General features: G+C 44.9%; 6 protein-coding genes and 1 pseudogene across 14 annotated transcripts in view; 5 read left to right on the top strand and 2 right to left on the bottom strand.

The window, feature by feature from the left end:
• Positions 1–6,339, top strand: part of LOC137538339 (solute carrier family 22 member 6-A-like) — a 275,461-nt gene extending 269,122 nt beyond the window's left edge. For 5 of the 6 annotated variants that reach the window (XM_068260441.1, XM_068260438.1, XM_068260439.1 and 2 more), the window contains 2 exons: positions 1,728–1,931; positions 6,086–6,339. In XM_068260441.1, coding sequence (XP_068116542.1) covers positions 1,728–1,931; positions 6,086–6,146 — 265 coding nt within the window. In that variant the 3' untranslated portion in view covers positions 6,147–6,339. Of the gene's footprint in view, positions 1–1,727; positions 1,936–6,085 lie in introns of those variants that run through there. The other variant, XM_068260437.1, reaches the window with a different exon arrangement.
• A 33,269-nt stretch (positions 6,340–39,608) lies between these two features.
• ATG2A (autophagy related 2A) lies at positions 39,609–219,078 on the top strand. Its single transcript, XM_068259988.1, has 42 exons — positions 39,609–40,366; positions 71,815–71,977; positions 75,334–75,486; positions 75,621–75,723; positions 80,236–80,404; positions 90,569–90,745; positions 93,463–93,559; positions 93,647–93,808; positions 102,476–102,618; positions 105,034–105,118; positions 116,155–116,407; positions 117,669–117,828; positions 118,631–118,714; positions 118,918–119,082; positions 123,455–123,698; positions 126,395–126,497; positions 129,390–129,552; positions 129,679–129,821; positions 130,874–131,016; positions 131,131–131,276; positions 131,632–131,782; positions 137,377–137,570; positions 145,631–145,711; positions 148,223–148,329; positions 151,533–151,625; positions 159,326–159,396; positions 168,642–168,718; positions 173,722–173,892; positions 193,195–193,318; positions 193,408–193,625; positions 195,893–196,122; positions 198,330–198,465; positions 200,298–200,507; positions 201,719–201,820; positions 202,335–202,419; positions 204,689–204,818; positions 207,472–207,544; positions 210,285–210,367; positions 214,485–214,606; positions 216,243–216,397; positions 216,846–216,998; positions 217,089–219,078. The coding sequence occupies exons 1-42, from the start codon at positions 40,196–40,198 to the stop codon at positions 217,323–217,325; spliced, it is 6,030 nt and encodes a 2,009-aa protein (XP_068116089.1). The 5' UTR covers positions 39,609–40,195; the 3' UTR covers positions 217,326–219,078.
• Positions 216,033–642,366, bottom strand: LOC137538047 (inositol-trisphosphate 3-kinase B-like). 4 transcript variants are annotated; one of them, XM_068259990.1, is made up of 10 exons: positions 642,154–642,366; positions 627,311–627,483; positions 526,081–526,147; positions 365,146–365,635; positions 249,468–249,552; positions 247,975–248,188; positions 243,623–243,827; positions 241,519–241,620; positions 223,684–223,755; positions 216,033–218,957 (listed from the first exon to the last, which is right to left on the bottom strand). In XM_068259990.1, the coding sequence occupies exons 4-10, from the start codon at positions 365,476–365,478 to the stop codon at positions 218,559–218,561; spliced, it is 1,410 nt and encodes a 469-aa protein (XP_068116091.1). In that variant the 5' UTR covers positions 365,479–365,635; positions 526,081–526,147; positions 627,311–627,483; positions 642,154–642,366; the 3' UTR covers positions 216,033–218,558. The 4 variants fall into 4 exon arrangements, with proteins under 4 accessions (XP_068116091.1, XP_068116092.1, XP_068116093.1 ...); XM_068259991.1 differs by having other exon boundaries at positions 642,198–642,366; XM_068259992.1 differs by lacking the exons at positions 526,081–526,147; positions 627,311–627,483; positions 642,154–642,366 and adding an exon at positions 391,143–391,206.
• LOC137539331 (U1 spliceosomal RNA) lies at positions 472,101–472,231 on the bottom strand (annotated as a pseudogene).
• A 49,707-nt stretch (positions 642,367–692,073) lies between the features above and the next one.
• Positions 692,074–796,895, top strand: EHD1 (EH domain containing 1). The gene is made up of 5 exons (XM_068261223.1): positions 692,074–692,704; positions 753,040–753,137; positions 785,299–785,711; positions 791,445–791,609; positions 796,239–796,895. Exons 1-5 carry the CDS (start codon positions 692,301–692,303, stop codon positions 796,761–796,763), a joined length of 1,605 nt encoding a protein of 534 aa, XP_068117324.1. The 5' UTR covers positions 692,074–692,300; the 3' UTR covers positions 796,764–796,895.
• A 19,250-nt stretch (positions 796,896–816,145) lies between these two features.
• Positions 816,146–856,265, top strand: VPS51 (VPS51 subunit of GARP complex). Its single transcript, XM_068259957.1, is given in 11 exon segments — positions 816,146–816,354; positions 821,229–821,358; positions 827,305–827,451; positions 828,955–829,174; positions 831,736–832,444; positions 832,567–832,782; positions 839,845–840,063; positions 841,739–841,860; positions 843,156–843,243; positions 855,898–855,975; positions 855,977–856,265. Coding segments are annotated over 11 exon segments (2,283 nt in total). The 5' UTR covers positions 816,146–816,183; the 3' UTR covers positions 856,160–856,265.
• Positions 856,266–889,683: 33,418 nt separating this feature from the next.
• LOC137537606 (toll-like receptor 5) lies at positions 889,684–896,603 on the top strand. Its single transcript, XM_068259489.1, has 2 exons — positions 889,684–889,769; positions 894,429–896,603. Exon 2 carries the CDS (start codon positions 894,434–894,436, stop codon positions 896,381–896,383), a length of 1,950 nt encoding a protein of 649 aa, XP_068115590.1. The 5' UTR covers positions 889,684–889,769; positions 894,429–894,433; the 3' UTR covers positions 896,384–896,603.
• Positions 896,604–969,598: the final 72,995 nt, after the last annotated feature.

The following is a 969,598-nucleotide window of genomic DNA, read 5'->3' as shown; positions in this document are numbered from 1 at the left end:
ATTTTACCATTGTATTATAAGAAGAAACAATAAATGAAGGTTATTCACAATAATGTACAATTATAACGATTTAACATATATTAACCTAATTATAAGTTTCACTTTTGAAACAGGGAAGATTAACGTTTTCACAATTGCCGATTTCATACACATTATTTAACCACTTCAGGACCGGCTGCCTAACCCCCCTTAAGGATCAGGGCATTTTGCGGTGGAGGGGGTGCGCGCGTTTGGGGGGTCAGGCGGCCAGATCTCGTCTGTGGCTGGCTGGGCAGTGCCCCCCCATGGAGGCAAGTGTCCCCCCTTACGCCAGCAGCAATCACTCACCTTCCAGGCTCCAGCGATGAGCCGCAGTAGCCCCCTTCTTCTCCAGCCGGCATCTCCGATCCAAATGACGATCGGGTCGCGGCTTGATGACGTCATCAAGTCGAGACCTGGCGCTGACGTCAGACGGAGCAGAGATGCTGGCCAGAGCAGAGGGGGGCGCCAATCGTCGCTGGAACGGCAGGGAGGTGAGTGGATCCTCTTATTTTCCCCCCTGCCGCCGCCACTGTCAAAGTGATCACTACGATTCGCCGGCAATCGTAGTGATCACGTGATCCGCAGCCATACGCTATGGCTGCTGATCACTGAGGGGAGATGCCAGCTATCATATGACAGCTTAATCTCCCCTCTCGGGTGCGCACGATCGCGTCGGGATGGTTCTTTAGCGCGGAAGTTGAATCAACATCCGGTCAAAACTGTACCACCACCTGCTGGACGTTGATGCAACCTACGTCGGTCCCCAAAAGGTTAATGATTTATAGATTTGTAAAACATTATTTGTAAACGAAATACAAAACAATATTACCGTTTACACCCCGCGCCCTTTTTTCCCGACGCCCTTTTTGTACGTACGCTTATCACATACTGATATTTTTACTGCTGGCAGGTGTAAACCGTTGTTATTTCCCACAAAGCAACAAGGCTCCCACAGTGTGATGTCAAGACCTCAGTGCTGTGAGGCGCTGACATCATTTGTGGGAGGGGTTTCACCACAAAATTAGCCATACAGAGCCGTCTGATGATCTGTTTGAGAAAAGGAATAGATTTCTCATGGGAAAGGGGGTATCAGATTAGGATGAAGTTCAATCCTTGGTCACGGTTTCTCTTTAAACCTACCCCAATACTAAAAGGAAGGGCATGCATTGTGTTATGCTTGCCTTGTAGTGTGAGAGTTATGCAGTGCTCATAATAAGAACCAGGGGTGCTGACTGCATAGATTGTGATCTACCGGTAGATTGCAAAGGACTTCTGGGTAGACCTCACACCGCCCGTCTCAGTGATATGCATGTGCTGCAGTTGTGGCTTGCATCTGTAGGTGGATTCTACCTGGTAGATCATTTTCAATTTGTAATTTTTCAAGTAGCTCTCAAGCTGAAAAATGTGTGAGCAACTCTGTAACGTTGCCTAACCGCATTACTGGAATGCCATTACCAGCATGCGTACTAAAGATCTCATACCATGACTGCAAAAACAGCTATCAGTTCATCCAGAAACTAGAGCTACTAATTCTCTGGATGAGAACCTGCATGAGATTTCAAACCTCACCTTATGGGAGTAACCTGACATAAGTTTTTTTTTATCTATTCTATGAAAATAAATATTATACATGATTCAATAATATTAAACATGATGTGATAAGGCAAGAATTCTGCAATTGTTAAATTTATATTTGCATTTTGCAGGCAGACTGGGGTAGGATGCACCACCATGATAATGAGATTAGGTGCAGTATTTGCACCTTTGGTAATGATGATCAAGCCATATGCTCCATCTCTTCCACTCGTCGTTTTTGGATCAGTGCCCATTATCTGTGGACTGCCAATTTTAACTCTACCAGAAACTCTCAACTGCCCTTTGCTGGATACAATAGAGGAGGTAGAAGCCAGGTGAGTCAACCATAATAGCCAGACAGTCAATATAAAATGTGACCAGCAATGCTATCTCACTTATTATAAAGCCTAGAGATAAAACAGCATCTTCCCTGAATTCTCACCAAAAATGTCATATTTTTACAGACGTGACAACATTTACAAAACATGTTCTGTAGTTCTGTGGAAATGAGAATTTTAGTGAAATGCGCTCAAGTCAAAGGGGCAACAATTTTTTTTTCCTTTCCTTTTTTTTTTTCCTTCTGATTAGCTCAGAGTCTATCCACAGTTTATGAAGGCCCAACCATATTGATAGGCTTCATCACCACGCTCCCGTTAGGCATAAAGTCTCATCATGTTTGCCAATCAGAATTTGCCAATCAAATTTAATTATTATATCGAAATAGATAAAGAAAGGGAAAAGAGAAACAGACCAAAGGGAGAAGGAAGAGCTGCCTTCAGAGGGGCAACAATTTTGATAATTCATAAGCTCAATCCTAATGAAGACACAATAACAATGGTGAAGAGGATTCTTGGAATTTCAGCCTTCACTTTATTAGAAATTAAAACAATGGGGCCTTCTTCAAAATCAACTAAAAAGAATGCCACTTTTTATGGTGCCCATACATGGTACAATTTTTTTTTTCCGATTTGATAATTTAGTTCCGTTAGATCGAATATAAAGATTCTTCCAACATGTCCGATTGGATTTTTATTGAAAAAACAGGATAGTAGTTCATTTTCCTTGACTTTCATTCTATTCGATTGTTTTGGTCAAATAAACGGGAAAATTGAACATTTTTATTGTACCATGTATTGGCACCATTAGCCTTATTGCCACTATTACATGATAACTATTTTGATTAAACATCCACCTAAACAATCTGCGATTGCCATATCTGTAAATAATATATAAGTTTTTCAAAGACCTTGTTTTGCTACTTCTGTCACAGATTTCTGCTTTAAAGAGGAACTCCAGTGAAAATAATGTAATAAAAAAGTGCTTCATTTTTACAATAATTATGTATAAATGATTTAGTCAGTGTTTGTAAAATCTTTCCTCTCTCCGATTTACATTCTGACATTTATTACATGGTGACATTTTTACTGTGGGCAGGTTATGTAGCTGCTGCTTGCTGTTTTGGCAGTTGGAGATAGCAGACAGGAAACTGCCAATAGTACCTCGGTCCTCAGAGCTTCTTGTGGGAGGGGTTTCACCACAATATTACTCATACAGCGTCCCCTGATGGTCTGTTTGTGAGAAGCATTAGATTTCTCATGTAAAGGGGGGTATCAGCTTCTGATTGGGATAAAGTTAAATTCTTGGTTGGAGTTTCTCTTTAAGAAGTTGTATTTAGTTGTTGAAATAAAAGTGAATGGGTCGCCAGTAGCAATGGCCCATTTAAGTGCCTGGAGCTGCTAATAGCAGAATTAGCTTAATTACAATATTGGCATTCAAGCACTGATTTCCTGTGAAGAAAATGTGGTCGTCCTTTTATAAATATGGCTTAGCAAAAGTTACAGGAACATAGCGATCTCTTATTAGATTGCCATTTCTTCTTAAATAAGCCCTCAGAGTGTATTGTGCTTCTTTGTTTGTAAGAAATGTAGCAAAGCAGTACAGGGCTCATTCTGTGCAATGTATGCATGCCTAGAGCAGCCATTGAAGGATGTGTACTGTTGGCTGTTGCCCCTGATGTGGGTGGTTGCTCAGTTAGAAGCTATGGTGAAAGAGCTAACAGAGTGGCTCACAACACTAAAGAGCACCAACAAAATTTAGAATAGCTTGGTGCTTGCCCAACAGCAGATATGATCAATGAGAGGGCAATTTTCCTAACTTGTATGCAAATTTACTGCAAATTGCAAGCAACCTGGAATTGGGCCAAATTGAATCTATAGTGTAGCAACAGCATTTGGCTGGCCTAAACTGCTTGCAATAAAATCGGAATGCACGTTGGAAAATTTGGAATCTCATTGGTCTACTCAACAAAGACTGTCTGGAGTACAACTGCTGCAGGATAACCATGTTGCTAAGTGGGTCACAGATGGAAAAAGGGACAGGGAAAAAATAAAGGGAGACTAGTATCTAATATGTAAAGAATGCACATATAGCTGCGATGCAAGACTAAGCACCACCTGAACAAGTGGCATGGCAGGCTATACCAGGACAGCACTAAGAAGGTGGATAGTGGATACATTTTGACAGTGAGTAATCTAAGCATGAGACTTTTGCAGGACAGTAGTAGCCAGCCCAGCATGCTGATGATGTACAGAAATGGGGCTTCAGCGCATTTTGTTACCTGGAAGATGCTAAAGTGCCATGTCCTATTCGAGAAGCAATAGCACTAATGCAATATACTGCAACAGCATTATTGATTGTGTAGATTTCAAACAGATTTGCAGAATGTATTTTATCAATACACTTACATTTTAAAGCTCAACTCACAGCAAATATGAAAACTGATAAGTCATATATATTTTGAAAAATTAAGCCAAGAAACAGTAAATGCTAAGTAACAGTGGGTACCAGGCACCTCTTTGTGCCAGATAATATAGTATGCCAAGTAAACACTGGATGTTAACTAATTGTGGGTGCCATGTAGCATTGGATGCCAAGCAGTCCGATGTCAAGTCCAAGCAGTTCTGGATGTCATGTCAGTCCAATGCCAAGACCAAGCACTACTGGATACACTCACATTGGTTGTAAATGCTGGGGGCCAAGTAGCAGTGGGTGCCATGTAGCTCTGGGTGCCGTCACTTATGTGTCCTTGTGGCAATGGCAAGTAAACATGAGAGGGCTAGAAGGCAGGATGTCTTCCATTACTTAGCTTCCTACCCATGGCTCTTATCTGATGATTACTTGCCATCTCTTCAGGTGGGGACAGGGTCCCTTCACAAAGACTTATCACATACTCCTCCCTGCTACTGACCATTCAAGCACCAGTAAGAGAGAAAGACTAGTGGTACATTGGGAGATCCAGCTTGCTAAGCAATAGTATCCCATGGCTTATAAAACGGAACATGTTGTGTATGTGAAAGGCTCAGTACTAGAGCTCGCCCCCCATCCCTGGTAGTACTATAAGCACCAAACTGCTTGGGCTGCACCTGGAAATGCCCTTGTTATCTGCTGTCACCAGCCCCAAATTCAGATGGAATTCCTTGTAAGGTATTCGGACCACATTCCTTCTGTCCTGGTCATGCCCTCCCTTACCTATGACCATCCTCCTGACCCATAGAGGATTCACATAACTGCTTCTGTACTTATGCTACTTTATTAGTAAAGCGGCAGCTATGCCATGGGCTGGGGGGTGAGGTGAGCCAAGAGTCAGGTCCAATGCTGGGTTGTCATCTGACTCTCGGTACTCTGTGCAGTAGCACTGCTGAGGTGATAACTTTGCAGCCTTACCACCAATGAGTTATTGATCCACTGCAGAATTGCCCTAAGGGACAACTGAAGTAAAAGTTATATGGAGGCTGCCATATTTATTTCCTTATAAACAATACCAGTTGCCTGGCAGCCCTGTTGATTCAATTGGCTGCAGTGGTGTCTGAATATCATGGTTGATCAGGGTCTGTGATTAAAAGTATCAGTAGCAGAGGATCAGCAGGATAGCCAGGTTACTTGTATTGTTTAAAAAGAAATAAATATGGAAGCCTCCATATCCCTCTCGCTTCAATCGTCCTTTAACAGCGGGTGTTACAATCTTATTTCTACTGGGCTGCAGTTACTGTTCTGCCTACTATTTTATAATCTGCCTGTTTCATAACAGAATAGAATTTTTTTTTACTCACAAACTGAAAATGTTGTGCTGTAAAATCAGCTGGACCACATGCAGTGTGAGCTTATGCACGTTGCTCATAGACTTCCATTAGTAGGTGCTGCCTATGTGCTGTGTGGTGAAGTGCATAGTACTGTGTATAACACATCGCACACGGACACACAGCACAAGCCGGAACTTTAATATGAAAGTCTATGGACTATCATAAGTTCTAGCAGATCGCACACCTTATGCAGTGTGCTAAAATATATGGCACCGCAGACAGTGCGAACAAAATCCTGCTGAGAAGAGCACACACTTAAGTGGATATTAACTGATAATGATCAAGAAAGTATTTTACATGCTATTCAAGGACTGGTCTTTTAAATGTATATTTGTCTCCATTCTATTCAGAGGCAAAGGTACCACCTTTAACACCAAGGAAAAAGAATTTACATACGGCACTAAGCTTTAGAGGGCTTCTATTCCACGTTGCAATTACTCTCCTGTATCCTGACCAACACACGGCTCTACCACCAGAGGCGGCAGCTGTGCAGCAGTACATTCAGCAAGTCTTGTGGAACTGGAAACTATGTAAATACGTTTGTTGACTATATGAAAGCGTGAGATCTCTGCGCAAGTTCAATTAATCCAGCAAGCTTTTCATATCTGCCTCTTATTGTTTTCCTAACCTGATAAGTGCATTTTCTGTGTAATGGAAGAAAAGAGGAATGGATCCCAGAGAAACAGAACTTCTTTAGGGTTTTTACTGTGGTCTCATCTGGGAGAGATTCCTGTACTCCTTTTCCCGACAGAACATGAGTAATTCTTGCAAGTAGGAACAAGGCCACAATGAAAACTGTTTTTTAAAAAACAACAACAAAAAAACCTCCTGTTCATTATTTTTGTTTCCAGGACCAACAGGGTTTGCACGCATAACAAGAGGCATTAAAAATGCTGGTTCAGCTTCCATAACTCTATGGCAATGCAGCGCATGTCACATACCATATCCTAAATCACTTTTGCCATGAGAAAACAATTCACTGTGATTCCATCTATCGGTTCAATCCCACATGGGATTCAATTAACAAAGCTTTACCGCATTTGGTAAAGCAGAAAAAAACTGATTTTACCAAACATTTTGTAAAATGTAATGACTTTAAAGGGACACTGAAGCGAAAAAAAAAATAATTATGACATAATGAATTGGTTGTGTAGTACGGATAATTACTAGAATATTGGTAGCAAAAAAAATATTCTCATATTTTTATTTTCAGTTTTACAGCTTTTTTTTCATAACATTGCATCATTCTCTAATACTTGCAATGTACACACTACTCAGCATTCTAAATGTTTTTACAGAACAAGCAGTGAACTTTTGACCTGTTCCCTGCAAAAGGAAAAAAAAAAAAAAGTTGAGATAAAAACCACCAGAAGTCAGAGCTCTCTGCAACTTTGAAAGTCATGGAGCTCAATGGCTATTTGCATAGATAACAACTGGGGTTTCTTAACTCTTCCTGTACTGGAAACAAATATTAGACTTATGTCTCTGCTTCTAATGCTTTATTTCTTAGCTGCACTACACAACCAATTCATTATATCATAATGTTTTTTCGCTTCAGTGTCTCTTTAAGGCTGTAAAGGTTAAATGTAACAACTAGTTTCATAAATACCTCAGTATATGTCAGTTCACAAAGATTAGAGCAGGGGTGTCAAAGTCAAATATTAAGTAAGCCGAAATTGAATACTGGGACCAAGTCACAGGTCAACCTTAATGTCTAGTGGGGACCTCTCTCCTTTATAAAGTTCCCTGGTGCCTAATGGCCTTCTTCCCTCCCCCATACAATTTCCTGGTGTCTAATGCCTACTCCTTCCCCTACACAGTTCTCTGGTGTCTAGTGCCCCCCTCTGGGCCCTATATAGTCCCCTGGTGTCTAGTGGCCCCTCTCCCTTTCCTATACAGTTCCCTGGTGACTAGTGCCCCCCCCCCATCCATAAACAGTTCCTTGGTTTCTAGTGATCCCCCTTGAACTCCCAAACTGTTCCCTGGTGTCTAGCGACCCCCCCCCCTTTCCCTATGCAGTTCTCTGGTGTCTAGTGCTTTCCTCCTCCCTCTACCATATAGCTTTCCTGGTAATCTAGGAATTCACCTCCAATATAGCTTCCCTTGTGGTCTAAGTGGGACAAACATAATGCAAAGTGGGGAAACCACTTGCGGGCCGAATTTAATGGCTCTGCGGGACAGATTTGACCCGCAGGCCAGGGTTTGACATGTATGGATTAGAGTATTCAGTAAAACTATTTATCTTGGTATTAATAACTAACAAACAGCAATTCGAAAAGCTTATAGAAAGGAGGAAACACAGAGCAGTGATGCAATTATATTGTCTGAAGCAACACAACACAACGTGTCAGTGTAAAAGTAGCCTAAGTCCAGCCCAGCTAACGGTAAAGGCACCAGCTTACAACTCTAGCCACTACTCCATATCATCAAAATAATGGCTTGCTTCCATTCCAACAAACCAACAGCTACATTAATTAATTTCCTTTTGGGAAACGTAAGCTCCCCCCCCCCTGCCCCCCGAAGTACTCACCAACTCACGTCACACTAATACTGCAATAAATTGTGATATATATATATATATATATATATATATATATATATATATATATATATATTTTTTTTTTTTTTTTTTGGGGGGGAAAAGGGGGGTGGGGTGATATTAAAGATCACACATTTTATGTAAACGTGCATTATGAATACTGATGTAATGATCTTGTACTACCAATTTTGCTTTCTCTGCAAAATAAAAGCTTATCACTGTCACTATTTACTTTATTAAAATGGGTGATCATGAGCAGTCCCTTCTTAGTGTTTGCTCGTGTTGACATCTCTTGAACACAGGAATCCCATAGAGAGTAGAGAGTCAGTTTACAATTGTAGAATGATTGATACAGTTTCAAAACACATTATACAAGCAGAGATTAGCACAGACTGTAGCTTATTTACTATAATTAACCACTTAAGTACCAGCGGTCTCTTCCCCCTTAAGGACCAGAGACCGCTGGTACAGAAATGGCAGAACACTGACGAATCACTGCAAATACCCGCATACCCGCCGGAATCGCCATCACCGCCGTATGTTGGGAACCTGGGCCACCCACTCTGCCGGCAGAGTTCCTGTGAGCCGGTCAGGAGCGGCTTTCATTGGCTCCGTCATTGATTGACGGACGGGATGCCCGGGAGCCAGCCTCAGGTAATGTATACCTGCGTCGAAATGCCCCGAATCGTACGCCGCAAGCGACGCGCTCCCTACCCATGGGCGATCGACGGTAATTTCCCGCACGGCGCGATCAACGGACTGATTGATATCAGGAGGAAATCAATCGGTCGGGTGCATTTAGCGCAAACTATTTCGGCGGGAAATCGGGCCAGTGTATGGCCAGCTTTAAAGTAGTTAAAAGCACAATGGCACAACTTATTCTGTACTCAAATGAACATACCTGAAAGTAAAAAAAAAAGAATGCAAGTATATTGTATCATTGATCAGGTTCCCATCACTTTTTATTTTTTAAGCTTTTAATAGGAGGGCTTTTCGGTCTCTTTTATCCCCTTATACATTCCTAGTAGTTTGGGTCACCCCAAGCTGCTTGGTTACTCTGTTGTACTGGTTAAAGCCCTACCCCATACAGCCATGTCTATCCCTGCCATGTACTGATGAGGACCAACAGTCTGAAACAGGCTGTCTACATGTGGGGTTGGTGTGGCTGTGTAATATTTAAAGCTATAGGCTTGCTATATACCAGGGGTTCTGGATGTAAACAGTAGATTAACAAAAAAAGTGTTCCTTGCGCTTCAACTCCAGAAAACCAAAACCAGTCAGATCCAATAAATCACTTGTCCAAACCAGGCAATCACACGATGTGCTGCTCCAAATAGGGAGTGTGCAAAAAAACATCTGAGAAAAGTAGGAGCGCTCTAAGTGTGTTACCAATGGTTGGAACTTTATTGCGCATTAAAAGTGAATACTCACAAAATGAAGAATTCAAAGTCGCTTATCAGCGGAAAAGCCACCCGCTATACCCCTCTGCGGCAAAGTTGCACGCGCTGTGGCCAGCAGCGCAGTATCCGATGTTACCAGGAGGTAGTGTTGGGCGAACAGTGTTCGCCACTGTTCGGGTTCTGCAGAACATCACCCTGTTCGGGTGATGTTCGAGTTCGGCCGAACACCTGACGGTGCTCGGCCAAACCGTTCGGCCATATGGCCGAACTAAGAGCGCATGGCCGAACGTTCCCCGAACGTTCGGCTAGCGCTGTGATTGGCCGAACGGGTCACGTGGTTCGGACCCGAACGCGCTCTGATTGGCCGAACTGTCACGTGGTTCGGGTAAATAAATACCCGAACCACGTCATATCTCCGCCATTTGTCTGTGGGTTTAGCTTTGGGTAGGCAGGCAGGGTAGTTCGCGCTCCAGCCACGCTAGCCAGGGTCCCCCCCAGTCATTGTGTGTCACTGCTGGGAACAGTAGTACACCGCTCGTTCAGCCACACTATATAGCATTCTGTGTACTGTTCTGTGTCTGCTGGGAACAGTGGTACACCGCTCGTTCAGCCACACTATATAGCATTCTGTGTACTGTTCTGTGTCTGCTGGGAACAGTAGTACACCGCTCGTTCAGCCACACTATATAGCATTCTGTGTACTGTTCTGTGTCTGCTGGGAACAGTAGTACACCGCTCGTTCAGCCACACTATATAGCATTCTGTGTACTGTTCTGTGTCTGCTGGGAACAGTAGTACACCGCTCGTTCAGCCACACTATATAGCATTCTGTGTACTGTTCTGTGTCTGCTGGGAACAGTAGTACACCGCTCGTTCAGCCACACTATATAGCATTCTGTGTACTGTTCTGTGTCTGCTGGGAACAGTAGTACACCGCTCGTTCAGCCACACTATATAGCATTCTGTGTACTGTTCTGTGTCTGCTGGGAATAGTGGTACACCGCTCGTTCAGCCACACTATATAGCATTCTGTGTACTGTTCTGTGTCTGCTGGGAATAGTGGTACACCGCTCGTTCGCCACTGTATAGCATTGTGCTCTGTGTCGCTGCTGGGAATAGTGGTACACCGCTCACCCGTCACTGTATAGCATTGTGCTCTGTGTCGCTGCTGGGAATAGTGGTACACCGCTCACCCGTCACTGTATAGCATTGTGCTCTGTGTCGCTGCTGGGAATAGTGGTACACCGCTCACCCGTCACTGTATAGCATTGTGCTCTGTGTCGCTGCTGGGAATAGTGGTACTGTATAGCATTTCTGTACTGCCACTGTACTGCTGCCAGTCAGCGTGTACTGTAAGGATAAGTGAAATGAGGAAGAAATCCGGTGAAAGAGGGAGGGGCAAGGGAAGAGGTGTTTCCCCTGACGGTTCACGTACAGGCCACAGGGGAGCACCCAAGAAAACCCACTCAATACCGCCCATGTTGTCCAGGACAACAACCCTCACAAATCCAAAAGAACAGGACCAGATAATTACTTGGATGACCTCTCAAGCGTCCAGCAGTGGGTTAAGCAGCACCAGCACATCACGCACGAGGTCCGAGTCCTCAGCCAGTTACAAGGAGCCAGTGGGCACAAAGCTGACACAACCGGCAGCGACACCACGCACACAACTGCCAGATAACCAGTCCGATGAATTACCTCAGGACACAATGGGGTATTCGCAGGAGCTATTCCCAGCCCAACAAACTTCCACCTTTCAAAGGTCAATGGAGGAACAGCCAGAAATGTTGTGCCTGGATTCACAACCGTTAACTGTGGGAAATGCACCGCGCACTGAAATACAAGGCGAGTCCGAAGAGGACTCGGAAACCCAAATCCCAGAGCAATTTGGGCAGGAGGGGTTGCAATTGCAGGAGGTCGGCCGACAAGATCTGGAAGACGACGTTGGAGTGTGCTGCGCAGAGGTTGTTGTGGGGAGCTCTACTCCACGGCGGTGGCCCACAATGACATATGACGAGTTTGAGGAGATGGAAGAGGAGGGTATGGACAATGTGGACAGAGACCCAGATTTTGTTTGTGAACGAGAACATCGCCGTCGTAGCAGCAGCACAGATGAGTCTGTTGAAGAACACACTGCTGCACGAGTTCGCCTTGTGCCACAAGGTAGGCGGCGCGCAATTTCAGGCACCACAAGCGTGGAAGTTCAAGTGAGAGGCAAAAGAGGAGCAAACAGAAATCGCCAGCAAGGAGGCAGGTGCTCCAAAGTCTGGGCTTTCTTTGAAGACTGCACTGAGGATGTTACCATGGCGATTTGCAAGGTGTGCAAGACCCGCCTGAGCAGGGGGAAAAATATTAACAACCTCTCCACCACCAGCATGAGCCGTCACATGCTATCCAAACATCCCACTCTTTGGGCAAACGCGTCAGGACAGGGTACCAGAAACAACACTGCCTCCCTTGGGTTCACCAGACCCGCCTCAGCAGCAGCAGTAGCCCAGCCATTGCGTGGTTCACAACATTCACAAACATCAGACGACGCTGACACTGTCACTTTCCGGAGTAGTGCTCTTGAGGTCTCCCAGTGTTCATCAAACACAACAACCAACAGCCCTTCCGTGTGCAGCGCTACGGTTCAGTTGTCTGTGTCGGAGATGTTTGAGCGCAAGAGGAAATTGCCAGCAAATGACCCCCGGGCCGTGGCAGTAACAGCCAGCATAGCCAAGCTTCTGGCCTGCGAAATGCTGCCATATCGATTGGTGGAGACAAACAGCTTCAAGGGCATGATGTCAGTGGCCATCCCACGTTACGTGGTTCCCAGCCGCTACCACTTTGCACGCTCTGCAGTGCCTGAGTTGCATGAGCACGTGGTCAGCAAAATAACCCGAAGCTTGAAGAATGCCGTTGCCTGCAAGGTTCACCTCACCACTGACACCTGGACGAGTGCGTTCGGCCAGGGTCGATACATCTCCCTTACCGCGCACTGGGTGAACCTTGTGGAGCCTGGCAGCGATTCCTCACCTGCTACGGCACGGGTGTTGCCCACACCACAAACAGCTGCACCGCCGTCCCTCCCACTGGATAACAGCAGCACCTACCTCTCTGACTCCTTCTCCTCCAACGCATCTCAAAGCTGTACCTCATCCGGAAACGCTAACCCAGCAGCAGTAGGATCGTGGAAGCAGTGCAGCACAGCTGTTGGCATGCGTCAGCAAGCGTTGCTGAAGCTAATCTGCCTTGGGGATAAGCAGCACACAGGGGAGGAAATTTGGAGGGGAATAAAGGAACAGACGGATTTGTGGCTGGCACCGCTGGACCTGAAACCGGGCATGGTTGTGTGTGATAATGGGAGTAATCTCATTCGCGCTTTAAGGTTGGCTAAGCTGACACACATCCCTTGCCTGGCGCACGTGATGAACCTAGTAGTTCAGCGGTTCCTGAGGACATACCCAGGCGTGCCCGATCTGCTGTTGAAGGTGCGTCGAGTGTCCAAACATTGTAGAAATTCCAGTACTGCTTCGGGGGCACTCGCCAAGATGCAGGAGCGCTTCAATCTCCCCCACCATCGCTTGCTGTGTGATGTCCCTACGCGCTGGAATTCTACGCTGCACATGCTAGCCCGCTTTTGCGAGCAGAAGAGTGCAGTGGTCCAGTACATGACGGCGCAGTACCGAGGCGCATCCGGCCAGCTGCCAAGCTTCTGTGGATCCGATTGGGCCAACATGTTGGACCTCTGCCAAGTCCTCCAAAATTTTGAGCAATCCACGTTGCTTGTGAGCAGTGACAACTCTTCAGTCAGCATTACCATACCACTGCTGTGTTTACTGAAGAGGTCGATGTTAAAAATCAAGGAAACAGCTGTCATGATGCAACTGGGGGAATCTGAAGGAGAAAACGATCAGCGTGATGGTACCAACATCAGGCCATCCGCCTCAGGGAACGCTGGCCCCAGCAGCTATGACGAAGAAGAGGAGGAGGAACAGCTGGAGTTGGAGCAGGAATTTCATGCCACCACTGACGAGGGCCAGAGCGGTGCACGTTGGACTTCCACAATTCAACGCGAATGGTCAGCAGAAGCAGACCAGGAGGAAGGTGACGACTATGATGCATCACAACAACTATCACAACGCTCACAAGAGGATGATGAGGATTCTGGTAGGACTCTGGCACACATGGCTCAATTCATGCTAGACTGCATTGAACGTGACCCACGCATTGTGCGCATTCTGGACAACACCAATTACTGGGTTTATACCCTTCTGGATCCACGGTACAAACACAATGTTCCAAAACTGCTTGAAGAAAGAGTCAGACAGGTCAAAATGGAAGAATACCAGCAGGCCCTTGTGGAGACTTTAGAGAGGAGATTGACATCCTCCCCCTCCTCTAGCCAGTTGTACGCAGACAGACTGACTTCCGCAAACCCAGGACGACCAGGAGGGCAGCAAACAACGCAAGCCGCAGCTAGTACCCAAAAGGGAATGGTATCGGCAGTGTCCTTGGAGTGGGAAAATTTTCTGACACCCATGCAGCCGCAGCCCACTGAACAGCAAGCGTGCAGATCCACCTCCAACACCGATCGCCTGGAGAAGATGGTCAAGGACTACATGTCAGATGGCGTAGCTGTGTCGAACCATCCATCTGCACCCTTCAACTATTGGGTATCGAAGCTAGACACCTGGCACGAACTGGCAATGTACGCAATAGAGGTGCTGGCTTGCCCGGCAGCCAGCGTTATGTCGGAACGCTGTTTCAGTGCTGCCGGAGGCATCGTCACAGATCGGCGTATCCGCCTCTCTACAGAAAATGCAGACCGTCTGACTCAAATTAAAATGAATCAATCCTGGATTGGAAATGACTACGCAACACTCCAGGACCCCAACCAAGTAACATGACCAATGAACATCTGGGATGGTGTTGCGTTTCCGGGCCCTGTTTATTGAACCTCTCATCTGTATTACATTTATGACTGCATGGCGGCAAAAAGCATTGCTGCTATATCCGCACGCTTTTTGTCCACATGCAAGGCCTGGGTTGTTGTGTCTCACAAAGCGTGGCCTTCTCCTCCTGCGCCTGCTCCTGTTCCATCACGTCTGCTGCTGCTGCTGGGTTAGCGTTGCCGCGTGGTCCCTGTTTATTGAACCACTTATCTTTATTACATTTATGACTGCATGGCGGTACAAAGCATGCTATCCGCACGCTTCTTGCCCTCATGCAAGGCCTGGGTTGTTGTGTCTCACAAAGCGTGGCCTTCTCCTCCTGCGCCTGCTCCTGTTCCATCACGTCTGCTGCTGCTGGGTTAGCGTTGCCGCGTGGTCCCTGTTTATTGAACCACTTATCTTTATTACATTTATGACTGCATGGCGGTACAAAGCATGCTATCCGCACGCTTCTTGCCCTCATGCAAGGCCGGGGTTGTTGTGTCTCACAAAGCGTGGCCTTCTTCTCCTCCTGCGCCACCCTCCTCCTGTTCCATCACGTGTGCTGCTGCTGGGTTAGCGTTACCGGTCCCTTTTCCTGGAACCTCTTATATGTATTACATTTATGACTGCATGCCGACAAAAAACATGTTACCTGTGCAAAGAAAACAGACATTTCCCGCATTTAAAAGACAGTTTTCCCTTTGAAACTTTAAAATCGATTTTCTCAAAAACTATAAGCTCTTTTTGCTAATTTTTTTTTCCTCTTGTACCCACTCCCAAGGTGCACATACCCTGTAAATTTGGGGTATGTAGCATGTAAGGAGGCTTTACAAACCACAAAAGTTCGGGTCCCCATTGACTTCCATTATGTTCGGAGTTCGGGTCGAACACCCGAACATCGCGGCCATGTTCGGCCTGTTCGGCCCGAACCCGAACATCTAGATGTTCGCCCAACACTACCAGGAGGCTCATCTTGCGAGGCGGTAGGCGGGGCCTATGGACGAGGTGCGTGTGACGTCATTACGCGTTTCGGCGCTCTGCGCCTTCGTCAGATGACCTCTGCGCGTGCAACTTTGCCGCAGAGGGGTATAGCGGGTGGCTTTTCCGCTGATAAGCGACTTTGAATTCTTCATTTTGTGAGTATTCACTTTTAATGCACAATAAAGTTCCAACCATTGGTAACACACTTAGAGCGCTTCTTCTTTTCTCAGATGTTCTGGATGTAAGTCTGGCTTACAGCGGTGAAAAGAGATAATTTGCATATTCAGTAGTGGTGCATTGTGGATAACCACAAATGTTCACTTATAGCTGAATTATTGCAAGTTTACTTCTGTTTTAAGGCAAATTACACCAAGCATTGCTTTTTCATAGGAGGGCTTTTCGGTCTCTTTTATCCCCTTATACATTCTTAGTGTACCCCGAGCTGCTTGGTTACTCTTTAATAGCCATTAAAACGCAATTTGAGTCAAGATTAGAGTTGGGCCGAACCTCCGATTTTAGGTTCGCGAACCGGGTTCGCGAACTTTCGCGGAACGTTCGGTTCGCGTTAAAGTTCGCGAACCGCAATAGACTTCAATGGGGATGCGAACTTTGAAAAAAAAAAATAATTATGCTGGCCACAAAAGTGATGGAAAAGATGTTTCAAGGGGTCTAACACCTGGAGGGGGGCATGGCGGAGTGGGATACACGCCAAAAGTCCCCGGGAAAAATCTGGATTTGACGCAAAGCAGCGTTTTAAGGGCAGAAATCACATTGAATGCTAAATGACAGGCCTAAAGTGCTTTAAAACATCTTGCATGTGTATACATCAATCAGGTAGTGTAATTAAGGTACTGCTTCACACTGACACACCAAACTCACCGTGTAACGCACCGCAGTGGCGGGTCCACTGAACAGAACAGGTATACAGTGGCGGGTTCACAGAACAGGTATACAGTGGCGGGTCCACTGAACAGAACAGGTATACAGTGGCGGGTTCACAGAACAGGTATGCAGTGGCAGGATCACTGAACACAATAGGTATGCAGTGGCGTGTTCACTAAACAGGTATACAGTGGCGGGTCCACTGAACAGAACAGGTATACAGTGGCGGGTCCACTGAACAGAACAGGTATACAGTGGCGGGTCCACTGAACAGAACAGGTATACAGTGGCGGGTTCACAGAACAGGTATGCAGTGGCAGGATCACTGAACAGGTATGCAGTGGCAGGATCACTGAACAGGTATGGAGTGGCAGGATCACAGTACAGGTATGCAGTGGGCTGAGGGCTCACTGAACAGAACAGGTATGCAGTGGCAGGATCACTGAACAGGTATGGAGTGGCAGGATCACAGTACAGGTATGCAGTGGGCTGAGGGCTCACTGAACAGAACAGGTATGCAGTGGCAGGATCACTGAACAGGTATGCAGTGGCAGGATCACAGTACAGGTATGCAGTGGGCTGAGGGCTCACTGAACAGAACAGGTATGCAGTGGCAGGATCACTGAACAGGTATGCAGTGGCAGGATCACAGTACAGGTATGCAGTGGGCTGAGGGCTCACTGAACAGAACAGGTATGCAGCCAGGAAGAAGTTAAGCCTAACTAATCTTTCCCTATGAGAGACAGTCTGCAGCAGCTCGCCCTACTCTCACTAATGCAGGCACACGAGTGGCTGTAATGGCCGCCGCTGCCTGCCTTATATAAGGGGGGGGTGGGGCTCCAGGGGCTAGTGTAGCCTAATTGGCTACACTGGGCCTGCTGACTGTGATGTAGAGGGTCAAAGTTGACCCTCAGTGCATTATGGGGTGAACCGAACTTCTTCCGCAAAAGGTTCGCGTGCGGTACCCGCACGTGAACCACCTACGTTCGCGCGAACCACGTTCGCCGGCCACCCGTTCGGCCCAACTCTAGTCAAGATGTGTGCATGCATGTTATCAGGCCAAATCACCAGGATATGTAAACTTTGGGTCGATTGTGCAGTGATTATGATTTAAAAAGAGTAAACAAAGTTGTTTGGCATTAAATGACTTCAGCCAACCACTAACCATGAGTGAAAGAAAAGTTTTTGTGTTGTTCATATTCTATGAAAAGTGGTTAAAAAATATCATAAATTCTGCCAGGGTATGTAAACGTATAAGCACAAATTGTATGTAAACAAACTGTATTATACAGACATACCTTTGATTACTCAGACCACAGCATAGTAGCCCTACATGCTTCATTATAAAGACTGCCTTCCTTTGTCGCAGGCTGATACTGAGATGGAAGCTGCATAGGTAGTTATCTAGGTTAAAAAAAAGAAAAGAAAATCTCTATGAAGGTCACCCTGTTCTTGAACCTTAATCCATAGGAAGTAAAAAAGGTAAAATATTCTCCTTTGCTGGATCGAAGTATCACCATACTATAATAGTGATTGTGTTGTGATTGCTCCTCAAGGTCAGTAAAGCATATCCAAGCCACATGCCTTAAGGTGCGTACACATGCACTACATGCGGCAACAACAGGTCCGTCAGACTCTCCCGCTGGGCTGACGTTCAGCCGACAGTAGTGCGTGTGTACGCGCTGTTGGCGGACTGATAAGGCTGTTTCTGAACAATCCGCTCAGCAGATCGTTCAGTAACAGCCTTATCAGTCTGCCGACAGTGCATACACGCGCTACTGTTGGCTAAAAGTCCGCCCACCAGGAGGGTCTGACGGACCCGTAGTACGTGTGTACACACCTTAAGTCTTGTGGTAATATGTTCTTTTATATTGCCCTTGGATGTATTGTTCATTATTGTCTATTTTCAAAGCTAAATTATTTTGTAACAGTGGCCATACACTAGTAGATTACAGGTAGATCAAGTAAAAGATCAAGATCTTCCAGATATTGATGTTTTATCTGTTCTACCACTCAACACCACAACATATTAGGCAAGATTTCAGGAGAAATCATGTATAACATCAATCTCTTTTGCTGCAGCTGCATGCTTTGTGTTGCCCAATGCAGTACAAATCTATGCAGAGCCTCGGTCATGCGCTGCTTTGGCCTATGGTGGCTGTTGGCAGTACTGACTGCAGCAAGAACCAGCATTTACGTATATATATGTATATATATATATATATATATATATATATATATATATATATGATCAACATTTTGATAGCAATATTAGTGGAAATTGCCATGGAGTAGTACTTCCGTCTCTTTCACTAATTTACATGTCCAATCTTTGTAAGTGTACTAAACGTTATTGTCTTTTCTGAAACATGATGTCCTAAACTGGATTCCATATTCTACATCTGGTTTCACAAGGGATTTTTATGGGAGCAGAAATATATTACCATAATATGTCTTTATGACCCTTCAGGCATCTCAATTTGTTTTGCCTTGGCTGTTGCTTGGCATTGAATATGGTTGCTTAGATCTTTATCAACTAGTATTCCCATGTCCATCCCAAGTAAGTCCCATTTTGCTTATATGGTGCTATGGGACTGCTAGATGCATGATCTGAGACTGATAGTACTGTGTATAGTGTATGCATGTGTGGCAGACTGCAATATACACCAACGGCTATGGAGTCGGAGTCGGCGTCGAGGAGTCAGATTTGGAGCCATTTTGGGTACCTGGAGTTGGAGTCTGAGGTTTCATAAACTGAGGAGTTGGAGTCGGATGATTTTTGTACCAAATCCACAGCCCTGGTAAATATTAGATTAAGGAGTCGGAGTCATTTTGGGTACCAGGAGTCTGAGTTGGAGTCAGAGGATTCATAAACTGAGGAGTCAGAGCCGGAGCTGGAGTCAGATGATTTTTGTACCGACTCCACAGCCCTGGTTGCTGAGTGGGTCAGGGGACATAAAAGCAAGCTAATCTCTTGTCACAAAAGGGGTTATGCACTCCAGATAACTGCAGGATCCATCGTGGATATTTTCATTTCATATTGGGAAATGCCATGTGTCTTACATTACACTTTAAATGTGATGTATCTCTGGAACGATATTCATATCTTCTTACTAGTTTATGTACAGTACTCTGTACACTACAAGGATGGAACCTTATAATTACATTTCTAAAAGCATCTATGTTAAAGGTTCACATACAAGTTAATGGTGATATACTAGTAAATAATTGTTTCAACAATTTCAGTTGTAAATTGACTTCCTAGTGAAGCATTCCCAATGACCTACATCAAACAGAAAAAGAAAGAGATGCAAGTACCAGAACTGGAAACAGTTCAGGGAGAATAGACATCGCAGCAGAACTGAACTGAACAACTTAAACTGATCTTTAAAGTGATCCTGTAGTGTAGTGGATAGCTGAACATAAAAAACATGGTGAAGCTATACACTGTACAGCTTTATGACATCAGTAGAAGTCCCACCCTGTAAAATTGGATACCCACTGTGTGATATTGGTAGTTGTCACTACTCAGCACATCCATAGACCACAATATAAATGTGCAGCAGTAGTGCACCAAGGGCATAGTTTGGGTGGTGGCTATTAAGATATGTAATGATTCATTTGCCTGTATACAGTGTATCCAATGATCTAGAGTCAATGTTGGCTGTCTGTTAACCAGGAAGTGTTAAATAAAGTTTACCCAGAGAGCAAAGAAAAAAATAGAATAGTGTGTGTGTGTGTGTGTGTTCCTGAGAGAAACCAAAGCATGGTGTCTGTGTGCAGTTTATCCTCCATCAGAGATTTGCTGTAACTCACAAGATCAGAAAGCAGCATGAGGCCGGCTATTCCATCTCTTAAAGAGACTCTGAAGTCTCTTTTTTTACGTTATTTTGTTAAACAATCCTTGGGACTGCATTCAACACTCATTAATTACAAGATCACCAATACTATAAACCTTAAAAGAAATAACTCAGACACCAACAGGCGGTTAACAGGCCGCGGCCTCTTTATTGATTAAGGGGGAGGGATAACCATTGTTTACCTTTTATTTTATTTATTTCTTTTTTAACTTATAACTTATTCAAACCAACCAACTTTATTTTCTTTTGTTTGTTTACAACCATAACGTAACCAACCGATACAAACCAAGGGGGATTGCTGGTCTGGGGACCCGACACAATCCCTACCACCATTGTCCTTTTAAAAGTCCAGAACCTCCCCCCCCCCGTCTCACCAAGGCCCGCGACAGCAACATAAAGAAATAAAAAGGGGGCGGGTGGGCGGGCAGCTGCTCAGTTCGATTCTCAAGTGTGACAGCCCTTGTGACAGGAACAGTTTTATGGGCAGCTGTCAATCATCCTGATTGGCTCCTACGTGCTGGAGGGAAAAGCTACACCCAATCCTCTTCAAGTTGCAGCTGATTGGCTCACAGCTCTCTTCTGCTCCACGACAGCAACCTTGATGAGGTAAGCTGATCTCCACACAGCATCTGTAACACACAAAAAATACTGCCAGTACCACAGCTCACTTTAACCCTTCCCATTCCGTTTCAGCAATTCCTATGCTCACATCAGCCTTATACAGGCTGCTGTTTATCCATGGGACTGCATTCAACACTCATTAATTACAAGATCACCAATACTATAAACCTTAAAAGAAATAACTCAGACACCAACAGGCGGTTAACAGGCCGCGGCCTCTTTATTGATTAAGGGGGAGGGATAACCATTGTTTACCTTTTATTTTATTTATTTCTTTTTTAACTTATAACTTATTCAAACCAATTAACTTTATCTTCTTTTGTTTGTTTACAACCATAACGTAACCAACCGATACAAACCAAGGGGGATTGCTGGTCTGGGGACCCGACACAATCCCTACCACCATTGTCCTTTTAAAAGTCCAGAACCTCCCCACCAGGCAGGCCTAAGGCCTGGCACCCCCCACCCCCACGGCCTGTTCTACCATCTCCTGTATGTTAACATTAAAAATATCCATCCCGATATCTGAGAGATGAACTCCATCAGAACGATACATCCCCTTGATCCCGCCTTCCAGCTCCCTGTGGCGGTAAGCAAATCCTTGGACTGCAGGCATGAACTTGCATATGCGTCTATTCACCTTTTTTCTCATTTTTTCAAGGTGAAGAGACTCAGGATTAGCCAACCAAATCAAGCGTGACACGATCTCCGAAAATACCAAGACTGTTCCTGGTAACATTGACTTCAAGGTGATGAGATCCGTCTTAATGTCATGAATTAATTGCAGGGTCCGCAATTTCCCAATATCATTGCCTGCTAAGTGTACCACCAATACCACCAGCGGCCTCTCCGACCGGAGTGCTTCTGAGACCAGTGGAACCAAACCCTCCCATTGCAACCCCCTAACCCCTTTCCAAGATACCGTAATGCCTAAACCCTCCAGATCTAAGTGCTCACCATATGGTCTGCAAGCAGCTCTCCTACCAGCCCAAAATATGTAAGAATGCCCACAGAGCCAAACAGATCTCCTATCCCTGCCTGAAACAAAACAAATAGTTAATAAACACATAAACGAGGACGAACATACAACATGAACCGCCTGGAATCCCACCTGCCTAACCTTTTAATCAAGTCTGCACTCAGGCCCAACCTAGCAGCCTCAGTGGCTGCGCCAATCCGAAACGAGTGGGTGGAATAGCGCTCCTCCTGGAGCCCAAGTATGCACAAACAGCGTTTTAACACAGTGGAGAATTGAAATTTAGTGACAGGTACACCATCAGCATGACACAAGAAAGAAACAGAAGACACACGAACGGATAAAAAAGACTGAACAACAAGAACCGGACATAGCAGAGACCCCGGCAAGGCAAACAAAGACAGCCATACTCCCCTAGCCTCTCTATCCATTTTTGACCTACATATATATAACTCCACCCTATCTGAGCAAACCCGCACATGATGTTCTTCTAGCTGAGAGTGTTTTGCTTTTGAAGGGGCCACCAACTCGGACACGCGTAGCGCCGCAAAAAAGGCCAGGCAAAAAGCGGTTGTAAACAAAGAAATTTCGTATTTCGTAATGATCTGAACAGACCGATCGCAGGACCGTTGTCAGACCGACAAGTAAATTAAAACTGATTGGGCGCCTGAGATCGACAGTCCTGGAATTGGCCTTAAACCCCTTCATAAACTGGCGGACTACAAAATAATGATTAACCGGGGGGGCATTAAATAATTTTCTAAAAAAGGATATGCCAGCTAATGATTTGCACATATGACTATGAGACCAATGAGCACGGAGACCTTCACATAAAAAGGCCAATACTGAATCCGCATCATCCAGCAGAGCAGAGATAGAGATCTCCTGACAAAACTGGCACCAATGCGACCAGGCTGCAGAATACGCCTCCCAGGTCTTCTGCGCTACCGACTGTGACACCAAAGCAGAGACTACTCCCATATCACGTCCCACAATTGATCCGGGCAGAGGTCCCCTTCCGGTGCTGCATCCGGGACTAGCCTCTTGAAATCCTGTAAACGCTGCCGGGATAAGCAATCTGCTATTATATTCTCCTTACCCGGCACATAAGCTGCTTTCAACCAAATGTTATAACGCAGTGAGTAAAAGACTAATTTACGGAGCACCTTCAGAACAAAAATAGACCGAGATGTTAAACAGTTAACCGCAAACATTACCCCTTTATTGTCCGTATGTAACAGTATACGTTTGTTCTGAAAGTGCTCCCCCCACAGAACTAAAGCAACCAACACCGGAAACAATTCGAGAAGTACAATGGATTTCGTGGCACCCTTTTTAACCCACGATACTGGCCAGGTCTCGGCGCACCACCTACCCCCCCAAACGGCACCGAAACCCACGGACCCGGCTGCATCTGTAAACAGGTGTAATTCCTCAGTCGTCTGAAAATCAGACTGCCAGAAAGTACGCCCGTTATAGAAGGCCAAAAAATGCTTCCATACAAGCAGATCGTGCTTTACCTCCGCTGAACGCCTCACATTTAAAACAGGTGACCCCAACCCGGATATGGACAAAGCTAGGCGCCGGGAAAAAACTCTACCCATGGGCAACACTCTGGTAGCAAAGGCAAGTAAACCCAGTACCGATTGGATCTCTTTCACGTCGATTTCCGCTTAAACAAAAGCCTGTCGATTTTCCCCCGCAGATCTACAATCTTTTCATCTGGGAGGCGGCACTCCTGCCTGATGGTATCAATACAGATACCCAAGAAACAAATTTCCGTGGAGGGGGGAACTGTTTTCTCGGGTGCGAGAGGAACTCCAAAATATTCCATCAATTCTACAAACATCTGCAATAAGGAGGAACATAACTCACTATCTTTACCCCCCACAAATAAAAAATCGTCCAAATAGTGTGTCACCCCCCCTCCCATGTCATGTTCATAAAGTATAACCCATTCTAGAAAGGAAGAGAAACGTTCAAAATATAAACAGGATAATGAACACCCCATGGGGAGGCACCTATCAAAATAAAAGCAATCCTGAAACTGAAAACCTAGTGAAGAGAAACCTAACGGGCAAATGGGTAGCAGTCTGAAAGCAGATTTTATGTCCGTTTTGGCCATAAGGGCCCCCGGACCAAAGGATTTAACCAAAGACACTGCTTGATCAAAAGTAGTATACTTGACTGATGACAAATCCTCGGGAATGGAATCGTTCAGTGAACCCCCCTTTGGAAACGAAAGATGATGGATAATCCTGAATTCCCCTGGCTCCTTTTTAGGGACGACTCCCAGGGGGGACAGGCGAAAATTCGCAAAGGGGGGGGGGTCACGAAACGGACCTGCTATTCTACCCGCTTCCAACTCCTTCTCAATTTTTGCTTGCACTACCTCAGGGAATTGCTGCACAGATTTTAGATTTTCTACCCTCTCACACCCTACGCCCTCAAAAGGGGGTATAAAAAATCCGTCTTTGAAACCATGAAAAAGGAAACTAGCTATCGCCTGATCTGGCAGAATCTTTAGCCATGGGATTAGCTTTGCCAGCCGGACCGGGCTCGGTCCCTTTAAGAAAGGGCTCCCTTTGATTGTAAACATTCTGTGAACCTGAACTTCTTTTCACACATTTTGAAAGTGAATGATTCCCAGCGCAGAAAGAGCATTCGTGTTTAAATTTGCAGTTTGCAAACTTGCATTGTCCCTCATTAAATGCAAAACAAACACCCTTGCGAAGCGTGGTGTTTCCCTGGACCGCCGGCTTTCCAGGCTGACCTCTATGCGGCAGCATCAGAGAAAGCCACAGCTCGACATCCTTAGCACCCCAATGCAAATTAGAATGTACCGCCAATTTTTGTCGGAAGATCTCATCAAATAAGAACCAGCTCAATGGCCCATAATTCTTATATGCCTCCAAAACAGTATCAATGTGCTGGAAAAGCCCCACCCTCTGCTCTGGGTGTTTTTCCACTAATATACCGGCATAGATGCAGAATGCCTGCAACCAGTTAGAGAAAGTGCGCGCCACCGGGCGCCTTCTATCATTTTCCACATTGTTGCTGTCCTTTGTAATGAATTCCTTATTTAAAGGTAGCAATGACAAAACGTCCACATACTCTAAACGCCAAATTTTTTCGCGCACTGCCCTAGGCAGGTGGTAGCCAAGTGGGGATTTACTGCACGGGAGGACCCCTTTGTAGGAGGTCTCCGCTACACCAGGTGCCAACACAGGTACCTGGAGCTCTGCAGGTAATAACAATGGTGGCACTGTACAAGCGTCCTGGGCTGGTGGTGGAGGCGCGGGCGCAGAAGGGGCTGTGGTAGTGGAGGGATGACCCAACCAGACCGCTGCGCTATTGGTAGTGACCTGGGTCACAGGCGCTGGGAGCGGGGGGTCTACATTAACCTGCACCGCTGAGCCCTGTCCTACGACCCCTTCCCTGCCCTGCGTCAATAAACCCAAAACAGACTGCAACATTACCAACATTGTATTCAGCCTATCCGGCTGTGTGCCTAGTAAAGGCCCCAGACACTCACCCAGCTGTTGCTGCGCTGCTGCCTGGGCCTGACCTCTGGGCTGGCCTGCTGGAATGGCTGGTGCTGGAAGGAGAGCCGCCGGACCCGCAGGAACACATGCTGGAGCAGGAGGTTGGACGGCCGGAGGGGGTCCCACCTGACGAAACCCTGGAGCCGGAGGATGAAGAGCCGGAGGGATGAAGGCTGGAGCTGGGGGGATGAATGCTGGAGCTGGAGCCGGAGGGATGAAGGCCGGAGCTGGAGCCGGGGGGATGAAAGCCGGAGCTGGAGCCGGGGCGATGAAGGCTGGAGCTGGAGCCGAGGAGACGAAGGCCGGAGCTGGGCGGGCCGCAACCGCAGCTTGCGGCACAGCACACTGCCCAGATGCTTGGGATGCGGATCCGTTCTGTCCCGCTCGCTTGGAACGCACGGGAGGTGGGGTGTAAGGCCGCTTCTGCTTCCTCTTGCGACCAGAGGAAGCGCGGCCGCCATCTTTCCGGAAGGTCTGGTGCGTAGATCCGGAAACCGGGACTTGGAGCGCAAGACCAACTTCCGGTCCTGCGCAGTGAGGTTGCGCTCTGCTCGCTTCTGCCCACAGAAGGCCGCTGGGTCCTGCGACAACCGGAGGCAGCGGGGAAACATCCTCCACTGGAGTCGGAGCTGCCGGAACGTCGGGTGAGGGCCCCGCCGAGCCACCGGGACCAGGGAGAAAAGCGCCAGCGTTGGCAAAGTCACAGGCAGCCGGACCAAAAGGATGCAGATCCCTGGGCGATGGTGCAGCAACCGGGGCAGGAGGGAGGGGGTCCGCAAGCTGTGGAACCACCGAGGGAGCATGTTGTATGCCACTGGATCCGGGCAGAGGTGGCAAAGCGGCGAGCAAGGCAGAAAGAATCCTGTCGCCGTCAGGTAGTTGTGCCCGCAGAAGAAGCTCCCTCAAAGTATGTTCCGACATCGCAGACTAGCAGATAAAGTTGAGGAGAATCACCTGAGAACAATACAGAGCTCCAAACAGCTGCTCAGTTCGATTCTCAAGTGTGACAGCCCTTGTGACAGGAACAGTTTTATGGGCAGCTGTCAATCATCCTGATTGGCTCCTACGTGCTGGAGGCAAAAGCTACACCCAATCCTCTTCAAGCTGCAGCTGATTGGCTCACAGCTCTCTTCTGCTCCACGACAGCAACCTTGATGAGGTAAGCTGATCTCCACACAGCATCTGTAACACACAAAAAATACTGCCAGTACCACAGCTCACTTTAACCCTTCCCATTCCGTTTCAGCAATTCCCATGCTCACATCAGCCTTATACAGGCTGCTGTTTATCCATCAGGATTAATGCTCAAGTTGAATCGCCGCATCCCCACGGCAGATGAGTGGTTTATTACTGTGAAATAGGCCTGCAAGGATCCCGGGCTCACAGTTTTACTTCATTGAAGAGGCAGAGCTTTACGCTGTAGCTCTGCCTCCTCCGCAGTCCTGCCCCTCTCAGTCTTCTTTCACAGAGAGGGGCGAGGAGGAGGCGGAGATCTGCGGAGATTGATTTTGGAGAGGCAGAGTTACACTCTCCAGGGCAGCATAATCTGCGACCTGCAAAGTCGTGGCACTTTGCAGGTCGATTTCTCAGTAATAAATCACTCATCTGCCGCGGGGATGCACCGATTCAAGTGGGGCATTCATGCGGAAGGGGATTGTTTAACAAAATAAGTTAAAAAAGAGACTTCAGAGTCTCTTTAAATCAAAATGGCAACAGGTTATGGTATGGCCCCAAGAGAGAGGAAACAAACCGATGGAACAGGCTGCATGTGGATAGAGATGAGAAGAATTATGAGCTGTGGGAGATAAAATTCCTAATTCCTATTTCAGATAACAAAAACCCAGTTAAAGAAATTAGAAAGAGCAAGCTTATGTTGACTTAATTCAATTCCTGAATGACAAAAGTCTGTCTCTTATAATGAGAGAAGCAGCTGATGAAAGAAGGAACGCATTAAAAATTCTAAGAGATCATTATGCTGGAAGAGGTAAGCCACGTATCATCATTTTATATACGGAACGGACATTCCTTCAGGCAGCGGACAGTGAAAGTGTTACAGAATACCGTATATCATACAGTTAGGCCCATAAATATTTGGACAGAGACAACTTTCTTCTCACTGGTAATTTTCCAACACTTTTTTTTACCCTGCCCAGCTGTTTGGGGGACAGCAAAAGGCATGCAAACACTGCACCACTTTGCAGCGGTGTAGAACATCACAAATCAACATACAACTTTTATAGTCGAACATTACTTACTGTGAATTTCTGTGACGGCACACTAATGACCATAACTACTTTACAATAAATTGATGAGGTATGTCACAGGAAGTTAAGTGACTACTGCTGTGTCGAAGAAGGTTAAGTGACAACTATTATGTTACAAGAGAGAACCATATTTCTGTTATTTCATTGTAGCACGAGAGACCACTGCCACATCACAGAAGGCCACAGAAAACTAGATGCATCACCATGTCAGAGAAAAGGAGAATGCAGTGCTACTGAGCAACTACGGCAAGAGGCGTATCTAGAGGGGTGCAGGCATAGCTCATGGCATGGGCGCCACGGCACCAAGGGCCCCATGCCTGCCCCTGTGCTGCACCGCCATGCCCGCCCCTATGCCTCCTCATCACTCAGACCTCATATCAGATTAATTCTGTTATCTGGGGAACATGGCTACTTAACTTATGTATGTAGGGTGCTCTTGGCTTAGTGTTAGAAAAGAGGACAGAGAGGGAATATGAAAAGATAGTAAAGACAAAGACAAAAGAGTAACTTCAACAATATCCTGAGCCAAAAAACACAGGCAATCATAGCACATGTATGCAAGAAAGGATGCTGTTTTAGAGAGAAAGGGGGCTCTGATTGGGGGAAGGGGGCAAACTTTCAGTGTTTGCCATAGGCTCTATATTACCCAGATACACCCCTGGCGGAAACAACAAAGAAACATATTATTTACCGGGAAGTGAGTGCACAATTATTGGGCAAGTTAGTATTTTGACCATATCATCATTTCTATGCATCTATTACAACTCCGACCTGTAGCAAGTCGAATGCTAATTCGGGTGAAGTGTATTTGTATAATGTGGGTGACTGTGGCCTAAGATCAATTCCATACAGTATAGCAAGGTATGTATAATGATTAGGCAGCTACTTTTCCGCAAGCTAAATGGGACAAAAAAGATATACTGGCTTTGAAAAGTCAAAAATGTAATAGAAAAAAAGGGCTTGATTCACTAAAGGGTGCTAAGTGCTAGCACGCCAGTGAAAGGCCTCTTAGCACGTGCAAAGCCACTTTGCGCGGTGCGCACAAAATGTCAAAACATTGCACCGTTCACGTGCTAAGCGTACTTAGCATGCGAACGGTTCAACAATTCGCGCTCACCGGTGCAACGTTTCCCACGCACCGGGCAGCGCTAAACTTTGCGCGCGATCAGCAACAGCTTTCGACGTGCAAACTAGTTAGCACCCTAGTTTGCACGTCAAAAGCTTTTAGGCGTGCTAAGTATGTTTGCACCCTTTAGTGAATCAAGCTGAAAGTCTTTAAGATGCAAGGAGCACTCTTGAAATTGCTGTGATATTGGGGCATGATCACAAAACCATCAAATAGTTTGTAACAAATAGGGTTGCATAAAACGTGTTGAGAAAAAAAAGATGCAAATTAACTGCTAAACATTTGAAACCGATAAGACATGAAGCTACCAGGAAACCATTATCCTTCAAGTTCAAGGCTCCTTTTACACTTATTTTGCATTGCGTTACGCTTTCTGCACTCAGGGTAACGTAACAGCAATGACAGTGTATGGGGCCCTGTACATTAACCACGTCACGTCGGAAGCTTCCGATTCACCGCTGACCCGCTGCAAAGTCAACAATGTGTTCTTGTGCGACTTCCACGGCGACTCAGTGGCAGCGGGATCAATGGAAGTTAATTTTACATTTCTTGGCAGCGGCAGTGAGCATGAACGGAATGACACAAATATGACGGGGAAGCCTGAAACCCCAGTGATGTACTTCTTGTTCAGCAGGGTGTACGTCACTGGGCGAGGGGCGGCGACGGGCGTGCGGCGCTATGCGTATGACCCTGCCGGCACACTCTTCTGCAGGGTCATATGAATCGCTTTTTTGGCCTTGCGGTGCAATGCGAGGGGGGGCATCACTTCGCAATGCTCACCACAGGTCTAAAACCGGCCTAAATGTCAAAACTAGGTCAAGAAAAATCTCATGGCAGATTTTTCAAAGGTTTATTAAAGATGAGTTAGCTGGATATTTTCAGGTTGAAGATGGACTCAAAATCAATTCCCAAACTTACTGCTAGTTTTTAGAATCAGGGCTCGTTTCCACTGTTGCGTTGCGGAATCGCCTGGATTCCACCGCGGACGAAATTGCATGCGGATGCGTTTCCGCATGCTGTTTTCCCCGCGATTCCGCATGCGATTTCGCATGGCTAAGAAGCAGGCGAATTTAACCATGTCACTGCCTGTGTACATTGTCATAGCAGTACATGCGAAATCGCACGCGAAATCGCGGGGAAAACCGCATGACAAACCCGCATGCGATTTCCCTATTAAAAGCATTGCGGGCTATTCGCCCGCATTCCAGCCGCACGCGAAATCTGACGGTTCTGCCGTGCAGATTTCCCCCGCACACCAAAACGCACCCGCACGACGCACAAGTTGAAACAATCCCATCCACTTGTATTGCCTATGCGAATCCGCATGCAGTGTCTGCATGCGGATTCGCTATAGTGGAAACGAGCCCTTAGTGGTACAGAAAAAAGTCTGTCTTTCAAAAAGACCATAGTCCTTTATGCAGAACAATACACCATCACACGCATCAAAGTACTCTATTGCATATCTAGCCAGCAAATGCCTTAAGAGGAACTGTAGTGAAAATAAAATGAATACAATGGCTTATTTTTTTTTACAGTATTCATTTATAAATTATTTACTCAGTGTTTGCCCATTGTAAAATCTTCCCTCTCCCATTTACATTTCAAAACTTGAGTATCACAGGTGGCAACATCTTTAGCACTGGCAGGTGATGTCTGTGGAATGTGCATTTAAGCCTGGTGCACACCAGAGGAGTTTTTCTGAGCGTTTTGAGTTTTTGAAACCTCCTGCTAATGTTATCCTATGTGTCTATGCACACTGGAGCGATGAGGTTTTGTAAAAAAAAAACCCATAGCATTACATTGGGAAGAGCTTTTGAAACCTCTAGCGTTTGGGGAGCTTTTCTGGTGTGTCTCAGCCCTTACTGAGAGTTCTAGAGTAAGTAGAGAAGATCTCTGGTCTCTCAGATTGTCTGGGGGGGTTGGAAGAAATGCATAATAAAATAAAAGGCCTACTAAGCATCTGGGGGGGCGGAGCTACATACCAATATACAGCAATACACAGAGCTATAGGAAGTGTTTCTGATACTGACTCCAGTATATTTCACATAAAACTGGGTATCCTGAATAATTTACAGAATTCGACTATACAGTATATATGCCTAGTAAGCATCTCTAGGAGGGCGGGACTACATACCAGTATATTTCACATACAGTTGGGTATCCTGAATAATTTTAATATATAAATATATATATATATATATATATATATATATATATACAGGGGCGTTGCTAGGATCCTAAGCGATCGGGGGCACTTTTGAGCAATCCAGCTGGAAAATGGGTGTGGCCACGCACAGAATGTGGGTGTGGTCATGGGTGGAGCTAAATTTACATGAACTTAAAGAGACACTGAAGCGAAAAAAAATATATGATATAATGAATTGGTTGTGTACTATGAATAATTACTAGAAGATTAGCAGCAAAGAAAATATTCTCATATTTTTATTTTCAGGTATATAACATTGCATCACTCTATAATATGTGCAGATTACACAACACTCAACATTCAAAATGAGTCTTTCAGAGCAGTCTGTGAAGTAATGACATCTCCTCTAGCAGAGGAAAAGTAAACAGTTCAATTACAGTTGAGATAATAAAAGTCAGATAACAGCCCTCTCCATGACTAAGTTAGTCGGAGAGCTTAATAGCTTTTTGCATAGAGATAACAACTGGAGTTTCTCAACTCTTCCTGTACTGGAAACAATTAGACTGATGTATCTGATCTTAAAGGGGAACTGAAGTAAGAGGTATACGGAGGCTGCCATATTTATTTCCTTTTAATCAATACCAGTTGCCTGGCAGCCCTGCTGGTCTATTTCTCTGCAGTAGTATCTGAATAACACCAGAAACAAGCATGCAGCTAGTCTTGTCAGATCTGACTTTAAAGTCTGAAACACCTGATCTGCTGCATGCTTGTTCAGGGGCTATGGCTAATAGTATTAGAGGAAGAGGATCAGCAGGGCTGCCAGGCAACTGGTATTGCTTAAAAGGAAATAAACATGGCAGCCTCCGTATACCTCTCTCTTCAGCTCCCCTTTAATGTTTTTTTTCTTAGCTGTACTACACATACAAATCATAATATCATCATTTTTTTTCCGCTTCAGTGTCTCTTTAACAGCAGTCAAAGTAAGCATGCCCAGCGAAATGTTGGATGAAGCCCCCTCTCCATTAATGCAACCAAAAATGCAACATATCACATAAATATAGGCAGTGTCACTTAACCATAACTAGGCAGTTACCTAGCTTCTGTGCTGGCTGGTCTGGCTTTCTGCTGGGTGGCTGGCCTGCTGCCAGGTTGTTTGGCAGCTCCCACATAGCATTCCCTGACCTTCTAGTGGACCCCCTCCCATGCTCTCACGGGCCACCCATTCAGGCACCACAACTCCCAGCATGCACCCATAGAAGAATCACAGTTCCCTGCATGCCCCCATAAAGGCATCACAGCACACAGCATGGCACCACAGCACCTAGTATGCCCACATAGAGGCCCCACAGCTCCCAGCATGCCCGCCTTTGAGGTACCACAGCTGACTCTGCCTGGGAGACATCCGGGGCACGTGCCACTGATCTTTGGGGCTAGCAATGCCGCTGTATATATATGCCTAGTAAGCATCTGTAGGACGGTGGGTCTACATACCAATAAACAGAGTTAGGGCTGGAACCCACAGGAGCGCTTTTGGCAGCGTTTTGGCAGCACTGCGATACGCTAGCAGTTTGCCAAAACGCTGGGCTAATGGATGGGGTTATTGGATGGGGCAACTTCCACAGGAGCGTTTGCGTTTCCCAGAAACGCAAACGCAGGACCTGCAGCATTTTGGGAGCGTTAGCGCTTCAATGTAAAGTATTGAAACGCTAGCAGAAACGCTCAGCAAAACCTAAACTGAGCGGTTTTGCTAGCGTTTCGCGGTTCAGCACACTGTAACAAAATTAAAAATAATTCACAGGACCAATCAGGATAAAAACGCAAAACGCTACGCACCCGCTGGGCAAAAAAATACAATGTTGCAAAACACGACCAAAAACGCGCATGAATCCGCTTGCAAACCGCTCAGACAAAACGCTAGCGGTTGCGTTTTGCGTTTGCTGATTTCAGTGGGTTCCAGGCCTTAAAGGGAGTGGTTCTTATACTGACACCAGTATATTGCACACACAACTGGGTATCCTGAATAATTTACCGAATTCTACTATATATACACCTAGTAAGCATGTCTAGGAGGGAGGGACTACATACCAATATACAGAGCTATAGGATGTGGTTCTTATACTGACACCAGTATATTGCACACACAACTGGGTATCCTGAATAATTTACCATCTACAGTCATGGCCGAAATTGTTAGCACCCCAGAAGTTTTTCCAGAAAATCAAGTATTTCTCACAGAAAAGTATTGCAGTAACATATATTGTGCTGTACAGATTTATTCCTTTTGTGTGTATTGGAACAAAACAAAAAAAGGGAGGAAAAAAACAAACAAATTGGACATAATGTCACACAAAACTCCAAAATTGGGCTGGACAAAATTATCGGCACCCTTTCAAAATTGTGGATAAATAAGATTGTTTGAAGTATGTGATGCTCCTTTAAACTTTCCTGAGGCAAGTAACAGGTGTGGGCAATTTAACCTCCTTAGCGGTCTGGACGAGCTCAGCTCCCCCTCCCTCACCTGGGTCCCCCCTTCTCCGCTCCCCCTTCAGCTAGTTTCAATAATTTAAAAATCATTTAAAATCAATATAATGTAGCAGGCGGTGAGCAGGGAACTTACTTCCTTGCGCTCCACCGCTCACTTCCTGTAATGCCGTCCAATGAACATCAGAGATCCAATGGTAAAAAGAGTGGCACTCTTTCAAAACAGGAGAAGTGGGTGCCCAAGCCTCAATAGATCCTCACACCTCCAGATCACAGTTGCAGCAGACACGATGGAGGCTGGCACTTCCAAAAGTATAAAGCTCTTTATTGTGACATCAATAAAAATGGCTATGCGGCGACAGCCCGCTGTTTCAGGTGTTAGCCCTTTCTCAAGCCGTTACAACCATACAAACATTAACACAAGTGACCCTTTAAATAGTACACATTTAGTCCCCCGACCAATGAGTTTAAAATACCTACAGCCAATCAGCTCGCAGAGGACGGCATTACAGGAAGTGACGCGGCAGCGGTGGGACCCAAGGAAGTAAGTTCCCCGCTCGCCACCTGCTACATTATATTGATTTGAAATGATTTTTAAATGTGAAACTAGCTGGGGGGCAGCGGGTGCAGGGGACCCAGGTGAGGGGCGGGGGGGGGGGGGGGGGGGGGACCGCTGCCACCCCCGTCCTGCCTGCAATACCTTTCCAGCATGGTGACCCCCTCTCACCCATAGGTTGTGACACAGAAACGGTTTCTGTGTACAAAACTGCCTGTGTAGAGTGGGATCCATTTTCCCATTGCTTTACACTACCCCTCTGTGTATCCATGGTCCGTAAAAATGTAGCAAATCCGGACCGCCCGTTCAGGTTTTGAAAACAGGTCCCTGCAAACGCAGACGGATCCGTTTTTTTCTTGAGTGAAGACGGCTGCTATTTTTAACATTGCTATCCGCAGCTCCGGCTTTGATCCGGGCTGAAAAACGAAGCCACAGATAAATTTCCGGACCTAGTGTGAACTAGGCCTAAGGCAAAATTTTTCTGTCTTGTGGACAGATGAGACCAAGATAGAGCTATTTGGTAAAGCACATCATTCTACTGTTTACCAAAAATGAAATGAGGCCTACAAAAATAATTGATGTATGCACATATACATAAATACATTTGTACATGTTATTTCTGTTTTTTTAAAAAAAATAATTTTAAATGTGTATAAGACTCATTAACATTTGCACAGTTTATTAACTGATTTTTCTGGCCTATAACTTTTACTCATCGTGATTATACTTAACACACTGCAGTCTAATCCTCTGTAGTTTAAAGGGAAGGTTCAGGGAGGGTGGGGAAAAAATAAAAATCAATTTCCACTTACCTGGGGCTTCCTCCAGCCCGTGGCAGGCAGGAGGTGCCCTCGCCGCCGCTCCGCAGGCTCCCGGTGGTCTCCGGTGGCCGACCCGACCTGGCCAGGCCGGCTGCCAGGTCGGGCTCTTCTGCGCTCCAAGGCCCGGAACTTCTGCGTCCCACGCCGGCGCTCTGACGTCATCGGACGTCCTCCGGGCTCTACTGCGCATGCGCAGTAGTTCTGCTCAGGTGTTATGGAGGCCCAGGATGCTTCGATAGCGGCCTTAAAGTGACTCCGAGCTCATAAAAAAAATGAAAGTTGTACTCACCTGGGGCTTTCTCCAGCCCAGTGCTGGTCGGGAGGTCCCGTGCTGAAAAATGAAATCTGCATCTCCATAACACCTGAGCAGTGCCACAGGCTGATTGCCTCCATGCCACGCCGCATTGAAGCAGTCATTTCTGCAAAAGGATTCCTGACCAAGTATTGAGTGCATAACTGAACATAATTATTTGAAGGTTGACTTTTTTTTGTTTTAGAAACACTTTTCTTTTATTGGTCGGATGAAATATGCTAATTTTTTGAGATAGGAATTTTGGGTTTTCATGAGCTGTATGCCAAAATCATCAATATTAGAACAATAAAAGGCTTGAACTACTTCAGTTGTGTGTATTTGAATCTAATATATATGAAAGTCTAATGTTTATCAGTACATTACAAAAAATAATTAACTTTATCACAATATGCTAATTTTTTGAGAAGATCCTGTATATACATGCATATGTGTTTCAATTGCTTTTGGACTAACTTACTTTTGTTGATGACCTGCAAAGGATTTTATGTATAGAAAGGTATATTCTCTGATACAGATATTTATATGTATGTATTTTTTAAGGAGTTGCATATGCATGTAGCACTGTATCTACTATGTAAACATAATTCCAACTATGTGCTTTTAGTTAAAGTGAATGTTTACCCATTTAAAAATAAAAAAGTCAGATGCTCACCTAAAGAGAGGGAAGGCTCGGTCCTAATGAGCCTTCCCTCTCCTCTCCCGTTGCCCGGTCCCGCGCAGGATCCCCCGGCTCCGTAGCAGTATTCGACCAGTTCAGTCAAATACTACCACTTCCGCAGGCGAAGGGAACTTTCGGAAGCCTTCGGGAGCACTCGGGCTCCCGAAGACGGGCCGCTCCATACTACGCATGCGCGAGCGCCCTCTATGACGCACTCGCGTGTACGTAGTATGGAGCGGCCCGTCTTCGGAAGCCAGAGTGATCCCGAAGACCTCCGAAGTCCCTGCGGCGGCGGACGCGAACGGGGGAGCCAGCGCAGCACCGAGGGCACCGGGAGAGGAGAGGGAAGGCTCATTAGGACCGAGCCTTCCCTCTCCTTAGGTGAGTATCTGACTTTTTTATTTTTAAATTGGTACCCATTGGCTTTAATACTGTGTATTGATTTATTCATTGGTTATGTATCTTATTGTACTAAGGAGTTTAAATTGCTATTTTAGACACTGTTATTAGTCTGAGGAAGCGGGCTTAGACCCGTGAAACGCGTTGCCTGTGCTTCATAACAAAAATCTTTTGTTGTTACAAAGATTTCGTCATTGAGGTAAGCTACCTTTTTTATCCCATTTTTACTTGTTTTTAAAGAATTTTATATACACTAGGGCGCCTCTTTCACCCATATTGTGCTTACATACTCCCCTACGTACCCTGTCGGAGCGGTTTAGACAGACAACATGTGATTCACAATCAATTTTTCCTAAGAGAGAACCATTAGGTCTGGCTGGACCACCCCGAGTGGAGTCAGGTTTATAGTCTCCACTGCAACCCGCCTTTGTGAGTAGTTTTCAATACATCACCTTTATACACCTTGTATCATAACATATTACGCTATTGGGCTCCCGTCCTTTTGTGTTTCCTGTGTCTTTTCTCCAGGGTGTCAAGACACCCCTACCGCACTACATGAATGGAAAGAGAGGGTTAGCGTTTAGCCACAGGAGAGGGAGGGTTAGTGTTAGGTATGGGAGAGCGGAGATCAGTGTTAAGCATAGGAGAGGAGATGTTAGTGTTAGGCACAGGAGAGGGTGGGTAAGTGTTAGGCACAGGAGAGGGAAGGTTAGTGTTAGGCACAAGAGAGGGAAGGTTAGTATTAGGCACCAGTGAGGAGAACCTGAACTGAAAATAAAAAGTCAAAATAACCATACACAGGTCATACTTACCTCCCATGTAGTCTACTCATCAATCTCTTTCCCCTCTCCTGTGTCCTGTTTGTCCACTGTGATCAATGGAATTCTCCGTCCTCCATTTTAAAAATGGCCATTACCCTATAACAGCTTCCTGGTCAGCACACTGTTAAACTGTAATATCAGCCACTTGAGCCATAGGGAAACATGGACATTACCTTGCACATTCAGTTGTAACTGTCAGCTGCTGATATATAACTGACAGCAACTGGTATATTTCAGTTCTGACAAAACAGAGCTGGAAGGGATCACTGTAAGAAGAAAATGGTGAGTTTCTGAGAGGAACTGATGGTGAGGTTATGTAGTATTCCTTTGCAGCTACATCACGTATTTGTTTTAAATAATTTAACTCGCTAAGGGCTCTGCCTCTGAGACAGGTGGCCTGGGTTTGAATCCTTGCTCTTCCTGTTTAGTAAGCCAACATCTATTCAGTAGGAGACCTTGGGCTAGACTCCCTAAGGCCTCTTGCACACTACATGCGATCCCGACTTGCGATTTTCAGGCTCCCTGCACACTGCAAATCCGATTTGCGATTCCAATTTTCCCTGGATGCTATCAAAAGAAAAATGCAGAAAAAACGCAGCGTGCAGTAACGATTAAAAATCGGAATCACATATGAATTGCAGGTAGTGTGCAGGGAGCCTTAATCGGTAATGCATGCTGCGTTTTTCTTTTGATGGCATCCAGGGAAAATCGGAACCGCAAATCGGATTTGCAGTGTGCAGGGGGCCTAACACCGATACTGCCTACTGGGCATGCCCTGGTGTCTGCAGCCCAATCTCTTTAAGGCTCCCTGCACACTGCAAATCTGCTTTGCGATTCCATTGTCGATTTGCAATTCCGATTTTCTATGAATACAATCAACAGAAAAACTGAGGAAAAAACGCAGCATGCAGTAACGATTAAAAATCAGAGTCGGATGTAAAAAAATCGGATTTGCATGCAGTGTGCAGGGAGGCTCCCTGCACACTGCATGGAATTCTGATTTTTTATCGGTTTTTACATCCGATTACGATTTTTGATCGTTACTGCATGCTGCGTTTTTTCCTCCGTTTTTCTGTTGATTGTATTCTGGGAAAATCGGAATCGCAAAACGGATTTGCAGTGTGCAGGGAGCCTTAGGCCTCTTGCACACTACATGTGGTTCCGATTTTTAATTGATTTTCACATGTGATTCTGATTTATAATCGGTACTGCGTGCTGCATTTTTTCTGCGTTTTTCTTTTGATTTTGATTTGCAGTGTGCAGGGAGCCTGAGTCTGCCAGGAGAAAAACACAGTATAATTTTTTTTTTTCTGTTCGGCATGAGTTTCCAACATTTCGTTGTGTCGCGTTTTGAGCCCTAGGGGAACACAGAACAGCACAAATGCAGCAAAGCATCCAAGATGAATCGAGACGACAGGATCTATCGCAATATTTACGAACGACGCCAACTGCCGTCACAGTCGTTAAAAAAGACTTCCATTAATTTGAATGGAAAGGCAGTAGATCACTCTTAATCAACACGTTCGTTGACCACCAAAACTGTTGTGTTTACCACCAGTATGAATGATGTAGGCCAATTCGTTGCAACACCCCCAAAGGTGAAATGGACTACAGCAAAAACATGACAAATGTTAGAAATCCTCCACAAGCTATTCAAAATAAAAGGTTTTCGAGTAGCACTTCAAAGAACAACTGTAGGAAGAGTGCTATATGGAGGCTAGTGATGGGTCGTTCGCGAACGAGCCGGCTCTAAGAGCCGGCTCTTTGAAGTGAATCAGAGGAGCCGATGCCTCAGCCGCCCCTTTTAGCTCTGCTTTGCTCCGTAATAAAGGGCGCTGAGACATTCTGGGAGATGTAGTCCTCCTCTTGCAGCTTGTAGGAGTGTTTGGGGCGGAGCAGAGCAGTAGCAGGAGGGATTGCCTCAGTCAGAGAAGTAGTCTGGAGTTGGCATGGAGACGGGGGTGGGGCTTTTAATCCGATTCTGAGTGGTGTCTAGTGATATTTAAGTAAGAGCCGATTCAGAGCCGTAAGACCCGGCTCTTTAATGGGAGCCGATTCAGAAGAGCCGATTCTCTGAGAAGAGCCGGAATTCCCATCACTAATGGAGGCTGCCATTTCCTTTTAAGAAATTCTAGTTGCCTGGCTATCCTACTGATCCTCTGCCTCTAATACTTTTAGCCATAGACCCCGCACAAGCATATGCAGATCAGGTGTTTCTTTGACATTATTGTCAGATCTGAAAAGATTAGCGGCATGCTTGTTTCTGGTGATTCAGACACTATTGCAGCCAAATAGATCAGAATGCCAGGAAACTGGTATTGTTTAAAAGGAAATAAATATGGATCCCTTCACATACTTCTCACTAAAGTCGTCCTTTAAAATAATGTCGCTTTATGTAATGTTCCAGTTCAGTGAGGTGGATAACCTGTGTAAATACCACGCTTCTATTGAATCTCAGCTCTCAGCTAACAATGTTCCGGGTGTACCAAGATGGCGTCTATTACTTACAACCTCCCTCCCACTTTCATCACCAACTTGTTTACCGGACATGATTGGCTGCTGGTTAACTTGCCGTCAGTGCGCAGCACGGTGGGGCGGTGCGAAGAAGAAAAGCAAAACAGACGGTGACCCGGAACCGGGCGTTGCGGAGTGCCCGGGCTGGGATTCGGCTACGTGCTGGTGACCCTGTGAAGCGCTGCTATTCTTGGAAGTACACTATCATCATAGTGGTCCCCAAGGGGTCTATGCCGTGACCGGGAGCTGCTGGTGTTCGCAGGAGAACAGAAGAGATACAAGACAAAAGACAACACCCGGGTGACATCTGTTCTCACAGGGGTTTCTGGTGTAGGGGCAGCTGGCTTCTGCCCCTAATGATGTGAACTGGCATCAGGTGGAGGCACCCCACGTCCAGCAGTGTGACCAGCACAATAAACTCACTCTACCAGTCCTGGTTGTAGTACCTGACATAATAACATTACCCCTGTCCACGTCTGACGTTATATTGAGGGACATAGTTACAGATGGCAAAAATAAGTTTTGGGGTACAGTGACTATGAGTGCCATACTGTCCATACCAGGTACTAGGTTATGAGAGTGGATTATTTCTCCCTTCTTCAGTATCTCCCATCCCTTGCCCCATTTTTGTTCCCAGCATGTCTCGGTGGCTTTTCCCATGGTCAAGCTCCCTCAAGACAAGGGCCTGCAGGTATCTTCTCCAACATTACCTGGGCCATTACCTGGAGGAGAGGCTGAGCCTAGAGCAACTGAGTCTGGACCTTTACAATGGAAGTGGACGTCTCACGGACATACACCTAGATATCTGGGTAATATTAAACTTTCAACTATGCTAATATAAGATTTAAAAGATGGCAGTGTGTATGGTGAAATCCAGCTTGAACTTTTGTTCTTTTTATGAAGTGGGGGGGACAGAGGTGGAATATACTGTCAGGTTTTTGATTGCTCTTTGGGCATGAATTGGTGATCATTAGAAATATTATATAAATTCCCATTTCCTTCACAATGATGTCCCTGGGAAAACTCCTCACACAGAGCAATAAGGAAACTTTACAGGGGTGCATTTGTGACAGGAAACTAGACAGAGGTGCATTTGTGACGGGAAACTAGACAGAGGTGCATTTGTGACGGGAAACTAGACAGAGGTGCCTGGCTCTTCTACTGACCATATATGCTATTGCTCCGTTGTTATTGCCTGATGAAGCGGGATCAAACCTGCGAAACGTGTTGCGTTGTCCCCCAGAGTATGTAAATAAACCTGTTGTATTTGACAAACACATTGGCAATTTTTGTGTCAGCTTGGAGGAGGTAAGTCCACCACTGCCGCCACATGTTTTAAACTTTTTAGGTTCTTTTATCCTGTTGTCGCCTCTGTATCCATACTACGCTATATTCGTACCATGTATGACAGATTGTTGAGTAATTGCATTTCTCATAAATATTGGACAGGATTTGGCCTTTCAGTTCCAAATTTCAGCAATAAGCCATTGAAACAATAAATATTATTATTTAGTATTTATAATAATTCCAGTATTTGTATAGCGATTTTCTCCCTTCAGACTCAAAGCACTTGCGAGGCAGCCACTAGAGCGCACTCAGTAGCAATGTTAGGGAGTCTCACCCAAAAATTCCTTACTGCATACTGGTTTACTAGGATGGGAAAAGCAGAGATTGAATGCAGGTCGCCTATGTCAGATGTAGAGCCCTTAACCTATACACTATCCAGCCACATTGCTGTACAGAGTTTCGGTATATATTGTCTTGGCACTTAACTGTCCCTCAGAGGGGCTCACAATCATAGTCCTATGTTTATATCCTCTAGCATATGTATCGTAGCCTAGGGACAATTTAGGGGAAGCAGCTTAACGTATCTGTATGTTTTTAGGAGGTAAACCACACAGACACGGGGAGAACATACAAACTCTGTAGGATACTGTCCGAGCTGGACCCAGCGCTGCAAGGCAAGAGTGCTATCCAATATGCCATGGTGCTGCCGCATAAGTTATCTCCTGAACTATCTGTTCTTATTTTTCAACTTATCTTTAGCGTAACTTTTCAGCACTTGGCAAGCAACCCATGTTGTCGGCTTTTTTTTTTTTTTTTGTTTGACAGGTGATTAAACGTCTTTATATAGATAAGGTAAAAAAAAAACAAATAAGGCGAGAGAATTCATGAGAGGTTTTTTGATTCAGTCCCAAAGTTAAAGTATGTAAACGATTCTTCACAGAATCATTTAGGCTTTGTTTACATCTAAAGTCAAAGGCGCTGAGACCGCGTTTTACGCTTTTTTTGCGCAATTTTTTCTCCCCCTCCTGGCACTCCACTGCGCGCTACAATTTTGTACAAATCTCTTTGTAAGCGCTTTTGCCGAGCGATTCTGTTTTTCACTTCCTGGCGTCAGTCAGGAAGTGAACTCTTTCACTAAATAAATACAATGGGCTTGATTCACAAAATGGTGCTGTTAGCACACTGTGAAAAGTGAAATTTCGCGTGATAATGGTTATCGCGAGTTAACGGTTGCATTTGCGCGATAATTTTGCGCTTTCACGTGAAAGTGACCGTTAACGTGCAAATTTGCGTTAACGTGAATTTTTGCACGCGATAACCAGTTTTTTCATGCGAAAACACACGAAAAGCCGTGAAAATGGTACATGCAGCGCTTTGCTGAACGGAAAGCAGACGCAACGCACTGATATCAACTATCCCTAAAGGATTCATCGCACTAGCGATTTCATGGCGTTTTTTAAAAATCGCCAGTGCTCAAAAGAAGATATGCAAAACGCCCTAGGTGTAAACAAGCCCTTAAAAATGCCTCATTACTGATATACAGATAGTTTGCAACCAGTGTGCTTGCATGCTTTAGCAGTTGTCTCAGTGCACTGAGTGACTTTGTTTATATAGAGCCCACAGAGTTGGAGCTGCTAGTAAGTGTTTACATCTCCTTGCCACTAACTACATGAAGGGCTCTCTGATACGGGCAGCTGGCAGGTGGTGAGTTCACTGCATTGTCAGCTGCTCTCTTGCACTGGCCAGGCGCTTGTACCCGCTCCATACTGGGGGTTTATAGGCGGCAATTTACCCCAAGAAACTCCTATCTGCCTGTATGGAATTGTTGGATTCATATGTTACATGTATAGTGCATATTCCCACCTGGAACTCAGTACAGGCGGATCACGTTGCTGTAAGGACAGATTTCAGTTCTGGACACATCACAGAAAAGTAGATAGAGGACAGCTGCCTTGTGGTGAATGGACAATGGGATCCTCCACCTCCCCCCACCAAGTCTACTTGTTATCAGTGGAGTTGTGGGAAGAAGAAATTGTTGGCTGGGAGCTGCAATTTAGAAGATGATGATATTTTTTAAAGCAAACCTGAAGTGAAAAATAACTTATCCTATGATGAATTATATGTGTAGTACTTATAATGAATAGAGCATTAGTGGCAAAAAGAAAGAGTATCATTTTTATTTTCAGTTGCATCATTCTGTCATGTTTGTAATTTAGAAGCCACACCCCATCTTTTAAGCTATAAAACAAATCAGAAATAATGACCATTTGAACTCTCCTGCAGTAAAACTCTGTCTCAAGCTGTCTCTTGCTGTTACTTGGCTAAGTGCTTCAGAAAACAAGACTGTATAAGACGAAGTAGGTCTAATAACTCAGAGAAGCTCTTTTGCATAGATAACAACTGAAGGTTTTTAACACTTCCTGTACTGGAAAACAATATGAGACTTTTTTCCAGGGCTGTGGAGTCGGAGTCGAGGAGGCGGAGCCGAAGCAATTTTGGGTACCTGGAGTCGGAGTCGGGAAAAAAATGCACCGACTCTGACTCCTAATGAATTTAAACTGTAATTAAAATAGAAAATATGATAAAATGTTCTATTTCTCAGATAATAGTGATCATAAATAATTTATGTATACAGTAATAGCTGTGCTTAGTCCACAAAAATGAAATAAACCAATCAAAAAGTAGTTACCGGTACTTGTGCTGCTTCAATAAAGCAGTTCCCGTATTTTTAAAGTCAGATTTACATATCTGATTGTGACTGTATATATGATGTGTACACAGGAATTTTTTATATATGTTACGGCCAAAGCCAGAAATCGGCCAATTCTAGAATTAACCCGCCGGCTCTAGAACTGGTCGATTTGACGTTGGCCAAAGTCCAAAGTGCTGTAAATTTCTGACATTGGCCAGGCAGTTCTAGAAACGGCCAAAGTCAGACGGCCAAAGTCCAAAATGCACAAATCTCGACTTCGCGTTTTCACCGGCCAGAACCCGAAGTGGCCAGACTTCGGGTTCTGGCCGTAACAGTACTGATACATAGGGGTGATAAGGGGAAAAAAAAAAATTGTCACCTTGCTGCTAATGGTCCACAGCATCCCAGAAAAGTGGAGTCGGAGTCAGATTACAGTGCACACCATCTTTCAGAGGATCTTGTGCTGGGCATACACGACTCTATTCTCCGCCCGATTGATTCCCTGCTCGATTCCGCAGGCGATTCTCTTATCTTCCGCTCGTTTTTCCATTGTCCTAAATGCGGAAGTGAGCCCGGAAACGATTGGACATGTCGGAAATTATCTATCGAGCAATCTAAATGACTCAGAATCGAGCCGTGTATTCCCAGCATAACAGCTGCAAAGCCAAGTTGTTTCCTCCATCTCATAACTCATCCTGTGACCTTAGTAATTGCCACCTGAACAGGCATGCATCGGAGTGTAAAAATCATGACCTGCCTTGCTCTTCAGGCACAGTTCTAAATATACCATCTGATAGCTTGGTAAGCATTGTGCCCATGTGCTACTTTTTTGTGCCAGAATAAAACTGCTGTAGCCAAGAATCTTGTCTTTGTAGTCTGGTTTCATGACCTGAATTAGCCCAGTGAAAGTTGTAAACAGGCAGCTTAGTGGGCAGAGGTGCTGACTGATGCCTCATCCTAATACTGTTCAGAGTGTTGGGTACAGGGCACAAATCAGTGTCTGAGAAGGGGATAGTCTGCTATCCAGGAACTCTGTATTTCAGGGATGGCTAATGAAAGGGTTCCTGACTAATCCTTGGGAAAGTGATTTATCTGACATCAGCTAACCAGAGATGTATAAAACTCCATCTCTGAGCACCTGCACAGGTCTAGTTTTGGGTTGCTGGAGTTGGGCTGTACGTGGTGATGTTTTTGGTTGAGTGCCCAAGTTGGGCTTTATGTAGTACAATATAATACAATAACATTTGTAAAGCGCTTTTCTCCCATTGGACTCAAAGCGCATAGAGACCTCATTGGTTGAGTGCCTGATTTAAAGAGAATCTCCGACCAAGAATTGAACTTTATCCCAATCAGTAGCTGATACCCCCCTTTTACATGAGAAATCTATTCCTTTTCACAAACAGACCATCAGGGGGCGCTGTATGGCTGATATTGTGGTGAAACCCCTCCCACAAGGAAATTCTGAGTACATACTCTTGGCAGTTTCCTGTCTGTGAACCTTGCTGCATTCTGGGAAATAGCTGTTTACAGCTGTTTCCAACTGCCAAAAAAACATGCAGCAGCTACATCACCTGCCAACAGTAAAAATGGCACCATGTAATAAATGTCAGAATGTAAATCAGGGAACCTTAACTCAAAAAAACAAACATGAGTTTCACTTACCTGGGGCATCTACTAGCCCCCAGCAGCCATCCTGTGCCCTCACAGTCACTCATGGCTGCTCTGGTCCCACGCTGCCAGCTAGTTTCGTTTTTGCCGACTGGGAGTCGGCCGGCCACCATGCGTAAATTTTTACGCATTCCCGCTGGTGCAGAAAGCTATCGCGGACATTAACAAGTACATTTTTACGCGTTATGGGTGCAATGTGTAAATTTTTATGCATTGCACCTGTAACGCGTAAAAATGTACTTGCTGTGGTTAGGCTTTACGTAGTGCTGCCATTGGAGGAGCGCTGATTTGGGATTTTATGTAGTGATGCCATTGATGGAGCGCAGGGTTTTGGTTTCTTGTAGTGACGTTATTGGTGGCGTGCTGGAGTTGGGCTCTATGTAGTGATGAGGTTGGAGGGGTGTTGGATTTAGGCTTTATGTAGCAATGCCATTGGTGGATTGCATGATTTGGGCTTTATGTAGTGACATCATTGGTTGAGCGCCGGAGTTGGGCTTTATGCAGTGGTGTTATTGGTGGAGTGCTGGATTTAAGATGGATTTAGGCTTACACAGTGGTGCCGGAGTTGGACTTTATTTTGTGACATTATTGGTGGAGCACTGGAGTTGGGCTTCACTTAGTGACCTCGTTTGGTTAAGTGCCAGAGTTGGGCTTTTTGTAGTGATGTCATTGGTTGATTGCCGGAGTTGGGCTTTATGTAGTGACTTCATTGGTTGAGTGCCGGAGTTGGGCTTTATGTAGTGACTTCATTGGTTGAGTGCCGGAGTTGGGCTTTATGTAGTGACTTCATTGGTTGAGTGCCGGAGTTGGGCTTTATGTAGTGACTTCATTGGTTGAGTGCCGGAGTTGGGCTTTATGTAGTGACTTCATTGGTTGAGTGCCGGAGTTGGGCTTTATGTAGTGACTTCATTGGTTGAGTGCCGGAGTTGGGCTTTATGTAGTGACTTCATTGGTTGAGTGCCGGAGTTGGGCTTTATGTAGTGACTTCATTGGTTGAGTGCCGGAGTTGGGCTTTATGTAGTGACTTCATTGGTTGAGTGCCGGAGTTGGGCTTTATGTAGTGACTTCATTGGTTGAGTGCCGGAGTTGGGCTTTATGTAGTGACTTCATTGGTTGAGTGCCGGAGTTGGGCTTTATGTAGTGACTTCATTGGTTGAGTGCCGGAGTTGGGCTTTATGTAGTGACTTCATTGGTTGAGTGCCGGAGTTGGGCTTTATGTAGTGACTTCATTGGTTGAGTGCCGGAGTTGGGCTTTATGTAGTGACTTCATTGGTTGAGTGCCGGAGTTTGGCTTTACGTAGTGACATCATTGGCTGAGCACTGGATTTGGGCTTTACATAGTGACATCATTAGCTGAGCTCTGGAGTTGGGCTTTACTTAGTGATGTCATTGGTTGAGTGCCAGATTTGGGCTTTATATAGTGACATCATTGGCTGAGCTCTGGAGTTGGTCTTTACGTTGTGACACCATTGGCCAAGCTCTGGAGTTGGGATTTACATAGTGACACACTGACATCATTGGCTGAGCTCTGGAGTTGGAATTTACGTAGTGATAATCATTGGCTGAGCTATGGAGTCGGGCTTTGTGTAGTGACATCATTGGTTGAGTGCCAGAGTTGGGCTTTACGTAGTGTAGTCAGTGCCAGATTTGGGCTTTATGTAGCGCTGGGACTGGGCTTTATGTAGTGATGCAGTTGGGTGAGCGCTGGGGTTGGGCTTTACATAGTGTCGCCTTTGGTTGAGTGCTGGGTTGGACTTTACGTGGTGACGCAACTTGTTGGGCACCCAGGAAACTAGCATCTTTTAAAATATGCCCGTCGTGGCAGGTTCCATTTTGTTATCACAGAATTTCTAATATTAAAATTTTGTTAATAGACTTGCTGTAAGCATATGATACGTGCTCACACCTTTTTAAAAGTCAGAATAAGGTTAAGGCCTCTTTCACAGTGGGACGTTAAAGTCGCACATTATAAAAATTTATAACACAGACTAACTCACAGCAATACAAAGTCTGTGCGACATTCACAGTGCACACGTTGCGTTGTGTGTAACGTGTAGCAATATTTAGAAAGTGCTGCATGCTGTGCATTTAGCAATACATTTGCTGCGTTGTGTGTTGCACATGCTCAGTAATGTTTTTTTTTTTTATGTTAAATGTAACGCATGCACGTTTTTCGTTCCATCAGTATGCAATGAAAACGGCGCAGCAAGAGACACATAACACAGTGCAAAATAACATCCAATTTCTTAACCTACATGCGCTGCGTTAGGGGCACGTTGTGCGACTTTAACGTCGCATCAAACGCAACGTCCCACTGTGAAAGAGGCCTTAGATCCACACAGTATGGATGCCCTGGATATTTCCCCTTTTTTACTTGTGTAATCAGTTGGATAAACAGGAGTCCCTGTTACTTTTTTTTTAACACCTAGAATGATTAATTGGTTGGCACCATTGTGCTAGAAACACTGTGTAATAGCTTTGTAATATGTTTTATTGTAAGTAAAACAATATGTGAGAAAACTGGAATGGTTTTAGCCAGTTATCCTTGCAACGTATGGAACTGAATAGAAGAGATTGCTTGTTTTGCTGTAAAGGTGAAATTTTGCTTTTTAATGTGTTTTTGCAGTAGAAAAAGGTTTGCAAGTTGTTTTTCTTGTGGTGCAGCTGAGAAAATGGCTGATATACGGTAAGTGAAAGACATGGAACAAATGACTGAATGACAATCATCTCCGCTTTCACTTTCATAATATGTCTTATGGTGCAACAGAAAGGGCTTATGTAACTGATTTGTTACTAAACATCAGCTGTCCTTTCTATAAAGGCCATAACAAGGCAAATAAACTAATACAGAGCTAAGCTAGTGCTGACTAGTCATGGTATCTGGAACTACTGACTAGAGGTGGTATCTGGAACTGCTTACTAGAAATGGTATCCGGAACTGCTTACTAGAGATTGTATCCGGAACTGCTGACTAGAAATGGTATCCGGAACTGCTTACTAGAGATGGTATCCGGAACTGCTTACTAGAGATTGTATCTGGAACTGCTGACTAGAAATGGTATCCGGAACTGCTTACTAGAAATGGAATCATGAACTGCTGACTAGAGATGGTATCCGGAGCTGCTGACTAGAGATGGTATCCGGAGCTGCTGACTAGAGATGGTATCCGGAGCTGCTGACTAGAGATGGTATCCGGAGCTGCTGACTAGAGATGGTATCCGGAGCTGCTGACTAGAGATGGTATCTGGAGCTGCTGACTAGAGATGGTATCTGGAGCTGCTGACTAGAGATGGTATCTGGAGCTGCTGACTAGAGATGGTATCTGGAGCTGCTGACTAGAGATGGTATCTAGAGCTGCTGACTAGAGATGGTATCTAGAGCTGCTAGAGCTGCTGACTAGAGATGGTATCTAGAGCTGCTGACTAGAGATGGTATCTAGAGCTGCTGACTAGAGATGGTATCTAGAGCTGCTGACTAGAGATGGTATCTAGAGCTGCTGACTAGAGATGGTATCTGGAGCTGCTGACTAGAGATGGTATCCGGAGCTGCTGACTAGAGATGGTATCCGGAGCTGCTGACTAGAGATGGTATCCGGAGCTGCTGACTAGAGATGGTATCCGGAGCTGCTGACTAGAGATGGTGTCCGGAGCTGCTGACCAGTGATGCTCAAATCCGATCCGGGAGACATCCGGATAGTTGCTATCCGGATATCTCCCAGTAAACCTGTGCGGGGTGGGGGTCAAGCTTACCTGTCTGCTGTCTTCTTCGTCCGTCCCTCGGTGCCTCCCATGATGCGGTCCAAGCGGCGGTTACGTGATTACAAAAACTTCCTCCGTCCGGGTTGAAGGAGGAAGTGTTTGTAATTACGTGACGCGCGTGGAGTGCATCGTGGGAGGCACTAAGGGACGGACGAAGAAGATGTCAGACATGTAAGATTGACCACCCCCACCTCGCACGGGTTTACTGGGAGATATGTGGATAGCAACTATCCGGATGACTAGAAATTGCATCCCTAACCATTGACTACAGATCAGGGCTGTGGAGTCAAAGTCGAGGAGTCGGAGCAATTTTTGGGCACCTGGAGTTGGGAAAAAATGCTCCGACTCCTAATGAATTTAAACTGTAATTAAAATAGAAAATATGATAAAATGTTCTATTTCTCAGATAATAGTCATCATAAATTATATATACAGTAATGGCTGTGCTTAGCCAACAAAAATGAAATAAACCAATCAAAAATAGTTACTTGTGCTGCTTTAATAAAGCAGTCCCCGTATTTTTAAAGTCAGGTATACATATCTGATTGTGACTGTATATATGAGTGAATGAGTGATGGCTAACCTTGGCACTCCAGCTGTGACAAAACTACAAATCCCATCACACCTCTGCTTACCTGAGTTATGCTTAGAGCTGTCAGAGTACTGCAATGCCTCATGGGACTTGTAGTTCCGCCACAGCTGGAGTGCCAGGGTTAGCCATCACTGGTATATATGATGTGTACACAGGAATCTTTTATATATACTAAACAGCATATATGCTGTAAGAATAAAGCCTGATGTGTAGCTGTGTCACTAATAGAGAGGGTTAATGAGATGCAAATAATTCTGCGTTGATCTGGTTTATGCAAATTTATGCACTCCTTCTGCTCATGAGATCAATTAATTTGATATGTTGTTAAAATTTGGTTTGGTGAGTACGAATTAAAGGGTACCTGAGACCGATAAAAAAGAAAAGTTTTATACATGCCTGGGGCTTCCTCCAGTCCCCATCAGGCTAATTAGTCCCTCGCTGTCCTCTTCCACCACCTTCATCTTCTGCTATGAGTCCCGGTGGTAATTCAGCCAGTCAGCGCAGTCCGGCCGCGTGCCACTTCCACGCTCTGTACAGGTGTAGTACATACCTGGCGGCGGAGTGTGTGCATGCGCACTGCGCCCGACTGGCTCAAGTGCCTGGACCCATAGCAGAAGATCCAGATGGCGGAGGAGGACAGCGATGGACTAATTAGCCTGAAGGAGGCTGGAGGAAGCCCCAGGTATGTATAAAACTTTAAATTTCATCTGTCTCACAGGATTTCTTTGTTACACAGTAGTACTATACTCTACATATGCACTCTCCACAGAGAGGGAATCCACTGAGAATGTTGTGCACATTGAACACAGAGGTGTTGTCTGTCACCCATAAACCTGGTTCAGATTGTACATGAAGAACGTATAATAGAGGAAGAATCCCCTCATTCCCCTGCAGAGTACCTGCACATCACTCTTACATGAACCCACAGTTACATTGCCTGGGACCTGATCCATGTTCAGATTGTACATGAAGAACGTATAATAGAGGAAGAATCCCCTCATTCCCCTGCAGAGTACCTGCACATCACTCTTACATGTACCCACACTTACATTGCCTAGGGCCTGATAGATGTTCTTTGTTCCTGTCTGTACCTTCTACAAGTACTCTTACCAAGGACTAGTTTTAGGCCTTGTTCACATCTATGCAGCGCAGATGGCGGTGCGATCGGAACGCAGCGCGTAAGATCGCACGCCATCTGCGCTGCTACCCGCTGCACTGCTGATCCTATCCATTGACAGTGAATGGGTCAGCTCTGCGCTTGTGGGCAGAATGCATGCAGCAGTATGCAAGCGCATCGTAGCACATCGTACTGCTGCATGGCGCATTTGATGTGAACGGCAGAAGGGCTGTCTATTCCCTTCTGCCTTTCTTGCATATTACCACATCATACACGCTTCCAAATGCGCACGGAAGCGCGTATGATGTGAACGGGGCCTAAGTCTATGACTAAAAGTATTAGAGGCAGAAGATCAGCTGGATAGCCAAGTAACTGGTATTGTTTAAAAGGGAATAAATATGGCACTCTACAAATCCCCCTCAGTTCAGTTGTCTTTTAAAATTCCTAAGCGTTGGCAGTTAAGAGATGCATGTTATGTTACATACTTTCAATCAACAAGATTGTAATATGCAAATCAGAGCAGTCAAGGAGGTGGAGTATTTTGGTACTGACTCCACCGCCCTGCTAGAGATGGTATCCCTAACCACTGACTAGAGATGGTATCCCAAACTATTTACCAGAGATGATATCTCTAACTACTGGCTAGAGATGCGGTGTTCTCCCCAGGCTCTTTTATACGGCTGTTCCACCCAGCTAATTTTGGGGAGCACCCGGCTGTCATCAGCTTGCCTCCTCACCCTCCTATGACGTAAACAGTCATGCCCGGCACTTCATTCCCCCGTCGCGCCCCAGCTGCCTACTTTTTCATGCCACCCGGCTGGAACATATTTCTGGGGAGAACATTGGAGATGGTATCCCAAACTTCACTAGAGATGGTGGGCCTGATGAACTAACTAGTGGTAATATTGCTAGCGCATGGCAATGTTACCATTACTACCAGCGGTGTGTACCGTGAGTTATGCTATTAGTGCGATTATTAGTAACCCTTGTTACCGTAGCCACGTTCGAGCTGCTCAGGTACTTTAGCTAATAGCGCAACCTGCGGTGCACACTGCCAGTAGTCATGGTAATATTGCTGTGCGATGTCTGTGCATGGCAATATTGCTGCACTTTTATGCATCAATGTTAAGTCTCATACACATGCCTGACTAAAGTCAGCTGAGGTGGCCGAGAACTACTGCCTCTGCTGCCTATCTTTCGTCCCTCCACCTTTCCGCAGAGCAACAAAATGCATCGCCAGCTACACAGCTGACAAGCATCTGAGCAGCCGGGCGCTTGCTAACCACACAGGTTGTGGTAAGGCAGCCACAGCATTGAGTCACATCTGAACATGGCCGTGATCAGATGCTTCATGACGCTTTTTTTTGTTTTGTTTTTTTTTGCCACCACGTAATCGCCTTACCAAATGGCTGCATCATTTTGCAGCTGAAAGGAGCTTTGTCGATGGAAGGCTGGACTGCCTAATCAGCGTGCAGTTCAGCCTCCTGTGTGAAAGAGGCCTAAAGCCTTGTAAACTAGCTTTAGTACGGCATCCCCAGATCCGGCCCTATGCATCGCTGAGTGATTAGGACTAGAGGATTGCCTTGGGCAGACGCAGGCTAACCCTATCGTTCACTTAGTCACCCAGCTGTTGCTCTGTATCGTATCTTCATCCGCAGCACCTTTGTGCCTTTGCTCCCTACAAAGCAAGAGCATGTACTTGTACAGAACTCGGCGCTGGTCTGTCACCTGAAGGATCAAATTGAAATCCCTGCTGGTGACAGAAATTGTGCTTGTGTACACACCTTAAAGTGAACCTTTAGTCAGAAAAAAAAATGAGTTTTACTCACCTGGGGCTTCTACTAGCCCGCTGCAGCAGTCCTGTGCCCTCGCAGCCACTCACTAATCCTCTGGTCCCCCGCTGCCAGCTAGTTTCGTATTTTGCTGACAGGCCCGTCAGGACTGGCCACGCGTAGCTTTTTCTGCATTCCCGACTGTAATTAGCGCTATTGCGGGCCGCAATGCATACAAAAATACGCGTTGCCGCATATCTATGCGTTCGTAATGCGGCAACACGTATTTTTGTACGCGTTGCCCGCAATAGCGCTAATTACAGTCGGGAATGCGGAAAAAGCTACGCATGGCCAGTCCTGACGGGCCTGTCGGCAAAAACGAAACTAGCTGGCAGGGGGGGACCAGAGGATTAGTGAGTGGCTGCGAGGGCACAGGACTGCTGCAGGGGGCTGGTAGAAGCCCCAGGTGAGTAAAACTCATTTTTTTTTCTGACTTAAGTGTCTCTTTAAGTAGAGAGGGTGAGGCCTACTCTTTACTCAGTACCTAACAGCCGCTACTGAGTTAGAGATGGGTCAGTTGGATGCCAGTTTTGTGATGCACATGTAAATAATTACAAATTGGCCCAATTGCTAACTGCATACAAGTTGAAATCGCTAGCATCTAATTGACTATCTGTAGCACTGAGCTAGGACTGCGAGCATCTAGGATTAGGAACCTTTTTGGCTGAGGGAGCCATAAACGCCACATATTTTAAAATGTATTTTCCTGAGAGCCATACAATATGTTTCCAACTGGGACAGTGCTCATTATCAGCAGAGGGCTGTTCCTGTTCCTATGGTGATGTGTATACAGCTGATCCGCCAGGCAGCGGAAGTGTCAGACACGTCTTCTGCTTCTCTTGGGTTTCAGCAACATTAGCAATTTCCCTGAGAGCCAGACAGGAGAAATACTGACTAACAGCTTGTGCAATTTCCTAGCTTACTTGGGGGTTGATTCACTTTGTAGGACGAGATCCCTGCACTTTGGCCCAATAGGCTGCCTGTCAAGTGACAGGCAGCCTATTGGGTCAATCAAAGTGCGGGGATCTCATCCTACAAAGTCACTGGCCCTGACATGGTCCAGTATAGGACAGTTGGAGCAGCTGTCAGTTTTGAGGGGAGTATGAGTAAGTTAGTAGTGCATGCTATAGCAGTAGCGGGCATACTTTGAAATTTTTACTTGCGCTGACACACTAAGCTGCGCTGCTTGAGCAGTGTAGCTTAGTGAATCAACCCCTACTGATTTGTCTGTGAGCCAGATGCAGCCTTCAAAAGAGCCACATCTGGCTCCAGAGCTATAGGTTCCCTACCCCTGATCTAGTCTGTGAGCCCCTGGAACACAGAAAACTGAGCCAGTGATTGCTTTAGTTTTCTGTGTCCCTGGCACTCATAGACTTGGACTGCAGATTTATATGATTGTCACTTAACATTAGTATATGGGAGCAAGAACTGATGGCTGTGCTCAAGGCTAGTGATGGTCAACAGCTGCATCAATTTGCATACAGTTTACATGAATTTGGAGTAATTAGCAACTCGCTGGTCACCCCTACTCCTGGCTTCAGAATTAGTGCAGAGGGCATTATGGAGGTGCCCTACTGTCTGGTGGCCCCACCCACACCTTCCACATGATGTGTGAAATAACGTCATTAACCATATAGTAGTGGTAATCTTTATACACATGCTAGATGGCTCTGATCTGGGCGTAAAGTCACCTGTTCCTGGAATCTAGCGCATGTACAGTTTTCGCCCTCAGCACAATCAACCTTGCTTATCATCTCGGCCGAGTGCAGGCCAAGGGCACAGTTCTCCTGCTCACCCTGCCCGGTCCATCATGCACAGCGCCGTCTCTCTCCCCACCTTGCATAGCAACAGAACGCATTGGTAGCCTGCAGGCTAGCGACACATCTACAGCCTCAGCCCCCCACCATCGCTTGAGAGATCAAGTGCCGGGCAACAGTCCTCATAAGTATGGCCTTTAAACACCTCAATCCTCACTGTGCCATCCAGGAGGATAGACAAAAGCTGACCGATACAACCTTACTGTGAAATCATTTTATTTTGGGGGTTGAATGAAATTCCACTTTTGAGAGAAAGAAAGAGACCATTCCCTCGAGATCACCTATGTGTATTTATTTATAAAGGAACCTGTGCCTAAATGTAAACTGCTTAATGGTACAAAAGGAAAATATTATACTTATGAATAATTAAAATGGCTATTTTAACATTCCTTATGTTAGCAGCATCCAAGATTGACAAGCCTCAGTTTATGCTCTCTGCACTGACTACTAGAGATGGCCTCTTGAGTTCCAAGTAATTCCGGATTGCATGTAAATTGTACGCACCTTGGAATTCTCGGGAAGTGCATCTGATTGGCAGACTTCCAATCTACGTACAATCTTTATGAAATGTGCATGCAAGATGGGTTCATTTGCATTATTAACCATCTCTGTTAATTACTTATGTGTCAAGATGCTGATCTGCATAAACATACAATCTGATAACATCAGATACAACTCTGATGTAGCTCTTCATTATATAAGTAAGTTGATGGGTTATGTTATCGTATAGCCTCAATATGAGAGATTCGGACTGTGGATATAATAGTTATGAACAAAAAATCCAAATACATTTTCTAAAGCAATTGCACTAGTCCAGTTATCTGCAAACTAAACTTGGCTCTCCAGCTGTTAAGGAACTACAAGTCCCACAATGCATTGCGGGAGTCTGACAGCCACAGTCATGATTCATAAAGGCAAATGCATTGTGGGACTTGTAGTTCCTTAAAGGGAAGGTCCAAGCAAAATAAAAAAATGAGTTTTACTTACCTGGGGCTTCTACCAGCCCCATGCAGCCATTCTGTGCCCTCGTAGTCACTCACTGATGCTCCAGTCCCCCGCTGGCAGCTTGCCGACCTCGGAGGTCGGCGGACCGCATTGCGTACATTTTTACGCATTCCCACTACTGCAGGAACATTAACACATACATTTTTACGCATTACTGGTTCAATGCGTAAAAATGTACGCATTGAACCAGTAACGCGTAAAAATGTATGTGTTAATGTTCTTGCACTAGCGGGAATGCGTAAAAAAGCACGCAATGCGGTCCGCCGACCTCCGAGGTCGGAAAGCTGCCAGCGGGGGACTGGAGCAGCAGTGAGTGACTACGAGGGCACAGAATGGCTGCATGGGGCTGGTAGAAGCAGAACTAGCTGGCGGCGGGGGACTGGAGCAGCAGTGAGTGACCACGAGGGCACAGGATGGCTGCATGGGGCTGGTAGAAGCCCCAGGTAAGTGAAACTCATTTTTTTATTGTGCTTGGACATTCCCTTTAACAGCTGGAGGGCCAAGTTTGCAGATCACTGCACTACTCAATCACATAAAAGGCTCAGTCACACTGCTGCCAGACCTTTTTCCAGATCGGATGGCAGTGGACCAACAGATGTGTGGCAATGATCTCATGCTTTCCTGTGGGTCCATTTGCAAAGTCCATTTTCACCAGATTGGAGTTTGCTCATTGAAATACTGCAACAGACATCCCCTACCTGTATTATTTTTACAATGTGTGAATGGGTTGCCATATATCTTATATGCTTTGCCAAACTGTGTGAAGACCTCATTAGGCAACTGGAGCTGTTACAGCACATCAGAGAGCATCAGCTACCTGGGGCACTCTGGATGGGTCCATCATTGTGTGAACCAAACTCATATGATTGTTGAATGAGATGGCCACAATCAACATTCACGCATTCGCTATAAATCTGTACAGTGTGAGATTTGTTAAAGGGAACCTGAAGTCAAAGGTATATGGAGGCTGCCATATTTCTTTCTTTTTAAACAATACCAGTTGCCTGGCAGCCCTGCTGATCTATTTGGCTGCTGTAGTGTCTCTATCACACCAGAAACAAGCATGCTTGTTCAGGGTCTTAACCATTTCACGACTGCTGGTACGTATATTTACGCCCCTGAAAACTTAACTTAACAAACAGCGGCGTAGATACATGTACTACTTTATTCACCTCGCCGTATTTATTTACCTCGTTATATACATCTCACTGCAGGTCCCTTTAACAAATCCCTCACTTGTGAATGGGAACAGCTTTTTCCTAAACCCGATCACAGTGCCTGTGATGAATGAAAGTTTAAAAAAAACCAACAGAAAAAAATACACCTTTACTTCCAAATGAAATATTATCCCCATACATTGTTCTAGGGACACAGTTTAAACATTGCAATAACCAGGACAAATTGGCAAATAAAGCATGTGAGTTTTATTTATCATAGCACATTTTATTTTAAAACTATAAAGGCTGAAAACTAAGAAATATATTTTATTTCTTTTCTTATTCCCTTTAAAATGCATATAAAATAAAATAATTCTTAGCAAAAAGTACCACCCAAAGACAGCCTAATTTTGGTGACTAAAACAATATATAGATAATTTCAATGTGATAACTAACAAAAAAGTTATTGGCGAATGAATGGGAGGAGCGTGATGTGAAAATTGATCTGGTTTTTAAGGGGGAAAAAACTGTAGTTGAAGTATTAGATGCAGAGGATCTGCAGGATAGCCAGGCAACTGGTGTTGCTTACAATGAAATATATGGCAGCCTCCATATTCCTCTTTCTTCAGGTGCCCTTTAATTTGGAATCTATACACCTTTTATATGTTGTACATGAGTGGTTTAATGCATACATTCCTAAAGGTGTTACTGTACTTTCTGTGCACCTTGGCATGCAACACATCACATAAAATGAGGCTTTGTACACACGCCAGATCAGGCATAGGCAAATTACAGCCTGCGGGCATTGTTCTCTTCCTTGTCCCTCCTGCCCCTCCATGCGCCACACGTAACACTTTGGGTCAGTCACATACTGTCATTTACATGGTGGGGGACTGCTTAATACTGGGGATGAAACAAGCAGCAATACTGCTCACTACTTCCTCACATACTAGCAATGCCTGGCCATTACTCCACACAGCAATACAGGAATAATGCAAGAGCCAAAACAGATGAGGCACAGCTGATGCATTTCAAACACTAAGGGTTTAGCCATAGCTCACTATATACAATCTGCAGTTCAAATGTGTGGAGAGGCTATACTGGGGGCGCATTTGCTGTTTTTGGAGGGGAGCAGGCTAATACTGGGGGCATATCTGGCTATGGGGAGGTGAGCTGGCCAGTACTGGGGACACATCTGGCTATGGGGAGGGGAGCTGGCCAATACCGGGAGCATATCTTGCTATGGGGAGGGGTGCTGGCTAACACTGGGAGCACGTCTGGCTATGGGGAGGGGAGCTGTCAAATACCGTCGGCATATCTGGCTATGGGGTTGGGAGCTGGCCAATACTGGGGGCACCCCTGGCTATGAGGGGAGCTGGCCAATACTGGGGACACATCAGCTATAGGGAGGGGAGCTGCCTAACACTGGGGGCACATCTGGCTATGGGGAGGGGAGCTGTCCAATACTGGGGGCAAGCTTGGCTATGAGGAGGGGAGCTGACCAATACTGGGGGCATATCTGGCTATGGGGTTGGGAGCTGGCCAATACTGGGGGCACGCCTGGCTATGAGGGGAGCTGGCCAATACTGGGGACACATCGGCTATGGGGAGGGGAGCTGGCTAACGCTGGGGGCACATCTGGCTATGGGGAGGGGAGCTGTCCAATACTGGGGGCAAGCCTGGCTATGAGGAGGGGAGCTGACCAATACTGGGGACACATCAGCTATGGGGAGGAGAGCTGGCCAATACTGGGGACACATCAGCTATGGGAAGGAGAGCTGGCCAATACTGGGGGCACATCTGGCTATGGGGAGAGGAGCTGGCCAGTACAGGGGGCATATCTGGCTATGGGGAGTGGAGCTGGCTAATACTTGGGGCACGCCTGGCTATGAGGGGAGCTGGCCAATACTGGGGGCACATCTGGCTATGGTAGAGGTGGCTAATACTTGGGGGCACATCTGGCTGTTTATACTGTGGAAGGAACTATACTGGAAAGAGAGATGATACGCAAGCCAATCATATTTTTCTGGTTTCTAAGGTAAAAGTGGGTACCTTGGCTTATGTGTGGATCAGCTTCTATGCGAGTATATATGATACCCGCTGACAAAACTAAATCCTGATGACCAAAAGCAGTTTTTTTAGGTCTGCTATCCATGAAGTGAAGGAAGTTGTAAATTCACCTTCATTCCTGTTGTCATCTCAGTATAGCAATTGTAGCCATGTTAACAAGCAATGCTTCCTGTTTTAGGAAAAAGTGAATTAGATCAGGCCCAATATTTAAGTGAGGGAATCATTTTTCATATTCGGTTTAAAATCACTTTTGCTTTTTTGAGTATTTTCTTGCTCGCTGATTGATTAAAAGGCATTTTATTTATAATGTAAAAATATCACCTAGGAGAAAACTTAGGAGAAAAAGTAAATTGGATCAAGCACATTGTTTCATGCAGTAAAAGTGGCCACTAACGATCCAATTTCTAACGAAAAATCATTCGAGCGATCAGATAATTCTGATTGGAAGTGAAAATCGTAATAAATCGTTCACTACACCATCAACACACCAATCTTTGCTTTCTATCTCTCACCACCACAAAAAATCTAAATTTTGGTTTGACGAAAATCTAATCGGACGACTGTCTCTATAATTGATTGTACCCATCAATGGATATTATTTACAACCAATCCAATCAGAACTATCTGATCGATCAAAGAATTTTCGCAAGAAATTGCACCGTTAGTGGCCACCTTAGTGGTGACCACTAAAGATACAATCTTTTTCATCCAATCTTACAACTTTCTATGTAATATAAGGGACTACCTAAATTATCCATTCAATATATTCACTCAATGTACTCTTCTACTACATAGATTTGGTAAAATTAGATGAAAAAGATTGGATCATTAGTGGCCAACTTAAGATGGTACTTCAGGGGTATTGGAGACACCAAAAGTACACCAAACATAATACTGTTACCAGAGAAACCAAAGGAATGAACTTTGCTGGCTCCAAGATTAGATGGGAAAATATTTTACAGTAGCAATACATTACAAGATGGCTCATTTAGAACTGATATTTTATAACTTTATCTTAAAGGGAACCTAAACTGAGAAGGACATGGTTGAACTCGATGGACGTATGTCTTTTTCAACCAAAATAACCATGTAACATGTATTTTTCCTTTTAAAATAATACCAGTTGCCTGACTCTCCTGCTGATCCTATGTCTCAAATACTTTCAGCCACAGCCCCTGATTAAGCATGCAGATCAGGTGCTCTGACTGAAGTCAGACTGGATTAGCTGCATGCTTGTTTCAGGTGTGTGATTCAGCCACTATTGATGCAAAGAGATCAGCAGGACTAACAGGCAACTGGTATTGTTTAAAAGGAAACATCCATATCCGTCTCAGTTTAGGTTCCCTTTAAATCGAGTAACGGGTCAGTTTGCCATTTAGACTAGTTCTCTTTTCCTGGCAAACTTGGCTATAGAGTAGACAGAAGGATGTTTGCTCACTAATGTGTATAAGCAGTCAGGAAAGAAAGCAGAACCGCTCCCAATATCTAACATAACAATATGTTACTAATAGTTTGTTACTATTGCCAGACTAACTCCTGAAGGCGGTAAACATCAGTAATGTACTTGATATTACACAGTTTCTTCACATACTACATGCATATGATTTTGCTGTAGTGAAATGCTGTATTTAACGGAATATATTACAAGTAAAGTTTATTAGTGTATTGTGGTTTATATGGCTGAAATCTGATCCTGTCATATTGTTTTGATATGGAGTTTGAAATCGAATTCAACTACTAATATAAGAACAAGGAACACCAAGAGCCCCAATAGTGTAATATGTACTGGTAAATGGTTACTAGATAGAGTAAATAATAATACTCACAAACCAGGGTTACCATTAGGCAACCACTGTAAAGGCAGGTGGGGAGATTTTCCTGACCCCACTCAGGAATAAGAAGTAGCTCTGTATAGATGAGAAAAAGGGGTTCAACCCTCCACCCAGGGTGGACTCAATATTACGCAGGAGAACAGAGGCGCCAAGAGGATAAAAGGAAGCTAATTGAGCTTAAAAACCAAATTCTTGGTAAATAGAGGAGGTGGACTTACCTCCTCCAAGTAGACACACAACGACCGTAGTGAAGACAGTCAATATATTTTATTTATGAACTCCAAATATGCAACACGTTTCGCAGGTTTGATCCCGCTTCATCAGGCAATAACAACGGAGCAATAGCATATGTGGTCAGTAGAAGAACCAGGCACCTCTGTGTGAGGTGCCTGGCTCTTCTACTGACCACATACTGTATGCTATTGCTCCGTTGTTATTGCCTGATGAAGAGGGATCAAACCTGCGAAACGTGTTGCATATTTGGAGTTCATAAATAAAATATCTGACTATGGGGAGGGAGGATGCTTACTGGGGGCACATCTGACTATGGGGCGGGGGTGCGTACTGGGGCACATATGACTATGAGTAGGAGAGCTTTCTACTGGGGTTAAATCTGACTATGAGGAGGAGAGCTTTCTACTGGGGTTACATCTGACTATGAGGAGGGGTGCGTTCTACTGAGGGAACATCTGACTATGGGGAGGGAAGCCGTCCACCTGCGGCACGATGGTGAGGGTGCTGTCTTTTTTTTTCAGACTACATAGTAGAGGGCTGACTTCAATAAATAGGGTTGTTGCAGAAGCAATAGTTAGATAAAATGTGCAGATCAAAAGGACTAATATGACAAGTGAATTTGCTATTCCTCCCCCCTCCCGCCCAAAAGAAACACCTGGCAGCACCTCCTCCCAAAATATTCGTAATCTGGAAGCGTCCACCCCCCCCCCCCATACCCAAATACACATAATCTGGCAGCGTCTCCCCCAAAATGCATATAATCTGCCTACGTGTACTGCGCATGAAACAGAACAGCACATGTGCAGCAGTACACTCCATCTGCGTCTGTATTGTTCATCTTCCTTGTTTAATTTTCATTGTTAAATAGGAAAACAAATTCAGTCTCCATATTCCTATCAGTTCAGGGGTGCTTTAAAGTAAATGTGAAGTGAACATGGAGAAAAAACTGAGATGTGTGCTCTATCCAGGTTCACTAGACTATATACTGGATGCCTAATTGTCTGTTGACTAATTAAAATGGCATAGCATTTGCAAATAGCATCTACTTGCCAGAATATGCAGGGTCTAAAACTAACTCACTCCGGTCCCTGCAGGAGTTTGCTCACGCAAAATCTATTGCATCTCAACAGGGGTGCCACGTGTAGGCCTCCTATGGCCCCAGGAAATGGCAGGCAGCAGCGACATCCTGGATGAGGGGGGGGAGGGGGAGCAGAGAAAAGCAGACAGCCCATCCCCAGGCCTGGCCGGAGCTCGGGACCATCCATGCTGCCCCCAAAGGAAAGACTACTTACCATTTGCATATTGTCCTCTGACAGGCCCCCCAAGTGCTGCCACCACTGGGGGTACCATTCACCCCCCCCCCCCAAACACACACACACACACACACACACACACACACACACACACACACACACACACACACACACACACACACACACACACACACACACACACACACCTCTGCTCCCAAAAGGGGAAAGAATTGCAACTGCACATGGAGAAAAAAAACAAAGATGTGTTCACTATCCAGGGTGATCTCCATGTGTAAATATGAAGCGAGTTACAAAAAAAGGCAGATTCTTACCTATAGATAGCAAATGCTCTGGATCCTATAGAGCCTTCCCCATCTTGCACTCCTCTTTCCAGCGTCAAATACTAGTCAAGCACGTGTCCGTGAGCCCTTGGGATGCTTCAGAAGGCCTTGTGTCCCCAAGAGCTTCCGATGACAGACGACCCTGTACTGCGCATTAGGCTTGAACGATAAATCAAATTTAAACCCATTTCGGAATCGTCAAAGTGGCGATTTCCACAATGACGTCATTTCTGCATGGGGACGTTTGAAGAAGCGGCTTCAAACTTCCCTCAAGTCCCGGCGCATGTGGCTCGCAGCATCGGCAGTGTTGGACATACCTTCTGCATGCGTCCAACGTTGTCTGTCCTCTCTGGCTGTCTGCCGGCTCTTGTGCACGGCATTCTTCCTAGTTCCTGTATGTCACATGACATACAGGAAGTATGCTATGCATTAGAGCCTGCAGGAGGAGAAGTGGATAGATGCGCATCGATGGACTCGTGCTGGAAGGTTTGTCCAGCACTGCTGCAGCTCGGGGGACAGAGGGGGCACAGAGAGAGACACAGAGGGGGCACAGAGAGAGACACAAGGGGCACAAAGAGACACAGAGGGGACTCGGAGAGAAAAAAGTGGCACAGAGACACACAGGGGGGGGGGGGGGGGGGCGCACATAGAGAGACAAAGGGGCACAGAGAGAGACACAGGGGGGGACACAGAGGGAGCACAGAGAGAGACACTAGGGGCACAAAGAGACACAGGGGACACAGAGAAAAAAGGGGCACAGAGACACACAGAGGGGGGGGGGGGGCGCACAGAGAGAGACAAAGGGGCACAGAGAGAGACACGGGGGGGGGCACAGCTAGAGACACAGAGGGAGCACAGAGAGAGACACTAGGGGCACAAAGAGACTCAGAGGGGACACAGACAAAGGGGGGGGGCACAGAGAGGGACACAGATAAAGAGGGCACACAGAAACACAGAGGGTGCAAAAAGAGATGGGGACAGAGGGGGAACAAACCTTGATGTGAAGGAAATCGTGAATCGAATCAAAATCGCAATTTTGGACAGAATCGCTTAATTCAATTTTTTTCCTAAAATAGTTCAGGCCTACTGCGCATGCGTGATAGCGTGCACTCAGCACAGAACCACCCGTCTTCAGAAGTTCTCGGTGACGGGAGTGTTTCCGAAGCCTCCCAAGGCATCAAATTTAAATGCGGAGACAGAGCTGGAACGAGGAGAACAAGTGGGGACTGGAAAAGCTCTATAGGATCCAGGGCCTTCCCTGTCCATAGGTAAGTATCTGCCTTTTTGGTTTTAACTCGCTTCACATTTACTTTAACTGTGGATCTATATAAAAATGTAAACTTTTGTTGAATGTCCTGTTGATCTGAGTCCGTGTTACTAAAGCCCTAGCATGCTATGCAACTACTATAGAACTAAATGTGTAATCATTTATTTATGCCTTTGATGATTTTGTTATAAGGTCATTTTACATCTATCTTGGAAATATTGTTATTTACATTAACTAATTAATTAAATGCATGCTTCTGCATGAGCTTCATCAACAAACTTATTTTATCACATGGGTTTGTTAAGGAGAAATGTAAATATTTGTCATAGAAGTGGGCATAGTAATCTGCGCTGTCCTGAGTATTTCCAAGAAATGTATGTCATACTTCTGAAAGGCCGCTTGAGTGAGCTCCAGGAAATCCCCAGCTGTCACTCCAAATCCACAATTCAGGGGACAGAATGTGCTGCCGACAGGCTTCCTTGTGGACTGCAGATCCCTCAGGTTCCCCTGGAAACTCTGTTACAGTAACTGCATTTGAAGAATTATTGCTGTGCAGTATGTAAAGATCACTAGCAGGTGTCTTTTATAGGGAAGATTTGTTTATGAAATACAGGTTGTTACATCTAGAAAAAAGAAGCCCTCTAATTCTTATTTAGAAGACGCTGATATTGCATGCAGGTTTTGTTGGCATAGGGTGAGGAGCGTGTGCAACTAGACCCTGAAATGAACTCAACAACGATGAAGGTGAACAGTAGTCAGTTTTTTAAATAAACTGGGCAATGAAGATCATGGCAATGCACTGCAATCCGTGTAGGTGCATATTCACTAGCATGGAATTGTGCATGAGCGTCTGTTCATTTCTGTTTAAAAAAAAAACAAGTACTAGTGAAAATGAATTGTGATTAAAATCAGGTTTTATTCTTCAAAAGTATTTTTCTTTTGCATTTTACAATTGCCAAAAATAAATAATGGATAGTTTATTACGCTGAGGTTAGGTTTATCGCTTGTATTACGTTCTGAAAATAAAATGTCAGCGCAGGCATAGAGACGAAAATGAATAAGAAATTTTCTTTGCCATTTGGGTGAGCTGTGTATCTCATGGCTGGCGCCCTCCATCATAGAAACGCCATAGCATGGAAATACTATAAGTGTGGAAGTGAGTTCCACACTTGTTGAAGAAAATTGCCACTGAGACAAAACTTTGTACTAAATGCCTTTTAGACGTCCATGGCAAAGGAATATGGGGACACAAAAATGTTTATAGCTGTCAAGCAGGTAGAAATAGTTTAATATTTACGTGGACCCAAATCAAAATACATAAAAAAAAGTTTAACTTGCCTGGGGCTTCTACCAGCCCACTGCAGACAGCCTGTGCCTGCACCATCCTGGAATGATCCTCTTGTCCCCAGCCGCTGCTTAGTTTAAGTTTTACTGACTGGCCAGTCGTCCAAAGCATCGGTGAGGCCCTGGCCACGTACATCCTCTCATCGCCGGGAGAGTTCTGCACAGGCCCAGTACTCGGAAATCTCATATTGCACCTTCTGGCGATGCGAGGACATGTGCGACCAAGGTCGTGCAGGTGCAGTGACCATCGACTGGCCAGTCGGTGTAAACCAAAACTAAGCTGCGACGGGGGACTCGAGGATCGTTACAGGATGGCGCGGGCACAGGAAGTCTGCAGGGAGCTGGTAGAAACCCCAGGTAAGTGAAACTCTAAATGCAATATATTGTATAATGACATAATGCTGCTGTCAGATATAATACCCCACAGTAGGCTCAATATTGAGCCCAACAGGGGGAGAACCCGGGTTCAGTATACAACATAGTGTGATGCAAGACCAATAAACAACACCTGTGCAATAAAATCTTAAAGAATAAACACATGAATACATATTACATATATGAAAATAAAGTGCACAATTGCTATCCAGATATACAGTATTAATAGGGATAGGATGCCTGGTAGAAGATTGAGGCAAAGGCAAGGTCAATCTCAGCAGCACAACAGAGAACAAGGAATCCCCTCAGAGGACAAGGTCCCACTAGTTCCGCGAGCGTCACCCCGCTTTATCAAGGAGAGAGGAGGCAACTGTTGGGGACAACAACGGGGCGATTTTCAGCAGTGATGCATTGTGGGAGGCCTCATATGCTCTCTCAAACCTGAATAATCTCAAATCTCTGTTTGACTTACAGGAACTGAGTCTGAAGAAGGCTTATTAACTGAAAGCATACTCTTTTTCTTTTAAAGGACAACTGAAGTGAGAGGAACATGGAGGCAGCCATATTTATTCCCTTTTAAACAATACCAGTTGCTGGGCTGTCCTGCTGATCCTCTGCCTCTAATACTTTTAGCCATAGACCCTGAACAAGTATGCAGCAGATCTGGTGTTTCTGACATTGTCAGATCCCATGTATACACTACATCAGGGGCAAAACCTATTTATATTGGTGTATTAAAGGACAACTGTAGTGCGAGGGATACAGAGGCTGCCATATTTATTTCCTTTTAGGTAATACTAATTTCCTGGCTATCCTGCTCATCCTCTGCCTCTAATACTTTTAGCCATAGACCCTGAACAAGCATACAGCAGATCATGTGGTGAGTCAGGTGACGGGGAGTCCCTTCACAAAGGGAGTGGAGATCCCTTGGCCTGTAGAGTAAGGGGAGACCAGGAGCCCAATTGTGCAGTATCGTTCGGTCCAATATAAACAAAGAATGTTGTGAGCTTAAAAACAAGAAGAGAATCGAGAGCCCAATGTGGTGCAGTATTGTCAGGTAAAATGAGGAGTTCAATACAATTTTATGTGTATATACTCACAAACAGGGGTTACCCATAGGCAACCACTTTAAATGCATGTGGGGAGCATTAGAACCTGACCCCACTCAGGTTAAAGAGACACTGAAGCGAAAAAAAAAATTATGATATTATGATTTGTATGTGTAGTACAGCTAAGAAATAAAACATTAAGATCAGATACATCAGTCTAATTGTTTCTAGTACAGGAAGAGTTAAGAAACTCCAATTGTTATCTCATGCAAAAAAGCTATTCATTTCTATGACTTTCAAAAGCCTTGGAGAGAGCTGTCTTCTGACTTTTATTATCTCAACTGTTTACTTTTTCTCTGCCAGAGGAGAGGTCATTAGTTCACAGACTGCTCTGAAAGAATCACTTTGAATGCTGAGTATTGTGTAATCTGCAGATATTAGAGAATGATGCAATGTTAGAAAAAACACCATATACCTGAAAATAAAAATATGAGAATATTTTTTTTGCTGCTAATCTTCTAGTAATTATTCATAGTACACAACCAATTCATTATATTATATTTTTTTTTTTTCGCTTCAGTGTCTCTTTAAGAAGTCGCTCTCTGTAGATAGTAGATGGGGATGTATCCCTCCACCCAGGGTGGACTAGATCAGCAAAAACTCGGTATACAGAGGCGCCAGAGTAGAGTAAAACGTTTTAAAAAACGCTTAAAAGCAGAGGGGGATGTTAGGGTGGACTTACCTTCCTCTTACAAAAAAAAGAAAACTCACTCGAGTCTCGATAAAAATTCAACTCCACAAATGTGACACAGAGGCGCTCAAACCTATTACTTGACCCACTGAGTTGTGCTCCCATTTTTGCCTGAGGAAGCAGGGTCACGCCCACGAAACGCGTTGCATTTGTGGAGTTGAATAAATTATGTCGATTCTGTTTTATCGAGACTCGAGTGAGTTTTCTTTTTTGTAAGAGGGAGGTAAGTCCACCCTAACATCCCCCTCTGCTTTTAAACGGTTTTTAAAACGTTTTACTCTACTATGGCGCCTCTGTATACCGAGTTTTTACAGAATATTGTGAGCAGTAAATACTCACAAAGAAGGGTTGCATTCCTGCAACCACCGTATGTGCCTGCGGAAATAAAGCCGTTCCCGCTTGGTATCCCGGATCCTGTGGGAACTGGGCGGTCACTCTCCTCCTCTGATCTTTTAGCACTTGTAGGAAAAGTCAACAAGTGGTGAGGGATGAAGACTTCACATAGAGGTGTAGGTAACAACGGGACTAGGCATGTTGGGGAGGTTCCCAATATATGTGGATAGATAATGCATAGATAATATGAAAAGAGGTATCTTACCTCAAATTAAGACAACCGTTAGATAGAAAAAAGGAGTATTATATCAAACGGTTATACTGTAGACAACGTGTTTCACGGGTCCCAGCCCGCTTCCTCAGGTCTATACAAACAGATAACCTTATCTCTAAGCCGTGTGGTGCATGGGCGCCTTAATAAAACCTGTTGCGCCCATGGTCTACAGTATAACCATTTGATAGAATAAAGACTCCTTTTTTTCTGTCTATGTGAGTCTTCATTTGAGGTAAGATACCTCTTTTTATATTATCTATGCATTATATGCCCTATCCACCCTCCCACATATATTGGGCGCCTCCCCAACACTCCTAGTCCCGATGCAGCAGATCAGGTGTTTCTGACATTATTGTCATATCTGACAAGATTAGCTGAATGCTTGTTTCTGGTGTGATTTAAACAATACTGCAGCCAAATAGATCCACAGGACTGCCAGGCAACTGGTATTGTTTAAAAGGAAATAAATATGGCAACCTCCAGATTCTTCTCACTTCAGGTTCCCTTTAACCACTTTCCAACCACAGGTTTTTTCCCCTTAAAGTACTCCTGAAGTCATATAAATGACCTGTCAGAAAAAGAACATAACTGCATTACTCACCTACTCAGGATGTCCCTCGCCGTCATATCGGGCACTCCAGGTCCCCTGTTCTGCTGTAATTTAATTTTCTAACATGGGCATGGGTCAACAGCAACAGTGCGCGTCCCATTATGAGCGCTGCATACTATTAAGGTAACTATGTATGTACTTTTTTTATTTTATTTTTTCAAATGGTGTTTTTTTTGTTTTTGTTTTTTTTTGTTTTTTGTTTTTACAAGTATTTTATTTTGGTAACTATAGTGTAGGGGTGTAAGGGGTTAAAATTGTAAACATGTATGATAATATATCATGTATGTATAAATCAAGATATATATATATATATATATATATATATATATATATATATATATATATATATATATATATATATATATATATATATATATATATATATATATATATATATATATATATATATATATATATATATATATATATATATATATATATATATATATATATATATATATATATATATATATATATATACTAATTCCCTGCTGTGTTGAGATCGGTCCTGACAAGCCACAATGATAGTGTGTGTGTTTACACACCTAAGAGCTGTACCTGGTGGAGTAAAGGTAGCCATACACTGGTCGATTTGCCATCAGATTCGACCAACAGATAGATCCCTCTCTGATCGAATCTGATCAGAGAGGGATCGTATGGCTGCCTTTGCTGCAAACAGATTGTGAACCGATTTCAGCCTGAAACCGTTCACAATCTGTTGTGGTGGTGGTGCTGCCGCCGCCGCTCACCCCCGCCCGCATGCCCGCATTCATTACCTGCCCCGCCGGCATGACTGCCCCGGGTCACGGCTGCTCCGTCTCCGCTCCGGTCCCCAGGTCCGGCATGCTTTACTTCTTCCTGCCCGGCAGGAAGTTTAAACAGTAGAGCGCCCTCTACTGTTTGAACTTCCTGCCGGGCAGGAGGAACTGAAGCATGCCGGAGACCAGAGCGGAGATGGAGCAGCGGTGACCGGGGGCAGTCGCGCCGGCGGAGCAGGTAATGTATTGCAGCTCTATTGCGTCGGTCGTCGGGCACGCGCTCTCTACCCGCGGGCGATCGACGGTAATTTTCCGCACGGAGTGATTGTCGGGATCGGATGAAATGGATCGAAATTCGGCGTGTAGCGCGAACGATTGGCAGCAGATTCGATCCCAGTGATCGAATTTGCTGTCGAAACGGCGGCAAATCGGGCCAGTGTATGGCCAGCTTAAATGTTTGAAATTGCTCTATTGCCGTGATCTCATTGGCGGCTGGTCTTTTTCTCATCAGGAACATTCCTTTCAAGTAAATATAAATACAAAATAAATAAATGAATGAATGAATCTCCTAGTGCTGCACCGAAAATTCTCATGTCAAGAAGCATAAGGATGCTTTTCCACTAGGAAGCGTGATCGCATGCAAAATCACGCTGTGATACGATAGTGCAACCTACATTTTCCATTCACCGTGATTGCATTGTAAACCGTTGGGAACAGAGTGGGATCGCATCACAAATAGTGCAAGCTGAGGATTACAATTTGGGAAAAATGTAAACGTGCTAATGTAAAATGAGCACCACAATTGACAAGTAAATCATGATGGTGTTGCGATCAGAAAAAAACATCCGCAATCTGCTTTTTGTAACTGATCACAGTAAGTGGAAAAGGGCCCCTAGGGCAGGATCATACAAGCCACCCAGTGGATCTACTGCTTCACCCGTCAGATGTACTTGCTCCAATACAGTGCTGGATCCCTAAAGCACTACTCAGACACCAAAGTTCTAAATGAACAAATTGCTCCACACTTGCATATGAAAAAATGGTAATTTACACCCCAGGAGAGGGTTGTGGTAGGTTTCTGGGAGCGTGGGAGTATAGTAATTTGCACTAGCTTAATTTTTGGGATAGGTGAAATAGTAATTAACTCTTTTGGGGGTAGGTGTGTAGATTAGGGGGTAACATAGTAATTTGAGCATGAGTGGTTATGTTATGTTAGGTTTTGGGTGAATGTTAAGGTTTTTTTTGTTTTTTTTTTTGTATTATAAGCAACAGAGGGAATTGAGCTAGGTTAATGATTTTTGGCAAATGCTGAGGGTATGCTGCAAGGAAACAGTGACTGTTCGCACCGAAAATATGTGGTGCTAAGCTGTCAGAAAGGTACACTATAAAGATGTGGTTTAATGGGTGGATCTAGATCTGATTCAGTATCTGCAGAGCTAGGTCAAGCAGCAAGCTATATGTAAGGAAGTGTGTTGTTTTCACAGATTGATCACCATGGCAGATGACTTTGCTTAAGAGTGTGCTGTAAAACTGGTTTAATATGCAGATCCTCATCAAGAAGACTCGTCACTTCTTAAATTCCCCACGTTATAGGTGTAGTAGCATGACTGCATAGCTCTGTGGTGACTGGAAGTAAAACTATACATTTGTCACACACCATTCAGCTTACATTGTTTATGTATTTCTAATTATATATACACTATAAAGGTGAACTTCAGCCAAAATTAATATTTCATTTCTGGGTGGCACCATTCGATTAAAAGAAACCTGTCATGATAGGAATGAGGCTGCTGAGATATCTATTCTCAGGTAAATTGCCTCTAAAGGTGCATACACAGGCATGAAGAATGTCGCCTGCAGGGATCAGGACTTCTTGGGGGACAGTTTTGGTCCGAGTGCTGTACTATTGGGGAGCTGTGGGGGATGTGGCACTTAACAGAGCACTGCCAGAAGGAGGAGTAAGGAGGAAGACCATGTTCTCAGCTGAGGCAATCTTGCAGTCTTGAATTTCTCAGCAATGCTTTGTGCACATCCTAGATTCTTGGTACAGAAAGCCCTAATCAGCCGCCTCAGCCGATATACTTTATTTTTATTTTTTTGTCTGAAATATTTTTCCCCTTCCCACTGGTGCTTTAAACCCGCAGCTGAGCTCTGGTCCCCTACATTTTTGTGTACATCTCCTTCTAGATTTGAAACCTTGGCAAGGTCCTCCTCCTAGTGTCTCCTACTTGTTCACGCACCTCCATTATCATACACCTATCCTATGTAACCCATGTAATACTGGAGACAAAAGATCAGCATGGCAGCCAGATGGTTGGCAGTTACTGTATAAGAGAATAAAGTTTTTCGCTTCCACATTCCCTTCATAACAAGTTTGCTCTATTCACCTTCCAGTTTTCTATTACTTTGAGGCTGTGGTGGAAAGATTAGTTTTTGTCTTTTCCAGCACCTGTAGTTTTATAGCAATGCATTGCCCACTCATATGGTTCTTTTGTATTGTAATGATTTGTTCAGGGCTGAGGCAGTTGGGTATTACTGGGAATTCTGGTGAGGATATATTGTCTCTGCAGTCCTGAGAGAAATAGGCCACCTTGTGATTCAAGGTAGCAGCAGCCGTATAAAAAAAGTATATCATTTTAGAGCTTGCCTTCAATCACCTGTCTAGATATAGCTTTGTCTTTATATGATGTTTTGCTCTCAGGTATGAGTTTTTCATGTTTCTGCCGTTCTGCTCTTGCCTGGTTGTATCTCTCCTCTGCTATCTTCCATGTACTATTAATCATTTCTGCCACTTCTCCTGTTCTCGTTATTCACTACGCTCTGTTTTCTCCATTACCTCAGTCAGTGAATGACCTCCTGGACTCAGCAGGGGCACCGCTTGAGATTATTGATGGCTTCATCGGCAGCATCTCTGTTACCATCCCGTGGTCAGCCCTTGTCACTGAGAACTGCACTCTGGAAGTGTCTGAACTTCAAGTTACATGTCGACCCAAATACAGAGCAGGTAAGAGGCAGCCGAGCTTAAACGCTGATATCTTCACTTTAAAAAGATAGGTTAACATCATTCAAAAATATGGTTTTGAGTACTATGCAATATTTTTTTTAAGTAACACTCCAGACAGAATAAAGATACTGTAATAGATATTAATAAGGTTAGCCTTATCATTGATGATTTCCTCAGATTTACAGTAGAGGCTTTGTTATACAGGTTTTTTTTTTTGACAGACATAGATGCTATGTCTACCCACAAGCTTGAGGGAAGGGTCACACTTGAGGCCGTGGAAAAACAGCAGCGCTTTCCCACAAACGAATCTGCATCCTTGGCTGGCACCTAGCTGAGAACAGCTGACTGTCGGCAATGCTTTTTTTTCCACGTGCTGCAGAAAATCACACATTGCTCCCAGTGCATTACGATTGTGCATTGGGAAGCTTTATGTGCATTTTGCAGGTGTTTTCCGCAACGCTCATAATTTTAAGCAAGTGTGACCCCAGCCTTACAGACGTCTTAGGGACAAAAAAAAAAGTAAAACCAGCTAGCAGTAAAAACCCCCAAAACATTTTTTTATCTATTTCCGCCTTGTTTAAAACCTTAAATAAAAATACTAAAATTGGGCTTTAAAGGGAACTTCAGACGAGTGGAAAAAAAAAGTTTTTTTTACATTCCTGGGGCTTCCTCCAGCCCCCTTCATGCTGATCGGCCCCTTGCCGTCCTCAACCCAGTGCCTGGATCTGCCGCTAGGCAGCCAGGTAATTTCACAAGTCAGAGCGTACTGCGCATGCGTGGCCTGGCCATGCGTGCACACCCCATTGCGCTACCATTGCTGCACAGTACTACTGCCCAGGTGTTCCTGGCCACGGGTGTGCGAGGGGAGAGCACTTGCAGCCAGTCTGCACCGACGTATCCTCTATAATAAAACCAATGTGTCCCTGCGTCACGCTGTCCCTGTGTAGCTAGGTCCGTGCTTTTTGCTACTGTGCATGTGCGCAGCACGGACCCAGCCGCACAGAGACAGGAGGACGTGGCCAGGACGCCGGGTGGGCGTGAGCGAGTGGACGGGTATGCGCACATGCGTGGCGGGTGCGTGCGCAGTAACATGCGGCGCCAAGAAACACAGATCTAGAGCCCGTTTTTAAATGGGCTTGGGTCTGCTAGTGCTAAATAAATGCATATATTGATATGATGCAAATAACAGCATATTGACCATAATATTTACATAAAGTAAGGTCAACAATATGCCATTAAACAGTATACATATTGTATAGTAGCAATACAGTTCAAAATGTCCCAGTGTGCAGAGCAAAATAGGTTATTCATGTAAAAACAAAGCAGAGGTTCTGAGTAGTAGTGAGTGTTCAGAAGAGGTAAGTAAGGCATAAAAGGCAGGAAAAAAAAATATTTAAAAAATGTCTATTAGGTGGTTTGCCAGTTACACCTGGGTCATATAGTATGTGTGTGTTTTGTGCCCCCGATCCACCAGCAAAAAAAAATGTTCTGTCCGATCAGTAATGTTGGGCCATTTCTGCTGAAACTCAATCAAAATTACATTCGGACAGCATGTTGAGGCAACAATTTTTGTCATATTCAATTACAGTGATTGAATATCCCTAGGAATGTCTGATAGTATATGGGCAATGTAAAACAAACAAAAAAGCTCTTGTAGCAACAAGGCATCTCCAGCATATCTCTAGAATAGTTACTTCTAATGTTATCCAATGAAGTTACTACCATCTATGCCACAACAATAGTGCTTGGAGCACTTCTGCTTTGTAGCAGCTACAGTATAGGTTTATGAAGTTCCAAATGTTATCCAATGAAGTTACTACCATCTATGCCACAACAATAGTGCTTGGAGCACTTCTGCTTTGTAGCAGCTACAGTATAGGTTTATGAAGTTCCAAGTTGTACTACTGGACAACATTAGCAACAACTGAGATTTGTTAGAAATCTGTTGCCATAAAGCAAAGGGCACTGAAGAAGACAAGATGGATATCGTTCATGTTGCTGAACAGAATGCTGTACTTTATCAAAATGCTGGCATTTGATACAAACATTTTTATTTTTGTATTCTCTTCATATTTGTTTTAGTTTTAATTTTGGATTGTATGAGAAGGGGGTATTTTTCTTGTTGTGTGTGTGTTCTCCTTGCAGAATTTGCCTTCTTGCCCATATGGGAGGTGTATGCACTGTGGGGACAGAGACAGCAACAAATTGAAACAGTTTTTGTAAGCTGCAAATGTGTTTGAACTGCCACTGTTTATTGCTGTGTGGTATTTCTTTATCCTTCAATCACTTTGGTTCATATTAAAACCAAAAAGTCAGAGGAACAGAAAATAAGCAAAAGCACATGGATAGGATACAGAAAGACGTAAAAACTCATGTCATTGCTATCCAAAACTCAAGCATGTTTCCAACTGTACAACTTTAGATTCTCTTTAGCGGAATTACAAAAAGCATGTCAGCACTATGTTGCATTATTTTGATTAAAAAAAAACCTGTTTCTTGCCATGAATTAAGAAAAAACACTTCTCTACAACTGGCTCAAGCAACCTATAGCCTAGGCAAATAATTATATTGTCTCTGAACATTGTGTATGTGTTTAGATCACTAGAGACTGCAGCTAGGTTGCCAAGCAGAAAGACTGTGTGCCTGCTAACCATCTATCTGCCTAGCAATTAGGCATTGTTCTACTTAGCAGGAGATAACCAGGAGACAATGCACTAGAGATAATGACTAGTCTCTATACTTTACAGAAAATAATCTAATTACAGAAAATCTAACAGAAAATTGTATGGTGTGTACTAGGCATATACTGTAAGATGAATACCCAATGATGGGTACGATTGGTATTTCCCTGATTGAAAAACAATGGGGGAATTTACTACTTAACACCCTTTGATATTAATCAGATTTTTAAAGCAATCTGGTTGAACATTGACCAAACACCCTAGCACTGCCCTATGCAGTACAAACCTTTGAGAATGTCAGTCACACACCCTGCTTCCTGCTTTGATTTGATAAAGAATGTACATGTCATGGCAACATTTTATCACTACATCGATCAGATGTGCTGCTCTGAGTTTTTTAATAGATTTAGTTAAGATTCCAAACTTCAAATATAACATCTAATTTATGAAACATTCTGATAGTATATGCTTTTTTGGGGATGTATGTGATAAACTGCTTTTTTTTACTGCGATTTTAATGAAAGTGAATGGGAGCGATTTTAGAAAAAACTGCTAATCAATCACAAAACGCTCAGAAAGCGTTCTAGTGTGATTGGGCCCTTAGTAGAAACTGTGTTTATAAGATATGACTTCATGTTTAAAAAATGATTTCTTATTATGCTTCCATTTCTTCAGCTCCTGCCGGGGCCGAGTCTCACAGCTGGTCCTCATGTATGACCACCAGTATGCAGCTGGCCCAGGAATGTCTAAAGGAACAAGCAGAGGAGCCGTCTGAGACAACACAGCCTATTGAAGGCCTGGAGATGTTTGCACAAACCATAGAGACAGGTAGACATGTGATGCCTCTGTATTATTTCTCATGTTAGTATTTGGTCTATCTTTCTTCTCTTTCCTTCTAAATGAGAAAGCTACGTACAGAGTTTCAGCGTGAGCCCTGTAACGCCGTCTTCAATCTTTTTCAGTTCTACGGAGGATTAAGGTGACCTTTCTAAATACTATTATCAGGATCGAGAATACACCAGTGGAGTCTGACACAGGGACAGCCCTTGAAATACACATCAAAAGGTCAGCTTTTTCACCAGTGCCTGAATCCATAGATTCTTATTTATATTGTTTTAAGCTTCTTAAGTCACTTGGTTATTTCTGTCTATTGTTGTTTCAAATATAAAGTCTATAAAGCACAGCACTAATAATAATACCAATGCACCCATGCTTGGTCTATGTGAACAAAGATATGGGGTACTGTATCTTAGAAGTGCAAATAAATAGATTTAAAAAAATACTTTAATTTGCAAAAACAAAGCTAGACCCCCTTAAAATTCAAACCACAGCAATGTTTTAGGAATGAAGGCAAACCAGAGTGGAAACATTGTACATCCAACGCACACACAAAAACACACACACAACAATTATAATACAACAGTTCACAATCCCAAAAGCATATGGAGGAAGGCAATCATCACTATAGAACAAGTAACATAAAGGCATCATCACAAACCTTATAACAAAACCCACCCTGTACAAGAACAGTATAACAAACAAAATAAAGACTTAAGGCAGCCATACACTGGTCGATGTGCCACCAGATCGACCCGCTGACAGATCCCTATCTGATCGAATCTGATCAGAGAGGGATCGTATGGCTGCCTTACTGCAAACAGATTGTGAATCGATTTTAGCCTGAAACCGATCACAATCTGTTCAGCTGCTCCTGCCGCCTGTCCCCCCCCCCCGCGCATACATTACCTGATGCGGGCTCCGGGGCGTCTTCTCCTCTTCTTCTCAGCGCTGCACTCGCTCCATCCCGGTGCTTCCTGTGTCACTCCGTGACCAGGAAGTTCAAATAGAGCGCCCTCTATTTGAACTTCCTGGGTCACTGCAGTGACCCAGGAAGCGCCGGGATGGAGCGGGTGCAGTGCTGAGAAGATGCGGAGAAGACGCCTGGGAGCCCGCATCAGGTAATGTATTTTTCGTCGGATCGGCCGCCGCTAGCGACGCGCACTTTACCCGCGGGCGATCGAGGGTAATTTCCTGCACGGCGCGATCGACGGACCGATCCGATTTCGGGAGGAAATCGGATCGGCGGCGGCGTTTATCGCGAACGATTGGCAGCAGATTCGATCCCAGGATCGAATCTGCTGTCGAAACGGGCGAGAATCGGGCCAGTGTATGGCCACCTTTAACCAGCCACCTGATAGGACACACTTTAAGTTTTCCTCTTGGGGGGGCTGGGTTCATCCAGGATCTCTCTCTCCAGATACCATTGCGTTTACCTAAATGATTCAGTAATTTATTTTTTTTTGTTAGTTTGTCCATGAAACTTTCCCAGAAAAAAAATAGTTTAGTATGAGTTCCTTTCTGTTGGGGAGTTTTAAGCCAGTCCATCAAAAAGTCATTATACAGTTTATTCTTGAACTATGTGTGTATAGGTTTACATATATACAGGGTGGGGTGGGGGGGTTACTGAAAATATGATTAGAGTGAACCTGTGAGAAAAAAGTACTCCAAATGGATACCCACCTTGAGCGACGGAAGGTTTACCCATCCTCCACCAGCCCGTTACAGTACAGTCCAATCTGCAAAACTGCTTGTTGATGGTTTGTTCGTCAGGTAGACCAACAAACATTTCAGCCAGTGCTGCCAAGAGAATTGTCCCAGATGTAAAAAAAAACCATAAATAACTTAAAATGACACCTGAAGTGAGAGGGGTATGAAGGCTGCCATATTTATTTATTTTCAGACATTGCAAATTGCCTGACTACCCTGCTGATCCTCTGTTTCAAGATGCACAGTAAGGAGTCACTTGAACAAAAATGGACTGCATGGTCGAGTTGCTAGAAGGAGGACATAATTGCACCAATGTCACAACATGGCCTCATTAAATATACAAAACAGTACCTAGACAAACATGAGAACTTATGGAGAAACGTTATTTGGAGTGAATAGACCAAAATTGAACTTTATGATCACAACCATAGATGCTATGTTTGTAGAGGAGTCAACAAGACCTATGATGAATAGTACACCACCCCTACTGTGAAGCATAGAGCTGGATCTGATGTTTTGGTGGTATGTTAGCTACAGTGGTACAGGGAATTTGGTCAGAGGGGATAATAATATAAATGCAGCACATTATCAGAGAATACTGGAAGATAATTTGCATCAGCCTGGAAGCTGCACATGGGACACACTTGGACTTTCCAACGTGACAATGATCCCAAATGCAAGGCCTAATCAACCCACCATTGACTACAGTAGAAAAAAGTAAAGGTTCTGGAGATCTCCTTAGAAAGATTTTTACAAAATCTGCCAGAGTATGTGAATTTATCAACTGTGTGTGTACAGCATGTGTGTATGTACAGTGTGTCACTGTGTGTAAAACAAAAGTCCAAGGGTTGCTGCACACTGCTCTACTTTATTGAGCAAAGGAAAATAAAGCGTCAACAGTTTCGAGTGATCCCCACCCTTTGTCCAGTTAATAAATACAATGAAGTGAACAAGTATATATACGGTACATTCCCACACAGGAAATGACTTTTATCATTGCCTAGTAACTACATCATAATTCAAAAGTTATAAACACTATTTGTGCTTCTCACAACATTTATCTGGCTGGCACTGATAAAGTCCATTTGTAATCCAAATGATCCCTAGAGGCAGTAAACACAGTGTGGGCAGCACGGTGGCATAGTGGATAGCACCCTCGTCTTGAAGTGATGGGTCCCCAGTCTGAATCCCAACCAGGGAACTATCTGCACTGAGTTTGAATGTTCTCCTCGTGTCTGCATGGGTTTCCTACTGGCACTCCGGTTTTCTCCCACATTCCAAAAACCTACAGATACGTTAATTGGCTTCTGCCTCAAATGCCCCTAGACTTTGATGACTATGGTAGGGATTAAATTGTGAGCCGCCTCTGGGGACCAGTTACTGACAAGAGTATATATTCTGTAAAGCCGAGCGGAAGATGTCAGTGCCATAAAAATACTAAATGATAATTATAAACCGTCCTTCTGAGAAATAACAAGAATTAAGATGTAAATCTTAATTCTTGTTATTTCTGGCCTGATCTTTGAAGGAACAGAATCTGTGCTGGGCTGACAAACAAAATTATAGGTTTCTGCTGGTAAAGACTGTTGTTTACTTAAGTGGATTAATGGGGAGTTCTTTAAATTTAAAGCGTACCTGTGAGCAAATAGAACATATAAGGTAGTTTACCTCAGTAGAGGGAAGCCACTTGTTAGGCTGTATTCCCACTTGAGCGGAGAATGGACATTTTTTTGTCCGTTGTCTGCTCGTCGCTAAACGGACAAGGAACTATTTTATATTTTATTTTATAAGCAGGAGCCAGTCACACTTGTGACGCTGCAATGGCTCAGTTGTGCCAAGGCTATCTGGGAAGCCTCTGGATCATCCAACTGAACTAAGTACTATTTCTTTGGCATTCACCAAAACCAGGGAAACACAATTTGTTAATCCAGAGAACCTGTTTTCGTTACTCTAGTGCAGTGGTGGCATGCTGATGCTTTGCATTGCACGTGGTTATGTAAGGCACAAATACAGCCAACCCATCCCACAAAGAGTTCCATGCGCTGTTATTGAACTAATCTGAAGGTCATATGAAGTTTGGAGGCCTTTCTCAAACTGTAGCAAATGACCCAGCATAAAATTGGTGACTTCCGTGAATTGTGCTCTTCAGTATGCACTGACCACACTCTGTTGGTATAGGTGGTCTACCACCTCATGGCTGATTTGCTCTTGTTCTAAATTGCCTTTACTTCATTATAACACTAGTGACATGCCCATGTGATGTTTAGTAACAAGGACATTTCCAAATGTACTTATTCCACAGGCATCATCCTGTCATGGTTTCATGTTGGAATTTACTGAGCTGACCTGTTCTTTCACGTATACTTTTAGAAGTAGTCTGCATGCCTAGGAGTGTGTTTGTATATAAATCTGTGCCCATGGAAGTGATTGCAACACTTGGATTCAATTAATCTAAGGGGCTTCACAATACATTTGACATGGTGTATTTTATATTCTATTCTGTCACCGTATTGACACTTTTTCTTTTACTTTTTTTTCTTCAGTATTTCATGGTGGCAGAAGTGTTTTTACAAACTTTTTTTATGTACATATCAGTAATGCAATGACCCATTCTCCTGTAAAAAAGATAATGCTAACATTTATAGATTGCACCACGATGTGGCAAAACAATAGATTGCTCTCTGAAAGGAATCGGTTCCTACCCTACAGCAGGGAATCTATTGAAAATCGATTGATCTGAAGCTAAAATTACACAGTTGAATGCAGTACAATGCTATGTGCCATTGAGCTACCACCGTGCCTCCGTTCATCTCAGATCTTCTGCGCTGTCTGATCGATACATTTGTTCGATTTTTGGTCGAAATCACCCAGATGTGGATCGATCAAGCATTTAGGGGGAATCTATTACCTGAAGAATGATCAAATCTTCAGGGAATTGAACAGAAAAATTGATAAGTGTATTGGCATCTTAAGAGTGGCATTCATGCAACTTTATTCACTGGCTCTAACTTTGTTTTTTTTTTCCCTTAGGCTAGATTATTGTGATGAGGCTGTTAGAGACTCTGGTCCTTCTTTTCCTGTGGATATCCATCAGCCTCCAGCGTTCATTCAGAAGATTTTACAACTTAGTGGTGTCTCCCTCCACTATGAGGAGTTTAAGAATAGAGAACACACATATTCACCCACGCCTGCTCCTGAGGTACTGCTGTAGTGACAGTATGTATAGTAAATTCATAGGAGTGGCTTGTTCTCCATGCCAAGAATGCAGGAGATTGAGGCTCTAGGAACTAACCTGTCATCGCCCAATTTGTTTTCTAATGAAGAACCCTGCTAAGTACTATATTTAAAATGTTTGCATATCTTGTGAAAATGACAGTGTGTTGTTGTAAAAAAAAGAAAGCTTATTGAATTTTCAGAAATAAAACAGATAGCTGTTGCCCCCGAACACAGCAATATATGAATGTAGGGGAGCGGATCCCCACAACTGAAACAGTACATTATGATTTCTGAGTTACTAAAAACAGACAATACCAACTCAAAACAAACAACATTAGCCACATGAACTGTCCTGAAGGAACAGAGGGAGAAGAACTATAGAAAAAACCCGTGTTGCCCGTTACACACTACAGGCTTTGTGAGTGGTTGGCCCACATCACACCTGGCAGTAGTGATAAGTAGGATTTTCATTACTCTAGAATCGGCCATTAGAATTCTAGCCATCTGACTATCTAGTACTGTGCATTATATAGTGGATTAAAATATTAAAAAAGTGGAGGTTTGGGTAGGGTTGGGCATGCTGCATTATTTGTATGCTATCTTGAACCCTACTTGAGTGGCTTGTTAGAAAGAGAAGCACTATTTGGAAGCTTAAAATTACTGTATCCTGTCGACAATCACATTACAGCTAACTGGTGGCAAGGCTGCATATACTACAGCAGCACTGAATGCTTTTACTAATGGGGTCGTATCTAGGGGATTCCCAAACTTTGAGTGAAATTTATGGTTTTGAAAGTCGCATGGGGAGGGGAGGACATGGTGGCTAACTGGTTGAATTCTTGTCCACCATTGGGTTCTAACTGGAGATTAGTTGTGGACTTTAGCACAATAAAGAGTGTGCTAATAATAGATTGGTGTGCTGAATAACACCCGTTCCTTTCCTTAAGAAATGCAACACTGTAGCATGAGGAACAGTGATGCTTGCTTGTGGCCCAGTAATGTAAGGAGCATATTATATGGATACAGTAGGTATGCTGCACTAAAGCTTAAACCACATAATTTTTAAGGTATTCCGATTATTTGGTTGTCCCACCCACAATTTGTTTTTAGCATAACACACACACCACTTATTTTCTGTTTTCGTCATGGTACACTATACGGACTTGTTATATAGGGTTCATGATGAATGCACATACTAGAAGGTGTAATGATTATTTATTAAGGGGGATGTTTTATGTAATTTAATATTATAGGACTAGTGTATGAAAGTGCTATCAAGACAAGACACAGAACATCTATATCATGCTTTTCTCCTGGCCGACTCAAAGCTCTACAGGGTTGCAGCCACTTAGGGCGCGCTCCACGGGCAACCAGGATCATTAGGGAGCCTTGCCCAAAGACTCCTTGAGCCAGGATTCGAACCCTGGTCAAAGGCACAAATCCCACACAACAGCCTAACCAGTAATTGCTTTTGACTTTGCTATTTCACACACAGGCTGCCACTTCCAATAGTCTTAAGAATTGTGAACGGGCGTTTTGTTTACAAAGGTTTGAGGGCCCCTGAACTACAGGCTTTCATTAGCTAAGCTGAATTCTTGCCCTAGGTTAGCAGAGATTTCGATGTTAGAACTTGATTAAAATTCTAACAAGCCAAAGCATTAGGGCTGGTTCAGACGGACGTTTGGAGGCGTTGCGTTTGCTGGCGTCACGTTCAGCAGCGTTCGTGTGCGTTTGGATGCGGTCGCGTTTTTTCTTCCCCTAGGGGGACATTAGCCGTCGCGGTTAACCTCCCCTGGAAGCTACATGTAGCTTCCAGGGGCTCCTTGAACGCCAGGGAAAATCGGGACCCAAACGCCGCGTTCGTGTAAACGCGCTTGAAAGCTTGGTACAAACGCTCCCATTCACTTGAATGGGAGCGTTTAACACCAAGCCCTGAACGCTGGCTGTAAACGCTCTGCAAGCGTCCGTCTGAACCAGCCCTTACCCAGGAGGTGGAATTTGGGTTTAGGAAATCTTTAACTAATTAACACAGCTGGTGGTTAAATGGATTTAGCTGGTGAATTAGTGGATAAGCTGGTGTAGACTCAGATTTGCTAAATCCAACTTTTGCATCGTAACTTGGGCCAATTAGAATATTAAGTTAAGAATATTAAGATAATGTTTCACTTATCACCATTAATAAATCCTTCACATGGTTTGTATGGGTGTTAGGTTCTAGCTTTGCATGTAAAAATTACAGGGGTTGGACAAAATAATGGAAACACCTTGAAAATCAACAAAATATATTTTAATATGGTGTAGGTCCACCTTTTGCGGCAATTACAGCCTCAATTCTCTGAGGTATTGATTCATACAAATTGTGAATTGTTTCCAAAGGAATTTTAGCCCATTCTTCAGTTAAAACACCCTCCAGTTCTTTTAGAGACGATGGTGGTGGAAATCGACTTCTTACTTGAATCTCTAATGACGACCATAAATGCTCAATAATGTTGAGGTCTGGGGATTGTGGTGGCCAGATGAGATGCTCAACTTCATTAGAATGTTCTTTGTGCCATTCTTTAACAATTCTAGCTGTATGGATTGGGGTATTATCATCATCTTGAAAGATGGCATTCCCCTCCGGAAACAGTTCTTGAACCACAGGATGAACTTGGTCGCCCAAAATTCCTAAATAATCTCGGCTGTTAATTCTTCCATGAAGGGAAATCATTGGCCCGGTGGATTTCCAAGAAATAGCACCCCAGATCATCACAGAACCCCCGCCATGTTTTACGGTTGGGAGAAGGCAGTCTGGATGAAATACTTCTTTCGGCTGTCTTCAAACGTACACTCGGCCGGAGGTCGGAAATAAGGTCAGAGAAAATCACATTTTTCCACTGCTCGAGGGACCAATTCTGGTGTTTTCTACACCACTCTAAATGCTATGAAACATTTGTCTTTGAGAGCAAATTTTCTAATTGCAGTTCTTCCATGGAATCCAGATTTGTGCAGCTCCCGACGAACAGTTTGTGTGAAAACTGAGTTCTGTAGGTGTTCATTCAGCTCTGCAGTGATTTTAGGAGCCGTGGTCTTGCAAGCTTTTCTAACTATTCAATTTAGAGTCAGACGTTCTCTCTCAGACAAAATCGATTTTTGGCTACAACTGTGCTTTTGCTGAGGACAATTTTCTTTCTCTTTTAAAGGCAGTCATTACTTTTGAGACAGTACCTCTTTAAATGCCAAGCATTCAGGCAGTTTCTGTTACAGTAGCGCCTGCCATACGAGTACCAACAATTTGGCCTCTTTGAAAGTCTGAGAGATCTGCAATTTTTATAAATTATAACTAACTTTTGTTTAAATATCTGTAAAAAAAACCATTATTTTTATTTGTTAGGTTTAATTAAAATGAACAAAAAAAATTCATGTCAAGTTTTGATTGCTTAAAGCAGAATGAAACCCAGCATTTCTTCTTTGCTGTAAAAAATTATTTACAGCATATTATATACAACCAGCATTTTTTTTTACTAAAACAGCATTCAAGGGGTTACACACAGGGCTGGAAAGTTCAGTGAAGAGAAATGTGGAAGCATCCAAAGTTGTAGATAATGTTATCTTGTGTTTACTTAAAGGGAATGTCCAAGCAAAACAAAAAAATGAGTTTCACTTACCTGGGGCTTCTACCAGCCCCACGCAGCCATCCTGTGCCCTCGTAGTCACTCACTGCTGCTCCAGTCCCCCGCTGGCAGCTTGCCGACCTCGGAGGTCGGCGGGACGCATTGCGTACATTTTTAAGCATTCCCGCTAGTGCAGGAATATTAACACATACATTTTTACGCATTACTGGTTCAATGCGTAAAAATGTACGCATTGAACCAGTAATGCGTAAAAATGTATGTGTTAATATTCCTGCACTAGCGGGAATGCGTAAAAATGTACGCAATGCGTCCCGCCGACCTCCAAGGTCGGCAAGCTGCCAGCGGGGGACTGGAGCAGCAGTGAGTGACTACGAGGGCACAGGATGGCTGCGTGGGGCTGGTAGAAGCCCCAGGTAAGTGAAACTCATTTTTTTATTTTGCTTGAACCTTCCCTTTAAATGTATCAAGTGAGGAATGTGACACATTCTCTGACTGTGGAGAAGCTGCTGGACATAGAGAGACACTGAAAGCATTTCTGCCTTCGATACATAATGAATAAAACCAGTTATGAATAAAATGCGAAGTCAGCTCACAAAGCAAAAAACTGTACTTTTGGGAACGTATAATATCTAAATGAATAATAATACCTACCGTATATACTCGGCTATAAGTCGAGAAATTTAGGTCTGATCTACTTTTGTAAAGTAGAGGGGTCGACTTATACTCGCGTCAGACCTAAATTTCTGACTTGTAGCTGAGTATCAATTGACCCCTCTGCTCTGCATCTGCTGCAGTATGCCCCCACTAGTGCTGCCAGCCAACCTGATTGTATACCCCTGCTCTATGATTCCTAGATGCCAGAATGCTGTGCCCCCCCTGCAAGCAGGAGAATGGACTAACCCACGCTCATTACTTATTTTCTCAGGCGGCAGCCGAGAATGCTGGCCACTGCTGAGCATGCGAGGAGCCGCTCACTTTGCCCAATTGTAACTGTTAAAATTAATAATGCAGCTCTCTCCCTGGCACTCGCCGTAAGTGCTGACACTTCAGGGAGGAGCAGCAATTAGATGGACATGGGACAATGATGCGAATCACGGTGGGCGGAGATTAAATTGTCAGTGTCCTTTCAAAAGCTGCTTGCATTGCATCAGGGATAGGCAGGTGAGGACAATGATCGGTGGCTGGAACGGAGGGATTTAGAGCGGCTCCTACAACCGCTGCGGGAGTAGAAGCCGCTATAAAAAATCCTTCCGTTACAGCCACCGATCACTGTCCTGACCTGACTATCCCTGATGCAAGCAGCTTTTCATGACAGGAAACCAGCGATTTAAGCTTCATTGCCAGTGCGGTATCCTCTATACTCCCTCTTTTCCTCTCTGTACAGTGCGACTCCCGATGTCACATGACACATGAAGTCACATGACATCAGAAACCAGAGCTGTACTATTGGACAGAGAGCGGCATGAATGGAGAGTGTATAGAGGATTCAGCGCTGGCAATGGAACTGTAAGTGTTGGCTTCTGCTGCAGTGCTCACTGTGCATTAGATCGCACAGAGGAGGGAGAGAGAGCGGATAGAAGCACAAAATAGTTTAGCATTGCGGGGAAGGGGACAAAAAGAAGCACCCTTCCCAGTGCATAACATTACAGAGTTGTGTTAGGAGGGTGGGGGGATTTTTATTGTGTTGTCGGTGATTTAGCACTGTGGGGAGGGATAGAGAGACGCTGGCTGCTGGCAGTGCTGGGGCTCTGGGAAGGGTTTATTGTTTAAAGCGGACCTGATCTCAGATCTTTCTCTCTGCTCTAAAAGATATGCAATAGCATAATAACCTTTAAAAGAAAAATGCCTTTTGTTTGCAGATGTATCGCAGAATTTGTATCAGCTGTAGTGTGTCTACTTCCTGCTTTCATGGAAGCAGGTATATTGTTAACATCCTGTGCTTTCAAATTAGCTTATCTGCCTTGTCAGGTGACACAGAGGAGAGATCAAATTACAACTTGTTATTAGACTCAGATGATGGGGATTAGACAGGCTAAACTCTCTTAATACATACAGGGTGCATTTCCCTATGTTTTCATTATGTCTTGTGCAAGGCTTCAAGTCTACTATGCAGCCATTAATTTTGCTAGATAGACTTATACTTGAGTAATTAAAAAATTCCAGCTTAAGAGGGTCAAATATTGGGGTTGACTTATACACGAAGTCAACTTATATCCGAGTATATACGGTATGCACAAATGCAAATATGATAACCATATGGCATTTAAAAAGTAGGAAAACATGTTTTTATTGAATATTATGTCAGGGTATTATACCGCTTTAAAACATGTTCAAAGATTATGATGCCAAAATGTTAGGTGTTAGGTGTGTCCATTATTTTGTCCAACCCCTTGTATATTATGTTTTATGTACTAGATTTCTCAAATTTCATAAATATCGGGACTCAGGAAGGCAGGTTTACCGAAGTTTCTCCTTTTCTTTACCAGCCAATTAGATTTTCTTTTTGAGCTTGCACTGGAAAAAAAGTACTGATAGGTAGGTAACAAAGGCCCTAAGTGATAACTAATTATAAATGATGGGTAACACAGGCAAACACCGTTGCCTGCAGAGATCGAAATTTCAATCCCTCAGGTGACAGCCCAGAGCCGGGTACTGCACAGACGTGTCTTTACCCTATAGGCAAGCATTGTGTTCAGTTGCTATAGATGTTGGAGGAGGACCAACAGGGAGACCAGTGTCATACTTTTTATCAACACTTAAAGGGATACTGTAGGGGGGTCGGGGGAAAATGAGTTGAACTTACCCGGGGCTTCTAATGGTCCCCCACAGACATCCTGTGCCCGCGCAGCCACTCACCAATGCTCTGCCCCTACCTCCGGTTCACTTCTGGAATTTCAGACTTTAAAGTCTGAAAACCACTATGCTTGCGTTGCCGTGTCCTTGCTCACCCTGATGTCACCAGGAGCGTACTGCACAGGCACAGACCATACTGGGCCTGCGCAGTACGCTCCTGGTGACATCAGCGGAAGTGAGGACACGGCAACGCAGGCGCAGTGGTTTTCAGACTTTAAAGTCTGAAATTCCAGAAGTGAACCAGAGGCGGGGCCGGAGCATTGGGGAGTGGCTGTGCGGGCACAGGATGTCAGCGGGGGACCATTAGAAGCCCCGGGTAAGTTCAACTCATTTTCCCCCGACCCCCCTACAGTATCCCTTTAAATAGCATGACGCCATGTCGGACTAGATCATGTGGCAATGCAGGCAATGAGGAGCACAAATGTGCCAATATAATTTTACATTATGTAGCACAGCATGGAGTCGGCAGAGATCAAAGGGGCTGGCACTGTGATGACTATGTCTGACATTGGAGTTAAAGAGGAAAACCATCAATTTTGGACTTAGTCCAACATAGGTTCGGAAATTGTTAAGAGATGTATAAAAATATTAATGACCACCAGATTTGTAATATAGCACAATATAAATAATCCAGCACCATACAAATTTAAAACTAAAATAAATTAAAATTAAATTAACCCAATTATTTAATTTTAACTAGAGTATCACCAATGACTAATAACCAATAGGTAGATAAAGACTATGATTAAACACATTCATCATTAAATAAATGCATAAACAAGGAGATAAGTAAAAGAGGGAGCCAGCAATTAGTTATGTGAAATGATAGAAAACCACATAGTGACCATAGAATCATAAGAGTTAATAGTTGAATGTGCTGGAATCCATAATGATGATCTCATGTAAGGCAATCTTTCACTTTAGTACTGATAGTTGAGTGTAGAAAGTTACTGTATGTACACATAACATTAGTCTCATTTTGTTACAAATTAATTAATTTAGCCTTTCAATCCATAAACACTAAATAAATATAATGTTCAAATAATATAGATTAAAGGAAAATTACAAGGCACTTACCACTTTGTTTCTAGAGGACTATCCCAACGCAGCCAAAAGTTTATACAAAGGACATCAGCAATTAATCTAAATCGGTAGTAATTCTTAGGCTCCCTGCACACTACAAATCCGTTTTCCGATTCCGATTCCGTTTCCGATTTTCCTTGAATACATTCAACAGAAAAACGGATCAAAAAACGCAGCATGCAGTTAAGATTAAAAATCTGAATCGGAATCGGATGTAAAAACAGATTAAAAAGCGGAATCGGAATCTGAAATGCATGCAGTGTGCAAGAGGCCTTATGCTGGGTACACTCTATACGTCGTTCTGCTCGATAGATGAATTTGATAAATAATTCCCGACATGTCCGATATTCCTTCCGATCGATTCTGCACTCGATTTCTTATAGAAGTGAATTCAAAAAGATAAGAAAAATGAGCGGAAGATAAGAGACTAGAGCGCAGAATCGAGTGCATAATCGAGCGGAAAAACGATCAGGTGGAAAATCGAGCGGAAAAACGTATCATGTGTACCCAGCATTACTGTGTGACTAAGGAGATCAAACTGAAGCACTTCAATAAGCACCCATTGTGCGTTGTAACTGATTTAACTTAAAGGATACTGCAGCCCACAGGCTGCGGAGAGATAAAACCTGCAATGTGTAGGGAAAGAAAAGGACATACTCACCGCTCCCCTTCCTCCCTGCCATCTGGTCCTGCTCGTCAGCCACAGCTCCCGTACTAGCCGACTATCCTGACCCCTGACCCGGACACTCCCCTTGCCTCCTGCAGGGGCGCTCCAGCGGCTCCACTATAAAGCTAGCATGCGGTGCGGTGAGTATGTCCTTTTCTTTCCCTACACATTGCAGGTTTTATCTCTCCGCAGCCTGTGGGCTGCAGTATCCTTTAAGGACCGAGCTAATCTTTACCCTGTTTTGATGGTCACCTGGCTGGCAGGGCATAGATTTCAATTAGCCGCTGCTGCGCGCATCCACCGTTTCAGTCGCTCCCGCCGCTTAATCCCCGCTGTCTGTCGCCGCAGCTCACTGGCGCTGCCTGTTTCTCTGGCAGCAGAGCCCTGTGAGCGAGCCAGGTGCCGATTTCATTGGCTCCTGGCCCTGTCTTTCAATGTAAGCTGCTCCCATTGGCTTACATTAAAAGACAGGGTCCAGGAGCCAATGAAAGTGGCTCCTGACCGGCTCACAGGAACTCTGCCGTCATAGAGACTGCAGAGTGGGGTGGCCCAGGATCCCGACGGGTATATGCGGCGATTCGTCGGTATGCCATCGGGATTCTGCAGTTTCTGTACGAGCGGTCTCTGTTCCTTAAGGGAGCAGAGATCGCTGGTACTTAAGTGGTTAAAGAGACTCTGTAATTAAAAAAAAAAAAAAAACCTCCGGGGGATAATTTCCTCAGGAGGGTGTAGCCTCAGGGTCCCAATAAGGCATCCTCCTCCCCTGTAGCTTCGAGAAATACAGTGCTGGCTCCCCCGAAAAGCCCTCAACAAGGCTTGACAAGAGGGTGCAGACGCGGGCAATATTTACCTACCGCGACCCTGCACTGGCACACTAGTGGCTCTTCATTCGTGTTAAAAGGACTCGCATCTGCGCAGTAGAGCAGATCAATCGGGTTCTGCAGTTTCCACCTTAGACCCGAACGAAGAGCCGCTAGTGCGCCTGCGCAGGATCGCAATAGGTAAATATTTACCTCGCCGCTATTCGGGGGGTCTTAGCACTGGGACAAAGGAGAACTGGGAAAGCCTTGTTAGGATCCAGAGGCTTTCCATTCCCAAGGTAAGTACCCCCCAGGGGCCCTTTTTTTAAAAATACTAACGTAGATTGTGGCAGGGGAGTTAACTCAGCCCTGTCGCCACCTCTGTGCTGTGCCTCATGGTACGCTCCAGCTCTCTAATACCTCACTCCAGCTGTGACGGAGGAAGTGTCAGAGAGCTGGAATGTGACTTGGAGCCCAGCGCTAGTTAATTTCCCTGCCACAGGCTGCATCAGTGTTCAGATTTGATTTCTAATCTGAATGCTTTGGATCACTGTTTTGATTACGATTGATCATTCTGAATGATGCTCCTGACCGTATACTTCAGAACCTGTTTTTTTGTCACTGGCTAATCAAAACAAACAAAAAAAATAGTGATCATGTAATAAGTAAGATCTTTGTAAGGACTTTTTTGCCAGACATTGATCATTAAAGGGAACCTAAACTGAGAAGGATATGGATTTTCCTTTTAAAATAATACCAGTTGCCTGACTCCCCTGCTGATCCTGTGTCTCTAATACTTTTTGCCACAGCCCCTGAACAAGCATGCAGATCAGGTGCTCTGACTGAAGTCAGACTGGATTAGCTGCATGCTTGTTTCAGGTGAGTGATTCAGCCACTTCTGTAGCCAAAGAGATTAGCAGGACTGCCAGGCAACTGGTATTGTTTAAAAGGAAACATTCATATCTCTCTCAGTTAAGGTTCCCTTTAAGGAAGCCCTGCACATCCAATTTGTTGTTCTTGGACCATGTAGGATGGAATCAACCTACGTCGGGCAATTTAACCTTTAAGTAAGTTTTGATGATCTGCATAGTGCAGTGTAGCATCTGTTTCTCACTATCTTTCTTTTACAGGATACAACTGCACCCTCAAAACCTACAGAGCCAGAGTCCATGCATTCCTCAGTATCATCAAGTGGACTTGCAAAACCCACGCCGCCCAACTCCCCTACCCTCCAAATAGGCAGCTGCTCTGGCTGTACAGAACTGATCATTAAGTTAAAACAGAATGATATGTTCCCAGGACCAAAGGTATTTCAAAATGTCTTTAACTAATTTCTATATCCCCGGATTATGGTAATTATACTGAACTTTGTGATATCATAGCCTATAACTAGGAGCTCAGAATTACATATTGGTCTTAGAATGCCAAACGCGCTCCATCAGGAGCAACAAAGAGTCACTTTTTTAAAAGGAATTACAAACTGCATACTGTGTAAATTGTAAATGAATATTGTTAAACATTGTATATAAATTATCATTATTTGTTTAGGTAAGACATGTTCAGCAGGGCTTTCAAGAGTGCATTGTACATGTGACTAACCGTCAATCAGAGGAGCTCATAATCTAGTTTCCACTATACTTATTGTCTAACATCCCTACCATAGCCTCAGGCTATTTTTTTTTTTTTTTTTTTGAAAGGAGGGAGGGGGACCAATTTACTTTTCAGTATGTTTTTGGGATGCGGGAGGAAATAGTGCCTAGAAGACAATTACATACATTTGGGGTCGTTTGCGAGCAGATTGTATCAATTGAAAACTACTTATAAAATTATTATTTACTAAATAAACACATATGATCCTGATCTGCCTTTAAGTGAGCTTGAAAATTTCAAGGTCCCAACACTGCTGGCATTGCTGCTGGCTTCAGGGTGGGTATGGCCCGCAGGAAGGAATGAGCATCTTTAGAACCAAGCCCTCTCCCATTGCCAGTAGTAGGAGGGAATTTGAGGGCTACATGCTCTGGCTGCTGTAATTTTGGGGGCCTGTCTCCTTAAGAGATAAGAACCTCAGGTAAAAACATCCATGTGAAAACATAGCTGGTTGGCTGACATTGGCTGATTTAAAAAAGGAAAGAAAAGAAAACATAGCTGGACCTTATCCAGGGACATGGGTAAATGTGAGGGGGTTTTGAGGGAAGGTGGGCTCTGTGTAACTTGTGAGGAAGACCCTGAAGAAATTCCCAGGATTAACAAATTCTCAATTAACTTAAAATGCTTCAGACAGCAGCAGCAAGCAGCCCAGTTGTTGTTGGGTAAGGGCCTGGTAAGGTAAGGCCTCTTTCACATTAGATCATGTGTGCACGAACCCGATTTTGTGCACGTGTTATGACCTGTGGTGCGACATTGGGGAGTTGCGGTGCAACGCTGATCAGTGGCGGTAGTTCTGATCCACCCGATAGGAAAACGCCAGCAAGGATGAGCTTGGGGGGGGGGTGGGGGGGGGGGAGGGACGTGTGTTAAACTTGCCTAGCAGCCTTCTTCTTTAACCCGTCCCACGGCGCGTGCCACACACGTACTACGCTTCCTCTTTCAACCCAGAAGGAGGAAGTGTTTGTAGTCGCGTGACTGCGGCTTGGAATGCGGCGTTGGACGGGTTAAAGAAGAAGGCTGCTGGGTAAGTTTAACCCCCCCCCCTCCCGCACACACCCGCTCAGCTGCACTAATTAGAGGATGAAATCCAAATGAAACTCATTTGGATTTCATCCAAATTTGATCTGGAGCTCATCCCTGAACACCAGCGCTGGACGTTACAAAGCTCCCAGATGCATCACAACATAACACTCTGGAATGCTTTGTCTACTGTAAAAGTTAACATGAAAGTCAAATAGACTTTCATCTTACTATTCTAAACGCATCCTAGGAGCGATCCATCTAAACGCACGGATCAGCTCCTAGTGTGAAAGAGCCCTAGAAGAAGTAGTTATGGACCTTTTTTTTTTTTTTTTTCAAAAAAACTTTTTCGGAACGTCTCATCTTTCAATTTTTCCTTTTCTCTTTACAACCAAAACAACTTCTCATCTTTCAATGTGTCCCTTTCTCTTTACAACCAAAACATCTCAATATAGAAGTACAGTTCTTGCAGTACATTTAAAGTAGGGTGCATGACGCCATGTCGGGGATTCCCTGCACTACCCCTTGTGTGCTGTTTGCCCCTCGTGTGTGCCCCTCGTTCCCCCGTGTGGTCTGCTCCCTGCCTGCAACTCGCATGTATGTCTGCAAGCCCCCAGCTTATGTCTTCATCCCCCCCCCCCCTCCCCCCCGGTGTATTTAGCTGTGTAGCGCTCATCTTATCTAACCCGGGGTCTCCTGCGGGGGTTGGAGACCTCTCTTCACTTCCACACTTCTCCTCTAGTATTTGCTTCTGCTGATTGCATCATCAGTCTTTCACTTGGGGGAGCCGTGCATTATTGAGAGGTCTGCAATCCCCGCAGAAGCCGCTGCATTAGGGAAGACGAGCGCTACATCGCTAATGACACCGGTGTGGGTGCGGATCACAAAGGGGGAGCAGACACACATGGGGAGGCACACTGAGGGCAGAATGGGGACATACTGGAGGGCACCTGGGAACAGCAGGACGCAAACTAGGGACAGCAGGACTGGAGACACAGTGGGGACAGCAGGGGACGTACTGGAGATACACTGGGGACATACTGGAGACACAGTGGGCACAGCAGGGAGCATCTGGGGACAGAAGGGGACACTGGGGACTGATGGGAGTACAGAGGAGAACACCAATTGGGGGAGAACCTCTACAAAATGCTCCTGGAATATGAATGCACCAGATTTAATTTGATAGATTGGTACCAAACTACAGCACGTTAAGCATAACCTTACTTAGATCTTTAGTGTCAGTACATTTTATGCCAGTGGGGCAGAGAGGAAGATATTTAGAACACAGTAACTCATTATAGGTTATAGGTATTATAAGTACAGTGAACCCTTTTCTGATTTTTTTGTTTGTTTGCAGCTGGAGATTGATGGGAAACTTGGGTCTCTGCATTTGTTCCTGAATCCATGTCAGGTAGCTAACTTACAACAGTTATTGGATGCCTTGAGTATTTCAGGTGAGGAGGATCCTGTGACACAGCATTTCTGTATCTTCATGGTGTACTCAGAATGTAACATATTCCTGTGTCCTCTTGTGCTTGTAGAATCAAGCAGTATTAGAGAAAAATTGCTGAAAAGTCGCCCTCTGGACATGGAGGATTTGAAGATGATAGAACAAGACCTGAACCAGCAGCTGCAGTCAGGACCTGGATCCCTCTTCATTCCAGACCCTGAGCTGGTGCCCTTTCAGACTTTGGAGAATGGAGGTGATGTTTTGATTTCAGCTGTTTATATAGAAACCCTTCAAGCAATGCTATCACTATGGATATGCATTAAAACTGACATTTAAAGCTAGCACTCATAGAATTCACACTAGAAATGTATGAAACAGTGTTTCTCAAACCTGTCTTTGTGGCTCCCCAACAGTGCATGTTTTGCAGGCAACCTCACCTATGCACAGGTGGGGTAATTGGTGTCTCATCTACATGGAATCCACCTAGCTGAGACACTAACTACCCCACCTGTGCACAAGTGAGGTTGCCTGCAAAACATGCACCGTTGGGAAGTCACAAGGACAGGTTTGAGAAACACTAGTATGAAAGATACAAATCCTAATCACATTCAGGTTTCTTAATGGTTTTCTCCTAGAAGATAAGCCATTTTATGCCAGGGAAGTGTTTTATGGCTGTAATTCCTTATCAGTGAGGGCTATGCTATAGTTTGTCCAGGTCCCGACCGGACAGAAACTGTAACTTGCATTCCTGATGTTTAACTCTTTCAGGTAGAGAAAGTAAAAAAGAAACACAGCAAATTTATTTTTGTACAAGGCACTGTACATACACATGTCTATCTCATCATGACACGTGTCACCTTGGTATTCCTTCAAAGTGAATGGGAACCGCATTTAAAAAAATGAGTTAGTTACCCAAGGAGAGGGCAGGCTCTGGGTCCTATAGAGCCTTCCGGCTCCTCTCCTGGTCCCGTCGTTCCGGTGCTGGCTCGCCCGGTAGCAGTATTTGACTAAATTAGTCAAATATTGCTTTACCCGGGCGAAGGAGGCTTCAGAAGTCTTCAGGGAGCCCGAGTACTCCAGAAGAAGGGCGGCCCTGTACTGCACCTGCGCAAGCACGCTCTCTTGCATGCTCACGCCTGTGCAGTATGGAGCCGCACGCCTTAGGGAGGACACGGCTCCAGAAGACTTCCAAATACCCTTTTGGCGGGGGATTGAAATGGGGGGGAGCCAGCACAGGATAGAGAGCACCGAGAGAGGAGACGGAAGGCTCTATACCAGGGCTTTTCAACCTGTGGTACGCGTACCACCAGTGGTACTTTACTGTTGGCCAGGTGGTACATTCCAAGTTTGTCTGCTACTTAATTGCCCACCTGCCGCTTGTCCTGGTCTCGTCCTGCCTCCACAAAGTTTGGCTACCCCTCACTCGCTCCTCTGCCTCCCCACCAATGCCTCCTGCTATTCCCCTACCATATGCCCCCCCCCCCTTTCTTAAAGTGTACCTGTAAGAAAAAAGTGCCCCGGGAGGAGGAATCCTCTTGATCCTAAAGAGGCTTCCCCCTTCCTCCTCAGTAGAGGGGATCCAGCGCTGGAACCCCTCGAATATCTCCTTGTTAGTGTGAGTGTATGCGCGGTAGCAGCTCTCCGCTCGGGCTCCTCTGGAAACAGCCGAGCCTGATCTGGTTAGATCTATTGTGCTGGCACACTGGTGGTACTTCAAATTTTTCAGGTGATAAAAGTGGTACAATGAGTGAAAACATTGAAAAGCCCTGCTCTATACAACCCAGAGCCTTCCCTCTCCTTAGGTAAGTATTTGCTTAATTTTTTTTTAAATGCATTTCCCATTCACTTTAAATAAATAAAATAAAACCTTGTTTCTGCTGGAATAACAGAGGTTTGCTCTGAGTTTTAAAATCACCTCTAGAATCTTTCCTGGTGTGACTAAGTTAAGGAGGGTACTTGGGCCTTGATTCATCATTGTCTTTGCGATAACTTTTTCCAGTTCGTTAAATTACCGAATTCGAAGTTTATTGATTTCTAGTTGTATTCATCAAGGTTTTTCCACGTTCGGTGTGACTTCGATAAAATATCAATAACAATGCGGTAACCATTTGGTAACGTGCCGATATTTCCATTTTACAGCAGTAATTTAACACAAGGATATAAGATTCCCGTGGAATTGTGGGCAAAAAGGCAGTCCTTTGAGCACCATGTAGCAACATTCCGAATAGGGCTGAACACATGGACCAGGATTCTGGGAGTGGTTTGGGACAATCCCACAATTTCGCCAGCTGCGGCTTGATCGGAGTCTTTTCTGAAAAAATGTAGTGCAGCTAGCAATTAAGTTAACCCTGCCACTGCCTGTGTTCTCTTACAAGATGAATCAAAGGAGAAATGCAGATGTCCTGGTATAGCAAATAAATCCATTCTCTTGCAAATTGATATGGTTCTAGACCTTGTTCTTGCCCTTTTGCGCCTTTTAATCACTCTCAGCTGCTACATAACCACTTCTAATGGCTCCATCTTCTCTGTCAGCAATGATCTGACAGGAATAACGACAGAGCAGTGAAGGAGATAACTAATCCTAAATTTAACGCTAAACCACGCCCACTTTCATTTTCATGAATTGCACTTTCTTCCATTTTATCGCATCATTACCGAATGATTACCGAATGCTCGCTAACAGCTGTAAATAACTTTGATGAATCCTGAAATCAACTTATCGTGTTCGGTATTTTACCGAGCTGTCTGGAATTGATTCGATAAGTCTTGATGAATCGAGGCCTTGGTTGCTTATTCAGTTGTGACATATGTAATCTACTAACTAGATTAATGCTGAATTTGAACAACAAGTGTTTTGTATTTACATATAATAAATGTACAGTGATTTTAGATTTATTGTATATTTACATTGTTCTCTGTTGGTTTACACCCGTTTGCTTTCATTGGGATTATTACTATTATTATTTAGTATTTATATAGAGCTGACATCTTCCGCAGTGCTTCAGGGAGTATAGTTTTGTCACTAACTTCGAAGGGCTCACAATCTAATCTCTACCATAGTCATATGTCCATCGTAGTCTAGGGCCAATTAAGGGGAGGGGGGGGGGGGGGCATTTAACTTATCTGTATGTTTTTGTGATTAATAATTTGGCAGCTCAAAGTTGTACGGAGCCTGTGTAGCTTATTATACCATACTAACTATTCTGTGCTCCGTCTTCACCTCAGCCTTATTTTAGTGCTGCTATCCATCACTGGGCAGAAGATAGACATCTACTGTCCTGAATTAACCTTCTCTACAGCTTCTGATAATGGAATATCGATTTTATTCCTGTCACTGCGCTGCATGCAGAGGACACAGAACTGCAGTCTGAGTTAGCTTACAAAGCAAAAAGAAGTAGATGTGTGGGGTGCTCAGGAGCATTTCTAGCCTTTTTGTCAATCCCCCCCCCCCCCCCCATATGGCACATGGAGTATACACACCATGTGCCGTAAAGGGTGGATGCATTATATAGCGAGTCCCTGAGATAGAAACAACCCGCCAATCCTGTCACAATTCATTGCACACCCCCTTCCTGTACTACCCCAGCTTAGTGTCCCCCTTAGCACAGCTGAAGGGTCAAGTGATGTGCTTCTGCCTGTCCGCTCACCACTAGCCCGGCATCTCCTACCGCATGTAGCGTGATTACACGCTACATGAGGAGAGCCAGCGCTAGAGGGAGCAGAAAACAGTTAGCATGGTCGCACAGGCACAGCACTTGGACTCCAGAGGGGAGGTTAGAGCACAGCTTCTGATACGCTATACCCAGCCTTTACACACTTAACTGGGGGAGCACAGGAGGGGGACAGTAACAGATAGTGGGACAAGGGGACAGAGGGACTTCCAAAGGGGACTGAGGGACGCACACAGAGCTGGATTATATCCACAAAGCAGCTTAGACAGGGACCTGGAGAGAGTCTAGGGGCCTGGTTTATGCTAGCCGAAACAAATCTTCCCAAAAAAGCTAGGAGGCCATCAAGGGTGGGCCCAAAGTTGTTGCTTGCCTGGGGCACTATTTCACCTTAATCCATCTCTGGACACACAGGGGGGCAGAGGTGGCACAGGGGGATTGAAGGTGGTACAAGGGGACAGAAAGAGGCACAAAGGAGGGCAGAAGCAGGCACAAAGACATGTTTTTGGCATGGCTATGTTCAAGGGGTGGGGCTTAATCAGGGACCTGGCGCTCCCCAGGACCAATGGTACTCCAGGCAGTGGCCTGGACTGCCTATACCTAAAAATGCCCCGGGGGGGGGGGGGGGGAGGGGGGGCTAGTGACTTGCTAGTTATGTACATACAGTTTTTATTTCATTACTTTTATGTATTTAACCACTTCAGCCTTCAGTCGTTTTCACTTTAAGCATCCGAGCAATGTTCACCTCCCATTCATTAGCCTATAACTTTATCAATACTTATCACAATGAACTGATCTATATCTTGTTTTTTTCCGCCACCAATTAGACTTTCTTTGGGTGGTACATTTTGCTAAGAGCCACTTTACTGTAAATGCATTTTAACAGAAAGAATAAGAAAAAAACTGAAAAAATTCATTATTTCTCAGTTTTCAGCCATTATAGTTTTAACCTCCTTAGCGGTAACCCCGAGCTGAGCTCGGGGTAAGCCACCGCGGAGGATATCTCAGCCCCTGGTGGGGCAATTCCTGTCCTGTAAATTGCTGTACGCGCAGCCAGCACTTTTCTAGCTGCACGTCCAGCTCGATCGCCGCCGCTCTGCGGCGATCGTCCGCACGCAGCGGCGGAAGAGGGCCCCCGCCAGAGCCCTGCGCAGCCCGGACCAATCAGTCCCGGGCAGCACAAAGGGCTGGATCAGATGGGTCTGACGTCAGGACGTCGACTGACGTCCATGACTTCATTCCGATCGTCGCCATGGCAACAGGAGAAGCCAAACAGGAGATTGCGTTCTATATCTCCGATCTCCTGTTTACTTTTGTGGCCGGCGGCGATCGGACTAGAGGGACACATGCGCCCTCTAGTGGTGTTTTATGTAGCTACCACTCAGGTAGCTACATGAAACAAAAAAAAACAAAAAAGTGCAATGCAGCCTCCTTGGCGGAAAAATGTAACCGCCAAGGAGGTTAAAATAATACATGCCTCCATAATTAAAACTCACGCATTGTATTTGCCCATGTATCCCGGTTTTTACACCGTTAAACTTATGTCCCTATAACAATGTGTGGCGACAATATTTTATTTGGAAATAAAGGCTACGTAGCGTGGATCGGGGGGGGGGGGGGTTGGCCCTAGAGCTGCGCAGCCGCACTCGCGGCCAGGCGGACTGCGCAGCCGCGGCCAGAGGAAGCAGCCATGTTGCGAGAAGCAGGAGAGCCCGACCCGGGCCGTGGGGTCGGCAGCTGGCCCGGGGGGGCTAATGAGCGGGGGGACCCGGCGGATCGGCGCGGACGGCGTCCTCCGTGCCTTAAAAGATGAGGCAGGTAATTTACTTTTTTTAGTAATTTCGCCTCGTAAGTCCTTTAAACATTTTATTTGGGTATTTTTTGGGAGGGTGGGATGTAAGCAGTACTTTTATAATGTAAATGTGTGTTCAGTTTTATTTTTTTTACTTTTACTTTTTGGCCACAAGATGGCGGCCATGAGTTTGTTTACATGACGTCACTCTAAGCGTAACATACGCTTAGAGGGACGCATGGGGGACGCAACAGCCAGAAAAAGCGGAGCTTCTGAGAGAAGCTGTCGCTTTTTCTGCGGGGGAGAGGAATCAGTGATCGGGCACCATAGCCCGATTCAATGATTCGTGGGCTAACGATCCGCGGCCGGGAGCGCGCGTGCACGCGCGCGATCGGCCGCGGGAGCGCACATGGCCTCCTGGGTGTAGCTAGTACGTCCAGGAGGCCAAAGTAGTTAACAGAACTTTTCACAAGTCTTTATCCCCATGCTCTCTTGCTGTCATATATAATTCTAACCAAACACCTCACTTGTTCGTTTGTGTGCACGTTCACATCGAAAATAACTCTCTCTCTTACAGTACAGTAATCCAATGTGCTTGTGTGTGTGTGTATGTCAATGTAAGCAGTGTAACATTGCTTTACTTGAAACATTTCCTTAACTTGTTTTACATTTTTCTGACTCAGTTTTACTTCTGAATCCACAATTCTGATTTAAAATGATCCAGAACTGGCTGTCTTGGTGCTGCTTATCTAGAAATCTGTTTCGTTGAGCCTCACTGGGTTCTTTCTATTCATGCACTTTTACAATATGGAAGTGCAAGTATCCCCTTTACTGGTGTCACACTTTGGACATCAGTTAGTTGGGATGAAAAGCTGTTGAAAAATTGACTTTTTTATGATCTCTTTGGTGACAGGAGGCTTTAGATTGTTGCAGTTTGAAAACTAAAGGTAGCCATGCATCACTTGATGTATGGGCAGATCGACCATGAGACAGATCCCTCTCTGATGGAATCTGATCAGAGAGGGATCTGTTACCTTCCCATACACTGCAAATCGCAGCATGAAAATTTCCTGCCTCCATTGCCTGCCCTTCCGCCATAAAAGTGTCCCCCGTGTGCCCTTGCTAAGTAAAGGCTCACCTGTCCAGCAGTGTAAGCACCTGTACCACGTGGCACCAGGCGCGCATAGTGACGTCACAGATCATGCACCTTGTGCCACCTGGTACAGACACTCGTGGCAACAGCTGACACCAGAGGTGAGATTTTTACACGGATCTGTCAGATAAGATATTGAACGCTCACCCAATCGAGCCCTTGAGTTCAAGATTTTCCAGCATGCATGGCCGATTGATCTTTTCACCTGATTTCATCTAGAAAATGATCAAAAATTGATCGGGCCACCAGGTTGCGACACCGATTATCTTCCTTTAGTATCTCGTATCCATTTCCTCAATCCATGCTAGCTAAATTGCAGCTGAAATCAAATTCAATGTGTGAAATGACAAAGTTATATTTCCCTTCATCGGTTTTTAGAAATGATCTCCATTGTAAGGCATTTGCCTTAACCACTTAAGGACCAGGGGATTTTGCTGTGATCTGTGCTGCTTGGGCTCTCCAGCCCACAGCACAGATCACTTTGCAGCCAGGGCGACCAGACTTCCCCCCCCCCCCCCTTTTTTTTCCCCACTAGGGGGATTTGCTGCTGGGGGGTCTGATCGCCGCTGGCTATCTGCGTTTTGCGGGGGGGCTCCTCAAAGCCCCCCTCCGCAGCGATTTCCGCCCTCTCTGCCCCTCCCTCCCTCTCCCTATTGCAATGGGCGGTGCAGGACGGAGATCCGTCCTGCGCCGCCTAGGATAGGCTTCAGCCTATCAGAGGCCGGGGATCGCCGGTCTCCTTTACGGCGCTGCTGCGCAGCAGCGCCGTATGATGTAAACGGCGTGGATTTCTTTACATTTCGCCTGCGAGCTGCGATCGGAGGCTCACACGCTATTCACGGAGACACCCTCCGTGAACTGACATGGAAAGGCCCCATGTAATACCACTTACGACCTGCCGACGCCCATCAGCGTTAGGCGGTCGTTAAGTGATTAAGGTGGCCACTAACAATTCAATTTCCTGAACGATTGTTTATGAATGATTCTTCGTATGAACAATTGTAAATGATCGTTTGGGACCACTAATGGACAAAAATCTCCTATCCAATCCGATTAGATTCATGAAATTGATAAGATTTTCTAGTCTATTTCATTGATCTAAAAAGAACAAACTGAGAGCCCGATATGGTGTAGTAAGTTTTAAACACGGAATAAATGAGAAGTAAGTATTATACTTACAAACATGGGTTACCGCTCAGGCAACCACTGTAAAGGCAGGTGGGGAGATTAGACCTGTCCCCACTCAGGATTAAGATGTCGCTGTCTGTGGTAGAAGAAAAGGAGGGGTGTATCACCCTTCCACCAAGGGTGGAAAACTGGATATATCGATGTACAGAGGCGCCAACAGAATAAAATGCAATGAACAAGCGATAAAAAGTTTAAAATAATCAGGTGGTGGTGGTGGACCGACCAACCCAAAACCGACTCAATGCCGTTGATTAAATTCAAAAACGATTTATTCATATACTTCAAGGTACACTGCAACGCGTTTCACGGGCAAGATCCCGCTTCCTCAGGCATTAAACAACAGGAGTATCACACAGCTAAAGGTCCAGAACAGGCTTGGCACCTTGGGTTGGTCGGTCCACCACCACCACCTAAAATTTAATTTTTTTTATCGCTTGTTCATTGCATTTTATTCTGTTGGCGCCTCTGTACATCGATATATTTCATTGATCTGATCAGATTGGTTTGGAAATTTTTGTCCATTAGTGGTCCCGAAGAATCATTTCTGATTCCTCATACAAAGAATCGGTCATAAATAGAAAATGTATATGCAAGTTTAATAAACTAATGCAGATTACGGTATGATCATATTCAATATTTGGAATCTTTTATGAAGCCCTGAAATGTTTTAGCTACTGGAAGTTACTGCAGTTTAGGCCCTCTTTAAATAGTAATGCATTATTTATAGTGGAAGATAACTATGTCCATAAAAATCAAGAAAAACTAACCGGTGAGCAATAAGAAGGTGCCATTCTGCACCCCCTTTGAGATCACATGAGCACTGGTTAAGTGGGTGGCAGCAGAATGTGCGCCTGCATCAGCAGAACCTTCATTCACTTTGTAATTTACTGACAACAGTGCACAGCTTTTTTGATGGGCCTTGAAGAATATTGCCATGGTAACTACGTGTTCGTTAATAGCTATTTAGTGTTCTATTGTCATAATAATGATTCAGCTAACCTTTCTCTTGGCTTTTTCATAGTTTAAAAGAAGCCTAAACTTTGAGTTTTAATGCACTTTACATAAGGTTATACGGATAACTCTTCCAGATTTCTGATTATGAATATTTTCTCTTTGCAGAGATGTTTTTCTCGATGGCTGCTCTGACAAACAGTGTCACTTCTGTCCGTTCCACAACTGAATTGTCTGACGTGGATCTCGACTCCTCCATCTATAGTGATTACACCAGTCATCACTTTCAAAGCCCAGCTTTCCCTCCTGGGGTGAGAGTGGTCATTGTTTTATACTAACAAATACAGTATTTTACTGCCCCCTTCCAATGCACAGATCACAGGTATGAAAGTAGCGGTCACACCCAGTGATGAACAGCCTGGTGGGGGGGGGGGGGGGAATTTTAGATACAGCAGTGATTTACTGTATACTTGTACATTCTGCTGGTGAAAGGGAACACATATCACTTCAGGGGATAAAAATGACTGCCTTAAAATTGTACTTTTAATGATCAGATGTCAGCTTAGAAGAGATTTAGGGGTGTGTAGTCTCACCACAGGATGAGTAGAGCAGAATGCAATATATTACATGCAATGCATTACCCTCTACTAATCATACGCAAGACTTTAATGGACATCTGCTTAAAGGACACCTGACCCGCACACATACAATGCAAAGAAACATACAATGCATAGTCCCATTTGGCCACTGTACCTCCAAATAATGAGTTCTCCATCTTCAAAATGGCCCTGACCCCGGAAGAACTTCCATGTCAGCGCTTCTTCTGTGAGAACTTGAAACCTGAGGGTGAGCTTAGCGGGCCACGAATGAGGTAGGGCAGAGGATGTGAAAGGGGTAGGGGAGTGGTATAAGAGGGACAGACTCATGCCACAAGCTTGCCTCTTCCTGTATAAAAGTTTGGCTTTTTATGAAAGTCAAACTTTTCTGTTGACAGGTACAGGGAGTGGTGAGAGTGCATAAGAAAATGGACAGCACACAAATGCTCAACCCTTTTGAACTTCTTTGCTTAGTTTATGTTGTATAGTTTGGGTCAAGAATTTTAAGTGCATGCACCCCTTAGTAAGCTAATGCTGTAAATTAATTATCCTTTAATGAAAAATACGTTTTGCAACCGTCTTTATTTACTGATGTAATACTTTAAGCCGACTGTATATGTCACTGTTTGCTTTATGCTGTGTGTGCTATATAGATGTGGTAAATGACCTGTATCTACTTGATATCAGTCATTTACCACCTTGCCACAGTGCTCTAAATGTAAGTTCTATGTACTTTATTATTCTAGGTTCACAGTAGCAGAGGAGGAGTGCTGCACTAAGAGCTCGCCAACCCCTGCAGATTAGCTGATAATATTTCACCACAATTGTGTTTCAATGAGCTGGCATTTAACCACTTCCAGACTGGGCTATTTGAAATCTAAGCCCTGTCTGTTATCCCTGCCTGGATATATATTTCAACTTCCACATTCGCGCGTACACGCCGCTCCTGTCATCCACACTTATGCTGCGACGCTGTAACCCGCTCACTCTGCTCTCACGCTGACAGCAGAGCTCTATCTTGGTCAGAAGCTGGTTTCATTGGCTCCTGACCCCGTGATCACTGTGAGCCAAACACATTGTTCACTGTTCGCATTCGGGAAAAAAAGTCTCTGGTCCTTAAGGAACCAGTGTTGGCGCAACCGTAAGAGGTTAAACATGACACATGCCTTCTCTGGGTTTATACAAAGGTCCCTGTTTGCACCTACTGATCGCCGTGCCCCAATTGCCTGCACTAGTCACAACGGCAGGCGTATGTTTGGCTAGCTACCCCATGGAAGGTTATTAAAAGGGTACTAGGGCGAAAATTTTAAAAATTTAAAATATGTGCAAACATAAACAAATAAGAAGTACATTTTTTCCAGAGAAAATTAAGCCATAAATTACTTTTCTCCTATGTTGCTGGCATTTACAGTAGGTAGTAGAAGTGGCAGAAGTGACAGGTTTTGGATTAGTCCATCTCTTCATAGGGGATTCTCAGCAAGGCTTTTCTTCTTTATAAAAATATTCCCTAAAAAGGATTTAAAACAATGATGCTGGCCAGCCTACCTGCTCGCTACACAGTTTTTTGGCAGTTGGACAGAGCAACTGCCATTCACTAATTGCTTTTGAAGATAAATAAATCTGTGAGAATCCCCTATGAAGAGATAGACTAGTTCAAAACCTGTCGCTTCTGTCAGATTTCTACTACCTACTGTAAGTGACAGCAACATGGGAGAAAAGTAATTTATGGCTCATTTTACTCTGGAAAAAAATGTACTTATTTGTATATGTTTGCACATATTTAAAATTTTACAATTTTTCGCTATAGTGCCCCTTTAAGATGTACTGGGAGTGAAAGTAGGTAAAAGGTTGTTCCAACAAAATATGTTCAAATACAAACGAGGAGTCTATTCAAATGCAGAGGAAACTTTTTTCAAGGGGAAGAGTCATTTGCACCTCATTGTATAGCACTACATAACGTGTTGTCAGTGCAAGTCTATTATGACATTATAAATAAGTAAAAGATAACAGCAGATGGCTTCATCTGTTCTAAGCGGATTGTTTGTGATTTTTTTTTTTTGTACTGTATTGACTTTTTGTTTTAATCAAAAGCTATTTTGATTCTAATATTCGTGTGTTCTGTTGAATCAGTTGATGCTAAACAGTCCAAGACGATACGGAAATTCACCATTTTCTGCCACAATTCCCACACTACAAAATCCTCTAAAGTCCCAGGGTGAGTTGAAAATATTTTTCTCATGTGTGGAAGAACAGAATGACATTATTTTGCAAGATATTTCAATTATTATTTGTTTCCCCTTTTATCATTTTGCTTCTGCTTGTCCAACACAGTCCAGCAAGTACTGAATATCTCATTATCTGTGCTCGGACCGTGAGGGGGGGGTGTACATTTGATAAAGGTGTTGGGTGAAAAGGGCATGATGACCTAACCCCTCCCACACAGAACCCCCCCAGTTTCAGCCCAGTGATGTTGTCCAAGGGATTGGTTCCTGAACCTCTCGGGCAATTTCCATTTAGTGTGTGTGTGTGTGTGTGTGTGTGTGTGTGTGTGTGTGTGTGTATACCTTTAAAAAAATTTTTCTCTTGTACTTAATCACCTTGGATGATAACTGAAGGTCACGTAAATTTGCCTTGTGTAATGCACAGTGATTAGTAACAAAGGGGGGAAATACTAGTTCATTTAAATGGCTGTAGAGTTGAGAGGATATCAGATTATTTTTTTTCAGAGGGTTCGACGAAGTGGGAAGGGTCTGTACTTGATATGAATAAAAGCTAATCTTCATGGGCAGTTTTTTGTGAACCGGTGAGGGTTCCTAGTACTAGTAGTTCATAAGTACTAGTACTAGTCCAGCTTAAATGCAAATAGACCTGTTACATTTTGCAGATCTGCACATTTAAAGTTAAATATAACAATTGTTTATAAACAACATGTAATGCAAAGTTCTGCAATTCTAAAAGAATACAAGTTAGATAATTTATTAGTGGTAAGCCTCTCTGAGGATTCCCGGATCCCACCCCAGTCCACCAATCCAACTGTCCACAGGTGTCTCGCTACTCAGCTAAGAATCTAACATATACTTTTGTGCCACTTCAGGATTGCTTTTAGGAAGGGATCAGTCTTGCAGGGTATTAAAAGATATGCACTTTTCCAGATACCAAGCTGTCACGGAACAGCCGTGAGAAACGAGAACGCAAACGCAATCGGTTTATTGCACCGATTGCCAGTGACGTGCTATATCTGGATTGATTGTGTAGGAGCATCTGCAGTCTTTTCTCAGCAGAGAGATAGCATCAGCTTAACTGCAGGATGGCTCTTTTGATATGCTAATGAGCAGGAACAAACCCTTGTGTTCAGGAGGCTAGTGTTTACTTTTCATTACCTCAGATAGATGTCAATGGGCTCACCAAATGGTGACTCTATTCAAAGCACTGCTTTCCCCCCAGATTGGCCGGAGCCATATAGACAGAATAAGAAAGCATGGAGTTTAGGATTTTGAGCAGGTTTAAGCAATACCCTTCAGGTGAGAAATGTGAAAGTTATATCATTCTGCTGGTCCGGATCTTGTGAGTATTTTGATATTAAATTGGGGCCACTGGCATAACCAGAACTCGGGGGATTCCACCGTTTTTAACCGGGCATGCAAACATGCCCACGTTTGGTATCGTATGAACTGACCTAGTCTGAAAAATATGAATATGTGATGGTCATGTGTGTGCGGAAAGCGTAAGCCGAGATATGGCAAATGTCATATTTGGTGGGCATAGAGCACCCATCCAGGGAGCTCACCGCCCCTGTCCAACCCCTGGGCTGTACTTGAAGCTCCACCCTAAGATGTGCATTGTTCAAAAGTGTTTGCGAGGGACCACTCCCTCAGTCCTCCGCATTCCATCTATAGGAGAACGGTCTGCTGCCAGCCAGAGGACACATGGTTGGCGGCCATCTTGCTGAACTCTGAACTTTGATCTGAAACAAAGGATTTTACCAAGGACTTTGATTCTTCCCACAAAAAGAACATCTTTCCAGGAACTAAGTATTTTTTCTCCCTTTCTCTTATTTTTCACACTGGCTATTACTGTTTTAATAATTGTTGATTTTAATAATTGTCTGTATGTATTAATTATTTATATTGCCCGTGAATAAAAGACTTTATCAAAGTCATTCACTGTTCCGTTACCCTATTATTCAGCATACACAGAAACTGAACTCAGGTCTCTGAAGAGACGCTACTATTGTTGTTATCTAGACAGAATAGAGTGTGTTTAACCGTTTTATTCGCAGGACCAGTCAGTCAGTCGGGTCCACTGGCCCATACCAGTGGTGGTGGCAGATACCCTGAAATGGTGTGTAAAGTTGTAATTACCGTACCTCACAGGCTCCCTTCTAGTCAGGCTGCTGCCCAAATTCTGTCGGTTTCTGCCCACTGATCGCGACCACAGCTTGCATGATTGGTGTGCTGAAACCGATTGGAAGGCGATTCGCGGTCTGACCACTAGGGCTCCTGTGACAGTGTTTGGCAGCGGTTGGGACCTGTGTTGTGCTGAAAGTATCTAAGATAGCGCTAGCGCTATCCAGAAACGAACTAATTTGTTGGTGTAGCTGGAAGGCAATATATTTTTTATATATACAGAGAGACTGTGTAGCCAGTACCCCTCCCCAAAAGTTTTATTTTATTTGGCGTGGAAATGTCCGGGAACTACAAGAACATGTGCCTGGCGGACCTGCAAACTCTTTGCCAAGCGAGAGGCATTGAAGTCGGCCGCAAGAAACACCAGGACCTGGTAAATGACTTGTTTCAATGGGACACCCAGCAACCGCGGGAGCCGGATGTGTCTGCTGAGGTAGACGCCGACCCATCTGGCCAAGTCAAGGGGAACCAGAGACTGAAGATTCTGAGCGTATAGAGGTTGAGCATCCTGCGGGCCCTGTTGCAACAGTTACGCCAGAAACTGTCAGTGTGGACCCCAATCCCAGAGTTTCTGGAAGTACTCGCCCGGAAACGGCCAGTACTGGACTGTCCGTTTGTACTGACCCGGTAATGCAGCAGGCATTACGAAAGCTGATGGAGACTGACCTGGACAAGTACCTGCAGTACATGCGTGAGGAGCGCCAATCTGCAGAGGCGCGGGAGAAATGACAGCATGAGCTCAACATGGCAAAGGTTCAACAGGCCAGCCGGAGTTCACCGCCCAGCCTCCCTGCTGAAGGAGCATCACCCGTAAGTGCAAAATTTAAATTTGCTAATATTGAAAAAGACACAGACATTGACTTGTTTTTGCGATCTTTTGAAAAAGCGTGCCGTCAGTATCGTCTTTCCCAAGACCAGTGGGCCAGACATCTGGCACCTTTGCTGCGCTACAAAGCGCTTGATGCTTTCGCAGAGTTACCTGCGGAAAAGGATAATGATTATGCTGCTATAAAAGACGCTATCATTACTAAATACCAGCTGACGCCAGAAGCCTATCGCAAAAAGTTCAGGGCCTAGCAGAAAAAGTCTTCTGATTCGTACCGAGATGTGGTCAGCAGCTTGCTCACCACACTCCGCCAGTGGACTCTAGGCCTCACCAAAGGGTCTTATGGTGTCCTGGGGGACTTGATAGTCCTTGAACAATTTCTGAACATTTGCCCTGCTGATGTACGACAGTTTGTGCTTGAGCGCAAGCCTGCGTCAGCCACTATCGCTGCAGACCTCGCTGAAACCTTTGCAACTACCCGGGTGACTGATACACGCAGAACTGTCCCATCCAGCTGGAGAGGAGGTCAGCTCAATACCCCAGCAGACTCTCCTGCCCCTGTGAGCCGTCCGCCACAGAGGCCACCCAGCGCAGCTGCTGCACCCAGGCCTGCAGCCCCTGGAGAGGTCACCTGTCACTACTGCTGCCAGCCCGGACACATGAAATTCGACTGTCCAGAGCGGAGACAGACACCTGCAGCACCTGTATCCCCTGTACCTCACCCACAGCAGAGGCAACCCGCCAGCGAACCACAGCCTGGATCATCAGATTTTGTTCTGTTTGCCCGCGGAAAGGAAATCCACGACAGAACCAACCAGCAGCAGCAGCCTGTTAGAGTGAACGACAAAGTTGTCACCGGATTCCGAGACACCGGAGCTGACATCACGTTAGTTCACTCACACCTTGTGCCAAAGGAGAGCATCAGCTCCAGCCGATCCCTTGCCCTTACTGGAGTAGAGGGCACCCTTTTACACATAGCCCAAGCGAGAGTGAAGCTCGACTGGGGAGTAGGGGTCCAAGAAAGGGTTGTTGGAGTGGTGAAGGATCTCCCAGTCCCTGTGTTGCTGGGGACTGATTTGGGCAAGCTTGTGTCCTACTACGAACCTGCCACGACCGCCTTGTCGGTCACGGAAGGAGACGGACTCTCCACCCACCACCAGGTACTTTATACACTTGGGGGAGCACCAGGGGGAGGTGGGTTGAATGTGCCCAGTTCAAGGGTACCAGGTTCAATAGTGCCTGCTTCAAAGGCACCTGAGTTTGATGCACGAACTGTCTGTCGTGAAGATGTAACTGTACCTGTGTTTAATGTACCAACTGTCTGTAATGAAAATGTGTCTATGCCTGTCACTGTCATTAATGCATGCAACGATAATGTGAGTAATGCCAGTCTGTGCCATTCTGAAGGTATACCTGTGCTAGCAGTACCGCGCAGCTGTACTGCTCAGAATCCAAGCTCAGAACAGGTGGAGGGGGTTCCGGCCTCCTCCCCCTCCTCTGACCGCAGGGATGAGCCCTTTTAGCCGCTGGCCTCGTGTGACATGAGCCAATTGGCTGAAACTGACAGCGTATTCACAGCAGCACTAGAAAGGGACCCAAGCCTGGAGGTGCTCAGGCAGCAAGCCTCTGAGCCCCTCGCAGACGGGGCCTTTTTCAAGGTGTACTGGGAAGGCGGGAGACTGTACAGCCAGTCTGTACAGCCCCCTACAGGTAAATCACATGCGAATACCAAATGGCTTGGTGTCCCGGGTGCGTTCAGGGGACATGTGTTGAAATCCGCACATGGTAATCCTCTGACAGGGCACTCAGGTGTCCGCAAGACACTTGCCTGTATTCGGAAACCGTTTTATTGGCCCAGGATGAACAGGGATGTAGCCAAATACTGCAAAGCATGTGCCGTCTGTCAGGAATTGGGAAGGTCCAGGGATTCCCGCGGGGTTCCCTTAGGTCCACAGCCACTTAGCAGGGAACCCCTGCGTGGGCTGGCTGTTGATCTACCCAACCTACTGCCTGTTGTCAGCAGTCCTGGCAGACGCCACGTCCGAACGCAGTGGCGCAAACGCCCTGTTCAGAATGGTCCAGGTTGGGTCAAACCTGAGGGGAGCGGACAGCGACCTGTCCAGGGGAACCGAGCCGCAGGCTCCAAGGGGTTTTCCCGCCGTGCTGGATAATTTATTAGTGGTAAGCCTCTCTGAGGATTCCAGGATCCCACCCCAGTCCACCAATCCAACTGTCCACAGGCGTCTCGCTACTCAGCTAAGAATCTAACATATACTTTTGTGCCACTTTAGGATTGCTTTTAGGAAGGGATCAGTCTTGCAGGGTATTAAAAGATATGCACTTTTCCAGATACCAAGCTGTCACGGAACAGCCGTGAGAAATGAGAACGCAAATGCAGTCGGTTTATTGCACCGATTGCCAGTGACGTGCTATATCTGGATTGATTGTGTAGGAGCATCTGCAGTCTTTTCTCAGCAGAGAGATAGCATCAGCTTAACTGCAGGATGGCTCTTTTGATATGCTAATGAGCAGGAACAAACCCTTGTGTTCAGGAGGCTAGTGTTTACTTTTCATTACCTCAGATAGATGTCAATGGGCTCACCAAATGGTGACTCTATTCAAAGCACTGCTTTCCCCCCAGACTGGCCGGAGCCATATAGACAGAATAAGAAAGCATGGAGTTTAGGATTTTGAGCAGGTTTAAGCAATACCGTTCAGGTGAGAAATGTGAAAGTTATATCATTCTGCTGGTCCGGATCTTGTGAGTATTTTGATATTAAATTGGGGCCACTGGCATAACCAGAACTCGGGGGATTCCACCGTTTTTAACCGGGCATGCAAACATGCCCACGTTTGGTATCGTATGAACTGACCTAGTCTGAAAAATATGAATATGTGATGGTCATGTGTGTGCGGAAAGCGTAAGCCGAGATATGGCAAATGTCATATTTGGTGGGCATAGAGCACCCATCCAGGGAGCTCACCGCCCCTGTCCAACCCCTGGGCTGTACTTGAAGCTCCACCCTAAGATGTGCATTGTTCAAAAGTGTTTGCGAGGGACCACTCCCTCAGTCCTCCGCATTCCATCTATAGGAGAACGGTCTGCTGCCAGCCAGAGGACACATGGTTGGCGGCCATCTTGCTGAACTCTGAACTTTGATCTGAAACAAAGGATTTTACCAAGGACTTTGATTCTTCCCACAAAAAGAACATCTTTCCAGGAACTAAGTATTTTTTCTCCCTTTCTCTTATTTTTCACACTGGCTATTACTGTTTTAATAATTGTTGATTTTAATAATTGTCTGTATGTATTAATTATTTATATTGCCCATGAATAAAAGACTTTATCAAAGTCATTCACTGTTCCGTTACCCTATTATTCAGCATACACAGAAACTGAACTCAGGTCTCTGAAGAGACGCTACTATTGTTGTTATCTAGACAGAATAGAGTGTGTTTAACCGTTTTATTCGCAGGACCAGTCAGTCAGTCGGGTCCACTGGCCCATACCAGTGGTGGTGGCAGATACCCTGAAATGGTGTGTAAAGTTGTAATTACCGTACCTCACAGGCTCCCTTCTAGTCAGGCTGCTGCCCAAATTCTGTCGGTTTCTGCCCACTGATCGCGACCACAGCTTGCATGATTGGTGTGCTGAAACCGATTGGAAGGCGATTCGCGGTCTGACCACTAGGGCTCCTGTGACAGTGTTTGGCAGCGGTTGGGACCTGTGTTGTGCTGAAAGTATCTAAGATAGCGCTAGCGCTATCCAGAAACGAACTAATTTGTTGGTGTAGCTGGAAGGCAATATATTTTTTATATATACAGAGAGACTGTGTAGCCAGTACCCCTCCCCAAAAGTTTTATTTTATTTGGCGTGGAAATGTCCGGGAACTACAAGAACATGTGCCTGGCGGACCTGCAAACTCTTTGCCAAGCGAGAGGCATTGAAGTCGGCCGCAAGAAACACCAGGACCTGGTAAATGACTTGTTTCAATGGGACACCCAGCAACCGCGGGAGCCGGATGTGTCTGCTGAGGTAGACGCCGACCCATCTGGCCAAGTCAAGGGGAACCAGAAACTGAAGATTCTGAGCGTATAGAGGTTGAGCATCCTGCGGGCCCTGTTGCAACAGTTACGCCAGAAACTGTCAGTGTGGACCCCAATCCCAGAGTTTCTGGAAGTACTCGCCCGGAAACGGCCAGTACTGGACTGTCCGTTTGTACTGACCCGGTAATGCAGCAGGCATTACGAAAGCTGATGGAGACTGACCTGGACAAGTACCTGCAGTACATGCGTGAGGAGCGCCAATCTGCAGAGGCGCGGGAGAAATGACAGCATGAGCTCAACATGGCAAAGGTTCAACAGGCCAGCCGGAGTTCACCGCCCAGCCTCCCTGCTGAAGGAGCATCACCCGTAAGTGCAAAATTTAAATTTGCTAATATTGAAAAAGACACAGACATTGACTTGTTTTTGCGATCTTTTGAAAAAGCGTGCCGTCAGTATCGTCTTTCCCAAGACCAGTGGGCCAGACATCTGACACCTTTGCTGCGCTACAAAGCGCTTGATGCTTTCGCAGAGTTACCTGCGGAAAAGGATAATGATTATGCTGCTATAAAAGACGCTATCATTACTAAATACCAGCTGACGCCAGAAGCCTATCGCAAAAAGTTCAGGGCCTAGCAGAAAAAGTCTTCTGATTCGTACCGAGATGTGGTCAGCAGCTTGCTCACCACACTCCGCCAGTGGACTCTAGGCCTCACCAAAGGGTCTTATGGTGTCCTGGGGGACTTGATAGTCCTTGAACAATTTCTGAACATTTGCCCTGCTGATGTACGACAGTTTGTGCTTGAGCGCAAGCCTGCGTCAGCCACTATCGCTGCAGACCTCGCTGAAACCTTTGCAACTACCCGGGTGACTGATACACGCAGAACTGTCCCATCCAGCTGGAGAGGAGGTCAGCTCAATACCCCAGCAGACTCTCCTGCCCCTGTGAGCCGTCCGCCACAGAGGCCACCCAGCGCAGCTGCTGCACCCAGGCCTGCAGCCCCTGGAGAGGTCACCTGTCACTACTGCTGCCAGCCCGGACACATGAAATTCGACTGTCCAGAGCGGAGACAGACACCTGCAGCACCTGTATCCCCTGTACCTCACCCACAGCAGAGGCAACCCGCCAGCGAACCACAGCCTGGATCATCAGATTTTGTTCTGTTTGCCCGCGGAAAGGAAATCCACGACAGAACCAACCAGCAGCAGCAGCCTGTTAGAGTGAACGACAAAGTTGTCACCGGATTCCGAGACACCGGAGCTGATATCACGTTAGTTCACTCACACCTTGTGCCAAAGGAGAGCATCAGCTCCAGCCGATCCCTTGCCCTTACTGGAGTAGAGGGCACCCTTTTACACATAGCCCAAGCGAGAGTGAAGCTCGACTGGGGAGTAGGGGTCCAAGAAAGGGTTGTTGGAGTGGTGAAGGATCTCCCAGTCCCTGTGTTGCTGGGGACTGATTTGGGCAAGCTTGTGTCCTACTACGAACCTGCCACGACCGCCTTGTCGGTCACGGAAGGAGACGGACTCTCCACCCACCACCAGGTACTTTATACACTTGGGGGAGCACCAGGGGGAGGTGGGTTGAATGTGCCCAGTTCAAGGGTACCAGGTTCAATAGTGCCTGCTTCAAAGGCACCTGAGTTTGATGCACGAACTGTCTGTCGTGAAGATGTAACTGTACCTGTGTTTAATGTACCAACTGTCTGTAATGAAAATGTGTCTATGCCTGTCACTGTCATTAATGCATGCAACGATAATGTGAGTAATGCCAGTCTGTGCCATTCTGAAGGTATACCTGTGCTAGCAGTACCGCGCAGCTGTACTGCTCAGAATCCAAGCTCAGAACAGGTGGAGGGGGTTCCGGCCTCCTCCCCCTCCTCTGACCGCAGGGATGAGCCCTTTTAGCCGCTGGCCTCGTGTGACATGAGCCAATTGGCTGAAACTGACAGCGTATTCACAGCAGCACTAGAAAGGGACCCAAGCCTGGAGGTGCTCAGGCAGCAAGCCTCTGAGCCCCTCGCAGACGGGGCCTTTTTCAAGGTGTACTGGGAAGGCGGGAGACTGTACAGCCAGTCTGTACAGCCCCCTACAGGTAAATCACATGCGAATACCAAATGGCTTGGTGTCCCGGGTGCGTTCAGGGGACATGTGTTGAAATCCGCACATGGTAATCCTCTGACAGGGCACTCAGGTGTCCGCAAGACACTTGCCTGTATTCGGAAACCGTTTTATTGGCCCAGGATGAACAGGGATGTAGCCAAATACTGCAAAGCATGTGCCGTCTGTCAGGAATTGGGAAGGTCCAGGGATTCCCGCGGGGTTCCCTTAGGTCCACAGCCACTTAGCAGGGAACCCCTGCGTGGGCTGGCTGTTGATCTACCCAACCTACTGCCTGTTGTCAGCAGTCCTGGCAGACGCCACGTCCGAACGCAGTGGCGCAAACGCCCTGTTCAGAATGGTCCAGGTTGGGTCAAACCTGAGGGGAGCGGACAGCGACCTGTCCAGGGGAACCGAGCCGCAGGCTCCAAGGGGTTTTCCCGCCGTGCTGGATAATTTATTAGTGGTAAGCCTCTCTGAGGATTCCAGGATCCCACCCCAGTCCACCAATCCAACTGTCCACAGGCGTCTCGCTACTCAGCTAAGAATCTAACATATACTTTTGTGCCACTTTAGGATTGCTTTTAGGAAGGGATCAGTCTTGCAGGGTATTAAAAGATATGCACTTTTCCAGATACCAAGCTGTCACGGAACAGCCGTGAGAAATGAGAACGCAAATGCAGTCGGTTTATTGCACCGATTGCCAGTGACGTGCTATATCTGGATTGATTGTGTAGGAGCATCTGCAGTCTTTTCTCAGCAGAGAGATAGCATCAGCTTAACTGCAGGATGGCTCTTTTGATATGCTAATGAGCAGGAACAAACCCTTGTGTTCAGGAGGCTAGTGTTTACTTTTCATTACCTCAGATAGATGTCAATGGGCTCACCAAATGGTGACTCTATTCAAAGCACTGCTTTCCCCCCAGACTGGCCGGAGCCATATAGACAGAATAAGAAAGCATGGAGTTTAGGATTTTGAGCAGGTTTAAGCAATACCGTTCAGGTGAGAAATGTGAAAGTTATATCATTCTGCTGGTCCGGATCTTGTGAGTATTTTGATATTAAATTGGGGCCACTGGCATAACCAGAACTCGGGGGATTCCACCGTTTTTAACCGGGCATGCAAACATGCCCACGTTTGGTATCGTATGAACTGACCTAGTCTGAAAAATATGAATATGTGATGGTCATGTGTGTGCGGAAAGCGTAAGCCGAGATATGGCAAATGTCATATTTGGTGGGCATAGAGCACCCATCCAGGCTTTTTTGGGCACACAATGGCTCATGGACATATGAATTCTAATTGCCCCTGAGACATAGGTGGTAGGTAGGAACAGTAAGGGTAGGAACACTCTAGGCAGAATCGCATATGCGTTTTCCATAGCACATAGTGGAAAATGCATATGCGATTCTGCCTAGTGTGTTCCTATCCTAAGAGGTGAATGAAATGCGACAGGAGGCAGTGGGGATGAGCAAGACACAGCAGTAGAGGTGATTAGTGAAAGTAGACTGAGATTGGAGCAAATCACTGGTAGTAAACTAGTATGGGACAGGAGACAGTGGGAATCGGCATCAGCAGTGGAACCAGAAGCTACCGTGATAAGTGTTTTCAGAATGGGTGAGACAGAAAGTAACAACACCATGATGGCAGATGTCACTCCTGTAGATTCCTTATATGTTCAGTTACATATCAAGTGTGAAGTAGGATTTGAGGATGGTGTTCTATTCATAATTAATAGATATTAGAGAACTTTAAAGACGATTCAGAGTGTTTTCAGCACTTGGTGGCACTATAGTACAAGTGACTACGTAGAAAATAATATGTTTAAGTTTGTTAGCCTTCCATTTGACTTTTGAATTCTGCTTTTCTGGTAGGAAAACAGTGTTCCTTGCCTGCTCTGGAGCCTCTTAAGCCAGAAATGTTGGTGAAGCTTACGGTGGGCGGCCTTACCATAACTGTGCCTCATATTCAGACTGACACCAAAACTATGCAGGACCCTGGTGGTCGCGAAGCAGCAAGTCATTTTTTTAAGGAGTTGGGGTACTTCAAAGATGCAGCCTTCAGTGGCCGTGACTTTGGGCATCTTCGGGAGAATTTCCAAAAAGCATGCCAGCTGAGTAACATCAGGTAAGAGTAGAGAAAGAATACACTTAGGCCTTAAAGAGACACTGAAGCGAAAAAAAAAATGATATAATGAATTGGTTGTGTACTATGAATAATTACTAGAAGATTAGCAGCAAAGAAAATTTTCTCATATTTTTATTTTCAGGTGTATATAGTGTTTTTTCTAACATTGCATCATTCTATAATATGTGCAGATTACACAACACTCAGCATTCAAAATGAGTCTTTCAGAGCAGTCTGTGAACTAATGACCTCTCCTCTGGCAGAGGAAAAGTAAATAGTTCAATAACAATTGAGATAATAAAAGTCAGAAAACAGCCCTCTCCACGACTTTGAAAATCGTAGAGCTTAATGTTTTTTTTTTTGCAAAGAGATAACAACTGGAGTTTCTTAACTCTTCCTGTACTGGGAACAATTAGACTGATGTATCTGATCTTAATGTCTTATTTCTTATCTGTACTACACATACAAATCATAATATCATAATTTTTTTTTCACTTCAGTGTCTCTTTAAAGCCCTTACATTTATTTCATGTTATGGAATAATAAAAACCCTCCATCATGTAAACAAAACATCGGGTCAAACAGAGCTCTGACTTAGGCTGCTTTACTGTTGCATTTTTGTTTGACCTGATTTTTTTTTATTATTATTTTCCATATGTCACTGTGATTTGCCTGTTCGTGCTCCTGACGAGGCCTTTTTGGCCGAAACATGTAGTTTGACTCTTTATGTATAAAGTGGACCCCCTTGTCTGCACTTGTTGATGCACTCTATGTGCAACAGTTATTATTTAGATATGTGTAGTGGTGTGTATACATGGAACAAGTTTACAGACCGACTGAGCATACTTGACGTCCTGACACTCAACAAACCCTGTGCCATTTGTCACATGACACTCCCTTCGTTTTAACTTCTTACTGATCAAGAGGGCTAGCTGCACCCCGCCTTTTTCTATGTATCATACTGGTGGGTGGGACAAGCAAGGAACCATTCTCGCCTCTTTGTTTTTATTGAGACCACAACCAGTGGCAGCTCAAAATTCATTTGAGTGTGTATTACCCATTTCTCGTTACTTGCTGACAGAATCAGGTACTTGAAGGGCTTTTGTCCTCAGGTCCAAGGTTTGTATCTAATTATTGCCTGTACCTAAACTTTCAGTTTGTGGTGTCCTGTTTTTATGTGCTGGTCTTGGTAAAGCAGCTCTTTCATTACATTTTTAGCTTTTGGCAATTTATGTGAATGGAAACCTTTCTTGCCTTGCAGGAGCACAGCATTAGCGGTGCAAATAGTCTGTGAGCAGAGGGTTGGTAAAGGTATACAGCACAGCAGTGTTGATCTCAGTTGTGGAATGCTAGAGATACTGGAATGCCTCTGGCAAGAAGACCAACTTTCCAAGAAGAGAAGGAACCCTGAATATACTGAGGTGTGTGGATAAATATATGTAGTACCAAGGCTAAATTTAGCATGGACGTTGGCTTTATAATACGACTAATAAGTTGGTTGCATAGAATGTTTTTGTTCATATGCTGTGTATGAGCCACAGGCTCAGGGCACATTTGCATGGATTGTATGTGCTCTCTATTTTTATACACAAACAGTTTGACTTAAAACTTGGGCAACTATATTTTCAAAACTAGGTTTTGGGTGAATGGTAGTAAATTACAGAGCAAGCCTAGGCAGCAAGGGAATTGCACTCTGAGCTATTACTGTTATCCCTTGGGCAGTGCAGATATGATGAGAAAAGAACATCCATTCATTTACCTTAATCTGAATTATTTGTATTTCACTGAATCTAGAATGTTAAGAACTCTTCACATTTGGAGACATTATGGCTCTACTTCTTGTTGATTTTTTCCTCTTACTTCATTTGATTGGATGCATCAAAAAGATAATCAAAACCATCAATTACATTCGTACTTTCAAATCTGCTTCAGATTTGAGTGCAAGGAAATAATCTGTCAGATGCTACATGAAGCAGTAATCGGTGGGGCTGGGAATACCTCTCCTTCTTTACCAATAAGTAAAGAATAAAGAGTTGATATTTAAAATTCTTTTCTTTATCACTTTGTTTACTTTTAACTGGAGTCCACCTTTTTTTCATCTCATCATCCCTTTATTTTTATACTAGTGTTTTTTGGAAGTCCCACAGTATGAAAAGGTTTCTTTCAACGTTAAAGTTAGATTGGACATTTCATTGTACAGTTACCTTTACATTTGTGTTCCAGCTCATGATCTTCCATAGTCCAGCATCTTCTTCCCGGCCTTGTGCCCAGATACACTACAAGCGCATTCACAGAACACCGTCTAGAGTGAGTGTTGTTTTATTTTCTCTGTTGTCTGAAAATCTTGTTTTAACTTTCTTTTTTGTTAGTTCTTTTCTCTGGAAGGTCCTGATGCTCTTTAGTTTTGTCATATTCCTGCCACACATTTTTTACTCTTGTTTGTGTTCAGTGTTAACATCCGGTTTTGTGTGTTCACTCACTTGTTTCATCTCTGTTGGTTTCCCTCTCAGAGCAGTCGTAAGAAGCAAGCAGTAAAAGTGTCTTCAGAGATCAGAGTGGAGCTGGAAGAGTTTCAGTCTGATTTGGACTTGGGCCTTATAGACCGCCTCGGATCCCTTTTTCAGCATGATGACACAAAACTTGCAAAATCTCCTGCCCAATTTGACATGCATTTGGTAACAATATTATTGTTTTTTTTTTGTTTTGTTTTTTTTTACTAAATTGTGTCTTGTTTCGGGGACCACTATGTCAAAAATTTGTAAAATTTCAGATTCATGTGTAGACTAAGACTTGTATACGTCCCAGAGTTAAATTACGCTCTTCCTATGGTGCTGTCACTTACAGTGGGCATTATTAATCTGACAGCTCTGGACCACTTTATGACCGGCTTCGGACCATCTACTTGTGGGAGATATTCAAAGTTTTATTTTAGCAAGGACCTATACAAAGATGCCAGCTTAGCCTGCCCAATCTCGTGCACTTAATCCTTTTTGTTGGACTGTGCCAATGCCATTGAGGGAGTTCTTTTGAAAATAAAGGAAATTCTGAGAATGCCCTATAAAGAGACTGACTAAATATGTGAGTTAAGGGGCCCATACACTGGTCGATTTCAGCCATCGATTAATCAATCAATTCTATAGAATCGATCCGGAATTGATTCTATCTAATTCTTAAATCGATCGATTTGCGGCCGATTTCGATCAATTTCGATCAATTTGATCTGTCTGACAGGATGGAAAATCTAGGTTGATCTGCTGCTGGCAGCAGATTGATTTCCTATAGCATTACATTGGATCTAATGTTCCAATAATGCATTTAGATCGATTTTTTAATAGATTTCATTCTGAAATATATTGGAAATCTGTTCCTAGTGTGTGGCACACAGATTCCTGTCAGATTCGACTTGACAGGCATCTGACAGGAATCTATCTGATGGTCGAATCTGCTGCAAATCTATAAGTGTATGGCCACCTTAAGAGGTTCAGAGCTACATATATGTGACCGTGACATAAGGGAAAATAATTAGCATTGTAATTTACATTTTACAAATGTACCTCTTATGTGTACTATATGTGCACCCATATATTTTGGATTTTACAGTTTTATCAAGGTAGTTATCTGTAAAAACTTACTTTTCACTTGTAATTAGACATGTATGAAATTGTCTGATTATTCCTTTACAAAATGGAACACATTTCTGAAAATCAGATTAAAAATAAAGTTTTTAGAAATGTCCTTTAACCATCTTGCATACATGAAGGACCTGTGTATGTTTCACAAATGGGGCCAGCAGAAATGAGAACTCTAGATCTCTACAAATAAATGGTTTAAGGGTAATTCTAAGTAATGCTGACATGTACCCATATGAGCACCCTCCACGTTATTAGCAAAGCAAAAAGTGACTAGTTCAGTTGTCTTGGCCACTTGGGTTGCATGCCTATAGAAGGCATTCTTATGACGCAATCCTTATGTTAAAATCAGAAAGAAGTTGACTTCAGGCAATGCAGTTCAAGAGAAGAATTGAGAACTTGATGGAAGACTTGTGTAGGCTTTAAATGTAAGCCTGAAGATAGCAAGCCCAAATTAAGATGATTGTTTTAATTATTTTTCTATTTATTTTCGGTTTTCTTAGCAACTCTAAAGGGACCCTTCAGTAAAGCTAAATAGTAGTGTGAACTTTGCATATTGTTATAAAGAATATGATCACAAGCAACCTTAATTCAAGTAATGAGGAGTAAAGCGAAAATGCTTAGACAAGAGGAACATTCACACAGCGTACATATAATTAAGCTGCCAGGAGATTTGAGCGCAGGGTAAAGCTGAAAACATGGGTCACCCTGCTTCTGCAAAAGTCCCGGTGGCGTCAATTACTACTCCCCCTCCAGGGCGCTGTGGATAGTGGGAAAAGATGTAATTCGGATTTCAGCTATTGCTGGCGGCCGAATTACAGTGTTTTTAATAGTAATTTGTGTACCGTCTTTTGATGGCGCCCAAATTACTCACGGAGTGCCGCTATAGCTGTAATTTCTTGTACACCCAAATTTCAGGCGCTGTTTTTAGAGTGCTCCTTCACAGGTGAATGGTACAGTACAGAACAGTTTCTGTGACGAAGTCTAAAAAGACAGCAGAAAGAAGAAAGTGGCTCAGTGAGGAGGAGAGTTCTCCTACATTGTGCAATCAAATATATGGAGATAATGAAAACAATTTCTAATATTAGTAGGTTATTGGGTTTCAGATAAGATCTGCCTCATGCTCCCATGTTACAACAAACTGTTCATTTGTGATCAAATCTATTTAATATACTACCACTTTATACAGTATCTGCCCTGTGAGGGTGCTATAGTGTAACTAATGGATATCCAGCAAGCCAAGTAGTGAATCTTTGTCTTGTCTAAGCCCAAGTGTCCCATATCCCTCAGAAAGGCAAGATTCCAGGCATCCTTATTCTCAGTATGAATACATTGAGTTTTGTATGCTACCTGATAAATTATGTCTTTATTTAAAGGCTTTGCAAACAGTTCATGTTTTCCCCTCTCACAATATGGAGCGCAGGGCCGGGCCGAGGCAGAGGCTGGAGAGGCTCCAGCCTCAGGGCGCAGTGTAGGAGGGGCGCACAATTCATTCAGCTGTCATTCCCAATTGTGTTTGAAGCAGAAATAAATAAGAAAAGGGGATACATGACAGTGACTGCAAGCCAGATAACTAGAGATTAAGGTGTTGGGGAGGTTGGGGGCCTTGGGGCACCTATTAGTCTAATAGCAATCAGTGTGTGATGGCTGGGGTGGGAGGGATGGAGGGGCGCACTTTGGTGTCTCAGCCTTGGGTGCTGAAGGACCTTGTCCCGCCTCTGATGGAGCTTATTGTTAATTTAACTCTTTATTTCCCTATGTAGAGTAGTAGTAAGGAGCAGGTATGTGACCTAAGCTGAGGCGCACTTGCACTTACAGAGGGTCAGTGTTTTAGGACAGCGAGTTTAAAACCAATGTGGTGACTTGAAAAATGTACTGGCTTTTCTTCTTGGTCTGCTTGTCAAGATGGCCCTCAGTATTCTCTATAATTGGAACATTGTTAGGTAGGGGTTGTTGTCATGTAGAAATAATTATTTTAGCCTTTTCCAGGCTGGATCTTCCTATTGTTCTTTCTAAAACCTTCTGTGCCCCATTTATAGGGTTGCTCGAAGCACTGATTTCAGGTCTGCAATCTTAACACTTTCTTCACACAAAAAAAAAAAACGGTTGTAAGGTACCTTGGCTTGGTGTTGGTGATAGGACAGACCCAATATTTCTAGGTCAACTGTGATATAAAGGCTGTTGTTCCCTTTGTTCCACTTGTTACTGTTGCCTGATGTACCACAAATAGGTCCTTCCTGTAATTCCCTCACACTAATTTACAAGTGATAGTTGCTAAAATACTTTGAATAGTGCACAGTGTTTGTATGCACGTGTTTAGTGATTTCTCAAGTGTTTATTATATGGTTGGTTCAGCTTTTCGGCATCTAAGCCAGGCATTTTTTTATACCGAAAACTGCTATTGATGTGCAAATTTATATTTGACTGTAGGCATGTGACTGTATTTTAAATAATTTATTGCATCCAAACGTGCCATTCTGCAACCTGTTTATGTACACCAGTGTATTGGCATAAATGGACATTTTAAATGAGCACTGAGGGCTTGTTCACACTGCAGGCGTTTTCGGCTTTTTTTCGCCCTCCTGTTGTTTTTCAAAACGCCCCGACCGCGTGGCCAATGAATGTCTATGAGAAGGTTCATATCAGCGCGGGTCGATCGCGGTACGGCTAGGAAAGCGGTGCATGTTTCATTTTCGGGGCGATTCCACCTCAATGGAAGGAATAGGAAAATTGACAAACGCGCATTAAGGCGATTGCGTTCGCGTTTTAAGAATAAATACATTGTATTTATTCTTTTCCGGGTCAAAGAGTTCACTTCCTGACTTGCGTCAGGAAATGAATTACAAAACCGCTCGGAAAAAAACGGTTAGAAAACCGCTAAGCGCAAAAACGAATCGCCCACCCAAACGCCGGGAATTGGAATAAAAAAAAAACCAACGCAGACGGACACGCGAACAGAACGCAGTGTGAACAAGGCCTAATAGGAAATTTAAACATTTTAGGCCGCTTCTAACACGGCCTTCCACTAAAGAAAGCTGCTAACTGGAAGGAAATCCATTTTTATCAAGACAGACTTTTATTGAAGCAGCAGAAAACTTCACAGGTTCAGATTAAAGATGACAGTTAAAGTACAACTATAATATTTACCATCTCTTATGTTTAATCTAAATGCAGCTATTTCAAATATTGTGAAAGTTTCAGGCAGTCACATCCAAATGCACTTCCCATCATCACCGTCCCAGAAGGAATATCCACAGTGATCATTGTATGTCGTTTTCCTGGATGGAGTACTTTATTTTCTGCATAGATATGTAGTTGCATATCTTATTTAAATTTTACTTTAGATTTATGTAACTAACAGTGTTAGACATGTCATCATCTGATATGCCAGTTTTACTTATGATTATCTCCAAATTAGGGTGATGTCACCCCAGCTCCTGAAGAGGACACAGAAATCCATGTTATGGCTTCCAAAGCACACATACATCTCCTTTTCCCAGTGCCCGACTTAAGGTCTTCCTCAGAACGTCGCCCATGGACAGAAAAGGCTGTGAGGAAGGAACGTTTGGAGATGGAAGTGACTGAAATGGAGATTACTACTCATTACATAAGTGGTACAGAGCAGCCCAGCAAAATAGAAGTTACATTCAGTGACTTACATGGTAAGCTGTAGAGCTTCATCTAAGGATCGCTTATCAAACCAATGGATATTCAAAACTCTGTAATTTAGTGTTTTCTGAAACACAGCACTTGTTTATTGTCATGGCACTGTGGTAGGAATATAGGTCATAGAAGGTGCACTTAGGATGGTCAGAACCATGTTGAGGTGAATATGGATTACTACTCTTCCTTCAACTGGTCCTGCAGCAACTAGCAATCTCTTCAGTGATCTTCTCCATCTATCTGGAAATCAGCATATTACTGTGCTGGCTGCACGCTGTATGAATGGTCATACCTCATTGCTAGAAATGAAAAGAGTGAGTCGGATCTGTTGATTCTTTGGCAGCTATTGTGCATGGTTAGAGATAACACATAAAGTCGCTTGTTTTTTCATTTTTTTTATGGGCTGTTTATTGATAGAAAGTGTGATTAGACATATTAGAAAGTCTCTTGAGTAAGCTGGGTGGAGTGACAGGGGAGCGATGGCATTGCACTACTGTCAAGTGTGTTAAAAGTTTGTACCTGATTCTTCGGATACCAGAACGTGGAGAGCAGCTTCCCTTGCAGATCACCGCTGATTGCTCCTGAAGTTGCGACAGGAGGCGCGGAGCAATGAATGACAGGAGAGCTGGATGTGCTGGTGGATGAGGACTTTCAGTGGCTGATGAAATCCCTTTCCGGTAGGAGAACAGCAGGCAGGCTGAACTGATCCTAGGAGGATTGGATGTTCCAGCAGAGAAGTTCCATGCTATCCTTGGCATGGTCAAACAGGCAGGAGTCGGTAACTGAGCAGATAGTAGGACAGAGCAGAGGTTGGCAACAGATCGGGAACTCGGACACGCCGGGGTTAACACCAGAGCGGGTAGTCGTACACAGCAGAAGTTAGCAAAAGAGTGGACCCTCAGATGAGCCAATATAGGTAACCAAGCGGGTAGTCGGACAAAGCAGGAGTCGGTAACGGAGTAGATAGTCATACAAGCCAAAGTCAGAGTTCAGGATACAGAAACAGGGCAGAATAACCAGGTCACAGGGACAGACACTAGCTGCAATGCAACAGCAAGTTGCCAGTGCTGTCTCTGTGTTTAAATAAGCCTTTAGGCGCGGGACGCATCACGCCGGCGCATGCGCACAAAGAGTCCGCATTGCTGACGTGGACCTTCATAGGCCTGCGTCCTGCATGCTAACATTCCCTGAATACGTATAATTGGGTATCATCCTTTTTAAAGTGAAGGATCAAAAACACAAAGTCCTCTTAAGGGCAATCCACCTTGCCCATAAGACCTCAATAATTTTATAGAAAAGGACTTGGGTTCAAAAAACGAGGAAATACAGTGCAATTTTAGCAAAATCTTATAGAAAAACTTTATTGGTACAAAATATCAAAAAATTGTTTAAAAGGCTTCTTCAATTCCACATGATTTGTCTTCATATAATCAATAATCAACCATAGGACATGGATAATTGAAGCTGATTGGTAGGTATTATATTCTGGCTTGATGCAACTTTGAATAAATATTGTATTTTACAGGCGGCAACGACACATGTTCGTTTCGGGCTCTTTATATCATATGTATGCCCTTCATCAGGCCGTAATGCAAATTTCTGTATGGCACAGTCAATCAGCACAAAGGCCAGAAAACTACATATAGTGGCACAGGCATCCAGGCCTACCAGATGCACAAGGGAATTCTTCCAAGGCGTGAGAGGAAAAGAACGCTGCTAGAGTGGAAGCCCATACAGAAATTTGCATTACGGCCTGATGAAGGGCATACATATGATATAAAGAGCCCGAAACGAACATGTGTCGTTGCCGCCTGTAAAATACAATATTTATTCAAAGTTGCATCAAGCCAGAATATAATACCTACCAATCAGCTTCAATTATCCATGTCCTATGGTTGATTATTGATTATATGAAGACAAATCATGTGGAATTGAAGAAGCCTTTTAAACAATTTTTTGATATTTTGTACCAATAAAGTTTTTCTATAAGATTTTGCTGAAATTGCACTGTATTTCCTCGTTATTTGAACCCAAATGCTAACATTCCCTTCCAGGAAGGAACGAGCTGACATATGCGCACACACACCATACACCACACACCACACACCACACACACCACACACACACACACACCACACACCACACACCACACACCACACACACACACACACACACACACACACACACACACACACACACACACACACACACACACACACACACACACACACACACACACACACCACGCACACACAAACACACACCACGCACACACAACACACACCACGCACACACAAGTAAGTACCTGCCGCCGGGACCGATCACCTCAATACCTGTGGTACAACAATTGCAGCTCAGTCAATGCTCAATATATTTTTGCTGAAATCTGTTGAGATTGATTGCGCAGTATGTTTCTGCAAACTGATCTCTATCCCACTGATTTGTAATTAAGGGGAAATTGATCATCTGTTTATATCAGGCTGTAATCGACCCACATATGCCTAGCTTTAAAAAGGCAGCACTGTGCCTCATAGTTTAAAGTGAATATAGATGACTTTTAATGCTAATAGATGTGATTTACACTTTCTTTTCATGTTGGGCATTTTATCATAAAAGTCCCAGATGTTTTGTGTCACTGATGTGTGAACCATAAGCTGATGCCATGCAGTGCCTCTCCTTATTGTTTTCTCTTCAGGTGTGTATACAGATGGAGATAAACTCTGTGTTCCCTGTGTGAAGATAAGTAAAGTGTTAGATGCCCAGGCCAAAGCAGGTGGAAAGAAATTCATTTTCCCAAGGTTAGTCACTATATTACATATATCCTGTGCATGTCTGTTAATTGGGTAGACTTCTTGTTAATTTGTGGTTAATCTTGATAGTTTTTTGGGTTCTTATCACCAGAGACAGTGAGGCAGATTTATCAAATCCAGTGCAAGGAAAAATGAAGCAAAGATGGTGCTAAACAATTGCAAATGTTGAGTAATTGCCTAGAGCAACCAATCAGAATGTTTCCTCTTGGCAACTGCTCCATATTTGCACCCGTTTTACTTCAACTTTCCTTGCACTTGTTTTGAGAAATCTGCCTCGTGACCAAATGAAGCATGGATATGTGTTTATATGGATATACTTGCATAACACAAAATCATATTGCCACATTCATTGTTTTATATGTTGTGCAAGTTTGTGTGGGCATTACGCTGTAAAATACTCCATTAATCTTGTAGAATTAGGAAAGAAGATTTGGCAAAAAAAAAGTTGGTTTTTTTTATCATTTTATCACACATCTTAAAAATATTAAAAAATTTATATTGTGTTAGGACCAGTCATTATAATTGCAGTAGTATGTCAACGGAAATATATTCAGTTGTGTTTTTGATTTTTTTTAAATTTGTAGCAAGATTATGTTAATGATCTTTACATTTGTCCCATCACTGGACCCGATGGGCTTTTGCTGAATTTGTTAATGCCAATTGTGCAGTGAAAGAATCGCACCTTTTTCTGTGGAGAAAGGGGAACAGTGCTTTACTCATACCTGATATTTCTCAAAGCTGTACAAAGAATTCGTCATAAATATGCGATAGATGGCGGGAGCACTAAACAAGGTTGTATGATGTTGAGATGCAGGGGCGGACTGACAACTCATGGGGCCCCTGGGCAATAGGAGATTATGGGGCCCCCATACCAGTGTTGCCCACCTTTCATGTTATTTTTTACAGACTAAGATATAATAATTTACTGGCAAAAGATATTTTATACTGACAAAAACCCCTGCTACGTGCGGCATGCTGAAAAATGGGTGTGGTCAGAATGCGGGAGTGGTCATGGGTGGGGCAAAATATACATGACCTTAGCAGTGGTGTAAAAGGTCTGCCGGGGAAGTTTGAGCTCTGCCATAGTGTTCCCCCCCCCCCAAAATACATGTAATCTGACAGCATTTCACCAAAAATCCACGCAATTTGGCAGAGGTGCCTCCAAAATACAGATAATATGGCAGTCGTTCCCCCAAAATAGACGTAATCTGGCATCAGCGGTTCCCCAACATACACATGATTTGGCAGCGGTTCCCCCAAAATATGCGTAATCTGGCAACGGATCACCCAAAATACATGTAATCTGGCAGCAGTGGTTCCCCCAAAATATACATAATCTGGAAGCAGCGGTTCCCCCAACATACACAATCTGGCAGTGGTTCCCCAAAAATACACATAATCTGGCACCTGTTCCCCAAAATACACTTAATCTGGCAGCAGCAGTTCTCCCAAAATAGTTGCCCCAGTAGAGGTAACCAGGTCTAAAGGTATCCCCAGTGGAAGTAACCAGGTCTATAGGTGTTCCCAGTACAGATATCCAGGTCTATAGGTGTCCCCAGTATAAGTAGCCAGGTCTATATAGGTGTCCCCAGAATAGATAACCAGGTCTATAGGTCTCCCCAGTTTAGATAGCCAGGTCTATAGGTGTCCCCAGAATAGGTAGCCAGGACTATAGGTGTCCCCAGAATAGGTAGCCAGGTCTATAGGTGTCTCCAGTATAGATAGCCAGGTCTATAGGTGTCCCCAGTATATGTAGCCAGGTGTATAGGTGTTCCCAGTATATGTAGCCAGGCCTATAGGTGTCCCCAGTATATGCAGCCAGGTCTATAGGTGTCCCCAGTATATGTAGCCAGGTCTATAGATGTGCCCAGTATATGCAGCCAGGTCTATAGGTGTCCCCAGTATATGCAGCCAGGTCTATAGGTGTCCCCAGTATATGTAGCCAGGTCTATAGGTGTTCCCAGTATATGTAGCCAGGTCTATAGGTGTCCCCAGGAAGGGAGGCAACGCAGTAAAGGGGAGCGCGGTGTGCACAGCGGTGGGGAAGGGGGGACGTCTCCCCCCCCCCCCCCCCCCCTTGCTCTCCCCTCCGGAATTTTTAAGTGTCGGCGGGGACTTACCGCTGTTCTTCCAGCCCCGGGAGGGAGCTCTGCTCTGTGTGCCGCTAGTCTGGTCTTGAGTAGACCAGACTAGAGACGCGCAAAGCTCCCTTGTGGCTGGAAAAACCAAGTCCCTGCCCACTGTTAGCTGGCGACACTTAAAAATTCCGGAGGGGAGAGCCGGGAAGGGGGGGGGGGGAGATGTCCCCCCCCCTTCCCCGCCACTGTGCACACCGCTCCCTTTCACTGGCTGCCTACCCTCCTGCTCACGGTGCTCTGGAGGGGCCTCCTCCTGACCACGGGCCCTCGGTTCCTGCCCGAGTGCCCAAATGGTCAGTCCGCCCCTGTTGAAATGCACCTCGGCAGTACTAATGTAACCATCTCGGTGTACCCTCCCCTGCATTTCATGTCCATTCCCTTTGAGTTCTTAATTGATTTGGGAGTTAGATCATCACCTGCCACTGTTTCTGAAGGTGCCTGGCTTGTAATATCTGTGAACGGTTGATGTGATGGTGTTGATTAACTTTGTCTGTACCGATTCATTATTACTTCTTATGTAACTATTTACCAGTTCAGATATGTCTAATATGTGCAGAGAAGTTTATTTCATATTTTGCTTCAATAAAATTCTTTTTTTTTTCTTAAAAAACAGAGAATTTCTCCTATATTAGATTATCTCTAAACGGATCATGAGAGATTGTTAGCCAATATAGATGGCTTGTGTTTTCTACTTAGGGGCTTTTTTAGGAGCGTCGCTTACAAAATCATTGTAATTTTCTAGCATATTGGTGACCATTCTTCCTGAAACCAAAAGTTCTCCATGGGACATTTGCCATGAAAAGATTGATGACCTCGATCTTCCATCTGTAGAAAGCCCTTGTGAACTGAAACAACCTGAGCCATCACCTTTCTCCTCCAAGAGGACTATGTTTGAAACAGAAGAGGTACATAGAGTGAAAAGTACTTCTGCACTAAACTGTTCTCTTTTATCTTCATCAAATCTGCATTGTCATCACTTCTCACTCTGCGTTCTTCTGTTCAACTCATGTATATGGCTTCTGTGCCTGCAGATGGTAATCCCTGCTGACCCAGAGGAGATGGCAGACTTCCAGCGAGTGACATTGGCATCTTCCCAGTATACACTTGAAGTGACTCTTCCCCGTGCTCATGTGTTCCTGCCCAGCAAAGAAGTCTATGAAAACCTTTACAATAGGTACTGACTACAACTTCTGTTTACCTTGTCTAGCAAAATTGCCAGTAAAACTAAAGTAAAGATACCCATTATTATTATTACCTATATACTGTATAAGTGAACGGTTCAAAAATGTTAATGCTAATGTTTCCTATATCAATAATGCCTGAGCCGGTTCACATTAAATTTACTCTTAATATGATATGGTGCAGTTCTTCTCTATCACATCTATTTAAAAAAGTGAAATTTCCATTAAGTTTGATCATTGACATTTGTTTGATCTAACAGTTCTAGCCAAGAACCTCTAGTCAGTGGCATCTGTAGTATTGTGTTTGAGGAGAAATCCAGCCCTGAGAGTGTCTTATACGGCTAAGGCAATCTGATTGGATAGTAGGGTGACGTGGTATTACAGAAGTCAGAATTTAATGGAGACTTTGATAGTAGCAAATCTCTGGGCTCATAAAGCTCCACTCCACTCCCCAAAATCTACTGATTTTTAGTAACGAGTTTGCTTTTTGCTAATATAGTTAAAGAGAGTCCGAGCTGGGCTCATGAAATAAAAAAAAAAAAAAAATAAGCTTCCTGATCTGGGGGCTGAGCGGATCAGGTAGCTTCCAAAACCGCCGTTCCTGTGGGCCACAATGACCCACTTTCACTTTCGTGACCTCTGAGTCACGACACGGGAATGAGAGTCATTCTCTCATTCACAACATGCAGGGAGGTGGGGGAGCGGTAGTTGGCGTGGGCACGGAGATAAAGCTGCGACATGACAGCTCTGGAAACCCTGCAGGAATGCCGGGAATCCCTCTCTTAAATGTTTATTTCCAATATAGAGACAAATTTTGTCGCTAATCACAGGGGGCTATAGCGCGGCGGTGGGGGCAGAGAGTGTTGGTGTGGGCACACAGAGGCATGTCATGAGGCAGAGAACATGCCTCGGTGTCCCATCTCCCCCCCCTCCCCCTCCAAAAAATAAAAAATAAAAAAACTCGGGTTCTCTTTAAACATGATTTGAATATTAGATGCCATTTTCTTTCTTCCTGAACTCTCTCACTTTCTGCATTTCTGTCCAGGTTATGCAATGATCTTCTGATGTGGGAGCCTATGGCTACATTTGACGCCCCATTCACTGATTCTCTCTTCCCAAATGAAGCACTGTCTAAGTCTTCGTATCAGCCAGACACATTCCGCATGTGTAAATCTGCGTTTAGGCTCGGTGAGTTTGTGACCCACTGAGTACTTAACGGGGAGCCAAGCTTTCAGATAATATTCCACCAATGATTGTTAATGACTGTCTCTGCATTTCATACTTGTTCTTTCTCTCGGACAGATTCTGATTCAGAGGATGAAGACTCCCATTTCTATTCTGTAGATGAGGCAGCAAAACTCAGGAAAGGAACACTGGAAGGTCTCAGCTTTTTCTCTACTTCAGTCACCATTCTGCAAGGACGCATCACAGCTTGGACCGAAGCTAAGGTGCACTTCTTTTTCTAGCTACAGAACTAGAATATATTATACATATCCTCTATAATAAAACCCCTTTGTCTCTGCGTCCCATGTCCGTGTGTGTGTCCCTGCGTGCTACTGCACATGTGCCGCAGGGACAGCCGTTGGACAGGAGCAGGACCGGCAGGAGGCCGGGCGTGCAGTGGGCGCGCGGCGGTCACGAGAGGATGAGAGGGGAAGGGGAAGCGGGGTTTAAACACAGACCTAGAGCCCATTTTTAAACGGGCTTAGGTCTACTAGTATTTTATAATATGTTATTAATTAAATATTGCAATGTCATATTGTGTGTCTTACTTCTGTGTCTATATTGCTAACAATGCTGCAGAATGAACTAACCAAGAAACTCGATGGCCAGCATGGAGAGGTGGTTCTGGATGTTGAAAATGGACGAATCTTCAGTGTCTCCAAGTACAAAAGCAATGCTGATCTCAGCTATCTCTGTATAGAGTCTGACACCATCTCTCTTTACCATAAAGGTACTTTACCAATATACAAATGTGGAAAGACACACAAAAAAACTGGGGAAACATGGTTAACTTGATGCATGAAGCGTAATGTGCTGGAAAAATGTATTGTCCCTCTCTTTGAGGAGCACAGTAGATAAGCATTGCTTGTGGTATAAAAGAAGCTGTAGAAAAATGAAATCCCTTATGGCCCATTACCGTTGTACAAGACATGGCATCATATGTATCTGGAGGGGCTGGGGGGGAGGCAAATGATCTGGATTGGTGTAACCCCACTGTTCCCGGTTCCCCCTCCCGTTTCCCCTATCTCCTCCCCTTTTCCTTTTTTCCCTCCTCTCCTACCCTATTTACCTCCCTTCCTTCCTTCTCTCCTCCACTCTTGCTAATGTAGCCTTCTGATGGTATAAACAGTGGGGTTACACCAATCCAGGTCATTTGCCTCCCCCCCCCCCAGCCCCTCCAGATACATATGATGCCAGAGCCCAGTCCCCACCTTTGCCACTTTTGACTAATATGGTTTATTGTATAAAGTAACACATAATTTTGCATTTATAGATTTTTATAGTTTTTTTTTTTTTTTTTAACGTATGCACAATCTGCACTTTTCTATGTGCACCAAGCATAATATGCAGTCACTGTAGCACGCTAGGCCACCTAGAGTGGTGTCTACTGCTTCAGTCCCTGCCTTAATTTAAATGCACTATATATACATATATTTCCCTCACCAGTCATATTTTATTTAGCCACTAGATGGCACCTATCTCCCCATTGGCATCAAATGCATGCAATAGCATTTTGCAGCCATCTAATAAGTTTGGTCTGCAAAGGATGCCATAAGAGGGAGGTGAGGCCACTACCAGGAAGTCTTGGTGGAACACATATGCATTCCACCGTGCTATTTGCTGTCCTTAAAGGAAGTAGGCGGATTTTTCAGGCATGGACACGCCTAATGCCGTCCTTAGAGCCTATTTAAACCTGGATAGTGGGAGTTTGCCCTCCAGCCTCCGTAGAAGAGCGATATAGCGCGAAACGGCCGTCAGGCGAGCAGTGCCCAGCACCCACCGTCACCATCACACCTCTGAGGACCGGTATGTCCATGTATGCTGCACTACTGTTTTGTATTTATGTATTCGGACTGTGCCTCACTTTTTGAAGAATAAATGTACGTTGCAGTGCCGATCATTCCTGCTCCTTCTCCTTCTTCCATGTAATTAAATTTATATATTTGGGTAGGGTCTTTGGTAAGGTTAATACTAAGGTACTTAACCATTTAACGACCAGCTAACGCCCATAGGCGTCGGCAGGTCTTAAGTGGTTTACCATGTTTCCATGTCAGTTCACGGAGGTTGTCTCCGTGAACAGCCAGAGAGCCGCCGATCGCGGCTCGCCGGCAAAATGTAAACATGCAGGGAAGAAATCCCCGCTGTTTACATCACACGGCGCTGCTGCGCAGCAGCGCCGTAAGGCAGATCGGCGATCCCCGGCCTCTGATTGGCCGGGGATCGCCGGAATCTGATAGGCGGAAGCCTATCCTTCAATGCGCAGGACGGAATTCTGTCCTGCGCATTACGTAGGAAGAGGGAGAGGGGGAGGTAAGGAGCGTGAGGGCGGAAATGGCTGCGGAGGGGGGCTTTGAGGAGCCCCCCCCCCCCCCCCGCAAAACGCAGATGGCCGGCGGCGATCAGACCCCCCCCCCCCCCCCCCGGCAGGACATCCCCCTAGTGGGGAAAAAAGGGGGGAAGTCTTGTCGCCCTGGCTTCAAAGTGATCTGTGCTGTGGGCTGGAGAGCCCACGCAGCACAGATCGGACCAGCATAGGCTGGTCCTTAAGTGGTTAATATAAACACTTAGATGTTGAAGTCCGAGGGACTGGGCTAGAGAAAGACTAGTGGAGTTAGGGATGTTAGGACAGAGTATTTCGGATTTGTCTAAATTTAGTTTAAGGCCAGATATGCTAGAGAATTACTTTATAAGAGATAAGAAGGATGGGATAGAAGTGTGCGGTAATGTCAGGCTTAGGATGACATTGTCAGCAAAGAGGCTGACTTTGTATGTTATATTACCCACCCTGACCCCCAGAATGTCTGCGGAGCTTCGAATGGCACTGGCCAGGGGTTCTATGACCAAGGCAAAAAGGGCTGGGGACAGAGGGCACCCCTGTCTTGTACCTCTTTTGATGTGGATTGGGAGACTACATGTGGAAGGGAGCTTAAGTGTAGCCGAGGGCATGGAGTATAGGCCATCGAACAAATTTATAAAATTGACCAGCTATGCCAAACTTATTCAAAACAGCTAACCTAAAAGGCCAGCGAATAGTATCAAATGCCTTCTCCATGTCCAAGGCTATGAAGGCAGTAGGTAATTTACACGAGTGGTTGCAGTGGCGAATATCCAGAATCTTTCGGACATTATCCAAAGCCTGGCGAGCTGGGATGAACCTCACCTGGCCTTTATGGACCAGGGAGGGCAAGGATTTATTTAGTCTATTAGCTAAGAGGGAAGTGAGTAGTGTATAGTCCAGATTTAAAAGGGAGATAGGGTGGTAGTTTTTAGTTAATAGAGGATCTCTTCCTGGCTTCAGGATTGTAGAAACTCTGAAGGAGGTCTAGCGCCATTCATTAGGGAGTTGAAAAATGTAGTAAAAGGCTGGACTAAGTCATGTGCAAATTTTTTATAGTAAGGTGCACTAAATTCGTCAGGCCCAGGGGCCTTTCCCTTCTTCTGCTTCTTAATGACCCGTAAAAACCACCTGTTCCGTGAATGGGAGACTGAGGGCTTCATTATCAACTGAGGAGAGGGACGCAAGATTTGAATAATTAAGAAATTGATCGGTAAGGGTGTACGCAGTGATATTGTTGGGATCAGCGTATAGTTTTTCGTAATAGGTGTGGAAAGCTTGGAAAATTGCATCAGGATTAGATGTGACCTTACCGGACTGATCTTTTACTTGAGTGATTCTGTTTATGTTCTGCTGGAGGCAAAGCTCCCTGGCAAGCCAGGTGTTAGGTTTGTTAGGCTGACGAAACGAAGTGCTTTCTCAGTCTGAGAGGTAAGTAGGATATCGAGTTGAAGTTTGAGATCTGATATGATTTTCTTGAGACAAAGAGAAGGTCTTTGACTATTAATTTCAGTACGGGCCAGAATTTTATGCTCAATATTTTGAATGGCCAGTGATTTATTTATTTTTTTTAGCTTGGGAGGCTAATTTAATCAGATGACCCCGTACTGCAGCTTTATGGGCCAACCATTTTGAGTCTGGGGAGGCCAAGTCGTTGTCGTTTAACTTGATATATTCTGAAATTTTGGTGTGAAACTGGATAGCAATATCATCGTTCAATAGAAGAGACTCATTAAGTCTCCAGGCTGACTTTGTCAATTTAAGGATGTTTTAGGATAGGACAACATCGTGGTCAGACCAGGGACAAACTATATGGCAGGCATAGGCCAAATGGGATAAGACTGAGGAGCTGACTAAGATCATATTTATACGGGAATAGGAGTTAAGTGCTGGAGAATAGAAGGTATACCCTTTGAAGCTGTTATTGCATTCCATCATAGTGTCAGCTATGGAATGAGTGGATAGGGTAGATTTAAGAAGATTAATGATCTTACGAGGAGTTAGAATTGGGGTTTGATCTGTCTACAATATTGCTCAACATCGCATTAAAGTCCCCCGCCCATACCAAAACATCCACAGACAGTGCTAGCAGTTTATATGAGAGGAGACCTATAGCTTCAGCAATCTGCTTGGGGGTAGCATATAAGTTGGCTATACATTATCTCTTCCCTTGACGGTTTCCTTCAACAATAAGTATGCGACCTTGAGGGTTGGCATAATGGTTAGTAACATCTAGGGGGAAATTGTTGTGCAGGAGGATTGTAACACCCCTATGTTTCTTATCCGCTAAAGATAGGAACACCCTTGTATACGACTTGTGGAAATATCTAGGTGCAGAAGTTTTGGAGAAGTGGGTCTCCTGAAGGCAGAGAACATCGGGGGAGTGTCTATTGTAGTCTAAGAAAGCTTTTCTCCTCTTCAAGGTTCATTTAAACCCCTTGGATTGTGGGATAGAATCATGAACATACGCAAAAAGTAATAAAAAGCACTCATTATACAATAGCCAAATTATAGCTCGGGGGGAGAAGGATAGGAGCAGCTCTGTCGGCATAGAAATGTAGAACAAGAATTCAGTAAAAGTTGTAAATAATAAACATATTGGCAAAATACTAATTAGGCAAAGCCATTCAGGCAGCCCACACATAATAGCCGTGGGAACCGCAAGGGCAACTGGGGCAATGAAAAAATTCAACAGGGTTACAGGCATAGTAAGTAACCAATATAGTAAGAAGCAACAGTATAAACATGTAGATATATCAGATAGTGTTAGTCAAGTAAATCAGCTTGGACATTTAAGGTGTAAATTAAGGAGCAGTGGTAGCTCCACATAAGGCAGGAGGTGTAAAGGCCAGTATGTAGATTTGAAGCAGTTGAAAGCATTGAAATATCGGGCTTTATTCAGGGGCAAAAAGCTAGCATTGGTGACCCTAGGTGGCTGAGCTGGTGAACGGCACTTCAGTCCATGTTCTTCTAGGGCGAGTAGATTGAGGGGGCCTAGGGGGCAGGGCAGATATGCCTGAGTGATGCAACTGAATGCCTAGAGAGTCAAGCGCTTTGGTGGCCTCCTCTGCAGTACGACAGGTGAATGCTCTTGAGCTGTGGTGCAAAGAGAGTGAAAAGGGACCCCCCACCCCCCACCTGTAGCGAATGGCTGCCTTGGACAAGGCCAGGGTAACTGCCTTCATTTGTCGTCTCTTAACCATTGTGGTAGGGGCAAGATCAGGATAGATTTGGACTGATTTCGGCTCTCCCGGGAGAGTGGACAAATTCCTTGCGGCCATTAATACTAAGTCTCTAGACTCCTCATGCTGAAACTTCAAAACAACATCCCGAGGAAGGTCGGGGTTCCTGGGTTTAGCCAGGGACCGGTGAATACAAACCATGCGGAACAAAGTGGGGTCAGCTTGTGGCAAGAGGGCAGCAAAAAGATTGAAGACAGGCTGTACGCCCGAAACCGCTCTTGGCCGGTGTCTGTCGCCGTGATGTTTGGACTTTCTATATGATGGTGACCTTTGTCTACCCGACTGCTATAAATACTCAGTCTGCTTGGGGACTAGGGGTTTGATGGACATTGACAGCCTTTGGCAGTTATCGCATTGCTGGATTGTCCCTGTGACGGCTCACATATTTTAATGTTTATGATGATGAATATTTTGTAATAAAGATTTCTTTGAAATTTGGAAGAAATCCCTGAGTGTGCTGGTCCTTGTGGACTTTATACTGGGTGTCCGACCTGGTGCTCTGGCGGACTGACCTTGCACCTCAGTTTATGATGTGGGGAAGTGTGGCCCAGAAATCACACTTGGCCATATTGAAATACAAGTCATACATTAATTTACATCACTTTGCTGGTGTAGAGAGGCATAAACTGGCAAACAGAAATGGTGCTTCTTCTAAGGGAAAATGTTAAGGAATTGGGTTTGACACACTGGGGAATGTTGACTGTTTTTGTGTTGTTTATTTTGTAACTTCTTGGTTTTTGCTTTCAGCTGCTGTGGATGACTACTTGCCGCCCACTTGTTTGGAAATGCCTACTTTTGTACCACCTGCAAACCTAAACCCCACTATCTATATATCTGGAGAGGGCGTTTCCGCACAGCTGTCGGGAACAAGAAAAGGGAAGAACTCAAAGATGTTATCTTTGGCAGTCCGAATCGACCTAAATCTTGTAAAAAATGTAAAGGTATGGCAAAATATTATTAGGTGGTTCTTAGTATCTTCCATAAAATAAAACAAGCGTTAACAAAAGAAATACTAGCAACTGATTGATTTTTCAGCTATAGTTTTACTGGTTTTGTTAGGGGATCTAGGTTGTGATTGGCTTGATACAAGGGTCCTCTTGCTTTGATTCCAGTAACATGTTCTATAAAGCACATTACAGGGCATAGACTGATTTTATTATGTTTATTGTGGGCTTTCTGATCAGATGTGTGGAAGGCACAGTATTTTTAAGGTGAAATTCCTCCCTTGCAAAGAAAAATAAATAAAAAAAACAACCCAATTCTATCAGTTCAGGTGTCATATTGTTCAGATTGATGGCACTTACTAATTAAAATTGCTCAACTTATAAATTTGAATTCCGATGCTCAACTACTCCACACTTTTTAATACAACCCGCATCAAGACAGGAAGTATCAGAGCTTCTTGCCAGCCAGTATTTGCAGTTGGAGCAAACAAGAAACGTCTGTTTGTGATCTGTCCAGTTAACTTAAAGAGAAACCGTGACCAAGAATTGAACTTCATCCAAATCAGTAGCTGATACCCCTTTACATGAGAAATCTTTTCCTTTTCACAAACGGACCTTCAGGGGTTGCTGTATGGCTGATATTGTGGTGAAACCCCTCCCACAAGAAACTCTGAGGACCATGGCATTTTACTGTCTGTGAACCTTGTTGCATTCAGGGAAATAGCGGTTTACAGCTTGTTTCCAAATGCCAAAAAAGCAAGCAGCAGCTACATCACTTGCCAGCAGTAAAAATGTCACCATGTGATAAATGTCAGAATGTAAATCAGGGATTTAAAAGATTTTACAATGGGCAAACGCTGACTAAATCATTTATACGTAATTATTGTAAAAATGAAGCACTTTTTTATTACATTATTTTCTATGGAGTTCCTCTTTAACCCATTCACGTTCCGTCGTTTTCACGTGAGAAATGTTCACCTCCCATTCATTAGCCTATAACTTTATCACTACTTATCACAATGAACTGCCACCAATTAGGCTTTCTTTGGGGGGTACATTTTGCTAAGAGCCACTTTACTGTAAATGCATTTTAACAGGAAAAATAAGAAAAAAAAATGGAAAAATTGTTTCTCAGTTTTCAGCCATTATCATTTTAAAATAATACATGCCTCCATAATTAAAACTCACATATTGTATTTGCCCATATGTCCCGGTTATTACACCGTTAAAATTATGTCCCTATCACAATGTATGGCGACAATATTTTATTTGGAAATGAAGGTGCATTTTTTCCATTTTGCATCTATCACTATTTACAAGTTTAAAATAAAAAAAATATATACGTCCAGGAACCAAAATAGGTTAAGCTTGAAAACCATTTTGGAATTTCATAGCTGGCTGCAGACTGAGATGGAAAGGGAATTTTTAAATTAAACTGTAAACCGTGCTTGTGCTGCTCTGATACAGAGTTATAACCTCTTTTTTTTTTTTTTTTTTTTTTTTTTTTAGCATAAATATAGATTGGACTTTTTTTCTTCTCTTCTTTAAACTGTTAACTGCCTGCCTTGTTTTAGATAACCTTGGGCAGGGCTGCTGCAGCTGGCTTTACTTGAGCTGCGTCTCTAGCCTAATGAGCTGCGCAGGGAGCGATTGATCCATTTACCTGATCTAGACACAGGATTGGCTCTCCTCTTCCACCACTGAGCTGCACTGTAATGCTGAAAACCTCCTTTGGGTTCCGATCACATGATATGACGTGATTGGAATTAGGCTTAAAGAGAAACTCCGACCAAGAATTGAACTTTATCCCAATCAGTAGCTGATACCCCCCTTTACATGAGAAATCTATTCCTTTTCACAAACAGACCATCAGGGGGCGCTGTATGGTGGATATTGTGGTGAAACCCCTCCAACAAAGAAATTCTGAGTACGTACTCTTGGCAGTTTCCTGTCTGTGAACCTTGCTGCATTGTGGGAAATAGCTGTTTACAGCAAGCAGCAGCAGCATCACCTGCCAGCAGTAAAAATGTCACCATGTAATAAATGTTAGCATGTAAATCAGGGATTTAAAATACTTTTCAATGGGCAAACCCTGACTAAATCATTATTACATTACATTACATAATTATTGTAAAAATGAAGCACTTTTTTTTAATATAATATAATACAAAAGTGCTTCATTATGTATAAATGATTTAGTCAGTGTTTGCCCATTGTAAAATCTTTTAAATCCCTGATTTATATTCTGACATTTATCACATGGTGACATTTTTACTGCTGGCAAGTGATGTAGCTGCTGCTTGCTGTTTTGGCATTTGGAAACCGCTGTAAACCACTATTTCCCACAATGCAACAGGGTTCACAGACCGGAAACTGCCAAGAGTACGTACTCAGAATTTCTTTGTGGGAGGGGTTTCACCACAATATCAGCCATACAGCGCCCCCTGATGGTCTGTTTGTGAAAAAGAATAGATTTCTCATGTAAAAGGGGTATCGGCTACTGATTGGGATACATTTCAGTTCTTGGTCGGAGTTTCTCTTTAAGGTACACACATCTGATATTTGAACGACAGTTTGGCGTGTGTACGAACAACTGTTAGACTGATAGCAGTAGTTTTGACTGATCCGATTGGCAGATCCATGCACTAACTGTCGTTCAAACGACTGAGGTCCAGACATGTGTACAAATGACTTGTTTGAAAGTCTATTAGTTTGACAATAAAAGATTTTTAAACAACAAGTCATTTGTTCAGTAATTTTCTGGTCCATTGTTCTGTCCAGTCCATTAACTAGTTAAAGTGAACCAGAAACAAGGCATCCTCATGTATTTTACCATATATATCAGTGGGAACATTAGAGAAAACACCTACCCTGCTCTCTGTTTTATTATTTACTGTTTAGCTTGCTTCTTATCAGCCCTGATAAAATCCCAGACTGAGCATTCAGCCTGGCTTTGCTATAATGACTCAGCTATAATGATTCCTGAGCAGAGCCACAAGGGGTAGACTTGGGCTTGATAAGACAGCACAGAAGACAGACTCGGCTATAAAGATTCCTGAACAAAGCCAGACTGAATGCTCAGTCGGGGACTTTATGAGAGCTGGTAAGAAACAAGCTGAACAGTAAATAATGAAACCGAGAGCAGGGTAGGTGTTTTCTCTAATGTTACCACTGATATATATGGTAAAATACCAGGGCTGTGGAGTCGGAGTCGTGGAGTCGGGCAATTTTGGGTGCCTGGAGTCGGAGTCGGGAAAAAATGCACCGACTCCGACTCCTAATGAATTTGTAACTGTAATTAAAATAGAAAATATGATACATTTTTCTATTTCTCAGATAATAGTCATTAAAAATAATGTATATATACAGTATATATACAGTAATAGCTGTGCTTAGTCCACAAAAATGAAATAAACCAATCAAAATTAGTTACTTGTGCTGCTTCAATAAAGCAGTCCCCGTATTTTTAAGGTCAGATATACATATCTGATTGTGACTGTATATATGATGTGTACACAGGAATCTCTTATATATACTAAATAACATCTATGCTGTAAGAATAAAGCCTGATGTGTAGCTGTGTCACTAATAGAGATGGTCAATGAGATGGAAATAATTCTGCACTGATGCTGATTTATGCAAATGTATGCACTCCCTTTGCTGATGAAATCAAATAATTTGATATGTTGTTAAAATTTGGTTTGGTGACTACAAATTAAAGGGGACCTGAGACGGATGAAAAGTAAAGTTTTATACATACCTGGGGCTTCCTCCAGCCCCCTTCAGGCTAATCATTCCTTCGCTGTCCTCCACCACCCGGATCTTCTGATATGAGTCCTGGTAATTCAGCCAGTCAGCGCTGTCCAGCCGCATGCCGCTCCCACAGCCAGGAACATTCTGCACCTGCGCAATAGTGCTGCACAGGTGTAGTGTGCTCCTGGCGGCGGAGTGTGTGCATGCGCACACGCCCGACTGGCTCAAGTACCTGGACTTATAGCAGAAGATCCAGGTGGTGGACGAGGGACTGATTATCCTGAAGGAGGCTGGAGGAAGCCCCAGGTATTTATAAAACTTTAATTTCATCTGTCTCAGGTTTACTTTGTTACACAGTAGTACTATACTCTACATATGCACTCCCCACAGAGCTGCAGGATGCACTGAGAATGCGGTGCACATTGAACACAGAGGTGTTGTCTGTCACCCATAAACCTTGTTCAGATTGTGCATGAAGAATGTGTAATAGAGGAAGAATCTCCTCATTCCCCTGCAGAGTACCTGCACATCATTCTTACATGTACCCACACTTACATTGCCTAGGGCCTTTGTTCCGGTTTGTACCTTTTACAAGTACTTTTACCAAGGACTAGTTTTAGTCTAAAGGGAATAAATATAGTAGTCTACATATCCATCTCACTTCAGTTATCTTGTAAAATTCCTAAGCGTTGGCAGTTAAGAGACGAATTTCATGTTACATACTTTTAATCAACAAAATTGTAATATGCAAATTAGAGGAGTCGGAGTCGAGGAGTCGGAGTCAGAGTTGGTGGAATCCTAAAATGAGGAGTCGGAGTCGGTGGATTTTTGGACCGACTCCACAGCCCTGTAAAATACATGAGGGTGCTTTGTCTCTGGTTCCCTTTAAAGGGACTCTGACCTCTACGTAAAATAAAAAGTTTCACTTACCTTGGGCCTCCTCCAGCCCACTGTAGGAGGCAAGGTTCCTCTGCGTCCTCCTGGCTCCTCTCCGTTTGCGTCCGCCGGCCCCCCCGTTACCGGCGACACCTGGGGCGGGTGTCGGACTGGCTCTTCCTGGTTAATGACGCATGCGTCATCACGCCGGCCGCTTCGAGTCATCAAGGCGGCCGGTGTGACAGGTCTGCACATGCGCGGGAAACCCGCGGCCGTGATGACGCGAAGCGGCCGGCGTGATGATGCGTGCATCATTAACCAGGAAGAGCCTGCCCGACACCTGACTTGGGTGTCGCCGGTAACGGGGGTCGGCGGACGCACACAGAGAGGAGCCAGGAGGACGCCATGGGACCTCGCCGCCTACGGTGAGCTGGAGGAGGCCCAAGGTAAGTGAAACTTTTTATTTTTAGTAGAGCTCGGAGTCCCTTTAAACGACATGTAAATTAGCTGTAATTAGCATTTCAAACGTTTGTTGTCTGTGTGAACAAGGAGTCTGAACGACTTTTTGTTTGAATGACAAGTCAAACATCTGGTTTGAACGACAATCGGGCATAAAATCAGACGTGTGTATGCACCTTCTACATGACTCAGCCATTAAAAGAACTGTGATACTCTGACCACATGAGAAGAACTTTTTATACAAGATACGATCAGACTAAACAAACCTTTTGCTTACAGCACTGCTGATAAGGGGAAACTGAGCATTAGGGAAGCTGGTGGAGGCAAGGAAATATGTGGCAGGGCAAAAAAATAAAATTATTTTGGCAGGTAAAAGGTTAAAATGAGTTGATTAAATGTTAATCATTTAAAAACTACTGTTTAAAACATTTTAATAAGACAAATTCTGAGACAATAAACTGTGCAATATCAGTGTATTGGCTTTATTATGCATAAATTGTAAATGCCAAACTCCAGTACAGCTAGTTTCCGACCCTCTGTAGACTCAGATGGTGGGTGGGTCTGTCTGGGTCAGTCAGGTGTGGTCAGATGTCTCCAAAAACAGGAAGAACAATAGAGGCCAGATTACATTGCCCAGGATTATGGTACAAAACATTATTATTCGGTTGTATTTGTATAGCACTGAAATCTTCCACAGTGCTTTACAGAGTCTGTACTCTTTACCACTGTCACTCATAGAAGCTTTCAATTTTATGTTTTACCATATAGTCATAAACTCTTACATGCAGTAGGGAATATTTTTTTGGGGGGGGCACACAGTTAACTTTAAAGAAAACCTGAATTAAAAATTAAAAGTTAAACTAAACATACACAAGTCATACTTACCTCATGTGTAGTCTACTTACCAATCTCTTTCTCCTTTCCTGCGTCCTGTTTGTCCACTGTGATCAATGGAATTCTCCGTCCTCCATTTTGAAAATGGCCATTACACCATAACAGCTTTCTGCTCAGCGCACAGTTAAACTGTAGTATCACCCACTTGAGCCATAGGGAAGCATGGACACATCAGTTCTCCTCTCAGCTGTAACTGACAGTAACTGATATATAACTGACAGCAACTGGTGTAGTTCAGTTCTGACAAAATGTTGTCAGAACTGGAAGGGATCATTGTCAGAAGAAAATGGTGCGCTTCTGAGAGGAACTGATGGCAAGGTAACTATATAATGTTTATTTGAAGTTAACTCATGTGTTTATTTTAAATAATTTTACTCAGTACAGGTTCCCTTTAAAGAGGAACTCCAGTGGAAATAACAATGAAAAAGGTGCTTAATTTTTACAATATTTATGTATAAATGATTTAGTCAGTGTTTGCCCATTGTAATATCTTTCCACTACCTGATTTACATTCTGACATTTATCACATGGCAACATTTTTACTGCTGGCAGGTGATGTCTGTGGAAAGAGATGATGCATTTTTGGCAGTTTCCCACAACAAGTGTGATGTCAGCACACCGTGGGAGGGGTTTCACCACAATATCAGCTACTAATTGGGATGAAGTTCAATCCTTGGTTATGGTTTCTCTTTAAAGAACAAGCGACACCCATGCTAACCTAGAAATAAAAACCACATATATAAGTAGATAAATACTACTTCTACTTACATAACAGATGTATTGTGCTATCCACGTAATGATTCCTGTGAATTTTATAAAGGAAAAGCAGAAAATCCTATTGCAGGCAGTGGCCATTTTGCCAAGCTAATGCTGACATCATATCCTTCCTGACTCTTGTTCCCCCCCTCCCTTCTCTTGCTCATTGTGTATTCATTAGCTGCCCTCCTCCCAGAGTCTTTTTTTTTTATTTACACATCCAATCACTGAGTCACCTCAGCCTTGCTTGTAAACACAGGTGATCAGCTAGGCAGGGAAAGAAATGGAAGAGGAGGCATATATTATAGATAAAAAGAACTCCCAGCATTCAACTTTTTGGCACTGTTTGGCACTAGGGCCAGTGCCTAAAGTATGTGATAACTCCAAACCATAACAGCAGAAAAAGTTTTGAATGCAGGATTAGCATCTTTATCACTTAATACACTCAGACCAGTTGATGTTGAAATTTGATTTTTATGGTGACAATACCGCTTTAACAAGATGAAGAAACGAGTACTCTGAGGAAATGAACACATACGTCGGGTGAAAATATAAAGATCAGGAGACAAGAAGTCTCTGAAAAGAAAGCTGAATGTTTTCTTCAAATCATTAGTTTTGGAAATTCTTAGCTGGCTACAGATTACAATGGAATTATAATTTTAACAACATTTAACTTCCCTGGCGGTACGCAGATGCAGTGGCTGCGTCTGCGGGAGGTATTTTTTAAAATAAGTTGTATTTTTTAGCTAGCACTAGGCTAGCTAACTAGGTTCGCCAAGTCCCCTGGCACCTCTCCAATCCCCCCCCTTCCCCCCCCCCCCCCCCCGATCGCCGCCGGCAACACTCGCCTGTCAGCGATCCTGCGAGAGCCGCAGCTTCCCAATTAGCTTCGCTCGTCGCTATGGCGACAATCGGACATGACGTCATGCGCAGTCCCGATCCTCCCCATAGCGAAGCCCGGAGCTGATTGGTAGGCTGCGCCATCGCGGGATCCCTGGGGGGTATGTATTGCGGCGGCGATCAGGGGCAATCTGTGGGGACCAGAGGTACTTGGGGGGCATAGTTAGCTAGCCAAGTGCTAGCTGAAGATTATACAGCAGGTTTTATTTTAAAAAATCCTACCGGGGCCATGCGATCCCCAGCGGCGGCTAGCCCGACATTTACCGCCAGGGAGGTTAATTGCAGACCAGCCCATCTATATTTATGGCAAATTTTAAGCTTCTTTAAAAGAACATAGCATTTCCTTATATTGTTACATTAAGTCATGTCTCATATAGTTTAAAACAAATCTTGTTCTTTGTTTTGTTTGAAAATTCCAGGAGTTCTTAGTTGCTCTGAGACTAGATGGTGCTACGTTGCGTCACTACATGTCATTGCCGAATCAAAGCTGGCATAGTCAAGTAAGTTTATTTTGCCTCTATCTTTAGCTTGTTGTCTTGTGTATAAAGAATATACGTCCTGATGCAGTATGATTTTCTTGTGAGCAATCATACCTTTACCTTTATCATGGGGTCAGGAGGGCATGTGGCCAACACAAGAGGTATGAATTCAAAATTGCGCAAAGGTGGATCAGCGCATCACCAGGCCGCCTCCGAATGGCCACCAATCAGAGGTGCGCTGAAAATTGTGCAAAGGTGGATCAGCGCATCACCAGGCCGCCTCCGAATGGCCACTAATCAGAGGTGCGCATGCAAGCTATTACGGAAACCAACATCCTCCAATGGTAGACAGGTGCATTTTATTTGAATGCTGGGTGTGTATTTTATCCCACTAGTGGGGCTTGCACTCTCAAGCAGGTAGTCATAAGGATGCAATCTGTTTTTAAGTAGCGCTGTTCCTTTCCTCGCCATGTACAAGAGGTATGACATTAGGGGGAAGAAAATGTGATATGGACAAGAGCCAGGAAGCCAAGGAGTTACTGGGGATCAGCAGAGACTAATTTGTTAGAGCGTTTGGTGGAAAAAAAGACATCCACCCATCAAGTTCAAGCACAAACAAAACAAAAAAAGTTCACTGTATTGAACCTGCACATATCCCTGTTGATCAAGGAGAAGGCAAAAAAAGGTCTTAGAAGGCTTGGGCCGATTAGCCTTAAAAGGAGGAAAAATTCCTCCCCAACTTCAGATGGCAACCAGATAACTCCCTGGGTCAACTCTGGCATACATGTTGAAGTGGGCTCTGCACATGATTTGGGTGCAGGGTGGCATCGCTAGTAAAAAAAAAAAAAAAAGGCAATTTACATTGACAATATTTTACTATGCACTTACCTGACACCTATTCTCACTTGAAACCTCCCCTCCTAGTGCCTAAAACTAACCCCCACCTGATGCCTAACATTAACACCCTCGACCCCCGCCCTTGAAGTATCTAAGACTAACCTACTCCTCCTAATTCCTATCACTTACCCCAGTGTCCAAGCGACCACTAGTTAAAGCGATTATCTATGAATGGCTAAATCCATTATTTCCTATGTAGTAGCCAACGATCAGCTACTATCCACATTGGGCACCCAACTCACCACTTGGGTGCCTGATTATCAATAATTAACAAAGGCAACTATTAGATACCTGCTGATTCCCACGCCCAAAGAACCTGATCCATAATTATAGCGCTGGATGTTCTTCAATGCAAGGAAAGCATCCAAGCCCTCTTTAAATGCAGATTGCCAAAACTACCTCTTGAGGTAAGATATTCCACATTTTAACAATTCTTACTGTAAAGAATCCCTTTCTAAATAAATGGCAAAAACTTTTTTCCTCCATATGCACATCAGGTCTCCTAGTCCTGCAGGCAACTGCCTTTGTAGTTTACAGTCTTAAAGAGACTCTGTAACCTCAAAAACATCCCCTGGGGGGTACTCCTGTCGGGTGGGGGAAGCCTCCGGATCCTAATGAGGCTTCCCACGCCGTCCTCTGTCCCACGGGGGTCTCGCTGCAGCCCTCTGAACAGCCAGCGACAGACCCGACTGTAAAATCAATATTTACCTTTGCAGGCTCCAGCGGGGGCGCTGTGGCTGCTTTCCGCTCCGAACTACACGGAAATACCCGATCTCAGTCGGGTCCGCTCTACTGCGCAGGCGCCGGAAACTTGCGCCTGCGCAGTAGAGCAGACCCGACGGCGATCGGGTATTTCCGTGCAGACCCGACAGCCGTCAGAGCGCCTGCGCAGGAGCCGGGAAGGTAAATATTACGTCACGGCTGTACAGAGGGCTGCAGCGAGACCCCCGTGGGACAGAGGACGGCGTGGGAAGCCTCATTAGGATCCAGAGGCTTCCCCCACCCGAGGTGAGTACCCCCCAGGGGATCTTTTGATGTTACAGATCCTCTTTAAGGTTCATACACATGCTAGATGGATGTCGGGGATTGCGAACCGATCCCTTAGGCAACACCACTGGGCCTGTACGTGTACAGACGTGTAGTTAACCTGCAGGCTAACAACGCAATGCAAGGGGGAGGGGAAGATGACCAATGGAGCAGAGCCGGTGTGATGTAAGGTGGGCAGGGCAAGCGGGGAGAACAAAGCTCCCGGCTGTCACTTAGCTGTATTGATCACCCTGGCGGATCACTGGCGGATCAGAAGTCGGGGCAGATGTGCACAACCTAGATTATCAGCAGATGCGGTCACTATAAGCCACCTCAGCCAAGTTTAATCTAGCGTTTGTAGGAGCCTTTAGCATCAGTGTATTTTCATGTTGTCTTCTACAGGTTTTCTTTAAATCCATATAACTTTTTCTATGCTATGGGCATAATTTGCACTTACTTAATGCTTAGTCCTCACAGTTACTTTGAAAATCTTACAAATTGGTTTCTTTACTGACCGGATACATGTTTTTGTAACATTTTAATAGCAAGTCATGCTCTGTGTCACTAATGTATATTGTCATAAATTCTTCTTATCTATATAATTCTCAGATTATGGACTTCCTGGATGTAGTTGATGACCCTATCTTAGGATACACTCCTCCAGCTGTCATCACCATTCTGCACACCCATCTCTTCTGCTGTGCTGTAGATTACAGGTACTAAAGAATAACCTCACCCTCCTAGAAAGTAAACTGCTTTGCAAAGAGTAATGTATGTTTTTTGTAGTGGATTGTAAGTAAGGTATGCTGCTGAAATGTGGGCTATTGCACAACTAGTGCAATAGCATCAGTGTGTGAAATGTCACTGGCGGATCGCTCAAGATCAGTCTTATCACCCGAACGACAGTCTGTACACAAGCCCGATTTGGCGTGCGGACGACTAAACGACGGGACGTTCAAACGACCCGTCGTTCAGAAAAATCCGACGTGTGTATGGGCCTTTAGAATGGTTGCGGTTGTTTGTTTGAGGTCCTTGCAGACAATATTACACTAACACATAACAGGGTTGTTCAGCCTACTTATCCCACAGAATCTTGTGCATATGATTTTATAGATTACTGTATTTTTCAGACTATAAGACACTCCGGACCATGTGGCGCACCTAGGTTTAGAGCACAAAAATAAGGGAGAAAATAAATTAAACTTAACTCGGTGCATCCACGGTGCAGGGACATCTTGTATAGCTTTTTCCCTCAAGCTATCTCTATCTAAGCTACATTGCCCAGATAAATAGCCCCTGCTGTCCCCTCCAGCTACAGTAAACACCACCTACACTAATCCCCACTGCACCCCAGCTTGGTGGCTTTAATATGCTAGCGGTTTCTCTTCCTAGATTGGCACAGCACAGGTCAGATTGTGGAAAAGAGTAGAGCAGGTAGACACTAGCAATATGGAAAATAGGTAGATGGTAACTATAGATGCTAAAAACAGGTGAGGACAGAGGACATGGAATCTAGGAGCAACAATCCTACAAGTCTGTAACATGCAAGTCTGTAGCACAGGCTGTGGAGGAGCAATGAGCTGTCAGTGGGTGTGAAGCAAACAGCCGCTGTGTAGGTCACAACTATGTAGTGCGCATGCGTAGAGCCCTCTCGGCCGCTTGATCAAGGACGCATGTCACTGGGCAGTCTTCACCGACGCTCCCGACCAGGAAGTAGCCTTGGATGGTCATTACACGCTAACAGAGGGAGACTGAGGAGAATGGAGGGAGTGTTGGGCATGTGGAGAGCCTTTTACACATGCCTGCTCCACCCGTTTTTAAAGTGAACCTGAACTTAGAACAGGCTCTAAAGCCTGGTACACGCCATGGAATTTCCCATCAGATAGATGGGTTGAATAGATAATTTCCGACAGGTCTAATCTGATTTCCGATTTTTTCTGATCGATTTGTATAGAAATGATCAGAAAATCGATCAGAAAAATGATTGGAAAACCGATCGGATTTGTCAGAAATTATCTATTGACCTATCTATATGGTGGGAAATTGCATGGTGTATACCAGAGTAAAAACCTTTAACCACTTTCCTTCTCCTGGGACAATTAGCGAAGTCCCTGTAAGTTCCCTCTTCCCCATGCAGGGATGTAGCTACTACGTCCCCTGCCGCCGCGCACTCCTGTGCTTGTTATCACCGCCGATCGTTAAACGGGAGATGAATGAATGGGAATGCAGTTCCCATTCCTTAACCTCTGTCCCCCGTGTCCCCATGTGAATGATCTCATCAAAGAGATGCCACAATCATGTGTTTACTTCCTATAGAACCCATGCATGCATTACTTCCTATTAAGCGTACTATAGCAATAGGAAGCAATGCACAAGGACATCTTGTGGCCAAATAGTAAAATTACACTTGCACACATTTAATTTTAATAAAGACCCACAAATACATTTTAAACATTATCTCCCACACTATCCCATAATTAATCATTTTTTTGTAGTTTAAAAAAATTACATAAATAGTTACCTTAGGGACTGACCTTTTTTTTAGTATGTAAGTCAAGAGGTTATATTACTGTTAATTTTGAAACTATGGGTTTCTAAATAGTGATGGACGCAAAACTGTAAAAAAGGCAACTTTTATTTCCAAATAAAATATTGGCGACATACATTGTACTAGGGAAATATTTTAAACGTTGCAATAACCGGGACAAATAGGCAAATAAAATGTGTGGGTTTTAATTACAGTAGCATGTATTATTTTAAAGCTATAATAGCTGAAAGCTGAGAAGTAATGCATTTTTTTCAATTTTTTTTCTTATTTTTCAGTTACAATAAAAAATAATTCTTAGCAAAAAGTACCCCCAAAGAAAGCCTAATTGGTGGCAACAAGATATAGATTAAGTAGTAATAAAGTTATAGGTGAATGAATGGAAGGAGCGCTGACAGGTGAAAATTGCTCTGGTATATAAGGGGAAAATACCTTGGAGGTGAAGTGGTTAAACAAAAAAACATTTCTTTGTTACAGCTGATACAAGATAATATTTGTTTGTTAAGATTCATTTGTAGGTAATGACTTAAATTATGTGAGCCTGTTTAGATTAAGGCTGAGCTTCCTGAACATTACAGTCTTCAGCAGAGCTGTCCTCACCACATTGTATTTTCCAGCATTCTTCTCACTCTTGGGTGAAATGTTTCCTTTAAAGTGGTACTGTGAAGTATAGTATTTTCCGTCTGCACTCATAATACATAACTTGAGGACTGAGTGGAGCCATGCCAATCATTTCTCTATGCACTTGTAAGCAAGGTACATATCCAGATCTCAGTTGGGACACACAGGCATGTAAAGTAAGCCATGGACCTGTAAAATGTAACTTTAAAAATGGCATCTGTACTAACTACACATAAATATGATTCGTTTTAAGCTAAACGATGAATAAATCTTGTTTCTAATTAGGTAGGAGAGTTGCTAATGGATTGTCCATTTGAGCTCTGAATTATTGTAGACCCTACATAGAACATCTGTTATCGATAGGGGACATTTAAGGTCCTAAATCACTCTCTAAGATGTTTCATTGTTAGTAAAGGTGAACGGGGAAAATGCTATTAATTACACAATTGATGCAGCCGTTCCATAGAAGCTTCTTTTGGAAAGTCAGTCACATGACCCAGGGATCCATTCAGAAAACAGCAGCTGCCAGGGTCGTAGGCATTCCCCTGCTAGTACAGGTCATTCCTCAGCTTAGTCAGTAATCCAAAGTAAACCAAAGCAAGAATACTTGAGTATGTACAGTATATTGTAACTACCAAACATGTTTGTAAGTTCTATTAGTACATGCAGATTAATTCAAGAAATTACCGAATATAACTAACATATTGTATAATTGTGTGACCTAAATTTATCTCCACTTTTACATTATTCCAGACCGCTCTACCTCCCAGTCAGAGTCTTGCTTACAGCAGAAACATTCACTCTGTCCAGTAACATTGTAGTGGATACGGCAACCTTCTTGCTCAGGTATGGGACATGTAAAGCAGAGGACAAAAACGTTTATCTGTGCATAATGGCATGCAGATCACAGTGAAACAAATGTAATACACATTGGATACAGTGTATCCAAGCCAAAGCTCGGGTACAAAAGAAGATGCTTACCTAAAGAGAGGGAAGCCTCTAGATCCTAGTGATCCAGTTGATGTGAGACTCAATAGGAAGCCTCGTCCTCTGGCAACAGCGCAGCCATGCAGTAGCCTTGTGAAGCTGGCCGCGCATGTGCAGTAAGCCGGAGCCGGTCATCTGACAGCGCATGTAAGGCCATGCTCGCTGGGCTTCTGAATGGCTGTGCTCATCACAGAGGAGGCGCATAGACCTGATGTGAAGGCGCAGGGCAGTGGAAGGGCAGAGGACACCGAGGGAAGCCCTCAATAGAATCTTGAGGCTTTCCACTTTAGGTAAGTATTTCTTTCTCAACCAGAGCTTCGCCTTGGGCTCTCTTTAAAGCTGATGTAATTTCTTTAAACTACCCTACCGTGTGTAAGAGGCTTAAAGGACCACTGCTGCAAAAAGTTTTAAAATGTAAAATACATGGGTACAGACATATATAAGATGTACCTCTGTCCCAGAGTAAAATGCCTTTTAAAGGACAACTGCAGTGAGCGCGATATGGCGGACGCTGCCATATTTAAATCCTTTTAAACAATACCAGTTGCCTGGCTATCCTGCTGATCTATTTGGCTGCAGTAGTGTCTGAACAACGCCAGAAACAAGCATGCAGCTAAACTAGTCAGATCTGACAATAATGTTAGAAACGCCTGATCTACTTATGTTTGTTCAGGGTCTATGGCTAAAAGTATTTGAGGCAGAGGAGCAGCAGGGCTGCCAGGCAACTGGTATTGCTTAAAGAGAACCCGAGGCAGAATATTTAAATCTTAATGGGATTTCATGTGCACAATGACATGCCTCTGTGTCTCTCTATTGCCGCTGCTAGTCCTCCCGGGGTCTACTGTCCCCATGAAAATATCGCCAGGCTAGCGACAATCTGCATGTTGCTAGCCGTCTGTTTACTTCAGGCTTGTCAATCATCCTCTTCCACATTGCCGCCTCCATGACAGGCTCCCCCCGCCGCTGCTAGCTTCCTCCAATCGGAAGCCAAGCCACGACCCAGAAGCACTTGGCTAGCGACAAGCTGCATGTCGTTAGCCGTCTGTTTACTTGAGGCTTGTCAATCAGCCCTCTCCGCATTGCCGCCTCCATGAAAGCCCCCCGCCGCTCCCCGCCACTTCTAGCTTCCTCCAATCAGTAGCCAAGCCGCGACCCAGGAATACTAGGCTAGCGACAATCTGCATGTCGCTAACAGTCTGTTTCCCTGAAGCTTAGCCTCCTCCGCATTGGCGCCTCCTTGACAGGCTCCCCCCGCCGCTCCCCGCCTCTGCTAGCTTCCTCCAATCGGAAGCCAAACCGCGACCCAGGAAGTGGAGGCGGCAATGCGGAGGAGGCTATTGACAAGCCTCAGTTAAACAGACGGCTAGCGACAAGCATACTAGAGTGGGAGAGAAAAAGACCGGCACTAGATCCCAACAGCAAGGCACAGGTCCGCTTCACCGGATTCTGTATATGTAGCGTGCACGTGCACCTCAGAACAAAGCGTTGAATTATAACATAGAAGGAAAATGAAGGCACTGAGCTTGCAGAAAATATACCTTTAATCCACGGTGGAAGGACACATCAGGGTGTACAGTGGGGGTGAGGGAGGCCTTAGCTGTTTCGCTTTAAAACAAAGCTTCTTCAGAGGCCAAGGAAAGAACAACTTTACCCAAGTGTCGTCAGCATTAAATGGTTTCACTTACCGCTCAGAAGACGGCCTGGAACGCCCACCCGCGGCCGATGCGGTGATCGGCAAGATGGCTCCGCCTCCCGGAAGTGACCTACGCGCTGCTCTAACCAATCGGTGAGCTGCGGGTCTCCCCGCTACCTACGCGTCATCACTTCCGCAATCCGCGTCATCGCCTGCCTCTCCGCTCGCCGCTATTGGTAGATGCGTTACCATAGAGTTCATCAACCATGCCGTTTCGCACAAGGGGACAATTCCGTCTAGATACAATAGACATATATTAGGTCAAAATGACTTTTCACACATGAGAAACAGAAAGTACACAATAAACAACTATATACCTAGATGAGTGCCATCACACCTGTTCAGACATCTTAACATAGGATAATTAAAAAGAAAAGAGAATACAAGTGAATTAATATTTCGTCAGAAAGCAATGAAGCTCATTTCTTTCATTCAGACCCAGGGGACCACAAGCTCCTGTCTCAGAAATGAGTCTCGCTTCCTGCTGTAGCAATATCTGCTCAAGATTACCACCTCTATGGGGTACAACAACTTGCTTGAGGCCCATTAATCTCAAGGAGTCTGTGTTCCCATCATGATGCTCTCGCATATGCATAATTAAACGGCCAGCACCTATACCTGTTGCAATCGAATTGACATGCTCCTGAAATCTGGTGCAAATCATGCGAGTGGTTTGGCCAATGTAGAAGCGATTACATGAGCAAGTGACTGCATAGACCGTATTTCTAGACCGGCAATGCAAAAACTGTTTAAAGGACAACATTTTGGCACCAAGTCGTGCACTCTTTCCTATCAAAAATTGGGTACAGTGATTGCAATTTCCGCATCTAAAATTTCCCACAGGGATATTTCTCTGCAGCCAATTCTGCTCATGGATCGCTCTAAGTTCACTGTCCACAATGACATCACCTATCGTCTGTGCTCTTCTAAAAGAAATTAGCGGTCTGTTCTTGATGAATCCAACACTACTCTCGCTAGCCTGAAATTCACACCAGTGTTTCTGAATAATAGCCTTAATTTTGTCGGCCATCGGGGAATAGTCAAACACACACGCAAATGCCTGTGTGCCCGAACTACGATTGGTTCTCACTTTCCTTCTGCTTGTGAGCAGATCTTCCCTGTTACGGGCATCTGCCCTCCGAAAGGCTGAATTTAATTCATCCATATTGTAACCTCTCACAGATAATCTAACCGCCAGCTCTTTGCTTTGAGAAACGAAATCCTGTCTTTTGACATTATTTCTTTTTAATCTAACAAATTGTCCGTAGGGAATGGCTTGAATGGTATGTGGAGCGTGGTAACTGGACCGGAGGAGCACGGAATTGGTGGCCGTGTCTTTTCTATGTCCTTTGCTAAGGACACAATTACCCTCAACATACAGCTCCAGATCAAGAAACTGTAGGCTGGGGTTGGCCAGCACTCCTGTAAACTGCATGTTGAGGTCATTGTGGTTGACATAGCCAAGAAATTGATCAAATTCACTTACCGTGCCCCTCCAGGTCAGAACCACGTCATCCACATATCGATGCCACTGGCCGATTTTGGCTCGAAAAGGATTGTTGGTCCCCAAGATGTATCTCTTCTCCCACCCCCACAAGAATAGATTGGAAAACGTGGGGGCCACAGGTGTCCCCATTGCTACACCGGACCGTTGATGATACCACTTGTCCTGGAAAAGAAACACATTATGCGACAGCACAAAATCCAAACATTGCATCAAAAATTTCACCCAAGTTGGTTCCTCTCCACATTCAATTAGTAGATCACCAATCATGTGGATTCCCTGAGACTGAGGAATACGTGTGTACAAATTGACAACGTCAATGGAGGCCAAGGTCTCTCTCTCCCCAAGCTCCACCCCTACGACCTTACCCAAGGCGTCCAAGGTGTCAGTCAGGTGGGTGCGTACCACCCTCAAAAAAGGTCTCAAATGATAGTCCAGAAATCTGGACAGTGGTTCAGTAAGTGAACCCCTGGCTGACACAATCGGACGTCCCGGGGGGGCCACAGGGTTCTTGTGGATCTTGGGGAGAAAGTACCACACCGGCTTTCTGGGGTACTCTGGTAGCAACCCCTCCCCCATCTGTTTGGTCAAAAGTCCCTTTTCCACCCCCCTCCTAAGGAGGGTTTGAAGTAAAGACTTATGCTGTGGTAGCGGGTTGTTTTTTAGCTTCTCATAGAATCCATCGATTCCCTCCAGTTGTCTTAAAGAGAATCTGTACTCTGAAATTCTTACAATAAAAAGCATACCATTCTATTCATTATGTGCTCCTGGTCCCCTCTGTGCTGTTTCTGCCATTCTCTGCTGCAAACCTGGCTTGTAATTGCCAGTTTTAGGCAGTGTTTACAAACAAACTAACCAGCTTCTAATAGGCTCAGCTAAGCAGAGTGTGTTAGTCACACAGAGCCTGCAGGGGGTGTGTACAGCTTCTAGCTAATCACAAGCAGCCCTGCACATTCCAGTCTGACTGCCTCAGCCTGACTGTGCCGACTATAGAGAGAAGATTAGATCATATAACAGAGATAACACAGCTACTGTGCAATTAGGAAAAGCTGCAGTAAGCCAGACCACATTAGAAAAGGCATAGGAACTTATAGCATAGAAGAAATAAAGATAAACAATTTGTTACAGAGTCTCTTTAAGGCCTCACTGACATAGTATTCTCTAGACATCACCACAAGATTCCCTCCCTTATCGGCTTTCTTTAACACCAGCTGTTTGTTGCCCCTAAGCCAGTCCAATGCCTCCCTCTCCTCCTTGGTGACATTAGGTTTAACCTCTGGGTAAATTAATGCTTGCATATCCTGTAAAACCCTCCTATTGAGGGTATCTACTGCCGAACCAGGAGATGTTCTAAACTCCTTAGTGGATTTACAGGGTCTGAAGGAGTCCATAAGAGTCTCGGCTGGATCTAATTGCATTTCTGTATCATTGTTTCCCTCAGACCATAGTTGTTCCAAATTGTTCAGAGCTTCTAGATCCTGTGAACTATTCAGATTTTGAACCAAAAAACCCAATTGGCTGATGGTGGTATGACTGTTCAACCGAATCTCCTCTGTTGGTGGATTTCCTTTATTTTCCTGCCACAGAGCAATGTTGATTCTTCGTATGGTTTTGTACCAGTCCACCTCAAAGTTGAATCTGTTAAATTGACATGTCAAGGAAAAATTCAGTCCTTTTTTGAGGAGTGATTCACTACCCTTAGGCAGCTGTATTCCAGAGATGTTAATTATCTGGAGCTCCTTTTCCAACTCTATCTTTTGGAGTGTTTCTATCTCCTCTTGCGTTTGCCCTTCCCATAGGTCCCCCTCCCCCAAGTAACCCTTTTGGTAGGAGTTATGGCGGAACTTGGACCTTCCTCCTCGTCCTCGTCTGATGGCTCTCCTAAAGGGACCTCTACACATTTTCTCTTTGGGGTAGGTTTTATAGCAGGTTTGGGCTTGCTTCTTGGTTGGGATTTTGGTCTTACTTGCTCATCCACCTCTTCTGGACTTGAATTGCTCCCTGAATCCGTGGTCCAGTAGCCTTTATTGTCAGACGGTTGTCGCCTCTTTCTATTTCTTGGGCGTCTTGTTGGTTGCCCCAACTCAAATACCTTGCCCTCCTTGAAATCCTGGCGATCTCGTCTGAACTTGCTAAGTTTTCTTTGTTTAATGTCGTCCTGAATTGGAACTAATCGATTCTCGATTTTTTTCCTCGACTTTTGTCAACTGGTCCGCAGAGGTCAATCTCAGAAACTCCTCTTTACACCGTGTGATTTCTGCCACTGTAGTATTGTATTCACGCTCAGTCCTTCTAAGCACAATAGACTGCAATCTTATGGCATGTTGCAGGTGTTCGTCATCCCACTCCTTCATGAACTCTGGATCATTTCTATATTCACTTGCTTCTCTATAATTACGAAAGCCTCTGGATGCAATCTGTTTTGACTCGTAGCGTTTGAGTGAAGCCACGGTCCAGAAAAGTTTGACCTCCTTGTCTGATAGACGACTCAGATCTTGCTCTAAAACCTTCACCCCCACTGTTTTGCTGGAACTTGACCCACTGGCTGTGTCAGTAAAGAAGGTTTCCCAGTCAGACCTGCCCACTTGGAGGCGTTTGGTTCCTGTAGTTACCGTTTCCACGGAAGGTCCAGGAGCCTCAGTGGTTTGCACTTCTGTTTCTTGCATCTGTGCACGGAATCAAAAAGTCCAATAGTGTACTAGAGTGGGAGAGAAAAAGACCGGCACTAGATCCCAACAGCAAGGCACAGGTCCGCTTCACCGGATTCTGTATATGTAGCGTGCACGTGCACCTCAGAACAAAGCGTTGAATTATAACATAGAAGGAAAATGAAGGCACTGAGCTTGCAGAAAATATACCTTTAATCCACGGTGGAAGGACACATCAGGGTGTACAGTGTGGGTGCAAGCAGATTGTAGCTAGCCTGGGGGGGGGGGGGGGGGAAGCTGCAGCAATAGAGAGTCACTTTTGAAAATAGAACAATTCCTAAGACTGAGACAGGTTGTCTCAGCAGATTGTAGCTAGCCTGGGGGGGGGAACTGCGGCAATAGAGAGACACTTTTGAAAAGGTGTGTGCTCTCTGCTGTGCAGCGCCTGGTTTGGGCCCCGTCATAGACTGTAATGTTAAACAGTCTATAGTGGAGCATCAAGATTTCTCCCCAAGTCACTGTAATTAGAATGTCGGAAGTAGAGTCAGTGGCATTGGGGAGACGTAGAAGACCGGGGTTACGCAGAGCTCTGTCGCATGGAGCCAGGAAGAGGTGAGTTAGTGTCCCCTGCCTGCTTGTCCTGCTGCGCTAATTACTGGAGTGGGGGAGTGCTAAAGGGGGGTCCGAGGTGAAGTCAGGCCCACCTTCATGCCGCTGTGTGCCCACTGTCCCCCCCCCCCCCCCCCCCCTCCAGGCTACTTATACTGGAGGCACCTACACCTGACTTACCTGCACTGGGGGCACCTATACCTGGACAACCTATATTGGGGGCACCTATATCTGGATAACCTATGCAGGGGGCACCTATAGACCTGGCTACATACACTGAGAGCACCTATACCTGGCAAACCTATACGGAGGCACCATCCAAAGTTTTGCAGGAGGGCCCAGTGATTTCTAGTTACGCCCCTGAGTGACAGAAACATAGTTAAAAAGTAATATATAGTACTTACTCTGGGACAAATATACATTGTATCTGTATGTATTTTCAGATCTGTTGCCTGCCTACCTCATTAATGTTAATCATCTTCCTCCTTAATGGGGCATATCTAAATATTACAACTGACTGACACTACATAGTATTGTGGCCCTAATTGCAGTTTGTCAAAACCTCTTTTGAATAGAAATTAGGGAAGTTGTCTGTGGTCTGACAAAAGTATATTGAAGTGTCAGCCTATTAACTAGTGTTGACGCGTACATATTGTTCTGGATATTTTGATTGAATTCACCCTTGTCCCCAACTGTGGCCAAGTGTGCTCCGCTTAGCGTTCCAGGAAGTATCAGAGAGCTGAAACGTGGCACGGAGTGCAGCAACCAGAGGTGGCAGAGAGGGTGAGTTAACACAACATCAGCTCCCCCCCACCCCCCGTCGCCATGGTCCTCATATTAACATTTAGGTTTGTATCTGAAACATTTGGAGTGGTGTTCCAACTTCAAATGCATCAACACTACTGCTAACTAAAAAAGTGCTGCGTTTTGAATCCAACGCACTTTATACATTTTTTGATTTTGCTGTAACTGTGATGATATTTCCATCTCCTGAGCCCTATCCTCTGTTTTCTCTTTATCTCCTCCTCTCTCACTCTCATCTCACTCTCTCCTATGATCTCTTGAGTGCACTTGCCTAGTAATGTTTCCTCCTTCATGTTTTCAGGTTTATTTTAGATGACTCCGCCCTTTATTTGTCTGATAAATGTGAGGCTGATGTGGCTGATTTAAAGAGAGGTATGTAACGTGCTGCACATTTCACAGATTTAACTTGTATTGGTGTACCATGTGTATATGTGTGCGTGTATATTTTTTACAGAGGTTATGAATGATAACACATAATCTTTTATTTCGCTCAGGGCCCCATTCACACTGGGCACGTTGCGTTGGCCTATTTTGCCACAGGCCAAGGTTATGCCAGTGCAATTCTATATTGCATTTCATACCTGCACAGTGTGGCAGAAGTCCTCAATTTGCCGCTCTGGTAACGGTGGCGCAACGGCCCGTTGAACCGTTGAAGTCGTGTAAGTGTATGGCGCCGCATTTTTTTTTTTAATTGTTCACCGCACATATTTGCGTCGCGCACATATATATTGTGTCTGCTCAATTCTCCCGATGGCCACAGGAAGTGAGCGATAGAGAGCTTTACTTCCTGCTTGGGTTGCAGCCAGAAGGGAGATTACCGCAGTGATCCCCGAAGGCTATTTTTTAGTGGTGAGATGCAATTATTGCACAGCAACATTGGTGAGCAGTGTGAAACTGGCCTCATGGTTATAAATGGCTGAAGCCATTTATTGTTAAACAACTTTGTTTACTTTTTTTTTGCATCATAATAACTACACAAACTACCCAAATGACCCTGATCAAAAGTTTACGTACCAGAGTCCTTAATACTGTGTATTGCCCCCTTTAACATAAATGACAGCTTGAAGTCTTTTGTGGTAGTTGTGGACAAGGCTCCTTATCTTCTCAGTCAGTAAAGCTACCAATTCTTTCTGGCAAAAACTTCCAGTTCCCGTAAATTCTTGGGAGGTCTTGCATATTTGTTTATTCAGATTAATAGATTAAACATTGACCAAAAGGACCAAAACTTTTAAAGATCAGAATGTACTTTTGCATTTAAAACTTATAGAATTACAACTTAAAAACATACCATCTCACTATTCAGCATCATGCATGCGTGAAGCATTTTCATGCAACGCGCTCTTTACCTTTAGTAACGCATGTTGAGTGTACAACATAACGCCTGCTAGTGCTACTCCCCTGGCATTGGTACCAGTAAAATTGGTGTGCGCTACTTGCGCACAGTGGTCGCTCTACACTAAAGGTGCATAACACACACGCACTACAAAGGAAACGACGAGTCCGCCGGACCCTCCCGCTGGGCGGTCTTTAGCCGACGGTATGCGCGTGTATACGCGCTGCCGGCAGACTGATAAGGCTGTTTCAGAAACAGCCTTATCAGTCTGCCGACAGCGCATACACACGCGCATACCGCCGGCTAAAGACCGCCCAGCGGGAGGGTCCGGCGGACCCGTCCTTTCCTTTTGTAGTGCGTGTGTACGCACCTTTAGGCCATGGGAGACACAGCCCCCCCTTTCTGATTACAATGCCCCCCCCCCCCCATCGTGCCCCCTGTTCAGTAGCATGCAATTACAGTAACTGTTTCCATGCTCCAGCTGTGTGCACTGAACAGGAAAAACAAGTTGTCTCAGCTAGGGGAGCTAAGGAGTGTTACACCCAGACACACAAATGGTGTTTTGTCTCCCTGCTGCATTGTCCCCTTCCTTCCCTCCTCTACCTGTCAGGCATAAGCTTGGAGGCTGAATGACTAGTCTGTGATCGGTCTACACAGGTTGCTAGTAAGAATTGACAAGTGACAGGCAGTTACATCTGTAGCTAAAGGACCACTATTGCAAATGTAAGGTTAATTTTAGACTTTCAGCATAAGATGAAATCTTTGACTATTATCAGCTCATTAATTCCGTAGCTAGCCAGACCAGGACATCCCATGTTTAGCATAGGTTAATAGAATGCAGATTCGCTCCCTCCCTGTAAAGAACAGAAAAGAAGCTGTTTTTTTTTTGTTTGTTTGTATTTCTTTTAATAGACCCATATGGTGACATTACACTGGCTATGTGTTGGTTATAAGCGAATTGTTTTTTTTTCTAACTGAGCAACAGTTTAGATTACAGAACAGTACAGAGAAGTTAATTATGGTATTTATTCATACAGTGGCTGATTTTTATCTGTTAAATATGAGCGTTATACTTATTTAAATGTTTTTTACTGAACGTAACAAGTTCAATATAAAATTATTTTTTGTTTTGATGCAACGCATGTAATATCTGAAATACACTTCTACATAAATAATGAATTATTGCTGGGTAATTTTTTTTCCTATCACATGCCCCAATGGGCCCCACCAGCTTACCATTGTGCTCTCTTCCTGCCACGACCACTCCCTCCCCCCCCCCCCCATGAGGAAGCTGGAGCTCCCGCTGCTTACGCACAGCAGTTGTACCAGACGTGCATGAATCAGGCCCATATGTGAAGCTAAAATACGCCCCATGAACCAATAGCTTAGTGTGATTATTCATGTGACAAGTAGTCTGATCCATTGAGATTATACCTTAGAATTTACAAGACTAAAAGGACCTGCTGCTTTCATCCTGGTGCCACATACCGCAGGCTACATCCAGAGGTTTTGTGGAGTCAAAGCTGTTTAGGCTGCACAAGGAGAAATGCAACATTAGGAATAAGGCTGTTCAGTGTATGTAAATAATTCCGACTATTTCATCAAATACCTTATTTTTATATTTGTCATGCTATTCTCCAACTATAGGAGTCTAAAAATGCAAAGTATGCTGAGATTTTTACTATAACCACTAGGGGGCAGAAATTGCACAGCATTGACTTGCATTCAAAGCACTTGAAATTGCAGACCTCTTGCATGAAAAACTTTAAAGTGCTGAGACCCTTTCTGAGAATTTTCTGTTTCTGCTTCTCTTGCCCAGTGCGAAAAGCAGAAAGAGTATATCTGAGTTAAAAGCAGATATAAATTCCATTTTGGTGCCTCAAAATCACAGCTACATTATTTCAGCATAGTTCAGAAAACTTCTCTGTGGTTCTCTCTCTGCAGTTTTTCTTTACCTGTCACCTGAAAAACTTTATTTTGTGTATTTTGCAAGCCCTGCTCTAGTCCTGTGATCATTTATTGTATCTGCAATGTTAGCAGGGTATTACAGCAGACACAAGTAAAGAATATTGTCACGAGTGTCATTCAGAATTGCGTAACATTTCTGCGACAGTGCTAATGACAGTATACTTAATCACAGTCTACCTTGATGCGCTGGCTGTATGCAAAACAGTGGAGGTTAGCTTTAAGGGGATGGGACTTGATTACTATGGTTTTGAGTCAAGGAAGTCAAAGTTAACATTTACTATTCCACAATACCACAAAGCATTAACAATAAATACAAAGTCTGTCCTTGTATTTTAGCATCATATGAATTCTGTACATCATCACAGGCTTATTAAGTTGTGTTGCACATTCTAAAATACTGGTTAGTGAATGAGATAGTAAGGGGAGTTTTTAGTACAGTAATTACAGTATAGTAGAGGCTTTTGGGTTTTAGTTCATCAGTGCAGAGAACAAAGGTGGAGTGCAAGCCTAGATATGGGCACTCATGGCATAGCAGTCTTTGGCAATCCATGCCAGCTTCTAATAGTTTAAATCTTTGCTTCCTTTGGGCATTTGTTCCTCATCAGTGGTGACTATTGACCACAACCACCTGGTCAAGGCAGTCTAAGCACTGTTAAAAAGATCAAACATCCATGGCAAACAAAATCAAAGATAAAAAACTTCCATGGCTATTGATTTTGTTTACTATTTGTTGCTAATTTATGTTTAAGGCAGTCTAAGTATTCAAATAAAGTTAGGGGCATCTGCTGCTGTAAGCTAGCTTTAAACTGGCTGGGCAGTAAATGTACTGTGTGTTGAGTAGTTTGGGATAAAGCAGGTGATAAAATGGGCACTGCATAGACTGCTATGTTAATTATGGCTGTATAGCGACAGCCAGAGAGTCATTTGGGCAGAGGCGCACAATAAATTCTAGTTACAGGCGGTTAATATATCGGTGGAGGAAGCTTTTAGCAGTGGAAGACTATGCAGATAATAGTGGAGAGACCGTTTTACGGGAAGAAAAAGACACCGATATCGGTGGAGGAATCAGAGAGGGTTAGGTTAGTGCTAGGTAGGTAGATGGAGGGTTTGTGTGTGAAGTGGATTAAGTTAGGTGGTGGTCGAATATCCGTAATTTTTAGTAGTAGTCATTTAGAATAGTAGAATATTGGTAATTTTACTGATATGCTACTAGAGGCTTTTCCTGGCACCCAATTTACTGCAGCACCCTTTTTGGGAGGCTTTCCAGCAGCTTGATCACCTTTATGAGCCACTGTCCATGCAAAACGTGTTTCAAGCGTAAGTCTGAATAACGTCAAGATGAATTTTGGTTGGTTGACTTGAAAAGTCAATTGTGCATTTTATACAAATGTCAGATCCCCCAAAAAACTCACTCAAAGAGAGAAGCAGATGGACGATAATAAAAGCCCTAGAACAAAAAAAGGTGCCTTATTCCTGCCTCTGAGCACCAGGGCTGTGGAGTCAGAGTTGGAGTCGAGGAGTCAGAGCAATTTTGGGTACCCGGAGTCTGAGTCGGTGATTTTATAAACTGAGGAGTCTGGAGTCGGATGATTTTTGTACAAAATCCACAGCCCTGGTAAGTATTAGACTAAGGAGCCGGAGTCGAGGAGTCTGAGCCATTTTGGGTACCTGGAGTCTGAGTTGGAGTCGGTGGTTTCATAAACTGAGGAGTTGGAGTCTGAAGATTTTTGTACAGACTCCAAGCCCTGCTGAGCACTTGCTGGCACTTGATTTTCCCTGAGGAAGTAGACAGAGACCCACAAAACGTGTTGCCAGTGCAATACAGTTCATAAAACATATTTGTCTTAATTGAGGTAAGCAACCTCATCTTCCTCCTTTTATTGTTTTTAACATAGTTTTATCCTTACTTGGGTGCCTCTTTCCCCTGTGTGCCACTAGAAGAGAGCCAGCAACAACTTATACAATACATATGCTTTATTAAGTAGAAAATAAGTCTTGTTGAATAATAAAAGAACCTTTTATCCCTTATGCCTTTGGGCATTTGATGACACTAATGACAGCCAGAATCCTAAGGTAGAATTCTTCTTTCAGGTTGCTAATGGGATAACATTAATGTGTTTGAACAAGTTTGTAGATTTTTGAGGCTGGATCCAGTGATGAGTGTTTCATCATGCCAAGTCACATTGCCTGGTGTCACTGGCCTTCAGGGCTTTTTGTCACAATCTCTACCTATAGCTAGAATGGAAATCCTAATCACACATTTGGTAATTAAATGTAGCTGAGTGAAAAGGTCAAACATTGCTTAACCAGATCTGTGCAAGAGGCACAAGCCCTACAATCTAGAATTCTTATAGGTGGTAACATTTGTTATTCCTGCAAATGATCTGCATTTAGGCTGCATTTCCACTTGTGCGGTGGGGATCGTCACGGGAAAAATTTGCATGCGGATGTGAATTTCACATGCAGGTGTATGCAAATTTTCATGCGAATTCGCATGGATGACGATGTATGCGAATTTAACCATGGCAGTGCTGGTGTGATTTTTTTCCATTGTTTCTATGCAAATTCGCATGAAAATTCGCATACCCAAACTGCATGCAAATTTCATATTAAATACATTGTATGCGATTCGCATAGCGGTATGCGAATTCTGATGGCTCTGCACAGAAAAACGCAAAGGAATAATGACAAGTGGAAACAGTCCCATTCACTTGTATTGCTATGCGAATTTGCATGCGAAAACGCATGCGAATTCGTGATAGTGGAAATGGGTCCTCAAACATTATGGGCTGTATTCACAGAACTTCTCATAAATTACTTATCACCTAATTGTTAAAGGGATACTGTAGGGGGGTCCGGGGGAAATGAGTTGAAGTTACCCGGGGCTTCTAATGGTCCCCCGCAGACATCCTGTGCCCGCGCAGCCACTCCCCAATGCTCCGGCCCCGCCTCCGGTTCACTTCTGGAATTTCAGACTTTAAAGTCTGAAAACCACTGCGCCTGCGTTGCCGTGTCCTCGCTTTCCCTGATGTCACCAGGAGCGCACAGCGCAGGCACAGACCATACTGGGTCTGCGCAGTGCGCTCCTGGTGCCATCAGCAGGAGTGAGGACACGGCAACGCAGGCGCATGTGGTTTTCAGACTATAAAGTCTGAAATTCCAGAAGTGAACTGGAGGCGGGGCCGGAGCATCGGTGAGCAGCTGCGCGGGCACAGGATGCCTGCGGGGGACCATTAGAAGCCCCGGGTAACTTCAACTCATTTTCCCCGGACCCCCCTACAGTATCCCTTTAAAAAAATAACCTTTCAGCATATTTACAAGCAAACTAATCACTCAAAGTAAGTTGTTCCTGATTAACTTCTTTTAAATATTACTTTTCTTACCTTCATTATATTATATTTTTGCTCTTTTGGAACTTAAAAATGTAACATAGATAAGGTGAAAACAGAGGAAAACAGGCGAAAAAGCTTTGTGAATCATGCCCAATGCCTAAAGTGCAATTCCACTTTATATAAACGTATCCACCATAAGAAATGTGCAGTAACTTTCAATAGATTATTTCAAGAGGAACTCCAGTGAAAATAACGTAATGAAAAAAAGTGCTTAATTACAATAATTATTTATAAATAATTTAGTCAGTGTTTGCCCATTGTTCATTCTGCTTGCATACCTGCCATGTACAACATTATTTTTTTTCCTGTTGATGTATTTAAAAACAATGCAAAAAAAGCCTTTACTTCCTTGATAATTAACTGTGGTCTTTTTGTTGTATAGTTACATATACCCATCCATCAAGTTGTTGTGCTGACCAACCCTTGGGGAGGTTGCTTCCATTTCTCAATCGGCCTGGTTGTTAGGCTCCCTGCACACTGCATGCGATTCAGATTCTGCTTTTTAATCGTTTTTTTACATCCGATTCCGATTTCTAATCTTTACTGCATGCTGCGTTTTTTGATCCGTTTTTCTGTTGAATGTATTCAGGGAAAATCGGAATTGGAATCGGAATTGGAAAACGGATTTGCAGTGTGCAGGGAGCCTAGTCCCGATGGTTTTGAAATTGTGTTTAAAGGGGAACTGAAGAGAGAGGTATATGGAGGCTGTCATGTTTATTTCCTTTTAATCAATACCAGTTACCTGGCGGCCCTGCTGGTCTATTTCTCTGCAGTAGTATCTGAATAACGTCAGAAACAAGCATGCAGCTAGCCTTGTCAGATCAGACTTATAAGTCTGAACCACTGAAACACCTGATCTGCTGCATGCTTGTTCAGGGGCTATGGCTAATAGTATTAGAGACAAAGGATCAGCAGGGCTGCCAGGCAACTGGTATTGTCTAAAAGGAAATAAACATGACAGCCTCCATATACCTCTCTCTTCAGTTCCCCTTTAAAGCACGCCTGAACTGAGAGCAATATGGAGGTTGACATACTTATTTCTTTTTCAACAATGTGGATTGCCTGGCTGTCTTGCTGAGCATTTGTTTCTAAAACTTTAGGGCCCGTTTCCACTATCGCGAATCCGCATGCGTTGCCCGCATGCGGATTCGCACAGTCAGTACAAGTGGATGGGACTGTTTCCACTTGTGCGTTTCCCCGCACGTTTTTCTGTGCAGAAAAAATCTGCAGGGTAGGGGCCTCAGAATTCGCCTGCGTGTGGAATGCAGGCGAATCGCACGCAATGTATTTAATAGGGAAATCGCATGCGTTTTCCCCATGCGTTTTTTGCCGCGATTTCGCATAGTTACCCATGTTAATTCACACAGGCAGTGACATGGTTAAAATCGCATACAGCCTTACCTATGCGAAATCGCATGCGAAATCGCGGCAAAAAACGCATGCGGAATCGCACCCGCATGCGATTTGCCTGCGGTGATTCGCCGGCGATTTCGTAACGCTATAGTGGAAACGGGCCCTCAGCCATAGAACAAGCATGCAGATCGTCTGATCTGAAGACTTGAACCAGTCTGAACTGAAGTCTGACTGGATTAGCTGCATGCTTGTTTCAGGTGTGTGATTCAGACACTCCTGCATTGAGGGCTGGTGCACACCGAGCGGCTTTTTGGGCGTTTTCAGATCCGCTTGCGGCTGCGGATCTGCTTGGTCAATGTATCTCAATGGGGTGGTGCACACCAGAGCGGCAGGCGTTTTGCAGAAACGAAAAATGCCTGGGTGAGGCATTTTTTGGATTGCGGATGCGTTTCTGCCTCAATGTTAAGTATAGGAAAAACGCAAACCGCTCTGAAAAACGGCACTTCAGAGCGGTTTTGCAGGCGTTTTTGTTACAGAAGCTGTTCAGTAACAGCTTTACTGTAACAATATATGAAATGTACTATACTGAAAACCGCAGCAGCAATCTGCAAAACGCTAGCAAAACGCCTCATAAAAATAAAAAAAAGCGTTTAAAAATCTGCTAGCATTTTGCGGATCTGCTAGCGGGTTTTGGTGTGCACCAGCCCTGAAAGAGATCAGCCAGAACAGCCAGGCAACTAGTATTAATTAACAGGAAATAAATATGGCGGCCTCCAAATCCCTCTCACTTCCGGTGTACTTTTCCATTTTTCCAGCCTGCTAAGTTTTAATAAGTGTTTTTTGGAAGCCCTCAGAAATATTGCTGCATTGAGAAACTAAGCTATGATTGATACAGCAATTATCTTGCTTTTTTATATTTCAAAAGCTGCATTTATTTTTACAAAACTTTTAATATCAAACAATGTACTATTGATGCATATATAACAAAAATCTAACGCAGTGCTGATTGTTGCTTGTGAATGTAACAGAGGCGTATCTAGAGGGGTGCAGGCATGGCTTGTGCCACGGGCGCCACAGCCTGCCCCTGTGCTGCACCAGCCTGCCTTCCTCCATGCCTCCCTGTCATTCAGACCTCAGACCAGATTAATGCTGTTATCAGGGGAACATGGCTACTTAACTTATGCATGTAGGCTTAGTGTTAGAACAGAGGACAGAGAGTGAATAACAAGAGCTATTTCCAAAAAAGTAACCTCAGCAATATCCTGAGCCAAAACACAAAAGCAACCATAACACCATGTACATGAGAAATGATGCTATTTTTAGAGGGGAAGGGGGCTCTGACTGTGGAGGGGGGGGGGGCGCAATTTCATTGTTTGCTGTAGGCGCTATATTACCCAGATACGCCCCTGATGTAACACATGCCCATTTTGATGCAGTCACAACAAACACCAGTGTGAATATGGATCATTGATTTTGTTCTAGAATCCAAATGCTGCACACTAAATTTCTATATTAAAGAACACATTTGTTTAATATGAATAATCACTGAGCATGTTCTCCTGTCTTTTCAGATTATGTGTGTGTACTGGATGTCGATCTGCTGGAGCTGGTCATCACCACATGGAAGGGGAACGCATCCTCCAAGCTGGTATGAATCAGAAGGATAAAGTCACTTACAAGCCAGTTGACTTCACTAGCCCAATTCAAGGGGATTTTTTAAATAGTGTGGTTAAGGGTTAGAACGTTTTATAGATTTTGTTTTCCTGTGTCCTCATCTGTCCAGTCCAGATAAATGGTGCCAAAACATCTCCACGAGTCACAGAGCAATGGACAAGACCGTGTTTTCTAGATGTGGTAAAGTAATATTTCCCAACCTGTTTTATTGCTTTCCATCCCTTATTTCCTGGTTCTGCGGATACCAGTTTTCACATAAAAGTGACTACATTTTATGGGTTTTCCAGAAACCGGAAGTGTTGAAGGGAAATTTCCCCCATTGAGATGCACTGGCAGCAATATTCCTTCTAACCCTTTCACACTATTCCAAACTAAAATAAGTGGTTGCATCCTGTAAATACACCTTAAAGAGCAACTTCAGCCTAAACAAACATGCTGTCATTAAGTTACATTAGTTATGTTAATTAAAATAGATAGGTAATATAATCTCTTACCCACCCTGTTTTAAAAGAACAGGTAAATGTTTGATTTCATGAGGGCTGCCATCTTTTTGGTTTAAAGGAGGTGACTAGGAGCATGAGACGTAGTTCCAACTGTCCTGTGTGCTGATCAGCCCTCCCAGTTGCTAGGCAAAGTGAATAACAACATAGGAAATCCCATCATGCTTTGCACTGCATCAGGGAAAAAAAGCCCAGGCAGTTTTCTTTGATGGGTGGAGCTTAGTTAAAAATGCAGCTAAAAATGATGCTTTGGTAAGAAAAACAAAGTTCTGATGCTGTGAAACTGTTAAAGAAACACCAAGCCTTTTCAGTTCTGCTGAGTAGATTTTTAGTCCGGAGGTTCACTTTAAAATGCAATTTCTACAAGTAGTACACCTGACATTGGTAAGGGCCAAACTAGCACTCTCCGTAATACTGTAACATTGTTTACATAGCTCTGGCAATTGGACTGGTTCTCAGCCATTATGATCTTAATTATAGGTGGAGAGAGAGCAGAGAAATGACCTCATCAGCATGGTCATCTTCTTTTCTTGTCCTTTCAGCCCTTTTGGCAGCCCTGAGGCTGTGAGATAAATTGTAAGATCACAATGCAGCTTGGCAGGCTTGTCTTTGCACATACAACATTTTTTTCTTTTTCGCCAGTCTTCAGCTGGCAAAAACCTGCTGAGCCTCCTGTAAAGATGATAGTGTCTGTTAATCTGATCTTTAAAGTGACACTGTCAAAAATGTGCCGTGTAAGATAAAAGTATGTAAAAGTGTGGGGTGTGAAAAGAGGAATTGCCAATTCTGTGCATGCGCTTTGGTATGTAAGCTTTTAAACTCACGTGGCAACCCCCTTTCTGGTCACAGGAAGTGAAAGCATATGTTGCGTCAGAATTTGCTTTCCTCAGTGTGTATGAAAGAAAGACTGTTGGTTACCTTAACTTTTTGGTTGGTTTGGATAGGGTTTTTTATAATCCTGTTATAGTAGTGATGAAAAAGTCTGTTAATTCAAAGAACTGTCATGTACATCTCTCTCTCTCTCTCTCTCTCTCTCTCTCTCTCTCTCTCTCTCTCTCTCTCTCTCTCTCTCCCTCTCCCTCTCCCTCTCCTCTCTCTCTCTCTCTCTCTCTCTCTCTCTCTCTCTCTCTCTCTCTCTCTCTCTCTCTCTCTCTCTCTCTCTCTCTCTCTCTCTCTCTCTCTCTCTCTCTCTCTCTCTCATTTATTTATATATATCTATATTTCTACATCTATATATATCTATATATCTATCTATCTATCTATCTATCTATCTATCTATCTATCTATATATATATATATATATATATATATATATATATATATATATATACTTAAAATAAGAAAATAATAATCTCACAGCTTCAAAACGTAGTGAGCCTGTGTGCAACTGTTCATGGACTGAGACTCTTGCCTGAGCCATAAAATGTTTTCCCCTTTCTTCCTCACTAAGCGACTCCCATCGGCCACCTGCCACTACCAACATACCTGCTGATCTTGTCACTGATATTACATGACTAGATATGCGTTTTTGTGTAGCAGATTTAATATATTGTTACAGTAAAAGCTGTTATTGAACAGCTACTGTAACAAAAACGCCTGGAAAACAACTCTGATCTGGCGTTTTTCAGAGCGTTTTGCGGTTTTCCTATACTTAACATTGAAGGCAGAAACGCCTCAGAAATCCAAAAAAGGCTGCAGCCCGGTAGTTTGCGTTTGGGGGAAAAAAAGCCGCTCTGGTGTGCACCATCCCATTAACTTTTATTAGCCAACGGTTTTCCCCCTGCAAGCGTTTTAAACAACGCTGCAGAACCGCTCTAGTGCGCACTAGCCCAAACTCTCTATAGGCCTTGACGTTACCCAGTACAAATATTTTTCAGAGCAAGATAAAACCAATTACATTCCTTGCTACATTTTTGAGCCATGTTGATGGAAGCAGGGGAACCAACTTTTGTTCTCAAATACACAGATGAAGTCCAATGTATAGGCAGCTCACACTTCCACTTCCTGTGGCCACACTCATATGTCAGAGATTTCAGACATTGCAGAAGACAACTAAAGAAAACACAGAGCAAGAAAGTCTTATCACTTATATCTGTACATGTTTTTACCTTACTGGGCACATTTTTGACCCAAGGTCTCTTTAAGCTTGAGTCCTAATTTATGCTGCTTATCCAGAACAAGCATGCATTTATTGGAGCAAGAACTCCCTATCTGCAGCATACCCGTTATGAGTCACTGTTTCTATATATACAGTATACTGAAGGTAGAGGCTCAACATGATAGACGAGCAACAACCACCAAACACATGAGACCGGAGCTGCAGTGTCTTCCTGTTTTAGAAAGAAATGCTGTATGATTTAAAAATAATTTGTTGTGTCTGTAATTTAGTTTTAAATCCTTGACTACTACAGTTTATATTCCGCTTTTATACGCTTAACGGCTATCCTGCTTAACGTAATCCTGAGATGGGCTATATAAAAGATTTTATACTTACCTGGGGCTTCCTCCAGCCCCATGAGCACCTGGGGCCGGCTCAAGTATCAATTGGGCCCCAGGGCAAAATTAGCCTAGGGGCCCCCCAACAGACACTTCCCCGACCAAAAAGCGTCATTAGGGGCCCTTTGTTGCAGCCAAATTTCCCTCCTGGGCCCCTGAGGTGGCTGCTGACCCTCCCCCAATCACCAACTAACTTAACTGTGCTCCCTAGGACCTCTGCAGAGTATATGTCAGTGTAGTGTCTCACCTGCCCACCAGCACAGATGAGATGCTACTCTGCCAAATACTCTGTAGAGTCCCTGGAGAGCAACAGTTAAGATGGGGGAGGGACACCTTGGGGACCCCTACAGACTCTGGGGCCCTGGGGCAATTGCCCATTTTTTCCTATGGTAGCTCCGGCCCTGTGAGCACTGATCCGTCCTCCCGATTGCCTACTTTCACCTGGTATCGGTCTTGGTAATCTGGCTAAGTCGCGGGTAAAAGTATAAAATCTTTTAAATAGGCCATCTCAGGCACGCTTTAAGTGATCTCTATGGTTCTATGGAACCTTGGTCACCTAAGAGTGAGAGAGGAGACCAGCATTCTAATGATGCAGTACCATCTGTTGTAGTGGTATATATTGAGAGCAATGTATACTCACAAAGGTGGGTTGCCATCCTTGGCAACCACTTTATAGGCTAACTGGTAAATAACCATCCCCACTCGGTTCTCCAGGACTTGGGAACTTTAGGGTTAAAAGTGCCACCTGCTAGGGAGGTGTAACGACGATACTTTGACAGGTTTGGAGGCGTGCCTAAAGTGTTTTACTATTCTTACTTCTCCAGATGAAAAACACCAATGTTATTGGACGGATTTTATTTGATCACAATTGATAAGATGAATTAATAATATAATTCCCTTCTAAAAGTTATTAAACCATATGAAATCCTATAGTTCACCACTATATTGTCCCATATACAGGTTATTATTAGTTTTTTTTATATATAATGTAAGCTTAAATCATTTCAAAAGTGATTCTGTATATAGCAGTGATACTCCTATTATGTACTTTTCTTATAAAATTGGTATACATTTGGTGTAAAAATTCACTAGTGAATATTTCTTTTAATTATTGGTATACAGCATTGCTGGTTCACGCGTGCTTGTAACAGGGCTAATATCCTCTGGTTATTAGCCAGTATTTACAGTGCACTGCTGTATTTGTGTCTCTTCCTGTCCTGGAAATCCTTTCAGTGGGAATACTGACAGCAGCAAAAACCTCACAAAGGTTTCAGTTTCTGACTGTGCCTCCCCTGCACACATTTTCTCCTGTTTGTTTTGACACTGTTTGGAACAAGAAATAAGAAGAAGCTTCATAAATCAGAGAGCTGCACTCCCCCTCCACACTCAAAAAAGAAAAAACTGGCTTAAAATTCTACCCATTCTACCCAGGATTCCATGTGGTGTAATAGACAGTATATATGGTTGCTAGAATACAGTAAAAATACACTTACTTGGCTTGCATCAGTCTACATTTGGTACTTTGTACTCATGTTCTCAGAAAAACGCCTTTCCCAAATGCAATTCACTTTTTCACCTGAGTTTCTCCTGGGTGATATTTTCACAACTTGTAAATAAAATGCCTTTTAAACTGCCAGCAAGCAAACAAATACTCCGAATATTTTTTACACTATTGTTTCACCTACTTTTTGTTACTTTTTCAATTGCAAAGTGCTCAAAAGATATTTTAAATCAAAGATGGAAAATGATCACCTAGGAGAAAACTCAGGAGAAAAAAGTGAATGGCATATGGCCCCTTGTCTTTTACATTCTTTCCCTGTTTTGTGTGCTGTGTGCTGTTCCCTCCCTGTTTTCATTAGAATAGTGTACATACTTGACTGGGGTGGAAAATGGTTCCAGTACAGAAATTTTGATTGAAACATCTATGTTGTTTTCATTTATTACAGATCTTTCTCTCATTCTTTGTATGTTTTTCCTTCAGACCCAGCCTCTCTTTGAGCTGCGCTGCTCCAACAATGTCCTCCACATTCACACTTGTGCCGACTCCTGTGCTATGCTAGTCAACCTTACCCAGTATGTGATGAACAATGGGGACCTGCACTGCCCCCCCAAGTCTGAGCCACCCACTGAGATTGCAGGACAGAAGCTGCAGGTACCAGATCTATTACTGAATACTTACATGCACGTGTTGTATCTGAAGGGTATTTTTTGTGATTCTATAGTAATAGTAATGTGAATACTGCATGTACATGGGAAAATGTAGTGAGTTAAGTTGCATACACACCTCTTGACCTATGTCGCCTATTGGGGATCAGGACCTGATCCCCTCAGGTGACATCGCTGGCCGGTCAGTACAGACACATGTCAGCTGTTTAGATGACAACGCTCTCTGTAGCTATGCAGGAGGCATGACAGAGCCGTGTGTATGTGGTATCACGTGGCCAGTGGCACCGACAATGCTATTGGCCATTGCTGGGGCAAGTGGACCGCCGGGCAGATTGCTTAGGGACCGCTGTATAAACGCCTGAATATCAGCTGAGGTGATCGTTATCAGCAGCCTTAGGTGTGTGTATGGGCCTTAACTCCCCTTGCGGTAATCCCGAGCTGAGCTCGGGCTGAGATAAAGGTGCTGAGAGCAGTAAGCCCGAGCTCAGCTCAGGCTAGCCAAAACCACTGCACTCATTGTTCTCCTGGGGCCCACATGATCAGCGCTGGTCAGCGGGACCCAGGCTTCTTCCCCCCAGCCGCCGGGATCACCTTTACCTCCATTCTTTTTACGGGGATCCCAGCCTCAAATCTCTTTCTGGGAATTCCGGCAGCCAATCACGGTGGCAGAGCGGTGGCCATGCGGCGTGATGTCGGGCAGCGTGTCGTCATCAGGGGGTGGTCAAAAAAATGAAAGTGGACCAGAACGTTTGCACAGGGCAGAAGGAAAACTGAGAACTGCACCCTGTATGAATATAGAGAGTTTAGCCTGCCTGATCCCCCCCCCCCCCCCCCCCATCTGGACCCTGATCTGACTGCTGCACAAGGCAGAAGGAAAACAGAAATGCGCCCTCTATGTATCTGGAGAGTTTACCCTGTCTGATCCCCCAATCTGGACCCGATCTGCAGGACAGAAGGTAAACCGAGAAATGCTGCCTACATGTATATAGAGAGTTTAGCCTGTCTAATTCCTCCTTATTTGTCTCTTATCACAAGTTGTAATTTGATCTCTCCCCTGTGTCACCTGACTGTCATGGTAGAGATGGCAGATGAGCTCAATTGAAAGCACAGGATGTTAACAATATAGCAATGGCTTTTTTTCCACTGTCTGTTCCTGTAGTGAAGAGCTGTGGAAGTAGGCAGGACTGATTTATTGCTTGACCTTGTTGTTCTCCATGGTAAGCATACTCCTTTTAATGGAGCATAGAGGCAGGTAGCTCTTTTGTGTCTGGAGAAAGTAGCAAACATTTTGTAGAAACATCACTTTTTGAGGCGATATCGTGTTTAGAATTTGGAAAAAATCAGCGTTCATGAATCTGATACAGCACATTCTGCAGCTGTGTGCAAGATGACATGGATCAATGGGGATGTGTGCGGGTGTAGGACAGTGCTGTATTAATTTTTATTTATTTTTATTTTCCTGGTTGAACTTGATGGGCAGATGTCTTTTTTTTCAACCAAACTAACCACATAACTGACACTGTGGATTAGTAACAAATATGGAACTTAACACCTTAACTGTGTATATGAACATTCAGGTGAGTATCAGTGGTCAGGTGCTGCTATCTAAAAAATAAAAAAACTGAATAGAATGAGGAAAAGTGCTCACAGTATGTATACAGACTCTTGAAACTTTTCCTCCTCCAAGGCAATGTCTTACCGTTGTGTGTTATCTGGTAGAGGAATATTGCCAGCTTGATAGCATATGTCCCTCCTGGGGACTGGTTGTGAACCAGAATTTCTTTGGAGCGTTCTGGTTGGTAGACAGGGTTCAGCTGTTCCGGTGTCACAAGGTACCAGAAACTCACTGCAGGATCTAAATAGTGAAGAATGGGAGGGAGAGCGCTGAGCCCATCCAATAGATTTATATCTGCACTATGGAAGGACTGTGGCAACTGCAAATGCTCCAGCTGCATGTTGTGAACCAAAACAGTGTTTAGGGATTTTCAGTTTCCAGCAATGACCTGCTGCTTGCAATCTCATCCCACATGAGCTTCTCTTATGTGTAGGGTTCTGGTGGGTTACATAGTTACATAATTATTTTGGTTGAAAAAAGACATACGTCCATCGAGTTCAACCAGTACACAAAGTCACAATGTCACAAAGAGAGGCATAAAGAGGCACAAGTTTGCAATAGTAATGCAATGTTAATTTGATGTGTAGAAAATGGCAGAGATTAGTTCAAATTGGGAGAGTGTAGTTCAGTTTGCATTAATATGAAGCAAATTGTTTGAAAACAATCCATCCAAAAATAGCTAATTATAACAAAGCAGCAAGACTGTGAAACAGATGAAAAAAAAAAAGTTAAAACAAAGAACACTGAACCATGTCTAATTATAGCTTTAGAGAGAAGCAAATTAAATTGCTGCAAGTTTTTGGATGGCCTACACCTTTTTTCCCCTCAGAACTTGTTTTGTTGTTGACCTGCTCTTTTACCACTTCTATCGCTATTGCCGGAGAGTTTGCCAGGGAGACTAATAGAGGTATCTGCTTTGAAATGGAACCTAAAGAGCTGTTTTCATGTATTGATGAAACTTTTATGAGGTCCATCCCCCCACCCCCACCGCACGACGCAGTCGAATTGACCCATCTAGTACAGAAAAAGAGAGAACACCAAGAGCCCAATATAGTGTAGTATGTACTGGTAAGGTATAATTGATAGAGTAATAATATTAATTTAATACTCACAAACCAGGGTTACCAAGTAGGCAACCACTGTCAAAGCAGGTGGGGAGATTGTCCTGACCCCACTCAGGATTAAAAAGTCGCTCTCTGTAGTTGAAGAAGGAAGGGTACAACCCTCCACCAAGGGTGGACTTGATGTAGATAATAGGATAACAGAGGCGCCAATAGGATAAAAAACACTAAAAGAACTTAAAAACCCATCTTGGTAATAGAGGAGACAGTGGTGGACTCACCCCCTCCAAGCAGAACACACGACTGTGGATTTTCAGTCAAAACAATTTTATTGGATACTCAAAATAAAGTGCAACGCGTTTCACGGGATACAAACCCGCTTCATCAGGCAATAACAGATAGGAGTAAACAGCATCTGCCAGTATCATCAACACTGAGCGCCTCTGTGAGTAGTACAGAGGTCTTCTCCAGTACACCTCTCAGAATTGAGTACCGTCCTTTTAGTTTAATATTGCTAACCAGCACTTAGAATGCACAATAAATATCTATACAATTCTGTGCATCTCAATCATGAACAATATTCTCCAGTAAACGGAAGTATCATTGTGTAACATCTGAAAATACTTCCTTGTCTTTTTTTAGACAGATGGTTCTACTTCAAAAGCATTGTTTGTATATAATTGTTGGGTCAGCAGACAGACGATACTGAAAAATGTTAAGTGCCTACAGAAAATAATGGGCTCTGTTGTCCGTACAGCATACAAAAGATGCATGAACCATATGTGGTGCAAAACAGTTTAGAAAAAATAATAATAAAACTGTGGTCGACAGGTTAGTGACTTGTTCTGTTGCTATGGAGAGGAGAGTAAGGCCAAGGTTGGTTAGGGTTCTGCTGTACACATGCTAGATTCTCGCCAGAGGTGGCCCCGCCTGAGCTGGAACCCTCTGGCATGTGAACAGGTCAAATTAGCAAAGCATACTAATGGCAAAGGAAGCTAATTGTGTGTTTGACTGATACTGTTTCAGCAGTGCGTTGGGAATAATAACTATAAATAACTATAACAATGCAATCTTCCAAAAATAAATACTGTAAATTAATTTACAGACATAAAGACACATCCCATATAATAAAAATATGCAGGACTGGAAATTAATTCACATATGAAATATAAAGGGCCAGTCTCAGACCAGGATAGTCAGCTGTCACCAAATGTGGTATTCAGGTTTTTCCATATTATTTTCAAATTGCTCACAGTATGACCAGCGAGGCCAAGTAATGCTCAACGGGGTAGACAGGAAATCTTCCATAGCTATGGTAAAAATGGGCAAAATAAATCATAGATAAAAAGATCTCTAACTGTAGACATCCTTTTAATGAGCTCGAAACTACACATTAACAAGTAAATTAAAATAGGGAAATTGCTGCCCAAACTATCAAACCACCCCAAAAAAGTCAAACCCCAAAATAGGATTATTGATACAGCCGATTCAGGAGACCTACATTTGCAAGCAGACCCGTTTCATCAGCACTGCAGGCTTAGACTGGAAATCCTGAAATGTACAGCTGAAGGAAATCGCTTTCAGCAGGGATGCGTCTTCAAGCAATTACTGCCCAGGGAACATTTCCCCAGAGGGTGCCATGCTGAAATCAAGCTCCGGAGAATAGTTCCCTTGCCACAAAAAGCAGGAATACAATGTATCCAAATACAATAATGTATAGACCAAAGACCACAAAAGATCAAATATTAAATATTTGACTACAGGGAACGAGGAAGAGCACTCTTGAGGAGAGAGCACAGAGGCCACCAAATACTGCCATCTCCACAACTGCTGCAGTATGGGCCCCCCAGGTCCCCCCCCCCCCTTAGGTTAATGGTGGTCCTGGGCTCTGATTTGCTACAGAGTGCAGGCAGTGGAGCTTTCTCACCTGTCCAGCCAGCGCTTTCCCCATTTCTTCCTTTAGTGTTCCTTCCATCTCCATCCCTGCGGTGTCTCTGTCCCTGTGACCCACCAACATGTTACATTTAAGTACATGCCTGCGAGGGACAGAGAAGTGGGCGCTAAAGAATGAGGTAGCACACTGGCTGGGCAGGAGAGATCACACTCCACTGCCACCCAATGCTTCCATACTTGGGTTGGGGTGAGGGAGTAGAACCAAAGGGCACCTAATGAACTCTTAATACTCTTAATACTGCGATATTGGGAGGTTCAGGGAGGGCCTCATGTTCATACTTTGTTTTGCAGTAGTTTTCTATATGCTGGTAAAATGAGTTCTGTACAATTTTCATTATCTCTGTGCACCTTGCTTTTTTTATACCGTTACATAATGTTTGTTGATAACCAATTCACCACTTCCTACAGTTAAGTTTGATATATGCTCCTCACTGTGTGTTCTGGTAGCTGTCCCCAAATTCCATGCTCTGTGGCCTCAGCTTCCTGTGTTTTGGCATGAATAATCTAATCCGTTCCTTTCAAACATCATAATTTAATCTATGGGCTGTAAACACATTGATATTTTAGTCTCTATTTTCTTAGCATGGGGAATCACTTTCTATCATCTCTGGTTTGATGCCATTTTATCACTAGCTTTACATTGACAAAATCCATATTATACATTAGAAATGTATTTCAGTATGGGATAAGAAGGAGGCATCCATCTGTGAGCTGCAACAGTAGCAGTCAGCGAAGTATTATCTAACCTGCTGGGCCATTGAAGATGAGGCCTCTGGTGTCTGAAAACAACTATGCACATGCTATAATGTCACAGTAGACAATCACACACAGTTGTTTCAGGTAGTGCATGTCTGGTTTTATGTGTGTAGGTTTAAGTAAGAGGTTACGTTTGGATGAAGCATTGGAGAGAGTTAAAGGGAACCTGAAGCGACAGGTATTCTATGGTGGCTGCCATATTTATTTCTTTTTAAACAATACTAGTTGCCTGGCAGTCCTGCTTATCTATCTGGCATTAGCAGTGTCTGAATCACACACTTGAAACAATTACCGTATGTGGCTAATAATCTGGTCAGACTTCTTCAATCAGAGCACTTGAACTGCATGCTTGTCCTTATTCTATGGCTTATAAAAGTATAAAAGTACTTATAAAAGTATTAGAGGCAGAGGACCAGCAGGACGAACAGGCAATTTGCATTGTTTAAAAGAAAATAAATATGTCAGCCTCCATATTCCTCCCACTTTAGGCATGCTGTAAGATTAGGTGTGACATTAAAGTTTACAATGACACGAAGAAGCTGTCAGAAAGTGGTTAAGGTCATGCAGGTTGGCATGGAAGAGGGGTTAGTTTATAGATTGGGGGAGGGATCAAGGCCACTACAGGTTACAGTTGTGTTCAAAAGTATTCAACCCCCACTGAAATTGAGTGTCAGCCAGTTTGACATTGATTTTGATCATTTCAGTCATCTTGTTTACAATTAAATCAAAGAGGCACTTGTAAGTCAGACAAAATATAACATAACATTTATAATGAAATAACCACAAATGTATTTTCTGTGCTCACATCATTATCAATTTTATTCAACCCCCAAGTGACATTCATTCTTAGTACTCAGTACAACATCCTTTTCCAGTTATAACAGCTTTTAAATGTGAAGCATAGATTGACGCAATTGTCTTGCAGCGATCTACGGGTATCTTAGCCCATTCTTCATGGGCAAAAGCCTCCAGTTCAGTCACATTCGTAGGCTTGCGCGCTGCAACTGCTTTCTTTAAGTCCCACCTGAGGCTCTCAATCGGATTTATATCTGGTGACTGCGATGGCCACTCCAAAATGTTCCAGCCTTTAATCTGCAACCATGCTCTAGGGGACTTGGAGGTATGCTTGGGATCATTGTCCTGTTGAAAGGTCCAACGTCTCCCAAGCCTCACGTTTGTGATGGACTGCATCACATTTTCTTCCAATATCTCCTGGTACTGAAGAGAATCCATGTTACCTTGCACACGCTGAAACTTCCCTGTACCTGCAGAAGCAAAACAGCCCCAAAGCATGATTGCCCCCCCCCCCCCCCCCATGCTTCACAGTAGGCAAGGTGTTCTTTTCTTTTTAGGCCTTGTTCTTTCTCCTCCAAGCATAGCGTTAATCCATGGTCCCAAACAGTTCTAATTTTGTTTCATCAGTCCACAGAGCACTATCCCAAAACTTTTGTGGTATTGTTCTGTGGACTGATGGAACAAAATTAGAACTGTTTGGGTCCATGGATCAACGCTATGTTTGGAGGAGGAAGAACAAGGCCTATGAAGAAAAGAACACCTTGCCTACTGTGAAGCATGGCGGGGGGTCAATCATGCTTTGGGGCTGCTTGCTTCTGCAGGTACAGGAAAAGCTTCAGCGTGTGCAAGGTACCATGAATTCTCTTCAGTACTAGGAGATATTGGAAGAAAATGTGATGCAGTCAATCACAAACCTGAGGCTTGGGAGACATTGGACCTTTCAACAGGACAATGATCCCAAGCATACCTCCAAGTTGCAGCGCGCAAGCCTAAGAATGTGACTGAACTGGAGGCAAAATCACACATAAGTTATTTAACACCTAATTGATAGAAATACCCTTTCAGCACATTTGCAAGCAAAATAATCACTCAACGTAAGTTGTCCCTGATTAACTTAATTTCAATATTAGGTTTCTTACCTTAATTATATTATATTTTTGCTCTTTGGAAGCTTAAACATGTAACATAGACAAGGTGAAAACAGAGGAAAACAGGTGAAAAAGATTTGTGAATCTTTCTCTGTGCTGCCCAGTTATTAGAGCCCTTTTACACCGAAAATCACAATCATTATTGCAAATGTGCTGCATTTTTTTCCAAGTTACATCTACATCTAGTTACACCTAGCCAACATTTTCAACAGCAAACATGCAAAAAATACACCAGATAAAAAAAGTCCCCACCTTCCATTTCCATGCCGTATTTGTGTAACACTGATGCAAATGTGAGTGACCTGGATTAAGGTGGGTACATGCCTTGAAAATGATGTCCCTTAAACGGTCAACACCAAACGTGAGACAAATGTACAGGAACCTAATCTAGAGCATGTATTCATTCAGCAGTACAGGTCCACTTTAAGAACCCATGTAAGGACAAGAGGTAAACCCAACCAGGCTATGTGATGTTGTTGAATATCTGTAGGATTTGCTTTCTTATAGCTCTCAGGGGCTCCAGCTATGAGATTTCTGCACCTACGTAATTCTGCTTTGTCAGCCTACTGCAGCTAGAGGGTCTCACTCTCAGTGCTGCATTCTCCATACATGTATTTGTGGGACATTCCTTCCCGAGCACTTGTCACTATTTTTTTAAACTTTAGTGAAGCCCAGTTACACTTCCTGATTTGGCTGTGGTTCATGTGGGTCGACTGGAAGTAACAGTCTTGTGGTCACAGCTTTAGAACAGTACATAATTAGATTTATTTTCATTGTTTTTGTCAAACCCACTCATTTGTGCTAGTTATGGCTACTGTGTGCTGACAAGTAGTGAACGTGCATGTAGGTGTGGCATGTACTTTCTGATGGAGTGAGGAGGAGAAATGCGAGGCTGGAGGCATTGCACAGTACCTTGGGACTAAGCAAAGTATGAAAAAAAATCTGCTGCTGCCCATTTCTTGTCACCTATGATATAAGTGAACTAGACAAACGACCTGAGGCAAAGCTATCTAAGGTAAACACAGAGATATGTGCATGCTGCGTCCACATACCTCAGGGTGTTGGCCATTCCTCTCTTTGTTCCCCACAGTTCCTGTAATCACTCCTTGAAAAGTTTGACTTTTGGCTAAAGCCAGAAAATCTAGTACAACACTAATCTGCACCCTTACATATCTTAGTTGATCCGGAAGAAGGTGAACAAACTCTACAAGGCTTGGACCAATTAGTCCTAATAGGGCAGTGATCTGCAAACTTGTCTCACCAGCTGTTAAGGAACTACAAGTCCCACAATGCATTTGCCTTTATGAATCATGACTGTGGCTGTCAGACTCCTGCAATGCATTGCGGGACTTGTAGTTCCTTAACAGCTGGAGAGCCAAGTTTGCAGATCACTGTAATAGGGTAAAAAATCCTTCCCAACTCCAGATGGCAGTCAGATAACTTCGGCAAATTACCTAGTAATTATAGCCATGGATGTCCTTCAGTACAAAGACGATGTAGAATTTTCCATAACTACTTCCTTTACTGCAAAAAAACTCCTTCCTGAATACGTAACAAACAAAAAGTTAATCTGCCAGGCTTTTATATTGCCCTTTGATGTAGTATAGAACACGTGATCATTAGACCACCTCTAAGGCATACAGAGCAGAGCTAATAACTCTTTGAACTTACTGGCAGTAAAACCTTAAACAAACAAGAAATGGTGAGAGGTTGAGATAAGTGCTTCAGAAATCAGCCCTGTAGCTAACCAAGCTTGGTTGGAGAGCTCAGAGAAGCTCTTTTGCATATAACAACTGAAGTTTCTTAACTCTTCCTGTACTGAAAACAATATGATACTCATATCAGTGCTACTAATGTTCAATTTCTTAGCTGTACTACACATACAAATCATTATATCTTAAGTTTATTTTCACTTCAGATTCCTTTGTAAGGGAACTTGAAATAAGAGAAATATGGATGCTGTGATATTTATTTCCTTTTTAACAATTCACATTACCTGGCTGTCCTGCATATCCTCTGCCTCTAATACGTTAAAGCCACAGCTACACTATACAATTTTTTGTGCAATTCGATTCAATTTGATTCAATCATTGTTTTGCAATGGCAAATTGATTCAAATCGAATCCCGATCGGACATGTCGGATTGAATCAATGAATCAAATCGAATCAGACAAAAAATTGTATGGTGTAGATGGGGCTTTAGCCTAATTAGATGTTTCTGACATAAATCTGAAAAGGTTAGCTACATGCTTGTTTTCAGGTGTGTGACTCAGACACTACTGCAGCAAAAGAGATCAACAAGACTGCCAGGCAACTGGTCTTGTTTAAAAGGAATTTAAATATGGCAGCCTCCATATACCTTACACTTCAAGTTACCTTTAAGGAGATTGCCATTTCCCAAGTCATGTGACTGCGGCCTGAAACATTGTGGACGGATGCTGCTGTGTAATCTAAACTGCCGAGTGCTGTTTTTCTATGAAGGAAGGGTGTGGCTCACTGGTGTCTCAAACAGTGAATTACTTTGCCTGGCAATTAGGATTGCATGTTAGCCCAGCAATAGTCATGGGATTGATAGCTCCGGCTTCAAAGGGCATTTGGCAATTATTTTATTTGTAACCAGGGCCGTAGCAATAGCCATAGCAGCCATAGAAGCTGCTATGGGACCCTAGAGCAAAAGGAGCCCATATGGTACTTAATGTGTTTGCCATTAACTTTCTTGTGTTTCTCCACCCCCTGACTTTGTCTCAGTGCTCATGAACTTTGTGCAATGTTGATTGCATGAGAATTTAAATTGCCCAATTACATTTTATGCAGAGGGTAGGGATAGGTGGCATTGTTTAACCACTTAAGCCTATCTGGATGAATATGTTCATCCAGATAGGCTGTGCTGCTGTCAGTGTGCGCGATCGCGCGTGCTCCCGCTGGCCGCCTTTAGTCTCCCGATGAATGAATGGGAATATAATTCCCGTTCATCGATCTAAGTCCCCTTATCAGAGACCGCGGTCTTTCTGCAGAAAAAAAAGTTCCCTGTCCTCTTTCTAGTTCCTGGAAGCGTGATCGTTACACTTCCAGGACTTTTTTTTTACTGTGGCCAAATAGTAAACTACACCTACATGTATTCTTTTTTTGTTTTTATAAATACATTGTATTACTTTTAAAAATTAGCTGTTTACTTCCCACACCAAAAATACCCAAATATAAATTTTAATTAAAAAAAAATTGCAATTAAACAAACATAAATAGTTACCTAAGGGCCTGAACTTTTTAAATATGCATGTCAAGAGAGTATGTTAATATAATGTTTTAAATTATAAGCTTGTAAATAGTGATGGACGCAAATTGGAAAAATGCACCTTTATTTCCAATTAAAATATCGGCGCCATAAATTGTGAAAGGAACATAATGTAAATGGTGTAATAACCGGGACAAATGGGCAAATAAAATACAATGGGTTTTAAACATGGTAGCATGTATTAATGTAAAACTATAATGGCCAAAAACTGAGAAATAATGAATTTTTTCCATTTCTTTCTTAATCTTCCTGTTAAAATGGATTTAGAATAAAATAATTCTTAGCAAAATGTACCCTCCACAGAAAGCCTAAATGGTGGCAGAAAAAACAAGGTATAGATCATTTCAGTGTGATAAGTAGTGATAAAGTTATTGGCTAATGAATGGGATGTAAAAGTTGCTCAGATGCAAAAAATGAACAACCCTGTGGGCTTAAGTGGTTAAGAGTGCCTACATTTGAGTCCCCCATGAAAGTTTTGCTATGGGGCCCCATGACCTCTAAGCTACCCCACTGTTTGTAACCAACAATAACTGTTTATGGGGAGGAGGGTAAAAACAAAACAAAAATAAACAAATTGGCAGAATTTTATAAAATCCCCAAATTCTGCTTTCAAATTATAATTATAGGTTCACTTTCTCCCTGGTGGTCTCTCCAGAAGGCTATTGAGGAATGCATTCCATGGAGAGGAAACAGGAGGTTCAGTTCACAGAAGAGCCCTAGGGAGATAACTAGGAGAGGAGGAGAAGGGGAAATCTTCCAAACAGACACAAACCTGTGTAAAATCCTAACCCACTGTAACTAAAACAATAAAGACATGTCTGTAATTCCAGTTCTACAAGGGACTGGCACCTTTATTGTTGAGAGTTTGATCTGTTGTTTTTATTGGCTGATCAGTGACTTATTTTCATTGGAAATGATCAGTGGCTGTTGTTGATGTCATACGAATACAATCTCTGTTGGGGATTTAGTCACGGGTAGTGATGTAATGGTAGTAAAATCTCAAACACTCGTCTTCATTTAACATTCTTTTACCTTGCCAAGTTTTTTTTATTCATGTCTGTATTATTGGGAAGACTTGAGAGAAATAATTAGCAGCACATATTCAGTCAGCCATTGCTTACAATAACGGTTAACAGGCAGCAGCTGACACAGGGATACAAGATGGGGCTGTACCGGGAATGATATTTTATTGTTTTGTACACACTGTCTATTACATCTGAATTATGGCTGCTGCTGCAATGTACACTGGCTCTCAGTTCTGATAGACGACTGACAGAGTACCTCAACTATGGCTTGTAAAACAAACAGCAAGCTCTAAAGGTGGCCACACACCATACAATTTTTTAAATATCTGTTCAATTTAAGAGTTGCAATCAATTTTTCTGACTGATTAAAACATTTAAAACATCTGACCAATGTACCACACACCTATGTTCAATTTGTCCCCAATTATGATACAAATGATTGGAAACTGAGAAAATTGCTAGGGTGTGTATATTAATAAATTGACAATCTAACACACACCATACAATCTTTAGGAAGATTGAAGAAAAATATCTGGCATTCCGGATCGATAAAAATCGAAGAAAACGGGAAAACCGATCGGATTTTTTCAGTGGAATGGAAAAAAAGCTTTTGATTTTTTTTTTCAGGAGGTCCGATCGTTTTTATTGAATTGCCGTAAAATGGGATCATTTTATTGTATCATGTGTGGCCACCTTTAGAAAATCCCTTATCTTAGAAGAAATGTGAATTCATAAATATAATCATTTTTTTGGTCATTTTATGGACATTTATGCAGCAGGGAAATGGACCAGTCAAATGCTTCCGCTAGTAATTATCAGCATCTTTTTGACCATTCTTTAAGGTACCCATTAATGGTGCAATGTTTACTTAGAAGTGATAATTGTACAGAAAATAATGCTGTGTGTGGAGAAAATCGACGTGAAACAATTCTTTGATTGATCTAAAGAATTTTATCAATCCAAATGGATTTAACTTGTAGGAAATATTTTTATATTGGAATCTCACATCTTGTAGCACTTTTCTGAAATTCTTAGGCTTCTAGGAATAGTATATACATTTACTTCTATGAAAGTAATGCCAATAGAATTTATTTTGTAGTGAGACTGTAGTCCGTCAGAGGGCCATGTACAATTCACTTTTTCTCCTGACTTTTCACCTAGGTGATATTTTCACACCTTTCTATAACACTTTGCACGTGTTTGCATGTGGCACTTTGCACGTTGCACTTTGCACGTGTTTACATGTGGCACTTTGCACGTTGCACTTTGCACGTGTTTGCATGTGGCACTTTGCACGTGGCACTTTGCACGTGGCAGGCAGCAGCTTGCCTGGTGTGTGCACAGCACACACACAGACACATAGCAGCGGCAGCAGCACTGCAGCACACACTCTAAATGTCACACTATGACATCAATCAAGCTAATGAACGCTGTAACTATAGTGTAGTGATAGTGAAGGGGTTAATCACTGAACAGCTTATCACTGTGTACAGCCCTTGGCCCAGCAGCACTGCAGCACACACTCTGTCACACTATGAGACATCAATCAAGCTAATTAACAATTTAACTATAGAGTAGTGATAGTAGTGAAGGAGTTAATCAATGAACAGCTTTAGGTTTATAACTGTGTACAGCCCTTCGTAGGGCACCAGCACTGGAGCATGTCTCTCAGTGTGCATTCAGCAAGCCAGGACGATCTGTCTCATCATGGCAGCCCTCCTTATTATACATGGGCTCTGGCCAGTGTTCCTTTCTGTGATTGGGTGCCAGGGCTTAGGCTGGGAGGCCTCTGATTAGCTCAATGAGGTCAGGTGGTGCCGGCCAGGGTTCCCCTCTGTGGTTGGTTGCTAGGGCTTCTGCTGGGAGCCCTCTGATTGGCTCCAGGAAGTCATCACCTTAGTTACAGTATTTCGGATCCAGATATCTGCGGATATCCGGATTATGCGCCCAACTATCCGCAGATAGCTATCCGGATTTGGCCCCAGCTATCTGGAATCCGGATCCGGTCGGATAGGCCTAATAGTTCGGATATCTGGGTTACCCGGATATCCGGAATCCGGATGAGGACCCCAGTTTATATAAAATATAGAAAAGTTATTTTAAAGAGAAGATGACAATTATCTCCTAGGAAATAACTCAGGAGAAAAAAATAATTCCATATGGGCCAGAGTTGGCATATCCATCACCTGCCCTCAGTTTTACAAATTCAGCTGCACTTTTCAGATAGACCACTTCTCTGCTTTCAAGCATTGTTAAAATACAAATGTTAGGTCTGAGCTTCTTCCTAATCTTCCAGTAAGCAGGACATCCTCCTATTCAGATTCTCAGCAAGAGGTGCAAAGTAAAACATGAGAAAAATAGAAGGTTCCCTCTGGAGCAGCCAAAGGAAAGGCATGTAAGGCATGCAGAGGAAATTCCAATGAAACAGAATAATTGGTGATTTATGACCTAGAGACTGTGAGCCTTAAGTGCCGTAAGCAAAATATTCACCTAACGCAGGAAGATGGATCACAGTGACGTCTCCTGGAGACAATTCTCCGATCCATCTTCCTGTTGGCGGGTATACGCGATGGCACACAACGGGCTCTTTCTCAGCGACCCCATCATATTAGAGGCTAATTTACAAAGGACTAGCGCAACCCTCCCTCTGAAAAGCTACCAATTAATTTCTACCTTGGCAAGATTTGATTGTTCCATTCTGAAGCTGCATACATTTTGCATCAGCTCGGAACTGTTTGCAGTGACCATCTTTAGTTATAAGGCTCATTTCCTATTTGCTTCTTTTCCATTCAGCACAGAGCGGACCAGTTTAGTGTCAGCTTCATTTACCATTGCGTTTGTGTCTGAGGTGGATGAATTAGCACCATAGGTGGCTCTGGGAAATGCTTCCGCTCGTCTGGGAAAACAAAGCCAGTTGGGACTCTGCATTTCGTTTGGCGCTTCGCGGCAAACAGATCATTTTATTTAGCAAGTGGAAGCAGATCCTATTTTTTACAAAACGATCAGCTTCCTGTATTGAGCAGACGTGTAGTAAATGTACCTACACAAGCGAGCCTAGGTCTACTTCATTATAGGATTGAGTAGTTATTAATGATCACCAAACGTTTGTTTAAAATGGAAAAATAACTTTCACCTGATATTCATGTTGAACTGGATTTGGAGTAATTTACTGCACATGCGTATAAATTCGTTATAATAATAATGTTTATTCACCGCCCTGTAACCTGCTGCTGGTATAGAACGGATGATAAAAGTGAGTTCCTGCGATGATCTTCAAGAAGATATATACTGGAGCAAATGTAACCACTTATAAGAGTGGATGGATGTTATGCTTAGATGATTTAGAGAGGAACATTGCTGCACCATGGTTTATTTATTTTTTGTTCCCAACAATGTTGTCATGCAAATGGACAGGAATATATTTTTATAAATTGTGATCTTTCAATTTAACAAAAAAAGTAACTCGCTTTCTTCCTTTCACATTATTTCATGTAGTCTAAGTATACCTTAATCCCGCCTTTTTGTTGCATGTGTAAGTACATGCTCTTCAGTTATGTGAAACTGCCGACTCCTCTCAGTAAATGAGGTTGTATTTATCTTCACATTCCTGAACAGTGAATTCATCCATTTTGAATAGATTCCACTATATTAAACAGTTTGCCAGTTATAGTTGGCCTGATTTACAAAATGTTCTCCTGGGCTGGAGATCGCTGGAGAACAAAAGTCATCCACTAAACATGACTTGCATTTTTATGTCTTCTGTAAGGTGGTAAGAGTTAGCCGCCTAGACCCCTGGTGGAATTGTTTGCAGGCACATGTATTTGCCTGGAGCTACTGAAATATATAAGCTGTCCTGGGTATTCCTAGTTATAGCTGGACATGCATGTTTGGGTCAGCATTTTAACAGAGTGTAATTAGTTTGAGTTGCAGTTGCTCTTGCTCTGGCCCGGGTAACCCAGGTCAAGCATGTAAATTTTGCCACCTAGAAGCCATCTTTGTAAAACCCGACCTGAGTTTTCAGGATAGTTTGTTACGTCTTTCATGTCCTACATCACCCAGAACCTTAGTAAGACTGCATTCACCTTCATCCACCTGCTCAAAATCATACGCATTTGGGCACATACCATGCGTGTTCATATGTATTAAAACATGCACATTCTCATTGGCAGCACGGCAATGCAGGCGCAGTGGTTTTCAGACTTTAAAGTCTGAAATTCCAGAAGTGAACCAGAGGCGGGGCCGGAGCATTGGGGAGTGGCTGCGCGGGCACAGGATGTCTGCGGGGGACCATTAGAAGCCCCGGGTATGTTCAGCTCATTTTCCCCCGACCCCCCCTACAGTATCCCTTTAAGCATAAAACAGTGTCTGCAGTGTGCAAAAAAAGCTTATTAAAGGTAAACCAGCTCATTGGTTTACATTATAAATACTATCTGTTTTTACACACAGAAAAATGTATTAAAACGTGGACAGTTTAGCCATGGGATCAATAGTTTATTTCTGACATGTTTGATCACTTTTCGATCTATATAGCCATCTATTTTGCATGTTACCGTATTTTTCGGACTATAAGACGCTCCGGACCATAAGACGCACCTAGGTTTAGAGGGCAAAAATCAGGGGAAAAAAATATATACTAAACCTGGTGCGTCTATGGTCCAGGGGCATCTTGTGGATGTTCTCACCCCAATTATTATGGTCCTCTTGTACTTCTTGTGTTCAACTTTTACCTCTTGTGTCTCCCTGTGTCCTCCTCCTATCCCTCTTGTGTCTTCCTGTGTCCCCATCTGTCCTCCTGTATCCTCCTCTGTTTGTGCCCCTGTGTCCTCTACTTGTCCCCCTATGTGCTATGCTTGTCCCCCTGTGTGCTATGCTTGTCCTGTTGTGTCTTCAGCTCGTCACCCTGTGTCCTCAGCTTGTCACCCTGTGTGCTATGCTTGTCCTGTTGTGTCCTCAGCTCGTCACCCTGTGTCCTCAGCTCGTCACCCTATGTCCTCAGCTCGTCACCCTGTGTCCTCAGCTCGTCACCCTGTGTGCTATGCTTGTCCCCCTATGTGCTCTGTTTGTGCCCGTGTCCTCTGCTTGTCCCCCTGTGTCCTCTGCTTGTCCCCCGTGTCCTCTGCTTGTCCTGTTGTGTCCTCTGCTTGCCACCCTGTGTCCTCTGTGCCCAAATGTCCTCTGCTTTTCCTCCTGTGTCCTCTATTTGTCCCCTGTGTCCCCAGCTGGTCCCCCTGTGGTCTATGCTTGTCCTCTAGCATGTGTTCCTCCACTAGCAGCCCCCGCAGTGTAATTAAAGCAGTATAATACAATTACCCCCGCTGAGTAATTAGCCAGCAGCCAAGTATAACTGCCCCCCGCAGTGTAATTAGCAGCATAGGTACAATGCTATTGCCCCCCGCTGAGTAATTAGCTGCATACATACAATGCTATTGCCCCCCGCTGAGTAATTAGCGTTATACATACAATGCTATTGCCCCCCGCTGAGTGATTAGCGTTATACATACAATGCTATTGCCCCCCGCTGAGTAATTAGCCTTATACATACAATGCTATTGCCCCCCGCTGAGTGATTAGCAGCCGAGTATTACCTGATCCTGGAGGTCCGCGCTGCTCTGAGACCTCTCCTACGCGTCATACTTCCTCCTAGTGCCCGTTTTTCCTGAACGCGTCATTACAGGCAGCCGGCACTAGGAGGAAGTATGACGCGTAGGAGAGGTCTCAGAGCAGCGCGGACCTCCAGGATCAGGTAATACTCGGCTGCTAATCACTCAGCGGGGGGCAATAGCATTGTATGTATAACGCTAATTACTCAGCGGGGGGCAATAGCATTGTATGTATAACGCTAATTACACTGCGGGGGGCAGTTATACTTGGCTGCTGACTAATTACTCAGTGGGGGCAATTGTTTGATACTGCTTTAATCACACTGCGGGGGGCCGGCTTTATATGGCCGCTGCTAAAAAAACACAGCGCGGTTTTGCATACTGCCGCTAATTACAGTGGAGGGGGCAGGCGGAGAAAGACAGTGTGAGAAAGAGAGGACATAGGGACTGCACCGGGAGTCTCCGACATTGCGGCGGTTTTGTATCGGCGGCCGTTCTTAAGTCGAGAACTCCCTGTATTCGGACCATAAGACGCAGTGACTTTTCCCCCCCCACTTTTGGGGGAGAAAAAGTGCGTCTTATAGTCCGAAAAATACGGTAAGTGTGCAAAATCGATGGCTGTATCATTTCGAAACACGATCGAACATGTTGAAAATAATCGATCGATCCCGCTGATTAGGAAAACCGATTCAACCTGATCCCTGGGCTGCTTTGTTTCATAGACCTCAATCTCATCTCTCTATACATCAGAATAAACTCCTGGGGAAGTTTTGCAATACCGCAAAGGCATTGCTGGCTAAAACTTGGAAATCACCCCCCCCCCCTTCTAGAACTGAGTTGATTAATAGAATTCATTACACATGTCTTGGAGAAAATTACATCAACCATACGTGAGACTGCTTCACAGTTTGAGTTGGTTTGGAAACTCTGGACAGTCTGGGTGACCTTAAAGAGGAACTCCAGTGAACATTTTACTGTTGGCAGGTGATGTAGCTGCTGCATGGTTTTTGGCAGTTGGAAACAGCTGTAAACAGCTATTTCCCACAAAAGTTCGAACTTTTCTTCTTGGAGGGGTTACTTGTGGGAGGGGTTTCACCACAATATCAGTCATACGGTGCCCCCTGATAGTCTGTTTATCAGCTACTGATTGGGATAAAGTTCCATTTTTGGTCGGAGTTTCTCTTTAAATGTTCCATGATAATACATACTCCCTCTTTGGGCAACTCGGCCAAATTCAGTATAGGGTTTGTGTACCTTAAAGTACCCCTAAATCGGGTAGTTTAAGTTGTCTCTACAATAACTAAAGGCCTGTGCACACTTTAAGCCTTTGACGCTGAGAAGGATCTGTAAAGGTTGCTTCAGACCACAGTCTTGGAAGAGTTGCCATTCAGACATGCTGTTTGGCTCTTTGCCTAACAGTGTGCTGTGCACTATGGATAGGAGGAGAATCTGGGTAAGTAATACGTCATGAATTTCCAGAATTTCAGAAAAACACAAAAACTTTAATATTCCGGTACAGCCATACGGGCGCATTGAATTATCGGTACAGAGGGGAAATTTGAGCACCCTTACTGATAATTCAATGGGCCCCTATGGTGGCGTCCAAACTTCTGCCGCTAGCGTGCACCCAAATTTCCTGCTTCGCTTTCAGAGTATATCTAACAATATTTTATAAAGACCGAGTTTCCCTGTGACCTAGTACCAAGGTCAGTAAGTGATCTTAAGAAAATGCTTGTAATTTTGGCTAGTCTATATAAAACAGAATCTCTGCCTCCATCTGTATGACTCACAAAGCGTATGGGACAAAATGGATCAGGAAATTTGTAGTTTGTGTGGATGTCTAAACTTCACATAGTGGTAGTTCAGACCATGCTGCAAGACTGTTTCCAGGTGTAACATATACCATAATATTAAGACTGCAATGAAACTTGTCTGCAATAAGCCAGTAAATGAGCCTGTCGCCGTCATCGTATACCAATCAATAATTTGTTTGTCCTACAAGAGAACTAGATAACTGCTCAGTGGTAATGTGTTCTATTTCAGCCTCTGGAAGGGCCATCCTCACTACCTCCATGTTTGCCTGCAGAAACTGCCCAGATCAATCAGGGAGACTTGACTGATGCTCTCATAGATACAGGAAGGAGTGGCAGAGAGCATTCAGAATCCGGTGAGTTCACTATTCTGTATTCTGTGCTGTATAGAAACATTAATAAATTCTGTCTCTCACGCATGACATAAATGTATTTATTTTTCAAGGTGAACCTCTTTATCGTCAGAACTCCCCGGTGTCTGTATATTTGTTCCCCGAGGAAGCGGCTGTGCAAAACAAGCGTGAGACCACCATCCCCTCTTCTCCACATTCTGGATCCCAGGTTTCACAGGAAAGTCTTGGAGGCTCTGACACCAGTGGCGACAGTGAGCTGACAGACACTGATGATTTCTGTATCCTTGATGCCCCTGGGATTGGAGTGCCAGTGAGTAACGATATGTAGTTCAGAATTCCTAAACTAATTCAGTTATTAACCATTGTCTGTCTATATGCAGAATCAGTAATTATGTGCTGTAGCACCACTCTGTTCTTGCTCAGGTGAAAGCCTGATAGGGATATGGTCACCTGGAGCTGTGCTTTAGGGACCCTGAGCTCTCCATAAAATCTCAATCGGCGACGGAGGAGAGGATGCCAGGGGACCTCGAGGGCTACAGTGGGCTAGAGGAAGCCCCAGGTAATTTTACGGAGAGCTCAGGGTCCCTTTAAAAGAACACTTTTTTTTCCAAGTCAAGCAGGTTTAATCCGTACTAAGATTCCAATCACTACAGCATTTGCTGTTGTATTGCCCCTAATGTAAGGGACTTCCACGCAATCGCAGTTTTGGAAGCTGGCTGTAAAGTAGAACTATTGAAAGAACTGAAGTGTGACGTTTATAAGTTGTCTGCACTTCAGCTAACAAAGACTGTAAGGACTACAGAGTTGTGAAGAGGAATAGGGGGGTAACAATAGCTATAGCAGCTGCTGTAGAGATCAGGAGTATGCACATATAGTGGCCCAGTTTTTCCTCAGCCTGCCCTGTGTCTCCCTAACAATGTGAATATCGGGCGCTGGGCACTCTGTTAATAGCGGCTATAAAGAGAAATCTGGGCACCGGAAGTGCCCGAGAAAAGCGGCTACAAATAGCAGACGCAAGACACCTAGTATTTGGGGATGCCCTCTATTTTATCAGGCAACCAAATTTCCCTTTATAGCCGCTATTAACAGCAGATCTGTGGATAGTCACAGACACAGGGAAGTTGTGTTGAGTGTTCCAGCATTTCACCCCTGCTGAATATGGTAGTATATTATCACTTCTCTCAAATGGATAACATTACTAGCCACAAGATTTTGCAGTAGTATAGGTATTTGTAATACTGTATCTGTGAGATATACCACCCAGCACAGGATTCATGCAAGCTGTGTATCTGAGAGGCAACTATTATCTCTGCCTCCACTGTATACTGTGTGTGACTGCATATTGCAGAATCCACTAACATACGGTACGTCAGGGCCAGGGAGGCACTATCCAAACGTTTCTATGGGGATTTGTAGTTCTGCTTCTTGCAGTGAGAATCTGAAGAAAGGAAATGTCTTTGATGGGGCTGTATAGATGCTGCAGTGATGTGCAGGTCTATGTGGAAGCAGTTGTGGTTTTGTCGGGACCTGAGAACTGATGTTGCTAGTCACTGTTTATCAAAGTATGCAAAACTGTTCCAACATTATTTTCACATCTGTATTCACTTGGATATAAAGTAAATAATTTACATTGGCGAAACACAAAATAGTATATATAGTATCCTCACTGTAGTGGAACACAAGGAGACACTTCATGTGTCCCGTCTTCTCCTGCCGCTTTTCACTAACTTGTCCCCTGCATTTGAGTTAACTTTCTCCAGCCTAGAGCGCTGCTGTGTCATGTCACCTATGCAGTTGTCTATGGGGAGGTAAAGTGTGGCACACCTCACTCATGCTGCAGGAAGATAAGGAACTGTGCTATTAACCTGAAGAAGTAGGTGAATTCCGAGAAACGCGTTGTTTGTATTGGTGTCCAATAAATGTACTCTTTGACCTCCACAGTGAGGTAAGATTATTCCACCAACATTGTCTTATGACACATTGGGGTGCCTCCTCCCACCCAGTACATTCTTCTATACATGCACAACAACTCTATACAGTCTAACAAAGGATATGTATGTAGGAATTTTTTTGTGACCAAAATATGGACTCTTAAATCAGGTCTCGATTTATGTTTGCGCCAGCAATAAGCGCAAAGTATTCCCCCATCAGTTCCTTCTGCTACTAGTGACCTGTTATAGTATAAAGAATATGCAGCATGTAGGACATATAAAAAGCGCATCTTCATGCACGGATCCAAAAGCATAATGTATTACCCGAATAATCAGGTTGCTAAATTATTACTGTTTTGTGTGAAATAAGGTGTCTGAAGCTAAAAATCCTTTCTAAAATATTTGAAGACTTGATTGCTGAGTTGAGAAAGTCAGTTTCAGACTCTGTTGTTATGGCTGCTGCTTTTGTTATGGCTGCTGCTTTTGTTATGGCTGCTGCTTTTGTTATGGCTGCTGCTTTTGGAATGCAGCGTTCTGCTGTTCGGCTTTAATAATTACTAGTACTAAACCTTTTGCACCAAACCTTTACTGTATTATTGTAGTTCAATAATGTATGCATGGTTTTTATTTGTATTTCCTTCTTCAGCCAAAAGATGGGGAGCCGGTGGTGAGAAAGCTTGTAGAAAGCCCTATTTTGGTGAAGGATGGCCATTTTTCCCGCCCTCTGGGCAGCACCGATTTGCTGAAGGCTCCAGCTAAATTCCCTGTGCCGGAAGCTCGCATAGTCCTGAGAGAGATCTCCATTGTGTGGCACCTGTATGGAGGAAAGGATTTTGGCAGCAGTCGACCCAACTCTGCAAGAGCACATTCGCCAAGGTGAGGAATATACTATTATTTTTTATTTCTATAGCACCAACATCTTCCGTAGCGCCGTACATAGTACAAAACAAATAGCGGGGAACCTAGATAGATGAACAGTTCAACACACTGTACAATTAGGACATCCAGCAACACAAGTATGACATGGCATGCAATTGCAGTCTTAAAACATCACTAGTATGTGTTCATTTGGTGCTACCGAAACTGGAAGCATATGGTGGAGGTCCCTACCTTTGCAAGTTTACAATCTAGAGAGTATCGGGGTGCAGACACTAGGGGAGTAAACAAAGTGGTCAGTACGTGAGGCAGTAAGCCTCAAATTCTAGCTATAACAAATTCTTATCTAAACAGGTGCATCTTGAGAGTGCATTTGGAAATTTCCAGGCTTAGAAATTGGGAGCATAATAGACAGGCTGTAGGAGAGGGTTCCAAATGAGAGGTGGTGCTCGTGAAAAATACTGGATGCGAGAGTGAGAGGAGCTGACCATGCTGGACAACAACAGGGTCTCGTGGAAGGAACAAAGGTTGCAGGAGGGGATGGTATCTGGAGATTAATGAAGAAATGTATGGAGGGGTGGCTTATGTAGAGCTTTGTATGACAATGTTAGGAGTTTGATCTGGATCCTTTGGGTGATTGCCAGCCGGTGGAGGGAATGGCAGAGAGGGGCAACATCAAAAGAGTGAGAGAGGGCGATGGGATGAGCAAATAGAGTTCAGTAGAGACTGGAGAGATGCCAGTCTGTTTTTTGGTAGGCTGCAGAGTAGTGTTACAGTTGTAGTGTTACAGTAGTCAAGACAGGAAATGATTAGAGCATGTACAAGCATTTTACTAGCTTCTTGTGAAAAGAGATAAATTCTGCTGCTGAGGAAAGAATCATGTAATTGTATGTATGTATGTATGTATGTATGTATTTATGTATGTATGTATGCTTTGATTGTCATGTGTCATGGAGATTTTTAGGATTCAATCAGTTCTTGCCTGAGAGGTACCAAACTAACCTTACAGAAAGAAAGCAGCAAAACATATACAAAATCACAGTATAAACAATGCTTTAAGTATTTCTTTGTAATAGCCATGCAAATAAACGAGAATTACATGCAATATAAATGTAGCTTGTATGCAGACGGCCTTTTGCTGAATGCAGCAACTCACTTCTTTCCCTAATCTACTCTCCATCTTGGATAAAAATGTGATCTTCTCAAGCCTTTCAATATCCGTGAGAAAATCTAAACCTTTAACATTTTCCACCCAGACGCTTAGGCTAGGGTCACACTTTGCAGAACCGCATGCATTTTCTACTATGTGCTATATGGAATGGGAACTTGGAAAAATAATTCCAGCGCTGGCTCCCCGGTAGCAGTATTTGACCATTTGCTCAAATACTGCTCTCTCTGCCGCCAAAGGAGGCTTTAGAAGTCTTCGGGAACCTGAGTGCTCCTGAAGACGGACGACTCCATACTGCGCTTGCGCGAGCAGGCTCTCTTGTGCACTCACACGAGCGCAGTATGGAACTGCAAACATCCAAAACCTCCTGCGGCGGAGGATTCAAACAAGGGAGCCAGTGCTTAACGAAGGGGTCTGTGAGAGAGTGGGAAGGCTCTATGGGACCCAGAGCCTTCCATTTCCTTAGGTAAATAAGTAAGCTTTAAAGTTTACCAGGACAGTTTTGCCTTTGATTGGTAAAATTAATGTCAGTGAAACTGACACGGACGTAAAGTGGGCTGTTCAGGTTAGCGCAGAGCATGCTGGGGACTAAGGAAATGTAGATAGTATTGCATTTCCTGGTTAGGGAGAGTGACTGAATTTTAAATTATTTTTGGGCCACTATTACTGTCTTTGTTGATGGCTCTCCCCACCCCCACTAATAAAACTTTGCTCCTCTCCCTTTAAAATTGTCTCTATAAGTCACTATGTAACTGGAAACCCTCTAAGGTTAAGGCTCAAAATATATACAAATGGATAGCACCATATCAACATTTGCATAATCTTTCTGTTGATCTTATTATAGTGATTAAAATTGAGTGAAATATGATTTATCAATAATTTCAACTCAATTTGCAATCCTTTTACCCTGGCTTTACCTTGTTGAATTAGTGAAGGTTTGATAGATACTCTACATTTGAGAATCTGGGCTGTAAGGAAACCCGTAAACCATAGTAAAAGATAATGTTGTGTTGGTGCACCTTCTAATTGCCATTTTCAGGTCACGAACAAACATGCCAAGCGCCCGTGGATCTCCATCTCGATCTTCTGTTACCAACCGTCCGCAGAATACGTGGAGAGCCCAAGGAGGGAGTGGCAGGGTCCATGACATATTAATGGAGATCCAGTTGACCAAAGTAAGCCTTTTTCTGTTACCCTTTGAGTGGACCTAAATTTAAAGTTAATCTGAGACAATGAAAGTTAAATGTTTTATACTTACCTGGTCCTTCCTTCAGACCCATGTAGTCCGTTAACTACCTCCTTGTCAGTCTAGTCCCCTTGGTTACACGGTGTACAGTCTGCAATCCAGCCAGGTTGCGGGCCACTGCACATGCCCGGTCCTGGCCATCGGTTCCGCGCCAGTGCAGTAGTGTGGAACAGCTCATGAGCAAGAATCTTCAGCTTACTGCTGAGGTGTGACTGTAATTACACAGATGCAGTATGGCCGCACTACTACACTGCAGGGAGCCCAGCCACGAGAACATATCTGAAAAGCTCTTGTCAGATATATTCTGAGGGTCCATGCGAGGCAACGGTGGGGTCAAGGAGGAGAGGGTAAGCTCCTTGTCCATCCAGAGGCATCTGTCTGTCTTCCTAGGTAAGTATCAAACTTTTTTTTTATTACTTTGGGAAACTACAGGTTCACTTTAAGCCAGCCTAATATATTGAAAGTGGGTGGTAAACTGTGGGCAAGCTGTGTTTACAAGCTTACAGGCTGATATCCATACATTCCATCAGAGCTGCAGGCCATCAGTGCAGACTTCTTATGTCACTGTGCTGGCCTAAGTGCACTAACCCACTGCATCTAACCATTAGCCTTGTTCAGATTGTTACTGAGTGGAGGTACTCAGTTGGTTGCAATAAATTATTCCAATTTTCACTGTATTATTTTTTGAACCAGCTTTAGTACATTTTAAAAGCCTCACTTCTGTGCTTTACACATGCTGTCTCTCCCACCTAAATGGCACCTGAAGTGCATGAACCAACCTCTTCATTGCAAAGTGCATGTAAAGCTCATGTAGATGGTTCTTGGCCGAGGAGGCTGATCAGGACCACCTCTGCTGAGAATCTAGCATCTATACATCTCCCCTAATGCCACCCCACAGATGTGTTGGTGAGAGTTCCGGACTGGTGGATCATCTCGGCTGAGCGCAGGTCGAAGGGCATTGTTCTCATACCTCACTCATTCTGTGCCACTCCATGTCCTTCCTTTCCTCCCCATAGCAACAGTATGTGTCACTAGTCTGCAAGCTGTATAGAACTCAGCCCAGAACTGTTGCCTGAACAATTAAAGAGACACTGAAGCGAAAAAAAATATATGATATAGTGAATTGGTTGTGTACTATGAATAATTACTAGAAGATTAGCAGCCAAGAAAATATTCTCATACTTTTATTTTCAGGTATATAGTGTTTTTTCTAACATTGCATCATTCTATAATATGTGCAGATTACACAACACTCAGCATTCAAAATGAGTCTTTCAGAGCAGTCTGTGAAGTAATGACCTCTCCTCTAGCAGAGGAATAGTAAATAGTCCAGGAACAGTTGAGATAATAAAAGTCAGATAACAGCCCTCTCTACTTAGTCGGAGAGCTTAATGGCTTGTTTGCATAGAGATAACAACTGGAGTTTCTCAACTCTTCCTGTACTGGAAACAATTACACTGATGTATCTGATCTTAATGTTTTATTTCTTAGCTGTGCTACACATACAAATCATAATATCATCATTTTTTTTTCGCTTCAGTGTCTCTTTAAGTCCGTATGCCTGTGGATGACCGTAATGGTGCTTGTTTACAGTATGCATCTTAATACCTCAATAAATGTACATTTTAGAGCACAAAGATGTGAATTTGACCCAAGCAGTCGGCTTTTAGCTGTCAGAGGGCATTCATGGAAGGCAGTGCTCTAAAATATTTAGATGTTTGCATTACCAGTTTATATTCTCAGAATGTTTCCTTGTTTTAGGTGAGTTTCCAGCACGAGTCATACCCAGCCCCCTCCAGTCCTGGGGTGGAGAAGCTCTTTACAGGTGAGGGGGCCGAGCTGCCCCTCGCACGCCAGGTGTTCATAGTCCAGGAGCTGGAGATCAGAGACAGGCTGGCTTCATCCCACATAAACAAGTTTCTGTACTTGTATACTAGTGAGAAGATGCCACGGAGAGCCCACTCAAACATGGTAAGAGAAATCGATTGCTATGGTACAACAAGAAGCGATGTACTAAGTGGATGCACAATAGTTAAAGTTTTATATCCAGACACAGAAAGTGGCACTGAAGTAGCCGATTGCTGTAATTAATAAAACTATTCTTAACTAATCCTTCCATACCTTTTATATCAACAGAATATGTTACAGCCTTATCTTATTTGTTTGTACCTTCCCCGCAGTGCAGCAGAACACGTTATCTGCCTGTAGGCTGACCACACGTCTGTACAATCTCGGTACAGCAATGTCGTCTAAGGGATCGCGTCCGATTCCCATCGGGGTCATCTATTGAGTGTGTGTATGGGCCTTATGAACAGAGCTGATCTGTTGTGCCCTCTGATTCGTCTGGCAGCACCCAACCAGATGGACTCACACAGCAAACAAGAGGAGGAAATTATACCACACCATAATTATTAGTCTAATGGAAAATAAGGGTGTATACTTTTATATCAGTTGTGTGCTCTGTTGAGAAAAGCCGGCCAAGTGTTGCATGAACAGTATTTTAGGATGATAAAATCTGAAACCCAGTCCGACCCAAGTCCAGCCAGCAGAAATTGACATGCAGCCACCTCGGATTACATTGAATGGGTCCACACACGTCACCTGGCATACACTTGTCACCTGGCATACATGGCCTTGTGTGAGCAAGCTCTGCACAGACCATGGGGGAAACTATTTATTATGACATTTCGTGGCTTTGACTCCTTTCATTGGCAGCTTCAGTAAAGTGGTATGAGACTCAGCATTTCTTCTTAGCTCTAAAATATTATTTACAGCCTTAAACCTACTACCACAAAGATTGGTAGCAGAACAGCATTCAAACAGTTAAACACAACACTTTCTCCTTCAGTGGAAAGCTTGTTGCCAAATCAAATAGGTGTTAACTTTATATTTTGTGTACATCAGCTACGATTAGTAAACATTAGAAGCATTAGATTTGGCAAAATCGCAGTGGCAGTGCCTACAGCATTTTTGGAGCGACTTTATTTAATTATGTAGGGCCCAAAATTGCTTTGCTTGAAATCACTCTGGAAAGCACTGTTTTTTTTATTGGTAAAATCTCTAGCTTTTTTAAGTGCAATATGATGGCTGCATCTGTAAAAAGCAATGTTTTCCTTCCATATCCGCAGTCCTATTGCAATTTAGTTTTATGTATACTAATGCCTGTGACATTTGCTGTGCAGCTCACAATCAAAGCCCTCCATGTCCATCCTGACGCTGGTTTGGGAGGACCTGAGTGTTGCCTTCGAATGTCTTTAATGCCCCTTCGGCTGAACATCGATCAGGTAAATGTCTTTTGGTGCTTTGTGTTTACTCTTGCCTTTGTCTGTATTACTTAGGCCGTTTATAATGTAAGAACATGGAAAACAGATAAAATAAAAGTGTTATAGTACAGCAGACAGCACAAAATGGCATGATAAATGTTTAGGATCTGTTTCTGTGTCTGCCGCATGCTCCTGCTGACTCTCAAAGTGTTAATGATCAGTCTCTGGATCACAGTCTGACTGGTCAATAGGCACTACCATGGCACTGCATGAGGCCAGACAAAATGGCAGCTTGGTTGGGAGTGGAATGAGGACTGCAAACCTTCTCTGATCACTCGTTATCCTTATAGAAACAGTCTGGACTTACTCAGACCTGCTTCCTCCTTTTTATAAGCAAAAATAAGCATGTTTAGGTGACACACATGTATGAATCCCATTGATTGTGCTTACATATCTGAGCAGCAGCATCCTGACAACCCTATGGCAACCTTCAGCCAGCACTGTCCTAATAACCCTGCTTTCTGTGCTCCTGCAGGATGCCCTCTTCTTCCTGAAAGACTTCTTCACTAGCCTGGCATCTGGTATCCAACCGGTGGTGCCCATGGAGCTAGCCTCAGATGGTAGGTACTTTACTGTACACGCTATTGCCCTTAAGCTCTTCATACTTTTTTTAATATATATATTTTAATGTTTTTGTATATTGAACAATGTATTAACAATTAACATGTCAAAAACCTCTTCTTGTGAAGATTTATGTCAGACATTTTTTAAGACTATAAACTGAGTAAATTTATTATTAATGCGTTGTTGTCTCTGGACATCCCCTCCTGTTTATAAATGAAGCTGGCCATATACTTATAGATTTCCTCCTAATGTGCCAAAACGATAGACTCCTCTCTGAAAAGATTTGATTCAGAAGGAATCGATTCCTACCACACACTACACATCAATTTCCAATAGGTTCTGAAAATTGATGGAACTGCAGAGTTGCACTGTTCAATGCAGAGCAGAGCTATAGGCCATCGATCTGTCAGTGCTCTTGCCCAACTCCCCCCAATTGATTTACATCTTTTTTTTTATCCTGTTCAATCGATAGTTTCAATTAATTTTCCGATAAAATCGATCAAAAGTTGATAGATCAAACATTTTGGGGGATCGATTCCCAGCAGATTAATTACTTCTGCAAGAAATCGAAATGGGAAAATTGTTGAGTGTATGGGCACCTTTAGGCTGCAGTTAGGACATTTATGAAGTCACAGTACTAATGTCATCTTTTCGCCTGTTATGACGACAATGAGCAAGATTAATTTCATCCATATTCATAGCCTGGTGTTAAAGAGGAACTCCAGTGAACATTTTACTGTTGGCAGGTGATGTAGCTGCTGCGTGGTTTATGGCAGTTGGAAACAGCTGTAAACAGCTATTTCACACAATACAGCAAGGTTCACAGACAGGAAACTGCCAAAAGTTCGAACTTTTCTTGTGGGAGGGGTTTCACCATAATATCAGTCATACAGCGCCCCCTGAGGGTCTGTTTGTGAAAAGGAATAGATTTCTCATGTAAAAAGGGGTATCAGCTACTGATTGGGATAAAGTTCAATTCTTGGTCGGAGTTTCTCTTTAAACAACTTTAGTAGCAACTTGTATTTGGTATTTATCAAGTCTTTAGTAGGACACACCCTAAAGGGTCCCTGAGCAGACCCTTAAAATAAAAATCTGCAATTTTCTCAGGGTCACTTTAAAGGAGAACCTGACTGGTATAACACTACTTTCTAGTTTATACATTTCTAAAAAAAATTGATACAAAATACAGCATCAGTACACAGTAAAGAATCGGTAATTACAGTGACAGAATTAATATGAATAAATGTGTAACAAAATCCAAAACACAAGGGTGAGAGAGCCCTGCCCTTGCAAGCTTACAATATAAATTAATGGGGGAGGACAAGAGGTGGTGTAGTATGCAATATTCATACCAGAAGACAGTGTGTTATATGGTAGGAAGTACAACTTGATCAGAGGTCAAAAGGTGAACTCGCCTAAGATGGAGCGTATGCTTGATGGAAAAAGTGAAGTTTTGAGGGCATGTTTAAAGATATCAAAGGTTGGGGAGTGACTGATGTGTTGTGGCAAAGGATTCCAGAGGAGAGGGGTAAAGCATGTGCAAAATCTTGTATATGTGAATGTGAGGAGGTGATTCTAGAGGAGGGGCAGTAGAAGGCCATGTGCAGATCTGAGATTGTGGTTGGGTTGGTATCTGGAAACTAGTGAGGAGATGGACACAGGATACAGATTGTGGAGGGCTTTGTAAGTTAGAGTTAAGAGTTTGAACTGTATCCTCTGGTTAATTGGTAGCCAATGAACAGCTTGGCAGAGAGGAGCAGCAGAGGAAGAGAGTGAAGAAAGATGAATGCGATAAGCAGCTGAGTTAGTACAGATTGGAGTGGTGCCTGTTAGTTGGTTGTCCACAAAGTAGTATGTTACAATAGTCCAGAGGAGCTATAAGATCATGTATTAACATTTTATATATCTGCAGAAATAAGTAGGCTTTTCTGGCCTTCAGTTGGTTGTTGCTGATGTAAATGCCCCTTCAGTAGTAATGTGTTTCATGTCCTGGCCTACATGGGCAGAACTCAGACAACAAATGAGAAGTCCATTTCTTTTCAAGGACAAAACATTTTTCGAAAAGTATAAATAGCAAATGCTATTGCTTTTCAGTGCCGTACCCCAACTAATGACATTTCATGGAGGTTTCCTCATGAGGAAATTGTGGGGGAAACAATGTTTAGACCAAAATGCCACATATGACAGCTGCACGCAAAGTGCATAAAGCTTGCCCATATTTTATACTTGTGTGTTTCCTTACTATGTAAAATGTCCTCTGTCTAGCCTCACGTTTAGAATGCCATAGAAATCGAAGTGCCTCAGAGTGTGAATCAGGACTGGAAACCTCACTGGATTCAAACGAGGAGGATACCTCATCTCTGAGTTCAGCATCCGATCAGCCAATTTACTTCAGGTACTGTGAAGCTAGCATTAGAGAATGACTCTGTGGTAATCACAGGAAATGGGGACACAAGTGGTGATCTCTTTATGACAAATGTGTGAGGAGGATAGATACACGCTGTAAGGCCTCTTGCACACTACATAGGATTCCAATTTTTTTATATGACCCCATTTTTTATTCCGATTAAAAAAAAAAAAATAGCCAGCATGCAGTCATATTTTTTTTTTAACAGAATAAAAACATCGGATTGTATAAAAAAAACAACGCATGTAGCGTGCAAGAGGCCTAAGATGTGAGAAATAAAAGCCGAGAGCGGTGTGTCAGACAGCAAGGCTCACAGCATGGAAGTAATGTCAGTTACTAATTATTAATGGAAGTTGGGCAGAAAATAGTTGGAAATTGTTTATTATATATATCACTGAACATGAAAGAAACTGTAAGATTAAAAGGAACCGAGGTGAGACATATGGACACTTAAACTGGGTGGAGGTGCCCAATGCATAAAAGATAGGCTAATAAGCTGCTAACCTTCTAGACAGAGAGGTAATCTTACCTCTCTTGAAGAATTTGGACCAGCTTATTGAAAAAGGTCTTTTATTCAAGCACATAAAATTGTGGGCGTCTGCGCGCTTCCTAAGGTCAGTGAAAAAACAGGTGCCTTAATTGCTATGGCTGTGTAGCAAGCATGAGCGCCATAGCAGTTATGGCACCTGTTTTTCACTGACCTGAGGAAGCGGGCAGACACCCGCGAAATGCGTTGTCAATTTTATTTGCTTGAATAAAATACTTTTTTTTCAATGAACTGGTCCAAAATCTTCAAGAGAGGTAAGATTAGCTGCCTTATTTACAGTAGCAAGAAAAAGTATGTGAACCCTTTGGAATTATATTGATTTCTGCACAAATTGGTTATAAAATGTGATCTGATCTTCATCTAAGTCACAACAATAGACAATCACAGTCTGCTTAAACTAATACCACACAAATAATTAAATGTTTCCATGTTTTTATCAAACACACCATGTTGTGTGTTTCTTCCAAACAACTCCACTTTGGTTTCATCTATCCACAGAATATTTTGCTAGTACTGCTGTGGAACATCCAGGTGTTCTTTTGCAAACTTTAAACGTGCAGCAATGGATTTTTTTGGGACAGCAGTGGCCTCCTCTGTGGTATCATCCCATGAACTCCATTCTTGTTTAGTGTTTTACATGTCGTAGTGTCGCTAACATTGATGTTGGCATATGCCAGAGACATTTGTAAGTCTTTAGCTGACACTCTAGGATTTGTCTTCACCTCATTGAGCATTCTGCGTTGTGCTCTTGCAGTCAGCTTTACCGGACAGCCATTCCTAGGGAGAGTAACAGCAGTGCTGAACTTTCTCCTTTTATAGACAATTTGTTTTACCGTGGACTGATGAACTGCTAGGTTTCTGGAGATACTTTTATTACCCTTTCCAGCTTTTTGCAAGTCAGCAATTCTTAAAGGATACCTGAAGTGACACGATGAGATAGACATGTGTATGTACAGTTCCTAGCACACAAATAACTATGCTGTGTTCCTTTTTTTCTTTCTCTGCCTGAAATAATTACATATCAGGTATGTAAATGGCTGACTTATTCCTGACTCAGACAGGAAGGGACTACAGTGTGACCCTCACTGATAAAAAAAAAATCCCATTTTTATCTCTTTCTTGCCCTCAGAAGCCATTTTCTGCTAGGAAAGTGTTTTATAGTTGGATTTTTTATCAGTGAGGGTCACACTGTAGTCACTTCCTGTCTGAGTCAGGACTGAGTCAGCCACTTACATACCTGATATTTAACTCTTTCAGACAGAGAAAGAAAAAAAATCAACACAACATAGTTATTTGTGTGCTAAGCACTGTACATACACATGTCCATCTCATCATGTCACATGTCATTTCAGGTATCCTTTAATTGTAGGTCTGAGAGCTCTTTTGTGCGAGGCATCATTCACATCAGGCAATACTTCTTAGGAAAAGCAAACCCAAAATTGGTGTGCGTTTTTATAGAGCAGGGCAGCTGTTACCAACACCTCCAATCTCATCTCATTGATTGGATTCGAGCTGGTTGACACCTCACTCCAATTAGCTCTTGGAGATGTCATTATAGTCTAGGGTTACACATACTTTTTCCACCTGCACAGTGAATGTTTACATGGTGTGTTCAATAAAAACATGGAAACCTTTAATTATTTGTGTGGTATTAGTTTAAGCAGACTGTGATTGTCTATTGTGACTTAGATGAAGATTAGATAACATTTTTTGACCAATTTGTTCTGAAATCAATATAATTCCAAAGGGTTCACATACTTTTTCTTGCTACTGTATTTACTTTTAAACAATATCAGTTGTTGGGCAGTCCTGCTGATCTTTCTGGTCAGTAGTATCTGAATCACACACCTGAAACAAGCATACAGCTTATCTTGTCAGATTTTTGTCAGAAATGTCTGATCTGCATGCGTGTTCAGGATCTATGGGTAAAAGTAGGAGGAATAAGGGAAATAAATATGTCAGCCTCCAAAACATCTCTCAACTTGGGTACCCTTTAATTTAAAGGGGTTTGTAGATAATGTAGCGCATTTCAGATAACTTACAGCGGAAATATGTACTAAATCTAAACCTAATTTCTGCTTTTCTGTTTCACAGAGAATTCCGCTTCACGTCAGAGGTACCAATCTGGCTGGATTATCAGGGCAAACATGTTACCACAGAACAGGTGGTAAGTCCTGTAGAGATTGCTGACTGTAGTTGGCTTATCTTATAGCTGCTGGAGCTGTGCGTTGTATATTTCATCTTTTTCAGGGACTTTAGTCATTAGACTAAATACTTGATGGAAGCTGACATTGCCCGAGGCAGATTACATACTTGTTCCTTGGCATTCTTATTGGTAAAACTGAAGAAGTGTTTTGCTGCCCTGGAACTAGCATGCGTGAAATATGAGACAGTGACAATCAACCTTAAAAGGGATTTGGCTAAGTGATAGATGAGAGAGTAGCAACAGACATAACTGTGATCTTTTACTGCTCCGCTTTAAAGGGGAACTGAAGAGAGAGGTATATGGAGGCTGTCATGTTTATTTCCTTTTAATCAATACCTGTTGCCTGGCAGCCCTGCTGGTCTATTTCTCTGCAGTAGTATCTGATTAAAACCAGAAACAAGCATGCAGCTAGTCTTGTCAGATCAGACTTATAAGTCTGAACCACTGAAACACCTGATCTGCTGCATGCTTGTTCAGGGGCTATGGCTAATAGTATTAGAGGCAGAGGATCAGCAGGGCTGCCAGGCAACTGGTATTGTCTAAAAGGAAATAAACATGACAGCCTCCATATACCTCTCTCTTCAGTTCCCCTTTAAACTGATGACCCTTGTTTATGCCATCACCCAAACTCCATACTGCCAGGCCCAGAGTTTTTCACCCCATCAGCTGCCTGCAGGGTGGACTCAGACCTGAATAAAATCTCCAGGAAGTCTTATAAGTGTACAATCATTTTATAAATTAGAATGCATCCAGGAAAATGCTGTTATTTAAAGACAAGATCTCAAACATGCCTGTAAGCAGATACATACATGGGTACTTCCATTGGGTCAGACAAGCATAAGAGCAAAACACATTATAAATGGTAAAGTTATTTAAGTTTGATGAAGCTTATTTGCCTGCATTTAAGCCTCCACTTATCTGTTTATTTCTCTGTAGCACCCTACCCCGTCTTGCTTTTGGTATTGAATATTGACATTGCAGAATTGCATTTAAGCTGCTCTGAAAGGCATAGAAATCCTTCCACCATACCTCCCCTTCATACGCCTCAGATATCACTCTGAGATATTTCCAGCCTGCTGTATCCGCTCCTCTAACACTTGATGGAGGTCTGCCCTTCGCATCACTTTCAAGGCTCCAGGACTTCTCCAGAGCATCGCCTACTCTTTGGAATTCACTCCTGCACACCCTCAGGCTAATCTGTTCCCTATTGCTTACCCACAATCTTCATAGCTCCATCCCCCTCCCTTGGACTTAAACTCCTCTCCCTTATGTGTTGCTATATATATATATATATATATATATATATATATATATATATATATATATATATATATATATAATAAGCCTATTTGGCAGGCCCAAACCACCCACGGCTGCCCCAGGTCGCCCACTGCTCCCTGCTTGCTTCCTACTAGGAACCGATGGTCTTGAGGGCGGGACCAAAGCTCCGTTATCGGACCAATCACTGCACCACTGATTTCGGGCCGATATTGGTTGAAAGCGTTGATTGAGCATGCTCTGGAAAGTCAGTCAAAAGTGCTCAATTGGGTGCGTGGCGGTAACGACATTCGATGTCGCAATGACCGGCGTATATGATGGATCCCCGGAAGCTGTCTTGGCAAGTGTAAAATGCACCCCTCCCACCCACCCTCGTTCCAGCGTGCAGTGTTTTTAATGCTCACCTGTCCACTAGCGCAACGCCCGGCCTCCTGCGATATTATCACCGTGTCCACTGTTACCGTCAGTGTGTGTACCAGTTCGCACAAGGTGCATGTGTGACATCGTAAATCGGTCTGCGGTGTATGGGCAGGATCTCTCTATGATCAGATGCAATCAGAGAGAGATCCTTCAGCCTGATGTATATAACGAGCTGAAGAAAATAAACTACCTTTACTTACCTGGGGCTTCTTCCATCCCATAATGGTCACTCCATCCCTCAATGCACCTTCAGTCTTCTCTCCAGTCCTGCTGGCAGGCTCTAAAGTATCGCTGACCCCCGGCAAGTGGGCATTGTCTGCGCATGCGTGGGTGTGCACTTTGCACCACGTGCCCCCGTCACCATGAGCACACTCCAGATGACGTGGGTGTGGCCTAACACCCGTGCATGTGCAAAAGACAGTCGGCGATACATCAGAGCCTGCGAGTAAAGCTAGTTTATTTCCTTCACCTCGTATAGCCTTTAAAGGGATCCAAGCAGCTCCTGGCTTCAAATAGCTGCAAGGGCTGACATTGTTCAGAAGCTCAACCCCTGCTGTTTTACAAGTGCTGTTATCCAGGCTAGGTGTGACATTCTACAACTGTAACTGATGTTTTCTGTTTGAAGTACAATGGGGGTTTGTTTGTGGTCAATTAAGTCTAAAGAGGTAATTTCTTATCTGTCTTCACCATCTCCTGCTCAGGGACCGCAGGTCCTTTGCGGACGGACAAAGTGGCTAATTTAACTCTTAGATGTAAAAAAATGAGGTAAAATTAAAGTTTTTTTTAATAATAAACCACATTTTTAGAATGCATTTTTTATTTGCTATAGAGCTGCCCTGGGTGTTAAAAATGATGCTCGGTTCACTTTAAGGCTGCTGCTATGCAGATTTCTGTGCTGTTACTTTATATTTAGGGTCCTGACCTTTATCCTGTGGTATTTTCATTTCACAATAATCATGTCCGATCTCCCAACTGCATTCAGGAAATGTTTCTTTTATTTTAGGGGACATTTGCTGGTATTTTAATAGGACTGGCCCAATTAAACTGCTCTGAGTTGAAGCTGAAGAGACTGTACTGCAGACATGGGTAAGACTGCCCGCCATGGGCTACATTGTGAATGCATTGCCACTGTAGAATAGATTGTTGATCTGATGGTGTGTGATTTTAAATCACATGAGTGTTTGTGTGATTGGTCATTTTGTTCACCTTCAGAGTTGGGCATCGGACAGCTAAATGGCTGGTTTGTGTAGCATGTGTTGTATCCCTAAATTTGTTATTGAGACGATTTCTTCTAAGAGCAACAGGTACGGCTCCTTCTGGCATGCACTTTACTCTGTTCATCTACCAGAGAATCCAAGTAGGTTTAGGTGCAGCCAGAAGACGGCACAGTCTGCCTCTAACATTGCCATTTATGCAGTGCTCACATCTTCCATAGCACTTTATAGAGTACACTGACCACCTCATGTTACTCACAATCTAATTTCCCTACTATGGTCATTGTGTAGTGTGGAGAAAATGCACTCTAATCAAATCCATTCGATGTGCCAAGACCCGGTATGTTAAGAACCCTAAAGGTAGCCATACATCTAGGGATGATGGGCAGATTCGACCAAGAGACAAATCTCTCTCTGATTGGAGAGAGATCTGTCGGCTGCCCATACACCGCAGGCTGATTCCCGATCAATTTCATGCTGAAATCGATCTGGAATTGGCCTTGAGCTCCGCATCGCCGCAGTGCCCCACTAATGTAAAAAGTCCGGGATTCCCCCACTGCATACACACACGCCCTTACTAGGAAACCACGTGGTGCGCGCGTAAGCAGAGGGGAATGCGCCAGGAGCAGCCGAGGGACAAGCTGAGGTCAGGTAATGTATACTTTACACGGGGTACGGGGTACTTTGACATTAGGGGGGGGGACAGCGTCTGGGGTTTCGTCGCGTTCGTCGATCATCGGGAAATTGCACGCCGTTCCTGCCACGCACCTGATTGAGCAAGTTGGCCCAACATCTTGAAGCATGCACAATCAAGAATGCGACCAATTTCATCCTGAATTTGGTCGCATTGTCAGTCGAGCATGCATCTGTGGGCACCGATTTTATCCAATTCAATTATTATAATCAAATTGGACTGTTGATCGGCCTCCAAGTTGCCTGATGTATGGCCACCTTAAGGCTTAATACACACATACAAACTTGGTTGTACAGATTTACCATATCTATGTAGTATCAGGGCCAACAGATTGAAAATACTTTGAAAGGACTGTTTTGATAGGCTCTTATACTACATGACAGTGGTAAGATTGAGCAACTAAGATTTAATCCGTGTGTGTGGTGAGCCTAACACACCTACAACATATGAACTCCATGCAGATTGAGTCCTGGCTGACATTGTGGTGCTCGAACACTGCTAGGGGGTGGAGCTATCATTCGACAACCTAATTGGCTCTCATGCCTATCCCTGCTGTAGTAAGGATTTACAAGCTATTTCAGCTTTTTAACCACTTGCCGACCGCACACTCATACCGTGCGGCGGCAAAGTGGTAGCTGGAGGACCAGCGACGCACATCTGCGTCGCCAGGTGCCTCCCTAATTAATCAGGAAAGCCTGTTAGATCACGTATGTCTTCTTTGTTTACATTGAACGGCGCTGCTGCTACAGCAGCGCCATAAGGCTGATTGGCCGGGGATCGCCGCCATGTGACAGAGGACAGCCTGCCACAGGCTGCACAGGACGGATAGCGTCCTGTGCAGCCCCGCTCACCAGGGGTGAGAGGGAGGGGGGGAATTTCGCCGCGGAGGGGGGCTTTGAGGTGCCCCCCACCCAGGCAGGCAGGAGCGATCAGACCCCCCCTGCAACATCATCCCCATAGAGGGGAAAAAAGGGGGGTGATCTGATCGCTCTGCCTGCAACCTGATCTGTGCTGGGGGCTGCAGAGCCCACCCAGCACAGATCATAAAAAAACACCCTGGTCCTTAAGGGGGGGGGGGGGGGTAAAGGCTGGGTCCTCAAGTGGTTAAGCTGTGTGCACATGCCATTTGTGTGTCCATTTTGTGTGCACAATTTCTTGACCATTTTCACCAATAAGAACGGCCAGTGCATTTATCACTGGTTTTGTGTTTTCTTTACAGCTCCATTTAACACAATGAATAGGCTAAAAAGCAGACAAAAACGCACACAAAGGGATGACCCATGCATACTACCTTGTGCTGTGTTGTATTGGAGTGAGCAGTGCTGCGGTAACAGATCTATGATAGATAGATCCATTGCAGCTCTCTCCACTGCATAACAACACAGCACTGCATGTTTTTCCAGACCGCAGCCGTGCTGCCATTCATGAATTGATCTCTCCAGGGCACTATCTGCACAGAGTTTGTATGTTCTCCTGTGTCTGCGTGGGTTTTTCTCCGGGCAATCCGGTTTCCACCCACATCCCAAAAGCATACAGATAAGTAAATTGGCTTCCCCTTAAAGTGAACCAGAGACGAAGCACCCTTGTGTATTTTACCATAGAAATCAGTGGGAACATTAGAGAAAACATTTACCCTGCTCTCTGTTCCATCCTCACTGCTAAAAGTGTCTGTTATCTAGCTGAGATAAGAATCCCGGACTGAGCATTAAGTCTGGCTTTGCTATAATGACTCAGCTATAATGATTCCTGAGCAAAGCCAGCAGGGGGCAGGCTTGGACTTGAAGACACCAAAGAGAACACAGTCTCAGCTATAATTATTCTGTAGCAAAGCCAGACCGACTGCTTAGTCGGGATTCTTATCTTAGAGGTGATAACAGGCAAATTAAACAGAGAACAATGTAACAAAGAGCAGATTAGGTGTTTACTGTCATGTTCCCACTGATTTATAAGGTAAAATACATGAGGTTGCTTCATCTCTGGTTCTCTTTAAAGGGAAGGTTCAAGCAAAATAAAAAAAATGAGTTTCACTTACCTGGGGCTTCTACCAGCCCCATGCAACCATCCTGTGCCCTCGTGGTCACTAACTGCTGCTCCATTCCCCCGCTGGCAGCTTTCCGACCTTGGAGGTCGGCGGGCCGCATTGCGTACATTTTTACGCATTCCCGCTAGTGCAGGAACATTAACACATACATTTTTACGCATTACTGGTTCAATGCGTAAATGTTTACGCATTGAACCAGTAATGCGTAAAAATCTATGTGTTAATGTTCCTGCACTAGTGGGAATGCGTAAAAACGTACGCAATGCGGCCCGCTGACCCCCGAGGTCGGCAAGCTGCCAGCAGGGGACTGGAGCAGCAGTGAGTGACTACGAGGGCACAGGATGGCTGCATGGGGCTGGTAGAAGCCCCATGTAAGTGAAACTCATTTTTTTATTTTTCTTGGACCTTCCCTTTAAATTGACCCTAGACGACAATGCACATATGACTATGGTCGGGATTAAATTGTGAGCTCCTCTAAAGGAAAGTCAGTGACATGATGGGGTATCTGTGTGTATATATGTATATAGTACAGACCAAAAGTTTGTTCATAGTCATGAAAATAAAGTAAACTCTTTGAATGAGAAGGTGTGTCCAAACTACACACACACACACACACTCATTGTGGAAGATGTCGGCACTATAGAATGACTAAATAATAAAGATGGACTGCAATGGAGTGGAGCGCCTGTAAACAGGTAAGGCCATATCCTATGAACTTAGTCTTATCCAGGTTTGCTATTATTTATGTAATAACAAAAGGAGAATTGGATAAGGCTACAGTATGCTACACATATATGGACCAGCTCTAAAACTGACATGAAAAACACTGCCCTTTTTCTAATGTGTTTTACAACATGCACAAGCCTTACATTTACTTGACAGGTGATTACATACAGTACAATACAGTAAATGAAAAAGTGACCAGGACCATGATCTAAATTCCAATCCAATTCTGGAGTTATTTCTAGCTTTCCCTCTTTGGGATGGGGGAGGGCAGTGTTGCGTCACCCAGATATCAAGACAATTTAAGTGCTGGAGAGATTACAGAAGCTACAGGAAATGTTTTGCTTCCTGTAGCTCTTGTGTCTGCAGTTCACTGGAGTTCAGGCTCTTTGTAATCACTTCTGGAAGTGTGCCGCACAAAGCTTGTTCAATTAAGACAATCACTTGGGAATTTTGACACAGGTCAAGAAAATAATTATTATAAGAATGTTCGTGTGGCTCTTCTGTTCACAGCAATGTTCTTTTCCACAGGTTGCTTGGGGCAGACAAGGTTTTCTCTTACGCGCTGAATGAGTGGCTGACTGACATACGTAAGAACCAGCTGCCAGGAATCCTGGGAGGAGTGGGTCCCATGCATTCAGTGGTACAGCTGTGTAAGTGCCATGCATCTGCTCCTGTCATGTGATGTCAGAAGTATAAAGCCTGCATTTCTTCTGTCAAGTTTTCATTATGAATCCAATCCATTTTTCCTACCTGAAAACATGTTGTATTGGTATTAGATAATGATCACGCTATATGCAAATGTTGAAATCAAATTTCCTCTTAATTAATAAACGTGCACTGTCCACAAAAAGCGTAAGGCTAGAAATACATGTCTGCTTTCCCAGTTCTGCAGTGGATGATCAAGAACTCGGTCATATTTCTTTTGAAGTCAAAAGTCAATCAAACCCACTGGCCCTGGTAGGTATGTACATCCTAGCAACCTTACAGGACCACTGAAGCGAAAAATGTAAGCAGTTAAAAACTGACAGAAGCATCAGCTTTTGGACTAGTCCATCTCCTCATGGCAGATTTTCAGGGGTTTACTTTGTTTTCAAAAGCATTTCCTGAGCGGAAGTTGCTAAATCTACCGGTAACTGCCAAAAAAAGTGCACTCTATTTAGGCAGTTAGATTTAGCAACTGTCATTCAGGAAATGCTTTTGAAAACAAAGAACCCTGAGTCACCCCCCATGAGGAGGTGGACTAGTCCAAAACCTGTTGGTTCTATTGGATTTTAGCTGCTTACTTTTTGTTGCTGTAGCGGTACTTTAATTACCACCATCTTTCTGCTATTGACCTTTTTCAAGCTGCATTGGGTCCCTTTAATATCAAATTTTTGGGGGGCATCTATGCAGACAGGTGCACCTGTGATGTATTCCTGCAATGCAGAGAACGAAGTATGTTTTTGTTGGGAAAGGGGAGGGCAAGTATCATCAAATTCTTCAACTCCCTCCTCCTTTGCAGGATCCACTGAGGCTAAAGAGAACTTTGTTTTAACGAACAGATTCCAGGGAGAGGTAAATGAGGGTGCTAGGAGAGCTGCTTTACCTTTAGTTGGATTGGGGTGGGGGACAGAGACACTTTACCATAAGAATCACTGTGACCTTCTTCTGAAATTGCTATCTGCTTTTAGCTGTAATGCTGTTTCAGTCACTTACTGAGCAATAACTAGTACGAAGATCAGGTGTCTTATGTACATAACGTATTTACTCACAGATAAGCTGATCTGCATATAAGCCCATTTCAGGACAACGGTTTAGGTTCCCTATTTCTTTATTGATTAGTGTACTGTTATCTGCTGGATCCTGACTCTGCAACTCTGAATCTCAGAACCAGCTGGGTGTCTTTTCAGAGAATGAGCAGGCCTGTGGTCAGCCAGTGTTACAGAGGCTGGGAGCAGGTTCCAGTCTCAAGGCAGTGATGGGCTGATGGATATTTCTGAGCAGGAACGTTTTTATGATGGAATTTCCAGTTGAGCCTCTCATAACATAAAAATCATAATTATTTTACTATGTAAAGCACAGCAGGGTAAAGTAACGTCATTTACTTTTAGACTTTATTCTGTTTCAGTCATACATTTATAATGATTTCTTCCAACATACAAGTATAGGAAAGATGTTATATGCTGGTGGTTATTTTCTGTTTAAATGTGGAAATGTCTCCAAGCAAGATGTGACGACATGACAGTTCAGCATTTCATGTTGCTATTTAGTAATGTCAGTAATGTGACTCGTTTCCTTTTGTTTCAGTTCATGGTGTGCGCGATCTTTTCTGGCTACCTATAGAACAATACAGAAAGGATGGACGTATTATCCGTGGCTTACAGAGAGGGGCAGCATCATTTGGTACCTCTACTGCTTCAGCAGCGTTAGAGCTTAGCAACCGCCTGGTGCAAGCTATACAGGTAATGTGGCTAGGGTCAGTTCTTGCAGGCTGTTGGGTAGAAAACCATACACAGATTTAGTCTGTCTTTTAATATATTAATATAAAGGACACCTGAGGGGAAAAACAAAATGTAAAAGCATTTATACTTGGGGTTACCTTTATCCCCCTTTAGGCAGTGGGCTCCCAGGACCCTCCAGTCCTCCGCTGGCCGGCCCAGTCTCTTCTCCAGTTGCCCTCAGTCACGAGGTACAGCACATGTGTGCAGCCTGGATAGGGGATGCACACACAGCCAGGCATTGCATGCACATTATAGAGCGGGTGGAGAAAGAGACCATGCCGGCCAGGGGAGGACTGGAGCATCCTGGGAGGACAGCAAGGGAGCCCACAGCCTAAAGGGGTCTGAAGGAAGACCCAGGTTAGTATAATTGTATGTGTAGGTTGTGATCATTCTGACTTTGTATTTTCAGGCCACAGCAGAGACTGTTTATGACATTCTGTCTCCAACACCCCCTGTGTCTCGCTGCTACCTTGATTCTAGGCAGTCTCGCAGATTGAGGCGAGGGCAGCAGCCTGCGGATCTGAGAGAAGGAGTAGCAAAGGCTTTTGATACTGTGAGAGAGGTAAGCATAACACACAAGTGATGGGAGGAGAGGTAAACCTATATTATAGCCACACTTGGGCACTAACATCATTCACTCTTGTTTTCTCAGGGTGTCATTGACACAGCACAGACCATACGGGACGTAGCATCTCGTGGTCATGAACAAAAGGGCTTGACTGGTGCTGTAGGAGGTGTCCTGCGACAAATTCCACCCACTGTGGTGAAGCCATTTATAGTGGCGACTGAAGCCACATCTAATCTACTAGGGGGCATGCGGAACCAGATACGACCTGATGCCCACAAAGAGGACTCTTTCAAATGGAGGGCAGATGAGGGGCAGGATTGATCGATAAAACCTCTCAAAGCCTTCTGCTCTCCTCCCTTCAAAAGTGCCAAAGGAAAGCTGCAATATGTGACATTACCAGGAATATGCTGGGTCTGTGAATGAAACTGTGTATGCCATTGCATGAACATGTAATGCCTGGGCAGTTAAAGCCTACCCATAATACTTGATTATGGCCTATAAGCCATGTCTGTTTTTTTTTCACCAAGCTCTTCAACCATCTCAGTCCATGTAATGAATTAAGATTAGCTCTCCTCATCAATCTTCTAATCATGCAGTGACTTCTGTAGATAACCAGCACTTTCCATAGCAGCTGTGGCCTTCTTACGTTGCCCCATGTTTTCTGGACTAAGGTGTGGCCTGTTCTACAAGAGAATCTATTCTCACCCTGTTTAATATGAAGAAGCGGAGCACAGTGTGGACTGACTGTCCTGAGGAAGGATTCTAAGCACAGAACTTATTGGCCTTCATCCACCCCAGAATGTGGCTTTTCTAATCCTTTCTCTTAATGCTTTCTTCTGATTGAGGCCATATAAGTATAAATAATATATATATATATATGTGTATAAATAAACAGTGTAAAGAATTCCCAGTGACATGCGAACAAGGCTGCTAGTGTGTGTTTGTAGTGCCATGTGTGAAGACGCTGGGTCACTGGATAGTTTTATTGTACAGGGAGTGAAAGAAAAGCAGATTATCTTATTGGGTGTGCATGATACATCATTTTTCATATATACAGCATACACTACTGTCCTTCCACACGCACAGTGATAACTAAAGTCTATAGACTGCAAAACAGTGTTGTCCGCCTGTATGAAATGATGCAGGTGAATACTAGAGCAGGATCTGTGTTTGTCCTGCACACTGCAGGGTGACATTGATACGGGTCTCTGTCAGTATAATGCCACCATCAAACTACAAACAGCCACCTAAATACAACAGAAGACTGGAGACCCCGTCAGTTCCTCTCTGTGGTGGAGTAATATGAAGAGCAGCAGCAGGTCAGTGATCGTGTGGTTTCCAGTAGCTCCGACTGGGAGAAGGTTAAACCCCTCCCTGACTGTCCCATATCCCTGTACTTTGCTTCCAGCAGGAATGTCGCATTAAGAGAACTGTCTCTACAGTGGTGTACAGATACAAAAACAAAGTCTGTCATCATTTAAGAGTTTAGGCCTTATTTGCTTAATTTAGTATTCTTTAGTATTCTGAAACCTGCTCAGATTCCCTTGTGTCAGTTCACAGGTCTCTGTTTCCAGGCTGTGAGGAAGCCATCGTTAGTGCGTCGTCTTCTTCTGCTACAATTGAACTGTTTTCCCCATTAGCCGCTCTCCCTTCCTTCTCCATTTTCAGTAACACTTTATCATTTTCCCCTTCTGTTTTCTGCTTGCCCTCCTCAGCTTGGCTGCTTTCAGCCGCTTCACTGCTGTCTTCCACCATCTGTATGGTGTCTTGGATAGTGTCAATGAGGTTCTGCAGCCCCAGCAGGTAGCCATCCTCGTGATTTCCAGTCTCCCACTGCACATCATGGCGTAGTGTAAGGTGTGCTGGAGCTGGAGATGTCTTGCCAAAGTCAATCATCCAAACGTTGGAGAAGCCGCGGCGGTCATGAACAAAGAGAAGAGAGCTGCCAATCACCTGTGACAAGAAAGGATGGTCTTTGCAATTAGACTACTGCCAAACTGAAAATTACCATCTTCTATGTGTTTCAGGAACAACATTATGTTACACATTATCAACTACATGCTTATTAAAAGTACTGAACAGCTGGAAACTCTTAGTGATAGATTTTACAATCATCAATAATAATTAATGATGATCTGATATTATAGTACTTTCCCATACACAACCAAAGCAACATGCCTTGCTTTGTGTGCAGATCACAGATGGCGCAATAGGTCAGAAACATTAAAGGAAACCTGAGACATAATAAACAAGCAATTATACTTAACTGGGGCTTTCTCTAGCCCCCTGTGGGCTACCTCAGTGTCCTTTTGGTCCCATCCATTCTTCCGCTATCTGTGCATGCACGGGCCTTGGTTGTGCTTCCTTTGCCAGGAGCATTCTGCGCTTGTTCAGTTAGTTAAGGTTTTTAACTAACTTGGCGCAGATCACTCCTGGCAACGGAAGTAGGACCAAAGCCACGCATGCCCAGTTGTCCCCGAATGGCTCAGTCAAAGAGTTTACTAAAGTGGACAGCAGAAGAATGAACGGGAACTGACCGATACTGAGGAAGCCCATGGCCTACAGGGGGTTGGAGGAAGCACCAGGTAAGTATACATGCTTGTGTATATTACATCTTAGGTACTCTGTCAGAGCTGTATTACTGGGATGGTTAACTTGCCTTTTGGCAATATGTATAAATAATGTTCACATTAAGGGTACCTCAATCAGAAGATTTTTGTCTGAATAAAATATTAACTTCTGTGGTTCCCTTTGGATTGGACTAGAACCTGTATAATCTAAGTAAGGGTAAGGATTGCATTCTGCCCACACTGTTTCTAAAAACTACCTTGCAACTACGATCCAACCTCTGCGATTGTGCAGAGGTCAGAATATGACTCTTAGGGCCCTTATTCAATTCTCTTTTTCTCCTTGGTGATAATTTCACACTTAACCACTTTACCCCCACGCGTACGGATTTCTCCGCCCCTTTTTTCCCTCCTAAAAAACCAGGGACGGAGAAATCCGTACCTTCCGCGCTACCGCCGCTGTCCGCGCTCCCGCCGCTCGTGCACGCCGCCGCCCGCTCGCCCGGAGATCAATGAACGGGAAAATCCATTCCCGTTCGTTGATCTAAGCCCCCGCAATGATCTGCTGCTTCTTTCAGAAACAAGGTGGATATACCGCTACACTCGTAGTGGGAACCGAGCTGGACCTGGGCAACCAGCCCACAGATCAAGATAGAAAAGAAGAGATTTGGTCCGCTTCAAGTCACTCCAATGATTTATTTAGGACTTATCCCAGGGCAGCCACAGCAAACTCAGCAAACTCAACCTCTTCTTTTCTTTCTTTCAGAAACAGCGAGATCATTGTGATTTGGCCAGCCTCCTACTGCTTCCTGTAAGCGTCCTTCCGGACGCTTACAGGTCGCATGTAAACAAACACTCTGTGGCCATCTTGTGGCCAAATAGTAAACTACACCCTAAAAGCATTTTACATATACAAACATTACATTTACACAATAAATTAACTCATTACCTCCCACACTCCCCAATTTTTATTTTTTTTTTGTAATTTAAAAAAAAAAAAAATACAATAAAAAAAAAAACATAAATAGTTACCTTAGGGACTGAACTTTTTAAATATTTATGTCAAGAGGGTAAACCACTGTTACTTTATAAACTGCGGGCTTGTAATTAGGGATGGATGCAAAACTGAAAAAAATGCACCTTTATTTCCAAATAAAATATTGTCGCCAAACATTGTGATAGGGACATAATTTAAATGGTTTTATAACCGGGACAAATGGGTTAATACATTTCATGGGTTTTAATTACAGTAGCATGCTTTATTTAAAAACTATAATGGCCGAAAACTGAAAAATAATAATTTTTTCCCACATTTTTTCCTATTTCCCCACTAAAACACATTTAGAATAAAATAATTCTTGGCATAATGTCCCACCTAAAGAAAGCCTAATTGGTGGCGAAAAAACAAGATATAGTTCATTTCATTGGGATAAGTAATAATAAAGTTATAGACTAATGAATGGAAGGCGCGCTGAAAGGTGAAACTTGCTCTGGTGGTCAGGGGGTAAAACCCCTGAGTGGTGAAGTGGTTAAAGCGGAATATAACCCTGCATTTCAACTTTGCTCTAAAACATTATTTACAGTATATTATATGCAACCAGCATTTTTTTTTTTACTAGACCAGCATTGGAAGGGTTACACAGGGCTTTAAAGTTCCTGGAGATTTCTGCAGACGCATCCGAAGCTGAAATAGATATATTTATGTATGTATCTAAGTGTTCAATGTGACTCACTCTCTCTGACTGAGAAGGATCTTGGAGGACAGCCAAAGAGTGTGTAACATTTATCAATAGATACATATACTGTAACTAAATAGAATGTAACAATCTGAACTTCTGCATATCTCTCCACGGAACTTTAAACCTCTGTGTTTAACCCTTCCAATGCTGGTCTAGTAAAAAAAAAATGCTTTTTGCATATAATATGCTGTAAATAATATTTTAGAGAAAAGTTGAAATGCAGGGTTATATTCCGCTTTAACCTCCCTGGAGGTTAATTTATTTTGCCAAATGGGCAAAAATCCTTTTTTTTAATTTTTATTTGTTTTGTTTTGTTTTTGTTTCATGTAAAGCTACCAGAGTGGTAGCTACATGAAACACCACTACAGGGCGCATGTGGCCCTCTAGTGCGATTGTCGCCGGCATCAATAGCAAACAGGGGAGCGCATATATAACGCGTTCCCCTGTTTGGCTTCTCCTGTCGCCATGGCGACGATCAGCATGATGTCAGCCGACGTCCTGACGTCAGGCGCACTCAATCCAGCCCATAGCGCTGCCCGGAACTCATTGGTCCGGGCAGCGCAGGGCTCTGGCGGGGGGGGGGCCTCTTCAGCCGCTGCGGGCGATCGCCGCAGAGCGGCGGCGATCGAGCTGTGCGCGCGGCTAGCAAAGTGCTGGCTGCGGACACAGCACTTTGAATGGGGCGAACCGCCCCAACAGACCCTGAGAAATCCTCCTGCGCGGCATAGCCCGAGCTCAGCTCGGGCTTACCACCAGGGAGGTTAATCAATAAAATGCTTTTTAAGCCACTATCAAGCAAGCTGATACTCAGAATATTTTGACAGTACTTTTTGACCTACTTTTTTAATTGCAGAGTGCTAAAAAGTTATATTTAACCTCCTTGGCGGTAATCCCGAGCTAGGGTCGGGGCGGAAAACTGCAGTTAAGAGCGGTAATCCCGATCTCTGCTCGGGGTAGCCGCCGGAGGCTGTGTGCAGAGTATAGCGCACAGCGGGCGTTATTACATACCTCCCGGGGGATCCCGTCATCGGCTGCCATTCTTCTTCCTCTCCTCCGGGGCTCTGCTTTCTCCTGGTGAGATCGTCATGAGATGGCAGCCGGCAATTCACTTTAGAGTTGCAGCGCCACTCGGAGGATGGAGGCATAACTGCAATGCTGGAGCCAGGGAGGAGAGAAAAACTGCTGCAGATCTCCCTGGCAGCATGATTTTTTTTCCAGGTTTTAGGGTCTGAAAGGGTGCAAAAAAATTACACCGCTTTTAGACCCTAAAACTGGAAAGATTCCTAACGCCAAGGGGATTAAACAGAAGATGAAAAGTTATTTTAAAAAAACAAGGTCTGCAAAATACTGCATTCGGTATTTTAGCCTTGTTTTTGCTAATTCATGAAGATTTTCACAGGTGCAGTAAACATTTGGTAATTCACCTACAAAATGGGCTTCAATTCACAAAAAATCTGTTCGGTAACATTACTGTGGAGTTGTTTTGTTACATGCTGGTCCATGCAGTGACAGCATTACAATAGTAAAAGGCATCCCTTTAGAATGTATGTTTGTTATACTGCCTCTGCTCCCTCTGAATCTGTCCATTAGTCTTTCTTAACATTTTATTTTATTGCCACAGTTTAGGTGAACAACCAATAAACATTAAACACACCATGCTTAGGTGATTTCCCCACTTGTTTCTCGGCATCTTCAAACAGGAGCCTAAAGGGTTAAACTCTGGGCTGCAAGGGAATCTTCTTTTGTGCTTGGCTCTGTGCTCTGCTGCCTGGGGGGTAGAAACGCTTGCTCCTCCTGAGAAGCTATCGCATCCTATCAGAGGCACAGGAGACAGAGGCTGTTGCTGTTGGCTCTATGCTCATGACAGTGACGTCTTATGTGCCGGTTATCATCAAACATATTACTGGGCTTTACCGCATGCTCTTATCTTCATGAATTGACAGTTGCTGACATTTATTGAGGTGTTTTTCTTCTAAAACGTTATAATACCCATGTAAAAACAGGAAAAAGACTTCAGCAGCGAGTATGTCAGGAGCATACATTTAAAAATGCCCCCCCCCCCCCCCCCCCCCAAAAAAAAAAAACTAATATCCTACTACTTATTTGATATAATGCAAGGTCGGTAATATTTTCAGATATTTCACTATGACCTAACCTCTCCCTACTCTCACACAGAAACCCTCCCCCGGTGGGCAACTAATAACCCCAAATCCAAAGTCTGCTGGAATCACGGAATATGCAAAGTGCAGAAACCTGCTAATCACAGCCTGTCTTTCACATAACCAGTTTCAGTATAATGAAATATGATTGCTTGCTCTGAATTAAGCACATAATAAAACAATGTAGAGAGACATTCTTAAGCCTACTACTAACCTCATGGGTACGAAAGAATTCAGATTCTTTAAGGGTAGCCTGCATGCTTTCCAGACGCTTCACATAGGCAGCCTGAAATGCAAAGATAACATGTTTTACAACACAAGATGGCACTGCTGTATTTGTACAAGTTCTGTTCCCATCCCTCCATGTGGTGCTGAGAGAGATTATAGGTGAAGGCACACAGTTACTCATAAACAGCGTCTTAGCGAACGTGTTTGTGTTTTGTACAGCATAGGCATAGGGTATATGTAGTTTGGCTTGCCAAATGGTGTGCAAGAATCCTAAATTGGACATTTCAATAGTGAGATAAACGATTGGGTGGTTTGCTAACAGTGAAAGTGTAACTACAGTATGTTTTTTACTGAAAAAAATAACTGCAGCAAACAAAGATCCCTGTGAACGATAATTATAACCAATGTGTCATGCTCTATAAAGAAGGTATTCTAGCCTATTAATAAACCTACAAACTATAATGTAATCAGACAGTGACCATAGATGGGTCCTAAAGCTCGTACACATGTGCAGCTTTTCTGCCCAAATATCATCCAAACTTGGTTTGCTGGACGACAGTTTGGCATTTAAACGTGTGACAAACAGCTAGACGAGCGACTGATGGTGGTCTTCCTGACCCATCAGGCTGATTGAGGTCACATTCACAGTAAAATCTTAAACCGCAGCTTACCGCACTGCAGTGCTAATCCTATGAAACATTCACAGTGCGACATTACATTGTAACGTGTAGCGTTATGGTAACTCACTGCTTGCAGTGTGTTACCTCTAAATGCACACGTTACCAGGTACAGGAAAGCATACTTTTCATTGCGCAAAAGGTGTATCAGCGCATTACCAGGCCGCCTCCGAATGGCCTCCAATCAGAGGTGCGCTGAGCCCCTCCAGAAACTGCAAATGCACCTTGAACCCAAACAGAAGCTCTGCATATACACCAAAAGCAAGGCTGCTAAGTGAGATCAGCTGACCAAAAATGAATTAAATTAGTACATGGCAAAGAAATGAACAGCGCTACTTAAAAACAGATAAGTGCCTACCTACAAGAGAGTGCAAGCCCCACTTGTGGGATAAATACACACCTAGCATACACATAACCTGTCTACCACTGGAGGATGTTGGTTTCCTGTAACAGCTTGCATGCAACTTGTTAAGTACTCGTCCCTCCCACTGCGAAGAAGTCATCCTCATACTTTTCATTGCCTGTATGTTTTCCTGTACCTACTGTATGTGACTGTAATGCAGCGTTAAAGGGGTTCTGTGAGATAGTTTAACCACTTAAGGACCACGGGCTTAAATCCCCCCTAAAGACCAAGCCATTTTTTACAAAATAGGCCACTGCAGCCTTAAGGCCTCGCTGCAGGGCCGCACAACTCGGCACACAAGTGATTGCCCCCCCCCTTTTCTGCCCACCAACAGAGCTTTCTGTTGGTGGGCAAAGACTGCTCCCAGGATGTTTTTTTTTTATAAATATTTATTGTATTTATTTTTGAATAAATAAACTTTTTTTATTGAATAACACGCAATCGGCTGTCATAGGCTTCCTAGCAGCGATCACAGCGCGCGATCTTCTGCAAATTCCCGCTCCAGGACTTTATGCCGATCGGCTTTAGGCGGTCCTGGGGCTGCCGCTGTGGCCATGCCCATCGGCATGATGTGGTCGGCTAGAGGTTAGAAATAAAAAGCTAACACTTACCCGGGGCTTCTACCGGCCCACTGCAGATAACCTGTCCCTCGCTGTCACTGAAGAATATTCCGCTCCCCCACCACCGGTCACCGTCCAATTATTCATCTACCTAGACGAATGCAACTGCGCCTTCCTCGCTCCCGCTTGCGTCTCCGGGAGCTTCCTGCACAGGCGCAGTACGAGAAAACTTTTTACTGCTCGTGCCCAGGAAGCTCCCAGAGACGGGAGCGAGGACGCACATGGCCACGCAAGCACAGTTGCATTTGTCTAGTTAGACAATTGGATTGTGGCCTGTGGCGGGGGACAGAAGATTCTTCAGTGATGGTGAGGGACAGGTTATCTGCGGGGGGCCGGTAGAAGCCCGAGGTAAGTGTCAGTTATTTTTGTTGTAAAACAAGAGTTTTCTTTCTTAAAACAGAAAGAATTTGCGATAATTCAGGTTGGAGTGAGCTTGAGATGTCTCCCAGTGCATCACTGCTGAATATATGCAAATTAACCATTGTTGCCATAGAAGCTAAACACACCTCCAAACCGCTGGAATGCAATGATGTGTCAGCTTATTAATTTGTACAGAGCCATAATAATCCAATATTTTTGTTGTAGTTGTAATGCTGCGTTGTGACTTTAACGTTGCATCACAAATGTAATGTCCCAGTGTGAATGCGACCTGTCTCCAACGACTGTTGGGCTGATATCGTGCAGTTAGCTGCATCTGCACAAGTCGTTTGAACGACTTGTACTTGTTTTGAATGCAGCCATATTGTGCAGTCTGTTGTTCCGCTTGCATGCGCAGTATGCAAATGAGTTGGTCATTCAGTTGGTTGGTGCATGGAAAGTACAAGTCACAGGTACATTTTCCCTAGAGTAAAATGCACTGTAAAATTTACTTTTTCCCTGGGCAGCTGTCACAGTGGCTACTAGCTAGTATTAATCTTGCAACTCTGAACATTGAACTGACTGGTTTTGGACTAATCCATTTCTTTATGGGGGATTCTCAGAAATATCTGTATTTTCAAAAGCATTTCCCAGAGTACAGTCCAGCTGCCAGAATAGTGGCGTGCGAATAGGCAGACTGCCAAGAATTTTTCAGTAAGTCCTTGCCAGAAAATCCACCATGAGGAAATGTACTACTCCAGATTTCTACAGCCTACTAAGGCTAGTGGCACACTAGGCAGCGATGCGGAAAATGGTACTGTTTTTGACAATAATGAAAGTCTATGGGCTGCATATAGTAATGTGTGTTGTTCAAAAACTTGCTGCATAATTTAAAAAAATGCATGGAAAACGCACATAAAAATGCAAACTCATACAAACACATACTAAGAAGCTAAACGCACAAAGCTGAAAATGCATGGATTTCCGCAATGCCTAGTGTGCTCCAAGCCTGTAAGTGACAGCTGTATAGGAAAAAAGTAATTTATTGTGCATTTTAATATGAGACAAATGTACATCATATGTGTACACATGCAGAGAATACAGACTATAGACACCTCAAAACAAAAGAAAGCTTAAAGTGTGCCAGAGCTGAGTAAACTTAAAAGTTTTATACATACCTGTGGCTTCCTCCAGCCCCATTCCCATGGATTGCTCCCACGCTGCTGTCCTCAGTCTTCTCCCTCTTCGGTACCAGGTCCCATAACGTCCTCCAGTCACAGCCAGTCTGACGCAGAGAAGTGTGCTCTTTGCATATCTCTCCAGCAGCCGCCGGAGAGATACATAGAGAGACCACTTCTCTTGTGCAGACTGGCCGCGACTGGCTGAAGTTACGGGACCTGGTACCGAAAAGGGAGAAGACTGAGGATGGCGGCGTGGGAGCGATCTGTGTGGATGGGGCTGGAAGAAGCCCCAGGAATGTATAAAACGTTTAAGTTTACTCAGCTCTGGTTTCCTTTAAGGGCCCTATTCACACAGAGTCCATTGCATAGCTGACAATATGAATGATATTCCTATGGGGCTTTCATAAAGGACGACGGGCTCTAACGCAGCAATGCACATCATGCTCAGTGTTTATCAGGTAAGTTGGCGTTTACCGTGGCAGTGAGGCATACTTTCATTGTTCTGTATGTTACTACATGATGCAACTTTTTGGCTACGCTAAGATCGCAGTTCTACAGACTCTGTGTTAAAGGGCCCTAAGGCTTCTTGCACACAGGGACGTTACAGGCGCATGTTAGTGCAGCCTGTAACGATCCCCCAACGCACAGCAATGTAACACAAGTGGGCTGTTCACACTGCCCACGTTGCGTTACATTGTAACGCAGCAAAGTGCTGCATGCTGTGCGTTCTAGGCGGCTAAGCCGCGTTAGACTGCACATGCTCAGTCATGTTGGGGAGGAGGGGAGAGCGGCCGGGCACATGGCTAATTAATATTCACTGCACTCAGTGACGTGCAGTGTTTACTTCCTGGAGCAGCCGCTCTGTGCGGCAATTGGCCGGGCGGGACCACGTGATGCCGCATGCATCCAAGAGTACGCATCACGGCATCGCGGACGCCACAGTGAGCTGCACAAAGCGGCTCACTCCGACGTCCACACCAGAGAGCACCAGGCGTTGCGTTAGGGGCACGTTATGTGCCCTAAACGCAACATCCTGGTGTGTCACTAGCATAAATGTTTGCAGCTACCCAGAATGGCTTTCTGTAAATGCGACGAGGTTGAAGGAAAACACTAGCAGATCAGTGAAATGTGGCTAGAAGCAGGAATGCTCTATTATGTAGCTAGTGAGTGAGAGTTAGTGAGTGTGAACAACTCATGCTCAACAGCGCTCTTTGTGCATCACAATTGTCAAACAACTTTTGTTGTGAAACAAGTTGAAACCGCTAAAAAAAAATATTTTGCTATTGTTCAAACAGCTGATAAGACTGATAAGAAGTCAATTCAACAGTTTGATTGACTTCTTATCAATCTTATCAGCTTTTTGAACAACAGCAAAATAATTTTTTTGTTGTTTCAACTTGTTTCACAACAAAAGTTGTTTGACAATTGTGATGCATAAAAGACCACTGTTGAGTTTACATTCCTTTCTCAGATCCACAAGCATACTGATATACCATTCAACCAGTAAAACATCATACATTCTACCACTTATTGAGAGAATGTTAATACCAACCAAACCCAACCTCAAGTCCCACCTGCAGGAAATATCCTATGGAATCCACACAACTAGTCAGTCCACATTGCTGAGATGTTATTTACCCCATCTATTGCAGATTAAAGTTACCTGGAAAAAACACTCTGTAATCTTTTCCACTGAACAAAAGCAGACTGCACAGGAAAGATGAATGAGTTTTGTTGCCTCTCCTGATCGCATGCTATGCGTTTTAAGTGTGTTAGCACAATCCCATTCAGTTTAACTGGACTTCAAGTGTAATGGCAGAAAAAAATACAGCATGGACTGCATTTGCATTTGGCAAAAAAAAAATGGATCACATTACTGGAAACAGGCACCAGAATTTTCAGTACCTTTCTGGTGTCCTTGAGATCAGCAAATGGTTTGCACTCCAAAAAATTGTGTCTAGTAGAAAAGGGCCATCAAGGCTTGAACATGTTGGGCAGTTTTGTCTGCTTTTCAACAATGCATATTGGCCTGTTAACCAGTTCACTCCCAAGGGTTTTTACACTAACGGACCAGAGCAATTTTCACTTGTCAGTGCTCCTCCCTTTTATTCCCTAATAACTTTATTACTACTTATCACAAGAAAATGATTTATACCTCGTTTTTTTCGCCACCAATTAGGCTTTCTGTGGGTAGTACATGTTGCTAAGAATTTTTTTTTTTTTTATTCTAAATGCGTTTTAATGGGAAAAATAAAAAAATAATGGAAAAAAAATCATTGTTTCTCAGTTTTCAGCCATCATAGTTTTAAAATTAAAGGAGTTATCAGGCTAAATTAACAAACTAAGTGCTACTTACCCGGGGCTTCCTCCAGCCCCAAGCTCCCAGCATGTCCCTCACCGCAGTTCTGCACGCAGCCGTTCGCCGCAGCTCTCTAGGTGTTATTTTTCTGTTTTTTGTTTTTTTTGTCCGGTCCATAATTACAAGCCCCTATGTAGTAAAGTAAAAGTAATTTTACAAGTGGGGGGGAGGGCTTTGGAAGTGTAAGTTATTAATTTTATTAATGTGTATAAGTGTATGTATGTGCCTGTATGTGTAATATACTTTTTGGCCACAAGATGGGGCTAGTGAACACCCTCCTGTTCACGAAGTGTTCACTTTTTTTTCCTTTACACTTCGCTAAACTGTGATGGCTTCCTGTTTTCTGAATGGACGTCCATTCATTCCAGGCATTGCGATTGGGTAGAGGACCGCTCGGTCCTCTTCCCCAATCACTCAACACAGAATCCCAACGGAAACTGCGGCGGGAGTGGCGCGCACACGTGCAGAGCGGCGGCGGGAATGCCCAACGTATTAAAACATCATGTTGCCGTTAACAGGCTCTAACATGACGTTTTAACCACTTGAGGACCCAGCCTTTACCCCCCCCCCTTAAGGACCAGCGCTGATTAATGAGATCTGTGCTGGGTGGGCTCTACAGCCCCCAGCACAGATCAAACATGCGTGTGGCTGGCGGGGGGGCACCTCAAAGCCCCCTCCACCGCAGGATTCCCCCTCTCCCTTCCCCGGAGATCGGAGGCTGCACAGGAACGGATCTGTCCTGTGCAGCCTCTAACAGGCTCCTGCCTGTCATGTGACAGCGATCCCTGGCCGCTGATTGGCCGGGGATCGCTGATCTGGTACAACGCTGCTACTGTTAGCAGTGTTGTACAAATTACAGGGTTGTACGGATTACTTCCGCTTGTGTTTACATTTAGCCTGCGAGCCGCGATCGGCGGCCCGCAGGCTATCCACGGAGCCCCCCGCCGTGAATTGACAGGAAGCAGCCGCTCGCGCAAGCGGCTGTTTCCTGATTAATTAGCCTGCAGCCGGCAACGCAGATGTGCGTCGCTGGTCCTGCAGCTACCACTTTGCCGACGCGCATTATGAGGTCGGCAAGTGGTTAATACGATATATTGTTATTAAATGGTTAAATTGAAATGCGGACAGAAGCGAACTGATGTGTTCAGACTCTTTAGTGCATACATGTCAATCTCTGTCCCATGGGCCAAATCTGGCCGCAGAACCATCAAATTAGGCCCGCAAGTGGTTTCCACACTATGCATTATGTTTGGCCCACTGTATAGGGAATCTACATTGGAAATGAATCCCTAGATCATCAGGGAAGCCATATGGGGAGGAAGGGGGAAAGCAATAGACAGGGAGGACCACTAAAAACAAGAAAAGTGTACAGGGGAGGGAGGAGGCATTAGACATCTAGCCGCTAGACTTGGTCCCAGTGTTCAATATCAGCCCCCCTTGGATCTGAGTTTGACACCTCTGCTTTAGTAGGACTCGAGGACAGGTTTGAGGAACATTGCATTTGCTAGTCCAGTTTCATGCTGCCTACAAATTGCAACTAAATTTGTATAACATTAGAAAAACAGCATGACATTGAACATATTTACTGGGTAATGAAGGAATGGGAAAAGAAGGAGAGTGGGCAGCGTTACTCATGTTTCTGTGACCAGCTGAATGGTGAATACATTTGCACAGGAATTTGACAAAGAGAAGTTAAACTCCTGAAATGTAATCCTTCAGAAACAACTTTATAGTGGAAATCATGTACAGCACAAAAACTTCCTTTTGATACTACAAATGCTAAAACATGGTCAGGACTTTGCATTCTACTCACACCGCATAAAGCAGGGACACCCTTGAAGACAACTGACTGCTAAAATGCAAATTCCAGTTTGTCAGGAACCAATATTTGAAAGCATTAGGCCCCATACACACATCAGACCATAGTCTTTGGAAAATGAAAGATCACAGACCAATCTTACCACCCTTCATGTAGTATGAGAGCCATACTCTACACAGTCTTTTCTATGGAGCTGAACTCCACATCAGAAAAAAATCTTTGCAAGATGCTGCACACACAGATGCTGTACAGACACAAAAGATCAGTATCTGCAAAAGATCTGTTCCTGCCAAAAATCCATTCCTGCAAATTGCAATGATAGTCTATGGGATCTGCAGATCATCATACACACATGATTTAACTGACATTCATCTGCAGATCAGATCCACCAGGATGGATTTTCAGATCTGCGGATGATTGCTTGATCTGCAGATGAATGTCAGTTAAATCATGTGTGTATGATGATCTGCAGATCTCATAGACTATCATTGCAATTTGCAGGAATGGATTTTTGGCAGGAACAGATCTTTTGCAGACACAGATCTTTTGTGTCTGTACAGCATCTTTGTGTCCAGCATCTTGCAATGATTTTTTTCTGATGGGGAGTTCAGCTCCATAGAAAAGACTGTGTAGAGTATGGCTCTCATACTACATGAAGGGTGGTAAGATTGGTCTGTGATCTTTCATTTTCAAAAGACTATAGTCTGATGTGTGTATGGGGCCTAAATCAGATCCAGAAGCTGCTGGTTAACTAATGGCCAGCTGCTGAATCTGATTATCCCTTACAGTGTACTGGCTAATGCCTAGTACACACTTTTAATTATTACTGTCCGATCACTGACCAATTTTACCACCTCAATGTAGTATGAGGGTTGGCACTAGTCTATATTAGGTTACCCAGTAGAAAACCTCATAGGGAAATTCAGTTAATGTGATTAGGTAGACAGCGCCCTCAAACTGCTAGGTTTCCAATATAGTTACATAGTTATTTAAGAAGGCATATGTCCATCGAGTTCAACCAGAATAGGTTGTAGTTAAACTATTTTGCCAATTAAAACACATTGGGCTCTATTCACAATAATTTTCTGCATGCGCCTGCGCAGTTCACCGCGGTCCATGTGGCCATGATTGACAGTGGCGCTTCATTCAGCCGCAACAAGGCCGACCGCTGAGCGGCGGGGAGCGGAGGTGACAGCGTGGACAGTCGGCTGCAAGGGGCCGGAGAAAGCCCCAGGTGAATAAAGCTCATTTCTTTATATTTCCCTGATGACTCCTTTAACCTCCTTGCCGGTCTAATTCCCCCGGCAAGGAGGCAGCGCAGCACTTTTTTTTTTTTTTTAAATCATCTAGCGAGCCCAGGGCTCGCTACATGATAGCCGCTGAGCAGCGGCAGCTCCGCAGCCACTCCGATCACTTCCGGCGATCTGAGTAAGCAGGAAATCCCGTTCAGAACGGGATTTCCTGCTGGGCTTCCCCCGGTCGCCATGGCGACGGGGCGGGATGACGCCGTTGGGACGTCATAGGGAATCCCGGGCCACCCCTCAGCGCTGCCTGGCCCTGATTGGCCAGGCTGCGCGAGGGGTCTGGGGGGGGGGGGGGGGGCGGCGCGACGTTGCGGATAGCGGCGAATCGGCGGCGATCGGATGTTACAAACAGCTAGCAAAGTGCTAGCTGCTTGTAACAAAAAAAATTATGCAAATCGGCCCAGCGGGGCCTGAGAAATCCTCCAGCGCAGGTTACCCCGAACTGAGTTCGGGATAACCGGCAAGGAGGTTAAAAACAAACTTTGGCCTCAATTTACTAAGCTCATCTCCTGTATTTAAAAAAAAACTACAGATTTCTAAATTTAAAGACAGGCCCTATATACTGCATGTGAAAATAACTACAGAGGAGTTAACTTAGGACAGAAATAATAAGATAATTCTCTCACTGTGAAAACCTCTACACCTTAACCTCCCTGGCGTTCTATTAAAATCGCCAGGGAGGCTGCGGGAGGGTTTTTTTTAAATTAAAAAAAAACTATTTCATGCAGCCAACTGAAAGTTGGCTGCATGAAAGCCCACTAGAGGGCGCTCCGGAAGCGTACTTTCGATCGCCTCCGGCAATCGAAAGTAACAAGATAGGCCGCAATGAGCGGCCTATCTTGTTTCGCTTTCCTCGTCGCCATGGCGACGAGCGGAGTGACGTCATGGACGTCAGTCGACGTCCTGACGTCAGAGCCGCCCGATCCAGCCCCTAGCGCCGGCCGGAACTGTTTGTTCCGGCTGCACTGGGCTCGGGCGGCTGGGGGGACCCTCTTTCGCCGCTGCACGCGGCGGATCGCCGCGGAGCGGCGGCGATCGGGCAGCACACGCGGCTGGCAAAGTGCCGGCTGCGTGTGCTGCTTTTATCAGATTGAAAATCGGCCCAGCAGGGCCTGAGCGGCGACCTCCGGCGGCATACCCCGAGCTCAGCTCGGGATTACCGCCAAGGGGGTTAATAAGGCAAGCTTATTTAGTGAATTAACACTAAAAATACCGATTGATGTGTGGTGGTAAGTTTTCTCTTGCCTAATTATCACCAGCATGATCTTAGTGAATTGAGGCCATTGTTGTTTCAAAGTAGGCATTTTAACAACAATTTAAACCTTCAGCCAAGTAACCTACTGCGTGATGAACGTCTACATAGTATGGGCTGGAAGCCACTAGGGCAATTTTGACAGCGTTTGGGGATTGGCTGGCGATTCCCAAAAACGATTTGCCAATGAAGGTGGGTGGCGGGGAACCCACTAGTAATCGCAATCGCAGGACATGTAACATTTTGAGCATGTTAGCGCTCAATGATAAAGTATGCAAGGACTGCAAAATCACTTTTCAAAGCAATTTTGCAATGCTTTGGGGGTCGAGCAAATTGCGCTTTATATAAAACTTTATAATACTCAACTGATGCCCAGATTTCCTGCTTCCGTCTGTAGCCCCATCCCCTAAGGGCCCGTTTCCAGTATTGCGGTGCGGAATCTCTGGTAATTTACTGCTGACTAAATCGCATGCGTATTTTGCCGCGATTTCGCATAGGTTAGGGCAGGGGTCCCCAACCCCCGGTCCGCGGCCCAATACCGGTCCGCGGGACGTTTAGCGCCGGGCCGCGGCATATCCCCTGCCTCACAATGATTTTTTTGGTGCCTGATGTAAATCTACCATCCCGCCCCCTCCTTCATTGGCCGCGAGTGCACGCAGCTATAACTCCGCCTGTACGCATAGCAGAGGCAGATGCAGAGCGCAGCCGCGAAAGTCACGCCCAGCCCATCCCATCTCTCTCGAGAGTGGCGTCAGCGTGTGTAGCCTGTGCAGCTGCGCTTTTCCCGGGCAGTGTGAGGCAGCGCTGCAGTGAGACGGAGATAGCGTGGCCGTTGCGGATACATTCTCTTCTGGGTAAGGCGGCTGACAAGTCAGTTTCTATATACCTTTTAGTTAGCATTTTTCCACATTTCCTTTGAATGTAGCCTCACTACCTTTCCTTTGAATGTAGCCTCACTATACTGTGCTGCATAGGGCAGGCCCTAGGCCTAGGATTGTTGCACAATGTACATGCATTTTAGTACTTTGCAGTGATCATAATTATGTGCAGTTTTTGATCCACCTCTTGCTTGTTTTTTGAAAGGTATCCATGACTGAACAAAATACGTTATTATTCATGATTAGGCCCTAATGAATAATAATGTATTATGCAAGAGGTGGATCAAAAACTACACATAATTATGATTAGGGGTTGGGAGAGAGAGATGGTGTTTCTGTTCTGTGGATTGCTGGGGGAGGTTAAAAAAGTAAAAAGGGTATCCATGATTGAACAAAATACACACCATTCCTTCTGTATTTCAGTCTTAACACAAAGTTTATTAGGGACTTATCCCAAATAGAGGTTTCATATTTGGGATAAGTCCCTAATAAACTTTGTGCTAACACTGAAATGTAGAAGGAATGGTGTGTATTTCAGTCACGGATAGCTTTTTTTTTTCTTGCATTGTTTTAAGCCACGCCATTTTCCTTGCTACTTAGCAGTGTGACAAGCAGCAGACGAGGAGTTACGTGGGGGTCCTGACAAGTCCAGTCCTGGAACAAGTCCACAGAGTTGCATGGGGAGCCTTTCAAGTCCACAGAGTCAGATTTCAGGTACCTTTATTAATGCAGTGACAATGTCAGTCAAACAAGGCACACTTTGGGTAGTAAAGTTGCCTCTTTGCATGTGTTGCATCATATGCCAGCACTAGTCACAAGTGTAAATCTAACCTTAGGAATATTTTTTTTTTTGCTTGCTTTACTTACATAAACATATGTATTGCACTGTTCACATTTTGATTTCAGTTATTTTTCTATAGTAAAAAAGAGAAAATCCATGTTAGGATTTTCCAGTTTGACTGTGTCTATCTTGAAGCCACTCCTGACATAATTTCCTCCCTTACTCTGTCTGTGTATCATTGCCCTCCCTCCTCCCAGTCTTCAGACACTCCCAGCCAGCTCTGCAGAAGAAAGTGCACTGTCTCAGCATGAGAAATATTGGCCAGTCAGAGAAGAACAGAGGTGTGGGAGGGGAAACTGGGAGGTAAAGTGGCTTCAGCCAATCAGGCTTTAGCATTTTAGCTGTACTCATCACACTATGACGGTGTTAGTTGCAATGTCTGATTTGGAGATATGGATCTGCTGTAATTTTTATATGTGCCGTTTTCCCTTGTTTATGTTGCTGAGAAGCTGTTTTTCATAAGGGCTTATTTGGTGTGTATGTTTAAAGAAAGAATTGTTTGAAAAAATATATATATTATATATACACTTTGTCGTGTTATGTGCTTGATTTCTCGGTCTGCCGGGCCTCGGGAAGAATGTCTTATGTCAAAGTGGGCCTTGGGTCCAAAAAGGTTGGGGACCCCTGGGTTAGGGTATATGCGATTTTAACCATGTCACTGCCTGTGTTAATTTACATTAGTTAATATGCGAAATCGCGGGAAAATCCGCATGCCAAATCCGCATGCGATTTCCCTATTCAATGCATTGCATGCGATTCGCATAACAGAAAAATGCTCAGCACTTCGGACAAATGGAAACAGGCCCATCCACTTGTATTGGCTATGCGAATCCGCATGCAGACAACGCATGCAGATTCGCGATAGTGGAAATGGGCCCTCAAGGAAGAGGTCTCAGGCACTTCTCTGATTAGTCACTGAGAATGACCTCTTCCTTTAGGGGGCAGGGCTACAGACACCTGGTAAGTATAATCAAGTTTTATTTTTTAAAAAGCGTGAATCACTAATCGGAAGCTAGTAAACTGTACAGCGCTTCTAAAGGTGGCCATACACTGATATATTTGCAGCAGATTCGACCATCAAATAGATTTCTGTCAGATGCCTGTCAAGTTGAATCTGACAGGAATCTATCTGATAATTCCTAATAATTCCTTTTTTTGTATAGCGCCTTTCTCCTGTCGGACTCAAAGCGCTTGCGAGGCAGCCACTAGAGCGCACTCAGAAGGCAGTAGCAGTGTTAGGGAGTCTTGCCCAATGAACTCCTTACTGAATAGGTGCAGGCTTACTGAGTAGGAAGAGCCAGGATTTGAACCCAGGACACCTACATCAGAGGCAGTGCCACACATTAGGAACAGATTAGAAATCGATCTAAATACATTATTGGACCATTAGATCCAATGCAACTCTATAGGCCATCAATCTGGCGCTAGAAGCAGATCGACCTAGATTTTACATCCAGTCAGATAGATCAAATCGATCAAAATTGGCCACAAATCGATCGGCTGATTTGATAGAATTGATTTCCGATCGATTGATTCAATATAATCTATCGATTGATAGCTGAAATTGAACAGTGTATGGGCCTCTTAAGCGTTGGATAATCGAAAGCGCAATCGCACTAGGAATCACTGCACAAAGTGCTGCTGCGACTCCTAGTGGGCTCCAGGCCTCAGTCTCAGGTTAGGCCCTATTATACTTGAAATAGGTAAATAATTCAATTGTATAAATGTCTGTGTGTTCTGCACTTCAGCTGACTGACTCAATCACTTTGATTAGTGACCAAATGTTTTCTAGCATATGAAAGAAAAATAAAAAAACTGGGGGGTGAGGAAGCCCAACATTTTGGGATCCTGAGCAAAGAGTATGCAAGATAATGGTCCTTTCACACCACGGGCCATATGCAATTCCCCTTTTCTCCTGAGTTTTCTCCTGGGTGATATTTTTACACTTTGTCATAAAATACTTTTTAAACCACCAGCAAGCAAGAAAATACTCAAAGTAATTTTGATAGTACTTTTTTAATTGTAAAATGCTGAAGTTATTTTAAAGAGACCATGAGAATTATCTCCTAGGAAATAATTTAGGAAAAAAAGTAAATTGCATATGGGCCTGTGTCCATTGTGTTCCGATACAACAACGCTTAGCATGCTTTGAGGTAACGCAAGAAAAGCAAAATGACGCAGGAAATTTGAGAGCACCATGTGCCACCATAGGCCGTAATGTTAATTATGGCTACAGCAGCACTCAGACAGTAATTTGGTCGCCATCAAAAGACTAAGCCCAAATTACTATAAAAACAGTGCAATTCAGCCACCAGCAATAGCTGGCAGCCAAATGACATCTCACCCCAAAGTCCTGAGGCCGCCAGGACTTTTACAGGCGCAGGGTGAGCCATTTTCCAGCTTTGCCCTGCGCCCAAATTTCCAGATGCCTTAACCGCTTCAGCCTACAGTGTTCACCTTATGCATCCGAGCAACTTTCACCTCCCATTCATTCGCCAATAACTTTATCACTAATTATTACACTGAAATGATCTATATCTTGTTTTTTCCACCACCATTTATGCTTTCTTTGGGTGGTACATTTTGCTAATAACTATTTTATCCTAAATCCATTTTAACAGGAAGATTAAGAAATAAATGGAAAAAAAATCCTTATTTCTCATTTTTGGCATTATAGTTTGAAATTAATACATGCTACCATAGTTAAAACCCATGTATTTTATTTGCCCATTTGTCCCGGTTATTACACCATTTAAATTATGTCCCTATCACAATTTATGGCACCGATATTTTATTTGGAAATAAAGGTGCATTTTTCAATTTGCGTCCATCACTATTTACAAGCTTATAATTTAAAAATTATAGTAATATACTCTCAAAAAGTTGAGACCCTTAGGTAACTATGTTGTTGTTGTTTTTTATTTAATTGTAATTTTTTTTTTTATTAAACATTTTATTTGGGTAATTTTTGGTGTGGGAGTTAAACAGTTAATTTCAAATGTAATATAATGTATTTATTTAATAAAAAAATGTATGTGGGTGTAGTTTTACTATTTAGCCACAGTCAGTCAAAAAGTCCTGGAAGCGAATGATCTTGCTTCCAGGAAGCATTAGGAGGACAGGAAACTTTTTCCCTGCAGAAAGACCTCTGATAAGAGGCCGTCGGTTTTTTCTGCCGGCGACATAGATCAATGAATGGGAACTGCGCCGCTGCATCAGCACAGTCTATCTGGACGGATATATCCATCCAAATAGACTTAAGTGGTTAAAGTAAACCTGAGATGGGTTTTATAGCTGTATTTATACTTACCTGAGGCTTCATCCAGCTCCATGAGGTGTGTGGGGTCCCTTGCCGGCCTCTATGTTCTCTTGCAAATCCTCCCGGTAATCCAGCTGACCACTCTCTTCTGGGCATGGATGGCTTGCCCGCGCATGCACACCCCATCACGCTTTCGCAACTGGGAGCAATCTGTGCCTGCGTAGGTGCAGAACCCTCCCAGGCACAAGAGCACGGCGGGATTGTGCACGCGGCCGGGCCACACATGCCCAGAAGCGCACGACTGGCTACGGGGAGGATTTGCAAGAGAATGGAGAGGATGGCAGGGGAGCCCATGCACCTCATGGGGCTGGAGGAAGCCTCAGATAAGTATAAATACAGCTAAAAAGCCCATCTCTGGTACCCTTTCATTACATGCATGCCGCTAAACAATCATGCATTTACAGTGGCAGTGAAGCATACTTTAATTGTACTGTATGCTTCTCTGTATAGTCGCACTGCACATCTAACACATGGTGCAACTTTTCAGTAGCGTTGCATCCCAATGCATCCTGTACAGTGTGAAAGTGCCCTAAATGCTAATAACGTTCAGTGTATGCAAGCTGTATGTTAATTTTATGCAAATATATGCACCTTAAAATCAGCTACTGCATATGATTTGTCCATTTCCAAGCTGCATACAAACTGCAACAAATTTTGCATCAACTCATAAAATTTGCATCTCATTATACCTCACTAGCTTTGATGTACTAAATAGGGATGGTCAATAAGATTCAGCTGTATGCAGATTTTGAATGCAAATTTATGCAGCTTGAAAATGGACCAATCAAATTTTACCTCAGCAGGATCTAATTGGTTAATGTTCAAGCTGCATATATTTGCATACATAATTTGCAAAATGCTACATCAACTCAAAATTATTTGCATCTCATTGACCATCCCTATTACAAAACTCAACTTCTGCTTCCTGGGTGGTGCTAATTAGGGGAATGCACTGCTTATGGCTATATAACAAGAGTACACCACAACACGGAGAGCCCCCTGACACTGGGCTTTGCTACTTCCTGCAGATTTATACTGAGATTATGTCATTAGTAAATGAATCCTAAAATATGCCAATAGCTTCACTGTCATCCTGATTTTTTGGTTTCAGTAGTTTCTGAGTGATACACTTGCAAAACAAATGCAACCAGTTCTAGGTACCTGATCTGAGCTCATTCGTTATCAGCGCAGGCTATTTCAGCAGAGGGTGAAGCTGAAAAAACATTCACCCTGCTCCTGCACAAACTTCAGGCCTGTAATAATCACTGTTCCCCCTCCGAGTTATAGCAACTCAAGGGAAAGCGTAATTCAGGCACTAGTTGGTTTTTTGGTTTTTTTTTACAAACTTGAGCAGCGCCCAGCTGAAACTCTGCACATCAAAATCGATCGGTGCAGCGCTGCTCCAAAATCAGCAGCCTCAACCTAATCTGCCTTCTTGTTTTGAAATTGCAGATTCAGGATCAGTGTGAAAGCCGGGCAATCAGCACTAGGTTATCAACTGTAGTCAGGGACTGGTATGATGACCTGCAACCTCTTATTTGGGGGGCTCCTAAGGGCTCTTTCACATCAGACGACGCGTGCAGGAGTCGTTCTGATAGCCTGCGGCGTGACGTCGGGTATCTGCGGTGCGACACAATCAGCGGCGGTAGCTATCAATTGAACCCGACGGAAAACGCTGGCTCCCGGGTGCGCTGGACGAAAAACTGCGCCCGGGTTCGTCGGAACCGCAACGTACCGAAACGCAGCATCGGGTTTGAAAGGTAAAATTAAAGTCTATGGACTTTCATTTTACCTTCGTTAACGCAAACTTTAGCGTTGCCTCAAAACGCTCAAAGTTTGCGCAGATGTGAAAGAGCCCTAAGGAACTAAGCCTTTGCAAATTGCCCAGTTTGGTCCTATGGTAGAGCAGAACTGGCCCTGACTGAGGACTAGGAATGAGCAATGGGATGCAAGTACTTCTGAGCTGATGCAAATGTTATGTTCATGTGTACAAATACAGTAGTTGCAATAGGGTATTGTAAATAGTATCATCCTGATTCAAACCTATTGCTTGTACAAATACATGCAACTTAAGTATGACCCTATACTGCTTGCTGTATTCCACTGGTCCATTTTCAAGCTACATATAGTAGAGTTGCAAAAAATTACGATACAATTTGCATCAACACATAATTATTTTAAATCTTATTGACCATCTCTACTGCAGACCTCAGAAATGGCCACATCCAGAAATCTGGATGCAGAAAAACTGATGGAAATAGGTCCACTTTCAGCAGTCCAACACGAAAGCGCTGGCAGCTTCTACATGATCTGTTGCATGTTTGGGACCCGGGGGCTTTGTGGAGTGGAAAGAGAGGCCCACACCTGGGCAGTATTGCTACACTGGTCAGGTTTTACTTGACAGGCAAGTGTTTTTCATGAACTGCCTGTTGCAGAACACACTGTTTTTCATGAAATGACAGTTGCAGAACACACTGTGCCCCACAGAACCAGATTAGGCACTCAGTGCAGGTCTGAACTTGAAGCCTAAATGTTTTATCCAACACTGATAAATGAGACGTGGTATTTCCTTATAGTAGATAGTAGGAAGTGTGGATTTATGCGTTGGACTTCTTGTTTCCCACTCTGTCACACCCCTAGCAGAGCACAAGACAAGTCTGGCTACATTCCCCAAGCATGCAGTATTTGAAGCTACCAGAGCTGAGAAGTAAATATAACTACATCAGGAAGGACTGCAGAAAGCCTGATTGTGTGAAAGGTGTTGCTTTACTAATTGCAGGGATGGAAGATATCAGCTGCCAGGCCTCATACCAGAATGTCTTTTCGGCTCTTTGTGAAAGTAACAAATGTTTCCATGATGGCTTCTCGGCTTTTCATCTTCTTGAAGTTTTTCTTTACTGGTCCACCTTCAAGCTGAGGAGAGAACATGAAAAGTTAGTATTTGTGTCCCAGGTGATTAGGAAGTGAGTGAGTGACCATCAGACTAGAAAGCCACATCTCAGCAGGTGAGGAGTCACATATATGGGCCTTAAGAAAAACAAAAGTTTGCTTTCCTAAAACAGAAAGAATTTGCGATAATTCAGGTTGGAGTGAGCTCGAGATGTCTCCCAGGCACCACTGCTGAATATATGCAAATTAACCATTGTATATATGGGCCTTAACAGGCCAGTTTTAGTATTTGTAAAATGAATCCAGACTTTTCTACTAATAAGTGGAGAATGCAGCCACTGTCATCTGTGCTTTACTACTAAGTTTATTGCTTAAAAGAAACAGTTCACATACTGACTGACCATATAGAGTGACCAGATTTTTGTTGGTTCAACCTGGGACAGGGGTGGGGGGCGGCGTGCGCAGCGCGCCGCACTGTAAAATGGGCGTGGCCATGACATTGTATGGGCGGAGCTAGCATAATGATGTAGCAGCGAGGCATAAGAAAGCAGTGTTTACGCCATGGAGGATTCGCATCATGGGTGTGCAGAAACTGTGTGATTCTATTTAATAGTATACCGTAACCCCAAAGCAGCAAACAGCCAACTATGACCATTAAATAATAAATGCAGCAACAGTTACCCAAGACACCAGAAAATAAACGCAATGTGGGCAACATGTCAGCACAAAATAAACGCAATGTGGGCAACATGTCAGCACAAAATAAACGCAATGTGAGAAACATGTCAGCACAAAATAAACGCAATGTGAGAAACATGTCAGCACAAAATAAACGCAATGTGAGAAACATGTCAGCACAAAATAAACGCAATGTGAGAAACATGTCAGTACAAAATGAACGCAATTTGGGCAGCATTTCACCTGGGAAAAAAAAGCATTTACTCACCTGACAAAAGTCTCTTCTCGCTCCTAGCCAGCCTCTGGCGCGCTGCTCCTGGGACCATCTCACTCCTCCTGCAGTCTCCCGCGCTGACAGGCAGAGCAGGACTACGGCAAGATGGAGACACAAGCCTGTACTGGAGACACAAATTGTCTCCAGTACAGGGCTTCGGCAGCCATCTTCCTGTAGCCCTGCTTGCCTGCCGGAATGGAAGAGACTATGCAGGCTGGAGCGGGGCTGCGGGCAATGAGATGGTGGGGAATTTCATGAAACACCCGAAGTGAAAGGAATATAGAGGCTGCCATATTTATGTCCTTTTAAACAATGCATATTGCCTGGCTGTCCTGCTGATTCTCTGACTGTAATACCTTTAGCCAGAAACCCTGAACAAGCAGGCAGCTTGGGTGCTGTGACTGAAGTCTGACTGGATTTGCTGCATGCTTGTTTCAGGTAAGTGATTCAGAGACTACTGATGCATAAAAGATCAGCATGATGCCAGGCAACTGGTATTGTTTAAAAGGAAGTAAATATGGCAGCCTCCATGTTGCTCTCACTTTATGTATCCTTTAAAGGGAACCTAAAATGAAAGAAGTCTCAGGTTCCATACTTACCTGCGGCTTCCTCCAGCCCCCTCGAGGCCACTCTGTCCCTCCCAGTCTCCCCAGGCCGCTCCTGTCCCTTGCTGGGCAGCCCGGTATTCTGGCCGAGTTCCGTTTTGTTGCGCATGCACGGCCTGGCCAACCGTACTCAACCCCCCCCCCCCCCATCACGCTCCCTTGGTCTACCAGAATATCAATACATATAGCGGTTGATAGGAGCGTCCTGGGGATACGGCATAGGACCGGGTGGCCCCCAAGGGCTGGAGGAAGCCCCAGGTAAGTATAAATCCTGATCCTTATTTCATCTTTAAGGTACTCATTAAGATAGAAAGCTGATTCACAGAAAAGTAAGCAATGTCACCATGTCACATACCATACCACAAGCATGTTACATGTAGGTTGTATTGCTTGTAGTTTCTATGAGCCACGATGCAACGTGGGCTGTAGGTTCCCAGTAATCATTCGTCACCCCAGCACAGTAACTTACTGTGGCACCTTCGATCCGGAATCCCAAATGTGCTGTGGAGCTCACACTCTCTCTCCATTGCATGTAACGAGGTTTAGTGACAGCTTTCTGTAGGTGTTCCTCTTGTGTGGGTGCCAGAGGGTCAAGGGCCACCATCTTGTTGTACATGTCCTTGCGTGGTGTTGGCTTCAAGAGAGCTTTAGCAAGTTCATCTTCTAAGTATGTCCTACAGAAAAAGGATTCATTTTAGGGGTATCATCAAACTTTATGCTTCAGTGTTCCTATTATGCTGGCGCGATAGAGTGTAAACATTCAATGCTTCTGAGATGTGGCAATGAGACCTGTGAATGCGTTTAGCAGGGAAATTGTTTTTTTTCAGAGCGCATTTATATGGTTCCAAGCATCCACTGCAGTGAGAATTCTGAAAAACCTAAGCCGGTTTTACACCAGCAACCAGCATTATAGGTGCGGTGCTATCGGATGATCGCACCACAACGTTAAAAATAGGCGTTTGAAAACCCCGCAGTAATGCGCAGTAATCTCAATTCCGGCTGCAAGCCAAACAATAAGTGAGGCTCTCGAACGCTCACTTCCTGTGGCCAAAATGAAAATTGCATAGTAGTGTATTGAAAAAATACGCTTCCGCACATGCGCTCTGCAACATGAAAAATTTTAAAATACATGCATTGCCATTGACTTACATGACCTCCGGTCACCACACGTCGCCATGGATATCAAACGGTAACGCGCTGTTGCTTTTGCGTCAGATGCGATGCTTCCAGCGCATTGCACTGCACCAGGTATGAAATGTCCCATAGACTTTCATTGCTTTAACGTTACCCTGCGATTATAAAAAGGGTAACACAACACAAGGAAAACACCCTAGTGTGAAAGGGGCTTAAGTGATCCAGCAAACCCAAGTCATTTTTAATAATAAAGAAAAAAATCCAAGACAGCAGCTTCCCACAATGATCTGATATGATGCAGGTGAGATCACGGAATAGTACTTTCAGAGCTGGCCTTTTGGGGGGGGCAAGTGGGGCGATCGCCCCAGATCCCGCGCTTGAAGAGGCCCTGCACTGCGGGCCACCTATTGCTCGCTCACCTGACCGCCCACCGCCCCCCCCTGGCTGCGTGCCCGTGCGGCCAGCAGGAGGGGAGCAGAGAAGAGGGAGAGCTGTGCGGACGGCGGGGAAGGGGGGCCATCTCCCCCCTCCTTCCCTCACCTTAGGGGGCTCTCCCTCCCTTGCTCTCCCCTCCGGAACTAATGTGCGGCTGGCTGGCAGTGGGCGGAACTCACCTCCGCCTTGCTCCAGCGCCGGAAGTTCTGGTGCCGCTGCTCTGGACCAGACCAGACTAGCGGCAAATCCATCCCGCGCCTGCGACAAGACGGAGGTAAGTTCCGCCCGCTGCCAGCTAGCCACCCGCACAATAGTTCTGGAGGGGAGAGCGAGGGAGGGAGAGCCCTAAGGTGAGAGAAGGAGGGGGGGAGATGGCCCCCCTTCCCCACTGTGCCCACAGCTCTGCTTCTACTACGCTGCTCCCCTCCTGCTGGGGGGGGGGGGACACACACACCTGGCTACCTATTCTGGGACATATACCCCTGACTACATATACTGGGGACATATACCCCTCACTACATATACTGGGGACATATACCCCTGACTACATATACTGGGACATATACACCTGCCTACGTATACTGGGACGTATACCCCTGACTACATATACTGGGGACATGTACCCCTGACTACATATACTGGGGACGTATACCCCTGACTACATATACTGAGCACATATACCCCTGGCTGCATATACTGGGACATATACCCCTGACTACATATACTGGGACATATACACCTGCCTACATTTACTGGGACATATGCCCCTGACTACATATACTGGGGACATATACCCCTGACTTCATATACTGGGGACATATACCCCTGGCTACATATACTGGGGACATATACCCCTGACTACATATACCCCTGGCTATATATACTGAGAACATATACACCTGCCTACATATACAGGGCAAATATACCCCTGGCTTCATATACTGGGGACACCTATACCCCTGGCTGCATATACTGGGCACATATACACCTGCCTACATATACTGGGGACATATACCCGACTACAAATACTGGGCACATATAGCCCTGGCTACATTTAATGAGCACATATACCCCTGCCTACATTTACTGGGCACATATACCCCTGCCTACATTTACTGGGCACATATACCCCTGGCTACATATACTGGGGACATATACCCCTGGCTACATATACCCCCCACTACATATACTGGGCACATATACACCTGCCTACATATACTGGGCATATACACCTGCCTACATATACTGGGCACATTTACACCTGACTACATATACTGGGCACATTAACCCCTGGCTACATATACTGGGCACATATACCTCTGGCTACATATACTGGGGACATATACCCCTGCCTACATATACTGGGCACATATAGCCCTGGCTACCTGTTCTGGGGACATCTCTACCCCTGGCTACCTGTTCTGGGGACATCTATACCGCTGGCCACCTATTCTGGGGACATCTATACCACTGGCCACCAATTCTGGGGACACCTATAGACCTGGGGCTACCTATTTTTGGGGAACCACTGCTGTCAGATTGAGTGTATTTTGGGGAACTGCTGCCAGGTGAGAGGTGTCTACCACATTAAGGGGGCATTCTGCCTATTTATGTGAAATTCTGTGCATTTATGTGCCTCATGACTGCTGCATTTGTCTTGTTGGGGGCCTCATGGTTACTGAATTTGTCTTGTTGGGGGCCTCATGATTTGTTGAATTTGTCTTGTTGGGGGCCTCATGATTGCTGAATTTGTCTTGTTGGGGGCCTCATGATTGCTGAGTTGGTCATGTTGGGGGCCTCATGATTGCTGAATTTGCTGATTTTTGCAAGACAAAAGTTACTACAACAATTTGAATTTTGTGAAACATGAACCTTAGAATTTCCAAATTAATTGAAGCATGAGCTCCCCCACCCCCGCACTTAAAACCACCATGCAAATGTTTGTTTTTATATTGGTTGGCTTAGTGGCCTTTACCTGACATAATTGTTTTCAAACAATATTAAAAAGGAATACTGCATTAAAGGCGGACAAGCCCATGAACGTGGCGATACGGTATATGGCCCACACTTATGGCTCCAGGCCCCGCATGTGACACTCGCCCCCCCCGCGTACTCTAAGGCCACCTCTGAGTACTTTATAATAGTTTTCAATAGTGTTGGTGTTCAAATTTGGGTTATTGAAACTTGGAAACCCGAATTTACCCATCACCAATCTTCAGCACCCAAAAATGTAGTCAAGGTCAGGAGCTGAAGTGTGGGAACTGGTGAATTTGGGTTTCCAAATTTCAATAACCCAAATTTGAACACGAACTTTTAACTGCTGGACACATCCTGAGCTTCCCAGGAGCCACTTCCACATGAATACTGGGTGAGCATCACCCAGTACCTCTTCTCAGCTAGTAATGATTGAGTTTGCCTCTCCTGATTCCCTGTGTGCACAGAGCCACGTTCATATATTAAGGAGATTTGTCTGGTTGACAATGGGCTGTCCTTGCGCTTCTGCTCAAAAGGAGTTAAGTCTGGTACACACATACAATTTTGACTGGCAGATGTTGCCACTTCCAGTATGAGAGCTTACCTACACAATATTTTCATAGTATTCAAAATCTGTAGGCCCTCATACTACCAGGAGGTGGTAAAATTGGATGTATGTATGCACACTTAGTAAGAGCAGGAATACGATCCATAAGGTCATCAGGGAATGGGTACCTTTATTTAGTCCTACGGGGAATGTGAACATAAAGACAATTTACTTAAGCTGATAAATTGCTTCCGGCTATAATGGTTAAAGGTAGTCCTCGGCAAACGAACAAGATAAGGACTTTAGGTTCGTTGTTAACCTGAATCCGATCTGGTCAAAAACACTGCCATCTCTGTCCCCTATACCTCCTCTATGCCCCTCGTGCCTCCAGTGCTTTCATTGTCCCCCCACTGTGTCACCCGTGTCCCCCTGTGCCCTCTGTGTACTGCAGCAAAATGTAATTTTACTGGTTTAAAAAACATTATTTTCTTTGAATTCTTTAAAATAGATTTTTTTTTCAAAAACTACAAGGTCTATTTGATTTTTTCCCCACTTTTCCACATTTCAGGACATTTGTATCAGCGGGTTGCTCGTAAGTTGTGTTTGTAAGTCAGGGACTACATGTAGATTCAGTGTACAGAGCCTAAATGAAAGTACTGAGTTTTTCAGACATTTCCTGTTAGGAGGTCCACACTGCAGGACCATCACAGTGAAACCCAAACAAAACCTACCGAAAACCCATCTTGCAATCCATAATGCTAGGGGCCTCCAAGCCCATAAGAAGGTCTTCCATTTTTATGTATGTATTGTCTTCCCTTTCCACCAGTCCATGGTAAGTGGGAACATACGGCCGAAGGACATCTTCCATTAGGGCCACCAGGCAGGCATTCTCTATAGGGCTGAATTTCTTCAGAATGTGGCCCCGCTCACTGGCTTTGAAGTTGCCTTAGGAAAGTTAAAAGTCAAACAATGAACACTGGATTGGCTGACTATAGTTACACGGTTTCATGGTTTCCTACCTCCCTAGTTTGTTAGTTTATGTAAGTTACTAGATCTTATGTTGTAGAAAGCATAACTTACACACAAGTTTTTATATGCAAGAACATATAGAAAAAAGGTAACATTTTCACCATACATCCACTGGATTACAAGTACAGACTATGAAAAGATATAAACTTATAACTGTAGAACAGTATTTACATTTTCCTTATACTACTACATACCAAGACAAGGATGGTATCCAGTAAATTCCTAAGATAAAATGAACACGTATACATTGGCAGAGTAAAATGTTAATCTAAAAGCACTCAGCTTGTGTGATTCTGTTCTGAACTCTATAGAGATGGTCAATAAGTTTCTAATAATTCTGGTGGCTCAAATTTAATGCAAACTGTAAGTAGCATGGAACTGGGCCAATCCAAACCGACAAAAAATGTATTTGATTGGCCCAACTTTAGGGATCCAAGCACCTTTAAAAAAATATACCAAACAAACCTCCCTCAAGGAGGTTCATAAATGGTTTGGGCTTTGTAGGGTTTGTGGCAAGCTTTTCATTACCTTCAGGGGACTTCTCCCTCCCCATGCTGGTAAATAGAGCTGGCAGAAAGAAAAGGTAGCCCTTGAGCTCAAACCACCAACCTCTTATACATCATGGAGTCAACCAGCAAACACCTGTATTATACCACAAGGGTGTAAAACAGAGCTGGGCCAAGGCAAAGGCTTGGGAAGCACCAGGGGAGTGGAGTGTGCTTGTAGCTACTACTCACCTGTCTGCAAGCTAGGGTTCCTACTCAGCCTGTGGCAGTGTCTCCTCTCTATGACTTCCTCTAGTAGTGTCTCTCATTATGTGATGCCACTAGAGGGCGTAATACACATGAGATGCTGTGACAGGCTAAAGAGGCATCCATGTGGCGCATCCTACTTTATTAGCAAAATTGATGAAATAGGAAATAGCTTCAAAATGGAACTCTTTTCCCCAGTCCAACCACCTACTCCATCTTTCTCCTGTCTGTTTGCTCATCCACTAGAAACTACCCCTCCCGCTCTTTACCTGGCCAGCCACTCACTCTGACCACCTCCTCTCTAACATCCTTCCTTGCCTACAGAAGTGGCTATTGCTATATAAATAACATAATAATAATAATAATCATAAAAAGTATGACGGCCTTCGAGACAAAGGCAACCCCTGAGCTTGTTACATACATTTGTCCTTCATCTTGCTTACCTTCATGTCCAGCTAGTTGCACCCAGGAATTCTGTCGTCTGAGAGACCAGTGCACCATCGTGAAGAAAGTCTTCCATGATTTAGTCTGTAAAATATTAATACCAAAGCAAGAAAAAGGCTATCGGTAAATAGCTTCACATATCATAAAATGAAACACAGATAAAAGCTACAAATAGACATTACATTATGGTACATTATTGAACACCATGTACTGGAATACAGACAAAGCTTTGTGATCTATGATTATTATAGAAATTATTTTTGTATTAGAAAAAAAAAGTACTTCTTCACCTGAACTGTGTAGAATTATGCTGTGTAATAAACATATACTGTATCTCTCTGCAGGAAGTCTCTCTGCAGAAGAGTCTTGTGATAAATATTGTGGTTTACTGGTCAACAGTACAATTAACAGCTGACACATGACTGCATTCCAGCGGATCTAGAGGTGTGGTTAGCTTTTAAGGGCGACAATGGTTAATTTGCATATTTCAGCAGTGATGCATTTGGGAGACATCTCAGAGCTAACTTTAACCTGAATTATTGCAAATACTTTCTGTTTTAAGAAAGCAAACTTTTGTTTTCTAAAGCCTAGTCCAGCCAGTTTGGTTATAAGAAACATTTATTATTGCAGGAGAAAGTGTGATGTCTCACCCGCTGCACCTGACCTTGTTTGTAGCAACAGCAAAAGGCCACGTTGGATTTTTCGTTTGGTTGTTGTTGTTTTTCCCTTATTCAAGAACGGGGAAAGAAAATCTAAACCAGGAAACCATAGACATGTAAGACATGTAAGATGTCAGTTGTGTGTAACCTGAAGGAATCCAAAGGGATGCAGTACAGTATTACATAGTGCACAATAATTTCATTTCAGTTGAACAACATGGGTTTACAAAAGACAAGCTGAGTTTTATGAAGTGGTAAATGCAAATTTACACCTTGGGCAAGCCAAACATGTAGTATACTTAGACTTTGCAAGGGCTATTCACAATGTTCCCTACAATAACCTGGTGCAAAAGCTGAGGATTTAAGAGCTAGGAGAAAATGTGTGTACGTGGATAGAGAACTGGTTAAGAGCCAGAAGACAAAAAGTGGTGGTAAACTAATCGTACTCAGAATGGGAAACTGTTAGCAGTGGTGTTCCACAAGGGTCAGTACTAGGTCCAGTCCTTTTCAATTTGTTCATTAATTATCTAGTAGATGGAATAAAAAGTAATGATGCCATTTTTGCAGATTATATAATATTATCTTTTCCATGCTCTGATCCACATGTGTCTCTATTTATGCACCACTATGATATTAACCAAGGCACCGGAGGCCACTACACTATCCCAGTATATATAGACATCAAACTTGGAGAGGAACTTAGGAGACTCGTTGACAACAAGTTAAATAATCATATTCAATTCCAAGCTGCTGCAGCTAAAGCAAATACAATTTTGGGATGCAAAGGAAATAAAAACTTGGGATGCTAGCATAATATTGCCCCTGTTTAACTCTCTAGTAAGGCTACAGGTGCAGAGACGAGCAACAAAACTGATTAGAGAAAGGTTACATAAATTGGGCTTATTTAGCTTATTTAGTAAAGACACCTTAGAGGAGATCTAATTAACATTATAAATATCACAGAGGGCAATATAAAAGCTTGGTAGATGAGCTTTTTTCGACAGGCTTGCACAAAGGCCTAGGAGACATGATCTGTGCATGTAGAAAAACAGTTTTAGCCACCTACTTAGGAAAAGGTTCTTTACAGTAAGAGTGATACAAATGTGGAATGTATTACCACAGGAAGTAGTAATGGCAAATTATATATCTGCATTTAGAGGGGCTTAGATGCTTTCCTTGGCTTGAAAGACATCCATGGTTATAATTACTAGGTAATTCCTGGGGTTGTTGATCCAGGGATTTAATCTGATTGCCATTTGTTATGGTTTTTTGCCTTCCTCTGGATCAGCAGGGATATGTGAGGGTGCAGTACAGTGTTGTACATTATTTTCAGGTTAACCTCGATGGATGTATGTCTTTTTTTAACCCAAATTTATATATAAAATGTTCATTTGTACTACTTGGTTGAAAACCCTTTGCTGGCAATGACAGCCTAAAGTCTGGACCTCATGGACATCACCAGATGCTGGGTTTCCTCCTTTTTAATGTTCTGCCAGGCCTTTACTGCAGTGGTTTTCAGTTGCTGTTTGTTTGTGGGCCTTTCTGTCCAAAGTCTAGTCTTCAATAAGTGAACTTCATGCTCAGTTGGGTTAAGATCAGGTGACTGACTTGGCCATTCAAGAATTTTCCACTCCTTTGGTTTAATACACTCCTGAGTTGCTTTGGCTGGGTCATTGTCCATCTGTATCATGAAATGCCGCCCAATCAATTTGACTGCATTTAGCTGGATTTGAGCAGACAGTATGTCTCTGAACACCTCAGAATTCATTTTGCTGCTTCTGGCCCGTGTCACGTCATCAATAAACCCTAGAGTCGCAGTGCCACTGGCAGCCATGCATGTGCAAGCCATCACACTGCCTTTCCTGTGTGTTACAGATGATGTATGATTTGGATAATGAGTTGATCCATGCCTTCTGCGTTGTCTACAGTATAACCGTTTCATAATAAAGACTCCTTATTTCCATCTGAGTGAGTCCTCACTGGAGGTAAGACACCTCTTTTTATATTACCATATAGCAACTAAGCTAGACCCACCATTATAGTGACATTGGGCTCCTCTCCAAATTTCCTAATTAGTTGTAATCCTACACCCCCAAAAGGGGTGCTAGCCTTTGCTACTCGTATATATCTTCACTAGTAGAAAGGTCCACAGAAGGAGAGCAACCACCCAGTTCCAGAAGGTTCCAGGACACCGAGCGGGAACGGTTATTTTCCGTATGCCTATACAGTGGTTGCAGGACTGCTTGTGAGTATATACGCCCCACAATCCCCCACCGATTTATCCACCTAACGATACTGCACTATTGGGCTCCCGGTCTCCCCCTCTCTACAGGCCAACGGATCTCCACTCCCCTTGTGAAGGGACTTCCAGAAACCTGGACCAAAACACACTAATTACAAGTTGGCCTTTTAAGGAAGTGGCTGGCAAGCCACGAAACATATGTTGACCAGCAATTATTTACTCCTTTTTTAATGGGCTATATCTCACTTTTACTATGGGCTGAAACTTTGTAATAAAAATTAAAAGTTTGTGATACATTTACTCTAAACTATTTTATTTTTTTGTCTACCAAGGCATGTGAGGCCCCTTATATAAGATTAGAAAAAGGAAGGGGACCCAATGCCGGATTTACCATAAGGCATTGTAGGCATGTGCCTACAGGCACATAATGATGGAAAGGCGGCTCACTCCCCTCCCCAAATGCCTTCCTTACCTATGTCCCGAGCGGAATGTAAATGAGAGGTTACTCATCTGGGTCTCGGCATTCCACTGACCAGATCTTCCTTCAGTCGGGGGGCACCTTTAGCTTGCCTAATTCTTGGGGGCACCTCTAGCTACCTAATACTGAAGATAGCTCTGGCTACATAATACTAAGGGGCACCTGTGGATACTTACAATAGGCAGGGGAAATAGGGGAACAACTGGGCCAGCCAGCACACTTGTGGTGTGGTTTGGTGGGGATTTGTAGGTACATGGAGGGTAAAGTCTAGGGTGCCAGGACATCTGTGCCTATAGGCTCCTGTAATATAAATCCGGGCCTGAGGGGACCAATAATTAGGGTTGTATGATAAAATCATCTACCGTATATTTTTGTAAGATGAAATTTGATATATAAAAGTGTAAAGCCATGCACTTAGATATGGCAATGGTATTATTATTATTAATTGTATTTAGAAAGCGCCAACATATTAAGCAGCGCTGGACAATAAATATATACAATGATACAAGGATGACAGACATAACAAGGTTATACAACATAGAACAAAGTTATACAAGGCAAATTGTACAAAATACATGATCATGCGATATGGGCTGGCTAGGTAGGCCCAGTAATACAAGTACAGGCTGCCATAGGACAGGAGCACACAATCCTGTAGATGACACTAGGGAATGGAGGACCCTGCCAGAGGCTTACAATTTAAAGGGGTGGGGTGGAAACACTAGGTGGGGCTGTGAAATAAATATTCAGTAGAGAGTTACTGTGTGGTAGGAGGTGGGTAGGCTATCTTAAAGAGGTGGGTTTCGAGGGCTTGCTTGAATGTGTTGAAGGAGGGAGCAAGTCTGATTGGTGGTGGAAGGACATTCCAGAGGGTGGGAGTGGCTCTTGAGATATCCAGCAGGTGGGCATGGGAGTGGGAAATGCGTGGGGCTATGAGGCGAAGGTCATTGAAGACCTGGTGTATACCTGTGAACAAGCTCCAAAACGTAGGTAGGGAAGGTTTTGTGCACAGATTTATACGCCAGGCATAGAATCTTGAAACTTATCCTCAAATGGATAGGGAGCCAGTGCAGGGATTTACAGAGGGGAGATGTGGATGCGGAGCGGTGTGAAGAATGGATGAGTCTGTCAGCCCCGTTCATAACTGATTGAAGGGAGGCAATGTATTTCAAGAGGCGGCCAGAAAGGAGGGTGTTACAGTAATCAAGGTGGGAGATGATGAGGGCATGGATGAGCAGTTTGGTCCTGTCCGTGGTTAAGAAGGGGCGAATCTTGGAGATATTATGGAGGTGGAAATTGCAGGCTCTGGTGATGTTTTGGATGTGGGGGATGAAGGAGAGGTCAGAGTCCAAGGTGACACCAAGACAGCGGGCCTGGGAGGTAGGGAGAATGATTGTGTTGTCGATTGTGAGGTGGAAATCTGGGATTGGTGCAGCAGCATGGGGTGAAAAGATCAGGAGCTCAGTTTTGTCTAGGTTAGGCTTCATAAACCTAGCTGACATCCAGGAGGAAATTGTTGAGAGACATGAGGAGACCTTGTTCATGGTGGTGGATGAGAGATCGGGGGTATGGAGGTAAATCTTAGTGTCATCAGCATAAAGGGGGTGTTTAAAGCCCAGGGAGGAAATACGTTTGCCAATTGAGGAAGTGTATATGGAGAACAGAAGGGGGCCCAGAACAGAGCCCTGGGGAACCCCGACTGAGAGGGGGGAAGGGGTTGAGGAGGAGTCATTGAAGGAAGTTGTGAAGGAGCAATTGGATAGATAGGAGGAGATCCAGGCCAAGGCAAGACCATGGATGCCCAAAGACTGTAGTGATTGGAGGAGGAGGGAGTGGTCTACCGTATCAAATGCTGCGGAAAGGTCAAGGAGTAGCAGGATGGAATAACTGCCTTTGGCCCTGGCAAGGGTAAGGTCGTTTACCACCTTGGCGAGGGCTGTTTCAGTTGAGTGTGCAGGTCAGAATCCAGACTGTAGGGGGTCAAGTAGGGTATTGGCGTTGATGTATTGGGTAATGTGTCGGTGGATCAGGCTTTCAAGGAGTTTAGAGGCATAGGAAAGGAGGGAGATTGGGTGGTAGTTTGAGGGTATGGATGGGTCGAGTGAGGGTTTTTTCAGCAGGGGAAGTACAGTGGCCTGTTTGAAGGCTGTGGGGGAGGTGCCTGTGGAAAGGGAGAAGTTGAACTAGGAGGTAGGTGAGGACTGGGGCCAGGGCAGGGAAGTGGGGTCGAAGGGTGTTTGCGTATACAGGATCACAGGGGGAGGAGGGAAGCCACTTGCAGCAGGCTGACTTCATCAATGGTAGCAAGAGCAAAAGAGGTGAGGGGTGGATGAGACAGGGAAGCAGCTGGGAGGGAAGGCAAGGGGACAACCTGAGAGGCGTTGGGAAGGGAGGGATGGAGGAGGGAAATTGCATTGCGTATTGTTGCAATTTTAGTGGTGAAGTGGTTGGCAAAGTCGTAGGCTGAGAGGGAGGAGCTGGGAGGGGGAGGAGTGGGGTTGAGAAGGGAATTAAAGCAAAAAGCTGTCGAGGGTTGGAAGCTTGGGTTCCAATCAGTGCTGCAAAGCTTCATCTAAAACAGATTAGAGGGCAAGGTTATATTGTGCAGCCGCTTCATTGGGGCATGTGAGGGTGGGTAGTTGGGAGGAGAGGGAGAGAAGGGAACTTTCTAGGACATTTGAGCTGAGATTACGTAGGTGTTTCTGCCATTGACCAGGCTGAGGGGTGGGGAGAAAGGTGGTTGATGGGGAAATGGAGAAAGTCAGGAGGTGATGGTCGGAGGTAGGGAAAGATGCGATGTCCAGGTTGCTGAGGGAGGTGGATTTTCAGAATATGAAGTCAAGAGTATGACCAGTGCGGTGGGTGGGGGAATTTGTGTGTTGAGAGAGGCCAAGGGAGTTGGTGAGGCAGAGTAGCTGTTTGGCAGCAGGGGAGTTAGGCTCATAAATAGGTACGTTGAAATCCCCGAGTATGATGGTGGGGAGGTCAGATTACAGGATGTAGGGGAGACAGGAGGCCAGGTTGTCAAGGAAGAGTAAATTTGGATTAGATGGAGGATGATATAGGACCGCAATGATGGCTGGGAGGGGTAGAGCACCATATACAATAAATGGCATATAGCTGGGAACATCACACTAGTATTAGTTCATACCAAGTTAAACAATCATGAACAATACCAAGCACCAGTAGCTAAAGCAAGAGCTATCACATCTATTGTCATCATGTTACACTAAGGAGAGCAGTCAGTTTGCAATTTCTCTGTCACAAGAGAGAAGGGAAAAGGAAGGAGCTGGATGGATTGACAGAGCCAGCAGGAAATTGCATTGGTGAGACCCAATTGCCAGAGGTGCCTACCCGTGCTATGCATTTGCAAAGAGGATGTGTGTCTAGCTAAAGATTTTAAAGGGACTCTGAGCACCTCTCATGGGCATGCCTTTAAGCCAGACGACTTCCAACAAAGTCGTGCTATGACCCCTCTGGAGGAGCCTCTTGCAATGGCCATGTGTGGCATTTCCTCTTCCTGCGTCATTCAGTGATGCACTTCTCTAACCGAGAAGACAGGGGTGACCCGGAAGTTATAACATAGCCAAGATGGCAGCTGCGATTTTTAAACTGAAATCGAACGAAAACTATTTGGTGTAGAATGGTGATTCTGGCATCAAATGAAAGAGGAGAGCACAAGCTACAGAAAGGTATCTTTAAGTACTTTGCAGTACTGGTCAGAGTCTTAAAGGCATGCCCATGAGAGGTGCTCAGAGTCTCTTTAAAGAAAGCAGCTTATAAGCAGTGGATTTGGAATAAATGGTGGATCTTATACTAGGGTGACATTTATGCATCTCTAGGGGACACTAGAAGAACCATTACCGTGGTTGCCGTATGAAACAGAAAAAAATGCTTATTTAACTGCTGCCTTAGGAATGGCACTGCATCCGGTAATAGATGTGAGAAGCTAATACACCCAGATATGGTGGAGAGCCACAGGGACCAGATATCCATGGTTCAAGTATACACATCTGAATTAAACTGTGGTGAATCAAGAAGTTAAACTTGTGCTCTGTCTTCCAACTTGGTATATTTTGGCAAAGTGTTTATTCATTCATAGCATGCAGCAGAGGTCTTAGAATCAAGATAATCACTTTTTGAAAACATTCCAAAAATCTTTTGTTTTGTTTTGTCTTTTTTTGTCCTGAATATGCGACCACACCAGTACTAAAAATATACTAAATGTTTGGCCAGTGAGAGCACAACAGCGAGAGGAAATAAGTGGGTGTACAGGAGACTGTTTAAGTTTGATGATTATACAATACTATTTAAATGATTTAGTAAAAGCAATTTAGGATTAAACTAAATTATCGCTAAACACTAACCAACCAATACAGGATGGATCTAGGCAGGATTGTCATAATGTGACAAGCGGATCCACAGGTTTAACTTGTCTTTACCTTAACCAAACAGCTTTACTGTGTTTGCTAAAGCTCACCAGTGTTTAGGGACTTCTCCAGTTTTGGACTTTTTGACCTTTTATAGTGAGGGTTCACTTACTGTAGGAACATTTACTTCTCCTGCTGTGTTCTTCTGGCGTGGATTTAGCAACGTGACATCTTAGTCCCCTGCAAGCCAGTGATGTTAGCAAGCCCTGGGCCTCAGGCACATGACCTAGGGTGTTTTGACAGGTTTCCCCAGAACCCAAGCTGCAGTTTACATAAAGCTTAAATCACATCCGAGGTGAAAATAAACTGAAGAGAAATACAGTTACATTCATCCTCCTCCTAAAAATGACTTTTCTAGATATCCCTCAGTTTTATTTTATATTTCAATCTAGTTTTTAAGTTTTCGTTGTTTCATTGTCTATACTCAATGACACCTTTACTGAAGTATGCTAGAGCTCAAATCTATGAATTAGTAACCCTTTTTACCTCTTTCCTGCTCTAAGAAGCCATTTACCATCAGGAAAGTACTTTATGGCTGTAATTACTAATCAGTGAGGGTTATGCTTTAGTCTGAGCCAGTCCAACCCGGTCCTGACCAGGACAGAAACTTGCATACCTGATGTTTAACTCTTTCAGGCAGAGAAAGAAAAAAAAGAACACAGCCTAGTTATTTGTGTGCTTGGCACTATACGTACACACGTCTATCTTATCATGTCACGTCACCTCCTTTAACTTCAATTAAATTCATAAACAGGGAATCATGCCACCCTCTATTTCTGCTAACTGTTCTCTACTACCCTGAAGACTAAGCTAGCTTCCTGTGCAGCCTAATCTCAGCCAGATAGAAAGGATAGCTACTGAGCAACAAAAGGTACTAAAAGAGTATAAAAACCGCTGGTAAACTGGACAGCTACTACTGGGACAATAAGTCTGAAATACATACACTGTAGATAACAACATACACTGTAGATAACAACAGTAGATTCCCTCCTACTGAAGATTCTCACTGGAGTTCAGTTAAAAAAAGAAGTGGGGAGTCCTGTTGGAAGATTCAAACATGCTTTTTCCTAGCCTCCCTTTTTAGTAAATCAGAAGGGCAGTTACCTACCCCATGTTTTCTGGATCACCAGTCAAGGAGGAGGGAGCATTTTCTGTTCCCCTCTCGCAAAGTACTTTCACTATTAAGAATCTTGTAAGCTGGTAATGTTCAGGTGGCAGAGCTCCATGCTCAAACAACCTGGGCATTACCAGCCTTCATGGGAGATAAGGAGTTAAAAAAAAAGGCTTAAGCATAATATTACCCCTTTATACCAAAAGAGCTCTGGGATCAAGCAAAGTCTTTTAAGGTAGGACAAAAACTTGGCACAGAAGTATGCAGTGCTTTCCACACATATTAAGGTTCTCCTGTTCCACTGACCACAGTGAGTATCACACTTGCCTCTCACAAAAATCTTATAATAGCGTGGGATCGTAAGACTAACCCAAAAAGAGATTTGGATACAGCTCACCCACAATAAATGTATTTTTGCAGACTGTGTTGATCTATGCCTGAACTGACCCAGGTATGAGGGTTTTGCAGAAATCTCTAATCTCTCTCTGAAAGAAGTAAGAACATTGAATAGGATTATAATTCCAGGGAAGTGATATATACATTGTTCTGAGTTGAGGCTTTACAGCACCTTTCTTCTTTATAAAAGTATAAAAGGATATTATATAATATAATAAATATATGAATATATTAATTAATTAATTGTATATTAATTAATGAATACTTGAATATTAACTGTATATTACTTATTGTATATATAAGGATATTGTAAGTATATAAGGATATTGAACATGTTCTAAACAATCAACAGGCATCGTCTAGACCAGTGCCGTCCAACCCGGAGGCACATGGGCCGCACCTGACCTGCCAGACCTCTTTCTGTGGCCCGCCACCTCTTTCCAATCTTGTGTCCCTGCTTCTTCTTTCTTTTATGTTCCCTTTCTCTTTGAATTCTCAGTTCGGAGGGCAGTAAAAGCCATGGAGGGGGGCAGAGCAATTAGTGCTGAAGCTCCGCCCCCTCCTTTCAGACAATGTATGCGCTAACTAGTGGGGGAGGGAAGGGGGGGGGGGTGAAAGTAACGGCACTTTGGAGCTCCAGACTGCATGTGTTGCAGCGTGCCATAGAGCCACAAGCTGTGATAGGTGAGACCAAACACTGCGCCAATTGGGAGTAGGGACAAAGGCCAGTGGCGTATGATGACAGGGGCCACCTAATACAGCAATCATAGGGGTAGGGAGTGAAGGGGGCCACCTGCTGTCAGATATGTGCAAAAGTGTACCTAATGCTGCTATCCGGGATGAGGGAATGACAAGAGGGCCACCTAATGGCGCTTTATGGGGAAATGCTGCCAGATGATATTATATTTAGGGGAAAATCTGTCAAGTGTGTATTTTAGGGGTTAATGCTGCCAAATGATGTGAGTTTTTGGGAGTTATTCTGCCAGATTTGTATTTGGGGGAAATATTGATACAGTTGCTATGAAATCATATGTATTTCTGTAGGAAAAACTGCTAATTGATATGTTTTTGGTATGCAAAATGCTTCCAAATTCTGTGTATTTTTTTTTGGGGGGGGGGGGGGAAGGAGAAAATGCTGCTAAAGTACTAGTATGTGGGGTTTTGTTTGTTTGTTTGTTTTTTGAGGAAACAATGCCAAATTATGTATATTTTGGGGGGAAATGCTGCTAGGTAATACATATTTCGGGTGGGGAAAACACTGCCAAATGTTGTGTCTTATTTGCTGGGCAAATAAGCAAAATCACTGTCATTTTAGCCCTTTTAATCAGCACATTTTATCCTACTATTATTACTGTGAGAAAAGTAACTGACCCTCCATCATGTAGTCTCAAAAAAAATTGTCCCTCCATGCTCATGAAGTTGGACAGCACTGATCTAGACTAACCAGCCACATCTTTCAGCTTTGATAACTGTGTAAGATTTGCATGACCGATAATGTGTATCTGAGACATCTGAGCAGGAACTTAAAGTAACACTAACAAGTATGAGGTATGGAAAATGACAGAAACATGTCTGCAGAAAAAGTTTTGTTAGTATAATTTCAATGAACCCTATGCACAATGTTGTTATTTTTTAAATTTATTTTCCATTTTCAACAAAGAAAAGAAAGACTTTTGTGCGGATCAGGATGGAGAAAATAGAAAAAACACATGTAAGACATGCCAAACTCCATGGGCAACAACACAGGATAACAGGCAATACATGATACAATGGCCTCAATTCACTAAGATCATGCTGGAGATAATAAGGCAAGCGAGTTCCTTAAATTACCTCCTCTGTAGTTAATTTACCTCCTCTGTAGTTAATTTACCTCCTCTGTAGTTAATTTACCTCCTCTGTAGTTATTTTCACATGCAGTTAATTAACAGCCTGTCTTTAACTCTGGAGTTATTTTAAGGATTGAAGAGTTAACTTAAAGACAGAAGAGTTAACTTTAGGTTTGCCTGAGGTAAAATGTTTCCTGAGTACTACATGCCTTATCACCATGGTAACAACTCTAGAAGAGTTACTAAAGACAGGAGATAATCTTAGTGAATTGAGGCCAATGTCTGAACAAAACAGCATGGTAAGCATACAGCGCATCAAGCTATCAAGAGATTAGGAACACATTTTCTAACGTCCTCTCTTGGGAAGGATAGTGCTTCAGACTAATCTCACCATGGCTTCAATATACATCCATACACACCCCACACACAACTGCGTGACCTATGTAAATACAGGACACTGATTACAGGATAGAGAAAGGTTTATAAAATAAAAAAAATAAAAAATACACAGAATCCAGGCTCATCCATGTTACCTTTCTTAAGTGTCCTCACCTGAGGAGATGAGCCTGAATTCTGTGTCTTTCCAAGAGGCTCTCTCCAATACTGTTTTGGCTTCACAAGCAGAATAAAGATTGTGGCTTATAATTAGATCCCAGATTTCCATGCAACGATAGCCACAAGTACAAACAGCTACTGGGAGTGGTGAAAAAATGCAACTTCCAAATCTTTCCTTTTATCTCTATATCATCCATGTAATGAACACAGAATACAACTGTAGGAAGGTATCAAAGCTGGATGGGATTTAGGATGTGACCTCACAAAGATATCCTGGTTGTAGCAGTACTAGTTATGGTGCATTCCTGAGCACAGGAGCCATGGGTACAGGCATGAGGGGAAGGGATGATTCCTATCTGACTGGACTTTGTGAAAGTCACACAGAACTGAGGAAATTAGCAGAAGGATCAGACTTATTAAATGTAACAAACAGCCGTACTGTACTGAATCATAAAAACAAAACTATACTTGAAAAAAGTACTACGTAGCAATTCACCCAGGGGTACATGGCCACAGAATGTCACTAAGCAACAGACAATCTTTGGCTCTTAGTTTCAGAAAAGTTGATTACATGAGCATATCCAAAGGAAAAAATGAGGTCATTTCAACAGGACATTTGTTTATGTATTAAAAGTTGTTGTACTGTCATTACAAGCAGCTTTTCCAGTTCAAAGAAATACTGAGACAATTACACGGATAGTCCACTTACTATACTCCAGTCATTTGACACATATTATCCAGATCTTAAGAGTTTCTCTACCAAAATCATTACAAAATGTCTAAAACGTTTTGGTAAATATGACAAAGTACCTTTGTATGTTGATAATGCATGGTGTGCTTTGCTTATAGAAGGTTGTTTCAATTTGACTTGTTTCATTCCTCTTTCATTCTTGTTTTTTTGCTGACCAAAATACCCAGTATACACCTCATTAAAATGCAGCCTTATGACTTCCGGTTCCGGCGCCCGCATGATCGGAGGCTAGGGGTGAGAGCTCCGTGCAGAAACCGGCTTCGCTAACGACCCGCAGCCAGATAAAAGATAGGAGTTGATCCTCCGAGTAACCTCAAGTCACCAGCACACAGACGCGGCAGATGGACAAATATCTCACCCGGTCCTCTCGGAAAAAAGCCGAGAAAAACGCCCGGCAGGAACCGCATGCAGGCAAGATGGCGGCGGGAAGATCCCACACCTCCCAGAGCCCTGAGCCTCACTCACCCGCGGGAACGTGGGACACTGAGAGCATAGAGGAGGATCACACCAGGGGGTCGCTCCACAGTGAAGACTACCGTGCAATCGCCCAGGAAGTGGCCAAGTTTATTACGCCTGACCTCCAATCCATAGTGGAGGGAGCTGTGAGGAAGTCCTTGGGACATGTAACGCGCCAACTGCAAGACCACGCGGGGAGGCTCGGAGAAGCGGAGAAACGCATAAGAGAATTGGAGAAAGATGTAGAGGAGGCAAGTAAACAGCTAGAGGACTCCCAGAGACACGAGCAAATGTTCTACGATCGTATTGAGGACATGGAGAACCGATCTAGACGGAACAACCTGCGAGTGGTAGGCCTCCCTGAACAGTATAAACTACAGGACATTGACGAGTTCTGTGAAAAGACCCTGCCGGAACTTTTAAATATGGATGGAACCTGTAGGGCAGAACGAGCCCACAGAGTGGGCCCCCAGAGAGCAGAAGGAGATAAGAGACCACCTAGGCTGGTAATGGTCCGCTATTTGGACTATAAAGATAAGGCAAAACTACTCTCAGCTTTTAAAGCACGCAGGGAACCACTTCTATTAGAGGGTAAGAAAATCATGATCTTTAATGATTACTCGGCAGATGTTACCAAGCGCCGTCAAGCCTTCAACGAAATATGCTCGGAATTGGTGAAGAGGAAGGTCCGATTTGCCCTGATGTACCCTGCAACTTTGAAAATAACGGCGAAAGATGGGGAAACCTACATCTTTAAAAAACCTTCTGAAGCCAAAAAATTCCTTTCACATCCTACGGCCTTTAACAGCCCGGCTAAAGAACGTGCTGACCATTCGACAGAAGGTCCGGACATGAGTACCTGAGAAGAAGTGTTCCAGGAGGTCGTAAGTTACTGTGTGATCCTGTGTTGGGGACTGTTTAATGTTATACGCTTTTGAGAAGTTATATGGCTGCTCATACACACGAAGCAATTGTCTATTGGAAACCCGCGAAGCCGGGGAAGCAGGAGAAAAGACACTCACTGAGGGAGAGAATGGCGGAAGCGACATGCGGGGAAGAAGTGAGGTCTGAAGAAAGAAAGGATGATAATGGGGAACTGAACTTACGGGGAAAATTATTCAGCTGCTCATTGAGCAAAGATACGGGGGGTAAGGGAAGGGGGGAGGGGTATATAACTGGTCACTCCATGCTTAAGGCTCTTACAGGGGGTTGTTGTCTAGTCTATAGTCGTTTAGTGGATAAGAGGAGCTCTGACTGGCAAATTGGTTGTCTTAGTACCAGGTGCTACACATTCTCTCAGATATATAGATGACGTTCAAAATTATATCATGGAATGTGAAGGGCCTGCGGTCTCCACATAAGAGATCGCAGGTTCTGCGCCACCTAAAGAAATTATGTGCGGACATAGCAATATTGCAGGAAACGCATCTAAAAGTAGGGGAAGCGAAACTCATGCGGAAAAGTTGGGTGGCGGAAGTATTCGAATCTCCAGCACAGAACCGCAAGGCGGGAGTCTTAACTCTAATCAGTAAAAAGATGCGGGCAAAGTCAGAGCTCCTCTGGTCGGATGGGGAGGGAAGATGCTTAGCGGTAAATCTCATACTACCAGGGGATAAACTCACAATTTTTAATATTTATGGACCAAATGCTGGTACGAGTCAGTTTCTACATAACTTACAATGGCAGGTAACAAAGGTGGTGGCTAATAACCTTGTAATAGGAGGGGACTGGAATACGGTAATGCACACAGATGAGGATAAAAAGGGAGGAAACTATACCAGGCCTCAATTAGGGGGCAAAGAAACAGTCCTGGCTAAATTCCAAGCAGCTATGCAGCTTACGGACTCATGGAGATATATGCACCCATATGACCGGGAGTACTCCTTTCACTCGGCAGCGCATGGAACCTTTTCCCGCCTAGATTATATCTTCATAAATGACCGTTTAACGAATAGAATCCATGCGGCGGAGATAGAAGATATAGTAATCTCTGATCACGCTCCGGTATCTCTGGAAATACAGGAAAAAATTCAGAAGGGTTCGGATATAGTCTGGAGATTCCCCTCCTTTCTGTATGGGGATGAGGGGTTCCATGCGCTGCTGAGGGGCTGGTGGTTCGAATATAGGGAGGACAATAGGGGACACGAGGCAACCCCCCTTCTCTTTTGGGACACGGCCAAAGCGGTCCTGAGAGGTCGCATCATGGCATATGTGAGCGCAAAAAAAAGAGAAACAGCAAAGCATTATATGGAGGCACTTCTAAAGGTTAGAGAGGCTTTCAGAAATTACAAGCTGTCCCCCACTGTACAGAAAAAATCTGATTGGCTTTCAGCTAAAGCCAATTCAGACAAGTGGTTTAGGGATAAAGAAACAATATCCAGATCATACACAGAGCTGAAATTTCATAAATATGGCAGCAAAGCGGGACGTATTCTAGCCTTTATGGCACGAGGCCACTATACACCTACAAAAATACACACAATACGGGACGAGGGGGGAAGCCCGTTACACAATCCGAAGCAGATAAACGAACGATTCCGACGATTTTACGAGGCATTATATGCAGATACAGGGGAAGTAGATGCAGAGGAGATTCAAAATATACTACGAAAGGTCCATCTGCCTCAGCTTACCCAAGAGGAGGTAGAGGGCCTCAATGCAGATATTACAGAAGGAGAGATTAAAGCAACAATTAAAAATTTAACTAACCACAAAGCCCCAGGCCCAGACGGCCTCCCAGGAGAGTTCTATAAAATTATGAAAGAAGAGATAGTCCCTACACTTAGACGGGTATATGACACCACATTGAAAGGTAGAGGCTTTTTGGGCACAGGGAATGAAGCCCATATTAAATTACTCCACAAGGCGGGCAAAGACCCACAAAACCCAGGGTCCTACCGCCCAGTCTCCCTAATAAACCAGGATATGAAATTGCTCTCTAAGATCATGGCTGATAGACTGGCAGAACTTATGCCCAAACTAATCCAAGGAGAGCAGGTGGGCTTCATTAGAGGAAGAGCGGCGGTCACCAACATTAGAAAAGTGCTCCTGGTCCTGGAACAAGTAAAAGCGTACCCTAAATCGAATAAGAACTGTGCCCTGGTGACTTTTGACGCTGAAAAAGCGTTTGACGCAGTTAGATGGAAATGGGCAGAAGCTGTCCTTGTTAAAATGGGATTCCAGGGGGCATTCCTCACTATGTTTCGACTCATGTATAATTCCCCCCAGGCTCGAATTAGTACACCAGGCTTCCTCTCCTGTCCCTTTTCATTACATAGAGGCACAAGACAGGGGTGTCCTCTTTCACCCCTGTTATTTAACATATCACTGGAGCCTATGGCTCGGCTATTACATAATAAGCTGGAAGGTATACGCATTGGTCACATGAAAGTAGTGCAGACTCTATTTGCGGACGACCTCCTACTCTTCTTGTCAGACCCAGCCCAACAGCTCCCGAAGGCCCTGGAAATCATTCAGGAAATAGGCCATCACTCAGGATTTAAAATAAACACATCAAAGTCTGAACTATTATTGCTCTCAAAGTACGCAGATCATGAATCGGTCAGCGGTCTGGGTCTACAAGTAGCAAAAGAAAAGATAAGATATTTAGGATTAGATATTGGTAGGGATCCGAGCTCACTCTATACCCGCAACTTTTCCCCACTTATAAAGTCTGTAATTGAACAGATGCAGAGCTGGAAAGAGATTCCACTAGGAGTCCTTGGGAGAGCGGCGCTGGTCAAAATGATTAGCTTTGGGAGATTACTCTACCCTATGCAGGTTATCCCTCTATTGTTAAAACACAAGGATGTTAGAGCCCTTAACGCCGCATTCACTAAATTCTTATGGAGGGGGAAACGAACGCGCATATGTCTGATGAGGTTACAGCTCCAAAAAGCGATGGGGGGTCTGAGCTTTCCAAATATCAGGAAATACAACCTAGCTTGCATGTTCCGACATGTTAGGGACTGGATTGCTAACACAGGACATTTTTCAAATATAGAACTAGAGAAATGTGTAGCTGAACCATGGGAACTGACGGGTCTCCTACATGCGAACTGGTCATGCTTGCCAGTACGACTTAAATATAATGTAATATATAGAGATACCCTGCTAACCTGGAGAGAAATACGTAAACTATTCCACCTTCCTTGGAAGATATCAAAATACATGCCCCTAGGAGGGAATCCGGGATTTAAACCAGGTTCTTTACATGAAAATTATATAGTCTGGGCGGATAAGGGGATTACAAAATTGGGCAATTTGTTGGATCTCCGGGAACATAGACTCTCAACTCTGAGGGAATTATCGCAAAACTATGGTATCCCAAGAACTGACTTACTCATATATAATCAAATTTGTTCTTACGTTAGAGCTAATCTACAAAACATAGCTTCAATAGCTGATATCTTACCATTTGACCTTTTCCTAAAGCCAAGAGGGGAGAGGCTATCTCTATCGGAGATCCAAAGATCTATTGCAACAATTGGGATGGAGGAGAAAGCAGTTCATAATATGAGCAGCTGGTCGAAAACATTCCAGGCCCCCAACCTAGAGAAAAGGATACTAGAGGGCAATAATTCAGTGAGAAGGGTGATGATAAGTGAGAAATGGAGGGAATCCCACCTACTAATGATATAAAAAGCAAAGTATGCCTTCAACTTAATTTATAAGACCCCAAGACCTGGATACATAGACCATTGCCCCAAATGTCATCAACCTCAGGCTAACATGGTTCATTGCATCTGGGACTGTCCTCCAATCCAAACTTTTTGGGACACGATTTGTATCTTTGCAGGTAAACTAGGAAATTGCACCATAGTAAAAGAACCACTCCTGCTTCTATTCAATGCAGCCCCGGTAGAAAATACACCGGATCAAACCAAACACATACAGGACATTGTACATATAACAATGTTGGCAGCACGCAAATCAATCTTTAACAGGTGGATATACTCAACATCTCCCACTTTGTGGGATGCTCAAGAGGAACTGAGACAATTAATGTTGATGGAAAAACTGGATGCAACTATGAATATGGATAAAGGGACGAAAAGATTCTTCAAGAGATGGAAACCCTTCTTATTGCTCACAATGTCAGATGCAGACCTACAACGCCTAGTGCAGCCCTTCAAGTATTCCTCATGGTATGCGAAAGCGGATCTATCTGGCTCTCTAGGCAGACTGAAACTAAGAGCATGACCTATCCAAATGGACAATGGGCATAAGACCCTAACCCCTAGGCCTTGGGAGAGGTCCTACTTGACTCTATTCTAGCTAAGCAGAAGTGACCAGGGGGGAGGGAGGGTAGAAAGGGAGAAGGGGGGGGGAGGGGGTTGAGTTATAAATCCTGTTTGTCTTGAACTATATCTTCGCTGTGAAGATCATTTCAGCTGTCATTGTTTATTGAAAAATTCAATAAAACGTTTAAAAAAAAATGCAGCCTTTCTCTTTCAGGTGTAGGTAGACCAGAGTCTTAGCTTCCAGATTTGGGTCTCCTATGGGTCACATGCTTGTTCAGGGATTATTTGGACTCCCCAATGTACAAATCTTTGAGCTCCTCAGTACTTTGGACTGCTTTCACTACTTACACAATGTTGTTTTGCTAAGTCTTATTCATTGAGGTATATTGCTTTTGTTTTAGTGCATAGTTGGGTTTTAAGATAGCAGGATTGAAATGTTTGTTAATGCTCCCGAGTTCCTTTGACAATCCAGCCAAATATGGGTTGACTGTTGCTCCATGATTCTGAATGAATTATCTCCTCTCTTCCTTGGTTGAGTGTTTTTCTTCACCTTGCAGTTGTTTTTACTAATGCTAGGTACACACTATGAGATTTTCTGGCAGATTTCCTGTCAGATCGATTATGTCCAACATGTCCGATCTGATTTCCGATTGATTTCTGGTCATTTTCCAATCGATTTCTGACTGTTTTCCGTTCACTCCTGACGGTAACCGATTGGAAAATTAATCGATTGGATATCAAATTGGACATGTTGGAAATAATCAATCTGACAGTAAATCTGCCAGAAAATCTCATAGTGTGTATCTAGCATAAGTCTTTGTAGTAATAAAAAACAGTGTAGCCTTGAAGTAAGTGTATTATATGTACTGTGTCTGAGTATTTCCTTCCCTGTATTTGGAAAGAAGAAGTTCTTTGTAGAAGCGAAACAACCTCTTCTAGAGCATAAAAAGGAGTCAAGTTGGGACTACTTTATTTTTTTTCTGGATGTACCATAACCTGGATAAATTAGTATATTCACAAACATCTTATATGAGCAGTTTGTTGGAGAAGATGAAGATCAAACCGTGATGATGTGAACAGAACAGAAAAAGTTTGTGGGCACCATGAGGAAAGCCCCTGCTACCTGTAGGGTCCCCGAGGAGTAACATCTGAAAACATTATAATAATAAAAATACAGTAGAATATTTCTGGTTGAGCTTGATGGCCAGATAACTTTTTTCAACCAAACTATGTAACTATGTGATTGTTCCAAGTCTCAAGAAATTCGTAACCTCCTATCAGTTCTAGATCTTAATTCTCAATATCGGGAAGCTGTTGGCCCCAGTGCATTTACCTTCAAAATCTCAAGTGGCAGAACTGTGAGAGAGACATCAGGTGACCACCACATAACCACAACCTGCACTTAATTATTAAATTTAACCAGCAAAGCAAGCAAGAGGCAGGCAAAAAGGGCATTGGATATTTGGGCACGGCCATAGGCTGTAAGTGAATTACAGCTATAGCGGGTAATTTGGGTAGTGGCAAAAAACAAGAGTCCGAATTACGCAAAAAAAAGTGCAATTCGTCCACCAGCAATAGCTAGCAGCTGAGTTGTATCTTTCCCCTGAGTTCATGGCAGCCTAGAGGGGGAATAGTAATTAACGCCGCCGGGACATTTACAGGCGCAGGGTGAGCCATTTTTCAGCTTCACGCACATGTGCAAGGAAGCAACCTATTGCACATATCAGGGATTTTAACATTAGTTTCCATCAGAACTGAAATAAGAAAAAAGCTAAACCCATAACATTGGTACCAGCTGAGGACTGTAACGTCAGTGTTGACAACGAGAGATCTCTCTATCTGATGTTTTACTGTAAATCATGTGTATGTGTTCTGTGTTAGCAGAGCTTCACATCCTCTATCTCCACCACAAGTGGTAGTCATATTAGGGTACATGAAACCTTAAACATATGTTCCCAAGCACAGCAAGTTTAACAAAACATACTCTGCTGATATTAGCTGGAATTTGCTGCTTATTTGAGTGCAAACTATTCCATATGTTATTGACCTTTCCTGGCAGTGACAAAAATGAGGAGCAGCTGACTGCAAACAGCTACAAATGTATAAGCCATTTTTCAACTTAATGCAAATGATCATGACCCTACGGCTAATCGCTTTTCAGAGGAACAATAATTCTAGTAATGTGTAAATGACTTTGGCATTTGATAACTGGATGCCTTGTCATTTGGATGCCATGAGTCTATAGTGAAAATTTCTGCAAATATCTGCTGTTCAAAATCTTTCAGGAACCCTGTCTCTTCCCAACAAAACAACATAGCCTAACCCCAATCTCAATCCCTGCCCTGTACCTAACCATAGCTTTGCACCTGATAAATGTAAAGAAAAACAAAAAACATCTCATATACCCTAGTATAAACCTTACCCTGACATAGTTCTTAACCTTATGCCTTTTTTCGCGTACATGCAAAAAGGGTGTCGGGAAAAAAGGGAGCGGGATGTAAACGATAAGCGGTAATAGCGTTTATAAAAATATTGTGTTTCGTTTACAAATAATGTTTTAAAAATTAAAAAAAATTTGATAATGTGTTTGAATTCGCAAATTGTGAAAACGATAATATTCCCTGTTTTAAAAGTGAAACTTCTAATTACGTTTGTTAAAAAAGATAAATATTGTTTATAACGATGAAAAAAAAAATATAAGTGTGTCCGTAATAACTATTGTAAAACATTAGCAAATATTACTAACATTTCACTACAACTAAACCTAACCCTACTCTCACACAGAACCCTCCCTGTACCGATCCCTAACCCTTAGACCTCCTGGTGGTGCCTAATGCTAAGACCCCTCTGGTGGTGCCAAACCCTAAGACCCCCCTGGTGGTGTCTAACCCTAAGACCCACCTGGTGGTGCCGAACCCTAAATCTCCCCTGGTGGTGCCTAACCCTAAGACCCCCCTGGTGGTGCCTAAACCTAAGAACCACCTGGTGGTGCCTAACCCTAAGACACCCCTGGTGGTGCCTAAACCTAAGAATCACCTGGTGGTGCCTAACCCTAAGATCCCCTTGGTGGTGCCTAACCCTAAGACCCCCCTGGTGGTGCCTAACCCTAAAACTCCCCTGCTGGTGCCTAAACCTAAGACCCCCCCTGGTGGTGCCTGACCCTAAGACCCCCCCTGGTGGTGCCTAACCCTAAATCTTCCCTGGTGGTGCCTAACCCTAAGACCCCCCTGGTGGTGCCTCACCCTAGAACCCCCCTTAGTGATCTCTGTATTGTGTGGAGAATAATGTGATAACAAATGGTGACTGTAAAAAATATATTACAATTTACGTTACGTGCTGATCGCTTTATTTTGTGAATAATAATGTTTTACAAACAGAAAGGGATAAAAGTTTAAACAATGCTTTAGCTAAATACGATAAATATGTTTAGTATTTTTGTAAACATTATTCGTCACGGGCGCATTTTTTAAACTTAAATCATCACAAGCGCCGTTAGAAAACATTAAAAATCTTCGGGCGCCGTTTGAAAATGTTAATAATCTCCGGCGCCCTTTTTTTCCTGTTCAGTGCCCATCAAACGATATTTATTATGGGAGTGAATGGCGGCGCCCTTTTTGTCCACTTGCCTCATGCGCCCAAATCTCCTGCTTCCACCTTTCTCTGCCTGATAATTCTTAACTATTTAGTTGATGCCTAATCCTAGCCTGACTTTCAGTCTACCATTAAATCCATCCTTGTCTAATACTTTCTCTTAGACCAAACCAATGAACATAGCCCCTAACTCTAAACTACCTCTAACCTAACTACTCCTGCCTCTCCTGGCCTTGCTAAACACATAAAATTTAAATATTTACCAATTGGCATGGAGCTATCTCTAACTCTTTGGCCCATGTGCAATTAACTTTTTCAGTTTTCTCCTAGGTGATATTTTCACAATTTGTAAATAAAATGCCCTTTAACCATTTACTTCAGCGGAAGCAGTATATCTACGCCCGCTGGTGGCTATTAATGAATCCAGTTCCGTTGATATAAGTACCTCACCGCGCAACCAATTTGTGCATTCCTGTGTGCGCTCCCGCTCGCGTTCTCGCTGGTTCCCACTGGCAGTCAGATCAGTGAATGGGAACACAGACAAAATGAAAGTGAAAACATACACACGTTACTTCCGGTAACATATGTATGTAATAAACACATTAGGGATAAACTGAAGGAGGACATCTTGTGGCCAAATAGTAAACTACACCCTATTTCAATACATTGGGCTCGATTCACAAAGCGGTGATAACCCAGTTAAAGACTTTAGGCGTGATAACCATTTTTATCATGCCTAAACTCAGTTTAGGCATGATAAGTTTAGGCATGATAAGTTTAGGCGTGCTAAGTTTAGGCATGATAAGTTTAGATAAGTTTAGATCGCGCGCAAAGTCCCGCATGCAAAGCAGCGCCATTAAACTCTATGCGAAGTGCACCAGACTTTGCTAGCGCAAAACTTTTGATCAGCTGTGCACTGCGGTGCTAACCCAATTGGTGCTTAAACTTATCACGCCTAAAAACTTATCACACCTAAACTTATCATGCCTAAAGTTATCACACCTAAACTTATCACACCTAGGGCCTGATTTACAAAGCGGTGCTAACAGTTAGCACCCTGGTGAAAAGCCCTTTATCATGCCTAAACTCAGTTTAGGCATGATAAGTTTAGGTGTGATAAGTTTAGGTGTGATAAGTTTAGGCATGATAAGTTTAAGCGCCAACTGCGTTAGAACCGCAGTGCACAGCTGATCAAAAGTTTTACGCTAGCAAAGTCTGGTGCACTTCGTATAAAGTTTAATGGCGCTGCTTTGCGTGCGGGACTTTGCAAGCGATCTAAACTTATCTAAACTTAGCATGCCTAAACTTATCACACCTAAACTGGCTTTTCACCAGAGTGGTGCAATGGTTATCATGCCTAAAGTCTCTAACTGGGTTAGCACCGCTTTGTGAATCGAGCCCCTAAACTTATAATGCCTAAACGGAGTTTAGGCATGATAAAGGGCTTTTCACTAGCGTGCTAACTGTTAGCACCGCTTTGTGAATCAGGCCCATTGCATGCTAACACTTTCCTTTCCCATTAAAATTAACCCCTTACTTCCCTCACTATCCCATAGTTACCAAAATAAAATATTTGTATTATAGTAAAAAAAATTACATTAAAAAATACATAAATAGTTATATTAGGGACTTTACTTTTTTAATATGTATGCCATAAGGGTATATTACTGTTATTTTTGCACATAATGACTTGTAAATAGTTCCGGATGCAAAACTGAAAAAAAATGCCTTTATTTCCAAATAAAATATTGTCCCCATACATTGTACTGAGGACATACTGTAAACATTGTAATAACCAGGACAAATGGGCAAATAAAATGAGTGGCTTTTATCCACAGCAGCATGTTTTATTTTAAAACTATAATGGTCAAAAACTAAGAAATAATGAATTTTTGCCATTTTCTTGTTATTATTCCTGTTAAAATGCATTTAGAATAAAATAATTCTTAGCAACATGTACCACCCAAAGAAAGCCTAATTGGTGTCAAAAAAACAAGATATACCGGTAGATCATTTCGTTGTGAGAAGTAGTGATAAAGTTATTGGCGAGTGAAAGGGAGAAGCGCTAAAAGGTAAAAATTGCTCTAGTCCATAAGGGCAAAAAACCCTCAGTGGTGAACTGGTTAAACCACGAATGAGCAAGAAAATACTCAAAATAATTTTGATAGCCTTTTCATCTAATTTTGGTACTTTTTCAAAGTCAAAGTGCTGAGGAATGTTTTTAAATACAAGATAAAAATTTATCTCCTAGGATAAAACGCAGGCGAAAAAGTTAGTTGCATATAGGCCTTTGTCCTTCTCTCTTTTTATGAGCAAAAACCTGTATGTTTGGCTGAACCAAGCTTCCACATTTATGAATCACTTTTTTCAGAACAGTAGTAAACTTCTTTCTTATTCAGAACAAAAAGCTAAAGCTGACCATTGATGAACTGACTGGTTGGATGCATCACAGGCAGAGCACAACATTGTTATGTAATCTGGCTACAGCTATTTGCTCCCCAATGAACACGATCAAGTTCAACTGGTTTCATAGTAAAATGTATTGGAGCAACCAATAAAATTGAATCTGTTGGCTGACTGTATTTCCTTGGCTGATAGCTCTCAAATAACAAAGACTTTTTCATGTATTCCTTTTTCACATATTACTAAAATTTGATGTTCAGTTTTAGAATTCTAAATAATTAATAATGATTCCAGGGAATGAAAAGCAGCTCTTTTTAGCCCTGCACAGTCAGAGTTAAAAGTTTATTTTTTAAGGAACAAGAGTAACAATCAAGTTGAACAAGTGTGAATAAACAACTTTAGTGTAATAATAGTTTAAAAGAGGCGTTCCAGGACATTTCACAAACACTCACCTCTAACATATTCTTTTTAAAGGGACCCTGAGCACCTCTAATGGGCATGCCTTTAACCACTTGCCGACCGCGCACTCATAACGCGCATCGGCAAAGTGGCAGCTGCAGGACCAGCGACGCAGATCTGCGTCGCCGACTGCAGGCTAATTAATCAGGAAACAGCCGCTCGCACGAGCGGCTGCTTCCTGTCAATTCACGGCGGGGGGCTCCGTGAATAGCCTGCAGGCCGCCGATCGCGGCTCGCAGGCTAAATGTAAACACAAGCGGAAATAATCAGCTTTGTTTACATTTGTACAACGCTGCTAACAGTAGCAGCGTTGTACTAGATCAGCGATCCCCGGCCTATCAGCGGCCGGGGATCGCTGTCACATGACAGGCAGGAGCCTGTTAGAGGCTGCACAGGACAGATCCGTTCCTGTGCAGCCTCCGATCTCCGGGGAAGGGAGGGAGGAGAGGGAGAGGGGGAATCCTGCGGTGGAGGGGGCTTTGAGGTGCCCCCCCACCAGCCACACGCAGGCAGGATCGATCAGACCCCCCCCCCCCCCAGCACATCATCCCCCTAGTGGGGAAAAAAAGGGGGGCAATCTGGTCGCTCTGGCTGGTGTTTGATCTGTGCTGGGGGCTGTAGAGCCCACCCAGCACAGATCAGCGAAATCAGCGCTGGTCCTTAAGGGGGGTAAAGGCTGGGTCATCAAGTGGTTAAGACTCTGACCAGTACTGCAAAGTTTAGCTCATCCAGTAACGCCGTGGTGGATTGCTCAGGCCCTGGTGAGCCGATTTGCATAATTTTTTTTTTAAACACGCAGTTAGCACTTTGCTAGCTGCGTGTTTTCCCGATCACCGCCGCTACCTGCCGATCTGCAGCGAAAGAGGCCCCCCCCCCGCAGACCCCTTGCGCAGCCTTGCCAATCACCGCCAGGCTGCGCTATGGGGTGGATCGGGACTCCCCCTGACGTAATGACGTCAATGACATTGATGACGTCAGTCCGATCGTCGCCATGGCGACGGGGGAAGCCCTACGAGACTTCCTGATGGGTATTAACGCCGACAGCGATTGGAAAGGTGGGAGGGAAAGAGCAGGGAGGGGGGGAATCATGTAGCTAGCACTAGGCTAGCTACATGAAAAAAAAAATTAGGTCAAAAAAACCCTAGAGAAGTGTATCACTGAATGAAGCAGGAAGAGAAAGTGACTCGCATGGCCATTGCAAGAGGCTCCTCCAGAGGGGTCATAGCACAACTTTGTTGGAAGTCGTCTGGCTTCAAGGCATGTCCATGAGATGTGCTCGGAGTCCCTTTAAGTATGTCTAAGGCCCAGTGCACACCGAGCGGATTTGGATGCGATCCGCCGGCCGCATCCGCCTGTAAATCCACTTGGCTAATGTATTTCAATGGGCTGGTGCACACCGGCGATTTGTAGCAAACCGCAAAAGTGCCTCCTGCTGCACGTTTGCGGTTTGCTAAAAAAAAAACCTCAAATCGCCGTATTGAAATACAATAGCCAAGCGGATTTACAGGCGGATGTGGCCGGTGGATCGCATCCAAATCCATCGGTGTGCACTGGGCCAAATCTTTGAAATCCGCACCAAAAACCGCTAACCGCTACATAAGTATTTACACTGAGGCCTATTTGTAAAGCAGCTCTAAAAGGTTGCTTTACACTTCACACAGATGTGCATTAATGTTATTTTTTTCCTGCCACCAGCCCCCGATTGGCTGAATAGCAGATCACATTTTGCGTTAATTACAACCTTAAAGGATACCACAACTGACATGTGGCATAATGAGATAGACATGGGTATGTACAGTGCCTAGCACACAAATAACTATGCTGTGTTTCTTTTTTTCTTTCTCTGCCTGAAAGAGGTAAATATCAGGTATGTAAGTGGCTGACTCAGTCCTGACTCAGACAGGAAGCGACTACATTGTGACCCTCAGTGATAAGAATTTTCCCCTTTTTTATCTCTTTCTTGCTCTCAGAAGCCATTTTCTTCTAGGAAAGTGTTTTATAGTTGGAATTTCTTATCAGTGAAGGTCACACTGTAGTCACTTCCTGTCTGAGTCAGGACTGAGTCAGCCACTTACATACCTGATATTTACCTCTTTCTGTCAGAGAAAGAAAAAAAGGAACACAGCATAGTTATCTGTGTGCTAGGCACTGTGCATACCCATGTCTAGCTCATTATGCCACATGTCAGTTGTGGTATCCTTTAAAGCAAACTTGAAGTGAAAATTCACTTGTGAGAAGATCAATTGTATGTGTGTTACTAAAAATAAATAAGACCTATATCTAGTGGAAAAAGTCACGAGATTTAGAGGAACCATTAACTGATTCCTGAATGCCTGCTCCTGCCGCTTCAAATTTACAGATACAGAGCATTATTGAAAGCTCTTTTTATAATAATGAAATTTGCTGGTTTCACAGGTTTTTTGCTGTCTATATTATACTGTGTTGTCTTTTATACTTCTCTTCATCTTTTCATCTCAGTTCTTTCTCCTTCTTGTGATCTATGTCTAATTGCGCTTTTATATTCAAGATAGAAAATATGAATGTCTTAAGCCTCACCATTCACAATGGATGTTCATTTAATTTTACTTTCTCTGGTTGATGTTTTTAGTTATAAAACAGTATTCTGACATTAAATAACTAAGCGTAATGTATTATATGTTTTATTGATGTTCACTGACACCCGAGTTGTTTTGAGTCATTCCTTTGTATATGACTTTTTGCATACTTTCTAGCACTAAAACCTTATCTCAAGTTGTTTCTTACTCTTTCTCAGCTGTTTTGGCTTCTTCTTAATTTTTAAGAAATGGATAGAATCCAACAACTTGATTTACATAGATAACAACCTTTTTAACTACAGAAATTGATTTCTTAGTAGGGCTTGTACGACATGTCACATGCCACTTCAGGGACGCTTTAAGTCTGTTTAGGTGCTTCTACACCAACTTTGCACATCTAGACTGTGAAAGCCCTGCCTTCTCTTCTTTACAGAGCTGTTCAAACTCACTCAGATTGGATAGCGACCATTTGTGTACTGCAATTTTCAAGCCATTCCACAGATTTTCAGTAGTGTTTTAGTCTAGGCTTTCACTAGATCACAAAAGGACATTCATCTTTTCCTTTCTTAACCACTATGTGGTCAATCGTGCAGTGGACTTTAGGGAATTGTAATATTGGAATGTGAACCGTCTTCCCATTTCAACCATTTTTGTGCGATTTAAACAAGTATTTCACTCACAACTTTTTTTTTTTGGGGGGGGGGGGGGGGGGGATGAGCAAGTGCACTGCTATAATCATCTTATTCAGTGTTCTCTACCAACACAGGTCACTAAGCAGGGCAGGTTGTATCAAAACACAGGTCTAAACTGCAGGCTAAATCATAGTAGAGTACTAAATCCCACAGTCTCTGTATGGAACCAGTCCTGGCTAGAATTAAACAACCTGGGAGACTGAGGAAAGCATTCAATCTTTGTATCTCTTTTTTAGTGCAACACAGCGCTGGTGTTGTATTGGAGACAACCTGGTTGTGTGAAAGGTATACTCTTAAATGATGCTTTCATTGATGCACTGACATTCTTCAGAATAATGAAAAAATAAACACCGTTGTATTTTACCCATACCTAAAAAGGCCACCATAAAAAATGCCACCCCTATAATCAGTAATTTAGTAGGAAAAGAATAAAATATACTTTGATTCTAATTTACTAAGTGATTGCAGACTGCAACATATTGCTTTTAATTATTAAAGGTTATTTGTCTTTGTCAATTGCCCTACCAGAAGCTATTACACCTTCAAAGCTGTGCCTGGCTACTGCAACTATGATTGGCTCTACAGTTTTCCCTTAACTGACAGCATTGTGCATGTCTGTCTACAGTGGGACTTGGAAAATAGGTTGAAGAACACTGGTCTACATGTCTATAACATTGTGGCTTCCATAAGAACCTGGGGCAACAATGCCTCCCCTCCTCTTTGCATTCCCCATCTTCGCTACCCAGGAGGAGGTGGGGCACATTTAACTTAACTTTAAGGGTAAGGACTTAAGGTGGAGTCTTGAAAGGTCTAACATGTGTACCAATACCCTACTGCCACTACAATTGGAATACAAAATTCAGATAATAGATATCAAGAAGGCACTTTGTGATCTCTTTCCCTGTGGCTCTCTACCTGCACCACATTGCATGCTGCCTCTCTATGTCACCTTGCACTGCTCTCTGTAGCACCCTGCTCTCTTTTTTTCTCTCTTTACCATTTGCAGGCTCTCTTGTTGTAATATTTTTTTTCTCACTCCTTGAAGCACTCTCTCTTTATTTATTGCAGATTTGTAGAGGAGAAAGGACAGTTGAGACATTTTGGGACCACCATGGGGACATTAAGGCATAACATTCAATCCCCAGAGGAGCTGTCATAAGTACAGCACTAAATGAGAAGCATTCCAAACAGCGATGTGCTTTTTTTATCTGCGGACATCGAGCTGATGGGATTTCCAGTTTTCTCTCCAAAGGTCATTTTCCCAGAAGCATTGCGAGTTGTTAATATCTATTTTAGCTCATTATAGTCTGGCTTTTTATGTTTTTCTGTCAGCAGCAGTGTCCTCCTTAGTCTTCTTTCGTAAAGCCTCTGTCAATCGAAAAGCAACGGATAGTGCGGAACAGCGGATTTCACCATCGAGTTTGGCTTGTTTCTCTATAGATGTTATTTGCCTGCCTCCTCGCTGTCTTTCAGCCCACCCTGGGGTCTATTTTTCTTTTATGCCTGGGACCAGTGAGGCTGGCTACTGTCTCATGGGTTTTAAACTCCCTAATAATATTTGCAACTGCTTTCACAGGTGCATCAAGCTGCTTGGAGATGTTTTTTTTTTTTTGCCTAAGCCTTTAACATGCCTGGCTATAATTTTTTATCTGTTCTTCCCAGACAACGTTGTTTTTAACTTTCTCAGGTCCATGTTTAGCGTTAGAGGCATGATGATACCAAACAGCACAATGACTAATTTTCCCCTTTTAGGGTCTTTCACACTATCTAGCGCAGGGGTCTCAAACTCAATTTACCTGGGGGCCGCAGGAGGCAAAGTCAGGATGAGGCTGGGCCGCATAAGGGATTTCACAATCGCGGCGCATCGCCGCCTCTGCCCGCCCCTCTCACTCTTCCTTCACAGAGAGGGGCGGGGAGAGGGAGATCCGTGAGGCGATTGACGTCAGGAGGGGCAGAGCTGAAGCGTAAAGCTCTGCCCCTTCCAAGAAATGCCGGCGGATTGCCCCCCCGGGCGATTTGGGGGCTCTGCAGCCCTCGTTTAGCGGTGGGGATGCAGCGGATTACTTGGGAGCACTGAAGCGAACTATAAGGAAGGTTTTGCTAGCGAGGGCCACAAAACATTGTATCGAGGGCCGCAAATGGCCCGCGGGCTGTGAGTTTGAGACCTCTGATCTAGCGTGTACACAATCCCAATTTTGTGCAAACATTATGAACTATGCCATGACATCGGGAAGTTGTGGTTCAACGCATATCAGCGGTGCTAGTGTTAATTCACCCGATGGGAAAACGATTGCGCTTCCAGATGCGTTACAATGTAACGCTCTGGAACGATTTGTCTAATGTGAAAGGTAACATGAAAAAAGTCAATAGACTTTAATGTTACCTTTTTAGCCTTATCCTATGTGTGTTCCTTCAAAACGGACAGAACAGCTGCTAGTGTGAAAGAGCCTTTAATAACTCAGTGCACTACTGGAAATGTGTGATCCTAACTAAGGAGAACAGCTAGTCTGAAAAATCACTGTAATCCAATTATCTCTTCTACAAACACCAACAAATATGACCAGGCAATTTTAGAGAATTGTTGCAGAATAAGCAGTACTTTATCTCTTTTCGCACTTACTTTGCTTTAAATGGTATATCAGCAGAATGCAGGCACACATGGGAAATTTGCTTTTCACTGAATCATATTTCAAAAGAAATGAAGCACTTGGTACTGTTAAAAAATACATTAAAGCCAAACAATTCTTAGTAGCATGCCAAAAACCCAAAACGTGAACAGGGCCTCAGTGGTTGCACTGGACTTGTTTTAGGAAATGCTTGACTAATTTATGTTTCACTTGATCACTTGCCTAGCACAGCACTCACATAAAGCCCTGTACAAAATGTGCTAACTTTTTTATCATCTTATCTCTAGAGTCTAGACACACAAGGTAAAAAAAAAAAAAAAATAGTTCAATATGTATTTTGAGGGAAGCATAGGCAGTCCCCTAATTATGGCTTGGCTCTCATTTGTAGACTATGACAACCAAGCCACCCAAACTCCTCTATTCTCTGTGTAGCACATCAACTCCCCCCATGAAAAGTTTGAGTGGGACAAGCTTGCCACACCCATCTTGCAACATGATTAGGTAAAGTGGTCGGGAGCAGCTAGGCCACACTTTCCTCCTAGAAGACTACAGCTTTGGCTGCTTAAAATGTGTTTGTGTATGTGTGTGTGTGTGTTTGTGTGTGTGGGGAAGGTAGGCTATGTCCTCAGAGCAGCAGCAGGTCCCTTCAAAATAAAGGCAATCGGGTAGTGCTAAATATGAATATGCCTTCTTAAAACATAAGGGGCCTGATTCACAAAGCGGTGCAAACACTTTGCACGCCTGTGAAAAGCCCTTTATCACGCCTAAACTTAGTTTAGGCGTGATCTGAAGGAATTCGCGCGAACTCCCGCACGCAAAGTTTTGCGCACGTAGCGCGGTGCGCTACGTGCGCAGCGCACCGTGCTTCGCGCGAAGTGCCCATTAAGCCCTATGGGACTTTGCGCGCGGGAACTTCGCGCGAGTTAGAGCACAAAGCGGTGATAACTTTGCTGGTGCAAAGGTTATCACGCCTAAAGTCTTTTAGGCGTGATAACTGAGTTATCACCGCTTTGTGAATCAAGCCCAAAGTATTTGTAATAATTTAGCCTTATGTGAGCAAGAAGGGTCTCCAATGATGCATCAGTGCTATTATGCTAATCACCCTTTAGCTTTCCCTGAAAGCCAGGAACCAGTGGAGTGCAAAATGTGCCTACAGCCTATACATAAATGATACAACATAAAGCTGTTTCATACTGGTTCTTTCTCATCAGTGCAAGACTCTGGGGTGGGACTTGGGCAATTGAGTATTACAGAGTACCCGGATAGCTTGTGGTTAACCAGAATTACTAGGATATTATAAAAGTCTGAAAAGGACCAAAATGCCTTCTTACTAAGAAAAAAAAAAATCTATGCTAAATATAAATCTGCTCACTATATTCCGTTCATGCATAGCCTTATTTACAGTTATTCCATATTCGGTTCTAAATGGAGGCAGGAATAGCTTTTGGCAAATACGTAGTGGCTGTTATGAAATGAATTAGTATACTGTAGTGCTGTGTCTAAAGCTGTTATAAAAAGTGTACAAAGATTGCTTTAGGGCTTGCCTGTAAGATGGAGGTAAGAGAGACTGGGGAACCTGGAACTATTTTGCCATGTCCCTCTCATACATACTTATGCAATACATGTGGCGGATCTCTGTATCAATCCATTTTCAGATGCCAATCTATTAAAAACACACTGTCTGCATGTCTATCTAGCTGGTTACCTCTGCTCTCTTCTCAGTCAGGGATCTCCCTCCTCACCCTGTTTACATAATTAGAATAGTTTCCGTACTGCCTGTCTCTCAGGGTTTGTTTGTAGAGCAGACTTCTCCTTCCACAGAGCATAGATGCACACAAACATGCAGCACAGATGTGAAGCGACACGGTCAGGAATATCTGCACGGGGAGGCAGTTAAAATGAAAGTTCTATGGTATAGGTAGAAAGTCAGTTGTGACTACCCTATTTACATTCTACTTGTTGTTTTATTTCTAGAGCTCCAAACATGCAGTGCATTATATACCCAAAGGAAACCTATGTTAGGCTCACGGGTGCTTGAACTTGTCAAGGGGGAAACCTTTGTAGTAAGTGCTGATATTTAAAATAATGATAAGTTATATATAAACTAATCAGAGCAAAAAAAAGAGCAAATGTAGTTAATTTAGAGTATAACATACTATCTGAAAAGCATGCACAATGACTGACTGCTCATAAAAATATATGGGGCTATATATCAGGGGCTACTTGGAATGATGTCACTCACAATAGGGTCTACTTAGCAAGCACAGCACTAATTACAGCGCACACGCCGAAACAAAGCTGAGACACACTGTCCTACAGCAAGCAAGAGAATAAAGATGAAACCAGCAGACAATGTTATTTGCCATTGCCACCTGTAAGTAAACATAAAAGGCGCATGATGTATTTGATGTGTTCAAGCAGGAAGCAGAACCCAGGGAGTCCCTTTAGCAATGAACTGTTACATAAGCTCTGAGCTGTTTGATAGAGAATACGAGGAGGGAGGGAGACAGAGACTTCCCCGGATATGCAATGCAGGGAGTTCCCTTATATTGTTCTGCTTAGTACATTAACTGTTGTGTAGCCAGCACAGTGACACAGAGATGCAAAAATATATTAAAAGTTTATTTCAGGTCTGCCCTGCAGTATCACGAGGGTTCTCTCTCTCTCTCTCTCTCTATATATATATATATATATACATATATATATATATATAACACAGAAACTATTCAAAGATATTGTGCAAGGTGTTTCTACACTCTCTTACATCTCCTGCGGGTCTGCTATATATACCCTAATCTGCATTCCCTGTGTGAGTAGTGGGGCTTCAGGCAGAGCAGGTCAGCCCAGACTTTCATCAGCTTTGTACAAGAGCTAGCCCGCATGCCTCACTAGGTGCATCTGTCATGAGAGAAAAAACTACTATTATTGACCTTTTAAAAATACTGGTCACCTGACTTTAATACTCATTAAAGGAGGGCAGCAAAGAGCTCTTGATGAGAAATGTAAGTAACCCTATGAGATGTGAATGCAATCTTCTTAGGTTTTGGCCAGTGATGCCCATTGCGTAGAATGCTTTCTGCAGGTAGATTGCAAAGGACATCTGGGTAGGTCCCACACATCCCGCCTGAGTGATGTGCTTATGCTGCACTTGTAGGTGGATTCTACCTGATATCTGTAGGTGGATTCTACCTGATAGATAATTTTCAAACCTTAATTTTTGAAGTAGCTTGCAACCTGTGTGAACATGTCTAGTTTAGGCAATAAAAGTGCCTAATTCACTCTATTGCACTGTGCTGCCAGTCACCTAAGTTTAAAGAGAGACCTCATAGATAGCAGGGGCATGTGTGCCCCTGCTAAAACGCTGCTATCCCGCGGCTTAACGGGCGTCCCTTCGCCCCCAAATCCCCTCCGTGCAGCCGGGAAGCGCTTCCGCATTGGGGAAGGGCTAACCCCCGCAGCCCTGCCTCATGCGCGTCTATCAGACGCGTACCTCCGCCTCTCCCCCACCCCTCTCAGTCTTCCTTCACTGAGAGGGGCGGGGGAGAGGCGGCGATGCGCGTCTGATAGACGCGACTAGAGGCAGGGCTGCAACCGTTAGCCTTGCCTCCAGGAAGAAAAAATTCACAACCAAGTTTACGACCAAGTTTTGTGGGGGTGGGTTTGGGGGTGAAGGGACCCCCGTTTAGCCGCGGGATAGCGGCGTTTTAGCAGGGGCACACATGCCCCTGCTAACTATGAGCTCTGAAGCGAGATTTATCCTCGCTGCAGAGTCTCTTTAAGAAAAGCTTCCTGTAACTAGGGATGAGCGAATCAAATTTTTGAATTCGGCCTCAAAAAATTTGCCTCAGTCTCGCTTAGCGGTATTTTCACGAAGTTGGCAGCCAATTTTGTCATGTGGCTGCATGAGTTGAAAACTAGGATTTGCAAGGATTTTCAATGTCAATTATTGCATATTATACCTTATCGACACGATTTTAGCCCTTAAAGAGACTCTGTAACAAAATGTTGAGCCTTATTTCTTCTATCCTATAAGTTCCTATACCTGTTCTAATGTGCTCTGTCTTACTGCAACCTTTTCTAGTTGCACTGTCTCTGTAATAAATCGTATCTCCTTTCCTCTGTCGGCTCTGTCGGCTGAGGCTGAAATGTGTGGAATGTGCAGCACTGCTTGTCATTGGCAGAAGCTTTACACACCCTCTCCAAGCTCTGCATGAGTCACACAGTAAGCTAGTTCTCAGCCTATGATACTCTGGTTAGAAGCCAGTCTTTTGTTTGTAAACACTGCCTAAAGCTGTTAATTACAAACCAGGATTGCAGCAGGGAGTGGCAGAAACAGCACAGAGGGGCCCAGGAGAACATAAGGAATAAAATGGTATGCTTTATATTGTAAGAATTTTAGAGTACAGATTCTCTTTAAAATCAAAACACAGGACTTCAGTCTTCGATCATTTTATCTAGACTTATGATGGTTTTGTCTAACTGAATGGGCCAGTTGGGCAAAAACTGATTTGTGAGATTCTTGTGGACTTATCGGACATTCAGCAAATTTCTCATAAATTTACCAGCATCAAATCACTGGTCCCTACCTATAACATACTGGGCATGGACTAGACACCATCCATAGCTCTTAACTGTCCATTTTTGGGTGAGACAGTCCCAAACTGCAAACCCTGTCCCATCTCTTTTGTTTGTTTGCCCCTCTTTCAGGACTGCTGTACAGATTTATGTAAATATATGCATATGTACTTAAAAAAGTGCTTTTAATTGTATTCCCATCAGTTCAAATCTTAATATGAAAGATGTACACACTAACATCATACAGCACAGAAAATCAATAGTGATAAACATTTGATTAAAACGACATCTTTTGCTTAGGAATTCTTAGTTGTATATGTGACTAGGGGTGTGGCATCGATGTGATTAAAATTGTGGTGGGCTGTATCTTAAAGGTTTCCCTCTCTCTTATCTCAAAAGTTGGGAGGTATGACTATTTATGTGAAGACAGTAGGCTCCCCATCCAGTTTCCTTTGGGCACTCCAAGTACCTCCTACATATCATAAACATACTGATAAGTTAACTGCTTCCCCACCAAATTAACCTCATGCCTGGTACACACCATGTAATTTCCAAAAATAGACAAGTCGGACTGATTATTCCAAATGGGTATGATCTGATTTCCGATCGTTTTCCTTATCGATTTTGTACAAAAGTGATAAGAAAACCATTCAGAAAAACAATCTGAAATCAGATCAGGCCTGTCGGAAATAATCAATTTGATTATTCAATTGCTACCAACTCAAACAATGATAGAGATATTTTGGTGCATGGCAGACTTGTACCTTTATAGATTCAGCGTTAACTCTAGGTCTTCTTTAACACTCTCTATACCAGGGCTTTTCAACCTTTTCAGAAATTGTACCACATGAAATTGTATCGCATGAAAATTTTCAAGTACCACCAGTGATTTTGTAAGATGTCAACAACTCAATAAGTGAAAAAAGGATAAAGTATGTACTATTATTATTAATTATTATTATTTATTGTATTTTTAAAGCGCCAACATATTACACAGGGCTGGCCAATAATTAAGGATACATACAGTGTTAACCAATATTACATTTGTGCCTGTGCTTACTGATAGAATCAAGTCAGAATACATCTGAAGACAGTTCCTTTCTTTATTTTTTATACATGTCAATGAAGTAAATGCCTTCTCGCACAAGTATGTGGAACCAAATGGCATTAAAGCTACAGTAGCTTCAACCCCCCCCCCCCCCCCCCCCCCCCCACACACACACACACTTCTGGGTGCAAATCTCTCTCTAATCAGATTCAATTAGAGATACATTTCTCTTTGGCGAATCTGCCCATAATCTTCTGATATATGGCTACCTTAAGAAGTTCACCATTCAATCAATATCTAAATAGAGCTGCCCGCCCCCATCATAGTATGAATGGTTTATCCAAGCAGGACACAGGGCAGAGGCAGAGAGCTTCTAATCGTGTTGCTTGCTGTGCAGAGCAGTCACCTATCAGTGACTCTACTCCTAGCACTGCATATGTAAGATCTGAATGAGGGAGGGCTGGTGCACACCAAGAGTGCTTCTGAGCGTCTTTCAAATCGCCAGTGATTTGAAAAGCGATTGGCTAATCTCACCCTATGAGGATGTTCCAACAGCAGAGTTGTTATTTTTTCAATATCGCAAACACGCTGCAAGTAGCATTTTTTGGAGCGATTCATAAAAAAGATCGCTCTGAAAATCACTTTGCAAAATTGCATTGCCAAATTGCTAGTGATTGCTATTGCGATTTTGCCGTGCACTAGCCCAGAGAGAGGAGGAGAGGAGTGAGACTGAGAATAGCCTGAGTTGGAGCAGAGAGCTTATCTGTATTGCAGTCCCACATCAGACAGGCTACTTGCCTGTAATAGGACTCCTGTCCCTGCCAGTCTCACACAAGTCAGAAAGCAGTCCTCCTGGAGTCTAGGGACTGTCAAAAACTTTTCAACCTGTTTAACACCATATCCACACATGCAGTTATTATAACAATGGGGTGAGACCAGACAGATGTTTTCCTATGGACTCTCCAGGCAAGCTCTGCATCATGCTGTGTATATTTACCAGCTTGCCTACCCTCTAATTGCTCTGTAATGGTGCTTTTATCAGCTAGCCTAGTGCTTCACATTGTTATACATAAACAAATCTGAAAACACCAGCCCTAAATCACTTTTCCCTTTGATCTCTCTGCAGCCCACAGACCAGTGGCGTAGCAATGGGGATAGCCGCCATAGCGTTGCTACGGGGCCCCGCGGCAGCGCTACGTCACAGGGGGCCCGCAGCTGCCCGAGAGGACTTTTTTTTTTTTTGTTTATTTTTTTTTTTGTTTCGCCGGGCCCCCCTCCCTCACCTCAGTGCCCCCCCCCCCCCCTCCTCACCTGGGGTCCCCCCTCCTTTTATCAGCGGCGGGAGGTGAGTCATATACAGAAGGCTCCGTCGGAGTAATCAGCCACTAGAGGTTCAGCTGCTTCCGGGCTACGGTGTCCCCACTGTATTGCTGCTCGCACCACTTCCTGGTCTATTGCGAGCAGCAATACAGTGGGGACACCGTAGCCCGGAGGCAGCTGAACCTCTAGTGGCTGATTACCCCGCCGGAGCCTTCTGTATATGACTCACCTCCCGCCGCTGATAAAAGGAGGAAGGACCCCAGGTGAGGCAGCTACCTCCCCTCCCGCACGGCTACCTAACTGCCCACCCTCCCACCCGGCTGCTACCTAACTGCCCACCCTCCCACCCGGCTACCTAACTGCCCACCACCTAACTGCCCACCCGGCTACCTAGCTGAGGGCTACCTAACTGCCCACCCACCCACCCGGCTACCTAACTGCCCACCCACCCACCCGGCTACCTAACTGCCCACCCGGCTACCTAACTGCCCACCCGGCTACCTAACTGCCCACTACCTAACTGCCCACCCGGCTACCTAACTGAGGGCTACCTAACTGCCCACCCACCCTGCTACCTAACTGCCCACCCACCCGGCTACCTAACTGCCCACCTGGCTACCTAACTGCCCACCCTCCCACCTGGCTACCTAACTGCCCACCCGGCTACCTAACTGCCCACCCAGCTACCTAGCTGCCCACCCGGCTACCTAACTGCCCACTACCTAACTATCCACCCTCCCACCAGGCTACCTAACTGCTCACCCTCCCACCTGGCTACCTAACTGCCCACCCTGCCACCTAACTGCCTACCCTGCCACCCAGCTACCTAACTGCCCACCCGGCTACCTAACTGCCCACCTGGCTACCTAACTGCCCACCCTCCCACCTGGATATCTAACTGCCCACCCGGCTACCTAACTGCCCACCCAGCTACCTAGCTGCCCACCTGGCTACCTATCTGCCTACCCTGCCACCCAGCTACCTAACTGCCCACCCAGCTGTCTAACTGCCTACCCTGCCACCCAGCTACCTATCTGCCTACCCTGCCACCCAGCTACCTAACTGCCCACCCGGCTACCTAACTGCCCACCCTGCCACCTGGCTACCTAACTTTCCACCGGCTACCTAACTGCCCACCTTTCTACCTAACTTCCCACCCGGCTACCTAACTGCCCACCTTTCTACCTAACTTCCCACCCGGCTACCTAACTGCCCACCCGTCTACCTATCTGCCTACCCTCCCACTCGTCTACCTATCTCCCTACCCTCCCACCCAGCTACCTAACTGCCTACCCAGTGCATTGCCTGCACCGCAAATAGTGTGCCAGCCTGCCCAACCACCCTCCCTCCAGGTAATTAATGTTAGCCCACTATAGACCTAACTACATATACTGCATTTTGTGGGGAAATCTGGCGACAATCTGATTGCATTTTGTGGGGAAATCTGCCGCCAATCTGGTTGCATATTGTGTGGAAATCTGCCGACAATCTGGTTGCATATTGTGTGGAAATCTGCCGACAATCTGGTTGCATATTGTGTGGAAATCTGCCGACAATCTGGTTGCATATTGTGTGGAAATCTGCCGACAATCTGGTTGCATATTGTGTGGAAATCTGCCGACAATCTGGTTGCATATTGTGTGGAAATCTGCCGACCATCTGGTTGCATATTGTAGGGAAATCTGCCGACAATCTGGTTGCATTTTGTGGGGAAATCAGATTGCCCCACAAAATGTTTGGGTGGGAGGTCCGAGGTCTGTGGGGTTGGAAGGTCGAGGGGGGGGGGGGGGCCATAATTTTTTTTTTGCTATGGGGCCCAGTCATTTCTAGCTACGCCCCTGCCACAGACACTTCCTTTTCATCTCCCCAGAACCACCTGGCCAGAGTTAAAGTACCATTGATGGTATGTGTACCATGGGTTGAAAAGCACTGCTCTATACAACTCAGCTTAGATCTTGTTTCTGGTGTATCAAAGCAGATGTGGCCCCAGAGCATGTTGGTAGCTGTCGTTCCATCACAGTTGAATGGTTGTGAGGGCCTTTGCCAAACAAAACACCGTAAATAAAATGTGACATTCTGGATCTCAGTGGTACTCTGTAACCCCTGTACAGGCCACATAATAATCCTCTTGTACATGAGAAGGGTGCATCCTGCACTCATTAAATCTTTGCATGTATTTTCACAATATGCCAGAGACCAAACCAGAGGAAACTCTGTAAAACATTGTGGGAGACCACAGAGCTGAAAGAAGCCGTCTAACCAGTCCTGCTTTGTTCATATAGGCACAGTATCACAAAGACATGGAGGGGTGTCACTTATGTTGCTGATTACATCTATTAGGCCACCCGACCGTATCATCAGTCATAACATCACCATTATATCACGCCACAGAAACTGTAGTGTCATGTATACCCTATGCACATCTAACATCCTATCAGTTCACTTGGGAAAAGAGTTAAAGCTGTTTTATTTGCATTCCTCTCCTTGCTATGCAGAGCTGTTCACTCTCTGGCTGCTCTCCTCCTCTCCTCACTCAGCCCCCTCCCTTTGGTAATCACCCAGTCATGGCCAAATTCTTAGAACCGTTTCCCTTGTTTGCAAACCACAAACTAAGCACGTCACTGACAGGAGGGAAATCCTTCTGCACAGCAGAGGCACAGAGGAGAGCAGAGTGGAGGGAAGAAAACAGGGGACAGGTGGGGTGTTAGGAGGAAATGAAACACACAAAAGGAGAAAGGAATGGAAAAGAAGCATAGATGCAGCTACAGAAAGGGGATGTATAAGCGGAGGGGGGTAAAAGGTGAGCCAACGAAAGCTGGAAGCTGAGGAAGCGAACTGGAGAAGGGTGTAGTAAGGGGGAACTACAGTTACTGACAAAGCAGCTAATTATCTTTCAACATACATTGGGCCTAGAATATAAACATTGCCAAACAAATGTCACTGCATACAAATTGCCTCATGTGGATTTTTTGTTTTTTTTTACATTTCCAGTTGGACTCTAGCAGTTTGCTGATGTGTGTCTCTAATAAGATGAATGACCCAGCTAAGAGCAGGCACAGGGCCAAGCAGCTACTCCCTGACCAGTGAACCTGAATGAGTTCTGAAATGTCAGCCCACAGCACCAAAATAGTTACACTGGTGCACCCACAAATGAGAACCTCCATAAATACAATTATGCGTGGAAGCACAGCAGTAGCGTTAGGGGGCACAGGAGCAATGGGGGCCGTTTGTCCCCAGCCTGCTCCCTGTGTCAACCAGTCACTCCTAGCCAGGCCAAGATTAATCACACTGAAACCTTTAGGCACAGATGTCCTATCACCTTAGATTCCACCCATCATGAATCTACAAACCCCCACCAAACTGAACTGCAAGTGTGCTGGCTGGCCCAGCTGTCACTTCTCCCTTACCCATCATAGGTAGCTACAGGTGCCCCTTAGTATTAGGTAACTAGAAGTACCCTCAATATTAAGTAGCTAGAGGAACAACAGTATTAAGTAGCTAGAGGTGCCCATGACTAAAGGGAGATATTGTCAGTGAAATGCCAAGAGCAGGGTGAGTAACCTCTCAATTACACTCCACTTAGGACTCTGCATAGGGAAGGAGGGAGGGAGGCGCTCGGGGAGGAGAGTGAGCCACCTTTCCACCATCTGGCGCCTGTAGTGCCTACAGTGCCTTATGGTAAATCTGGCCCTGCTTGTAGCTAAAGCAGCAGAGCACCATTTGATGCAGGGATGTTTTGTTGAGCAGCTTCCATAGCCCTCTTACTACAGTTGTTCTTTAACACACCTCAAGAACCGCATTGTAGCATTACCGTATTATATTCCAGGTATTGTATTGGAACCTTCACAAAATGCTGCATGTCCTGTGATTGTGATTAGCCCTATTCGTAATCGCTTTAATGGGTTTTAACACATTTGCATCACAGAAAAAAACTGCCTGCATTCAGCTTTTTTCAGCAAACAGAAATAAACAATTGAAAATTGCATAAACGCAAACGGAGGAAAACGGGATTTTGGAAAAGTGGTCACACAGTTCAAGTGTGCACCCACCCTAACTGAATAATGTGACATTACTCCCTGCACAAGTAACATCACTGGTCACATGATCCTGCAGGAGAGGTATTAGTATGTCTGATAGTGTGATTGGGAGATATCATGTGGAACATATCTGCCTCTGCACATTTTATGAATTGTATGTTGTGTGAGAAGTTACGTTATTTTATCCATTCATATCCATGTGTTAAGTCTGCTATTGCTCAACTGTATCTAGAACTGGGGGCTCCATCATAATTTTGCTATGAGGCTCGCATGATTTGTAGTTAAACCACCAATCAGGTGTGGAGCAGAGGACTGAGGGCAGCTAATCATGTCACCATCTAAACTTAGGAAGTCACCATGACAACAAGCCTTAGGTATACTACTGTAAGCTACACAGAACCTATGGCACGCTTGCCAGAGGGGGCACTCAGAGCTCGCTCTGGTGCTCCAGCTAGTGGTGTAGGGATCCCTTAATAAGTGGCGGACCTCCTGAAGTGCAGACTAGCGAGCAGAGCACAAGAGAGAAATTACATATCTCTTTGGGCTCCATCAACTATCTCCCTTTCTCCAAGGCATCCTCATCTCCATGACTAAAGCACAGTCTCGGGAAACTCTTGGAGACAGTATATTGTTGGTGGAGCACGGAGAGGTATGTCACTTCTCTCCTGCACTCCCCTTGCTACTCTGCATGTGGGGGAGGGGGCATCAAATCTGGCTGCCTAGACTAAGGGCTCCTCTTGCTATCTATACTTGGTGTCTACTGTCTTTCTGAGTGGTACATTTGACTACCTAAATAGGTGGCCCCTTTTGCTAACTATACTGGGAAGCTTCTTCAGGTTATTTACAACGGAGGTCCCCTCTTGCTACCTATATTGGGGGATCTACCTTTACTTGGGGTCTACTGTCTACCTATACTGAGGGGCACATCTAGCTACCTAAAATGGGGGCCCCTGTAGCTATCTGGCTACCTATTCTGAGGGCTACTTCAGGCTACCTACACGGGGGCACATCTGGCTACCTACACTGCGTGCCAGGGACGGATCAAGACCAAGTTGCGCCTGGGGCAAGGTCAGGTTTTGGCGCCTAAAGGTCAGGTTTTGGCGCCTAAACTGCCATTCATTTTGCCGCCTTTTTAAGAATTCAACAAACTGCGCCTGGGGCAAGATACCCGCTTGCCCCCCCCCCCCCACCCCCCCCTAGATCCGTCCCTGCTGCGTGCTACCTATAACTGGGGGTATCTCTAGCTACCTGTACATTACATTACAGTAATCAGCTTAAATTGCTGTATTGGCACTTTGCTATAAATAAGTGAGATTTGGGTAGCAATTTGGATACTCTGTCTCTAAAAGGTTGGGCATTACCACCATATATGAATCGAAGTGTAATGTAGGTTTCTGCAGGAGATCCAAGGGCACCCTTGATCTTGATCCTGCTCCTGCAGGAAGGCCAGAAACCCACTAGGAGTGATTTCTTATCGCTAGTGATTTGAAAAAGGTCTTTCTAATGCTATGCTATGGGGGATTTTTATAAAATCACATTGCTCCAGTGGGATCACACCCATAGCATTACATTAGCAAGAGTTTTCAGATCGCAAAGCACTCAGAAAATCCCTCCTAGTGGGTTTCTGGCCAAAGAGAGGTTTACTCTGCAAACTGAAAAAAAGATTCTTCAGTGCAAGAGCTGTGTAAATGTGGGAAACCCTTTAATCAGAACTGGTTCTTGCAGACAAAAGGGACATTTTCAGAGAGGAAATGTTTTTCTAAAAGAACAAAATATGTTTGGCTACTTTAATTTCCAGTATCAATGGTAGAATGCGCAATCATGGATTTAATATTATAACCGTGTGGAGTCAGGAAGAAATTTTGTATATTTTAGAGCAAATGAGCTTAGGTTACCTAAAAGAATAATTCAAGGCATCTTTGCCAAGTATTTAGAGATGTCCCCAACTCAGCTCCAGTTATCCACCTCTACAGGGAAACCATTCCAGTGTATTTATCTCCCTTCTCTCTCCATAGAGCTTAGCAGGCTGTGTGCAGCAAAGTGAACAGCGCGTCTGTACAGTGATCATTCTAGAATGTCCACCCAAAACAATCAGTACAGATCATTTTGCCCAACAACAGTTAAAAGTGCACAGCGGCTTCACTTTGATCTGAGATAAACATGTTTCCTTCAAGGGGACATAAGGAAAGGGAACAGGTGGAATTGGATTTCACAGAAACTGAGTAATTACAGCTAATCATGCTTAAGAGGAGAACATACAAATAACATTTATTTAAAAGAGACTATCCAAGTTCAGGTATTCTTTAAAGTTTTTTTCAGCTGAAGTTTCTGAAGGTACAGAAGTACTGTTATTATTACCATTAATTAGATGAACTCAGCAGATGGATTCCTTTATTTCTATAGAACTATGCAAATTACGTTCAAATGACAGAGCTGGAATTCCATCATATAATTAGCCTCAGCCTGTATGCTATAGTTTGTTTAAAAAGGAGAGCTCTGTTCACAGCGATCAGAAGAGAGAGAGAGAGAGAGAGCGCAAGAGAGAGAGAGAGAGAGAGAAGGAGAGAGACCAACCAACCAATTTCTGCAAGCTCCAATCACCACTGTTCTGACAGAGCTGTTGACTGGGCTGCATTTGGGCTATGAAGCTGTCGAGAATGTGCAGGCCGCCGATTCCGATTCAGGAAAAAAGTAATCATGCTAGCAGAAATACTACTGCGATCGGCAAAACGTCTGAGATCCATTTTTTGAAGCAGATCGCAGCTAGTGGAAAAGGGCCCTCGTGACCACTACTGGAGGGAACTTGCAACAGTGTTTTTTTCAGGACTTGCAAGTATTAGACAAATACATGAAGTAAGCATGACTATGGGCCGCTCTATAATATTATGGTGTGCACTGTACCATGTGCCTCTTGCCACCCCCCATTTGCTGAAGATAAGATGACATTTCCACCCCTGCTGACATGGAACTGCATCTGCTTTTTATTACATGTACCGGTACTTTGCAATATTTGGGATGTATTTGTGAGGGTGCCAGCCCTGCACCCTCACTTGCTAGCCCTGCACCCTCACTTGCTAGCCCTGCACACTCACTGCTGCTTCTCCGTCCCCCTCTACGCTGACACCCACTCCACACTGCCAGACAAGTACCCCCTGGAGTACCCCAAGCACCTGAGATCAGGTAACCCGAGCACCCGAGCACCTCCTGCACTCTGGGCCACCCACCTCTGCAGAGGCACCCCTTGCTCCGTAACTCTCCCGCACCCGTCTTTGGTTTTGCATCTCTTGCGGGCTCTCCTCTGCGGCCTGAGGACTGTCCGCTCTGCCTACTGCACCAACTGCGCAGCTGTCGCCCACGTCATCGGCACTGCTGTTCCTTATCCACACACGGGCCCCCAGACCCCAGCAGGCCCAGTTTCTGCCACCACGGCCCCATGGCTCGGAAGCTGCCCCCCCCCCTGGAAATCACGCACACCAGAGAGGAACTCCTGCTTTGGGAAACCTGCAGCGTAGCTACCCATGCATCCCTGTGGGACACTGTTTGGGCCCATATCAACCAACTCATGGAGAAGTGCAGGTGGGCCAGCAGGAGGCGCCGACCTAGGGGTAACAGGGCAGGGGTACAAGTGAGGCTCAAAAAGAAGGGCTTGCGTTCACCCATTCCAGCGATTCTCCTAGCAAACGTTTGCTCCCTTCCGAACAAGCTGGATGAACTGCATATACTACTCAGCAGCAATCGCTCATTAGGTGCCAACACCCCAGCCCTTTGCTTCACTGAAACATGGCTGAACGACACCATCCCGGACAACTCACTTCTACTACCAGGATTCAACCTCTTCCGAGCAGACCACGACAAGGCACTCTCCGGTAAACAGAGAGGGGGTGGCATCTGCTTCTATATTAAGGACACTTGGTGCACAAACACCTCCATCATGGATAAACAGTGCTCCCCAGACATCGAGCTCCTACTTATCAATTGCAGACCTCAGTACTCCCCAAGAGAGTTCTCCTCCTACGTCCTCGTAGGTGTGTACATCCCTCCTGATGCCAACACCAAGACTGCTCTAGGTTCGCTCAGCGATACCATCTTGCGGTGGGAGACGACCCTCCCGGACTCCCTTTTCATCATCTGTGGAGAGTTCAACAGCGCGAACCTCCGCTTGGAGATGCCTCGCTACAAACAGCATATTACTTGCCCTACCAGAAACCAAAACACCCTGGACCACTGCTACACAGTCCTCAAGGACGCATACAAACCCACTCGAAAGGCCCCCCTTGGAAACTCTGACCACTGCCTAATCCACCTAATACCTACCTACAGAAGGCACCTTGAGTCATCCAAGCCGGTCCTCAGGACTGTCAGAAAGTGGACGGAGGAAGCCAAGCTGCAGCTGCTGGCCTGCTTTGAGTGCACTGACTGGGATGCCCTCGCGTCACCCTGCGTGGAGAAATGGACAGAGAATGTCACCTCCTACATCAGCTTCTGCGAGGAGCTGTGCATCCCCACAAAGACCTTCAGGGACAGGGACTACCCTAACAACAAGCCATGGTTCAATGGCAAGCTACGCCGGCTCCGGAAAATCAAAGAGGCAGCACACAAGTCTGGAATGCCAGACGAGTTCAAAGTAGACAGATACACCCTCAAGCGCGAACTTAGTGCTGCAAAGAAGGATTACTTGAACAAGCTGGGCCACAGCCTCCGGTCAAACAACCCACGGGAAGACTAGGGATTGATCTTACGCTCTGCGCTTGGGTCAAGGACTTCCTCACTAACAGGACGCAACAAGTCAAACTCGGCAGCTGCCTCTCCCGAGTGAGGACCACAAATACTGGTGCCCCCCAAGGATGCGTACTGTCTCCGATCCTTTTCTCCCTTTATACAAACAGCTGCACCCCTACTGCCGACCGTGTTAGGGTCATCAAATTCGCAGATGACACTACCATCCTTGGCCTCATAGACAGTGATGATGAACGTGCCTACCGCAGCGAGGTCGAGCGTATCTGCAACTGGTGTTAGGACAACAATCTGGTCCTAAACGCAGCAAAGACTGTCGAATTGGCTGTGGACTTCAGAAAGCGCCCCCCCCCCTAAATCCGGTCTACATCGAAGGCACCGAAGTCACAAGAGTATCAAGTGTCCGCTTTCTGGGCACCACCATCACCAATGACTTGAGATGGAGCGAAAATACCACTAAATGCCAAAAGAAGGCTCCGCAACGGCTGTTCTTCCTAAGACAACTAAGGAAGTTTGGTAAGCCGCAGGAGCTGTTCTCAAGTTTCTACACGGCAACCATCGAGTCTATCCTTTGCTCCTCCATCACCGTTTGGTACTGTGGAGCCACGTCTAGCGACAAGTACAGGCTACAAAGGGTCATAAATGCCGCAGAAAAGATTATTGATACTCCATTACCACCACTGGACCTCCTCTACAAATCCAGGATGAGAACCAGGGCAAACAGGATCACGAACGATCCTCGCCACCCCGGCAGTCACTTCTTCAACCGCATGCGATCAGGCAGCCGCTACAGATCTATCCCTGCCAAAACCTCCAGGCACAGGAACTCCTTCTACCCTCAAGCAGTGCTCCTTCTGAACTCCAGCTGAACTTGTGCACAGCACACAGCGAAGCCCCCTAGGATGACTGTCACCTAGGCCAAAATAGCTTGTATAGTCTTATTTTATGTTTGCTCATTGCATGTTTTTTTTTTTTTTGCACTACTATGGTCAATGACTTTCTCTTTGTAACCACCGCACTTGGCGAAATAAATATGATTCTGATTCTGATCATATAAATAAATCGACTTGGGGAGGGGGGTAAGGAAATAATGCGTAGCATTGCATTAAAAAGTGGAACAACTCTGTGGTCTAGACCTGTGCACGATGGTAAATGATGCATATTGATAGAAATCAGGGCTGTCAGACCACAAAACAGTGGATCCCAAGGCACACTGTGATGTTGCACCGTACCTCTCTGTGCCCTCTGCTCCTAAGTGGGTGGCTGCAGGCAGGCATACATGTGGTAACCTGTTTCTGGGCACAGCGGTGTCTGTCAAAGCAATTCTCTTCAGACATGTTTTTGAGCCCCCAATTGCTTCACAATTAAACTTTACAGACCTTAATAAATAACATTCCCTGCAATGCAAAAAACAAACAAACAAAAAAAAACAATCTCGGCTTATATATCAGTGGCGCAGTTTCATTATAAAAGATACCTTTAAACCACATTTACAGTAAACACATTGTTTCGTATATATACGGTATATACTTTTAAGGTGGCCACTAACGAATCCAATTTCTAGTGAAAAATTGTTTGAGCGATCAGATAATTCTGATCAGAATTAAAATCGCTCACTACACCATCAACAAACCAATCTTTGCTTCCTACCAATCACAACTAACAAGAAAATCAGAATTTTGGGTTTGATGAAAATCCAATCGAACAACTGTTTTTTATATTCGTTTGTAACTGATTGTCCCCATCATCGGAAATGATCAGCAACCGATCCGATAAGAATTTTTGATCAAACGATTTTTCGCTAGAAATTGGACCGTTGGTGGCTATCTCAACTAACAATCTAATTACTCACATAAATTCACAGTTGTTGTGGACATGCATGTGCCCAATGGGCACTGATTTGCTAGTTTATATGTAATTAATCACCCAAACTCACTAATTTTTAATCACCCAAACTCACTGAAATAGATTTACCATTAAGGGCTCTGCTTCTGACACAAGAGACCTGGGTTAAAATCTCAGCTCTGCCTGTTCAGTAAGCTGTACCTATTCAGTTTCTTGGGCAAGTCTCCCTAACACTGCTACTGCCTACTGAGTGTGCTCTTGTGGCTACCTCGCAATCGCTTTGAGTCCGATAGGAGAAAGGTGCTATCCAAATACTGTAATAATTATTATTATTACTGGAATTATTAAGTACACCTTGAACTTATCTCAATATGTATTATGTGTCTGAGAACTTAGAGTGCAGAAACTTCTTAATCAGATCATGTCAAATCACTTTGGAAGGACAACAGTGAACGCTGGCACCAGCCATTTCCTGAAAACAGACTGTCAGTATTGCATGCAGCATTCTTTGCTGATGAGATTTAGTTTGTGCATGCCCCCTTGCAAGCTGAACAGCAACATGATGAAGTGCAATTAGCAGTAGCCACTTCCACAGTGACTGAAACTCAACCCAGCAGATTCTGGATTTTTAGCTGGAAACGCCTCATTTCACACTCTAAGGTAACATCTGAGCACTCTGATTACTAAACTGTGCAGATTATATTTTTGGATCTCTGCCTGGAGATGGGCTTTCATTTTCTAAATATCTGTTTTTGCAGTGTATATACTACCAGTCCTAATCCTGAAAGTCATTTATTAAATTACTGACAAAACAGTGTGTGTTTGGCATAAACACAACCTTCGATATGTGCAAGAGCGTCCTTATTCAAATAGAAACTGAGATATTTATAAATTTAATGTAGGAGTAATCTAATGTAAATACTGCATCTGTAGAGATACCTGGAATGCACTTCAAGCTAAGGGAGAGATCCAGTCTAACGGAAAGTCAGGTTGTTGTTATAAAATAGGCTTTCAGCTGTTACAAATACTTCCGGACCAAACTAAGAGCTAGACTCAGGCCTGGGACTCACTTCAAGTCCCAAATCGCTATCACAATCACTAGCGTCTTTAACCTGTTTATGATCGCATCACGCTGATGGGTGTGAAAGCAGTGGCTCCCCCAGGACCGCCTAACACCGATTGGCGTCAAGTCCTGGGGGCATGTTTTGCAGGAAATCTCGCTCCGCCATCAGTCTTTCAGTGCCGATCGCTGTCTATTTACAATGTACAACGCTGCGATCTAAAGGTCCCATACACTCAGTCGATTTTCTGGCCGATCGATCGATCAAAATCGATCGATTGATTGATCGATTGCAAATCGGTTGACCGATCGACCGATTGGCAGCCGATTTCGATGGATTTCCATCAAACTGGCAGGGTGGAAAATGTAGGTCGATCTGTTGAGATTGCTTTTCATTTTGCATTGGCCCTAATGGAAATCTGATGGCAAAAAAATGCCATCAGATCGATTTTTCTAATCGAATTTCCTAAAACACATCAGATAGATAAGAAATCTATCTGATGCTAATCTGATGAGTGTATGGCCACCTTTAGGCAGTGCTGTACTGGGGACAGCCGTGCCACTCGTCTGTCCCCTCTGGAGGCACAGGAGCGATCAGCTGTCATAGGCTAGCGGGGGGAGGTTGGGTGGGGATAGTATAAAATAGTATAAAATAAATTATAGGATAAAATAGGATAGTATAAGATAAATAAAAAAACAGTAACATTTATTAAAATAAATAAACAAACATCCATGCAGCAATCAGAGCCCACCCCAACAGAAATCTCTGTTGGTGGGCAAAAAAGGTGGTGGTGGGGGGGGATGTTCATGTTTCCCTATGGCTCAAGTGGCTGATATTACAGTTTAACAGTGTGCTGACCAGGAAGCCATTATGGGGTAATGGCCATTTTCAAAAAGGAGGACAGAGAAATCCATTGATAACAGTGGACAAACGGGACACATGAGAGGAGAAAGAGATTGATGAGTAGACTACATAGGAGGCAAGTATGACCTGTGTATGGTTAGTTTGACTTTTTATTTTCAGTTCAGGTTCTTTTTAAGGCTTCAAAAGCTGTGGCCACCCCCACCTGTATCATTTCCGCCTGGCATAATAGGTGGCTGCTGAGCGGGGGGCAAGCCTCGGCAATGCAGGTGAGTGTGGCCACAGAGCTTCAGGAAACTATGGATAAAAATGGCCGAGATGGCCTTGCCAATGTAGGGGGCAAAATTTCAGACTTCTAATGATTCATAGGCAAGCGGGTGAGTTAGTGCCTGCCGACACCCGCCGATCCTAGCAGCTCTAACACAGGAGCTTGGCAATAAAGGCTCTTTAGCCCTTATATATTTACAATCTTAACATTAAGGACTGGTTTGTGACCTGTTACTTTCCCTCATAGGGCGGCTACACGCAACCAATCTAACACAATGCCCTCTCCCTCCTCAAACTAGGCGTGTTTGGCGCGTAACACCTCAGTTGGGTGCCACTATAGCACAAGTATAATAGTCCATGGCACACGCACTTGGTAATCCAGGTGCCAGCAATCGCCAGACCTGAATTACTTCTCCCTCTGAGTTGCAACAACTTAAAGGGGGTAACCCGAGGCAGTGGGGCAAATGGGGCACAGAGGCATGTTCCCTGCCTCATGACATGCCTCTGTGTGTGTCTCTGGCACCCCCCCAGGGCCCCCCCTTTTGCCCCCCAAAATAAGCAACAATAATTGTCGCTATTACGGAGGGAGGAGAGAGGTATTGCCTGCTTAAACGTTCTTGTAGGCTTTCCCCAGCTGCCATTGGGCAGCTGTCTCTCCCTGGCCTTGCCCCCTGCCGCTCCCCGCCTTCCTGCAACCTGAGAGAGAATCTCTCTCTCTTTCCAGCATCATGACCCCAGAGGTCATGAAAGTGAAAGTAAGCCCTAGCAGGCCAATGGAGCAGCAGAGAGTGGTGTGGATTCCGGCTACCTGATCCGCCCAGCCCCCCTGGATCAGGTAGCATAGTTTTTTTTATTTTATGTGTCCACCTCAAGCTCTCTTTAACACCATCAATATACAGATGGCGACAAAAATCACTTCCGATCAGCAGATGATCCAATCATTTTGTCAGCCAGGAGTAAATATTGGCTCATGCGTATAAGCTCTTAAAATACCTATCTTATGACTATAGCAGGAATTAAATTGTGAGTCCCTCTGAGAGACAGTTGGTGAGATTTTGGAATTACTCTGCAAAGTGCTGCTGAAAATGTTACATATGCATAATAATAATATATGATTATCACAGAGCAGCCATGTGTTGCAATAGGTCAAAAATCACAGCAGAGTATGGAAAAAGTAAGAGGTCTGCACACAGAAGTTTCAGAATGTAAAACTCTTCTTTTTGTCAATGTAAGCTCACATGACAATAGAGAAGATTTATCTCCCTTTGGAACTTGCCTGAGGTTCAGACTTGTTCACACGCTGCCGTCATGTTTTCTTCTCCTTCTTTCATATCATTTTTCTGTTTCAATTCTTCACAGCTCCCAGGACAGGTTATACAGACTTGTATAGGCTAATGTGTGCCCCTTGTCTCCTAAGCATAAAGCTTATCTTCGGGCAACACAATTAGGGATAAAAGAAAATACTAACCCAGGAAGACTTCCAACAGACCAGAGTACTCCGGTTTTTTGTGTCAGTTTACTCTCTCAGTACAGTGATGGCTTCAGCGAGTCTCTGCTATCTGCCCCACTGTTTCTTTTGATCTGAACTATGGGAATGATAATTGGATCACGTTCTTGTGAAATAATTCTGCCTGCTTAGCTTCCCGTAGTGTTGATTCCTGGTAAGAGTAGTATGTGGCAGCCATCTTAACAGACACATCTAAAAAATAGCTGGAGGCTCTTCATTGCTGTGACCGCGATAGTAGGGAGAAAAGTCCAGCTGAAGAAAGGAGGAAGAGGAACCAAAGTGCGCCTTCCTGGTAAACATACACTATTCTCACTTGAGATTGATTGATTTATTCTCAGACCCAAGTCCCATCTAATCAAGCATTTCATCTGGTCCCCTCTTCTCTTCTGGCAGCGCTCCGGGCCATGGACGAGGGCATTCAGACTGGACATGTATGAAAAACATACGGCAATGCCCAGTACAACAAAACTTCTTGTGCATGGCTGTTTTCCTCCAAGCACAAATGCTTTGTTCTATTGGGCATGCATGGATCTTACTCGCTCATGCCCAGTACAGATGGGCTTGTCCATGCTTAGAGCACAGCCATAAGAAACACATTCAACAAGTTTATGTCAAATAGATTTAGAGGGACCCAGAGCTGCAACGGCAGCTGTAGGAGGATCTTGGAAACCTCTGAACTATACAAAAGCTTCCTACCATTGAGGCAAGTATCTAGCGGTTAGATACTTTAAGGCAATACTGAAGCAAGCTGCAAAAAATCAGTTAGATACTGACCTTTGGATAGGGAAGGCTCTGGATCCTTTAGAACCTTCCCAGTCCTCTCTCCTTCCCCTTGTGCAACCACTGTCCCTTGTTGAATTTCCACACTTTCAGGACTTCTCAGCTGCCTTTTGAAGCACTTGTTTCCCCAAATATTTCCAAAGGTGAGCGGATGTGTAATGTGCACACGCAAGTATAGACTCGCGTACTGTATGTGCAGTATGAGTCCTCTCATCTTCGGAAGTACTCAGGGACAAGAGTACTTCTGAAGGCTGTCTGAGGAGGGCAGAAGAGGTATTTGACCAAGCTGGTTGAAGAACTTCAACAGGGCCCAGCGGTGTAAGGTGGGGACGGAGAGGACTGGGAAGGCTCTATATGGGATATATAGCCTTCCCTCTTCATAGCTGAGTATGTAACTCATTTTGTCAGCTCACTGCAGTATTGCTTTAAGGCCACCATACACCATCAGATGTGGCCTTGGATCAGATAAGCAATCAGTATCTGATTGACATGGGCTGTTTACATAGATATTGCTGTGTGCCACTTTATATTACTTCAGAAGTCAGCAATCCCCAAAATGCAGTACAAAGCAATGGGAAATGTCAATCATGCACTGCTGCCAACCACATCAATTTAAAAAAAAAAGAATGTCCTTTACCAAATTGAACACAGATGAAGATGGCCTTACTTTTTATGGATTTTGATGATGTTTTTTAGCAAATCTAAAATCTACAGCAATCTACCACAAATGTCTAATGGTGTGTGGTGGCCTTTACATAATCGTTGCTTATGTGTAGTCATTTTGATATTCTGGTTTTATTACTATATGAATGTTCTGTTAAGGTTTCTGCACTTTGCACTTCAGAACAGCTTTTTCAGTTTTTAGCCAGAGGAAGCGCCATGCTCTTGCACAGCCTAGAATAAGATGCTACGTGCCAGCATAATGTTTCCATTGTTTTACTGTGGTGACATGCTGCATTACTGATTATACGTTTTGCTATATTTGTACATATGTACAGCAGTTTACATCACAGGATGCTTCATGTCAACCTCTGACCAAGAATGGGAATTATTTTCTCTCCTAAATCCCTCTTCTGCATCCTCAGTACTGGAAGGATCTGTCCCCAGCTGCCAACATGCCACATATTTGATTAACAAGTTCCTCACATGTTACGTAAATGCAAAAATGCTCTCTGCAAAGGGAAACCTTGCTGCCATTGTATCAGGTAAAAGCAGAAAAACAAGTGTGAAGTTGAGATGTTTTAGAGTAAATACCAGCCAAACTAAATGCTGGACATTGGTTGGTCACGCAGACACAATCAAAACACCTTCTGGCCCCTCTGTCTTCCTGAAAGGAGATAAACTCCATAACTTGATTAAAACATATTCCTGAAAGAGACACTGAAGCGAAAAAAAATATATGATATAATGAATTGGTTGTGTACTATGAATAATTACTAGAAGATTAGCAGCAAAGAAAATATTCTTATATTTTTTTTTTCAGGTATATAGTGTTTTTTCTAACATTGCATCATTCTATAATATGTGCAGATTACACAACACTCAGCATTCAAAATGCTTCTTTCAGAGCAGTCTGTGAACTAATGACCTCTCCTCTGGCAGAGAAAAAGAAAATTGTTCACTAACACTTGAGATAATAAAAGTCAGAAGACAGCCCTCTCCACGACTTTGAATGTCGTAGAGCTTAACCCTCCTGGCGGTCTTATGTTTTCCGCCAGGAGGCAGCGCAGCAGTTTTTTTTTTTTTTTAAATCATGTAGCGAGCCGAAGGCCTTTGGCGATCTCCGATCAGGAAATCCCGTACAAAGAACGGGATTTCTTGGAGGGCTTCCCCCGTCGCCATGGCGACGGAGCGGGATGACGTCACCGACGTCGTGACGTTTTTGGCAGTCCCGATCCACCTCTCAGCGCTGCCTGGCACTTTTTGGCCAGGCAGCGCACGGGGCCTGGGGGGGCGGCGCGGAGCGGATAGCGTCGATCGAGCGCGGGCCGGCGGCGATCGGTGTGCTGACGCAGCTAGCAAGGTGCTAGCTGCGTTCAGCAAAAAAAAAAAATTAAGCAAATCGGCCCAGCAGGGCCTGAGAAAACCTCCTGTTCGGGGTTACCGCCAGGTTAATGGCTTTTTTGCATAGAGATAACAACTGGAGTTTCTTAACTCTTCCTGTACTGGAAACAATTAGACTGATGTATCTGATCTTAATGTTTTAATTCTTATCTGTACTACACATACAAATCATAATATCATACTTTTTTTTTCGCTTCAGTGTCTCTTGAAGGAAGTAGCAAAAAGTGCTGAATCATGGTGGAAGTGGCCAAACGCTGGTAGCGCTGCTTGCCTAAGGGCTGGGGCCAACAGTGAGTGCAAGAGGGTTAGTGACCAATTCAATCAATCTTATCAGCCATAAGCAGTTGTCAAGCAGGGCACATGAGATCACAGCTGACCTGATTTCAGGTTTGTGTGTGTAAAGCTGGGCATACATGCATCGATACTTCTGCCAGTAATCTTGTGCCCCAACATATCACACGGATGCACTTTTGTGCAGTTTATTGATCAAACATCTGATCAGACAGGCTGAAAAATCTCCATGTGAAGCAGGAGGGGCAGGACCGATGATGGATTGATGACCTATAGTGTTGCACTGTATTGAGCAGTACTGCAGTTCAATCAATGAACAATAGATTTCTTATGACATCTATCGATGGAGGTTTTCTAACATGTTAGACCACCATTTCAAAAATAATCTATTTACACATATGACAGTACATGACATTGAATGGGCTTGTTATGATGGGCGCACAAACTGTATATCAATAGGTATATTTGCTCTCCTTTCAATGTGGTTAATGTGCTAAGGAACACAGGTGATAGCTCTGTCAACTTTGATGCCTACTGCAGCTCTCCAACAAAATGGCTGTGCAAACAGATAATTAGCCGTCAAATGTGTTTGTATTTGACCAAAACTTCAGACAGAATAGTCAGCTTAACAACAGTCTGCATTTTTCACTAGTGTCAGGTGAGTACACACGTCCAACATAATACACAACCAACAGCACAACATACACACACACCAACCAGCTAAACAACCAACTCACTTATATACCATGTGCGCAAGCAAAATGACAAACTGCACAACATGTCTCTGCAGTACTGCAGTTCAATCAATGAACAATAGATTTCTTATGACATCTATCGATGGAGGTTTTCTAACATGTTAGACCACCATTTCAAAAATAATCTATTTACACATATGACAGTACATGACATTGAATGGGCTTGTTATGATGGGCGCACAAACTGTATATCAATAGGTATATTTGCTCTCCTTTCAATGTGGTTAATGTGCTAAGGAACACAGGTGATAGCTCTGTCAACTTTGATGCCTACTGCAGCTCTCCAACAAAATGGCTGTGCAAACAGATAATTAGCCGTCAAATGTGTTTGTATTTGACCAAAACTTCAGACAGAATAGTCAGCTTAACAACAGTCTGCATTTTTCACTAGTGTCAGGTGAGTACACACGTCCAACATAATACACAACCAACAGCACAACATACACACACACCAACCAGCTAAACAACCAACTCACTTATATACCATGTGCGCAAGCAAAATGACAAACTGCACAACATGTCTCCATTCAAAAACAACAAAGTTGTTCAAAAGACTTGTACAGATGTTCCAACTTACATGATAGTTGGGCAGGTTGATTCATCAGTTGGTCATCTGGTTGTTCACCAGCAGTACACACGCCCATGTATCTTCCAACAGACCAAGTTTAGAAGATAGTTGGGCAGATTGTTGAGACATGTGTATGTATTTACCAACAACCCTGTAAAAAATTCCTTCATGCTTTTTATTAACAAAATGCAGATTTGATTTGTTTTGTATAGACCGTAATTTATAATTGTGTGATCTCTAAATGCACTGTAATGCATAGACTGGGTAGTCTGGTACCCCTGAGCCCAACGTATGTACTCCCTGGGATATGAATACGGGGTCATAGCAACAACCCTTCAGGCCCCCAAGCAAAATTGCCATGGGGTCCTCTGCCCTAACACGTGGCCAGCCACACACACTTTTCCCCAGCACCCTTTTTCTACCTTACAGAGTGAGCGCAGAGGAGCAGTGTAATATTTACCTGCTCCAGCATTGCTTTGGGTCTCCCTTTCTTTCTGGCAGTCACTTACTCTATGCTGCATACCCAGCTGCTGATCCCGTGACATGCATTCGGGAGCCATCTGTATGTAGCATAAAGCATGTGGCAGCTGGAAGGAGGAGACAGAACAACTCCACTGCATTTACTCTACAGAAGAGGGAGGAGAAGCAGGGCCCCCATCCCTCCAGCCATGATAACAGGGGTCACAGGGGTTATTGTTACACCACTGTATGGATACCATCTGTTGAAAACCTAAGCCTTATGGTACCCATACACTAAAATGATTTCCCATCGAAATACAGCAGATTCAATCACTGTGGTCGAATCTGCTGTTACATTGTTATCAGCTGTGAAAACGCAAATGTTGGCCAATCAACCAATTTCCACCTGAAATCGATCGATTCAGTTGATCTGTCCAGGCGGAAAATTTAGCTTGATCGCCGGCAGGTCGGGAGGGTGTCATTAGCGGCGTTCCATACGGCGCCGACCGACACAGCAGTACATCACCTGTCCGCCAGCGTGAGTCCCCGGGTCCCTGCAGTCTCTCATTTCTTCTGGCACCTTCTCTGTCTTCTCTTCACTTCCTGTCTCGTCCTGTGAGAAGGCGAAGTTGAAACAGTAGAGGGCGCTCTACTGTTTAAACTTCTGCTTGTCACAGGATGAGACAGGAAGTGAAGAGAAGATGGAGGAGGACGGTGGAAGAAGGGACAGCACAGACCTGGGGACTCCCACCGGCGGACGAGTGACATATTGCTACTGGCCGAAAAAGCAGGGGTGGCGACGCAAGTGGCAGTTCCACAGGTTGTGAATCGATTTCATGCTGAAATCTATTCAAAAGCTGTGTGCAGTGCATGGGCAGCCATTAGATCCCTCTCTGATCAGATTCGTTCAGAGAGGGATCTATCAGTTGGTCGATCTTGTGGCAATCGACCAGTGTATGGCAGCCTTTAGAGTATGTAGAGATCACAGCAGCAGCCATTTACTACATCCCACTAAGAAATCAGAAGAGCTGTGAGGTACACACAGAATATTAATATTTAGATGTTATAATGCCGCCTATGAGCTGGGTGCAGGGTGAGCCGAATGACAGTAGTAGCAATTCAGAGGGAGAAGTAATTTATCCCCAAATAACCTTTGGGTGGGCTGCGCACTATAGCATTAGTGCTTTTGTGGCACCCAGCTTCTGCGCTCGGCACTGAGCGCCGAAACCACCTGCTTCGAATTAGAGTGCCATATGAGTATACAAAGGGCATAGCAATGAGGTACACACAGAGCATTGCTGTGAGGTACACACAGGGAAAGCCATAATAACTACCCAGGATATGTTTCATGACCCTTGTAATGTGTGTTACATCTGAGAGGGACTGCCTTCAATTAGGATCTAGTGAAGGTTTCTTTAATTTTCAATTGGGCACATGCTTGCCCAGCACCACTTTATATAATGTGAAGGGGGCTGTGGGTGAAGGATTTACTGTACATGACCTGCTATGCAGCGTAGCTCACACCTGATGTACCGCATATGCTCGTGTATAAGCCGACCCGTGTATAAGCCGACCCCCCAACTTTTGCCTAAAAAATCGTGGGAAAAACGATTGACTCGTGTATAAGCCGGGGGAGGAAATGTACAGGTCTAAGGTCATTGTTCCATTTGCCATACACTACACAACAAGTACCCAATCCAGCATATGTGGCGTGGTTTAGGAGGATATGTAGCCATGACTGTGTCCCTGCTCCCCTTCCAAAGCAAAACGGAAATTATAGTTGTGTGTCTCGGCCAAAGTATCTCACTCTACTACATAGTGCTGTGTGATTATGGCACATATGTAGCCATGACTCTGTCTCCATCCCCTCTCCAGGGCAGAGCAGTATGTAAATAAAACATGCATTTTAGCCAGAGTATCCCCCTCTACTCAATGATGAATGTATGGGGCACATATGCAGCCATGACTGTCCTGTCCCCTCTCCAAAGCAGAGCAGTATGTATGTAAATAAAACATGCATTTTAGCCAGAGTATCCCGCTCTACTCAATGATGAATCAATAGGGCACATATGTAGCCATGAGGGTTTCCACTGCCCCCCTCCAGAGCGGAGTAGTATTTAAATTACAGCGGTGTCCCCCGAGTGCCTCCCCTGCATACGCACTGTGGTTTAGCTGCACTGACAGTGTCGGCTGTGTCTCCCCCTTTCCCCGTCAGAGTGGAGCGGCATGTAAATATCAGCAGTGTGCTGATCCGAATGCCGCTCTCGCTGTATGCAAAGTTAAAAGCAGCGGAGCGTGCTTCCTCCACTTACTTCCTAAAGACCGTCCGTGCTGCGGGGATTCCTCTATAGCAGGTCTGTGACGCCATCTAGTGACACACTGCTCCTAGACCATGGGACTTGAACCCGCCCACCTACTCTTTCCTAACCCTAACCTCCCCCAAGCTTCCTACACCCTGAAACAATTGATACCAGCTGGCTGGCATCAAGACAGCCAAAGTTCCTGATGTCAGAAGCACAGAGAATGGTTACACAAATGGATCTTCCTGCTTTGTTACACATTTATATATACAGTGAAACCAAAAAACAAAATGTATGTAATTTTGTCCCAGATTTGTTTTATAGTTATTTTATATAGCTGCATTGCATTCAGTAAATGGTACTGACGTAAAAATATGTAACATGATCAAAAAGCATTCAAAGTGTAAAAGCTGATGTATTTGTACCCGCTGGCACTTGGATTGCATCTGAACTGAAACTGCCTTTGAGAAAAGAAAAAAAAGCATGCATAGGTTATTATAGAGTCCTCACTAACATAAAAATGTCAACTATGCTTACGTGGCAGAAAGTTCTTCACAGTATTACAGTTAGAAATACTCAAGTGTTCTCAACTGTCAACAAGTGGAACCTGTATTTTCTCGTTACACCGCACCAAGTGAATGGTGGCCTGCGAGCAGCTGAAGGGAACTTAAAGAGGAACTCCAGTGAAAATAATGTAATAAAAAAAGTGCTCAATTTTTACAATAATTATGTATAAATGATTTAGTCAGTGTTTGCCCATTGTAAAATCTTTTAAATCCCTGATTTACATTCTGACATTTATTACATGGTGACATTATTACTGTTGGCAGGTGATGTAGCTGCTGCATGCTTTTTTGGCAGTTGGAAACAGCTGTAAACAGCTATTTCCCACAATGCAGCAAGGTTCACAGACATGAAACTGCCAAAAGTACATACTTTTCTTGCTTCTTGTGGGAGGGGTTTCACCACAATATCAGCCATACAGTGCCCCCTGATGGTCTGTTTGTGAAAAGGAATAGATTTCTCATGGAAAAGGGGGTATCAGCTACTGATTGGGATAAAGTTAAATGTGCATGTGCATGTCGTGTGTGTGTGGTGTAGTGTGTGTGTGTGTGTATATATATATAGTTATCTCTTTCCGAAATGTATTTTTTTTTGTTCTGAAGGAGGGAGGGGTTAATTCCTGTCCTGGTTTTATGGCTGTCTTTATAACCTATGGGGATTTCCTATCACTTCTTGCTACATGTAGGCCTCTGCGATAATGTAAACTTCCTGTTCTTTCTCTCCAATGTGAAATTGTATGTATTCCTTTAAAGAGAAATTACACTTCCAGAACACGATTGCTATGTATATATATATATATATATATATATATATATATATATATATATATATATATATATATATATATATATATATATATCACTCAAATCTGCCACAGCCCATTTGTTATTTAATGTGTTAAAATTATTTTTTCCATTTCAATTTGTATTTTTGTAAAGATTTCCAAATCTGCCACTAAGCCTAAATTGCTCTTCTTTGCTACGATGGCTACAGTACTTTGTTTAGAGTACTGTTGCCTTTAGACTGTCTAGAGCAGGGGTCTCAAACTCAATTTACCTGGGGGCCGCAGGAGGCAAAGTCAGGATGAGGCTGGGCCGCATAAGGAATTTCACAATCGCGGCGCATGACCGCCTCTGCCCGCCCCTCTCACGCTTCCTTCACAGAAAGGGGCAGGGAGAGGCGGCGATCCGTGCGGCGAATGACGTCAGGAGGGGCAGAGCTGAAGCTGAAAGCTCTGCCCCTTCCAGGAAATGCGGGCGGATTGCCCCCCGGGCAATTTGGGGGCTCTGCAGCCCTCATTTAGCGGCAGGGATGCGGCAGATTACTTGGGAGCACTGAAGCAAACTATAAGGAAGCTTTTGCCCGCGAGGGCCACAAAATATTGTATCGAGGGCCGCAAATGGCCCGCGGGCCATGAGTTTGAGACCCCTGGTCTAGAGCATACATGTCAAAGGCTGGCCCGCAGAGATGACAAATTTGACCCGCAAAGGGTTTCCTCACCCTGCATTATGTTTGGCCCACACTATACCACCAGGGAAGCTATACTGGAATTGAAGGCCTAGCCCACCAAGAAAGCCATCTGGGGACGGAAGAGGAAAGCACTAGACAACAGGGAACTGTATAGACCAGACACAGGACATTTATATTATGCTTTTCTCCTGACAGACTCAAATCACCAGAACTGCAGCCACTTAAGGCGCACCCCATGGACAACCATAATCACCAGGGATCCTTGCCTAAAGACTTCTTACTGTGTTACATACATGCTTCAACTGGGGTTCAAGCCCCTGTCAAAGGGCTCAAATCCCACATCCAAGGTATCAGCCTTACCAGTACGCTATCCAATGTACAAGGCGGGGTGGTCACTAGACACCACGGAACTGTATAGGGGACGGAAAGGACCACTAGACACCAGGGAACAGTATAGAGGAGGGAGGACCAGTAAACACAAGAGAACTGTTTAAGGATAGGAAGGTAGGACCATTTGGCTTTAGACGCCAGGGAACTGTATAGGGGAGGGAGGACGGTCACTAGACATCAGTGAACTGTATAGGGGCAGGAGGGAAGACCACTGAATACCAGGGAATTGTATAGTGCAGAAAGGGGGAGCCACTAGACACCAGGAAACTTTATAAGGCAGAGAGGTGGCCACTAGATAGTGAGATTGGCCGCTGACTTGATCCCAGTAGTGTTCCATCTTGGCCCACTTTGTATTTGCGTTTAACACCTCTGGTCTAAAAAAAACTCCTACCTGCAAGGGTAATTAGCTGCACAGAATAGCAAGTTTTGTTACTCATGCCCTGATTAAATTAATATCTTGGAGCGCCATGCTTTTTGGCACGTCGGGTGACAGTTTGCCAGTGTATAGGAGACTTAATATAGAGAAACTAGTGACATGAACACTAGAGATTCACTGCCTGCATCGGTCTGTGGGGAAGTCAGTGATCACCTGCGGAACTGAGATGATCACTGCATTGCTAATTTCTGTAGCAAATTTTTGCAAACAGCATGTAACTTATAACTAGGCCAGTCAAAATTAGCAGCTACTGATTTTAAATTGCCAGGATCCATGTGACTTGCAAAATGACTCTAGACACATTAATAGGTTCAAAAATGTGTATCATGTATTTGTAGAATATATCAACCATAGATAGGTCCCTTCATTTCTTCTCCCTCCCTCCTCCATTTTCCTATTTGTAGTTCCTGTCTTCTTTATTTGCTTTTTTTGCTGTAGTTCCTTTTTTGTTGGTCAAGATAAGTATATATATATTTGGAATTGCGTTGAGACACGGGAAATGAATGTTGGCGTTACTAACAACATCATAAAACCTGTCTTCATATATGATGCAGATATCTAATTGTATATCTGTGTATACACTATCCAGATACCCCTATTTTGATTGGTCCAATTTCAAGCTGCATATACTTTACATTCATTTTGCATGCAAGCTTCCATTATTAGCATTTAATTGACCATCTTTTTTTAAATCGCTTGCAATTTAATTTAAAACTAGGCATACAATGCATAATGTTTTAAAGTGAATAGAGGGGATAGAGGGTGCAGAGTTAGGTGAAAGATGTTATTATAGCCCTCTACTGCATCAAGGAGAACTAAGCTGCAGGTGGTTTTGATTAAATAATTTCTAAGAACCTTTAAATTGTAAGCCTAGTGTTTCCAGCTTGATTATGCTCACTGTCTGCCACCCCTCTTACGGACTAGAACAGACTCGATCTATTTTTATCAAAAGCACTGAACTACTATTATCATAGACATTTGCATGATCTTGTTTTGTTGTTTGTTTTGTTGTTTGTTATGTCAACCCATTTTTGTATTGTGCAGCGCTGCGTAATATGTTGGTGCTTTATAAATACATTAAATAAAGATCTAATGTTACCAGATGAAAGACCAGGCAAATGTTTCAAGTCAGTAAATATTACAGTGTATCCCTGCCTAAAGCCTTGTACACATGTTAGAGGGCTCTCGGCTGAGGGGACCAGTCAGGACTGTCTATGCCAAAAATCTAGAAAGTGAAAAGCTGGCAGCTGCCCCAATGAATCCATAGTGCCGGATCATCTCAGCCGAGGGAACTCCTTGCCCCTCTTGATGAAAGATGCTCTGTTGTGCACCACACCATTGCCCCTTCCCCCCACCCCTCCATAGTAACAAACTGCAGTTCAAGGCTGTAGCTCCATGACACACCTGCAAAGAACAGGGCCTCGAGGTGTCACCTAAGGGATCTAGTCCTGATCCCTGCAGGTGACATTCTTTTTGTGTGTGCATCTTATGAGAGTGCAAGGTGACAATCTAGGTAATTACTGAGAATTGACCTGAACTACTGAATACTGTACAGTGTACTCCTGCCTCAAGACCCAACAGCAAGAAAACTGGATTTTTGCACAGAGCAGTCTTGACTAGCAGCATTCTCTGCGACGTATATAGTAAAATATGCCATGCTGTGACACAGAACTATTCCACACCAACACTACAATGTTCCTTGCATAGTTGCCTGGCTGTTCTAAAACCTAAATGTTGTATCTTAGTGTCTGATGCAACTTCACTGTGGAATAAAGTCAGCCTGAAAGTGGACCTGGCACTGTTCATTTATGAAGCCTGCTACAGCTGGATTACATCAGAGAAAATTAAAAATGAAAACTTATAGTTCCACATTTTCTGGCCAGACATGTTCAAAAATGTTGCAGAAATACCAACAAATAGGAAACTTTCCTGAGTTCTGCTAACTCTAACGGAGTAGTTAGTACGAGCCTATGGCAGCTGAGTAAGCCCGTTACCTCAGTCATATTATATTTAAAGAAAACCTGACCTAAAAAAACTAAAGAGACAAGTAAATGGAATGTGTAGTAGCAGTGGTATATAGACCTTTCCTGGTGCCTCATATTCATATTTTCATGGTTTAAATCTGATCTCCGAAGTATACACAGAAGTAGGAAGTAAGATCTGGTTCATTCATCAACCCCCCCCCCCCCCAAAAAAAAAAAATTGTAATAATACGGTAATTTGTTTCAAGGTTTTCAGCATTCTGACATTATCAGGACTGTTTGCTCAGCCAGATACAAGTGTTTGTTATTATTTTAATTATGAACAAAGAACACGCGCTATTTCCAAAATGATCTATTTAATCTATAGTTTCCTCCAAATATACATATATAACTTCATAAAAATCACACTCCTAAAATGGCCACTTTGTTATTATTTTAATTATGAACAAAGAACACGCGCTATTTCCAAAATGATCTATTTAATCTATAGTTTCCTCCAAATATACATATATAACTTCATAAAAATCACACTCCTAAAATGGCCACTTTCTTAAAATGAACATTCATACTCCACAATCAATCCCACAGAACACCATGCACTTGTCAAAGATGGCACACGCTGATATGCCATGTACATATAAAAGCTGCACCTCCGCTGTACGTTACTAATCGTTTGTTATTATTTACTTTTTAGGAGAGGTCCAGGCTGCATTCCACTGTATAATTTGCATACATAAAACACTGGGTTATAAACTCACACAATGAAAAATATAAAAAGTGAACACAGGCAAATTCTAAGTACTATACATACCCCTTTGTTTATTTCATCATTTTAGTTCAGGTATACTCTACTCGAAACACATGTTTTTCTGTATATGGTAACAATGGTTCATTCTACTTGTTTACTATTAGCTGACTTCAGTAATATTGTTGGGATTACCACCTTTCCCATCTATTCTCTGTAGTTATACATTGAAAATACCCTGCAGAAAATCGCTGACAGCCAGCAGGAGAACCAACCTTACCCTAATGTGACTATTCAAAGTTTGATATTTTAAGTAGATTCGATTATTTGGAATCTATTGACCCCCACATATCCAAACACTGAACCTCAATTACAGGCAATTTATCGATCAGGCAGTGGTAAATTTTAGACAAGCAGGTAGAGAATGCATTGGCCATACAGCGGTGTACTACATGTAGGGGAAACTGTATAAAAATGTACAGTCAAATCTTCTTCATATTTCTGCCACAATTAGATCAATATTGAACGTCGAAAGGTAGTAGATTTACATCTAATCAAAGAGTGATCAATCACTTGCTGATTCAGGTCATTATCAACCCACGTATGGCTAGGTTAATTCTGGTCAAAGCTAAAAAATTATAGACAAAAGCGTAGATGCAGATGTGAAAACACATATACTGTACACAGAAACACTGCTTCTGTATGTGCCTGGTGAATGTTTAAAGTTCTAGTTCATCCTCTCATATTTTAATGCATATGATAGTAAAAAAAAGAGAGTACATGGCACTGCAGACCATTTCCTGGAATGTCTTCACAGAAAAACAGTGCTGCGTACAAAGAGAGGGGGAATGCAAGAAACATGTCTTCCTATTTTTCCATTGGCTAACAAAGGGGTTTATTAATTAAAGCTAACAGGAGGGTTGCTCAAGTTAATCAATCAGCGTGCCCTAATTTAACTTCCCTGCACCCTGCAGGCGCTACTGGCAGCGTAGCGTGCATAACTAAACAGCGGCCGCTGCTTACAGGAGCCACGCGGTAATAATTATCGCTACAGCGATACTTCACTAGCATGGCTGCTACTATGTCAATTCACAAACTATCTGCCTGCAGAGAAACCTTGGTTTCTTAACCCTCACAGTGGGGGAAAACAAGGTACACAACTTAGTTCTAAAGAAGACTGTACATACATGTTATTGCATCACGTCATTTCACTTTTTAGTGGGCAACGTAAAATCACCACTGTATCTACATCACTGTATTTTATTAAACTTAGTACAGGTCAGTTTACAACAACTATTATAAAGAATCTGTAATAAAAAAAAAAGAGCCCCTGGGGGGTACTTAACCCAGGAGGGGGAAGCCTCTTGATCCTAAAGAGGCTTCCCCCTTCCTCCTTAGTAGAGGAGAGCCAACCCTGGGTGCGTGTTGGCTTGCACACATATGGACAGGCGGCTCTCCACTCAGGCTCTGGGGAGGTAAGTACCCCCCAGACGCACTTTTTTTTTATTACAGATTCTCTTTAAATGTCCAAAAATAAATACTTTGTATACTGATTGTAGGTTGTGATCGTTGGTTACTTTAACTAACACAAAAAAGTTGAAAAGACCACTGAATAAATTTGCTGCACACAGCATATTTACTGTGCCGTCTCTCTCCACACATGACTGCTCCACGTGACATTATGTCATGCATTTTCCACTGGCTGCCATGACATCATATTATTACAAAAATACAAGACTCAGATTATTGGGCAGCTGCCAACTCCTTCTCTAAACTTTAAGTAATTAAACTTTCATCAGCCGTAGCCAAAAAAGGTAAGCTATGCTAATTAAAACACAAGTTATTAGTAGAAACATCTATTATTATTTTCACATTTACCAAATATTTATTTCGCTAGTTTTATTGGTTTCTCTCTCTCTCTTTTTGTAGTGCTTATATAAAAAAAGTAATATCCTCTCCTTGTGCTGAATGCTGGTATGGGTTATACAGAGAGGCTGGCTACACCCTGATGGCAGCAGGCAACTGTTTATCCAATGCCTATTGTGTTTAACTTGGTTTTGATAAGCAGAAGCCAAAGCATGTGGTAAGTGGAGAGACGAGTTAGCATTAATTCTTCACTGTCGAAAAAGATGGAAGATTTCCATTGCAAACTACAGTACTTCTTATATGCATCCTCATTCATTTCAACAGCAGCAGTTACAGTTAAAGTGACCCTGAACAGACCTCAAACATGGAATACTTCCTCAGGCTCCCTGTAGCCCGCGAGGTCCCTTGGCATCTTCTGGGTCCTCTCTGCTCTACCGCTGGTGGCTCCATTAGTTGCGCAAACTGGCCAGGAGTCTTGCACAACATTGCAAGTGCAGTTCTCAAGAGAATGAACTGCGCATGCGCACAACATATAATGAGACCGGCAGCGCGGGGACAGGCAGTGCATGCGCAGTAGCTCAGGACTCCCGGACGGGTCGCGTAGCTAACGGAACCACCTGCGGGAGAACAGAGGGGGCCCAGAGGATGCAAAAGGACCTCACAGGCTACGGGGGGATGGAGGAAGCCCCAGATAAGTCCAGTAATCTATTTTTTAGGTCTGTTCATGGTCACTTTAAATTCTGTTCCAGGAAATTTGGAAATCAACACATGGGAGGACTATACCGAAGCCCAGCACCAGCTGCAGAGGAAACGTCTCACACTGCCTGTGAAGGTTCCCATTAACGGTACAATATTTTTCTCAGATGCGATCTTTCGATCAGATTTGCAGGATCGAATGTAATCAGCAGGAAATTATCAATTGTCCCCATAAACGGTTTGATTTTGCATACGATGTTGAAAAAGTTGTGGTCGCATGTGCTCGAATTGTACGTGATTGAAGAATCACACATTTTCTTTTTATTACAAACTGATGGCAGGAAATGATGTCAGAAACAATGGAAAGTTAATGATTAGGAGGTAGGGTAGAATACTGTGGTAAAGTGAAGCCTGTGGTGAATTTTGCATGTATGTGTTTTGGAGTACAGAGCTGTGGAGATACTAATTCCTAAGATTGCTCTAATAGTTGCCCTGCTGAGAATATGTCTTAACACAGAAACACATATACGCACACATTCACTAATTGGAATGTTTAACCCATGCCTTTCAAAAAAAAAAAAAAAACACCACGTGGTCATATTACCTTCTTCTATTACCTTATTTTCAACTGCATTCCCTGCATTGTATTAATATTTAAAATTTCACATTAAAGTGGACAAAAATTAATAACACAAGATTTCAGAAATAAAATCTATTTTCTAACTTATAATAATAAATAGCAGCCTTTTTTCAGCTGCATGATGACAAATATAAAATATTTTACATTTATTGGAGGAACCCTTCCTTCCTTTCATTATGCCGGGACAGAATCTGGCAGACTGGTGGAGGAGATAATAAACAAAAACAAAACACAGGCTGCTACTGATGATGTCACAGGGCAGGTGATCTCAGCTTGTGTGAGATTTCACATAGACGATGCCCCTGTGAGGGAGGGTAGCTGATGACAAACACACCTGTGATCTAAAACCTCCTACTAAGCTCAGAAGTAATGGCTGCCACTTATATAACCCTAGTTATGAAAAGAGAAGGGTGAAAAGCATGCACCGAAATGCTCATAGGCTTGAAGGAGTGTGTATTTACCTTTGTATGTGTCAGAGTGGTGCAACTAAATATTTTGAATTAAAAAAATGTTTGGTTTGGGTCCACTTTAAGGTGATTTTTAAAATAAATAAATCTAATGTAATCAAAAAGTAATTGTCAATTGTTCCTATAAACGCTTTGAGAACTTCTTCACATCAGATACGATCATAAAAGACTACATTTGGATTGATAAAATTCTTCAAATCAAAGAAAAATATTTTATGCGGTGGGGTATGGTCCGGTCAATCACAAACTCAGAGTTAAAAAATGATACAAACTTTATTTACGTCCAACAATATTAAAAGCAATAGGAAAACAACCATTGTTGTCCATTGCTGCCCCCTAGATGGTCCAGTATCCAATTGATGCACCCAGACTTTTCTGAATGGATGAATGCATTAATACTGTAATTAATAGCACTGTTCACATGGATAATGCTGTAATTAAAGGCACAGTTCAAATTTCGTCAACCAGTAATTCATCACTTCCACATACAGAATATAAAGTTGAAAACCAGGACATAAGCTTGTACATGTCCAATTGCTGCACACCCAACAGATGATAATCCCAGGTGTAATAACCAATGATGAACAGCGTAACCCCAGCATCAAACATGTACTGCATTGGCATAAGCACAGATGCTAGGTCGGAAAGCAGCAGCAAAATTGCAACAAAGCAAAGGTGGTATCTCACGGTACAGATGATGTTGCGATCAGATGCTCTAAACTGAAGATGTCCCCGCGGTATGGGGGACAATGTCCTTAGGCAAAGGCACAGGCCAAATGCAAGGGAACTCCACAACATGTACAATGTGCACAATGGCCCAAGAGTTCAAACATTTAGCACAGCCCATGGTACAGGGGATAATGTCCTTGATCAGACTGACTGTTGGCTGTTGTGGTTCCCCGGCGAGTATAGCGGTATGGGGGAGCTCAAGGTAGGCACTGGCTCACCAGGGTGGAGGCAAATTGCAAACCAGGGGCCATACTGGTAGAGATATATCAGACACAGGGCCTGCTTTGCGTCCTCTACATGTTTTGCCAGACTGCACGCTGTTCATCCAGCTGCCGCCATTTGTCCACAGTACCAGCCAATCACCTGGCCTGGCAGAGCCTCCCTGCCCCCGGCCCAGATGGGCAGACATGCTGGACGCACATAACATCAGCGCAGCCGGTGCGTCTACCTGCCAAATGGCTGGGAGAGAGGGCGGAAGAGGCACCAAAACCCAGATAACGCAATTGCGGGAAGCAGACAAGCGGGGGCAGGGGACTGAATTAACTTCCTCAAATCAATCAAAGAATTGTTTCACCACAATATTCTCCTCATTTGGAATTCTTTTCTGTAAAAAATCTGATCGAATGACCACATCTGAGGAAAAGTTGTACTGGTAATGGGCACCTTAAAGCTCAAAACACATCATACAATATTGATTGTACAGATTTACAAAATCTATGTAGTATAAGGGCCAACAGATTGAAAATACTTTGAATTATGGATTGCATAAGCTCTTATACTACATGAAAGTGTTAAGATTGAACAACCAAGATAGTATGGTGTGTGTTGAACCAAAGGCTAGATTCACATCTGAGTCGAATCTCCAAAGGCCAACCGAAGAGGACAGCGCGGTGTCTGCTCCGATGATGCCTTGTGGTCCAATTGTGGTTTCTATGAGAAATGCAGCCACTTGTCCAGAAACATTGTACATGCCTTGACCTTGTTTTGCACTTACAATTGTGAACGGATCCTACTAATAACAAAGTATCTGTCCGTTTTCCGATCTGGCATAACAGACAAAAACGGTCTGTTTTACACTGTAGTGTGAATGCGCGCTACCCCCTTTCATCGTGTATCTGACAGATAAATAAAACTCATCCTGGATAAAAATTCCCCCCGATGTTGTTTCTTTAACTGAAAATGGTACAGTAATTGTATCAGTTCACAGGCACACTAATGTATGTCACCTGCAACTGAGCATTCTCTATCACTTCTCCACATCCAGAGCACCTCTGGGTCCAGCGACTTCTGCCTGTGCAGTATCTCCAAAATACACCCCTTCCTATCTCCACAGACTGACAAACCTAAATGCCAATATAATCTGTGGGCTTGAGTGCTGCACTATTCTAACTGGTGGTCCACCAGTTCCTTTCACCTCTACTTCCCATCATGAGAGCTGCAGGCAGACTTATCTCTGCTTCTGTAATGTCTGCACCTCACTGACTTCCAATTCACCTCACAATAAATTACTATTCTGTACCTTTAAATTATTTCCAAACTCACACAAAATAAATGCTCAACTATTCTTTTCATGTCTTCAAAAAACCTTCTAAAGTCTTCCTCACACCTAAGTTCTTCCTATACATAGCTCCAAGACTAGAGATTGTGTAGAGTTGTTCCCACTCTATCGAACTTCCTTAATAATATTGTTAGACATGAATCTACCATTAATACATGTCAAGAGGCTGACAAAGCAGATTTCACTAAAGTAATCTGCCCAATTTCTTATAAGCCTTAACAACAACAACAAATCATTTGTGTAGCTCAGATGCAGTCCTAACTCCACTGTTGACCGCTGTCCACCTGCAGCACCTTTCTCCTGTGCAGATCAAGGCTGTGATCATTTTGACTGATTGTGTTTGTCATTGTGATCGTATTGACTATTCAGCAGTTACCGCATTTCCATCAGCGCAATGTGTAGTGAATGGGACATTGCCATTGCATGAAAAATTTGCATAGCAAACACTTAGGATATCTGATTGTGTCTATCCTCTGTGTTTGGCAGTTTTGCTCTGGGAACGAGCCCTTACGAACTGGTAAATAAATCAGACATCACTCATTAGCTGACACACTGCTGAGCAATTTACTCATGTATTCCTTTGAAGTGACTAGTTGAAGTGAGTGAGAGCATGAGTTGGCTGTAATGTCAGCAGCTAAAGTATATATTAGGCCAGCTTGTCACATCTGCTTGCGTTCCTTACTCTTGCAATTAGTCATTCTTAAGGAAACTGAAACAAAACTATCATCATCTGTAGCAAAGAAGCAGCTCCGCACATTACTGCACTGAAAACATTCGCAAGTAATGGAAACGCCTCAGACTTAGAATTTCTCATTATATCTCCAGACATCAATTAGGCATGAATAAGAGGAAACTAGATTTAATACGGAAACACTTTTTTATAATGTGAAACCTGCAACTCTAAAGACAATGTGGTCAGAGCATTTAAAGGATAACCTTAAAGCAAAGCTGAGACTGTACGATTGCATTTTGGTTTGCAATTTCTATGCACAATTTTTCATTTTGAGGTAAAAGGCAATTAACCCCATGTGTCACCTGTACCTAGCCTTAGGAAGCATACATACCTCTGATGCCTGTCGCCAGATGCGATTGCTAGGGCGACAGTTCAGAGTTCCAATGCTGTACAGATGCACCACACCACATACCACTGCCTAGCGATTCATTTTTACAGTACCAAGGCCCTGAACTGTCACCCTAGCAATCGGATCTGATCACAACAGACATGCAGGTTGGGGATAATGGTACACTACATGTCAAGTCAGTCATAAAAAAATAAGGCATATCTGGCATCATTTTAACCCAGAAGAGCCAAAGAATATATGTTGAGGTGTTTTGTAGCAGTGGCACTTGAAAAATGCTAAAATGTGTTCTTTCTGCATTTACGTTTTCTTTTCCTAGTAAAATGACTGTAGAATAAATTACGTTTTGGAAACAAATATTACCCAGAGAAAGCCTAGATTGCCCTTAATAAAAATGAATGTCATTTAGATGTTGTAAATAATGAAAAAGTTATTGCTGTAGAAACACAGCTGGAATGTCAAAATTGCCAGGAATCTGAACTGGCTAACGTACCTTCACCTTTCAACAGGATTCTTTTCCTCTTGTGTGGATACATTATTTAACTAAATGCCTACAATTTACAAAAAATACCAATACCTGTAATTTTGTGATGTTTCTGATAATGTTTTGGGACAGCACAAGTTTCTCTGCAGGGGTTGCCTCCAGAGAACAGGTCAAAGTATAAAAGGGCAATATTGATTTTGGTAAGAGAATCTGGCATGCACAATCACACCCCCATGTTAGTTCATTCCTAGTTACAGTATTTTAGGTTAATATTTAATTGGTATTTAATAAGGTCCTGCACAGACCTGTTTGGAATGTTATAGGACTGAAATGTACAAAGACCCAAGACTGTACTAACACTTAGCTGTCACATAAACACATAGTTCGGATGAAAAATGACATATGTCCATCGAGTTCAAACAGAAAATATGATACAACACTTGCCTGCAACCTCACATATATCCGTTGATCCAAAGGAAAGCAAAAATCCCTTAGAAGGCTTAGACGGAAAATTGGAAGAAAATTTCTGTAAGCGTTAAGGACTGAAAAATCAGTTTAACTGGAACTTAAAGAAATAAACCCAGATCACTCACTACAAGGATTTCCAGTAAACGTATGACTAAATCCCACCCAAAGCCATACCTGACCATGCCTGGAGTTAAGTGCTGCTGTGCTGGTCATAATCACCCAAACTGAGGTGAAGCATGCTGAGACTGTATTTCCAGCTTGCAGCTTATGTCCTGTCCTATTAGTCCCTCAGGGGCATTCCCCTATGATGGTCATTAACCCATCAACTCTCTGGTTAAGCAGGTATCCATAAATTGGACCTGGGGAGAGAGCAAGCTTAGTGGCTGCTGAAGACCAAGAAATTGTCAATTAACAGCATTAATTCAGTGACACCCTACTGTCAGGTGAGTATGACTAGCCCATCCTTCTCTACTATTATGTTATTCTGTTCTACTCTATTAGGTTGGGAAACTTGATGAAAAAAAGAGAAAGGGGCATCATGTTCTAGACTGGATAGATACAATTCAGAAAATTATAAATATGTGCTCATGATAAAACTGAACAGAGCAGCTGATGACAGATAGTCCAGGGGTGCTACAGTCCATGATGAGGTCATCAAGAGCCAGATCTAACTAAACTGCTGAAGAGAAAGAGCACTTTCTAGCTATGAATTGCATTACAAAACCAGACAGTCGTCAAATATTAAGTTCTAGATTTATAAAAAACAATCAACTTTAAGTAATGATTGGTTACAGTACCACCACACATGAGATAAATCTATAGTTTGTAAGAATAAATAAGACATCCAGTAAAGTGTAATAACAACCTGCAGCAATTTAGATACAGGTTAGCAGTGCCTTACTGATCAAACGTCTTTACATTGCGTTCCAAATTATTATGCAAATTGTATTTTAAGGACTACTATAGGGGGGGTCGGGAGAAAATGAGTTGAACTTACCTGGGGCTTCTATTGGTCCCCCGCAGACACCCTGTGCCCGTGCAACCACTTATCGATGCTCTGGGCCCCGCCTCCGGTTCACTTCTGGAATTTCCGATTTTAAAGTCGTGAAACCACTGTGCCATAGCTGTGTCCTCCCTCCCGCTGACGTCACCAAGAACATACTGGGCCTAGGCAATACACTCCTGATGACGTCAGCGGGAGGGAGGGCGCGGCTGCGCAGGCGCAGTGGTTTTCCGACTTTAACGACTTAACGACCGCCTAACGCCGATAGGCAGCGGCAGGTCGTAAGTGGTTTTACATGGAAACAGCCGCTCGAGCGGCCTTTCCATGTCAGTTCACGGAGGGTGTCTCCGTGAACAGCCTGCGAGCCTCCGATCGCGGCTAAATGTAAACACGTGGGGAAGAAATCCCCTGTGTTTACATCATACGGTGCCGCTGCACAGCAGTGCCGTAAAGGCCTCTGATTGGCCCGGGGATCGCCGGCATCTGATAGGCTGAAGCCTATCAGAGGCGGCGCAGGACGGATCGGCGTCCTTTGCCGCCCATAGGAAGGAGGGGAGGGAGGGAAGGACAGGGAGGCTGGGAATCGCTGCGGAGGGGGGCTTTGAGGAGCCCCCCCCCCCGCTCAGCCACACAGAGCGGTGGCAATCAGACCCCCAGCAGGACATCCCCCTAGTGGGGAAAAAAGAGGGGAAGTCTGATCGCCCTGGCTGCAACATGATCTGTGCTGCGGGCTGGAGAGCCCACGCAGCACAGATCAAGCAAAACAAGCCTGGTCCTTAAGTGGTTAAAGTCAGAAATTCCAGAAGTGAACTGGAGGCGGGGCCAGAAACATCGGTGAGCGGCTGCGTGGGCACAGGATGTCTGTGGGGGATCATAATAGGCCCCAGGTAAGTTCAGCTCATTTTCCCCCGATCCCCCTACAGTAGTCCTTTAAGTGTCATAAAGATTAAATATTTTGTTTTTCAATTAAACTCATGGATGATTTTGTGTCTCAGTGATCTTTTGATCACTGAAATCTATCTCGGACACCTCTGATAACTAGTTTGCCAGTTGAGCCTGATTAAAGGAAAAACTACTAAAAAAGGGTGTTCCTAACTTATTTAACCACTTCCCGACCGCTGTATATACAATTGGTGGCCGGGAAGTGGACGCCGCAAGGACCGCCGTATTGACAATTGGCGGCGGTCCTTGTATGGGCATGGGCGGAGCGATCGCGTCATCCGTGACGCGATCCTCCGCCTCCGCCTGGCGCCGCTCACCCGCCGCAACATCCCGCCGGCCATGCGGAAGCGTCGGCGGGATGTTAACCCGACGATCGCCGCATACAAAGTGTATAATACACTTTGTAATGTTTACAAAGTGTATTATACAGGCTGCCTCCTGCCCTGGTGGTCCCAATGTCCGAGGGACCACCAGGGCAGGCTGCAGCCACCCTAGTCTGCACCAAGCACACTGATTTCCCCCCCCCCCTGCCCCAGATCGCCCACAGCACCCATCAGACCCCCCCTGCCCACCCCCCAGACCCCTGTTTGCACCCAATCACCCCCCTAATCACCCATCAATCACTCCCTGTCACTATCTGTCAACGCTATTTTTTTTTTATCCCCCCCCTGCCCCCCGCTCCCGCCTGATCACCCCCCCACCCCTCAGATTCTCCCCAGACCCCCCCCCCCCCATGTACTGTATGCATCTATCCCCCCTGATCACCTGTCAATCACCTGTCCATCACCTGTCAATCACCCGTCAATCACCCGTCAATCACCCCCTGTCACTGCCACCCATCAATCAGCCCCTAACCTGCCCCTTGCGGGCAATCTGATCACCCCCCCACACCAATAGATCGCCCGCAGATCCAACATCAGATCACCTCCCAAATCCATTGTTTACATCTATTCTCTCCTCTAAACACCCACTAATTACCCATCAATCACCCATCAATCACCCCCTATCACTTTTACCTATCAGATCAGACCCTAATCTGCCCCTTGCGGGCACCCAATCACCCGCACACACGCTCAGATTGCCCTCTGACCCCCCCTTATCAATTCACCAGTGCATTAATTACATCTGTTCTTCCCTGTAATAACCCACTGATCACCTGTCAATCACCTATCACCCATCAATCACCCCCTGTCACTGCCACCCATCAATCAGCCCCTAACCTGCCCCTTGCGGGCAATCTGATCACCCACCCACACCATTAGATCGCCCGCAAACCCGCCGTCAGATTACCTCCCAAATGTATTGTTTGCATCTGTTATCTTCTTTAAACACCCACTAATTACCCATCAATCACCCATCAATCACCGCCTATCACCAACCGTCACTGTTACCTATCAGATCAGACCCTAATCTGCCCCTTGCGGGCACCCAATCACCCGCCCACACGCTCAGATTGCCCTCAGACCCCCCCCCCCCCTTATAAATTCGCCAGTGCATTAATTACATCTGGCCTTCCCTGTAATAACCCACTGATCACCTGTCAATCACCTATCACCCATCAATCACCCCCTGTCACTGCCACCCAACAATCAGCCCCTAACCTGCCCATTGCGGGCAAACTGATCACCCACCCACACCAATAGATCGCCCGCAGATCCGACATCAGATCACCACCCAAGCGCAGTGTTTCCATCTATTCTCTCCTCTAAACACCCACTAATTACCCATCAATCACCCATCAATCACCCCCTATCACCACCTGTCACTGTTACCCATCAGATCAGACCCTAATCTGCCCCTTGCGGGCACCCAATCGCCCGCCTACACGCTCAGATTGCCCTCAGACCCCCCTTTATCAATTCGCCAGTGCAATATTTACATCTGTTCTCCCCTGTAATAACCCACTGATTACCTGTCAATCACCTATCAATCACCCATCAATCACCCCCTGTCACTGCCACCCATCAATCACCCCCTGTCACTGCCGCCCATCAATCACCCGCTGTCACTGCCACCCATCAATCAGCCCCTAATCTGCCCCTTGCGGGCAATCTGATCACCCACCCACACCAATAGATCGCCCGCAGATCCGACGTCCGATCACCTCCCAAGTGCAGTGTTTACATCTGTTCTCTACCCTAAACACCCACTAATTACCCATCAATCACCCCCTGTCACTGCTACCTATCAGATTAGACCCTTATCTGCCCCTAGGGCACTCAATCAGACCCCAGCCCTGATCACCTCGCCAGTGCATTGCTTGCATCTATTCCCCCCTCTAATCACACCTTGAGACACCCATCAATCACCTCCTGTCACCCCCTAGCACACCTACCCATCAGATCAGGCCCCAATTTGCCCCGTGTGGGCTCCTGATCACTCGGCCAAACCCTCAGATCCCCCTCAGACCCCCTCCTGATCACCTCCCCAGTGCATTGATTGCATCTATTTTCCCCTCTAACCACCCCCTGAGACACCCATCAATCACCTCCTGTCACCCCCCTAGCACTCCTATCCATCAGATCAGGCCCAATACAACCTGTCATCTAAAAGGCCACCCTGCTTATGACCGGTTCCACAAAATTCGCCCCTTCATAGACCACCTGTCATCAAAATTTGCAGATGCTTATACCCCTGAACAGTCATTTTGAGACATTTGGTTTCCAGACTACTCACGGTTTTGGGCCTGTAAAATGCCAGGGCGGTATAGGAACCCCACAAGTGACCCCATTTTAAAAAAAAAGACACCCCAAGGTATTCTGTTAGGTGTATGACGAGTTCATAGAAGATTTTATTTTTTGTCAAAAGTTAGCGGAAATTGATTTTTGTTGTGTTTTTTCACAAAGTGTCATTTTCCGCTAACTTTTGACAAAAAATAAAATCTTCTATGAACTCACCATACTCCTAACGGAATACCTTGGGGTGTCTTCTTTCTAAAATGGGGTCATTTGTAGGGTTCCTATACTGCCCTGGCATTTTAGGGGCCCTAAACCGTGAGGAGTAGTCTTGAAATGAAATTTCTCAAAATGACCTGTGAAATCCTAAAGGTACTCATTGGACTTTGGGCCCTTTAGCGCAGTTAGGGTGCAAAAAAGTGCCACACATGTGGTATCGCCGTACTCAGGAGAAGTAGTATAATGTGTTTTGTGGTGTATTTTTACACATACCCATGCTGAGTGGGAGAAAGATCTCTGTAAATGGACAATTGTGTGTAAAAAAAATTAACAAATTGTCATTTACAGAGATATTTCTCCCACCCAGCATGGGTATGTGTAAAAATACACCCCAAAACACATTATACTACTTCTCCTGAGTATGGCAATACCACATGTGTGGCACTTTTTTGCAGCCTAACTGCGCTAAGGGGTCCAAAGTCCAATGAGCACCTTTAGGCTTTACAGGGGTGCTTACAATTTAGCACCCCCAAAATGTCAGGACAGTAAACACACCCCACAAATGACCCCATTTTGGAAAGTAGACCCTTCAAGGTAAGTGTCATTTTCCGCTTACTTGTGACAAAAAATAATATCTTCTATGAACTCACTATGCCTCTCAGTGAATACTTTGGGATGTCTTCTTTCCAAAATGGGGTAATTTGGGGGGTATTTATACTATCCTGGAATTCTAGCCCCTCATGAAACATGACAGGGGGTCAGAAAAGTCATAGATGCTTGAAAATGAGAAAATTCACTTTTTGCACCATAGTTTGTAAACGCTATAACTTTTACCCAAAACAATAAATATACACTGAATGGGGTTTTTTTAATCAAAAACATGTTTGTCCACATTTTTCGCGCTGCATGTATACAGAAATTTTACTTTATTTGAAAAATATCAGCACAGAAAGTTAAAAAAATCATTTTTTTGCCAAAATTCATGTCTTTTTTGATGAATATAATAAAAAGTAAAAATCGCAGGAGCAATCAAATAGCACCAAAAGAAAGCTTTATTAGTGACAAGAAAAGGAGCCAAAATTCATTTAGGTGGTAGGTTGTATGAGCGAGCAATAAACCGTGAAAGCTGCAGTGGTCTGAATGGAAAAAAAGTGGCCGGTCCTTAAGGGGTAGAAAGCCCTAGGTCCTCAAGTGGTTAAAATGATACTTCTTCCCAAAGTAGTCACTTGGCACTCTCCTGAATATCTCCCACCTGCTAAGTTTTCAAAACTTAATACGCAACTCACGCAATTTATTTGGGCTAATCGTAGGCATAGGTTATCTCTGTCTATTGTACAATGTCCAAAAGATATGGGAGGAATTGCACTGCCTGACTGTCACTCGTATTATCTGGCTGCTCAGCTATCATTATTATATGATGGATTCAGGGAAGGGGATTCCGCTCTTCAGGCTTTACTCTTTGATGATCTGGATGTACAATACACTGACCCACTGTACAATCTACTCAAGGGTAGGGCAGGTGTTCCTCACTTTCGAATGCTACCTCCAACGATGAAACAAATGTTTATAGTCTGGGATAAGGCACATCAAAAATCACTTCACACCCATACAGTTAAACATCTTCCACTCTGGGAAAATCAATGCTTAAAATAATTCTGTAAACTTACTGATAATGCTTTCTGGATTAGTAAAAGGATAAAATTTCTATTCCAGCTTTTGCAAGGCAATACGGTTAAATCCTTTGCACAAATAGTTGAAGAATTTCATCTACATCATACTGTCTTCTACAAGTATATGCAGCTAACCCATGCTCTATATAAACAGTTTGACTCAATACCAATAGAATTAAAAGATTCTTGTAATGAATAGCGGAGATACGGCTGAAACAGCAAGCGGTATGGCGGCAATCTCCGCGTCACAGCCGGCGGTTTCCGCCGCGCAGTTACACGCTGGTGTTTTGACTGGTCCTTCTATTGCTCATAGACTAAGGGCTACGCGCACGCGTGCCAGGCGACAGGACCTTTATGCAAATAGAAGGGGAGTCAGCTGATCAGGCGATCAGCTGACTCCAGCTATGCTCCGGATTGGCTGAGTGACTGGGGCGGCGCTGTGGAGCGCTTGCAGTATATATAGGACAGGTCATTCAGTTGCTCCACGTCTGCTGTTGCAAATGCTACGTGTTAGCACTCAGACCTAGTCAGATCCCAAAGTGTGCTAGAACCAGCTGGAGCTGGGGATCCACACTTAGCCAGATTCTGTTGATAGCTTAAAGTACTAATTGAATTGTATTATTTGTTATGACCTTCTGCTAGCCTGACTACTCTTCTGTTTACTGATCCTGTACCTTTGCCTATCTGATATAGTTGCCGACTCTGCCTGAAACACTACTCTGATCTAGCTTTCTGTCTCTGTACCGTATCTGTCCGCTCGTTGCCAAACCTGCTTGTCTGACTCTCCTATCCTCACCAGTGAGTGAGGGATGAGGGAGGGATTCGCTGGTGAGGGATTCGCTGCCAGTATCACCTGCTTCACTGGTGAATACTAGCTGCAGTACTATCTGAATCACCTGCTCCTCAGGTGGTCAGTAGCTGCAGTACAGTCTGAATCACCTGCTTCTCAGGAGATTACTAGCTGCAGTACTATCTGAATCACCTGCTCCTCAGGTGGTCAGTAGCTGCAGTATAGTCTGAATCACCTGCTTCTCAGGAGATTACTAGCTGCAGTACTATCTGAATCACCTGCTCCTCAGGTGGTCAGTAGCTGCAGTACAGTCTGAATCACCTGCTCCTCAGGTGAATAGTCACTACAGTACTATCCTCTCTACCTGCCCCTCAGGTAATAGTGGCTACAGTACAGTCTGAATCACCCATTCCTCGGGTGATCAGTACACTTGTTGTAACATAGTTCCACCCGCTCCTCGGGTGAACTATCTCACTATTGTCTGTATCTCCAGCTTGCTGGAGTTTGTATTCCTGTGTTACATAGATATACTCCTATCTCCCAGCTCCTCTGGGAATAGCGAGTATCTCTATCGGTACTGTTGCACCAAACACAAACCCTCACATTGGTTGTCCTGGTCCTGGCTATACCAGTATTATTGGTGATTCTGCAGATCACACATAATCAGGTATAGCATCTGTATTATTGGTGATACTGCAGATCACCAATAATCAGAGAAATCTGTTCTTGCTGACACCAATCATTACAATTATGTTATATATGATATTCTTGGTGGTTCAATTCCTAAACAGCTAATATCTGTTATATAGTGCGATTATATCTCCTGATGCCAGTGTTAGAGACAATTCTCGCAAGCTAGCATGGGAAACAGATGTTGGTACAGTAGATGATCAGGAATGGGACGATACCCTTGACAGGGTGGTACAAGTATCTCTGCATGCCCCAGACAGGCTTATCTACCTATACGTTCTGCATAGAGCATTTATTACTCCAGTGCGCCTATCCAAATTCAAGCCGGATGCATCACCAAAGTGCCCTAAATGTACAGTATCTAGAGGCACCTTTTTCCATATGATTTGGTCCTGCCCTGAAGTCAATGCATATTGGATTTAAGTGGTTAAGTTTTTAAATGATTACATGGGCTGTCCAATTACATGTGATCCAAGAATGTGTTACTTTATATTTTTCCAACGTCCTTTTCTGAAAAATATACTCAACGTTTTGCTGTGGAAGTTTTGCACTTAGCTCGAAAGCTTCTAACTAGATATTGGATACTTCCTATCCTACCTACTTATTCTGAATGGATCAGTTGTGTCAATAAAGTCATTCCTCTTAGGAAAGCTATATATGAAAAAAGGGGCGCTGTAGGCAAATTTAATAAAATCTTGAAGACCTGGATAGACTCTCCCCGTACCCGTAGATAATCTACTTATATGCTTCAGAAAGTTCCTGTTCTAGTCCCAAAATAGGCCCTCCTTTAGATAACAATCTTAAGAACCCCCCCCCCCCCCCCCCCATTCCTCTTATTACTAACTACATAAGATAAAGGCATTGCATTACCAAAACAGGCTGTTATGCTATAGTGTGTAGTATGTTTATTGGGTTTAAATTTTAATGAAAACGTGTCAAGTTAATGCAACATCCTACATAGTTGATTATATATCTGATACAACTGTAGAATCCTGTACCTCTTGACTGGTTATCTCTGATATCATTGTATTGTATCCTGCTTTGTGTTTTTATATTATGATCAATAAACTTGACTTGTTTAAAAAAAAAAAAAAAAGGGTGTTCTACATTAATAAGCAGACCACCATTTTCGAGCAATATGGGAAAGAAAAGTCATCTCCCTGCTGTGTGAAATAGTTAAATGCCATGGTCAAGGTATGAAAACCTTTATATTTCACGAAAACGTAAGCATCATCATCATAATGTTAAAACATTTGTGGCTGACTCAGAGCACACATGGGTTTGTGCAGATAAAAGCAAAATGAGGAAGGATTCTGCCAAACAAATACATCAGATTAAGAGAACAGCTGCTAAAATGCCAGCAAACAGATATTTGAAGCTGCAGGTGCCTCCGGAGTACCGCGAACATCCAAGTGCAGGATTCTCCAGAGGATTTCAGTGGATACACCATCTATTCAACCACCCCTATCCTATGCTCACAAACAGAAACAACAGCAGTGGACCCAGAACTACAAGAAGACTAATTTTCAAACAGTCTTGTTTACTGATAAGTGCTGCGCAACTCTTCATAGTCCAGATGGAAGATAGCCATTTTTAGATCTTTACAACTCATAAAATGTTTTGAAACTCTATGGTTGCGTAATAATAATTTTGAACTGTGCATTTTAATTAAAAAAAATAAAAATATACCACCACCCCCACACATAAACACATTTTTAAACTGTTTTATGTTTCACTGGCTCCTCTGTACTCTTTTTCAAAGTTATTTGAATAGCCACCCGGTGGATGGGTGCTACTACCCCTTTTCTATCTACAGAGAGCGACATCTTTGCCTGAGTGGGGACTGGAGAAATTCCCCATTTGTGTAATTAGTGGTTGTCTGGCTCTGTAACCTGTCTTTGTGAGTATACTAATCTTCACTATTAACTAACCTATACACCATCGATAATACACTATCGGGGCTTTCAAATCTTTTTCTTTTGTCTCTACAGAAAATGTATGAGTTCGGTTTTTTCCCAGGCCCTAAAGATTATGGATGCAGTGACTAAAATATGCAGCATAAATCACCGGTTAGAACTGGTACCCTCATGGGATAATCCTTCCTGCCCTGCATGCCTCCCAGTTCACAGACATGTAACCTTGCATTGTGACATCACTTTTCCTACACTGGCTAACAGAAAATGCAATAAAACAATAATTCAGCAGCTGAAAGATGAATCTAATCTGAAAAAACATTATGACATACATAGTCTTTCCTAACAAATGGAATATTTCACTGCAGTGGCCAGAGAAATTAGTTTAAAAAAAAACAAAAAACATTTTTTAAGTGGCTCCTCCTGAGACAAATAAACTTTGCTTTTTATAGAATACCGTTAAGACCCACAAAAATACAAAAGCATATTTTTGAAAGTGGGAATCAAAGGATAATGAAAATCAAAGGATGGGCGTACTTCTGCATCTCCCAAATATTCCAGTAGATTGATAAGAATAAATCTATGTACTCTAGCCTACAGCATTGCATAATATATGTTCATTCCATACAAGCAGAATATAAACAATATCTGTTCTACAGAGCCAAGTTAGAACCAATATATGTAAATAGCTAAATTAATATTATACCCCTAAGTAAATATAAGATGTCAAAGCTAATTGGTTTCTTGAACATGACAATGAGTTGACTGTACTCCGGTGGTCTCCATAGTAACCAGATCTCACTCCAATAGCAGTGGCTTAGCAATAAGGGATGCAGAGGTTGCGACCGCACAGGGGCCCTTGGACCAGAGGGGCCCATAAGGGGCCCTCCTTCATCCATCATATTAGCTTTTTATTGCCGCTATGCTGATAATGAACACCTTTATATGTGCATTGAATAGCATAAATCCTTAGCTAACAGTTTCCTTACTCTGATTACACCTCTCTAAGACTGAAACTGGCCTTGGTAGGTTTTGGGGCTTTATATCAATACAGCGCTTGGAGCCCCATGTAAAACTCGCACTGGGCCCCCTAGTTCCTCAGCTACTTCAATGTCCAATAGCGCACCTTTAGGATGTGGTGGAATGAGAAAGTCGCATCAACTGATGCACAACTGACATATATGAAGCAACTGCACAATGCTATCACGTCAGTATAGACCCGGATCTCTGAGGAATGTTTCTAGCAACTTGTTGAAGCTATGCCAGGAATAATTAAAGCAATTCTGAAGGCAAAAGGGGGTTCAACTCAGTATTAGTAAGGGGTCCTTAATAAAACAGCCAGTGAGTGTATAACATATATTGGCAGTAACATAGATGATGCACTGTATCTTCACATATGACTGACATCTCTGTTTTTAATAACTGGAGAAGCAGGACATTTTAGCATACTTGGGAGCTGATGCAATTCCAACTATGGCCAGCATTGATGATTGTTTATCTAATGTGATTAGCAAATCGCAAGATACATTTATCATTGCACTGCACAGCAATTATTAGCTCTGCCCAGCATTGCAAGACAGAGCTAATTTGGACATTATATTACTCATCCCAAAAAAAGATGCACTGTGAACAGAAAAACAAAGAGCTATGTGAGTTTAGGTCCAAAAATACAGATGGTCTGAAAAACATATGTATTCCTTCGCATCCCCAAACATGACCCAGTGCTTTCTCCCATGACTTACTTTTATTTTTTTTCAAAGTGTTTTACACAATTTAAAGTGGAGCTCCCAAATTCCAGCCACATTTTTTTATTTTGTTTTGAATAGAAAGAGGGAGTTTTTGAGTATGTGCAAAAATATATGATTACTGCTTGTGCTTGTATTATTGCAGTGGCTGGATGGTGTACTGGTTAAGGGCTCTGCCTCTGACATGGGAGACCTGGGTTCGAATCTCGGCTCTGCCTGTTCAGTAAGCCAGTAATTCAGTAAGGAGTTCATTGGGCAAGACTCCCTAACACTGCTACTGCCTACTGAGTGCGCTCTAGTGGCTGCCTCGCAAGCGCTTTGAGTCCGACAGGAGAAAGGCGCTATACAAATACTGCCATTATTATTATTATTATTGTTAATGTTTTAAATATTTCTGTTCACATCTCGTACTAGTAACAGGGTCACTGAGAAGTGGAAACTAGGTGAAATTATTCCAATGTGGTGCAGAGAGCAGGACAGACAGGATTCCTTAAAGAGAACCCGAGGTGGGAATTACTTTTACTATTGGGGCACAGAGGCTGGTTGTGCGCACTAAGACCAGCCTCTGTTGCCCCATCGTATGCCTCCATGTCCCCCCTGCTCGCCGCTATACCCCCCGCATTGCTGGCGACACGCAGCGTGTCGCCAGCTCAATGTTTACCTTGCGCTGTCAGTCAGCGCTGCTCCCCTGCCTCCTCCGCATCGGCGCACCCGCCCGTGTCCCTTCCCTCCGGCTGATAGGAGGGAAGTGACGCGGCGGGTGGCGCCGATGCGGAGGAGGCGGGGGAGCGGCGCTGACTGACAGCGCAAGGTAAACATTGAGCTGGCGACACAGCCAGCAATGCGGGGGGTATAGCGGCGAGCAGGGGGGACATGGAGACACACGATGGGGCAACAGAGGCTGGTCTTAGTGCGCACAACCAGCCTCTGTGCCCCAATAGTAAAAGTAATTCCCACCTCGGGTTCTCTTTAAAGTTAACCTGAGGCAACATGTGACATAAGATAAACATACAGTGGGATGTGAAAATTTGAGCAACCTTGTTAATCGTCATGATTTTCCTGTATAAATCATTGGTTGTTACGATAAAAAATGTCAGTTAAATATATCACATAGGAGACACACACAGTGATATTTGAGAAGTGAAATGAAGTTTATTGGATTTACATAAAGTGTGCAATAATTGTTTAAATAAAATTAGGCAACTGCATAAATTTGGGCACTGTTGTCATTTTATTGATTCCAAAACCTTTAGAACTAATTATTGGAACTCAAATTGGCTTGGTAAGCTCAGTGACCCCTGACCTACATACACAGGTGAATCCAGTTATGAGAAAGAGTATTAAAGGGGATCAATTGTAAGTTTCCATCCTCTTTTACTTTTCTCTGAACAGTAGCAACATGGGGGTCTCAAAACAACTCTCAAATGACCTGAAGACAATGATTGTTCACCATCATGGTTTAGGGAAAGGATACAGAAAGGTGTCTCAGAGATTTCAGCTTCCTGTTTCCACAGTTAAGAACATATTGAGGAAATGGAAGAGCACAGGCTCAGTTCAAGTTAAGGCTTGAAGTGGCAGATTAAGAGAAATCTCGGATAAACAGGAGCGACGAATGGTGAAAATAGTCAGAGTCAACCCACAGACCAGCACCAAAGACCCACGACATCATCTTGCTGCAGATGGAGCCACTGTGCATCGTTCAACCATTTGGCGTACTTTACACAAGTAGATGCTGTATGCAATAGTGATGCAGAGGAAGCCTTTTCTCCGCCCACAGCACAAACAGAGCTGCTTGAAGTATGCTAAAGCACATTTGGACAATGAAATTAAAATTTAGTTATTTGGGCACAACAGGGGGCGTTGTGCATGGAGGAAAAACAACACAGCATTCCAAGAAAAACACCTGCTACCTACAGTAAAATATGGTGGTGGTTCCATCATGCTGCGGGGCTGTGTGGCTAGTGCAGGGACTGGGAATCTTGTCAGAGTTGAGAGACGCATGGATTCCACTCAGTATCAGCAGATTCTGGAGACCAAGGTCTGTGGCTAAATCTGTCAACAAGACAACGACCCTAAACCCTCAAAATCCACTAAGGCATTCATGCAGAGGAATAAGTACAATGTTCTGGAATGGCCATCTCAGTCACCAGACCTAAATATAATTGGAAATCTGTGGTGTGAGTTAAAGAGAACTGTCCATGTTTGAAAGCCATCAAACCTGAATGAACTAGAGATGTTTTGTAAAGAGGAATGGTCCAAAATACCTTCAACCAGAATCCAGACTCTCATTGGAACCTACAGGAAGCATTTAGAGGCTGTAATTTCTGCAAAAGGTGGATCTACTAAATATTGATTTCATTTATTTTTTGTGGTGCACAAATTTATGCACCTGCCTAATTTTGTTTAAACAATTATTGCACACTTCTCAAATATCACTGTGTGTGTCTCCTATATGATATATTTAACTGACAATTTTTTGAAAATCTTGATGATTAACAAGGTTGACCAAACTTTCACATCCTACTGTGCAAAACATATTCATAACCAGGCTATTTATCTGTTTTATGTTGTTGCCTGAAAGAGTTAATTTTCAGGCTTGCAAGTGACAGCTTTTGTCTTGTCAGTACCTTGTCGGGAATATAGTGATGATAAACAGATTACAACCATAAAAGTTTTCCTGGCAGAATACAACTTCTGATGGCAGAAGAGGGGACACTTAATAGACTTCATTGAGCACAGACAATAAACGATTCAAATTACAGTGTAAATGTTTATATATAGATTTAAACCAAGGAATATCTAAAAGTCACTTTTAGGAGTAGGAGGATAAATACAATCGCTTATCTCATCAGTTTATTTTCACCTCAGATTTATTTTAAAGGACCACTATCACAAAAGAAGTAGGCAGTTAAAATCTGACATAACCAACATGTTTTGGCCCAGTCCATCTCCTCATGAGGGATTCTCAGGGTTTTCTTTGTTTTCAACAGCATTTCCAGAACAGCACTTTAACTGCCAAAATAGTAAGATACCAGCCGGCCTCCCTACTCACTTGCACACTATTTTGTAAGTTAGAATTTGCTACTGCTGTTCAGGAAATGCTGTTGAAAACAAAGAAAACCCTGAGAATCCCTCATGTGGAGATGGACTGGCCCAACACCTGTCGGTTCTATCAGATTTTAACGTCCTACTTTTTCACAAGTGGTCCTTCAACCCCCCCCCCCCCCATTTTCCTAAGAAGTAGGAAGTCTTTGGATGCTGCAGAGGCTCACCATGTTCTCCTGGCCCCCACTATTGCCATGCATGGACCCCCAGTGCTTGTTGGATGTTACATGGCCTCCTCTTCATGCACAAGTGCAGGCACACTGTGCCTGCGCTGAGTATGGCTGCGCCTACTGCAGTAAACCAGAGCAACTCCTCCACAATCAGCTCTGTGCTACTGCGCAGGCACAACCATACTCACACGGGTGCGTCATGGCCACGCTCATGCATGGAGTGGAGCACGGATGTGATTTACAAGACAGCAGCAGCGGTCTCCTGAAGGACACGGGAAGAATTCCAGAGGTTTTCTTATTCTTAGGTATCTTATTTTTTTACTCTTTTGGCCTTGGGTTTACTTCAAAAATTACTTGCAAATGAAGAATGTGAACTCAAACCATTTGTTGGGGCAAAACAGACTGATTCATTAGCTGAAGTAGGCTTGACCCAACGAAATGAATCATGTAAGTAATATATATTTATACTGTATATTAAGTATATTTATACTGTACTTTACTCTCCTTATCTGTGGTAATTCCCCAATTTTTAACCTTTAATAATCCATTTTAAATTCATCTCAGGGGTAACACCATATCTTCCTGGTCGGTAGAGATGGGCAATCAAATGCAAATTAATTTTGGTTTGTGTGCAAATTTTATACAACTGGAAGCTGGGCCAATCTAGTAAACTGCCTGTCAATTTTCTGTTTTCAAAATATTTTATTTTTATGTATAAACACAGATGAATGTGAAGTAAATCACTGTTGGCATTACATATTGGTACAGCTCTCAAGACCACATTTTTCAAACAATAACTCTAAGGCCTTGTGCACATCATAAATCACCTGCGCTCGCAATTGCGTTTTTGTGCCTGATTTTTTTTAGTCCCTCTCGGCGTTTACCTGCGCAATAGTGTTTTTTTGTAAAGGGCTTTTGCAGAGTGATTCATTTTTTCACTTCCCGTCAGGAAGGAAGTGAAGAGAGAACTCTTTGACCTGGAAAAGAATAAATACATTGTATTTATTCTTAATAGCGCTCGGGAAATCGATATACAAAGCCCTTTTTCAAGCGATTAGCGATTTCCATTGAGCCAAAACATTCAGAAAATGGTACAAGCAGTGCTTTGGTCAGTGGAAAGCAGTCGAAACACGCAGATGTGAACACTCTCGTAGGGAAGCATTGCACAAGCGATTTTAGGGCGATTTTCAAAATAGCCAGCGCTTAAAAAAAACGAAAACGCCCTAGGTGTGAACAAGCTCTCAGCACTATGTTTGGACATAAGGGGCCATATGTAATTCACTTTTTCACCTGACTTTTCTCCCAGGAGATAATTTTTAATTTTCTATTAAAATAACTTTTCAGCACTTTACAACTAAAAAAGTACCAAAAAGTAGGTAAAAAAGGTACTATCAAAATTATTTTGAGTAGGGGCGGAGCTGAGCATGGCCGCGTGAGGACGTGAAGAAGAAGAGCTCCCGGCTATATGTAGCTTTTTAGTAGCATACACACCCGTAAACCTACTCTTTCTTTCCCTAATGTGGTATGGCAAATCGCCCTCGTGGCAAAACACCTCGCAGCAAGACCTCCAGACGTGCCACACAGTCACTAGACGACTTCTTCATTCCTAGAGCCACCCGAAGCACGACTTCCAAAATGGCCGACACCCTGGCCTCGGATTCCTCTCCTGTGAGCTCCGCCGGCTCTCCTGGTTCCTCAGGGAAGGCTCGGGCAATGGAGGAGCTGTGGGCTTACCTGAGGGGCATGCCCACAAAGGCTGATATGCAGCAGCAGACCGAGCGGATAGTCAGCTCCACAAAAGAGGAAATTGCCGGGCTAAGAGCGGATATAACTTCTGCGACACAGCGAGTAAACAGCCTGGAGGCCGATGTGACAGCGCTTAAAGCTGAAGTTGCAGCCCTTAAAGAAAGCAGAGACAAGATGGAGCTACGGCAGAGTCAGTCGCGCTCTCAGATCGAGGACTTACAGAACAGAAGCCGGAGAAACAACATAAGGGTGCGGGGCCTCCCTGAGGCCACCAGGGCCGCCGACCTCCCGGCTACTCTTCAAGCCATTTTCAATGGCATGCTTGATCGTCCAGAAGACACGGTAATCAAGTTCGACAGAGCTCACCGCGCCCTGCGTGCGATGCCCAAGGGAGCTGATCCCCCGAGGGACGTTATCTGCAGAATACAGGATTTCCCCCTGAAAGATGCCATTATGTCAGCAGCCAGGGCAGCAGGGACATATGATTTTGACGGCGCCATCATATCATTCTACCAAGATCTGGCACCATCTACCTTGGCGCAGAGACGAGCGCTGAAACCTATCTTGCAGGCTCTGCACCAGGCCGGAGCGGAATACAAGTGGGGCTTCCCATTTCAACTCTTTGTAACCCTGGGCTCCCGATCGGCCACTCTCAAGCACCCCAGAGACCTAACCGATTTCTTCAAAACGCTCGGAATTGCTGAAGTTTCTGTGCCAGAGTGGGACCCTGACTCTCTGGAGTTTGCCCGTCCCCAACGCGAGCGGAGATCGAGAGGTTCCCCTTCCAGAGATGTGTGACAGAAGCCCCGCTACCATCTTTATTGAGCAAGAAGTTTTAAATCAGGATGATACCATTTATTGGCTAACTACAAATGAATAAGAATAAACAAGCTTTCGGCCTTGCAGCCTTCGTCAGGTTTATATCCTGTTAGTTTGCAAGCTGGTGGTACAGACAGCTTATATACATGCAACATCAAAAGGAAAAACAGATATTTTTTTCAAGCATAAATACATCATTAAGATGCCTTAATACAAACAGACCATCTAAATGGGGTAAGATAAGGATCCTTGTTTACTTTATTGCTCCCAGACCTGGTATTAGGATTGACCCAGAGGTATCGTAAATTCTTAGTTCACAAGTTCAGCTAGGGTGGCTGAGACAGTTCATATAAGAATTTACGATACCTCTGGGTCAATCCTAATACCAGGTCTGGGAGCAATAAAGTAAACAAGGATCCTTATCTTACCCCATTTAGATGGTCTGTTTGTATTAAGGCATCTTAATGATGTATTTATGCTTGAAAAAAATATCTGTTTTTCCTTTTGATGTTGCATGTATATAAGCTGTCTGTACCACCAGCTTGCAAACTAACAGGATATAAACCTGACGAAGGCTGCAAGGCCGAAAGCTTGTTTATTCTTATTCATTTGTAGTTAGCCAATAAATGGTATCATCCTGATTTAAAACTTCTTGCTTTTACTGATGGCTAACACGGTACAATACCCTACTGCTACTATCTTTATTGAGGTGACACTTATCTGTTGATGTGCCCCCCCTACTTGGCTGTAGGTTACCATCCCCCTCCCCCCGTACTTGTTATGCTTAGACTGAATCTAAAGTACCCTCCTGACGCCGATGCCTAAGGGGACCATCGTTGGCTGCCGGACTGACCCCTGGGCGATCCGCTTGAACACTTCTCCTATACATAATCCACTACAACGTGCCCTACCTAATGGCACACGCGGAGAACTTTGCCCAGGACGGTAGGTCCCTCACACGCACCTCTACATTAGCCCCTTCTTCCCCCCACTTTAATGGGCTTTCTGATAGTGTGTGATAACTTATGACTACGATTCTAACCGATTTTATTAGGTCGTAAGCCTGAAATGGGGGAGTTTGTATGTTTGTATAGCGTGTGTTGAGTGTGCGGGTGCCGTGGGGTGGAGGGGGTGGGGCGGGGACTGGGAGGGCACTGACTCTTATGGGCCTTGTTCTGTGTTACGCTGTTATATTGCAGTATTGCCACTATCTAAAGTTTTTGTTTAGTGCTAAGAAAACCACTGAAGGAGAGAGAGTGTTGAATTATACTTATATTCTGTATTGTAGTGTAGACCTTGTGAGCTGGGAGCACAAGGTGGTTACGTGTACATGCTCTGCTTCGTTCTCCTTTCCCATCTGGGCCAGTGGCTACTTACTCCCCTCTCCTCAAAGTTGAAGGAGGGGGCTGGCCTAACTGGAGTGATGCAACCCGAGGGATTTACTCCCCGAGAGTTGCAGCAATGGAGAAACTTTTCTCCCTTTATCTCTCTCTTACTTATCTTTTTCTTTCTGCTCTATTCTATATCTCTCTCCCACTTCTTCCCCTCTTTTCTGGAGACTGGTGTTGGGGTCTGGGCGCGGGGGCTAGATGAATATAATTCCCGCTCTGGAGCGGATGGCATCACTTAATGTGAAAGCGCTCAACACCAGGGGGCTGAATAAACCCGAGAAGAGGTCCTCGCTTCTGGCTGAAATGAGGAGGTCTAACATACATGTGATGTTGCTGCAAGAAACCCATCTTAAGGGGACAGTACATCCTCGTCTGGATAACAAGTACTTCCCCCTAGCCTTTTACAGTAATGCCCCAGATTCAAAAACAAAAGGGGTAGCAATTTTGTTTTCAAAGGGGATGTGCTTATCTCAAATTCAACAAAGCTCTGATACCGAAGGCCGTTACCTTCTAGTCAAGGGCCTGATCAATAACCAAATGTTCACTTTTGGCACTTATTATGCTCCCAACATGGGACAGCACACCTTCTTGGAAAAATTTCTGAACGAATTAGACGCCTTCGCGGAGGGAAGCTTGGTCCTGGGTGGAGACATGAATCTAGCACTCGAACCATCTTTAGACACCTCGTCAGGTAGATCCGCCATTCCACACAGAATACTCTTAAAATGTAAGCTAGCCCTGAGAAATAGACAACTAGTGGACATATGGCGGATTCGGGACCCGACAGGAAGAGAATACACATTCTATTCTGCACTCCATGGGACCTACTCCCGCATAGACCACATCCTGGTATCGCATAATTTAATCTCGCGAGTGTCAAAGGCGGAGGTGGTCCCAGGGGCGCTGTCAGATCACTCAGCGGTCTTAGTATCACTTGAGATATTAGAAGGTAGACGGGGCCCACACACCTGGCGGCTTAATACATCCCTCTTGAAGGACAAAACCATAGAGGGAAAAGTGAAGAGGGCCCTAACAAATTATTTTGAAACTAACGATGTGGGGGGGATCTCCCCAATGTCAGTGTGGGCGGCCCACAAATGTGTTATTCGGGGAATACTGATTAAGGAGGGTAGCAGAATAAAACGTGAAAGGACAGAAGCAGTTGAGCGCTCACTTGGGGAGATACACAGATTGCAACTTTTACATCAGAGTTCACTGCTAGACGTGGACTTGGCGGCTCTCACTGCCGAACGGGAAAAGCTCAGAACACTATTGTTCTTTAAAGCACGCTACGCAGCCTCTAGATGCCAGCGTCATTATTATGAGTATGGCAACAAATGTGGGCGCCTCCTGGCACGGGCACTCCGTATCCAGCAGGCTATGAACTATATACCACACATTAATGATAATTGCTCAAGGAAGCACCATAAATCCCAATCAATAGCGCGTATATTTAAACGCTTCTATGAAAAACTATATGACATCCATGGTCGCGCCCTGGGACAAGCGGATCACTCCTTACCTCAGCGCATACGGGAATACATTCGCAAGTCGGGGATGCCCTCTATCCCCGAAACTGAGCTGGAGGAGCTGGGGGAGCCCATTTCCTTGACCGAATTACAGTTGGCCTTTTCGCAGATCCCCTCAGGAAAGGCCCCAGGGCCTGACGGCTATGCGTCGGAATATTATAAATCATACTTACCCATTTTGCAATCCCCCCTATTAAAAGCACTGAACTCCTTAACTGACCCGGAGACCCCCACAACATTCCCGGAAGATATGCTGTCCTCGCACATAACAGTAATCCACAAATCTGGTAAAGACCCCTCCTCTTGTGCAAACTATAGGCCCATCTCGTTGCTGAATATCGATCTTAAAGTATATGCCAAGGTCCTAGCGAACCGTCTGTCCCCCTTCATATCCCAATTGGTGCACTATGACCAGGTGGGATTTATTCCAACAAGAGAAGCTAGGGACAATACCCTGAGGACTCTGTCGGCAATCCACTGGGCACGATCGAGGGCCTCGCCAATGATGCTACTGTCCACGGACGCAGAGAAGGCCTTCGATCGTGTCCGGTGGGAGTTCATTGAGGGAACTCTGGGTCATATTGGTCTCCCACAGTGTATGATTACGCATATTATGGCCTTATACAAGGCCCCATCTGCTAGGATAAAGGTAAATGGGGAGCTATCAGAACCCCTACGTATATATAATGGTACACGACAGGGGTGCCCCCTTTCCCCGTTCATTTTTGCTCTCTCCCTAGAGCCACTACTCTGCACTATTCGGGCCAACCCTGATATTACAGGCCTACAGTTCCCCACCTCCCAGCACAAGGTGGCAGCATATGCCGATGATCTTCTCTTTTTTATTACAAATCCCCATATTGCTGTCCCCAATCTAGTTCAGGAATTCTCCTCTTATGGCGATCTGGCAAACCTCAAGATCAATTATGAAAAATGTGAAGCGTTAAACGTAGGTCTTAGCCCCCTACAACAATCACAATTAGAGAATAACTTTGCTTTCAAATGGTCCCCTAAGGCTATCACATATTTAGGCACCAAAATTTCAAATAACCCTTCCGAACTCTTCTCCCTTAATTATACCCCTTTACTAAACAGAATCAAACTGGATCTTAAGAGATGGGATGTGGCCAAGTTCACATGGTTCGGCAGAGCAAACATAATTAAGATGAATGTGCTCCCCCGGCTCCTCTATATCTTCCAGACATTGCCAGTCCAGACTCCTGTTTCCTTTTTTAAGGAAATCAGGATGTGCTTCAGACGGTTTATTTGGCGGGGTAAACCACCCAGGCTTAAGCAAGCCTTGGTTATACAGCCAAAAAGCATGGGGGGCATGGCAGTACCGGATATGGAATTCTACTACGCTGCTGCGGTCCTGTTGCGCATAGTTGATTGGCACCGACACGGTTCATTTAAGCGGTGGGTCGAGATGGAGAGAGATATAGCTGGGTCGCAATTACAACATTTGCCATGGATAGGGAAAACCGTTCCCACCCTGAAAGCTTCTTACCCACTGATAAATGACACGGTGAAACTCTTTCATAGGCTCAATAGCTCCCTCCATCTCTCTCCATGGCCTTCACCTATGATCCCACTGCTGGACAACCCGGGGTTTCCCCTGGGTGTGTCCGGTAGGGCTTACGGATGTTGGAGAGAGCTCCCCAGACTGCGAACATACCACTTACTAGACAATGGTGAGTGGGTAGATATCCTAAGTCTGCGCTCTCGCCTACATGCCCCAGCGCTCGACCATTGGTCACTTCTCCAATTTAAGCACTATCTCCTTGGTCTAGCACCCAGAAGATCCTTAGCTCGGAATCTCACTCAGTTCGAAAAACTCTGCAACGGCGAAGGCTTTATAACTGGGGGAATATCACAGTTATATTCCTTACTTGTTACTAACCCAAGCCTAGCAAATGATCTGAGGGTGAGATGGGAGCAGGCTCTGAGTAAAACTTTCTCTGATGACCAGTGGCGTAAAATACTCATTCTTTCAGATCTTCTCTTTTTTATTACAAATCCCCATATTGCTGTCCCCAATCTAGTTCAGGAATTCTCCTCTTATGGCGATCTGGCAAACCTCAAGATCAATTATGAAAAATGTGAAGCGTTAAACGTAGGTCTTAGCCCCCTACAACAATCACAATTAGAGAATAACTTTGCTTTCAAATGGTCCCCTAAGGCTATCACATATTTAGGCACCAAAATTTCAAATAACCCTTCCGAACTCTTCTCCCTTAATTATACCCCTTTACTAAACAGAATCAAACTGGATCTTAAGAGATGGGATGTGGCCAAGTTCACATGGTTCGGCAGAGCAAACATAATTAAGATGAATGTGCTCCCCCGGCTCCTCTATATCTTCCAGACATTGCCAGTCCAGACTCCTGTTTCCTTTTTTAAGGAAATCAGGATGTGCTTCAGACGGTTTATTTGGCGGGGTAAACCACCCAGGCTTAAGCAAGCCTTGGTTATACAGCCAAAAAGCATGGGGGGCATGGCAGTACCGGATATGGAATTCTACTACGCTGCTGCGGTCCTGTTGCGCATAGTTGATTGGCACCGACACGGTTCATTTAAGCGGTGGGTCGAGATGGAGAGAGATATAGCTGGGTCGCAATTACAACATTTGCCATGGATAGGGAAAACCGTTCCCACCCTGAAAGCTTCTTACCCACTGATAAATGACACGGTGAAACTCTTTCATAGGCTCAATAGCTCCCTCCATCTCTCTCCATGGCCTTCACCTATGATCCCACTGCTGGACAACCCGGGGTTTCCCCTGGGTGTGTCCGGTAGGGCTTACGGATGTTGGAGAGAGCTCCCCAGACTGCGAACATACCACTTACTAGACAATGGTGAGTGGGTAGATATCCTAAGTCTGCGCTCTCGCCTACATGCCCCAGCGCTCGACCATTGGTCACTTCTCCAATTTAAGCACTATCTCCTTGGTCTAGCACCCAGAAGATCCTTAGCTCGGAATCTCACTCAGTTTGAAAAACTCTGCAACGGCGAAGGCTTTATAACTGGGGGAATATCACAGTTATATTCCTTACTTGTTACTAACCCAAGCCTAGCAAATGATCTGAGGGTGAGATGGGAGCAGGCTCTGAGTAAAACTTTCTCTGATGACCAGTGGCGTAAAATACTCATTCTTTCACAGAAATCATCTATCTCAGCTAAATTACAGGAATCCGGCTACAAGCTATTGACACACTGGTACTATACGCCCGATAGGTTGCAAAAAATGTTTCCCTCCTCAAGCCCCCAATGCTGGCGATGCCTGACACATAGGGGCACCCTAGTTCAAATTTTCTGGGGATGCTCGAAATTGGTCCCGTTCTGGGATATGGTGAAATCAATTATCTCAAAAGTTACGGGGGTGGACTCCTCTGATGATCCCTCATACTATTTGCTACATAATACCCCAAGAAGGCTTGGTAAATATAAAAAATCTCTCTCTAAACACATGATAAATGCCGCAAGATTGATTATCGCCCGACATTGGAAGTCAACGCAGATTCCTCCAGTGACTGAGTGGATCAGAGAGATCCAACACATCAAGCTCATGGAAAACCTCACGCAAACAATGCACAAACGCGATGAGCAATTCAGTCGTACTTGGGCACCCTGGCATGAGTATGAGGAATCTGACGAGTTCAAACATTTAATGGCCTAGACCCCCCCACCTGAGCCATGAAAGGATTCTCCCTCCCCCCTGATGAGAGTGTTGTCCAAACATTACAAATTGCACCATGGAGGGGACGGCTGTCCCCTTCATGCATTGATAGCCCCCGCGCCCACCCTCCCCCCTGGTGAACACTGCTCTCTGGATTTCTACTCTGTCTCTCTCTCTCTTTTCTTCTCTCTCTCCCTCTCTAACTTTATTTCTTCTCTCCATTCCATATACCCTCTTTGGGTATAGGCTATTATGTGAGGAATCTAGGGTGCTGACGGTGTCCCAGGCCTACCATGGTCGAAAGATGATACATATGCCACTGGACTGTGCTATAACAACTGCATAGGGCTGTGACCTGGGGAAATGATCCCTTCGGGCCCTGGGTCCCCCTCCCCTTTTCTCTCATCACCATTGACTAGACCTCCAGTCTAGCCATTAACAAATTGATTTAAGCCTTTACATGCATAATATATCAACCTGCCACGCTTAACTAGCATGTTGCTATAAACTCTCCATGGCACAACCATGGAGAAATGCATAGCCTCGGTGGCACTGGGACGCCGTTAGATTTCCCTTAATATTTTGCTCTTTTGCAGGTACAGACGTCTTCCCACGGCACTGGTCGGCCGTATACATTTTGCTATGTTTATGTATTTACATAAGATGTCTGTATCACACTCTGAAGATTCTGTAAACAGCTGTTATTCTTTTTCACTCTTCTGAAAAATGTATACAAAATAAAGAATCTTTAAAAAAAAATTATTTTGAGTATTTTCTTGTTTTCTGGTGGCTTAAAAGGCATTTTATTGACAAGTTTATAAATAGGAGAAACTCAGGTGAAAAAGTGAATTGCATATGGGCCCAAGGTATCCAAATAGACTCTTGTATAATAGATAGATGACAAATCAGGTGTTTTAGATATTGTGTGGCTGTAGCATAGGCCAAGGATAAACAAAACAAAATCAAAATTGAAAATAAAAAGACCTACAAATTCTTAATACTAACTGCCAATATGAGCGAATATATACTAATGTAAGCAGTACAAATGAGAAATTTAAAGAGAGATGGGGTCTATGAACTATAAGACTGAATTGTAGACATAACTAAAACTGCCTATCAATTTTGATTGGACACATTCAAAGCTGCGTACGCTTTGCATGAAAATGTCATGCAAGCCAGCATCTGCATTTCACTGATCACCTCTACTGGTTGGTGACCCAGAGGACAGTGATGTTCCAGACCACCCATTTGGTTTGCAAAGACAATAACCTAATCATCATTTGACCATACGGAATGTATTGTGACAAAATCTCAGCAACAAAACTCAAGTGGGTAGATGTCCTTTGCCCTACAGACACTGTGAGTGTACCTGGTATACTTCCCCAGACTGGGCTTCCCTTCCTGATCTCCCGCCCACCCTTAATTCTTTGTGGGATTTATTAAAAAACATTCCCACTGCGAGCATATACACAACATTATTATCACACAACTGCTGACTCACTAATATTTCAGCACCGCACACCTTGCTATGCTTTTCTATTTTATAGGTGAGGGTTGCAAACCTACTGCATTGTAGCAAATCCATGCTAATTTACAGAATCATTTACGTTCTCTAGTATTGAAGAAACATAGAAAATAATTCCTTTTGTCCTTAAAGGAGTACAGTAGGGGGGTAGGGGGGAAAAGAGTTGAACTTACCTGGGGCTTCTAATGGTCCCCCCCAGACGTCCTGTACCCCCACAGCCACTCGCCTCCGGTTCACTTCTGAAATTTCCGACTTTAAAGTCGGGAAACCACTGAGCCTGCGTGGCCGCGCCCTTCCTCCCGCTGACGTCACCGGGAGTCCACGCAGGCGCAATAGATGCCCCAGGTAAGTTCAACTCTTTTTCCCCCTACAGTAGTCCTTTAAAACAAGGACTGATGTAGAATGATTTCAAAAGAAACTCACCTGAGACAGCAGAGAATTTGGAGTGAAGTGCAGTGGTAGAAGGTTACAAATACATATGCTATGGTCATCAGATCTGCACAGAGCCATCATTGGGACATACAGTTAATAGTTCAGTATCGTACCCAAGATCAGGTGGCCCATAATTTTACCTTCCGAGCGAAGCATGAGAGGGCTCTAAAGTGTGCTTTTGTACAGCACTCGGCCCTGAACTGTCACTGTTCAAATACCTGCGAGTGACGTTCTTCATGCACAATGATGCTCCTTAAATTATTGATTTCTATACAATTTTTATTTCCATCACAATAGAACACCAAAGTAGTGTAGAAAAGTTGCAGCAGCAGTCTGTGCCAGCAGGTAAGACAGTATCATTATCTACCCCTTATTACAGAAACAGAGCAAGGACATATATAGGCAGAAAGGTATTTTCCTTCGCATAGTTGGCACACACTGATCCTAGGGAAAAAAAAACAGAGGATATCCCATCCGCAACAGATGTGCCATTAAATTCCATGTTCCCGAGTTATCTGCCTAAGTATCAGCTCAATCCTCTTTAATTAAAAACCCCATAAAAGGAAAAGCTGTCTGCAAATGAAATGTTCCTAGCCTAAGAGGTTATCAGTTAACTTCATTCTCAGAACGCCCAGCAATCCCACTGACAAAGGAAAATAAATGACATGTCAGTTCCAGGATTAAGTAGACAGTCTATGATGTAGGAAAGAAGAAAGCTGTCCATCCTGCTATGTAACATGACAATGACAAGCAGGAGCTCGAAGCATCACAGTCCCCACAATACACAGACACATGACAAGGAGGCTACAAAACTGGCTCTTTCGCAACATATCAAAATTAGAAACAAGTTAGTTCCTTAAAGGGAACCTAAACTGAGAAGGATATACATTTTTCCTTTTAAAATAATACCAGTTTCCTGACTCTCCTGCTGATCCTGTGCCTCTAATACTTTTAGCCACAGCCCTTGAATAAGCATGCAGCAGATCAGGTGCTCTGACTGAAGTCAGACTGGATTAGCTGCATGCTTGTTTCAGGTGTGTGATTCAACCACTGCTGCAGCCAAAGAGATCAGCAGGACTGGTATTGTTTAAAAGGAAACATCCATATCCCTCTCAGTTTAGGTTCCCTTTAACTAATGAAAATGGTGTGCTACTCTGTAACATGAGTTTGAACCATCACCTGGTCAGCACAATAGCATAATGGGTAGCACAGTAGTAAAGTGAATAGCTCTCTGACATCCCATAACTAAGTCTAAGGTTTAATTCCTGGCCTGGACTCAATCTGCATTGAGTTGTATGTTCTTCCCATGTTTGTGTGTGTTCATTCCAGGCTCTCCAGATTCCTCCCACATTACAAAATCATACAGATAATTTAATTGGTTCTCCACTACTAGCAGTGTAGCATGTGCTCCTTAGCAACACAAGAATCGGCCATTGCTAAAGAGCACACAAAACGCTGCCAGTAGCGCATGTAGCGTGCCCGCGGGATAATTGAGTCATGCTGCTTCACTAGCGCGTGTAAGAAGATTTAACTTGCGCTACTTCGGGGTGTTGTTAACTATAATGAATTGCCCCCATGGCCTTAAAGGGAACCTAAAGTAAATAAAATCTGGCCAGTTTAGTTGTTCCGGTCCCTTGCCGTCATTCCACAGTTCTCCATTCAGCTGCTCGACACCCAGAGCAAGACTTCTTTTTTAAATGAATCCAAATTTCAGAAAACCTTGTTCATTTTGGCCAAAAAGTAACAGCTTGATTTTTTATTTTTTAGGTGGTGGGGGGAGGTTCAGAAATTAATATCCATCTGAGCCCTGCATTAGAAATTATTAGTGAGCTAGTATTGTTATGTTAGGGTCAAGAACAGGAAAAGATGGTGTTACAGAAGGCTAGAAACTACTGTACATACACACTTTGAATCCTTATTGTCTTTACAGATAGATTTGGGCTGCAATATAAGAATTATAGCTATACACATGATGTTCAGCACCCATGTGCTGCTCACTAGGGAAGGGGAGGGGGGGGGTGAGCATAATAATAACCCACTTTTCTCTGGCCCCATCCTGAGAATGCAGAGTAGCCCAGGGAGGAGTATATGTTACCTGTTTCCTCCAATGCTGGGTCAGACCCACTATTCTCTCTTTGCAGCATAGCCAGGCTCGCTGCTACATAGCCGAAGAGCAAAAAGGCTAGTGACATAAGGGGGGAGGGGAACAATGGAGAAGGGCACACAGGCAACCTAATACTAGTAACTGTCAGCGGCCCTGTAATCTCTACTTATGCATCTGGATGAGCAAGCAGCAGCTCCACACTGCAGAAACTCAGATCTGGCTGCCTGGGGAAATCACTACAGGGGAGGCAAGAGGAAGTGGCATCCTAAGTACCGGGTGTCTCCATGAAATTGGTGGGAGAGAAACACACTGTGATTGCTGTCGGTATGAGGGCAAGGTCCAATGTGAAAAAGTCTCACCTGGTTGAAGTGGCTGGAGTGACCCTTATGGGTTTGCCAGCTATTGCGCTTGTGTCCCTCTTTAGCCAGCGACCTGGCTTGGGAAGCTGTCCTTGGTGGTAGCCATGGAGCCTGGCCTGTAATGTCAGACACACTTAAAGTGACCGTGAAGTAAATAAGAATTAATAATAATAATAATCCGAACATTTGTATAGCGCTTTTCTCCTTTCGGACTCAAAGCGCTCAAGAGCTGCAGCCACTGGGACGCGCTCAGGAGGCCACCCTGCAGTGTTAGGGAGTCTTGCCTTGAACTCCTTACTGAATAGGTACTTGACCTAGCCAGGATTCGGACCCTGGTCTCCCATGTCAAAGGCAGAGCCCTTAACCAGTACACTATCCAGAATTGTCCCAAGGAGTACTTAACTCGGAAGGGGGAAAACTCTATGACCTAAAGAGTATTCCCCCATCCTCCTCAGCAGAGGGGATCCAGAGCTGGGACCCCTGAAGGGTCCTCCTGTGGGCGCTTGTTGCTGATAAGCGCATGTGCACAACGGCTCTCCACTCAGGCTCCGGCAGGAATAGCCAAACCCTATCAGGTTGCTCTATTGCACAGGCACTGGCCGTCTGCGCCACCGTGGTAGAGCGGACCCGATCGGGCTAAGCTATTTCCACCAAAACTTAAGTAGCGAGCCTCAAGTGCGCCTAAACAGGCAGGCCACTTATTTCTTATTGCTTGCTCGTTGGTGCCAGCACTGGATCGGGCTGGCTCAGGAGGACAGGAGGAGCTTCATTACGTTCCAGAGGCTTCACCCCCCCCCCCCCCCCCCCCCCCCACAGTATCGTTTTTTTTTTTTTTTTAAATGTACGAAGTTACAGATGTTTTTTAATGTGTGGTGCTGCGCCAAGCCAGTACGGGCTGGGATCCCAGGCAGTGAGTGCAGGTAGAGGGGTAGGGCAGCAGACAAACAATGCAAAGTTACTAGAAATGAAAGACTGATGCTGATTTTAACACAGTATTTGCCACATGTTCCGCAGGGGACCTTCCCTGCTTTTTCAAGCTTTATAAACCTGGTCCCTGGCTAAAGAGGGACACAAATGCGATAGCAGGGAAACTCTTAGGGTCACTTCAGCCACTTCAACCAGGTGAGACCTTTCCACTTTGGCCCGTAACCTCAAACCAACAGCAATCACTGTGTGTGCTCTTTCCTTTCTCTGTCTCTCCCATTCAGCACTGTAATACAGGAAGCAGCACCTGCGGTGAAACACAAATTCACAGATTGCGCACTGACAGTTTTTGTATAACACCAGTACCAAACTACCAATACCAAAAACGGGGTGACACCTGGACAGAGGCAATCGAGGCTCCAGCCAGCGGAGCAAATTAGCATTGGTGAGTTTCGGGATGTGGAAGGAGGGACAAAATCATTCCTCCCTTTTCATGGACTTGCTCCTGTGTCCCCCTGATGAAAGGGGCATACCAACAGACCACCAGAAATGTCAAATGGGGGTACTACTAGCGTTCCACTCCCTCGCCCCCTTTTTTTAAAAAAAAATTTTGATTGGGGGAGGAGGTGGGCCTGTAAATAAGCAGCAGTGGGTGTCAAATACTCTAGATACACCACTGGCAAGAGACACTGAGGAATGGCTGAACACAGTTTAGTTCTGTCCAAAACAATCAGTAATGATGATTTTGGCCAAGAAAAAGGTTAGGACTCCAGAGGAAAGTTAGTCATAAACTGGAGGTTAGAGCTACGCAAATGTTTAGCACTGGGTTAAAAAAAACCGGTATCCCAATGGAAACACACCATTATCTTGTCACTTTAGCACATCACTTCTAAAGCCAGTTTGGTTACCGGTGAAAAGAATAAAACTGTTAACAGAAGAAGTGGATGTTTGGCATGAAAGACAAATGTAATTTAATCGATTTTGCCGCTTAGCATGACCACAAACAGCTGGATCTGAACTTCATTTAGCCACACGCTGTATTAGGCTGAGTGATCTGGTTGGCTCGTACCTGAACTGAAAGTCTGGATCACGCAGGCAGTTATAAAAGCAGCAACATAATCCCAACAGATGTGTACAGCAAACAACCACATTTCTCATAGTGGCTGAGGATAAATCCAACTGGATGCTGATCAGCTGCACAAACCATGTCCAAACTAAACACAGGACAAGAAATGATTCAAAGCAATCCAATAAGCCTTTATAATACTCTGTAAAAGACAAAATTTGAATTGTCTGGGATGTGGATTACCGCATATATACATAGCAAATTAGACTTTAAAATTAACCCTTTATGACCAATAAGCTCCTACATCACCTTCATGGTATTGTTTAGCAGTGATTTCCATAGAGGCTGTCGGAGGAAATCCAAATGGAAATGAAGCACTTACACATACCGGTATGACCTAGCCAGATTATTTACATTTTCCCTGATTTGTTAGATTGTCTTATTGTTTGTTTTCCTATACAAAATCCTGTGAGGCAACACACTTCTTTTTTACTATGACAGAAGCCATAATTACACCATCACTGTTGGGTCCTTGAATGTGAATGTTGGCAGTATAAGGATGCCCGACAGGAATTAAGGAGTCATTAAAAACATGAATCTTGCTAGCGCATACTGGTTTTTTAATATTAAGACAGTGGTTACTCAACCTTTCTAGCGGAAGAACCCATTCAAGGTTCAGCCAGGTGCACAAGAATCACAAAGAGTACACATGCTAAACGTCTTATAGACTCAGATTACACTGACTTTGCATTTGTATATCAAGTGTAGGAAGGGAGGGTGAATTGATACCCTGCAAAGAAAAAGCACAGAGACCACAGGAGCTCTAATAGGGTGATGCGTCACACAAGGGTCAGTACAGTACAGTACAGAAAGGTGGTACTCACAAAGGGAGTTTGCAGAAGGGGCAACCAAACACAAGAGGCAGGTGGAAATGTATGACCCAACTCCACTTGGGCGTCCAGGGCAAACTGGATGTGGTCACACTTCTCATGTAAAAGATACCACTGGTCCTGGTGATGGCAGAGCCCCAACAAGGACCAGGGAACACCCCTCCAATGGAGGTTGAACAAGCACAAAAGGGAAGAAGGAGAAATGTTGGAATCTTGGCTACAAGTACCCTTTGGCACTTTAATTGGCCTGAGGAAGTGGGTACAGACCATTGCCAGTACATAATAAAGTTAATTTTTCATATGAATTATGTCTTCATTGAGGTAAGCCACCTCATTCCTTTTCTCATTTATTTGGTTTTTAACTTAGTTTTATTATACCATTGGGCACATTTTCTCCTCCCTTATGTACAGTATAGCGAATCTCTGCAAAAACAGACATACTGAAATGTTAAAATATGGTATGTTGACACAGCAAGCAATCTCCTGACTCCTTGACCTTTCATGTAACACTATCCTAAAGTGCGGTTATGGATCCCTTCACCTGTTAATAAAAGAGTGGATTAACTGCACTTAGAAGCTACCAGTGCACTATCTCCATGTGTGTTGAGGTTCTCCCCACAGGGCCTTTGATAACCCAGTTTTAAAAAACAACTTACAGCTAACAGCAGTTGTATAAAGAAAATCTATAGCTAGATGTGAGTTCATACATTTCCTATCTCTGAAATTGAGCTGTACTAGTGGTCTGGAACCTCCTCTTATTAGTCAGGGATATGTGTTTCCTTTTTCATCTTGGTATAATTTCCAGTTGTAAATTATACCTTCTACAATCATCATCTCATCCTATATGGAGCCTCTCTGTTCGCCAATGAGATGCTGCATTACATGCTATAAAATGATTCCACACCACCAGAGCAGCTGATTTTCAAGTTAATCAAACTCATGCAAGTACTTTATACTGCCTGCAATTTGCAAACAGGTTTAATCTCAAATTGATATTATAAAAACTGCAAACATTATTATTGAACACTATCAAGTTAAGAAATGAAGATAAATGGGGAGGTTATAAACATTAACCATTTAAACCTCAAATGTATTACTTTATTTAAACATGAGAATCAGGGCCGGACCATCAACCAGGCACCTAAAGCAGCCGATTGGGGCCCCATCGGTGTCTAAAGGGCCCCTCTCTGAGCCTCATATGCTGTGGGCTGGCTGGCTGCGCGCTGTGTAATGTGTGCATCAGTGCATGAATGTCCCCATGATGTCCCCCTGCGCTGCGCTGCCTGGTACAATTACCGGTGTCCCGACTCCCGTGCCCTCCCGTTCGCTCTCTGCTGTGCCTACAAACACTGAGGCTGGCTGGCTGGCTGAGCGTCGCCGTTACCATGGCAATCAGACGCTCTCCAGTCCAGTCCTCAGCGAGAGAGAGCGAATCAGCATGCGCCGGCGTCCCCTGTTGTTCCGTCCTCTGTCCTGACGTCATTGCACTTCGCTCTCCCCCTCCCTCCTCGCTAAGTCAGAGCGGCTAAGTGCAGGCTGAGGCAGGTCCAGCCTCCAGGTCAGTGAGAAGAGCCTGGACTCTGGAGATCATGTGGAAATTAATATAGATCATTATTTACATGTCTATATATATATATATATATGTGTGTGTGTGTGTATATATATATATATATATATATATATATATATGTATGTGGTGTATATATATGTATATATATATATATATATATATGTATATATATATATGTATATGTATATATATATATATATATATATGTATATGTATATATATATGTATATATATATATATATGTATATATATATATATATATATATATATATATATATATATATATGTATATATATATGTATATATATATATATATGTATATATATATATATATATGTATATATATATATATATATATATATATATATATATATATAATATAAGGTGCGCTGGCACTGATAGTGCATGAATATTAACACCTACTACAGTTCCCTTTACGGATTAAATATTTTTATTGTACACAATTACAGGATAAAATGAATCTGTGGTATATCACAATTTAAAGACTATTCCTTATATCAATTACAAGCCACACCACTCCTCCACACTCACAAGCATACACGAGTGGTCTGGTTCCCTTTAAAAAAGCAGAAAAGTTGTTGCATATGCATGAACTCAAGTGATTAAAACTGGTAAAAGGGTTGTAGAAAAATATCTATACATATACATCTATATCAACAAGATTGGAGTCCTAAATGGTAGTCACGTTAGCCTGAAACACTCGGAGGGACAAGTACATTCCTATCCGTGTTGTCCGTGCTGCGGGATCCGCACACCGCAGTGTGAGTGTGAGTGTTTCAGGCTAACGTGACTACCATTTAGGACTCCATCTTGTTGATATAGATGTATATGTATAGATATTTTTCTACAACCCTTTTACCAGTTTTAATCACTTGAGTTCATGCATATGCAACAACTTTTCTGCTTTTTTAAAGGGGACCAGACGAGTCGTGTATGCGTGTGACTGTGTGTGTGTGTGGGGGGGGGGGGGGGAGCATGAGAGAGGGGGGCCCAAATCTGCCACTTTGCTTAGGGCCCCATTTGGCCTTAATCCGGCTCTGATGAGAATGCATACAAAGGATTGGCGACCACAGAGAGCAAATGCATCAACTCCCCCTTACTTTACAGGTTAATTTGCAAAAGCATGCACATTTAAGGAATGGAAAGGATGGTGGAGTGGGTGATTTGGTTACACATGTCATAATCTTCATATCTCCTGCAGCTGAATACATTTAGGCCTTGTTCACATCATAAATCACCAGCGCTTTTCAATCACTGAGCAATTTTTTTTTATTTTTAAAATCACCTACCCTGTGTTGTATAAAGCGCTTTTTTAAGCGTTTTTGCAGAGGGACTTTTTTTTCAGTTCCAAGAAGTGAACTCTTGTACCCGGAAATAAATAAATACAATGTATTTATTCATAAAAGCGCTTGGGAAATCGCTTTGTGGTTTCCTTATACCTTCCGTATATAGGAAAATCGCCCAGAAAATGGTACAGGCAGCGCTTTGGTAAGCGGATCCGAATCGAGCCACTCAAATGTGAAGACTCTCATAGGGATTTATTGCACAAGCGCTTTTAGGGTGATTTTCAAAATCACCGGCGCTTAAATCCCCAAAATGCTCTAGGTGCGAACAAGCCCTTATGGTATTGAAGATATGATTAACTAGGCAGAGAAGCAGTGGAAATCAGTCACAGTAGACTGTGATAAGATAGGCAACAGAGGGGCTTAGTGATTGCATGGTTAGTTGGGTTGAACAAAGACATCTGTCCATCAAGTTCAACCAGAAAATATGGTACTAGTATGCACCTTCACATATGCTAGTAGATCCAGAGGAAGGCAAAAAACCCTTACAATTCTTGGACCAATGAAAAAATTCCTTGCCGACTCTAGATGCCAATAAGTCCCTATATCAACACTACTGGGTACTACCTAGTAAGCATAGCCATGGATGTCCTTCAATTTACAGAAAGCATCCAAGCCCCCTTATAAAAGGAATGTTAAGTGTAATAGAAAGTAGCCAGTTACTTCCAGCCCCCTGAAGTCCTCCTTGTCCCTCGCCATCATTCCGTGCTTCACTGTTCCTTCAGTGTCCCTCTCCGTAAGCTGGACGACCCAGTGAGTTGCTGACCAACTTTTGGAGGTGGACAGCGGAGGAAGGGAGCAACGGGGAATGATGCAGAGGGACCAAAAGGGAGCTGGAAGAAGCTCCAGGTAAGTAACTCACTGCTTTCAATGACTGTACACTTAAAATGTCCTTTAAATGCAGGTATAGAATTTACCTGTTGTAATATATTCCACATTTTAACTGCTCTTACTTTAAAGAACTCCTTCTTAAAAAGGTGGCAAAAACCTTTTTCCTACACACCACAGGTTGTGTCCCCTAGCTCTTTGCACAAGCCTAGGGACAAAAAGCTAATCTGAATGCCATATTCCAGATGCTGCCTTACAAGAGAACTAAACAGAGGCAGTATCATGCTAGCATTCCACATTTTAATTTCCCTTTTAAAGTGTACCAGAGACGTAATAAACTAAAAGTTTTATACTTACCTGGGGCTTCCTCCAGCCCCATGCGCACGGATCGTCCCACACCGCCGTCCTCAGCCTTCTCTATCGCAGGTATTGGGTCCTGTACCTTCCTCCAGTTGTGGCCAGTTTGCGCAAGAGAAGTGCGCCCACTACATATCTCTCCGGCAGCCGCAACAGAGAAGGATGAGGCCGGTGGCGTAGGAGCAATCAGTGCGGAGGGGGCTGGTGGAAACCCAAGGTATGTATAAAACTTAGTTTAATACATCTCTGGTTTTCTTTAATGCATACCAAAATGTGTTTTGCTTTAGCTGCTTCTGCTTGGCATTGACTACAACTATTTAACTTGTTATCAACCAGTACTCCTTTGTATCTCTCCAAGTTTTATGTCCCCATCTGTATCCCATTTATTTGGCATGGTGCTAGACCATTAGTACAACCAAAATGCAAGACTTTACATTTTTTGTCATTAAATGTCATCTGCCATTTTCTTGCCCATATAGCCACTCTAACTAGATACGGATAGAGGAAGGTAATGAGGTATACAACTTTGCCAGTTACAAGGAAGTCCTATTAAGATGTTTCTTTTCCTCAAGATTTATATTTTTAGGGTTTTAATTTTCACTGAAGATATACACATGAAGAAAATGTAGTCCCTTATCAATTTTCTCATTGTTATGAAAGGTTTAAAATGCAATTCAATCCTCGTCTAAGTCATAATTACAAATAAAAGCAGTATGGTTCAACAGTTTGTGCACACAAAGTTTTACATTGCCATCCCCCACTGAGCAAATGTTTGTAACCATCCATTTCTTTGAAACAGGAAGTGTTTTAATCTGTAACATTGATGTGTCGCTGATGAAGTGGATCCGATGTTCTATCGGCTGTGTCTGTCCATGTAATCATGGTGTCCGTTGTAATAGACAAGTCCTAGATACTATGCTATCTATATGTCCATATTGCATGTGGAATCCAGATCCCAGATTCCATAGATGATGTGGGATTTATTGAATTCCTTGGTGTTTGTTGTGAAAACATTTTTGCTGTCGGTGTGAACCTAGCCTAATGCTATATATAGATGTAAAATACTGCCTAATCAAAAGAAACGTTAGAGCATTTCAGAGGAAAAATAATTGTTAAAGCATTTATAACTCAGTGAAGACGTTCTGCACTGAAGTTCCTTTGCCCACTAGTAGGTGTCCTGTGAAGTGTACTGCAGTGACACATCATGCAGTTCTCAAACAGGTGACAATGGGCTCCATTGAAACACCTTAGGATATACACAGGTGTTTCTTACACTTAATAAAGTTGATGATCACTACTTCTTATAGAGAAACAATGAACAATGCCATGAGAAGTTAGGGCACAACAAACAACTACTCATCAAAAATAAAAGTAAAAAAAAAAAAAATACCAGTAGTCTCAAATTTGATAAAAACTACCTGTTCCACTCAATTACTTTCATTTCAAGATAATCACACATCACTCTTACAGTTAACTTGTGGGAATGTAAATTATGATGTGTTTAAGACTCTCATTATTGTTGTGACTGAAATAATGAAATCACATTTTATGACCCATTGATGTTGAAATCCAGACAAGCTGTGACGTTCTTTCTGACAACTGCAGAGGAAAGGCCAAGTAAACAATAAACATAATGACAAAAGTGAAACATAAAAACCTGTTTTAACAGAATCACGTTAGTTTCAAACTATAATCTAGATTGTAAGCTTGCAAGGCCAGGGCTCTCTCACCCTTCTGTGTCTTGGATTTTTTGTTTATTTCATAGCTTGCAGTCTGTTATACATACCGGTATTATTTTTCATGTTACATCTGTCATTGAAACCACCAGTGTCCATATTTGATGTATATCATTGTCTGTATCATTAGGTACCCCTTGTTTCTTTTCCTACTTTGTATAGCGCCACAGAATATGTTGGCGCTTTATAAATCAATAATAATAATCTGTTAAGAAGGAGTCACAATACCAACGGAATGTTTTAGCCAGTCATCACAGAACAATCCCTCTTACTTGAAATGATTAAATGCAGTCGGATAAGCTCCCTGGCGCAATCACTTCACTGTTTATCCTACTAATTAGACTTTAGTAGAGTAATATTAACAAGTGGGTGGGCTGTAAAGTTAAACTGTAGGGCATTACTGCCCAGGAAGGTGGATTGGCCAGCGTGAGAGGACGTGTGACATGGGCAGGATGCTGTGTGGTGCAAATAGTGGACCAGGGAGCCCTCCTAAGTTCTGGGAACCATTGGGATTCAAGTTAGCCCCATTACCGATAGCCTGCACAGTTTTTAGGCATAGGCAAATAGTCAGGTAAACAGTGCTGTACAAATATGCTCAACTTTCACAACCTATACTTGTGTAAACATGTTTTCCATAGCTTTTCTTTACGCTATTTAGCTATATGTACCAGTTTCTGAAAAAAAAGTGACTAATCAAAAACCTAATTTGACCGTTTTAGTGAAGTACATGAATGCAAGAAAGAGTTTGTGGGAGTGCAAAATGAAAGGCTCTTTTGAGCCTTACAACGGATGAGATGGAGAACTGGAATATATTATTATATTTCTAATATTAGCATGGGGGAACTAGAAGCAGTGGATGCCTCGTCTAAGGCCCAAAAACATCCAGACACGGATGGTAATGGCATGGTGTATGGTAATGCAATGGTAATACTTTTTGGTTGTTACTAGGCTTGGTACGCTTACAAGCCTTTGATAAAACAAGGTAATGAAAAGTTTGTACACATACTAAACAAACTTGACTCAGCACAGTTGCAGCCGAGAATCTAACGCGTGTAATACTCTGGCATGCCAGATCGCCAGATGACAACGATAAATACTGTTTCCGGACTTACCCCACCCGCCGGAAGCTGCTCACTCATGTGCTGCCACCGTCATAACTCTATTGAATAGCACATGCCACTCACCTGTATCTAAGTAGCATGTCTGCATGGCAACTATGCCCAACAGAGTCTCCCCAGTGAACAGGCAACTATCGTTAAGGGTGACACAGACAGAGCATTTCTACACAGCAATAAAGCTAAATTTACACCCTGATATGCTCCTAATGGAAAATGTCAAATACAAAAAAAGGAAGAAGAGACAATAACTGCATGTGTTTGTCTTAATCGTTTGACATAGTAGTAATGCTGTATGATAATTTTAGTGCAAAACAATGCAATGTTCTGTATGAAATAAGTTTAAATATATCTTCATACTCAAGGCATCATACTTATTTCTTTAAATCTATTCTCCCTCCTTTACACAAAGCTAAGACCCTGCCCCTCCCACTCCAGGGCATGTATCTGTGGAACTTTAACCAGTGTATTTTCAGGCAAGCTGTCAAAACAACGCCTGCATGTGCACACCCAACCTATAATTTCACCCTCTACAGTCACATCTTCCCCCTCTTAATATTTCCCATTAGTTTTATCTTTCCCACCAGCTTAGCAGGTCTGATTTCCAACATCGCCCACAGATAACACGGCCTCTTTGCCAATACTTTGTCCTTCTCAACCCTTTAGCTTCTGAAAATTTCTCTCTCTCTCTCTCTCTCTCTCTCCCCGGGTTTATTTGTAAGGAACTGGAAGATAGGGAAAATATCTGGACAACCTAAGCATATGCTTTGTAGATGTGCTAAACAATTAATATCTGCCTGATGTTGACATTTTACCACTCTGACATTATGTCCCACTCAGCTGTCGGTGGAGATCTAATCTAATATCCCTTTCCCACCTTAGCTGCAAGGTTTGCACTGCTTACTACAGTACAAAGCTATAGTGCCTCGTTCTTATGTTGCTCCAGCCTGTAGCCACTACTGCCGGTTGTATGATGTGTGCTAACCTTTATACATATCGAGAAACCAGATAACCTCATTCTTTTTCTAACCTGTAAAACAAAAAAGCAACTGAAATCTGATTGGTCGGTCTTGTTCTTTCCTCATTAGGTTTCATAAATCAACTGTAGTATTACTATTTAACTTTAAAGTGCATGTCACTGAAATAGGGCAGAACGTTTTTTTTTTGTAGCCAAACCAACGTCTTTAATTATAGCCCATATGCAATTAACTTTTTCTCCTGAGTTTTCTACTAGGTGATATTTTCACACGTAGTCTATATAATATAAAAAGGAGACACAGAGAGCCCAATATAGTGTAGTAAGTAAAAGCAACATGGAAGTGAAAGTGGAAGTATGATTTAATACTCAAAACCCAGGGTTACCATCCAGGCAACCACTGCAAGGGCAGGTGGGGAGAATTAGACCTGTCCCCACTCAGGATTAAGAAGTCGCTCTTTGTAGATAGGAAAAATAGGGCCCAAGTCCCCTCCACCAATGGAGGGGAGACTGAGACAGACTGTATGAGTTATATGCTCCCTTGTATTGCCTGAGGAAGTGGGATATACCCGCGAAACGCGTTGCGTATGTATGGAGTATGGAGTATGTAAATAAACATCTTTTTTATGCTACAACCTGCAATTTTTCGTGTCTGCACTGAAGGGGTAAGTCCACCACTGCCCACTTCATTTTAAACTTTTTATGTACTGTTTTTACTCTTCTGGCGCCTCTGTAATACTGTATTGTCTATATAATGCCGTTTATACCACCAGCAAGCAAGAAAGTACTCAAAATAATTTTGATAGTACTTTTCCACCTACTTTTTTATACTTTGGCAGTTGAAAAGTGCTGAAGGGTATTCTTTAGGCTTCTTGCACACCAAGACGTTGCATTAGGTGGCACGTTAAGGTCGCATAACGTGCACCTAACACAACGTATGGTGCTGCAAGAGCCGACGGTAGAGTGAGCCGCGTTAGGCGGCTCGAGTCCTATAATGTCTCCCAGAGTGGCGCTGATTGGCCAGCAGGACCACGTGATGCGGAGCGAGACACTCCGCATCACATGGTCCCGCCGGCCAATCAGCGCCCGCCAGTGCAGTGAATATTAAGTAGCCATGTGCGCGGCTACTGTAGCTGGCTCTCCCCGCCTCCTCTCCGCCCCCCACTGCGCATGTGCAAACAGTCTAACGCGGCTATAGCCGCTCCAACGCCGTAGCATGCTGCACTTTGCACAGAACGTGCAGCGTTACATGTAACGCAACGTGGGCTGTGTGAACAGCCCACTTGTGTTACATTGCTGTGCGTTGGGGGAGCGTTACAGGCGCACTAACGTGCGCCTGTAACGTCCCTGTGTGTAAGCAGCCTTAAAGAAGATGAAAAATTATCAACTAAGAGAAAACTCAGGAGAAAACATTAATTGCATATGGGCCTATCTCTCACTTTCTTCATAACATCTTCTGCCCCAAAACAGCTGTGCAAAACTTTTACTCTTTCGCCAAGCTTAACTATTAGTTCCATAATGTTTGAAAGAGCAGGTCAAATGGATGCCCCTAGCTTTATCTCATTTAACTATGTTCAGATTATGTCCTTGTAAAGAAATCGTACGCTTGCATTTTTTCTCCACAAATGGCCATAGAAGAAGTCAGTTTGGAGCTGTAAGATGAGAAGTTGTGCATCCTGCAGACTGACTGTGAGCTGCAACAATGAGGACTCACCCTCTCAGTTTAACCCCAACACAGAGTCTAATACTGTATTGTGATATAGCGCTGTGCTTCTGTAAAATGCAACCAGCCCACAAAAATGTTATCCTTTCTATAAATGTCTCATATAGTTTAGTAAAGACCCTTGATTTGGAAAAAAAAAGTCAGCACATGTCTCATGACCACTCTTTTGGGTAAATAAGGTATCTGGGCTTTTTAATCTGGGCAGATACCTACTCCTCACTCCATGGTGGATTTAGGGAAGTGGAGCCGTATACAAAACTGCAGTGAAGACACATGGAATAGACTGTGCTTCACATTGAATGAAGATGCATGTAAAGAGTCCAGTGGAAGAGGTCTCGACAAGGGAAGCTGCACTCGTCAGAGGCTATTAACACCCAATACCACAAATTAATATTATTACTTCCATCTCTCCCACCCTCCTACCAATAAAAAATGAAGGACATCCCACCTCTTAAAACCACACTGATGCACAGGTTAGAGGATCATGTGACCCTCACTCTGAACAGACTGCCTTGCTCCTCCATGGAACAGCCTGGGATAAGGCTCTTCTGAAGCCACTCCATCCCTGAACCCCAATTCACTTCCACATGAAAAAATGGTTGGCCCACTTCCTCCCACAATATCTTCATATAATGCTTCACCTCCACATCAAGTTACCCATGCTATGGCTATGCCTCTCAGCATGAAACAGAATAGGAGTTGGTTAGCAGCTGTAACAGACACATTCCCCCTACAGTGTATGAGTTATAGGCACTCTGGGAGGCTGTGCCACAGCTATCATATGGCATCCCTCCTCCAGATGCCATTATAATGCAAGCTAGAAACAAAAGCATTAAGTCACATATGGAACTTTAAGGGAATGTAGTAAGTTTTGGGGAGGGAATTGTAATTTTAGGGTATTTTGTATCGGAGGGAGAAGAGGTGATATAGTAATAATTTTTAGGATTGGACTTTAAAATGCAAAAAATGTTAAGCCATATGTTATAATTACACACGTATTTTGACCGCACATACAAAACCATGCACTGGCCTATATGTAATTCACTTTTTCTCCTGAGTTTTCTCGTAGGATCCATTTTTTCTACTTCTTTTTAAAATAACTTTTCAGCAGTTTGCAATTGCAAATATAACCAAAAAGTAGGTGAAAAAGTTCTAGCACAAGTATTTTGAGTATTTTCTTTCTTGCTGGTGGCTTAAAGAGACTCCGTAACAAAAATTGCATCCTGTTTTTTATCATCCTACAAGTTCCAAAAGCTATTCTAATGTGTTCTGGCTTACTACAGCACGTTCGACTATCACAATCTCTGTAATAAATCAATGTATCTTTCCCCTGTCAGACTTGTCAGCCTGTGTCTGGAAGGCTGCCAAGTTCTTCAGTGTTGTGGTTCTGCTATGAACTCCCCCTTCCAGGCCCCTCTATGCACACTGCCTGTGTATTATTTAGATTAGGGCAGCTTCTCTCTTCTCTCTTATCTTTTACAAGCTGGATAAATCGTCCTCTGAGCTGGCTGGGCTTTCACATACTGAGGAATTACAAACAAAGGCAGAGCTGTTTGCTGGAAGAATCAGCCTGAAACTTCAGTGCATGAGAACTGCAGGGGGAAAGAAACACACAAATGATCTCTTGAGATTCAAAAGGAAGGCTGTATACAGCCTGCTTATGTATGGATGTATTTTCTATGTGTGGACATGCTGTACATCAACCTACTTCCTGTTTTGGTGGCCATTTTGTTTGTTTATAAACAAACTTTTTAAAACTGTTTTTAACCACTTTTAATGCGGCGAGGAGCGGCGAAATTGTGACAGAGGGTAATAGGAGATGTCCCCAAACGCACTGGTATGTTTACTTTTGTGCGATTTTAACAGTACAGATTCTCTTTAAAGGGCATTTTATTAATAAGGTGTAAAAAATATCACCTGGGAGAAAACATAGGAGAAAAAGTAAATTGAATAAGGACCACTGTCTTCACTGCATTACATGAGAGCTTTCACTTGACTGGGGACTTGTGTTGTGGGGTTCACCCTTGGAGCTAACAGCACCCGGTACACTTTTGTCCATATGCACGAAGAAAAAAATATCAAAATGTGTCTCATCGTTCCCTCACCTTTCGTAGGGTTTTTCGTTTTGGCTGAATCTCCTCTTCTTCGCTGAAGACCTGATCACTGTCTTGTGATGAATAGTTTACAGATGAGCAGGTGGATGTACTGGAAACTGATCTTTCACTAACTTCCTTCACTAACTTCTTCTTCACCACTTCAGAGAAGACATCTTCTGGGCTGTCTTTCCCAACTGAACTCCTATTCTCTGTGTCCTTGTGGTTTTCTGCCTGAGGCATAATAATGCTCTCTTTGATTTCCTTGTCCTTCCCCACCTCACATGGCAGTATGGTCAACTTCTGCAGGTTCTCCTCCACTGAGTTCTGATTTGACTGCTCCATGATTCTTATTTTGGCCTGTAAACTTCACTTGGCTTTTAGCTGGACGTATTCCTCTATTTGCACCTGACTGATCAGCCACGGCCCATGGCTATTTGCTCTTCCACTGGCATGCCCTGAAATGTCTTTCTCAGGTTCACGCTTCTTGTCCATGTGACATCTGTGAAGAGAATGCATATATAGATACAGAATAAGCATATTGGTGTGTTTTACTCTTACTGACAGATAAGCATTCTGTTATGGAAAACTTTAAAGGGCAATCATGTGGCACAAACTCAGAAAGTACAAGAGGAACAGTCCGTAACATCTTCCAGATGATTGATGTATAGGACCATCAGTTATCCGGCTACAAACAATTAAAAAATCAGTGGTAATATTAATTTAGTCCTTGAGGTGTTACGTTAATGGTGACATAGCCTTCCATCATACTTTTGTAATATATTAAACCTGTATCACAAATGAGTAATGACGCATCTACAGGATTTTTGTGTGGCCTCATTGGTGTAAATGAAGATAAAGTAAACCTGCCCAGAAGCCTAGACATTAGCCAATCACTACACTACAAACTACCTGTGCTATTGGCTGCAATTTTCTCACTCATGTCTCAATTTTATGTATTCTGTAAAGCACTGCAGAAGATGTCAGCACTATATAAATACACTAGCTGATGAATAGATTTGCTATATAAATATACTAGCTAACTGATGGTGCACTAGCCTGTGAGGGGCAACACGTGTAGATGCTATCTCACTGGATCTGCCATCTCTTTGACTACTTCAGCTGCATAGATAAAGCATTGGTTTATTAACCTTTGCAATAAAAAAAACAATTAAAAGGGAACACAGCCAAGCTGTAAGTAGGATTGGCACTATATGTACATATGTTTATCATATCACATCACTTCAAGTATGCTTTAAGTACTTCCTTCCAAAAAGAGGCTTCCCTTCTTCCCTGTGGTATAGCCTTGGTCTTCTGATCAGCCACACAGGTACCCAGCATGTGGCTTCTCACGAATATAAGCTGCTGACAACCCATAAGGGTGGAGAGGGCATGGCACACTAAAGAGGCCTGCAGTTGATAGAGGAGGTGCACCCCTGAACAATAAGGCGTCTTCTCTTAAAAATAACATGCAGCTATAGAAGTTACACGTTCACTTTGTCTTGCTTGCCTCTGCTACACAGTCAATGTGTCCCTGCATTTTGTCCAAACAAGTCCTTGATGTGATCAGAACAGCATATTTGGAAAATTTCACATAACAATACACACAACTCTACAGAGCAAAACAACAATTATCTTTGTATATAATACCGATTCAATAAACATATTAGCTTAAAAAGAGCCATCAGTTTTTTCCAGGAGCTGGCAGAAGGGATGGCAAATTAAATTGGAGATGCAGCAGAAAGAAGCCTGGAAGGGATGTACTAGCGGTAAACCAGTGAAAGGAAAACATGAAGGGCAAACTGAAGGAGACTTGTGATCACAGAAAACAAAAGTTTGCTTTCTTAAAACAGAAAGTATTTGTGATAATTCAGGTTGGAGTGAGCTCCGAGATGTCTCCCAGTGCATCACTGCTGAATATATGCAAATTAACCATTGTTGCCCTTAGAAGCTAAACACACCTCCAGATCCGCTGGAATGCAATAATGTGTCAGCTTGTAATTAGTACAGAACCATAATAATCCAACAGTGCATGCCATGGATTAATTTGGCTCTATGGAGTAGGACTTAAAAAAACCCAGAGATACAGACTAACCAACAGGGCTCATGGTGAACCAGAACTCATTGGAGTGAGTAAGGGGCTACAATGATACAAAAAGCCCCCTTACTGAAATGCATGGAAAACAAAAGTTTGCTTTCTTAAAACAGAAAGTATCCAATTGGAGCTTGGAGCTCCGAGATGTCTCCCAGTGCATCACTGCTGAATCACAGATGTCTCTAAGAGGAAAAAACGAATAGAGGGAGGAGGGGCATGTGGAGCTTCTGTCAGTGTCGGACTGGGAGGTGAAAAACTGAGGAAATCCACCTGCTGGCCAAGCAGCAGTAACCCTGTGTTATCACTCCCAATAGAAACCTGCAGCAAGCCCTCGCTGTGAGCAGCAACATCTGATTACTGCTGCTTGGCCAGCAACAGCAAGTGGATTTCCTCAGCTTTTCCAGCTCCCAGTCCGACACTGGCTGCTGTGCTAAAATAAGGACTCTCTGAAAGAAAAATGAACAGTAGGTAAGACGTTTTCACAGATGGGAATTAATGTCCAAAAAACAGAAAGAAACAAAGCTTAACCACTTCGGGACCAGCACCCTCTGCCCCCTTAAGGACCAGAGGGTGCTGGTCCAGTAAACTGCCGCTTCCCGACGAATCGCTGCTAAAATCCGCCGCTCCCACCGGTCACGTCGCTCTGTCCCCGCCGCAAGCTGCTCTCTCTGCCGTCGCTATGACGGCAGAGCGCTGTGCGCCGCTCAGGAGCCGCTTTCATTGGCTCCTGACCCTGTCACTCCATGTAAGCCAATGGGAACGGCTTACATGAATGACAGGGCCAGGAGCCAATGAAAACAGCTCCTGCCCAGCTCACAGTGCTCTGCCGTCATAGAGGCGGCAGGGCAGCACATTGCGGCTGGGACAGAGCAGCGACAGCGGCGGGGACGGGCGGGGGCGCGCGGTCAATGGGACGTAGAGATTATGTCCGGTCAGAACCGCAGCGCCCCCTGCCCGCCGTAGATTTATACTGCGGCGGTCCGCAGGTAGTTAAACGAGTAAACTGTTGTTGTCAACATTGTTAAGTGTGTTTATTGGCTGACAAAGTCTGAAATAATAATGTCATCAAGGTTTCCCCATTTGTCTTAACTGGTCCAAATCTCTAGAATTCTGACACCAGTAATTAGCAGCTGCTGAATGTAGGACAGTGGTGTAAGTATGCTGTTACAGTGAAAAGCATTGTGATTGTTGAGTATGTTGTGCGGCCCTCTGAGGGACAGTTAGTGACATGGCTCTATACAGCACTGTGGAAGATGTCAGTGCTTTATAAATAACTAAATAAATAATAATTTACATTTGTCCATCAGTAATGTCATCTGTGCAAAAATCACAAATTACCCCAGCTCACAATACAGATTCTAAAGGAGCTGTCACTACACTATACATCATCAAATTGATCTGAAAATCTCTTAAGGGTCGTACACACGTTCAACTTTTCCGCCCAACTATCGTTCCAACTTCTTGTTTTGGAATTTAGTTGGGTGTGTGTATGGGCAGAAAATGACTAGACAACCAATAATAGGTGCTTTGCCCGATCCATCAGGCCGATCAACCGCCCAACTATCGTGCAGCTTGGCCACGTGTGTACAAGTCATATGAATTACTTGTTTTTTTTAAATGCAGATATGGTTGCGCACAGTATTTTAAACGAGTTGGTCAGTGCGTGTGTACGTACTTGTCGTGAAAACAACAAGTCGTGTAACTCATCAGTTGGTGCACTTGGTCGTGCATTTGTACGCACATGTGTACGCACCTTTAGGTAAAGAGAATTCCGTCTGCTATGCCTACAGATCTGCTCAGGGAATCCTGCAAAACAAACACCCTGTGCTGTGTTTGCTCAGGTTTATTAACTCTAGTTAGTGTTAAAAAAAAACGATCTGGGAAGCTTATGCAGCAGTGATACGCTTCTGCATTATGTAATTGATAACTTTAATAGCAAAACACAGTCTGTTGAACCTTTCAATAACTTTGTCCTTACAGGTTTTTACTCCATGGCTAATTTTTTAGAACATAGAAGAAACTTTGACTCTATTTCCACTTTAAGGGCTGGTGCACACCGAGCGGCTTTTTCAGCGTTTCTGCAGCCGCTTGCGGCTTCGGATCCGCTTGGTCAATGTATCTCAATAGGGTGGTGCACACCAGAGCGGGAGGCGTTTTGCAGAAACGAAAAATGCCGGGGTGAGGCATTTTTTGGATTTCGGATGCGTTTCTGCCTCAATGTTAAGTATAGGAAAAACGCAAACCGCTCTGAAAAACGCCTGTTCAGAGCGGTTTTGCCAGCGTTTTTGTTACAGAAGCTGTTCAGTAACAGCTTTACTGTAACAATATATGAAATGTACTATACTGAAATCCGCTGCAGCAATCCGCAAAACGCTAGCAAAACGCCATAGAAAAATAAGAAAAAGCTTTTCAAAATCTGCTAGCATTTTGCGGATCTGCTAGCGGTTTTTGGTGTGCACCGGGCCTAACTGATTATAGAATACCTGCGTTGGTTAAGCAGATAAATGTTGGACACGTGATGTAATTCTTCCTCAAAGCCATTTAAATACCGTACAAATTAATTCTATTACATTTGGGGCTAGAAAGATCAAGATGTCCTCTTGGTGAGGGATGGTGAAACATACAATGCAATTTTTTATGTTAATATTATGCAAATGGATAAACTTTAAAACTGCTGTTGTATTTGTTTTGACCATTTTCAAACTGTACAGATTAATCAGGGGCGTAGCTAGAAGTCCCTGGGCCCCCCTGCAAGAATTTCAGTGGCCCCCCCTCCCCCCTGGGGCCCGCTCATGGGCCCTTTTTGGGGGGGGCAGGAGGGGTCGCAGCATGAGGGGAGAGCTTTGCACATCAGCGGGGAGGGGGGATGGTCTCCCCCTCCCTCACCTCGGGCTCTCCCCTCTGCGCTCCCCTCCTGCATCTAAGTGGAAGCAGCGGCGGTGGCAGCTATAATTACCTCCATTCACCACCGGAGGTCTCCGATCTGCAAGGGCTTCACATTACTTCCTTTTTAACAGGAAGTAATGTGACGCCCTTGCAGATCGGCGACCTCTGGGGTGAATGGAGGTAATTATAGCTGCCACTGCCGCCGTTGCTGCCACTTAGATAGATGCAGGAGGGGAGTGTGCTGAGGGGAGAGCCCGAGGTGAGGGGCCATCCCCCCTTCCCGATGATGTGCAAAGCTCTCCCCTCATGCTGCGACCCTTCCTGCCCCCCCAAAACGGCCATGAGAGGGCCCTGGGGGCAGGGGCTGCTTCCCCTATTGTTATGCCAGTGGATTCATATAAAATTAGCATAAAATGTGCATCAACTTGGAATTATTTGTAACTCTTTGATCATTCTTGTTCTTGCTAGCCTGATTTTTGACTGCCAATAATACTACCGTTGCATATTCTTTGTAAGTGTGACATTTGCTGAAGTTAACATGAGTCTCTGTGATAGTAGACACACAGAGAGTAAAAACCAGGGCTGTGGAGTCAGTACAAAAATCATCTCACTCCAACATCGACTCCTCAGTTTCTGATTCCACAGACTCCTTGACTCCAACTTGCATATACCAATCTAGTTGATAAGTATGTAACATAAAAGGCATTTCATCACTGCCAAAGCTTAGAAATTTTAAAGCTACAGTCAGGTCCACAAATGCTGGGACATCAAAACAATTCTAACATTTTTGGCTCTATAAACAACCAAAATGGATTTGAAATGATATGAATATGATATGCTTTAACTGCAGACTATCAGCTTTAATTTGAGGGTATTTACATCCAAATCAGGTGAATAGTAATTACAATAGTTTGCATATGTGCCTGCTATTAAATTCTTGCTGGAGAATCTGTCACTTGATTTAAAGAGACACCGAAGTGTCTTTTTTTTACCTTATTTTATTATTCAGCCAGCTTCAGCAGTAAATTCCAAGCAGATTTGCCGCATTCCTGCAGCAAAAGGAGTTACTTATGCCTAAAAAATAGCCCAGCAAAGTTCCGGGGCTCACAGATCTTCCTTCCTGGTAGAGGCAGAGCTGTGTGCAGTAGCTCTGCCTCTTATCCAGTCAATCTCCGCTGATCTCCACCTCTCCCTGCCCCTCTCAGTCTTCTTTTACTGAGAGGGGCAGAGAGAGGCGGAGATTGACTGGATAGGGGGCAGAGCTACTGCACACAGCTCTGCCTCCCCCCGGCAGCAACATCTACGACTTGCAAAGTCATACAACTTTGCTGTCCTATTTCAGGGGCACAGTGTCAGACTGGGAGTTGAAAAACTGAGGAAATCCACCTGTTGGCCAAGCAGCAGTAACTCTGTGTTATCACTCCCAATAGAAACCTGCAGCAAGTCTTCACTGTGAGCAGCAACACCTGATTACTGCTGCTTGGCCAGCAAGTGGATTTCCTCAGCTTTTCCACCTCCCAGTCCGACACTGCAGGGGCATAAATCACTTGTTCTGCCGCGGGAATGCAGCGAATCCGCTTGGAATTGACTGCTGAAGCTGTGTCTCTATAACATCATCCAGATACACAGATTGCTTACTCACAACTTTACCTCATTTTCTTTCTTCCTTTCATATTGAAAGCTTACAAGGGCAGGGTTCTCTCCACCGTTGTTTCTTGTCATTGCTGTATATTTTGTTAGACACTGTATTAGTTATTGCCACATTCATCTTGTATACCACCTCTGTATTATGCACCCATGTTTGTAACTTACGTTGTACAATGCTACAGAAAATGATAGCACTATATATTTACATCAAACCTGAACTAAAAATTAAAAGTCAAAATAAACATACACACCAGGGCTGTGGAGTCGGTACAAAAATCTTCTGACTCCAACTCCGACTCCTCAGTTTATGAAACCAACAATTATGGCTCTGACTCCTCGACTCCGACTCCTTAGTCTAATACTTACCAGGGCTGTGAATTTTACACAAAATCATCTGACTCCAACTCCCGACTCCTCAGTTTATGAAATCACCGACTCCAACTCCGACTCTGGGTACCCAAAATTGCTCCGACTCCGACTCCTCGACTCCGACTCCACAGCCCTGATACACACATCATACTTACCTCCTGTGTAGTCTGCTCATTAATCTCATTCTCTTCTCCTGCGTCCTGTTTGTCCCGTGTTTACTGGAATTATCCGTCCTCCATTTTGAAAAAATGTCCATTACCATATAACATCTTCCTGGTCAGCCCAGTATTAGGGCAGATTCACGCTACAAGAGGTTTTTAAACACTAGAGATTTGAAAAGCTCTTGCTAATGCAATGCTATGGCAGATTTTTACAAAATCACATCGCTTCATATTGAACACACACACAGGAAAACATTAGCAAGAGCTTTTAAAATCACCAAGTGCTTAGAAAAGCTCTTGTAGTATGAACAAGCCCTAAACTAAACTGTCATATTGCCCAGTTAAGCCATAGGGAAACAAGTACATTACCTTGCTCATCAGTAATCCTTTCAGTTATAACTGACAGCAACTTGTATATAACTGACAGCAACTGATATAATGTTGATGATGATAATCAAAATATTAATGAAAGAAATAATAAACAGAAGCGGTAGAAGGAAAAGAAGAATGAAGAAAGGTTCTGATTATGTAATTATTAACACATACTCAGTTTCTTTCGCTCAAGTTTGTTTTAAGGGAAGTCAGTTGTTAACTGAAGAGCAGACAAACATTTTGTTGCCTTTCATGATAAAGATCGTCTCATGAATGGCCAGTGTGAATGTACGCATAGTCTACAGTAAGAGACCTATATTAAAAGGCCATAGTATTATCAAATAGCATCAGTGTTTGCCCTCCCAATCTCCTCTCCCTCTCCTCTCCCATTTCAGATCTCCGCTACAATGTGGGTTGGCTCTGAGCCAGCGGGAATAGGAAAATGTAAGGTTCCCACAGGCACTCTGTGTGTGTCCTCAACTGTCACGCCAGGCATGGCAAATCCAATGATGTTGGCAGGGATCACAGCTGGTGGATATCCAGGTAGGGGGAAGTACTGGTGCTTATTTTAGCACAGAGGTGTAAGTAAACACAGAGAATGGCACCATTATCCCTGAAAATGTATGGCTGGGATCAGCAGGTGCACAGAGCCTGGTATAGCCAAGACATGTCAGCTGTAATGTGTCAGTAAAACAAGCTGTGCATTGCAGGAAATCATGATCTAACTCAGTTCCTGCACACAATCAGCCTGTCTGAGAGCGCTAATCAAACACAGCAAGTAAAGAAGAATGCAATGCCAAAGTACAAACACTAAATTGCCATCTCAAAATGTAACTAGGGGACAAATATCCCTGTTGTTCTAATGAAAGCTACTAGCACAGACTAATAAATGGGATTTGTTTTTAAAAAAATATGTATCATGGCTGCAGAAAGACCCATAAGTAGCCAATGTGCAGACAACTTCTGTTCTGTCGCACAATACAAAGTCCAGCCTGACTGTCCATCCTACCGCTAACCAGCGTGGAAGCCTAGACTGGACAGGGTGGAGCATTTTCCCAATGTGGTACTGACGTCTTACCAAGAAAAACTAGGTCAGTACAAATCAGCACTGCCTTTGAAACGTTCCCGATTTAAGCAGATGCTGTGCATGATGGGCCGGGTGGGAATTATTTGTCTCACCATTCCTACTTGAAGAGTTAGACGTTTTCATGCTACATTATTATTACAGATGATAGATATGATAGAGGCCTTCATATTGAGTCATTACAGCTCTATTGGCACTGTCGCTGATGTTAGGAAACACATATTGCTACAGAATGTGTTGTTTTGTTTGTTCTAATAATAAAAGCTTTATAAATGGTTCGTGTTTTACACTAGAGGTAAGTCAACCTGTACGGTAACTTCTTCTTAAACAGTTTTTAAGTATTTTATACTTTTTGGGCACATCTACTACTGTACCTCTTAAGTCACCCCTATTGGGGTGAGTACAGAAGAGTACAGAAGAGTACAGCCACCTGAATACACCACCGACATCCTGAGTGGGGACAGGAAATCCCCCATAAGCGCTGGTTGCTGGTCATAGCAATCCTGGTTTGTGAGTATCTGCAAACCACGATTAGTTTATACGCCCAAATACTTTATCTACTGCACTATATTTGGCTCCCAGTGTCTCTTGTTTTCTTTTTTGTTTCTGGAAAGGTTCCATCACTTGAGAACATTCTCCTGTATCCTGAATTCTGGGATTACTTGTCTGCCCCGGGATAAGGCACACAATAGCTGCAAGGTTATGGAAACTGGAGCTGAGTAGTGGAGGGCTCTTGCCAAGTGTCACCATTTAAAGTGACCCTAATGTAAGCAAAATCAGAGGTTGCTAACTGGATGCCTAAATGGTACAGCACTTCTACAGACAGGAGCAGATGAAAGTGGAAGGAAGGTTAAAGTGAATTAAAGAGGAACTTTAGTGAAAAGAGCAACAACAACAAAAAATCAATACATTGCAAAGTGAGACGTTTAAAAATAGGACCGAGATCAAGAAATGATTGCTATTCGACATGTAATTTGTTCATATTTTTTGATCCACAATCAGCCTGCATGTAATCAGCTTTACTGCTGGCAGACATGAAAAAAAGACATAACTAACTGCCATTATCTATAACCACACCCCCTAACAATATGATAGGCTAAAAGGTTGTTTTTTCTATAGATCTACACGTGCACAGAGAGAGATACTGGTTGCTTGGCAGTTGGAAACATACATTATTTCCCACAATGCATCAAGGCTCCCACAGTGTGATGTCAGGACTTAGGTTCTGACATTACACTGTGGGAGGGGTTTCACCACAGTATCAGCCATACAGACAGGGCCGGATTTGTACTCTTTACCGCCCAAGGCCACTGTCAGCAGCCGCCTCCCTTCTAGTATAGGAAGATCGTTGACCCTTCCCTCTACAATAGGCAGCCGGATGACCCTTCCCTCCTCCTCTAGTTTTGATAGCCTGATGACCCCCCCCCCCCCCCTTCCCTCTAGTATAGGTGGACTGATGACCCCTCCCCCCTTCCATTTAGTATAAGATGCCAGATGTCACTCCCCCTTATGTATAGATAGCATGATGACCCCCCCCCCCTCACTCCAGTATAGGTAGCCAGGTGACTCTTCCTGCCCCCACCCCAGTATAGTCTGCTGCCCACCCGCCCTTGATCATGTGGTGCCCTAGGCCATGGCCTATGCGGCCTTGCCTTAAATCCGGCCCTGCATACAGACATACAAAGAATTGTATGGGCAGTGAGTTCACGTACAGAATTATTCTGCAATGTAACAGACATAGTGTGAATGCACCCTAAGGTAAACCACAATCTATACCTCATGTACACACAAATTGGTTTCCCAGCAAATGCAGAGGCTTTTATAGTGGCAACATGAACACTACATAAATGGGACCTTCTGTGGGTGAACACTAGTAACGACCAATGGAAGTTAGGAATTATATAAGGCCACACTGATCCTCAAACTAAATGGGAGACTACCAAATAGTAGGATATTTCTATGGAGGAACACTTGCCATCAGTATAAATAGAGGCGTCATGGGGGTACAATGAAGATCAGCACAAGTTAGGGCTTCTGTGAAGGAACACTGGCCACCAATGTAGGTGAGGACAAATAAAAGTAGACACTGAACATAAACATAAGCGGGGGCCGATAGGAATGAACACTGGACCTCATTACAAACCACTAAGGCCCATTTCCAACGTGATTATTTATATGCATTTCACATAATTTTTGCACACATATATCAGTTAATCATGCTTAAAAAATTGTAAAGTTGTGTCAGTTTTAAACAAAATATGAAAAAAGAGAATACCTGCTGCACTAGTTCATGTCCATCTCAGGCTGGTTTCACATTGATCGCATTGCACCGCAACATTAAAAACTGCCTTCTGAGATTACCACAGCAATGTGCGATCATCTTACTTCTGGCTGCAAGCCGAGCAAGAAGTGAGGCTACCAGCGCTTACCATCTGTGGCGGAAATCGTAAGTGCACGGAAGGGTATTGTTAAAATACGCTTCCACGAATGCGCAACTTGTATGTGAGCAGCGAACAGTTTAAAATAGCTGCAACGCCATAGACTTACAAGACGTCCAGTCGCCGCACATGCTGGCCACTAAAGCGTGGATGCTCCAGCGTTGAGGATTTCCAGCGCATCACACTGCGCAAGTATATAATGCTCCAGAGACTTTTATTGGTGTATCGCTACGCTGCGGCAAAACAGGGTAACACAATGCACCAGTGTGAAAGGGGCCTCAGAGACTTACTGCTGCCTGCTCACTTCCAGACAGCCTGAACCATTTTCCAGTCCACAGAGGCAGTCAGGGGGTACAGCTGTGAGCTGAGGCCACACCTGCCTGCTGACTCATAGCCTATCAGTAAGCATGGCTTCAGACAGACAATGGGGAAACGGTCACTATCATATTTTACAATAATAAAAAAAAAGTAATGCACAATTCATTTAAAATATTCTTCTACAGGATTCATATAAGAAAATAGCTTGTGAACTTGGACTTTAATTGATTCACGCTGTGGGTTTCCCCTGGCTAGTTCTTCCTCACGAGTGACATCACCGTCTTAAGGTCTGAGTCACACTGGTAATACATCACTAGCAAGGATTGGTGGCTGAAGGGCTGTAAATCAGAGCCACTTGCTCCTCCATCACTTCATAAAACGCTGTTAGCACTCAGCAGCTAGCAAGTGAGCTGCAAAATGCTCTGATCACGAACAGCAGCTATTACAATAATAGCAGCATCATTCAGGAGATTCTTTGCAAGCAATTTGTCAGTGGTGAAATAATCACTTGTGTGACACCAACCCAATTATACAGACGCATGCTAGGAAACACGAGCAAAGGAATATACCTGGAAATAGGGCGCATATGTGACATAATATACAGTGAAAGCATTCTCCCTATGTAAACTGTAATTACAATAATAAAATATTGATATCACTTTAAATATTTTTATAGAAAAAAGCATGCCCTTAGCACAAATGTGTTCCCTAGCAGAGCTGCATCATTATCCCTGTAGCCTCTCCAGGTTCTGTACTGCATGGTATTTCACAACTCATTGGCTACCAGTACGGTGTGTGCATTGCCGAGCCTGGTGCTAAGGGAAGAGAGCAGTCAATATGGAGGAAATGCTGATGGACCAGGAGCTGGGAACATAATATAGGTGGAAGGTAAGTGTGGGTCTTGGGCAGCTTCACAAACCCCTAGAAATGGCTCTGGCTGATGCCACCCCCGTTTCAACCTGCAGGTAAGTGGCAGAATATTAGTGGGCCTATGAGAGTAGACGGGTGCTTAGCAGCTTAGCAGTGGGGATGCTAGAGATCATGGGTCCCATAGCAAGAACTTTCATGGGACCATAAGATGTAGGCATTCTTGAGCAATGCTCAATGGCCAATTTAAATTCTCACGAGATCTACACTGCGATCTACACTGCATGTAGTCCATGGGCAGTTAGACAAATTCATAGGGTGGAGGAAAGTTAATGGTGAATACATCAAGTACCACCTGAGCCCCCTCTGCTCCAGGGCTGCTATGGCTATTGCTACACCCTTGGTGCATTGTGTTAATATTGGAGATAGGCTGCGTTCACACATAAATCTGTACAGTTCCATTTCAGTCCTGTCCTGTCAGTTTTGCATCAGTTTTCTAAGTGTGAACTTTTTAAGTGTGAACCTAGTCATAGAAAACTGATACATAACTGACAGGACAGGAACAGAGCTGTACACCCATTATGTGTGAACCCAGCCATAGAAAAACTGACACAAAACTTATCTGTAACTGACAGAACAGGAACAGAACTGTACACCTTTTATGTGTGATCCCAGCCATAGAAAACTGATGCAAACTGACAGGACAGCCTGGAACGGAACTGTACACATTTTATGTGAGCTCCCAGCCTAAAGAGTTATCTGCAGAGAGTGAGCGCGCACAATTTTACTATGGACGCAATGCCTAGTAGAGCAGCCACACAACTGCAGTTGTGTTAAAGTTTTTGCTGCTAGTACTTGCACACGACAGCTAACTTTTTAATTAAACCAAGTTTGCAGGATCACTTATGTTCTTCCATAGTACACAGTCCAAAGCAGGTGTTAAATCAGCCTCAATGTGTATAAAAATGTTGAGAATTATTTGGCCAGCTATCATTACAAAGAAAAGGTCCCCATTGTACCTAAAGAAGTCTGCCAACAGCAACCTCATGCAAGCAGTTTATCCAAGTCTAGGAAAGTTCTCCTGTGCATGTTTGTGGCTCACATTAAAACTTTGCAGAACTAGGAAACTAGTCGTCACAAGACAAATATAATCTACAGCAGCTCGTCTGCAAATCTAACATAATTCTGATGCAACCTTGTTACTCCTTGCTGCTTTTGCAATAGGCAAAACAATCATAAAGTAGACTGACAAGACACAAGAACCCCAGGGATTCCCCAGCTTATGCCATTGTAGATCACAGAATGTTCTATCACCTGCAGCTGGGCACATCCTCCCCCTCCACATTCTTGCACCAGTCTCCCCATCTCATTCCATTGCCTGCAGGTACCAGTGTGCCTCCCCTGTACCAGCTCTGTACTTTGTAAGAACTCGCTCGAACTAACTGGCGGCATCATTTGTAAAAAGAGAGTCTCTTACTATTCAACTTCCTATAAGATTCTTCCCTCAACCTGTGGCATGCTGTGTCCCAATCCCAACGCAGAGCTTACCCAGTCCGCACGGTTTCCCAGCCCTTCTTTCGTCCGGGGGCTCCAAATACTTTTTATGCTAGCAGAGATAGGCGGAGATAGGCTGGAGAGGAGCGTCCAGGGGAGGTGATAAAATACTTCAGATACAGCAATAAAAAAGCGAACATATGCTGCCTCCTGCTGGTAATTATTACAATGACACTACACACATAAGTACAAACTGACGGTACACCTAGCTATTTGTGATGATTTCCAGTCTCCAGACGTTTCCAGTCTCCTGTAGTACTGTACTGTGAACAGCTTCATCGCTTCAGTTTAGTAGAGGAAGTTGCTTGTTGCTTGCCCTTCATACAGGAGGCTGAATGTGCTAAACCCACCATCTCACAGCTGCTGCAAGGCTCCTGCTGGGCGCTGGGAAATGCACATTACAGGTAACCTGCTGTAGGGTTCTGGGATATGCTGGGCACTAGAAAATGCACAATATAGATAACCTGCATGCGCAGTATAGGTAACCTGCTGCTGGGTGCTGGGATATGCTGGGCACTCGAAAATGCCCAATATAGGTAACCTGCATGCGCAGTATAGGTAACCTGCTGCTGGGTGTTGGGATATGCTGGGCACTAGAAAATGCACAATATAGGTAACCTGCTGGGAAATGCGCAGTATAGGTAACCTGCTGGGAAATGTGCAGTATAGGTAACCTGCTGGGAAATGTGCAGTATAGGTAACCTGCTGCTGGGTGTTGGGATATGCTGGGCACTAGAAAATGCACAATATAGGTAACCTGCTGGGAAATGCGCAGTATAGGTAACCTGCTGGGAAATGTGCAGTATAGGTAACCTGCTGGGAAATGTGCAGTATAGGTAACCTGCTGGGAAATGCGCAGTATAGGTAACCTGCTGGGAAATGCGCAGTATAGGTAACCTGCTGGGAAATGTGCAGTATAGGTAACCTGCTGGGAAATGTGCAGTATAGGTAACCTGCTGGGAAATGTGCAGTATAGGTAACCTGCTTGGAAATGCGCAGTATAGGTATCCTGCTGGGAAATGCGCAGTATAGGTAACCTGCTGGGAAATGCGCAGTATAGGTAACCTGCTGGGAAATGCGCAGTATAGGTAACCTGCTGGGAAATGCGCAGTATAGGTAACCTGCTGGGAAATGTGCAGTATAGGTAACCTGCTGGGAAATGCGCAGTATAGGTAACCTGCTGGGAAATGCGCAGTATAGGTAACCTGCTGGGAAATGTGCAGTATAGGTAACCTGCTTGGAAATGCGCAGTATAGGTATCCTGCTGGGAAATGCGCAGTATAGGTAACCTGCTGGGAAATGCGCAGTATAGGTAACCTGCTGGGAAATGCGCAGTATAGGTAACCTGCTGGGAAATGCGCAGTATAGGTCACACAAAAATGTTTCATTGCTAAAGCCCTAAGGAATGCAGGTAAAAGGGACTCTTTGCAAGACCACCAGGAGGTAAGATAACAGGAGGCAGGCAAAAAGGGCACCTGACATTTGGGTGCTGTTGGGTGCTGCCATAGACTGTAATGTGAATTACGGCTCTAGCGGTGCTCAGATGCTCTAAAGCAGCTGAACGGCGTTGGAGGAAAAGTAACAGTGAGGACTTCATCTCATCTTATCTCATATAAAATAGCCTTGAACAACTTCAGAAATGCACTTTATGTGGCAAAACCTTTCTTCCCTAATATCCACCCATTTACACAATCCAAAATGCTTGTTCAGCACCTTCAACTCCATTCTTCATCCCCCTACTAACCCTAGGTGCACAGTCTTTACCTCTAGACAACAATTGTTTGCTCCTTCCTTGTTCTGTCACATGGAAGGGTCAGACTGTTACCACTGAAGCTTTCGTTGACTCCGGTTCAGCGGCTAACTTTATAGATTACGAGTTTGCAAAGAAATTGGGCATTCCTATACTCCCATTGGACCAACCGATTTTGGTCATTGCTGTAGATGACTCTCCTCTGCAGAGTAGACATCCTTTGTCCCGTACTCCAAATTTAAAATTCAGTGTTGGGGTACTGCATGAGGAGAATCTGCAATTTCTGGTCTTGCGTATGGCAACCTCCACCGTCATTCTTGGCATGCCTTGGTTACAACTTCACTCCCCTCAGATAGACTGGGTTTCAGGTCAGCTAACGAGCTGGTCGTCCCATTGTTATCATCATTGTTTAGCGAAAGTAACCATGGGTAGTACCAGCATTCAGGTTAAAGGTGTGCCAAAACAATACGCAGAATTTGCTGACGTTTTCTGTCCCAAGTCAGCAGATAAACTTCCTCCCCACCGTAGCTTCGATTGTCCCATTGATTTGAGATCTGGTTGTATGCCTCCCAGGGGTCACCTCTATAATCTGTCTAGGCCTGAGAAACTAGCTATGCAGGAATACATCAGAGAAAACTCGGCTAAAGGGTTCATCCGCCCCTCCCGTTCACCAGCAGGGGCAGGATTCTTTTTCGTAAAAAAGAAAGATGGAGGGCTTCGTCCTTGCATTGATTATAGAGGCTTAAACAAAATCACGGTGAAAAATCGATACCCTTTACCTTTAATTGACGATTTGTTCACTCAGGTGACCAACGTCAAGATTTTCTCAAAGCTAGATCTGAGAGGGGCATACAATCTGGTGCGTATCAGAAATGGTGACGAATGGAAGACAGCCTTTAACACGCCCGACGGGCATTACGATAACCTAGTGATGCCCTTCGGGTTGTGTAATGCCCCGGCTGTCTTCCAGGAGTTAATTAACGAGGGAAGTGCTGGGGAAGTTTGTCCTAGTCTATCTGGACGATATACTGATCTTTTCATCCAATCTTTCTGAACATCGCAGACATGTTAGGTTTGTGCTAGAAAAGTTAAGACAGAATCAGCTTTACGCCAAACTGGAGAAATCTTCGAAGTGACCTCGGTTGGGGTACATTATCTCCACCTCTGGTCTCTCAATGGATCCAGGGAAGGTTTCCGCTGTCCTGGAGTGGCCTCAGCCTGTTGGACTGAAGGCACTCCAGAGATTTCTGGGCTTTGCCAACTACTACAGAAGGTTCAAAAAGGGGTACTCTACCATCATCTCGCCCCTCACCAGTCTCACCAAGAAAGGGGCTGATACTCATCACTGGTCAACTGAGGCTCATACCGCTTTTTCCACACTAAAAAAACTGTTCTGTTCAGCACCTATACTGAGACATGTTGATGTCACCTTTCCCTTTATTGTGGAGGTTGATGCTTCAGAGGTGGGCGTAGGAGCTGTATTGTCTCAGAGGTCGGGTTTGCAGGGCAAACTCCACCCATGTGCCTATTTTTCACGTAGATTTTCACCCGCAGAGAAAAACTACGACATAGGCAATCGGGAACTTTTGGCCATCAGGTTAGCCTTTGAGGAATGGCGACACTGGTTAGAAGGTGTAGAACACACTATCACAGTTTATACAGATCATAAGAATCTGGGGTACATAGAGGGTGCTAAGAGACTTAGTCCCCGTCAGGCCAGGTGGCCCCTCTTCTTTGCAAGATTCAGATTTGTAATTACATATACCCTTGGTAGTAAAAACATCAAAGCCGATGCCTTATCCAGGTGTTGTGAACCTGAGACAGTACAGACCTCAGCCCCTGAGACCATCCTACCTCAGAAGGTAGTTCTGGCAGCCACTGAGACTTGGAGGGATTGGACAGTCACTCTGAGTCCTTACCAACAGGATGTTCCAGAGAGGAAGCCTGATGGGGTCATGTTTGTGCCACTGCCTTTCCGCTTACAACTCTTACAACTGTTCCATTCTCACAAGAATGCTGGTCATCCCGGGGCCACCAGAACTCAGGATTTGTTGGCCAGATGTGCATGGTGGCCTACATTAGCAACAGATTGTAAGGAATTTGTAAGAGAGTGTGCAGTGTGTGCAAGGAGTAAACCCTCTCGTCAGGCTCCTGTTGGCACCTTACAGCCTTTGCCAGTCCCGAGTGAACCATGGACCCATGTTTCCATGGATTTTGTGGGTGAGCTCCCTCGGTCTGTGGGCAAGACGGTCATTTGAGTGGTAGTGGACAGATTCAGTAAGATGGCTCATTTTGTCCTTTTGAAAGGACTCCCCTCGGCCCAGGAATTGGCTGATCTCTTCATCCTGCACATTTTCCGGCTGCATGGCATTCCGGAGAATGTAGTGTCAGATCGGGGAGTCCAATTTGTTTCAAAGTTTTGGAAAGCCTTCTGCCATCAGTTAGACATGGATCTTGCATTTTCATCAGGCTACCACCCACAGACCAACGGCCAGACCGAGAGAGTTAACCAATCTCTGGAACAATTCCTCAGGTGTTATGTTGCAGATGCGCAATCCGATTGGGTAAAATTTTTGCTGTTTGCGGAATTTGCGCACAACAACCTGAAAAGCTCCTCTTCTGGATTTTCCCCATTTCAGGTAGTGTCAGGAAGATCACCTAAGTTTGCTCCTTTGCCGGTCACATCTACACTGTTTCCAGCTCTGGAAGATTGGCAGCGGGCTCTAAAGGAGATTTGGGGAATGGTTAAGAGGAATCTGGGGAAAGCTTTTCAAATCCAGAAAAGACAGGCAGATAAAAGACGGTCCGTAGAGTGGAAGTTCTCTCCAGGAGATTTGGTGTGGGTATCCACTCGACATTTGGCCTTGAAACAACTGTCACCCAAACTGGGTCCTAGATTTATAGGACCATTTCCAGTGGCCAAGAAAATCAATAATGTCACTTACGCGATTGATCTTCCAGCCAGTATGAAAGGTGTGAGATCATTCCATGTGTCTCTTTTAAAGCCAGCAGTGCACGTGGATTCCTCTTCCCCCCCCCCCCCTTCCTCTGTTAGTGGATGATAAACCAGAGTATGAAATTGAAAAGATCCTGGACTCTCGCTTAGTGCAGAACTCAGTGCAGTATCTGGTCCACTGGAAAGGATATGGCATGGAGGAAAGATCTTGGGTGCCAGATTCCTGCATGCATACGGAGGAGTTAAAAAAGGAGTTTCATGACTTACATCCTGGGAAGCCTGGTGGGAAGTGTCCGGAGTCCATTCCTCGGGGGGGGGGGGGGTACTGTAATGGATGGCGGAGACACCGCCGCGCGGTCTGACAGCGGTTCAGACCGGCAGTTTCTCCGCAGCAGCAGCGTGCGCCTGTTTTGTCTGAGCCTAGTAGTGCACACAGATGGAGAGCTACGCGCGCGCAAGCTAACAGGCAAGTCCTTTATGCCAATAGGAGAGGGAGATTTGCATATTATCATTGAAGTTCCCTCTCAGGTCCGCTCTGGGGCCCCTCCCATACAGGAAGGGGGTATTTAAAGGTGTTTGTCTTGTCACAATTTTTATGGCTTTGAGCAGTTTGATAAAGGTGTAAACCGAAACAGCAGTCTGTCACTGCTGCCACTTTGATGCTATTAAAAGAGCTTTGATACAAGACAGCGGTGCCGGTCCTTTCTGTTTTATCTGGACTGCACTTCCCAGGAGGCACTGGGGAGAGACCTTGGGCACACTGCATACTCTTTTTTTGGAAACGGTGCTCCCTCTCTTTTGTTTATGTGAATAGGAGAGGGATCAGCTGATCGGGATGATCAGCTGATCCCAGCGCAGCAGGTGATTGGCTGGATGGGACTGGGCGGCGCTGAGGAGCGCTCTGCTATATATACTTCTTCCCTGTCAGTTGCCGGTTGTCTGCCGTTACGAATGCTTACGCGTTAGCACTCAGACCATAGTCAGATCCTTCAGTGTGGTTGAACCAGGTGGACCTGGGAATCCACACTTAGCCAGATTACTGTGTATTATTGTGTTATACTCCAGACTAGTTCCAGGGTGTTGAGACCACGGACCTCACACCCAAGACTAGGGATACTGTGTATTATTGTGTTATACTCCAGACTAGTTCCAGGGTGTTGAGACCACGGACCTCACACCCAAGACTAGGGATACTGTGTATTATTGTGTTATTCTCCAGACTAGTTCCAGGGTGTTGAGACCACGGACCTCACATCCAAGACTAGGGATACTGTGTTATTATTGAGTTATCCACCAGACTAGTTCCAGGGTGTTGAGACCACAGACCTCACACCCAAGACTAGGTTTATGTTTGATATCTGTTATGACCTATTGCTTTCCTGACCCTCCTTCTGCTCTCTGATTCGGTACTTACGCACATCTGATTACTTGTTGCCAACCCGGTCTGTCCCTGGTTACTGTATCAGTCTTTTTGTCTTTGTACCTTATCTGCTCGTGTGTTGCCGACCCAGCCTGACCGACCTCTCTTACTGTCTGCAGAGACTCCCTGTCTCTTTAAGGGACCTCTCTGCAATCCAGTCAGGGACTCCATCTCTTAGGTGTTCCTTAGACTGCAGTAGAGTCTGATTCCCAGCAGTCAGGGAATCACTGTCTCATATACTGTCAAACCAAACTCTTACACATTGTCAGGTGTCCAGAGGTTAGTTATACTTGTATTATTGGTGATTCTGCAGATCATCAATAATCAGGTATATATCTGTATTCTTGGTGATACTGCAGATCACCAATAATCAGATTCTCTCTGTGTGCCGACACCGATCGTTACAATATCACTGGAAGAGGTTAGATGCTCTATCTCAAACACTATTGATGCACTACTCTGCCTTTACTGAGGAAGCACAAGAGAGGAGATCTAGGAGTGGGAAGGAGTAAAGAGGTTTGGCCCCCTTCCCTGTGTCCCTTCCTAAACTACACCTAGAGGCTTTTTTGGGGGAGGGGGGAGTATGCTTGCCACTCTTCTTATGGAGGCTGATATGCTGGCCAGTGGCTACACTTCTTATTGGGCATCATATGCTGGCCATGCTTGTTGTTGGGGGTCATATGCTGGCCATGCTTGTTGTTGGGGGTCATATGCTGGCCATGCTTGTTGTTGGGGGTCATATGCTGGCCATGCTTGTTATGGGGGGGGGGGGTGGAGAGATATGCTGGTCACACTAGTTATGAGTAAGCAGAGAGATATGCTGAACACACTTGTTATGGAGGTAAGGAAAAGGTGGCTATGATTCCTATGCCACCTTTTCCTTACCTCCATAACTTCCTTAGAAATATTAGAAATGCAGGTCAGGGGGGATTGATGGCTAAACTTGTACAGAGGTGAAAGAGGAGTTATGGTGGCTGCATGACAATTATTATTGGCTCAGACAGCGGACCAATGGGGAGCACCGGCTTCAGATTTAAAGATGCTTGGCCCGGGCTCCTATGTGCACAGTAATTACAGTGACAGATACATTGTAATTACGCAACGGAACTTGCGGTGAGAGGCGTCGGGTAATTAGCGGTGGTATGTATATTTACAGGGGTGTCTGGCAGAGCTACTTTGGGGGCTTCCAAGATGTGCAGTGACCCGCTGGGGAGCTCTAGGCGTCTCCTTCTTAAAGGAGACTCCCAGATGCAGCGGCGGAAGATGGCGTGCTGAAGGACCTCACTCCCCATCGCTCGGTAAAAGGGTGCATCGTTCAGACTCTACCCTGAGAAATGCTCCCTAACGATCGGCCATCGTGCGAAGCAAATGGGCAATAGGATTTGCCGGTAATCCTCGCGCGATGACAAGGTGATAAGTAGCTCGCATCTGCAAGCTGCTTATCACCTGGAATAGAATATGGCCCTGTATGTGTCCCTAATTTGTACTTAATTTGCTAGCAAGTGTCATGCTTTACACATTTTTTTTAATCATTCAGTATCTTTCAGCCCCAAAAAAGCAAAGCCGGTTGTTTTGGCACCCAGCGCCAAGAGCCGAAACTGGGCGCCCCATAGCAGTAATTTTGTGCTGTGCTGGGCACATAAAGGTAATTTGAATTACATCTCCATCTGAGTTGCGACAACTCGGAAGGGGAATAGCATTTAACGGTGCCGGTCAGCCCAACACAGGGGCGACGTGTACATACGTATGTAAAAAAAAGTCCTGCACTGACTTCAATCGCAGCCACCAATCCACACTTTTTCTCCTAAGTTTTCTCCTTGGAGATCACTTTTCATCTTTTGTTTAAAATAACATTTTAGCATTTTGCAATTGAAAACGTACTAAAAAGAAATAAAAACTGTACTGTCAAAATTATTCTGAATATGTTCTTGCTTGTTGGTGGATTATTCAATAAAATCATGTTTTCCTACTTTTTATATGCCATACGGTTATCATATTTTCATTTGTGCATAAGTATTATTATTCATTTAGAAATTAGAAGTTCCCAAAAGTACAGTTTTTTGCTTTGGAAAGCTGACTTTGCATTTTATTCATAACTGGTTTTATTCATTATGTATTGAAGGCAAGGAGTTTTGAATCAGGACGATACCATTTATTGGCTAACTTAGAGATGAAAAAAACAGTGAGCTTTCGGCTTATAAAAAGCCTTCGTCGGACTGGTTCCTGACAAAAACTGAAAAACACAGCTTATATACACTGACATACAAAGGAGAAACATTCTTTAGCAGACATAAATGTAATTAGATGCCTTAACTGTTACTAAGGAGGCTTTCCCAGGCATTCTGGCTAAATTGATAAGTGTAAAGATCCGCTCCTCTCGGTCTGAGGCGAAGACAGAGGTAGTGTCAGCTGATAGGATAGTCAGCTGACACTTAGCAGGGGTTTTATTTAAATAATAGCTTCTGACCCTGCCTGGGATTGAACCCTGGTCTCCCATGTCAGAGGTGGTGAGCTTGACCACTGTACTGTGGCTGATACTGTCAGAAAGGTTTGCTGGACAGTACTGGGTGGGTCAGCTTACCTGTTGTGGTCCTCTGTATCAGCTGATCTCATTGTCAGCTGATTGATGCCTGCGTGTGATTGGCTGTTGTGTGCATGTGGCTGGCCACTGATTGGTTGCATGTAGTATTTAAGCCTGCTGAGTGCTTCCTGTCATTGCCCGTGATAGCGTTAGCTAGTCTAGCTGCGATTTTCTTTGGTGGAACCTTTTTTCTAATTGGATTACTCGGATGTTGACCATTGCCTGATTTTGGACCTTCCTTTGCTTGCTGCCTGAACTGACCCCAGATACTCTCGACTACTCTCTTGCCTGATCCTTCTGTACCACAAATCTCGGATACCTGTCAATATCTTGCGCCCTAAAGGCCTGGGTGTAACCGAAGTCAGATAGGTGTTGTCTCTCACCTCCCGTTCAAGCGGGGATGCGCCCAGGGCCGGATTTGTACTTTTTACCGCCCAAGGCCAACTATACCGTCTGTATGGTTGTTATCTCTGTGTGACCCAATGAGAATTCTCCTTACTCTCCATCATTGGATGTCACAGACAATAACTATTTTAGTAATATGCGTATAGATATGTTATGTTTGCCATCTCTTTAATGATGGACCCATTGTGTCACCATGAGAGTTAGGCTGAGGTGTACCTGCAGGACAGAGCTTACAGGTCTTGCAGGGATGACAAAAGTACAGGACAAATAGTTCAAAGGTTAAAGCTGTACTTGTAGATAGGGATGGCTCCATAGAACAGCTTTACTGCCCCTCACTGAGCCGCCCCTAAATTTCTGGTGCCCTAGGCCATGGCCTAGGTGGCCTTGCCAGAAATCCGGCCCTGGACGCGCCACACAAGGTGAAGACGGCGGAGGTAGATTGGAACATTGAGGCTGATTCGTGGGTGGATAGGTTGTCAGACCTTACATTATCATGGGCCATACCTAACTATTACTATTATTATTATCATGGAGGAGCTCCAATGCCAGATCTTGTTGCTTACAGGAGCCGTTAACCAGCTCACAGAACGGGGAAATACCCTGCAAAACCTGCAAGCCAATCTGCCAGCTCAACCTGTGGACAATGCTGGGCCTCTTCCTGCTCCGGCCTCGGGAACTTCTACAGAACCGAAGCTACTACTTCCAGAAAAAATGTTCAGGTGCCAGGAGTCAGTTTAGTAACTTCACGAACTCTTGTCAAATGTATTTTCGCGCCAGACCAATTGCCTCTGGTTCAGAAACTCAACGTGTGGCTCTTATCATATCACTTCTCCAAGGAGATCCCCAATCCTGGGCCTTTGGTTTACCACAGGGGCATATGGCTCTTTCTTCTGTTGATGAGTTTTTTAAGGCCATGGCAGTATTACTCGGATCCTGATCTCTCCACTACCGCTGTTCAGAAGTTAAGAGATTTGAGACAAGGCCGCAGACCTGCTGAGGAATATGCTGCAGAATTCCGCAGGTGGTCAGTCTCTACCAACTGGAATGATCCTGCGTTACTTGATCAATTTCTGCTTGGTCTTTCCGAGACTGTAAAAGATATTTTAGTCAGTCATCCAGTTCCTGAAACGCTTGAAGATGCTATCACCCTTGCCATCCGGGTAGACCGGAGAATCCGGCAGCGACGTCAGGGAAGAGTTTCTTTTCCTATGGTCCCTTCGGTCCCTCAAGTCACTTCACCTCCTGAAGAACTGATGCAACTTGGTTTCTCAAAATTAACTCCTACTGAGATACGAAGGAGATGTTCTGAGGGTCTCTGTCTCTATTGCGCTGGGAAGGGACATATGGCCAAGTATTGTCCTGTGAAAAAGAGGCCGGGGAACTCCAGCGCCTAGGTGGGCCCGAGGAAACTCACCTAGGCGAGCAGGTACTTCCTCTTGAGTTAAAACGTATTTTATTACCTGTCAGCATTTATTGGGGTGACAAGTGTCATTATTGTGAAGCCTTTCTTGATGTGGTGCTGCAGGTAATTTTATGAATTGTTCAGTGGCTACTAGTTTGGGTATTCCTGCCTTGGAATTACAGGACAGGATCTGTGTGACGGCTATAGATGGTTCTCCTTTGCAGGAGAATTGTCCGATAGCGATTACTCCTGTAATCTCGTTTAAAGTTGGGGCTTTGCATGTTGAGTCTCAGTCATTTTATTTGCTGAAAATGCCTACATGTTCTATGGTTTTGGGGTTGCCTTGGTTGCAGAAACACAATCCACAGATCTATTGGACTTCTGGACAACTTTCTAGTTGGTCCTCCTTTTGTCATAAGCATTGTTTGAAAATTCTTTCTTTGCATGGGGTTGAGATATCTTTTGATACATTGCCTATTTGTTACAGAGAATTTGTTGATGTATTTTCTCCTTAGGCGGCTGATAAGCTCCCACCCCATAGATCTTACGATTGCCCTATTGATCTGCTTCCTGGCACTATGTCTTCTAGAGGACGTCTTTACAATCTTTCTGGTCCTGAAGATCGGGCTATAATGGATTATATTAAGGAAAATCTCAGTAAGGGCTTCATTTGTCCATCCACTTCTCCCGCAGGAGCAGGTTTTTTCTTTGTGGAGAAGGATGGTGGATTACGGCCTTGTATCATGCCTTTCATGTTTTCCGTCTTCATGGTATCCCTGAGAACATTGTTTCTGACAGAGGAGTACAATTCATTTCACAGTTCTGGCGAGCATTCTGTTCTCGAATCGGTATATCATTGTCATTTTCCTCGGGATTTCATCCCGAGACTAATGGACAAACTGAGAGAACGAACCAAACCTTAGAGCAATATCTATGATGTTTTATATCTGATTGTCAGGATCAATGGTCTAAATTTCTACCATTTGCTGAATTCGTTTTCAATAACCTTGCCATTGCCTCTACTAAAATGTCTCCATTTCAGATCGTCACAGGTCAGAATCCTAAGTTCTCTTCTCTATCTGGTATGTCTTCTGGGTTTCCAGTTTTGGAGGATTGGCTGTCGCATATGGTTTCCTTATGGGATCAGGTACAAAAGAACTTAAAGAGACACTGAAGCGAAAAAAAAATTATGATATTATGATGTGTGTGTGTAGTACAGCTAAGAAATAAAACATTAAGATCAGATACATCAGTCTAATTGTTTCCAGTACAGGAAGAGTTGAGAAACTCCAGTTGTTATCTCTATGCAAATAAGCCATTAAGCTCTCCGACTAAGTTAGTCATGGAGAGGGCTGTTATCTGACTTTTATTATCTCAACTGTAAGTGAACTGTTTACTTTTTCTCTGCTAGAGGAGAGGTCATTAGTTCACTGATTGCTCTGAAAGAATCATTTTGAATGCTGAGTGTTGTGTAATCTGCACATATTATAGAATAATGCAATGTTAGAAAAAACACTATATACCTGAAAATAAAAGTATGAGAATATTTTCTTTGCGGCTAATCTTCTAGAAATTATTCATAGTACACAACCAATTCATTATATCATATATTTTTTTTTAGCTTCAGTGTCTCTTTAAAGGTGGCAGTCAATCAACAGAAAAAATTAGCTGATAAACATCGCTCTCAGGAATTTTCCTTCTCACCTGGTGATTTAGTTTGGGTCTCTACTCGTAACATTTCCTTGCGGCAGCCTTCTTCCAAACTGGGCCCCAGATATATAGGTCCTTAGCCTGTAGCAGAAAAGATCAATGACGTCACCTACAAGATTACTTTACCTCAGTCTATGCGGGGAGGCAATTAATTTCATGTTTCTTTGCTAAAACCGGCAGCTAATACCATTATATATGACTCTCCACCGCCTCCTGTTATGGTTGATGGGGAACCAGAATACGAAGTAAAGAAAATTCTGGATTCTCGTAAAGTACGTAATTCTTTGCAATACCTCATTGATTGGAAGGGCTATGGGCCAGAGGAAAGATGTTGGGTTCTGGCACGTCACGTACATGCTACATAATTAATTCATCAGTTTTATTTAGAATTTCCTGAGAAACCTCATTTGGAGTGTCCAGTGGCCATTCCTCGGGGGGGGGGGGGGGGGGGGGGGTGTACTGTAAAGGTCCGCTCCTCTCGGCCGCAGTATGGTCTGAGGCGAAGACAGAGGTAGTGTCAGCTGACAGGATAGTCAGCTGACACTTAACAGGGGTTTCATTTAAATAATAGTTTCTGACCCTGCCTGGGATTAAACCCTGGTCTCCCGCGTCAGAGGTGGTGAGCTTGACCACTGTGCTGTGGCTGATACTGTCAGAAAGGTTTGCTGGTCAGTACTGGGTGGGTCAGCTTACCTGTTGTGGTCCTCTGTGTCAGCTGATCTCATTGTCAGCTGATTGATGCCTGCGTGTGATTGGCTGTTGTGTGCATGTGGCCGGCCACTGATTGGTTGCATGTAGTATTTAAGCCTGCTGAGTGCTTCCTGTCATTGCCCGTGATAGCGTTAGCTAGTCTAGCTGCTGGGTGCGATTCTCCTTGGTGGAACCTTTTTTTCTAATTGGATTACTCGGACGTTGACCATTTCCTGATTTTGGACCTTCCTTTGCTTGCCGCCTGAACTGACCCCAGATACTCTCGACTACTCTCTTGCCTGATCCTTCTGTACCGCGAATCTCGGATACCTGTGTATGACCCTGGACTGTTATTGGACTCTGTTTTGTTACTCGTGTTTGGTATTGGTGATCTATCTTACCCGCCCTGCATTCAGTCTTAATATCTTGCGCCCTAAAGGCCTGGGTGTAACCTAAGTCGGGTAGGTGTTGTCTCTCACCTCCCGTTCAAGCGGGGACGCGCCACACAAGGTGAAGACGGCGGAGGTAGATTGGGACATTAAGGCTGATTCGTGGGTGGATAGGTTGCAAGACCTTACAATAAGATTAACAGTTCCCTCAACATAACATAAAGTAGACTCTGGTGATGGGGAGACATCGTAAATTCCGAGTTCAGATTGTAACTGGGCTGGTTACATGCACCATTAATTCTAAGCTGAAGAGAATTGTGGCATTTAAAACCAGCAAATGAAAGCAACTAAAATGAATAGTGAGTGACAGTGAACACCATCTTACACAGCATATGGCACAAAAAAATGAATGAAAAAATAGAAAAATGTAAAGAATTGTGGCATTTAAAACCCATCGTACCAGCACAAGAAGTTAGAGTCCTTGTTTAAACCATCTTCTACAGTTTTGAACCAATGTATAAACTTTGTTTCTTGTGTTAGTCTCATGTTTTCCGATTTGAAGCCCCCCATTAATACAGTGACGTGAAAATCGCTTAAACTGTGTCCAGGTAAACAAAAGTGTGTTGGTATTGGGAGATCAGTATATTTTGTAATATCCTCTTTTCAACTGCCTTTTAAATAGTGAACCTGTGGTGTGTCATGCGATCACGCAGAGGTTGTCTTGTTTCTCCCACATAAATTCCTTGGGGCATTTTGCACACATGATCAGGTATACCACATTAGATGAGTCGCAGGAAAAGGTGCCTTGTACTTTGTATTCCTGTTGTGAACCTGGTATTAGTATCTTGTCTGTGGAATGAATGTGTTTACAGGTCCCACACCTTTTCCCTTGGCAGGGGAATGTTCCATTCTGTTCTGGCCTATTTAAAGGGATACTGTAGGGGGGTCGGGGGAAAATGAGCTGAACTTACCCGGGGCTTCTAATGGTCCCCCGCAGACATCCTGTGCCCGCGCAGCCACTCCCCAATGCTCCGGCCCCGCCTCCGGTTCACTTCTGGAATTTCAGACTTTAAAGTCAGAAAACCACTGTGCCTGTGTTGCCGTGTCCTCGATCCCACTGATGTCATCAAGAGCACACAGCGCAGGCCCAGTATGGTCTGTGTCTGCGCAGTACACTTCTGGTGACATCAGCGGGAGCGAGGACACGGCGCAGTGGTTTTCTGACTTTAAAGTCAGAAATTCCAGAAGTGAACTGGAGGCGGGGCCGGAGCATCGGTGAGTGGCTGCGCCAACACAGGATGTCTGCGGGGGACCATTAGAAGCCCCGGGTAAGTTCAGCTCATTTTCCCCCTAAACCCCTATACAGTATCCCTTTAAGGCACTCCTCACTATCATCTGCTTAAAGGAGTTATCAGGGAAAATGAATAAAATAAGTGCTACTTACCCGGGGCTTCCTCCAGCCCCAAGCTCCCAGCATGTCCCTCGCCACAGCTCTGCCCGCAGCCGTTCGCCGCAGCTCGCTCCCGGTCCCCGGCGATGACGTCATATGCATAGTAGCATGGATTAGTATGAGGAATGTGAGAGTACTTCCGGGCGGAAGTGTGTCATAGAGGGGCGGGGCCATCATGTGTGTATATTTTGTAAATAAAGTTGGGAGGAAAAAAAAATCGCAGTCCTTGCCTGTGTCTGTTTGGAGGGGGTAAGACCACCACTGCCTCCTCTGTTTAACCAGTTGGTTTTTTAAGTTAATTTAATTACCTTTTTATTCTTTTGGCGCCTCTGTATCTTGTACACTATGTACCACATCTGGTGGTCCTGTCCTACCGATAAAGATTCTGGAGTAGAATTTGTGGAATATTACAGTCTTTCTTTCACAAAGTCATACGCAGGGACCCGTAGCCTGCTATTATTTTACATGGAATGTTAGACGATCTGAAAGCAGATCAAGATAAATTAGATTCCTTCCTCTTTCTTGCTTCCAAAATGACAACAGCACATAATTGGGAGAAAACCAGGGGTCGAGTCCTGCGTGAACGCGGGGGGACGGCGTCCACTTACTTTTTTTGGAAAGTGAACGCCGTCCCCCCTAGCACCCTGGAGGGGAGCAGCGCAGCAGAGAGGAGCATTGTGCGCAGCGTGGGGAAGGGCGGACGTTTCCACCCCCATCCCTCACCTTGGGGCTCCTCTCCCTGGCTCTCCCCTCCATAAAGATGCGGCGGCGGTGGCTGGCGGCGGTGACTGGCAGCGGCATCGGTGGGCGGGACTTACCTCCTCCAGTGTTCCGGGTGGACGCTGTGCGTGCCGCTGCTCTGGTGACTGGCAGCCGGGGGGGGGGGGGGGGGAGGAGGACAACTGGCTACATATACTGGGGGCCACTATACACCTGGCTACATATACTGGGGGCCACTATACACCTGGCTACATATACTGGGGGCCACTATACACCTGGCTACATATACTGGGGGCCACTATACACCTGGCTACATATACTGGGGGCCACTATACACCTGGCTACATATACTGGGGGCCACTATACACCTGGCTACATATACTGGGGGCCACTATACACCTGGCTACATATACTGGGGGCCACTATACACCTGGCTACATATACTGGAGGCCACTATACACCTGGCTACATATACTGGGGGCCACTATACGCCTGGCTACATATACTAGTGGCCACTAAACACCTGGCTACATATACTGGGGGCCACTATACACCTGGCTACATATAGTGGGCACATATACCCCTGGCTACATATACTGGGCACATATACACCTGGCTACATATACTGGGGACACCTATACACCTGGCTATACTGGGGACACCTATACACCTGGCTATACTGGGGGCACCTATACACCTGGCTATACTGGGGACACCTGAACACCTGGTTAGATATACTGGGGACACCTGGCTATACTGGGGACACCTATAGACCTGGCTACCTATTCTGGGGACATCTATACACTTGGCCACCTATTCTGGGAATATCTTTACACCTGACCACCTATTCTAAGGACATCTATACACCTGGCTACCTATTCTGGTGACATCTCTACATCTGGCCACCTATTCTGGGGACAACTATACACATGGCTACTTATACTGGGGACACATATAGACCTGGCTAGCTATACTGGGGGTACCTATTTTGGAAGAACTGCTGTCAGATCTGTATTTTTGGGGAACCGCTGATGCCAGATTATGTGTATTTTGGGGAACCGCTGCCAGATTGTGTATGTTGGGGACCACTACTGCCAGATTACATGTATTTTGGGTGTTACATGTATTTTGGGTGATCCACTACCAGGTTTCACGTATTTGGGGGAACTGCTTCCAGATTATGTGTATGTTGGGGGAACTGCTGCTGCCAGATTGTCTATTTTGGGGGAACCACTGCCATATTATCTGTATTTTGGAGGAACCTCTCCCAGATTGTGTATTTTTGGTGAAATGCTGTCAGATTACATCTACTTTTTGGGGATACTCTACGACAGAGCTCAAACTTCCCCTGGCAGACCTTTTATACCACTGCTAAGGCCATGTATATTTGGCCCCACCCATGACCACGCCCACGCTATGCTTAACCACGCCCATTTTGGGCGCGCCGCAGAGGTTTTTAGGGTGAGTCCACTCACTTCTTTTTCCAGGACTAGACCCCTGGAGAAAACTATGTATGACTTTAAAGATATCAAACAGATAAAGAATAACCTAATTCAATGAAAAGCTGACACAAAAAATAAATTATGAGAATATGGCGACTATAAATCCAGATAGAGTTTCCTGGTATAAATGCTATTTTTGCAAACTTTTGAACTAGAGCCAACCAAAATGAGTGCAATCCTCTCAGTTGTTCTCAGTTCTACTATGTGTTCACTTCAAGTATACTATGTAACAGTTAAGACTAAAATGTTAGACCTGTGTGACAGAATGGGGTCACCCTCCAATTCCTGTTCCCTTTGCCGCAGTTTACCATTCAGCCTCAGACCCTGAGGGAATCCTGAAGGCAGTCAGCACTGCACACAAAGTAACCATTTGGATTGGTTAGTGATTCCGCACAAGTCTAATTTCGATTGTATGTACAATCTATACAATTTGTGGTCTCGTATAGAGACCAGGTCACTGCCACCAGTTCGCAATTTAGCATGCGAATACGGCAAGCTAAATCCAGTAGGAAAATGAGTTAATTCGTTGGAAGTTTCACTGTGGGAGTCATGGGTAGAGGTTCGCTTCTCACACCTGAAGCACATGGTGAGGAGTTTGGGTTCACTTGGGCTAGCTGGGCCAACTCCAGTTCACACTGGAGCTTGAACTGGCACAGCCACTCTTGTCGCTCTCTTTTGAGGAGGCTCTGCAACAGCTGCTGTGCCACCTGATCAGTGACAGTGAAGGATTGTCCAGGGCTGCCAGTTCCTCTGTGAGTGTCATCCGCAGAATCTCTGGACATAACAAGGTCCATGTGGGTACTTTCAGTCTCCTGGGCTGTGTCTGCAACATCAGCATGTTCAGGATCAGGAGTACCCGGCCCCTCTGGACCAGGTTTGGGGCGAGGCTTCCATCGCCTGGCCGACTGCTTCCATGAGGATTCTCCTCAGCACAGCTTGGGTTATTCCCCGAATATCGATGCCCCGCACAGTACAATAGTTTTGTAGGTCAGGCAAGGACAGGGTTAGGTAATTGACTTGCTCAGACATAGCCAAATAAAAGATAAATAGAAAAACAAAAGTAGGAAGAAACTATACCAATCTGTTTCAATGCTATATCAAAATGCACCATCTATGTGCTCAGAGCTTCAGCTCTGTAGAACAGTTACTTAAAGTGGATCCGAGATAATAAAACTAACTATGACGAGTAAAGGCCCATACACACGTCGGACTTTTGCGAACGACGGGTCGTTTGAACGTCCCGTCGTTCAGTCGTCCGCGCGCGAAATCGGGCGTGTGTACAGACTGTCGTTCGGGAGATAAGACTGAGTTTGATCAAACTCAGTCTTATCACCCGAACGACAGTCTGTACACACGCCCGATTTTGCGTGCGGACGACTGAACGACGGGACGTTCAAACGACCCGTCGTTCGCAAAAGTCCGACGTGTGTATGGGCCTTAACTTGTCTATATATCTTATCTAAAGTTTAGATAGTTTACACAGCAAATCTAGCTGCAAACAGCTTAAAGGATACCACAACTGAAACTAACATTGCGGCAGTGTGTGGTTGGAGTACAAGTAATTACCTTCAGCTCCTCCTGCCCCCCTCCGTCTGCCGCCGTTCATCTACTATTTCTCCCGGTGTCTCCCGACTCTGTTGACCCCCCACCCGGACATACTGCGCCCTGTGTGCGCAGTATGTCATCCCCTCTTCGCTTCTGGCCGGCGCATAACGAACGGCTCAGAAGCACGCTGATTCTTCTGCCTCCACTAGGCTGCGTGTGCGCTCCATTACACTAAGCGTCACATGATTAGCATGTGACGCTTAGTGTAATGGAGCGCACACGCAGCCTAGTGGAGGCAGAAGAATCAGCGTGCTTCTGAGCCGTTCGTTATGCGCCGGCCAGAAGCGAAGAGGGGATGACATACTGCGCGCACAGGGCGCAGTATGTCCGGGTGGGGGGTCAACAGAGTTGGGAGACACCGGGAGAAATAGTAGATGAACGGCGGCAGACCGGAGGGGGGCAGGAGGAGCTGAAGGTAATTACTTGTACTCCCCCACACACTGCCGCAATGTTAGTTTCAGTTGTGGTATCCTTTAAACAGTTTCATGTTTATTTAGTCCTGTGATACAATGACAGTGGCCATGTTTTGTTTGTCACATTACACACAGGCAAGCTGCAACTGCATCTCCAGCCCTCAGCTCACTCCCCACTCCTGCTCCCTCCTCCCCTCTGTCTCTGAAATCTCTGGCTAGTAACTTCCTCCTCCTTCTGCCTAGAGTGAGCTCACATAAGCCCTTGCTACATGGATTGCCAAGGCACTTTGAGCTGTGGGCGAGGCTTGTTTAGTTTATAGGTAATTAGAGTATTAAAAAACATTTGGCTTGAGGAATGCCCTATAATCTATATGAAAGGAACACAATTATGCAATGAGTAAAAGTTTATCTCGGATCCTCTTTAAGTAACAATGTCCTATTGTTCTGAATATGATCTCCAAACAACTGCAAACACTGTAACAGCAATTTGGGCTCTGCCCCACCGCTGTTTACCAATGTAACGGAATACGGTCACCCTCCAATTCCTGTTCCCTTTGCTGCAGTTTACCATTCAGCCTCAGACCCTGCGGGAATCCTGAAGGTGGTCAGCACTGCAGGCACAGTAACCTTTTGGATTGGTTGGTGAGTCCACACACAGTCCAGTTTTCCAGCTTTGTATGTACAATCGATACAATCTGTGATCGCATATAGAGACCAGGTCGCTGCCACCAATTTGCAATTTAGTGTGCAAATACGCCAAGTCTAACTCTAGCTAAATCCTGTAGGAAAAAGGGTTATTTCATCAACCTTTCTAGAGATAGCAAAAATAACAATATTAATATCAAAACGGTTATGGTATTGTTCTCTCAGGAAATGTGAACCTTTTTCAGAGATATCAGAACAAGCACTTAGACAAACTATTTTTGATTGTTTATTTAAAAAATTAATGCATAACTAAATATAGCAATTTAAACAAATACCGTATATACCGGCGTATAAGACGACTTTTTAACCCCTAAAACATGTTCTGTAAAGTCGGGGGTCGTCTTATACGCCGGGTGTCAGTTTTTCAGCGTGAGGCGCTGCTGGGTGCCGGGTGCCATGCAGAGTTATAAATTACCTGATGCTGCACTGTGCCCTGAAAAGAAACATAGATTGTGGTGTCTTTGAAAAAAAAACCTGTATTACCTTATTCTGATCAGCCGCTCATGCGGCTAGCAGCTGACTGGTGACGTGTGCGCTCCACAATACATCTCGGCAATCTCTTCATGCGTGAGCGCATAGGTCACCAGTCAGGCGACGCTGGAAGCCGCTCTACTAACCGCGCGAGCGGTTGCTCACAAGAAGATATTACAAGGGTTTTTTTTTTTAAACAGAGAGCGTGATCTATGTCACTTTTCAGCATGACACATTGCAGCATCAGGTAATTTAAAGCTCTGCATGACACCCGGCATCCGCACAGTGAACTGGGTAGTCTTATACGGCAAGTATATGCCAAACGTTTTATTTTAACTAGAAAAGTTGGGGGGTCGTCTTGTACACCGGGTCGCCTTGTACGCCGGTATATACGGTAGATTACAGTAAAAAATAAGGATTAAAAGTGAAAATAACAGAATATAATGTCATGAGCAGTCTTTGAGTCAAATTACAGTGTCCTTTGCGATAATAAATTCAAACAAAAGATATAATAGTCCAATTATGGAAAATTCTGTAGATAGAAGTCCATGGGCAACACAGCCAATCCGTGATGGTGTATGGATGGCTGATGCAGGACTCTCTGCCAGCCTGTGTCCAGCAGTTTTTAACCCTTTCTCCTCCGGAGGGTTGAGATTGTAAAAGGAGATGTGTCTGCTACAGGACACTTCTTCACCCCTTTGTCACGACAGGCAGAAAAGAATATGAAATATCTGGAATGGTCATATCTCGGCATCAGTTGATCGGAACCCGCAGAGAATGATACAGGCGGATTCCTGGCATTCTCTGTTTTAATTGGAATCCAAAAACAGGTACAATTCCATTTCTGCGCATCCTGGAACTTGATGTAGGAAGATGCTAGACACGTGCTGGATGGTTCAGCAACACTCAAATGATATCTAATAATTGTCTGATCATTTTGACATCGCTAACATAGACGGAAAACTGATTAATTTAGTAAGATGATTAAAGAACTATTCTTTTATCCCAAGGAAAATTAAAAGTAATTTCTGTAACTTCGGTCTCTTGTCTGTGAAATAGAATGAGCTGGCTATGGTTTATTGCTTCTGTCAGGAAGCACAAACAAACAATCATATCCCGCAGGGCAGAAGCTGTGGGCTGAAAGCTAAAAGAGGAAAACTGGTTTCTAAAAACCAGGCTAATTAATTAAAGAGACGCTCCAACTCTTTTTGTGTGCAATTTTCCTGTGATTGCGTGGATGCCGCATTTCTGGTGAATCTATCCATCACAACCTGCTATTCTTCTGTAAGCATTTTCTTCTTTGTTCTTGTCACTTTTTTCAATAAACACCTATTATAAAAAATTATATAAAACACCAATTGCATTATGTTCAATGTCCAACCCAAGCACAAGCTCCCAGAGTTTTCCTTTAAAGTGACACTGAAGTGAAAAAAAACCTCATGATATAATGAATTGGTTGTGTAGTACGGATAATTAACCACTTGAGGACCGCAGGCTTTACCCCCCCTTAAGGACCAGACCCTTTTTTTCCATTCAGACCACTGCAGCTTTCATGGTTTATTGCTCGCTCATACAACCTACTACCTACATGAATTTTGGCTCATTTTCTTGTCACTAATAAAGCTTTCTTTTGGTGCTATTTGATTGCTGCTGCGATTTTTACTTTGTATTATATTCATCAAAAAAAACATGAATTTTGGCAAAAAAATGATTTTTTTAACTTTCTGTGCTGACATTTTTCAAATAAAGTAAAATTTCTTTATACATGCAGCATGAAAAATGTGGACAAACATGTTTTTGATTAAAAAAAAAAAACCCATTCAGCCTATATTTATTGGTTTGGGTAAAAGTTATAGCGTTTACAAACTATGGTAAAAAGTGAATTTTCCCATTTTGTAGCATCTATGACTTTTCTGACCACCTGTCATGTTTCATGAGGGGCTAGAATTCCAGGATAGTATAAATACTAGTGTTGGGCGAACATCTAGATGTTCGGGTTCGGGCCGAACAGGCCGAACATGGCCGCGATGTTCGGGTGTTCGACCCGAACTTCGAACATAATGGAAGTCAATGGGGACCCGAACTTTCGTGCTTTGTAAAGCTTCCTTACATGCTACATACCCCAAATTAGCAGGGTATGTGCACCTTGGGAGTGGGTACAAGAGGAAAAAAAATATTTGAAAAAGAGCTTATAGTTTTTGAGAAAATTGATTGTAAAGTTTCAAAGGAAAAACTGTCTTTTAAATGTGGAAAATGTCATGTTTCTTTGCACAGGTAACATGCTTTTTGTCGCCATGCAGTCATAAATGTAATACAGAGAAGAGGTTCCAGGAAAAGGGACCGGTAACGGTAACCCAGCAGCAGCAGCACACGTGATGGAACAGGAGCAGGCGCAGGAGGAGAAGGCCATGCTTTTTGAGACACAACAACCCAGGCCTTGCATGATGACAAGAAGCGTGCGGATAGCATGCTTTTTACCGCCATGCAGTCATAAATGTAATAAAGATAAGAGGTTCAATAAACAGGGACCGGGCGTCAACGCTAACCCAGCAGCAGCAGACGTGATGGAACAGGAGGAGGCGCAGGAGGAGAAGGCCACGCTTTCAGGTGCAACTCAGGCCTTGCATGAGGACAAAAAAATGTGTGCGCAAAGCAATGCAATGAGTAGTTTTCAGGACACAATGGGCTATTCGGAGGAGCTATTCCCACCCCCACAATCTTCTACCTGTGAAAGGTCAATGGAACAGCCACAAATGTTGTGCCCGGATTCACAACCTTTTTCTGTGGAAAATGCACCTCGCACTGAAATGCAAGGCGAGGCCGAGGATGAACATGACGTCAACAACTCAACATGACGCAAAATGGGGGCGGAACAGAAAGCTGCTTTCAATGTTTTGAAGGCCTTAATTGCCTCCGGTGGCCAGTTAGATGCATCATTTATCACACCCAAATCCCAGAGCAATGTGTGCAGGAATTTGAATCTCAGGAGGTGTACCGAGATCATCTGGACAAGTGACCAAGTGACAAAGTGACTAGTGACAAAGTGACTAGTGACAAAGTGACAAAATGACAAAGTGACAAAATGACAAAGTGACAAGTGACAAAATGACAAAGTGACAAGTGACAAGTGACAAGTGACAAAATGACAAAGTGACAAGTGACAAAATGACAAAGTGACCAGTGACAAAGTGACAACTGAGAGGTTGTTCTGGGGAGCTCCACTGCACTCAGTCGGATATGAGGAGAGGTCTCGTCGGGACTGCTGATCCTCCTCAGCTTGCTCAAAGCCTTGAGGGTTCCTGAAGATCCTCTGCTTGGAGTTCGCCGGGGTTCAGCTTGGTGTCGGGGTCGGCGGCGTCCTCCTCACTCCAACGTGGCAGATCTTCTGTTGAAGGAAAAAAAAAAAACATTGTTAAAAGTCCAGTACCGCTTCTGAAGGACTCACCAAGAGATGCAGGAGCGCTTCAATCCAGCGCACCATCGCTCGCTGGGTGATGTCCCTGCCTACGCGCTGGAATTCTACGCTGCACATGCTAGCACGCTTTTGCGCAGTGCCGAGGCGCATTCCAGCAGCTAGTAGCTACCAAGCTTCTGTGGATCTGATTGGGCCACCATGTTGGATCTCTGCCAAGTCCTCCAAAATTTTGAGCAATCCACGTTGCGTGACTGAGCAGTGACAACTCTACAGTCAGCATTACAATACCACTGCTGTGTTTACTGAAGAAATCAATGTTGAAGATGGAAACCGCTGGCATGATGCAAGTGGGGGATTCTGAAGATGAAAACGATCAGCGTGATGATACCAACATCAGGCAACCTGCCTCAGGAAACGCTGGTCCCAGCTATGACAAAGAACAGGACGAGAAACAGCTGGAGTTGGAGCAGGAATTGGATGCCCCCACTGCCGAGGGACAGAGCGGTGCACGTTGGACTTCCACAATTTAGCGGGAAAGGACAGCAGAAGAGGAAGAAAGTGATGCTGGTGACGAATATGGTGCATCACAACAATCACAACTCTTACAAGAACATGAAGATAGAGGAGTCTGGCAGGACTCTCTGGCACACATGGCTCAATTCATGCTAGACTGCATTGAAAGCGGCCCGCGCATTATTCACTATTCATTATTATTCATTATTCTGGAATCTGGACAACACCAATTACTGGGTTTATACCCAGTTTATACAAACACAATGTTAAAAAACTGATTGAAGAAAGTGTCAGACAGGTCAAAAATGGAACAATTCCAGCAGGCCCTTGAGGATGGAGACTTTAGAGAGGAGATTGACATCCTCCTCCTTCTCTAGCCAGTTGTACGCCGACAGACTGACTTCAGCAAACCCAGGAGGACCAGGAGGGCAGCAAAGAACACAAGCTGCTGCTAGTGCCCAAAAGGGAATGGTATTGGCAGTGTCCTTGGAGTGGGAACATTTTCTGACACCCATGCAGCAGCCCACAGAACAGCAATCGGGCAGTTCCACGTCCTCCAACACCAATCGCCTAGAGAAGATGGTCAAGGTCCAGGACTACATGTCAGATGGCGTAGCTGTGTTGAACAATCCATCTGCAGACAGACGGTGAGTGTGACAGGCAGCACAGAAGGACCATGGCAACTCACTCATAGTACCACAGTTTGATAGTGCTGCCCAAAAAATTATATGGATCCGTGGACCCGGGCACTTCAGGCAGTACTGGGAAGTGGGAACGCAGATTTTAGTACCTAAACACACGATACAACATGTTTTCCGGGGTCGGACTCTGAGGCACATACAGATGGTCCCGATCATCATCCTCATCATACAACTCTTCTCCTGAGTCTGACCCACCCACCACCTCTGCCACCCCAACATCCCCAGACACAGACCCCTCATCGTCCTCAACATTAACTTGGGATGCTGGCCTGAGCCCGACCTCCTCCTCCACATCAGGCCCCATCATCTCCTCAATGGCAGCCCTCATTAATCGTTCTGGCGACGGACCGATGGACACAACATTCTCCTCCGGAGAGGGCTGCTGCTGACCACTGGCTGCTGTAGTGGATGTTATAGCTTGCGTGGGGCGTTGGCTGTTGCTGTTGTTGGGAGTGCTGCTCACAGCGGAGGTCTCTGAGGAACTCATGGTGAGCTCATATAGTGGTTGGCGGTGAGTGGAGTATTACTGATCCCAGCAATATACACACTGACTGGCAGAGTACGCAATGCTATATAGTCTGGCTGAGCGGTGTACACAGAGTGGCAGTACACACAATGCTATATAGTCTGGCTGAGCCGTGTACACAGAGTGGCAGTACACACAATGCTATATAGTCTGGCTGAGCGGTGTACACAGAGTGGCAGTACACACAATGCTATATAGTCTGGCTGAGCCGTGTACACAGAGTGGCAGTAAACACAATGCTATATATAGCGTGGCTGAGCGAGGTGCACAGTGGCAGTACACACAATGCTATATTAGTCAGGCTAAGCCGTGTACACAGAGTGTCAGAAAACACAATGCTATATATAGCGTGGCTGAGCGAGGTGCACAGTGGCAGTACACACAATGCTATATTAGTCAGGCTAAGCCGTGTACACAGAGTGTCAGAAAACACAATGCTATATATATAGCGTGGCTGAGCGAGGTGCACAGTGGCAGTACACACAATGCTATATAGCCAGGCTAAGCCGTGTACACAGAGTGTCAGAAAACACAATGCTATATATATAGCGTGGCTGAGCAAGGTGCACAGTGGCAGTACACACAATGCTATATATAGCGTGGCTGAGCGAGGTGCACAGTGGCAGTACACACAATGCTATATAGCCAGGCTAAGCCGTGTACACAGAGTGTCAGAAAACACAATGCTATATATATAGCGTGGCTGAGCGAGGTGCACAGTGGCAGTACACACAATGCTATATATAGCGTGGCTGAGCGAGGTGCACAGTGGCAGTACACACAATGCTATATATAGCGTGGCTGAGCGAGGTGCACAGTGGCAGTACACACAATGCTATATATAGCGTGGCTGAGCGAGGTGCACAGTGGCAGTACACACAATGCTATATTAGTCAGGCTAAGCCGTGTACACAGAGTGTCAGAAAACACAATGCTATATATATAGCGTGGCTGAGCGAGGTACACAGTGGCAGTAAACAATGCTATATATAGTGTGGCTGAGCGAGCGGTGTACTACTGTTCCCAGCAGCGACACACAATGACTGGGGGGGGACCCTGGCTAGCGTGGCTGGAGAGCGAACTACCCTGCCTGCCTACCCAAAGCTAAACCCACAGACAAATGGCGGAGATATGACGTGGTTCGGGTATTTATTTACCCGAACCACGTGACCGTTCGGCCAATCAGAGCGCGTTCGGGCCCGAACCACGTGACCCGTTCGGCCAATCACAGCGCTAGCCGAACGTTCGGGGAACGTTCGGCCATGCGCTCTTAGTTCGGCCATGTGGCCGAACGGTTTGGCCGAGCACCGTCAGGTGTTCGGCCGAACTCGAACATCACCCGAACAGGGTGATGTTCTGCAGAACCCGAACAGTGGCGAACACTGTTCGCCCAACACTAATAAATACCCCCCAAATGACCCCATTTTGGAAAGAAGACATCCCAAAGTATTCACTTAGAGGCATAGTGAGTTCATAGAAGATATTATTTTTTGTCACAAGTTAGCGGAAAATGACAGTTTGTGACAAGAAAGAAAAAAAAAAGTTTCCATTTCTGCTAACTTGTGACAAAAAAAAAAATGAAATCTCCCACGGACTCACCATGCCCCTTTCTGAATACCTTGAAGTGTCTACTTTCCAAAATGGGGTCATTTGTGGGGTGTGTTTACTGTCCTGGCATTTTGAGGGGTGCTAATTTGTAAGCACCCCTGTAAAGCCTAAAGGTACTCATTGGACTTTGGGCCCCTTAGCGCAGTTAGGCTGCAAAAAAGTGCCACACATGTGGTATTGCCGTACTCAGGAGAAGTAGTATAATGTGTTTTGGGGTGTATTTTTACACATACCCATGCTGGGTGGGAGAAATATCTCTGTAAATGACAATTGTTTGATTTTTTTTTTTACACACAATTGTCATTTACAGAGATATTTCTCCCACTCAGCATGGGTATGTGTAAAAATACAGCCCAAAACACATTATACTACTTCTCCTGAGTACGGCGGTGGTAACATGTGTGGCACTTTTTTGCACCCTAACTGCGCTAAGGGGCCCAAAGTCCAATGAGTACCTTTAGGATTTCACAGGTCATTTTTGTTTCAAGACTACTCCTCACAGTTTAGGGCCCCTAAAATGCCAGGGCAGTATAGGAACCCCACTAATGACCCCATTTTAGAAAGAAGACACCCCAAGGTATTCCGTTAGGAGTATGGTGACTTCATAGAAGATTTTATTTTTTGTCACAAGTTAGCGGAAATTTATTTTAAATGTTTTTTTCCCACAAAGTGTCATTTTCCAATAACTTGTGACAAAAAATAAACTCTTCTATGAAGTCACCATACTCCTAACGGAATACCTTGGGGTGTCTTCTTTCTAAGATGGGGTCATTAGTGGGGTTCCTATACTGCCCTGGCATTTTAGGGGCCCTAAACCGTGAGGAGTAGTCTTGAAACAAAAATGACCTGTGAAATCCTAAAGGTACTCATTGGACTTTGGGTCCCTTAGCGCAGTTAGGGTGCGAAAAAGTGCCACACATGTGGGTGGTATTGCTATACTCAGGAGAAGTAGTATAATGTGTTTTGGGGTGTATTTTTACACATACCCATGCTGAGTGGGAGAAATATCTCTGTAAATGGACAATTGTGTGTAAACAAAATCAAACAATTGTCATTTACAGAGATATTTCTCCCACCCAGCATGGGTATGTGTAAAAATACACCCCAAAACACATTATACTACTTCTCCTGAGTACGGCGATACCACATGTGACACTTTTTTGCAGCCTAGGTGCGCTAAGGGGCCCAACGTCCTATTCACAGGTCATTTTGAGGCATTTGTTTTCCAGACTACTCCTCACGGTTTAGGGCCCCTAAAATGCCAGGGCAGTATAGGAACCCCACAAGTGACCCCATTTTAGAAAGAAGACACTCCAAGGTATTCCGTTAGGTGTATGACGAGTTCATAGAAGATTTTATTTTTTGTCACAAGTTAGTGAAAAATGACACTTTGTAAAAAAATAAAAAAAAATAAAAATCAATTTCCGCTAACTTTTGACAAAAAATAAAATCTATGAACTCGCCATACACCTAACAGAATATCTTGGGGTGTCTTTTTTCTAAAATGGGGTCACTTGTGGGGTTCCTATACCGCCCTGGCATTTTACGGGCCCAAAACCGTGAGTAGTCTGGAAACCAAATGTCTCAAAATGACTGTTCAGGGGTATAAGCATCTGCAAATTTTGATGACAGGTGGTCTATGAGGGGGCAAATTTTGTGGAACCGGTCATAAGCAGGGTGGCCTTTTAGATGACAGGTTGTATTGGGCCTGATCTGATGGATAGGAGTGCTAGGGGGGTGACAGGAGGTGATTGATGGGTGTCTCAGGGGGTGGTTAGAGGGGAAAAAAGATGCAATCAATGCACTGGGGAGGTGATCGGAAGGGGGTCTGAGGGGGATCTGAGGGTTTGGCCGAGTGATCAGGAGCCCACACGGGGCAAATTAGGGCCTGATCTGATGGGTAGGTGTGCTAGGGGGTGACAGGAGGTGATTGATGGATGTCTCAAGGTGTGATTAGAGGGGGAAATAGATGCAAGCAATGCACTGGCGAGGTGATCAGGGCTGGGGTCTGAGGGTGTTCTGAGGGTGTGGGCGGGTGATTGAGTGCCCTAGGGGCAGATAGGGGTCTAATCTGATCGGTAGCAGTGACAGGGGGTGATTGATGGGTAATTAGTGGGTGTTTAGGGTAGAGAACAGATGTAAACAATGCATTTGGGAGGTGATCTGACGTCTGATCTGCGGTCGATCTATTGGTGTGGGTGGGTGATCAGATTGCCCGCAAGGGGCAGGTTAGGGGCTGATTGATGGGTGGCAGTGACAGGGGGTTATTGATGGGTGATTGATGGGTGATTGACAGGTGATCAGGGGGATAGATGCATACAGTACACGAGGGGGGGGGGGGTCAGGGGGGGGGTCTGGGGAGAATCTGAGGGGTGGGGAGGTGATCAGGAGGGAGCAGGGGGCAGTTTAGGGAATAAAAAAAATAGCGTTTACAGATAGTGACAGGGAGTGATTGATGGGTGATTAGGGGGGTGATTGGGTGCAAACAGTGGTCTGGGGGGTGGGCAGGGGGGGGTCTGAGGGGTGCTGTGGGCAATCAGTGTGCTTGGGTGCAGACTAGGGTGGCTGCAGCCTGCCCTGGTGGTCCCTCGGACACTGGGACCACCAGGGCAGGAGGCAGCCTGTATAATACACTTTGTATACATTACAAAGTGTATTATACACTTTGTATGCGGCGATCCGGGTGCTAGTAACCCGCCGGCCGTTCGGAAGCGCCGAACAGCGCGAGGGGGGCGGAGCCAGGCGCCGGTGGCTGATCGCGTCACGAATGACCATACAAGGACCGCCGCCAATTGAACATGCGGCGGTCCTTGCGGGATCCACTTCCCGGCCGTCATTTGTACATGCGGCGGTCGGGAAGTGGTTAATAGAACATTAGTAGGAAAGACAATAGTGTCATATTTTTATTTTCAGGTATATAGAATTTTTAATCATTGCGTCAATCTCTAATAATTGCAGTTTCCACAATACACTCAGCATTTTAAATGATTTCACAGAGCAGGCTACTGACCTTTTGAACTTTTCTCTGCAGAAAAAACATAAACAAAGAAGAAACAATGAGAGACCGTTGAAATAAGTGCTTCAAAAGACAGTGCTCTCCACGGCTTTATAAAGTGGCACTGCCGGGGCGTAGGGATCACCATAGCAACCAGAGCGGTTGCTATGGGGCCCTGGCCACCAGGGGGCCCACTGGTCCTAGCTGCCTCTTATGCTTTTTCATCCTTTTTTTTTTACTCTTACATCTATCCTAAGGCTAAGCCGTGATTGTTTATTGCAGAGAGGCAGGCAGGTGGAATGGGACTATTGTCCACATGCCTGCCTCTCTATGCATTGATATGGCCGACAGTTAGGTCTAAATTCCGTCAGGAGCAGCGCAGCAGCAGGGCTGTGCTGTGTGCAGTCTGTGGCTCCGCCCCCTCCAGTCCGTTTGGTTGGTGGAGTGCGAGGAGGAAGTTCCTGTCACAAATACGGGCTTCCTCTGTTCTCAGATGCTAGAGGAGCACCATGTGGCAGGGAATGAGAAGCTAGCCGTTCGGCGCCTCGTACACGGTGAGTTTCAGCTTTTTCCGAAAGTGGCACCATTCGTTACAGCAGATTCAGAGCTTTCCATAGATATATGACTTGTGGGTGTTTAAACAGGCTGAAAGCGGAAATTCGCTCCGTTTTCAGCAGAGCTCAAATTCTCTATGGAGATTTACGGTGGGTCCCCTAAAGTAGACTAGCTCTGCTCCGTCAGCCATCTTGACATCTGTGCTGCTCCTATTTTTCTCCCTCCTCATTGGAGGGATTGTTAGCTGGGGGGTCGTGCCAGAAACTGCTCTCTCACAAGACTCACAAGTTACTATGTCTACCGACCTTCAGGGCTGTGAAAAATAATAGTTTGGCCGAATGAAATTAAACTGTGCCGAACAGATAGGAAATTACATCCTCCTGCTCCCATCTGCCAACACACCGCCCAGCGCAGTAGTAATAGGAACTAAGCCAGTAGAAAACATTTCACTTTTTTTTTTCCTTCTCTCTGGCACGCCCCCAGCTAACAATCCCTCCAATGAGGGGGGAGAAAAATAGGAGCAGCACAGAACCAAGATGGCTGACGGAGCCGCGATCGCGGCCGTTCGGCGCCTCATACACGGTGAGTTTCACCTTTTGCTCACCAAAATTAGCATCATTCATTAGAGTAGATTCTCAGCTTTCCATAGATATATTACTTGTGGGGGTTTAGAAGAGCTGAAAGCAGAAATTCGCTCCGTTTTCAGCACAGCTCAAATTCTCTATGGGGATTTACGGTGGGGCCCCTAAAGTAGACTAGCTCCGACGGAGCCGCGATCGCGGCCGTTCGGCGCCTCGTACACTGTGAGTTTCAGCTTTTTTTTTTTTTCACCGAAAGTGGCACCATTCGTTAGAGCAGATTCAGAGCTTTCCATAGATATGACTTGTGGGTGTTTAAACAGGCTGAAAGCGGAAATTCGCTCCGTTTTCAGCACAGCTCAAATTCTCTATGGGGATTTACGGTGGGTCCCCTAAAGTAGACTAGCTCCGGGAATGAGGTAAGAGCAGCAGGAAAATGTGACTGTGGTTCGGAATTCTCCCTCACGACTAGATGCTCTGCACCCTCCCTTCAGCTTCACCTATATAAGCTGACTGGAGCAGGGCTGGACGTGGCTCCGCCCCCTCCCGTATGGTCCTGGTTGTAGCTCCGCCCCCTCACGTAAGGCCCGGTTGAAGCTCCGCCCCTTCTGTGTAGGCTCCACCTCTCCCGCAAGCTCCATTTGTAGCTCCGCCCCTTTTGCAATACAGCACTGTACCTGGCTACTCCTTTCTGCCTATACACACACACTATCCGCAGCACCAGAGGGGGAGACAGTGGGGACTGAACAGACAGAGGAGCTGGCCATTCTTTTCCTCTGCTGCTACTAGACTCACCTACGCTGACCAGACGTCCGCTTTACCTGGGACAGGTCCCGGATTCAGGGTCCCCTGTACCAGGCTGCATGAGGTCCCGGGAAACGTCCCACTTTTAGCTGGGGGACGTCCCGGTCTCGGGACTCTGGCCACCGTACTATTCCATGAACTGGCAGCGGCGTCCAATAGACGCCGCGCCAGTTCATAGCCCGCAGCCCCGCTCCAGCAGACTATTTGTGTCTCCAGTACAGGGCTTCGGGCGCCATCTTCCCGTAGCCCTGCTCTGCCTGTCAGCGCGGGAGATTGGAGGAGGATCGTCCAAGGAGCTGCGCGTCAGAGGCCGGCGGGTGAGGAGACCTTTGTTTTTTGCTGAAATGTGTCCCTAATTGCGTTTGTTTTTTACTGAAATGTGTCCCAAATTGCATTTGTTTTTTACTGAAATGTGGCACAAATTGCGTTTGTTTTCTGCTGAAATGTGGCCCAAATTGCGTTTGTTTTCTGCTGAAATGTGGCCCAAATTGCGTTTGTTTTCTGCTGAAATGTGGCCCAAATTGCATTTGTTTTCTGCTGAAATGTGGCCCACATTGCGTTTATTTTCTGGTGTCTGGGGTAACTGTTGCTGCATTTATTATTTAATGGTCATAGTTGGCTATATTAGCCGCTTTGGGGTTACGGTTACGCTCCGCCCATACAATGTCATGGCCAATGTCACGGCCACGCCCATTTTTTGACCCCCCCCCCCCCACTTCACCTGCTTGCGGGGAGACAGCTGAGGATCGGGGACCAGAAGGATGGCAAGCACACTGTGCCCAAATCAGCTATCCATAGAGACCAATGATAATTGCCCTGATTAGCAGCTATCACCAATAAAAATGGGGCGGCTGCCCGCCAATGCAAAGTGTGCCTACAAATAGTGGTCGCAAAGCTATTGTAGCACTACTTTGCATAGTGTGTTGCCCCGGTGACTGATATTTTATTAGGTACCTCCACCATCCTTTTTACTGGTGATAGCCGCTAATTGCTGCAATTTACATTAGTCACTATAGCTGAAACAGTGTTTACAGCTGATTACGGCAACTAAAACTGGTCTTTATGGTGGCGATATTGTTAGTAAGGGGCTGCCACCATGCAAACTGGGCCTACAAATAGCAGGCATGAAGCCTTCAACGCCTTTTCTAACAACATTTGCTGTGGGCAGATGGGGTTAGACATGGAGGGTGTTTAGTTAAGGTGACGCACAACCCAGTGGGAAGGGGGGAGGGTTCGGGTTGGGCACCCCTGGGGGGGGAGGGGTTAAGGCTAGCCATTACCAAGGGGAGCTAGGTTAGGCACCAAGGGTGGGAGTTAAGGTTACACACCACCAGGAGATTTAACTAGTAAATTTAACTAGTAGAATGCCAGTAATTTAACCAATATTCTACCAGCGGATATATCAGGCAACTTTTTTACATGTATGATGCTGTGCCACATCACCCACCCCACTGCACTGCCAGGGATCTGAAGCCCAGAAGGCCTACCCACTGCCAGCATGTAAGCGTAAAGCACCATACACACATACAAGGAAAGTCACCAGGGAGGGATCTTTTTTCAATGCCCCAGGCGACATTGCAGGGCATACACTATTCAGACACATCTCTAGCCTGCAGGCTAGTAAAGCATTCTATTGCTATGAAGGGGGCGCAGAGGGACGACAGGGCGGCGCGGGAGTGACATCACCTGACCACGGCCAGAGATCTATCAAACCATTACAAGGTTTGTTAAAAAAAACAAACAAAAAAAAAAAAACCACTGCTCAGGTTATTTTACAGGATATGTGAGCTTGGGGGTGGTGGTATTAGATTTATTTACCTGGTGCTTTTCCAGCCCTTGCAGTCTTATCAAGTTCTTCACTGTAGTTTCACTGCCCTCCAGGGTGCCACTGTCCCCCCAGAAAGATCCCATCCTCACCACTGCAGTGGTTGCGAGCTTCTGCGCCTGCATGGGCATGACCTCGCTCCTCTCTCAATAGCGCTTCCATGTCCGGAAGCTTTTTGTGAACTGCCCATGCACGGAACAACCATGGGAGCCTGATTGAGAGAGGTGCGTGGAGCGCCCTGCAGTAGCCTGCGACCACATCTGTAGTCAGGATTCTTTTGGAGGGGACAGTGGCACCCTGGAGAGCAGGGGATCTATATAAAGGGCCCTTTTCCACTGGACAGTTGAATCGCAAAATCACTATCACTTTCTGGAGCAATTTTAAGCAATGCAAATGAAAAATTGCAATCGCATAATAACATTAATGAAAAATCTCAATCGCTGGAATTTGTGATTGTGATTGCTAGTGGAAAAGGGCCCCTGATTGACTGCTAGAGCCTGATGTAAGTAAATCTGATCTCCCCCCCCCCCCCCCCCCCAGCTTGGATATCCTCTAAGTCATTTATTTGACAGCATAACGTTGTTTTTTAATAAAAGTAAATAATATCTGAACTCCTCTGGCTACCCATACTGGAGGGGGGAAGGGGGGGACTTCCTATCACTGGTGGGTACCTCTACCTATACTGGGGTCACTTCTGGCTACCCATACTGGAGGGGGAGGGGGGGACTTCCTATCACTGGTGGGTACCTCTACCTATACTGGGGTCACTTCTGGCTACCCATACTGGAGGGGGAGGGGGGGACTTCCTATCACTGGTGGGTACCTCTACCTATACTGGGTGCACATCTGGCTACCTATACTGGGGGGTAACTGTAACTACTAAAACTGGGGGCTACCTAATAGTCTGGGGGGGGGGGGGGTGCTTCTTGCTACTTAAAATGTGGGGGGGGGGCATCCAAAATTTTGCTATGGGGCCCCATGATTTCTAGCTACGCCCCTGAGTGGCAGAGCTCACTGAAGCTCTTTTGCATAGATAACAACTGAAGTTTCTTAACTCTGTCTGTACTGGAAACAAAACGAGACGCGTATCTGTGCTAATAATTATAATTTATTTCTTAGCAGTACTACACATACAAATCATTATATCATAAGCTTATTTTCACTTAAGATTCCCTTTAAGATGCTTAAAATTGTAAGTGCAGCCTCTATATTGTTTTAATTTTTAGTTTAATGTGTTTTTGCAATAACATTTTTTTGCTGATATTGACTATTTTAGGCAACCATAAATCCATGAAAATATGTATTTTGCTTATGAGTTGTTTGTGGTATGCATGATTGGAGAAGTGGAAAAGGGCATGTATTTTTTTTTTTTTATAACTATTTTAAAATGAAAAGTGTCTTTTCCCATCCAAGGAAGCTGAAAGACAGACAACTCCTGCAAAACAGAGACTGAAATAGAAAGGGCCCATTACTCCCCAGAGCCCAGTAGTAATGCCTCAGCTAGAACAAGAGGGACAATACCATATGCTGCTCAGTCTCTTCTCTAAAGCCATGATGGACAGAATAACTATCATACACTATGTAGTTACAACAGGTGCCTATTCACATAGTGAATATTACCATTTTGGTGTCCTAAGTGAGAAACCAACTGTTACCTCCCTGTTCCCGGTACTAGATCACTGGGCATATACAGTATATTATACTAACCTGTATCATGAGTTATAATGTTTAAAAAGGGTTTTTGAAAGTTGTAAAATGATCATAATTTTTAAACTTGGAGGCCCATTATAATTAGTACATTAATAGCACAGTTGCATCACTAACAGTCCCAAAGTGGTGCTGCTCATAATCTAATCCTTACTACAGTCATAGTCTTATTTTGCTATCCTAGTCTAATGCTGGGAATACATGGCTCGATTCTGAGCCATTAAAGGGGAACTGAAGTAAGAGGTATACGGAGGCTGCCATATTTATTTCCTTTTAATCAATACCAGTTGCCTGGCAGCCCTGCTGATCCTCTGCCTCTAATACTATTAGCCATAGCCCCTGAACAAGCATGCAACAGATCAGGCGTTTCAGACTTTAAAGTCAGATCTGACAAGACTAGCTGCATGCTTGTTTCTGGTGTTATTCAGATACTACTGCAGAGAAATAGACCAGCAGGGCTGCCAGGCAACTGGTATTGATTAAAAGGAAATAAATATGAAAGTCTCCGTATACCTCTCACTTCAGTTCCCCTTTAACCACTTGAGGACCTAGGGCTTTCTACCCCTTAAGGACCGGCCACTTTTTTTCCATTCAGACCACTGCAGCTTTCACGGTTTATTGCTCGCTCATACAACCTACCACCTAAATGAATTTTGGCTCCTTTTCTTGTCACTAATAAAGCTTTCTTTTGGTGCTATTTGATTGCTCCTGCGATTTTTACTTTTTATTATATTCATCAAAAAAGACATGAATTTTGGCAAAAAAAATGATTTTTTTAACTTTCTGTGCTGACAGTTTTCAAATAAAGTAAAATTTCTGTCTACATGCAGCGCGAAAAATGTGGACAAACATGTTTTTGATTAAAAAAAAACCCATTCAGTGTATATTTATTGGTTTGGGTAAAAGTTATAGCGTTTACAAACTATGGTGCAAAAAGTGAATTTTCCCATTTTCAAGCATCTATGACTTTTCTGACCCCCTGTCATGTTTCATGAGGGGCTAGAATTCCAGGATAGTATAAATACCCCCCAAATGACCCCATTTTGGAAAGAAGACATCCCAAAGTATTCACTGAGAGGCATAGTGAGTTCATAGAAGATATTATTTTTTGTCACAAGTAAGCGGAAAATGACACTTTGTGACCAAAAAAAAAAAAAAAAAGTTTCCATCTGCCACGGACTCACCATGCCCCTCTCTGAATACCTTGAAGGGTCTACTTTCCAAAATGGGGTCATTTGTGGGGTGTGTTTACTGTCCTGACATTTTGGGGGGTGCTAAATTGTAAGCACCCCTGTAAAGCCTAAAGGTGCTCATTGGACTTTGGGCCCCTTAGCGCAGTTAGGCTGCAAAAAAGTGCCACACATGTAGTATTGCCGTACTCAGGAGAAGTAGTATAATGTGTTTTGGGGTGTATTTTTACACATACCCATGCTGGGTGGGAGAAATATCTCTGTAAATGACAATTTGTTAATTTTTTTTACACACAATTGTCCATTTACAGAGATCTTTCTCCCACTCAGCATGGGTATGTGTAAAAATACACCCCAAAACACATTATACTACTTCTCCTGAGTACGGCGATACCACATGTGTGGCACTTTTTTCCACCCTAACTGCGCTAAGGGGCCCAAAGTCCAATGAGTACCTTTAGGATTTCACAGGTCATTTTGAGAAATTTCGTTTCAAGACTACTCCTCACGGTTTAGGGCCCCTAAAATGCCAGGGCAGTATAGGAACCCCACAAATGACCCCATTTTAGAAAGAAGACACCCCAAGGTATTCCGTTAGGAGTATGGTGAGTTCATAGAAGATTTTATTTTTTGTCACACGTTAGCGGAAAATGACACTTTGTGAAAAAACACAATTCAAATCAATTTCCGCTAACTTGTGACAAAAAATAAAAACTTCTATGAACTCACCATACTCCTAACGGAATACCGTGGGGTGTCTTCTTTCTAAAATGGGGTCATTAGTGGGGTTCCTATACTGCCCTGGCATTTTAGGGGCCCTAAACCGTGAGGAGTAGTCTTGAAACAAAAATGACCTGTGAAATCCTAAAGGTACTCATTGGACTTTGGGCCCTTTAGCGCAGTTAGGGTGCAAAAAAGTGCCACACATGTGGTATCGCCGTACTCGGGAGAAGTAGTACAATGTGTTTTGGGGTGTATTTTTACACATACCCATGCTGGGTGGGAGAAACACCTCTGTAAATGACAATCTTTTGATTTTTTTACACACAATTGTCCATTTACAGCGGTATTTCTCCCACCCAGCATGGGTATGTGTAAAAATACACCCCAAAACACATTGTACTACTTCTCCCGAGTACGGCGATACCACATGTGTGGCACTTTTTTGCACCCTAACTGCGCTAAAGGGCCCAAAGTCCAATGAGTACCTTTAGGATTTCACAGGTCATTTTTGTTTCAAGACTACTCCTCACGGTTTAGGGCCCCTAAAATGCCAGGGCAGTATAGGAACCCCACTAATGACCCCATTTTAGAAAGAAGACACCCCAAGGTATTCCGTTAGGAGTATGGTGAGTTCATAGAAGTTTTTTTTAATTTTTTTGTCACAAGTTAGCGGAAATTGATTTTAATTGTTTTTTTTTCACAAAGTGTCATTTTCCGCTAACTTGTGACAAAAAATAAAATCTTCTATGAACTCACCATACTCCTAACGGAATACGTTTGAGTGTCTTGTTTCTAGAATGGGGTCATTTGTGGGGTTCCTATACTGCCCTGGCATTTTAGGGGCCCTAAACCGTGAGGAGTAGTCTTGAAACAAAAATGACCTGTGAAATCCTAAAGGTACTCATTGGACTTTGGGCCCCTTAGCGCAGTTAGGCTGCAAAAAAGTGCCAATCATGTGGTATCGCCGTACTCGGGAGATGTAGTATAATGTGTTTTGGGGTGTATTTTTACACATACCCATGCTGGGTGGGAGAAATACCTCTGTAAATGACAATTGTTTGATTTTTTTTACACACAATTGTCCATTTACAGAGAGATTTCTCCCACCCAGCATGGGTATGTGTAAAAATACACCCCAAAACACATTATACTACTTCTCCTGAGTACGGCGATACCACATGTGTGACACTTTTTTGCAGCCTAGGTGCGCTAAGGGGCCCAACGTCCTAATCACAGGTCATTTTGAGGCATTTGTTTTCTAGACTACTCCTCACGGTTTAGGGCCCCTAAAATGCCAGGGCAGCATAGGAACCCCACAAGTGACCCCATTGTAGAAAGAAGACACCCCAAGGTATTCCGTTAGGTGTATGGCGAGTTCATAGAAGATTTTATTTTTTGTCACAAGTTAGTGAAAAATGATACTTTGTGAAAAACAAACAAAAATCAATTTCCGCTAACTTTTGACAAAAAATAAAATGTTCTATGAACTCGTCATACACCTAACAGAATACATTGGGGTGTCTTTTTTCTAAAATGGGGTCCGTTTCTGGGGTTCCTATACCGCCCTGGCATTTTACGGGCCCAAAACCGTGAGTAGTCTGGAAACCAAATGTCTCAAAATGACTGTTCAGGGGTATAAGCATCTGCAAATTTTGATGACAGGTGGTCTATGAGGGGGCGAATTTTGTGGAACCGGTCATATGCAGGGTGGCCTTTTAGATGACAGGTTGTATTGGGCCTGATCTGATGGATAGGAGTGCTAGGGGGGTGACAGGAGGTGATTGATGGGTGTCTCAGGGGGTGGTTAGAGGGGAAAATAGATGCAATCAATGCACTGGGGAGGTGATCGGAAGGGGGTCTGAGGGGGATCTGAGGGTTTGGCCGAGTGATCAGGAGCCCACACGGGGCAAATTAGGGCCTGATCTGATGGGTAGGTGTGCTAGGGGGTGACAGGAGGTGATTGATGGGTGTCTCAAGGTGTGATTAGAGGGGGGAATAGATGCAAGCAATGCACTGGCGAGGTGATCAGGGCTGGGGCCTGAGGGCATTCTGAGGGTGTGGGCGGGTGATTGAGTGCCCTAGGGGCAGATAGGGGTCTAATCTGATAGGTAGCAGTGACAGGGGGAGATTGATGGGTAATTAGTGGGTGTTTAGGGTAGAGAACAGATATAAACACTGCCCTTGAGAGGTGATCTGACGTCGGATCTGCGGGCGAACTATTGGTGTGGGTGGGTGATCAGATTGCCCGCAAGGGGCAGGTTAGGGACTGATTGATGAGTGGCAGTGACAGGGGGTGATTGATGGGTGGCAGTGCCAGGGGGTGATTGATGGGTGGCAGTGACAGGGGGTGATTGATGGGTGGCAGTGACAGGTGATTGACAGGTGATCAGTGGGTTATTACAGGGAAGAACAGATGTAACTAATGCACTGGCGAATTGATAAGGGGGGGTCTGAGGGCAATCTGAGCGTGTAGGTGGGTGATTGGGTGCCCGCAAGGGGCAGATTAGGGTCTGATCTGATGGGTAACAGTGACAGGTGGTGATAGGGGGTGATTGATGGGTAATTAGTGGGTGTTTAGAGGAGAGAATAGATGTAAACACTGCGTTTGGGTGGTGATCTGATGTCGGATCTGCGGGCGATCTATTGGTGTGGGTGGGTGATCAGATTGCCCGCAAGGGGCAGGTTAGGGGCTGATTGATGAGTGGCAGTGACAGGGGGTGATTGATGGGTGGCAGTGACAGGGGGTGATTGATGGGTGATTGACAGGTGATTGACAGGTGATCAGTGGGTTATTACAGGGAAGAACAGATGTAAATATTGCACTGGCGAATTGATAAGGGGGGGTCTGAGGGCAATCTGAGCGTGTAGGCGGGTGATTGGGTGCCCGCAAGGGGCAGATTAGGGTCTGATCTGATGGTTAACAGTGACAGGTGGTGATAGGGGGTGATTGATGGGTGATTGATGGGTAACTAGTGGGTGTTTAGAGGAGAGAATAGATGTAAACACTGCGTTTGGGTGGTGATCTGATGTCGGATCTGCGGGCGATCTATTGGTGTGGGTGGGTGATCAGATTGCCCGCAAGGGGCAGGTTAGGGGCTGATTGATGGGTGGCAGTGACAGGGGGTGATTGATGGGTGATTGACAGATGATTGACAGGTGATCAGGGGGGATAGATGCATACAGTACACAGGGGGGAGGTCTGGGGAGAATCTGAGGGGGGGGGGTGATCAGGAGGGGGCAGTGGGCAGGGGGGGAGATGACAGGCGCCGAGCGGTGACAGGCGCCGGCGGAGGATCGCGTCACGGATGACGCGATCTCTCCGCCCATGCCCTTAAATGGACCGCCGCCTCTGTGGGTGAGCCGGTCCTTCAGGGCTCCACTTCCCGGCCGCCTCTGTGCGTTAGGCGGTCGGGAAGTGGTTAAGATGGCTCAATGGATAATTTCCGACATGTCCGATCTCCCGCCCGATCGTTTGGCCGCTCGATTCCGGATTGAAGTGGATGGAAAAAGATAAGAAAAACGAGCCGAAGATAAGAGAATTGACTGCGGAATCGAGCAGCGAATCGATCAAGCAGCAAAATTGAGCCGTGTATTCCCAGCATTAGGCCAGTTTTGGGAGGATCTAATTTATTTACCAGCAAGTATTTGGTGTGTGGGAGGAAACCAGAATGATCAGAGGAAACCCACACAAAGAGAATAAGCAAACACTGTGCAGATAGTTTCTGGGCCCAAAGCATCATGAGCTGAGAATGTTATCTGCCATGCCACTGGGAATAAAACTGAATAAGCTCGCTGAAATCCTATTAGCAGTAATATTTGTAATTTACAGATAGATGTGAACTGGAAGGATTGCGTATTCCTCAACAAACTAGAACCTTCCTTTAAAAGTATAATAGTACAGGTTGAAAAGAGAATAAATACATTGAGATAGTCACTTTCTATAATTTTTATATACAGGATCTTCTCAAAAAATTAGCATATTGTGATAAAGTTCATTATTTTCTTGAATGTACTGATAAACATTAGACTTTCATATATTTTAGATTCAAATACACACAACTGAAGTAGTTCAAGCCTTTTATTGTTTTTCATATTGATGATTTTGGCAAAAAGCTCCTGAAAACCCAAAATTCCTATCTCAAAAAATTAGCATATTTCATCCGACCAATAAAAGAAAAGTGTTTTTAAAACAAAAAAAGTCAACCTTCAATTAATTATGTTCAGCTATGCGCTCAATACTTGGTCGGGAATCCTTTTGCAGAAATGACTGCTTCAATGCGGCGTGGCATGGAGGCAATCAGCCTGTGGCATTGTTCAGGTGTTATGGAGGCCCAGGATGCTTCGATAGCGGCCTTAAGCTCATCCAGAGTGTTGGGTCTTGCATCTCTCAACTTTCTCTTCACAATATCCCACAGATTCTCTATGGGGTTCAGGTCAGGAGAGTTGGCAGGCCAATTGAGCGCAGTAATACAATGGTCAGTAAACCAGTGGTTTTGGCACTGTGAACAGGTGCCAGGTCGTGCTGAAAAATGAAATTTTCATCTCCATAAAGCTTTTCAGCAGATGGAAGCATGAAGTGCTTCAAAATCTCCTGATAGCTAGCTGCATTGACCCTGCCCTTGATAAAACACAGTGGACCAACACCAGCAGCTAACATGGCACCCCAGACCATCACTGACTGTGGGTACTTGACACTGGACTTCAGGTATTTTGGCATTTCCCTCTCCCCAGTCTTCCTCCAGACTCTGGCACCTTGATTTCCGAATGACATGTAAAAGTTGCTTTCATCCGAAAAAAAGTACTTTGGACCAGTGAGCAACAGTCCAGTGCTGCTTCTCTGTAGCCCAGGTCAGGCGCTTCTGCCTCTGTTTCTGGTTCAAAAGTGGGTTCATGCTTCCATCTGCTGAAAAGCTTTATGGAGATGAAGATTTCATTTTTCAGCACGACCTGGCACCTGCTCACAGTGCCAAAACCACTGGTAAATGGAATACTGACCATGGTATTACTGTGCTCAACTGGTCTGCCAACTCTCCTGACCTGAACCCCATAGAGAATCTGTGGGATATTGTGAAGAGAAAGTTGAGAGATGCAAGACCCAACACTCTGGATGAGCTTAAGGCCGCTATCGAAGCATCCTGGGCCTCCATAACACCTGAGCAGTGCCACAGGCTGATTGCCTCCATGCCACGCCGCATTGAAGCAGTCATTTCTGCAAAAGGATTCCCGACCAAGTATTGAGTGCATAACTGAACATAATTATTTGAAGGTTGACTTTTTTTGTTTTAAAAACACTTTTCTTTTATTGGTCGGATGAAATATGCTAATTTTTTGAGATAGGAATTTTGGGTTTTCATGAGCTTTTTGCCAAAATCATCAATATTAAAACAATAAAAGGCTTGAACTACTTCAGTTGTGTGTATTTGAATCTAAAATATATGAAAGTCTAATGTTTATCAGTACATTACAGAAAAGAATGAACTTTATCACAATATGCTAATTTTTTGAGAAGATCCTGTATATTTTAATCTTTTACATATCAACTTTTGAAGAATTTTAGCCTATTTTGTTGTTTCTTTTATTTAGTTTTATTGGTGGGTTTTGGTACATTAAGTGCTCATTTCTGGTCCTGTCACAGCATCTCTTTTTAGTTGATGTTAGGAATCTGACACGGTCAAACTGTTCATTTCATATCAGTTACATAGGATTGGCACAAGCTTTGCACTCTCTTAGGCAGGCTTATGTATGCATGTGTGCAGTAGCATACAAACAGGAGTTCTGACTGTAGCTGGTACCTTGTTCTAGGTCATACATGTCAAACTCTGGCCCACAGGCAAAATCTGGCTCTCAGAGCCATTACATTTGGCCCTCAAGTGGTTTCCCCACTTTGCACTATGTTTGACCCTCTCTAGACCACCAGGGAAGCTATATTGGAGGTGAAGCCCAAAAACACCTGGGAAGCCATATGGAGGAGGGAGCGGGAATGCAATGAACATCAGGGAACTGTATAAGGGAGGGAGGGGCCACCTGGGAACTTTATAAGGCAGCAAGGTGGCCAGTAGGCATTGAGGTTGGCCTATGACTAGATCCCAGTGTACAATTTCGTCCCACTTTGTATTTGAGTTTGACACCCCTGTTCTAGGTCCTTGTCCATGTAAACACACTTGACAGCATGCTGACTGCTTCCCTGCCCTGTGCCAATAAGACACTAAAAAGTACAGTATATTCATGTTGTAGCTTTCTTCTGCAAAATGTAGGGCAAGCCAAAACATATGATATCTTTACAGATTTTAGACTTTCCTGCACACAACCTTAACAGTAGGCAACAACAATTAGCATCAACAAAGCATCAACAACGGAGCAATGAGATCAAATATTTGGGAATCAAAATTTGCAATAGATTAGATAATCTCTATGCTGCTAACTATAATCTACTGATGGAGGATCTAAAAAAAAATGGAAAAATTTGGATAGACCGCTTTTTGCTGTCCTGGGACGAATCGCAACAATCAATATGATGATACTGCCTAGAATTTTGTTTGTGATGCAATGCGTGCCAGTAAACTTACCGGGAGTGTGGTTTAAAACCTGGCATATAATTTTCCAAGACTTTATTTGGGCAAATAACAAAAGAAGGATAAAGTATAATATATTATATAGGAAAAAGGAGACCGGAGGTTTGGCCGCACCAAACTTAATGTGGTATTATAAAAGTATACATCTTGCAAGGGTTACAGTTTGGAGGTGTATAGAAGGCATAGAAAACTCAGGACAGATCTGGGCTGCTCTCGAGCAGAATGAAGTCAACTTTGCTACGATCTTTTCATGGATCCCAGACAATATTCAACTGCAGGGTAAAACTACAAATATCCTGATTAAACCAACTTTGAAAATACTTTTGCAGACTATAGTGCAATGTGAACAACAAACAGGTATTTCCCCCCCAATAACATTAAAAGACAATAAGGGATTCCCGCATGCCAACGATTTAACCTGGTTTAAAAAAAAATAAATAGCAAAAGAAATTAGCATGCTTGACTTATTAGGAAATAAGTAGCTGAAAATGTATGTTATTCTAAATAAATATGAAAGGGAAGGATGTTGGTGGGCTATTCAAGTAAGAAGTTATATTAATAAATGGCAGTAGTGGCAGGTAAAAAAATAAAGGAGAAACTAAATATATTTGAGAAGGCAATGTATACAAGGAGATGTCCAAATGGTATAATCTCCTTTTAATACGATTTTCTGGCTGATCTATTGTAATGATCAGTGGTGTATCTGCAGGTGTGAGCCTGGGGTGCCTGGCACCTGGGTGCAAGATTTTCTCTGGCGCCTATGGGAGTGGTTAAATTAACCGCGCCCAAGCACATAACCACACCCATGTCCTGCCTAATCACACCCACACCTTCCACCTCTTTACGCATGCATGTGATACCCCATTCCTACCCCTCTTCCATGGGCTTGCTCCTGGGTGGCTTTGGCTGCATGCCAGTCTGCTAGTCTCTGGACTGACTCAGGTTGAGGGGCTCTGCGAGTGCGACGCAGTCACACACTGCGTATTTATGGCTGCCTGCGGCCACCCTACTCTCGCTCGCTGTCGTCGGCTCCTCCCCCAGCCAAGCCCAAGCGTGAGGTGGGCTGCCTGTATCTTTCCCGTTGCGCCGCGCAGCCTGCCAGTGTTGCCAACCTTTCACGTTATTTTTTACTGACAAATACCTAAAAATTTACTGACAAAAGATTTTTACTGACAAAATTTCCCCACTAAATGCACATAAGAGACAGCGTTTCACCAGTAAATGCACGTAATGACAGACATCCTTTCATCAGTAAATGCACATAATGAGAGAAAGCTTTTCACCAGTAAATGCACATAATAAGAGACCGCTTTCACCAGTAAATGCACATCATAAGAGACCGCTTTTCACCAGTAAATGCACATCATAAAAGACCGCTTTTCACCAGTAAATGCACATAATAAGAGACCGCTTTTCACCAGTAAATGCACATAATAAGAGACCGCTTTTCACCAGTAAATGCACATAATAAGAGACAGCTTTTCACGAGTAAATGCACATAATAAGAGACAGCTTTTCACGAGTAAATGCACATAATAAGAGACAGCTTTTCACCAGTAAATGCACATAATAAGAGACAGATTTTCACCAGTAAATGCACATAATGACAAACAGCCAGTGTCCCCAGTATATGGAGCCAGCCGGGACCCCCTTAAGGCAGTGAGTGACAGGGACCCCCTTTAGGCAGTGAGTGACAGGGAGCTCCTTTAGGCAGTGAGTGACAGGGAGCCCCTTTAGGCAGTGAGTGACAGGGAGCCCCTTTAGGCAGTGAGTGACAGGGAGCCCCTTTAGGCAGTGAGTGACAGGGAGCCCCTTTAGGCAGTGAGTGACAGGGAGCCCCTTTAGGCAGTGAGTGACAGGGATCCTGTTTAAGCAGTGAGTGACAGGGAGCCCCTTTAGGCAGTGAGTGACAGGGAGCCCATTTGATCAGTGAGTGACAGGGAGCCCCTTTAGGCAGTGAGTGACAGGGAGCCCCTTTAGGCAGTGAGTGACAGGGAGCCCCTTTAGGCAGTGAGTGACAGGGAGCCCCTTTAGGCAGTGAGTGACAGGGAGCCCCTTTAGGCAGTGAGTGACAGGGAGCCCATTTGAGCAGTGAGTGACAGGGAGCCCGTTTGAGCAGTGAGTGACAGGGAGCCCCTTAAGGCAGTGAGTGACAGGGAGCCATCTTTAGGCAGTGAGTGACAGGGAGCCCCTTTAGGCAGTGAGTGACAGGGAGCCCCTTTAGGCAGTGAGTGACAAGGAGCCCATTTGAGCAGTGAGTGACAGGGAGCCCCTTTAGGCAGTGAGTGACAGGGAGCCCCCCAGCCGCCGCCGCTCCCGCTCCCCCTCACCTTGCAGAACTCAGGATCAGCGGCGACCCGACCAGTACGAGCGGGCGCCGGACGCACCCGCTCTATATGCGGAAGTGATGTCACTTCCGCATATCAGTGCAGTGTGCTAGGTCCTAGCGCCCGCACGATTGGTCGCCGCCTGATCAAGGTCTGAGTGAGGCGCCAGGAGGGAGGGGGGGGAGCAGCGGTGGCGGCCACAGGGACGGAGGGGGCGGCGGCCACAGGGGGTGAGCAGCGGCCGGGCGGCGCTTGTCAGAGACAGGCGCCTGGGTGCAATGCACCCACAGAGCCCGCCCAGGCTCGGCCCTGTGTATCTCATGATCAGAACGAGCTCTATCAGCACAATAGTCAGTGTTTTATTCAGAGTGTGATCACACGTGTTTTAAGTGTACAGTAGAAACAGGAGTACTCCTAAGTGATAGCCCTTGGTGGCTGGGGCTATCACCAAACAGAGAATGGTCATACAAGCGAGGTCGGTAACAGGTCGGTCAGGCAGCAGTACAGAAACGTCAGACAAAATCATAGTCGTAAAACAAGCCGAGGTCGGCAGCAGATCAGATGGGCAAAGGTACAGAATCAGGAGGCTAAATCAGAGTAAGAGTTCAGGCTAGAGTCGGCAACAGATCAGATTGGCAGAGGTACAGAATCGGAAGGCAGAGAGTAGTCAAAGGTTCAGGCAAGGTTCATACACAATAATATCAATACAATAATAATAATAATAATATCCTAAGCTAAGTGCAAATCCCTGGGGTCCTGCTGGTTCAAGCGAAGCTTGCGCCGATGCGGCCGCGGACAAGGTGACGTCAGACGCGGAAGCGGCGATGCCACTTCCCGCAGCAGAGGTAACTACACCATCTCTGACATTACCCCCCCCCCCCCCCCCCCCGAGGCGTGGTCTCCGGACACGCCCCTGATACACTATCAGGATGAGATAAATGAAACTGTTGCTTCAATTCCTCAGCATGAAGATGGCGAGCCAGGACCCATGACCTATCCTCAGGACCATATCCCTTCCAGTGAACCAGATACTGAACTGAATTCCGCACCTTGCGAGAATCCAGGATCTCCTCAACTTCATATTCCGGCTCCCCATCAATCACCACGGGAGGGAGAGGAGTCCGCATAAACAGCAGGCTTCAGTAATGAGACGTGAAAGGACTTCACGCCCCTCATAGTGGCGGGCAGAGCAAGCCTATATGTCACCTCATTGATCTTTTCCGTGATGGGATATGGACCGATATACTTAGGCCCCAACTTAGCAGATGGCTGTCTCAGTGCAATATGACGGGTGGAGACCCACACCATATCTCCTGGTGCAAAATCCCACTCAGGAGAACGCTTCTTGTCGACATATTTCTTTTGTACCTCAAAGGCTTTTTCTAAATTGACCTTTACCAAAGCCCAAATTCTTTTTAAGGACTCTTGCCATCCCTCTAACGTAGGGAAAGGTAAGTTTCCCCAGGTAGTGGGGAAAACTTGGGTGACCTCCCAGTGACCACTTGAAATAGAGAAAACCCAGAGGAAGTGTTTATGAGGTTATTATGGGGAAATTCTGCAAAGGAAAGGAATTTCACCCATTCATGCTGAGAGTCAGCCACGTAACAGCGGAGAAACTGTTCTAGGGATTGGTTCATTCTCTCCGTTTGACCATTAGTCTGGGGATGAAATCCCGAAGAAAAAGACAAAGTTAACCCCAAATGCCAACTAAAAGCTCTCCAGAATTTGGAAACAAATTGCACTCCCCTGTCAGGGATAATGTTTACTGGTATGCCATGCAGGCGAAAGATGTGCGTAATAAAGAGCTCTGCAAGTTCTTGAGCAGACGGGAGCTTCTCCAGGGGTACAAAGTGAACCATTTTACTGAAACAGTCCACGACTACCCAAATCACAGACTTCCCTTCTGACTTGGGGAGATCCCCTACAAAGTCCATGGATATGTGCGTCCATGGTTCTGTAGGCATAGGCAATGGTTGTAGTGTTCCTGCAGGAGCCTGTCTGGAAGGTTTGCTCCATGCACAGACCGTACAAGATATCACAAATTCCTTGGTGTCATTCTTCAGTGAGGGCCACCAGACTGAACGGGACAACAATTCTTGTGTTCTGGCTATCCCAGGGTGCCCCACAGTCTTATGGCAGTGAAACATCTGCATAACTTGATAGTGCAGAGGTAGTGGGACAAACAAGCGTCAATCAGGTCTCCCCTCTGGGGAGTCATGCTGAAATGCTTGTAGAGTAGTTGCCAGATCCTCCATAGGTTCTGTAGCAGCTACCACAACAAGCTCGGGCAGGATATTGACAGGGGGTGAGGGCTGTAGTGTCTCGGGTTCAAATCAACGGGACAATGCGTCCGCTTTAATGTTTTTATTTCCAGGTTTGTAAGTGATTATAAACCGGAATCGGGAGAAAAAGAGGGCCCAGCGAGCCTACCTAGTATTGAACCTCTTTGCTCCCTCAATGTACTCTAAATTTTTATGGTCGGTGTACACCATGATCACATGCTCTGCCCCCTCCAGCCAGTGGCGCCACTCCTCGAAAGCCATCTTGATGGGCAACAGTTCCCTGTTACCAATATTGTAATTTTTTTCTGCTGGCGAAAATTTGCGTGAAAAAAATGCACAAGGTTGTAATCGTCCTTGAACCCCCGGAATGTTGAGACAGTACAGCCCCCGCTCCTACCTCGGAAGCATCCACCTCCACAATATAGGGACGTGTAACGTCCACATGTCGCAAGATAGAAGCGGAAAAAAGGGTCTTCAACTGAGAGAAGGCTGTACACGCCTGTTCAGACCAATTATAGGTATCTTCCCCTTTTTTAGTTAGGTCAGTAAGGGGGGTAATTACAGTGGAAAAAATCCTTGATACATTTCCTATAATAATTAGCAAATCCTAAAAACCTCTGAAGTGCCTTCAACCCCACAGGTTGCGGCCACTCCAGCACGGCTGAAACTTTCTTGGGGTCCATGGACAGACCATTGGTGGAGATGATGTACCCAGAATGATATCTCTGAAACCTCAAACAGGCAATTCTCCAACATGGCATACAGACAGTTCTGCCTAAGCTTAGTTAGCACAAACTTAACATGTTCCCGGTGTTCTATGACGTTTTTTGAGAAAATCAGAATATCATCCAAGTACACCACGACGAACCGTCCCAATACCTCTCTAAAGATCTTGTTAACGAATTCCTGGAAGACTGCCTGGGTATTGCAAAACCCAAAGGGCATCACCAAGTACTCTTAATGCCCATCGGGTGTGTTGAAGGCTGTCTTCCATTCATCCCCCTGTCTGATACGTATCACATTGGTCCAGCTTGGAGAACAGTTTGGCCCCAGAAACCTGTGCAAATAAGTTTTCAATCAATAGCAGTGGATAACGGTTCTGGATGGTGATTTTGTTCAAGGCTCTATAATCGATGCATGGACGGAGTCCACCATCTTTATTTTGAACAAAAAAGAATCCTGCCCCTGCTGGTGACTTAGAGGGACGGATGAAACCTTTCTCAAGGTTTTCCTTGATGTAGTCTTTCATGGCTACCTGTTCTGGACCTGAGAGGTTGTACAAATGACCTCTAGGGGGCATGGTACCGGGCCTCAAATCTATGGGACAATCAAACTCCCTATGAGGAGGGAGTTTATCAGCAGAACGCGGACAAAATACATCAGAAAAGGCGACATACTGCGGGGGAACAACCTCAACTTGAATGTCTACAGAACACATGGCAATTTTTTCCAGACATTGTTTTTGGCAGGCTGAGGACCAGGCCAACAATTGTCCAGTGTTCAAATCTATCAGAGGAGAGTGTTTACGCAACCAGGGAAGACCCAGGACAAAAGTAGAGGAAGACATGTTAAGAACATAAAACTGTATTTCCTCCTTATGCAGAACCCCCACGTGACAAATGAGGGGGGGGGGGGTAGGCTGCGTAAGAGGTTGTTTGTTTTGTAGGGGAGAGTCATCAATAGCAGTTACGTAAATTTGCCTTTCTATGGAACGGATGGGGATGTTCCATTTAGAGGCTAAATCAGAGTCGATAACGTTGGCTGCCGAGCCTGAGTTGACAAAGGCCTGGGTGTTATAGACTTGATTTTCCCAGGTGATAGAGCAAGGTAATAACATTTTGGCTTTTTCTGGAGGTAAAACAGGTTCGCCTAGGGTAGTACCTCCTACTACACCTAGGCGGAGAAGTTTTCCGACTTCTTACTGCAATTTTGGATAAGATGACCTTTCTCCCCACAATACAAACAAAGACCCTCTTTCCTTCTCCTGATTTTTTCAGCCTTGGACAGTTTGGAGTGGCCTATCTGCATCGGCTCTTCCACAGTAATCAAAACTGAAGGAGTAGAAGGTACTACTTTAGAAAAAGTATGTGATCTGCCCTGCTTGTGATATCTGATCCTGCGATCTATCTTAATCGCTAATGCTATCGCCTCATCCAGTGTTTTGGGTTCAGGATGACTGATCATAACATCTGACACTGAATCTGATAACCCTGTGAGGAAACAATCCAATAAGGCGAAATGTTCCCATCTGGAAGAGACTGCCCATTTTCTGAACTCTGAGGCATAATCCTCCACTGTACCATGACGCTGGCGTAATCTTTTCGATTTTCTCTCTGCTGTGGTGGCTATGTCAGGATCGTCATAAATAACCGCCATGGCCTTAAAAAATGCGTGAACGGACACCAAGGCTTTGTGACCGTCTGGCAGATTATAAGCCCAGGTTTGAGAATCCCCGTGCAATTACACTTAATCAGTTACCCGCTGCAATTCAGAACCTGATGATAGGGGTCTCATCTCAAAGTAAGACATACACCTATTTCTGAATTTTCTGAAATCTGACTTAAGACCTGAAAATTTCTTGGGGAGCGCCATTTTAGGTTCAAAAACACAAGAGGGAGGCGATGATGATACAGATCCCTGCGGGCTGCGTATAGCCTCAGACAGGAGATTTAACTGAGCCTGTTGCGACGTAACAGTAGTGGTTAACTGCTCGACGGCTACAGCTAAAACCTGAACCTGCGCAGTTAAGGCCTCCATAGTCATTTTTTGGGTCTGTTGTTATGTAATGATCAGTGGTGTATCTGATGATCAGAACGAGCTCTATCAGCACAATAGTCAGTATTTTATTCAGAGTGTGATCACACGTGTTTTAAGTGCACTATAGAAACAGGAGTACTCCTAAGTAATAGCCCTTGGTGGCTGGGGCTATCACCAAACAGAGAATGGTCGTACAAGCGAGGTCGGTAACAGGTCGGTCAGGCAGTGGTACAGAAACGTCAGGCAAAATCGTAATCGTAAAACAAGCCGAGGTCGGCAGCAGATCAGATGGGCAAAGGTACAGAATCAGGAGGCTAAATCAGAGTAAGAGTTCAGGCTAGAGTCTGCGACAGATCAGATTGGCAGAGGTACAGAATCGGAAGGCAGAGAGTAGTCAAAGGTTCAGGCAAGGTTCATACACAATAATATCAATACAGTAATAATAATATCCTAAGCTAAGTGCGAATCCCCGGGGTCCTGCCGGTTCAAACACACACGGATCTGACTAGGTCTGAGAGCTTTCACTGCAAAGTTTCAGCAACAACAGACAATGAGCTACTGAAAGCTCTGAACTTAAATACAAACGGATGATCCCAATGACCCGCCCTAGGCGAGCCAATCAATCAGCATTGCGGAAGCAGCGGCCGTGGTCAGCTGACCAGCATGACAGCTGACTCGCCTCCTTAGTGCATAAAGATCACGCCGCCTGTTGCGCGCGCGTGCTAACCTATGCCGGTGTAATGAAGAGAGGCCCGGCCTGCCGGAGGGAACGAGCGAAGCTTGCGGCGATGCGGCCGCGGACAAGGTGACGGCGATGCCGCTTCCCGCAGCAGAGGTAACTACACCATCAATGATGTATATAGTTCAAATCCACCAACGTTCTGCCAGGGCTGAGAGAGAGACGTGGGGGATAATCTAGTGGAAAGATGGTCTAACATATGGCAGAGAGTCAGTGATACCAATTTATTGCTAGTGCATGACACCTAAAAGATTAAATAAAATGTCAACATCTTTTAGTGATTGGTGCGGAAAATGCAATAAACGCTTGGGAGATGAAATGCATATGTGGTGGAGTTGCCCAGAAATTCAAAAATTTGGGGGAAAGATGGAATCCTTTGCGGAAGGCAGAGAAGTATTGAGGGATGAGAGAATGGGAGAAAAAGATCAAAAGAGAGAAAAATTAACAGCAGAAGGAGTAATTTTCAGCACCTCAGACCCAGGAGATGATAAAGTGGGAAAGTTTGTAAAAGAGATAGGAACATTGGTAGGTAAGGCCCTAATAGTAAGATATTGGAAAAGCAGTCAGGCTCCAACTCTAGAAGAGTGGTTTAGTAATATGGGGGAAGTCTTGGACGCACGTGAAGAAGTAAGAATGGGGGAAGTGTGAAAAGTGTACGACTATAGAGATATATGGGTGGAACTGTTACAAAAATAGGAGATCAACACTGTGTGAGTAGACTTCGCCGAATGGAGGTAGTAGAACAGGAAAATCATCAGGAGAATTATTGGGCGAGAAAATTGGAGTGATATCGGTCTGTCCGGTTAGTTGCATCTCCTGAGTGTTAGGTATATCTTTCTTTTTCTCCTTTGGTTGGATCAGCCATACCAAGGAGTGATGGATAAAGTAGGGTAGTTTTCTTCTAAGTTCCTGCTCCTGGGGGGAGGGGGGAGAGAATGATGGATGAATGGGTGATTGGATGTATGGACCTATATGTATAGTGTGCTTTATGTGTGTAAGTGTGAGAAATAGTAGACCTTGGGTGCCTGATTTTTTTTATGAGATTTAAATAAATGTTATATGGACTATGATGCAAACTTGGGCCCAAAGCCACAGGAGTATTGCAGTGAAGTGCATCTAATAGGCTGGGCAATAAATTAAGCTGAGGTCCAAAAAAACAAAAAAAACAAAAAAAAAAACATCAACAAGATAGTGAAAGGAAACTTACAGAGATATTCCTATACCAGTCCTCCACTGTTCCAGTTCACAAATCACTTTCAGGGTGGTACTCCTATATTTATGCTTATGCTTTCGACAGTAAATTACGCTCAAATGCTTTTCGGGCATATATGAGTTGAGTATGGGCCACCAGAGTTCATGAACTCGTATCTATGTTTAACCAAAGAGTCCACAGGTAAGTCTTCTTGCAATTGACCTACTTCTAGCAATTACAGTCGGCAATTCCAGCAATCCTACAGACAGTCAATTGATGGTCTCTAATTTCACAGGGACTCATACCTCTAATCAAACACCTCTGCCTATTCCACTCAATGCATTTTACAAGATCTCAGGGGGGTTGTTCATCCATCACAGTGTCAGGCTAGAAGAGTAAATCCAGTTATGATTGATAGTCTTTTTATTTAAATGCAAAATCTAAAGAGTGCTCACAAAATGATGTCAATCAAACTCAATCCTGATGGAATTATTTAACAGTAGTAGATAAACTTTTGCAACTGCTGAATTAGAGCGTAATGACACTCCGAACCCATAGCAGCTTTACATATGCCAGAGCAATGAGCACTGAAAGTCCCTACATAGATATCTTGTTGTTTTATTGTCAGACTCTATGATACAGAGTTTTAAATTTAGGAAGAAAATATGCAGAGTTAGCTTAATAAGATCCAAGCTGTACATGAATCAATTACCTGTACTATCTTTGAATACAGAAGTATATGCTAGATGGGATTTGCTTGAATTCTCAATTATGTGTTTCATTTTTTAGCCTTTTTAAAATAACAGTGCAGAATTGTTAAATATAAAAAGCATCCAGGGGAACCCCCCGTTGTAAGTTTTACATTGGGCCTCCTCAAATATTTAATTGTATTTATGCACCAAAAGCTGCAAAGGACAGCTGCTGTGCCAGAAAGGTTAAAGCAGATGAGGTGAACTGTTTGTTAATTAAGTTTGTTAATGATAATCACTATTTAAAGAGAAACTCTGACCAAGAATTGAACTGTATCCCAATCAGTAGCTGATACCCCCTTTTACATGAGAAATCTATCCCTTTTCACAAACAGAGCATCAGGGCGCGCTGTATGACTGATATTGTGGTGAAACCCCTCCCACAAGAAACCCCCCCCCCCCCCCCCCCCACACACACACACACACACACAAGAAAAGTACGTACTCTTGGCAGTTTCCTGTCTGTGAACCTTGCTGTATTGTAGGAAATAGTTGTTTACAGCTGTTTCCAACTGCCAAAAACCATGCAGCAGCTACATCACCTGGCAACAGTAAAATGTTCACTGGAGTTCCTCTTTAAACCACTTATTGAGGTGATTATTATCAGTATAGCAACAATGAAGAGCTAATACAGTAGTTGAAGAAGGGCCCTTGGTGGGCCCCTCTGGTCCAGGAGCCCTGGTACTGTTACAACCTCTGCATCCCCTATTGCTACGCCACTGGGTAACCCTTAAAGTAGACCCAAATTAAAAATACAAGATTTCAGAAATAAAATCTATTTTCTAAATTATAATAATAAATAGCAGCCTTTTTTCAGCTGCATGATGACAAATATAAAATATTTTACATTTATTGGAGGAACCCCTCTCTTCCTTTCATATTGCCGGGACAGAATCTGGCAGACTGGTGGAGTAGGTGGTGTCCAGCAAAGGAGGAATTGCTAATGGCTGCCACCTGTATAACCCTGGTTATGAAAAGAGAAGGGTGAAAAGCATGCACTGAAATGCTCATAGGCTTGAAGGAGTGTTTATTTATCTTTGTATGTGTCAGAGTAGTGCAACTAAATATCTTGAGTTAAAAAAAGTTTGGTTTGGGTCCGCTTTAATATTTCAACCAGACCCTTGTTTAGGCATGAAGACTGGAAGGTCAGAAAAGGAGGAAAGGGAACATGCAGTGATCCCCTTCCTGAATCATACCAGGCCACATAGTTTTCAACACAGGAAAGGGTAGTATCGTCAAAGAGAAGATAGGAAAGCCTCCAACCCTCAAAAATGGTCACAATATTGAATGAAAAGGACCTCTTCCCCATCTCCCTGTGCTCCCAGGAAGGAGGTGGAAGTAATAGTAAAATGGTAGAATCTGAATGCCCTATCTGATAATAAACGTTCCCCCAAATATCCAGTGTAGAGGTTATTGCCTATTCACAAAGGGTTAAAACTTTTTAAAAACACAAACACCTTGTAATACAAAAGTTTCTAAGAAAAAAAGACAAGACAGGAATACAAGTTTTTATTTATTTTTATCTAGTGCTAGCTGATGACCCAGCATTGCCTGGGTATGTATTTGGCTGCTGTTGGCTCCTGCTGTTGGCTCTGCCCACTTTCTCTAACTCTAACACACAAACACTCAATGACCAAGTTTGTGAGCGTTGGCTCCTTGGCATCAATAATTTGTTTTTTCCAGTGAAATTAAACAAATCTGTTTGACTGTTTGTGGCTCCACCCCTTTTCTGAATTTGAACCCCAGTGACCCAATGACCAACTGTACCAGGTTTGAGGCTTGTGCCATTTACAGTGCAAGAATGGCAGCAATTTCAATATTCCCCTTGAAAATCAACAGGCGACATTTCATTGGCTTTTTTAGGCTCCACCCACTTTTCAGAATATGAATCCCAGTCACCCAGTAACCAAGTGTGCAGAATCCTGCCATTAACAGTGAAGAAGGGCTGCAGTTTACATTTTCCCATGAAAATTTGTTTCTGACTCCACCCACTTCTTCTTACCTTGACACACAGTCACTCAATGACCAAGCTTGTGAGCTTTCCGGTTCCTGGCATCAAAATTGTGTGTATCGAAGCAGTTTATCCAGCAAAGAAATCTGATTGGCTGTTTGTGGCTCCGCCACTTTAGTGAGTTTGAATCCCAGTCACTTAATGGCCGACTGTAGCAGGTCTGAGGCCTCTGCCATTAACAGTGTAAGAATGGCAGCAGTTTCAATATTCCCCTTGAAAATCAACAGGTGAATTTTGATTGGCTGTTGTAGGCTCCACTTACTTTTCTGAATATTAATCCCAGTCACCCAGTGACCAACTGTGTCAAGTTTGAGAACCCTGCCATTAACAGTGTAAGAATGGCTGCAGTATATTTTCTCATGGAAAAAAATAATTGTTTTTGGCTCCGCTCACTGTTTCTAACCTGGCCCGACCCTTTTTAAGAATTTAAACCACTGTCTCCCTGTGATTGACTGAACCAGCTTTGAGCCCTCTGCCATTAAGAGATTAAGGATGGCAGCAATGTAAATATTCCCCTTGAAAAACAATAGGTGGATTTTGATTGGCCATTATAGGCTTCACACACTTTCCTCAATATTAATCCCAGTCATCCAGTGACCAACTGTGTCAAGTTTGAGAGCCCTGCCATTAACCGAATGGCTGAAATCCATATAACAAATCTGATTGGCTGTTTGTGGCTCCACCCCTTTAATGAATTTAGACTCTAGTCACCCAATGACTTACTGTATCAGGTTTGAGGCCTCTGCCATTAACAGTGTAAGAATGGTAGCAATGTAAATATTTCCCTTGAAAATCAATAGGTGAATTTTGATTGGCTGTTGTAGGCACCACCCATATTTCTGAATATTAATCCCAGTCAGTCACCCATAGGCCAACTGCGTCAAGTCTGAGAACCTTGCCATTAACAGTGTAAGAATGGTTGCAGTTTATATTTCCCCATGTAACAAATGTAGTAATTGGCACCGCTCACTTTTTCTAACCTTGACATACAGTCATTCAATTACAAAGTTTTTGAGCTTTGGGGTCCTTGATATCAATAATTTGTATTTTCCCATTGAAATTAAACAAATCTGATTGGCTGTTTGTGGCTACGCCCCCTTTCTGAATTTAAACCTCAGTCACCCAGTTACCAACTGTACCAGGTTTGAGGCATCTGCTATTAACAGAGTAAGAATGGCAGCAATTTAAATATTCCCCTTGAAAATCAACAGGTGAATTTTGATTGGCTGTTGTAGGCTCCATCCATTTTCCTGAATATTAACCCCAGTCATCCAGTGACCAAGTGGGCAAAGTTTGAGAACCCTGCCATTAACAGTGTAAGAATGGCTGCAGTTTATATTTTCCCAGTGAAATTTGTTTTTGTAAATCTCTCACCTGTCCATGAAACACATCCGTGCTCTTCGACAGCCAGCTCTTCTCTACTTCCTGTTTCCCTGTATGATGCGTAGGGAAACAGGAAGTAAAGAGGAGCCGGCTGCTAAAAAGCATGGAAACATTGCATGGACAGGTGAGAGATTTACAAAAATGCACCGCTGCACCAGCTCTTTAAGGGGACACAGGAGGGGGCCCATTGAGAGGGAGGGAGAAATGATGTTGTCCCCCTCCCCACTTCTGCCGGGCGAGTGTCACCCCTTCTAAGCCTGCACCCCGATCATGATGTTGCTGTGTCGGCATCGCCCCCTGGTAATCTGGCGCCTGAAGCATGCTGCATCATGGTAGGTCTGCCCCAGCCAATATCTATAGGAAGTGTGTGGATCAGAGAATGTACGGGCACCTTTATTCATTGTACATATTGTCACGGAAGAGACGTGAGAAAAGAGAACGCAATCGCAATCGGTTTACTGCACCGATTGCTGTTGACGTGCCAGGTCAGAATCGTCTGTCTGTGGATACCAGGCAGTCAAGCCTGGGGGACTCTGTTGCAATCATAGGTGTTAGAGTTATTTTCATGAAAGCCAAGTGTGCTGTCTGATAAGGCCTGTGTGGTTAATTAACTTGATCAAAGGAGTCCCTTTCCTGCCAGTCACACCAGGGTCCATATGCAATTCACTTTTTCTCCTGAGTTTTCTCCTGGGTGATATTTTTACAACTTGTCATAAAATGCCTTTTAACCTTCTTGGCGGTAACCCCGAACGTAGTTCGAGGTAAGCCGCCGGAGCGCTGCCTGGCCAATCAGTGCCAGGCAGCGCCGAGGGGTGGCCCGGGACTCCCAATGACGACCCGACGTCAGTGACGTCGGTGACGTCATTCCGCCCCGTCGCCATGGCGACGGGGGAAGCCCTCCAGGAAATCCCGTTCTTTGAACGGGATTTCCTGATCGGAGATCGCCGAAGGCGATCGAAGAGGGCGGGGGGATGCCGCTGAGCAGCGGCTATCATGTAGCGAGCCCTGGGCTCGCTACATGATATAGGAAAAAAAAAATTAAAAAAAAACTGCCGCGCTGCCTCCTGGCGTATTTTTTTATACCGCCAGGAGGGTTAAGTCACCAGCAAGCAAGAAAGTACTAAAAATAAATTTGATAGTACTTTTTCACCAACTTTTGGGTACTTTTTCAATTGTAAATTGCTGAAAATTTAGTTTACAGAGAAGATGGAAATTATCTCCTAGGAGATAACTCAGGTGAAAAACATAATTGCATATGGGCCCAGGTGTAAAAGCTTTCCCCAGCAGCAAGCAAATGGCAAGTGTTACTGCCTTTTGAAGAGACAGGATAAGCTCAGCATGAGACCAGACTGTCTGACTCTGTCAAAAGCAGAGAGTAAGTGAATGCTGTATATGATTTTTTGCCTCTTTATGGAATCTAGTATCTAGGATAATTATGAGAGTTGTATCATTGGGTTTGTAGTGTCTTGCTGAATCTTTTGATCAGTGGCGTAGCTTAGGTGCTGTGGGCCCCGATGCAAGTTTTACATGGGGCCCCCCCAAGCACTCTATTCATAACAATTGGTGCGGCGCACCAAAACCTGCCAATGGCAACTACAGTGTCAGAGGTGCAAGAAGGGGATGGGGAACAGTTTGTTAATGATTACCACTATTCAAAGTATCTATAGAAGTGATTATTATGAGCACAGGACCAATAGAGAGCTAATATTGCAGTTCAGGAAGGGCCCTACGGGGCCCCTCTGGCCCAAGGGCCCCGATGCGGTCGCAACCTCTGCACCCCCTATTGCTACGCCCCTGCTTTTGATACCAGTCTTGGGGGCAAGGGGTACTCTACAACCAAGTTATTAAACTTCTCAGTAACTGGACCCTAAACCCTAATCAAGTCTGATGTCATAGGAGTTGTCATAATCTGAGGAATACTAATCTGTTATCAGCGCAAATGTGGCATTTATCGGCTTTGAATTACAGCGTTTTATAAGTTTAACCTAAATCACTCTCCGAGGGAATGAACTGTGATTGGTTTGTAATTCAGAGGGGGCAGGCGTTGCCACACCCCAAACCAGCTTCATCAAAAGCACATTGCAAGCAGGCGGACCTTCGTCCTACAAATCCTATCTTCACGAGAGCATGCTGCTGCTAGCCAGAGGACCATGTGGTTAGCGGCCATCTTGTCTGAACTTTGCTCCTGAACTGAAACAAAGGAACTTTCTGGGAGTTTTCCCAGAAAGGACATATTTCCACGAACTTACCGTAAGTATTTTCTCCCTTTTCATTTTTTTTACTGCGCTACGAATGTTTCTATAATTGTTGATTTTAATGATTTTCTGTATATATTAATTACTTATATTGCATTTTTAATAAACAACGCTAACGTCATTTATTTGTTTGGCTACACCTATTATTCAGCAACACAAAACTGAACCCTGGCTTCTGAAGAGTCGCTACTATTGTTGATAGCTAGATAAAATAGAGTGTGTTTAACCGTTTTCTATTTGCAGGTCTAGAGTCAGCCAGTCAGTGGGTTCCTCTGTCCCATGGTAACAGAGGTGGTGGCAGTTATACCCTGAAATAGTGTGTAATTTGTATTACCGTAACTCACAGGCTCCCTTCTAGTCGGTCTGCTGCCAAAATTTCAGCGGTTTCTGCGCACCGATTGCGACCACAGATTGCATGGTCTGTGTGCTGAAACCGACTGGGAGGCATTGTGCGGTCCGGCCACCAGGGGGCTTGTGACACATATGTCATCCTACCACAAATTATGTTCCTCTGAATTAGTAATCTCCATAAATAATTTGGATACATTCTGCTGGTGTGTATATTATTGCCCTTCCACACTTCAGGCACTTCAATCCGATTGCTTTTTGCCAATCGCAAGGGCACTCTGATTAAAATAGTAACCGCGGTGCTCTGTACAGAGTAGTGCGATCTGTTTTACACCTAATCACAAACAGTGCCTTCTGTGTTTTTCCTGCATTTGGGATTGGATTAAATGAATGGGACTTCATCAGAATTGCACAGCAAACACGGTGCTATGCGATTTGCTTTGCGACATCCCATTTTAAAAAACATCCTGCTTTCTTTTTACTTTCCCTCATCGGGAGTCACAATCATGCCTCCCGTTCACACTTATAAATGTGGTGAAATTACCCCATGTAAACTAGTGAAAATTGTGATTGCACCGCACTATGATTGGGATTTTCAGTGTGGGCCCTTACCTTCATTTATATTTCAGTCCAAAGAGCAAGCGAGTGACAGCACTTTGACCAGGATATCATGGAATGAATCACTTTCATACAACTGATCTAGATCATTGCTATTTCTAATTTATCAGTTTACTACAGGTGCAACAGTTTGGTTCAGTGCACTACTCTCACCTACTAAACATTGATTTGTTGCTGGAAAAAAAAACAATGGCAAGGTACCTTTGTTTAATTCAACTGCTCCCATGCCCACACTCTAATCGCTCCCCAGGGTTCAGTTTCAGTACTTGCCCTAGGTGCTTCTTTCCCTAGATATGCCACTGCATATACATTCTATGGGCTTGATTCAAGACAAATAGTATGCCTTATAAAAGTTAACAAGCCTTATCAAAGTTAACACGCCTTATCAGAGTAGCATAGCGAAGCGCTACGAACCCGCAGGGGCTCAGGGCAGGACGAGTGGAGCTCTTGTCATTGCCAATTAGCAGGCATAAGTTCGCTATGTTACACTGATAAGGCGTATTCATTTTGATAAGGCGTGTTATCTCTGATAATGCATGCTATTTGTCTTAAGGGGCCCATACACTGGTCAATTTCAGCCTTCGATCGACCGATCAAATCGATTGATTGGAAATCGATTGCCGATCGTTTTGCGACCGATTTTGATCAATTTCGATCAATTTGATCTGTCTGACAGGATGGAAGATCTAGGTCGATCTGCTGCTGGCAGTAGATCGATGCCCCATAGATTAGCATTGGATCTAATGGTGCAGTAATGGCTTTACATCGATTTTCAATAGATTTCCAGTAGATTTCATCCTGAAATCTATTGGAAATCTGTTCCTAGTATGTGGCACACATCAGATAGATTCCTGTCAGATTCGACCTGACAGGCATCTGACAGTAATCCATCTGATGGTCGAATCTGCTGCAAATCTATCAGTATATGGCCACCTTTAGAGAATCAAGCCCTTTGTATCCATACAAGGGGCTGCCCATGTCTTCCTGACCAGAATATGAGCAGTTCTGTCTGAAAAATGTTGTGGTCTTTCAGATCTTGCTTTAACAGACCTCTCTAATTAATGTTTATTATTAACATTGGAAATTATGAAATTAAAGTAATGTACATCATTTTATGACCTTTTTATTCTTTATAGGCACAAGTTACCTTCATTGTCAGATACTTGCTTAGTTGATTTATGGAGCCCAGGGTGATAGTATAATGTTTGAGGTGTCAGAGAATAGTATTAAGCTTTATAATAGCTAATACTTGAAAATTTCCATTAGCTATTAATCCCTAATGAGGTAACTAGGGTCAATGACCTTACAAAAAGTCTTTAAAGGGAACCGAACACCACAATTTTTTTTAGAATGAACCATTGTGGGTGTGGGAGTTGGGGGAGCATTAATACTTATTTACGGGGTGCTGCTCTGCTGGTCCCCCCGCCCATTTGAGATGCTCCATCTTCTCCTCAGACTTGCCACACCGACCACAGTTGGTATGTTCCCAACAGCGTTGTGTGCATGTGCTCCTGAATGCATGCCGGAAGATGTAGTCCCATGACTACAGAGCTAATGGTACATAAAATTATATGTATACATTACAGCAGGGCTGCCCAATAGGTCGATCGCGATCTAGCGGTAGATCGCGACCGCCTGATTGGTAGATCGCGGCCTCATGGCCGCGTCCCATTGAATTCTGCAGCCAGCAGCTTAAGAACGCGGCTGATTGGCAGACTCTGCTGCTGGCCGCTGTTATCTTGTGGGGAGGAGAGAGGCGCGGCTGAGAGGCCAGGGGCGGTGACGCAGTGTCATGGCTGGGTGGCGGCGACGCAGTGTCATGGCAGATGGGCGGCGCTGGAGACACCCCTTCCGCCTCCATTCACGCTGCCCGCCGGAGCTTCACTCAGCCGCCGAACTGCATAGCTGCCCTCCAGGCAGCCGCGGCTGAGGGAGTGAAGCCAGGATGCCACCGCTGGAGCTGGAGGGAGGTAAGTTGCGTGCACCTATACCTAGATACCTGTACTAAGGCACATACACCCAGCTAACCTACACTGAGGGCACCCAGCTAACCTACACTGAGGGCACCCAGCTAACCTACACTGAGGGCACCCAGCTAACCTACACTGAGGGCACCCAGCTAACCTACACTGAGGGCACCCAGCTAACCTACACTGAGGGCACCCAGCTAACCTACACTGAGGGCACCCAGCTAACCTACACTGAAGGCACCCAGCTAACCTACACTGAAGACACCCAGCTAACCTACACTGAAGGCACCCAGCTAACCTACACTGAAGGCACCCAGCTAACCTACACTGAAGACACCCAGCTAACCTATGCTGAAGGCACCCAGCTAACCTACACTGAAGGCACCCAGCTAACCTACACTGAAGGCACACAGCTAACCTACACTGAAGGCACCCAGCTAACCTACACTGAAGGCACATACACCTAGCCAACCTACACTGAAGGCACATACACCTAGCCAACCTATACTAAAGGCACATACACCTAGCTAACCTATACTGAAGGCACATACACCTAGCTAACCTATACTGAAGGCACATACACCTAGCTAACCTATACTGAAGGCACATACACCTAGCTAACCTATACTGAAGGCACATACACCTAGCTAACCTTTACTGAAGACACATACATCTAGCTAACCTATACAGATGGCATAGATCCCTAGCTAACCTATACTGAAGGGACCTATACCTAACTACCTTTGCAGGGGAGTTCCGGGGGGGGGGGGGGGGGGTGGCATTTGAAATGTCGGAAGATCTCCTGGCCTCAGCAAATTTAAAAGTAGCTCGCGAGCCGAAAAAGTGTGGGCACCCCTGCATTACAGAGTACATGAACAGCATAAGCAGATAGAAGTTCAGATGTCTTCAGGAGGAAAAATCAGTAGTGCATTAAAACTGACTTGCAGATCTGTATATACATTACCTACAGAACCAATATCCTCTAGAATTAGTTTGTGTCTCCCTGCTTTAATTACTTTATCAAAAACGAAAGTTAACAAACCAGTGCTTTGTCCACCAGTCTGTTGTACTGCAGCTCTGCTTAAAACTCTGTGTGGCTGTGAAAAAACTGCTAGTAGCTGGATAGTGATGCAAAGTTCAAAGGGTTATTATTTGTGCAGGAACCATGCCAGTGCAAAGTTTTCAACCCTTAAAATGAAATTGAGGACTCCAGGAAAGCTCTGTCAGTTGTATGGATACAATTACTTACTGATTTGTTTGTTCTTCAGGCTTGCTTTTGCCTATTTATATTATGGCATCTGTTCTGGAGTACATGCTTTTCTAAATGTTCACAAACAATTAAATCCATAACATTTTTGGTCTACTTGAAATAATTAGGGAGAAAAGCAAATATGCTTTATCATTTGTATCAGGATTTATGTTACTTATAAACACAGTATGCACACATATATATGTACTGTAGGCTTCACTATAAACAAAGAAGCCAGGAGAATAAAAAACAAAGCAAACAATATTTTCACTAAAAATAAACGCTCTGACCTGATTTTACAACCAGCAGTTTTCTACTACTACGGATGCTGCCAGCCTTTTCTAGGAAAAATGTACATAACTTGGTACTACATCAATCAGCAGTCCCATCTTTATTAAATTATCTATTAAAAAAATATGTGGAAATTTAGCAACCATATTAGGTATCACAAGAGAAATGGCATGAGAAAAACTCTGCCCAGAGATCAGCATAATAAATAAATGAGCTACAATTTAGGAAGTTAATTTACTGAAAAATAAACTCTAAGCATAAGTCTTACTCACACAGCTCCACTTACAGTGCAAAATGCATTCAGAAGTTTAAAAAAGTATAAAATTACATTTTTTTCCGAACAGAGAAGCTGTTGTCAAGTGAGTATCCCAGGTGCTTCCTTCACGTCTTGGGAAGAGACTGTGAAGCTGTTGCATCACTGGATTATGTCACAACACCCCAAAACTCCCTACAGAGCTGGCAAGGGGCTCATAAACAGGTACTGGATGAAACCAAAGTCAGGAACATGAGAGGAGAAACCAAAACAGTCAACTTAAAAAAGGTATTTTGGAATTTTTATTTTCAGTAAAAGATTTTTGTTTGTATTATTTAGTATGTATATAGTGCCCACATCTTACGCAGCGATGTACAGAGTATATTGTCTAGTCACTAACTCTCCCTTGGAGGAGCTCACAATCTAGTCCCTACCATAGTCATATGTCTATGTATGTATCATGTAGTGTATGTATTAAAGTCTAGGGCAATTTAGGGGGAAGCCAGTTAACTAATCTGTATGTTTTTGGGATGTGGGAGGAAAACTGAGTACCCAGAGGAAACACATGCAGACACAGGGAGAACATACAAACTCCTTGCAGATATTGATCTGGCTGGGATTTGAACCAGGGACCCAGCAGTGCAAGGCGAGAGCGCTAACCACTACGCCACCGTGCTGTTGTACCTGTAGTAAATCAATACAATAGAAATAGCAATGATTTAGATAAGTTGTAAATAAGTGATTAAAGTATACTGTATCTATCAATAGTTGTTATACAACTACAATGTACAAATTATGTCTTAGTATTATTTAACAGCTGTGTAAGCATGTTCCTACTTTTCACATAAAAAATCGTAGCCAAAATCTGTACTTTGATTTGCGTAGATTTTAGCAGCATCCATTAGCAGAGGTGATTCTTTTTCATTTGAAATGTAGCATCACAGCCAGTGCTGATCTCTGTATCTCTAGAAGACTACTGATTAATTTTCTTTGACAGAAAAAAACACTTGCGTGAAAATTCAGCCTTGGTGTGAGGTTTCACAAGCAATAGTACAGAATATTTATTTTGTTCTGAGTGGCAGATAAGACATTTCTTTCTGCTTAGAGTGCATACCAGTTCAACTTAGGCACTACAGCTATCACTGAAAGCCCCACATTCAGCCCATGGGTTGTGATCGAGCACGCCATCTAAAAAGTTGGGTGCTTGATATAGTGGTGTAGGCAATATCACAAACTATCAATGCTCACAAGAGATACCAGCACAGCGACTTACAAGAAGCACACTCTTTATTGTGCTCTGGCTCCACAAGATACCGACAATTGTTTTGGGGGCCACACAGAGTCACCCTTTATCAACCACACACCTTGATGAAGGGGGAACCTGAGCGTCCCCTGAAACAATTTTCAGTATCTTGTCGAGCCAGAGCACAATAAAGAGCATGCTCTTGTTGCAAATTGATGTGCTAAAATCTCTTTTGAATGCCCCACATAGTATCTGGACCGTTCATTCATTGATAGAAAGGCAACTATTGACACCTGTCACATGAAAAAGCTAGAAAGTATACACAGGGTTAACAAATGTAGGTAGAGGTATTTCCCTCTCCCCTCATAATTCTCTGGTCTGACTCCAGTTCCAGACACCCATCAGTGAGACACTTTTAAAACATTAAAGGAAGAGATAAGCAGGGGGATAAATACAGCAGTACTAAGGGACATCTAGACAACCTATTCCCATCCCAGTTAAAAACATGTTAATTGACAGTTGTTCTTTAATTCCATGGAATTCCAATCAAACATAATCTTCAAATAAATAAATAAGTTTAATCATTTAAATAAATAACAAAGCAAAATAATATCACAGACCTGTAAAGTGTATTTAACATAATTAGGATTTTCCAATAAAGTGGATTATATTGCAACATACTGTGGGTGCAGTTTATATACTGCAGGTGCGGTCCACATTACTACCTATTTCCTCTGCTAGTCTTGGTCCTGCACTACATGGAGTGGGGGGTTCTGAGCATTGGCTTTTCACTTTGTCAGTGTAACAGGATAAATTGTTCCCGTCTTCAATAGTCCACTGGCGGTATTTCATGGCCCAGGCAAGCCTGACATCTTAGTAAAGGCTTCTGCTGCAACTTAACCTGGCAAACCTGCATAACGAAGTTTTCTCTTTACAATTGCAACTGAGATTAGCTTACTATGACTACTATTAACCACTTCAGCCTTTAGTGATTTTTCACCTTATGCATCTGAGCAATTTTCACCTCCCATTCATTCACCAATAACTTTATTACTAATTATCACAATGAAATAATCTATATCTTGTTTTTCCACCACCAATCAGGCTTTCTTTGGGTGGTACATTTTGCTAAGAAATATTTTAGTCTAAAAGCATTTTAACGGGAATATTAAAGCGGAATATAACCCTGCATTTCAACTTTGTTCTAAAACATTATTTACAGCATATTATATGCAACCAGCATTTTTTTTTACTAGACCAGCATTGGAAGGGTTAAACACACAGCTTTAAAGTTTCTGGAGAGAACTGCTGCCGCATCCGAGGCTTACATAGATACATTTCAGCAAAACAAAATGTAAGAACTGTGGAATGACTCACTCTCTCTGACTGTGCAGGAGCTGGAGGACAGCCAAAGAGTGTGTAACATTCACCACTTGCTACATTTTGTTTACTGAAATGTATCTATCTAAACTTTGGCTGCCGGGAGCAGCTCTTTCCGCAGAACTTTAAACTCTGTGTGTAACCCTTCCAATGTTGGTCTAGTAAAAAAAAAATGCTGGTTGCATATAATATGCTGTAAATAAAGTTTTAGAGCAAAGTTGAAATGCAGGGTTATATTCCGCTTTAAGAGAAAAATGGGAAAAAAAAATCATGTTTTGTCATTTTTCGGCCGTTATAGCTTTAAAATAATACATGCTACCATAATTAAAACCCATGTATTTTATGTGCGCATTTGTCCCGGTTATTACACATTTAAATGATGTCCCATCACATTGTATGGTGCCAATATTTTATTTGGAAATAAAGGTGCATTTTTTCAGTTTTGCGTCCATCACTATTTACAAGCTTATAATTTAAAAAAATATTAGTAATATACTCTCTTGACATGCATATTATAAAAGTTCCGACCCTTAGGTAACTATTTATGTTTTATGTTTTTTATTGTAATTTATTTCTAATTAAACATTTTATTTAAATATTTTTGGGTAAACATTTTCAATGTAAAAATGTCTATTCATTTTAATAAAAATGTATGTAGATGTAGTTTTACTATTTGGCCACAAGATGGCCACAGTCAATAAATATATATATTTATTGATGGTTTCCTGTAAGCGTACTTACAGGAAATATAGAGGGGATGTGTAACAGAACAATCGTGGCTTCTCCATACAAGCCAGCGGTCGTTCTAAGGGACTGGACTTAGATCAATGAATGGGAACTGCTTTCCCATTCATTGATCTCCAGGCTAACGAGCAGCCCGCGAACCCAGGCGGTGCCAGCCCTGTGAGCCCCGGTGGCTCAGTTTTTTCATGGACGTAGCTCCTACATCCAGCATGCATGTTTGGACGTAGGAGCTACATCATGGAGGCTAAAGTGGTTAAGCTGTGCTTGAAGCTGCGATCCTGTGAGCCGCCAATCATTGCAAGCTCCAATAGACAACAAAACAGGTTTTTTTAGAACCAGAGTGTTTTTTCCTCCTTAATACTTTATTTTATCGGCCTTTGTATCTACATACATTGTCCACGATTTGGTGAGACTGTAAAGAAAAAATAAAGTATCAAGGAGGAAAAAAAACTCTGGTTCTAAAAAAGTTTTGTTTTGTTGTCTGTTGGAACTGTAATATTTGGATATATTAGGGGTGAACCATACTGTACCCTTTATTCTGTCTATGATATCATTGCAAGCTGTTACCTCACACAAACTAGACTTCTAATGCTGTTGTGGCCTTGGGTCTGCCAGGCCTCTTCCTGTTAGAGGTTCCCACAGTTTCTGAGTGTTCTCTGTAAAAAAGTCCTATACTTTTAAGTGTCATGATGATCTGTCTCTTTTCCATTGTTAATTTTTCTCACCATTATAGCAACACACTACCTTCTGTAGTGCAATACTGTTCAAATAATGCTCACGAGGGTACGGTACCACAGTGTGTTCAAACACTCCTTTTATGCAGACACAGGGATTCTAAGTAATCATAAACATTTAGAAACAGAAAGCAACCACTTCCAAGGCTTGATCAACCTTTACTACTGCAAAACAGCTGTACATTTTTAAAGGTACATACAATATGTCACAAAAGTGAGATCCTCCTACATTTTTGTAAATATTTTACTATATCTTTTCATGGAACAACATTGACGATATAAGAGTGAAAGAATTTGATAGAATCTAAAGTAATCAGTGTACACATTGTATAACAGTGTAAATTTGCTGTCCCATCAAAATAACTCAACACACATCCATTAATGACTAAATCACCAGCCGCAAAAGTGAGTTCAGCCCTAAGTGAAGAACGTCAACATTTGGTGCAAAGTAAAAAACACTGCACTTAAAGAGAGTCTGAAGCTTTAAAAAAGATCTATTTTTACTTACAATTCCTATAGAGTAGTATGGCGCTAGCTGAACCGCCGCTATCCCACAGCTGAATGATGCTTCTTGGCCCCCCAAATCCCCGGGGCAAAATCCAGGGATTGCTTCCTGTTAGAGGCAGAGCTTTCCACTTTAGCTCTGCCTCTGCTGTGTCAATCGGCGCTGATCACCGCTTCTCCCCGCCCCTCTCAGCCTTTCTTCACAGAGAGGGGCGGGGGAGAGGCAGAGATCCGTGCGCAGATTGACACAGCAGAGGCAGAGCTACAGCGGAAAGCTCTGCCTCCCCAGGCAGCAAAATCCACGACCAACAAAGTAGTGAATTTCTGCCCCGAGAATTTGGGGGGAAAGAAGCATCATTTAGCTGTGGCGTTTCAGCTAGTGTCATACTACTCTATAGGAATTGTAAGTAAAATAAATATATTTTAAGGCTTCAGAGTCTCTTTAATATGATATATTTAGAGTGTTCATACGGTAGTGCGCTTATCTTCAAGTTTACAACAAATTAATTAGCTCAAAGCGCACAGATGAAGTAGATGACACTACTGATAACAGTTCCCATTAAAACTGGAGACAGTGTATCCTTTGAACAGGTTTCTCTAGGTCCATCTGACAGGGATGTCTTGCTTAAGTGAGCTACCTGCACCACACCCAGAAGATGGAGCACTCACCGTTATGATGTGACCCTCTATCAGATTGGGTCATCAGCGCTTGACGGGAAATCAAGGCTCCCCCTGCCATTAATGGACACTCCAGCCACCTTATCTTCCAAACAGTAGTGCAATTTAGATTCACCTTTCACCTCAAATTACAAGCCAAAAAGCTTCCATAGTGTAAAACAGTCTTACAAATTTATTTAAAATTTAAATGGAACGCTAATGCTGGGTACACACTATGAGATTTTATGGTCGATTTACTGTCAGATCGATTATTTCCAACATGTTCGATTTGCTTTCCGGTCGATTTCCGAACATTTTCCAATTGATTTCCTATTGAAGTTAACGGAAATCGACCGGAAAATGCTCGGAAATCAATCGGAAAGCAAATCAGACATGTTGGAAATAATTGATCTGACAGTAAATCAACCATAAAATCTCATAGTGTGTACTTAGCATAACATGTCAATGACTTGACTGGCAGCACAGAGTTTTAACGGCCTCTACCCCGATCATGGGCCGTCTGGCTGGCTCCTGGTGCGCTGTGTCCCGCCGCTATACGAGAGACGCCGCTCCACGCTGTATCCCTTGCGTTCCACGTCTGCGCTTCCGGCCCTACTGGTTTTATCACTTACTGTGATTCATCAGAGGCATGCACATGCGTGGAATCGCGTATGTTTTATATGCATAGCTCCCCCCCTACCTACGCGTCATACTGATGTCCGTACGCGTGAATGCGTACCTACGTCCGCAGCCATATCCAGCTGGACGTGAAACCATAACAACCGGACGCGTGCATTCCACACACATCAAAAAAAAAATAACATTTATATCACACTTTTCTCCTGGCGGACTCAAAGCGCCAGAGCTGCAGCCACTAGGACGCGCTCTATTGGCAGTAGCAGTGTTAGGGAGACTTGCCGAAGGTCCCCTACTGAATAGGTGCTCGCTTACTGAACAGGCAGAGCCAAGATTCGAACCCTGGTCTCCTGTGTCAGAGGCAGAACCCTTAACCATTACACCATCCAGCCACTGCATCAGGAAGCCGTGGGGCAAATCCCTGCATACGCTTCCTGGTTTTCCCTTAATAACCACTACAAAAGTTGAGCACCCAGCCTGCCAGTGGTCACTAATGGATGTAAGAGCTACATTACTGAAAATACATATATAATTAAAAAAGCAAGTGAAAAAGGCAATACACATCATTACACAGCAAACAATGTACAATAATTACAATTTGGTCCAAAGTGTCAATATTTTGTGTGCCAACCATTATTTTCCAGCACTGCCTTAACTCTCTTGTGCATGATGTTCACTATAGCTTCACAGGTTGCTACTGAAATCCTCTTCCACTCCTACATGTCTACATTTCGAAACTGGTGGATGGTAGAGACCTTGCGCATGGTTTCAGTAATCCATGTTCTTAGTCGGCTTGTCTTCTGCAAACTGTTTCTGGGCTTTGCTGAGCATCATCTTTAGAAGGAGCTTCTTTCTGATGCGACAGCCATGCAGACTAATTTGATGCAGAGTGTGGCGTATGATCTGAGCACTGACAGGCTGACCCCACCATCCTTTTAAACTCTGAAGCAATGTTGCCAGTACATCTGTTTGCAAAAGACAACCTGTGGATATGATGCTGGTCACATGCACTCAGCCTCTCTAGTTCACCAAGAAGAAAATCAAGAGGGACAAGCACGTTCTTATCCTACTATACTATTCATAAAAATTCAACAGTGCCTCCATAGAAAGCCCATAACACTACTAAGGGAAAAAAAACAGCTGAAAATGTTGCAGAAAGTGCAAAAATGCCTGCTAACAAGCAAACAATGTGTATCCAAGGAATCAAGAAAAAAAACTTTCCAAAAAAAGTCCTGCAGTGCCAAATGAGGTAATAACACTCCATCTAGTGGTACAAAAGGGGAAAACAGACAAAGGTAGATCAGACGAACTCAGGGCTGATTCACACTACAAGAGCTTTTAAAGGGAACCGAGCATCATTTTTAACTCCCAGGTCAGCTCAATAGCAAAATAAAAATGCATGCTAAAATATGGTTCATTATTAAAAAAAACCTTTCATTTTACCTCATTTTTTTTTTACATTTAGGCTACTTTCCCACCAAGACGTTGCGTTTTAGGGGACGTTATGGTTGCATAACATGCCCCTAACGCAACGTATGGTGGTGTTGAAGTTGGACGTCAGATTGAGCCGCGTTATGCAGCTCTCAAAGCAGCCCCTCCAGGTTAGTGATAGGAAGTCAGGGACGGATCTAGGGGGGGGCAAGCGGGTATCTTGCCCCAGGCGCAGTTTGTTGATTTCTTAAAAAGGCGGCAAAATGAATGGCAGTTTAGGCGCCAAAACCTGACCTTTAGGCGCCAAAACCTGACCTTGCCCCAGGCCTAAGGAAGTCCGCATCTTTTTAAGGATTCGGATCATTTGAATCAGATCATTGAAAAGATCCGGATCTTTGAACCGAATCATTTGAATCATTTTACTAGGGAAGCAAACTGGGTAAAATGACTATCAGGACAGGACTTTCCCTGCACTGTACATTCTGTATGTTCCTGTTTCTTCCAGACAGACATCCTGTGAACTGAATCTTTCATTGAGGTGATCCGGATGATTCGACTCACAAAAAAGATCTGGATCAAATGAACGATTCGTTCATGATCCGGACAACACTACAGTCCCACCACGAGTCTCCACAGTGCAGTGAATATTAATTAGCCATGTGGCTGGCCACAGAGGAGGAGGGGAGACCTCCTCCCCCAACATTACTGAGCATGTGCAAACAGTCTAACGTGGCTTAGCCCAGTCTAACGCACAGCATGCAGCACTTTGTTTAAACGTGCTGCGTTACTATGTAACGCAACGTCTGAACTGTGAACAGCACAATTGATTTTACAGTGCTGTGAGTTAGGCTGCGTTACTGGCTGCTGTAACGTGGGACTTTAAAGGGGAACTTCAGCCTAAACAAACATACTGTCATCAAGTTACATTAGTTATGTTAATTAGAATAGATAGGTAATATAATCTCTTACCCACCCTGTTTTAAAAGAACAGGCAAATGTTTGTGATTTATGGGGGCTGCCATCTTTGTCATGGGGGCAGCCATCTTTTTGGTTGAAAGGAGGTGACAGGGAGCAGGAGTCACAGTTCCAACTGTCCTATGTCCTGATAACCCCTCCCAGCTGCACACGCTAGGCTTCAAATGTCAAATTCAAAATGTAAAAAAAACCCAATTGCACCAAAACAGCAGAACGAGAACAAAAAAATCTGAAATCCCATTATGCTTTGCACAGCATAAGGGGAAAAAAGCCCGGGCAGTTTTCTTCTGTGCAGCTAAAAATGAGGCTTGTATAAGAGAAACAAAGTTCTGATACTGTGAAACTGTTAAAGAAACACCAAGCCTTTTCAGTGCTGCTGAGTCGATTTTTAGTCCGGAGGTTCACTTTAACGTCCCACTGTGAAACCAGCCTAAAGGGTTAAATTACAAGCAGTATTCCTCTTTCTCCAGCCAAAAGGTCTGTTGGTTACAAGCAACAGAAAATGGAAGGCTGAGAAGGACTCTAATTGACTTAAATGACCACAAGCTAAAATTCAAAAATAAATGATTTAGTCAGTGTTTGCCCATTGTAAAATATTTTAAATCCCTGATTTATATTCTGACATTTATCACATGGTGACATTTTTACTACTGGCAAATGATGTAGCTGCTGCTTGCTGTTTTGGCAGTTGGAAACAGCTGTAAACAGCTATTTCCCACAATCCGGGGTGCCTCTAGCCATTTTGTCACTCCAGGCAAGAAAACCTGTGGCGCCCCCCCCCCCCCCCCCCCCATGAAAATAATCATAATGCGACTGTGTTTCACCAGGAAATAATCGTAATGCGGCAGCTTTTCACTAGAAAATAATCATAATGCGGCAGCGTTTCACCAGAAAATAATTGTAATGCGGGCAGAGTTTCACCAGAAAATATGCGTAATGTTTGCAGCGTTCACCAAAAAATACACATAGGCAGGGATCATCTCTCTCTCCTCCCAGCCCCCCCCCCCCCCCCTTCCCATTAGTTTCCTCTATCAGCTTTGATAGCTGCCTGCACCTATAAGAAAAAAACATTTACTCACCTGCAGAAGACTCCTCTCTTTGCCTCCCTCCGGCACGCAGCAGCTCCCCCGATGATCTTTGTGCAACAACTGCGGCTGCAAATCTCCCGCGTTGACAGGCAGAGCAGGGAAACAGGAAAATTACACCCGAAGCCCTGCACAGGGAGACAGAAGGAGGCACAAAGGGAGACAGAAGAAGGCACAGGAAGACAGACGGGGGAAGAGTGGGACTGAAGGAGGAACAGTGGGGGCAGAGGTAGCACAAGGGGACAAATAAAGGCAAAGGGGGACAGAATGAGGCAGAAAGGGGTTCAGAAGGAGGCAGAGGTGGCACAAAGAGACAGAAACTGGCACAAAAGGGACAGAAGGATGCACAAAAGGGGAAAGAAGGATGCACAAGGCACAGAGGTGGCAGCTGCCTGCAACTTACGTGAAGTAGATGCAGCAGAAGCAAGTAAAAGAAGACCCATGGGATGAGGCTTAGTGCAGAGGTGGGGCTTAATTTGTGGGTGGGGCTTACTCCATCAACATGGCACCCCCCAGGACCAATGGCACTCCAGGCAATGGCCTGTACTGCCTATGCCTAGAGGTGCCCCTGCCCACAATGCAACAGGGTTCACAGACAGGAAACTGCCAAGAGTACCTACTCAGAATTTATTTGTGGGAGGGGTTTCACCACAACATCAGTCATACAGTGCACCCTGATGGTCTGTTTGTGAAAAGGAATAGATTTCTCATGTAAAAGGGGGTATCAGCTACTGATTGGGATAAAGTTCAATTCTTGGTTGGAGTTTCTCTTTAAACGCTAGAGATTGGAAAAGCTCTTGCTAATGCAATGCTATGGGGGATTTTTACAAAATCGCATCGCTCCAGTGTGAACACTCACATAGGATAACATTAGGAAGAGCTTTTAAAATCACAACGTGCATAGAAAAGCTCCTGTAGTGTGAACAAGCCCTTATACCTTATTATTATTTTCCTTCACTCTATGAGGGATGGTCAGTGAGATGCAAATACATCAGAGGTGATACAAAATTATGCAATTTTTCAATCTGAATTAGTCAGGCAGCATACAAAAAATAAATAATTTAGCACCTAGATGACATTTTCTAGTACACATACACCACACTGGTAAGTTGATCATTTCAGTTTTCTGGCAAGAAAACTATATACGGTTAGTTATTAAAAGGTATTGCCTGAATCGACTTTTGTTGGTTTGATGTCAGCAGACAGGCTCACAACTAACTCTGGACCTTGACTTACTCCGTGTACATAAATAAAAAGGCGCAAGGAAACTTGGGCGCCTGCTGTTCCTCGAAAATGTAGATTTCCTTATAGACTGGTATTTATTGTTTTAAATGTAGTTTCTTAACTCTGTTATTTTAAAACATTGTTTAAAGGGGCACTATGGCAAATTTCTTGATTTTTTGAGAGAAAGTTTTTTATTTATATTGTATATATTTTAGTTTATAGGAAAAAGGAGGAAGGAGGTAGTTATCAATTTGTACATGTATCTCCCTACGAGATATAAAGCAGGACACAGCTATAGCGCTTGTGTCTGCTCGCTGATGCTGCCGCTTTCTTGCGGAATTAGAAAGCCGAATGCTGGTTACCACAGCAACGGACAATAGGTGTCCGTCACTGTGCCAGCTTTAGATAAGGGGTCCTTAGCGGGGAGAGTAAAACTACAGAGCTGTACGGGGCTGTCCTGTGCTCTACGTTAGGCTGCAACCGCATTTAGCTAAGTAACAGAAGTTGGAACAAACCTACCTGAGCTGAGCAGAGAGGGGAAATCTAACGGCAGCACCAACTACAAATACAGATGCCTCCTACTGCAAAATGGATTAGCCTGAGCCGCGTCAGAAAGGTAAATCTGCCGACGTGACTCTAAAGTTATAAAGACATAGTGGCAGTGTCAGCCCCGTTTCTATAGGCGTGCGATACGTGCAATCGCCCGGGGCGCTGGATTGTTGCGGCAGGAGGTGAGCGCAGAGGTAGTGGGAGCGGGTATAATAATAACAACTCACCTTTGTTCAGCCGAATAGCCGATCCCACGCTGCTTCAATGTACTTCCTTTCCCGTCTCAGTAACAGCGCCCCCTGTGATGATATTCCACATGTCAACACAGGCGGCGCTGTTACTTAGACAGATGCCGGGAAAGGAAGTACATTGAAGCAGCGGAGATTGGCTATTCTGCTGAAGAAAACGGTGAGTTATTACTATTATGACCGCTCCCACCACCACTGCAGCACCTACCTACCGAATCTATACTGCAGCACCTACCTACCTAATTTATACTGCAGCACCTACCTACCTACCTAACCTATACTGCAGCACCTACCTACCTAATCTATACTGCAGCACCTACCTACCTACCTAATCTATACTGCAGCACCTGCCTACCTAATCTATACTGCAGCACCTTCCTACCTAATCTATACTGCAGCACCTACCTACCTAATCTATACTGCAGCACCTACCTACCTAATCTATACTGCAGCACCTACCTACCTACCTAATCTATACTGCAGCACCTACCTACCTACCTAATATATACTGCAGCACCTACCTACCTACCTAATCTATACTGCAGCACCTACCTACCTACCTAATCTATATACTGCAGCACCTACCTAACCTATACTGCAGTCACTTACCTACCTAACCTATACTGCAGCACCTACTTACCTAACCTATACGGCAGTCACTAACCTACCTAACCTATACAGCAGTTACTTACCTACCTAACCTATACTGCAATCACTTACCTACCTAACCTATGCAGCAGTCACTTACCTACCTATCCTATACTGCAGTCACCTACCTATCTAACTTATACTGCAGTCACCTACCTTTCTAACCTATACTGGCACCTACCTATCTAAGCTATACTGCAGTCATCTTCCTAATAAGCTATACTGCAATCACTTACCTACCTAACCTATACAGCAGTCACTTACCTACCTAACCTATACTGCAGTCACTTACCTACCTAACCTATGCAGCAGGCACCTACTTATTTAAGCTATACTGCAATCACTTACCTACCTAACCTATACTGCAGTCACCTACCTATCTAAGCTATACTGCAATAACTTACCTACCTTACCTATACCGCAGTCGCTTACCTACCTAACCTATACTGCAGTCACCTACCTAACCTATACTGGCATCTACCTATCTAAGCTGTACTGCAGTCACCTACCTATCTAACCTGTACAGCAGTCACTTACCTACCTAACCTATACTGCAGTCACCTACCAATCTAAACTATACTGGCATCTACCTATCTAAGCTGTACTGCAGTCACCTACCTATCTAACCTGTACAGCAGCAGTCACTTACCTACCTAACCTATACTGCAGTCACCTACCTACCTAACCTATACTGCAGTCACTTACCTACCTAAACTATACTGCAGTCACCTACCTATCTAATTTATACTGCAGTCACCTACCTATCTAACCTATACTGCAGTCACTTACCTACCTAACCTATGCAGCAGACACCTACCTATCTAACCTATACTGGGGGCATCAACCTATCTAACCTATACTGCAGGCACCTAGCTAATTAACACATACTGGTGGCACCTACGTAGCTAACCTACTGTATACTGTGGGCACCTATACCTGGCTCCACGGTGGGGGGGGGGTCGATTTTGACACCCTCGCCCTTGGTGAAATTTAGCCTAGAAACTGCCCTGGGCAGTGTAGAAAATTCTTTTGATCTTCCATAATACATGTTATTAACATTCCTCCATATACAAATATTTATGTTAAAGTGTTAAAAAATCAAGAAATTAGCCTTAGGGCCCCTTTAACGTTTTTAATAGTTGCTTCTGGACAGATGAAATATTTCTCCACACCGTCTTCTGCATCCAGCCACAACTGAATAACAGGGTCATTTTGTTATCCGATTGTGATGGATCGGCATAGCCAGAGCAGCGATCAGCATACTGTAAGCGGCAAGTGATCTTATCAGTCTAGCCTGAGTAGTGGAGAACAGCAGCATATGCTGTGAGGCGACCTGGGGCTCTGCATAGCCTGTCACAGCCTGAGTGGGAGCAGCATCTGTTAAAAATGAAAAATAAGGCGGAAGGGGTAAAAATTTAGCGGCCTCCCAAATTTCTGCTCTGGTGCCTGATAGCCACTACTTAACACTGAAGGCAATAGCGGAGCCAAAATTGTACAGTTGCTGTACGCACCCAAATTTACTGCTTCGACTTACTCCTGTATCAGAATTATTCTTTATTTTTATTATCTTTTGCTTTATGATTTGACTTTTTTCAAGATGCCGTAATAACATTGTTGAAATACTGTATAACTGATTTAATGGTGTGAAGATAGCCTGTGAAAAAATGTTCTGCTTTTCCTTGGCAGTGTGGGAATCAGGGCTTTATCAGCTGAATTCCTGTATCACTCATATTTAAGACAAAATTGTGCGAAAATAGGAAAATGAAAGTAGCCAGTCTGTTACTAGAAACTGAAAATATTCTGGTGATGGACAAGGCAAAATGCGTACGTATGCAATTAAGGGAGGAACAAGTTCAATGTTTAGTATACACGGGAAAACTTAGATTGCGCCCCCTGCTGCAGACTCCAGAAAATGAAATGAGATAGACAGAAAAGGAGAGAGGATCAGAGGGGCTGGAAATATACTTATATATTTATGCTAATGTATTTCGACAACCAATACTTTTCCAATGTATCTTGATATTTTTTATTTGAATGCTGAATAGAGATAGCCCAAATGGTTCGCATGCGAACGTATTCGCGCAAACATTGGTGGTTCGCGAACTATATGCGAGTTCGACCAGCCCCCTATACTACATCATTAGTTTCAACTTTGACACTCTACATCACAGTCAGCAGACACAGGGCTGGAGCCCCCCCTTATATAAGGCAGCTGCGTCGGTCATTATCTCACTCGGTGTGGCTGCAGTAATTAGAGAAGGGAGAGGTTGCTGCAGAGACATAGGGAAAGCTTAGTTAGGCTGTTGTTAGGCTTGTTAGCTTGCTCCTTGCTGATACTTATTGCTAAGAAGCACCCCAATAAAGCTCTTTTGAGAGCTAATGTTCTTTTGATGTGTTTTTTTTTTTTTGTGTGGCCCACTGACACTTGCATATACAGCCCTGTCAGTTGCAGCTGGCCCTTGGTAATTGCTATACTGTTCAAGGCCCAGCACATTCAGTGACTACCTTTTTACTGCACCTGTGTGGGACAGCTGCATATTTGTAATACCAGTCACTGCATACCTGTTCATGTTTTCTGCACCTGAGTGACAGCACACAGCACGCAGAGTTATATATACCAGTCACTGCATAGATGTTTATGTTTACTGCACCTGCGTGACAGCAGCACGCAGTGTTATTATATAGAGATTATAGAGATAAGAGGTCACATGTGAAAGTAAATCATTTCTGCTTTGCTCTATTCTGCCTGAATTCCAGAGATGCCTGCATCTCTCTCACCGCAGAGTATGTGTGATGACAGTCAGCATCTGTTGTCATCTGAGGATCTTGTCCTTAGTATGATGAGTGGGGACATACAAGCTGCTGTGAGAAGAAAAATATATGGGCTCAAGTAGTAGAACTTTTGAGTTCAGATTAGTTTCTTTATGCAAGCATTCACAGACATGAATTATCAGCTCTCCTCTCCCCCTGACTGATGTTTATTACTTGGTCAGAGCTGTTAAAGACCTGAGACCTGTTAAATTTATGGTTTGTTTTTCTTTCCTAGGGAATGACAGCAACATTCTCTGTGCTACAGTTTAACTCTTTCCTGACATTTTTTAGATTGTGCTGTGTTAGCCATCAGTGAAAGCAGGATGTTTTGAAACAGAATGACAACTGTATTACATTTATTTATATTTACAAAACTATGTATGCATCTCCTGCTGATTGTATATATAGCTGTGTGCCCTAACATCTTGTATACAGGAACAAAGTCTGAAGATGGCTCATTAGCCAAAGGCTCACTGTTTTCTTTTGGTTAGCAAATAAATATTATCATTCTATTACAAAACTTAAAAACTTCCTGCTGACTGATTTTAATATCTGTCTTAACTTGCCCTAAGTGCTAAATATTCACTGTGTAAAGTACACCTAAGCTTATGCTAGGTACACTTGATGCAATTTACTGACAGATTTACTGTCAGATCGACTATTTCCAACATGTCCGATCTGCTATCCGATAGATTTTCTGAATGATTTTTTTCATGGAAATGAATGGAAAATCGATTGAAAAATTGATCGGAAATCAGATCAGACATGTTGGAAATAATCAATCTGAATTGCATTGTGTGTACCTAGCATTACACTACATCTATGCCAGCGTGTATAGTTTGGGATCCTTCTACTTACCTGTTCTGTGTTTTATACAGGCTTCTCTCCACTGCACTGCCCCCTGTTTGTGACTCTGACTGCAGCAAGACGCACAGAGGACAAAGAAGCAGCACATACTCTGTCCTCTTGGGCTTCTTGTAATTTCGCACTCCTGTACGGATGTGCACAGCAGCCGAGGCTGGGAGTGTTATGGGTATGCGTACTTGAGAAGTGCTGCTCATATTTGAGCATCATTTCTGAATTATGCAAGCCTAGAACACTATCGGCTGCTGTGTATCCAGGCTGAAAATTACATGGAGTGGCCAGAGCATGCACTGCTTCTTTGTTGAATAGGGGGACAAAGCAGCAAAACAGAGGGGAGCCCATTCAACCCAGCGATCACTATTGGACAGGGTGGTGTTTGGTGACAGCCGGCCTAAAGCGCTGGAAAGTACAAATCCGGCCCTGATTAATACCAGTCACTGCATACCTGTTCAGTGCACCTGCGTGACAGCATGCAGTGTTACATATACCAGTCACTGCATACCTGTTCACGGTACCTGTGTGTGTGACAGCTGCACATTTGTAATACTAGTCACTGCATACCTGTTCACGGTACCTGTGTGTGTGACAGCTGCACATTTGTAATACTAGCTCACAGTAACTGTGTGTGTGACAGCTGCACATTTGTAATACTAGTAACTGCATACCTGTTCACGGTACCTGTGTGTGTGTGACAGCTGCACATTGTATTGATACCAGTCACTGCATACCTGTTCAGTGCACCTGAGTGACAGCACGCAGTGTTATATACCAGTCACCGCATACCTGTTCACATGTGTGTGTGAGACAGCTGCACATTTGTAATACTAGTCACTGCATACCTGTTCATGGTACCTGGATGTGTGACAGCTGCACATTTGTAATACTAGTCACTGCATATCTGTTCACGGTACCTGTGTGTGTGTGACAGGTGCACATTTGTAATACTAGTCACTGCATACCTGTTCACGGTACCTGTTTGTGTGTGACAGCTGCACATTGTATTGATACCAGTCACTGCATACCTGTTCAGTGCACCTGCGTGACAAAGGGCCTGAAACTGACAAGGGAGGCGCTGATCGTCTGCCCTAAGGTCTGAAATTGCAATAAGGTAATTAACTTTTTTTATGACATTCGCCTCATAAGTCCTTTAGGGGAACTGAAGTGAGAGTGATATGGTGGCTGCCATATTGATCTCCTTTTAAACAATACCAGTTGCCTGGCTGTCCTGCTGATATATTTGGCTATAATAGTGTCTGAATCACACCAGAAACAAGCATGCAGCTAATCTTGTCAGATCTGACAATAATGTCAGAAACACCTGATCTGTTGCATGCTTGTTCAGGGGCTATGGCTAAAAGTATTAGAGAGGATGATCAGCAGGATAGCCAGGCAACTGGTGTTGCTTAAAAGTAAATAAATATGGCAGCCTCCACATCTTTCTCGCTTCAGTTGCCCTTTAGCTGTTTAACTATTTGTTGTTATTCTCCCTTAGCATTCCTGGGACACCAGGAATTATTTCCACTGGCTTCAGAATGATCAGAAACAAACATTCCACAGAGCTGCACCTGACAGGACTAAAGATGTCCCCACCTGTGAAAAACTTCAGAATGTAAATCAGGGATTTTTTACAATGAGTGAACACTGACAAAATAATTTATAAATAAATATCATAAATTTATTTTAAAAAAAAAGCGATTAGCAAGTGCTTGGAATGTGGTACAGTTAGGCAAGGTTCACACCAATGTAAGTCAATGAAATGGTGCAGACCATGTAATAGTAATCTTCTCTATGGGGAGAATCGGGTCTACGCATGACGTTATGAGGTCGGTGACGTCATGACGTCATGTACAATCCTCCCTATAGAGAAGACCGGAGCTGTGCGAGGAGGCTGCGCCGAACGCTGGAACCAGGCTGGGTAATGTATAAGCAGCTCGATCGGGGGATCCTGGGCATCTCTGTCCCCTGTACCTCCTCTTTCTCCCCCTGGGCCTCCAGTGTCCTTCTGTGTGTCACCTCTGCCCTCTGTGCCTGCTTATACAAGTTTAAAAGCCATTTTTTCTTTGAATTTTTAAAAATCGATTTTCTCAAAAACCAAGTCCAATTTGAAAAAAAAATTTTTTTGGCTTGTTCCCATGAAGCACTAAATCCATGCCATTCATATCGGCGGGTCGTTCGTAAGTCGGGAGTTCGTAAGTCCGGGACTACCTGTAGTTTTATGGGGGGGGGGGGGCTCAGGCTAGCAAAACCTCCTGAGCGGGGTAACGCTCAGGAAGTTAAAAGGTAATAAATATGGCAGCCTCCATATCCCTCTCACTTCAGTTGTCCTTTAAATGTGAATTTGGCATGCAGGAAAAAACCTTACAGCAGTGCAGCATATAATACTGAACTCCAATTTTGTGACTGCACTACCCGGCGAACCCAATGTACGCACGCACTCCCTTCACAACACGTACCCAGAGCATGCATGCTCCACCCTTAGGCCCCGTTTACACTTAATCAGTTGGTATGCGTTAGTGTGTGTTAGTACACGTTAGTGCGCGTTGGTGCGCGTTTTTTCCATAGCAGTGCATTGTGAAAAACATTTCAGTTAAAACGCATTAAGTGTGAACTGTGCCATAGGAAAACATGGGCAATACTTTGAAAATCAGTTTTCTTTCAGTTAATACTGAGAGCAACTGATTAAGGCTACTTTCACACTAAGACGTTGCGTTAGATGCTACGTTAAGGTCGCATAACGTGCACCTAACGCAACGCATAGTGTGGTAGAAGCTGGACGTCAGATCGAGCCGCGTTAAGCGGCTCTTCATACATCCTGTGATGCCGTGATGCGTACTCTTGGACGCACGCGGCATCACGTGGTCCCGCCGGCCAATCGCCGTACAGAGCGTCACACCGTGCAGTGAATATTAATTAGCCATGTGCCTGGCCGAGGAGGAGGAATGGGAGACCTCCTCCTCCAATACTACTGAGCATGTGCAAACAGTCTAACGCGGCTTAGCCGCGTAGAACGCACAGCATGCAGCACTTTGAAATAACATGAAGCGTTACAATGTAACGCAACGTGGGCACTGTGAACAGCCGATTGATTTTCCATTGCTATGCGATGGGCTGCGTTACAGGCTGCACTAACGTGCGCCTGTAACGTCTTACTGTGAAAGCAGCCTAAGTTTAAAAGGGGCCTCAGCGTACATACTGCTCATACGCAGCATAGTATGTCCGGGTCAGAGGGCACCGACTGTGTAAAGAATGGGGCAAATTTCCAGTGAAAAAGAGGGTGACATTGGGGCGTGGGAGGTGCGGTAAGCATCTGCTCAACTCCACACACACACAGTAGGCATCATTTTTTAGATATTTTAAGCGCTAAGGTATCCTTTAAAGAGAAACTTCAACCTAAACAAACATACTGTCATTAACCCCCCTGGCGGTATAATTTTTTTTTCGCCATTTTTTTTTTTTAGCATGTAGCTAGCCTAGCGCTAGCTACATGCTTCCCCGCGGCGTCCGCCCATCCCCTCCGATCGCCGCCGGCGCCGCTTGCCCATAAGGAAATCCCGTTCTGAACGGGATTTCTTTGAGGGCTTTCCCCGTCGCCATGGCGACGAATGGAGTGACGTAGTGACATCACAGGGAGTCCCGATCCACCCCATAGTGCAGCCTGGCGGCGATTGGCCAGGCTGCGCAAGGGGTATGCGGGGGGGGGGCTGTTTCCGCGGCGGGTAGCGGCGCATCGACGGCGGCGATCAGAGCAAACACGCAGCTAGCAAAGTGCTAGCTGCGTGTTTGAATAAAAAATTATGTAAATCGGCCCAGCAGGGCCTGAGCGATACCCTCCGGCGGCTTACCCTGTGTCACACACGGGGTTACCGCCAAGGAGGTTAAGTTACATTAGTTATGTTAATTAAAATAGATAGGTAAAATAATCTCTACCCACCCTGTTTTAAAAGAACAGGCAAATATTTGATTTCATGAGGGCAGCCATCTTTTTGGTTGAAAGGAGGTGACAGGGAGCATGAGACACAGTTCCAACTGTCCTGTGTGCTGATCACTCCTCCCAGTTGCTAGGCAACGTGAATAACAACATAGGAAATCCCATCATGCTTTGTACAGCATCAGGGAAAAAAAGCCGGGGCAGTTTTCTTTGATGGATGGAGCTTAGCTAAAAATGCAGCTAAAAATTATGCTTTGGTAAGAAAAACGAAGTTCTGATGCTGTGAAACTGTTAAAGAAACACCAAGCCTTTTCAGTTCTGCTGAGTAGATTTTTAGTCCGGAAGTTCACTTTAATTACATCTCATTTTTAATCCTTAGGCATGAATATGGACATGGACAATTCTTTGACTCTTCTGCGAAGGCTTTCTACAAGGTTTAAATATGTAGGAGTGCATTTATGAAAATTAGGAGAGCGCACATTATCTTTACAGCGTAGAATCTGTAAACAGGAAAATTTGCAATGAGTTCAATCCCTGAAAGGTCTCCCCTCTTCTATGAATTACTCCTTCCATGACAATTATGTAGAGTACCACCAATTAGGTAGTGACTTCCCCCAATATAAGGTAGAATGACTGCCAAAAGTGACCTCCAATTATAGAATGACCGCCAAAAGTTGGTTAAAGTGACCTCCAATTAGGCACAAGTCCTGCCATGCACTGGTGTTCAGTGGTGCCTGCAAAAGGCACTAAACTCACTACCAGGAGCAGGCCTCTTTGTTCCTCACAACACTAGGACTGATCCTACCACACGCCTCGCCAAACTAAACAGAGAACAGGGTAGTGTGGCACAAATAAATTTGCAGCCCCACATCACTCCAAAATGGCTCTACATGCAGCCTGTGTGCAGCTTGCAAGTAGAACAATTTTAAAGGCAGCCATACACCGTACAATTTTTTTTGCCCAAGCAGACATTCAACTAGACAAAACATTGAATGGATCATTAACTGAAGTGGATTCTAAACGTTTGACATCAATGTTAAGGGTTAAAACTGATTGAAAGATTGATTCACAATGTTGGTCTTTAGTCGGCTGCTTGTAATATCGATCAAATGAAAAATTATGATTGAAAACAAATTTCAGTGATAATTAAATAGTTTACGGCCATATTAAAAGACACTTTGAGGGCCAGTAAAAAGCCTTAGTAAACCATAGCTTTTGGACCTCTATTATAGGCCATGTGAGCGTATTAAACCTTTACTTATGGGCTTTGAATTCCTTAGGTATTGCCAGCCTGTTTGGGAGCTAAAACTGTTTGGGAGGAGGGACCCCACTGGGGATACTAATGAACTAAAAACTGCTGCTGTGCCATACCATGATATGCCTTATCTCTTTTAACCACTTCAGTGCCAGGGGGGGGGGGTTGCCTGATCGGTGCTGCGTGGGCTCTCCAGCCCGCAGCACCGATCAGATAGCAGCCAGGGCGAACAGGCTTCCCCCCTTTTTTCCCCACTAGGCGGATGTCCTGCTGGGGGGGTCTGATCGCCGCCGGCTGCCTGCGCTTGCGGGGGGGCTCTTCAAAGCCCCCCTCCGCAGCGCTTCCTGGCCTCCTTCCCCTTCCCTCCCTCTCTTCCCTCGGTGAGCGGCGTAGGACGGAGTTCCGTCCTGCGCCGGATAGGACAGGCTTCAGCCTATCAGGTGCCGGCGATGCCCGGCCAATCAGAGGCCGGGGATCGCCGATCTCCTCTACGGCGCTGCTGCGCAGCAGCGCCGTATATATGTAAACACCGGGGAAGATCTTCCCCGTGTGTTTACATTTACCCTGCGAGCCGCGATCGGCAGCTCGCAGGGTGTTCACGGAGACACCCTCCGTGAACTGACATGGAACGGCCGCTCATACGAGCGGCCGTTTCCATGCAATCCACTTCAGGATTCAGGGGCGTAGTTAAGCGTACGCCGAATCCTGAAGTGGTTAAAAACATACTTTCATGCAAAAAAAAAACAACATTTTTTTTTCAACTTTATTTTATATTTGGGTTTAAGAATGAGTGAAATAAATTTAGCAAAAAGCTAAATTGTCCCAGAGCATGCAGGGACGGATAACCTTACTTAAGCCACAGCCTCTTGCGGATGCACTCCATGCCACTCTCCATCTTTCCCACACGTCTGCCTTCTAAATCAGAACTTCTGCTGAAGAGGCTGAAGTGTGGGGAAGATAGAGAGTATTGTGGCGCATATTGGAGAGATGCAGTGGCTTAGGTGAGTTAACCGCCTCTGCGTGTCCCCCAGGCATTTCGCTTTTCATGAAACTTATCTCGCTCATCCTTATTTGGGAGACTGGGACATGTTCAAACAGATGCCCCTCATCTCTATAGCAGGTTTAATGACAATTGTATGTTCAGAGGCTTTGCATTTAACGCGAATTTAACTTGAATTTCAGAGATCTGCTTACACCAGCTTGGTATAAGGAGCTGCAGTTATTGAGGGATTTGGATCATAGGTACTTGATAGGTCAACCAGGTTTACCTCATTTATTGGGATTTAAACTTCAGAACTCAAATCTCTGCTGTGGTGAAATCATCCTATTTTCACCTGAAGAACATTGCAAAAATCAAGCACCTCATACCCCCAGAAGATCTGCCAACCTTAGTCCACGCCTTCATCACATCCCGACTGGACTACTGCAATGCTCTCTACACTGGCCTTCCAAAAAAGGTCTTGTACCGACTACAGCTGATACAGAATACTGCTGCCAGACTGCTAACCAACCAACCCCGTCACTGCCACATAACGCCAGTCCTGCACTCCCTTCACTGGCTACCTATAGAATGGAGGGTCCTATTCAAGATCGGCCTACTGACATTTAAATCCCTGAATAATTTAGGCCCTGGATACATGAAAGATATGTTGCAGCTGCGTAGCAATTCCCGCATTCTCAGATCAACAGGTTCTAATAATCTAGTCATACCCAGAGTCCACTTGGAAACTTTTGGTCCCAGAGCCTTCTGTCATGCTGCCCCTACGTTTTGGAACTCCTTACCTCAACAGATCAGGACAGTTCCATCCCTGGACGTGTTTAAATCCAGACTGAAAACCCACCTGTTCAGTTTGGCATTTGCAGAAATATAACTTTTGTTGTGTGAATACTTCATCCTACTAATTACTGAATCTGAGAGAGAGCCTAAGCGCTTTGAGTCCTATGGGAGAAAAGCGCTATAGAAATGTTATTGTATTGTATTATTGTATTGTATTGTATTTACAGCTGCTAGGGGGAGCCCTGTGACAATGTAACAACAGAGAGGTGATGGAGCTATCTGCAATTTCTGCTGCACGTTTGAGAGTTTGTGATAGAGTACAAACCTGATTCTCCCAGCCCAGACAGATGTGAAAAATGTGGTTGTTATAAGTCCACCAGAGCGTCATATGGGTCCTTTTTCAGTTTTTTAGTCCACTGCCTAAATGTCGTGTGTAGATAGCTAATTACATGTAGGTTTCTGTAGCTCCTTTCTCCAGGGACCTGAATTCCTTATGGAGAACATTAGGGGTCAGTTGATGCTTAGAAATTATTATATGGAAAAACAGAGGCGCCAGAAGAGTAAAAATATCTAAAAGGTTTAAAAATATTCAGGTGGCGGTGGTGGCCCAGCAGCACCCAAAACAGACACGATGCTGTTGATTGAAGAGACAATAATTTATTCACCGACTCCTATTAAAAATACAACACGTTTCACGGGCAACATCCCGCTTCATCAGGCAATAAACAACTGGAGTATCTCACTGCAATATGACAGAAGCAACAAACGAGTCAGGACCCTGTGATGGGCTTTGATGTGTTGAAATTTACATATAGGTAATGAGACATGGTATATAGGGGAGTGAGGTAGTAATGTAAAATGATGTTGGTAGGGAAGTGATTCACCAGAGAAAATATTAACATATGACCATTCGTATATAAGTTAGTATAGTTTAGGGAGAATTGAGTTAAGGGACTAACAAACTAAAAAGGAAAAGTTGAGGGGCTATGTATAAAGCTGAAAACATAATTATTACTGATCGGGTCAAGTATATATTAGATAGACTATATAGGCATTGTTGAATGCAGTGAAAATAGGACAACAATATGGTATGGCTTAAGTGGATGCTGTTACACGAAGAAGGTGATAATAGATGAGAAAGACACTTACCAGCGTGGGGTCCAAAACATGCTTGGCACCTCTGTGCTGGAGTATAAGAAATGAGGTCTTTATATAGGGAGTTTATTGCATAATGATGGCCAATTAATTATGTAAATGCCGGGCGAGGGAGAGGTGGGAAGCGTGAGAGGCATGTAGACTGCTGCAGTGTGGGATTGTGCGGGAGGTGTGAATGGGGGTGACTGCCATATGGGCCTGGCCTATAGGGAGAAAGTACTGAGATGGGAGGGTCGGGTGCACGAGGGCGGCGTGACGTGAGCGTCACGCCGCAATGAAAGTACGCATGTACGCATGGTGGCAATGCGCGATGTGTGGTGTGTACTAGCATGCGGTGGTAGTGCGCATGCGTGCGCTCGTGACTGGTGCGAGCGTGGAAGGAGGGGAGAAGGGCGGGACTTGTATGGCTGCGTGCTCATGCGGCCAGTCAGTGGCCGCCATGTTGGTTATGGGCAAAGGACGCCCAGTAGAATACCACATAAGAAAATAAAACTAGGCAATAAGTTTAACTATCATATGGTGGATTAAGATAAACAATAATTATTAGATGTTGGACTGTAGGGGTTGTATTAATTAACCCCTTGTAACGATGGTGTCAACACACAGAGAGAGTCTGATTGTTGGTGATCTGCAGTATCACCAGCGATACAGATATATACCTGATTATAGATGATCTGCAGAATCACCAATAATGCAGATATATCACTAACCTCTGGACACAAGTACAAAAAATGACAATAGAGGCAGTAACGTTACAATACTGTGGAAATATCCACCACACGGCGATTCCTCAGAGGTGCGGTTACCTCTGAATGGGAACCCCGTGTGTGAGATCCTCTAACCAGGCAAAGAGAGGGATCTCGGCCCCTAGCAGCAATAGTCTGCGTGGGGCAAGCGTCTCGGAGAGGCAAGCCTCAGAGAAAACCCTCCAGTGGGAGACGTTCCACTGAAGGAAGAAGGGTCAGACAAGCAAGGGTTTGGCAACAAGAAGGCGGCACAGTACAGGAGCGAAAAGCAGAAGAGGCAGAAGAGTAATCGGTAATCAGGCAGAGGTCGGCAACAGAAAGGCAAGGTACACAATCGATAAGAGAGAGAGTAGTCAGGTATAGCCAGAGTCAAGACACAGGTAAATCACAAATACAATCCTAACTAAAGGTGTGAAATCCTTAGCATCAACACCAGGGCACTGCACTAAGGTCTGAGCGTTAACACAGAGATGTATTCACGACAGCAGACAACTAGCTACTGCCCAGCAAGTCCAATTTGTAGCTAGCAAGCTACTCAGCACCGCCCCAGAGTCCCAACCAATCAGGACACCTCCTGAGGTCAGCTGACTGGGGAGTCAGCTGAGCCTCCTACGTAGGAGGTAAAAGTCCTGCCTCTTTGCGCGCGCGCGTGTGACCCTCTGCCTCTGTGTGATGGAGAGGCCAGGCCTCGGGTCCGCGTCCGCCCGCGGACTGAAGTCCCCTTGCCGCCATGTGAGACCCACCGCCGTGTCGCCAGTCGTGGCGGCGGTGTCCCTACCAGCCTGTGCCGGCCGCTCCGCATGAGCGACGGAGTCCCGCATGGCGGCGTTGTCTCCGCTATCCCTTACACCCCTTGTTGGTGTACTGTATAACATAGTAATACAAAGTTGCCAATGCGTGGTATGTTATATTAGCAGCGTACACTGCTGCCATCTAGTGGTGTAAGACATAGTATATAACAGAATACATTGAAAAAATAATTATATACAGGCAAGCATGTACAAAAGTAAAAGTATAAATGGTAATTAGTACTAAATATGCTGCTATGTGAAGCGCTTTCATGAGGATCACAACTAAAAACGAAAATAAAATGAAAAAGCATTTAAGGTCGTGGCATATATAAAAAAGATACACATCAAGTGCAATAATAACAATAAATGCATAATGTAACACATTGGGTGGTAAGAATGCATACTGTATGTAGGGTATCTTACAGTAGATATAAAAAATACCAGTGTACATAAGAGTATGGGTATAAAAGATATATAAAAAAAACATATAAGAATAAGAAGAAAATTACAGTAATTTCTTTAAAATTAACGAATAGATATAAATGCATAAAAGGAGACGACAAAATTAAAAAGAGAAAGTTTCTTCTGTAAATGTGGTTAGTTAATGAATTTTTTCAAGTATTTCGTTTAGACCATCTGGGGTTAGGGTCTTGAGAATCTGTATCCAAAACAGCTCACGTTTTTTGAGGGAGTCAAAAGAGTCGGGACGGTTATGTGGAATCGATTCGATGAGGGTGATGTGAAAGAATGCCGGATCGCTGTTGTGATGGGTGGAAAAGTGACGCGAAACACTGTGTAGGGGATATTTATTAATTATATTTCTCTTGTGCTGTCCTATTCTGCTGCGTGCTTGTTGAGTGGTTCTGCCCACATACTACAGCCGACAGGGACATGATATGATATAAATGACAAACCTTGATTCGCAGGTGATATTATTTATGATAGGAAATTCAGTATTAGTGACCTGAGAGGAAAAAGATGAGGTATTTATGGTCTTGGTGCCAGGGTCGCAGCCAGTGTTGGGTGGTATGTGACGGAGTTTGCTGGGAGCCAATATACTGCGAAGGTTGGGGGCCCGTCTGTATGTGATGGTGGGTCTGGGTGGTATAATGGATCGTAGATGGGGGTCCTGTAAGAGTATCTCCCATCTTTCGTTAAGGATATTGCGAATGGCTTGGTGCTGAAAGCTGAATTTGGTGATGAATCTTGGCATCTCAGTGGTTTGAGTGTCGGAATCGGGTTTTGGCGGGTTGGTGACTGTTGCTTTTTTGTATGCATCTTGTAGTAATTTTTGGGGGTATTTACGGTCAGTGAATTTTTTGGTAAGAATTTTAGACTGGGTGTTGTATTGTTGTATATCAGTGCAGTTGCGGTAAATTCTTTTGTACTTACTATATGGAGTGTTTTTGGTCCAGGGGCGGTGGTGGTAACTATGATAATGTATATAATTGTTAGCGTCGACGGGTTTAAAGAATGTTTTGGTTTTGATGTGGTATTGGTCTGTGTAGAGCACAAGATCAAGAAATTCTATGGAAACCGGGTCGTGGTGGGACGTAAATTGTAGGCCGGCTGGGTTGGTATTGAGAGAAAAGACGGGATGGAGTCGGGTGAGCCTTTCCATATGAATATTAAGTCGTCTATATATCGTTTGTAGAAGATTGTATTGTTCAAGAACGGGTTGTGATTGTGCATTTTTGTATATTCAAAATATCCCATGGCTAGGTTGGCGTAAGAGGGGGAGAACGAACTCCCCATTGAGACGCCGCTGACTTGATTGTATGTTTGTTCTTGGAAGGTGAAAACATTGTTATTAAGAATAAATTCTGTACATTGCATGAGAAATGATTGTTGGGTTGGTGGCATGGAGCTATTGGACTGAAGGTAGTGTTGTAAAGCTGTAAGGCCAAAGGAATGTGGAATATTGGTGTAAAGTGAGGTGACATCGCAGGTTAACCAGATGTAGTCGTCCTGCCAAGGTGTAGATTGGAGAAAGTTGATGAGGTGTTGGGAATCTTTGAGGAAGGATGGTAAGGACTGAACGTGGGGTTGTAAGTGTGTGTCGATAAAACAGGACAGATTACTGGTGGCGGAGTCGATACCGGAGATAATCGGTCTACCTGGTGGTTTATCAGAATCAGAATCGCTTTTATTTCGCCAAGCACGACTGGGTCGTGCCCGGAATTGGGCTTGGCACGACAGATGCAGAGCGTATACATAGAAACATAAAAAACATCAGGGCATAGAACATAATAGACAACATTTCATTGCACAAACATAACCATAGCCACTTAGCTGATCTCATGGAGATGTTAATTAACAAACCAGGAGTCTTTTCAGAGCCAAGGAAGCTAATCCCAGCAGGGGGCAGACTTAGCGGAACCATTCAGCCAGGATAGGGAAACATAGAGTTATGATCTTTATGCATGTTTTGGAAGTACCATACATCGGAGAAATGTGAAAGTTATATCATTCTGCTGGTCCGGAGCTTGTGAGTGTTTTGATATTAGATTTGGGCCCCTAGCCTAACCAGAACGCTGGGAATTCCACCGTTTTGTAACCGGGCATGCAAACATGCCCAAGTTTGATATCATATTAATCGGTAGGTTCTGGGGATCGAGAATATGTAATTATTATCTGTGTGCCGGCCGCGCAGGTCGGCCTAGGGAACCTGTCAGGATTATGAGTTTGCTAAAGCCCCTGCCCAGGTGTGATTACCATAGTCCGGCCTAGGGGGCCGACTCTGGAAGCCCGCCTCTGAGCTCATCTCCATTAAAAGTGAATGAGCTGCCTGAGAAGTTCTTCCTCCCTTTACCATCTTCATGACAATCTGCTGCCAGCCAGAGGACATAGGGCTGGTGGCCATTTTGCTGACCCATCTGAACAAAGAACTCTAAGAACTTGAAACCGTTTTGCTTGAACTTGATTGGAAACCAGAACTCTGATTTTTCCCACAAACAGGACATCTTTCCAGGAACAAAGTATTTTTCTCCCTTCTTTTATTTTTCATACTGGCTATTACTGTTTCAATAATTGTTGATTTTCATAATTGTCTGTATATATTAATTATTTATATTGCGTGAATAAACGACTTTCCCCAAGTCATTCACTTTCCGCTACCCTGCTTATCAGCACACACAGAAATGATCCCGGGTCTCTGAAGATACGCTACTGTTTGTTTGTTGTTGGCTAGACAGAATATCATGTGTTTAACCGTTTTATTCGCAGGATTAGGCAGTCAGTTAGTGGGCCCCACGGTCCCATAGTAACCGCGGTGGTGGCAGTTTACTCTGAACCAGTAGGTGACGTTGTAATTACCCGTGTCTCACAGGCTCCCTTCTGAGTTGTCTGCGGCTAATTCTTAACGGTTCCTGCGCATTGACTGCGACCAGAGTTCGCACGATCTGTGCGCTGGCACCGTTTAGAAGGCTAAGTGCAGTCAGCCACAAGGGCTCCTGTGACAGTGGAGGTGGAGGTGGAGGTGGAGGTGGAAATTATGCAGTCGAGTTTCCCGCATTTGGGGAAATCGCAGGGGTCAACCCACCCGGAGTGCAATGGATGAGCCTCACCCTGGGAGAACCACCTTCGTGATCATGGTGTCTCCCCTGCCAGGTAAGTATGGAGGTTTTTGTGAATTTTAGGCAAGTAATAAAAGAAGGGAGTTTTGGGGTGGTGGTTAATGATGAAGTTTCTCTCGTTTTTGGTGATGATATTGTTTAATAGAGCTTCGTTGATGAATTGTTTTAAGGTTTTATTGATTTCTGGAGTGGGATCCATTGGTAATGGTGTATAATGTTTAGGGTCATTGAGTAGTCTGAGGGATTCCTCCAGATAGTCTGTTTTGTCTAGGATGACAATCCCTCCCCCCTTATCTGCTGGTTTAATGACAATATCAGAATTATTTTTGAGAGTTTTTAGGGCAGATTTTTCAACTTTTGAGAGATTTGATATAGGGATGATGTCGGGGATATTGAGTTCCTGTAAGTCCTTTAACACTAGGGAGTAAAATGTATCGATGAAGTTCCCCTTTGATGCAATGGGGTAGAAACGTGAACAGCCTTTGAGTTGAGTGTTAATGTATTTTTCGGTCTCTATCTCAGCAGTAGGTACAGAGACTATGGGGAGTGTATCACCCATGGTGATGATAAGCTGGGTCGGGTCATTGTGTAAGGCGGCGGCATGTTTTTTTTAGGGCAAAATGTCTTTTCAGAGTAAGTTTACGGACGTAGGTGTTGAGATCACTGAATAATTCATATAGGTTTGATTGATTGGTAGGACAAAAGGATAGACCTTTCTCTAATAGACCGGTTTCATGTTTGGTAAGGATGTGGTGGGAGAGATTGAAAATGCTTTTTTTGGGTTCTGTGGTTGCGGAGATATCAGGCATGGGAGGGCAGAGTGTTATCTTTTGTTTCTTTTTTCCTTTGCCTCTGCTGCCTCGTTTTCTGTGTCTGACAATGGTCGTTTCATTTTATTTGTGGGTTTCAGAACGGACTGGGATGAAGTGGGACTGGGCAATTGTGTGCAAAGAACATTCTGTGACAGCGAGGCTGGTAGTTCTAAAAAAGAAGGTGACAAAAATTGATTTTGTGTTTCAGTATTGTGAGTGTGTTGGGAGTTCTTGGGTATGAAAAATTTGCAGACATTAGTTGGTGGGAGGGCTGCGGGGGGGAGGAAGGGAGCTGGTGTGGGTGAATTTAATGTAGTTGGTGAGTTAGGGCCTGAGGTATAGGTGCTGATTTAAGATCGCCCTACATCAATGTCTGTTGAATTGTTGGTAACTACGCTGGTGGGGGAGGGATTGTCATCCTTTGGAAGTTCTGTTAATGCGGTTTTTTGTATAACCAGAGTATCTGGTGGATTGGAGTTGGTGAAGTTGAAGGTAGATGAGCTGAGGAAGGTGTAAATTTTGCTCCTGTCGGCCACAGCATGAGGACCTTTGGTACCAGCTTTACCTTGGACTGAATTGGAGGAAGCATTGGGGTTAGGGCCGAGTTTGGTGCGCAGGGGTCGTGGTGTTTTGGGTGTGTTTTTGATGGGGTTTGTTTTTTTGCCGTTGAAGCTGTTGGGGGGAGGTATCAATTTTGATAAATTGATAGTGTTATTGGTGTTGGGTGTGGGATTGGTGGTATTAGGTGGTGGTGGGGGTGGTGGGTGAAGGCGTGGGGGCTGGCCTAGGTTGGAAGGTGGTGGTGGATATGGTGGGTATTGGTGTGGTGTGAATTTGGGAATGTTGAGGCTCATGAGTGGTGGTGGTGGAAACGGTGGAATATTGACCGGTGGTATTTGTATGGGTAGGGTGGGTGTGGGTCGTGGTTTTCGCTCCCTTTCTCTATTTTCCACATAGGCTAATCTGTCTCGGTTAAGTTTTTTTATTTTGGTTTCCGTGGTGTCCTGTTCGAATCTTTTGACTCTTGTGGTTAGGTTAGATAGGAGGGGATGATATTGAGGGTTAGTCGTGTGTTGGGTTAAAAAGTTTTTACATTCTAAGATTGTGGGTTGTAGTTCAACCACCAGGGATTTTCTCTTCTTTATTATTCTCTCCATTATACCCTGTGTACAACACTCTAAGTATTCATAAAATTCCGTTGTAAATATGGGATCTTTGGGAAAGGCTGAGAGAGTTTTTATTCTTATACAATCAGGAGATATCTTTTCGCTGATGTACGTCTCCTGCATGGTGATGTCCGCTAGGTTAAAAAATTCGTCTTTTAGGGCAGTTTCTAAATTTTGAAAGGTGGGTTTAAGGTCCATGTTGTCAGCATTAGTGGATGTTGTCACGTTGCTGTTGGGGTTTAGAGGGACTTGTGGGGTTCTTTTGAATTGTGCCAAGAGTTTCATCCTGCGTGTTGTGTGGTCTTCAAACGTGATTTTATGTTTTTTTTGTCAAACGTGATTTTATGTTATGTGCGATGAGATGGGCTGCAATCGGGTCGGAGTTGCCAATTCGTCAAACGCAGTGGCCAAGCAAGCTTGTGGGAAATAAACAAATGGAGACCGAGAGCCCAATATAGTGTAGTATGTTTTGGAAAATTAGGTAATAATGAAACGTAAGTAATATACTTACAAACCTGGGTTACCCTTTAGGCAACCACTGAATGAGCAGGTGGGGAGATTAGGCCTGTCCCCACTCAGGGCTAAGATGTCGCTCTCTGTAGAATGAAAAGAGGGTATTTCACCCTTCCACCAAGGGTGGATGACTTGATAGATGGAAAAACAGAGGCGCCAGAAGAGTAAAAATATCTAAAATCAATCACGTGGTGCTTTCTCAACCAGTTCTGAGCCCTCAGGCTATGGTCCAGAATTGTGTACCCAGACCTATCGTATCCAATATAGAAGGATCCATTTTTTCTCCAGGACTGCTATGCTCAGAAATCTGTCTTAAATAGATCCTGAATAAGGTTTTGTGCTGATTTATTTTGATCTGGGTTAATAGAGACTCCATAGTCTTTAGCCATCTTTTTGTAATATGCAGCGCCAGACAATACTTCAAAATAAGAGACAGGATTTAAATGTAGAGAATAGATAACTGTTGCTATATGTCCAGGCCCGGATTTACCTCACAGGAGCCTATATGCACAGATGTCCTGGCAACTTAGACTTTGCCCTACATGAACCTGCAAACCCCCACCGAACTGCACCACAAGCGTGCTGGCTGTCCCAACTGTCACTTCTCCCTTACTTCCCTTGCCCATCATAGGTAGCTACAGGTGTCCCTTAGTATTAGGTAGCCAGAAGTACCCTCAGTGTTAAGTAGCTAGAGGTGCCTGCAAGTATTAGGTAGCTAGAGGAAACTCAGTATTAAATAGCTAGCGGTGCCTCTAACTGAAGGGAGATCTCGTCAGTAGAATGCTGAGAGCTGGGTGAGTAACCTCTCATTTATACTCTCATGAGGACATGTATAGGGAAGAAGGGAGAGAGGCCCTCAGAGTGAGCTGCCTTTCCATCATCAGGCGCCTGTGGGCAGTGGGCACATGCCTACTGTGCCTTATGGTAAATCCGGCCCTGTATATGTCTATATATACTATATATGTATTGTGCCAAGACCTACTCTTGCAGAGATTCCATTTTTTCTATGTATGGTTAATTATTCAACACATAATTATTCAACATATACAGTAATGCTTTAAAGGACAATCGAGGTGACATGTGACATGAGGAGATAGACATGAGTATGTATAGTGCCTAGCACACAAATAACTATGCTGTGTTCCTTTTTTTCTTTCTCTGCCTGAAAGAGTTAAATATCAGGTATGTAAGTGGCTGACTCAGTCCTGACTCAGACAGCAAGTGACTACAGTGTAACCCTCACTGATAAGAAATTCCAACTATAAAACACTTTCCTAGCAGAAAATGGCTTCTAAGAGCAGGAAAGAGATTAAAAAAGTCAATAGTCCATAGATTTTAGCTCTGGCATACTTTAATGAATGTGTCATTAAACAAAAACAATAAATCAGTTAAAACTTAAAAAGTAGATTTAAACATAAAATAAAACTGTGGAATATCTTAAAAAGTCATTTTTAGAAGGAAGATAGATACAATTGTTTATTTCATTCGTTTATTTTCGACTCTAGTGTCCTTTAAGTAGAAAACGATCCCACAAATCTGCTAGCCAGGTATGATAGTGAGCCTTTTAGCCTTACCCTTTACCCAGGTCTTTTAAGCCTTTGCACAACAACTTAAGGCTTAGGGCTGGTTCACACAGACGTCTGCTGGCATGTAGTCAAATGCTTTTCCATACCTCCCAACTTTTTGAGATAAGAAAGAGGGACACAAGCCACACCCCTAATCATGTCCCCAACACACACCCCAGTCACACATATCATAAAGATTTCATTGGAAAAATATGTTGTTTTATAATTCAAACCACGCTGGTTCTTTCTTTCCTGGGTCATTTTCCTTCATATTAACATTTGAAAATAAGAACTGTATCAATTTAAAGGATGGGAATAAAGTTTAGAGTCAATTAAACACATTATTCAGTACAAAAATACATGTATTTACATATACCATCTGCGCATGAGTCCTGAAAGAGGGACAAATGAGGGTGAAAGAAGGACAGAGGGACAGGGTTCCTAAAGAGGGACTGTCCCTCCAAAAGCGGGACAGTTGGGAACTATGGCTTTTTTGCAAGCGTGCAGAAAATAATTTGTTTTGACAGTTTTCCGCAGCTTTCGGCGACTTCCTGTGGTTTTCACTCACGCATGGAGACACGGTGGTAAGCAACCCTAGAAACAGGAGGGTTAGGCTGAAACGCTGTAGAAAATCAGGATCGGAACGCAGCAATCGCACAAACGAAGGTAAACTGTGCTACAAGCACTGCCCATTCATTTGAATGGGCAGCCCTTGTCTCGGCCAGTGGTAAATAACGGACCGTCGCCCGTCTGTGACCTGCTCAAATTCTTCCTTCATCCCAATTCCCAACAGCACCCACATGAGGTAGTCATGGAGAAGCTGAGAGGGAAACCAGCTGTTTTTTTTTTTTGTGTAAACATAGAACTGACCCTGCCCACTTCCTTTCTGCTAGCATTGGTTGAATTGGGCTCAGTTTGGCTCAGATTTTATTCACATGAATCAGTCCCAAAATCTGGGTTTCTATGGGACACACATTGAATTTCTGTTTAATTAAATGGGTTAAAGAAATTCTGGTTCGTGTTCAGGTTGTTGTATGCATCTTCAAGGACAAAATAGGAGAAACATACATTTTTCAATTCACAGCTTTGAGGGGGCTGCTGATCTGACAGAAATAAGGGATCATCGTGGCTCTTTTTTTAGACTACAAACAATAAACATCGCTCATATGTTGAAAGCACACACTTTGCTCTATATAACCTATTTATAGTATGGTACTTTGTGAAAACCTCAAAAAAAATAAGAAGGGCCTTCTGGGTTTTGGAACCAAACAGCTCATCTTATTTCTTTGGTCCTACAATAGTTCTTTGTTAAAACCCCAAGGTCCTTGTTACATCTGAGACTATGGCGGCTGCGGATACGCAGGCTATACCCGCAGCCGCCTTTGTTCCCTGTTCACAGGCCTTATCTGTCCCGGCGGCGTCCAGCACGCTGGGAACAGCATTGTCTCTTGCTCATAGGGTCTCTGTATCGCGCGGGCGCGCACGGAGACAGGACCTTTATGCTGAAGAAGGCGCGTCAGCTGACCTGCTGGTCGGCTGACATCAGGAGTGACTCGCGCCGCTCGGATTGGCTGATTGCTAAGGGGCGTGGCGCTGGGCTCTCCTCGGCTTTTTAAGCCTTCACAGATCATTGGCAACTCATCTGCTGTTGCGAATACACTCGTGTTAGCGCTCAGACCTAGGGAGGTTCCTGTTGATGATAGATGTATATGCAGTGTTTGCGATGTACATCTATCTATGGTTAGTTATTATTGCATTGTATTCTGGTAACCTGTGTATGATTCTGGCTACTCTCTGACCTTGCTGTTGCTGAACGATTCTGTGCTTCTGCCTTTCTGACTTAGTTGCTGAACCTCTGCCTGATATTAACTACTCTCTCGCCTGCCGATTTTGTACTATTTCTGTCTGCCTGTTATCGAACCTAGCCTGTCTGACTACTCTACTCACCAGTGGGCCCTGGCCACTGGTGAGGTGCTCTTTGCTATTAGAACCTACCAGCCCCTCTGGTAAGGTTCAGACTTAGTTATATAGCTCCAGTGACTGATAGTACCTTGCCAGCTCCTCTGGCAAGGTCTAGTTAAACTATTCAGTCATTTGTGCTGTTAGTACCTTACCAGCTGGTAAGGTTTAGCCAAACTTCTTTGATTCTCTCATTGTTAGTACTTTGTCAGCTCCTCTGGTAAAGGTCTATTGTTTCTTGTGTTGGTAGACCCTCCAGCTCCACTGGAGGAGTCTATACTGTTGCATCAAACACCACACTTTGCTCTCTGCTAGCTATACTGGTATTTGTAACAGACGAGGCAGCTGCGGCGAACAGCACCGCCGCCGCAGCTGCCTCCATGCCGCCATCCGTCCTCCCGGCGTCTAGGACGCAGAGGACGGAACGTTTATTTACTCAGGAGGTCGCCGTCTCGCGCGGGCGCGCGCACAGACGGGACCTTTATGCGGGGAGGAAGCCCGTCAGCTGACCTGCTGGTCGGCTGACGTCAGAGGAGTCCCACGGCACCCAGGATTGGCTGATTCTGAGGGGCGTGCCAGTGGGGTCTCCTCTGCTTCTTAAGCCTCCGGGCTTCATTCAGAGGTTGTCTGTTGTCGTGAATGCCTCGTGTGTTAGCGCTCAGACCTTAGACTAGATCCCAGGTGTTGAAATCAAGGACTTCACACCCAGACTAGTATATTGTTTATATTGTACTGATTTCCTGTGTATGACTTTTGGCTAAACTCTGACTCTGATCTCGCTTTCTGATTCTGTACTTCCGCCTTTCTGCCTTAAAGTTGCTGAACCTCTGCCTGATTATGACTCCTCTCCTGCCTCACGATTCTGTACCGATACTTACCTCTCTGTTGCTGAACCTCTGCCTGATTACCGATTACTCTCCTGCCTCATGATTCTGTACCGATACTTTCCTCTCTGTTGCCGAACCTTGCCTGTCAGACCATCCTACTCACCAGTGGGCCCTCGCCACTGGTGAGGTGTTAGCTTCACCAGCTCCTCTGGTGAAGTTATTCTTTAGTGCAGTACTGCAGTAGGAGAACAGAGGCGCCAGCAGAATAAAAGTGGATAAAACCTTTAAAATTTGCTTGGAGGAAGCGATGGACTTACCTCCATAAAGCAGACACGAAAGACTGTGTGAAAAGTAGCAATCACATTTATTATATGGTACCCCAAAAGTGCAACGCGTTTCGCAGGCCGAGCCCGCTTCATCAGGCAATAAAGTGGGGACAAAACAGAATTCCAGCAGTAGCAGGTGTAGCGCCTCAGTGAGTCACTTTTGGGGTACCATATAATAAATGTGATTGCTACTTTTCACACAGTCTTTCGTGTTTGCTTTATGGAGGTAAGTCCACCGCTTCCTGCAAGCAAATTTTAAAGGTTTTATCCACTTTTATTCTGCTGGCGCCTCTGTTCTCCTACTGCAAAATCGTGTCCACCCCTGGTGGAGGGGTGATCTACCCCTTTTTCTCATCTACAGAGAGCGACTTCTTAATCCTGAGTGAGGACAGGTCTAATCTCCTCACCTGCTTATACAGTGGTTGCCTGTGTGGTAACCCATGTTTGTGAGTATATTCTTCTCACTGATTTGCCTTACTTCGTTTATGTTTTAACATACTACACTATATTGGGCTCTCGGTTTCTCTATATTTAGTGCAGTACTGTTTGCGTTTTCTGCTCCTAGGCTGCAGTACAGTCTGAATCACCTGCTTCTCAGGCGATCATTCGTGCAGTACTGTTTGCGTTTTCTGCTCCTAGGCTGCAGTACAGTCTGAATCACCTGCTTCTCAGGCGATCATTCGTGCAGTACTGTTTGTAGCTCCTGCTCCTAGGTTGCAGTACAGTCTGACTCACCCGCTCCTCGGGTGAGCACTCGGCTGCAGTACACTCTGAATCACCCACTCCTCGGGAGATTTGGTCTCTTCAGTATTGTATCTCCAGCTTGCTGGAGCTTGAACCCTCTTACACGGTCAGTGTACCGATAGTACCTCACCAGCCCCTCTGGTGAGGTCTCATAAAACTATTAATGTTACAGTTGCACCAAACACTACACACTCAGCTCTTTGTGTTGCTATACTGGTATTATTGGTGATTCTGCAGATTACACATAATCAGGTATAGCGTCTGCATTATTGGTGTTTCTGCAGATCACCAAATAATCAGACATCTGAGTTGCGACACCAAACCGTTACAGTATTATTGGTGATACTGCAGATCACCACATAATCAGGTATAGTGTCTGTATTATTGGTGATTCTGCAGATCACAAATAAACAGACGTCTGAGTTGCAGCACCCAATCGTTACAGTCCTCCTGTTGGGCCATGAGCCTCTGAGAACCAAGCAGCCAGACCTCAGGCTTACTCAGCATATCTCTAATGCCACTAAAATCTATATTTCAGCTATCTGGAAGTCAGATGTCTTTTCCTACTTTCATCAAGAGAAGTGATTCCAAGAGGCTCTCAGATAAAAATGCTTGCTAAAATTGATGACAAAGGTTAATTTTTTTTAATAAAATGTGGGATCCATGGCTGCTTTACTTAGGCCATCTTCTAAATGTTGATATTTGATCTGTGAAATGGTGGCATTAAAGTGTAACTGTTGGGCATAAAACCAAAAATCAATTCTTTATTTTTATCTGGTAAACAAGTAATAAGGATGTTAACTAGGCAATCCAAAAGTTAAAAATCACTATTACTTTTCTTGTTGATAAATGATCATTTCCCAGTTTATCTGACTCTTATTTGGTACATTGTCGCACAAAGGACGTTGCATGGCATGCTGGGTTGTTTGTTTTTTCTTCTTTACTTTCCCCTCAGACTTAACTAACGCAGCCTTGTTGGCTGAAGCCTCTTTCCCTCCTGTTTCCCCTCCCACTCATCTGTTCCTCTCTGATTGGCCAATATTTGTTATGCCGACCCAATGCACTTTCCATTGCAGAGCAGGGTGGGAGTGCCTGAAGACTGGGAGGAGAGCGGGCAATGCATACACCATCAGTCAGAGGAGAGTAAGGGAGGAAATGACATCAGGATTGGCTTCAAGATAGACACAATTAAAATGGAGAATCCTAAGAAGGATTTTCTCTTTTTTTACTATAGAAAAATACAAGAAAAGAATACATTTGTTATGTAAGCAGAGCAAGTATTTATATACATTATATACATACATATATGTGGTTTTTTTTGTTAGAATGTATGGCTGACAGCTCCTCTTTAAACACCTTCCACAGTACCCTAATATTCCCTATATTGTTTACCCTCCGTAATGACTATGGTTTTTATCTCTATTTTAAGTGCCATGTGCCTGGTAACTGAAAATCTGTGACTGAAATTTGAATTTTTGATTCCTGTTGCACTGCTTTTTCCCTGCCTACAAGCCTCGACTCACTCGGCTGAGAAAGGTTGGACTTCATGTTGAACTTCCTCGCTCCCCCAACGACTCCCTCCCTTTAGATTGCAAGCCTTTGGCAGGACCCTCCCTCCTTGTGTATTGTATTTGATTGTACACTCTACCACAGAATAATGTGAATTTGTATTATTGGGACTACTACTCCATTGTATGATCTGGTATTGTGTATCTTATTGCTCATTACCTGTATTGTGTTGTCTGTCCACTTCTCCTCATCTGGTACCACACCATTACTTTTTCATATAGTATGGAATGCAGCTGTGTGACAGTCTACTTCCTCTTGAACTAAAATATCATATAGCAGGCAAAAGTTTGGGGCCTAATGCTAAACAGATACATCACTAGCCCGTACGATAACAATGATTCTGTTACTATGGAGGGGACAGAGGGGTACGGTGCAGTGCACAATGGAGGAGATCACAGCGGGAGAGGTGAATGGGGAGAATAATGTGATCGGGGGCTGCTTGGGTGTCACTAAAGATCCAGCAAATGTTGGGCGACCCCAGTACATACACTAGATCAGGGGTAGGGAACCTATGGCTCGGGAGCCAGATGTGGCTCTTTGGATGGCTACATCTGGCTCAGTTAGGGGTTGATACACTAAGCACTCAAGCAACGCAGCTTAGTGTGGCAGTGCAAGTAAAAATTGCAAAGTAGGCACGCTACTGCTGTAGCATGCACTACTAACTAACTTGCTCTACCCCTAAAATTAACGGTCGCTTCAATTGTCCCACCCTGGACCCTGTCAGGTCCAGTGACTTTGTAGGACAGGATCCCTGCACTTTGATTTGCCCAATAGGCTGCCTGTCACTTGACAGGCAGCCTATTGGGCTAAAGTGCGGGTATCTCGTCATAAAAAGTGAATCAGCCCCTAAGTCAGCTAGCTAATTGTACAAGCTGTTAGTCGGGATTTCTCCTGTCTGGCTCTCGGGGAAATTGCTGATTTTGCTGAAACCCAAGAGAAGCTGAAGACATGTCTGACACTTCTGCTGCCCAGAGGATCAACTGTATACACATCACCATGGCAACAGGGATGTGAGCCCTCTGTTGCGCATGCGCACTGTCCCAGTTTGAAACATATTGTATGGCTCTCACTGAATTACATTTTAAAGTATGCAGTGTTTATGGCTCTCTCAGCCAAAAGGTTCCTGACCGCTGCTCTAGATGAATGCTAGATTCTCAGCCGAGGCGGTCTTTATTGACTGCCATAGTCAAGTTAAATCTAGCTTGTGTACAGAGCTGTAACTTTACTCTGAATTTTTGATCTTGAGTTCAGATCTACTAGAATTCTAGAGAATCCGTCTGTTACAAAGTTTTCCATTATAATGCTATCAGTGAAGGAAATGGACTTCTTTAGGCTCTGATTGGCTAGGTGTGGTCTCCTGGTTGGTCACAAGGGCAGACAATGACGTACACTTACTTGTTATTGACATGCTTACACAGGAAGATAGTACTGAATCCATAACAGTAATGTATTTGCATGAGTCTACATCTTTCCATGCAGTCAAATCAATACTGTTTTGAGTGCTTGTTTTTTGTCACTTGTTAATCTCACTAAAATTATTTTGTCATAGTAAGTAAACCAGGATTGTCTCAATAGTGCGCTAAAATCTAAAAGTCTGCATGTGTGTTTACTAGGTTTGTTACTATGTTACACATTCATTTTGTTCCAGTGTTGTGCTGTGACATACTAGCACTTTCATTGTGAGCTATCTTACCGGTAATCAATGCCCCCTTGCTGTGTCTGACTATGTGACACACAAGAGATAAGTAATGTTAGTTTTGGGTGTGTCTCATTCACAAGAGAGAATGCAGGCCGTTAAAAGTGTTTTCTCTTTAGTTTTTTTACACAGCCACTGATGTTGTCAACAGACATAAATAAATGTATATACAATGCATATACCGTACATGGGGCCTGGTTCATCAAGCTGCGCTGCTAAAGCAGCGTAGCTTAAAGGGAACCTAAACTGAGAAGGATATGGATTTTTCCTTCTAAAATAATACCGGTTACCTGACTCTCCTGCTTATCCTGTGTCTCTAATACTTTTAGCCACAGCCCCTGAACAAGCATGCAGATCAGGTGCTCTGACTGAAGTCAGACTGGATTAGCTGCATGCTTGTTTCAGGTGTGTGATTCAGCCGCCACTGCAGCCAAAGAGATCAGCAGGACTGACAAGCAACTGGTATTGTTTAACAGGAAGCATTCATAGCCCTCTCAGTTAAGGTTCCCTTTAATGTGCAGCAGTGCCCGATAATCCACGCTTTACATAGCAGCGCTCGCTGCTGTGTATTAGCGTGCCTTCCTGAGTTACGTGCATTTCTTCCTTAGCAACGCGCGTAACTTTCAATGCGGGCGGTCCTGTGAAGTATCGTTACTGCGGTACTTCACTAACAGCCTCTACTATGACAATTAACATGTTAACTGTACTTCAGCTGATTTTTTTAAATTGTACCAAAATATCAGCATATAATTACAAACCCTCCCATCCCATTAAAAACCAAAATGACTGAGTCCCCCATGTTTAGCACAGGCACCTATATGATGGATTGGAGTGCACTCCGTTATGTGCTCCTATGTATGAAAATGATCTTCAGGGTCCTCTTTAAATTAGTTGTCCTAACTTTACAACAGGTTTGCCACTTGAGGTGTCTCTACCTTCTCCGTATAAGGTTTCTCATGAAATAAAGTTGTTCTTGGCCTCTAAAATGGTACTCATTATGCGCACTCCGGATTTATTTAAACAGTCAGTATGAACCACATCAGCTTTTGCCGGAACTCACGTTTCTCCTTTAAGGTGAGGTACCGTTGTGTCCTCCAGCGGGTACTGCCAGCCTGGCTGGCTGCCTTGCCGGTTTCCCTGCGTGCCGTCAAGGCAGCCAGCCAGGCCAGTGGTACCTGCCGGAGGACACACCAGTACCTCACCTTAAAGAAAACCTGTAACTAAAAAAAGTTCCCTTGGGGGGTACTCACCTCTGGTGGGGAAAGCCTTCGGATCCTATCGAGGCTTCCCCCATCCTCCTGTGTCCCACGGCGGTCTGGCTGTGCCCCTACAAACAGCGGGGATGTAAATATTTACCTTCCCGGCTCCAGCGCAGGCGCAGTATCAACTCTCCTCTCAGAGATAGGCGGAAATAGCCGATCACTGTCGGTCCGCTCTACTGCACAGGCGCAAGTCTCCTGCGCCTGCGTAGTAGAGCGGACCCAACAGAGATCGGCTATTTTGTGCCTATCTCCGTGCTGAGAGCCGCAACAGCGCCCCTCGCTGGAGCCAGGGAAGGTAAATAAATCAGCGCTTATCAGCGCTTGTCGAGCCAGGATTGCAGGACGCTTCGGGGGAGCCAGCGCTGGATTGCCTGCAGCTACAGGGGAGGGGGAAGCCTCATTGGGACCCTGAGGCTTCCCCCTCCCAAGGTGAATACCCCCCAGGGGATGATTTTTTGTTTGTTACAGAGTCTCTTTAAAGGACATGTGAGTTCTGGCAAAAGATGGCGTGGTTCACACTGACTGTTTAAATAAATCTGGGATGCGCACCTTCCGTGCGTGTAATGAATAGTGTTTTAGAGGCCAAGAGCAACTGTATTTCATGAAGAACCTTATACGGAGAATGTAGAGACACCTCAAGCAGCAACCCTGTTGTAAAATTAGGAATAACTTTAAAGAGGGCCCTGAAGATCATTTTCATACATAGGAGGATACAACGTAGTGCACTCCAATCCATCATATAGGTGCCTGTCCTAAACATGGGGGACTCAGACATTTTGTTTTTTAATGGGATGGGAGGATTTGTAATTATATGCTGATATTTTTGGCACAATTAATAAATGCTATTTTGATGTTTGAAACTTTGTGGCTCCCCACATCTTTTTTTATTTGCCATATTGAATCATGGTGGGTGAGACTTGAAGTTCTTGTATATGTATTTTTTTTTTAACATTATGACTTAATGTCCACAATAAGTAACAATAACCAATGGTGCGCAGGGATAAATATAGCAGACAAGTCACTGAGTCCATATGGTGGTGGAGAAGAGCACATGGGGAGGAGGGCCCTACTAAATTGGCTTACAATCTAAGGGGGGGACACATAAAGGGTGATGGGGTATATATCCAAGAGAGGGGGATGGAGCTACAAAGATGGCATGTAAGCAATGGTGCACAGAGGGGTCTTTAAGGCCTGCTTGAATGAGTTGAAGGTGGTAGTGGGCCTGGTGGTGAGAGGGAGGGAGTTCCATAGAGCAGAGGCTGCTCCAGAAAAGAACTGAAGCCTCTCTCAAGTAAACAAGTGATGCAAGGGGTGGAGATCTGTATAGTGTTAGAGCAGAGAGAGAGGGTTAGGGAGTATCTCTGGATGAGATCCGAAATGTGCAGAGGTGTATAGTAGATGGATTTGTATGCTAGACAGATAAGTTTAAATCTAATTTATGGAGTTACATATAGAGCACTTAAGGAGGCCCTGTGTGAAACTGGACACATGGGGGAACTATGTCCTTCCTCTTGTGTTATTTGTGTAAATTAAAAGTACTACCTTTGTGAGAGCATTGTCATAAACATACTTTTACAATCAGAATTATAACTGTGAAAAAATGTGCTGTTCAGGAGTTGTGTAAGTGCCAGGCTACTGCTTATTATGTCTGTTTGGACATTGATCCTCTATCTACTGATAATTACAATCAGCCTCTCACTGCTTGTCTTGGTATCATCTTCTCAACCTTTGATTTTTACAAAGAGGACAACCTTTGCTAAGAGTTTAAGTTCAATGACTTGTCTAAGTTATATAAGTTTATAAAATTAATGATTATATTTAATTATATTTAGCTACTTGTATAGGTGTGTCCATGATGATTTTGCAATAATTTTTATTGTCAAAAAGATTAAAAGAATACTGTAGGGGGTCGAGGGAAAATGAGTTGAACTTACCCGGGTCTTCTAATGGTCCCCCGCAGACATCTTGTGCCCACGCAGCCACTCACCGATGCACCGGCCCCATCAGGAAGAGAGGACTTTTGTATTTTTGTGGCCCCGATGAGTAAGCTCCAGGGGGGTGATGAAACTCATTAGATCAACTATCCCTGTATATTTTATGACGGCATATTGATAAAACGTTCACATGAACCAAAGTATATATCTCCACTTTTTGAACTACTGAACCACACCACATTCTCCAAACACACTATCTGGTTGCTGTAAGATGTTGCAGACTGGCCTGAATCCCTATCTCCTAAGGGTTCTGGTTCACTATGAGTTTGTTGGGTAGTCTGTAACTCTAACGCTTCTGCTGAGCTTTTGCTCAGTGTCTCATTCAAACGCTGTTTATTTTATTTTTTCAAAAATACCAGCATTTAACGGCTTAGCTTTTAATGGCTTTTAATGGTTTTCAGGAGAGTGTTGCGTTTTCTGGGCTTTTGGTGGCTTTTTCAGGAAATATAGGGATAGGCTGAGCTTTCATGGGTTTTCATTGGGTTTTGCTGGCTTTCAAACGAATTCTAGAAGCTGTATGTTGCTTTTGTGACGAGACAAGATGCTGGGATCAACTGCCAGGCTTTCATGAAAAACTGCAAAAGCTTGTACTATACGCTCTCATTCACTTGCATGGGATGGCGGTAGATCCCTAAAAACAGTACTTTTAAAATGCTGAGTTTAATGTCAGCAAAACGTCCATGTGAACCAGACCTAAATTCCGATGTGACTAATAAAAGGTGTTTTATTGCCTTAGGGTAGGTGTGCAATAATAGTAGTAGAGTGTGCTATGGAGCTTATGAGAAGGATTGGTCTGTAGGTATATTTGGTTAGACCCAAGGCTAGCTCTCAGAAGCCCGGCCATTAGGGGCGAATACACCATCACAGAAGTGGATGATAATGTAAATAGTGGCTTTTTTTGGCTATCAAAACAAATGAGGGCTTTTGTTTCAGAGGCAAAATTACAACCAGTGTTGGTTGAAGAGCTTCATTAGGAAACACACTAAACACCAATACAATACACCAATCTTTTATCAATGGGGCGTGCTGACCACTGATGCAAATGATAGCTGTTAGTGTGGTTTATAGCAGCACAATGATCACTATTGGAAAGCATACATTATACTAACTAGGCAGTAGCTGAAGAAAAACAGGCTGTACTTCAGTGTTATAAAGTGTGTGGTGGAGCCTTGTGCCCTTGACCTGGGGTTAGAGATGGCCCGAACGGTTCGCCCGGCTGGTTGTTTGCGTGGGTATCAGCTGCCCGTGCCTGCAGCGGGTAGCGGACACATAGCGCATTTCGACTCACCTCCTATACCTCGTCATTGGGCTGAAGTTAACTTTGACCCTCTACATCACAGTCAGCAGACACATGGCAGCCAATCAGGCTGCACCCACCCACGGACCCCTGCCCCCCCCCCCCCCCTCCCATAAAAACGCTGCAGCGTCGGCCATGTTCTCAGTCTGCTGATCTTGCTATAGTGAGAGGAAGGGAAAGACATTTGGAGATAGGGAAAGCATTAGGTAGACTGTTGTTAGTTTGCTCCTCGCTGAATTTTGTTGCTGAAAGCACCCCACAAAAGCTCTTTTGAGAGCTTATATTCTTCTGATGGTTTTTTTGTGTGTGTGACACAGACAGGCATAGATACAGCCCTGTCGCAGCTGGGCCTAGTTGCTGTACTGTGCCAGGCCCAGATCACTGTATTACCATTGCATATCTTTTCACTATATTTTTGATTTAACTTACTAAAGCATAGCTGTCTTTGTGGGTGACACTGCATATATAGAGCCCACAGACAGTTGCCAGGCCAGCTGGGATTTCTAGTCCCACCACTGGCAGCACACTGTATTATCATACCATTGCATATCTTTCCACTGTATTTGTGATATAACTTACTAAAGCATAGCTGTCTTTGTGGGTGACACTGCACATAGATACAGCCCACAGACAGTTGCCAGCCAAGCCAGATGGTATTTGTAGCCCCACCACTGGCATCACACTCTATATATATATATATATATACCAGTGCATACCTTCCCATTGTACCTGTGTGGCAGCACACTCTATTATACCAGTGGATACCTTTCCTCTGTACCTGTGTGCCAGCACACTCTATTATACCAGTGCATACCTTTCCTCTGTACCTGTGTAACAGCACACTCTTTTATACCAGTGCATACCTTCCCATTGTACCTGTGTGACAGCACACTATATTATACCAGTGCATACCTTTCCTCTGTACCTGTGTGGCAGCACACTCTATTATACCAGTGCATACCTTTCCTCTGTACCTGTGTGACAGCACACTCTATTATACCAGTGCATACCTTTCCTCTGTACCTGTCTGACAGCACACTCTATTATACCAGTGCATACCTTTCCTCTGTATCTGTGTGGCAGCACGCTCTAATATACCAGTGCATACCTTTCCTCTGTATCTGTGTGGCAGCACGCTGTAATATACCAGTGCATACCTTTCCTCTGTATCTGTGATTGAACATACTATACTTAAGCTCCCTTTGTGGGTGACACTGCATACAGCTTACAGTGAGACAGGGACAGTTAGCTAGGCTGTTCTTTATTGCTGAAACCACCCCAAAACAAAAACCATTTTGAGGGCTTATATCCAGGGCAGGCACAGACTAACCAGCATGCTCATGGTGACCCAGAACTCATTGGAGTGTGTAAGGGACTACAATGGTCCTAAAAGCCCCCTTACTAAGATGTTAAGAAAAACAAAAGTTTGCTTTCCTAAAACAGAAAGAATTTGCGATAATTCAGGTTGGAGTGAGCTTGAGATGTCTCCCAGAGCAACACTGCTGAATATATGCAAATTAACCATTGTACCCTTAGAAGCTAAACACACCTCCAGAAACGCTGGAATGCAATGATGTGTCAGCTTGTTAATTTGTACAGAGACATAATAATCCAACATGCATACAGACTGTTTCGGATTGTTTGATCCTCATCAGTGCATGGCATGGATTAATTTGGCTCTATGGAGTAGGGCTTGTGAATCCGAGAGGCACAGACAAACCAGCAAGCTCATGGTGACCCAGAACTCATTGGAGTGAATAAGGGACTGCAATGGTCCTAAAAGCAGGGCAGGGCAGGCCATAGTCATTGCTGGGCCTTGCAGTTCTACTATCGTCTTCTATCTATTACAAGCCAGCACACTGTCTATCTGTAATGATCCGCTCAGCTGCCTGCGCAGGCAGGCAGCTTTTTGACCACTGTTCAGGTCTGCATTCTGCAGGTCTCTGGAAGAGAGACCTTTTGTCAGTTTTGCAGCTTACTGCTGCTGAGGAATTGGCATACGTTTGTCATGCAAATTGCCTAGCCACATCCTTTGTGGGCTTGCTCTATATATACCATGTGATTCCACAGTATGTGGCTGGTCATAAGGGTTTGTCCTGTGAAACACTCCTGGAGTGTCAGCCTTGCTTATTGTTGGAAGATTAGCTTAGAGTAATTCCTGGGACTGCACTAGGCATCCTTGCTAGAGCAGTCAGGATTGTATTATTTGTATTGCCTGTTCTGTCTGTCTGTCGTGCTTGGATCACACTAGCCTCTAGCAGTAGCGGCTGTGGATCCTTCTGGTCTGCAACTCTCTTGCTATACTTGGATCACACTTGCTCTGACGGAAAGAGCAGTGGATCGTGCTAGCTCTGTTGCCTTACTTGGGTCGCACTCGCTCTGGTGGAAAGAGCAGTGGATCGTATCTCGCACTTATCCCTGTTTTTGTGTACCTGCCTTGTCTGCTATGAACGCTTGCTGGAGGCTCGGTGAGGTAACCGTTAAGCAAGCGCTCGCGTCCTCTGTTTCATGTTTGTCTGTCGGTTAGTTAGGCATGCTTGTCTCTGTTGTGCTTAACACGTGGAGACCGCGCAGAAAACGCGTTCACTGTTGCGAATGAGTGCGGTGTTCGTGTTTAGTTAGCGTTTATTATTTTTCTTATCTTCTCATTGTATGATTTGCTGTGCCTTTGCTACTCTCGTGCTCTGCCTTGCTGCAGCCTTGTGTCACCTCTGGCAATCGCCTCTCTCGCGATTGCGTTCATACTTCGTTTCTGCTGTTGTGTGTGCACCGTCGCGGGTTGGCGACTAGATTGGTGCACATACATACATTCTGTCCCTATGCTCATTCTCTTTCGCAAATCGCTTCTCTTGCGATTGCGTTCTCACTTGGTTTTCTCCGTTGTGTGTCCGCCGTTTCAGGTTGGCGGCTAGATTGGTGGACACACATACATTCCTCATCTGTGCTTATTCGGTCTTGTGTCGCTGTTAGCAATCGCCATCTCTGGCGATTGCCTTCTCACCTTATCTTCCTGGTTGTGTGTTCATCGTCGCAGGGTGACGACTAGATTGGTGAACACACATACCCTCTGTCGCTTTGATCTCTGTCTTTCAGAGCTATCTTGCCCTGCGTTTCTTCCCTTCGTACAATTCCTGTCTGGCGTCTGTGGCAGGGCAGAGGAGCTGTTCCTCTGCACTCCACAGCTCCATCTGCCGACAGGAATTTCCCTCTACAGGTGCGTTGCACCTTTTGCTGGGTCCCCTCAAATTATACGCTTGTGGAGCATTTCCGCCGTGTCAGCGCACGCCTTGTGCGCTGATCATGGAGAGAATTCCACAATCGTTACAGTATGACCAGCCAAACCGAAATTCCCAGTGTAGAGGGAATTTCCGATTTGTACGATTTGGTCAAATATGGGTCCTGTATCTTTAAGAGGTTTAAGATACTGGACTCTGAAACCAGAGATGAGTTCATTTCAGAATGTTCCAGATTCTTGGCAAATCCTGAATTTCAGGCCACCAATATTTCCACTTGGAGTGGTCAGATTGCTTACAATCTTTTCCAAGGGGATCTGTTCGTGTGGGCTGATGAGTATGCCAGACACAAGAATCTGAGACATAACCCTCGCAGGTTTCTGGCTCATGTGTTTTCTCGTAAGCTTAGAATTCCCCTGCCAGGCTGTTTCTATGAGTTTTTTCCTGCTGTGCAAAATGCTGATCAGATTAGGTTATGCAACATTTCTCTGTCATTACCATATGTTAATGAGTTGCTGCTCGCAGGCCAATCTGCTGATTCGGCTTGTCAGCCAAAAGATTCGTTGCCCATAGCAACAACAAATAAAGAGGTTATTTCTGTCAAGTCTGAAATGTGCAAAACCATTCAGTATGATAATCAGTTCAATGTTTCTCTTGCCACTTCAGCTTCCAAGCAGGTGCAAGAGAACTGCCTGGATACGTTTCTTGCATTTAAACAGCAGACATGCAAAGTTGCTGAAAAGGGAAAGACTAAAAATCGCAAGCATCTGAATAAAACACTCCCTATTGATGTTTACAATGATGTTGCTCAGTCTCTGGGTTTTTTGCCCCAATCCAAAGCTTATGTGGATCCTATTATAGGTACGATCGCACACTATATTAAAGCAGTTAAAAAATCTGTTCATGTTCCTGATCTCCACCCATATGGAGATTATCTTGATACTGGCTTGTTTGAACCTCCATTTGCCTCATGGGAAATTGGGGCCTTGATGGAGGAATTTGGTTTTGATTGGAGAGCCTTTTGCGATATTTTACATCGCAAAAGGCGAAGATGTCTTGAATGATTGTCACGATTCCATGTACCTTTTGATTGATTCCGACGAATGTAACAAGGGTGATGTGGATCTGGTGAATTATGTATGGCAGACGATTTTGGATGAGTTGCACACACACCAATCAATTGATTCCAATAAAGAGACATTAATGTCGGATGATTGTTCCTGCCTTTCTGGGGTAAAGCATGTGAGTCTTGACATTGTGCGATCTGAAATGAATGGGTGTACCACTGTGGTTGATTCCTGTGCGAATCCTGAAAGATTCTCTCCTGACTGTGTGCAGTTTGAATCTATGCGATCTAATGCCTGTTTCTCGGATGTTCCTGCAGATTGTGATCAGCATGAATGTGCCAGTTTTCTCAAGGATGTGTGGGGAGTACATTTGAAATCGGCACCGGTAGACTTGGGCGCAGGATACAGCCGGTATATGGCTGATCCTGCTTCTGCACAAGTCCGGGCCGTGTTAATTACTATTCCCGCTCCAGGCCGACATGGATAGTGGGGGAATGAAATAATTCGTCTTCCAGCGATTGCTGGAGGCCGAATTATTATGTTTTTAAGCAACTTCGGCTCCGTCTTCTGACGGAGCCGACGTTACTCACTGAGCGCTTCAATAGGAACGATTCCTATTGAAGTCTATGGAGGCGCCGGCTGCGCCCAAATCTAGCAGTGCTGAAAAGCACTGCTCCGTGTGTGGGACCCCTTGTCATTTAGAGACAGATCTTTAAGATCTTCCATCGGTGATCCTGCTATGGGGAAAATTCCTAAATTATGCAGCATCAAAAGTAAAATCAATATGTCTAATAAAGTTTTTCCTGATGTTGTCGCTATTTCTACTGCAAATGAGTCTTTGTCTCACCCTGTTCACACCTGTAAGGGCCCGTTGCCTGGTGACAGTTGCTCCAGTGTTTCTGTCCTGAACGCCTTACAGTTTGCTCCGCAGATCGCGGAGGTTTGTGCTATGGAAGCGTCAGTTTCACAACCTAAAGCGATTTTTGATTTGCAAGTTTTGCGTTCTGACTCCTTGGATTTGACATTGTTAGCCCAATCTAAGAGTGAGACAGCGCTTCGGTTTTGCGAATCTGATGCTGAAGCTTCTTTGCTTTGCCCAGAGAGGCTTTCTCTGAACCTGCCCTGTACCATGAGTGAGGACATGATCTCCACTCGCACTGGCATTTCTGAGTCCCTTTCTTGTTCTGAGGAAAATGCTGATTCTGCACCCTGTACTCTGGATGAGTTAAAGAGACTCCGTAACAAAAATTTCATCCGGTTTTCTTCCATCCTACAAGTTCCAAAATCTATTCTTATGTGCTCTGGCTTACTGCAGCACATTATACTATCATCATCTCTGTAATAAATCAACTTATCTCTCTCTTGTCAGACTTGTCGGCCTTTGTCTGGAAGGCTGCCAAGTTCTTCAGTGTTGTGGTTCTGTGATGCATCTCCCCCCTCCAGGCCCCTCTCTGCACACTGCTGTGTGTTATTTAGATTAGTGCAGCTTCTCTCTGCTCTATTATCTTTTACAAGCTAGATAAATCCTCCTCTGAGCTGGCTGGGCTTTCACATACTGAGGAATTACATACAGGCAGAGCTGTCTGCACTCTGCAGGAAGAAACAGCATGACACTTCAGTGGAAGATAGCTGCAGGGGGAAAGAAACACACAAATGATCTCTTGAGATTAAAAAGGAAGGCTGTATACAGCCTGCTTGTGTATGGATGTATTTTCTATGTGTGGACATACTGTACATCAACCTACTTCCTGTTTTGGTGGCCATTTTGTTTGTTTATAAACAAACCTTTTAAAACTGTTTTTAACCACTTTTAATGTGGCAGGGAGCAGCGAAATTGTGACAGAGGGTAATAGGAGATGTCCCCTAACGCACTGGTATGTTTACGTTTGTGCGATTTTAACAATACAGATTGTCTTTAATATGGCCTTGTTTAGAATCTCCTGCAGTGTCCCTAGAGGCTCGTCTAGGTATTGCTACTATACGCACCTGTTTTTCTGCAGTTTTGGAGTTGCAAGCTAGTTTGACTGCTACGCAGAATTCTGGGTGCAGTGAGATTGAAGTTAGGGAGTCAGTGTTTGTTCCAGTAAACATTCCTGTACATCCCGCTCATGATGATGAAATCCAGTCTCAGCTTATGGTGGAACCATTCCTGGGACATCTGCCCTGCCTGCAGGAGGTATTTAGTGTTCAGCCCTGTAACATGGATAGTTCAGAACCCTTCATAGAAAACTTGGAAGATGACATTTCATAGGTCTTAGTTGATGTTTTGGAGGTTTCCAAGTCCCTCCTAAATGGTGCAGAACTTCTAGGAGATACCTCCTGCCTCCCAGATCCGTCTGAGGTTTTGCCCACTTCAGTGGGCATTGCTGTTGTGCTGACTACCTTTGCAGCTCTGGTGGAGCTTCACTCATGCGTAATCAATGATGATATTATTGTCACAGAAATTTCTAGGTTTGAGTCCAAGCCTTCTTTTGAAAGTCCAGTGCTTGAGACCACTGCTCGTGATGATTCTCTGCCCGGTTCTGGTTTTGGTCTTGTCGTAACGGACTCTGAGGTTGGCAGTTCCTCGACGTGTCCTGAGGTTCCCCTTGGGCTAGTGTACCCCGATGTGTTCTGTGACCCAGAAAGCCCAAGTGTGTCTCGGTTGCCAGCCTGCTCAGATGCTTCCTCGGTGGAAACCTGTTCTGATGTTGCCTGCCTGCCTGCCTGTATGCCCAGAGGTGGTCCCTGAAAGCCCTGGTCTTGATGCTTGTCCTGGTAATTCTGAATCCGGAATTGTCATTGGTTCCATAGGGGTTCTTGATAGTTCTCCGTGTGAGCCTGGTGATCGTTCTGCCCTCCTAGGATCTCTGCGGAGCTTCAAAGTGTTCTGGGAGATCCTGGGAGAAATATTTCCTGGTACCTTGGATGAGATCAGCAGTGGGTGCTTTGTGGAAAGGGACACTTCGAATGGGTATTGTGGCAGGTTTGGTATTTTTGAACGGTCCCTGGAAGGTGGTGGGCATGGCTCGGTGGGTGTCGATTACTTTTTCTCTGGCATTCACAGTCCTGATGGGTGTTACACTGATACTTGTGGTACTGATGGGCATGTTTCGGTGGCTTCTCCTTCCGACAAGGTCGGTTTCGGGTGGGCTGACTCTGAAATTGGGCCTTGTCGGGCTGTCCTGACCTTCATGAGTCTTCAGTTAGAGTCTTTTGCAAATATCAGTTTAGAGGCTCGTCTAGAATACGACCCTAGAGGGGGGGGGGGTACTGTAATGATCCGCTCAGCTGCCTGCGCAGGCAGGCAGCTTTTTGACCACTGTTCAGGTCTGCATTCTGCAGGTCTCTGGAAGAGAGACCTTTTGTCAGTTTTGCAGCTTACTGCTGCTGAGGAATTTGCATACGTTTGTCATGCAAATTGCCTAGCCACATCCTTTGTGGGCTTGCTCTATATATACCATGTGATTCCACAGTACGTGGCTGGTCATAAGGGTTTGTCCTGTGAAACACTCCTGGAGTGTCAGCCTTGCTTATTGTTGGAAGATTAGCTTAGAGTAATTCCTGGGACTGCACTAGGCATCCTTGCTAGAGCAGTCAGGATTGTATTATTTGTATTGCCTGTTCTGTCTGTCTGTCGTGCTTGGATCACACTAGCCTCTAGCAGTAGCGGCTGTGGATCCTTCTGGTCTGCAACTCTCTTGCTATACTTGGATCGCACTTGCTCTGACGGAAACTGCAGTGGATCCTGCTAGCTCTGTTGCCTTACTTGGGTCACACTCGCTCTGGCGGAAAGAGCAGTGGATCGTATCTCGCACTTATCCCTGTTTTTGTGTACCTGTCTTGTCTGCTACGAACGCTTGCTGGAGGCTCGGTGAGGTAACCGTTAAGCAAGCGCTCGCGTCCTCTATTTCATGTTTGTCTGTCGGTGGTTAGTTAGGCGTGCTTGTCTCTGTTGTGCTTAACACGTGGAGACCGCGCAGAAAACGCGTTCACTGTTGCGAATGAGTGCGGTGTTCGTGTTTAGTTAGCGTTTATTATTTTCCTTATCTTCTCATTGTATGATTTGCTGTGCCTTTGCTACTCTCGTGCTCTGCCTTGCTGCAGCCTTGTGTCACCTCTGGCAATCGCCTCTCTCGCGATTGCGTTCATACTTCGTTTCTGCTGTTGTGTGTGCACCGTCGCGGGTTGGCGACTAGATTGGTGCACATACATACATTCTGTCCCTATGCTCATTCTCTTTCGCAATCGCTTCTCTTGCGATTGCGTTCTCACTTGGTTTCCTCCGTTGTGTGTCCGCCGTCGCAGGTTGGCGGCTAGATTGGTGGACACACATACCCTCTGTCGCTTTGATCTCTGTCTTTCAGGGCTATCTTGCTCTGCGTTTCTTCCCTTCATATAATTCCTGTCTGGCGTCTGTGGCAGGGCAGAGGAGCTGTTCCTCTGCACTCCACAGCTCCACCTGCTGACAGGAATTTCCCTCTACAGGTGCGTTGCACCTTTTGCTGGGTTCCCTCAAATTATACGCTTGTGGAGGTTTTCCGCCGTGTCAGCGCACGCCTTGTGCGCTGATCACGGAGAGAATTCCACAATCGTTACACTATCATCATAAGCTGTGCTTAGCTTCCAACTGTATCTGTTATTGATATCTGTGTGGGTTACACACTGCATACAGGCCACAGTCAGTTGCTGGCCCTTGTAGTTCTACTATACTCTTCTAACTATTGCAAGCAAGCCAGCACACTGTCTATCATAAGCAGTGCTTAGCTTGCAACTACAGTGGGTTGCAAAAGTATTCGGCCCCCTTGAAGTTTTCCACATTTTGTCATATTACTGCCACAAACATGAATCAATTTTATTGGAATTTCACATGAAAGACCAACACAAAGTGGTGTACACATTAGAAGTGGAACGAAAATCATACATGATTCCAAACATTTTTTACAAATAAATAACTGCAAAGTGGTGTGTGCATAATTATTCGGCCCCCTTTGATATGAGTGCAGTCAGTTGCCTGTAGACATTGCTTGATGAGTGCTAATGACTAAATAGAGTGCACCTGTGTGTAATCTAATGTCAGTACAAATGCAGCTGCTCTGTGAGGGCCTCAGAGGTTGTCTAAGAGAATATTGGGAGCAACAACACCGTGAAGTCCAAAGAACACACAAGACAGGTCAGGGTTAAAGTTATTGAGAAATTTAAAGCAGGCTTAAACTACAAAAAGATTTCCAAAGCCTTGAACATCCCACGGAGCACTGTTCAAGCGATCATTCAGAAATGGAAGGAGTATGGCACAAGTGTAACCCTACCAAGAGAAGGCCGTCCACCTAAACTCACAGGGCGAACAAGGAGAGCGCTGATCAGAAATGCAGTCAAGAGGCCCATGGTGACTCTAGACGAGCTGCAGAGATCTACAGCTCAGGTGGGAGACTCTGCCCATAGGACAACTATTAGTCATGCGCTGTACAAAGTTGGCCTTTATGGAAGAGTGGCAAGAAGAAAGGCATTGTTAACAGAAAGCATAAGAAGTCCCGTTTGCAGTTTGCCACAAGCCATGTGGGGGACACAGCAACCATGTGGAAGAAGGTGCTCTGGTCAGATGAGACCAAAATGGAACTTTTTGGCCAAAATGCAAAACGTTATGTGTGGCGGAAAACTAACACTGCACATCACTCTGAACACACCATCCCCACTGTCAAATATGGTGGTGGCAGCATCATGCTCGGGGGGTGCATCTCTTCAGCAGGGACAGGGAAGCTGGTCAGAGTTGATGAGAAGATAGATGGAGCCAAACACAGGGCAAACTTGGAAGAAAACCTCTTGGAGACTGCAAAAGACTTGAGACTGGGGCGAAGGTTCACCTTCCAGCAGGACAATGACCCTAAACATAAGCCAGGGCAACAATGGAATGGTTACCTCCTTGCCGGTTATCTCGAGCTCAGCTCGGGGTTACCTGTGCAGGAGGATTTCTCAGGCCCCGCTGGGCGATTTGCATATATTTTTTCGTTACATGCAGCTAGCACTTTGCTAGCTGCTTGTAACATTCGATTGCCGCCGCTCGTCGCCGATCCGCCGCTACCCGCCAAGCCCCCCCCCTGCCCCAGACCCCTGCGCAGCCTGGCCAATCAGTGCCAGGCAGCGCTGAGGGGTGGATCGGGATTCCCTGTGACGTCTCGACGTCCATGACGTCGGTGACGTCATCCCGCCCGGTCGCCGTGGCGACCGGGGAAGCCCTGCAGGAAATCCCGTTCTGAACGGGATTTCCTGCTTACTCTGATCGCCGAACGCGATCGGAGTGGGTGGGGGGATGCCGCCGCTCAGCAGCTATCATGTAGCGAGCCCTGGGCTCGCTACATGATTTGAGAAATTTTTTTTTTTTTAAAGTTCTGCGCTGCCTCCTTGCCGGCGAGAATTAGACCGGCAAGGAGGTTAAAAACAAAACATATCTATGTGTTAGAATGGCCCAGTCAAAGTCCAGATCTAAATCCAATTCAGAATCTGTGGCAAAATCTGAAAACTGCTGTTCACAAACACTGTCCATCTAATCTGACTGAGCTGGAGCTGTTTTGCAAAGAAGAATGGGCAAGGATTTCAGTCTCTAGATGTGCAAAGCTGGTAGAGACATACCCTAAAAGACTGGCAGCTCTAATTGCAGCAAAAGGTGGTTCTACAAAGTATTGACTCAGGGCGCCGAATAATTACGCACACCCCACTTTGCAGTTATTTTATTGGAATTTCCAATAAAATTGATGCATGTTTGTGGCAGTAATGTGACAAAATGTGGAAAACTTCAAGGGGGCCGAATACTTTTGCAACCCACTGTATTTGTGATTGAAAGTACTATAGGATATCTCTCTGTGTGTGTTAAAGTCTGGGCCTAGTTGCTGTACTGTGCCAGGCCCAGCACACTGTATTACCATATCTTTTCACTATATTTGTGATTTAACTTACTAAAGCATAGCTGTTTTTGTGGGTGACACTACATATATAGAGCCCACAGACAGTTGCCAGGCCAGCTGGGATTTGTAGTCCCACCACTGGCAGCACACTGTATTACCATACCATTGCATATCTTTCCACTGTATTTGTGATTTAACTTACTAAAGCATAGCTGTCTTTGTGGGTGACACTGCACATAGATACAGCCCACAGACAGTTGCCAGCCAGGCCAGCTGGTATTTGTAGTCCCACCACTGGCAGCACACTCTATTATACCAGTGCATACCTTCCCATTGTACCTGTGTGGCAGCACACTGTATTATACCAGTGCATACCTTTCCTCTGTACCTGTGTGACAGCACACTGTATTATACCAGTGCATACCTTTCCTCTTAACTTTGACCCTCTACATCACAGTCAGCAGACACATGGCAGCCAATCAGGCTGCACCCACCCACGGACCCCTGACCCCCCCCCCCCATAATAACGCTGCAGCGTCGGCCATGTTCTCAGTCTGCTGATCTTGCTATAGTGAGAGGAAGGGAAAGACATTTGGAGATATGGAAAGCATTAGGTAGACTGTTGTTAGTTTGCTCCTTGCTGAATTTTGTTGCTGAAAGCACCCCACAAAAGCTCTTTGGAGAGCTTATATTCTACTGATGTTTTTTTGTGTGTGTGTGACACAGACAGGCATAGATACAGCCCTGTCGCAGCTGGGCCTAGTTGCTGTACTGTGCCAGGCCCAGCACACTGTATCACCATTGCATATCTTTTCACTATATTTGGGATTTAACTTACTAAAGCATAGCTGTCTTTGTGGGTGACACTGCATATATAGAGCCCACAGACAGTTGCCAGGCCAGCTGGGATTTTTAGTCCCACCACTGGCAGCACACTGTATTACCATACCATTGCATATCTTTCCACTGTATTTGTGATTGAACTTACTAAAGCATAGCTGTCTTTGTGGGTGACACTGCATATAGATACAGCCCACAGACAGTTGCCAGCCAGGCCAGCTGGGATTTCTAATCCCACTACTGGCTGCACACTGTATTATCATACCATTGCATATCTTTGCACTGTATTTGTGATATAACTTACTAAAGCATAGCTGTCTTTGTGGGTGACACTGCATATAGATACAGCCCACAGACAGTTGCCAGCCAGGCCAGCTGGTATTTGTAGTCCCACCACTGGCAGCACACTCTGTTATACCAGTGCATACCTTCCCTTTGTACCTGTGTGGCAGCACACTCTATTATACCAGTGCATACCTTTCCTCTGTACCTGTGTGACAGTACACTGTATTATACCAGTGCATACCTTTCCTCTGTACCTGTGTGACAGCACACTCTATTATACCAGTGCATAACTTTCCTCTGTACCTGTGTGCCAGCACACTCTATTATACCAGTGCATACCTTTCTTCTGTACCTGTGTGACAGCACACTCTATTATACCAGTGCATACCTTCCCATTGTACCTGTGTGGCAGCACGCTGTAATATACCAGTGCATACGTTTCCTCTGTATCTGTGATTGAACATACTATACCATAGGTCCCTTTATGGGTGACACTGCATACAGCCCACAGAGAGACAGGGACCGTTAGCTAGGCTGTTCCTTATTGCTGAAACCACCCTAAAACAAAAACCATTTTGAGGGCTTATATTCAGGGCAGGCCACAGTCATTGCTGGGCCTTGCAGTTCTACTATCGTCTTCTATCTATTACAAGCCAGCGCACTGTCTATCATCATAAGCTGTGCTTAGCTTCCAAGTGTATCTGTTATTGATATCTGTGTGGGTTACACACTGCATACAGGCCACAGTCAGTTGCTGGCTCTTGTAGTTCTACTATACTCAGGGCCGGATTTACAGCTCAGGAGCCTATAGGCACTTAAGTGCTAGCGCCCTAAACCCCGCCCCTTAACACAGACCACACCCCCAAACCACACCCCCTTTCCTTATTAAATAAATCTACACGAAGTAATGTAAATATTACCAAAGACAAGTAGAGAATATCAACAATGTGCAGATATTACCAATGACCTATAATTTACCAAATAAAGGCTGATATTACCGACAACAAGCAGATAATAATACAAATAACAAGGACATTATAATAAAAAAAAAATTGTAGTGGCCAACAGGTAGTGACAGGCAGATTGTAGTAACCGGCAGGTAGTGATGGGTAGATTCTAGAGGTCGACAGGTAGTGACAGGTAGATTGTAGTTGCCCGCAGGTAGTGACGGGTTAATTGTAGTGGCGGCAGGTAGTGACAGGTAGATTGTAGTTGCCCGCAGGTAGTGATGGGTACATTGTAGTGGCGGCAGGTAGTGATGGGTACATTGTAGTGGCGGCAGGTAGTGATGGGTACATTGTAGTGGTGGCAGGTAGTGACGTGTTGACATCTCGCTGACGCTGACCATCTGGTAGTGTCCCCAGATTTGATAGCTCGTGGCTGTACTGTCTGTAGGCATGCAATTTGATGGCCTGCATGCACCGTGTCGCTTGCATCAGGCTGCACCAGTACACACGTGTGGAGGGGTGGAGGCAAAGCTGTAGCCTACAGGTTGTTTTTTTTTTTTTGCATCTGCAGCCTACCTCTGCTCTCTCTCCCACATGGTTCCCAGCACCAGTAGACAGAGACTGAACCAAAACGCTCTGCTCCCAGATGCCTATGCACCAAGCTATAGTTGCAGCATGATTGAATGCGGCGGATGGCCACTGGGGAGTAGGACACTAGCCTGTCACTATGTGGGGCTGGCTGGGAAGGGCGATGCGATCATTGGCAGGATGGGGCAGGCCGCGGGGGTGATAGTAACATTACGCTTCGTACTGTTGATGTATACAGGGCCATTCAGGGAGCTGCCTCTGCCCCGTAAGGCACAAATAGCCACTACAATGAAATAGTGGCTATGTCCCCAAAATAGTGGGGGCACTGGTTTTAGTGTTAAAAGTTGGTGGGGGTGGTTAGGGTTAGGAATAAGTGGGGGTTAGGGCATTTGTGTGTAGACACACACATCAGGACACAGGGGTCTCAATCACACAGACATCAGGACACAGGGGTGTCGCACACATATCAGGACACGTGGGTCTCACATCAGGACACAGGGGTCTCATACACAGAGATAAGGACACAGGGGTCTCTCACACACACACCAGGACACAGGGGTCTCTCTCACACACACACACACTGTATATATATATATACACACACACACACACACACACACACAAACACACAAGGACACAGGGGTCTCACTCAAATAGACATCAGGACACAGGGGTGTCGCGCACACACACTCAGGACACAGGGGTCTCGCACAGAAAAAAAAATTGTAGTGGCCAACAGGTAGTGACAGGCAGATTGTAGTAACCGGCAGGTAGTGATGGGTAGATTCTAGAGGTCGACAGGTAGTGACAGGTAGATTGTAGTTGCCCGCAGGTAGTGACGGGTTAATTGTAGTGGCGGCAGGTAGTGACAGGTAGATTGTAGTTGCCCGCAGGTAGTGATGGGTACATTGTAGTGGCGGCAGGTAGTGATGGGTACATTGTAGTGGCGGCAGGTAGTGATGGGTACATTGTAGTGGTGGCAGGTAGTGACGTGTTGACATCTCGCTGACGCTGACCATCTGGTAGTGTCCCCAGATTTGATAGCTCGTGGCTGTACTGTCTGTAGGCATGCAATTTGATGGCCTGCATGCACCGTGTCGCTTGCATCAGGCTGCACCAGTACACACGTGTGGAGGGGTGGAGGCAAAGCTGTAGCCTACAGGTTGTTTTTTTTTTTTTGCATCTGCAGCCTACCTCTGCTCTCTCTCCCACATGGTTCCCAGCACCAGTAGACAGAGACTGAACCAAAACGCTCTGCTCCCAGATGCCTATGCACCAAGCTATAGTTGCAGCATGATTGAATGCGGCGGATGGCCACTGGGGAGTAGGACACTAGCCTGTCACTATGTGGGGCTGGCTGGGAAGGGCGATGCGATCATTGGCAGGATGGGGCAGGCCGCGGGGGTGATAGTAACATTACGCTTCGTACTGTTGATGTATACAGGGCCATTCAGGGAGCTGCCTCTGCCCCGTAAGGCACAAATAGCCACTACAATGAAATAGTGGCTATGTCCCCAAAATAGTGGGGGCACTGGTTTTAGTGTTAAAAGTTGGTGGGGGTGGTTAGGGTTAGGAATAAGTGGGGGTTAGGGCATTTGTGTGTAGACACACACATCAGGACACAGGGGTCTCAATCACACAGACATCAGGACACAGGGGTGTCGCACACATATCAGGACACGTGGGTCTCACATCAGGACACAGGGGTCTCATACACAGAGATAAGGACACAGGGGTCTCTCACACACACACCAGGACACAGGGGTCTCTCTCACACACACACACACTGTATATATATATATACACACACACACACACACACACACACACAAACACACAAGGACACAGGGGTCTCACTCAAATAGACATCAGGACACAGGGGTGTCGCGCACACACACTCAGGACACAGGGGTCTCGCACAGACATCAGGACACATGGGTCTCTCACATACACAGACATTAGGACACAGGGGTCACACACACGCGGTCACAGGGGTCGGTCGGTCACACACACACACCAATGCACAGGGGTCACACACACACCAGGACACAAGGGTCACACACACCAGGACACAGGGGTCACACACACCAGGACACACACACCAGGACACAGGGGTCACACACACACCAGGACACAGGGGTCACACACACACACCAGGACACAGGGGTCACATACACACACCAGGACACAGGGGTCACACACACACCAGGACACAGGGGTCACACACACACCAGGACACAGGGGTCACACACACACCAGGACACAGGGGTCACACACACATACACTGACACAGGAGTCTCGCAGACACATACACTGACACAGGAGTCTCGCAGACACATACACTGACACAGGAGTCTCGCAGACACATACACTGACACAGGAGTCTCGCAGACACATACACTGACACAGGAGTCTCACAGACACATACACTGACACAGGAGTCTCACAGACACATACACTGACACAGGGATCTCACAGACACATACACTGACACAGGGATCTCACAGACACATACACTGACACAGGGATCTCACAGACGCACACTGACACAGGGATCTCACAGACGCACACTGACACAGGGGTCTCACAGACGCACACTGACACAGGGGTCTCACACACAGACATACTGACACAGGGGTCTCACAGACAGACATACTGACACAGGGGTCTCACAGACACACATACTGACACAGGGGTCTCACAGACACACACACTGACACAGGGGTCTCACAGACACACACACACTGACACAGGGGTCTCACAGACACACACACTGACACAGGGGTCTCACAGACACACACACTGACACAGGGGTCTCACAGACACACACACTGACACAGGGGTCTCACAGACACACATACTGACACAGGGGTCTCACAGACACACACACTGACACAGGGGTCTCACAGACACACACACACTGACACAGGGGTCTCACAGACACACACACTGACACAGGGGTCTCACAGACACACACACTGACACAGGGGTCTCACAGACACACACACTGACACAGGGGTCTCACAGACACACACACTGACACAGGGGTCTCACACACAGACATACTGACACAAGGGTCTAACACACAGACATACTGACACAAGGGTCTAACACACAGACATACTGACACAAGGGTCTAACACACAGACATCACACAAACACACACACACACACACTCTCTCTCTCTCTCATCCACCAGGCACAGGCAGGGATCAGCGGTGTGAAAGAGAGAGGCAAAGAAACCTGAAGCTGTGGGGGGCGGGCTCCAGCAGCAGGAGGCTCGTGAATCCCCACTTGGAGAGAGCGATAGACATTACGGTGACAAGGGAACACGGAAAGAGGAACTCAAACAGAGGGAGAGTGTTCAGAAAGCATTCACCTCACCTCCCAATAGCCTCACTGTCCTCTCCTCCTGGCAGGCATCCCATGCAGCATTGCCGCTGCAAACTTTCTCTCTCTGCCTCCTTCTGTCCCGGGCCGATCCTGGGGTGGCCCCATTCATTCTGCAAATGTTTCCTCTTCCGCTCCTCCTAGCCAGCAAAACCAGACCCTGTGACAACTGGGAGCAGAGCAAAAGCCTAGCTCCGCTCCCTGTCCACCCTTCCACAGCCCTCATGGTACACTCCAATCCCCCAAGTTCCCGCGGCTGCAGCAGGAAAAAAAACCAAATAGATGTTAGCACGTGCCGCCCCTTGCTGCACACGCACGCTACGCAACTGGAGAGCATGGTCACCGGGGACGCTGGCTATGCGGCTGCCTTGATGAGCGGCCGTGACTGACATTGCGCTCCACTAGATTGACAGCATATGGAGGCACAAATTTGGGGAGGGAGGAGAGCCGCCTTTGGAATGTAAGGCGCCTATAGGCACGTGCCTACAGTGCCTTATGGGAAATCCGGCCCTGACTATACTCTTCTAACTATTGCAAGCAAGTCAGCACACTGTCTATCCTAAGCAGTGCTTAGCTTGCAACTATTCGTGATTGAAAGTACTATAGGATATCTCTGTGTGTGTGTTAAAGTACACAGCCCAGTGATATACACACACACACACACACAGCTGCTGTGTATTTGACACTGATTGTGTGCCTATTTGTGATTACACACACTGTCTACCACCATTGAATATTTTTAGTAGTACTGCATACCTACAATATGGGAAAAATAACAGGCAGAGGCAGGCCACCCCGCAGGTATTTTTGAGGTCGTGCTGGCGTGATTTTGTGTGGCCCTCGACCAAAGTACAGTGTTCAGAAGGCACGTACCCTCAACCCCCTAAATTCTGAGGACATGGTTAATTGGCTTAAACAGCGCACCACATCTTCTACAGCTTCCGCTCAGAACCTCTGTGACGCACTGTCCTCCTTCTGCTCTGCTTCTGGTTTCCCACAAAACTTAACACTACCACTAGCAAAACAGCTGCTTCACTTGATGTGTCAGATGAGTTATTCACACATAATGCATTTAGTGATACACTTGGGGTCATCCAGCCAACACGCCCTTCAACGCCTGCTGTTGCCACCACCCGAATGCCGACATTCTAAAGCTCACCAGTGTGGCATTTTGTTTGTTTGTGTGCCTGATACCAGCAATGCCATATGCAACGTCTACCAAAAGAAACTGAGTCGTGGGAAGTCCAACACCCAACTAGGGACAACTGCTTTGCGGAGGCACCTGATCGCAAAACACAAACACCAATGGTATGCACACATTAATAAGAGCAGCACACAAATATAATAACGTTAGAAATAATTATTGATAAATTTGACAAACATGCTTTAAGAAAAACAAACGAAAATAATAGTTAGTACAATGAGCCAGTCTGCTTGCTACAATCATAAAGTTATATAATTAACTTCCCATCCCATCTAGGCCTCTGGTACACGTGAGATCATGACTCTACGCTAGTGTTGGGCGAACATCTAGATGTTCGGATTCGGGCCGAACAGGCCGAACATGGCCGCGATGTTCGGGTGTTCGACCCGAACTCCGAACATAATGGAAGTCAATGGGGACCCGAACTTTTGTGGTTTGTAAAGCCTCCTTACATGCTACATACCCCAAATTTACAGGGTATGTGAACCTTGGGAGTGGGTACAAGAGGAAACATTTTTTTAGCAAAAAGAGCTTATAGTTTTTGAGAAAATCGATTTTAAAGTTTCAAAGGGAAAACTGTCTTTTAAATGCGGGAAATGTCTGTTTTCTTTGCACAGGTAACATGTTTTTTGTCGGCATGCAGTCATAAATGTAATACATATAAGAGGTTCCAGGAAAAGGGACCGGTAACGCTAACCCAGCAGCAGCACACGTGATGGAACAGGAGGAGGCGCAGGAGGAGAAGGCCACGCTTTGTGAGACACAACAACCCAGGCCTTGCATGAGGACAAGAAGCGTGCGGATAGCATGCTTTGTACCGCCATGCAGTCATAAATGTAATAAAGATAAGTGGTTCAATAAACAGGGACCACGCGGCAACGCTAACCCAGCAGCAGCAGACGTGATGGAACAGGAGGAGGCGCAGGAGGAGAAGGCCACGCTTTGTGAGACACAACAACCCAGGCCTTGCATGAGGGCAAGAAGCGTGCGGATAGCATGCTTTGTACCGCCATGCAGTCATAAATGTAATAAAGATAAGTGGTTCAATAAACAGGGACCACGCGGCAACGCTAACCCAGCAGCAGCAGACGTGATGGAACAGGAGGAGGCGCAGGAGGAGAAGGCCACGCTTTGTGAGACACAACAACCCAGGCCTTGCATGAGGGCAAGAAGCGTGCGGATAGCATGCTTTGTACCGCCATGCAGTCATAAATGTAATAAAGATAAGTGGTTCAATAAACAGGGACCACGCGGCAACGCTAACCCAGCAGCAGCAGACGTGATGGAACAGGAGGAGGCGCAGGAGGAGAAGGCCACGCTTTGTGAGACACAACAACCCAGGCCTTGCATGAGGGCAAGAAGCGTGCGGATAGCGTGCTTTGTACCGCCATGCAGTCATAAATGTAATAAAGATAAGTGGTTCAATAAACAGGGACCACGCGGCAACGCTAACCCAGCAGCAGCAGACGTGATGGAACAGACGGAGGCGCAGGAGGAGAAGGCCACGCTTTGTGAGACACAACAACCCAGGCCTTGCATGAGGGCAAGAAGCGTGCGGATAGCATGCTTTGTACCGCCATGCAGTCATAAATGTAATAAAGATAAGTGGTTCAATAAACAGGGACCACGCGGCAACGCTAACCCAGCAGCAGCAGACGTGATGGAACAGACGGAGGCGCAGGAGGAGAAGGCCACGCTTTGTGAGACACAACAACCCAGGCCTTGCATGAGGGCAAGAAGCGTGCGGATAGCATGCTTTGTACCGCCATGCAGTCATAAATGTAATAAAGATAAGTGGTTCAATAAACAGGGACCACGCGGCAACGCTAACCCAGCAGCAGCAGACGTGATGGAACAGGAGCAGGCGCAGGAGGAGAAGGCCACGCTTTGTAAGACACAACAACCCAGGCCTTGCATGAGGGCAAGAAGCATGCGGATAGCATGCTTTGTACCGCCATGCAGTCATAAATGTAATAAAGATAAGTGGTTCAATAAACAGGGACCACGCGGCAACGCTAACCCAGCAGCAGCAGACGTGATGGAACAGGAGCAGGCGCAGGAGGAGAAGGCCACGCTTTGTGAGACACAGCAACCCAGGCCTTGCATGAGGGCAAGAAGCGTGCGGATAGCATGCTTTGTACCGCCATGCAGTCATAAATGTAATAAAGATAAGTGGTTCAATAAACAGGGACCACGCGGCAACGCTAACCCAGCAGCAGCAGATGTGATGGAACAGGAGGAGGCGCAGGAGGAGAAGGCCACGCTTTGTAAGACACAACAACCCAGGCCTTGCATGAGGGCAAGAAGCGTGCGAATATAGCAGCAATGCTTTTTGCCGCCATGCAGTCATAAATGTAATACAGATGAGAGGTTCAATAAACAGGGACCGGAAACGCTACACCATCCCAGATGTTCATTGGTCATGTTACTTGGTTGGGGTCCTGGAGTGTTGCGTAGTCATTTCCAATCCAGGATTGATTCATTTTAATTTGAGTCAGACGGTCTGCATTTTCTGTGGAGAGGCGGATACGCCGATCTGTGACGATGCCTCCGGCAGCACTGAAACAGCGTTCCGACATAACGCTGGCTGCCGGGCAAGCCAGCACCTCTATTGCGTACATTGCCAGTTCGTGCCAGGTGTCTAGCTTCGATACCCAATAGTTGAAGGGTGCAGATGGATTGTTCGACACAGCTACGTCATCTGACATGTAGTCCTTGACCATCTTCTCCAGGCGATCGGTGTTGGAGGTGGATCTGCACGCTTGCTGTTCAGTGGGCTGCTGCTGCATGGGTGTCAGAAAATTTTCCCACTCCAAGGACACTGCCGATACCATTCCCTTTTGGGCACTAGCTGCGGCTTGCGTTGTTTGCTGCCCTCCTGGTCGTCCTGGGTTTGCGGGAGTCAGTCTGTCTGCGTACAACTGGCTAGAGGAGGGGGAGGATGTCAATCTCCTCTCTAAAGTCTCCACAAGGGCCTGCTGGTATTCTTCCATTTTGACCTGTCTGACTCTTTCTTCAAGCAGTTTTGGAACATTGTGTTTGTACCGTGGATCCAGAAGGGTATAAACCCAGTAATTGGTGTTGTCCAGAATGCGCACAATGCGTGGGTCACGTTCAATGCAGTCTAGCATGAATTGAGCCATGTGTGCCAGAGTCCTACCAGAATCCTCATCATCCTCTTGTGAGCGTTGTGATAGTTGTTGTGATGCATCATAGTCGTCACCTTCCTCCTGGTCTGCTTCTGCTGACCATTCGCGTTGAATTGTGGAAGTCCAACGTGCACCGCTCTGGCCCTCGTCAGTGGTGGCATTAAATTCCTGCTCCAACTCCAGCTGTTCCTCCTCCTCTTCTTCGTCATAGCTGCTGGGGCCAGCGTTCCCTGAGGCGGATGGCCTGATGCTGGTACCATCACGCTGATCGTTTTCTCCTTCAGATTCCCCCAGTTGCATCATGACAGCTGTTTCCTTGATTTTCAACATCGACCTCTTCAGTAAACACAGCAGTGGTATGGTAATGCTGACTGAAGAGTTGTCACTGCTCACAAGCAACGTGGATTGCTCAAAATTTTGGAGGACTTGGCAGAGGTCCAACATGTTGGCCCAATCGGATCCACAGAAGCTTGGCAGCTGGCCGGATACGCCTCGGTACTGCGCCGTCATGTACTGGACCACTGCACTCTTCTGCTCGCAAAAGCGGGCTAGCATGTGCAGCGTAGAATTCCAGCGCGTAGGGACATCACACAGCAAGCGATGGTGGGGGAGATTGAAGCCCTCCTGCATCTTGGCGAGTGCCCCCGAAGCAGTACTGGAATTTCTACAATGTTTGGCCACTCGACGCACCTTCAACAGAAGATCGGCCACGCCTGGGTATGTCCTCAGGAACCGCTGAACTACTAGGTTCATCACGTGCGCCAGGCAAGGGATGTGTGTCAGCTTAGCCAACCTTAAAGCGCGAATGAGATTACTCCCTTTATCACACACAACCATGCCCGGTTTCAAGTCCAGCGGTGCCAGCCACAAATCCGTCTGTTCCTTTATTCCCTTCCAAATTTCCTCCCCTGTGTGCTGCTTATCCCCAAGGCAGATCAGCTTCAGCAACGCTTGCTGACGCATGCCAACAGCTGTGCTGCACTGCTTCCACGATCCTACTGCTGCTGGGTTAGCGTTTCCGGATGAGGTACAGCTTTGAGATGCGTTGGAGGAGAAGGAGTCAGAGAGGTAGGTGCTGCTGTTGTTATCCAGTGGGAGGGACGGCGGTGCAGCTGTTTGCGGCGTGGGCAACACCTGCGCCGTAGCAGGTGAGGAATCGCTGCCAGGCTCCACAAGGTTCACCCAGTGCGCGGTAAGGGAGATGTATCGACCCTGGCCGAACGCACTCGTCCAAGTGTCAGTGGTGAGGTGAACCTTGCAGGCAACGGCATTCTTCAAGCTTCGGGTTATTTTGCTGACCACGTGCTCATGCAACTCAGGCACTGCAGAGCGCGCAAAGTGGTAGCGGCTGGGAACCACGTAACGTGGGATGGCCACTGACATCATGCCCTTGAAGCTGTTTGTCTCCACCACTCGATATGGCAGCATTTCGCAGGCCAGAAGCTTGGCTATGCTGGCTGTTAATGCCACGGCCCGGGGGTCATTTGCTGGCAATTTCCTTTTGCGCTCAAACATCTCCGACACAGACAACTGAACCGTAGCGCTGCACACGGAAGGGCTGTTGGTTGTTGTGTTTGATGAACACTGGGAGACCTCAAGAGCACTACTCCGGAAAGTGACAGTGTCAGCGTCGTCTGATGTTTGTGAATGTTGTGAACCACGCAATGGCTGGGCTACTGCTGCTGCTGAGGCGGGTCTGGTGGTGAGTCTGGTGAACCCAAGGGAGGCAGTGTTGCTGGTACCCTGTCCTGCCGCGTTTGCCCACAGAGTGGGATGTTTGGATAGCATGTGGCGGCTCATGCTGGTGGTGGAGAGGTTGTTAATACTTTTCCCCCTGCTCAGGCGAGTCTTGCACACCTTGCAAATCGCCATGGTAACATCCTCAGTGCAGTCTTCAAAGAAAGCCCAGACTTTGGAGCACCTGCCTCCTTGCTGGCGATTTCTGTTTCCTCCTCTTTTGCCTCTCACTCTAACTTCCACGCTTGTGGTGCCTGAAATTGCGCGCCGCCTACCTTGTGGCACAAGGCGAACTCGTGCAGCAGTGGGTTCTTCAACAGACTCATCTGTGCTGCTGCTACGACGGCGATGTTCTCGTTCACAAATAAAATCTGGGTCTCTGTCCACATTGTCCATACCCTCCTCTTCCATCTCCTCAAACTCGTCATATGTCATTGTGGGGGGCCGCCGCCGTGGAGTAGAGCTCCCCAGAACAACCTCTGCGCAGCTCACTCCAACGTCGTCTTCCAGATCTTGTCGGCCGACCTCCTGCAATTGCAACCCCTCCTGCCCAACTTGCTCTGGGATTTGGGTTTCCGAGTCCTCCTCGGACGCGCCTTGTATTTCAGTGCGCGGTGCATTTCCCACAGTTAATGGTTGTGAATCCGGGCACAACATTTCTGGCTGTTCCTCCATTGACCTTTCATAGGTGGAAGTTTGTTGGGCTGGGAATAGCTCCTGCGAATACCCCATTGTGTCCTGAGGTAATTCATAGGACTGGTTATCTGGCAGTTGTGTGCGTGGTGTCGCTGCCGGTTGTGTCAGCTTTGTGCCCACTGGCTCCTTGTAACTGGCTGAGGACTCGGACCTCGTGCGTGATGTGCTGGTGCTGCTTAACCCACTGCTGGACGCTTGAGAGGTCATCCAAGTAATTATCTGGTCCTGTTCTTTTGGATTTGTGAGGGTTGTTGTCCTGGACAACATGGGCGGTATTGAGTGGGTTTTCTTGGGTGCTCCCCTGTGGCCTGTACGTGAACCGTCAGGGGAAACACCTCTTCCCTTGCCCCTTCCTCTTTCACCGGATTTCTTCCTCATTTCACTTATCCTTACAGTACACGCTGACTGGCAGCAGTACAGTGGCAGTACAGAAATGCTATACAGTACCACTATTCCCAGCAGCGACACAGAGCACAATGCTATACAGTGGCGGGTGAGCGGTGTACTACTGTTCCCAGGCCCAGCAGACACAGAGTGGAAGTAAACACAATGCTATATAGTCTGGCTGAGCGGTGTACACAGAGTGGCAGTACACACAATGCTATATAGTCTGGCTAAGCCGTGTACACAGAGTGTCAGAAAACACAATGCTATATATAGCGTGGCTGAGCGAGGTGCACAGTGGCAGTACACACAATGCTATATTAGTCAGGCTAAGCCGTGTACACAGAGTGTCAGTAAACAATGGTATATAGTCTGGCTGAGCGGTGTACACAGAGTGTCAGTAAACAACGGTATATAGTCTGGCTGAGCGGTGTACACAGAGTGGCAGTAAACACAATGCTATATATAGCGTGGCTGAGCGAGGTGCACAGTGGCAGTACACACAATGCTATATAGTCAGGCTAAGCCGTGTACACAGAGTGTCAGAAAACACAATGCTATATATAGCGTGGCTGAGCGAGGTGCACAGTGGCAGTACACACAATGCTTTATAGTCAGGCTGAGCCGTGTACACAGAGTGTCAGTAAACAATGGTATATAGTCTGGCTGAGCGGTGTACACAGAGTGTCAGTAAACAACGGTATATAGTCTGGCTGAGCGGTGTACACAGAGTGGCAGTAAACACAATGCTATATATAGCGTGGCTGAGCGAGGTGCACAGTGGCAGTACACACAATGCTATAGAGCCAGGCTAAGCCGTGTACACAGAGTGTCAGAAAACACAATGCTATATATAGCGTGGCTGAGCGAGGTGCACAGTGGCAGTACACACAATGCTATATTAGTCAGGCTAAGCCGTGTACACAGAGTGTCAGAAAACACAATGCTATATATAGCGTGGCTGAGCGAGGTGCACAGTGGCAGTACACACAATGCTATATATAGCGTGGCTGAGCGAGGTGCACAGTGGCAGTACACACAATGCTATATATAGCGTGGCTGAGCGAGGTGCACAGTGGCAGTACACACAATGCTATATATAGCGTGGCTGAGCAAGGTGCACAGTGGCAGTACACACAATGCTATATTAGTCAGGCTAAGCCGTGTACACAGAGTGTCAGAAAACACAATGCTATATATATAGCGTGGCTGAGCGAGGTGCACAGTGGCAGTACACACAATGCTATATATAGCGTGGCTGAGCGAGGTGCACAGTGGCAGTACACACAATGCTATATATAGCGTGGCTGAGCGAGGGGCACAGTGGCAGTACACACAATGCTATATTAGTCAGGCTAAGCCGTGTACACAGAGTGTCAGAAAACACAATGCTATATATATAGCGTGGCTGAGCGAGGTACACAGTGGCAGTAAACAATGCTATATATAGTGTGGCTGAGCGAGCGGTGTACTACTGTTCCCAGCAGCGACACACAATGACTGGGGGGGACCCTGGCTAGCGTGGCTGGAGAGCGAACTACCCTGCCTGCCTACCCAAAGCTAAACCCACAGACAAATGGCGGAGATATGACGTGGTTCGGGTATTTATTTACCCGAACCACGTGACCGTTCGGCCAATCAGAGCGCGTTCGGGCCCGAACCACGTGACCCGTTCGGCCAATCACAGCGCTAGCCGAACGTTCGGGGAACGTTCGGCCATGCGCTCTTAGTTCGGCCATGTGGCCGAACGGTTTGGCCGAGCACCGTCAGGTGTTCGGCCGAACTCGAACATCACCCGAACAGGGTGATGTTCTGCAGAACCCGAACAGTGGCGAACACTGTTCGCCCAACACTACTCTACGCTGGTCCGTTTACTTGAGCATAAGGCACTAAATTAATTTATTATTTTTTGTAAATGACATTTTCCCCACTCAGCATCTCTGCCTGCAGGCCGCTTGACTGCCTTCTCCGCCACCACCAACAGGGTCCAGGACTTCAGGTGGATTCCTGAATTTTTAAGGTCACTGCTAGCAGTGGCCGCTAACAAATAGAATAATAATTTTTCTGGTGTGTGTTGTGTGTACATGCCTTGCCACGGTGAAGGGGCTTGCGTATCACAATGAAGCAATGACCTATATGAGTGTGTTGGGGGGCACACCCAAGATAATACTGCAAGTTCATTGTTTCATTGTGGACAGACCAAATTCGATCAACTGGCCAGTCACTGTTCTGCCACTGAGCTACTTCAGCCCGACCATATGGGCTGGAAAACCACCATTGCCTGCACTCTCGCCAACGTGCACACCAGCATGGCCATCACTACACAAACAGCTGTTTGCGGCGGGTGCGTTAAACAGTGAGTTTAGTCTGTCAGTTTTACACTACCTGATCCATGTATACACACGCAAGATGTTTTAAAGCACTTTATGCCTCCTGTTTAGGAATGTAATGCATTTTCTGCCCTGTGACAAATGCTCCGGATGTGTAGCAGTACAGATTGGTGCTGATCCTTTTCTACTCTATGATGACAATTATGCGAGTGGAATCATTTTCAAAAGTACCAAAGCAGGTCTGTAACTGCGGGTTCTCATAATTCTGAACTGTGCTGAGCTGTCCATCTGACACTCCATGATCTCTGTACACCACAATCTTCTCTGGCAGCGCTACTAAGTAGCAGTGGGTACCTAGTGGAACTAGTGGAGAGAGATGCCACAAGGTACAGCTTCCATTCATCCATACTATCCTGGTGTGGAAGCTGAAATGCTACTAACAAGTAGCAGCAGGTACCTAGTGGAACTAGTGGAGAGAGATACCATAAGGTACAGCTTCCATCTATCCATAATATCCTGGTGTGGATGCTGAAACGCTACTAAGTAGCAGCGGGCCAGAATTAATTTATGCTGGCGAGAAAGCCTGTCACTGAACGGGAACAGCCCATGATTGACCTTGTGGAACTAGTGGAGAGAGATGCCACACGGTACAGCTTCCATCCATCCATCCATCCATCCATCCATCCATACTATCCTGATGTGAAAGCTACAATACTACTAAGTAAGTAGCAGCGGGTACCTAGTCGAACTAAAAAGAGATGCCACATGGTACAGCTTCCATCCATCCACCCACCCATCCATTCATACTATCCTGATATGGAAGCTGAAAGGCTACTAAGTAACAGCGGATCAGAATGAATTTGTTGGTCCCACACAACAAAGCCTGTCACTGAACGGGAACAGCGCATGATTTACCTTGTAGTACTTCTGGACGGCCATCACTACACAAACCTTGCCGCTGAGAGGACTGACAGTGTATGCCTTGGGAGTGTCAACTAATGACAACCCTTTGTGGCGGTGTGTTAAACAGTGAGTTTGGTCTGTCAGTGTGAAGCAATACACTACTTACACTACGTGATCCATGTACACACACGCAAGATGTTTTCAAGCACTTTATGCCTACAATTTAGGAATGCAATGTGGTTTCTGCCCTTTAGGGATTATAACCCTGCTCTGCGTCAAATCCATAACTTTCCCAGGGACTTTTGGCGTGTATCCCACTCCGACATACCCCTCTCCAGGTGTTAGACCCTTTGAAACATCTATTCCATCACTTTTATGGGTAGAAACAGTGTTTGTAGTTTTTAAAGTTCGCCTGCCCATTCAAGTCCATTGCGGCTTGCCGCAGACTTTTGCCGCTGACTTTTGTGGAAGTTCACGTCTTCAGATTCTGGGTTCGCGCCATCCCTGCCTGGGGGCATATTTACAGATCTTCAAAGTGCAAAACATTACGGCTTTTGCTGAACTTGTACTGCTAGGCTGTATCTTGAGGGCATTTATAAACTCTTGAAATCACAGTGGAATTGCAGTGTTATTGGACTTTGCTCCAATCAGATTTTGCAGTACTACAATCTCATAGGCACAAATAGAAGGCTCCCATTTGTAAACGCCAAACTGGCATTCTCTATCACATTTTCCACTCACTGGCCACTGTCCAGGGGCATAACTACAACCTACCAGACCCCCCAGCAAACATCTACCCACCAAGCACCCAGCCCCCATTTTCTTGCCCGCTCTCCTTCCTCTAAGGCCCAGGGCTAAGGGGGCCCACTCCTGTCAGCCAATGTAGAGTCAAATGCAGAGCGGCGGGAAGTGGACCATTATACATTACCTGCCTCCTGTGGCTGGACAAGCCTTCTTTGCTTCCCTCTTCAGTGTGGCTCCACACTGTGCAGCCAATCACCATGCAGCTCCCATCATGTGAAGAGAAGTGAGGAGGACCTGGTCTGCTGCCAGAAGAAGGTATAACACTCTGCTGCTGCCACTCTGCATTTAATTCTGCATTTGCTGGCGGTGGAGTTTGCAATGGCGGGGGTCGCGAGGGCTATAGTTACACCCCGCCACTATCCAACTATTGGACTAACATGCATAGTCTCATGTTAAAGTGCAAGTCCAGGAAAGACTGCTTTGGACTGCAATGGACAAAAGCTGAAATGCCCGACAAGCACACTGTTCAGTCATTGATCTGAAAGGGGCATAAAGCAGAACACAAAACAAAGCATGTAAAACGCAAACAAAGTGTACATTAAGGGCCTGAGTAGGTTATAAGCCTGAGCACACTTGGGTGTTTCTGTGCAATGATTTGATGCTCAAACGCGATTCCAATCTTTTAAATGATCTGATTTTTGATTCCTATTAAAAGAAAACTACTGCATATTTTTCAATTGGAATCAAAAATCGGATCATATAAAAAATCGGAATCACATGTAGTGTGCAAGAGGTCCTCAGTGTGCTCAGGCCCAAACACTGCCCTTTAAAATCCAATTCAAAAGTCAAACGATTTAAAAGCTGTCCAAAAAGCTTTAAGACTGGAAATCAGTTGTAAATAACTGAATGTGTACACAAGCAATAATAGTACCCAAAGACATAAGGACATAAGGACGGTGACTACTATGTACTGGGAAGTTGAGAAGTTGTCCATTCATACCTCAAAGCCATTAACCAACAAAAAAACAGTTAAAATATGTTCTCTGGTTAATCAAGAGCAAAAAGAACTGCTCTGGCAATGCATGGTTAATGATAGGTATGTGACAAGGATGTTGTAAATAAAAAAGTACAATCTGAGACATCACTGAGTATATCAGGAATTGTATTCTTGCGGATTAATGGTTAACACCCATAGTACCCTCCTCCCCAACCATACTGTCTATGTTATCTAGGGGTTGAAGTTCTCTTGATGCTGTCACTGTGCTTAGCAAGGTAATTAAAGTATATAGCACCAGAGATAAACACAAGCAAAGGTTAGTGTCATAAAATAAAGACCTGAGTAAAAGTCACGCAGAAATACACAGGCTGGCACCAACTTGACTTACCTGTATACACAAGTGCCATGTCGGTTTGATAGAAATCAGAATTGTACATATACGTAGCATGACCATATAGGTGGGATCACATGATCTAGCCAGGTTTACTGTGAAAGAAAGGTTATTAATCTGTCTGGCTATGCAATATCAGGGACCAGGGGCCATACACATATAGCTACATATGTGGAATCAAGTTCTTGCTGACTTTTCAAGAGCTTAGGTGCCTATATTTTAAGTTGCAACAAAATTTGGTTAGTTACACGTTATAGTTCTGTGCAGTAGGAAACTTCATCCTATTTATACAATGCAGTAAAGTTCATTGTGAAAATCAGATTGCTGTAATGTGTTTTGTGACTACAACCGATAGTTTCCACGTTATTAGCCATTTTGTACTATATGATGTTATTATGAATGCACTTAAGCTCCGTACCCACCCCATGACGGGTCCAGCGACGTCCGCTTAACGACAGTCATTAGCGACACCTCTTCCTTCAAACAATCATGGTACATTGTACAGGAGTCGTCAGGGATCTTAGCGATCTGATTCACTGTGACAGTTGTTATTGCAGCGCGATGCTATTCGACGTTCGCTTGGTCGTGCACCAGAAGCGTAGCTATGGGGGGCAAGGGGGGACATATGTACCTGGGCGTAGCACTGTAAGGGCACTCAGCATGGCCACAGCTCTCCCATGTTGGGGAGAGGTGACTCGCTGGCTGCCAGAAGTGCCCCCGCCTCTCTCAGCAGAGGAGTATAGAAGCATTAACAGCAGAAAAAGGGGACCACATCCGAATATGTATATGGAGCACAGCTGACCATCTATAGGAAGAAAAGGGGGGGCACATCTGCCTGTCTATAGGAAGAAACGGGGGCACATCTGGTTATCTGAACAGTGAAAGGGCCACATTTTGCAATCTAAATGGGGGAAGGGGGCACATCTGGTTATAGAGGGGATGCACATCTGGTTATCTAAACATCATTTTGTACATTTGGCTCCACCCATGACCATGCCCACATTCTGATGTATGACCACATACATTTTGTGGAGAGGGGGATGCAAAAGCTGTCTTCGTCCCTGGGCGCTGAAAACCCTAGCTCCGCCTCTGTCGTGCACCTGTACCCACATTGCAATATCGTGGAAACGACCGCTCGGCACTCAAAAATCGTTGGTTGGTAAAATCGTCGGAAAAATTGCGACGTGGGTACATAGCACTGACATATTTTATGTGTTCTCACATAAGCGATGAGCTTTCTATCCAATCGCAAACGCGGCTCCTGCACCATTTTCAGAGTGTTTGCGATTCAATAGAAAGGACAGGGAAATCGCAAAGCGATTGAAAAAGTACTTTGAAAAGCAATTTTCAGAGTGCTTTAATGAATAAATACATTGTATTTATTCATTTCCGGGGGCAAAGACTTCACTTCCTGACTGAAGTCAAAAAGTAAAAAAAAAACGCTACACAAAAGCGCTTAGAAAAGCATTTGTCTAAGCGAAACTCGCACTGAAAGCGCTTGAAAAGTGCTGTCAAAATCGCTACATAAATCGCTCAGCGCTTGTGATTGCGCTGGCGATTTATAATGTGAACAAGGCCTAAAAGGCATTTTATTCATAAGGTGTGAAATATCACCTACGAAAAAAATTGGATGAGGGGAGGGAGGCAATATGCAATTCACTTTTTCTTCTGAGTTTTCTCCTAGATCATATTTTCATGCTATGTCAATAAAATGCAATTTAAACCACTTACAAACAAGAAAATACAAGAAAAATATTTTTTATAGTACTTTTTCACCTACTGCTTGGTACTTTTTCATTGGCAAAGTGCTGAAAAGTTATTTAAATAGAAGATGAAAAATGATCTCCTTGGAGAAAACGCAGGAAAAAAAGTGAATTGCATATGGGCCCTTGTCTATAAAAAGCCCTTTAAGTTACCAGAATGCAAGAAAATATTCAAAATAATTTTGAGAGTACTTTTTCAACTACTTTTCAGTACTTTTTTCAATAGCAAAGTGCTGAAAATGTATTTTAACGTGTAAATGAAAAATGTTCTTGGGAAAAACTCAGAAGAAAATGTTAATTGCATAAGGACTGGGGAATTGAATAAGGTCCATAGACTCCCTGCACATATATGGCCCTATTCAATTGACTAGCCCATATGCAATTCAGTTTTTCTCCTGAGTTCTCTCCTAGGAAATGATTTTCCATTTTCTATTTAGAATAACTTTTCAGCACTTTGCAATTTAAAAAGTACCAAAAAGTAGGTGAAAAGGTATCAAAAATATTTTGCGTATTTTCTTGCTTTTTGGTGATTTAAAAGGCATTTCATTGACAAGTTTGAAACTATCACTTAGGAGAAAACTGAGGAGAAAAAGTTAATTGCATATGGGCCTCTGTTTCTCCTAAGTTTTCTACTAGGAGAAATGTTTTCAGCTTTTGTTTAAAATAACCATTTAGCCCTCTGCAAATGAAAAAGTACAAAAAAGTAGGCAAACGGGTACTGTCAAAAATAGTCAGAGTATTTTCTTGCTTGCTGGTGGCTTAATAGGAATTGTATTTAAAGGGTGTGAAAATATCAACTAGGAAAAAAAATAAAAAACTTAGGAGCCCTAGGAGGTGGCACTGCTACTGTCACTGCTTCCTCTACCATAACTTATCTGTAATATTTCTGATACATAATTAATACTGCTGCGCTGGACACCAATTCCTGTACCAACTTAACCTAACCTAACCCTAGCATAGCCTACTTTATGTTTCTTTGTACACTGGACCAAAATGTCCATTGCTGAATTTACTGTGTAAACCAGTTTAAAATGCTAATTTATATAAATATGGCATTATCCCCACACTCTTACAAAACAAATGTCTTGAGGTAAAGTGATGGCAGTGTGCATCAGGGGGTAATCATGTATGTCATCATATCTGCAGCAATACATCCACCAGAACAGCTGTGGCCTACCCCTAGGTCTGCTCACAGAATGTCTGTTACTTGTTTCTGAGAGGCGAGAGGAGTCCATTGAATGCCCCATAGACGTGCTATGACCATTGTGATAGTGGTGAGTCACTGACAAAAGGGTGTTGGTGGCAGTGTCTTTTTTGAACTGTGAGCACTGAACAGGACAAGACAAATAACATTTATTGCAAACAAGAGTAAAGCAGCCGGCACTGCGGACCTCAGCGTTGGAGGGGGTTACCTTGGGGGGTTGGAGGGGGTTACCTTACATTTATGTCACGCTTTTCTCCTGGCGGACTCAAAGTAGCCCCTGCGACCACATTGTTGTTAAGTGCTATAAGGAGACCCCAACTACTTCTTCACTCCCTCCAATATAGGGGTCCAACCTTCAGATCAGGTGTTTCTGTGGCTACACTTATTATGGGTGTGAAGATTATGATTTCCACACCTGTTTTATGACCCTTGCAAGGTGGGCTCCAAGGCTGTGAGCGTCACCAGGAGTAGGAAAGGGTGTGAACATTGGGGGGCCCATCAAAGTCTTGCTAAGGGGCCTCATGATTTGTGGTTATGCTCCTGGTCCACAGAATCAATTCCTTCAATTACAGCCTTTCCATCACCGTGGGAAAAAACAAAGAGCTATTGAAGGACATAAGTGACAAGATTGTGTAGACCTGCAGAATTCTGGAATGGGCTTCAAAACCATTAGCAAGAAGCTTGGTTAGAAAGTGAGAATTGGTGGTGCAACTATTCAGAGATATGGAAAGACCATCATTCGAATCTGGTCTGGAGTTCAATGCAAGATGTTGCCTCATTAGGTGTGGATGATCATGAGAATGGTGAGTGATCAGCCCATATCTACATAGGAGAAGCTTGTTAATGATCTAAAGGTGGTTGAGACCAAGAACACCATTGGTAACACAGTACGCCATAATTAACTGAAATCTTGCAGCACCCAGAAAGTCCCCCTGCATAAGAAGGCAAATGCAAAGGCCTCTCTTATGTTTTCCAGTAAAAATTAGTTTATAGAAGGCTTGGCAAAAAAGTGCTGTGGTCAGATGTTAACAACGTAGAGCTCTTTAGGATCAACTCAAACTCAATGGATCACCATCCCCACAGTCAAGCATAGCAGTGGAAACCTTTTTCTTTGCAGCCGTTTTCCTCGTAAGGGTACAGGACACCCAATTGAGGGGCCAATGAACCTTAACCACTTAGCGGGAAGCCGCTGCATTAAAACATCCTGCTGGAGCCTCCTAACGGCTCCAGAACATTTTTCTTTGCAGCTGTTTTCCTCGTAAGGTTACAGAACAACTCCAGGACACCCAATTGAGGGGCCAATGAACCTTAACCACTTAGCGGCAAGCCGCTGCATTAAAACATCCTGCTGGAGCCTCCTAACGGCTCCAGAACATTTTAATGGGTCATTCGCCGCCGTGCAAGCCCCTCTGCAGCTCGTACCCATCAGGACACGCAATTGGGGAATGTGAACAAGCACTGCCCTACCCAATTGCAATGCCTGGAATGAATGGACATGACCCCGATCAGGGGCCATGTACATTCATAATAAAGGAAGTAGAAAGAAGCAAGTAAAATGTAAAAATTACAAATTACTAAAATTAATCCTCTTGACTTCTGAAGCCCAACCCCCCAATCCCTCTCCCCCTCCAAAACAAAACAAAACAAAAAAAACGCACTTGAAAAAAAATACATAAATGATTCCTATTTGCTTGAGACTTCTGGATAATGGGTTTTACTGTATTACTGTTATTTTACTACATAGGGGCGTGTAATTATGGACTGGACACAAAAAACTGAACTGGACACAAAAACTGAAAAACGACACCTATATTTCCAAATAATATATTGTTGTCATACATTGTGATAGGGACATAATGTACATGGAGAAGTTAGCTGGTGAGGTGACGTGCAAACGTCGGGTGAGGAACGGCACAGTGCGCCCTGAGAGTACTCCCTCACAGACGGTCTGAAGAGCTGCGAGCTGCTAATAGGGGATGAGCCATCCGCCTTACTGGTAACGTTACCATCGCTGACAAGATTACTGGAGGCCATGCATCTAGGACTGGCATGGAATCGTTAGTGAATAAATTTGTGTCATCCAATAACCTATATAAGGATCAGTAGTGATTGTGTGACAATAATCAGCATCTGATTAGTGAAGAATCGAAGTGCAATGTGTGTTTAGCTTTGAATTGCGGTACAGCAGTCTGGAATCCAGTTGCTACAGTTTGAGTATAAAGTGGGACTCTATGGCCATAGGCAGTGTGTGAGTGCGGAGGCCTCTTGGTGTGCGCCGGGGGAGGGCCCACACATGTCAGACTGCAGTTGGTGGATCGGGTTGATCAGCATAAGCGAGAGCTGGGCGACCAAATCTGATTGTTACCACCGCAGCGACAGTGGGAATAATTGTTTATGCTCCTTGTGTTGCAATCTATGGTTTTAAAGAGGTTTTATATGGATGGGTATTGCTTTAACACATGCTGAATTTTGTATGCCAAGTAATAAAGATTTTTGATAAGCACAAGCAGGGGTAGTGGTTTGTGTCACAGGAGCCCTAGTGGTCAGACCGCAAATTGTCTTCCAATCGGTTTCAGCACACAGACCATGCAAGCTGTGGGCGTGATCTTTGCGCAGAAACCGACGGAAATTTGGGCAGCAGCCCGACCAGAAGGGAGCCTGTGAGGTACGGTAATTACAACTTTACACACTATTTCAGGGTCTCTGCCACCACCACTGGTATGGGCCAGTGGACCCGACTGACTGACTGACTGACTGGTCCTGCAAATAAAAAACGGTTAAAACACGCTGTATTCTGTCTAGCTAACAACAGTACAATAGTAGCGTCTCTCCAGAAGTCTGGTTCAGTTTGTGCGGCTGAGAAGCAGGGTAGCGGAACAGTGAATGACTTTGATAAAGTCTTTATTCACGGGCAATATAAATAATTAATATATACAGACAATTATTAAAATCAACAATTATTGAAACATTAATAGCCAGCATGAAAAATAAAAGAAAGGGAGAAAAAATACTTAGTTTCATTGAAATCTCCTTTTGTGGGAAGAATCATAAAGTCCTTGGTAAAGTCCAAGTAAAATGGCCACCACTTGTTCCTCAGGTGGCCGCGCGTTCACGAAGGTGGAAAATGGAGGAATGAGGGAAGAGCCCCTCGCAGATGCTTTTGATGAAGCTGGTTTGGGGGTGTGGCAATGCCGGCCCCCTCTGAATTACCCACCAATGGCAGTTCCTTCCCTCTGAGAGATTTTGGGTTTAAACTTATAAAATGCCGTAACTCACAAACGATACAAGTCATATTTAGGTGGATAACAGATTCATACTTGTCGGAAAATACAGATTAATATGACATCAGACATGGCTAGTGCAGCAGACCCAGTTCTGGAGAAGGGTCATACCTCAATAACCGGACGGCCTATCGTGATGAATTTCATATCATTCTGACGACCAGATTTTACCGAATAAGACTATGTGAATTTCATAGCTGTGCGATGTACAGTTGCCATATAATCGACAAGAAACCATACATCATATGCATTCAGATGGCCCGTGGTCAGTGCCGGATAGTCTGGATGACATCAGGTTTTGAATAGACTTCCTGCTGGGAGTAGCTTTCCTTGCTCTCCCTGTATGAAAGGCTCACCAAATGGAGGTAATTAAAAGTAAACACTAGCCTCCTGAACACAAGGGTTTGTTCCTGTTCATTAGTAAATCAAAAGAGCCATCTTGCAGTTAAGCTGATGCTATCTCTCTGCTGAGAAAAGACTGCAGATGCTCCTACACAATCAATCCAGATATAGCACGTCACTGGCAATCGGTGCAATAAACCAATTGCGTTCTCGTTTCTCACGGCTGTTCCGTGACAGTTTGTATTGTGGTGTTTACTTTAGGACTGGTCTGATTGAAATCTATGCCCTATTTTGGTGGTTACCTGGCTGGGAGGGCATAGATTTCAATCAGCGCATGCACCGTTTCCGTCACTCCCACCGATCTTGCTGCTTATTCCCCGCCATCTCTCGCCGCAGCTCACTGGCTCTGCCTGTCTCTATGACGGCAGAGCCCTGTGAGTGGGTCAGGAGCCACTGCCACTGCCGCTCCCATTGGTTTACATTGAAAGACAGGGTCAGGAGCTAATGAAAGCAACTCCTGACCGGCTCACAGGAACTCTGCCGTCATAGAGACGGCAGAGTGGGTGGCCCAGGTTCCCGATGTGCGGCGGTGACGGCGGTTGCGGCGGGTATGTGCGGCGATTTGTTGTTATCCATCAGGATTCCGCCGTTTCCGTACCAGCAGCCTCTGGTCCTTAAGGGGGAAGAGGCCGCTGGTATTTAAGTGGTTACGCACAGGCAACACGTTTTGTGAGTCTGAGCCCACTTCCTCAGCCAAGTACAGTGTCTAAAAACATCAAGTATGGAGTGCTCAGTGCACTAGTAATACAATTCAAACAGTAAGAATATTAATAATAAATAATAATAAAATGATTTAAATATGCAGTTCAAAAGGCTTAAAAGACATGTATAAATATCCATAAGGCATATATGGTGTAAGGATGTAGCATAGCTGACATGTGTGTGTCAATGATCCACACATGTGAGCAATGCGTATACATAGTCCCATAGAGAGGATGGGGTGAAAATATTCATATAACGTATAGCGCATATTCTGTAACCCCTGTTAATGTTGCTCTAAAAGGTGGGGGGAGGAAGGGGGAAGGTATTAGACCTTATTATTTTAGAAACTTTAGCATAAGCAAACACTCAAAAAGAAATACAAGAAGTAAAAAAAATGGGTAACAGTGTAAAGGCAAAAGCGGCTGGGCACATCCAGTAAAAACAGACCTTTATTGTATATCCATTAAAATGCAGTACATGCGACCAGAGCAATAGTCAGCCAGGAGAGAGGGTGAACAAGCATGTTAAAGATCATCTACAGCTGTTTCGCACTCTACACGGAGAGCTTCCTCAGGACAATGAGCCCCCCTTGTATCACCCCTTAAATACCCACAGTATGGTAGCTTGAAGGAGGAGGACGCCACATGGAGCGCACCTATGAACACCGCATGCAAAACTTCCGGGACGCCGTCTGCGTACCAAATACCGGAAGAAGCGGGCCGGAAGTGGTCATCCACCACACCTGGTCACTAGAGCGCATGCGCTGACAGCGCCACAATCCATAGGGCACTATACACCAACTACGTGAGGAGGCCCTACCCCATACACTAACCATGGGACAATCCCAGGCCCCGCCCGTCGCCCTCCCAGCTGACGGGGGCAGCACGCATACAATGGAGAGACAATCAGGCGTCCCTAGCAACTTGAACAGGATCAGGGCGCAGACTGACAGCGATAGCTGTCTAAGTCAAAACAACCCCATCAAAAAGCAATAGGAATTACAAACGCCTAATCCCATTTAAGTGTATGAGTACAAATGGAGCTACCTGACCAGGGTGGACGATCCCACTAGCAGGTGAAGCTACAGCCGACCTCCTCCCTTTCACCACCAACCTAAAAAGATAGGAAAAAGAGGGACAAAAGAGAGAAAGACAAAAAAGAATTTCATTATAAAAACAACCTCAATAATCAATAAAATTTACACAAGGCAAACAAACAACAACATCATTAATCACAGAAACACTGATAGATCGTTGCGTTCATTTAGTCCCAATGGACCTACCGCCTTGAAAAAAGAAATCCAATAACTTTCCCTACATTGTAGTTTTTTTACCCAGTTTCCACCTCTAGAATCCCTTTTTACTACCTCCAATCCAAAAAATCTAAGCTGCGAAGCATCCCCTGCATGAACAGAATTCATATGCTCCATGACCCTTGGGCTACCCTTTGCTCGCGGGTTACCCAAGGGTCTGCAATGTTCTTGGTATCTGTCCTGCATCATGCGGGTTGACAGTCCAACATAAATGTGTTGGCACGGGCAGATAAGTGCATATATAATCCCCTTTGATTTGCAATTAATGAACTCCCTGAACTTTACAGTTTTTCCAAATCTATGGAATTCCTTACCAGTTACCAAAAAGTTACAGCAAGAACATGAACCACATCTGTAATTTCCAGGGGTTCTATTTCTACCTAACCAATTTTGAGTTCTAGGACTAACAAACTCACTAAGTGACAATTGATCTTTAAGGTTAGGGACCTTTTTATAAGAGATACATGGGGTCTGTCAACATTTATCTGCTAACAATCTGTCCTCCTGCAGGATCCACCAGTTATTTTTAATCGATTTTTTGATTTTATCAAACATGGGGGAATTACGTAAAATGCATAAAGAATCTATCTTGTTGTTTTTTTACCATTAATGATTCCTTATTTTTGTTTGCAGCTTTTTGGAAAGCCTCCGCAATGACCTCATCCCTATAACCCCTAGCGAGTAATCTCCCTCTGAGTAACTCAGCCTGGTTAACAAAGTCCTCCATAGTGGTAGCATTCCTTCTAAGATGAAGGAATTGACTAAAGGGTAGTGATCTGATCGTTGAAGGGGGATGATAACTAGATGAGTGTAAAATAGAATTAACCGCTGTGGGCTTCCTATAGGTTTTGGTGATCATAGACCCCCTGCTAACATCAATGTTTAGATCCAAGAATTCAATCCTGTCCTCCCCCCAAGAATGGGTAAAGGCCATGTTTACATCATTTTCATTGATTTTTGCTATGAATTCTTCAAAGGAGGACTGGTCCCCATCCCATACCACCAAAATGTCGTCTATAAAGCGGATCCAGAGTTTAATCCTCACCAGGAACGCGTTCCCCATCGCAAAGATGTGGTTGGCCTCCCAGTGGCCCATGAAGAGGCCGGCATAGGTGGGGGCCACCGGGCTCCCCATTGCCGTGCCGAACTCCTGACGGTACCACTGGCGGTCAAACCGGAACGCATTCCTGGTAAGGACAAACTCCAGACCCGCCAGCAAGAACCTCTGTTCCTCCTCTGAATATTGTAAAGCTGGCAAAAATTTAGATACAGCCAGAAGACCATCATCATGACAAATTCTGCTGTACAAAGAAACAACATCTATGGTGGTCAAATGGAAAGAGGGCTGCCACTCAAAGGCATTTAGAATGTTTAATACTTCAACTGTATCACCCACATAGGCTGGCAATGATCTCAGGAGAGGTCTAAATTTAAAATCCAAAAATTGGGAGAGGGACTCAGTCAGGGAGCCAATAGCCGAAACTATTGGTCTCCCGGTGTTTTTTTTTTTTTTGCCGACTTGTGAATTTTTGGAATGGTGTACCACACAGGGTTTATCGGAAATTCCGGCACCAGTTTATTGGCCAAAGTTCTGTCCATTATACCTTCGGCCACAGCCCTTATCTAATCCTAATTTATGATGACGGTCTTTCTTTTTTTTCCCCTAGTAGCAGTGGTTGCTTCTCTTCCTTAGTTAACTCTTTCCTGACTCATTTTCTGTCCTTCAGCTCCTACCATCTATGAGACTGCAGGATAAAAAATGCTGTTTTCTTCCCTTTCATTGCTAAACTTTCATTTTAAATACACCTGAGCAGTGGTGCTCATCCAATATTTGGGTATCCGAACTACCCAGATAATCTGAACTTTTTCCACTATCTGAACTTTGAATAGCAATTCGGATATTTTTTAAAATCTGAATAGCACTATCCGAGCAAACTCGGATTTCCCATCTAAGAGAGAGCGAGATTTTAAGTCCCCACATCATTAAAAAAACATGATGCTACATGCCTCATTTACCCTAAAAAATCGTTTTAAAGGACTTACGAGACCAATCATTGAGAAAAAAAAAAAGTTAGCTACCTGCGTCAGCTTGTAAGGCACGGAGGACGCCGTCCACGCCCTCCGTGCCGTTCCGCCGGGTCCCCGCCGCTCAGTAGCCCCCCGAACGGTCCCCGACCGCTCGGCCAGGGTCGGGCTCTCCAGACTGTACAAAGACGGTGGCCGGAGATGGCTGCGGCTGCGCAGTCCGCATAGCCGCGAGTGCGGCTGCGCAGCTCTAAGGCCAACCCCCCGATCCACGTAACAGGCTGTTTCCTGTAGCGTGGATCGGGGGTTTGGCCTTAGAGCTGCGCAGCCGCACTCGCAGCTATGCGGACTGCGCAGCCGCGGCCAGCTCTGGCCGGCATCTTTGTACAGTCTGGAGAGCCCAACCCTGGTCGCGCGGTCGGGGACTGTTCGGGGGGCTACTGAGCGGCGGGGACCCGGCGGAACGGTACGGAGGGCGTGGACGGCGTCCTCCGTGCCTTACAAGCTGACGCAGGTAGGTAACTTTTTTTAATTTTTTTCTCAATGATTGGCCTCGTAAATCCTTTAAAGGCAATTTAAATAAGCCTTCTTCAGACGTTGTTCCCGTATACTGCCAATATGTTAGAGCACACCACCATATGTACATTCAGCATTCAAAAGAGATGCATACATTTTTCAGCAAATATAAATAAATGTCATTCAGATGCTTTAAAGTGGAGCTGAACTCTTGCACAGGACAGAAGGAAAACAGAGATATGTACCATGTATGTATTTCGAGAGCCTGTCTAATTCCCCATCCTCTGTGTCAAAAGTTGTAATTTGATCTCTACACTGTGAGTGTCACCTGACTGCCACAACAGCTAAGCTCATTTGAAAGCACAGAATGTTAAAAATATGTCTGCTTCCATAAAAGCAGAAAGTAGACACACTGCAGATTTATTGCAGGATTTGTATCAACTGTAACAAAAATGTTTTTATTGAAAGGTTATGTTGTTGCGTATCTTTTAGAGCAGAGAGGAAGTTCTGAGTTCAGGCCCACTATAATTACAACAGAACATCCAAAGTGGGTCTTGATAGGATGTTTGCTACTTACCTGTTCTCTGTTTTGGATGGGCTTCTCTGCATTGCACTGCCCTGCCAGTTGCCACCTGTTGGTGGCTCAGACTGCAGCCAGTCGCACAGAGGACAAAGAAGCAGCGCATGCTCTGTCCACTCGCGCTCCCTGTAATTTCTTGCTCCTGCCCATGGCAGGTACAGTGTTAAGCATTCTTCACAAGTACCGGTCATACATCGTCATTTCTCAAGTATGCATGCCCAGAACACTATCTGCTGCTGTGCACATTCGGGCAGGAGCGCAAATTACAGGAATTATTTGTTGAATGGGAGGCAGTGCAGCACAACTGAGATGAGCCCATTTAAACCAATGATCGCTAGTCAGAGTGTTGGTCAAATTTTTTTTTTTGGGGGGGGGGGAGGGGGAGGCGGCGCTTGGTGACAGCAGGCCTAGGGCACTGGAAAGTACAAATCTGGCCCTGGGAGGGGGTAGGATCACAAGGTAGTCTAGTATAAGTAGATCTATCCTGGAGTTGTCTGAGGCATTCAGCCTGATGATCCTTTGTAGCCAGAACCACTACTCCCCCTCCTTTGTCAGCTTCCCTGATTGTCAATTCTTTATTATTTTTTAACCACTTAAGAGCTTGTGTTTCCGCTGTGGACATATTTTTTGGCGTCAGAGGGTAGATCAGTGCTTTACATTCCTCCATTACACTTTTGACAAACAATTCTACAGAGCCCCCCGGTACCATTGGAGGGCTGAAGGTAGACCGAGCACCAATATGGAATGGAACGGGACGATTTGTATCAACCTGATTGGAACCGATTTCACCCGTTAGTTCACATAGGTCTTTTAAGGCATTTGTGTCCCAATAATTCCAATAATCTCCCATTAAGGGTGGCACAGTGATATAACTAGGGGGAATCTGGGTATGCATTTTTTTTTGGCTTTGAAAGAACCGATGAAGGGCCAATTTTCTAGAATTGAGGAATAATTCCTGTTCGAATTTAATGATATCAAAGGATGCAGTAGGGCAAAATGTCATGCCTTTAGCTAACAAGGTGAGACAGGCAGGGTCCAGAACAACGTCAGACAAATTATACACCTTTATTTCTTCCGGTTGCGTTCTGACCTCCTGGGTTGACCCTTGCTCCAGGTGATCTGTTTTAGAATGCCCTTCGTTCCTCCTCTTGCCTCTCCTGATCTTCCTTCTACCAAAGGGCGATCATCATCAGAAGAGCTGTTAGTATCTCTACCTGAGGCAAGGGCACCACCTGGCGAGCCTACTAATGTATCAGGATCTGAAGACCCCTATTCTTGGAGTTACGCCTCTATCTCTTGTGCCTTCTCTTATTCCCCTCATTGCCATTCTTATAGCCATTTCTCCAGGCAAACACCTTATCCTGTTCATAATCCAGGCGGTCCCTAATAAATTTTTCATTCTTTTCTTTTTTAACCTGATCCTGAATAGGAACTAGTTTCTGTTCAATCCGATTGACCATTTCCTGAAGGTGATCTTCACTAGACACCACAGAGATTATAGCTTTAACTTTGGCAATTTCATCCGTGATCTCATCATAATCGATCTCATTCTCTTCTATTACAACATCTAGAAAAGCCAGTATAAAGTTCTTAAATAAGTTATCACATTTCTCCTTCGCAGACGGGCGTGTTTTTGCTTGAATGAGTTGTTTATAAAATCTAACTCCCCTCGGAGCTCTCTTTACATGCTTGTATTTTTTTAAAGTTACTATCGTCCAGTATTTCATAACCTCTCTCTCCATCACGTTATACAAACAGTTTTCAAGGCCTCTTAGTTCCTGGGAACATGGAGTTAAATCATCGTCCTCCTTAGGAAAAATTTCCACATCCAGGCGGCCTTCCTTTAATGCTGACTGTGCCATTATCAGGATCAACAGGATTTGAATAATCCAAAGCAAGTCCGTGCTCCCTCAAAGATAAAGTAGGCTGATGGTCTTGCGCACCTCCTTTTCTATTTATTGATTTAAAAAAATGGGTACTTGTATAAAAGATAGTATAAAACATAATGGCCATATGGACCATGTAAAAAAACCCTAACCTTTTGGAAGGGATTGGAAGGGCATGGTTGACACCATTGTGGGGGCTACAGAGTGTTTTTTCTTCAACAGGGCAACCACATCCAGTCCAAGTTTGAAACCCTGAGTGGAGTCGGGTTAAACATCTCCACCTGCTTTTAGCAGTCGGTTGCCCCTTATGCAACCCACTCTTGTGAATATCTGTCACAATATCTGTCACTGTCACATCATTAACCACACCCCTGGATATTTACATATCGGGGTATTTGGACTCCCGTTGTTCTTTTTCAAGGTGCAAAGACACCCTACACCCTCCTACATTAAGGTCATTAAGGTTAAGATTAAGGAGAATTTCTGTAAAGAGGAGCGGGCCAAAATACTTCCTGTGCAAACCTGGTGACCAACTACAAAAAATATTTTACCATTGTACTGGCCAAGAAAGGTTTTTCCACCAAGTACTACCATAAGTCATGTTTTGCTTGGGATATAAATACTTATTTCACTCAATATCATATAAAAAACTGTATAACTTATATGCAATGTGTTTTTTCTGGATTTTTGGATGAAACTACAATAAAAATTACAAATTGTTCATTTTTTTTGTAAATGGGCAAATGTATAAATTTTGCAGGAAATCAGATCATTATTTACCCACTGCATATAGTATCTCACAAAAGTGAGTACACCTCTCACATTTTTGTAAATATCTTATAACTTTTCATGAGACAACACTGGAGATATGACACTTTGATACAATATAAAATAGTTAGTGTACAGCTTGTATTTGCTGTCCCATCAAAATAACGCAACACACAGCCATTAATGTCTAACCACTGCAACAAAAGTGAGTGCACCCCTAAGTGAAGAATGTCAAAATTCTGCTCAATTAGACATTATTCCTCCCTGAAGTAATGTTATTTGTTAGTTCAGACAGCAAGCAAAAGGGATGTCCCGCTACACCGTTGGTAGGGTAAAAAGGTGAAAAAATGGGCGTGGTCATGACCGGATGAGGGCGGGGCTAACTGTAATTTAAAGTGAACCCAGGGTGAGAGTGATATGGTGGTTGCCATATTTATTTCCTTTTAAACAATTCTAGTTGCCTGGCAGCCCTGCTGATCTATTGGCTGCAGTAGTGAACTGAATTACACCAGAAACAAGCATGCAGCTACTCTTGTCAGTTCTGACAATATTGTCAGAAACCCCTGACCTGCTGCATGCTTGTTCAGGGTCTATGGTTGAAAGAATTAGAGGCAGAGGACCAACACGGCAGCCAGGCAGCTGGTATTACTTAAAAGGAGATAAATATGGCAGCCTCAATATTATTCTCACCTCGGGTTCCCTTTAAAAGTGCAACGCAAAGACAGAGGGCCCAAGTTTTGGTGACCCTTTCCCCAGAAAATTCACATAATTGTGCAGGTTTTCTCAAGAAAATACACGTAATGTGAGCAGATTTTAACAAAAAACACATCCAATGACCCCAATATGCACAATCGGTAGCAGATATGGCCCCAATATGCACAATCGGTAGCAGATATGGCCCCAATATGCACAATCGGTAGCAGATATGGCCCCAATATGCACAATCGGTAGCAGATATGGCCCCAATATGCACAATCGGTAGCAGATATGGCCCCAATATGCACAATCGGTAGCAGATATGGCCCCAATATGCACAATCGGTAGCAGATATGACCCCAATATGCACAATCGGTAGCAGATATGACCCCAATATGCACAATCGGTAGCAGAAATGACCCCAATATGCACAATCCGTAGCAGAAATGACCCCAATATGCACAATCCGTAGCAGAAATGACCCCAATATGCACAATCGGTAGCAGATATGGCCCCAATATGCACAATCGGTAGCAGATATGGCCCCAATATGCACAATCGGTAGCAGATATGGCCCCAATATGCACAATCGGTAGCAGATATGGCCCCAATATGCACAATCGGTAGCAGATATGGCCCCAATATGCACAATCGGTAGCAGATATGGCCCCAATATGCACAATCGGTAGCAGATATGACCCCAATATGTACAATCGGTAGCAGATATGACCCCAATATGCACAATCGGTAGCAGAAATGACCCCAATATGCACAATCCGTAGCAGAAATGACCCCAATATGCACAATCCGTAGCAGAAATGACCCCAATATGCACAATCGGTAGCAGAAATGACCCCAATATGCACAATCGGTAGCAGAAATGACCCCAATATGCACAATCGGTAGCAGATATGACCCCAATATGCACAATCGGTAGCAGATATGACCCCAATATGCACAATCGGTAGCAGATATGACCCCAATATGCACAATCCGTAGCAGATATGACCCCAATATGCACAATCCGTAGCAGAAATGACCCCTATATGCACAATCCGTAGCAGATATGACCCCAATATGCACAATCCGTAGCAGATATGACCCCAATATGCACAATCCGTAGCAGATATGACCCCAATATGCACAATCCGTAGCAGATATGACCCCAATATTCACAATCCGTAGCAGATATGACCCCAATATGCACAATCCGTAGCAGATATGACCCCAATATGCACAATCCATAGCAGATATGACCCCAATATGCACAATCGGTAGCAGAAATGACCCCAATATGCACAATCCGTAGCAGAAATGACCCCAATATGCACAATCCGTAGCAGAAATGACCACAATATGCACAATCGGTAGCAGAAATGACCCCAATATGCACAATCGGTAGCAGAAATGACCCCAATATGCACAATCCGTAGCAGATATGACCCCAATATGCACAATCGGTAGCAGATATGACCCCAATATGCACAATCGGTAGCAGATATGACCCCAATATGCACAATCCGTAGCAGATATGACCCCAATATGCACAATCCGTAGCAGAAATGACCCCTATATGCACAATCCGTAGCAGATATGACCCCAATATGCACAATCCGTAGCAGATATGACCCCAATATGCACAATCCGTAGCAGATATGACCCCAATATGCACAATCCGTAGCAGATATGACCCCAATATGCACAATCCGTAGCAGATATGACCCCAATATGCACAATCCGTAGCAGATATGACCCCAATATGCACAATCCGTAGCAGATATGACCCCAATAAGCACCACCTGAAAAAGAAAAGAAAAACCCATTTACTCACCTACAGCCGAAGACCTTCTTTCCCGACCTCCTGTCCCGACCTCCTTGTGGCGCGCAGCGCCCGCGCGCCCACGATCCTCTTCCTTCCCGACGTCACGACGAGACTTCCTGCCTGCATGCAGAGAGCAGGGCTACGGGAAAATGGCCGCCCGAAGTCTGCAGAGCAGGGCTCCGGGTGGCCATCTTACCGTAGCCCTGCCTGCTGCTCCGTGCTGCCGCTGTGTGAACTGACTTCAGTTCACTCCAGGGGGTGCTTTGGGGGTGCTTGGACAATTCTAGGGGGTGCTCGAGCACCCCCTTGCACCCCCCTGGCGCCGCCCCTGCTGCTGTCTAGCTTTCTTAATCAGGTTGCTATTGTATCCCTGTTCTCGAAGCCTCCTCTCTACCAGGTCCAGTTCCTGTTCCATAATGTCAGGATAAGAACAGTTTCTAGCTGGCCTAATCATTTCTCCGTAAGGAATTGCCCTCAGAGTATGGCTCGGATGGCAGCTGGAGGCCAGCAGGAGCGAATTGCCTCCACAGGCCTTTCTGAAAGTCTTGGTGACAATCCTACCCGATGCCTGACAGTCATTTAAAGTTAAATCCAAATAATCAATATCAGTGGAATTGTGGCACATGGTAAAGGATAAGTTGAGACCATTGTCATCACAGTATAGAAGGAAATCAGGCAAAGCGTTGGAGGGACCTCCCCATATCTGCAGCAGATCATCTATATACCTACCATACCAAAAGTATGGTAGGTATAAAGGGGTTCCCCCTCCCAAAGATGCGGTTCCCCCTCCCAAAGATGCGGAGCTCCTCCCACCATCCCATGTACAAATTCACCAGGGATGGGGAAAACTTGTCTCGCATTGAAGCTCTGCATCTTTGGAGATAGAAAACCCCATCAAACATAAAATAATTATGGGTCAGTAAGTAATCCCCAGCCAACATGAGGAAGTCCCTGGTTGCCACAGAAAAAGAGCCATATTTATGGATATGAAAACCCCAAAGCCCTGAGGGCAAGGTCACGGGGAATTGAAGAATAGAGTGAGGTTACATCCATGGTGACCCATGTAAGATGGTGACCCCACTCCAAAGGTTCCAGGGTGTTCAAAAGATGTGTTGTGTCGCGTAGAAAGGCTGGTAGCCTATGGACCAAGGGCTGAAGACAACCATCAACCCATTGTCCCAGACGTTCTACCAAGGAGCCAATGCCCGCAACAATAGGGCGGCCCCTTGGGGGAACGTCTGGTTTATGAACCTTCGGGAGATGGTGAAAGATGGGGACTACAGATGTTTCCACCATGAGGTAATCCCTCTCTCTCTCAGAAAATACCCCCAAAGAAAAGCCTAGGCTTAGTAATTTTTTAAGTTCAGCTTGAAAACGGGGAGTGGGGTCCCCCGGCAAAATCCGGTAGGTGCCAGTGTCACTTAATTGTCGCAAAGCCTCAGCCTTATAAGTATCCGACTCCAGGACGACCACAGCCCCTCCCTTGTCTGCATTGAGTATCACGAGAGGCTACATGGATATGGACGCTGGGCACACGTACACCAGCGGGCTTAAATTCGAGATTGGACTTTAGTCTAACCTATGACGTCAGAATTTAATCCCTAATCCAGCTGGTAGCCTCCATCCCCCCACCCCCCTCCCCATTTTACTCCTTTTCTTTTTCTTTTTGTTTCTTTTCTATTTGCTCCTTCCTGTGTCCTTGCTCTTACTACATACACATTTATATGCATATATATGTATTTTCTGATAACAATGTCTATATTATGTATTTGAATAAGAGTGCTATCTGTATTTTTCAACTAAATTGACACTTCATGCTTGACTTTGTTATTAAAGTTTTATACTTTCTGCAAATAAATATTACATACTAACCTCACCGTCAGTTCCCCTCAGAAGCTCACCAATTTCTTCTTACAGTGATCCCTTCCAGTTCTTGCGTAAATCAGATTTTATTGGTTATCAAAAGAAGGGTAACAGGTAAATATACAGCCATTCAAAAATATTGCAGTTGTTCTCTAAAAATTACAGAAAATGCGTAGAGAATACAACAATCTTATGAGATGAAATTCTACCTAGAATCCTCTGGGATCTGTATATAGTATCATCAAGTAACTATTGTATAGTCAGTGGGTAACCCTTTGAAAACCATTTTATATATAGGGTGAAGTAGAAAGATTGGGAGAGGAGAAGGAGAGTGGGAAAGAGGAGAGAAAACAGGAAAGGAAAGAGAAGGGGGATAAGAGGGTTGACACCAGGGGGAACATAATGAACCATAATATATATCATACACAAAAATGTTGGCATGAGCATAAGTCTTAGAAAGGGATTATAACAAAAAAAGAAAGAATCATTCAGTGCTTGATGTAGATAGATGCGTATCTCTATAGTCTATCCATAGACCATTGAAACATACATTTTTCACGTTTATCTTGAGCGATTAGAACCAGTTCCTTCATCCTCATGATATCATTGATAGTATTAATTAATTCACCCCCTACCGGGAGTAAAGGTGGCCATACACTGGCCCGATTCGCCGCCGTTTCAACAGCAGATTCGATCACTGGGATCGAATCTGCTGCCAATTGTTCGCGTTACACGCCGAATTTCGATCCTTTTTGTCCGATCCCGTCGATCGCTCCGTGCGGAAAATTAGCGTAGATCGCCCGCGGGTAGGGAGCGCGTCGCTAGCGGCGTTCGAGTGCCCGACGACCGACGCAATAGAGCCGCATACATTACCTGCTCCGCCGGCACGTCTACGCCCGGTCACCGCTGCTCCGTGTCCGCGCTGGTCTCCGGCATGCTTCAGTTCCTCCGGCCCGGCAGGAAGTTTAAACAGTAGAGGGCGCTCTACTGTTTAAACTTCCTGCCGGGCAGGAAGAAGTAAAGCATGCCGGGGCCGGAGACCAGAGCGGAGACGGAGCAGCGGTGACCTGGGGACTGGAGTCGCGCCGGCGGAGCAGGTAATGTATGCGGGCGGGGGGAGCGGCGGCAGCACCACCACCACCACAACAGATTGTGAACGGTTTCAGGCTGAAATCGGTTCACAATCTGTTTGCAGTAAAGGTAGCCATACGATCCCTCTCTGATCAGATTCGATCAGATAGGGATCTGTCAGTTGGTCGAATCTGATGGCAAATCGACCAGTGTATGGCTACCTTAACAGTTGCCTTCCAATATTTGGCAATTAAGTATCTTACAGCAGTCAAAAGGTGACATAGAATGGTCTTTTTGAAGCCCGGATAGAGCCAGGAATGAGGGATAATAGAGCTATTTCGGGAGATGGATCTAGTGGACTGAGATACATTGCACTATACCACTGGAAGGCAAGGTCCCACAGAGGACGAATCATGACACAACCCCACCACGTGTAGGTAAGTACCCAACTCTGCCCCACATTTCCAGCATATATCTGACATATCAGGACACCAGCTAAGTATCTTGACTGGTGTGCGATACCATCTTGATATAACTTTGTAATTCCTTTCCTGTGCAATGTTAGAAACTGAAGACTTATGGGTACGTATAAGAGCTTTCGACCATTCCTGATCAGACAGAGATCTATGTAGGTCCAGTTCCCATTTGGAGCTAATGGTATCGAATGGATTAGGAAGAAACTCAACGAGCATCTGGTATAAAAGAGATAGGACATGTTCTGGTCTCTGAGAGCCCGAACATAACTCCTCAAAGTAAGTGAGCTTTCTACAAACCTGTGAGGCAATAGGTAAGCTTCTGATAAAGTTACGTAATTGTACATAGTGTAGCCAAGAGTGCTGGGGTTGGGACTGAGCCTCTTTTGTTAATAATTGGGATAGTTCAGATAGATCTCTGTTTTTAAGTACATGTCTGAGTTGGGGCCATTAGAGGTGGTTAAAGCACAGAAAAAACACAGCCTGGACCGCCAGAGGGAAGCTAAGGTTGTCAAACAAAAGGGATAGAGGACCAGGAATGAAGGATATAAAGACAGTGGAGAGCGATGAATCCCATTGAGCCATAACACATCTAACCCAAAAAGGAGTCTCACTACCAGGTTTACGGACAGACTGGTCTGTCCATGGTTAAGCCCTAGTATCCAGCCCCAAAAGCTAAGTTTCCAAGGAAACCCATTGTTTAGTTTCATGACTATGAAACCAGTCAATTATATGAACTAGAAGCTTTATGGTATGTTTCAAGGTCTGGAAGGCTAAGGCCACCAACCAGTTTGGATTTACATAGTAAGGAGTATTTTAGACAGGGGGGGGGGACCCCATACAGTGGTTTGCAAAAGTATTTGGCCCCCTTGAAGTTTTTCACATTTTGTCATATTACTGCCACAATCATGAATCAATTTAATTGGAATTCCATGTGAAAGACCAATACAAAGTGGTGTACACGTGAGAAGTGGAACGAAAATCATACATGATTCCAAACATTTAAAAAAAGAAAAAACTGCAAAGTGGGGTGTGCGTAATTATTCAGCCCGAGTCAATACTTTGTAGATCCACCTTTTGCTGCAATTACAGCATACAGTGGTTTGCAAAAGTATTTGGCCCCCTTGAAGTTTTCCACATTTTGTCATATTACTGCCACAATCATGAATCAATTTTATTGGAATTCCATGTGAAAGACCAATACAAAGTGGTGTACATGTGAGAAGTGGAACGAAAATCATACATGATTTCAAACATTTTAAAAAAACAAAACTGCAAAGTGGGGTGTGCGTAATTATTCAGCCCCGAGTCAATACTTTGTAGAACCACCTTTTGCTGCAATTACAGCTGCCGGTCTTTTAGGGTATGTCATTACCAGCTTTTCACATCTACAGACTGAAATCCTTGCCCATTCTTCTTTGCAAAACAGCTCCAGCTCAGTCAGATTAGATGGACAGCATTTGTGAACAGCAGTTTTCAGATCTTGCCACAGATTCTCGATTGGATTTAGATCTGGACTTTGACTGGGCCATTCTAACACATAGATATGTTTTGTTTTAAACCATTCCATTGTCGCCCTGGCTTTATGTTTAGGGTCGTTGTCCTGCTGGAAGGTGAACCTCTGCCCCGGTCTCAAGTCTTTTGCAGACTCCAAGAGGTTTTCTTCCAAGATTGCCCTGTATTTGGCTCCATCCATCTTTCCATCAACTCTGACCAGATTCCCTGTTCCTGCTGAAGAGAAGCACCCCCAGAGCATGATGCTGCCACCACATTTGACAGTCGAGATGGTGTGTTCAGAGTAATGTGCAGTGTTAGTTTTCTGCCACACATAGTGTTTTGCATTTTGGCCAAAAAGTTCAATTTTGGTCTCATCTGACCAGAGCACCTTCTTCCACATGATTGCTGTGTCCGCCACATGGCTTGTGGCAAACTGCAAATGGGACTTCTAATGCTTTTCTGTTAACAATGGCTTTCTTATAGCCACTCTTCCATAAAGGCCAACTTTGTGCAGTGCACGACTAATAGTTGTCCTATGGACAGATTCCCCCATCTGAGCTGTAGATCTCTGCAGCACGTCCATAGTCACCATGGGCCTCTGGACTGCATTTCTGATCTGCGCTCTCCTTGTTCGGCCTGTGAGTTTAGGTGGACGGCCTTGTCTTGGTAGGTTTACAGTTGTGCCATATGCCTTCCATTTCTAAATGATCGCTTGAACAGTGCTCCATGGGATGTTCAAGGCTTTGGAAATCTTTTTGTAGCCTAAGCCTGCTTTAAATTTCTCAATTACTTTATCCCTGACCTGTCTGGTGTGTTCTTTGAACTTCATGGTGTTGTTGCTCCCAATATTCTCTTAGACAACCTCTGAGGCCGTCACAGAGCAGCTGTATTTGTACTGACATTAGATTACACACAGGTGAACTCTATTTAGTCATTAGCACTCATCAGGCAATGTCTATGGGCAATTGACTGCACTCAGACCAAAGGGAGCTGAATAATTATGCACACCCCACTTTGCAGTTATTTATTTGTAAAAAAAAATGTTTGGAATCATGTATGATTTTCGTTCCACTTCTCACGTGTACACCACTTTGTATTGGTCTTTCATGTGGAATTCCAATAAAATTGATTCATGTTTGTGGCAGTAATATGACAAAATGTGGAAAACTTCAAGGGGCTGAATACTTTTGCAAACCACTGTATGTATCTAATGAACAGAGATTTGACTAAAAAAGGCTTTGGGGATATATAGTGGAATAGCTTGAAATGGGTACAAGAATTTAGGAAGGATGTCCATCTTTAGGGTATTGATTCTGCCCATCCAGGATGGCCAAATATAGGAGGGTTTTTGGAGCTCAGAGGTAATAGATTGCAATAAGGGAAGATAGTTTGATTGATAAATGTCCCGAAGGTCAGAGGGCACATTGATGCCCAGATATCGAATATGATGGTTATTCCATTTAAACGGGAAAGACTTTTGGAGCTGTAGGACAGTATGAGGGGAGAGGGATATATTGAGCATTTCTGTTTTGGACAGGTTCATTTTGAAATTGCTAAGATCCCCAAATGGAGTGGCTTCTTGTGGTATATTAGGGATGGATATTTGAGGTGCAGTTATGAAGAGTAGAAGATCATCTGCATATAATGCAGTCTTGTAATGGTGTAGGCCAATTTGTAGGCCATGTATGGAAAGATTTTGTCTTATGTCCACAGTAAAATGTTCCATAGTTAGTATGTATAGAAGCAGTGATGGAGGACAGCCCTGTCTGGGGCCGTTGCTAATGGAGAAGGCACCCGACAGGATCCCATTGACCCTCACCCTAGCAGAAAAGGATAGTGCCATGATTCTTTGGAGCATGAGAGGACCAAGTCCCAGCATCTGCAGGGTGAGTTCTAAAAATTGCCAATGGACCCTGTCGAACACCTTCTCTGCGTCAATAGACATGAGACAACACCTGGTCTTTGATCATGTTCAATCAGAGTTACTGTTTTTAATACGTTATCTCTGGCCTCCCTATGTGGGACAAAGCCAGATTGATCTGTGTGTATCAGGTCAGACAGAGAGTATCAGGAAAAGAAAAAGAACAGAGCAGGGAAGAAAGGTATAAGAGAGAAAAATAACAAGGAAAGTGAGTGGATAGAAATATTAGACAGAAAACTGTCCAGGTAAGGAAAGGAGTTGAACAAGGGAGTTCAATCAATCCTTCAAAGGCACAAAAAGAGAAACCTAACCAAGACAAAATGTCCTGGCTAGTGATGTGCGGGGGAGCATGGATACCCATACCTGTGAGGGGACCAAGAGGGGTCCATGCTTGCTCCACAAACCGATATTCTAAATATAAGATAAACATGTATAACCCGGTAACTTCTAAACAGGAAGAGAAAATATAGTTCTCGAGAAATATGAATGCTAGAGTTTTAAACCCCATTATACTGAGTATAGCATACTATATACTATGTGTACACCATATACTATGTACCATGTATTATATACTATATACCATGTATAGCACACATCACGAGCAGATATCGTGTAACATTTAATATAGATAACTGAATAGGGGAAGGGAAAAAGAAAGAGGAGAACAGATAAAAACAACATTATCCTGAAGGAAAAATAGATCAAAAAAGAGGTAACAAGAAACATAGGAGGAGATATGCTCTAGTGCAGTGGCCTCAAAAATCAACCAACTGAAGCCCAAATAGGTAGGTGGCAGGACTCTCTAAAGTGCAATATGAAAAATAATGGGAAAGTTCCTCAAGTGTTAGTTGGTTAGTTGCATCGTCTTTGAGAGCGCCATTTTTCTCGATGTGGTAAAGCAGGCCGGTGTCAGATGTAGGGAAGGGCCATTCTCCAAGGGATACTGAGGGTAATTCTAGGGTTGAAAGCACATCGGGTAAGTCCTCAGGTGAAGAGACAGAGACTGTTTCCCCATCATGAGTTATTACCAGGCGAAACAGTTATCCCCTGCGATAAAGAATCTGGCGTGAAGCATGGAGAGGAGCGGGCCGAGGGCTTTGCGCATCAGCAAGGTGGCTCTGGAGAGATCTGGTAATATGATTAGTTTGGTGCCATTAAAGTCATGTCCTCTTTGGCTCGAGCAGCTTTGAGGATGTCTTCTTTAAGTGTAAAAAAGTGGATGCGGCAAACGACATCCCGGGGAGTGATCTGGTCGGGGCGTTTGGAGGCCAGCACGCGATGTACGCGATCAATGTCTATGTGGGAGTCTGGAGGAGAGTCTAGCAGTGAGTTAAACAGGCTCGTTAAGGTGGATGTTAGATCTGCGGCTTGTATGGATTCAGGAAGGCCCCGGACTCTCAAGTTGTTTCTCCGATTACGGTTTTCGTAATCGTCAGTTTGGAGAAAAAAGGATTGGAGGCGCTTACCTTGGGAGTCTATTTGCATTGGTTGGGCCTCAACCTTAGCCTGTAGGTCCTCTTGAGTTTGTTCCACGTCCTCCAGACGATTACTAATTGCTTGGAAGTCTTGTCGGAGATCAGACATTTCACGGCAGTAGGCCGCTTCAATCCGCGTGACGCACTTTTCAAGACCATCTCTTGTAGGTAAGGTACGGATGTAGTCGTGAAGTTCCACTTCCACGTAGTCACTCGTGACGGAGCGTGGTGAGCTGGAAGCACCCACAGTAGTAGCTACTTGCGGTGGAGATTGTTAAGCGGGAGATTGTGGGGCCTTCTCTACTTGAGGCTTGGGCGAAGGTCTGGGACGCCATATTGGAAGTGCGGGTCTCTGTAAGCCGCTTCTTGAGGGGCCGCAGGAATTACTTGATCTGTGATCTAGTAGCTTTTGGAACGTCCGGATCTTTCCCCTTCTTCTTCCCCCTTGACATGTGGTGCTTGAGAGCTAAACCGGGTAGGATAAGACAGCGGGAGCGGAGCGAGGCCTAGGAGCTCAAGGAGCGTGCGTCCTCATCCAGCAGCAGGCAAGTCACACCCCCATCCCTTCCAGTTCTGACAATATTCTGTTAGAACTGAAATACACCAGTTGCTGCCTGGTATATATAAGCAGCTGTCAGTTACAACTGAATGTGCAAGGTAATGTCCATGTTTCCCTATGGCTCAAGTGGGTGATATTACAGTTTAACAGTGTGCTGACCAGGAAGCTGTTATGGGATAATGGCCATTTAAATGGAGAACGGAGAATTCCATTGATCACAGTGGACAAGTGGGACACAGGAGAGGAGAAAGAGATTGAGAAGTAGACTACGCGGGAGGTAAGTATGACCTGTGTTTTAGTTATTTTGACTTTTTATTTTCAGTTCAGGTTCTCTTTAAGATAAGTAGCCACGTCCATTCTGGGTGGGCACTTGACTATTTAAACCTGTACTTACCGTAGTTGTTGCATGTAAGCTATGATTAAGGAGCCATACTGAGCTCCGATACGCGTGAGCTTTTTTCTGTGTATTCGCTGATGTGTTAAAAAAAATTTGGAAAAACCTTTTTACCCTACCAACGGTGTAGCGGGACATCCCTTTTGCTTGCTGTCTGAACTGAGTTACTTGGATCCCAGGCTCCCGCTGGTTACGTTTGGTGGTTGTAGCACGGTGTGAATGAGGAGCAGGTGTGTTAAATTTGGTGTTCTCACTCTCACACTTTCTCATATTGGTCACTGGAAGTTCAACATGGCACCTCATGACAAAGAAGTTTCGGAGGATCTTAAATATTTTTTTGCTATACATAAAGATGACCTAGTCTATAAGAAGAGTGCCAACATGTTGAAACTGAGCTGCAGCATGGTTTAAGGGGGCAGGTTCCACTCAGAACAGGCCTTGCCATGGTGGACCAAAGAAGATGAATGCATGTTATCAACATCATATCCAGAGGGTGTCTTTTGCAAATATATGTATGAGCTCTGGCTGTATTGCTGCAGAGGATGAGGAGGAGGGAGGGGGGGGGGGGGAGCGGGGAAAGCCTGTCAGTGTTCAGCCCATATCCTGCACACTGCATAAAATTGGTCTGCATGGCTATCATCCCAGAAGGAAGCCTCTTCTGAAGATGATGTACAAGAAAGCCTGCAGTTTTCTGAAGACAAGCAGACTAAGGTTATGGGTTACTGCAAACATGTCCTGTGGTCTGATGAGTCCAAGATAAACTTATTTGGTTCAGATGGTGTTAAGCGTTCGTGGCAGCAAGTAGGTGAGGAGTACAAAGACAAGTGTGTCTTGCCTACAGTCCAGCATGCTGGTGGTAGTGTCAAGGATGGGGGCTGCAAAAGTGCTGCTGACATTGGGGAGCTAAAGTTTATTGAGGGAACAATGAATGTCAACATGTACTGTGACATACTGAGGCAGAGCATGATCACCTCCCTTTGGAAACTGGTCCGCAGGGCAGTATTCTAACATGACAATGACCCCTCACACCTCCAAGACAACTACTGCCTTGCTAAAGAAATTCAGGGTAAAGGTGCTAGACCTAAACCCTATTGAGCATCTGTGGGGCATCCTCAAATGGAAGGTGGAGGAGCGCAAGATCTCTAACATCCACCAGCTTTATGATGTGGTCATGGAGGAGTGGAAGAGGATACCGATGTCAACCTGTGAAGCTCTAGTGAACGCCATTGCCCAAGAGAGTTAAGGCAATACTGGAAACTAATGGTGGACACACAAAATATTACCACTTTGGGCACAATTTTGACATTCTTCACATAGGAGTGTACTCCATTTTGTTGCCAGTGATTTAGACATTAAAGGCGGTGTGTTGAGTTATTCTGATGGAATAGCAAATTTACACAAATGTATACAAGCTGACGCTGTACACTGACTACTTTACATTCCATCAAAGTGTCTTCAGTGTTATCCCATGAAAAGATATAATACAATATTTACAAAAATGTGAGAGGTGTGTATATATATATAACGTCCCAAACATAAACCTGTAAAGAATTTGGATTTGTCTACCATGAATTTCATACAGCTCTGTAGTAGAAGACTTGGCACATGTTGTATGTACTGATATGACCATATATACGCTTTGGGGTTTTTTTTTGTTCTTTTTTACATTTTGGTTGTATGACACCAGATTGTAGAAACCCAGGCTCTGGACTCCTTGACAGACACACCTTGTAACCTCCACACCCTTTTCTTTTAGCACATCCACCAGACTTGTCACTATGCTGGTGACTTCTGCTCTAGGGTTTATCAAACATTTACAGCCAGGGTTAATGGTTAACCCCTTGCCGCAGGGCAGGGCTGCACACCCCCTCCCTAAGGCGGTCAAAAAGATAGAAGGCTCTTATTCAAGCTCCCATTTCTCTTCTGGCTAGCTGAGGTGACAGAAGCACCCTCCTGAATTAAGGACACGTTGGTGAGTCAAGATATATCATATCTATAGCAGCAGTAAGGAAAGTTATAATGTTTAAGGGAAGAGGGTGCTGTATTACTTCTTCACTCTTATTTAATATTAATCTTATACTTTGTTCATACTTTTCTTTTTTTTTTTTTATAGATAGCTTTATAAATAAATTGACTTACTGAGTAAAGTTACAAGACAGTAAAGCAATCACTGAGTAAGAAAAGAAACAAAGAAGTTACTTTAGAATATTAGAGCAAAATAAAAGACGCTTTCTTGCAGCACTGAGATCCTAGGTTCATTTCCAACTAAGACACTTCCTACATAAAGTGTGGTCCCCGAATGTTGTGTAGGTTTCTTGTTCATATTATGGTTTCTTCCTACAGTTAAAGATATGTAACAAGTGACAAAATACGTGTGATAATTTGCTTGATGTAAACTGTCGCAACTTTGGGTGCGTACATATGACTGTAGCAGAGATGTTAAAGATAAGTTCCCTCTGGGACAAGTGACAGATATGAATGGTTTAATATTCACTGTAAAGCACTGAAGAAAGCGTATGAGTATAATAGATGAGTAAAGTGCATAAATAGTAACATAAAGCAAAAGCACTTATACCAAAAATAAACATAACACTGTGGCAGATATTCAAACATGGCGAAACTGGGTAAAATGGTCATGAGAGTTCTGGTGTCAGTGGGGGCCGCAGTTAGATGATGGTGTCATAAGTCACATTGCGTAGGTTGCTCTAGTTTGGAATGTGCAGCGAGGAACATCTGACTTAAAGGTTACCTATGAATATATGTGTGTGGAGAGAAAAACAGTTCACTTTGAACTTTGTAGCCTGAGCACGAGGCTGGGCTGGGTGTACACTAGCAAGGCACAGAAATGTAACACTGGAGTCTAAATGAACTAAATTGCCAATTAGCTGACCAAATAACGTGAGCCTAGGGTCACTAACAATTACAGAAACTTTTATTGGCGAGGATAAAGAAAAGAACATTGGCAATACATTCATGCTCTACCTTGTAGCACTGTATGAAATGTACTCTATTAAGATCTTAATTCCTACACCTTCTTAATGAATGAAATGATATAATGTAAATTTACCACAGCCAGTTGAATTAAACTTTTTTTTGTGTATAGGTGTCTAAAATAATATGCTGGTACAGTGACATGTGCACACAGCTCAAACTGCTATGCATTTACTGCCCTTTTAGAAGCCAAAGAGCAGGGTGTGCAGTGAAGTAACCTATAGCAGCAGCCAATCAGAAATCACATATCACTGCGCCATTCTGATCTTGGCTCATCACTGCTGCACTTTGCACTACTTCTGAAATAAGAGGGCACTTATATAGACTATATTGAATAGCTTCAGCATCTATTACTTTACAGGATAAAGAAGCAACTTTGATACAATATTCCGTAAACTTAGTCAGGATCAACACAAGAATACATTTTACAATTATAACAATTTAACAGGAAAAGAAATTGATTCTAATGTGTCACTTTGACTATTACCATAACCTTGGATTATGTTCATTGGTGGAAAGCTGAGAATTACAGGCATTTGCATATGTTAATCAAATCCTGTACGGAATTGGCATTATAATGGCACACAAAATATGAGAATAAAATACAGCAGCAGACAACTGTACATCACATATAAATAATGTGTGTGCTCTTCTGTTTTAGGTCACAGCCCCTTTCTCCCCCCCCCCCCCCACCTCGCGGCAAGATGGCCACCTGCATGAATGTCTCCAAGTGGGTGGCCATCTTGCTGTATTTCCCATCAGACCGGAGGAGCTTGCACCTAAAATAGAGTGGTACATACATCATTTATATGTAATGTACAACTGTGTATGGTGTCAGATATTGAGGATACTATACTTCCTAGTCCTGTACATGCAATATTGTGCTTACTGTGTGACTATTTAATCATTTTAAAATGAAAAACTAGACTTGTGTAAAAATAACCTTCCCGCTTAAATGGGAAAAATTCAATTTGATCAGACCAAGCAATTTCTCTGACAGCACCTTAAATTAATTGAATTCAGCTTGAACCCATACATTTCTTAACATCCTTTTGTGTTCTGGGGAACAAAAAGAAAAAAAAGAAATAGCATAGCATATACCACCTGTATAAGTACGGATGGGTTTAATTCATAAAAATGACTTCAATATCACAATTTGGTAGTCTTAGGCACGGGACCCACTTGCTGGTATTGGCTGCACTGGCCATTGAAGTCAATGGCCTTGCTTGGGAAACACGTTGTTACCGTTTGTTAGCCTTTTCTGAGTATTTTTAAATTACACAGCTTTCTGCTTTTTTCTGCACAATACCTTCTCAGTTATAATTATTCCACCACATCTGCAAAATTGCAGCACAAATGTGAAAAATCGCAGGTGGAAATTGCACACAATGACAGAGACCTGTGAATTGGAATTGTGGGGGAAAACTCCCTGTAAGTGTGTTCCCCGCCTTAAAGGACATCCAAGGTGAAAGTAAACTGAAAGTAAAAAAACAATTGTATCTATCCTTCCTTTCTTAAAAATGACTTTTTTAGATATCCCACTGTTTTATTTTAAATTTAAATCTAGGTTTTAAGTTTTTACTGTTTTGTTGTCTCTGCTTCATTGATTTATGTCAGAGCTCAAATCTATGAATTATTGACCCTTTTTTTTCTTTCCCGCTCTTAGAAGCCATTTACTGACAGGAAAGTGATTTATGGCTGTAATTACTTATCAGTAAAGCTGGCCATACACTAGGCTGATTCCCCGCCGATCGACAGCAGATTCGATCACTGGGATCGAATCTGCTGTCACATCGTTCACGCTACACGCTAAATTTCGATCTATTTTGTCTCGAAATAGATCGATCCCGTCGATCACTCCGTGTGGGAAGTTACCATTGATCACCCGCGGGTAGGGAGCGCGTCGCTAGCGGCGTTCGAGTGCCCTGACGACCGACGCAATAGAGTGGCAATACATTACCTGCTCCGCCGGCGCGACTCACCCCGGTCATCGCTGATCCGTCTCCGCGCTGGTCTGGTCTCTGGGTCCGGCATGCTTCACTTCTTCTAGCCTGGCAGGAAGTTTAAACAGTAGAGGGCGCTCTACTGTTTAAACTTCCTGCGGGCAGGAAGAAGTGAAGCATGCCGGACTCGGAGACCAGACCAGAGCGGAGAAGACAGCGGAGACCTGGGGACTGGAGTCGCGCAGGTAATGAATGCAGGCATGCGGACGGGGGGAGCGGCGGCAGCACCACCACCACCACAGATTGTGAACGGTTTCAGGCTGAAATCGGTTCACAATCTGTTTGCAGTAAAGGCAGCCATACGATCCCTCTCTGATCAGATTCGATCAGAGAGGGATCTATCTGTTGGTCGAATCTGATGGCAAAGCGACCAGTGTATGGCTACCTTAAAGAGACACTGAAGCGAGAATAATTCTCGCTTCAGAGCTCATAGTTAGCAGGGGCACGTGTGCCCCTGCTAAAACGCCGCTATCCCGCGGCTAAACGGGGGTCCCTTCACCCCCAACTTGCAAACCCCCCCCCCCCCCCCTTGCAAAATCAACTACCAAATTGGTCGTAGATTTTGCTGCTCCTAGAGGCAGGGCTAACGGCTGCAGCCCTGCCTCTAGTCGCGTCTATCAGCAGCGCATCGCCGCCTCTCCCCCGCCCCTCTCAGCGAAGGAAGACTGAGAGTTGCAGGGGAGAGGCGGAGATACGCGCTGACAGATGCGCGTGGGGCAGGGCTGCGGCGGTTAGCCCTGCCTTAATCCGGAAGAGATCCCCGGCTGCACGGAGGGGATTTCGGGGGGTAAGGGACCCCCGTTTAGCCGCGCGATAGCGGCGTTTTGCCCATGCCCCTGCTAACTATGAGCTCTGAAGCGAGATTTATTCTCGCTTCAGAGTCTCTTTAAGAGTTATGCTATAGTCTGACTCAGTCTCATCCGGTCCCAACCCGGACAGAAACTGTCACTTGCATACCTGATGTTTAACTTTTTCAGGCAGAGAAAGAAAAAAACGGAACACAGCCTAGTTATTTGTGGGTTGGCACTGTACATACACATGTCTATCTCATCATGTCACATGTCACCTTGGTTGTCCTTTAAGCAGAGAGATTGTCAATGAGATGCTACTAATTACAATTTGCATGCAAATTTAAAGCAAACCTTAACTGAATTAAACTTTAAAATTAAGTATGTGGGATAAAGAACATGATGAAAAAGCTCTTGCTGCTGTTTTGCCTTCAGGGCCCATTCTGTTCCCCGTTCTGCCTTTTTTTCTTATTGACAGCGATGTGAAAGTACATCGTGAGGCCTTGAATAAGAGCATTTGAACTAGTCATGTGTGAGTTCCAGGCCACCATTGCCCAGTGAAAGGAAGCACTTATGCACATCTTACAGTTTGGACCTCACATGTGAATAGTTCAAATGCTCTTATTCAAGGCGGTGAACTTTTTGCGCATGCCCAGTGTGTGTGCGCTTGTGAAAGCCACACTTGCTTCCGGCCAAGAGGATTTGACCGGGCAGTTGAATATTAAAACAGTGCTGAACAGGAATGGGAAGGACCTTGAAGGCAACAAGTAGAAGTTAGGCCTGGGACCCAAGTGCTATCACAATCGCTAGTGTTTTGTGATAGCGCTTTGCAATCGATTTTGGGAGTGATTTCCCTGCTTCTATACAATTCATTCGAATGGAAACACCCCCAAAATGCTTCATGTCCTGTGAGATTTCCCTAATCGCAATCGCTCTAGTGGAATCTGTCCCATCCATTTACATTGGCAGAGTGTTTAGAGAAATCGCTAGCGATTTAAAGCGCTCTCTAAATGCTAAAAAAAATGCTCTAGTGGGTTCCAGCCTTTAGATATTTTGCAAAAAGTGCTTTATCCTCCAAATTATTGAATTTTTAAGTTTTAATTCATTTGAAATTCCCTTCAGTGCAAATTGTATGCAGCTTGGAAATGGGCCAGTCCGAATCTACAGTAATTACATTTTATTTGCCCAAATCCAAGCTACATACAAATAGCATTATATTTGCATGTAAGGCAGAATACTTATCGTCTCATTGACCATCTCTGTAAAAGCAGTGGTCACATGACCAAGTGTTACGTTAAACTATAATGTGCACACAGAGATTATGACTGACATGTCCATGTACTGTACAGGGTCTCCTCCTTACATAAATATCTGGTGCTGGGAGGGAGGAGCCTGCTGTAATCATTATTATTATTTAGTATTTATATAGCACTGATATCTTCCACAGCACTGTACAAGGACTAACTAACAGAGGGGCTTACAATCATATCCCTACCATAGTCATATGTCCATCATAGTCTAGGTCCAGTATTTAGGGAAAAGTCATTTAACTTATTTGTATGCTTTTTGGGTGTGGAAGGAAACCAGAACACCAGAGGAAACCCATGCAGACACATGGAGAACATACAAACTCCATGCAGATAGTGTCCAGGCTGCGATTCAAACCGAGGACCTGGGGCTGCAAGGCAAGAGTGCTATCCACTACGGCACTTAGCATCAATAAATAAGGCAATTGATTGCTTTTCTTTTTTAGAGGCTTAAAGGATACCTGAGACAAAGAATCCTGTTAAGCTGGAGGCTGCTGCAGCATGTGGACATGTGTTCTGAGGCTTACCACTACTCCCAATCACTACCATGCTGCTCTGTCCTGCTGCAAAAGGCTCTGTTAGCATGCGTGACTTGGCCAAGTTGACGACCTTTAACTCGGATATACTAGGCTGCTGCACATGCCCAGTGTTCCCAATCAGCTGCTCTTGTGGTGCCCCCTAGCTCATGCATTCCCAACGCATGCTCTCATCCAGATCATAGTACAAGGGGGCAGATGAGACATACGGCGCATACACAGCCTAGTATGTCCAGGCTAAAGGTCGATGACTTGGCCAAGTGGTGGCGACTAACGGGGCCTTTTGAATCAGAACAAAGCAGAACAGGAGTGATTTGAAGAATCGGTAAGCGTCAGAACTCATACCCACATATTGTAGCAGTCTCCAATTGAACACACTTCTTCGGCTGGGTATCCTTTAAGACCTGACTTGCTTCCACTGGAGAACTATGAACAGCATGAGCTTGATTCACTAAGACAAATAGCACGCCTTATCAAAGTGAACACGCCTTTCCCGAGTAGCATAGCGAACTTATGCCTGCTAATTGGCAATGACAAGAGCTCCACTCTTCCTGCCCTGAGCCCTTGCAGGTTTGTAGCGTTTGCTATGCTACTCTGATAAGGCATGTAAACTTTGATAAGGCGTGCTAACTTTGGTAAGGCATGCTATTTGTCTTAGTGAATCAAGCCCCTTGTGTGATTCAGCAAACCTGGAGTGGATTGTTTCAATCGATCATAGTGAGGACTGCTAAAAAGCTTTTTTGCTTCTTAGTTGTCACTAAGGCTGCGCACACATGCACAATTACTGACGCTTGCAGGCATCGGGACCAGATTCCTCAGGCAACAGTTTAAGGATGAGTGCTGTACAGATGCAGCACTAGCCTGCAGGCTAGTGACACATTCTACTGCCAGTGAGAACAATGTTTTCAGAGCGTAGCTGTGCATTCAGCTGAGAAGATTTGGCACTCCATTTCTCTTGGCAATGCATCAAGAGCACCATACACAAGCTAGATTCTTGGCAGAGGGAGCCCTGAATGAACTATCTAGTGTGCTTGAAGTCTTAATCCCACAAGTGACTCCCAATCTACACCTATCTTTATTTTTCCATGCAAGTCAGTGACAAGAAGGGGTTTCCTTTTGCCCAGTATTCTGGCTTTTATTAAGATTTAACAATATACGCTTCTTCAGCACAGCACACAGCGAGACACAACCCTGGATAGGAAAAAAGGCAGTATTAACAACAGGTACATATAATGGTAAAGCTGTCAATTTTCAGTTTCACAACCAGAGTTAATCACATCTACGCTCTGGAGCCTTTGAGGAAATGACATTTGAATATTGTAAGATGATTTATAGCCTGCATGCAGTAGGGAGGTACCGCTGGACTTCAACCTTTATTACGGCTCATAGGCGTGGTATGCAGGATTGCACTGCTACAAGTTACAATGCACAATGCCATTATATGCAGTAATCTTTAATTGCTAGCATAATGCTGCATTCATTGTATTAGGCAGGGGTCACACTTGTCTTTCAGTTTTCTACACTTTGCAGAAAACTGCAGCTAATGTAATTTATAGAGAAAACTGACAAATTGCGCAAGATGTCAGTTTTTTTTCTGCATGTGAAATCTGCAATAAAGTGTGACCTTGCTTATTGATTAATATGAGTTCTCAGTTGAAGTCAGTTTTTCTGTGCAGAAAACGCGTACGAAAACCGGTAAGTGTGACCCCTGCCTTAAACTAATGAAAGCTGGTTTCTGAATAGTATAGATCACCTTACTGACAGCAATATGCATGCCATGCGTAAGCATGCATTTTTAAATGTATTCATTTACAGCCCCCTAATACACCAAATAAACCCTCTCCCACTGCACTTAAAGGTATCTGGAGCCTAAAGAGGAAATGTAGTGAAATTAACGTAACTAATGAAAGTGCTTATTTTTTACAATATTCATTTATATATTATTTAGTCAGTGTTTGCCCATTGTAAAATCTTTCCTCTCCCTGATTTACATGTAACAGAAATCTAACATTGCAGGCTATTACATGGTAACCAAAGCTAACATCCAATTCACCTATTCTGGGTAGGCCCCCAGCACCCATGACAAGACACAGAAGACTTATATTGCGCTTTTCTCCTGGTGGTCTCAAAGCGCCAGAGCTGCAGCCACCAGGGCACGCTCTATAGGCAGTAGCAGTGTTAGGGAGTCTTGCCCAAGGTGTCCTCACTGAATAGGTGCTGGCTTACTGAACAGGAAGAGCCTGAGTGTAAACAAGGGATGACAGGGTGGAGAAGCAGGTCTAAGAGGCGTCTGAGGTTAGTAGGATGGCTAGAAGGCATATTTAGTGTGAGTGTACTTTTTAAAGACACGTATGTCCATATGCAATTCACTTTTTCTCCCGAGTTTTCTCCTTAAGTGATATTTTCAAACCTTGTCAATAAAATGCCTTTAATTATCACAATATTGTACTAAACTACACTGGTGGAGGCGCCCTGGCCCCTGGGTATATACTGTTGCAACACAGAGGCATAGCTATGGATGGGCAAGGAGGTACCTATGTCCCCGGGCGCAGCACTGTCAGGGTGCTCAGCGCATCCACTGCACTCCTACATTGGGGAGAGTCAGCTCACTGGCTGCCCAAAGTGCCCCCGCCTCTCTTGCACTCTCAGCGGAGGAGTGTAGAAAAGCATTAACAGAAAAAGAAGGGGGACCACATCTGGCTATGTAAGGGAGCACAGCTGGTCATCTACAATGGGAAAAGGGGGGCAAAGCTGGCTATCTATAGGAAGAAAAGGGGGCACATCTTGCTATCTGAACAGTGGAAGGGGCACATCTGGTTGTCTATAGGGTGGAAGGGGGTCCATCTGGCTATCTAAACAGCATTTGTACATTTGGCTCCACCCATGACCACATTCTAATGCATGACCATATCCATTTTGTGGAGAGGGGGATGCAAAAATGGTCTTTGTCCCCGGGTGCTGAAAACCCTAGCTACGCCTCTGTTGCAACATCAACTATAGCATGTATTTAAAAGGTAATATGTCTTACCTCTCTTGGAGGACAAACAGAATTAATTAGATAACTGGCTTGATTCACAAAAGCGTGCTAACAGTTAGCACACTTGTGAAAAGCCCCTTATCACGCCTAAACTCAGTTTAGGCGTGATAAGTTCTGGTCGCGCGCAAAGTCCTGCAGGGCGCTGTGCGGTGCGCACGAAGCGTCCATTCACCTCTATGCGACGTTTCGCGCACACCTGCGCTGTGCACACGCAAAACTTTGTGCAACGGACTTATCGCGCGATCAGGTGTACTCAGCGGTGCTAACCCAGTTAGTGCTATAGTTATCACGCCTAAAAGTTTTTAGGCACGCTAACTGGGTTAGCACCGCTCTGTGAATCAAACCCAAAGTGTTTATTTGTTCAAGCACATAAAGGACAACACATTACGTACAAAAAGGGCGCCTGGACAAAAAGGGCGCGGGGTGTAAACTCTAAATAATAATTAATCATTAATAGGGTTTATAAATATAGTGTGCTATATTTCGTTTACAAATAATGTTTAACAAAATTATAAATCATTAAATAATGTTTAAGAAATCGGAAATTGTGAAAACGTTAATCTTCCCTGTTTCAAAAGTTAAACTTATAATTACGTTTATAAAAAAAACCAATAATATATGTTTAATTGTTATAATTGTATATTATTGTGAATAACCGTCATTTATGGTTTGTTCTTATAATAGAATCTGAAAATATTGTTTATAAAGATGATATAAATATAACTACGTTCGTAATAAGTGTTGTAATACATTAGTAATTATTACTAAAATTTTAATAAAACTATACCTAAGCCTACTCTTACACAGAACCCTACCTGTACCTATCCCTAACCCCTAGACTCCCCTGTTGGTGCCTAAACCTAAGACCCCCCTATTGGTGCCTAAACCTAAGACCCCCCTGTTGGTGCCTAAACCTAAGACCCCCCTGTTGGTGCCTAAACCTAAGACCCCCCTGTTGGTGCCTAAACCTAAGACCCCCCTGTTAATGCCTAAACCTAAGACCCCCCTATTGGTGCCTAAACCTAAGACCCCCCTGTTGGTGCCTAAACCTAAGACCCCCCTGTTGGTGCCTAAACCTAAGACCCCCCCTGTTGTTGCCTAAGTACCCCTCCCTGTACCTACCCCTAACCCCTAGACCCCCCTATTGGTGCCTAAACCTAAGACCCCCCTGTTGGTGCCTAAACCTAAGACCCCCCTTTATTATGTGGATAATAATGTTTTACTAATTGTGGATTCAAAAATTATTTTGCAATTTACGTTACGTACTGATCGCTTTATTTTGTGAATAATAATCTTTTACAAACAGTAAGGGATAAAACTTTAAATAATATTTTAATTATTTAAATAAGATAAATATGTTTAGTATTTTCATAAACGTTATTCGGCACGGGTGCATTTTATAAACGTAAATCACCACAAGTTCAGTTATAAATCATTAAACATCGCCGGGCGCCGTTTGTAAACTTTATTTAGCTCCTGGCGCCGTTTATAAACTTTATTTAGCTCCGGCGCCCTTTTTTCCTACTCGGCGCCCATTAAACGCTATTTATTATGGGAGTGAATGGCGGCGCCCTTTTTGTCCACTAGCGGCATGCGCCCTTTTTTCCCAGCTCCCCATATACAATTCACTTTTGATCCTAATTTTTCTCCTAGGAGATAATTTATCATCTTCTATTTAGAATGACTTTTCAGAACTTTGCAACTGAAAAAGTACCAAAATGTAGGTGAAAAAGTACTATCAAAACTATTAAATATTTTCTTGCTTGCTGGTGATTTAAAGAGGAACTGTAACGACAAACCCGCCCCTGGGGGGTACTCACCTCGGGTGGGGGAAGCCTCCAGATCCTAATGAGGCTTCCCACGCCGTCCTCCATCCGTCAGGGGTCTCGCTGCAGCCCTCCGTGCAGCGGTGACGTAATAGTTACCTTCCTGGCTCCTGCGCAGGCGCTCTGACGGCTGTGGGCGCCGAAGTAGGCGGAAATACCCGATCGCCGTCGGGTCTGCTCTACTGCGCAGGCGCAAGTTTCCGGCGCCTGCGCAGTAGAGCGGACCCGACAGAGATCGGGTATTTCCGTCTATTTCCGTGCCGAAAGTCGCCACAGCGCCCCCGCTGGAGCCAGCAAAGGTAAATATTGAACTGACAGTCGGCACAGTCGCCGGCTGTTCGGAGGGCTGCAGCGAGACCCCCGTGGGACAGATGACGGCGTGGGAAGCCTCATTAGGATCCGCGGCTCGCAGGCTAAATATAAACACAAGCGGAAATAATCCAGTAACAGTAGCAGCGTTGTACTAGATCAGTGATCCCCGGCCAATCAGCGGCCGGGGATCGCTGTCACATGACAGGACAGATCCGTTCCTGTGCAGCCTCCGATCTCCGGGGAAGGGAGGGAGGAGAGGGAGAGGGGGAATCCTGCAGTGGAGGGGGCTTTGAGGTGCCCCCCCCCCCCGCCAGCCACAGGCAGGCAGGAGCAATCAGACCCCCCCCAGCACATCATCCCCCTAGTAGGGAAAAAAGGGGGGCGATCTGGTCGCTCTGCCTGGTGTTTGTTCTGTGCTGTGGGCTGTAGAGCCCACCCAACACAGATCAGCGAAATCAGCGCTGGTCCTTAAGGGGGGGTAAAGGCTGGGTCATCAAGTGGTTAACATTGTAATAGCCTCCAGGCACTCCGGTTTCCTCCCACATCCCAAAAACACACAAATAAGTTACTTGGCTTCCCCCTAAAATTGGCCCTAGACTACTATACATGCACTACACGATACATACCTAGACATATGACTATGGTAGGGATTAGATTGTGAGCCCCTCTGAGGGACAGTTAATGACTAGATAATATACTCTGGACAGCGCTGCGTAATATGCGCAGACGTCAGGAGCACCCAGTGGTGGGTGCCTCAGAGCCATTGGCGGCTCTTTTGTGGTAATATCCATCTATATCACAAGATGGCGAGCGCAGTGGCTGGTGGGCGGCACGGATCCGTGACGCCGTCCTCGCCGCGCTCCTGATCACTGTGCACGCAGTATGCGGCGTAGCGTGGAGGGGCGGGCCAGAAGTCGGCATGGCGCCCCGGGGCCGCCTGGCGCCATTTTAGGCTGGCGCCCACACTTGGGGGATCCTTTGATGAGCCTGCCCTGATGATGCTGGCGACTTTGCCAGGGAAACCGGTCGGCAATCCAGGGCTCATTGCCTACTAGAAGCCCAGCTCCACACACGGGGGACTATCCATGGCTTGGAGATACCACATGGGAATGATGACTATTCCTTTGCATTATATCTACTATGAAATGATTGCAAGCGGATTTGCCATTGAACTTTGAAAATAACAGTGCAGCACAATTAAAAAGTGACAATCATAAGGCCCACACCAACTTTTGGCTTTGTGACTACCATCACGTTACAAATATGGATCGGAGGCCTGCATAAGGGAGTAATCCCTGGCGGACTTTTACTGCACATCTGACCATTTGGGTATAATATCTCTGGTGCTGACAAATCTGAGTACAGTAACCTCTCTGATTGAATTCTTGTTGAACCCTTTGCTGATCATTGAGTCACGTAAACAGTATGTTTGATGGAGGATGTCCAACTCTCTGAACTCAGCACATGAACTGTGCATCAAAGTGCTACTAAGGGCTATGATTTGATGAATGTCATATCTAAAAGGATCCTCCAACACACTGTGGAACCTTATTAATATTTTATATTTGTGATTAACAATAAATAGGTTTTTATTGCTCTTTATACATTTGCATACTTCCTTTTTCAAAGTGAGTGGCTTACAATTTCAAGAGTCTTAGACTCAAAGGAAGCACCTTAATTTCAAATTTGAGACCCATAGTGTGAATAACAAAATTAGTGTCCATCTGTACATCTGATTTTTGTTCTGCAGATTGTGAAATAACAGCTATAATATGTCTAATGATGTCCCTTCCTGTCTCACCAGGTCATAAGAGGACATTGCACCACAGTGACACGGAACCCTTCCCAGAACAGTCTGATGCTCATGACTTGTAACAGCAACTCCATGTGGAAGGTAGAGACAATATTCCGGTGGAGATGCTGTTATTTGTGGTGGACATCCACACACCTATACAAGAGCCTCCATTAGTAGAAGCCGCCCCAATCACTGCACTGTTGGAAAGCACAAAATACAGCATGTTACACATTTCTTTATGAAAAAAGGAAGCAAACAAATATTCGGGGACAATAGGACTTCTATGGGAAAATGTATGCCCTTGCAATCTTAAAAACGCATACATTTTCTAAAACATAAACCTTAAAAAATACATCTAAGCTCAAATTGATCACAACAAATCTAAAATAATATTAAGAATGTTTTTACATGAGTGATTAGATTCACTACTAACACATTTTTTTGTCTCTCTCGTTCAATAAAAACAATCACAATTATTTATTCTACATACCGCCCTAATTACATAGGTGTATTCATTTCTAATGCATCTAAAGTGCCTTCTAATAACTGCAAGTGCAGCGTGTAGTCAGTATTAGATCAGGCCCACTGAATTATAGCTCAAGAAAAACAAAACCTAGAATTCAAATAAAGGTCATCCAGTATTGTAATTAATGCAAGTTTTAAGATTTTCAAGACAAGAGGCCTGATTAATGAATGTTCTCCAAGACTGAAGATCACTGGACACAAATGATCTTGCCAAACCACTGTGGGTTTGTTAAGAATTTTATGCTATTAGGAGGCGACAGTTTGCCACACTCATACCAAGCACTAGTAAGCATTAGCTAGGCCTCTTGCACACTACATGCGATTCCGATTTTTTATCTGATCCGGTTTTTGATTCTGATTAAAAAACGTACTGCATGCTGCTACGTTTTTCAATCGGAATCAAAAATCGGATGTATAAAACATCGGAATCGCATGTAGTATGCAAGAGGCCTAAGACATGAGTGAATTCGCATTTGTGTCTTGTGAATACACAGTTTGGTGAATTAGGGCCTGAGTCCCCTAGTCCAGGGCAATATTGCCAGTACTTATGCCAGCAGAGTATCGCACCTTGTACAATCAGCACAAGCCGCGGTATTTGTGTAATGCAAGCATTGCTACTGTGATGCACATTACCCATGTACCATGGGTCACGCTTAATGCGCAACGCATTGTACTCTGTTGATGTAAGTACCGGAGCTTTGTGAATCAGGCCCTTAGAGTCCTACCAAATTCATTTAACAAATAATAATCTAACTGAGGGTGCCCACATGCATTTGCTATGCGACTATATTGCCAATGCAGTGTGTCACTGTGAACATATCCTTATACTATCTTGCAAGCCATATTGCAGCCCATATTGCATTCTGGGGTCTTGACTGCTCTTTTCCTCACCCGTGTGATCGAAGCATGTGGCTATTGCTGTGATGAGCAGATGAAGTTCAGTAACACTAAACACACAAGAAAACTTCACTTTTCTCAGACTCCGAAAACGTTATCATTTTGGAATTATTTAAGTTGTAATTATGTATGTCACAACTTAATTTTACAAATAAATATTTGCGAGCTAGAGTACATGGGCTTTAGACATCAATTTGACATTAGTATGAATCCCAGCCATTGTACTGTATTTAAAGACTGAGTCTAAAGTTATGCAAACAGGTGGCTAACTGAAGGTAAAAGCCATTGTATATTGGCCTCAAGGGTGTGTTCACACTTTGCATGTTGCTGCATGTGAATTCCGTGCCCAAGCAATTCTATGTGCATGTTCCCATCTCTGCAATGTAATGGACAACATTATCCAAACACACTTTTTACAGTGCATGTCTGGATAACCTGTGTGACCACAACCACAGTACATAAACATTCTTCATGCTAGAAAAAATAAAATATGTGTTATGACATGCAGCGTGAGTGCATTGCATTATCCCCGCATATAGCTCAGGCGTTACATAACACACATATTGTGAACTTAGCCTTGCGCAGAGTACAATGCTTTGACATGCATTTACTCACGTACTATATTCGATATTTTCCCAAATTTGCTTTCAGGTAGAATGCTAGTAAATTAATTGCACATAGAAGCATGAAGTTGTTATCCACATCACTGTGCAATTTGTAAATATTACACCTATTTTAGTACAATGCTCATTAACCACTTCAGTACCAGCACCCTCTGCCCCCTTAAGGACCAGAGGGTGCTGGACCAGTAAACCGCCGCTTCCCGACGAATAGCCGCTGATATCCGCCGCTCCCGACGGTCACGCCGCTCTGTCCCCGCCGCAGGCTGCTCTCTCTGCCGTCGGTATGACGGCAGAGCGCTGTGCGCCGGTCAGGAGCCGCTTTCATTGGCTCCTGACCCTGTCACTCCATGTAAGCCAATGAAAACGGCTCCTGCCCGGCTCACAGTGCTCTGCCGTCATAGAGGCGGCAGGGCAGCATATTGCGGCGGAGATCGAGCGGCGACAGCGGCGGGGGCACGCGGTCAATGGGACGTAGAGTTTACGTCAGGTCAGAACCGCCGCGCCCCCTGCCCGCCGTAGATTTATACTGCGGCGGTCCGCAGGTGGTTAAAAATGGGAGTACACAAAATAAACTGTTAGGCTATGTTCACAGTGGTCAGTTGTAAAACGTGTGGCGTCACAATGTCTTATAATGAGTGTGAACTGCAATGGAGACTGGATATAGACTTTAATACAAAGCCTGCATGCTGCGGGTTTGAATCCGTTACAATGCAGTACTGTGAACAGCGCCATAGAAATGTATGGGCAGTGAGTTGATATGTAGAATTATTCTGCAATGTAACTGATCACTGTGAACCGGGCCTCACTGTAAATTAATCATTTGTGGAAAATAAGTGTAATCAAAGGAACATTTACATAAAACCTCCCTGGACCCATACATTGAAAAGTGAATTTATATTTGTGATATATTATTGATTTTTTTTTTTAAGTCAACTACATTGATTTCCACATAAAAAGGGAATACTTTCACAAATCTGTCACTTATTCTCTGATTTTACTGATGGCGAACATGGTACGATACTCTACTGCTACTACATACCTTCTGCCTTACCCATATTTCATTGCTACCTGAATATTGCCTAGATTTTTACATGGAACAACCGCATAATATTTCACTGATGGAGTGTACAGGTCTATGACCTATGATTTGACAGCCAGGGAATGTGGAATCTGCCTGTCAATTCTGTAGGCCACGGATGTGTCCATCTTACTAGACAGCACAAGGAAGATGGAAAAACTCAGGACTTACAAGAGAGTTTAAAAAAATGTAGAATTAAATTAAGTATTTTACTGGTTGATTGAAGAAATTATTTTAAGAGGAACTGTCGCGAAAATCTTAAAATTTAAAACACGTACAAATAAGAAGTTCATTTCTCACAGAGTAAAATGAGCCATAAATTATTTTTTTCCTTGTTGCTGTCACCTACAGTAAGTAGTAGAAATCTGACATTACCGACAGATTTTGGACTAGCCCATCTTCTCATAGGGGGGTGCTCACTGCTCAGGGTTTTCTTTATTTTTAAAAGCACTTAGTGAATGGCAGTTGCTCTGTCCAACTGCCAAAATAGTGTGCAGCGAGGAGGGAGGCTGGGCAGCATCTTTATGTAAATCTTTTTCAGGGAATGTCTTTATAGAGAATAAAGGCCATGCTGAAAATCCCCTATGGAGAGATGGACTAGCCCAAAACCTGTCGGTAATTTCAGATTTCTACTACCTACTGTAAGTGACACCAACATAGGAGAGAAGTAATTTATGACTCATTTTACTCTGGGAGATATGTACTTCTTATTTGTATTTTCGCGACAGTTCCTCTTTAAGGCATTCACTTAGCCAATATCAACTGTCATACACTGCAGCTCTATATTTTCCTGCGTATACCAACAGCAAATACTGTGAAACACTTTTCTTGAAAGCACCCAGTATAATAAATGCTGAGTCTTTCTGTCCACATGGTGGCGATATCACACACTTTTCGAGGACTGTTTTTGTGTAACATTGTGCATTGTACAACTGCAAATAAAACTTAGGAATCAGTAATAACAGTTATTGCTGGGTTGTGTCTGTGTTACAAACATGCTTTTGCTGTAATATTTATGTTTGCTTCTCACAAAGGTTGTTAAAACATAATACAATTACAAATATTGTAAGTGGTCTTGAGGCAATAAATAAATAATATATAATCAAATGAGTTAAAAAATAATTGATATGCTGTAACCCACAGCGTCCAGTGCTATTTTAAGTACACTCAAGAAACATTTGCTTTTTGGACACAGATTAGTTACTTGAAACAATCTTTTCAAACACTTCTCAACTCTGCCAAGTTCAGCCCTATGGAGAGGGGAGTCAGGAGTCAGCACTGGTGTTCCAGCACACTAAATCACCAACAACCAGCCTCTGACTCACTGCACAGCCATAGTATTCTCATCCTCTGAGGATCAGCCTTGGAAGAAGCAATGCCGTGCGAAACGGGCGTTAAGCTACAGTTTTTTTGCCCTGCACCCACCACCACCACCTTCTGATATGGTAGGACATCGATCTTATGCAAAAATATTGATTTTGTCATCTTAGCACAAGTTGTCTGCTTATGACTCATGCACCCACCTATGAACACAAGGAATTCACATATTGGGCCTGATGCAATTGTCAGACTCGCCAGTGTTAAACACTGGTGAGTCCGATAATCAGGCTACTATAAAGTCGCCTGATTCAATTGCATTTAGCCCTAGGCAGGGTGCTAAAAGAACTCGCTTGGGCGATATTATCGCCCAGCAAGTTCCTTACACCCTATCCTATTACACTTTGCATGCCTCCAGGAAGTGATGCTTCCCGGCAGACATGAGCGTTAGCTTAGACCTGCAAAAAGCAGGTCTAAACATGCTAACGCACGACATCGCCGCTGCATCTGGGGGTCTCCTTTAATAAGGAAACCCCCAGAGCTCCCCGCCGGCCACCGCTCGTCTCCGCAACCCCCCACAAAGTTGCAAAGTTACAAATTGCTTAAATACCTTACCGCCGCTTTACACCCGTCGGCCGCCGCATCTCGCCGCAAGTCCCTGCTGTGTACTTACAGTGTACGAGTTACTGTAATTACACTCACTAAGAACAGAGTCCCAGCAAAGCATCTTTGATTCAGCCGCCGGGGCTCCCCATTGGTTTACAGGCTGAGCCATTTTCATTGGCTCAGCCTGTGAACCAATGGGGAGCCCGGTGGCTGATTCAAAGATGCTTTGCCGGGACTCTGTTCTTAGTGAGTGTAATTACAGTAACTCGTACACTGTAATTACACAGCGGGGACTTGCGGCGAGATGCGGCGGCCGACGGGTGTAAAGCGGCGGTAAGGTATTTAAGCAATTTGTAACTTTGCAACTTTGTGGGGGGTTGCGGAGACGAGCGGTGGCCGGCGGGGAGCTCTGGGGGTCTCCTTACTAAAGGAGACCCCCAGATGCAGCGGCGGAAGATGGCGGCGGATGTGCGGCGGGTTGTGCGCATGTGTGGGGAGCGAGGCCGTGGTGCTGATGGACAGCACCACAGGGTAAGCCTCGCTCCCCATCGCCCGGTAATAGGGAGCATCGCTCAGGCTTTCGCCTGAGTAATGCTCCCTAACGATCGGCCATCGCACGAGTGAAACTGGCAATAGGATTTGCCGGTAATCCTCGTGCGATGGCAAGGTGATAAGTAGCTCGCATCTGCAAGCTACTTATCACCTGGAATAGCATCAGGCCCATTGTGATCCTCATCATGTTTGAATCTTATGCTGGGCATACACGGTAGGATTATTCCTTATCAATCGAGCTGCTGATGGCTCGATTGATAATTTCCGACAGGTCCGATGACCCGCCGGATCGATTCCCCGCCCGATCCCCGCAAGCGGACAATAGCGGAGAATCGAACGGAAGATAAGGAGCGCCCGCGGGGACGAGCGGGAATCGATCCGGACGGCGGCGGGGACGAGCGGGGATGCGGCGGGAGTCGACCGCCGGGTCTACTCATGTATGCCCAGCATTAAATAAATACAAATCAACTGCAGTGCCTGATTGAACTTGTTTCTTTTTCTCAATGATCCATGCTTTATACATCTGTCACTAGCATCATGAGCACGCAGTTTTCCAGGTGGTGTCTGGATGTTTGATACCTCCCTTTTCCAGTGAAAGGACTGCATAGTTCATAGTGCCGGCAGACCACACACTCCCCGATTTGAGTATTCTCATTCTCTCTAAGCGTGGTCACAGTGCAGCCACAGTGTGGTATCAATCCCTGTCAGTGTCACAGTGCAGCCATAGAGCAGACTAAAGCTAAGTTGACAGTGGGAGTTGTGTTGCATTCCGTGTAAAAACTGGAATGACTGGAATGCAACAAAAAGTTTGCACTTCTTGTTATACTACCATTGCATTGCATCCAGTGAAGAGTAGAGTACAGTCGATGAAAGGTATGCTTCACTGTCGCTGTTAATGGGTGCGTTATGCGGTAATACACTGAATACAGTGCGTGAGGATGCTTCACTCTGTTAGATTGCACCAAGAAGGTCCCATAGAATTTGCAGTGCAATGCAACTTTCCACGTTACAATATGGCCGTTATGTCGCACCGCAATGCTCCACCGTGAATGTAGCCTCAGTCACTGTCAACGTCACAGTGTTATACCAATTAATGTAAGTCACTGTGCAGCCCTAGAGCAGACTCAGCCTCAGTTTCTCTGTTAGTATCAGTGCAGTCTGCATGGTCTTTCAGTGTCAGAAAGCAGTCCTAGTACTGTGTAAGTCTCCGGTCAAAGTGTGGTCACAGTCTCTATCCATCATTAGAAATCTCTACAAACTAAATGTACACTACAGAAGCCCTGCAAAGCGAGGGGCACCTTATAAAGAAATTAATAGCTGGGACAGAGTGGGAAATCAGAACACAATGGGGTTGATTCACTAAATCGTGCTAACTAAATCGTATTTTTGCATGCGTTATAACAGTTTTTGCGCACAAACGTGAATTTTCACATGCAAACGCGGCATAAGGAAAACCGTTACGTGCGTTATAACGTGATGAGTTAGCACGGTTTAGTGAATCAACCCCAATGTAAGGGAAAGTTAGGCGACATTACTGGAGAACTGAAACTAAGGGCTCAGGACACTGAGGAAGACAGGGGCACTTTACATGGAACACTGGAAAGCTGGAATGCACTTTGAGGAGGGGGTTCTCTGACATCTACTGGCTGGGGCCCAACATAATATTACTTTTGGGAAAAATGTAGTTGAAGAGGGATGATTATATTTGGATATAAAAAGTGTAGAGCATCTGTATAAAGAGCAATTCTCAGTCTGGGATGGAGTGGAGGAACTGACCTAAGCGGTGCAGTGTGGCTGATCTTGTATGTTTTCCTTTGAAATATTACAATGCACACTTATATGCATTTCAAGCAAAAGTGCACCAGGTCATGCTAGGACTGCTAGAACGTGCCTGCGTGTTGTGTACACCTAGGCCAGGAACGATTTATTGAGATTTCCTGATACTGTTGGAAATGAAACATCTTCCTAGGAATCATTTCTCTTTCCATGAACAATGACCCACCCTACCACCTGTTTTTGCAGCTTAGATAGTCCTGTACTCAGCAGTGCTCGTTAGATGAACTCACTCAAACTGTCATCATGTTCTGCTGATCATAGAGAGTCGTCTTGCTTTAGGAAAATAATAATGACGTGCAATATCAGCATGTTCATGTTCTGTTCTTCTCATCAGCAAAAGTCATGACTGATTTATCAAATCTAGGGCCAAGAAAAAGTGAGCAATTGTGGAACATGTACACCTGGCGGCCAGTCAGATTCCTTTTCTTGGACAAAAGATGAACCCCAATTGTTTGCTATGAGCAACAGTATCAGCTCCTTGCTTAAATGTTTCTTTTCTAGACTATTTTACATGTTTATGTCTGACTTGGCACAGGTATAAGGCAGGTATGAGGCAGATTAGATATCATTCATAATTATACTGTATAATAAATTGTAAGGCATATACTGATTTTTGAGTAAAGGAAAAAGTGAAAGTATTCTCTATACTTGTGTTCTAAGACAAGGACACAAATGTTTTATTATGCTGCTTCTGGATCCCAAACCCCTCCTCCCAGTGATACAGTGGTGACAAGCTGTGGAGTTCAGGTAACTGATGTATGCAGATCAGACAATCATATGCTTTTATTTTAGTGATCACTGTCACGGAAGAGCCGTGAGACCAGAAAACGCAATCGCAATCGATTTCCTGCACCGATTGTCGTTGCATTGCCAGATCAAGATTTTATGTCTAGGGGGTCTTCTTTTGAAAATCTAGATTTCATAGCTGCTAGAGGAACTCCTTTGTCTCTGACTGTCCTAAAGGTTTGTTTAATTAGCAAGGAACAAAGGATTTCTTGTCACAGGCAGATCACAGCTAAGTGTAAACCTGCCATTTGAAAAAGGATACCATTTGGTGAACCCAGCAAACTGAGCCTTCCACACAGCAGGGCTCAGACTCAACAGAGCCATGGAGCCAGCTTAGAAATACATGGAGTTTATGATTTTTAGCCGGTTTAGGAAATACCGTTCATATGAGAGGTATGAAAGTTATCTCTTTTTGCTGGTCCAGATCTGGTGAATATTTTAATATTAAATTGAGGCCACTGACATACCCAGAACCCGAGGTATTCTGCTACTTCATAACCGGGCATGCGAAGCACCCAAGTTTGATGTCATATGAACTGTCATATTCTGAGGAATATGAATCTGTGACTGTTATGTGTGTGCAGGAAGCATAAGCTGAGATATGAAAAATGTCATATTTGATGGTCACCAGAAACCCACCCAGGAGGTGAACCACATCCTGTCCAGCCCCTGGGCTGAACCTGAGACCACACCCAGTGTGGATCATTCAAAAGTGCTTGCAAGGGACTCCTCTATTATTCCTTCGAATTCCATCTTCATGGGAGCCTGCTGCTGCTTTGAGGAGGAATAGCGGCCATCTTGTCTGAACTTTGGCTCCTGAACTGAAACAAAGAACTGCACGTGTTTTCCCAGAAAGGACATATTTTCACCTGGCTTAAGTATCCGTTTATTTCTTCCCTTATTTTTATTTTCATTCTGCACTACGATCGTCTCTATAATTGTTGATTTTAATGATTTTCTGTATATATTAATTATTTATATTGCATTTATAATAAAGCCTTCTAAAAAGTCATTTGTTCAGCTACTCCTGCTATTCAGCCGCACAACCGAATTCTAGCTTCTGAAGAGTCGCTACTATTGTTTATTGCTAGATAAAATAGAGTGTGTTTAACCATTTTATTTGCAGGTCTAGAGTCAGCCAGTCAGTGGGATTCTCTGTCCCATGGCAACAGAGATGGTGGCAGCCTAGTATTTTGTGTTTAATAGATCGCACGCCTCCCTTTGGTCTGTCTGCTGCCAAAATTCCAGTGGTTTCTGTGCACCGATTGCGACCACAGATTGCATGGTCTGTGTGCTGAAACCGATTGGAAGGCATTGTGCGGTCCGGCCACTAGGGGGCGTGTGACAGTGTTTGGCAGGGTTTGGGATCTGTGTTGTGCTGAATGTATCTCAGATAGCGCTGTCAAATTAGCCCTATCGAGAAACAAACTAATTCGTTGGTGTTGTAGCTGAATGCAATATATTTTTTATATATACAGAGAAACTTTGTAGCCCAGTACCCCTCCCCAAAAGTTTTATTTTATTTGGTGTGAAAATGTCCGGGAACTACAAGAACATTTACCAAGCAGATCTGGAAAATCTTTGTGAAGCGAGGGGCATTGACATCCTCCGCAAGACAAAACAGGACCCGATAGTAGACTTGTAAAGATGGGATAGCCGGCAACTGTGGGTGCTGGATGTGTCCACTGAGACGGACACCGGCCCATCTGACTCAAGTCGAGGGGAACCAGAGACTGAAGAGCCTATGCGTATAGAGGTTGAGCATCCTGAGGGCCCTGCTGCAACGGCTACGCAGGAGACTGTCAGTATGGACCCCGGTCTCAGAGCTTCTCCGAGTGCTCGCCTGGAATCGGCCAGTACTGGACTGTCCATTTGTGCTGACCCGGTAATGCAGCAGGCATTACAAAAGCTGATGGACACTGACCTGGAAAAGTACCTGCAGTACATGGCAGAGCGTGCGCGAGAGGAGCGGCAATCTGCTACTGCAGAACGCCAAGCGCGTGAGGAGCGCCAAGCTGCAGAACGCCAAGCGCATGAGGAGCGCCAAGCTGCTGCTACAGAACGGGAGTGCCAACGACAGCATGAACTGAACATGGCCAAGGTTCAACAGGCCACCCGGAGTTCATCGCCCAGCCTCCCTGCTGAAGGAGCCACCTCCCCTGTAAGTGCAACATATAAATTTGCTATTATTGAAAAAGACACTGACATTGACTTGTTTTTGCGATCTTTTGAAAAAGCATGCCGTCAGTATCGTCTGTCCCAAGACCAGTGGGCCTCCATGGGTGTCAGCTTGCATTCAAATTTTAGAAAATTTTAGAATTTAGATTAGTGTTAGCACTTAATTTGCACTTGATTTGTATTCAAGGTGTGTATTTAGCCCCAAGGGGCTGGGCATATCTCTGGAGCTTTCACTTCACTTGCAGCCTGTGAGCACTGCCCATTGCTTGCTGTCTTTTGAACAAATCTGTATACCATTTATGGCTAGCTGCACCAGGTAAGGATTATGTTTTTAATTGTAGACTAGCTAGGGTTCACTGTTGGATATGCTTCACTGTTGAATATGTTTCACTGTTACATTAGTTTGAGGTTTTAACCTTTTGATTGGATAATTTTCACTGTTTGAACTTGCTTCACTATTTGATATGCTTCACTGTTAGACTAGTGGTTAGGTTCTCTCCCGTGGGGGCCCGTCACCGCCGTGGGAGAGTCTAGTAGGGATAATTTGTGCACAACTTATGCTGAAGCTAACGCCCTCCTTTACTGTACCTGTTTTGAATGCAAGGTGTGTAATCTGCCCGTTATTCGAGCTCTGCATACTTGTGCAGGTAGTCAATTCAGGTGCAGCGTCTGTTTGGAAGCGCTGCCATTTCCTTCTGCTGTACAAGACCAGTGGGCCAGACATCTGACACCTTTGCTGCGCTACAAAGCGCTTGATGCTTTCGCAGACTCTCCTGCCTTTGTGAGCCGTCTGCCACAGGGGCCACTCAGTGCAGCTGCTGCGCCCAGGCCGGGGCCACCTGAAGGGGTCACCTGTCACTACTGCTGCAAGCCCGGACACATGAAATTCAACTGCCCGGAGCGGAGGCAGACACCGCCAGCCTCTGGCCCGCCTATACATTGCCCACTGCAAACGCAGCCAGCCAGCGCACCCCAGCCTGGAGTACCCACCAATATCATGTTTGCTGGTGGGGAAGGGATCCACTCCACCACGAGCAATCACCAGCTGGTTATGGTGAATAACCAACTTGTCACCGGTTTCCGTGACCGGTTTCCATGACACTGGAGCGGATGTCACTCTGGTGCGTGCGCACCTAGTCCCAACGGAAAACATTATCCCTGACAAATACCTTACCCTCACTAGAGTGGGGGCACTCTTTCTCACATTCCCCAGGCTCGGTGTCCATCGACTGGGGGGGTGGGGGTTCAAGAGAAGGTTGTTGGGATCCTGGACCAACTGCCAGTCCCAGTTTTGTTGGGGACCGACCCAGGCAAGCTGGTGTCTTATTATGAACCTGCCCCAAGCCCCTCGGAATGCCAGGACGGAGACGGACCCTCTGCCCACACCCAGATACTTTGCACACAGGGGCAAAGACAGGGGGGAGGTGTGTTGAATGTGCCCAGTTCAAGGGTGTCACGATTTTGCGAACGCCATTGCGGCAAGCGCATGTAAATGCGCTCAAACTATGATCTGGAGAGCGCCTTTAAATTCATTAGCCTGTTTTTAGAAAATGAGTGTTTTTCCATCTCACAACCCCTGCACTGGGGGATGTGAATGTTTGTGTTGTACTTACTGAAATAAGCCATTCACCCTAAAACCAGACCATCCACACAGGAAAAAGGTTATCTATAAGGGGGGCAATAAAGATTCTCCAGGAAGTTTCTTCCACCCTAATTTAAAGATAAGAAGAGGAACAGATCCCCTCGTAAACTCATTAGGACCCATTCACGATCCTGCATCTAGCCTGAGGGGAGTTAGAGAGTTAGAGAGAATGACTTTTAATTCACCTTGATATGAAGGAATAAGTCATTCAGACATTTTACTAAATTAATCAGTTTTCTGTCGAGGCTAGCCATTACAAAATTAGCAGACCATAATTAGTAATGATTTGTGTTTGGTAGAACCAATCAGAACGTTCCTACCATTATCCGAAAACAAGCAACAGTGTGATTTACCTCGGGATACCCCAAGATGCACATGTTTGGTATCTGTGTGACACAGAGAACGCTAGAAGCGCGCCCGTGTCACTCGCTGCAGGTTTTGGTCGGCTGTTGCCGAGCTATGATCATTCCAGTTATTGACTATTCTTTCTACTTGTCATGACAAAGGGCGGGAGAAGGTATACAACACCCATCTCCTTTTACAACTCCGCCCTCTGTCAGAGGAAGAGTTAAAACCAACAATGCTGGACAGAGAGGGGAGTCTTTTGCCCAGCCATCCTGTACCATCACGGATTTGGGCTGGATGATAAAAGGATTAATACCTATTCCGCAGAACTTTCCAGAATTGGAGTACATATCTTCTGTGGGACTTACCGCAAAGGACACGGTAACTTGACAAACTGCTCAGATTGTAATCAGCTATTATTTTCATATTGAACCCTTATTATTTCTGTATCCATTTGTTTCTATTGCTATATTTTGTTCTGCATTATTTCTTTAAATAAACGATTTAAAAATCGTTCGTCTAAGTGCTGTTCTGAAACAAATCTCCACCAAAAGAATTCACATCTTCAGAGAGACATGTTACCATAACTGTGTGATATGAAATATTGTTAATTTGCTATCTCTAGAAAGGTTGTCAAATTAACCCTTTTTCCTACAGGATTTAGCTAGAGTTAGAATTAGCGCATTTGCACGCTTTTATTGCGGATTGGTGGCAGCGACCTGGCCTCTATATGAGAGCACAGATTGTATCGATTGTATATACAATTGAAATTGGACTGTGTGTGGACTCACCAACCAATCCAAAAGGTTACTTTGCCTGCAGTTCTGACTGTCTTCAGGATTCCCTCAGGGTCTGAGGCTTTATGGTAAACTGCAGCAAAGGGAACAGGAATTGGTGGGTGACTGCGCATACGTCACAAAGGGCACCGGATTCAATAGTACCTGTGTTTAATGTGCAATCTGTCAGTTGTGATGAAAATGTTACTATGCCTGTTACTGTCATTCCTGCGTGTAAAAATGATGTAAGTAATGCCAATATGTGCCATTCGGAAGGTGTACCTGTCCTAGCAGTAACTCGCAGCCGTGCTGCTCAGAACCTGAGCTCAGAACAGGTGGAGGGGGTTCCGACCTCCTCCCCCTCCTCTGACCACAGGGATGGTACCTTTCGGCCACTGACCTCATATGCCACGGGCCAGCTGGCTGAAACTGAGAGTGATGCAAGCACTCCAGACTGACCCTAGCCTCCAGGCACTCAGAAAACAGGCTTCTGAGCCCCTCACAGACAAGGCTGCATTCAAGGTATTGCGCAAAAAGGTGGATCAGCGCATCACATCACATTCACATCACATTCCAAAAACATACGGATAAGTTAATTGGCTCCACCTAAAAAAATTGGCCCTAGACTACAGTATTTACACTACATAATATAGACATATGGTAATGGTAGTGATTAGATTGTGAGCTCCTTTGAGGGACAGTTAGTGACAAGATATATATATATATATACTGTACAGCACTGCGTAATATGTCGGCGCTATATAAATACTAAATAATAATAATAAAAAAATAATCACCAGGCCGCCTCCGAATGGCCTCGAATCAGCGCAATTTTTCAATTTTCAAATTTACTTGATTAGCTGCACCCAGGCTATGCATATACATAGGTTAGGATTTAGTTAGTGTTAGGTCCCCTCCCATGGAGGATTGACTTCTTCGCAGTGGGAGGGACGAGTACTTAATAGGTTGCATGCAAGCTGTTACGGAAATCCTCCAGTGGTAGACAGGTCATGTGTATGCTAGGTGTGTATTTTATCCCACAAGTGGGGCTTGCACTCTTTTTCAGGTAGGCACTTGTCTGTTTTTAAGTAGCGCTGTTCATTTCCTTGCCATGCATTCAAGGTATACTGGGAAGGTGGGAAGTTGTACAGTAAGCCTGGACACCCCACCAAAGGTGAAATGAGTGTGGGTACCAAGTTGCTTGTGGTACCTAGTGCCTTCCGGGGGCATGTGCTGAAGTCCGCACATGACATTCCCCTGGCAGAATCCGCAGGGCACTTGATCGTATCCAGGGACATTTCTACTGGCCTAGAATGCGGATAGATGTGATGAACTACTGCCGCTTATGTACTGTTTGCCAAAAGGTAAAAAGGGCTGGGAACCCTTGCAAAGCTCGATTGTGTCCACTGACAATCATAGGTGAGCCCTTTCACAGGGTGGCAGTCGACATAATTGGACCGTTGCCTACTCCCAGCAGCAGTGGCAAAAGGTACATCCTGGCGGTGGTGGACTACGCCACCCGCTATCCTGAGGCCATGCCACTCTCCTCCCTGAGGGCAGACAAGGTTGTGGATGCGCTACTTAACATTTTCTCCCAAGTAGGGTTCCCTGCGGAGATGCTCTCTGATCAGGGATCTGTAACGATCGGTGGGTGCAGAGAGTATCTGATTACCGGTGATCTGCAGTATCACCGGAAATACAGATATATACCAGATTATAAGTGATCTGCAGTCTCACCGATAATCCGATATACAAACTAACCTCTGTTCACCTGAGTAGAGTGTAGTGTTTAGTGTAACAGTAACACTTAGAGGACAAGGCCTTAATGCAGCAAGGAGTACTGCACAGATTCCTTCCGCAGACCTGAGCTCTCCAAGATGGGAGGAGTCAGACTGACAGTAGGAAGGTATATCTGAAAGTGACCCTCAGGAGGGAGGATCGCTAACAGAGTGAGGAACCGCCTCTAACGGTAAGGTCGGTTCTCGAGGTCGGACAAGCCAGGTCGTACACACACAGACAGATAAAGTACAAGATCAGGAGGCAAAGTACAGGCAGGGTTCAGCCAGAGCCGGATTAAGGCTAAATGGGGCCCTAAGCAAAGTAACTGATTTGGGCCCCCCCATCATGTCGTAATAGAATCAGAAGATGCAGCTGCACAGCAATATGTCGCACACACCGGGCAGCCGAGCTACTGGTTGCTATGGGCAACAGCACGCTTTCCTCTGTGGGTGCACACTGCACAATGCAGGGAATAGCAGCGGCAAAATGCAGAGTGAGAGATGAATGGCTGGGACATTTGCACTCAGGGGCTGGGGCACCCCTGTGAAGAGGGCGCCAGATATCACAGCAGCAGCACTTTCCCCCTGCATCTCCAGCCTGGCAATAGCAGAAAGCTCTGGACACCGCCAAACCGGAAGCCGTTCCCCAGACAGAATTACATAACCACTCCCACCACCGAACAACCAATTTTCTCCCAAACTAGACAGCCACCATGCAGCCTCCATCCCAGTGAATACGATAGTCCAGCAGAGAAGGCAGCCGCAGTGGGGGAGAATGACAGCACCAGATGAATCACATTCACCTATTGCGATCCAAGCAATAGAGGTCCCGTCATCCGGAGCCCATCTGTCTCCTCTAGAGTGCTGCCGCTCTGTTACTACTACTATTACTACTTCCTACTTCATGTCTGATCTGAGAATCAGGAAGTTCAGAGCGAGCGGCTGCACTGTAGAAGAGACAGATGGGTTTCAGATGACGGGATCTCTATTGCTTGGATCATGGATAGGTGAGTGAGCGTTTGTCATCTGCTGCTATCATTCTTGCTGCAGCTGTGGTTCTCTGTGGGAAGGGAGGGTGGAGTGGGCAGCGGCAGAGCGCACAGTAGCAGGAGGGGGACCTAGGAGGAGAGCCTGGCTGTGAAGACAATCAGCAGCGCACGGCATCATTTGACAAGACAAGACAAATAACATTTATATCGCGCTTTTCTCCTGGTGGACTCAAAGCGCCAGAGCTGCAGCCACTAGGACGCGCCCTATAGGCAGTAGCAGTGTTAGAGAGACTTGCCTACGGTCTCTTACTGAATAGGTGCTGGCTTACTGAACAGGCAAAGCTGAGATTCGAACCCTGGTCTCCTGTGTCAGCGGCAGAGCCCTTAAAGGGACTCCAAGCAGTGCCTGTGGATATGCATTTAAGCATACCCACAACTAATTCATTACATCCTCACACCTACCAGCATGATGTTTGTAATTATATCCCCCTGGGTTCCTTATATTTCATTGCATTGTGCTGAATCGAGCTGCCAACTTTGGAGAAAAGTCGTCCTGTGGCCGTGATTTCGATTGTGAAAATATCAAAAACTAAAAGGCATAGAGCAGCTGTTTATATATCATTGGAAAGAGGAGAAAAAGAGCTTTAAAATGATATGCATCTTTCCATAGTTACTGCACTGCTCAGAGTCCCGTTAACCATTATACCATCCAGCCACCGCTGACTTTGGAGAAAAGTCGTCCTGTGGCTGCGATTTCGATCGCGAAAATATCGAAAACTAAAAGGCATAGAGCAGCTGTTTATATATCATTGGAAAGAGGAGAAAGAGAGCTTTAAAATGATATGAATCTTTCCATAGTTACTGCACTGCTCAGAGTCCCTTTAACCATTATACCATCCAGCCACCGCTGACTTTGGAGAAAAGTCGTCCTGTGGCCTCGATTTCAATCGCGAAAATATCGAAAACTAAAAGGCATAGAGCAGCCGTTTAGATATCATTGGAAAGAGGAGAAAGAGAGCTTTAAAATGATATGCATCTTTCCATAGTTACTGCACTGCTCAGAGTCCCTTTAACCATTATACCATCCAGCCACCGCTGACAGGATGGCAAGGGCTGGTTTATGTGCTAATGGGGCCCCTTTGACTCTGAATGGGGCCCCAAGCGACTGCTTTTGTTGCCTGGTCGGTAATCCGGCCCTGGGTTCAGCAACGGGGTATCAGATATATCGGGGTACAAAATCAGGAGGCAGAAGCAGAGTCAAGGAACGAGCCGGGGTTCGGCAACAGAGTATCAGAAATAACGAGGTACAAGATCAGAGTTCAGAAGGGTGGTCAAGGCAGGCAAAAGTCATAACAGATAATCACAATCAAACTAGTACTTTAGCTATCAACAGAATCTAGCTAAGTGTAGGATTACAGCTCCAGCTGGTCCCGGCACACTTACGGATCTGACTACGTATCTGGGTGCTCCCACATGTGTGATCGCACGCCAGACAAAGAGCAAGTGAACAACCAGCAGTATATATACTCTAGGACCTTTCCAGGACCTCCCTAATTGCTGGTCCAATGGGAGCAGTGGAATTTGTCAGCTGACCCAGCTGGTCAGCCGACACCCTTCTAACTGCTATTTAAACTCTGCCTCTGTGCTCGCGCGCGTGTAAGTCTGAATCTTGGTGGACTATCAGTCCCAGCCACACCAGTACTGTCATGCAATGAATCTAATACGGGGGCCGCCTCTGATGCGGATTCCGCCGTTACCAATGCGGATTCCGCCGCACTGCCCATGCGGCATGCAGCGTTTTTTCCGCGTTGTGACGCCATGCTGGACGCGGAAACAGCCGCCTCACCTCGAGAGACGGCGGCTTTTCCGCGTTTCCTCACAGTACCCCCCTCCCGAGGAGTGGACTCCGGACAACTCCTACCAGGTTTCTCGGGATGTAAGGCGTGAAATTCCCTCCTTAATTCGTCCGCATGCATGCGACTCCCCGGTACCCATTGTCTCTCCTCAATGCCGTACCCTTTCCAATGTACGAGATATTGTACCGAGTTTTGTACAACGCGTGAATCTAAAATCTTTTCTACCTCGTACTCAGGTTGGTCATCCACCAACACAGGAGGAGGAGGAGTGGGACCCACATGGACTGCTGGCTTAAGCAGGGATACGTGGAAGGACCTTACCCCACGCATGCTGGCGGGAAGATCAACAGCGTAAGTGACGTTGTTGATCTTTCTGGCTATCGGGAAAGGCCCGACAAACCTGGGACCCAACTTGTCTGAGGGCTGTTTCAGGGCCAAGTGACGTGTGGATACCCAAACCAAGTCTCCTGGTTGGAATCTCCACTCCAAAGACCGTTTCTTGTCAGCTTGACCCTTCTGACTCAGAAACGCCTTTTCCAAACTGTCTCTCACCGTCCGCCAAATGTCTTTAAAAGACCTTTGCCAAGCCTCCAGAATTTAGATACGAATTGGACTCCCCGATCGGACACTATGTTTTCCGGAATGCCGTGCAACCGGAACACATGTTTGATAAACAAGTCTGCCAATTCCTGGGCCGAGGGGAGTCCTTTCAAGGGCACAAAATGGGCCATTTTGCTGAAGCGGTCGACTACCACCCAAATGACCGACATGCCCTCTGATCTGGGAAGCTCACCCACAAAATCCATGGACAAGTGGGTCCATGGTTCACTCGGGGTGGGTAAAGGCTGCAACCTCCCTACAGGTGCCAGCCGGGAGGGTTTGCTTTTAGCACATACCGCACAATCCTTAACAAATTCTTTGCAGTCGGCTGCCAGAGACGGCCACCAAGCGCACCTGGCCACAAGATCCTGCGTTCTAGATGCCCCAGGATGTCCCGCATTCTTGTGTGAATGGAATATCTGTAGCACCCGGAGACGGAATGGCAGAGGCACAAATAAAACCCCCTCAGGCTTCCCCTCAGGGACATCCTGCTGAAAAGGACTCAAGGTCTCTGTCCAGTCTTCCCAAGTCTCTGTTACGGCCAGCACCAAATTTTGTGGGACAATGGTCTCTGGGGCAGAAGGCTGTGCTGTCTCCAACTCAAAGCATCTGGACAGGGCATCTGCCTTAATGTTCTTGCTACCCGGGGTATACGTAATTATGAACCTGAACCTCGAAAAAAACAAAGACCATCGAGCCTGACGGGGACTTAATCTCTTAGCCCCCTCGATGTATTCTAGATTCTTGTGATCCGTGTATACAGTAATTGTATGTTCTGCTCCTTCCAGCCAGTGACGCCACTCCTCAAAGGCAAGTTTAATGGCTAAGAGCTCTCTGTTGCCTATATCGTAGTTTCTCTCTGCCGGAGAGAACCTACGAGAGAAATACGCACAAGGGTGTAGCCTTCCCTGCAAGCCTGACCGCTGAGACAGCACAGCCCCTACCCCAACCTCCGAGGCGTCTACCTCAACAATAAAAGGATAAGAGGTGTCTACATGTCTCAGGATGGGTGCGGAACAAAACAAATCTTTTAAAGTGGATAAAGCACTTAATGCATCAGGAGACCAGTGGGTGGTATCTGCCCCTTTTTTCGTAAGACAGGTGAGGGGTGCGATAACCGTGGAATACCCCTTTATGAACCTTCTATAATAATTCGCAAAGCCTAAAAACCGCTGTAAAGACTTCAACCCAACCGGCTGAGGCCATTCCAAAACAGCGGAGACTTTGGCGGGGTCCATAGACAGGCCCGTGGTGGAAATTATGTACCCCAGAAAGGCGACAGATGTGACTTCAAAAATACACTTCTCAATCTTAGCGTAGAGTGAGTTTTGTCTTAATTTGTTGAGTACAAATTTCACATGCATTCTGTGCTCAGAGAGGTTGTTGGAGAAAACAAGTATATCGTCTAGATAGACCAGCACAAATCTCCCCAACACCTCTCTGAAGACCTCGTTGATGAGTTCCTGGAAAACGGCCGGGGCATTACATAACCCAAAGGGCATCACCAGATACTCGTAATGCCCGTCTGGCGTGTTAAAGGCCGTTTTCCACTCATCGCCCTTTCTAATACGCACCAGGTTGTACGCGCCCCGTAAATCCAGCTTTGAGAAGATCTTAGCATCGGTGACCTGTGTAAATAAATCGTCTATCAGGGGTAACGGATAGCGATTCTTTACCGTGATCTTATTTAGTCCCCGGTAATCAATACAGGGCCGCAGACCCCCGTCTTTCTTTTTAACGAAAAAGAAACCTGCTCCAGCAGGCGATCGGGACGGCCGGATGAAGCCTTTGGCTAAATTGTCATGGATATATTCCTGCATAGCCAATTTCTCTGGCCCAGATAAATTGTACAAATGACCCCGAGGGGGCATACAACCTGAACGTATATCAATGGGGCAATCGAAAGGGCGATGTGGGGGTAACTTGTCTGCAGCCTTGGGACAGAATACATCAGAATATTCCACATATTGCTCAGGTACCCCCTGTACATAAACCCTGGTTTGGCCCAATGTCACCTTCCCTAAACATCGCTGAAAGCAGTGTGCTGACCAAGAAATTAGTTGGCCGGTGGCCCAATCAATGTGTGGAGAATGAAGGTGCAACCATGGCATGCCGAGTATAATGGTGGAGGTTGTCATATGCAACACAAAGAACTGTAACTTTTCCCAGTGCAGTACCCCTATGGTGACCCCCACCTCTGGTGTCTGAGACAGTGGGTGATTCCCTTGCAGAGGAGAGTCATCCACTGCCGTAACCTGGATGGGTGGTTGTACTGGTGTGAGCGGAATACACAATCTCTTAGCAAACTCAAAATCCATAAAAATTTGCCGCGGAGCCTGAATCGATAAAGGCTTCCGTGACCTCAGTCTTATCTTCCCACGTAACGGTACAGGGAAGAAGCAATCGTTTTTCTTCTAGGGGTAAAAGTCGGACGCCCAGGGTGTTACCCCCCACCACTCCTAAGCGGTAGCGTTTTCCCGGCTTATTGGGGCAGTTCTGTACTATATGCCCCCCTTCACCGCAGTACAAACACAGCTGTTCGGTCATTCTCCGTCTTCGCTCTACCTGGGTTAATTTTGACCGAGCAATAGTAGGAGGTGGAGTCACTGGGACCGTGGTGCAAGATACCCCTCTGAGACGGGAACTACCCCTGGTCTGTTTTTGGTAGCGCAGCCTGCGGTCGATTCGGATGGCCGCTGAGATGGCCTCATCGACTGTTCTGGGCTTGGGCTGGCTTAACATCAAATCAGAGACCTCATCGGACAGCCCTGACAAGAAATGATCTAATAGGGCATAGGTGTCCCACCTGGCCGTAACTGACCACCTCCTAAACTCGGCCGCGTAATCTTCGACCGGACCTTCGCCTTGACGCAAAAGCTTGAGCTTCCGCTCAGAAGTCGAGGCAAGGTCCGGATCGTTGTAAATTACTGCCATAGCTTTAAAAAATTCCTCTACAGAGGTAAGAGCTTTGTCTCCGGCGAGCATGCTATACGCCCAAGACTGGGAGTCGCCGGACAACAAAGTTTTAATAAACGTGACCCTCTGGGTCTCAGTACCCGAAGATTGGGGTCTCAACTCAAAATAGGACAACACCCTACTCCTAAAATTCCGGAAGTCAGATCTGTGGCCGGAAAAGCTTTCAGGTACAGGCATACGTATGTCAGAGCTAGGAGAGGATCGCACATGATCCACTGATGTCTGGAGGGTTTGTACAGACCCTGATAGGGCATCAATAAGAGTTATGTGAGTGCCCAGTACTTGATTGATGTTGTCCACCGAAGCGGCAAGTACACCCAGACAATCAGTGTTTGCATCCATTTTGTATTTTGGTCTGGCGTTCTGTAACGATCGGTGGGTGCAGAGAGTATCTGATTACCGGTGATCTGCAGTATCACCGGAAATACAGATATATACCAGATTATAAGTGATCTGCAGTCTCACCGATAATCCGATATACAAACTAACCTCTGTTCACCTGAGTAGAGTGTAGTGTTTAGTGTAACAGTAACACTTAGAGGACAAGGCCTTAATGCAGCAAGGAGTACTGCACAGATTCCTTCCGCAGACCTGAGCTCTCCAAGACGGGAGGAGTCAGACTGACAGTAGGAAGGTATATCTGAAAGTGACCCTCAGGAGGGAGGATCGCTAACAGAGCGAGGAACCGCCTCTAACGGTAAGGTCGGTTCTCGAGGTCGGACAAGCCAGGTCGTACACACACAGACAGATAAAGTACAAGATCAGGAGGCAAAGGCGGAGTCAAAGTACAGGCAGGGTTCAGCAACGGGGTATCAGATATATCGGGGTACAAAATCAGGAGGCAGAAGTAGAGTCAAGGAACGAGCCGGGGTTCGGCAACAGAGTATCAGAAATAACGAGGTACAAGATCAGAGTTCAGAAGGGTGGTCAAGGCAGGCAAAAGTCATAACAGATAATCACAATCAAACTAGTACTTTAGCTATCAACAGAATCTAGCTAAGTGTAGGATTACAGCTCCAGCTGGTCCCGGCACACTTACGGATCTGACTACGTATCTGGGTGCTCCCACATGTGTGATCGCACGCCAGACAAAGAGCAAGTGAACAACCAGCAGTATATATACTCTAGGACCTTTCCAGGACCTCCCTAATTGCTGGTCCAATGGGAGCAGTGGAATTTGTCAGCTGACCCAGCTGGTCAGCCGACACCCTTCTAACTGCTATTTAAACTCTGCCTCTGTGCTCGCGCGCGTGTAAGTCTGAATCTTGGTGGACTATCAGTCCCAGCCACACCAGTACTGTCATGCAATGAATCTAATGCGGGGGCCGCCTCTGATGCGGATTCCGCCGCTACCAATGCGGATTCCGCCGCACTGCCCATGCGGCATGCGGCGTTTTTTTCCGCGTTGTGACGCCATGCTGGACGCGGAAACAGCCGCCTCACCTCGAGAGACGGCGGCTTTTCCACGTTTCCTCACAGGATCCCAGTTTATGTCTGAACTCATGGAGGCCCTGTGTACAGAGATACAGATGATGCACATTGTCTCCAGTCCCTACCACCCGCAGACCAATGGACTGTGTGAAAGATTTAACGGGTCGCTGAAGCAGATGCTGACCACGTTTGTTGAGTCGCAAGGTGGGGACTGGGAGCGATACCTGCCTCATCTGTTGTTTGCATACAGGGAGGTGCCGCAGGAATCAACACGGGTTCTTCCTGTTTGAACTCCTGTATGGCAGGAATGTCCGAGGACCACTACAATTGATGCGGGAGACGTGGGAGGGCAAGGGTGACCCCACAGATGTCTCTGTGGTTGATTATGTCCTCAAGTTCAGGGACAAAATGGAGTCACTGACTGCAATGGTGACAGAAAACATGGCCCAGGCTCAGGCCAAACAAAAGTTGTGGTACGACCACACTGCTGGAGAGCGGTCATTTGAAATAGGTGACAAGGTGTATGCCCTCCCTCCCGTGAGACAGAACAAGTTGCAAGCTGCCTGGGAGGGGCCGTACACCATAGTGAAGCGTTTAAATCCCCTGACGTACCTAGTGAACATGGGAGGCAGGAAACAGAAAAGCTTCCATGTCAACATGCTGAAGGCCCACCATGACAGTGCCAAATATGTGTTGCCAGTGTGCAGCCGGTTAGAGCAGGGAGAGGCAGATTCCCTTTTTAGATCTGCTGGCTGACATACACGAGTTGGACGGAGACATAAACGTCAACCCGCAACTCTCTCCGTCCCAGAAAGAACAGTTACAGGAGGTGCTGGCCCCATACCAGCACACATTCTCAGGTATTCCAGGGCAGACCAGTCTGGCAGTTCACCAGGTAGATACAGGAACCCATCCCCCCATCAAGCAATCCGCTTATCGTGTCTCCCCGGAGGTGCAAGCGGACATGCAGAAAGAGGTGAGGGAGATGCTAGCTATACTGGGGCACAATACTAGCTATACTGGGGCACGCTGGGCACTATACTAGCTATACTGGGGCACAGGGCCGGATTACCGACCAGGCAACAAAAGCAGTCACTTGGGGCCCCATTCAGAGTCAAAGGGGCCCCATTAGCACATAAACCAGCCCTTGCCATCCTGTCAGCGGTGGCTGGATGGTATAATGGTTAAAGGGACTCTGAGCAGTGCAGTAACTATGGAAAGATGCATATCATTTTAAAGCTCTCTTTCTCCTCTTTCCAATGATATCTAAACGGCTGCTCTATGCCTTTTAGTTTTCGATATTTTCACCTACCCCATGCCTCCCATCGATGAGTTGTTGGATAGTTTCTGGTGACAGGAGCGGCGGCTGCGGGGGGGGGGGGAGGGTGGCCTACACTGGGGCACATGGGGCGCTATACTGGGGCACATGAGGCGCTACACTGGGGCACATGGGGCACTATTCTAGCTATACTGGGGCACATGGGGCGCTACACTGGGGCACATGGGGCACTATTCTAGCTATACTGGGGTACATGGGGCACTATACTGGGGCACTATTCTAGCTAAACTGGGGCACATGGGGCACTATACTAGCTATACTGGGGCACTTGGGGCACTATATTAGCTATACTGGGGCACTATACTAGCTATACTGGGGCACACTGGGCACTATACTAGCTATACTGGGGCACATGGGGCACTATACTAGCTATACTGGGGCACATGGGGCACTATACTAGCTATACTGGGGCACATGGGGCACTATACTAGCTATACTGGGGCACACTGGGCACTATACTAGCTATACTGGGGCACTATACTGGGGCACTATACTAGCTATACTGGGGCACACTGGGCACTATACTAGCTATACTGGGGCACTATACTAGCTATACTGGGGCACATGGGGCACTATACTAGCTATACTGGGGCACACTGGGCACTATACTAGCTATACTGGGGCACAATACTAGCTATACTGGGGCACGCTGGGCACTATACTAGCTATACTGGGGCTGGGGCACACTGGGCACTATACTAGCTATACTGGGGAACATGGGGCGCTATACTGGGGCACACTGGGCACTATACTAGCTATACTGGGGCACACTGGGCACTATACTAGCTATACTGGGGCACGCTGGGCACTATACTAGCTATACTGGGGCACAGGGCCGGATTACCGACCAGGCAACAAAAGCAGTCACTTGGGGCCCCATTCAGAGTCAAAGGGGCCCCATTAGCACATAAACCAGCCCTTGCCATCCTGTCAGCGGTGGCTGGATGGTATAATGGTTAAAGGGACTCTGAGCAGTGCAGTAACTATGGAAAGATGCATATCATTTTAAAGCTCTCTTTCTCCTCTTTCCAATGATATCTAAACGGCTGCTCTATGCCTTTTAGTTTTCGATATTTTCGCGATTGAAATCGCGGCCACAGGACGACTTTTCTCCAAAGTCAGCGGTGGCTGGATGGTATAATGGTTAAAGGGACTCTGAGCAGTGCAGTAACTATGGAAAGATTCATATCATTTTAAAGCTCTCTTTCTCCTCTTTCCAATGATATATAAACAGCTGCTCTATGCCTTTTAGTTTTCGATATTTTCGCGATCGAAATCGCAGCCACAGGACGACTTTTCTCCAAAGTCAGCGGTGGCTGGATGGTATAATGGTTAAAGGGACTCTGAGCAGTGCAGTAACTATGGAAAGATGCATATCATTTTAAAGCTCTTTTTCTCCTCTTTCCAATGATATATAAACGGCTGCTCTATGCCTTTTAGTTTTTTATATTTTCACAATCGAAATCACGGCCACAGGACGACTTTTCTCCAAAGTTGGCAGCTCGATTCAGCACAATGCAATGAAATATAAGGAACCCAGGGGGATATAATTACAAACATCATGCTGGTAGGTGTGAGGATGTAATGAATTAGTTGTGGGTATGCTTAAATGCATATCCACAGGCACTGCTTGGAGTCCCTTTAAGGGCTCTGCCGCTGACACAGGAGACCAGGGTTCGAATCTCAGCTTTGCCTGTTCAGTAAGCCAGCACCTATTCAGTAAGAGACCGTAGGCAAGTCTCTCTAACACTGCTACTGCCTATAGGGCGCGTCCTAGTGGCTGCAGCTCTGGCGCTTTGAGTCCACCAGGAGAAAAGCGCGATATAAATGTTATTTGTCTTGTCTTGTCAAATGATGCCGTGCGCTGCTGATTGTCTTCAGAGCCAGGCTCTCCTCCTAGGTCCCCCTCCTGCTACTGTGCGCTCTGCCGCTGCCCACTCCACCCTCCCTTCCCACAGAGAACCACAGCTGCAGCAAGAATGATAGCAGCAGATGACAAACGCTCACTCACCTATCCATGATCCAAGCAATAGAAATCCCGTCATCTGAAACCCATCTGTCTCTTCTACAGTGCAGCCGCTCGCTCTGAACTTCCTGATTCTCAGATCAGACATGAAGTAGGAAGTAGTAATAGTAGTAGTAACAGAGCGGCAGCACTCTAGAGGAGACAGATGGGCTCCGGATGACGGGACCTCTATTGCTTGGATCGCAATAGGTGAATGTGATTCATCTGGTGCTGTCATTCTCCCCCACTGTGGCTGCCTTCTCTGCTGGACTATCGTATTCACTGGGATGGAGGCTGCATGGTGGCTGTCTAGTTTGGGAGAAAATTGGTTGTTCGGTGGTGGGAGTGGTTATGTAATTCTGTCTGGGGAACGGCTTCCGGTTTGGCGGTGTCCAGAGCTTTCTGCTATTGCCAGGCTGGAGATGCAGGGGGAAAGTGCTGCTGCTGTGATATCTGGCGCCCTCTTCACAGGGGTGCCCCAGCCCCTGAGTGCAAATGTCCCAGCCATTCATCTCTCACTCTGCATTTTGCCGCTGCTATTCCCTGCATTGTGCAGTGTGCACCCACAGAGGAAAGCGTGCTGTTGCCCATAGCAACCAGTAGCTCGGCTGCCCGGTGTGTGCGACATATTGCTGTGCAGCTGCATCTTCTGATTCTATTACGACATGATGGGGGGGCCCAAATCAGTTACTTTGCTTAGGGCCCCATTTAGCCTTAATCCGGCTCTGCTGGGGCACACTGGGCACTATACTAGCTATACTGGGGAACATGGGGCGCTATACTGGGGCACACTGGGCACTATACTAGCTATACTGGGGCACACTGGGCACTATACTAGCTATACTGGGGCACGCTGGGCACTATACTAGCTATACTGGGGCACAGGGCCGGATTACCGACCAGGCAACAAAAGCAGTCACTTGGGGCCCCATTCAGAGTCAAAGGGGCCCCATTAGCACATAAACCAGCCCTTGCCATCCTGTCAGCGGTGGCTGGATGGTATAATGGTTAAAGGGACTCTGAGCAGTGCAGTAACTATGGAAAGATGCATATCATTTTAAAGCTCTCTTTCTCCTCTTTCCAATGATATCTAAACGGCTGCTCTATGCCTTTTAGTTTTCGATATTTTCGCGATTGAAATCGCGGCCACAGGACGACTTTTCTCCAAAGTCAGCGGTGGCTGGATGGTATAATGGTTAAAGGGACTCTGAGCAGTGCAGTAACTATGGAAAGATTCATATCATTTTAAAGCTCTCTTTCTCCTCTTTCCAATGATATATAAACAGCTGCTCTATGCCTTTTAGTTTTCGATATTTTCGCGATCGAAATCGCAGCCACAGGACGACTTTTCTCCAAAGTCAGCGGTGGCTGGATGGTATAATGGTTAAAGGGACTCTGAGCAGTGCAGTAACTATGGAAAGATGCATATCATTTTAAAGCTCTTTTTCTCCTCTTTCCAATGATATATAAACGGCTGCTCTATGCCTTTTAGTTTTTGATATTTTCACAATCGAAATCACGGCCACAGGACGACTTTTCTCCAAAGTTGGCAGCTCGATTCAGCACAATGCAATGAAATATAAGGAACCCAGGGGGATATAATTACAAACATCATGCTGGTAGGTGTGAGGATGTAATGAATTAGTTGTGGGTATGCTTAAATGCATATCCACAGGCACTGCTTGGAGTCCCTTTAAGGGCTCTGCCGCTGACACAGGAGACCAGGGTTCGAATCTCAGCTTTGCCTGTTCAGTAAGCCAGCACCTATTCAGTAAGAGACCGTAGGCAAGTCTCTCTAACACTGCTACTGCCTATAGGGCGCGTCCTAGTGGCTGCAGCTCTGGCGCTTTGAGTCCACCAGGAGAAAAGCGCGATATAAATGTTATTTGTCTTGTCTTGTCAAATGATGCCATGCGCTGCTGATTGTCTTCAGAGCCAGGCTCTCCTCCTAGGTCCCCCTCCTGCTACTGTGCGCTCTGCCGCTGCCCACTCCACCCTCCCTTCCCACAGAGAACCACAGCTGCAGCAAGAATGATAGCAGCAGATGACAAACGCTCACTCACCTATCCATGATCCAAGCAATAGAGATCCCGTCATCTGAAACCCATCTGTCTCTTCTACAGTGCAGCCGCTCGCTCTGAACTTCCTGATTCTCAGATCAGACATGAAGTAGGAAGTAGTAATAGTAGTAGTAACAGAGCGGCAGCACTCTAGAGGAGACAGATGGGCTCCGGATGACGGGACCTCTATTGCTTGGATCGCAATAGGTGAATGTGATTCATCTGGTGCTGTCATTCTCCCCCACTGTGGCTGCCTTCTCTGCTGGACTATCGTATTCACTGGGATGGAGGCTGCATGGTGGCTGTCTAGTTTGGGAGAAAATTGGTTGTTCGGTGGTGGGAGTGGTTATGTAATTCTGTCTGGGGAACGGCTTCAGGTTTGGCGGTGTCCAGAGCTTTCTGCTATTGCCAGGCTGGAGATGCAGGGGGAAAGTGCTGCTGCTGTGATATCTGGCGCCCTATTCACAGGGGTGCCCCAGCCCCTGAGTGCAAATGTCCCAGCCATTCATCTCTCACTCTGCATTTTGCCGCTGCTATTCCCTGCATTGTGCAGTGTGCACCCACAGAGGAAAGCGTGCTGTTGCCCATAGCAACCAGTAGCTCGGCTGCCCGGTGTGTGCGACATATTGCTGTGCAGCTGCATCTTCTGATTCTATTACGACATGATGGGGGGGCCCAAATCAGTTACTTTGCTTAGGGCCCCATTTAGCCTTAATCCGGCTCTGCTGGGGCACACTGGGCACTATACTAGCTATACTGGGGAACATGGGGCGCTATACTGGGGCACACTGGGCACTATACTAGCTATACTGGGGCACACTGGGCACTATACTAGCTATACTGGGGCACGCTGGGCACTATACTAGCTATACTGGGGCACAGGGCCGGATTACCGACCAGGCAACAAAAGCAGTCACTTGGGGCCCCATTCAGAGTCAAAGGGGCCCCATTAGCACATAAACCAGCCCTTGCCATCCTGTCAGCGGTGGCTGGATGGTATAATGGTTAAAGGGACTCTGAGCAGTGCAGTAACTATGGAAAGATGCATATCATTTTAAAGCTCTCTTTCTCCTCTTTCCAATGATATCTAAACGGCTGCTCTATGCCTTTTAGTTTTCGATATTTTCGCGATTGAAATCGCGGCCACAGGACGACTTTTCTCCAAAGTCAGCGGTGGCTGGATGGTATAATGGTTAAAGGGACTCTGAGCAGTGCAGTAACTATGGAAAGATTCATATCATTTTAAAGCTGTCTTTCTCCTCTTTCCAATGATATATAAACAGCTGCTCTATGCCTTTTAGTTTTCGATATTTTCGCGATCGAAATCGCAGCCACAGGACGACTTTTCTCCAAAGTCAGCGGTGGCTGGATGGTATAATGGTTAAAGGGACTCTGAGCAGTGCAGTAACTATGGAAAGATGCATATCATTTTAAAGCTCTTTTTCTCCTCTTTCCAATGATATATAAACGGCTGCTCTATGCCTTTTAGTTTTTGATATTTTCACAATCGAAATCACGGCCACAGGACGACTTTTCTCCAAAGTTGGCAGCTCGATTCAGCACAATGCAATGAAATATAAGGAACCCAGGGGGATATAATTACAAACATCATGCTGGTAGGTGTGAGGATGTAATGAATTAGTTGTGGGTATGCTTAAATGCATATCCACAGGCACTGCTTGGAGTCCCTTTAAGGGCTCTGCCGCTGACACAGGAGACCAGGGTTCGAATCTCAGCTTTGCCTGTTCAGTAAGCCAGCACCTATTCAGTAAGAGACCGTAGGCAAGTCTCTCTAACACTGCTACTGCCTATAGGGCGCGTCCTAGTGGCTGCAGCTCTGGCGCTTTGAGTCCACCAGGAGAAAAGCGCGATATAAATGTTATTTGTCTTGTCTTGTCAAATGATGCCGTGCGCTGCTGATTGTCTTCAGAGCCAGGCTCTCCTCCTAGGTCCCCCTCCTGCTACTGTGCGCTCTGCCGCTGCCCACTCCACCCTCCCTTCCCACAGAGAACCACAGCTGCAGCAAGAATGATAGCAGCAGATGACAAACGCTCACTCACCTATCCATGATCCAAGCAATAGAGATCCCGTCATCTGAAACCCATCTGTCTCTTCTACAGTGCAGCCGCTCGCTCTGAACTTCCTGATTCTCAGATCAGACATGAAGTAGGAAGTAGTAATAGTAGTAGTAACAGAGCGGCAGCACTCTAGAGGAGACAGATGGGCTCCGGATGACGGGACCTCTATTGCTTGGATCGCAATAGGTGAATGTGATTCATCTGGTGCTGTCATTCTCCCCCACTGTGGCTGCCTTCTCTGCTGGACTATCGTATTCACTGGGATGGAGGCTGCATGGTGGCTGTCTAGTTTGGGAGAAAATTGGTTGTTCGGTGGTGGGAGTGGTTATGTAATTCTGTCTGGGGAACGGCTTCCGGTTTGGCGGTGTCCAGAGCTTTCTGCTATTGCCAGGCTGGAGATGCAGGGGGAAAGTGCTGCTGCTGTGATATCTGGCGCCCTCTTCACAGGGGTGCCCCAGCCCCTGAGTGCAAATGTCCCAGCCATTCATCTCTCACTCTGCATTTTGCCGCTGCTATTCCCTGCATTGTGCAGTGTGCACCCACAGAGGAAAGCGTGCTGTTGCCCATAGCAACCAGTAGCTCGGCTGCCCGGTGTGTGCGACATATTGCTGTGCAGCTGCATCTTCTGATTCTATTACGACATGATGGGGGGGCCCAAATCAGTTACTTTGCTTAGGGCCCCATTTAGCCTTAATCCGGCTCTGCTGGGGCACACTGGGCACTATACTAGCTATACTGGGGAACATGGGGCGCTATACTGGGGCACACTGGGCACTATACTAGCTATACTGGGGCACACTGGGCACTATACTAGCTATACTGGGGCACTATACTAGCTATACTGGGGCACTATACTAGCTATACTGGGGAACACTGGGCACTATACTAGCTGTAACTAGACTCCCTATACTGGGGCAACTGTGCTTGCTGTGCCGCCGCAAAGGTTGGGGACCCCTGATCTAGAGGCAAAGACTGCCTGGGACAACTCTGCACTACGTGACCCACCTCTGCACAGTATAGACAGAGCTGCTCTGTCTTTCTGCGCCTCTGCTCCACCCGGGACAATTTCGACCGCCCAATCTGCATTGGTTCTGGTGGTGGTGAATCGGGTGGAGATGAATCAGGTGGAGATGAATCAGGTTGAGGCGCGGCGTAGGAAACAAATCTCATATCGTTCCTACTCCCAGTCTGTCTTTGATAACGTAAGCGACGGTCAATCCTGATGGCCGATGAAATGGCCTCATCTATAGACTTCGGCTCAGGATGACCCAGCATAAGATCAGAAACTGTGTCCGACAAGCCTGACAAAAAGCAGTCTAGAAGAGCGAATGAGTCCCATCTAGCTGACACTGCCCATTTCCTGAACTCTGCAGCATAGTTCTCTACCGGACCCTTGCCCTGCCGCAGTGTCTTGAGCTTCCGCTCAGCAGTAGAGGCAATGTCCGGATCATCATAAATTATAGCCATAGCTTTAAAGAATTCTTCCACCGAGGTCAGGGCCGGATGCCCTGTCTGGAGACTATATGCCCAAGTCTGGGAATCCCTTGACAACAAGGTCTTAATAAAGGTTACTCTCTGGGCCATGGTTCCTGACGAATTAGGCCTTAACTCAAAGTATGACAACACTCTATTTCTAAAATTCCGGAAGTCAGATCTGTGACCAGAAAACCTTTCAGGTACAGGCATGCATATGTCTGTGCTAGGAGGAGATCGCACTGTGTTCACAGCCGTCTGAAAGACTTGTACAGACCCAGATAATGCGTTGATCTGAGTCTGATGGCTGTCCAGCACTCGGATGAAAGTGTCCATCAAGGTGATGAGTACATCAAGACGGCTGTAAAGTGCGTCCATTTGGGTTTGGTCTGCCGTTCTGTAACGATTGGTGTCAGCACGCAGAGAGAATCTGATTATTGGTGATCTGCAGTATCACCAAGAATACAGATATATACCTGATTATTGATGATCTGCAGAATCACCGATAATACAAATATATTGCTAACCTCTGGACACCTATAGGTATGTGAGTGTTTGGTGTAACAGTAATACTTTGAGTAATGCACCTGCTGAGCAGGTGGTCATAGGCAGTAAAGGAATACTGCTCTTGAGGGCACAGGAACCTTCCAGCAGCCTGAGACTCTTCAAGGGGTGGAGTCAGGCTGGAGATAGGAAGGACCAGAGAGTGAGTGACACCTGAAGGTGGATGTCACGATCTGATCTGGAGACTATCTCTTAAGAGGAGAGATAGCTCTCGAGGTCAGGCACGCCTGGTCGGCAACACACGGACAGATAAAGTACAAAGACAGAAGGCTGATTCGGTATCCAAGGCAAGCAGGGTCTGGCAGCAGAATATCAGATATGCGGGGTTCCGAATCAGAGATCAAAGGGATAGTCAGGAAAGCAGTAAGTCATAACAGATATCAACAATGCCTAGTCTGGGTGTGGTCCTTGGTCTCTACACCCTGGAACTAGTCTGATGGATAACAGATAGATAACGCAAGTTCCCTAGTCTGGGTGTAAGGTCCGTGGTCTCTACACCCTGGAACTAGTCTGAAGTATAATAGATGGATAACACAAGTTCCCTAGTCTGAGTGTGAGGTTCGTGGTCTCTACACCCTGGAACTAGTCTGAAGTATAACAGATAGATAACACAAGTTCCCTAGTCTGGGTGTGAGGTCCGTGGTCTCTACACCCTGGACCTAGTCTAAGCATAAACAGAATAACAGTACAAGTAATCTGGCTCAGTGTGAATTCCCAGGTCCACCTGGTTCAAACACACTGTTGGATCTGACTAAGGTCTGAGTGCTTCCACGTAGTGTTCGCAACGGCAGACAACTTGAGACTGGCTAGCAGTAACTATATATGGAGTAGTGCTCTCTGGCACCACCCCTAATTGATCAACCAATAGTAAGCTGCTCTGGAGTCAGCTGATCGGCGTGATCAGCTGACCTCTCCTTGCCCAGTATAAGAGTTCTGCCTCTCAGCGCACGCGCGCGTATTCCTAAGCCTGTGTGCACTAACAGACTCAGCCACACCAGACACACGCTGCCGCGTGCAAACCGCCGCGCTGGACGCGGAACCAGCTGTCTTACTGTTGTTACATGCGGTGGCTTTTCCGCGTTCTGCCCTGTTACCAGACACACGCTTCCACGTGCAAATCGCCGCATTGGACGCGGAATCAGCCGCCTCCTCAGCAGCACATGCGGCGGCTTTTCCACGTTCTCTCACAGGTATATGTGCAATCTGTATAGGTTAGCTAGGTATATGTGCCATCTGTATAGGTTAGCTGGGTGTATGTGCCTTCAGTATAGGTTAGCTGGGTGTATGTGCCTCAGTATAGGTTAGCATGGTGTATGTGCCTCAGTATAGGTTAGCAGGGTGTATGTGCCTCAGTATAGGTTAGCATGGTGTATGTGCCTCAGTATAGGTTAGCATGGTGTATGTGCCTCAGTATAGGTTAGCTGGGTGTATGTGCCTCAGTATAGGTTAGCATGGTGTATGTGCCTCAGTATAGGTTAGCATGGTGTATGTGCCTCAGTATAGGTTAGCATGGTGTATGTTCTTCAGTATAGGTTAGCAGGGTGTATGTGCCTTAGTATAGGTAGCTAGGTATAGGAGCCCGGGTACACGTTATAACTTACCTCCCTCCAGCTCCAGCTGTGGCGTCCTGGTCTTCACTCCCTCAGCTGCGGCTGCCTGGAGGGCAGATGTACAATATGGCGGCTGAGGGAGCATTCCGGCGGGCAGCGTGAATGGAGGCGGAAGTATTGCTTCTAGCGCCGCCCCCAGCCATGACATGAGTCATGGCAAAACTGCCCCTGGCATCTCAGCCGCGCCTCTCTCCTCCCCTGATTGGCTGCGAGATCAGCGGCCAGCAGCACAATCTGATAGGACGGAATGGCTGCGTTCTACAGTTGCTGGCTGCAAAATTCAATGGGACGTGCCGTGGCCATGAGGCCGCGATGATCAGGTGGTCACGGTCTACCGGTAGATTGAGATTGACTTATTGGGCAGCCCTGGTCTAGCAGAACTCATGGAAAAGCATCTGATCAGTTTGGTCAGGTGATAGATATGTAAGTCTCTGATTAGTTAGTCATGATCATGTGCTAAAGCAGGATGTGATCATAGCAAATCAGAGCTTTGCATATCTATCAGCTGATCAAACAAATCACAATTCTCCACAGCTCTCCTAGACATGACCATCACTATTGACAATGTTTTTTTTTTTGATACTGCTGTCCTCCAGTAGGCTGAATTGGGTCACATGATGATTAACCACTTCACCCCCCCAGTGCTAAATTTCTCCGTCCCTCTGCGCACCGCTTCACCCCCAGGGACGGAGAAAGGCGCACTTGTTTATTTACTTGCTGGGAGTGGGCGGGGAACTCTCGCGCACACTCCAGCCAGCCCGCACAGCAGGTGACTAATTGGATGTTAGGAACGAGCGTTCCTAAATCCAATTAGCCTCGCCGATTGCGAGTAGAATGAAGACGGCTTTAAACAAAAGCCGTCTTCATTCAAAACAATGTAACGTAAACAAATGTGCAGCGCGCGATCGCGCGCCCCCGCGACCCGCGCGCGAACACACACCCCGGCTCTGCAGTACAATGATTGGTTATGGAGACTCTCCAGTCCCCAATAACCAATCATAGTACATAAATACTACAATGGAGGCAGCGCTGAAAGGTAAAAATAGCGCTGGTGTTTCAGGGGTAAAACCCCTCAGTTGTGAAATGGTTAAAGACATAATTTGACCTTGTTGACAAATAAGAGAAGGGGAGAATATCCTAACTCAGTCTTAAAGACAATCAACACAACTGAGCAGGCTGCAGAAAACAGCAACCACTGACATCAGGAGATGTATGTAACAAGTTGGGCCATATCAGTGTGACTTGTCCAAAGAGGAACGGGGAGGCCCCAAAATCCAGCAAGGTTTCAAAATCCAACAAGGCCCCACCTGCTTTGTGTGCTGCCTGGAATGCAGGCAGCTATGCAGAGAATCTAAAACCAAGCTTCACTTGACTGACACTAGCTGCATAGGGCTGCAAAGCCTATTAAAGGCACCACTGTGCGCAGTGGCGGACATACGGCCGTGCAGGCCGTGCCGCCGCACGAGGGCCCCTGAAGTTCCGCTGCTTCAGGGGCCCATTAAGTATTGCAGGTTTTTTTTATTTAATTTTTTTTTTTTTTATGTTTTATTTTTTTAACCTTGGGGGCCCAACTCCTGTCCTCCCCCCTCACCTCGCCCCCCCCCCCCCTCATGCGGCGGGAGAGCGGAAAATACAAGAAGTCTCCGGCCAGGGCGGCAGCTGCCGCTTGGTCTCCAACTTGGAGACATATCGGAAACTAAGCAGCAGCTGCCTCTAGCGTCTGCTGCAGCCCCGGCCGGAGACTTCCTGTATTTTCTGCTCTCCCGCCGGCTGCAGCGCATACCGGGAGGGGGGCCCCGAGGTGAGTGAGGGAGGATAGGAGTCGGGCCCCCCACCCGGATAGCTACCCACCCGGCTACCTTACCCACCCACCCGGCTACCTACCCCGCTACCTAACCATCCACCCGGCTACCTACCCGGCTACCTAACCAGGCTACCTACCCACCCACCCGGCTACCTAGCTACCCACCCGGCTACCTAACCACCCTGCCGGCTATCTACCTGGCTACCTACCCACCCGGCTACCTAACCACCCTGCCGGCTATCTACCTGGCTACCTACCCACCCGGCTACCTACCCACCCAGCTACCTAGCTACCCACCCGGCTACCTAACCACCCTGCCGGCTACCTACCTGGCTACCTACCCACCCAGCTACCTAGCTACCCACCCGGCTACCTAACCACCCTGCCGGCTATCTACCTGGCTACCTACCCACCCGGCTACCTACCCACCCGGCTACCTAGCTACCCACCCGGCTACCTAACCACCCTGCCGGCTATCTACCTGGCTACCTACCCACCCGGCTACCTACCCACCTGGCTACCTAGCTACCCACCCGGCTACCTAACCACCCTGCCGGCTACCTACCTACCTGGCTACCTACCCACCCACCTGGCTACCTACACACCCACCCGGCTACCTTACCCACCCACCCGGCTACCTACCCCGCTACCTAACCATCCACCCGGCTACCTACCCGGCTACCTAACCAGGCTACCTACCCACCCACCCGGCTACCTAGCTACCCACCCGGCTACCTAACCACCCTGCCGGCTATCTACCTGGCTACCTACCCACCCGGCTACCTACCCACCCGGCTACCTAGCTACCCACCCGGCTACCTAACCACCCTGCCGGCTATCTACCTGGCTACCTACCCACCCGGCTACCTACCCACCCGGCTACCTAGCTACCCACCCGGCTACCTAACCACCCTGCCGGCTACCTACCTACCTGGCTACCTACCCACCCACCCGGCTACCTACACACCCACCCGGCTACCTACCCACCCACCCGGCTACCTTACCCACCCACCCGGCTACCTACCCCGCTACCTAACCACCCACCCGGCTACCTACCCGGCTACCTACCCACCCACCCGGCTACCTACCCACCCACCCGGCTACCTTACCCACCCACCCGGCTACCTACCCCGCTACCTAACCACCCACTCGGCTACCTACCCTGCAACCTAACCACCCACCCGGCTACCTACCCGGCTACCTAACCACCCTGCCGGCTACCTACCCACCCACCCGACTACCTAGCTACCCACCCGGCTACCTAACCACCATGCCGGCTACCTACCTGGCTACCTACCCACCCGGCTACCTAGCTACCCACCCGGCTACCTAACCACCCTGCCGGCTACCTACCTACCCGCCTACCTACCCACCCACCCGGCTACCTAACCACCCACCCGGCTACCTAACCACCCACCCGGCTACCTACCCACCCGGATACCTACCTACCCACCCGGCTGCCTAACCACCCGGCTTCCTACCCACCCACCCGGCTACCTACCCACCCGGATACCTAACCACCCACCCGGCTACCTACACACCCACCCGGGTACCTACCTACCCACCAGGCTACCTACCTACCTACCCACCCGGCTACCTACCAACCCACCAGGCTACCTACCCACCCACCCAGCTACCTAACCACCCACCTACCCACCCACCAGGCTACCTACCCACCCGCCTACCCAGCCACCCACCAGGCTACCCACCCGGCTACCCAGCCACCCACCAGGCTACTTACCCACCCGGCTAAGGGCTACCTACCTACCCACCCGGCTGCCTACCTACCCACCAGGCTACCTATCCACCCAACCACCCATGGGAGCTGCGCGCCGGATGGAGGCTGGGACAGGAGGTCTGCTGCTGCAGGTGAGTAAATGTTTTTTTTTTTATTATTTATTTTAGCAGGTGTATGTTCTGAGCAGGTCTGCCACATGATTGCGTGTATGTTCTGGGCAGGTCTGCCACATGATTGCGTGTATGTTCTGGGCAGGTCTGCCACATGATTGCGTGTATGTTCTGGGCAGGTCTGCCACATGATTGCATGTATGTTCTGGGCAAATTTGCTACATGATTGCATGTGTTTTCTGGGCAAATCTGCCGACATGATTGCACGTATTTTCTGGGCATATCTGCCGACATGATTGCAGGTATTTTCTGGGCATATCTGCCGACATCATTGCACGTATTTTCTGGGCATATCTGCCGACATCATTGCACGTATTTTCTGGGCAAATCTGCCAACATGATTGAATGTATTTTCTGGGCAAATCTGCTCACATTATGTGTATTTTCTTGAGAAAACCTGCACAATTATGTGAATTTTCTGGGGAAAGGGTCACCAAAACTTGGGCCCACTGTCTTTGCGTTGCACTTTTCAAGGGAACCTGAGGTGAGAATAATATTGAGGCTGCCATATTTCTCTCCTTTTAAGCAATACCAGTTGCCTGGTTGCCGTTCTGGTCCTCTGCCTCTTATTCTTTCAACCATAGACCCTGAACAAGCATGCAGCAGGTCAGGGGTTTCTGACAATATTGTCAGAACTGAGAAGATTAAGCTGCATGCTTGTTGCTGGTGTAATTCAGTTTATTACTGCAGCCAAATAGATCAGCAGGGCCGCCAGGCAACTAGTATTGTTTAAAAGGAAATAAATATGGCAGCCTCCATATCACTCTCACCCCGGGATCACTTTAAATTACAGTTAGCTCCGCCCTTATCCGGTCATTGCCACGCCCATTTTTTGCCGCGCCGCAGGTTCTATCCACGCCCATTTTTTGCGCGCCGCAGGTTATAGCGCACCCATTATTTGCCGCGGCGCGCTTCGCGCGCCGCAGGTCAGGGGGGCCCACAATTGATATTTTGCACAGGGGCCCACTGCTGCCTGTGTCCGCCACTGACTGTGCTCATTACAACTGAAACAGGTGCTACAAACTTACACTAATGAAGGATGTTCACTTCCAAAATAGTTTGCATGCAAAAGATTTTGTACTAGACGCTTCCGACAGGATTACTTAATTGCAGTAGAAGATGCGCTGCCATTTCTTTTTACTGTATACAAAACTGTAAATTCAATTTTTCTATTCTGTATGCAGAGAATCTGTAACCTGTCATGGTTGGGGGTACAGTTACCACTGGCCTAAGAGACAGTGCACCAGGGCCGGGCCGAGGCATAGGCTGGAGAGGCTCCAGCCTCAGGGCGCAGTGTAGGAGGGGGCGCACAATTCATTCAGCTGTCATTCCTAATTGTGTTTGAAGCAGAAAGAAATAAGAAAAGGGGATACATGGCAGTGACTGCAAGCCAGATAACTAGATATTAAGGTGTTGTGGGCCCTGTGGCCCTCTTAGTCTAATAGCAATCAGTGTTTGATGGCTCGGGAGGCAGGGATGGAGGGGCGCACTTTGGTGTCTCAGCCTTGGGTGCTGGAGGACCTTGTCCCGGCTCTGCAGTGCACCATAAGTGACTGTAGTGCACCCCCAGCTTGTGAATCCAGAAGAGTACATTTCTGATAAGACTATGGCTGTCAAAGGTGTAACAGATGCTATGCCCACAAATGTTTTGTTGGGTACTGACTTGGGATAATTAGCGGCCGGGTATGAGCCTATTTCAACTCCTTATAGACCCTGCATCCTCACCAGAAGCCCTGGACTTATGTGAGGTTTGATAACTCTGTGCAAATGCAGGGTTCAGGACTGTGTACTAGACCAAGCCCTAGTAAGTTTCCAGTGCTCAGGCCTGGAGTGGGACATGTTGTTACAATAAATGCAGATAATGTTGATGTCATATGTCATATGTGCTGAATAATGATATTTGTAATGCAGACACTCCATCAGCTGCAGTAGTTACCTGCAGTGCTCACCAGGCTGCAACAGATGAACTGTCCATTGAAGGGGTTTATGTCACCGGATCAGATCCTTCCACTTCTGAACCATGCCCTAAGGACCCAGAAGTCTCTCTGTTTGTCACCTGTGGGGAAAGCACTGAGTTCTCTGAGGCTGCTCAAGTTGATAGGAGCCTGGATGAGCTCAGGGGTCTGGCCAACAGCTGAGGATAAAAAGCAAAATCTAAAAGATCAAAAAATGTCTAGAAACAAAGTATTGGTAGAAATACCATATCTATTGGAGCACCAGAAAAAAAAATTAAGGAAATACCAGGGGAAATACCAGGGGAAGTACCAAAGCATGTATGTTTTGGCCAACCAGGAATCTCTTTTTTGCAATTTTTCCCAAACTTTAAGGAATTTCTTAGGCCTCTGTTGGTATATCAGATTTGTATATGGTAGGTCTCTGTCTACCAGTGCCATCCATTCTTGCCAGGTAAGAACCCATGAGAATAACCAATGTCTGGCAATCAGTATGCTGGAAGAATAGAGAATTTCTGAAATAAATGTTTTGTCAGCAGAGGGCATGTCTTCTTCTAACAAAACACCCAGTATACAAATATCAGGGTTCAAGGTGACAGAGCAACCCATATGATCATGGAGGAAATCCAACACTTGTTTCCAGTAGTCGTGTATGAGTGGACAAGAGCACAGAAGGTGCAAAAATGAAGCATTCAAAGACCGGCATTGGAGGCAGCCTGAAGGATCATCTCTGAAGGAGAGAGGTATGCATGATGTATAATGTATGTTATACACAAGTGAGTCTGTCTCTAACACATAGGGACTCTTTTTTAACTGCTTGAAGAGCATTCTGCCAGTCCTCGTCATCCAATTCAATCTGCACTGTTGTGAACTTTTCTTTTGAGGGCAGGGTATTGCGAATAGCGTTCTGCTGTAAGAGAGTTGAGAATAGTATACCAATGTGATGTTTAATAGGGCCCTCCTTGACAAGGTCCAACACCTGACCACACAAGTACATCTAGAGATTATGGTGTTGGAAAACTGGGTACAACTTTCATGTCTAATGGTAGGATAATTAAAATAGAATTGAAACGGAAGATTAAATTTAACTTTAATTTGCTCAAGGGGGATTACTTCACTTAACCTAACTGCTCTTCCCAGTTTGTCCTAGGACTGACTATGGCACCAAAATTGATGGCCGTCTTCTACTTTATAAAACTCATCTTAAACTGGATTATTTCATATTATTTGTAGTTTTAAAAGACCCAATGAAAGTGAGATTTTAGAGATAGATTTTTAGAATAGTTTATTTGCCTTGTTTCTTTTAATTCAAATTATATTGTTTATTGTGTGGCTATTAAAATCTCCGCTAGCAGCAGGGTACAAATCTTGCCTAGGATAGTATCTGCTTGGGATCTGCATGATCTCCTATTGTTTGTGTGGGTTTCCTCCGGGCAATTTGGTTTCCTCTCATATCTCAAAAACATACTAGTAGGTTAACAAGCTTCAGCACAAGTAAGCCTAAAGTTTTGGTTGACAGTTCAGGACCAAGTACTGCGCGCTATGGAAAATGTCAGTGCTATATTATACATCATAAAAGTATTTAAAAAAATGAAACTGTGGTATTGTTTGCTTTTAAATGGCAGTGTATGGCTAGTCTATGTAAATTCTCTACACAGATTTACACACTTAGTAGAGCAAACTTTGAGTTGTGTACTTTATATTACATGTGATGTGATTGTACTTGCAGGGATTCCAGGAATGCTTCTTTCTGCATTGCTGTAAAACATCACCAAAAGCTGTCTCCTGTAAAACATCAGCAGAACAATTGATTTTAGTCATACACAATGTGGGATGGCATGAAAGCAAGCTTTGCCTTTCCAGACCAGTATCCTATAGACAGCTGTCTGTTGATATACATCTGTGTGTCTGTACAGAAAACATTTACGCAAATCATACTAGAGAATTTACAACCAACTGTAGATGTATGGACGATGCTATTGTAAGCACTATAACTCAGTTCTAAAACATTTATTAGTTCATACAGGGCCAGATTTTCCATAAGGCACTGTAGGCACATGCCCAAAGGCACCTCATGTGGGAGAGGCGGCCTCTCCTAATCAGATCACTGACCTCAGGAGCTTACGGTCTAATCCTTGTCTCATGTCGCTAAAGCTACGTACACAAGTCTGACTACTGGTCGTCAACCCGCCCACGGGGCGGACGTTCTGACGACAGTTTGCCGGTGTGTGCAGTCAGCGGATTAGTCAAAACCAGCCTTATCAGCCTGATGACAGACTGTACATACCGGCAAACCCATGGGCGGGTCTGTCAATCGGTAGTTTGTAAAAGTCAGAAGTGTGTACAAACCTTTAGGATGACGTGAGACAGGGATGCGAGTGTAAGATTCTAAGTGCAGTTAGTGACATAAGGCAGGGATTAGAGTTCAGAATATTTTTACTTGGGGTTGTGGCCTGTGTTCAGGGGCGGAGCTTAGGGCACCAGAACGCCTGTGGCTATCGGCCTCTGAGTTGTAAATTCAGCCCTGAGTTCATATGGCTAGATCCATGTGTTTACTGTAATTCACAGATAAAGATTTGGATTTCCTGCAATAAATCTGCTGCGTATTTTTTGCGTGCATGAAATAGAGGCGCTGTGAAAAAAGGGCGCAGGATAAAGCTGATATTTTTTGGTGAGAAGTAGTAAAACTTCGGTTTACAAAGAAATATGGCTTAAAATTAGCAATTGTTTCGATAGTCATTTTAATAATTTTAAGTATTCCAAAGCCACATATTTTAGGTGAAATCATGTGTACGTCTTACAATTAGCCAAAAAATATAACCAATATTTTACTACTACTAAATCTAACCCTACTCTCACACAGAACCCTCCCTCTACCGATGGCTAACCCCAAGAGACCCCCTTGGAGGTGCCTAATCCTAACACCTCCGTGGTGGTGCCTAACCCTAATCCTCCCCCTTGCCTTTCGCCTAACCCTAAAACCCCCTTTCTCCGCTGCAGACAATGATTAACAAAATTATAAATCTCAAAACGAATGTAAAAATGATAAAAAGTAGAATTACATTTCAAAACGATAATTAACAAAATTATAATTCTCAAAATGAATGTAAAAAGGATAAAGAAGTGGAATATCAAAATATTGAAAAGTTTAAACGTTAATTAAAAAAATGGTAATTGACAAAACTAATTTCATCACAATATTTTTCAAACCATTAATTATGGAAACATAGTGTGGCGCCTGGGTCCCAAATCGTCCAATTGTGCGCCTAATAGCCGATATTCAACATTAGAGTGACTGACAGCAATTTTCCTGCCTCCGGTTTTTCTATGTTTTCCTTCTGTCCGGTGCAAGAGTTCAGATACACTTTAATGTACTCCTCTATATGTGCTTTGAATAGTAGTAATCATTAACAAACCATTAATTTTCCTCTTTTTACATCTCTCACAAAGAGGTTGTCCTTAGAGAGCTAGTATTGGTCATCTTTATCATGTGATTATTACAGTGCTGAGGGCTCATTGGGAAATATGCACTGGGGCCCATGGTTCTGTAACTATGCCACAGGTTTGTATCTATGAGATGTTTGTAACTCAAGTGTTTTTTAAGTAGATAACTATCTGTACTTAGAGATGGCCCGAACGGTTCGCCCGCGAACTTATTTGCGCAAACTTTGGTGGTTCGCGTTCGCGGTGAACCGCGAACTATATGCGAGTTCGACCTGCCCCCTATATTACATCATTAGGGTAAAACGCAGGCAGCGTCAGCCATTTCACTCACTCGTGTGGCTGCAGTAATTAGAGAAGGGAGGGAACCTGGCTGCTGACATAGGGAAAGCTTAGTTAGGCTCTTGTGTTAGGCTTGTTAGGTTGCTCTTTCTTGCTGATCTTATTGCTAAAAAGCACTCCTCATCCTCAACAGCTCTTTTGAGGGCTAATGTTGTTCTTGTGATCTATTTTTTTTTGTTTTTGTGTGTGTGTCCCACAGACACTTGTGTTGCATATACAGCCCAGTCAGTCAGTCGCAGCTGCTGGTGGGACCTTGGCTCTTGGTAAATCCTACTGTGCCACTGCCAGGCCCAACACATTCAGTGAGTACCTGTGTGTGTGACAGCTGCACATTTGTAATACCAATCACTGCATACCTACCTGTTCAGTGCACCTACCTACCTAAGTGAGTGCACGCAGTTTCACTGCACCTGTTGATGGTACCTGTGTATGTGACAGCTGCACATTTGTAATACCAATCACTGAATACCTACCTGTTCAGTGCACCTACCTACCTACATGAGTGCATGCAGTGTCACTGCACCTGTTGATGGTACCTGTGTGTGACAGCTGCACATTTGTGATACCAATCACTGCATACCCACCTGTTCAGTGCACCTACCTAGCTACGTGAGCGCACGCAGTGTCACTGTACCTGTTGACAGTACCTGGGTGTGTGACAGCTGCACATTTGTAATACCAATCACTGAATACCCACCTGTTCAGTGCACCTACCTACCTAAGTGAGCGCACGCAGTTTCACTGCACCTGTTGATGGTACCTGTGTGTGTGACAGATGCACATTTGTGATACCAATCACTGCATACCCACCTGTTCAGTGCACCTACCTAGCTACGTGAGCGCACGCAGTGTCACTGCACCTGTTGACAGTACCTGGGTGTGTGACAGCTGCACATTTGTAATACCAATCACTGCATACCTACCTGTTCAGTGCACCTACCTACCTACCTGAGCGCACGCAGTGTCACTGCACCTGTTGATGGTACCTGTGTATGTGACAGTTGCACATTTGTAATACCAATCACTGCATATCCACCTTTTCAGTGCACCTACCTACCTACGTGAGTGCACGCAGTGTCACTACACCTGTTGATGTACCTGTGTGTGTGACAGCTGCACATTTGTAATACCAATCACTGCATACCCACCTGTTCAGTGCACCTACCTACCTATGTGAGCGCACGCAGTGTCACTGCACCTGTTCACGGTGCCTGTGTGTGTGACAGCTGCACATTTATAATACCAATCACTGCATACCCACCTGTTCAGTGCACCTACCTACCTACGTGCCTGCAAGCAGTGTTATATACCAGTCACTGCACCTGTTCACAGGATCTGTGTGTGTGATAGCTGCACATTTGTAATACCAATCACTGCATACCTACCTGTTCAGTGCACCTACCTACCTACCTACCTACCTACGTGACCGCAAGCAGTGTTATATACCAGTCACTACACCTGTTCATGGTACCTTTGCGTGTGACAGCTGCAAATTTGTAATACTAGTCATTGCATAATTGTTCACAGTACCTGTGTGACCGCACGTTGTGTACTATACCAGTCCATGCATACCTGTTAACTGCACTTGTGTGACAGCTGCACATTGTATTGTAATACCAGTCACTGCATACCTTTCACTGCACCTGTGTGACTGCACATTGTATTAGTCAAGTCAGTGCATACCTTTAACCTTCTTCCCCCCCCCCCCCCCCCCCCGATATGGACAAAACAACAGGCAGAGGCAGACCCGGAGGCAGGCCACCCAGCAGGTCTGTTCGAGGTCGTGCTGACATGATTTCATGCGGCCCTAGCCCAAAGTATAGTGCTCAGAGGAAGGCACGTCCCATCAACTCCCAAGATTGTCAGGATGTAGTTGACTATTTAACACAGAACACCTCATCTTCCGCAGCCACCAGCGCTACTACAAGCACCACATCCGCTGCATTTGACACTTCACAGGAGTTATTTGGTGGGGAATTAACTGATTTACAGACATTATTGTTACAACAAGATGAAGGCGCTAAGCAAGTTACACCACCTCATATGTCTGAGTTAGGCGACACTATGGACGTAACGTGTGAAGAGGAGGATGATGAAGTACCTGCTGTTGGTGCAGTTTATGAGGTGTCTGAGGCAAGCAGAGCTGGGTAGGATGATTATGATGATACGGATGCCACTTGGGATCCTAAGAGACAAGATGACCAAGGGGGTCAGAGGGGGGTTCAGAGGGGGAGTCAGAGAGGAATAGAAGGAGACGAGTTGCTGAAAGAAGCAGGGGGAGCTCGTCTTCAGAAACGGCTGGTGGCAGTGTCCGGCGCCATGTATCGCCACCTATGAACAACCAGCCAACATGCCCTTCAACGTCAGCTGCTGATGCCACCATAGTGCCCACACCCCAGGGGGGCTCAGCAGTTTGGAAATTGTTTTGTGTGTCCACCTTAGATCAGAGCAATGCCATCTGTTCTCTCTGCCACCAAAAATTGAGCTGTGGAAAGGCCAAAAGCTGCGTATGGACAACTGCCTTATGAAGGCACATGGAGAAAAGACACAAACTGCAATGGGAAGAGCACCAGAGGAAAAGCAGCACACAAAAGCAAAGCCACCCTCCTTCTCCTCTTCCTCCTTCAGGTGCATCATCTTCAGCTGCTTTCTCCCTTGCACCTTCACAATCACAGCCACCCTCCTCCACTCCGTCTCTCACCTTGATCGGTTCCTGCTCTTCTGCACACAGCAGCAGCCAGGTGTCTGTGAGGGAAATCTTTGAGCGGAAGAAGCAAATGTCTGCCAGTCACTCCCTTGCCCGGCGTCTGACAGCTCACTTGGCGGAACTGTTAGCTCGCCAGCTGATACCATACCAGCTGGTGGACTCTGAGGCCTTCCGTAAATGTGTGGCCATTGGGACACCGCAGTGAAAGATACCAGGCCGCAATTATTTCTCAAAAAAGGCGATACCCAAACTGTACCATGAAGTTGAAAAGCAAGTGGTGTCATCTCTGGCACACAGCGTTGGGTCAAGGGTCCATCTGACCATGGATGCCTGGTCTGCCAAGCACGGTCAGGGCAGGTACATTACTTACACAGCCCATTGGGTCAACCTGGTGACCGCTGGGAAGCAGGGAGTACATGGCTGTGCAGCGGACCTAGTTGTGACACTTCCACGGCTTGCAGGCAGACCTGCTGCCACCTCCTCTCCTCCTGCTACATCCTCTTCACTGTCGTCGTCCTCCTCCTCCTTGGCAGAGTGGCAGTTAAACTCTACTGGTGTTGCGATCTCCTCTCCAGCTACACAGCCCCGGCTCCCCAGGGCCTATGCTGCATGCCAGGTACGACAGTGTCACGCCATCTTAGACATGTCTTGCCTCAAAGCAGAGAGTCACACTGGAGCAGCTCTCCTGGCTGCTCTTAACAAACAGGTGGATCAGTGGCTGACCCCGCACCAACTGGAGATCGGCAATGTGGTGTGTGACAACGGCAGCAATCTCATTTCGGCTTTGAATTTGGGAAAGTTGACACATGTACCCTGCATGGCACATGTGTTGAATCTCAAAATTCAGAGATTTGTGTCTAAGTACCCAGGCTTACAGGATGTCCTGAAGCAGTCCAGGAAGGTGTGTGGGCATTTCAGGCGATCTTACACGGCCATGGCACGCTTTGCCGATATTCAGTGGAGAAACAAATTGCAAATGAGATGCTTGATTTGCGATAGCCCGACTCGCTGGAATTCAATGCTCCTGATGTTCAACCGCCTGCTACAACAGGAGAAAGCCGTCAAATAGTATCTCTACAACTAGAGTCAAAGGACAGGCTCTGGGGAGATGGAGATGTTCTGGTCGAAGTACCGGACACTCATGCGAAATGCCTGCAGGCTCATGCACCCGTTTGAGGAGGTGACAAACCTGGTGAGTCGCAGTGAAGGCGCCATCAGCGACTTGATCCCATATGCTTTCTTCCTGGAGCGTGCCGTGCGTAGAGTGGTGGATCAAGCTGTGGATGAGCGTGAACAGGAACAGGAGGAAGAGTTGTGGGATCAATTCTCAGCAGAAGCAGATGTTTCCTCAACACCTGCTGCAGCACAGAGGGGGGATGAGGAGGAGGAAGAGTCGTGTGGGGAAGAGGAGTCAAATGAAGAGTAAGGAGTTTTTTGTTTTTTTTAGGAGGAGGCGGAAGAACAACTGCACCAGGTGTCACAGGGGGCTTGTGCTGCTCAACTTTCCTGTGGTATTGTTCGTGGCTGGGGAGAGGAGAACTTAGCTGACATCACTGAGGAAGATATATAATAAAACTCATGCGCCTGTGCATACAAATCAATGCACTATTTATTATAACACATATAAAATTATACTTTGCACATACAGTGTATATAGCTAGTTTGGTTTCCCAGGTCTAAACCTAGACGTCAAAAAATCTCAGGAATAGCTACCTGGACTACTCTACCAGCCGCTAACTTATACATGCATGTATATAAGAACCAGTAAAAGATCCGTATAAAATAGGTAAAAAAAAATTTAAAAAACGATATTCTTATTCCATTCGCTCATGTAAGTCTCTATATTCGCTCCACAGCACAATTAAAAGTTGAATAGTAATCGCAAGTCTCCACAATATTGATTCAATGCATATATGCGTATAAGCATAGTTATAGTTGTATATGGTCTTCCACTATTGCAATAGCTCACTCACGGTTTGCAGTTAGCCTTACGCTTAGTGCTTGACCAGTCTCTTCAAAGAGAGGAGGAGCAGAAAGGGTCCACAGTCCTTTAGATGTTTTCAGGTAACGGAATCGCTTGAGTCCCGGCCGGCAACTCACTGCAGGATTCCCACGTTACAGGCTACTCACGGACTTCCGGGTTAGAAGATCTTCTAACCCGGAAGTCCGTGAGAAGCCTGTAACGTGGGAATCCTGCAGTGAGTTGCCGGCCGGGACTCAAGCGATTCCGTACGCATATTATACGCATATATGCATTGAATCAATATTGTGGAGACTTGCAATTACTATTCAACTTTTAATTGTGCTGTGGAGCGAATATAGAGACTTACATGAGCGAATGGAATAAGAATATCGTTTTTAAAAAATTTTTTTACCTATTTTATACGGATCTTTTACCGGTTCTTATATACATGCATGTATATGTTAGCGGCTGGTAGAGTAGTCCAGGTAGCTATTACTGAGATTTTTTGACGTCTAGGTCTAGACCTGGGAAACCAAACTAGCTATATACACTGTATGTGCAAAGTATAATTTTATATGTGTTATAATAAATAGTGCATTGATTTGTATGCACAGGCGCATGAGTTTTATTATATATATATTTGGTATATAGTGACGGACTCTATATTAACTTACTGCTGCCAAGTTTAAGAAGTGTAAGCGCTACAACCATCACTACAATCACTGAGGAAGAGCAAGAGGAGATGGATAGTACGTCTGCATCCAACTTTGTGCAGATGGCGTCTTTCATGCTGTCCAGCCTGTTGAGGGACCCCCGTATAAAAAAAAAAACTCAAGGGGAATGAGCTGTACTGGGTGGCCATGCTACTAGACCCTCGGTATCGGCACAAAGTGGCGGAGATGTTTCCAAATCACCAGAAGGCAGAAAGGATGCAGCACTTGCAGAACAAGCTGGTAACTATGCTTTACAGTGCGTTTAAGGGGATGTCACAGCACAACGGAATAAAGGTGCCACTGCCAGTAATCCTCCTCCTCCCATGTCCACGCAGGCAAGGACAGGACGCTCTAGCGATCTCATGGTGATGTCGGATATGCGGACATTCTTTAGTCCAACGTCTCGCCTTAGTCCTTCCGGATCCAGCCTCCACCAACGCTTCGACCGGCAGGTAGCCGACTACCTGGCCTTAAGTGTGGATGTAGACACTGTGAGCAGCGATGAACCCTTGGACTACTGGGTGCGCAGGCTTGACCTGTGGCCAGAGCTGTCACAATTTGACATCCAACTTCTGTCTTGCCCTGCCTCAAGCGTCCTGTCAGAAAGGACCTTCAGCGCAGCTGGAGGCATTGTCACTGAGAAGAGAAGTCGTCTAGGTCACAAAAGTGTTCAGTACCTCACCTTTATCAAAATGAATGAGGCATGGATCCCGGAGGGCTACTGCCCACCTGAAGACTAAGTCGCTCCCCACACAGCATCTCTGCCTGCAGGCTGCTTGACTGCCTTCTCTGCCACCACCAACAGGGTCCAGGACTCCAGGCGGATTCCGCTATAATAATTTTTCTGGTGCGTGTACATGCCTGCCTAATTTTTCTGGCTGCACTGCAGCTGCAACAACAAAACAAAAGGCATGTACATGTGTCAATTCCCCTTCGTGACCGTTACCTTGCTGCGGTGAAGGGGCTTGCGTATCACAATGAAGCAATGACCGTTGGCTATATGAGTGTCTCTGGGGGTGGGGGGGGGGCACACACTCAAGATAATAATGTTGTTGCTTCATTGTGGACAGACCAAATTCGATTAGCTGGACAGTCACTGTTCTGTCATTGAGCTACCTCAGCCCGGCGACCATATGGCCTGGAAAGCCGCCATCACCTGCACTCTCTTTATGGTGCGCACCAGTCCAGCACGGCCGTCACTACACAAACTGCTGTGTGCGGTGCGTTACACAGTGAGTTTGGTCTATCAGTGTGAAGCAGTACTCTAATTACACTACCTGATTGTTGTATACACATGCAAGATGTTTTAAAACACTTTAGGCCTCCAATTTAGCATGCAATGTGTTTTCTGCCCTTAAAACGCTGCTGTGCGTCAAATCCAGATTTTTCCCCCGGGACTTTTGGTGTGTATCCCACTGCCCCATGCAAAAACTCAGATGTTAGACATCTTTTCCATCAGTTTTGTGGCCAGCATAAATGTTTCTAATTTTCGAAGTTTGCCTACCCATTGAAGTCTATTGCGGGTCGCGGAAGTTTGCGCGAACTGAACTTTTTGCGGAGGTTCGCGTTCGAGGTTCTCGAACAGAAAATCGGAGGTTCGAGCCATCTCTGTCTGTACTAACAAAGCAGTAAGCAGAAACATAATTTTTTATTACTATATACAGTTTGTATTGGAAAATGACAGGGGCGTAGCAATAGGAGTTGCAGAGGTTGCGACCGCATCAGGGCCCTTGGGCCCTCCCTCAACTGCAGTATTAGCTCTTTATTGGTCCTGTGCTCATAATAATGACTTCTATAGATACTTTTAATAGTAGTAATCATTAACAAACTGTTGCCCATTACCTTCTTGCACAGGTTTTGGTGCACTGTATTTAGGGTGGCCACTTGCAGAACCCCAAAAAGGAGGACATCACACCCTGAAAAGGAGGACATTGTACCGAAGACAGTCATGCACAATAGTCCACATGGTGGAGGGCCGGCCGGCCGACCACAAAATGCAATCTTATTGGCAGCAGATTTCCCCACAAAATGCAATCTTATTGGCAGCAGATTTCCCCACAAAATGCAATCTTATTGGCAGCAATGTAATGAGATTGGCAACAGATTTCCTCACAAATGCAATGAGATTGGCAGCAGATTTCCCCACAAATGCTATGAGATTGGCAGCAGATTTCCCCACAAATGCTATGAGATTGGCAGCAGATTTCCCCACAAATGCTATGAGATTGGCAACAGATTTCCCCACAAATGCTATGAGATTGGCAGCTGATTTCCCCACAAATGCTATGAGATTGGCAGCAGATTTTCCCACAAATGATATGAGATTGGCAGCACATTTCCCCACAAATGCAATCTTCCCCATGAGAATTGGCAGCAGATTTCCCTACAAATGCAATCTTATTGGCAGGCAGCACAGCAATTCACTCACCTGAGTCTCTGGGTGGTGGTCTGGTGGAGGAGGGAGGTCCAATGGAGGATATAGGCAGTGGCTCTTCTGCCTGTGGATGTCGGGTTGGGACTTGGGCGGCCCTCACACACTGGCTGCTGGGCCTGGCTCCCTCTGGCTGAGTGGCTGTCTGTCTGTGTCCTCTGGCGGCCGGGCCGCGGGTGGCGGCACTCTGCTGGGCTGGCTGCGGCTGCTAGCTAGGCCTACTGCTAGCTGCCTCTCTCAGAGAGGCTGTCTATGTCACGGCTGGCTGCTCTGACCACGGGCGGCGCGGCTAGCACTCACTCACACAGGCTGGCTGCGTAATGGCTGCGGCTGCCTGGTGTCGTCGGCTCCTCCCCCGGGGCCAACTTGCGTGAGGAGAGGCTGCCTGCCCTTTTCCCTGCTCCGCAGCGTTGCGCCGACGACATCTACGTGTGACGTCTAGGGACGTCATTCACGTCACTAGAGCTGCTGGGAGCTGGGGAGCTGCCAGAAATTGGGCCGGTCACCGGGGCGGTCCAAAAAGGAGGACATCTGGCCATCCGTCCTGGCCTTGCGCCGGACGGAGGACAAGAGGTCCAAAACCAGACTGTCCGGCGGAAATCCGGACGGATGGCCACCCTAGCCGTATTAATTGTTACGTATAGAGTGTTTGGGGGGGCCCAATGTAAGACTTGCAATGGGGTCCACAGCTCCTTAGCTACGCCACTGGAAAATGACACATCTTGGTATGGTGACACATATAGGCAGGCGTAGCTATGAGATGCCAGTTCACACCAAGTCACACTAACATATTGTGGAGATGTGGCATTTTAAAATGGATAGTATAGAGAAATTACTAAAGTGTGGAAGTCTTATACTGAGGACTTTTGTGTTTGGAGTGGATTAGAGATGTCACTAAAGGACTTTTATTAAAAGTATAATGTAAAATGATAAGAGTTTTGTTTTCCAACTGCTTTATAATGGAGGAAATCCCGCAGCAACTCCGACTTCTTGGCGTACAAGGCCAACCTGCAGCTGTTCTATACCGCATTAACTGATGCTAAACAAAAATACTTTGCTGCCTTGATCGGATCCCAAGCCTCCAACCCTCGGCGCCTCTTCGCCACCTTCAACTCCCTCCTTAACCCCACCACTCCTCCCCCCACCTCCGCCCTCTCAGCCACTGATCTGTCCACCCACTTTACCGACAAAATAGCCAGCATCCGACGGGAAATCTCATGCCTCCATTCCACCACCTCTTCCTCCCCCACCAATACCTATTCCCCACCCCACCCTCCACTCACTGCCTTTACTCCTATCACAGAGGACCAAGTCAGCCGTCTCCTAGCCACTTCTCCTGCCACCTCCAGCCCCCTAGACCCTGTGCCATCCAAATGCCTCCGTCCTCACTTCCCTGTTCTGGCTCCTGTCCTCACCACTCTGTTTAACCTCTCCCTCTCCACGGGTACCTTCCCCTCTGACTTCAAACAGGCCACTGTACTTCCCCTACTTAAAAAACCCTCACTAGACCCCTCACTTCCATCCAGCTACCGTCCTATCTCCTTACTCCCTTTTGCATCTAAACTCCTAGAGCGTTTAGTCCACCAACGCATGACCTATTACCTTGACTCCAACTCCCTATTTGATCCCCTACAATCAGGATTTCGGCCAGGCCACTCCACCGAGACTGCCCTCACCAAGGTCGTCAATGACCTCACGCTTGCCAAGGCCGAAGGAAAATACACTATCCTTCTCCTCCTAGACCTCTCATCAGCATTCGACACTGTTGATCACTCCCTGCTACTCCAGTCACTGCAATCTGTGGGTATCCAAGACCGTGCCCTAGCATGGTTTTCCTCCTACCTCTCAAATCGCTCCTTCAAGACCTCCTTCAATGGTTCCTCCTCAACCTCCTTCCCACTTTCAGTTGGGGTCCCCCAAGGCTCTGTTCTTGGTCCCCTGCTGTTCTCCATTTACACCGCCTCCATAGGAAAACTCATCTCCTCTCTGGGTTTTAACTATCACCTATATGCAGATGACACCCAGATTTACCTCCATACCACTGACCTCTCCACCACCACCATGGAGAAGGTATCCTTTGGTCTCTCAGCTATTTCATCGTGGATGTCTGCCAGGTTCCTAAAATTAAACCTGGATAAGACTGAGCTCCTAATCTTCCCGCCCCGTGCTGCTTCACCCCCCACTGACCTCTATGTCACTGTCAATGGCACAATCATTCATCCAACCACACAAGCCCGCTGCCTGGGTGTCACCCTAGACTCGGCCCTCTCCTTCACCTCCCACATCCAAACCGTAGCTAGAGCCTGCTATTTCCACTTACGCAACATCTCCAAGATCCGGCCTTTCCTGACCCCAGACACTACCAAACTCCTTGTCCATGCCCTCATCATCTCCCGCCTGGACTACTGCAACTCCCTCTTGTCAGGCCTTCCTCAAAACCGCATCGCCCCCCTAAAATCCATCATGAACGCAGCAGCCAGACTCATCTACTCCTCCCACCGCTCTGTCTCCACAACTCCCCTACGCAAATCCCTTCATTGGCTTCCAATTGGCTTCATTGGCTTCCAATTCACTTCAGAATCAGCTTCAAGATCCTATGTTTGGCATACAAATCCTTACACAAGTCCTGCCCAACCTACATCTCTGACCTGGTCAGCAGATATACACCTGGCCGCCCACTTCGCTCCTCCAACGACCTCCTCTTAACCACCCCACGCATCTCGCACTCCCATGCCAGACTGCAGGACTTCACTAGAGCTGCCCCTATCCTGTGGAACTCTCTCCCGCTGCCCATCAGGCTCGCTCCCACCTTCAACACCTTCAAAAAAGCACTCAAAACTCACTTCTTCAAGGAGGCCTACATCAACTCAACACTACCCTAATCCTTTCTGCCAATAACTTCTTGATGCACCCCCTCCTTTTGTGTCACCAGCCCCTCCCTCTAGATTGTAAGGCTTTGGCAGGGCCCTCTTCCCTTGTGTATCATACTTGACTGTGTGCACTTTACCCAGAATTTGGAACTGGTATTTTTTTACCACTACCATTCCAGTTTATGATCTGGCATTGTACTATTATCTGCATTGTGTTGTGTATCTTATTGCTATTACCTGTATTGTTGTATCTATGGTCTGTTACCTGTATTGTTCTGTCAACCCTGTTATCATTGTCTGTAAGCCTATTTATTGTACAGCACTGCGTAATATGTTGGCGCTATATAAATCTAATAAATAATAATAATAATAATAACTTCCTTGATTTAAATATTGAAGTAAACAGAATTTTTTTTTTTTTTATTAAAAAAAAAAATAAAAAATATTGCATCCATGCATGCTGACAGTCACCACCATAAAAACTGCAATATACATACCAAGGGAGCAGTTTATGAGGCTGAAGAGAAACTACACAGAGAAGAGGAGTTATTATATCCAGGCAGAAGCTTTCAAACAGAGCTAAAAATAAAGGTTACAGTAAACAACTGATGGGGAGATCATGTAAGGAAGTCAGAAAATTGTAAATAAGTCGTTTTTACATAAAGTGAAAAGGAGAAGGAAAAATGAAGTGTACATTTCATAACACAGTACTGCACAGAATCCAAAAACTGCTGGATTGACTGAGCACATTAGGGAGTGTAAGGAATTGTTTTTTTTTTTGTTGTTTTTTTTAAAACAAGTGTGTTATGAGGAAAAGAAGAAGAGATAAACAAAAGATGAAAAAAAAAATCCTCTTACCCACAGTGTGGGATAGAAAAAGCATTGGAGGAATCGTGTTTTCTACTGGTGCGTAGAGGTTTTTTATTTCCTTAGTTGAAGACACACCCCTTTTTCCTTATTTAGATACCAGGGATGATCAAAGAGATGCAAATACTTCTGAGTTCATATATTTGCATAAAAATATGCATAAATTTGCATCAACTCAGAAGTATTTGCGTATCATTGATCATGCCTAAAAAATACCCAAGTTTATCCAGTTCACTTAGGGCCCTGTTTCACACTGGAAATCACTGCAAAATCCCCATTTTACCTCAACACTGTTTTCAATTCTCATTCAGGGAGTGATGCCGGCCCCCTGAACAAGAATTGCAATCGCTGCAAAAGTTTGCCACAATTTTCAGTATGAAACTACTACTACTTTTCATATAATTTTATGCTATTTCTCTGCTCTCCACTAGGTTGTTATGCTGATGCTGGGTCTGATCCTCCCATGTCTACAGAATTATGGAAAAAAACATATGGAGGATGCTACACACACACACTCTCCACAGGCACCTGGGAGCAGGGAAATCAATGCCAGGATCCAAGCAGCAGCCAAAGGAAAATCCCGCTACACCTGGTGTTTCAGGATTTTCCTTTGGCTGCTGCTCTACAGAATTATATTATGCTGCTGATATTAAAGGCTTGTTACCTCGGAATTCCTACACACTCCAAATTTTGATGGTAGGGATGGGACCCCCTGAACAACCTCTGTGCAAAATTGAAGCCCCCAAGTCCAGCTGGTTCCTGGGTATATCAAGGCTATCTTGTTAACCAGTGGGTCTGGGGGGCTGTATTTTGGTACAGAGGGAGTTTGGGGGTCCCCTCACTACCCTCAAAATTTGGAGTGTGTAGGAGTGCTATTATATCAATCCTTTAACCCACCTAACAGTATGGACGAGCCTGGCTCATCCAGCAAAAAATGCTGAAAGTGGTGTTGACGAGCCAGGCTCGCCCATGCTGCCAGGGAGATTTCTAGCTGCTCTGCCCCGCCGACTCCACTTTTTTAACTTCTGTGGGATTCCCTAGGATGGCTGGATGTCTGTCGGGAACACTGTGGGTAGCACAGATCACATCCAGCCATTCTAGGGAACCCAGAATGTAGCTTGGCGGGGCAGAGAAATTGCTGCGGTCTCCCTGCAGCCATCCTCCCCCCAGATGGGATCGCTCGCCTGCAATGACCCCCCTTAGCAAGCCCCCACCCGTCCACAGCATCCTCCCCTCCCTGCAGTAATCTCCTCTCCCTCCGCCACCATCTTCCCTGCCACAATCCCCCTCTCCTTCCCCCTCCCTCCCCCAGATCCCCGACACTTGCTGGAAAGAGGATTTATTCACCGTGGCCTCTGTCCATCGACGATCACAGATCCTCTCCCACCATGTACAGCTCCATCTACCACTACAGTACTGGGACGCGGCTTGATGATGTCATCAAGCCACGTCCCGGTAATATAGACGGTAGATGGAGCTGTATGCGGCGGTGGAGGATCTGTGATTGTCACTGAACAGAGACCATGGTCAGTAAATCCTCTTTTCCTGCAGAGCACCAGGGATCTCGGGGGGGGGGGGGGGGATTGGGTTTGGGGGTGTTAAGCACACTGGCACCTATAGCTGGCTGAGTTCCTTTTTTTTTCTTCCTCAGCCTGAGAAAGTTAAACAGTTTCCTTTTTGTGAACCTTGTTGTTCTGTGGGAAATAACGTGTTTCCAGCTGCCAAGCAACCAGTAACTCCCTCTCTGCATATGTATATCTATGAAGACAATATTTTAGCCAGTTGCATTGTTAGTGGGTGTGTTTATAGCTAATGGTAGTTGGTGCTGTCTAGTTTTTTGCTTGTCTGCCAGTAGTAAAGATGATGATGTGCAGGTTCATTGTGGATCAATCAACATGAATGAGTTACATGGCGAATATATCTATAATTTCTTCTATTTTCTAACTACTCACTTTGCAATGTATTTATTTACATGCCCCCCCCCCCCCCCATACTAATTTGCAGTAGAGTTCCACTTTAAGTTGCTCTTTATGTGTTACACAGTTTGGAATGGTGGGCTCCTGACCAGAGGTAAAGCTCCCTAAGGTATGGATACAGGTATGTTCATGCTGGATCAAAATACCTCCGTGTTGTCTTTTCCTCTCCTCATTCTTCCTGGTCCCCATAATCACTCCTTGAAAAAATATTTTTGGCTAAAGTCAAAATATCAGAAAGGAAGAGGAAGGCTTGCCACTCTGCCCACCCATCACTCTCCCATTACCTCCTCTTAAGGCAGAGATGTCCAACTCAAATACAAAATGGGCTGCAATTGAACACTGGGACCTAGTCGTGGGCCAACCTCAATGTCCACTGGTCACCTTCCTCCCTTTAGTTTTTTGGTATCTAATTGCTCTCCTCCAACCCCTATATAGTTCACATGTGCCTAGTGGTCCTTCCTCCCCTATACAGTTCACTGGTGTCTAGTGGTCCTCCTTCCTCCTTGATACAGTTCCCTGGTGTCTAGTGGTCCTCCCTCCCCTATACAGTTCCCAAGTGTCTAGTGGCCCCCACCCTCCCCTATACAGTTCCCTAGTGTTTAGTGCTTCCCCCCTAACTCCCTTAAATGGTTTCCCTGATGTTCTAGGGCTTTACCTCCAATATAGCTAACTTGTGGTCTAGAGTGGGCCCATTATAATGTGGTAAAAGTGGGGAAACCACTTGGGGGAAAAATGTAATGGTGCTGAGGGCCAGATTTGCCCCACGGGCTGGAGTTTGACATGTATGTCTTAAGGAGAGTTAATGGGGCAGGGGTAGGGAGTGAATGGGAGGTTGATGGGGGAACATCACAGCAAGCCTGCCTCTTCTTGACTAAAAATTTGACTTTTACCAAAAGTCTCAGCTGTCTGTTATCAAAAGTCTCAGCTGTCTGTTACAAAAAGTCTCAGCTGTCTGTTCCCACAGTTAGGAACATATTGAGGAAATGGAAGACCACAGGCTCAGGTCAAGTTAAAGCGGACCCAAACCAAACATTTTTTTAATTCAAAATATTTAGTTGCACCGCTCTGACACACACAAAGATAAATAAACACTCCTTCAAGCCTATGAGCATTTCAGTGCATGCTTTTCACCCTTCTATTTTCATAACTAGAGTTATACAGGTGGCAGCCATTAGCAATTCCTCCTTTGCTGGACACCATCTACTCCACCAGTTTGCCGGTGTAATGTCTGATTGCGCTGCCCGGAAGCTCCCTTCCACACTGAGTAGCACGCATGCTCAGTGTGAAGTTAATGATGCTGCTGGAGGTAAAATACTAAATATCTCCGCTCCCACACCTCTTACACTCCCCAAATTTTCAGAGTAGGGAGGGGGCCCCCCGAACAACCTCTATGCCAAATTGCAGCCCCTGAGACCCGCTGATTCAGGAGATAGATTAGAGAAATCTATCTCGGGAACCAGCGGGTCTCGGGGGCTGCAATTTAGTATAGAGGTCGTTCGGGGGGTCCCCTCCCTACTCTGAAAATTTGGGGAGTGTAAGAGGTGTGGGAGCGGAGATATTTAGTATTTTACCTCCAGCAGCATCATTCTATAGTAAATGTGGCCGCACAGTCTCCTACTGCGCATGCGGGGCAGCGCAAATCCACAGGCAGCGTAATCAGACACAACACCGGATTCTGTCCCGGCAATATGAAAGGAAGAGAGGGGTTCCTCCAATAAATGTAAAATATTTTATATTTTTCATCATGCTGCTGAAAAAAGGCTGCTATTTATTATTATAATTTAGGAAATAGATTTTATTTCTGAAATCTTGTATTTTTAATTTGGGTCCACTTTAAGGCTCGAAGTGGCAGACCAAGAAAAATCTTGGATAGACAGAAGCGACGAAAGGTGAGAACAGTCAGCGTCAACCCACAGACCAACACCAAAGACCTACAACATCATCTTGCTCATAGCTCCCAACTGTCCCTCTTTCAGAGGGTCAGTCCCTTTTTGGGAGCCCTGTCCCTCTGTCCCTCTTTCCCCCTCATTTGTCCCTCAGGACTTTGTCCCTCTTTCTATATAAATATATATATTTCTATACTAAAAATGTGTTTGATTGACTCTAAACTTTATTCCCATCCTTTAAATTGATATATTACTAATTCTAAAATGATACTATGAAGGAAAATTAGCCAGGATAGAAAGCCCCAGTGTGGTTTGAATTATAAAACAACATATTTTTCTAATGAAATCTTTATGGTATGCATGACTAGGGTTGTGGTGGGGGCATGGCCAGAGGTGTGGCATGGGTGTGGCTTAAGTGTCCCTTTTTCTCATCTCAAAAAGTTGGGAGGTATGATCTTGCTGCAGATGGAGTCACTGTGCAACGGTTAACCATTCAGTACACTTTACACAAGGAGATGCTGTATGCGAGAGTGATGCAGAGGAAGCATTTTCTCCGCACACAGCACAAACAAAGCCGCTTGAGGTATGCTAAAGCACATTTGGCAAGCCAGCTTCATTTTGGAATAAGGTGCTGTGGACTGATGAAACTAAAAATTAGTTATTTGGGCATAACAAGCAGCATTATGCATGGAGGAAAAAGAACACAGCATTCCAAGAAAAATCACCTGCTACCTACAGTAAAATATGGTGGTGGTTCCATCATGCTGTATGGCTAGTGCAGGGACTGGGAATCTTGTCAAAGTTGAGGGACGCATGGATTCCACTCTGTATCAGCACATTCTGGACTAATGTTCAGGAATCACTGACAAAGCTGAAGATGCACCCGGACTGGATCTTTCAACAAGACAATGACCCTAAACACGGCTCGAAATCCACTAAGGCATTGATGTAGAGGAACAAGTACAATGTTCTAGAATGGCTATCTCAGTCCCCAGACCTGAATATAATTGAAAATCTGTGTTGTCAGTTAAAGAGAGCTGTCTATGCTCAGAAGCCATCAAACCTGAATGAACTAGAGATGTTTTGTAAAGAGGAATGGTACAAAATACCTTCAACCAGAATCCAGACTATCATTGGAACCTACAGGAAGTGTTTAGAGTCTGTAATTTCTGCAAAAGGAGGATCTACTAAATATGGATTTCATTTATTTTTTGTGGTGCCAAAATGTATGCACCTGCCTAATTTTGTTTAAACAATTATTGCACACTTTCTGTGAATCCAGTAAACATAATTTCACTTCTCAAATGTCACTGTGTGTGTCTCCTATATGATATATTTAACCACTTTACCCCCGCGCGTACGTATTTCTCCGTCCCTTTTTCCATCCTTTAACCCCCAGGGACGGAGAAATACGTACTTTCCGCGCTCCCGCCGCTGTCCGCGCTCCCGCTCGTAAACACGCCGCCCGCCGCTAGTAAACACGCCGCCGCCCGCTCGCCCGGAGATCAATGAACGGGAAAATCCATTCCCGTTCGTTGATCTCAGCCCCGCAATGATCCGCTGCCGCTCGGCTGAGCAGCGCGACCATTGTGGGAAAAAAAAAAAGTTCTCAGCCTCTTTCTACTTCCTGCAAGCGTCCTTCCGGACGCTTGCAGGTTGCATAAACAAAATGTTACTGTGGCCATCTTGTGGCCAAATAGTAAAACTACATCCAAAGCATTTTTTACATAGAAATAAATTAGTTTAACACACAAAATTAACCCTTTACCTCCCACACTGCCCAATTTTTTTTTCTTGTAATTTAAAAAAAAAAAAATTACAATTAAAAAAAAAATACATAAATAGTTACCTTAGGGACTGAACTTTTTAAATATTTATGTCAAGAGGGTATAACACTGTTACTTTATAAACTATGGGCTTGTAATTAGGGATAGACGCAAAACTGAAAAAAATGCACTTTTATTTCCAATAAAAATATTGGCGCCAAACATTGTGATAGGGACATAATTTAAATGGTTTTATAACCGGGACAAAAGGGCAAATACATTTCATGGGTTTTAATTACAGTAGCATGTATTATTTAAAAACTATAAAGGCCAAAACCTGAAAAACAATAATTTTTTTCCCACGTTTTTTCCTATTTTCCCATTAAAACACATTTAGAATAAAATAATTCTTGGCATAATGTCCCACCTAAAGAAAGCCTAATTGGTTGCGAAAAAAACAGAATATGGTTCATTTCATTGCGATAAGTAATGATAAAGTTATAGACGAATGAATGGAAGGAGCGCTGAAAGGTGAAAATTGCTCTGGTGGTCAGGGGGTAAAACCCCTCAGTTGGGAAGTGGTTAACAGACATTTTTTATCATAACACCCAACAATTTATACAGGAAAATCATGGAGATTAACAAGGTTGCCCAAACTTTCGCATCCTACTGTATCTTTGCATCTGTTGCATCGATCCTATATGGTGCCGGAAAGACTTCACCAAATTTACCATGATAGATCAGAACTTTGTTATAGAGGTTGTTCGGCTACAGACTCGATGTACCATATCTGGTGGTCCTGTCCAATAGTGGCTAAACTCTGGCATAAGAGCATTCAAAAGATTAAAACAACCCTTTCGATTCACCTTTATTCAAATGTAGACTTGACCATTTGCCTTTTAGGTATACACCCTGATGAAATTTTATTATGCCCAGCATAAACTCATTCAATTAATTATTTACCCCACCAAACCTATATAGCTTCTCAATGGCAGCAGAAATCCTTATCATTTCACTGTGTTCTTACTCAAATCCATACTACTATGTTAAATTAAAAAATTAAAGCCAATCTGTTGGACAGAACCCACCATTTCGAAAAAATATGGTCACTATGGATCCAAGTTGCCTTTCCCATTGGTGTCCAAGAGGCCTTGGAATCTTTCTAAAATGCCCCTCTATATTTTATAAATGAGAAATTGATAAATGACGTATTGCATTCACTTCTGCCCCTGACACGGTACAGGCAATTTTTACATACTGTATTTTCTTTAAAGCTGTTGTTATTTAGTACTACTATACTTTGTTTAGTTTAGTTGCTTTTACTTTTTCTTTTACTGAGGTAGCATTGAAATTATATATGCATACGATATGCGGTCTCTACCACTGTAACTGATCTGAACCTGACGCCTTATTGTATCTGCTATGATTCTCTCAATCTTACTATATGTGACATATAAGAACATTTCTTGATATGTACATTTCACCCCTCTTGTATTTTCAAGCTACTATCAAATAAAAGTTTTTGAAATAAATTAAAATAGATATGAAATTCAGGATGATTTAATATGAACCCCATTGCTGTATAGCCTGCATCACCCACCATCACCCTATATTTCAATACTTCTAAAGCCTGCACCCTCTATAAAATAAATGTGAAGTGACATTTAAAAAAAAAAATCTGATACTTACCCATGGACAGGGACATTTCTGGCTCCTAAAGAGCATTACCTGTCCTTCTTGCTCCCCTTATTCTATTGTTGTCACCACCATTATGTGTATTCGACCACCAACTGCTCGAATACACATCTGTGAGCCTTCGGGTGGCTCCGTATTGTGCACATAAATTTAAAGAGGGGTGATGGTGCTGGAACGAGGGGAGCAAGAGAAGACAGGGAATGCTCTACAGGATCCAGAACCATCCCTGTCCATAGTCATGGTATCTTTTTTTCTTTAATATCACTTCACATTTACCTTAATATTCAAAATACTACCCTGACACACACACACACACACACACACACACACACACACACACACACATCCGCACTCCTCTCCTAAAAAATCACACATACCACACATTTAAGATTCAAAAATGTTGCCTCTGCTGCTTACCTCGCTTGCTATATACCAATCTTCAGGCTGTGGCTGCCCATAGGAGAGCGCATGGCGTGCGGGCAAAGCTTAAGCACATCTTCCGCAGCCAAGAGACCCAGAACCAGGTGACCTATTAAGAGTGGTGCCAGCATCATGGCAATGGATGCACCATGTGAGCTGGGATGGGGGAGGTGCTGCCGTGGCGAGAAACCCCACACTGGGCGACATGCAGAGAGCTGCGCAATGGTAACAGACGCAGGCGCCGTGTGAGATTTGGGGCACCATGGTAGGCATTTTGTGCCTTGAGATCCAGGGCACAGTGGGCTGAGATTCAGGGCTAAAGGCCCACTGGTGATAATGAGAACATAAAGTACCATAGGGTAGAATAGAGAATGCGGGATGCAGACTGCTGTTTGGGGACAAACTAGTCAGTATTGACTATTTACTATTGACGAGTGACAAATATCGTGTTCAAGAGAACCCAGGGAAGGCAGCAAACAGACATAAATAATATTCAGGCCAAAGGTAGATGCAGGCAGAGTTGAGTGTAGTGTAGTCATATAAGGCAAGCCAGGTCCCAATGTGAAGATACAGTATGCATATGCACACAAGACAGAGGTACAAACACAATCTGAGTTGCAGAAGTTGCTGGACAGGTATTGCCTGACACAAAGTCACTTTTTCTTTATTGCTGCCACTTTTACATTACGCCAGTTTCATTACATTGCGTTACCCTTTTTGCACGCATGGTAACGCAACGCAAAGTCTATGAGGCCTATCACACCCATTGCGTCGTGCCGAAAGTGCCCGTCTTGCAGCCGAGCCGTTGCAAAATCAACACCGGGTTACCATCAGACTTCTGCGGCAACGCAGCAGTGGCAGAAACAATAAGTCAATGGGCAACTCATTACATTTTAAACACACTGGCGGCGGTGGTGCGGCAGCGCATCAATGGGAATACGCCTGGGAAACCTAGGAATCCCAGTGACGTACTTCCTGTCCAGCAGGGAGTACCTCACTGAGCAACGGGCGGTGAAGAGGGTGCGGGGGGTGGGAGTTGCAGGCAGCGATATGCATATGGCCCTGGGTCCCTGTCACGACACTCAGCGGCGGCATCATATGAATGATGATTTGTGAATGTGGTGCAATGCAATGGGGGTGGAACATCACACTGCAAATGCACTGGCCTGAGGTAAACCCAGACAGAAAGGTAAATTTCTTTCTGTTTAACAAATCTTAAAGATAGTCTGAAGTGAGAAAAAATGCCTGTTTTTATTTCCGAATCCTCTTCAGCAGTATTAGGCAAGATGATTAGCTGCATCCCCGCGGCCGTCCGAGGTCTTTATCACCCTCGAAATCTCCCGGAGAGAATCCTTTGTTACTTCCTGGAGGAGGCAGAGCTTTAGGCTGTAGCTCTGCTTTTAGTCCATTCAATCACTGATGATCGCCGCCTCTCCCCACCCCTCTCAGTCTTCTTTCACTAAGAGGGGTGGGGAGAGACGGTGATCAGTGGTGATTTAATGGACTGGAGGCAGAGCTACAGCCCAAAGCTCTGCCTCCTCCTGCCCGGAGGAGATTTTTAAAAGTCATAGGATTTTGCCCCGGGATTTAGAGGGATAAAGACCTTGTACTGCCGCGGGAATGCGGCGAATCATCTTGCCTTATAGTGCTGAAGATTCAGAAAAAAATATGATTTTTTGCTCGCTTCAGAGTCTCTTTAATCTGAAAAAAAGGCATACATGAATATACATACTGGAAATAGTAATATTGGGCCTGGAGCACAACATCATGGTAATACTGCCGTGCACATACAGCACACAACAATACTACCCTTCTGGCAGCAAGTAGCACGAGTTACACCATTAGGGTGACCCGCGGTATATGAGTAGCACGACCGTTGCTGTAGTAATGAGCATTACTAACGCCGTGCCACGCTAATAGCATAACTCAAGGTATTTTCTGCCAGAAGTAAGGGTTATATTGTTGTGCGCTGTCTGTGCATGGCAGTATTTCCGTGATTTTGTACATCAGACCATAGAGCCATCGCTGTGATAGGTACAGTGAACAATGTCATTCGGTCTGTTCCAAGAATGAGCAAGCCACCACAAGAACAACAGGAGAGGTGACAGAAGTAATATTCTATTCATGACATACGGCCACAAGCAAGACCAAGGTAAGTAAATATAGCAAAATACATAAACGACATAAGATTGAGGAGTACTAACCATCCAGAAGAGGTGGGTTCATGTCTGTTTAATGAGTAAGCAATGCAATAACCCCACACTTGCCCAGTGAATGAAAGGTAATACTCCTGTGATAATAATAACATACTGCTTCTGTGGGTCCTAGAAAGCACAGAAACAATTAACCACAATAAAACTTCATTGAACTCTGGATCTTCTCATTCCCACTTCCTGTGGTTAGAGGAACTTGTTCTATGTTGAAGTGCACGCGTTTGCGAAATTCTTTTCAGATAATGATGCAACTCACCATCATATACGTAGTGTACATACTGTATAACCAGAAGTTTACTCTTGAGTAAAAATGTATTTACAGCGTCCTTAAAGGATACTGTAGTTCAAAAAACTATTTAAAAGCGGGGGTAGCAGGCATGTGTAGTGGGCTCTCCTCATGCCCACCGCTCCCCCCGTTCTGCTCCATCCCCCTCCGTTAATGCATACCGATCCCCCGAACCTGCCTCCTGGTCAGGGTGGTCGCAGCTAACTGTGCAGGTGCTGCGCAGGGATGCACTTCCTTAATCGTGCACCCCAGGCCGGGAGTACTCTGCGCATGCACACTACGTCACAACGACATAGTGCGCCTGCGCAGAGCACTCCCGGTCGCAGGCAGCGGGGAATTGGCAATGGGGTGGGGGGGGGGGGGGTGCGCTACAGTGAAAAATTTTAAAATTGAAAATATGTGCAAACATAGACAAATAAGAAGTACATTTTTTCAGAGTAAAATGAGCCATAAATTACTTTTCTCCTATGTTGCTGTCACTTACAGTAGGCAGTAGAAGTCTGACAGAAGCGACACTTAAAGAGACTCCGTAACAAAAATTGCATCCTGTTTTTTATCATCCTACAAGTTCCAAAAGCTATTCTAATGTGTTGTGGCTTACTGCAGCACTTTCTGCTATCACTATCTCTGTAATAAATCAATGTATCTTTCCCCTGTCAGACTTGTCGGCCTGTGTCTGGAAGGCTGCCAAGTTCTTCAGTGTTGTGGTTCTGCTATGAACTCCCCCTTCCAGGCCCCTCTATGCACACTGCCTGTGTATTATTTAGATTAGAGCAGCTTCTCTCTTCTCTCTTATCTTTTACAAGCTGGATAAATCGTCCTCTGAGCTGGCTGGGCTTTCACATACTGAAGAATTACAGACAAGGGCAACGCTGTTTGCAGGAGAAAAACAAGCAGCCTGAAACTTCAGTGCATGAGAACTGCAGGGGGAAAGAAACACACAATGATCTCTTGAGATTCAAAAGGAAGGGTGTATACAGCCTGCTTGTGTATGGATGTATTTTCTATGTGTGGACATACTGTACATCAACCTACTTCCTGTTTTGGTGGCCATTTTGTTTGTTTATAAACAAACTTTTTAAAACTGTTTTTAACCACTTTTAATGCGGCGAGGAGCGGCGAAATTGTGACAGAGGGTAATAGGAGATGTCCCCTAACGCAATGGTATGTTTACTTTTGTGCGATTTTAACAATACAGATTCTCTTTAATGTTTGTTACTGAGAGTTCTATGCACAGATGGAGATACAGCTAGCTTGGTAGTTTTAAAAAGCTGTTATTTCCCACAATGCAATAAGCGCCACAGACAACCAACTGTCAGAACCATGGTAATGACATTACATTGTGGGAGGGGCCATACAGACCATTGGCATAGCTATAGAGCAATGGGTTCCAGTGAGAATTTCACATTGCCAGTGCTGGGTGCTGTGGTTCCATGCTGGGTGCTGTGGTGCATCTATGGAGCATGCTGCGTGCTGTGGTGCCTCTATGGATGCATGCTGGGTGCTTTAGTTCCTGTATGGGGCATGCTGGGTGCTGTGATGATTCTATGGCTATGCTGGGTGCCGTGGTGCCTCTATGAAGCATGCTGGGTACTCTAGTGCCATGCTGGGTGCTATGTGGCGCCATGATGGGTGATGTGGTGCCAAACTGGATGCTGTGGTGCCTCTATGGGGCATGCTGGGTGCTGTGGTAACTCTATGGGGCATGCCGAGTGTTGTGGTGACATGCTGGAACCTGTGGTGCCTGCAGCCTCCATAGGGAGCATGCATCTCTCACTGGGCTTGATTCACTAACCGGCGGTAAGCGGGTTAGTGTGCTTTATCTGAGGTTAGTGTGCCTTATCTGAGTTAGTGTGCCTTACCTGAGGTTAGTGTGCCTTATCTGAGGTAAGTGTGCCTTATCTGAGTTAGTGTGCGTTATCTGAGGATAGTGTGCCTTATCTGAGGTTAGTGTGCCTTATCTGAGGTTAGTGTGCCTTATCTGAGTTAGTGTGCCTTATCTGAGTTAGTGTGCCTTATCTGAATTAGTGTGCCTTATCTGGGTTAGTGTGCCTTATCTGAGGTTAGTGTGCCTTATCTGAACTTAGTGCCCCTTAAGTAGCTTTGTGCACACTAAAAGATGCACAAAGCTACATCGCACACTGCACGATAACATCGCACCTGCTATACTGTAAGTGCACCGTTATCGTCGCATCCTATGCGACCTTATGGTCGCCTCATATACAGTATAGCGGGTGCGACATTATCGTCGCACTGCGTGCAAAGATCGACGCATTACGCTGTGCGCGCTGTGCACGGTGCAGTGCGAGATGTAGCTTTGTGCATCTTTTAGTGTGCACAAAGCTACTTAAGAGGCACTAAATTCAGATAAGGCACACTAAACTCAGATAAGGCACACTAACCTCAGATAAGGCACACTAACTCAGATAAGGCACACTAACCTCAGATAAGGCACACTAACCTCAGATAAGGTTAGTGCTGTAGTTTGTGCCCACTAAGTGATAAGGCATACTAACCGGCTTAGTGCCAGTTAGTGAATCAAGGCCCTAGTGTCTAATTCATTTTCAGACACTAGTGGGAGAAGCCCGAAAGAGAAGACGTCTGCAGAATTCGGAGACCAAGCGGCCGAAGGGGAGTACTGTGCCACCTGCTGCCTGACCCTGCCTGGGGGACACATGGGGCACCTGCCACTGATCTTTGGAGCTAGCAACACCCCTGCTTGTTAATGTAATATTATATGTGTGATCCCACTCAAGCAATGTGATTTTATAAAAGATCCCCCCCATAGCATTGCATTAGCAAGAACTTTTTCAAATCACTGGCGCTTAGAAAAGGATTCTAGTGGGTTTGAGCCATAAGTCCTCAACAATAAAGCTACATACATATGTATAATATTTGCTGCTCTAAACAATCATTAAAAAGAACAGAGTTGACTGACTTCTGGTTCCGGAGCCTGTGATGGAAGACGAGGAGTAGTGGAGCTCCGACAAGTCAGGCAGCCTGCAGCCATACAACCCCTGCAAATCGCTGTGTTTCTTTAGAATCGAGCTGCCCACAGTCCTCTGCATCTGAGGGCATCCGTATGGACAGCTACCTCACCTGTTTGACACTTTCCGGGGGAGACATCTCTAACTCGCCTGCACGAGGCGAGGCAAGATGGCGTCAGGTACGGGGATGCGTGGACACCACCAAGACAACAGCTCACAGCAAGACTGGGGAGAGGACTCTGATGCACCTTCCAAGGAGGGTAAGACAATTCCAATCCAATTAATTACAAACAAATGTCCAAAGAGATGATGAAACTACTAACCCCAGATCTACAAACCACAGTGGAAGCTGCTGTCTTTGAATCGCTTACAGGCCTTACCACAGAGCTTAAAGCTTATGCGCGATTGGGTGGAACAGATCGCAGAATCTTGCAATGTGAGCGGAACTGTGACTACTCGCTAACTAAAATGGACACTGTCAGGCTCGTCTGCCTACTTGCTATAGGTCAGACTGTATGCTCATATGACTGACCTATAACCCAGCCCTAACACCTGCATAAACTCCTGCCTAACAACAAACTACAGAACCCTGCAGGTAGATGTAGCATACAACCTGGCATATAGCATTCACCAAACACAGCAAGGTAATGCAAACACAGTATACTTAAATAGTCACCTGAGGCCTATAGGCTGAGGCAATCCAGACGAAAGTGTAATCACAATTCAGATGCGTAGTCAAAACAGGCCGAGATCAGGGCAGGCAGCATTCATGCAAGGTCCTTTAACGATCCGAGGTTGGCAACAGGAAATCCAGTAAGATGCAAGGTCAGGCACAAGCCGGGTCAATAACTGGTGATCAGAAGAAACGTAGTCAGGTGCAATCCGGGTCGGCAACAGCCAGGTAATCAAAATCTGCAAGAAGCTTAGGTCAGGAGACAGACAGAAATCTGCAGCAAGACAAGGCACTTGGTGTGAATGCAATCTCAGCTACAAGCCCAACATCAGCAAGGGCAGTGTGGAACTGCAGCAGGTTAGACTTTTACTGTAGGAAATCCTGGCCAAGTCGAGTTTTCCTCCATTTCTGTTCAGTGGCACATGTTTCCCTCTGGAGGTTGCGAGTATGGGTAGTGCGCCAGGTCTGGGGGTTAGGGGGTTGGTTGCAGCGGAATATTGGTGGAGCAGCTTTCTCTAGGGCTGATGAGAGAGTTTGGCGATACTGAGCTGCAGCAAGATTAGGACAGGTTAGGGTGGGGAGAGTGGAGGAGAGGGCATGGAGGGGGTCAGCAAGGACGCTAGGGTTGAGCTTGCGTAGGTCACGCTGCTATCGACCAGGTGGGTGGGCGGGTAGGTTGGAGGTGCCTTCCGTGAGGAGGTTGAAGGTGAGAAGGTGATGGTCTGAGGGTGGAAATGGCGCGATGTCGTGGTCTGCAATGGTGGTGGATTTAGTGAATATAAGGTCGAGAGTGTGACCTGCAGTGTGAGTGGGGGTGTTGGTGTTTTGTACTAGGCCAAGTGAGTTGGCTATGGTGAGTAGCCGAGTCGCGGACTACTCGTATGAAGTGTCACAGAGGCGCCAGGGTTTCACCAAAGCATGTTCCTTATTGGCCTTGAAAAAAATCTAATTTTTTTTTTGTATCCTGCCACTTAAGATATTTGAGGATGACGACACATTTCAGACATTCAAGAATCCTAAAGATGCAGAGAAATACCTGTTCTCCAAATTTCCACCCTCTCCCCGATCTGAAACCTCCCATAGACATTCTCCAAGAGGTAATCCTGGTTGAACTCTCATTTTGGTCCAGCATACTGCTGCAAAGTGCTTCCTAGGCTTCGGAAGCGAGGAAGCTTTGTCTTTCACAGGGAAGAAGTGTAGTCTCTGCTTGTATTTTTCCTCATCCATAATGTTTCAGCTTAAATAGAGAAAGTTTCCCTTTTTCATTTTTTATCCCTTTCTTTCCAATTGTTATGGAAGATGGTTTCAAGACTGTTTTACTCCCTCATGTTCCAATGAACACTATGGGCTTGATTCACAAAAGAGTGCTAACTGATAGCATGGCCGTTTTCGCGTTTCGCACGATCACGAATTTTTGCGCAAAACGATAATGTTTTTGCGTGCAGACGCAATTTTATTGCACGAAAACGATATCGTTTGCGTGTGAAAATTCGCATTTGTGCGCAAAACCATTATCGTTTCGCGCGAAAATTTGTCCTATCAGTTACCACTCTTTTGTGAATCAAGCCCTATGCCTAAAGATCAGCTTCCTTTAACTCTATTACAAATCAGAACTGGTTCTAGTTTTCCTTTTTGGGGGTTTTTTGCTCTCTTTCTGGGTCCAATTGCCTACTTCCAAATGGGTTTCCTCATTGCATTTATTGTATATCCCGCTGTATTAACTAAAGAAAAGTGTCTTTATCCTCTCTGCTCACCTGTACTAGAGTTTAAAATATGAAAATCATATCCTGGAATGTCAAGGGACTACGTTCCCCAATTAAGAGTGCTCAGATACTCAGACATCATAAAGCACTTAAAGGGACACTTAAGTCAAACAAAAAAAATGAGTTTTACTCACCTGGGGCTTCCAATAGCCCCCTGCAGCTGTCCGGTACCCTCGCCGTCTCCCTCCAATCCTCCTGGCCCCGCCGGCAGCCACTTCCTGTTTCGGTGACAGGAGCTGACAGGCTGGGGACGCGAGTGATTCTTCGCGTTCCCAGACACATTAGCACCCTCTATGCTGCTATATAGTATATGATATATGCTATAGCAGCATAGATGGCGCTATTGTGTCTGGGAACGCGAAGAATCACTCACGTCCCCAGCCTGTCAGCTCCTGTCACCGAAACAGGAAGTGGCTGCTGGCGGGGCCAGGAGGATTGGAGGGAGACGGCGAGGGCACCGGACAGCTGCAGGGGGCTATTGGAAGCCCCAGGTGAGTAAAACTCATTTTTTTTGTTTGACTTAAGTGTCCCTTTAAGGCAGATAAAACCCTCCTTCAGGAAACCCATTTGGGCCCTAAGGAAATCCAATATATGAAAAAGAAAGTGGGTATCTCACTGCTATGGTTCCCGCTCGATTAATAAAAAAGCAGGAATCATTATCCTGATCAATAAGCTACTCAAATGTACAGTTGAGCAGATTTACACTCATACTGAAGGAAGATGTATTGCTGTAAAACTTACTATGCCAGGGAACTCCTTAATTATTTACAATTTATATGGCCCCCAGGCAGGGCCGGGCCGAGGCAGAGGCTGGAGAGGCTCCAGCCTCAGGGCGCAGTGGAGTAGGGGGTCGCACAATTCATTCAGCGGTCATTCCCAATTGTGTTTGAAGCAGAAAGAAATAAGAAAAGGGGATACATGACAGTGACTGCAAGCCAGATAACTAGAGATGAAGGTGTTGGGGAGGTTGGGGGCCTTGTGGCACCTATTAGTCTAATAGCAATCAGTGTCTGACGGCTGGGGTGGGAGGTATGGGGGGGGGGCGCACTTTGGTGTCTCAGCCTTGGGTGCTGAAGGACCTTGTCCCGACTCTGCCCCCAGGAAGGTAAATTAGCCTTCCTCCAACGTATTAGTACTCAATTATCGACTGAATCAAACCCTCACCTGATAGTGGGGGGAGATTTTAACAATGTCATTCACCCTCTGGAAGATAGGAAACAGTGTGACCCCAGGTCTGCCCCTTCCTGTCCTAAACCTACTCACCTCTTTGACTTCAGCACCTCCCTTTCCCTACAATACACATGGTGATATTTTCATCCCTATGACAGGGAATACACTTTCTGCTCCCCTCCCCACAAATCTTTCTCTAGAATTGATTTATTTATTAGACATAATTGACTTCTGCCACTATACACGATCCAGTTATTTATGACCATTCCCCAATATCGATCACACTCACTGAACAATCCCCTAGGCCTAGAGGCACCGACTGTATATGGATATTCTCAACCTACCTCTACAGTGATGAGGAATTCCATTCTTTATTACGTTCCTGTTGGTTTGAATACTATGAAGATAATAGAGCCCATAAAACAACCCAAACTTCCTTTGAGATACTGCTAAAGCTGTTTTTAGAGGTCATATCATAGCCTTTGTCAGCTCCAAAAAGAAAATAGTTGCTAAGGAATACGCCACACAATTAAAATTAGTCAGAAAAGCATACTTCCAGTATCAGCAACCACCTTCCTCCAGAGAACATTGGCTTAAAGGGGTTCTTTCGCGAAAAAAGTAGGCAGTTAAAAAATGTGACAGATGACAGGTTTTGGGCCAGTCCATCTTTTTAAGGGGGATTCTCAGAGCTTTCTTTGTTTTCAACAGCATTTCCTGAACAGCAGTTTAACTGCCAAAATAGCAAGATACCAGCCGGCCTCCCTAATCACTTGCACACTATTATGTCAGTTAGATTTTGCAACTGTTGTTCAGGAAATGCTGTTGAAAACAAAGAAAGCCCTGAGAATCCCCCTTAAAAAGATGGACTGGACCAAAACCTGTCATCTGTCACATTTTTTAACTGCCTACTTTTTTCGCGAAAGAACCCCTTTAAAGCTAAAACTCTAGCTGATAAATGGTTCAAACAGAGAGAGATATATACACAACCTTATAAAAAACTGCAATATTTTAAACATGGCAACAAGGCTGGCAGACTCCTGGCTAGAATAGATAAAGGGGGATTTGATTCTGCCCCAATTTCAGGTCTCCAAAATGAAAAGGGGGAACTCAAACGTCACCCTAAAGAAATAAATGACATATTTCTCAGCTACTTTAAAAACCTTTATTCAACCTCATTTAATTTTGATGAAGCACAAAGTTCTAACTAGCTTAACTCCACCCCCCTTTGAAAACTTAGAATCGTTTAAGATAGAGGCTTCTTCTGAGCTATTTCCACCTCAGAAATTACACAAACCATCAAAAGTCTCTCTAATAATAAATCTCCCGGCCCAGACGGGCTCTCCTCAGAATTCTATAAAATATTACAAACTGAAATCTTCCACACCCTTTCTGATGTCTATAATAAAATCAGGAGAGTAATTCTTTCCATCAGGTAACGAATGCTATGTTAAATTAATATATATGAAAAAACAAAGACCCTACTGTCACACACCTCCTGGTGGCCGTACCGCACAATGCCTTCCAATAGGTTTCCGCTCACAGACCTTCCAGTCTCATGGACGCAATTGGTGCGTGGAAACCGCTGGAATTCGGCTGCAGACAGACTAGAAGGAGGCGCATGAACTATAAAACACAAAATACTAGGCTGCCACCATCTCTTTTTAAATGGGAAAGAGAAGCCCACTCTGACTAATGCTAAGACCTGTAAATAAAAATGGTTAACCCAGGCTATTCTGGCTAATAACAACACTTCTCGGTAGCGAATCTTCAGAAAGTGCGGATGCATTCTGGTTGGCTGAAACAGGGTGTAGCTAGGCAACAAATGACTCAAGGTCTTTTATTATAAATGTAATATACAATAATGAATATATACAGAAAATCATTAAAAGTAACAATTATAGAGACAAGGGTATCTCAATGTAAAAATAATGGTATACTTAGAGTTCAGGTGGAAATATCCTTTTTGGGAAAGCAAGTTAAGTTCCTTTGTTTCTGGATCAGGGGACTCAGCATCAAAGTCCAAACCAGATGGTTGCAAGCATGTCCTCAAGCTGGCAATATGTAATCCGGATGATGTTCAAGGTGGAGGACATGGATCTTGGGTCCTCTGCTTTGGTTATACTCCTGGCACAGTAAGGAGGAGCGAGGGCGGGGACCACACACCCCTTGGAACCTGAGATGAGCCATACCCCTTCTCATAGAGACAGAAAACCATATCTAAACTATATATGGGCTCTATCTCCCAGAACCGTACAGGTCAGGGCAGATTAAATAACATTTTCAGGTCAGTCAGGATTTATCCAGAACAATGATACCAAACACGAGGAGTGGGACTTATGTAGTATCACCGGGTTACCTTGGACCTGTCTTAGTTATGGTCCATAAGTCAGATTGTTCTGGAATCTTCTCAGTACAAGTGTCATGTAAGGACCGACACACTCTGCGAAATTGAAGGGCCTGGCAGCTTTGCAACACAGGAATTATGACAAATATAGCAGTTTATGGATTATCTTATAAGTAACATTTCACTTGGAGTTTATAGTTCCCAGCTGGAGAGATTTGTATTCCTTTGAACTTCTCAGCTCAGGGCCTACGTGAGAACTCTTGCTGGGGATGGTGCCACTTCGGCTGCAGCAGGACTCACTTTATGAGCTTCTGCCATCTCAGAAGTGTGGAGACTTGATTTATGGGGGCCCTTAACACAGCTGGGTGCCTGGGGAAGGTTCCTTAATGACTCTAGCCATTTGGTGTAAGAGAAACAAAGTTGTCTTTTAAAAGAAAAAATGTCATTCTGATCACTGCAATGAACTGCGCAATCTAACCGGGAAGCGATCAGAAAACCGACTGTGTGGATCTTCCTGAATCGCCTGCGCTTTTCATGGCTGGCCATGACACCTCCCCTTCCTGAGGGCTGCTCGGGAGGCATCTCCATGATTTCCCGTAGCGGCTATCTGCGCTGTCAGGTCTAGTTTACCCTTACAGCGGGATAGTCCATTGGAGCCTGTGACTCGGTTCACCTGGACAGGTCGCTGTCCTTTACCCTCAGGATTGACCCGACATGGACTTTTCCGGGCAGTGCGATTGCGCCACCACGTTCTGATGTGGGGTCTGTCAGGACTGCTGACAACGGGCAGTGGGTCAGGTATGTCAACAGCTATCCCATGCAAGGGCTTCTTGCTAAGTGGCGGTGGACATAAGGGAACCCCACAGGGATCCCTGGACCCTCCCCTCTCCTGACAGACAGCACATGACCTGCAATATTTGGCTACATCCATGTTCATCCTGGGCCAATAAAACTGTTTTCGAATACAGGCAAGTATCTTGCGGACCCCCAAGAGCCTGGCCAGAGGGCTGTCACGTGCGGAGTGCAGCACATGCCCCCTGAATGCACTCGGTACCATGAGCCACTTGGTATTCACATGTGGTTTACCTGCAGTTGGCTACACAGCCTCACTGTACAGTCTCCCACCTTCCCAATACACCTTGAAAGTGGGCCCCTCTGCGATGGGCTCATAAGCTTGCTGCCTGAGCGCCTCCAGGCTTGGGTCACTTTCTAGCGCTGCTGTGAATGCAGCACTGTCAGTTTCAGCCAGCTGACTCATGTCACACGACGTCAACGGCCGAAAGCTTTTACTTCTCGGGTCAGCACTGGACGAGGAGTCCGGCACTGAGTCCACAACCCTTGCAGCACTTTGAGTGACTGCTAGCACAGGCACAGCATTAGCATTACAATCACTGACATTTTCCACATCATTGACACATGCATTAATGACAGTGACAGGTACAGTTACATTTTCATTACAACAGACAGTTTGTACATTAAACACAGGTAACTTTGACTCAGGTACTATTGAACCCGGTACCCTTGAACTGGGCACATTCAACACACCTCCCCCTGGTGCTCCCCCCAGTGTGTAAAGTACCTGGTGGCGGGCGGAGAGTCCATCTCCTCTCAGGACAGTTGAATTTCATGTGTCCGGTCTTGCAGCAGTAGTGACAGGTGACCCCCTCAGGTGCCTCAGGCCTGGGGGCAGCAGCTGCACTGGGTGACCTCTGTGGCGGACGGCTCACAGGGGCAGGAGGGTCTGTCAGGGTGTTTGGCTGACCTCCTCTCCAGCTAGATGGTGCAGTTCTGCGTGTGTCAGAAACTCGGGTAGTCACAAAGGTCTCAGCGAGGTATGCGGCAACAGTCGCTGACTCAGGCTTCCGTTCCAGCACAAACTGTCGTACATCGGCAGGGCAAATATACAGAAACTGTTCTAGTACTATCAAGTCCTCCAGGACACCACTTTTGTGAGGCCTAGAGTCCACTGGCGGCATGTAGTGCATAAACTGCTGAACACATCCTGATAAGAGTCCGTAGATCTTTTTCTGCCAGGACCTGAACTTTTTAGGATAGGCCTCTGGTGACAGTTGATATTTGGCAATGATAGCGTCCTTAATAGCGGCATAATCATTGTCCTTTTCCACAGATAACTCTGCAAAAGCATCAAGTGCTTTGTAGCGCAGCAAAGGTGTCAGATCTCTGGCCCACTGGTCTTGGGACAGACGATACTGATGGCATGCTTTTTCAAAAGACTGCAAAAACAAGTCAATATCAGTATCTTTTTTGAAAGTAGCAAATTTAAACTTTGCACTTACAAGTGATGTGGCTGCTACAGCAGGAAGGGGAGGTGATGAACAGGGCAGTTTCTAGACTAAATTGCACTCAGGATGAGGGTGTAAAAATCGTGCCCCCCCATGGACTCGCATACTCTTACTCTTTAAGGACAGTCACACAGCCACAGGTCACAAGTAGATCTGCCTACTTACTAGTGACCAGGAGTGTCATCCAGGAGACACACAGACAAAGAGAGCCCAAAAAGCCTACTACTCCATGGGTGCCACGCACCGACAGCCTGTAGTACTGCTACAGGGCATCAGGTGACATCACGCGGTGGTGAGGTGATGATAAATTGACATCTGACGCAGGCAGCCTAGGAGGAGTCAAGGAAGGTGATCGCGCTGATAATCTTACTCTTCCATTAGACTGCACCACGTGTCACCAGCTCCCTAGCGGTTATGTTCTTCTGCCTGCGCCCCCTTCTTCTACTTACCGGTCTGCACCTAGAGCGGCCGCCCTGCCTGCACTGCCCAAGAAACGGCCCTGGTGATGAACTCTGGCTGGACTGTTGCACCTTGGCCATGTTCAGTTCATGCTGGCGCTCCCGCTCAGCAGCATCCCTCTTCGCTTGGCGTTCTGCAGCTGCAGCTTGGCGCTCCTCTCACGCTTGACGTTCATTGGCAGCAGCTTGGCACTCCTCATGCGTCCTCTGCCATGTACTGCAGGTACTTCTCTGGGTCAGTGTCCATGAGTCTTTGTAATGCCTGCTGCATTACATGATCTGCACAAATGGGCAGTCCAGTACAGCATTCTCCTGCGCAGTCGTTGTAGCAGGGGATGCTCAACCTCCATGCAGTCAGGATTTCCAGTCTCCGGTTCTCCTGGACTTGAGACAGATGGGCCGTTGTCCACCTCAGCGGACACATCCCACTCCCGCAGTTGCTGGGTATCCCATTGACACAAGTCTCTTATCATGTCCGATTTTGTCTTATGGACGATGTCAATGTTCCTCACTTGACATAGATTTTCCAGGTCTGATTGGTTCATGTTCTTGTAGTTCCTGGACATTCTCACGCCAAATAAAATAAAAAGTTTTGGGGAAGGGGTATTGGCTGCACAGTCTCTCTGTATATATAAAAAATATATTGCATTCAGCTACTACAGGCAACGAATTGGTTCGTTTCTTAAGGTCACTTAGGTGACTCTGTTTAAGATGCGTTCAGCATACACCACTCACACTGTTGCTACCCAGTCGGATTCAGAAATATATCTGGCAGAAACAAATCTACCAAAACTCTCACCTGATCAACGTGAGGCTTTAGATAAACCCTTAACTCTAGACGAAATATACATCGCCATTGCCAGTTTTCCCCAAAAAAAAAGGCACCAGGCCTAGACGGCCTGCCAATCGAAATATATAAGCGATACGATGAAAATATAGCACCGCTTCTTCTTCAAACCTTTAATGACGCCTTTGAGAAAGGCTCCCTTCCATGCTCTATGCGTGAAGCCCTAATAGTTGTGCTCCCCAAGCCTGGCAAGGACCCCCTATTCTGTTTTGGACCTTCCTGTGAACATTCAATAAAAACCTGAATACACAACGAAAAAAATATTGTCTCTGGTTAAAGGTATCAGACCCCAATGCGGATTGGCGAATCGTCTCAGCTTAGCACAGGCCGACTACATTGTTCTCCTCCTTATCCTTCCCACTAGCCACTAGACTAGAAGCCACTCTGTAATGCACCATTATGTACCGTTATATACGCGTTCCCCTGTTTGCTATTGATGCCGGCGACGATCACACTAGAGGGACACATGCGCCTTCTAGTGGTGTTTCATGTAGCTACCACTCTGGTAGCTTTACATGAAACAAAAAAAAACAAAAAAAAAAGGATTTTTGCCAATTTGGCAAAAAAAATTAACCGCCAGGGAGGTTAAAGGGAATCTCACCGCCAGCAGCACCGGAACGGATCTCCCCACGCACTCAGAGATGTCACACGTCATCTCCGCACCGCCGCGCAGCGTCCATAGCAGTGGAACGCTGCACAGAGCGGCAGAGAGACAAAGGCGCTGCCAGCCAGCCCCTTGCTTTCTAGACAGGCAGCGTGGAGTGGAGCCGGAAGCCCAGACCAGATCAGCCCAGGGCTGCCAGGCAGGCGGAGGAGAGGTGGAGGACGGTGACCAGAGGCACAGCACAGCACTGTCTGAGACTGTATTGACGGTGAGTGAGTGAAGCCTGGCAGAAGGGAACTCTGCTGGGGCGCAGGGGCACTATTACTACCTATACTGGGCACTACTAGCTATACTGGGCTGGGCACTACTACCTACCTATACTGTAACTGGGCACTATACTAGCTATACTGGGGCACTACCTACCCATACTGGGCACTATACTAGTTATACTGGGGCTCTACCTACCCATACTGGGCACTATACTAGCTATACTGGGGCACTACCTACCCATACTGGGCACTATACTAGCTATACTGGGGCACTACCTACCTATACTGGGCACTATACTAGCTATACTGGGGCACTTCCTACCTATACTGGGCACTATACAAGCTATACTGGAGCACTACCTACCTATGCTGTAACTGGGCACTATACTAGCTGTACTGGGGCACTACCTACCTATACTGTAACTGGGCACTATACTAGCTGTACTGGGGCACTACCTACCCATACTGGGCACTATACTAGCTATACTGGGCACTATACTAGCTATACTGGGGCACTACCTACCTATACTGGGCACTATACTAGCTATATTGGGGCACTACCTACTTATACTGGGCACTATACTAGCTATACTGGGCACTATACTAGCTATACTGGGGCACTACCTACCTATACTGGGCACTATACTAGCTATACTGGGGCACTACCTACCTATACTGGGCACTACCTGCCTATACTGTAACTGGGCACTATACTAGCTATACTGGGGCACTGCCTACCCATACTGGGCACTATACTAGTTATACTGGGGCACTACCTACCCATACTCGGCACTATATTAGCTATACTGGGCACTATATTAGCTATACTGGGGCACTACCTACCTATACTGGGCACTATACTAGCTAAACTGGGGCACTACCTACCTATACTGGGCACTATACTAGCTATACTAGGCACTATACTAGCTATACTGGGGCACTACCTACCTATACTGGACACTATACTAGCTATACTGGGGCACTACCTGCCTATACTGTAACTGGGCACTATACTAGCTATACTAGGGCACTACCTACCCATACTGGGCCCTATACTAGCTATACTGGGGCACTACCTACCTATACTGGGCACTATACTAGCTATACTGGGGCACTACCTACCTATACTGGGCACTATACTAGCTATACTGGGGCACTACCCACCATTCTGGGCACTATATTAGCTATACTGGGGCACTACCTACCTATACTGGGCACTATACTAGCTATACTGGGGCACTACCTACCTATACTGGGCCCTACTGCTAACTTCCTGTACATTTGGCTCCACCCATAACCACGCCTACATTTATTATGTAGCCTTGCCCCTTTTTTGCACACGCTGCAGCCTTCACCTTAGGGGGCGCATTAATAGTCTTTGTCCCCGGGCGCTGAAAGCCCTAGCTACGCCTCTGCACCATCTAAACGCAAAAAGTAATAATAATATAATGACGAAATAATATATTTACACACTGAAAGTCAAGTGTGCCACTTGTAGTCACTCCCTGCTGACGTTTTCATTATAACAAATTCCACAGACACTGCAAGCCTTTCCACCTCCTGATGTATGTAAATGTCTGCTGTAGCATAGAAGGAAATTGCCATAGCAGAGGTCATGTCCCAGACAGGCAGAATCAGGAGTAAAAAGAGGAAACAACAAGCTGTATAACCACATCAATTCCTGACACCAGAAATGGGAAGTGGTTTTCTAGAAATGACAATCACAGGGAATCTATACAATACAGGGAAAGCGGTAGCAATACAAGAAAAAGGCACATGACTTAAAGATCACGTTGCTTTTGAAAGTCCCCTAGGGAAATTTTATGTGTGTAAATATATATATATATATATATATATATATATATATATATATATATACAGTATATATATATATATACAGTATATATATACAGTATATACAGTAGCAATCAAATATATGTGAACCTTTTGGCATTATATGTATTTCTGCATAAATTGGTCATAAAATGTGATCTGATCTTCATGTAATGCCGGGCATACACGGCTCTTTTTTTGTATCAATCAAGCCGCTGATGGCTCGATTGATAATTGCCGACAGGTCCAATCACCGCGCGGATCGATTCCCTGCTTGATACCCGCGGGCGGACAATGGAAGAAAACGAACAATGGAAGAATACGCTCGTCCTGTGGGGACTAGTGGGAATCGATCCGGACGGCCGCGGGGACGAGCAGGAGCTGCTGCCTCGATTCCGGCGCATAATCTAGCCGTGTATGCCCGGCATAAGTCATAATAATAGACAATCACAGTCTGCTTAAACTAATACCACACAAATATTTAAATGTTTCCATGTTTAGATTGAACACACCATGGAAACATTCACAGTGCAGGTGGAAAAGGTATGTGAACCCCTAGATTAATGACATCTCTAAGAGCTAACTGGAGTGAGGTGTTAGCTAGCTGAAGTCCAATCAATGAGATGAGATTGGAGGTGTTGGTTGCAGCTGCCCTGTCCTATCAAAAATACACACACCAGTTTTGGGTTTGCTTTTCCCAAGATGCATTACCTGATGTAAATAATGCCCCGCACAAAAGAGCTCTCAGAAGACCTACGATTAAGAATTGTTAACTTGCATAAAGCTGGAAAGAGTTATAAAAGTATCTCCAAAAGCCTTGCCGTTCATCAGTCCACAGTAAGACAAATTGTCTATAAATTGAGAAAGTTCAGCACTGCTGCTACTCTCCCTTGGAGTGGCCGTCCTGTAAAGATGACTGCAAAAGCACAGTGCAGAAGGCTCAATAAGGTGACGAAGAATCCTAGACTGTCAGCTAAAGACTTACAAAAGTCTCTAGCATATCCTAACATCCCTGTTAGCGAATTTATGATACTTAAAACACTAAACAAGAATGGAGTTTATGGGAGGATATTACAAAGGAAGCCACTGCTATCCCCAAAAAAACTTTGCTGCACATTTAAAGTTTGCAAATAAGCACCTGGATGTTTCACAGCAGTACTGGCAAAATATTCTGTGGACAGATTTCTGTGGACAGATAAAACCAAAGTTGAGTTGTTTGGAAGAAACACACAACACAATGGGCTTGTTTCACTAAACTGTGATAACTCATATTATGGCCACACTAGTGTTTTCGCTCGCAATTTTGCAATAATTGCGATTGCGCGCAAAACATGAAATTGCGTGTGAAAACACTAGTGCGGCTGTGATATGAGTTATCACGGTTTAGTGAATCAAGCCCAATGTGTAGAGAAAAAGAGGCACAGCACATTAACATCAAAACCTCACCCCAACTGTGAAGTATGGTGGTGGGGGCATCATGGATTGGGGCTGCTTTACTGTGTCAGAGCCTGGACAGATTGCTATCATTGAAGGAAAAATGAATTCCAATGTTTAGCAAGACATTTTGCAGGAAAATTTATGGCCATCTGTCCACCAGCTGAAGCTCAGCATAAGATGGGTGTTGCAGCAGGACAACGACCCAAAGCATAAAAGTAAATCAACAGAATGGCTTAAACAGAAGAAAATATGCCTTCTGGAGTGGCCCAGTCAGAGTCCTGACGGCAAAACCCAATTGAAATGCTGTTGCATGACCTCAAGAAAGGGATTTACACCAGATATTCCAAGAATATCGCTGAACTGAAACAGTTCTGTAAAGAGGAATGGTCAAGAATTAATCCTGACCATTATGCACGTCTGATCTGCAACTACAGGAAACATTTGGTTGAAGTTATTGCTGCCAAAGGGAAAGTACAGTATATGTAAATGGTATCCCAGAAGTACCATTTAAAGTGGACCCAAATAAAAAATACAAGATTTCAGAAATAAAATCTATTTTCTAAATTATAATAATAAATAGCAGCCTTTTTTACAGTTGCATGATGACAAATATAAAATATTTTAATTGAATACTTAGAGCAATCCGCGCCAGATGAATTGTCAGCAGCTGTTGTGGACTCGGTAATCTTCAAACCCCCAATCTGATATAATCTAAAATATTGTCCACAGGGCTAGAGATACATTTAATCCTCTTTAATGTTCACAATAAAATACAATAAATGCAAAAAATACTTTTTGATCCTAGGCTTCAATCAAGCACCTTCCCCACATTCAAACAATACCACACAACTCTCACTCAAACTCACTGCAGTGAGGTGATATTCAAAAATATTTAAAAAAGGGATCCCAGTAAGGCCCGGTTCACACTTGCGGTTTTGCAAAAACCGCACCGGATGTCCGGACCGCACCGGAGCCGGATCGGACCTGAACCGTACGGTTCCTGTCCGGATCCGGTCCGGTTGCATACGGTTTCCGTGCGGTATGAACACGGTTGCGGTCCGGATCCGGATTCTTAAAGAGATAACAACCTGTATAAAAACAAAAAAAAATGTTGGGGTCTGGGAGGTCAGCAGAAGGGGGACCTGTGGAATCAGGCCCTCCGCTGTTTAGCACTCACCTCCACCTCCAACATGCTGCCAACATCTCCAGCTCGTGCTGCTCCACTCCAAAATGGTTGCCCATGTGTCCCCGATACAATATCGCCGCAACAATCCTCATAGGAAGTGGGGTAGAACATCCGGATTTTTTGCCAGTGTGTTGTGCGCTCTCCGGTTCTCATTGGTTTCCATTGGCCGGATGGTGCAGTCCGGCTCCGCCCCGGATACGGCTGCCGGAGGAGCCGGACCAAAAAATAGCGCATGTTGGAACGGACACCGGAGTCCGGATCCGGTCCGGCTCCGGTCCGGACGAAACGGACACATGTGAACCCTGGCATAGACTTACATTGCTATGCCGTGCGTCCGTTTCGTCCGGCCAGCATGCGGTGCGGCTCCGGCACGGCTATTCCGGATAGCCACCGCTAATGTGAACCGGGCCTAAAAGATCAAAAATTATGCCAAAATGACAAACCAAAAAAACTGATATAGTTCCTGCTTCATAAACTGTTATGTGACTCGTTTTAGCATATAGAAAGTTCTTGTAATAGTTCTTGTAATGGCAGTATAATAACAGTTCGTGGCAATGTGGTGAAGTCACACAGGATTAAGATCCAAATTCATCAATTCATAAAGTGCTTCCTAATTATGAGCACTTATTCACCTCAATAAAGGAAGACGCTGAATTACAGAGTCCGCATACGTTACCCTTCCTGCAGACCGGGTACGTACAGATCCCCGCACCGCCTCACTCCGTCTCTCTCTGGCCGGCTCCCTGAGTATTGAGAGGCTGTGTGCGTGTGTCTGGTGGCAGATTGAATCCTCCGAGCGGATCCCTGTGCTTCCTATAGCGGAGATGATGCGCTCCACAGTGGTGGAACGATACTCAGTGACGTCACTGCTGCGTAATGGCGTAAGGACGCTAACGTTTCAAGGGGTCCACCCCTCTTCTTCAGAGCTGCCCATCAGCCTGCATCCACCACTTATAAGCGTTAACATCTCCTCATAGCGCCTCCCCTTCACCATAGAAACCATTCAGCGCTGTGTATACACTGCGTACAAAGTGCTTCCTTGTTTGTACGTCTCTTTAGCATATTTAGATGCCGCTGGATCCCTCATCCTGTCACTGGATACTTTCCACATAGATGTCCAGGATATTAACTCTTTCTTTTCTTAAGCGTAATGCCCAATATATGCAAAATATACAGACATAAAAAATATATCAAATAGAGATAAAAAATATCTATAAAAAATCTATAAAGAATAAAAATATATATATATATATATATAAACATGTATAAAGAATTCCAAAAAGAGATGGATTATATTCAAAAAACACATATATAATAAGGCTTTTTACTCTCTTTGCCTATTACTTCATTTGCAATTCATCCTTATACACTTCAGCCCAGAAATGCATAGAATTCAAAGTCACAGTTTAACCCTTTCGGGGTCATAGTGTCCATTTTAAAAATCCAGGCTGATTCTGTGCGGGATAGCTTCTTGATATAATCACCCCCTCTCCATTCTCTCTCCACCTTCTCCAGACCACAGAAGAAAGAGCCTTGCACCTGACAATTGTGAAACATTTTATAATGCAAAGATAAGGGATGCTTTTCATGTCCCCTTGAGATATTGTAGAGATGCTCCCCCATTCTCTTTTTTAGAGTGCGTTTTGTTCGCCCTATGTATTGTTTCTTACATGGGCAACATATCATGTAAATTAAACCTTTTGTAGAACACAAGAAGTTACCCCTAATCGGGAATACGTCTCCATTAAAAAAAGAGGTCACTTCTTCTAAATTTGTTCGCTTTACATTTTGGGCGCGGGTCCATCACAGTAGGTGCTTGTGAGAAAACGCGGAAAAGCCGACGCGAGTACTCAGAGTAAGGCGGCTGATTCCGCGTTCAACATGGCAGCTTGCACTCATGGGCCTGCATCCACTAGCCTAACGGAGCGTGGAGAAACCGCCGCATGCCCAGTGAACAAGGCGGCGGATTCCGCGTCCGACGCGGTGGTTTGCACGCATGGGCCTACCACTAGCAGTATGGCTGAACGCGGGGAAACCGCCGCATGCTCTGACAGCGGTGCGGCTGGCCCCGCGTTCAAACCAGCAGATGCATTACAACACATGTCTGGTGTGGCTGGGACTGATAGTCCACACAGGTTCAGAAGGACGCGCGCGCGCGCGCTGAGAGGCAGAGCCTTTATGACAGTCAGAAGGGTGTCAGCTGATCTATCAGGTTTCATTGGTCCAGCACTTAGGGGAGGCGCTGGAGAGCGCTTGTGTATATATACTGGGTGCTGGTCATTTCTCTGGTGTCTGGCATTGCGATCACTACGTGGTAGCACTCAGACCTTGTCAGTATCTGTGATATTATCTGTGTTATTATCTAGACCAGTTCCTGGGTGTTGATGATCAAGGACCTCACACCTCAGTCTAGGGAAAACTGTATATCATCTGTGTTATTATTTAGATCAGTTCCTGGGTGTTGATGACCAGGGACCTCACACCTCAGACTAGGAATTAGCTTTACCATCTAGTTATACTCAGACCAGTTCCAGGGTGTTGATGATCAAGGAGCTCACACCCAAGACTAGGCATTGTTGATTATTTGTTATGACCTTCTGCTTTCCTGACTACTCTTCTGATCTCTGATTAGGTACTTCGCTATATCTGATACTCTGTTGATAAACTCTGCTTGTCTTAGGATTCCGCATCTGTCTCCTGTCTCTGTCCCTGATCTGTCTGTCTGTTGCCGACCAGGCTTGCCCGACCTCGAGAGCTATCTCCTCAGTCAAGAGATAGCTCACAGACCTGTGGGTGACATCCTTCCTTGGTGTCACTCACACTCTGTCCTTCCTACTCCTAGCCTGACCCATCCCTCGGGAGAGTCTCAGGCTTGCGGAAGGAACGTGTTATCGTGCAGTACTCCTTACTGCTGTGCACCTGCTCCTCAGGTGCAGTCCTCAAAGTATTACTGTTGCACCTACCACTCTTATTACCCAGGTGTCCAGAGGTTAGAGATATATCTGATTATCAGTGATACTGCAGATCATCAATAATCGGGTATATATCTGTATTCTCGGTGATACTGCAGATCACCGGTAATCAGACCCTCTCTGTGTTACACCGATCGTTACAGAACGCCAGACCAAAAATGCAAATGTACGCACACACACCGACCGTCTGGGCGCACTTACCACTTCGGTGGATACCATCAATCAAGTGCTGGGTAATCACCGGGCGTTAATTGACGCTTTGTCCGGGTCTTTACAAACCCTCCAGACGGCGGTGGATGAAGTGCGATCTCCTCCTAGCACAGACATACGTATGCCTGTACCTGAAAAATTTTCTGGTCACAGATCTGATTTCCGAAATTTTAGGAGTGGAGTGTTATCATACTTTGAGTTGAGACCTAGATCTTCAGGAACTATGGCCCAAAGGGTCACATTTATTAGGACTTTGTTATCAGGCGATTCTCAGACCTGGGCGTACAGTCTACCCGCTGGAGACTTAGCCCTAACCTCTGTAGATGAATTCTTTAAAGCCATGGCAATGATTTACGACGATCCAGACATTGCCTCGACTTCTGAGCGGAAGCATAAGCTGTTACGTCAAGGCAAGAGTCCGGTCGAGGAGTATGCTGCTGAATTCAGAAGGTGGTCAGTATCAGCCAGGTGGGACACCTTTGCCCTGTTAGATTGTTTCTTATCAGGGTTGTCAGATGAGGTCTCTGATCTTATGTTAAGTCAGCCTGAACCTAAGACCATTGATGAGGCCATTTCATCGGCCATCAGGATTGACCGTAGGCTATGCTATCAGAGACAGATCCGGGGTAGAAACCATGTAAGGATGGTGTCCTACACTGCGCCTTCTGTGACTCCACCTCCTCCCGTTTTGCCTCCACCCGAGCCAATGCAGATTGGCCGGTCAGAGTTGTCTCAAGTGGAGCGGAGACGCAGGATTTCAGAGCAGTTATGTCTTTATTGTGCAGAGGGGGGTCATAGAGTACAGAATTGCCCTAAGAAATTGGGAAACGCTACTGCCTAGGAGTAGTTGGGGGTAATACCCTAGGCGTACAACTTTTACCCCTAGATGATAAAAGGTTGCTTCTTCCTTATTTATTTATTCATTTATTGTATTTATAAAGCGCCAACATATTACGCAGCGCTGGACAATAAATAGGGATACATACAATATTTAGGGGTGACATACAGCAAAATGACAATACCTGAATACAAGAAAGATCAGATCATGCAGCACAGTATGAGTACAAGGTAATGCTTAGTCAGTCACTGGATGGAGCATGGAGATTAGGCAAGTTAGGTTCACTCAGATGCCTAGCATGAGTTCACAGTAATGGAGGTGCATGATCAGGTTGGACACAAAAGGAGGAGGACCCTGCCCAAAGGCTTACAATCTAAAGGGAGAGGTAGGGACACGAGAGGTAGGAGACCAGACCAGGGGCTTGATTCACAAAGCGGTGCAAAGTGTTTGCACGCCTGTGAAAAGCCCTTTATCACGCCTAAACTCAGTTTAGGCGTGATAAGAAGAAACTCGCGCGATCTCCCGCGCGCAAAGTTTTGCGCGCGTAGCGCACCGCGCTGCGCGCGCAGTGTACCGTGCTTCGCGCGCAGCGTCCATTGAGCCCTATGGGACTTTGCGCGCACAGCGCGGTGCGCTACGCGCGCAAAACTTTGCGCACGGGAGCTTCGCGCGAAGAGCAGCACAAATCGGTGATAACTCAGCTTTGCACGGCTTATCACGCCTAAAGTCTTTTAGGCGTGATAACTGAGTTATCACCGCTTTGTGAATCAGGGCCCAGGTTGCTTCTTCCTTGTACGATTACATGGGAAGATACATCTGAAGTCACTGAGGCCTTCGTTGATTCGGGCTCAGCGGCTAATTTTATGGATTACGAATTTGCTAAGAAATTGGGTTTTCCGCTCACCCCGGTAACACCACCTATCCAAGTTACGGCAGTGGATGATTCCCCCCTGCAACGTAACCATCCTCTGTCTCAGACACCAGAGGTGGGAGTCACTATAGGGGTGCTGCATAGGGAGAAGTTGCATTTTTTTGTGTTACACATGACAACCTCCACTATCATCCTTGGCATGCCTTGGTTACACCTTCACTCCCCTCAGATTAATTGGGCCACTGGTCAGCTAACAAGCTGGTCAGCCCATTGCTTTCATCATTGTTTAGTGAAGGTGACCTTGGGTCAGACCAGGATTCATGTGGAGGGAGTACCGGAACAACATTCTGAATTTTCAGATGTGTTTTGTCCCAAAGCTGCAGATAAACTACCTCCACATCGCCCCTTCGATTGCCCCATCGATCTCCGATCTGGTTGTATGCCCCCTAGAGGTCATCTCTACAATTTGTCTGGGCCGGAAAAAGTGGCCATGCGAGAGTACATCCGTGAAAACTTAGCTAAGGGTTTCATTCGCCCTTCCCGGTCACCTGCCGGAGCAGGTTTCTTTTTTTTAAAGAAAAAAGACGGAGGCCTTCGGCCATGCATTGATTACCGGGGCCTGAATAAAATCACAGTAAAAAAATCACTATCCATTGCCTTTGATAGACGATTTATTCACTCAGGTCTCCAATGCTAAGGTTTTCTCGAAGTTGGATTTGCGGGGTGCATACAACCTGGTGCGGATCAGAGAGGGCGATGAGTGGAAGACGGCCTTTAACACACCCGATGGGCATTACGAGTACCTGGTGATGCCCTTCGGGTTGTGTAACGCCCCGGCCGTCTTTCAGGAACTCCTTAATGAAGTATTCAGGGAGGTGTTTGGTAAATTTGTCCTGGTATATCTGGATGATATACTAATCTTCTCAGATAACCTCTCTGAGCACAGGGCTCATGTCAAATTTGTGCTGCACAAGTTAAGACAGAACATGCTTTATGCTAAATTGGAGAAATGCATTTTTGAGGTAACATCTGTCACTTTTCTGGGGTACATAATTTCCACCTCGGGCCTTTCTATGGATCCTGCCAAAGTCTCTGCTGTCCTGGAGTGGCCTCAGCCAGTGGGACTAAAATCTCTCCAGAGATTTTTAGGATTCGCTAATTACTATAGAAGGTTCATAAAGGGGTACTCCACAGTCATAGCACCCCTCACCAGTCTCACAAAGAAAGGGGCAGATACCAACCACTGGTCCCCCGAAGCTCTGGCTGCTTTCTCCACTTTGAAAGAATTGTTTTGCTCTGCACCCATTTTGAGACACATCGACACCTCCTATCCCTTTATTGTGGAGGTGGACGCCTCGGAGGTCGGGGTAGGGGCTGTGCTGTCTCAGCGTTCTGGGTTGCAGGGAAGATTACACCCGTGTGCCTATTTCTCTCATAGGTTTTCACCAGCAGAGAAAAACTACGATATAGGCAACAGGGAGCTCCTAGCCATTAAATTGGCCTTCGAAGAATGGCGTCATTGGCTAGAAGGAGCAGAACATACGATTACCGTTTACACTGATCACAAAAATTTGGAATACATTGAGGGGGCTAAGAGATTGAGTCCCCGTCAGGCTCGGTGTTCACTGTTTTTCTCGAGATTCAGATTTGTAATTACGTACACTCCGGGTAGTAAAAACATTAAAGTGGATGCTTTGTCCAGATGCTTTGAGCCAGAGACAGCACAGCCCTCAGACCCAGAGACTATTATCCCACAGAGAGTAGTGTTGGCAGCCACAGAGACCTGGAAAAACTGGATGGAGACTTTAAGTCCCTTCCAGCAGGATGTCCCTGAAGGAAAGCCTGAGGGGTGATGTTTGTACCACTGCCATTTCGTCTCCAGATATTGCAGATGTTCCACTCCCACAAAAATGCTGGACATCCTGGGGCCACCAGAACACAGGACCTTGTTGCTAGGTGTGCTTGGTGGCCTTCGTTGGCAACTGACTGCAAGGAGTATGTTAGAGAGTGTGCAGTATGTGCAAAAAGCAAACCCTCCCATCTGGCACCTGTGGGAACGTTGCAGCCTTTGCCCACCCCGAGTGAAGCATGGACCTATTTGTCCATGGATTTTGTGGGTGAGCTTCCGAGGTCTGAGGGCATGCCGGTCATTTGGGTGGTAGTCGACCGTTTCAGTAAAATGGCCCATTTTGTGCCCCTGAAAGGACTCCCCTCGGCTTAGGAGTTGGCCGATCTTTTCACCATCCACATTTTCCGGCTACATGGCATTCCGGAAAACATTGTGTCAGATCGGGGAGTCCAATTTGTTTCTAAATTTTGGAGGGCATTTTGTCATCAAATGGGCATGGAACTGTCATTTTCGTCAGGCTACCACCCACAGACCAATGGTCAGACTGAGAGAATTAATCAGTCATTGGAACAGTTTCTAAGGTGTTATGTTGCGGATGCGCAAAATGATTGGGTCAAGTTCTTGCCGTTTGCAGAATTTGCGCACAATAATTTGAAAAGCTCTTCCTCTGGATTTTCTCCGTTTCATTTGGTGACTGGAAAGTTGCCTAAGTTCTCCCCACTGCCAGTAGCTTCCACTCCGTTTCCAGCGTTGGAGGCTTGGCAAAAGTCTTTTAAGAACATTTAGGGGATCGTGAAAAATAATTTGGAGATGGCTTTTCAAAGTCAGAAAGGTCAAGGTTGACAAGAAACGCTCCTTAGAGTGGAAGTTCCGGCCAGGAGACTTGGTCTGGGTGTCCACGCGTCATTTGACCCTGAAACAGCCCTCGTCCAAGTTAGGACCCAGATTTGTGGGCCCTTTTCCAGTAACCAGGAAGATCAACAATGTTACTTATGCCATTGATCTCCCTGCCAGCATGCGTGGTGTAAGATCCTTTCATGTGTCCCTGCTTAAGCCAGCAGTTCATGTAGGTTCCACTCCTCCTCCTCCTGTGATGGTAGATGACCAACCTGAGTATGAAGTAGAAAAGATTTTAGACTCACGTGTTGTACAGAACTCAGTGCAGTATCTAGTTCACTGGAAGGGGTATGGTATTGAGGAGAGAACATGGGTACCTGAGTGTCACATGCATGCGGATAAATTAAGGAGGGAGTTCCATGCTTTATATCCTGAGAAACCGGGTAGGAGCTGTCCGGAGTCCACTCCTCAGGGGGGGGGGGGTACTGTGAGAAAACGCGGAAAAGCCGCCGCGAGTACTCAGAGTAAGGCGGCTGATTCCGCGTTCAACATGGCAGCTTGCGCGCATGGGCCTGCATCCACTAGCCTGACGGAGCGCGGAGAAACCGCCGCATGCCCAGTGAACAAGGCGGCGGATTCCGCGTCCGACGCGGCGGTTTGCACGCATGGGCCTACCACTAGCAGTATGGCTGAACGCGGGGAAACCGCCGCATGCTCTGACAGCGGTGCGGCTGGCCCCGCGTTCAAACCAGCAGATGCATTACAACACATGTCTGGTGTGGCTGGGACTGATGGTCCACACAGGTTCAGAAGGACGCGCGCGCGCGCTGAGAGGCAGAGCCTTTATGACAGTCAGAAGGGTGTCAGCTGATCTAGCCGATCAGCTGACAATTCTATCAGGTTTCATTGGTCCAGCACTTAGGGGAGGCGCTGGAGAGCGCTTGTGTATATATACTGGGTGCTGGTCATTTCTCTGGTGTCTGGCGTTGCGATCACTACGTGGTAACACTCAGACCTTGTCAGTATCTGTGATATTATCTGTGTTATTATCTAGACCAGGGGTCTCAAACTCGCGGCCCGCGGGCCATTTGCGGCCCTCGATACAATATTTTGTGGCACTCGCCGGCAAAAGCTTCCTTATAGTTCGCTTCAGTGCTCCCAAGTAATCCGCTGCATCCCCGCCGCTAAATGAGGGCTGCAGAGCCCCCAAATCGCCCGGGGGGCAATCCGCCGGCATTTCCTGGATGGGGCAGAGCTTTCAGCTCTGCCCCTCCTGTCAGGCCGCACGGATCGCCGCCTCTCCCCGCCCCTCTCTGTGAAGGAAGAGTGAGAGGGGCGGGCAGAGGCGGCGATGCGCCGCGATTGTGAAATTCCTTATGCGGCCCAGCCTCATCCTGACTTTGCCTCCTGCGGCCCCAAGGTAAATTGAGTTTGAGACCCCTGATCTAGACCATTTCCTGGGTGTTGATGATCAAGGACCTCACACCTCAGTCTAGGGAAAACTGTATATCATCTGTGTTATTATTTAGATCAGTTCCTGGGTGTTGATGACCAGGGACCTCACACCTCAGACTAGGAATTAACTTTACCATCTAGTTATACTCAGACCAGTTCCAGGGTGTTGATGATCAAGGAGCTCACACCCAAGACTAGGCATTGTTGATTATTTGTTATGACCTTCTGCTTTCCTGACTACTCTTCTGATCTCTGATTAGGTACTTCGCTATATCTGATACTCTGTTGCCAAACTCTGCTTGTCTTAGGATTCCGCATCTGTCTCCTGTCTCTGTCCCTGATCTGTCTGTCTGTTGCCGACCCGGCTTGCCCGACCTTGAGAGCTATCTCCTCAGTCAAGAGATAGCTCACAGACCTGTGGGTGACATCCTTCCTTGGTGTCACTCACACTCTGTCCTTCCTACTCCTAGCCTGACCCCTCCCTCGGGAGAGTCTCAGGCTTGCGGAAGGAACGTGTTATCGTGCAGTACTCCTTACTGCTGTGCACCTGCTCCTCAGGTGCAGTCCTCAAAGTATTACTGTTGCACCTACCACTCTTATTACCTAGGTGTCCAGAGGTTAGAGATATATCTGATTATCGGTGATACTGCAGATCATCGATAATCGGGTATATATCTGTATTCTCGGTGATACTGCAGATCACCGGTAATCAGACCCTCTCTGTGTTACACCGATCGTTACAGTGCTATTACTTGTCCTATATTCGTACTCCTCCTAAAGATAATTTTGGAATATTCTCCCAAATATGAATTCAATGTATCATCTTCTTTCAATATATTCCAATACTTATTAATTATTCTCTTAATTTGACCAGTCTGTCCATTATAGTCTAAAAGAAGGGATGGACACATCTCTGACCAAGTAGTGCCTCCTCTCTTCCCTAATATGAGTTCATCCCTCTCAATACTCTGAGTTTCTTCTAGAGCATTGTTTGTATTGTATTTTGAACATTAAAGAGGATTAAATTTATCTCTAGCGCTGTGGACAATATTTTAGTTTATAAAATATTTTAACTTTATTGGAGAAATCCCTCCCTTCCTTTCATATTGCTGGGACAGAATCTGGCAGACTGGTGGAGTAGGTGGTGTCCGGCAAAGGAGGAATTGCTAATGGCTGCCACCTGTATAACCCTAGTTATGAAAAGAGAAGGGTGAAAAGCATGCACTGAAATGCTCATAGGCTTGAAGGATACCTGAAGTGACATGTGACATGATGAGATAGACATGTGTATGTACAGTGCCTAGCACACAAATAACTATGCTGTGTTCCTTGTTTTCTTTCTCTGCCTGAAAGAGTTAAATATCAGGTATGTAAGTGGCTGACTCAGTCCTGACTCAGACAGGAAATGACTACAGTGTGACCCTCACTGATAAGAAATCCCAACTATAAAACACTTTCCTAGCAGAAAATTGCTTCTGAGAGCAGGAAAGAGATAAAAAGGGCAATTTTTTTTATCAGTGAGGGCCACGCTGTAGTCACTTCCTGTCTGAGTCAGGACTGAGTCAGCCACTTACATACCTGATATTAAACTCTTTCAGGCAGAGGAAAGAAAAAAATGAACACAGCATAGTTACTTGTGTGCTAGGCACTGTACATACACATGTCTATATCATCATGTCAAATGTCAGTTCGGGTATCCTTTAAAGGAGTGTTTATTTATCTTTGAATGTGTCAGAGTGGTGCAACTAAATATTTTGAATTAAAAAAATGTTTGCTTTGGGTCCGCTTTAAAGTATTTGAACCCTTTGGAATTATATGGACTTCTGCACAAATTGGTCATAATATGTGAACAGATCTTCATCTACATCACAACAATAAACAATCACAGTCTGCTTAACCATTTCGGTACCAGCAGCCTCTGCCTCCTTAAGGACCAGAGGCTGCCGGTACACTAAAACGCCGCAAAAATCTGCCGCTCCCGCCGCTCTGTCCCCGCCGCAGGCTGCTCTCTCTATGACGGCAGAGCGCTGTGCGCCGGTCAGGAGCCGCTTTCATTGGCTCCTGACCCTGTCACTCAATGTAAGCCAATGGGATTGGCTTATAGTAATGACAGGGCCAGGAGCCAATGAAAACGGCTCCTGCCCGGCTCACAGTGCTCTGCCGTCATAGAGGCGGCAGGGCAACACATTGCGGTGGGTAGAAAGCGGCGAGAGCGGCGGGAATGGGCGGGGACGCGCGGTGAATGGGACGTAGAGCTTACGTCCGGTCAGAACCGCAGCGCCACCCACCCGACGTAGATTTGTACTGTGTCGGTCCGAAACTGGTTAAACGAATACCGCACAATTAATTAAATGTTTCCATGTTTTTATTGAACATAACAATAAACATTCACAGTGCAGGTGGAAAAGTTATGTGAACCCTTGGATTTAACAATTGGTTGGACCTCCTTTAGCAGCAATAACTTCAACCAAAGGTTTCCTGTAGTTGCAGATCAGATGTGCACAACGGTTAGAAGTAATTTTTGACCATTCCTCTTTACAGAACTGATATAGTTCAGCAATATTCTTGGCATGTGTGGTGTAAATAGCTTTCTTGAGGTCATGCCATAGCATCTCAATCGGGTTAAGGTCAAGACTTTGACTGGGCCACTCCAGAAGGCGTGTTTTCTTCTGTTTAAGCCATTTTGTTGATTTACTTGTATGCTTTGGGTCATTGTCCTGTTGCAACAACCATCTTCTGCTAAGCTTCAGTTGGTGGACAGATGGCCTTAAATTCTCCTGCAAAATGTCTTGATAAACTTTGGAATTCATTTTTCCTTCGATCATAGCAATCCATCCAGGCCCTGATGCAGCAAAGCAGCCCCAAACCATAATGCCACCACCACCATACTTCACAGTTGGGGTGAGGTTTTTATGTTGGTGTGCTGTGCCTCTTTGTCTCCACACATACTGTTGTGTGTTTCTTCCAAACAACTCAATTTTGGTTTCATCTATCCACAGAATATTTTGCCAGTACTGCTGTGGAACATCCAGGTGCTCTTTTGGAAACTTTAAATGTGCAGCAATGTTTTTTGGTGACAGCAGTGGCTTCCTCTGTGGTATCCTCCCATGAACTCCATTCTTGTTTAGTGTTTTACGTATCATAGATTCACTAACATGGATGTTAGCATATGCCAGTGACTTCTGTAAATCTTTAGCTGACAGTCTAGGATTCTTCTTCACCTTATTGAGCATTCTGCATTGTGCTCTTGCAGTCATCTTTACAGGATGGCCACTGCTGGGGAGAGTAGCAGCAGTGTTGAACTTTCTCCAATTATAGACAATTTGTCTTACCCTGGACTGATGAACTGCAAAGCTTTTGGAGATACTTTTATAACCATGGGCGTAACTAGGAAAAGAAGAAGAACCGAGAGCCCAATATGGTGTAGTATGTTAAGGCAATTGGATAATGGAACGAGTATAAATTAGATACTCACAAACCAAGGTTACCTCCAGGCAACCACTGTATAAGCAGGTGAGGAGATTAGCCTGTCCTCACTCAGGATTAAGAAGTTGCTCTCTGTAGACTGGAAAACAAAAAGGGGTATCCCCCTCCACCAAGGGTGGATATAAGACGTGTTTATATTTGAGAACAGAGGCGCCAAAAGAATAAAAACAGTATTTAAAAGTTTTTTAAAAAATTGCGTAGGAGGCAGTGGTGGACTTACCTCCCGCAAGCAGACACAACAACTGTGTATTCAGACAAAGGGAATATTTATTGGTATACTCCAAAGGTAGATCGCAACGCATTTCGCAGGTCAAGCCCGCTTCATCAGGGAAATACAGGACGGAGCACACAACTGGGGGTAAGAGGCAACACATTTGTACATTTCTGAACATACCGCACAAGTATAAACAGCAATGGGCATCTTAGGGTGAGAAGAAATCGCTGTATGTGGTTGAATACCATAGGATCAATGGGAGGAAGAAAATAGGGAAAGGGGCACCGGGAGGGGGGGGAAGGTTTCCATTTTAAAGGGGAAGGGGAAAAAAAGGGGGGGGGGGGAGGAATAAAAAAAAACGGGGTGATCTACAGCATGTGTGTAAAAAACAGCAGATATACATCCATGTGAGCATGGAGTAATTGTCAGATAAACAGTTATAGACACATTTAAAAACATATATAAATTTTCACAAACACATCAAAGTGCATGTGTATAAATGCGTGTACATCGTGTTACAGAGGTGGGGGGGGAATAAACCTGTCTTATTTTTAAGACAGGTTTATTCCCCCTCACACATGCTGTAGATCACCCTGTTTTTGTTATTTCTGTTATTTCCTACCCCCACCTTTTTTTCCCCTTCCCCTTTGAAATGGAAACCTTCCCCCCCCCCCCCCCCCCCGGTGCCCCTTTCCCTATTTTCTTCCTCCCATTGATCCTATGGGATTCAACCACATACAGCGAATTCTTCTCACCCTAAGATGCCCATTGCTGTTTATACTTGTGCGGTATTTTTCAGAAATGTACAAATGTGTTGCCTCTTACCCTCAGTTGTGTGCTCCGTCCTGTATTTGCCTGATGAAGCGGGCTTGACCTGCGAAACGCGTTGCGATCTACCTTTGGAGTATACCAATAAATATTCCCTTTGTCTGAATACACAGTTGTTGTGTCTGCTTGCGGGAGGTAAGTCCACCACTGCCTCCTACGCAATTTTTTAAAACTTTTAAATACTGTTTTTATTCTTTTGGCGCCTCTGTTCTCAAATATAAACATGGGTGTAACTAGACTTAATAGGGCCCCCCCAGTAAAAATGATAGCAATTGGCCCCGTTGGTCCCTGAACCCATGCGGGTCACGTGATTGAGAGCAAGCGAATGGCAGCAGGGAATGTTCTGCTGTAAGCAGCGTCTGGAACCAGGAAAAAAATTACACATGCTCCTGCACCCGATTTTTGTGAGTGAACTGGGAGTTGTATTGCTAATTGGCTGCACTCAGGGCCGGCCCAAGACTTTTTGCCGCCTGAGGCAAGTTTATAAAAAAATTGCCAAAACCGCCGCCCCCTCCCCTGGGGGGGGGGGGGCCGCCGAGCCGGAGGGGTAGCGGGCAGGACGGGGGTATTGGGCCTAGCGGTGGGGAGCTGTATTGTAAGTGGACGGTGATGCAGGAAGTGACGTCAGTGGAGCGCACGCTGGAACGCGGATAAGGTGAGTCCTCCCCACCCGTGCCTCTTACGATTGGGCATCGGCTGCTTCCTATTACAGCTGGAGGGGAGAGCAGATTGGGGGACCCAGCCGAGGGAGGGAGGGTCCGACCCCCCTCCCCAACGCTAGGCCCAATACCCCCGTCCTGCCCGCTACCCCTCTGGCTCGGCGGCTGGCCCCCCGCATCCACGGACGGGCGGGTGCCGCCCCTAGAAGTTTGCCATCTGCTGAGGCAAACGTTTCACCCCGCCTCATGAGCGGGCCGGCGCTGGCTGCACTTGTCATTGGGGAGAAGGAAAAGGAGGGGCCCTTAAAACCTCTGGACCCCCCTTCAATGGCAGGGGTCGCAGGGGTTATTGTTATGCCTATGCCCTTTCCAGCTTTATGCAAGTCAACAATTCTTAATCGTAGGTCTTCTGAGAGCTCTTTTGTGTGAGGCATCATTCACATCAGGCAATGCTTCTTGGTAAAAGCAAACCCAAAACTGGTGTTTTTTTATAGAGCAGGGCAGCTGGAACCAACACCTCCAATCTCATCTCATTGATTGGACTCCAGCTGGCTGACACCTCACTCCAATTAGCTCTTGGACATGTAATTAGTCTAGGGATTCACATACTTTTTCCACCTTCACAGTGAATGTTTACATGGTGTGTTCAATCAAAACACCGAAACATTTAATTATTTGTGTGGTATTAGTTTAAGCAGACTGTGATTGTCTATTGTTGTGACTTAGATGAAGATCAGATCACATTTTATGATCACTTTGTGCAGAAATCCATATCATTCCAAAGAGTTCACATACTTGTTCTTGCTACTGCATATATACAATACACACACATGCTATATATACATTTACGGCATTGTAAGGGTGCATTAGCTTGTTTGTAGGACCACCAGCAGCTGCATGGCTTGCTATGGCAATAGCTCCTCCTTTCCTGCTGACCAGTCTTAGGAAAAGATGATGAACTGGGAGGGAAATTGTTTTATTGAGAACATAAAGGTTTGAAAAGGCATAATTAAGAATACTTGCTTGACCAAGCGGATCATCCATCCAATCGTCTTTAATTCTTTTCACATAACAGTCAAAACAATTGAATATTCCTAAAATGTAAATCATCCAAACTCTCTCCTACGGTGTCCCAAGACAAAGTGTAAAGACAGATTGTAACGTTCACAAAGCAACAGCTGACTTATGTGGCATCTAGTTGATAAGTGACAGGACCGTCTGCAAACTCCACCTGTTTGGAACCACACAAAACTGGCTCAGTGGAATGTGTCTCCAAATAATTCATGTCACATACCTCTTTACACATTCCATTTATTTCTTTTACTTATTTACACAACGCAAACATATTCTGCTGAACTTTATAGAGGAAGCTGAAAGACTGGTCTTTGTTCAATACAAACAAACAAACAAACACAGAACATTTATATTGCGCTTTTCTCCTGGCGGACTCAAATTATAATCTATAATGTTCATAACATAGGGCCAGTTTGGGGGAGAGCAGTATGTTCTGGGATGCAGGCTGGAGGACACGCAGAGAATCCTTGCTGATACAGGGAAAATATATGTAAATGGTATCCCTGAAGTAAATCAAGCATAAAAGTTGTGCATAACAATACTAGAGGTTTACCCAGCGAGGCCTCTTTTACGTTTATTGGCCGTATTCAAATCACATTTTCTCCCCCAGGTTTTCTCCTAGGGAATATTTTTACTCCTTATCCATAAAATGCATTTTAAAGAGAATCTGTATTGTTAAAATTGCTCAAAAGTAAACATACCAGTGCGTTAGGGGACATCTCCTATTACCCTTTGTCACAATTTCGCACCTCCTCGCCGCATTAAAAGTGGTTAAAAACAGTTTTAAAAAGTTTGTTTGTAAACAAACAAAATGGCCACCAAAACAGGAAGTAGGTTGATGTACAGCATGTCCACACATAGAAAATACATCCATACACAAGCAGGCTGTATACAGCCTTCCTTTTGAATCTCAAGAGATCATTTGTGTGTTTCTTTCCCCCATGCACTGAAGTTTCAGGCTGCTCTTTTCTTCCTGCAAACAGCTTTGCCCTTGTTTGTAATTCCTCAGTATGTGAAAGCCCAGCCAGCTCAGAGGACGATTTATCCAGCTTGTAAAAGATAAGAGAGAAGAGAGAAGCTGCTCTAATCTAAATAACACACAGGCAGTGTGCAGAGAGGGGCCTGGAGGGGGGAGATGCATCACAGAACCACAACACTGAAGAACTTGGCAGCCTTCCAGACACAGGCCTGACAAGTCTGACAAGAGAGAGATAAGTTGATTTATTACAGAGACAGTGATAGTAGAAAGTGCTGCAGTAAGCCAGAACACATTAGAATAGCTTTTGGAACGTGTAGGATGATAAAAAACAGGATGCAATTTTTGTTACGGAGTCTCTTTAAGCCACCAGCAAGCAAAAAAATATATGTAGGATAATTTGGGAAGTACTTTTTGGTACTTTTTCAAGTATAGAGGGTCATGTGCAATTACTGTAACTTTTTCTTCTGACTTTTCTCCTAGGAGATAATTTTTCATCTTCTATTTTAAATAACTCTTCAGTAGTTTGCAATTGAAAAAGTACCAAAAGGTAGGTGACAGAGCATTACCAAAATTATTTTGAGTATTTTCTTGCTTGTCTAAAAGCCATTTTATTGGAAAGTTTAAAAATATCACCAAAGATAAAACTCATGAGAAAATGTTAATTGCAGAGTGTAGAGTGCTAAAAAGTTATTTTAAACAGAGGATGAAAAATTATCTCCAAGGAAAAAATTTAGGAGAAAAAATAAATTGAATAAGGGCCACATTTTTCCATGATGAGAACACACATTACAACTGACAGCCCATGCAAGTCAATGAGCTCATTAATATCTAACATGTCTTTACACGCACTAAAAAACTTTCACCTGTTTGCTTTTCCCCCAAATGTTGTATTAAAATGCATTATTAGTGGCCAATGTTGCTATTTTAATCCATGATGCAAATGTGCATGGTTTACCGTATGTCTAAATAAGGTATTTATAATGTGAACCAGGCCTTAGCCGGTGTTTACAACATGAATTTACACATCAGAGTAAAATGAGCCATAAATTACTTTTCTCCTATGTTGCTGTCACTTACAGTAGTTAGTAGAAATATGACAGGTCTGACACGTTTTTGACTAGTCCATCTCTTTATGGGGGATTCACAGTATTTCAGTCTTTGTTTACAAAAGCACTCCCTGGAAATGATCTATACAAAGATCCTGGCTCCCCCCTACCTGTTTGCACACTATTTTGACAGTTGGACTAAGCAATTGCTGTTCACTAAGTACTTTTGAGAATATAGAAATCCCTTAGAGTCCTCCATGGTCAGTTGGGCTAGTCCAAAACCTGTCAGAATTCTACTACCTACTGTAAATGACAGCAACAGGCTTGCTCAAATCCGGTCTGGGAGACATCCGGATAGTTGCTATCCGGATATCTCCCAGTAAAGCTGTGCGGGGGGGTCAATCTTACTTGTATGACATCTTCTTCGTCCGTCCCTGGCGCCTCCCACGATGTACTCCAAGCGCCGCATCCGCCAGTCACGTGACTACAAACACTTCCTCCTTCCGGGTTGAAGGAGGAAGTGTTTGTAGTCACATGACCGGCGGATGCAGCGCTTGGAGCGCATCGTGGGAGGCGAAAGGGACGGACCAAAGAAGACATCATTCAGGTAAAATTGACTCCCCCTCCCCCCCCCCCCCCCCCCGCACAGCTGTACTGGGAGATATCCGGATAGCAACTATCCGGGTATCTCCTGGATCGGATTTGAGCATCACTGTATTTAGGTTTCCACAGCTAGAGCTCTTCCCATGTACCTGTGACAACATAGACAGGGTTAATTAGCCTTGTTACAGTTACCTGAAAAGGGATAAGTCAGGAAGTCCACGGCAGGGGGCCTAATCAAAAACTAGGATCCCATGGACATTCTGGCACCAGCCCCAGCATGACTCCTAGTGTTAACAGGACATGTTGGAAGTCATACCCAGTAATTTTTGGTAAGATCTTAGCAGAATGGCATGACTATCTCTACGGTAATAACACATTCAAGTGCAGATTAAATTACGCACATTTTAAGATATCGTGGAAATTCATAGCTCTTTCCAAAGGCGAGATATTAATTTTGGTGCAACTAATTGGGCTAGACTATTGGTCTTCGGTCTCTATGGAACCACCCGGATCTACTGTGTATAAATCTGTTATCAGCATGAATATGACATTTATCATTTTTAAATTACAGCATTTCACAGTTTAAACCTGAAAGCTCCCTCCAAGGAGGCGAACTGTGATTGGTTTGTAAACCGGAGAAGGCAGGCTTTGTCCCACCCCAAGACTAGTTTCAATAAAACCAAGATGCATGCAGGGAGGAGTAGTTCTCCCATTTTCCATCTGACCGGAACCAGCTAGAGGACCTTTGATGCTGGGTTCCCCGTTGTCTTCATTCTGAAACAAAGGATTTTGACAATCTTCCACACAAAAGGACATATTTCTTCAAAAACCTTTAAGTATCCATTTTTATTTGTTTTCCCTTTTTTTATTTTACGCTGGGCTATTCTTCTCTATAATTGTTACTTTTAATGATTTTGTGTATATATTAATTATTTACATTGCATTTATAATAAAAATACTTTTAAGTCATTTTGTCTCAGCTGCACCCTGCCTTCAGCCAGGCAGAAAGAATCCTAGCCTTTCCGAAGATTCGCTATCCTCAAGTATTGTATTGATAGCTAGAGCTAGATAGCTAGAGTAGAGTGTTCTAACCATTTTTTTATTCGCAGATTTAGAATAGTTAGAGCGGTTTTCCCTTTTCCGGATAAAAGGGATGGTGGCAGCCAGTTTTCTGAAATATTATGTAAGTAAAGTGTTTCTGTAGCTCGCAAGCTCCCTTCTAGCCTGTCTGCTGCCAAATTCCGGTGGTTTTAGCTCATTTATTGTATCCACGAGTTTGGACAGCCTTTGGATTGAAATAGATCAGAAGGCAATTGTAACGATCGGTGTAACACAGAGAGGGTCTGATTACCGGTGAACTGCAGTATCACCGAGAATACAGAATATACCCGATTATTGGTGATCTGCAGTATCACCGATAATCAGATATATATACTAACCTCTGGACACCAGAGATAACAAGTGAGTGTTTAGATGCAACAGTATACTTTGAGTAATTATACAGAAGTATGTTCCTTCCGATGGCCTAGAGTCTCTAGGCTGAGTGTAGGAAGGACAGAGCGTGAGTGACACCCGAGGGAGAGGGTGTCACTAACAGATCTGGGAACTGCCTCTAACAGTAAGGCCAGTTCTCGAGGTCGGCAAGCCAGGTTGTTAACACACAGACAGATAAGGTACAGATTCAGGAGACAGATACGGAATTCAATAAACAGACAGGGTTTGGCAACGGAGTATCAGAATAGCAAAGTACAGAATCAGAGTTCAGAGGAAAAGTCAGGCAGGCAGAAGGTCATAACAAATAATACAGATCAATATTCCTAATGCTAAGGTGTGAGTTCCTTGATCATCAACACCTTTGGAAACTATGCTAGAACACAGATACAGACAAGGTCTGAGTGCTACCACGTAGTGATCGCAACGGCAGACACCAGAGAAATGACCAGCATCCAGTATATATACTACAGCGCTCACCAGCGCCACCCTTAAGTGCTGGACCAATGGAAGGTGGTGAAAATGTCAGCTGACCCGCTTGGTCAGCTGACTCTTCTCTGGCTGTCATATAAGCTCTGCCTCTCAGCGCGCGCGCACGCACGCGTCCTTCTGAACCTGTGTGGACTAGCAGTCCCAGCCACACCAGATATAATTAAAAACAATGGTGCATGAGCCAGCCTGGGGCCCCGGGAACTCTCACTGCCCGGGGCCCCAGAACCAGCATCTAACACCATATGTGAGCGCAGCCAAAACCTTGGAGCTGCCACCTCCAAGGCCTGTTTCCTACTGCTCTAAAACTTACCAAACACACAATTGGAGAAACTCACTCCCAAACAGTTCTCTGCTGCTTTATAAAGCCTGCTTATAAGCCAATGAGAAATGCACACATATAATACACCTAGCTTGCAGTGATTAATCAAGCAGAAGCTGAGCAAGTCAGCCAGTCAGTAGGAGAGGGCTTCAGTTGCATATAGACAATGGCTATATGACCAGCAGGGGGCACCAGCGTGCAGGATATTCCCTCTCATCTGCCCCCCTCCTAACTAAACTGCATGGGATACTACAATAAAATTAAAAACAATGGTGCATGAGCCAGCCTGGGGCCCCGGGAACTCTCACTGCCCGGGGCCCCAGAACCAGCATCTAACACCATATGTGAGCGCAGCCAAAACCTTGGAGCTGCCACCTCCAAGGCCTGTTTCCTACTGCTCTAAAACTTACCAAACACACAATTGGAGAAACTCACTCCCAAACAGTTCTCTGCTGCTTTATAAAGCCTGCAGGCTGCTTATAAGCCAATGAGAAATGCACACATGTAATACACCTAGCTTGCAGTGATTAATCAAGCAGAAGCTGAGCAAGTCAGCTAGTCAGTAGGAGAGGGCTTCAGTTGCATATAGACAATGGCTATATGACCAGCAGGGGGCACCAGCGTGCAGGATATTCCCTCTCATCTGCCCCCCTCCTAACTAAACTGCATGGGATACTACAATTAAATTAAAAACAATGGTGCATGAGCCAGCCTGGGGCCCCGGGAACTCTCACTGCCCGGGGCCCCAGAACCAGCATCTAACACCATATGTGAGCGCAGCCAAAACCTTGGAGCTGCCACCTCCAAGGCCTGTTTCCTACTGCTCTAAAACTTACCAAACACACAATTGGAGAAACTCACTCCCAAACAGTTCTCTGCTGCTTTATAAAGCCTACAGGCTGCTTATAAGCCAATGAGAAATGCACACATATAATACACCTAGCTTGCAGTAATTAATCAAGCAGAAGCTGAGCAAGTCAGCCAGTCAGTAGGAGAGGGCTTCAGTTGCATATAGACAATGGCTATATGACCAGCAGGGGGCACCAGCGTGCAGGATATTCCCTCTCATCTGCCCCCCTCCTAACTAAACTGCATGGGATACTACAATAAAATTAAAAACAATGGTGCATGAGGCAGCCTGGGGCCCCGGGAACTCTCACTGCCCGGGGCCCCAGAACCAGCATCTAACACCATATGTGAGCGCAGCCAAAACCTTGGAGCTGCCACCTCCAAGGCCTGTTTCCTACTGCTCTAAAACTTACCAAACACACAATTGGAGAAACTCACTCCCAAACAGTTCTCTGCTGCTTTATAAAGCCTGCTTATAAGCCAATGAGAAATGCACACATATAATACACCTAGCTTGCAGTGATTAATCAAGCAGAAGCTGAGCAAGTCAGCCAGTCAGTAGGAGAGGGCTTCAGTTGCATATAGACAATGGCTATATGACCAGCAGGGGGCACCAGCGTGCAGGATATTCCCTCTCATCTGCCCCCCTCCTAACTAAACTGCATGGGATACTACAATAAAATTAAAAACAATGCTGCATGAGCCAGCCTGGGGCCCCGGGAACTCTCACTGCCCGGGGCCCCAGAACCAGCATCTAACACCATATGTGAGCGCAGCCAAAACCTTGGAGCTGCCACCTCCAAGGCCTGTTTCCTACTGCTCTAAAACTTACCAAACACACAATTGGAGAAACTCACTCCCAAACAGTTCTCTGCTGCTTTATAAAGCCTGCAGGCTGCTTATAAGCCAATGAGAAATGCACACATATAATACACCTAGCTTGCAGTGATTAATCAAGCAGAAGGTGAGCAAGTCAGCCAGTCAGTAGGAGAGGGCTTCAGTTGCATATAGACAATGGCTATATGACCAGCAGGGGGCACCAGCGTGCAGGATATTCCCTCTCATCTGCCCCCTCCTAACTAAACTGCATGGGATACTACAATAAAATTAAAAACAATGGTGCATGAGCCAGCCTGGGGCCCCGGGAACTCTCACTGGCCGGGGCCCCAGAACCAGCATCTAACACCATATGTGAGCGCAGCCAAAACCTTGGAGCTGCCACCTCCAAGGCCTGTTTCCTACTGCTCTAAAACTTACCAAACACACAATTGGAGAAACTCACTCCCAAACAGTTCTCTGCTGCTTTATAAAGCCTACAGGCTGCTTATAAGCCAATGAGAAATGCACACATATAATACACCTAGCTTGCAGTGATTAATCAAGCAGAAGCTGAGCAAGTCAGCCAGTCAGTAGGAGAGGGCTTCAGTTGCATATAGACAATGGCTATATGACCAGCAGGGGGCACCAGCGTGCAGGATATTCCCTCTCATCTGCCCCCCTCCTAACTAAACTGCATGGGATACTACAATAAAATTAAAAACAATGGTGCATGAGCCAGCCTGGGGCCCCGGGAACTCTCACTGCCCGGGGCCCCAGAACCAGCATCTAACACCATATGTGAGCGCAGCCAAAACCTTGGAGCTGCCACCTCCAAGGCCTGTTTCCTACTGCTCTAAAACTTACCAAACACACAATTGGAGAAACTCACTCCCAAACAGTTCTCTGCTGCTTTATAAAGCCTGCAGGCTGCTTATAAGCCAATGAGAAATGCACACATATAATACACCTAGCTTGCAGTGATTAATCAAGCAGAAGCTGAGCAAGGCAGCCAGTCAGTAGGAGAGGGCTTCAGTTGCATATAGACAATGGCTATATGACCAGCAGGGGGCACCAGCGTGCAGGATATTCCCTCTCATCTGCCCCCCTCCTAACTAAACTGCATGGGATACTACAATAAAATTAAAAACAATGGTGCATGAACCAGCCTGGGGCCCCGGGAACTCTCACTGCCCGGGGCCCCAGAACCAGCATCTAACACCATATGTGAGCGCAACCAAAACCTTGGAGCTGCCACCTCCAAGGCCTGTTTCCTACTGCTCTAAAACTTACCAAACACACAATTGGAGAAACTCACTCCCAAACAGTTCTCTGCTGCTTTATAAAGCCTGCAGGCTGCTTATAAGCCAATGAGAAATGCACACATATAATACACCTAGCTTGCAGTGATTAATCAAGCAGAAGCTGAGCAAGTCAGCCAGTCAGTAGGAGAGGGCTTCAGTTGCATATAGACAATGGCTATATGACCAGCAGGGGGCACCAGCGTGCAGGATATTCCCTCTCATCTGCCCCCTCTCCTAACTAAACTGCATGGGATACTACAATAAAATTAAAAACAATGGTGCATGAGCCAGCCTGGGGCCCCGGGAACTCTCACTGCCCGGGGCCCCAGAACCAGCATCTAACACCATATGTGAGCACAGCCAAAACCTTGGAGCTGCCACCTCCAAGGCCTGTTTCCTACTGCTCTAAAACTTACCAAACACACAATTGGAGAAACTCACTCCCAAACAGTTCTCTGCTGCTTTATAAAGCCTGCAGGCTGCTTATAAGCCAATGAGAAATGCACACATATAATACACCTAGCTTGCAGTGATGAATCAAGCAGAAGCTGAGCAAGTCAGCCAGTCAGTAGGAGAGGGCTTCAGTTGCATATAGACAATGGCTATATGACCAGCAGGGGGCACCAGCGTGCAGGATATTCCCTCTCATCTGCCCCCCTCCTAACTAAACTGCATGGGATACTACAATAAAATTAAAAACAATGGTGCATGAGCCAGCCTGGGGCCCCGGGAACTCTCACTGCCCGGGGCCCCAGAACCAGCATCTAACACCATATGTGAGCGCAGCCAAAACCTTGGAGCTGCCACCTCCAAGGCCTGTTTCCTACTGCTCTAAAACTTACCAAACACACAATTGGAGAAACTCACTCCCAAACAGTTCTCTGCTGCTTTATAAAGCCTGCAGGCTGCTTATAAGCCAATGAGAAATGCACACATATAATACACCTAGCTTGCAGTGATTAATCAAGCAGAAGCTGAGCAAGTCAGCCAGTCAGTAGGAGAGGGCTTCAGTTGCATATAGACAATGGCTATATGACCAGCAGGGGGCACCAGCGTGCAGGATATTCCCTCTCATCTGCCCCCCTCCTAACTAAACTGCATGGGATACTACAATAAAATTAAAAACAATGCTGCATGAGCCAGCCTGGGGCCCCGGGAACTCTCACTGCCCGGGGCCCCAGAACCAGCATCTAACACCATATGTGAGCGCAGCCAAAACCTTGGAGCTGCCACCTCCAAGGCCTGTTTCCTACTGCTCTAAAACTTACCAAACACACAATTGGAGAAACTCACTCCCAAACAGTTCTCTGCTGCTTTATAAAGCCTGCAGGCTGCTTATAAGCCAATGAGAAATGCACACATATAATACACCTAGCTTGCAGTGATTAATCAAGCAGAAGCTGAGCAAGTCAGCTAGTCAGTAGGAGAGGGCTTCAGTTGCATATAGACAATGGCTATATGACCAGCAGGGGGCACCAGCGTGCAGGATATTCCCTCTCATCTGCCCCCCTCCTAACTAAACTGCATGGGATACTACAATTAAATTACAAACAATGGTGCATGAGCCAGCCTGGGGCCCCGGGAACTCTCACTGCCCGGGGCCCCAGAACCAGCATCTAACACCATATGTGAGCGCAGCCAAAACCTTGGAGCTGCCACCTCCAAGGCCTGTTTCCTACTGCTCTAAAACTTACTAAACACACATTTGGAGAAACTCACTCCCAAACAGTTCTCTGCTGCTTTATAAAGCCTACAGGCTGCTTTTAAGCCAATGAGAAATGCACACATATAATACACCTAGCTTGCAGTGATTAATCAAGCAGAAGCTGAGCAAGTCAGCCAGTCAGTAGGAGAGGGCTTCAGTTGCATATAGACAATGGCTATATGACCAGCAGGGGGCACCAGCGTGCAGGATATTCCCTCTCATCTGCCCCCCTCCTAACTAAACTGCATGGGATACTACAATAAAATTAAAAACAATGCTGCATGAGCCAGCCTGGGGCCCCGGGAACTCTCACTGCCCGGGGCCCCAGAACCAGCATCTAACACCATATGTGAGCGCAGCCAAAACCTTGGAGCTGCCACCTCCAAGGCCTGTTTCCTACTGCTCTAAAACTTACCAAACACACAATTGGAGAAACTCACTCCCAAACAGTTCTCTGCTGCTTTATAAAGCCTGCAGGCTGCTTATAAGCCAATGAGAAATGCACACATATAATACACCTAGCTTGCAGTGATTAATCAAGCAGAAGCTGAGCAAGTCAGCTAGTCAGTAGGAGAGGGCTTCAGTTGCATATAGACAATGGCTATATGACCAGCAGGGGGCACCAGCGTGCAGGATATTCCCTCTCATCTGCCCCCCTCCTAACTAAACTGCATGGGATACTACAATAAAATTAAAAACAATGGTGCATGAGCCAGCCTGGGGCCCCGGGAACTCTCACTGCCCGGGGCCCCAGAACCAGCATCTAACACCATATGTGAGCGCAGCCAAAACCTTGGAGCTGCCACCTCCAAGGCCTGTTTCCTACTGCTCTAAAACTTACCAAACACACAATTGGAGAAACTCACTCCCAAACAGTTCTCTGCTGCTTTATAAAGCCTGCTTATAAGCCAATGAGAAATGCACACATATAATACACCTAGCTTGCAGTGATTAATCAAGCAGAAGCTGAGCAAGTCAGCCAGTCAGTAGGAGAGGGCTTCAGTTGCATATAGACAATGGCTATATGACCAGCAGGGGGCACCAGCGTGCAGGATATTCCCTCTCATCTGCCCCCCTCCTAACTAAACTGCATGGGATACTACAATAAAATTAAAAACAATGGTGCATGAGCCAGCCTGGGGCCCCGGGAACTCTCACTGCCCGGGGCCCCAGAACCAGCATCTAACACCATATGTGAGCGCAGCCAAACCCTTGGAGCTGCCACCCCCAAGGCCTGTCTCCTGCTGCTCTAAAACTTACCAAACACACAATTGGAGAAACTCACTCCCAAACAGTTCTCTGCTGCTTTATAAAGCCTGCAGGCTGCTTATAAGCCAATGAGAAATGCACACATATAATACACCTAGCTTGCAGTGATTAATCAAGCAGAAGCTGAGTAAGGCAGCCAGTCAGTAGGAGAGGGCTTCAGTTGCATATAGACAATGGCTATATGACCAGCAGGGGGCACCAGCGTGCAGGATATTCCCTCTCATCTGCCCCCCTCCTAACTAAACTGCATGGGATACTACAATAAAATTAAAAACAATGGTGCATGAACCAGCCTGGGGCCCCGGGAACTCTCACTGCCCGGGGCCCCAGAACCAGCATCTAACACCATATGTGAGCGCAGCCAAAACCTTGGAGCTGCCACCTCCAAGGCCTGTTTCCTACTGCTCTAAAACTTACCAAACACACAATTGGAGAAACTCACTCCCAAACAGTTCTCTGCTGCTTTATAAAGCCTGCAGGCTGCTTATAAGCCAATGAGAAATGCACACATATAATACACCTAGCTTGCAGTGATTAATCAAGCAGAAGCTGAGCAAGTCAGCCAGTCAGTAGGAGAGGGCTTCAGTTGCATATAGACAATGGCTATATGACCAGCAGGGGGCACCAGCGTGCAGGATATTCCCTCTCATCTGCCCCCCTCCTAACTAAACTGCATGGGATACTACAATAAAATTAAAAACAATGGTGCATGAGCCAGCCTGGGGCCCCGGGAACTCTCACTGCCCGGGGCCCCAGAACCAGCATCTAACACCATATGTGAGCGCAGCCAAAACCTTGGAGCTGCCACCTCCAAGGCCTGTTTCCTACTGCTCTAAAACTTACCAAACACACAATTGGAGAAACTCACTCCCAAACAGTTCTCTGCTGCTTTATAAAGCCTACAGGCTGCTTATAAGCCAATGAGAAATGCACACATATAATACACCTAGCTTGCAGTGATTAATCAAGCAGAAGCTGAGCAAGTCAGCCAGTCAGTAGGAGAGGGCTTCAGTTGCATATAGACAATGGCTATATGACCAGCAGGGGGCACCAGCGTGCAGGATATTCCCTCTCATCTGCCCCCCTCCTAACTAAACTGCATGGGATACTACAATAAAATTAAAAACAATGGTGCATGAGCCAGCCTGGGGCCCCGGGAACTCTCACTGCCCGGGGCCCCAGAACCAGCATCTAACACCATATGTGAGCGCAGCCAAAACCTTGGAGCTGCCACCTCCAAGGCCTGTTTCCTACTGCTCTAAAACTTACCAAACACACAATTGGAGAAACTCACTCCCAAACAGTTCTCTGCTGCTTTATAAAGCCTGCAGGCTGCTTATAAGCCAATGAGAAATGCACACATATAATACACCTAGCTTGCAGTGATTAATCAAGCAGAAGCTGAGCAAGGCAGCCAGTCAGTAGGAGAGGGCTTCAGTTGCATATAGACAATGGCTATATGACCAGCAGGGGGCACCAGCGTGCAGGATATTCCCTCTCATCTGCCCCCCTCCTAACTAAACTGCATGGGATACTACAATAAAATTAAAAACAATGGTGCATGAACCAGCCTGGGGCCCCGGGAACTCTCACTGCCCGGGGCCCCAGAACCAGCATCTAACACCATATGTGAGCGCAACCAAAACCTTGGAGCTGCCACCTCCAAGGCCTGTTTCCTACTGCTCTAAAACTTACCAAACACACAATTGGAGAAACTCACTCCCAAACAGTTCTCTGCTGCTTTATAAAGCCTGCAGGCTGCTAATAAGCCAATGAGAAATGCACACATATAATACACCTAGCTTGCAGTGATGAATCAAGCAGAAGCTGAGCAAGTCAGCCAGTCAGTAGGAGAGGGCTTCAGTTGCATATAGACAATGGCTATATGACCAGCAGGGGGCACCAGCGTGCAGGATATTCCCTCTCATCTGCCCCCTCTCCTAACTAAACTGCATGGGATACTACAATAAAATTAAAAACAATGGTGCATGAGCCAGCCTGGGGCCCCGGGAACTCTCACTGCCCGGGGCCCCAGAACCAGCATCTAACACCATATGTGAGCGCAGCCAAAACCTTGGAGCTGCCACCTCCAAGGCCTGTTTCCTACTGCTCTAAAACTTACCAAACACACAATTGGAGAAACTCACTCCCAAACAATTCTCTGCTGCTTTATAAAGCCTGCAGGCTGCTTATAAGCCAATGAGAAATGCACACATATAATACACCTAGCTTTCAGTGATTAATCAAGCAGAAGCTGAGCAAGTCAGCCAGTCAGTAGGAGAGGGCTTCAGTTGCATATAGACAATGGCTATATGACCAGCAGGGGGCACCAGCGTGCAAGATATTCCCTCTCATCTGCCCCCCTCCTAACTAAACTGCATGGGATACTACAATAAAATTAAAAACAATGGTGCATGAGCCAGCCTGGGGCCCCGGGAACTCTCACTGCCCGGGGCCCCAGAACCAGCATCTAACACCATATGTGAGCGCAGCCAAAACCTTGGAGCTGCCACCTCCAAGGCCTGTTTCCTACTGCTCTAAAACTTACCAAACACACAACTGGAGAAACTCACTCCCAAACAGTTCTCTGCTGCTTTATAAAGCCTGCAGGCTGCTTATAAGCTAATGAGAAATGCACACATATAATACACCTAGCTTGCAGTGATTAATCAAGCAGAAGCTGAGCAAGTCAGCCAGTCAGTAGGAGAGGGCTTCAGTTGCATATAGACAATGGCTATATGACCAGCAGGGGGCACCAGCGTGCAGGATATTCCCTCTCATCTGCCCCCCTCCTAACTAAACTGCATGGGATACTACAATAAAATTAAAAACAATGCTGCATGAGCCAGCCTGGGGCCCCGGGAACTCTCACTGCCCGGGGCCCCAGAACCAGCATCTAACACCATATGTGAGCGCAGCCAAAACCTTGGAGCTGCCACCTCCAAGGCCTGTTTCCTACTGCTCTAAAACTTACCAAACACACAATTGGAGAAACTCACTCCCAAACAGTTCTCTGTTGCTTTATAAAGCCTGCAGGCTGCTTATAAGCCAATGAGAAATGCACACATATAATACACCTAGCTTGCAGTGATTAATCAAGCAGAAGCTGAGCTAGTCAGCTAGTCAGTAGGAGAGGGCTTCAGTTGCATATAGACAATGGCTATATGACCAGCAGGGGGCACCAGCGTGCAGGATATTCCCTCTCATCTGCCCCCCTCCTAACTAAACTGCATGGGATACTACAATTAAATTAAAAACAATGGTGCATGAGCCAGCCTGGGGCCCCGGGAACTCTCACTGCCCGGGGCCCCAGAACCAGCATCTAACACCATATGTGAGCGCAGCCAAAACCTTGGAGCTGCCACCTCCAAGGCCTGTTTCCTACTGCTCTAAAACTTACTAAACACACATTTGGAGAAACTCACTCCCAAACAGTTCTCTGCTGCTTTATAAAGCCTACAGGCTGCTTTTAAGCCAATGAGAAATGCACACATATAATACACCTAGCTTGCAGTGATTAATCAAGCAGAAGCTGAGCAAGTCAGCCAGTCAGTAGGAGAGGGCTTCAGTTGCATATAGACAATGGCTATATGACCAGCAGGGGGCACCAGCGTGCAGGATATTCCCTCTCATCTGCCCCCCTCCTAACTAAACTGCATGGGATACTACAATAAAATTAAAAACAATGCTGCATGAGCCAGCCTGGGGCCCCGGGAACTCTCACTGCCCGGGGCCCCAGAACCAGCATCTAACACCATATGTGAGCGCAGCCAAAACCTTGGAGCTGCCACCTCCAAGGCCTGTTTCCTACTGCTCTAAAACTTACCAAACACACAATTGGAGAAACTCACTCCCAAACAGTTCTCTGCTGCTTTATAAAGCCTGCAGGCTGCTTATAAGCCAATGAGAAATGCACACATATAATACACCTAGCTTGCAGTGATTAATCAAGCAGAAGCTGAGCAAGTCAGCTAGTCAGTAGGAGAGGGCTTCAGTTGCATATAGACAATGGCTATATGACCAGCAGGGGGCACCAGCGTGCAGGATATTCCCTCTCATCTGCCCCCCTCCTAACTAAACTGCATGGGATACTACAATAAAATTAAAAACAATGGTGCATGAGCCAGCCTGGGGCCCCGGGAACTCTCACTGCCCGGGGCCCCAGAACCAGCATCTAACACCATATGTGAGCGCAGCCAAAACCTTGGAGCTGCCACCTCCAAGGCCTGTTTCCTACTGCTCTAAAACTTACCAAACACACAATTGGAGAAACTCACTCCCAAACAGTTCTCTGCTGCTTTATAAAGCCTGCTTATAAGCCAATGAGAAATGCACACATATAATACACCTAGCTTGCAGTGATTAATCAAGCAGAAGCTGAGCAAGTCAGCCAGTCAGTAGGAGAGGGCTTCAGTTGCATATAGACAATGGCTATATGACCAGCAGGGGGCACCAGCGTGCAGGATATTCCCTCTCATCTGCCCCCCTCCTAACTAAACTGCATGGGATACTACAATAAAATTAAAAACAATGGTGCATGAGCCAGCCTGGGGCCCCGGGAACTCTCACTGCCCGGGGCCCCAGAACCAGCATCTAACACCATATGTGAGCGCAGCCAAACCCTTGGAGCTGCCACCCCCAAGGCCTGTCTCCTGCTGCTCTAAAACTTACCAAACACACAATTGGAGAAACTCACTCCCAAACAGTTCTCTGCTGCTTTATAAAGCCTGCAGGCTGCTTATAAGCCAATGAGAAATGCACACATATAATACACCTAGCTTGCAGTGATTAATCAAGCAGAAGCTGAGTAAGGCAGCCAGTCAGTAGGAGAGGGCTTCAGTTGCATATAGACAATGGCTATATGACCAGCAGGGGGCACCAGCGTGCAGGATATTCCCTCTCATCTGCCCCCCTCCTAACTAAACTGCATGGGATACTACAATAAAATTAAAAACAATGGTGCATGAACCAGCCTGGGGCCCCGGGAACTCTCACTGCCCGGGGCCCCAGAACCAGCATCTAACACCATATGTGAGCGCAGCCAAAACCTTGGAGCTGCCACCTCCAAGGCCTGTTTCCTACTGCTCTAAAACTTACCAAACACACAATTGGAGAAACTCACTCCCAAACAGTTCTCTGCTGCTTTATAAAGCCTGCAGGCTGCTTATAAGCCAATGAGAAATGCACACATATAATACACCTAGCTTGCAGTGATTAATCAAGCAGAAGCTGAGCAAGTCAGCCAGTCAGTAGGAGAGGGCTTCAGTTGCATATAGACAATGGCTATATGACCAGCAGGGGGCACCAGCGTGCAGGATATTCCCTCTCATCTGCCCCCCTCCTAACTAAACTGCATGGGATACTACAATAAAATTAAAAACAATGGTGCATGAGCCAGCCTGGGGCCCCGGGAACTCTCACTGCCCGGGGCCCCAGAACCAGCATCTAACACCATATGTGAGCGCAGCCAAAACCTTGGAGCTGCCACCTCCAAGGCCTGTTTCCTACTGCTCTAAAACTTACCAAACACACAATTGGAGAAACTCACTCCCAAACAGTTCTCTGCTGCTTTATAAAGCCTACAGGCTGCTTATAAGCCAATGAGAAATGCACACATATAATACACCTAGCTTGCAGTGATTAATCAAGCAGAAGCTGAGCAAGTCAGCCAGTCAGTAGGAGAGGGCTTCAGTTGCATATAGACAATGGCTATATGACCAGCAGGGGGCACCAGCGTGCAGGATATTCCCTCTCATCTGCCCCCCTCCTAACTAAACTGCATGGGATACTACAATAAAATTAAAAACAATGGTGCATGAGCCAGCCTGGGGCCCCGGGAACTCTCACTGCCCGGGGCCCCAGAACCAGCATCTAACACCATATGTGAGCGCAGCCAAAACCTTGGAGCTGCCACCTCCAAGGCCTGTTTCCTACTGCTCTAAAACTTACCAAACACACAATTGGAGAAACTCACTCCCAAACAGTTCTCTGCTGCTTTATAAAGCCTGCAGGCTGCTTATAAGCCAATGAGAAATGCACACATATAATACACCTAGCTTGCAGTGATTAATCAAGCAGAAGCTGAGCAAGGCAGCCAGTCAGTAGGAGAGGGCTTCAGTTGCATATAGACAATGGCTATATGACCAGCAGGGGGCACCAGCGTGCAGGATATTCCCTCTCATCTGCCCCCCTCCTAACTAAACTGCATGGGATACTACAATAAAATTAAAAACAATGGTGCATGAACCAGCCTGGGGCCCCGGGAACTCTCACTGCCCGGGGCCCCAGAACCAGCATCTAACACCATATGTGAGCGCAACCAAAACCTTGGAGCTGCCACCTCCAAGGCCTGTTTCCTACTGCTCTAAAACTTACCAAACACACAATTGGAGAAACTCACTCCCAAACAGTTCTCTGCTGCTTTATAAAGCCTGCAGGCTGCTAATAAGCCAATGAGAAATGCACACATATAATACACCTAGCTTGCAGTGATGAATCAAGCAGAAGCTGAGCAAGTCAGCCAGTCAGTAGGAGAGGGCTTCAGTTGCATATAGACAATGGCTATATGACCAGCAGGGGGCACCAGCGTGCAGGATATTCCCTCTCATCTGCCCCCTCTCCTAACTAAACTGCATGGGATACTACAATAAAATTAAAAACAATGGTGCATGAGCCAGCCTGGGGCCCCGGGAACTCTCACTGCCCGGGGCCCCAGAACCAGCATCTAACACCATATGTGAGCGCAGCCAAAACCTTGGAGCTGCCACCTCCAAGGCCTGTTTCCTACTGCTCTAAAACTTACCAAACACACAATTGGAGAAACTCACTCCCAAACAATTCTCTGCTGCTTTATAAAGCCTGCAGGCTGCTTATAAGCCAATGAGAAATGCACACATATAATACACCTAGCTTTCAGTGATTAATCAAGCAGAAGCTGAGCAAGTCAGCCAGTCAGTAGGAGAGGGCTTCAGTTGCATATAGACAATGGCTATATGACCAGCAGGGGGCACCAGCGTGCAAGATATTCCCTCTCATCTGCCCCCCTCCTAACTAAACTGCATGGGATACTACAATAAAATTAAAAACAATGGTGCATGAGCCAGCCTGGGGCCCCGGGAACTCTCACTGCCCGGGGCCCCAGAACCAGCATCTAACACCATATGTGAGCGCAGCCAAAACCTTGGAGCTGCCACCTCCAAGGCCTGTTTCCTACTGCTCTAAAACTTACCAAACACACAACTGGAGAAACTCACTCCCAAACAGTTCTCTGCTGCTTTATAAAGCCTGCAGGCTGCTTATAAGCTAATGAGAAATGCACACATATAATACACCTAGCTTGCAGTGATTAATCAAGCAGAAGCTGAGCAAGTCAGCCAGTCAGTAGGAGAGGGCTTCAGTTGCATATAGACAATGGCTATATGACCAGCAGGGGGCACCAGCGTGCAGGATATTCCCTCTCATCTGCCCCCCTCCTAACTAAACTGCATGGGATACTACAATAAAATTAAAAACAATGCTGCATGAGCCAGCCTGGGGCCCCGGGAACTCTCACTGCCCGGGGCCCCAGAACCAGCATCTAACACCATATGTGAGCGCAGCCAAAACCTTGGAGCTGCCACCTCCAAGGCCTGTTTCCTACTGCTCTAAAACTTACCAAACACACAATTGGAGAAACTCACTCCCAAACAGTTCTCTGTTGCTTTATAAAGCCTGCAGGCTGCTTATAAGCCAATGAGAAATGCACACATATAATACACCTAGCTTGCAGTGATTAATCAAGCAGAAGCTGAGCTAGTCAGCTAGTCAGTAGGAGAGGGCTTCAGTTGCATATAGACAATGGCTATATGACCAGCAGGGGGCACCAGCGTGCAGGATATTCCCTCTCATCTGCCCCCCTCCTAACTAAACTGCATGGGATACTACAATTAAATTAAAAACAATGGTGCATGAGCCAGCCTGGGGCCCCGGGAACTCTCACTGCCCGGGGCCCCAGAACCAGCATCTAACACCATATGTGAGCGCAGCCAAAACCTTGGAGCTGCCACCTCCAAGGCCTGTTTCCTACTGCTCTAAAACTTACTAAACACACATTTGGAGAAACTCACTCCCAAACAGTTCTCTGCTGCTTTATAAAGCCTACAGGCTGCTTTTAAGCCAATGAGAAATGCACACATATAATACACCTAGCTTGCAGTGATTAATCAAGCAGAAGCTGAGCAAGTCAGCCAGTCAGTAGGAGAGGGCTTCAGTTGCATATAGACAATGGCTATATGACCAGCAGGGGGCACCAGCGTGCAGGATATTCCCTCTCATCTGCCCCCCTCCTAACTAAACTGCATGGGATACTACAATAAAATTAAAAACAATGCTGCATGAGCCAGCCTGGGGCCCCGGGAACTCTCACTGCCCGGGGCCCCAGAACCAGCATCTAACACCATATGTGAGCGCAGCCAAAACCTTGGAGCTGCCACCTCCAAGGCCTGTTTCCTACTGCTCTAAAACTTACCAAACACACAATTGGAGAAACTCACTCCCAAACAGTTCTCTGCTGCTTTATAAAGCCTGCAGGCTGCTTATAAGCCAATGAGAAATGCACACATATAATACACCTAGCTTGCAGTGATTAATCAAGCAGAAGCTGAGCAAGTCAGCTAGTCAGTAGGAGAGGGCTTCAGTTGCATATAGACAATGGCTATATGACCAGCAGGGGGCACCAGCGTGCAGGATATTCCCTCTCATCTGCCCCCCTCCTAACTAAACTGCATGGGATACTACAATAAAATTAAAAACAATGGTGCATGAGCCAGCCTGGGGCCCCGGGAACTCTCACTGCCCGGGGCCCCAGAACCAGCATCTAACACCATATGTGAGCGCAGCCAAAACCTTGGAGCTGCCACCTCCAAGGCCTGTTTCCTACTGCTCTAAAACTTACCAAACACACAATTGGAGAAACTCACTCCCAAACAGTTCTCTGCTGCTTTATAAAGCCTGCTTATAAGCCAATGAGAAATGCACACATATAATACACCTAGCTTGCAGTGATTAATCAAGCAGAAGCTGAGCAAGTCAGCCAGTCAGTAGGAGAGGGCTTCAGTTGCATATAGACAATGGCTATATGACCAGCAGGGGGCACCAGCGTGCAGGATATTCCCTCTCATCTGCCCCCCTCCTAACTAAACTGCATGGGATACTACAATAAAATTAAAAACAATGGTGCATGAGCCAGCCTGGGGCCCCGGGAACTCTCACTGCCCGGGGCCCCAGAACCAGCATCTAACACCATATGTGAGCGCAGCCAAACCCTTGGAGCTGCCACCCCCAAGGCCTGTCTCCTGCTGCTCTAAAACTTACCAAACACACAATTGGAGAAACTCACTCCCAAACAGTTCTCTGCTGCTTTATAAAGCCTGCAGCCTGCTTATAAGCCAATGAGAAATGCACACATATAATACACCTAGCTTGCAGTGATTAATCAAGCAGAAGCTGAGCAAGTCAGCCAGTCAGTAGGAGAGGGCTTCAGTTGCATATAGACAATGGCTATATGACCAGCAGGGGGCACCAGCGTGCAGGATATTCCCTCTCATCTGCCCCCCTCCTAACTAAACTGCATGGGATACTACAATAAAATTAAAAACAATGGTGCATGAGCCAGCCTGGGGCCCCGGTACCTCTCACTGCCCGGGGCCCCAGAACCAGCATCTAACACCATATGTGAGCGCAGCCAAAACCTTGGAGCTGCCACCTCCAAGGCCTGTTTCCTACTGCTCTAAAACTTACCAAACACACAATTGGAGAAACTCACTCCCAAACAGTTCTCTGCTGCTTTATAAAGCCTGCAGGCTGCTTATAAGCCAATGAGAAATGCACACATATAATACACCTAGCTTGCAGTGATTAATCAAGCAGAAGCTGAGCAAGTCAGCCAGTCAGTAGGAGAGGGCTTCAGTTGCATATAGACAATGGCTATATGACCAGCAGGGGGCACCAGCGTGCAGGATATTCCCTCTCATCTGCCCCCTCTCCTAACTAAACTGCATGGGATACTACAATAAAATTAAAAACAATGGTGCATGAGCCAGCCTGGGGCCCCGGGAACTCTCACTGCCCGGGGCCCCAGAACCAGCATCTAACACCATATGTGAGCGCAGCCAAAATCTTGGAGCTGCCACCTCCAAGGCCTGTTTCCTACTGCTCTAAAACTTACCAAACAAACAATTGGAGAAACTCACTCCCAAACAATTCTCTGCTGCTTTATAAAGCCTGCAGGCTGCTTATAAGCCAATGAGAAATGCACACATATAATACACCTAGCTTGCAGTGATTAATCAAGCAGAAGCTGAGCAAGTCAGCCAGTCAGTAGGAGAGGGCTTCAGTTGCATATAGACAATGGCTATATGACCAGCAGGGGGCACCAGCGTGCAGGATATTCCCTCTCATCTGCCCCCCCTCCTAACTAAACTGCATGGGATACTACAATAAAATTAAAAACAATGGTGCATGAGCCAGCCTGGGGCCCCGGTACCTCTCACTGCCCGGGGCCCCAGAACCAGCATCTAACACCATATGTGAGCGCAGCCAAAACCTTGGAGCTGCCACCTCCAAGGCCTGTTTCCTACTGCTCTAAAACTTACCAAACACACAATTGGAGAAACTCACTCCCAAACAGTTCTCTGCTGCTTTATAAAGCCTGCAGGCTGCTTATAAGCCAATGAGAAATGCACACATATAATACACCTAGCTTGCAGTGATTAATCAAGCAGAAGCCGCACCAGATATGTCTTGCAATGTACTCACTGATTCCGGCGCGGGGCGCCCCGCTCTCCAAGCAAGCGGCGGTCTCCCCGCGTCCAACCACAATGTCAGCCGCTTTGCCATGCGTGCAATCCGCTGCATCCAACGCGGACTCCACCGCTCTGCCCATGCGGCATGCGGCGGTTCCTTCGCGTTGTGCCGCCATGTTAGACGCGGAAACAGCCGCCTCACTCTGAGCTCTTGCGGTGGCTTTTCCGCGTTTCCTCACAGCAATGAGCGGTCTGGCCACTAGGGGGCCATTCCCTGTATCTGGTAACCTGTGCGTTTAACACACTGCAGCAGGGCGTTACCTTAATGCAACATTTACAATGCAACGTTAACGTCGTACTGTGAACGTTGCATACACTTATCATTGAAGTATGGTAAGCAACATTATAAGACTTTATAACGTGCAACCATAACGTTCCACTGTGAACTTAACCTAAATGCCCGTTTCCACTAGCACAAATTTGGCATGCATTTTCTTTCTCACACCAGCAAATCCACCTCTGAATGGCTGAAGAAAAACAAAATGAAGACTTTGGAGTGGCCTAGTCAAAGTCCTGACCTGAATCCTATTGAGATGTTGTGGCATGACCTTAAAAAGGCGGTTCATGCTAGAAAACCCTCAAATAAAGTTGAATTACAACAATTCTTCAAGGATGAGTGGGCCAAAATTCCTCCAGAGCGCTGTAAAAGACTCGTTGCAAGTTATCGTAAACGCTTGATTGCAGTTATTGCTGCTAAGGGTGGCCCAACCAGTTATTAGGTTCAGGCGGCAATTTCTTTTTCACACAGGGCCATGTAGATTTGGAGTTTTTTTTCTCACTAAATAATAAAAACCATCATTTAAAACTGCATTTTGTGTTCAATTATGTTATCTTTGACTAATAGTTAACGGTTTTTGATGAGCAGAAACATTTCAGTGTGACAAACATGCAAAAGAATAAGAAATCCAGAAGGGGCAAATAGTTTTTCACATCACTGTATACTGGGGGCCATATACCTATCTAATCTATACAGGGGGGCATATACCTATCTAAACTATACTGGGGGGCATATACCTATCTAATCTATACTGGGGGGCATATACCTATGTAATCTATACTGGGGGCATATACCTATCTAATCTATACTGGGGGGCATATACCTATGTAATCTATACTGGGGGCATATACCTATCTAATCTATACTGGGGGGCATATACCTATGTAATCTACTGTATACTGGGGGCATATACCTATCTAAAATATACTGGGGGCATATACCTATCTAATCTATACTGGGGGACATATACCTATCTAATCTATACTGGGGGACATATACCTATCTAATCTATACTGGAGGACATATACCTATCTAATCTGTACTGGGGGACATATACCTATCTAATCTATACTGGGGGACATATACGTATCTAATCTATACTGGGCATTTCAAGAATCCTCCCCTTGAAAATCCTGGATTTGCCCCTGGTAATAGCTGGGAGAAGATGAGGGCACAAGTACTGGAGCTGCAAAGAACCAGAGGAGTTGGGAATGGAGAGGACTGTAGGGAAAAGATAAATAGAGAGAACTGGATTAAGCTGAAATGCAGGAAATGGGAATATTTAAAGACTGGGTAACTGAGACTAAAAAGGAGTGAGCTTGCAAATTTTAGGGACCAAAAAATACTGGGTTAGAGAAGCTGAAATGAAGGGCTTTGAAACGGACCTTTAATCAGCCAAGGTGGAATAGCAAGATTAAAGAGGGGATGCAGTTCTGGCAAGATCAGAAAAAGTATTTACAACTATACTCTTTAGGTCACATAGGGCTCAATACACTAAGCATTACAGCCTTTGGTAATGCAGAAGAAAACTGTTGATTTTACCAAACATCTTGCCAAAGACCAACTGACTAACGCATTGAGAAATAAAATTACCAACCAGTGAGGTACATTGCTGACTTGTGTGGTAAATACTTCAAAAAATGCAAAGTCACAAAGATTAGAGCATTTGGTAAAACAAGTGAGATGTTCTCAGGGCCTCAGGGCGCAGTGTAGGAGGGGGCGCACAACTCACTCAGCTATCATTCCCTTATTGTGTTTGAAGCAGAGAGAAATAAGAAAAGGGGCTACATGGCAGTGACTGCAAGCCAGATAACTAGAGAATAAAGGCCCATACACACGTCGGATTTTAGCGAACGACCCGACGTTTGAACGTTCCGTCGTTCGGACGTTTTCGCGTCAAATCCGACGTGTGTACAGACTATCGTTCGGGTGATAAGACTGGTTACCAACGATCCCCCGGGCGGATCGCTGGTAACCAGTCTTGTCACCCGAAAGATAGTCTGTACACACGTCGGATTTGACGCGAAAACGTCCGAACGACGGAACGTTCAAACGACGGGTCGTTCGCTAAAATCCGACGTGTGTATGGGCCTTTAGGTGTTGGTGCCCTGGGGTGCCTATTAGTTTAATAGCAATCAGTGTGTGACGGCTGGGGTAGGAGGGATGGAGGGGCGCACTTTGGTGTATCAGCCTTGGGTGCTGGAGGACCTTGTCCTGCCTCTGTTCTGTATTTTAAGACAGCCTGAGCCTGAAGCTGTCAGTAACTTACAATTAAACATTTGGTAAAATTGACAAAAGGAGACAGCCAATAGGAAGAGCCTCCCCATCCTGCTACTCTATTTGATCTGATGGGGGTGAGACATCAGAAAGTAGCAAATCAGAAGCAGGAGCAGAGCACATTCAAAATCCCCTTTAGAGGTGTAGGGGAGAGGCTGATAGACAGAGAACTAGAGAAGCCATGCAGACTGAAAACGGTTTAGCACTTGAGTTTTGTGGTGCAATTTGGTGTTCACACCATATCGGAGCACAGAAACCAGCCTTCATACAACCCTGCACCACTGTGCGGCGATGGGGTCATATGCATAGCGCCACCCCTGGCTAGTGACGAACTCCCTGTTGGGCAGGAAGTACGTAACTAGGATTTCCATCTATGCATGCTGCGTTGCATCGCCTTCTATCTTTTACACTTACTGTGGCGCCAATTGACTTGGATTGCTGCATAATCCTTGTGGTAGGCATGGATCATGCGGCGAAGCGCTACAGACTTTGCATCGGGAATGCAGCGGTTTGGTTACTGCCGGCGCACTGTGTTAAGTGTGCACGTCTCCATAGACTTGCATTGCCCTTACGGCGGAGAAGCCTAATACAGGGCTACTAAGGCCACAAGTGTAAAATCAGCTGGGGCAGGCTGATCAGGGGTTCCTCTCCACCAAGATGAGAGCTCTGCCACTGCAGAAGACACCAGAATCCTGCACTAAGACACTCTTACCGAAGACTTCTGTCAGATCCTGCATGTGGGAAAAAACTTTGAGAGTCTGAAATACCACATTCAATCTTTCCCCGAACACAGGATTCTTACCAAACGGACCTTAGTGAATTGAGGCCATATTGTATGGTAGCTATAAATGCAAGTTCTGTTAAGGTATAAGTCCTAAAAATTAATTGTAAGAAAAAGGGGGGATATGGAACCTTTGCTCCAAATTATTACTGACATATTTTACTTAGTTATCACTGAAAAATGTAATATTTCTCAGATGCATGAAGTAATCATGACCTTTTACATCAATTACTTCTCTTCCAGAACACATGATTTTCAAAAAAAAAATTACAGTCTTGCAAAAAAATAAACAAAAAATTGACAATTCAACGTTTCTGTTTTTTCCCCCTGGTAAACAGGAAATGGTCAGCGATAAAAAATTACGGTACATGAGTTTCTCCCTCAGCCACATTTTACTTGTGAGAGTGGATTACTTGGTAAGATATCTCAAACTTCTTCTTTTACCAGTGCTTTGTGGTTGTCAGGAAGTTTTCACAAACCTTAAAATAAGAGCTTCCGCTATATACAAAAATAACCAGGGAGCTCACATTATATTAGGTAATGCACATGCTCCACCATCTTTCACACTGAAGCCACAAAGTATCGGCCCGCTCAGTTTTTACTGAATGTGCATGAAGACAAACACCACTGTTATTATTGCTACTGTGATAGAAATGAGATCATTAATTGCCTAACTTTAAACTGTACCTGAGGCGAACCTCAGGTGAGAAAACACACACTTATGATCAAAGGGGAATGTGAAAGACTGGCACTAGAGGGGACAATGTAGGCAATACTGGATTTGTACTAGCAGGAACGTTCTCCCTGAGGAGCAAGACATGCAATCATAAACTGGAAGGATGGACGGGGCACATGCCTATATGCCTCTGAGGAAGGGTAGATTATGCGAAACAGCTGTCAGGCTTATCACCCCCACTGTACACCACCATGTCTGAGACATGATTAAAGGTACACTATGCATAAACATTGCCCTGTCCTTCCTTCAAGCTTATAATTGCATATATCGGTACTTATGATCCTAAAGAGGCTTCCCACACTATCCTCTGTTCCCCCGTTGCCAAGTGCAGACCCTACAAAGAATTCCGACAAGGACTTGTCAGAAAGAGCAAGGCCCTTCTCTTCAGGCATGAGCGCAGCCATACTAAGCCTGTGCAAGTATGGCTGCTCCTGCACACGGCATAGCCACACTCATGCCAGAAGAGGGTCGTGGCACCGATGTTCCAAAAAGACTCAGTGAGCAGCGGCAAAGAATGCATAGGAAGCTTCTATAGCAGGGATCCCCAAACTTTTTCATTCAAGGGCCGGGTCAACACACTTCAAACTGCTGGGGGGCCAGAGTATACATAGAATGATATAGAAAACATTACATTGAACCTAAGTAGGGTAAACCAGTGTTGGACTGGGAGGTTGAAAAGCTTAGGAAATCCACTTGCTGGCCAAGCAGCAGTAATCATGTGTTGCTGCTCGCAGTGAAGATTTGCATCAGGCTTCTATTAAGAGTGATAACACATGGTTTCTGCTGCTGGAATGGATTTCCTTAGCTTTTCCACCTCCCAGTCCGACACTGGGGTAAACTATTACTTGTTAACACGTGCAGCTCTTATGTCTCCCATTTAACCAAAGCCGATATTATGCCCCCAAAACAGCATGTGCAGATAATATTTCCCTCAACACTACCCTCTTCCCTAATAATAGCATGAACTGCAAATTATCCACTCCTACACACACGTGCGCACACACTGCCTAAAACTGCATAAACCGTAAAAAAAGGCATTCAAAACGCATGTGCGATTTATATATGCGAACTGCAAACACATGCAAAACGCAAGAAAAACGCATGTGCGGCAGAAAAAACGAAAACGCACAGAAAATGCACTACAAACTCACATGCAGCAAAAAGCTACCGTATTTTTCGCTGTATAAGACGCACTTTTTCTTCCCCAAAATGTTGGGGGAAAAGTGGGTGCGTCTTATGCGGCGAAAGTACGGATTTCGGGATGCAGAGGTGCGCAGGGAAGCAGTATATACATTACCTGCTCCTGCCGCCGCACTCCTGGCTCCAATCCTGGCTCCCCGATCCTCTTCTTCCATCTACCGCTGCCCGCTGCTGCCCCCGCCGAACATCGCTGGCCGGTCTTAGCCGCAGGGATACGCTATCAGCACACCACGTGCCGGGGTCACGCATGCCGCCGAACAACGCTGGCCGGTCCTAATTAGCTGCGCAGGGATACACTATCAGCACACCACGTGCGCCGGGGTCACGCATACGCATGTGTGACCCGGCGCACGCTGATAGCGTATCCCTGCGCGGCTAATTAGCACCGGTCAGCGTTGTTTCGGCGGCATGCGTGACCCCGGTACGTGGTGTGCTGATAGCGTATCAGCACAGGGGGACACAGCACAGGGGGACACAGCAGGCACAGGGAGACACAGCACCAGGGGACACAGCAGGCACATGGGGACACAGCACAGGATGAGCACAGGGGGACACAGCAGGTACAGGGAGACACAGCACAGGGGGACACAGAAACAGCCAATCACTACACTGACCACATAGAGGAACATAGGCAGGCAACATGGGAACAACCAATCATAACACTGTCCCCTTATGTGGTGTAATAGTATGTAATGTAACTGGAAAGGGGGGGGGGGGGGTAAAAAGTCCTTAAGACACCCCTGCATCATAGACACACCTAGGTTTAGTTTTTTTCTTTTTTTCCTGATTTTTGCCCTCTAAATCTGGGTGCGTCTTATATGCCGGAGCGTCTTATATGGCGAAAAATACGGGTACCTTTCCCGCACTGCCTAGTGTGTTCCCAATCTGAAAATGTGTTGTCATGTAGTTCTGGGACTACTGCAGCCATTTCTTCCTTTGAGTATTGGTTAGGGGTGGCCGAATAGAAGGTTTATGCATAACTGCAATCCTCTGGGGGATTAGGCACCTTGATGCATGTGGGACTCCAGAGGCACCAGCAGCTTCAAATACCTGGTTGCTGCTTGTAATGGCATTTTAGCAGCTGCTCTCTTAATCCAATGTATTTCTCTAGCAGAAACCTTCCTCCTTTTGCCTTTATCTGCACAAACTTGTGTGTGCTCTGAGTCAACTACATATCTTTTAACAGTAAGATGATTACAATTAAGTTTTTACGAAATATCTGAGTTTTTCATACCTTGTCCAGAGCATTCAACTATTACACACTTTTTGGTAGCAGGGAGATCATTTTTCTTTCTCATATTGCTTGAAAATGGTGGTCTGCTTAATAATTTGGAACACTCTTTTTTTTAAAGAAGTTTTTCCTTTAATCGGGCTTACCTGGCAAACTAGTTATCAGAAGTGTCTGAGAATGATTTCAGTGATCAAAAGAGCTTTGAGATACAATACCATCCATGAGTTTAATTGAAAAACAAAATATTTAATCTTTATGACACTTAAATTAAATTCGCATAATAAATTGGATCAAAGTGTACGTGACATAAAGAAGTATAATACTCCGCCCCCCCATCAATCAGATGTGTGTGTAGCAGATGTAGTCCACCCTGCTGAAGTCATTAGATCACCCCCCCCCCCCCTTAAAGGGAATCTGAGATGATAGGGATATGGAGGCTGACATGTTTCCTTTTAAATCATGCCCATTGCCTGTCTGTCCTTCTGATCCTCTGCCTCTAATACTTTAAGGCTGCTTTCACGGTAAGACGTTACAGGCGCACGTTAGTGCAGCCTGTAACGCAGCCCACCGCATAGCAATGAAAAATCAATGGGCTGTTCACAATGCCCATGTTGCGTTACATTGTAACGCTTCACGTTATTTCAAAGTGCTGCATGCTGTGTGTTCTACGCGGCTAAGCCGCGTTAGACTGTTTGCACATGCTCCTCCTCCTCGGCCAGCCACATGGCTAATTAATATTCACTGCACGGTGTGACGTGCTGTGTTTACTTCCTGGAGCGCCGCTTTGTGCAGCGATTGGCCAGCGGGACCACGTGATGCCACATGCGTCCAAGAGTATGCATCACAGGACGTATGAATAGCCGCTTAACGCGGCTCGATCTGACATCCAGCTTCTACCACACTATGCGTTGCGTTAGGTGCACGTTATGCGACCTTAACGTAGCATCTAACGCAACGTCTTAGTGTGAAAGTAACCTAAGCCATAGAACCTGAACAAGCATGCATATCACATGTCTATGACAAATCTGGCAAGATTAGCTGCATGCTTGTTTCAGGTTTGCGATTTAGAACCTACAGACCAAAAAAATCAGTTGGACAGCCAGGCAACTGGTATTGTTTAAAAGCAAATAAATATGGCAGCTTCCATAGGTCTCACACCTTGGGTTCCTTTTAAACATCAGCAGCAGGAGACACAAATATATTTGCGGGCATGGCTGCAGGGGACATGGGCAAACAGATGGTACATTGTCTTTTGTGTTGTTTTTTCCCTTGTCCTTGCACACTGCATGCTCTGGTGCAGGGTATTTATTGGGCCAAAGGCCATGGAGGGAGTTGTCAGGCCACAGGAATAAGGCTTTATAGAGGTGGGGGTTATTGTCTGGGGGATCTGGCCGCAGGAGGTAGACTTATTAGAGGTTAAGGGGGAGGGGGGGGGGGTACTGACTTGGCGGGATTAAAACACTTACCTTTGGATAGTCCAGAGGCTTCCCAAATCCCCTTGCAGCAAAACTTTGTAGCACAGGGTCCCTCTTACCTTATGGTCATGAGCATGGCCTAAAATAAACACATCCGTATTGGGCATGTGCAAGTGAGGTCTGCACATGCCCAGTAAAATGAAGCACTTGTACATAGCGTGAAAAAGCCATTCTACTGGGCAGTTGCGGACCTTACTCACATATGCCCAGTAAAGATGCACCTGGGCACTGAAGATACCTATCCGCCTCGCTTGAATCAAATAGGCATAAAAAGACCCTGCGCTTGAGGGGCAGGCTGTAAAAGGATCTGGGTAGCCTCTGGACTATCCAGAGGTTTCCGTCTACGAAGGTATTTAAATCATTCCATTTGCGACATGGAGAGCAGTTAATCAATTGACATGTTGATGGATCCAAGTATAGAGCCCATTCAAGTATGACCATCGTGAACGGATCTGCTGTAACCATCGTTGAGAGCAGACTACACCATTGGGTAGTACAGGATAATTCACGACATATTGTACACAGCATATTTTAAGGTGGCCATACACACACGTATGATCAAATCCTATTTCATAGATAAATATCACTATAAATCTATCAAACCACAATGTTGCACTGTTCAATACAGTGCAACACTATAAGCTGTCAATCTACCACTGCGTCTGTTCAACTAAAATTTTCCTTCCAGTCCAATTGTAATCTCAACTGATTTTTTCCCAAGAATTGATCAAAACTGTGATTGATCACACGTTGTGCTATAGACTTCTATTAGATTCAGTCACAGAGATCGACCCTACTGGCCTTCTGTGAGGTGCACATCTCTGATACAATCTTAACCACAGCTATATAATATAAGCAATTACCTTAAGGCCCCATTCACACTAGAGCGTTTTGCCGGCGATTTTGGCAAAACGCTCAAGCGCTTTTTAAAGCGCTAGTGCTATAAAACCCTATGGGCCCATTCTTACTTGGGCGATTTGCATTAGTCGCCGGCGATTAACGTAAATCGCCAAACGCAAACACGTAGCCTGCACCATTTTTAGGCGATTTCCCGGCGATCGCTTTTCAGTGCTATAAAAGCGCTAAACGTGATCACGGAAAAATCGCTGCAGTGTCCAGTGATTTTTTCCGTGTGTAATCACTCCCGCAAAACGCCGGCGGTAATCGTGGGCGTTTTTGCGCTTTTTTAAGTGTGAATGGGGCCTAGGTAACCATTCACAATAAGATTCAAACAGTTTACCTTTCTGCTACATGGATTTTGTAAAATTATACAAACAAGATGATATCACTGATGGTTAATGCTAGGTACACACTATAAGACTGGCACTTCTCCAATCCCTACTAAACTCTGCGGCCCGTCTCATACACCTCTTGTCACGAATGCGGAATTATCTCTGTGGTCAGCGCCCAATATGGGCGCTGACACTGCGGAAATCCTCCACAAATGCTTGGAAAAAGGAACCCAGCTTTGGTGCAAATGCACCAGTAGAGAGGAATTCCAACCGGCAGATGGAGCTGTGGAGTGCAGAGGAATAAACCCTCTGCACTGCCACAGATGCCTGGTAGGAATTGTACGAAGTAAAGCTATAAAGGGCAAGATAGCCTCTCGAGAGAGAGTGAGCACAGAGACAGAATGTATGTATGTCCACCAATCTAGTCGCCACCGGGCGACGGTGGACACACAACAGCGAAGACTAAGTGGGAAAGCAATCGCAAGAATGGCGATTGCTAATAGAGACACAAGATAAGAGTAAAGACAGAAAAAAAAGGATAGGCACAAAGGGTGGCACTAGATGCCCTGATCAGCAGATCCAAGGGGGTAGCAAGGGTTAAAGAGACATTGAAGCGAAAAAAAATGATGATATTATGATTTGTATGTGTAGTACAGCTAAGAAATAAAACATTAAGATCAGATACATCAGTCTAATTGTTTCCAGTACAGGAAGAGTTGAGAAACTCCAGTTGTTATCTCTATGCAAACAAGCCATTAAGCTCTCCGACTAAGTAAAGGTGCCCATACACTCGTCAGATTGGCAGCAGACAGATAAGAAATGCATCTGATGATCTATCTGATGCGTTTTTAGAACATTTTTTACCAGGATAGAATTCCAATAGATTTCAGTTTGAAATCTGTTGAAATTCGATCTGATGGCATTTTTTTGCCATCAGATTTCCATTAAGGCCAATGCAAACTGATAAGCAATCTCATCAGATCGACCTAAATTTTCCACCCTGTTAGTTCGATGGAAATCCATCGAAATCGATCGAAATCGGCCGTCGATCGGTCGATTGGCCAACCGATTTGCGATCGATCGATCGCGATCGATCGGTCGGCCAGAAAATCGGCTGAGTGTATGGGCCCCTTTAGTCGTGGAGAGGGCTGTTATCTGACTTTTATTATCTCAACTGTAAGTGAACTGTTTACTTTTTCTCTGCTAGAGGAGAGGTCATTACTTCACAGACTGCTCTGAAAGACTCATTTTGAATGCTGAGTGTTGTGTAATCTGCACATATTATAGAATGATGCAATGTTAGAAAAAACACTATATACCTGAAAATAAAAGTATGAGAATATTTTCTTTGCTGCTAATCTTCTAGTAATTATTCATAGTACACAACCAATTCACTATATCATATATTTTTTTTTCGCTTCAGTGTCTCTTTAAAGGCTGTGCCTCCAGATCAACCAGAGTAAATTGTGGTGAAGAGAAGAGCAAATAGAAATCCGGGCACCAGCCAACAGGATATGCTGCAAACACCTTTTATTCCATCCCCAAGATCCCTGACAGAGTATTGTATAGGCCTAACAGCCGTTTCACAGACAAAACTTTCTTTGTTGCCTCTGAAGAAGCAGTTTTGTCTGTGAAACGGCTGTTAGGCCTCTGTCAGGGATCTTGGGGATGGTATAAAAAGGTGTTGTTTGCAGCATATCCTGTTGGCTGGTGCCCGGATTTCTATTTGCTCTTCTCTTCACCAGAGTAAAGACAGAGCATAGGAAGAATAAAGACAGAATCAATAACAAACTGCAATCCAACACAGAGGAGAAGACAGGACCAGCTACACCCGGTCACCACACGTCAAGCGCAACAGCGACAAAGCGCGTGCCAGGCAGGTCACCGCACGTTACGCGCAACAGCGACAAAGTGTACCAACCCTGACTAACGAAAGAAACACAAAAAACTAAAACAAACCGAGAACGCGAACGCTTGCTAATCGGTCGACTCACCCAGACAACAGCAAGCGTTTGTTCCAGACAAGACAGACAGATGGAGCAACCAGTAGCAACAGCTGCTCTGGCTTACACTCCCAGACAGAATACAGAGAGATCCACCGCCTCTAATGCTAAGGCGAATGCGATCCAAACAGACAGAGCGATTCACTGGCATCCGCCGTTGGAGCAAGTGCAATCGCAACAGACAAGACAGAACGGGCCAATACAGATAATAAACAACCTGACTATGCTAGAAGGAATGCTAGTGCACTCCAAAGGATAACTACTCTAAGACAATATTTAGCAAACAATTAGCAGAAGGGCTGAAACTCAAGGTAAGTCCAGCAGAACCAAACCTTTATGACCAGCAGGGAATTCTGGAAGGAAATGGTATTTATACTGCAAGCCTTCAAAGGAAGCAGATAAGCAATTTGCATGACAAGTGGATGCAAATCTCTCACCAGAACAGCAAGTCTGAAACTTGCAGAATGAAAACAGGTCTCTTTTCCAGGGACCTGCAGCATATAAACCTGAAAAATGGTCAAAAAGCTGCCTGCCTGTGCAGACAGCAGAGCAGATCATTACACCTCTCTTCTAGATCCTCTGAGGCAGCCCCTCTCTGCCAATCCTTCCACTGGTTACCAGTTGCCCAAAGGATCCAGTTTAAACGTCTCACGCTTGCATACAAAGCTCTACACAAGCTATCGCCTCCATACATTTCCTCTTTAATCTCCAGATACCTCCCTGCCCGGACCCTCCGTTCCTCACAGGAGACCCTTTTGTCCTCCAGCCTAGTCACCTCCTCTCACTCTCGCAACCAAGACTTCTCACGGGCTATCCCTTTCATTTGGAAGTCTCTCCCTCAGCCGTTTCGTCATGCCACGAGTCTGGAAACCTTCAAACATACTCTGAAAACACACCTGTTCAGACAAGCCTATAATTTGCTATAGGCAGCACTGAAGGCACACTGGCTCACCCACTAATCCTTGTGTTTCCTTCCCTTTTGTTTCCTCCCCACTACCCTCTAGATTGTAAGCTCGCAAGGGCAAGGACATCCTCCTAGTGTTTCTCATACTACTGTAATTTTAACATATGTACATGTACCAACTAGACATCAACTATGTATGTATTTGTATTTATTCTATGCAATGTCATGACTGTAGTGTCTTGTATTTCTTATGTATATTTGTTCCCCATTATTTGTTTGTACTATGTACAGCACTACGGAAGATGTTGGCGCTATATAAATAAAAAATAATAAGAATGATGAGATTTTCTGGCAAATTTCCTGTGAGATCGCTTCCAACATGTCCAATCTGATTTCCGACAGTTTTCCGTTCACTTCTACTGGAAATCGATCAGAAATTGATCGGAGATCAGACATGTTGGAAATAATCGTAGTAAAGCCTGTACACACTGAAAAACGCAAGCAAAATCGCAAGCGCATGCGTTTTTAAAGTGCATGTAGTTTTAAAAACGCATGCGCTTTTGCCTGCGTTTTTTGTGCGTTTGCGTTTTTCTTGTAATTGCTGATTGGCTAAAGAATCCTTTGTTTTTTTTTCTAGTTTACATTTCAACAGGAATCAGGAGATTGCAGAGTCTTCTGGGATACTGACTTCTGAAAAACGCAGGCAAAAACGTTTTTAATGCGCTGCTCTTAAAAAAGCGCAGCAGGCACTGCGATTGCATTTTTTTAAAACCGCATCGCACCAGTGTGTACAAGTCATCACGATTTTCATTCTTTTTCAAAAGACCTTGCGATTTTAAAAACGCAGCGCAAGCGCAGCAGTGTGTACAGGCCCTCAGAAAATCTCATAGTGTGTACCTAGAAACACTGCTGTGAATCCGATTACCACGTCTGATCAGCTCGCACAACTTTCTCCTGCGTGGCAAGCATTAAAATCCGCCCTCCAAATCCCCTATTTCCTGTACATCGATGAGTGATGGGCCAAGCCCTAGCTTTGTCATTTCTTTCCACACACGTCGTCATGAGCCAGAACTTGGCAAGAAAGTGAGGGGGAGAATCCTTCAGTGACGCCATCGCTATGTGCAACAGGGTGGTGGTCTTTCCCAACTCCTTCCTCCTGCCGTGTTGCCATAGCACTGACTGCTGCTGAATACACAACTTCAAAATTTCCGGAGTACCACAGGACAGCACACTACCAAATAACATCCTATCTACAGCTTTATTATAAAGTCCCCCCGTCCCGCCTGAAGAATCTGTATTTGCACCCTACACAACCCCTTCCCCCCGCCGCACAGCCCTGTACTAGTCTACACGGGGTGTCCCCATACGTGTGAGCTAGAGAGCGCCCCGCCCCATCCGAGCCGTGGCAGCCAGTGTCTGACTTTTTAGTCTGTTGTGTCCCACCCAGACCCACTAACTTCGGTTACAACTTGATATCCTTGCGCCGACCCGGCCGCAGGGAAATGTCAGTGACAGGCTCGCTGGTACTGAGGCAGCGTGTGACCAAATCATAAGGGGCAGCCAAGCAGGATACGGCACCAGGAGCGCAGCCGCTGAAGGACTGATTATAAGAAGGGTCTGCTCTCCCCATCTCTACCCGTTACTCCGGCTGTCACCATGTTCAGCTGGGTTAGTAAAGACGCCCGCAGGAAGAAGGAGCCCGAGCTCTTCCAGACGGTGGCAGACGGGCTCCGCAAGCTGTACGTCCATAAGCTGCTCCCATTAGAAGAGACCTATCGCTTTCACGACTTCCACTCGCCGGCCCTGGAGGATGCCGACTTCCACAACAAGCCTATGGTGCTGCTGGTGGGCCAGTACAGCACCGGCAAGACCACGTTCATCAGACACCTGATGGAGCAGGACTTCCCCGGCATGAGGATCGGCCCCGAGCCCACCACAGACTCCTTCATCGCCGTTATGCATGGCCCAGTGGAGGGGGTGGTCCCCGGGAACGCCTTGGTGGTGGACCCCAAGAAGCCCTTCAGGAAGCTCAGCGCCTTCGGCAACGCATTTCTCAACAGGTTAGTGTAGCTGCCCTTCAATGCTGTCAACAAATAAAGAACTACAAGTTCCAGCTGGTGAACTCCAGAGAAGTGAACTCCAGAGAAGTTGTAGAGGCACAGGCTGCTGGAAAGACCGTTTACAACTTAATTTAATTATGGACATAATGGGGGAAACCTTAAACTTTGGCAGGTTTTTCTTTCTGTTTGTGCCCCTGGTGGGAAGATTGGCGTTAGTCTAATTGAGAAAACCTTTGGCTGCTTTCTACTCTGGCAATATGGTTGCAAGCACTAACTTGTAAGAAATAGGGGGTGTTCTTTCCAGCATACATTTTCTTCTGTGCATGCGCAACCTCCATAGCGCATGTGCAACCTCTATTTACTTTGAAGGTCATGCGCAACTCCACCTCTACTTCATGCTTGTTTAGGCACTATACAAAAGAAGTGATGCCCATGGGAGGGAAGGGTGTTAAAGTGTACCTTAGAAGTCTATAATCTGGGTACCTGAGTCTTCCTCCAGCCCCATGAGGTGCATGGACTCCCTTGCCATACTCCCCGGCCACCCCGTTGTCTTGGCCAGTCGTGCGCTTCTGCCATGCTCCCGTGCCCAGGGGTGTTCTGTGCCTGCACAGTACTACTGCGCAGGCGCACAACGCTCCCAAATGCGGGAGCACGATGGGGGGGCACTTACAGTAGAGCGTGGCTGGCGGGATTACAAGACAACGGAGCAGTCAGAGAGGATGTGAGGGAGCCCATGCACCTTATGGGGTTAGAGAAAACCCCAGGTAAGTATTAACACCAGCATTATAGATGTCTCAGGTTTCCTTGAGGCTAGAAACACACATAGCAGAAACGCTAGTGTTTTGGAAAACGCTGCGTTTCTGCAACTAATGCAAGTCAATGGGCCGCATTAAAAAACTCTGATTTTGCTGCATAATTTTCAAAAATGCACATAATGAAAGTCAATGGTATGAGTTTTTGTATGTTTTTTTTCTGATGTATTTCCGCTTCCTGTTGTCTTCCTAGTGATTTGCATAAAACACAATTGAAAAACGCATATACGTCATGTATATGCAAACCACAAACGCATCAAAACGTTAGAAAATAATGCATGTGCGGTTAAAAACCGCAAACGCAGTAAAAATGCACACAACCCATCCCCCCCCCCCCCCCCCCGCCGCCCACACACACATGGCAGAAATCTCACCCTTTCAAGCACAGCCATGTGTGCACTTAGCTTGCAGGTTAGATACCCATGAGGGCCGTTAAACAAAACCTGAGATCTAAGAATATAAAAGTTTTATACATAGGGCTTCCTCCAGCCCCCCTGCGCACCGATTGCTCCCATGCCATCCTCCTGCCTCTTAATTTGCCCTTTAGAAGCCCCGTTAGCTTGGCGAGTCGGGGTGTACGACACCTGCCTGGCCGCCTGCGTGCTCCCGAGAGCGATCTGTGTCTGCGCAGTACTACTGGTACTACTGACAGCCGTTGGGACAGGACGCAGGGCGGGCTGGCAGGCGGAGGGGGCGGGTGCGCGCACGCGGCGTGTGGTGATGACAGACCTAGAGCCCGTTTTCAAATGGGCTTAGGTCACTAGTATATTATATTCTTAGGTACACTTTAAGGACCGAGGTGAACTTAAAAATCTATTTCGTACTCACCTGGGGTTTCTTCCAGCCCCAAGCAGCAGTCTTAGTCTTTTGCTGCAGCCCCGGTCCTCTTCGGTGTCCCCGTTGGCTGTCCACAATGATGGCGACCTGCCAGTGGGGTTGGCTCTTCTGCGCCTGCCTGCGTGTTCACGTCATCTGGTGCATATTGCGCACAACTACTGCACAGGCACAGTACGCTCCAGATGACGTGGACGTGCGGGCATACAAGAGCCGACCCCGCCGCGGGTCGCGATCCTTATGGCCGGCCAGCGGGGATGGAGGAGGACTGGGGCTGCGGTGAGATTTCCTGCAGGGTCCCCTAAAATATACTAGCGCCCTTAAACCTCTGGCAGTTTTTTCTTTGTGTGTGCCCATTGTGAGAAGATTTCCACTTTGTGTTTTGGGCAGGAATATAGGTGTCATTTTGAATTCAGGCAAGCTAGTTTGTCTGCTCTGTAAATAGCAATGATGTGGGCAGAACTGGAACTTGTACAAGGCTAATCAGAATCTGAAAGTAAATGCTTAAAGGGAAGGTTCGAGCATATTAAAAATATCCACTTACCTGGGGCTTCCTCCAGCCCCTGGCACCCGTCCTGTGTGCGGTGGCTCCTGGTCGGTAGAGAAGCCGACCCCGCCGTGCGGCTCACTGGTCGCGCTGACGTCATCTGGACTCTACTGCGCAGGAGCACAACTACTGTGCCTGCGCAGTATAGTCCGGATGATGTCAGTGAGACTCAGAGAGCCGCTCCTTCAGGCGCAGTAGATATCCTGCGCTGGAGGGGACCCCAGGCCACCAGCGGTGAGTGGAGCTGCGACGAGGGCTCAGGACGGCTGGCAGGGGCTGAAAGAAGCCCCAGGTAAGTGGATTTTTTTTTTCTTTAATTTGTACTTGCACAGATGTGTCCTTTAATCACTTGTTAGTTTGATTAGTCAGATAGTTATCTGTACCTCAGAAGAGCTTTGTACACATACCCAGTTGGGGCAAGTTTACTGAGTTCGGTATAGTGCAGTGATCTGCAAACTTGGCTCTCCAGCTGTTAAGGAGCTACAAGTCCCACAATGCATTTGCCTTTATGAATCATGACTGTGGCTGTCAGACTCCTGCAATGCATTGTGGGACTTGTAGTTCCTTAACAGCTACAGGGCCAAGTTTGCAGATCACTGTAACAGTGCAACACAAAACAGATGCTGCATTGCATGAAAAAATACCTGGGTAAGGCGTGATGGAGGAATGCACGGTCGATCCATCAGGAGGAGGCGAGCTGACAGCCGGGTGCTCACCAAATTTCGCTGGGTGCAGCACCCGGCTAAAAGAGCCTGGTGAGAACACTGCCAATACATGACAATACACAATGAATGCATTGAATTCAACACACTGCTGCATGCCATTGTCATAAATTGGTGTGCACTGTGCATCCCCGCTAGGCTAGAACTTTAGTGCTCCAGATTTGGTGTAAACAGACACATCCAATTCTTACTGGCAAATGATTGGCCAATTTTATCACCTTCATGTAGTCGGAGAGCGTACCATTACAATTTGCTCATGGTATTCAAAATCAGTTTGATCTCATACTGCATGGAAGTGGTAAAACTGAACAATCAATGGCCAATAAAAATTGGATGTGTGAACACACCCTTACTATTGGCCGAAGGGATTGGGACTGGTTTCCTGCAGCATCATTTGGGCATTGCAATCACCAGCCTGGAGAGATTACCGCATTTTCCCTACTATAAGATGCATTTTTTTTTCTCTCCCAAAGGTAGGGAGAAAAAGTCCCTGCGTCTTATAGTCTAAATACAGGGAGTCCCAAAATACAATTGCCTGCTAATAAGATCCGCCGACCCGTCGCAATCTCAGGGACTCCCTGCACTCCCCGGTGTCCTCCTGTACAGTCCCTGTATAAATGTAATTAGCAACAGCCGCTATTACTCACCTCATCCTGGATCCCGCGGCGATCAGCTGCTGTCCACTGTGTCCCCGGTGTGGTGCTCAGCTCCCCCTCTGTGAATGTAAGTAGCGGCAGCTACCTGACCCTGCGCGATCAGCCGCTTGTCTCTATCAATCCTTTCCCCTAGTGGCGGTCGCCTCTGTAATGACGTGACCAGGAAGTGCCTGCACTAGGGGGAAGGAGTGAGAGAGACAAACTGCTGATTGCACAGGCTCCAAGGGTCAGGTGAGTGATGCTTGCGGCTGCCACCGCTGTTTACGTTCAGAGTGGGAGCCAGGCGGGACACAGAGGATGACAATGAGGACACAAGGTGGACAGCAGCTGATCGCTGCGGGCTCCCAGGATGAGGTGAGTGATAGTGGCTGCCACTAATTACATTTATACAGGGACAGTGCAGGAGGACACCTCGGACATGCAGGGGATCGTTAGGAGGCCACAAAGGGGATCATTAGGACACAATGATTGGGGGGAGGACTTCTACAAAACGCCACTGGACCATAGCAATATGGTACGTCAGAACAGGTAAATATTTCACCCTGAGACCCCAATCCATCATTAAAACAGTGCTGGTCATGACAGGCTCTGTATAGGACAACTGACCTGAGAGAGAAATGGAGGGTGCCATATTTATTTCTTTTTAAACCATACCAGTTGCATGATCTCTTTGGCTGCAGTAGTGTCTGAATCACACACCTGAAACGCACAACGCTAATCTTGTCAGAGTATTGTCCGGAACATCTGATCTACATGGTTGTTCTGGGACTATGGCTAATAGTATTAGACGCAGAGGGTCAGCAGGACAGCCAGGGAACTGATATTGTTTAACCCAATAGCAGCTCCAAATGTAGTATATGGTTTTTACCCAAGGTTCGCCTCGAGTATGCTTTAATTGTGCTTTCCCCTGTTTTGATGCAGAGTACTCACAGTCACCTATATAGCTGGTGCCCTCCCATGTCCTCCAGTCTTCATCCCCACTGCATCTCTGTCCCCATGACCCGGCGGCACGTTACTTGAGTATATACATGCCACAGGATCATGGAAAACAAGCACCTGCGGGGATGGAGATGGAAGGATACTCCGCATCCGAACAGGGCTCCAGGGGAGCAATAGTAAAACTTGGGGGGGCTCTTGGGCCATGGGGACAGTACTATGTGTCGGTAGCAGCAGTCTGTAGCATAGCTGCTGAAATCTATTAAAAAAATCGGTTTGCAGTGTGTGGAAGAAATAGATCCCTCTCTGATCAGATTTCGATCAGAGGGGGGGGGGGGGGTCTACATTTTGGGGATATCAGGTGGGCATCTGTTAATATAAATATATATATATATATATATATATAATAATTATATTGTATACAGTGGTCAATCCCCAGTGCTATTCTTTCTGGGGTCTGTCTTTCTGTTCAGCTTGGATATGCAATGGCAATTTTCTGACAGATTTTCTGTCATTGATTATTTCTAACATGTCCAATCTGATTTCTGATCGATTTCCCCCCCCCCCCCCCCCCCTTACAAGTGAATTGAAAATTGATCTGAAAACAGTAAATTTGTCAGAAAATTGCATTGTTTGTACTTAGCATAACACATCAGAGGAAAGGACCAGCCCTTTTCACTCTTCACTGACTAAATACAGCACTGTGCTTCTGCAGCACTGCTGATGCAATGTTGCTTAACCATTTCCAGACAGCGGTGATTGAAATCTACGCCCTGTTTGGAGGCTGTTATTACTGCCAGGGTGTAGGTTTCATCTCACCACCGCCATGCGCTCTCGTCGCTCCTGCCGTTCGCATCGCTCTCTGCCCGCCACAGTTCACTTGCCCTACTGTCGGTATGACAGTCATCCCTGTCATCAATGTACGCAAATCCCATCGGCTTACATTGATCACAGGGTGAGGAGCCAATGAAAGCTGCTCCTGACTGGCTCACAGAGCTCTGACGTCATAGAGACGTTGGGATTCATTGGTATGCGGTCGTTTTGAGTGCAAGTGGTCTCCGGTCCTTTAGGGGGGCAGGTACTGAAGGGGTTAAACTGTTTTCTCACCAAATGTATTGAATTTTTAGCACAGTTTAGTTAATGGATATCAGAGCTGAACAAGACAAGTGATTAAAAACAGGGGGAGCAGGCAGGTATTGGATGCGGTACTCACCTCCCCCCCGGCCCTCCCCACCCCCCCACCACCACCACCCACCATCCCCCATCATCGGGCGCCTGGGCACTTCAGCCTCACCAGGAATGAGCTGCTGCAGCAATTTAGGTGAGAAAGGATGGGGACGAAGGAAAATGGGGGCGAGCGGTGCGCATGAGGACTGCATGCAATACATGCCTGCTCCCCCTGTTAATAACTTGTTCAGCTCTGGTATACTTTTGATTTACTGGTATGATCATTCTTGTCTAATCACTAAAGGATTGATTATTTTAGCTGCACAAGTCGGAGGGAACAATGCACAACCTTAGGACAGTGAGTAAAAAAAAAAAGATACAGTACCGTATTTTTCGGACTATAAGACGCACTTTTTCTCCCCTAAAAGTGAGGGGAAAAAGTCCCTGCGTCTTAATAGTCCGAATGTGTGGCCAAGTGTCCCCACAGGCAGGTGCAGGACATAGCGGAAGCCCTCACCTAGTATCCAGCCGTGGGCTCAGAGTCCTGCATCCTGCTTCCGTATGTCATCAGGCTTGATTTGAGTCGGGTTCCAAGCTGCTCTGGCTCTTTAATGGATAAGTGGATGTTGTGCGGCACTCTGGCTCCCTGGTGACCCTGTGCTCGCTATGGATGGCCCGCAGGGCTGCAGCTTGACTATCGCCGAGGATTCCCCCTACGAGACCCCAACCGATGCCTGGTAACTGGCAAACTACGTGAGCAGCTCAAGCGGATGGCTCCAGCTCCTCCACTGCTGATAAAGATCCCCCCGCCGAGACCCAGAGTGATGTCTTTGACCCGGGCGCACCACGTGGGCAGCTCAAGCAGATGGCCCACGTGGCTCCAGCAACGGCTCTAGCTCCTCCACTGCTGAGTAGGATTCCCCCCGCTGAGACGCCGACCGATGTCTTTGACCCGGACGCACCACGTGGGCAGCGCCAGCACGTCAACGTTGTTTCAGCTCCGCAGCAAAGGATTCCCCCCACCGAGACCCCGATCGATGTTACTGTGGAGCTGCCTCTCACCCAGACGGACCCCACAAGGGCAGCTCCAGCTGATCTCCTGAACTGGACTCTGCTTCACCACCGCAGATCACGCAACCGAGACCCTGCGCAGAGTCCCGGACTGATCTCACTGAAGTCTTCTTTCTCTGCATGGACCAGCAGACAGCAGCACTGCCACTGCCGGTAAATGTAGGTTGTGAGGGACAGTGTATCTTAATGTAGGTGTGGGGGTCAGTGTAGGTTGTAGGGACCAATGTAGGTTGTGGGGTCAGTGTATCTTAGTGTAGGTTGTGGGGGTCAGTGTAGCTTAGTGTAGGTTGTGGGGTCAGTGTAGCTTAGTGTAGGTTGTGGGGGTCAGTTTAGCATAGTGTAGATTGTGGGGTCAGTGTACCTTAGTGGGGTCAGTGTATCTTAGTGTAGGTTGTGGGAGCAGCAGGGGTTAGTGTAGGTTGTGGGAGCAGCAGGGGTTAGTGTAGGTTGTGGGAGCAGCAGGGGTTAGTGTAGTGTAGCTAGTGGGTCAGCAAGGGTAAGTTTAGCTGGGAAGTGTAGTTTAGGTATATATATATATATTTTTTTTTTTTTTTTTTTTTTTTTTTTCCTGGGTTTTTGTCCTCTGAAACTAGATGCGTCTTATAGTCCGGAGCGTCTTATAGTCCGAAAAATACCTTGGTAGAGAAAAACAAAAGTTTGCTTTCTTAAGGTAAGCCTCTAGATAGTCAGGTTAGATCTCTGTTGAAAATGGTTGGGGGCTGTCACTGGATTTACGGCAGAGGCAGTCATTATCGGCCACCTTGTCCGAGTTTCATCTAGCGTGTGTATGGAGCTTGAGTGAAAACTCAAGGTAACTTTCTGTGCTTCTGGATAAGGAAGACAGTGTTATCTATGGCATTTCCTGTGTGTAGAGACTGACATACAGTTGTGTCTGGGTCTCCAGGAAAGAGCAGCTGTCTTTCCACAATGAAATACCACACACAGTGGAGATACAATAATAATAATACAATAACATTTGTAAAGCGCTTTTCTCCCATAGGACTCAGAGATGAACAGTCATCAGAAATCACCAACTAAAGGCTCGTACACACGTCGGGTCGCTCAAGTCCAATCTTATCAGCTGAACCTCAGACTGTACACACACCCGATTTGACGTTCAAACGACGGGTCGTTTGCGAAAATCCGACGTGTGTATGTTGTATGTACCTTAAGCAGCTAAATCCACAGACCTCAGAGAAGCTCTCGAAGTCGTCCTCTAACCTCGAAGGCGTCCTCTGTGTCTATGTGAGCGCCGCTGTTAATCAAGTCCATGTTGTCCGGACTGTACTGCGCAGGCTTGATTAACAGCGGCCCTCGCACAGACACAGCAGAGGACGCCCTGGGGGGACACCGTTGGAGACCCCGGGCCGGCGGCTGGGAGTGGAGCTGTGGCATGGGACATGTCGTCTGCAAGGTGCTGGAGGATACCCCGGGCAAGTAGATTGGGGGTAGCAGAGATTGCCGGATGATTCCTTTAACCTCCTTAGCGGCTTACCCCGTGCTGGACACTGGGTAAGCCGCCGGAGGGTGCCGCTCAGGCCCTGCTGGGCCGATTTACATAATTTTTTTTGAAATTTTTTTTTCTTTTTGCTACACGCAGCTAGCACTTTGCTAGCTGCGTGTGCATAACGATCGCCACCGCTACCCGCCAATTCGCCGCCATCCGCCGCGCGCCCCCCCTCCCCAGATCCCTTTTGCTGCCTGGCCAATCAGTGCCAGGCAGCGTTGAGGGGCGGATCGGGACACCCGCTGACATCACGACGTTGATGACGTCATCGCGATTGTATCCATGGCGACGGGGAAGCCCATACAGGGAATCCAGTTCAGAACGGGATTCCCTGCAGGGTAAAAGCGCCGACGGCGATCGGATGGGTGGGAGGGATAGCGAAGGGAGGGGGAAAGCATGTAGCTAGCGCTAGGCTAGCTACATGCTTTAAAAATATAATAAAAAAAAAAAAGTGCTGCGCTGCCCCCTGGCAGATTTGTTGTACCGCCAGGGAGGTTAAAGGACAACTGAAGTGAGAGGGATATGGAGTTTGCCATGTTTTTTCCTTTTAAACAATACCAGTTGCCTGGCAGTCCTGTATGTCTTTGGTTGCAGTATCTGACTCGCACACCTGTAACAAGTATGCAGCTAATCTTGTCAGATTTTTGTCAAACATCTGATCTGCATGCTTGCTCAAGCTGGGTATGCACAATGCTTTTTTTTTCTTTTTTTTTTTTCTCTATTTTCCATCCGCTCTATTCTGCTTCGACTTTATCATTTTTTTTTTATCTGTTTCCATTCACTTCTATGAGAAATCGATCATAAAAACGATTGAAAATAAGTTTGGACATGTCGTATATTATCTATCGAGCAATCTATCTAACACAAAAATGTATGGTGTGTACCTAGCATCAGGGTCTATGGCTAAAAGTGTTACGGTGCCCATACACTTATTCAATTTCCCGCTGATAGACAGCAGATTCGATCACTGTGATCGAATCTGCTGTGAAATCGATACGCAAACGATTGCCAATCAACCGATTTCCGTCTCAAATCGATCAATCCCGTTGATCTGTCCAAGCGGAAAATATCGCTCGATCCCCGGCGGGTAGGGAGTGCGTCGATGGCGTCGTTCAAATGTCCGATGACCGACGCTAGCAGCAATACATTACCTGATCCGGCTGACGCGAGTCCCCCGGTCTCCACTTTCTCTACTCTGCGCTGGGCTCCGGCTGGCTTCACTTCCGGTCGGGGGAAGTTTAAACAGTAGAGCACCCTCTATTGTTTAAACTTCCCCTGACAGGAAGTAAAGTGAAGCTGAAGCCCAAAGAGGAGAAGAGACAGCGGAGACCGGGGGACTCGCGCTGGCCGGATCAGGTGATGTATGCTGGGGGAGGCGGCAGCTCCACAGATTGTGAATCAATTTCATAGTGAAATCGATTCAAAATCTGTTTGCAGTGTAGGCAGCCAATAGATCCCTCTGTAATCAGATTAGATCAGAAGGCACTATCTGGTGGCAATCCACCAGTGTATGGCTTACATTAGAAGCAGTGGATTAGCAGGTCAGCCAGACAATGAGCATTGTTTAAAATGAAATAAATGTCAGCCTCATCCTTGAAGTGAGGGCTGGCATATTTATTTCCTTTCAAACAATTCTAGTTGCGTGAAAGTCATGCTTATATCTTTGGCTGCAGTAGAGACTGAATCCCACAAGTGAGGTAGGCATATGGCTATAATCCAGTCTGACTTCAGTCAGAAACATGTGATCTGCATGTTTGTTAAAAGTATTAGAGGCAGAGAATAAGCAGGACAGCCAGGCAATTTGAATTGCTTAACCCATTCGCGTTCCGTCGTTTTCACTTGAGAAATGTTCACCTCCCACTCATTAGCCTATAACTTTATCACTACTTATCACAATGAACTGATCTATATCTTGTTTTTTCCGCCACCAATTAGGCTTTCTTTGGGGGGTACATTTTGCTAAGAGCCACTTTACTGTAAATGCATTTTAACAGGAAGAATGAGAAATAATGAATTTTTTCCGTTTTTTTCTTAGTTTCCAGCCATTATAGTTTTAAAATAATACATGCCTCCATAATTAAAACTCACGTATTGTATTTGCCCGTATGTCCCAGTTATTACACCTTTAAAATTATGTCCCTATCACAATGTATGGCGACAATATTTTATTTGAAAATAAAGGTGCATTTTTTCCGTTTTGCATCTATCACTATTTACAAGTTTAAAATAAAAAAAAAAAAAAAAAAATAATAGAAATACTTCATCTTTACATTGATATTTAAAAAGTTTAGACCCTTAGGTAAATATTTACTTTTTTTTTTTTTTTATTGTAATGTTTTGTTTTTTGTATTAAACATTTTATTTGGGTAGTTTTGGGAGGGTGGGATGTAAACCAAAGATTTATAATGTAAATGTGTTTGAATTTTATTTTTTTTACTTTTAGTTGTAGTTTTACTTTTTGGCCACAGGTTGGTGGCGATGAGTTTGTTTACATGACGTCACTCTAAGCGTAACATACGCTTAGAGGGACGCATGGGGGACGCTACAGCCAGAAAAAGTGCAGCTTTCGAGAGAAGCTGTCGCTTTTTCAGCGGGGGAGAGGAATCAGTGATCGGGCACCATCGCCCGATTCACTGATTGCCTGGCTGACGAACCGCGGGCCGGGAGCACGCGATCGGCCTCGGGAGCGCGCATGGTTCCTGGACGTAGAAACTACGTCCAGGAACTAAAACACGTTAAAAGGAAATAAATGGCAGCCTTCATATCAAGACACAAGACAGTCACAGAACATTTATATCACGCTTTTCTCCAGGCAAACTCAAAGTGCAAGAGCTGCAGCCACTAGGGGGCACTCTATAGGCAGTAGCAGTGTTAGGGAGTCTTGCCCAAGGATCTTTACCGAATAGGTGCTGGCTTACTGAACAGGAAGAGCCGAGATTTGAACCCTGGTCGCCTGTGTGGACAACTAGTGAGAGGTATGTGGAGACTGCCATATGTTTTTCCTTCTAAACCAGTGATCTGAAAACTTGGCTCTCCAGCTGTTAAGGAACTACAAGTCCCACAATGCATTGCGGAAGTCTGACAGACATGATTCATAAAGGCAAATGCATTGTGGCACTTTTAGTTCCTTAACAGCTGGAGAGCCAAGTTTGCAGATCACTGTTCTAAACCATACCAGTTTCCTGGCAGCCCTGCTGATCTATTTGGCTGCAGTAGTGTCTGAATCCCACCAGAAACGAGCATGCAGCTAATCTTGTCTGATCTGACAATGTCAGAAACACCTGATCTGCTGCATGCTTGTTCATGGTCTATGGCTAAATGTATTAGGCCTAAGATCCGCAGAACAGCCAGACAACTGGTATTGCATAAAAGGAAAAAAAAATATGGTAGCCTACACATACCTCTCACTACAGTAGTCCTTTAAAGGGTACCTAAACTGAGGATATAGGTCTTTCCTTTTTAAAATACCAGTTGCCTGACTCTCCTGCTGATCCCGTGTCTCTAATACTTTTAGCCACAGCCCTTGAATAAGCATGCAGATCAGGTGCTTTGACTGAAGTCAGACTGGATTAGCTGCATGCTTGTTTTAGGTGTGTTTCAGTCACTATTGCAACCCAAGAGATCAGCAGGACTGACAAGCGACTGGTATTAACCTCCCTGGCGTTATGATTATTTCCAGATTTAGGCCTCTTACACAGTAAGACGTTGCGTTTGATGCGACGTTAAGGTCGCATAGCGTGCCCCCAATGCAACACAGTGAGACTATAACTTTGACGTTATTTAGCACTGCGTTTGGTGCGCCATTTTCGTCGCACAGTGATAGAACGAAAACGGCGCATGCGTAAAAAAATAAAATAAAAAAATTCACTGAGCATGTGCAAACAGTCTAACTCAGCTAAAAACATGTATAACGCATACCATGCAGCACTTTCATTTAACGTGCAGCGTTAGACACCAACGCAACGTCTGCACTGTGAACAGCCCATTGATTTTTCATTGCTGTAAGTTACTGTGCGTTACATGTTGTTGTAACGTGCGACTTTAACGTTGCACTGTGAAAGAGCCCTTAGAGTGTAAAAAGACCCTAAAAAAAGAAACGTACCACAGAGAGACACAGCTGCTGCATATAACTCACTCAGGCACGGGATTACCGCTCTGGGCTGCGGATTTCCATCCCAAGGTTACTGCTAAGCAGGTTAAGCAAAAGCTGGCACCGAACATTTAAAAATTGGATTAAATATTATCAATGAAGCTGGCTAGGGTAGCCCAGCTCCTGGATTCCAAGTTAATTGGACAACCTTTTATCCGTGCAGGAGAGTCACAAATATCTGATGCTGGATCCACACCATACACATTTTTTTTGGGGGGGGGGGGGGGGGGGGGGCAGGTTTACCTGCCAGATCGATTATTTCTAGCATGTCCGATCGGAGGATCGATTGTTTTATTTTTGAGTGATTTTCTGATCGATTTCCATAGAAGTGACCATAAACCGATCAGAAAAAAAAAAATCCTCAGACTGGACATGCTGGAAATAATTGATCTGGCAAGTAAATCTGCCGCAAAAAATTGTATGGTGTGGATCCAGCATTAGATTGTACAGTTTCTATTAGAAAATAATGCACCCCATCAGACATGATTACTAGGAAAAGATTTTGCGTTTTCTCCCTTTTGGCTGTGGTGTATCTGGAATAATGTTCAGTGGAAACTTGCTGTTGGCTGAAAATTGTGGAATATTTGTGCGTGAATGAGACCGGACCATACTATATATTTTTTTTTTTTTTTTTGTTCAGAGGACCGAGAGGGCAAATTTCTCTTTCAGCTTACTGCTGTTCTGAATATCCTGTATTCTTCTTGTGATGCCCTCGCGGCACCCTGCGTGGAGAAATGGACAGAGAATGTCACCTCCTACATCAGCTTCTGCGAAGAGCTGTGCATCCCCACAAAGACCTTCAGGGACTACCCTAACAACAAGCCATGGTTCAATGGCAAGCTACGCCGGCTCCGGAAAATCAGAGGCAGCACACAAGTCTGGAACGCCAGAGGAGTTCAAGGTAGCCAGATACACCCTCAAGCGCGAACTTAGTGCTGCAAAGAAGGAATACTCAAAGCTGGGCCACAGCCTCCGGTCAAACAACCCACGGGAAGTTTGGCGAGGCCTTAGAGCTGCCACACACCTCAAAACTCCCCTTCAACAAGCGCCCCCAAGCCTCGATCTAGCTGAAAAACTCAACGAATTCTACTGTAGTTTTGAACTCCAACCCATCCCTTCAGGAAACCAGGTGTCCACCCCCGGAGTACCCCAGGCCCTTGCATCCACTTCTAGAACAGACTGTGTCTTCCCAGCACCAATAGCAGTCCAGGTGTCTGATGTACACAAGCACCTCTGGAATCTAAACCCCAGGAAAGCCTCCGGCCCGGATGGCGTGTCTTCTATGTGCCTGAAAACCTGTGCTAGCCAGCTGGCCCCTGTCCTGACCACTATATTTCAGAAATCCCTGTCGGTAGGCATAGTACCCTCCTGCCTCAAAAGGTCCACCATCATTCCAGTGCCCAAAAAACCAGGAGTCACGGATTTCAACAACTACAGACCCGTGGCCCTTACTCGAACTGTTATGAAGATCTTTTGAAAAACTAATCCTCAAGCACCTGAAAAACTCTGATGCTCTCCTAGATCCACTTCAATTCGCATACAGAGCAAACAGGTCCATAGAGGATGCCATCAACACAAGCCTGGCATTCATCACGGAACATTTGGACAGACCAAACGCCTATGCCAGGGTCCTCTTCCTAGACTTCAGCTCTGCTTTTAATACTATCTGCCCGAACATCCTGCATGACAACCTAGCGCGACTAGGGATTGATCTTACTCTCTGCGCTTGGGTCAAGGACTTGCTCACAAACAGGACACAACAAGTCAAACTCAGCAGCTGCCTCTCCCGAGTGAGGACCACAAATACTGGTGCCCCCAAGGATGCATACTGTCTCTGATCTTTTTCTCCCTGTATACAAACACCTGCACCCCAACTGCCGACCGTGTTAAAGGGATACTTAAGTCTAAAAAAAACAAAATAATGATTTTTACTCACCTGGGGCCCCCTGAAGCTGTATGGTGCCCTCGCAGCCTCGCTCCGATCCTCCTGTCCCCGCCGGCGGCTACTTCCGGGTTCGGCGACGGCCGCCGACAGGCTGGGAACGTGAGTGATTCTCCGCGTTCCCAGCCGCTATATCACCCTCTATGCTGCTATAGCGTATATGTTATACGCTATAGCAGCATAGAGGGTGATATAGCGGCTGGGAACGCGGAGAATCACTCACGTTCCCAGCCTGTCGGCGGCTGTCGCCGAACCCGGAAGTAGCCGCCGGCGGGGACAGGAGGATCGGAGCGAGGCTGCGAGGGCACCATACAGCTTCAGGGGGCTGAGGGATGCCCCAGGTGAGTAAAGATCATTATTTATTTTTTATTTTTTTAGACTTAAGTATCCCTTTAACCTGCCTGGCGTTCTATTAAGATCGCCAGGCAGGCTGCGGGAGGGTTTTTTTTGAATAAAAAAAAAACTATTTCATGCAGCCAACTGAAAGTTGGCTGCATGAAAGCCCACTAGAGGGCGCTCCGGAGGCGTTCTTCCGATCGCCTCCGGCGCCCAGAATAAACAAGGAAGGCCGCAATGAGCGGCCTTCCTTGTTTTGCTTATATCGTCGCCATAGCGACGAGCGGAGTGACGTCATCGACGTCAGCCGACGTCCTGACGTCAGCCGCCTCCGATCCAGCCCTTAGCGCTGGCCGGAACTTTTTGTTCCGGCTACGCTGGGCTCAGGCGGCTGGGGGGACCCTCTTTCGCCGCTGCTCGCGGCAGATCGCCGCAGAGCGGCGGCGATCAGGCAGCACACGCGGCTGGCAAAGTGCCGGCTGCGTGTGCTGCACTTTATTTGAGCCAAATCGGCCCAGCAGGGCCTGAGCGGCAGGCTCCGGCGGTACTGGACGAGCTGAGCTCGTCCAGACCGCCCAGCAGGTTAAGGTCATCACATTCGCAGACGACACTACCATCCTTGGCCTCATGGACAGTGATGACGAACGTGCCTACTGCAGCGAGGTCGAGCGTATCTGCAACTGGTGTAATGACAAACTCGTCCTAAACGCAGCAAAGACTGTCGAATTGGTTTGTGACTTCAGAAAGCGCCCTCCCCCTCTAAATCCGTTCTACATGGAAGTCACAAGAGTATCAAGTGTCTGTTTTCTGGGCACCACCATCACCAATGACTTGAGATGGAGTGAAAATACCACTAAATGCCAAAAGAAGGCTCAGCAACGGCTGTTCTTTCTAAGACAACTAAGGAAGCTTGGTAAGCCCCAGGAGCTGTTAAGTTTCTACACTGCAACCATTGAGTCTATCCTTTGCTTCTCCATCATCGTTTGGTATGGTGGAGCCACCTCTAGCGACAAGTACAGGCTACAAAGGGTCATAAATGCAGCGGAAAAGATTATTGGTATACCCTTACCACCACTGGACCTCCTCTACGAATCCAGGATGAGAACCAGGGCAAAGAGGATCACGAACGATCTTCGCCACCCCGGCAGTCACTTCTTCAACCGCATGCGCTTAGGCCGCCGCTACAGATCTATTCCCGCCAAAACCTCCAAGCACAGGAACTCCTTCTTCCCTCAAGCAGTGCTCCTTCTGAACTCCAGCTGAACTCGAGCACAGCACACAGCGAAGCCCAGTAGGATGACTCTCACCTAGGCCAAAATAGCTTGTATAGTCTTATCTGTTCATTACATGTTTGTTTTTTTGTTCTGTTTTTTGCACTACTATGGTCAATGACTTTCTCTTTTTAATTTTCTTCCTCTCTTTATTTTCTCCTTGCACTATGCACTTGTACTAATACTACATGCCGATGTGTACCACAAACAATTCCGGGTGTGGCAACCACCGCACTTGGCGAAATAAATATGATTCTGATTCTGCTCTGCAAAGCAGCTTTGCACTGATGAATTCCTGATGCTAATAGTGCGTAACTGATGTCGCTTGTTGGGGACCAGGAACTGATCTTCATGGGCGATGTTGTTGGGCTGCACACGCGTATGTCAGCTGTGTAGCTGATGATGTTACGCCGTGTTGCTATGTGGGGGAATGACGAGCGGAACAAGTGTCTTGCAGGGGGAGGGAGGGGCAGCGTGAACAATAGATTGGGGTTGAGTAGATCCGTCCAACGGATCACTCGTGGGTTGGGGGTTGTCGGGTGTCGTGCACACCTGATTGTCAGCTGAGGTGGTAGTCATCGTCGACTTAAGTCAGACTTGTGTATGAGGCTTTACACACATGCAGTAGTAGTGTTGCCCAAAACAACCCGTCATTTTGAGTGACAATCTGGGTGTTTATCAGGGCTGTGGATTTGGTACAAAAATAATCCAACTCCGACTCCTCAGTTTATGAAACCTCCGACTCCAGGTACCCAAAATCGCTCCTACTTCGATTCCACAGCCCTGGTGTTTATAGGTGTCTGCCGGTGTCCACTGCTCACCAGAGAGGGAAAACCCTTGGACAAGTGTGATTCTGTTTCCTCACTGCAGAATGCCTTGTAATTGTAGTCCTCTCTTCACAGTACAATAAAATGACACTTGGCAGGCAGCCCAGCATGCATAGTTCTACCACCAGAGTTAAGCTGCCCACAAACTTCTCTCTCCTGCCAACTATTTCAGATTTTAAAAAAGATGTCCTTTTGGTTTCTGGAATCTTGGTGTGGTTATTTCAGCACATTTTACTTCTGGAAAATATTTATTCTGAAAAAAAATGTAAAAACCTAATGAAAGCCTTAATTTTTACTCTTAACATTGTTATAGCACTAAGTATAATACAAGAAAAGTCCACCTTAGAGCTAAGTTTGGTTTTGTTTAACATCCCCCCCCCCCCAATGCATTTTGACCGTTCAACTGTACCGTCAAATTAGTGACAAACTAGCGCATTGAGACATATGCACTAAGTAAAGGTAAAATTGTGGTGTGTATGAAGTGCAGTTGCGTAGCACATTTTACACTAGCAACATGCACATTACTTATATAACACTGGCTGGGTTAATGCACTGCCTATGTATGGCAATTTTACCACTATTTAGTGAATATGCCCCATTAGGGTCAGCGGATCATTCAGAAACAGCCTTATCAGTCCGGACAGCGCGTACACACGCGCATACTGTCTGTCAAAGACCGCCCCGTGGGAGGGTCAGGCGGACCCGTCGCATTTAGTAGTGCGTGTGTACGCACCTATTGTGTTTTTGCTTAACTAGCCCTTAAAAACCACTCATTCATGTGCTGTTGTCCCTCCGCCCCTCAATACAGGCTACTCTGGCATATCAGAGAAGCGTGTCTGTAAGAAAGGATCCTCCCCGCCCAGTATAGGTAATGAGAGAGGGCCACACAGTATTAAGTAGACAGGATGGGGTTATCTAGCCTCAATGGGCTAAATTTGATAGCCCTTACCCCTATTGAGGGGTGCTTTAATCACACACTGCTGTGTCCATTTTGAGGTGCAGGGGCAGTTTGTAAGGCAGAACTTTTTACCTCTAAACATGTCAGTGGGTTGAACTGTTTGTGGTTTTATTTTTTTCACTTGAGAGTAACCAAGCAGCTTGGGGTGACCCAAACCACTAGGAATGTATAAGGGGATAAAAACAATCGAAAAAGCCCTTCTACTAATAAGCAATGATTGGTGGAATTTGCCTTCTTAAAACAGAAGGAAATTTGCAATAATTCAGCTATAAGTGAACATTTGTGGTTACCCACAATGCACCACTACTGAATATGCAAATTATCTCTTTTCTCCCCTTTAAGCCAGGCAAGCATCCAGAACCGCTGGTGTATAGCAAGCCTATAGCTTTAAATATTACACAGCCACACCTGTCAGGAACCGGCCCGCGGCACGCCTGCGTATACGGTTCCCGACTGCGGGTTTGACCAGATTGAGAGGGGAAGCAGCCTTAGTCAAGCTAAAACAAGGCTGGGACCCCTCAGAACACCTCTCACTGCCACCACTAGCGGTTCGCTAGACACTTCCACTCTGCTGTTGAGTCCGCAGCGCGCACTCCGTGTTTTCGTGTTTGGGTCAGCTTTGCGCTTAGGCCAAATACGGGAACGCCACGCACCCACACACACACACAGTTGCAATCTTACACTGTCGTGAAGCAAAGACCCACTAACAGTCGTTCCGAACGATACTGTTAGCCACTCTGCTGTCGCTACTCACACTGGCGTTGTTCGTACGTTGGGTCAGCTGCGCGCTTAGGCCAACGTATGACAAACGCCCCCACACACAATGCAATTACAATTTCATACGGTAGTGTTGCTCAAGCGTACAATTAGGCATGAACTTATACACGGTTACACTTCAGTCTCTTCTAGGCTATGAGTGTTAGTTTAGTACGGCAGAAGTCAAACTTATTAAATAATAATTTAATATTCTAGAAAAACATAGAACAATGCAGAACTTAATATATACAAAAAGATTACAAAAAACAAAGTAAAAATAGTTACAAGATAAAAGTTACAAAGATAACACACACGGATATTTGCGTAAAAATAAACGGGGGAAAAAAGAACGTTACCAGTTTAGGTTAGAACGTTGTTTGACGGGAGGACGCCGTTTCGACCAGGAGTCGCGATCCTCCCTAGCTATTCGCTACCTCCGAGAGAAGATACCGGTGGCTGTCCTGGGCCAGCTTAAATAGTCCGAAGTGTCCCCTGGGGCATTTAATGTCCTGCCCCCAGGAACTAATGCAGTTTCCCCGTTTGTGACATCACCGAACGCTTGTCATAATCTTTCTTGTGATATGCAAACTTCAAAGGGGTTCCTGTTTTAGCTTCTTGAAGTTTGCAGAATTCAATAGGTGAGATTGTATCCTATCAGACATCAAAAAGCTTCCTCCACATTATTTCCTTGGTTAAAGTGTATTTTCGCACATACATGAAAAGATGGCCTTTTGGTTACAGGTAGCAGTTTGCCTGTATTTGCCTGTAGACAGACGCAGACAATCACACCTGGGACAGTAGATCAAAAGTGACTGCTAGTGGCTTAATGAGCTGCTTCCTTGCCTATTGAAGGTGACTGGTCGTATTCACTGAAGACCTCTTTAGATGCAAATGTAGGTCTAGTGACCCACCCACACAAATACATGAACAGTCCATGAATCTAGCCTGCATCTCTACACCTTTGACATACTACAGCAGATATAAAAATGGGAAAATGAAAATATATTACTGTATTATCCTTAACAGCATCAGCACCCCAATATATCGCCACACCTCCACCGTTAACTTGGTGCAAGGCAGACGATCTTCCCAGATCATCCTGCCAGCACCTACATTGTTGGTTCTGCTTGACGGGACAGCCCATCCGCATTCCCATGATTGCTCCCCTTCCTATGTTGAATAGTGAAGCTATATTGTTGGAGAACCAAGCTCCATCTCAGCAATTTTCCATTGTCACCGGAAACCCGATGTAACCAACTAAGAGGGTTGTGGTCGGTGACGACCGTGAATACGCGACCATAGAGGTAGTGCTGCAGCTTTTGTAGGGCCCATACAATTGCCAAGCACTCTTTCTCTATGGTGGCGTAGGCTACCTCCCGGGGTAGCAGCTTCCGACTTAAATACAGAATCGGATGTTCTTCCCCAGTCTGGTTTACCTGGCTTAACACAGCACCTAGGCCAAAGGCTGAGGCGTCCGTCTGGACCACAAACCGTCGGCTGAAGTCTGGCGCTTGCAACACGGGAGGGCTGGCTAGGGCCCTCTTCACAGCTGTGAATGACTGTTCACATTCTGGCGTCCAGAGAATCTGCTTGGGCAGCTTCTTTTTGGTGAGATCTGTCAATGGCTTGGCGAGGGCACTGTAGTTGGGGACAAACTTTCTATAGTACCCAGCTGTTCCTAAGAAGGACTGAATCTGTTTCTTCGTTTGGGGGGTGGGCCAGGACACAATGGCATCTACCTTCCCAGTATCTGGACGAAGCTCTTCCCCCAAACCCCCCCCCCCCCACCAACCACGTCCCAGGTACTGTACCTGTTTCATGCCGATCTGACACTTGCTAGGCTTGACTGTTAGTCCTGCTGCAGTGATGTGCCCCAAAACCTGTGACAGCTGCGCTAAGTGGTCGTTCCAGTTGGCGCTAAACACGGCGATGTCATCCAGGTAGGCGACAGCGCAGTGTTCCAAACCTTCCAGGAGACCATTTACAACCCGTTGGAAGGTGGCCGGGGCATTTTTCATTCCAAAGGGCATTACATTAAATTCAAACAGACCTGAGGGGGTGATAAAGGCAGACCTCTACCGTGCCTCAGCTGTTAGAGGGACCTGCCAGTATCCCCGACTCAAATCCACGATTGTTAGATATTGCGCGCCAGCTAGCTTATCTAACAATTCGTCGACCCTCGGCATTGGGTAAGCATCTGACGCAGTTATCAAATTTAGTTTTCGATAATCTACACAGAACCGAGTGGTCTGGTCCCGTTTGGGTACTAGCACTACAGGTGATGCCCATGCGCTGTGCGACCGTTGGATCACCCCTAGTGACAGCATTTCCTCAATCTCCTTGCTGATGTGGGCCTGAACCTCAGGGGAGACTCTATAGGCTGACTGTCTAACCGGCTTGTTATTTCCGGTGTCAACATGGTGTACAGCCAGGCTGGTCAGACCAGGGCGGGCTGTAAAGGTACCACGGTAAAGGGTCAGCACATCAGATAGCCCAGCCTGCTGCTCTGCTGTCAACTCCGGATTGATCTGCACCTCGGTAACAGAGTCTGTTTCCTGGGTGGAGGCCAGGATGTCAACCAGGGTCTCTGCTTCACCGTCCGGTAGTAAACTGCAGACAGGGAGAGCGCAAGCGGTTCTATCATGATGTTCCTTTAACATATTGACATGGTATGTTTTCAGCTGCTTGCCTCGGTCATCCAGCGCTACCACATAGGTCACATCACTAATCTTCCTATGTATGGTATAGGGCCCATCCCAAGCGGCCTGCAGCTTATTCTGTCGCATCGGGTTTAGGACCCATACCTTGCGACCTACCTCATAAACTCTCTCCCTAGCCCCGTGGTCATACCACTGCTTCTAGGTGGCCTGGGCTTGAGTAAGATTTTCTCGCACTAACCCCACCAGGGTGTCCATCTTTTCCCGGAACTTTAGAACGTATTCCACTATGGAGACCCCGGGGCCCATATCCTGCCCCTCCCAGACCTCTCGAATGAGATCGAGGGGTCCGCGTACCCTCCTCCCATATAATAGCTCAAAGGGCGAGAACCCGGTGGATGCCTGGGGCACCTCACGATAAGCAAACAGTAAGTGGGGCAGGTATCGCTCCCAGTCTCTCCCTTGCGATTCAACAAACACCCTTAGCATCTGTTTCAGAGTACCATTGAACCGCTCACATAACCCATTTGTCTGGGGGTGGTAAGGGCTGGCCATGATGTGTTCTACCTGCATTTGTTTACAGAGGCATTCCATTAGGCGCGACATGAATTGCGGGCCGTGATCGGTGAGCATTTCGCGGGGAAAACCGACCCGTGAGAAAATGCGCACCAATGCGTCCGCAACCTTGTCTGCCCGTATGGAGCTCAGGGCTACAGCTTCAGGGTAGCGAGTGGCATAATCGACCACCGTAAGAATGAAACGTTTCCCTGTGCTGCTGGGTATTGCTAGAGGCCCAATTATGTCAACAGCAACCCTTTGGAAGGGCTCCTCTAATATGGGTAAGGGCCTCAGTGGGGCTTTGTCGGTGTCACCTGCTTTGCCGACCCGCTGACAGGCGACACAAGACCGGCAAAAATCAGCAATATCTGTCCCCATGTGGGGCCAATAAAAATTGTGGGCAAGCCGGGATTTGGTCTTGCGGATCCCCAAGTGACCAGCCAGGGGCACCTCATGTGCTATTCTTAAAAGCTGCTCCCTGTACCTGTGGGGAACAATCAACTGTCGGTCGGCCTCCTCCACTTCAGACGGCTCAGAGGGAATAACCTCTCTGTACAGTCTGCCGTGGCCCAGTACACCCTCACTCTGTCGCCCTCCACCGGTGCCCTGTCCGCCAGACTCCTGAGCTCTTCCAGGCTGCTATCAAGTCGCACAGCCTCGGAGAACTCAGCACTGTCGGCCACAGGCACCAGGGAGGTGGCAAACTGAGAGGCCTCTGGGTCCTTAGAGCCAGGCTCTGAAGTGGAAGAGCCCGACCCAGTGACATCAGCCCCTTCAGTGGACAATTCGTCTGCTGCAGCCCGGTGAGCACTGCGGGTCACCACTGCAGCTGACGGAGCGTTCACTGTACACATGTCATCATGCAACACATCACATATTACATCAACATTATCTGCATTCATGGTAACAACGTGTCCTCCTACAGGCCTGGGCACTGGAGACTCACTAGGGCTGGCTCCTAGTACACAGTCCGTAGCCCCTGGGGCCTCACCAGCACTCCCCGCTTGCACAGCATTATCACACAGTACCTTGCAAGAGTCCTGAACTTCTGCGGGGGATGCAGGCTCCATGGGGTTTGGAGTAGGCTCATACCGGGCCACTAACCGTCCCAGGTCAGTACCCAACAAAACGTTCGTGGGGATGGCATCAGTTACCCCCACTTCTTTCATTCCGCTGCCGGCCCCCCAATCCAGGTGGACCAAGGCGGTGGGTATGGCGGGGGTGAATGTACTCCTCAGGGTTCACAAGCTGGGGGTGCACTAGAGTCACCTCTGCTCCAGTCTCTCTTAGACCGGTGGTAACCGTATCCCCAACCGTGACAGGTTGCAGATTCTCTGCATAGCTACCTGCATTCCTGGTGGCACACAACGCATTTCGGGCCCCGCCAGAGTTTGGGGCTTCCTTCTTTTCTGGGCACGTAGCACTGATGTGACCCGGTTTGTTACAGGAAAAACCTCTCCGAGTGTCAACGGTGGCTGTTCTACCTCCAGGCGGCTGCGGGACTTGGCTTCGCTGGGTGCTTAGATGAGAAGGTCTCGCAGGCTTTTCTCCCGTCCAGCTGGGCGCCGTAGTCCTTCGAAAGTCAGATGCTCGATTGGACGTGTAGGCATCAGCAACTTTTGCGGCCTCATCCACGGTCTTCGGCTCTCGGTCCCGTACAAACTGCCGGACCTCAACAGGACAAGTGTGGAGGAACTGGTCTTTTATTATCAGTTCCTGCAGGGCATCAAAGGTTTCAACCGACAGTCCTTTTAACCACTGCTGGAAGGCAGTGCGCAGGTTGCAAGCATGATCCAGGTAGCTGTCATTAGGACCTCGGTGCACTGTCCTGAAACGTTTGCGATACACCTCTGGCGTGAGGTGGTATCGCGCAATAATGGCTTTCTTAATCGCCTCAAAATCTGTTTCTTCCTCCTGGGGGAGACTCACAAACGCCTCCAGGGCCTTGCCTCTCAGCCCTGGTGTGAGGTATCTTGCCCACTGCTCACGGGGCACCCCATACTGCCGACAAGTCCTTTCAAACCCCTGTAGGAAAGTGTCTGTCAGAGTCCTTGTCCATAGCGGGGAACTTATCCAGGGGGATTCTGTGGACTCGCTCACCTTCGCGTTCTGCGGGTCCAGCAGACCGGTTCTGCTGCTGAAGTTTAGCCAGCTCCAGCTGGTGTCTCTGCGCAACTTGTTCCCTCTGGGCTTGTCGTATTTCCCTCTCTGCTTGCCGATGTTCCAGAATCAGCTTTAGGCGCAGTTTGGGCTCAGCCGAACCTAATAGCTGTAGGTCGGCTTCCAGAGATGTCATCTCCGTGTTCGGTGGATCATCTAGTAATTTTGAGTGTGGAGTCGCACTTGCTTGGCTTCCATCAATTCCAGATGGTCAGGTGTGCAGATCTAATAGTCCCGGACACCATGGGACTCAAACTGTGGCAAATGAAGAGAAAGATCCGCACCACCTTCAGAAAAGCTTAGTCTGTTTTATTGGAAAAAAACATACAAATTTAAAAAGAACTTTAAGGCAGGACAGTCCACTGTTTCGGGCTCCTGCCCATCTTCATGCTGCCTAGTTCTGAAGTAACATACAAAAACACCAACATATATACAGAGAAACAACCAATCACTGAGTATATACTAATTAGAGGACCTGATGGGAAACAGCCTATTTACATATCTAGTCACACCTCCAACTCCCCCATTGGTGGATCTGAGCAAGATCCAAACATTCAAAAAATAACTGTCAATGGCTGAATAAAAAAAAATATCAAAATCAGGCATGCCTCTAAGATGTATTGGCAAGATATCAGCCAAAACGCCATGGTGGAATATGCTGAATAGCAGAAAAAAGAAAAAATAAAAGAAAAAATCCAAAAAGTAACATTTTATTAAAGAAAACAAAACATCAAAATCCGCATGGAAATGACACATAAACGCATCAATACGACGCGACGCCATACCTGCATACGCGTATAGATGACGTAATAATGCATATCCTCTATCTAGACTACTGACGATCAAAAATACGCATCTATGCCGGACGTATATACACATGAGACAAGCGCTCAAAAAAATGACGCATAAACGTATAAAAAATTACGTATCAATAAAACAATCGCCTAGAAAGTGCCACATGAACGCGTCCTAACTATACGCAATCTTTGCGACTAAAAATACGCGTAAAATTAACCAAACACCAAAAAATGCCGAAAAAATGCCAAAAAATGCCGAAAAAATGTCAAAAGCCGAAAAAATGTCAAATAAATACCAAAAAAAGCCAAGAAAATGCTGAAAAAATGCCAAAAACATAAAAATGCCATATATGAAAAAATCATGCCATATATGAAAAAAATCAATTCAGCACTTTCCACCAATGGTATATCAGATGATTGGTAGTATAATAAAAAATATCCAATAAAAGAAAGCTAATAAGGCCTATAAATATCTATGAGTCTATCAGTATCACCAATCTAGTCTCAAATCATACTCTTTATTTAACCCACTATTCACAGTGTCAAGTTCTCTGATCCATTTAGATTCTAACTTCAACAATCTAGACAATCTATCACCCCCTTTATTATCCTGTTTAACCCCATCAATGACACAAACCCTAAGCTGACTAACATTGTGTCCAAAGGTAGTAAAATGCTCTGAAACGGCCTGATCCATATTCTTTTTGCGAATGGTAGATTTGTGCGAGGCCAAACGATCTTTCAATTTCTGTGTCGTTTGGCCAACATAGCACTTACCACATGGGCATTTAAGCATATAAACCACCCAACGAGAATCACAAGTGTACCTATCTCGTATGGCATATCGTTTACCACTCATAGGGTGAAAAAAGGTATCACCCTTAATGAGGCTATTACAAATATGACATTGTAAACAGGGAAAAATGCCACATTGCTTTGGTTGTTTATTAATACTGATATCAGAATGAACCAATTTACTCCTAAGGGAGGGTGCTCTTTTGTAACAGAACATAGGGGGGCGATTAAATTCCTTAATATAAGGTAATGAATCCCTAAGAATATTCCAATGTCGTTTAATACAACGTTCCACTTGACTACTGACTACACTATAAGTGGAAACAAATGCAACCCTATCTTGTTTGTCTTGTCTACCAAAGCCTCTCCTTCTCCTACCCCCACCTGGTCTATTATCAAGTTGGTTAAGAAGTAATTTGGTAGGGTATCCCCTTTGCTTAAAGCGTACCACCATTTCGGACAGCCTAAAGTCTTGTTTGCCCTCCTGGCTGACAATTCTGTCAACCCGTTGGAACTGTCCACCAGGGATATTATGGATCATGTGCTGCGGGTGAAAACTCCTGAAATGTAAAATAGCATTCCTGTCGGTCTCTTTACGAAAAAGATCGGTCACCAAGTGTCCATCTTCCTTGATAACCATGGTGTCTAAATAAGAAATCATCAACTGATGATAATTGATGGTCAATTTAATGAAGGGACACTTCAAATGCAGGGAACTGACAAAATCAACTAGGGCCGAGTGTGGCCCCGCCCACAGACAAAAAACATCGTCTATGTAACGAAGCCAACATCTGGCATATTTCTGAAAAAAAGAATTGGTATAGACAAAGGCTTCTTCATAAAGACCCATAAAAAGGTTAGCATAGACAGGGGCCACACTTGACCCCATCGCTGTTCCCCTGCATTGAAGATAAAAAGACCCATCAAAAAGAAAATAATTTTCTCTCAAAATAATATACAAGAGCGCCAGCAGGAAAGCCCTTTGAGAGTCGTCAAAATCAGACGATGTAAACAAATAATGCTCGACAGCCTCCACACCCCCATCGTGTGGGATGGAGGTGTAGAGGCTCTCAACATCCAGGGTCACCAACAACCAATGATCTTCAACATCAGTAAACTTACCGATCTCTTCCAAAAAGGCCCCAGTGTCTTTAATAAATGATGGCAGGCTACAAACAAATGGTTGGAGAATTCGATCAAGAAAAGAGGCTAAGGGAGAAAAAACAGAATTAGTAGCAGCAACAATAGGTCGTCCTGGGGGAAAAAGAGTATTCTTATGTATTTTTGGTAAAGTGTATAGCAATGGAGTGGATGGGCACCGATTGATAAGAAACTTAGATAAATCATCACCAATTAATCCACTATCATGGGCTTGTTTAACTAAAACATCAATTTTGCCCATGATGGAAACAATCGGATTACCATCCAACCTGCAATACACTCTAACATCAGATAATTGTTTCTCAATTTCCTGGATATAATAATCCCTATCAAGTATGACCACTGCTCCTCCCTTGTCCGCTGGGCGAATGATGATTTGTAAATTCTGTTCTAAAGATCTAATGGCATTCCTTTCATCTGAACTCAAATTATGATTCACAACTAGCTTTCCCGTTCTCACTATCTTCTCAACCTTACCAATATCCCCCATGACCCTTTTAGAAAATACATCAATGGCCAGGTGACTATTTGGGGTAAATGCACTTTTGTTCCTAAGGCCCAAACCCTGTAATGTAAGACATTCATCTCGGGCAGGAGCAGTAAAGTGAAAAATACTCTCAGATCGGGGAGTCCCGAAAAATTTTTTTAGTTTCAGTGTTCTGAAAAAACGATTTAGTTCGACATCCAGTGAAAAAAAGTCCGGAAAACTAGTTGGGCAAAAAGAAAGTCCATATTCGAGAACCTTCTTCTCAGAATCTTTTAATGGATACTTAGATATTCACGACCAGTGAGGGTGTCAAGGTCGCTTCCTGAGTTGCATTGGACTCTTCTGTTTGATTGTATTTCCTCCTGTGTTTCTTACCACCTCGTCTGTTCTTACGTTTGTTGTTTCTGGAGAGTGGTCCCGGGAGGATAAAAAATCAGAAGATGATCCTCCAGATGTATCTACACCAGATTGATGCTGTGGTCTACGGTTCTTTCTAATGTTACTCGGTCTACCTCTCCCTCTAGGGGATGGTTGGAACGGTTTCTTGCCGGGAAGGGTCCGCCTCTGCCAGCTGTAAACATAGCCATTAGTATAGTCATTTCGGTCCCTTTTAAACTTAGATCTCTTAGAGTCCTCCAGACCAACAGCAAAAGACTTCATTTTGGTGTCTAAAGTCTCCAGATAAACCTGAAAGTCATCATCACTGAGGATATCTTTAAACTCAGATTCCAACATACTTGGATATTTTTTATTATACTACCAATCATCTGATATACCATTGGTGGAAAGTGCTGAATTGATTTTTTTCATATATGGCATGATTTTTTCATATATGGCATTTTTATGTTTTTGGCATTTTTTCAGCATTTTCTTGGCTTTTTTTGGTATTTATTTGACATTTTTTCGGCTTTTTTTGACATTTTTTCGGCATTTTTTGGCATTTTTTCGGCATTTTTTGGTGTTTGGTTAATTTTACGCGTATTTTTAGTCGCAAAGATTGCGTATAGTTAGGACGCGTTCATGTGGCACTTTCTAGGCGATTGTTTTATTGATACGTAATTTTTTATACGTTTATGCGTCATTTTTTTGAGCGCTTGTCTCATGTGTACCGTATATACTCGCATACAAGCCGAATTTTTGACCCCCAAAATGGGGGTCAAAAGTTGGGGGGTCGGCTTGTATGCGAGTCTTCCCTGGTGGTCTAGTGGTGGGTGGGTGGGTGGTCCGCGCCCCGCTCCCCCCTCCCCGCTCCCCCCCGGCCGCCGCTGCTAATACCTGTTTAGGCAGCGGCCGCTTCCTAATCCGCGTTCCTCTTCTTAAGTGTCTTCTCAGAGTATCACAGCAGCGCGCCCGGCGCTGCTGCTGTGACGATGCAGGGGGCAGGAAAGAGCGGTTCCCTTGGCAACGGCGATACAGATCGCCGCTATAGGGAGCCGCGCTCTTTCCTGCACTCTACATCGTCACAGCAGCAGCGCCGGGCGCGCTGCTGTGATACTCTGAGAAGAAACTTAAGAAGAGGAACGCGGATTAGGAAGCGGCCGCTTCCTAAACAGGTAATAGCAGCAGCGGGGGGCGGGGGGCGGGGGGGCGGAGCACTACCTGCCTATGCTGGGCACTAAACTGGGCACTATACTGGCTAAACTGGGCACTATACTGGCTAAACTGGGCACTATACTGGCTAAACTGGGCACTATACTGGCTAAACTGGGCACTATACTGGCTAAACTGGGCACTATACTAGCTAAACTGGGCACTATACTGGCTAAACTGGGCACTATACTGGCTAAACTGGGCACTATACTGGCTAAACTGGGCACTATACTAGCTAAACTGGGCACTATACTGGCTAAACTGGGCACTTTACTAGCTAAACTGGGCACTATACTGGCTAAACTGGGCACTATACTAGCTAAACTGGGCACTATACTAGCTAAACTGGGCACTATACTGGCTAAACTGGGCACTATACTGGCTAAACTGGGCACTATACTAGCTAAACTGGGCACTATACTAGCTAAACTGGGCACTATACTAGCTAAACTGGGCACTATACTGGCTAAACTGGGCACTATACTGGCTAAACTGGGCACTATACTGGCTAAACTTGGCACTATACTAACTAAACTGGGCACTTTACTAGCCATACTGGGGCACTATACTAGCTAAACTGGGCACTATACTAGCTAAACTGAGGCACTACCTACCCATACTGGGCGCTATACTGGTTATACTGGGCACTATACTGGCAATACTGGGCACTTTACTAGCTATACTGGACACTACCTACCTATACTGGGCACTATACTAGCTATACTGGGAAACACTGGGGGGCTGCACCAATCCAGCATTTCCTACCCCCGGCTTATATGGGGGTCAATCATTTTTCCCTGTTTTTTCAGGGAAAAGTTGGGGGGTCGGCTTATATGCGGGTCGGCTTATATGCGAGTATATACGGTATATACGTCCGGCATAGATGCGTATTTTTGATCGTCAGTAGTCTAGATAGAGGATATGCATTATTACGTCATCTATACGCGTATGCGGGTATGGCGTCGCGTCGTATTGATGCGTTTATGTGTCATTTCCATGCGGATTTTGATGTTTTGTTTTCTTTAATAAAATGTTACTTTTTGGATTTTTTCTTTTATTTTTTCTTTTTTCTGCTATTCAGCATATTCCACCATGGCGTTTTGGCTGATATCTTGCCAATACATCTTAGAGGCATGCCTGATTTTGATATTTTTTTTATTCAGCCATTATTGACAGTTATTTTTTGAATGTTTGGATCTTGCTCAGATCCACCAATGGGGGAGTTGGAGGTGTGACTAGATATGTAAATAGGCTGTTTCCCATCAGGTCCTCTAATTAGTATATACTCAGTGATTGGTTGTTTCTCTGTATATATGTTGGTGTTTTTGTATGTTACTTCAGAACTAGGCAGCATGAAGATGGGCAGGAGCCCGAAACAGTGGACTGTCCTGCCTTAAAGTTCTTTTTAAATTTGTATGTTTTTTTCCAATAAAACAGACTAAGCTTTTCTGAAGGTGGTGCGGATCTTTCTCTTCATTTGCCACGGTGGATCATCTAGGACATCGTCTCCACTCGCATTCTGTGGCGGGAGCAATTCCTCCTCTGGCGTGCCGTGAGCTGCATCCGCTGACGTTGAAGCATGGGCTCGCTCTGCCTCATCATACTCCTCGAGCGCACGGACTAACTGCTCCTTAGTCTGGCCGCTCACCGTCTCGATGCCTTTGTGCTCACACAGGTTGAGTGGTATCTCCTTGTTTTGCCTTGCATAGCTGGATGCTTTCTGAGCCATCGTGTTGCAAAAAAGAAAAAGAAAAAGGGGGGAGGGGAAAGCAAACACCAAGTGTGTATCTTTGAACAAAAAAAAAACAAAAACGTATATAGATTCTGCACTGAGTAGACTTCTGTAGGCTAGTTGCTTCTAGCAAGCTTCCAGCCTTTAGTACTCAGAATAGCGAGCTAAACTGCGTACTAATGTACTAAACGATGCCACCACTGCCAGCCAATTATGTCAGGAACCGGCCCGCGGCACGCCTGCGTATACGGTTCCCGACTGCGGGTTTAACCAGATTGAGAGGGGAAGCAGCCTTAGTCAAGCTAAAACAAGGCTGGGACCCCTCAGAACACCTCTCACTGCCACCACTAGCGGTTCGCTAGACACTTCCACTCTGCTGTCGAGTCCGCAGCGCGCACTCCGCGTTTTCGTGTTTGGGTCAGCTTTGCGCTTAGGCCAAATACGGGAACGCCACGCACCCACACACACACACAGTTGCAATCTTACACTGTCGTGAAGCAAAGACCCACTAACAGTCGTTCCGAACGATACTGTTAGCCACTCTGCTGTCGCTACTTGCACTGGCGTTGTTCGTACGTTGGGTCAGCTGCGCGCTTAGGCCAACGTATGACAAACGCCCCCACACACAATGCAATTACAATTTCATACGGTAGTGTTGCTCAAGCGTACAATTAGGCATGAACTTATACACGGTTACACTTCAGTCTCTTCTAGGCTATGAGTGTTAGTTTAGTTTAGTACGGCAGAAGTCAAACTTATTAAATAATAATTTAATATTCTAGAAAAACATAGAACAATGCAGAACTTAATATATACAAAAAGATTACAAAAAACAAAGTAAAAATAGTTACAAGATAAAAGTTACAAAGATAACACACACGGATATTTGCGTAAAAATAAACGGGGGAAAAAAGAACGTTACCAGCTTAGGTTAGAACGTTGTTTGACGGGAGGACGCCGTTTCGACCAGGAGTCTCGATCCTCCCTAGCTATTCGCTACCTCCGAGAGAAGATACCGGTGGCTGTCCTGGGCCAGCTTAAATAGTCCGAAGTGTCCCCTGGGGCATTTAATGTCCTGCCCCCAGGAACTAATGCAGTTTCCCCGTTTGTGACATCACCGAACGCTTGTCATAATCTTTCTTGTGATATGCAAACTTCAAAGGGGTTCCTGTTTTAGCTTCTTGAAGTTTGCAGAATTCAATAGGTGAGATTGTATCCTATCAGACATCAAAAAGCTTCCTCCACATTATTTCCTTGGTTAAAGTGTATTTTCGCACATACATGAAAAGATGGCCTTTTGGTTACAGGTAGCAGTTTGCCTGTATTTGCCTGTAGACAGACGCAGACAATCACACCTGGGACAGTAGATCAAAAGTGACTGCTAGTGGCTTAATGAGCTGCTTCCTTGCCTATTGAAGGTGACTGGTCGTATTCACTGAAGACCTCTTTAGATGCAAATGTAGGTCTAGTGACCCACCCACACAAATACATGAACAGTCCATGAATCTAGCCTGCATCTCTACACCTTTGACATACTACAGCAGATATAAAAATGGGAAAATGAAAATATATTACTGTATTATCCTTATTAGCATCAGCACCCCAATATATCGCCACAACACCAACCCCACTTTTTCACATTGAACTGACAATTGTTGCAATTACAGTAATTTGCACAAGACTAGCTGTGTGGTGCCTCCTGCTGCCATGAGTATAGTGCGATTCAAGATGTTATCTTGTGCCTGTGTACACTTCTGTAACTTTCTAACTGTGCGGATGCAACATTCTCATAATCGCCATGGGGAATGCCATCAGGAACAATCTGTTCTTGGCTTTTTAAGGGTTCTCATGGTAACAAAAGCTAGATGAATGCTGGATACTAAAAGTGCTGTTTGTTTTATCCAAATCACTGCATGCTTTCGTTTCTTCACCCTCTCGCTCCCACCCTAGAGAAGTATGTATGAATCACCAGTAGGGATCTGAGCCAGTAATGACTGTAGCAGCACAGCTTATATTCTAACTATGTAGGAAGACTATATTGGTTTACGGTAAAGCCAACTTTAACTCCAGACACATAACGAAATTCACAGTGAGCAAAGAGTATATGTGAATATTAAAAGGCTGAAAGATTTCAATTCTGTTAAGTCATTCCTATGCTTCAGATACATCTTAGTAAGCGCATTTAGCAAGCTCAGTTTGCTCACTTTTTCCCCCTTTAGCTGTGCAGCACAGCCTTCACCCAGGCCCACCCACTGAATGCTTGTTGGACTCGGAAAGCAAGGAGTACAGAACACTGTACTGTCTTGCTTCCAATGTTAGGCAATGTACACACTTGGGAGTCAGAGATTTATTTTAGGATTTGTATCAGCTGTAACAAACAAATGTTTTTTGTTTAAAGGTTCTTATGCTGTTGTGTATCTTTTACAGCAGAGAGGAGCTCTGAGTTCAGGTCCACTTAAACAAATATCTATGCTTAGCACGGCCATAGCATGTCCCTTTCAGTATGCAGGCATAGTGCTACTGATGCAGTGGCAGCTGCTAATCAGTGGCTGTTACTGCTGCTGGCGCAGTGGCTAATCAGTTCAAACAATTCCACATTAAAACCACGCTTTTAACTGCAGCAAACATGGAGATCTTTTTGTGGCCATCTGGAGCGCATTTTTTTTATTTTTGTTTTTTTGCATTGCATTAGTGGCTAATCTGTGACTGCTACTGTTACAGTGCTGACTGATTAACCTACAGGCAAGCTAGTGGGTAGGAGAGAGCAGGAATATAGACGATACAGAGTGGACCCTGCATGTGGCACCACAGATATGGACTATGGGCTGCATGGAATTAATGGCTGTAGAGTTTCATGGGCCACCACAAAAGGCTTGGTGGGTAGTATTTGGCTCCCATGCCATACTTGGGACATGCCTGCTATATTGCTGCTCCTCACCTCTTAAACCTTAGACTGCCATGAAAGTCTTTAGGCGTTTGTGAATGCTCGCTTCCGTGCTCTGACATCTTTAGGCGTTATTGTCCCCATATTAATTTGCCATGGATGTCTAAAGACATACAGTATTTTTTCATGATTAGCATAATTCTTTATCATAATAATTAGCAGAATTCTTAAATCTCTCAAATTTTATTTGCACCTCCGTGACCGCCCCTGCTGACTAATGTGGACTTTGGTGAGATTTGGGCAAGACATTTAATAAATACAGTTTAAAGAGAACCTGAGGTGGGGGTTCTGACAATGCTATCCGCATACTGAGACTGGGTCTGCCTATACAGCCCAGCCTCTGTTGCTATCCAGATCCCCCCCCTAAGTTCCCCCTGCGCTCTGCTATGCCCCATAAATCACAGCCACGCTGTGCGGGCTGTGTTTACCTCTGTACTGTCAGTCTCTGCTGCTAACCCCCCCCCCCCCCTCCCCGCCTTCTGCATAGCTCCGGTCTCCGCCTGCATCCCTTCCCGCCAATCAGTGGGAAGGGACGCGGGCGGGGACCGGAGCTATGCAGGAGGCGGGGGGAGCAGCAGACTGACAGTACAGAGGTAAACACAGCCCCCTGCCACACGCTGCGTGTCGACAGCGCGGCTGTGATTTATGGGGGATAGCAGATCGCAGGGGGGGCTTTGGGGGGATTGGAATAGCAACAGAGGCTGGGCTGTATAGGCAGACCCAGCCTCTGTATGCGGATAGCGTTGTCAGAACCACACCTCTGGTTCTCTTTAACTATAGCTGGCGCTGACGTAGCTTTAAAGTGGGGGGGAGCATTCTATGGGTTATTTATGAGAAGGCTGCTTAGTGACCCCCACCATTCTGTGTCCCACTGTGTGCTGCATTTCACTCTGGAAGTCAGACAAAAATGGCAAGATGTTGTGGCATGTCTGTCCTTCACCAGCGAGAGGGTGCAGGAAACAGTTGTGATGGGGTGAGACAATCGCCATGACATGAGATCAATGGAGAATAGAACTCTTGTAAGAACATCGGTTTCCGCAGTAACTGCAATAAGAGATCTGAAACGGAGTCAGAGATAAATTATTAGCACCTAATTGATCACCCCTTTCACAAATGGCAATTAAACTGTAATTGATTAAGGAACATGAATATTTAAGTAGAGATGGCCTGAACCTCCGATTTTTAGGTTTGCAAACTTTCTCAAAAGTTTGGTTCGCGCAAACGTTCGCAAACCGCAATAGACTTCAATGGGGAGGCGAACTTTGAAAACTAGAAACACTTATGCTGGCCAGAAAAGTGATGGAAAAGACGTTTCAAGGGGTCTGACATCTGAGTTTTTGCTTGGATGAGTGGGATAGACGCCAAAAGTCCCGGGGAAAAATCTGGATTTGACGCAAAGCAACGTTTTTAAGGACAGAAATCACATTGCATGCTAAATTGGAGGCCTAAAGTGTTTTAAAACATCTTGCATGTGTATACATCAATCAGGTAGTGTGATTAGTGTACTGCTTCACACTGACACACCAAACTCACTGTGTAACGCACCGCAAACAGCTGTTTGTGGGCTGGACTGGTGCGCACCATAGCGAGAGTGCAGGCCTTAGCGGTTTTCAAGCCCATATGGTCGCCAGGCTGAGGTAGCTCAATGACAGAACAGTGATTGATTGTCCAGCTGATCGAATTTGGTCTGTCCACAATGAAGCAACGACCTTATCTTTGGTGTGCCACCCTCTGAGACACTCATATAGCCGTCGGATATTGCTTCATTGTGATACGCAAGCCCCTTCACCGCGGCAAGGTAACGATCACGAAGGGGAATGGGCACACGTACATGCCTTTTGTTTTGTTGTTGCAGCCACAGTGCAGCCAGAAAATTTAGGCAGGCATGTACACGCACCAGAAAAATTATTATAGCGGCCGCTAGCAGCGGCCTTAAAAATTCAGGAATCCGTCTGGAGTCCTGGTGGACCCTGTTGGTGGTGGCCGAGAAGGCAGTCAAGCGGCCTGCAGGCAGAGATGCTGTGTGTGGGGAGCGACTTAGTCTTCGGGCAGGCCTGAGTGAGCTTTGCAGACCAAGCATCCGTGGTCAGATGGACCCTTGATCCAATGCTATGTGCCAGAGATGTCACCACTTGCCTTTCAACATCACGGTACAGTTTAGGTATCGCCTATTTTGAGAAAGAATTGCGGCCTGGTATCTTCCATGGCGGTGTGTGGCTTTGCTTTTGTGTGCTGCTTTTCCTCAGGTGGTCATCCCATTGCAGTTTGTGCTTTGTAATCATGTGCCTTCGTAAGGTAGTTGTCCCTACGCGGGTCTTGGTCTTTCCAAGGCTCAATTTTTGGTGGCAGAGAGTACAGATGGCATTGCTCTCATCTGAGGCAGACACACAAAAAAAAATGTCCACACCGCTGAGCCCTGGGGTGATGGCACTTTGGTGGTAGCGGTCGACTGAGTGTTAAGTGGGGTGCCAGGATCGGAGCAGGAGGAGGAAGATATGTCACGCTTCCGTGCGGAAGCCGAGAAAGATGAGGTGTTCTGTGTTAGTCAACTACGTCCTGACAATATTGGGAGTTGATGGCACGTGCCTTCTTCTGAACACTGTACTTTGGTCGAGGGCCACACGAAATCACGACAGCGCAACCTCGAACAGACCTACCAGGTTGCCTGCCTCTGGCTCAGCCATTTTGTTTTGTCCATATTGGGGGGATGAAGTGAAAGGTATGCACTGACTTGACTAATACAATGTGCGCTTACACAGGTGCAGTGACTGGAATTACAAATGTGCACCTGACACACACACACACACACACACACACACACACACACACACACACACACACACACACACACACACACACACACACACACACACACACACACACGAGACTGGTGGTATTAATGCCTGCGCTCATGTAGGTAGGTGCACTGAACAGTGAACAGGATGGGGATGGGATTACAAATGTGCAGCTGCCTGTCACACACACAGGTAGTCACTGAATGTGCTGGGCCTGGCAGTGGCACAGTAGGAATTAAGGTGCCAAAGGCCAGCTGCGACTGACTGTGGGCCACAAAAAAAATCATAAGAACATTAGCTCCCAAAAGAGCTGTTTAGGGGTAGAGTTGGGCGAACAGTTCGGCTGTGTTAGCCGAACTGCAGCCGAACTGTTCGGCTGCCCAAGCTGTCATTTATCTGTGGCTCTTACTACTTCCGGGTCGCAATGACCCGGAGTAGAACGTCTGCGCTGGCCCGGCGGAGCGCGTCCTAGATCGCGCTCCCGTTGCCGGGCACTCTCTGCGCATGTGTGTGACGTCACTCATAACACAGCCGAACTGTTCGCCCAACTCTATTTAGGGGTTCTTCTTTTTTTTTTTTTTTTTTTTTAGCAATAAGAATCAGCAAGGGGCAAGCTAACAAGCCTACAAGAGCCTAACTAAGCTTTCCCTATGAGAGTCTGCAGCAGCTCTCCCTTCTCTAATTTCTGCAGGCACATAAGTGAGTCCAATGCCTGACGCTGCCTGCCTTTTATAAGGGGGGGGGGGGAGTGGCTCCAGGAGGGAGTGTAGCCCGATTGGCTACAATGTGCCTGCTGACTGTGATATAGTACGTCAAAGTTGACCCTAATGATGCACTATGGGGGGCGAATCGAACTTCTGGAAAAAATTGCGGTTCTATGCCAACCACGGAAGTTCGCCGGCCAACAGTTCAAGCCATCTCTATATACAAGAGGTTTTGAAATTGATCCCTTCCTTAAGTGATGTTTTATAATATTCTTGGGTCTGTTGATTTCCATAAACGCCTCACAGGTTATGTCACCAAAATTCTTATCCGACTCATTCCATTAATTCCTTAATGGGCCGATTCACAAACAGTTCATCTTCAAGGAATTATCATAAATAGTCATACAGAAGCCAACATTTTTTAAGGTGGATAACAATGCTTGTAAATGGGTGTTAACTAGTTCATATGTCAGATCCTCCTGTGCATCTCATACAGGTCCATTCAAATCCAAAGTGTGTTGAAATCCAGATTGCACACTGGAAAGCACACCTTTAGTTTTAGATCTACCTCTCTGGACACTAGCAGCAGTCTTTAAGTATACCCGAAGTGACATGTGACATGATGAAATAGACATGTGTATGTACAATGCCTAGTACACAAATAACTATGCTGTGTTCCTTTTTTTCCTTTCTCTGTCTGAGAGAGTTAAACATCCGGTATGTAAGTGGCTGACTCAGTCCAGACAGGAAGTGACTACAGTGTGACCCTCACTGATAAGAAATTCCAACTATTAAACGCTTTCCTAGCAGAAAATGGCTTCTGAGAGCAAGAAAGATTAAAAAAGGGAATTTCATATCAGTGAGGGTCACACTGTAGTCACTTCCTGTCTGGACTGAGTCAGCAACTTACATACCTGATATTTAACTATTTCAGGCAGAGAAAGGGAAAAAAAGGAACACAGCATAGTTATTTGTGTGCTAGGCACTGTACATGCAAATGTCTATCTCATCATGTCACTTCGGGTATCCTTTAACCACTTGAGGACCGTAGGCTTTACCCCCCTTAAGGACCAGACCCTTTTTTTCCATTCAGACCACTGCAGCTTTCACGGTTTATTGCTCTCTCATACAACCTACCACCTAAATGATTTTTGGCTCCTTTTCTTGTCACTAATAAAGCTTTCTTTTGGTGCTATTTGATTGCTGCTGCGATTTTTACTTTTTATTATATTCATCAAAAAAGACATGAATTTTGTCAAAAAAATAAAAAAAAACCCATTCAGCCTATATTGATTGGTTTGGGTAAAAGTTATAGCGTTTACAAACTATGGTGCAAAAAGATTTTTTTTTTTCCATTTTGAAGCATCTATGACTTTTCTGACCACCTGTCATGTTTCATGAGGGGCTAGAATTCCAGGATAGTATAAATACCCCCCAAATCACCCCATTTTGGAAAGAAGAAATCCCAAAGTATTCACTGAGAGGCATGGTGAGTTCATAGAAGATTTTATTTTTTGTCACAAGTTAGCGGAAAATGACACTTTGTGACAAAAAAGAAAAAAAAAAGTTTCCATTTCTGCTAACTTGTGACAAAAAAAAAATGAAATCTGCCACGGACTCACCATGCCCCTCTCTGAATACCTTGAAGTGTCTACTTTCCAAAATGGGGTCATTTGTGGAGTGTGTTTACTGTCCTGGCATTTTGGGGGGTGCTAAATTGTAAGCACCCCTGTAAAGCCTAAAGGTGCTCATTGGACTTTGGGCCCCTTAGCGCAGTTAGGCTGCAAAAAAGTGCCACATGTGGTATTGCCGTGCTCAGGAGAAATAGTATAATGTGTTTTGGGGTGTATTTTTACACATACCCATGCTGGGTGGGAGAAATATCTCTGTAAATGACAATTGTTTGTTTTTTTTACACACAATTGTCCATTTACAGAGATATTTCTCCCACTCAGCATGGGTATGTGTAAAAATACACCCCAAAACACATTATACTACTTCTCCTGAGTACGGCGATACCACATGTGTAGCACTTTTTTGCACCCTAACTGCGCTAAGGGGCCCAAAGTCCAATGAGTACCTTTAGGATTTCACAGGTCATTTTTGTTTCAAGACTACTCCTCACGGTTTAGGGCCCCTAAAATGCCAGGGCAGTATAGGAACCCCACTAATGACCCCATTTTAGAAAAGACACCCCAAGGTATTCCCTTAGGTGTATGGCGAGTTCATAGATTTTATTTTTTGTCACAAGTTAGTGAAAAATGACACTTTTGTGAAAACCCAATAAAAATCAATTTCCGCTAACTTTTGACAAAAAATAAAATCTTCTATGAACATACATACGTCATACACCTAACGGAATACCTTGGGGTGTCTTTTTTCTAAAATGGGGTCACTTGTGGGGTTCCTACACCCCCCTGGCATTTTACGGGCCCAAAACCGTGAGTAGTCTGGAAACCAAATGTCTCAAAATGACTGTTCAGGGGTATAAGTGTCACGGACGATTGCGGGGACGCAGGCGCGTCCTGGAATCGCCCGTGAAGAAAAGAACGATCGCACTCGATTCCTGCGTCGATTGCGCTTCAAATCGGTACAATCTGGATTTATTGTGTAGGAGGTCTGCAGTCCTTTTCTTAGCAAAGAGAGCACCATTCCAAATGCTGGTTGGCTCTTTTGATATGCTAATGAGCCTGGGCCCAGAGAGTCCCTGGCTTCAAGCTGTGCTGATGGCCCATCCATCAGGTATAAGGTGACAAGCAGCTGGCAGGAAGACTGGCCCTGTGACTGCTGATCAAGCCAGAGGTGTAAACTCAGAGTTGTCTAAGCAGATTTCACATTCAGATGTTAATTGAAGGAGCCAACAGGGCCTTCATAGACAAGAAGCAGACACAGCTGGACTCCAGTCAGGCTGACTCCAGCCTTAGCAGGAAGAAATGAATGTACAATATAATCTTTTGCCCATTTACAGAATACAATAAATAGGGTGGTTATGAGAGCGGTATCATTGGATCCGTAGGGTCATGCTGGATCTCTTGATACCAGTCGAGAGGGGCCCGGGGCCCCTACCACCCAGGTATGAATCTACTCAGGACCCTGATCTGATGCACTAGCCATGTCAGGTATCATATTAATCTGTATTTTCCTCCAAGTATGAAGCTGTTACCCCCCTAAATGTAACGTGTATGGTTCAGGAGTTACAGCAATTCATAAGTTTAGCTCTAAAATCTCTCAGAGGGAATGAACTGTCATTTGCTGGTAGCTCAGAGGGGGCTGGCATTGCCACACCCCCAAACCAGCTTCATCAAAAGCACAGAGCCAGCAGGCGGGCTGTGTCCTCCACACTGAAACATCTTGCACTCATCAGATGCCAGCTTGAGGATATGCTGGCATCCACCTGGTCTGAACTCTGAACTCTGGACTTTGAAACCAAGGACTTTATGATTCTTCCCACAATAAGGACATCTTTCCAGAACTAAGTATTTTTCTCCCTTCTTTTATTTTTCATACTGGCTATCACTGTTTTCATAATTGTTGATTTTAAATAATTGTCTGTATATATTAATTATTTATATTGCGTGAATAAACGACTTTCCTAAGTCATTCACTGTTCCGCTACTCTGCTTATCAGCACACACAGAATTGATCCCGGGTCTCTGAAGATACGCTACTGTTTGTTTGTTGTTGGCTAGACAGAATATCGTGTGTTTAACCGTTTTATTCGCAGGATTAGTCAGTCAGTTAGTGGGCCCCACGGTCCCATGATAACCGCGGTGGTGGCAGTTTACTCTGAACCAGTGGGTGAAGTGGTAATCACCCGTGTCTCACAGGCTCCCTTCTGAGTTGTCTGCGGCTAATTCTTAACGGTTCCTGCGCATTGACTGCGACCAGAGTTCGCACGATCTGTGCGCTGGCACCGTTTAGAAGGCTAAGTGCGGTCAGCCACTGAGGGCTCCTGTGACAGTGTTAGGCAGCGGTGGGATCTGTGTTGTGCTGAAAGTATCTGCGATAGCGCTAGCGCTATCGAGAAACGAACTAATTCGTTGGTGTAGCTGGAAGGCAATATATTTTTTATATATACAGAGAGACTGTGTAGCCAGTACCCCTTCCCCAAAGTTTTATTTTATTTGGCATGGAAATGTCCGGGAACTACCAGAACATGTGCCTAGCAGACCTGGAAAATCTTTGCGAAGAGAGGGGCATTGGCATCCTCCGCAAGACAAAACGGGACCTGATAGCAGACTTGTCCAGATGGGATGCCCAGCAACTGCGGGAGCCGGGAGTGTCCGCTGAGGTGGATACCAGCCCATCTGACAATCAAGGGGAACCAGAGGCTGAAGATCTTAGGCGTACAGAGGTTGAGCATCCTGCGGGCCCTGTTGCAACAGTTACGCCAGAGACTGTCAGTGTGGACCCCAATCCCAGAATTTCTGAAAGTACTCGCCTGGAACCGGCCAGTACTGGACTGTCCGTTTGTACTGATCCGCTAATGCAGCAGGCATTACAAAAGCTGATGGACACTGACCTGGACAAGTACCTGCAGTACATGCGTGAGGAGCGCCAATCTGCGGAACGCAATGCTGCTGCTGCTGCAGAACGCCACGCAGAGAGGGAGGCCGCTGCTGCAGAACGCCACGCAGAGAGGGATGCCGCTGAGCGAGAACGGGAGCGCCAACGACAGCATGAGCTAAACATGGCAAAAGTGCAACAGGCCAGCCGGAGTTCACCGCCCAGTCTCCCTGCTGAAGGAGCTGCACCACCCGTAAGTGCAAAGTTTAAATTTGCTAACATTGAAAAAGACACAGACATTGACTTGTTTTTGCGGTCTTTTGAAAAAGCATGCCGTCAGTATCGTCTGTCCCAAGACCAGTGGGCCAGACATCTGACACCTTTGCTGCGCTACAAAGCGCTTGATGCCTTCGCAGAATTGCCTGCGGAGAAGGATAATGATTATGCTGCTATAAAAGACGCTATCATTACTAAGTACCAGCTGACGCCAGAAGCCTATCGGAAAAAGTTCAGGGCCTGGCAGAAAAAGCCTTCTGATTCGTACCGAGATGTGGCCAGCAGCTTGCTCACCACACTCCGGCAGTGGACTCTAGGCCTCACCAAAGGGGCTTATGATGTCCTGGAGGACTTGATAGTCCTGGAACAATTTCTGAACATTTGCCCTGCTGATGTACGACAATTTGTGCTAGAACGCAAGCCGGCTTCAGCAACTGTCGCTGCAGACCTTGCTGAGACTTTTGCCACTACCCGGGTGGCTGATACCCGCAGAACTGCCCCATCCAGCTGGAGAGGAGGTCAGCCCAATACCTCGGCAGACCCTCCTGCCCCTGTGAGCCGTCCGCCACAGAGGCCACCCAGCGCAGCTGCTGCACCCAGGCCTGCAGCGCCTGGAGAGGTCATCTGTCACTACTGCCGCCAGCCCGGACACATGAAGTTCGACTGCCCGGAGCGGAGACAGACACCACCAGCACCTGGATCATCTGCATCACCTGCACCTCACCCACAGCAGAGGCATCCCGCCAGCGAACCACAGCCTGGATCATCAGATTTTGTCCTGTTTGCCCGCGGAAAGGAAATCCGCGACCGAACCGACCAGCAGCAACTTGTTAGAGTGAACGGCAAAGTTGTCACCGGATTCCGAGACACCGGAGCTGACATCACGTTAGTTCACTCACACCTTGTGCCAAAGGAGAGCATCAACTCCAGCCGATCCCTTGCCCTTACTGGAGTAGAAGGCACCCTTTTTCACATAGCCCACGCCAGGGTGAAGCTGGATTGGGGAGTGGGAGGGGTCCAAGAAAGGGTTGTTGGGGTTATGAAGGATCTCCCAGTCCCTGTGTTGCTAGGGACTGATTTGGGCAAGCTTGTGTCCTACTATGAACCTGCCACGACCGCCTTGTCGCTCACGGAAGGAGACGGACTCTCCACCCACCACCAGGTACTTTATACACTTGGGGGAGCACCAGGGGGAGGCGGGTTGAATGTGCCCAGTTCAAGGGTACCAGGTTCAATAGTGCCTGCTTCAAAGGCACCTGAGTTTGATGTACAGACTGTCTGTTGTGAGGATGCTGTAACTGTACCTGAGTTTACTGTACAAACTGTCCGTGATGAAAATGTTCCTGTTACTGTTATAAATGCTTGTGACAATGATGTAGGTAATGCCAATATGTGCCATTCTGACAGTGTACCTGTGCTAGCAATACCGCGCAGCTGCACTGCTCAGAACCCGAGCTCAGAACAGGTGGAGGGGGTTCCGGCCTCCTCCCCCTCCTCTGACCGCAGGGATGAGACCTTTCAGCCGCTGGCCTCGTGTGACATGAGCCAGTTGGCTGAAACTGACAGCGCCGTATTCTCAGCCGCACTACAAAGTGACCCAAGCCTGGAGGTGCTCATGCAGCAAGCCGCTGAGCCCCTCGCAGACGGGGCCGCTTTCAAGGTGTACTGGGAAGGTGGGAGACTGTACAGTGAGTCTGCACAGCCCCCTACAGGTAGATCCCACGCGAATACCAAATGGCTTGTGGTCCCGAGTGCGTTCAGGGGACATGTGCTGAAATCCGCACATGGTAATCCTCTGACCGGGCACTCGGGTGTCCGCAAGACACTCGCCGGTATTCGGAAACAGTTTTATTGGCCCCGGATGAACAGGGATGTAGCCAACTACTGCAGGGCATGTGCCGTCTGTCAGGAGCTGGGAAGGTCCAGGGATTCCCGCGGGGTTCCCTTAGGTCCACAGCCACTCAGCAGGGGAACCCTGCGTGGGCTGGCTGTTGACCTAACCAACCCACTGCCCGTTGTCCGCAGTCCCGGCAGACACCACGTCCGACTGCAGTGGCGCAAACGCCCTGTCCAGAACGGTCCATGTTGGGTCAACCCTGAGGGTAGCCGACCGCGACCGGTCCAGGGGAACCGAGCCACAGGCTCCAATAGGTTTTCCCGCCGTACCGGCAACTCGAGACCCGTCAGCCAGGCTAGCGGCGCCGCCACACATCTTGCGGATGAGTGGCTAAGCCACGGACAAGGGGGGGGGCTGTCACGGACGATTGCGGGGACGCAGGCGCGTCCTGGAATCGCCCGTGAAGAAAAGAACGATCGCACTCGATTCCTGCGTCGATTGCGCTTCAAATCGGTACAATCTGGATTTATTGTGTAGGAGGTCTGCAGTCCTTTTCTTAGCAAAGAGAGCACCATTCCAAATGCTGGTTGGCTCTTTTGATATGCTAATGAGCCTGGGCCCAGAGAGTCCCTGGCTTCAAGCTGTGCTGATGGCCCATCCATCAGGTATAAGGTGACAAGCAGCTGGCAGGAAGACTGGCCCTGTGACTGCTGATCAAGCCAGAGGTGTAAACTCAGAGTTGTCTAAGCAGATTTCACATTCAGATGTTAATTGAAGGAGCCAACAGGGCCTTCATAGACAAGAAGCAGACACAGCTGGACTCCAGTCAGGCTGACTCCAGCCTTAGCAGGAAGAAATGAATGTACAATATAATCTTTTGCCCATTTACAGAATACAATAAATAGGGTGGTTATGAGAGCGGTATCATTGGATCCGTAGGGTCATGCTGGATCTCTTGATACCAGTCGAGAGGGGCCCGGGGCCCCTACCACCCAGGTATGAATCTACTCAGGACCCTGATCTGATGCACTAGCCATGTCAGGTATCATATTAATCTGTATTTTCCTCCAAGTATGAAGCTGTTACCCCCCTAAATGTAACGTGTATGGTTCAGGAGTTACAGCAATTCATAAGTTTAGCTCTAAAATCTCTCAGAGGGAATGAACTGTCATTTGCTGGTAGCTCAGAGGGGGCTGGCATTGCCACACCCCCAAACCAGCTTCATCAAAAGCACAGAGCTAGCAGGCGGGCTGTGTCCTCCACACTGAAACATCTTGCACTCATCAGATGCCAGCTTGAGGATATGCTGGCATCCACCTGGTCTGAACTCTGGACTTTGAAACCAAGGACTTTATGATTCTTCCCACAATAAGGACATCTTTCCAGAACTAAGTATTTTTCTCCCTTCTTTTATTTTTCATACTGGCTATCACTGTTTTCATAATTGTTGATTTTAAATAATTGTCTGTATATATTAATTATTTATATTGCGTGAATAAACGACTTTCCTAAGTCATTCACTGTTCCGCTACTCTGCTTATCAGCACACACAGAATTGATCCCGGGTCTCTGAAGATACGCTACTGTTTGTTTGTTGTTGGCTAGACAGAATATCGTGTGTTTAACCGTTTTATTCGCAGGATTAGTCAGTCAGTTAGTGGGCCCCACGGTCCCATGATAACCGCGGTGGTGGCAGTTTACTCTGAACCAGTGGGTGAAGTGGTAATCACCCGTGTCTCACAGGCTCCCTTCTGAGTTGTCTGCGGCTAATTCTTAACGGTTCCTGCGCATTGACTGCGACCAGAGTTCGCACGATCTGTGCGCTGGCACCGTTTAGAAGGCTAAGTGCGGTCAGCCACTGAGGGCTCCTGTGACAATAAGCATCTGCAAATTTTGATGACAGGTGGTCTATGAGGGGGCGGATTTTGTCGAACCGGTCATATGCAGGGTGGCCTTTTAGATGACAGGTTGTATTGGGCCTGATCTGATGGATAGGAGTGCTAGGGGGGTGACAGAAGGTGATTGATGGGTGTCTCAGGGGGTGGTTAGAGGGGAAAATAGATGCAATCAATGTACTGGGGAGGTGATCGGAAGGGGGTCTGAGGGGGATCTGAGGGTTTGGCCGAGTGATCAGGAGCCCACACGGGGCAAATTAGGGCCTGATCTGATGGGTAGGTGTGCTAGGGGGTGACAGGAGGTGATTGATGGGTGTCTCAAGGTGTGATTAGAGGGGGGAATAGATGCAAGCAATGCACTGGCGAGGTGATCAGGGCTGGGGACTGAGGGCGTTCTGAGGGTGTGGGCGGATGATTGAGTGCCCTAGGGGCAGATAGGGGTCTAATCTGATAGGTAGCAGTGACAGGGGGTGATGGGTGATTAGTGGGTGTTTAGGGTAGAGAACAGATGTAAACAATGCACTTGGGAGGTGATCTGACGTCGGATCTGCAGGCGGTCTATTGGTGTGGGTGGGTGATCAGATTGCCCGCAAGGGGCAGGTTAGGGGCTGATTGATGGGTGGCAGTGACAGGGGGTGATTGATGGGTGATTGACAGGTGATCAGTGGGTTATTACAGGGAAGAACAGATGTAAATAATGCTCTGGCGAATTGATAAGGGGGGGGGGTCTGAGGGCAATCTGAGCGTGTAGGCGGGTGATTGGGTGCCCGCAAGGGGCAGATTAGGGTCTGATCTGATGGGTAACAGTGACAGGTGGTGATAGGGGGTGATTGATGGGTAATTAGTGGGTGTTTAGGGTAGAGAACAGATGTAAACAATGCACTTGGGAGGTGACCTGACGTCGGATCTGCGGGCGATCTATTGGTGTGGGTGGGTGATGAGATTGCTCGCAAGGGGCAGGTTAGGAGCTGATTGATGGGTGGCAGTGACAAGGGGGGATTGATGGGTGATTGACAGGTGATCAGGGGGGGGGTCTGGGGAGAATCTGAGGGGTGGGGGGTGATCAGGAGGGAGCAGGGGGCAGTTTAGGGCATAAAAAAGTGTGTTTACAGATAGTGACGGAGTGATTGATGGGTGATTAGGGGGGATGATTGGGTGCAAACAGTGTTCTGGGGGGTGGGCAGGGGGGGGGGTCTGAGGGGTGCTGTGGGCGATCAGGGGGCAGGGGGGGGGAAATCAGTGTGCTTGGGTGCAGACTAGGGTGGCTGCAGCCTGCCCTGGTGGTCCCTCGGACACTGGGACCACCAGGGCAGGAGGCAGCCTGTATAACACACTTTGTATACATTACAAAGTGTATTATACACTTTGTATGCGGCGATCCGGGTTCTAGTAACCCGCCGGTGCTTCCAAACGGCCAGCGGGTTACAGCGCGAGGGGGGGGGGAGCCAGTCGCCGGTGGCTGATCGCGTCACGAATGACGCGATCGCTCCTCCCATGCCCGTACAAGGACCGCCGCCAATTGTACATGCGGCGGTCCTTGCTGGATCCACTTCCCGGCCGCCCCTGTGCAGTGGGCGGGCGGGAAGTGGTTAAGCTCATCCATACATATTGCCGCTCGATGTGGCAAAAAGATAGATTTCTCTCTGATCTAAATCTGATCAGATAGGGATATTTTCCCTCCACGCACTGGCCATAGATGAACTATAGACTTCAGCATGAAACCTATTCAATAACTATGGAACCACAGCGCTTCACTTCATTGAGCCATCGATCAACTGCGCCATCTTTTTGATCAAGATTTTCTGTCCGGTCAGGTTGATAATTTCGAATGTTTTTTTTTTTTTTTTGGTTGTTGCTCAAAATAGTTATTATGTTCAATCTGACCTGTTGAGGATGGGGGGAATAGATTTATGGCAGATTTGCTCAGTTATTGAAGATCTAGACGTATATGACCTCCTTTAGCTGCCTCTTCTATACGCATGAGCTCCAGGCAGTATTTATGGTCACGTGATGGTGAGTCCCAGAGCCCTCGCAAGATGAGAAACACATGGGGAAATGTGAGAACTACTGCTAGCTATAGTTTTACCTAGGTCATATTTTTATTTGGGGATTCTGCAAAAGAAAAAACACAATTTGTTCACATGAAACATTTTATACATTAGTCATGCTTGATTCTTGCAGCCAGACTATTTAATGTCTGCTATGCTTTCCTTTTACTAAAATAGTTTCTCTGGGTCACCCCCTCTCTTCAGGGGGGCCATGCCTGGGTGGGCTTGAACCACCAACCTTGCAGTTAATAGCCAAACGCGCTAACCAATTGTGCCACAGAGACTGTGTACCACAAAGACTGTGCATGCAGTTGCTGTTGAATGATTTTATGGGGATGTATGTGTGTCTTTTGGAGCGAGGAAGTAAGTCTGCTCCAAGAAGTATCAACATGTAGTGTTGGTGGTATAATGGTTAGGATAGCAGCCTACCGAGCACTAGACCTGGGTTCCATTCCCAGCCAATTTGAGTTGGCTTTTGACATGCTACAAATCCTTAAGTGAGCTCATTTTTCTCTTGGATATATCCTAATGGTACATGCTAGGCTGGCTTCAGCATATAATGGTGAAGAGAGCTACCTACCACGCACTCAGACCTGGGTTCAATTCCCGGCCAAGGCTTTTGAAATGCTACAGTTCCAGGGAAGAAGGAAGGAGGTAGAAAGGGAGTAGAAATACATGTTATTAGGCAGAAATCAGTTTGGTGGGGAAATAAATTTGAATTCCGTAAAATTCCGCGGAATTTAAAAATTTTCAGCGGAATTCCGTTTTAGCCCTATAGCAATTCCTTTCCGTCCTATCGGAACCGGAATCGCCAAATTCCGGCCGGAATCGCGGAATTTACAATTCCGCCGAATCCAGCTACCAGCCCTGCTAAGGACATCGTGTGGCCTAGCAGTAAAATTACACCTACATTCATTTATTTTAATAAAGAGACCTACACATAATGTAAAATTAACCCCTTACCTCCCACTCTCCCATAAATACCCAAATAAAACTTTTGCATAAAAAAAACAAAGAAAACCTAAATGGTTACCTTAGGGACTGAACTTTAATATGTATGTCAAGAGGCTAAATTACTGTTATTTTTTTTTTTAAATTATGGGCTTGTAATTAGCGATGGACGCAAAACGGAAAAAAATACACCTTTATTTCCAAATAAAATATTGGTGCTATACATTGTGATAGGGACATCATTTTAAATCGTGTAATAACCAGGTCAAATGGGCAAATAAAACACGTGGGTTTTAATTTATGGTAGAATTTATAATTTTAAAACTATTATGGCTGAAAACTGAGAAATAATAATTTATTTTTCTTAATTTTCCCGTTTTTTAAAATTCATTTAGAAAAAAATAATTCTTAGCAAAAGGTACCACCCAAAGAAAGCCTAATTGGTGGCGGAAAAAACAAGATACAGATCATTTTGTTGTGATAAGTAGTGGTAAAGTTATTGGCAAATGAATGTGAGGAGCGCTGAAATGTGAAAATTGCTCTGGTCTATAAGGGGAAAATACACTGAGGGCTGAAGTGGTTAAAGAATAGAAGATAAAGAAATGAGTGATACTTGCTGTGTAATTCGTTCGTTATTTGATCCTTCATGAGCCTGCAGGTCAGTATCTTTTAATGCTGGTAGTTATGAAAAAAACAGCACTAAATGCCCTAATCTGTAAACATTCCCCTTTAACAATGTGATGGGCTAAATTTATATACGTATGTATGTACTGCTTACTTGGCATGTACGTACTGCTTGCTTGGCAGCAGCATGTTCTCTCCCACAATGTAGCGAGGGTCAACGTGATGAAACTGTCATAGCCTATTCTAAAACCTCAGTGTGGGAGGGGTTAATATCATCTCTCAGATGTCCCTGGTGAACTTATTCAAAAAGTTTTCTCATCTGAAAGGTGGTATCTGCAACTAACTAGGATGAAGTCCAATCCCGGGTTAGAGTTGCTCTTTACTAGATTGTAAAACTATAATCTCGAGAGGGTTCCAGTAGGAATTCTGTAAACACTGTGCAGACCCACCACATAATTCAGGGGCCTCAAACTCGCGGGCCATTTGCGGCCCTCGATGCAATATTTTGTGGCCCTCGCCGGCAAAAGCTTCCTTATAGTTCGCTTCAGTGCTCCCAAGTAATCCGCCGCATCCCCGCCGCTAAACGAGGGCTGCAGAGCCCCCAAATCGCCCGGGGGGCAATCCGCCGGCATTTCCTGGAAGGGGCAGAGCTTTCAGCTTCAGCTCTGCCCCTCCTGACGTCAATCGCCGCACGGATCGCCGCCTCTCCCCGCCCCTCTCTGTGAAGGAAGCGTAAGAGGGGCGGAAAGAGGCGGCGATGCGCCGCGATTGTGAAATTCCTTATGCGGCCCAGCCTCATCCTGACTTTGCCTCCTGCGGCCCCCCAGGTAAATTGAGTTTGAGACCCCTGACATAATTCCTCTCCATAAGATTACAGCAGCTGCATGAAAATGGTAAAGGTATCCAATTTGCTGGTTCTGTCACACAAATAACTTGCCCTTGTGAAATATTGGACCTGCCAGCAATTCTATTTGTGAATTTTTTGGCCTCTCCATAGTAATGCACTATTAACCTCCTTGCCGGTCTAATTACCTCCGGCAAGGAGGCAGCGCAGCACTTTATTTTTATTTTTTTTCCTTCAAATCATGTAGCGAGCCCAGGGCTCGCTACATGATAGCCGCTGAGCGGCGGCATCCCTCCACCCACTCCGATCGCCTTCGGCGATCAGAGTAAGCAGGAAATCCCGTTCAGAACGGGATTTCATGCAGGGCTTCCCCGGCCGCCATGGCGACGGGGCGGGATGACGTCATAGGGAATCCCGATCCACCCCTCAGCGCTGCCTGGCACTGATTGGCCAGGCTGCGCAAGGGTCTGGGGCGGGGGGGTGGGGCAGGTAGCGGCGCCGATCGCGTACTACACGCAGCTAGCAAAGTGCTAGCTGCGTGTAGGAAAAAAAAAATTATGCAAATCGGCCCAGCGGGGCCTGAGAAATCCTCCTGCGCAGGTTACCCCGAGCTGAGCTCGGGATAACCGGCAAGGAGGTTAAAGATTTGCTTGGATGTTATTTCATAACTGCACTGTCATGTTAGGCTTGGTGGGAGATACTCCTAGTGGAGGAAAAAACACGTACTGCTCGTTCAAACTACAAGAGCTTTTCTGAGCGCTTTGTGATTTTTAAAAGCTCTTGCTAAAGTTATCCTATGTGAGTGTTCACACTGGAGCAATGTGATTTTGTAAAAATCGCCCATCTCACATAGGCTAACATTAGCAAGGGCATTTATATAAAGTATATATAAAGCATAAATATATAAATCACAAAGCACTTAGAAAAACTCTTGTAGTGTGAACAAGCCCTTAAAGGGACTCCGAGCAGTACAGAAACTATGGAAAGATGCATATCATTTTAAAGCTCTCTTTCTCCTCTTTCCAATGATATATAAACCACCGCCCTACGCCTTTTAGTTTTCGCTATTTTCGCGATCGAAATTGCAGCGGCTGCAACTTCAATCGCGAAAATAGAGAAAACGAAAAGGCGTAGGGCGACGATTTAGGGGTCGCCAGAAAGAGGAGAAAAAGAGCTTTAAAATGATATCCATCTTCCCATAGTTATATTGTATTACACAGGGCGACTTTTTCCTGCTGAGTGGAGCTGCTGACTTTGAGAAAAAGTCGCCCTGTGTAATACAATATAACTATGGAAAGATGGATATGATTTTAAAGCTCTTTTTCTCCTCTTTCTGGCGACCCCTAAATCATCACCCTACGCCTTTTAGTTTTCTCTATTTTCGCGATCGAAGTCGCGGCCACAGCAATTTCGATCGCAAAAATAGCGAAAACTAAAAGGCGTAGGGCGGTGGTTTATATATCATTGGAAAGAGGAGAAAGAGAGCTTTAAAATGATATGCATTTTTCCATAGTTTCTGTACTGCTCGGAGTCCCTTTAATTCCACTTAGGGCCGGATTCTACTACATGCAGATTTGCAAAGTTTCCCATTACTACGCAGGGAAACAATGTCAATCTTTTCAATCATTTCGGTGCAAATCTGTACAGCTTGCATGCTGCCGACTCACTGTAGCTGTGCATGGCGCAACCTAGTAATTCAAGCTTTGGCTACGCAGCAGTGGAGGAGCCGAAATTGGAAAGGGCCGTGGCTCCCAATGGAAACGAGTTCTTAAAACTGTTTTCAATGTAAATCTTTTACAAAGTCCACTTTAGTAATTCTAGTATTTTTGTCTTTGGTATTCCTGTGGGCAGCTGGTGAAGACCAGTGCTGTGGTGTTCTGGTACAGCTGTCCAAACACTTCAGGCAGCTGAATAGACTGAAATAACCAGCTGTCATTTTGTTGAGCCACATATAACGTAGACCTTCAACTATACAAAAAAAATTTTTCTCTGATGGACAGTAGAGTTTCTGAATATGAATATGCATGCTTCACTCCACATAGAGATGATATGGGGGTGAGAACTAATTTGCTAATAAGAAAAGTGTAGTAGCAATCAACACAATGATCTATGTAGGCTGATAATACTTCACATCCCCAGACATCAGTAGAGTGTTCCTACATCCATACACATGGATTGTCTGTATGCAGCATGAAGTTCAGTGGAAAACCTTTGGTGTGTGTGTGTTCCCACTTGTAATCTTTTAGGCAGATGTTGCACACTGTTTTTAATTGATTAGAGGTTACATTCAATATAAACATTGAATCTATTAAATTAGGGAATTCCTGATTGATATTTGATCAAATTTATCAGTGTAGCAGGGATGCACATTCTTTGATAAATGAGGCCAGCAGGAATATGGGAGGCGGCATAGTGCAGGCAACAGTGGTACATAGTAGTGTATTGCATCAAGCTGTACAAAGCTAATGGCATTGACACAATTAGTATTGGACAAGTTGTGTGTTGAAGTTCTACTGGTGCAGTGTGATGGTACAAGTGATTGCTATCAAAAAGCTATTAATCATTTAACTGCTCTACCACATGTATTTTGTATAGCATGCTTTACTTGCTAATAAGCAACAGGGTTGTGGCCCATTTCCCATGTGTTCAGGTAGATGAAGCATATCCACACTTCTACTTACTGTTGCCCAGGGGCGGACTGACCATTAGGGCACTCGGGCACGGACCGAGGGCCCGTGGTCGGGGGGGGGGCCCGCCACCCGCCAGAGAACCCTGAGCAGGAGGGGAGACAGCCAGTGAAGGAGGGCAATGGGCATAGCAGCGGAGAAGGGGGGAAGTTCCCCCCCCCCCTTCTCTCACCTTGGGGCCCCCCTTCCTGGCTCTCCCCTCCGTAATCTGTAATGTGTCGGACAGCTGGAAGCGGCTGACAGCGGGCGGAGACGCTGTTTAGCCACCGGAGGGATCGCTGATCTGTGTGCAGCTAGTGTGGGCTTGAGAAGCCCAGACTAGCTGCACACAGATCAGCGATGCCTCCGGTGGCTGAACAGCGGTAAATCTCCGCCTGCTGTCAGCCGCTTCCAGCTGTCCGACACATTACAGATTACGGAGGGGAGAGCCAGGAAGGGGGGCCCCAAGGTGAGAGAAGGGGGGGGGGGAAACTTCCCCCCTTCTCCGCTGCTATGCCCATCGCCCTCCTTCACTGGCTGTCTCCCCTCCTGGAGACACCTACAAGCCTGGCTGCTTATACTGGGGGCACTTATAGACCTAGCTACATATACTGAGGGCACCTATAGACCTGGCTATACTGGGGAGACCTATACACCTGGCTGCATATACTGGGGAGACCTATACACCTGGCTGCATATACTGGGGGCACTTATACACCTAACTACATATACTGGGGGCACTTATAGACCTAGCTACATATACTGGGGGCACCTATAAACCTGGCTGTATATACTGGGGGCACCTATAGACCTGGCTATACTGGGGACACCTATACACCTGGCTGCATATACTGGGGAGACCTATACACCTGGCTATACTGGGGAGACCTATACACCTGGCTACATATACTGGGGGCACTTACAGACCTGGCTATACTGGGGAGACCTATACACCTGGCTGCATATACTGGGGAGACCTATACACCTGGCTGCATATACTGGGGGCACTTACAGACCTGGCTATACTGGGGAGACCTATACACCTGGCTGCATATACTGGGGAGACCTATACACCTGGCTGCATATACTGGGAGCACTTATACACCTGACTACATATACTGGGGGCACTTATAGACCTAGCTACATATACTGGGGGCACCTATAAACCTGGCTATACTGGGGGCACCTATAAACCTGGCTATACTGGGGACACCTATACACCTGGCTGCATATACTGGGGAGACCTATACACCTGGCTATACTGGGGAGACCTATACACCTGGCTATACTGGGGAGACCTATACACCTGGCTGCATATACTGGGGGCACCTATACACCTGGCTGCATATACTGGGGGCACCTATACACCTGGCTACATATACTGGGGGCACCTATACACCTGGCTATACTGGGGACACCTATACACCTGGCTACATATACTGGGGACACCCAAAGACCTGGCTATCTATACTGGGGACACCTATAGACCTGGCTATATTAACTGGGGACATCTATAGACCTGGCTATCTTAAATGGGGACATCTATAGACCTGGCTATCTATTCTGGGGACACCTGTAGATTGGGCTACTTATACTGGGGACACCTATAGACCTGGATACCTGCACTGGGAAAACCTATAGACCTGGATACTTCCACTGGGGATACCTTTTGACCTGGTTACCTATACTGGGGGCACCTATTTTGGGGGAACTGCTGCCGGATTAACTATTTTTGGGGAACTGCTGCTGCCAGATTAAGTGTATTTTGAGAAACAGCTCCCAGATTATGTGTATTTTTGGGGAACCGCTGCCAGATTGTGTATAATGGGGGAACTGCTGCTTCCAGATTCTGTGTATTTTGGGGGAACCACTGCTGCTACATGTATTTTTGGTGATCCGCTGCCAAATTATGTGTATTTGGGGGAACCGCTGCTGCCAGATAACGTCTATTTTGGGGGAACGACTGCCATATTTGTATTTTGGAGGAACCTCTGCCAAATTGCATGGATTTTTGGTGAAATGCTGTCAGATTACATGTATTTTGGGGGGACACACTATGGCAGAGTTCAGACTTCCCCGGCAGACCTTTTACACCACTGCTAAGGTCATGTATATTTTGCCCCACCCATGACCACGCCCACATTCTGTTGCGTGACCACAACCATTTTTTGGCGGGATTTTTATCAGTGTACAATATCTCAATATAACATATTTACTGTTGTCAATAAATGATTATATCTTAGTCTGTAAAAATATAACGTGAAAGGTGGGAAACACTGGTATGGGGGCCCCATAATCTCCTATTGCCCGGGGGCCCCATGAGTTGTCAGTCCGCCCCTGCTGTTGCCTATGGGGCTTTTCACCTTCTTCCATAATCATTCAAGCTCACTGAGATCTAGAGTTTGTATATACTAGGTCTCAATTTGCATATTCTAGTTGAGAACAAATGTGAAGTGGAAGATTTACCCTTTTCCCTCCTTTGTATTTAGCTACCACCTATTTAGTATTTTTAGCTGATTGTGCCAGCTTACAATATAGGGCCTGTGGTTTGTGGTGCCAGTTTAGCTATTGGGATTATTGGTGACTTCTGTGTGACCTTCACAGTGCATGTGAGGTGCTATCTGACTATGGCTCTAATGCTGGGAATACACCATGAGTTTTTTTTTTTTTCATCTGATAGATGGATCGATAATTTCTGATTGGTCTGATGTGATTTTGTTGGAAATCGATTGGAAAAACGATCAGAAAGTAAATCTGCCAAAAAAACATTGTATTCCCAGCATAAGTCATTGCACAAACTATATCAGTTTCTATTGCATTGACAGGCGTTCCGTTTCATGTCTGTGCTTGCTCAAGCCAAATGCTCCATTCATTTCAGTGCAGCTGTGGAGCAGAGTCAGTAAAGGCATTGAACCGAAGTGCTGTCAAGTGCTTGAATCCTTGAATTGATTAAAGTGGCTTTTGCTGCCGCCTCACGCTTCAATAAAGGGACATTCCTAGTCCATAAACTTAGGTCAGTGCTACAAAAGTCAATTCCAGGCACAACATCGTGCTTGGCGAAATGAAAACCGATTCTGATTGCAGGATCTTTTCATTTCAGTCTACAGGCTGCTAAGCATTTCCAAAATTATAAGGCTAGGTTCACAACGGCCATTGCGTTGCATTCCCTGTAACAGAGGAACGGGAATGCAGCACTGAACATTATCTGTTGCATTGCATGCACACAATGTACAGTATGCCTCGTTGTCACTGGTAAACCATGCGGGTTTATGGTAATGCAGTATGTTACAATGCTGCATGCCGTTATACAGCAACACACCAGCCGCATTGTGAACATCGCATAGGTGGTGCATTGCAATGCAGCAAGCCGTGTTCCAAAGGGGCCATTATGCCGCACTGCAGCGCAGCACTGCAAACATAGCCTTAGGGCCTTTTTCCACACGCTGCGATGCAATCTCGTTTCCTTTCATTTCCTCTTCTGCAATTTGGCCGCGAGCCGTTGGGTGTGTGGCACAATTGCGACTTCAGACTTGAGAAAGATTAAAAATTCTCAGGAAACCAACTTGAATTGCGAATCGGGGAAAAATAGCATTCCGATTGCTTTGTTTATTTATTTATTTTTTTCTGCATTCCTATACAATAGCACTGGTGGAAAAACAGCATCCAAATTTACGTGTTGCTCATGGTACTGTTGTGGTCGGTAAAATGGACGGGATCTGACATTTTTTGGAGTTCAAATCAGGCCTAGTGGAAAAGGGCCCTTAAACATGTCCCTTTTTTATTTTTAGGCTTGGCAACTGTACTGTAGAAATTCCCACCTTGAGGTGGGGGTAATTAGCTGCACAGGGCAAGAGGCTTTGTTCTTCATTTTCAACACCTGGACTTAGCCATCTGGAGAAAATTTGCTGCATGCACTTCTATTGTCAACAGTAATCTGACTGTAGACAAACTTGTGTGGAAAATGTGAATATAAAAAAATATACTGTATATACCCATGGTTTTCTGATAAGTGTAAACCCTCGCTTAGCAATATGAGTTTGTGTTAACCTCTGTACATTCTTATCCTGCCCCTGACTATCACTACTCAGTGATTAAGGCAACATTCTAGGAAATGGACAGTGTACACACACTATCCTTGGCTATTGCTCAAAGCCAAGAGGATACAGCTTTCATTTCTAATCCTTCTTGTTGGATCATGAGGTACGGATAGATAGATGGATAGAGATACATATAGAGATAGCTATACATGGCTTCGGAGTCGGGGCAGTTTTTGGGTACCTGGAGTCGGAGTTGGGAGAAAATGCTCCGACTCCTAATGTATTTAAACTGTAATTAAAATAGAAAAAGTGATCATGTTCTATTTCTCAGATAATGGTCATCATAAATTTATACATTAATAGCTGTGCTTAGTCCACAAAAATGAAATAAACCAATCAAAAAATAGTTACTTGTGCTGCTTCAATAAAGTCAGATATACATATCTGATTGTGACTGTACTGTATATATGTGTGCACTCAGGAATCTTTTATATATACTAAATAACATCTATGCTGTAAGAATAAAGCCTGATGCGTAGCCGTGTCACTAAAGGTGCGTACACACATGCGACTATAATCGTTTGAAACGATCGCTCCCCGATCATTTCAAACGACGATCGTTTGAAAAAAAGCAGCCAATGACCATGAAGTCTAACGATGGACGAGGACAGCGAGGGAGTGATTAGCCTGAAGGGGGCTGGAGAAAGCCCCATGTATGTATAAAACTTTTAATTTCATCTGTCTCAGGTTTAGTTAGCTACACAGTAGTATTATACTCTACACATGCACTCCCCACAGAGCTGCAGGGAATCCACTGAGAATGTTGTGCATATTGAACACAGAGGTGTTGTCTATCACCCATTAAGAATGTGTAATAGAGGAAGAATTCCTTCATTCTCCTGCAGAGTACCTGCACATCACTTACATGTACATACAGTTACATTGCCTAGGGCCTGATAGATGTTCTTTGTTCCTGTTTTCTACAAGTACTCTTACTAATTACTAGTTTTAGTCTGACTAAAAGTATTAGAGGCAGAAGATCAGCTGACTAGCCAGGTAACTGGTATTGTTTAAAAGGGAATAAATATGGCAGCCTCCATATCCCTCTCAATTCACTTGTCTTTTAAAATTCTTTTAAAAAGTGTTGGCAGTTAAGAGATGCATTTCATGTTCTATACTTTCAATCAACAAAATTGTAATATGCAAATGAGGAGTCGGAGTTGGAATCCTAACCTGAGGAGTCTGGATTTTTGTGCCGACTCCACAGCTAGCTAGATGGCTAGATAGATACTGTGTATATATAGATATAGTGCTCAGCGTAAATAAGTACACCCCCTTTAAAAAGTATGAATTTAATCAGTAGCTGAATGACCAAAAAAACAATTTTGACTCCATAACCTGAAATTTATGTTAATGATATAACTTGGATCACATAATTTTCAGTTTTACTCAAATTGGATGAAACAAAAATGAATACACCCCACAACAAAAACTACATCCATTATTTTGTATGACCAGCATGGTTTTTAAGGACAGCACCAAGTCTTCTAGGCATGAAATGAACAAGTTGGCAACATATTGTTTAATAATAATTACTGTTAATTGCCAATTATAATATTAATTAGAATGTTGTAGTCTTAAGGCCTCTATTCCACAGACTGTTGAGCTCAGCAAGCAGTTACCAGGCAGCAGTGAGCAATTACCAAGCAGCAGCAAGCAGTTGTGAATGCTTGGCGCATTTCACTGCCTATCAATAGTCTGTGTAAAAGAGGCCTTAGTGTGACTTTTTCCTAAGACTATAATTGGGGTGTACTCATTTTTGCAACATGGACTTGAAGAAATTTGTTAGGAAAATCACTCTTTTTGTGTGTGCAAGTTAACAAATTTTGTTTGCAATCAATGGCCCATATTTGTGGGAGTATTTTGTAGTATAGTATCTCATCGAAAATGTTGATACTGAAAGGAAACTAAAGGTTTTCTGACAAATGTAGTGGGGTGTATTTATTTATGCTGAGCACTGTATGTGTTTTCGCTAGGAAGTACCTTGCGTCTTCAGAGTTAAACAAAGTGAAGGGGTGTTTATTAAACTGATCTTAGCTGTATAAATCTATATTCACAGGATAGGCAAACAGGTATACTTTATTGTACAGAGCGATTAGCTGGTCTACACAAGCTTCATCAGCTACACAGTCTACCTTGTGCCAGTAAATAATAGCATACCTGATGTAGCTTACCGGCAGAGGATAGATGATGTACCTAATGAAGCTGGCATAGACAAACTAAACGCATTATACAACAAAGTACGCCTTTTTTATCTGCCTGTCCTGGGTCTTCTGCTTTATACAGCTCGGCTGTAAGTAACATATCCTTTAGGGCTTATTCACACTAGACAACGCATGCATCAATACAATTTATTTAGTGCACACATTCCTGATGTGCGGCGGGTCCGTTTTTTACTGGCTCAAACGCCGTATAAATGGAATGGGTAAATGGAAAACTAAGAGTGTTCTCTGTCAGGTTATATCTCAATGTGCAGGAACACTTTCTGTATTGTGAACAGTAACATAGTCAGTGGTCATGTTACCATGTGTGTCGCACACAATGTGCGATGTGTCATAATTGACAGCACTGCACATACTGTAGTATGAACCAGTGCCTATGAAAATGTATTCTTTCCCCTATTTTGAGACTAGGTGCCTTTTTTCCTAAATGAATGATATTCTACTGTCTAGCGCTAAAGTGAGGGGATTGCCTACTTCTGAACAGCTTGCCAGGCTCCCCATCACTAGCCAATTCCTGAACACCAACTAAACACTGTGTAACCCTTATCAGAGACTTCACTGTGCCCTGACTCTTTGCAGCCTGAACTGTATAATGCATTGCCGGCCAACAGATCTAGCAGATAAGGCTCATACACACATCAGACCATAGTCTTTTGAAAATGAAAGATCACAGACCAATCTTACCACCCTTCATGTAGTATGAGAGCCATACTCTACACAGTCTTTTCTATGGAGCTGCACTCCCCAATCAGACAGAAATCTTTGCAAGATGCTGCACACACAGATGCTGTACAGATACAAAAGATCAGTATCTGCAAAAGATCTGTTCCTGCCAAAGATCCATTCCTGCAAATTGCAATGATAGTCTGAGATCTGCAGATTATCATACACACATGATTTAACTGACATTCATCTGCAGATCAGATCCACCAGGATGGATTTTCAGATCTGCAGATGATTGCTTGATCTGCAGATGAATGTCAGTTAAATCATGTGTGTATGATGATCTGCAGATCTCATAGACTATCATTGCAATTTGCAGGAATGGATTTTTGGCAGGAACAGATCTTTTGCAGATAGTGATCTTTTGTGTCTGTACAGCATCTTTGTGTGCAACATCTTGCAAAGATTTCTGTCTGATGGGGAGTTCAGCTCCATAGAAAAGACTGTGTAGAGTATGGCTCTCATACTACATGAAGGGTGGTAAGATTTGTCTGTGATCTTTCAGTTTCCAAAGACTATGGTCTGATGTGTGTATGAGCCTTAAGTGGTTTTAGGTCACAAGTACATTTTAAAATGCATTTTTAGCAGCAGAAGCCTCATCTGGCACAAACTGATAATGTTTAAATAGTTCTAATGTTGGAGTTAGTAGCTTATCTGCATTATTTGGTGGTCTTAGCCAGTAGTGGTTTGATGGTTGTCATTCTAGAGTTCTAATGCTTCTGCTTGAGAAATTGTCCATTTTGAGGTAATCTAATGTTTGTTCTTTATTTCTAGGTTTATGTGTGCACAGATGCCTAATCCTGTCTTGGAGAGCATCAGTATCATTGACACACCTGGCATACTGTCTGGTGAGAAGCAACGCATTAGCCGAGGTAAGGAAACCTTTCTTCATGTTCCCACATCTGCCATGAAAACGTGTGAATAAAGATGCTGTGCTGTATTGTGCACAACTGGTTCGCTGTAAAATATAGGTGACCTTTTTACATTTAGGGTTGGATCACATGGGCTTCTGCGCATTAAGAGTGGTGGCACTCTTCAAATGAATGCTCAGCACTGGTTCCATCGGTTGCTCAAATTTTTCCCATTGTCTCGTAAGCACAGCACTTCGGAGTCCCTCTCCAGGAGTCAGAAATGACGAAAAATTGGAATCGCGGCCTAAGGTTGCCAATTGCTTTTCTGCTCGCTCTGCCAGGCATCTGGTCCTGTTTAAAAGGAGATAAATGTGGTAGACTCAATATCCCTCTCACCTCGGGTTTCCTTTAAGCCAGCCATTCCACATCAACATGCAGCCAGTTATCATTTTATAGACATGCTGAATTATCCAGAACAATTTTGGTCCTGGCTGATTGACAAGAGGTTTGATCTAACCAGTAGGTTAGAACAGTTTGGTCCCATTTCCACTTGTGCTGATGAGACTATAGAGTCCCTCTAGCCATGCCATGCGCAGCAGTAGGGATCCGGATGCATAGTCCGAAAGAATAAATGCAGTTGTCACCCAATTGATTTCAATAAGCTTTAATTCCCCTGTCCAAATTTACATGCGGGGAAATAAATGCTTATGGATGCCTTGGTCGAAGGCCTGCAAGATTTCATAAAAAAATTGAATTGCGCTTTGTCATTTTTTTTTTTTTTTTTTCCATGATTTTCTTCAAATCCAGCTTTAGCATTAAATTCACAATGTACAGTAAAATGTACAAGCATGCATTGACAAAAAAGACATTGTACTATGAAATTCATGTAATTTTCTGTCATTTGTAAATGTTACTGCATTGTGAATTTATGCTACAGAACCGGCTTCAAAGTGTACAGTACTGTGACACAGTGTGACTGCGGGAGACAGGGGTTAAGTGCAGAACAGAAGTGCCAGATGTGGGATCCTTCTCCTCCTCATGCAAAGTGTTGGCCACATTACTCTATTCACTACCGCGCTTCCTCCTTCTGGTCAGAAACAGGAAGCGCGCTGTACTGACGCAAAACACACCAAACGTTTTGCGTGTGCGGCTAGTAATTATACACATAAAAAAAAAAATTGCCGCTGTGAGGATTAGGAAATCGTTTTGCCGCAAATCTCTATTTTGTTTTTGAAAACAATATATCGTGTAGCCCTACTTGCTAGCCAGATCCATTCTTGGAAGGAGCCTTCAATATTCTGCTTTACCAAGTTGACATCTTTTTTTTCAACCTAGCCAGTTTACTGAGATTTTTTTTTAAGTTATTTTGGGTTAATTACATTTAACATGCACTTCTTTTTTTTTTTTTTACCAATACAATTCGTTTAGTTCATGAGAGAGGGAGGATATATTGTCAGCCATGCTCTGATGGACATAAGGAGCAAGAGAAGTCTGTGCATGTATCAGACTAAAAATATTTAGAAAGATCATTAACAGTGTATTGACCTTTAAGTGTTATACCTGTATATAGCTTTAAAACAGCTAAAGTTCCTTATTGCTGTCTGTATCCCCCACTGAAGATATTTACATATTTCCTGGTGCCACCACACAACGTGGGGTTCCCCCACCCTATTTAAAGAGAACCTGAGATGAGAAGCGTCTCAGGTTATATACTTACCTGGGGCTTCCTGAACCTCCTGGGTGTTACGCCGCTCAGGAAGTTTTGCAGCCTCAGAGTCCCCAGGATGAATCTAATAGATTTAATGCTTGAAAAAGGTTTAGCTAGCTAGTATAGGTTGCCTCTTATTTCCCCCCCCCCCCCCACCCCCACCCCACGATCCAGCCATTTATACATTACCCAGTCTGGTTCCAGCGATCGGCGCAGCCTCCCCGCACAGCTCCAGTCTTTTCTATGGGGAGGATCATACATGACGTCACAGACTTCATGCGCAGTCACGATTCTCGCAATAGGATGCAGTGAGGCTAGGGATTAGGTTGCCTATACTAGCTAGCCTAGTGCTAGCTAAACCTTTTGCAGGCATTAAATCTATTAGATTCAACCTGGGGGACTCCTTATGCTAGCGAGCGGTATGCATGGCACAGTGTCTGGCATATACCGCTCAGGAGGTTAAAGAGACTCAGAGATGAAAAGATAGTAAGAATCGATACTTACCTGTAGCTTCCTCCAGCCCCATAAGCACGTGAGTCTCTCACCGTCTTCCCGCGGTCTGCTGATCAGCCCCATTACCAGGCTGACAGGATCAGCGCATCTAGGTCTTCTGCGCATGCGTGGACCTATTTTTACTGGGGCTGATTGCGGCTGAACAGGAGACTGCGGGAGGACAGTGAGGGACTCTGATGTGTTTATGGGGCGGGAGGAAGCCCCATCAACATTGTGCATCAACATACAGTCATGTGAAAAACTATTTGCCCCCTTCCTGATTTCTTATTCTTTTGCATGTTTGTCACACTTAACGGTTTTTGATGAGCAGAAACATTTAACTATTAGTCAAAGATAACATAATTGAACACAAAATGCAGTTTTAAATGATGGTTTTTATTATTTAGTGAGAAAAAAAACCCTCAAAACCTACATGGCCCTGTGTGAAAAAGAAATTGCCCCCTGAACCTAATAACTGGTTGGGCCACCCTTAGCAGCAATAACTGCAATCAAGCGTTTGCGATAACTTGCAACAAGTCTTTTACAGCGCTCTGGAGGAATTTTGGCCCACTCATCTTTGCAGAATTGTTGTAATTTAGCTTTATTTGAGGGTTTTCTAGCATGAACCGCCTTTTTAAGGTCATGCCACAACATCTCAATAGGATTCAGGTCAGGATTTTGACTAGGCCACTCCAAAATCTTCATTTTGTTTTTCTTCAGCCATTCAGAGGTGCATTTGCTGGTGTGTTTTCGGTCATTGTCCTGCTGCAGCACCCAAGATCGCTTCAGCTTGAGTTGACGGACAGATGGCCGGACATTCTTCTTCAGGATTTTTTGGTAGACAGTAGAATTCATGGTTCCATCTATCACAGCAAGCCTTCCAGGTCCTGAAGCAGCAAAACAACCCAAAACCATCACACTACCACCACCATATTTTACTGTTGGTATGATGTTCTTCTGCTGAAATGCTGTGTTACTTCTACGCCAGATGTAACGGGACACGCACCTTCCAAAAAGTTCAACTTCTGTCTCGTCGGCCCACAACGTATTTTCCCAAAAGTCTTGGCAATCATTGAGATTTTTTTTAGCAAAATTGAGACGAGCCTTAATGTTCTTTTTTCTTAAAAGTGGTTTGCGACTTGGATATCTGCCATGCAGGCCGTTTTTGCCCAGTCTCTTTCTTATGGTGGAGTCGTGAACACTGACCTTAATTGAGGCAAGTGAGGCCTGCAGTTCTTTAGATGTTGTCCTGGGGTCTTTTGTGGCCTCTCGGATGAGTTTTCTCTGCGCTCTTGGGGTAATTTTGGTCGGCTGGCCACTCCTGGGAAGGTTCAGCACTGGTCCATGTTTTTGCCATTTGTGGATAATGGCTCTCGCTGTGGTTTGCTGGAGTCCCAAAGCTTTAGAAATGGCTTTATAACCTTTACCAGACTGATGGATCTCAATTACTTTTGTTCTCATTTGTTCCTGAATTTCTTTAGATCTTGGCATGAGGTCTAGCTTTTGAGGTGCTTTTGGTCTACCTCTGTGTTAGATAGCTCCTATTTAAGTGATTTCTTGATTAAAACAGGTGTGGCAATAATCAGGCCTGGGGGTGACTACAGAAATTGAACTTAGATGTGATAAACCAGTTAAGTTATTTTTTTTTTTTTTTTTAACAAGGGGGCAATCACTTTTTCACACAGGGCCATGTAGGTTTTGAGTTTTTTTTTTCCTCACTAAATAATAAAAACCATCATTTAAAACTACATTTTGTGTTCAATTATGCTATCTTTGACTAATAGTTAAAGTGGACCCAAATAAAGTAAAAGTAACAAGTAAAATAGTAAAAATACAAGATTTCAGAAATAAAATCTATTTTCTAAATTATAATAATAAATAGCAGCCTTTTTTCAGCTGCATGATGACAAATATAAAATATTTTACATTTATTGGAGGAACCCCTCCCTTCCTTTCAAATTGCCGGGATTTTTCCGGCAAACTGGTGGAGTAGATGGTGTCCGGCAAAGAGGAGGGTGAAAAGCATGCACTGAAATGCTCATAGGCTTGAAGGAGTGTTTATTTATCTTTGTATGTGTCAGAGTGGTGCAACTAAATATTTTTAATTAAAAAAAGTTTGGTTTAGGTCCGCTTTAACGGTTTTTGATGAGCAGAAACATTTAAGTGTGACAAACATGCAAAAGAATAAGAAATCAGGAAGGGGGCAAATAGTTTTTCACATAACTGTAATTGCAGTAAACTGCATGATATCCCAAACATTCCCCCAGCAAAATTCAGAGGCCGCGTCCACGATGTTGTTAAAAACATACTCCTCATAGCGCCGTCATATCAGCCCAAAAACAAAGGTCCCAGCCAGTCACCTCGCTGGCTAACAGAGGAGCATATGCATTATTTTACAGGCTTTACAGCACGTGATACTGATCGCAAATCGCAGGCGAGCGTGTGTCAGCCTGCAGAAAAAAAGTTGCTATGAATATCATCAGCTGCCCCTCAGAAGAAGGGCGGACTACTGCTGTGTACAGGGGCCTCCTCCATGAAGACGGGCTAGAGGCCCTATTGCATAAATACATAAAAGATGAAAATCTTACAGCACCGATTTTTGAAGCGCGTCTAGTGTGCATGTGGTTGATCCTCAAGGTCCTGAAATAGAGCACGGGGATGGATAAGCAGAGGAGCAGGCCACATGAAGGGGAGGGAAAGGCAAAGGAGGTGGCAGAGGATCTTCCGTCCAGCGCCATTTGCAGACTGTTGCTGCATGTGACTGGACATATGAGAGGGAGCTCTCACTGTCTATCAGTGTTAAAAATACTGATCCCAAAAGCGTTTATAAAAGCTATTATTAGGAGAAGGAGGGGTGTTAGTAGTGAAGTGGATAGGTAGGCTGGTGGTGGTGGGAAAAAACTTTTTTTTTTTTTTTTTCTCCAATCTTTATCCTTGCTGAGGCTCATAGATTTTCATTGTGTGTGCTGTTCTACTGCGTGACTAGTGCAAGGCAATCGTACTGTCACTCCACCCACATCATTTGGCTCCACCCACATGTCATGGCCACATCCACTTTTTTTTTGTCGCGCCGCCTTATTCGGTAGGGGATACATTTGTTTAGGGGTGACCCGCAAAGGGGTACATGTGCTGAAAGGTTGAGAACCACTGATATAGACAATACAATATAGTTACAATACTAAGACAAATAATTGTATTGTCAATATCGTATATTTATTGTATTTTTTGCACTATTCAGGACCTTGAGGGATCACCCACATGGACACTGGACGCCCTTCAAAAATCTGTGCTTGTTGCCGTAAGATTTTAATCTTTCTTTTCTTGCCTGTCACCGGCGCAGTGTTTCTATGGTACGGACGCCTTCTCTCTGATTTGCCGGTGTTGTCTGATCTTGCTGCCTGTAAATTTATGATGCTCCGCATGCGCAGTAGGAGACTGTGTGGCCACATTTCCTATTTAATTAAGCTGCTGGTGGTAAAACACTAAATATCTCTGCTTCTGCATCTCCTACACTCCTAAAATTTTCAGGGTAGTGAGGTGATCCCCTGAGCTAGCTTTGTGCCAAATTGCAGCCCTCAAAACCCCTCTGGTTCCAGAGATGTATTACATGAAGCTATCTCTGGATCCAGCGGGCCTCGGGGTCTTACCCTGAAAATTTGGGGAGTGTATGTGGTGTGGAAGCGGAGATATTTCGGGGCAGTATATTTCACTTCTCACTGAGCATGCATGATACTCAGTGTGGAAGGGAGCTTCCGGGCAGCACAATCGGACAGAACACCGGCTTTAAGGAGGAGGCCCCTGTACACAGCGGCGCTCCGCCTATTGGTCAGGGTCTATGGATAGCAGTATTTGAGGCAGAGGATCAGCAGGATTGCCTGGCAACTGGAATTGCTTAAAAGGAAATAAATGTCAGGCTCCATATTCCTCTTGTTACAGTTAACCCTTGCAGCAAACCCACATTACCTTTTAAAGTGTAACTGTCTAACATAAAATCAAAAATCAATTCTTTATTTCTATCTGGTAGACCAATATTAAGGATGCTAACCAGGCAATCCAAAAGTTAAAATCACTATCAGGGCTGTGGAGTCGGAGTCAGGGCAATTTTTAGTGCCTGGAGTTGGGAAAAAAATGCTCCGACTCCTAATGAATTTAAACTGCAATATAGAAAATATGATAAAATGTTCTATTTCTCAGATAATAGTTGTCATAAATAATTTATACATACAGTAATAGCCGTGCTTAGCCCACAAAAATGAAATAAACCAATCAAAATTAGTTACTTGTGCTGCTTCAATAAAGCAGTCCCCGTATTTTTAAGGTCAGATATACATATCTGATTGTGACTGTATATATGATGTGTACACAGGAATCTTTTCTATATACTAAATAACATCTATGCTGTAAGAATAAAGCCTGATGTGTAGCTGTGTCACTAATAGAGATGGTCAATGAGATGGAAATAATTCTGCGTTGATGCAGATTTATGCAAATGTATGCACTCCCTTTGCTGATGAAATCAAATAATTTGATATGTTGTTAAAATTTGGTTTGGCGACTACAAATTAAATGGTACCTGAGAAGGATGAAAAGAAAAGTCTCTTATTTGGTACTCAAAAGGGTTGCAGGACATGCTGAATTGTCCTTTTTTTTCCATATAAGGCTTTTTTTTTTTTTTCTTTTTTTTTGAGAGAAAGTGTTGCCTCATGTTGCTGCATTATCGTCATTTGTTTGGTATAGAGGAGTTGTCACAACAGACTTGTTTGAAATGTAAACATTTGGCAGAAAATCCTAGGTAAAGCCAGTTTGTTGGCAGTCTATCCCTGATTGTCATACACGTGACTGTGAGGAATGGGATGTGTGTATGTGTGTGTATATGTTTTTTCCACATTTTGTTCTGTTGCAGCCTTTTTCCAAAATGGATTACATTGTTTTCCTCAGAATTCTATACACAACACCCCATAATGACAGTGTGAAAAAGTTATGGCAAATTTATTAAAAGCCTGCTCCAGAGCGCTCTTAAACTCAGACTGGGGGACGGTTCATCTTTCAGTAGGACTTGAATCCAATTGAACATCTCTGTACCATGTGCATAAGGCTTAAGATCTCTCCAATTTTCCATCAGATCGACTGGTGATGTAATTAGAAGTTGCATTGGATGTGTGTGTAGACATCCAAATTGCTCGTGATAGATGTGGTGATATATGGAGGTGCTGATGATATTAGGAAATACAGGAACATATCTCTGTCATTTTTCTGTCTGCTATATCTCACATGTGTACTCTGCTTTGAAGGGATGGTCATCTGGCTGTACTACATTTGCATTGAATTTCTCTGGAAGCAGGGGGCTGGGACATTAGCATACAGTTCCTCTGGACAGCCAGAAAACAGGTAATTAGGAAACACTTAATCAGACAGTTGCTTTGAAGCCTATACAGGTGGTCCAACCCTGTTGTCTGAATACTGTAGCAGAGGTGTATGGTGCTTGGAAGCAATTGTCACCTGGACTGGCTGCAGTATGCCTGGAAGCAGCTCACACCAGCCTGAGCCAGGACTTCACACAGGACATCCTGCTGCAATGTGAAAGCCTTAATCAATTGTCACCTGTAACCTGGGGAGATTGGAGGTTAGGGAAATCTTTTCATGTATGTGGGCTATAGTACATTTTTCCCATATGGATGTTAGATCTCTGGAAATCCAATTATGACTGAGGATGTAATTAAATCTAGGTCTCCCCCCCCCCCCCCCCCCGTCCACACAGGCTTACAGCCTCGAGGCGAATATTTCATTATAAAAACCAGGGGACAGCTACCTCAAATCAGTCCTCTCCTGATGGTAGCGGCAGCTGGTCTCCTGGCCCAAGCTAGTTGACTCCTGGTCTAACCAGAATTGTGTCCGTCCACAAAAGTCCAAGGTTCTTCTATCTGGATTCCTGTATTTTTGGTAAGCAAATTGCTTGGTGTGTATCTTTGTAACCTCTTATTTTTGTAACTTTTATCTTTGTAACTTTTTTTATTTTTGTACATCTTTTGTATATATTAAGTTCTGCATTGTTCCTCGTTTTTATGGAATATTAAATCGTTATTTAATAAGCTTGACTTCTGCTGTGCTAAACTAACACTCATAGCCTAGAAGAGACTCAAGTGTAACCGTGTATAAGTTTCATGCCTAATTGTACGCTTGAGCAACACTACCATAGGAAATTGTAATTGCATTGTGTGTGGGGGCGTTTGTCATACGTTGGCCTAAAGCGCGCAGCTGACCCAACGTACGAAAAATGCCAGTGCGAGTAGCGAAAGCAGAGTGGCTAACAGTATCGTTCGGAACGACTGTTAGTGTTTTTTTTGCTTCACTAAAGTGTAAGGTTGCAAGTGTGTGTGTGTGTGGGTGCGTGGCGTTCCCGTATTCGGCCTAAGCGCAAAGCTGACCCGAATACGAAAACGCGGATTGCGCGCTGAGGACTCGACAGCAGAGTGGAAGTGTCTAGCGAACCGCTAGTGGTGGCAGTGAGAGGTGTTCTGAGGGGTCCCAGCCTTGTTTTAGCTCGAATAAGGCTGCTCCCCCGCTTGATCCAGTCAAACCCGCAGTCGGGAACTGTATACGCAGGCGTGCCGCGGGCCGGTTCCTGACATAATTGGCTGGCAGTGGTGGGAACGTTTAGTACATTAGTACGCAGTTTAGCTCACTATTCTGCGTACTAAAGGCTGGAAGCTTGCTAGAAGCAACTAGCCTACAGAAGTCTACTCCGTGCAGAATCTATATATGTTTTTTTTTTTCAAAGATACACACTTGGTATTTGCTTTCCCTCCCCCCCCTTTTTCTTTTTCTTTTTGCAACACGATGGCTCAGAAAGCATCCAGCTATGCAAGGCAAAACAAAGAGATACTACTCAACCTGTGTGAGCACAAAGGCATCGAGACGGTGAGCGGCCAGACTAAGGAGCAGTTAGTTCGTGCGCTCGAGGAGTATGATGAGGCAGAGGAAGCCCATGCTTCAACGTCAGCGGATGCAGCTCATGACACGCCAGAGGAGGAATCGCTCCCGCCACAGAATGCAAGGGGAGACGATGTCCTGGATGATCCACCGAACACATAGATGACATCTCTGGAAGCTGATCTACAGCTACTGAACTCGGCTGATCCTGAACTGCGCCTAAAGCTGATCCTACTGCACCGGCAGGCAGAGGAGGGGAGAGCTGAACGGCAACACCAGGCCGAGAGGGAAAGAGTTGCACAGCGACACCAGCTGGAGCTGGCTAAACTTCAGCAGCAGAACCGGTCTGCTGGACCTGCAGAACGCGAAGGTGAGCGAGTCTACAGAATCCCCCTGGATAAGTTCCCCGCTATGGACAAGGACTCGGACATAGACACTTTCCTACAGGGGTTTGAAAGGACTTGTCGGCAGTATGGGGTGCCCCGTGAGCAGTGGGCAAGGTATCTCACACCAGGGCTGAGGGGCAAGGCCCTGGAGGCGTTTGTGAGTCTCCCCCAGGAGGAAGAAACAGACTTTGAGGCAATTAAGAAAGCCATCATTGCGCGATACCACCTCACGCCAGAGGTGTATCGAAAACGTTTCAGGACAGTGCAGCGAGGTCCTAATGACAGTTACCTGGATCATGCGTGCAACCTGCGCACTGCCTTCCAGCAGTGGGTAAAAGGACTGGCTGTTGAAACCTTTGATGCCGTGCAGGAACTGATAATAAAAGACCAGTTCCTCCACACTTGTCCTGTTGAGGTCCAGCAGTTTGTACGGGACCGAGAGCCGAAGACCGTGGATGAGGCCGCGAAAGTTGCTGATGCCTACACGTCCAATCGAGCATCTGATTTTCGGAGGACTACGGCACCCAGCTGGAAGGGAGAAAAGACTGCGAGACCTTCTCCTCTGAGCACCCAGCGAAGCCAAGTACCGCAGCCTCCTGGAGGTAGAACCGCCACCGTTGACACTCGGAGATGTTTTGCCTGTAACAAGCCGGGTCACATCAGTGCTACGTGCCCAGAAAAGAAGGAAGCCCCAAACTCTGGCGGGGCCCGGAATGCGTTGTGTGCCACCAGGAATGCAGGTAGCTATGCAGAGAATCTGCAACCTGTCACGGTTGGGGATACAGTTACCACCGGTCTGAGAGACACTGGAGCAGAGGTGACTCTAGTGCACCCCCAGCTTGTGAACCCAGAGGAGTACATTCCTGGCAAGACTATGGCTGTCAAAGGAGTTGGGGGTGTCACCCCCGCCATACCCACTGCCTTGGTCCACCTGGATTGGGGGGCCGGCAGCGGAATGAAAGAAGTGGGGGTAACGGATGCCATCCCCACAAAAGTTTTGTTGGGTACTGACCTGGGACGATTAGTGGCCCGGTATGAGCCTACTCCAAACCCCGTGGAGCCTGCATCCCCAACAACACTAAACCAGGCCATATACGTACACAATCAATATGGTCTCCTTAAAGTGGACCTGAACTCTTGCACAAGACCAGAAAAACCTATAGAAATGCACCCTGTATGTACTTAGAGAGTTTAGCCTGTCTAATTCCACCTCATTTGTGACTAAGCACAAGTTGTAATTTGATCCCTCAGCTGTGTCAACTTGCTGCTATGGCAGAGAGCTCATTTGTAAACACCGGAGAATACACAGTGTAGGTGAAACTCCGCTCACAAACTCCATCCACGGACAGTGCAGGAAAGACGGGCTGCTTAAACCGTAAGTCCAATACTGTAGAAAGTGATTTCCGCACAATGTCGGTAGAATCAAAATGGCTTTATTTAATCACTACACATAGCAAGCTAAAATCCAACACCACATGCTGACATGTTTCGGGCATACCCGCCCTTAATCATAGCATAGGTGCAAGTGAACAGGGGTGACCCTTATATAGAATAGAGCCACACCCGGTAACACCTGCTCAAAAGCCCCACCCACAAAGAGGAGTTGGGGAAATTGGGGAGAAAAAACCCACAATCAATATAAACAAGTACATAAAAACATAATACAAAAGTAAAAATGTAAATGCATACGATGAACATTTTTTATACACATTCCTCTTTGTGGGTGGGGCTTTTGAGCAGGTGTTACCGGGTGTGGCTCTATTCTATATAAGGGTCACCCCTGTTCACTTGCACCTATGCTATGTTTAAGGGCGGGTACGCCTGAAACATGTCAGCATGTGGTGTTGGATTTTAGCTTGCTATGTGTAGTGATTAAATAAAGCCATTTTGATTCTACCGACATTGTGCGGAAATCACTTTCTACAGTACCGGAGAATACGTCGCCTTTCATGAAAATGGAAAGTAGACAAACTTCATATTTTTGCAGGATTGGCATCGGCTGTAACAAAGAAATGTTTTTCTTTTAAAGGTTATGTTGTTGCTGATCTTTTAGAACAGAGAGGAAGGTCTGAATTCAGGTCCGCTCTAAAGGGTACCTGTGAGTAAAAAAACAAAACGAAAAACCAGTTAGATACCTCAGCATAGCAAAGCCTCTAGATGATCCCATGTTTTCCACGTCCCTCTCAAGTTTTCCCTTCCACCTCTGGAACCCTTTGAACATATTTGACAATAGCTTGTGGCATGTGTTCTTGTGGCCTCTCTTCCATCCGTGTGTAAGCGCAGAGGTAATTATAGCCCAAGCCTGTGCAGTAGCGCAGAGCTGCTTGTACACAGATTTTATTTCTCCATGCACAAGCGACTTTGTGGTACTGCGCAGGCGCCTGTCGTACTTGTGCATGGGCAATGTGACCATACATGGATGGGAGCATGCAAAGAAGAGGGTCCGGGTGAGCATCAGTGGGTTGCATGAGGATCAGAGGCAGAGGCTTCCCTCTTACTTGCTTTTTTTGTTTGTTTGTTTTCTTCTTCCCACAGGTTTGCATTAATAGTACTTGCATATCGTTAGTAAATCAGTCCCACAGGGACAAAAAGGGTTAAGTGATTTACCTACATTTAGTGTATTTGGCAGCTGCCTTTTCCCAGTGACTTGCCATACTTATTTTCCATACACTAACCAGCTTTCAGCCAGATCATGTTCCTGTACTTGTTCCTGCATTTGTTCTATTTTTCCTTGCCTGCTCAGCAGTTCCTTCATGCTGTATGCAGGAAGGATTGTGCTGGAGGGAGATAAGGCCCCATTAACCTATCCAATGTGAGGAAGCTTCATCAAACAATGCAGTAATCTCCTAGGAGTAAAGGGTGGGGGATTGCTCTTTCCACTGAATCCTTTTCATCTTTGCATTCCTGTTTCACAGATTCGTGGTGTAACCTACACAATGTACATTACTTGACTCTTTCCCATCATACAGTGTCTGCTTACTGCAGTGGTGTTCCATCTTTTGAGTCCTAAGACCTGTATGTCGTAAAGTTACAGCCAAAACTTTTTGTTTTGACTATTGTGAAAGATTATATTTTATGTTTTAATATTAGGATTTTATTTCATATGTGATCTCGTTTAAGGCTTGTACCCACTATGCAAGTTTTCCGACGACCAGGTTTTTTTTTTGTTGTTTTTTTTGAGCGGCATTCTGCAATCTCGCAATGTGGGTGCAGATGCGTGTTTACGCAAACGACTCTTAGCGACATGCCACGATAACCAGGGCTGTGGAGTCTGAGTTGGAGTCGGGGTAATTTTGGGTACCTGGAGTCAGAGTTGGAGTCGGATGATTTTTTTTGTACCGACTCCACAGCCCTGGCTATAACGACAGTCATGACGGATCGGATCTTTGAGATCCCCAACGACTCCTGTGTAAAGAAGCACGATTGCTTCTTTACGTATACCCGCCCTAGGAAGATGGATTAGGGAGCGCAATTCTCAGCAGCATTAGTGGTGGATGTAGGATCCTGGAAGGAGAGCCAAGATTTCTGCTGAATTTTCTGTCCAAAACTAGAGTGTTCAGTAGTAGTCAGGATATCTGCTGAAATCTTGTCTAATGCTGGGAATACACAATGAGATTTTTCAGTTTATTTACTGCTCGATCGATTTGCTGATCGATTTTTTCTTTCTTTATTTTTTTTATCAATTTCCATTCACTTCTATGTGAAAACTAGGGCTGTGGAGTCGGTACAAAAATCTTCCGACTCCTCAGTTTATGAAATAACGACTCCGACTCCGGGTACCCAAAATGGCTCCGACTCCTTAGTCTAATACTTAACAGGGATGTGGATTTTGTACAAAAATCAGCCGACTTCCGACTCCTCAGTTTATGAAATCAACGACTCCAACTCCGGGTGCCCAAAATTGCCCCGACTCCAACTCCGACTCCACAGCCCTGGTGAAAACGATCAGAAAAACGATCGAAAATAAGATCGGACATGTTTAAAATTATCTATCGAACCATCTATCTGCTGAAAAAACCTATGGTATATTCCCAGCATAACGTCTACTGTTGCTGGGTGGTAGACCAGGTTAAAGATCATTATATGTGGTACAGCTGGGCCCCCGGTTTGAATCCCAACCAGGGCACAATCTGCAGAATTTGTTTTATCTCCCCGTGTCTGTGTGGGTTTCCTCCGGGCACACTGGTTTCCTCATGCATCCAAAAAAAACATACCGATACGTTTATTGGCTTACCCCTGAATTGGCCCTAGACTACAGTGGACATATCCCTATGGTAGAGATTACATTGTGAGTTTCTCTGACGGAGAGTTAGTGACTTGAATATGTACTCTATAAAGAGTTGCGCAAGATGGGGCAGGTAAAAAAACAATATTTTCCAGATTGTAGACTGTGTAATTCATACATGCCTTTGATGTAGGATTTGAGCCTTTGCCAAGATTCAAATTCCAGCTCAAGCCAGTATGTAAAACAGTAAGGAGTCTTTGGGCAAGGCGCCCTAATGCTCCCGGTCGCCCATGGAGCTCACCCTAAATGACTGAAGCACTTTTAATCCGTCAGAAGAAAAGTGCGATATAAATGATCTATGTCTTGTCCCGGTTTTCTGGAATTCAACTAATCAGCAGTCTCAACCAACCAGCACAAATTGCCAGGTGAAGGACAACTTTTTAGGCTGTTTGTGGGCTCTGCTGTGCTTAAAGGATACATCAGACAATCTGAAAAATAAGCTTCACTCACCAGGGGTTTCTCCCAGCCCCTAGAAGTCTGTTAGGTCCCACGGTGCAGTTCCTCACTGAGCCAGGCCTCTGCTCTCCACTCCACAAGATCGCAACCCGCGCCTGGGATGGGCTCTTCTGTGCATGCCCGCTGTGAGTGCGCTCCCCTCGCCGGGGGCGTTCTGCATTACTTCCTGACCTAAAAGTCAGTCTGAAAGTCTCCTCAATCATAGGGGAGAATTTACTAAGGATTCAGCCCAAAATGGCACACCGTGCTAATGTACCTTTTGAAGTTCAGACTCCAGTGTTGCTTTGCTATTTTTCTCAGGCAAAAATCTGTATTCGACATGGGAGTGCCACAAATTTGTCTGTGAGCCAGTCTTATTGGAGCACAATAGTTGTCGCCAACAGCGATCTATTCGACCCTCCCAAGCAAACTATATGCTTAGGGTCGCTGTTATTTTAAAAAATGTTGACATTCGCTTTAGAAACACCAGTACACATGCTGATTTAGTATAGTGTGTGTATGCACCTTTAATGGTTAAGATCTTTTTAGCTAATAGGAAACTTTGATAGTTCATTAATAAAAGCAATTACAGGCCAAAGGTGGCTGAGATGTCGGATAACACTTTTATTACTGTTCTCCATAGCATTGGTATTTGGACAGGAAGCTAAAGTCAGTGGGGACAGGCAATCTATTGTTGACTGCACCCTGGGAAGCCCCTTCTTGAAATACAAACTTGTTCCACTTCAGCAAAAAGGAGAATCATTCCAGGGAGGAGGTTTATGTAACGTCAGAGTTGTGAAAGAAATGGCTTGCCTGTTATTGTAATCTGTTCTGGAAAATAAACTGTGTAATCTACAGATACCATAACTGCAGGTTAAGGAATGAGGAATAGAAATTGGGGCCAGTACCGCCCAGGTATTTTGTACCCTAGTTGGTCTTGATAGGCAATACAAATTATCGATTTATATGGATGTTTTTTTTTCCCCCCTGAAATTCTAAAGAGAGAGAAATTGATCTTTTTCATGTGTATGTTGGACTTATTACATATTTATGTAGAGCTCAGCTTTTTCCTCAGTGCTTCACATTGCGAGTCATGTCATGAATTGGCCCTCAGAGGAGCTCACAGTCTAATCCTTACCATAGTCATTCAGTCTTATGTTTCTATTGTAGCCTACAGCTGAATACTCGCCTCGCGATGAAGGAAGATGGATCACAACGATGTCCCATGACGACGAGCACTGCCCGATCCATCTTTCTGCCAGCGGGTATGCATGACGGCACATGACTGGCGCGAACGAGTGTTCAAGTGAGCGTGGTATTTTAAAGGTCCAGTTCGCTGTGACTGTCGGTTGTTATTGCCACGTGTCCCTAAATGAGATCTACGGCATCACTGTACTGGGGACAGCCGTGTGACACGGCTGTCCCCCTGGGAAGCAAGAGGGCGATTAGCTGCCATAGGCTGATGCCTGTGACAGCCGATTGCTGTGATCGGCTGGCAGGGGAAGTAGGGGATGATAAAAAAAAATAGAATTTAAAAAAGAAAAAAAAAATATTTTAAATAAAGTAAAAAAAAAAAAAAAAATCACTTGAGTACTTGCTGAGTTGTACGGCCTTGCAGTGAGGCCTTAAGCCCAATCTACACGTTACGATTCTTTATGCGATTCGATTACGATTCTATTTACGATCCGATTAAATCCGACATGTCCGATTGGGATTCGATTCGATTCAATTAGATTTGCCATTGTTTTGCAATGACAAATCGAATCGAATCCCGATCGGACATGTCTGATTTAATCGGATCGTAAATAGAATCGTAATCGAATCGTATCGTGTAGATTGGGCTTTAAAGTACTTGCTTGGCCTAATTAGTAACGAATATCCTGGTCACTGGGGGGGAGAAGCCTGTGGTCCTGAAACGGTTAAAGGGAATCTGAAGTGAAGATAAAGTTATTATATAATAATTTTGTATGTGTAGTTCAGCTAAGAAATAAAACCTTGGTAGCACAGATATGAATCTTGTTTCCAGTGAAAGTTAAGAAACTTCAGTTATCAATGCAAAAGAGCTTCTCTGAGCTCTGCGACTTGCAAAACTTGTATTCTGAAGCTTTTATCTTAACCTGTCTCTCACTGTATATTGTTTGTTTAACTTTTACTACAGAGGAAAGTTTGAAAAGGTCATTAGCTCTCCTCTGTGAAATAATTTAAAATGTGTAGTGTGTAAACTGCAAATATTAGAGAATAATGCAATGTTATTAATAAAAGCTATAAAATTGAAAATAAAAATGAGACTATTTTCTTTGCTACAAATGTTCTATGAATTTTTTCGTACTACACATAAAATTCATTATCATAAGTTTTTTTTTTTTTATTTTTTTTTTTTTTTCGCTTCAGTGTCACTTTGAGACCAGTATTTGGGGAGGACCAATTCAACTACCTGTATGTTTTTGGGTTGTGGGAGGAAACCCAGGTAACCAGAGGAAAACCCACGCAAACATGGGAAGATGATCCAAACTCAATGCAGATAGTGTCCTGGCCCATATTTGAACCAGGGACCCACACAAGTTGAGAGGACTATAGACTACGCCACTGTGCTGTTTTTTTTTTTTTTTTATGCATATGATATTCAGTGCTCTAAACTGTAGGAAGTAGCAACAGAGCATGAGAAGCATCAATTTATAGGAGAGGTGTGCCCAAGATTTCAGCGTTCCACGCCTGTGGAGCTGCAACACTTGAAATGTAATCCAGATTAGGCACCACCAATGTAGTTTCAAATCTTTATCGTTCACATGTAGTTAAGAGCAGTAATGCAACGACGGAGTGCTGTTTCGGACAGTGATGCTCTTTTTCAAGCTGGCAAACTGCTCCCAGTGCTACCAGTTTTATCTGTGTTTTCCCATATCTTTCCATGGGATAGCACTGAAGATATGAGACTTTGATTAAATGTAAAGTACTGTAGTCAATGTGCAGTTTGTATAACAGTGTAGATTTTCTGTCCCATCAAAATAACTCAACACACAGCTATACCACTGGCAACAAAAGTGAGTAAACCTGTAAGTCCCTAAGTGAAGAATGTCAAAATATTCTATGTCCACCATGATTTTCACTAACTTTAGCGTTCATCTTTTTGATCTGCTGATTCAGGTGTGGGGTTCAAACGTTTGTTACGTAACAGACATACTAGGTGGTTTTTCTTTTATCCTGGCAAGTGTTCTCCAGCTTAGAGACCTTGTGAGTGAGGCCTTATGACTCAGTTCATTTTCAGCAGTTTGTGAATTTATTTACTGTTCACTAAAGTCACCTTGTAGCCTGCAGCCATTCACTCTGCACTTGTGTCTTGTGCCAGGCCGTGCTAGGGAGCTGTAAGCGCAAGCAAATCTCAAAGCCAGTATTATTGGCTGCTGTGCCGAGAGAAGAAAATCTGCTCCTAGAGTGTTGCAGACTGATGTAGCAGTCTTGCTAGCAGGGGAGGTGAGACTATTGCTGCTTCATCTGAGTGCTGCATATCCATCTCCTTCCAGACAGTGCAACACTTACCTTAAAGGGATACTGTAGGAGGGTCGGGGGAAAATTAGCTGAAGTTACCTGGGGCTTCTAATGGTTCCCCACAGACATCCTGTGCCCGCGCAGCCACTCCCCAATGCTCCGGCCCTGCCTCTGGTTCACTTCTGGAATTTCAGACTTTAAAGTATGAAAACCACTGCGCCTGCGTTGCAGTGTCCTCGCTCCAGCTGATGTCACCAGGAGCATACTGTGCAGGGAGCCAAAGCGAATGCGTGTGACGCAGCATCCCTCTCACAAGTCACTGATGGGATCCCGGGCTGGCGTCCTCTACCTTGCGGGAATAGCGTTGTGAGGTGGTCGTGCTGACCCCAGCGCGGATAGAGCAAGAGTGACCGGCTATCCAACTAAGGACCTGGGATATACCGAGGATAGAAGCTGACAGCTGGAGGGGTGAGATCAACCTATGCTGCCAGGCTACAAGCGGTGGCAGATGAACTGTGCACAGTGAATGGAACATTATCTTGCCTGATTAATAGTGCACTGGAAACCATTACTCTGACACGGGGGGGCCCCCACCAGTTACAACAGCTGTGGCACAAGTGTGTAAGGAGGGAGTATGCGCGGACGAATGTGATGGTGGTGTAGTTTATTCCTGGCCAGGAGAAATTATATCTATGTATTTGCATCACTTTTATTGATTACATGCATTCAGCTATGAAGGCTCTGTAATTGCTGGTTTTAAAATGTTTGGGATCTATGTAATGGTATTGTGAGTATTTATGGGGGGCTATTTGTAGTTATGCAACAATAAAGTAAGTTTGGTATACCTTAGAAAGTGTGTGACCCTAACAATTTTATTTAATGGTGTCTATGCATATTGAAGGGTAACTTTCCCCCACATTGTGACAGGGGTACAGGAGCCAAACTGCAACTACACTTTTAGCTGGGGATTCTTTATTTGGCATACTGTGCAGGCCCAGTATGGTCTGTGCCTGCGCCATGCGCTCCTGGTAACATCAGGGGAAGTGAGGACACGGCAACGCAGGCGCAGTGGTTTTCAGACTTTAAAGTGTGAAATTCCAGAAGTGAACCAGAGGCGGGGCCGGAGCATTGGGGAGTGGCTGAGCGGGCACAGGATGTCTGTGGGGGGGACCATTAGAAGCCCTGGGTAACTTCAACTCAATTTCCCCCAACCCCCTACAGTATCCCTTTAAAGGAAATCTGAAGTGAAAATAAACTTATGGTTTGTATGTGTAGTACAGCTAAAAAATAAAACCCTAGCAGCAGAGATTTGAGTCTAATATTATTTCCAGTACAGGAAGAGTTGAGAAACTCCAGTTGTATGCAAAAGAGCTTAATTGAGCTCTGGGACTTTAAAAGTCCCACAGAGCTCTGTCTTCTGAAGCTTATTATCTCAACAGTCTGTCACTTTATTTTGTTTTTTTTCTGCAGAGGAGAGTTTAAAGGATCACTAGCCTGCTCTGTGAAATAATTTAGAATGCTGTGTAATGTGTAAACTACAAATATTACAGAATGATGCAATGTTATAAAAAAAAGCTATATAACTGAAAATAAAAATACGAGACTAATTTCTTTGCTACTAATGTTCTATTAATTATCCGTACTACACAACCAATTCATTATATCATATTTTTTTTATTTTTTTATTTTGCTTCAGTGTCACTTTAAAACGCTCCATTTATTACAGTGCATACATAGATGCAAAATATTTGCATTCTTTGCGTAACTTCTCACTGAATGGTTTCTATGCATTGACATATAAGAAAATATTACAGTAGATAAAAGCAAAATATTCAATATCCATTTCACTCATTTTTTTTTAAATGCGTTAGCAGGCGATTAATGTAAATCGCCCAAGTGAGAACGGGCACGTAGGTTTCTATTGAACTAGCGCTTTCAAAAGCACTAGCTCTTGAGCGTTTTGCCGAAATTGCCAGCAAAACGCTCAGGTGTGAATGGGGCCTAAAAATGGTATACCAGGATTAAAAGAAGGGGTGCTTCTGCATAGTTCACTGGTAGCCTGAGTTGAACACAAGTCACATTACCTATGCTCTAAGGGGGTTTAGTGCAATCATGTGGTGTTTGAAAAGGGATACTGCCATTACTCTGGAAGGGATCAGGAATGTCTGTTAGTTCAAAAATAAAAAAATAAAAGTACCACAAGAATAGAAAAAGGGTACGAAATGGGCAAGCTCTGTGCGTGCTTCCCAGGTTTATTGAAGCCTGTGTCCATCTGGATTTGCTTAGATAACATTCTCATAGGGCGGCAATTCAAGGCAGACACCAGCTTCAATAAACCCAGGAAACTCTTTCTCTTTCTCTCTCGCTCTCTCTCTCTCTCTCTCTCTCTCTCTCTCTCTCTCTCTCTCTCTCTCTCTCTCTCTCTCTCTCTCTCTCTCAAGTACAGATGAGACGCCCGGCACCCGCCTGTAAACTAGCACCCTTTGCAAGCAGACAAGCTGAATTTTTCTGAGTCACCCTTTACTTTCAGTATAATGGGCTCTGGTTATGTGAAATGTCTCCTACAAAGACATTGGTTACTGTAGAGGCTTAATGAGTTTATCAGTTGAATGTGACCATCAATTATGGTTGATAATGTCTGAAAGTGTTGACTCTAAGAAAAATCATGAGCACAAGGTTTAAATTAGCTCTGCTGCAGTGAAGGAACCATCCTGGACTGAATTTCAAGGATGTTTATTTTTACTTGTTTCCTTACATCTATTGTATTATTCGCTCAATTCCCCCCTCCCCTTACGGCACTCTTAGTCCGTCCGTCCGTCCCCCTGCCCCATAGCAACACGCATCATCGGCTACACAGTTGACACGTGTGTGCAGACTGGCCCAGCGATGTCGCCCAAGGGGATCAGGTCCTGATCCTTGATGGGCAACATCAATTGGGAATGCGTATGCGGGTGTAAATCAGTTGCTAGTATTGCATATTCCAAATTTTTGGGCAGAGCTACAGTGCGGACTGGCACTGCCTCAACAAAACTGATGGGTCTCCTCTCCCGCAGAAGAAGTCCACACTGTCTTCACAACACCTACACATCCCAACTCTTCCCCCCCCCCTTCCCCCCACAAAAAAAACAAATAAAAAATACAGATAAGTAAATTGGCTTTCTCCTAAGATTGGACGAAAGACTTGTACCCGCAACTCGATTTTTCCAGCGACGCAGACTTAAAGCGGGATGGAGTGATGATTTCTGAAATTTCACAATAGGGGTATGTTTGCGTGGTAGGAAGATGGATCGGGAACGATCGGTCATCTGGTTGCGTCGCCATGTGTTCTCCAATCCATCTCCTGGTATGTACCTTAAGGCTGCTTTCACAGTGAGACGTTACAGGCGCACATTAGTGCAGCCTGTAACGCACCCCACCGAACAGTAATGAAAAGCAATGGGCTGTTCACAGTGCCCACGTTGCGTTACACAGTAACGCTGCACGTTCGTTTGAAGTGCAGCATACTGTGCGTTCTAGCGGCTTAAGCCGTGTTAGACTGTTTGCACATGCTCAGTATGGGTGTTTTTGCTTTTTTTTTTTTTTTTTTGTGGGGGGAGAGGCCGCTATGTTGCCAGGCACATGGCTACTTTATATTCACTGCACTTGCAGTGTTTACTTTCAGGAGTGGCCGTTGATTGGCTGGCGGGACCACATGATGCGGAGAGTTCCGCTCACGTGGTCTCCGCAGCGCATCCGACAGAGCAGGCGCACTAAGAGCTACTTTTAACGCGGCTCTTGGTAGCGTCCTGCTCCAACACCACAAGGCGTTGTCTTAGGGGCACGTTATGCGACCATAACGTCCCCTAAAACGCAACGTCCTGGTGGGAGAGAAGCCTAAAGGCCCATACACACGTCGGATTTTTGCGAACGACCAGTCGTTTGAACGTTCCGTCATTCGCACGTCAAATCCGGCGTGTGTACAGACTATCGTTCGGGTGATAAGACTGGTTTTCAGCGATCCGCCGGGTGGATACCACCGCCGAACGATAGTCTGTACACACGCCAGATTTGACATGCGAACGACGGAACGTTCAAACGATGGGTCGTTCGCAAAAATCCGACGTGTGTATGGGCCTTAAGACTACGAAGGGCATATGACTATGCTAGGGATTAGATTGGGAGCACCCCTGAAGGACAGTTAGTGAATATCCTATATACTCTATAAAGCACTGCAAGAGATGTCAGCGCAGCGATGGTGGTCTAACATTTACATGTTGCTCAAAGAAAATGTTTACTACTGCATTTGCTCCAGGTGAAGAGCTCTTCTCACCCACAAATACAAATTGGAATCCATTTGCAGAAACTCAAAAAAAACCTCCTAAAACCTGAATTCATTCTATTTTTGATATTAGCTGAATCTAGTAGTCTGGTTAAGAAAAAAAAAGCATGCTTAAAGTTTTCCTTATAAGGCTGCTAACAAAAAACAGTCTTTATAAATGGAAATTTCTATTTGACTATTGACCTCTGGCAGCCTTCACATCCCATTTTTAAAACAGAGAAACCGAGAGCCCAATATAGTGTAGTATGTATTGGATCAGGGAGAATTAGTGTGGAGTAAGTATTATACTTACAAACATGGGTTACCGTTTAGGCAACCACTATATAGGCAGGTGGGGAGATTAGACCTGTCCCCACTCAGGATTAAGATGTCGCTCTCTGAAGAAGGAAAGGAGGGTTTGTCACTCTTCCAACCACTGAGGGTGGATATCTTGACAAGTAGATGTACAGAGGCGCCAAAAGGATAAAATATGCTAAAATGTTTAAAATATTCGGGTGGCGGCGGTGGACCGGCCACTCAGAAATAGACTCGATGCTGTCGCTTAAGATAAAGACAATTTATTCACATACTCCATGAACAGGTTCTGTTCATGGAGTATGTGAATAAATTGTCTTTATCTTAAGCGACAGCATCGAGTCTATTTCTGAGTGGCCGGTCCACCGCCGCCACCCGAATATTTTAAACATTTTAGCATATTTTATCCTTTTGGTACATCCCATTTTTAGGTTATAGTAGTTAGATTTTAAAACTAAGCATACATATCTAATCAGCAGGAATGTGCCCATCTCTATAGAGCTGGGTTTTTAACCCCTTACCCATTTCCTTAATACAAACTGTTAGAAAAAAAACAAAAAAACTCAATGGTCTAGTTAAGGTAAGTAGAATAGCCTCTACAAATAAGTGTATTAGTCTGCATATTTTTCACTGCTACCTATTTAGTGGTTGGATTTAGTGGATTGCAATTGTTATCCACCTGGTGGATGGGTGAACACCCCTTCTTTCCTTCTACAGAGAGCGACTTTTTATCCTGAGTGGGGACAGGCCTAATATCCCCATAAGTGCTTTAAGTGGTTGCCTGAACCCATCAACCCATACTTGTGAGTATATTTCTATTTGCTGCTACCTTGGCATTCCTTTATCATCAATAATACACTATTGGGGGCTCTCGATTGTGTTTTTACTTTCTTTTACTTTACATTTATTATGCAGGAGAACAGAGGCGCCAAGAGGATAAAAGGAAGCTAAATGAGCTTAAAAACCAAATTCTTGGTAAATAGAGGTAGTGGTGGACTTGCCTCCTCCAAGTAGATGCACAACGTCTGTAGTAAAGACAGTCAATATATTTTATTCCAAATATGCAACGCGTTTCGCAGGTTTGATCCCGCCTCAATCACAAGAAAATGTATGTGTGCTCTACGCCAAGCTTAACCCTTTCAAGTCTAGCTGTGCAAATCTGGCTAAAATGGCTTATCATGAGACATGCTCATGCAGAAATGCATCTGCTTTCGCATGCCAAACTTTGCAGGGTCAAAAACCAATACCGCGAAGCGGTTGCCCTGCGGGAATTAGTTCATGCTATACAGCACTATCCAGGAGCGCCTCGGGGAGGCTTCCCATTGCCCCCATACAACCGGGGGGGCTGTGGGGCCCCAGGCTCTCTCACTGCCTAGGGACCACAGCAACACCCCGGAGGTGGAGGCTGGGTAGCGCAGACGACCCCCCCAAGCGTGGCCGGCGCCGGGGGGGGCCATCCGCACCCATCTCCCAAAAATTTAAAAACAGGCACTTACCTGAACGTCCATTGCGTTCTGCTGCTGCGCATCGACTCGGGGCACTGCATGGGAAAGGAGTGACGCATGGGTCACCCCGAGCTGTGGGGCTCAGGGCTGGCTCACACACATCACTCCAGAAGGGGGGGGAGGACAGGCACAGACAGCCCACTTATAGAGCAAGCCATCCACCACCTGCCTCCAAAGGACAGAATGCAAATATGCTCAATCACAAGAAAATGTATGCGTGCTCTACGCCAAGCTTAACCCTTTCAAGTCTAGCTGTGCAAATCTGGCTAAAATGGCTTATCATGAGACATGCTCATGCAGAAATGCATCTGCTTTCGCATGCCAAACTTTGCAGGGTCAAAAACCAATACCGCGAAGCGGTTGCCCTGCGGGAATTAGTTCATGCTATACAGCACTATCCAGGAGCGCCTCGGGGAGGCTTCCCATTGCCCCCATACAACCGGGGGGGCTGTGGGGCCCCAGGCTCTCTCACTGCCTAGGGACCACAGCAACACCCCGGAGGTGGAGGCTGGGTAGCGCAGACGACCCCCCCAAGCGTGGCCGGCGCCGGGGGGGGCCATCCGCACCCATCTCCCAAAAATTTAAAAACAGGCACTTACCTGAACGTCCATTGCGTTCTGCTGCTGCGCATCGACTCGGGGCACTGCATGGGAAAGGAGTGACGCATGGGTCACCCCGAGCTGTGGGGCTCAGGGCTGGCTCACACACATCACTCCAGAAGGGGGGGGAGGACAGGCACAGACAGCCCACTTATAGAGCAAACCATCCACCACCTGCCTCCAAAGGACAGAATGCAAATATGCTCAATCACAAGAAAATGTATGCGTGCTCTACGCCAAGCTTAACCCTTTCAAGCCTAGCTGTGCAAATCTGGCTAAAATGGCTTATCATGAGACATGCTCATGCAGAAATGCATCTGCTTTCGCATGCCAAACTTTGCAGGGTCAAAAACCAATACCGCGAAGCGGTTGCCCTGCGGGAATTAGTTCATGCTATACAGCACTATCCAGGAGCGCCTCGGGGAGGCTTCCCATTGCCCCCATACAACCGGGGGGGCTGTGGGGCCCCAGGCTCTCTCACTGCCTAGGGACCACAGCAACACCCCGGAGGTGGAGGCTGGGTAGCGCAGACGACCCCCCCAAGCGTGGCCGGCGCCGGGGGGGGCCATCCGCACCCATCTCCCAAAAATTTAAAAACAGGCACTTACCTGAACGTCCATTGCGTTCCCGCCTCATCAGGCAACAACGGAGCAATAGCATATGTGGTCAGTAGGTGAGGTGCCTGGCTCTTCTACTGACCACATATGCTATTGCTCCGTAGTTATTGCCTGATGAAGCGGGATCAAACCTGCGAAACGCGTTGCATATTTGGAGTTCATCATAAATAAAATATATTGACTGTCTTTACTACAGTCGTTGTGCATCTACTTGGAGGAGGGAAGTCCACCACTACCTCCTCTATTTACCAAGAATTTGGTTTTTAAGCTCCTTTAGCTTCCTTTTATCCTCTTGGCGCCTCTGTTCTCCTGCATAATATTGAGTCCACCCTGGATGGAGGGCTGAACCCCTTTTTCTCATCTACAGAGAGCGACTTCTTATCCCTGAGTGGGGTCAGGAAAATCTCCCCACCTGCCTTTACAGTGGTTGCCTAATGGTAACCCTGGTTTGTAAGTATTAATATTTACTCTATCTAGTAACCATTTACCAGTACCTATTTAAAGAGCAGCTGTCAGACATACTATCTCAGAAAAACAAAAACACATATATAAGTAGATAAATACTTGCGCTACTTGCATAACATATGTATTGCACTGTCCACATTTAGATTTTGGTAATTTTTTTCTGTAGTAAATAGAAAATCCTTCTTAGGATATTCCATTTTGCCTGTGTCAATCTTGAAGCCAATTCTGACATAATTTCCTCCCTTACTCTGTGCATCATCACTCGCCCTCCTCCCAGTCTTCAGACACTACGGCCCTTTTCCACCAGCGCGTTTGCGCTGGCTGAATCGCAAAAACGCAAACCGCTAGCGATTTTACAATCGCTACGGTTTGCTTTTTAACATGGGAATCGCGGTAGGTCATTTCCACTACCGCGATTCGTTTTTGCCGGGAACGCAAACGCGCGGCGGAGCGATAATTGCCGCGATTTTGCTATGCAGTGCATAGCATAGCAAAATCGCGGCCGCGAACGTCGGGGAATCGCCGGTAATTGCGATTCAGCAATCGCTAGCGTTCAGCGTGAACGCTAGCGATTGCTAGTGGAAAAGGGCCCTCTCACCCAGCTCTGCAGTAGAAAGTGCATTTGACTCAGCATGATAAATATTGGCCAACCAGAAAGGAACAGAGGTGTGGGATGGGAAAACAGCAGGGAAAGAGGCTTCAGCCAATCAGGCTGCATTAGTTATGTCTGAGGGGAAAGTAAGATGGCAGATGTACCAACTAAGTGCCCTTTTCCACTAACTACGATTTGCCTAATAACATAGGAATCGCGGTAGGTAATTTCCACTACCGTGATTCGTTTTTTACTTAAGCGCGATCCTGCTGCGGAGTGATTTTTGCCGCGATTGTGCATTGCATAGCAAAATCGCGATTGCTATCGCCGGGAAAATTTGGAACTTTGCTGAATCATAATCGCTAGCGTTTAGCGGGAACGCTGGCGATTGCTAGTGGAAAAGGGCCCTAAGGGTCAGGGAAACTGGGGAATGATTTATGGAGAAGAAAAGTAAGGGATTTTTAACTTTTGGATTGCCTGATTAGCATCCGTATTACTTGTTTACCAGAAAAAATTAAAGAATAAAAAATTGATTTTATATGGCGTAGTGGTTAGCGCTCTCGCCTTGCAGCGCTGGGTCCCTGATTCGAATCTCAGCCAGGTCAACATCTGCAAGGAGTTTGTATGTTCTCCCCGTGTCTGCATGTTTTTCTTCCGGGCACTCCGGTTTCCTCCCACATCCCAAAAACATACATATAAGTTAATTGGCTTCCCCTAAATTGGCCCTAGACTACAATACATACACTACACGATACATACATAGACATATGACTATAGTAGGGACTAGATTGTGAGCCCCTCTGAGGGACAGTTAGTGACTAGACTATATACTCTGTACAGCGCTGCGGAAGATGTCGGCGCTATGTAAATACTAAATAATAATGCCTGACCGTTACACTTTAATTAGATTTGGCAGTTCAGAGCCTCTGTGCAGGAAACTCAATGATTAACATTACATGAGTTATAAGCTGAATATTATGGGAATATCTAACAAGCCATATACTATTGCCATGGTTTCCAGCAAGTTTCCTACAAAAGAAAATTACAGCAGCTGTAGACTGAAGGTGAAACACTATTAATGGCATTTGCTTACACAAATCACTTATAGCGATGTTATGTAGACTAAAGTAGCATTGCCATTTAAACTGTCTTGCATTGAAGTGAGACTGGTGAAGTCTTCATAGGCTTGTTTTCATTTTATTTCATGGTTGGCATCTTTCCTCATCAAATGCATTATTGTTCACAGATGAAAGTGAAAGTTACAAGCTTATGTCATTGGCTTTATTTACAGACAGGATCTAATGACATCTTGAAACATGATCTTCACAATTTAAAAATAACCACCTTGTGAAAACTGCCTTCATTACGGATTAGTCAAGTCACCGCACATCATTCATCACTGTCTTAATTTGTTAGCTGATACTGATGAAACCACAGTATTCTGGGCACACTTGGTACTCTTGAACTATAAAGGGTAATTAAGTTTAACTGCTTAGAACGCCTACTGTGGGTTCATCGGAACTCAGTCACAAGGCATCCAGAACTGCAGTCTGCTGGTTGGCATTTGTAAAACCATTTAATTATTAGCAATTTACCATGACTGCTGGGTCCAAAAGTCATCTAGAAAGGTTCAGCATAAAGTTTTATGTATTTATATAAAAAAAAAAAAAAAAAAAACTCAGTAAGCAGCTACAACCAAGCAGGGGTGGCGCATGAGCAAGCAATTTCTTGCAGAAGACGGTAATGTTTGTCATTTAATGATCTGTTGAGGAGTCTGTAAGTGTGCTACATTCTAGGCCAAGACTGTGCAGAATGATTCTTTGCTGAGCTTTCTCTACCATGTGTACGGAGCTTTTAGGGCCCTTTTCCACAGGTGCAGAATTCGCAGTGTTTCCCCACATGCGATTCGGACAGGAAAATGCAGCCTCTTGAAATCAATAGGCTGTCATCTGAAGAATCGGACAGCATGTTGCAGTTTTCTGCATCACGTGTGCGAATCTCTGTAGCTGTGTATGGCACGCCTAGAGGGATTTTGATAAGTCTCGGGTCACAGCTGTGCCAGCATCGCGTCTCACAAGACTCTCTTGCTGAGCACAATGGAAATTGACCCATAGGTTCATATTGAGCTGGATCACAAATGGCCCATTCATAGATGACAGTACAGTGCCTGCTCCGATGGGGTTTTGTACATCTGTAAAGGCCCGAACCCACCACACGATTTCCTCCAGTGATTTTTATTTAATTTTTTTTTTTGCGACAAGCGATCATTTCTGCAAACTCGCAACGTGGGTACAGGTGCGTGATCAGGCGAACATCAAGTGTTGTACAATTATGACTCTCACGGTTGAGCGATCTTTAAGATCCCTGACCACTCCACACAAATAAACGCAATCGCCTTACTTCCCATTCGTGCTTATCTGTTAATCTTGTGTAGCATTTCATGATTTTGCTTGCAGGAAAATGGATTGGACAGCGCTCATTGATGGATGTCGCTGGATCCTTCTTCCTGCATCGCTGCAGTGGATATGTAGCTTAACAATTTAACGACCACGGTCAGCCGATCGGCGGACCTAGGTGTTAAGTGGTTTTACATGGAAACGGCCGCTCGTTCGAGCTGCCTTTCCATGTCAGTTGACGGAGGGTGTCTCCGTGAACTGACTGCGTGCCTCCGATCGAGGCTCGCAGACGAAATGTAAAGACGCGGGGAAGAAATCCCCCCCCCCCCCGCAAGGCGAAAATAGGCGGCGATCAGACCCCCCTAGCAGGACATCCCCCCCCCCCTAGTGGGGAAAGAAGGGGGGGGGGGGAAGTCTGGTCACCCTGGCTCTATCCTGATCTGTGCTGTGTGCTGGAGAGCCCACGCAGCACAGATCAGGTAAAAATGGCCTGGTCCTTAAGTGGTTAAGATACAAATCTGCTGTCTGGAAAAATCGTGCAGGTCAGTTTTTTTTTATTTTTTTAGTATTGCACTTAAAGAACCCGAGGTGTGTTTAAAGAATGTTATCTGCATACAGAGGCTGGATCTGCCTATACAGCCCAGCCTCTGTTGCTATCCCAAACCCCACTAAGGTCCCCTTGCACTCTGCAATCCCTCATAAATCACAGCCGTGCTGTGAGGCTGTGATTACATCTGTAGTGTCAGTCTCGGCTGCTCCCCCGCCTCCTGCATAGCTCCGGTCCCTGCCCCCGTCCCTTCCTTCCAATCAGCAGGGAGGGAAGGGATGCAGGCGGGGACTGGAGTTCTGCAGGAGGCGGGGAGAGCAGCAGACTGACACTATAGAGATAAACACAACCAGCTCTGACAAGCTGTTTGTCAGCAGCGTGGCTGTGATTTATGAGGGATTGCAGAGAGCAGGGGGACCTTAGTGGGGTTTGGGATAGCAGCAGAGACTGGGCTGTATAGGCAGATCCAGCCTCTGTATGCAGATAATATTCTTCAAACCCACCTAAAAATATATGATATTATGATTTGTATGTGTAGTACAGCTAAGAAATAAAACATTAAGATCAGATAAATCAGTCTAATTGTTTCCAGTACAGGAAGAGTTAAGAAACTCCAGTTGTTATCTCTATGCAAAAAAGCCATTAATCTCTACGACTTTCAAAGTCGTGGAGAGGGCTGTTTTCTGACTTTTATTATCTCAACTGTTCCTGAACTATTTACTTTTTCTCTGCCAGAGGAGAGGTCATTAGTTCACAGACTGCTCTGAAAGAATCATTTTGAATGCTGAGTGTTGTGTAATCTGCACATATTATAGAATGATGCAATGTTAGAAAAAACACTATATACCTGAAAATAAAAATATGAGAATATTTTCTTTGCTGCTAATCTTCTAATAATTATTCATGGTACACAACCAATTCACTATATCATATTTTTTTTTTTCGCTTCAGTGTCTGACAAGTATTAATAGGATCTGTATGACTCCAATTCTTGCATTCCACTACAATCTGCCAAAATGGGCAAAAAAATGCCTGCTTTGCATTGCAGTGTGAACCGAGCTAAAGACTTTCTGCAGAAACCAAGCCCTATGACTATGGTGTCAACAGGAAGGGATGGGGGGTGAATCTGCTGACGCTCTTTCCTCTCAGGTGCTTCTGGTAGGTACAGCTGAGGCAAGCTATAATGTTATGCTTCAGTTAGTCAAATAGATGATCTTCTTTCATGAACACACTATAGAGAGTAACTGTGTTTCTTCTAAAGTTTCTGCATGAAACATGAGTCTGTTCTTGAGTGGAATAATTAGAAACCTACATAAGTTCACAGTGCAAGAAGGGGTGACAATGTTAACAGTTGTGAAAAGAAAGTTAAAAACATTAAACTTAGAAGTATGCCAAGTTTTATATAGGAAGTGTTTCCCGGAAGACTGGCTTGTTGTGACTGATGTCATTTGTACAGAATCGCATACAGTGGGATGCAACCGTTAATCGTCATGATTTTCCTGTATAAATCGTTGGTTGTTACGATAAAAAATGTCAGTTAAATATCATATATGAGACACACAGTGATATTTGAGAAGTGAAATAAAGTTAAGGGGTCAATTGTAAGTTTCCCTCCTCCTCCTTTTTTTTTTTTTTAATTTTCTCTGAAGAGTAGCAACATGGGGGTCTCAAAACAACTCTCAAATGACCTGAAGACAAAGATTGTTCACCATCATGGTTTAGGGGAAAGGTACAGAAAGCTGTCTCAGAGATTTCAGCTGTCTGTTTCCACAGTTAGGGACATATTGAGATAATGGAAGACCACAGGCTCCGTTCAAGTTAAGGCTCGAAGTGGCAGACCAAGAAAAATCTTGGATAAACAGAAGCGCTGAAAGGTGAGAACAGTCAGTCAACCCACAGACCAGCACCAAAGACCTACAACATAATCTTGCTGCAGATGGGAGTCACTGTGCATCGTTCAACCATTCGGCGCACTTTACACAAGGCGATGCTGTATGTGAGAGTGATGCAGAGGAAGCCTTATCTCCGCCTACAGCACAAACGGAGCCGCTTGAGGTATGCTAAAGCACATTTGGACAAGCCAGCTTCATTTTGGAATAAGGTGCTGTGGACTGATGAAAAGAAAATTGAGTTATTTGGGCATAACAAAGGGCATATGCAGGGAGGAAAAACAACACAGCATTCCAAGAAAAACTCCTGCTTCCTACAGTAAAATATGGTGTGGTTCCATCATGCTGTGGGGCTGCATGGCCAGTGCAGGGACTGGGAATCTTGTCAAAGTTGAGGGACGCATGGATTCCACTCAGTATCAGCAGATTCTGGAGACCAGAATTCAGGAATCTGTGAAAAAGCTGGAGCTGCATCGGGGCTGGATCTTTCAACAAGACAACGACCTTAAACACTGCTCAAAATCCACTAAGGCTTTCTTGCAGAGCAACAAGTACAACGTTCTGGAATGGCTATCTCCGTCCCCAGACCTGAATATAATTGAAAATCTTTGGTGGAGTTAAAGAGAGCTGTCCATGCTCGGAAGCCATGAAACCTGAATGAACTAGAGATGTTTTGTAAAGAGGAATGGTCCAAAATACCTTTAACCACAATCCAGACTCTCATTGGAACCTACAGGAAGCGTTTAGAGGCTGTAATTTCTGCATAAAAGGAGGATCTACTAAATTATTGATTATATTTCTTTTTTGTGGTGCCCATATTTATGCACCTGCCTAATTTTGTTTAAACAATTATTGCACACTTTCTGTAAATCCAATAAACTTCATTTCACTTCTCAAATATCACTGTGTGTCTCTCCTATATGATGAATTTAACTGCCATTTTTATCAAAACAACAACAAATGACAATTAACAAGGTTGCCCAAACTTTCGCATCCCACAGTAAGTATTCAGTTTAGTATCAATTGTATATGTGAGAATCTGGCTATAGATTTTTTTTTTTTTCAAATATGGTATTACATAAGCTTTAAATTAGCTATTGTAAAAGTGCCATCAGATTGCAAGGAATTGCATGATGTTTTGCATACAGTTATTGCACACTGTTATGCCTTATTCGGTAAGATAAGAAGCAAGTGTGTTCTATTTCTGTGTAATGTACAAATCTCTTTTTCTTTTCTCACAGGTTATGACTTTGCTGCAGTCCTAGAGTGGTTTGCAGAGCGCGTGGATCGTATTATTCTGCTTTTTGATGCCCACAAACTGGACATATCAGACGAGTTTTCTGAAGTCATCAAAGCTCTGAAAAACCATGAAGATAAAATCCGTGTTGTGCTCAACAAGGCAGATCAGATTGAAACCCAGCAACTTATGAGAGTATATGGGGCCCTCATGTGGTCACTGGGAAAAATCATCAACACTCCAGAGGTGGTGCGAGTATACATCGGTTCTTTCTGGTCCCATCCACTGCTCATACCAGACAATCGTAAATTGTTTGAAGCAGAGGAACAAGACTTGTTCAAGGACATTCAGTCACTACCTAGGAATGCCGCACTTCGCAAGCTTAATGACCTCATCAAAAGGGCTAGATTGGCCAAGGTGAGATAAGGAGTACTAACATTTTTTGTATGTAACTAATAGAATAGTAGGAAATTGCATCTTGCAATGGCATGTTTAAAGAGGAACTGCCACGAAAATCTCAAAATTTAAAACGCATACAAATAAGTACATTTCTCCCTTAGTAAAATGAGCCATAAATTACTTTTTTCCTATGTTGCTGTCACCTACAGTAAGTAGTAGAAATCTGACATTACCGACTACTGTTTTTCTGCTCTTAGATTTTCTCAACTATGCTTACCAAGTTCTTAAAGGGCCACTATAGCGAAAAAATTAAGCAGTTAAAATGACAGAACTGACCAGTTTTTGACTAATCCTTCTCCTCATGGGAGATTCTCAGGGTTCTTGTTGTTTTTCAAAAGTGTTTCTTAAACAGCAGTTGCTAAGGCCAAGTGGCAAAATAGTAAAATAGCAGCCAGTCTCCTTACTCACTTGCGCACTATTTTGGCAGCTGGACTGAGCAACTTTCATTCAGGGAATGCTTTTTAAAACAAAGAAAACCCTAATAATCCCCCATGAGGACATGGACTAGTCCAAAACCTGTTGGTGCTGTCAGTTTAAGTTGGTGCTGGAACCTGCATTGCTGGCTTAAAGGACTGCTATCCCAAAAATCGTAAAATTTAAAATACAATGTAAATTCTTACAGATAAGTACGTTTCTTACAGAGTAAAATGAGCCATAAATTACTTTTCTCCTATGTTGCTGTCACTTACAGTAGGCAGTAGTAAACGGACAGAACCGCCAGGTTTTGGACTAGCCCATCCCCTCATGGGGGACTCTCAGGGGTTTCTTTATTTTCAAAAGCACTTAGTGAATGGCGGCATTTCTTTTCAACTTTCAGAAAAAGCGTGCAGCAAGCAGGGAGACTGCCCAGCATCTTTGTATAAATTATTTTCAGGAAGTGTCATTATAAAGAATAAAGACAATGCTGAGTTTTTGGAATTCAAGGATGATATGCTTGAATTCTTTGCCCTCAGTTACTTTAGATAACTGGTTTTAGTAAAAAGACTTGATATGCTGAGTATTTCTTTAAAGGAGTTATCAAGACATTTTAAAAGAAAATCAGTGCTACTTACCCGGGGCTTCCTCCAGCCCCAAGCTCCCAGCATGTCCTTTGCTGCATCTCCGCCGTCAGCTGTTCGCCGCCGCTGCATCCCGGTCCCCATCGATGACGTCGGGCCGACCACCTGTCAATTACCGCCACGTGGACCGAAGCGTACTGCGCGGGCGCAGAACTACTGCGTCTGCGCAGTACGCTCCGGTGCACGTGACGGTGATTGACAACGCCGCTCGCGCAGGCGCAGTACAGGCCAACCTCCAGGTCGGCCTGACATCATTGCCGGGGACCGGGACGCCTGATAACTCCTTTAAGGAGAATTTCTCTTCCAAAGAAATGGAGACATTGCAAGAAGCATAATGTTCAGTAGAACATTTTGTGTGTCTTCCACAAGGCCGGAGCGTGGTATCAGCTCAAGATGTACCGGCATCCAGGCGGCAGCGGGATAAACATAAAATGTACTTTCATATTTCCTAGAGGTAGACCATGGCCGGTGAACAGAAAAATGCTTTCCTAACAATAAGGGAACAGGTGCATGCGCAGTAAAGATTGTGCTGGTCATTCATCATATGCTCCGGCCAGCCTATGGCAGGCTGAGTATATGATTGACAGCGGACTCCACCCACTAGGGGTGGACACCAGGGTTAACCCTGATTGGCTGTTTATAAGCAATGGATGGTCTCGTAGAAATTACGCTTTTTACTTCGAGTTATACTGCTAGGCTCTTCTAGCTTATAAATTCGTGTCATCTGTCTGTATGCTGTACATAGGCCTAAGTGTGCTGTCTTAGTGCAACATAGCATAGATGTTCGTAAGAGAAAGCCTGGGCTAATCATAAGGACTAGTTCAAGATGCCATGAAACGCTTATGATGGCCTACTACAACTTCATTGCTTTGCTGAGGTAATGAAGATAAGATAAGATTGCTGATGAACACACCTGTATGACTTTATTTGCCAAATAAATTCCTTATAGCTGAGACGTTTTGGAAGCCACTTTTGAGATGAGATATATGTCAGCTGTGGAAATGTCGTATCGCTGTGTGCAGCTATATGCTAAGCTGCTGGTGCTGAGCCGAAGGTGTGTTGTTGCCCATAGCAACCAACAAATTACATTTCTACACTAAGAATCCCCCATGAAGATATAAACTAGTCCAAAACCTGTTGGTTCTGTCATATTTCTACTACCTACTATAAGCGACATGCAACATAGGGGAAAAGTAATTTATGGCTCATTTTACTCTGGAAGAAATGTTTCTGTACTGTTACTTTTACAATCTTCGCAATAGTGGTCATTTAAGAGTTGGGGCACATAAGGCGGTGAAGCTGTGACCAGGAGAACAAGCTGCTATCATACCTTAATTACACACCTTGATGCCCTTTTGTCAGAAGTATGTTAAAGGACATCCGAGGTGAAAATATACTGATGAGAAAAACAATTGTATCTATCCTCCTTCTAAAAATTACTTTTTTTTTTTTTTTTTTTTTTAGCTATCCCACAGTTTTATTTTATATTTAAATATAATTTTTAAGTTTTTACTGTTTCATTGTCTCTTTTCAATGACACCTTCATTAAAGTATGCCAGAGCTCAAATCTATGAATTATTGATCCTTTTTATCTCTCTTCTGCTTTCAGAAGTCATATACTGACAGGAAAGTGTTTTATGGCTGCAATTACTTATCAGTTAGGGTTACGCTATTGTCTGACCCAGTCCCGACCCGGACAGAAACTGTCACTTGCATACCTGATGTTTAACTCTTTCAGGCAGAGAAAGAAAAAAAAAACACCGTACATACACATGTCTATTTCATCATGTCACGTGTCACCTCGGTTGTCCTTTAAAGGATGCCCAATCTGACAGAGAAGAAAATAATAATAAGGTTCAGTTGTATAGTGCTTTTTTCCTGTCTGACTTAGAGCTTGAGGGCATGTTCAGTACTTGGCCACCACAGAGCAATAAGGAGACTTGTGCAAAGACTCCTTTCTAAATGGGTAACTGGATGCAGCCAGGATTTGAGTCCTGATCTCCTATGTCAAAGGTGGTGTATTTAGTATTCAGTACACTGACCAGCCTCCCTCCCCCTGTGAATCACTGCATCCCATGTGTGCTCATATTTAAATAAAACCTTTTTTATACAGTACAGTCCAGTATTAACCGGGACTCTACTGACCGGCAGTAAACTGGGTGAGTTAAAAGGCGTGCTTTTCACATTATGCAGAGCAGTGTGGAATGGAAACCACTTACAAGAGCTCTGGGTGCCAATCCTCTTCAGCTGCCTGTTGCTCTGCTGTATCATAGTATGCCTCCCAAAGTGTCACCTAACCTGCATCAGGAGCCGTACAGAGAAGAGGATACAGGAAGTGAAGAGGATGGGCTCTCAGAGCTCTTGTAAGTCATTTTTTCTGCTGTGGGTTGCTCTGTGTGTGTCAACTGGAAATAACATATCTGGTATCAGGCAATACCTGCCTGTGGCAGATAACTGAGACCCCACTGTATGTGATATTTTTTTTGCCTTTTTTTTATTAGCTGAAAATTATACTAAGGCCTCGTTCATATTGCGTCACGCTCTCGTCCACGCTGAGCGATTTTTTTTTTTTTTTTTTTTTTTTTTTTTTTTTTTTTTTTTTTTTTTTTTTTTTTTTTCCCCAATTCACTCTGCGTTTTATCAGCGCTGTTATAAGCGCTTTAGCAGAGTAATTATTTAAAGCACTCTGTCAGTCAGGAAGTGTTTACTTTTTCCCCGGGAATTAATAAATACAATTCTTAAAGAGAACCCGAGGTGGGTTTGAAGAATATTATCTGCATACAGAGGCTGGATCTGCCTATACAGCCCAGCCTCTGTTGCTATCCCAAACCCCCCTAAGGTCCCCCTGCACTCTGCAATCCCTCATAAATCACAGCCACGCTGTCTGCTGCTCTCCCCGCCTCCTGCAGTACTCCAGTCCCCGCCTGCATCCCTTCCCTCCCTGCTGATTGGAGGGAAGGGACGGGGGCAGGGACCGGAGCTATGCAGGAGGCGGGGAAGCAGCTGAGACTGACACTACAGATGTAAACACAGCCTCACAACACGGCTGTGATTTATGAGGGATTGCAGAGTGCAGGGGGACCTTAGTGGGGTTTGGGATAGCAACAGAGGCTGGGCTGTATAGGCAGATCCAGCCTCTGTATGCAGATAACATTCTTTAAACACACCTCGGGTTCTATTTAAAGCGCTGGGGAATTCGCTATACAATGCGCTTTTTCAAGCGCTTTGTGATTTCCCTATACCTTCCATTCAGGGCAAATCGCCCTAAAAATGGTACATGCAGCGCTTTTGTCAGCAGCAAGCAAACGGAACACCCCAATGAGAACTATCTCATTGTAAAGTATAGTGTAAGCGCTTTTAGGACGATTTTGTAAAAATCGCTTCTGCTTAAAAAAAAAAATCCAAAAAGTGCCTCTAGTTTGAACGAGTCCTTAGGCCCCATTCACACCTAAAAGCGCAAAACACCGGCGATTACCGCTAGCGTTTTGCGGGAGTGATTTTTCCCCGATTAACACGGAAAAATCACTGGACACTGCAGTGTTTTGGGAGCGATCGCGATTAGCGGTGCTATGCATGCCAATTGCGAATCGCCAGCAAAACACTGCATGTTACGCGTTTGCTGTTGACGCTACCCGCAAAGGTGGCAGAGAGAACACTGCCATAGACTTACATGGGCTAGCAGTTTTTAAAAACCAATAGCGCTTTGTGCTAAACGGGAATTGCGTGATTCCCGCTCAAGTGTGAATGGGGCTTTACAGTGCTTTTTTTGTAGGTATACAGGATGCAATGATTTTTGTTTTAATGGCATGTGGGAAAAGCTTCTAACATATACTACAATACTATTTGGAACTTGGTCCTTAATGGGCACATTTATATTGGGGAATTTGGGCAATTTTGTTGCATTTGGTGCCCTTGATCATTATGGTTGCAGGCTATTAATATCTGTACACCTCAGTAAGCGAAACTTTACTGAATACAGTGTTCTCCCCAGAATTTATTTCCAGCCGGGTGGCATGAAATAGTAGCCGGGTGGCAGGAAAAAGTAGCCGGGTGGGGCGAGATGAAAATGCAGTGCAACTCTACTTACTGCATAGGAGGTGGTGAGGAGGTGAGCCGATGACAGCCGGGTGGTCACCAAATCTAGCCGGGTGGAGCACCCGACTAAAAGAGCCTAGGGAGAACACTGGAATATAATGTAATGAAGAAAATGTTTACAATGTTACTTTATAAATGATTTATTCAGTGTTTGCCCATTGTAAAATCTTTCCTCACCCCAATTTAGATTCTGAAATTTATCACAGGTGGCGGCATATTTAGTCCTGTCAGGTGCACCTCTGCAGAATGTTTGTTTGTTGTGTGTTCCAAAGCCAGCAGGAATAACACCTGGTCTTTCAGAGTGCACTGGCAGAATAATTATGCATAATAAACAGCATAGGCTGTGACATCACTAGGAGGGCAGGGCTATATACCAATTTACAGCAATATAGAGATCCAGGAAGTCTTGTTGATGTTGAAACCAGGATAATTGCCATAAAAGTGGGCATCCTGAATCATTTACTACATCTTGCTATATATCACTGGAGTTCCTTTTTAAAGACATATTCACCATTTTATTTTCCTTTTTATTACTCAGGTTCATGCCTATATTATCAGTTCATTAAAAAAAGAAATGCCAAATATGTTTGGGAAGGACAATAAGAAGAAGGAGCTTATAAATAACCTTGCTGAAATCTATATGAAAATTGAGAAGGAGCACCAAATCTCTCCAGGAGACTTCCCCAGCCTTAAGAAAATGCAGGTAATGCAGTGCTTTCTCTGGCCTCAGACCACTTACCCAGGGCTGTGGTGTCTGTACAAAAATCTTCCGACTCCTCAGTTTATGACACCACGACTCTGACTCCGGGTACCCAAAATGGCTCCATCTCCGACTCCTCGACTCCCACTCCTTAGTCTAATACTTACTATTTTGTACAAAAATCATCTGACTCCGACTCCTTAGTTTATGAAAGAAACGACTCCGACTCCAGGTGCCCAAAATTACTCCGACTCCACAGCCCTGCACTTACCTTGAAAATTGGAGACAAACGTGTAACAAAGTTCTTCATAAGCTTTCAATCCACCTTTATATCAATTTTGTTAAAGTGATGGTTCCATTGTATAGGTTTGGGTATCCGACCAATATGTGTATACTCTGTGTGTTTTTACAAATTGGTGAATTGATGTTTGACTTACAAAAGTGACCTTGTAGTGAGAGGGATATGGAGGCTGTCATGTTCATTTACTTTTTTAAACCGTGATAATTGCCTACATGCCTCACTGATCCTGCGCTTTTAAGGCTTTAAAGAGGAACTGTAACGAAAAAACGGCCCCTGGGGGGTACTCACCTCGGGTGGGGGAAGCCTCAGGATCCTAATGAGGCTTCCCACGCCGTCCTGCGTCCCTCGGGGGTCTCGCTGTAGCCCTCCGTGCAGCGGTGACGTAATATTTACCTTTGCAGGCTCCTGCGCAGGCGCTCTGGCTGCTTTCGCTCCGAAGGAGGCGGAAATACCCGATCGCCGTCGGGTCCGCTCTACTGCGCAGGCGCAAGTCTCCGGCGCCTGCGCAGTAGAGCGGACCCGACTGAGATCGGGTATTTCCGCCTCCTTCGGAGCGAAAGCAGCCACAGCGCCCCCGCTGGAGCCTGCAAAGGTAAATATTGAATTGAACAGTCGGCACAGTCGCCGGCTGTTCGGAGGGCTGCAGCGAGACCTCCGTGGGACAGAGGACGGCGTGGGAAGCCTCATTAGGATCCTGAGGCTTCCCCCACCCGAGGTGAGTACCCCCCAGGGGATCTTTTTGTTGTTACAGAGTCTCTTTAAGCCGCTGTCCCAGAACAAGTATACAGATTAGGTGCTCTGACTATAGGCTGACCACACTGCATGGTTGTTTCAGGCTTGTGATTCAGATCCTGCTAAAGTAAAAAAAAAAAAGACCTACAAGTCAGCCGAGCATCTGGCATTGCTTAATAGGAGATATATATGACCGCTATGGCTGGGAAAAATCAGACTAAAATGAAATGTTTAATAGAGGTTCCCAGGACCTTGAATCATCAGACATTGTACCCATATGCTGGATATTACCTGCTGCCAAGGCCTCTGTTAATCACATCCCAGTCTGGTTGTCTGACCTAGGTGCACATTGCTCTGGTTTTAGTGTGTACATTCCACCAGGAACCTGAAGTGAGAGGGATATGGAGGCTGTTTTTCCTTTTAAACAATACCAGTTGCCTGGCAGTCCAGCTGATCTTTGGCTGCTGTAGTGTCTGAATGACACAACTGAACCAATCAATGCAGCTAATCTAGTCAGAGCACCTGAGCTATATGCTTGTTCAGGGTCTATGGCCAAGAGTATTCGAGGCATAATGATGAGCAGAACCACCAGGCAATTTGCATTGGCCACAATTTACTAAGATCGTGTTAGTGATAATAAGGCAAGTGAAAACTTATCACCACACATTGATCAGTATTTAAAGGGCTTGATTCACAAAGCAGTGCAAACTGTTTAGCACGGGAGTGCTAAACAGTTAGCACGTGAAGTGCCTTTCGTGGACTTTTGCGTGATCGCGGACTTTTGCGCGCGCAAAAGTCTGCGATTCATGCAAATCGCGGCAAATTACGCGCGCAAAAGTCCACGAAAAGCACTTCACGTGCTAACTGTTTAGCACTCCCGTGCTAAACAGTTTGCACCGCTTTGTGAATCAAGCCCAAAGTGTTAATTCACTAAAAAAAAAGCATACCTTATTAACCAAAAAAAATTCAACTACAGTGCCTATACAAGTTATAAGGGCTCTTTCACATCAGAGCTTGCGTTGAACGCTCAAAGCATACGTTTTGTTGTATGCGTTTTAATGCGTTTTGATATGCGTTGCACTGCAGTGAGTGTGCGTTTTTAATCCGTTTTCAATCCGTACTGCACATAGAAAAACGCAGGTAATTTTTTTTTCTTTTAGTTTTCAACTTTCTACATTGTTCCTCTGTTGCATTCTGGGACTGATTGCCTGCGTTAACGGATTAAAAACGCGCATAGTGTGCGTTTTACATTGACTAACATTGTAACGCAGAAAGCTAGCGTCGGCCGAAAAACTGAGCCTGGGTGCAGTGTAACGCAACGCACAAAAAGGCTGCGTTATATGTGAAAGCTAAAATGAAAGTCTATGGACTTTCATTTCACCTTGGGTAACGCAAACTTTACCCTTTGCGTTGAAACGCAGAAAATCTGCCCTAATGTGAAAGAGCCCTAAAGCATATTGTTTAATAATTATTAGTCAGTAAAAATACAGGAAATTTCATGTTATAAATGAAACTGTTGTCAATTGCACAAAACACGCTCACGCTGCATTGCAGCCCCCCACCCTACGCCATGTGCCAGTGATGGAGGATCACTAGATAGGTTGAAAAAATGGATTCCTGTTATAGAGGTATAGCAATGCACCATGACGAAGGGCCACCTGCTGTCCATATTCCCAGTCATTCCTAGTTGGATACGGACTGGTTGCTGGTTTGAAAGGCTTTGAGCTATACTTCCATAATAAGGGCAATCTGTTTTTCAACCTATCTGGGAATCCCCTTTTATTGGTAAATATGATACATGGTGGTGCGTGGCTCATGCCACATGTGCGTGTTTTGTGTACTTGACAACGCTATCTAATATTTTTACGTGTGTTTCCTGTATTTTATACTGACAAATTAATAAATGCTAAGCTTCATAACTTGTAAAGGCACTGTAGTTTAACTACTTTGCATCCAGACCTTGTTTCCCCCTTATGGACTAGAGCAGTTTTTACATTTTAGCCATGTCCGTATTTAATCAGTAATAACTTTATTCCTACTTAAGATACCTAAATGAAATATATATATATATATTTTTTTTTTTTTAAAGACAAACTAGGCTTTTATGTCATTTGTTTTCCCTCTTTTGTTTTTGTTTTCTATGCATTTTAGTGGAAAAAAGGACAAATAGAAAAAAAGTTTAAAAATAAAAAGGTCTACTGCAGATAAACACACATTTTGTTTGGCTATTTCTACTGTTCATCACAAAACCTAGATAATGTTCTTGCCATAACTTATAGTGAACAGATTTGATTCTGAAATAATGCTACAGTGTGTATTTTTCACTGTGAACTGAGAAAATAAAAGTATTTTTAAAGGTAAAAATTAATCCTATTTGCTCAGGGAACATATATACCCTTTCACCAATTAGTGTTGCATCAGATAGTGCCGGAGGTTTGCACAGGGGCAAGCCCAAATGTGCACAGCTGTGCCTCACCTACAAGACCTTATCTACGTCCTCGTGACGTAGATGGCACAGAGGATGTAGATATACTGTAGTGGTAGATAAATTGGTTAATATGTTGGCATATATCATTATGCAAATAAGGGAAAAACAAATCGCTTGCAAAGGTTATATATATATATATATATATATATATATATATATATATATATATATATATATATATATATATATATATTCCTTTTAAACCAGGGGTCCCAGACTCGCGGGCCATTTGCGGCCCTCGATACAATATTTTGTGGCCCTCGCCGGCAAAAGCTTTCTTATAGTTCGCTTCAGTGCTCCCAAGTAATCCGCCGCATCCCCGCCACTAAACGAGGGCTGCAGAGCCCCCAAATCGCCCGGGGGGCAATCCACCGGCGTTTCCTGGAAGGGGCAGAGCTTTCAGCTTCAGCTCTGCCCCTCCTGACATCAATCGCTGCACGGATCGCCGCCTCTCCCCGCCCCTCTGTGAAGAGGCGGCGATGCGCCGCGATTGTGAAATTCCTTATGCGGCCAAGCCTCATCCTGAGGGCCTGTTTCCACTACACGCAGATTCTGCATGCAGAAAACTGACTCCAATGAATGCCTATGGGAAATCTGCATCGGAAAAATCGCGTTTAGTGGAAACAGGCCCATAGACATTCATTGGAGTCAGTTTTCTGCATGCAGAATCTGCGTGTAGTGGAAACAGGCCCTGACTTTGCCTCCTGCGGCCCCCAGGTAAATTGAGTTTGAGACCCCTGTTTTAAACAATACTAGTTGCCTGGCTGTCCTACTGATCCTCTGCCTCTAATACTTTTTGCCATACACACTGAACAAGCATGCAGATCAGAGGTTTCTGACATAATTAGCTGCGTTCTTATGTGTGATTCAGACACTACTGACCAGAAAGATGACCAGGATGCCAGGCAACTGGTATTGTATAAAAATAAATATGGCAACCTCCATATACCGATCGCTTCAGGTACCCTTTAAAGGCATGCTTAATGCACAGAAGTATAAAGGTGCTCAAAGTTGCAGCAAAATGTTACAATACAAATAAAATACTAAAATTACACAGTAGCATTCTTTTTAAATGCAGAAAAAAGTGAACTTTGTGTCTTGTGTTTTTCAGGAAATTCTAATGACACAAGACTTTTCCAAGTTCCAGGCCCTGAAACCAAAATTGCTGGAAACAGTAGATGATATGTTAGCAAATGATATTGCACGACTTATGGTAATGGTTCGACAAGAAGAATCTCAGATGACAAATCAAGTGGTGAAAGGTGGTGCATTTGAAGGAACCATGAACGGTCCTTTTGGCCATGGTTATGGTGAAGGAGCTGGAGAAGGCATTGATGATCTTGAATGGGTCGTAGCCAAGGATAAACCAACATATGATGAAATCTTCTACACTCTCTCACCTGTGAATGGAAAGATTACTGGTGCTAGTGCAAAGAAGGAAATGGTGAAATCCAAACTCCCCAACACAGTGTTGGGCAAAATCTGGAAGCTGGCAGATGTGGACCATGATGGCCTTCTGGATGATGACGAATTTGCCTTAGCAAATCATTTAATAAAAGTAAAGTTAGAAGGGCATGAGTTACCGGCCGAGCTACCTTCACATCTAATCCCACCATCCAAACGGAGAGGGGAATAAAGACTGCACTGCTTTCACTTGTCTCCTGCAGAGTCTTCCACACTTGTCTTCTTAAATGCCTCCACAAGAAAAATCTTCACTTTTCAGGAGGGGAAGTCTAAGACAACTTAATAAATATATTCTTATAACACAGCTTTAAATAAACTGGACTGATTTTGTGAAAACACAGTGATGTGTAAGAGCCATGCAATTCAGATATGAAGTGTTAGATTTATATAGTTGATAAAATGACACCTCCTGTCTTGGGTATTATTACACTGAGGTCAGAAATTTTAATAAAACATGAGCTATCCTGTGAGCCATTGTACACTCCTGGTGTATGTATGTTTGACTAACAGAAAATGTTACTCCTTATTTGTTCTACAACATTCTGTTGGTGTTAAGTGAATTTTCCACAGCAGACGCTAGTGTTTGAGATGAAGACAGACATTTCATGTAGCTTTGGACCCAGGAGAACATAAATTTATGACTTCATTCTGAAAGCACTGACCACTGAAAACCAGTTAACAAGGAAGCATTGATGCTTTCCAACATGGCCTTACTGTAATATGTTTGATGGGTTGTATTTGAAGTATAGACGTTACTTGCATTGCTGCTTATTTTGCAAAAGCACATCCACCTTCAACGACTTACATTAGTTTCCATGTAGAGGAAGGAACTACTGTATCAGAATTTGCATCATAGATAAATGATCTCTTAAGGAAATCTAAAGTCAGTTTAAGAAAGTGAATAGTTCAGAGGCTTCCCCATCCTTCTGCATACTTGTAATTTAGGTGTCGGGACATTTGGGCACAGGATAAAGCCAAATAAATGCTCACCCTTCTCCTGCAAAGGTCCTGGTGGCATTTATTACTATTCCCTACTTTTTAAAGTATTATCTGAAGAATGTTTTGAAAGTACAATTGCCCTTTATAGTCCCCTGTCCAGGTAAAAATGGGGTTAACTGAATGACCCCTCTAGATTAGCAACATAAATTTGTTTCTAAATATGCCTGTTAAATTTGTTTGTACATGCCAGTCATGGTTTTTTTTGTTTTGTTTTTGTGTTTTACAGTCATGTGACTGACACTAATTATTTTCCTGTTTATGATGGGCAGGATCTAGTTTGTGAGAGCCTGACATTCAAACTCCTATACCACTGCTGATCACATCACTTCCCTCCATTGACTGTAATGGGAGGAGTGTGAGTGGCAGGCTGGTTAGGCCCCTCCATTCTGAGTGGACAATAGTATTTGTGGGTTTTTTTAATGTAAAATTGTGATGTTTTTGTGGGATGGGGAGAGATTCATCAAAGAAAGAACATGTGTGCCTCAATGTCAAGTAATGCCATTATGCTAACAGTATTATTATTTTTATTTTTCATTGTTCACAGCAGCTTGAATTGTGAGCTTTCTCTGGTAATGAACATACTTGCTTGGTGATTTTTTTTTTTTTCCTCTCATTCCACCACTTAGATCAGTATTAATTACGGTGTTGAGTAGGTTTTCCTGCAAAGCTCCTAAAACTATAGAAGTGTAATAACCTGCTGTTTACTACTGAAGGGTACACAATCATTATGCACACAGTAATGTTATTAATTCACAAGATAAGCATTTCATATATCCATACTTGGACTGCACATCTAAACACTGACTTGTGCCTATTTACTTGTTCCTCATGTAGCCATCACTTCTCGTTATTTCTGTAATATAATGCAATTCAAGATAATTTTAAACAAAGCTTTTATAAACTATTTCTTGGTAAACTGAATGTTTCATGCGTTTGAAATTGTATACATAATCTGTTGATGTGTGTGCATTTTTCCCTTCCTCCAGCAGAGGGTCTGCTAAAATGCTGCCAGCTGCACTTTGTGCGTTTCTGTCCGTTTTTTATCAGCACATCAATGTTACAGATTGTTACACGTTGCTGAAAAGCGGACAGAAGGGCACTAGTGTGTACAGGCCCTAAAGAGTTTGGGCCGCTGACACCGGTCCCACCTGTTCAGTGACGTGTTGTGGGCAAGCACAGCATTGCGTGAGGGGAGAAATCAACACGTGGTGATTGGCTCCTGCCTACAAGGGTAGGGGAGTTGGACCAGGGATGCTGGAAGCAGCCACACTCCCAACTTTTTGAGATGAGGAGGGACACTTTAAGACACACCCACGGCCAGATTTGTACTTTTTACCGCCCCAGGCCCTCTGTCACCAGATGCCCACACACCAATACACATATTCCAACCCCCCCCCCCCTTCCCCCCAGCAGAAAAAGAACAGTACATGAAACTACAAAAGAGAGGTTTTTTTACATCCCACTGTTCCAGCATTGGGGCCCTCTTTGATCAAGTAGGTTTCTTCATAGAGCAAGCACGGGCGTGGGCGAGCTAGCGTATCCTTACTGGGCATGCACAAGTAAAGTCTGTGCATGCCTAGTAGAATTAAGGCACTTGTGCAAGGCTTTTTACTCTGTGCACAAGCATTTCATTTTGCTGGGCATGTGCGGACCTTGCTTTTGCATGCCCAGTACAGATGCATTTGCCCACACTCATTTGCGTTCTGAAAGGAAGATACAGGAAACCCCTGGACTATCCTGCCCTTCCATAGAGGCACCACAGCTCCCAGCAAGCCCTACCTTAATTATAGAAGTACCACAGTTTCCAGGTAGTTATAATCCCAGGCCAGGCTTCCAGATGAGCCGCATGCAAGTGTCATGCCTGCAGCTGTGCGTTTGCTCTGCCCAACGCTCTTCCACCACGCATGCCTCCTGCTCGCTTGCTACTGCCGCTCCTGCCGCCAACCTAAATAGGAACATTGTTCCCATTCATTAATCTCCCCTCTAGGTCACCGTGATTGTAGGCATGAATGCATGCCTGTTTCAAATCCCTAGTTACACTCTGTAACACAGTTAGCTCGCGAGCGATTTTTAAAATTCGCCAAGGCCAGGAGATCTACCAACGTTTCAAATGCACCCCCACCCCCGGAAAGGTAGTTAGGTATAGCTCCCTTCAGTATAGGTTAGCTAGGTATATGTGCCTTTAGTACCTTTAGTATAGGTTAGCTAGGTATATGTGCCTTCAGTATAGGTTAGTTAGGTATAGGTGCCTTTTTAGTATAGGTAGCTAGGTATAGGAGCCCGGACGGGCACTCGTTATCACTCCCTCCAGCGGTGGCGTCTGCAGCTTGTCCTGGTCTTCACTCCCTCAGGCGCGGCTGCCTGGAGGGCAGATGTGCAATCTGGCAGATGAGGCAGCGCTCCAGCGGGCAGCGTAAGTGGAGGCAGAAGTGTTGCTTCCAGCGCCGCAGACAGCCATGACACTGCGTCATGGCAGAGCTGACCCTGGCCTCTCAGCTGTGCCTCTCTACTCCCAGATTGGCCGAGAGATCAGCGGCCAGCAGCAGAATCTGATGGGACTCATTCTACAGCTACTGGCCGCAAAATGCAATGGGACGCGGCCTCATACCGAGCAGGCGGTCGCGATCTACCGGTAGATCGTGTTTGACCTATTGGACAGCCCTGGTGTAACAGAATACTTCCTGTATAGCGTACTTATTGTACGCTTATAGGAAGTAATGCGCAAGGACATCTTGTGGCCAAATAGTAAAATTACACCTACATACATTAGGAGCTAAAAAATGTTTAATATGTATGTCAAGAAGGTATATTATTAAATTATGGGCATGTGATTAGTTATGGATGTAAAACTGAAAAAAATGCACCTTTAGTTCCAAATAAAATATTGTCACCATACATAGCACTAGGGATATAATTAAAATGTTGCAATAACTGGGACAAATGGGCAAATATAATAAGTGGCTTTTGTCCACAGAAAATTTTATTTTAAAATTATTATGGCCGCGAACTGAGAAATAATGAATTGTTTCCATGTTTATTATTCCAATTAAAATGCATTTACATAGCATAATGTACCACCCAAAGAAGGCCTAATTGGTGGCGGGAAAAAAACAATGTATAGATAATTTTGTAGGGATAAGTAGTGATAAAGTTATTGGGGAATGAATGGAAGGAGCTCTGAAATGTGAAAATTCCTCTCCTCCATAAGATGAAAACAACCCGCAGGCTGAAATGGTTAAGCAATTGTCTGAAGTCCCTTTCTGTTTTCCAGTACAGCTATTGTTGAAAAAATAAAAAAGCTAGTTATCTATGCAAACAGCTTGTCAAATTCAGTCCACTTCCTGAAAAGTAAATATAAGCCAAAATAGCATGATATGACTGAGGAATTGTTTCTGATAAGGTTTCAGTGCTGAAAAGTTCAAAGGACCATTACTTCTGTTTGTTTTCAGCTCAGCAAGGCAGATTTGTCACAGTTGCTGTTTAGAATGAAGCCCTTAAAGTGGATCCGAGATTAACTTTTACTCATTCCATAATGGTTTTCCTTTCCTATTGTTTATAGGGCATTCCTCAAGCCAAATACTTTTTTTTTTTTTTTTGTTTTATTGCTCTAATTCCCTATAAACTAAATAAGCCACTTCCACAGGTTTTCAGAGAGCCAAGGCACTTTCGGACAGTAGCAAGGGCTCATGGGAGCTCAGTCTGGGCAAGAGGAGGGGGAGGTATTACTAGCCAAAGATTTCAGAGGGGAGGAGGAGGGGGGGGGGTTAGGTTGTTTTGCTCAAGATGCAGATAAGCCTGCCTCTGTGTAATGTTTACAAACAACATGGCTGCTGTCCTTGTATCACAGGAAGAAATATTCTTATTCTATTAAAGCTGTTTGCAGCTAGATTTGCTGTGTAAACTATCTAAACTTTAGATAAGATATATAGACAAGTTACTTGTTATAGTTAGTTTTTCATCTCGGATCCACTTTAAACAGAACATAGAACTTACTTTTATTTTCAATTTACCTTTAGTAAAGCACACACAAAAATAATTTGTTTCCAATTCGGGTTTGCTTTAAAAAAAAATAATTAAAAAAAATTGAGTACCTATTACATTGCTTTATGTCGTAATGCAATCTGTTTGACTTGATGATCAAATTGTTCGAAGTTTGACTCTCAGTTTTGCATAGGTGCAATTGTTTTTTTTAATACAAAGTGCCATGATCAGATGATTACAATAGAAATGTGTGTGGCAATACATTCTTCTATTGAAACATTAAACATTTTCATTAAAATTCACTCTTAATGAGAATCATTGGGGGTATTATTTTTTTGTATTTATATAGCACCAATATCTTCTGCAGCGCTGTAGAGATAGTTTTGTCACTTGTCAGAGGAGCTCACAATCTAAGCCCCACCATAGTCATATGTTCATCATTGTCTGGGACCAATTTAGGGGGAAGCCAACTAACTTATCTCTATACTCGAGGCCCATCAACAGCGCATGTTTTGAGGAAATCCACAGAGGTAGGAAAATTAATTCTGCTGAGATACGAATTACCTCACCTGTGAATTTTTAATTTTTGTGGTTTCTGGCAAAACATGTACTGTTGTTGGGCCTTTATGACCGGGTTGAGGAACTCTGGTTTAAAGGACACCTAAAGTGAGAGGCACCCCCATTTTAAGGGTTGGGTTACTGCCCAGGAAGGGGGGGGGGGGGTACTGGGGAGTAGTAACTCTCCCTCCACAATCCACACGCTGAATTTCTTACCCCCTTCCCTCCACTCCATTGGTAACAGCGTCCCCTGTGGTGCCATGCTTTTATTTCACCACAAGGCAGCACTATTTCCAATGCAACAAAAGGAACTGAAGGAGGAAGAACGTATTCAATGTGTGGATCATGGATGGAGAGGGGAATTACTTCCACAGAGTAGGGGAGGAGGAGGAGGAAGAGGATTGCCTCTCTGGCTACCTATACTGTGGGAGGAGGGCTCCCTGGCTATCTATACAGAGGATTGGGAAGGCTCATTGGCTATTTATACAGATGGGAGGGGACTCACTGGCTACCTAATCTGACAGATGAGGGGATTTCTAGCTACTTAAACTGAAAGAGGGAGGAGCTTTCTGGCTACCCCTGGGGGGGGGGGGGGTCGCACAAGCTCTCTGGCTACCTATGCTGGGGGTGCGCGTCTGCATCTGGCTACCTAATACTGGGGGGCTGCATCTGACTATTGGATTGCAACAGTGTACTCAAGTCTTTGGGGGGCGAGCAATTTTTACACCCTTGCCCTAGGAGCTATGTATCCTAGAAACCACCCTGGTGAGAGGAATGTGGAGGCTGCCATATATATTTCCTTGTAAACCATACCAGTTGCCTGGCATCCTGCTGATCTTTAAAATGCGAAAGGGGAAGTACTTATTACAGACACTTAGCAACAGTAGTAATCTGTATATTATTCTCTGGGGTATAGTAATGAAGGTTTCGTTAAAGATGTCCTCTGATTATGTACCTCATCATATGTTCAGATTATATAACTGTTTAAGCTAATTTCAGGATGTATTAGTTTTTATTTATATAGAGCCAGCATCTTTCCTAACACTGTACAAAAATGTACAACAATGGGGAGCATAGAAACATGAGCAGTTCAACATTCTATATAATCAGGAAAACTAGTAATACAAGTTCAGATACATGCAATTGTGTAGTTTTAAGAACAAAATGCCAATATTGATGGATGTTCATTTGATAAAAATGCACAGAAATATGAAACAAAAGGTAGAGGTTCCTGTCCTTGAGGGCTTACAATCTAGAGAGGGACGGGGTGGAGACACTGGGGCAGTAGACAAAGGGGTCAGTAGATGAGACTGTGAGCTTTAAATTATAGCTATAGCAAATTATAGGCTTGCTTGCACAGCTGTGTCTTGAGGGTATACATTTAAAAATGTCCAGGCTTGGAGCAAGATAGACAGGCTGTGGGAGAGAGCTCCAAAGGAGAGGTGACACTAGTGAGATGTCCTGAATGACTGATTGAGAGGAGGTGACCAAGCTGAAAAATGAGGGTCTCTTGGGAGGAGCGAAGGTTTCGGGAGGGAATTTACAGCTCAGTTCCAGGAGTAGTTCTAAACATACCAACTGATGACTTAAAGCCTAAGTTCTGCCTATCATTGTTAACCTCCCTGGCGGTAAGCCCGTGCTGAGCACGGGCTATGCCGCGCAGGGGGATTTCTCAGGCCCTACTGGGCCGATTTTGATTTTTTTTTTTTTTTTTTTTTTTTTTTTTTGCAGCACGCAGCTAGCACTTTGCTAGCTGCGTGTGCCCTCTGATCACCGCCGCTCTGTGACGATTACGTGGCGCTCCCCGCGCCGTGAGGCCCCCCCCCCCCAGACCCCGTGCGCTGCCTGGCCAATCAGTGCCAGGCAGCGCTGAGGGGTAGATCGGAACTCCCAGTGACGTCATGCCGCCCGTCGCCATGGCGACGGGGGAAGCCCTCCAAGAGATCCCGTTCTTTGAACGGGATCTCCGGCGATCGGAGGGGCTGGGGGGATCATGTAGCGAGACTTTGTCTCGCTACATGAAAATTAAAAAAAACTTTGCTGCCCCCTGGCGGATTTTTAATAAACTGCCAGGACGGTTAATCCATATAATAGTTAATAATAATTAGCAGTGCACATAATGTACTTTTTGTAATAAATAGTTTTAAGGTACCTGGTGAGGTTAGTTCTGTATATTTTTTCAGTAGTCGGAGTTGCTTCCCAAGCACAGAGCAGATTACTTCACCCTGCCAACCTCCTGCACTGCTGATATTTAAGCTTGGTCCAGACTTTGGATATCTGTAAGTGATCCATATGTATTGTTTCAGATGGCTTTTTTTTTTTTTTTAGAACGGACACTGTACAAATGTGCTGCTGTATGGAGAGCAGAGTCTACACACTTGAGCAGTAATGATGGTCATTGAGATGCAAATGTATGCAGCTTTAAAATAAATTAATCAAATAAAACTGAAGTGGAATTCAGTTGGTCCATTTTCAGGCTGCACAAAGTTGCATACTTTTGCATCAGATTGGAAATGAAAGTTAATTGGATCACTTTTTGTACAGAAAGCCTGGGGAAATTGAACACCAGGGAGGTTAAGGGATAGCTTTCAATCGCTAGCGATTTCCCTAAACACTCTGCCAATGTAAATGGATGGGACAGATTCCACTAGAGCAATTGTGATTAGGCAAATTGCAATTACAGGTCATGCAGAATTTTGGGAGCGTTTCCATTCCATATAAATATAGAGTATAAGTATAGAAGCAGGGAAATCGCTCCCAAAATCGATTGCAAAACACTACCGCAAACTACTAGCAATTGTGATAGCGATTTGTAGTGGGTCCTAGGCCTAAGGTAAACCTACAATTTTGATTGGCCAATTTTACCACTTCCATGTAATGAAGGCCAACAGATTTTGAATACATGAATAGATTGAGTAGGTTTACCTCTCATACTATGTGGAGGTGGTAAAATTGGAATGTGCGTATGCACCCTAAAGCCTGGTACACACTTTACATTATGATTGGCCAATCATTGACCAACTGTACCACCTCCATGTTGTATGAGTCATCAGATATTGAATACTATGAGCAGATTGTGTAGGTGAACCTTCATACTACATAGAGGTGGTAAAATTGGTCAGTGATTGGCCAATCATAATTAAAAGTGTGTACCAGGCTTTAGCCAGGGATACCTGCCAGTTGAGGGATGCCTGTACAGACTTTAGATTTCTAGCCAGAATAATTGTTTTTGGCAAGGAAAATCTAAAGTGCGTATGTAGCTGAAGCTATCTTTAGGCTGCTTTCAGAGTGGGACGTTACAGGCGCACGTTAGAGCAGCCTGTAACGCAGCCCAACTCACACCAATGAAAAATCAATGGGCTGTTCACAGTGCCCACATTGCGTTACAGTGTAACGCTGGACGTGCAAAGGAAGTGCAGCATGCTGTGCGTTATATGTGGTTTTTGCTGCGTTAGACTGTTTGCACATGCTCAGTAAGGGGGAGAGTCCGCTATTGTTCCTAGCCACATGGCTAATTAATATTCACTGCACTGTAGTGTTGTCCAGATCATGAACAATTTGGATCTTTTTTGTGAGTTGAATCATCCGGAACATCACAAGGAAGGATTCGGTTCACAGTGGATGTCTGGAAGAAACAGGAACTGCAGCATCTGTGCACAAGCACAATCTTCCTGCTGCATCTCTCCCTTCCCCATTAGCACCCTCAATGTGCCTTCATTCTCCTGCACCTCTCACTCTGCTGCACCCCTGCTTCCTGCTTCCCGCTTCCCTAGTAAAATGATTCAAAGATCCGGATCTTTTCAATGATCCGATTCGAATCATTGAAAAGATCCGGACTTCCCAGGATAGCACCAGGAGCCTCATAACGCGGCTCAATCTGACGTCCAACTTCAACACCGCCATGAGTTGCAGGCACGTTATGCGACCTTAACGTCCCCTAAAACGCAACGTCTTGGTGTTAAAGAGGCCTTAAACGCTGAATTGAATTTGGCCGAGGCAGCTGATAAATACTGCATCTGCTGAGAATTTTGTGTGAATCCAGCGTGTGTATAGCTGCAGCCTGACGTCTGGTCTGGATTCAGTATTCCAGATCTTAAACGATGCCCAAATAAGTGAATTGTTCTCCTCACTCCTCCCAACACCCGTAAACTGCTCAGTTATATGCTGCTCATTGTTCCTCCATACATTGAAGCAATTTTTTTTATCAATAGTTATGCATTTGTATTACGTTTACAACAAATATATCACAATGGTCTCATAGTAGTTTCTCAGGCCAGCACATGAATACTTCAAAACAAAAGCATGTGGAACAGAATACATAAACGGTGGTCATGTGACACCATTTTGAAGGCAGATTTTTTTTTTTTTAGCAATGCAAAGTTCTTTGGAAAGGGTTTGGGTGTTCCCGCTCCTCCCCCTTCTTCAGAGTGGTGCAGTGGAGTTGTGTAAAATTCACCTGCTGCAGAACTGTGTTGGGTCTCATCTGACAGCCACATGCTCTTTGCTGCATACCTCTAGCTCTGAATGTATGTCGTGATTGGAAGCTTGAGGTATGGATGTATAGAGCGTGCTTCTGCTGGGAAGAACAGAAGAGACCAGACACAGCACTGGTGCAGGTAAATATTACACTTCTCCACTACTCTATGTAGGGAGAAGGTAACCGGGGAAAGTTGTGTGTATGTTTTATTAGCCACATGGGGGAGTTGGATCCAAGAAGGAGGCAACATACTAATTTTGCCAGAGTTGTTGCTGCACCCAGACTCAAACCGACAATGATTTAACCAGAAACATTCATCCTCTGGATGGGAAGGCAGTATGCTGTTGTTTTTACTACTTACAATGATGCACAATCAATGCTCTGAAGGGCCATGTAAAATTGCAAGGAGGGCTGCATTTGACCCGCCGTCCTTATGTATGACACCTGTGCATTAGACCAGTGTTCCCCTAACCCTGTACTCAAGGCCCACCAACCGTGCATGTTTTGTGGAAATCCACAGTGGTAGATCATCAGCTCTGCTGAGACACTAATTACCTCACATGTGAATGTTTGTGGTTTTCTGCAAGACATGTACTGTTGGTGGGCCTTGAGGACAGGGTTGGGGAACTCTGCATTAGACCATTCTCCTCTCCCATGTAACCACCAACCTCCTTGCATTTTCAACTGTTTCTCCCTCCACATGGGCCCCCTTCCTGTAGCCCCCTGCCTGACTGGAGCGCAGCGATCAATGTGTAATTAACTCACCCGATTGCTGGCTCCATGCGGTGTCCCCTCCGGCTGAAGGCTTCTCTCCCGATCGCTGTATGACGCTTGATTACCTAAGCCTCATGCAGAAAGGAGAGTGGAGGCGGCTGCCGGCGAGGGACATGCGGCATGGTGCGAGTGGTGACTAATGACACTCCTGGCCGCTAATCCAGCACTGCAGGGAGGCAGAGGAGGGGTGCCCAGGTGGAGGGAGGGAGGAATGATGTTGGCCCCAGCTGCATCCCAGGGGCTAAATTGCCAATTAATGTACCAGTATGTTGTTGGCAGTTTGAACACTTCCCTGTTAACACGTACCTTGTTATAACATGGTCCAATATTGTATAAAAGTAGTTTAAAACACATTAAAAGCATACTGGAAACAACACAAAAACATTTTTTATACTATATGTCCACATCCAGAGTTGTCTATAAGTAAATTATTTATCCATGTTTCACAATGTATGACACATGACTCAACATACAAATTCAATTTAAAACCTCCTAAAATGGATCCTGTTTGTAAGTAAGGGTTGCCTGTATACTGCAAGGAATTCATGAGCAAAAGACAAAGGGCCTGATGCACTAACCAGCAGTAATATTGCCATGTAGAGACAGCAGACGGCAATATTACCAGTGCTACCACCAGCAGTGTACTGTGAGTTACGCTATCAACACGACAGGCGTACCGTGGGTTGCGCTAATAGCATAACTAGCAGTAAACTGCCAGTGGTAATCTTGGTAAAATTGCTGTGCGCTGTCTCCGCAAGACACTATTACCGCTGGTTAGCGGATCAGGTTGTTCCGGCACTGCGACCGGACGTCTGTTAAATTTTGGCAATTAGGCACCCAGATGGTCATTTGGGCACCCGATGTAAACAGTACAGTCCTGGACAAAAGTTTTGAGACTGTCAAAAATATTGGAAATTAGAAAAGTCGATGCTTAAGTTTTTATAATAGAAATTTGCATATACTTCAGAATGTTATGAAGAGTGTTCCGATGAATTGCATAGTCCTTCTTTGCCATGAAAATTAATTGAATCCCCAAAAAAACCTTTCCACTGCATTTCATTGCTGTCATTAACGGACCTGCTGAGATCATTTCAGTAATCGTCTTGCTAACTCAGGTGCGAATGTGGCCGAGCACAAGGCTGGAGATCATTATGTCAGACTGATTGGGTTAGAATGGCAGACTTGACATGTTAAAAGGATGGTGATGCTTGAAATCATTGATCTTCCATTGTTAACCATGGTGACCAGCAAAGAAACGCATGCAGCCATCATTGCCTTCCATAAAAATGGCTTCACAGGCAGGAATATTGTGACTACTAAGATTGCCCCTACATCAACAATTTATAGTATCATCAAGAACTTCAAGTACTTCGAATTGCAGAGGTCCTGAAAAAGGCCAACACTGCAAATACTGACTCTTTGCATAAATCTCATGTAATTGTCAATAAAAGCCTTGGAAACGTATGAAGCGCTTATAATTATATTTCAGTACATCATATAAACAACTGAGACAGAGATCTAAAAGCAGTTTAGCAGAAAACTTTGTGAAAACTAATATTTTTGACAGTCTCAAAACTTTTGGCCAGGACTGTACATAGAATTTAACCACTTCAGGACCACAGTGCTAAACCCCCCCCTGAAGACCAGGCTGTTTTTTTTATAAATTGGCCACTGCAGCTTTAACCACCCTGGCGTTCTGATAAAATCGCCAGGGTGGCTGCGGGAGGGTTTTTTTTAAATAAAAAAAAAACTATTTCATGCAGCCAACTGAAAGTTGGCTGCATTAAAGCCCACTAGAGGGCGCTCCGGATGCGCACTTTCCGCAATGAGCGGCCTTCCTTGTTTCGCTTACCTCGTCGCCATGGCGACGAGCGGAGCGACGTCATGGGCGTCAGCCGACGTCCTGACGTCAGCCGCCTCCGATCCAGCCCTTAGCGCTGGCCGGAACTTTTTGTTCCGGCTACGCTGGGCTCAGGCGGCTGGGGAGACCCTCTTTCGCCGCTGCATGCGGCGGATCGCCGCACTGCAGCGGCGATCAGGCAGCACACGCGGCTGGCAAAGTGCCAGCTGCGTGTGCTGCTTTTTATTTGAGCCAAATCGGCCCAGCAGGGCCTGAGCGGCAGGCTCCGGCGGTACTGGACGAGCTGAGCTCGTCCAGACCGCTCAGCAGGTTAAGTCCAAGCTGCAGGGCCAAGCAACACAGCACACGAGTGATTCCCCCACCAACAGAGCTATCGGCTGGTGGGGTCTGATCGCTCCACAGTTGGTTTTTTTTTAATAAATATTTATTTTTTAATAAATTTTGCTTTTTATTTATTTTCCCCTGCTTCCTCTTTCCCTCCCCCCACCAGCCAATCAGGGTGATCAGCTGTCATAGGCTTCAGTCTATGACAGCCAATCACTGCCCAGCCTATGGAGGGGACAGCCGTGTGGCCGATTGCAGCGCTGTACATGTAAATAGATGGTGATTACACCGTCTAACAGTCTTCTGAGTTTGCGATTGCTGCTCTGAGACTGAAGGCGGGGCGGAGCTCCACCCCCCAAGCAGGAGATGTGTGCGATCTGCAAACTGCAGCCCCAGGACTTGACGCCAATTGGCGTTAGGTGGTCCTGGGGCTGCCGCCGTGGCCACGCCCATGGGCGTGGAGCGGTCTTAAGGTAGTTAATGGTTGAAACTGATCATAGATGACTAGCTAGAGTAGTTTGGATGCCTGAATTGTACATTAGGCACTTTTGAAGGTGTTGGAGATGGGGGGTTAAGTTAAGGCACTCACAGGGTGGTTAGTGTTGGGCATAAGATAGGGGTGTCACAGGACCCCTCTCAGCCGGAACGCAAATTGCCTTCCAATCTGTTTCAGCACACCGACCATGCAAGCTGTGGTCGCATTTGATGCACAGAAACCATCGGAATTTGGCAGCAGACCGACCTGAAGGGAGCCTGTGGGTTACGGTAATTACGAATTACACACTATTTCAGGGTATAACTGCCACCACCTCTGTTTTCTGAGACAGAGGAACTCACTGACTGGCTGCCTAGATCTACAAATAAAAACGGTTAAACATACTCTATTCTGTCTAGCTAGCAACAAAAGTAGCGTCTCTCCAGAAGTCTGGGTTCAGTCTCTGTAAAGCTGAATAATAGGGTAGCTTAGCAAACAACTGACGATAGCGTCGGTTTATTAATGCAATATAAATAATTAATATATACAGACAATCATTAAAATCAACAAGTATTGAGACATTAGTAGCGCAGTATGAAAAGAAAATGATAAAATACTTAGGTTTCGTGGAAAGATGTCCTTTTGTGGGAAAACTTGTAAAGTTCAGTTTCAATTCAGTTTAGTTAGTAGCAAAGTTCTTTTGTTTCAGAGCAAAGTCCAAACAAGATGGCCGCTAACCACGTGTCCTCTGGCTAGCAGCAGACAGGCTCTCATACAGATGGAATTTGGAGGACTGAGGTCCGCCTGCTGGCAATGTGCTTTTGATGAAGCTGGCTCGGGGGTGTGGCCGTGCCTGCCCCCACTGCATTACCAACCAACCACAGTTCAAGTCCTTGGGGAGAGATTTAGGCTTAAACTTATAAAATGCCGTAACTCATAAACGATACATGTCATATTTAGGTGGATAGCAGATTCATACTTGTCGGAAAATACAGATTCATATGATATTAGACGTGACTAGGCAGTGGGTCAGGTTACTGAGAAGATTCATACCGCAATAACTGGACGAGATATTGCCATGAATGTTATATCAGCACGTTGGGCAGACTTTAACGAATAAGGCTATATGAATTTCATAGCTGTGCGATACACGGTCTCCATATACCGTCAAGAAATCCTCCAGCACATGCATTCAGATCTGCCCTCCATTAGTGCCATGCAGTCTGTGGGAAAGCAGGTTTTGAATAGACCTGCTGTGAGGGAAGTGTCCTTTGCTGGCTCACCAAATGGTGACTATGGACATCTCCCTGAGGTAATTAAAAGTAAACATTCTTCTTGGACACAGGCATTGTCCAAGCTAATTAACACTTCCCTCCAGGCCTTCTACAGGGATTCTCTCAGCTAAGACCAAACCTCCCAGCTGTTCCTAGTCAGAGGGAGATATCACATCTCGGTTTAATGATTTGTGTCGCAAACCGACCGCAATTGCGTTTTGGCCGACTGGGCGTCTCTCACAGCTGTTCCGTGACAAGGGGGTCCTATTTTTAGGTACTTATGGGGGAGATTAGGGGTGGGGGGTTGTTGGTTAGAGTTAATCACCACCAGGGGATGTTAGGCATTTAAACCGGAGGGTTAGGGCCCTTTTACACTTAATGCGTTGGTATGCATTATTATGTCATAGGAAAACATAGGCTTTACTTTGAAAATCAGTTTTCTTTCAGTTATAACTGAGAGCAACTGATTAAAGGGGCACTATGGCGAAAAATTGTAAAATGTAAAATATGTGCAAACATAAACAAACAAATAAGTTTTTTTCCCAGAGTAAAATGAGCCATAAGTTACTTTTCTCCTATGTTGCAGTCACTTAGAGTAGGATGTATAAATCTGATAGACGTGACAGGTTTTGGGTTAGTCCATCTCTTCATAGGGGATTCTTAGCAAGGCTTTTATTCTTTATAAAGATATTCCCTGAGGCCTAGTGCACACCAGAGCGGTTCGGCAGCGTTTTTCGATCCGCTTGCGGATGTGGAAACGCTTGGTTAATGTATTTCAATGGGCTGGTGCACACCAGAGCGGGAGGCGTTTAGCAGAAACGCATACTCCCGGGCTGCTGCAGATTTTGGATTGCGGAGGCGTTTCTGCCTCCAATGTAAAGAATAGAAAAAACGCAAACCACTCTGAAAAACGGCAGTTCAGATCGGTTTTGCAGGCGTTTTTGTTACAGAAGCTGTTCAGTAACAGCTTTACTGTAACAATATATGAAATCTAAGAGAAGTGATAATCTATCTGCGCCTCAATGATTAATTCATTCAATTTCCAAAAGTATCAAAGTTTTTATTAAAAATCAATTCAATCAATTTATAATGACAAAATGTCTCCCAGACTGATTCTCAGAGATCAGCTGACCTCACCCCACTCCAAACTTCCATACACATTGTCACATCCACAGCCTAAATGGTTATATATCCCCGTTATGAAAAGCCAGCCTAATGCCGCCCGTGATCAATCCGGGGGATCCCCACCCCAGCTATAAATTGTGGCAGACTGCAGGCCTGTTTCAAGTAGAGAGTGGCATAGATATCAGTCCGTTTTGATGTCAATACAATTCCAGACGTCTGTAGAGATTAACTTCAAACGCTATTAAACCGCTAAAAAACGCTGAATAAAATCCCCCAATAAAATTCCAGCAAACTTTTGTACTCCAGTAATGCAATTGGTCTCTTTGTACACTCAATGTGTTAGTTAATGATCGTAGACAGTTCGTAGAGATTTAAATTCATAGCAGTATTCTGCTCCGCATAAAGCGTATTACTTAAAGAGTAACTGTCAGGCTGCAGAAGCTAATTTAAACCTCTATTCTCCTGTGTTAAACAGTTTAGACGGAAGCCAAAAAGGCAATAGTGAAGATACAAATCTCTCTTTCATTTGATGTGTGCTTATCAGCAAAGCTGTTAGACCCAAGGTCTTAAGAGGACGCAAGCCGCATACCATACTGCAAAGCATTCTGGGGCCCTCCCCTCGGCTGCTAAGGAGAAGTTACAGGATCAAGTTTCAGCAGCTTGTAACTCAGTCCAGCGCACAGCACTGAAAAATCTCCGGGCAGAGTACACTGCAGGAGTCCGCTATTGTTCCTAGCCACATGGCTAATTAATATTCACTGCACACTAGTGTTATTCAGTACGAGCTTTTCTGTGATCAGGAAGCAGGCAGGACATGACGACACATTTGGCTTCATAGGAGACAGACAAACATGGAACCTGCCATGAGCTGTCAGGAGCATCAATCTCTACATATACTATATACAAATTCTGTGAAGTACAAACGTGGGCAGTGAAATGCATATGTAATGTAAGTACAGCCAATCTTTAGCTACTGATATATGTGTTTATTTTCTCTGAGACCTTATACCTAACAGCTCCTCTTTAAGGACTCACGTCTCCTCCGGTGGAAATTCTGGAGGATTTCTTCAACATCAGCTAATTCGGGAGAGTCTTTCAGCGTAGCTCTACGAGCTCTCTAGTCCCGGCCGAAGACGTCTGGGAGCTCGGAGCCGCTTAGTGGTTGGCGGTGATGTTCTCCGTGAACGGGAAACTTCCGGGTGACGTCACCTCACTTGTCCGCCAATCAGGGCCTACACGTTTCGGCAGGAAACGCCTACCTTCATCAGGGCCTTCCTGATTGGCTATCTTCCTCCGTCCTTTATAGCTGTAACTCCGCCTTCTCCACTCATCACCTTATTGCAACATTTAGTATCTGCGGGCTATTGAAAAGCAAATAATTCAACATCAGTATTCAATCCACAGGGGGCCAGACTATTCAGAGTATATATCCACTTTGTTTCTTCTCTTGACATTTTCTTAATATAATCGCCACCTCTCCATTCTTTCTCAACTACTTTTATAGCATAAAATTTTAATGAATTAAGGCTGCCACTATGTTTATCTTTAAAATGTTTAGCTAGTGGATACTTACTATCCCCCCCTTTAATATTATTAATATGCTCCCCAATTCTATACCAACTTCCTTTTGGTTCTACCGACATACTGTTTAGGACAACCACATTCTATGATGTAGATTACACCCATACTCATACAATTTAAGTTGCCAACAATTTTAAACTCCTGACCTGTTGCACATTTACAGATAGGATCAATATGTCTAGTGTTCTTACATGCATTACAGAAACCGCATCTTTTAAATCTCCCCTCCCCCTTCCCCCCTATCCTCTCTTTTGAAGGAACAGTCGGTGCAATGATACTCTTAACATTGGCAGCTCTACTGAACGTAAATTTGGGTTGTTCTGATAGAATCCCATTGAGTGTCTTGTCCTGCTGTAATATATGCAAGTATTTTCCAACTATTTTCCTAACTTTACCAGCTTGTTGTGTATACTTCATTTTTATGCTGAGAGGTGGTGAGGTCGGTTGTCTAATCTTCGGTTTCAATAAATCCCCTCTCTCACATTTTCTTACTCCCTCCTCTACTTTTTGTAATGCACTTCCCTCATATTTTCTCTCTAAAAATCTTTTCTTTATTGTCTCGGCCTGAGAGTTATAATCTGTCAATTCCGAACAGTTCCTACGAATTCTTAAAAATTGACTTTTTGGAATGTTGGACAACCATTTAAGCATATGGCAACTATCTTGATATATGTAGCTATTTGTATCTACTTTTTTAAAAAAGGTTTTGGTCTTAATCTTCCCCCTTCTATAAAAATTGTTAAGTCTAAAAAATTGACCTCTGTGTTACTATATTCACTTGTAAATGTCAGATTGTATTCATTAGTATTCAACCATGTGAGAAAGGTTAATAGCTTCTCCCTCCCCCCCCCCCCCCCCCCCCACACACACACACAAAAAAAGCGTCATCTATAAATTTTTTCCACATTACCAGGTCCGCACCTGGGCTCTCAGGGCCCCCCAAAACAAATTTCTCCCAATAGGCCATATATGAAATCTACTACACCAAAAACGCTTCACAAAACCGCAAAATGCTAGCTGAAACGCTACAGAAAAAAAAGAAAAAGCGTTTCAAAATCTGCTAGCATTTTGCAGATCTGCTAGCGGGTTTTGGAGTGCACCAGGCCTAAAAAAAGATTTAAACAATTATGCTGGCCAGCTTCCTAGCTTGCTGCACAGTTTTTTGGCAGTTGGACAGAGCAACTGCCAATCACTAAGTTCTTTTGAAAATAAATAAATCCCTGAGAATCCCCTATGAAAAGATGAACTAGTCCAAAACCTGTCGCTTCTGTCAGCTTTCTACTACCTACTGTAAGTGACAGCAACATAGGAGAAAAGTCATTTATGGCTCATTTTACTCTGGAAAAAAAATACTTCTTATTTGTATGTGTGTTACAATTTTTTGCCATAGTGTAAAAGGGGCCTCGGGATAGGTGATGGGCAGGGCATAATAAAGTATTGGTTATTTACATTACTAATATCTTACTATTAGCAGCTTATCCCAGCACCCAACTGATGCAGCGCTGTGATAATATATACTCCTGGTTAGTGCATCAGGCCCTGCCACAGCATTCTTATCATTCATTTTTCTTCCTATTATCAATAGCAAGTCAGAAAAAAGTTCCAAAGGAAAAGGACTGGAATAAAGCTTTGGAGACATATTTACACTGATCTGTACATGAGTCCTGAAAGGAGGACAGGGTTTTCTACCTGTCCCTAAAAAGAAGGGAGTTGTAGAGCAAGAAAATAAAAACACTGGCCACTCAAACTTTAGATCACTCTATAATAAAGAATTTAATGAAGCACATAACTTTTTGACCTTTACAGTTAAATAGCATACTAAATTCTAGAGCTAAAACATAAAAGTGTCTGAACTGAGGAAAGGACACGGGATAATGATTCAAGAGAGGCTCAGTTGCTCCTCCAAAAAGCTACAGCTGAGATCTGTAGCTGTAGACTTGCACCTTGTGATTAAGAATTCATTTACTGTACGCGATGCAGTCATTTTCTACATCTAAATGAAAAAATTATTTGTAACACAAGCTATGTTATGAATACAGTATGTACAACCCAGTGAAATCCCTGTACTGCGCAGAAGCAGACTAGCGTCGCTACAGTGCGCATATGCAGTAAACAGCTGATGGCGCGCATGCGTAGTGCTGCCCTAGCGTGCAGTATACGGACATGGCAACCCCGGCCACTATGGAGGAAGAGGAGGCTGGAAGGAAAAGGAAAGCCCACGGCATGTTGAAGCTCTATTATGGTATAACGGAGGAGGGGAAGGGCAGCGAGAAGCTGCTGGATCCTACAGACATCGATGGCGTTCACTTCAGCCCGGAGCAATACCTCACCAAGGTGACGTCACCTCAGCAGATCTTCACTGGGATATTGTCATTGCGTTACAGGTGTTACTTCCGGGTTCCGAAATCCCATTGTAACTCCACTTGCTCACGCCATATGTACACAGAGGATGGTGTGCCTTGTTTAACAATGACATCTGGCCAACTTCAAATTGTTCTACTAAAAACTGTTGTTATTGTTTATGTACAATTATGCAGAACTTGACAGACCACTTTCCTTTAAAAACCTGATAGGCGTTTTATTTGCATCATTATGGTGCACTTTTAAAGTTTGGCAGCCTTTTTTGTGCAAGTTCTCATTTAGAATCTTTGGAGCAAATAAGCGTGGAATTAATGCACAGAGTATGAATGTACAACAACACAAGATGCAAAAGTATTTAATGCGGTTGAATTTGAGCATCTTTGATCTGATCTGATGCATTTCTTGTGTAGCACTGTCAGATAGTACCCACCTTTAGTTTTAATTGGGGGAAAAAATGCATCAGTTGCATATGTAGATTTATTTAGCCATACATGCATCATTCAAGGCTGTTACTTATAGTCTCTACTAAATTATTGGGCGTTATTTACTAATGTTCTCCAGGCTGGTGATGACCATTGAAGAACATATGTGATACAGCAAACCTGACCTGCTTAATAAACATTATTATAAGAAATTTCAGCCCTAATTTACGTTCTGTATTGATCTCCAGCCCTGGACAGTTTTAGTAAGGCCTCTTTTCAAAGGACAGCTGAACGGCTCATTTATCGAGCAGTTCAGCTGCTGGCTACAAGCGTTTGACAAACAGTGTTACCCATCAGGGCTGATTCACACTACAAGAGCTTTTTAAGCGCTAGTGATTTGAAAAGCTCTCGCTAATGCAAAGCTATGGGGGATTTTTACAAAATCACATTGCTCCAATGTGAACACACACATAGTATAACATTACCAAGAGCTTTTAAAATCACAAAGCGCTTAGAAAAGCTTTTGTAGTGTGAAGGAGCCCACAGTGAATAATTGTCTCATGACCCGTATGAGCATGGTAACCGTCGTGCTCAGCTGCGACTACATTGGGGGTGCCTATGCTGTGTGCTAGCAAGAGCCCAGCTGGTGAATGGAAGCAGACGACAGGCGGTTAATTCACTGCTTTTAGCTGTTCATGGAAAATATGTCTCGGCCTTAGTGTCAGTGCCTATAGTAGCAAATATACAGTAGTAGATGTACCTATAGAATGCCATAAGTGGATATCTGTCATACCAAAAAGGTCACTGAAGAATCCACCACCAGTTAGCCAGGTATAAAGAGGAACTGCAGCTTACTCAAATCAGTTAAAAGCCCAAATCACATACAGAATCAAAAATTAATAATTCTTACAACAGTTGCACATTTCGTATTTTAAATGTTGTGACATAACTCACAGCACCTCCCTCCCCCTTTAGCATCCCCCATTGTGCTCAGCTGAAATTTTCATCTGGAGCAGAACGTCAATGATGGGCGGGGAGGAAGTGTCAGTACTCCCTACTCCCTCCTCCCTCCCTTTATCAGGAACGCCCACTCACTCGCCGCTATAAGTTCCTATCTGTACAGTGTGATGGGGAGCTGCGCCTTGTGTGGTCTTGAGGTAATTTAGCTCAATGATAGTGTACTAATAGCTGTATTAGTACACTATCGTTTTGAGGTAAATTACTTCTAGACCGCACACAGCGCACTGTTCATATAGGAACTAATAGCAGCGAGTGGAGGTGGTGTTCCTGATGACGGGCAGAAAGGAGGAAGTACTCACACTTCCTCCCTGCCCATTTTCAAGCTCTGCATTATGGATGAGCAGAGCGGGGGACAGGCACTAAAGGGGAAGTATGGTGCTGTGACTCTTATGTCACAGCACAGCTAATAAAAAAAAAAAAAAGCATTAAATTCATTTTATTTATAAACAAGGTTAGGGGTACTTTAAAGCCTCTTTCACATGGGATGTTAAACTACCTGTTCGTCGGGCAGTTGATACTCCCAACTGCAGGCCACGAGCACCATTCTGGTGCAATTAAAATGAACCTGAATGGCAGTATTTGTAACATTACACGTCAGTTCTTTACACACAGTGGTGTTACCTGGTGGCAAAAAGCCGTAACATGTCAGGTCTGTGCGCTGTCACGCTCAGACGAAACTGAAAGGGGGAAGCCAATTAATTTATCTGTATGTTTTTGGGATGTGGGAGGAAACCGGAGTGCCCAGAGGAAATCCACACAGACGTGGGGAGAACATACAAACTCAGTGCAGTTAGTGCCCTGGCTGGGATTCAAACCGGGGAATGGCAAGAGAAATAACCACTATGCCACCATGCTTTAGCCTCCTGTATGCAAAAGGCCTTACTTGCCTTGGCTGATAAAGCTCTACATATTAATTCCATCAAGGTTCCCCCTATATGTTGACTGTTACATTTTCCAGATCTCTAGATTTATGACAGCAATAAGTAATGGCTACTGAGTTTAGTGCAGTGATGTCAGAGTTACTGCAAAACATGATTGGAGCTGAGAATCTGAAAACGAGTGGTTGGTTCCATGTGAGCCAGAGCCTTCCTCATCCGCTTAGAAAACTCAGCAATGTTGTGATTGACCTTGTGCCTAGCTCAAATAGATGCAGGGATATGCTAGTGTATATGTAGTGCTGTTATCTAGATGCCATCCTCTGAATAAAGAGCAAGACAAATATAATCATGTGACCAGATTGCTTTTTAATCAGTCTAGGTTTGTGAATAGGACTGTAAGGAATGTGCCAAAAGGTGACAAAAATAAAAAGAAGCAAAAATGAGTGCTAACCTTTTAGTTCATACCTCCTGGATAATTAGCATTTATTGAAAAAAAAAACTTTTAGTAAAAGCTTCACAAAAAAATAGCCAATAATAATTGGTTTAGTTCCTGGAGGTTAGTACTTTTATGCTTGCATTATTACTTGTTTTAATTATTTTATCATTTTGGACTACTTTCCTCATATACCTATTCATAAGCAGTCCGGTTTACTGGATTTTTACATCCATCCAATTTATTTTTTTTGGCAGTGCAATTTATCAGGAGAACTCACAAGGACCCACTCCGTACTGGAGACTCCTATATTCACCACTTGCCAGCAAATAACTTGTAGTTGGTTTTTCAGCCTTGTGACTGCCACCCACAGTTTCTTCGCCATCTCTGTGGCTCCTAGTTTTGTTGCTATTTTTCTGAGGATTTGTAACCCCCAGGGCATCATGGCCCGGTTCACATCTGCGTTTTTTTGCAGTGGTTTTCTGACTTAAAAAGTCTGAAATTCCAGAAGTGAACCGGAGGCGGGGCCGGAGCATCGGTGAGTGGCTGCGCCAACACAGGATGTCTGCGGGGGACCGTTAGAAGCCCCGGGTAAGTTCAACTCATTTTCCCCTGACCCCCCCTACAGTATCCCTTTAAGTCCTCTTTCACAGTGCAACGTTAACCTTCCTGGCGGTTAATTGTTTTTGCCGAAAAGGCAAAAATCCTTTTTTTTTTGGTTTTTTTTTTTTTGTTTCATGTAAAGCTACCAGAGTGGTAGGTACATGAAACACCACTAGAGGGCGCATGTGTCCCTCTAGTGCGATCGTCGCCAGCATCAATAGCAAACAGGGGAACGCGTATATAACGCGTTCCCCTGTTTGGCTTCTCCTGTCGCCATGGCGACGATCGGAATGACGTCAGCCGACGTCCTGACGTCAGACGCCTCCGATCCAGCCCATAGCGCTGCCCGGAACTCATTGGTCCGGGCAGGGCTCTGGCGGGGGGGGGCCCTCTTGCGCCGCTGCGTGCGATCGCCGCAGAGCGGCGGCGATCAAGCTGTACGCGCAGCTAGCAAAGTGCTAGCTGCGCGTACAGCATTTTAAATGAAGAAAATCGCCCCACCAGGGGCTGAGATATCTTCCTGCGCGGCATAGCCCGAGCTCAGCTCGGGCTTACCGCCAGGAAGGTTAAAGTCGCACGTTAGAAAATTTTTAATGTGGACTAACGCACAGCAATATTAAGTCTGTGCAACATTCACAGTGCACACGTTGCATTGTGTGTAACGTGTAGCAATATTTAGAAAGTGCTGCATGCTGTGCGTTTAGCAATACATCTGCTGCGTTGTGTGTGTTGCACATGCTCAGTAATGGTTTTTTTTTGTTGTTTTTTTTAATGTAACGCATGCGCCATTTTAGTTCCATCACTGTGCGATGAAAACGGTGCACCAAACGCAGGGCTAAAGAATGTACTATAATGTCCAAGTCATAGTCTTTCAATGTGTTGCATTAGGGGCACGTTATGCGACCTTAACGTCGCATCAAACGCACCGTCCCACTGTGAAAGAGGCCTAAAGGTAAGCCAATACTTACCATCAAATTTTAAATAGTTTTTAGATATTTTATTGCTATTGGACACCTTCTTTTATTCAGCTGAATCACTAAAACACCTTGGCCCATATGTAATTACTTTTTCTCCTGAGTTTTCACCTAGGAGATAGTTTTTCTTCTTACAATTAAAATAAATAATTTTTCAGCACCTTGCAATTGAAAAAGTTGTAAGTGTATAGGTGCTATCCAAATGATTTCGAGTATTTTATTGCTAGTTGATGACTTAAAAGGCATTTTATTACAAGTTGTGAAAATATCACCTAGGAGAAAACTCAGGAGAAAAAGTGAATTGCATATAGGCTCTTGCCTTCAACTTAAGAATATGATGTTCAGCTGGTATGCCCCTGCACTTATTTCCCTGTTTTGTAAATGAACTAGTGATTGCTTGCCAACATCCAACCAAATGTTTATTTTGAGTGGCTTTAACACTTAATATACAGAGTATATGATGCATGATAAGGTAGTTCTTCAAAACGCTTTAATATTTGCATATCTTTATCTGCAGTTACGGAAAGAGAGCTCCTTGGCAGAGCTGATGGATGTAGAAACAGACATGGTTCGTCAGATACGAGCTTTGGACAGTGACATGCAGACCTTGGTCTATGAGAACTATAACAAGTTCATCTCTGCAACAGGTAATGGGGATGGAGGGATAACAGCAGCTAGCCACACTGTTTCATAGAATCTACATCTACAATCTACAGACATCAATTAAATGTTACCTATTAAAGCTAGCGGCACATTATGGCTGATTCTGGAAAAGGATTAATCAATCTTAGTAGAAATTATTCAGATAATAGTGATTGATGTGCTACTCTATCCCACTCAGATAAAGTTGCTTTTTTGCTAGCTTTGTACCAGACTATGAAACAAACAGCGGCGTGGGCACCAATCTGCATTTGCAAGCATTTTGGTTCTTATAACATGCAGTAGTATTACAAGTGCAAACATTATACTGTACAGCACCAGTCCAGGATAACTGTTCAGCACATAAAGACAGCGAGGGATCAACAATTGTTTCCTGCTTCCTCACAGACACTTACTCAGTTCTATGGTGGGAAGAAAGCTTGCTGCCATTTGGAGAGGAGCAGCATTTTTACAAAAAATATTTATAAATGATTTAGTCAGCGTTTCCCCATTGTAAAATCTTTCCTCTGCCTGATTTACATTCTGACATTTATCACATGGTGACATCTTTACTGCTGGCAGGTGATGTCTGAAAAGAGATGATGCATTTTTTGGCAATTAGAAATAGTATTAACAGATGTTATTTCCACAATGCAATAAGGCTCCCACAGTGTGATGTCAGCACCCTGGTTCTGACGTCACACTGTGGGAAGGGTTTCACCACAATATCCGCCATACAGAGCTTCCTGATGATTACTTTGGGAAAAGGTAAAGATTTCTTATGGGAAAGGGGGTATCGGCTACTGATTGGGATGAAGTTCAATCCTTAGTTACGGTCTCTCTTTAAAATGCCACACTCCTCCCTGTGCCAATCACGTCACGCACCCTCCTGAAACTAGCGTGCGAGTCACGTTGAAGGGCACAACTAGTACTTCAAAATGTGTCATCACCATTACTTGCTGCTCGTGATGTAACTGTCACTCGGTGGTTACGCGTGTAACAAACACTAGCCGTGCTACATCTCTAGCTATGAGAGAGAAAGGATCCTGCTCTGTTGGAGACTGGAGATGACAATGTAGGTATGACGCGATCAGACTGCCTGCCAAGCATATGGAGCAGGTTGTTCGCTAATAGTTGAGATAGAAGAATATAATCAAGACCATGCCATTTAGAACAATACCTTTAACACATTTACACCCCTCTTTAGCTCAACTATTGGCTACCAACTTGCTCCACATGCTTGGTAGGCATATGGAGCAGACATTGCTGGACCAAAAAAAGTAGGTCTGTTGCGTTGTGGCAAAAAAGACAATATATTCTAATGGCATGCATACGGTCCAATGATAAATCTTTGAACTGTATGCAACGCACCGGCAAAATGTGATGCGATTTTATCACCATTGCGATCCTATTTTTCAGGGTGCGCAATGAAATGGCTACAGTGTGAAAGTACCCTTGCACTACATAGTTACAGTGGAGGAAATAATTATTTGACCCCTCACTGATTTTGTAAGTTTGTCCAATTACAAAGAAATGAAAAGTCTCAGAACAGTATCATTTCAATGGTAGGTTTATTTTAACAGTGGCAGATAGCACATCAAAAGGAAAATCGAAAAAATAACCTTAAATAAAAGATAGCAACTGATTTGCATTTCATTGAGTGAAATAAGTTTTTGAACCCCTACCAACCATTAAGAGTTCTGGCTCCCACAGAGTGGTTAGACACTTCTACTCAGTCACCCTCATTAAGGACACCTGTCTTAACTAGTCACCTGTATAAAAGACACCTGTCCACAGAATCAATCAATCAAGCAGACTCCAAACTCTCCAACATAGGAAAGACCAAAGAGCTGTCCAAGGATGTCAGAGACAAAATTGTAGACCTGCACAAGGCTGGAACTGGCTACAAAACCATTAGCAAGAATCTGGGAGAGAAGGTGACAACTGTTGGTGCGATTGTTCGAAAATGGAAGGAGCACAAAATGACCATCAATCGACCTAGCTCTGGGGCTCCATGCAAGATCTCACCTCGTGGGGTGTCAATGGTTCTGAGAAAGGTGAAAAAGCATCCTAGAACTACACGGGAGGAGTTAGTGAATGACCTCAAATTAGCAGGGACCACAGTCACCAAGAAAACCATTGGAAACACATTACACCGCAATGGATTAAAATCCTGCAGGGCTCGCAAGGTCCCCCTGCTCAAGAAGGCACATGTGCAGGCCCGTCTGAAGTTTGCTAATGAACACCTGAATGATTCTGTGAGTGACTGGGAGAAGGTGCAGTGGTCTGATGAGACCAAAATAGAGCTCTTTGGCATTAACTCAACTCGCTGTGTTTGGAGGAAGAAAAATGCTGCCTATGACCCCCAAAACACCGTCCCCACCGTCAAGCATGGGGGTGGAAACATTTTGCTTTGGGGGTGTTTTTCTGATAAGGGCACAGGACAACTTAATCGCATTAACGGGAAAATGGACGGAGCCATGTATCGTGAAATCCTGAACGACAACCTCCTTCCCTCTGCCAGGAAACTTAACATGGGTCGTGGATGGGTGTTCCAGCACGACAATGACCCAAAACATACAGCAAAGGCAACAAAGGAGTGGCTCAAGAAGAAGCACATTAAGGTCATGGAGTGGCCTAGTCAGTCTCCGGACCTTAATCCAATAGAAAACCTATGGAGGGAGCTCAAGCTCAGAGTTGCACAGAGACAGCTTCGAAACCTTAGGGATTTAGAGATGATCTGCAAAGAGGAGTGGACCAACATTCCTCCTAAAATGTGTGCAAACTTGGTCATCAATTACAAGAAACGTTTGACCTCTGTGCTTGCAAACAAGGGTTTTTCCACTAAGTATTAAGTCTTTTATTGTTAGAGGGTTCAAAAACTTATTTCACTCAATGAAATGCAAATCAGTTGCTATCTTTTATTTAAGGTTATTTTTTCGATTTTCCTTTTGATGTGCTATCTGCCACTGTTAAAATAAACCTACTATTGAAATGATACTGTTCTGAGACTTTTCATTTCTTTGTCATTGGACAAACTTACAAAATCAGTGAGGGGTCAAATAATTATTTCCTCCACTGTACATAGTTATTTGTTTTAACAAAATACATACGTCCATCGAGTTCAACCAGAAAACAAAGTACAACACCAGCTTGCTCCCTCACATATCCCTGTTGATCCAGAGGAAGGCGAAAAACCCTTACAAGGCATGGTCCAATTAGCCCCAAAAGGGAAAAAAATCAGATGGCAATCAGATAAAATCCCTGGATCAACACTACTGGGCATTACCTAATAATTATAGTTATGGATGTCTTTCAATGCAAGGAAAGCATCTAAGCCCCCTTTAAATGCAGATATAGAATTTGCCATAACTACTTCCTGTGGCAATGCATTCCACATCTTAATCACTCTTACTTTTAAGAACCTTTTCCTAAATAAATGGCTAAAACGTTTTTCCTCCATGCCCAGATCATGTCCTCTAGTCCTTTGTGAAGGCCTAGGGACAAAAAGCTCTTCTGCCAAGCTTTAATATTACCCTCTGATGTATTTATACAAGTTAATTAGATCCCCTCTAAGGCGTCTTTTCTCTAGACTAAATAAACCCAGTTTATCTAACCTTTCTTGGTAAGTGAGACCTTCCATCCCTCGTGTCAATTTTGTTGCTCGTCTCTGCACCGGCTCTAAAACTGCAATATCTTTCCTGTAATGAGGTGCCCAGGACTGAATTCCATATTCCATCTAGAGTTTTTATTTCCCTTTTTAACGCATCCCAAAATTTTATTAGCTTTAGCTGCAGCGGCTTGATATTGAATATGATTATTTAACTTGTTGTCGATGAGTACTCCTTAGTCCTTGTCCAAGTTTCATGTCCCCGACTGAATCCCATTTATTTTGTATGGTGTTAGACCATTGGTATGATCAAAATGCAGATCAAAGTGAGGTTAGTGTATTGATGCAATAGGTAAGATAGTATACTACTGACCTCACAAAAGACTGGAGTCGGGATATGTTAAAGATCACCTGAAGTGAGAGGGATATGGAGGATGACATATTTATTTATTTTTACATTATACAGGTTGCCTGGCTGTCCTGCTGAGCCTCTGTCTCTAATACCCTTAGCTTTAGACCTACAACAAGCATGGTGTTCAGGTGTTTCTGACTGGATTAGCCACATGCTTGTTTCAGGTGTGTGATTCAGACACTACTGCAGCCTGCCAAGGAACAGGTATTGTGGAAAAGGGAATCAATATTGCAGCCTCCATATCCCTCTAAGTTCAGGTGTACTTTAAATTGTATTTATTGACACTTGAATCAATCCATTTCAATGCCCACTGCTTTAGGTTATATGGCAAAAATGACTAAAACCTCTTTCAATGTGAGATTTCTTTCTCATATTGTAAGAGTTTTCAGCCATTTAGGCACATAACCGGAGGAAGTAGGCCTTGGCCCACAAAGTGCATTGTTTCAAGTGCCAAGAAATACCTGCTGATTCCCATCTTTTGTGTGGTAAGTAGTATACTTACCTTACCTATTGTTTCAATATACTAACTTCATTTGAATCTGCTCCACTGGCCTGCATCCATATTGCTAATGGATTAAACGCTAGACATTTTATTGTAGATGTTTACAATGTATTCCTACAGATTCAGTCAGCCCTGGTCAGTGTGTAATAAGTCCTGGTGAAACATTTTGCTAAACACTGCCTGTTGCATTAAAGAGGAGCTGTCAGCCATACTATCTCAGAAAAAAAACAAATATATAAGTAGATAAATACTTTTCTCTACTTACATAACATATGTATTGCACTGTCCACGTTATGATTCATGTGAATTTATATAAAGGAAAAGTAGAGAATCCTATTCTAGACATTTTCCATATTTACTGTGGCTATTTTGAAGCCAGTCGTGATGTAATATCCGCCCCTAGTCTCCTCTGCCTGATTTGCCCTCCCTTCACTATAGAAAGTTCATTGTTTCAGCCTGAGAAATGTTGGCCAATCAGAGAGGAACAGAGGTGTGGGAGGGGGAAACAGGAGGGAAAGAGGCTTCAGCCAATCAGGCTGCAATTAGTTAAGTCTGAGGGGAATTAGAGAAGCAAAAAAAGACAACCCAGCATGCCCTGCAACTTCTCTTTTGTGTACCAAATTTTCTGTGTACCAAATAAGAGTCATGTAAATTGGAGAAAGGTAATTTCTTAACAAGAAAAGTAATGGTGATTTTAAAGGACTTCCGAGGCCAAAATCCGGCCCCCAAATGTAAAAAAAGTTATCTACCTGTATGACTTTCTAAGGCACGGAGGACGCCGTCCGCGCCCTCCGTGCCGTTCCGCCGGGTCCCCGCCTCTCAATACGACCCCGAATGGCTCCCGACCCCACGGCCAGGGTCGGGCTCTGCTGCCTGTATAAAGATGGCCGCCGACCCTGGCCGCGGCTGCGCACTCCGCATGGCCGCTACTGCGGCTGCGCAGCACTAGGGCCAACCCCCCGATCCACGCAACAGGCTGTTTCCTGTAGCGTGGATCGGGGGGTTGGCCCTAGTGCTGCGCAGCCGCAGTAGCGGCCATGCGGAGTGCGCGGCCAGGGTCGGCGGCCATCTTTATACAGGCAGCAGAGCCCGACCCTGGCCGTGGGGTCGGGAGCCATTCGGGGTCGTATTGAGAGGCGTGGACCCGGCGGAACGGCACGGAGGGCGCGGACAGCGTCCTCCGTGCCTTAGAAAGTCATACAGGTAGATAACTTTTTTTACATTTGGGGGCCGGATTTTGGCCTCGGAAGTCCTTTAACTTTTGGATTGCCTGATTAGCATCCTTATTACTTGTTTGCCAGATAAAAATAAAGAATTGATTTTTGGTTTTATGCCCGACAGTTACTCTTTAAGTGTCTGAACTTCTGCTTGTCTGATGCCTTGCATAAAAAATTGTTCCAAGGATAAGGCAAACCTCTCTGATTCCACAGATACCATTCGTAAGATGAAAAATGACTTTAAAAAGATGGAGGACGAGATGGATGGACTTGCGACTAACATGGCAGTGATCACAGAATTTAGTGCACGCATCAGCAGTACTCTGCAGGAGAGACACCAGCATATCACTAAGCTTAGTGGTGAGTGGCTGTCATTAATGTTAAAATAAATGCCATACGTTGAGATGTCAGGATTAATGTAATATTCTAGTACAATATTAGAAGTATCCCAATGTGAAATGATCATAATGGTGCTGTTTTAGGGTCTGCACACTCTAAAAGAAGGGGAGAGGTGAATACTGCTCTGCACCTCTTCCCTCGCTTCCCAAGATTCACCCTCTACTACCATAGTATGGGGCTGTTTTTACCAAGTGTGGTGGGGAGATGGTAATTTAATTCTCTGGCTATAATGTTTTTGTACCTGATGCATATATGCAGATCAGCATTCAGGCTCTTCTGTCACACGTCTTATCTACATAGTTTAACTACTGAGTGAATTAAGGAAGGTGCTCATTAACAGTACAATTTTCTATTTCAATCGACTTCCCAATTCTATATTATCATTTTGAAGGAAAAGACCTGAAATCATCAATGATCATAAAAGTGTATAATCAATCCAAACAATTCAGATGAAATCAATCCTGGATCGACCACTGGCAGGGAAACCAACCAATAAGACGATCATTTGATGTCGATTGGCAACATCAGCGCTCGCTAATTTCGACCTGATCACTATTACATTGTTTTCCAAGTGCATATGCCATCTATCTTCGTTGGGCAAAGCTTTTATTGATAGTTAATGAATCTAAGTAGCATTTTACATGTGCTTCTGCCACTAAAGGGTTATCTCTGCCTTTAAACTCTTAGATGGAAAGTGCTTAAAATAGATGAGTACAGCAAGGCCAAGCAATGAGCCAGCACTGTGGCCATTCACAGCTCTAGAGGTCAACAGTGATGAGTCTTCTGATAACAGCATGGAATGTGCAGCTAACATCCTGAGGGGACTTGCCCATAGCTTTTGTATGCAAAATCAGTTCAGGTCTTTAAAGAGAATCTGTACTCTAATATTCTTACACTAAAAAGCATACCATTCTATTCCTTATTTTCTCCTGTGCCCCTCTGTGCTGTTTCTGCCACTCTCTGCTGCAATCCTGGCTTGTAATTAACAGTTTTAGGCAATGTTTACAAACAAACTAACCAGCTTCTAATAGGCTCAGCTAAGCATAGTGTGTGAGTATGCAGGGGGCCTGCAGAGGGTGTGTATCGCTTCTACCAATCACAAGCAGCCCTGCACATTCCACACAGTCAAAGCCTTAGCCCGACAAACAGGACAGAGGAAAGATACATTGATTTATTACAGAGACAGTGTAATTAGGAAGAGCTGCAGTAAGCCCCAGCACATTAGAACAGGCATATGAACTCATAGGATAGAAGAACTAAGGCTGAAAAAATTGTTACAGAGTCTCTTTAAGTGATGTATTTGAGTATTATGATATTATATTTTCCCTATAACTGTTGGTGGATGTTTGGTCTTGCTACAACTCACACAAAATGAAATGTATATGATTTGTTTTGCATGGTTTCATCTTGTTTTACAACTCTGAGCTCTTCAGTAATGTTTTATGTCCGTTCTCTGTCTTGCAGGTGTTCACACGCTCCTGCGTAAGCTGCAGTTTCTGTTTGAGCTCCCTGCTAGACTGAAAAAGTGCATTGAACTTGGTGCTTTTGCCCAAGCTGTGTCCTATCATGCTAAAGCCAAAAGTGTCCTCCAGCAGTACCATCACATGCCTTCCTTCCATGGTATTCAAACTGACTGCCAGGCCATCATGGCAGGTCTAGCTGATACACTGCGACAGAGATTCAGGTATCGCTTCTTGTTTTCTTCATTAATGCTAGTTTATTTGTAAATCTGATCTTTTATCAGTCCTTCCACTCTTGTGCAAATTATGGCTCTTTTCCACTGAAGATTGCAAATGCACTGCATTTGTGATTTTTCTATTTTACAGCATGCAATTTTCTGTGCATTTCAGTGCAATTTTTTTGTGTTGTTGGTCGGTTTTCATTGTTTAAATGCATTTGCTTGATTCTAAAGATTCGTAGCTTGTAATGTGTTGGAGAAAAACCTAATTACATTAGTGGAAAAGGGGCTCTGATTATTATATTCATGGGGGCTTGTGCGATCAAAGAATCGTTAGCCAAACGCATGCATTCCAAAATTCAGACGAGAGCATATACAGTGGATAAGTGCCCTTATAGCCATCCTAGAGGTGCGTTTATTTTCGCCCGAAACGTTTGTTTGATCAGTTTGGGTGACAGTTTATGAATGATATTTGCATCAAATACTTTCGATTTTGATGCAAATTTATGTTCATTTTATGAAAATGCATGCAGCTTGGATTTAGACCAGTCAAGAGTTGTTTGCATCTCAGTGACTATTTTATTTCCTTTTAAACAACACACGTTGCATGGCTGTTCTGCTGGTCTTTCTGGCATGAGTAGTGTATGAATCACACACCTGAAACAAGCATGCCGGTAATCCAGTCAAACATCTGATCTGCATGCTTGTTCGGGATCTATGGCTAAAAGTATTAGAGGCAGGGGATCAGTGGGACAGCCAGGTAATTTGCATTGTTTAAAAGGAACTAAATATGGCAGCCTCCATATTCCTCTCACTTCAGGGATCCTTTAACCACTTAAACCCCCGCGGTACGAATTTCTCCGTCCCTTTTTTTCCCCCCTAAAAAACTAGGGACGGAGAAATCCGTACCTTCCGCGCTACCGCTGCTGTCCGCGCTCCCACCGCTGGTGCGCGCGCACCCGCCGATCGTGCACGCCGCCGCCTGCTCGCACGGAGATCAATGAACGGGAAAATCCATTCCCGTTCGTTGATCTAAGCCCCCGCAATGATCGCGCTGCTTCTATTAGAAACAGCGCGATCATAGTGATTCTCCCAGCCTCCTACTGCTTCCTGTAAGCGTCCGGAAGGACGCTTACAGGTCGCATGTAAACAAACACACTGTGGCCATCTTGTGGCCAAATAGTAAACTACACCCTAAAAGCATTTTACATAAACAAACATTACATTTACACAATAAATTAACTCATTACCTCCCACACTCCCCAATTTTTTTATTTTTTTTTTGTAATTAAAAAAAAAAAAAATACAATAAAAAAAAACAACATAAATAGTTACCTTAGGGACTGAACTTTTTAAATATTTATGTCAAGAGGGTATAACACTGTTACTTTATAAACTGCGGGCTTGTAATTAGGGATGGATGCAAAACTGAAAAAAATGCACCTTTATTTCCAAATAAAATATTGTCGCCAAACATTGTGATAGGGACATAATTTAAATGGTTTTATAACCGGGACAAATGGTTAAATACATTTCATGGGTTTTAATTACAGTAGCATGCTTTATTTAAAAACTATAATGGCCGAAAACTGAAAAGTAATAATTTTTTCCCACATTTTTTCCTATTTTCCCATTAAAACACATTTAGAATAAAATAATTCTTGGCATAATTTCCCACCTAAAGAAAGCCTAATTGGTGGCGAAAAAAACAAGATATAGTTCATTTCATTGGGATAAGTAATAATAAAGTTATAGACGAATTAATGGAAGGAGCGCTGAAAGGTGAAAATTGCTCTGGTGTTCAAGGGGTAAAACCCCTCAGTGGTGAAGTGGTTAAAGGACCACAATTACAAACAATTGTAAAAATAAAAATGCACGTTTATACATAGATATAATATATACATTTGTCTAACTTTTTTCTGATGTTGCTGGATCGCCTCAATTTGACTTTGTTTTACTGCCTTGTTTGCATAGATAACAGCACTAGTTGTTTAACACTTTCTGTACAGGAAAACAAAATGGGACTCTATCGACCATCTGATTTAATAATTTTATTTTATTGGATAAAATGCGGTGCCGCAACAAGCGTAACTGATCGATGATTCGACCAAAATAAGTTGAATGCGTTGATCAGACATGCTGGAAAGCTCTTGGTCGAAAGTGCTCGATTGTGTGTGGTAAAGGTGTTTGATATCACGACGACCGAGGAATACAACGGACCCACGGTCGCTGTCCCCCAAATGTAAAATCTCAGCTATGCTGCTGCCACAACTCCCGGCCTCATCCTCCGTCACTCCCACATGGCACCAGACGTGTGTGATATCACTACATGGTGCAAGCCAAATGTGGCACATGCACCACATGGCGCTTGGGCGTGACAGATTAAGGAAGCCAGGAGTCGCGGCCCAGCTAGAGGTGAGTTTTTGCACTAAACGGGCACCGGGTGGGGGTATCTACACCTGGGGAGGAGGCCAGGATAAGGATGCTTTTGGCACAGGACAACTGCAGCTCTTAACACTATTGTACTGTGTTTTGTTTTGTCTTAAAATCTGTTCTCCCTTCCTTAGGGACCCTTCCTCTTCCTCGCAGGAACTATCTGAATGTATTGAACTGCTCTTGAGTTTGGAGGAGCCAGCTCATGTGCTGTGTGATGAATTTCTGGCTCATGGACGTGGCCGCTTAGCTTCTCACCTCAGTGAACTAGAGGGAGCAAGTGACATTCTGGAATTTGTTGACAGGGGTTGTGGTGGCTTCATTAGTGATGCCTGTCTCCTAGCCGCTTCCTACCAGAGCCTCTTCTGTAAAGAACCTGGTAGCACAGCACAGATGGCTGAACAGAAGCTGACAGCATTTCTGGATGACCTAAGTGAAGGCTACTTTGATTTGGTGGAGAAGCGTTTACAAGAAGAAAAAAATCCAGGAGACAACTCGCTTTTAGTCCGAGCACTGGATCGTTTCCACCGGCGGCTACAGGCACCATCCAAGTTGGTACCGGGGTGCAGTTTTAATCGGAGAGGCACAGAGATTGTGGTTAAGGCTGCACAAGAACGTTTGGCTCAGTACTTGCAGGCCTTAAAAGATTTCTTCCAGGGCTGCATTACTGATGTTCGACAAGCACTCGCTGCACCACGGGTTCCCGGGAAAGAGTCTCCAGCATTGGGAGAGTTGCTGGCCATGCTGTCTGGATCCATCTTAAACCAAATTAAATCTGTATTGGCTGCTGTCCATTTGTTCACAGCTAAAGATGTGGCTTTCTCTGATAAACCCTACTTTAAGGTGAACCAAATGACTCCTATTCCTCATGGATCAAAATCTTCTCCTATTTTGTTCTCATTTCCCAGCTTCTCATAGTGTACTAACACCAATAGTTTTCTTGTTTGTTTTTTATTTCCTGGTAGGGTGAATTTTGCAGTCAAGGTGTCCGTGAAGGGCTAATTGTAGCTTTTATCAAGTCTGTGTGCCAGTCAGCTCGCCAGTTCTGTGACTACCCTGGAGAGAAGGGCGCCAATACCCCACCACTGCTGTTGTTACTTCTTTCTCGTCTTTGCTTGGATTACGAGACTTCAACCATCAGCTATATACTGACTTTGACTGATGAACAGTTCTTGGGGCAGGTAAAATGCCACAGTAAAACGGCGTGCACTTCTGAAAGGACAGCTTGCATACAAATTAGTTAGGAGTATTTAAAGCTCTATACAGTAACTTACCTAAGCCAATCAGCCTTGCCAATGTGTTTACTCCTGATGACTCCCTGCACCAAGTACAACTGCAATTTTATGTATTATACCATTATTGGGAGCATGCATCCACGCCCTTAACCTATAGGAATCCCATACACCATGCTTTTGTACCAGTTCAAGAGAGCAATGCCCATTAAAGCTCTCTTCATTTGTACAAATACAGATAGGATAAAATTGTAGTAATGATATCACCACTTAAAGTGTACATATTATGCATTATACCTTTATTGGGAGCACAAATCCAGGCTCTTAAGGCTCATACACATGCTCAACAAAAGTCTTTTAAATGCACAATTATCAAACAATTTGAAGAAGTTGGACAACTTTTGTCAAGTAAAAGACGTGCAAACGACAAGGCGTTATCACTGATAAGAGGCGACCAACGACTGATAAGATGCAGCTCAAGTCAATCCAACTGTTGGTTTGACTTGAGCTGTGTCTTATCAGTCGTTGGTCGCCTCTTATCAGTGATAAGGCCTTGTCGTTTGCACTTCTTTTACTTAACAAAAGTTGTCCAACTTCTTCAAGTTGTTTGATAATCATGAATTTAAAAGACTTTTGTTGAGCATTTGTATGTGGCTTTAGCCTATTTAGGATGCCTGGACATCATGCATTTTAAAGACAACCTGTAACAAAAAAAAGTCCCTTGGGGGGTACTCGCCTCGGTAGGGGGAAGCTTGAGGGTCCCAATGAGGCTTCCCCCTCTGCTGTAGCTGCAGGCAATCCAGCGCTGGCTCCCCCGAAGTGTCTCGCAATCCTCCCTCGACAAGCTCGACATGGCTAATATAATTAGCTTCCCTGGCTCCAGCCCTATGTACTGTTGCGGCTCTCAGCACGGAGATAGGCGGAAATAGACGATCTCTGTCGAGTCCGCTCTACTACGCAGGTGCAGGAGACTTGCGTCTGCGCAGTAGAGCGGCCTGACTGCGATCAGCTATTTCCGCCTATCTCCGAGCGGAGAGCCGATACTGCGTCTGTGCTGGAGCCGGGCAGGTAAATATTTACATCCCCCGCCGTTCCGGGAGCTTTTTCGCTGCCGCCGTGGGACACAGGAGGATGGGGGAAGCCTCAATAGGATCCAGTGGCTTCCCCCAACCGAGGTGAGTACCCCCCAGGGGAACTTTTTCTCATTACAGGTTTTCTGTAAAGAGAACCCGAGGTGGTTTCTAATAATCTTAATAGCACACAGAGGCTGGGTCTGCAAATAATACCCAGCCTCTGTTGCAACATTGTTTCCCCCCTGGCCCCCTCTGCGCTCTTCTGTGCCCCCATAAATCACAGCCCGCTAGCGACACAGCGTGTCGCAGCCGGCTGTTTACCTCTGCATGTGTCAGTCTGGCTGCTCCCCCGCCTCCTCTATGTCGCCGCTCCCCGTCTACGTCCCTTCCCTCCAATCAGCGACGACATAGAGCAGGTGGGGGAGTGGCCACACTGACACATGCAGAGGTAAACAGCTGGCTGCGACACACTGCATGTCGCCAGCACGGTGATTGATTTATGGGGCACAGCAGAGCGCAGAGGGGGCCTGGGGGGAAACAATGTAGCAACAGAGGCTGGGCATTATATGCAGACGCAGCCTCTCTGTGCTATTAGGATTATTAGAAACCACCTCGGGTTCTCTTTAAACAGTTTTGTCCACAGTGGCTGGATAGTGTAATAGTTAAGGGCTCTGCCTCTGACACAGGAGAAGTGTTTGCAGGAAGAAACGATGTGGCTTTCTCAGATAAATCATACTTTGTCAGGACCTATAAGTATGTAGTCCTTGAGCTAGACTCCCTAACACTGCTAATACCTACTGAGCGCACACTAGTGGCTGCAGCTCAAATGCATTGAAGTCCGCAAGGAGAAAGCGCAATATAAATGTTATTTGTTTTGTCATTGTGCTTCTTGCCTTGTGCTTGCATCCAGAAACTTAAAGGACAACTGAAGTGAGAGGGATATGGAGGCTGCCATATTTATTTCCTTTTAAACACTGCCAGTTGCCTGGCAGCTTGCTGATCTATTTGGCTGCAGAAGAGTCTGAATAACACCAGAACCAAGCATGTGGCTAAACTTGTTAGATCTGACAATAACAAACACCTGATCTGCACATGCTTGTTCAGGTTCTTATGGCTAAAAGTAATAGAGGCAGAGGATCAACAGGATTGCCAGGCAATCTGTATTGTTTAAAAGGAAATACATATGCATACCTCTCAATACAGTTGTCATACAGCGAGTCTGCTCACCATGAATCAGAAGCAATCCCAGAGAGCAATATACATTGTTTCACACCTTCCTCACTGTTACTTTGCTCTTCCTTGCAACGCTGACCCTATTCAACTATACGTAATGGGACAATGCTGCGTTGTGCACAGACGTACATGCAGCAACACGAAGATGTAAACATTATTGATGAATCAAATGCTTTTGGAATGTTCTTAATTAAAATAATAAAGAATGTATTAAAAAAAAGAATGCATCGCTCTGCTGCACAAGTGTGCCCGTCAGACAGTGCTATATTCACTGTTTGATGTCCCTGCATACCGCACGCTGATACACATTGCTGAAATCTGCTTAGCAGTGCAACAGTGTGCCCAGGCCCTTATAGAAGAAAACTGAGCAACGTTTTGTTTTCTTCTTGTTCCCTCTAAAAAGAACTAGAAAACTAAAAAAGAAAAAAAATAATGTTGTGCTTTGGTCCAACAAGCTCTAGATGTTAAGTGCTTAAAGCCAATGGGTACCGGTTTTAAAAACAAAAAGTTAGATACTCACCTAAGGAGAGGGAAGGCTCGGTCCTAATGAGCCTTCCCTCTCCTCTCCCGGTGCCCTTGGTGCTGCGCTGGCTCCCCCGTTCGCGTCCGCCGCCGCAGGGACTTCGGAGGTCTTCAGGAGCACTCGGGCTTCCGAAGACGGGCCGCTCCATACTACGTACGCGCGAGCGCGTCATAGAGGGCGCTTGCGCATGCGTAGTAAGGAGCGGCAGCGTCATTGGGAGCCCGAGTGCTCCCGAAGCCTTCCGAAAGCTCCATTCGGCATGCGGAAGTGGCAGTATTTGACCGAACTGGTCGAATACTGCCACGGGGGATCCTGCGCGGGACCGGGCACCGGGAGAGGAGAGGGAAGGCTCATTAGGACCGAGCCTTCCCTCTCCTTAGGTGAGTATCTGACTTTTTGTTTTTAAAACAGGTAAACATTCACTTTAATGAAAAAAATGAAAATCTGTGTCTAGTGATATGAATCATATACAGGGGTTTGGACAAAATAATGGAAACGCCTTGAAAATCAACAAAATATATTTTAATATGGTGTAGGTCCACCTTTTGCGGCAATTACAGCCTCAATTCTCCGAGGTATTGATTCATACAAATTGTGAATTGTTTCCAAAGGAATTTTAGCCCATTCAGTTAAAACGGCCTCCAGTTCTTTTAAAGACGATGGCGGCGGAAATCGACTTCTTGAATCTCTTGTAATGACCATAAGTTCTCAATAATGTTAAGGTCTGGGGATTGTGGTGGCCAGATGAGATGCTCAAGTTCATTGGAATCTTCCTTGTGCCATTCTTTAACAATTCTAGCTGTATGGATTGGGGCATTATCATCTTTAAAGATGGCATTCCCCTCCGGGAAACAGGTCTTGAACCATAGGATGAACTTGGTCATTCAAAATTCCTAAATAGTCTCGGCTCATAATTCTTCCATGAAGGGAAATCAATGGCCCAGCAGATTTCCAAGAAATGTCACCCCAGATCATCACAGAACCCCCGCCATGTTTTACGGTTGGGAGAAGGCAGTCTGGATGAAATGTTTCTTTCGACTGTCTCCAAAAGTACGCTCGGCCGGAGGTCGGAAATAAGGTAAACGATGATTCGTCAGAGAAAATCTAATTTTTCCACTACTCGAGGGACCAATTCTGGTGGTTTCTACACCACTCTAAACGCTTTGAAACATTTGTCTTTGAGAGCAGAGGTTTTCTAATTGCAGTTCTTCCGTGGAATCCAGATTTGTGCAGCTCCCGATGGAACAGTTTTTGTGGAAACTGGGTTCTGTAGGTGTTTATTCAGCTCTGCAGTGATTTTAGGAGCCGTGGTTTTGCAAGCTTTTCTAACAATTCGATTTAGAGTCCGACGGTCTCTCTCAGACACCTTCGACTTTCGGCCACAACTGTGCTTTGCTGAGGATGTTTTTCCTTCTCTTTCAAGGGCAGTCATCACTTTTGAGACAGTACCTCTTGAAATGCCAAGCATTCGGGCAGTTTCTGTCACAGTAGCGCCTGCCATACGAGCACCAACAATTTGGCCTCTTTGAAAGTCTGAGAGATCTGCCATTTTTATAAATTATAACCAACTTTGGTTTAAATATCTGTAAAAAAACAATTATTTCAATTAAAGCGGAATATAACCCTGCATTTCAACTTTGCTCTAAAACATTATTTACAGCATATTATATGCAACCAGCATTTTTTTTTTTTTACTAGACCAGCGTTGGAAGGGTTACACACAGAGCTTTAAAGTTCCTGGAGAGAACTGCTCCCTGCATCGGAAGTTTAGTTAGATACATTCTGTTTACTTAAATGTAACAAGTGTGGAATGTGACTCACTCTCTCTGACTGTGCAGGAGCTGGAGGACAGCCAAAGTGTGTAACATTCCTCACTTGTTACATTCAATTGACTCAAATGTATCTATCTAAACTTCGGCTGCAGGGAGCAGTTCTCTCCACTGAACTTTAAAGCTCTGTGTGTAACCCTTCCAATGCTGGTCTAGTAAAAAAAAATGCTGGTTGCATATAATATGCTATAAATAATGTTTTAGAGCAAAGTTGAAATGCAGGGTTATATTCCGCTTTAAACCTATCAAATAACAAAAATAATAAGCAAAAAAAATTAACATGTGTCAAGTTTTAATGGCCTAAAACATGTTCAAAGATTATGGTGCCAAAATGTTAGGTGTTTCCATTATTTTGTCCAACCCCTGTATTTTACATGGAATAGCTGCTTAGCTCTTAAAGGGAATCTGAAGTGAAAATAAACTTACGATATAATGAATTGTATGTGTAGTACAGTTAAGAAATAGAACATTAGTAGCACAGATATGTGTCTCGTATTGTTTCCAGTACAGGAATAGTTAAAGGTCAACTATAGTGAGAGGTATATGTAGGCTGCCATATTTATTTAATTTTAAACAATACCAGTTGCCTTGCAGCTCTGCTGCTCTATTTGGCTGCAGTCCTCTCTGAAGTAGGCAAGAAACAAGCATGCAGCTAATCTTGTCAGGTCTGACAATGTCAGAAACCCCTGATCTGCTGCATGCTTGCTTAGGGTCTATGGCTAAAAAGTATTAGAGGCAGAGGATCAGCAGGGAAACAAGATAACTAGTATTTCTTATAAGGAAGTAAATATGGCAGCCTCTATATACTGTACCATTCACTACAGTTGTCCTTTAAGAAACTTCACTTGTTATCTATGCAAAAGAGCTTCTCTGAGCTCTCCCACTAATTTAGTCAGAGAGCAATGCTATTTTCTGAAGTGCTTATACTTCAAAGAAACCGTGAAAGACAACTTTAGATAAGACTTTACTGCAGAGAAGTTCAAAGGTTCATTAATTCTGCTCTTTTATAGTTGAAAATGCAGTGTAGTTTCTAAGCTGCAAATATTAAAAAATTATGCAGTGTTATTTAAAAAAAAAAAAAAGGTACTTACATTTAATACCGTCTGAAGAGTTTGACAGTTCCTTGTTTAAAGAGATCCCGAGGTGGGTTTGTGAAATCCTGTTAGGACACAGAGGCATATTCTGTATACAATGACCAGTCTCTGTGTCCTTCTATAGGGCGTCCAGCCCCCCCCCCCCCCCAGTCTCCCATTAACAAAAGCGACAGGCTAGCGACACGCAGATTGTCGCTAGCCTGTTATTTACCTCAGCCTGTCACTCACTGCAGCTCCCCCGCCTCCTGTATAGTGTGGCTCCCCGGCCTGTGTCCCTTCCCTCCCCGCCTCCGTAATCTTCCTCCAATCAGCTTACAGAGACATGGAGGGAAGTGACACAGGCAGGGAGCCACACTATAAAGGAGGCGGGGGAGCGGCGGTGAGTGGCAGAGGTAAATTACAGGCTAGTGACAATCTGTGTGTCGCTAGCCTGGCGCTTTTGTTAATGGGGGACAGCAGAGCCGGGGGGGGGGGGGGGGAGCTGGACGCACTATAGAAGGACACAGAAGCTGGTCATTCTCTACAGAATATGCCTCTGTGTCCTAATAGGATTTTACAAACCCACATCTGGTTCCAAGATTAAACCCTTTTTGAAAAGCTGACAGTCCTGGCTTTCCATTACACCAGGGCCTGTGTCAGTGTAATGCTCTGTTGCCAAGTTAAAGGGTTTTGAAGGAGGGGGTGTCCCCTGCATCTTGAGAGGTGAAGAGGGTGTATAGCTGGGCTGTTCCTTCGTCTTAATAGAGTCTCCAGCCTCAGCCAGTAACACACAGAGAAAGGTCAGGAGGGTGTATGGCTTGTCTGCTCCTTCGTCATCTGTAAAGAGATCCCTGCAACAAGAGATGACCTCCCAGGGGGTGCTGCTGATCATCAATGTCGGGTTTGTCTGGTACTTATGCAATCACGCTTTGTGTAGCCTAGATGCAGGGGACATCCCTCCTTCAAAACCCTTTAAATTGACAATGAAGCATTACACTGACACGGGACCTGGTGTAATGGAAAGCCAGGACTTTCAGCTTGTTGAAAACGGTTAAATCTTGGTAGTGGAGCTTAACTTAAACAAGGAACTACCAAACTCTTCAGATGGTATAATACATAAGTACCAAAAAAAAGCAATGCAACTGAAAATAACATGTTTATGGGTATAGGATTGGTTTTCTCCGAGCCAGAAGTATGAGCATATGATGCATGTTTCATCAGACTTCTTTTGCAGCATTTTTACATTTCCTGTTACTCATGACATTTTTTTTTTCTGTTAGGACCACTCTCCAGTCACTCCAGTGAGTACTCTGTGCTCATTGGCTCGCTCCACTGCTCAGACCCTCCTCAATCAATACGTGAAATCTCAGGGACTAGTTGTGTCCCAGATGCTGCGTAAGAGTGTTGAGACTCGGGACTGGGTGTCGACCATAGAACCACGAAATGTCAGAGCAGTTATGAAGAGAGTGGTGGAAGATATCACTAGTGTGGATGTGCAGGTAAGGCAACATGTTTTATTATACAGTCTTTATACGATTGCTTAGTGCTTTATTTATGTGAAGCATTTTATCTTCTCAATACAACTACCGCAATAATCAGCATAACACTTTGGTGTTGTGATGCAAATACACAGCTCCCCATCTTGGCCAATGTATGTATTGCTTGCTGGTTGGAGTACCTTTTTTTTTTTTTTTTTTTTTTTTTTTTTTTAGTTTCTGCTATCTGCTGCAAAGAATGTGCAGACATTACCATACCTTATTGTTATTGATGTTCAAAAAGCAGCTGTTTACTTGCCTGATTTCATATTATTAACCTACTGGGCGTTCTGCTTCCCGCCTAGCGCTAGCTACATGATTCTCCCCTTGCTGCTGACTCCCTCCCACCCTTCCGATCGCCTCCGGCGATCACGCCCATAAGGAAATCCCATTCTGAACGGGATTTCCTTTAGGGCTTCCCCCGTCGCCATGGCGACGAACGGAGTGACATCATCGATGTTGTGACGTCACAGGGACTCCCGTTCCACCCCAAAGCGCAGCCTGGCGGCGATTGGCCAGGCTGTGCACGGGGGGCCCTCTTTCGCGTCGGGTAGCGGCAGATCGGCGGCGAGCGGCGGCGATGGGAAAAAAATTATTAAAATTGACCCAGCGGGGCCTGAGCGGTGCCCTCTAGCGGACCGCTAGGAAGGTTAATAAATACAAAAAATGTTTTAGTGCTAAACACAATAAGCAAACAAAACCAAAACACTTTCTTTCCTTTAATGAAGACTAGTTTTCCTTTAATGGTGTTCCTGTGGAGTGCCACAGCTTACTGGAGTTAAGTCAAGAACGCATATTGTCCATTGTTATTGCCTCCATAGTGCTGTAAGTAGTATTAAGAAGGGTTTAGTGGAGCTCCAGCAGGTAACTTAAATTTTGTGGTATTCCTGGTCTGAAGATTAATCCACAGCCCTTCCTGCCCAGGCCACACCTCCATTCACCCCTGACCTCATCCTTCCTGGCCACCCTAATTCTGTCATAGCTTCACCTCTACACCAGTGTAGAGACCAGGCGATGGTCACGTGGGGAGATGGGACTAAGTGGTAAAAGCGGCCATTGTTGTTGAGGTTGTAAGGTTACACAGTATGAAATCTTGCCAACTGCTTAGTACATTGTGACCTGCCACAGTGTAACGTTAATACCATCATTTTTTGTTTGTTAGTATGTTTTGTATCTTGTGTGTTTCCTGTAGTAAACTGGAATTTTATGTTTTTATCTAAGCTTTCCATAAGAGTTTGACTTTAACTGTCCATCTCATTCCTTCCATTTTTTTTTCTCAAATTTATTTTTTTCCCCCCAAAAAAATAACAAAGGAGTAACTTATGTATTAGCATAGACACCATAATAATAACTCACAAGATAATCCTTCAAAATGGATGACCATACTTGAGGTGCTTTGAAGTACAATTTGATTCCTTCCATTTTACACAGATTTATAATAGTTTTGTAATGCTCATATATTTACGGTATGTACTGTATCTTTGTGTTGTCTAATGTATCTGATATGATTTTGCTGTGTTTGGATAACCTGCATTTTGCCATGCTGAAGTGAGACAAAACTGGGCACTTAATCAGTGATTAAGCTGGCCTTATCCTTACTGGCAATCTTTTAATGCCACATTGTATTTGGTCTTCACAGGTTGGCCTGTTGTATGAGGAAGGAGTCCGGAAAGCACATAGCAGTGATTCCAGTAAGCGCACTTTCTCTGTGTACAGCAGCTCACGTCTGCAGGGGAGATATGCACAGAGCTACACCCCCAGGTGAATATGTTGGCAGCAAAGCAAGAGCTCTCTGCTTTGCATTATGAGTCTTAAAGGAAAACTCCTCAGTGTGCTAAAAGATTGGGTAAATAAACAGGAAATTGCCTTTTTATTTACCTAAGTCCTTCCACAACATATAACAGCACTTGCCAATGAGTCTGCCTTATGAAAATGGGCTTTGTCCTCACAGTTTGCAAAGGAGAGGAATCAGCTGTTAGCACAGCCCAAATGAACAGCAGGTGACACCACGGACACCATGTCACTTGCTTGTAATTGATGGACAGGATGTGTACATGTGCTGTACATTTTCTGTTCCAGCTGACCTTTTTCATCAAAACACCACCTAATGTGTTGCTCTTCCCATTAGCAACAAACTGCCGGGGTTAACTCAGTAGCCTACATTTCGCTATAGTGCCCCTTTAAATAACCATTCAGACGGTTTATTTTTAACACTCCCTGCTCTGTAAACAAGAAGTAGCTATGGCCAAAAATCCTTTTGTCTGCAAAGATTAACACACAGCACTATTAGGCAGAATTCACACTTATCCATGCAAAAAACGCGCCTTTTTTGGCACACAGTTATTTAAGATCCTATGTGCATTTGTCTTTCTTACAGCATAAGCGTTTTGCCACAGTAGCTAAAGGTTGTCCATGAGAAAATGCATGCAGTATGTAAATTTATGCTGCAAGATGTCCGTTTTTTTCACGCAGAAGAAAATGAGATCCCATATTCACAAAGTTTCAACCAGAAATGTGATTCTTCACTGAATTATGTGCTTTTTCGGAAAATCGCAATTTAGCAATGTTGGATAAATGTGAACACTGCCTTTCTGAAGCTGATTTCTGCCTATTTCCTGGCTCATTTCATTCAGGGCTGTGGAGTCAGGAGTTAGGAGTCAGTTACAACAGTTGGGTACCTGGAGTTGGAGTCAGTTGGTAAAAAAAAAAAAAAAAAAAGTACCAATTCCGACTCCTAATAAATTTTAATTTGCAGTGAAGAAATACATGTTAATGTCCTATTTCAGACTATAATCCTTATAATCCATTATAAAGCCTTTTGAAGGAGAGTTATAAAATACAAATGTTGTCCTTGAATGGCCAACCCAATTCAGTGTTATGGAGTTTTCCTTGAAACACAGTTTCCACATGTCGTGTCTTAAAGGGTTTTAAACTATTGTGACAAGAGCCACGTTTGCATTTGTTCCATGCACTTGGTTTCTCCTCCATTATAATTACTGCATTGCGAATATGTTGGCACAGGTTAAATAAAATGTGTCCATTTCCCTACCCTACAGTGCCCCTCTGGACACCAGCCTGCTCAGTAATATCCAGAAGTTATTCTCTGAGAGAATCGACATCTTCAGTACAGTACAATTTAATAAGGTAAATGTGTTTTTTTTTTTCCTGACATTTTCTGTGAGTCTGCTGCATTTTTACCCATATCAATATAGCTCTTACGTGTCTTATGGTAGATATATATATATATATATATATATATATATATATATATATATATATATATATATATATATATAATGATCTAATTGAACAGTCATCAGTCAATCTGTGTGATTTATTCATCAAATCAACATGAACTAAAGGTATACTAACAATTGAGGTGACAAAACCTCTAGAATCTGTATAGTTGTGCAGGTAATATAGATAATCTTACTGGTATTATATACCATATTTTTCGGACCAAAATGGGGGGAAAAGTCACTGCTTCTTATGGTCCAAATGCAACAATTTTGGCCGGGTGTCTGCCCCGTTCTGAGTCTCCATCCTATGTTCCCTGTCCTCTTTCCCATTTCCCCATCTGCTGTGCCGGGTCCATGTGTGTCCGCGTGACCCCCGTCTTCTGTCCTGTGTCTGCTGTCAGCTGTCCCGTGTCCTGGTGCGTCCCCTCTTCTGTCTGGTGTCTGCTGTCCCCTCTTCTGTCTGGTGTCTGCTGTCCCCTCCTCTTCCCCGTGTGGGTCGCTAGCAACTGATCTGCAGGCTGTAGCTTACCTCATAATGGGGGCCACAGTGCAGCGATGAGTAGCGGTGAACCTTCATAGAAAAGCCACTCGGGGGTCCGTGCACGCAGCCGAAGTCTCTCTGCCTTCACTTCCGCGTACGTCACGAACGCTGAAGTGAAGGCAGAGAAACTGGTTTGCGTGCACGGACCCCCAAGCGGCTTTCCTATGACGGTTCACCGCTACTCATCGCTGCACTGTGGCCCCCGTTATGTGGTAAGCTACAGCCTGCAGATCAGCTGGGGATGCTCTGCCACTCTCCCAATCGGTGCGGGCTGTGCTTGGTTTGGGCTGCAATCGCTGCAGCTGTGGGATCCGGATGGCTTCTCCCTCCTTCCAGCTCCCAGGTACAACCTGTCCCTCACTCCTGAACCGCACGTTACCCCAGCTGCCATAGGTTTGCTTTTGAATGATGCCTGGGGACAATGGCGTGCTGGGGGGACAGGGGAGGGGTGTCATGTGCTGGGAGAGGGCCGCATCATGTGGTGAGGGGACCAGGGACAGACACAGGGCAGGGGTGTCATGTGCTTTTTGGGGGGCAGAGTCTCATGCACTGGGGGGGGGGCATATCATGGGGTGAGGGGATGAGGGACAGACAGGGCCATGGGTGTCATGTGCTGAAGGGGCAGGGTGTCATGTGCTGGGAGGGACAGAGTCATATGCTGTGGGAACAGGGGTGTCATATGCTGAGGGGATAGGGGTGTGTGTCATGTGCTAGGAGGACAGGTGCTGTTTTTACAGGGGAAGGGAGCGCGTGTGTGTGTGTGTGTGTGTGTGTGTGTGTGCGTGCGTGCGTGCGTGCGTGCGTGCGTGCGTGTGTGTGTGTGTTTACACCATTTCAGTGTTTGCTATAGGCACAATATGACCTAGACACGCCACTGCACACAAGACTTAGGACAGGGGACACACAGGACTCAAGACAGGAGACGGGGGGGCATATATGAGGACACGGGGCACATATAAGGACACAAGGGAGACACAAAAGTTATAAGGGGGACACAGGGACATAATTGGAGGGGGGAAAGGGGAGAAGATGCTCAAGAAGCCCCGGCACCACGGACACACCAGGTTTAGTATATGTATATTTTTTTCCCTGGATTTTGTCCTTTAAACCTAGGTGCGTCTTATGGTCCGGAACGTCTTATAGTCCGGAACGTCTTATGGTCCAAAAATACGGTACTCATTTGGATAGCTCTGCACTCCGATACACAACCAGTATCTAGCTATACTAAATTTAAGAATGAGTTATCACGTGTATATGCAAATTATATAAAAACTTTATTAAGCAATTGTGATTTTTAGATTTAAAAATTAGTTTAAAATCAATAGAGCAAGTAGTGGAGCTACTATATACACATCGCTGGCCAGCTCACAATATACATGCACCAAACATGCACACCTCATGCACCCTATTTCTGATAGATAGCTGTATACTTATAGGTTGGTGGTACCACCTCAATGCCTGTAGAAATTAGTAAGATGAGCAAAAAAACACAAGAGTCCTTTGTGCAATACTCAGCTGTTTGATAACTGGAAATGCACTATTAATATGATCACATGTCCTCTTTGCAAATGAATATCCGATAGATTATTCAAATTTGATAGCTGTTAGTACAGGAAGTGCAGAATTATTAGGCAAATGAGTATTTTGACCACATCATCCTCTTTATGCATGTTGTCTTACTCCAAGCTGTATAGGCTCCAAAGCCTACTACCAATTAAGCATATTAGGTGATGTGCATCTCTGTAATGAGAAGGGGTGTGGTCTAATGACATCAACACCCTATATCAGGTGTGCATAATTATTAGGCAACTTCCTTTCCTTTGGCAAAATGGGTCAAAAGAAGGACTTGACAGGCTCAGAAAAGTCAAAAATAGTGAGATATCTTGCAAAGGGATGCAGCACTCTTAAAATTGCAAAGCTTCTGAAGCGTGATCATCGAACAATCAAGCGTTTCATTCAAAATAGTCAACAGGGTCACAAGAAGCGTGGGGAAAAACCAAGGCGCAAAATAACTGCCCATGAACTGAGAAAAGTCAAGCGTGCAGCTGCCAAGATGCCACTTGCCACCAGTTTGGCCATATTTCAGAGCTGCAACATCACTGGAGTGCCCAAAAGCACAAGGTGTGCAATACTCAGAGACATGGCCAAGGTAAGAAAGGCTGAAAGACGACCACCACTGAACAAGACACACAAGCTGAAACGTCAAGACTGGGCCAAGAAATATCTCAAGACTGATTTTTCAAGAGTGAGTCTTGATGGGCCAGATGGATGGGCCCGTGGCTGGATTGGTAAAGGGCAGAGAGCTCCAGTCCGACTCAGACGCCAGCAAGGTGGAGGTGGAGTACTGGTTTGGGCTGGTATCATCAAAGATGAGCTTGTGGGGCCTTTTCGGGTTGAGGATGGAGTCAAGCTCAACTCCCAGTCCTACTGCCAGTTTCTGGAAGACACCTTTTTCAAGCAGTGGTACAGGAAGAAGTGTGCATCCTTCAAGAAAATCATGATTTTCATGCAGGACAATGCTCCATCACACGCGTCCAAGTACTCCACAGCGTGGCTGGCAAAAAGGGTATAAAAGAAGAAAAACTAATGACATGGCATCCTTGTTCACCTGATCTGAACCCCATTGAGAACCTGTGGTCCATCATAAAATGTGAGATTTACAAGGAGGGAAAACAGTACACCTCTCTGAACGGTGTCTGGGAGGCTGTGGTTGCTGCTGCACACAATGTTGATGGTGAACAGATCAAAACACTAACAGAATCCATGGATGGCAGGCTTTTGAGTGTCCTTGCAAAGAAAAGCGGCTATATTGGTCACTGAATTGTTTTTGTTTTGTTTTTGAATGTCAGAAATGTATATTTGTGAATGTTGAGATGTTATATTGTGTACTAAAAGGATAGAGAAAAGGACGGGAAGACACCGGGAGCTCAATCTGGTGTAGTATCTCACGGAGGGATACCGTAATTATTATGAAAAGATTATATATACTTACAAAGCTAGGTTGCACACAAGGCAACCAATCTGTATCGCATGTGGGGAAGTACCGTCCCCACTCGGCCTTGTGAGATAGGGTCGATGGTCGCAACTCCTTCAAGACGATACCACCTGCCAAGGTAGTGACCCCTGATCCCAGGGGGAATTTGCAGTACGGGAGGGTAGGAGGCGCCCTTAGAGGTACTATTGATCAGGCTTTAATTGGAATTTACCAATAGTTATACAAATTTTTATTTGTGTGTAAGAAAACACACCAATTTTTCGAAAGAAATCTATATATTGTTTCTGGTGATAAACGTATTGGTATTAGACAATTATTGGTACAAGAAATTGGAATGATCCTACCTTAGTAAGTAGTCAAATCCATTATTGTAAAATTTAGAATTTATTGTAGCACTTAAAATGACAACGCGTTTCGCGGCTAAAACCGCTTCATCAGGTCGTGTGTTGTGCCTTGGAAAAAGAAGAGGAAACAGGGCACTAAGACAAAGGAACATCACATGATAAACTATTTACACTAAAAGGTTTACGGAGTTCGCAACCAGTAAAAATAATTTTAAAATTAATATATTGCAGTGAGACCTTAAAATAATGCATCAACATCACTCAATTAGAGTATAGGTACCAGTATTTTACATATTCCACATTGCAGTGTAACATTAACATAATGCAACAACCGGCATCAATCAGAGTATAGGCACCAGTGTTCTACATATTATGGAGAACACCAAAACTCCTCCTATTTGGAGAGAAAAGGGGGGGGGGGGGGGGAAGGGGAGAAGGAGAAGAGGAAAGAAATACATAAATATGCCCAAACGTGGGTATGTTAAAAGAAGTTATGCTGTATTATATGTACACAAATCCTAGTCCTAAGGTAGAGGAGTGCTCAGAATAGGGAGTGGTGTTGGGTATACTTCATTATAGTTTTCAGACACCGCTAGGAGATAGTGACCTGTATAATACAAATCCCAGTGGGTCTAAGTTGGAGTATAAGAACGTACATATGAAGCTCACCTTTAAATGATAGTCCTCTGAGCTCAGGCGCCTTTGTGCGCCGCCGTAGCCGCTCGTGGTTTAAATGAAAAAGTATTTCCGCATTCGTGGACGGGCAGGGGGGGCGTGGTGAGCAGCGTCACCGCGCCTCTTGCGTAATAGAGGGGCGTGATTCCATGTGTAACCTCACTTCACACACGGAGGGGAGGGGGCGTGGCCGGTGATGTTCTCTCGCTCCCGGCGAGAGTACGCTATGCGTAGTGTTTTGTTATCATTGTGTCTCCTAGGAGACGAGGGAGGCGGCTCTCTCCTAAGGCTGCGTCGGCCATTTTTTCGAAGCCCGTCAGCTCAGCCACCATGTTTACATACAAGGAATATTCATTCCTATTGATTGTATTTATATGCACATGTATTTCTTGTACACAACCTTACATTTGGTGCTTCAGACAAGAGAAGAGCAGCCCATATATGGGGAGACATGGAAATAGTAAATACATAATGATAACATTACAACAATAGACTCTGTATATCACAAGTACCATAGACATATGTACATACCCCATACATACATTAGAGATGTGCCTATGTATAGAAATCCCATGTTCCTACCCATGGAGGCTCATGGTATATATTAACGGTATATTTGATTGTGTCTTTAGAAACGTCAGACAATTCATTCCTATGGGTGTATGGGTATCCCAATTTTTTTTAAAAACATAAGAGTTTGCATGTGTACCCCTTATCCATCCTGATAAGGGACTCTTGACTATTGGTGCCGTAATATACAGAATAATCAATGCATAAAATTATATAATAAAAAAAAAAGGAAATATTTCTTTTCTGTGTCCCTTTGGGTAAGGGCAAAGCTTTTTATTAAAAATTATATAGTACTTATAGTTTGTAGCATGGATACTTAATTAGAGGTGCATATATCCTCTATGTGGCGGTACACAGAGGACATATGTTGCATGTTGTGGTTGACACTTCGTCACAATGTAGGCCTTTAGTGTAGAAGTTACAGGAAGGGAAGGGGGGATAGGGAATGTTAACCCAGGGAAGGGTAGGTGGGACCAATTCATCCCAGGAGGTTCCTATAGGGAGTGGAGGGGGGGGGGGGGGAGAAGGGAGGGAGGGGGGGCTTAGTTTCTTCTTGTTGGGGGGGGGGGCCCTACTATTGTATGACTAATGGCTAACTGTAAATCGAAGGGGGGTAGAGTTCAACATCTGAGTATCTGTTTTAAAAAAAATATACATCTATGTGTGTATACACATATATGGTACCCTCAGGGGACAAGCTATCACTCAATAGGAGTTTTACAAGACGGGGGTATTAGTTATAATCTGAGTGAAAGATAAAACATTCATGTGCTAATCCAGCCCCGGGACACAGTTCTCTGTCCTTGTAAAGGGTGAACTTCCAGGGATCCTCCCTAGTTCCACTAAACCTAACAAATACCCCCGTCTTGTAAAACTCCTATTGAGTTATAGCTTATCCCCTGAGGGTACCATATATGTATATACACACATAGATGTATATTTTTTTAAAAAAACAGATACTCAGATGTTGAACTCTACCCCCCTTCGATTTACAGTTAGCCATTAGTCATACGATAGTAGGCCCCCCCCCCCCCCCCCCCTCCAACAGAAGAAACTAAGACCCCCTCCCTTCCTCCCCCCCCTCCACTCCCTATAGCAACCTCCCTTGGATGAATTGGTCCCGCCTACCCTTCCCTGGGTTAACATTCCCTATCCCCCTTCCCTTCCTGTAACTTCTACACTAAAGGCCTACATTGTGACGAAGTGTCAACCACAACATGCAACATATGTCCTCTGTGTACCGCCACATAGAGGATATATGCACCTCTAATTAAGTATCCATGCTACAAACTATAAGTACTATATAATTTTTAATAAAAAGCTTTGCCCTTACCCAAAGGGACACAGAAAAGAAATATTCCTTTTTTTTTATTATATAATTTTATGCATTGATTATTCTGTATATTACGGCACCAATAGTCAAGAGTCCCTTATCAGGATGGATAAGGGGTACACATGCGAACTCTTATGTTTTTTAAAAAAATTGGGATACCCATACACCCATAGGAATGAATTGTCTGACGTTTCTAAAGACACAATCAAATATACCGTTAATATATACCATGAGCCATCTCCATGGGTAGGAACATGGGATTTCTATACATAGGCACATCTCTAATGTATGTATGGGGTATGTACATATGTCTATGGTACTTGTGATATACAGAGTCTATTGTTGTAATGTTATCATTATGTATTTACTATTTCCATGTCTCCCCATATATGGGCTGCTCTTCTCTTGTCTGAAGCACCAAATGTAAGGTTGTGTACAAGAAATACATGTGCATATAAATACAATCAATAGGAAATGAATATTCCTTGTATGTAAACATGGTGGCTGAGCTGACGGGCTTCGAAAAAATGGCCGACGCAGCCTTAGGAGAGAGCCGCCTCCCTCGTCTCCTAGGAGACACAATGATAACAAAACACTACGCATAGCGTACTCTCGCCGGGAGCGAGAGAACATCACCGGCCACGCCCCCTCCCCTCCGTGTGTGAAGTTAGGTTACACATGGAATCACGCCCCTCTATTACGCAAGAGGCGCGGTGACGCTGCTCACCACGCCCCCCCTGCCCGTCCACGAATGCGGAAATACTTTTTCATTTAAACCACGAGCGGCTACGGCGGCGCACAAAGGCGCCTGAGCTCAGAGGACTATCATTTAAAGGTGAGCTTCATATGTACGTTCTTATACTCCAACTTAGACCCACTGGGATTTGTATTATACAGGTCACTATCTCCTAGCGGTGTCTGAAAACTATAATGAAGTATACCCAACACCACTCCCTATTCTGAGCACTCCTCTACCTTAGGACTAGGATTTGTGTACATATAATACAGCATAACTTCTTTTAACATACCCACGTTTGGGCATATTTATGTATTTCTTTCCTCTTCTCCTTCTCCCCTTCCCCCCCCCCCCCCCCCCTTTTCTCTCCAAATAGGAGGAGTTTTGGTGTTCTCCATAATATGTAGAACACTGGTGCCTATACTCTGATTGATGCCGGTTGTTGCATTATGTTAATGTTACACTGCAATGTGGAATATGTAAAATACTGGTACCTATACTCTAATTGAGTGATGTTGATGCATTATTTTAAGGTCTCACTGCAATATATTAATTTTAAAATTATTTTTACTGGTTGCGAACTCCGTAAACCTTTTAGTGTAAATAGTTTATCATGTGATGTTCCTTTGTCTTAGTGCCCTGTTTCCTCTTCTTTTTCCAAGGCACAACACACGACCTGATGAAGCGGTTTTAGCCGCGAAACGCGTTGTCATTTTAAGTGCTACAATAAATTCTAAATTTTACAATAATGGATTTGACTACTTACTAAGGTAGGATCATTCCAATTTCTTGTACCAATAATTGTCTAATACCAATACGTTTATCACCAGAAACAATATATAGATTTCTTTCGAAAAATTGGTGTGTTTTCTTACACACAAATAAAAATTTGTATAACTATTGGTAAATTCCAATTAAAGCCTGATCAATAGTACCTCTAAGGGCGCCTCCTACCCTCCCGTACGAGATGTTATATTGGTTTCACTGGTAAAAATAAATAATTGAAATGGGTATATATTTGTTTTTTGTTAAGTTGCCTAATAATTATGCACAGTAATAGTCACCTGCACACACATATATCCCCCTAAAATAGCTAAAACTAAAAACAAACTAAAAACTACTTTCAAAAATATTCAGCTTTGATATTAATGAGTTTTTTTGGGTTCATTGAGAACATGGTTGTTGTTCAATAATAAAATTATTCCTCAAAAATACCACTTGCCTAATAATTCTGCACTCCCTGTATAAGCTTAAAGCTGGGTTAGTTTCATCAGTGCAATAGCAAAAAGGCAGTCCATGCAGGTACGCCTGAAAGCATTATCATCAGTATGCACAAGCAGTCCAGCTATAGCATCTAATACAGCCTTGCAATAGTGTGACTTAAGTATCTCACCGCTATCTTCAGCTGTGGCAACCACTTCTCACCCGATACAGCTGCATGCCTCAGAGGATGTTCTGCTGTATGTAAAGTTTCAGCTGAGCGGCAGCGTGCGAACCCTTGATCAGCTGGTGTCCCAGCATGTGTAGTCACCGGATCTCCGCTTCACCATCCACCTCACTCAGCACTTCCGGCGTCTCCTCTTGGAATCGGCAAAGTCTCTCAAGCATGGTGCGCAATGATGCAGGGCCTGGCCAGCAGTAGCTCCGCCCACCTACGTGTTTCAGGCCCCTTTGGGCGTTTCCTAGGGGTGTGAGTCACTCCTCTCAGTGGTCCGTTTTAGCCCCATCTTGTCTCCTCCCATCTTTCTCCTGATAGGCCAAAAAGTCCATCTATTGGAAATGCTGCATTCAAGATAAAAGGGGGGACTGTGCATTTTCCAGGATCGCCACAAGATGCCGATAGAGTATCTCAAGCTCAGGGCACAAGTCTAGCAGTAACTTCAGTTCAGAGATGTATAATGCTGGCTGAAGGTTATATCTTACTTTGTTTCAAATGTTATGGGCACCGTATTGTTAATTTGCTCTCCAAACTAGAAGCAATATATAATATATACAATTAACCTATCTTATATCACTCATGCCAACACAGTCACCCCTTTCACTGCAATTTCTCAGCATTACTTATTTATACGCCTCCATACGTAAAAAGGCTTTAAGATCCAACTCCCTGTTGAGGCCATTTGGATATAGCGTATCAAGCTTATATATCCACCTGGCCTCTTTACAGTAAAACGGGTCATCATAATCACCTCTTCTGGCAGATACATCTAACTTGTATAGCCCCTTGACCTTTTTGCCTTCAAGACTACTTCCATGGACTTCAGCATAGTGTGCAGCTAAATACCGTATTTTTCGCCGTATAAAACACAGTTTTTCTCCCCCCAAAATGGGGAGAAAAAGTCCCTGCGTCTTATACGGCAAAGGCAGGGAATCCCTGACTTATGGACGCCCGCCGTTTGGAACCGCCGACCGGCCGCCATGTCGGGGATTCCCTGCTTTTGTGTGCCTGCTCCCCCCCTTCCCGGGTGTATTGTTAATGGCGGCAACTCCCCGCTAGCCTCCTCTCCCTCCCCCTTGCGTCTGTAGCAGCGGCAGCTTACCTTCCTAACGCTCCTGCGATGGTTAATGACCTCAGCGCTCCCCCGCTAGCATGCGCTCCCTCCCCCTTGCGTATCTGGCCCCCCCAGGTGTTGAAGTCAGTAGCGGCAGCTTACCTCCGCAATGTGCCCGCGATGACTGCAGACATCCGTCTCCCCTGCACTTCTCGCTCTAGTGACTAGCTTGAACTGATGACGCACAGTTCAAGCCAGTCACTAGAGCGAGAAGTGCAGGTGAGACGGATGTCTGCAGTCATCGCAGGCACATTGCAGAGGTGAGCTGCCGCTACTGACTCCAACACCCGGGGGGGCCAGATACGCAAGGGGGATGGAGCACATGTTAGCGGGGGGAGCATTAGGAAGGTAAGCTGCCACTGCTACAGACGCAAGGGGGAGGGAGAGGAGGCTAGCAGGGGAGCGCTGTGATTTAATCAACGCTGGAGCATGGAGAAGGTGAGTTGCTATTAACACTACAGGGGGTGGGGGGCAGGAGTGACAAGGGGGAGGAGAGAGGAATGACTGCAGTGAAGGGAACACAGGAGGGGATACACATAGGAGATGCATGAGGACACCTGGGGGGGCCCAGGACGTCCCATGGGAGAAATAGAGGATACATGAGGACACCTGGGGAGACATGGGGGTGCAGGATAACCCATGGGGGACACAGGATGGCCCATGGGAAACACAGGAGACACACAGGTGATACATGGGGTACACAGGATTACACATGGGGATACAGGAGGACCAATGGGAGAAACAGGAAGATACATAGGGAATACATGAAGACACATGAGAGACATAACATGTTGCACAGGAGGAAACATGGGGATACATGAGGACATATGGGGGGGGGGGGGGGGACAGGAGGGCACATGGGATACACAGGAGGACACATAGGGGACACACAAACCACCATTGGGGAGAACATGTACAAGACGCTCCTGGAACATGGACACACCAGGTTTAGTATATTTTTTTTTTTCCCTGGCTTTTGCCCTCTAAACCTGGGTGCGTCTTATATTCCGGAGTGTCTTATACGGCGCAAAATATGGTAGCTTTTTTTTTTTTTTTATCTTTCTCCTCTATAAGGTGTAGATGTTCCAAAACCCTTTCTTTCATCAGTCTTTTGGTTTTGTCTATGTATTTAAGCTTGCAGGGACATTCTATCATGTGTATCACTCTTTTAGTTTGACAATTTATATGAGATCGTTAGAAGATGAGAAATAACTGCGCTCGCCTCTAAGTCACCAACAGCACATGAGTTTGTCAGTTTAAAAGTTCAAAATGTGCGACCCTGCGCACTAGTGCAAAAGTCCAAGTGCTGCAACTCAACTCTTGGTTATCGCCAGTAGTATCAATAAAATCAGTTCCACAAGTGTTGCGCTTCTTGGTTTAAAACAGACACCCATTGCAGGCCCCCCTTCCTGAGATTACTCACCAGATGTTTGGGTCTTAACAGACCACTCTGCATTATTCGGGGTGTATGGCCCCCCGTCACCTTTCGATCAAATTGCCTCCTTCAACAACGGACCAGGCAAAGTTGATGTGTGGGGTCACCCTCTTTGGCGTCTAGTAGATTCCGCAGGATGCTTGCAGGAATATGGAAAAAACGGGAAGACCAGCTGCCAATAGTGTAATACTGTTTTATTCCATAAAAATATTTATATAAAAAAAGACTACCGCAGATAATATAACAGCACGGTTGAGGGGAGGAGCTGTATCCATGTGGCCACCGTACCTCTCCCCGTCTGTCTCTCTGCTTGTAGATAGCATAAAAAGTTAAAAACCGCCAGAGACGCTGAGCCGTTCAGCAACCTGCGCTCTGCGTCTGACGTCACTCTGTGGCTCCTCCCTACGCATTTGTGCCTACCAACTCATCAGGGGCTACATCGTGTGTCTGTAGCCCCTGATGAGTTGCTAGGCAAGGAACGCGTAGGGCAGAGCCACAGAGTGACGTCAGACGCAGAGCGCAGGTTGCTGAACGGCTCAGCGTCTCTGGCGGTTTTTTAACTTTTTATGCTATATCACACGATACATGTATCATGTGTGGCCATCTTAAGGTTCTTTTATGAAACACTAGTTGGCCTAAGCCCGTTTAAAAAACTGGCTCTAGGGTCTCTTCACGCTGCCAGTCAGTGCGCGCGCACCTGCCCGGCTCCCTGGCCTGTCCTCCTGTCCCAACGGTTGTCTGTACTGCGCACATGCACAGTACAAAAAACCCACGGACACCCAGACAGGGACGGGAAGGATGACGCAGGGACAGTTAGGTTTTATTGTATAGGATTATCATTTGTAGTACTGTATTTACAAGTATAAGGGTACTAAGAATTGAGAAAAGTAATATCAAAGTTTAGTTAATCAGAGATCACTTGCCTTGAGTGTGTGTTGTCTGCTAGGTGCTGAATAGATCTAATAAGGGGAGATCACTTCATGAGCAGCTTCAGGTACCTGAGCTTACTTTTTATGGGTCACTAAAACTTTTTGCCCTTCCCCAATTCTTCATCTATGTGCTGTACAGTCGTGTAAGGACTGTATTGTCCTTGTGTACCTATGTAAACTGTATGTTATCAGTGTATGTAACATGTTTAATTGTACAGCACCACAGAAGATGATGAAATAACTGAGTTTGTGATTAGCTTAGGAAACAGCAGGTAAACTGTCAGCATCACTAGCCAAACTTCTCAGGATGTTTGTTGTGAGCATGGTAAGCCACGGCAAATGTGTGCAAAAAATCCTTGCACTGTATACCGTCCTTCCAAAAGGCTAAGTTGCACATTAGAGATATTTGCATGTCAGAATGTTATACTGTCCTATGTGTCTTGCTTCAGGTCTCCATCCTTACTGGTATTATAAAGATCAGTCTGAAGACGTTCCTGGAGTGTGTCCGCCTCCGCACGTTTGGCCGCTGTTGGTTTGCAGCAGATCCAGGTTGATTGCCACTACCTGCAGCTGTACTTGTGGCGATTCGTGAGTGATGAGAATCTCGTCCATTGTCTGCTAGATGAGGTCGTGTGCAGTGCGGCCCATCGCTGCCTAGATCCTGCGCCCATGGAGCAGAGTGTAATTGATGTAATTTGTGAGAGGGGCTGACATTTTTACTGCAGGATTTTGTAGTGTACATATCTAAAACAAGTATTTATGGGATCTGTATATAAAGAAGCATGAAATAAACTTGTAATAAATATGAATACTGGGAGGCAGTGTGTTGCTTCTGTTTTTCTATCATAAACCTACAATTGTATTTATAAAGCGCCAACATATTACACAGCGCTGGACATTTTAAGGTTACAGACAATATTTAGGGGTGACATACAGCAATAAGACAATACAGGAATACATGCAAACCAGATCATGCAGCACAGTAGGAGTACACGGTAATGCTTAGTCAGTCATTGAATGGGAGCATGGAGATTGAGTAAACTATTGAGTGAACTCAACTTGCCTAGATCCATAGCATGGGTGTACAGTAATGGAGGTGCATGAACAGGTAGAAGACATACGGAGGAGGACCCTGCCCGAAGGCTTACAATCTAGAGGGTGAGGTAGGGACACAATAGGTAGGTGACCAATGTTCAGCTGTGGGTTTAGAGCTCCAGTGGGGGGGGGGGGGGCATCGGCCAGAGTGAGTTTTGAGGGCCTTCTTGAAGATGTTGGAGGAGGACAACCTAATGGGGGAGGTAGGGAGATCCATAGTGTTAGAGCAGCTCTTGAGAATTCCTGGAGGCGTGCATTGGACAGGGGGATGCGGGGGACAGTCAGGAGAAGCGGATTGAGCGGCTAGGTGTGTACCTCTGAGTAAGATCGAAAATGTAGGTTGGGCAATTTTTGTGGACAGATTTGTAGGCCAGAAACAGTATCTTGAATCAGATTCTGGACTGGATAGGAAGCCTGTGGAGGGATTCACAGATTGGAGCCGCCATGGTGGAGCGATGGGATGAATGGATGATTCTGGCTGCCACATTCCGGACAGACTGCAGCGGGGCTATTTGGGTCATAGGGAGGAGTACGAGAGAAATAGCCGCTGGGAGACTTGGGCGCAGGATACAGCTGATATACGGCTTACCTTGCTGCTGCACAAATCCCGGCGGCGCAAATTACTATTCCCCTCCCCCCCCCCCCCCCCCCCCCCTCCAGGTCAACGTGGATGGTGGTGAATGATGTAATTAGGCTTCCAGCTATTGCTGGCAGCCGAATTAGTGTTTTAAAAGTAACTTAAAGAGAAACCGTGACCAAGAATTGAACTTCATCCCAATCAGTAGCTGATACACCCTTTTACATGACAAATCTATACCTTTGTCATGTAGGGAAAAAAGGGGCGGAGAAATTCATACCGCTGGGGGTAAAGTGGTTAAATACCCTCCCTCCCCACCGCCAGCCAATTATGGCGATCGGCTGTCTTAGGCTTCTGCCTATGAGAGCCGATCGCTCTCTTGTGTCCCAGGGGGACAGCCGTGTCACACGGCTGTCCCCAGTGCAGCGCTGCTGCTGATCGCAGCGCTGTACCATGTAAATAGACGGCCCCAAGCAGGAGATGCGTGCGCCCATTGGCGTGACGCGGTCGGCAGAAGGTTAAGCAACTGCCAAGACAAATTCCTTGTAGGTACAAACTTACTTGCAGAAAATAAATTGATTCTGATTCTGAAATGTGACGCGAGCTTAAAAGATACTCACCTATGGAGAGGGAAGGCTATAGATCCCATAAACTAAGCAAAGTATAAGTCAGAGGAAAGGGGTTGCAAGGTGTGTGCAACAATAAACCATCTAAACACATAAGATTGTAAAAATAGAAAATCTAACTTTATTAAATGTCAAATGACACACGCATATTTAAAAAATAAGACCCCGAATAGAACGGCTGTCCCACCTTAAAAAAAAAAAACTGGTTCACACACAACGGCACGCAACACTAGCTGATCACCTAGTGTGATCTAGGGCCCATACTCATGTGGATTTTGAGCCATAACGATTGTACTGAACTTGCCCAGCATCGAGCAGAAAACCTCTTATGGTGGCCATACATGGTACAATTTTTCATTTTTTTTCAATTAGATAATTTAGTTTGATTCTTCCGTTAGATCGAATATAAAGATTTTTCCAGCATGTCCGATCAGACATAGCGTCTTTCCAGTTCTCTATCTTTGCCCTCATTCCAACGCTGTCCCCCCCCCCCCCCCCCCCCATTGAAATTTCACACTTTTGGTAGCCCTCTGAAGGTTTTGAAAGCACCTGGGAAACAACTTGTGGGCTGAATTTGATGGCACTGTGGGCAAGAGTTCGACATGTATGCATAATGGGATCTAGAGCCTTCCTTCTCCATAACTAAGTATCTAAGGGCTGGTGCACATCAAAAACTGCTAGCGGATCCCCAAACTCTAGTGGTTTTTGAAGCTGTTTTCAGAGCAATTCTAGGCATGTTTAGAGATATTTTCTAAACATGCCTAGCATTTCTTGGAGCGATTTTGTGTAGCAGATTTTATATTTTGTTACGGTACAGCTGTAACTGAACAGCTACTGTAACAAAAATGCTTGGAAAACTGCTCTGATCTAGCATTTTTCGGAGCAGTTTTCCACTTTCCTATACTTTACATTGAGGCAGAACCGCCTCAGAAATCTCAAAAATGCTGCATGACCTGAGTTTGTGTTTGGAGGAAAAATGAGCCCCTCTGGTGTGCACCAGCCCATAGAAATATATTAGCCAAGCGGTTTTCTATCCCCAAGTGTTTTTAACAAAACGCTCTTGATGTGCACCAGCCCTAACTGGGTCATTTTGTTCCTCTATGCATCTTCATCTTCCAACTGTCAGATAACTAGAATTCATCTCTTTGTTTGCCTAATTAAATCATGCCTCTGTGTCTCCTCCAATCATGGCCCCGCCACACCCCTAGTCAGTCACAAAGAATTAATAAGCAAAAAGCATAGCTTTGTCATTCAAACCACACTACTCCTTTATATCATCACCAGCGCTGGCTCTACCATAAAGCAACCTGAATCTGCACGTACACAGTTCAGTCTATACATGCCACCGTGGCTTGGGGCGTTGTAGAGTCATGGAGGCAGAGGCATCTGTGGATAGGGTCTGGCAGCCAGGAGAATAGAAAGAGGGCCAGATCCAATTCAAGTTTTCTCCTAGGAGATAATTCTTCTGTTTAAAATAATTTTTCAGCACTCTGCAATTAAAAACGAAGGCAAAAAAGCACTGTCAGCATTATTCAGAGTAATTTCTTGCCTACTAAATCAGTAGTACTTTTACTTGGTATGCTTCAGAGCAACCTGGAACTTCTATAACAGTACAGCACAGATCACAGTTCAAAGCTTGGTTTTTCCAAGGACCTTGCGCCACAGCATCATCACACTGACTAAGCTCACGTGAGTGGGCGAAACACGTATGTGGGCGTGGTCTACATACTGGACATGAGGAGCCGCCTGAGCGTCTACACGAGGGGATGCGAGATCCAACATCAGCGGTGAACCGGAAAACTGTTAGCTGACACAGGTACCTGTTCACGGCGGGACGCCGCAGCAAGGACTACTATGCCCAGCATTCTCTGCTAAGAGGAGGTAACAGTAAATTGCTAAGTGAGTAGCTAGCGGACACTGTTAAGCTGAGCGGATAGCCAAAGTATGTGTGGACTGTGTTATGTGGAGAGAGCTGGAACTTTCTGGCATCAAGAAGTGGACCTGTTGGTCAGACAATATGCAAAGTGCATTAAGCAAGTGGCGCAAAGTCCTTGGAAAACCAAGTATACAGGTTCCAGGTTGCTCTGAAGCATACTAAGTAAAAGTACCACTGATTTAGTGAGAACTCTGCATCATGCCCTATCTCATCATAATTGATATGGATCAGTTGATCCCAAATTGATGAGTGTGGTATGAATGTGTGTGGTGATCTCAGGGAAAGCTCCTTATGTGTGGTCCAGTGCGAGATTGGGGGGTACCTTTGTCTTACTTATTTTGATACAATAAAGTTAATTTTTATAGTAAGTGAGTGGCGGTCTATTGTTTGTAATTTTTATACTGTTTACTAAACGTATTTATGGTAATGACCTGTGCACCGGAGGAATAATTAATGCCCCCAGTATTAGGCAGCCCCCTTCCCTAGTATAGATAGCCAGGTGGACCACCAGTATTAGGTAGCCTCCTCCCATATTAAGAGTTGCAAGATCTCTTGTAGCTGTTACTCACCTGTCAGCACTGCCAGGATCCCTCTTCAGCCATGTCACAACATCTCCTCTCTAGGACTCCCTTTAGGGGTGTCATGTAATGAGAGATGCCACTAGAGGGAGTCATAGAGATGAGTTGCTGCAACAGGGCTAAAGAGGGATCCCAGCGGCACCTATAGGTGAGAAGCCGCTACAAGCATGCTCCACTCTATACTCTGCAATAGCCAGGTGTGTGTGTCAGGTGATATTGTGGCCACGATTGTTATGGATAAGGAAAGTGATGGAAGACACACTTATTGTTTAACGGGTAGATTTTATTGAAAAAAAATAATTAATTTACAAGCCCCCAACTAGCCAATGACAGCGATCGGCTGTCATAGGCTCCAGCCTATGACAGCAGATGGCTCCTGCATGTCTCAGGGGGACAGCTGTGTTTCAAGTCTGTCCCCTGTACGGCGCTGCCGTAGACCGCAGCGCTGTACTATGTAAATAGACGGTGGTTTCGCCGTCTAACAGTCTCCTAACGGCGATAGCCACTAGGAGGCTGAAGCGGGAATGCACACGCATCAGTGCGCGCTATCCCCAGCAATCTCCGCCCCTAGAACTTGGGGCTGCCGCTGCTTTCACGCCAATCGGCGTGGAGCGGTAGGCAAAAGTTTAATTTCAGTACCTTGGAAGTAAAACCATTGCAAAGTAAATTAGTGTGAGGCAGAGGAGAGGGCAGGTAAGTACTAGGCAGAGGACAGGACTGGTTTGTGTTAGCCAAAGTAGAGGGAGGAGGTTAGTGAAATACACCAGAGGCGCTTATCGTGACCTTGAGACTGTACTGCGTGTACTCCTATTTGTTATTGCCTGAGGAAGCAGGGATATACCTGTGAAACGCATTGCATGGTTGTCTGGAGTATATAAATAAACCTGTTGTTGTTAAAAAGCTGACAGTATCTTGTCTACTTCAAGGAGGCCACCACCACCTCCTGAGGAATTTTAAACTTTTTAGTACCTTTTATCCTGCTGGCGCCTCTGTTCACTCTTATATTACCATACAATCTTGGTTGTTCAATCTTACCACATTAATGTAGTATAAGAGCGTATCTATCTAATCTAATCATTTAAAGTATTTTCAATCTGTTGGCCCTTATTTTACATAGATTTGGTAAAAATGTACTACCAAGGTTGTATGGTCGCTTTAGGTTGAAGAGAGGTGAAGTTAATATTAGGCAGAGGGGAGAGGGAGGTAAGTATTAGGCACAGAAGAGAGAGAGAGGAGTTAAAGGGACCCTGAGCAGTACATAGAATAAAAAAAATAATTTACCTGGGGCTGCCTCCAGCCCACCGTAGGCCGCGAGGTCCCCCGGCATCCTCCTGGCTCCTCTCAGTGTCCCTTCCGGTGGCTCCCGTTACCGGCGACACACGGGTCGGGTGTCAGGCGGGCTCTTCCTGGATCTTGACGCTTGGTGTCATCACAGTGGCCGGCGTGACAGTCCTGCGCATGCGTGGTTTAGAGCTAAAAAAAACGCGCATGCGCATGACTGTCATGCTGGCCGACGTGATAATGCGTAGCGTGAAGATCCAGGAAGAGTCGGGCTGACACCTGGTCCGGGTGTCGCCAGTAACAGGAGCCGCCGGAAGGGACACAGAGAGGAGCCAGGAGGACGCCGGGGGACCTTGCGGCCTACGGTGGGCTGGAGGAAGCCTCAGGTAAGTTACATTTTTTATTCTATGTACTGCTCAGGGTCCCTTTTAAGATGGCCATTAACGGCACAATCCCGTGGCCATTCGATCATTTCTGATAGCCACAGTAATCAATAAGAAAGATCGGTAGTGCCCATTAATGGCTTAATTTCCGCTAGCCAATCAGAAAAATTGAATAGTTTTTTTGGGAAACGATCGATTGGCCACAGAATTGTACCATTAATGGCCATTGGCCACCTTAAGCCAGAGGACAGGTGAGGTTTGTGTTAAGACAGAGATGAGGGGAAGGTTACTGCTAGGCATAGGAAGGAGAGGTGACGGAAGGATAGTGTTAAGCAGAGAGGGTGGTTAGTGTGAGGCAGAGGAGATTTTAGGAGAGGGGGGAGGTTAGTGTTAGGCATTGAAGAGGAGAGCGGAGGTTAGTGTTATGGTGCCCAGACATGGTACAATTTGTTCATTTTTTTTGAATATTTAACCTCCTTGGCGGTAATGACGAGCTCAGCTCATCCATTACCGCCAGAGGGCGCCGCTCAGGCCCTGGTGGGCCGATTTTCATAAAAATTTTTTAATACACACAGCTAGCACTTTGGTAGCTGCGTCTCTACCTTGATCACCACCGCCCTGCCGCCGATGCGCCGCTACCCGCCGCATTAGAGCCCCCCCCCCCCCAAGACCCCGTGCCAATCAGTGCCAGGCAGCGCTGAGGGGTGGATCGGGACTCCTGATGACATCACGACGTCATCACGATCGTCACCATGGCGACGGGGGAAGCCCTAAAGGAAATCCCCTTCAGAACAAGAATTCCTTATGGGAAGACGGCACGGCGGCGATCGGAGGGGCTGGGCGGACGCCGCAGGGAGGGGGGAATCATGTCGCTAGCACTAGGTTAGCTACATGATAGAAAAAAAAATCAAAAAATAGTGCTGTGCATCCACCCTGGCGCATTTAATAGAACGCCAGGGTGGTTAATTTCGTTTAATTATTCCATTAGATCGAATATAAAGATTTTTTTCAACGTGTCCGATCAGATTTCTATCAAAAAAACAGGATAATTGTTCATTTTTCTTCGGTTTAAGGCAGAGGAGAGGTGGAGGTTAGTATTAGGCATTAGTATCAGCCTGCCTAAGTCTGATGCTGTGTACAGTGGCTTGCAAAAGTATTCGGCCCCCTTGAAGTTTTCCACATTTTGTCACATTACTGCCACAAACATGCATCAATTTTATTGGAATTTCACGTGAAAGACCAATACAAAGTGGTGTACACGTGAGAAGGGGAATGAAAATCATACATGAGTCCAAGCATTTTTTTACAAATAAATAACTGCAAAGTGTGGTGTGCGTAATTATTCTGCCCCCTGAGTCAATACTTTGTAGAACCACCTTTTGCTGCAATTACAGCTGCCAGTCTTTTAGGGTATGTCTCTACCAGCTTTGCACATCTAGAGACTGAAATCCTTGCCCATTCTTCTTTGCAAAACAGCTCCAGCTCAGTCAGATTAGATGGACAGCGTTTGTGAACAGCAGTTTTCAGATTTTGCCACAGATTCTCGGATTGGATTTAGATCTGGACTTTGACTGGGCCAATCTAACACATAGATATGTTTTGTTTTAAACCATTCCATTGTTGCCCTGGCTTTATGTTTAGGGTCATTGTCCTGCTGGAAGGTGAACCTCCGCCCCAGTCTCAAGTCTTTTGCAGTCTCCAAGAGGTTTTCTTCCAAGTTTGCCCTGTATTTGGCTCCATCCATCTTCCCATCAACTCTGACCAGCTTCCCTGTCCCTGCTGAAGAGATGCACCCCCCGAGCATGATGCTGCCACCACCATATTTGACAGTGGGGATGGTGTGTTCAGAGTGATGTGCAGTGTTAGTTTTCCGCCACACATAGCGTTTTGCATTTTGACCAAAAAGTTCCATTTTGGTCTCATCTGACCAGAGCACCTTCTTCCACATGGTTGCTGTGTCCCCCACATGGCTTGTAGCAAACTGCAAACGGGACTTCTTATGCTTTCTGTTAACAATGCCTTTCTTCTTGCCACTCCTCCATAAAGGCCAACTTTGTACAGTGCATGACTAATAGTTGTCCTATGGACAGAGTCTCCCACGTGAGCTGTAGATCTCTGCAGCTTGTCCAGAGTCACCATGGGCCTCTTGACTGCATTTCTGATCAGCGCTCTCCTTGTTCGGCCTGTGAGTTTAGGTGGATGGCCTTGTCTTGGTAGGTTTACAGTTGTGCCATACTCCTTCCATTTCTGATTGATCGCTTGAACAGTGCTCCGTATGATGTTCAAGGCTTTGGAAATCTTTTTGTAGCCTAAGCCTGCTTTAAATTTCTCAATAACTTGATCCCTGACCTGTCTTGTGTGTTCTTTGGACTTCACGGTGTTGTTGCTCCCAATATTCTCTTAGACAACCTCTGAGGCCCTCACAGAGCAGCTGTATTTGTACTGACATTAGATTACACACAGGTGCACTCTATTTAGTCATTAGCACTCATCAGGCAATGTCTATAGGCAACTGACTGCACTCAGATCAAAGGGGGCCGAATAATTATGCACACACCACTTTGCAGTTATTTATTTGTAAAAAATGTTTGAAATCATGTATGATTTTCGTTCCACTTCTCATGTGTACACCACTTTGTGTTGGTCTTTCATGTGGAATTCCAATAAAATTGATTCATGTTTGTGGCAGTAATATGACAAAATGTGGAAAACTTCAAGGGGGCCGAATACTTTTGCAATCCACTGTAGTTTTAACACCAGTGGCTCCTGTGCCTGGGGCTCCCGACCCTGATTGGCTCACAGTGATCAGGAAATAGGGAATTTAAAAAAAAAAGGCTCTGGTCCTTTAAAGGGGCTAGAGCCTACGGTTCCAAAGTAGTTAATACTGTAATGTCTCCCCATCTATTGTACAGTGCTGCGTAATATGTTGGCACTTTATAAATAAAATGTAAGAATATTATCAATAATATCTGGTTATCACAAGTCAACCAGGACAGCTTCTATCTCTTGCAAAAATCCTAATGGGTGTTACACACTTCTCCTACTTCCTTTCTGAGATTTTCACAGCCTTGTTTGCTACATACAGTATATGATATGGATACAGGATTGCCAAACATATATTCCTATCCAGTTTGGCTGGGGAAATTACACAATGTCACATCATTAACAATCGAACATACGTAAGCAGTGTAACTGCCAACAAAGCACCTCTCTCAGAGACAATCTTCACTTTGTCATGTTAAGCAGGAACAATTTATTTTGAGGTTTTCCTTTTGTTGATTTTTTTGCTATCCCTTGGAAAGGGCTGAAAAGTTATTTTGCTTTCAAGTGTAAACATCCAGCATGAAGAAGGTGGAGCAGTTTTGTCCTGAGAATTGGGAAAAAATCCCAGTGGCAAGATGTGGCAATGGCAAGCTCATGGAGACTATCCAAAGCAACTTGCAGCTGTGATTGCTGTAAAAGTCGGTTTCACAAAGTGTTGACCTGGGGGGGGGGGGGGGGGGATTGCTTCACAATAAACTAAACAGTACATCTTCAAAGTGCTAGGCATGTTCTGTCAATGACATTGTGCAAACTCTCAAATAATCCATTTTAAAGTTGTGAGGCAAAAAACATGAAACGTGCCATGGGGTGAATACTTTTGCAAGGCACTGTACATCAAGTCTGTGCAAGGTGCTGAGCGTTGAGCTGTCTTCTCCACCACATCACTTACCTTCTCAGTGCTTGTACTATATATATATATATATATATATATATATATATACTGTATAGATAGATACTGTATATATATTTTTTTCTCTCATGTTTTTAATGTAGGATCACTGTACAGTTACTATTGTGTGCTCAATATTTCACTCCACTGGCTGCTCAGACCTAATCCTTTAGCATGTCACATCTCAGAGCCTAGTTGTTTCCCATACATTTACTGCTATGTCTCTAGTCTAGCCAACCTTCTTTCATATTATATAAATAAATTCAGTTTTTTGGTTGGGAGCACACTTAAGCTACATACACAAAAATTATCTTTACAGGCAGTATTGTGTGTATGATTGCTGTACAGACACAGTGTTTGACTCCTTGCTCAGCATCGTGTTCTGCAAAGAGGGGAGGGGAAATGCACAAGTGGCTTTATGCTGCAGGAACCACAATAAGCAATGAGAAACAATGATCTGACCAGATGAATTACAACTAGGGGACACATTCGTTTCCATCCAGAACGATCAAGAACAGAAAAGGATTAAAATGAAATGGGGACCTGGGAAAGGTACTATCCTTTGCTTCCTCCAATGGTCTTTTTGGTAAGTTGAGGTGGGAGAGTGCTCAGAAAAAGTGGCAGTTGGGCCCCTTGATGCCCACTAGGTCCCAGGTTGCTTAAGTTGCCTTGTAGATGATTCTGCTCAAGAGTGATCATTTTGGATGAGGAAAATCTAAAGGTGGCCATACACTGGTCGCTTTGCCATCAAATCGACCAACAGATAGATCCCTCTCTGATCGAATCTGATCAGAGAGGGATCGTATGGCTCCCTTTACTGCAAACTGATTGTGAATCGATTTCAGCATGAACCGATCCCAATCTGTGGAGCTCCCGCCGCCGCCCCCCGCCAGAATACATTACCTGATTCGTCCGGCGCGAGTCCCCCGGTCTCCGCTGTCTTCTTCTCCGCGCTCAGCTCTAGCTTCACTGAACTCCCTGTCCGTGGAGGTTTAAACAGTAGAGGGCACTCTACTGTTTAAACTTCCTGCCGGGACAGGAAGAAGTGAAGCCTGCCGGACTCGGAGCCCAGCGGAGAAGGAACAGCGGTGACAGCGGGGACACACGCCGTCGGAACAGGTAGCAGTCGGGCATTCGAACGCCGCTATCGACGCACTCCCGACCCGCCGGCGATCTAGCAAAATCTTCCACACGGACAGGAACGACGGGAATCGACGGGAACGATCAATTTCGGCCGGAAATCGATCGTTCGGTCAACATTTGCGCAACAATTTCACAGCAGATTCGATCACAGTGATCGAATCTGCTGTATATTGGTGGGAAAATCGTTAGGTGTATGGGGTGTGTTTGTTACTTTACACCATTCTATTTTAATTAGTTGTTTGTTAGGGACACAAGACTGGAATACAAAATTCCTTTTTAATAAGATCATAATGTACAGCAAATCTGTGACCTTATTCACCCCCACATATTGTAATAAACAAGATTAGTTGTGCAACTAAATTAATTCCTTTGCAGTCTCTTTGTTCTGTGCCAAGAAAACATACACAGTGATCACTTCTAATTCTTCCCAGAAGTTTACTTTGACTTTCTCATATATTTACATAGTCACACCTGTTCTGTAGCTTAACCTCTTGAGGACTGCAGGGCTAAACCCCCCCTAGTGACCAGACCATTTTTAGTAAAAAAAGGCCACTGCAGCTTTAAGGCCAAGCTGCAGGGCCGCACACCATAGCACACAAGTGATCCCCCACCCCTTTTCTCCCCACCAACAGAGCTCTCTGTTGGTGGGGTCTGATCGCTCCCCCCATGTTTATTTATTTTTAAATAAATATTTTTGTTTGTGTTTAAAAAAAAAAAAGACCTGTTCCTTTAAAATCCTTCCCTCCCTTCCTCCCCCCAGCCAGCCAATCACGGCGATCAGCTCTCATAGGCTTCACCTTATGACAGCCGATCGCTCTCTTGTCCCCTAGGGGGACAGCCGTGTCACACGGCTGTCCCCAGTGCAGCGCTGCTGCTGATCGCAGCGCTGCACCATATAAATAGACGGCGTAATCGCCGTCTAACAGTCTCCCGAGTGTCAATAGCCGCTCGGAGACTGAAGGCGGGGAGGAGCTCCACCCCCCAAGCAGGAGATGCGCGCGCAGCGTGGGTGCGATCTACTGCAAATGTAAGCCCCAGAACTTAGGCGTTAGGCGGTCCTGGGGCTGCTGCCGTGGCTACGTCCTCCTGGTCCACTCTGTTGTGCCATTGTCGGATATGCTCTCATGGCCTTGCTCCCTGCCGTGCACAAGCATGGCCATACTGTCCATGAACGTCTCCATGCTTCTGTACAAGCACGGCCAGACTCATGCAGGCACTGTACAGCCACACTCGTATACAAAGAGAAGCTTGCTGGGTCCATATATGATGCAATCTAGATTGTATGTACAATCGGTTAAAAATAATTATCGTTTTTGCGCAGGAAATCTGGTACTAGCTTTTCCTAGAGACAAGAAAGCGGTTATTTTTACAACCTAGCTAGCCAATCAACAATTTATCAGAAAGAATAAAACAATTCGGTAGTATGACTCTTAGGAGGGCAGATTCTTTGTAGCAACAATCATATTACCAGAACAGGCACAAGACTGAACGATTCAATCGTTAGTTTTATTCTAAAACTGTACACACAAATATACTTTACAATCAAATATACCTGTCAGTCAGAACAGATTGGGTTGATAGAAAAAGGGTAGAGATGAAAAGGAAACAGAATGTCTTATAATACAGTTTAAAATACTGTTATTGGTAGTCCATGCGATAATCGAAAGTCTTTGGAGAAAAAAAAAGTCCAAGATGGCCGATTGCCATGCGGCCAGAGGCCTTTGTGAGAAGTAGTCCAAAGCCATTTGCCAGTGTCCAGCTGGCCATGGATTGATGGTATTTCGACATCAGATGAAAGGTAAAGGACCCTGGTTAATTTTCATGACACAATGGGCTCTCCTATTGCTCTCGACATTAAAAGCTGCATACTTAACATCCTCAGTGAAGACATCAACACATTTGATATGTCTTTTCTACTAGAATCTGTTTTCATGCTTAAAGAGAAACTCCAACCAAGAATTGAACTTTATCCCAATCAATAGCTGATACCCCCTTTTACATGAGAAATAGAATGGTTTTCACAAACAGACCATCAGGGGGCGCTGTGTGACTAATTTTGTGCTGAAACCCCTCCCACAAGAGGCTCTGAATACCGCGGTACTCTGGGCAAACTGCCACAATGTAACAATGTTCACAGACAGGAAATGGCTGTTTAAAGCTGTCTGTAACAGCCAGAGCAGCTAGAAACAGCTACATAACTTGCCCACAGTAACAATGTCACCATGTAATACATGTCAGAAAGTGAATCTGGGAGAGGAAAGATTTTACAATGAGCAAACAATGACTAAATCATTTATACATAATTATTGTAAAAATGAAGCACTTTTTTTTATTAAATTATTTTCACTGGAGTTCCTCTTTAAGCAATGTATAGCCATTAGAAGGCTGTCCCCTATCCTTCCTAGATTTAATGACTGGAAAACTAAGGTTAAAAACGCACTCCCTCTCAAGAAATTAGTCTTTCAGCACAGGGCTGCCCTTCTAAATTGAATAAAGTTTGGGACCGTCACCGTTGGATAGACAAAGTTAACTGCTAATAATTTCAGTGACTTAGAATGTTTTCTTCTTATATATGTTGGTTATCTCCTTCGGGCCCTACTTTTCTTCCTCCCATTCTCCTCTACATGCCGGTATTCCCCCTGAGCTCTTCTTCCTATTCTTTCCTCTCACTTCTGCCCTCTTTACATTTACATGGTATGTACTAGTGTCATTGAGTAATAACTTGATATGCACAATGTCTTGTACTTTGATTGATGTTATATGCTGGACGTATGCACTATACTTTTGTATTGTTACTGTTCTATATTTCAATAAACCTTTTGGTTAACTAAAAAGGTAAAGGGCACTTGAGCCCCTGTGATCTTCCATGGATATACCCCTCATTCAGTAGGAGGAGTGAGGGCAGGGAGCACACACCCCTTGGAACCTGAGATGAGCCATCCACTTCTTATTGAGACAGAAAATATATCTTAACTATGGAATATGCTCTATCTCTAAAACCTTACATGTTAGGACAAATCTGATAACATTTTTGGGTCTGTCAGGATTTATCAAAACAGTAATATCAAACATGAGCGAGCTGGGGTGAATTGTGACCCCAAAATTCATATCTCTGCTTTGGCAGGGCTTACTGTGAATTCAGAAACATCAAATCATGAGGTTTGTTCCATATTTCGTAATAAGCGGGTTCTAAGGGCTGATGCCTTTTTGGAAAGTAATATTTATGACAAAACATTGATTTCATATTTGTGAGGTCAAGGAAAGATGTGCTGTAAGGTCACTTTCTTTTGGTAGAAACCAACTGTGTGATAAGCATCTCTCAACTTCCTGTTGAAGGTCTTTGGAGGTGTCAAAGCTGGAGACCACTTTGCTCTGCTAGACTCGGTTTATGAGGTTCTGTCGAAGTAGAAGCCAGATTTATGACATCGTCACACAGCAGGGTGCTGTGCTTTTCCAGGAAGCCTGGTAAGGGAGGGACCAGGGCTGAATTATTTCTTTCTGGCCCTTTGATGTAATGAAAGCTTCAGCTACTAGCAGGAAAAGATGTGCTAACATGACACTGCATTTGAAATGTGAGCTGATGACTCAAAAGACGCATTCGCGGTTTTCTTGGGGCACGCGTAGGCATCACAGATGGGTGCACAGTAATGGCGGTGCATGAACAGGTAGGAGACATAAGGAGGAGGACCCTGTCTGAAGGCTAGAGGGAGAGGTAGGGACATAAAAGGTAGGGGACTAGAGTTCAGCTGCGGGTTTAGAGCACTAGTGAGGGAGGAGGGGGGGGGGGGGTAGCCCAGAGCGAAAAGGTGAATTTTGAGGGCCTTCTTGAAGTTGTTGTAGGAGGGGGACACCCTAATGGGGGAAGTAGGGGGTTCCATGGTGTTGGAGCAGTTTTTGAGAAGTCTTGGAGGAGTGCATGTGATTGGGAGATGTGGGGGGCAGTCAGGCGAAGTTCATTGGAGGAAAAGAGTGAGCGGCTAGGTGTGTACCTCTGTAAGACTGGAAATGTAGGTTGGGCAGGTTTTGTGGACAGATTTGTAGACCAGACACAGTATCTTGAATCTGATTCTGGACTGGATAGGAAGCTAGTGGAGGCCATGTGGTTAGGCTTGCTTGTGCATTCCCCATTCCCCCTTCACTCCTGTTCTGTTTTTATTGCCTAAATGTCGTGAGCTGTAATGTGTATTACACCCAAGCATTGGTCCAAATATATGGCGTATGGGGCCCCTATATAGGTTAAAAGCCTGCATGTGCTCCCCTATACAGGTATTATGTGTACGGCATTTGTTTGCAATGTTGTGTTTGGTACTAGAGATGGCCCGAACCTCCGATTTTAGGGTCGCGACCCAGTTGGGCAGGTTTTGTGGACAGATTTGTCGGCCAGACACAGTCTCTTGAATCTGATTCTGGACTGGATAGGAAGCCAGTGGAGGCCATGTGGTTAGGCTTGCTTGTGCACTCCCCATTCCCCCTTCACTCCTGTTCTGGTTTTATTGCCTAAATGTCGTGAGCTGTAATGTGTATTACGCCCAAGAATTGGTCCAAATATATGGTGCATGGGGCCCCTATATAGGTTAAAAGCCTGCATGTGCTCCCCTATACAGGTATTATGTGTACGGCATTTGTTTGCAATGTTGTGCTTGGTACTAGAGATGGCCCGAACCTCTGATTTTAGGTTTGCGAACCTTAGCCAAACGTTCAATTTGTGTGAACTTTTGCGAACCGCAATAGACTTCAATGGGGAGGCGAACTTTGAAAACTAGAAACATTTATGCTGGCCACAAAAGTGATGGAAAAGATGTTTCATGGGGCCTAACACCTGGAGTGGGGTATGGCGGAGTGGGATAGAGGCCAAAAGCCCCGGGGAAAAATCTGGATTTGAGGCAAAGCAGCGTTTTAAGGGCAGAAATCACATTAAATGCTAAATTGCAGGCCTAAAGTGTTTTAAAACATCTTGCATGTGTGTACATCAATCAGGGAGTGTAATTAGAGCACTGCTTCACACTGACACACCAAACTCACCGTGTAACGCACCACAGACAGCTGTTTGTGTAGTAACGGCCGTGCTGGACTGGTGCGCACCATGGCCAGAGTGCAGGCCGTAGCGGTTTTCAAGCCCATATGGTCACCGGGCTGTGGTAGCTCAATGAGAGAACAACAGTGACTGTCCCCCCAGCCCCCCCCCCCCCCCCAGGCACTCATATAGCCGTCGGTCATTGCTTCATTGTGATACGCAAGCCCCTTCACCGCGGCAAGGTAATGATCACAATGGGGAATTGGCACATGCACATGCCTTTTGTTTTGTTGTTGCACTGCAGCCAGAAAAATTAGGCAGGCATGTACACGCAGCAGAAAAATTAATATAGCGGCCTGTAAAATTCAGGAATCCACCTGGAGTCCTGGACCCTGTTGGTGGTGGCGGAGAAGGCAGTCAAGCGGCCTGCGGGCAGAGGTGCTGTGTGGGGAGCGACTTAGTCTTGGGGCAGGCAGTCACACGGCGTGCAGGCAGAGATGCTGTGTGTGGGGACTGACTTAGTCTTCGGGCGGGCAGTAGCCCTCCAGGATGAGGACCCATGCCTCATTGATTTTGATAAAGGTGAGGTACTGAACACTTTTGTAACTTAGGTGACTTCTCTTCTCAGTGACAATCCCTTCAGCTGCGCTGAAGGTCCTTTCTGACAGGATGCTTGAGGCAGGGCAAGACAGAAGTTGGATGGCAAATTGGGACAGCTCTGGCCACAGGTCAAGCCTGCACACCCAGTAGTCCAGGGGTCATCCCTGCTCACAGTGTCTACATCCACACTTAAGGCCAAGTAGTCGGCTACCTGCCGGTCGAGGCGTTGGTGGAGGGTGTATCCGGAAGGGCTAAGGCGAGGCTTTGGACTAAAGAATGTCTGTATATCCGACATCACCATGAGATCGCTGGAGCGTCCTGTCCTTGCCTGCGTGGACATGGGAGGAGGATTACTGGCAGTGGTATCTTTATTGCGCTGTGCTGTGACATCACCCTTAAACACATTGTAAAGCATAGTTGCTAGCTTGTTCTGCATGTGCTGCATCCTTTGTGCCTCCTGGTGAGTTGGTAACATGTCTGCCACTTTGTGCCTATACCGAGGGTCTAGTAGCATGGCCACCCAGTACAGCTCATTCCCCTTGACTTTTTTTATACGGTGGTCCCTCAACAGGCTGTACTATCCATCTCCTCTTGCTCTTCCTCAGTGACGTCAGGTAAGTCCTCCTTCTCTCCCCAGTCATGCACAATACCACGGGAACGTAGAGCAGCACAAGCCCCCTGCAATGCCTGCTGCGGTTGTTCTTCTGTCGCCACCTCCTCCTCCTCTAAAGAAACACCTTCTTCATCATCTGAGTCTGACTCCTCTTCCCCACACTACTCTTCCTCCTCCTCCCCCCTTTCTGTGCTGCTGCAGGTGTTGAGGAAACATCTGGTTCTGATGAAAATTGCTCCCACAACTGTTCCTCCCGTAACTGTTCCTGTTCACACTCCTCCACAGCTTGATCCACCACTCTACGCACGGCACGCTCCAGAAAGTAAGCATACAGGATCAAGTCGCTGATGGTGCCTTCACTGCGACTCACCAGGTTGGTCACCTCCTCAAACAGCCGCATGAGCCTGCATGCATTTCACATCAGTGTCCAGTTGTTGGGCCAGAACATCCCCATCTCCCCAGATTGTGTCATTTTACTGTAATTGTACAGGTACTGGGTGACGGCTTTCTCCTGTTCTAGCAGGCGAAAGAACATGACCAGGGTCGAATTCCAGCGAGTCGGGCTATCACATATCAAGTGTCTCACCGGAAAGTTGTTTCTCAGCTGTTTGTCCGCAAAGCGTGTCATGGCCGCCTGAAATGCCCACACAACTTCCTGGCCTGCTTCAGGACGTCCTCTAAGCCTGGGTACTTTGACACAAATCTTTGAATGACTAGATTCAGCACATGTGCCATGCAGGGTACATGTGTCAGCTTTCCCAAATTCAAAGTGGAAATGAGATGATTGCCGTTGTCATACACCACGTTGCCGAACTCCAGCTGGTGCGGGGTCAGCCACTGATCCACCTTTTGTTAAGAGCAGCCAGAAGAGCTGATCCAGTGTGACTCTCCGCTTTGAGGCAAGACATGTCTAAGATGGTGTGACACCGTCGTACCTGGCATGCAGCATAGGCCCTGGGGAGAAAGGACTGTGTAGCTGGAGAGGAGATCGCAGCACCAATAGAGTTGAACTGCCACTCAGCCAAGGAGGAGGACGATAGCGAAGAGGATGTAGCAGGAGGAGTAGGAGGAGAATGGGGAGAAGAGGAGGTGGCAGGAGGCCTGCCTGCAACCCGTGGAGGTGTCACAAGTTGGTCCGCTGCACAGCCACGTACTCCCTGCTTGCCATCGGTCACCAGGTTGGCTCAATGGGCTGTGTAAGTAATGTACCTGCCCTGACTGTGCTTGGCAGACCAGGCATCCGTGGTCAGGTGGACCCTTGACCCAACACTGTGTGCCAGAGATGACACCACTTGCCTCTCAACTTCACGGTACAGTTTGGGTATCGCCTTTTTAGAGAAATAATTGTGGCCTGGTATCTTCCACTGCGGTGTCCCAATAGCCACAAATTTACAGAAGGCCTCAGAGTCCATCAGCTGGTATGGTAACAGCTGGCGAGCTAACAGTTCCGCCAAGCCAGCTGTCAGACGCCGGGCAAGGGGTGACTGGCAGAAATTGGCTTCTTCCACTCAAAGATTTCCTTCACGGACACCTGGCTGCTGTGGGCAGAGGCACAGGAACCGCTCAAGGGCAGAGGCGGATTGGAGGAGGATAGCTGTGAAGGTGCAAGGGAGAAAGCGTCTGAAGATGTTGCACCTGAAGGAGGAAGAGGAGAAGGAGGGTGGCTTTGCTTTTGTGTGCTGCTTTTACCCAGGTGCTCTTCCCATTGCAGTTTGTGCCTTTTCTGCAGGTGCCTTCGTAAGGCAGTTGTCCCTACGTGGGTGCTGGCCTTTCCACGGCTCAATTTTTGGAGGTAGAGAGAACAGATGGCATTGCTCTGATCTACGGTCGACACACTAAAACATTTCCAAACCGCTGAGCCCCCCTGGGATGATGGCACTATCGTGGCATCAGCAGCTGACGTTGAAGGGCATGTTGGCTGGCGCCGGACACCTCCACCAGCTGTTTCTGACGACGAGCTCCCCCTGCTTCTTTCAGCAACTCGTCTCCTCCTACTCCTCTCTGGCTCTCCCTCTGAACTGTCCCCTTGGTCATCTTGTCTCTTAGGATCCCACGTGGTATCCGTATCATCGTCATCATCATAATCATCCTGCCCAGCTTCGCTTGCCTCAGACACCTCCAAAACTGCACCAACAGCAGGTACTTCATCATCCTCATCCTCACACGTTACATCCATAGTGTCGCCACCTAACTCAGACATATGAGGTGGTGTAACTGGCTTAGCGCCTTCATCTGGTTGTAACAATAATGGCTGTGAATCAGTTAATTCCCCACCAATTAACTCCTGCGAAGTGTCAAATGCAGCTGCTGTGGTGCTTGTAGTAGCGCTGGTGGCTGCGGAAGATGAGGTGTTCTGTGTTAAATAGTCAACCACGTCCTGACAATCTTGGGAGTTGAAGGGACATGCCTTCTTCTGAGCACTGTACTTTTGGCTAGGGCCGCACAAAATCACATCAATACGACCTCGCACAGACCTGCCGTGTATCTTTCCTCTGGGGCCTCTACCTCTGCCTCTACCTGTTTTGTCCATATCGGGGGGAATGAAGTGAAAGGTATGCACTGACTTGACTAATACAATGTGCAGTCACACAGGTGCAGTTAACAGATATGCACGGAGTGGTATATCACACTGCGTGCGCTCATGTAGATGGGTGCACAGTGAACAATAGGTAGGTATATGCAGTGGGTATTACAATGTGCACCTGTCACACACAGACAGGTACCGGACAGGCACAGTGACACTGCGTTGGCTCACGTAGGTGGGTGGGTGCACAGTGAACAACAGGTAGGTAGCAGTGTTGCCAACCGTCAGTATATTTACTGACAGTCAGTAAAAAAATCAACAAATCTGGGCTGTCAGTAAAGTCCATGAAAAACTTTGTGGTGTCAGTAAAAAAAAAACCTCTCTCCCCAGAAAGATCACAGCACTTACTGCTTATCACTCTGGAATGTCCACTGCTCTAGCTAAAGGTGGCCATACATCTGTAGACTTGGTGGCCAATCGACCGTCAGATAAGACAATTATTATTGATATTATAAAAATTGGTGCCACCTAGAGCATGCCTATACACTCAAACCAATTTCGGCCCAAAATTGGACATGCTGGAAAATCTCAGATTAGCATGCTCGATCGAGTGCATGCAGCGGCAAGGACTGCGATAATGGAGAACAAACATGATGGAAACCCCCGGTCGCATCCCCCAAATGTAAATGTATCAAATTGTCCCCTGCTCCCCCCACCCTTAGATGCAGTGCATTAATACTTTATCTGTCCGGTGTCCATCACTGCACTCTTCTTCCTCATTTGCAGCCCACGTGGTTGCCGGTGTATTGCACATTGCGCATTTGTGATATTTTTCATGTAATTTCAGTAATATTAGATGTCAGTAAAAAAAATGTTCTGTCAGTACATTTTTTATGCTTTGTCAGTAAAAATGTATTTCCGAGGTTGGCAACACTGGTAGGTAGGTATATGCAGTGATGGGTATTACAATGTGCACCTGTCACACACACAGGTAGTCACTGAATGTGCTGGGCCTGGCAGTGGCACACACACTAGGAATTACCAAGGCTGTCTATGCAACACAAGTGTCAGTGACACACACACACACAAAATAGATCACAAGAACAAGATTAGCTCTCAAAAGAGCTGTTGAGGGGTGCTTTTTTTAGCAATAACAATCAGCAAGGAGCAAGCTAACAAGCCTACAAGAGCCTAATTGATCTTTCCCTATGAGAGTCTGCAGCAGCTTTCCCTTCTCTAATTACTGCAGGCACACGAGTGAGTGAAAAGCCTGACGCTGCCTGCCTTTTATAAGGGGGGGAGGGCTTCCAGGAGGTAGTGTAGCCTGATTGGGTACAATGTGCCTGCTGACTGTGATGTAGAGGGTCAAAGTTGACCCTCATGATACACTATGGGGGCGAATCGAACTTCCGGTAAAGTTCGCGGTTCTCCGCGATCGCGAACCCCAGAAGTTCGCTGGGAACCGTTCGCCCCCATCTCTATTTGGTACAGAGCTAGTGCAGAGACTGATCTGGGGGGAATTCCCTTAGAATGCTTGATCAGTTTAAACAAAACAGCTCTGAGACTGATACTTCTCATTTTAAAAAGCCAAGACAGCACTTTTATTGCTGACTCTGTAAAAGCCATTCTGTGAGTGTCAGAGGGCAATATCATAGCTCCCAACTCACTTTTTGGAGGAACAGTACTTCTTTGGGAACACAGTCCCTCTGTTCTTCCTTCTTCCTCATTTGTCACTCTTTCAAGACTGGTGTACAGATCTGTGTTAATATTTTCTTTACTCCTTAAAAATGTGTTTAATTGACTCTAGACTTTATTCCCATCATTTAAATTGATACATTTATTATTTTTAAATGTTAGTATGAAGGCAAATGAACCAATATAGAAAGTGTGGTTTGAATTATAAAACAACATATTTTTCTTAGAAATCTTTATGGTATGCGTGACTAGGGATGTGCCAGGGGTGTGATAGGGGCGTGGCTTAAGTGTCCCTCTTTCGTATCTCAAAAAGTTGGGAGGTAAGGACAATATGGTAATATGGACAGGTTTTGTTTCAAATAATTGGAAACAGAGATGCTAATATTGGGTAAAATGTGCTAAAAACAGATTAAAAATAGGAGGTAGTGGGTGGACTTACCTCATACAACATAGACTCAGAAAGTCGAAATTCAGCACAAATCAGACTTTAATAAAAAAAAAAGCTCCAAATAGGCAACGCGTTTCGCAGGCTTTCACTAACTTCATCAGGCAGTAAAGGAGCAACTAGGCGGACCAAAATACAACAGGCTAAGAGTACATTCATAGGTTCACTTTAGTACATTCAAATGCATAGAGATCATTAGGCCCAAGCCAAGTGATAGATTACATACATGGTTCTTAATAGACAATCCAGTGTCAAAGTACACCTATAACAAGACCTGAAAAAGTACTTATATTATGACCAGCTGCAGTAATAAAATACAATTTGCTCAGACTTATGTGAGTTAGTAACCAGGGATTTGTTCTGGAGGATGCCAACCAAAAATCACATAATATAACAGTAAGGTGGTGTCACGTGGGGTCTCATAATAGGATCATTGCTCACTATCTATTTGGAGTCAGTATGTGGATGGATCGAAAATAACTACGGTATACGGACCATTTTATTTGAGAGCATGAAATAGTTCTGTATATAGGCTAAGTGAATTATATTTTATTACTGCAGCCAGTCGTAATATACTGTATGTACAGTATGCTACAGCTTCTCCTCATTTCGCTAATTTTCTGTATATGTCTTTATTTTTTTTTATGTCTATTTTAAAGCTGTACTGCGGTAGAAGTACTTTTTCAGGTCTTGTTATGGGTGACACAGGATTGTATAATAAGAGCCATGTGTGCAATCTATTACTAGTCTTTGGCCTATTGATATAGGCATTTGAATGTACTAAAGTGAACCTATGAATGCACGCTTAGCCTGTTGTATTTTGGTCCTTCTAGTTGCGCCTTTACTGCCTGATGAAGTGGTTGAAAGCCTGCGAAACACATTGCCTATTTGGAGCTTTTTCCATGAAGTTTTAAATCAAAATGATACAATTTATTGGCTAACTTGGAAGAAAGCAGTAAGCCTTCTGCTATGAAGCTTTCGTCAGACTGATTCCTGTATACTGACAGAAACTTAGAATGCAGCTTATACGCACTGGACATTAAACAGGAGATGCATTGTTCTGCAATAAAAGTCATTGAACATCACATTCCATAGACTTAGTTTGATGAGTAGACATCATAACTCATTCAAATACACCTTGGTCAGGCTGCATACAATTTTTGTTGTAGGCTGAAGCAAATTGTAGAATGTAAAGCCCTTCTTAAAGTGTACCAGAGCTGTAAAAAATAAAGATTTGATACTCACCCGCAGCTTCTTCCTGCAGCATAAACCCGTCTGCCGCGATCAGCCCCGGTAATAGACTCAGTCGGGTCCAGTCTGGGTCTTCTGCGCATGCTCAGACCTCCCGCACATGAGCAGTAGACTCAGACTGATGTGACCGCACATGCGCAGTAGACACGGACTGACGTGACCGCAAGAGGACGGCGAGGGACTGCTGCAGGAGGAAGCTACGGGTGAGTATCAAATCTTTATTTTTTAACAGCTCTGGTTTACTTTAAGGTAGCCATATATCTAGCGATGTATGGGCAGATTTAACCAAGAGACAAATCTCTCTCTAATCGAATCTGATAAGAGAGAGATCTGACAGCGGCCCATACACCACATGCCGATTCCCGATCAATTCCATGCTGAAATCGATCGGAATCAGCCTTGTGACGCCGCATCCGTTCCGCCTCGCCACCCCGCCGCTTTCCCCTAATGTGATAAATGTCTATTTTGGATGTCATGGGCAGTGGATATGTTGTGCTAGAAGGTATCTATCTGATTGCTGTGGAATAAAACACAGTTGTGTTTCTCGGGCCGATGTTATATACAGGACAGCGTGGTGGTGCAATGGATGGCACTCTTGCCTTGCAGCCCTGGTTCCCCGGTTTGAATCCCAGCCAGGACACCATCCGCATGGAGTTTGTATGTTCTCCCAGTGTCTGTGTGGGTTTCCTCTAGGCACTCCTGTTTCCTCCCACATCCCAAAAACATACAGTTAAGTATATTGGCTTCCCCTTAACTACTCTATGACCACCCCACGCCAACGGACGTGGCTGCGGCGGCAGCCCCAGGACCACCTAACGCCAATTGGCGTCAGGTCCTGGAGCCGGCTAATGCAGGTGATCGTGTGCAGGCTGCGTGCGCATCTCCTGCTTGGGGGGCGAAGCTCTGCCCCGCCTTCAGTCTCCGAGTGGTAGACGGCGTAATCGCCGTCTATTTACATGTACAGTGCTGCGATCTGCACCTCCATAGGCTGGGGAGTGATCGGCTGTCATAGGCTGAAGCCTATGACAGCCGATCACGCTGATTGGCTGGCGGGGGGAGGGAGAGAACGAGCAGGGGTAATGAAATTAAAAAAAAAAAGCCACATTTATTAAAAAATTAATAAAATAAATATTTATAAAAAAATAAACAACTGTGGAGCGATCAGACCCCACCAAGAGAGAGCTCTGTTGGTTGGTGGAAAAGGAGGGGGGGGGACACTCGTGTGCTGTGTTGTCCGGCCCTGCAGCTTGGCCTTAAAGCTGCAGTGGCCAATAATGGAAAAAAATAGCCTGGTCTTTAGGGGGGTTTACCACTGTGGTCCTCAAGCGGTTAAGCTGGCCCTAGACTACAATGGACATATGACTATGGTAGGGATTAGATTGTGAGCTCCTCTGAGGGAGAGCTAGTGACATTATATGTACTCTGTAAAACGCTGTGAAAGATGGTGATGCTATATAAATACTAAATAATAATAAAAGAGGGCCCCTAAATATCGTCTTTCTCCATATACCAAAAACAAAAAAAGAGAGAATAGTTAGGCGGTTTCCTATTCGTGTACATAGTGTACATTTCCAATGTAGCAATACCTACAGTAGCTTTCCGTCAACAATATTACTTTCCTCCCCAATCGGACTGCTTTGCCCTCCTCTGTACTTAAAAACAGGAACAGGACAGGAACAGGAAAGGATTATGTAAAAACAGTTATGACATAACATATAGAACAGGACATTCAAGCATCAGACCCTTTGCTCCATTCCTCTGTTGCTCAAAGCTGTGTCACAAGAAAAGGTACAAAATAAATCTGCCTTCCATTTTTAATACTTATATAAAAATAACTTAAATTCCCCATGCTGTGTACAGTACACAGACACTAAAGAATTATTATTAATGACTTATACACGCCATCACAATTCATCATAATGCTGCCTTCCTCCTCTAGTGAAGAGACAGTGTTGCTACTTTAATGCAGGTTGGAGTGTGTATAATAAACATAGGCATCTCCATGACATGCAGTGAGCTACTATTGGCACCTATGCTCCAGCTTTCTCCACCACTAATACTGGCTTTTACCTGACTGTAGGGCTATCATCTACCCCATTCCAATGTGTATAGACCAAAGATGGATTAAAGTGGACTCAAAGTAAAAATACAAGATTTCAGAAATAAAATCTATTTTCTAAATTATAATAATAAATAGCAGCCTTTTTTGCATGATGACAAATATAAAATATTTTACATTTATTGGAGAAACCCCTCGATTCCTTTCATATTGCCGGCAAATAATCCGGCAAACTGGTGGAGTAGATGGTGTCCAGCAATGGAGGAATTGCTAATGGCTGCCCCCAGTATAACCCTAGTTATGAAAAGAGAAGGGTGAAAAGCATGCACTGAAATGCTCATAGGTTTGAAGGAGTGTTTATTTGTATTTGTCAGAGTGGTGCAAATAAATAATAAATTAATTTAATTAAAAAAATGTTTGGTTTGGGTCCGATTTAAGATGTAATGGTGCCCTACGCAAGGTAGTAGATTTGGGGCCCCCTTGTGGTCATTTTGGTAAGCTGAAGTGGGGAGAAGTCGAAGTAGGTGGCAGATAGCCCCTCGACACCCACTAGGCCCTAAGCACCTGCCTAGGTTGCCTGGTGGATGATCCTGCTCTAGTATAGACTGTAGTCTGTGAAACACAGAGCAGTGATCCAGGGCAATAGATGACACATGTAAAGCCTCCTACATACGCTAGATGCTTTTTGGCCGAGGTGATCCAGGGTTCTGCTCTCTTCCTTCTACATTCCATGGTACTGAGGGCCTTGCATCAGTGCAAAGACTGTCAGGTTGAGCACTACTTAAAGTACCTTAAAATGTAGATCCCTATTTACTAAGGTCCCCCACATGTTGAAAACAGGGACATATACAACCATAAAAGCTATAAACTAAGCATAGCTCAAAGGGAACAACAGCTCGTACTACAGACTAAATGACTACTATCACATATTTAAGTGCATACTCTTCAATTACAGTTTAAGAGACCTTAACCACTTCCTAACTGAGGGGTTTTACCCCCTGACCACCAGAGCAATTTTCACCTTTCAGCGCTCCTTCCATTCATTCGTCTATAATTTTATCATTACTTATCGCAATGAAATGAACTATATCTTGTTTTTTTCGCCACCAATTAGGCTTTCTTTAAGTGGGACATTATGCCAAGAATAATTTTATTCTAAATGTGTTTTAGTGGGAAAATAGGAAAAAATGTGGGAAAAAAATTATTATTTTTCAGTTTTCGGCCTTTATAGTTTTTAAATAATGCATGCTACTGTAATTAAAACCCATTAAATGTATATGCCTATTTATCCCGGTTATAAAACCGTTTAAATTATGTCCCTATCACAATGTTTGGCGCCAATATTTTAATTGGAAATAAAGGTGCATTTTTTTCAGTTTTGCGTCCATCCCTAATTACAAGCCCATAGTTTATAAAGTAACAGTGTTATACCCTCTTGACATAAATATTTAAAAACTTCAGTCCCTAAGGTAACTATTTATGTATTTTTTTTTAAATTGTAAATTTTTTATTTTTTTTTAATTACAAAAAAAAAAAAAATTGGGGAGTGTGGGAGGTAAGGAGTTAATTTTTTGTGTAAAACTAGTTTATTTGTGTGTAAAAAATGCTTAGGGTGTAGTTTTACTATTTGGCCACAAGATGGCAACAGTAACTTTTTGTTTCATGCGACCTGCAAGCGTCCTTCTGGACGCTTGCAGGAAGTAGAAAGAGGCTGGGAGTTTGTTATTGCTCACAATGATCGCGCTGCTCAGCCGAGTGGCAGCGGATCATTGCGGGGCTTAGATCAACGAACGGGAATGGATTTTCCCGTTCGTTAATCTCTGGGCGAGCGGGCGGCGGCGTGTTTACTAGCGGCGGGCGGCGTGTTTACGAGCGGGAGCGCGGGCAGCGGCGGGAGTGCGCAAAGTACGGATTTCTCCGTCCCTGGGAGTTAAAGGATGGAAAAAGGGACGGAGAAATCCGTACGGGCGGGGGTAAAGTGGTTAAACAAAACTCTGATAAACTTACCTGAACTAATTTCCGCAAAAATTCCAATTTCCACAAATGGTGCTTACCAATCTTGCGATTTTCCACAGCAACCAGCATTTTAAATTTTCGAGTAGGTTTTTTTGTCATTTTTGTTAAAGAGGAGCTGTTAGGTATAAGGTCTCAGAGAAAATAAACACATATATCAGTAGCTAAATATAGGCTGTATTTACATTACATATGCATTTCACTGTCCACGTTTGTACTTCACAGAATTTTTATATAGTATATGCAGAGAATAATGCTCCTGACAGCTCATGGCAGGTTCCATGTTTTTCTGTCTTCTATGAAGCCAATTGTGTCGTCATGTCCTCCCTGCTTCCTGATCACAGAAAAGCTCGTACTGAATAACACAGTGTGCAGTGAATATTAATTAGCCATGTGGCTAGGAACAATAGCTGACTCCTGCAGTGTACTCTGCCCGGAGATTTATCAGTGCTATGCGCTGGACTGATTACAAGCTGCTGTAACGTCTCATTAGCAGCCGAGGGGAGGGCCCCAGAATGCTTTGCAGTATAGTATGCGGCTTGCGTCCTGCTTGGGTCTAACAGCTTTTCTGATAAGCACACATCAAAGGTAAGAGAGATTTTTATCTTCACTAATGCCTTTTTGGCTTCCTTCTAAACTGTTTAACACAGGAGAATAGAGGTTTAAATTAGCTTCTGCAGCCTGACAGTTACTCTTTAACCACTTGAGGACCCACCCTTTACCCCCCCTTAAGGACCAGCGCTGGTTTGATTGATCTGTGCTGGGTGGGCTCTGCAGCCCCCAGCACAGATCAGGGTGCAGGCAGGGAGATCAGATTGCCCCCCTTTTTTCCCCCCTATGGGGATGATGTGCTGGGGGGGTCTGATCTCTCCTGCCTGCTGTGGGTGGCGGGGGGGGCACCTCAAAGCCCCCCTCCACGGCGAAATCCTCCCCCTCCCTCTCCTACCTGGCCCCCCCCCTGGTAAGCCGGGCTGCACAGGACGCTATCCGTCCTGTGCAGCCAGTGACAGGCTGTCTCCTGTCACATGGCGGCGATCCCCGGCCGTTGATTGGCCGGGGATCGCCGATCTGCCTTACGGCGCTGCTGCGCAGCAGCGCCGTACAAATGTAAACAAAGCGGATTATTTCCGCTTGTGTTTACATCTAGCCTGCGAGCCGCCATCGGCGGCCCGCAGGCTATTCACGGAGCCCCCCGCCGTGATTTGACAGGAAGCAGCCGCTCGTACGAGCGGCTGCTTCCTGATTAATTAGGCTGCAGCTGGCGACGCAGTACTGCGTCGCTGGTCCTGCAGCTGCCACTTTGCCGACGCACGTTATGAGTGTGCGGTCGGCAAGTGGTTAATAAGGCTATCTAATTTTTTTTTTCGTTTTAAAAAAAGCTTGTTTTGTGGAATCAGTTATATTTTGCGGATGTTTGCTATTATGCAGACGTCCTTGATACACTAGTGAATTCTCTGATTGGCCAAGCACTTTCGAGTCAGACGTATTGGACCAATCAGGGAATGCAAAAGTTCACCACGGAAATCGGAATATTAAGTATTGTGGAAAACGCATGCGATGCTGCTAAGTGTGTTCCTAGCCTCAAGCAAATATAAAGACTGGGTAAAACTCGGTAGTATCCGAGTCTTGTGATTGCTCTAACATAGGCAAACGCGGGGGGGGGGGGGATGCGGGGTATTACAGCTGCCCAGAATCCCCCCTCAGACCAGGACCAGTGCAGTGTCTGGGGACAGGCACAAGTTGAGACACCAAAATATTTGCATGCATCCTGCAGCTCATAGCACTGCCCCCTTTCTTTCCCTGCTGCAGATGACATTGGATGAAGCAGCAGTGTGTGTACAGAGCATTGAGCATCTCCGAGTAACTTAGAGTCAGGTATGAGCACAGCCCTGTGCCCTGCTGTGTGAATGCTTCACTTTCCCCTTCATTACCAATGTCGGCTGTCCTCGTTATTATCTGTATCCAAACTGCTCCTGATCAATCCCGTTTGGTCAGTTGGATGGGAAATTGCATTATGTGTGCCCAGCATGATGTCATACCATATTATACTGTATTGTGCGTGGCTGCGGAAGACCTTTCAGGAATCCTCCCCTTGAAAATCCTGGGTTTGCCCCTGGTCTAACATTACTGCGCCATTTCCACGGAAATTCTGATTTTCACAACTGATTTCTGATTGCCGCTGTGGTAAGTCGATTTACAATCTGAATTTTCCAACCATCCCTACCCTTAAGCACCAACCATCTCCACCTGATTATTTATTATTTCAAGTAAACCCAAGGTGAGAGTTATGTAGAGAGTGATCTAGAGGCTGTCATATGTATTTCCTTTTAAAGAGACATTGAAGAGAGAATAAATCTCGCTTCTTGTCTCATAGTCAGCAGGGGCATGTGTGCCCCTGCTAAAACGCCGCTATCCCGCGGCTAAACGAGGGTCCCTGACCCCCCCAAACCCCCCCCTGCAAAATCAACGACCAACTTGGTCGTAGATTTTGCTGCTCTTCAGGCAGGGCTAACGGCTGCAACCCTGCCTCTCAGCGCCATCTATCAGCGGCGCATCGCCGCCTCTCCCCCGCCCCTCTCAGCGAAGGAAGACTGAGAGGGGCGGGGGAGAGGCGGAGATACGCGCTGACAGACGCGCGTGAGGCAGGGCTGCGGCGGTTAGCCCTGCCTCAATCCGGAAGAGGGGATGCGCTGCTCGGAGGGGATTTTGGGGGGTAAGGGACCCCCGTTTAGATGCGGGTCAGCGGCGTTTTAGCAGGGGCACGCATGCCCCTGCTGACTATGAGGTCTGAAGCGAGATTTATTCTTGCTTCAGACTCTCTTTTACCTCCCTAGCGTTCTGGACGAGCTAGGCTCGTCCAGAGACGCCGGAGGTCACCGCTCAGGCCCCGCTGGGACGATTTGAATAATTTTTTTTTAAAACACGCAGCAAGCACTTTGCTTGCTGCGTGTTGTGTCCGATCGCCGCCGCCTGCCGCAGATCCGCCGCTACCTGCCGCAATGCAGGGCCCCCCCAGGCGAGACCCCGTGCGCTGCCTGGCCAATCAGTGCCAGGCAGCGCTGAGGGGTGGATCGGGTCTCCCTGTAACGTCACGACGTCGATGACGTCACGACGTGCGTCGTCATGGCGACGGGGGAAGCCCTCCTGGAAATCCCGTTCAGAACGGGATTTCCGGATGGGTGATTGCACCGGCGGGGATCGGAGGGGTGGGAGGGACGCCACAGGGAGGGGGGAATCATGTAACTAGCGCTAGGCTAGCTACATGATATATTTTAAAAAAAATTGCAAAAAACGTTCCCGCGGCCGCAGGAATCAGAACGCTAGGCAGGTTAAGCAATACCAGTTGAATGGCTGTCCTGCAGATTAGATGTTTCTGGCAATATGGTCAGATCTGACAAGATTAGCTGCATGCTTGTTTCTGGAGTAGTTCAGCCACTACTGCAGCCAAATAGATGAGCAAGTCTGCCAGACAACTGGTATTGTTTAAAAGGAAACAAATATGGTAGCCGTCATATCGCTCTCACCTCGCATTCACTTTAACCTCCTCGGGACCGGCAGCCTAATCCTCATTAAGGACCAGGTGTCCACCGTATAGCCAGCAGCCTTTACTCACCTCCCAAGCTCCAGCAATGAGCTGTACCCCCCTCCGCTCTGCCCGGCATCCCTGCTCGCACTGCTGCTAAGTTCCAGGTCCCGGTTTTATGACGTCATCAAAACAGGACCCGACATTAGAGGCAGAGCGAGCAGGGATGCTGGGCTGAGCGAAATTACAATCGTCGGGGGAACGTCAGGAAGGTGAGTCCCGGTCCTCTTATTCCCCCCCTATCACTCTCTCTTGAGGTGATCACTACAATTGGCCGTCAATTGTAGTGATCACCAGCAATGTACCCAAAGGGATCAGGTCCCGATCTCCATTGGGCAACATCCATCTTGCGTGTGAGTAGGCCTTAGGGCTCAAACCCGCTAGCAGCCTTTTTTAAGCGCTAGTGATTTAAAAAAGATCCTGCTAATGCAATGCTATGGGGGATTTTTCATAAAATCACAATGCTCAAGTGGGATCACACCCATACATTACATTAGCAAGAGCTTTTCAAATTACAAAGTGGTCAGAAAAGTGCTGCAAGTGGGTTCCAGGCCTTAAAGAAAACCTGAACTGAAACAAGTCATACTTACCTCCCCTGTAGTCTACTCCTCAATCTTTCTCCTCTCTCGCGTCCTGTTTGTCCACTGTGATTAAGGGAATTCGCCGTCCTCCATTTTGAAAATGGCCATTACCTCATAACAGCTTTCTGGTCAGCACACTGTTAAACTGTAACATCGCCCACTTGAGCCATAGGGAAACATGGACTTTACCTGGCACATCAGTTGTCCACTCAATAGCTGACAGCAACTGATATGTAACTGACAGCAACTGATATATTTTAGTTCTGACAAAATATTGTCAGAACTGGAAGGGATCACTGTGAGAAGAAAATGGTGAGCTTCTGAGAGGAACTGATGGCAAGGTAACTATGTAATGTTCATTTGAAGTTACCTCGTGTTTATTTTAAATAATTTTACTCAGTACAGGTTCCCTTTAAGGGCTAATTCACACTATGAGAACTTTTCTAAGCGCTTTGTGATTTGAAAAGCTCTTGCTAATGTTATCCTATGTGTGTGTTCACACTGAAGCACAAAAAACCTTCCTGTTCGCTCACAAAAAACATGTGTAGGAACATCTGTAATTTTTTTTCCTGCTTCCAGATGCTGCTTCACAGCAGAACACTTTCTGCTGCCATTCGCCGGCTCCCAATCACATGACCCACATGGGGTTTGGGGACCAAGGGGGCCCCATGCTAACATTTTTGCAGGGGGGAGCCCTATTAAGTCTAGTTATGCCCCTTGTTTCAGGCATGTGATTCAGACACTACTGATGCATAAAAGAACACCAACACACAACTGGTATTGTTTAAAAGAAAATAAATGTGGCAGCTGCCATATCCCTCTTAGTTCCCACCAAAAGCCAACCCATCATGGGCCACACCACCGTCCCTCTTCCCCACCCCATACTATAGCAACAGAATGCATTGCTTGGCTGCAGCTGGGGAACATGTCTTGTTCTATGTCTATGTGCTAATATTTTACCCATGGGATGAGCTTGATCCTGATGGGCAACACATTTTCAAGGTGAGTACTCTCTTTAAAGGAAATGTAAAGTGTAAAAACCGCCCACTGTAACTTCTAGTCCCCTGTAGGGGTTCTGGTCCCATGTTGCTACCTTCAGCAGCTGTGCCCGTCCAGAACTGCATGCGGGGCCCCATGGCTGGGAGCATTCTGGGCTTGTGCAGTGTGCAGTGCTACTACTACTGCCCTCAAGCAGGGGCCTGGCCGGGCGTACGTTAAAAAAGGGCGCTGGGAAAAAAGGGCGCACGGTTTTAAACGATAAGCATGAATAACGTTTAAAAAAAAATTATGCTATATTTCTTTTAAAAATAATGTTTTATAAAGTTATAAATCATTAAATAATGTGTATGAAATCAGCAATTGTAAAAATGTTAATCTTCCCTGTTTAAAAAGTGAAATTTCTAATAACGTTTTATAAAACATTAATAAGAATGTTACGAAAGCTATACCTAACGCTACTCTCACACAGAACCCTCCCTGTACCTACCCCTAACCCCTAGACCCCCTGGTGGTGCCTAACCCTAAAACCTCCCTGGTGGTGCCTAACCCTAAAACCTCCCTGGTGGTGCCTAACCCTAAAATCCCCCTGGTGGTGCCTAACCCTAAAACCTCCCTGGTGGTGCCTAACCCTAAAATCCCCCTGGTGGTGCCTAACCCTAAGACCCCCCTGGTGGTGCCTAAACCTAAGACCCCCCTGGTGGTGCCTAAACCTAAGACCCCCCCTTGTGGTGCCTAAACCTAAGACCCCCCCTGGTGGTGCCTAAACCTAAGACCCCCCTGTGATAAGCATTAATAATGTTTTAAAAAAAATTGTGCTATTTTTTGTTTAAAAATAATGTTTTAAAAAATTATAAATCATTAAATAATGTGTAATCATGAGAAGCAGTTATAAAACATTAAAAGTCTCCGGGCGCCGCTTTTAAAACGTTATTTTTCTCCGGCGCTCTTTTTTCCTGTTGGGCGCCCATTAAACGATATTTATTATGGGAGTGAATGGCGGCGCCCTTTTTGTCCACCTGCCTCATGCGCCCAAATTTCCTGCTTCCCCTGGCCAGCCCCACGCATGCTTAGTAGCCCGTAACTGGCCCAGTTGGCCAGCTTATGGAGGGGCAAAGTGTCTGAAGGGAGAAGTGCGGAATAACAGCGAGGGCCTACAATGACTACAGTGGGCTAGAAGAAGCCCTTGGTAAACTGTGCAATTTTTTATCACTTAAGACACCCATATTTTTAATTATCTGCCAAGTCTGAAAAATCATCGTTGGCTGCAGACTGACATGTAAGGGGCATGTTAGTACTTCAGCATCCTTGGTGTAAATTAAAGAAATCAATAAGAATACAATAGCAGTGGGGAAGTGCACCCCGTGGGAAACACAGCTACAGAGCAATTGAATTTGTAAAGTAAAATGTGACAGGTCAGGATGTGGGAATCTCCTCAGGAATTTCCTTCTGCTTTATGCAAATAAAACCTGATTCTCTGACGTCAGCAGTTTGTTTCCTTTTTAACAGTTCATCTGCCAAATCGTTAAATAGAGGTGCAGCTGAGGGTAAAATCATCTTGCGCTGAAAGATCACGGTGCTGGCAGCTTCACTGGAGTCCACTGGCTAAGGCAACAGTAAGTACAAAAATGTTACTGGCTTTTGTCACAAAGAAGTCCATGTGCTTTATAGGACCACCTGACTCTATTATCTGCTTCTCAAAGGCAGTCCTTCCAGTCATACCTGACCCATCTGAAAACTTACAGTACAAACTGCTTTCACAGCAGGCATACAGAGATTCATGTATCGAACAAGCTTTTATTTTACTTACCAGTAAATGTATTAGATGCTTCTGTCACCTGCATAAGGGCCCATTCACACTGGAGTGATTAGCAGCCATTTACTGCTAATCGCCAAATCGCTGTTGATCGCTAGCACTTTTTAAAGCGCTAGTACAATGTTAACTATATAGTAGTTAATGTAAACATGTTTTCTTAATTTCACGTGTGTTGTATAACATACCTCCACAATATAATTGTGTACAATAGTAATTAAAAATTGTTAATGAGATGCTAATGGTTTTGAGCTGATATACATTTTATGTTTCCTTAATTCAGTTCGGACTTGCAGTTTGTTAGTATATATTAGGGATGGGACGACGAATCCGGCGAATCCACGAATCCCTCGAATATTAGGTAATATTCGAGATTCGTGGATTCGAATCCCGACGCCATTTTCCGCTCGCCGAATCCGCCGAATCCCGACGCTGCATCGCCGCGCATCCGCTACTTAACCCGCTCGCAAGTGTCCTCCTCCCGCTCCCCGCAGCCTCCTCCGCTCGCCCCCCGCATAAATAAGAGGAAGCAGCCTCTCACCTCCAGCGTGGAGCCCGGAGCGGCAGACCTCCTCCAGACTTCCTTATTCCCCCTAGTGACCGGCTCTTACTATGCGTCATCAGTAAGAGCCGGTCAGGTGGCCACTAGGGGGAACTAGGAAGTGAAGGGAGAAGTCTGCCGCTCTGGGCTCCACGCTGATGCTGGAGGTGAGAGGCTGCTTCTCCTTATTTATGAAGGGGGGCGAGCGGAGGAGGCTGAAGGGGGGAGGGAGGAGGATATGCTACCTACACTGCAGCCCCATAGCCTGCTACTTATACAGAAGCCCTCCATAGCCTGCTACTTATACCGAAGCCCCCCATAGCCTGCTACTTATCCCGAAGCCCCCCATAGCCTGCTACCTATACCAAATCCCCCCATAGCCTGCTACCTATACCAAATCCCCCCATAGCCTGCTACCTATACCAAATCCCCCCATAGCCAGCTACCTATACCAAATCCCCCCATAGCCTGCTACCTATACCAAATCCCCCCATAGCCTGTTACCTATACCACATCCCCCTATACTGAAGCCCCTCCATAGCCTGCTACCTATATTGAAGCCCCCCATACTGAAGCCCCCCATAGCCTGCTACCTACACTGCATCCCCTCATAGCCTGCTACCTATACCGAAGCCCCTCATAGCCTGCTACCTATACCGAAGCCCCCCATAGCCTGCTACCTATACCGAAGCCCCCCATAGCCTGCTACCTATACCGAAGCCCCCCATAGCCTGCTACCTATACTGAAGCCCCCCATAGCCTGCTACCTATACTGAAGCCCCCCATAGCCTGCTACCTATACCAAATCCCCCCATGGCCAACTACCTATACCAAATCCCCCCATAGCCTGCTACCTATACCAAATCCCCCCATAGCCTGCTACCTATATTGAAGCCCCCCATACTGAAGCCCCCCATAGCCTGCTACCTACACTGCAGCCCCTCATAGCCTGCTACCTATACCGAAGCCCCCCATAGCCTGCTACCTATACCAAATCCCCCCATAGCCTGCTACCTATACCAAATCCCCCCATAGCCTGCTACCTATATCAAATCCCCTCATAGCCTGCTACCTATATCAAATCCCCCCATAGCCAACTACTTATACCAAATCCCCCCATAGCCTGCTACCTATATTGAAGCCCCCCATAGCCTGCTACCTATACTGAAGCCCCCTATAGCCTGCTACCTATACTGAAGCCCCCCATAGCCTGCTAACTATACTGAAGCCCCCCATACTGAAGGCTCCTATACCCTGCTGCCTATAATGAAGGCCACTATACCCTGCAACCTATACTGAAGGCCCCTATACCCTTCTACCTATACTAAAGGCCCCTATACCCTGCTACCTATACTGAAGCCCCTTATACCCTGCTACCTATACTAAAGGTCCGTATACCCTGCTGCCTATACTGAAGGTCCCTATACCCTGCTGCCTATACTGAAGGCCCCTATACCCTGCTGCCTATACTGAAGGCCTCTATACCCTCCTACCTATAATAAAGGCCCCTATACTCTGCTACCTATACTGAAGGCCCCTATACCCTGCTGCCTATAATGAAGGCCACTATACCCTGCAACCTATACTGAAGGCCCCTATACCTTGCTAGCTATACTGAAGACACCTTTACTTAGCTACCTATAGTGCGGGCAACTATACCATGGATCGCACAATTCTTATGTGCAGGATTCGTTAGATTCGAGATTCGAAAGGTTCAAGATATTCGAGAACCTTTTTAGATTCGGATCCGGAAATTGTGGATTCGTCCCATCCCTAGTATATATATATATATATATATATATATATATATATATATATATATATATATATATATTTATATATATATATAAAACGTGTGACTCGTGTATGAGCTGGCCACCCCCTGTATGTGGTGCAGTGTGTGGTGTATGTGATGCAAAGTGAGGCATGCTTGCAGAGTGTATGTATGTGATGATGCACTGTATGTATGTTCAGCAGAGTGTATATACTGTATGTTCAGTATACCAAATGAAATAAAGGAAGGTAAAAAAAAATTGTAAATTGTCATGCATTTTTTTTAATAAATTACCAATGTGTGAAAATCTTAGTGAATATTAAGAAATATATATTTTTTACCTGTTAGATACAAAAAATCATATCTGGTGATTTACCCCAATCACCAGATATGATTTTTTTTATCTCACAGGTCTAAGTGAATTGAAGCCAATGTAATGCAGTATTAGGTACACAAAGCCTTTATGCCTCCCAGCACAACCAGATAGCAGTGCAAGGAAGACCCATTCCCCTCAAAAATAGAATTAGAAGGTAGACTCTGTCCTGACTCCCCTTCCTTTTAGGTAGCAGTATTATGCAGCCTCCCTTTCCTCTCCTCCAAATATCAGTACTGTATTAGACAATTAATACTGGAACATATCTGGAAGGGGGGAGGTTCTGCTTAGTGTTTGTAAAAGTGATCTAGCCAGGTGTACTGCCGCCCGTTACTTGTTCACGTTTGAGTCCTGGGCGGGCCTTACTCAATCATCTTGGAGTTCTGGTCTCCAGGGTTCAGGACACAGGTGACAGATGCCAGATCAGTCATCATGCCTATGGACATGAAAATAAATTATTACCCTTGTCAGTTCTGGTTCAGAAGTCACAGAAATCACTGGTTGCTACGTCTCAGAAGCTGGCCATAATCCTATACCTAAACTTTTATTGTAGTGGAGACATTAAAGATCTAACAAGACCTCTGCTGCATGCGCATAACTACTGCTCTCTAGTGCTTAAATTACCCCTATGGTGAGAGGGCTTAACCACTTAACGACCGCCTAACGCCGATAGGCGTCGGCGGGTCGTTAGTGGTATAGCATGGAAACGGCCGCTCGAGCGGCCTCTCCATGCCAGTTCACGGAGGCTGTCTCCGTGAACAGCCGGAGAGCCGCCGATCGCGGCTCGCCGGCGAAATGTAAACAGGCGGGGAAGAAATCCCCGCTTTTTACATCACACCTCTGATTGGCCGGGGATCGCCGGCATATGATAGGCTAAAGCCTATCCTAGGATGTCCGTCCTGCGCATTACGGGTGAAGAGGGAGAGGGAGGTGAGCGGAGGGAGGGGGGAAATGGCTGCGGAGGGGGGCTTTGAGGAGCCCCCCCCCCCCCCCCGCCGAACGAACAGAGCCGGCGGCGATCAGACCCCCCCAGCAGGACATCCCCCTAGTGGGGAAAAAAGGGGGGAAGTCTGATCGCCCTGCTGCACTGCTGATCGGTGCTGCGGGCTGTAGAGCCCACGCAGCAACGATCATTAGAAAACCCCCTGGTCCTTAAGTGGTTAAAGGCTGCCATATTAACTTCCTTGTAAGCTATGTCAATTGCCAAGCAATGACCCTATCTCTCTAATAGTTTCATCCACTGGCCCAAAATGAGTATAAACATTAAGTATTGTGATTAAAGTCTGGGCATATTAGCTGTGTGCTTGTTTCAGGTATGTGATTCAGACTTAACTGCAGCTACAAGGATCAATACAACTGTGAGGCAAATGTCATGATTTAAAGGGAAATAAATATGGCAGCCTCCATATTCCTTTTAACTACAGTACCTATTCAATTGAATTAACCCAGAGACAAGAGAATGGCTAGATATACAAGTTTTTCAACACACTGTAAGTGGAACACTATAAAACTGAGTTGCTAGCTAAGCCAAGTGTAAAAAGTTTCTGCTGTTTAGGTAGCAGCTGTGAGCAGACTATCCTAGTATCTGCATAACTTAACAGCAACTGAAAATAGGCTTGATCAGGTGACCTAAATCATATAACTGTCATCATAGAGGCAATTGAAACTTTAGCCAGCATGTGACACAGTTCAGATCTTCTAATTTTTTTTTATAACATAATTTTACACTTTTGTGAGTCTTTTTGTTTACCAATGCTGTTTTCTTTTACTACAGGAATCATGTGGTATCCATCTATCTTCTTGCTGTTTGTCATCCTTTGTACAGTTCCAAAGTCATTTTCTATAAACTGCACAAACTTTACAGTGAAGTCTCGATCTGTTTATTCCTGCCAGGCCCAAGACTTATTAACAGTACCTTCTATACCTCTAGACACCCAACTACTTCTGCTCAATTTCAACCGCATCTCATCAATTTCTTACAACAGTTTCCCATTCCTCCCAAGGCTCCAAAGCCTATTACTAGGGGCTCAGAACACAAATGGATCTGTATACATTGGACCACAGGCTTTTCAGAATTTGCCTAATCTTGCAATGCTTGACCTTGGAGGCAATCGGAAACTCAGCCTGCACCCAGATGCCTTCAAAGGCTTGTCCCAACTTCAAGTGCTTATTCTGGACAACAATGGACTTGATGAATCTATTTTAGAATCCAGTTTGTTTGGCGAGCTGTTCTCTCTCAGGAAACTTGATCTCTCTTTTAACAACATACGTAGACTACAGCCACATTCCAGTTTTCTGAGGTTGGGATCAATTTCTACCATTATATTAAAGTTAAACAAAATCAACCAGCTTTGTGGAAATGATTTAGAGAATCTCAGAGGACAAAACCTGGATCTCCTTGACCTTTCATCTAATCCAATCCAAGTCGCTAATGATTCACTGTGCACCAATCCTTTTGCAAACATCACTTTGGGTACCCTAGACATGTCATCAATGTACTGGACTTCTGAAAAATTTGAACATTTCTTTGACATAATTTCAGGTGCTCAAATAAAGAACCTTAAAATTAGCCACAGTGCTGGTTTGGGGAGTGGATTTGGATTCAGTAATCTGAAAAACCCAGATGAAAATACATTTGCAGGCCTTAGCTCAAGTAATGTATATATTCTTGACATATCTCATAGTTATATCTCACAGCTGGCCCCTCACATCTTTAATGCATTTTACAAATTAGTGTCCCTTGACCTTTCTTCCAGTAAAATCAATATCATACGTCAGGCAGCATTTTCAGGGCTGACACAATTGGTGAGCCTTAACATATCCGGCAACCTGATAGGAGACATCACAAGCAAAAGTTTTGAAAGTCTGTGGTCTTCTCCTCTTAAAGCCTTGGATCTTAGTTCCAATAACATTGGAGCCATCCAGTCTGGAGCAATGGATGGATTCCTCTTACTTGAAACACTGAACTTACGAGACAACTCACTGAATTTAATACCTCCAGTTAAGCTCCCGGCTTTAACTCTAGTATTATTAAAACAAAATCGCATCTCAGACGTATATGGCCTGACCTCCTTCTGTCCCAACTGCAGTTTACTAGATCTTTCAAGCAACCGGTTGACTGATTTGAAGGCCCTGTGGGATATCCTACAGTTAAGTCATCTGAAAGTTCTACTGTTAAACGATAATAAAATTTCTAAGTGTTTTCTTGGGACAGCTAGCACACCAATAAGCACGACAGAGCTGCGTTATTTGGACCTCTCTGACAATGACTTGGGACAAATATGGAAATCTGGACAGTGTTCAAACATCTTTACAAACCTGGCAAGACTGGAAACACTTAGTCTCTCCAAGAACCACATATATTCTTTGCCTACAGAATTATTCCAGGATTTACCAAAACTTCAGTCTCTAGATTTGTCAGAAAACAGACTCAGGCTTATCCATGCAGAGCTGTTCACTGATCTTAAAGCACTTAAGACCCTAAATATAGGAAGCAACAACCTGGTTACACTTTCACCCTCCAGTTTTAGACATCTGACTTCCTTGCAAAGCATTGATCTCACACAAACAACACTTGTATGTAACTGTGGACTCACACAACTCTGGAACTGGGCGAAGACAACTAATGTCACTGTGCAGGTCAGCACCGGTGTAGAGATCATGTGCCTCAAACTGTCCTCAGATATCAAAGAAATGTCAGTGGCAGCCTATATCAGTGCCGAATGTTAGCTTTATAATAACATTCAGAAATGTAGACAATGGCCCATATCCTAGTAATGTTTCTTCTGAGTTTTCTCCAAGGAGATATTTTCAAACTTTACCAATAAAATACCTTTATTGCTCTTACCTACTTTATTTTAGTACTTATTCAATTGCTAAATGCTGAAAAGTAATTTTTAGATAAGATGAAAAATTATCTCCAGGGAGAACACAATAGGGTAAGGGCCAAGGGCCCTTATTTAATTCACTTTTTCTCCTAGGAGAACATTTTTCATCTGCTGACTGTTTAAAATGTTTAGCACTCTATGGTCCATATGCAATTCCATTTTTCACCTGAGTTTTCTCCTAGGTGATATTTTGAAACTTGCCAATAAAATTACTTTTAAACCATCAGCAAGCCAAAAAAGGCTCAAAATAATTTTGATAGTACTTTTTACCTACTTTTTGATACTTTTTCTATTGCAAAGTGCTAACATGTTATTTTAAATTGAAAATGATTTTTTTTCTCATAGGAGAAAACTCGCGTGAAAAAGTGAACTGCATAGGCCCTATAACTGAAAAATACCAAACAGTAGGTGAAAAAGTACTGCCAAAATTATTCAGAGAATTTTCTTGCTTGCTGGTGACTTAAAGGCATTTTGTGAAAATATCACCTAGGCCCATATCCTATTAACATTTCTCCAGAGTTTTCTTCAGGGCATATTCACAGTGACACGTTGCGGTTTAATTGGACGTTAAAGTTGCAAGGTGTCTGCATTTAAAGGTACCTGCACTGTAAGCAGTGAGTTACCATAACGCAAAATTTTTCAATGCAACGTTAACGTCGCACTGCGAATGTCCCATAGGGTTATCATTGCGGTAAGCTGCGTTATAAGACTTCCGCAACATGCCACTGTGAATGCGACCTCAAGGAAGTATTTTCAAGCCTTACCAATAAAATACCTTTAAGCTTCCAACATGAAAAAAAATATGGAAAATAAGTTAGATATTACTCTTTTACTTACTTTTTATGCAATACAATACAATAACATTTTTATAGCGCTTTTCTCCCATAGGACCCAAAGTGCTTAGGCTCTCTCAGATTCATTAGTCGGTAGTAGGAAGAAGTATTCACACAACAAAAGTTATATTTCTGCAAATGCCAAACTGAACAGGTGGGTTTTCAGTCTGGATTTAAACACGTCCAGGGATGGAGCTGAGGTAAGGAGTTCCAAAACGTAGGAGCAGCATGACAGAAGGCTCTGGGACCAAAAGTTTCCAAGTGGACTCTGGGTATGACTAGATTATTAGAACCTGTGGATCTGAGAATGCGGGGATTGCTACGCAGCTGCAACATATCTTTCATGTATCCAGGGCCCAGATTATTCAGAGATTTAAATGTCAGTAGGCCGATCTTGAATAGGACCCTCCATTCTATAGGTAGCCAGTGAAGGGAGTGCAGGACTGGCGTTATGTGGCAGTGACGGGGTTGGTTGGTTAACAGTCTGGCAGCAGTATTCTGTATCAGCTGTAGGCGGTACAAGTCCTTTTTTTTGAAGGCCAGCTTTTTAGCACTTTTTTCAATTGCTAAGTGCTGAAAAAAGTTATTTTTAGATACAATAAAAAAAATATATCCTGGGAGAAAACTCAAGAGAAAAAGTTAATTGGATAAGGGCCTATGGCCCTTATTCAATTCACTGTTTCTCCTAAATTTTCTCCTAGGAGACAATTTTTCATCTTGTGTTTAAAATAACTTTTTAGCACTCTGCAATTAAAAAAATACCAAAATGTAGGTGAAAACGTACTGTCAACATTAGTCTGAGCATTTTCTAGCTTGCTGGTGGCTTAAAGGGCATTTTATTGATAAGATGTGAAAATATCTCCTAGGAGAAAGCAATGCAAGTAAACTGTGTGTTATTCTGTGTAGTATGCAAACGAAGGTTGCGCATACACAACTGCTACTATGTGTGCTTAAAAGTTTATAAAAAGTTCATATAAAGCATAAGCATTCCGCCTGAGGCCTTCACTATACAGAGGCAGTCTTCAGAGGTGAGTCTATTGTTCTTTTCTATCACCTTCAGCAACACCCTGTGAGCTGACACTCACCGGATATATAGACCTCCACTCAGGTCTATTCAAGCCTTGGGACACTTTGGGCCGTCCCCCACCACACCAGAACGAACCGTCACCTCCTTGGACTTTATAGCAGATGCATCTCCATATGACCTCAAAACAAATGCCTCACATAGCGTGATACCGTCATATTTTATTAAAAAGTTAAAAATAGTTACACTCACAGATTTTCTTCTTTGTACAACAGCGTAGAGTTTGGTCACGGGCTCTCCCCCGTTTAGTAGGGCCCCGGCTGGCACTTATAGTTCCTAAGCTGAAAAGGTGGCGTGCACTCCACTCAAATCCCGAACCTCAGCGCCGCTCGTCCGCCCGCACTCGTCTTGGCTTTCACTTCCTTAATCCAGACCCCGCCTTACATGTTTCGTCGTATGACTCATCAGAAGCTAAGTCTTAGCTGTGTAGCAGCTTAATGGAGCACATTATATATTATATATATATATATATATATATATATATATATATATATATATATATATACATACACACACACACACACTATATATATATATATGTATATATATATATATATATATATATATATGTATATATATATATATATATATATATATATATATATATATATATATATATATATATATATATATATATACTGTATGTTATACTGTGTAGCAGCTATGTGTGTAGCACTTCTATAGGGCATCTAATGGCGTTTCCTACAAAGAGCTGTTGAGAGCGAAGAATAGAGATGGCCCGAACCTCTGATTTTCGGTTCGCGAACCTTCGCCAAAACGTTTGATTCGCGTGAACTTTCGCGAACCGCAATAGACTTCAATGGGGAGGCGAACTTTGAAAACTAGAAACATTTATGCGGGACACAAAAGTGATGGAAAAGATGTTTCAAGGGGTCTAACACCTGGAGGGGGGCATGGCGGAGTGGGATGGATGCCAAAAGTCCCGGGGAAGTCCCTGGATTTGACGCAAAGCAGCGTTTTAAGGGCAGAATCACATTGAATGCTAAATTGCAGGCCTAAAGTGCTTTAAAACATCTTGCGTGTGTATACATCAATCAGGGAGTGTAATTAGAGTACTGCTTGACACTGACAAACCAAACTCACTGTGTAACGCACCGCAAACAGCTGTTTGTGTTGTGACGGCCGTGCTCAGGGCCGGCCCTAGACTTTTTGCCGCCTGAGGCAAATCTTGAAAAAATTGCCCCCCCCCCCCCGTGGGGGACCGCCGAGCTGGAGGGGTAGCGGGCAGGACGGGGGTATTGGGCCTAGCGGTGGGGTCCCCCCATCTGCCGGCCACTTACAATACAGTGGGTGGCGTTGCAGGAAGTGACGTTAGTGGAGCGCACGCTGGAACGAGGAAGAGGTGAGTGATCCCCCGCCCGTGCCTCTTACTGTCGGATGCTTACTCACTATTTAAAGCTGGAGGGGAGCGCAGATCCAGGCAAGGGAGGGAGGGGGTCCGACCTCCCTCCCCACCGCTAGGCCCAATACCCCCGTTCTGCCCGCTACCCCTCCAGCTCGGCGGCCGGCCCCCCCGCACCCACGGACGGGCGGATGCCGCCCCTAGAAGTTTGCCGCCTGAGGCAAAAGTTTCACCCCGCCTCATGAGCGGGCCGGCCCTGGCCGTGCTGGACTGGTGCGCACCATGGCGAGATTGCTCTTCCTCACTCAGTGATGTCAGGTAATGTCTGACTGCCTAATCAACTGTCGATGGTTCTTTCTCTACCATTGTTAAAGCTTACATCTATTTTTTTTAAATACTTGTTCTGCTTGCTGTTCAGTACCTGCAACGAGAATCTTTTATGGAGGGCAAGTCTGCCATTGCGAGTGACCACGGGTAATGGCCGGGGAATCCTGGTTCGATTCCGGTCCGGAGTGGGAGCCTAGGAATCGGCTACCACTACCACACATCCAAGGAAGGCAGCAGGCATGCTGTGGGCAAAGGAGCAGGAACGGCTACCACACATCCAAGGAAGGCAGCAGGCATGGCATGCACGTCCCGTGGTAGTGACCAAAAATAACAATACAGAAGCAGTGACACTGCGTGCACTCAACTCACGTAGGTAGGTGGGTGCACTGTGGACAACAGGTAGGTAGGTATATGCAGTGATGGGTAATACAATGTGCACCTGTCACACACAGACAGGTAGCGGACAGGCTCAATGACACTGCGTGTGCTCAACTCACGTAAGTAGGTGGGTGCACTGTGAACAACAGGTAGGTATATGCAGTAATGGGTATTACAATGTGCACCTGTCACACATAGACAGGTAGCAGACAGGTACAATGACACTGCATGCGCTCAACTCACGTAGGTAGGTGGGTGCACTGTGAACAATAGGTAGGTAGGTATATGCAGTGATGGGTATTACAATGTGCACCTGTCACACACAGACAGGTAGCGGACAGGCACAATGACACTGCGTGCGCTCAATTCACGTAGGTAGGTGGGTGCACTGTGAACAACAGGTCGGTAGGTATATGCAGTAATGGGTATTACAATGTGCACCTGTCACACACAGACAGGTAGTGGACAGGCACAGTGACACTGCGTGCACTCAGCTCACGTAGGTAGGTGGGTGCACTGTGAACAATAGGTAGGTAGGTATATGCAGTAATGGGTATTACAATGTGCACCTGTCACACACAGACAGGTAGCGGACAGACACAGTGACACTGCGTGCAGGGGCGTAGCAATAGGGGGTGCAGAGGTTGCGACCGCATCGGGGCCCTTGGGCTAGAGGGGCCCTGTCACGGACGGTTGCGGGGACGCAGGCGCGTCCTGGAACCGCCCGTGAAGAAAAGAACGATCGCACTCGATTCCTGCATCGATTGCGCCTCAGATCAATAGAACCAAGATTTGACGTGTAGTATCCCTATGCCTAGGAACAGCTGGGGGATCTGTCTTAGCTGAAGTGACAGCCTGGGGGGAAGGTGTTAATTAGCTTGGACATATTCCCTGTGGAAGGCACAATTCCCCTTTTGGTTCTGGGAACCAGGTGACACTTAGCTGATCTCATGGAGATGTTAATTAACCAAAGGATGCCTAGGTACAGCCAGGCAGGCTACGAATCCACGGGAGGTCTTGACACTTTGCTCCCTAGTAAAGATCAAAGGAAAGTCAGCTGTTAGCAGCTAGAACACCTCCTGAATTAACCTGAGGCTCATGGCATAATCCATAACTTCCCAGATCTGTAATATTTCTGGGGTTCCTGAGATGGCAGCTTCACCAAACGTGGGGGAAGTGTAGCATGAGCCCCGGTGCTGGTTCTGAGGAAGTTTCAGAACATTCTGAGGTAAGGACTGCCAGTTAGGCAGTTTGAAAATGCCCTGATGATACCACAGGGTTCCCACCCCTCATGTCTGGTATCAGGGCGCTGGGTAAATCGAGACAGACCTGAAAATGTTAATAAATCTGCCCTGACCTGTACGGTTCTGTGAGATAGAGCCCATATATGGGTAGATATGATTTCTAGCCCCCAGGATAAGGGGAGGGCTCATCTCATCTTCTAAGGGGGTGTATGGCTCCCCGCCCTCACTCCCTCCTACTGAAGCAGGGGCATAAGAATGGCTGAGGACCCAAACTCAGTGTCCTCCAGCCTGAAACATCTTGCACTCATCAGATGCCAGCTTGAGGATATGCTGGCATCCACCTGGTCTGAACTCTGAACTTTGATTGAAATCCAGAACTGATTTTTCCCACAAAAAGGACATCTTTCCAGGAACTAAGTATTTTTCTCCCTTCTTTTATTTTTCATACTGGCTATTACTGTTTTAATAATTGTTGATTTTAATAATTGTCTGTATATATTAATTATTTATATTGCGTGAATAAACGACTTTCTCCAAGTCATTCACTGTCTGCTACCCTGCTTATCAGCACACACAGAACTGATCCCGGGTCTCTGAAGATACGCTACTGTTTGTTTGTTGTTGGCTAGACAGAATATCGTGTGTTTAACCGTTTTATTCGCAGGATTAGTCAGTTAATGGGCTCCACGGTCCCATGGTAACCGCGGTGGTGGCAGTACCCTGAACCAGTGGGTGAAGTTGTAATCACCCGTGTCTCACAGGCTCCCTTCTGAGTTGTCTGCGGCTAATTCTTAACGGTTCCTGCGCATTGACTGCGACCAGAGTTCGCACGATCTGTGCGCTGGCACCGTTTAGAAGGCTAAGTGCGGTCTGCCACTAGGGCTCCTGTGACAGTGTTAGGCAGCGGTTGGGACCTGTGTTGTGCTGAAAGTATCTGCGATAGCGCTAGCGCTATCGAGAAACGAACTAATTCGTTGGTGTAGCTGGAAGGCAATATATTTTTTATATATACAGAGAGACTGTGTAGCCAGTACCCCTCCCCAAAAGTTTTATTTTATTTGGCGTGGAAATGTCCGGGAACTACAAGAAAATGTGCCTGGCGGACCTGCAAATTCTTTGCCAAGAGAGAGGCATTGATGTCGGCCGCAAGAAACAAGGGGACCTGGTAACGGAATTGTTCCAATGGGATACCCAGCAACTGCAGGAGCTGGATGTGTCTGCTGAGGTAGACGCTGACCCATCTGACTCAAGGCAATAGGAACCAGAGACTGAAGATTCTGCGCATACGGAGGTTGAGCATCCTGCGGGCCCTGCTGCAACAGTTACGCAGGAGAATGTCAGTGTGGACCCCAATCCCAGAGTTTCTGAAAGTACTCGCCTGGAACCGGCCAGTACTGGACTGTCCGTTTGTACTGATCCGCTAATGCAGCAGGCATTACAAAAGCTGATGGACACTGACCTGGACAAGTACCTGCAGTACATGCGTGAAGAGCGCCAAATGCGGGAGGAACGGGAGCGGCAAGCTGCTGCTGCTGAACGCCACGCGGAGAGGGATGCCGCTGAGCGGGAACGCCAACGACAGCATGAGCTAAACATGGCAAAAGTGCAACAGGCCAGCCGGAGTTCACCGCCCAGTCTCCCTGCTGAAGGAGCTGCACCACCCGTAAGTGCAAAATTTAAATTTGCTAATATTGAAAAAGACACAGACATTGACTTGTTTTTGCGGTCTTTTGAAAAAGCGTGCCGTCAGTATCGTCTGTCCCAAGACCAGTGGGCCAGACATCTGACACCTTTGCTGCGCTACAAAGCGCTTGATGCCTTTGCAGAATTGCCTGCGGAGAAGGATAATGATTATGCTGCTATAAAAGACGCTATCATTACTAAGTACCAGCTGACGCCAGAAGCCTATCGGAAAAAGTTCAGGGCCTGGCAGAAAAAGTCTTCTGATTCGTACCGAGATGTGGTCAGCAGCTTGCTCACCACACTCCGCCAGTGGACGCTAGGCCTCACCAAAGGGTCTTATGGCATCCTGGAGGACTTGATAGTCCTCGAACAATTTCTGAACATTTGCCCTGCTGATGTACGACAGTTTGTGTTAGAACGCAGGCCGGCTTCAGCCACTGTCGCTGCAGACCTTGCTGAGACTTTTGCAACTACCCGGGTGGCTGATACCCGCAGAACTGTCCCATCCAGCTGGAGAGGAGGTGTGCCCAATACCTCGGCAGACCCTCCTGCCCCTGTGAGCCGTCCACCACAGAGGCCACCCAGCGCAGCTGCTGCACCCAGGCCTGCAGCGCCTGGAGAGGTCACCTGTCACTACTGCCGCCAGCCCGGACACATGAAATTCGACTGTCCGGAGCGGAGACAGACACCACCAGCACCTGGATCTTCTGCATCACCTGTACCTCACCCCCAGCAGAGGCAACCCGCCAGCGAACCACAGCCTGGATCATCAGATTTTGTCCTGTTTGCCCGCGGAAAGGAAATCCGCGACCGAACCGACCAGCAGCAACTTGTTAGAGTGAACGGCAAAGTTGTCACCGGATTCCGAGACACCGGAGCTGACATCACGTTAGTTCACTCACACCTTGTGCCAAAGGAGAGCATCAGCTCCAGCCGATCCCTTGCCCTTACTGGAGTAGAGGGCACCCTTTTCCACATAGCCCACGCAAAAGTGAAGCTGGATTGGGGAGTGGGAGGAGTCCAAGAACGGGTTGTTGGGGTTATGAAGGATCTCCCAGTCCCTGTGTTGCTAGGGACTGATTTGGGCAAGCTTGTGTCCTACTATGAACCTGCCACGACCGCCTTGTCGCTCACGGAAGGAGACGGACTCTCCACCCACCACCAGGTACTTTATACACTTGGGGGAGCACCAGGTGGAGGTGGGTTGAATGTGCCCAGTTCAAGGGTACCAGGTTCAATAGTGCCTGCTTCAAAGGCACCTGAGTTTGATGTACAGACTGTCTGTTGTGATGATGCTGTAGCTGTACCTGAGTTTACTGTACAACCTGTCTGTAATGAAAAAATGTCTATACCTGTCAATGTCATTACTGCATGCAATGATGATTTGAGTAATGTCCGTCTGTGCCATTCTGACAGTGTACCTGTGCTAGCAGTACCGCGCAGCTGCACTGCTCAGAACCCGAGCTCAGAACAGGTGGAGGGGGTTCCGGCCTCCTCCCCCTCCTCTGACCGCAGGGATGAGACCTTTCAGCCGCTGGCCTCGTGTGACATGAGCCAGTTGGCTGAAACTGACAGCGCCATATTCTCAGCCGCACTACAAAGTGACCCAAGCCTGGAGGTGCTCAGGCAGCAAGCCGCTGAGCCCCTCGCAGACGGGGCCGCTTTCAAGGTGTACTGGGAAGGTGGGAGACTGTACAGTGAGTCTGTACAGCCCCCTACAGGTAGATCCCACGCGAATACCAAGTGGCTTGTGGTCCCGAGTGCGTTCAGGGGGCATGTGCTGAAATCCGCACATGGTAATCCTCTGACAGGGCACTCGGGTGTCCGCAAGACACTCGCCGGTATTCGGAACCAGTTTTATTGGCCCCGGATGAACAGGGATGTAGCAAACTACTGCAGGGCATGTGCCGTCTGTCAGGAGCTGGGAAGGTCCAGGGATTCCCGCGGGGTTCCTTTAGGTCCACAGCCACTCAGCAGGGGAACCCTGCGTGGGCTGGCTGTTGACCTAACCAACCCACTGCCCGTTGTCAGCAGTCCCGGCAGACACCACGTCCGACTGCAGTGGCGCAAACGCCCTGTCCAGAACGGTCCATGTTGGGTCAACCCTGAGGGTAGCAGACCGCGACCGGTCCAGGGGAACCGAGCCACAGGCTCCAATAGGTTTTCCCGCCGTACCGGCAACTCGAGGCCCGTCAGCCAGGTTAGCGGCGCCGCCACACATCGTGCGGATGAGTGGCTAAGCCGCGGACAAGGGGGAGGGCTGTCACGGACGGTTGCGGGGACGCAGGCGCGTCCTGGAACCGCCCGTGAAGAAAAGAACGATCGCACTCGATTCCTGCATCGATTGCGCCTCAGATCAATAGAACCAAGATTTGACGTGTAGTATCCCTATGCCTAGGAACAGCTGGGGGATCTGTCTTAGCTGAAGTGACAGCCTGGGGGGAAGGTGTTAATTAGCTTGGACATATTCCCTGTGGAAGGCACAATTCCCCTTTTGGTTCTGGGAACCAGGTGACACTTAGCTGATCTCATGGAGATGTTAATTAACCAAAGGATGCCTAGGTACAGCCAGGCAGGCTACGAATCCACGGGAGGTCTTGACACTTTGCTCCCTAGTAAAGATCAAAGGAAAGTCAGCTGTTAGCAGCTAGAACACCTCCTGAATTAACCTGAGGCTCATGGCATAATCCATAACTTCCCAGATCTGTAATATTTCTGGGGTTCCTGAGATGGCAGCTTCACCAAACGTGGGGGAAGTGTAGCATGAGCCCCGGTGCTGGTTCTGAGGAAGTTTCAGAACATTCTGAGGTAAGGACTGCCAGTTAGGCAGTTTGAAAATGCCCTGATGATACCACAGGGGTCCCACCCCTCATGTCTGGTATCAGGGCGCTGGGTAAATCGAGACAGACCTGAAAATGTTAATAAATCTGCCCTGACCTGTACGGTTCTGTGAGATAGAGCCCATATATGGGTAGATATGATTTCTAGCCCCCAGGATAAGGGGAGGGCTCATCTCATCTTCTAAGGGGGTGTATGGCTCCCCGCCCTCACTCCCTCCTACTGAAGCAGGGGCATAAGAATGGCTGAGGACCCAAACTCAGTGTCCTCCAGCCTGAAACATCTTGCACTCATCAGATGCCAGCTTGAGGATATGCTGGCATCCACCTGGTCTGAACTCTGAACTTTGATTGAAATCCAGAACTGATTTTTCCCACAAAAAGGACATCTTTCCAGGAACTAAGTATTTTTCTCCCTTCTTTTATTTTTCATACTGGCTATTACTGTTTTAATAATTGTTGATTTTAATAATTGTCTGTATATATTAATTATTTATATTGCGTGAATAAACGACTTTCTCCAAGTCATTCACTGTCTGCTACCCTGCTTATCAGCACACACAGAACTGATCCCGGGTCTCTGAAGATACGCTACTGTTTGTTTGTTGTTGGCTAGACAGAATATCGTGTGTTTAACCGTTTTATTCGCAGGATTAGTCAGTTAATGGGCTCCACGGTCCCATGGTAACCGCGGTGGTGGCAGTACCCTGAACCAGTGGGTGAAGTTGTAATCACCCGTGTCTCACAGGCTCCCTTCTGAGTTGTCTGCGGCTAATTCTTAACGGTTCCTGCGCATTGACTGCGACCAGAGTTCGCACGATCTGTGCGCTGGCACCGTTTAGAAGGCTAAGTGCGGTCAGCCACTAGGGCTCCTGTGACAGGCCCCGAGGGGCCCTCCCTTAGCTGCAGTATTAGCTCTTTATTGGTCCTGTGCTCATAATAATCACTTCTATAGATACTTTGAACAGTGGTAATCACTAACAAACTGCTCCCCATCCCCTTCTTGCACCTCTGACACTATAGTTGCCATTGGCAGGTTTTGGTGCACCATATCAATTGTTATGTACAGAGTGTTTGGGGGGCCCCAACGTAAAACTTGCATCGGGGCCCACAGCTCCTTAGCTACGCCACTGACTGCGTGCACTCACGTAGGTGGGTGGGTGAACAGTGAACAACAGGTAGGTATATGCAGTAATGGGTATTACAATGTGCACCTGTCACACATAGACAGGTAGCGGACAGGCACAGTGACACTGCGTGCGCTCAGCTCACGTAGGTGGGTGGGTGCGCAGAGAACAACAGGTAGGTCTATGCAGTGATGGGTAAAGTGCACCTGTCACACACACAGGTAGTCACTGAATGTGCTGGGCCTGGCAGTGGCACACACACAGTATGAATTATCACGGCTGTCTATGCAACACAAGTGTCAGTGGGACAAACCTCATCAACCACACCACTGCTGATCTTCGCTGGCTGCTCCACTGCTGAACTCCCCACCAACTGATCCATCGCCGACCTCCAGACAAGTTACGTCATTACCAACCAGACACCCCATCTACCAATCGCACACAGCTGGATTTTTTTTGCCATCATTGATGATCTGCCAACTTCATTGCTGATCTCCTATGGACTGCTCCTTACCAGATTGATTATTGATGCAACTTTGCTGAACCCCTTCTGCCACATCATTGGTGACATTTATCTCATCTTGGTCTAACTGCTGTCTCCCTGTCTATGCTTCCACTCTCCACACCCCACCCTACCTTATCACTTCAGTACAAAATGTACCCCTTCCCTCCTATTCACTCCCCGACCCCTCCACCATTTCCAAGCTATCTCCCTCCCCATCTCGCTATCCCCCATCACCACATGCTCTACCTCCACCTCCTTCTACACCTTGTCCCCCTTCTGTTTCCTCGCACCCTCTCCCCTTCTGTCCTTAGACTTCCTTTTGGCCCTCAACCCCCATGCACCTCCCTTCCCTCCCCCCCACACTCTACCCACACACCCCCTCGGCATAACCTTATTCCTATCCATCCTACCCCTAGGCATTCACTCCCTGTTTCCTGTGGCCTCTGGAATGCCAGGTCCACCCGCAATGTGCTGAAGAAAAAATACATTTGAATGCATAGTATGCGATTTATTTTGAAAGTTAAAATGCATGAATGACAGTTGGAAGCTGATTAGAAGTGAAGAACAATAGTAAATCAAAGGCCACGGTACATGCTTAGCCTTCTGCCACTGTTGGCAATCCCATGCAAGTACTGACGTTTTCAATGTTGATATTTGTATAAGTTGTGACACCAACCAATATACCACACGACAGCAGGAACCTAATAAGTCAATCAGGTACTGAGTATTACATTGTGAGGGGTGTTCATATATTTAAGAAAAATGTGTGCTTCTGATGAGGAGAGTTACACCAAAGAAGACAAATAATAATAATAATCCAAACATTTTCTCCTGTCGGACTGAAAGCGCTCAAGAGCTGCAGCCACTGGGATGCACTCAAGACGCCACCCTCCTGTGTTAGGGAGTTTTGCCTTGAACTCCTTACTGAATAGGTACTGACCCTTGCCAAGATGATTGTATAAGCTACGGTGACCATACGTCCCGCTTTACCCGGGACGCGTCCCGCCTTCGGGGGGCGCTGTCCCAGGCTGCATGAGGTCCCGGGAAAAGTCCCGCTTTTAGCAGCGGGACGTCCCGGCCTCGGGACTCTGGCCACCGTACAATGAACTAGCCGCAGCGTCTACTAGACGCTGCGCTAGTTCATTCCCCGCAGCCCCGCTCCAGCCTGCAATGTTCTCCGGCAGGCACAGGCAGAGCAGGGCTACGGGAAGATGGCGTCCGGAGGCGGAGCCCTGTATTGGAGACTATTTGTCTCCAGTACAGGACTCCGCCTCCGGACGCTATCTTGCCGTAGCCCTGCTCTGCCTGTGAGAGGCTGAGCGGGAGATTGAACATCGTCCAGGCCAGGGGGAGCTGCACCTGAGGCACCAGAGGCCGGCTGCGTGAGGGGACGTCTTCTGCCAGGTGAGTAAATGCCTTTTCTTGCAGGTGAAGTGTTTGGCCACATTGCGTGTATTTTGTACTGACATGTTTGCCCGCAGTGCGTTTATCTTGTACTGACATGTTTGGCCGCATTGCGTGTATTTTGTACTGACATGTTTGCCCGCAGTGCGTTTATCTTGTACTAACATGTTTGGCCGCATTGCGTGTATTTTGTACTGACATGTTTTCCCGCAGTGCGTTTATCTTGTACTGACATGTTTGGCCGCATTGCGTTTATCTTGTACTGACATGTTTGCCCGCAGTGCGTTTATCTTGTACTGACATGTTGGCCCGCAGTGCGTTTATCTTGTACTGATATGTTTGTCCGCAGTGCGTTTATCTTGTACTGACATGTTTGCCCGCAGTGCGTTTATCTTGTACTGACATGTTTGCCCGCAGTGCGTTTATCTTGTACTGACATGTTTGCCCGCAGTGCGTTTATCTTGTACTGACATGTTTGCCCGCAGTGCGTTTATCTTGTACTGACATGTTTGCCCGCAGTGCATTTATCTTGTACTGACATGTTTGCCCGCAGTGCGTTTATTTTGTACTGACATGTTTGCCCGCAGTGCGTTTATCTTGTACTGACATGTTTGCCCGCAGTGCGTTTATTTTGTACTGACATGTTTGCCCGCAGTGCGTTTATTTTGTACTGACATGTTTGCCCGCAGTGCGTTTATTTTGTACTGACATATTTGCCCGCAGTGCGTTTATTTTGTACTGACATGTTTTCCCCCATTGCGTTTATTTTATGCTGACATGTTTGCCCGCAATGCGATTATTTTGTGCTGAAATGTTGCCCATTGCGTTTATTATTTAATGGTCATAGTTGGCTGTGTTTGCTGCTTTGCGGTTATGGCATACTATTAAATAGCATCACACAGTTTCTGCACACCTATGATGTGAATCCACGTTTGACCACATCACGGCGTAAACACTGCTTTCTTATGCCTCGCTGTTGCATCATTCTGTTAGCTCTGCCCATAGAATGTCATGACCACACCCATTTTTCGCGCGCGCTGCAGACACCAAATTCTTCGCGCGCCGCACCCCCTATTTTTCGGCGCGGCGCCCTGCCCCCCCCAATTCACCCCGTCCCAGGTTGAGCCTACAAAAATCTGGTCACTCTATATAAGCTAATGCCAGGCAGTAAAGTCTCCCATGTGCTGATTTTATTTTTCAGTTTTAATTAAAGTTAGCTTTAACTACAGCATAAAAAAGGAAACAAGAATTATGATCTTACTATAATGTCTGCTGTCCACAAACACTTGTAAGGCCTAGTAAAGGTCATAGTTATTGACACTTGATGACAATCATCTGATCTGGCCATTTTTTATATAAAGGATCCCTAATGTCTGTGAGAAATAGCAGACAACTGCTTGGTGGTCACTCCAAGGAAGAAGTATTTCTTTAAGAATCGTACCAGCAAAGAAAAAGGCTCTTCCAGCAGTCGGCTTCCTCTTTAGGCCTAACCACTCAAATGTGCTGCTGGCTGTGTGCCACTGATGCAAGAGCACAAACGATTGTTTTTATTAGACATTTCACGGCCCCGTCTTACGCTCTTCTTTCAGCACTGCCAGCCATTGGAGGGAAGTTTTAAGTGTGTATGAGTGGACAATCAACCACTCTATTGCTTTAGCAGCCTATGGTGACTTGTGACTTGTTGTCCCAACTGATTGTCCCAGTCCTGATAGAACTCGGCCCCTGACCTGTGCACTTCACCCATGCACTTTGACCCAGTGTTGCTGTTAAGCTAGCTGCTAGGGTATGAATTGGATTGAACTTTTGTTGTGACCTTATTTTTTTTCCCCCACAAATCATTTTAATGATTTTGCATATAAAATTGAATCAACAGCCAGTGGTGGTGCAAAACAGTGAAACCAACACACTGTAAAGGAAGAACAAAGACATACTCCGCATTCCAAATTATTATACACATTATATTTCTCTCTGATTTTCCTAAATAGTGGATGCAAGTGGCAGTCAGCATCACCTTTTAGTCATCAACCATTAGAGCATAATTCAAATGTTACTGAACAAACCTCCTCATGATAACAGAATTATTTCAAACATAAAATGCACTGTTCCAAACTATTACGCACAACAGAGTTTTAAAACATTTTATAGGCTGTAAAGATTTGAAAATGGTCATTTGTTGAATTTGTGGCATTAGGAGGTACATATTTGCTGTAATCAAAAGCTGTTTCAATCAAAAACATTTTAACAGTTCAAGTTATGTATTAACATAGGACCTCTTACTTTATAGCAGCTTCAGAATTATTGCATCCATTGAACTTGTGAGTTTTTTGAGAATTTCTGCTTGAATTTATTTGCAGGATATCAGAATAGCCTCCCAGTGCAACTGTTTGGATGTAAAATGCCTCCCACCCACATATATCTTTTGCTTCAGGCTGCTCCAAAGGTTCTTACTATGATGGAGGTCAGGGGAGGATAAAATAAGTTTATCTTCTTTTATGCTGATAGCAGCCTACGGTGCAGAGGTATTCCTTGCAGCATGAAGTTGTGCATTGTCAGGGCCGGATTTAGCATAAGGCACTGTAGGCACGTGCCTATAGGCGCCTGATGATAGAAAGGCGGCTCACTCCCCTCCAATATTGCCTCCCTCTCTCCTTCCCTAGCAAAGTGTAAATGAAAGATTACTCAGCCAACTCTCAGTATTCCACTGACGAGATCTCCTTTTAGTTGAGGGAATCACCAGCTACCTAATACTAAGAGGCACCTGTAGCTACCTATGACGGGCAAAGGAAGTAAGGTGCAGTTTGGTGAGGGGTTTGTAGGTTCATGGAGGGCGAAGTCATGCCATGAAGGGTGCCAAGAAGGCTTATGCATAACTGCAATCCTCTGGAGGATCCTGCACCTTAACCCGAGGCAGGGTTCTTACATCGCAATCCGCATACAGAGGCTGGGTCTGTCTATAGAGCCCAGCCTCTGTTGCTAGTTAGTTTCCCCCAAAACCCCCCTGCGTGCTGTTAGACCCCATAAAACACAGCCGCGCTGGCGACACGCAGCATGTCGCAGCCGGCTGTGTTTATCTCACTAATGCCAGTCTCGCCGCTCCCCCGCCTCCTGAATCGCTCCGGTCCCCTCCCACGTCCCTTCCCTCCCCGCTGATTGGAGGGAAGGGACGCGGGCGGGGACCGGAGCGATTCAGGAGGCGGGGGAGCAGCCGAGACTGACATTCGTGAGGTAAACACAGCCGCACAGTTTTATGGGGTCTGACAGCGCGCAGGGGGGGCTTTGGAGGAGACTAACTAGCAACAGAGGCTGGGCTCTATAGGCAGACCCAGCCTCTGTATGGGGATTGCGATGTAAGAACCCCGCCTCGGGTTCTCTTCAATGTTCACAGGACTTCAGAGGTACCAGCAGCTTTAAATACCTGTTTGCTGCTTTTTTGGAATTGCATTTTATTGTTGCATTGCATTGTTGATATGGCATTTTAGCAGCTGCTCTCTTAGGGCTTGTTCACGCTACAAGAGCTTTTCTAAGCGCTTTGTGATTTTAAAAGTCCTTGCTAACATTATCCTATGTGTGTGTTCACACTGGAGTGATGCGATTTTGTAAAAATCCCCCATAGCAATGTATTAACAAGAGTTTTTCAAAATCAGTAGCGCTTAAAACGTTTTTGTAGTGTGAACAAGCCCTTAATCTGATGGATTTGTTTGGCAGTAAACTTCCTCATTTTGCTTTTATCTGCACAAACCCGTGTGTGCTCTGAGTCAGACACAAAACTTTTAACAGTACGATAATCATGCTTAAGTTTACGTGAAATACAAAGGTTGTCATACCTTGTCCAAGGCATTGAACTATTTCACACTTTTTGGCAGCAGGGAGATCATTTTTCTCTCTTATATTTCTTGAAAACAGTGGTCTGCTTAATGTGGAACACCCTTTTTTTAGTAGTTTTTCCTTTAATCGGGCTCACCTGGCAAGCTAGTTATCAGAGGTGTCTGAGAATGATTTCAGTGATCAAAAGAAGCCTGAGACACAATACCATCCATGGGTTTAATTGAAAAACAAAATATTTAATCTTCATGACACTTAAATACAATTTGTATAATAATTTGGAATATGTGTATAACCAAAAGCTATAGACAATGTACAAAAAATATTAATCTACACACAATCCAGCATTAAACCAATGCAATAAACAATTATAGCAGAATAGCATGAAGGAATTGTTTGCAATGTCATTTGTATATGAATCATTATGAGTACTCGCCCATCAATAACAATATAGGGCACCATCCTGTAGCAACTGCAAACACATACGTAGAGCCAAATCAAATAAACTGCTATGGGTGAGGCAAAGCAATCAATGAAACATTAGAAAAGACATACAATATAAAAGATATATACACAAATATATAAAATATAAAAGACAAAGAATAGAAAATATAGCAATAAACCAATTGTAATGATCTGCAGGCGATTTCCAGCCAGCGCACACCATGTGCGCTGAAGCAGAAGGAAATGTAATAATCCGCGGGCGATTTCCAGCAGGAAATCGCCACAGTCACAGAAACAAAGCACCCAGTATAACTTTGCAGAGGAAAATTCCAACCGGCAGATGGAGCTGTGGAGTGCAGAGGAATAAGTCCTCTGCACAGTCACAGATGGCAGATAGGAATTACACGATTAAGCAAGATAGAACAACAGAGGAGAATTCCAACCAGCAGATGGAACTGCGGAGTACAGAGGAACAAGTCCCCTGTACTTCCACAGATGCAAGATTGAAATTGCCCGACTAATTTAATGATCTGCGTGCGATTTCCAGCCAGCGCACACCATGTGCGCTGAAGCGGATGGAAGTCGCCACAGTCACAAAAACAACAAGTCAGAAGAAAGCAAAAACAAGGACAGACAATATGAATGGCTACCAATCTAGTCGCCACCCCGCGAGGGCAGACATATCACATCATAGCAGGCTAGAATGAGAAAGCTAATCGCAAAAGAGGCGATTGCTATCAGCGACACAAGACTGAGCAAAGACAGAGCGTGAACGGAATAAAGAAGACACAGCAAATAACCACAATCTGAACGCCAAGGAAAATAACAAAGAACTCGCTAAACGCGGTCCCCGCACGATATGCGCAACAGAGACAAGCGCGTTTACGGTACGGCCACCGCACGTTAAGCACAACAGTGGCAAAACGTACCAACCCTAACTAACAGATGAACACAAAAAATGACGACAGACAAATAACTCAAACGCTTGCTAATCGGTTTCCTCACACCAGACAACAGCAAGCGTTCGTGCTAGACAAGACAGACTGAAAGAGTAACCAATACCAACCGCAGCTAAGGTTATACTCCAATAGTCAGACAAGGGAGATCCACCGCCTCTACCGCTAGGGCGAATGCGATCTAGGAGCGAGACCAAACGATTCACTGTCAACCACCGCCGGTGACAGTACAATCGCAAGGACAAGACAATACAGACAGGAATAAACAGTACAAATGAAACAGAACCTGACCGTACTATAAGAAGTGCAGAACGCACTCCCCAAATATAACTACACTAGACTATTCGCACAGAATACAAAAAGGCTGAGGCTCCAAGGTAAATTTCCCTAATCAGAAAACTATGTCGAGCAAGGAATTCTGGGAGGAAATGACATTTATACTAGAAACCTTCAAAGGAAGCAGGTAAGTAATTTGCATGACAAGTGGATGCAAATCAGTCAGCCTTTCAAACTGACAGAAAGGACTCTTTTCCCTGCACTGAACTATGCAAGCTGAATAGGAAACAAAGCAGTCCAGGGAAACAAGTCCAGCAGAGCGAATTGTGACACCAATCAAGAAAACATTTTCCAATGTGTCAAACTTTATTAGGGACTTATTTCCAAACAAAATCAATTAAAAACACTGCAGCACGTGACATCAGGTAGTCAGTCATGTAATAATGATCACAGTCAATCATATTCTAATGATCACAGCGATATAAATAATTATGGTTAGTGACATCTAGATCTAGCACTGTAGGTTTGGAAGCAGCCCCAATATAGTGAATAGACCGTATCAAGCCACACCACCAAGGGTTAGCTCATTTGGTCAAAGTTAAAGTTCAAAAATGAAGTACTCAATAAACTCATGAAAATGCATAGAAAAATATTTTCGAGATTAAGAAAACAGCTGCTAAAATGCCATTACAAAGCAACAAACACATATTTAAAGCTGCTGGTGCCTCCAAAGTCCCGCGAACATCCATGCAGGATTCTCCAGAGGATTTTAGTGCATAAATCTTCTATTCAACCACCCCTAGCCTATGCTCACAAGCAGAAACAGCTGCAGTGGACCCAGAACTACTTTCAAACAGTCTTATTTACTGATAAGTGCCTTGCAACTCTTTGTGGTCCAGATGGATGGATGGAGTGGATGATGGTTGGTTAACAGCCATCACATCCCAACAAGGCTGCAAGGTCAGCAAGGAGGTGGCGGAATAATGTTTTGGACTGGAATCATGGGAAGAGAGCGGTTCAGCCCCTTTAGTGTCCCTGAAGGTGTGAGAATGACCTCTGAAAAGTATGTGGAATTTCTGACTAACCACTTTCTTCCATGGTACAAAAAGAAGGACCGTATTTCAGTGATAAAATAGTTTTCATTCATGACAATGTAAAAAAGTGCACACCCCACTCATGGGATTCAAATACACAATGAGCATACACATGACCTGTCTACCACTTGGAGGATGTTAGTTTCACTAACAATTTGCAATTTGTTAGGTACTTGTCCCTCCCACTGTCGAAGAAGTCTTTCCTCCATGGGAGGGGACCTAACACTAACTAAATTCTACCTATGCATATGCATAGCCTGGGCGCGCTACCAGTAAAATTGAGAATTGCGCAAAAAAAGTGGGATCAGCGCATCACCAGGCCGCCTCTGAATGGCCTCAGCTCAGAGATGCGCTGAGCCCCCCCAGAAACTGCAAACGCACCTTGAACCCAAACAGAGGCTCTGCATATACACCAAAGGAAAACTATTAAGTGGGAGCAGCTGACCAGAAATAAATCAATCAAACATAGCAAAGAAATGAACAGCGCTACTTAAAAACAGATGAGTGCTTACCTGCAAAAAAGTGCACACCCCACTCATGGGATTCAAATACACAATGAGCATACACATGACCTGTCTACCACTTGGAGGATGTTAGTTTCACTAACAATTTGCAATTTGTTAGGTACTTGTCCCTCCCACTGTCGAAGAAGTCTTTCCTCCATGGGAGGGGACCTAACACTAACTAAATTCTACCTATGCATATGCATAGCCTGGGCGCGCTACCAGTAAAATTGAGAATTGCGCAAAAAAAGTGGGATCAGCGCATCACCAGGCCGCCTCTGAATGGCCTCAGCTCAGAGATGCGCTGAGCCCCCCCAGAAACTGCAAATGCACCTTGAACCCAAACAGAGGCTCTGCATATACACCAAAGGAAAACTATTAAGTGGGAGCAGCTGACCAGAAATAAATCAATCAAACATAGCAAAGAAATGAACAGCGCTACTTAAAAACAGATGAGTGCTTACCTGCAAAAAAGTGCACACCCCACTCATGGGATTCAAATACACAATGAGCATACACATGACCTGTCTACCACTTGAAGGATGTTAGTTTCACTAACAATTTGCAATTTGTTAGGTACTTGTCCCTCCCACTGTCGAAGAAGTCTTTCCTCCATGGGAGGGGACCTAACACTAACTAAATTCTACCTATGCATATGCATAGCCTGGGCGCGCTACCAGTAAAATTGAGAATTGCGCAAAAAAAGTGGGATCAGCGCATCACCAGGCCGCCTCTGAATGGCCTCAGCTCAGAGATGCGCTGAGCCCCCCCAGAAACTGCAAACGCACCTTGAACCCAAACAGAGGCTCTGCATATACACCAAAGGAAAACTATTAAGTGGGAGCAGCTGACCAGAAATAAATCAATCAAACATAGCAAAGAAATGAACAGCGCTACTTAAAAACAGATGAGTGCTTACCTGCAAAAAAGTGCACACCCCACTCATGGGATTCAAATACACAATGAGCATACACATGACCTGTCTACCACTTGGAGGATGTTAGTTTCACTAACAATTTGCAATTTGTTAGGTACTTGTCCCTCCCACTGTCGAAGAAGTCTTTCCTCCATGGGAAGGGACCTAACACTAACTAAATTCTACCTATGCATATGCATAGCCTGGGCGCGCTACCAGTAAAATTGAGAATTGCGCAAAAAAAGTGGGATCAGCGCATCACCAGGCCGCCTCTGAATGGCCTCAGCTCAGAGATGCGCTGAGCCCCCCAAGAAACTGCAAACGCACCTTGAACCCAAACAGAGGCTCTGCATATACACCAAAGGAAAACTATTAAGTGGGAGCAGCTGACCAGAAATAAATCAATCAAACATAGCAAAGAAATGAACAGCGCTACTTAAAAACAGATGAGTGCTTACCTGCAAAAAAGTGCACACCCCACTCATGGGATTCAAATACACAATGAGCATACACATGACCTGTCTACCACTTGGAGGATGTTAGTTTCACTAACAATTTGCAATTTGTTAGGTACTTGTCCCTCCCACTGTCGAAGAAGTCTTTCCTCCATGGGAGGGGACCTAACACTAACTAAATTCTACCTATGCATATGCATAGCCTGGGCGCGCTACCAGTAAAATTGAGAATTGCGCAAAAAAAGTGGGATCAGCGCATCACCAGGCCGCCTCTGAATGGCCTCAGCTCAGAGATGCGCTGAGCCCCCCCAGAAACTGCAAACGCACCTTGAACCCAAACAGAGGCTCTGCATATACACCAAAGGAAAACTATTAAGTGGGAGCAGCTGACCAGAAATAAATCAATCAAACATAGCAAAGAAATGAACAGCGCTACTTAAAAACAGATGAGTGCTTACCTGCAAAAAAGTGCACACCCCACTCATGGGATTCAAATACACAATGAGCATACACATGACCTGTCTACCACTTGGAGGATGTTAGTTTCACTAACAATTTGCAATTTGTTAGGTACTTGTCCCTCCCACTGTCGAAGAAGTCTTTCCTCCATGGGAGGGGACCTAACACTAACTAAATTCTACCTATGCATATGCATAGCCTGGGCGCGCTACCAGTAAAATTGAGAATTGCGCAAAAAAAGTGGGATCAGCGCATCACCAGGCCGCCTGGTGGGAGGGACAAGTACCTAACAAATTGCAAATTGTTAGTGAAACTAACATCCTCCAAGTGGTAGACAGGTCATGTGTATGCTCATTGTGTATTTGAATCCCATGAGTGGGGTGTGCACTTTTTTGCAGGTAAGCACTCATCTGTTTTTAAGTAGCGCTGTTCATTTCTTTGCTATGTTTGATTGATTTATTTCTGGTCAGCTGCTCCCACTTAATAGTTTTCCTTTGGTGTATATGCAGAGCCTCTGTTTGGGTTCAAGGTGCGTTTGCAGTTTCTGGGGGGGCTCAGCGCATCTCTGAGCTGAGGCCATTCAGAGGCGGCCTGGTGATGCGCTGATCCCACTTTTTTTGCGCAATTCTCAATTTTACTGGTAGCGCGCCCAGGCTATGCATATGCATAGGTAGAATTTAGTTAGTGTTAGGTCCCCTCCCATGGAGGAAAGACTTCTTCGACAGTGGGAGGGACAAGTACCTAACAAATTGCAAATTGTTAGTGAAACTAACATCCTCCAAGTGGTAGACAGGTCATGTGTATGCTCATTGTGTATTTGAATCCCATGAGTGGGGTGTGCACTTTTTTGCAGGTAAGCACTCATCTGTTTTTAAGTAGCGCTGTTCATTTCTTTGCTATGTTTGATTGATTTATTTCTGGTCAGCTGCTCCCACTTAATAGTTTTCCTTTGGTGTATATGCAGAGCCTCTGTTTGGGTTCAAGGTGCGTTTGCAGTTTCTGGGGGGGCTCAGCGCATCTCTGAGCTGAGGCCATTCAGAGGCGGCCTGGTGATGCGCTGATCCCACTTTTTTTGCGCAATTCTCAATTTTACTGGTAGCGCGCCCAGGCTATGCATATGCATAGGTAGAATTTAGTTAGTGTTAGGTCCCCTCCCATGGAGGAAAGACTTCTTCGACAGTGGGAGGGACAAGTACCTAACAAATTGCAAATTGTTAGTGAAACTAACATCCTCCAAGTGGTAGACAGGTCATGTGTATGCTCATTGTGTATTTGAATCCCATGAGTGGGGTGTGCACTTTTTTGCAGGTAAGCACTCATCTGTTTTTAAGTAGCGCTGTTCATTTCTTTGCTATGTTTGATTGATTTATTTCTGGTCAGCTGCTCCCACTTAATAGTTTTCCTTTGGTGTATATGCAGAGCCTCTGTTTGGGTTCAAGGTGCGTTTGCAGTTTCTGGGGGGGCTCAGCGCATCTCTGAGCTGAGGCTGGTGATGTGCTGATCCCACTTTTTTTGCGCAATTCATGACAATGTACAATCTCATACTGCAAGGATTACCTTTGCGTCATGGACTGCTATCGGCATAAAAGGAGAGAAACTCATGGTGTGGCCCCCATCCTCCCCTGACCTCAATCCTAGAAAGGAGCACCTCAAGCAAAAGATCTATGAGAGTGGGAGGCAGTCTACATCCAAACAGCAGCTCTGGGAGGCTATTCTGACATCCTGCAAAGAAATTCAAGCAGAAAGTCTCCAAAAACTCACAAGATCAATGAATGCAAGAATTGTGCAGCTGCTATCAAATAAGGGGCCCTATGTTAATATGTAGCGTGACCCGTTAAGGTGTTTTTGATTGAAACAGCTTTTTATTCCAGTAAATATGACCTCCTCATGCTGCAGGTTCAACAAATGACCATTTTCAGTTCTTTACCACCCATAAAACATTTTGAAACTCTGTTGTGCGTAGTAATTTGGAACAATACATTTTTAGTTTTTTAGTTTTAAAAATTAACCGTTATCATTAGGAGGTTTGTTCAGTAACATTCGAATTATACTTTAATGGTTGATGACTCCAAATAATGCTGACTGCTACTTGCATCAACTGTTTAGAAAAAACAGAGAAAAATAAAATTTGCATAATAATTTGGAATGCGGCGTCGTAAAGATGATGATGTGCAAACTCATTGTGGATCAAACAACACAAATAACACTGCCAATATCAATTATTTCTTGATCTCTCTTCTATGTTTTACCTTCTTAATTTGCAATGTATTGATCTATTTTTTTACGCCTAACTATTTTTTTTGGTTCAACAAGAAAAGTTTTATTGAGGTCAGCAACATTTACAGCAGTACATCTCACAGAGAGCAAACAATGAAGATTCTACAGAAAATAGATGTAACAAGGATGGCAAGTACAGAGGGACATACTTATCAAGTATTACTTACAGAACTTTGAGATAAACCAATATTGGCTAAAATTCTTTCTCTAACTAGATCAGGATCAACATAATCTTGAGCATTCAACCAGTTGCACCCAATTTTTTCAAACATTTCACAAGAATTCCTATGTGCATATATAATTTTTTCAGGTTTTAACCACTTCCCGACCGCCGTATAGACAATTGGCGGCCGGGAAGTGGACCCCGCAAGGACCGCCGTATTGACAAATGGCGGCGGTCCTTGTAGGGGCATGGGTGGCACGATCGTGTCATTCGTGACGCGATCGGCCGCCGGGGACTGGCTCGCGCTGTAACCCGCCGGCCGTTCGGAAGTGCCGGCGGGTTACTAAACACCGGATCGCCGCATACAAAGTGTATAATACACTTTGTAATGTTTACAAAGTGTATTATACAGGCTGCCTCCTGCCCTGGTGGTCCCAATGTCCGAGGGACCACCAGGGCAGGCTGCAGCCACCCTATGTCGCACCCAAGCACACTGATTTTACCCCCCCCCCCCGCCCCAGATTGCCCACAGCACCCCTCAGACCCCCCCCTGCCCACCCCCCAGACCCCTGTTTGCACCCAATCACCCCCCTAATCACCCATCAATCACTCCCTGTCACTATCTGTCAACACTATTTTTTTTTATCCCCCCCCCCCTATCACCACCTGTCACTGTTACCCATCAGATCAGACCCTAATCTGCCCCTTGCGGGCACCCAATCACCCGCCTACACGCTCAGATTGCCCTCAGACCCCCCCCCCCCCCCTTATCAATTCGCCAGTGCATTAGTTACATCTGTTCTTCCCTGTAATAGCCCACTGATCACCTGTCAATCACCCATCAATCACCCCCTGTCACTGCCACCCATCAATCAGCCCCTAACCTGCCCCTTGCGGGCAATCTGATCACCCACCCACACCAATAGATCGCCCGCAGCTCCGACGTCAGATCACCTCTCAAGTGCAGTGTTTACATCTGTTATCTACCCTAAACACCCACTAATTACCCATCAATCACCCCCATCACCACCTGTCACTGTTACCCATCAGATCAGACCCTAATCTGCCCCTTGCGGGCACCCAATCACCCGCCTACACGCTCAGATTGCCCTCAGACCCCCCCTATCAATTCACCAGTGCATTAGTTACATCTGTTCTTCCCTGTAATAACCCACTGATCACCTGTCAATCACCTGTCAATCACCCATCAATCACCCCCTGTCACTGCCACTCATCAATCACCCCCTGGCACTGCCACCCATCAATCACCCCCTGTCACTGCCACCCATCAATCAGCCCCTAACCTGCCCCCTGCGGGCAATCTGATCACCCACCCACACCAATAGATCGCCCGCAGATCCGACGTCAGATCACCTCCCAAGTGCATTGTTTACATCTGTTCTCTCCTCCAAACACCCACTAATTACCCATCAATCACCCCCTGTCACTGCTATCCATCAGATTAGACCCCTATCTGCCCCTAGGGCACTCAATCACCCGCCCACACCCTCAGAACGCCCCCAGACCCCAGCCCTGATCACCTCGCCAGTGCATTGCTTGCATCTATTCCCCCCTCTAATCACACCTTGAGACACCCATCAATAACCTCCTGTCACCCCTAGCACACCTACCCATCAGATCAGGCCCTAATTTGCCCCGTGTGGGCTCCTGATCTCTCGGCCAAACCCTCAGATCCCCCTCAGACCCCCTTCCGACCACCTCCCCAGTGCATTGATTGCATCTATTTTCCCCTCTAACCACCCCCTGAGACACCCATCAATCACCTCCTGTCACCCCGCTAGCACTCCTATCTATCAGATCAGGTCCAATACAACCTGTCATCTAAAAGGCCACCCTGCTTATGACCGGTTCCACAAAATTCGCCCCCTCATACACCACCTGTCATCAAAATTTGCATTTGGTTTCCGTACTACTCACGGTTTTGGGCCCGTAAAATGCCAGGGCGGTATAGGAACCCCACTGTAATAATCAAATATTTAGTCCCTGTGTGTGACTACCTGACAGCTTTAGTGCTGGTCCTTATCACCTTCGGAAAATATACAGCCGTTAACAGACTTTCACAGAATTGGTCGCCAGAGCAGTTAAGAGAATCTTTATTGTATCCAACCGGGATACTCGGTATAATCTTGGTTACAAACTTATATTGAAAAACATACGAAGCAAAGCAAACATCAGCAAGTAATAATACGGATATTGAGCAAAGCTGATTAATATGAGCGCGCTAGCTCCAGACCTGGACGCATATACCTTATAAATGGAAAAACCTCCAGACCCACAAGTGTTAACTAACCACACGCCCCCGAAGGTGGGATATGGGCGAGTTCCAGATGTCACCCCTATTAAACGCTTGCTATTGGCCTATAGAACTCTGTGATTGACATCCAGAACTCTGTGATTGACATCCGTCTAGTGCGCAAGCGCGAAGCCGATGCCCTGTACCCTAAATACTCAGAAACTGGTGTTTAGAAACACCAGGCATTGTTTGGCATTGTATGGCCCTGGGCATCCCGGGCTCAGACAGCTAGTCTGCACATCCCATAGATAATGCTGCATTCTGACCTTTTACTATTCCCTGTAATGTTCTCTCTTCCTTTCCACTCTCTGCCTGGCCTTCTAGAATCTGTATAGCAAGAGAACTCTGCACATAATCTTTGACTGAAACACAGGTTCACTTTCGCTATAAGGGCCATACCTTGCAAGACCCTCTAAGAATCTTACAGTCCCCCCTAAAAACTTATATGCAGAATTCTCCTATCAGATTTCCTACATCATCCTCTGTTTTAATCCCTCGCTCAGCCAATCCATATTGGTCTCCACGACTTTTCCCTTTTTAGGTTCCACCTCTCCATGATCACACACAGTCCCTTGTCTAGGTGGCCACACCCTGGGAGAGAGCTACCCCTCTGAGCTCTACTGGGGAGGCCCTAATATGTAGCACCCCCACTCAGACGCATCCATGTCACAAACGTATCACTTCCATACTTGCATGGTCATGGAAAAGTGAAACTCGCCGTTAGAGGGAATGCTGGAAACAGATACCTTCTAATGGACTTCTCATATGGCATGTCTGAGCCTAAAACTTTTCATATTATAACATACTATAACTTATCTCTAAAATATTGACTTATAAGATATGTCTAACACTAACTTACCCATATTGCCTAATCTCAAACACAAAATCACTTGTGTAATCAAGCATAATTATAATACCCCTCCTAATGATCAGTGGGTGCTTATCTTAACAAATTAAAACAAAAATGTGGGCTGATTTTATGACCTGGACTCCCATGGAGTATTATCTCTCAAGGTGGGCACCCCCTGTGGAGCTTTGCTCTTAACACTTTGAGGAATAACAGTTAAACCTCGACACTAGATCCATCTGGGATTTTTGCTCACACAGTAAGTTCCCCCCTTGTGAGATTCACTTGGTCTGACCACTTATATCCATAAATGTATCTGTAGACTTCATGTTAAAAAGCAAAAATAAACTTTTTTGTGCGGCCCCCAGGAATCTTGGTCTGCCCTCCGGTAACAGTTGTCACTCTTCTTGTATCATAATACCAGTAATAGTAATGAGAATAGTAGTAGTAATAATAATAATCATAATAGTAACGATAATAGTCATCATAGTAATGATAATAGTCCTCATAGTAATGATCATAGTCAGAATAGGAGTAATAATAATCAGAATAGGAATGATAATAGTCCCAGATGGTACATCCTGGAAAAGAGAAAGCATTAGCACTTTGGGTTACGTTTTGCCCCATCAGTCTTTCAGTCTTTTTCTCGGTCTCGGAAATCCTGCTCCTTTCCATGTCCGGATTGACATCTGGAAACTTTCGTTTGTACGGATGAAATCTCGCTAGCCATCTCAGTTGCCATCTATTCATCTTCCTTGCATACATGTTGTCCGATCACCTGAAATCGACATAGGAACATATCATTCCTTATTATTGGTTGTGCCTGACCCTTCTGGAGTCGGGCCTTTCCCTTTATACACTTTACATTGATCAATATGCACAATGATTGGTTTCTGTGGAGTTCGTTTGAACTTTTTCTTGCTTTTTGGTGGATTGAATGACAAATCCCTCTCCACTACCAAAGTGGTGTCACTTACTTTCTTTATGATATTGTAAGGACCTTCAAAATTTGCTTCCCACGGACCTGTCTTTCTGAAAGTTTTCACCATCACCCACCCCCCTTGGACATACTTTTCAGATGCGCTATCTGCAGTATGTACAGGCTCTGGGCGACACATGTTTGTGGCTGCAAACTGCAAAGTCCTTTGCAGTTGTGCTTGCAAAGCTCTTAACCATTTTTCATGACTAATGGCCTGTTTTTGCATCTCTGAAAGAAAAGGTTCGTTCGGGAAGACAAGATGCATTTTCCTCCCTGTCATCAGTTCATGTGGTGACACTTTTGTGGCCGCTGCAGGTGTGGCTCGATACGCCATCATTACAGCTGGAAGGTGGGTAACCCAGTCTTTGCCATAGGTCAGGATCATCCTTTTTAAGCCTGTCTTAAGAGTACGGTTCATACGTTCCACTATCCCAGAGGACTGGGGTCTGTACGGTATGTGGAACTTTTGGTCTATCCCCAAAAGGGCACAAAGTGTTTTCATCACCTGACCAACAAAACTTGGGCCTTGATCTGACTCAATACATTTGGGCAACCCCCACCTACTGAAAACATGTTCCCATAAGGCTTTAGCTGTACACAGGGCTGTGGCAGACTTGAGAGGTATGACCTCCACGTATTTTGTGAAAATGTCGACTATTACCAACGCAAATCGCAATCCTCCCCTGGCTACAGGGAGTGGGCCCATGAAATCAATCTGTAGGGTCTCCCAGGGACCTCCCGCCACAGGAACCCTCTGTAAAGCCGGTTTTTCCCCTTTTGGCTTGGGATTGATCTGGGCACATATGAGACATCCTTGTACACACTCCTCACATGTCTGTTTAAGGGTAGGGCTGTAGTATTTGTTTTTCATCACTTCTACTAGCCGTGCTATCCCTATGTGTCCCAAAAGATCGTGGTTGAATCTCACTAATTCCTTCTCTAAATGTTGTGGCATATATGGCACTATCCCTTCTGGCCTTTGTTTACACAGAACACCATTGATCACAACCAGCTCTGCCGGAAGTTTGGTCTGTTCCACAATCTGAACAATGTTTTGATCTTTCCTTTGTTCTTGGAGGAAACAGGGTGCCGGTTCCGGAACCTGCTGCTTCACCTTGGAAAGTTTGCTGATCGAAGGCATTTCCTCTGAATAGAGAAAATCTCCCTCCACCGCTGCCTTTTTTGCCAGTGTGTCTACCTTTGCATTTGCCAAGAGAATGTCATCATTCCCTGGAGGAAGGTGTGCTTTCACTTTAACTAAAGACACCCGTTCAGGGCTCCGCATGCCAGTCTGAAAGAGTTGCATGAGGATCTCTGAATGCTGAATGGGTTTGCCTGTGGCATCCACCATTCCTCTTTTAGCCCAAATGGGAAGGTAGTCACACAGGGAACGTACCACATATGCACTGTCACTGTAAATGGTAATTCTCATCTCTGTGTTTTGGATTACCCATTGGACGGCTTCCAATTCGGCTCTCTGTGCCGAAAAACCTGGTGGGAGCTGGAAAAGGTATGTTTGATCAGTCTGTGGGATAAAAACTGCAAAACCTGTCCAGTATTGACCTTCTTGCCAATACCTGGCCCCATCCACAAAAATTTTTACCGCTCCTTCAACGTGGAGACGGCCGTATGGACTGGTCAATTCCTTTTCCACCTCCTGGACACAATCATGTTCTGTTCCCTCATACTGCATCAGTTGAGGAAGTACATATTTTGCACTGTGTACTATGGTAATGTTCTTCTCACTAAGAGGGACAATCCACTGTGTCAACCTCTGTGCTGATACCCCCCTGACCTGCCCTTGCAAAATCATTCTCAGGGGTGTATGTGGTGTTTGCACCTCGTTTGGAGAAAAGCCTACAATGTGCTCTGTAGCAATTATTGCCCAATGTAGAGCTACCACTTGTTTTACACATTCTGGCATCCCCTTTTCCACAGGTGACAAGACTCTGGAGAAATAACCTAGGATTCTAGGCCCATCTGGATGTTTTTGCAACAGCACGGCCGAGATGGCCTGTTCTGAAGCAAACACCTGTATGGCAAATGGCAAGTCTCGGTGCACTGTGCACAGAGCTGGTGCTTGTGCCAAACCTTGTTTCAGCCCTTCCCATGCTGTCTGACACTCGTCAGTCCATGGGAGGCTTTTGGATGCTTCTTCCTGATCTCTCAGCAGTTCATATAAGGTTTTTGCTTTTTCTGCAAACCCTTCTATGAATTCTCTGCTGAAATTGACCAATCCCAGGAATTTCCTGAGCCCTGTCACTGTTGTGGGTCTTGGGAGTGCCAGAACTGCTGCTACCCTTTTTTGTATGGGTTTCCTGCCCGTCCCAGAGATTTGAACTCCCAGATACGTTACCTCATCCTTCAGGATCTGTGCTTTCCCTGGATTCAGCTTTAGGCCTGAATCCTGGAGAGCTTGAAACACCATGTCCAGTATCTCTTTATGCTGATCTACAGTAACACTTTGGACAAAAAGATCATCAACATAAAAAAGCAATGCATCTCCCAGGTTCAGGGGTTCTAAAACATGTGCCAGCGCCTGATGAAAAAGAGAGGGACTGCTGTGCAATCCCATAGGCAAGACCATGAAGGTATATTGCTGACCCCGGAAGGAGAAGGCAAACCTGTACTGGGAATCTTTATGCAATGGTATGCTGAAAAAACCTTGACATATATCCAAGCAACTGAACACACAGCATTTTGCATCAACTCTGGCTAAAATGTCTGGCATTGAAGCCACAATTGTGGTCACAGGTGGAGTTACCTTGTTCACTGCCCTCAAATCCACACATAGTCTCCATTGATTTGTTTCTCGTTTCAAGATTGGCCAAATCGGGCTATTGGATACCGAATTACATGGCCTGATAATCTGCTTGTCTAGGAACTCTTGAATGATTTTACTCACTGGTTCCTCAGATTCTGGGGGAAGGCGGTACTGCCGAATGGATGGGGGGTCTGGACCAGAAATCCTGACCACCACATTCATCCTCCCAATGTCTGTTTTGCTCTTTGCCCATAACTTTGGATATTTTTCCAGATACGGGCGAAGGTTTGGATCAAATTGTTCAGACCAGCCTTCCTCCAGATCCTCTCTTGACACCTTGAAAACATCTTGCCAACCCTCTTGATTGACACATTTGATGCTCTGATCAGGTACCCCAGTACTCCACACGACCTGATTTGGCATATCAATCAGCCACCCCTGTTTTCGGATTGCATCCGACCCCAGAAGTGTCCCCTTGATGTCCGTTTTCCACAGTGGAACAACCATAGTGAATCCGCCCAGTTTTACCCGTGCTTGCGGAATCAATCTGGCTTTGCTTTGGTATCCATTGAAACTAATCAGATTAGTAGTTTCTGTGGAGCCCTTCTCTTTTAGTGGCAGACCGGTGGTTGATACTGATGCACCTGTGTCTAACAAATTTTTTTCCTCAAACCCCTCCACTGCCCCTTTAAGATAAGGCCGTCCATCCCGCCCTATTACAATGGGTGCGACGAAGGACAAAGCAGTGGGGGGCGTACACCGTCAATCAGAGGCTGTGTCTGCATCCTCACTGCTTTGCTCGTTAAGGTACATTGCAGCTATCAGCTTCATGGCCTCAGTGTATGGAGACTTCCTTCTCTGTCCTACCTCTAAAACCAGAGGCTCTTTTCCTTGCTCTCTTGTCTGATAAGAGCTAGAGGATTCAGGAGAATTCTCCACTTTCTGTCCTTTGACAAAGTTACGTTTTGGTTTAATCTGCTGTATAAACCCATTTTCCTTTGCCGCAGCCTGATCATCTGCGTCTCCTTTCTCTGCTTTGCTCGGGCACTCCCTAGCTAGGTGTCCTTTATTATGGCACCTGTAGCATTGTATACCAGCCCTGCGTGCCTGGAATGAAGACAGATCCCCCTCAGCCCCCCCTCCTCCTCTCCGAGTGGAGGAAGGTTGCTGAGCTTTCACTTTCTGTTTGTCATTGGTAGCTGGACCCCCCCTGGTGGCCATTGCATGGATCTTCTTCTTTTCCATGCTTGGGCCTCCATCGTACAATTGGGCTGTTCTGAGAACTTTCACTGCCCCTGCCATTGTACCAGATTGTGCGGCTAAGCTCACCAAAGTACGATCCAAATGTTTCAAACATCGCAAAAATTCTATAACCATTAACTCTTCCTCTCCTGGAGACATCTGCTTGTTCTCCTGGCGGGTAACCATCCGCCAGGCTTTTTCAAAAACTGCTGAGGCCTCCTCCAGGCTGTCATCTTTTGAGAACCTGAAGGATTCCAGAGCACTTGGACCTACGAGTAGAGCCCCTGTGACTGCTTCCACAAGCAGCTTTGTTCGCTCACTTTCATTGGGATACAAACCACTTGGATACCGTGCTCTGTTCAGACCACTGTATTCCAGCTGAGTCCCTACGTTGTATGGAACCCAGAGAGACATTGCCAGGCATGCCTGCTCATCCCCCCATTTGTAGCGTTTAGCCCACACTTCAAAAATCTGAGAATTTTGAAATGCACTCAAATTGGGGTTATATGGTGTTATGGTTTTAACCATCTTCCCCAAACGTTCTGCATTGATGGGGGAATACAGGGGTGCCATTGGGTGCCCCCAGGGTGCCGGAGGTCGCACTGGAAACTCTGGATTCTGCACTGGAGGAGCTCTCGGTTTTGGAGGCTTATTAGGAGCTCTAGGGATCCCGGATGGCTGCCCAGGTGGTGGTAAACTTTGGGCAGATCGAGGTCTATCTGGTGCTATGGGGACCCCGGGTGTTTGGAAATTAATTGCAGACTCATCACCACCAAAGTATCCTGTTAAACTTTGTGGAGTGAGGTCCGGGAGTGGGATTCCCCCCTCCCTTGGGGCATGCATTCCCGCATCTTCCTCCTCTGCTCTCGTACCTTGCTGCCTCCCCCCTCTGCTATCTCTTGGGATCGCGGTGGGACTGTTTGGCTGCGGGCCCATTTCTGCCTCCTCACTGTATGAGAACTCGTCTTCCTCCCCTCCGTCTGCCCCCCAGAGCTGTTCCTCCTGCTCTTCCTGTATTCCCATAAGGGACCCCTCCTCTTCTTGCTTAATGGGGACCCCTCCTGTCACTGTACCTCCCAGTGCATTTCTAAACTGCTGAATCTGCCTTTTGAAATCCAGACATCTATCACACCCCTCTGCTCCCCTTATGTCCGGAATTTCCCTGCAGTTGTACACAGCTTCTCTCACAAATGCATCAAAAGTTTGGACTGCGTTAGCCAGCAATCTAACTTTTTCCACATACCGAGCCCCGAGCGTGGTACAGCTTTCTCTGCCCTCTAAAGTCTCCCATTCTTCCGACAGCTGTGAACAAAGGCGGTCCCACGTTCTCGCAATGTTTTCATTCTGTCGTAGCGAAAACACCACAGAACTCTTATTGCCTAAGAAATGCAAGGCCTCCATGTTTTGTAAACACCTCGTACTAAACAAGCAGATAACACCGGAGAGAGAAGAGAAGAAAAAAAAACCCACAATTCTACAATATAAACTGTCACTTCGCTGCCGCTCCCAGCTGCACAGCGTTTTTTCACTGCAGTTTAACCCTAGTCTCTTCAACTAGACTTTACACGTTAACACTGCAATAGTAACAAACTTATACGTTTATACTGCAATTGTCATACTCACACCTCCTAGGTGTAGATACGGTCACCAGGCATCTCAGTACATCTCGGTCTGCGACCCAACGATGCTCCCACGAGCTGCCTCGACTCTCTTAACGGATTCCTCCTCTCTGGAATCTGCCGGTCCAGTGCAAGGAGTGCTCTTCGATATCCTTTAGCAAAGACTGTGTGTACAGAACAGTCTCAGACACGATCCAACTTCTGCCGCTGTTCGCACTTTCCCTCTGCGGTGCAGGGTTGCGCACTTATCTCTTTTTGATAAGAGACAATTCTGCTTTTCCAGGCTAGTCACCGGTCTCTCAGTTCACTGTAGAACACGGGTTAAATCGGCACCACTGTAATAATCAAATATTTAGTCCCTGTGTGTGACTACCTGACAGCCTTAGTGCTGGTCCTTATCACCTTCGGAAAATATACAGCCGTTAGCAGACTTTCACAGAATTGGTCGCCAGAGCAGTTAAGAGAATCTTTATTGTATCCAACCGGGATACTCGGTATAATCTTGGTTACAATAAAGATTCTCTTAACTGCTCTGGCGGGTTCTGGCAAAGTCTCCCGGGTTTCGGCACCACTGTAATAATCAAATATTTAGTCCCTGTGTGTGACTACCTGACAGCCTTAGTGCTGGTCCTTATCACCTTCGGAAAATATACAGCCGTTAGCAGACTTTCACAGAATTGGTCGCCAGAGCAGTTAAGAGAATCTTTATTGTATCCAACCGGGATACTCGGTATAATCTTGGTTACAAACTTATATTGAAAAACAGCCTGATCATCTGCGTCTCCTTTCTCTGCTTTGCTCGGGCACTCCCTAGCTAGGTGTCCTTTATTATGGCACCTGTAGCATTGTATACCAGCCCTGCGTGCCTGGAATGAAGACAGATCCCCCTCAGCCCCCCCTCCTCCTCTCCGAGTGGAGGAAGGTTGCTGAGCTTTCACTTTCTGTTTGTCATTGGTAGCTGGACCCCCCCTGGTGGCCATTGCATGGATCTTCTTCTTTTCCATGCTTGGGCCTCCATCGTACAATTGGGCTGTTCTGAGAACTTTCACTGCCCCTGCCATTGTACCAGATTGTGCGGCTAAGCTCACCAAAGTACGATCCAAATGTTTCAAACATCGCAAAAATTCTATAACCATTAACTCTTCCTCTCCTGGAGACATCTGCTTGTTCTCCTGGCGGGTAACCATCCGCCAGGCTTTTTCAAAAACTGCTGAGGCCTCCTCCAGGCTGTCATCTTTTGAGAACCTGAAGGATTCCAGAGCACTTGGACCTACGAGTGGAGCCCCTGTGACTGCTTCCACAAGCAGCTTTGTTCGCTCACTTTCATTGGGATACAAACCACTTGGATACCGTGCTCTGTTCAGACCACTGTATTCCAGCTGAGTCCCTACGTTGTATGGAACCCAGAGAGACATTGCCAGGCATGCCTGCTCATCCCCCCATTTGTAGCGTTTAGCCCACACTTCAAAAATCTGAGAATTTTGAAATGCACTCAAATTGGGGTTATATGGTGTTATGGTTTTAACCATCTTCCCCAAACGTTCTGCATTGATGGGGGAATACAGGGGTGCCATTGGGTGCCATTGGGTGCCCCCAGGGTGCCGGAGGTCGCACTGGAAACTCTGGATTCTGCACTGGAGGAGCTCTCGGTTTTGGAGGCTTATTAGGAGCTCTAGGGATCCCGGATGGCTGCCCAGGTGGTGGTAAACTTTGGGCAGATCGAGGTCTATCTGGTGCTATGGGGACCCCGGGTGTTTGGAAATTAATTGCAGACTCATCACCACCAAAGTATCCTGTTAAACTTTGTGGAGTGAGGTCCGGGAGTGGGATTCCCCCCTCCCTTGGGGCATGCATTCCCGCATCTTCCTCCTCTGCTCTCGTACCTTGCTGCCTCCCCCCTCTGCTATCTCTTGGGATCGCGGTGGGACTGTTTGGCTGCGGGCCCATTTCTGCCTCCTCACTGTATGAGAACTCGTCTTCCTCCCCTCCGTCTGCCCCCCAGAGCTGTTCCTCCTGCTCTTCCTGTATTGCCATAAGGGACCCCTCCTCTTCTTGCTTAATGGGGACCCCTCCTGTCACTGTACCTCCCAGTGCATTTCTAAACTGCTGAATCTGCCTTTTGAAATCCAGACATCTATCACACCCCTCTGCTCCCCTTATGTCCGGAATTTCCCTGCAGTTGTACACAGCTTCTCTCACAAATGCATCAAAAGTTTGGACTGCGTTAGCCAGCAATCTAACTTTTTCCACATACCGAGCCCCGAGCGTGGTACAGCTTTCTCTGCCCTCTAAAGTCTCCCATTCTTCCGACAGCTGTGAACAAAGGCGGTCCCACGTTCTCGCAATGTTTTCATTCTGTCGTAGCGAAAACACCACAGAACTCTTATTGCCTAAGAAATGCAAGGCCTCCATGTTTTGTAAACACCTCGTACTAAACAAGCAGATAACACCGGAGAGAGAAGAGAAGAAAAAAAAACCCACAATTCTACAATATAAACTGTCACTTCGCTGCCGCTCCCAGCTGCACAGCGTTTTTTCACTGCAGTTTAACCCTAGTCTCTTCAACTAGACTTTACACGTTAACACTGCAATAGTAACAAACTTATACGTTTATACTGCAATTGTCATACTCACACCTCCTAGGTGTAGATACGGTCACCAGGCATCTCAGTACATCTCGGTCTGCGACCCAACGATGCTCCCACGAGCTGCCTCGACTCTCTTAACGGATTCCTCCTCTCTGGAATCTGCCGGTCCAGTGCAAGGAGTGCTCTTCGAGATCCTTTAGCAAAGACTGTGTGTACAGAACAGTCTCAGACACGATCCAACTTCTGCCGCTGTTCGCACTTTCCCTCTGCGGTGCAGGGTTGCGCACTTATCTCTTTTTGATAAGAGACAATTCTGCTTTTCCAGGCTAGTCACCGGTCTCTCAGTTCACTGTAGAACACGGGTTAAATCGGCACCACTGTAATAATCAAATATTTAGTCCCTGTGTGTGACTACCTGACAGCCTTAGTGCTGGTCCTTATCACCTTCGGAAAATATACAGCCGTTAGCAGACTTTCACAGAATTGGTCGCCAGAGCAGTTAAGAGAATCTTTATTGTATCCAACCGGGATACTCGGTATAATCTTGGTTACAATAAAGATTCTCTTAACTGCTCTGGCGGGTTCTGGCAAAGTCTCCCGGGTTTCGGCACCACTGTAATAATCAAATATTTAGTCCCTGTGTGTGACTACCTGACAGCCTTAGTGCTGGTCCTTATCACCTTCGGAAAATATACAGCCGTTAGCAGACTTTCACAGAATTGGTCGCCAGAGCAGTTAAGAGAATCTTTATTGTATCCAACCGGGATACTCGGTATAATCTTGGTTACAAACTTATATTGAAAAACATATGAAGCAAAGCAAACATCAGCAAGTAATAATACGGATATTGAGCAAAGCTGATTAATATGAGCGCCTTGTCCCTCCCACTGTCGAAGAAGTCTTTCCTCCATGGGAGGGGACCTAACACTAACTAAATTCTACCTATGCATATGCATAGCCTGGGCGCGCTACCAGTAAAATTGAGAATTGCGCAAAAAAAGTGGGATCAGCGCATCACCAGGCCGCCTGGTGGGAGGGACAAGTACCTAACAAATTGCAAATTGTTAGTGAAACTAACATCCTCCAAGTGGTAGACAGGTCATGTGTATGCTCATTGTGTATTTGAATCCCATGAGTGGGGTGTGCACTTTTTTTGCAGGTAAGCACTCATCTGTTTTTAAGTAGCGCTGTTCATTTCTTTGCTATGTTTGATTGATTTATTTCTGGTCAGCTGCTCCCACTTAATAGTTTTCCTTTGGTGTATATGCAGAGCCTCTGTTTGGGTTCAAGGTGCGTTTGCAGTTTCTGGGGGGGCTCAGCGCATCTCTGAGCTGAGGCCATTCAGAGGCGGCCTGGTGATGCGCTGATCCCACTTTTTTTGCGCAATTCTCAATTTTACTGGTAGCGCGCCCAGGCTATGCATATGCATAGGTAGAATTTAGTTAGTGTTAGGTCCCCTCCCATGGAGGAAAGACTTCTTCGACAGTGGGAGGGACAAGTACCTAACAAATTGCAAATTGTTAGTGAAACTAACATCCTCCAAGTGGTAGACAGGTCATGTGTATGCTCATTGTGTATTTGAATCCCATGAGTGGGGTGTGCACTTTTTTGCAGGTAAGCACTCATCTGTTTTTAAGTAGCGCTGTTCATTTCTTTGCTATGTTTGATTGATTTATTTCTGGTCAGCTGCTCCCACTTAATAGTTTTCCTTTGGTGTATATGCAGAGCCTCTGTTTGGGTTCAAGGTGCGTTTGCAGTTTCTGGGGGGGCTCAGCGCATCTCTGAGCTGAGGCCATTCAGAGGCGGCCTGGTGATGCGCTGATCCCACTTTTTTTGCGCAATTCATGACAATGTACAATCTCATACTGCAAGGATTACCCTTGCGTCATGGACTGCTATCGGCATAAAAGGAGAGAAACTCATGGTGTGGCCCCCATCCTCCCCTGACCTCAATCCTAGAAAGGAGCACCTCAAGCAAAAGATCTATGAGAGTGGGAGGCAGTCTACATCCAAACAGCAGCTCTGGGAGGCTATTCTGACATCCTGCAAAGAAATTCAAGCAGAAAGTCTCCAAAAACTCACAAGATCAATGAATGCAAGAATTGTGCAGCTGCTATCAAATAAGGGGCCCTATGTTAATATGTAGCGTGACCCGTTAAGGTGTTTTTGATTGAAACAGCTTTTTATTCCAGTAAATATGACCTCCTCATGCTGCAAGTTCAACAAATGACCATTTTCAGTTCTTTACCACCCATAAAACATTTTGAAACTCTGTTGTGCGTAGTAATTTGGAACAATACATTTTTAGTTTTTGAGTTTTAAAAATTAACCGTTATCATTAGGAGGTTTGTTCAGTAACATTCGAATTATACTTTAATGGTTGATGACTCCAAATAATGCTGACTGCTACTTGCATCAACTGTTTAGAAAAAACAGAGAAAAATAAAATTTGCATAATAATTTGGAATGCGGCGTCGTAAAGATGATGATGTGCAAACTCATTGTGGATCAAACAACACAAATAACACTGCCAATATCAATTATTTCTTGATCTCTCTTCTATGTTTTACCTTCTTAATTTGCAATGTATTGATCTATTTTTTTACGCCTAACTATTTTTTTTTGGTTCAACAAGAAAAGTTTTATTGAGGTCAGCAACATTTACAGCAGTACATCTCACAGAGAGCAAACAATGAAGATTCTACAGAAAATAGATGTAACAAGGATGGCAAGTACAGAGGGACATACTTATCAAGTATTACTTACAGAACTTTTTCAAACATTTCACAAGAATTCCTATGTGCATATATAATTTTTTCAGGTTTTAACCACTTCCCGACCGCCGTATAGACAATTGGCGGCCGGGAAGTGGACCCCGCAAGGACCGCCGTATTGACAAATGGCGGCGGTCCTTGTAGGGGCATGGGTGGCACGATCGTGTCATTCGTGACGCGATCGGCCGCCGGGGACTGGCTCGCACTGTAACCCGCCGGCCGTTCGGAAGTGCCGGCGGGTTACTAAACACCGGATCGCCGCATACAAAGTGTATAATACACTTTGTAATGTTTACAAAGTGTATTATACAGGCTGCCTCCTGCCCTGGTGGTCCCAATGTCCGAGGGACCACCAGGGCAGGCTGCAGCCACCCTATGTCGCACCCAAGCACACTGATTTTACCCCCCCCCCCCCCGCCCCAGATTGCCCACAGCACCCCTCAGACCCCCCCCCCTGCCCACCCCCCAGACCCCTGTTTGCACCCAATCACCCCCCTAATCACCCATCAATCACTCCCTGTCACTATCTGTCAACACTATTTTTTTTTATCCCCCCCCCCTATCACCACCTGTCACTGTTACCCATCAGATCAGACCCTAATCTGCCCCTTGCGGGCACCCAATCACCCGCCTACACGCTCAGATTGCCCTCAGACCCCCCCCCCCTTATCAATTCGCCAGTGCATTAGTTACATCTGTTCTTCCCTGTAATAGCCCACTGATCACCTGTCAATCACCCATCAATCACCCCGTCACTGCCACCCATCAATCAGCCCCTAACCTGCCCCTTGCGGGCAATCTGATCACCCACCCACACCAATAGATCGCCCGCAGATCCGACGTCAGATCACCTCTCAAGTGCAGTGTTTACATCTGTTATCTACCCTAAACACCCACTAATTACCCATCAATCACCCCCTATCACCACCTGTCACTGTTACCCATCAGATCAGACCCTAATCTGCCCCTTGCGGGCACCCAATCACCCGCCTACACGCTCAGATTGCCCTCAGACCCCCCCTATCAATTCACCAGTGCATTAGTTACATCTGTTCTTCCCTGTAATAACCCACTGATCACCTGTCAATCACCTGTCAATCACCCATCAATCACCCCCTGTCACTGCCACCCATCAATCACCCCCTGGCACTGCCACCCATCAATCACCCCCTGTCACTGCCACCCATCAATCAGCCCCTAACCTGCCCCCTGCGGGCAATCTGATCACCCACCCACACCAATAGATCGCCCGCAGATCCGACGTCAGATCACCTCCCAAGTGCATTGTTTACATCTGTTCTCTCCTCCAAACACCCACTAATTACCCATCAATCACCCCCTGTCACTGCTATCCATCAGATTAGACCCCTATCTGCCCCTAGGGCACTCAATCACCCGCCCACACCCTCAGAACGCCCCCAGACCCCAGCCCTGATCACCTCGCCAGTGCATTGCTTGCATCTATTCCCCCCTCTAATCACACCTTGAGACACCCATCAATAACCTCCTGTCACCCCTAGCACACCTACCCATCAGATCAGGCCCTAATTTGCCCCGTGTGGGCTCCTGATCTCTCGGCCAAACCCTCAGATCCCCCTCAGACCCCCTTCCGACCACCTCCCCAGTGCATTGATTGCATCTATTTTCCCCTCTAACCACCCCCTGAGACACCCATCAATCACCTCCTGTCACCCCGCTAGCACTCCTATCTATCAGATCAGGTCCAATACAACCTGTCATCTAAAAGGCCACCCTGCTTATGACCGGTTCCACAAAATTCGCCCCCTCATACACCACCTGTCATCAAAATTTGCATTTGGTTTCCAGACTACTCACGGTTTTGGGCCCGTAAAATGCCAGGGCGGTATAGGAACCCCACAAGTGACTCCATTTTAGAAAAAAGACACCCCAATGTATTCTGTTAGGTGTATAACGAGTTCATAGAAGATTTTATTTTTTGTCAAAAGTTAGCGGAAATTGATTTTTATTGTTTTTTTTTCACAAAGTGTCATTTTTCACTAACTTGTGACAAAAAATAAAATCTTCTATGAACTCGCCATACACCTAACGGAATACCTTGGGGTGTTTTCTTTCTAAAATGGGGTCACTTGTGGGGTTCCTATACTGCCCTGGCATTTTAGGGGCCCTAAACTGTGAGGAGTAGTCTAGAAAACAAATGCCTCAAAATGACCTGTGAATAGGACGTTGGGTCCCTTAGCGCACCTAGGCTGCAAAAAAGTGTCACATGTGGTATCGCCGTACTCAGGAGAAGTAGTATAATGTGTTTTGGGGTGTATTTATGCACATACCCATGCTGGGTGGGAGAAATATCTCTGTAAATGGACAATTGTGTGTAAAAAAATCAAACAATTGTCATTTACAGAGATATTTCTCCCACCCAGCATGGGTATGTGTAAAAATACACCACAAAACACATTATACTACTTCTCCTGAGTACGGCGGTACCACATGTGTGGCACTTTTTTACACCCTAAGTACGCTAAGGGGCCCAAAGTCCAATGAGTACCTTTAGGATTTCACAGGTCATTTTGCGACATTTGGTTTCAAGACTACTCCTCACGGTTTAGGGCCCCTAAAATGCCAGGGCAGTATAGGAACCCCACAAATGACCCCATTCTAGAAAGAAGACACCCCAAGGTATTCTGTTAGTAGTACGGTGAGTTCATAGAAGATTTTATTTTTTGTCACAAGTTAGCGGAAATTGATTTTTATTGTTTTTTTTCACAAAGTGTCATTTTCCGCTTACTTGTGACAAAAAATAAAATCTTCTATGAACTCACCGTACTACTAACGGAATACCTTGGGGTGTCTTCTTTCTAAAATGGGGTCATTTGTGGGGTTCCTATACTGTCCTGGCATTTTAGGGGCCCTAAACCGTGAGGAGTAGTCTTGAAACGAAATTTCTCAAAATGACCTGTGAAATCCTAAAGGTACTCATTGGACTTTGGGCCCCTTAGCGCAGTTAGGGTGCAAAAAAGTGCCACACATGTGGTATCGCCGTACTCAGGAGAAGTAGTATAATGTGTTTTGGGGTGTATTTTTACACATACCCATGCTGAGTGGGAGAAAGATCTCTGTAAATGGACAATTGTGTGTAAACAAAATTAAAAAATTGTCATTTACAGAGATATTTCTCCCACCCAGCATCGGTATGTGTAAAATTACACCCCAAAACAGATTATACTACTTCTACTGAGTACGGCAATACCACATGTGTGGCACTTTTTTGCACCCTAACTGCGCTAAGGGGCCCAAAGTCCAATGAGCACCTTTAGGCTTTACAGGGGTGCTTACAAATTAGCACCCCCCAAAATGTGAGGACAGTAAAGACACCCCACAAATGACCCCATTTTGGAAAGTAGACACTTCAAGGTATTCAGAGAGGGGCATGGTGAGTCCATGGCAGATTTCATTTTTTTTTTGTCGCAAGTTAGAAGAAATGGAAACTTTTCTTTTTTTTTGTCACAAAGTGTCATTTTCCGCTTACTTGTGACAAAAAATAATATCTTCTATGAACTCACTATGCCTCTCAGTGAATATTTTGGGATGTCTTCTTTCCAAAATGGGGTCATTTGGGGGGTATTTATACTATCCTGGAATTCTAGCCCCTCATGAAACATGACAGGGGGTCAGAAAAGTCATAGATGCTTGAAAATGGGAAAATTCACTTTTTGCACCATAGTTTGTAAACGCTATAACTTTTACCCAAACCAATAAATATACACTGAATGTTTTTTTTTTAATCAAAAACATGTTTGTCCACATTTTTCGCGCTGCATGTATACAGAAATTTTACTTTATTTGAAAAATGTCAGCACAGAAAGTTAAAAAAATCATTTTTTGCCAAAATTCATGTCTTTTTTGATGAATATAATAAAAAGTAAAAATCGCAGTTGCAATCAAATAGCACCAAAAGAAAGCTTTATTAGTGACAAGAAAAGGAGCCAAAATTCATTTAGGTGGTAGGTTGTATGAGCGAGCAATAAACCGTGAAAGCTGCAGTGGTCTGAATGGAAAAAAAGTGCCTGGTCCTTAAGGGGGGTAAAGCACGCGGTCCTCAAGTGGTTAAGGATGCATTTATCTGTACAATCCACATATTTAAGGAAGGAGGATTGTTTTTTTTTCCCCAAAATTGAAGGATCAATTTTCTAGCAGTAAACAGTGATTTTATAATTGCAGTTCTAGTGTGTTCAGATATACTACCATCCTCAAAAGAACCCAAAATACATACCAATGCAGTACGTGGAACTTTTTTTTGAAATACCTGGTCAATAACATCTAGCACACTGCCCCAATGTCTTCTGAGTTTGGGGCAGTTCCAAAGCATATGCAGAAGATCACCATGATCTCTAGCACACCTGGAACATATCGGGGAAGGAACTAGCCCGAAGCGATATAGACGGCTGGGTGTATAATGTGTCCTGTGTATAATTTGCAGCTGCGTGAGCTTTTGAGTAGCATTGACCGATAGTAACGGGACCGATTGCAAGAGTGGGCATTTTTGAGAACGCAAGGTTTGCTCTGCCACCCTCTAGTGCTTCAAAGATGGATTTGGTACCCATCCAGTAATTTAACAGGTCCCTGCTTGATTCCTGCAATTCACTCTGCTCCCACCCGCCAAGATGTTGCAGTTGGGCTGCTAGAAAATAAATAAATGAATTGGGGACTGCCAGCCCTTCCTCATCTTTAGGGTACTGCAACAATTCCAATTTAATTTGGGGCTGTTTTTTATTCCAAATCAAATCCCTAAACATTTTATCAAAGACTTTGAATAATTTTTTAGGCAGTCAAATAGGGGAGTTGTGTAGAAAATATAAGATTTGAGGCATGAGCACCATTTTTATTCACTCTGGCCACAGCTGATAGAGGAAGTTTGAGCCAAGCCTTGATTTTGGACCTAGACCTATCCAACAATGGAGCAATGTTTAATTGTTCAAACTGGGAAAGATCTCTTCAAATAATTATTCCCAAATACTTGAAAGAATCCACTACTTTCAGATCAATTTTTGTGATCATTTGGGGGTGTTACAAAAGGGTCCACTGGCAGTAAACAAGATTTGTCCCAGTCCACAGATAATCCTGAGAACCTTGTAAACTCTTTAGTAGATTAATAGCTGTAACAAGTGATGATTGCGTATCTGCCATGTATAATAAGGTATCGTCCGCGTAGAGCTAATTTTTTTCCTCAATATTGCCATATTTAAATCCAGTAATATTTTGTAAACCCCTAACACACTCTGCCAAGGGTTCTATCGCTATAGCAAACAACAATGGGGATAAGGACACCCCTGTCTTGTACCCCTCTGAAGCCTAAATGAAAATGATACTGAGCCATTGGCCCTAATAACTGCTGAAGGAGATTGATATAGTGTTTTAACCCATCCAATAAAATATGGCCCTAACCCCATACGTTCCAGAACCCCATAAAGATAATCCCACTCCACGCTGTTGAATGCCTTAGCAATATCTGAAGACAAAATAGTTCTATTACCCCTCATTATCTGTCTGCACTTGTAAGTTTAAGTATAATATACAAATGTTATTAGCAGTAGCTTTTTGGGGCATAAAGCCTGTTTGGTCAGGAGAAATTATTGATGTAACCACTTTAGAGAGTCTATTGGCGAGTGCTTTGGCTATCAATTTAACATCCGCATTCAACAAGGAAATTGGACGATAAGATTCTGCCAGTAGGGGGTCCTTGCCTGCTTTTGGGATAAGAACTATAGTTGCCATATCCAATGAGGGAGGCAAACATCCATTCTCCTGAGCCCTAGTTGCCATCCTTAAAAGATTGGGTAATAAAATTTTGGAATAATGTTTATAGACTTCAGAGGAAAGTCCGTCAGTACCCGGAGCTTTGTTATTTGCCATAGATGTCATAGCAATTTCTAGTTTGTCCAGTGTCAAGGGTGCCTCCAATAATTGTCCGTCTTCCTCACTCAACCTGGCCAGAGGGATTGCTTCAATAAAACTGTCTCTCTCGGAATTCGTGCAGGTTGCCCTGGTTAGGTATGAATTGGCATAATATCTTTTTAATTCGTGTATTATCTCATCAGGTTCATAGATCATCTCCCCACTTGAGCTTTTAAGAATAGTAATGAAATTAGAGCCCTGTTGCGTACGTACAATGGTGGCAAGAAGATGTCCCGTCTGATCACCCTGGTCAAAAAACGCCTGTTTTATAAGAATCTCTTTTGGTTTGCCTTACTTAATATCAATTTTTGGTATTGATCCTGAGTGGCGAGCGACTCGGATTTGTGTGCTTCAGTGGGGTCGGCACGCCTAACTATTTTAGGTAAAATTCCTCTTTAACCCTTGTGAAGGTTGGGAAGTCACTCTCCAATTCCTATTCCCTTTGTCACAGACTACCATTCAGCCCTCATACATGGATTCAACACTGCAGAAAAAGTAACCTTTTGCATTGATTAATGAGTCTACACACAATGCAATTTGATTGTATGTAGTATTGATATAATCAGCAATCTCATTCAGGGATCAGGTAAGCTGCCACCACTTCTTATTTGAGCGTGAGAAGACACTATGCAAACTCTATAGCTAGTCCTGTAGGAAAAAGGGTTATTTCAACAACCTCACTACACATAACAATGTATATTAATTAAACAGTTATGGTAATGTTCTTTCCAAAGGCAGGATTCTTTGCAGAGGATATTCAGAACAAGTGCTTAGACAAACTATTTTTAATTGTTTATTTTATAACTAAACAGTGCATAAAAATGAATACCAAAAAATGCATAAATTATGTCTTAAAGGAACAGATTGATATTGCAAAATATTGGGAAAAATAAAGTACCGATAATTACTGGATGAAGTCTGGGCAGTCTATGGAATTACCGTGTCCTTTGGAATTATCCATCCAAGAATGTTGGTAGAGGGAAAAAAAGAGGAAAAAGTCCATGTCGAATTGGGCTAACAGATGGATCCTTGGTGGGATGGATCAGCATAGGAGAACCATTGACAGCCTGTGTGTGTGTGTCCAAACTTTTAACCCCCTCTGTCCTGGGATGGAGAGTGTAATGAGAGATGGGCAGTCACTGCCAACTGATCCAGTTCCATCCCTCTCATTACAGCAGAAAGAGATATGAAATGTCTGTAAACATCATATCTAGGTGGTAATATATCAGGCAGCGTATATGAAAATAATTATGGATTCGTCAGGTTCTCTAGTATTCCATACGTATCAAACACTGATTAGTTATTAGCTTTTATAACAGAGAAACCCTATCTCTGTGGCAGAAGGTAATACCGCTACGATTGTTGGTTCGGGATGTTCATATTTTAACCAGTGACGGTCTCACTGATTTTCAAGCTGTTAACATAAATGCAAATATAAAACTCTGATAGAAAACTATTATTATGTATTAATTCTGTAGTTTAATTTAAGTGGACATCAAATTCCCTCTCCCTCTGTCCTTCTTGGTGGCTTATTTCATCTGTCAGAAGATAGTGATTTATCATGGTGAGCTGTTAAGAGCTTATCAGTAAGCCTTTCAACCTTGTATTTCAGCTCTAACTTGGTGCCAGCCTGTCGGCTCAGCTAGATTGTTGCAGGAAGAATTTTATGGCTTGATGGTGCCTTTCTGGTAAAAAAGACATTTCCTGTGGAAAGCTCTGGAATGTAATTTCTGACTTCTGATTTCTGAAGCATTCTTATGAGCATGAAACATTTCCAGAATTTTCAGACGGAATTGCAGTGGCACAAACAGAACCCCTTCAGGTCTTCCTTCCGGAATGTCCAGTTGATAGGGACTCAAAGTGGACGACCGATCCTCCCAAGTTTCTGTAGCTGCGAGGACAACTTTCTCGGGAAGGATGCTCTTAGGGGTTGGTGGCTGTACTGTCTCAGGCTCAAAACATCTAGATAATGCATCCGCCTTGATGTTCTTACTACCTGGTTTATAGGTAATAATGAACCTGAATCTAGAGAAGAATAACGACCATCGGGCCTGTCTAGGAGTGAGACGTTTGGCCCCCTAAATATACTCCAAATTCTTGTGGTCAGTATAAACTGTAATAGTATGTTCTGTTTCCTTGAGCCAATGCCGCCACTCTTCAAATGCGAGTTTGATGGCCAGCAATTCTCGATTTCCAATGTCATAATTTCTCTCGGCGGGAGAAAATTTCTGAGAGAAGAATGCACATGGGTGTAACCTGCCCTGTAGACCAGAGTGTTGAGACAGTACAGCCCCAACCCCGGTCTCTGATGCATCTACCTCAACAATGAAAGAATAAGAGACATCCACATGACGTAAAATGGGGGTGGAGCAAAACAACTGTTTTAGTGAGGAAAAGGCCACATGAGCTTTAGCTGACCAATTATATGTAAAAAATGTGATACAGCGCTCACCACTCCTAAACCTCTATAAAAGTCCAGACTGCTGCTAGCTGTCCAAAGGGTACACAAAGATCTCCTTTAACCAAATGTAGATGTTCACAGCAGCGCTTCTAGCAGCGTGATTCCTCAGTGTATATACTTCCAGATCCTATAAAAGCAAGCAGACATGGGTGCTCATAGCGGGTAAACCTCTAGCACAAGTACACCCTGTGTATAGACCACACTTAGTGCCAGGACCTCCACTGCATGCAGGATGGGGGTCACGCTCCCCCCCTATAGCCCCTGCTCACCAGCTATTTGCTTTCAAACAGGCATATCACATGTATTTCTGTAGAGCTATAAAAAAAGCATAAAAAAGCCACTTCTCATAGTGTAAAACCGTATTTAATATGGCTAAAATGCCCTGCTTAAAAACTTTGTACCAAATAAAAGAATATGAAAAGCATATGTCACAGCTCCATTAGATGACCGCCAGGTTCCCTGCCTCGGCACCGGTAACCTCCGTCTCTAGTGTGTGTTCCAAGAAGCGTGCGTGTCCAAATGCAGTTGATCTGAGGAGAGTGTTTTTGCAACCACGGCATACCAAGGATCACTGTGGAAGTAGCCATTTTGAGAATAAAGAATTGTATCTGCTCTTTATGTAGTGCCCCCACATAACACTACTGGAGTCTGTGATAATGGTTGTTTCCCCTGCAGTGGTGAATTGTCCACTGCAGTAACAAATATTCTGCGACCCAAGGAAACAAGGGGAAAACCAAACTTAGCAGCAAAGTCATAATCCATGAAATTAGCTGCGGAGCCCGAGTCTATAAAGGCCTGGGTAGATAAGACTTGATCCTCCCAGGTGATAGAACACGGGAGCAACAACCGATTTTCTTTTAGAGGTAACGAAGGTTCGCCTAGGGTAGTACCTCCAGCTACACCTAGACGATACAGTTCCGCCTTCTGTGGACATTTCTGTATCATATGACCTTTCTCAGCACAGTATAAACAGAGTCTCTCAGTACATCTCCTAGTTTTCTTTGCCTCAGTCAACCTCGATTGTCCGATTTGCATCGGCTCATCTTGAGGACAAGAAGAAGTAGGAGTAGAGAACGTGATGGAATTGGTTTTTACTGTTGTATTACCTCTCACTAGCCTTTGATAGCGATCTCGTCGATCTATCCTAACAGCTAATGAGATTGCATCGTCCACAGTTTTGAGTTCTGGGTGACTCAACATGAGATCAGCAACAGCGTCGGATAACCCTGACAAGAAACAATCTAAAAGAGCGAACTGTCCCCATCTGGCCGAGACTGCCCACCTTCTAAATATTGCTGCGTATGTTTCAACAGTATTATGCCCTTGTCTAAGAGTTTTTAACTTCCTCTCTGCGGTCACTGCCAAATCAGGGTCGTCATATTGCCATAGTTTTAAAGAATTCCTGCACTGAATTTAAGGCCTCATGACCAGTGGGAAGACTGTAGGCCCATGACTGTGAATCTCCAGATAATAACGTTTTTATAAAAACAGCTCTCTGACTTTCTGAACCTGAAGAGGCAGGCCGTAACTCAAAATAGGAAAGGCAACGATTTCTGAAATGTTGGAAATCTGACCTATGCCCTGAAAACTTTTCAGGGAGAGGCATCCAGGGTTCCATAACAAAAGGGGATGACACTAGTGCATTAGGCAGTTGTAAAGTGTGCACCCTATCAGATAGCTGATCTATCTGTGTCTGTTGGGTGTTCACCGTGGTGGCTAAATTGTTTACAGCCACTGTCAGGAGTTCAACCTGACTGCACAGTGTCTCCATAGACATTTTGGTCTGCTGTTCTGTAACAATCTGTGTCAGCAAGAGGCAGAATCTGATTATTAGGTGATCTGCAGTATCACCTATAATGCAGATATATACCTGATTATAAGGTGATCTGCAGAATCACCTATAATGCTGGTATATCAGAAGCTGCCGTGACAACAAATACAGAAGGAGTAACAGGTGTAGCCACACACAGGAGGTATATGATAAATAGTGCTTGGTGTAACAGTAATACTTGATAGCTCACCAGAGGAGCTAGTGAGTACTATCAGTAGCGACTCTCACCAGAGGAGCTGGAGGATGTTATCAGTACTGTAGCCCTCACCAGAGGAGCTGGTGAACACTATCAGTACAGAAGCCTATCACCAGAGGAGCTGGTGAATGATAACAATACAGTAGTTCTCACCAGAGGAGCTGGCGGAGGCTATCAATACAATAGTCCTCACCAGAGGAGCTGGTGGGCACTAACAATAAAGAACCTCACCAGTGACAAGGGCTCACTGGTGAGTAGAGTAGTCAGACAGATCGGTTTGGCAACAGACAGGAGGATACAGTACAGAATCGGCAGGCAAGAGGATAAAGGTATTTCAGGCAGTGTTATTAACAGGATCAGATGGCTATAGTACAGAGACGTTAAACGAAAGGGAAGTCAGAAGAGAGCCAGAGTCATACACAAGTATCAAGCAATATATCAAATAACAATAATAAATCCTAGTCTGTTGTAATGATCCACTCAGCTGGCTGCACAGGCAGACAGCTGTTTGACCATTCCTTATGTCTGAGAGATGCAGGTCTCTGGAAAAGAGACCTGGCTTCATCTTGCAACTTTCAGAGTTGCTTTGCTGAGGGATTTGCATACATGCAAATTGCCCAGCTGCCTCCTTTGAGGGCTGGCAGTATAAAAGCCTTCTGCTCCCACAAGGCTTTGCTGGTCATAACGGTTTGTTAAATACACTCCTGGAGTGTCAGCCTTGCCTGTTGGATTGTTATAGTTTTCTTAGAGTAATTCTGGGGACTGCACTAGGCAGCTCCTCTAGTGCAGTTAGCCCGCTTATCTGTTTTGTCTATGTTGCCTCTCTGCTGTGATTGTCCTGTCGCCAACGGTGGTCGATAGGAAATCGTCCTGTCTGTCTGTGGGTGCTAACCAGAGCAGCGGTTGCTACTGGTAGCCCCTTCTGTTTCATCTGTCTTACTTGGATCGCTCTAGCCTCTAGCGGTAGCGGCTGTGGATCCTTCTGGTCTGCTTTCTTGGAGTATAGCTGGGGCAGCGGTTGCTACCAGCTATCTCATCTGCCTGTCTTGCTTGGATCGCACTAGCCCCTAGCAATAGTGGTTGTGGATCCTTCTGATCTGTGATCCTGTCCCTGAACCCGGATCGCACTTGCTCTGGCGGAAAGAGCAGTGGATCTTTCCTATCCTGTCCCTGAACCCGGATCGCACTCGCTCTGGCGGAAAGAGCAGTGGATCCTGCTAGGTTCTGTTGCTTTACTTGGATCGCACTCGCTCTGGCGGAAAGAGCAGTGGATCTTTCCTATCCTGTTTCCCATCCGTCTGTCTGTCTTGTCTGATACGAACGCTTGCGGTAGGCTCGGTGAGGTAACCGTTAAGCAAGCGCTCACGTTCTCTGTTTCGTGTTTGTGTGGCGGTTGTTAGTTAGGCATGCTTGTCTCTGTTGCGCTTAACATGCGGAGATCGCGCTGTAAACGCGTTTGCTGTTGCGAATGAGTGCGGTGTTCGCGTTTAGTTAGCGTTTGTTATTTTCCTTATCTTCTCATTGTATGATTTGCTGTGCCTTTGCTACTCTCGTGCCCTGTCTTGCTTAGTCTTGGGTCACCTCTGGCAATCGCCTCTCTCGCGATTGCGTTCCTACTTTGTTTCTACTGTTGTGTGTGCACCGTGGCGGGTTGGCGACTAGATTGGTGCACACATATACATTCTGTCCCTGTGCTCATTCTCATTCGTAATCGCTTCTCTTGTGATTGCGTTCTCACTTAGTTTCCTCTGTTGTGTGTTCACCGTCACAGGTTGGCGACTAGATTGGTGCACACACATACATTCCTCCTCTGTGCTTATTCTGTCTTGTGTCACTGTTAGCAATCGCCATCTCTTGCGATTGCCTTCTCACCTGATCTTCATGGTTGTGTGTTCATCGTCGCTGGGTGGCGACTAGATTGGTGCGCACACATACACTCTGTCGCTTTACTCTCTCTCTTTAAGGGCTATCTTGCCCTGCGTTTCTTCCCTTCGTACAATTCCTATCTGGCGTCTGTGGCAGGGAAGAGGATCTGTTCCTCTGCACTCCACAGCTCCATCTGCCGACAGGAATTTCCCTCTACAGGTGCGTTGCACCTTTTGCTGGGTTCTCTCAAATTATACGCTTGTGGAGGATTTCCGCAGTGTCAGGGCGCGTCCTGTGCGCTGACCACGGAGAGAATTCCACAATCGTTACATCTGTGTGAAATCCCCGGTTTCCTCCCGGATCAAAGCACACCGGATCTATCTAAGAGTCTGAGTGCTAACACGTAGCATTCGCAACAGCAGACAAAAAAATACTGAATCCTCCGGGCTTAAGAGCCAGAGGACACCTCGCAGCACGCCCCCCTGTGTTCAGCCAATCAGCAGCGACGGACGCATGGAGTAACGTCAGCCGACCCGTAGGTCAGCTGAGCCGCCGCCTCGCCGCATAAAGGCCATGACGGTGCGCGCGCGCACGCGTCACAACAACCCTATGGGCAGCTGACAAACCCGTCCTCGGCTTACTAGATGCCGGAGGCACGGGTGACACAGTGAGCAACGGAATGGAGGCAGCTGCGGAGGATGCCAGACTACCCGCAGCTGCTTCCTCCATGTTCCCTACAGACACACTGGGCAGCGGAATGGAGGCAGCTGCGGAGGACGCCAGACTACCCGCAGCTGCTTCCTCCATGTTCCTTACACCAACGTTTTCGGAGTCACTTAGGGCCCCTTTGTCAAGGCACAATTTGCTCAGGTGCAAAAATCTGTCTTCCGCTGTAAACAAGCTCCTGTAGGGTTAATGGGAGAAGACTCATCTAGACACTCGCTCGCAGCAATGTGTACTCAACGGTGGCAGCAGCACTGGCAGGAGCACTCAGCAGGTGCCAGTGCTGCCACCCGCTGAGTACAAATCGCTAAGCGCGAGTGTCTATATGAGTCTTCTCCCATTAACCCTACAGGAGCTTGTTTACAGTGGCAGACAGATTTTTGCCCTTGAGCAAATTGTCTTGAAAAAAAGCAAAAAGTGCCATCATTTAGAGGATATGCAAAATAGTAGGCAGTCTTTGTTGGGATATATGTAGAAAAATGCAAAAACCACACATTTAAAACCACTTAAAAGATACAGCAGAGCGCTTCACTCCAAACACACACAGCTGGCGCTCACACACTCACCCTCACGCCGGTACTGGCAAACACACAGACTCTGGTGTCTTTGTGACGGCAGGGGGAGAGAGGCACATCAGCTGTGAAACGGCTGCGATACAATAAACTTGCTGACACAAAACAACTGAGGAAAGTCTCACCAACTCACGGGGTACTGGCAGAGAACTTGCAGCAACATCAAACTTCGCCTGTAGATAACAGGTACATCTTGCGCTCAAGACTCACCTCTCTGGATATTGCAAATACTCAACGGCTACTGGGTGTGCGTGGTGAGGAAATAGATGTCATATCCTTTTATGCGTTCCAGCATGGCTGGGCTAGATACAGTAGACGGGAAGTGGGCCATATATACATCTGCAACCCAGGCACCGCAGACACAAAGGTAAATAGTATGCATGTCAGCAGCACCAGCAACACCATACATGATATACAGAGATCTCACCGGTGTACACAATGCACTTTACATCAGTCAGGAAGGGGACTATGCTACAAATACAGAACGAGGGGGAGACTATAAATCACAAGTTAACAGATATCTTCTGTGCATCCACCACTAAAGAAGAACTCCACCCGTGATGATGCTACCCTTTGTATTCATAGAAACGGGGCAAAGTCCAAGTCACTATTTAAGCCCATCGATTCGGTTCCAAAGAATTTAAGGTGTAGATCCACTGGGATTCCTTCTTGAGGAGTGCCTTCTCCCTGTTGCCACGCCTTCCACAATCTGGTATCCTGTAAATCCCCTTAAACTTTAGTCCAGCTGGATTACCTCCAAGCGTTTCTCCAAAGTGTTCTGCCACACCACTTCTGTATTCACCAGTCTTTTGTATCCCAGATCGAATATCACTCACATGTTCTCCAATGCGTTTTTTAAGCAATCTGGTGATCATACCAATATATATTTTTGGACACGGACACACAAGTTGATACACGGTCCATTCGGAATTACAGTTTATGAAGCTTCCAATTTGCCACTCTTTATCTCCTGCAGCGTTAGTGAAAGTTTTTTGAATCATCAACCAAGTCACATACAGAGAATTTCCCACATTTTAACATACCACTTTGTGTTTTTTTTCCCAACCACATAGGATTACTTTTTGGAGGGACTTGTGAGTGTACTAGCATGTCTCGCAAGCTGAAAGCTCGTCGTGCAACCATCATGGGTCTCTCACCCACTATAGTTGTAATTTTTGGGTCATTCATCAATACTAACCAGTGGCGACTCAACACTTTCCTAATCTTCTGCCATTGGGAAATGAATGGACTAATGAAGCGCAGTACATCCCCTGCATTGTCCTTTTTAGGTCTACTTCTCAATAGATCCCAACGTGGGATATTTGCAGCTTTCTCAAAACAATGTTTCATGCCTGAAACCTTGAGCAAATTTTGCATTGAAAAAGGGGCCCCGCGTAACTCTGAAACGTTGGCTATATGTTTTATATGGAACTAATAAAGATTCACCTTGGATGTGCCAGCTCTTTTTGATTGACCGCATGGCGAATCTGTCAAGGTATATAAGATATCAATAAGGCATAACAATTTATAACTCAAACTTAGTAGATATATAGTATTTGTGATTTAAATCTCCAAGTGGTGGCTGGAAAGTGTACTGGTTAAGGTCTCTGCCTTTGACATGGGAGACCAGGGTTTGAATCCTGGCTAGGTCAAGTATCTATTCAGTAAGGAGTTCAAGGCAAGGCTCCCTAATACTGCAGGGTGGCCTCTTGAGCGCATCCCAGTGGCTGCGGCTCTTAAGCGCTTTGAGTCCGACAGGAGAAAAGCGCTATACAAATGTTCGGATTATTATTATTATTAATCATGGGATGCATAGGATATTGAATTGAGAGGCATCAACATGAACCCACCTATGGCCGTGGAGCAGTTATAAAGTTACTATTTAGGCAAAAAAAAATATAGTTGCGTAAGACCATTTTGTAATACTGCAGCCGATTGTCAGTACTCATCAACTATGACCCTAAAAGGAGATCTTGAAATCAGTAATATATATTTATAGTCTTGAAAAAGGTTTTGCAGAGCCTATAAGTAGCTGGCTATTCACAAGTGCCCTATACTGGGCTCAATTGGGACTTATAGTATGTTTCATGTAATATAATACATGTTAGTTAACTAAGTATTCCAGATTTATCCATCTCACAAGAAATATAGCCATATGCAAGTTCCCTTAACTAACCCTTTCTATCCTCTCATAATGTCAAAGCCCAAGGAAAGTGAGGAGTCCAGGGTGACGCCCAGACAGCGGGCTTGAGAGGTATGGCGAATGGTAGTGTGGCTAACAGTGACATGCACATCTGGGAGGTTCAGGGATGGCCGAGTGGGAAGATCATAAATTCCGTTTTGTCCAGATTTAGTTTCAGGAACTAAAAATTGCATTTAGCAAAGCCTACAAGAGAAAAGAACTACGATATATTAGTGCCCTCTGCTGGAGAAAAAAAATATATATTTCTAGCATACTTCACATAATAGGATGCTGCTGCTCAGGCATCTCACTACAAATATAACTTTTCGTAGTTATTTTAACGTTGGCCGTTAACTCCCACATAGACTCAACGTCTGACAAAAACCCACAGGGACCATGAAAAAGAACATATAACATTCATAAATATTAACCTTAGAGGCTCTCGTTCTCATCTCACACCAGCCACGTGGCACAACTTGTTAATGACCTGAGGAAGCAGCGTCAACCTGCAAAACACATAGTCTCCCTTTTTGTGTAATAAAAAAACCATTTCCAGTAGCCATTGCATGACTGGCTCATTCATCTAGTGAGAGAGTTTAACCTATTTCTCTCTGTTTTACACATACACATACTACCCATAAATGTTATAAATATTAACCTATCACTTATATAACATAAATTAATAGCACAGAAACTAAGTTCAACTAGTGTGAGTAACAAAGGAGAAGTCTTGTCCCATACATTGTGGAGAGGCAGTAATAGAGCCTCTCTATAGCAATATAAAGGATGTTAGGAAGCATATTTTCCTGTATATTAGAAAACAACACACTGCTAAAAAATTAAAGGTGGATTGACTTGTGTTTAATTTCCATCTAAAGCAAATTTATTGAAAGGCAAATGTACTTAATCATGTCAGGTTTTCCCACAAATTCTATACATTTTCAGTGTCAATGAGCTGTTAGTCCAAATATGCAGCTTCAATGAGGGGAAGAGGTGGCTGCAGAGCAAGTGAAGGTTTCTGCAGCCGGTGCTACTGTCACTCCTACCACAAACCCAAACAACCCAAGAAAGGCATATAGGATCCATTGCAAGAAAACAAAGGCCCAGACTTGGTATGACAGGAATGTTCCCAACAAAGTTCCATAGCAAAAAATTCCCAGGTGCAAATGATCCAGTACTAAAACTAAGTAAAATGATATATATTAATGAAACAGCAATATTCAGTGGGTCTTGCAGACAATTATGTGGCCATTTTGTTTACCGTCTTATATGCAACAAGATGGATGCACATCTTATGCTGTGGGGAGATAAGCACATGTTGAGAAAGGAGAATAATTTTACATATAGCCATACTTATCTTTACAGAAGAAAAATATAGATGCCACTCTATACCCACCAAAACGTGTTTCATGGGTATCAACCTGCATCCTCGGGTCAGTGATGGGTGTCAGTGTTACACTTGCCTCAAGACACTGTTCATTGACCTAAGGAGGCGGATTGATATGAAAAAAACAAGTTTCATTTCTTGAGGTAAGTTTTCTTATCTTTTTTCTTATCTTTTTAGATATTATATGATTTTAGGATGCCTCCTTCCCTTGGAGTCTATGCTTCGACACCACACAGGGTTTTTTTAAGTTTGGGTACTGCGTTTTTAGGAAAAAAAAACAAAATCTTTTAGACCAATACTGTACGACTGAACCTACTAGGTCAGCTATACATATCTCACAGGGTGGTTGGACCCACTGCACCCAAGCCTCTTTACTGTGGTTGCCTTTCCCCAACCCAGGTTTGTGAGAACCATCTATATTTTTTCACCTATACCATAGTCCTGACCAGGGCTGGATTACCGACCAGGCAACAAAAGCAGTCGCTTGGGGCCCCATTCAGAGTTAAAGGGGCCCCATTAGCACATAAACCAGCCCTCGCCATCCTGTCAGCAGTGGCTGGATGGTATAATGGTTAAAGGGACTCTGAGCAGTGCAGTAACTATGGAAAGATGCATATCATTTTAAAGCTCTCTTTCTCCTCTTTCCAATTATATATAAACCGCCACCCTATACCTTTTAGTTTTCGCTATTTTCACGATCGAAATCGTGGCCACAGCAATTTCGATCGGGAAAATAGCAAAAACTAAAAGGCGTAGGGTGGCAGTTTATCTATCATTGGAAAGAAGAGAAAGAGAGCTTCAAAATGATATGCATCTTTCCATAGTTACATTGTATTACGCAGGTCGACTTTTCTCCAAAGTCGTCAGCTCGATTCAGCACAATGCAATTAAATATAAGGAACCCAGGGGGATATAATTACAAACATCATGCTGGTAGGTGTGAGGATGTAATTAATTAGTTGTGGGTATGCTTAAAGGCATATCCACAGGCACTGCTCGGAGTCCCTTTAAGGGCTCTGCCTCTGACACAGGAGACCAGGGTTCGAATCTCGGCTCTGCCTGTTCAGTAAGCCAGCACCTATTCAGTAGGAGACCTTAGGCAAGTTTCTCTAACACTGCTACAGCCAATAGGGCGCGTCCTAGTGGCTGCAGCTCTGGCGTTTTGAGTCCGCCAGAAGAAAAGCGCAATATAAATGTTATTTGTCTTGTCTTGTCAAATGATGCCGTGCGCTGCTGATTGTCTTCAGAGCCAGGCTCTCCTCCTAGGTCCCCCTCCTGCTACTGTGCGCTCTGCCACTGCCCACTCCTCCCTCCCTTCCCACAGAGAACCACAGCTGCAGCAAGAATGATAGCAGCAGATGGCAAACGCGCACTCACCTATCCATGATCCAAGCGATAGAGATCCCGTCATCTGAAACCCATTTGTCTCTTCTACAGTGCAGCCGCTCGCTCTGAACTTCCTGATTCTCAGATCAGACTGGAAGTAGGAAGTAGTAATAGTAGTAGTAACAGAGCAGCAGCACTCTAGAGGAGACAGATGGGCTCCGGATGACGGGACCTCTATTGCTTGGATCGCAATACGTGAATGTCAGTCATCTGGTGTTGTCATTCTCCCCCGCTGCGGCTGCCTTCTCTGCTGGACTATCATATTCACTGAGATGGAGGCTGCATGGTGGCTGTCTAGTTTGGGAGGAAATCGGTGGTTCGGTGGTGGGAGTGGTTATGTAATTCTGTCTGGGGAACGGCTTTCGGTTTGGCGGTGTCCAGAGCTTTCTGCTATTGCCAGGCTGGAGATGCAGGGGGAAAGTGCTGCTGCTGTGATATCTGGCGCCCTCTTCACGGGTTCCCCAGCCCCTGAGTGCAAATGCCCCAGCCATTCATCTCTCACTCTGCATTTTGCTGCTGCTATTCCCTGCATTGTGCACCCACAGAGGAAAGCGGGCTGTTGCCCATAGCAACCAGTAGCTCGGCTGCCCCAGTGTGTGCGGCATGTTGCTGTGCAGCTGCATCTTCTGATTCTATTACGACATGATGGGGGGGGGCCCAAATCAGTTACTTTGCTTAGGGCCCCATTTAGCCTTAATCCGGCTCTGGTCCTGACTAGTAAGAATTGCTGGGAAAGTCATAGTATAAGACATTCTTTTCACTAAGCTTGACCTCCAACTGTACAAAATCCTCAATGTCTGTGTTTCTGTGTTAGTCAAGTAAAAAAAGAATCCATCCACTTTTCGAGAGGCTTTCTTTAAACTTCAAAATGTTAAAGATTAATGGGCGAGGTGGTGCACCCAGATGCTTACTTCTCGATGGCATGCTGTTAGCCCGTTCAATGTGGCATATTGACCATGCCCTCCATTTTTTCCCTGTTGACCTCGTTTATTCATTTGTGGATTGCCGCCTATACCGACCTCTGCTCTTTGTGACTACACCTTTGCCTGACCCCTGGTTTATCCGTCTGACTGGATGTTGCACTGTGTTTGACCCTTGGCTTTTTCTTGACCTGAATTGATTGTCATCTGACCTTTGGATGGTTTGACCTCTCTACCTACCCGTACCCTGCCTAGTGGGGTTCTGGTGGCCTCTGCCTTTATGCTTTCAGTTCCTATACCTTTCACATTCAGGCCTGGCTGTAACCGTGTGCTAAGATGATGCATAAATTCTCTTGGGATGCACCACATAGGGTGAAGACTGCGGTAGAGATTGGAGCATAGGGACATAATAGAAGGCAGAAGGTCCAACAGGACCTATAATTTCATTAGGGATTTCATAAAAAGCTTTTCCAAACCTTGCTGATCTCCAGTGAGGTAAAAGACTTCAGAAATGTCTGCAGGATGTTGAATGCTCATTGCTCTCCTGCCATTCCCCACAAATATAAATGCAAAGTCTTAGATAGTAGTTACACTTGGTTATGAGTCTAAGCACACTTTAGCTTTTTTAATTAACACATCAATGTTACAGACTAATATGCCGCTGACTAATATGCTGCTGAAAAATACACAGACGTGTGAGAGTGTGCTCATGCCTTGCCGGCAGAAGGCCCTAAGGGTGGCTGGATCCTGCCTGCATATCCATATTCTGGCGTATACAGTAATATCACTTCCATACGTAGATACCAACCCAAGTAGGACAAGCCAGCTAGGATTCACAACAGCTTAATTTTAAAACGTCTGAGATAGTGATTAGGCCTATGCAGTATTTTATTTAGTTTTTGTAAATACAGGTTTACTTTACGTTTATGACACATGGGTAATTCCTTTTTGTTCTCATAGTTTTGCATTACCACCGGTGATAATGCAATGACATGTGATCAGAGTCACAAGGGGCAAGATGCACAAAATCGCGTTAATACTGCCGTGAACAGACAGCTCGTGGCAATATTACTCTTACTTCCAGCAGCAAGAACTGCGAGTTACGCTATTAGCATGACCCAAAGTACTCGACCATTCCTATGTTATTAACGCTCGTTACCATAGCAACGGTCATGCTATTCGAGTACCGTAGGTTGCACTAATAGCGTAACTCTCGGTACACCCTGCTGGAAGTAATATTGCCGTGCGCTGAGTATGCATGGCAATATTACCAGGATTTTGTGCATCAGGCCCAGTGTGAGGAGGAAAAGACAGGAGGCCAACTTCATGCTAACAATGTCTTTGCCTGTGCGTTATAGTTGTGAATCACTCCAAGGGTCAGGGGAAGGAAATATGTGATGCACAAAACTCACCAACTTTCATTTTCAACTTGAATTTGCATCCTCTGCTTAATATATATTTGCTATCCCATGTAAATGATCCTGTGAGTGGCTACTTATGAGCTTTATTTTTTTTTAATAATCCTGAATTTATACGCAAAAGAGTGTGTGCCACACTATCCACAAAGCATGTGCATTGAGCACAATGAGAATTACACCACCAAAGGAAATGGAATGGTGTGGTCAAATCGCAGAACCATCTGTTGGAAAGTGTTTCCATTACAGCTTTATTTCACCTGGATACGGATGGCCAAAGATGAGGTTTATTATGTCTGCTTTTCAATGGTTTTATGTGGTGGAAATATCTTAAAATAAAAATGTATTTGAAAAACTTCCAACAGATGGTGCTGTGATTTGACCATTCATTCTAGAAATTATATATTGCTGACTTATTTTGTTGCTATGTAGCCTTGCTGGTCAGAACAGCACAATGTATTGTCTCTATGTTTTATCGGCTGCCATATTGCCTTCTTCAAAAGTAGAAAATTACATTATTCGTATCTAGGACACTTTTTCTGACTCTAAACACTCAATTTCAACCTTTAAGCCTCATACACACACTAGGTGGCGCTTGGTCAAGGCATGCGAGAGTCTAGTGTGTATACAGAGAACCTGATTATCCCTGGGGCAATCTGTTCTGCCAGTTTTTCTCAGCTGAGCATATGCTGAGCCCGTGGTTAAGACCTTACCAGTCCCAATCCATCAAGTGCTGTACTGTCACCCCTACTCTCTCCTCTATAGCAACAGAGCGTGTTGCTAGCCTGTAGGCTGGCGACACATCTCTACAGCATTCGGCCCCAAACTTTTGCCCAAGAGATTAAGTCCCAACCAGCCATGCAATGTGTTATCCCGACTAAACCCATCAAGCGCAATCCAAGTGCTAGCCCCATAGGAATATCATTGCATTGTGTTGGGATGCAATGATATTGTGCATTGTGATGGATCGCATGTCTCATGCTAGATGGTTCTAAGGAGAGGCAGCTGGTCAGGGTCACCTATGAGAATCTAATGTGTGTACAGCAGCCCTGATTCTTCCCAACACTGGCGTGCTGGATCATCTCTTGGCCCATCGCAGGTTGAAAGAATTGTTCTCCTCCTTACCTCACTTGCTCCATCATGCGCTGTGCATCATCATTGCTCCAAAACAACACGGCCAGAGTTCAGGTTTAGTTTAATGATGATCATTTAGTTTAATGATAATCATCAAACACTAGAAAGAGGAAACAAGCATGTCTGACACTTCAACAAAATGTATTTGTCTATAGCCTGGTTGTAGCTTAAGGCTCCCTGCACACTGCAAATCCGTTTTCTGATTCCGATTCCAATTCAGTTTCCGATTCCGATTTTCAATTCCGATTTTCCCTGAATACATTCAACAGAAAAACGGATCAAAAAACGCAGCATGCAGTAAAGATTAAAAATCTAAATCGGAATCGGAGGTAAAAAACAATTAAAAAGCGGAATCGGAAATGCATGCAGTGTGCAAGAGGCCTAAAGCACACCTGAACTGAGAAAAGTCACTTCATGCTTGATACCTTTCTTAGTAGAGGGAAAGCTCTGGATAACATAGAGCTTTCCCGTTCCTCGGTCTGGCCTGTCCTTCCAGCGCTGTCCTCCAATTTAGCTATTTAACCCATTGGTCAAAGATCGCTTCAGAACTTGTGTTCCTGAGGACAAGCACATTCCTACTGGGTGACAAACAAGGTGAAGTGAGGAGCACCTTAGCATAGGTGGGTGTGCCACGACCCCGTCCCAGTGCCTCTTGGGATCACAATGTCCAACAATACAGATGGGTCGGCACCACTGAAAGTAAATAAAGCTCTTTTATTGATACAGCAGTAACAGACGCTGTTTCGGGCTAAAGAGCCCTTTATCAAACTGCTCAAATGTGTAACACACACCATCACCTTAAATACACACCCACCTAGTGGGTGGTGACATTGGAGGACCTGATGGGGAACTTGAGACGCATCTATATGTAAAAATCACAGTAAAAGCACACTCACCGCATGTTGTATTTCTAACACGCCAAGTGGAAACCTCACCGCGCACCGTCCTACAGTCATAGGCCAATCAGAGCGGCCAATAGCCGCCAACCAATGGCAAAAGAACATCGGCGCTGCCCAGTGTGACGTCACGATCAGCGTGCGTCCACACTGAGCCTGATCACGGGTAGCCACTAGGTGTAGGAGGAGGCGTGCGACGTCATGACAACGTCGCACCGCCCCTATAACAACAAACAGGGAGCGTGCATAGTACGCTACAGTGGTAAACAGTGGAAACCTCACTGCGCGCAATCTCACAGTCGTGGGCCAATCAGAGCGGCTGATAGCCGCCGGCCAATAACGAAAGAGTACCTGCGCCGCCCAGTGTGACGTCACGAACACCGTGCGTCACCATTGAGCCTGATCACGGATAACCACTGAAAGTAAGGGGAGGCGTGTAGTGTCATAACAACACCACACCACCCCTATAAACAAATAGGGAGCGCGCATAGTAGTATATTTTCTATTGCAGCATACACTACTATGCGCGCTCCCTATTTGTTTATAGGGGTGGTGTGGTGTTGTTATGACACTACACGCCTCCCCTTACTTTCAGTGGTTATCCGTGATCAGGCTCAATGGTGACGCACGGTGTTCGTGACGTCACACTGGGCGGCGCAGGTACTCTTTCGTTATTGGCCGGCGGCTATCAGCCGCTCTGATTGGCCCACGACTGTGAGATTGCGCGCAGTGAAGTTTCCACTGTTTACCATTGTAGCGTACTATGCACGCTCCCTGTTTGTTGTTATAGGGGCGGTGCGACGTTGTCATGACGTCGCACGCCTCCTCCTACACCTAGTGGCTACCCGTGATCAGGCTCAGTGTGGACGCACGCTGATCGTGACGTCACACTGGGCAGCGCCGATGTTCTTTTGCCATTGGTTGGCGGCTATTGGCCGCTCTGATTGGCCTATGACTGTAGGACGGTGCGCGGTGAGGTTTCCACTTGGCGTGTTAGAAATACAACATGCGGTGAGTGTGCTTTTACTGTGATTTTTACATATAGATGCGTCTCAAGTTCCCCATCAGGTCCTCCAATGTCACCACCCACTAGGTGGGTGTGTATTTAAGGTGATGGTGTGTGTTACACATTTGAGCAGTTTGATAAAGGGCTCTTTAGCCCGAAACAGCGTCTGTTACTGCTGTATCAATAAAAGAGCTTTATTTACTTTCAGTGGTGCCGACCCATCTGTATTGTTGGACATTCCTACTGGGTGTACATAGACTGGATGCAAGCATGCCCAGTAGGGATTCACTTGGCTTCAGGGCCGGATTCCTGGGAAGGCCACAAAGGTCAAGGCCTAGGGCGATAAAAATCAGCAGGGCGCTGGACTTTGAGAGATAAGAGGTCACATGTCAAAGTAAAACATCTCTCCTGCTTTGCTCTGGTCTGCCTGAATTCCAGAGATCCCTGCATCTCTCTCACTTGTGCAGAATGTGTTTGAGGACAGTCAGTATGTGTTGTCACCTGATGATTATGTCCTCCCTCTGTATGATGGTGGGGACATACAAGCTGCTGTGAGAAGTGCCAGCCTGGGTTTAGTAGTAGAACTCTTGAGTTCCGTAGGTTTTTTTCCTGCACAAATTAAGAATCACAAACAGGAATCTTCTCGCTCTGCCGCTGTCAGATTTATTACTGGTCTGGTAAGCTCTTAAAGACCTGAGACCTGTTAAATGTATGGTTTGTTTGTTTTTTCCTAGGGAATGACCACAGCATTCTCTGTGCTACAGTTTAACTCTTTCCTGACTCATTTTAGAAGAGCATTGCACTTTGCTAGCTAGCTATCAGTGAAACAGGATGGCAATTGTATTACATTTATTTATATTTGCAAAACAAACTATGTATCTCCTTCTGATGCGGAATGTATATATAGTTGTGTGCTCTAACATTTTGTTAGTATAAAGTCTACAAACATATACAAAGTCTGAAGAAGCCAAAGGCTCACTGTTTTTATTTACAGTTAGCTAATACATGTTATCATTCTATTTTAAAAACTTCAAAACTTCCTACTGACTCATTAAGATCTGTCCTTCCTTGCCTTGCCCTAAGAACTATATTGTCACTGTTTAAAGTACATCTATGTCAGCATGTGTAGTTTTAGATCTTCTATATAATAATTAGGGATATACTGAAGACACAGGAAGCCAAAAATTGCAAAAATACTTTTTGTTTTTAATTTTCAAAAAAGTGCAGAATTTTGTATACAAAAACTTTAATCACGAAGAGCCGCATGGGAGCAGGACATCCAAACCACCCTGTTTGATGTCCTGCTCCCATGCAGCTCTTCGTTTGAATCCACTTGTGGTGGTCTATCCTGGCTTTATATTTGTCCAGATGAGATTCTACTGTGTAATTCAATTGTGCAGATGTTCATTCTATATATATAAAGGCCTGAGGAAGGGTCATCAACCCGAAACAAATCGATGTTGCCTTTGTCAACCAGTTATATGCACTTTTTTACGTGTTTAAAGTTTTTGTATACAAAATTCTGCACTTTTTTGAAAATTAAAAAGAAAAAGTATTTTTGCAATTTTTGGCTTCCTGTGTCTTCAGAATATCCCTGATTATTATCTAGATCTTGTTGTAGTGCACCTACAGGGATTCATTTTGTCTTTTGGCTTCTCCCAAATATATTAACTACTAGTTTTAGATCTTCTACTCACATGTTCTCTGTTTTTGGATGAGCTTCTTTCAATAGCGCTGCCCTGTCACCCGTTTGTGGCTCCGACTGCAGCCAGTCACACAGAGGACAAAGAAGCAGCACATGCTCTGTCTACTCAGGCTCCTTGCAATTTTACATTCCTGCCCAGATGTGCACAGCAGCCGAGGCCGGGAATGTTTTGAGCATGCACTGCTTCTTTGCCAAATGAGGGGCAGAGCAGCAAAACGGTGGAGAGCCCATTCAAACCAGTTATTGCTACTCAGAAGGTTGGACAGAATTTGATGGGGGGGTGGTTGGTGACAGCTGGCCTAGGGCACTTGGAAGTACAAATCCGGCCCTGCTTGGCTTGGAAGTATTTTGGGACCCAAGCAGTTCTGAAGAACCAGCAGGTCAATAGCTACACAATGGTCATCTTTACTGGATATGAACCATTTTTAGACACATTAGTAAGTTTAGTCTGATACACATCCAAGTTTACCACTCATGTCGCATATCTGTGGATTCATAGTGCCTCACTAAATGCAAATATGCATTCCTTTTCTTGGTATGGTCTATGGGCATTGAGAGACTGGCAAAGCAGGAAACCTGCCAAAATCTCTCTCCAAGAAGGGGGAACTGCCCCCTGCTCCAATTCCAGAAGGCTGGACTTATGCTTTTCATAGACACTCCCAACTGGAGAAGTGAGTAAAACCCAGGGACACACTTGGTCCAGTGCCTTTTATCTACCATCTGTTGTCAAATTCCATCAATCAACAGGCTGTAATGGTTAGTGACCTGACAGCTGCGGTGGATAGCAGTACAACCGCAGCTGCTTATGATTCCCAGTCTGCCAGTCTCCCTGCTCCTCGGGCGTCTAGCACGCCGAGGATGGGTATGAGGAGTACTTGTTTGTCGGATGCGGTGGACGGGGGGTCCACCGCAGCCATCTCTGGATCCCTGCCTGCTCGGTTCTCCACATCCTGGGCGTCTAGTACGCCAGGGACGCGTGTCTCTGCTGTGCTCAGGGGGACATTAGCGAGTGCGCGCGCTCGCCGTCAGGATCTTTATGCGGGGAGAAGGCGCATCAGCTGACCTGCCGGTCGGCTGACGTCAGAGGAGTCCTTCGGCTGCTCGGATTGGCTGCTGGTGTGGGCCTGGCCGAGGGGTCTCCTCCGCTTCTTAAGCCTCTGGGAATAATTTGCAAACTGTCTGCTGTTGCGAATACTTCGTGTGAGCACTCAGACCTAGAGAGATTCCTGTGGATGATAGATGTATATGCAGTGTTTGCAATATACATCTATCTATAGTTAGCTATATTATTATTGTATTTTTTGTGTATGACTCTGGCTAGTTCTGACCTATCTAACTCTTAGTGATTCTGTACCTTTGCCCATCTGATCCTGTTGCCAACCCTGCCTGTTACCGTTCTGCCTCTGCCTTCCGATTTTGTACCTCTGCCCATCTGATCCTGTTGCCGACTCTGCCTGAAATACGTTCTGTCTCTGTCTTACGATTCAGTACCTGCTCTGTCTGTCTGTTGCTGAACCGATCTGTCTGACCTCTCTATACTCACCAGGGAGCCCTTGTCCCTGGTGAGGAGTGCTATACTGATAGTGCCCACCAGCTCCTCTGGTGAGGTTTAGTTAACTCTATCAGTAATTACTGTTGCACCAATCACTACACTCTGTGCATTAAAGTGGTTACTTACCTGTTACAAATCAGTACATATATACCAGTATTATTGGTGATTCTGCAGATAGCCATATAATCCGGTAACCTTCTGATTATAGGTGATACTGCAGATCACTTCATAATCAGAAGTCTGTTCTTGCTGACACCAATCGTTACACAGGCCAGCAGGACACTGACCAGATCGCGATTTTGGACTATTTTAGCACAACACTTAATCGCTTATTGGACACAGCCAAACACAGTATTTTGAACATTCAGACATAGTACCTCATCTCTCATCTCTCACTTATTCTATCCAACAAATCTGTTAAGCTGCCAGATATATTTATTTGCCAGCTCCAATGTACTGTATATTTGTGTGTATAGTTTTTATAATAAACTATTTAATCATTCCAGTTTTGCCTTTTCTCAAACAGATCATCAGGGGCTCTGTATGACTGATTTTGTGGTGAAACCCCTCCCACACTGTGATGTCAGCGCCTCACAGCACTGAGGTACTGACATCACACTGTGGAAGCCTTGTTAGATTGTGGGAAATAACAGCTGTTTCCAACTGCCACAAATGCAAGCAGCATCTCCTTCCAGTGACATCACCTTCCAGCAGTAAAAATGTCACCATGTGATAAATGTCAGAATGTATATCAGAGAGAGGAAAGATTTTACAATGAGCAAGCACTGATTAAATCATTTATACATAATTATTGTAAAAATTAAGCATTTTTAATTACATTATTTTCACTGGAGTTCCTCTTTAAATGTAGTGCCTAATGAGTTAAAGAACTTACCTGTGAAAGGTAAGAACAGTCCCTCCTGTTCCCTAATGTAGACCTTTTTAAATATTTAATTGGCCCAGGAAGCGCCTGTGGCTGTGCCTGAGCACATTTGATCTTGGCATGTGCAAATTCCGAACAGTACATGTCCAGTAAAAGGAAGCTCTTGTACACAAATGAAGAATTGCACAATCACTTTCTTTCACTGGGCATGTGAGCTTCAGAGGTGCACTGTAATGATCAGTGATGTATCTGATGATCAGTACTAGCTCTACCAGCACAATCGTCAGTATTTTATTCAAAGTGTGATCACACGTGATTGGGTGCACAGTAATATTCAGGAACATAAGAGAGTGATAGCCCCTAGTGACAGGGACTATCACTAATAAGAGAGTGGTCGTACAGGCAATGTCGGTAACAGATTGGTAGGCAGAGGTATAGAATCATTAGACAAAATCGGAGTGAGTATTCAGGCAGAAGTCGGCAACAGATCAGGTTGGCAGAGGTACAGAATCGTAAGGCAGAGAGTAGTCGGAGGTACAGGCAAAAGGTCAAACACAGTAATAATCAATAACAGTAATAATATAATTCCTAAGCTAGTGCGAATCCCCGGGGTCCTGCCGGTTCAAGCACACACGGATCTGACTAAGGTCTGAGAGCTTTCACTGCGAAGTTTCAGCAACAACAGACAACGAGCTACTGACATCCCCAAGCTTAAATACAGACAGGCAATTCCAAACAACCCGCCCAGAACAGCCTGACCAATCAGCAGCGAGACCCAGCAGCCTGATGTCAGCTGACCCGTCTCCTAAGCCCATAAAGGTCTTGCCGCTCCGTGCGCGAGCGTGCCGACCTAAGCTGATGTGCTACTGAGAGACCTGTCCTGCCAGAGGCTGCGCGAGATGTCTGGGAGGACGCGGCAGCCGCCGCGGTGACGTCAGATGTGGAGGCGGCGGTCGCACTGCTTTCCGGCGCTGAGGTAATACTGCTATACCTGACATGCACGCATAGTGCAGAATCTGTGAACTTCCAGAAGGCTACAGGGGAAAGCCTCATGGAATGGAAGGGACTCTGAAGACATGCAGCATGAAGACATTTACATGCAAGTGCTCTGGTCCACAACTTTTGGCACACTTCCGGTGTGCTTTCAGCTGTGCAACAGTTCAAAGTCTTACGGTACCCAAACACCTAGTGATGATGGGTAGATTCAACCAAGAGACAAATCTCTCTCTAATCAAATCTTATTAGGAAGAGATCTGTCGGCTGCCCATACACTGCAGGTAGATTCCCGATCAATTTTATGCTTTGGCCTTGTGATGCTGCATCTGCCACTCCGATGCTGTCCCCCCAATGTGTAATGTGCCCCCCCCCCCCCCCATGCCCAGTGCACTATACATTACCTCTCTGCTGCTTGTCCGCCGCTGTCTCTGAGCACGCTCCTTGCTCCTTACCAGTGCCCCGTGTGGTTGCCGGCATACACGTGGGCGGGTGTGTGACGCCACACATATACCCCGTTACTCTGGAGCAAGGAGTGTGCTTGGAAGCCAGCGGAGACAAGTAGCGGGCAGAGACAGGTAAGGTATAGTGCACTTGGCCCGTGGGAGGGAGGGGGACGGAGGTAGGGGCAATTTACACATAGGGGGGCTTCATCATGTTCATTGCTCCTCACGTTCATGCACTTGGTGGCACAGATTTTCTGTTTAAATTCAGCTTTATAGCATTACAACTAGAGTCCGTGATTATAACTAGACTTTGTTTTAATACTTTTTCTAAAATATGGGAACCTTGGCTCTTTTCTACGTATGTGTGACAATCTGTCGGCTAGAGCACGGAGATCTGATTACGTGATTATCTGCAGTACCACCACTAACGCAGATATATAAGAGCAAAGTAATCAGTATCTTCCTGATGGTAAATCAGCGGAAGGCTCACTACTGATGTTAGTGCCTGTAACGATCAGACAAGATTAGTGTCACACCCAGGACCTTGATTATTGGGGATCCGCAGAATCACCAATAATACAAGGACAGACCCGATTATGTAGCAATCTGCGGAACTGCTAATAATGCGGGCTGATCAAAACAGGGTAATAGACACACGAATAATGCGGTAACAATAAATGCAGTATAAATTCACGACGTAGTGGAAATATCCACCACACGGCGATTCCTCACAGGTGTGGTTACCTCTGAATGGGAACCCCGTGTGTGAGATCCTCCAATGGGGCAGAGGAGGAGTCTCGGCCTCTAGCAGTAATGGTCTGCTAGGGCAAGCGTCTCGAAGAGGCAAGCCTCAGAGATAACCCTACAGTGGGAGACGTTCCACTGAAGGGAGAAAGGTCAGACAAACAGAGGTTCGGCAAAAGGACAGGCGGCGACAGTACAGAGACGTGAGTCGAGAGATTAGTCAGAAACCAAGCCAATAGTCGATAACGGTACGGGCTGGCAAAGTACAGAAACAGAAGGCTGATTCAGAGTCGGTAACAGGCAGGGTCGGCAACTTGAATCAGATAGGCGGAAGTACAATAACGATTAGAGTAAAGGATAGTCAGGGATAGCCAGAGTCATACACAGGTAAACAATCATATACAATCCTAATCTGAAGTGTGAAGTCCTTGGTTTCGACACCTGGGATCTAGCCTAAGGTCTGAGCGCTAACATAAAAGTATTCACGGCAGCAGACAACTTGCTACTGACAAGCAAGTCCTATATGTAGCCAGAGAGCTGCCCAGCGCCGCCCCAGAGCCCCAGCCAATCCAAGGACCTGCTGGAGTCAGCTGACCGGCCTGGTCAGCTGACTCCCCTTCTAGAGGCATAAAGTTCCTGTCTCCTCGCGCGTAAGGCGGAGACTCTGAGCCGGCGAGGGAGCGGACGATCCCCCAGGCAGCAACTGTGCGGATCACAAGCGGGAGCCTCCGCATCCTTGCCGGCGGGCGGCGTAGTGCAGGCGGCGGAGTCCGAGCTCACGGACTCCGCCGCCTGCACTACGCCACCCGCCGGCAAGGATGCGGAGGCTCCCGCTTGTGATGCGGAACCCGCGGCCACGTGCGTTCTGGCGGCGGTTCCGCTACTCATTACAGTATGGTTCTCATTTACTCCTACGTATCCAGATTTGACACTCTCTTCGTTATTGCAGACATTGCCTTTTATTTTTCTTCTTCTTTTTAGATGCACAATTTTCAAAGAAATTCTAGGATTGTATTTTCTATATACTACTTTGCATATCCTACCCTATTGTTTACTCAATTGATATTTACTCTTCACTTCAGTACCCCACTGGTTTTATGACTGTAGAGAAGCTCCGACCAGTATGTAGCGTTTTTTTTCACTTTCAATAAAGATGTTTGATAGCAAAAGAATAACTTGAGTCCGTGATGGCGGCACCTATTTTCATCCGATTATAACCAAATCAGATGGTCGATCAGCTGCCAAGTCGCCTGATGTATCCCCACCTTAATTTGTCGCATTTTTTCCTTTCATAATGTGTCACAGGTCTGAACACCTGGACTATTTTACTATGGAGTATATCATTATACACCAATGATGTAATAATAATGATATATGTGTGTAGTTAAAATAAGTAAGGCTTTCCCTTAATCTAGAACACCAGAAAGGATAACATTACACTGATTCTAGATCACATATAAAGTTATTTGTAACTTTACTTATTCACAGGTCAGAGAAACAAGGGTGGAAAACTATGCAAACTATTTATACACTTAAACAAAAAAAGAAATGTTAAGGTGCCCATTAACGGTAAAATATTTTCTTCAGATGTGATTGTTTAATCACATTTTTACGAACGAATTGTACAGAAAACCACGTCGTATGTGGAGAAAATAGACAAGAAATGATTCTATGGTCAATTGAAATACAGCATTTTTTCAATCAGAATGTTGGATTTTACAATCATATTTGAAGAGTAAATGCCCTAATCGACCCGTTTATGGGCAGAATTGATGATTAGCTTCTGATTTCTTGCGGTACACACCATACAATTTTCTGTTAGATTTTCTGTTAAGGTGCCCATACACTTACTAGATTTCCCGGCAATAGACAGCAGATTCGATCACTGTGATCGCCGGAAGGTTGGGAGTGCATCAATAGCGCCGTTCGAATGTCCGACGACCGACGCTAGCGGCAATACATAACCTGTTCCACCGGCGCGTGTCCTCGCTGTCCCTTCTCCGTGCTGGGCTCCGGCTGGCTTCACTTACTTCCTGTCGGGGGAAGTTTCAACAATACAGCGCCCTCTACTGTTTAAACTTCCCCCGACAGGAAGTAAAGTGAAGCTGGAGCCCAGAGTGGAGAAGAGACAACAACAACAACAACAAATAACATTTGTAAAGCGCTTTTCTCCCGTGGGACTCAAAGCGCATAAGCATGGCTCAGACCATCGTGGTACAGAGGAAGAAATTTTATAAATCTGGAAATGCCAGGCTAAACAGGTGGCTTTTCAGTCTGGATTTGAATAGCTCCAGGGATGGTGCTGTCTTTACTGGGTGTGGTAGGGAGTTCCAGAGAGTAGGGGCAGCATGGCAGAAGGCTCTATCTCCAGATTTTTTGAGGTGCACTCTGGGAGTGACCAAGTTTATAGAACTTGCTGATCTGAGGTTGTGAGAGGTGTGGTGCAGCTTCAGCAAGTCCTTCATGTATCCAGGGCCTAGACTGTGCAGGGATTTGAATGTCAGCAGTCCAATCTTGAAGAGTATTCTCCATTCTACTGGTAGCCAGTGCAGTGAGCGAAGGATCGGTGTAATATGACAGTGGCGAGGCTGGTTTGTTAGCAATCTGGCAGCAGAATTCTGCACTAATTGCAGTCGGCGCAGGTCCTTTTTGGGGAGGCCAACATAAAGGGCATTGCAGTAGTCCAGACGTGATGTGATGAAGGCGTGGACTAGGGTTGGAAGATCCTCTGGGGGAATCAGATGTTTAATCTTTGCAATGTTCTTCAGATGAAAGAAGGAGGATTTAACTACAGATGAAATTTGGTTTCTGAAACTCAATTCCCCATCGATTAGTACGCCAAGGCTGCGCACAAAGTTGGAGCTGTTTATGTCTGAGTTCCCAATCCTGATTGGTGTTGCTTTAGGATAGAGCTGTTTTGATGGCGGGCACTGGCTTTGGACAAACAGGACCTCAGTTTTGTCAGCATTCAGTTTCAACCAGTTATCATTCATCCATGCCTGTAGCTCAGCTAAGCAAGAGTTTATTTTTGGGGTAGTGGAGACCGGGGGACTTGCGCCGGCCGGATCAGGTAATGTATGCTGGGGGCGGCAGCAGCAGCTCCACAGATTGTGAATTGATTTCATGCTGAAATCGATTCAAAGTCTGTTTGCAGTGTAGGCAGCCAATAGATCCCTCTTTGATCAGATTAGATCACAGAGGGATCTATCTGCTGGTCGATCTGGTGGCAATTGACCAGTGTATGGCTGTCTTTAGATTTACCTGCCAGATAGATAATTTCCAACATGTTGGAAATAATTTATCTAACCATCTATCTGCCTAGCAATTAGGCATTGTTCTACTCAGCAGGAGATAAGTAGAAGACAATGCACCAAAGATAATGACCAGTCTCTACCAGTACTTTATAGAAAATAATCTAACAGAAAAATCTAAAGCTCCATCTACACGATACAATTTTTTGTGCGATTCGATCGGATCGAATTTGATTGATCGATTAAATCCGACATGTCCGATCGACACTGGCGTAGCTAAGGAGCTGTGGGTCCCGA

Source organism: Hyperolius riggenbachi, chromosome 11 (assembly GCF_040937935.1).
Source record: "Hyperolius riggenbachi isolate aHypRig1 chromosome 11, aHypRig1.pri, whole genome shotgun sequence".
Taxonomy (NCBI): domain Eukaryota; kingdom Metazoa; phylum Chordata; class Amphibia; order Anura; family Hyperoliidae; genus Hyperolius; species Hyperolius riggenbachi.
Note: the sequence above shows the minus strand (reverse complement) of the source record. Positions and strands in the feature narration are given on the sequence as shown.

Excerpts from the sequence above, each read along its gene's own strand:
- EHD1 (XM_068261223.1), top strand. The coding sequence starts at position 692,301 with ATGTTCAGCTGGGTTAGTAAAGACGCCCGCAGGAAGAAGGAGCCCGAG. Across the intron at positions 692,705-753,039 it reads GGCAACGCATTTCTCAACAG|GTTTATGTGTGCACAGATGC; the intron begins GTTAGTGTAGCT and ends CTTTATTTCTAG. Across the intron at positions 785,712-791,444 it reads AAAGGGCTAGATTGGCCAAG|GTTCATGCCTATATTATCAG; the intron begins GTGAGATAAGGA and ends TTTATTACTCAG.
- ATG2A (XM_068259988.1), top strand. The coding sequence starts at position 40,196 with ATGTCTCGGTGGCTTTTCCCATGGTCAAGCTCCCTCAAGACAAGGGCC. Across the intron at positions 90,746-93,462 it reads ATATGTTCCCAGGACCAAAG|CTGGAGATTGATGGGAAACT; the intron begins GTATTTCAAAAT and ends GTTTGTTTGCAG. Across the intron at positions 216,999-217,088 it reads CTTTTGATACTGTGAGAGAG|GGTGTCATTGACACAGCACA; the intron begins GTAAGCATAACA and ends TTGTTTTCTCAG.
- LOC137538047 (XM_068259990.1), bottom strand. The coding sequence starts at position 365,478 with ATGGAGCAGTCAAATCAGAACTCAGTGGAGGAGAACCTGCAGAAGTTG. Across the intron at positions 248,189-249,467 it reads GCAACTAGCTGGACATGAAG|GCAACTTCAAAGCCAGTGAG; the intron begins GTAAGCAAGATG and ends AACTTTCCTAAG. Across the intron at positions 243,828-247,974 it reads GATTGCAAGATGGGTTTTCG|GACATACTTAGAAGATGAAC; the intron begins GTAGGTTTTGTT and ends CTTTTTCTGTAG.
- LOC137537606 (XM_068259489.1), top strand. The coding sequence starts at position 894,434 with ATGTGGTATCCATCTATCTTCTTGCTGTTTGTCATCCTTTGTACAGTT.